Below are 1,023,900 nucleotides of genomic sequence, written 5' to 3' on the forward strand. Positions count from 1 at the left end.
GTTAAGTACTTTCGATATCAATTTAAAGTTTTCTGTTATCTGTAATACTTACGGAAAAATCGCCTGTGCACACTTAACGATTACACCCTGTAAGTATACAAAACCTAACCCACTTCCAGATGACCTAGAAAGTTCAAATTTTGTAGTCAACTAGGTAATGGTGTGTGTACAAAGGAAAAAATCAGAAAATACTGAATTTATCTGTATTTAATTTTTTTTCAATGACATTAATTTTGTATGGAAAAATGGAAAAGTTTATAAAAATAGAAAATATTATATTATATTCACCATAATAGTGTTAAAATATAGATCACAACAGACTAATCGGTGGCCGAAAAAATTATATTATTCAAATTAAAAAAGTCATATTTTGGAATAAACGTTGTTCTCTAAGGGAAAATAAAACAATTGAGTTTTCAGTTCACCTAAGAACTTGTAAATAAATTTCTGGACTGTCTACAGAACTTGGCACACATTTAGATCTCATTTTTGGCAAATTAAGTCAACGATTGAACTCGGCTCCAATTTTTACATTTATGTTTTTGGTGGGATATTTTATACGGAAGTTTTCTTTAGTGCGCAATTGGCGCAGTGGTGGTGGAAGATTATTCCAACACATGGTGGCACTGTAGCGGAAACTACCCCTGAACGCTGCGGAGTGGTGTCTAGGAATGGCTAGTTTTTGGAATGCAGATCTTGTTTCATAGTTTTGGGCACTGCGCTCACCCATCCAAGCAAGTTTAGTATATAGATAAAGTGGAACTTTGGCTTGCATTATTCCAATATACATAATTTTCAAGGTTTTTGAAAGAGCTATTAACAAATCCTCAGTGTTACCGTCGATAATTTGGTATATTTTTCTTACAACCGTTTACATATTTTTCGAGCAGAATTCAAATTCTGTGTTACTGTACACAGATTATAGCCTTTTGAAGTGAAACTTCTTTAGACGCATTGAGAGTAAAATTTCAAGATCGCGTCATGGTAATACTGGTTACACGTTATGGAGTAAGGCGGCGATTTTGGTATCTATGAATCTCGCCAAAGAAGTTTCTCTTCTGACACGTTATCTCGGCACACACGCTCTTTTTTATTTTATTCTCTTCGTTTTAATGTTTTAGATGAACTTTATTTTAAATAAAGTTTAGCGAATATATTTTAAGTTAATAATATCTGTCAGAATATTAACATGATTGCCACAGAGTTGCGTTTTATATTACATTATCAGAGGTGATCAAAATAAAAAACTAGATCGATTAAGTATATACATTTTAATTTTGTAAAATATGAAATATTTATTTAAGTACAAAGATTTATTTTTCTCCATATGTATAGAAATTGTTTTTGAAATAACTCTGGCACGATGGCGCTGCCCAGCACCGATACGCCGTTACGTGCTCTGTAACATCACTTCACGGACGCACGCAAGAGAAGCGGCGTCGCGGCGCGCACAGGCGAGTGAGGTCGCGCTCGCTCATGGTGGGCACGCGCGGCTTCTGCTCCGGCACGATGGCGCTGCCCAGCACCGATAAACCGTTACGTGCTCAGTGCTCTGTAACATCACTTCACGGACGCACGCAAGAGAAGCGGCGTCGCGGCGCGCACAGGCGAGTGAGGTCGCGTTCGCTCATGGTGGGCACACGCGGCTTCTGCTCCGGCACGATGGCGCTGCCCAGCACCGATAACCCGTTACGTGCCCTGCAACATCAATTTATTGATTTTTATTCAAGAAATATCAAATAATAAAAAGGGCAGTATTTAAAAGTCTAATAAAGCTTAAGATGACAAAAATAATAAATTGGGGTTACTGAATTACTAAGTGAGCGACTAACTGTGAGCGATAAATTGTAATAATTTATTTTTAATTGTGTTTTGAAAAATTTGAACTTTCGGCTGAATGCATCATACACCATTATTTGAAAAAAAAACAATACATTAAGTATTAACATCCTTTAATGAGAGGAGAGATGAGTCATACTGAGTTATTGAGTCATTGCTAGAGTTTGTCGCGACCACGGTATATATATACATATATATATATTTCCATGGTCGCGACCATAGAAATCTAAATAACAAGACACTAGAACTGCTATAATGTATTACTAGTACGAAAACCACTGTCGCCAAAATCAACACATTTAAACCGATATCTAAACAGTAGGTACACAAGTAAACTATGCCTTTTATTTGACAGCTTGATTTTAGTGAAAACTAACTTAAATACTAAATTCAGCTTTTTAATATGTATCCTAACGCATGATTTTACGGTTTATTTTATAAAAATCCCTAGGTATAGATTATTTAATAGTACAAAAGTTGACATCAACTTTCTTAGTTAGAAACTATAATTTGAAATAACTCAAAAATGCATGTTGTATTTGCCTGTAATTAGATCTACATCTTGATATGCATGCTTCTTATGTCACAATTACTCAAAGTATATTACGTATAAGATGTACATCTGTTGGCAAATCAAATACATAGATATAACTAATAATTAAAAACGTAACTATAATGTATAAACTATAAATGTATACACACATCAACAAAGTCTAGGGATAGGTATTATGTATTGTACGAATATATTTAAGATATTCATACGAATCTATGAAGAACTATGTCATATTGTAAATGGAAGAATTAAAGATAATTTTAAGGTCTTTAAAACAAAATAAAAACATTTCATGATTTTCTTAGTTATGAAGACCTGTGTTCTTTGGAAGTGTTCGTAAAGATGTTAGTCCGTAGTTAAATTTTGCGGAAAATCTCTCAGAGCAAGAGCTCTAATAAAGATATTGTGACATATCCTAAGCATTATTGATAGAATTAAAAGACGAGTGAGTGTGCAAGACTTGAATATCGTAGTATAGTCCGTTTTCTTATGGGAAAAGGTATACATTTTTGAGTAAAGCAATGAAATTTGGTTCGAATGTTGTACTCGTCCACCTAAGCCAAAATCGCCTGGTAGCCAGTGTCTACTCCCCGGCAGAAGGGAGGGAGGGGGGGTTATAGAACAGAGCGCCCGGCGCTCGGAAAAAAAATTCTGGCGGATTCATTTGGCCCTTTGAGTCGAGTTTGGTGTCGTTATCAGGTAACTAGATGATGCCCGATTCATTCCCCATACCAGTTTTTTAGGGTTCCGTAGCAAAATATGTCACAATCTTTAAAATAATAAACTTTTGGCAGTGGCAAAATCCAAACAAACCAGTATATCTTTATATTTTTGTATCAAACTTGGTTTATAAAAAAATACTGTCTGAAAGGCCATTTCATGCAGATTATAAAAACATTAACATGTAACATATATCTTACCATTTTCAATGTGAAATAAATTATAGAAAGTTCAGGAACGTTCGTGAGCGCAGCGTAGGGGACGGCTAATAGACCCGAAAAATAAGCAATAACATAAAAAAAAAACCAGTCAAGTGCGAGTCTGACTCGCCCATGAGTGTTTCGTACTTATTTGTCCTATACCATGTTCTCTTGTCTGGTAGGACCTGGCTAACTGATACACACACACTTTCGTCTTTATAATATTAGTGTGATTTTTAATCATCTTTAAATTATAAATGAAGTCAGGTAACATTGTTAAAAATAAAGATATATATAATAATAGAACGTTTTTGTATTAATAATAATGACAACCACCTCCACAATTACATAATTCGGTACATTTGAACTGGCGTATAAAACACTTCAATCTGGAATTGCAAGATTTCACGCACCGACATCTTGTCAATTCAAAGCTTCTCTTTTCTTTTTATTTCAGATGGGCAAGGAATATTTTGATTTTTTTAGGTCCCTAAATATATACAGCCTGTAAAACTGCCCTTAAGGTGTGTTGTTTAAGGGCAGCTTCTGTGGGAGGCAAATTTTCGATTTGCCTGTCCGTTTTTGTGAAAAATTTGTTTGCGACCCTCATTTACTGTCACAGCGGGGTACAATGTGAAAAACAAACATGTACTTATAATAATTATAAAAAATTGCAATTGTAATCACAAACTGTTGAATTTCACTGTCTGCATATTTGCCACTTTAAATTAGTGCTTCAAATCCTCGTGTGACATTCGGATATGCCTTCCATACCCCAAATGCATGTGTACCTATAGTTCTTTTAGACCTTCTAGCTTTGGAACACACGATATAGTAGTAGTAGCCAAAATAATGTTAAGAACAGTCGACAGATATGGCTAGTACAGAATATCATGTATTCCAAGCTAGAAGGTCTAAAAGAACTATCTAACTATTTTTAAAACTAAATTAAAGACATACTTAACTAATTTCGATAGCTGATTGTGTTATACTAACTGCAAAATTGTTATTTCTCATATTTGTAAAAGATCATATTGTATTGTTCTTGTTTATGAGATAAATAAAGTTCTTTAAACCGAATGCATGATAGGTAAGGACGGTCACGATATTTTAAGGATACTCTTATCCAGAACTTATATATTTTTATAATTATTATAAGTACATGTTTGTTTTTCACATTGTACCCCGCTGTGACAGTAAATGAGGGTCGCAAACAAATTTTTCACAAAAACGGACAGGCAAATCGAAAATTTGCCTCCCACAGAAGCTGCCCTTAAACAACACACCTTAAGGGCAGTTTTACAGGCTGTATATATTTAGGGACCTAAAAAAATCAAAATATTCCTTGCCCATCTGAAATAAAAAGAAAAGAGAAGCTTTGAATTGACAAGATGTCGGTGCGTGAAATCTTGCAATTCCAGATTGAAGTGTTTTATACGCCAGCTCAAATGTACCGAATTATGTAATTGTGGAGGTGGTTGTCATTATTATTAATACAAAAACGTTCTATTATTATATATCTTTATTTTTAACAATGTTACCTGACTTCATTTATAATTTAAAGATGATTAAAAATCACACTAATAGTATAAAGACGAAAGTGTGTGTGTATCAGTTAATCAGGTCCTACCAGACAAGAGAACATGGTATAGGACAAATAAGTACGAAACACTCATGGGCGAGTCGGACTCGCACTACACTGGTTTTTGTTTTATGTTATTGCTTATTTTTCGGGTCTATTAGCCTTCCCCTACGCTGCGCTGACTAACGTTCCTGAACTTTCTATAATTTATTTCACATTGAAAATGGTAAGATATATGTTACATGTTAATGTTCTTATAATCTGCATGAAATGGCCTTTCAGACAATATTTTTTTATAAACCAAGTTTGATACAAAAATATAAAGATATACTGGTTTGTTTGGATTTTACCACTGCCAAAAGTTTATTATTTTAAAGATTGTGACATATTTTGCTACGGAACCCTAAAAAACTGGTATGGGGAATGAGTCGGGCATCATCTAGTTACCTGATAACGACACCAAACTCGACTCAAAGGGCCAAATGAATCCGCTAGAATTTTTTTTCCGAGCGCCGGGCGCTCTGTTCTATAACCCCCCCTCCCTCCCTTCTGCCGGGGAGTAGACACTGGCTACCAGGCGATTTTGGCTTAGGTGGACGAGTACAACATTCGAACCAAATTTCATTGCTTTACTCAAAAATGTATACCTTTCCATACAAGCATGCCCATAAGAAAACGGACTAGTAAGGAAGAGCGGCCGCACCTTGTCGTGCCGTATGCGAAGGGGCATCATCGCTCATGAGTAGAAATTTTTGGTCCATTTGCACTCTGTGTGGGACAAAAACACAGTTTAGTTTAGCCACCTTAGCCACCCATCACTTGAAAGATTTGATTTGATCTTAAAACTGAAAAATACAAAGTCCGGCCGTCAGAATAATCTGACCACTTAGGCTTTCATAATTTTCTTGATTTGACCCCACGTTGGAAAACGCTGGTTAACAGCAAAGGCATCAACTTGCACCACACATGCTAAATATGCTCTCGTGCCTATAAAAGCCGTCGTCCGCGTTTGCCACATTGCTATGCTAAAACATGTCTTCAGACATAAAGATTAACTTCCTGCGATCTCCTGTGCACTCTGTGTGCATTAAATCTTTTTATTTTTTATTAAAGACCTTAAAATGATCTATAATTCTTCCATTTACAGTATGACAAAATTCTTCATAGATTTTTAGTTATTCGTAACTAAGTACAATACAAAATATCCCTAGACTTTGTTGATGTGTGTATTTGTAAAGGATTTCTGTATCACCTTATCTGCGTAGGATCTTCTTCTGGAAGCCAGCAGTGAAGGGAGTACCCCCGACGCGTCTGAAACAACCGCCTTCTCGATGTAAATAATTGGCCAGCAAATATTTCAAATAGGCACGTCATCAAAATGTAAATTACGTTATTCATTAAATAAATACAATATGCACATGTGCCACTGCATACCTACTCTATGTATTATAATCGATTGAGATAAAGAAGTGCGAGTAGAACACGCGATACTAAGGGTTCCATACAAATACGCTCTGCAACAAAGAAAAGGTCACTCATCATACTTATGACCGTGCCAACCGTTGCTCAGCCGATTTTTTAATATAGCGACAAGTGACAACAGAAATACATCATCTCTGAAACTGATTATACATATATCACGGAACATGACGCGTCGCCACGCAACATTGTATCTATGTACATAGTCTATATGCAACAATCTGTTCTTTTCTGAATTCTTTACAAAATAATGTCATAGTATAAAGAGAACAAGTAGGCTGACTCCCGGCGTTTAGGAGCGCACGGTACCTAAACTCGCGAGGCGCAGGGTTTTCACTTGTCACGTTGATAATATCTATAATTATTTAAAATATTATTTTATATAAAAATATTATTTTTAATAATTACTTATAGACCAAACACCTACCGCTCACAGCAGGCGGGCCCTCACGAAAACGGTCCAAACAATTTTACAAACGGCGCGATGTACCTTTGTTCCAAGATAACTTACTTGTTCTCTTTATACTGTGATAATGTCGATATTTACATCTGCCAGGCGTCCCGTGACGCCTCACATTTTTTTCCTATACTTTAAAATTTTTGTATATTAATAGTTTAAGAGTCTGTAGTGTATTGAGCTCATGAGTCGTGGTGATACCTAAATAGAAATTAAATAATACCATTATGTGTATTTACGATAAATAAAATAAAAAGAATGATAATGTACCTTAAGAGAACTTTTAGTTTTACATCGTGAAGCCCGGAATGTCTCTAAATCAGGCAGAAGGTCAGAAGATTTCTTCACGCTCTTAGATGCAAGAACTGAAGAATCTGTATAAAAAATATTTTTACGGATTAACAATAATTAGTAATTTTAATGCTCATTGCTTTAACATGCGAACATATTTTCATAATATAGGTTTTTTGAAAAACAAATGTTGCTTATTTTGTCTTTCTTGATTTATGGATCCACTTATTGATATCTACAAATCTCAGTTTTTCGATTAACCTTAACTCACACTATACAGTGAGAGAGTGGTTGAAAGAGGTATTTATTTGTGTTGAAATGGGCGTTACCACTTACCAGACGCCTCTTTCTTCACAGTCAGCGTGAGTCTGCCCGCGTCGTCGCTCGTGCGCCGCGGCCGGCGCGAGTGCGGCCCGTGCGGTGCGTGTGGCGCGTGCGGCGGCGCGCGGCACGCTCTGCTGCAGTCAGTGCCGCATTCCACCTGCCGCGAGATACGTTCATGTGCGTTCATGCAATACGGGAACAATTCCGTTAAAATCCGACGAGGGGAAAAATGTATACTGGTCAATCAGGTAATTCTAACGTTATATAAATTACTAGCTGCTCCGCGCGGTTTCACCCCCGTGGCTCCATTCCTGTTAGTCGTAGCGTGATGATATAGGTATAGCCTATAACCGTCCTCGATAAATGAGCTATCTACCGAAAGAATTTTTCAAATCGGACCAGTAGTTCCCGAGATTAGCGCGTTCAAACAAACAAACAAACTCTTTAGCTTTATAATATTAGTATAGATTATTATTTTGAAATTTAAAATTTTATTTATTTTAAAGGCAACAGAAATATCTGTTCTTTGAAATTTTCAAAACAGTTCATGAGATACACGATAAGTTAAGTAAGTCGAGTGTACGTGCACTCACAGCGCTGAAGGAGGGCGGGTGGGGCGGATGGGGCGCGCGCGCGTGCGGGTCGGGGAAGCGCAGCCGCATCTCCACGTCGTTGGGCAGCGCGGCAGCGCACGAGCCCGCCACCGTCACCGCCCAGTCGCCTGCGCCGTCGTGTGCGAACGGAACAGACAAGTACATACAAATGTATTCCCTGTATGGGAGCTAAATGGGATTAGCCCGCCCGTTGTGACTTGTGTGCGATGGGAACAGTAAAGTACAAATGCATTCCCTTGGAGCTATATTTGAATAGGTAACGAAAATGAATGTGGTTCCTACATAAAAATGTCAATTCAAGGTTGAAAGTTGAAAGGTTTTTGTTCTATCTTTTTTCTTTTTTCGGTTTTCGGAAAGTTCATTTAGAAATTGTAAATATAGCTCGTCATTGCACAATGAGGACGTCACTTTTAACATCAGCTTAATAATAACTAACTAATCCATTCTAAGTCAGACATTACGAAATGCAATATTAATATTATATTATTTTACTAAATCGCTCATGAGCTAACTTAATTTATTTAAAACTATTTTACACAATAAAAGGCAAGGTATAATACGACAAGGAAAATGCTCATTGTATTTTTGTACCTGAACTGCTTGCAGCTCTTCGTCTTCGCCTCCGTGCACTGAGCCAAGCGGGGGCCAGCGAGCAGAGCAGACTGCCGCCCGACTCGCTCGAGCTCGAACTGCCATCTCTTTCGTCCCTACTCCCTTCCGATCCGACCTCACTGCGATCTGACCTGCTTTTTTTCTTCTGATACATATTCTGACTCAATATCTTTTCTTCGTATCTATCTTTAATACTTCTATCTTTTACTCTGTCAGACTTGCGTCTCCTTTCTTTCGTTACCTCATTAATTTTATTGTCTTTAATGCAATTGTGAGTTTTTACTTTGCGTTCTCGCCTCCCTTCCGGATCGCTTTGTACATTTCTTATCTGCTCTTCGTACTGCGTGGTGACTGACTTTCGTCTTTCTGAACCTTGAGATAAATAAAACTAACGTCTAGATTTTATACGCTTTATTGATAATTATACATAAGTATACATAAATATCTATCTATAATAAATAGTGCTTGTGCCTCTCAAAATAACAATTTCTATTTACGTGATCGTTAACAGACGTGTAACAACATAGAAAACGACAACACTTGGAATTTTGCATTATTAATATTTAATAGTAAGTTAAAATTATATTGTCTGCTCAGCCTCATAATCACTCATGATAACGAGTCGAGAAAGAAAGGCTTTATTTCCAAGTGTCATCGTCTGAATTTGGTTTTATTAACAACTCCAGTTATAGCTCGAGTAGCGTGGGAGTTACTCTACGAAAATAGTTGAAGCAGTGCGTTGGGCAACGAGCGGCGGTGCGAATGTGCGCGCTATACCTTCATCGTCCCGACGCTGCAGTGGCCGCGGCTGGCTTACGTGTTGCGTTCCATTGTTTCCTTTATTATTTGAAAGACCTAAACGTATTGGACTAGTTGAAGCAGATTTACGAATCGGTGAAGTCATTGCTGCTGCGTGACTTTGTGTTTTGTATACATCGGGCATAGGTGACGTTCCTGCACTCTTGAAGTCTTTATATCTTGTTAGTTTCTTTGGAGATGGGCTTTTTTTAGGTTGCTCTTCTTGATCAGTCGATAGGCTATCACCTAAACTGGGTGCTGAGGCTCGGCGACAAGCTAGGTCCTCTCCAGTCGACTCCATACTTAAACTGCTCTTCTCTTCAGGTATAATATCGAAAGAGTTTTGAAACCTTAATGAGTTAGACCTCGTTCGAGGTTCGTAAGGCACTGCATTGCGGCGGATGGGTATGTCTTGAATCGGATCATTATCTTCATGAAAAACATCCAATAGCATGGATGTCAGTAAATGTTGTGTCTTTTCGCTGCGTTCGCGTGAAAGTAACGGTGGAGTACGTCCACAGGTATTTTTACTATAATTCATGTGAGAACTACCTTTCGGTATCCTTTGAATCCTTTCATATACAGGTATAGGGATTCTAGACTTTTTATTTTTTATTTGACAGCCATTATGATTTTCATCTGAATTTGTAGTTTCCGTGGAACTTTGTGAATTATTTACATATTCTAATATTTCTAGTATTTCTATACAGTTGTTTCCATCGTGTATTTCGGACTTTTGATATATTCTTTTTGGTATATGTTCTTCTGGTGTGCTCAGTGTATTTAGTTGTGAAGAATGCTTGCTGCGTTTAGATCTTTCCGCTTTTAAATCCTTACTGGTGTAATCATAACAAGAATGTGAATGAACCATCTTACTTTTATTGGATTTCCTATTTGATTCATTTTCTTTTTTCCATACACGTCTATTCAAATTTTCTTCTGACTTAGTCGTAGGTACGTTGTTAGACCGTTGCTTAATTCGCATATATTTATACTCATCTTGAGCAATCTTAGCTATAACATCTTCAATTAATGTATTTATGATAGCCATGCATTCTTTCTCTATTTCTTTCTTGGACTTGTAAATCTCATTGTGCTTTTGTTTGATGATATCTTTTTTTAATTGTTTCACTTTACTTCGCCTTACGCATTCCATTCTCTGTTCTCTCTTTCTATGCCTTCTATACAATCTCTGCTTAATGGTTTCAGGCATATGATCTGCTACAACTATATTTTCTTTTTCACAATCACAGTTATCATCTTTAATTCTTATAAAGAAGGCTTCTCCTTTTTCTTTTGGAGAATGAATATCATTTTGACTGGTGTTCTCTGGTAAAAGGTCTAGTACATCGATTGATGAACGGACTAGTTCACTTCTTATGTTATTTGTATAAGCTCGGCGCAAGAGTATTGACCTCGGTGAGTTAGGATCGTCTAAGCTGTCGACAAGACTTGTGCATTCGGAACCTAAGATCTCAGTATCATCTGACGATGAAGTATTTACTTCCATCGAATCACTATGAGGCAACGCTGAAAATCTCGGAACTAGAGTATTTTCTTCAAGTTCTTCATAATAATTACCAGTACCGACCCCTCCTAGTACCTCTCCGTTATCTTGATTAGCTTGTGTTTGAATTTCGATTGTATCAGAATTCTTGTATTCACCGGCGTTGTCGTTTAAAAATACATCAACATTAGATATTTCAATGTGTGATATTTCGGGTAAAGGATTTTCAGCCTGGTCATTTCTTCGAAATTCGTCCTTGAATAGTTTTTGTATTTGATGTAAAATTGATTTATTTACATTTTCCGTATTGGTTATATTTAAAAAATTACCTGTTTGTTGTTGATGACTATGGTTGGAGTTATTATCTCTCATGCTTTCTGACGATGTTAAATTATTGTTTGTTTCGGTACTCAAAACACTTTCGCGTATATTTACGCTACTTAATTTGCGTTGATTGTTTTCATTTTCATGTCTATTGTCACTATTGCAGAGTTCTTCATTACCAAAAATAATTTGATTATTAGATGTTGGGCTTAGGTGCACTATTGTATTAACTCCCGTATTTTGTAATTTCACTTTTATCTCTTTTTCTACGATATTAAGTTTTTTGTCATAACCCATAGATGCATTCATTGATTCAAGCTGGTCCGTTAGGGAATTTAGACTTTCCACAAGTATATTGGATACATATTCATCGATATCGACATTTTGTTTACGTTTATTTAATACTGCACTCCTGATCGGACTGGATACCTTTTCATTTACTATAGATTTTACAGCTGTTGCTGGTTGAACATTTAATGTTTCAGATACTACTATCTCAAGTATATCATATTTCTGAGTATCGATAGATAACTGTTGATCAAATGGAACTAGATTACTGTCATTGTTTTCAGCACTTACTGACCTTTCACTTATGCGACCATCAATGTAACTACCATTTGACATTAGAGAACAATATTTTTGGTTATCAATTTCAGTCTCTTTTGTAGTAGGCATAGAGGTTGTAAATGTTTCCGAGGAGTCAGTGAATGAGCCGCCATCTGATACAGCGTACGTTAAATGTTCAGGTTGCAGGCTCGTTTGGCAATCAGAGGTAATGTCCGTCAAAAGAGCTGTTCGATCTGAATATGTCGGTGATTGCGTTTTCTCTGAAGTCATGCTAGTTGTGAGCTCAGGCGGTGGATCCGAATAAGTCGACAGAGCGCGCGTGTGCATTTTTAACGCATCTTCTCGATCACGGGACGAGTCAAGTCGCAATCGTTTTGGAGTTAGACAACGTGGCGTTCTCAGTTCAGAATGTGAACCGTCTAATGAGCGGGTTCCGGGTGGACAGCAACATGCTCTGACCGGGGAGGCTCCAGCTCGTCCCCATAGGCGAAGGAGGGCGGATTTTCGCATTGGGTCTCGATCTCGTCGAGATCCTCGAGGTCCACAGCAGTGGCAGGTTCCTCGCGCCGCCGTAGAAGCCGGTGAGGCACTGCTTTGTCCGGCTTCCTCCATATCAGATTTTTGTTGTGCTAAGCGATACCTGAAATAGATATAAATATTTAAAAATAATTCAAATAAATAATACACTTATATAAAATGATTATAAATAATTTAGATCTCAAGGATCTTGATCTTTTTTATCAATTATACTTTTAATTTGGCTAATTTCTAAAAAAGTAAAATAACGTGATCTCCGCGTATCCACAGGAATCCTGTTACAGGATTCACTGCATGTTACATTTCTTTTAGTTAATTATTTTTATTTTTTTCTTTTATGTACCTGCTTGGATACATTTGCGCATTACCACATTATAGTTTATAAAACTAAATGAAGTCCCGTGTCCCTTAGAAACGAGTTTTAGCATTATGCAAAGATCCGTTTAACTGATTGTTTTTTTTTTAGGGTCAAGCAGGTGATCAGAGTACCTACTAACGTACCATTACTTAAAGAGGATATGATCATGTGGATACGAACTTTCTCATAATAGTCTCCGGCACGGAGTAGCGGCGGCGCAGCAGGCCCGGCGAGGCCGCGGGGCGCGCAGGCAGCTCCCCCTTCCACATGCCGTCCGTGTCGCTGTCACACGCGCTAGCTGCTCGCCTGGAATCAAGGAAATTCCCTATAAAGGAACATTTTGATATGCTTAATATTATTGAGTCTCAAACGAAGTCCGTCAAGTAGTAATGTGACTAACCGATTTGACCTCCATAAACGTGCTGATGGTCAAAAACCGTTCTGGCACATCTCCCAGCGGATATTAATCCCTTATCGCTTCGTTACATAAGTGGTTCCACTCGCTTAATTTAATGGATCACCTCGTATAAGTGGATGTTCGTTCTCACATAAACGACGTCAGACATTTCATGCGTTATAATAATTATTGATACCAGTTATTTTTTGTTTACGTTTTTTTTCTGTACAAATATAATTATATATACATTTGTAAATTATTATAGGACTTTTAATTGTTCTGAAATAAAGAATTTATTTATTTATTTACGGGAGGTAAACTGTAACCATGTCCCCATAACTGTGTGCAGGCCGCAGGGGCTTTGCGTACCTATACAGGGTGTCCCACTATTGGTATACTAAGCGCGAGGCGACTTGTAATTTTGCATACAGTAATCACGTAAAAAATACTTAAAAAAAATTTCAACAACAAAATTACGCCAAAAATTTTTTGCTCAATTTTTCCTGTAAATCCATGTTTTCTTCTCTAGTTTCGCGCAGCCGGCATATACCGCTTCTCTAATATGAGCATTTTGTCTATGAAAATATAATCTTAAACAATAGCTCACGTGCTGGTGTCAAAGTTGGGCGGGTTTCTTGTTATGGGTGCACACAAAGAGTTTTAAGAATTCATCTATTTGAAAAAAAAATGCATCTAGAATTTTATAAGTATTTTTTACGTACTCAGCGTATGCAAAACTATAACCTCCTTTGAGCTTAGTATACCCACAGTGGGACACCCTGTATATGGAGGGTAAAGTTTTTGAAAATCAAAATTTTCTCAATGCTCAATCACTATCACTACATTGCATAGTATAAAACAAATTCGCTTTCTCTGTCCCTATGTCCCTTTGTATGCTTGAATCTTTAAAACTACGCAACGGATTTTGATGCGGTTTTTTTAATAGAGAGAGTGATTTAAGAGGAAGGTTTTAGTATATAATTTATTGGGTTTTAGACCAAGCGGGCGAAGCCGCGGGCGGTGAGCTAGTTTCACTATAAAAGGAAGAACGGCAAAACAGGATCGGCGTTGACATGAATATTAATTACGCGTTTAGACAGTTTTCCTATTCAACCGACTTGAAAAAAAGGTTTTTTTTTATATTTGTTATCTCAGAAAGTAAACCGATTTTGATAACTCTTTTTTCAACGCTCGTGCTTCGCTTCCCTTTGATAACATTTAAACTTTATCTAGTTCTGACAATTTGAAAGCAGTTTAGTTTTTTGTTAAAAGTTATTAAATCTTTATTTGTACCATGTTATTAAATAATCTTTTACATATTAATTACGAGATTAGCGCGTTCAAACAAACTAACAAACAAACTCTTCAGCTTTATAATATTAGTATGTATAGATAATATCTTTATTGTATTTGTATTTTTTAAATACTTAAATGTAATAAATTTTTTAAATGTTATTTTTTACTTTTAAACGAGTATTCGAGAGGTCCCTATCTGTCTAAATGTAAACGAAGTATGTCCCGGTGTTTACAACGCAAGCGGTGTCGCTGAAACAGAAGATCCCGTCGGCGAGTTTCTCCGTTGGGCGCATTCTTCACGCTCGACCACCGCCTACGCTACGTAAGCGGAGCGGACACAAGTATGCTAAGGCTGAGAAAGTTCTCAGTATCGGCATGTCTCGCAAATTACGTTTGCAATTTTTTTAATTAGGTGACTATAACTCAATCATCGTATAGAGGCATGCGTATGTTTTAGAAACGCTTTTAATAGCAATAGCAAAAGTTCATTTAGATACCTACCTCAAAATACCTACATGATTACGTCCGCTAAAACGCCGCTAGTTAGCGGGGAACGTGCGAAACCGTCGAGAGCAAAAGAATCTCTGGCATGCATCGGTGAGTATGTGCGTGGTGGCACGCGCCTGGAATAGAACCCAAACAAGAGCCCGCAGCGCGTCCGCGTCGCGCACCGCCCGCCCCACGCGCCACGCGCCGCGCGCCTGTGCTCAGCGTTACAGGTAGATCGTGCAGCGACGAAACATGCATTTGAATGAAATTAAATTTCAAAACTATTCTAATTAGTCATGTTTGCAAACATTCAACACATGGAATGTTCACTATATGTATTCAATTTTAAAGTGTTAGGTATATTGATTGAAGTGTTAACGAAAACGACACCTCCCCCTCCAACCGAACCTAAAATTATCAGATTCCGAATTCGCGGCATAGGTAATTGAATGGGGGGCAAAATGGGGAGCGGTTATAAACTGTTTGTGTGCAGTGATACGGTTTGTGAGCGACGTATCGATGTCGCTCGCTGCACGCTCTATATCATTGGCTAATTGACTTGTATATTATCTCATTACATTTTCCACGACTACGCTCCCAGATCTATCGATGTACTTCATTACGGTCGGCTTTTAGGTATTAGTTCTCAGTTCTCACAGGACCGAATACGAAATATTTATCTAAATAGATAGGTACCTTAACACTCCTCGAGACAACAAGGTGGGTGTGGAAAAAATGCTAAAATAACATATATGGTTATAGGTAATACCTATGCGGGACAGGCTTTTATAGTTAACCTTAAAAAGTATGATATGATTAGAATCTGGCGTTTGATTCACGGTACATTAAGGGGCCGGCGGACGACAATTTTTCCATACAAACGTAATACCAAAATCATTTTCAGTTTGAGCATATTTCCACTTTATTGTGCTGTTATTCGGAATAAGACAGTATTTATCTAGGTTCCCAAATGATTTTTATTGCAAAATACTTAAATACAACGAATTGTAAACAATTTGTATTTCTCACATTTTTAAAGTATAAATGATATGTTTTCGACTCATCAATTCTGTATTAAAAACGGCAATATTCTTAATATAATATAATTCGAAACATGGCTTATATTGTTAAGTTACACAATATGCAAAAAAAATTGGAAAAGCATCGAGTTTTCATTCATCATTTTTGGTATTACGGCACACATTCAAATTAATCACAAATTTTCATAGGTCGTCGTGCTGTCGCATTCAAGCGTGGGGCCGGCGGGAATTGTGCAACAGAGACAACAATATTCGAGCGTATTTTGACTTCGCTTCGAATTGCAGTTGCGAGCGGCCTCCGCCGGGGCCACATTTTTCAACTTGGGCCTCTAGTCGCTACACAGGCACAGTACCAACAGTACACCCTGCGCTCACAATCGATGGCGCGCGGCCGTCGACCGGCGTGCGAACCGCCTGCACTGCAGATAATATATTAGCCACGACATACGGTATTACCAACCTATTCATTTAAGATCATTCAAACGATGCGATGGAGTAACAGCGAGGTAAATATAAAAAGCGCAATATTGATGGTGAACGCGTATTTGTTAGTCTAGTACCGGGCTCGATCGCCGCGGCCGTAGAGACTCGTAATAATAATCATAAAAAAAAATCACAAACCATACTGTCATACATGTCTACCTATTAGGTATGTATCTAATATAATGTAGCTGTTAAATCCTTATTTATCTGTCATGAAAAATTGAAATATTACATACTTAAAAATTAAAAATTGAAATATTTCCCTATGATTCTTTTAAACATATTTACATTTAAAATTATTGGCATGGAATTTTCAAACGCCGCGGCCGGTGCGGGCGCGGCCGGCGCGCGGCGGTCAGACATTATTCGTATAATGATCGTTTGTGGGCAATTGAAACTCCGATATTTTTGTGAACAATCTGCAGTCTTTGTGATAAAGATATTTTATAGTTAGGTATACGAGTGGCGTGTGTTCTAAATATTCGTCTTAAATATGAATTAAGTATCGTAATGAATTTTATTTGCAATTAACTAATAATTAGACTAATATAAACACGTAAAACACACAGTTTTTAGTATTCCACGCTTCACACGAATACTTCATCCATACTTATATTATAAATGCGAAAGTAACTCTGTCGGTCTGTCTGTTACTCAATCACGCCTTAACTACTGAACCAATTTGCATGAAATTTGGTATAGAGATATTTTGATACGGTCCGAGAAAGGACATAGGATAGGATAGGTTTTATCCCGGAAATCCTACGGGAACGGGTTTTTCTTTGAAAACGCGGGCGAAGCCGCGGGCGGAAAGCTAGTAGAATATATACATAAAATAATGACGTGTACATTTCTAGAAGTACCGCGGGCTGCGGGTTGCGGCCGGCTTCGCTACTCACGTGGAAAATGCCTTGTGCGAGCCGATGCGATGGAGAGAAACTAGATAGAACATGCATTATTCATTTCATTTAATTTTCTATAGAGCGGTGAAAATATTGAGAAGATTTGCAAAATGAATTTCATAATTTTTAATAACATATAAATCTTCCACAGTCAACAATAACAGATTAAATAATTAATGAAATAGAAGTATAAAAAGGACTCACTATCGTCTACTTTGTGTCATGCTCGATATCGGCTTATAATCTTTCTTTCGAGTTATATTTTAGCAATAAAACTAGCTTTGACTAACTAGGTACTGGTTTATACATCGACATGTTATTACATAATTCCATGATTGTTATTATTATAATAAAATAGGGTAATATGGTATGGTATTACCATTATGGTAACGGTAGTTACGCTATACATATATATAACTCAAGAACGGCAAAAATTTCCCGAATGGAACCTGGGCGAACAGGTAGTTTTAATTAAATCCAAATTATACCTAGAATCCTAATTTTATGATGATAATAATAATAGTAAATAGATAGTTTAGGTAATATAACACGTACGACATAATATTATCTTCCATATAAATAGAATGTCTAGTTGTCATGTACTCTACGGTAACGTTCTGGCAGCGCTCCACCACGCTCCACGTGGCTCCATCGTTTGTCTGTTTGTTTGTGATAGCTGAGTGCTGAGTGCTGAAATATGACGTTAAGGTTACGTATATTGCCTACACTTTCTGTGTCGAGGAAATTATTTTTGGTGCCGAAAAAGCTCTGGATTGTGGAGACCTAATGAACTACACCCGCAACATACACGGTAAGTGTACAGAAGCAATGAAAGTAGAAATATAAGGAATGAAATAAGTAATTAATTAACAGGAAATAGAAATCATTATTTTTGTTCGGGGTGATAAAAGGCAATAATATAATATTTAATTATACATATTAAAATATTAGATTCGACAAGACTACGGTGGTTCTTTAACCGAAAAACGAACGAGAGAAATAAAGATAGTACCTAATAGATAAATGAAAATACGAGTAAGTACTTAATTCAAGTTAAAATTTGCGAACACACACCCGTGAGCCGCATGGGATTTCCTGTCTGTAGCGGCAATTTATTCGACAACCAACGTACTTTTTTTTCTTATTAATACATTTCACGGCGTATATTTTTTAAAATTCTAATATATTTATTATATTATGATGTAACTAATAACTATGCGTATCTTAGCTTAGGCTGTATGAGGTTGCTACAACCGGAGGACGGAAGGTGAGATATACGGCATGTCACACGCGATAGCGGCCGACTGGGCTACTGGTAAATGCCTATGTATTAATTGAGATACCGTTACTGAAATATGCACATTAAAATATAGGCAACACATAAAGTATTTCAGAACCTAGAAGCGGATCTCGTATCAATATAACTATTCTGTAAACATGTCTTTTAAAAACAAACAATGTTAGTCACGTTTTGATGAGTCACCACATTCAAAGGATCCGGAAGTTCATCTTAGTCACAATTACTTAAGATTTAAGCCACGTGGTCGCAGAGTCAAAATTGCATTACGGATCATTAGGGTCAATATACACAGTAGGTATACAGTATAAACATTACACAGTAAGTATACAGGTCAAAATCGCTCAACTTGGAACTCGTTTTAATGATGTATGGATGTTTGTATGTTTGTAAGGTAGGTACTCTTTCACGAAAAAATTGCTAGACGGATTTGGATGAAACTTCGTGTCAAAGGTTAAACATCAGAATATAATACGTCATGAGATATAGAAATACTTTATTTCGCTCGCGGGTTCGTCTGCGGGCAGCGCTGCAGCGTGTGAAACCCCGCGGTATAATATCTCATAATATTAATCAAACACGGTGAAGAAGCGAGCCCATATCCCACAAGCCATATTCATACATTTACAGGAACTATAGCTACTAGCACACATAGGTTTGGGCTTTGACATAGAGCTCTGTCTGTCTCATGTCTCATGTCTGAAACTATCCTTACTCATTATTATTTATTACAAGTCCCTACTAATACAATTGGAAATGCGGTGCGGTAAAGTGTGTTTGTTTGTTTATCTTTTTTCACGTTGCAACTTGCAACGCGAACGGAGCAAATTTATGATAGGATGAAACATTTAATTACCATCGGAATTTTTTTTGACCACTGAGACGAAGCCGCGTACGTAAGACTAATTTTTTGATAATAAATAAACAGACAATAACGCAAATAACGCAAAACAGGCAATAAATAATTTATAATATAACATTTGATGAATTAAATGGCCTTTATATTGTGAGGTTGGAGGCTATAACTTTATGGTCCTGAATGCAAAATGCACAACGAAGAGAGGATGCATTTTGCCAGGTTTAAAGGTGTAAATGGATAACCACACAATTATTATTTATTATCCCTTTTTAATAATATTTAATTTTTTTTAATATTTTTCGTAGTCCATTAATAATAAAATGCCATTTACGATTTTAAAATTAAAATAATAGAGTAACTACTTACTTATTAATTATCAGCTGACACGAAATCTATGACGCAAACACGTATCAAAACCATTAACTTAACTCATATTAATTAATTATTTCACTCATTGATATAGTTTTTGGAATATTTTTCGATTAGAACCAGAAGTTGAAATGTAGCAACACGTGCGACCACGGTGAGGGTTGGAGACCAACTGAGTGATCTTCATCTTCATTCTTCATTTAGATTAGCATCATCATTGTATTTCTAACTGCATGTTTACTGACTGTGCAACTGGAACGATGCGATTCCCTATGAGATAATATGTTGTATCGATATGAGATTGTGATTCCTTTAAATTCGAATACAAAACATAATTAACTACTTACTTGAAATGATTTGAATACCTATAGTTACTTTTCTGATTAAATTGAAATTACAAATGGTAAGATACCAAATAAAAGGTGTAAATTCATTTATTTCCATCATATGTACTTTATTTTAATCACTGGACAAATTTAAGGTGTAATACTGGCATATTTTTCTATGGTGAGTCTGCTATGTTTTTAGGTGCAAAAGTTGTTTCAGTAAAATTCGTCATAATGATGGACATACTACAATCACAACATCGATAGAAAGAGAGATAGAATATGTACGTACGGTTCTATGAATGATGGATAGCACTATCACCAGAATTAGAATTATTCTTTTAGTAGATACTGAAAAGTTTAACTAATTTTTACGTTATATACATGTATATGACATACGATATTAGTTATATTTCTAGGTAATTAAAGAATAGTGCTGTATTTATAAGATTATATTGTATTGTCTTTTAATGTGTTTAATACTGTTTATGTAGTATAATGTTCTTTAATTATCCGCGACTCGTGAGCATAACGTAAATCATACGGTCTTAATATGACCGCGATCCATCGCACAGTGAGTACACACAAACAGAAAGTAATCTAAAACCTTTTAGCGGTGTTCTATATCCACTGCTGGGGGCTGTTGCGCTCTGAACTACGCCTCTAACCGCGGCAGCGATGTACACTCAAGTGATATTCCGCAATTCTCAAGAGGATGTCAAGTGGATTCGGATATTATCGATGCAATGCAGTCATTTAGATAAAAATATACCATGATAATGATATTATAACTAAATTTGTTGTTAGATTATTTTCGTGTAGTAATCTTCTTTCATACGATTAGATTAGGTACTCCAATAAAGAAAAGCGCAGATATTATTTAAAAATGAAGAATTGATACAAGATTGATTCACATTGAGACCGCGGTCCGCGACGGATGCATTTAATTGTCACTGGTCACAATCAATTTCAAAAATTTAGATAATGTCTAATTGAGAAAAACTGTTCTCACACGGCTCCGATAAAAGGAAAAATCGCTTGAAAAATTATTGCTCACGACAAACCCCAAGTGGCTTCTAGTTGTGTTAGCTTTATCGGTTGCATAGAGTTCTCTAGGTCAGGCAAAGTTTGGAAATAGGTCACAATAAATGCTTACGTTTGCTAATTATAATTTGAATATTTTATAGGCGATGTCTTCTCAATCGCGAAATGCAATTTCATTGTTAATGCTGATTAAATATTGAAAGTTTAATATCGCAATGATTCTGCTCGCTCAGCCGGAGCACGCCCGGAGCGACCCATATAACTCGAAGGTTTTAACAGAAATTATCTTCGTTCTGTTTATTATAAAGTCTGTTAAAATGAATAATTGCTTTTAATTTGAAAAATCGTAGCGCGCGCCGTCGCGAGAACTAAAAGAAAATATCTCTACAATAATATTATATTCTTAGTAATTAAATTCAGTAAGCTTACATACATATTATTATTACGGTAGGTAAACAATGCAATAACTAAGTTAACTCGATCGTATTTTAAGGTTTGATTTATAGAAGTCATATGGAAGTTATACATAATATCATGGACGTATAAAAAAAGACGGACGCCATATTACGAACAAACAACGTGAAGCCACCGTAGTAAGCTAGCGATCGTGTAAAGACAATGATCACGCACACACTCTCACCATAGTAAGCTAGTCGGCCGCCATTACGCCGTGAACTACCGACTGATTAACTGCGTCACTGTTTCACAAAAAAAAATTAAAATGCCCGATGCCGTCTTGCGTGGTTAAATGGTGTCGCAACAGTACAGTTTTAAATAACAAAACACAGGAGCAAAATTTACAGAAAAAAATACAGCCGCCATTGTCATCATGACATCTGTTGCTATAGTGTTGCCATTATTTCAAAATTTCATTCTCCCAAAAGTCGGCGAGTTGATGTAAAGTTAATTAATTTTAAAATTACGATAAAATAATTTCATACAAAATACAAATTTGTTTTTGCATTTTCTTTTCACAAAAACATGTATACTATGCTAACCCTTATATAACAACCATATTAAAAAAAAAATATCACAGCCAATTAATACTGTCTACGACATCTGTTAATTTGGAAATTTCAAGTGTATGTATACTGAAATCATATGAACTATGAAGCATGTTTCCTATTTGTTTGGTTATAAACTGACATTTTATTTATTTTACTTTAATAATAATTAAGGAGACATTACCTCTCCTCCCCCCAATATTGGTTGAACAAGTTTTCATACATTTTCCTTTGATTTCGCGTCCAGTGGTTGATTCGTCAAAGCTAAATAATACCTAATTGTATTTATGCATAGGTTCTAATAGTTAGAGTACACATAAAAAGTATAACAAATTTAAAAATAAAAATAGTAAAGTGTGGGGTAATTTTATTGCAGCAGCCGACGTTAAAAAGGAAGTACTTATAAATGTAGATATAATGTTTGAAATGTCCCCATTTTTTATTTATAGATATACTTAAGTACACGTCTATTTACAAACAAAGTATAATGAAAAAAAATAACGGAGTTTAGTAGAGCTAATAAAAAAATATATTATAATATGCAACTTTTATATAAAAAAATCGATTAAATTTGTGATTAAATTCAATATCATTAGAACATTTGTCACAAATAATATGAATTTCCTGAAATTGCCAAAATTCCAATAAGTGTCGTGAGGCTGTGTCACACAATGGGAAGTCATTTGATAATAATTAATTATACTCATTAGCAATTTCTGTGGCAAAGTGAACGTAACCCAAATACTAAGCGTTTCGCTGAAAGTGCACAGAAACAGGTCAACGGTGAGTCAGCGCGATGATTTTTAGACAAGCACTAGTGTGATAGTGTCAACTGTCACCTGAGGACTAGCCACTGCAGCGGCTTGACCATTTTTATGTGTTTTTAACATTAGATGCAGTCTTGAAACTAAACTAAACTAAAACAGGCTAATATTTAATTTCAAATGCTCTTCACCAAACCACAGTTGACAGAGTGTATATACGTACCATAGATACGTACATACAGTTAGGAAACTAAGCCCCTGCGATGAAATTATGACGTTTGCACTGTTATAGGGCTGTTACCTTTTTGATATTTAACCGACTTCAAAAATAAAGGAGGAGGTTATCAATTCGGCCTGTATATTTCTGTTTGCTTTTTTTTCCACAGTCGATTTTGTGGTAATTTTGAGATTAAAACTCGTTAAAATACAAAAATGGTGTAGCCTAAATATGAATTTACAAAAAGAAACAATCCGAATTAATACACCTTGTAAAAGTAAATACCTACGTTTTTATCAGTGCTATATTTCGAAATCTTGTTTTGTTATGGACGCCGAAGGTTATTTAATGTACCTAAATTATTTATAATGCTTGATATTTGTATTATACATATATTCAATAATTCTTTTAAACCAGAATTTACAATACTTGTATGTAGGTATACCTACTAAATTATTTTTAAAACGATAAATTAAATTAAATAAAAAAACACAAAATATGCATAAATAAATTAAATCTATACGAGCATAGAACCTCCACCTTTTTGTTTTAGGATGAAAAAGAAAATAGTTTGACAGGCTTAGTGCTTGATAAAGTGGTGACGTCACGTATCGATAAAAATACAATAATTATAATTTCAACCTTTATGACGTATTTATGTTTTAACATTTTGGTGAAATATATTATTTCAGTTTAATTTGAACACGTGCTTGTAGATAAGTTGATTTCGGCGATCATTTTAAAAATGCCACGTACTAATTGCGCAGTATTCGGCTGCTTGAATTCAACTATACCAATTATACCACCAGATGATTTTGTTTAATGAGAGAACACATAATCTGTAAAGTGGCTGAATTAATTAACAACAAATTAAACATAATCAGTTACTTAAAAAAACTGTTCATAAGATTGAGAATATTTTACCCTATAAAATTAAACAATAAATTCCGAATTAGTCGTAGTAGACGTAAGTATTTCTCAGTAAATAATTTGTATTTTTTTTTCGAATAAAGGCATATTTATGTAATGGTTATTTTAATATCTATACATATAATAAAATCGTAGGAAAGTTTAAACTGTAGATTGAATATTTTTTTAAAAGAATACTTGGGACAATAGATACCGAAGCCAAAAATATAACAATCGATTTTAATTTAACGTGAAGTCATTGACGTCACTTTTCTATACTATGTCATTCAAAATCTGTGGATGTGTCACCCGCCACTATCGATCCCCCTGAATACCCTTATGATTCTCGTAAACACGCTTGCTTGTGTGCGTGTGCCATTTCGAACGTTTTGTATGAAGTTTCCTTACTGTATGTATCTGTATATTGTGACCAAACATAAGAAAATATTTTCTTATCTATTTCGTAATCCAGTGAGCTGAATGATGGCTAAGCATCATGTACTTTATCAACTCACGATGATGACTATTTTAGTTATCTATCAGATAGATCTAGAATCCTAAATTCATACTAATTACGAAGCAACTATTTAGTAATCTATTTATCTATGCTTATACTGTAAAATATAACCTACCTTGGCGTTGTAAGCAAGCAACGGCAGAGGATTGAGAGGATTTTTGTACCAAAACTACGAACAGTATGTAGCCATACTGCTTATAACTTAGATTACTCCATATAACTCAGATTTTCCACAGATACCAAGCAGCACAATCTATTACTGGTAATAACATTCACCATTTAAAAATCCTTAATTGTTATAATGCTGAGTTACTTTTGTGTCGATCCAGTTCTGCTATTTCTTAGTAGAAATCGCAGTACTTTATTTATTGACCTTGAACTTGAGACCTCTAGATGTGTCCGATAAACACTAACTCCCAATAAGTTATCGCCTAAGCACGCCAATGTTTCTTAAACCTACGAGTAGTTTGACTTCCTTCAAACGCTAACATTTATATTTTACTAGCTTTCCGCCCGCGGCTTCGCCCGCGTTTTCAAAGAAAAACCCGTTCCCGTAGGATTTCCCGGATAAAACCTATCCTATGTCCTTTCTCGGGTATCAAAATATCTCTATACCAAATTTCATGCAAATTGGTTCAGTAGTTAAGGCGTGATTGAGTAACAGACAGACAGACAGAGTTACTTTCGCATTTATAATATTAGTATGGATTTATCACTTTTGAATCGCCATATTAACATAGTCATTAGTTACATAATTTACCACCATTTCCACAAGTCCAATGGAGCAGTTCAAATTTTGTAATATACCTTGCAATTAAATACCTCAATTTGTAATAGTTGATGTAATACCACACCCCGGACACTCCATACAAAATTATCGTTTTGACAGTCACACTGTACAGACTGCAAATGTGTGTGTTAACGCTTTATGGTTGGCACATTTTTGACTAGCGTAAAAAAAAATTCGCGTTTTCTGATGAAATACATTTATTTATTTATTTATTTATTTATTTATTTACGGCATACGCCAAACCATACATATATTAAACTTAATTCTAAACTTATCACTATGTTCTTAGTTCTAGGTACCTCTTACATTCTTCACCTATCATTCCCATCCCTGACACAAACAAATCATATACTGGTGCAGAATTGAGGAATGAGTTCAGCAGTGAAAGCATGCGAGGCACCGGAGACTGCTGGCGTTGAACCGTGCGTGTGCGCCAAGCAGCTAACAGTCGGTTACATCCGTTAACAGCACAATATCTAACCATTTTCTACGATTATTTTTCCGACCCAAATATCGACCAATAGAATTGCACCATTCGACGTCACGTGGTACAACCTACATGGTATTATACTGATAATTTTTTGAAAATTTTCTCTGGTCGTTGACGTCAAACTGACAGGTTCAATTCAATTGTGAAATTATTGGCCGACATTTGGGACGGAAAAATAATCTCCCGAATACCACACGAGCTTCAAAATTATCTGGCATTTCCCTCAAGGTTCCCTGCAAACAAATAAAGTCGTCAAGTTTTTCAGGAAAAATCACTCGCGCTTCGCGCTCGTGATTTTATAACCTTGACTAAAAACTTGACTCCTTCATTTGTTTGCAACGAACCTATCGGAAAATACCCGATAATTTTGAAGCTCTTGTGGTATTATAAGTGAAAAACGATAATCACAAATCCAAAATAATTTATTTATTTATTTATTTATATTTTAGGAGAATCTACAGCTGTATCCTTAAAGATAGTGACATAATATAATACTTACAATAAGCCATTTACAGATTCTCACGGCTAGAAAATTTAAATAATAAAATTACTTTAAGTCAATTTGATTAATGTTGTCAATCTTCGTTGCGTATCGTCCCTGTAGAAAAATGTGGACCATTTTTAGACTGACCGTGTGGGGTGCCGGGTGAGGTAAGTGTTTAATTTTGGCGGGAGGCGGAGAGTGTCCGTTCTGTAGCGTTTAGCTACTATTATGTATTCTGTGGTAATACCATAGACAAATATACTATGAGTACGGCATGTAGAGTATTGTGTGTGCAGTGCTGTGGTGCAGTGTGTACTGACCAGCGGTCGGCGAGCGTGGCGGGCTCGGGCCAGGCCTCCCGCAGCAGGGTGAGCGCCTCGCGCAGCGCCGGAGACGCCTGCCGCACACCACCTGCGCACAACAAGCATTACATGTACTAGCTGTAACAGCTCACGAGCTGCTAGCGGGCATCACCACCGCCCATAGGCTTTTGCAAGTTAGGGCTCGAAAGAAGTTGCGGGCATTTTTTGAGACTTTTTTTTCATTAGCATATTACCTATATGATACCGACAACGACCTACAATGAAAAGAAAGTGATCTTGTGGAGTGTGAAATAACATTTATTGGTTCAGTTTGTCAAGAGTAATCTCTTGACCACAAAAGATAATATATTTATAATAGCCACTATAATTCGATATATTTTGTATGGATAGATTTCTCGTATATTTTATTCCGCCGGGGGTCATTGCGCTCTCTCAACTGGGTCAAAATCGGTATAATTGCACTCGACACACATACATGTGTTGTATATCCATTTATAGCTGTTGTCATGGCAACGCGTATACAAGCAAACACGCCGAACACGGCAACTTGGAAATTTTTAATAGTAGAGACATGAGTAGAGAAATATAAGTTCATAACTGTATAACGCCTTCCGTTCGCACGTTCGGGGCTGCAAAACTAAAAGATCCAGAAATTGTGCGGTCATGTTAGCTAAGAGCAAAGTGAATATTAAATTCTTCGTAGGCTTCGTAATCTTAAGTAACTGTTCCAACTATTTTCTAATTGAGCGTATTTAAGTATATTTGATTAAAATTGTAAACTTTCGCATTTTAAATACCTATGTATTAGTAAGGATTGAAAAATATTATAAAGTATATTTCGTCAAAAACAAAACAGACTTCTTCGGAAAACATATTAATTTAATTTAAATACATAATATTCCCACAAGCTATCATAATGTTATTTTTCTCTTTCGCCAGAAAGTAGAGATTTGTATGGATTGCCTTACCCTATCTCAACATTGTACTAGAATTCTACTTCTATTAGTACCTAAATGTGCCTACATAAAGCTAGGAGGAGGTAGAGAACAGTTGTAGAGTCAAGAATGTCTAATGTCAAGATATTATTATATGATGCAATCTAGTATTACCACTTTACCGAGCCGCCAGCGATTAACTTGGAGCCAAACGTGTTCCACTCGTGACTCACAAACTGCTAAACATTTATTTATTCTATAATGCGATTAAACGCTGAATAATTACAGGGTTGACAGCGTTATTATTAATACCTACATATTTCTTAGAAATATCAAATATGTACCTGTAGAACTGTAGATATTTCCTCGTTGAATGTTGATGAATATTTAATTCAGTATTCACAAAGATACTTGCGTTTCTATTCTAACAACAATGGGACCGACCGTGGAAATAGAGGAGGAATAAAGGATTTAAGGATAACTCATTTCTGTGTCAACAACTTGTGCTCAATGAGTATGAGAAGTGTGATCCGCACAATCGTGATCAGAACAGACCTTTTTAGCAGAAATTAAAGCACTAAGATTAGGATCGGCACTGGGCAGCCCTGTAAAGGCGCCGAATGGTGTTCGTGTGAGTGTCAGTGCGAATGGCGTGAGGTTTGAGGTCAGCGCTGGGCCTTCTCGCGACACCTGGGCGCCGCGCGCCGCGCGCCGACTGTGCGGGCTCCACGAAGTAGGTACGGCTTTAGGCATACACTCTGTATAATTAATTATAATAGCTAAATACATACCAGCTCCCATGTCAAATTTTTTGAATTATGTGAGAATATAAAATAATATATAAGGGGAGAATTTGGATTGGAATTCACGCAATATATTATTACCTAACAGTCATCCAGTAGGTAGTCAGCTGTGGTCGACACGACAAAGTGAAAGACGCGATTCAACTCGGTCAGATTAATATTATCTGTATTATATAGTTTCTATTGACTTGAATGATTCATGATATATAATATATAAAGGTCAGTGGACAACTGCTACTGTATTATAGCGTATCAGATGTACATGTAAGCTATTTCCCAGTGATGGCGACCAGCGCTGAACGACGGTCTATGGCCGCCATTTGCGTATTATGCGGCTTTGGGATAGAAAATGAGCCGATAAAGCTTAGTTAATGAGCAAATTGGATTTTATACGTTTACCTAACGCGGTGGAATTGTGTCTTAAATTTTAGTTTATGTATTACGATCTTTCATATAATTGACCTTTATTTATGTGGCCCATAATATTTAATTAGCTTTATATGCTTAGAGACTTTAAAAGTACACAGAATGTTAATTAATAATTAATCTTCTTACATATTGTGTGAAACCATAAAAAGTTAATAGTCATAAATTACATAAAATTTTCAAGGAAAGCACATTTCTGATTAAAATGCGAAACTGCTTTCACCTTATCACAGGGAATGGGGCTAGTGTCCATCGTGCACCGGTAGGTACACTAAAGGTGGAACAAAAGGCACAAAGCCCACTCGATGAGGCAGACTCGACCTTCGCATTTGGAGGGCTCGCACTGAGCTTAGTCATAGCTCATTATGCTAAAGAAATTTGTGAAAAAAGTTCCTAGCCACGGCGCGGCGGTAGATATCTACCTGCCCTGTGTAAAGGCACAGAATAGGTAATAGGTAACTATAGTAACAGTTGCAGTGGTAAAGGGTATAATATAATTCACATTATTACAAAGATTATTATATTTATGTCATGTTGTTTGAATATTATCTAATCTCTATCTCTATTTAATATATTTATAAAAAATGAATTCTTATTTCCCTTAGTCACAGCATCACCCGTGAACGGCTGGACCAATTTAGATAATTCTTATTTTGATGTGTTTGTCAGTGTCAGGACTAAGATCTTATGAAAGAAGAACTCAAGAAACCTGTGCCAATAAAATTAAGAAAATGCGAAAACATAACGCGCGGCCATGAAAACTTCACGGGTTTAACAATTTGCGCGAAGACACTGGGACAATGTCTGTCGGGTCAGCTAGTTTAGTGTACACATATAGGTAAAGTAGGTAAACCACCTATAAAGTAGGCACCACTGTGATAGAAAATATGAACTATATATTATTTTAATAAAAGTGAAAAAAAAATATATGGGTGATTATACAAAAATGGGGTAACTCGATGTCATCAGCCAATTTAAACAAAGTCTTATTATATTTTATTCAAATAACAATATATTTCAAAACAATGAAGCGTCCTTTATTTGGTCACTCAATTTCACTTCTTTATTTAAAATACAAATGAATAAAAAAAATAAATTAATACTTCAAACGTCAGTACTTTGGCATGTCACAACTCCGAAAACCAACAATCAAGTGACTATCGTTTATACATTATCATCGATTTAAGAAAACTTACTAATTCACTACAATCTTTGATGTACATAGTATTATATACTACAACTTTCATAACGCAATGTTTTCCATTTTATTTAAAAAATAAAATTAAACTTTGTCATCGTTTTCACTAGTCAGTCCGTTGTGTGTTTTTTAAATTTGAAATTCTCGCTAAATATCACCAAGTCGAGGTCAAATCCCTGTCTAAGTATTAATGTTGGTAATAAAGTAACTTGTGCACCGCATATTTTGACGGCCATCATAACTGTACCAGCGTTTGGGTTGTGTTTGTCCTCTAAACTCTTGCTGTGCCAGTCAAAATTTCAGTCCTATGGTGAGTCGTTATTTTATTGTTTATCTGATTTTTATTTTCATTTATAAATGGTTAACTATGATTTGTAAAAATATAGTTTATTGATATTAGAAATTAGGCAAAAAAACATAATTTGTGATTATAACCTCATATTAAGTCCCTTTTCGTCAATCCGCTGGCATCAGTCCTTTGTCAGATATCGCACCAGAGGACTGACGTGGCCCCATAGTACTGATGATTCTATCATTTTTGAGAACTTTTATCTTGATTGCTATTGGTATAAGCATTTCTATTTTATATTTCAGTTTAAAACATCATGCGCCACGCTAAAAGAAACTGAATTTGACTAGGGAAGAAACATTTATAAAAGAGTAGCAAAGAAAAGAGCTATTGAAACAAACTACTAATAATTTTATTAAAAAGATCTTATTTTATTTTAATTATTGATTTTGATGCTTTCAGGGCATAGCTTTTTATATTTATAAGATAAATACGTATATATATAATACTGTGAAATAAATTACTTCAAAATAAAATAAATGTTAATTAATATGCTTAACAACATTATAAAAATCAAGGGGCTCTTATGAAAACTCAGATGAGACTTTCATTCGAGCCTTTGGTTTTTAATTTTATTATAATTAGTACTTTTAACATAAATATTGTGAGATTTTTAGGGCTCCGAACCTCAAAAGGAAAAAACAGAACCCTTATAGGATCACTTTGTTGTCCGTTTGTCTGTTAAGACGCTTTTTTTTGGAACGCGTGGAGGTATCAATCTGAAATTTATATTGGATACTCAAGATTAAGAACCCTTGGGGCTGTAAAAAAATCAAACTTATAACGCAACGCAATCAAAAGATACCTACATCCGTTAATACTGCAAATTTCCGCAAAATTCAATATTCGCAAGGGAATAAAAAACACACAGGATGCTTGCCGTGTATACAGTCTACTATAAACTATATAGTCTACTTGGTAAATAGCAACGTCTTATAACACATATAAAGGTAAATTGCTAAAAGTGTAAATTTTAAGTTACAAACATAATAAAAAATAGGTTTGTTAGGAGTCCAACTCGCACTTGGCCGTTTTTTTGTTTCTATTGTTTGTGAATTACTTGAAATATTAAGTAAAACTAAGTCAAAGTAGTAAAAGTTAAGTAAGAGAGTAAGAATATTCACGTTGCGTTAAATGTCAGAAGGCTGTTTTGAAAATTGAGACATTGTTATTTCCCAGTATCACATATTATTAATTATCATTTTTAAACGTAACTAAGTGATTTTAATACTTAAAAGACATGTGCCATTATTAAAACTGAGAGATTTGTAGTAATATTCATTGAATTTCTTTAAGAATATTACAATATTGTGTTTTTTATCAGTACCGTGTTAGCCTCGTCAGTCCCCTGGAGGCCAAATCCAGAAAATTTCAAATATCTCACAATCTACTTAAAAAAGTGGCTGGCCCGATTTGGTACAATATATTCATTAGATTAGCTATCATATACACCCTAATTTGTAACAATCTGATATAAAAAATATAGTAAACAAAATATCCTCAAAAGTTACCCCATTTTTGTATAATCACCCATATGTATTTAATAAAAGTGTTTTTGTTGTTGTGTGTGTTCTAATGTAGTCTACAGTATCAAAAAAATATTTAAAAAGTATTACTAGTACCCAACTTACCTAACTATTAAAAAGCAGATTTGAAAAAGAAAACATATAAAAGTTGCGGTGGTGACAGGTGTACTAGTCTATACCTTGCTAATTGCTATATTTAAATAATATACATAGATAATTTATAATATTAGTGTAGTTAGATGAAAGAATATTTACCTATATTTTAAAATAATTTGGAAAATCCAAAAGTGCACGCCTCATAATTTTTTTTTAATAAATATTTATTAATTATTATTTTTGTTTATTTAATAACAATTAAACCACATCGAATCAGACCCTGAAAAATGAAAGGGTTCTATTCCTGAGCATACTCAAGCGTAAGAGAAAAAAAAAGACTCGATTAGTAAAGTATTTCGGTCGCTATCGTGTTAACAAGAAAAAGGATCCGCACATACAGACACACGGACGTCCAAGACAGAACTTTTTTAAACTGTTTTTTAACTAGTTTAAATAACAAAAATGACATCAAAAATATCATGAACGTTAAAAATAGTGTTTTTTCTTAATATGTGTGTGTATGTATTATCTTACAAGTGCAATGTTTGATACATAAAGACATTTTAAGTTTGAAAAATCAGATGTTTTGCGCGAAGTGACAGTAGTACCCACCTCAACGCTTCGCTTATGAGGCGTGCAATAACCAACAACATGAATATGTCAACTAAACCGATATATGACGTGAACTAGATTACGGTAAAACTATTTTTCTCACAAGTTGTTGACGCCAGCTTTGTTACTCGAAGGCCGGAATGTTTGTCTCGTTCGGGAATTCGTACACGACCAACATGAATATTATGTAATGTTGCTTGGTAAGTTACTAATAAATACAATTATTAATGTTATCTATTTTATCATGGACCATTCTCTTACCTTTAAACTATTTTACTATAACTTATACCTACCCTGGGGCCTGAGCATTAGACATCTTTCTCAAAATAGTATGTACTTTCTGTCTGTGCTAGGATCTCCTATTATTTTTTGTTATTATATTAAATAGAAGGACAAGCGAAGCCACGGCCAGCAACGTAGCCAAATGTAAAGCTCGCAAATGTGTGACCGATGAATAAGGCGATTATCAAAGTAATGAACTAAAGCTGCGCTCTCGGAGCAATTAAGATGTGAATCAGTTGAGCGTCGCGGTTCAGTGCAGCTTCCTGCCGCCGCTACGCTCGCCAGGGCTCGGACTCCACCCGCCATCTCTTCGCAACTCACCCATGACCAGTGTTATAAGACCTTAGATGTTAGTATGGAAATATTATGTTGATTATTTTTCCGACCCCAATATCGACCAAAAGAATTGCACCATTCGACGTCACGTGGTACAACCTACATGGTATTATACTGATAATTTTTTGAAAATTTTCTCTGGTCGTTGACGTCAAACTGACAGGTTGAATTCAATTGTGAAATTATTGGCCGACATTTGGGACGGAAAAATAATCCCCCGAATACCACACGAGCTTCAAAATTATCTGGCATTTCCCTCAAGGTTCCCTGCAAACAAATAAAGTCGTCAAGTTTTTCAGGAAAAATCACTAGCGCTTCGCGCTCGTGATTTTTTAACCTTGACTAAAAACTTGACTCCTTCATTTGTTTGCAACGAACCTATCAGAAAATGCCCGATAATTTTGAAGCTCTTGTGGTATTATAAGTGATAACTGACATCTTTTTAAACTTGAAAAAAATATTGAATAATAAATAATTTAGTCCCTATGCATATATCCATACTAATATTATAAATGCGAAAGTAACTCTGTCTGTCTGTCTGTTACTCAATCACGCCTTAACTAGGTACTGAACCAATTTGCATGAAATTTGGAATAGAGATATTTTGATACCCGAGAAAGGACATAGGCTACTTTTTACCCCGGGACATAGGATAGGTTTTATCCCGGAAATCCCACGGGAACGGAAACTATGTGGGTTTTTCTTTGAAAACGCGGGTGAAGCCGCGGGCGGAAAGCTAGTGAATAATAAATATGTCCCGAATTGATGATAACCTACTCCTTTTTTGAAGTCGGTTAAAAATAATAGAGCAACCAATTTTCAATAGATTAAACAAAGTGAAAATATGTTACAAACATAACTAAGTTGTTGTGAGCGGGCGGCCCTGCCCGCCGCCTCCCGCATTGCAACGCAAATATAGCTCTGGGGGTGACTCACACCCAGCGCCCAGCGCGCCGCAGATTTCAGATTTCAGATTTCTTTTTATGGCCTTACATTTCTAGTCTAATAGTGGAAATAGACAGTTCGAATGTACCTACGACGGTGGACGATGGATACGTACGATACGTACCTACGTGAGATTTTGTATGAGTGTTTCTATTTTTTTTCGTGCCATGGTATTCTATATAAATTTTAAAATAAAAAAGACAAACGCAATATTTTTTTTTCATGCAAACGAAGTTATCAGCATCATCTTTATTTATTTCGCGGTTTCACCCGCGTTCGTTCAGCTCCGCTTCTGTTGGTCTTAGCGTAATAATAGGTATGTATAGCCTAGCCTTCCTCGATATCTAACACCGAAATAATTTTTCAAATCGGACCAGTAGTTCCTGAGATTAGCGCGTTCAAACAAACAAACAAAAAACTCTTCAGCTTTATAATATTAGTATAGATTAAACAATTAACATGCACAAAATTCATTATGCCTAGAGCTTCTAAATAATATAATTATTTAATCATCACACATAACATACCTTAATACTGCAGGAAGTGATTTAAATTTGTTTTTCCTTCTTTTTATATAAATTTGTTTTTGAATAATTATGTATAACCTGTACAAGATCATTAATGAATATGAAGTAATTTGTAGAATCAATAATAATTACATAGTACGAGAGGCGAGAGCACCGACGCGACGGCCGCGGAGGCTTGGTTGCTTGGTTTAAAAATAATAATATCACTTTAATTTTATACTAGCTTTAGCTCCGATTCTCAGCCGACAATGTATCCAATTTATATAAAGAGTTTGAGATAATCCATAATACATCCCGGTCAAATTAGACATTTAAAATATCGTAATCAATAATCGAAGCATTTTTAAATTTTTTTTTGTTATAACAGCCCCAGCTCTCCATCAACATTCGGAAAGCCAAATCTGAATTATTATTGTTATTTGATCACTATTTTTAGGTCTAGTTCGACCGGGCTGATACTCACATTATCTTTTTGCCAAAATTTATAGTTTTTGGGTGAAACCTAACATAAGTGTTTAGGATTCCTAGTACTGATAGACGATCTACGTGACAAAAGAACTAGGTAGCGTCTAAAAAATAAACCCGTAGAGTGGTTAATAACTTGATTATAATGCAAATGAGACCCCCATGACTATGGATTCTAGATTATTAGAATTCTTATGAATATTCAACGAATGAAAGGTTTGTATAATTCACCTTAGTATGCGTTTGAAATGTATTTTTTTTTTGTTATTAGTAAAAATATCAAGGTAGAGCCCTAATTATAAATGCTATCAAAATCGCGAAGGCTTAAAAATCTAATAAATTTTAAGCAATTTATGGTAGCAAAGGCAGAAATAAAAATCTAATTTAATAATTAGGAGTTCTCTATTGTTGGTGATTTAAAAAAAAGTTAAGTAACGCCAATGCGCCTATGCTTTGGTATTTTATTTTTAATCCGTTGTGATGAGTTACTATTGCAGTTTTTCTAATAAAACCTTCATGAAAACCTTTATGAAAGTTCCGTTTAAAATACACTGAAAAATATTCTCTTATGATGAATCGGTTACATTCAAACACGTGAAGCAATTTAAAAGCTTGATATAAAGAAACAAATCCTACTTTAGCGGCAGGATACACGTCGCCATCAGCCGAGAACTGCGCGGTGTTATCGCGGTGGAAGCATATTAGCTCTTATCGGCAGGTAATCGATCCGTTCACGTGTGATCGTAAGTTACATTAAATTTACGTCTATCCGCGTTTAATGCACTCAAATATTAAGTCATCAATTTTATTTGATCTGTAATAATAATCTATTGCTTATAAAATTATACAATAAATGCCCATCAAAACCCGAAGACCTTAGATCATTACTTAATGATATAAGCCGAAGACAGACCAACTATGGATTTTCTTGCCGGTTCTTATACAGGGTGAAAGGTAAGACGTTTGACGAATTTAGACAGGAGCTTCTACTCATGAAACTGAACAACTTTTGTTCGACAACTTTGCTGAATTCGTAAAATAAAAATTGGACTTTGTAAGGAAACTTCGCTAATCAGCTGACCGATTTCCATACAAAGTCCAAATTTTTTTCTACGAATTCAGCAAATTTGTAGAACAAAAGTTGTTCAGTTTCATGAGTAGAAGCTCCTGTCTAAATTCGTCTGACGTCTTACCTTTCACGTGGTATAAAATATTTTCCGAATCGATGGTAAATAGTAAAACAAGAGTAAAACCATGTCATGATGATTTAAAAGTGGTTCTAAAAAAAATCTAATTGAATAAACAAATGGAATCGCCTTAACTACATACATTTTTTCAAAAGAATACTGAGAAATTTTAAATTGAATGATAGTTAATTATAAACGTGATCGTTTAATTGCACTCTTGTTTATTAATTAATGAACTAGCTATAATGAAGTACAAGAATATAAGGCTATAAGGAAGTAGAGATGGGCTGAACATTCGTTTTATATTCGGTATTCGGCATACTCGGCAGCTTTGTCGAATATTCGTCTAAATCCCCTTTCAGCAAAGTTTTTACTGTTAAGTAGACCCTGTATTATCATGATTTGAGTGAACAGTGTACTACAGTGTAATAAGGTTAGTATTTTAGAGTATAGCTTTCTGATTTTGTCGTCACTTAAGCTGTATTTTCCATTAAAGTAGGTTGGTAAAAAGATAATAATATAATGCAAAATATAGATATTTTATTATATATATTATATACAAAATATTCGGGTCGGTAAAAGTTTTACCGAATATTCGGCCGAATGTTCGTATTCGGTGAAACCCATGTTCAGCCCATCTCTAATAGGAAGTGACAGATGACCTTTAGTTCTGACACAAAAAGCATCTACATTTTTTCACGACTCGAAGACTCGCGATATTATTGCATGAAACTTCGCAATTAAAAGATAAGTAATAAATAGTTATTTTCCTTGCAATCTTTCGTAGCGGGCAATGAAAAAGATGATGGTTCATTTTGTTTAATACTTCGACCCGAATTGGATAATAAAGGAACTACAGACTGGAATTTCATTTTATTTGATAATATAATAAATGGTGATATCTCAATTTTCTATCACTATTATAAAGAAGGATTCAAGATGGAACTTTAATTATCATAATTTTAATGTAGTGTAAGCCAGACCCGGAGGGCTCGAAGCATAGATAATTCCGCTTCCGTATTGCTCATTGGACCACTTTAAAATAATATAAATAAAACCTTGTGCGTTATTTTCTTGTCTTCAGCGGATATCGAATACGCGACCTTATGTTGTTTAATCTTCAATGTGATTAAATTGGGTTTATGTTTAATCTACAAATGTTAATATATAAATGTACATAAAGCCTACAGGTATTAGGCAAAAATATGCACATTTAGTAATTCTGTAAAGGTAGATTTGAATAGAGCATCACGATTAACGATGTACGGACCTACATATTTAAGAAATGCTATAAAGCAGAATAATTTGCATTAGCATAGGGCTAGGTAAATGAAGGGTCTAGGCCCTAGGGCCGTTTAAATCTAATATTGTAACTAAAAGAAGCAATACACGAACAACAACGAGGACGACCTAAATGCTGTTTTAATGAAAAGGATTGAGGTTACAATGCGGTTTTGTATGTATTGAGGGGTGTACAGTGTACTTACGTAAGGATTCCCATTAGGTACGTTACAACATTAAACAAACAGATTAAACTATACCTAATATGTACATAATATGTATATGAGCGCCTCGGCCCTCGACTCTACCTAGAGCCTAGAGTCTACATTAGAATACAAGCATTTTGTGGAGAAAAAAATACCATAGAGAAAGAGGTAAAATTTTATCCAAATGATTGTTCCATTAATCATTCACACTTTTACTATTGCTATGAATGTTAGTTCTTAATTTTAAATAATGACAATTAATTCAATTACTGTATCTATATATGTATTTATTTTTTTTAAATAGGTAACTAGGTAGATATAGAATTTTTTTAATTTATCTTATTTACAATGTCAAATGTTTCGTAATTAGTAGTTATTTCGTAGTTTTCTGTTATTTCTCTTTATTTGAGAATGACGCGATAATATAGGCTAAGATTTAATAAATAATAAATAAAAGATAAATTAATTAATGTAGGAATATGGATGTAGTTAAGTTAAAACAAACGAACGTGAAAAAAGTAAGAGTTGAAATGAATAGAGCAACACAAAAAGCCTTTATAGGGCTAATAATAAACATACTGAATCAAATATAAACACGACACGACGAAAATCGATACTAACTTTTCTAATTCCTTCGATCACTTCACTAGCCGGCTTATCTCCCAGGGGGATTTTCTGCCGGTGTAATGAACTATCACTCAGTAAAGTTACGCTCAGATCAGTTCAGCCGCGAGGGCTCTAACTGACGCGCGATAACGTCCGCTGTCCGCGAGCGATCGAGAAATACTGGCTGCCGGTGAGTTGAGAGTTCTGCAGTCTGCTGTTCTGACACAACTTAAACTATTGAAGTAAAACCCATTAACCCAGCGATATCTGAAACTCAATGTAATTTACAGAGCTCCCACGTACATTGCTGCTTTGTTTAGAAGCCCAATCTCTAAGAAAGCTGTGATAGCACCGATGTATTTCAGTTTACCGAATATCGACTCATTTTCTGAAAGGTCTACAATGAAGCAATGAAGGTTTCAAGCTAGCTCAGGGTTGGTTACCTGAAGTTAGTCACGCTAAGAAATATTTTTTCCAATAAATGCATAACAAGTTGAAATTCTCTCTTTTCATCGAACTCTTCAAAACAATACAAAGACTCTACAACCACATTTTTATATGTTTATTATAAAAATGTGGTTGCAGAGTATGTTTTTTTGCAACCCCCATCGTAGAGTCAGCGAAAGTCATGAGGATTATTCATTAATTCAACATATTATTATCAATTAATAACCAACCCATTTCAATGCATTTTTGGATTTTCAGTGAAAAGAGATTTTCATATCATTTAAATTCAAAACAAAGAAATTATTTCTGAAAATTTTTATTTAATTTTAGTCTGATTAATGCAAACGATCTACATCATAATATTATGCTCAGCTACGCACATACCTTTACCTAAAAATGACTGCAATTATTGAATTCTATCGTCGCATTATAAAAAGACTTTTTATTCCAGGACCTAGCTCAATAATTGTACTACCTACTTCTTAGTGTAGCTCCTTCTAATGGTCATAACTCATAACTAAAGTCTACAAGCTCATTGTAGACGACGCTTCGTGTAAGGGCGAGCTAGAGAGGACAAAAGAGAAGAATAAAAAGTCGTGTCCGGGCGGTTGGCCGGGCGGCCTCGCGCGGACCTTGCTCGCTAAATACATTCGCGATCTCGTAACTTAAACGTGCTTATACCATTTACATGTGTAATTTGACGAGTATGGTGCAGACGCAGTAGAGCGACCTTCGGCTTAAAGGGAGTGGGTTCGATTCAAAATATTCGTCATGATCTTGAACGCATGTGTTGCTTGCAAACTGCGAGTTAAATATCAGTTTTACATTCAAATGTAGTGAATGGTTTGCCTTTTCTTAAATATACATTATAGTATTTAAACTTGTTAATTGAATCCAAATCCAAAAATAATACCTATTTATAATTAAGTTATCCGTTATAATTGATTTTTGTTACATACACATATATGGAACAAAATGCAAAATTTATTTATACCTATGTATATTTTATATTGAACAATTTAATACTTCCGTGTTTTTTATATCCACGAAATTTTAATGTTTATGTGTTGTTTTAAGGTCGCTTTTGTTTCGTAATTCATTGTACACGTTGTTTAAAGTAAATAATCGTTTCTTAAATCGCTCGCTTTCGTTTAATGTCGTGTAAGATATGTTGTTGTTATAACTTCGTAAGCTCGACCTTCCGATATCAACAACCAACACCTCCAAACTGCCCCTGCGCCTGCGCAGCTGCGCCCAAACAAATGAACTAATGTAGAGCTTATACAGATTTATTTACAAATAATAATAGTAAAACAATCAAAATGTAGTTATACAATTTTTTTGTTCGTTTATTTATTTATAGTTTAATATTTTAACTTTGAACAAATACCTATGTAACATCCTATTTTGTAAATTCTTCATACTTACAGCTACAAAATTTTGCACTTAACATTTTTCCTCAATTCAAGACGGAATATACTCATACATAGTCTCCATCGCAATATGTTTGCATAGAGACGCAGAATATCTAGCGAGTATCGGAAGAGCCAGCGACTGCGTGTGAAAGTGTCGAAGCCCTAGATAGCGCTCCACATACGGACTGATCGATTCCAAGAACGAACTTCCTCGTACCACTCGCTTTCTAAGAAACAACAGCCTACGCAACCTTTATTGTATCAGAGAATCAAACTTTAAAGTATTAATTACTTAGTTACCGTAGGTATTTAGTGTCAAGTGAAACTAGGACAATTAAAAGAGATAAATATTTTTAATTTTTAACGAATTACTGGTAAGATTATAGTTGTTCTCGATCTTGATCAAAACAAGAATATAGCACAATACAGCTTATTATGTTGAAGTCGACGACAGCTGTGTACCTAATTGGCCAACAAAAGTAGATTTAATTTTTTGTTCATGAAGAAGTAACAGTACCTAGTAGTTTTTAATATTAAACCTAGAATTTTCTTTATAACTTTATTTTTATTTAACAGGATTAAGTAAAACCAGGGCATTATAAATTATGTTAAAATGTAAATATAATCACATCGCAGGTAAGTAAGTAATAATTACAATTTCAATATTGAAAATCTCGTCAGATGCTCCGAATACAACAAGACATACTATACATAATACAAATACATGACATTGGTGTCAGTGGGAGACAAGTCGTGGAGTCGAGACTTGAGAGCCACTCGCGAGTGAGTCACCGACATACTGTCTCGTCACCGCGGCCGCCGCGGGACATGCCCACGGGATTGTAGCGATTTTCCATATAATACTTATTGGAACGAAATTCATTATTTGTGACATTTAACACGAATTTGACATATTATAAACTTTCTTAGCTGAATTGCATTAGGTATACACGCTGCATTGCAACTTGAACTCTACAATCTACATTCTATCAAGTATAGTGATAAATGTTTTTTAAGTTATTTATCTTTAAAAGAAATTAGTTACGATCAAATTTGCGTTTCGATATATTATGTACCTATGTAATGTCATAATTCCGCGCAAAGCTCCCGCCTTGTGGGCTGCGGCAGGTTATTGTATCGAGCTCACGAGTTGCGGCCGATCGTATCAGCGACAACCAGATGTGCCCGTTGTTTGTAGTTTTTGCTGTGGCTTATTTGTATACAATGTGGTGCTGCTTGTATACGCTATACAATAGTGTACAGTTATCAACCCCGAACTGGATATCGGATTATGGGATAACACCATGTACGCGCATGGGCAAGATCTTGCGCTTTGAATGAAAGCTTTCGCCTATCGCTCGAACAATTCGTTTTTTAACAAACAACAGAAATCTATTATTAAATAAATTATAAAGTGTCGTCTATTTATTTGAAAACCTATATAATATGTTTTTGACTAACTATTGTAACTAACTACATATGTACATATATTGAAAAACTACTTATAGTCTGTATCAACTCTTTTTTTCTTTTTCTGTTTATTGAAATAATATTAAGTAGGTAGTTACCTACTATAGAATATTTTGCTTAGGCTTGTGTTATTAATTATTATTCCATTTCAATACATTCGGACTTTTTATTTATTTTATAATTTAATCTAGGTTGGTACCTATGGTAGAATATGTGCTTGTAGATATTTTTAACTTGGTGTGGTACCAAGTTAAAAATATCTACAAGCACATATTCCTACAATAAACTGTAATGTTTCAGGTCAAAATATTGGTATGTTTTATTGAATGCGTTGAGTATTAAAACATCACAATAAATCAGAGTTATGAAATACCTTTCTAAATATTATATTAATAATAATATATTATATATTCAGAAAATACGCATAATATGCAAGTATTACATGCTTAATGATTCAACTCTGCACTGCACTGGTACCAAATCTCTATCTAAACTTTATCCGGCCGACTAACTGCGTATTCAGAATTGAATTTGGCGCGCCCCGCACGGTGGCGCGGTGGTCGCGGCGTGGCCTGGCGCGGCGGTGCGATCGTGCCGCGTACCGTGCGACGCGAGGTCAGCACGAGCATCCGCGCGGGGTGGGGGCTGCCGCGCGGGGCGGGGGCCGCCGCGGCCGCGTCCCTTCGCCCGCACCGGCCCGCGTCGGATCGCTTCGCATGACGTCGCACCACCCGTCGGCTCGGACGGACGCCATTCTGTTACGTTTATCTTAAAACCATTTGTTCTTTATCAAATAAATGCTAAATTTTGCTCACTAGTGTTAAAATCTGCTTAATAGTACGTGATAGTACAGTTCATGTTTACTTCTAACAGTTATAATCGTCTATTAACTTGAATAGTTGTGCTAAAGGTATATCAAAGTGATTTAAGTTCGTCCCCGAGCGATAGCCGCGCCACGGTTAGCGCAGGATGTGTTAGCGTTGTTGGCGCGCGATATTTGAATGAACGCGATGACTTACGATGTCGATGCCGAAGTGTAAGAAAATATTAGAGGACATTCAACCGTTGAATGTGATCAAGGAAGTGCAGAAATGGCCAGTTCTATACCAAAAAGATAATCCGGAGAGATTGAATTTCCATTTTAAAACTAAAGTTTGGTATGAAGTCGCGAAAAACTTGATACCGGAGTGGGAGCAACTTGGCGATAGTGAAAAGGAAATTAAGGGTAAGAGTAACTGAAGTCTTAACTTTGAATTAAAAAAAAGTTCACTGAAAACTATACTTTAGGTGCCTAGGGAATATATATTTTATACACGCAAACAAACACCACACATTCAATTAACACGACGAGTTGCTAACTTTAACCGTGAGCTCTAAAGATAAGATAAAACCCTGTCAATCGCGCGGAAACATATACAAATATAGGAATAAATAAATAATAGGTATTTAAACTGTTATTATTTTCCTCACAAACTAGGTACCTACAATTTATAAACCTAGTTATTTCCAACAATGCTTACCAAAAAATTTGTGAGCAATTTTCATTTTCATTTTCATTTTCAATAGGTCCGTTTATGGAGCCTATTAAAAAGCTGAAGTTGGAAGCCAGATAATATGTTATGGAGTAGGCAACAAGTACATATATATAATTTAACAAACAAAAGTCAGCGTGAAATTATAATTTTTAAATAAAATTTCAAGTGTAGAGTGAAAAGGTACCTTTTAGTGAAGCGCGTACCAGTAGTCAGTACTCAGGCGAGCCGCGAGATTGTGGTCAAGCGCTTCCCTATCGAGTATCGACAATAAAAAAAAAGAAGAAAAATTTTACGTGCTTTGTTCTTGATGTGAATAATATGAATATTATTATTATGAATTTCCTCCTCCCAAGCTTTTATTTTATTTTAATGTGCATTGCCCGCGGCTTTAACCTATTGATTTATTATCCTACTTAATATTATGAATGCGAAAGTTTATCAGGATGTGAGTGTGTGTGTGTGTGTTTTGTTACTCTTTCACGCAAAAACTACTGAACCGATTACAATGAAATTAAGCACACATATAGAGGGTAACTTGGATTAACACATAGGATAGGTTTTATCCCGGAAATCCCACGGGAACGGGAACTATGCGGGTTTTTCTTAGAAAACGCGGGCGAAGCCGCGGGCGGAAGGCTAGTTTTATATAATGCAAAGCAATGTAACATAAATGTTCTTAAGATTATAATCTTTGACGACTGAAACCTTGAATTTGAATTTTTATTAAAAGACCTTGTTACTTAAGTTCTTTTGAAAGCTTTCCATCCTGTGGTGATCGTCCGGAGAATGTTTGTTTTCTAGTCATAAATCAATGATAAAGATTTATAATATCTTAGTATATTTTTACATTATTATTGCAATATCTATGATACTTTTCTATTTAGCCAATGTCAATAATTAAAACTATATCTACTCCAAGATGTAATTTAATATTGAAGAATGTTAATAAATACCAGCCCAATATTTTGCATTGTGGGCAATAAGATAGATTTGGATGTAGGTAATTATACAAGTTATATTATCTTAGTCAGAGTTTAAGCGTATAACGTTCCGTCTATAGTTTCAGATCTGGCCAAGAAATGGCGCAACCTCCGCGACACCTTCAGGCGGCAGGTAGAAATCGAGAAGAAGATACGCGAGGGATACCCCATCAAGAAGAGACGCTACGTGTACTTCAAGCAGATGCTGTTCCTGCTGCCGCATATTCAGCCATCCCATCCCAGCGAGGTGCAGGGGGAGGTGGAACCCAAGCTCAGTGAATTCCTCGACACGCATAAAGAGAAGAAGACACCTAAAAAACTCAAGCGCAAGCTCCACGACGCGACACCTGCACCGTCGACTTCCAAAAAGGACATAGATGAAGATAAACACTTCCTGATGTCTCTCATACCGTCGTTCAAAAAAATGACTGACGATGAGAAACTTACCGCGAAGGTGGAGATATTGAAGGTGATCCAGCAGATCAGGAGTTCGTCCATTGCATACACGAGCCCGGACATTGCGTTCGTGGAGGAGCCGGCGCGGGAGGTCAAGATGGAGATGGTGCCGGAGGGGGACGCGCTGGAGAGCGGCAGCAGTAGTGACAGTGATGGCAATTCAGACTTAATGTGAACAAATTGACTGTGTAGTTAGTAAATATTTGGAACATCTTTCCATAGCGTTTCCATATGAACATTGAACACGTTATAAAAATTCTATTAAGTTTCTTCTAAAAATGTATGTATGTAACACCAACAATTTACTTAATGTAAGTATAAAATTTTTGTTGAGCGACTTGATTAAAGAGAATTTATATAATTATCATTTTATTTTCATCCACAGTATTACTTGAGAGAAAATTGATACAATAAACATAGTTAATACAATTCTATATCATTATTGCAACTTGCATGTAGGTTACAAAAAGAGAAAACCGTATAAAATATTAATAACCACATAAATAACGTACTAAATTTCTATATAATAGTCCATGCCTTATTTTTACATAATATACATTATGACATAACGTCATTTTCGGGCGTACACACGGTGGACAACTATCAGAATTGAAAGATCAAAAGTGTAAATATGGGATATATTTTAGACGACTGCCCGCAGGTGCAGGATTGCTGCTGCTGCGTCCCGTTAAGGCACGGAGCGATCACCGTTGGGATATTGGGTCTGCTTTTATCTTCAATGTTTTTCTACGCCTTTACGAGCCACGGCATGGCGCGAGCCGAAGAGCAAGGTTTGCCCAGGTCGCTCAATAAGATAATGCGATATTTCAGCGGCATTTCAGGAGTACTGCTGGTAGCCGTGCACGTTCTCCTTATCTTTGCTGGAGTTTACGAAAGTGACTCTCTTTGTGAAGTGTACATTTGGTTCATGGTGTTCTTCTGGGTGATTTTGGTGATAGTCGCGGCCGCGGTGTGCGTGTGTGCAGTGCTGGATGACAATATTTTGTTCGCCTGTCTATTTCTTTTGGGTATAGCCGTTTTTATATTGGTGTCGTTTTATTTCTTGCTTGTCGTTGCGAATTTTAGAATGACGTTACCGTAAATATAAGAGCATAAGATATTAAATAATTTATACGCTTTTACTGTTTTATTCTACCCAAACTGCTACTAGTTGCAAAATTGATTTAAATACCTTCTCATCCTACTAATATTATAAATGCGAAAGTTTGTATGTTTGTTTGTTTCTTACTGCTTCACACAAAAACTGCTGAAACGATTTTAATAAAATTTGGCACGTAGAATAGTTTTTAACGGAACGGGAACTATGCAGGTTTTCTTTTGAATACGCAGACGAAAAGGTAAGTTAGTTATAGATGTTATACGAAAACCCCAAATTGTTGTTGGGGAATTTCGAAAAAGTCGTAAGAAGATGCTTTATATAAAATTAGAATTAAATAACTTACTACTCTGAACGCAGTAGTGTAACATTGTATAATATTTAAAATCAACTTTACGCCTTCATTTCAATTTATGCTTGCATAAAATCATAATATTCTTTCGAGAACGTGAATAATAGAAAACTCGTTGTCAGCAGAGAGCAGTTGAGCAAACTAGAGCCAGGTAGCTTCAGTCACGTCTGAGTTGGATTTCAGTTTCATTCAGGAGCATGTACTGTGACCGTAACACAATTACTTTATTAAGTAGGTATATTATTTTCACACTTATAAAATTAATGAAGACATAATAATATTTGGCTTTGTTATTTTCCTTTAAATCTTTAATAATTTAGTTTGTTATAATTTAAACGGAATTAAAATAGAATAATAATAGGTACCTTTAACATTTCTCCTCATGAGGCCTGTCATCATTTTACGAACACTGTTTAATCTTCGCCTTTTCTTCACGCCCAGCTCGCGTCGGCACTTCTTGGGCGGCGTGTCCGGCGCCCCGGCGTCCGCCGGCAGCTCTATGGGGGGTAGCGAGAACCGCTCGGGGTTGTAGCACTTCCTCGGCCACACCTCCGGACTGTACTGTTCCACCGCCGCATCTCTGGTGGGGAATTGCAAGGGGGGCAGCTTATTGTACGGGATGCGCCTCTCGAACCGCGTGCTGTCGCTGGAACTCAGCCAGATGTCGTTGGAAAAGAGAGAAGACATAGATTCCCTTCGGAGATCTATATAGCTTCGAAGATTGATGTTTTTTGGGACAGTTGCGGTGAAGGTCTGAGAAGAGGAACTTTCATAGTCATCTGATGAAGGCCAGAAGGGAGCCGGTTCCATGTTGATATAGGTGCGCGCGATGTGTGGGGGGGCGGCGGTGATGGTGGGCGGCTCGGGGGACAGCACGCCGAACGGGTGGGTGAAGTAGAACAGGCAGAGGGGGCGACCCTGGAACAATAATATAGCTAATAAGTAAACAATTAATACACAAATTTCATATTATTCCTACAATAACATTGTAAGTACTAGTGCCCGCGGCTTCGCAGCGCTTTCAAAGAAAAACCCGCATGGTTACCGATCCTGTGGGATTTCCGGGATAAAAAATAAGCCTATGTCTTATTCTTGGTCTTCAGCTACCAAATTTCATTGTAATCGATTCAGTAGTATTTGTGTGAAAGAGTAACACACAACCATCCTCACAAACTTTACCTAGCTGCATTGATAGAGCGTACAGTTATTTCTAATTGTGTGGTTTACAAACATTCAATCGTAAACTATAAATGCTGCTTAGGTATTTCTTTCTTAACAATAAAGAATTGACACCTTCAACACGTCATCCGTAGAAGTCGATGCGTCGGATCTTCCGGTCATTTTTAAACTATTTATAACCACTTTATTTTCCCAAACATTTCATTAGTACTTACACACGAACATACTTTTACAACTTTAATTTTAACTAAACACTGAAAAGAATGCCACAAGAAACACCAAGGAGTAAGCACCGAACTCAGGAAAGGAGAGGATATGGGACAAATAAGCGAAGCACCTCGAGGTTCGAAGGTCGCAGGCCACTGCCGCGCCAGGCACCAGCCCTGCCCTGAAGGGTTTGTTTCATCGCCAGGGAGGGATTTAAACCGATATTATCCATAGTATGACGTCATATAAATATAGCAAAGGGTCTTCATTGTGTTTTGTATGTAAAACTTTATATTTTCAATTATCTCACCACAACATTCTTAAAAAGTTGCTCCTTTTTTCGGATAGGTAGTAGGCCGACATTCCGCTCTTACAACATTAAACACGAAGCTGTTTCAGTTTTGGCGTAGGTAGTTAAGTCAATGTTGAATCACAACTTTATGCTTATAGTCAGACTAAACTAACTGTCCGTTCCATTAACCATTATTGTGGATAATTTCTCAAAAAATAACACAAATGCGGTCCTGTTCGTGGTGTAGGCTCTGAAACGAAGCGCAGTGCCGGCCGGAGATGTCGCTCACACCTATATTCTCGTCAGGTCAAATCAGCCTTCAGTTTTCAATGGATGCGAACTGTGCATAGCAGTGATCAATCACTTCATATTGAGATACGTATGAATTAAAACTAGGTCTTGCGAGCAACGGTGATGGCGTAAACCTAAAACCAGACCAAGTTTAATTATAGCATACAAGAGCTGTTGCAGTCATACATATAGTAAATAATATACCTAACATATCAGATGTTCTTCATCTTCTTAACGCAAATAAATCTTTTATTCCATTAAAATATCACAAAAATGAGAGACATTTTTGTACTTACAATTTTTTGTATCAATGCAAAAAATTCTTTAGCATGATCAAAAAGATATCTAGTAGGTAAATTACTTATATGTATATTGCAAGAAAAAGTAGAGTTATCATAGAACACGGAATTTTTACGCATGATTCTACATAATATTATCTTCAAAACTTCGCTTAACTACAAGGTGGGCCAAAAGAAATCACCCTATTGGAAGATGCTCTCATTTTTGCAAATGGCCGCCAATGTCAAATCTATTTTGACATTTGTGTACTAGACAGATGTAGAATACAAGTGAACAAGCCATGGAGCAATACAGTCCCCAAGAACGCGGAATAATCGTGCAGTCTATTTTTTTGCGTAACAATTCGTTGCCGATTCCTCGGCCGTCCGACACCGACTGCGCAAACACTGCGCCGTTTGGCCACCAACCTTGAAGAGTATGGGACACACGAGACGTTGCCAAGAGTGGCCGGCCCCGGAGCGCCCGTTCTGCCGAGAATATCGCCGCTGTTGCCGAGGATGTCGAGCTGTCGCCGGAAACATGCTACGGGCACGGTGCACGCTATAGGGCCATGTTGACTGAGTTTTTTTCTGCCGCAATTGGACGAATTAGGACTGGAGAATATGTGGTTCCAACAGGACGGAGCAACGGCACACACTGCGCGAGCCACAACCGATTTTCTGAGGGCGGCTTTCCCGGGTCGCCTCATCTCTCGTTTTGGCGATTTGCACTGGCCCGCAAGATCGCCCGATTTAACCTTTCCAGACTTTTTTTGTGGGGTTTTTTGAAGTCCCGTGTTTACATGAGCAAGGCTGAGACTTTGGAAGCCCTCAAGGACTCCACTAGACACGAGTGCGAGAATTTGTCGCCCGAAGTTCTCGCTGAAGTGATGAGAAATGCCATAAAACGAGCCCGTATGGCAATCAATTGTGACGGCGCCCATTTGGCCGATATCATCTTCTCGACTTAACCAATAAAATTTTAAAGGTTCAAATAAACATAATCAAAAAACAGAATCGAAGTTTTTCATTTAGAAAAAAAATGAGAGCCAAACAACATCGGATGACTTCTTTTGGTCCACCTTGTAGCTACTAGTTATTATTCTGTGACTTAACGTATTATTTACGTAGTAACTATATATTATATACATAATAATATGTTACTCTGTGGTATTGGCGGATGTGAGTCCCACAAAAATCGTTATTGGAAGACATTGTTACAAATGGGTATCACACTAATTGTATTTAAAATTGTCTATAAATATTATAATAATAAAACAGTAAAAAAACGTGTCTGAAATGTTTTTTTAGCTCAGATACAATGTCTACCTATATGAAAAATGCAATTTTTTGAGTACCTTTTATTGTTTATAGATTTGATACAGAGCCATCTATTAATATTTTTTGTAAGCAGTTAATATAAGTTACAGCAGCAGCTAAATATAAGTTACCATACCTTACACGTACCATAGATGGCTCTAATCTTAGTGTCCCAAACCTCTAAATATGGTGTTCCAAAACATGGTGTCCCTCTAAACATGGTGTCCCAAAAAGTAGTGATATACTGATGCTGGGAGGTAGAGGCATGCGCAGATGTTATGCGATTTTTCGTATTTTCGGAGTTATGACATTTTTTTTTAATTTTTCGCCGAGTACCTAGTTACGATGAGATTTTTACTCATGGTGACGTGACTGATAATTGCGGTAGATGTTTTATTTTTTTGTGTGCTAAGCTGAAAAATAGGCCAATTCAGTATGGTAACATTTACTATAGTTAGGTCTTTGAATGGAATATAAAAATAATGCCAAAAAAGATAAAATTACCCAGTATGTTCACAACTTCACGTTATAGGTTCAACATAGGTTTATTATATTACCTATGTTTGAAAAGATAATAAATTAGATTTTAAGTATGTCTACCTAGTACCTACTGTAATACCTATTTTAATATAATTACAAGAAATGTTTTCTTTTGCGTTACACTAACGTAGGTAATCGTTAGGTATATTAAACTAATTGTAGTCACGTCGATGCTTCCTGAAACTTATAAAAATATTATCATAATATCGTTTAATAATACTTTTCTGTAGATTTCGTCGATTCGTTCGATTAGTGGAGGTCGTCTACTTCGATTTTAGTTGTTTTGGTTATCACTTACCACACCAGTTTCTCTATTTCTAATAACAACATACTTTTTATTAGTTACTTTATTAGTTATTAGAAGTATCGGGCCGGCAGCCTATGGCCTCTTAGATTGATATAAATTGTCTCGAGTGCGCACATTAGGTCGTCCCTAATGCGATGCTTTCACAACTTATCACAATGTTGTACAACCGAGTATTTAGGACACTTGCTCACAATAAACAAGACCCATAAAATATTACCATTGAGAACCTGAGGCTTTATTTCGTTAATAATGTTTGTTGTTTCTTTGGAATAAAAATAAATGCATAGATCCTACTAATTACCTTGTAGAGTTCTCGGAGTCTGTTCTTCCTAATATTATGTATTATGTATGATCAATAATTCACATACCCATAGCACAAGCGATTATTCCGTGATATAAGGTAGGGGAGGACCCTTCTTGGTTCTGTTTTTTTTTTCCATAACCGACGCGGACGTACTCTTATAAAATGGGATATTTCGATAAAGAGTAGTATAATAGGTATAGCTGATAAAAGTTTAACTAGTAATTTATAAAACAATGTAACTAGAAAATAATGATTAAGCAACAATGTAGCCATTAAGTTTTTTTTGCCGATAAACTAGGTACCTACCTACGTCTTTGTGTAGTGTGAGTGTGTGACCGGTGAAATACTTTGTGTAGTGTGAGTGTGTGACCGGTGAAATACTTTGTGTAGTGTGAGTGTGTGACCGGTGAAATACTTTGTGTAGTGTGAGTGTGTGACCGGTGAAATACTTTCTGCTTGAATGCACGTGTACGGAGATATCCCCAGGTGAAGGAGGGCTCTAGTTTGGTATCCTCATCTGGGAGTTGTCTGGAATAAATACTAGTGCCACATGAGTGCACTAGTGTTTCATACTTGCACTAGTGAGTCTCATTACAGGCTGCATAGCTAGCAAAATTATCTAAACTAAAAGGTATGTTGATAGTATGTAAAAATAATATCTTTGAATAGAATAGTTTTAATTGTTAAGTAAGTATCTACAAATACGCGATGCCATAGAACCGATTGTCATCAATTACCGTCCGCCGGGGTCACTGACCCCCGGATAACATCTGTAACAAACGAACCATATTATTTTTTATCGTTGCTCTATGACTATGATTAATTACTTTTGAGATCCCAATTTCATTTTTGAACTGATTTTTTTCGTATAATAGACCGTATCCCCGTAACCTGCATTAAGTAGCTCCTGTTTTTGCGATTAAAGTTTTGTTCGTTATTATTTTTATTTTAGGTTGACTCTCTTTAGTATGAACTAGTATAGTAGGTACATAATATTATATTATCTGTGGGATAAAAACATTTTCGGTCCTGTGTTTAGTACCTTCGCATTTGTAGCAAGGAGCTTTCGCAAAGCTCTAAATTAAAGTTATATTATACTTTAAAATCCCAGCTTTTTAAGAAAAATAAATAATACATATTATAAGTTCTAATTAAAAACATAGGAATTTAATTCAGGTACTTCCTAAGTTCCTAAATGTTTCTAATTGAAAACTTTCTAATTACTTGAACCGAGATACAGGCTAGATACATAAATAAACTGATACATCTGTCGTTATTACCGAATAACAACCCACGTTTCCCACGTACATCCCACGTTCACCAAATAACAACCTGCTACCTGAAGGCTGCAGCCGACACCTGCCGCAGAAAGACCCTTACTCGCCGAAATTCAATTGATGCAAAATATTTTGTGTGTAAAAGTAACATACAAAAATACGCTCCTACTTAAAAAACTCTTTTTATTATTATGAAACGGTTGCTTCACTGAAACAATTCAGGTTTAATTAGTTTTAAACGATTTCAATGATGTGAGTATTTTCAGTAAAAAACTATTTAAAATATATATGTTTTTAAAACAAATTGCAGCCCTCGGTTTCCTCCTGTCACCTATAGTCTATACTAATATTATAAAGAGGAAAGGTTTGTATGTATGTATGTATGTATGTATGGTTTTCACGCATAAACTACTGGACCGATTTTGATGAAATTTGGCACAGACAAAATCTTTAGACCCTGAGAAAGCACATAGGCTACCTTTTATTGCGAAATATGTACCACGGGCGAAGCCGGGGCGGACCGCTAGTATTATATAAAAAGCATTTTTTTAATAATTTCAAAAGTTTACGCAGGAGACTCCAGACTGAAACTGAAACTTGATTTGCATAGAGCGTGATTTTGCGAGAGGTAATTTCTTCAAATACTAACTACAGTGTTATTTCATGGAAATACTTTAAGAAACGTTACATCTATTCATTACTAATTGCATATACATAATAATTAAAAATACCCTGAACTAAAGTGAGTGGACGAGTGGATGCAAGCGATAAATAATGCAGTGCGTATTCAAGTGCATCGACCTGTCAAAATGTCGATCACAGATCACTGATAACGGTTTATTTTTTGTATTTTAACGTCAGGTCAAAAACAGTCACATGGCTGGTTGTCAAGTTCTTAATAACATTTTATTTCTGAATCAAGCTAAACCCATACTTCTTGCCCTGCAAGAGCTATATCAGTATCAGTTAGTAAGTATAATATGTATAATATTAACTTTATACATAGTACATTACATCTATATTGTAAAACTTCTACATGTACCACGGGCGAAGCCAGGGCGGGCCGCTAGTTAATTTATAAAGTTTGTGCCAAATTAAAAACAAAACTTATTATTGCGGTTTGGCATCTCTTATCTCTTATCCTTCTAGATCATAAATATTTTATATTATAAGCACTTATCAATATACTTTTGTATTAGATATGCATTTGTCTTGTAATTAGCGCTACTACTATATTATTAGGTACTTGTCTTGTTTTATTCGAGCGGAGTGTTTCCCGCCTTTTTTGACAGCGCAGTGGTTGGCCGGTTGACAGAGGGCGCGCACGTATCGCACGCTTGTTTATCGGAATAGTTCGACAAATTATGCAAGTGTCGTGATTTTGTATGATAGAGTGCACTGTGTCAGTGATAAAATATATTTATTTGTGGTTTTTGTTCTACATACTGGGCTCGAAGCGGACGCGATTAGATAATACACAATTATCGATCTATTTGTCACAATATTCATTTATATTATTTGTAAAACCACGGTTAATTGAATATTAATGCTCTTGGTACTTTATTATAATTAAGAAGGAATAACGATATGTGGAGTATTTACATGCCTAATTAATTATTATATTTGCAATACATAGACCGTATCTCATGTATAAAATTATAATAGAAATGAAGGAATAGAGAGGTATAATATGCTTCAGTAAGTAAGTAGTTATAAATTTTTTATCAATCAATAAAATAAAAAATAAAAAGTTCGTTTGAAAATCATTCTCGTCAAAAATATTCATACAATAAAATATACATAGCATAATAAACATCATATTATGCTTTAAAGTTTTAACATAATACATGCAAAAATATGCAAATTTATAGCCTCCTGACCATTCCGTTTAAATTTTTTATCCCCACCACGTGGGCGCTTCCTACATTTGCGTAGTCACAAACAATTCACACTTCAATGACAATAAACTGTCACAATTCAACAATACAGCTATCTAATTTTTGCTTTTGAGGGCTCTATTTGGTGACAAACAGAAGCGGGCAAAAAAGAAATATGTAGAGCGGCAGCGCTACCGCCAGTTCACTATCACATCACTATCAAGATAACGAGGGATACTTATATCATACATAACACTAGTTTTACATAATTTAAAAAACAAAACGGTGGTAGGTAACTATTGACAAAATCGATTTGGTGATGCAGCGAGCAGTCTCTACATTCTAAGAGAACTTTATTTCGGCCTGCACAAAAAATACACGCTTCTTATTTTGTTGAAAATATATTACATAATATTATTATGTTTATTAGGCTCAGGCTTATGGATTACTACCGAGTGAGCTTGTATTAGTAATTAGACTGTAATACGGTTACTGACCTAGCTTTAAAGCTACTTAATCGTATCCAAGTATTAATTTACATTGAAAAAACAAATTCAAATAAAAAAAGTTAATTAAATTACGGATACATTAACACCTTTTTGGTAACTCATTTAATTTTAGAATTATCAATAAATTAAGTTGACAATATTACTAAAAACTAAGTTAGGTATATATAACAGCGTAAGGGTGATGATATCCTGCTTAATTCCTCCAGATTCATTTCGACTACATTTCCTCTTAAATGGGTCTGGTACAAAGCGTTTAGTGAGCAGTTACCACATTTTAATGTGGTGTGAAATGAACTGGAGTGTTCCAATGCTGTGGACTCAATTGCTTTATGTATAACGTACAAGCGGATTATGCTTGTACATTGCTCGAGCGATTCAACGCTGTTCTAAAGTATAAATTCTAAACATCCATTATTTCAAATGTTCATTTTTTATTTTTGGAGCTGAATTGCATTTTCTATGTTTAACGTGTAACGTGTGCACATTTTAGGTGCCGAGTTTTTTCAATGTTCAAATTGAAAATTATATAAATCCCGTATATATCTACCTATAAATCCTGTCTTATACAAGTAATAAAAACATAATATTGGGATTTCCATATTCCACGATGAATAATATCAACTCTACAAAGACGGTCAATCACATTCACATATTATGCGTACATACTATTACAACTAGTAACTATTCCAGCTCTTAAATGTATAATATTATACCCACATTTTTAAATTTAAATAACTAATCGAAGATTGATACGGCCCGCATTATTTAGAAGCACTTTAATGAATTCCTATCATTCCTTAAGAGGCAAACAAAAGGTCACATTAAGCATTTACGGAGCTTATTTAAGCTCAGACGATTCTATGATTCACACAAGAATCCACACAACTCTCTCCGATGTTAAGATCTTGGGTCCGATTTAACATTACTCACATTTGTAATGGACATGATTTAAGCTGGCCCATAATCATAAGACGTATGCACTTTGTAATAAACAGCAATTAACAAGACTGATTCAAATTTTCATACTTGTACGTACAAAAACAGTTGTTTAATACGTAGTATGAAATAAATATTTGATCTAGGTACAATTAAAGTCCAGAGCAATTTCTCTCAGCAGGCAGCGTGTGCGCAGGTATAGGCTCCGGCATGATAAAAGGAAAATAAGAAAAAGTCACACAAGACCCGCTGGACTGGACCTCTATCTTTAGTCCTATACTGTATACAAGGCATGTAAATTTTCATTTGCAGTCGCCGTATGTTGCATAAAATATATCATAAGCGATTCTTGTTTATAGTCTACAATTTTCGAAAGCTTTATGAAAACCGTAGAGTCATAGTTCAAATTCAAATTTAATATTTAAAATATTAAGTTAGTTTTAAAAATATTAACTACAGTTGTGAGACATATTTAAAGTTTCATTTGCAATGCCTACTAAGTCTTAAAAAAAATACAAAAAATGAACCATGCATTTCAAAGCAATAAATCAAAACACCATATGGTTCATATGAAAATACCATCCGAGCTCTGAACTGAATTTTAAGAAATAAAACAAACATAAGATCATTCGGGCATTGATATGCAATTGGCCCAATACAATAACTGGTTAACCGGTTTCTTATAAAACTATTTTAAGCTTAATTTTATTTTAAGTCACTATTGACTTATCCTTCAAAACGTTTTCTATTATAATAGTGCAGCATGCACTGTTTGTCCAGAGATGTTGTTCTAAATAAAACCGAAATGTCATTTATACTTAGACGTACGGCATTACAATTTACAACATCTCGATTGTATCTATACACGGTATATCATAAATCTAGTTCTAGTAATTATATTTTTGTTTGTGTAGTCAGTTAAACTTGTAAAGTTTTAAGAGAAGCCCAAATTAATATCTACCTGTTATTTTAAATGCTCAATATACATGTAAGTACCTATATTATTACAGTTTTAATGAGGATTTTCCAAAATCGTACTAACGATGTTCTGAATACAATACAATATGTAGGTACTATATTGTTTAGAAAATAAATTAAAAGATTTTATGAATTTTTGTATTACGATTTCACCCTGAAAACACCTACTTACTTACTTTCTTCTTTTCTCTCCAACACGGACAAGTATTATCATAGGTAATATTACCTCTTCTTGATTTTTATAAATGATAATATTTCAGACTGTGTAAAATATAGCCAATGCAATTTTTGCAGATGATTTAAAATTGTATAGGACGGTAAATAGTTTATCAGATGCATTTTTACTTCAACAAGACATAAATGCTGTTCATAAATGGTGTATTGATAATAGGATGGAAATTAATGTTGACAAGTGTTTACATATTAAATTCTCTAGAAAAATTAAAAAATTTAATTCAGATTATAACATTAACATGGAACCTATCAAGGAAGTAATATCTGTTGCTCGCGATTTGGGTGTATACTTTGACTCTAAACTTACTTTCTCGCATCACTTTGAGGATATTATTTCAAAAGCATGGCGTATGTTGGGTTTTATCAAAAGGAATACTAAAGATTTTCACAGAACTGCGCCTTTGGTTATTTTATTCAATTCTCTCGTCCGCAGTGTGGTAGAATATGCTAGTGCAATATGGAACCCTCACTATCAACGACACATTGCACGAATAGAAAAAAAGGCATTCACAAAATTTTTAGCTTTTAAGGATGCCCACATCAACTATAGGGCCCCATACAATGATAGGTTAGAGCATTTCAAACTTATCTTACTATGCTCAATCAGATACCCTGCGCTGAAATTGTAGTCCTTGGGGATTTCAACGCCCATCACTCAGAATGGCTTAAGTCCCGAACAACTGACCACGCGGGTAAATCTGTTTTCGACTTTGCTCTTGCTTATGGTCTTACTCAAATGGTACAATCGCCAACGCGAATCCCTGATGTTGAGGATCATACGCCTTCCCTGTTGGACCTACTGTTGACATCTCACCCGGATGGCTATCAGGTCCATGTTGATGCCCCTTTAGGCTCATCGGACCACTGCCTAGTGCGGAGTGTAGTGCCAATCTTGCGCTCTTCACGGCCGGAGCGTGTTGGCCGTCGACGCGTTTGGCACTACAAGTCAGCAGATTGGGATGAGATGCGTACATTCTTTTCGTCCTATCCCTGGGGCCGTGTTTGCTTCTCGGCAGACGATCCTAGCACCTGCGCAGACTCTGTTGCCGATGTGATACTTCAGGGCATGGAACTTTTTATTCCGAACTCTGTTGTACCCATTGGTGGCAAGTCCCAACCCTGGTTTGGTCTCTCTTGTAAAACGGCATCACGCCGAAAACAAGACTGTTACCAGGCCTGGGCTAATGCACTCGTGTCTAGTGATCCAAACGCCCATACACTTAAGAGAGAACTAAACTCGGCCTCTAGGTCCTTCAAAAGAGCAATTGCAAAAGCAAAGTCAGAGCATATTGCTAAGCTTGGCGAGAAACTTGCCCGACTTCCTTCGGGAACGCGCGCCTTTTGGGCACTCGCCAAAGCTGTGCAAGGAAACTTCTGCAAGCCTGCACTACCATCTCTGCGCATGGAGAATGACTTGTTGGCCCACACGGCAAAGGAGAAGGCCGATCTTCTTGGCTCCCTTTTCGCCGCAAACTCGACTTTGGATGACATGGGAAACTCGCCACCTACCATCCCGCAGTATGAGGGCTCTATGCCGGACATCCGGTTTACCCAGAGCGCTGTGCGGAAAGCACTTTTTGCCCTAGATGTCCACAAGTCGAGTGGCCCCGACAGTATTCCTCCAATTGTGCTGAAGATGTGTGCACCTGAGCTAGCACCGGTCCTCACGCGACTCTTCCGGTACTCCTACTCCACAGGCGTTGTCCCGAACTCATGGAAGACAGCGTTAGTGCACCCAATCCCGAAAAAAGGCGATCGCTCTGATCCGTCCAATTATCGACCTATAGCAATCACCTCCTTGCTCTCCAAGATAATGGAATCCCTTATTAATCGCCAACTACTGAAATATCTGGAGGATCACCAGCTGATTAGTGACCGACAGTACGGTTTCCGTCGCGGTCGATCAGCTGGTGATCTTCTTGTATATTTAACTCACAGATGGGCTGCAGCGATTGAGAGCAAAGGTGAAGGCTTGGCGGTCAGTTTGGACATAGCGAAAGCCTTTGATCGGGTTTGGCACAAAGCGCTCTTAGCAAAACTTCCATGCTATGGGCTTCCCGAGAGACTTTGCCAGTGGGTAGCCAGTTTTCTCACAGAGCGTAGCATGAGTGTCGTTATCGACGGTTCTTGCTCCGACCCTAAGCCTGTGAATGCTGGTGTCCCACAAGGTTGCGTTCTGTCTCCCACTCTGTTCCTTCTGCATATCAATGATATGCTGCTCAACAGCAGCATTCATTGTTATGCAGACGACAGCACTGGTGATGCAGTTTACACCGGCCGTAGCAATGTCTCTCAGGATCGCGTCATTGAGTACCGGAACAACCTCGTGTCTGAAATTGAGGCTTCTTTAGACGAAGTTTCTAATTGGGGTCGACTAAACTTAGTCGAATTCAACCCGAAGAAGACACAGGTTTGCGCGTTTACCGCTAAAAAGCTTCCCTTCGATGTAACCCCTATTTTTCAGGGCACTCCTCTATCAGCCACAGCTAGTATTGGTATTCTCGGTCTCGAAATCTCGAGTAACGTGCAGTTTTCCTGTCATTTGGAAGGCAAAGCCAAGTTGGCCTCTCAGAAACTTGGTGTGCTCTGTAGAGCGGGACAGTATTTCACGTCGCGCCATCGCCTCAATCTTTATAAGGCGCAAGTCAGGCCGCACATGGAATACTGTTCCCATCTCTGGGCCGGAGCACCCCAACAATACCTCCTTCCATTTGACCGCATTCAAAGGAGAGCTGTACGACTCGTTGGCGAATCGAGTCTCACCAATCGGCTTGATACTCTGGCATTGCGAAGAGATATCGCTTCCTTAAGCGTTCTCTACCGCATTTACTATGGGGAGTGCTCTGAGGAATTGTTTGGAACATTACCCACCGCTGAGTTCCATTACCGCACAGCCCGCCATAAACAGAAATACCACCCTCACCACCTTGACTGCTGGCGGTCGACAACTGTGCGCTTTAAACGAAGCTTCTTTCCGCGCACAACCGTCTTATGGAACCAGCTTCCTAGTACGGTATTCCCGAATGGTTACAATCTGGGGACCTTTAAGAAGAGAGCGTATTCTTTCCTAAAAGGCCGGCAACACACTTCCAATGTCCCTGGCGTTGTGGGTGCTTATGGGCGACGCTGAACGCTTACCATCAGGCGTCGCGTCTGCTCTGTTGCCTCCTCTCTCATAAAAAAAAAAAAAAAAAAAATCTCTTTGGAAAATCGTCGTCACCTTTTGGATCTTTATACTTTGCATAAAATCGTAAATGGAAATCTAAACACCAATCTTTTAACTTATATTAATTTAACTGTTCCCCGTTCAATCCCACGTTATGCGATAGTTAATACTTTTTCTGCCTCTTCGTCTCGTACAAACTTAAAGAAGTATAGCCCCATGAACAGACTAATGCGTGCTTTCAATAAGATTAATATAAATAATGATGTTGACATCTTTCACGACTCATTTTGGTCTTTCAAGAAAAAAATTATCAAAATTATCTCTACGGACACTGTTATTGAATGACTGTAAAAATGTTATTGAATTCCTACAATTATTTTTGACAATATTGTTTTCACATTGCTCTACATCTTACATTTTTTTTTCTGTGTATAATTATTTAGATTAAATATTAAATTCAATCCAATTCTCAAGTAATGCTGTATGTACCTATAATTAGTAGCCAATTTAGATTAAGACTTTATGTACGATTATTTATATAATGTTACAAATTGAGTTACTGTTGGTGCATCATAAATAAATAAATAAATAAATAAATAGGTACATTACCCAAATGTCATTTATTAATACCTACTGAAGGTCACATTGTAATACATAATAATATAATGTGATGGTAAATTTAACATATTTCAGTCGATACTCGGGTGCCGTGATAAGATAATTCAATATTATCCAATATCCACGATAACTATAGACAACTTAATAACGGCTTTATAAATATAGCTGATATATTATTTAGCAGAAGTTATAACTACTTTATTAATAATTATAAATTGAGGTAAATTAATAATGCACAATAGTCAATTTGCATAATATGCATAATAATAATTATAATTAATACCTAATATCACAGACTAATAATAATATACTACGTATACAACTAATATGCATTGAAGAATAGATTCGTATTGATAATAAAATATTGCAACTTTTCCATATAAGTATATTAGGTAGTACGTAGTCGAATTCAGATATAATGTTGTAAAGGAAAATTCAGTAGACGAATTTTCCTTTACAACATTTTAAGCCAAGATTATAAATATTCCATAAATTGCGTATTATATAGTAAGTTAACCAGTTAGTAATATTGTTCTATGAATGCGAATAGTGCTGCTCATATTGATTACCTATTATGACAACGGATTACATACAATTATTGAAATGTTAGTAGTTAGGCGTGCAAGGTGCATCATGCATCGTTATAGGCAAGTGAGGGCGAATATTCGAGCTCAGCCCATTCAAGGCCAACCGCGCGACTTAAAATAACCAGATACGTATCTAAAAAATAGCACAAATAAAACCACGATCGGTGAAAGTGAAGGTTTCTGTGAGGCGTTTGGACTAGGGATTTGAACAACAGGAATGTGCCCTGATAATTTGACTGCGACTTCTGACTTCTAATACATTCTCATCGGTAAAATATAGGTAGTATATTAAACTATAATCCATACTAATATTATAAATGCGAAAGTAACTCTGTCTGTCTGTCTGTTACTCAATCACGCCTAAACTACTGAACCAATTTGCATGAAATTTGGTATGGAGATATTTTGATACCCGAGAAAGGACATAGGCTACCTTTTATTGCGAATAAAAGCCATAATATACAATAAATTATATATTATGGCTTTTATTCATCATGAAAGTGTTTTTATAAGATAGCTAGGTAGGTAGTTAACTACTATACTAGTTTGAGCTAAACAACATTAATTTATTTATTTAATTACTCTCCAGGCCCAGTTTAGAAATTAGAATATAATAATTGGATACATTTGGGATTATCGTTTTAACATCATTTTTATTATAGGTAGTTGTGTTTTAAAATATCAAAATATTATAATGTCCCAGCGGGAAGCCCTGTTCGTGTATTGTGCCATCTAGTGTGTACAGAAGATACTCAGTGTGTAGTGAAAGTTAAAGGTCGCAAACAATGGTAGTACGCGATACTACCGCAAGATGGCACTCCCTTCACCACTTGGTCAACGGAAACTAACTTGGATTGTAGAAATTGGAGAAGTTCCTCCATACAGAAGTGGGCCATATGAGAAACACCTTAATTACAGCAAAAGTGAGTACCTATATAAGACCTTTTGATAAAATAAATTTCAAACAACGATGACTTGTTCAACAACAAGCTTACTGTAATTTAAATAAATTGAATTAATGTAAATTAACTTAATGCTAGGTAGTATCTGTGTCTTCGTAATGATTTTGAAATATAGATGTTCTACCTTCCTATGTCTGAAGGAATCTTTAAAGTTAGGTAACACATTTTATAGTACCCAATTAACTTTGTTTTTTTTATCATTAACGCTAAGGACGGAAGAAGACAATACTTAATAAAATCAATATTTTTAACCAAGTAAAACGTTTGAACGCCGCGCCGCGGGTCGTTTCGAGCTTCCACTTGAATAGATGACGTTTGTAATGTTATCTGTGGATAAATTGCGCCTGTAGCGCCACTGACGGTGACGGCTGCGGGCCGCGGGTTTCGTGAATCGTGTGTCATCTAAAATCTTGTTTCGACTTTTCGAGTTGTTTGTAGTTTCGTTTCGCTGCTGTCTGCGGCTCGTCCATCCGCATTTTTCTGTTTTTCGTGTATTTAATCGAACAAAAGTTCAGAAAAGTGTTTTTAAAACTAGTGAAAGTGTCTAGCTCTCGCATGAAAAAGTTTTCATCGAGTGAAGTGTGACAGAAAAAGTTTTAACAAAGTTTTTAACTTGGGAGTGGCGGTGTGTGTTTGTCATGTCTCAGAAAGTTTGGATTGTAACTGAAAGTTGATCGGAATTATAAGAAGAGATCGCTGGTGATTATGGAGTTGAATAGTAGCGTCGGTGAGTAAAATACGAGGGCGTAATAGCCTGAATTGGGTGGCCTCGGTGGTTATAAACATTACTTGAAGTAGACCTTGAAGTTATCGTAAGATTCAAGTAATCAAGTTGTGATGCAATTAGGTAACGCGAAGTGATGTCTACTTCTTTTTTACAGATTTTTAGGTGATTCTAGCCGGATGTTATCTTATCTTTTGCTATGTACACAGACGTGATAAAGTTTAAAAGCAAACTTCTCGTAAATATTACGGATTATCCATTATGCGATAACACCGCATACTTTCACCGAAAAATATATTTAGATGAGTTTGTAGGAGCTTACTTAATCAATTACTTATTCTTATTTAGGTAAATGGGTTGACTTTAGAAACGTGCGGCACGAATTTCGGCGCGATTTTAATTTTTATCGATCGATAATGATGCCCCGAAACATACATTAGCGGCTTTTCGTGCGGAAACGTGTAATTACAGAGAAATATTTTTTTTAATTTTTGAGATTATGTTCAAAATTGTTTGAGTTACATTGACAAAACTATAAGAATTGTGTTTGAAAGAGATAACAAATGTCTTAATGTACATATTAAAAACCATAGTTCATTCAAAAGCATGTTGCTGAGGGGACAACAATTCATACGGGTTATTGGCGAGCATATGATTGTTTGGGGCAATATGGGTATGTTATCAATAAGTTAATCACTCAGAGTTCAGACCCAGACAACCCATTTGTTGCCTCTGACCCATTTGAGTCCCAGTGGCATGTTGTAAAAGATTTTTTAAAAAAGATAACTATAACCACCCAGCAAACTTCGGTGATAATATTATAGAATATGTGGAGACGATGGGTGGAAAAAAATAAAATGGATCCATTCATTGCCATTGTAAATTGTATCAAACATGTATACAAGATTTGAATAAATAATTATTTTAAAAAAATGTTTTTATTGTATGTATATTGCACACAAATTGTTAATCACAGAACCGAATCTGTCCACCCCAATTCCACGTGGTACTTGTCTGTCATACACTAGAGTGTATTAAAAAAGTCGGAGGCGCGGAGGAGCGTGGCGCCCGCGTGTGCTGAGGAGCAGGCAGAGTCAAGCGAGCCGGAGTGGCTGAGGCTGGTCGCCAAAGGCGACCAAAAAGCCCAAGCTACGAAGGCGAGTGAAGACTCCTGCCTGCAACGAGGTACACGGGGGCAAGCGCCACGTTCTGCAGCGCCGGAGCAGTTAAGAAAGCCCCTAATCTTCGTTATATTTCTAACTACATCACTACATACTATAAAACAAAGTCACTTTCTCTATCCCTATGTCCCTTTGTATGCTTAAATCTTTCAAACTACGCAACGGATTTTGATGCGGTTTTTTTTAATAGATAGAGTGATTCAAGAGGAAGGTCTTAGTATATAATTTATTAGGTATATGTCAAAGCGGGCGAAGCCGCGGGCGGTAAGCTAGTATAAATATAATCTCAAAAAAAATAAAAAAAAAAATAGAAGGGGGGGTTTCCTCACCCCCCCACTTTATAGGGGGTCTCCCCTTACCTCCCCCCTCCCTTTCCCTCCCCTCCCCCCCCTTAATTCGTGCCGCAAATTTCTAAAGAAATACCAGGTAAATAATTAAGATTTTAATACAATATACCTAAGTTGTCCTATGTCTATAGTAAAGTAAACAAACAAATAACAAGTAGGTATAAAGGTATGTGGTTAAAAAAATAAATTTAAGTAATAAAAATTCGTCAGGGTGTACCCTTGGGGGCGCTAAAGAAACATCTATTTTTTATGGTTTTATTGGCAAGAATAGCCTAAAATAAACCCTTTTTATTCTTTGTATTTTTTCTCTAATGTTGATAGTTTTCGAGATAATCGAGTTTTAATATACTCATTTATAATGGAATCTGAACTTACGACGATATTTTGAAATTTTTTTTTAGTCAGTATAACACCTATTTTTTATGGTTTTATTGGCAAGTATAGCCTAAAATAAACCCTTTTTATTCTTTGTATTTTTTCTCTTAGGTTGATAGTTTTCGAGATAATCGAGTTTTAATATACTCCTTTACAATGGGATCTGAACTTAGACGAAATTTTGAAATTTTTTTTAGTCTATATAATACCTATTTTTTATGGTTTTATCGGCAAGAATAGCCTAAAATAAAACCTTTTTATTCTTTGTATTTTTTCTCTAATGTTGATAGTTTTCGAGATAATCGAGTTTTAATATACTCCTTTACAATGGGATCTGAACTTAGACGATATTTTGAAATTTTTTTTTAGTCAGTATAACACCTATTTTTTATGGTTTTATTGGCAAGTATAGCCTAAAATAAACCCTTTTTATTCTTTGTATTTTTTCTCTTAGGTTGATAGTTTTCGAGATAATCGAGTTTTAATATACTCCTTTACAATGGGATCTGAACTTAGACGAAATTTTGAAATTTTTTTTTAGTCTATATAATACCTATTTTTTATGGTTTTATCGGCAAGAATAGCCTAAAATAAACCCTTTTTATTCTTTGTATTTTTTCTCTTAGGTTGATAGTTTTCGAGATAATCGAGTTTTAATATACTCATTTACAATGGAATCTGAACTTAGACGATATTTTGAAATTTTTTTTTTAGTCTATATAATACCTATTTTTTATGGTTTTATTGGCAAGAATAGCCTCAAATAAACCCTTTTTATTCTTTGTGTTTTTTCTCTAAGGTTGATAGTTTTCGAAATAATCAAGCGAGTGTTTTCTGGCACTACGCCGGCTGCTGCCGCAGCACGCTCGCTGCGCTCGCTCGGCTCGTGCGGGTCTTACAGAGTTCTAACCTAACCTAGCAACCAGCTTTCTGCCCTGAGTCGGGGTGGGTAGATTTGGGTAGGTAAAGGGAGCCGTCGGTCGCGGTTGCTTTTCGGCAACGTGGTTTTCAGCGACGTGGGCAGTCGGGACTGCATCTGCAGTTTTCACTGCGAATCCCGCGACGACCTACGCCCGGATACACCCGGTGAATGTCCCGCAACAGTCTGCGAAAGCGAGCGGCGTCACTTGGCAGGCTTTTCAATATATTTTGCCGGTACATAAATTCGCCCATATACCATTTTAAGCGCGCTACGCTGCGGCATGTACGGCAATGACGTTTTAATTCAAGCCACTGGCGCTCTATTGTGTTTATATGCACCTTTACCCGCACCATGGTCGGGTCGTCCAGAATCTCAGGTACTTGCTGACCAAGCGCTGTATTTACTGGTATATCCACAGTGCCGTTGACAAATTCGACACTGTGGTTTACCCTGTAGTGGCCACCCATGCCCAACCTTCGCTCCACACCCAAATAACTCCTGTGACAATCCGACATAATGTGTGTTCCAGGGCGCACATTTGCCCCTATTATAGGCTGCAGAGTCTCCATGCTCTTGTCCGGTACCAACTCGACGTGGACTTTCTTAGTCAGACGACTCACGCAACCAAAAGTCCATACTTGATGCTGCAGAAGCCGACCACGGTGGTACTTCCTCGTGTAGAGGTGGGATTCATCTACCTCTACAACATCTTCAGGACCACCGATCAGATCTCGGTCATGGGCCTCTGCAGTATCGCAGACCTCCCTCAAAAAATGATATATCTGGATGGCTGATTTTTTTGACACCCCTACGTCTTTTGCCGCCTGCGTCACTTTGTCTCGACGCAGGAAGTGGAGAATCAGTCCAATTACTGGCAAAAAGGGTATATTAACTCTTTCAAAGAATGTATTTTTCAGAGGACTTATAATTTTATTGCATCCCTGACGCCTGCATCGCCAACGAAAACCCATTTTGTAACTTTCCTTCGCCTCCCTATTCATGGGTCTGCTACAAATTGGACAGCGAGGAACGCGCTGTGGTAATAGATACCACGCTTTGGCAGCTTCAACAGCGCGTTCCTCGCTGTTTATTTTGCCGGCGACATTCCATAAAGAAAAATTATTGATTAAAAGTAGGGACCTATACTGGTTGTCCATACTTTAAAATCAACAATAACAACTCAACAACAATAACAACTCAACAACAATAATAAGAATAACAACCAACAAGAACAATGACAAACCAACAAAAACAATAACAAACCAACAAAAACAATAACAAATCAACAAAAACAATAACAAATCAACAAGAACAAATAACAATAACGACAACAGAGACGAATTATTTTTAGAGAAATTAGCAAAATTTCCGAAAGCAAGTTTTTTTAAATGTTTTTACATACTTTCTTATATCGAAATTGAGTGTTTACCGTAAGGAGAGCCGCGTCCATACAAACAGCACTTAGAAGAAATTCGCATTTTTTGAAATTTTGTATAATAATGAAGATTTATTAGCTGGTTGTGCTTGATAAACTAAAATTAAACACTTTTTAGTCTTTGCATTATTTCTCTACGTAGTATAGTTTCCCTGTAAATTGAGACTGAAAATCTGAATAAAAAATGTTCTACAGTAAGTTTCTCGAAAACTATCAACCTTAGAGAAAAAATACAAAGAATAAAAAGGGTTTATTTTAGGCTATTCTTGCCGATAAAACTATAAAAAATAGGTATTATATAGACAAAAAAAAAATTTCAAAATTTCGTCTAAGTCCAGATCCTATTGTAAATGAGTATATTATAACTCGATTATCTCGAAAACTATGAACATCAGAGAAAAAATACAAAGAATAAAAAGGTTTTATTTTAGGCTATACTTGCCAATAAAACCATAAAAAATAGGTGTTATACTGACTAAAAAAAAATTTCAAAATTTCGTCTAAGTTCAGATTCCATTGTAAATGAGTATATTAAAACTCGATTATCTCGAAAACTATCAACCTAAGAGAAAAAATACAAAGAATAAAAAGGTTTTATTTTAGGCTATTCTTGCCAATAAAACCATAAAAAATAGGTGTTATACTGACTAAAAAAAAATTTCAAAATTTCGTCTAAGTCTTTTTTCCATAGCGCCCCCAAGGCTACACCCCAACCAAAACTTTACTTTACTCATGATTAAATTTTGATCCTCAGTGATCCTATAGGAAGGACTTGGACCTAAATGTACTAGATTTTTATTAATTATTTATTTGTTGCTATTTATAGCAAATATAACAACATCTTGAAGTTTTCTATTTTAACACATACAATGTTCATATTATGTTTGAGGTCAATATTTAAAATTTGAATAAATGTTTCTTACTTATTTATTTAAAATGTTTTTAAATTTATCAATTAATTAACACATACAAAAAAATAGTAATATATTATAATTATAAATTATATGACAATGAATTGCTTTTGTATACTTAGGTGACATTGATATTATATTCAAAATATAATTATACTATCGTACTTACATTTTAATGAATAGGTATCATGAAACAAAAACCTGATTAAAAATGTAAATTAAAAACATACAATATTTATTATTGTTTAAAATCCGTTAATGGACTCTAATCACTAGCTTTGAGTGAAAACAAACATCAAATTATTACGGCATCATTTGTAATCCTTACTAATATTTTCAAGTACGTATTTGCTAGCGACCCGTCTCTGCTTCACACAGGTGCAATGCTGATAGTAACTTTACCACACTATATTATGCAAGTACCTACCATACCTATAAATAATGATATGAATTGTTTAATTATACTTAGAGACAAACAGAATACAAATTTTCTAATTTATACCTACTTAGAGTTAAACAGTCTGACAGCGGAAAGCAACTTTGTTATAAGCTATGGAGTCATTCATATGTGTGATTCTTTGTAGCTTTTGTTTCATTTAGATATTTTGCTATTTTTAGCTATGTAGCTTAACTAAATATGCAACATAAGTAACAGCTTCAATAATATTTAGTCATCCAATCAAACAGCTAAGCAAATAACTTTGATCTATAACGTTGGGCTGCTTTGGATGTTGATTATGAGTCTTGCCTTAAAATCTTAATTCAGGGTAATGTTGAAGTGTGGCTTGTAAAACAATCAAAATAACCTGATCAATCTTATGTTCTGCGTTTATTCTATGAACCATTATTTCAGCATTAACACACATCATTTCTCACACAATCAATCGAGAAAATATGAATTCACATCCACTTTTTAAATTTCATGAACATATATATTTTAAATTTTAATGTTGGTAATGTGGCTGATCGTAAATGAATTATCTGTGTTGATAACATGCAACACTTGCTACGTATAAATGTGTTACGCACTAATTGGCGCAAAGAAAGCTGCATGAAATCTTAGACGCTCTCGTATTTCAGTGGATCGATCCCGGCGGATTTTGATAACGTCATCTGTTTCAAGTTTCCGAGACGACTTCTGCAGATAGCAGCCAAGCTTTGAGTGTTTCGGCGAAAATATGAATACGAAGGTTTTGAAAGTCATATGGCGATCGTCATAAATAAAAACCTATATATGGGAATACTACGTATATTATATATATACGTAAAAAAATTGTAAAAATGCATACTAATGATGAATGCTGTGAACTTGTGACTTGTAGTCTATGTGTGCGAAACAATTATATAGATGATGTCATGACACTAATTTCTATTGGTTTACGAGCGCGCACGCACATTCCTAATTTAGCTCTAACGCCAATTGTCCCGTAAAATAAAATTTAATCATTTAAAATATTCGAGTAATATCTCTGGGAAATGTTTATAATAGAATCTCTGAAAACAAGCCTTTATGACATTTTTACACCCATCAACCTCCTAAGAACATTAATAAATTATTATCACAATATACCGATACATACAGTAAGGAAACTTCATACAAAATGTTCGAAATGGCTCCCCCCCCATCAAGCGTGTTTACAAGGGTATTGAGGGGAATCGATAGTAGCGGGTGACACATCCACAGATTTTGAATATAGTATGGAAAAAAGTTTAAAGTGATGTCAATTCACATTAAATAAATATCGATTGTTTCAGTTTGTAGCCCTTTCAATAAATATATTTGTAAATACCATATCTGACTACAAGTTAAAAAGAGACTATTTTTTAATTTCTATAGATATGGCAGTATGAGTTTTATATTATGTTGACATATTTTCTATCAAAATGATAGCTACAAATAGTACCTATTAGGAGTCCAGTCTGTTTAAAGATCGCATCTATTTTTTACGGAATCTAGAAGAGCACGAAAATATAAAAAAGGAAACCTTAAAAAAATCTTGTTTAAATTTATGTGCATAATTACGTAAATATTAGGGAAGAAAAAGATAGATATTATAATTATTGTATTTTTATCGATACGTGGCGTGTCCACTTTGTCAAGCACTAAGCCTGTCAAACTATTTTCTTTTTCTTCCTAAAACAAAAAGGTAGAGGTTCTATGCTTGTATAATAATAATTTTAATTTATTTTTGCATATTTTGTGTTTTTTAATTTAATTTAATTTATCGTTTTAAAAATAATTTAGTAGGTATACCTACATACAAGTATTGTAAATTCTGGTTTAAAATAATTATTGAATATATGTATAATACAAATATCAAGCATTATAAATAATTTAGGTACATTAAATAGCCTTCGGCGTCCATAACAAAACTAGATTTCGAAATATAGCACTGATAAAAACGTATTTACTTTTACAAGCTGTATTAATTCGGATTGTTTCTTCTTGTAAATTCATATTTAGGCTACACCATTTTTGTATTTTAACGGGTTTTAATCTCCAAATTACCACAAAATCAACTGTGAAAAAAAGCAAACAGAAATATACAGGCCGAATTGATAACCTTCTCCTTTATTTTTCAAGTCGGTTAAATATCAAAAAGTAACAGCCCTATAGCTATACGTCATAATTTCATGGGGGGGGGGGGCATAGAAATCTAAATAACAAGACACTAGAAGTCGTAAGCGTGCGTGACCTTGTCGCCACTCAGGTGATTTTCACATCACCAGTGCATTCGTCACTGTTCAGTTGCTCTGGAGACGTATGAGTGTATACATGGTGTGTTTCAGCAATCTACACATCACATGAAATAGTCTAGAGGTCAAGGAGGTTCAAATTACTTATTCTAAAATAAAGTAGGTACCTAAATTATCTAATTTAACAATACGGTATGATTATGAAGCAATTTACAGCTATGCGACGATGTTGAAGTCTGAAAATTACTTCTCATGTTTCGTTGTTAAACTTGAGAAAATTCAATTTTGAGGATAATAATTTTATGTATCAATTTCTACTTTCAAGGAACTTGTTTAAGTAAATAGCCACATAAGCGTAATTGTAATTAATGCAAAACTTTGAGGGTGTTTACTGTTTACATTTCTAAAAAAAAATAGTTATATAATAAATTGATTGGTTTTAGGACTAGCAATAGGCAATAGAGACAGGTGTTAATGTGGTTGTCGCGGGAAATAGCTACTATTTACGTAAATAACAACAAAGGCCCTCATGCGTTCGCGATATTCAAAGGTATACCGCCCGCACCGGTTGCTTAGCAGCCGTCATTATTTATAAAGGCGACTTCATAATTGTATAGCCTCTACGTTTTATTCGATAATACTTAATTTATTTTCGTATCGATCATGGTGTAGACTGTAGACCCTATAACATGGACGAAAATACTAGAATTTTCTGTTTGATTTATTATTAAAAAGTTTATGCCATTGTGAACATCTGCGGCTGCTTACATGTGGGCTGCATTTGTCGCTAACGAAAATGGAAAGTTATTTCCAAATATGTAGATGCTTGTCCAAATACCCCCCCCTCCCCCCCTTACGTGAGCGATGTGTGCAGTGTGAGTGTCGCCTAATGGTACGCTTCCTCTACAATGACAATTAGCGCCTGTTTTAGCTAGGGGATGCATTGTTATTAGTTTTATTTGAGGAGAGAATAACGTATTGTTTGACACCATTTTTGTATTTTCTTATATATAATTTGACGGTAACTAGGCGATGATGTGCTGAGTTAAATAACTGCGGCCGTACAGGAGATTTCATGCATTCCATAAAATAATTGAGTTCTCATAACATTTGATGGGAAGTTACATGATCCGTTCGTAAGTTACCGCAGAAGTTTCTCATGTATGTTCTGTCTACCAATTATTTTGGTGAGCCACCAAAGTTAAATTCATGAACAAGACCAATTTTGTTTATGTGGGAAATATTCTTCATACTTAATATCTAACTAACTACTTACTGAAATTTACATTCTTTACTTACGTACAAACAATTTCGCCACCGTTTATCGTTTGTAGTGAGAAGTGTTATCGATTAGATTCACTCAACAAAGATAATGTGAGAGTTAAAGATTAAACAAAGATTGGCCTAATTTTTAATATCAACTCTCTTTTAGTACAGTTTTCTAACTCCTACGCATTGTGTCTACAAAAACACTGTTTTGAATTTAGGCAACGTTGCGGTTGCGTAGTTTGTTGATTGTTTTTCTGGTGGTGGGTTAGACAAAGTTAAATGTTCAATTCAGTCTTAGTGTTAGGACGAACTCCAATTATTATTGCAGTAGTGAGTAGGTATGACATGGTCGGTGATAATAAAATTGCGAACACTGCAAAAGATAACTACTTACGTTATTACGGAGATGAATGAGAGCTGTAATACGTATTCAATATTTTTGAAAAGCCTAATATTACCTTCATACAATAAAATAATTACCATAATCTTCGGCATAAACCGAAGCATTAACTTATTTTAGAGACTTCTGAATATTTTGATAGCTCTACATTCTACCCGCAAAAATTACCTACGTTGCTTGAAAGGAAACCCTTTGAGGAGAAATCAGCGCAGCCAATAAAACAGATAATGTATAATAGAGTGACAAATGGGAGGCTCGGTAACGCGGACGCGCACATAAGGAAACTTGATGTGGCCAGCGCGTGTCCACATTACATCGATTGTCAACGTTTAACGAGCGAGAGCATCTATATTTTCCTTGCCTATAAAATAACAGTTATAGTAAATATTGCAGCTTGCTTCTATTCAACTTAGTATATATGTTACATACATTTTGATTAGGTAACTTTTATTCCAATTTAATAGCGTAAAATAAGACGTGCTATTTATGGTATGTCTATAAGATAACCGTATCTAAAACAGTAAAACTATGTAAAATTACGTCATGTACGATATCATTTATCTATGTAGTCTATTCACTATTCTGTACCCAATCATTCAGATCCTATCAGCTGTTTTGTGTGATAGTTTTCCTCACAATTTTTCATCAATTGAAATATATTAGAAGGTTCTCAATCTTGACACCGCTGTCGACAAATATGGCTAAGTATAATATTATTTTAAATGAGGTTAGAGCCTTACCTCATAACCTACAAATAAGCGTTACATCAGCTCGTCATTAGCATCAAGCTTATACTCATGGGATCAGACCTTATTCCATTGTAGTGCGTATTGCTTAGGCTGATCATTTTGTCACCCACTTTTGAAAATAGCCTGCCTTTATTGATTTATAAATAATAGGAATAGTTAATTTTGTATTGCTATACTTCTATAGCGGCGGAGAAAGCTATGTTCACAAATCAATGTTACGATATGTTAGGCTTGCTTTTATTTTGGCCCTTCTGTAACTATCGAACTATATAGACTCGATATCGATTCAGTATTTAAATACTGAGTATGCCTTACTGTAAGGCAATGAAGCGACATTGAAGTTGATCAATGTTTGCAGTGTCTATAATAATCTATACCAAGCAAAAAAAATATAATTGCATATTATCTACTGGAGATTGAGCAGACACACATTAAATAGTTTTCATTCAAAAACCACCACTGTCGTGCATAACATGATCAATAGTAAATGTACCGAGGCTGAAAGCATTGTGCCAAGGATAGTGGACAGTGCTCTGCGAACGTTTTGCGCACAGACATGTATATTTGCGTAATGACGGCGGTAATGATGTGTTGAATCGTTGCAATTATTGGACAACTCATGATTGTGAAAATGCTCTAAAAACGAGATACTTTACACGTAGTAACAAAGTACTTTAAATCTGTGACTTTACATAATACGGTCTAGATAACAATTTGAAATGCGTAAAGGAGTGTTCAGAGGCCGAAAGAGTTATGTTCGGATTTACAAACTCCAAATCAAATTCATATAACATACTATCTAAATACCACACCGCACACGTCATACAAATGAACAATACAAATGTAGAGTTATTTTGAATAGCGATCGGACTATAAAATATAAGCTTTCACAAATAGAATTAGATGTAACCATTAGCACCAAAGCGACGAATGATTCATCGTCACATGGTGGCTGGTGCACCGATACTGGGTCATGCAGCAATTAAGTTCAATAAGGGAGCATAGCGGCAACTTTCATGCGAGTGAAAATTACAAAAAATCTCGCGTCTGAGAAAGCTCCGCTATACATTTTTGTGTACAAATGTGAAATTGAGATTATGTAGGTATTATTATTTGTATGACAAAGCACTGAAATCATCAAATATCAATTTATGTACATAGTTTGATATATGGTCTCTCTACAGGTTGTTGTAGTTGTGTTATAAAAATTGTTATAGCAAGTAATTATATATGAATACGTGAAGCAAAAACTTTGCGCCCTATGAAACAAGGTAACTATCTGGTTATGAAGTTAATGTTAGAACGTGACTGGAGGATGCTAATGATATTTTAACGTGGCTAGGAAATTATCTCAAATGGTCATTTATACCTCGTTATAATATTTATCTTGTAATCTACCTTACCTGTTTTTATTGGATTGAAAGATAGAGGACTGCACCGTGTCTAGTCAGCAGTTAGTTAGCACCTTGTATAATGTTTAAAATTATGATAAAAGTGGATTAATTTATTTAATTGTGATGCACTTGGGTAAAATTTAGTTTTAAATTTTAAACTCCTATTTACAAAAAATCTCTAAACATTCAAAACTACATGTATAGTGTTCTATTGTGTTTATAAAGAAAAACTGGGCCGTATATAGAGTAAATAGGATGTGAGATTTTGTAGCTGAATGATAAAGGCATAAAGTCCCTAACAATTAAAGGAACTGCACGTCTATTAGCATAGCCCATTACGAGATACGGAAGGTGCATGTCAGCGTGTCGTAAGTGTGGCGGGGGCGCGTGCGCGCGCGCATCGCTGATGAGCTCCGCGCGGCAGCCGGCAGCCGGCAGCCCACCCAACATTGTAGCGTGGTCGATGAACCAGCCTACTGTTCGCCCATTGCTCTACTCATGTGCACGACGAATTATACTTATTGTTAAACAAATGGGAAAATATAAACCCAAAGTTAACTGAAAGTTTAACGTATTTTCTAGATTGCAAAATAATTATATCTAAACATCTTTATTTCTTGTATATATCTTACTACAATATTTAAAAAACAAGTTACCTACATAAAATTCGAAATCGAAAGATGCAAAATTTTAATCTCGTTTATGAAATAAAGCATTAATGGCTGGCAAGAAAGTTTATTATAAAGTAGAAAGCTCATATTCATTTACAATAAGCTAATTTTACTCTCATAAAAAAAAACCTTTACGTTCTTTTGTTTATTCAAATTAAGTTATTTTGTAAACTTACCAGTAAGTAATCAGAAGCTTTTGCTCGTGTTTTCTTTCAATGAGCTTTGAAATGTAGCAGATCAATGTAGTGTTATCAGGGGGTTTTTCATTCAGTAAATTAATATGTTGTAGGTTATGTTTCGCGTCATTGATTCTTCAACCAATAAATAAAATTATATTATGTTCATTTATTTATATATTTATGTATTATTATGACAAATAAAGGCACGAAAGGCACATTATATAACGGAGTTTGTATGATGCATCCTGCAATTATGGTTACGGGTGTTGGCAGCTATCGACATTGCATTTGACGTGCTCGTGCGCCACCAACGGGTCGAGTTAACGAGCTGCCTCCATTTATAATTTATATTTGTCTAATAACAATATGTTTGATGATTTCTTGCTTTGTCTGCTTGTGCTTTCCCTGAGCTGCTAGCTAAACATAATGTGTAATTGATCAATGAAATGCGAGCTTTGCGTTAACTAATCAATAAAACAACTGAAACAGAGTAGTTAGGAATAGCTAACACAGCTACACATAAACCCAGAAAATATATTTAACTCTGCATTTTGGACAGTCGAGTAAACGACACATAAGCATAACAATGCATCCAACGTTAATTTTATGGCATAATTTGTAACGCTTTAATGTGACGCAGGCGCACAGCGTCGTTTGTCAAGCACGTGTCATAACTCATAACATACCCTTCCGGCTGCACAGGCTGCACTAGCACCGCCGCGTGTTCTGACACCAGGGTCAATGGAACGGGGACCATTTATGTGTCCCGAAACGTTAGGTTGAACCATTGTTGATAGTGATGTTCCAATATGTAATGGGATAATGTGATTTCTGCCGTCTACATATATAATTGATTAGGCTGTAATATCTGCGTGGCTTTATTGGCTTTTAATTTTTTATATTCAGTGCAAATGAGTGTAAGCGATGTTCACAACCCATGAATCAAAGAAAGAGGTTTTTTGAAGGTGTTGCCGTTTTAAAATATATTCATACATAATTTATTTATTTATTTATCTAGTTAGTATTATTAATCTAGTTAATTGGTTGCTCCGGTGTAACATGCTAGAGGAATTAACCACTAGACACGTTTTCGCATGTATAACACAAATATGGTTTATGAGTCATTAGTACGAGTATGATATAACTAAAAATGATAATAGTTTCTTATCTAAATGTGTACACATGCACTCTAATGTTACAAAATTTAATATCTGATATACTAATAACTAGTAACTAGTAACTATTGTTAGAGTCTCTATATTACAGCCAGAAGCAATAAAATGTTAAATACATTCAGGAAAAAATGAACAGTTTAGTAAATAATAAATATGTATATTTATTTTGTCTTATTATTTTTTCTCATATATTTAATAGAATAGGCAAGGAATATAAATTTTACGCTAATGAATTAATAATTATTATAATCTAATGTAGAGCCTGTTATAGTATACGTACTATAATTTTACTCTACCAATTCCTTGCTGACAAAACTTTAAGGCGCGGGTCAAACACAAGCGGCGCGGGCGCGGGCGTGCCATAAGCGCACCTCTTGAATCTGTTTTGCACCACGTCCTTCTTATACATTTTGTATGAAAGAATTTTGGAAAGGCGACGAGGCGGCACGCCACGGTTGCGCCGCGGGCGTACCGCAGGCGTACCGTAGGCGCGCTTCCCCCATCGCATCCAAATAGAGGTCAATTCACGGTCATACACAATCAAAAACAAATCGGGTGGTAGTAGACCGGGAGATACTGACACAAAATTTCGAGTCATTTGTCTGTTACAATTTTTACAAAAAAAAATTTGCAGATTTTCGGCGGTATGGCGACCATTTGGAATCGTCCGAAAAGTATGGCATGGCGATTTTCATAATTGGCTGCACGACGATGGTTACCTGTGCAAAAGTTAGCCTGGTACAAATGGTTGAATTGTTTTTTTTTTAAATCAACACATTCGCGTCGGTATGGCGGGCTGTAAGTCACACCGGAAAAGTATGGCATGACACTACCGCCTACTTCTTTTTTATGGGCTATCGGTAAATTCTAAAATTTTTGTGTTACAAATCGTTTGACTTCGCTATTTTTCCGACGAGTTCGACTAACGCCCACGCGACTAAGCCGCCGGTACCAGCGTTCACACCATCGTTTTTCTTTTTGTCATTGCGTACTAAGACCCCTGTAGAACCGCCATCCTGTTACGAATGACTCGAAATTTTGTGTCAGTATCTCCCGGTCTATAGGAGACGGTAGCCTGTCAGTCAAAAATGTGTTCTCTCTGTGTGGAATTATATAGAGCTGCTATTACATACCCTTCTTCGTTTTGTTTTTAAAGGTGAATTGAATTAATCGATGAAATGATTTACACAGGTGATGGCAGTAGGGAAAGTGAAAATGAAGAAGAGCATAATGAAAGTTCCCATGTATTTACAATGTCAGAAATAAAGATAATCCTGATTTTGATTGTGTTTTTTATTTATTTGTAATTGTAATAATATTGTGGAATGATCAGTACTGTAAATACTTTTGAACTGAGATTTTAATGATAAGATTTATATGGTTTAAATGTAAACCTGTGTTTGAAAACCATATTTTATCTATACTAATATTATAAAGAGGAAAGGTTTGTATGTATGTATGTATGTATGTATGTATGTATGTATGTATGTATGGTTTTAGACCCTGAGAAAGAACATAGGCTACCTTTTATTGCGAAATATGTACCACGGGCGAAGCCGGGGCGGACCGCTAGTACAATATAAATTTTGTGTTATTTTAACCTTCTTTTCTTCCATCATTACACCAGTACTACTTTAAAATTACTTTAAAAGTACTATAAAATTTTCCAAGTAAATTCCAACATTTTCAACAAAGATATATTTGCAATTGTGGGGTTATCCTCGCTATTTACTTACAAGGAATTATCAAAACAAAATCGTTACTTTCAAATTAATGTTAATCTCTTTTAGCACAAAAAACATAATTTTACTAAATTATGCATGAAGAAAATGCATTTAACCACTCTATAAATATCATTTTCGGACGCCAACAGCGCGCCCGCGGTGCGCCCGATGCGCGCCGCGCCGCTTGTATATGTCCCGCGCCTAAGATGTAGGTAATTAATATTGAAGCAATGCAATAGCAATGAATATTATCACACACATGATCCTCGAATTTGGGTGATAATTTACAAAAAACGACCTTCACACATGACGTGCTTAGCGGCAACTTGGTTACTAGATGAAACAAGACACTTGACGTAATGATATGTTATGCACAACAAATTATTTGTATTTTTTCATATTTTTATTTTCCTTAGCAATATTCGAAGACTTCTCATACCAAATAACAGGCAAATAACAAATTAATGTCACAAAAAAACTAATAAAAATGTTAAATTCCACTTATTTTGTAGCTGTTACAAAAGGTTCAACTGTAAACGAAGTCAATTTGCAAAGGTGAAACTAAAATGAGCGTAATTAACTTTGACCTTCACATTTTGAATCTTATTATACTAAAAGACATTTTTTACATCTCTGTTGTTGTGTCACATTTTTGTAAACTCAGTGTTTACAAAAATGTGTCAGGGTGGGGTTTCCCAAAATGTCACGTGTTGCGTCTTACACTTGGTCTTACATCAAGACGATAGCGCGAGAAACGTCATGCTTCAGAAGATCCTTTGGGAATGTATCAAAATGACAAAGTCTAAGTCTAATTGCTTGCTTTTGTACACTTACATTATGGAGTTTAAATACAAAACGAGCAAAGTCACAGAAAGGTGCTAGTTCTTCATATTATGTCTTCCCAAGGTCGAACTTGGCAAGGGAGGTGCGGCGAGCATTAAACTGCTGGAGCGTGTAAAGATGGTTCTGTGGAACAAATGTTAGTGCATTGGAAGAAGTGATAGTGATCACAAGACGGTGGTTATCTTATTAGAGATAATTGGCGTATAGTTTAAAGAATTTCGTCAATGTTAATTTGTTACATTTATGTGCGAAAAATTTTGTTACTAATTAAACAAATCATTTAATGGAGTATTTCAATTTGCTGAAATGTATTCAATGCTCCCTCAAAGAGCAGTCTCTTTCATTACATGAAGATATACACTTAAATAATTCAAAAAGAATATCTATTCAACATCCTCTGTGTTCACATAATATAACGAAATGTAGGACTCAGTCGACTGACACTAAACAAAAGTATATTCTTATCATTATCACGGTATAGCTAATGAACACCATCGACTGGCAGTCACAACTCACTCATCGCTAAATACTTCTAAAACACTATTGTCTATAAACACGCAATATTTTCAATACAATACCTATTTCTTGTGAATAAATAATAATTATTACAATAATAGTGGTTAGATCCAATACCGGTTTGTGTCTCAATGAGGTGTTCGTAATGAATAAGTGATAAGATAATGCTGACGCTGCTGAAAACGGTCGAGGCGTTTGTCGGTGCTCCTTGGGAATGTATGTATGGTTAGACGTCTGAAATTGTAGTATAGAGCAGGATGAGTGTAGGAACTCGGAAATATTGGCAGATGTAATTGTGTTTCCCCTACATTTATGTTTCAAACAGACTTCAAAAAAGGGACGAAGTTATTCAATTCGATCGTTTGTATATTTTTGAGCAGGAATTAAGCATATTTATTAAATCTTTTTCATTGCATCATAGTCATCAATTAAAAAAATGTCTTTGGTTATATCAACACCTAGAGCAATTCTCTGGGTTTTATGAAATGTAGTTAGAAAAGTTTACATAAACTCATTAATTTATTGAAATAATTTGTTAACATAACATTTTTTATCTATTTCAGATGAAAGAGAAGACGTGCAAAAGAAAACTTTCGCGAAATGGATCAATTCACAACTAGCCAAGGTGAGTGACGCAGTTTCTCCAACATACAACTAGTTTTATGTTTCATCTACTGTCATTTCAATATGTACATTTTAAAATTTGTATAATACCAAAAAATTTGTTGGCGGCAAAGTTTTGGATTCCTTGAAAATAATAGTTAATTTAATAAAAAGTACAGCAGTTTAGTTACACTTGTTGTCAGACAATCGGACAATAGATCTTTTCGATTTTTATATGGAATTTCAGGTAAATAAAAACTGAATATAAAGTGGCTATTGAATATAGTTGGTAAAATCTCACAGTGTTTTTATTTGACTTTGACTTGATCATTTAACGCCTCATAAATCTCATTTATCTGGGACACCCCGAAACGGAATGTTTAATAAGCAACAAATGAAAACAGATCTAGAAGTAATTAATGGAGTAGAGATAATCGTATCAGCTGAGAGTCGGAACGGCTTCGGTGAGTTATCGGCTAATTGAACTGCAACACGAAATGTTTACTGTTATCGCCTTCATTATAAACTGTTTTACATGCGTCTCAAATCCGTTCTGTTTCACTCGCTATGCGCCCGATTTGACAGCGAAACAGAAACATAACTTAAACTCTATGTTCAAACTTTAATGCACCCGCAATATGCCAGGAATGTTTCGCTTGAGGAATTTCAATACTATTAAATATGCAAGATAACAACTATCTTGATGACTTTGCGAAATCAAAATGTATATTCGTATTGCACGCCTCATAAGCGAAGCGTTGAGGTGGGTACTACCACAGACTGTACTACTGTCACTTCGCGCAAAACATCTAATTTTTCAAACTTAAAATGTCTTTATGTATCATACATTGCACTTGTAAGATAATACATACACACACATATTAAGAAAAAACACTATTTTTAACATTCATGATATTTTTGATGTCATTTTTGTTATTTAAACTAGTTAAAAAACAGTTTAAAAAAGTTCTGTCTTGGACGTCCGTGTGTCTGTATGTGCGGAGGATTTTCTTGTTAACACGATAGCGACCGAAATACTTTACTAATCGAGTCTTTTTTTTTCTCTTACGCTTGAGTATGCTCAGGAATAGAACCCTTTCATTTTTCAGGGTCTGATTCGATGTGGTTTAATTGTTATTAAATAAACAAAAATAATAATTAATAAATAATTATTAAAAAAAAAATTATGAGGCGTGCACTTTTGGATTTTCCAAACTATTTATTTGTTCTGCGAGGTTTTTGTTAGAAACCTTTAGAAGCGTCGCAATTGGTTATACTTGCTGCAATTACTTAATTGAATTAATAAAAGTTTATTTCCAAGAACAAACATAAAAAAATCTGTATGTACTTAATAATAGTCATATGTAAATAATGGCGCATACAGAAGAATATAAAGGAGCGGCAAATTGTCTTGTCAATGATTGAGTTGCATTGATTTAAATATCCATCAATGACCAATGATATCTGATACTAATTCCAGCTGATTTATCTCCACGCTCGCGACGTATAACGGCATTTAGATCTCTACTGCAATAGATTAAGGATCAAATTCCCCCGTTAATGACTGTTGCTTACGATGCTGTGACAGGCCATTGACCTTCGTTAATGAGAGGAGTATTTTAATTGGTGCTTAATAAGCTCTTTATCAAGTACAATGTTATGTAACTGCTGTAAGATGAATTTAAATTGTTTGAGCGTGTAGAATTTTTTATGAATAAGTACGGGATTATTTTTTGTATTGGGGTCTAGTAAAAATAGACCTAGTTAAATCGACATTCGTTGGTATTGCAAATAATTTTTAGTTATCAAAATAATTAAACAAACGAATAAAATAATGAAATAGTAATCAGAATAAGGTTGAAGAAGATACTGAATGGTTTGGTCTGTTTTATTTCAGCATGGCAAGCCGCTCGTCGAAGACCTGTTCCAGGACCTGCGGGATGGAGAGGTGCTGCTCTCCCTGCTCGAGATCCTCACCGACCAGCAGTTTGTAAGTTACTGTATAATTACGTATTTGGGAATAGTATAATCTAACTGATACTTCCGCATTATGGAACTACGAGATATTTTTCCAGATAAAAATGTACGTCCAATGTATGTCCATCATAATATAAAATTCATTATACTCGTTTTTATGCATCTATAGCTCATACATCGGTTGCATTTTGTTTTGTTTTCTTCACGATTACCTAATGATGATTTCAGAAACGCGAGCGCGGGCGCATGCGCGTGCACCACCTGAACAACGTGAACGCGGCGCTGCGCGCGCTGGCCGCGGCCGGCGTGCGGCTCGTCAACATCAGCAGCGGCGACATCGTCGACGGGAACCCCAAGCTGGTGCTAGGTGAGCTGCCTCCTTCATAACAGAATGTGGTTAGGGTGTAGAACATGCCTTCTGCAGGAAAAATGAGTTCATCTGAAACTTGTTTTATGTGAATTAGAAGCCCTTTGTATTGAAATTAAAGTTTAGATGAATTTGAATTTATTTTAAAATAAATTTTTAATGATTTCAGGTTTGGTGTGGAGCATTATTCTGCACTGGCAAGTACACTACCACCTCAAGGAGCTCATGTCGGAACTGCAGCAGACCAACCTCGAGAAGACGCTGCTCGCGTGGTGCCGGACGCACACGCAGAAGTACTCGGGCGTGGACGTGACGAACTTCAGCAGCTCGTGGGCGGACGGGCTGGCGTTCAACGCGCTGCTGCACCGCTGGCGGCCGCAGCTGTTCGAGTGGGCGGCGCTGGCGGCGCGCCCGCCCGCCCAGCGGCTCGACCACGCCTTCCGCCTCGCGCACACGCACCTGCACATCGACCGCCTGCTCGACCCCGAGGGTCTGCGCTTCATTACTATTTTTCATATAGCTTATAATAAAATACAATATAATTCTTTTAGATTATTTTTTTTATGCCACTGACGTACTATTAACAACTATAATTCACGAACGCTTATTAAAAGATCGCCAAAAAATATACAATCCAAAATATGATTAGTAAACATTTATATTCATTAAAAAACTCTGCCTAATGTATGCGTAAACAGAGTTTTGCTTCGGACAATTTTTGTGCTCGTGCTTTTTGATTGTATGTCAAAATACACTACGTTCCTTTGTAATTTCTAATTAATATTTTGGATTCTTCCTGTCGTTATTTAATAAAGGTAATTCGTATCAATTATTTAGCTAACTTGTGTATAAAACGTCTTATGGAATATCGGTATAATTACAGACGTGAACACGCCGAACCCGGACAAGAAGTCTATAATGATGTACGTGATGTGCCTGTTCCAATCGCTGCCGCACGGCGAGGGGGCGGGTGAGGCGGGGGGTGACGGGCTGGAGGGCGAGGCGGGGGGTGTGGAGGGCGAGGGGGCGGAGGGCGGCGCGTCGCGGCCGCTGTCGTGCGCCACCACGGGCTCGGCGGAGCTGGGCGCGTACGGCGGCGCGCTGGAGGAGGCGCTCGCGGCGCTGCTGGGCGGCGAGGAGCGCCTGGCCGCGCACCCGCTGCCCGCGCGCGACGACTACCCGCACCCGGGCGAACACCTCGCCGCGCTCAAGGAACACTTCCACACGCATGAGGTAATCATGATTTTGTTCCTTTGAATTAACTATGAATGTAATATACTATAAAATAGGATAAAGCTCTCAAATTTGACACTCACAAAATAATACAAAAACATTAAATCTAAATGGAAAAAAATCCATAAAGTTACTACTATAATAAGTTACTGTAGTTATACGTTTTAAATATTGTAAATATTCTCCATTAAATTCTATTTTGTTTTGCAGAAATTTCTCCTGGAACTATCTGAACAGCAGTGCCGCGTGGGCGCCGTGCTGGAGGAGGGCGCGCGGCTCATACGGGACGCTGCTCTAACCAAAGAGGAGGCCAACGAGGTCAGTTGTTACTTATAATGTGTATAGTAGAGCCATTTTAATAGGCAACATTTGACAGTTCAACAAAATTCAACAACGTAACCTAGTAACGACAACATAGAATAACATGATATTTCGTTTTGTTAGAACTGCACATTTGCTTAACTTTTTTCAATTACGATTACATATTTATTATAATAATGAACGATATAAGTAATTTTAGGATTTGATTTTACTGATAAACCATTCTAAACATAATAAACAATTTCTGATTTAAAGAACTGACGTCGCTACAATTTTGTGTCAATAAACCTTTTTTCTTTTTAAATACCAGAGACGTTACTCTAAAAATCGAAATCAGACATCTAGAATCGAATGCATTGATTACTTGGGAATAAAAATTATCATAAATTATTGACATGTGTTTCAAGTTCGATTGACAAATGTTTCAAGTCCGTATCGATTAATTCACTTTAATCGATGTTTTTATGCAGGTTACCACCCTATGAAGATAAAATTGATAGACGTCAAATGTTGCCTATTAACCCGTGACACGTTCTACGCACAATATTTGTGTCGTAACGCAAATTGTACTGTAGCGTCCTGCGCACAAACTCTGTGCCTAACGCGGCCCGTGACATTGAAGGTCATCAGTAGAGACTTACAAGTGAATGTTTCCAGTATAAAAAATATTTCTCTATGCCTTAAACATTTATAATTCGAATCGACACGACTCCGAGACAGGCAATAGAGACCAAAACCACAAAATAAAAAAAAAAAGTGAATCATTGATTGAGTTGCGTCATCGGCCATAGTTTGTGACATTTGTCTTGTTCAACGAATATTTGGATTGTGAATTATGCCGAGAGGAATAATTAGATGAGTGATAATTGAGACGTATATTACTGGAAATTGTACGTAGAATACGTTTATGATATTGGTTTTAGGGATATTTGAAGAATACTCAGTGAAAAAGTGTCTCAACTTTTCAGTGCGGAAGACGCAAAATGGCACTTTTTTTCTTGTTTGTGAATAATGGAGATTTGTTATTATTTATAGTGAAATACGTTGTGTTAAATGTGTGAAAACATAAGTGAATGTATTTGGCAATCGTGTAGTGATATGAAAACGTGAATATGATCATTTGATAACTCAGAATTATCATGTAAGTGTTAGTATGTAAGCAATTAAAATTAAAACAAAATTAAATCAATTTCTATAATTATATAGAAAAAATATATCGTCATGATTACATTTTTATGCTATAACTAGTTTCTTCTTCTTTCCAAAAATATATTATACATGGCATATAATTATAGAACAATAGGGTAAATAAAATTTTCAAACTCGGTAGTCATAAAAAAGCTAGATTTCGTGAACTCCCTTGACACTATCGGGATCGGTGCCGGCTGTGCGCCAGACGCGTGATAGGTTAACCCTTGGCATGCCTGGTAGGGTCTGTCAGACCCACACCAACGCGCGAACCGTTGTAGTTCGTTTAAATTTGAATTTCGCGCCTCGCCGTTTTTAGTAGCTGGCCGTTACTAACCGCGGAATGCCCTCCGCACACTTCCTCAGCCCGAGGCGAGCTACGAGCGTAAAAGGATGTGCTTAAAGTGCGTGCGGGTCCCACAGACCCCACCAGGCATACGGCGTGACTTTATTTTGTAAGTATTTATTTTTCTTTTTTCTTATAAATATTGGAATTTGGCGTTAAATAATATTAGTTTGTACATTACATTATCCTATTTTATTGTTTTTTTCAGTTTAATCATGAATAAACAACTAACAGACGAGAATATAGCTAGTTTAATATTCTAAGAGTTGGATGAGGAAGACTTAGTTGCATTTGATTGAGGAGGAAGAAAATGATGCAGGCTTCACCTCTTCGGATACTGAAATAGAGGTGCCTCTGTCCATCCCTTAGTACATTTGTGAGACAATAATTAGTTGTCACATTTGTCTTGACCACTCGATTTTTCCATGCGCAAAGTGTTACCAAACCAAAGCTTTACAAAGTGTAAATGCAAGTGATGAAGACTAATTGTTTTGTTATTTAGATTAAGTATATGATAGTGCCTTACACTGGATTAAAGTCTGATTATGATCTCATTACTTTTGATACTAATTATATGTTAACAAAGTTATAGTCACGAAATGTTGCTTAAAAATGTGAGTTAAAGTTTAATTTCAAATATTTTAATAAAGTTGATTAATTTCTAATGTGATTTTTATTACTATCTCTTTTTTGCCCTTTAAGCATGCGTCTTGAATCATTAAATCACCTTACATAATAAAATTTATAGAGAAAAATACCATTTTAAAATCGGGGTCTGAGAGACCCACCAGGCATAGAGTGTAACTTATGCCCACCAGGCATGCCAAGGGTTAAATTGGCTCCACTATAATAATAATTTTTATATATTTTTTATTTTTTTAGTAATATAAGGTTTGTAGAGGAGAACAACGCAAAACCTCAAACTTGCTTATACAATATTTATTTATCAAAATAGATGTTCAAATCAAAGCACTAATAGGTGCTTTGATTTTAGTTATGCATATTAATTATGAAACAAAATTTTTTCGTTACTGTGACACAGTGAAGTCCCGTGTCCCCCTAGTGGGGTAAGGGGCAGATGCATTATGCATACATCTGTTTCACTGATCCATTTACTTTAGGGACAAGAAGGTGATCAGCCTTCTGTGTCCTACCGGACCGAGACATTTTTTTTTCATCGTCTCCACCGGGAATCGAACCCAGGACCCCTCGGTTCTACGCTCACGCGTCAACCACTGTAAAGGTCGCGTCATGTAAAAAGAACGCTGACGGATAAGCTGCGCATTGGCGTTTTATTGGTCTATTTGGTGTTATGAGGTGGTATAAGAATAACAAATATGTAGTTGCGAAGCCACGACTCGAGAACCTACTTCAAAAATAAAATAAGCAGCAAATAACTTTCGTGCTAAACTCGATACATGCCAAAACACACCCCATCACTTTCATCCAGCGTTCTTTTTACATGATTCGCGTTATACCAAGGAGGCGGTCACGTTACTGTGCAGGTGTGGTAAATAAATGAATTATGTGCAGGTGCGGCTGCAGATGCGTCTGCTGAACGAGCGGTGGGAGGAGCTGCGCGTGGCGGCCATGCGGCGGCAGGCGGCCGGCCACAGCGAGCTAATGCGGGCGCAGCACGAACATCTCAACGCCTTCCGGTCAGTGCCGACGATACATCGATCAAAAATAATAAATAAAAGTTACTACGTAAAATCAATCAATCAATCAATCAATCAATCAATCAATCAATCAATCTTACCTGTAGAATGACGTATAAAAAAGCTCATCAATCAAGTTGAGTCAGTAAATTACTGAGTTCCTATGGCCACCTTCCGATTCCATCATCAAATCAGCTCTATGTCTTGATAATGTTTGATCGCTATCCAATTTACATACGTATACAAAGTTTCAGCTTAATCGGTTACCGGGAAGTGAATCATACTTACTTGCTACATTTCAATTTTGTCATCGAGATCAGACAAAAATGCTCATAAAATAAAATCTGGGCCTATCCGAATAAATTTTTTATGGGACCAATTCGACACCATTCCGCATCAAACCAAAAAAGAATCACGTAAATCGGTTCAGAAACCTTGGAGAAATCGATGTACATACATAAAAAAATATATACCGGCTGAATAGATAACCTCCTCCTTTATTTTGAAGTCGGTTAAAAAGAGCGTGTGCACAGCACATGCATCAGAAGTGAAACTTCTTTGGCAAAATTCATAGATATCAAAATCGTCACCTTACTTGACGTGACAGTATAGAATACATGAAATTTTGCTCTCAACGCGCCTAATCAAGAAGTTTTACTTCAAAAAATTGGTCTGAATGTCTATACAGGGTGTCCCGTATCACACATGTGGACATAAGCATAAAAATAACTTGTACAAAAAACATCGGTAGCCTCTATTTGTGTGAATAAGCAAGTGATGTAATGATGTGTGCGCAGGCAGTGGCTGACGGCGACGGAGGACCGCATGTCGCGCATGGAGGCGGCGCGCTCGCCGGTGCGCGAGGCGCTGCGCGGCGCGCAGGCGCTGCACGCCGACCTGCGCACGCAGCAGCCGCTCGTCGACGCGCTCGCCGACTGCGTCGTCGTCGTCGATGATGATCATGATGCGGGTACATACTGACATGCGTTAATACGTACATTTGTCGTGGATTTATTAATTAAAATTTAAACTAAAGTAGTAGAAGTTACACGTGGCGTGCTCTAAAAATAAAATAATATTTATTTGCTTCAATATGGTACAGAGAGATGTCAAAAAATTGTAATTGTTCATCATGTTTCGCTAGAACAGAGCGTGTAAATATTGCGTAAAAATTAAATACAGTCCATATGGAAATTATAAATCCCATATCAATTAATTAAAATATTACTCGATATTTACAGTTTTTTTTAAATCTACACACATGTCGGTCAAAAAAATATTTTTGGCTATAAAAACAATTTATGATCAGTTATTTCCTCAACTTATTTAAAAATACATTAAATGTTTGGTTATTTATGTATACATTTGGGAATACGGTTAATATTTCTATGAACATGTTAGATCCAGATTAACAAAATTATCAATACAAATTTTATTCAACGTGCAATATATAATAACATCAAACAACACAAATGTTATTTCTACCATTTCTGTAAACCTAATCGATATGACGGGTATGTGTGGCAGGCGTGACGGAGATCGAGGACCAGCTGCGCGCGCTGGGCGAGCGCTGGTCGCACGCGTGCCAGTGGACGCTGGCGCGGCTGCAGCGCTTGCAGGCGCTGGCGGCGCTGCACGCGCACAGCGAAGCGCTGCACACCGCCGCCGACGAGCTCGAGCGGGAACTCAAGCAGGTACTACTGGAACTGCGTTATTCCTATCAAATATTCGCTAATATTGGCCTTTTGAAGGTCGTCAATAAATGTATGAGCGATGAGATATTCATTCAAATTAACATCGCTATCGCTAAACGTGCTGTAACTTAGGTATACAGTATAGACAGACGATGTGTGTACGTGCAATACATGCACGCGTATTTTTTGTGTAGTTGTGAAATACGTAATACAGACAGGGTTATTTATTTTATTTTATTTTATTTATTTAGACATACCAACAGAGTACACATAAAAATTATAACAATTAGATCTAAACAACTAACGAATATTAATGTGATGTATACACCAATTACAGGTATGCACAAGAAAACTTATACATATAATTACGTTACTGTTATTTTAAGTGCTTAAATAAATTTAATTACAAAAATAAAAATAAATAAATCGTTAAACATTTTTTTTTACTGAATTTTTGTACCAAACAAGAATTTAGTAATTTTTTTGCGAAAAACTACAAGTGAATCAAAATTTATGTCTATTATACCACCCAACGACTTACATAGGTCATTAAAAGTACTACATATACGAGTTACTGGAGAGTTTCTACCAACATTATTACGACAATTTGGAAGGTCAAAAACTTTAAAAACAGGATAACGTGGTAATTTATTTGGAACAGCAAACCTAACTAGACTTAAGATTTGCGGGCTATGATTTATATTTCTGAGGATTTTAAACAGGAACATAGTATCGCGCAACAATCTACGATTACGAAGTGAAATCATTTTGAAGAATGATAATCGATATTCATAAGGCGATCTGTGTGAAATTCCCGGTGAAAGGAAAGCTATATGTCTGGTAAATATACGCTGAATGTTTTCAATTCTTTGAGAGTGAACAGCATAGAACGGATTCCAAACTACACTTGCATATTCTAAATGGCTTCTAACTAATGAATTAAAGAGTAAAATTTTGGTCTTTGATTTAAAGCATTTTGTGTTTCTTTTAAGAAAACCTAACAATCTACTGGCCTTTTTAACGATAGCATCAATGTGTGAGCAAAAATTTAGTTTACTATCAACTAGGATTCCTAAATCGCGGATCTCATTACCAGTTTCTATATTCTGACCATTAATGACGTAAGATGCTAGAATTGGTTTCTTTTTTCGGGAGAGTTGTAAGAAGAAACATTTTTTAGCATTAATTATCATACCGTTTTTATTACACCAATCTTCCAACCTATTAAGATCCATTTGTAAATCTGAGATATCATGTTGTGTTTTTATAGTTTTAAATAATTTTAAATCATCGGCAAAAACAGAATAATTACTTTTTTTGAAAACAGAACATAGATCATTAATAAAAATCGTAAATAATATTGGCCCCAGATGTGACCCTTGAGGTACACCTGAGTCAGATATGTAACATTTGGACACATATCCTTTTACCGCCACACTCTGTATTCTATTTTTTAAGTAACTGGTTAGCCAAGCAAGCAATGATCCATGTATGCCGAGAGATTCAAGTTTCAATAGAAGGACATCATGCTGCACCACATCAAACGCACTAGAGAAGTCAGTATAAATTGTATGAACTTCATTGCCTTTGTCAACTTCGTTCGAAACAGTGGATATATAAGAAACCAGGTTTGTTTCAGTAGATCTACCTTTTTGAAAACCATGCTGGTTACTATCAATGAAACTGGAAGTATGACTTGCGATAACGGGACACAAAAGAGATTCAAATAATTTAGAAACACATGATAAAATTGAAATTGGACGGTAATTTTTAATGTTGGCTGAATCGCCTTTCTTATAGACGGGCACTATTCGAGCCTTCTTCCATTCAGAAGGGAAAGTACCATAATCCAAAGAGCGGTTGAAAATTAAATATAAGGGCAGCGCAATGACTGTACAACAGCGTTTAACAAATAACGGAGGAATTCCGTCTGGACCGCAACCCTTCGATATATCCAATTGTTTTATCTTTTTCATTACTTCACGTTCAGTAAAATACACCTTGCCTAAGGAGGGATGGTTACGATAGGTTATACTTGATGTAGAAAACGTTTTGTTGGAACAATTATTATTTTTAAAGACGGATGAAAAGTTATTAGCGAATAGATTGGCAATATCAACACCATTTTCTGCATATTTTTCACCGAGGTACATGCGAGAAGGTAATGAACATTCATTCCGACGCTTTGCGTTTATATATTTCCAAAAATGTTGAGGATTCTTATTGATACCGTCTTCCATATTTTGCTTATAACTGTTTAAGGTTGATGTTCCGACCGTCCCTCCATACATTTTTGATTACCTCTAAACACTTAACACAGACACTATTTCTTTAAAACTAATCATTTTATCACTTCTCTATAATGAAATGTGTGCGCGTTCGACCTTTTTAATCAATAATTTACAATATTTACTTAGAAAAACAACAGTAAAATACCGGAAAAATTTGACACTTCTACAGTAGTGTGCGTGACTTTTGCCAAGCGAAACACGACATAAAGCACGACATCTAGCGCATAGACTATATACTTATTACAGATCTAGCGCGTCAATGTCTAAACGAAAGGCGATGTTTAGACATTGACGCGCTAGATGTCGTGCATTCGCGTTCGTTATCTTATGCATAATGAGCATAATTCTAATAAATCAAAGTTCTGTGTAAAAATTGAGTAATTTCATTTCCAATCGTTCAAAGAAAATAACAATAAAATAAAATAAAACTAATGACCTTAGAAACTATGTTTTTTTTTATTTATTACTCATTATTGTTCGTCCGTCGTAGGTCTGTAAACTGTATTGTACACTGAAGGTAAATGGTACTGTAGGTACTTTAGTTCGGCGTCGTCGCTCGTCGGCTTGATATAAAATTACATTCTTGATTTCATTGACACGCGCTATGATTTGCGCGCGGAATTTCTTGTGTTGTGAATTTATTTTTGTATGCTATGCATTTTAATTGATTCAAATTGCAATGTTTCTCTAGTATGCATTTGAGACTATATTGTAAATTGTAATAATTGATCGTGGGTATAGTAATTAATTATTCTAATAACGCAATTAGTAATATATGTATTTTCGGTGGGATTCAAAACAAAAAATTGGCCCGTGATTTTTATGAAATTTCACCACATTGCAAATCACATCAATCATAGTTCATACACATGTATGACGAAAGTGATTAGTATTGTGGCTAACATTGACTCATCAGTTCATCACTGAAACCAGTGATAAATCAGTACCTATATCATATTGTGTTTGAATATTTTTAAACAATGATATAAGTATACAATTATTATAAATCGGTAAACTATCAAAGTAATCACAAACTTGCAAACATTGGTAAAATGTCCAGTAGTTTATGAGCCTATTCATTACAATTTACAATCAAACAAACAAACAAAGTTTTCCTCTTTATAATATTAGTGTAGACAAACACTATGAATACGATCACTAATGCAAATTCGGGGATTTTCTAATTATTGCTAAATAATAATTGAATTCGTTTTGAAATACTCTATAATTTTTAGTGTATAAATAGACATTTATAATGTGGTGCTCATTTTTTTTGTACTGCTAACGCTATTGTAGGTACCTATTTTCGTTGTTTTATTTCAAGTGAACACGGCCATACAATTTTGTCACGAGCCGCCTATGATTGTAGGTACTTTTGTTAGGCTCCTTCGTCGTCCGCGTCGGCTCGAAAGTTCTTGATTTCATTGTCACGCGCTATGATTTGCGCGCGGATTTTCTTGTGTTGTGAATTTATTTTTGTATTATTATTATTTTTTATTTATTTTTTTATTTTATTGATTCAAATAAAATATTTCACTAGTATGCATTTGAGACTATATTGTATTATGTATAATTTATCGTAGGTATAGTTATTCTTATAACGCAGTTATATTTTCGGTGGGACAATTTGACCCGTGATTTTTCTGAAATATCACCACGTTGCAAATCACATCAATCATACACACGTATGACGAAAGTATAGTGGCTATAATTGACTCATCAGTTCATCACTGAAACCAGTGATAAATCAGTACATATATCATATTTTATTGTGTTTGAATATTTTTTAAACAACGATATAGGTATACAATATTATTATAAATCGGTAAACTACCAAAGTACTTCCGAATTTTCAGACAGACAAACAAGTAGTTTGAACACGCAGTTTTCTTATACTAGTAGCAAAAATCAAAACCATAATATTATGTTTCCCTACTATATTTTACTAAAAGTCGAGTGCGTCGAAATCGTAAATAATAATATGTTTTTCACCTTCCTGGTTATTTTCCCATAGTAAATAGTGTTTTAGGTTTGTTGTTGTAGGTAGGAATAATAATAATTATTCTTACATGTTGGTTATGAAATGTATATTGAAATAATTTACTTTTACAAATCATTAGTGATATAAGTTTTGAGTGAAAATGCTTGGATCAGCATAATATTATATGGTACTTCAAATACATGTTTTGATAAAAAAAACAATAGTGTAATAAAATAAAACTGCGTTTTATTGTAATCAATGTTGACAATTTTAAATTCCAAAATTATTGATCAATAAAATAGTTTACACCAACAAATATAACTTTTATTTTTATAACAATCGTTCATAATATAAACCGTAGCAGGTGGCGTTTTGAAGTTCTGTCTACTCATACAGAAAAATGGAAAACTTGTTTTTTTTGTAAACAATTTATTACTCATGTTGTTTGGCAACTCGAAGCGTGGTCGTCCGTCGTAGGTACTTTTGTTCGGCGTCGCGTCGTCGTCCGCGTCGGCTTGATATAAAACATTCTTGATTTCATTGACACGCGCTATGATTTGCGCGCGGAATTTCTTGTGTTGTGAATTTATTTTTGTATGCTATGCATTTTAATTGAATCAAATTGCAATATTTCTCTAGTATGCATTTGAGACTATATTGTAATAATTGATCGTGGGTAGGTATAGTAATTAATTATTCTAATAACGCAATTATATTTTCGGTGGGATTCAAAACAAAAAATTGGCCCGTGATTTTTATGAAATTTCACCACATTGCAAATTATATATTATACAATTACAATTACAATTATTATAAATCGGTAAACTATCAAAGTAATTACAAACTTGCAAAATATGCTTTTCCGAATTTTCAGACAGACACACAATTTTATTAGTTTGTTTTAGCAAAGTAGGTACCTATACCTATACGCTTACGTCGCGCGTCGCGTCGTCGAAAACGGTGCGCCCAGAAACAAACATACCTAATTCAGTTACAATCCTTTTTTTGTTCCGTAATTTATTGTATTTATTCTAATACGATTTTTTTTATTCGTCGGCCAGTTCTACTAGGTATAAAAAGATAAAATTGAAATATAATTATTGTAGCGACAGCCATATTATGTTACTATGTTTTCGTAAATATGTTTTTCACCTTCCTGGTTATTTTCACATAATCTTATCTTATATATAAAAATGAATCGCAAAATGTGTTGGTAAGCGCATAACTCGAGAACGGCTGAACCGATTTCGATCATTCTTTTTTTATTATATTCCTTGAAGTACGAGGATGGTTTTTATGTAGAGAAAACGTAAATATTATGTACCACGGGCGAAGCCGGGGCGGACCGCTAGTCTTCTTATATATAAAAATGAATCGCAAAATGTGTTGGTAAGCGCATAACTCGAGAACGGCTGAACCGATTTCGATCATTCTTTTTTTATTATATTCCTTGAAGTACGAGGATGGTTTTTATGTAGAGAAAACGTAAATATTATGTACCACGGGCGAAGCCGGGGCGGACCGCTAGTATATATATATATAAATGAATCGCAAAATGTGTTGGTAAGCGCATAACTCGAGAACGGCTGAACCGATTTCGATAATTCTTTTTTTATTATATTCCTTGAAGTACGAGGATGGTTCTTATGTAGAGAAAACGTAAACATGTACCACGGGCGAAGCCGGGGCGGACCGCTAGTCTTCTTCTTATATATAAAAATGAATCGCAAAATGTGTTGGTAAGCGCATAACTCGAGAACGGCTGAACCGATTTCGATAATTCTTTTTTTATTATATCCCTTGAAGTACGAGGATGGTTCTTATAGCTAGAGAGCTAGTTAGTTTAGTTTTAGTGCAGTGGCAGTGTAAATGTTGTTGTTGAGGTTATGTAAATTTAACACTTTAGTTAACTACCAAGATATAAAGAAATGAGGATAGGACACAATAACTATTGGTTGAGGTATTTATAAACTCATAATATACTTTTAAAAAAATCACGTTTTAATAAATTTCTAGAATTAAATTAGAACAGCTGATTCAAAATAGCCTAAAAAATCTTAATAATAATAATTACGCTTCACAGCAAGAAGAAATGTACCATATGTACCCGCACAAAGTCGATATTGTGTTGCCTACCGTTCGACTCAATGGCTAGGGTTGTAACTACCTTTAATAATTATTACCAAACTAATAAACCGAGTGATGCGAAATAACCATAATTCTTTTAGAGTTTGATAAAATGATCAGGCAGGTATTTTCTTTAATCCTCTGAATTCTCGGTTACTAAATTGTATCGTTGAAATTATTCTTAATCGCGTAAATTTAATAAATAATCATATGGAAAACACTTTTCATTTGTTTTTTTACTTTCACGCCCAACTACTATACAATAATTACGTTGTTTCGGTATTTTGACGAGAAAACGCAGGAAACATCCGTTGTATCATTTTAGATAGATTGTATATTTTGTATCTGTAGAATTGAAATCAAAGCTATGTATATGTTGTCTCCATTCTTTTCTTATCGGATTGTTGATCCCAATGCGAATGCGTCACTTAAATTTTATAAAAGACAATTAAGAACATCAAAAATAAAGTGATACGTAAATATTTCACAGTGCAATATATTATATAATTAATAATAATTATATATTTATGAAAAAATAATTACATCAGATTTAATAATAGCAATTGTTTTGAATGTACATAATATGAATAAATGATTACATCATAATAGTAATAATTACAATTGTTTTATTTCCCATTTGTTGCAACCCTAGCATATCTTCATGTAGCAGCAGAAGTACCTACACTGGCGGCGCGGCGGCATCGTGCGACATCAAAGGCATTGCCTTACTAGGTAAGTTTATAATGACTCATTTCTTTTATTATATAATTTACGTTTTACTTTTACAGAATCCGATTCAATGGATTATGAAGACGAGTCACACAACGCCATACGATAGTGATGATGAATGAACATTTCAATAAATGCATGCGTGTTTTTTTATGTTGTTTTGTAATTGTTAATTGTTTCTTAAATAAAGAAATAAACTAAATATTTAAATGATGATTTGTTATTTGCAACACAACTTTATATTTGAGATTCTTTACAAATGTATATTTAGTTTTGTATCATCAAATTTATAAATTTTATTCCATAGTTTTCAAAATTAAATGTAAATGACCATAAAAACATTAATAAAGTAAATCATTGATGTAAGGTCAGGGAACGTAATACATATATACATCTGACCATGTAGAAGCTAAGTCTTGTTGACTGCTGAAGTCTGTAAAGTTTTGTTGTCTGCTGAAGTCTGTACGCAATGAAAATGTCTGCCGTTTCGAAAATAAGTTTTTAAGACCCTAATAAATAAAATATATGTATATATAATGGCAGATCTGGTCAAATACTTTCAAAATTGTATTTTTTTCAGCACTTTCATAAGTGTCTGCCAGAATGTTATCCGCGTGATAATGGTCTGCCATTGTTATTTTCCGATAGTAATAATAATCTATTTTCAAATATCAAAATGGCAGACGTGGTCAAATGGTTTCAAAGTTCGCCAAAAATTTCCACCTGTCTTACCTAAGCGCGCGCCCCGTCCACCACTCTGGGCTTAGTGACTCCTCATCTCATGTATAGTAGGTATAGGGGAATCAACACACAAAAATCCAGGTCTGGTCAAATACATACAGGTAGCTTTGCGCTAGCTCTCTAGCTATTACTTCTTATGGAGAGAAAACGTAAACATGTACCACGGGCGAAGCCGGGGCGGACCGCTAGTAAATAATAAAATAATAAATAGTGTATTAGATTTGTTATTGTATCTTGTATACCTACGAATAATTATTCTTACGTCTTGTTGGGAAATGTTCAAATACCTACCTATTGAAATAATTTACTGTTACAAATCATTAGTGTTATTAGTTTTGAGTGAATAGGCATGGATCAGAAATTCAGAATATAATATGCTACTAACTACTCAAATACATACATGTTTACACAACAAACACCACTGACCTCTATAACTATAAGTTATAGAGGTCAGTGACCGTCAGTGACAAACACTATGGATACCTACGCTCGCGAATGCAAATTCGGTGATTTACTAATTATTGATACCTAGTCATTGAATTCGTTTTGAAATAGCCTGTACTTTGTAATTTTTAGTGTTATAGACATTTATAAAATGTGGTGCTCATTTTTTTGTAATAAATCATCCCGAACGCTATTGTATTTTCGTTGTTTTATTTCAAGTGAACACCTAGGTATACAATTTTGTCACGAGCCGCCTCTGGCCTCTGGGTGAAATAAACAAGTCAAATGATTTTTGTTCTAATTGTATTTTGGTAGTAGTTTGTTTAGAATTTACATTACCATTGTTTAATTTTTATTTTGTATTTGCAGTAAAATAAAAAGATGAAAAACTTCATTAGGTATATTGTACGACACCTCACTCTGAATCGCGCTAGCGAAATTTTTTCGTTACAGAGCACATATACAACTTTCGGACAATCTTCATTGAGGCCGGCCGGCAAATCGAGTATGTCGAGAAACTTCACTTATTCGATGGAGGTATTCTACCTTCCTTCCTCCACAGTTGTGGGACCCCGACGTGCATTGAACACGCAGCTTTCTGATACTAGTAGCTAAAATCAAAACCACAGATATGTCTGTGATCAAAACCATAATAATATTTTTACCTATTATTTTACTAAAAGTCGAGTGCATCGAAATCGTAAATATGTTTTTCACCTTCCTGGTTTTTTTTCCATAGTAAATAGTGTTTTTGATTTGTTGTTGTATGAATAATTATTCTTACTTGTTGGTTATGAAATGTATTTTGAAATAATTTACTTTTACAAATCATTACTGATATTAGTTTTGAGTGAAAATGCTTGGATCAGCATAATATCATATTTGCTACTTCAAATACATGTTTTGATTAAAAAAAAACAATAGTGTAATGTAGGTAATAAAATAAAACTGCGTTTTATTGTAGGTAATCAATTTTGACATTATTTATTTCCCAAAATTACAATAAAATAGTTTACGCCAACAAATATAACTTTTATTTTTATAACAATCCTACTTCCTACTAATGCGAAAGTTCATACATGTTTCAAAAGAAAAACTTTTACTTTTACTATTATTTCAATTTATCCGGTTTAATTAAGACTTAATATTGATACATATGATCATTATAAATACAAATAGGAATTAACAATATAACGAATACGTGGCACAACTAAAATTTTACCGATACCACCCGTGGTCATTCTCCTTTGTGGGTCATTTGTAACAGGATGGCGGTTCTACAGCGAAAAAAGAAAAATGATGGTCAGAACGCTGATACCGGATACCTTAAGATACTGTAATATAAAATATTACTAGATTAGATAAAATATTATAGGTAGTATCTTCACCGTGTGTGACGCGCTTTACATTCACGCCATCTAGAGTTAAATCTTTATCATTTTTGTATACGTCTGTGTGTGTAAACGACCCTGTATGCAATGACAGATGTTAAAACGCATAATTTTACCGAATTGGGTGGATTTTAAGGCAATGATATAACATATTTCAATAAAATATAATATTCAGTAACCGCCATGACTATTCCTAGGTTTGATGACTATTCCAATTACGCAAAAACTCAAATAAACTAGAAATGTAGAATTCAGCGCCATCTAGCGGGATATTGGCTGGGAACAGATCGTTGCAATCACCTTAAGCATTTTTGGTGTAATTTATGACAACGATCCCTCAAAATGTCAAACTCAAGTTTATCGCGAGGATTTTTGAATTTACGAAATTTAATACGCAGCCGTTCTTTTTCTCTCAAGAGTCTAATGAGGGAATAGTTGTACCAGGGTGGGTATTTACCTTTTGTAGGGTTACGTTTAGGCACGAATTTACGTATAGCGTCGAATAATATATCATAAAATTTCAAAACCATTTCGTCTACATTATTGCACGCCTCGAGAACAGATGAAAAATTTATTAATTTTAAATAACTTATAATTTCAGAATAATTAGCCTTATGAAAATTAAATTCACAGCGGTTTTGACTACGCAAATATTTCGATTTAGCATTTGTAATTTCAATAAGCAGTTGGGGGTGATATGTATCCAATTTACTTAAAATGTCTAAAGGTTGCGATACGTGTACATTATTTAAATTAGTTAGGACAAGATCAAGAATTCTGCCGTCTTTATTTACAATATTATTGTACTGATTTAAATTATTCACCGCCATGAAGTCAACAAAACTGCTATCCAAAATACTATGGTAGTTAGATGGTTTGCAGAATACATCATCATTGTCCTTAATCCATTTAATTGAACCAAGATTAAAGTCACCTAATATGAGAATGTCATCAACATTATTCACAACAACATCATTTAAATTATCTAAAAATTTGTTGAGGGTTGATAGACTAACAGGTGGTGGTAAATACACGGAACATATAGCAAGTTTTTTACTTATTTTGTGACCCTGATTCGAGTCATTACTAACATCAACCACAACCCACAAATCCTCTAAGGCACAGTTCCTGACCTCCCAATTACAAACGCGATAAGATTTCAATTTATTAAAAATGGCAATCATAACACCTCCTCCGTCCGTTTTATTACTATAGCTATTTTCGAAGGGGTCACGATCATTACGGTAAACATTATATCTATTGTCAATGAATTCACCATTACTTATTTTAGAGTTAAGCCACGTTTCTGTAAAAACAATAATATCATACGAGCAAAGTAAAATATTATTAAACACATTATTCGTTTTTGTCCGTATACCTCTCACATTTTGATAATAAATATCAAGCATGGTCAACATTAAATTACTACATCACTCATATCGGTATCTGGTCGCAATTTATTCTAAAGACTGGAGTGCATCGTAATTTCGTACGGTCAAAACCGGACCAAACTCATTCTTACGAACAAAGATTTTAGCATTTCTGACCCAGACAAATTTAAATCCTCGTTCTTTTGCCTTGAGACGAGTGGCAGCATGGAGTTGCTTATTTGCAGAAGTCAAATGCTCGGAGACAAATACAGGCGATCTTCGGCCGCCGATTCCTAAATGATGTGACGAAAGTTTATCCTCAGGGTTGTTTTTATTATATTTAGCAACAGCGGCCAAGATTGTGTCGCGAATACGAGTACTTCGTAATTTTACAATAATCGATCGTGGACGGATGCTCTCCTTGTTAAATTTAGCAACTCTCGTAACATGCTGAACGTCACTTTCTTCAAGAGGAGCGCCTATAGTCTTCGAAAGCTGAATTATTGTATTAGACAATATTTCACCTTTATTTTCAGGAACTCCGTTAATCTCAAGGTTGTTCTCGCGGAGTTGTTGTTCAATTATGTGCAACCTAGATTGAAGATCCGAAACTGTCGATTTTAATTTTCCGTTTTCTGTTTTGAGTTCATCCACTATGTTATTCCGTTCTTCTAAGGAAGTCTTTAATGTTTCAAATTGAGTATTAAAAAAGCTCAGCGAATCATTAAAGCAGGATATTTCTTGATGTATATTTTTGAGTTGCTCTGATATAAGCTCCTTAATAGTATTCCGGAGACTTTTAGCTAATTCGTCTTTCAAAATATCCCTCAAGTTGGCAATCGTGACGGGCTCATTACAATCTCCCTCAGAAACAATAGTGTTAACGTGTTGGCTGCGCATACGCGTGTTAACATACGCATCACATAGATTGTCCTGTGTAGCCGTTTCGTTGCTCATAGAATCACTTTTCGTGCTTCTGAGAGGAGTATTACTATTATCGAGCTTCGGCTGTTTACAGATGCATTCTTGACATTTCCATTTATTTTTCTCATCAAGATTCATACTATTATGGAAGACTTTTGATGAAATATTCGCACAGTAAAGATCATATTTTTTCTTACATAATGAACAAGTTAGGTATTCTCTATTTGTAATTGCGTTACAACAACCGGTGCACTTGCCTCTTGCTGATGACATTATCAATTATTAGTATAAATAATAGTAAAAATAATGAGCCAGTTATAAATAATAATTAATTTGATAGACACGGCCGTGCGCAAAGCGTTAAAGCGCTGCAGCGGTGGTAGTGCAAGCGAGTTATCTATGCGTTGAAGCGACGACGCAACGTCTTTGCCGGTAGTCGTGTGTCAAGGTCACGGAGTGCAAAATAATATAGTTTCTTAATTACTCACGAGTACAAAGTTGCTTTGCCTTTATTTTATAACCACTTTTTCTGCTTAAATTACTCTTCCAAACAATGTGTAACACGTATCAAAATAGTGATTGTGATGGTGACAATTTAAAAAATGAAAAAGGGTTATTATGTGATATCTTCTTATTAATAGATCGATCGATCGACTGTTACGTTTTGACGTTTATATTCAAATCTGCCTAATAATAGACGTAGGCAGAGTTGCATTCGGACAATTTTTACCGTGATTTTGAGTTCAATTTTATATTATACATACGTGAATGGTTTAGAATTGCAAATCGTAATTCCTTTGACAGATGGAAGCGAACCCGGTGAGCGAGATCGGGGCGGTGCTGGAGCGCATCGCGGCGCTGCAGCGCTGCAAGCACTCGATCGGCGTGCAGCGCGTGGCGCTGGGCGAGCACGTGCAGCGGCTGGAGGCGCTGCAGGCGGCGGACGGCGCGGCGGCGGACGGCGAGCTGGCCGAGCGCGCGGAGGCGCTGCACGACCGCCTCGACGCCACCGAGATGATCCTGCGCGTGCAGGTCGACCGGGTCGGTACCGCAGAATATAATCAACTATTTGATTTTTAGAAACATCTATTTTGTATCGCCACTTTTATGTGTAAAAAATAGAAATATGACTTTAATGGTTTTGCCATCGTTCCAGATCAAAGAACTGGGCTTCGAGCTAGACATGAGCAGCGCGGAGTCGTCCCCCACGCCGACGGGCGGCGACGCGCGCAGCGTCACCACCACGGTGACGGTCAGCCACAGCGCCGCACACAGCGCGAGCCACAGCAAGAAGCCGCGCCTCGACCGGCCCGGCGACTTCCAGCTCGGCTACTCCGTGTTCGAGACCTGGGCAGACGAAACCGAGCGGGTGCTTAGAGAGGTGAGCGTCGTGCCGTTGTTGTCATTGAACCTTATTTTACAACAGAGTCACATTTAGGGCATGTAATATCGGAATAGTTTTGAATTCCGATATTGATTTCCGATATTTGAGCTCAATATCGGAATTCCGATATTGATATCGGAATTGGACATATATGTTAAAAAGGTGGATTTTATTAATTAAAAACGTATTATAATCATAATCTTTTATTTGGTATGAAAATAGTTATTTTACTGCTAAACAACTTAATTTAACTGACTCAAAATAAACATGTTTTAAGCAATACAATTTTTGAACATATCTAGCACTTAGCGGTCTGGCCGTCATCCGTGATCCTATCGATGAAAATGATCCCACTCACATTTCATCAATAGAGATTGCTTTAAAATTAATTTTGTAATTTACACATAAATAAAATTCCGTGTTGTGTGGTGTTGCAGTGCTCGGAGCAGCTATCGCAGCGCGGTGGGGCGGAGGGGGGGGCGGCACGTGCAGCCGTGCGCGGCGCCGTGCAGCGCGTGCAGAAGGAGAGCGAGGAGCAGCGCAGCGACTTCGCGCACGTCGAGGAGATACACGCGCGCCTCGCGCAGCAGCACGCGCTCAAAGGTACCGCGTTGTGTGCGCGTGCGCAGGGCAAACGGTTCCACCACTGACCCTACGATACACACTCACCGACTGCAATCCATAGATATATTTTAACTGACATTATTATTAACAAAACAACAAAAACGAAATCAGGTTTCAATAAACGGTTTTTTCCAATTTCAGAGGAAGCCCAACGACACGCAGAGAGCATTGAAGTACTGAAACGACGGTGGGAGGGGATACAGCGCTCCCTCCTCGAGATACGGAACACGATGAACCTCCTCGAGGACAAGGAGAACTTCGACGAGAACCTCGCGGTGATACAGAGGGACATGGACGACATCCACGCGTGGAAGGACAAGATGTTGAAGGAGAAGCCCTCCAACAACCAACTGATTCACTTGCGGAACAAAATTCGACTCATGAAGCAGATCGAGATGAAACTCAAAGAACTGAACGCCCAATCGATCATATTGCTGACGAAAGCGATACCGACGTGTCACAAGGACGACATCGAAGCTGATACGAAACGAATAAATAAAGCATTCGAAGAGCTGTTCACTCACCTCAGCGGCAAAGAGGTGGAGATCAAGCTGGCGATCAACAAGAAGCCGGTCGACAAACACGAGGACGAGTATAAAATGGTGCAGAAGAAGGTGCAAGATATGGAGAACCAAATCATCGCGGAACACGCGGTTATATCGTCTAAAGAGGATATGGAAAGAAAGTTAGAGGAATTGAAGCGATTGAAGAAGGACTTCGAAGAAATACAATCCACATACGATAATGTCGTCAAAGACAGAAAACAGAATTACGAAAGAGGAAGCGTTGAGGAACTAAACTTTAGGAGTAGCGTCGAGAACTTGGTGACCAGGTTCACGGATTCGCAAGCTATTCTGGGACAGAAGATACAGAAATTGGAAAAAGGTTATTCATAATTTTCATGACTTCTTATTACATTTATATCAATAATTGCAAACTCTTGCGGAAAAATAAAGCTACTAACTTGCTGAATTAATTTTTATTATATGTACAGTTAACTGTAGAATAAGCAATAGCGCAATTTTCAGGTAGTTTTCAGCTCTATAATCGTAATATTTCCTTAGGTATCGAGCTGCTAGACGCGCTGACCGCAGAGACGCGCGAGGTGAGCACGTGGGTGCAGCGCGTGGGCGGGTTTGTGGCCGCGCGGGCCGACCTGCCGCTCGGGGACGTCGCCGCGCTCGAGGAGCTGCTTATTGAGAGCAATGTGAGGATACGTGTTTATAGTTCTGTCTTTATTCAATAATTTCTTCCAATATTTTTAGACTTGAATTTTTTCAGGCCTTTCTTTTTTCCTTGTTTCTAATTCGAAAATTTATTTGAGTCCGATTTTGTTTGGAATACGAAATGAAAATTAACATAAACTGCGTTTATTTATTCAAACACATTTTATTTACACGAAATAATTTCGAATAACATATATTATTTTCATATTATGTTTTACAGAATTACGATGAAAGCAAATCAACTTACAAAGCGAAACTCGACAAAATAGAATCAATGAAGAATACGATACTGGAAGATTGCGATGAGACCCTATCGAAGCATCTCAAATCTGACATCAAAGAGTTGCAGAAACGTTTCAATGACGTCACCAACGCGTCGTTCAAGCTCAACGAGAACTTGCGGCGAAGCCTCGAGCGAGTGGAAAATGTGATTCGACGTATAGATGAGATGGAGAAGTGGTTGGAAGAGATTGAGAATGAGATCCCGAAGGAGGAGGAGTGCGAGATCCGGGACAGCGGCGAGCTGTACCAGATGAAGACGCGCTTCCAGACGTTGAAGGATAAGTGCGATGACAAGACTACAGAGTTTAGGAATTTAAATGAAGCCGGTAAGTTGAACTGTTTATTTATTTTTTAAGTTAGTGTATCATTTTCAGTGTCGTACATGATGTATTTTTTATTGCAACGCAAGCAATAGAGCAGACGATTCACTTGATGGTAGGTGATAGTTTCCATATATGATTATTCGCAGAATTGGGAACATCGTGAATGTATTGCCGGCTTTTGTAATTGGCTGCTATGTCCCGGTAAAAGTAGATAAGAACAATATATTGAGTAAGTGATTCACGTGTTAAATGCAATATCGATTTGTACAATAATCATGGATCACAGTATCGTTGTATATTGTGGTCCTTCGAGCCGGATCGGAATACAAGATTTATATTTTGCCTTGTATTTCCTGAAATATGTAATTTTGAATATATTTTTCTGGTAACTGTTTCATTTGAAATAATAAAGTGTCTATAGATAGCGTACCATTATAGCGATGTGATTTATAATAATGTGTCGTGTTGTTTAGGGCACGACATCCTGGTGTCGGCGGAGGGCGCGTCGCAGCTGGCGCGGCGCCTCACGCAGCTCAGCGCGCACTGGACGCGCGTCACGCACTGCATCTACGAGCGATACAAGTACACAACCACACTTGTAGCTATTTTCTTTTGTTCCTTTGTGGATATATGGTTTTTATCGATTTGTTTTTGTTTCTGTTTCACTTGACAGCTAAAGAACTGACAAAGTTTGTTATAAATTGGAAGTTAGTAATTTGGAATTGTCATTTTTGAGGCACTTTAAATTTGCTGCACTTTTGATGAAATTGTTTAAGAAAATTTTACTGTTTCTTTCATGCAACAGCATATTTATATATTTTCGGTCCTTCGAGCCGCTCTACTTTCGATACCGGTATGTGAGCGGTGTCCATGTGCGGCAGGGTGCTGGCGGAGGCGTGGCACGAGTCGGGCGAGCTCCGCGCGTGGCTGGCGCAGCACACGGCGTGGCTGGACGGGCTGGCGCGGCGCCTGCGCGGCTCGCCCGCGCGCGCCGACGCCGAGGAGATCTCCGACGAGCTGTACGACCTGGAGAACTACCTCGCCAACCGCGGCACGGAGCGCGAGGCGCGCATCGACAGCATCGGCCGCGCGCTCATCGACGCGCACATCATGCCGGCCTGGATCCGCGCCGAGCTGGACCGCATCGCGCAGCGCGGCGCCGCGCTCGCCGACCAGGTACACACACACACACACGTCCCCCTGGAGACGAAATAACGTGCAAAAACACTATAACACGCAAAAACACGCTATGGCGAGCATCAACACCCTAAAAAACGTCACACCACGCTATAACACGCAACAACACGCTTCAACACGCTATAACACGCTATATCACGCAAAAACACGCCATGGCAAGGAACAAGATCCTATAAGATGCAAAAATACGCAACAACACGGCTCTACACGCAACAACACGCTATAACAAGACACTATAAGACGCAAAAATACGTAACAACACGCTTCAACAAAATTTAACACGCAACAACACGCTATAAAACGCAACAACACGCTATAACAAGCACCAACACGCTATAACACGCAACAACACGCTACAACATGCTATAACACGCATCAACACGCTATGGCAAGCAACAACACCCTATAAGACGCTAAAATACGCAACAACATGCTTCAACACGCAACAACACGCTTCAACACGCAACAACACGTTATAACACGCATCAACACGCTATAAAAAGCACCAACACGCTATAACACGCAAGAACACGCATCTTCACTACTATAATGAAATCGACACAGAACCGTAATACTTACTATGCGTGCCAACTAAGAATAGGACCGCGCTTGCTGCCAACTTCACACGAAAACTGTCAAATTAGTACTGCCAGCAAAAAAATGTGTGAAAAAGAATTTTCATATAATTATTTTTTATTGTTCATGATTATATTTAATTATTGTATAATCGTTATATTCATTAAAAAATACTATTTATTGAATTTCACTGATGGATTATGGATAAATTAATTATACAGGAATGGAAACAGTATTCATAAAAAGTTAACATTTTCATAGTTAATGCGGAGATAGCAGTGACAGCGACAGCAATGAAGATTCAGAATACGACGACGATGACGCTGTGTTAAGTGGTGTAGAGGAAATATTATCCGATTGATAAAAACTGAAATAATATATATGTTTTTTTTATATACGTGCTTTTATTTTCAAATCCTACTCATTCATAATAAATTTGGCGTGAAATGTATTAGAAATACCAACAAAGCGTACATTAAATATTTAAACTGAATATAATTTCTTTATTGATTTTTTTGCACACCATACGCTTTGGTAATGAAGTTAGCGCGTATTACTGAACAATATGGCGTCTTGACAGTCCTATTCTTATTTGGCACGCATAGTATTGTTATTTACAATAACCATAAAAAATATATCAAACAGGCTGCAGCTCGCACGCGGGAGCTGGAGGCCGCGGCGCAGGAGGCGGCCAAGAGTGAGCTGTCGCTCGACAACCTGCACCAGTGGCTGCTGCGCCTGCGCACACAGCCGCCCGCACAGGATCAAGTATGTATTTTATGCATTTTGCTATCTTCACTACAGTTTAAATTGTATTTTTCTTGTTATGAGTATTTTACTCATAATCCGCTTCAAAATTGTACCTAACATGGCTTTTTGATTGTAAAAGGGAATTGTTTATATGTGTATATTGTATATGGTTGTTGTAACTTGCAGGTGGAGGCGGAGTTCTCGGCGGCGCGCGAGCTGGTGCGCGAGGTGCAGGCGCAGGTGGCCGCCTACCGCGGCGCGGGCAAGGCGCACGCCGCCGACCGCCTGCAGGACCAGCTGTTGCTCGCGCAGGTATGTGTTACAGTTAACACTTTTTAATATTAAATTTTTTTTATGGTAGAAAAATATGTATAGTGTAATAAGTTTTATTTTCTTTACGCCTTGTATAATTTAGCTTCTTAAATATGTCTCCTCTATGGAAGCGGTTACTATCTAGCAGTAAGGCGGCATTTGTACATGTTTTTTTTCTTTTCTGTTTGTTCGGTGCAATGACCACCGAACATCCAGAATAGAAACTTTCTGAATTTTTGCATCTACTATATGTGTAAAAAGGTATCGAATGAGTTGCAGTTTCATTCCTAATAATTTGTTGTAGTCGAAAAAATGACACATAAATATTGTATTGTGCAGAGCAAGTTGGAGGAAGCCGAGCGGCAGTACCTGCAGTCACCCGCTGAGGCAGGCGCGGGTGGAGCGGCGGGCGCGGCGGGCGCGGCGGCGCGGCTGCGGCGCGCGCAGGAGGCGCTGGCGGGCGTGCAGCGGGACGCACACGAGCTGCAGCTGCGCGCCGCCGACCCCGACACCGTGCGCGCGCTGCTGCGCCGCTGTCTGGTGCGCACACCCGCATGCACTCACACAGACCGCACACCCCACGCACACACCCGTACACGTACACATACTTCGCCTGCACACGTAGGTAGACATACACGCACACAGCTCGCACCCACACATCCCGCCATACACTGCCCACGCATATACTTCTCGTAAACACTGCACAAACTTAAATTGAAATTTGAAAGTATAACTGTCTTAATAAGTAACTACGTTAAAAACAACCGACTTCAAAAACGGAAAAGTGAATACCGGCCGAAGTGATAACCTATTCCTTTTTTGAATTCAGTAATAAATTCAACCTGTGTAACGACGTATAAAAAACCCTTAAAAAAAACTCAACCTGTATATCGACGCATAAAAATAAACAACCTGTATATCGACGTATAAAAAAGACTCAACCTGTATATCGACGTATAAAAAAAACTGAACCTGTATATCGACGTATAAAAAATGCTTAACCTGTATATCGACGTATGAAAAATCTGAACCTGTATATCGGCGTATAAAAAAACTCAACCTGTATATCGACGTATGATAAAATCTCAATCTGTATATCGACGTATGAATAAAGTTCAACCTGTAGAATGACGAATAAAAAAAGCTCAACCTGTATATCGACGTATTAAAAAAACTCAACCTGTATATCAACTTATGAAAAAACCTAAACCTGTATACCGACGTATAAAAAAATCTCAACCTGTATATCGACGTATAAAAAATCTCAACCTGTATATCGACGTATAAAAAACCTCAACCTGTATATCGACAAATAAAAAAAAGCTCAACCTGTATATCTACGTATAAAAAAAGCTCAACCTGTTCATCGACGTATGAAAAAAATCAACATAAAAAAAGATCAACCTGTATATCGACGTATAAAAAAAGCTCAACGTCTATCGACGTATAAAAAATGCTTAACCTGAATGTCGACGTATGAAAAAAGAGCTCACCTGTATACCGACGTATAAATAAAATAAAAACTAGCAGGCTTATCCGAATACAATTTTTATGGGACTAATTCGACACCATTCCGCATCAAACATAAAAAGAATCACGTAAATCGGTTTAGAAACCTCGGAGAAATCGATGTACATACATAAAAAAAAATATACCGTCTGAATTGATAACCTCCTCCTTTTTTTGAAGTCGGTTAAAAAGCAAAATATACATTTTTGAGATACTCTAAATTTCAGCAGAAATATGTATAACCGATCACCACTTTTAAGAATCTGCAGAATTAACCCGTGACGCGTCCGGCGCACAGCCGGCACCGATCCCGATAGTGTCAAGGGAGTTCACGAAATCTAGCTTTTTTATGACTACCGAGTTTGAAAATTTTATTTACCCTATCACTACATAGTATAAAACAAAGTCGCTTTCCCTGTCCCTATGTCCCTATGTCCCTATGTCCCTATGTCCCTTTGTACGCTTAAATCTTTGAAACTACGCAACGGATTTTGATGCGGTTTTTTTAATAGATAGAGTGATTCAAGAGGAAGGTTTATATGTATAATAAGATCCATTAAGTAGTGGAGAAGTACTGTTATTTTTGAGGTTTCTAATGTGATGTCGTAAAAAATTACATTTATTCCGCTTACATTGCAAACGCAGGCTGAACCCTACGAGTTTTATCAAAATAATGTACTAAGTATTATACACATTGAAAAGGTCTACAGAAAAGTCCACGATGGTATATGTCTATCTCTTATGGATAACCCACAATAACTTTTTTTTGTCATTTACTTTTTACGACAAATAATGGCTAATTTTCGAAGCGATTTTAACCAATACAGCATTAATCCTTAACCAATTAAATACCATGGATACATTGTTCATTTAATATAGATCTATATGGCCCTTTACACCGTATGATTTAAGTGAATATTTTCGAAGATATTACAGATTTAAAAATTGCAGGACGTAGCGTTTGCGGCCGCCCGGCTATGTATTTTATACCCGTGCGATGCCGGAGGCCGGAGCGGGCCGCTATATTTTTATACCTATACAACGTTCACAATTTTTCTGTAGTGTATTTAGTATCAGCATTGCACCCGTGCGAAGCCGGGGCGGGTCGCTAGTTGTTCTATAATTATATGCCATGTATGATATATTTTTGGAAAGAGGAAGAAACTAGTTATAGCATAAAAATGTAATCATGACGATATATTTTTTCTATAAAATTATAAAAAATTGATTTTCTTTTGTTTTAATTTTAATTGCTTACATACTAACACTTACATGATAATGCTGAGTCATCAAATGATCATATTCACGTTTTCATATCACTACACGATTGCCAAATACATTCACTTATATTTTCACACATTTAACACAACGTATTTCACTATGAATAATAACAAATCTCCATTATTCACAAACAAGAAAAAAAGCGCCATTTTGCGTCTTCCGCACTGAAAAGTTGAGACACTTTTTCACTGAGTATTCTTCAAATATCCCTAAAACCAATATCATAAACGTATTCTACGTAAAATTTCCAGTAATATACGTCTCAATTATCACTCATCTAATTATTCCTCTCGGCATAATTCACAATCCAAATATTCGTTGAACAAGACAAATGTCGAAAACTATGGCCGATGACGCAACTCAATCAATGATTCACTTTTTTTTTTATTTTGTGGTTTTGGTCTCTATTGCCTGTCTCGGAGTCGTGTCGATTCGAATTATAAATGTTTAAGGCATAGAGAAATATTTTTTATACTGGAAACATTCACTTGTAAGAACTACAGGTGACCTTCAAAGTCATTGGCCGCGTTATGAACAGTCGTTGTTACGCAGGAGGCTACAGTACCATTTTGAGTTACGATTAACCGTCTGTACATAGGACGCGTCACGGGTTAAATTTTTATAGAAATATAAATATACTCGATGTGTCTCGCTTTCAAATACACAACACAAACTATAAAATATCATGCGTAACAACACGATCAACAAAAAGCTTTTTTTTTGCTAAAAAAAACTATTCCTATAAAAGTGTCTTGGCAAAGAATTTAATGTGACAGTTGATAAGGTATTGATTCAGCGGTAGGCATATTGCAATTACGGCTTAACGTAAGAAGATAAACCGATTTGCAAGTCGCGTGTTTTGATGTCCAGTCGCCGGCCACTCGCGGTAGTGTCGCCTCACCATATTACAATTACGGTTTTGTAACAAACATGTATGAAAAGTTATAAATATTGAAATATTTGGTATACAACATGATAGTATTGTGTTTGAGTGAGAAGTTAAGGTGATACTGCGGATGGATTCCCGTCGTGGGAAGTAGAAGGTGAGGCGGGACTTAATCCCATAATCCCTTGATCCGGTACGCGATTGTGTGAATGTTTCTGGTTACAGGATTATATTCCCCTGGTGTTACGGGAACATTGTTTAGCTATGTAAATATGTGTTAAACGCACGTTTAGTGTGAAATGTACTGAAAAATTAATCAGTTGAAGTTAAAATGACTTAGGAAGTTTTCATATTTTATGGGTCAGTTTAGATTTTCAATAATAATAAAATACAGTAATTTTTACAGTTTCTTTAGTGATAGTGCGTGTGGAATGCGACGCTGAGTGCGTGCGGTGCCTCCTCGCGTGGAGGCGGCACTTACCTATACGCTTTATACCACTATAAGAAATCGATATAATATAAGACCATAAGATAACCACATTAATGATATAATTGCTTGTTTTAATCTAAAACTTGGCAAAGTTGACAATTTTCGTTACTCAGATGTCCATTTTCTTTTTAGCAGCAGGATTGGTTAAGTGGAAAGAACGTTTATATATACTCGCACAAATGGTCGCACTTTTGGGCAACGAATTTTTAATCGTATTTCATTTGTATAATGCTAAAAAAAATCAGACATACCAGACATATTAAAAACCCAAAATATAGTCTCAATGTCACGTTGATATGATTCGTATATATTAACTGTAGCGCAATAATCTTGCGACTGCACGTGAGCAATTTGACACAATGAGGGAAACATCGGGTTCAGCGAGTTGTAACGTTCAATTTCGTGCAGACCAGGTAATGGATGAATTAGACTATCGATTGTCATTCACAATGTTACATTCAACTGTAATAAAACTGAGTCTGCGTATGCCTTATAAAAATAAACTAAATGCATTATTTTCGATGAGTTATCATAGGGGATTTTCAAATCAAATCAAATCAAAACATTTATTTGCAATCAAACATGGTTACAACACAATAGACAACTTACATAATATAATAACTATAATATGTGGTACATTTATTGTGACATTTTGAACAATGTCTCCTATGCTAGGAAAAAAACCTGTGTTATAGGAGACATTCATCCATTTTGAATCTGTTTTGCGAGTATTAGTTACTTGTCGGCAAAAATATCAAATATAATTTCGTCCTAGATTTGCGCCTCTAAACTTCACTCTGTCTCGTGTTGCAAATGTTGTTTACTTATGAATAAAAAAAAAAATCTGCTCAGCCTGTTTATTTCATATCTGTTAAAAAATTATTGCATTTTTGTATCTATTCGTTCTTCCTAGTTAAGTACAGTCTATTCATACTTCAGAGGCAGCGGCCGATTGATTCAGTTCACATCGCGTGCACTCGTTATATTACTTTCAGTTCTTTTATACATATAGACGCACCATGAGCAATGAACATGTTGTTTATTTCTCTGTTGTATTTTTATTTTTACTATTTAAATTTATTGTGAGTAATAGGATGTTAAAATTTTAGAATTTATTACATACATTAACGAAATTATAACATTTAGATGTTCTTTCCCGCAGAAATTCTATCGAACGCTCAGTGAAATCAAATCAGAAGTGGAGTCGATCATAAAAACTGGACGAAAAATGGTAGAAGAGAAATCGGTGCCGGAACCGCAAGAATTCTCCAAGAAGATCGACACGCTCAAAGAGCTTTACAACAAGCTGGGTGCACATATAACGGAGTCAAAAACGAGATTGGAAACCGCTCTACTGACAGCGCGGGAAATACAAAACGACCTGCAATCGCTCACTTCCTGGCTCCAAGGGCTCGGGAACGTCGGCAAACAGACGCTGGAACTAGAGATGTCCAGAATGGAAGCTATCAAAGACAAGTTGAACGCAAATTACGTCGAGTTCACCAAAATCTGCGACCCCGTGCACTTGGAGAGCCTCCGCAACCAGATCGACGATATTAACGAACGCTGGGAACATTTGAAACGACACGGTTTGAAGAAAGAAACCGAGGTGGAGACTCTGCAGCGATACCTCAATGACATCGACCAGGAGCTGGATAGTCCCGAGACGATGTCAGCGGCGAAGTTGAAACTGTTGAAAACTGAGGTCCGAGCCAAAGCGAGCGAGGTGGAGGCGATGGACAACAAGGCGCTCACCAAACAGTGGTCGAGAATTGTCGAAAAAATCACGGTAAGTGCTCTTGGATTAAGGTACCATTGATAATATATTTACAGAAGTTTTGTTATTCGAATGATTCATCTTGTTATTTAATTTAATGTATATAATATATTCCTTATAGTACAGGGAACGTTGACGAAAAATTTGTAAAGTTTATCGTGAATGAATTGGTTATTTTGCTCACTCGCTTTTATTGTTCAATTCACTGTTTATACACAATAGCACATGGTCGCTTCGTCTCGCGTTGTTTCATGACGTAAGTTTGGTTTTTCATCCAGTGTGTGATTTTATAACCGTGTAATATACTAAAATATTAATGATTTTGACGTGTTTTCCCTCTAATGTACAAAACACTATACGTGTGGAAATTGAGTGACTTGTAAATAATTGATTTGGTGTTGGTGGTGTGTGGTGTGAAGAGCTTTATGTATCACGGCATAAGATCCATTTTTCGTCGACACCTCGGGCTTGAGACTTGTGGGGATCATGCTTTCACTCATCGGACGCTTTGGGATCATGCTAAGACCATTACATTCATCATTCAGACCGGACTGTTGACTAACACGTAAATAACAAGCGCCTAACATTAACTCGAAGCACTAAGCGGCCGGTTTGTTGCAGGCTAAAGAATCTAACGTAGACGCGGTCGTAGTTTCGTACGAGAATGTGACTGACACCATTAAGAGACGATTAGAGAGTCCGGTCAACTCGCCTGATACAGAGCGACCTGAGTTGAAAAAATCTAAAATTCCCCTCGCGTTAAAAAGCCCTGTGCCTATAAAGAAAGAGATCAAAGAAGGCGGTAATAGAAGTAGAGGGTCTTCTTTGGAAAGAACTCAAAAGAAAGCGGATAGTCCAATGTCAGAGAGTGTAACGAGTAACATGTCTACAGATTCTATTGAAGGTTCCATATCAGTAATGAGTTCATTGCCCTCCACTCCCGGCACGCCAAAGAAAGACAGTAGCACATTTAATTTGCTTAAAGATAGCGACTTATTCACTCAAATATCTAATAATAAAATCGAAGCAAAACCTCCTGTTGAAGTTGAAAAGCCGAAACAAGATCCGTGTCAAGTTGTAGAAGTTAAAGAGCATGAAATTATGAAGTCTAGTGTCAGTCCGATAGAGCCGATGGAAATATATCCATCAGACACAGTTGAAAGTGTTGTCGAGTTTATACCGCACACTGTGGAAACCGTGGAAATTCTCGACGATACTGAAGGTGAGTCTATGGGTGAATCAGATGATGACAAAGATGGCAAAGAGGAACAGAATAGGAAACGATCCTCAGTTGACTTGGGAACGGAGCCAAAAACATTCGTTATCGAAGTAAAGAAATTCGAGGAGCGAATGAAGCCAACTCTTGGTATATTAAAACACAGAAGTAGCAGTGAAGAGAAGAAAAAGTCTGTGACATTAAACGATGTTCCTGATTTGATCCCCACTCATGACGTAGAAGACAATGACGTGTCGCTGAAAACGCCGCCACCAACGCCCATGGATGAGTCGGAAACTCTTGAATGTCCTCTTCTCTATGACTTGGCATTACGACAGAAGGAAGTGCAAAAAAATCTGTTGCGAGATGAAGTTAACGAGTATTTGATTCTTGATGAAGTGCCTAAAGATCAAGCGGCGCTTCCTGAACCGTCCGCTACGGAAGTGTTAGCCAGCGAAACCATAGACGTTATTTGTAATGATATACCCGTGAAGAAGGTCGGTGTGGGTATAAGTGGGTCAACGTTGGAGAGATTGCGGCGGAAGTCTGGCAGTAGCGGAACGGAAGAGGAAGTCATTTACTCTGAAGTCGAAGATATGCCGAAGGTAACGTATGCGGTTGTTTCAGATAGGTTTTAATGGATATAATATGTTTAGGATCACGTTCTATTTTATGTTTTGGTAGGTAGGTAGAAGCTTTATAAAAACCTGTATTTTTCTTGATTTAGTTTTTGTTATGACAATAATTAATAACATTAATTATAATTAGGGAGGGACAAACTTTGTGAAAACCCGGTTTAAATGAACAGGATACTTTCGGGTGTTCTATTTAAGATTAGTTATAAAACAGAAGTACATTTCGTTTAATATATTTTACTTTTATAGCATATTTTATTACTCGAGGTTAAATTGATGAGTATTTCAGTAATAACTACATTGACACTAGTTCACATTTTAGGTACGACTGTCGTCATCAGATTTTGATGATAGAAAGCCTACGGCCACCTCTACGCCGATTAAAGATTCAAAGCAACAAGTACAAGTCGTCGCGATGTCGCCCAAGCCGAGCCCCGAAAGCGAAGCTCTGGAGGAAGACAAGCGCGTCTCTACCAGCCCCGCATCCGCGCACAAGTCGCACATACCCGTCAGCAAAGACAGAAGGGGTGACAAATATAACAAAATTGATGATTACGCACAGGTAATAGTATATATTTTGAAAATTGTCGAACGGTCGGCCCATTTATTTTTTTACATACACACACATACATACATTTTTTTGGTACACACTGTTGTTTTTTCTTTTTTGGTGAAATAATCATTTTACTATGGCAGGTGTGCGAGGAGAGCGAGGTTGGCGAGGTGCGTGCGGTCGGCGCGGGGGCGGGCGGCGACGTGGAGCTGGCGCAGTTCGAGGGCGAGGCGCAGCGCATGTCGCGGCGCCTGCACGTGATGCTGCTCACGCTGGGCGGCGTGGCCAGCGAGCGGGACCCCGCCAAGCGGCTCGAGGTGATCCACAACCAGAGATTATAATCACACTTTCACGTACACGTTATTCATAACTTTTCACAGACACGTTATCCAAAAACAGACTGAAAAGTTTCTTCATAAGTAACATTTTCATCACTCATATTTGTTTATTTGTAGATCCTGAAGAACCAGCTAGGTGCCATCGCGCCGGACGCCGCGGCGCTGATCTCGCGCGGCGACAGCCTGGTGTACGCGCGCCACAAGGACAACCCGCAGCTCGCCGAGTACATCCAGACGCACTTCCAGGACAAGCTGCGCAACAAGTGGTCGCTCGTCATGTCCGAGATCGAGCTCAAGCGCAACGCCGCCATCAAGGCCGAGGATGACATCAAGGAGCTCACCGGGTTGATCGAGAAGCTGCAGCGCTGGGTGAAGGAATTCGAGCAGAAGATGAAGGCGGGAGACACGAGAGCGGACATCGCGGAGGGCGAGAACGAGTACGAGCGGGTGCAGGAGCTGGTGCGCTCGCTGCGCGCGCACAAGGTGGCCTTCCCCGAGCGCGCCGCCGCCGACGTGCTCGCGGCGTTCGGCTGCGTGCGCGACAAGTACGACGCCGCGCTCCTCAACAGGGACAAGAAGGGCAAGGTGGGTGCTTATATTGGCTAATATTTTTTGAATCCTTAATAATTTCCTTTTTGTTGTATTTGGAAGCCATTTACTACGTATAGTAGAGTCATTTTTTGGCAACATTTGACAGTTCGAAAAAATTCAACAACGTAACCTAGTAACGACGACATAGAATAACATGATATTTCGTTTTGTTAGAACTGCACATTTGCTTAACTTTTTTGAAGTGAAACTTCTTTATCGGGGTTGGAAAAAAATTTAGTGTAACATTTTTTCGTTACGCGCCATCCTGTTTTTATCCCTTACACGCGTGATTGGCGTATTTCTGTAAAGTTGCATTTTTTGAAAAATAAGGTCATAAAGAAGTTTCACTTCTTACATGTGTACACTAGTACACGCACACATTTTTTTAATTACGATTACATATTAATAATAATAATGACCGATACAAGTAATTTTAAGATTTCATTTTACTGATAAATCATTCTAAACTTAATAAACAATTTCTGAATTAAAGAACCGATGTCGCTACACTTTTGTGTCAATAAACTTTTTTCTTTTTAAATACCAGAGATGTTACTCTAAAAATCGATTGGCTCGACTATAGTAACATTATTTTAAGTTTCGTTGTCGTGTATTAAGCCGTGGTTAACTGAGACAAATACACATAGCAAAGAGAAATTAATTGAAACCATTGAGATAATATAACTACGTATGGAGGAGACACTAAGAATAAAATCTGTGCGCCATTTTTTTGCTCTAAGTTTTAAAAATTATTATCTAGTTAGGTACTTACCGATGAAAAGTTATGTTAGTCACTTTTCCGTATTATTTGTATTATTTGTGCAATATCGTAACACACACGTAGGCATATTTGATGCGTTTCACTTTAAAACAAATAAAAAATGAGCGTGCAGTTAAGCCATATGGCTCATGTTGAGCGGAACATAAGTGATGTGGGCGGTGTCGTCTCCATATGTATATCTCAATGATTGTAATATTTGTGCGTGCAGGAGGCGGAGGGCGCGGAGGCGGTGCGGCGCGTGGGCGCGGCGCGCGCGGCGCTGGCGGCGGCCGGCGCGGGGCTGCGCGCCGCACCGCTCAGCGGACCCGACTACCACGACTTCCCGCTGCAGGAGGACGCGCTCGCTGTGCGTTGCTATTTATTTTACACTTATGCAGTTGTACAAGCAGGAAACCTTACAACTACTTACAGAAAAAGACAATATAACGTTTTTGGTGGCATTATCACTTATTAGTGATTAACGATTAACGCAACGCTTAACGACATTAAGAGGCAGTTGAATATCAATAATTTATTAAGACATTTCGTAAAATAAACACTTTTTTGAAGTGAAAACTTCTTTAGCGGCGTTGGGTATAAAATCTTAAACTCGCGTCAGGACACGTGGCCTGATCGAAAAAGCCTAAGACGGATTTTTTTTAGCCCTTATATTCCATGCGTAAGACGGATACCATTCCAAAATATCAAACATGCTGAACGTTAATAATCAAGTTTTCACTTCTGCCGGCACTCCCGGAGTGCAACCCGTCTTTTTTTTAAATATTTATGATTTGTGTGTACTATTAATAGTTTATTCCAATCTGTGCAGAAGATAAAAGCGCTGATGTCGGAAGCGGAGGTGCTGGTGGAAGAAGCAGAAGCCGCCCGGCGGCGCTGCGGCGCGGAGCGGGCCCGGCGCGGCGCCGAGCGCATGCGGCAGGAGTGGGCCGCGCTGCAGGCTGCCTACAACGAGCGACACGACAGGTATAGCCCACAGATAACGCATTTGTGCATACGCGGCAACACTGTTTTATAAAATATATAGATCGCTGGTCGAAATCCGGCTCGAAGGACCACTTAATATACGAGCCTTTGATGAATTATTTTAAATTTTACCTTTGAATACGTTTGTACATTTTGCTTGTACAATCTGTACAGAAAAATTGGCATCTTATAATAAGTATCCTTTCATTCAGCCAAACATTGCAACATTAAAATTATGTAGATATAAAAAATTATAACGTGATTTACTCATTTCAAATATTCAAAATACATATAGGTACTTTAAATCTGCGTAGGAACAAAATATTTATTATATGGTGTGTTTGTTCAGATGGAGTCGTTGCCAAGCGACGTGGGCGAGCCTGTACGCGGCGCTGGAGAGCGGCGGCGAGGAGCTGGACGCGCTCGAGCAGGAGTTGGTCGCGCCGCCCGCAGACCCGCAACAGCGTAGCGAGCTGGAGCAGAGGGTACGTGCCAATGTAATGTGTAATGTGCTGTACGCGTAAAGCATATTAGTTATTTTCGTTTCGCAAAGTTGCTCGACAATAAATGCAGAAGTGATTTTGACGTGACAACGTCTTATAATTCGATAGAGCCGGCTGCACGCACGAAAAAACATGACTCATGCGGCGTTACCTCGCTCTGAGGCGTTCCATGTGAGGCTTGAAGTGCAAGCGAGAGCGCGGAACGTTGTTGTCACGTTCAACTATCGTCAGTAAACCGACTTTACAGATAACAATTTTTTTTTATCGAAAAACCTTTTTGACCTTCCTACAGCATTTCACTCTGCAGATCGTTTTAGTTTGTCGTGGAAACGCAATTAATTTAAAATAAAAAGTTTAACTTAGAACATTACAGCTTCATACGTTCAGGACAACATATAAATGTTAGTTTGCCAAGTGGAAAAGTTGTTCCGGCGCTTCGATTTACATTGGTGTTCCGCAGGGGTCTATCGCAGGTCCCACACATAATACAAGCTGTTCGGCCGCAGGTGGTGGCTGCAGCGGCTGCGGCGGCGCGCACGCAGGCGCTGGGGCGCGGCGTGGTGCGCGCGTGCGGCGGCGCGCTGGCCCGCGACGTGCTCGACCAGCTGCACGCGCTCAGCGACCGCGCGCACGCGCTGCTGCTGCGGCTGCGCGCCGGCGACACCAGCCACGCGTTAGTATACCGTTGTTTTTATTAGTTTCACCTGTATCGACGTGCTAAACCGAATTTTGACCCACTTTAAAGACCATAAAGGGTTGTTAATAATATAGTGTATGTTATACAGAAGCGGGTCGGACGGCAGCGCGGAGCAGCTGGCGCAGTTCGGCGCGGCGCTGGAGCGCGCGGGCGAGCTGCTGCAGACCACGGCCGCCAACCCCGCCGACCGCACCAGCCTCGCCGTGCGCCTCTCGCTCGTCCGGGTCAGTCTCACACACACACACACACACACACATACACACGCACTCACACACACACGCGCACACACCCGCACACGCACTCACACACAAAAAAAAAACAAAGCCTATCCGTCATATCATCTACATTCTACACACCGAAACTGCATACTTAATCAAACATTCTTCAATATTATGTAAAACGAACACTAGAATTACACCACCATTATTTTTACTGAAAAAACTCACGTGAATTTTTAAGCAAAAATAAATATTATGTTATGTTATAAATAAAAGTATTTAAACTTGTTTGGTACATTCTACAACAAAAGCTGCGCATTCCGTAACTTTGGCAATGAATAAGTAATATAACATTTAATAAAAATTAATGGACGGAAATTAATTCCGACAGTCAATTTAAACTTTTTTCAAAGCACTAATTATGTAACAGAAATTAGTGTAATAACTTAAAATGAGTGTTCACAAAAGCGCGGCTCGGTGTAATATTAACGATTTAACTTAGTGACGCTAGTCGAGCGGTGATACGGACCTTTAAGTTTGGCGAAATGCCAGAACGTAGACCAAGTCAAAATGAATCTTATTTCCTAACAATAAGGATGAAAACTAAAAATGTTGCCGTTATGGAGATGTTTAATATTTGAGTCTTATTTCGATTGCCTTAAGGTTGAATTTAGTTTGTGTTTGTTTCGTTGTTTAGGTGTCAATGTCGCGTTTGGTCTTTTGGAAAGCAATTGGTTAATATCGAATTAATTTTGGATAAGTGACCTCATCTTTATTGAACTAATACTCGCATTAATTGGGTAGTTTGTGGGGTTTTGAGCTGCTTTATAGTGCTATGAAGCTGAAACAACTATATACCTATTTATTTTTGTCAGAATTGTCAGCAGCCATTTTTCTGTTAGGGATGTTATAGCTTTTTTTTAGTTTCAAAAGATGATGCTTCAAGCTCTACTAATAAATCGTTGATACAAAATATAAATGAGTTAAAAAGCAATAAGATGAAATGCAAATCGAAAGCAAGTGTCGCGGATGTGTCGCCGCCGGCGGAAGGGCGCGCAGACTGGGCGGGACAACTGCTCAGTGATTACAGGCTGTCTAATTACGTTTAAATATGTCAAGTTACGACAATTAGTTTCATAAGTTACCAATAGATGGCGACACTTTAGATTTGCATCGCACTAGCGAAATGTTTTGTTGAATACGTATAAGAAATTTCATGTTGACATCTCATCTCCGACCACCAAGCCGTCCTCTTGACGTTGACATTGACCCCGATGACAACATCACTACCTTCTCCGAAACATCGCCAGGACTGGCGACACTTCGCTGAATACATGGCTGAACACTCGCCGTCCTTCAAAGTGGAGAGCCCTGCAGACGTCGACCGACTCGCCACGGACCTCAGCGCAGTCATGTCTAATGCGCTTCGAGAGTCCAGACTCGACGCTGCATCTACTCGGAAGAAACCTCAGCTTCCTGCCTACATACAAGCGATGTTAGAGGAGAAGAGGAAGCTGCGTAGATTGTGGCAAAACCTGAGATGTCCGATCATGAAGACGCGGCTGAACGCTCTGGCAGCCAAGATTTCAGACGCACTGGAAACGGTAGCAGTCGAATCTTGGCACACCGCCATCGAGCGAGCCGGCGATGACTGGTCCGGCATGCACCGCCTTTGCCGCCAGCTCTCCAGGAAGCCCCCTCCGATTAGACCCCTCATGGCCGGTGACGGAACCCCACGTTACCGCGCCGAGGATCGAGCGGAGATATTTGCAGACCACCTGGAGACGCAGTTCATGCCTAACCCGACTACGAATGTGCAGCACGTAGAAACCATCGAGCGACATGTGAAGGATTACTTCGAACCGCCGATTCCGCCGACAGAAGACCCCGTCGTGTTCTCTCCTGGACGTGTTCAAAGGATGATTCGACGAACCAAACTACGCAAAGCCCCCGGCCCCGATCGGGTCACCAATGAAGCGCTGCGTCACCTTCCTCCGCGAGCAATCGCGACGCTGACGCGGCTCTTCAACGGAATCCTCCGTACCGGGCACTTTCCATCTCCGTGGAAGCTCGGCCGAGTCATCCTGATTCCCAAGCCAGGCAAGAATATAATGCTACCCGAGAGCTACCGTCCCATCACCCTTCTGTCGTCAACCTCGAAAGTCTTCGAGAAGCTACTGCTGCTGCACATTTCGCCCCACCTTCAGCCACGCGATGAACAGTTCGGTTTCCGCGCCGAACACTCCACCACTCTACAAGTGGCGAGAGTACTGCACCACCTCGCTGCCGCCTACAACAAGCGAGAACAATCGGTTGCAGTATTCCTCGATATGGAGAAAGCGTTCGACCGCGTGTGGCACACCGGACTCATCTACAAGCTGTCCACGTCTACTACTCCGCGTCGAGTAGTTAAGACTGTGGCCACCTTCCTGCAAGACAGACGTTTTCAAGTGGCGGTTGAAAATGCTCTGTCCACAGAGCGCCCCATCCGAGCCGGTGTGCGCCAGGGAAGCTGCCTGTCGCCCGTCTGCTATAGCAGATACACGGACGACATTCCAGTCGCCGGCGGAGCCATCTTAGCGTTGTATGCTGACGACGCTGCGTTTATTACCACCTCGCTGAACGCCAAGCATGCATCGGTAAAGATGCAGCGAACACTGGATGCACTTCCCTCATGGCTGGAGGACTGGAGACTCAAGGTCAACGTGGGGAAAACTCAGGCGATTTCCATCGGGCGGGCGCGCCTTCTGCCGCCCCCGGTGTCTCTCATGGGCGAGAACGTCGAATGGTCACCGACGGCCAAGTACCTTGGTGTGACCATTGACAAGACACTCTCGATGCGGCCCCATGTGAAGAACGTGGTTGCCCAGACGCGCGCCGTGCGGAACATACTCCGCCCCATGCTGGCGTCTCACCTGCCTCTCCGTACGAAGCTGTGCATTTACAAGGCCTACGTTCGCACGCGACTCACCTATGCGGCCCCTGCGTGGTTCGCGCTGACCAACGAGACGGACCGCAAGTCGCTGCGAGCGCAGCAGTCGCTAGCGCTCCGTACCATCTCCGGAGCACCACGCTTCGTACGGAATCAGGTCATCTCCAGGGACCTGCGCATGGAGAGCCTGGACGACTTCGTTCGTCGCCTGAGCTCCTCTATGTTCGCGCGCGCCGATGGAGCACGATCCCAGCATTTGCAGGGCATCGCGCCATACCATCGGAGACCGCCGGACATAAGAGGCCTACCACGTGACCTAGTCTCCTAGGACACGACCGCTTCCTCGCCGCTGGCTGATGGGCGCCCCCCGGCACCTTGCCGGCGGGCTCGACCTCGCTAAGCGGCGGGTGGCTTCACCCACGGACATTCCTCCCTGCAGCAGCTAGCAGATCGCCCGCGATACCACGCGGGCTCGATCGCACTGCAGCAGAACACTTCCCGGACACGACACCTCGGACCATTAGATCCCACCCAGTGCCCCGCCTGTAGTTGCAGGCGGCGTTGCCACCACTGAAAGGGGCCGTCGCCCCGAACAGTTACCCCGAGGCCTGTGAAGGCCTGCGTGGAAGACCCCGAGATTGAGATTATCTGCCTTGTGTATCTTGTGGATCTTGTGTAACTTGTGTAATATTGTGTTAAAGTAAAAATAAAGTAATTTAAAGTGTTGAGTGTTTAAGTGAAATGTGAATCCCGCCAAAACGTCATTTTATACATGGTGCCGAAACCTAAGATGGACTTTGGACTTTGAAAGACTTAGAAAAATTTCCGATAAGTAGAACTTGTAAAAATTTCATATTTTATTATATGGACTTAGAAAAATATTTGGGATTTTATTCTAAGGACTTGTGAAAATTTGAGAATTTATTGTATGGACTTAGAAAATATTTGAGATTTTATTCTAAGGACTTGGAAAAATCTGATACTTTATTATATGGACTTAGAAAATATTTGAGATTTTATTCTAGGGACTTGGAAAATTTTGAGAATTTATTATATGGACTTTGAAGAAATTTCTGGATTATTCTATAGACTTGGAAGATTATTGAGACTGATAATTTTAGAAGAAAAATTTATAAAACTAAACTAATTACTAATATTTAAACTAAAATGGCTTCAAAATTAATTAAAAGTCAAGCGGATTTGTTACTTAGATTAGAAAAGGCACAACAAAATTTTAGGAAGAGTCCGAAAAGTAGAATCACTAAACAGTATTTGGAAACTAGAATAAAAAATTTGGAAGATTTTTATTTGGAATTTAAACGGAATCATACAGAGCTAATTCAAATAGTAACATCGGAACAAAGAGAATCCTTGACATATTTTATGGAAGACGATTATGACAAGTTTGAAGAAATTTACATAGACCATATGACTGAACTAAAAGAAAAATTTGAAGAAGTGCCCAATAATCCGATATCAACATCAATAATTAATACGATGACAAGTGACGATGTAAAACTACCAAGAATACATTTGCCAACATTTTCGGGCAAATACGAGGAGTGGCAGACATTCTATGATATGTTTTTGTCGCTAATTCATAATAACGAAAAATTATCACCGGTGCAAAAGATGCATTATTTAAAGAGTAGTGTCTCGGGAGAACCTGAGAATTTATTAAGAAACTTTGCTACTGTTGATAAAAACTACCAAGAGGCTTGGAATCAATTAACAAAAAGATACAATAATAAAAGATATAATTTAAATGCTGTTCTAAAAAAGTTATTTGGACAAAAACAAATTAATAATGAATCTGCACAAGCGATTAAGCAACTTCTGGACACAACTACATCAGTATTACAAGCGCTAAATAATATGGGAATACCAACAGCAACATGGGATGCAATTGTAATTTATTTGGTGGTTTCAAAGCTCGATGTACAATCACATAAACTATGGGAGAATCAGATAAGCATGTCATGTGCCGATGAATTACCAACTTGGTCACAGTTAGTGGATTTTTTAGAAGCAAGATTTCGGAGTTTGGAGATGGTAGATTCTGGAAAGCAACCTATGAGACATGAGACGTCACAAAAGAGGCAATTGGTTAAAAGTTCTTTTCACGGAGCTATCCTACAGAATAAGAAGACAGAGAATGTATGTTCAGTTTGTGGTGATTATCATTATATAAATGCATGCACACAGTTTAAGAAGCAAACAGTAGAAGAACGAAGAAATCACGTACAGAGTAAGGGCTTATGTTTTAATTGTTTGCAACCTACACATATTGTAAGTAAATGTCGACAATCAATTTGTTGCAAGAAATGCGGACGTAGACATAATACTATGTTGCATTTAGAGAAGACAGGATTCATTGAAAACACTCAAAGGACACAAGAAGAAAATGATGGGATTGAGAATAAAACTTCGTCTATGCTAGTAGAATCAAAGATTGTGGCAAATTTTGCCAAAAGAGAGCATAAAAGCTATCATGTTCTGCTAGCTACGACACTACTTAAGGCTCAGTCAAATAATGGTAACTTATTTATGGTACGAGCATTGTTGGACCAAGGCTCGCAAGCGTCTTTTGTAACTGAAGCAACTGTTCAGTTACTCGGTCTTAAACGTACATCTGTTAATAGTTTAGTATCAGGTCTGGGAGATGGTCAAATGCATATTAAACATGTAGTAACTTTATGTTTAAAATCGCGTCATAACTCAGAATTTTCTATTAATGTTAAGGCTTATGTATTAACTTCACTTACGTCTATGCTTCCATGTGTGAAATTAGATGCTCCTAAATGGCTCGAACTCGAGAATGTAGAATTAGCGGACCCAGGTTATGCAACACCAGGTAAGATTGATATTTTATTAGGGGCAGAAGTTTATGCTGAGATTTTATTAACAGGTATGATGAAACAACCCAAAGGAAATTTAATAGCGCAGAATACGGTCTTTGGTTGGGTTTTATCGGGTAAGGTATCTGATTCACTTTCAGATAAATATAAGGCTAACAGTTTTCATTTACAGGTTAGAACTAACGATGATTTTTTGAAGCGTTTTTGGGAATTAGAAGCTGAACCAGATATGATTGTTAAGAAATTTACAAGAGAGGAACAATTGTGTGAAGAGCTATATGATAAATCAACTGTAAGAAATCGAGATGGAAGGTATGTTGTTACATTGCCATTTAAAAATAAGGATCCTGAGTGCCAGTATGGAGAATCGATGGATATAGCTAAGAATAGATTATTCGCTTTAGAAAGAAGGCTTAAGAATAATTCTAAATTATATGAGGAATATAGACGAGTAATAGAAGAGTACTTAGTTCTTAATCACATGTCTTTAGTCGAAGAAGATGATTTAGATAATCCAACGGCCGTCTATCTTCCGCATCATGCTGTTGTACGGGAGGATAAAGATACGACAAAGGTTCGTGTAGTTTTTAATGCTTCTAGTAAGGGAACAAATAATGTGTCATTAAATGATGATCTTATGATTGGACCAAAAATCCAACAAGATCTCAGACATATATTAATGAGGTGGAGAACCCATCCCATTTGTATAGTGGCTGATCTTGTCAAAATGTACCGTCAAGTACTTATTAATCCAAGACAGACAAATTTTCAGAGAATTTTATGGAGAACTTTACCGGATCAACCAATTAAACATTTTAAATTGCTCACTCTAACATTTGGAACCGCGTGTGCACCATATCTTGCTGTTAAAACTTTACAACGTTTAGCAGAAGATGAGAAACTCAAATTTCCAGTAGCATCAGAAATTACTAAAAATGATTATTATATCGATGATCTAATGACAGGTTGTGATACATTACAAGAAGCTAAAATTATTTACAATGAAATGAACAAATTAATGAAATCTGGAGGATTTACACTTCAAAAATGGAGCTCTAATTGTAAGGAATTATTAAAATATATAGGAGAAGATAATAAAGAAAATGAAGAATCTATGCTAATTAAGGTTGATAATATGGTAAAAGTTTTAGGAATTTCATGGAATCGTAGTTCAGATAGATTTGTTTATACAATTAATTTACCGGAGATAAAATTTCCAGTCACGAAAAGACAAGTTTTATCTAATATTGCTCAAATGTTTGATCCAATGGGTTGGATTGCACCAGTAATCATTGTTGCTAAATTATTTATTCAAAAAATATGGAAGGCGCATTTAGATTGGGATGATGCATTACCGGAAGATTTGAACGAAATGTGGCTTAACATACGACAGCAATGCAAGGACATTCAACGAGTAGAAATACCACGGTGGATTTGTTGCACTCGTCAAAGTCATGTTGAACTTCATGTCTTTTCAGACGCATCAAGATCTGCTTATGCTGCTGCAGTTTTTATAAGAGTCATCAATAACGATGAATCCATACATGTCAGGTTAGTATCAGCTAAAACAAAAGTAGCACCTATAGAGAAGGAAGTTTCTATACCTCGTTTAGAGTTATGTGGAGCTGTGCTTGCTGCGAAACTTGTGAACGAAGTATCTCAAGTGATGAAGGTATGCAAAGATAACATTTACGGATGGACTGATTCTACAATCGTTTTAGCATGGTTGAAGGGCGGTGCAAGCAAATGGACAACATTTGTAAGTAATCGGGTATCAGAGATTTTAACTATTATGGATTATGATCAATGGGGTCATGTTTCAACCGAAGCCAATCCTTCTGATTGCGCATCTAGAGGTTTAACTCCAACAGAATTACTTTCTCATTCACTATGGTGGTACGGACCGGAATGGTTAAAGAACAGAAACATTGAAATGAAAAATCCAGAGATAGTAGATACAGATGAAGAAAGAAGACAAGTATCATTAATAGTAAAACAAGATAAAATTGAAGATTTTGAATGGTTAAAATTTTCTAATTTGACTAAAATGCTAAAGGTTATTTCTTTTTGTCGAAGAATATTACTGAAGAAGGAAGAAAGAAAAATTTTGCCGAAGTTTGTAACAGTAAATGAAGTGAATGAAACATTAGAGAAATGTATTCAACAGGTTCAAAGAATTGCGTTTGATGAAGAGATCAAGGATTTAGAGAATAAAAAGGATATACCGAAGAGAAGTCCCCTTCGTACTCTTTGTCCCATTTTAGATCGAAATGGAATATTAAGAGTCGGTGGTCGGATTGATAAGGCTCACGCAAACCATAACACGAAGCACCCGATTATTATGCCAGATAAGTCTCATCTTACCCAGTTGTTAATATCGGATGCTCACGAAAAAACTTTGCACGGTGGACCGCAAATCATGATGAATTACATTCGGACAAAATATTGGATAGTACGCTGTAGGGATTTAGTAAAACAACATTATAGGAAGTGCCTCACGTGCTTACGATATTCGAAAGCAGCGAGAGTGCAGTTAATGGGACAGCTTCCAGATACTAGACTGAAGCCTTGCAAGCCATTTACGGCAACTGGTGTTGATTATGCAGGCCCAGTCAATATTAAGTTTTCTCCAGGTCGAGGGGCAAAGTCTTATAAAGGCTACATTTGTCTTTTCGTCTGTATGGTCACAAGGGCTATACATATTGAGGCTGTAACTGATTTAACCGCTAAGGGATTTATCGCCGCTTTTAGACGCTTCACGTCTAGACGTGGACGTTGCCAGGATTTGTTCAGTGATAATGGCACAAACTTTGTTGGTGCGGACAAACATTTACGAGAAATGTTTGACTCTGCTAAATCTAATTTACCTAATGAAATTGCGGAACTTCTTACATTGGAATTTACGACGTGGCATTTTATACCGCCGCAATCACCTAATTTTGGAGGGATATGGGAGGCCGGAGTGCGTTGTGCTAAGAACCATTTGAAACGGGTCATAGGTGACAGCATTTTAACGTATGAGGAATTAGCTACAGTACTGTCACAGATTGAAGCATGTCTTAATTCTAGGCCAATTTCTGTTATAAGTAGTGAAGCAGATGACCCTCTCCCACTGACCCCAGGTCATTTTTTAATAGGTGAACCGGTTATAAATATAAGTGATCGTAATTATGATGATTGTAATATAAATAAATTAGAAAGATGGAATGTTATTCAAAAAATGGTAAATAATTTTTGGCGTAGATGGTCTAAAGAATATTTGGTTACTTTAAATCAGAGGTATAAATGGAATTCGAAATTAGAAGAACCTAATATTAATGATATTTGTATAATTAGAGATGATAACGTTCCACCTTCTAAATGGATTTTAGGAAAAATTGTAAACAAACATATTGGATCAGATAATATAACTCGCGTTGTAACAATTAAGTGTAAGAATGGATATTTAAAACGACCGTTAAGTAAAATTAGTATTTTGCCTAAATAAAGGATTAGTTAATAGAAGATTATCTTATAAAATTGTTTAACTTTTAGGAAGGTCAGTTGACTGAAGTGTCAGATGTATTTTGTTTTGTTACTAGTTTAACGCCACTACGTTGATGTATCACGGTGGGCGGTTACGTTTTCTTTAGTTATGTTTTGTTTTGTTTAGAGGTATATTTTAGTTGTTTTTTTGTTACGGACTAGTCCTTGGTGGGCGGAATGTCTAATTACGTTTAAATATGTCAAGTTACGACAATTAGTTTCATAAGTTACCAATAGATGGCGACACTTTAGATTTGCATCGCACTAGCGAAATGTTTTGTTGAATACGTATAAGAAATTTCATGTTGATTATCTGCCTTGTGTATCTTGTGGATCTTGTGTAACTTGTGTAATATTGTGTTAAAGTAAAAATAAAGTAATTTAAAGTGTTGAGTGTTTAAGTGAATCCCGTCAAAACGTCATTTTATACACAGGCGATAGGGAAAACGGACAATTATTGGCCAATCAATTACGTAGGAAATCTCTAACTACCCCAGTTAGATAATGTAATCGGAACGGTAAATACTAAGTAGAAAAGTAGGTAAATGTTCTGCTTACAACCTAAGTGATGTGTTTGCGTATTCACTACCTACCGGTCGGGCACTCACTTCAGTAGTATAAGCATAAAAAAAAAATGTCACAGTTTATTTATTCCGTAAAAAGAGAATAAGATTTCATTCCCTCTCAATTTCAATATAGTATTGAAAGTGAGATGCAATAAAATACTGTAATATATGTAGGAAAGTGTTTTGTTAGTTTACGGTCCCCGGGGAGCTCGGTTCGGTTTCCATCTGGCACAGTGAGCTGCTGAAGTCTACGTTAATACATTTCCCGCGAGAAATTTACGAATGTTAGGAAATTTTATTTAAGAAATACTGGGTATGAACTATTTTTACTATTTTTTCAGGTTTTAATAGTAGTCTTTTAAATCAATTTTTTGAATAATACACATAAATATTGCAGCAATAATTAAAATCATTAAAATAGTCTTATAATATTTGCATCTTGAAATTATACAACGATGAAGTAACACCGGCTTTAAATCGAATCGCAGGTCGCTAGCCGCGTTTCAAAATAAACAAATATCTTTCCCCGGCTATTAAAAGCGATCTGTATATGGAAGCAAATAGTGTGAAGTATTTAGATTTCCTCGCATTGTAGAGACACGGGCTATTTCTGGGACGTACGAATATCCCTGTCGCGTGCCGCCTGCGCATTGCAGGAACGTCATATAAACCGCACTACTGTGCTAGATTAAATACAACCTTATATCTAGCGGGATTAAATTGATATTCAAATAATTATATCTAGTTTTGGGAATTCATTCCCCGTGTTTGTAGAGACGTAAGTGAGTGTATTGCGACATGGAAAAATGTATTCTATTGCTAAAGTTTTGGGTTGAATATAGGTTGAATTGTTTCCGCGAGTAGATTTAATGAATTTTCGTTGGATAGCTTTAGTCTGTGCATCGCTTCCGTGTGTGTTTGTTTTGTCGCGATTTTCGGGAAATTCGGTTTAATTGTGTAGATTATTATCGGTATAATATAAAATTTAAAATGTATTAAATAACTTAAAAATTTTGAGTTTGCGAGGTTATAAGTGCACGTAGGTCGTAAATTTTCATACGAGAGATGGTAAAATAGAGTGGATAAATCTGGATTTAATAATTTGTGTGAGCAATTTCAAAGGTGTTGAAAGTTGTTTGAATATCACGTTGAAAAGCGTGTTGAGTGTGATTGTTGACGCGTGTGATATTCACTACACATTGTTTTGGTCGAGTTTAAATTACAGTCTGGTCAAACATCATAGTAGGTAAATGTTCTTTTGTGTTTGCATTTTGGGGATTTTGATTAAATTTCTATATTAGTAAACGTTTGTGTTTTACAGTAAGGAAGTTAATTTGGTTGATATTTTTTACTAAAACTTGCTATTTTCATGATTGTAAACATATGGTTTAATAGCATAGCACAAACACATAAAATAAGCTCAAAAGTAGAGTACCGAATTTAATTGTAGAGACATTAATGGCTTTTTATTTTGTTGATTTTATAGATTACAGTAATTGTCTACTATTGAACTTGTTTCCTTGGATTTTTTTTTATCATGAATGTAATAGATATAATTTTTTTTATATATATTTAGATATAATACAATTTTTTTTCCAATCGATCGATTTGCAAAAATACCAACACAGTTTAAATTTATTTCAAGTCTGTTACAAAATAGCACGTCCAGGTCAGAAATTCGAGCGCTAAAAGCCGGCTAGTGTTTACGCTGTAAGGTCAACAGCGATCGAAGCCAGCCCACGTTTAACGGGCTCCGGACAAACAGACAAACGGACAAACAGTGTTTGAGTCTAATTGTGCCAGCTTTGGTAACTTTACGCGCGGTTTGCTTTCATTAGGGTACTGCAATTTTCACTTGTTAGGGAATTAAAAAATTGGCTTTTTGGTCGGTGTTAAATTTGACCTTTTTGATCTTTTAATTACTACTATAGAATTATATAAAATGCTGGTTTTTACTTCGTGTCGTGTTTCGTTGGACGAAAATCGAAAATGTCTAGATAATTAGATATTATTTGTAATGTTATGTTCCTCTCAGTGAGTAATTATTTTACTCATAAATTTATTTCTTATTCGAACTGATATTAAATTATAAAAGTTCTTTTATTTAGATCTCGATACAACTATAATATGTTTATTTGCTTGGATAAGGTAAAACTGTAAGTCTCAGTACACATGAATGACCTACGATAAAGAAAATTAGTTAAATAAGCCAATTAAATTGTCCGACTCCTGATGGTGTAAAAAAAGAAACAAAATTAACTTTAGAATGATTTATTACATAAAAATTACATTGAATCTAACTTAATTACGTCCTTCGGATTCGTTGTTAGAACCAAGAGTTTTCGTGTTCGGCGGGGCGGGCACCTCGGACGCAAGTCGCTGGAATCGCAGGTCTGCCGAAATCTGTACGCGATATAAATTATAAACCCTCACCGGGTGGCACTTTGCGTCTTTTAATAATTAATATATGTCATATGTAGGTAGTTAACAAGCCATTTAATAAAAAAATCAAAATTCAAATTCAAAATTTATTTATTGAAGTGAAAACTTCTTTAGCGGCGTTGGGTATAAAATCTTAAACTCGCGTCAGGACACGTGACCTGATCGAAAAAGCGTAAGACGGATGGATATCAAACATGCTCAACGTTAATAATCCCGGAATGCAACCCGTCTTTTTTTTTCACAATTTTATTTTAAATCCCTGGTTAATAAATAATATGGTGTGTGTGCAGGCGCGGCAGGAGGAGCTGAGCGCGAGTGTGTCGCGCTGCGCCGCGCTGCCGCACGCGCGCTCCGCGCCACTCGCGCGCAAACTCGCTGAGGTAACCACACACACGCACACACACACACACAGTGCTACACGATGCCACGCCACGCCACGCCACGCCACGACACGACACGCCACACCACAGCACACCACGCCACACCAAATTATATTATACACCACTTTTAGCACCGGACAGTACACATCACAATAACACCGCCACATAATATAACGATATTCTCTACATTACGATCTTTGAGGGTAATCCTGAATGAAACACTTATACCGATCAAAAGTGACAGATATAGAATTATTTTACGCAACTGAACCAATCAGAATCTTTACATATCCTCAAAATTTATGTAAGTACACAAAGCTTTTATATTGAGGATATTTACAGCCTGAACTTATTAGCGACAAACCACTGAAGCAAATAGGTATAATTACAGCAGTTACCAAGTACTCGCAAACCGCACACGGTCGGCCATCGAGCTGCGGTTACACGATACTAAGTCATTATAATATACTCATCATAATATGTAACTAACTTGATACATAATATACAAGTAATCAAAGTAAACACGAGTAAATATTAACGCATAAATGTTAATTTTCTTGTTTAGGATCGGAACTGTAGTTTTGCTCTTCCTAATTGAATTCATCCAAAGAAATCGCGTTACGTACCTACACATTTATTTATATGGCGTTGCATGAGATTCCGAAGCAAGCGCTTATTTTTAAATGTTCTAGCAATCTTATAATTTAATTTAAAAATTACCCAAAGTTGCGAAGAATGAAGGAACATCGTATGATTACTACATACAAATTTGGTAGAAATATTTTAAGCTATCAGTTACGAACAAATAATTCTGAAATTAGAAGTAGAGGTTACAGAAATTAAACTCAATATAAATTAAATATCGTTTATTGCATTCGTAAATAGAACAATGGTACGACAGCAGCGGCTAGACGGCTAGAGGGCACTTCCCCGTTGCTCGCGAGACTGATATGCCGACCCCACACATGTGGTGTAGGAAAATATGTCCCATTAGTTGTTGTGCCTTGTGTCTAAATGAAATTATAGAATCGAAAAACTGATTTTATAAATATTTTTTGTAAATGATAAACAAATGTGTTGCCTTTACGACTTTACATTAGGAAGACGTTACATTATATTAAATTTTTAAAAACACAAATAAATGTTTTCAAAAAGAATAGGTAAATGTTATTAGTTGTATTATTATATTATTACTAGCGGTCCGCCCCGGCTTCGCCCGTGGTACATATGAAAAATAGATGTTGGCCGATTCTCAGACTTACCCGATATGCACAGAAAATTTCATGAGAATCGGTCCACCCGTTTCGGAGGAGTATGCAGACTAACATTGTGACACGAGAATTTTATATATAAGACTAGCGGCCCGCCCCGGCTTCGCCCGTGGTACATATGAAAAATAGATGTTGGCCGATTCTCAGACTTACCCGATATGCACAGAAAATTTCATGAGAATCGGTCCACCCGTTTCGGAGGAGTATGCAGACTAACATTGTGACACGAGAATTTTATATATAAGAGATAATATTATTATATTAATAGTTGTATTATTACTTCAAAAATATTATCGATAATGAGTACCATTTCCAACGCACTCGCATTTCGCGTATTTGGTAACAGCGTAGACATTTTGTTGCGATGTAATTTACGAGCATAATGCGTACATAGTCATTAAATTTCACAATATCGGTGTTGAGTTCGTCTCTCAATGTTATGTAATTTCATGTTTTACAATTTTAGTGCTTTACAATTTTATTGTCATTTTAAAAACAACATGCACGTATTGTATGCGTACGAGAAGCTCATTTCATGTTGACATTTCATTAAACTTTATTATTACTATGAAAAATATGGAAAGTAAATAAAACATACTGTGAATGTTCATCTCTTAAAAATACAGTAACCGCGAGCTCCGAAACAGTAAAACTTCGAGCGGTGGAAAGTTAATTATGATCAGTGTGTAGTGCGCCGCCGGGCTGCGGGCCCGCGTGTTTACGAGCGGAACTTTCCCAATATGTCTACGGGATACGGCTTATTCAAAAGCCTTTGAATTATTCCATTTTAAGGAACTTACAAAGTTGCAAGAACCGAATGCGTTCCGGAGAACTTTGTTAACTTTGTATTTGAAGAAATCGTATCGTCTTTTACGACGTCGGCTGTTATGTCTCGAATAAACGTTGGATACAGCGTTTATTTTTATATAAGTTTTCTTCCACGTGTACGCTAGCAACCAGACGTGCGTAAAGAGACGTTTTGACAGACCTTACTATAAAAGTTCTCGCAATAAAATATTATAACCTATTTTTGTTTTCATTTTCTGTTCCATATCCTCGTACATAAGTATATAATTTTAGTAGTCTAGTTATTTTCCGATACAATAAATTCAAACCATATAATACGAGCAAAGTATCATAATTGTAATACAAAACATTATTATAATTGAATTAGAACTAACAATAACACACGACAAATGTATACTTATATAGTGTATACTTTATATAAGATCGGGGTGGTCTCGGTCCGGACGCACGGCTCTAAATAACGCATCGAGTGAACCGCGCGAGACAGCCGAATGTATGGGGAGACTCGCTGTCTGGGATTGTGAATCATTTTATGAGATTATAACGTGGTGTAGGTGTATACTTGGTTATGTAGAAATTACTAGTATAAAAAAATTTGATTATCGAAGCAATGATTACAAGGCATTGTATATTTCAACACATTTTTTAAATCAATCTTGTTGTTATAATACCTAATTAATTTCCAATATCTTACAAACTCCAATATTCTTTACATTATCTACTCTACCTAGAGTTGATTCAATGTCATAATGAAATAAAAACATCAAGTTGTTACACATATCACGATAGATCCTCCAAATGTTCATCTGTTACGTATAATGTACGTGACACGCGTTGTCTGTCAGTCTGTCAGTCTGTCACGCGCGAGGCGAGGCGCAGATCCGAGCGGTCTGACACGCCGTGACTGGCGGGACACTGTATAATGCATCGGTGCAGTGATATGAGATATGGGATAGGCTCATTACACTCTGCATGTAATCCTTAATGAATTCCTACGAATTACACGAAATATTGAAATAAGAAAGTTATTCTCTCCTTTTTAATACTACGAGATAATTTGTATCATTTATCGGTCTCCACAAAACTTTATACATTGTTTTTCTGTGAAGTTTTATTTTTATACTTAATAAATACTGACAAAGAAGCAAAATGAAAAGGTACTCTGCATTGTATTGTCCCTCATAAAGTATCAGTAATTCCTGCGCTCGATCCCAGTCTAGCTTTCTCTATTGGATTGTATGAGCACAACGTTTAGTAACTAGAACGTGCACATTGGAAAACCCGTGTTACGCTTGTAGAATAAAATTTATAAATTAGAAGTTATCCTGAACCGAAGAAATTATATCTGTTTCTTACTAAATTATAATTGAATTCAGAGCAACGCTTATTTGAAGAATTTCTTGCTGTAGTCGTCGTAGTATGTCACTTCCAAAATAATTCGAGCACCATATTGAATTTCCCTACCGGCCATGTCCCGTGTATTTTTCCCACATGGCAGACGGGATAATTCGCCATCAATCTGTATGTGATTATGCGGAGGGGATCTCACTAATTTGCAAGATAATGCGGTAACAACACATTAGTGGGGCTAGGGGGGTAGTGCGTGTGCGGGGGGAGGGAGGGACTTCATCTGTGGACAGTTAGTGACGCTTTGTGTCCCCACACCGGCCACGGCTATTAGTGCCACTTGTTATACGCATTTGAATCACGATAGAGACAAGACCCGTAACACAAGTATTTTATACTTCTCGCGGGCACCAGTCTCTCACAAATGTTAGTGTTAAGATATTATATAGATTAACAATGTATATATTTTGTGCATTTGTGATGAGAAAAATAAATAAATTTAATTTAATTTAATTCGATAAATATAGGTAGATCAGAGTTAGGTTAAGTTTTTGATTTCTATTCTCTATAATGGTCAATTTAAACTTAAATGCTAACTGTAAATATATAAGTATCTGTTTAGGTGTGTCAGGAAGACTTGCCGCAAATAAAGTTTACTTTATTTTTATTTTAACATATATTATATGTATGTATCATAAATGGATAGATCTTCTTTATTTTAAGAGTAATATTCGATTGTTTACATATAACAGTCAAAGACTGCTTAAATTTTTTCGTGAGCAATACACGTTAAAGGTGTAAAAACAAACAAATACACGCAAAATCGAGATATAATCACACAATGGTGTATCCCTATCCTGATCCCAGTCCGGGCGCTAATCGTCGCCGGCCCACGCGAGGGCCGCACACCATTTAGGATAACTACGCATTTACCGACAGCTTACACATGTACTTATAGATGTGGACAGTTTGTTGTTTTTGTACATTTATCTGATAAGTGATTGGCCAGTTATATGTATGAGAATGTTATTTTTTTTTTAAATTGTACTACGAAATTGTTGTTTATATTTTTTCCTGAAAATTACTCTAAGTACGCAATGTAATGAATGTCGATAATGTATTTGCTGGTATTACTTAATTTAAAAATGTTCTGCTTATTAAATTCGTTTAAACTTTAAACATTACAAAACTTGATCCTTTACCCCAAAATAGTAAAGAGCACTTATTATTTGGCATGTAGTTATATGTATCATATTGTAAGACCTAAATTTTGGTTTAATAATTTTGTGGATGAATATTTCTCAATGAATATATAAAGTTTATAATATGTGTGTGTGTGCAGGCGCAGACGCAGCTGTCGCAGCACGGCGAGTACGTGGAGCGGCGGCTGGCGGCGCTCGCGCGCTTCTCCGCCAGGCTCGACGCGGCGCTACAGGCGCTCGGTGCTGACCAGGTGAACATTCATTTATCGTTTATTTATAGCAAACATGTACAAATATTGGTATTCAATTAATTATGTGAATAGCAATGCAGTATTTTTTGATATTATTAATTTTTTTTTTTTTTTTTTTTTTATTTATTTTTATAAGAACACAACAGTCATACATGATTTAATATAACAAAGTTCTAAAACTAACTATGACCACACAACATGTTCTATTATTAAAAAGAAAGACAACATATATAAAAAAGAAAACGAGCCTCACGCAAATGAACTAACTACTAATCTTAATCTTAAAATAATAAATAAAACCCACATTTCATTACCAAGTTATAAAACTAAATAGTTTAAATTATACATAAGTTATACAATACATAAAATGCTATTTCTTAATTGATGTCTATAACTATTACAAGAACATTGAAAAATATCTATGTCTAATAATTCATCATTATAAAATTTGGCTGCTCTTTTTAAAAAGGCATTCTTGGCGTAATTTGTGTTACAGGGTGTGACCTCAAATGTATATCTGCAACGTGAGGGAATTCTGGGAACTCTTAATTTTATTTTTTCTAATAGCAAGCCTGAATCAATTATGCAATGCATGATCTTATAAAGAAACATCTGGTCCAAAAATAGACGACGCTTTTCCAGTAAACTTATATTATGTTTTTTAGAAGTAGTTTCATAATTGATAAAGGTATTTCCAGTCCGATATTCTAAAGCTTTTAGAAATTTATTTTGAATTTTTTCTATACGAGTAATGTGGACGTTGTAATAAGGGCTCCATACAGTAGATGAAAATTCCAAAATACTGCGAACAAAAGCATAATATAATATTATATAAGTGGACGGTTGTTTAAATGGTTTAGCGAGACGAAGTATCATTCCTAGTTGCTTATAGGCTTTAGAGATTATGTATTCCATGTGTAAATTAAAGCGTAGTTTTGTATCGAGAATAACTCCTAGATCTCTTACTTCCGTGACGCGTTTTATTTTATAACCGGAGAAGGCGTAATCGAAAATAAGGGGATTACGTTTTCTATTGAATGAAATAATTTGACATTTATCGGGGTTAAGAAATAATTGATTGATGTTGCAGAATAATTCAAACTTCACTAGATCTGATTGCAATTTTAAACTATCTTCAAGTGTATTAACTGTCATAAAAATTTTTGTATCATCGGCGTAAAGTAGATGGTGTGAATTTTGAAAACAAGAACCTATATCGTTTATATAAACAGTAAACAAGAATGGACCCAAATGGGAACCTTGTGGAATACCCGAAGGAATCTTTAAGAATCCAGAGGTGTAACCCTTAATTGCGACAGCTTGGCTTCTATTAGAAATATACGATTGAAGCCAGCGGAGAAGGTCACCGTGTATACCAAACTTGGATAATTTCATTATGAGTGTGGAGTGATTAATTTTATCGAAAGCTTTTGAAAAGTCAGTATACACGGCGTCCACCTGCAGGCCGGCATCAAGAGCATTCAAAATAAAGTCCGTATATAGTACAAGATTAGTCTCTACGCTCCGCCCCCGGAAGAAACCATGTTGATGCTGTGAAATATGTCGAGATGTTATCTGTTTTAATTGGTTTGTGACTATCTTTTCAAAAATTTTTCCTAATACGCATAATTTAGAGATCGGCCTATAATTTTGAACGTTTTGTTTATTACCGCCTTTGGAAATGGGTGTTATTAAAGCCTTTTTCCAAATATTGGGAAAACATCCTTCTCTTAATGACTTATTGTATATAATCCAAACTGGGACAGAGAGTTCTTTTGATAATTTTGAAATAAGAAAAGGATGCACACCATCGAAACCGGCACTTTTTTTGGTGTCAACTTTTTTTAGATGCATCTGAACCAAACTAAGCGATATATTGAGCTCCGAAACATCGATAGAAGCTTCATCAGAGCGTGATGCATCATTTAAAGACGATGCGTCATTACTGCTATCGTTTGATACAAAAACGGAATGAAAGTAAGAATTAAAAAGATCGCAAATAGTAGCACCATCCGTTGCCGACTGTTCGTTATACGTTATATAGGCGGGAGTGGGATTAGACATAAGTTTCGACTGTATAAAGGTCCAGAAATATTTAGGATTTGAGTTAATGTTGTTTTCGGATGATTTTATATAATTAACGTGACATTCAGTAAGCATTTTCTTTTCACGGGATCGCAGTAATTTAAATTCCTGGTAATCTCGGGGATCACCATATTTTTTCCAACGAGAATGAATTTTTAATTTTTCACGAATGACGCGGACAAGGGATCGTGAGTACCAAACCGGATGTTTGCGAACGCCTAAAGTTCTAGTTTTAGGAACATGTTGTTCTATCAATCGATGTATAGAAGAGTAAAAATAGGTAGCAGCCGATTCTGTATTCATATTATGCAGCGTATTCCAATCAATAATGTTTAGGTCCTTACTGAATGCATCAAAATTTGTCTTATGAAAGTTATGTCTATATTGATAATTTGTTTTTAAATACACTGTTTTGTTTAAAGGGAGTATAATATCTATGGCTTTGTGGTGATTATCTTCAAGAGTGAGTGGAGACATACAAGCCGTAACGTTGCAAATAGTATTGCTTAAGACGAGATCTAATATTCGACCGTTAATATTAAAACATCCGTTGTATTGGATTAAGTTGGATAAATTCATAAAATCCGCTAAGGCCGAGACTTCGGAGTCATCGCTAGGTATGAAATCTGGATATGTTCGATCTGTTAAAATCCATGACGCGTTCGATATATTGAAATCTCCCAACAGGAGAAAACGACAGTCGGCATTATGTAGCATGCGTTCGGATACATTATCGAAAAATAATTGTAACGCACGAGAGTGACCGGGCCCGTGCGGGAAGTAGGCGCACGCAATATGCAGGAAGGATGAACCGGTATCGTTACGCCCGGGTGGAGAGGAGTCGAGCTGCAGAGTGAGCCACAGCTCCTCGGCAGCCGGCGACGAGCACCAGTCGTCCCGGCGCCGCACGCTCAGGTCGGAGCGCACGGCCACCAGCACGCCGCCGCCGCGCACGCCCCGCGCCGCCCCGCTCGCCCCCGATCGGTCCCGTCGATAAACATTATAATTTGAGTGGAAATACTCACCATCGTAAAAATCCGGGGTCAACCAAGTTTCGGTTAAGGAAATCAAATCATAATTATTTCGGAGAACGTTCGATATGAAGTCGTGCGACTTAGTTCGTAATCCCCTCACGTTCTGATAATATATATTCAAAACTTCTAAATGAGTCATTGGTAAAGAATCATTATATAGGAATAACGCCAAGATAATAAATTTAGAAATAATGCCTGATTTATAGTATACCAATTTTCAATGTTCATTGTAATATCAGTTTTAAAAAAGACCAAATTAAAATTTTTACAAAGTTTAAAATATTCACATACCAAAAATATCCTAAAATTGTTAAAGAAAGATTCCGTATAATACCAATTTTCAATGTTCATTGTAATATAAGTTTTTGAAAAGTACAATTTAAAATGTTTACAAAATTTCATTCCACATACAGATAATATCTTAAAATGTTTAAAGACACATTCCGTGTAATTAATAACTAGTTTCGTGTAAACAATTCTTTTATTATGAAGATAGTTTCTTCCGAATACCTTACAATGCATTGAGAATAATGAATGCGTCAGTAACTTATAGGTTAATAATTGAATGTTGGAAACAAGATAAGGTGATGAGTATAAAACAGTTATTATTTTTATTTTATAAGATAATCTAATATAACAAACCACATAAGTTAGATAATATAAAAACACATAGTGGATTACATGTTTTATGTTGTGAGTATGTGAATCAATTATAAACCCAAATCGTATTAAGTTTGTAAAATTAATAAGGACACAGATTAAAGTACGTAAATAAATATGTATATAAAAAGTAGGTTGGCGAGGTAATAATAAAATAACTAGTCATTTTAACTTTAATAAGTCAGATTCGTTAGCTATTCTTACCACTTTAGACTTATCATTTTTCCGTAGAAATATTTTACAGTCTCTAATCCACAAATATGTATAGTTTAAGTTAAACTTGATATCGCGAGCTTTCTTTAGGAGTTGTTTATTCGTTGGTGTGAGATGTTCGTTAATATGTACACTGGAAGCGGGCCCCGCTATGCCAATATCAGCCGTGGTTAGTCTTCGTCGCGCGCGTGCCGCTGCAATCAGCTGATTTTTGCGTTGTCGTTGTGTAAAACGCACAATTATTGAAGGAGGGCGGGAATGCACTTCTTGATTATTATCACCCCGAAACGAACGAACCCTGTGAATAGTGTCAACGTCTGTGTCCAGTAGGGTCATACCGACCATAGTACATATAGTGCCCAGGATATTGTATAAATTTTCGCCAGTGGTTTGAGGAACACCTTGAATTTCTATATTATTTAACCTTGAAAATTGATTCTGATAATTAATATCTTGCACAAGTTCATTGACAGTTTGTTGAGTTTCCGTTAATTGTTGTGAAACGGTCATAAGCGACGCCACAGTACCTTCAACATTGACAAGGCGCTCTTCCATATCAGTAAACCGTTTCTCGAGAGCATTCCACTTCGATTGTAGTTGTGTTATAACCTGTGACGTGCTAGACAGCTCCTCCTTTATAGAGACAACATCTCGCTGCATTATAACAAAGTCAGCACGAAATTCTTTTATTTCTTTAATTACTTCCAACAGGGATGATGAATCAGAGGGTTGTGAGGGCGTCGGAGATAGCCCTCCGCGGCAAGTAAGACAGCGCCAGAGGGCTTTCTTTTCGTGTCCCATTTTTCTGTAGGTAGATTCGGACACCCCTGCACAATGGTAATGATATCGACCATTGCATATTCCCCCTTGACATAACACGAAGTCTGTAACTGGTTCTTTGCACTTAGAACAGAACATTTTAAGAGTTTTATTTTTTTATACACGATAATCACTTGATGTGGGTAGACGTAAAATTATTGTATTAAGCGATAAAGCGTCCGTTAGGTGTCGGCTCGAATTGACAACTGATTGATATTTATATTGACTATATTATGATTGTTTATAGTTGTGTATTGTCCTGTTATTAAACAGTGCTAATATAAGTTTAATGAAGCTTTTATATAGTGTTTACTGTGTGTATGTATATCGACATAACCGTAAAATAGTCTTAAGTGAGAAGCTTTAGTTGACTAAGGGCTGATTTTTCAATTTTTGGTTAAAACTTATTCGTCAAATAATGTAGAAAACTACTATTTTAAAAACGTATTCTAATCGCTCGTATTTGACAGTTTACGTGACATTTTAATATTATCGTGTAATACTTTATTGGACGGATAAGTTTTATACGAGCATTGAAAAATCGGCCCTTATGATAAAGAAAATGAATTAACTTTCCCTATAGTTATTATTCACGTATACTCATTTATATGATTTCTCCATTTTTTCTCCTAATTTTAATCAATTTTGTATTTCTAACTATTTATTTATCAGAAATCGGAAGAGCTAGACGACGAGGTGGGCTCACTGCTAGAAGAGTACGAGGCGATGGAGCGCGAGTGCAGCGCGGCGCGGCACAGCGTGGCGCCCGACGTGCGGGACCGCGTGCTGCGGCTGCGGGACCTGCGGGGGGCCGCGCGCGGGGCCCCGGGGACTGAGGGCCCGGGGGCACCGGGGGCCCCGCCGGGGGAGCCGGCCCGCGAGCAGAGCCCCGCGTCCGGTGAGTCGCATGCCGGGTGGTGGGGCTAGACATGCTGGGGTTCCCGGGTTTGTGTGGATATTAGGTACAGATTTGGTTGATGTTGCATTTTTTTATATTTATTTTTTCATAGTTATAGGATGTAAGGACGATTATTTTTTTCATTAATGTGAATGACTTATAAGTAGTGTTTATGTGTACTGGTTATGGTTAAAGGGTGGTGCGTTTAATTGATGCGATGTGAATGGAGAAAAGGATGATTTAAATAAATATGACATGATTTTTGTGTATTGTGCTGTTGGCGATGGATAGAGGAATGAATTGTGGTTGAATGTTTGATTATAATTAATTAATTTAATGCAGTTTTGTGTGGTTTTCTTAAGTTCGGATTATTTTTTTTGAAATGATTGAAGGTAGTAAGTAGAGTAGATGGAATTGTGTTATGAGAATAAAATTTCACTACGGTAAACGAACATCGACATGCAATTAAACTAGTTTTACCTACATTTTCCTTGTTTTCATAAACATTTGTTTGTGTTACAATTTTTTTCAATTCTATGATGCATGCAGTTTTAAAGTTGAATGAGTTTTGGTAAATGGTAGATTAGAAGACTGATTTGATGAGATTATAATTTTTTAATCATTACATTTTTTTTATTTATTACTGAAGAGTTTGTTTGTTGTCAATTTACTCATCTATCATCTATAAATACGTTTCACTTTTTCGTGACAATATTTTTAACATATAGGTAATAGAAAGTTATAGAAAGGCAAGAACGGACGTCGCCTTACTACCTGTAAGCTTAATATATACTAATAAGTACGTATATTTTCAATAGAGAAGAATTATTCTGGTCTCTGTACCACATCAAACAATAAACAATAAACTTCAGTCACCAGTGAGCTTTCATCTCCTTATACAATATACTAGTGGTAAAATTGATTTATTTTGTGAGAAACATAACTGGAACGAATCCACAACTTCTGGATTGTGATATTCCTTAATCCCCGCCTTTATCATAAAAAATAAATATTACTTATCCGACAGGTAGTTACAGAAATTAACACAAACATACTCTTCATAATAATGTAGTTATAGATATTTTTAACAAACTCAAAGGGAACCTCAGTAGCCAAGCTATATATTATGTAAATATGTATGTGTGTGTGCTGGGAACAATAAACGTGTTGGTCTCTAACGCTTGTTTTATTCGCTAACCTCTAACTGTGTGGGCTTGCTATCACAATAATATCATTAACAAAACATTAATATTATTCACTAATAAGGCTATTTTCAAGAAAAAAGTGTAAAGCATCTGTACAACGATCTGGAAAAGTGTCTAGGTTCGGAAGGTGTCTACAGTTCTACGGAGAAAAGTGTTCATTGTACATAAAGGTTTATTGTTGGAATTTGAAATATTGTGTGTTTTATTTACTATAATAAAAAAGTATGTTTAATAATCAAAATGGATCAACAGAATATGTGATTACTGGTCACTGAACTTATACAATGCGATAAAATGTCTTTTCTATTCTGATGAAACAAAAATTTTAAAATTCTAATTCATCTCATTCTTCATTAGCAAAAACTTCACTGTTGGAAGTTGTATAGAAGTCAAAAATGTACTTAACTTTTGTGATATAAAATGTAGAATAGTAGGATTATCATGCGACAAACCTATACATTTTCATTTAACTGCAAAGCATGACCCATATAGTGGACCGATGTAGATCAACTTTTATTACAGATAACACAGTTTCAGTTGTGTAATAATAATGACTTTTCAAATTCTTGAGACAGAATTCAAGAAAAACTAAATATTTCAGACGTGACCTGTCTTTAAATTGAATCAAATTATTATATGCACAAATATACACTCACCGGCACGGAATCTTGGCCACTGCAAATTTTTGGGTAAAATAGCACTATTTCTTTTCTACTACAAAATTCAATAAAAATTTAATCAAAACTAGTTACTTTAATGTTTTTACTAACTTTTAGTAATAATTGGAAGTTTAAAAGAAGTACTACCGCGTAAATATGAATTAAACAAGAATTTACGCTTTTCCTGTGAAATTTAAATGATTTCTTAAAAAATGCACAAAAATTAGAAAGAACGTTTCCATAAAAAAAATTGAACCTTTTAATATAGGGTGTTTCCTTCTCTTTCCTTAAACACTGTTTGCATCCAGTCTGGCATACTCTAGAAGACATTTTTGATGTCCACTTGAGCTATAGTATACCAAACGGCCCCAGCTGTATTTCTAAGCTTATCTAACATTGGTGCTGGGTTGGAATCGAACTTAATGTTTCTTTTAAGCATGTCCCAGATGTGTTCTATTGGATTAAGATCCGGGCTATGAGCTGGCCACTCCAATTTTTCAATAATAACCTCTTGAAGGTACTCTTATACGTATCGTACGACACGCGGACGTGCGTTATAGTGTATTAGTAGCAAATTTTTTTCACTGATAAACCTGTAATAGGGCTGACCATGTTCCTGGAGAATTTCCTCAATGTACCTGATCAAATTTAAGGCATTATCTACGATAACTAACTCCGTGCGAGCATCGGAACTTATACCTCCCCATACCATTATTGACCCTCCATGAAAAATCGCAGTTTGAGTGTTGTGATGGGTGAAAAACTCTCTTCTCGTCTCGTCTATACTGACTCTTGGCTATCAGAAGCTCGTAAAGTGCCTTAGCAGTCATCTGTAAACACCTCACGAGCGCACTGGCTGTGGGTCCAGTTTTCATGTTCTCGTGCAAAACGAAGACGTGCTTCTCTGTGATGTCTGAGGAGTTCTGGACGGCGTGCTGGTCTGCAAACCTTCAAATTAACTTCCTTCATTAGTCTTCTCACCGATTGCTTACTCACATTTATTATCCTGGTGTTTTAGAGCCGGTGGTGTATCTCAAAAACTGTCAGAAAGCCATTTCTGAGTATCTCTTGAACAATAAACGGGTCTTCTAGAGCTGATGTGCACCTCATGCCTTCATTTCCTGGTCTGCACGTGTAGCTGCCAGTCTCCTGGTATCTTCTCCATGCATAGTGCACCGCTGAACGTGGTACGTACTGAACATTAGGTACTTTACGTTGCGGCAGTCATTGGTCTAACATTGTGATGGCCTGAGCAGGTTGTTCAGATGTTAACGGCATTTTTTATTGTTTGTTATGATCATTGACTACAGTGCAACAATAACAATATCTTAAAACGTCATAAACGATATCGAAAAAAGTTTTAAACGAACAATTCGTAACTTCGGCTTAACCGCACAAATCACAAATTTCGAGTAACTCTTAAAAAGTGGTAAAAGATTATTCTCAAACTTAATGATTTCTTACCATAAAATTAAATAAATAATATGTTAACATATCTGCATACAAAAAAATCGTGAAAAACACTTCAAACTTTTTTTATCGGCAAATTTGTAAATGGCCAAGATTCCGTGCCGGTGAGTGTATATTAATTTCAATCCATTATTTCAATGTCTTAGAAGTTATCAAAAGTGATGACAAATAAACAATGCGGTTCATCTCGAAGAGAGTTCCCATGGCCTAAATGTTGTCGAAATTGTGGTCTTTCACAGTGCAGCCTCAATGCACAGTATCTGGGTTCCGACCTACATCTCACTACTTGTCACTGCATTATTGATACACGGATCAACGTTACTTAACATCATTCTGGTTTCCATCTTTTGATGGAGTGATCCATTATGCTAATGAAATTCTGTTATTATTATTGGATATATGCTTATAATATAACAATGGGATATGGCTATAATCTCTATACAAAATTTCATACAGATCCGACTATGTAGCTGTTTTTGCGTGAAAGAGCAACAAATATCATTTTTACAATTATTTGTGTTTATAATCTTTGTGTACTACGATTGCTATATATGCCTCTAAAGTTTAGGTGTTATCGCTGGTTTTGCTATCAAATGAAATGTTATTTAAAATAACTGCTAAAATCTACGCTACGTGATCACATACCTGCGGCACATGCCGATGCTCTTACACTAAACCAGGCTTGTGACGTTAAATATAAAAGTCGGTATGAATTATGCAGCAAGTGAACGTTCTGTTCTGAACATCGTCTCATTGAACGTCAAAGAGCGAGTGGAGTCGGGCAAGTTAATCGCTAAATTAGCCGACAAGTTTTTTCATTAGCGCTCCGCAGTTTGGACTTTGCCCTCACGCACACACACGCGCGATCAGCGTACGTACACGTCTCGAAATTTTCTTGTTTGTGTGTGTGATGTGGTTTGCAAAAGGGACTAAATAATTAAATTCATACGAAATTAATTATGTTAAACAACTGCTGTGTATTTAACGACAATATGTAAAACAAAAAATATTCAAATACTGTGGACTTAACAAATTATAACCTACATTTAATAACCTCAATTGAAACTAATCTCATCATATCAACAAGCATCTTATTGTAGTGTTTCTATAGACCGGTAGATTTCACCGAATCCTTCGATAGGATGGACCGGATAGGACCCACTTACCACTGCGCTGATTATGTTGATAGCAAATGCTACCTACATTTGTTAATCTAATCTACATTTGTAGTAATATTCTTAATACAATTATAAGCAGTACAAATATAAATACACGCCTAGTTAAAAATTACTATTGTGATTTAAATTTAGATGAGAATTTAGTGCTTTTTGCAAGAGTATTTCAATTGATTAAAAAAACATCAGCAGGCCACAAAGAATGCAGTATTTTTTTTATTAAAAATGCCATCTATTTTTAAAAACTACTAAATGGAATTTCATCTGCAATAGCAAATAAAATGTTTTTCTTCGCAAAGTTTGTTTATTTGTTCGGTATAATTTGGCAGCCGGCGCCTGCAACGCCGTACATTACCGAAAGTATACCGGCGACGTGCGCCGCATGTCTATGAGCCAGCGAAATTACTTACACGCGTACATGTTGCACGAAAAGCTACATTTCTGAAGATTTACAATTGAAATCGAAAAATATTTATATTTTGATGAATCAAGTACCTTTATTACAAAAATGATGTATAAGGTGGGGTTAGAATTAACTAATATAGTAAGTATGGTTTATTTTCGTATACTAAATCGTATACTGGTCGATAACTACCTACTATGTAGTATATATATAGCATCACTAACAAAATATGGAACATCTGAATCGATTTTCTAACTGAATCGGCAATTCTGTGACGTGATTATTTAACATTAAACACCTTCATACACGTTTGCGTGATGTATTCTAATAACAAAATAGCAACGCAATCATTTCAGCCGTTAAATTGAGTTAACTGGCATAACGGAACTAATCAAAAGTTAGCCACTAACAGCGATTACTATACGTGCTACGAAATTAATACGAATATTCCTCACGCGTAGCACCCAAAAACTGCTGAGCGATATGATATCACAAGTTTTATGAGTAACTATAAACCTCTTATATTTTTGTTCCATAAAAATCTACCTAACGATAGTAGGTGCCTACGCTTATCGACCTATACAAGTAACTATATTTTTATTTGTATTAAAACCGGAGTCTCATCGGACGGTCAACCTTTCAAGTCGTGTGTCATTCGGACTTGTTGTTCGAAAGCGACCTACTTGCAAAGAAAACTGCGAAAACTGCGAGTGACAATAGAGCAGTATTGTAAAGACGAATCACAAAGCTGCTTTCTGGGCCGCGGCGATGAGCCCTAGTGCGGCGCTACGTATCGAAAGAATCTAGCTTTTGTTGACATGACCAAAATAGAATTCCAGTGCCATATTATGAAATAGAGTGGTAGGAAGGTTCTCTTCAAAGCTTATTTCACAAAAAATTCCTTTAAAACATTTTAAGAACTTAACTGAATATATACGATTCAAAATATCACTGTTAAATAAACCAACTGAAATACAAATAAATGCAAAATATTTAACATCGTCTATGTATCGATAAAATATAATGATAAATACGTAGTTGATATCCGTACATCCCTAGAGCGGTGGGTTGTGCGGAAGTAGGCCAATAAGAAAAGCGCAAAGCCTCAAACGGGCTTTTTGTGCGACGCTCCATTTGCAATGTGGATCATTCGTTACTTTCATATAACTCATTGCGGATGCATCTAACACCATTCTAATTAGGTATATTCATATCATCGTGTATGTTCAAATGACGCCGTATGAAGAAATGTTATTTTGAAGAGTAACTACAGTGTTATGGTATGATATCAATGTATAAGACCTGAATTGGTAAGTAGTTTTTTTGCCAAACCTATAACAAAAATTGATTTTCAGCTTTCTGAGCTGCAAGACTTGGTTAAACGAAAAAAGTAATTCTCATTTGAATATACATTTGAGTTAGAATTTATTTTCATACATAGTTAAAAAAAATTCTAAATATAAAATATAAATTCTAAAGTTTTATGTCAAAGATAAACATAAAACTTTGTAGACAGTATTAGCTCGTATATTAAGACATGCCAACTCCAAACCTTTGAATTGTTTCGTCATCATCTGCTTTAACAATTTTAAACTTTATTTCCGTTATAATATGGTTCATTTTATTAGAGTTTTAAACTCTGTGGTTAAAACTTAAAAAGTTCAGAGACGACGATATGGTTATTCAACGGGTGCTTGCTACGGAGCATCGTAGCGGTGTAGCGGTGTAGCGTTACGTAGCACGTGCTACAGATATTATGTAGTGGAGAGTTTGAATACATAGTCTTAACCACGAAATGTAGACACGTCTAGAGCAGATATTTAGCACATGTTCAGGTGACACGTGTTTAGGTATTATTAGCTTCACGATAAACTCTAAACAATGTGTGCTAATTACAAAGCTACGTGGTAGTTATCATTTCAATTAGCATTATGGTATTTTATCTTAATTACTCAATCGATTTTATTAATTAAATTGAACCGACCTGAATACAATATCTACGTAACGTTTTAGGTACTTTTTCTAGATAAACGCGACCGTCGTGAAGAAGTAGGCCGCTTCATCACAATTGTCTTCATTCAACATAAACATTCATAAAATCACAGAACGAAATACATTAAGATATAAATTTCAGGATTCGCATAAATAACGTGGATTAGGGAAAACGCAGGGACGCGTCGAAAATAAAATAAATGATCACCATCAGTTACCTGCGTGATGCGCCGTACATCAGCCGAACACGCCCGGTAGATAAGGGAAATCCAACTGTTTTCTTTGGAAAACTAGCTACGGATCGTTTCAGCTTAATATATTACAATTTGTCAGGCTAATGCGTCTGCGTTATTTATTAGTCGTTATATGAGTGCTTTGTGCTTAATGTTGATGACTTATGATTTCCTTGATTTGATAATTAAATGTCTTCTACAAATTGTATTTAAATAAAATGAACTATACATATACTTACCTACTTAGTTAAATATGTTGCACTGACGGACATATTCTTTCACAAAATGAATACTCACACCTTCTCATCAGAATTATAATGAAACCGATTCCGAAATTCTCTCACGAACTTATTACGCTGTCTGTAATTAATATGATCATCTCGTTATTAAAATAAATACGTGATGGGAATGTCATAAAAAGGCTTTATATCGTGTCTCAGCTAAGTAATGAAAATTTCTCTGGAATATATTTCAGCATAGTTATAAAAGTATCATAACCACATATTATAAGCTCAAATTATTAAATGATATAATAAAAAGTACTGGAATTTATTTCACGTGTCGTGACGCATATTCACAATACTTAAACCTAATTCCATAACTGCTGACTCGGCAGACGTTGTTTTTTCTAATTTAGTTGTATGATAAATAGATGTCGGCCGATTCTCAGACCTACTTGATATGCAAACAATAGGTATTCCATAAAAATCGGTAGAGCCTTTTCAAAGTCGCTTTCCGCCGTCTGTATTCTTAAATCTTTAAAACTACGCAAGTGCAACTGGATTTTGATTTTTTATAGAAAGAGTGATTCTCGAGGGAGGATATTTATTTATTAGTTTTTATACAAAGCGGGCGGAAAGCTGCTATAGCTAGCTAGCTGATACACAAACTAATGAAAGCTAGGTCACGCTTTACGATATGCTTAAAGCGTTGATGTGGGCGACATTCCGCGCCGTAAATAACAAAGTTAATAAGTTCAGTCGCAGGTCACAGGTGCGCCTGGTGCTATGTGCCGTTACTGTAACTTAATGCCTTCTCTGAGGGAAAATATTCTCAACTATTTGTTAGATTAGATAACTAAAATATCTCATTCTACTGCGACTTACAGAGAGTTAAAATAAAGAATTTTAAATTTATTTTCAAAAATATTTTATATTTGATTTCTGTCCTAGATGGATAGATCGTTAGCAAGGTTAGCTGTCTTTAATGATGAAAACATAAATACATTTTTATTTTCGTGCAATACGTCTTATTAATCCTTTTAAAACACAATCTAGTTCGCCCCCTTTATAATAACCAGGCTTTGATAAAAATGGATTAAATCAGCGTCACGGCTCCTTGCATTATGCATATGCATTATAATTAAGGATAAAATTAACACTATAAACGTAGACTTCATTCGTATTCATAAAGTGATGTTTAAACATGAATTTTTCCAGCATCATTTAACTGAGATTTAAATGAGGAAATATGCTACAGTTGTGTCAAATAACTAAACAAATACGACATCGGGGTCTAGTCGGAAATTTTTATATTGCAACGGCGGAATGTCGTCGTTCCTTTGGTTTAGTGGGCGAAGGGGAGAGACGTGGAATGGTCTTAATATCACTTGCTTTGCTAGTTTGAATAAAATATAAAGGGAAAGTATGTGTCGGTTTAGTCTATATGCGTGCGTATGGTAGCGGAAGAACTATTAGAAACAATGGTATCAAGTGTTGCGTGTTACTTCTATTTTAATCTTCAAATAAACAACATAAAAGAAATGTGACAACTGCATTTATTAGCTTCTATGTTGATCTTAATGAGAAATGAATGTTTAAATCGCAAACTGATGAATTGAACACCAATATCCTAAAATAATTTAGATTAGAAGATAGAAGCGATAAATCGTTTGGCGAATCAATTTCAATTTTGTGGGATTAGGGAAGGAGTGGGGAGGCTCGGGGAGGTGTAGCGGCAGCGCCTTGGATACTAAAACGGTTTTTATGAATATTTCGGCGCATTCCTGCAAATTGCTCCGGACTTCGACCGAACGTTCTGGAATTTAAACGCGATTAAACCTCGTCATATTCTGTTGAATTACATTATTGTTTGTTGTACATGTACAAGCAATTTAGAAGACGTAGACCTCTGTGCAGTTAGTTTGTTTTAATTGGTAAAACGAAGACAATGCTAATTATTGGCGATATCCAAACGATAAATCATATTAAAAATTAATAACGAATAACGTATATTTAAGTAATATCAATAAAATCTAGAAAAAGAGTCGTAGCTATATTATAAAAATGGTCAGGAATGCTTTTAGCTGTAGTTTGGTATAAAAGCTGCAATACATTTGTAGCACTTCTCTGCAATTTGTATTCCTTCGCAAACTCGATGTTGTTTTATTGCGAAGTATGGCTGTTGCAGGAATTACAATGCTCTGATATGAACCTGGAGAATGTGAGGTATGTTAATATTAATAAATTTGATCTTTTTATACATGAAATAATACTTAGACCGATTTTTCTCATATTTACTGGAGATATTCGTTTACAAAATACATTATAAATCCGATAAAACTTGGTAAGATTACATTTAATCAACATTAACTTTTAGCAACGATCGTTTACAGCAGTACCTACTGTAGAGGTAGGTATTTTAATCATATTAAATATGTATCTCCTATTTTAAGTAGCAAAATATCCTTAAAATGAAAACGCTTGACAGCTATTAAATCTAAATATTCTAAAAATAGACTCAAGATCGGATTAATTAATTCGGAATGTAACTCCACAATCACATTACATTATCTTGTTCTCTCGCTGCTTCATTGCGCACTATAAGTAGTGGAGGCTTATGTGTGTTTATCGTTTACAAGACATATTGTAGCCTACGGGTTTATGCAACATTGAGTAGTGTACACAACGTTATTGAATGTATAAGATGCTAAGGTTGCCTACAATAGGAGTTTTTTTTGACAGAGCACGTTAAAAATTTATCATTAAAACAAGAGTAATACATTTTAGCCATATTCCACTATGTGAATTGAACATTCAATTCGATTTCGATTTATTGGTTTTAGGACAACGTGGAGTGGAAATCTTGCTCTGCTGAAACTTAACTCTGTATGATTTTTAAACTGAAAGACTTATATGATTTATTTCATATATTACAAAATCTTATATCAAAGAAAGAAGGTTTCATTTGAAATATATTTTAATTTTTTTGAATGAAATATTAAAAGCACCGTCACTGCGCTGTATAACGCCGTCCGCGTGCCGATTACACATTCAGATGTTTAATTAAAGAGCGACAAGCCGTGAACAGTCGTCATCTGTTAGCGTCGTGCCGGTGTCGTGCCGGGGTCGTGTCGTTGCTACGATTTCATTAAACCGTCCATATTAATATTGTAAATGCGAGACTAAATGTCGATCAAATCAAATTAAACACATTACGTGTTAAGATATTTTGCTTTTCATTGCTTGGAAAATTGGAAATGCTATGCTACTGAAATATATATTTGTAATACAATATTTTAGTAAATAGTATATTGCAAATTACTAACGTCTGTACATTACAACTTACATAACCACTACAATTAGTCAAATATATTTCTCAATTTTTTCTTATATCAATGCATCAAACTTACGTCAGAATTTTAAAACCTCGTGTTGAATTTACATAAATATCGATTGATTGAAATAATATAAAATACGTCTAAAATTCGATACAATTGTATAAAGTGAATTGCATCTATTATTTCATACCTACTAGATCATATAGAGACCCTTGCTCTGCAACCTGTCACCCTCACGGATCAGAAGAGCGCACTGAACTTTTATGTTCGACTATTGACGGCATATTATATTGCAAGAACAGCATTAAGGTGAAATTGGTATCATAAGATTTACATATTTTTTGTCAGTTTTAGTCTTTATTATGGTGAGGAACATGTTAGGAACAATATTCACACATGTACAAGCATCAAGTACAAAAAAAATAAGTTTGTCCGTTTTTTATAATCATTAAAATAACAGCAGATGTGAGTGAATTTATGTTTTATTACAATAGAAGTGACGGCAAGTTGCTCAATTTTTTTTAATTTCTAGTTATGTATTAATATTACATACTAATATTTAAACATTGATAATTTATAAACGGTTTATAGAGCATAAACCTTTCCATACAGGAGCGCAAAAGCTCCGATATCATTAATCATTTTGAGAATTATTTTACAAAGTCAATACTAGGGAAAGCTGAAAAATGTTTTTTAACCTGCGTATAAATAAGAAAGATGACAGGTTTTCGATGATCATGATAGCGTATAGGTAGTTTAGAAATAGATTATTAATGCGATATCTGCTATAATAATAAATAAAGCTTTTTTTACTAAAACATATTTTGACTACCCTGACCAAAATTTCAAATCAGATTAATTTTACACACTAACACATACTACAATCTAAATAAGATAATATAATTAATTATAGTAGCCTTTCTCTTAATTCAATTATCGCTTATAATGGTCCATTGAAAAGTTACATTTGGGGTCGCATTTTTTAGAGGACGCAATTTTATTTTTTTGATGTGTAGGGGGGGTCAGTGTGAAGCTATCACCAAGTTTGTGGGGTCGCCACCCTTGTCCCACGGCCGCCATCTTGAAAATAGCGGTTGAAATGGTTTTTACGATATATCTCTTAAACTATTTATCTGATAATAAAACAATGTTAACATTATTCGTTGCAAATTAAATTCTCTACAACTTAGGTTCAGTAACTTTTTGTCGTAGAACTATAAACAAAAAAGTTATAAGCGAAAATGTTCAGAAATTAGAGATGTTTATATTTTTCAATAAAACTTTTTTTTATAAGTTTACGAAGAAATTATATCAGACCATTTTTGTAGATTGTTTTTCGTAGAACAACTTTTATATACAACATTTTTTCATTAAGTAAATAGCTAAGGTTTTACAGCCATCCGAAGTGAGTACTATTTTAAGTACTCTTTACTATACAGAATACGATATATTATGTGTGTACTAATAATAATTTGTCACCAGTAATTATTTTATTTTTGTTATCATAATATTTTTAATAATTAATTTTACAATATTATTAATAATTAATTATTGAATCTTTTCCCCACAACCCAGGAGGTAGAGTCTGGAAGTGCGTTTTTTTTTACGTCGAAAAGCAGGGCTGAAATGTTCTGCAGTGTGCTTCCATTGTTGTGGAGTCTGGGAAAAGAGCCAATAGCCAATTTATTATGTATAGTTACTACTGAAAAATAGTACTCACTTCTGAGCGCTGTAAAACCTTAGCTATTGACGTAATGAAAAAATGTTGTATATAAAAGTTGTTCCTCGAAAAACAATCTACAAATATAATCTTATATCATTTCTTCGTAAAATGATAAAAAAAAGTTTTATTGAAAAATATAAATAGCTCTAATTTCTGAACATTTTCGCTTATAACTTTTTTATTTTTAGTTCTACGACAAAAAGTTACTGAATCAAAGTTGTAGAGAATTTAATTTGCAACAAATAATGTTAACATTGTTTTATTATCAGATAAATAGTTTAAGAGATATATCGTTAAAACCATTTCAACCGCTATTTTCAAGATGGCGGCCATGGGACAAGGGTGGCGACCCCACAAACTTGGTTTTAGCTTCACACTGACCCCCCCTACACATCAAAAAAATAAAATTGCGTCCTCTAAAAAACTCAAGGTCAGGCCTAAAACTTGTAACATTTCAATGGATCAATAAAGATATCAAGACAGCTCAGTCGTGTGGCAAAATAACTTTTCGGGTTCCACGACTCCGGCCATTGTTTCTGATGAAGTGGTAGCCCTATCTTAGAAATAACCAAACAGTGCGTACGATATCCCATAAGCCTAGGGTCGGACGAGGGCCTTGTTCAGGGCTGTCAGCGACACTGAAGGGCTCGCCACTGAGGTGTCCGCCCTTGCTCTACTGCTTTTTGTGTGTAGAGCTTTTGTAGAGCACAAGTTTTATTGATGAATCAAAATATGAAAGGTAGGGATTTGAGTCATAATATGTTGTGTATGTTAGAAGCTATGACGAGGAAAACATGAAATAAATAATGAACGTCTAAAATGAAAAATATAAGCGAAGTTAAAACGTTACCTTAAATTCTACATTGATGATCAATTCATCGCGTAGTTTCAAAATAAGATAAATAAGTTGACTGCATAACTAACTCACTTTGAAACTGCAGTATACAATTAAGTGTTTTTAAAGTTAGGAATGAAACCGTAAACATCGTAGAACCTCTACAGCATAACGTAGAGGCTTATAACGCTATCGTAGCGTCTACGAATGTCATATTTTCTAGATCAGAAATGAAAAAATTGAACCAAAACAAAAACGGAAGCTGCAGTTAACAGTGCATGATACAACCATGCTCTCGACGCATTAAGCTAAAGTCGTCATTTTATCTTCCCACGTACGATCCATTTTCATGCAGTGATAGCACCCTTCTAATCGGAAATATATTACGAAGCGACGGCTCTGAAAGAAAACATCCTGTAGCAGCGTCAATGGACACATTGAAAGGCCGGGAAAGCATAGAGCGAAAGGGAAATATACGGCTATGTCCGTAGGATAGGGACGGATGCCCTAGGGGAAAAATTTCCCTCTCGTTAAAACGTTAGTCTGACCCTAACGTCTGAGGCGGGCGGACGTGGGGTGACTTTTTCTTATAATTAAAACCACGTGTTTCGATCGTAATTCTTGTGTCGTGTTGTGTGTGTGAGTTTGTGAGTTTCAGGGTGAATTTGAGAAAGAGTTGTTAAGGTATTGTGTCTATTATCGTATTGTGTGCGTTTGACAGGAATTTCTTTGTTGTTGTGATTTATGTCGGTATCACTGCACGCTATGTGGCGGCGAATAACTTTGTTTTATGCGGAATGGCCTGAAATTCTGCCAAAATATATTGTGAGCGTGTTTTAAACGCGTGTACGAAATTTTTATGTAGTGAATATATTTAAAAAGTAGAGACTGAGTTTGATAGAGACGAAATAATATAATGTCGCTCTTAACTAATTTATATTTGCCCTGTATACTAAATTGGATTCGTTTTACGACACAAGTCAGCATACCTAAGCGACGCTGACATTCATCACATTGTACAAATTCTTCGAGCCTAGAGAATTAAAGCAACGCGAACGCTTAGAATGACATTCGAGTTTTTATTTATTAATAATTCTTCATTACTTCTTTAACATATGTAGAGCACATTTACCTTTTCTTTATCGTAAGCAAGTTTTAAGTAAGTTACTAAATACTAAGAAATAATAAACTGTAAAAAGTTTCTCTTCATTAACAGGCAAATTATGAATAACTGAGAAAAAAGTAGAGATTGTAGAGCGAATAGGATATATTATGTAAAAAAAGTTATTCAACAAGTCGATGATTATGTTATATGCTTTTATGACATAAAGTTAAGCGAAAGGATTTCCTTATAAAAAAATGTTAATATAACTACTTTGCCTATAAAATCGTCAACAAAAATACATAGAGCAATATTCATATTTATACAATTTAAAATTGATATATTAATATATTGAAGTTCCAAGATGTCTCTACATGCTACATACATGTTGAATTCATAATCTTGAAGGCGGTTAAACACACTGACTTTTACACCGTCGTAAAGTTCGTCGTTATTTTGGATGACGTCATCACCTTATCCGCAGAAAAAGTCCAAAACTTTCACTCGATCCAGCTACAGAGCTACAGCTACAGTTTACTTCAAGTTGGAGCGAGCTGTTTGTTGTGTGGAAGTTGGCGTGTGTCCTGACTGACAATACGCTTTGGACTTAATTAGATATAACCCTTTTGTTTTCATATATTTTTTATGTAGTCTAGAGATTAGGGTTTAGTTTGCGTACACTTTATGTTGGATATTCTACATTCGTTACACAAAAAGTATCGTATGACGCTCTCCTAGTTCAAAACTATTAGGACGCTAAAATTGCTAGAAGTTTGATGAAAATGGAACATAAAAATTTAGTAGTATTTAAACATGGTGTCAGTAGACGGATTTGAATAATAGTAAGGCTTACATACTTGCTTTAATTTTATTTGCTCCAATATGGCGGTAATTTTTGCATGTTTCAACCAGATATAAATAGCGTACTAGGAAATGAAATTATGTTAAAATGTACCGAATACCAACAGTAAACATACACGAAATTTAAATACATTTCCATAAGAATACTTATATTATCCTCGCGTGTAATGTAAAGGTGATTAAGTAGAGTATTCATTGTGAGTAGGACGGCGTTCGCAAATTGCAGGAGAATAACAAGAGCCCTCACCACTCGGAGGAAAATACCTCTTTATTCAACTAGCTTACACTCTAACTTGTATAGAAATAAAATAAAATGTTAAATCGTTGTCACAAGAGCGCTCGAACTCCAATCAGCTGTGCTTTTTGTGACATTCCGAAGACGAAGTGACGCAATTTACACTGGAAAAAAGAATAAATATTGGAAAGTATTTGTTTTTACTTGACGATTAAATGCTCGATACGACAGTGTTGTTTAATGTTTTCTTTGCGATGGTATTAAAGCTCTATACAAATAATAAAACAATTTAATATTTTTATGGCAGTACAGAAATAACGGTGTTTTTCTTCGGTGTTAAATATTTTTAACATAATATATCTATAATCTGCATACGGTACATTAAAACCAATTTTATTCATTATACTAAAATAGCAGATGTAACGAATAATTTACAACGAGTAAGGTTACAGAACGTGTGATGTAAATTAAAGCAACGCTGAGATTAAGGAAAATACGCCACGATGAACTCTCTCGTACTTTCATTTTACAATTCGTTATGTTTATTACCGTATAAATGTTGAAAGAAAAATAATATACAAGTGAACATATTATTCAATCATTTCCATTATTTAAATTATGTAAAAATATTTCAAAATACCGCATTTTAAACGTAATTATTAGTTGAATACGGCGTGTGTTTTAAGATGGCGGCGAAGGGACTGAACCCCTTGACTTCTATTATCCGAATATTTATGGGCAGCGTCTGGGCCTTGGGGTGTCTTTAAAATATCGCTACTGAGGTATTTCACGTAACTTCGAGAAAATTGATATCATTTTGCCCTTTGTGTGCGTTTCATGAAGTTATTTTTCTGCAAATAACACGATTAATATGGACAAGAGATAAGAATTTTAGTTAAATTTGATATCATAAATTAAGAGCTAAGAGCTAATTATCTCTGAATTGTATTATTAACTTACCGATAATATTCGGAAGTAAAACAAAAAACACAAAAGCTACAATATGAGTTAGTTTTTTCGGCGCTAATTTGTTATAATTAGAAAGTAATAAGTGAGTACTACTAGAATTCTCACCAAAACAAAATAATTTATTGTGTTAAATCGGTAGGTGTCTATAACAAAATACCTATCCCTTTTCAAGAGCAGCAGATACTTTAATGTATAGTAAGTTTATTTCATTATTAAAATAAAATTATAGAAATAAACAAACGGTTTGATAATCCACAAATTTCGATTTATATATTGCTTTTTGCGGTTTCAAATAATTTGATGCAAACAGCTTTAGGCGCTTTCATTTGCATTCTGTTGTTTCGAGATTATTTCTAGCGATGTTTTATATATCAATACCTAAACAATTTTATATGTTGATACTTAATTTAATGCTTAACACACGAGTTAAAAGACGTTAACACATTTGTTACATATTACTTCGATAACTATTTTTTTTTATACAAATGTAAGCTGACCATAATCTATCCAAAAACGTCAAGGAAATCCATATTAGTATCAAAGCGTGTTTCTGATTACTAAGTAGTAAACACCTTATTTGTGGCTTTTGTGAATACAAATTAATCATTTTAATTAAATACATTATCTTTTCGCATTGCGCTGTAAAGTAACACAGAAAAGGGAAGCTCTGATACAACCAGTTACAAAACTTTATAATGACGGTGTTAATGAATTAGATATCCAGCTGATATCATCTAATGGGACCACAGAATGTCCTGCGTCCCCGGGGTATGGGGTATGGGGTATGGGGTATGGGGCAGGTCCATTTCACTATTTGATGGATGATAATGTGTGTAGAATTCTAATGCTCCTTTATTATAAATCATATCTAGCCACAGAGTTATACATTTGTCTCTACCAGATTTCGTACATAGGAGCTCTTATAACTTCCACAGGGAGCATCACTACCTGAAACAAAACAAAAACAATTATTCGACATATATTCGTATACTTACTATAATAATGAAATACCTCGAAAAATAAATATGCAATAAATAGGTTAAATGACTTTGATGGCTTATAAAAGTTCAACATAAGGCGGGTTCACACAGAGCGAGCAGCCTCGCGAAGCAATTGCTTCGCTGTACATAGCGTGCACGTGGTTTGGGTGAGGAAATCGCGTGTGCCATTTTTCTCGGTCGAGCCACGTCCACACCGACCAAGATCCTCCCGCAGTTATAGCTTCGCGAGGCTGCTCCCTCTGTGTGGACCCGCCTTATCACATGTTAACTTCTGTGTAGGCTACTTCGCGCAGTATTACATGTTAACTTCTGTGTAAGCTACTTCGCGCAGTTATGCTTCGCGACTTCGCGTCAATTATGGCTCATCACGACAATGCTCTCAATGACGCATAGTGACGAAACGATGTATCTAGTCAGAAGTGAGCAGTGACTATATAAAGGTTATGATATACTGTGGCCATAAACTCGCCGTGTGCTTTTTATTGCCCTCTGCAGTCGTTTGCCAACTTTATTGCGAGGTTCGATTCCCGCTGATAGTCATTTTTGTTTGTGCATAATTTTTCGTAGTTTTGATTCTATTTTAAAGTTTATTTAGTTGTATAAAATATCAAAATTTATAAACCTAAACTGTACCATTCGACGTATCTACATTGGTAGAGTTATCTTGTTTTCTACAAGCTACTAAAAGATCTTGATTTAGTTGTAAAATTTAATAATGACTTCACTATTTGCATTATATTTATAATTAACACGTTAATATAAACCACAATGACCACTAGCATAAAAATTGAACCACCAAAATTGCGAGTCCTTCCGGGTGAACAAAGCAAATTAAATAAAAAGAGCGAACACGCGATCACGTCACTTTCGAATAAATCATGATTAGCTTGTGGCAGTGGGTTCGATTCCGGCCAATTAAGATAACGTCGGTTCATATCAAGTGATAAGAGAAAACTTGAAGCAAACTTCACTTTGAATAATTTTTGTTGATTGAAAGTTTTTTTTATCAGCGACTACGGGATCTTAATTTGCTTTCGTGTTTCGATCATTATCATTTCCTGACCCACTGGTAAAAGCATTATGAAACATGAAGGTTCTATGTTCGATAATCTTTGAAAACAAAGCACAAAAAAATGAACAAAGCATAGGTACGAGATCGATCAATTCGTCCATGCAAATCGAATCGTCGAAACCTGTAGATATTACTCGCTGTGTCGTCTCCAAATCTATTCACGTTTGCTAATATTTAAAAGTAATATAAGAGATATACTGATATTATCTTAATATCTAAATCGATTGATCGATTTTATCATTGAATTCGTACAAACAACACAATTGACAAAAAACAACTTTACTAAAATATGTATTTATATTTCCAAGAAATATTAATATAATTATTGTTACACATTTAAGGTGCTGAAAAAAGTCCGTCAACTTTTCAAAAGTATACGTAATCCCTTCAGAAGCTTCAGAGAAACTACTTACATTAACATTATATGTGTAAGAAATATCACATTACAGTCTATTGAAGTGTAATCAAGTAATTAATAATTATCTACTCGGCAGGATATTATTACATATTGTTATGGATAAGGCGAATTTTTGAAAGCTTTGAAGAGCCATCAACACGTCGTGATCCAGCACAAGTGACGGCCCCTGCAATGCGGTGTTTGGGCTAATTGCGCCGATTACTGTACGAGTATATTTGCATTATTTTCGATAGTTTGTGCCAAAAAAATTAAATAAATAAATTCAAATATTTCATGAAAATTTCATTGCGGTTGTAAAGCTGATAAACGAAGCAGTAGTATTCTAACGATATTCGCAATACCTAATACGTAGCTTTATTATGATAGTTTTCCATCCTTTAAACAGTTATATATTTTCATACAAAACAAATAAAAGCAATGGCTATATTATGCCTGTTATATATTAGTAGATAAATTAAATACATATAAAGAAGTCTAAATCAATAACTTTGGCTCAGACAGCACAGCTTTTATGACATTAGTGCAGTCTTGGTACAATTAAAAGGTTCGATTCCCAGTAGAGACTTAAACTTTCAGCACATTGTGAGGCGGTTATTGAAGTCTATTAGGTACCTTTACCTACTGTAGTCCCAGAAGAGAGTTCAAATACTTGGATATTTTGCAGCATTCTGCAGTACGATAATGTTACTGTGGAATTATTCACTTATAATATTACATTCGACAGAAATAACTGTATGTAATTGAATCGAACTAACGTTCTAACCAAGGCTTATTTTACAATAACACGAATTCACAGTTAGTTGCAAGTAGACTGACGGGTGCTAGCCGTAAGGTCTACTCTACCTATATTTTTATGTATGTATCCAGCACAAATACGAGTATACAAATAGTCATATGCAATATTGAAAAAGCCTCATCCTGAGGATAGCTCCAATCGTTTGATTTCGGTTGTTCTTTTCAAAAAGCTGTCGACAATAGCTTCGTGCCCCGGCTTTTATGTCGTAGATGTTGTTTCTGGTAATTATTTCTTAATCTACTTTAAAATTACGTCAATCACATTTTAATATCTTTTCAAGATAACTATATTTTCGCATTTATAATATTAAAATAAATGAAAATGAAGACGAACATTGGAGAAGTGAACATTAAGCTCATAAAACATTTTACGTGACGTCCCGAACGAGCAGCCACTCGAGACGCCTTTTGTTCCAAGCTGAGACGTTTGATCTTATATTAATGTAGACAGATACTGCTGCCTCGACATACAACTAGTACTGTATGATACTAAGAATTAGGCATTCTATAGAATGCCTAGGCAATACTTGGAATACCTGCCATAGTAGAATTGGAATGTTAAAAAATATTTATTTTACGCGATTTAGGTAATCTACATACTGCGATATTGTATATCTATCAGATTGCAAATGATAACTTGCTGAAATTCAGACTATAAATAAACAAAATATGACATTAGTGATACGAATACGAGTAAGTGTACCAATTAATAATAAAAAGCTTAAAAAAGCTTATATAACAATTTATATGTTCATTGTTCATTTTACAAGTATATTTTATTATAATGAGTAACAAATTAACATACTTTTATAGGTAAAATTTCATATTATTCGACGATTAATTATTTATGATAAATATACCCTACCTACGAACATATTTACATTACCTAAATATTTTGACACAACATTATTGATTACCTACATTTATAAACTGTACAAAATATATGCACAGTAATTAGTAATACGTATAAACTAATCGATTACAAGAGGATTGGAAGGGGTAGCTCAGCTCGATGTAATGAAGACCATTCTCTGAGGGTTTGGTCATTCAATTACCGTCAACAAGCCTTAACACTTGCTGTCGAGGGGCTTTCGTGTCTTGTTCCTGCTTTAAATGATTTTGAATGACGGCATTATAATTTATAGTGTAAAATAATTCTAATGTGTAGTTATTACTAAAATCTATACAAATATTATAAAGCTGTAGAGATTGTTTGTTTGCTAATCTCAGGAACCACGTTCCGTTCCGTTCATCATCTGTTCGTCAATTATTTCACTGTTAGATATTCCATTATTGAGGGCTATAGGCTATATATTATCATCACGCTAAGATCAATAGGAGCGGGGCAATGCAGGTTAAACCGCGGGGCACAGCAAGCATCTAAATAAAAGTATTTTTAACCGACTTGATCTCAATTTTAAAATGAATACCTATATCCATTTATTATTTGACTAAAGAATGTGTGTTTACATCGACGTGTGTTAAAGGTTAAGGTCAGGTGACAAACTCGGAGAACATATTATAATTATTCATATTATACTCAAAGAATTTAATGAATATTTAATGTCTATGAGAAGTTTATGAATAATCGATAACTATAAATTTGCATCGAAATATGACCTACTTTCTTAGTGTAGACTATTTTAAGGGATGCATTTTGATTTTGCATATTTACCAGCTTAGAACAACGTATAATAATATTAAGTATTAATAATTCATATCTATATACCTATATCATAAAGCTGAAGAGTTTGTTTGTTTGTTTGAACGCGCTAATTTCGGGAACTACTGGTCCGATTTGAAAAATTATTGATGAAACTTGGTATAATTATACCTTATTATCCTGGGCGTAAAATAGGATACTTTTCATCCTGGAAAAAAAAGTAGAAAAAAAAATATTATCTTAATTTTTCAGTTTTATCCATAGACGTTGTTCTGTAGAACCGCGAACACACGTTGCGTATTATTATAGGCCTAGCCGTATTTGGGTCCAATAGATATTAATAAGATGTCATTGTCAGAGTTAATGGAGAAATAAACCATCCACGCGAAGACCGACATCCGCGCGGACGGAGTCGCGGGCGGAAGCTAGTATGGAATAATGTTATTCTATTGAAACCCGGATATACCTGGACGCCTAGTTATTACCTTTACCTTATGGAATGTGTAAGTGATAAATACGTGAAGTGAACAGATATTGCTAGAGATTCCGGGATAATCTCGAGATTACGACGCGATAACCCAAACGTACGGCTCTGGAGCCTTTACAAGTTCGACTCAAATATTTACTTTCCCTTTTCATTTGGATGTATTCCACGAAAATTAAATATTTTCGAATCTAAAAGTTGGTCAAAAGATTTTTTTTTATATTTGTGAAGGAAATGGAGCTTTTTAATGATTTGTAAATAAAAATGATAAGTTTGTGTTTCGGTATTTGATACTCGTTTAACTTGAACGAATTTTCATGAAATTCGGTATATACCTATTTTCGTTCAATCTAGAGACCTTATTAAAATAAAAATAAATCAAAAGAGATCTTACCAATCTTAATTTAAGAAGTATTAGTTAATCATCTATTTGCCAGTGGAAGTCCCAAGTACTTGAATTTAATTTATAATATGTAAGTACTAACACATAAGTCTATTTCCTATAATTTCTTACCTACTCAATCATCATCAAGCACAAGGGAAAACATTTTGTTTCCGTATGTATTACCTACAATTCCCTTTATGGGAACGTTATATCAAATTGGATTGCATTTAATGTCGATTTTACTAATGTGATTTATACGTTGCCATGGCAACGGCGTCTGAATGGCGAAAATAAAACCTATTGGATTAAGTGCGGTCCCTCGCTTTCAATAACCTATCGATTTCGATTGAAATATCATTTATTTTCAATATGTATGGTGAAGTTGTGTTTTGGTAATGGAAAGGATACATTATTTCTTGTTTTCTTCAGTTTTAGGAATTGTGATATCCAAAAGAAGTTGTTATATGTAACATTGAGCCTCAAATCTGAACTTATTTTAATTTATTTTTAAAGAGATTTTAAATGAAGAGCGCTACGTTTTTAGTATGTAGCACAGGTATGTAGTTGTTGCTATCGACATGGGGCTTTTCATAGTTTATAATTATCATCACAATGGGCTTAAGGATCATATAAACACTATACTCATATAATTATATACTATTAATATACAGGCATACGAGTAAAAGTAATTAGATGGAAGATCTCATTCTGGCAGCCAAAAAAAAAATCAGTCAAACAGATGTACACTGCATTTGACCTACAAAGCGACAAAATACACTTATTAAGTAAAAGGAAAAGTTATAAATACGTAATGTTACATCGTAATGTCACGAAGCGTGTTTAGTTGCCATTAGTGACGTCATCGGACACAATGACGCTGAAAGGCCGATCCAATGAAATGTCAGAACGAATGCCTATAGATGGAGTTTTGGCGCCTGAAAAGGTTAATAGCAACTTGTATAAGATTTTAATATTAGTAGGTCAATGTATTGTGAACTGGGTTAAGTGTGTGTTGATTATAATGTTAAGTTTGATGGATTTTGGCTATGTTGATATTTTGATATTATGTTTGAAAACAAACGAAAGTAGTAAGGGTTAGAAAAATTAATTTCAAAGAATTTTGTCATATTAATACTACCTATAATTAAATGCAAAATTCTGTTAGGTACTCTTAAATAAATGAAAAATGCAGTTCTATAACTGCAAATTAAACAAAGTGTATACAAATGGAACATAATATAATTAAATACAAACAATACATAACGTTTATTACGCATGTCCTACATACGCAGACCCAGACCCAGATCTAAACTAGAATAAAAGTCGACTATAGCTTTACACAAGTTCTGAAAGAATTGAGTTCATACAAAGTTTCTCACAATGAAAATTACCATTTTCAGCTTTCATCTTTTTTATTATTGGTTTAACTAACTTTTCGCCCGCTATTTCTAATATTTAACAAATTATGGACTAAGAACTTCCTGGAAAACTACTTTATATAAAAAATATAATATTATAGGGACAGACATACAGCGCGGAGATCCTTTTTTATACTATACTAGCGGTCCGCCCCGGCTTCGCCCGTGGTACATATTTACGTTTTCTCTACATAAGAACCATCCTCGTACTTCAAGAAATATAATAAAAAAAGAATTATCGAAATCGGTTCAGCCGTTCTCGAATTATGCGCTTACCAACACATTTTGCGATTCATTTTTATATATAAGAAAGATTGTGATAATAACAAAATTGAAAAAAACTACACTGCTTAAGCGCGTCTAAATGACAGGTTACTTTCGCAGGCTCCCGCTTAACGGCCACCCATCCAATCAATAACCACGCGTAACGTTGCTTAACCCACAGAACTATTAACTGCAACTACACGATAGCTCATTCGACTAATGAATCAATATGTTCTATATATAAGCAGGATGGGGTTCTGTCACAAAGGTAGATGAGCTTGTCGGTCTGTGATGTGACGCTGAGTCGGCAAATAGGGCGTGAGTCGGCACATGTCGCCTATTTATAGAGGGAAGGGTGCTAGAGGTTGATTTTCATATGGAAATAGGCTTTCGATTATAAAATATATCGATTGTGATGATGACACAAGCTATCTACTAAATTTTTACATTATTATGGATAGTTCTTCGAAAGTTTTACGTATTTTTAGCCGACTACGGCAAAGCAAAAGGAGGGTTTATTGTATGAGAGTTGATTGTATGACATTATTGTCAATTTACAATGAAGGCATCTTGGTAGAGTCTACTGTGTCCATTTACTTGCAACTACATTAGCAACTTTGTTCAGTTCAGTATTCTGAAAATCTTGTTTTATACTTTTTCAGCGTCGTTTTTTGTCGTAGTTGGGTTTTAGTTTTTTTTTAGTTTTTATTCCTTTTTAAAATTTGCAAGAAGGATCTTCCTAAATTTTTTGTATTAAAAGTTGGTAAAGTACATAATAAATGTAATTGAAAAACATGGATATTAAGATAAAGTCTGACATACCTATGTATGTTGTATATGCAAAATACATATCAGAGAAGCATTTCATCCAACCCTTTGCCGCAGTATATAAATAAAAATGTTTTAAAGCATTTAATTAAAACAACAGTTTACACAGTGACAGTGGGGATATCTTAAGAGTGCTCGAATGTAACGCAGTGTGCTCGCATCCTGCAACTCGCAACTCGGAACTACGCCGTGATAATGCGGGATTCATTTAAATGTTTAAAGCTTGCGGCACACTGGGGATATTGTGTGATTGTGTAAATATTGTGAGCTTTAATTTATAATATAGATGATGAAGTTATGCTTGATTATATCACATATTGGTAGGTAGTTAAGCGATTTAATTATTTGTTTGATAATTATTCTGGAATGAAATATAAATGAAGCTTAATAATTGTCGCGATTATTTAAGCACAATAATACTCTACACACAACACAGTTATACGCTTAATGAATAGATTAAAGTCAAATGTTATTTTTTGATCAAGTATTAGTGAAAAGTTCGATAATAGACTTATAAATTAAACCGAGCAGAAAGGTGCGCTAGGTGCTAATGTTAATATAACTCAAAATGCGCAATGAAACTAAAATATTAATTTGTTGACATATTACGGAGGTTTTCAATACTATCCAAACTATTGAAGCTAATTAAAAACTGGTTATACTGTATATTATAATTTGTATTTTAATTATGAAATTACACGTGCATCTCAGTGTGCCCCGGTCTTTACCGTCCGGTAGCAACTAGCATACTCTACATACTTTATCAGTCCGAACAAAGCATCGCTGTTTAAACTGTCTTTTCTACTGAATTTAAATCGAACCATGTTCTGTGGAGCACGTTTTATTGGATTTACAGAAAGCGAATTTTAAATATCGGTTTTCCATTTAAAATCTATAATATTTTATTACCTGTATTGAGTACGCAGTAGCTCGGCAATCTTGCGTATTTCAGGATCGGGATGATACATATTAGGTTCGTTGTTTTGCTAATACAAAACGGATTTGCCAAATGTATATTTCATAGCTACACGTGCATTGGAACGCAAAATGGGATTGGAACTCAAAGAAGTTTCAGTGTATTCCATTTGTATGATAAAATATAATAAATATACATATTATGTTAAGTACAAGAAAGTCGTTACTCAAGAATAGCTGAACAGATAATAATGATTATTGATTTGTAAATACTTTTAAATTTTTGTAAACCTGACAAGGTTCTTAAAGATAAAAACACATTTGGAATGCATAAAATACCAAGTATGTAAGTGATTCGAGTACCTACTACCTATTTAGTTCGAAAGTATTTCTTGTTGTTTAATATATTATCTTCAAAGTGACCTACATACGTGTACAACATCATGCCTCTACAAAGGCGTGTATTATGAAACTATTCACTACAAAATTCACAATTCCCACGATATTAGGTGCAGTCAAAGCGCTTAGAATATAATGCGGACAATTTGCTGAGGTTATTAATCTTGTGGAGCAATGTCTTAGATCTCGGGAATTTTAATACAGGCCTCGGAAAAATGTAATAATACAAGAGTGAATTTGTTTAACGTATTGGAGATTTTGTTGTTCGATGTGGGACACGTGTTATGTACTGTATATACACGCCTTAACCATTAGAGGATGCATGGGGCCACCCAAGAAGGACTTGCACCTGTTAGCAATTGCGACATCGCGCACACCTGCGATTCCTGAGAGTGTTGCGGCAATCATCGCCACCGCGACGCTGTAGTTGCTCCGCCGTGGACGACGAGCACTCTTTGTTCCAACATTGAACGGGAGGGACATAGTTTAAGTTAGGAATAATTTATCATGTAATTTTTTTTACAATAAATTATTAATAAGTAAATTTCGGTTTTTTTTGCGCCTTCGCGGGCCGGTCGATATAATTGGCGCAGTCTTGTGGATAATCCTCGAGAGCCGTCTCTCGGAACGCGAAACTACAAGCATCGAGTACCGCTATTCCATCGGAGGGACGACGACGGGGATCCAGAACCTACACCATTGGCCGCCGCAACGCGAAGGGTATCCAAACATTGATACTGCAGGAAAGGCCGAAATGAAAATCCTGTAAGTACACTAATTCTCTTAGTGTCTTGCCACTCCTAGATTGTAAGTTTTCCTAGATTACCCATTCACGGGAACCGAGGAACTGTAGTGCGTAGGCTTAAAATATATTAATTCATCGAGAATTAATTGTAGAATTTTACAAAATCAATTTGTAAAATTCAAATATATAGATATTAGGTTGATAAAAGATTAATAAATTTAAATATCAATTAATTACGAATTGATTAATTTTCGAATTTTACTAATTAATTCATTTTATAATTCAAATATATTAGGTAAAGATTATTAATTTTTTTATATTAGTTTAACGAAGTAAATAAATTTAATTAAATTTAATACATTTTATATAGGTAATACAGATATTTAAAATGTCAGATTTGGATAAAATTTTTAATGCGCTTAGACTTTTGCCAGAATTCGATGGTAATGTTAACGTTTTAACAAGATTTATACATTTAAGTGACCAATTAGCTGAGGAATTTATAGATAAAGATCCCGGAAATACTTTAAAAACTGCCGCGTTATGTAATGGTATTTTAAATAAAGTTACTGGGCCCGCAGCCCGAGTTATTAATGCAAATGGTATACCTACTACTTGGCACGGTATTAGAAGCGTATTAGTTAATAACTTTTCTGACCATAGAGATGAGACCGCCCTTTATAACGATTTAGCCTTATTAACGCAAGGTCGTAGCTCTCCTCAAGAGTTCTATGAAAAATGTCAGCATCTTTTTAGTACCATAATGACGTATATAGCATTACATGAAACAGTCGTTACTACTCGTGAGGCAAAAAGGGACCTGTATCAAAAATTAACACTACAGGCTTTCCTACGTGGTTTAAGAGATCCGTTAGGCTCACGCATACGTTGCATGCGCCCCGCAACCATTGAAAAGGCATTAGAATACGTTAATGAAGAACAAAGCACTTTATACCTTCAACAACGTAATGAAACTTTTGATAGGAAACCCCACGTACCTTTTAGAATGCCGTACTCGCATGAACCGTTTTATAGACATAATGATTTTAGTGAACCTATATCTTCTAAACTACAGCCTATACATTCGTTTAGACCGCAATTTAAGCCACCAAATTTTAATCGAAATTTTAATCAACCACAAGGACCAGCACGTCCAACTCGTACTATGCAAATTTTCCGCGCTGCACCCCCTAACTATAACCCGCAGAGCAATACGTTCAGATTACAGCCTAAACATTCCGCGCAACCGAAACCGCATCCTATGAGTGGCGTTAGCCATTACGTGACAAAGACTTTACCACCGACACCTTTTGCACGCGCTCATGATTGGTCAAAATTTGGCAATCCACCCCCGAGTAATTATTTTAAGACTAGGGAGATGAATCATAATGAATATATAGGTGACGAAGATTATTACTGTACCGATTTATATCCTTATGAAGATGACTATTATAATTATGAATATTACTGTACGGAATATGAACCTTATGTACATTACGAACAGACAGACGCACCTGAAAATTCTGATGAAACGTGTGACGTACGTTCAGAACACGATCAGGATTTTCCGAATCCACCAAAATTAGAAAAACCAAAATAGAATTAAATCTACACACGCAACGTCAACTTCCTTATATTCAAATTCGTAATCCTCCACTTAAATTGTTAATTGATACTGGAGCTAACCAATCTTTTCTTAGCCCCGATGCAGTACAGAGATATTTTCCTGACGTTACTCTTAATTATGATCCCTTTGAAGTAAGTAATGTTCATGCTGTAACACGTAATAAGTATTCTATAACATTACCTAGTTTTCCTGAATTTAATGACCCTGACGATATCACATTTTTCGTTTATAAATTTCACAATTATTTCGACGGCTTAATAGGTTCAGATTTGTTAGATAAATGGGAAGCATCAATAAATTATAAAACTAAAACTTTAAATACTTGCAATGCTACGAATCGGTTATTAGTATATGACTCACGGAACGCTAATCTTTATGAGGACGTCATACCCGCAGGAAGTAGTAAATTAGTTAGATTACCCGTAGATGTTGAGAATGGAGACGCTATTATACCGGAACAAATTATATGTAATTGTCATATTTCTGAATGTTTAACGAAGGCGAGGAGCAATCGCGCTATCGTGGAAATTTCTAATCCAACCCGTAATGATGTAATTTTTTCAATGGATCGACCAGTATGTGCCGAGGTTTATAATAACGAGTGCACGCGCACCAAACGTTCGTCCGACCGTGTGAAACAGGTATTATCTCGCTTGCGTACTGATCACTTAAATAATGAGGAACGTTTAAATTTAGAGACATTATGTACACAGTATGCGGATGTATTTTATATAGAAGGAGAAAACTTAACATTTACGAATAAAATTAAACATTCTATTAGAACTAAGGATGAAATACCGGTTTATACGAAAAGTTATCGCTATCCATTTATTCATAGGCAGGAAGTACAGAATCAGATAAGTAAAATGTTAGAACAGGGTATTATTAGACCATCAGATTCAGCATGGAGCTCTCCTATTTGGGTGGTACCTAAAAAGGCAGATGCATCCGGCAAAGTTAAATGGCGTTTAGTTGTTGATTTTAGAAAGTTAAATGAGAAAACTTTGGATGACAAATATCCGATTCCTAATATCACAGATGTCTTACATAAATTGGGTAACTGTCAATACTTCACAACGCTAGATTTAGCAAGTGGGTTTTATCAAGTGGAAATGAACCCGGCTGATATTCCAAAAACTGCTTTTAGTGTAGAACATGGTCATTTTGAATTCTTAAGAATGCCCATGGGTCTAAAGAATAGTCCATCTACTTTTCAAAGAGTAATGGATAATGTACTGAGAGATTTGCAAAATTCTATTTGTCTAGTTTACCTAGATGATATAATAGTGTTTAGCACTTCTTTACAGGAGCATATCGTTAATCTTGGAAAAGTGTTTCAGAGATTGCGTGAATCCAACTTTAAAATACAGATGGATAAATCGGAATTTCTTAAACTCGAAACCGCGTATCTAGGTCACATTATTAGCAAAGATGGGATAAAGCCTAACCCAGATAAGATATCTGCCATCCAAAAGTATCCTCTTCCGAAAACTCCAACCGACATTAAACGATTTCTAGGTCTATTAGGTTATTATAGGAAATTCATACCAGATTTCGCTAAAATCACGAAACCCATGACACAATGCTTAAAAAAAGGTTCAAAGATAATATTTTCCAAAGATTACATTGAATGTTTCAATAGGTGTAAAACATTATTAATGAATGATCCAATTCTTCAGTATCCTGATTTCAATAAAGAATTTATTCTTACAACTGACGCGTCGAATTTAGCTATCGGTGCTGTACTCTCTCAAGGCCCCGTTGGTTCCGATAAACCAATTGCGTACGCTTCACGTACACTTAATAGTAGCGAAATTAATTATAGTACGATTGAAAAGGAGCTACTAGCAATTGTCTGGGCAACGAAATATTTCCGCCCTTATCTTTTTGGTCGAAAGTTTAAAATTATGACTGATCATAGGCCCCTTCAATGGGTCATGAATTTAAAGGAACCTAATTCCCGTCTCACACGTTGGAGGCTCAAACTTAGCGAATACGATTACACTGTAATTTATAAGCAGGGAAAGCAAAATTGTAACGCCGATGCTTTATCGCGTATTCAAATTAACAATGAGGAAACAGATTCTTTAGCGGTTAATCCAACAGAAACAACACCTTCATTAATAAGAAGAAGTTCAGATACAATTACTGTTAATTCAAATTCAAGTACGATTACTGCACATTCAAAATCAGGTACTCTTACAGCAAGTTCCGACACCGTCACAGTTCATACTGACGCGGAGAACCCAATTTTAGATGTACCTATAACAGATCACCCGTTGAATAAATTTAAGAGACAGATAGTTATTACTTTAATAGATAGAGTACCGAGTAAGCCTATAATTTCAAAACCTTTTGAAAATCATACTAAGATAGATATTAATGTTAACAAAGCGAATATTGATAGTGAAATAGTTTCACTTATTAAAAAATATGTAGATCCTAAGATAAAAACTGCAATTCTAGTTCATCCCCCTGATGCTATGTGTGCTATAGTTCCAATAATACAGGCTAATTTTAAAAGTTCATGTATGGATTTAGTTCTTACAAAATTAGAATTGCAAAATGTCAAAGATTACTTTAAGCAACAGGAAATAGTACGAAATTATCATGAAGGCAAAACTAACCATCGCGGAATTAACGAAACTCATTTATCTTTATCTAGGAAATACTTTTGGCCTAAAATGAAGGAAGCTGTAACTAAATATATTAATGAGTGTAGCATATGTGGTCAAGGAAAATATGATAGAATTCCAGTAAATCCAAAATTTCGAATCGTAGTTCCTCCTACAAAGCCTTTTGAAATAGTACATCTCGATTTACTTAGTATTGATTCTCAGAAATATCTCACTATAATAGATGCATTCTCTAAGTATGCTCAAGCATATTGTTTAAAAGACGCAACCGCGATAAGCGTAGTTCAGGCTCTTTTGACGTTTAGTACACATCATGGCTTACCTATAACTGTCGTAACGGATCGAGGTCCTGAATTCACGAACCAAATATTCAGTGAATTTGTAAGACTTCATAGAATAAATCACCATAAGTTATTAGCTCATGCACCTAACGAAAATGGTATGGTAGAACGGCTTCACTCAACTTTATTAGAACATATACGTTTACTAAAACTTGAACGACGTGGTGAATTAATCATTAACTTAATGCCGTACGCTGTTCTTGCCTATAATAGTTCGATCCACAGTTTCACGAAGTGCAGGCCTCTTGACATTATAACCGGTCATTTAGATCCCCGCGATCCTGTAGATATAGATCTATCAGAAAATGTCTTACAGCAATATATGCAAGAACATCGCGATAGTATGCACAAAGTATACAAAATTATTAATGAATCGTCTTTGGAACGCCGTACTCAAATTACAGAAAACATTAATAGGAACCGCGAACCCGAAATACAGTATTATCCAGATCAACAAATTTTTGTAAGAAATCCTAGGGCTAGACGGCAAAAGACCGCACCGCGTTTTACGCACGATACCGTACTAGCTGATTTACCTATTCATATCTATACTAAGAAGAAATATGGCGCTGTTGCTAAATCTAGGCTTAAGAGGGTACCTAAATTGTTACAGAATCCTTCCTCTGATCCTGTGCCTGATTCAAGCGGAGGATCCCACCCTGAGTAGCTTGGATGATGGACCCGGTATACTACCATTTAATATTGGAACTGCAAGAATTGTCACTCATTATCATTCATTTTTGCAAATTATTAATTTAAAAGATATTCGCGATAGTATAACCATAGTAAAGGATCAATTAAATTCATTAACACCTAATTTGCACGATAGATTATTTTCGCTTTATAATTCACATATCGAACACCTGCATTATAAGATTATTAAATTATCAAATCAGTTAGAAACTTTTGAACCCAATCGCAAAAAGAGAGGTCTCATAGATGGTTTAGGTTCAGTAATAAAAAGTATTTCTGGTAACCTAGACTATACGGATGCAATTAAATATGATACCGCAATTAAATTATTACAAAATAATGAAAATAGATTGGTCACAGAAATGAATAATCATATAAGCCTCAGTAAAGATTGGATAAACCAACAATCTGACATTTTAAACAACTTAATTAAAAATCAGGAAAAAATTGAAATAGCTATAAATGATTTAAAGGAAAATAATTTAAACATTACTATATACATCGATTTAATTCAACGCGTAGCAATTTTATCAGATAACATTGATGATATATCTGAGGAATTACATAGATTAGAAAATTTATTAGGTTTTATTCGTGCGAAAAGTACGCATCATCTTATGTTCAATTCAAATTCACTAAAAGAAATGTTAAATAAGTTAAACAAATTTTATGGCAAAGATCAAATCCCTCAAGTTAATTATAGAGAATATTTTGATTTAGTTAAACTAGGCTATTATTATAGTAATAGAAATATAGTTATAGTTTTTATGTTCCCGGTTGTCCTTCCTGCTACCTTTGAATTATTTAAATTATCCATAGTTCCTAATAAAGATAGTAAAGTCCTAATTCCACCCTATCCTTTTGTGGCAATTCACGACGAGGATTTTATGTACATGGAGGCAGAATGCCCGAAGTCTGGCCTAGGGTATCTATGTGAGGACAAGCTGAACCATCATCGCTCCAAAAATGACTGCGTGTATCACCTTATTACCACGCAACGAGTCGTCGCATCTTGTCTCTTCACGCCTGTGGAGCTCGGAGCACCCGCACTAGAAAAATTAGACGACGCCCACTACGTCATCAGTTTCCCCAAGCCATCAAAAATTCACCTATCATGCTCGCAAGATCAATATGACGTCATTAAAGGAAGCTACTTAGCCACAATACCCAAAAACTGCATTCTTCAAACGGAGGCTTTCAAGATAGTCAATAGAGAAGACCATATCAAAGGACAGATAATGAAAATTGCAAACCTGCCAGATTCCAGCCAATATAATACAGATGAAGAAGTTCTGAAGTTGAATTCGATAAATTTGGATAAATTACACGCTAGTAACAGAGCTATATCAATGGAAATGCCTATCAGTACTAACAACGGATACGAGATTCTCTATATGCAGCCTTCCATCATACCGATATATGTTATATTAATAACGAGTGCAGTTGCCCTAGTGACATGGTACGTCGTACGGAGAGTGCGTACATCAAAACCAAAAACTACGAGTGTTCATGGTAATCAAAAAGAAGAAATAGAACATCAATCGGCGGAGTGTGAAATTTCAGCGATATTAACGAGCCTTGCCCGCCAATAATCGCTGAACTTCAGGAGGGAGGTGTTATGTACTGTATATACACGCCTTAACCATTAGAGGATGCATGGGGCCACCCAAGAAGGACTTGCACCTGTTAGCAATTGCGACATCGCGCACACCTGCGATTCCTGAGAGTGTTGCGGCAATCATCGCCACCGCGACGCTGTAGTTGCTCCGCCGTGGACGACGAGCACTCTTTGTTCCAACATTGAACGGGAGGGACATAGTTTAAGTTAGGAATAATTTATCATGTAATTTTTTTTACAATAAATTATTAATAAGTAAATTTCGGTTTTTTTTGCGCCTTCGCGGGCCGGTCGATATAATTCACGTGTAAGTGGAGATGAAACACTTATTGTTATTGCTTTGAAAGCGAGTAACCAGGCTAAACTCCATACTTTTGTCGTTTTTTTATATCTCATTTAAGTATTTAACTTCTCTAAACACATCTCTAAACTTCTAATTCAAACCCAAAACTTAATAATTAATGTAAATTTTGACAATAATTGTTTATATAAGTATTTTTTTTATGAAATAGAAACGATTTGGAAATATCTACTACGGGGAAATCGTTTCCAAACCATGGATAAACAGATAATAAGAAGGGTCACTTTCTTTCATACTGGATTTTTTAACCTTTCACTATATAATATTATTTAACAACATATAAAAGTTATTTGTATACTATATTATGTGTATGTGGTGGTCGGCCGTTCTTTCGTTTTTGACGACGCTAGTTCAATTCCCCAATGATATATTGCACGCCTCATAAGCGAAGCGTTGAGGTGGGTACTACTGTATACGTAGTATATTATTATTAGTCTGTGGTACTACTGTCACTTCGCGCAAAACATCTGATTTTTCAAACTTAAAATGTCTTTATGTATCATACATTGCACTTGTAAGATAATACATTCACACACATATTAAGAAAAAAACACTATTTTTAACGTTCATGATATTTTTGATGTCATTTTTGTTATTTAAACTAGTTAAAAAACAGTTTAAAAAAGTTCTGTCTTGGACGTCCGTGTGTCTGTATGTACGGATCCTTTTTCTTGTTAACACGATAGCGACCGAAATACTTTACTAATCGAGTCTTTTTTTTTTCTCTTACGCTTGAGTATGCTCAGGAATAGAACCCTTTCATTTTTCAGGGTCTGATTCGATGTGGTTTAATTGTTATTAAATAAACAAAAATAATAATTAATAAATATTTATTAAAAAAAATTATGAGGCGTGCACTTTTGGATTTTCCAAATTATTTTTCTATCCTTTCGTAAAAAATTAGATTATTATTCCAAAATCGTCTTCAATCTGTAGGCTTAGTTCGATAAATTTTTCATGAGCGAGAAACGTGAGTTGCAGTATTAGGATAAGAGATTTATTACGTAAATGATTATGCACAATTGTTTGGTATGTAAGTGGTATAGGAAGACCTATACGATAAATCGTAGAATTATTTAGGCACGTAAGTTAAACCCAAGTTTATGTAACATTTAGAGCAGCTAGCGTGAAACTTAGCCGTGTCGAACTTCCGCACCGCTTAGTGCGAGAGCTGGATGTAGTTTGTGTTTTATCCGTTTTTTTTCAAGAATTCGTCTATGATGAAGCGATTTAAAAGATCTACCAAGCAAATTTTAGAAACCTATCTAAGTATACTGTAATTATTTAAATTGAAAATACAGCCTTACAAATAGAACAGTATATTCAGTATTAGGGCATATATTTTATTTAATTAGTACAAATAAGTGTTTGTAAAATAATTAAATTACTACTAGAGCATCTTACCAGTTTTTTTTCAACTGATGTTATCCAAATATTGTATTTGGAGCATAGAAAAAAGCAAAGATTACAAATAATTTTAAAGATCGAGTATAGGTATAGAGAAACTGTTCGATAGCGACTATAGATAAGAAAAGTTTTACATACATTCGAAAGATCGTGAGCGAGCTCCTATGCTATAGTGTAGGCGGGCATTCCGCATTTGTCTGCCGACCTGCACTAATGAGGATCGTGCCTGCGATGCCTGTGGCCTGTAGTCTTGCTTCCAAACGACTTAAAATACCGTTACATTTCATTTGTTATCTCATGTTCAGCATTTTTATAATATTTTAAATGCACTTGATTTATTGCTCGCACGTACTCTACGTTGTTGCAAAATATCGTGCCCAATTGCATAAATTTATATTTTGAGCTTTTAGGTATTATTTTTCAAGTTGCACATGTTTGAACTTTAAACTTAAACTGGTTAAATTTAACTGTTTAGGGGCTGATTTTTCAATCCTTGATTAAAACTTATTCATCGAATAATGTATATAAATCTATCATTTTAAAAAGTATTCTAATTGCCCGAAATTGACAGTTTACGGGACATTTTAATATTATCGTGTAATATACTTTATTGGACGGACAAGTTTTATCCAAGCATTGGATTAGCAAATAAATTCACATAACTTTTACCTCATTATAGTATTGTTGTAAGCATTCGTCGTAGTGTCTATTTGGTAATCTGCAGTATCAGTATAACCGTATTTCTTTATTTAATTCTTCAACCAAACAATCGATCAGCATCTTTAAAAAAATATACGGCTGATGCCACTGAAAAATTAATTATATAGAGCATTTTTTATATAGAGCAATATTTGGCAGCAGATTTATTTATCCTTGTCTATACAATTACAGTTCAAATATCTGTGTATTGATTTGAAATATTTGCATTTTCCCTTTTCGTATTTCGCACTTCAATGTTCTCATTCTTTCTACAAAGAAAACTTCCTGTATTTTTAATATCAATATAAAAATTTACCCAATATATGTTCTTGCAAAAGATCTATAGGTAGGCACGTAACGAAGAACTATTTGAAATTTTCATAAGATTGACAATTACTTACAGAGTTTCTTGCCGTCTCTTCTCTCGTCTTGGCGGTAAAACAACTCGGTTTATAAGAAGTGTACTTAATCAATCTAAGTTTTAAAATAAAATAAATGAAATATCTTCAAATGTCAATGAGATTATGTAGATGATGGCTGCATTCGCGGAAGGGTTCGTCAGATTAGCGACGGCTTAACCGGAGCCTCCGTAATGCTTTGCGGCTTGTCGGCTTTGTATCGCGGAGAGATTTAAAATAAATAAACGGCTATATCAAAAAGCTTGCGCTACATTGATTTGTTTGAACAAAACTATGCAGTGAAAATCTGGATTATAGATTGGTTGACAGGTTGTATAAATCCGATCAACAGTTTTTGCGTGGTTGAATAAACATTTATAAAGAAAACATGGAGTTTTAATTCGATCGTAAAAAATAAATTCCGAGTTATAATTTCACTAGCTGTGTCCAGCGTTATTACCCGCACTGCTCCGCTACTGTTGGTCTTATTGTGATGATGTAGCCTATAGCCTTCCTCGATAAATGGGCTTTCTAACACCGAAAGAATTTTTCAAATCTGACCAGTAGTTCCTGATGTTAGCGCGTTCAAACAAACAAACAAATTCTTCAGATTTATAATGTTAAGTATAGATTTAACCAATTACATTTATAATACAGTAGTTACAATAGCATAGGAATATATTATATTCAACTAAGCCACAAATATCATGTGAATGGTAAAAATGCGGGGAAAGTCGCGGTATGTGCGCAGTGAAATACAATATAGTAGACATCACAATCGCATTAGAGGTCGAAGGGTTAATCTTGTTACCGCCTGGGAAGTTACTGGTATACTTTCTGGTCATGTCCGGTTTCTATTACCTTGCTATACTAATATTAAATAATTGTTTGTATGTATACTGGCTAATAAGTGGTTTATCGGACTACTAATCCGAATTAAAACTAGGTATGTGCTAGAATGCATATGCTTAAGTATTTTTTTAATTAAAAATACAATTAAATACAAATACCTCATATAGAAATTCATACAAGGATTATATCATAATAAAATTAACTGAGACATTAATAAAATATTCAATATTTTATTGGAAATATAATATTATTAGAAAAGTAAATGAAGTAGGTATATGAAACAGTATTAAAATACATCTGCCGTAACCTTTGTAACCTAATTTGCAAGAAAACCCAATGTAAAAGCTCCCTTTAATTTTCTATTTAATGCATAAGTAAGTAAACTTACATTATGTAGAAAGCGAAGTACTGTTTAAAGTAAACGACTTTTAATTTGCATAATTCCATCGGGTTCTGTTCCGCGAGTCGCAGTCTTGGAAACTTTTGCGAATAAAACTAGAAACTATTTCTCTTTAAGGCGATTTCGTTGCTTTCATTATCGCCAATAAATTTGTCTCAAAGCTTTTTAATTAAATTAGATTGCTTTTAATATTAATGATAAATATTCTGGTAGATACTTTAAAAAATAACTCATCATTTCTTTATTTATATTGAAGATTCTCGATTTCTCAGAAAAGCTTTCCAATCAGTAAGAAAATATGTTTTTCCATTTTCTATTTCAAATAATTATGAAATTCTGCGAACATAACGAGCGTTCCTAAGTGTTATTTTATATAAATGTTTTTATTATAATAACAAGTACACTTATTTTTTTCTCGCAGAAGTATTATATTGAATACTAGCTGTACCGCGCGGTTTCACTAGCGTGGCTCCGCTCCTGTTGGTCTTAAAGTGATGATATATAGCCTATAGCCTTCCTCGATGAATGGGCTATCTAACACCGAAAGAATTTTTCAAATCGGACCAGTAGTTCAGGAACTAATCTCAAGAGATTAGCGCGCGAATTATTAAATATATGAATAATATTTTATAACATTAGTTATTAGTATAACGTTAGCGCATACTTGCATGTTCATCATCATGTCACATGCGACAGTATCTACATAAATATATAATTGAAAATTATTTTTATCAATTGGCGAAGGCTAGGTAGGTATGCTAAAGTCATGCAAATAATAATTATGCTACATAGGTGACTGTGACGTTGATCGTATGGGATAGAGCTTAAATAAAACACACAATATTGCAGATTTTCAAATTCCAATAACGAGACCTTTTTTATCTATTTCATTTTTCAATTCACACAAACATATTATAAAATAGTTTATTTTTAAACTGCCTTCCGAACGACATCACGATTCAAAAGTGCTATAATTGATTATAAACTAATTTTTTATATAATATTCATAATGTGTCTTTACATACTGTTATAGAAGTCGAGTTAACAAATAAATTAGTCTGTTATATGTAGGTAAATAATGTATTTATTTATTGTTATAGATATAAGCGCGCGGGTGGGGTCGCGGCGGCGCTCGTCGCAGGGCTCGCCCGCCGCGCTGTTGGCCAACTTCGACACCAGCGTTCTGCAGGTTCGTATGAACATACTAAAACAATTTTAAGTGATAATGATAACACATAATCAACTAAACAGTGAAATATCTTTATTAAGATAGAATACATGTTATAGCTATTATAATTCAGAAGTTGGGCTAAACAAAATATATATTTTTATGTTTTATCACATAGAGTGTTGTGTATGTTATTTATAAAAGAAAAACGCGTTTTTCAAAATACAATGTTTTACAATTTATGCATTATGCATTTATCTGGACTTTGTTATTATTGCTAATATTTTTAGTGATAGATTTTCATTCACATTTATTAACAAGTAAAAAAAAAAACACTACGCAAACTAAGCAAGCATGATACCACAATACTGTCATTCAATAATAAACTTAACTTAAGAATTCACTTGAAGAGCGCTTTATTATGTAACAATGCTTTTAGAAAAAAAATAACAGAAAAGCAAGAATGTCTCTACTTTGTGGGATATAAATGAATTGATTTACAAAATTGTGGATTGTGTATTCAAAAGATAAGACGCGACGAAACGGTGCAAGTGTTACAATTCAATTGAGCGCTTCGTCAGGCGGCCCTCGTGGTCGGCAAGGGCTGGGACACACCGGACTGAAAAGAAAAAAACTATATGTTAATATAGTGGAAAACATGTAAATTGTAGTACAAAGTCATTATTTATTGAAGAAACGATATAAGTCTCGCTAGTTATAAACAGTAGAATTGAAATATTTTATTTTGAACAGGTTCTTGAGTTGCATTGATAAATTTATCGTAAATGTGAAATTCGTCCGCATAAGTTTGCTTACAATAATGTAAGTTTTTCCATCAAAGTTAATATCTGATAGTCATCAGGGACATTATCAGTAGCCGTGAAACTGACCATTAATCTTGTAATATGTAAAATTGCAAATATTGTATCAGAAACTAACATAAAACATAATATTATTCATAAAAAAAATGCTCATTGTGCCACTAGCACACCACGCACCGACCAAAGGCCCAACAAAATTAATTCAATAAGCCCAAACCTGTCTTTATTCAATTCCTTAGTCTCAGATTTATTCAGTAAATCTGGACCCGATTTAAACCCTATTTAAATTCAAGAGGGCTCTTGTAAGAGTGCCATTTTATTGATTTTAAATTTAGTACTAAGATATACGATGGTAGAGATTTGAGTACGATAACCAGACTTGTAAAATAGGTATGAAAATGTTTGAAAATTTACCTTTTGCGTTACAAAATTGTAGTACCTATACTTGATTGGATTTTTAAACGGACATCGTCGTAAAATCTAATTATTAATTAACACATCTGTTACAAAATAGGTTCGGGCATTATAAAAAGTCCTTAGATATAGATAATAAATATAAAATAAACGAAAGTAACTGATATATTCTATTTCTTAAACCGTAATATCATACCGAAATCCATAAAAAAACTAAAAAAAATAATAATTTCCGCAAACAAACCCAGGTCGCAAACATATTCAAGGCAATGATATTACAGTAACAAAGATCTGAACAAAGACGCAACGTTATCAATATATTTTTAATCTAAACCATGAAACCTTCGAAACGGCGTAACCTTCACCCTTGAAATGGCTGCCCGAAACCATTCAGCCTGCTCATATACTTGACGTGGAAACATACGGGTGGAAAGTGGGTGCGAAAACGCGGCGGTAAATTGTGGCAGTTTATTTTAAATCGGCCAACATGAATAAGCTGTTATATGTGTGCCGTTTTCTATGATTTACATATTCAATTTAAGGGGTGACTTCCTCTTATATAATATCATTGGGTGACTTCAAAAATTTCAAAAATGAATAATAATTAAAAATTGTCATTCAGTGACATTATGTAATTGTTCTGTTTAAATTTAGCCACGTTATTGCAACCGCAAAGAGGCAGCTCGTAGTAGTTTAATCAATACGTGCTCATAATAGTTTAAATACGAGTAATACATTGTATTTAAACAATTGCTTATCCAAAAATACATGTACCTTATTAACATTTTTCACATTTTGTTTATCTTCTCAATACTAAAATCTCTTATCCTTTTCCATTACTAGCATCGTTCACAGAACGTACCCACGTCTCAAGCCTTCCAAACAAGTGTGTTAAACCCGACATAAATCTGCAGAGAATGTCACAATGCGGGGTTAGGTGTTGTGTTCCAATGGATATTGTTTCGGCCTATATTGTTACGGGAAGATTTCGGTCAGCAAAGGGTTTATGTTGATCGAACTGTAGCAGACCGTTCTCAACCGTCGGGATTGGGTGTTATTTACTTTCATGGCTTTTGTTTTGTGTTCTTGTTATATTTGTGAATCAGTTGAATTCAAAGGTTTAACTAAAGTATTCATTGTGATTAGAATAGTGTGGTTTATTATTTGTAAATTGAATAAATTTATATTGTAGATGCCGATGATAAATTAATATTTTAAACGTTTTCCATACCCGAACAAACAAAAATTAAATTACGTTCGTATTTGTGTAAGAAGCGCTCTTTACATGTTAATAATTTAAATGTATGTTGCAAAAAGTTATGCTAAGCTAAGTTTTAATTTTACCATGCAATTATATGAAATATTGGTTTTCTTATTAAGACTTAACGATAGGAAATAACAACTAAACATCACAGTTATAAAAGTTTCCATCTATGTGATTTGAAATGAGGAATTACATTATTTTATGAAGTACTAATAATAAAGTCACCTTCTTTGTTGAAGAATAAAATGTGAGATAGATGCGAGCTAAACAGTGAACCTCGTTACCTAACCAATTTATTACACACGCAATCCAACAACCGTAGCGTTCCCCGCAAAACCTCGTAACTGTATATCAGCAAACCAAAAACTTGTTGTATAAATCAGTATCGGGATCCGTCCGTCCGTCCGATCCGTGTGGCCGATACAGAATATTGTTCCGGCCCATATTGCCGCCGAAACTGCGGGACTCAAGGAGACTAACTGTGGACGATTTCGCTCTTTTTGATTAAGATATTTGCGAGTTTCGTGGTTAGATTGGGACGATATTGCTGTCGATTTTATTATTGTGGATTAAGATAAAGTTTCATTGTTTTGAGGAATGAAATGAATAACCTTATACATACATGAGTAATTTCTAATAATCTTTTTCTCTAAATAAGATTTCGGCCGGGTTTTAAAATGGCTCTTGGCTTTCTCCTTTTTTAGCTTTAAATATGTAAACTTCGGCTCAGACTATACTTAAATTGAATTAAAATTATTCCAGCCCTTTTAGTATGGTTATGTAATGAAGCTTAAAATGTAAGCATACGCGCGAATTATAAAATATTTATTTATTATGTTCGTGGAATAACGTTTTCCCTGCTTCGTTCTATTCTTAATTAGAGAAAATAATCATATAACTAAACAATTCAACATGTTGGTAACTAATTCATAATCTACATTAATAGCGTAAATGCCATTTGATAATGTTTAAATAAATTTAAAAACATTTCTACAATTTTCTTCTACAGTAAATCCTTTCTCTATCGTTACTTAATAAAATTATCTATTGAAATATGACTTAATACATATATTTAAACTCAGATCCGTGACTGGGTGTCCGTGGAAGTGGACATGTTGCGGGCTCAGCCGGTCGCCGTGGGCGACGTGGACGACATCCTGCAGCAGCTCGACAAACAGAAGGTTTGACCATTTATATGTATACTTGTATAGGTACTAGTCGTTTTCTGCGGCTTCACTTTCATAATCAGAAGAATTGATGTTTTAGCGAGGTAAAATTTCTACATTAACAAAAATCATAATGTATAAAATGTCAGAAGAAACGAGACGTTTTACAGCGGTAAATGAAACTTATGTATACAGGCACAAAAACTATATCATAAAATCGAGATGTGACCTGCAAGAAAGACAGACAACAAAACACACAAGAAGTTAGTTATATATTTAATTGTAATTAATATTGCTTTGTTATACTTCTTTTTAGAGCATTAGTTGAGAGGTAAAGAAGGTAGTAATTACGTACTTACGTAGTAACCAAAGAACTATGTTTTGCTAAAATAAGTTAAATAATAAACAAAATTCGTCTAATTGAAAACGTCCACTAATAGAAATCAGATTAAAATATAAGAAAATTATTATCCTAAGTGTAATCTTTTACGCTGGCTAGCTTTCCGCTCGCGGCTTCGCTCGAGTGCACTTCACATTATCACGCGACAGCCATTCCCCATAAAAAATTGCATCTCATATTTTATCCTTTCACCCGCACTTTTTAACCGACTTCATAAAAGGATGTTCTTAATTCGTCGGATTCTTCTTTAGTTACAAAAAGTAGCTGATGTTTTTTTTTTCATATTATGTATGATAATTCATAAAATATAATAATAATTCATAGAATCCGTCAAACAGTTCAGGCGAAAATCTATTACAAACAGACAGAGAAATTTCAGCCTACACAGTAAAAAATACGCATCGAAAAATATCGCAAAAAGCCAAGTGATATCGGAAAAAATTGGCAGTTCTATTAAAAGTAACGCAAAATAATACATTACCGCCGACGACCGTAATACAAATCTTATTATTTGCGAGGGATCTCCATCGATCCTTATGAGACAGACGTGACTCGAATGGAAATTAGTGGGGTTCCGTACCACGATATGGCATTTCACACGGCTACTGTACAGGTACGCTGCAATGTTTTTAAACTGAAAGTTAAACTGAAACTTGACTAAGGGCCGATTTTTCAATGCTTGAATAAAACTTATCCGTCCAATAAAGTATTACACAACAAAATTAAAATGTCACGTAAACTGTCAAATACGGGCAATTACTTAGAAGGCGTTTTTAAAATGGTAGTTTTTAATATTATTCGACGAATAAGTTTTAACCAAGGATTGAAAAATCAGCCCTTAAACTCACATTCACATTTAATATCAAATAAAAATTCAATGAATATAAAGGGTCTCAAAACAATGGCAATCCAAACTGACAAATGATAAAAACACGTCAAAGGAAAGTTACGATATTATGATATTTTTTGATTCGATATATTGTAACAATTAGGACAAGGATTTCTTTATTATATACTAAAGTGAATAAAATCACTGCCTTTATCATCTTTAGATGAACAAAAACATTTTTTATTTCTTCGTTGTAATAAAAACGTTCACACTTTTCATATAACAATATTATTCTTGTAATTTTTCCCTGTCTTCATCGACTTTTTGTAACAAAAGCTTTTCCTTTTCGAGTTTATCTATTTATAGCTTTTTCTTCAGCATTGGAAATTCTTTAGAATCCATTTTCTATGTTATACTGAATTTATTAGTATTTAAATTTAATATCCGTTGACGTAATCTGTGTGAAGTGCCTTACCCAAGGCCTTACCGCATGAACACAAACAAAAGGAGGACTTTAGAACGAATTTCGAGAACTTTCCATTTCTAAATATACCAAAATGTTATTGTCAAAAACACCGGTTTTGTAATGAAGTTAATGCGGTTAACCGATGTTGTAATGTATTTTTTTTTATATTATATTGTTTATTAAATCTATTATACTACAGGCTATAACACAACACTGTTTTCTGATGCTGTATTACTCAAGTTCTCTATTTTACATAGTTTCTAACTAGATGGCATTATGCACCTACTCAGGAAATAAAAAGGTCATTAAAAATGTTACGAACGAATTAATATTTATTCCTATCAGCTAACAACGAAATTTAATATATTTTATACCTACTGCTTTCATTTTTTTCCATGAATACTCTAAAGTAATTATTAAAGTCATCTATCAACAGCATCTTTCGTTGATATCTTTTGAAATAATGTTTTTAAATCTGATTGTGCAACGCGAAACTGCGCGCGACCTGTGAACTAAACTGCGAGCAAAATCAAGTATTTCTATATCTTTTGTGATTATATTATTGAAATATTCACCCAATTCCGGCCAGAGTTACAAACATTTTTACAAAAAATCTCCCTCCCTCTATTATATTAGTATAGATAAATCTAGAGAAATCTGACTGAATTAATCTGAACACTGAAGTCTACGAATTTTATAGCTAGTAGAGTAATCAAGGAAAAAGGAGAAGATTTTGTATTTAAAGATTTAAACCCAGTAAAACTGCTATTGGCTTTACAGATTACCTCTATATTCATATAAAGAGATTTACTGTAGAGTAGCTGCTCTTTACCCAGTATTTCTCGCTGCAATTGCAGTCATAAAACTGAACCCAATAAATAGATTCTCTCGATTAAGAGCTATTACGCACTGTCGACCAGTCGCTGGCGACTCAGTCGCCGGCGACTGTGACTTACTATAGTTTAAATAGGGGCTTGCGCACTTAGTCGCCAGTCGTCCAGGCGACTCGGCGACTCGCCGCGTTGTGGCGACGCACAGGCGACTGGCGGTCGCCGGCGACCAATAGAAGCACGGCTTCAAATGGGAGCGTTCGCACTGCAAGCGACTGTCGTAGCGACTCTTGTAGGGACCGGATTCAGCACGAATGTACTTAGAATACTGTCGCTCGGCTTGGTTTCCTGCCCCTAGTTTCTCTGTTTTGGTCGCCGAGAGACTGAGTCGCCGGCGACTGGTCGACAGTGCGTAATAGCTCTTATATACCAAGATGTGCTTTACTGCGCATGCGTGAAGAATAGTGAAGTCTTACAGTTTTATCGATACTCGTGATAAAAATGTTTATGGCAAAAACATCGATATTATCAAGTCTCCATTTATTATTTTAACTTATGCATAGTAATTCATTACTTTTACCCATAGAATTTATTATCTTTCAAAAAAATATACTACAACATTTCTGGCACTGTTTTTGTTATATTATTTGAATAATTGTCTGTGATAAATATATGTTTCTTTCTTTCTTTCTGATTGATAAAAGCCATCATTTATGCAGCTCCGGATTTTTCACTCATACATAGTTTCTAACTCATACATAGTTTGTATCTGTGTATGAAATAGCAGCATCGTCATTATGATTTACCTTTCATTTGTTTTCTCGATCAATAAATTTTATTTTACTTGAATTAACATTTTGAAATCTTAGCTACTTATTTTTACTTCCAGGAAATTTAACAGGATTACTATCGTCATTATTATAGAATTGTTATAAAATTGTAATTTTTATCGACATATTTTCATCGATATCTACACATCACTATACCCCCACCATTTTCACGCATGCGCAATGCAGCTCACAGAAAGCCGGGCGGTTGCTAGGTAACCTGTAACATGACACACGATTGTAGTACTCAATCTTGATTGTATTGTAAATTTTTCAGTCCGCTCACGGCCACGGTTAAGGGTGGACGTGGGAAATGATTTGCGGATGTATTTTACAGGAGCATCGACTTTTACAACTCGTTTTATTAACTTGGCATAATATTTATAATATATTACAAGTTAGGATAAAAATATATTGAAAGAATATCTTGCGTTGAATTTTACTTGTAAACTTCTTTAATTGTATGGACAAAAATAATTAATGAGCTACTTATTTGTACATCTTGATCTTATAAAATTACAGGACAATCAATATAGATAACGAATATAGATTTTCTATATTAGTTACTTTCTACCCTTTTATTCCGAGAGCAAAGGGGCTGTCTAACTCTTACATAGGAATATTAGAATTCCATAAACAGAAACATGAGTGTAGTATTTCGAAACGAATATATTTCAACAAAAAGGATTTTCAAAGAGTGCTTCGCGTGTAATTTGCGGGAAATGCAGTTTGGAGTGAACGGGAAATTGTCGTCTATATGCACGTTAGTTGAAATATAATTGAACAAGCTGTTAACCCTGACTTCGCTTGGAAATACTGAATTTTCAGTGTTATCTTACTTAAGGACAATAATTTTAATGAAAACATGATTTTTAAAGAGCAACTACGGAGTTTCTTGCCGGTACTTCTTCGTGAACTGATTTCTGAATCGGTGGTAAATCAAAAACTATGTTCTGACGACTCAAAAGTGCTTCTAGAAGTATAATTGAATAAATAAATCTTCGAGTTTGACTTTCAAATGCATTTTTTTCTTATAAAATGATAACAGTAGTTGACAGTAAGGAAATGACTATTAATATGAAATGAATGTTTGAAGTTTTTTTGTAAGATTAACACAAGAATGTACCTACATTTAAATCGTATCTTTCTACTAATGGCATATTTTGAAATTCATGTTGTACATACGAAAGTCTGTAAGTACAAAATACACTAAGAATCGAAAATAAATAACTTGCAAGCGAGAATTAAATAGTTTTTGTTGCATTCACGGGCTAGAGGGAGCTTTCACATCGTAACCTCATTAAGAAGAGCTTTGTTCGTAAATTAATTGAATTTTTTATAAGCTCGGTCGTCATTTTAATTTTAACCTTCTTTTACTGTGGTTAAGTGGAGTAATGTTATATGAACTATTTTTATCATTTGCTAATATTACCTATAGACTGAGGTTGTAAAATGGTTTTGTCCGTTTGATGTGATGTATGATTTTTTCTCAATAACTAAATGAGATTTCGCTGAAATATTATGTGTAGCTAGATTAAAGTCAGACATAGATTATAATATACTTAGTCTTTATTCATGTGAAAAACGCCCAGTGTTAAAGCTATGAGGAAAATTAGATCTTTGATTTTTTGAATAAATTATGTTATTAGGTAATACATCCAGCTGCTATCATTTCTTGGTTCGTTTATTATGCTGATAACTAAAATCCTGGTTGAAACATGTGTGATGAACCTAGTGTTGTTTATTCTCCTTACTCTTCACATATTTAAAGACTATCTTTTAGCAATAAGGTAGGTATTTATAGGCACTTTATATTAGACATGTTCCCACACAAATAGTCGACTCTGGTAATGGGAAATTTCCAGAAATTCGCACAAGATCGACTTTATTGGGTGACTTTATTACGCGCGGTGACCGTAAGCGAGGCTTGCAATCAGCGCCTGTGAGGTCAACATGTCTTTAGATATATACTTTAGAGATACGTTGTAGTTGAGTATTTGATGGTCTGTAATTTTTTTCTCATAGAGTGTAAGGCCTGAACTGAAAATATATTATGTAATATATCTGTGGTATTTGGTACGTACCACTTAAGTGCAAAATGGTGATTTTTGGGTATGAGCGTTTGAAAGTTTTCACGGTTGCTACCCTGTTGCTACAGATCGGAATAAACACTTGAGTAAAACAAATTTATGATATTTAAATGTCTATTATGTTCAAGTTTTGAACACTTACAAAAAAAATAAAAAAAATGTTCTAGTTCAAGAGTAATTGTTACTTAACATGTTTGTACCAAAAGAAAAAATGTGAAAATGTCTAAAACGTGTGTACTTAAGTGGATTAGAGCATATTTATTTGTACTCTTAATTAGTATTTATTCCTATTTTTACCTTAATGGAAAGGATTTTTCTTTTTTTTTTCGACGGAGATATAAACAGACATTAAAAAACAAATATTATGGGGAAACGTCTTCCATACAAATAGATTTAACCATATATAAAAACAACAAAAACGAATAGGAGTGTGATTTGCCACAAATAAGTACTCATAAAAAAGCCAGGAAATATTGTGATTTTCGTGCAATATGCAATTCTCTGATACTCTCTCTACAAAGTAAAATCCTAAAAGTAGTGTGTGTGTATGTGTGTGGTTCAGAAGTCACGGTAGTTCGCTTGCCTGCCGTGCTAGATGCTGCGGGATCGATCCCATCAACCGGCGACATGTACCAATGTGTCTTTTTCGGATGCATAAGTAAATTCTCTAATAACCAGAGATACATCTTCTATAACAAGAAAACATCATCATTTCTAATAACAGGAAAACATCGTGATGGCAACCGAGATTTTGGTCTGAAATCACCAAACAGCAGTGAGCAAGCGTGGTGATTACTGGTCATGTCTTCTCCTTGTGAGAAGATGTCTTTACCCTGAAAATAGTTACGAGCTGGATCCAGTCAAATAAAATTTGTTTGTAAAACGTACCACTACAACATTCATTCCTAGTCGTCATCACTGTCCTGAAAGTCATAAGATTGTTTCTAGTCGGACCATGAGACAATGATTTGAAATAATCATCATAAATTGGATCACTTATTGGCAGGAGATCTAAGATATCTTTGAATTTCAGAGCATCGATATTGATAGGCTCATTAGAGGCCAATGGCAAAGCCACTTCGGAGAATTCTATCTTTTCTCAGTTCTCTTAAACCAGAAATACAGAAACTCTTCATTTTCACTCAAAGAGTATTTAAAATCTACGTCATTAGACTTTTCATACATCAACCAGAAAATACAGTTCTAACCAAATGTAGTTTTGTCTGTTGCAGTATTTCTTTTGATAAAATGAGTAGGTAGTCAATAGTTTCGAAAATGGAAAGAAGTCAGATTCATTAATTAATTTTACATCATGGCGATTGCTGGTCATTTTCATTTATCTCGGGGAACGGAGATGGTGCTGTTTCTTTTTTGAATGAATCTTTCAATATCTGCTTAACAGGCAAGATATTATACCGTTTTTGACCTGGAAAACACTGAATATAAAATAAGCTACTCTACTTCTTCTGCCAAACGGTTAATAAAATGCCATAAGCATGATGCGATTTTATCCGCACCTCTTTGAGCTATTCCTTCATACATAACATAATGGAATGTTCGTTTAGTAGTAACTTTGCGGATTTTTAAATTGAAAGTCCAAAGTTTCTTTTATAAAAGGCTACAGATGCAGTTAAATTTGGAATCTGTAAACAAACAGCTTTTATCTTTTAGTTTCATAGTGAAATGTTGCCTTATGCTCCGATTTTTCTAAATCTATTCTAATCTGGGGCCTTAGACAAAGTAACAATTAAAAAACGATAACGAAGTTAGAAAAGGCAAAAATGTATGGGATTGACATACGCCGCGTTAGATCACGTGGTCTATCTAATATCAATCCCATACATTTTTCCTTTTCTAACTTCGTTATCGTTTTTTAATTGTTACCTTGTCTACGGGCCCTGACATGAAAGAATGAATTTGAAGAGACAAAGAATCAAACCTTGTGCGTGGAGGTATCGTTATTTGGCTTTTTAAACGTTTACCAATCTAACCAAATCGATTTAAAGATTGGTAAACGTTTCTGAACACACTAAGTCTAAGAGTTCTTGCATCACATGCATGTTTCTTTATAGATAATAGGCTTGAGACCTAATGTCTGAAGATTTAAATTATGTGCCAAATAACGTTATATTTAAGTAAGGGAGAACTCAGAGAAGACCTGTTAAGTTCTCAAATAATTTTATTTGATTTGGTACAAATAAGTTAAGTGATGATAATAATTATTCAAGTTTGGTCTAATTATGTTAAGTGCTCTTACGTTGTAAATGGCCGTTCGTTGATTGAGTATTCGTTTTACTAGTCTATGTTAAGTTATATTAATATATTTGTATCAAATAAAAATATTTTTTTTTGCACTTAAGGGGTTTTGATACAACCTATTTAAGGTATTTCTACTATCAATAGGCTTATGTGACATAGACCAAACGAAAGAGGACGTTTTTATCAGTATAGATGGCCAAAAAACAAAAAATGGCCATTTTTGCACTTACGAGGTATATACCAAACACCACAGATATATTATTATATTATATTGAATCAATTAGACTACTTCTAGAAACACTTGAATCGATATAACATTAATTTACTACCACTTGTTAACCCTGACTGATGACCTGTTGTTCGCTAAAAAAATCTACATAAGTAACTATGTCTGCACAAACTTATTTTGACAAGTATTTTGTTAATTTGAAAAAAGCTTTAAAAACCTCACATATGTTTATTATAACTAGTTAGATAGCAACGTTTAAAATAACTGATATAGATTGTTTATATTGAACTATCCCTACCCTACCTTTTAATCTCTTCAATTATCCCTTCCGAATTTTCTGTCAAATAAAAGTATAAAAGTAGAAAGATATAACATTTTATTAGTCCGTCCGGTCAGATCAAATATTGTTATATAAATTTTACGGTCAAATAAATTCGTTTTGTTAAAACCCACGTAGCGCTGTTATCATTTTACTGGCGTCTGTTTGCGCACTACACCATTAGAAATAATTTGGTTAATAAGATAAGTAGGTACTTATTCAGTTAAAATTTTTACATGTGCGAAGAATTAACTTTTTATAAGAATAATATCATCACAACAATCCAAATTGTTAATAATGTAATTTACGATGTTATTCAATTTTATTGAGGTTTAAATAAAAGCTTAGGAAGTTGAAATCATTTTGAAATACGTCTTAAACAACGATAATTTCATTTTTTATTGGAATATTTTAAATTACTAATGTGCAATAAAAAAATTCTTATAAATCATATACTAATCGAAAACTAATATCGATTAATCGAATCGTCGAATAAATTCTCGATTTCTTAAACATCTTTCTTCGTGAAGCAACAGTGCGAATGTATATCGTGTAGAAATATTCCGGAGCCCCGGAGCCTCCGGGCGATTTTTCGAGATAAGTAGGCTGTATCGATCCAAGCAAATTACTTACAAGACAGTATTTTTCCGCCAATCCAATATTATTTCTAGGAAAAGCTACCTGTGTGCTCATTTATTTTCTTACCATTTATTTATTCATGCGATGTTGATAGTTGATACAGAGAGCTATACGAGAATATTTCATATTTTGTTATGTTGAGGATTTATTAGTATTGAAATTACCTTTTTTGGCTTTGTATGGTTGAACAAAATGTATTCTGTCTTCCTACTTATATAAAAATTGCATAATAAACATATTCCAACACCTTCCTAACTCATATCAATTAAACCGAAACTCAAACTCAAATGTACGCTTAACAAAATGTAGAAATAATTATTTAATTCGGAACGCAGTGTCTACAAAGTAGAGCCGTCAATATGTGAATTGACGTGACGTGATGAGATCTGACGTGAAGTGACGTGACGTAATGTGATCTGACGTGACGTGACGTGACGGTATGCATTTTGAAAACATGATTTTTAAAGATTTTGTTCGATTTTGCTAGAGCGGCATTTATTTTCTGAATCTTGAATAATGATATATTTATATTCAATTCAATTTATAGTTCATATAAAATTAAAAGAGTGGATCGATCACAATAATAAAACAAGACGTATGTTTAAATACTACTAACTCTTAGACTTAATAGTTTTTTTTATTAATGATAGTTTTAATATTAATGTCCAGGGTGTACTCCGGGAGTTGGAGCAGAAAAAACCCCAGTTGGACGAACTGCTGCACACCGCTGAGAGTCTGAAGGGCACGGAGAACAGACAGCAACTACATGGAAAAGGTACGTGTTTATTTTATAAGTGTGAGATATACCTAGTATGGGCACAGGAAAAATTGCGAAATGAATGCTGTGTTTTAGAATATAAGGTACTTAACTATACATATATTATTATGGTGGTTTTAAGACGTTTATTTTGGTGTGTGCATTGGGACTTCTATGCAATTGAGTGAAGGCCCAAGAGATGACATGTTCCAGTGTAATTGTCCTATAGTAGATAAACATTTGGATTTGAACAAGTTTCGGTACCAAGAAAACATTTATTGGTGTTATGTGGGGTACTATTTGTATCTATTTATTATGCATGTACGGTGATTTAGTTTTTTTTTTATTCATATTATACAATAGATACTTATATATTTTGGCAAATTTAAATTCCAATTATATTAGATTTTTTTAAAGAAAACAATCAAATATGAATCACATCTCATAAGCCATTACAAGATAAGAACACTATTATTAGAATATTAATAATTAATATTAACAAAACAATAAATGAATAATTCGCGTCCGAACACAGCAACATCACTTCGGGCATCGCGCAAAAGGTAGATTTTACCTTTTTGTGTCGGAAGATTGATGGATTTATAATTACCCTCGAGATTTTCGACTCGTTGACAAATTACATTTTAGACGTGAATAGTTTGGGGAATAAAGTCGAAAGCCGCTATTATGTCCTTAACCGTGGCGGTAATGAGAGCGTAATTTGGAATTCAGGTTTTGGTGTTTATGCTCATTGTGAAACCTTTTTTAATATTTTGATGTTAAATGGTGAGTATAACAGCTTTTTTGTAATCTGCTGATTTCAATAAAATTTTGCGTGAATTCTACGATTTTAACTATTTTGGTTCTCATTTTAATATTGAATAACTTCGTAATAAAGTCGTAAGAAATATTAAAATTGGAAGTTAAGTTTCAAAACATATTTCTCTATACTGAACAAGAATTCTTATATTATGATTCATCCCAAATTGTCTATTTTTTTCTTAATTTTATAAGAAACATATCAAAATACACATTTCAAGTCTGCTTTTCGTTATTTTATAAAGGTATAAAATAACGAAAAGCAGACTACAGAAAAAGGGAACAAAGAGTTACCCGTCCGTCACCTGAAGCTTACATCCAATACAAGTTGCTAACTTTATTACATTTTTCTAATCTAATGAAAGGAAATCCCGTGATATTCAGCGCTTCGTAATACGGATTTGTTCAAGCAACACTGAACCTGAATGAAGGAATCTAAATAAGGCTTGCTACAGAATAAATTGAATTCTAAAGGAGACAATTATTAGGTGATTATGTGGTGATGTTGTTAACAAAAAAACACGGATTGGCTAACAATTTCGATATATTTCAGATTTTTTTATTTTATATATGTAGGGAATTTTAGCTAGAAACTTTAATATGTACACAGAAACATGGAGAATTTCAAAAACATACCTACTAATTCCAGGCATAAACTTACTATAATTTTACGGATATCAATTTATGGACATGAAAGTCGTTCTTCAACACATTTTATAAAACAAAGTCGCTTTCTCTGTCCCTATGTCCCTTTGTATGCTTAAATCTTAAAAATTACGCAACGGATTTTGATGAAGTTTTTTTAAAAGGTAGAGTGATTCAAGAGGAAGGTTTTAGTATATAATTTATTGGGTTTTAGACAAAGCGGGCGAAGCCGCGGGCGGTAAGCTAGTACTTTATATATCCGCAAAATTTACATTCCGTGTTATCTGAAAAATACCATAAATCCACAAACCGGGCATTGTATTTAAACAGTACTTTAAAAAATTAACAAACGGCCCATAAAACGTATCTGCGAGTCAGTTCCCGGGGGGTGCAATTAATCTCTTGTGTTAATCTCCGGAGTGTTGCCAATTAATTGATATCCACCATTTTGTTTTCTGTCAAAATAATTGCTTGAAGCAATGTTTATTTTCAATGGTTATTGTATGTAAAACAGTTTCATTGTAAAAGCTGGTTCGGGCTTTTCATAACAGGATGGTAATTTGGTTTTACTTTACCCTTATGCATGCTTGTTTTTGTTTTATCACCATTCTACGATTTTACCAAATTATTACATCAGACGATATTATATAGTTCGGATTCGTCTCAACGGAAAAATAAAATGCAATGAACAAGAACAAATTTTTAAGCCCAATTTTCACCACAGAAGCTTCGTTCATATTGTGTTGCATGAAAACATCTGTGACTGATTTTAATTAAACGTCTCCACCTCTTAGTTATATCTGAATCTAGCGGAAAATATGAGTTCTACTATCTTCCAACAAGTCTCTGAGTTATAGCAAGTCTCTTCTGTGCTCCACAGTAGGTTGGTATAAACAGAATTTGATAAAATCATCAACAGATCTTATTGTGTTACGAAACCTACCACATACACCTATTTGTGAACTATGTGGATCAAATACAATTAAACACGCTAGAAAACGGCCTTAATTATAATTATTATTGTGTTTTATACGATTGTCGTATAAAAAGTAAAACCGAACGTCAAAACTAGTCACACAAGAAAATTTATGGCAACGTTCAGGAATGGTAATAAAGATCAATTATATTCGTTCTTTATTTGTTGGCGTGTATGTGCATGTGTGTGAGTTTATGAATGTTTTTATGGTAAACGTTTACGAGCGGAGCGGGTTTACACCTGTTGTGAAATACGGCCATGAAACTATACATGTATAGCGGAGAAACTTAATGGTAAAAACTGAAAAAGAACCTATAGAAAATGAATCGATGGCAGGTTTGGATACTAAAGAGGTGATGGAGATATTTGGTTGGTGGTTGAAAATGGCTTCAATTACGACTTATAAAAACAAATGACTAAATTTTGTTTTTATGTCTCTCTATTTATATCTAGTATAATAATGTAACTAAATTTATTAAAAGTAAATGTTGTATTACTTTATAGACTCACTAAAATTGTGGTGTGGGTTGGCATGTTTTACATTTTTACTTAGAATTCGATATTTGTTGTACAATGCCAATGTACCCAATGCGCTGTTTTCGTGGCTCCAGCTGACTAAATAAGCTGTAATAGCTGCGTAATGTTCTACATTCTGTGTGTATCACTTCATTTGGCAAACAGTTACAAAAATGTGCCAACTGTAGACTGTGATCTTTGTATATCTAGTTGTTAGAAATACTGAGGTGTGGATGGCAATGAAATAAACAGTTGTTTGTTTTCGGGTATGAGAAAAGTACTGTTCAATAGTACATTTTAGTAATAATCGTTATATTATTTGAAAATACAGATGTTTAATTATTTACTAATCTTACGAATAGGGATTGAAACAAATAACTCTACCCGTACTATGTTTCTAATGTAATATCTTATTATTTTTGTATGGTGGAGTTATACTTAGTTTTTTTAATACGTGAAGGATGCCAAACTTATAATGTGTGGGGAAATAATTCTTGTTGCTATGGCAACGCGAGGACCAGACATAAGTTGGTACTGTCTAAAATGATTGTCATAGAGAGGAAAATTTTGATTATAGGTTTATCTGTAAAAGATGAACTCAAAAGTAGTGAATCGATTTTGATAATTATTTCTTCAGAAGACAAATACATTATTTTTCATATAATATACCTTGACCTATATTTTATTTTTATCCCGGTTGAGGTCAGGGCAAGGGACTGCCTTACCTGTATAAAGGATGTAGACATAGTTGTACGTTAAGTCGTCAAAATGGATTGGGGATTATCAAGGAAGGAATAGAGATGATACAAAACATGGCTGTTTTACCATTCTCAAATCATTATTTACGCTACAAATTATCAAAATAATGTTTTTTTTGGTGTATGTATACGTTTTTAATTGTATAGTAGGCAGTCAGAAAATTTGAATTCTATCTAAATATATTATGTAAAAGTGACTTCCAAATGAGAAGATTCTTTTGTCTATTCTTCAAATGAATAGTTGAAATTGCCAATCATTAACACTTGTGTGATTTTTGTAATTTTATTTGCGCTTTAGATTGAATATTTCGTGCAATTTTAACATACTACTACTGCGCAGGTCATAATTTTTAACGCGTAATAAGAAGTGGCCTATTAATTTTATCCTGAAGTGGCGAGTTATTAATGAAATAATTAAAGAAAACAAACGAAAATGATCTCTATACCTCCAGAGTTACGGAACCAGCTCATTCTATATTCTGTCCTTTTGTCTATCTGAAGGAAAGTATTTGAATCTATTGACCGTCAAGTTATTCCCGTTTCCCTGTCAGCTCATTATTTCATGCCTTCAGGCTGCTGTTCTTCTACGAACGGGAGTTAACATTATGTATTAATGTTTAGTTTATTTTACTGTGTACTGAGTTTCATGTGGAATATTCAGTTATTGAAATGTGGGAACATTTACTTATGTTTTATGGGAATAATAAATAATTGAAATGCGTGGAATAAATATCATATTAGAATTGATATAGATAGTTTTAGCGAGATCCTATACATTTATGAAGAATGTGGGCGAATGAAATAAGTTAAATCTTTGTTATGTTATGTTTATTTTACTTTGAGAAAGCTAAAAAGAAAACGTGTATGAATAAATCACATGAAATAATAACGACGCGTCAGTTTGTATTATCTATTCGTATTATACTATAGGTTATACAATTTCACGCTTCGTTACAATTTAATAATTTCAACGATGAATTAAATGTAAATAATTTACAAACTATCGTGAACATTATCATAAATAATGGTTTGAAATGTACGTTTTCATCGCATTTGTGTTTAATGTATTAACACCATTTTGAAAAGTAGAAAGGTTTGTATTCTGAATTTATTGTAAATTATGAGTTACGAATGTAGTTGTTACAATGTAATAAAAAATACATAATATTGAACTTTAAAGTATTTCAATAGGTACCAAATTCTTGGTCTCTTACACATTCCGATAAAACTGTATGCAAGAAACTATAGCAGAGTTTCTAACAGGTTTAATTACACTCCACCCGTTTAATAAAGCAGCAAATAAATTAAAGAAAACCCCTTTTATCGTGCTACGAATTCGAAATATTATGCTTAGAGCGTAGCGAGTCGTAGAGGGGTCTACGGAAGGGTCGTAGAGATAACGCGTAGACGGCTACGGCGCGGCTTGAAGGGATGAGAAGTGCGTCGATAAAGTGTCATTGTTTTAAGTGATTGTTGAAATTTTGTCTCTCGACTTAAAAAGATGGAATATATTTAAGAAATTTTGGGCAATTTAGAAAAAAAACCTTACTTAGACTTAGCCGCGGCTTGCGTGGAAAATTAAGTTTCTGTATTTTAATTCAAGTTTTAACTCAATTGATGAAATTTCATCTACCCACCACCATATTTAGATTATCAAATACTCAACGTGCTAAGTTATAATTTATAAGTCGTTCAGGTTTTCTCATATTTAAAAAATTCATATTTTACTATGAATAAAAAATTGTAGAATTTTAGTGAAAAGAAAGCTTAAAAAGTATTATTACCGTCTGTAATATTGCGGCGTGTTGCGATTGATGTTTTTCTTTTGTATCAAGTTCTGCCTTAACAAAGGCGCCATATTGTACAAGTAAAAACTGTGATTTTCATTACTACTGTATAGTTAATACCAAAAATACCTTACATAAAGGAATAATATAAATGTAATAATAATTTTAAAATACCGACATCGCTATAGAAAACTTAATTATAAAATTCAATCAAAACATTTCATGGAATCAAAAATCAAAGGAATGTAAAATAAGCCCCAGTAAATTCGATTTAATTTTATGAATATCGATATCTAATTGAAATAGTACATCCCTAAAGCAGGCGCGGTCGTGTCGATATGAGCAGTGGCCGCAGTGACCGTCCTTGCTATTAACCACTGCTTGTAACAGAAACATTCCTATTTCATTACAAACAATATTTCTTAACACATAAGGACTAGTTTCAATTGTTACTTTGAAGATTTGTACCAATTCTATATTTTGAACTTAATCACACCGCGTTAGAACTCAATTTCGGTTACAATCAAATGCACATAAGGATACAGCGATTGTAAATCTTGAGTAGTTGTGACGGAGGTTTTAATGGTATAAACAGGTGGAAGAGGTTATGTATGCTCGCTGTAAAATAGACTATTTGTTTTGAATAGAACACAAATTATTAGATTATATATACGAAAACTTATTTCAAGACAGTATTGGAAATCGCGTCTGTTGTCTTTTATCTTTGCATCGTATCATTCCTTATTTCTTATAGTAAATTAATACTGTTACTATTTATTTCATTTCCTGCAACCTCTACTGTGACCGCGTTATGTCGTTATTATGTGTTACTTGGCTTGACACGCTGCCGCGTGTCTAGATCTCAATTTTTTTATCATAATAAATACCTATTCACAGATGACAATCGCATCTATACAGATACGTGAGTTTAGTAGATAATTGTTACATTATAGACACGTAATATGTCAATCCTCTAATCTTTTTTTAATTATGTATTATCACTGACCGCGTGTATAACTGAATATATGCAAAATCATGCTTGACCGTATCTTTAAACATTAAAAAAATATTTTTCAGCAAGTTAAAGGCAATATTATGAATTTTACCTAAAGAAGTGATAGATAGACACTCTTCACATCATGGCTGACACAGCGCGTTGACTCCAAAACTATATAATTTTACTGCATTTACATTTATGGTAATTTTCGCACATTTCGAATAGAACATGATCGATGCTTCTCAGAGCAGAGGAGTAGACATCATTACTAATTCAGACGGGTCGGCCGCGGCCTGACGTCACGTTCCAAACTTTAGCCTGTCAACATCCTAATACTAGCTTATTTTACTTCCAAATACAATCGACCAGACAGTAGCCTCAACCCTGAGCTGTATAATGTATGGTTTATGATGGCGACAGACCTCGTAGTTTTTGCGAAGTCAAGAAAAATTACTTAAGTTCCACTGGATGTGAAATTATTTACGTCATAATATTAAGTTTATTAATTCGTTGTTTTTTTCAATTTAGATCTTATTCATGTTCATTATAGATCTTATTAAATTACTAGAACTAAAGTATTTGTGCAATATAGCTGCAAAACATCTAAGTGTGCTTTTACTTTATTTATAAACCATAATTTGTATTATTTAAATCACAGTACATGTAGAAGTTTGTAAAAAAATATTACAAATACGTAAACCGATGTTAATATAAACTTCTTACCATGCTCATTAATTATAATACGGAATATCAATTAATTTTATGTAAAAAGGAAATGAAAGAAAGCTTAAACTCAAGCAAACACACTCAACGTAGCGATATAAGTCGTCATACAACATGCACACGACTATAATTACCAAGTTTCGTGTAAATTACACTTACGAATTACCTAAATACAGTCTTAATATCATAATTATCTGAAGGATATATTAATAAGAGGCGGGAGGCTGGTTATCACGCAATCGTTAACCTATATCAGATGGGCTTGGGCGGCTAGGGCGGCTAGGGCGGGGGGCAGTAGCTCGCGCACTACGCGGCCGGCTGCACGTCGCGTCGCCACGATACATATCAACATTTAGTGTTTTAGTGTAATGTTAGTGATCTGCCTTGGAATGTGTAGTGTTTTCCAGCAATTACGTGTATAAGGAAGCCGTGAATACAGTGTGTTCTAATTATTAGCGCTAAATTCACAGTTAAATTCGATTCCAAAATATTGAAGCGTTTCTCTTGTTGCACGCCACTGTTTGTACAATGTTTGCGCTAAAAATCTAGGTTACAAACATAGTATAGTGCGGTTATAAAAACGGAATATAAATTGAATATTGACGTTTATAGGTGAAGCGCATCCGACACTGGTTTCATTATTTTTCAAGCTTTATACGTGGGTTTAACGGCTATAAAACGATGTACAGCTTGTTTGGTTTTTGTTGGTTGTGCTATTGTGAATGAATGGGACAAATTGACAGATGGGTTTTTTTAAACGAATAATATAATGTGTATAAAAGCTTGCATTTTAACCAACTTACAAATAAAAAATAAGGAAGGCATTTAAACTTTTACGTCTTATTACCCTTATTTATAATTAAGGTTAATTGTTTTTGGTACGAATGAGCTCTAAATGTTGTTATTTTTTTAATACTGAATAAAATATATACACTTCTTCTGTATCGAGATATCGACAAGAAATTCAAAGCCAATGTATTCTAGATACATATTATAATCATAGACATTATAAATAAGATTTGTTATTTATTTGCTAAAGAAAACGGCTGAACCAATTTAAAACAGATTTATAGCTTGGATAAGTACAATTTTATCCCCTTTCACCCCTATCAATGAATCGCTCGACGCCGGGGCGCGAGGTTAGTTTAAAATATTGATTAACCCAGACACAGTCGCGGCTACACGCTATAGTAAGAACAGAGGTTTCTAAATTATTTTAACTAGCTCTTACACTATCTGAAACCAGCAAATATGAATTAGATACACCAAATTTATAATATGGCTATTTTTTGAATTAGCTGGTATAAAAAAATGAAATACTTATTCAAAAACTAATCTATACTAATATTATAAAGCTGAAGAGTTTGTTTGTTTGAACGCGCTAATCTCAGTAACAACTGATCCGATTTGAGAAATTCTTTCGGTGTTAGAATTAGCCCATTTATCGAGGAAGGCTATAGGCTATATTATATTATCACACTGAGACCAATAGGAGACAACACACACTAAGACACGGAGCAATGCGGGTAAAACCGCAAGGCACAGCTAGTGTTACATACAACTAAAATTTAAGAAGAATTATTCTTATACAATATTTAAAAAACTAGTTAAGTTGCGCTTATAACGTTAGTAATTTTAAGTTACAAATACCCAGTGGAGATTTTAGCTCCCAATTAGTGAAGGATTTGCTAAAATTGCATCGATAGTTTCAGAGATAAGCTCGAATTTACTAACAAACTTTGATTTATTTCTCCCCACGTAATTCCCAAATTCCTGTATACATTGTGTGAAGTGCTGACCCCACTTAGCGTTAGGTGTAACAGGAGTATGGATAATCTATTTTATTCATTTAAAACACTTGAGTAACGTATTTGATACTAGATGACGCTGTTGGCCAAGGTGTTTAAGCTAATGTTATAAAGATGAAACATAAGTATTAATAATTGTATGTTTGTAATGTTTTGAGACACTACTGAGCTGATTTTAAAAATTCATTCACCAAAAGAAAGTTACATTTCTCCTGAATCCCATAGGGCATAGGATGTATATTTTGTGTTGTTTTGTCCCGGGTCAGCCCAGATGGAGCCGGCACGAACGACTAGTAAAATTCAATTTATTTATTTATTTTTTTTTTATTTTTTTTTGATTCATCTCTCAATTTCATATTCAGACATTTACAGACGAAAATTATTCAGCCAATTCAGCCAAAAACGAATTCATAATGCAGACATCATGTTCAGTAAAGAATACCCCACTGGAGGGTTTAAAGGTCCACATAAATAATTCCAATTGTTCCGAAAGGGACGATATTTAAAAATACAAAAATTAATCCCAATCAAAATAATAATTGGTGGCCGTAATCTGGGAAGGGTCGGGTCATCATCAACGGTCAAGTCGTACCTTGAATTATTTCACAACAGGGTCAATGGGAAGGGTTGAATAGCTCTTCTTTTCATATTACATAATATAATAAAACTAGTTGTTACTCGCGGCTTTACCCGCTTGGTCAAAGATAATACCGATGTCTATGAGATGTTTTACCGCGTTTAAAAATGGTATTTCTACAACTTTAGCTACTACTCTACAAAATTTTTCTAAAAAAAAAAATATCCGTTGTGATATGAAAGAAAGGCAAACAAACAAACTTATTCATTTATCATTTTTGTGAGGATAGTAAGGCTTATAAAAAATAAAAGTTAAATGAAGGATTGATTTTCTTAACAATAGTTCAGTATTAAACCTAAAATAGAACTCAGAGCCAACACAAACTAGCGTAATATAAAACTAACTCGATTTTAATCTTTGATTTTCGTTTGTAGACTAGAGTAGATAATTTTTGAAACAAAAGAAAATCGCAGTCGGATGAAACCCATTAGAAAAGGAGGGGAATATGATAAAAATGTAAGGAAAAATAAATTACGGTCAATCCGAGTTCGGGAAGCGGGAGGGGGGGGGAGCTTTTAAGAGAAAAAAATGGTTTCTCTCGATTTCCGACAAAACTACAAGTCCTATAGAAAAAAGTTTAATGGCAAAGTTGTAGGTAATTAAAAGTTCTACAACTTTTGTATTCACAATTTTTTCACATAACCTCAAAATTTAGGTGAAAAATTCAAAAAACCAAGTTTTTGGTCTTTTATTTTTATCTACTTCAAAATTTATTTTTTTTCTACGAAATTTGGTAGAAACTTACTTTATTATGTCCCAAATACACTGTAATTTATTTGATTGAAAATATTTATTTTTTCGCCTTAGTTTTAATTAATACCAAAAAAATAACCTAATTTTCAATCGAAAAGTCACCCGTCAAAATATCAGCTTCTTTCAAAAACTTGGGGTGCCTTTTATTCATTGAAATCTCTACTTTCATATGGTGTAAAAAAAATAAACACCACCATAGTAAATGTTCTCAGGAAATGCATACAAACAGTGTGAAAATTAGCTTTTACTAAATCAAGCACACTTCTCGAACTACCTGAAATGTTTTTATCGACATCATTTTGCTTTTGAATATGCTGTAAAATATTAAACTTAGAACAGATAATTATTTTTCTTTTGAAATATTACCGAAAAGCCGATACAAGAGAAGATATAGAGTTCAAGAAGTGTGCCTGATTTAGTAAAAGCTAATTTTCACACTGTTTGTATGCATTTCCTGAGAACATTTACTATGGTGGTGTTTATTTTTTTTACACCATATGAAAGTAGAGATTTCAATGAATAAAAGGCACCCCAAGTTTTTGAAAAAAGCTGATATTTTGACGGGTGACTTTTCGATTGAAAATTAGGTTGTTTTTTTGGTATTAATTCAAAATAAGGCGAAAAAATAAATATTTTCAATCAAATAAATTACAGTGTATTTGGGACATAATAAAGTAAGTTTTCACCAAATTTCGTAGAAAAAAAATAAATTTTGAAGTAGATAAAAATAAAAGACCAAAAACTTGGTTTTTTGAATTTTTCACCTAAATTTTTAGGTTATGTGAAAAAATTGTGAATACAAAAGTTGTAGAACTTTTAATTACCTACAACTTTGCCATTGAACTTTTTTATATAGGACTTGTAGTTTTGTCGGAAATCGAGAGAAACCATTTTTTTCTCTTAAAAGCTCCCCCCTCCCGCTTCCCGAACTCGGATTGACCGTAATTTATTTTTCCTTACATTTTTATCATATTCCCCTCCTTTTCTAATGGGTTTCATCCGACTGCGATTTTTTTTATCTTTTCATTATTTTTAAAGGCTTCTACCCCAGTCTATTGTACATAAAGTAGAATTGACGATAAAAAGTAGGAAAATGGAAAACAATTGTTTACGTAACGTTGTTTGAACTTGCTTTTGTGTTCATAATAATTTCCTTTTATGTTCAATAATCACCCTCGATTTGAATATAAATTGATTACGAATATTCATGTTTACAGTTATTGTTATTTTTTGTTGATATTACAAAAAATTAAATTAAATTACCAATTTAACGAAGAACTATAAAAAATACATAAGAAAGTACAAAAGGTACAAAGATAAAATTGTTTGCAAGAAGGACCAACATTTTTCACCATTGTAATTAGTCTTAGCTAACAGCGCAACGACCTATCTTAACAAGTTTATTATGTACCTTTCTTGATTAATTCATAATATAAAATGTTTCCCTATAAAATCATATTATATCAAACCTTTTTTCCGCGAATACCAAAGTGAAATTACGGCTATTTTACAACCCAAAGTAATCAATCAAATACCTTTTACTTATACCTTACACCAATACTTTTTTAATTTATTAATTTATAGATATTTTGTACATATTAAGAGTAGATGTACCTTGATGTAAAACTATACTATCAATTGCTTACATGATTTAGCACAGATTACTAAAAACTAAAAGATGTAGCTTACGTTTTACGTTTGATCTTTAAACAGCTAAACACACATAGATACATATTTAAGACACACATGCTCACATCACCCCTTTTTCTTCGAGGGTTGAGAATCATATAAAACTGGTGACAATGTATTGAAGGCGTATAGTGGAGTTTGATTTTGGGAACATATTTTTCGCTGCATCGCAACATTTCGCCTTTAGCGCTGGGCGTATTCTCGATATTGTGTAGGGATGTGCGGTTATCGATAATTTTGTTTAGTTTTTGTTAGACGTTAGTGTTGTTTCCTATCGTAAGAAATATTTATCATATTATAATATTTATGATTTATTATTTTTGTATCATAAAATGAATCGCAACTTAAATAAAACTTAGACACTTTCTATAAAACCGGAAACGTAGGTACGAAAATAAAATATTATATAATAAAATAAATAGTTCTTAAAATTACAGTCTTAAAAATATTTTTAATCACGAAAATTGGATTAATATGAATTTTACACATAACGTACTAGGGTAGCATACAACACTAGCAATGCCATAAACCTTTTCTGGATATTCCTACTCCTAATACCTTTCCTGCTCATGACGTCACAAGTCTCGTTAAGCCGCTAACTAAGCTAACTACGCTAGTCTAGACAATGCGAGAGGAAGCGTTACGTTATCTGTTCCAACTTGTGTGTCACTCGGGAATGAAAGGAAAAATACGTATACGAGTGGTATTACAGTTGTGAGATGATGAACAAGGAAATAGATCGGTAAATATGTATAAAATTGTTATAACGATTCGAACAGCAAAACATATTGACACAAGCAAGACACGAATCATAAGTTATATTAAATCAATTAAAAATAGAACACTTTTCATTTGAAATTAATATAGTTAAAGTTAATGAAAAATAGGAACCATATTTCGTGGATATAAGTTAAGTAACACGACTCCTATGAGAGGGTGGTATAAAAACTCTCAATGACAAGTTTCATTTTTTCAATATTGGTGTATCTCAATAAACAAAAACCATTCGAAAGAACTTTTAGAAATTACAATGTATTCATCAGATTTATTATCACTTCATTAATAAAGTCAAGTGCCATTCCATCAAGTAGGAATCATATCATGACATAATTAGTATAATTATTAATTGGCGTAATGATACCGCGGCGGAGGGAACGTCATTAGTTGGATGGATGAAATATCGCGGCCTTACAATTATAACTGAGTCAATTGTCAATTATTATTTTGTTTCGTTGTTCGTGGATAATGAGTGATTGAGTTTTTTCAATACTTGTCCCAGTTTTGTATTGTTTTCGATCTGTTCTTTATTTTGCGAAAGTGGTTTAAAATGTAGGTTTTGTGATCTCGTTTTTCTTGTTTATATTTATGTGCATGTGATATTAATAACTTTTAACCGCACATACTATTAAGGGATCAGTTGATAAAAATTTTATTTGTATAAAAGCTACATATAACAATAAAATGCATTTAGATTTAGTAGAAATTAGGGCCTATATTACGAAAATGCAAAGTATAACAAAAAAAAATACTAAAGCAAATTTTCAATATGTATTCATAGACAGAATTCATTTTGAACGACGTTGTAAAAGAAAATTATCGATAATGGCGCTTACAGCACTACGCTTGGACGGGATCCAAGCGAGCGCAGTCAGGTCAATAAATATGTATGAACGACCACTTGATGTTTTGTGTGATGCAATTATTATAGCCTATCTACTATATGCATAGTGTTTAGATATCGAAAAGTAGGATGGTTATATTTGTAACGTAAAAGAATGTATGTAAAACAAGTACGTATAGAAGGTATATAAGTTTTGAATGGACTGAATGAATTATATTTTCCTCCAAAATTATCTCAAAACGTAAACAAAGAAGGGGCGCTTGTTAGTTTTACGATAAATAGTTATTAAATCTCTATAATTATATGAGCTGATATATATGATCTATGTAACAAATAATAAATATGTAAATAAAAAAATATATTCTAAATTATAAAGTTCTAAAATCAAAGAGATACTATCATAAAATATCCGAGTATACGATACTAGATATTTAGAATACACAGCCAGATATATTCATTTTCATTTTCAAGGTGTACGATCTCACAACACAGACAAATCCCTTATTCCCAAACCAATAGGCCATAGGCAGAAATACTAATATCTTATAGTGAAACAGGGACGAACTAAATCTATGTAACCTATAAAAGAACACATATACCTACCTAGTTATAACTGACATTATATCTCTTATTAGAATTAAACAGAAATAAGATCTGTAAGAGTTTTAGAAATCATAATATCTCCTAATTCAAAAAGGAAACTTAAAATAGTGAAAATATCTCAAGTCGTGTTTTATGTATGTTCGTTCAAGCTCATAAACGCGTGTATTTCTGTCGCGTGCCATCGTAAAACATATTTTGATTGCACATTATTTATACACGATATATATGTCACTTCCCGTCGTATTAAATCACATTTTAATGTATGTGGATTGATGTAAATACAGAAAAAAATATTGTTAATACTCGTAGCAGTGTATTTATTATAAATGAAAAAAAAAAACATATTCTGCAATGTTGAAACTAATTAATAAGAAATATACGTGATTTTAAACGATTATTTCCAACATGCAGCTTAAAATCTTTTCATTGAGCAGTGATTCTTTAAATAATTTATGCAAATTAAAATAAAACATATTCAGATGAAAATTTCTAGTCGATAATGATTGCAATATTATTAGCATATTTTATAAAACTCTTGTTAAACGATCGATGCATCTCCACGCGTTCAGAATACTGAGACGGTAAAAAAATAAATGCACCTTTGGTATATACAATTTTGATGAATAAATAATTACTAAAGTATGCATTGAATTTGATTTGTTTTGTTTTATCTTTCAACTCATATTGAGTTGATAAGAGACTCGATAAATACTTTTTTTTATTAAATTCATTCTAAGGCTAATCATAGTAATTATATCGTCCAATAAAGTAATAACTAATACTACTACTGATTTAACTACCTCTTAAAGGTTCATAAGAATTTTGCAAGTGTTGTGTCTTGAAGCAATTTCTTGCAAATTACAATAGCACCGCATTTTATATTAATTAATTACATTAAAACATAATTAGATTAAGTAAACTTTTACCTTAATTTTATTGTTTTACTTCAGTCAACACAAGCCATTCTTAAAAATACTGCCAATTTTAAAGATTCATTCTTACCTCCGGCTATCTCTAAGAAGGTATTTCTTAATTTGTCGCTACATTATCCTTGGCGGCACGGTTTTCTTAAAAGCCTCTATAATTTAAAGCCAGTAATGGATGTACCTTTATAGTCCTGTTCAATGTTTAATGCGCCGTATCATTGGTACTCAAAACTTCAAAAGTTAAAAGTAAAAAGAATATCATAGGTATATAATTTATTTCTGCGCTCACGGTTTAGTCACGAGCGTATGTTTAAAACATCATGTTGTCGTCTTAAATCTTAAATTGATTAAAAATATTAGATGATTTGATATTATGTAGATTTTCTATACTGTTACTGTATACTAATGTAATGCAATGCAAAGAAATTTTCAAAAAAATGTTAACTAATTGTTGCGAATTCGCGAATACTAAATAACAAACAAAATTTATTTAAAACACACCAGTAAAACAGAAATACAAGAAAAAACTTTTCAATCCGCTCCAAATTCGGTCTCATGGGGCATTAGCCATTATCTGATTGATTTTCTTTACAAACATCATTTATACAGAAAATAAATTAAAAAAGGAAGTATTATCAAAAAGTCAAGCGATAGTACCAATACTAGCTAGGTTTAGATGTCTAGGACATAGCGATAGCCTGGATGGGAGCCAACATTGACCGGTCAGAACTGTCGATTAGTCGGCGAAAATATCTGTTCTATGTAAAGTCACATAATAGATAGGTATAGTAATAAATATACTATGTAAGTGAAGATATTTGATCATCATTGAAAGTTATTTAAAGTCTCTATGTTAAATATGTAAATAAAATAACTGGAATCATATTTTGTCAGTCAGATGGAACGACTTGATCGACTCAATGGAATTTTTGCAATGTTAATTGTAACATTAGGAGAAATCAAATAGCTCGAATACTTTATAATAAGCCGTAAGTCTATTCTGATACAATAAAAAACTGGGATACTTATTGCATAAACAAAGTACTATATTTATTTATATATTAACTATATATTGCAACTACTTTATTCAGTCGAGTTACAGCACGCCTCAACGTCCTCAATGTTTTAGTTTGAGAAAGTAACATATCGGTAAAACTACCAACTCAACTAGTACCACGTCAAAGCTTAATGTAGTGCATACGGAAAACAAACCAACTTTAAATTTATAAAATTAATCAGCTTAAATCTTAATAATACATTTTTGTACCACAGAGTTCGTTGCCATACTCTTGAGAGTCGGCTTGACCGATTTTTATTAAACTTTATATTATGTATATTCGTAGGTTTGAGATTGGGTTGTAATCTATTTTTCATATCCTTAAGTGATAAGGGTGTGCGAAACAACGTTTACCGGGTCAGCTATCGATTGTATTGTATATTTATACAATCGGTTTGATATGTTAATGTTCACCTACACATTTTGTTTAAAGAAATTTTATTAAACGGTAACGACGATTTATTTACAATTTAAACAGATAACTTTAATACTATAAAGTTTGTGGCTTTTGAATGAATGCACTGTATTCATGTTTTATATCAGTCAATTGTCAATTTTATTTTCTCTTCTTTTAAAATACAAAACACACTTCGAGGCAGATCTTTTCCGAGGTAAAGTGAAGTGTTGGTGAATCAATATTAAATAATAATGTGCTTTTCGTTTCAGTCCACACGTATACGGTTGTGATTTTCTTTCCTCTGTAACGCATTTTAAATGTGAATTAACTTAGTGTTTACTCAATTTTGATAAGCTTTGTGTAGTCAATTTGTAAGTGTATACAAACGTTTTGATGTCTATATAGAAATGTCACAAACACAGGGTTTCGCGCCAGAGAAAGCGCAAGAATTTAATCCGCGCGCTGCCCAGAATGACAAACGGGTTCAGGGCAAAGAGCCGAATCAGAACGACGCCGATAAAGCCGGCGAGAAAGCAAAGACTGAAGACAAACCGGAGGTGAACCTCCGTCAGAATGCTGACAGCAAAAATCCATTTTCACCTAACTTTTATAGGGGAAGAACGACCGGTCACTTCGAGATGGGACCGCGTGGTTTGGATTATTCTCCCCACAGGATGGGACTGGAATTTTCCAATCGTCTGCGGGAATACGGGCCGCAGAGGTCGTCATCTATTCACGGGCACGAGTTGACAGATGGTCCGCAGATGAAGCCAGAATATTTGGGGCATAGAAGTCATTTCGGTAGTCAGATAGTGCCGGGTGGGATTCACCCAGACGTGGTGTATAGGCAGGAGTATTACGGGCAAGTGGGGTTCCCTCCATCTAGAACATCGAGATTTTCATCGCAGGAGTACTTGAATGCGCCCGCGCAATATGGCCGGTGGCCGGACTACCGGGCGGAATATCGACAGCGCCGCAGATCTCAACAGGACTTGCATTCGCTTGGTCATAGCCCTGAGTCAGGTATGAATTTGGTAGAATTTAAACTTATTTTTAAATGTAAAAAAGGCCAGAAGTGACTTCCGCTAACGGACTTTACACCAAACAATAGCTGTATTATGTGTCACATAATTGGTGCTCTAGGGTTAACGCTATTGTTTTATTCTTGTTTATGTGCTTAATATAAGGGAAATTGTCCCTATTAGTTGATTATGAATGATTACGTGTTTATGAAATCATTTATTATTTTCATTACAAGCAAGAACTAAAGAAGAAGAATTTTCATTACATTACATGCATTACGTACATTTTTCTTTAGATTAGAAGCTTTTAGAGATTAGACGTTACTTCCGTATAAGCATTTCTTTTAATCCATTAATAAAGCCATATAAAAAACACACCCACGTTTAGAACTATACTTACACACCACTTATAAAAGCAAACTCACTCATAACAATCTTATAAAAATTTAAAAAGTCCGCTATAAAAACACTTCTAAACATTGGAACGAAACCGTCAAAATTCACACAGGCTCGTTAGAGGCAAGATTTCTCCCCAAAATGTTTACCTGAGCGCCAGCGGGGTCATTCACCCCGATCGATCCACTCAACTGAGTGTAGCGTACTACTCATTATACTATTTCCTTCGTAGTATTAGCTTGCAGCGTGACTTTCGTTGTTACTGAAAATGGTGTAGCTTGGAATAATACAATTGTTTTGGTTATGGGGTAGTTATGTTTAAAATCAAATAGGTATTATAGAACGTGTAAAAAAACGAACGTTAATTTTTAACGTGTAGCGTAATATTTATTGTGATATTTTTTCAGTGTTTTCATTTTTAAATGCATTCTGATTTGATTTCATTTAAATATTTAAGGTTAATATTCGAAAAGCTTTACATTTCATAATAAATTGCTCAAATATTGTTGTTCATATTGCAGTCGAATCAAATTATTCCAACTACCTACACGAATAACGTTTACTAAGTTATAGACGAATAAAATAAGCTTTAAAACCGTTTGATCGTTGAACTTTGACACACGAGACACAATTGACCAATTAAGATCGGTTGATAGCAAATCTCAGCTCGTCTGACTATTAATTGTGAGGGTAGTTTGCTCGTTTCTATTGACAATCCGCAAAGCAAACACGAATATGGAAGCAATAGGGCTGTGACTTTGAAATTTAAAACGAAATAGGAAATAAAAATAAGAAAAAACTTTGACTGAATAAATAAATTGTGTACAATGGTTCATTTCATGTTCAGTTAATTTAATTCAATTGATTAAATGTTTCGTGTGCGCTGAATTAATTATTAAACTCACCAATAAGGTTTAATGTATAAAGGAAAAGTCACCCTCACAAATACGTTCAAAATGTGTTTTTGTGAGCAGCAAAGTAATCTCTTCTAGGTCAGTAATTGCTTCTAACTAAATAACGAATAATAATTGTGAAATGTATTACATACTTTAAAATCTGTTAAATAGTTCCAAAAAAGCTTTAAAACATTAACTATAAGATAACTAAATAAATAAATCTGTGGCTTGTTTGAAAATACTTTATAAGCACACTTTCGTATTTATACGTTGAAATTATCGATATACAATATACTGTATATAAAAATAAACAAATCAAAATGTACTTTACGATCAGAAGTTAAAACTCAAAAATAAAAATATTCATGCATATAATATGAAACGCTTTCAATACAAATGTTCAATAAATGTAAAAGCCGAATAGTAATGATGTAACATGGAGGAAAAATGCAATAGAATTTTGTTCCGATACGGTAAGTTTTAAATTCGCACGCGGTGAGAATTCTCTGGAATTGATTGAGCACTAAAAATAGTCTAACCTCAGACGGGACAGTGGCCATGATTTACGCCATTATTAGTGAAAAATGGGAAAAATTGTTTGAATTTAGTACTCATCGTAATATTTTTCGTATTATATAAAGTTTGTGGTAGATGTAGTTTCCCAAACTAACTGTTACTTCGAACTTAACAAGTAATTTTGCCATCACTTTACATACATATTTTAATAAGTTCGCCGACTTATTCGCAAAAGATTTAAGAATTAACAAGCCTATAAGGTACTACACTATGTTTGCTATTTAAAGTGTTTTCCTATCGTGAACTAAACCATTAATGACTAGTAATGTGCACTGGTTAAGCAATTTAGCGCGGTCAGTCTAATGTGTGTCCGGTTTGTGGCATTAATCCTTGCATCCGTCGATACTAACGTGTATTCGCTCATGGGTTTAGATAGACTATTTGAACTTTGGCTCTAAATTAGAATTAATGATATTTTACTTCCTTCTCTTTGGATATAGACATAAAGAAAGTTAGAGAAAGATGCATCAACGTATACTTATGTATACATACATAAATATTCATAAACTGTCAAAAAATACCAACAATTTATGACAATAACAATAGATGAGACTGTCCCACAGATTCCAAAGAAATGGTCACCGAGTCGTGTATTTTTGTTTTGCATTGAGCTGCATTTCCCGGCATGTCCTATCAGTTCCGTGTACTTTGAATTGAGCTGCATTTTTGTAAAAACTGTACCATTTACGTTTGAGCTTTTGAATGGGCTTTTATGCGTGTATAAAACGTGTTTCTTTGTTAGTTTCTGTACGAATTAAAATTATGATAAAATTGCGAACGGTACTTGTTATTTTTTATGCGTTTTGTATGTTTATTTAAGACGATTTATTAAGTAACTTTGTTTCGTATTTTATAACAAAGTTAGAATTACGAAACAAAATACCTATATCTGGTTTTACAAATGCGATAAAACATTTGTTTGATATCTTTGCAACAATAGATACAACCTATATTTTCGAGTGTCTCGCGAGTAATGCCGCGACAAACAACTAGTTTATGAATAACAGAAATATCCCAAATGGATGTCGCTAACAATAACTTTGATAAAAGGTCGTTTGGAATTGCATCAAAGATCAAAGTATTGTCGTAAAGGGACTTGAGTTGGAATAGTACCAAGATACTGTCGAATTCGTTACATAGGATATTTTTTGTGAATAACTCGGACGTTACATAGGTTTTAAAATATTTACAGACATAAATCGAGATTCAAACGGTTTCTTATAACTTATTTTTATAGTATTGTAAGACATAAAGCATATAATTGAAATCATGTCAAGTATAAGAATAAAAACTATTCAAAATATAATTATAACAATGTGATATTAAGTAATAAGTCTTCATTTTGTCTTATACCATGTTACCGATTTCCAAATTACGGGTGTAAATTTTAACAGAAATTTGATAAATGTTTAAATTGAATGCAAGCTTTGGCAGAAACAAGTCTCCGTTTAGTAGACGAATTCTTTGTGAATAATGTAAAATTAACAATGAAATTAAAACCTTACCCACAGTACATGTTTATTATTTTCAGAAATAATACCAAAATATATAAAACATATCAAAAAAGAAAACACCGCTTTGAAGAGATTTATCGTTACCCAACTACAGAGAAAGAAAGAAGAAATAATGCTTTGATAAGAATAATATTAAATAACATAAATTCTCAGAAAATCCTGAATAAACAGAAGTAAAAGGAAAATATCTTGTATTTTCCTGGAAATTTTCAACACTAGAGATCCCGTGCTTCTTCGTTTTCGAGATTAAGAAATAATTCATCATAACCAGTATAAAAAGAACTCTCTTCTATAAAGCGGTGGATAGATATCAAAGGCCAAGTATTAACTATGGTCTTTGCCATTCTTTCAAACATTTTATTCATTCAGGTGGACTGCTTAGAAGTGCTTTTGATTCGCCATGATACATAAAAAAAAATATTCGAAGAAATATAATATTATAGCTTTTAGTTTTTTTCTTTGTGCTACATAATAATTGTGTTCTGGAAAACATTAACTTCAAGAATAGTCATGTTTTTGTTACCATCACGAAAAATATACGTTAATGCTAAATTTAAAATACAATAAATAGAGCCAACTTTATCATATTTTGTACAAATAGCCAGAAATGCAACTGGTGTGATTTTATACAAATTCTACTAAGAATTATACCTTTGCGCGTGTTTCCTAGAAAATAATATTATCTTTTCTTCTTTGAAGTATTCAGTACACCTCAAGATACAAGTATTATTATGAAATGAAACCACTATTATGTTTGCTTGTTATATTTTACTCGGTACTCGCTTCAAGTCCTCCTTTCAAATGATGTGTTTGCGAAATTTCAAACCTTCTGCAGTCAATTAGAGATTTTCAGAATAAACTTTAATAGAGACTTATTATGAGCAAGTTTAGTTATTTTAAGAAGAAATAATGTTAACTTATTTAGTAAACTAAGAAATAAAAGAAAAACGTAGCATTGTTCTTGTACCGCACATTATCGTATTATTCTTATAAAATTTCTAATTTCTTATTTTCCGTCTTCTGATTTTGCTTTTGCGATAGGTACCTATAATTTAGCCTTCCAATTTGCTCTGTGTTTTAGGCAAGCAAATGAAACAAGTATATATTATTGTATTATACCTACAAAAAACGACGTAATACTACAAAATATAGTTAGAATTAACACATACTTGAATCCCAATTCAATCCGTACTAAAATTTCAACCAAGTGCGTGACACAAATATCATTTGTAGGTATCATTAGTGCACAGAGATTGGCTGGTGGCGGTCGGGGATCTCCCAGTCCCAATGAAAATCAACGCTGGCTGATTTCCTAGAAATATTGCAGTAAATAGTTCGATCGGGCTTTGAAATAATGATGGATTAAGCGGGTTTGTTTATTCTAAGTTTTGTTGTGAGTTAGAATGAAATGAATGAAGTTTTATTTCATCTTGTTATTGCGTTTCCGAAATAAGTAAATAATAGGAAAAAAAGCTTCATAGTTTTGCAAATAATAAGAAATAAAAATCAAAAAGATTTAATTTTAATACTTAATTGTTGAAATCATCATAATTACCACATCCACAACCTCTATTCAACTAAATTTAGGTAAGTAATCTTTGAAGAAATCGACGCATAAAAATTATCTTTCTCACGCTCCAAATGTACCATGCAACAAAAATACCTCTTCAAAGACTTTAATATAACTAAACTCGCTCTAGCACTCTCTAGAACGTACTGAAACCTAAATTATGAAAACATAGCATTTCGCAAAGCTTACACTAAAACTAGCTGATAGCTAGAATATGAAGACATTTCTTACAGCTCCAAGCTACGACCATAACATCAATAAAAGTGATGTAAAACATTGTTTAAATTAAGCCTGAGGCCCGGCATAACTGCCAAACGGCTGTATGAAAAAGGGCCATCGCGAAATTTCCTTACGGCACTCGCGATAAAAGAAAATTAGATTTTCCCAAGCGGGAATTACTTTGAGAACTCACAAATGGTTTTCTAAGGCGTATATTGTCTATGAGCCTTTTGTCAAGGGTAGACAAAATATAAATAGAGTGAAAAATAACAGTTGTTACAGATATGTACATGGCACTAAAAGCTTTATCGCCCGTATGCATATAGCATGGTATGTTTGCAGGTGGGTGTTTTTAAATACAATCAATGAAATAAACTTTTTATGGCACTGTTTGATTGACATCCTGTCCAAGGTTACTTTCTAGTCTATCATAATTTCAGTCCCTATAATTAGACAAAATTAAGATATATATAATAATTATCTATGTTATGTTCGACAAAAGAAAGAGCTTATAACTCCCTGAAAAAATAAACAGATTTTAATGTTTATTGGTTCGTTGCATTTATCACCGCTTGAATTAGGATATCATATGTTTAATATTTGAAAAACTACAAAAAACCACAACCCGGGAAGAAACGAAGCGAGCTGCTGGTATGAAATAAGGGCTATTACTATTAATTATTAGTGATATAGATCTTTCTTTAAAAACTGAAGATTCCTAGAAAATGTTTACAGTCTTTGATAAACCGTAGAGGATGGTTCATAAATGCTTGTGCTTTTCGGGAAACATTTACAACGGAATTTCCTAAATATTCCACGCGGAATTTCCTACTCAATTATTTCCATCTGTCAAAACGTGAAGATATCTTCCGTGCAGTGACCAATCTAAAAATACGCGCACACACAAAAATAATGGCATCTGATTTCGTAAGTACAATAAAATTACGGGAACAACGCGGTCGACGCATGAATATAACTGTTTTATAACACTCTTTTTGTTTTATGCGTTCAGAAATAGATTAAAGCTCGGCCATTGAAGGTTTCTTAATTAATGAGTTTGCGTGACTTCGAGCAACGTGACGTTCGAAATGTTTTTTGTGTTTTTATTTATTTTTAACAACTGTCATTTCGATGTCTTGTTGATAGGCTGTTGAGAGCTTTTAAGAGGAATTAATTAACACCGAAAATTGAACTCAGAAAAATAAATTGAATTGATTTATGAATATGTTGAGTTTTAACCATACAACTCTATCATATTTTAATTAAAAATACTGTTGATGTGTTCAATAAAAAAATATTCTAAAAAGTAAACAAGGAATTAACCAGCTACTTATCATTACGGCATTATCCCGGGATTGGGTCGCGGTAAATAATTGGAAGTCCAAAACAAACGTAGAAAATTTCGCATTAAACGAAATCCCGCTTTCCTTTAAATTTTCAGTGTCCGACTTTATATTGCTTTGTCGGTTTCGTCTTTTATTTTGATAGTTGCTTATTGTTACAGTTTGCTAAGTTTTTCTCGTTTATTTTATGTAAAATATCTCTTCGTTGTAATTTTAGATAACAATATAGTTTTAGATACTTATATGTAAAAATGAATCGCAAAATGTGTTGGTAAGCGCATAACTCGAGAACGGCTGAACCGATTTCGATAATTCTTTTTTTACTATATTCCTTGAAGTACGAGGATGGTTGTGTCCCTTCGTCCAGCATACTCACCATGGAATCCTGATATTTCATGAATGTCAAAAAACTGTTCTGAAATAGTGCTAAATAGTGCCCAAAGGAAAAAAATAGTGCTCTTGTACTTGCGAAGTTATAGCCATAGTTCGATGAGTATGCTGGACGAAGGTTTCGCCCAGCATACTCACCTCCGTCCGGAGAATATGTATACGCTTCAAACATAATTCATACTTCAAAAAATAGTTCCCAAATAGTGCTCGAATAACTTCGGAGTTACAGGCTTCGTTCAGTGAGTATGCTGGGCGTAGGTTCTACGCCCAGCATACTCACCTCAGTGCGCGAATATCGAACGAGCTATAGGTACAATTTACGTCTCAAAAAATTGTGTACAGTCGAATACAATATTATTAACTTTCTTTCTAACAATTTTTGTCTTGTGTAAATTATTAATTGTCTATGTAAGGGAGTATTTACTTTAGACATAAATCGAGATTCAAACGGTTTCTTATTACTTATTTTTATAGTATTGTAAGACATAAAGCATATAATTGAAATCATGTCAAGTATAAGAATAAAAACTATTCAAAATATAATTATAACAATGTGATATTAAGTAATAAGTCTTCATTTTGTCTTATACCATGTTACCGATTTCAAAATTACGGGTGTAAATTACAGTAGAAGTTTACAATCAAATTTAATGGTTTTCTAGGTCAAAAGTCAAGCAAAAATTGGACTGATATTGGGCACTATTTCAAGCACAATTTTTTGAGACGTAAATTGTACCTATAGCTCGTTCGATATTCGCGCACTGAGGTGAGTATGCTGGGCGTAGAACCTACGCCCAGCATACTCACTGAACGAAGCCTGTAACTCCGAAGTTATTCGAGCACTGCTTTTTCTTTTTGGGCACCGTTTGGCACTATTTGGGAACTAAATATTTTTTGAAGTATGAATTATGTTTGAAGCGTATACAGATTCTCCGGACGGAGGTGAGTATGCTGGGCGAAACCTTCGTCCAGCATACTCATCGAACTATGGCTATAACTTCGCAAGTACAATAGCACTATTTTTTTCCTTTGGGCACTATTTAGCACTATTTCAGAACAGTTTTTTGACATTCATGAAATATCAGGATTCCATGGTGAGTATGCTGGACGAAGGGACACGGATGGTTTTTATGTAGAGAAAACGTAAATATATACCACGGGCGAAGCCGGGGCGGACCGCTAGTTGTTTATAAATAAAACAAACATTCAATACCTCAAGCTTTTTTTAAATTTTATATTAGTTATTGTTTATAAAAAAAACATTCAATAAAGCCTTTTAAATAAATAACTAATTAACCTGAATTTGAAAGACAATAGGAAGCCCCGGAGCGTATCCAATGGTAATATTATAGTAATAATGAAACAAAACGGTTAAGTTTCGATGTTTATCGATTAATTATAAATAAATACAGAAGACTTTTAATATGTAACCGTAATATTTGTTATGTTTCCAATATACTTACAGGTGTAGTGCTCAGAAATCTTCCAAATCAAAAGTACTCTCTTTTTATCTTTACTTTTTAATTTAAACTAAATTTCAAATTATACCTCAAAATTAAAGCAAACTTCAACTCAAACATAATTCAAAACAAAGCTTCATATCATATTAGCGCATTATTTAATACTAGCTGTGTCCCGCGGTGTCATATGGGCATTTTAATTAAAATTTCATTTTCACGTTGGACAGGGGAAATAGAATGTTATATTTTCATATTTATTAGTTTTAAATCTCAACTACATGGTGTAAACACTAGCGTTCTATACCCAGCTTTGCTTCTATACATGTAGGTACATATTTGGTATCATATTTTATGTATTTCTATTCCCTATAAATTAAAATGCTGTAAGGAATACTAGCCCTTACTTCTATTTGAGGTTTAATCTTATTCCCTGTTAAAATAAATCAATATCTCAACAACCATAACCGTAAAAAGTGAAATAAAACTGTTAGAAATAGAACCTACTTAATATACTATTAATCTTAATCTAATATCTAATATATATTATAAAGGCGAAAGTTTGTAAGGATGTATGGATGTATGGATGTATAGATGTTTGTTACTCTTTCACGTAAAAACTACTGAACCGATTACAATGAAATTTAGCACACATATAGAGAGTAACTTGGATTAACACATAGGATAGGTTTTATCCCGGAAATCCCACGGTAACGGGAACTATGCGGGTTTTCCTTTGAAAACGCGGGCGAAGCCGCGGGCGGAAATCTATTATACTATAAGGATATGTTTGAACGTAGCAACATTATATTTTCCCGCGAAATTTTCTCGATTTTACTAATGGATCGACTAATAACGGATATCGGCTTTCATTATTATAATGGCCCTAATTGGATATAACCGTTTTTACACGATCATTATGCTTTCTTAGCGTTTCTTTGTTTTGTTAATCTGAATTTTGAACAAGGTCTTTGTAATAAAAGTTATGTTAATAACATAATGGGCAAGCTTTACTTTTTGGTTGTTTTTAAACTTCTTGGTGTAATCTATACTAATATTATAAAGAGGAAAGGTTTGTAATTATGTATGTACCTATGTATGGTTTTCACGCATAAACTACTGGACCGATTTCAATGAAATTTAGCACGAATATAGAGGGTAACTTAGATTAACACATAGGCTAGGTTATATTCCGGAAATCCCACGGGAATATGCTATATATTATTATCATTTCGCTTAAACCAAGAGGATCGGAGCACTGCGGGTAAAACCGCAGAGAACAGCTAGTAAGAAGGTATAATATTCGTACCTACAAAAAAAATATAAAACTAGTAAAACATCTAATGTCGTAACAAGCTGATTATAATTTATTTCTGGCATTAAATATTACTTTCCCACATCATTTTTGACGCACCTCCGTCACTGTCAAAAGTCAGAACGTCAAAAAAGGGAAAATACGAGTCGTTTAGTGTGTCGTGAAATCTGTGACTTTTGTAACGAAATCTGTCACAATTATTATTCCTACATACCGTAGTCATGTTTCATAGTTTTTTATTGCTATGGTAAAATATTTTGACATTTTAGTATGCGTGTACCTACTTAGTAATATGGTAGGTTTATTTTTACAGAATATGTTAGTTATTTAACCAGAATAAGAAGATTTTTCATGAAGTATGGATTATACGTAGAAGGATTAATGTTAAAAGTATTCATCATTTATACCAGTAGTATAAAATATGATATGTATATACTATATACCCAATGTTTGTACTAAGTTGGATTTTAAGCTTAAATATTATTCTGGACTTTAATTACGATCGAACGATAGAATTAACGGTTCTAATTGCAAAATAGAGCTTGTGATCACTTTTATGGACAATAGTTTTGACATCCTTAATTCAACTCATTTAGGTACAAATATTTAAATTCTAATAACAAATTTTCCTTAAAAATAAAGTTTTCGACCTAATCTTGAATGAATAAAGACGTAATTAACATTGATCAAACCTACAGAACCTTGTAATCCCATAATGTGATCACCGGGAGTCTGATTTATCGAGATCTGAAATACCTGTTGATGAGATTTTAATGTCGTTTTCCTATGTTTGAGTTTCAATAGTTAAATTGAAAAGGTCTAGGTTAAATGTTTGTAACATTTTAATCTATGTAAACTATCTCAAATATTATATTTTATGTTTTTAAACGATGTAAGAATTTTTTTTGAAGTGAAACTTCTTTCGCGTTGAGTTGAGTTAAAAAAATATAAATAAAATGGAAACATTTTTGTTGAAGTCGGTTTAAAATATCCTCTATCAGCTGTTCAGTGTTTGAGATGAAATCAATCGATACGTTTCAACATAGTTTTCCGTTTATAAGTGTCTGTGTTTACCGTTTCGCTATTCCTGGCTATGATTGATTGTTGTTATTTTTAACTCTATAAAAATATGCCGATTATTCTTTTTATACACATGAAACGTTTGTTTACAAGAATTTTATAAACTTCCGACACAGATAATGAATGAATTTGTATTTTAGTACATAACAGTTACAATTACGAAACTAGAATGAGATACTTTTTGCTTTAACAGAAACCTGCCTGCCTGCCTTAAAGTTAAACATGTGTTATACATTTTTAGCCATACGTAAACAATATTATTCAACAGAAAAAAGACTAGTAAGTGGTCTTAATTATATAATTTTTAGCTTAACACTTGATTCAAAGAGAACAGAGTATCTTCGAGAGTTCTTCTATTTATCGTATTGTTGTGTTTCTAGTACAAAATCCTACTAATATTATAAAATAATGCGAAAGTTTGTGAGGATCGGATGGATGTATATGTATATGTATGTTTGTTACTCTTTCACGCAAATACTACTGAACCGATTGCAATGAAATTTATCACACATAATATAGAGGGTAACTTGGATTAACACATAGGATAGGTTTTATCCCGGAAATCCCACGTGAACGGGACCTATGCGGGTTTTTCTTTGAAAACGCGGGCGCAGTCGAGGGCGGAAAGCTATTATACACGTAGGTATATGAACCAGCTTCAGGGTTTGTTTAATATATATGAATATATCCTTTTTTATTACCGCAAAATTGTAATATATTTATTTATAATCAAGACGAATGGGTGGATTCATCAATCAAGGGGGACTGGATTTTCATAACGCGAGTTCCATGCAATAAGACGGATTGTATCGAGACATGGAATGTGTTCTTAAGGAAATTAATTTGGTTTTTATTTTTATGTGCAAGGTCGTGAATTTGAGGGTTTTAATGAGTATAATAAACGGGTAAATTTATGGGTTAATACGATGATTAGAATATTTTATCGATTTTTTAAATTAGGTATTAGGTTTTCAGTGAATAAATGATTTAGTACTTATGTAAAAATTAATATCGACATCTTGTTCTCTTGTGTGAAACTAAAAAGAATGTGTTATACTTTCAAGTAACATGAAATGTGAATTAAACCTGAAAACTTAAAGAAAATAAAATGATTAAACCTGGTAGCTACTAGAAGTTATATACTGATGGCCATGACTGATACAATCCTTCTTTTTATATAAAAAGTATTTCGATTATATTTACCCCCTGTTTGGACCTATAGAGTAAAATATGTTATTTCATTTAGCTATCCGAAATATATAAAGCGGCTACAAAAATAACTCAGAAATTGTCTTATTTTAACGACGATCTATTTTATGAAAACTAGATACTATCCGACACGTACCTAAGTGATTTTAAACTCTGGGATTGATATACCACTAGTTTATAACGGAAATAATGCAATTCATTGTAAGTTATATGACTGGTATGAGGGTTGGAGTCGTTATTAACACGGTATCGCGATCTGTGGGGGTAACAACCCCGGTAGGGTGTTACAATTTAATGTACTAGGTAAAGTTCTGTTTTTGATGTTAAATTTTGGGGTTTTCTGTGAAGAATTTCGATATAATATTCGGCATTGTTAAATACAATAAATGTATTTATCAACTAACCAACTAGATATACATTGATTATTAAATTAGCTTTAAAATAAGTGCTGTCCCTTCTTATATTTTAAAATTATAAATGCGAAAGTAACTCGGCCTGTCTCTTAGGTACATTTTTACTTACACGTAGAATCGATTTCTATGATACAGTAATGGATTATACATTAGAAAAGGACACAGGCAAGAAAAGGATATAATATTATCTTTGTTACAAAAACCATACTTGAAGGGAGTAAAAATAGGGGATGGAATTAAATGCGAAGAACGGCTGTCGCGCGACATCGTTTTTATGTGAGAGTAGCTGCGGTCACTAAAGCAAGTTACTTTTTTACGTTTGGTATTATTTTTTGAATTTATTAATATGTATTAAATTATTTGCACAAGTATATTTCCCACACGTAGAATGAAAAATATTTAGTATTTAAAATTCATATTATAGAAACTGTAAAGTATAACTGTAATATAACACCTAGATACAATTTGAGACAAATGATATGTAAATAGAATAAAGAATTTATTTATTTAATAATAATATGTGTAGGTACTATCTAAACAATGAAAACTGCAACCACTTAACACCGGGGCAAGCAACTAGTCATTCTATATAACGATTTAACCCATTGACCACCGAGCGGCCCGATCGGGCCGAGACACAATAGATTTTCTATTGTGTCTGTGATCCGAGGACTGACGGATTAATACTGATTTGAAGATATATATTTAAGTTTGAAAGCCGATAGTTGTGTAATAGTATAACTCAATAAGTTCTGTTACTTCTTGATTGTAATACGGTGAACGTATTTGCTGAGCTTCCAACTTATAACTTTTGTGTGCATGTATACTTGCTCACTTATAGTATCGTTTATTAAATCAATTTGTGATGTAAGCTGTATGTGATTAAGGAATAATAAACCGTGAAAGCTTTCAATAGATATACCTATTTCAGATAACCACTCATTTATAAAGAGTATCAAAGTAAAACATGAGGATGTTTTTGTTACGTAAATAATTATAAGTTTACAACCACCTAGATACTAGCAAAACACAAAGTTAAATTACAACATACAATAACGTATTTTACAATAGTGAAATCTAAAATTACATTCGACATGAACATTATTTACGTAACTACATTTGATTACCAATTCAAATATTATATTCAGATACCTTCAAAATAAGAAATCAGTCCAATTGGGAAAGAAAATTAAACGCGTAAAGGCTACCGTAATAACATGAAACACCTGCACACTGGTCTTATGAGTCGCCAAAATTTTGATTTTATTCCATTTCCTTATCATAATTATTATTCCTACGCCAGAAAACTTTCACGCGTGTTGAATTTTAATCAGAAAATTCTCAAGTTGGAAACGTCGAAACAAGATCTATAAATTTTCATTTACAACTCTTGCTATTTGGAATGAAGTTGGGAAATTTCACATGGTTTATATTGAGGAGTCTGTATCGTCTCTGATTGTAAAGTCGATTAAATTTTATTTTATTAGAAAAGTTTTCGAAGTTTCATGAATGTCGGTTTATTATGTTTTAACAAAAATCGGGAAAAGCACGTGCTATAATAATATCAAAGCTTTTTCTATATCATGTATATTTTTTCACAAATGTTTCAGCGTAAAATAACAGTGTACTGGTAGTAAAACAAGTTAAAATAAAAAAAAAATCAAACGGAATAAATTTATATTCAAATTTTCCGTTCAAAGAGTGAAAAATCAACAGACGTGACTAAATAGATGGTACCATCAACGCGTTTTCTATCGAATCGATATAACGAACCAATCTATGAATTTAGCGAGTAAGCGAAGCCATTGGGGCGCTTAACTGTAATCTCCTATACCCATTTGCGCTACGTCAGGCATCTACTGTGCTTGCCAAAGATTAAAATGCAGATGTGCTATTTGAGAATGGTAAGAGCTATTTTAAAATTTGATTTATAAATAGTTTATTTTATAGAATGTTATGCAAGTGGAATTTATAAAATAAATATGTTGGAAATGTATTATTATTTATTATGTAATATTTTTATTTGTTCATTAAATATCAGAATGACATCCTGCATTTTCACTTTATAAATAATGTAAATCACATAACACAATCAAGCGAAACTAAAGCCACCCACAGTTTAAAGCCACCCACAGTTTAATAATCACACTAATATTAAATGCCTAATCATCCAATTAAATGTATAATATTATAAATTAAAAGCTATGTCACATCTGCGCATCAAACTAATTAGTGTTTGATGATTTGCACTTCCCACAGCGTCAACTGATTTGAAATTTTCAATTAAAACTTGTCATCCACGATATTAATTACTCAACTAAGCTGCTAACTTTGCGATAAAATAACAAGTTAGGTATGTGTGACAAATTCGATATTGCACTGTGCGAACTATTTGCCTTCATTTTTGAATATAATATATTAATGTACGTATGCATTTGACGTTATCATACGATAAGTTTTTTTCCATTTAGGATTCCACTCCCCTAAAGTTTAATTTATATGAGATAAATTATGTAGTAGGTATGTTAATATGAATTTGGTCTATGCAAATATGTCTATAAAAAGGTTCATAAAAAGTCAATTTATCAGACATAATGAGTATTGCTATTTATTTTGGTATTGTTTGCTTCGCCACGAGGGAGGAAAATAATAATTCACGGAATATTATTGCACATGAAACATTATTTTAACGTCTATTAATTCCCTTCAATTTTAATCAAAGCAAAGATGAGAAGTAAAGATAGAAGTAAAAGCACTCTTCCGAGTGGATAATTATAAAATTACAATAATTTCCAAGATGGAACCCAAAACGATTTGAATGCAAATATTAATTTAAATGGATTAAACAAAGTAATAAAATTAGCGAACGCTGGATCGAGTCTGCCATCTTAAAAGGGTTGAATCTTATTGGAATTACGAGCTTTTAGAATATTACTAACTTTAAAAAACCTTTTAAATTAATTATTAGTCTCTGTGATTACTCTTTTGTTCTTTGTATTTAACTAGTTGCTTACCCCAAATTTCTCCGGGAAATACAATGTTTTTTTAAGTTATAAACTAAACTACAATTAAAACAGAGGTTTTATCTTTTCGTCTGTCTAGTACGTAACTACTGAAATAATTTATCAGATTTATTTCATTTAATAGACTATGGAATACTTAATGTAATAAATATTATTTAAGTCGGTTATTGTTTGAAACGGAATATTTCATTTGGTTGTATTATAGTATGTCAGCTTATAAAATCTCAGGTTTTTTACTCACAATACAGATATTCCAAAAACACGCAGACTACACACGGTTTTTATGAAAGCGCGAACAACCGTTTACAACAACAATACATTCTGGCGAGCGCCGACATACTCCCATTTATTTTGTCTGTATGTCTGCGTCTCCCTTCTTTTGTGGATTCGTTAGGGCTGCCGATGGGGAGAAGTTTTTGTGTCGATTTTATTTATTATAAATGTTGTATGACATAAGAATAGCTCATGGATTACTTTAGACGATCATGAATTAAATAAATGGCATACCTATTCTAATTATTTCTATGATAAAATTTTAACTCGATACAATTAACAGGCAAGTTATTGTCTTCATTTGATAGGATTTACTTTTTATTTCATATCCATAAATCTAAGCGTTAGGAGGCAAGATTAATATTATGATACGATTGATTAAATTTACCTGCAAACCAAAAAATCTTTACTCGAGGATCTATATTTCTATTATCTAGTAACTGACAGCCCTATCTCAAATCGCACTTTGCAAGACTTCCAAAAGGGACGCCAACAAATAAATTCCCATTTGAAGTATTAATTCAATTCAAACTTTCCGTGAGTGTTGGATATTTCACGCCATATTGAGTAATAACGTCATAATACGAATTTATGAAACGCAGAACATGTCTGTTTGTATTGTGTAGTTAGTTATTGTTTCCTAGCGACGTTTACTATCTGATTTTACCCGACTGTGGTTGAGGGGTTAATGTTTTTCGAATTGATGTATTTTTGCCCGTATGTTCTATTGAAAACGGATTGATACAATATTGAGAAGTGTTGTTAGATTTGTAATATGTATTTGTGTGAGTTTACGAGATGTATTATATTATAAATAAAAAATATATTGGCAGTTTTTTCCAACCATTTTGGGTTTCGCAATCCAGTAATCAGAAACATTATTGTTCTATATTTTGTGTAAATTTTAACGACATTATTATTTTGTTTCAGGTATGAATTAAAATTGATGATGACGTAATTGGTAAGATTATATAAAGCCCTTAACACATGATGAAGCCGCCATTGTACAGATATTATAATTGATATCTAATATTTTACAATACTACGAGGAAATTACGAATTTAAATTATATTATGTATTATATTATATTGTATTATATATTATTATAACTTTACGATAATATGACAATACAGGCCCTTGATGGATTTAGTAAGTTTATAACAGTGGCGATCGTTCATGTAGAACTAACCTTATAATCTTCAGTATTAAGTGATGTCCAGTCAAAATTTGATCTCGTTTGCAAGTGATTTTTATATCTATTATAGGTACATTATGTTTATAGCTGACCAATGACCATGTAAATCTTTGTTAGGGTTCCGTAGCCAAAATGGCAAAAACGGAACCCTTATAGTTTCGTCATGTCCGTCTGTCCGTCTGTCCGTCTGTCCGTCTGTCACAGCCGATTTACTCGGAAACTATAAGTACTACAGTGATGAAATTTGATGGGAATATGTGTTGTATGAACCGCTACAAAAATATGACACTAAATAGTAAAAAAAAGAATTGGGGGTGGGGCCCCCCATACATGTAACTGAGGGATGAAATTTTTTTTTTCGATGTACATACCCGTGTGGGGTATCAATGGAAAGGTCTTTTAAAATGATATAAAGTTTTCTAAAAAACATTTTTCTTAAAGTGAACGGTTTTTGAGATATCAGCTCTCAAAGTCGTAAAAAGTATGTCCCCCCCCCTCTATTTTTATAACTACGGGGTATAAAATTCTAAAAAAAATAGAGGTGATGCATGCTAATTAACTCTTTCAACGATTTTTGGTTTGATCAAAGTATCTCTTATAGTTTTTGAGATAGGTTGATTTAACTGTAATTTATTATATTTGCTGCTACGGAACCCTTTGTGCGCGAGCCCGACTCGCACTTGGCCGGTTTTTTTTTTTTTACAACACTAATAACTTATGAATCCTACTGAATGTATAAAAACATCATAAGCATCGGTCAAGTCGTTTCAAAGGAGTTTGGTTACAAATATGTATAAGAATTTTGTACATGAATTTTTATACACACAACATTTTTTACATGGCAATCTATCATATTATGATAAGGGTAACATAATCTGATAGTTCTGGGAACAAAAAGTGAAATTCCTTGAGAATAAAAATTGTATGATTATATTGTAGCATAAATGTAAGCCAGGAGCTAGGGGTTGTTTATGATCACCCATCTTATTAGTATTCAGCTCCCGTACTATACTTTTTGGTATGCGTAATTTTCAACGTGTTTTTATTGTGCAGGATCGAACGCGATTTTACGATAAATCTTTATGGGAAAACCGAAAAATTATAATATGTTCCTTTAGATGTTTTTATTTTATAAATTAACTAGCTTTCCGCCCGCGGCTTCGCCCGCTTTGTCTAAAACATAATAAATTATATACTAAAACCTTCCTCTTGAATCACTCTATCTATTAAATAAAACCGCATCAAAATCCGTTGCGTAGTTTTAAAGATTTAAGCATACATAGTGACTTATGGACAGAGAAAGCGACTTTGTTTTATATCTACTACTAGTGGTCCGCCCCGGCTTCGCCCGTGGTACATATTTCGCAATAAAAGGTAGCCTATGTCCTTTCTCGGGTATCAAAATATCTCCATACCAAATTTCATGCAAATTGGTTCAGTAGTTTAGGCGTGATTGAGTAACAGACAGACAGACAGAGTTACTTTCGCATTTATAATATTAGTATGGATGTAGTGATTTCCGGCTTAAGAAACAGTATTAATAGGAAATTAAAAGGAAAACAATATTATATTATGCTTATTATTCTACTTCTAATAATAATCAAAGTTGTTTAATTCAAGCTTTTTTAATGGATAGGTATTTTCTTTTTTTACAACTGAAATAAAAGCAAAAAACCTTACTAATACACACTTCGTCATTCATAAAATAATATAATAATTGAATAAACAATTGGATTGATATTCCGTTCAAAGATCTTCACAACAAAGAATAATAATGTTTTACGTACAATTAATACAAATGGACTCTCATCGACATGAAAGAAGTAGAGTATCCATTATATAGGAATTAGGGGACACTTAACAATTCCTTTGTTATCACATCAATATAATATTGTAATTAGGAATATTTGTATTGTTTGTATTGTTTTCTTTTAATCGTAAGTTTTAGGGACATAACTATTCCACCAAAACATTTTCATGTAATATGTTGCCAAGACGCGACTTTGGGATTTGCACTCTGAAAAAGTTATGATTGTTTTAAGCTATTGCATAGCTTCTATCGCGGGCCTTGAGCGCGGGGACTGAATCCAGAAATGCCGTAACGAAAAAACCTCACGCTCCCCACTCCGACGGGCACAGAGGTGTGGCTTGAAGGCATAGCATGCAATAGCTTTACCGCGGCAGTCCCCGAGTGCCACACGTATTTTTATAGGTATAATTTACAAGTTTTTAGTAAATAAAAATCACTACCTATATGGTTTAAAAGGTTTTAAAGCCCTTTTGTATGTTCCGAGTTCAAGGTAAAACGACTGAGGAGTTGAAAAGGAACAATATTCATTGTTGTTACTTATTGTATAGATTGATTCTATGAACGTGATCAAGAAATACGTTAAACGATAACAATGATACTAATTTATATTTTCACTGTAGAAGTCTTTGATTAATTATTTGAAATACAACCCAATCAACAATATAAGTTCAAACTTAAACTCAAACATTCATTTATTCAATTAGACTTCTTATAGAAGCACTTTTGAAACGTAATAACACTCTAATCAAATGCCTCCATAATTCATGAGTTTCAAAGAAAATTCACCGGCACGCTGCGCGCTGCCCGCCTGAGCGCTGTATTTAATTAGAAATTAATATTATACCGCTTAGAGTAAGATTGCAAAGATAAGCGTGTTTTGAACGGAGAGAATATAAGTAGATACATACGTGGTTAGACATTTTAATGAACCATTTCTTATGAAAATGAGGAAAACATTACATTAGAGGAAAACGTGGCGCCTAAGTATTTATTTGAACAAATAAATTGTGACTTGTGATAGAATACAAAAAAATAAAGTACCTAATGTGCCTACCAATATTATGTTTAGTTTGTGTCTGCAAAATCGTCTGTCCATATTAGGATACGAAACCGATATGGAATGATCGAATTGTATTCAAAACAGTCGCTATCCAACTAAGCTCTGTACTCACGTCTATAAATTAACGATGTAAAACCAATATATTATAAATATATATTATTCTTCTAATTGCCTTTCATTCAACAACCAACAATGAAATAGGCAAACTAGTAACTTATAGTAGTAACTCAAACTCAAAAATTTATTTATTCAATTAATTTCCTTCTAGAAGCAAACGTTACATGCAGTTTTATAGCCACGCGGCCCAAAACTATCACCGTTTGTAAATTTTTATAAAAAACTTTGCTTACACCGCGTTACAAATACCTATCTACTTATATTATATAATGGCTGGTTCACACTTTGATTAGTGCGAGTGCAGGTGATGAGTAGTACTACGTGTGGACAGCGACTGTTTAGTGCGAGTGTTTAGTAGGCTGTGTAGTAAAGTGAATAGAAGCGTGTTCTATTTTTTTGCGAGTGGACTGCGAGTAGCCACGTCCCGCGCGCCCTCCCTTCCCCCTCACTCGCAGCGTGCCTGCACTCGCACTAATCACCTGCACTCGCAGTCAATTGGACACTACTCGCACTACACACCTGCACTCGCACTAATCACCTGCACTCGCAGTCAATTGGACACTTCTCGCACTACACACCTGCACTCGCACTCATCACCTGCACTCGCACTAATCAAAGTGTGAACCAGCCATAAGAAACAAGAACCCGTTCAAAATCAGTTACAAAATTTCACAACAGCTTGAATAAAAATGCATAATAATACTTAATTGATATGTAAAATGTAACATCAATCCACTTACCATAATGTAACAGCCATAGAAGTACACACAAACTGATGAAACTCTTGTATTTGTATTAATAATAACACAGTACCACGCGTGAATCAACTGAAGCGTGGCACGACGACACAATGTAAACATTTTCAAACTACCCTCAAATAAAATTATAAATTTGTCGTAAAATATATCTTGTTTATAGACTTAATGTAAACAAGATATTTATAATAATTGAGAAGCAATAATATAATCAATGTTTGTTTAAGCATTTTGGACATTACGTAGCCTTTCATCCCTTTTTAGACGAAACTTTTTCAAATCACAAAATTTGTAAAAATGAAAGTTTGTATGAGCAATATAACGGATATTCATAATTTTACGATAACAACCAGCGGATATGACGTCACAAAGGTCAACGCTTTTGTTACTTACAGGAAAGTGGGAAGTGCTTCCATGACAAAAGACATTGTTTCATTAATGGTTTTTTTGTTATAATAATACTTTTTTAATCGAGATATGACATGAATAGATTGTTCTACAAGGTACAGAACAAAGGAGAAACGATTTTTTTTTCTTTCTTATTTACTGAATCATATTTACATTGTATTATATTGTGTACATTAAATTTTAATTAGGATTTTATGTACATTCCTGTTTCTCTTCAAAAACAATAATCCCATACAATATTTTTAAAACAATTGCGATAAAGATTCTTAATGTATAAAATATATCACTACATAATATAAATACAAAGTCGCTTTCCGCCGTCTGTATGTCTTATAAAGATCTGAATCTTTAAAATTACGCAACAAATTTTGACGGATTTTTTTAATATATCGAGTAATTCAAGGAGTAGTAGGTTTTAGTTTGTAATTTATTAGGTTTTCGACAAAGCGGGCGAAGCCCCGGGCGGAAAGATAGTAAACATTAAATAAATAAGTACGTTTACGAGTTAGCTAATCTTACATAAGTAAAATACAAGCCAATTTTCGCTAACCAGTCCGTTCCTTTTTGTCCTCCAAGACTCCCAACTCACGACGCAACCGTAAATTGAATTCACGTTAATTGACTGAGGTTTCTTACTGTGTTAATTAGACGGCCACGATAAATGGTCTCGCCTTGTTTGGTGGTTATATGTTACGATGTTGAAATGAATTTGTCGCCCTGATGAAGGGAAGGGATGTGTTGGGTTGAAGTACCTTCTAGGCAAAAAAGGAAAACGTCGCGATTTCTTTTGGATAGATACTACTTGAACACTTTTTGATTGACCGATGGACTTTACAAACTTAATCTACCTCCCTCTTTCATAGTAAGAAAAAAAAATCAAAATACGAAATTTCGTGCTTCAAACCTAGTTGTTGGTAGGTATTATTTTCATAGTCACTCACATCAAAACACATCACATAACAACACAACACGACACAACACATCACATTACAATTTTATCAGTTTTGTACCAAGCAATTTATATTAAACACTAAACAGTCTTACAAAGCCAATCGATACAAAAGGCACAAAGATTCAATGAATAAGAAATGTAAGTCGCGTCTACAATAAGTCGCGATCACAAAGAATATTTAATAACTTCGACAGTTGCCTGATAACCTTGTCAGTGGATCACTTGTGTTTCTCTAATGGACTTTGTGAATCGATTTGTATTGTACAATCCGATGTGACTCAATTTATATAGGTTTATTTGTATGTAGTCGATAGGTTTCGTCTTGAAAGGGAAAATGAGATAGATAAATTGTTATGTCTGTTAGTCATCAAAGTGCAATGTTGTGTTCTACTTGGAAAATAGTGTTTAAAATAAACAACAATTTTTCAGTTTCAGCTAGCTTTAGTTCAGGTTTTAAATCTATACAAATATTATAAATTTTGTTTGTTTATTTGTTTGAACACGCTAATCTCAGGAACTACTGGTCCGATTTGGAAAATTATTTCGGTGTTAGATAGCATCATGCTAAGACTAACAGGAGCGGAGCAATGTGGGTGAAACCGCGGGGCACAGCTAGTACTTAAAATATGAAAAAAAAAGCACCCAAAAATCTCTGCCTAGTATTTAGAGGTAATATTTTGAAGTGTAGTCGTGTATGGGTACCGTTTTCCGTACTAATGTCGAGCATTTGAACTCGTATTTACTCATAATTAATGAAATGAATTCAATCGACATGCAACAACAAACGATACCTACAACACAATTTGAATGCTTTGTCTATGTTAATTATGCCACACTTGTATTGAAGCGATATTGTGTCAATACTACTTGTATTTTATTAATTGTTTCACTAGTTCTTCGCCCGCTTCTACAACCTAATAAATTATACATATAAACCTTCCTCTTCAATCATTCTATCTATTTAAAAAACTGCATCAAAATCCGTAGCGTAGTTTTAAAGATTTAATATAATATTTATAGGGACAGAGAAAGCGACTTTGTTTTAAATCATGCAGTTATGAAATACGTATATTTGAACTGATAATCTTGTGTCCCCTTGTGGGATATAGGGCTTTCCCTCATTGAGTATCCATTTTACTGTTTTGTTTTGCAGTTTTCATTAGTAGAGGTAATATGTAGATGTACTTATAGTGTTTGTCTTGTAAGACAAATGCATAGATATTATACATTTTTAATAAGGAACGTTTTAGAAGTGTATCTATTTTTTGGAATAAATCATATGCATAAAAATTATTTTAAATACTTAGCAGGTACACACATATTAAGCATATTTCTATTATATTCATATCGTAACATAATACTTTTATTCTGTAAGACACAAAACGATTTTATTTGTGTTTGATACCGAAATTCCAATTCACGACATCCCTATAAAGTTATATACAAGAAAAAAAGTCCCAACAAAGAAGCAATTTTTAATAAGCAATGGAAAGTCGAAATTAGTATACAAATGAACAAAAAACTCATTTTGTCTCTACGTTTATCTTATAAAAGCTCCACAAGACTCGTCAAGGGAATCTTATACAAAACGAAGATGGTATAATATTATGTACATAATTACGAGATGGGAATGTACTAATTAATTGCTCCTAGCTAATTAACTGTGATACCTGTATTTTCACTGTAATTTATTAAAGCTCGCTACAAGAGTTTTGTTGTGTTTTTAGAGTTTTCTTTGTCAGGTTTTTAGAAATCTGTGGTATTTTTACAAGACTGCATGTAACTGTGAGTCGGAATATAATGAAACAGTATAATAATTAAAGGGGAATTATAAAACGAGCGAACAAAAAAAAACTTTGCGACTGATGATGACATACTGTTTTAATAACTTGAGCGGTATGAATTTGACTAAGCGAAAAATTAACTAAACTGACGACGAATATTGATTTATAATAAAATCCAGAACGAGCTTACAAAAAGTGGATTGTGATAAATCCATTTCAGATATTAAAATTTTATCCGAGCGACTTCATTACTAAGTGAGCGACTGGAAATACAGAGAGGGCAACTTCAATATTAAGATAGATTCGATTTTTCTAAGTGAGGTTATACTTAGCGAACTACTAAAAAGTTCACTTTGAGCAAAGTTTTGTAAGCTGCTTTATTAATGATTATTGTTTACTGATATTCTATTTGAGGGCTTATGTTTTTTATTTTGATACGCTTTTTTAATGAAAACTACAGATTTTTAAATGCGCGCGAATTCGAATGGGGGCGGGGCGACGAATCGACTGGCAAAAAGGATCGTACGACTGTCCCGAATTTATCAATAGATATGTATGTGTCGTGGCCATATCGTAGATTTGCTCATTTCATGAAATGGCCAACATAGTTTGATCGTCGTTATCGTGTCGATTTGGTCATCGACATTTGGCCAGATCGTATAAAATATCTTAGAGAGTCACTAACATTAAAAATTCAGAATATTTTAAGTTAGTGCCGCGGTAGCACCGGCGAATACCAGAAGCGAATGGTTTTTTCAATAGAAAACAGTTAGGTTAGGTTAGGTTAGACTTTAATAGGTAAACAACGCACGAGCCGAGCGAGCAAAGCGAGCGTGCCGCGGCAGCGGCCGGCGAGTGCCAGAAGCGAATCGCTTTTAAAAAACAAACAAAAATGGTCGCATTTCGTGCATGCATATTACTTTATTTTTACGGAGTTCATTGTTTTATTTAATTACCCTTATATTTCAATAATAAAATTGCTCAACTAATAGAATAGTGTTTCTTCAAATAGTTATTTCATATTGTTTTTATTTTTTAAATGTGAGCTCATTATACTCTGCTCATTAGTGTATTTTTCAAAGTGGTTTATGTATTCGAAACACTTCATTTAAGATAAAATGCCGCTCAGTATAAAAAATACATTTGCCAAATATTGAAAAAAATGCAGGACGTAACGTTGACACTCAAACAAATATTAGGTCGCTCAAATATTATGAAGCTGCTCATTTTGTATTTTAAGTAACTCAAATTAATGTTTGTAAGTTGCTGTTCTGTTGATTTCTCGTCACTCGAAGTCAGTCGCTCACTTAGTAATTCTATAACCCAAATTAATTAATTTTGACACTTAGAACTGTAATTTACAGTCACTCGTTTTATTGCTACCCATAATTAAATGATACGTATGTGCGTGTTGTTTTATTCGAACATAAACGTTATTAAAAATTAAATTTTAATTTAACTATGACATACCTAATATATAAAAAAATCTGATCAAATGTTGTATAGAAATGTAAGCTTGTAAAATTACATAGATAAAACATAAATCTATATACAATATGTATATAAAAATGAAACCCGTTTTCCTTGGTCACGGCATCACGCGTGAACGGGTGGACCGATGTCGATAATTTTTTTTTATTATATTCCTTGAAGTACGAGTCATTCTTATGGAGTGAAAACGTAAATATCTAGCACGGGCGAAGCCAGGGCGGACCGCTAGTTGTTTATAAAATATTACACGCTAATAGAAAATACATCGTTAATTTGCTGAGGTATTGAGGAATACTGCAAGCGCTGATATAAAGGAATCTTCTTGAATAGGTTTCCCTCATACTAATTTCAAGTTTATTAATATTTTTAATTTAACGAGAAAATCTAAAGAGAATATGCATGCCATGAAATTGTATTACTTAGATGGCTCAGTGATTCCCACGTTTTGAAAATGAATATATTATATTCTAATAAACATTGTTTTATTAATGTCTAGATAACTGATTAACATATAATTATATTATCAGGATAATTTGCAATACCTACTTGCTTTTTGACAATAATACCTTTTGTACATATATATAAAAACAAAACGGTTTAAACACCTTCGTTTCCTTCTCTAGCTATGCTTTACGAACAATGACGTACAGATAATATTTTAGTAGACATCAATCCTACAGCTTCGATAGAGTTAGGTTTGGAATTTATAGTCAAGCAACTGGAATCCTGGTAAATATACCAGGTCACCATGGCAACCAGGTCGGTTCGTTTAAATTGGACGAATTTCCCACTTATTATTCAAAAGCTTAACAAGTAGAGATCATTAGGAAAGACATTTTAGCAGTGTCATTTAAAGACGAATACTTGTTTGCCAAAAGTTTATCATCGTTAATTAGAAGAGGTTACACGACTTCGGAGTGTTTTTGTTATTTAAATTGCTTCTTTTTTGGACTTTTGTGAAGCGTTTAGTAGATACTTAATAGGTTTTTTTATGATTTGTGTTTGTGTTATGAGTGTTTGAAAGATGTTGATGTTATTGAAGTAGGTGGGTGTGTCGCGTCGATCATTTATAATTAGTATTTCGAGATCTTTTATAGTTAGTGTATTCAAGTAATTTGCATGCCGTTGAAAGAAGGCTAAACATGCTGTAATAATGTATTTTAACACCTATGTATACCATGTTTACTTGCAAATAAACGATTTATTTATTTATTTAGGTGTAAGGGCTTTATTAATATCACAATTAATACAACAGTAACTATGTTATCACATATTATTAAAGACAGATTCTGTATTTCTTTACCGATAATTCGAATTCTTACACTTTCAAGCATTCTTGCAAATTTTAAAAAAGAATTCACATAAAAAGGAATTTCATTGTTCCGCATAATCTCGTTTCCAATGAAAAAACATCCAAAGGTAATCTGGATGGTACGCGTCACGGTTGAGGCAAATCTTTTTTTAACGAGGCCAAATCGAGCAGGGCTTGGCAGGGCGCGACTGGGAGGGTTAACATTGATCGGTATGGGGATGTGGTCACTTGGTTAGTCATTAGTAGATAGGTTTTAATGTTGGTCAGTTAAATGGTTGAGAAGGTTTGGTAGAGATGGCTTTGAGTTTATCAATAAATAATTTTTTGTATTTATAAGACAATTTTTACCAATTTAAAGTTCATACAAATGATATGAATAACATACTTGTTATTGTTGCATGTTAATGTGTATGATTTATGTATTTTTATCTTATTGAGTAGTTTCATTTACGACTATATCTTAAATATAAGCCTTATAAACACGTAGATATTATATTGTGTGCATTATAATATTATTTTAGAATAAAAAATTTAGCATCATTCAAGAGTACTTTTTGTACATATTTACTTTATGTATGTATATGTATATATTTTTATCTATTACAGCTGATATAACCGGTTTTCCAGTATCAAAAACCAGTGCTCAACTATTACATTTGAGAGCACTGCTCAAAGGTTTGACGTTTATTTTAACCCTCTCACATACATTGCTTGCTATATTAGGTAACTTATTTATACCCTAATAGTGCTTCGTATGTGTAGAGCAATGTACGTCATACATCATCATTCAACATATTAACAAAATATAATATGCTTTTAAAAATACAGCGTATCATAATTTACCAAGTGTTTTATTTTTATATTCCAAGTAAAATGTAACAGTTTATTAACAGTTTTTATTGAAAATTATTAATAAATAAAAACAAAATAAGCAAATATCCTTATAACACACTATATTTTAATCCCATGCACTTAAAAGCTGCTTGCACTCATTGTATTAGTAGGCCTATGTGCTTGCTAGCAACGAAATTTATGATTTTATGGAAAATCATTTTTCTCGAAATAGGTAGGATTTTCTCCAAATATCTATAATAACACCAAGAAATTCAGAAATAAGTGAGAAAAGCACAATTTTTTTATGTATAAGCTGGCAAACGAGCTTGGGCGTCGCCGGACAGAAAGCGCCGCCCATGAACATCCACAGACTCGGTCACAAATATAGCAAAAAATATTATATTTTTACTTTAAAAACTGTTCAGCTTTCATTCAAGTAGATACAAAGCTTAAAAGAAAAGATACCGATATAATATTATAAGTTCTATTTATATTTATCTAGATCTCGTTACAAAGACTTGTTACTTATCCATATTAATGTGATATACAATCCAACATTTATGTATTAGGTCCTACTTTACATTTCAAACAATTACGCATTGTAGAAAAACAACAATGTTTGTAAACATAATAATATTATTTTGTTACGATTCAGGGCGCTCCGCCCGAGGGATTTGACAACATGGCTAGTTAGGATTGTGTAACACTACAGTTAAGCAGCTATAGACATATATTAAACAGTTATGATAGGTATTTAAATAAATTTTACAGATAAATATGTAAAATTGAACTTACATTGGCCGAAAAACAAGGAAAAGATTACTCTATAATTCTTGAATATAGAATTTATAACTCTACATGGTATGTATTTTTATTTATCGTGTTATTCTGCATTTTTTATCAAACCTGTTACAAAATATAGCTACAGCGACGCTCTATCATGGAGCTTTACCTTATCAAGTAACTCAATATCCTCAGTTACGAGCAAAGTGAATTTTTAAAACGTCAACACACTCTCAGATAGGTTTCATAGGTTCTACGGAGCTTTTGCAATACTGTTCACTTTATAATGAGAATTTTCTATTAGTTTGCATTAGACTTACATTATCTTGATAAAATGAAAAAGAAAATTCAATTTAATTAAAAGTCATGATGTACTCGTACAGTTTGTTCAAGATGTTGTAAGTTTTTCAATTTGGTAGAAAACGAATGAACTTTTTTATGAGTAATGAGTCTTGTAGTGACGGAATGAGTGTTTATATAATATTTATTAAAAATAGGAGAAACTATGGTATTATAAATGACTTATTCTTAATTATTTATAATACCATTTAGTTGATTGGGAAATAACGGGAACACCGGTTCGTTATTTATTTTAATATTTTATTACAGCTGAATAAAACGTATCGCTTGTTTTGCGCTTCATGGCTTCTCTACAATAAATCGATACAAAGATTTTGATGTTGCGGATCCGTTTTCATTGTTTCTTCAGCGCTGTATTTTAATTGGTGGTAATCTAATAATAACATTATGAAACTACATTAAAATATTATTTGGTTGTACGTGGCGGTATATAAAAGTATGAATAGATACTTCACCATGCCATAAAGTAACTGTGTATAAAATTGCAAAGCTCGTTAATTTAAGCGATACAAAACATTCTGGCCCATACCCAACTTTAATCTTCAAACCAAAATCAATTCTACCACCTAACCCTACAAAAAACTTTCCAGTGACAGCCCTACGCGAGCACTGGGATGAGGCGAACGCACGTGTGCTCCAGCGCAAAGCGCAACTCGACGCGATGCTCGGCGACTCGCAGCGATACGAAGCGAGGCGGCGCGACGCGGACGCTTGGCTCACGCGCATGGAGACAAGACTGGCGGCCATGACACCGCCCGGACATACCGCTGATGTACTGGAGATGCAGTTGAGGGAACAGAAGGTAGTGATGTAGTAGTTATGTTTAGAAATTAACAATGTATTATAAGCTACGTTTCTTTGTGTACCTTACTTCATTGGATCATTTCTATAGGAAGCTTTTCTTGAGAATTCTATAACGAAAAGTGTTTAGAATAGTAGGTACTGAAATATTGTAGGCTTTTCAACGTGCAAAATTTAACACAAATCTTTAGCATTTCGTTTCGAAACGCAAGGACTATTATTATTTCAAATAACGTACAGCTAATAATAATTTGTTAAAAACTTACGTTATGTTCGACTTATTTATCTTCTTAAGCCTCTATAATAATTAATCTACGTAATGTTTAAAAGACATGACGTATGTAAATAGGTTTTAACAATCACTAGCCGTGTCTTCAGTCCTCATTTAGGTAGTAACATGTTTAAAATAGGTCTCTAGACCCCGAAATGTCTTGAAGCAATACATTCTTCGTGCAATTAAAAGGGGTTCTGTCATGAACGTAATTGGTAGAAAGTTTTGATTGAACAAGTTACGAGTTGGCTCGTAAGGACTTGGCGGAAGCTCAGTGCGGACGTCGCTAATCACCGCCTTGTAGGGACATGTTTAGGAGCTTTAAACACACTGGCCGTTCAAAATAAACTTTACATTAGTATAGTATAACTATTACAAGGGGCAAAAGCATAAATTAAAGATGTAGATGATGTCTCTACATTTTAAATATTGAAGAAAAACTTAAAAATCTTTATACGGGCAATAGCCAAAGTTTTTTTTTTCGATGATTATTTGTATGTTTGTATATTGTGTAAACTACGCTATTCAATTTTTTTTTGATATAATACTATGGGAGCTTAAATTATATGCATTTTTGGGTGACATTATATGTTTTATATCTTTCTGCTCGAAACTAAACACATAAATGAAAACACAATGTATTTAATTATTATGTTTAAATGTTTCTACATACTCATCTCAAATCAAATTTAAGAAAATTCAAAAGAAACGTTGCGACTCTACCAAATAAACGCTCATGCATAACGTCCCTTAGCTTGTAATAAAAGCAAGGGTTGTCGCGCAACGGTAAATTTTATTTCCCGTCGCTCGTGTTTTCTCTGTATAAATATTGACAGCTGTTTGTTTTATCTGTGCCATTTTTTTACGTTATTTTGATTTAGAACGAAATAGTATTTTTCTTTGGCAGAATTTTTATATTCCAATAAGTAACAGTATGCTTCATAGTATTTTATGATATATATTTTTATGTATGCTAAAATACAAGATGCAAATAATGTTAGTTTTTTATTCTGTGCAAATATTTTATCAAAATAACCAATGACATTCCAAATCACAGTACAGACTTCTATACACAGCAAAACCTAATTCTCAATGTTACTACCACTACAACAAAGCTACCTTACCTAATATAAGACAATAATCGAGCTTTTAAAATGCATAGCTTAAAATATAACTACTTCTTTCGTCGTAATATTTTTCATCGCTCTCGTGTCACAATAATGTGTCCTTTAACGTGACGGATCTTTAAAAGTTCTACAAAATTTTCGTCCACTTATTAACTTCAGCCTAAAAGTTACAGCAACAAGATAAATATTTATTTATCATCTATCACACACCTATAAACTTCGTTCTTGTATCGATTTTTAGTCAACTTTGGGGAGACCATAAAATGTAAGAGGGTTTTCAATCTTAAAATAACTGCCATCTATATTTTTCTACTGGTCGTTATATCGCGAAAAACCGAGATGTTTATGGTACGATTCTTGGTAGAGCCCTATTGAAAATTGTAACTTTTGTTAAACAAAAAGATATACTCTCCTTGTTCACTACTATGTAGGATGTACTAATTAGTACGTTGATTAAATAATAACACAGAACAGAAATTTTTTTGTTTGAATTTACCGAAATAAAACCTACATTTACCTCTTATATTTATGTTATCAAGTAAATAATAAATGAGTATCACAATCCATACATCAATTCTTGAACCCTCCCTTTAAATCCTCTGTGTTAAGCCCCTGTGACGTCACAATTAAAACTAACCCACCATTCATCTTCCAGTCATTCCACGCGGAGGTCCACCAATACAAGCATCAGATAGAACTATTCGGCCAGCTGACCCAGCGGCTGATCGCGGTCTACCGCAATGATGATACCACACGCATCAAACGAGCCACTGAAGCCATCAACCATAGATATAGTGAACTTAATAACAGGTAATAAAAATAAAAAGATAGTGAACTTACAATTGATTGGTTTAGTAGAACAGTATATAGAGAAGCATAAAAGTTTGTATGAAGATGTGAACAATTTTAAGGAATAAGAGTGAGAGCAAGGGTGGTTATTTAAATTCTGATAATGTTTCATTAATTAAGAAAGCATTCCTCTAGGAGCTAGAATACATTATATATTGTGTGAAAACGTCTATCTTCTTTATATACTTGTAGAAATTGCCATAAAAGACATAAAAAATATGTCACTCTAAGTTATAATAGCGTGAACTCTACACGGGATATTTTCCTAATAGCTCTAGATAGAGCTGTGTTTCTTGATTTTCGAAATATTAATAAATTAAATTAATAATTTTAATATGATAACGTAGAGTGGTATATCCTAGTTGTATTACTATTTATTATTTTGTATTTAAAATCGTGTAATTTGAAAAAGTATCGCAGAATTTGATTTCGCTCAACGCAGCATTATGAGTCTTATAGATAACTTCCAAATCATTCAAATCTCTGTAAAATATTGTTCATATTGTTCTGTTCGTAAAATATTGTTCTTCCTAAAAGCCTTTTATAAAAAGAACTAACTACCATCGTATTACAGCATCATAGCTCGCGGTAAAGCGCTGCACTCAGCGGTGTCGTCGCTGCAGAATTTCGACCGTTCACTTGAGAAGTTCGTCGCGTGGCTGAGTGAAGCGGAGTCTTTGCTGGATGCTGCAGAACGGGATCCACATTTACTCAAGGTACTTATAATTATCAAAAGGAAGAATGAAGGGTGAAATAAACAGAAAATCAGGGTAATTCGTTGTATTGCACTACAAACGATGTTATGTAGCCATGTATGAATAAAATAATATTTAACATGAACCTAAAAGTAATAAATAATTTCCCATGGCCTTTATGTTTATCGTAGAGCATGATTTGACTTAAATTTTTACAACGCCTGAGCTGTGGTTTAGAATGTGTGCTAGACCTATTCGTTTTGTCAATGCCATCTATCTTGTGCTAAAGACAATCGTAATATGTACTTCAGTTCTAGTAAATTTCACTTGCTCAGATAAAGCAGCGCCCTCTTACATAGCTCCAAAGCACTACACATTTTATTAATATAATTATTTGAATCAGCGCCATCTAGCGTAACAAAGATAACTATTAAACTTGTTCGGGTTAATTATATAATGTAGATGGCGCCTATACAAACAGATTTTACAACATCCCTGAAACTAAAGATTTTATATAATTCGTCACTAGCGCCATCTATGCAAATTACAGTATATTTTTAAAGTTACGCGTGTGCATTTGTTACATAAAGAAAATTCGTTATAGCGCCATCTATGATGGGGTTAGAGAACTCAGTTATTTTTGCCTCTCGTCTCAGTGCCATAATATGTTTAAGTAATGCCATCTGTACCAGGGTTGTTGAACGAATTTTATTTCCTAATAACGTTGAACAACGTTATTAGGAAATAAAATTTGAATACTATAAATATGAATATGTTGAAGTACAGTCTAGAAACAGCGCCATCTATGATAGGGTTACAGAACGAACTATATTTTAATAGAGTACATGAGTAATTATTATGATGTTAACGCCATCTGGTCGGTCGTGGTGATACTTCAAGAAAATTTAATTTTAAATGTTTGAAAGGTCAGGCGTAGCCACGGTTTTCTGAAAGACGTGGGTTCGAATCCTGCCTCATGCATATTTTGTGTTTAGTGAAGGTCGATTAGTTTATAGTGTAAACTTACTCGCTGTATCAAAAATTAAAAACGTCATTGCAAAACACTGAAAACCTTGTGGAAAACACTAATAGATGCTTATGAACTTTCCTCAAAAACAACTCTATCTATTAAAAAAACCGCATCAAAATCCGCTCCGCAGTTTTAAAGATTTAAGCATACCTACACAGGGATACAGGGACAGAGAAAGCGACTTTGTTTTATACTATGTAGTGATTTATCAGGATATAACTTAATTATTTCTGCAGATCCCCTATATTTATCTAGACTTTCCTCGCATCCATAATGTAAACCAAAACTCTTGCATTTAACGCGAGCATAAGCGCAAAGCAGCTAATGTGTTTCACAATCAAAACTTTGTAGTTTTAAATTATCCGACTGAAAGTTGGCGCTTGTTTCGCTCAGGAATCTCGCGATTATTTGCATTTGAGAAATTATTTGTTTTGCCGTTTTTAATGCTCAACTTTGTTGCGAACTTTGTTGGGTGCTTACCTAAAATTAATATTGAGTAAAAGGAGGTCATCATTTTCTAGTCTTTTGATTGTAAAATTACTTTATCATGTTTATTATGAATTTTTTTATAATAATTAATAACAATTGAAAAATAACTGTTGTTTTCTTTGCAGGTACGTTTGTTTACCTTTTTGCCACTTACTGGTAGATAATAAAGGTAAGATTACATTTTAAATATTTCTAATACCTACTTAGGAAAAATGTCACATCTCTACCTCTTCTATACATTTTTATATTATGAATTTTATTTTAATTTCATGTTTACTACTTTTAGTGAAAATATGGATTAAATTATTTTTTTAAAAACTTTTCTTCTCTTATGTTGAGATACAAACGAACGATCAATGTTACAGTTATACTTTATTTTAATTAGCAGATACGTTATAGATATTTGCTACAAGAAATTTCTCTTAAACAGAATCCAGTTAATATCATTATATCAATAACGATCACACAGAGACGCGTGCAACCAATATACCTTATAAATAATGCGCATATTCTTATGTTCATATCTTATACGTCAGTGTGAAGTGGCTCTTATTGAGTTTATTAAGGACATGTAATTCCTAACTTCTGCCATATAAAGTTAATTAATCGATATTCACACTTCATAGAATTATCTCATTGAGGCGTCTCCCGCATGCACTTTATGTGATAAGTACTTTATTTCTACATATACAAAGTCGGGTTAGGATGACTCTACATTTCAAATGGTGTTTGCGTTAAAATAAAACAGACTTTGCTCTTATCTAAGTTATTTGACTATTGATTACAATTCAATAAAATAATATTATGTCCAATGTTTATGGCACGAGTAAGCAACGGACTAACAGAAGCTCTGTCATCATTCATATTGTAAGTGCGAAAAAATATTTTGTCACACTTCTTTCACAAAAAAATCAGCAGCCAAGATGTATTACTTTATTTTCGCCAAGAAATAAAAGACTTTCAAATTAAAAACATCCTGACATTCATCGTGAGACTGAGCTAAGGAGCCATTTCAAAGGGAACAGACAATGCAATGTTCGAACGTCAAAGAAAATACGTTGAAAGAAATCAAAAACAAGGGTAGGTATAAATGTGATGACGTCACCGGCCGCGCCGGGTGACATAACAAGTGTCGGTTATTATCCGGGGCCTGTGGGGCGGAAATATTGGGGAAAATGGAATTCTTTACTGTGTGACGAATAATAATGCTTTAATTATCGTTAACTAGCTTGCGGCCCTAACTTTGCGTCGGGATATTTTTTGAGAAAGACTTCTTTGTTGAAATAAAATTTACATAGCCGCTTTTGAGATTAGGGAAAACTTACAGAGTTGTTATCCTAAACGAATGTTCATAACATTTACTAACTAAATATTCAGCCTCTCTCTCTTGAAATGTATCTTAAGAGGTAATATATAAGTAGTTAGTTTCAACTTTGATTAAAAAATTATAAGTTAGTGTATTCAGAGTATGATGAAATGTGGATGGAAATTATATAAATTCATAATTTTATACTTACAATTTACTTACTCTCTTTTAGTTGCTCACCATAAGAATGCATTCATCGATTCTTGCTCAATCATGTTGACATCCCTAATTCCACACTGGAGCTCGGTAAGTGGTTGGCTATTAAACGCGGCATTTTGAATTGTCGACAATGTTTCACGTCGGGGCGGCGTTTCTGCACGAGCGCCTCACTGAAATAGTGATGGGCTTCATTGATATCGACATTTTAAAATGGAGTATGAAACGGTTATAAAAATAGAACCCTCTCGAATTAAGCTGCAATTTAAAAGTCACGAGCACAGTTAGAAAGAAAGATCAGTGTAGAAAAAAATATTTTAGCGATTATTGACTACCTATTTAACAACTACCTAGTTATAAATGTTCTATTTAAATAATAATATTCAAAAATGGCTAAAACACAAACATGCAAATAAAAATACAAATATATTCATACCATATTTATTGGGAAAATATATTATGTAACATAAATCGACTATTATTATTACTTACATATTTTCCCATAATTTCTGTGTTTCCCCATGTGTAAGCAAAAAAAGACCCCAGCACGTATTATTTCATAGAAACGTGTGAACATGGATAATATATTTTTGTATTTGTGAGGAAATCCTAATAAATAATCGTAATATTAGGTTCGTACCTAATATTATTTCGCAGTTCCAAGAATATTAAAATATGGCACTAATAAAATAATAATAATAATGGCGTTATTTTTTGCAGTAACATGAAACGATCCGATTTTATAACAATATGTTTTCATTTAAAGATGAATTATACAATTTTAAAGGTTTTTTTATTATATCAATCTCAAAGGGCGTTAATACACAATTGTTTCATCAGAAATTCTCACAACTCGCGAATAATAAATGGAATTATCCGTTCATTTCCCTTCTTTTGAATAATCATTACGAATGTTATAATCCTTTCGGGTTTTTACTTTCGCGTGTGCAAATTAAACAATAAATACAATATGGGGATCTTTGGGGAAATAACTTTTATTTTAAATTGTCGAAGATGTACCTGTCTGTCTCGTACATTCTTTTATGAATATCGTAAGACGTAAATTCTAACGACGAACTTGATATTTTATGGCATTCAAAATATATTTTTTTATTCTTTAAAAAAATATATTAAATATTAAAAACGTCAATACATTTTATAGCCTACAGTCTGTAAGTATAGTTTAAAACATTGGTTTCAAAATTAATGTCGAACCTACTCTATTCATTTTACTCTATGTAGCGTGTCACGATTCATTATGCGCGGGCATTATGACAAATGTCGCTATTTGTTACTTGCCCTATAACATATATAACTCATTTAAAACAGCGATTATGGAGTTTCTTGCTGACTGTTATTTGTAGAATTTTTCCGAACCGGTGGTTAATATTTTTGACTATTTCAAAGCGCTTTAAAAGAAGTCGAGTTGTATAAATGTTGAGTTTGAGTATTGAATTTCAATAGCGTGATGTAGGATACTATTATTTCCACACATTTTAGTATCCCTTTGATCCCCCTTTCATTTATGATTGGGATTAAAATAAATTCCATGTGAGTGCGTGTTTGAGGAAAAACTTTCCGGCCGAAGATTGGCAGGAAATGTTATTGTGGTCTGTTTTGTGCGTTTTATTTGCTTTTATTTCTTTCTGTAGTTTTCATCTTTTTCTGTTGAACAATGATTCGTTTAGTTGGTAATGATTTGTGAGTATGTGTTATACATAGTTTTGGTCGACTTAAATTGTAGGCATGATAGAGATAGAGATAGATTTTCGTTCATGTTCACCACACTTCATTGTGACACTAATAAAATGTATAGTTGCTTATGTCAAGATTGCTTATAATTTAACGTCATCAAAATGCATTCATCCGTTACGTAGAAACAAAATATAACCCTCCAAAAGGCACATAAAAAGTTACAGGCCAAAGGAACTAGTACCGAATTCCTTCTAAGCAAGCGAGCATTCCGGCGCGAATACAAAATTGGCACAAAGCTGAATGTTTTCAGTTGGAACAGAATTCAGCGCATTTTTGAAACACGTTGAACAAAACGTGGCGTTTACGTCAAATAAAGTACAGAAAGCACAGTGTGAATGCAGCTTTAATTTGAGAAAAATTGGTAGTCACCATGTGTAAACGTGGCTTAGGATTTCTTTTATTTTTATTACTTAAAACCAACAAAAATGAACGTAGGTAATCTTAATCTGAAAGAAGGACAAAATCTATGAAAAACCACATGATTAGAAAAAAAAATATCATAATATGCGCCAATAGATATTTGTTTCAACGTATATGTAACATATACGAGTACTAGTATAATTTAAATAAGTTAACCTCAGCGTTCGACAAAAACTAAAGATAACAAACCACTTCCGAAATCTATTTTCTATTTATATGTAAATAAACTAAGTATTGTAACAGAAGTAAATTGGCTGAAACTGTGAAGTGCACTAGTGGTAACACCAGGCGCCGGTCGATCCATTCACGCCCGAAATATCCAACCTTAAATGCGTTCAATGCGCGTTATTGAGGCCGTGGTTATGGGACGAGCGGAAAGCGATGTTTTATAAGCGATTATTTTTGACAAAATTTGATTAAACTGTTTTCTTGCTTCAATATAATGTTTGCTGTGAATATAATTCTCTATAATCTTATCAGACATTTCAATTTATAATTTCATTGTTTATGCTTACGAACATTAGCGTGCTTTTGTTGGGTAAAATAAAATGTTACACACATTTGCTCGTTGGTTTTTAAATCAGGTTGTAACAAAAATATTGATGTTCGACGATTAAATAAAAATGTATAATGATGAATGATCGATGTTGTTAATTGGAATAGTCTCGAGTCATGAATAAGTCTTGAGCTTAGAGTATGCTTAAGCATAGTTTTCTAATATATACTCTGAGGTCTTGAGGTAGAAACATAAATTAACACAACATCACGAGCTTTCCCATCAATCTTAATCACCAACAAAAATGTTAATACAATATTCATTACTAAATAGCCACACAATTACTAAATCACACCACTACACAACGTTTCACAAAATAAATCGTTTCAGCAAATAAACCCGCTACCGCCTACCACAGCACACACCCGAAAAGTTCACTGCATCCAGAAGCATTGTACAGCTCTTAAATGGTCGGGTTAATATTATTCTCCATAAATAAATAACCCGGGGCGAGATAACGGGATCAATATGGTTCAAAGATACACTTGAAGAGTTAAAGTTATTTTAAACTAGCGTCACCCCCGGCGTTGCTCACGTGTTAGGAAATCTATAGATTAAGATTGAGATGTAAGTTTAAAACTTTTAAAAGCTCTATTTTATAAATAAGCTTATCATTACAATAAATATAGCTGACAGTACAATAAATAAATATTTTTTACACCTGCTTGAGAGGTTATAGGTCGAATTAATTTAATAATAAATTATATTTTAATATTTTAATGTTTGTACACGAAATAATCGTAAATAATAAATTGTCTGAAGAATTAAATATACATTTCAACGTGTATGTAGAGTCATACGTACTAACAGTTTTTGTAGAATTAACAGTTTGTAAGGGAACTCTCCCGTCGCGTTGCTTCAGGTTGGAATCATAATCGTTTTAGTCATAATCAATCTATGTATATTCCATAGTAAAATCATATAAATAAGAATCGTTAATTGTTAACTTAGCAAACAAAACGTTTCCATTGTACAAGTTATGATTCGTTTTGAATTAAATAGAATTGTTTGAAATGTCCGGAAATGTTTATTTGTATATTATGAACAAGTTTAGCAATCTGGTAAGTGAAGAGAGGATGGGAGATATAATTTTAGTAATTACAAGAAGAGATTATTCGTACAAGGAACAAATAAAATATGATTCTATGAATCCAAATAAAAATGTTTCATATTAAATAAATAATGTATGAGACATTCATGGATCCTACGTACTGGCGACTCTATTTCATAATAGTCTTATATTGTGATGTTAAACGAGGAGCTTTTTATTAAATTTTTCCTATGATATCGAGAAATTGTGTTAAAAGTTACTTTATCGCACAGTTTGGAATTTTTAATATCCGCGCATATATTACTTGCTCTTCTTTAAAAATAGATTGAACTTACAATTTTTAATTCAACGTGCTTTTTAATAACGGCACTATAATATTATAGCACTAAACCTACGAAAGCGCTATAATAAAGAGAAAAATCGTAAACTCTTGATTTACGACGGCTCGATATAGACCGTGTACACCAGAAATTTATGGCAGACGTTGAAACCGACATTGTTTTCACATTTTAATACTTTAAAGAGTTCTCGATTCCCACCTTTGTCGCGTTTGACGCGCGGAACTCGGAATCTTCAGTTAATTACGTGAACGTGTCACTGGCTCTAACAAGTTTACGTGAAACCGACTTCACCTCAAAATTCGTGTTCCATTTACCTATGAAAGTAAACTCGACGACGCACGGCTGAACCAAAACACGGGCGCTGCAGGGGGGTAGTGCAAGCGACAGCGCGCCTCCGCCAGTCGGCCGGCGGACGCCGCGCGCGACGCACGCCTCGCGCCATGTGACCCTGCCGGCGGCGGCCGCCATGACCGAGGGGGCGGGCAGGCCGAGGCCCGCGCCGCCCCGTAAGCCGGACTCCTTGACCCTTACGTGGCCCCGCTGGGACGACCCTCCTCCGCCCGCGCCGGACACCAAGCCGCCGCAACCGATAACCGACGACTTCGGCGGCTTCTCACCTTACACTCCTCCTACCCCTATCCAGCCGGACCGCCGCCCTCGGCGACCGCAGAGCGTGGTGTCGCCGCGGCAGAGCATCCCTGAAGTCACCAGGCGGCCGCACTCGTTGGGGTCGATCGAGGATGACTGGCCCGTGCCTATCCTGCAGCCCGTCCCTCGCCGGCCCGTGCCGAATGTGCCGATTCGCGCGAGTTTCTTACCGTCCTCGAGAAGTGATTATCAGTTGCAAAGACCCGCGATTATGACGAACGGTTATGGTGCTGTGCCGCCGTCGACGTCGCGTAGGTTATCTTTACCGGGTGGTGTGCAAAATAATGCGCCGAAGATGTCGGCAACTTTCCACGGCCTGTCGGGGTTGATGGGGCCGCAGCCCACGCTTGGGACCCCCATGACCCCGAGCACTCCAGCGGCCGTGAGGGAAGCTGTGCGGCACCTTTTGCAGCAGCCCCGAAATGGTTTTCCTATTATGGATCACAAGCTTTCCCTATTTATAGATATATTGGACGCCCAAGAGAGATTTTCACAGGTGACTTGTGATAACTTTTCACTTACCGCATGTGACTTAGGATTATAATAATAATCTTTTATTTTCTTTAGCAAAGTTTCGGAATGTTTTTATTCACATATTGCGAATGTTCCACGTGATGAATCTGGCGATAGGCAAATCTGTGAGAACTAAAGCAATCAACAAACAAGATCTAAAATAATTAAATATAAAGTCCCAGAGCAGGTTCACAAGTGTTTTTCCTACGTCTATATGGATACATTTCAAAGTAATAATTAAATAGTGCACAGCGTGTGCTTTTTAATTAATTTGAGCGTCTAAATTAAAGTAAACGCGTCGAACAAAGCGTATTTTCATAAGCTAAGTAGGCAAGAGCCAGCTTTGTAGGGTCGTGTTGATCGTTAGTATGTCTGTGAGTATTTAAATTCCATGTTTATTTTTCACATTTCTGAGTTAGGGCTGTTTGCGTGCGGGTTATGTCCACTTTTAGCAAATATTTGTCTTATCAAGCTGGGTTGTAGGATTTTATGTACCTGAAGGTTATGAAAATATCTGTTGAAAACTGGCATTTTAATTTATATTACACAAGTTGTTAAACGTGTAAAAGTTCAATATTAATTGTTTATCATAAATACATGCATTATTTTCATTGGTCTTTTTATATGTTGCAAAAAAAATTAAATATATACTGGAATTGATATTGGTATAATTAACTCTATAATATAGAGTTCATATTATTTAGAATTTCATCAAAATAGGATACACCAATTTTTCACATGTTTACATAATGTCATCACTTCACAGGTGAACATTGCTCCATTTATCTTACTATCACAAAAAAAACATAAAAAAATTGTCGAGCATTTTCCGTGATATTTTGCGTGAATTTCGCATAACTGCGTGCTACAAACTACATATGTAAATAAACTGGGCACCGCTGATCGAACGAACTGCGAAATAAATCCAACACAAGTCGGACACAGATTTATAACTAAAAATGTTTCATCTAAATTGTTTGTTCTGCAGTTATTTGTATTGTTTAAATTTTTTATCGGACCTTTATTGCAGTCTGACTGACTGCGTATAGCTTGTTTAGAATATGTTTGTTTGTGTGGGAAAGGGGATGGGTAGTAAAAAAATTGTGTTTGTTTATAATATTTTAATAAAAGTGTTATTAATCATATTGGTTGATTTGTAGAGTTTGGTTTTCTTCAAAATCCAGTAAAGAAAGCATTTGCAGTTTTAATTCGAAAGATTTTATGAAATAATAAACAAATAATAATTTAATAGTAAAAGATACTGGAAACTTGCAATCTTTTATTTATAAGTCGCTCTAGAAATAAGAAGAAACAATGCTTTGCGCAAGCAATAGACTTAACATCAAAAGGTCTTGACGAATAAATAGATTGGTTTTGTTTAGTTTATGTAGATTATTATGATGTTTTTCATATTTAGTTTAATGTTTTTTTCATTGCGATTTCTAAATATTGGCTTGAAAAAATAAAAAAACTTAAATACACAATTAATTTTATTAGAAGTTACAAAATGTCTTACTGTTATACAACATTATTATTAAAATTCACAAAATTAATATTCATAGCAACTTATTAAAATGTTCTGTACAAGGATAATCTCTGCGTTAGTTGAATTTTGATACCTCTGTGGACAAAGTGAAAATTTATAGACTGAAAAGCTGTGTCGAGACTTTTAGCGTTATATTCCTGACTCAAACTTTGGACTATTTAAATAATGATATAAAAATAAATTATACTGCTAAATTTTAATGCATTTTATACTTTACTCCCTGTTTTTTCGGAAACATTTTCTTCTAATCCTTTTTTGTAGGTATCTATAATGCATGTACCTATTAACTATCTCTGTAATTCTATATTTATCAAATTTTACTGCTTAGTTATCAATTAAACAAGTGCTGAATATACAGAATATGCAAAGAAAATTTCATGAAAAATCTTTATGATAATCGACGCTTATCAGAAGTTAAAGCCTATCTGTACTATTTATTTTTGATATATAAACTAATTATAAAATCAACGAGAGGTTACTATACAATTGAATAAGCCAATTAATTATGTATTCCGCGGTAACAGATAAGTTTTCGCACCTGGACCGTTCCAGTTAATTTGCATTACACAGTTTATAACTTTTAAAATTCTAATTATGATAACGTAAGTTAATTTATGTGTAAATATGGGAATTCTGCGAAGTTTCAAAGTGTTAGCTTCGTGCGTCTCGCGCGTGGATTTTTATGTATAAACTTCTGGTTTTATTGCTTATAACTTATGCACGTGCTAGTGATGCAAGTTTATAATTACTGCTTTTCGAGTAGATTATGGAGCTGAAATGAAATTCAAATTCAAATTTGATTCTACATTATCTGAAATGTACATCTACATCATTTTGAAAAGATCAAAGATAACACACTTGACGTTTTTAGATTATCTTTTCCTTCTTGACAGCATAGGTTATGTAGCTAGTCTTATTGTGAACAATATATGAAATGGTATAGATTATTGTAACCCCCAGAATTCATTCAGAAGAATTTAAAAAAACTTAATTTTTACCTCAAAAAATTATCATCGTTATATCAATAATGGTTCCTGGTTTATAGCAGTTTCCAACGACCGGATAAAATGAGAATTATGTACAATATAAATGGTTGAATATTTTTAAAACTTTTAGCGTGAATGAAAAATGCATTTATTACGTTTTATAATAAAACATCACAAAACGGAACTCTCATTATTCCACATTACGCATAAAGAAATACTTTCTTCAGTGAAAATTTTAAAAAATTTCAAAAAAATTAAAGTCAGAAATGAAACTGCCATTAAAAATATGATTTCACGAAGCACTTAGAGTATACACGGGTGCAGTCATGGCTGGGCGGTAGCGGGAGCGATTTATGCGAACATTATTTTATTAAGAATGACGAAATCCGTTTTTCCGATGGTTATTAAAAAATACGATTCATTTGGAAAAGCTAAACTGTTGATAAGAATTGGATTAGTTTTGGAATACAGGTCAAGTTTACATGTGGGGATATAAATTTGTTTAAAAAACGAGTTTAACAAACACATTATAAACTAAAACTATGCACATTTTATACACTTTGAAACTTAGAACCTATCGCATGTACGGATTTCAATATTTAAAGTTCAAATTTTAAATAAAAAATGGTGAATCTTTCCCCACAATAGCCTCACAGGCCCTACCGCTACAGCACACAGGGCACACCCTTACAAGTGTTTCGACCGCAGAGGTTCAGGGACCCATTGACCCGTTTCTGAAGACTCCCCTTTGTTTCAATATGAAATATCACGGATCGTGAGAAACGTGATATTTTGTTAAATTCTCCAGTGATTATATTTATATTAATCGTTTGTGTACGATGCTAAAAGGCTTCTATTGTTAAAAATATGTTGTTTTATTTATAATATTATGTAAATTAAATTTATATTTAGCTGTAGGTATTTTTTGATTTTAGTAAATAAAATGTACAAAGGATTAAAAATACAGTTCATAACATTCATTTAATATAATATTTATTGTGAGTCTGATATAACATCCACAAAAAATATATCTCACTTTGAAATATTAACCTCTTGGGAAAAATATATAAAAAATCAAAAGAAAAAAATAATATCATCGTAGCTGTACGTCACTGGTTATATTATCCAATGTCTTATGTCTACAACATAACGTAGCTTCGTAGCGCGGCTGCTACGCGATACGTAGCTCCGCCTACGAGCTACGCAAAGTATTTCTTACGACTTTTTCTTGTTGCTATATTTTGTTTTCAACAAGAAAAAGTCAGTACTATTTATATAATCTACTAGATCTTAGATAACACAATATTATGCAAAACATGTAACATTACACAAATTTTACATTCAATTGAAAGAAACAAAACTGTTTCCAAGTTGTAGTTAACCCAAATGTTCACTGTTATTATACTATTGTGAAAGTGGGCTTGTATACAAAAGGTAAAAATGTTAACAGAAATTAAGAGTCGGTTCGCGATACCTTAAAATACTGCAATGAATCTAAATGGAGGTTGTTAGGGTGTGTTCAGAAATGTCCGCCGTAATTATGAGCTATCATTTAGAGCGTACGATATTTTATCGTTGCGTACATGACCTATATCGTTAGCTGGATTATAATATAGATCTTAATCAATCGTTACAATAATAAAAATGCTATTAAACCATTTAATGAAAACAAAACGAATATGTATGGAAAGTTTTTCATATGAGTGTTATGATGTCACATAGTTTTGGTAAATATCACATAAGAAAGTTTGTTAAGAGAAACTACTGTGTTCTAATATAATTCTTATTTGTATATTTCATTCATTTTTACAATATAAAGTCTTTGATACAATTTGGGTTGAGTTTATTTGAATAAAAATGTGAATATTATCTTAATAAAGCAAATGAAAATGTCGTGTCGCTTCCGTGCACTGTAAACGATGTTTTTTAACGAATCTTAGTTTTATTTACTCGAAAGCTCAAATTAGTATTCTTCGTGTTTAGCGGTATTTTTTAAATCACCGTGTATTATGTAAAAGGAAATCTTTTGTTCTATGTGGACTCGTTATTTGAATTACTTTAATCGGACTCTAAATAAAAAAATTATTTACAATTGCTTGATAGCCCAATATTATACGTATTTAGAGATTAATTAGATTTTTCTGAAGAAAAAGAATTAAATATCATACATATTCTTATGATTTATGTAAAATAAGTGTAACTTCACATAATATTCTATAAGAAAAATATTTATGTGCGTTATATATTTTCTTCTGTTTATTTTTATATGATTTATATACTTACGAGGTATATATAGTTTATCCATGGCCATATTCGAAGTCTTTTATCAAATATTAAAATGAATAAATTCCGCTTTAAATCCGTTATAAGGTCATTCATTTAAGAATCAACATAAAGGACACCGTGTGTAAAATATGACTTAATAAAGTCTGGGTAATTTATTCTATGAAATTTTATTAAAATTTTAAAGAGAGATTTTATTCAATTATATAAAGTGATGGATCGAGGAGGCGTGCGACTTAGAGCCGAGCGGGGATCGTTAAATACGCTAGGTTTCATCTATGATGTATGCTCTGGTTTTTTATAGAGCTTTTAGGATAGATAGAGTTGATGGAGAGAATTTTTTCGTAATAATTGAATATTGCTCAGAAAAATAGCTCTATCAAGAGACAAATGTCGTGGTTATCTTGGTAAAGTATCTTTTGTTATTATTGAGTATCTAAAAAAAGCAATTTAAGAGACAATTACTATGATTAAATACGGAAAATCGGTAATTCAAATCGTTGCATTCACGATAACATTGCCGTTTTTCATGTTTAAACATTAAGTCCTAAAAATTTACCTGATAAAAATTTAAAATAGTCTTAAATGGTCTTTAACCAAAAGAGATTTTCAATACTTTGATAGGAATAAAATCAAAGTTAAAGATATATATTTTTGTGAGACTATAAAGATTTTCGCGTGGGGATAATGGAGTGATAGAATTATCAAAAAGGGATCAGACTTTTCCAGATAATCTCCCATATACTTATTTTTGTAGATACTTATCTAACTAAATATGTAAAAAGCATTAGTGTATAAAGGCTGAATATATGAATATATACTTCATTTGGCACATTTAGGTACTTTGTTTAACAGATGTATTACAGCCCTTAGGGCTTAGTCTATCAAATTTGATATTGAATTTCTGATATTGAATTAATTGAGAAATAAATACAATAAATAAATAAAAGCGAGTGTAATTATGGCGCCTTTCATGAAGTTAGGGATATAATTAAGGGCAGATTTCCCTCCATTTGGCGTCGTAATTTGATTTCCGAATAAAATGGCGAATTGAACTTTGATTATTCAAACGCAATATTGATAAGCGAGTTTGGGCGTTATTTCTTTTTAAGTAATAATTAATATGCTCCTTTATTAGACGCAAACGTAAATTATATTACATGATTCTTTATCTTAATCTTAATCTATAATATAAAAATGAATCGCAAAATGTGTTGGTAAGCGCATAACTCGAGAACGGCTGAACCGATTTCGATAATTCTTTTTTTATTATATTCCTTGAAGTACGAGGATGGTTCTTATGTAGAGAAAACGTAAATATTATGTACCACGGGCGAAGCCGGGGCGGACCGCTAGTACTATTATAAAGGCGAAAGTTTGTAAGGATGTAAGGATGTATGGATGTATGGATGTTTGTTACTCTTTCACGTAAAAACTACTGAACCGATTACAATGAAATTTAGCACACATATAGAGCGTAACTTGGATTTACACAGGATAGGTTTTATCCCGGAAATCCCACGGGAACGGGAACTATGCGGGTTTTCCTTTGAAAACGCGGGCGAAGCCGCGGGCGGAAATCTAATAAGACATAAAAATGAAAATCCTATTTTAGATAGAGCTTTTATATAACGTTTATCTCTGTGACTGCTGCATGCTAAAACATCTATCATTAATTATTTAACTTACATCATTTCAAGAAACTAAGTATTATTTAAATATTTAACCCATACTATTTTGTATATTTTGAAAGAGGAAGAAACTTTTAAATAATTCTCTCTCTCCTCATAATTAATGACAATTTTTTAATTATAATTTCAAACGCAATTCTAACAGCGCAAACAATACGCCGTCGTATTTCATTAAAAACAAAAGTTAACTCGAGCATTGCGGAAAGAGTCATCGTAAGTATTTATTACTAGCTGAAGCCAGTGACTTTGTTTGCGTTTTATCACCGCCATACACATCATTTTAGACCACATCTCAGCTTAACATCAGGCGAGATTGTGGTCAAGCGCTTCCCTATTCCCAATAAAAAGAAAAAAAATACAAAGCTTTTCTTTGGATATAAGTAACCTGTTACTAATAAAAATTGTTTACGAAAGAAATTAAGTAGTTTGATTATAATTTATAATGCTGAATCATGGTCAAAAATGATGTCTAATTACATCTTTCAATAAAAACCTATGAAATGAAGAATGTATAGAATTTATTAACAAGAAAATACACCCAAAGTCGCGTGTAAGACCTAGTAAATAATATTTTCTATAGCTTCACCGCCATTTGTCGGCAGAAGCGTTCAATAACACATGAAATGTATGGGCTCGCGAGTGGACGACGATTTAAGAAAAATAGCCAGAATTCTGGAAAAATATCGAAGGAACCGTGCGATATTTATTTTCATAGCGTTTTGTGGAGTTTGCTTTGGGATTTACTAGGTTTTCTTCTTATTATTTGGTTTTTAATGTTCGTCTTGGCAAGAATATAATGAAAAAGTTCATGATAATGGTTGTGTGAAGTAAGGACGGTTAAGTAAAACAATTATTATCAGTCATCATTGCGTTAATAGAGTTTACTTTATCACTACATAGTATAAAACAAAGTCGCTTTCTCTGTCCCTATGTCCTTATGTCCCTATGTATGCTTAAATCTTTAAAACTACGCAACGGATTTTGATGCGGTTTTTTTAATAGATAGAGTGATTCAAGAGGAAGGTTTTAGTATATAATTTATTATGTTTAAAACAAAGCGGGCGAAGCCGCGGGCGGAATGCTAATTTATGATATTACGATCAAGATTCTATAAAATCGGTTCTATAAACGATCAGATTTTGAACAAACAAAATGCATATTCAGAAAGTTGCAGTGCTATTTAACATATTGGTATTTTTAATCTTTTATATGTTTAACACCTCAATATATATTGAAAACCTCAATATATTTATTGAAAACCTCAATAAGTCAACCTTTTCTGTAACTTTGACATATTAAAAACAACTGAGATAGTTTTGAAATAACTTCTTATTTTCATGGACAAATATCGTCGAATTCCTCCGGCGACAATTCACTTCGTTCAGTAAAAATTGTATCAAATGGCGGGAAAATTAATATCATAGTTCCTTCGAGGCGGTACTACAGGTCAGGTACAGGTCTCGGTTCTAGAATTATATTAGTTGAGATAATTTTTAGTTTCTTTTTAAACATAATTGTGTTAGCTGTAGCTCGGGTTTTTACTGGAAAAGCTAATGTGTTAATTTAGACTATCGTGTGCAAAATAAGATTTATATATCTACGATCAATCGTTTATACTAGAGGCAATACACGTGAAAGCTTACAAACTTTTACTTAGAATGGAAGAAAGAAATAAAATAAATAAAATAAATAAATAAATATTATAGGACATTATTACACAAATCGACCTAGTCCTACAGTAAGCTCAATTAAGGCTTGTGTTGTGGGTACTAGGCGACGATAAATATAATATTTAATAAATACATATATAGATAATAACACCCAGACCCAAGAACAAATAATTGAGTTCATCACACAAATATTTGCCCTGACCGGGGATCGAACCCGGGGCCGTCGGCTCAGTAGGCAGTTACTTAACCACTGCGCCAACCGCGTCGTCGAAAGAAAGTATATTGAACATAAAAGCCTATTAAAACGAGTAAAATCGATCACTAAACAGAAATTTCATCCCCCACTCACTCAGGGTCACAAAATCACTTATTAAATAAGTACAAAAGAATTTACAAAAGGAGCCTTGAACACAATAAAGGTTATGAAGCTGCGTCGTTTTTTCCATTGTCAAAGCTGATCATATTCCGAGATAGAATACCATTATGCAATATTGACCCATATATCTTGTCAACAAAGTACACAGTCCTTTGAAATGTAGAAGGGTCAGGTCAGATCGGCTGAGATAAGGAGATGGCGTGTATGTTGATTTAGGAGCCGTTTCGCGTTAGCCACCGTGCATTTGATACTGTGGTACGACTTCAGGAGTCATTATATTTTGGCGTATCAAATGTGGAGGGGGCAACGTGAGTGCTGTTTGACATAGTTTGTAAGGTAGGGATGTAGGATTGTAGGAAATGCCTCTCGTAACTTCTGAAATTTTGTATGTGGGACAAATACCTAAAATGCTTTTATGCGCATATAACATAGATATTTTTATGATACTAACAGATAGATAGAGTGTTTGTACGTGTACCATATTTATCTAAAATTTCATATTTTTTATTACAATTTAGTAAATACTTAGAGTTAAATATTAACACACTTTCTAGCGTCTGATTGAAGTTTCACTCTTTACGTTATAAAAGATTTCAACTCGACTATCTCTATAGCATCATACATCAAAATGTGCTCAGCAATTTCAAAACCGTTATAAGTTACAATCACAATACAGATACTGATATAAAATATTTTTTTCTATTACCTATAATATATATTTCAAAAACAGCATTACTTTATAAAAATGCGGCATATTCAAAACTCATTAGTATCTAATTTCGAAACACTCTACTCTTTATACCCATTGTGGAGGTATGCAAATTGGTCCCGGGTTCAATTACCGGCGTGTCAGTAAACTAGGTAAAAATCCAAATTTAATGAAAACACCGCTTCGTCTGAATGAATAAGCGATGGAGGTGATACTACGGTAACTCGAACGTGAAGGAAGATCGAGTTATGTTCGAGAATATTTAAGTATTATTACGCCTGTATATTATATGCATGATATATGCAATCACAAAATATGTTATGTTGCCATTGCATTGAAGAAAATAAACGAAAATCTTTAATTTATTTAATGAGTTGGAGTAATTGAAATTACTTCTTACTCTACGTACCTGCATCCTACAAGTACCACAATGAAACATTATATAATATAGTTCAAGTGGGAAATCCAAACGGAGCATAATAATCGGTGCAGTTTTTACATTTTATTAAAATTAAAGATAACAAAATGTTATTTACAAAACTAGTTAAAAAAACGTTAAAGTATCATATTATACAAAACGAGCACTAAAAATAAACCGTAATAATAATTTAAACGTTTTCTTAATATCCAACATGGACGATAGCGCTGTAATTTTAAAGGTTTCATTTTTCCCTCCATAATTAGGTTGAGCGTCACGAGATTTTCATGTTTTTAATATAAAAAATATCCCATTTTATTCCTAGATTGTGGCTTTTTATATCTAGCCGTGATTTTATTAAATGTTTTAATTTTGTTGTACAATTTTTTGCGAGGCTTATTTGTATAGTTTGATGGAAAATGTTGTATGGAAAATACAATTTCTTGTTATATACAGTGCGTTGCAAAATTATTGGGACACACGTTTAATATTGATGGTTGTGTTTTTAATATCGTGTGATAAAGTGATTGATGCTTTTAAGATGAAATCAAGAATTATTAGTATCAACTAAAGGTTTTTAAGTCTACCCATATTTCTGTATTAATTTTATTAACTGGGCTGTTGAAATTAATATAAATCACATCTACCACGTAAAAAATAGCAATAAGAAAAAAAAAAACAAATACATCCCACATACATGCAACACGCACTCGTTACAACATCATGCTATCGTTACCGATGCAGCAAGGCTCGATGTGCCAACTAAAGTGGCAGGCACTGTACCAATTAGTGAATTTATTAAATTTTGCGAAGTCGCGGTCGTCCCAGGTTAAGTGAACACTTGAGCAATGTTCAGCGAACTTTCACCCGCAAGGGAGGGTTGATTTCATTACATTTTCACGTAATTGTCATCTTTGATAGATTCCATATTGCGCGCGGATGGAAAAGTGATACTTTTTTGTTGTTAGCGCTTGTAATGGAACGAAAGGATATTTTAGATACATACATGGGATAAATATCAAATATAAAGTGAAAAATAATGAGTTAATGTAATAACTTTAATTAATTTTACTATTAACTACATATTATAGAAAAAAGAACAAAAACATCGCTTAAATAATGATTTATGATTATATTTCACCTTTTTTTATGTTTCACAATCGAATGAACATAATCAATCAATATAATGACGATCCAAAAGTACTTTGGCAAGCCTATGAATAAATAAATGTTTGAGCTTAAAACAATTAATCAATCCGAAGCTCAACCTTATAAATCTTAGTAATCAGTGTTTAAAGTAATCACTTTTGTTTCCTTCTTCTTCATCTCAGTTAAGATATAAAATTGACCAAAAGAATCAATATTCAAGTATTTTTAGTAAGATCGAATTCTCATTGCAACGTCTCTTATCTTCTTAATATATATAAATCTCGTGTCACAATGTCTGTCCTCAATTGACTCCTAACCACTTAACCGATTATAATAAAATTCGCACACCATGTGCAGTTCGATCCAACTTGAGAGATAGGATAGTTTAAACATGTAGGTACCACGGGCGAAGCCGGGGCGGACCGCTAGTATTTTAATATACCTATACATGTGTACTAAAATGTAAGCATCTGTCAGGACATTCTACCTCACCTTCTACTGTTATAAATGTGAAGATTTTGTGGATGTCTGTTTGTTACTCTTTTACTTTAATCCAGCTGATCAGATCTGTATGAAATTTGTTACAGAGATAGATTTTACATAGTTTAGACTTATACGTAGGCTTGGGTAGGTTCCAGCTAATCTACAAATAGTCCTATCATTGGTTAATGGTTAACTCTTATCATACTAATCAGAAGCTTCTCCAATACTTAAACAAAAATACTTACGAATCAATTAGCACTTGAGCGATGAGTCAGCAGTTCTGTCGCGTCATTAGCTGACCTCAAATTGTGTGGAAAATTCACGCAGCCTTAATTATGCGAGATGTGTTGTTTCTACGCGTCATCCTGGGGTTTTTATTTGATAATATAATATCTATTGATTTATGGTATTGAGTTTTATTTATGGTACAATTGTTGGTTTGGTAACGCTTTATGACAAAAAGTTTGATAGTAATCAAGTTGTTCGCCACTACGAAGGGATGTTGATTATAGTTCTTAATACTTTCTTACAGGATATTATTTTTTAGTAAGTGAAGAAACGTAAATATATTACTGATAGAGGTATACTAAGACAAATAAGGTAAATTTATCCAAACAACATTTAATTTATTTTTTAAACTTGCAGGTACGACATATAGAGCCTATACTTATCAATTACTAGCGGTCCGCCCCGGCTTCGCCCGTGGTATATATTTACGTTTTCTCTACATAAGAACCATCCTCGAACTTCAAGGAACACAATAAAAAAAGAATTATCGAAATTGGTTCAGCCGTTCACACGTGATGCCGTGACAACGCGAAACGGGTTTCATTTTTATATATATAGATAATACACCGAATTTCCCACTACCAAATAAGTTAAAACAGTGCCTAAATTAAACTATTTCTGTAGAAAAAATGCTCTACTTAGACTTGAGGCATTCACAAATAGTGTAACCAAAACCATTAATAAAATAGTGCTTCAAGATCAATAAAGTCAAGTGCTGTAAGTAGAAACTTGCTAAGTTTATTTTTCAACTCCTGAGAGCCAGTTTGTACCAATCGAAGGATTAACTTTTTCATTTCAAATTCAGTGTAGTTTCTCGAACTTTCCTCTGGATCGGACAGTTTCTTCTTCGAACAAGTTTTTGATTTAAACTCTTGTATTTTATGTACATAATGATATTTTGTTTAATGGCAAGCCCGTGAATTGCTTGGCTAAGAAATAACTCATTTATTATAAATGAATTTAAGTATTTTTTCAAGTCCATGTAGAAGTATGAAAAAGTAAAAAACCTCTGTACTTTTATCGATAAAAAGTTTTGGCGGTATATAAATATAATTTTGAAATTTTTTTTGGACGTCTCTATTTCCTAGATTTTCAAACAAATTGCGTTACATTATATTTTTCATTTTATTCTCAAGAACATTTCCAACCATAAAGCGAGAAACTTGTTCATCTTAATAATAAATTATATTACGCATTAACCTTATATTAAAGGTTACATTTTCTGTTACAATATTGCTCGGGAGAGGTTTCTAAACTTATATCTCACCTGCGCTTCACTTTATCGCAAGATGTATTGCTGCTATACTTTGACACTTTTCTTGAATACGCTATTATGAACTTTTTCTTTATAAACTTTGTGAATAATTTAAGATAAGATCTAGGCTTTATTACAGCGGGATAGAGTCGAATTTATAATTATATGGAACGTTGTATATGGATTTGCTTTTCATGCGTTGTAGAGACCCGGGTAAAGATGTGATATCTTTTTTAAATAAATATTTCAGATGAATATCAGTAGGTGTTAAATTACAATACATGCAAAAAAATATAAGAAAACTGTTACAAAAATGTTATCTTCTTACTATAAAATTAAAGTATTAGTTATCAAATTCAAATTCAAATTGATTTATATTTTAATCTGAGGGTTAAATTTAACTAAAAAATAAAAACACAATAATGAACCTACTTGTAAAAAATACAAGAAAACTATTACAACAATTGTATTATTGTATTATACTATAGTTGTTTGGATTATCATATGTAGAAAAGCTCAATTTGCCTAATGATGGTCGATATATCTCCGGAACCCGTTTTGGACCTACGAATAAATAATTGTCAGGGTCCACAATGGACGTGTCAGTGAGTGATGCGGAAACCTAAATTCTGATCTTTTGTCCGAATTTGAAAAGAATTTGTTTATTGTGGCATATTTTGTGTAATTTTAGGGTTGCTTGTATGGGCGTTTTTATTAATATAAATGTGTTTTATTTTTTAATTGGCAATGTGGTAAAGGTTAATTAATTCTATAATTTATGCCATACCAGCTACACATTTGCAAGAGAAAGATAAGGCGTCCAATTCTTCAGTTTTTAATTATTATAATATTATTTTATGATTATAATATGTCACATACAGTTTAATTAAACGTAGATTTATAAATAGTAGTGAGTTCTAAGTTAATGAGGCACATTTATTTTGAACGAATAAAATTTCCATGAAAAATGAGAGTAAAATATACAAGAGCAACTTCAAACAAGCGAAAATATCTTTTAAAGTTGAAATGACCATTGTAAGAAGTTCCAAGTAGTGAAACAAATGTGTTTGTTCAAACAATTCAAACGAGTTAAGCAATTTGCTAAAAGCTATCTTATGTTGTTGTAATACGGTCGGTAATTGCAAATGGGGTGATATTAAAATTGAAATTCCGATAGTTAAAAGTTAGTGAGCAACTATTTTGGCGACAAACCAATGGGAGATTGTGAACGGGCGACTTTTCCGCGACTTTTCCCCGACTTTTCCGCGACTTTAGTGTTCCTGCGCTTGTCTACTTAGTGATTTTCAAGTTTGTTATAGGAAATTTGAAGTTAAATATTGGAAGCGTTTTTGTTATCAGTTTGGTGATAGATTTTCGAATGATTTATTTTTACAAGATAGTTCGTGAACTGCACGAATTATTCAGTTTATGTGTGCATCCAGATTGAGACTTTTTATTTAAATCACTGTTTCAACGAGGCTATTAATTATATTTCGCATAACAAAAATAAAAAATAAATATTCTTTGAAATTGATAAATCAATTTCTTCAAACTGACAAGTCTATCCACTGAGTACCAAGTTTATTTATTAAATTATGAAATAAATTAAATATCTGTGTTAATTTCACAAGAATTTTAGCGAAAATAAACCGTTTTCCGAAAGAAAAATCGATTATAATTCAGAAAACGTTAAAATACTTCGGCAATCGAATTTCATAATAATTTTCAATTCCACGTATTAAATTCAGCTTTGCGATGAGAGAAAAATTACAAAATTGTTGCAAGATTTCCCGGTTTCATCATTCATTATATGAAAGCTTAATTTTTTTCCAGTAAAGTGAGGAGGGGTGGGGGTGCAGAGAGAGGAGGGGGGGGGGGGTAATTAACCGCTCATTTAGCTTGTTCCATATTAAGGTCACTGCTCTTAAGGTTCAAATCTCGACGAGATTTTTAATCTTTTCAACTAATTTAATCGTCGTGGTCTTATTGTTATTAATTATTGAAAAAGTTTGTGAAAGGTCATGATGTAGATACTTAAGAATTGATTTTGATGAGAAATTCGTTAAATATAATAGATTGTATTCATTTTTTAGCCATGTACATTTTGATTAAATACTGTAATTTTTATGAAATAATACAGAATATAAATTGTTCTTCTATCCGTGACAAGAAATAATTATTGACTTGGAAACTAACCTGACTTTGTTCTACACATTCGTTCATCTTTTACAGGAAGTAACAAGTATTTATAATCAAAGCACTAAGATACTAAAATATAATTAAAAATAACTTACAGTGTGTGACGTCATGTTGTCACAGAGGAATGAACATAATTTATTCATTTTCTTGCCTACACCCGAATGTTCGTCCCTACGAGGTCTAATAATAATTAACTGGGACCCTTCGAGGCATCATTATGGCCCCATTCGATTATCATCACTTTAACCAATGTTTAACTCAAGGGTTTAAACCTTTGTTAACTACTACCCTTTTTTATGTGTGTTGACATGTTGTTTATATTACATTGATATTATAATTCTGTTTCCATTATAATATGTGTATGCGATATACTATTCAGTTAAAAATAACTTCTCAAATTCTTTACAAGTTTCAAAATTCATCAGAAGTAGATTCTTAAAAGTTATTTAAATCAAATTATGGGTAACTCATATTATGGGCAATGAAACAATAATAAAACAATAATATCAAATGCATAAAAATCAATTTTCTTCAACTTATTGCATAAACTTAAATATATCAATAATATTTACAAAACACTTCCATTCTCGTGTACAATAAATAAAAGCTCGAGAGCAATAGTCTTAAAATAACTGCAAATAATATCCAGTAGAAAATGTTTCAAATTTCCGTATATTTTCTGCTATTATCTTTATATTCCATATTTCAATAACGAAGCGCCTTCCGTCCGAACTGCATTGTAAACCCGTCAGAGAGTGTTTGCATTAATTTCTCTGCAGGCGCTTAATTTTAGCCCACAATCGATCGAGCTCCGTTGCGGGATCTAAATGTACTTTCACAGTATCAATTTGGTTTATTTTCGATGTCTCTTATATTAATTAATGTTCTAGTGAAATTTGTAGTTTGTTGACTTTAGTTATGTAAATTGGAAGTTTTGTTCACTTAACTGGATATCAACTCAATATAAACTATTTGATTTTCTCTACTATAATATATTAATTATATTAATGTAGAGAAATATTATTACTATGTTTCCAACTGTATCATAGTATCGGGTTTAGTCTTACTACTAACTAACTCTACAAAAATATTTAATTCAGAATTCAACTTAAAAACGCATCAAGACTTATAAAAATAGTAAAATATTGAAAAATATAATCTAAAGTAGGCAAAATATTTAATAAATCTCTCGCTGATAATAAACAACATTGTTTGGCAGGGAAAAATGTAATTTCCCCGGATAACGGGCCAACCGCACGCACAGCTGGCCAGGATTAACTCCGGTTACGCGCTAACCGCCTGATTTAACCGGGTTTAACTTTTAAATACTGTTTAGTTGAATGGTATTTAACGGGAGTTAATCGACTGTTTCATGTGGAGGTAGTATTGTAACCATTTATCCATGTAATAATTATCCTATTGATGCAAAATTTATAAATTGAATATTTTGACTTTAACTTTACTTTTATATTAATGTAATAATTTTCCTTTTTACAGGTAATTAACATAAAACTCTTCTAAGTTTCAAGCTTGTGGTGTTATCGATAAGAATTTAAAAAGGCAGTCGTTTTTGAATAACAACTCTACATTAATTTATTACATCAATCATTTTGCATAAATCATAACTTTTTTGACCAGCGGTATTCCCTTTCAATGCACTTATTTTTTAAAGACTCTTTTCTTATTAAAGTAGTCAATGAAATACGACAAAACGTCCCATACTAAAGTGGAACTTTCATTAGAACGAGTCGCAAGTATCCGCTAGCCAATTATCTGGAGAGTGGGAATTTAATCTCGCTGTAAAAATATCTGAAGATTCAGGATAGTGAAGACTGTATTTCTTTTATCACCGGCTTCAAATACGTAGGACATTTGTTTCAACCGTTGTCTGTGTACTTTTGGGCAAAATAAAACTTCATCTGAATTTTTTTTCGTCGAAATATGTGTTGTATGTCGTGTGATGTTCGGCCGCGGAGTAGGGATAAAAGCAATTTTTATACCCTGATTGAATATTAAATTCCGATTTTTTTAATTTAATGTCTATAATGTGAAAAAAGTTTCACTTTTACCATGGCTTCATAAAACAACATAATACCTTTTATTTACTTGCGGTTGGTATTTTGTTTGTAGGAACAAGTGAAACCGCAGGTAGAGGCTATATTTATGTATAACTAACGTGCGAGTGTGACTCATTAGCCATCAAGACAAGAGCGTACATAACAAGTCGTAAGAAAGGTTATCTAAACATATACTGATGTTATATTATCATACTTACATTTGGTATGTATTTTTAATTGAAACAACAGGTTTCAATGAAATACAGTAAGAAGATACATATGGGTTAATTTTTATGCAAAAAAGCAGGTTAAATCAAGGCTAGAAATCTTTAATTAAAACTGTGAAAAGAAGGGAAAAAATATGAATCATGTGTTAGAGTTTCAATTTAATTTTATACTAGTATATTGAACTTAATTTGCAGCTTATTCCAAAAAGCTATTTGATCTAGAAACAGACGGGCTGATTAATTGCATGTAGCGAGTAGAAATTTCAATTAATTGCAGACGCTTTGTGCAAAATGCGTGTTATTTTAGCTATTACACATCTAGCTGGGAATTAATTCTTTTTAGAGATACGTGAAGTCTTTTCATTTGTTTCGAGTTAAGGGCTTGGTCTAGTAGTGCAAACAAATGCATCCTGTCATCCTATATGTAAATAATACAAATGTACTAAGGGAAAGTTGCTCCACTTAATTTTTAAAAATTAAATCATTCGTATAATTTAATATTCGTAATAAGTACCAAAAATGACAATTTGAAACAATTTTCGTGAAAATTACACCGGGTGATTTTTTTTTATCAGTACACAAAATTTGCGAATACTTTCTATTGATAACTTCAACTTCATGTTTATATAACTGATCAACTTTTACAAAGAAATTTGGACGAAATATAAAAAAAATAAGCTTTCCATACAAAATGCATAACTCTATACATTTTTTTCGACCTAAGTTTCTTAGTGAAAGTTGTTCAGTTTAACTAATAAAACGGATAAACAAATTTTGTATTTAATAAAAAAAATGTAATGTTTGTGTTAAAAAAATATAAAATAGAAAAATACGCAAATGAAAACAAAAGATATTTATTTCTGACTAGCTTCCGCCCGCGACTCCGTCCGCGCGGATGTCAGTCTTCGCGTCTTCTACAGATTTATTATATTATGTATAATATTATATAGATTTATATTGATAAACCTAATAAATCTTTTGCTAGCATTCTGATGCTTTATCGGTTGCACTGGATTTATCTCTTTTTTTTCAATCGCTTGAATGATATAGGTAGGATGGGTCCTTGATGGCCGCATCGAATGCTGAAGTCTCGAATCAATCAATTCTGACAGTAGGCAATTTATGTAAAATCCAATAATGGTCCATCATTTTATTTTGCCTAAACGTTACATACTTTTTTATATATTCTATTTTATATATTATATTTTTAACGAATGATTCACTCCAGTCCAAACAGCAAATAAGCAGACTTCTGCTTCTGCAACGTTTAGTTGTCCCTGAATTTGGAAAAAATAGTCATGATTCTTATCTATGACAAAAGTGTTATTTTTTGCATTGTATTTCAAATATTAATTTTTTTTTAACCGCATCTTCCGCATTCATGTCTTTTGCCGGAATTAGACATTTAACTTCTACTAGTCCCATTTTCCCTTTTTGATATGGGAGTGTATAAAGTAAATTTTTTAGATATTTCTCGTTATACTTATTATTACTTAAAAAGTTATTATTGTCATTTTGCTCATTAGGTAAAGTAATTTCGATATCAGTTTTAAGTTTTTTGATACCTGCAATAATAACGTCATAATCGCCTGCACATACTTATCGATTACACCCTGTATACAATCCACCATCCACATTCATAATGTTTTCCTGTCCTCCTCTCCTTTACGCTGTTCACCGATACATTTTAAATGAGTAAATCTGCTACCACTGAAAGATGTTTCATTGTGATCAGCAAATTTTCACCACTGTTGTCGATTATTTGTTTTTCATTTTTAATCAGCAATTGGGAATCATCAGTTATGTTTTTTGCAGATTGGTGATGTACCCTAACAATACGTCGAAAAGGGAAAGCATCAACGAATTATCGTTTTCGTCCTCTTTTTTTATTCTTCGCGTCTCTGTTACTTCTGTTTGTTTAGTTCTCAACCCCACTGAATTTTGATGATGTGATGATAATCCATTCGTTTTAATATTGGTACTTAGAGTTTTTTGGTAGTTTTGTAGTTAGACTAAACTAGAAATGGTGGACTAAATTTGTCAGCGCGTCTGTAAGATCAGAATATAAAACCAACATCCTGTATTTAAGTTACAAAATTAATAATCAAACAACATGCCGCTACGTTGAAAATGACTAGAAGAAAAAATTGAAACACCTCGGATCAATTTTGGAGTAAACAAATCATTTTCCCCGTATGGGGATTTCCCCGGATGAACTTGGGAAGTTCAAGTTCTCAATACAAGTTTATATTATATTTCGTATTTCTCAAACGAAAAATAAACATTTTTGGAACTTCAAAAAAATTATATTATAAGAAAATTTATGAGCTTACTTTAGTTTTAAAGAAATATACATCCCTTTACTGACACCCCGTAAAATAAAGAAATTGTTGCCAATCACCTTTGCAATCTATTTGGTTTCATTAACTTTATGTTCGAAGATAATTTTTTTTCTAGTAGTTACACGCGTATTTTTTTCGTTTATTTTCCATATCGAAATCAAATGTTTAAAAATACGAATATTTGCACAAAACTAAGATAAAAATAATCAATTAACAAAAATATTAAATTTAATGAAGTAGAGCAACTTTCACTTCGGTATGAAGGAAAATCGAGCGTAGAGCACACGTCAGAACGCTCCGGCCCAAGGAGCGCGACTAAAGAAATTCGCTAGGATTTTTCCTTATTATTTTAAATATTTTTTTAATATTTAAAGAATTATCAAAATTCAAAAAAAAAATTTTAAAGGATTAATACTCATTGGTCTTCAACCAACTCGAATAAATTAATGGAAAAAATAACTTTTAGCAGTATTTATCAATCGATTTTGTAAGGCAAAAAATGGGAAATTTAATGAATTTATAACGCTCTAATTAAGAAAATCATAAGTTTTTCGGCAATTGTATTCAGCAGTTTTTAATAACGACTATATAAGGATAATAATGCGCTGATCAGATTATGTAAATTGTAATCGGTTGCAACGTAGTGAGTGCACAAACTTAGCTCGAAATGATTTTGGGGGAAAGAGACTTATCTTGAAGGCCTGATTAAGGTAACATAAAGTAACTTTATAAATGTGAAAAAATTCACGCGCATTGCGTATATAACACTAATTGATAAACAAGAAAAAAAAATTCAGTTTATCATTTCATTAGCCGGGAAAAAATTGTCAAATAACTTGTTGAAAACGCAATTTTGCTAGACTGCAGCCTTAAAGTCAATTAATCGGGATGTTCACTTAATTATTAATTTATCGGTGCATTTGAAATAATATTTAAATGTAATGATTTACTTTTATTGTATTACATGAGTAATTATTACTATCATAAGAATACTCTATAATATTATAAACTCGCACTGAATAATAAATCGTTAATCAGCACTGAATATTATAATGTATATAATAATTTGTAAAATAATATTTGCTGTGTGACATACAAATGCATAATTAATATTCATGTAACAAACAAAATAATGTAGAGAAATAATTAGCTGTTGCTCATATTATGTAACAGAGCTTACAACATTTTGACACTCATAAAATACAAGTTAAACATTTTCAATCCTCAGCATTAGATAGTCTATAAAAACTAACCCACTCTGGCCGAAAATGATAAAATTATACGAAATATTTTGCGCATTTGACAACCCTATCCCCTCGTGGTAGACACGTGTTATGAATTTTTAAAAACGTATTTCCGTGTGCGGCCCTAATGGAGTGCCGTTAGTGACTTGCTTAGTCCTTTGTAGGGAGGGACAATGAACATTACATATTATATTGTGCGAAAACATAATTTATTTCAAAAGATAATCGATTCTATAATCGGAGTATTAAAGTTGACCTTTTATTTCTTGGTTACCGAAGTAGCGCAAAGGTGGTTGAAATTAGATCTTCTTATACTATGTACCTACTACCACCTGCGTTTTGTAGTATGAAAAATACGTTCAAAAATGCATTGAAAAGCGAAAAAAAAAACACTGAGTCCCGATATTTGAAGGACACTCTAAAATACAGATGAGAAGACGAACTATTACGTAGAACAAACTTCGACTTTTTAATTGTTATCTCTATACTTTTCCTATTTTTCAAAATGCCACAGTCGCGAGCAAAAGCTCTAGTTCAAACTGAAATGCAAAGCTAGTTCGTAGCTAGGTAGTAGTTAAAACAAAACGCATTTTGAATTTTTAAAAGCATGATTTCGGTGACCGTAATGGAGTTTCGCATGCCATCCCCTTTTGTGGTCTGTTGATAGCTTTTTGTTGTTAATTTTGTGTTTTATTGTGGGATATAAATTGACAGTTTTATTTAAAACGCTTTAGAGTTTATTTTATGTTTATTATTTTTTGCTCGCGAGTTTTTCCGCGTACTAGGTAAATACAGGTAAATTAGCTTGGAGAAATTTTTGCATATGTAGTGGTGTGTATATTACTCAGATCTTAGAGCGCGTTTCCACTATATCGTTCTGGCCTATACAAAAATGTTTCGATATCCTAACATTACTATTTAACTTTATACTTATTCCTAGCAACACTTTTGTTTTCAATAAAAACAAGTTTTTATTTGAAAGAAAATGGTTTTGACTTTATAAAAAAAAATATATCATTCAATTTTACGTCCTTGAGCAAACGACAAGGCGACTACCGTGAAACAATAAAATATCGTGTCCATAATAATTTGTTTCATAATTAATATTTGACCATAATAATTACGAAACAAAACAAATAAATAAATCGTCACTTGATAGTGGAAAGTGGAAACACGCACAAAACCAGAATAAACCAGTTTACGCTGTCCGCAGGTGCCACGTGCAGTCGTTTGGTAGCGTTAGAACATAAAGCACATTTCATTCAAAAATTATAATTATTATGTACGTAGTTTAATTGATAAATTTTGTATTTGTTGATTGTTGTTATTATTTGTTATTATTGTTATAATATTTGTTGAAGTGAATTACATGTCCCGCAGCCGGAGGCCCCAAATGAAAACTCAGATGTACTTAAAAACTACATTTAATAGCTAAAATGAGACTTTTACACCCATGTCTGCACGATGCAGACCGGAGTTAAAGAATGAATTTATACAGTTTAATAATTATAAAGACGTAAGCTTGGATGCTATAAGGGAAATCGCATCCACATTCTATTCCCGTGCGAACGGCGTATTCAGCAGTTTTGTATGAAGGCAGGGCCATAACTAGTGTTTAATATTTTGTGTGTAAGTGTTGTAACTTTATATTGTTAATTCAATATGGCTCCAGTGTTAAAACATGGTCGAGGCAAGCCTTTGACTTCTCAAACTAAAGAATTAAACTTTAAATGTCGTTTCTTTTTCAGGTTAGTAAATTTTTCATTTTAGTAACATTGTTAATGTAAAAGTTATATGTATGTTAAATGTGCAAATATTAAAATAAAGTCTCATCTTTTTCAGAGGAGAAACACATATAGTTTAATTTAAAATCCCTTATATATACAGGGTTACTTGTAAAACACCGGCAACCTCGCAGGACAAGATAGCTAACATCAGAAGTAACAACATTTCGACTTTTGATAATTTGTTAGATTTTATTTTCATACAAAAATAAATATTCATTTAATTTTCCGTCTGAATATTATAAACTCTACGCCTCCCAAAAATTACGTAAACAAAAAGCGAACGAGAGGGGGAAGGGGGCGTCGCGTCGTCCATCCGATAATTAATAGAACATAGACTTACAAATGTAAGGAGAGTACAATAAAAGTTTAAAAAATCATTTAAAAATAATTTATTGCGTTATGCCAAAAGTCGTAGAACAAATGTTGTTATTTATGATGTTAGCTATCTTGTCCTGCGAGGTTGCTGGTGTTTTACAAGTAACCCTGTATAAAATAAAAACTAAAAATAAAATGTTGTTTTATTTTATTTGCTGACCATACACTACTACAAACGCAAAAATTTCTCCAAGCTAATTTACCTGTAGTCCTATAGAAAATATTATATTTCCGTGAAACCGTATTCTATTTAAGCTAGTAATTTTGACGTATTACATAAATAAATATACACTATACAGTCTAATTATATTAAAAAATGTTTTTTCAGCTCTATTGAATGTATTAAAAACTATCAATACTATAATATTATGATATTATGACTATATATCATGTAATTATTATTGAACTGACATCGGCTCTTATATTTTTTGTCTATTATCATGTTTTATCCATGGGATGTATCGATTATTACAAATAGCCGAGATACTTATACTATTTATGACTCAGTAAAGGATGGATCAATTTTATTGATCTTTGGTGTGCTGGCTTTGTCTCCGTCTTAGAGAATAACTATTAAAACATTGCAAACTTTCATGACAAAAAATTACAAAGAAAATTCAGAAGAAATTTCAAAGTTCGACGGAAAGCTCAAGTGTCTCAAGCTACATCTTATTATTTAGATTTTTGTGGGCTACATGTACTAAATTAAATTTTTAGCCTTCAATATAATGTAAGGTTAAGAAGTTAATTAAAATTTTTATAAATTCATATTCCTACGTCCTACCATCAAAAAGTCTAAGTAAAAATATACATAATATTTGGTACAACGGCTTGCCAAGGTTTCACCTTTTATATAGTGTTTGCCAGGGTTTTGGTTGTGGCAATGAAACAACGAAACAAGGTGTTATAATGTCTACATGACGACTATATACTATTTGTATATTGTCTCTATAATGACTTATCTTACATACAACATTGCTTATATACTATGCACTATGTGCTGTTACAATCTTAATTCTAAACATATAAGTAAAACGTGTGTTATTGTACGTGACAATATTACATAAATACAAAATATATGTTGTCGCTATACCTACAGTGTAATAAAAATACGTAACAAGTATAATATTCCAAGGTAAAAAACTATAAAATCACATCAATTTTTTTTATATCCATACCTGATTTACCTAATCTTAACGATCAATCACTTGTTGCGTAGGCTCTGCTCATCTTCCATAATATTGGCAGTAAAGGTATTTTATGAGGTTTCATAAATTTTAAGAGCTTTGGATAATCGTGTAAGGTTACTAGTGTTAGGATATAATATTATACACTAGCGAGCAATAGATACGACCCTTTTTTCGCAATAAAAATGAATGGTGCTGTTTTTACATCTTGTACGAAAGATACAATTTTTTATATTTTTCCTTCATGTTAAACTGTTGTCGAAACAGTTATGTTGTGGATTATTTATTCCCGCTTTTGCAAAAATCTTCTTTGCTGCTCCGCTACTATTAGTCGCCGTGTGCCTAGAGCTTAAAGCTTATCTTCGCTCCTCATCTAAATGAACACAAAATATAATCAATTCGAATTCGAACCACGAGTTCCTGAGTACCAACGTAATACCACTCCAGTTTTATATTTATATAATATAATAACAAAAAACTTTGCCAAAGCTCAATTTTTTCCTGTTTGTCAAACTTCTCAACTACTGACCCCATCAATGAATTTGTCACGGCTTCACCAGTACAGCCAAAGGGTCGATAATGAAAGGTTTTTTCGGGTAAATATTTTTTACGAAGGGTCCGTATCGCTGAGTCAGCGTGTTTACATCAACGTCTTTATGCGAAGGGAGTGAAGTCATGTTGAGTGCTTCGACAGTTGCTTAATGTGAGATTTAGGATGGCAAGTAAAAGATGTAGGTAAAAAACAATAAGTGAAAATGGTTGTGAAAGTATATACCTGAAGCTTTTATGCTATTTAGAGCTACAAGTACATATATTCGAAATTTTTCAAACTTGTTCTAATGAAAATGGACCAGAATTATGAATATCCGATAGTAGCTACCAACCTTTGGTAATTCTGGTTTGATAAATAGATAGAAATAAGCAATATATATCTGTGTGGTAAATGTTAAAAATACTATGTAATGACGATTCGAAAGTGCTACTAAATAGTAGTCTAATTGAATAAATGAATGTTTGAGTTTGAGTTTGAGTTTGTCGTAACCATCTCGTAGCCATCTCGTAGCACAAAAGCTTTTAAGATCCTCTAGATGTTTTTTTTAATAAGAAGACATATTGTTATCACTCATGCAAAGCTCGAAAAAGCTTGCTAAAACAATGAAAAAGCTTCTCAATACGAGACGCATTAGTAAAAATTTCATGTCAGTATTAAGAAACTAAAAAGTAATTTATTCGCTCGAATTCACCAAATTTCAATTTTGCCGGAAATAATTGGGGCCAGCCAATTTTATTGTAAAAATCTTTGAAATGAGTCGCTCGAGTGAAAATTTGACTTTCTCCTTGATCCCATTCGATGTAGACTAAGAGCCAGCTATGTTTAATACTTTCTTATAAAATATAAAGAAATAATCTGTGCAGTTTAATTTTTACTACAAGTTTTTACTTGAAGTAAATATTTGAATGTAAAGCATTTTAACGTTTTAACTTATTCTTATTGTTTCATTTAAACTTTTATATTGCTCTTTTTATTGTTACTTTTTGATTGAATTTCACAATCCTTTTGGGACGTAAGTCTTGAAATTTAAAATTTAAAAACTTCATAAGGAACCGCCAAAGAAATCACAAGTATGGTATTTTTTTGTTTATGAAAATTGAATTGTTTTTTATAGTTTGTCGAATTTACTGCTAAATAGGACAATAATATTAAAACTTTTGTCCGTCTGATTTTTATTCTTCGGCTACGAAGTGGTTGGACCGAATAGGACAGAATTTTCATACTTAAATGCATAACTGACAAAACGCGTAGAGAAAACACGGTAAAAATATCGCACAGAAAAATTCAGCAATTCCTAAACTAAAAGGTGTTACAATTCTTTCAAATTATATAAATCGTTCCGTGACGAGCTGTCTGATAAGGGTGTCAAGATTTGGAGGTAGAAAGGGGGAGGGGGAGGGATAGTGTTCTTTAACACGAATAGAATTGGAACAGTAATCCCATATCTGATTGACATGTTAGTTTCAGAGGTTTTGTGGCCAAGTCGAAAAGTTTTCCTTATGTGAGTTTAAATTTTGTACGGCGTTTTGGAGAGCTTTTCTTGTATTTATTATTTTAACACGCTGCTGATGTTGTAAAAAAGTATGTAATAAAATTAATATTTTAAACATAAATAATGTTTGAATATTATGACGCTTTCAAGTAGGTAACAGGTAATTAATGATAATGAAATATTGTATTGTTTGTTTTACAAGCAGTTTATTATGCATTTAGGTTTAAATTTTAAAACCATAAAATTTAATGGTATATTTTCGTGTTCAACGATGATATTCCTGAAACAAGATAATTTTATATGAACAGATTACGAAGGAAAACGTATCTTAAAATAATTTTATGTTTTTATGCATTTGTTATGACTGCGCTTTGTATCATATCGTTTTCAAAGAGAAGTTTTATGTTATGAACGATATTTCCTGTTTAATCGTGTAAATAGTAAACACTATTTTGTGTTTGTGTTTAATCTATCCGGTATTTAACCTTTCATGTTTAAAACTGCTGTCAGAATTAATGTTCTGTCATTCAATTGTTTTATTATTATATTATCGTATTTTAAAGTATAGTGATGTTGTTTTTAGAGTGAGTTAAAAGAAAAAATAATTGCCTTTTGAATAAATATTGACTGGTTTATGAATCCTCAACATTTTAAAGTCGGATTCGTTCACTAAAGCGCGAATTACTTATTAGGATTTTTCAGTTTCACTGCGATAAAATGAAATACATAGGATCAAATCCAGCCTCACTATTACTTCTTATTTTAATGTCTGTACAGAACGTTAGAAAATTAGAAAACCAATTCCGAAATAACACATTCAATCGCCTCCACAACAGCCATGTATATTTTCCAAACTTCTCGAAGTTTCCAGAAAACACGTTTGTAAACATTCACACCAAACTTGTCAGCACTTTGAGCTTGGACATTCAAATCGATTCAAACTCTAACACTCGGTGTCAAAGTTCAAAATGCAATGGACGGAAAAGCGCTTAAACCTCAACTTGTCGACCGAATACTCGAACGAAGTTATTCACACTACGGATCGATAGATGCGATTTTCAATCTTATTCCCATGCACTTTGTTTCATATTCCAATTAACTAAAATATAATTCGCCACTATAGGAGCTAATAAATTAAAGCTGAATTCAGTTGGTATGACCTAATTAATCTCAGGAATAAGTAAGCGAATTTAGATGTGGTTTTTACGGCTTCTCGTCCCAGTTTTTCGGGGATAACAATAAAATTTATCTTTTTTTTCCTTTTATTTAGTAGAGATAGTTTTGGTTTTTATATTCAAAGTAAACAATTCAGATTAATCTATTATTTTGTTATGACTTGAGAGACAAATCAACTAACAACCACGCCATCGCATAAATGTATAAGAATTCTCTTTAATCCGAAAAAAATATATCATAATATTTTGTAGGTGTTGAAAATTCGTTCATAATATTGTCTATACTAATACTAATATTATAAAGAGGAAAGGTTTGTGTGTATGTATGTATGTATGTATGTATGTATGGTTTTCACGCATAAACTACTGGACCGATTTTGATGAAATTTGGCACAGATAATCTTTAGACTCTGAGAAAGAACATAGGCTACCTTTTATTGCGAAATATGTACCACGGGCGAAGCCGGGGCGGATCGCTAGTATAAAAATACATTTCCTTAAATAAATACGAATACGGTCAAAATACCTTTATAACGAAAATAAGCGAAAATAACATATCATTGTACGCTTTCATGGCAACAAATGGAAAGGCTCAAAAGACGAGTAATTGTGGTATATTTGTTTAGATGCCCCATTAATGTGCGAGAATGTTCCTTTGTACGGTCGACAAGATGTAGGGTTGTAGACATACATACAATACTGAATGTGTATGGTTACAATACGTTATATAATACTAGCTTTCCGCCCGCGGCTTCGCCCGCTTTGTCTAAAACATAATAAATTATATACTAAAACCTTCCTCTTGAGTCAATCTATCTATAAAAAAACCGCATCAAAATCCGTTGCATAGTTTTAAAGATTTAAGTATACATAGGGACAGAGAAAGCGACTTTGTTTTATACTATGTAGTGATTATGTATGGCGTTATAATATCTACAGTTTATTTTTGATGTAAAAGGTCTTTAGGCGCGTTGAGAGTAAAATTTCAAGATCGCGTCATGGCAAAACTGTCACGTCATGGAATAAGGTGACGTTTTGGTATCGGTTTTGGTATCTTTGAATCTTGGCAAAGAAGTTTTACTTCTGACACCTGTACTCGGCACACACGCTCTATTTTTCTTAGAGACTTTTTTGTGATGTAGCGAATAACGATGCTGAAATAGCGAATGTTGTTTTGATTCCTGTATGAATTCTTTTAAGTTTTTTAATCACATAACTTTTCCATTTTAGCACACAATATAGTATATTTATTAAACTACGAAATAAGGCGATAATAATTGTTGGTGGTTAATTCACGTATCTATTATATTAATATCATAATATACACAAATGCAATATCGTTTGTTTTACCTGATCATTGTAAAAGCAGTTTAATTGACTGAATAAATACGAATTTAAATTTGAAAAAAACGCGTTTCACCTGAGCAAATTTATCTCCGGCTGAGGTATGTCAAAATTGTATTATTTATCTCCGTTAAGTAGGTTAGGATTTTGGGGAATGCAAGCCGCAGCCCTGTGAGGGGAATTTTAATGAAGGTATATATGCGCCTTGACTCTCTCATTGTTTCGTATTTTGTGGCGGCTTTGTGATTTTCAAATGCAATAACGCTTAATGAATTTTAATTAAAAGTTGTAGGCGCTCGGTTTTGTTATGATGCAGGGATCGCGTTCCTTCCGAGTTGTTAATACTTTGGTTGTTAATGTTTTTAATTTCACCTGCCGTTTTCTTGTGAATTTTCGAGATGAATTCTGATTGAATGAAAATAGCTTTGTATGCGTTGAAAAGTTTGTCAATTCGTAAGTTTTTATCAAATATTAATTCAAATAAAAGCACTTGCAAACTAACATACATACATATTATTATATATTATGTACCCAAAAGTATTTAACCCTTTTTAAAATTCAATTTTTTTCTCCTATATCCTATACCCTGGCAAAGGGTATATTATTTTAATCCCAAGCGGCTTTATCTTATAAATTCTAATCCTACAGAAATAATAAACAATTTTACATGTATGTTATTTTATGTAACCAGTCACGCAGAATGTATAGGCGTACTAGAGGAACCTAAATGAAATTTTGTACAAGAAAAATACGCAATATAAAACAAGGTTCGGCCAAAACTCCGCGTGTTGTAAACATAATAAGAATGCCAAAATATTTGCACAATATGCAGGGAGAGGCGTATAGGGGAAATAATAATAATTATATAGTTTATGGTACAGGACCAGTCCTATAAATACGGAAAATAATCATGTAATATTTTTTTTGTAACTCTCACTTGGTAAATGTGGTTTAATAAAATAAGAATAATGTACATGGTTGGTTTATAAGTATAGGTAGGTACTATGCATTGACAATAATATTATAAACTTTTATTGATATTAAAGATAAAAATTGGTTTAAGAAATTTTTTATATTAAAAAAAATATAATTTAAATAAAGATAAGATTTTTAAAAATGTAACGCAGAAAAATCTCCACACAGATTTCGTTTATTCCTGAGATCTAGCCATGAACCAAAAAGTAAAGAACGAATTTTCATTACAACTTATACAGAACGTATGAGAATCTCTGAAAGGGTGTGTTTTTATTTCCTTTTAAGTTCATATCTATGCTAACTTTTTGGGGGTTTGAATACCTCGTGTTATGTTGGCTTCACATTTCTCTGTTGTGGTATATCTTAGATACAAAGTCGTGTCTTGCAAGCTTTTATAAGCTTTTTAAAAGTTTATTTTTTAACCTCCAAAGAGTTCGTATATGGTGAAAAGGCGGTATTACACCTTAGGGGTGTGAAAACATTCATATACGACATCATTGAATATCATAAAAATGAATCGCTAAATGTGTTGGTCAGCGCAAAACTCGAGAACGGCTGAACCGATATCGTTAATTCTTTTTTTATAATATTTATTGAGAACGAGGAAGGTTGTTGTGGAGAGAAAACGTAAACATATACCACAGGCGAAGCCGGGACGGAACGCTATTGTTAAAAATAAATCGTAATAATCTTAAATAAATCCGCGATATATAATAAAACGATACGTTAATGAATCCAACATAAAATCCAAATGAAAATAAACTCAATTGTAAATACGTATTTAATTCAAAGTCGTGTAACCGGGGATTGTATAATTTGCACTCAAATGGGTCGCTAAAAGTTTACCAAAGGGGTATTTGCTCTGTGGGGGGAGGTGGGAGGGGGGTGACTAATACCCAGTAGGATGCAATTAGCTGAGCTAATCTGTCCTGTAATGATCGAAGTTTTATGTATGAATATGATATTATTGTATTCAGTTTTAATTAATGCTTTCGTATGATATTATTTCGGTTTTGGCAATGGAATTTATTAGGACAAACGCGTTTGTTGTCTTTGTAGTATAAATGGCAAAATAATAATGTTTCGATTATATTTATATATTTTTAAGTTTAAAGTTTATTTACCTCGTTGTGGAAAGTAATTAATTTTGTATAACTTTACAGTGAAATACTATAAATTCCGTGAACAGGTTTGTATCGTAAGTGACGTATATTGAAATTAAAGACCCTAGAAACGTTAAAACGTTTGGTACACTGACCACGCTCGCTGTCAAGTACCAGAAGTATTCAGTTAAATTATGTAAGGAATTTCGATTTAAAATAGTTGTAAATCAGTTTTCAAAATTAATTTTAATAATATTGAAATAAAATTTAAGAGTTGTGACTCTTAAATTTTATTACATTAAAATTTCATTTGAATACTTGAAGCTTTTTACATAATTTTTGCTATCACAAGTTTACAAATAAATAGAACCCAAAATATTTCAACATTTATTTTATAACAACTGGCCTTTGACCTAGGTTTCGCCCGAATGATACCAGAAAACTTCATCACTTCAGAAATCACATAATTTTCAAAATCTTTCATGTAGTTTTCGTTAACGTACTTCTAATAAAACCTGTTAAAGCATTATTAGAGACTCGAGTTTATTCCCAGTATGTAACATTGGTATACGCTTGAAATTAATCCTTGTATGACCATCACTTGAAAACAATAGTTTCCACTGTTCACACAGAATCGTAATATGTACTAGGAAACAGATGCAGGTAGCATGGGGTCACTAGAACTACAATGTTAGTTACCTTTGTAAAGTTTTGGCTCGTTACCACGCTTTGTGTAACTCATGCTTTGAGGTTTGTTCCAGGAAATGCTAATTTGAACATTATTTTGTAATTTATAAGGTCTTAATATAGATATTGTGAAGAGGAATTGGTGATTGGAAAATGCGTGAGTTTTTCCTGTTTTGTAGTATTATTTTGTTGTCATTCAAAATTGTACGAATAATTCAATAGGATATTAGTATTATTATATTGACTACTGCGAGAAGTTGTTGGCTGGTTACTCAATATTATTTACTTTGCTTAGTTTTTTATTGTATAGCGAAATATATTAATTATTATTATCAATTATTACATTAATTCATAATTTAATGCGTTACTCTAGTCTCTAGCCTGCTTTAAAACTCGATTTCGTATGTTACATTAACATTTTTTTTAAAAGCAGTTTCTGCGAACGAGACATGATACTCTGGTAATTGTTCTTTTTAAAATTCATTCGTTCATTCCAATGTCTGTGTACCGTCTGTTAACATTTAATTTTTGAGCATTCCTGAACCCGGGACTCCCGTCATCTCAGTTATTTTTAATAAGTAGCCTTCAAAGTGTTTCGAAACGATGCGTCTCGTAAGAAATGTTTTAGGGATGCTTTGAGTTTTTATAGCGGGACTGAAATGGAATAAATAAATACATTGAGTACTTGTATTTTGCTGGTAAAATGTCTGAGTGACCTTATCTTAATCTTGCAAGAACTAGGGTTATGTTTTTGTACAGCTAAAAGGTTTTTTAGGTCTTCACCGTTCAGCTTTTTTTGCAGTGACAAAATTTCTTGCTGACTTTTCTCTGTGAAGTCAAATTTTCAAATATTATATTGAAAACTTCTAGAAGATATCTAGTTGAATACAAGGATACGTTTGATTTTAGTGAAGAGATCAAGCCTTCCTCCTTCCAGGGAGGGGTAATGTTACAACTCGTCAGAGTTTATAGCTCTTGGATATTTTATTATGATTGATCGTGATGTTTTCCTTCAGTCATGCAGATCATTTTTGGTGTGCGCTCGTTTAGTTTAGTCCTTACTTGAACCACAATATAAATGTGAAAGAAACATGTATAAATAGATATGTAAAACACCATAAATTATATTGTAACAGACAGCACGTTTCACCGTATAATGGGTATATAAAAAACGCCGAATGTGAATAAAAAAGGAATTAATCTACATTGTGTCAGGGATCTTACAAAAATGTGTGACGGCAATATGTGTAGATTGGTTAAATTTGCTTCCGTGAAGGTACGCGTAAATGGTAGCTCGGTTATGGGGAGTGTTAACGATATAGGTATTTTGAATATACGTTTAACAATATACGCACTTTTTCAACGCAAGGTGGAATTTCAGTTCTGAAGAAAATCTTTAGCGAAAATTTTTGCACTTGTTGTGATTGTGAGTGTGATTAAGTTTATTTTTATTACTGAACGACTAGATGGGTTTGGGTAAAAATAATGTACAGGTATATGGGTCGGAAAAGGAAATTAAGGGATTACTTCCATTTTGAAATGAAAGACTTAAAAACGGTATTAAAATGTGATTTATTTATTATTCAACATAATATAGCGTGTCCTAAATATAAGTCATATATTTAGCTACGTTTCCGTCATAAAACATATTAATAATGTTCAAGTGAATCACAGCTAAATAATTATACAATTCATATTTACACAAACACGTCTGACCCATACCACTGGGAGTAACTTTTCACAATACGCAATACATAGCTATATAAACATAGAAAATTCCGTATTTTCAAAGTGACGTATACAAAGTATAAAGTGAAATAGTCCCAGGGGCAAGTCTTTTCCCCATTCCCCGTTCGTGACGATTCGAAAGGAATACATCTGTGTAACTGAGCGATTTATTTACTGAAATGAATTGGTGATTTGCGAATGGTTTGCGTAATGGCCGCCTTTTAGCGTAAAGCGGTGGAACGGTGTGGTTGGTAAAAAAACATGTTAATGTTGGTGATTAGGTTACGTTTGTTTTAAGGTTAATTAAATGAATAGGAATAAGCAAAAAACATTGTACTTACCTGTAATGAGTCAGTGAAATGTCGCAAGTTTAAAAGTTTTATTTGGAAAACAGAGCTTTATCGGCTCTACATTAGTCTCTGTATGTCATGTTTCATATAACATCCAACGCAAAAAGCACATAATATTCTAATTTATTTTGTAAGCAATACACAAAATTAGTAAACTGATTTTGAAACAAGAATGAAAGCTTTTTAATTTCTGTACCCTATATTACGCAGTTATAGCTTGGGTTAGGAAACCAAGTTTACTAATTATATATATTATGTTACATTAAAATGAGTATCACATAACCTAAAGCCCTTAAAAAAATATTATTCAAAATGCTATACATTCACGTGTGTTTTCTTTGCTTCTATTTCCAGGCTTATCAGTTGCGATCTAAATTAAATTATATCTACAAAGCTGGAGCGAGGAAATTCGACAGCCTTGTGTAAAGTAAAAACATTTGAACGAACCAATTAAGGAGTATGGGAGTAACGTTTTTGTTTACATTTACAGTTACGAGCTAGCTTCAGTTATAAACGTAACAATATGTTTTGTGCAAAAGTTTATCAAAAGTCGGTGAGCAGTTTCCAGTGATTTTTTTAAGGTATATACAGCTGAATGCACATGCAAATATTACAAAAATTCTACTATGTCGCTGTATGTGTATGTTTAAATACTTTACTAAATACTTATATTAATCTTTACAAATCTATTCCTAAGCGAACATGCGTTACTTTTAAAACCATTTAAGTTTAATATTTCGTGGTATTTCTACACTAATCTCATAAAATTCCAGCCAAATGGTGCTACAAATTCACCAATTATCACAGGATAAATTCTATCAAGATCGCGTGCCAAAAAATATTTCACTAGTTGAAGGGATAAGCTTCGTCATAACGGGGCCAATTTCCAATAAAGCCTGAAGGTGTTTTAGCGAGAATTCACTACTGGAGATACTATTATTTTTGGTATAGGCTTGTGAACGCTGATTCGTGTTGATTTACGAGTATTTTGGTATCCTTTTTAGGTTTTTACGTGTGGTGTTAGGAAATAGATGTATTTTTACAACGACTGTATTGATTTGAATTCTGTATTAATTTCTGATGTTATAAAAGAGTTAGTTTAATAAGAAGTTGCTGCAAATACTGATAAAAAATAACAATGTTATTATGTTCATTGCGATAGGTTAAGTTAACACTTAAAATAAACAGAAATATGTAGCGACACCTCGCTCTGAATCGCGCAAGCGAAATGTTTTCGCTACAGAGCATATATATACAACTTTCCGACATCATCCATCGGGGCCTTAACGGCCGGCCAGTCGAGTAGACTGGTCGAGGATCCTCCCTTTTTCGATGGAGGAATTCCACCTTCCTTCCTCCATAGTGGTGACCCCGACGTGATGTGAACTGTCAAATATACGGTGTAATTTGTTTAAAATAATTAAAACGTTATTTTTTACCAATAAATCATCGAGTTTAAACTAAGTATGATTATACAGAACAGTTTCATTGTAAAACAATGTTCAAAATGGAACCCCTATCTTCCTATTTTTTTCTCGCTTTAAAATAGTGCGAATATTAGATTCACACCTAATGCCATAGACGCTCGAAATTGCTATTTCAAAAGAAATTTCCCATCGTATGATATTCCATTTACACCTTTTATTTAATTTACGATAGTGGCATCGCGGAGTATACTGCGCGAGAATAAATCTAATATTTGGTGTTATGGCGACGTAAAAGATATTTTACAATCTCGTTTATTCTAGAACAATTTACTATGGATATTGTGCGGGGCACAGAAAATATAATGCTGGGGTGATACTAGGCGCGTAGTTTGATCTTTATATATAGGTAATCTATCGTTAACTATGCTGTTTTCACTTGTACTATTTGGTATAGTCAGTGACATGTTATCATGTGATATTATTATAATAATGAGACATTTTTATTCACGTTAAGTATTAATTATTGTTAGGTACACCAGTTAAAATTTTTTGACACGCAATATTTTTCTACTATTTATATTATAAGCTTATTTATATACAGCTACCTATGTATCTATAATCAACAATAACATCATTTTTTTCTTTCTGCTATTCTTTCTTCAATTTTGTCTATTTCAGAGAATATTGATTCAGTCCTATTTGTAGAAGTCTAGCTCGTAACGACATCTAGACATGAAGTTGTATTTTATGTTCACTAAATTTAATATTTAGACGTAAACACTTTCACTATAATTAATTGATTATAAAGCTCATTCTGAATTCTGCATACCATAAATCACGTGATCTTTTAATTCAATTTAATTTTCATAATGACCATTTCCCATAATTCGCGAGTAATATTTGTCTTCATTCATACCATCATAACAATCAATAGCCCATATGTTTACTTCCGTTTCCAGGACCCCGAATACATACAAAAAAACTCCATTCAAATACTTTACTGTCGTTGAATATAACCCGCGTTATTCGACTAAAAAAGGCACAATAGATCCTTTTAAAAATTTACTTAATTTGAGAAAAAACTCGCATTGTTCGAAGTTGGAAATTTCACCATTATAAATGTACGGCCCAGTTTCATTTCAGTTCTGTTTAGTTTATTGTTTTAATCTTTGTTTAACAATAAACAATTGTTTGTTTTTTCGTCATTTTTAAAGACTTATCAATATGTAAATATGGTAGGAAAACTGGGTTTGTTGGTAACTTTTTGTGAATTAAATATCTGTTTGTTTGCTTTTTTCTTATAACTAAACAACAATTTTAGATAGTGATTTCGAATTAAATGCACATTGTAGAGCGCTGTCTTTCCTATCTTAGTAAGATAATTAAGATATATATTTCATAAGAAAGGATACAAATGAAAAATTATGTATATAATAATTATTACATGTACGCCAAAAGTACGTCGTAAAAATGGCTTCTTTTACGTCGAGGTCCATTTGAAAGGGCTTTGTATCTTTATTTATGTGATATGAGATATGAATACAGTATAGGTACGTCCGTCTGAAGGTTTCAGACTCTTTGTTAGTAAGAGTTACAATACTTTTATTATATTATAACGTTATGGAATCAGATTTGCGCGTATTTTTATTATGACTATAGCTACTATAATTCTTATATTTTCACGAAATTAACCTTCATTTTATGAAAATTCTCTCATCCTCTAATTTTTTTCCTTACTAAATTGAAGGTAGCCATGTCCTTTTGAAAGATTGGAGTTAGTATTTCAAGTATGATTTTTATAACCTGTTATACCTCTATTTTTTAAATAATCATGCATATTGTACAACATGCAGTTTTAATTATATTGCGAAATAAGAACAAAAATCTACTCTTCATACATAAGATGGAGAATAGCTAAAAAATATTATTTTCTTATCGCAACTGCTTGCGAAATTGTTAGCAGCAGCCGGAGGGGAAATAATATTCATTTTATTAATATTATAATGCCTGGAGGATAGCCGCTTGTGCAGTAGTTACTGCTGTAGCTTTTATAGTAGGTTCTAAATTCTATTTTGGAATTTATTTACTAATTTTGTTGGTGATACGCGTCTTTATACAATACACATCCTTTACTAATTATTCTGCCCTATGGTGTATTGGTATAAGTTTGTTAATATTTCGTAGACTATAAAAATAATAATGATATATCGAAGTGATTTTTTTTAGGTAAGTACAGTTGTTTTTGAATTTATCCAATAAATAAAGACAAAATTATATTATCTATACAGGGTGTCCCACTGTTGGTATACTAAGCTCAAAGGAAGTTATAGTTTTGCATACGCTGAGTACGTAAAAAATACTTATAAATTCCAGACGCAATTTTTTTTCAAATAGATGAATTCTTAAAACTCTATGTGTACACCCATAACAAGCAACCCGCCCAACTTTGCTACCATCATGTTTACTATCGTTTAAGATTATGTTTTCATAGACAAAATGCTCACATTAGCGAAGCGGTATATGCCGGCAGCGCGAAGGTAGACATGAAAACATGGATTTTCAGGAAAAATTTAACAAACATTTTTTGATGTAATTTTGTTAAGTTTTTTTACGTGTTCAGTGTATGAAAAACTACAAGTCCCTTCACGCTAAGTATACCAATAGTGGAATACCCTGTATATTAAATTAAAATATATATATTATCTTATACGTAGCTGATTTGAATGTGGGTCCAATAGTTTATATGTGTGGGCCATGCCCCCGCAATCTATTTAGTGACAAAAACTGGGGACGTTGCAGCGTGTCTAATATTTATGAGGATTTCCGTATGGTGCATGCAAACGGAGATAGCGTGTTTATATTTATCCTTTGTCGAATATTTACCTAAGCTTTTTTTAGCTTTTGAATAGTCTATTTTCATGATAAGGGGTACGTGCATAGCAATTTGGTAGATACCACCTGTTTGTCAAGCAGTTTCTACGTAGAAGATTCGGCAAAACAATGTAGTTTTTCTTTTCATTTCATTTATTTGACGATAAGTAATTATACGTAATTTAAGATGATGACCATACTATACAGGCATGCATCCGAGTGCTATAGAGATTATAAAAATTTCGGAAAAATATGTGGGTTCGTAAAAGCTGATTTTAACCTTCAGAAAAATAGACAGACGTTCAAAATCTTTCAAACTTACAATATATGTATGAATTAATACAATTGAATACAAAAATACATTCTACATACAATTACCCATTCCATAAAAATGCGTTAAAAAAGCTATTACAAAGACCCAGAAAAAGTTTCACCTAGACCACAGTACACGGGGATTAAAGTCAGGTCAAAGGTCGGAAATAAGGCTACGAGATACCGTACACTTCACACACTTGTTCTCGAGGAGATGTTGGCAAACTGGAAGCTGGGTAATGAGATTGCTATTGATGCAAATCGTTTGATGATGGATGGACTTATTAGTTACTAGCTCTGACCCGCGTTGCTCCCTTCCTGTTGGTCTTAGCGTGATGATATATAGCCTATAGCCTTCCTCGATAAATGGTCTATCTAACACCGAAAGAATTTTTCAAATCGGACCAGTAGTTCCCGAGATTAGCGCGTTCAAACAAACAAACTCTTTAGCTTTATAATATTAGTAATAATATAGTATGTAGTTGTGATTTACTTTTTAAAAAGCAAAAAGCACATTATTTTTTCTTAGAAGAGTTTCTAACTTATCAACCAATCAAAGAGCTTTAAAGATAGACAAGACAACACAAAACCAATGCTTAAACTTAATTAAAATAATATTCATAGCGTACCTACTACGTCGCTAAAAGCAACGGGAGAGGAAGAATCATTTTTTTTCTATTAATGTAGGTACATGATTGATGATATAAGAAAGTATTTATTAAGGTTATTTTTTATTTAATCTGAATTTATAGTGTTAATAAAAGTTTAAACTTACAATCTTCACTAAGCATGGGTACGCTGCGCTATGCAACTAAACCCATGAGATATTGTATTAAGTAAGTAGGTATATAAATAGAAATAATAAAATTTATAATTTTATATCAAGTATATCTATTTGACATATAGAATAATTTGTTTCCACCGGGAGCATCAATCTTCCTCTTAACTTAAACCTCAATGCGTGCCCAGGGAGCTATCATAATTCCTAAAAACATTAACAAAAATCTCTTGCAAATGCTCATAAATATTAACTTTGGTATCTTTGTAAAAAATGGCTAGATTTATTACTGAGTAATCAAAGAATTGCTGAGGAATAAACATTTTAAAATGAGTTATTACCGCGGGCAGAAACTTTATTTGTTACTTCAATTTGAGTATATTTTTAAAGCAATACGACAAATTTTTACTAACTTTTTAAACAGATAATATTACTTAGTTAATTTCATATTATTATTTGTCAAATAGTTGAGATATTTGACAAAAAAACCATCTAGGTAACTACCACATATCTGAATCTCTTACTATAATATTGACTCTACCTTCCGTAGAGTTGAATAAATACTTTAAAGCATGCATGTAGGTATATAATATAATATCTTAATACTATTATAAAGGCGAAAGTTTGTATGGATGTATGGATGTATGGATGTATGGATGTATAGATGTTTGTTACTCTTTCACGTAAAAACTACTGAACCGATTACAATGAAATTTAGCACACATATAGAGGGTAACTTGGATTAACACATAGGATAGGTTTTATCCCGGAAATCCCACGGGAACGGGAACTATGCGGGTTTTCCTTTGAAAACGCGGGCGAAGCCGCGGGCGGAAATCTAGTTATACATAAAGTTGTACAAAGTTATATTTATACGCAAGGTCGGGTTTATTAAAACATGTTGATTCAGGGCCCAGCATATTATATTTGTTGAGGCTGTGAGCTGAACATTTTTCATCTGTAACTGTATTGTTTGATTTCAACTTTTGTGATATTAAATGTTTGGTAACCTTTGACAAAGTTTAATATTTGAAATTTATTTGTCCGTGTGTCTGTGGCTTAATATTTCCTAGATGTGATTTAATCTGCTACGTAGTACTTAGGTCCTGAAAGGATGAATAATTTTTAATGTTTTAAAATAACATAATAATATGTTGACTGTAAAATATATGGTTCAAATTAAATTGAAATAGAATGTTTGGTTTCGAAGTAACGCTTATAAAAATAGAGCTAAGAACTTGCTAAAATATTTATTTATGTGTCTTTTTTCATATTATGTAGGTATAGAATACATGTGAAATACACTTATGTATTTAAAAACCAGTTCTAATAAATTTTTGTTTTTCTTTACAGGTAAGAATCAAATCTCGTACAAGGCGAACCATATTACATCCATGTAAGTTGTATAAATCTATTTTAAGATACAGTAATTGAAACAATATGTCTGCCATGGATAGCTCTTCAAAAATTCGCAAAAGAACCAATCTATACCAAGCCAATATGAGACGTTTTGGCAAGGAATAAGGTTGAGTTTTGATTAGCATTCGCAAGATAAATCGTATAGAGTATTGCGGTCTCGACAAGGGATGTTTATTGAAAGCGTATTGAAAATCAGATGAGACTCGTGTCACAGATTTAGTGGACTAGATGCCGCAAACATGGAAGTGACCGTAAGTTGGTAATTTGCGCAACTTTTCGTAATCGAAGTTCGGGCATAGAATGAACTTGAACAATGGATATAACGAAATCAGAATGTAAATTATACCTAATTATTGAATGCAGATGGAAGGACTATTTATATTTGTCTTTCTGTTTTTCTAAGTCCCACTGAACAACACATCGCATGATGGCTTTAGTGTTATTAAAATTAATATCTATCACTCTTAATCCCTCCTGGAGGAAATTTCTAAATTTATTTCAAGATTAAAACGTTTCGTAGCTTTTATTCCATGCTGCATGAACATTATCATCTTGGTATTTTTATTGCTTTAAAAATAACGAATGCTTAACTAACAAGATATGTTGAAAGCTTTGAAACCTAATGTGGTTGAGGTGTGGACAGAGGCTGCGGGGCGCGGGGTGCGGGGTGTTACCGCAGGGGTGTGTTGATTACACCCCAAATTAGGAGGTTTTTTAGGCCTTTGCCATACCTTAGTGTATTGTTTTTAATAAATTAATATTATTATGATTGCTATACGCTAATTGCTTGATACACATACACATTTTTGCGTGAAAGAGTACTTAACAAACTTACATCCATACATTCTTATAAATTTTCGCTTTTTTAATAATATAAGTTCATGTTACGAGTATGTTAAAATATGTCTTACATCCAAACAAACATTTATCTTCCAATGCTTTTAGTAAAGTTGTTAAGACCAAATGTAACATATGAAATGTGTTAATTTAATTAAAATAGTTTCAGAACCTTGAAAGAGAAATTTATTAATGAAAAGAAACACGAGCAAAGCCACATGAAACAACTAGTGTACGCTACACTATCCATACAAGACGGAAAAGATTCAATTTTCCAGCTGATTTCGCGTCAAAGCCTTCGCCTATCTTATATTGGTTCCGTTGACGGCACATCACGTGAATTGTAATTGACTATAGATTTACATATTACTACCTAGAACCGCGACTTTGACCTGCTTTTTGTTGGGATAGATCAGAGAAATCTTCATTTTTTTTAAGCTGAGCAATCTCTACATCTTTTTTATGTAATTTATAAGCTAGTAAATAGCATTAAAATGAATGCAGCCGTTGTGGACGTTATTATTTATGAACAAGTGATAGTCAATTTCTTGAAACCATCACAACATACATCTGGTACAGTCGTGTTAGAATACCATGAGCTATATCTCTATGTGAAGGACTGTTTAATAAAAAAAATATTCTACAATTATTGTACCCTTAAATTGTACCCTCATAAGGTGTATATTAAACAAAAGAACCCTATATAAGTTAAAATAAAGTGTATCCTTTATCAAAGACCTGAAATGTTACCATAATAAAGGCATCGACACAAACAACATGTCTGCTTTACATCGATACAATTATTATTAGTCGCTTCAAAGACTATGCGGGTCTGTAACGACTGGAAACTGTAGGATGTCCATTCAGTTTCAATGCCTTGGATTTTATTGTGTGACAATACTTTTTGTGAAATTGAGACTTTTTTATTTAATTTATTTGGTGATTGCTTTATTTGTGCTTGTAAATGTCATAGTACTTTAAAGTTATTTAAAGCTTTCTTAAAATTGGCTACTTAATTTTAAACATACGACAATTAATTCAAATAATTGAGAATTATTTTTATCACTATACTTACCTAAATAAATAATTTTCTAACCCAAACGACAAATTGGTACACGGCTAGAATTTTACAAGCCTTTATATTTCTTTGTTCATTGAATTGTGACGTCACAAACGTCCCCGCGGTAAATCTTTGCTACACATCCATTAATCGTGCGAGAGCTAGTAATTTGTCATACAGTACAATGATGGCTCCAAAACGTTTTATACAACCTTATTACAAGGTGATAAAGGAGCTTTTTGTTTGTTTTTCAGTGACATCGTTAAGGGGGATTATGCGCTTTATGCGGAGGGATTAGAGGAGGTTTTCGTTTGAGACAGTTTTAGGGTACCTGCCATTGAAATTTTGGGACGTTTACACAGAAATATAATTGTGAGACAGATGATAGTTTTGTATGTGAAGTGAACTGTAAATTTTTTGTGTACCTTTTATGTTTTATTAATTGTAGACTATGTTTTGATTTTTAGAATGATCTTTAAGAAATTGTTGATGTTGTAGGTACCTAATGATAAATAATCAGAACGGAATTTGGATTCATAATCCTGTATTTTTGTGTGCAATTAAGAATTATTCATTCATTCATTCTTCATTTTGATTTTGTGACTGACAAAAAAAGAGTTTTAATTTGAGTTAAGTACTACTTATTAACCGACTTAAAAAAAGGAGGAGGTTGTTTGTTTCTTGTAGTAATGCCTCTAAAACATTACAGTACCTCTAAAATGACATCAATTCACCACATTTTTAACAAACACTGTTTCACACTTAATAAAAAATTGTCTATCCATACCTACAGAACCCATAGTACTTTCAGCATTGTACAGGTAAAATGCATCAGTGTTACAAGTGCTTTTGCATTCCGTTAATACCAGGTGCGTCTGATGGGAGTGTAATGAGATCCTCCATAACACTCTGTTTAATTGACATTTTAGTGCAATTTTTACAAAGACACTACTCGCTTCGCATCCCGGGTTTTGTTCTAGGTGAAAAAATCCTTTGAGCACTATAAACATTGAACACATAATATAAATTAAGTATAGCTTAATGTTATAAAGCTGAAAAATTTGTTTGAACGCGCCAATCTCAGGAACTACTGGTCTTATTTGTAAACTCTTCGGTGTTAGATAGCCTATTTATCGAGGAAGGCTATTATGCTATAGCCTATAGGCTATATTATAGTGTTATCATCACGCTAAAACCAACAAGAGCGGAGCAATGCGGGTAAAACCGCGGGGCACAGCTAGTGTTTAATTATTTTATATGGTTATTGGTTATGTATGATGGTAGAATGAGTAAGGTGTCATAATATTAAGATTTAATCTCTGTATATAAAAATGAATCCTTATTACCCTTGTCACGGCATCACGCGCGAACGGCTGGGCCGATTTCGATAGTTATTTTTTTATAATATTCCTCGAAGTACGAGGATTGTTCTTATGAAGAGAAAACGTAAACATTTACCACGGGCGAAGCTGGGGCGGACCGCTAGTAGTTGATAAAAATATTGAAATCCGTGACAGCCAGTCTCTCTTCAAATCAGACGAATCCAATGGAACCTCTCAGTCAAAATTCCATCACGCTTACATGAAAAACAATTCCCTTTGGCATAGTCAGGTTCACATATTCACGTTTAAATCAAACAAGACAATAATACCTACATAACGTTCTATAATAATATCTCTTTTAGGTATATAATCTCATAGTCAGGTATAAAATAAAACGCAAGAACACAATACACTTTTTAATATAAATCTCAAATAGAACTAGAGCTATCTTCAAGCGTGGAATCCTCGGTTTTGGAAGACTTGGAAGCGACTTTGTAATCGTAGAAGAAGTGCAGACCATGTGGCATCTCCCGGGTACTGTTGGCGCATCTGTTGTCGTGGATCTTGACGAACACTGGAAATTAAATGCCTATTATTATATTAAACTAGCGGTCCACCCCGGCTTCGCCCGTGGTACATGTTTACGTTTTCTCTACATAAGAACCATCCTTGTACTTCAAGGAATATAATAAAAAAAGAATTATCCAAATCGGTCCACCCGTTCTCGAGTTATGCGCTTACCAACACATTTTGCGATTCATTTTTATATTATAAGATTATAAAAATAAAGATGAATGGAATTCTTTACGTGTTTACGCGATAACGACTTTTTTATTATTTCAACAATGAGAGTCATCATAGTCTATCTTCTCTGTAAACTATAAAATAGTCTACCATATTATTTATTTTTGAGCAGATTTTTATTAAACTTAATAAATATGTTTAATTGTATTATACATACAATATAAGCACAATATATATAAGCTATAGAAATACTTTTTAAATTCAAATTATATTTATTTGCAAGAATGTAGTTACTCGCATTTGCCGCCGAGTTCCCGTTTAGTTCGCTCTCGTTTATTACGTTCATTTATTTTTATAAATTAACCAATAATTGTAAATGTGTATAATTATCTAGTTGAGATAGAGCGGTAGTACATCCAAATGTTTTGTGTTGTAGCAATTTATAAACATTTTGATGTGTTAACTAAATGCGGGCTACAATCTAACAACACGATCTAATGTTTTTAAAATTTATTTATTTTAAAGTGTGTAATTGAGCCTACTTTTATTTATAAACATGATTAAGTGGTTATAAATATAACCGCTGAAAGTACGTAGGAAAATTAAGGAATAATTATTTCTTAGAATCAGTTTGTTTATGTAATTTTAGAGTTGATTAAATTCTAAAAATATACTCGAATATATATCCACTCTTTGGTTTTGGATCTTCACTTCTTTCATTGTTAATTATTTAAAATAATAGTTTAAAAAATATATTCATGAGTTTTCAATCTATAGTGGTTTAAAGTTAACTCAAAAATGGAGCATTTTCGTAAATTTTCTAAAAAATCTTAGAGAAAGTGTAAGAAATGTTATAGTATGCTATATATTCGTGATCTACTCAATAAGCTCTTTCATTTGATACCCTACACGGCATGTTTTGGAAATTTTTATTTTTTTCGTTGTATGCCATATTTAATTACCGGGGTGGGGAGAGGGGGACCACAAAACTGGTTGGCAACATCTGTCTATAGGATGTCTGGGATCTATACAATATATATCAGAAGTCAGATTTAGGTCCGCTATTTTTGCAAACGAAACTCCACTGAGAGTCCGGTCTATATCATATGTCCGTACGGTCTAACGTTTTATTATGACGTATCTACAAATGACCTACATTACTGTTTCGTCAAAATCAGCTGTCCACTAGTTTTCTCGTGAAAGTGTAACAAACATACATCCATTCTCACAAACTTTCGCGATTATAATATTAGTAGGATTCATACTTGTCCCATCCTGGCAGTTCCTATAATGCATCATGCAGGTACTCTTAAAGGACCGCCTGGCACGCTGGTACCCTCCACAGATCCACATTATGGAGGGGTCGTTCCATTTCTTGACCATGTCCTCGGGGCATGTGGGACATTTTCGGTGCCATTTTCTCCTTGAAATATTGTTATTTTTTAATGTGTTATGTATGATTCAATAGGCAAATTTGTTGTGAAGGATAATGGACTTTAAAAAAAAAATATTGGATTTTCCGGTTAGAACATTGACGTAAAACTTTTTGGAAGTAAAAATATGTAGGAATGAATAGACTTTTACGTTATTTCAGTTAATTTCTGCAAAGCTTCAAAGTTCATATTATACATTAGAAAATTTCTACTTCACAATACCTAGTATCTAATCTGTGACAATACAGCATAGTATTATATTATTATCTATGACAAAACTATAATTATTTAGCTTTATTTAGTGCTATTTTTCTTCTATAATAAAAATATAGAAAACAACGTGCATAGGTTAGTACAATAATATGAATAAATTAAATGTTACCATCCTCTCCTTTCCACGGAAGATTTTGGATGTTTCTTCTCCTCTGTAGATACATCGGAAGATGACAGTAACTCTAAACTGTCGTCGACATCATCCCTACTGTCTGCTGCTAAAACCAATAATAATGTTAATTCATTTGTAATCTTGATCCCATAAGCCAATTTTGATAATTGGACAGTTTTGCTTCAATATACCTACTTGTAGGTACGTAATGTAATGATATCACGTATTTATTTATTTATAACTCTACATAAAGGAACCTTTTCATAATTACTTACAAACAAGCAGTAGGTATAGTTTAATACTCATAATATTCTGTTGTAACTAATACATTTTGATCAATGGTACTAGTAAATAAATATTATTCTAATGGTCATATAAATAAGGTTTAATCTCAAGAATTAAATGACAATATCCATTCAGCCAAGACTGTACTTAACTATGACACCTGACCACGTGCTGCGAATATAATACAAAAACGTGCAGAATCAAGAACGTCTAGTTAGCTAAAGCTTTGAGCTTTCAAATTTCAATGCAAAGTTTTATTGACCAAAGAGGTTTGTCTGAGTGAGAATACTGAATTCGTTTGATGTTTGCTTGAGATTTGACTTCAGTATGAAATCTGAATTGTGAGTAGAGATAACTTTTTGATCACTTGAATTTAAACCGAAAATAAGATAAAGAATATCGAATTAGAATGATTGTATTGCATATAAATAAAATTGTGTCGCAGGAATGTTGTCGATATGATTTTACAATTTTACTAAACAGTAAAAAATAAACAGTTAAGGTATTGAATTTGATATGAAAATATATTACAGATACCAGTATTAATATATTACTTAAGTATGAAACTTAAGTATTTATATTATTAAAACATGAATTACCAGAAAGTCGATGCCCTGAAGAAGAGGAAGTTGATCTATCCTTTCTTTTGTCTTTTATCCTTCTTCTTGTTTCTATTATTTCTTCCTCTTTGATATCGTTTTCAATCTCTTTTATTGTAGTATTATCTTGTAGGGAATTTGTGAGGTGGACTGAAAATTTTAATTTTATTACAACGTTTACGTTGATTTTAAAATTCACTCTTTAAAACAAAAGTTTTAAAATCATATTTAATGTAAATGTTGTACTAAATAATATAAAGTTAGGTAAATTTAAGAACTTAACAACCGTGTTAAAATAAACCTAGATAGCAGCGCTACTAAACTAACATTTATTAGGATAATCCTCAACAAAACAAAACACGAATTCAAAATATACAACATATCGTACCGAGAATTATTAAAACGCCTATCTCAGCGCACAGCCGCATATTTTTCGATTCACTTAAAGCCCTTAAAATGTATGAAAAATCCATAAATTCGCTCCATAAAGTGTTATCGATGGAAAATATATTATTTTGAGAAACACTTCCAACGCGATTTTATTGGTACTCGCTGCCAATTCTGTTTATTGAGGCCTGTGTTTATGCTTCATGCATGTTTGATTTCATTTATATGGAAACAAGTCAAAATGCCTATTCGGTTATTAGTATCTTAGATAAAAGTTTAAATATTGGTTAGTTTAATAAGGGCCGATTTTTCAATCCTTGGTTAAAATTTATCCGTCCAATAAAGTATTACACGAACATTTCAAAATGTCACCTGTAAACTGTCATATACGGACCATTAGTATACATTTTTGAAATGGTAGTTTAATACGTTATTCGATAAGTTTTAACCAAGGATTGAAAAATCAGCCCTAATTGTTAAATATGTAGAGTCATAAAAAATGTAGTTATATTCTTTAACTTAACGTATAAGTAAATTTATGTACATCGGGTACTATTGGGGACATGATTCTTCAGAAAATTTGCTTACCACACCTGAAACATCTCTAATTAACAGCCAGACCCTTATAATAAAACGGATAACGTTAAAACAAATAAATTCTTCCAATTTTAATGAAATATATTTCACCAAAAATTCAATAATTCGTTAATCGTGTCACAAAAACAGGTTTTAAAATGTTCCCATCAGCAAAGTGCCAAAAATAATGGCGTCAAATTAATCGTCCTTGTTTAATTACGAACAGCCTAAACAAAGGATTTCAATTTAATCCCGTAATATCACCATTACCTACACATGGTGCTTAATAAATACAAAGCATTAACACGGGTTGCTATTTATCAAATATATTTGACCCGTTTTACTTAATACATTATATTATATTGCGTAATCTTCGAAAAGCCAATAATTAATAAGTGAAGCTGTGTTAGTTTAAGGGGTAGTTTAACCAGTCTGTTCATATCTTCAAATTTATTGAATGTTATTTTAAGTATATATTAACAACGTTTGTTATATTTACAAGACATGTTACATTAAATGCTGTTACTTATCCTAACTGATATTATAAAGGCGAAAGTAGCCCTGTCGGTCTGTTTGTCTCCTCTGCACGCTTTAACCACTAAACCAATTTAGATGAAATTTGGTTTTAGTACTATCCCGGAAATCCCACGGAAACGGGAAGCATGCGGTTTTTTATTTGACTCGGGCGAAACAGCGGGAAAGCATATTATTAAAAAACACATACACCATTCATTCATATATATTATTATATTCAGAATCTATATGTATGTACCTACATTAAACGGTTCGTAAATGTTTAACTGAACAGATATAAAGTTAAATAAAAGCTTGTAATCTTATATATAAAAATGAATCGCAAAATGTGTTGGTAAGCGCATAACTCGAGAACGGCTGAACCGATTTCGATAATTCTTTTTTATTATATTCCTTGAAGTACGAGGATGGTTCTTATGTAGAGAAAACGTAAATATTATGTACCACGGGCGAAGCCGGGGCGGACCGCTAGTGCTAATATAAAAGTAGTTATAGTTGAAATTAGTTTAGAACAAAACTAAAGTAGGACATATATTTTGTTTGATCAAAGTTATTTAACAGGGAAAAATAAAGTCCCCATGGTCTGAAAGATATTTAAGTTAGAAGTTTTTTTGTAAATACTAAAAGAAATTCCTGAAAACAATATCACAGTATTGAGATTTGATTAAGAATTGGTTGAGATGGTTGATAATCATCTCAATAGATGGCGCGCGGTGTGTACCTTAGACACATAAAACTGAAAGAATAGAATAAATTCGATCGCTCTGGTGGGTCACGAGTGGCCGAGTTGGTCATCAGGCATCCGCCCCGGAATGGCGCGAAAGGATGCGGGTTCGAGTCCCACCTCGTAATCGAATTTTTTCTATTCTTTATAAATTTATAACAATATCACAGTTATTATGCAGAAGATAAATAAAAAATGCTTTTCTTAAAACTTTATTTAAACTCTATAAATATAGAACCAATGTCTCCCGTGATATGTGCTGTTCCTGCATCGCTTGTCTGATATTTTCACAAACACTGAAAAATAAATAATTTAATTAGAACTCGTGTAAGAAACGAAACAAAAATTCGTTCTTAATTTTAAGTAATTTTGATTTAAAACGTGGTGGCCTTTTAATTCGTAGTAAATGATACTAAAATACAAAATATAAAATCTTATTCAAAAGGCATTACGTTTCAACTAGCTTTCCGCCTACGGCTTTACTCGCGTTGTCTAAAACTTAACAAATTATATACTAAAACCTTCCTTGAGAACCACGCTATGCATTGAATAAAAATCGGTGCAGTAACTTCGACTTTATTTTATAACTAGCTGCGCTCCGCGGTTTCACCCGCATGGCTCCGCTCCTGTTGGTCTTAAGCGTGATGATAGCCTTCCTCGATGAACGGGCTATCTGATCCCAAAGAATTTTTCAAATCGGACAAGTAGTTTTTGAGATTAGCGCGTTCAAACAAACAAACAAACTCTTCAGCTTTATAATATTAGTATAGATATGTGAATAATTACTGGTTCCATCCTGACAGTTTCTGTACCGCATCATACATTCGCTCTTGAACGATCGTCTGGCGCGTTGATAAGCCGCACAGATCCACTTTATACCGAAGTTAGTGTATTTCTTCATCATATCCTGGGGGCATGGTGTGCATTGGCGATAGGTTTTAGTCCTGAAATTACATACTTATTTTCTTAAGGAATAAATTATATACTAACTTTTCCTCACTTATTCCTTAATGTTTTTTTTATCAAAGTTTACCTTTACGATAGATCTTCACGTAATTATGAATATAACATTTAACCTTTGCAGTTGAATTTTAGGAGTAATGAACGTTTGTAATAATTTAAAATAAAGCAACTCTAAGAAATTGATAGTTTTCATCTTGAAGGACAAGGTTTTATTAATATTTAATATCAGTTAATGAAGAACACAACAATAACACAATGGATCTGATTTTCACGTCTCAAATATACATGACACTGATAACAAATAGCAATGCTAACAATGGAGGTATTATATTGACTTATATTTTAATAAGAAATTATACATTAACAGGTTCATAAATGAACAATTAAAGGAAAACTTACGCTCTACGTCTTTCTTTAGTTTCAATGGAGGATGCTTCGGAAGATAAACTTGAAGAGACACTTCCAGATCCAGACGAGAGTGAACTGAAAATCGCTACTGAATATTAATATACAGAATGTTTTATCGCTGTCGGATACTATATTATTAATAGTAAAGAAATAGAAGACATCGCGTGGAGTATAGGAATTTAAATGCGTTGGTAAGAAGTCAGTAACTTTATTGAATAGAACAAGAAATATGCAATTTTCAATGGATATTAATATGTTTGTTAATCGCTGCGTAGACTCGAATTCTTTATCCATCTTATTGTAAGCTTTATGGTAATCATGGTAGCCACAATTTTAGACATGATATGTAACGTTTTTATAAGCCTAAAATATAAGTAAGCTACCTTATAGTTAATAAATAAATAAATACATAGTGTTACACAGACCTGTCTTGAATATCAGCGCTGGACCTCTGATAGCTGCCACTTTCCCCAGAGTTCTGGCTCTCATACGCGTACCAGTTCTGACCCCTGTGTTCAGCATCACCGTATGCAGCCAGGTTTATATGCTCTCGGTTGGTATCATCGAATAGTGATGGGGTTAGCTGGCTTCTGACTGAAAGATGTTTATTGAACGGAAGAATGGCTTTAACTGAAGTATGAAAGGTTTTAATGTTCAATGGTGTTTGAACGGAAGGAATAATAGGCTGGAAGTGACATTAATTTACTAAAAAAAGATTTCTAGAAACACTTTTTATCGTCATAACATAGTTTTACCATTTACCACCGGTTCAGAAAGCAGAATAAACCTAGAGAGAAGAACTGAAAACAAACTGTATTTGCTCTTTTAAAATCGCGTCACGTTTATATTGTAATTTTATATATTATGATCTTAGTAAGATGTAGAAAAGGGCTTTTCAATTAGATATGTTGTCTTTCTAAAGTCAAAGTCAAGATAATCGGTGTAGGTTTAGATTATTATTTACGATATAATAATATATCAAATCAGTATCTAATTTTATTTTTAATATAGCAAGCCAATCAGAACGTAATAACCTTAGAGATCAATAAATGAGTTCTTAATACGATAAAATCAAGCAATCGGATCACAAAAAATATACAGCAATTAAAACTGATTTCCCCAGAGAATGCAATATAACTGTGATACAGTGACTCCTGAAATATTCTAGTTTGTAAATAATCCGGTGGTCTATTGGGAAATTTTGTTATCTGAAAATATAGTTTGAGGACTCGTTTATTAGCGTACGAGGAAACTAGCTTTGACGTTTTTGTTTGTACATGCGATTAACTGAAATTTGGATACATTAAAAGTAACCAGCTATGTGCTTGGATTTTATATGATTTAGGGCCGATTTTTCAATGCTTGGATAAAACTTATCCGTCCAATAAAGTATTACACGATAATATTAAAATGTCACGTAAACTGTCAAATACGGGCAATTAGAATACGTTTTTAAAATGGTAGTTTTATACATTATTCGACGAATTAGTTTTAACCAAGGATTGAAAAATCAGCCCTTAGATGGTTTATTATTTAACTTTGCTACAAACAAACCTTTGTATTTAATAAGTTTAAAATATTGTCTTACATTTCGCCACTGGAAAATGCAATAATGTTACGAAATACAAGTTTTAGATTAAAGAATATTATGCATACTTGAAAATGTAATATGAAAAATACAATACCGTCAATTGAAAATAATATGAAATTCCATACAACAAACGCTCGGCGCTCCATTACATTTTTACGTAATGCAAAATTTAATACTGAACATATATATGCAATATCGGTTTATAGCTATTTGAAATATTACAAGGTCTTCCAATGCAAATATATTTTAGTACATACTTTATGAAATATGTTTTAGAATGTAACATTTTGTACTCGATATTTGAATGCTGTTATCGCGCTTATTTGAATATTTTTATTCGTGGATTTCTATGACAATTTGTAAAGCTGATATTTTGTGTTAAATGACTTGAGATAAAACATGTCTAGAATACGGCTATGGATAAAAGAGAATGCTATTTGACTAGATCTATAGTATATAATGTCGGTACAATAACGTTCGAACATCTTTTTGACCTAGATAAAATCTATAAATCTTTTCCTTTCCTCTGCGAACAGAGTTGTATCTCTCGGGTTAGTATCAAAACTGCTCATTACGCGGTCTACCATATTGCAGAAGTTGTACCAAGTTTCACTGGCGCTGCCAGAACTCAGAATTTAAACTTAAACATCTAGATCTACTCAATACTCATCCTGGCTTTGCCTGTATTTTATCGAAATAAAAGTATAAAATAGCTCTTTTTGTTAGTGCAATATTTTTTTAACGAGATTATTACAAACATGGACCACAGGCCCATGTTGAAAAATTTATGGGTCATTTGAACTACCATACTATTTCTATACTGCTTTTAATCCATTATTCCGCAACGCCGTACAAAAATCACGGAGACAAGGGGAAAAAATCTCTACCTGTACGTTCGAATTCTCATCTGCACTCAGTTGGACAGCTTACAAGTGACGGCATAGTGCTGAATCTTATTATTTTATGCTCTTATATCGTTCTAGATAGGTAACCTGGTGGTTCAAATGACCCATAAATTTTTCAACATGGGCCTGTAGTCTAAATACCAATATACTTTAATTTATTAGATTACAGTTTGATTTAGATGTAGATACTTCTACGTACATAGTATAATTAAGTATTTTTACATGTCGTATGTATAATACACATTATCATAATAATTATATATTTATCTTAAAATGTTAAAAAGACAGGCAAAGAAAAGGGAAATGAAAAACCATAACGCCTGGTAGGTATTTATTAAAATCGATACGTGCTTTGCCTTAACTTGCTACTTAAATAAGGTAATATAAAAAATTATTAAATAATCGAATCCGTTGTCATTGCTTGTTGTTGTCGTTTGAATCTGAAATAAAAATAAATTAGCTTTTAATATTTTCTCGCAATACAATTTGATTGGAATAAGGATTGGAAGAACTTCCTGTATAATAATAACGGAAATTATAAAGTCTACTAGAGCAAAGCATGAAGAATAAAGTTCAATAAAAATGAGATTGTCTTCGTATTTATTATTAATCTTTAAGTTTTTTTAGTTTATATTAAACTGTAACTCGCTTAGATTTAATTTTCGGACATTGTTTACTTTAGAACCTATCAAGTTTTTATCTTATCTATTATAATGTAACCTGAAATCTTATAGAAAATGAAACTGAAAGAATATTACACGTAATAATGTTCCAAAGTCCAAATAAGATTGTTTCATATAGAACTTGCAAATATGATTAAAAACATACCTCAAATCAATAGGAGTTATGCGCAAGGATTTCCCAAGCAAAGGGTGAACAGACTTCCACCCCTATCCTTGAAGCAGAAGCAGGCTTGGCAGTTGTGGTGGTACTTGTCACCACTGTACTTGCAGAGACCGGGACCTGTTCAACGTTATTTCTATGTTAATATTCTTCTGTATATGAAACGGCTGGTCAGATTCTAGTTAGATTGATATGTTTGAGAGTTAGCACATTACCGCATATTTATGTACCTTCTCCATGCTTTAAATAGTTAAATAGATTCAAGAGCTTTATTTTTATTTATACAACAATGTATAAGAATTTTCTAATAGTGTTCGTATACAATATTTTCAAAGCAAAGGATTCTCAAACAAGGCTCGGACAATAACGAGATTTGGAACCTTTAGGATATTGGTTAAATTGAATAATATTAGCTTCTATTCTGAGTAATGAGAAAATATTGCGTACATAAATAATAATGCAAGCTTCTTATATTAAAGATAATAATTACTTTGTGGTTTGGGATTATATATAACATTATGTTAGATTATATAGAAACCAGAAAAAATGGCTATAATATTATAGTTAACCTATATAGTTTCAAAGAAATTATCCATAATTTTTATGGTATTTTTTTGGGTAAGAGAAAATAATTCAGATACGAATTCCTTATTTTTACAAAACACATTTTTAAATCTATCCATGCATGCATGCCACACATACACTTCACACAAACATAATATGTACACGTACAAATACGAGTAAAGGCACAACTCTAGTTACAAACAAACAGATGGGCATCCATAGGAATTCGAAACAAGCAAAACCTGTGGGACTTAAGAAGTTTGATTAAACAGAATTTGCATGAGATCCGCCATCTGTTATATTTTTTAATTTATACCCAAAAACTTTGCACCGCAGGGCATTCACTCAAAAATTATATGGAACTTGGTTATTTTTATCAAAGAATGCCTGTGTCGTGATCTTGAGTTGTGATTTTAACACGAAACTGTACTTAAGGACTTACCAGAACGGATCAACGGTCGACCGGATGCCGTTGAAACTTGCGCCAGGCTTTGGGCACCTAAAGAATAAGGTTATTGTATTGGTCGCCCTTTCAGAGATTTCCAGAACATTCCTTGCACGTATAAATTGAAAAGCGATATTGTTAGTGCGGTTTTTCTATTACCTCATTTTTTTAACGAAATCTTACATCCAGTATTATATGCCCATTTTTTGACCAGAATCTTACATTTTATTTTCAGTATAGTAGGTCGTTGAGTTGATTACCAAATAAGTTAATCATTTTTCATATAATGGAACCTATTGTCATGCTGTTTGCTCGCTTTTTCATTAAGGTTAGAGAATAACCTCCATATAAATGTAGATCCTTAAAACCTACTTCAAGATGGAATATGATACTGAGTAGAGTTCTCATCAATGTTCACTTTATGAGCAAGTGTATGAATAACCTTTTGTGCACCTCTACGCAGATATTTTTATAAGTCCTTGATTCTATTTATAATGCTCACTTAATATGATGGAAAATTATTCACTTATTCTTTATAATGTAAATTCTTTTTTTAATACAGCCTTCACTTCTTCGTACATCGAAATTCCATCGTATGTCTGTTCAAACTATTCAAATCAAGAAATGACCACAAGTAGCAATGTTTAACCATTCCTAACAAGGTATACACTGTGTACATTTCATTCACTATCACGCGATGTCTCGTAGCGTCTGTGCAAATGTTTTGTTTCGTTTCGTAAATAACACCCGTCAAATATATTCAGTTAATGGAATTTCGGCGTCGACTTGCGTTATGCGATTTACTCACTTACACGTGTTCCCGGAATGGGAGAGATGATTAAAAATGGGGTACATATTTAATATGTTCGTGGATTCTGTTGGTTAGTTATGTATGTTATGCAGCTGATACGCATGATTTATCATTCCAGCACGATTACAGACAAAAATGTTTAGTTTAATACACGGATTCCTGTTTTGAAAATAATACGTAACTCTTCTTGTCTCGAAAATAAATCATTAGATGTATAATTTATATTAAATGTAAAGAATTCAAAACTCTAACTTACTTGCGCCACCTCCCAATTGTCCCAGTAGTGCAGAATTGTCCCATCCAGCTATTCCAGGCTGATACAAACCTGTAACTTTGCCAAGCTGATACTGGTATAGCGATGGGTATAACTGTGTCGCTGCAATCGCACTAGTTTGTGCCTGTGCATTTTGGCCTAACCCAGGATATAGTTGTGATCCAGCAAAAGCATTAGACTGTGCCTGCGCGTTTTGGGCTAACCCAGAAAATAGTTGTGATCCCGCTATCGCATTAGACTGTGCTTGCGCGTTTTGTCCTAGACCAGTTAATCCAGGGTACAAGGGATAGTTACCATAAATTCCTGGGAAATAAGAACTAGCTTGGGAATTAGCTATTGCTTCAGCAGAACTATAGGACCCTGGCATTGTATAGGGGCTTTGAGTGACAGTAGGTAATGTTGGAGTATAATTGGGAACTGTAAGTGCTGGACTTTGAGGCTGAACTAATCCTGATGTGTCACCATAATAAGGATACCCATTAGTAAATGGAGAAATATTCATTAAGCTAGATTGAGCGTTAGCTGTAGATTCAGCTGAAGCGGTACTACTTCCTGGGAATACTACTCCAAAGGGATATTGATTTGTGGTACTGCTTAGACCTTCTAGAAATTGTGGGTTTGCTAGATTGGGGTTTAACTGTGATAGTGCATCCGCTATAGCGACAGCTTCAGAAGAAGCTGCGTTAGCAAATGCAGATGCTTCGGTTTCAGCTTGTGCAAATGCCGAGGATTGACCAAAACCGTATGCATTGGCCAGAGCGCTGGCACTTGCTTCGGCGCTACCATATGATCCATAAGGTTGGATCAATGGCACATCTGAAAGTAAATAATGTATTAGATACATTTTATGGACATAAATACTTCGTTTGATATGTAAATTTGGTTAAACTGACTTGTTTGTCTAAGTTACAGTTTGTAACCTTATTGCAAAAAAAAATCAAGCCTACAATCATTTGCATTGTAAACGTATTTTTGAAATGCGATATAAAAAATGAAATGTTCAACATATCGAAAAATCAATGAAACAGTAAAGTAAATAACTAGTTAAAATAAATACCGCAGTTTGGTACGGGAGTGCAGCGAGCGATCACGTAATTAAAAACTGGCTGACAAGAACACACGTTGCAATCTACAACGAATGGCTGATTCGGCATTCGATAACGACATTTCGGCTCTGAAAGACGTAAATTTTTAATCAGATTCGATGTTGTTTACACAGCTATTAAAACAACATTACTCATCCAATTTGTAACGCGGCAAAGCTCACCGATATACACCAGGTTGTCATAGGGGGCTGGAACTATAAAAAAGCAACGTCAATCACTTGTACCAATAAAATATCCTATTTCACAATGAGCGTTCGCTTACCCGGAGAAACCGCACCTGAAAGCAAGAGAAAGGGATCAAACACAATCGAAATTGGGTCGGTCATAGCGTTTAGGGGCTATTTTTCTATGAATGGTCGTGAAAGCAATACACTTAGCCCGCGGTCAATGATTGAACGTTAGCGCGTTTGATTGTTACGATGATTGCTTCTCGATTTCCCGGGGCAATTCTGTTGGTTTCACCCCTCACCTAACTGAACGTGTACTTATAAATACTTTACGCAAGGGTGCGTGTGGTTTTTTTAGAACGATTTCATGAGTATTGATGAAGTTTACATATTGTATGAAGAGTGTAGATAATTAATGTTAATGTATTGATGATATTATAATATTATCAATAAATGGAAATATTAAATTATTATATTTAGAGAGTATTTATATGAGTTTTGTTTTAATTTGGATCATGAAAACAACAGATTCATATTGAAAATGTCTACTGTTTCGATAAATATTATTTATAGGCGTTGATGTCGGGAATTTTAGATGATATTTTATCCCAGACATGTTGGAAATTAAAAGTTGTTTTGCCGCAGACCCTAAAGGTCCTTATTGACCGGTCTCTGCGAAATAACCGCCATGTTTTCGCTTTTAACGGCACCTGTGGTCCGTAATACCAGTTTTTGCAACCGTTTGTCAATTTTGACGCCTGCGTCGCGCGACGCGTCGTAAATTTTTACTTTTATTTTTTTGTTTTCACATCGTTCGTCAGTTTGATACGCAGTTTTTCTCCAAAGTATTGTTTGCTATTTCGGCACGGCCTTTCAGTTACGTTTCGATGATATTATAGTTGAAGGGTTGTGAACTGTGAAAATTTAAAGGTTCCTTTTTGTGTAAAGTGTGTGTGTCCGTAAATGGATCCGCTTTGAAGTGTAATATTACATAATCAGTAAAACTATTCGAACATTCCCAACTACACAACTTATAATTGGGTCTGCCGTGAGTGCTAATTCAACAACAAATACGATATTACGTAGATTGTTCTAATAGCTGAAGTGTTTAACAATTCTAGTTATATTTGACCCAATTCAAAAGAACACAGACTACGAAATCTAAATTAGTTATAACAAATGGTTAGCTACGATAGAGTATAAGACGAATGGCGACAAGAAAAGCAATTTAGCAAGCGAGACACGAAATTAGAAAACTGGCAGAAAATACGAAGTCGGTACTTTGTTTCATAGATATGTTCCGCTCCATTACAAATGTAATGGAATCATTTAATTTGGTAATACTTTAATAAATAACGTTTTTATACTTCATGGGTTTGGAAATCTCAAATCATTTTAATTTATTGATATTATTTTCCATTATGACCGATGTTTGTATTGAGACAGCTGTGTCATTTTTGAGACGTATTACAATGTTTACTTATGACGAGGTTATGTTATTACCGATTTGTACTCGCACTAAAAGTAAATAATGAAATACGTGAATAAAATTTTAATATACCTACTACTCTTCTTACTTCTATTCCAACTTAATATTTATGCTTTATAACAAATTAGTAACACTAAATTAGTAACTTAAACTTACATTCAGGTCTCGAAGATCGTCTGCAAACGGGCGCTACGAAGATACCAAATTGTTCGCAGGTACAAATCTTACAAATATCCTCTGGGCTTATGAATTCTGCGCCGATAGCCTGGTATTGACATGACTGATCTAAAAATATACAATATAAGCATTTTAAATATATTGAAATGTGATTTAAAAATCATGTAGAAATTAAATGTTGAAAAATATAATTTAACAGAAATTAAAGCCACAATAGAAATGACATAAATTGATAGTATTTACCTAAATATTGAAAAGGCTGTGGAACTGTAAAATAAAATTGAAATTAGTGAATTAAGTAAGAACGCTACAAAAAGATTTTAATGAGGTAATTTGTCAGACATACTTGGCGTTGGTTCCGGTATTGGAGGGAACGGTTCGAGCGGCCAAAGCCCTTGATCTATGAAATAAAATAAAATTACAAAATATGCGTAGACCTTCTAGTCTTATCTGCAGAAAAACTATTACATTATTGTCATGTTAATTTTATGAATGCATAAGCTATTTCAATGGTGTATAATTTTTCGCGTAAGTAATTTAAAATTAAATGTTATGAGAATATGGGAAATCTTTATTAAATAATTTCATTGTTCGTGATTCATTTGTACCTATTATCACTCTGGTATGAAATAATAAGGCATAAATTCTTACCCGGTATTGGTGGCAGAACTAGAAAAAAAATAGAAATACCATTAGATATAATATTGAAAAAGAATGAAAATTTAGTTATTACGCTGACGTACTTGGCTCAGGCAACGGCTGATAGGGAAGTATGGGGTAAGGTTCTGGCCGTGGTTCTGTAACAAAAAGTATTAGTATGTGAAATAGAAAAAGGTGACAAAAAAACTATGAATTCGTATTTGAAAAATTACGTTCATTCATAAGTAGTTATTGTTACGTTTATTCCGAAAAAATCTTATTATTGTAAAAGAAAAGAGGAAAAAGAAAGTTAATATTATTATACAAACCTGGGAATGGCAGTTCAAGGCCTGAAAAAAGAAACGTGTTCTTACATGATTTAAGGATAAAATTTCCCGTAGATAACTCACATTACAGTATATATTTTCTCTCTAATAATAATATTATCACAAATAGTAATCAAATTATGTAAAACCGATTATAAATACACACGTTAGTTAAAATAAGTATTAGGGTAACTTACAGCAAGTTGGCTTGGTGTAACAGTTGACTTCGATATTGATGACGCCAACGTCGTAGTACTCGCTGCAGACACATACTTGACACTCGTCCCATGGATGTTGGAACTGCTGGTTCGGGGGGTAGGGTCGGCATGATCGATCTGTAAAATTATATATTATTATCATTTTTGTGTTGAGGATTTGGAATATTGAATAAAGAAAATTTTCCTAAATATAGTTTTGGGCATTTTTGCATTGAATGTGGCTTATAATCAAATACGTGTAATATAATCTTAGCTATAATATCATTAATTACTTGAGCTTCGTTAAATTAAATATTTAATTCATTTTTAACGAAGTAATGGAATAACATTTGAATTATATATAAAAAAATGGAATATTATTTATTAGTGTGATTAAAATGCTCGCAGATTATAGACATAATATTATATTTAAACATTACTTTATTGTAGCTAAGCGAATACGTACTTAATATTTCATATACTTACGCGGAGGTGGTCCTGGTAGTGGACTAGGTGGTAGGTCTGGTATCAACGGTGGCCAAGGAACTAAAAACATTAAAAATAAATTTAATTTCTTCTCATAAGATTTTTTCCTCATGACAAAGTAACAAATATAACGTATTTTACATTAGACATAAAAAAGCATCATGAACTATAACTATTTGTCGAAAATTACAGAATTAAGTACTTAATCAAACAGTTTGGACATGCCCTAGGATGATTTAAATAGACTGTATTCAAAGGGTACGAAGCCGGCTGTGTTAGAGTTACGATCGCAATCTTGTCTGAACAAGTTGCAGGATACATGCAATGTGACTCGTGTGCTAATGCACTTCGATATTGGGAATAAACTATCCTAATAACTTAAGGGTATTAAAAGTTATGGCGGATGTCGATCTATGAAGTTTTGGTTGCGGGATTTCCTTCACAAAATGAAGGAAATTTATTAATTGAACGTCGTCTTTCAATCTTTTGTTAGTCTATTTTGTAGTACTATGTCAATGTTACAACTATTTTAAAAAGCGGTGTTTTTCAACTGTATTTACTGCTATGTGGTTGCGCTCATGTTTCATGTAGGTAAATTTTGATCCTGATTTTTAGTTTTGTAGTACTACACAGGTCTGAGTGACATTGAACCAAATGTTGATTTATTTATTTAAGTATGACTTACGTGGTTCCGGTTCAGGCGCCGGTATTGGTAAAGGTATAGGTTCTGGTTGTGGTATCCAAGGCTCTGGTACAGGCCATTCAGGTATCGGTGGGAACGGTTCTGGCATTGGCTGTATGGGTTCGGGAATCGGCCAGGGTTCTGGTATTGGTGGGAATGGTTCTGGAATTGGTGGCAACGGCTCTGGAAGTAGTGGGAATGGCTCTGGAATCGGCTGAATAGGTTCAGGGAATGGGAACGGTTCTGGAATCGGTTGAATAGGTTCGGGGAATGGGAATGGTTCAGGTATAGGTGGTATTGGCCAGGGCTCTGGCAGCGGTTCCGGGAATGGCCATGGCTGTATCGGTTCGGGGAATGGTGAAAATTCTTCTGCAAGTAAATAACATTTTTATGAAGTACATATTTCAATTTCAGAAGGAATTAGAAATTGTTTTATTAAACATATTTTTTAGAAAAATATCGCCCTCATAACGTTTAATTATTTATTAGTAGCGGTCCGCCGCGGATTCGCCCGTGGTACATATTTTGTAATAAAAGGTAGCCTATGTTCTTTCTCAGGGCCTAAAGATTATCTGTGAAATCGGAAAATCGGTCCAGTAGTTTATGCGTGAAAACCATATATATGTACATACATAATTACAAACCTTTCGTCTTTATAATATTAGTATAGATTATCAAGATTTTGAAGATGTGACATTTAGAATTTTCTTCTTTAAAAGCTAATAGTTATTATCTTCCATAACAAATCAACTAGGGTAATAGGGTTATTAATAAGACAGACAATCTATCGATAAAAAATCTCATTAGCGCGTATCGGAGCTATGAAACGTAAATGCACTTGAAGTGCATACGCTAATTATTTCGTTACACTCGGTTGTATAACAACCTCGTTTGTACGAAAATGTGGTGCAAATGTAATAACATAGTCAAAGAAGATATGATATTGAGATCTACGTATTTGCTTACATATTTTCATCATAAAAATTCATCACACCATTTATATTTAATATCAATTTTAATATCCTGTGCATATAACAATCCAAGCGTATACCAAACTCAAATATAAAAATACGCGAACGGCTCAAAATGAAAATGAATAGCACATAATTTCAACAGCTGCAATATTTAATAAGAGATTCTCACCGCATTCAGGGCTCGGAATGCATATGATACGTTGCTCAGGTATACCGAACGATAGGAACTCGACGACACACTCGCAAATCTGGCAGGCCTCGTACGGGTGCGGGAAAGGCACATTCGGAGGGAAGTTCTCACACAAAGGCACTGGGAATATTAAAAATCTCATAAGTGATACATTTGTGAATTTAAAAAAGAGCGTGCGTGCTGAGCACACGCGTCGGAAGTGAAACTTCTTTGGCAAAATTCAAAGATACCAAAGTCTTCTTACTCCAAGACAAGACGGTATTGCCATGACGCGACCTTGAAATTTTACTCTCAATGAGCCTAAAGAAGTTTCACTTCAAAAACACTTATTAAAAGACATATTTCAGACGAGCCTAGAGCTTAATTCTTATTATTTCCACCGTGAAAATACGTTATTCATGGTCCATTAGATAATGGTCTGCGATAACAGAATCAGGGTTTACGGAATTGTATTAAGCGATTGGGATTAATGATAATATTGTATGATAATTGAAGAGACCGAGTGTAATGCGAATTAAATTAATTAATGGTGATTATTTAAATATCTGATGTTATCGTGATTTTATTGCACCTCATAATTGTATTTTCACTGACATAAATTATATGTGTATGAATTTTTTATGCAAATAGCTGTGTTTTACCTGAAAATAAAACACATATTAAATACTTACCTATATTTGAAGCTTACTTATTGAGAAGGTACCTAGCTTTTTCCGCCTATTTTCCCTCTCTTTCTCGTTGTATATATGCTATCTCTCTCGCACACGGCACACCTCCCACCAGGTGGCGCGGCCGGCGCACGATAATGTGCAGGCGCTTGATCTTCTTCATTGAGTCGAAATCCTCAACAGGTGGACGTTAAGTGTAAGCTTCAAATATAGGTAAGTATTTAATATGTGTTTTATTTTCAGGTAAAACACAGCTATTAAACACTTGACCGTAATTTGAAGCTTACTTATTGAGACCTGTTTGTTACCCACCTGGTGTACAATATATGGACGCCAATGTGAATTTGAATAGGTACATAAGTAATTACTTATTTCTTTATTTGAAAGAGTAAGGTGTGCAGATAGTATACCAATAAATCACACAAATTTTTATATTATTTATATTAACAATCCCAGATGAAAAGTTAATCAAATAAGAACCAAAAAGTTAATCATAATGATTAAAAGTATTAGAACTTATGAGATTGGTTCAAGCGTACCTTAGTTAACCTTTTGGGCTTGAAAAGTTAAAGTTACTACAATTTTCACTATCTTTAGCGTAAATCTGCGAAAGCGCCAGTAACGACTTTCAATTACGCATTTAGATGTTACTTACAAAATGAAGCAACAGCTGATCCCGACGAGGCAAAAATACCTCAAACTCAAACCTTTATTTATTCAATTAGAACTCTGTAGAAGCACAATTGAATCATCTTAACATAGAATTACCACCTGTCTCAACTCACACAGTTTTAACCCAACCTGCTACAAGCGGACAAGAAGAGAACTTGGTCCTTACTTTTGGGGTCAGAAATAAATTTAAAAGGTCACCCCTTGAATAAGGCAATAAAATATCAAAACAGGTAAACGGTTTTAATTATAATACAGATTTTTAACATCCAACCAAACCGTGCGGTATCTATTAATGTTTAGAGCCAACGCCACCAATCATAATCTAAACATGGCTAGTACTTTCAGTACAATGCATGAATTATTTATTTAAAACTGATAGGTCATAAACTCTGTACTGGAAACAAATATACTGAACTTAAGAGACTAAAATGATAAGGAGCTTATCTGTGTCCCAAAACTGCAATTACTACAGCCAAGTACGTTACTTTTAATCAATTCGGTTTTAAGATATAATTATGATTTACATCAGAACTTATATACCGAAAGCCTCGGGACTACATAACGTGACTTATCTTCTTATTCTTATACTTATATAAAAATGAATCGCAAAATGTGTTGGTAAGCGCATAACTCGAGAACGGCTGAACCGATTTCGATAATTCTTTTTATATTCCTTGAAGTACGAGGATGGTTTTTATGTAGAGAAAACGTAAGTACCACGAGCGAAGCCGGGGCGGACCGCTAGTTTATAATAATAGTGTTTGTGCACAACACTAGGCAGTCAACAGCTATATGAACGTCAGATAGGAAAAGAGCCAAATTTATCCAGTCAGTAACAAAGGATTTTAACTATAGTTACTTTATTCTAATTCAACCAACTGCTACTAGCTACTCCGTATGTCTTTTGGATAGACGGAGGCAAATAGGATTTTTATTCCAACTATATCATTTGATATTTTGAAAATGTACTCCACATTTTCATACCGTCAGAGTCATTTTGCAGATTATAGTGGTGCAGCACTGAACACTGTCTATTAGGTGGCTGATGCTGCTGACCGGGCCTTCAGTTCCGCTTTCCAGAATACCTTCACCCTTCTAGGTGTTACTACTACTGAAATAGCGGTACTCTATCGCGTCGTTCAGGTCTCTAACTGACATAATGGCAAGAGAGATTATAAGCTTAACTATGCATTATTATGTTAAGGAATATGGTGGGTTTTGAATACTATCGTCGTCTGAAAGTATCTCCTTTCGATTAACTGCATTAAGGATGCAGATCTGATCCCATCTTTGTTCCGTAGGAATGCTACGACAGTCTAAACGTTACACTGAACAAAGAAAATTGCCCTGAATATAGTCGGTTGTTCCAACATCCGTAATATGGCTAGCCTAAGGTTAGTTATCCCTTGATTGTGACTGCTACCAATGGAGGCATTGCTCTTGTGTTGTCCACAGTTGTGCGAGTGCAAAAATGAAGAACTGAGCTCGTGGGGAGCTATGTCGAATGAATCTGTGTTAAGATTATGACAGTATAGGACAGTTAGCTGTGGATGCGAAGACAGGACATTACTTTATTCATCCGTAAACACGCGAGGCAGCCACGGACAGCGATATAGCAAGAACTAAACTAGCAAAGTTTAGTTCGCTTACCAGACTTTGTCATGTTTTAAATGCAGTATATCCTCTGAATAGCATTGCATTTATGACTATTGATAAACTTAATTCACCCGTAAACACGAGAAGCAGGCACGGATAGCGATATAGCAAGAACTAAACCAGCAAAGTTTAGTTCGATTACCAGACTTATATTTTAAAAGCCGTATAGCCTGTACATTTCATTTATTGCCCCCCCCCCCTCAAAGCAAAGAAATGAGAAGTCATTTGGCAGAGCTTTCTCGTTAAGGGTAGGGGTTCCAAGTAATATCTAATAATAAGAGGCTTTTGTTTGGAAAGATTGACTTTCCGTTATTTATCCTCTATCCTATGTAACTCAACAGTCAGTATTCTCAGCATTCGTTGAGTACTTAAACGTTTTACGTTAATAGTTGTATATAACTTTATTATACAATATAATAATCCTGGTGGGATGACAAAAAACTTGTCTAACAAACGATTATCCTAATCCCTCAGCGATTTATTGTTTGAGCCCCGAAGAAAAATCTCATGGGTGCAATAATGAGGTCAAATGGGTTGAAAAACGAGTCAAATAAATTGCCTACAAGACCGGGCAACTAAAATAGGCCTATGAGAGGTCAACTATACGTAATCAATCGTCATTTGTTACATTCAATCGCTTTGCGATTAAAAAATCTCTTCCGATGTTTGTATATGAAAATTGGTCGGCTAGTGCCATTTAATTACGATACCAAACATACCGTTGACACAAGGCTTGGTGACAATCCTCGAAACCACCGCCACAAATCATCTGCGAGATGATATTTGATCCGACTCGCCTTCCTTTGTTGTGATTAGGCTTTGCATTGGTAAATACAATTTGTTCAATTCCAATTTCCATAATTGGTAAACCAATGGTGGTTTCCCGATTCCTGAAGCGTAAACTTTTAGGATACGAAGTATCAATTTCATGCGCCTATTATTTGACGTATCTAACCTTTATTGTATTTTATTAGGTCATTTACTATACTGCCCACTGTGAAGTAGATTTCAAAACCTTTTTCTACCTACCTTAGAAGAGTGAAGATCCGATACGGTCATATCCAAAACTTCTTTCGTGGGTCCTCGTTGACAAAAGCAAATATCTATGATCATTTTAATGATCAATCCTTTGTATATTTGCACCAATCGCCATTAAAGCCCCGCGAGGGCTGATATATATTTGCACCATTTCCCCGTGGGGACGGTTGTTATCAAAGCCCCGCGAAGGCTGATATATATTTGCACCATGTCTCCGTGAGGTACTGTTGTAATCAAAGCCCCGCGAGGGCTGATATATATTTGCACCATTTCTCCATGAGGGACGGTTGTAATCAAAGCCCCGCGAGGGCTGATATATATTCGCACCATCTTTTCCGTGAGGGACGATTGTAATCAAAGCCCCGCGAGGGCCGATATATATTTGCACCATTTCCCTGCGAGCGACAGCTGCGCGAGGGATGTTTGTAACTAGAAATAAGTAGGGCCTGCCAAAAAATGCTTAAGAGACACCCTGCGAGGGTGAATTTGACCTGGCTAACCCCTGCGAGGAGTAGTGGCCACATTTATGTATTCTGCTTCGAGCAAGAATACACCTTAGTGCTAATATAAAAATAGCAGTAAATAATCATTTAAATAATATAGCAATTAACAAGGTCCTTTAACTTATTTTCCAATGTTAGCGACATTTAATAAATTCATAATTCAAATCAATTCACTAAATTTTAAAATGAACTTCGATTCATATTTATTTTTGTTCATGCAATCGATGTAACATTTAGTTGCTTTATATCCGTTAACATTCCTTACGAACGCAACCATACCGTCGTAGGACGTTATAATATTTAATTGCACAAAATAATCTCCACTCACCCGCAATTTTTTACTTTTTGTCAAGGTGTACAAGTTTATAATATTATTCTAAAACGTTAGAAGTGAATTGTAAATCCTTTGAAATAAGTGTATCTAAATCTAATTAATTATATTAAGATATCTCGATAATTATTATACGATAACCCTTTCAGCACAAGTTCAGTAAACCAAAGAATTTAATTGTAAAATTTTTGGTACTTACTCGTTTTAACAAAAAAGTTGCATCATTTGAACATAGGAAACGTAATTTTCAATCAAATTAGCCGTGTGTAATATGTCTATTTTCACATAAAAACGGATCAGAATAATACTCATAAAAGGACACGTATAGACTACGGATAGTTTTGAATGTGTGGAACATTCATGGTACGTATCTACTATACATGAGCGAATTCCATCATTATTCAGTTGAGCGGTAACTCCCGTACGATTTATAAAATAATATCACAACGTGTTCTGACATGTCGTGACTTCTTGGAGCTGACTCATCTCGTTCGATAATTTTTAGTAATAAACTATGATAGGAATTCCGAACCGTTCCTAGCGATAACGACAATGTAATAAAGTCGTAGCAATGGATTGTATGCCTGTAAAGCTTTGAGTTGGCTCATATCCATACTAAGTATTAATTGTAATTTTTCCACGAAAAATTCACTTGTACCCTTGTAATAAAAACACATTATTAAAAATGAAATAAAATATTAAAAATATCTATATACAAGAGAGGGTATTTGATATATCATATCAAATAATCACAAAAGTAATATTAACGATTCGAGTAAAGCCGAACGGTAACACCGTTAAAATAGCTTTACTCACAGTATTAAAAATTCAAATATTAATTAGTACATATTGCATAATGAAATATTTCAAAAGAAAAGTTACTATTTCAAGTAAAATGTAACGGTTGTATCGTTAATTTTAAATATCTTTATTCATGCTATTAAGTATTTAAGCATATTGAAAAATAAACTATTGCTGAAGGATTCATTAAAAACCTCAGCATTTTAAATAAAGTCCAACGATTATACCGTTGACTTTAAAGATTTTTACTCATTTTTAAGTAAAATATTATTAGAATAGATGTAAAAATAACTCACTGTACCGATCCGACGGGATACACTTTTTAACACTTTTAGCACTTGCTTTAAGCAATACTTAATACTTAATAGCACCAAGGTTGTAGTCTTGTAGACAACCTTCTCGCGGCGGAAGCTAGACGCCAATGAAGAAGATCAAGCGCCTGCACATTATCGTGCGCCGGCCGCGCCACCTGGTGGGAGGTGTGCCGTGTGCGAGAGAGATAGCATATATACAACGAGAAAGAGAGGGAAAATAGGCGGAAAAAGCTAGGTACCTTCTCAATAAGTAAGCTTCAAATTACGGTCAAGTGTTTAATGAAAATTTAAATATATTGGAGATAATAACGTTACATAATTACCCTTTTTAACATAAATGCTGAAATGTGTTTGCGCAACAATAAAATTTTAGATGCCGTGTGTAGGACACAGATACCCCAAAAATGTTTAGGTCAATTTGTTCATGAATATTTATTTGACCGTGCAAAATTTTTCATTAAATCAAGTGTTTATGAATTTCATACTCACTTGGTACAGGCTGTGGCGGGACAGGTATGGGCGCTGTAAAAGAATCGATGAATAAGAAATAACATTGGATACGTTTTTGCATATTTTAATATATTTGCGTAATCACTTACGTATCGGGATGATGTCGGGCGGCAGGCCTGCAACAGTGTTTTATTTTATATATCATTTTCGATCTTTTCAATTCAAGAGTCTTTTTCTATTTCGTGTTTATACATTCGTTAGTTTTTGAAACTTTTAGAGAGTCGCTTTGTTTGCGTAAGTTCTTTGTCTCTATTATTTTGTCTTTACTTATCAACATTAAAAAAAAAATTACTTAAAAAAATATTAACAGGTAGTTTAAAGTGAGTACGATTCGTATTATTTGACCAATTAAAATATGATCAAATAGTTTGAAATCTAGGAAATAAAAAATAAAAAAGGCTCACCACATTGCGGAATATCCTGACATTCAATGAAAACGTCAGGTTGACCAATGGGGTTGAACACCTGGCTGCAGACACACACTTGGCACGGATTCAGCGGATTTTGAAAAGGTGTATCTTGAGGTAGCGGGGAACATGACACTGTGAAAATAATAAAAATTACCAATATTAGAGAGAAAAATGTAGTGAAATATAGAAGGTTGCAACGAAATGCAATTAAATGTGCTGTACCTATAGTTTATAGTTTAGTTTATATAATTATACAACTTAATCGTATAAAGTAATTTCCACCAGAATATGAATATGAATAACATAAATAGACATTTAACGTACATTCAATAATTAAAATAAAATTATATGGTAATATGAAAAATAAGTTTAATTTTCCTTTAGTCAATGATAATTACAATCTCCTATTAGATAACATATTATGTATGAATGCCAAAACATAGATTAAAAAATTGACTCTCACCTTGCGACTCCGGTGGTGGTAGCGGTGGTATCGGAATCGGTTCCGGTATTGGTTCAGGTATAGGCGATGCTGCGCAACTGTCGCATCCAACGCAAACCGGTACCAAATCAAAAAGCACATACTGACAAGCACAAATGAGACATTTATGGTCAATTGACCACATGCTATACATCTCACCAGGGTATGAACATTGTATATCACTTTGTCCTGAAATAAGGAGAATAATTGTTTAATTTTATTTTTATGGCAACTCACCTGGAAGGCCTATTAATTAAAATACCATTTTACATATTCTTGAAAACTTACAATCACAAGAAACTAGTTTCCCAAACAATTTCTTTAATAATTAATTATTAATTGAATAAAGATTTTCAAATGTTAATAGACTCTGCAAGATTTTAAAGTTATACGATGTCATCAAGGTACACGATTACCTCTAAAGGTATCAATTAAAGTAACCTATCCGAATTTTCATGAACACTCAGTATTAATTCTGTTTATGGTAACAAAAAATATATAAATATCTTACCAGTTATTGAAGTAGGTATGATGAAATTTTGTGGCGATATTGGCATCACATTTTCTGAAAGATAACACTTTATAAAGAATTAAGTTTCATAAAGAAAACACACAAATAAAATAAAATCAAACCTGGACTATATAAAGCTATTGACGATGCTTGTGACTCGGCTGATGCGTAGCTTAAACCAGGATTAAAACTAAATAAAATAAAAAGTAAATAAGTATTAAAACATATTAAACTGAAACTGAAATAAAATTAATTTTTGAAATCTACATGTTCCAATTGATAAACGAATTAACGTTTTACATCATAAAAACCACCCATTAACGACAATTGTTGAAGATAAAATAACTATAACATAATCGTGGAAATTATTATTAGAATTGAACAAAACCCGTACCCTGACCCATAGGGGTTCCAACCACCAGAATTCGCTAATGCTTGAGCGGCAGCAGATGCATAACTTGAATCACCAAGTCTGAGTAATAAGAAAGAGATAAAAAATCACATCTGGGGGCACGGCAGTGCCCCCGCCAAGTCGAGCAAAAAAAAAGCGGCACGGCCGTACCATCCTTTTCTCGAAGCAATTCGGGCCTTTTTCGACCCCCTATAATTCGGTTGTGGATAAAGCAAGAAACCTGAATCTTCAGTAACTAATCCGGCATTGTATAAACACGGAATATTTAAAATTTCAGTCAATTTGAACCAGTAGTTTAAGAATGACAACTTGTTAAAGTTTCTAAATTTTGTCACTCACTGACTCACCGATCATCAAAAGTCCAAGGCACTTCTAGCAGACTTAGAAGCTTCATATTTGGAATACATATAGAGTTTAGTGTCTTAATCATGGGAAAACTTAAATATTTTGTAATTTCGGTCCAGTTTTCCAAATACACCAACTGCATCAATAACTTTGTAATCCCATATAAATATATGGGATTACAAAGTTATTTATGCAGTTGGTGGTTGGTGGTGGTTATAAATTTAATAGGTGTAGATAGGTACCTACCATATGAGGCAAGGGAGGGGGTATAGGGTGGGTAAGGGTGTGTTTAGCCCATGAAACTGAACAACATTATTACTTGTAAAATGGTCGACGTAATGAAAAACACATGATTGGACATGTCTTGAAGTACGAAAATCTAATAAAACAATATATTATAATTTAAATCTGTTATATATAAATTGTTGGCGCGACTAGCCTCCTTACAGACAGACTGGCCTCTATTGCACGCCTCATAAGCGAAGCGTTGAGGTGGGTACTACTGTCACTTCGCGCAAAACATCTGATTTTTCAAACTTAAAATGTCTTTATGTATCATACATTGCACTTGTAAGATAATACATACACACACATATTAAGAAAAAACACTATTTTTAACGTTCATGATATTTTTGATGTCATTTTTGTTATTTAAACTAGTTAAAAAACAGTTTAAAAAAGTTCTGTCTTGGACGTCCGTGTGTCTGTATGTGCGGATCCTTTTTCTTGTTAACACGATAGCGACCGAAATACTTTACTAATCGAGTCTTTTTTTTTCTCTTACGCTTGAGTATGCTCAGGAATAGAACCCTTTCATTTTTCAGGGTCTGATTCGATGTGGTTTAATTGTTATTAAATAAACAAAAATAATAATTAAAAATATTTATTAAAAAAAAATTATGAGGCGTGCACTTTTGGATTTTCCAAATTTTTTACTCTATGACTGACAAGCAAAATATACGCCAAAATGACAGAACAATGAAATGTGAATGCCTTCGAGCGAGCGGCAGCCGCACGCATACGTGCGAGCGCCCTCATGCTGTTCGGATGTGCCTCGAAACCTAACCTTTCATTTTCCTTTCAAGTTTGCGATTTTCATTTATAATTTCGATTGATAAATTACATTTACGACTAAAAGGCTTGCTCATTAGGTTACTGATATTATTTGCTTACGATTGGGATGTTGTTTGGTTAATTTTAAGGAACTTACATAAATACCTTAGTCTTCAAATATAATTACTTAATAGTGTCGGTCGAAATAACGAGACCAAAGTTACGTTTAAGTATTAATTGTATTCTTACATCTTGCATATCTACCAGTACTAGTAGTCGCAATGGATTCGGAAATACTGTATGTGAATGACCATCCATGCCCACACCGGATTGTCCGTATACCTGGTGATGGTTCGTGTCTATTTCATTCTTTGTCATTCTCTATGTATGGGAATACTGAGTCGTCGTATGAGATTTTCGTTAGAAGTAGATGGTATCAAAAAGAAAGGCTCTACAAAAAGAAGTGAGATCCCATCAAAAACATCCTGTAAAAAACCCAAGTCTCGCAGCTCAGTCTTTCTACCGTCAAAAGTTGTGAGATCCATGTAATACCAAGTCGGTTAATCTACACACACCGGCACAATTAGCGGAACAGAAACCGATGCGCGAGAACATCGTCTGGGATTTGAACGAATGGCAGCAGGTTCTCTTTACTGATGAGTGCAGAGTTCTTTTAAAACAGATCGATGGGAGACAGCGAATATGGATACGCAAAGGAGAACGCCACATACAGTCTAATTTTGAACACACAGTGGCTTATGGTGGCGGCTCGATTATGGTTTGGGGAGGGATATGTTTGGGAGCTCGCACGGAGTTAGTGATAGTCACAAGAGGGACCATGACAGCAGATCGATACATCAGAGACATTTTAGAAGAATATGTTGTACCATTTGCCCCATTTATTGGTGACGACTTTATTCTAATGCAAGATAATGCTCGTGCTCATAGTGCACAATCGGTACAGGCATATCTGAACCACGTAGGTATACCGGTGATGCAGTGGCCAGCAAATTCCCCCGATTTGAATCCGATAGAGCATTTCTGGGACTTGCTAAGAAGAAGGGTTAAATCCAGAATGCCACCCCCCAACAATCTGAATGAACTTGGAAACGCATTACTTGAAGAGTGGGAGCGGTTGCCTCAAGAAATCATCGATAACATAATCTTTAGCATGCCCAGACGAATGGAAACCGTAATCAGAGCAAGAGGGGGAAACACTCGTTATTAATTTTGCTTTAATTTTATTGTTAAATCATTTAATGCTTACTTTTTTTATTTTTTGTGATGGTTCATAATCATCTAAAAATTTCACAAATTTCAAATTTCTTTATTTTTCAATAAAAAAATAACGATAGACTTCTCAAAGTCGTTGTTAAAAGATGTTAATTAATTCGTTATTTTGTGTCTAATTACATTTTCGTCAAATATATGCGTTATTATCTCATAGTCTCACTTTTTTTTCTGTTCCGCTAATTGTGCCGGTGTGTATATTTAGTGTCTACTTGAAGGACCTTCTGTCTTAAGTTATTACATAAGTTATTATCATGCCAATATTGAAAATATTTAACGTTTTAAACAAATAGATCGACTTGGACATCGCATGAAAACAAAATGAATATTACAATATTATATTAGATTCTTTAGTCTCTCGCGCCTCACGCGATTGAAACTCTCGTTCCTGTTGGTCGCTGGCCCGTCGTGCTGTGTAGTGTGATACATACTAATAATCAAATCAAGCGATGTCCAAGTCGATCTATTTGTTTAAAACGTTAAATATTTTCAATATTGGCATGATAATAACTTATGTAATAACTTAAGACAGAAGGTCCTTCAAGTAGACACTAAATAGATTAACCGACTTGGTATTACATGGATCTCACAACTTTTGACGGTAGAAAGACTGAGCTGCGAGACTTGGGTTTTTTACAGGATGTTTTTGATGGGATCTCATAATATTATTCGCATATGCTTTTAGTATATATGAACCAGATTATTTTACGACAGACTCGTATTAGAACAATTAAAACCTTTTAATTCCTACAAATAAAACAATTCGATAAAGATGCTAAAATATGTGGAAAATGAACAAGAAAGCTTTTAAATTATACAATAAATAAAGCATGAAAAATTATATACCCAAAATTAAATGGATTCCATCTTCCAGCGTCGGCTTGAGCTTGAGCTTGGGCTTGAGCTTGAGCAAAAGACGAGCCATAACTGAATGATTGAAATGGCCAGTGACGTCACATGAAAATAAAAAAAACAAATAAGTTACATAATGCATTACTTATATATAAAAAAAAACAAAAGCTCAATCTACAATGAAGCTTACCTTAATCTTTATTTATTTATTTATTTATTTGTAACACTTTATTGCACAAACAAAGTTAGGACAAAAATAACATTAAAATACAAAAGGAAGGCATAGTTTGTACAAGAGGCGGCCTTATTGCTAAGCAGCAATCTCTACCAGGCAACCTGATGGGAAAGGAAATGTATGATGTTAATGGGATAGTGCAAAAAGAAGAGAAAAAAAAAATAATGATAATAATTATACCTAATAAATAAATAAAATTATTTAAGTATCAAATAGACCTACTATATATACATAAATGCATAAATTATACTACAAATAAATAAAATACACATATACATAGTTACATATGATATATAATAAACATATACATACATATTATATAAATAGAATACATAAACATACATATACTATAGCACAAAGACAATAAATTTATAAAAAACAATATTTGATGACGTCAGCAAGCAAAACATAAAGTAAGGAAAAAAAGGATGATAATAAAAAAAAAAACTATAGCAAGGAAAAGTAGTGATCTTTTAGCAATACTTTAAAAGAGCTGAGCGTTTGAGCACGTCTAATACTTTCTGGTAAAGTATTCCATAGTTGAATAGCCCGGACTGTGAAAGAATTGTTAAAAAATTTAGAATGATGGAAAGGGGTGCTGAGCAATAACAAGTTGGAAGAACGAAGAGAGAGAGTATGACTAGAGCTTAAATAATCGAAGTTATCCTTTAAGTAAGAAGGTGTCTTAGGGCTAAACAGAATACAGTATAGAAGATGCAGCAGATGGGTATCCCGGCGATAACGGATAGGAAGCCACTTAAGCCTTTTCCTGTATTCAGAGACATGGTCAAATTTACGGAGTCCGAATATGAATCTGATACAGAAATTTTGGAGCTTCTCAAGGGTGTCAAGTTGATATTGACGAATATCAGGATAGCAGGAGTCAGAAAAGTCAAGGAGAGGAAGGAGAAGGGATTGAGCTAAGGTAATTTTGGATGTGACTGGAAGAAAGTTGCGCAAGCGCCGTAAAGAAAAGGCAGAAGAAAAAACCCTTTTTTGTACCTGCTTTATTTGTTCATCCCAGGAAAAAGTTTGATCCAGAGTTAGACCAAGATTTTTTACCTGAGTACTATAAGGGATGAGAACACCATCAACGACAACGTTCGGTAAATTGGTCCAGTCAATTTTTGAGACTAATTGCCTACTTCCGAATATGATAACCTTGGTTTTAATTGGATTAACTGTTAAACCATGACTTTTGCTCCATCTGACTATTGCTGCGAGGTCAGCGTTAACCTGGAAAATCGCTTCAGGTAGTTCAAGAAGTGACGCGTGTTTATATAATTGGAAATCGTCCGCATACATGTGGTAAGATGACACAATGTCCTTGGAAATGGAGTTTATAAAAATGGAAAAAAGGAGGGGAGACAATACGCCACCTTGAGGAACGCCAGCAGAAACATTGCACCATGTTGAAGAAACTTCCTCAATTAGTACACGCTGCCGACGTCCCTCTAAGTAGCTTTGTAACCAGTCAGTAGCCGAGGAGGATAAGTTAAGAGAGCGCAGCACTGCCAGCAGTACGTCATGATCGACGCTATTGAACGCGTTACTGAAATCAATCAGCGTGAGTATGGTGAGCTTTTTGTTGTCGAAACCTCGTCGGATGTCGTCAGTAATTTTAATTAAGGCAGTGGTCGTGCTGTGTCCTGGTCGAAATCCAGACTGGAAAGGATTTAGGAGTTGGTGATGATTTAGGAAAATGCTCAGTTGTTCTTGAACCAACCGCTCGAGAACCTTGGATAGGAAAGGGAGGATAGCTATGGGGCGGAAATCAGACGGAGTCGAAGGATTCGGGTTTTTAGGGAGAGGGAGAATATGGGCATTTTTCCAATCACTAGGAAACTTTCCTGTAGAAATGGAGGAATTTAGGATATGGGTAATGACAGGATTAATGATGGTAAGGATTGGAATGATCATGCTTCGACCAATACAGTCACTACCAACAGCCTTCGAGGTGATTGACAACACGCTCTTCTTAACACTGCACTCGGTGAACTGACGGATTACGAAAGAAGGAGAGCTGGGAAGAGGTAAGGTGTTAAGACAGTTTAGGGTACTAGATTTTAAGGTGGGAAGGAAATCAGAAGAGGGATTAGAAAAGTGAGAAATAAGGTCATTGACATGGACTGTACTAGGAACAGGATTAAGGGGAGATTTGCCAAGTCCAAGGGATCTGAAGAATTTCCACATTTTCGACGGGTCACCGTTATCAATAGATTTGGCAAAGTACTGGCGTTGTGCATCCCTACATAGCGTATTGCAGCGATTTCGAATCAAAATAAATTTTTCCCGATTGGACTCCGAATTTGACAATTTTAATTTAGACTTTGCCCGCGCCTTCTTTCGTAACAGTTTTTTAAGGTCATCTGTCATCCACGGGGCTGGTAAGTGTTTTAACTTAACAGGGCGGAGTGGGGCATGTGCATCGTAAAGTTGGATAATCAACGAATTAAATAAAGACACTTTCTCATCGATAGTATCGGCAGAGAAAACAACCGACCAGTCAATGTTACTTGCGTCTTCACAAAGTAGTTCAGTATTCATTTTAGCAAAATTACGATGCATGGCAACTTTTGGTTTTAACTTAGGGGGCTTTATCTTATACGAAAGGAAAATAAGGTCATGTAAGGAAAACATATCAGCCGAACACTGTCCGTGCTCGGTGACATGCTCAGGAGAGGAAACAATGACCAGGTCAAGGAGGGAAGGAATACAGTTAGGAGCGGTATGTGTAGCTTGTGAAGGAAGGACTTTTAGATTATAAGAATCTACAATAGATAGTAGCCTTTTACTGCGTTGATCACCCTTGAGTAAGCAAGTGTTAAAGTCTCCTAACAAGATGATATGCTTATAAAGTGGCGAGAAGGATTCAAGGATGTGATCAAAGGACGGGAAATAGTTAACTGTAAGGCTAGGGGAATAAAAAACACCAAGAAGGATTTTAGTATTCGAGGAAGTAATCTCAATAAGAAGATGTTCGGCAGCATCACCAGGCGGGGGCTGAGGAGATAGGCTTATAATGGAGTAAGGAATTTGTGAGCGCAAGTATATAGCCACCCCTCCCCCCGTTCGGCCGATCCGATCATTTCTTATCAGATTAAATCCTGGAATACTATAAGAAGAGGAAGGAAGACAGGGCTTTAACCAGGACTCGGATACTAAAATAGCATGAACAGAGTTGGAGTCGAAAGTAGCAAGGAGATCAGGATAGTGTGCCGGGATACTCTGCGCATTAATATGTACTATATTTAAATTGTTTTTAAAATTAGAAAAGAGAGAAGAAATGCAAGGAGAAGGAGAACAGGTTAAACTATGGAAACTGTCGTCATCTGAGAAATCATTGTTAGAATTATTTAGTGTAATGAAACTTTACATCTTTATTGTATTTACAAAAAATATTGGCACTAATTGCATTTAGTTATAGAGTTTGTTTGCCTTTTTTATAATTCAATTATATAGTTTGAGTCAATGGAATATACAATAAACATTTTGAAGTTATAGATATGATTGTAAAGGAAATAACGCTTACCTTGGACCGTACGGACTCCATCCACCAGAATTAGCTTGTGCTAAGGCATCCGCCGCGGAAAGACTAGATCCTAATCCCATGAAGGGATTTGACGGAGCCATTGGTTGTGCAATCCCTGAAAATGGACTTGATCCTGTCGATGACATAGCTTGAGCGTTACCAAAAGCTTGTGCTGAACTTGAAGCTAAATTCGGATATAATGATCCAAATGGAGATGGGTTACCAAAGTTCTGTGGTAACCCACCAGAATCTGAATGAGATATCGCTTGTGCAAAGCCATTACCACTGGCACTTGCAAAACTAAAACCAGATTTATCTTCAATTTCATCTTCAGCATCATCGGTAGTTTTTAATTGCTCGTTACTTTCGCGTCTACTGGAAGGAGCCCCGCTACGAAGATTATGAAAGAATCCATTAGGATTTTCCTCTGAAACGTTATCATTTGTGTCAGTTGCATCTTCATCTTCTATTATGCTTGATCTAGCTTCAACTTTTGGAACTTGTGCTGTAGACTCGCCGCTATTTGTAATGACACTTGCTGCAGACTTTTCCGCCGCTACATCGTCATTAGAATCTAAGATTTTTCAAAGGTCACGGTTATTCATCATTGTAACTTTATATCATTAAATGAAGTGTCATAATTAAGAAGCAAATACGCGTGTGAGTCTTACCAGACAATGGATTTTGTGTAGTTAATATATTTTGACCATTCGTGTTTTGGAATATCAGGAAGGCAAGGAAGCATATACTTCCGATAGTGCCTCCCCGCATTCTTAAATCTCCAAAGTCGATCCACTATATCCGACAACAGCAGCCTTTATTTCGAATATTTAGCACAACTGCGCCAATTTAGTTCTTGTACCTCATTATAAATGCATGATAACTTTCCGTGAAAATTGTCAGACATATTGATTTATAGGTAATACATATGTAATTGAAGCATCGATTAGGAACGGTGTTGCTAATTTGTTCCATCATTGTAATTTGTTATAGACGCCCAACCATGAATTGGCAGGGCCTAACCCGTGTATTGAATACTACTGCTAATATGGGTGCTTTTCTTTTAGTAGGATAATTAATTTATAAAGGAGGTAAAATAAAATACAATATTATATCCCACTAAATTTATTTTATGAGTATGAAGCGTACGTTTTGCCATTTTACAATGCTCTCTTAATTAATTTTTTCGTTGTCCGAAGTCGTGCCATGTTCTGTGTGGACTGTGGAGATCACTAGAAGTCAATCGTTATCTGAAATGAAAAAAAAAGTGTTTGAATAGGTACATTTTTAAGAATTTTAATTTTTATGTAACAATAACTCAGTGTTTCATAAAATATTTTTTATGATGTAAAAAATAAGACTTTTATAAGTAGCTCTATCTTCTTATATATAAAAATGAATCGCAAAATGTGTTGGTAAGCGCATAACTCGAGAACGGCTGAACCGATTTCGATAATTCTTTTTTTATTATATTCCTTGAAGTACGAGGATGGTTCTTATGTAGAGAAAACGTAAACATGTACCACGGGCGAAGCCGGGGCGGACCGCTAGTAATTTATAAATAAAAATTTCATTAATAGTTCGATGCAATAAATATTAACGCTTAATCAATTCGAACGTTTACAAACTTATTAAATGTAGAAACATCGCATGGTTTCAATAGAATAGTACCTTTATTTACTCATCAGCCTCGGCGTTCTTTCCCCACGCGCTCGCTTGCGCGAGAGCCTGAGCGGAAGCGTCGCCCCATCCGCCCAAACCACCATAACCGCCCGCAGCAGCGTTGGCTAATGCTTCAGCCGATGCTGAGGAACCTCCGTATCCTCCTAATCCACCGAGACCTCCGAGCCCTCCGAGTCCTCCGTATCCTCCGAGTCCTCCGAGCCCTCCTAGGAGACCACCACCTCCATTAGCGTTTGCAGAAGCATCAGCGATAGCGCTTGCCCAACCGTTTCCTGAGCTGGCTGCGTTGGCTTCAGCGTTGGCATTGGCCCAACTACCTCCATAGCCTCCTAAGCCTCCCATACCGCCCATACCACCTAAACCTCCTAGTCCTCCTAATCCTCCTAATCCTCCCATGTCGCCGTATCCTCCTGCATTTGCAATTGCGTTCGCACTTGCGTCAGCACTTGAATAACCGCCATAGCTGCCTAGTCCTCCTAAACCTCCGAGACCTCCGAGGCCACCGAGATAACCACCGCCGCCGCCGTAAGCATTGGCAGAGGCATCAGCTTGAGCTTGAGCATTGGACCATCCGCCTCCAAGACCTCCGAGTCCTCCGTATCCTCCCATTCCTCCTAGGCCTCCTAAATCTAATCCTCCGAGTCCTCCGTAGCCGCCGCCGCCGTATGCGTTGGCAGCCGCCTCTGCGCTGGCTTGAGCATTTGACCATCCGCCGCCATACGGTCCTAGGCCACCTCCGCTATAAGCGTTAGCATTAGCTTCAGCATTAGCTTGAGCCCATCCACCGCCATAACCTCCGAGGCCACCTAATCCTCCGAGACCTCCCATACCGCCGAGGCCGCCTAATCCTCCGAGGCCACCCATTCCTCCGAGTCCACCTAATCCTGGATATCCACCGCCTCCATAAGCGGCAGCATTCGCTTCAGCGTTCGCTGATGCACTTGAGCCGCCTCCCCAGCTGTTGGCTGCAGCATTAGCCGCTGCGGATGCGGAAGAACCTCCGGGGAAGTAATCTGTATAAAAAATAATTAACGTTTTTATTCGCTGCATATTATAATTAATTAATAATTATTATCTAAAGATTCTTCAACTTACAGGGATAATCTGGAGTATAGGAGTTGCCTGAAAATAATGACGCCTTAGTTAATGCATGCTTGTAAAGTACAGTGAATATCTAACTTAAACAACAATAATTTAGATTATTATAAGAAAAATTCATCGTAGCAGGAAATGTAGTAGTTTGTGTATTAATTGTTTTTGTAGAAAGTTGGTTGGCAAAGAAATAGTGGGAATGTTCTGTATTTGTGTGGAATACTTACAGTTGGGCAAGGTCTGCGATTCAATGTATACATAATTGTATTTGATTCTGCAAATGTGTACGTGACAATAGTCGCCTGGGATTTGGAAGGGTACTAACGGAGCCTGTCCACGGCACATGGGTGCTGTAAAAAAAAATATAGATCAATTCATTGTTCTCTATCAAATGCAATTTTAAAGAAGAATATTATGTGCAAAAACACCTCATAGATTTACTGTTTTAAGAACATTGCATATATTAATTGAAACAATTATAACAAAGTTTCAACTTACACACATATATTATCACAGGTACGGGGTAGTATTTGTTTTCTGAAAAAAAATTAACATATTATTTAATAATCTTTCGAACAAATATTCAAATAAAAAATTCATATAATAACAATACATTAAACTTACGAGTAACAGGTACAGGTACAGGTACCAAACGATCAGGTCCTTGTACGGGGATGTATCTGTTGATCGGTATTGGGAAAGGTACGGGTACCGGTGGTGATGGTACTGGCACTGGTACCGGTACATCTCTAGTGGGTCCTGGTACAGGAACTGGGATAGGTACAGGTGGGGATGGTACTGGAACGGGTACTGGAATGTTCTTTTCGGGTCCTGGTACTGGAATCGGTTGCGGTACGGGTAGCGGTACAGGTAAGATTCTTGGTGGTGATGGTACCGGGTATGGTCGGTTAACTGGGAAAGGTACGGGTACAGGGCGCTCTACAGGGTATGGCCTTGGTGGACCAGGCACGTAGATCTTTTCGGGTGGGGATGGTACCGGTACGGGGACGGGGACGGGGATGGGTCTGCCTGGCACTGGCACCGGAATGGGGATCGGTCGTGGGATCACGATCGGTGGTGGGCCTGAAAATATGTGAGGTTTTACACTATTAGTAAGATGGTTAAATTTCTCAATCATTCTACTTAAGAAATTTCAAACGTTTCTGTCTAATGAAAAATTTAAAAGGATTTTTTTTATCAGATTAATATATGAACAAAAATAAATCTTTATAATAATATAATGATTTTAGAAAAGTTGAAATACTTACACGGGTTGATTGGTATCGGTCTTGGAATCGGCCAAGGTTCAGGAATAGGCTCTGAAATGCACAAAATATAAATTAAGTACCTATTTTCTGGTTTGATTACTTGCAATAACTAGATCTTTCAAAAATATTGTCCATGAGGAACAAAATTCTTCTGTTGTCTGATTTTTGTATCATCCTCTTCAAGGTGCTGTCCTTTTTGCAATAACTTTGATATTTAGCGGTTTTTACTAATAATAATTTGAGTTATTTTGTCTTTTTTAATAATATTTGCGGCACTTTTTACCTTCAAAATAAGAGTTTGCATTTTCCCATATATGCGATGTTAGGCGCCTTAGTCTTTGGTCTGTAAAAGTGGTTTCATTTACTTCGAAACCAGAAATTTGCCATCTAGCTAGTTTTATTTTTATTTTAATAAAATATTCATATACTTACCTTTTTTTTCACGTATTATTTTTATATTTTAGTTGATATGTTATGAATATGTCGTGTTATAGATGGTTAGGATTGTGAAGTGAATAAATATAATTACCAGTATGTAGATGGTTCTTAGTTTTGATGCTATCATCATTATATGATTAATTATAATCAAGAGTAGTGTTGCCTTGAAAGTTTTGAATAGTGCTGGTAATATGTCTAGTTGCTTTGTTTTATTTATTGAAACACTTATTTAAAATATACATACATAAAGTTTTACCTGATCTCTGTGAAATAAAATGGTAAAATTAACTTTAAGATGGATTGGAATAGTTACATATAAGTTGGCAGTGTTTCCCGTTTTCCTTATATGTTTGCTACGATGAATTTTCCTTCGTAAGAAGATTTTAAAAGATAGAATAGACAATGAAAAGGTGTGAAATAATTTTGTATTCTCCTTCAAAACTTACCTGGTACAGGAGGGAGATAGCCTGAAAGAGTTAGGCCGTTTATTTTAATATTTATACATATTTATACTTGGATTTGTCTGTCTGTAATATATACTTTTCTAGTAAATTTAGCTACAGCTATTTATAAATCATTGTGTTAAGTGTGTTTAATTATGTATTTAATGCCTTTTTCTGTTATACTTTGAGTGCAGAAAGTACATTTTTAATGTTAGAGACGGTCAAGGTTAGAGACGATAATGAGTATGTAGCTGTTTCCTCCAATGTCACAATGTAAAAATGTGTCGTGTTTTTGTCTTTCGTAGCGAACACGTCAAGTGCTTTACTTACACCCTTCACAGAAAGTGGTGATAGGGCTGTCAGCGAAATATTTTAATATTATGAATTCTACATCTACATGGTTAAATGTATGATGGCTTCATGTTTTTAAATTATTAGAACTTGTGATAGTAATGGTTATTGATGTAGGGTTGTTGCAAAGGCCCGGTACGTGGTACTCATTTGCTAGGGTTGTCGCAAATTATGCAAAGATATTTCCACGTTTGTTTGCTAGGGCTGCCACAATATTTACCTCCACAGCTTTCACTGCAGGGGCGGCACCTGGTGTACAGTGAACCGTAGGGGGTGCTGAAGCATCCGCACACGAGACAGCCTCCCAGACTGGGGACTGAGAACATGTCTCCTTCGCGGTTGCAGTTGGAGTCTGGGGAACATTATGTTGTGATATAAATACTGTACCAATATTGTGATTCATGGATTTAATAGAACGTTATCTGGCTAGATAAGTGATCTAGAATCTAGATCATGGTTTAATAGATGTTCTGGTTACGAAATATTTCCTTCGAAGTCGAGGGAGTGCTATAACTGTTAGCATAATTTTTATAAACGTAATTTCGTGTCGAGATTTTTTCACAAATATTTGACTATGTTTTAAGGAATAAGAAACACTTTCTTCACATACACATAACATTAATACCTTCTTATATACAATCATATTCATTTTATCTAATCAAGATTCTGTAAACTTACAAATGGGGTTAGGGAAGTAACCTCCACCACCGCCCGCCTGCGCGAGCGCGGACGCTTGCGCGCTGGCGAAAGCGCTGCGGTCTTCTGCAAATGGGAATCAAAAAGTAAATTAAAACACACATTTCCTTAATAAAAGCAGACTTATAAGAATGATTGATTAATTTTTTTGGTTGTACAATGAGAACACGGATTGCACTTGGACAAAGACAAAAATGTTCAATAAAAAGTAATTCTAATTTAAGTCCTTTAAATGCAATTTATAACCGATATACTAGATTATTGGCTAAATTTATGTAAGTTATCAAAAAGGAAAATCTTTTCAAGTACACACATAGACTACATCTTAACCATACGATATAAATCACATGTTTTTCTCAAATACAACACAATCACTATAAAAAAAATCTGTAAATCTATCCATTTTCAAAATCTATTCAATCTATTTCCAACAAGAAATTCTACAAGCAATTGAAAAACATCTTACCGTCACCCCATACTGAGGCGATGAAGCAGAATACCACCAAAGCTCTGACGGTCCACATCTCGGGAATCGAACTCTGGACCCTGTGAGCGGAGAGACCACCCACAAAAGATGTCATCTCCACACCTTACAACTCTATTTAAACCAAACAGTTTTACGCGTTGATAGGTATGAACAATCAATTAACTTATTAAAAACCTTAATATAATAATAAACGAGCCGTGAAGATATAAATCTTAATATCGACCGAATTACATTTTTTATTGATTTCCAATATTTGATATTATGTAAAGTGTCGTGATAAGCGGTTGTGTGCTCTGTGGTCAAGGTGGTAGGGGTGGGAATGGGGTAAAGGGTTGTGAAATTATTTCAATATATGTATGTATTTATGGCATAGCAACAGTGTTGTATTAGTGTTTACTTTGGCATTTGCTTTCTAAGTTTTTTCTAGTGACGTAAAACTGCTCCATGAAATAATTAGCTAGCTAGTTACATGTACAATATTTTTAAGTAGGTAAACATTTACACGTAGAACTGCGTTTTATAAAATCGTAAACAGAACTTGACCTTTACATACGCGCTATCAGCAATTTTACATCGTTATTTAATTAACAGCATAGAGGTCGTATAAGTGAAACAGTATGTATAGTTAGTATGTACAGTGTTTTAGTTAATATTTAAGATAGAGACGATACTCGGGACATTTTGTCCTTTATTCATCACAGGAATTTCAGCAGTACGAATTTATTTGCTTTTTTATAGAATTCGGTGATCAAACGTATTTTAATAACAATATTGAAAAAAATTTGATACATTATAATACAGTAGGTATATATATTAACAATGATTTTACAACAATATTATGACTATGTGGGAACAAATAGATAGATATACATAATCGCACGGCAACCCATTTCAAGAATTAACAGTAATTTATTTAAAAAAAGAAGCAAATAGGTTAAAAAGGAAAGTGACGCTAGGTGACGTTACTGGGTCGCACTTCCGGTACGTAGGTAGCGCAGTAGCGCTCGCTTCCGGCTGCGGTGCGAAGCCTCCATTGTGAAGCTTTTGTTTGAGCTTTGCCCAGGTAACGTCTTGGTATATAATATTTATAATATACTAGCTGCGCTTCGCGGTTTCACCCGTGTGGCTCCGCTCCTGTTGGTCTTAGCGTAATGATATATAGCCTTCCTCGATAAATGGGCTATCTAACACTGAAATAATTTTTCAAATCGGACCAGTAGACCATAATATTGTGTTCAAAAAATGCATTGCAATACGGAAACGACGTAAGTATATGTATTAAAGCAACCTTCGATGAAAAATACATCGCGAAGGATACAAACCACATTTTCTAGTAATAAACGTTTAATCTTCAAATTCTCTATCTATTTCAAGTCATAAATATATTCTAGACCCAATACGATGTAACGCTCGTAAATATATGAAATAAATTTAAGAAGATACAGTAAGAGATACAGCACTGGTAATAAAGTCGCTATGTCAGGCTCTCTATCTATAAAATAATAATGTACTGCGGGTCGTGCGTGTGACAGATCAGCTTATAGGCAGGGAGGTGGCTAGCGTATTTGTTAACTTTATTGATTAATTATGATGCGAACAGTTTATTCCCAGGAACGAAACAATTGATTTGCTATCTTGCAAAAACGATTACAAGAGGTCAAATAAAGAAGAGAATAAATATATTATAGGAATAATAATTCCATATACATGTCAATCCTATATTTGAATATTACTTCTATATTTTGAAAGATATTCTGTAGTATCAGAGGAAATCAATTTTATCAAAACAGTATTTTAATTTTAATTAAATTGTATTCGTGTAGTACATTTATAGCTTCTAACACATTTTTCTCTTTTACGTTTTTGTTTAGGGCTCACATGATACTATTGTTCGTTATAAAATCCTACATTCTTCATGACAAAGTGCTGTCCACTGTCCAGTGCACTTAAGATATCACGTTACATATAAAAATGATAGCGAAAATTGAAAAATACAACAACATCAACGATAAATCACCGCAGTCTCTCGGACTACAACAGAAATGTTCTCTTAAATAAACGCGCGGGTTCCGAGACTTCGTAAATATATGAATGTGCAGTATTTATTGCTTACCTCTTTCACTTTGCTGTTTCACTTCTCTTATTTTGCTTATTTATTCTATTTACTGATATAAGTGATATTCTATTCATCAACTGTATAATCAATGTCAGGATTTTCATTTTCATTTGTTGACCGCACTTAAAATATGTTAAAAATTGCATTGAACTCATTATGTCTTATTGTGTTCATTGTTTTATTGTTCCTTTTATTTGTAACAGGTAAGATTTATTTTTCAAAATTGCGCTTCGCTCCGTTGTTCTTAAACTGAAAAGGTAACATAGTATAAATTTAGTACATAATCTGATCTAAATATAGAACATAACATAAGAGTAGATTATACGTATTAATCGAAACAATTGAAACGACACAACGAAACAATTGATTTGCTATCTTGCAAAAACGATTACAAGAGGTCAAATAAAGAAGAGAATAAATATATTATAGGAATAATAATTCCATATACATGTCAATCCTATATTTGAATATTACTTCTATATTTTGAAAGATATTCTGTAGTATCAGAGGAAATCAATTTTATCAAAACAGTATTTTAATTTTAATTAAATTGTATTCGTGTAGTACATTTATAGCTTCTAACACATTTTTCTCTTTTACGTTTTTGTTTAGGGCTCACATGATACTATTGTTCGTTATAAAATCCTACATTCTTCATGACAAAGTGCTGTCCACTGTCCAGTGCACTTAAGATATCACGTTACATATAAAAATGATAGCGAAAATTGAAAAATACAACAACATCAACGATAAATCACCGCAGTCTCTCGGACTACAACAGAAATGTTCTCTTAAATAAACGCGCGGGTTCCGAGACTTCGTAAATATATGAATGTGCAGTATTTATTGCTTACCTCTTTCACTTTGCTGTTTCACTTCTCTTATTTTGCTTATTTATTCTATTTACTGATATAAGTGATATTCTATTCATCAACTGTATAATCAATGTCAGGATTTTCATTTTCATTTGTTGACCGCACTTAAAATATGTTAAAAATTGCATTGAACTCATTATGTCTTATTGTGTTCATTGTTTTATTGTTCCTTTTATTTGTAACAGGTAAGATTTATTTTTCAAAATTGCGCTTCGCTCCGTTGTTCTTAAACTGAAAAGGTAACATAGTATAAATTTAGTACATAATCTGATCTAAATATAGAACATAACATAAGAGTAGATTATACGTATTAATCAAACAAATTGTATGTAGTGTGTAATGTATTGTATGTGTGTGTAATAATATTATACAGGATATCTGAAATACTTACGGAATATACGGCTTGTGCACACTTAACGATTACACTGTGTATAGTCCTGTTGATTTGCATAAAATCTTCAGTTTAATACAGCTACACAGATAAAAACTCCCATGGGCCAAGATTAACTAATCATTAAAATACAAAACTCTATCCATTATTCAGTAAACTATGATATTTAAAATTCACAAATTGTAACTCGGTTGCATATTACAGTTGGTTGCATCTGCCCCCGGGCCCGGAGGGACCGTTCTCGCACAATGTTAAACAACCCAAGGGACAAACTGTTTTGATTTCTTTATGTGTTTAACAGTAATGTGTTATGTTAGATTTTAATTTGATTCAGAATTTTCTGCTATAATTTGTTCTGGTGTAATTAGTATTAGTATAGTTTAAATCCGACAATTGGCCTTTTCTAATTCGGTGCTCAGATAATATGTCGCTGGTCAGTTTTAGTGATGTAGCTTACATATTTTTTTTTATGTTGTTTTGTAGCAGTTTCCATGCACATCTATCGATTATATATACCGATTTATTTATTAAATGAACTTAAATTCACTCTATCTAGTTTGATTACTAAGGGTTAACTACAATCAAACAAAAGGCGGTTCGAAGAATTTTTTTACCACTTTGTACGATTAATATTAACTAATCAATCTATTAAATAATCTATACTAATATTATAAAGCTGAAGAGTTTGTTTGTTTGTTTGTTTGAACGCGCTAATCTCAGGAACTCCTGATCCAATTTGAAAAATTATTTCGGTGTTAGATAGCCCATTTATCGAGGAAGGTTATAGGCTATATATCTTCACGCTAAGACCAACAGGAGCGGAGCAATGCGGGTGAAACCCCGCGGCACAGCTAGTATAAAATAAGATCATTTTCGGAAAGATGTAAAAATTGTTTTCGGTATTTCCTAAACCAAAACTCAAACGTTCACACCAACAAGCTACACCTACAGGCTGTACCAATACACAACTAAGTGTAACTTGAAGTGGAATTTAAGTTGGTAATTAAGTTGCATACAGTCCTGCACCTGTGGCCCTGAGGGGACAAAACGTGAACACCCCAGAAACAAGATAGATGGTTGGTCTGGTCACTATCTATTTACTTAATGATTCAATTTAAATTATTTTTGCGAACAGTACATTAAATAGGGTTTTGGTAGTATGTAGTTTTTTTTTTAATTATGCGTTCAGTTTTATAAAAGGTATATATAAGGTTTAAACTTCACGAAAATAGCTTTATGAATTGATCGATTATTATTATATGTATGAAAAAATGAAGCTACTGCTAACCTCGGCTCTGTGCAATTGGATAAGTGATAAAAACAACATAAAATACAGTCAATGTCAGTCAAGATCTTATTTTGTTTAAGATTAGTATACTTTCATGTTATAATAATCGATTATATTCACATGGGCTGTTGAATGATAGAATATATAGTGAAATAGGTCATTTTAGAAATCTTTAACAAAAGGCCTTTCCCAGACAGGTGAAGAATAGTTAATATAAAGTATGGTATACATTAAAATATATATTTCTGCACTTCCAATGGGCTCTAATTAAAAAATAATCGCAATGAGAATAGCTCTCGAGCTTATTTAACAAATTAATCCGCGCAGACAAAGTTGCGGGCGAATTTATAACTTTTTGAAATAAATTTAAACCTCATTTACATTTTTAGGAGCTAAAAGTGTATGTGGCGGTAAACTAACACATTTTTAACTTAAATTATGACCGTTGCGGCAGTTTAAACTATGCTTTATTGCAGCAGCATAAAATTTAAAACTCCTTGCACTTATACTTAAATATAAATTTATATATATATATCTCCTTGCACTTATTAATTTAAGTTGTACTTTGCATTTTAAACTTTATCTTGAAGGGAGAAAGGTGTTTTTTGTGTGACATGCGGTATTATTTAAACAATTTGTCGTGCTTTGTAGCGTCCGTTGTTTCCTCGTGATCTATGTTTCAGATATTTTCACGTTTCTCGTGGCATCTGTGAATAAATATACTTTTAAGGCAGCGCCATCTAGTTGCGCGTCAGAAAAACTTTAATTGTGTCCACGAACTTTTTAACAGATCACTGTCTGAAATTTATTTATAATCAATAAGTGGATCTTATGCAAAGGTTCTTCATACAAGTTGCTGTTGTTATATTATTCAAAAACCCACGCTATGAACTATATTTTTAACAATTTGATACGCCATTCCAAGTACAACCTGTATATTTTTCACTACAGGGATTTGTATATTTTTTTATTAATAAAATAATTTATACCTGACTAGCTGTACCAGAAGATACTCATAAAACATACGTAATGTCCAATAAAACTGCCTCACAAGGGACACCGCTCACAGAACACATTAAAAGGCCTTCGTACATGGAATACACATGACACCTTTAAAGTCAGAATATCTAAATAAGAGTTAACTTGAGCTAGACCGGAAATGCCCGCGAGGCTTCCGTTAAGTGTTCCAAGAAGCTTTTACACGATATAGGCGCGGCGTACACTTGACAAGACTATTTGATAGTTACAGTACAAGAAAACTATTGAAAATTTTACAAGTGCACTTGATAAGGAGAAATTGTATTCCTTTTATTGCAAGAAAAGTTATGAAAATTGTATCATAACGCGCGTATTCTTAAAGCATTTTTGACGCATGCTATAGTGGATAATGTAGGAAAAACTCAGCTTTGAAGTCGTTAAAATTATTAATTTCTATCATATTATTATCTAATAAAACACACGCAATCAAAATAATGAAGTAAATTTTGGTTCGCGTTATAGACCTTCAATTCAAATGTTAAGACTCGTGACTTGTTACAGAAGACTTACAAAAGCTAATACATATTATTATTATGTAAGTGCAGAAAAATACATGTACAAAAGCTTGCAACAACACATTAAATAACTTAATCTTAACAAGTTAAGTGTGAGTCAAACTTTACGGAGCTTTTTAGTATCTATTTCATAAAGCTCACTGAAAACTGAGGAGCCTTTCAGAATTTAGGCGAAAAGTTATATTTATGCAAGTGCAAAGTGCTTTTAAACTAAAATATGAAGTCGTAGTTTGGTAAGTTTTATCAATTTCGTAGTTTACTTCTGCTTTTGAGAACAAATTTTAACAATACAGAAACTTGAAATATGCACTCAGTTGTTGTCAGAATGTTTGTTATATTACTTTTTTTACTAATTAGTTTTAGCTTACTTTATAAGGGAGAAGTTGTGTTGATTACCTTATAATAACGATATTTATATATATTTACTAGATTTCCGCCCGCGGCTTCGCCCGCGTTTTCAAAGGAAAACCCGCATAGTTCTCGTTCCCGTGGGATTTCCGGGATAAACCTATCCTATGTGTTAATCCAAGTTACCCTCTATATGTGTGCTAAATTTCATTGTAATCGGTTCAGTAGTTTTTACGTGAAAGAGTAACAAACATCCATACATCCATACATCCATACATCCATACAAACTTTCGCCTTTATAATAGTATTAAGAAAGATTTAATTAATTACAATATACTAATTCCTATACGCGACTTTATTGCTTGAAAAAAAATTACTTTCGCGGTTTCACCCTCATTGCTCCGCTCCTATTGGTCCTAGCGTGATGATATATAGCTTATAGCCTTCCTCGATAAATGGGCTATCTAACACCGAAAGAATTTTTCAAATCGGACCAGTAGTTCCTGAGATTAGCGCGTTCAAACAAACAAACAAACTCTTCAGCTTTATAATATTAAATATAGATAAGCCTGTTTATTTACATACAAAATCGTACACAATCCTCCATACAAAATTAATATCCAATATTTCAAACGTTATAATACTGAACATAGTCCCATGCTACGAGACGCCCCTTGGCCCAGCTGTAGCGCACAGGTGCGACTTCCCTGAAATATTCGCTTCAGATATTGTCAACCTCACGGTTTATTTTATTCGAGAACTTTTCTATTTGATTTCTGGTTATTCTTTTTGCTGCGACAATTTATACGTGTTCAAAAAGTATATTTTTAAAGGATTGTACCAATAACAATGACGTGTGTGAGATAAATTTGATTTAAATAATTCAGGGAGATTATCATTTGAAGATAGAAAGGGAGAAAGCTCTATTCTTATAAGACAATACGTTAAGAGCGAGACAGGATGCGCAATATGAGTAAATCTTTACATAAATAAACGTTACGAATTTATCATGTTTTTTTTACATATTTTAGAGATATTTACTACTATTATATTATAAACCTAGTATCACGTGATGACAGCAAAATCATTTTACTTAGTAATATACTTAACAACAAATGTTACAATATTTAATTCCTTGAATCGACGAATTACCAAGCAGTGCAATTTACACCACAAACTTATGTCCACATATAGTGTATTAAATCTGAAATATAACTGATTTACAGTGAAATAGCGAACTAGACCGGAGTTATTTTGGAGCGAGCTGAAACATGGAAGCAATCAGTAAAGTGGGGCATGTTTTATGTCCAGCCATTCGCGGCCTATACCCCAAATTGATGTATCGAACATATACAGTATACACTAATATTGAACCGGGTTATACTCCATTTGGAGTACACCGCGATTTGGCTGGTTTGCTTTTGTAAGGCCGTTGGAAGAATTCGAATTTCTAACTGCGCTGTGATTGGTTGGTTTTTCGAGTAATTACGATATTTGAAATTTTAATACTTGTAACTTTCTTGTTTTAATTGTTTTTTAATGTGTATTGGTTATTGGATTAGGTTATTAATTTTTACTTTACTATCGTATAATAATATAGCTTCTTGTAACTAGAAAGCTAAGCTTTTTTGCAAATAGCCTATCTTGAAAAGCAATTTGCTCTACATTCAAAATTGAAATTTAGAATCTCATTACTAAATTTCTTATTTTTACCTTGCCAAATTGCATTTAAATCTTAAGTTAAATGTATCCTTTTCACCCAAATTTTCAGTCTCCCTCCTACATAGAGGCTATCTCTTTCGCACTTACAGCAAATAGCCTCATTATCGCAGACGGTATCCGAACAAACTTTCAGCTCGTTCTATCTTGTTAAGGTTTTACAAAGAACTCGTTTATGCAGTCTTGAAATTCTAAATTTCATACAATTGTCACGTTCTTGGATTCGCAATTAGTTAATGTATTATAAAATTCTATAAAATTGGAATTTAAAACTGACAATTATATACTAAACTAGCGGTCCGCCCCGGCTTCGCCCGCGGTACATAATATTTTCGTTTTCTCTACATAAGAACCATCCTCGTACTTCAAGGAATATAATAAAAAAAGAATTATCGAAATCGGTTCAGCCGTTCTCGAGTTATGCGCTTACCAACACATTTTGCGATTCATTTTTATATATAAGACTAGCGGTCCGCCCTGGCTTCGCCCGTGGTACATATTTACGTTTTCTCTACATAAAAACCATCCTCGTACTTCAAGGAATATAATAAAAAAAGAATTATCGAAATCGGTTCAGCCGTTCTCGAGTTATGCGCTTACCAACACATTTTGCGATTCATTTTTATATATAAGACTAGCGGTCCGCCCCGGCTTCGCCCGTGGTACATATTTACGTTTTCTCTACATAAAAACCATCCTCGTACTTCAAGGAATATAATAAAAAAAGAATTATCGAAATTGGTTCAGCCGTTCTCGAGTTATGCGCTTACCAACACAATTTGCGATTCATTTTTATATATAAGAAGATACTGCGCGTAATTTCAGACACGAAAACCTTTATAAAATCTAAATAACCTTTCTCGCGTCTCTAACTATCTGTGTATCCATCCAAATCCGTTAAGTTGTTAAAGCTTGAAGAAGAGACAGAGAAACAGCAAACTTACTTTCGCATTTATCATAATATAGCGGGATTCTAATTATAAATCACTTTTTTTTTGTAAATAAAAATCACCTGTTGTAGCAGTTACTCGTTGAAGAGAAGCTAACAATTCAAAGATATTAAAAAATAACTTTCATTCACTATTGGATAGGTTTTATTGTAAGTACCTAACATATAAGCTTACCTTCATACCCAACTTCGTCTACCCTCGTCTACCCTTTCTACCCTTTTTATTAAAGTGCACTACCGTACATAAGAATAAGTATTGAGTTTATGTTTTTGTTTTTCTGATGGCAGCACATGGTACAGTGGTTATAACATAAAGAAGGATCGTGGGTTCAGGTTCTGATGAAAAATAAAATGTATTTGCAAGAGACGAGATATAACGTGACAATTTAAAAAATGATATAAATACAAAAGTACCTCTGTCTCTACATATATTGGATAAAATATGGACGTTGGCGTCGGATATAAACTAAAAACCTTGTAGTCGCGTTATGATTACTATCTCTTTAAAAATATGCGTTGAATTCCTCGATCCATTTCAAAGAAGCGGCGGCTATCTAACGAACTTTAACATTTATAATATTTTCCAACTTTAACAACCTCGCCGACCTTTATTATATTATAGTACCAAGAAAACGTTTCCACATTCAAATGGTACACGAGATAATTACGGCACGTCAAACACTTCATATTAATTTGGTTCACAAAAGCGCAGCGAGGCCCCAAAACAATGCCGTGTGATTGTGGACACGTCGACCCATTTCCTTGCTCTGTTCATTTGTGGAAAAGCGCGGGGAAACAAAAGGTTTTTCTAAATAGAAATGTATAGCGGAGTGAGGCATGCTTTGCTATGAATTGGGTCACGCTGAGTTATGGTTGTTAACTCGTATAATGGTATAATGACATGGTGTGCTGAGGGACCGGGCCTCAAGTGTGTGCAGGGACGGACTTAGCATGGGGCTTCATTGTTGCAGGGGCCCCGTGATTATAAACCAAAACCTAAATAAACGTTTACCTAGAGACAAATGCTTGAAAGTGTAAAGTTACATATAATAATGTTTAAGGATAATTTTAAAATTTTAATCGCCTTTTAAACTTGGTAATTTTATATCAAACTAGCTGCTCCGCGCGGTTTCACCCCCCTGGCTCCGCCCCTGTTGGTCTTAGCGAGATGATATATAGCCTATAACCTTTCTTGATAAATGGGCTATCTAACACCGAAATAATTTTTCAAATCGGACCAGTATTTCCCGAGATTAGCGCGTTAAAACAAACAAACAAACTCTTCAGCTTTATAATATTAGTATAGATTTATCGCACTCTAACATAGAGTATGTAACTAAATTACAAACACTAATCTCATAGTAGGTTTATCAACAATAATAATATTTGCTTAAGATTAAACAAAGTAGAATTAAAACAGATATTTATCACTTTAAATAATTATTTATTATTCCTTTAAACTTTCAAAGTCAATAACTACACTATAATTACATTCATCATCCAATTATTACAGATACTATCAAGTTTAACACCTACGCCATTAGCGCAATGTTGATTGACCAAGATTTTCATACAACCGCTTAATCGTTACTATGTTCTTAAATTTAATAACTCGAAAGAAAATCACTTATAATTATTAAGTGTGTACTATAGCCTAGCTAAAAAATATAGCTTATATTATGTCATTCTGGCCAATAATCATTAGTGTACGGTGATCTTCGCGTAATATAATAATAATTATTCATCCATACATTCTTTTGTTTATAAAATTAGTAGAATAATGGTCCAAAAGTAAAATAAAATACTGATGGTGAGTTGAGACAGATAATTTAGACAAAACAGGAACAAGTATGAATCGGAAACTCTTAAATTTATTAACGATTCTACATTAGTTACTGAATTTTATATTACGAAGTTTTCTTATATTTAAATTGTTTAATCTATTCATTGTTTTCCTAAAATGGACATTTCTTGCTCATAAATCGTGTAACGTAAATTTGTTTTATATATTTTATAGATTGAGTATAAAAGCAAGTAATATAGTTTCTATGAACTTGTATGAACCAAGGTCGACAATAAAAGACAATTACATTCTATTGTATCATTTTAATTAATTACCCATTACAATTATGTACTTCCTAGATGTTTATGTTTGTAAAAAATGTACAAGAAATTATCTGTTATTTATTACTTCTCTATTATTATTCATTACTAGCAATGCCCTGCGGTTTCACCCGCATAGATAGCGATATCGTTACAGTGAAAAGTCTACTATAGGTCGGACTATAGGTTTAATTTTTAATCACATGAAAATCACCTTTACCCCGTCCCGCACTACGGCCTTTTTTTTTGTTTTAGTGGGGAAATCTTTCATAGATACCCACGGCCTCCGGGGGAGGGGCCGTGGGCTATGTCGGATTCCTACCGACCAAAACCCCACTGTGTTCCGTCAAGACGCATATTGGTAGAATTCCTCCGTGACCCCCGCACTACGGCCTGCTCGAACAGTATACCTACTATTTTCTAAAGATTGACACTTTTAAAAATTCGTTATATCTTTTGAATGGAATATCCAATTCTTTTCATTTAAAAAGTATTTTGCTGGTATTGAAACAGTCTATAATAAAACATCATTTAATGGGATAAGGATTAATATATGTGTATGGATAACATGGTTTGATTACTGTCGGCACTTCTATTTACTTTGAAAACGTAAAAAAGTTGTTGTAGTAACATAACTACTGAAGATGGACATATGGTATCGCGGACTTTCTTGTAGATATTGATCCATTCTATAATACCGTAGAACATTTTTTTGTTCTATCTTCAATAGATTCCGCAGCGCACGCGATGACAGAAGTTTTATTGAGGATTTTTTTACACCTTGGGTTACATTATTGCATTTTTGGTAAGGATCTCTAATTTTTTTGGAAATGCAATATAGCCTATGTTGCTCAGTAAAGATGCAGCTCTCTAATGGTGAAAGAATTTTTGAAATCGGTCCAGTAGTTTTTGCGTGAAAACCATACATACATACATACATACATACATACTTACAAACTTTTCCTCTTTATAATATTAGTATAGAAGTATAGATAATCGAGTAATATAAATCTTTCGTGATCAATACAAATACATAATAGCCATTGATATAAAAGTGTTTCTTTATTTCAATTAGCATTTGGGTACTCATTATTATATTTTATACACCTAGGATTATAAAAATAATATCATTTCCCAGAACATTAAAACTAAGTATAAGACTGGTGCCTTACCTGTATACACACAACCTTCTTTCATCTAGAAGTCTAGCATTACTCCATTAGGGACTTTGGGATTTCTAAGAATGGAACAGCTTACCGACGTGACGTTGGCAAGTCGATTCACTTGCATTCGAGAACAGATCGAGTTGCAATGGTAGGGCCTATGCATTTTCATTCACAAACACGGCCGTGGGCGATTGACGGCATACCGTTATGTATTTTAAATTCATGCGTTTGTTTATTTTGCCTAATCTTATCGATACCCGTTTTATTTCAATGTTAAGGTGCTCTTTGGCATGACTTTTGTTTTATCTTTACGAAATCACATTCATTCTTCATTATGTTGTAATGTTTAATTGAGATTTAATGCATGTTATTTATTGTGTACTGTTTTATGTACATGTAAGAAATCACGATTTAAATTCACTTTCAAGTGCTAAAAGCTTACAAATCCTTTGTGTAGTGTATAGTATGATTACAAGTATGACTGCAAATATGCCTTTAAAAGAGTAACTGTTAAGCTACAAATTCTTCGTATTTATAAAAGCAACGCCTAAACACCTGTACAAAAGAAATCGACATCAAAGTTTTGAGTTTGAGTGCGAACAGGTATTTTGACTAGAGATAATGGTGTGGGTGGATGCAGTTATTCACCCATTACAATATGTTTGGGTGGCACATTTTTGTGTTGGAGAAAATTTGTAATTTAACCTGATGTGTGGAATCAAATTCTATTGGAAATTTATTATGTTTCGATTGTAGTGGGATAAATGAGAATTTTTGGTTGTTGCTTAATCGAGTAAAAAGTGAAATAGATTGGATGCAAATTGTTGCAATGATTGTGTAGAATATTGCTTTCTTGTTTGTTGTTTTTTATAAACTCTATCTAACTCATTCTTAAAAAAAAACTTGTATAAATTATTTTAATATTTCATAATAATTATTACAAAAATAAATTAAATTCAATGTTAAAATAAATTAAATAAAAGTATTCAGCGCTTTTTGAGCTTCCATTCATAAAAAAATACTTAACACTAAATGGACCACTTAACATCAAAATAAAAGTTATATCAAGTGCTCACGAAATACGGCTAAGCACGAACCTGTCAACGTCTATGAGTTATCAATATGCGCCTACGCTTACGCTCCTATACATATAATAGCGTAGTGGTAGCGAAGCGAAAGCGATAATATATTCGATTGAAATTTTTATTATGACTCGAGTAAGGGACAATAATTATGTTTTTTTTACTTATTTAGTTACGATCCTTTAAAGCCAGTTTTTTGTAAAGTCAAACAATTTATTTCTTACCCAAAATATGTATTTGATTACAACCTATATGCTACGGGTACATTTGACAATTGTCTCTCTTATCAGATGAGAGACAAAAGCTAATGTATAGCTTAGCATTAACTATAAAAGGCCCTTATCTGCGAGTGCAGCCGTGTGAAACCAAAGTTCTAGTGGTTCGGCTTTTATGGCGAAGGAATTTCATTGTTTTTAGCTCAGGCATTTTAATTGCGGCTTCTTGACACGTTTACACTTAATTATACTTACCGTTGCTTACTTGGTAACTTAGTTATGTAATTGTAAGTATTTCATAATTTTCTGTTATTGTTCCGTTATGTGAGGGAAAGTTTATAACTAGTTGGAAATATTTCATAAATAAGTACTGAAATAGTAGTTTGACAACGCTGGAAAGGGCTTGCAAGCTTTCGCTTTTTTTTATAAAATATTATTAAATTTATTCACTGAACTATACTCAACTTATAAAGACTTTCGAATCGTCAAATTAAGTCATCATAATAATTTTGTAACAAGTAAGTGAAATTTGTGATAATTAGTTGAAATTTTGTTTTAAATTTACAATGAAAAGCCATGAAATAATGAAAAATATTTCCCCGAAAACTTAAAAAGGTAAATTCACATAAAATTTATTTCCCTAAAAAGACAATTATTACATAATTGCACCAGTCACGTGGTACAATTAAAAATGAAAAAATAATTAATTCCAATCAACGATCCCCATTCCACGAGCAGATCGTAATTATAGATTTAAATTGGTTCCGTATATTTAGTGTAACAGGGTCTTGGGTTTAAACGTTTGCTCTATTAGATATTCTTGTTAAAAGATAATTTTTTCTTAGTGCAGTATTTCTACAAGTACATGGAAGTAATCAAAATATTTAAAAGGAAAAGTATTTTTTTATAACTGACACGTATGATATGAGCCTAAAAATTAGGATTTTTGAAAAATTCTTCTTTTAAGAGAGCAAAAATTGGAGAATTTCTACGAAACTCGGTCAGTTTTTCAGCAAAACCGATAAAATATAGTTTGACGCCTATCGATGTGGGTAGGGGTCAGCTAGTTCAAATATTTCACATAGGTTTTAGTTGGTTTGTGCTACCGAATGTTAAATGATAAAGCTATGTTTTCTAAAGCTTCAAATATAACGTACATATCATATTATGAATCTATAATATAAAATGAATCGCAAAATGTGTTGGTAAGCGCATAGCTCGAGAACCGATTTCGTTAATTCTTTTTGTATTATATTCCTTAAAGTACGAGGATGGTTCTTATGGAGACAAAACGTAGACATGTACCACGGGCGAAGACAGGGCGGACCGCTAGTATCGTATTAAAATCTATAGAAATAGGTTTGTTTATCAGTTGCCATGTTCCCTCAATATATTCTTAGTTTGGTACAAAATACCATTAGGTACATTTTTTATTTGTGAAGAGGACAAAATATTAATCTGATCTTGATGTTCTTTAGGCCTAGCGCGTATAGCTGCTCGTCCGTGACCTTAGAGGTCAGGGTTCGAGTCATGGCGTAGGTACACAACTATAGACTCTATCGTGATTCCGAATTTGCTACGCCATGACAGTTGGCTAATGCTTAGTTTTTTAAATTACTCATCGACTTGAAATGTTTATGGTTAGTTAGGTGGAGGTCTTTTATTCAATTGTGATTGGCTTAAAATTTCTGCACGATATGATTTGGAAAATAGATAATTTGCTTCAAGTTCCATAAAAAGATTTAATAATTAGAATAATTAATATTTTTTACGAAATTATATTAGAATGTTATATGGCTGAGCCACATGCGTAAAAAAATAGGTGCCACTTCTAGAATATCTATTACGCTTGAACGAACTGTGTAACTACTAAAAATTATTGACTGTTTTCCTGAAGTCTATAATGAAAGAGCAAGATGTTAGTTTTCCCTTCTAAAATCTTTCTCTAACACGTGCAAAATTTCATCAAATCCGTTCAGCCGTTACTAAACCACAGACATTTTTACATTCGTAAAATCACAAATTTATTCACTCGTTTACTCGCGGCTAGTTCACAGTAAGTTAAGGCCAGTGACTGGGGATAGTGTGAGCGCGTGGGCGGTCGGCCTCAACGCGTTTAAACAATGGACCGTTTTAAAACTAATTCCGTGGACATTGCATTTTGTTTTACGTTTTATTTACTAAAAGAAAATGTAATGCGCTGTGTGTTATGTAGAGTTGTTGTTGACTTATGTTCTTTTGGTGTGTATTAAGAGATTCAATAATTTGCGACAGATTGTGGCGAAGCTTCGACACTTGAAAAGGAGCTTATTTTTTATTTTATGGATTTTAAATAAATTTTGTAGTGTTTTCGCAAGTTGGTCAATTTGCGTCTTAAAATCCCAAAAGGAAAGATGTTCAACACTTCCTATCCATTAAAATGTTGGTACATCTATGTTAGGCATTGAGATAATATTAATATGGAGACGAAACCGCCTACATCACTTATGTTCCACTCAACATACGTCATGTGACGTATGTTGAGCGGTATTTTTTAATGGTTTTAAAGTGAAACGCATCAAACATGCCTTCGTGTGTGTTACGATATTGCACAAATAATACGGAAAAGTGCAAAGGAATAACTTTCATCGTTAAGTACCTAACTAGATAATAATTTTTAAAACTTAGTTAGAGCAAAAAAATGGCGCACAGATTTTGTTCGTGGTGTCTCCTCCATACGTAGTAATATTATCTCAATGATGTTAGGCTTTAAAATCCCGTATGTAATTAAATTATAAGCAAACATTGCAAATAGCTAGTTACAGTAATTGTTACATATTGTGTAATGGGAATGATATTCCTAATTTAGTACTATTATTCACTATTTCATAGTTATGTTTGTAAACTTGTGAATAAAATTGTATTTTGTATTGTTACGTAATTTGATATGTTTATATTCATAATATTATGTTTGCGAAGGCGGGTTAGTTGCACCATTTCAAGAACGGTTGGATTAGGTACTTTTATATTTTTACTTTTTTAATTTTCTCTGGAAATAGGAAGGAAAAACGTTACTTTACTATTATATAATAAATTCATTTCATAAGTTAGTAGGTACTTTATATACGAAGACTTTTGACGTAAACGTTTTTTTGGTAGAGACAAAAAATACAATTTATTTTTGCAAAAAGAAAACACCTATATCTCCACCTACACCATTTGTTTATCTATTACTCTTTCCCCAATTATCATCAGCATTTAATTCCAATCAGTATTGTCTAGTTCACACGGAGTTACCGTTCAAACCACTCCATTCCCCGTTAACATTACGCAACGCACAGCGAGACGCACGGACGGACAGTTAGTCAACGTGCCAGCGCTCAAAACGACGCGCGCGTAGAAAAAAAACAAATAAAAAATAAACGAGCTTTTCTTCGCGCCAGTACTGGAAAGCGCGCGAAATTTAAATTTCGAATTACAGTGTTGTGTGTGTTGTGCTTTTTTTATTTTTTATCTGTGAATGGAATAGTTTTTACGGAGATGTGTCAATGGATAGTGCGTATGCGCTTGTCCATTCATAAAATTGTATTAGGTCTGTATCACTTTCAAGGATTTGTTTACGTCATTTGGCAAGGTCTCGGTGATTGAATGGGAGGTTTTTGGTGAATTATGGATATTTTTTGATAATAAAGTTATAATTGATGTTATCTAAGTATGTTTTTACAGGCTGTTTTGCGAATGTATTGAAGAGCTTTAATAGAGACATGCTCTTTGATTAAATATTTTAATGGTTGCATTATATTAATAAACATTTAGGATATATTTCACATAAATTATTTTATTTTTAATATATTCATATCATTTTAAAGACAAATATTTTAGAAATAGTTTGTAAGAGATCGATGAACTATAGAATAATCTATCAATAGGTACATAATCATAGTGTAAAAAGGTTTTTTGTTTGTCATCGTTTCAAGGCCATATTACTGAATCGATTTAATTGAAACTTAGCGGTTTAGTAGTCCCCTATTTCATGGTAAATTGGAACATAGCTTAATTTTAATTTGAAGTAAATTAGGAATATACGTTTCTAGTGATAATCTTAATACTATTATAAAGGCGAAAGTTTGTATGGATGTGTGGATGTATGGATGTATGGATGTTTGTTACTTTTTCACGTAAAAACTACTGAACCGATTACAATGAAATTTAGCACACATATAGAGGGTAACTTGGATTAACACATAGGATAGGTTTTATCCCGGAAATCCCACGGGAACGGGAACTATGCGGGTTTATCTTTGAAAATGCGGGCGAAGCCGCGGGCGGAGAGCTAGTTTAAAATAAACTGAATGCATTAGCAGCGCTTCTGTAAGAAATCTACTTACATAAATCTATACTAATATTATAAAGCTGAAGAGTTTGTTTGTTTGAACGCACTAATCTCGGGAAATACTGGTCCGATTTGAAAAATTCTATCGGTGTTAGATAGCCCATTTATCGAGGAAGGCTATAGGCTATATATCATCTCGCTAAGACCAACAGGAGCGGAGTAATTCGGGTAAAACCGCGGAGCACAGCTAGTAAATAATATTCAGTATTGAGTTATGTCTATATATTTTTATATACTCACTTGTTTCAGAAATTGATCGTGATAAACAATTTAAAATTTCATAACGTTCTCCGAAGTACGTTATAATTTTCAGAAATTTCCATACATTAGCATTCCAAATGATAATAATTACTACTAATTACCCATTATTAATGATATGTGTTCCGCTATAAGAATGTAATAGTGCAACACCATTATGGAGAGACTCAGTGGTTAAATTAGGTGTAGAAGGTATGCGATTCGGTTCCCGTGGGAGACGAAAATATGAATTTGTAGTATTTAGAGTTATAATTTAGTTTTTATTAATTAATTGAGTAAATTGAGTTTTTACCAAACACATATTATTTAATTTGTATGATTTTAAATATCAACAAAAAGTGACAACCGGAAAGTACTTGAATTTATCTGAATGAGTCAGCCTCTTGAACTTCAGGAGATTTTTTCATAAAAATCGCATCAAAACTAGAACAGCATTTGGCATCCACTACGCTCTTTAATAACTCAATACGTTGCACTAATTTATATAGTTTCGCAAATAAACTTCAACATACAGACGGACACGCATCGGCTATTATAATAATAAATCAATATGGGGAAATGTTAGTAAATGTAATAATTATTAATAATTTATTGCTGTAGTAAATAAACTTTTCAGTAATAAAGTGTTATAATTAACTACTAGGCAATAGGTAATGCCTGACGTCTGTTTTGTTTTGACATTTAATTGTCTGAAACGACTTTCTATTATTTCTGTAATATTCATTAATTTAATTAATTAATCTAACTAGCTTTTCGCACCCGGTTTTCCACACATTATGACAATCCTATACTTAATATTATAAAGCTGAAGATTTTGAGATTTTGTTTGAACGCGCTAATGTCGGGAATTGCTGGTTCGATTTTCAAAATTATTTTCGTGTTAGATAGCCCATTCATCGAGGAAGGATATATAATATCATCTCGCTAAGACCAAAAGGAGCGGAGCACTGAGGGTAAAACCGCGGAGCACAGCTAGTTATCATGATAATAGTCTATCTTTAGAGCTAAGAATTCATTAAAATCGGTTCAGGAATTTTGGCGTGAAAATCGTACACGTACTTTCGAATTTATGATGTAAGTAAGATATGTTGCCTGTCTGATCTAACTTCATGAATTAATAAAAATAGATTTTTAATAATTATAGGTTATTAAAAAAAAATGAAAATACTCAAGTTTTAACGCGAATATAATTTAATTAGAGGTCTTTAGGAATAGATATGAAAATATTCAGCAGCTAATAATAATATGGGAACATTTTTCACAATCGGGAACCTAAAATTCCTCATGAACACCTAACTAACCAAGAAACTAGTGGTCACACAAAAATATATATTTTACTAGCTGTGCCGCGCAATTTCACCCGCATTGCTCCGCTCCTGTTGGTCTTAGCGTGATGATATATACCCTAACTACTATAACCTATAGCCTTCCTCGATAAATGAGCTATTTAACACCGAAAGTATTTTTCAAATCGGACCAGTAGTTCCTGAGATTAGCGCGTTCAAACAAACAAACTCTTTAGCTTTATAATATTAGTATAGATATACAGTAGGAAACAGCCATAAAATGTATAACAATAGTTTATAATTATACTATTTCAATACTAGTTGTCCTATTTGTCCGCATTCGACATGGTCATTATAATGAGGTATGTGCCAAATAGCAGTGGTACTGGTACTAGTTAATATATTATTTGTGGCAGTGGTGACTCAGTGGTTCAAACTTTAACTCAAATTCAAACTCAAACTCTGAACTATTTTATTCATAAATATATACCTGTAAAAGTCTGCATGATTTTTTTTTTTGAGATTCAGCGAAGAGTGAACGGGTTCTAAGCGCGCTCCATCTTAGGCCACATCTCAGCTTACCCTCAGGCGAGATCGTGGTCAAGCGCTTCCCTATCATATAATAAAAAAAAAATCTATAGGTACTTGTAGAACTGTTTATGAATAGTCATTTTTGAAATAACCATTGAAATTCACTAATGATATGCTGCAGAAAGTTCCATAATCAAACTTTATTTCCACAGAGAATTTATCATATAGCTATAGATATAAAATATAATATATACTAGATATAACTATACATAAAAATCTATTTTAAACTACTTTCAACTACGGCCAATCCCAACGGAGTCTAGCCAACTGCCTAGAGATTAGCGTATATATGTTTGTTTTCAAGTTAGGTATACCTACTTAGAATGCTACGGAAAACTAATGCACTAAAATACATACCTTTATTAATTTTTCAATTACTCACAACCTTTAGATAAAATTTCATTTCACTAAATTTCACTAAATTAGTTCAGCGATTTTGACGTGACTACGAAAAATCGAAATATCGAAATATCATTTGAAAAACATCAACATGACTTCTGCAGTTCTTTAAGTTACAACTTACCATAGGACAAAGGATCTCCACTTCTAGGTAGAGTCGTCCTATTCCCTTTTATCAATTAAATCTCCTTCAAAATTTCATCAAACTGGGTTCAGCAGTTTTCTAACAAAAATATTCATATTGATAAAATAATGCCCCGCACAGTGATTCAAATCAATAGGGCCTTCCGTTCACACTTCACCAATTTGGCCATAAATCATACAGGATGCTCCGAGGCCGAATCTGTTAGATACAGGATGTTGTTATTGCTTCTCATACGCCTATTTGTTTTATTGGTTATTAGATTTGACTAGATTGAACACCTGGCGATGCCTGTTGAAGTTTTATTGAATAGTTGAAATTGGTTTAAAATAGGCAGGACTTCAAGACAATTGATATATCACTACAATATAGTATAAAGCAAAGTCGCTTTCTCTGTCCCCATGTCCCTTTGTATGCTTAAATCTTTAAAACTACGCAACGGATTTTTTTAATAGAACGAGTGATTCAAGAGGAAGGTTTTAGTATATAATTTATTAGGTTTTAGACAAAGCGGGCGAAGCCGCGGGCGGTAAGCTAGTAATAATATACTTTCATCATCAACAGCCTTGCAAATTTTAATACTGCGAACACCATCGCGGTGAACAATAAAGAAATTGGCGTACATTTCATCAAGTAAAAAACAGATCGAAACTTATCCAAGTAATTTTCGATGATGGCACCCACTTGCAATCTGCATCGATATGCATATTTCTCTATTTATCTCGTATTTGCCCAATTTTAATCACAAACATGAATACCGGCTGTACTCATCCGAATTTTTTGAATAAATGTAATCTGTATATGAAGTTGTAAATAGTACTCATTCCCTTGGATCATACAAACTCGGTTCCTGGTTTCCGAATGAAAGCGGAAAAAATTCCCGCATCAAAAGAGCATGTCAAAACTAATGATCACAACCTTAAAATTCTACGAAATCACGCCACGGGATTTTAACCCATATTCCAGGCATATACAATCGGAAATCCCGCACCGTATTTAATGTATAGATCTGCCTTTGACTGCAACTGTTCTATAACTAGAGTTGACATGACACGCAGAAATGAGCTTTCGAGTGCAGTGTTTCGGTTGTTTTTCGAATGGCACGAGCGGGGAAAACTAAAATAAGATAATAGAATTTCTAGTATAGAATCTGACATGCGATATTTTGACGTCAGAAGTTATAGTCCGGGATACATCGCCCATTTTTGCAAGTGATTACTATCAAGCTAATTTTTCGTGAGTAGCTTTATTTTGATGAGATGCCCAATAATTTCATGTACGAAACTCTCGATTGTGGTAGCTTACAGAGGTAACAAGGATAAAAATTTTTGATTTGACGGTTCTCAAATATTTATTACGCAATTTGTAGGACAATATGTCTGTTGAATTATATAAGTATTAAATAAGTGAAAATAAAAAAAATCAGCTGGTTAGTAATCATTTATGATGACTTCGTTATCGATACACATTGGAAAGGGGGACTCTTTGATCAAACCATAGATTTTGAAGGACAAATATTTTTTCGAATAATTTAGATAATTATCTTGAGATTGAACAAAAAAAAAACATTCAGTTAGTAATTAATTTTTGAGAACCATCAAATCAAAATATTTTATCCTTGTTTCCTCTGGTAGCTACCACAATCGAGAGTTTTGTACATGAAATTATTGGGCATCTCATCAAAATAAAGCTACTCACGAAAAATTAGCTTGATAGTAATCACTTGCAAAAATGGGCGATGTATCCCGGACTATTAGGGAAATATCCGCAGAATGATTTATGTCCGCATAATAACTTGTATCGCCAAATCAGATATTGAACAAAAATTGAAACGATTTCTGTTCAAGGAAAACTGAAATAAAAGTTTCAATGTTTAGAAAATACTAGCTTTCCGCCCGCGGCTTCGCCCGCGTTTCCAAAGAAAAACCCGTTCCCGTAGGATTTCCGGGATAAAACCTATCCTATGTCCTTTCTCGGGTATCAAAATATCTCTATACCAAATTTCATGCAAATTGGTTCAGTAGTTAAGGCGTGATTGAGTTGACAGACAGACAGAGTTACTTTCGCATTTATAATATTAGTATGGATTATGATTATAATATAGTATGTTTTCTCGTTTAAAATCTATAAAGAAAATAATATAAAACCCGTTATAAGCTGTTAAAAAATAAAAACAGTAAAGACTAAATGTACCTATTTAAATATTTTATTAAGTACATAGATAACGATCAAATCTGGAAAAATCGCTGTCTTAAAAGTTATAGATAAATTCCAATATCATTTTAAAGAGCTGTTAATTAATATTGATGAAGTTGGAAGTATAAATCTTGGAAATTCTCTAATTAATTGTTCCATAGCATTTTATATAAGAATTTAATAACTGGAACCAATTACCGAGTTTTTAATAAACTTATTAAGTTCTAAGTGTTTTTATTTGCCTTTAATCGAATGAAATTACGAAGGTATAAGAACGTAATAATATCTTCCAATCAATTAATTTGTTTTGAAGCATTTCTTCTATTTTATACATAAAATAGGTATATAGGTTCAAGAATTATAATGTCCTCTTTTTACATAATGTTTTTTAACAAGGATAGATAACAATCTTAAGGAATTCATCAAATACTAATGTTAACTTCTTGACTTAAAAACTACAGTTTAATAGATTTTGCGTGACTGACTGACAAACATTCTCTTCCTACTCACAATACTATAAAATATGTGAAAGTTTGTTTATTTGTATGTTTATTTCTTAACTATTCAATAACTTGAGACATAATTCTCTCGTTATTAAACGAAATAACATGTTACTATTCTGTAAGTCTATATGTACGATGCATAAACTCCGAACTGCTGAACCGATTTCAATGGAATGGTCATTGCCTAAATCATTTTAATTTGTACAAAATATAAATTATTACTTCAACCTTTTAATTCGAGTATTATAAATTTACAAGTGACGATGTTGACACAAATTATTCTAATAGCGTGTGAACCCGCGTGTAACAACTAGCTAATACCAAGATAAGTACAGGATCAAGTTGTTAAGATATTCGCAGTACAATAGATACAAGGTATAATTGTCGTCGGTTGTCGCGAGCATTGACCCCAATTGTTCAGTTTTTGCCGACACCACCCGCCGACAATCAATAGGGTTGTCAACGAGAGAATAAACTTATATAAATAAATAAATCATTAGTAAGATTGACTTTTATTGTAGTTTGAAAGAAGTATGAATAAAATTGGTTTGTGTTTTGAAATTTCTGCACATATTATTTGGATTTCTGATGTGTTAATATCATTGTACCGTGTACATTTAATAAATTTTGATGGTTGAGTGTTCCATTCCTTTACAGACTTGTATTAATTTTATTTCTAATAAGTTCGCAGCTCATTTATTACCAGCGAAGCTTCTTATTTTATATTGCTTAATAGTTAATATAACATCACATTATATCTCTTAAATAATGACACTTATCAATTTATTGTTCTCCACCGAAGAGATATCCCAAGGCTGATAAAAAAATCAAAAAATTCTAAAAAGTAATGTATTTATTTTTCAAAAGCGGCAACCCTAGATCATAAATAGTGGAGGCATTACCGCGTTCTTGTCCTGTTCATGAACTTGATTGTAATTGCCGATCGAGTCGCGATCTTGATGACAGTGGGGCCCTAATTTGGGGCCTCGTTTTGGGGCCTCAAATGTTTACCTGTAAAAAAGAGATTCATAAATACATAAAAAAATAAAAATCTAACTTAGAGTGAATATTTATTAACCCATTGACCACCGAGCGGCCCGATCGGGCCGAGACACAATAGATTTTCTATTGTGTCTGTGATCCGAGGACTGACGGATTAAATTGTGATAGTTAATATTAAGTATGTAAGTAGTTAAAATTGTAATAAACAGTATTTTTTTTTTGTTTTAATGTAACCTTTAACGTATTATATTATAAGTAAAAAGTAAAAATTATCAGTACATATTTTTGAAATGATTTAATCTGTATTTATATAGATCTGAAAAACTTTACGATCAAAAAAAAACAAATTGTTTAATTAAAATCGATTGAGCCGTTTGCCAACAAAAACACATAAACACACCAACTTAGAAACTAACATTATTACCATGAAACTGAAATTTACCAAAACACCAAGATCCGCTTCTGTGCAAATAACTTAAATCTTTTCACGGCGTCATTTTCGACAAAAACACATCCGTTGTTAATTATTCTTTTAAATTTAATGACGATAATGATCCTTAAATTGATGCCATTTTATTTAACCACCACCGCTTCAATTGGGACTGGGTTTTTACAAGCAGTTTTCCCTGACTTTAAAGTTTAAATATGGTAAAATTGAGATTTTCTTACGAGTCGAGTTTTAGAAAATCAAACGGGACCTTGTGAACCTACACTTCTAATCGTGCCACTGAAAAATAAGTTCTAAAATTAAGATGTGTATTAATATTAACTTTTAGTTAAATACTGAAAATTACTAATTGAGGAAAAGCATTGAAATAATAAAGAAAATCTAACATTACAATAACTTCTCTATAATATAAAAAACCGCCTGAAAAAAGTATCGTCACATAAATATTGCGACAATATTTTCAAAATCTTGCTTTACTAAATTATCAATTTCCCAACAAGATGATAAATTCCTAGCTCAGCTGTCTCTTCCTCTCTCATCGTAATTAATATGTTCTATCCCTTTCGCGCGCTCATTAAAATTAAGCTTGCTTATTAGATTATGTTATGAGGTGCACTCATATCTACCGTATAATCTGTTATTAACCTAAATCCAATGGTTTTGGGTTATTTCTTGTGAAATTTTCATTTTCAGTCTTATCACATTTGAAAGAAATTTTTGATTCTTAACTGATATTAAGATGTAATACGAATTATTAGATAATTATTAATGAAAGTCAAAAATTATCATAAATTATGTATAAGTAAATGTTTTTTTTTATTATAATATACATACTTAACTCTCTAATTCTCTATTATACTATTTTCACTCACCATTAAGACGAATCAAACGAAAAAAATCTTAGGAAATCATCTAGTTTTCTAGCATGCATAGATATATACTCAAAAATTATAACTCTTCTTCTGACATAGTCGAATAAACCAAACCAATTTCTTACCTCCCGGAAATCAGTAAAATTCTTAGTCAGCATTAATAGATGACTCAGTACGTGACACATGTTTATATTTGGGCTTATTAGTAACAAATATTTTAATCAACCGTTAGAAAATATACATTGATACTTATATTATTATGATGAAGTATTTGTCTGTGATTGAAAAAATGTTTGGTTAAGATCTTATTGGAATTTTATACCATGACACCAGGATATACAAAGATATAATTTTTTGTACACAGAAAAAAATTGTGTGTAATATAATTTTTTGTTAAAATTTTGATCAGCGTCGGTTTTGATAGAACTTTTACTTCATTATTAAGGAGTTATTTAGACAAAATATACCTACATATTGTATACATACTAAAAATAGTTACGATACTAGGTACCTACTACGAAATTCTATAATTCTTAAAACTTGAAGTCCAAAATTTTATCGTCAAAATATAACTTCGTTATTTCTTCCTCATATCAAATAAGTAAAAGAGATGGAGCTCATTAAGTTTATAAATTATAATAATAAATGAAAATCTTCAAGGTTAATCCAGTACCTTGATGTGATTCACACCTTGGTGCTAACGCTAGTGTGAAGGTCTAGTGCTGTTCACAACTTGTTGTGTTCGTGAGAAAATATATCGTATCTATGGGTTTTGGTAAATAAAAAAAAGGCATTTTAAAAACGAATACTTATACTTATAGTGGTACCACGTAGTACGTAGGTTTATATAAAAATAATTGGGAAGAATTGAAAATAGTTTGGAAAATCCAAAAGTGCACGCCTCACAATTTTTTTTTAATAATTATTTATTAATTATTATTTTTGTTTATTTAATAACAATTAAACCACATCGAATCAGGCCCTGAAAAATGAAAGGGCATTCTATTCCTGAGCATACTCAAGCGTAAAAGAAAAAAAAAGACTCGATTAGTAAAGTATTTCGGTCGCTATCGTGTTAACAAGAAAATCCTCCGCACATACAGACACACGGACGTCCAAGACAGAACTTTTTTAAACTGTTTTTTAACTAGTTTAAATAACAAAAATGACATCAAAAATATCATGAATGTTAAAAATAGTGTTTTTTCTTAATATGTGTGTGTATGTATTATCTTACAAGTGCAATGTATGATACATAAAGACATTTTAAGTTTGAAAAATCAGATGTTTTGCGCGAAGTGACAGTAGTACCCACCTCAACGCTTCGCTTATGAGGCGTGCAATTGAGTCATACAATCATAGCTCTTTGACGAAGTCATATTATATCCCATTCGTAATATTATATCATTGCCATAAAGTAAAATTTAAAACTATATTATACTAGCTATCCGCCCGCGGCTTCGCCCGCTTTGTCTTAAACCTAATAAATTATATACTAAAACTTTTCTCTTGAATCACTCCATCTTTTAATAAAAACTGCATCAAAATCCGTTGCGTAGTTTTAAAGATTTAAGCATATATGAGGACAAAGGGACAGAAAAGGCGACTTTGTTTACATACTATGTAGTGAAGTATAAACTAATATCGTATGCTCTCATTTACACAATTCAATTTAAAGTAATTAAATTTCTACTAATTGGAAGAGAACATAAAAAACATAATTCTATGTATGTATGTAGTACTATAATCACGAATCCATTTATATTTTCCGCCGAATTACATCGCTTAATGACTTTTTACGGGACTTAATGGCGTTTCGGAGTACATAATGATCGAGTCGTTAAATATAAAAAATAAAAATCTTAGTTTATGGTTTTTAAATGACATTTTTACATTATACCTTGTTAAGTGTTGTTCGGATGTTGATACATTTGAAAACATTTATCACATTTTTTATGGTTTGACATGTTATTAAAAACATACGTTAAAATTTTACGAGTTGCATTCTTTATTAATGACGATTATTATGATGAATTTTTAATGCTTAATTTCAAGTAGCCTTTACAAGTTTACACCTTAACCACATTTTAATTCAGATATTGGAAATAAGCTAGTTTTCAATAATTATGTATTTTAACTGAAATTCCCAAAGATATTTTTCCATTAACAAAACCATTAAACAATCATTTTTGAAGTGAAAACTTCTTTAGCGGCGTTGAGCACTTTTCTGTATTGGGTATAAAATCTTAGACTCGCGTCAGGACACGTGACCTGATCGAAAAAGCGTAAGACGGATGGATATCAAACATGCTCAACGTTAATAATCAAGTTTTCACTTCTGCCGACACTCCCGGAGTGCAACCCGTATTTTTTTTTAAACACACATGCGTGATGCTTGACATGACAACAACGTAGCCATTACTATCATTAGTTAATTTAACCACCTTTCTTCAATTCGTTTTTATCTACCACCGAAATAATCAGCATTACGCAACAAATAAAGAAACAGTTTATCGTGGATGTTCCAGCCCATGTACAATGTACATTGTTTTATCGTCGCACCATTTCCTCTATTCCCAATTTCCTTGTACTAATTCATAGCAATTGTTTCTAGCATTAGGGTACAATGGGCGAATGTAGCGAATTTGTAAGCTTCTAGTTTGTGACTAGTGGGACATGTATTTCATATCTGTTTGTTGTTTACGGTCAGTTTGTTAAGTGGCAAAAAGTTTTGTTAATTTTTGTAGTAATATCGTGTGATTTTATTCGAATAGGATAGGAATTAAGAACTGTAATAAACTAACAGTTGACTATAATTATGAATGGAAGAACTGCGTATAAATCCAATGCTATTTTTTTTCTTTCTTCATTTCGTTCATTTTATTTCATTTGATTAGATCTTTTGTAGATTTCAAGTAGACTTTAATTAAAAATAAGAATTGCTACTCTACTAGAAATCAAAATATACTTTGAATTACTGGTTTTCAACAAAAAAATAATAACAGCTAGTCTTTTGAATCACCAATAAATCGAATAAATCAATGTTATCAAAAACTTTACCTTAAAGATTTTCCCTCATAGCATTCGTAGCTTGATTAGTGTTCATAGATATTGAGCAGTTTCCAATACCTTATTCAGTACACACATGACATCAGCGAAAATTTTATTGGCTCCAGTCAATAAATATTTACTCGATTGCAAACGGTTTAGTTTACACGATCTGGATCATGCGTGTATGTTTGATTGATGTCCAATCTGTAACGAGTGCAGAACCCAAAATGATGAAAGAGACCACTGTTTACGCGAGGTTATCGAATGCTTTGTGGAAATCTATCAAATAATAAGTGAGGAAGTAGTGGTACTTTTCTGTGAGGAATGTTGTGAAAGAATATTTTGTTTGGTTTTCATTTAAAATTAAGTAGTAGTAGTAGTACATATTAAGTATTAGCACAGATTACTAAATAGAACCTACACGTGAGTTTTAGTACGCTTTTAAATTTCAGATCGCATGATGTCACAATTCAAAAATATTTCTATGTATGGACTGTTGCCGCCGAACTTTACGTAATTCTTAAAATTAACCTCAGCTTGAATGTTTGGATGATGACTACGTATAAGCGTTTGAAACTTATTGAAATGTTTATAAATAGTCATACAAATTGTCCAAACAGCCGCTAAATGAGAATGTGTCTTCAAGAAGCATATGGAATTTAAATTAAAATAGTAGCGCTAGTAAAAGTACAGAAAATGAAATATACTATTATACCAAAAATTATTGAAAAAAAAATCGCTAATTTCATAGCATAGCATATAATTTTAGTAAGATGGTTAATAATTAATGATTGTGGTGTCACCCAAGGACCAAGGTACTGTCAATGGTCCACAAGATTATATGTATATATTACGTAACTGGGACACCCACAATTCTCTGTAAAGTTCGAAAACTTAATCGATTCTGCTCATGTGGTTAGTCAAAGTTAGGTCAAAGGTTATCTGATCTTTGATAGAACCGATGCGGATCGTTCTAAAGCCGTCTGCGTACAATTATTGCGGTAATTGCGGAGTCTGGATGGATTTCAATGGCCCTGTTTGTAAATTTAACAACTAATAATACAAGAAGTTTGTTAAGATTTGCGGCACGTTTAGTTATAAGTTCTGGAGTTTCAATATATATTATTATGCCTTTAAAACTTATTTTATACTATTTTTTTCAAGAATGAGAGAGTCAGAATAATAAAAAAAGTCATCACCATATTAAATTAGTAAAAACATTATGAATATTAAATTTTACGCAATATGAATAAACAGCTTAATCTAAACATGTTTTTTGGCTCCACTTCAAGATCATAAACTATATTAATACGAATATAATTTTCTGGTACATATTTAGTACTAATTTAACTGCTTTTCATTAGCTAGATGACCTACTTACCTACTTAATAAAACCTCATCCTAATTTCGATATAAAACTACGGTACAAATTTTTCAAAAAAACTAAATTCGTAACTTTATACACTACCACTTCTCTAAGTCAATCAATTAAGAGGACCATTAATTATCTGTGGAAACATTTAATTGGTGAAATAACAGACGAAAGTCGAGTTCACACGCTATAAACAAATTAAGTTAAACCCTGCTATCGAGTTGGTATCGGGCCAAATATTTAAATAGCTTTCCTTGTGGGCCATTGAACACGCGTCGTGAATTCTAATGTGTCCCGTGACCCTTTGAACTCGAATTAATAACATACCTATATATATCTCTCAGCATTATTTTTCATTTTATGGATTATAATGCTGATGATGATTATGCTTATTTCTATTAAATGATGTTTTTAAAGATGGTAATGCAAATTAATTGCAAAATAAACTTCCAAAGTATTTTCTAGTAAGAAATTAGACTACTAATAGATAAAATTCTCTTGTAATAGGCTTCTTAATTTGTCATTATAATAATATAACCGATTAATTGCAATTGCAAAATTGAAAAATTGTGATAAAATGAGTACCTATGTACACCTTTTTGCATATTGTGACGCTTAAACGTTTCTTGTTTTTCAGTAAATCGCTTCAGCCTAGCATGCAAATCGCTCGTTCTCTGCCCTTTTTTGTTCTAACACCAACAACGTTGTAGTTACAAGATAATATGGCGACTGTTCTTATCTACGTTATATTGTATTAATACTTCAGCCTTAGTTGGAAACTTGCGACTTAGTGGCGATGAAAAGTTTTTGCTACAAACTTGAAGGTTTGAAGATGGTACATACATACTTTAGCATCAATTTATGTAAGGTTAAATGGTGTTATATTTTAATAATTAGTAAATAAACTAAATAGCCATGACTATGTTCTTTAACTAGTACAAATATACGAGTGACTATTTATTATATATTTAAATTATATTTCAAAATAAATTATGAATTCGAAATAATTCATACGTATTACAATGAAACAAGAATTTAATTGTTACGGTCGGTATTATAATCAGCATTGAATAAATTATGCAATTTCCTTTACTATTGCACCAACATGACGTTATACGTTCCAAATATGTATAGTAATATGAAAAAACAATTAGTGTACAAGACGTAATCTAACATTTTAAGGACAACAATATAGGGACTTGGTTATTGTATTTTGTAACATGGTGCAATAAAAAAATGAATGAACTTTGAAGCAAAACAATAAAAAACGCACCACATATTTAAAAAAAATCAGTGTATTAACAATATATTTACTATAATTTGGCTAATTATAATCACCAACATTTATCACAATAAGACACAGGAGATGATGCCGATAAAATACGTGACAGTTACCCTACAGTTACCTTACTATTTCAGTTCTTTAATTATTTAAAATGTATATATTATCATCGCTCGTTTCGTGGCCCCACTGCAAGACTACGCTAAGTCCGATACACGCTTTCAACTTGGTTATTGTGATAACGCTTAGGTGTTGCTTGTTGCGAACTTGGGAAATTCTGATCGTATTAGTTTAATGGCTTTAACATTTGGCTAAGTAGCTTAGGCAAATATTTAGAGGTTTAGATTATTAGGAATAATAAAATCAATAGATGATAATATATAAATAGGATAATATAAACAATATTATGTATATCCTTGTTTAGAAGAATCACCAATTAATTTTATGTTCTTTTTATTTTTATAAATAAGGTCCAGAAAAATAACCAAATTGATTGAGTTTATTTTAAAAATTTAATTGAATTTTTTTTAGTTCATATTACAAGTTACTTTCAGAAATTTAATTTGTGCTATAGTTATTTTATATCAGAATATTTTATTTTAAAATATTGTATACAATTTCGAAAGAAGCTAAGTCATTTTTAGATAGCTTGTATAACACAACAATGTAATGCAAGCACTTTGGAACTTATAAGTTTATCAGTTTCATGTTATATTTTGTAAGAACAATTACAGTTCCATCACACCCAGCACATAATTCATGAAATTTCGTAAATTTGCAAAATTATCCGTGCAATATTCATATAACACTAAATGTATGCTAAAGTTTTCATACGACCTCATCCGCTCCAGCTAAGCGTGCAAATCGCTAATCTCGTGGCCCCACAATCTAACCACTAATGCTACTAAGAGACGTGATACCGTTAATACTGTGCTGAATATTGAGATAATATTCAAAATGGCGGAAGGATGTTTAATATGAAGGAAATTTAGCTTACTATTTTCAGTGGCAAATCGCCTTGATAAATTGTTTTATTAAAATTGCAATTATACTTAATTATTTAATTATCTACACTAATATTATAAAGAGGAAAACTTTGTTTGTTTGTTTGTTTGATTGTAATGAATAGGCTCATAAACTACTGGACCGATTTTAAAAATTCTTTCACCATTCGAAAGCTACATTATCCACGAGTAACATAGGCTAAATTTTTTAACCCGGAAATCCCACGGGAACGGGAACTATGCGGGTTTTTCTTTGAAAACGCGGGCGAAGCCGCAGGCGGAAAGCTAGTTTAATATAATATAATTAAAAAGTATACCGGCCTCCTTTTTTTGTAGTCCGTTAAAAAATATTTGGATAAAAACTAATGATTTATTTGTATTTGTTTCAGGTATGTTCACTAATGATCTCTACTGGAGAGCAACGTACAAGTGTAAGATAATTTTAATACCTGAAAAACGACACAAATATTAACAGGTATAAACACGTAGGTAAAAATGCTTTATATTTTTGCATTTCTTTAAATTTAACTCTCCCATATCAATCAAAGATCATCAAATGCGTTTAGCGATTCCGGATGTCGCTACAAATAGCCCAATTTTTATAATACGTAAGAAATAAAAAAATTGTATAGATCTACAAATTATCACATTAGAATATACGAAAATTTATTAATAGCTTGAGTTGCACATTTTTTCAAAGTCGGTAAAGTGGTGTATGGATTATCGATTACATTCCGCAAATAGACAGGTCAGTGATCGCTTGAGCTCTGGTTACGGGAATCGAACCCGCACCACAGACCACAACCGACGTGGATTATATACTCTGTTGGAAGATACACTTTCTCTTTTAGTTTTGTTATTGATAAGTAAAATAGACTAAAGTATGCATAATGTTTATTAAAATTATTAATTAGGTCATTCAGAGTGGCAAATTGTAATACGGTGTATTTTATATTTGTTTCAGTAAAGTTTAATAAAAAAATTCACTGTTGATCAAATACCTATTTTAAAAACTATTCTAAAAATATTAACAACAAAACAATTTCAATAACCAAGCAATAAAAAATAATTTGTTGAACTCGCAACATCGTAGGACAACAATTATTATACTACGAACAATTGTTTACGACAAATAATAATAAAACCTATTCTGGTGTACTAAAGTCCAGTTTCCCATCAGATGCTCCAATAGAACAATACTCCAAATACGGATAAGTTATTTGACACGCATGAAATATTGTCACCCGACGTATAAGGTGTAGGGAATGAGTAAAAATAACGGTGTATAATACAAGGGCCATAACGAGAATCGCATAGCGCTTCTTGTCAAGTATCGGGGGAAAATCCGTATAGTATAGACTAAAAATATAGATAAAATTTTAATATAATGTATTCTACCTAAATTACAATTTTTCTGTTTAAATGATGGAAAAAGGGATATTATGAGCAAGTACTAAATGTAAATGTGTGATTCTATCTGTGGGTGTGTGTGTAGTTCCTCTTTAGTTTTTTTGGTACATATTATATTATTTCATGGATCGTAATGTTTTACATTTAATTTGAAAAACAATAAACCTCGACCAACTAATACATAATATTTTTAGCCGTTCGATCCATTCCCACGTGTAGGCAAAGCGTTAATTACTAAAATGATGTATATATTCAGCGTATAATAATTTCACATAAAATTTAATATTTATGAAAGATAAATAAATATTTTGCAACGTACACCGTGTCATTTACCACAAGTATCTATTGTAATCTTTAACGATTATCGAATGTGACTGTTCAAACCTGTCAGGCAGTATCTTATAATTTTGCATATACTATCGCTTCGAGGGATTCTCGACTCTATCTCAGGTGGGTAGAGATGAATTTCGTCTTGCAAGTTGTTGGCTACGAAAAGCTATTTATCAATGTCGGGAGATGAATGATGAGTGTGACAAGCTTGTGTTATTAGTTTATGAAATTTGAGGGAGAAATACTGCGGTTAATAGACTGGAAGTAAAAATGTCCAAATTTATAGTTAATTTGAGGAAACAAGTTGGGTGTTCGGAAAATGTCGGTATAATAACGGGAGACTTTATTGAAGGATAATTATTAATGATGATGTTACATACATTAATATTAATTATCTTTAGGGAATATTATTAATAGCTTTTTAGTAAAATAAAATCTAGTTTTATATTAATGTTTTTAGTCCGTAAAATGCATGTTCTGAAGGAAACATATAAGCTCTTCCTATCTTCATTTATAATTGTACTTTTCCCTTCAATCATCTGTGTAATTTTTTTGTCTTTATCAACAACAAAATCAAAACAAACAACAGCCTAAAAAATTCAACCCTTAATAAATTATGCGTAAGTCAATTAACGAGTATCATTTTGAATGTAAAATGCAGTCCCATTTACGCTTTGCGACTCATTTCGGAGACAATAAAATTTCATATTCTACCCTATATTGTCGAAAAGCGCTATATTAAGAATATTTAACGAAATTCTATCACGTATCCTATCATAACAGACACAAATCATGCGACCCCATCGAGTCCACAATAAATTTCGATATTGAATATTGAATACTACCCTACAAAATCAAATTCAACCTTCAACCAATGTCGTATGGTACAATTTTGCATATACGCAAAATTTACTCCAGCACGCAACTTTAATGAAGCCAGAATTGAAGTCTAGTTCGATTAAATGTAAATTTTAACGTGTAAAAAATAAAGTCTACATTCCGTTGATTATGTTTTGCGTTTGGATTAAAAATGTTTTGTTGCGTTTGGAGTGAGTTTTTACTTTGAGTTGTTTAGTGATAGAAATGGATTGAACTCGTTCACGGTTTAACTATGACCTATGTCCAGAGGCGGCTTGCCCTAAGGAGCGCTAGTGCAGTGAACTCCCATAAATAATTATAATAAAATCATAGTCCTTAATTTAATTATTAACATTAATTATTACTATTTAAAATCAATCGTAATCTTTAAAACTACTGTTAATACCAATGAATATATCCATCATTCCATCATCCCATACACCCGTATAATACCTACTGTATAATGTAACGCGCGAAGCGGAGCGCTCACGATTGCGCTCCAATGAAAAAAGATTTAGTACATTTCCTAATACGAAATCCAATAGGAGTGAAAGAGAGGGTTTTGCCAGAGCCCTGCGCGTGAAACAAAAGATTTTCTATGGAAAAGTAGCAAAATTCGGAGCGCCGCACCCGCAAACGTTGCCGGTTCGTTTTTACCGCCAGGCAGGACAGCGATTGCGCGCGCGGTGCGACGTTGCCAGTTACCACTTCTTTATTATAAACAAACACTCGAGTCAACTTCAATGCACGCGCGCGATTCATGCAATTTTCTAATTAAAATTATAAAATACGTGTTGAAATAGCCTGTAGTTATCAGTATTACTTGTGAGTGTTAAAATGAACAATAATTATAATGTGGCGTTCATTAAAAAGTGTGATAAAACGTTACAAATTCGGCTTGAATGTAAAGCTAAGGGACCGCCACGGCCTGAACTTGATCTTACGCAAAAATGTACGACAAAAACAAAAACCTATACGCGTGTGTTTAAATCTGAACAATATGTGAAAACACCGTGGTTGTGTGGTTGTGATGAAAGCAACAAACTAGGTATTTTGTTTTCCGTGTCTTTTATTTAAAGCGGGCGCGGCCGGCGGAGGTGAGAGTGCTTGGACTGAAACGGGCGTTGACGACTTAGCTCATCTTTCAATCAAGATGAAAAAACATTCACAATCTCGGTACCATTTGTTGAATGAACTGCAATTGGCGTCTATCGGTCTTGTCGCTTTAAGTTATAGGTATTTTTGCACACCAAAAAGAAAGACGTATCACGTATGCATTTTCTTTATAAGTAATTTTTTTGATAAATTGTACTGCTTTACACCATGTATTTTCAGTGTTTTATTTCAAGTGAACACCCATAAAATTTTGTCACGAGCCGCCTCTGCCTATGTCATCTGTGGGTTTATAGTCGCTGCGGTATTTTTATTGACAAATCCCATCCTATGGAACAAGTGCTGGCGTTTGTTTGCGATCGTCCTTTTGGAAATATTGATATGCGCTGGTATTAACATATTGTGGAATATTTAAGTGGTATGTTAACTGAATTTTTCTAACATGTCGGTATGATAGAAAAATATCAATGATCAAAATTATTATCATAACACAACTTATCACGTAAAAAGTTTAATGTGATGAACTTCTAAAATGATTTCTAAGACTTCTGTTAATTTTAAAAACAATAATGTAAACACACCATACCATGTGACAAAATAAATTTCTACTAAAACGAATTAATGACAAAATTTCAATAATTAAATAAACACAAATAAAAGACATCAGCACGTCCGTCCGCGCAGACGTCTGTCAGCACACTGACACATATTTCTATCTACCCTCAAATCACGTTACTACAGCTTAACCCATATCCTAGTGGGATTCATAATCCCGTGATTAACACCGGCCCTTAGGGACCAAATAAGTTTCCGTAACATTTGCGGAATTGCTTGCGGTCCGGGGGCCCGGTGTTAATTTTTGTAATCACTTTCTATATTAGTTTAGGCGGGATTGGGAAATTCTTCGCGCGCTTTTGTTTATCTGAGATTCCCAGCGGGATACAACGTATTTGATACCAGATTTATTTTGGGGTTTAGCAAGAGTGTTTGTAGATGTTGTGGCGATATTTATTATGTATTAAAAAAATTTAGGAACCTGCAATTGTCCCTGAATAAAATGCTTTTCGAAACAATATTACTTAAGTGGTACGTATTCAGTATTGTGACGATTAAAGACTCTTCTAAACGTTTTTATTATTTAAATTAAATTCTTTCTGGTTTATCCTTAGACAAATAACAAAAACGAACTTACCTACTGATTTTTCCAAAATTCCATCCCATCAAACTACTTTACTGTTTCACAATACTATTGTTACTATACAAGGTTAAGGTAACATTAAATGGCCCATTATACGACCTCAGTCTAATTGTTAATTTATCTACTTAAGTGTACCGTGTAGTGGTGAGCAATATTGATTAGCCAAATCAATTTAGTAATTAGAACTATAATTTTAAACATAAACAGTAAGAAACTTACTTTATATTGACAACACATTCTTTATATTGGAATGGAAAAAAACTGATAGAGGCAGAGTGTATCTCTTATTATACAACTAATGTATTATAATTAGTAGCATTAACAGAGTAAAAAATTATTAGAAATAAATACAACCTAAAATTATATTAAAATACCAATTCCACATAAAATCGGTACAGTAGTACAGTAGGTATACTCTCTGACGACTAGTCTCAAATCTCAATAGCAAATAATCAATGTAAATTTAATTAAATATGATCAAAGAAATATCATACCAATATTTCTATTTTCTATTATAATCCTGGTCGTAACAGCTGTAACAAGGCTGTAACTTATAAACGATGAAACTGTAGAATATTAAATTTGACTCTCGACTTTATTAAATGCTCCACAAAATAAATAACTTCGATTAATTGAAAATCACTTGGCCCAAGGCTTACGATTTGGCGAAGTAATAATCGATTGATGTCTATGCTCTTTATTATTACATGACAATAATTATGCTGTATGTTTTCTTTTTATTAAAACTATGTTAATGTATATTACATTGGTAAAAGAGTACGAGTAGTTAAAAGTTTATTTCCAGCTGAAGTGAACAGGTACCTTAGGGAATGGGAATAGGGGAGCGCGTTCCGTCTTAGACCATGTCATCTCAGTTTAACGTCAGGCGAGAATGTGGTCAAGCGCTTCCCTATTCCCAATAAAAACAAAGTATCACTTAAAAAAATGCTTTACAATAATTATTAGTAATAGTGTATCGAGATACTGATTTCAGCAGTAGTTGATAAAATTTGTATCAGAAATAAAAAAAAATAATCTGTGGATGTTATCTTTCAGCCGAATTGATTCTGTATTATTCTGGAAGAACAAGAAACATTTCACATAAGACACTTATCCCTTACTAATCTAAATTTAAAGTAGTAAACTAAAATTGGTTATATCAATATAATGTTCCACACATTATAATATTACCAGATAGAGTAAATTTCGTCGGATACAACATAGAGGTTATAAAATTAGGTAATGAATCCGAACGGTGCCGAGTGCTAAGCCACTCGATTTAATTAAATTAATTAACGGTTATGTTTACAATGGTTAAGTAAGGTGATGTGTGGTGCAAAGTACTAGCTTAGCTTTTAGTATTAGATTTTATTGTTACATAGGTTTTGTATTTACCACCTTGAGCATTAATGTTGACTTGTAGTTGTCTAATAATACTTTCTTTGCGCAAAATAGTACATCGAATTTTTTTTTATTAAAAATTGAAGCCAGTTTGTTGCATACCTCAACAATGGCTTAAAGTAAATTTCACTTTTACAGTTCCTATAATTTCGTTTTTTGCTTGAATAACTAAAGTCAAGTCATACGTAATTTTACTTAAGTATTCCACATAGTTATGAGTACCATAGAAGTGTTATTTAAACATTCGATATTTTAACGACCTTCTATAAGAAATGTATGAAAGAAATTTACATACATAACTTTAAGATATCTCCCAATAGTTTCTGCACGATTTTCAGTCGTTTCATATGAGAAATCGCTTCCGCTTATAACTTGTACCACACATAACAACCCCAAACTAATCCGCCATTTATTACACGCCATGTTATGTTCGTCTGAAACGTATTATAGCAATGTATAGCTGATTGATTGAGATCGCTAGAGACCTGGCCAATATCTTTGGCTTATAAAGAACCAATTAAAAACACTATTACCACAGATAATATAATGCTGTATTATATATTTGCATAGAGAACACGATTACTATTAAGTAATAACCTACCAGAATATAACCGATAAGATTATATCAAAATCCGTTCTGTGCTTTTCGCGTGAAGGAGTAATAAACATACAACCAATAACCATTCTCACAAATTTTCTCTTTTAGTATTTATACAGGGTGTCCCACTATTGGTATACTAAGCGCGAAGCGACTTGTAGTTTTGCATACACTGATCACGGAAAAAATACTTAAACAACAAAATTACGTCAAAAATTTTTTGCTAAATTTTTCCTGAAAATCCATGTTTTCTTCTCTAGCTTCGCGCAGCCGGCATATACCGCTTCTCTAATATGAGCCTTTTGTCTTTGAAAATATAATCTTAAACGATAGCTCACGTGCTGGTGTCAAAGTTGGGTGGGTTGCTTGTTATGGGTGTACACATAGAGTTTTAAGAATTCATCTATTTGAAAAAAAAATGCGTCTGGAATTTTATAATGTATTTTTTACGTACTCAGCGTATGCAAAACTATAACCTCCTTTGAGCTTAGTATACCAACAGTGGGACACCCTGTATATTAGTAAGATATGAATAAATCTTAAGATATGAAAGAAAAGATGTTTCTTGCTTGTTATCGATTTTATAGACACAATCTAAAATGTATAGGCTATACTCTAAAAAAGTAATTAATTAAACAGACGCTTCAATTTTATTTATTACCGTTTGAAGAATAATTCACGTTTTAAATCCTTTGCGAAATCTTCAATTTCTTTACGTTTAATATAATAATTTATCCTCTGATTAAATAATCCCAACGTGATTCATTATAAATTAATTATTTTGGCTTTGATAATCTTAAACTTTGTTAATGTTAATCGTGTTTTAATTTTATCCATGCTTTCTTATTATTAAGGGCCGATTTTTCAATGCTTGGTTAAAATCGTCGAATAACGTATTAAACTACCATTTCAAAAATGTATTCTACTTGCCCGTATTTGACAGTTTACAGGTGACATTTTAATATGTTGTAACACTTTATTGGAAGGATAAATTTTAACCAAGGATTGAAAAATCGGCCCTAATACATATAAAAAGTATAACAAAATAAAAAAGAGCAATACTACCGCCGCTTAACATCGTTATTAACCGCCGTTTAAATCGATCTTTTAAAATTAATTACGAGCCAACAATTAAACAGGCTCAAACATTAATCCATTGATTCGAACAAACACCGAGTACCCGCAAAATGGTTTACAATCCACTGCGGTCCCTGATAACCGAATGGCGACGCTAACAAAATAAAACGGATTTTCACTTTTACTGCAACCGTTTCATTTAAATAACGCGGTTTATCTGCCATATTATGAATGCGTTTTAAATATTCCACTTTTGATTGTTTTAACGTTAAATTTTCCGAAATATTCCGTGCACGGATTCAATTTTAACCCGGTTTGGTTCTCGTATATGCTGAATTTTGAATTGTTGGAAGCAAGAGTTTAAATGTTACACAAATGTTGCCTTATAAAGCGCTGCTTTTAGTTCGGAATACGAAATTGGCTATCGATTTGAGTAAATTATATTTAATGTTCATTTCTAGTGTCCAGTTACAGCTCGTTGAATTTATTTGAAGGAATAGTACATTCAGTAAGCTTATGAACACATTTAACATGTCATGTGCACGTCGTCACATCCTTCTGTACGATACTAAACCTTTTTATTTATGCTTGCTATGCTTAGTACTACAAAATGATTATTTTTTAATATTTAGCATTTGCATATTTAAACATCTATGAAGCGACTCATAAAATAATTTTGTAACTAATATGCATATTAATTATCTAAAACAAAACAATTAATAATCACCATTATTCATCCGAACAATTTTTTGTTCGGATGAATAATGGTGATTATTTTTCCGACCCAAATATCGACCAATAGAATTGCGCCATTCGACGTCACGTGGTACAACCTACATGGTAATAGACTGATAATTTTTTGAAAATTTTCTCTGGTCGTTGACGTCAAACTGACAGGTTCAATTCAATTGTGAAATTATTGGCCGACATTTGGGACGGAAAAATAATCTCCCGAATACCACACGAGCTTCAAAATTATCTGGCATTTCCCTCAAGGTTCCCTGCAAACAAATAAAGTCGTCAAGTTTTTCAGGAAAATTTTTTAACCTTGACTAAAAACTTGACTCCTTCATTTGTTTGCAACGAACCTATCGGAAAATACCCGATAATTTTGAAGCTCTTGTGGTATTATAAGTGATTATTAATTAAAAGAGAGAAAAGTTACTTACAGTTAATAAACAAAACCTGTGCTATAAAGATAGTCATATTCTATTCGCTTTTGCCTTCTAAAACTATTTCAAATTCAAATTTATTCCCCCAAACCCATAATTCTCACACCATTACAACCGCACTAAATCAAAGACTGAAATCCATTTAGCATCCACCATCGATCGGGTCGGTGTCACCGCGGTAATCAGAGCTTAACCGTCTAATTGCTGGTGGTAATGACGCGCCGAGTCGCGCCGTCAGCGACTCGCGCACCTGCTGTCGGTTGATTATGTCTGCATTTGGATATACTGATGAATAGTGGATTGTGTTAATTGTTCTTGAAAAGAGATGTTGTAAATATTAATGGTACGATCGGCTGCTGAAGTCAGATATTGTGTTCTCTGTTTCTGAATCGTTATTCTGTAAAAAAAGTAAAGATTATTATTATATTTGAGCAATAGTGCTCCACAAATAATGTTCAAAGGTAACATTGTTTTTAAATTTATTATGCTAAGTTGGTTTGGCTAAGAATAGATACAACATATAATAAATAATAATATGTATTCCATTCCAATACAATTTTAATTATGAATAATAAGGAAAGAAAATTTCTGTCAATATTTAAATGAGAAATAGCGCAACGAAACGGTATTCAACTACTAAACTAACAAAAGCTCAAGCCATAAAAAGGCGGATTAATGAAAAGTATTTTAAAAAGTACAAAACCCCGAACTCAACCTACAAGGGGCCGAGTAAATTTTTGTTCTACAGCAGCCCGGATTAACCTGTCCGCAACCGGGATTATTTCGCTTTGACGTCGGCCCCGGATACCCGGATACCCAGATAGCCGCTACAAGTGTATCGTTAACGGTGTGTTTAATGTAAACGTTTTAAGTTAAACGATTTAAAGTGGACAGACGAGATTGTCCCATGTAATTTGGAGGACCTTTTCGGATTAGGTTTATCTCCAAATAGATTTTTCCTCGCAAGATTAAGGGATTTGTTTGTTTCCGTTGAGCTTTTGAAATGTTATAATAATTTAATTTGGTATTTGTAAAGGTCGCTGTTAAATTTAATACCTGTTTAATTAAATTTAACAAAATTCTGACGTTTCGGAAGCCAGGTAGTTGGTTATGCTAAAAGAGGTTTAGTGGGTCTAATTCCAGTAATTATATTATTTAAAGCAACGAAGAACACAGAAGTCTTTGTTAGGCGGGATTTGTACCGTAAAACACAACGATCATTTATTTTCATTAGACATCTTACTTATCTGCTAAACTTCGCGGGAGATAATATATTAAAGTACAGCGCGTAAAGAAAATTTTCATTATTCATTGCTCAAAGTGCAATGTAATAGATAACATAACCGAGAAGATATCATCACAACATAGTTCTATAAGCCATGAGACTCCAGGCTATTCAATTTAAGCTGCTATATCTCGATGTGTTGTCACCACTAGACTAGACACACAAAGCAGTCAAACATGAATGTAGTAGATACTATATTGCAGAATTTCCAAGAATTTATACAGGTAAGATAATCAACATAAAATCTCTATCTACGTTAAACTCATTCATAAAATATCAAGAAGCACATTATTAAAAAGCCACCGTAAACAGCTGGCGTCTTACAATATAATAATGGAGTAAAGTTATGACTGGGTGAGCGTTGAGCTCCGAGACTCCGAGTGCACCATTATGTCTAAACGTGGAATATTACAATACAATTATGTCATGATGTAGGGTGCCTGCTTCAGATGCGTTCATTCCCTGTCTTGTGTACTAAATGTATTTATTATCCCGGATATTATCACGTAATTATAGTGCAAATTAAATTCTGCGACCGAATTCTCAAGTGACGGTTATATTGTACAAAGGCTGAAGGAGGAAAATTGGTGATTCATCACTTTCGACGTCTTTCATTTCATTGTTTAGTGGTAATCGATCGGTTCTCGTTTTTATTTAAGTTCTTATATTTTAATTTATCGTCTCATCTCTCAATTATTTTTGACAGCAAAAAAAAATCCAAATAATTTTATTTCATAATTACGGAAAGGTTTTTCACTATTATTTCTGAAGTTATTTATCCAAATATATTTTTAAGACAATCTAGATCTAGACAGTTAGTACGTACCTTGCTGTAGGCTGTCGCTAACATGCCTGAATGGCCTGATACCTAGCTCTAGGCATTGTGTAATTTCTACGTCAGAGACATGAATTCGGATAGGTAGGAATATTTTCATGGTGGGCTGAGCATTTACTGATGTTAACAAGTTAAAATACATGGCTAGTAATTAAAAGAGGAAACATATAAATATATTATTTAATACTGATGATAGAAGTACAATAAATCTGTAGGTAGTATAAGAAAGTCAAAATTCATAGAGGAATAACAGAATGTGGTAATCACCAATGTAAGTTGTTGATGATGGTGAACAGTAAATGTACACTTTTCTACTCCTTCAAACACAAAGGTATGTTTATAATATGGTTAACAATAACAATGGTTCTAATTAATTACTAAAAAGTAATAGGTATAAGAATTTCATAAAGTAAATACACTGCTTTCTTTTTCTTCTACCTTTAATTTAATTCGTTAGTATATAGTACATAAATGTGAATTTTGCAATACAGATAGAACCTTCGCAGAATTTGCATAGGAACATACATTAAACGAGTGAGTCCCACAGCTGAGCAAGCGAGGTATCAAAGCGGCTAATCGCTGGCCGATAGATCAGTAATGACGTTACTGACTTACCGTACGTTTATAATTAAACTCGGGTTAATTGTGGCAACTGCCCGATTTGATATGTAGTTTCCACCACTACTAGACTGGTTTAAGTTTAATTTACGTCCGTGTAATACCTTCTAAAATTGGCGAACTATATGTTGTTGTTCACGTCATAATTATTTATTACAAGCACGATGGAAGATTGATGAATTTTAAAAGTAAATAATTTTTTTATGAAAAATGAACATCCTGTACAGTCGCCTGGGACATTATAGGTCCAAACAACTCAATAATAATAAATTCAATTATAGGTTATTCCATTAATCTTACTTTACGAGTATTTATTGGCTCTCATCCTGTTTGTGTAACATGATTGATGAGATTTTCATGATAAATAGATGCCAATGGATGATTTATTCGATTGATTGTATGTGCGACTTTTAATCGCTGTAATTTCATTGTCTGGGTGAATGTTTAAAATATTATAAAGTTTCAGCGCATACAGGGTGTTTCTTTTTCCTTATTTTTTTCCCAGTTTGGTAATAAGGGGTAGTGTGGCATTAGCAATTGTCTGTTTCATCCACATTGTATTTAGACTTAGTCGACCGTTGCTGAATAATATTTTTTCTTGATAAAAATTTCGCTGTAGTTTTTAACACCTAGTTTAATGAGAATTCACACATAGGCACTACTACCCTATTGGTCCAGGAATACTTAAGGCAAGAAACAGGTAAACATAACATTATAATTCAAAATTAATAACATTAAGTATACTGTAATGTAAAACACAATATAAATCAAGTACAAGAAATACGATCCTTGGTCATCTGATAAGTGCGGGTTCGGTTCCCGACAGGGGGAGCGAACAGGAGCAACCGCTATCAATCACCCCTCCCCCCCTCTCCGCCCTGCATACAATGCGATTTGTCAATTCATCTCATAGATGCTTTGTTTGGTTTAAATTGATTTTGAGGGTAGTTGTAAAAATGTATGTACCTAGTGTTTGTAACGGTTTTGGACTTTTTAAATGGAAATGGACTTTTTGGATTTTGTCGATATTGTATTAATCTCTTATAATTATCTACTGTAAAAATAGTACAATTTTAACTATTATGAAATACATGTATTGTTTAGTTAAGATTTTCAATGATTTTTTTTTCAACTTTTACGATATTCTGAATACTAATGGAGTATGTAGTATTTATGTATAATATTATGTATTTGCTTAGTAGGTAATTAAATCGCGATAACTCAGCTTGATAAAGAGCATAATTAAGGTTGGGTCGCCTAAGATCGGATGTGACATAAGATCGGATGCATGGAATAACTCGCAAACTAGGCAATATTCTCTACTGCTACCAACACTACTAGATCCGCCATTTTGTTCTGCCCCTCTCTTCACTCTGCGGCCGGCCAGCGACCAGACGGGACGTGTACACAGGTGATTCAGCAGAAAAGGTGTATTTTGTGGCGAAAATCGTCGATCCGATCTTACCTACAAAATTTTGATGGCTCATTGTGGAGAGTACTTTCATTGAAATAATGTAAATAATTATTTTGGGGCAGAATTAGCGAATCCTCTTTCCATCTGTATACTTTGATTACGCCTAGGACGTTCACAACCCAAGATCCGATCTTCCCTCCCAATGCCGAAGATCGGACCGAAGTTTAGCTCTTGACTGCGCCTTATGCAATAATCTGCAATAATTATTAACTTTTAATATATTTAACTATCCAATGATGCTATGACTATCAGACCTTAGGTACATTTTCATTATTTAGTCCTAGAACACGGAGGATAAAAGTTTGAGAAACTTAATTAGGATGAGGAGGGAAGACCGGACTAAAAAAACGCAATAAAAAAAAAACTTCTTTGTCAAATTTTTTGAGGAATTTCCTGACTCAATCATTGATGCTCAATGTATGGACGTAAGTCCGGATGTTTTCCTAATGTTAACATTATTATTAAACGCATAGAAGTGAAGATACTACATAGTCCGATCTTCGGCCGAACTGTTATTTTCTTCACTATGGTAAGTCGAAAAAAGTCTGCTTTTTAGGCTCTAAATTTGCTTAGATAGATAGCATCTACGCAAACCAAAAAAATAGGGGTTAAACAATATTTTCTTGTCATCAATTTACAGTTGACCGCAACAGAAAAACGACATCGAATCATGAGAAATAAAATAAAAAATACAGTACGTATAAAATTTTCGGCATATTATGCGTCCGATCTTAGGCGACCCAACCTTAATTAAAAGTACAAATTTACTGAATAATTTAAAATTGTAATTAATCAATTTATTTTGAAATCTAAATTTATTTAATTTTCACTTGCATTGTTTACTTACAATAAATCAAATTAAATTATTCTATTTGATTATTAAAATTAATAAAAATAATATCATAAAGAAAACAAATATTTCCTAATTATAAAACTATCCCTAAAATAACTGTACCACGAACGGTTCCGGCTAATAGATTCAACACAAATCTTGGCCCCCAGTCGAACAGTGTCAAATGGTCATCGTCCATTGCTCGCCGCGTTAACTTATGTGCCAATTTCACCCCCACTAAATCACCGATGGACTGCGCCGTCGGAATAAATTGCCCGTAAATTTTGTTATAATCTCGCCGAATTTCGCCATAGTGCAAATTCAGTTTTCGATGTGTTTGTTCGAGTGAGATATTCTAGATTTTCGGCAAAATTCATAGTCCTAAATTGTACAGTTTTACATAAGGAAAATATCGTATTAAGTAATTGTGTGAAATCTTTACTTACATGTTATGTTTTTAAAAGTAAACTGTACTTATAAAAAAATAACAATTATAAAAACACATTTTACTATAGTGTTTTTATTATTTAAAATCACATAATGCACATTCAATAAGCTGATCTAGTTAACTCTTCAATTCCCATGTCTAAATTAATAGCAATTTTGCATTTCTCTTTTACTGAAATAGTTTAGATACATCTGGCGAAGACAAAAACAAAGAACAAAAAAATTAATTCTACCCCCCATTTTTTTTATGGGGGTGTCACCTACAGGTGACACTGGGCATTATTTTAACTTAGGACTCTAAAGGACTAACGAGGTTTTTCTTTTTTTGGTAGGAATAAAATATCGATTTTTATTATAATAATATTTATTTATGAAGAAGTAGAAAAAAAATACATAACTTATTTTTTGTGGAACATGTACCAACACTTTAGAAGTAAACCGATATTGCACTTGGCGCACATTTTTCTAGTGCGTTGGTGATAGTACCTGCATCTTCAATGTGAGCAATCGAATGCCGAGTGGTAGTCCACAGTTCCAGCACTCCTCACTTCTGTGGGCACTCTCATTTGTGCTGAAACATCCCGGTTGCCACATTCCGCTGGAAATCGTAGTAGGTCCAGTTAGTTTCCATCAGCCCTTTGATCAGCCATGCATTTTGGCAAGCTGCTTCTATGCCAAAACCCGTTTTTTATCCACAAATCCAATGCGATCTACTTTTATGATAGGATCCAATCCGTGTTAGTTGGATACGATGGTAACGATGCTGTTGTCATGCCACTTGGCGGTAATAATTTCATCAGAAGCTTTCTAATGTCTTTTTTCTTCGGTATTTCGACTTGTTCTTCCTCGTCATGTACACAATTTTCTCCAGAGACGGAAGTTCTATTTTGACATTATACTTGTGACCAAAACATGCGACTAAAAAATGAAAAATAATAGCGTCATTTTCGTCTCCACTATTTTCGTCAGTCACCAACTCACCACACCATCATCAGGAGGAAATAAAATAATATCGCCTGGGTCTTCTCCGGCGTGCAACTCCTCGGCAATCTCATCTAACGTCAACCTGTAATACGTAAATCAGCTCTAAAACAATATCACGACATAGCAATAAGACAAAATATAAACAACAGTCTTGTTATTACTTACAATGAATTAGGAATAATAAAGTTATTATAATGCCCAGTGTCACCTCCAGGTGACACGGCATATTTTCAGTGCTGTAGTGAAGATGCTATTAGTTATTTTTAGCATAAAATATATTTATATTATAGCTAATACATTCATTTATATATATTATATTTTTTTTTATTATATTATATATAATAAAAAAAAAAGCAATACTTACTGTCGGGACATTTTTATATCTCTTTATACTTCAAGGAATCACACAAACTCTGACTACTTCAAGTACGCGCGAAACAACTAAACAAATTTGCTAAATATCATATGGTTAGCTTTGCCAGAAAAAAAACATGAATAGTTCAACTAATAAGCTAAGCTAAAAACGTGGTAGAATTAAAAAATAAATTTTCATGTGGTAGAAAAAAAATATTAAACTACTGTCACCTACAGGTGACACTGGGAATTGAAGGGTTAATATCATTATCAAAATAATAATATCAAAAAGTTGAAACTTTTCCCAACGAATTAAAGAAACATCTAGAAAAATACAAAACATGGTAAGCAGTCTATTCTTCACAACGTGCAATAAGACATCCCCTGTATAAAAAACACACACACAACATCATGCAAAAGCTAGTACAACACTAGTGAAATTTCGGTAATCGAATCCACTGTCCATATCCGTAAAATCGTTGATCACATTTCACCACCACTAAGTGCAGCGTGCACAGAACAGTAAAGTAGATAGAAGTGTGATGTGGGCGTGGCCCACGTGTCACTTGTAAGGTAAGATCACCTAACTTGCTCTCAGTTGTGCGCAGAAAAATATTCGAGTCGGTTGTCAGCTGTCAAACCTTTTTTCCGTATTTATTCATTAATTAGGACGTGTTGTTCGGTATTAGAGTGCAAAAATGATAGCAGACGAAATAATATCAGCAATGGAGGCATTTCATACCATCGGTAAGTCTTATTTTTATTTATTTTACATATAATATTTTATGTTATATCTTCGCTTGTAATTTGTCAAAATTGTATACAAATATCTAGTCAAAATGAACCTTAATCCGTAAGAAATTAGTACTATTATAGATTGACAGCAAACAAGAATTTCTGGAATATTATTGCAATAAACAAACGAATGTCGCTTTAGTGATGCTTGTGGCGCATATCGACAGTATCGATACTTTAGAAAAGACAAACATTATAAATATTAAATTTTATTTTATTTTTCCTTAGCTTTCATTTGTCCAATTTATTTACAGATTTCCCAAAGAGGCTAATTTAAAAGAGAAATGGATAAATGCAACGTGACGAGTTAACTGAATGCCGAACAGCACTAAGCAGTCTAACAAAGGCCACCGATACAGCAAACCTACGGCAGTTCCAAGATTTAAAATAATGCATATTTTCTGTTTGTATTTTGTAAATATAGATTAATACTATTGTTAGACGTAACTTTTGATTTAATATTTTTGTGGATGAGTAGTTGTCAATATAGTTGTCACTGTTTCCTGTCCGAACATGTTTAGCTGTCGAATACTATAAATTGCCGCGTTCCTTTGACTCGTGGCGCATTCGTACGGATCGTGCCTAGGGGCTCGGACGTTGTTTATACGACGTTTGACCCAACTACCTTCACTTTGCTAATAGTCGTTGACTTGCTGCGATTTGTTAATCAATTAGGTAGCTGTGTAGAATCGCAGTACATTCTTATTACATTCAAACTAATATTTAACCCTCTCGCATATTTTTTTTCTTATATCAGAAGCGGGATAGAATTCAAGCCCATAGTTTTTGTATGTGTTTTAGTTTACGTAGTTTTGTAACGGCATACTGGCGTTTGTGGTTTTTCGTGCGTTGTGTAAAATAAAAGTTTGTTACGTGGATTATTGCAACGGGAATGTAGTTCATCGAAGGAGTTGTGTGTAGTGATCCAAATCGCTAGTCGAACCCTGGCGTTGAGGTATTGTCTAGTCGCTGACGTATCGTAGTGATGTATTTCACTAGTCGAACGAGCGTAGATATACCAAGATACGCGAAGGGAGTGTAGGCACTGTCATGTGGATGTGGTTATTGTTCTGTCAGGTCAGTCTGGCCGAGGCAGGATGGTTGTGTTATCCCGAGATGAACTACCGTAGTGTTTTAATACGAGAAAAGGCGTACGAGGACGTACGATTGTCAGTATGGCCGTGTTAGACGTAACTTTTGATTTAATATTTTTGTGGATGAGTAGTTGTCAATATAGTTGTCACTGTTTCCTGTCCGAACATGTTTAGCTGTCGAATACTATAAATTGCCGCGTTCCTTTGACTCGTGGCGCATTCGTACGGATCGTGCCTAGGGGCTCGGACGTTGTTTATACGACGTTTGACCCAACTACCTTCACTTTGCTAATAGTCGTTGACTTGCTGCGATTTGTTAATCAATTAGGTAGCTGTGTAGAATCGCAGTACATTCTTATTACATTCAAACTAATATTTAACCCTCTCGCATATTTTTTTTCTTATACTATTCTATTCCGTTTTTTATTTAATAATAATAATATAAAAAGACGTACTTAGTAGTAATAAACATACTCCAAAATGTGACACATTATACTATACTCGTATAATAGAAAGAAAAAAAAATACACAAAAAATATTTATTTGTATATCGATATATCGAGATATCGATAACAAGGCTGATATCCCTCAGGGCATAGCATCAGATAAATATCAAGTTAATGTCATTAATGTTGAGTGACACAAATTTCAACCTTATCTCTATGTGTTGAGGTTCAAAGTTATATCTATTGAAAACTAACGCCCTCTGTTGTGGAGTAGCTGAATGTTTTTCGAATTTGGAATTTCTGTGCAATGAGAAACAAAACAGCTAATATACCTAGAGATGTTATACTAAAATAAACCGTAACATGGTGCGTTAGGGTACATATTGAAATGCTGAATTTATAACCTAAGTCAGTTTTTACTCAAATTAAGCAGTCCAATCAAAGGCATAGTTTACTTGTAGTGTACTGTATAACTATCGGTTTAAATGTGTGGGTTTGGCGACACTGGTTTTCATACTAATTATGACATTAAAGCACTTCTATTTGTTTTTATTGTTCTGTGGCAGCGTGGCTAACATCTTAATGCCGGGCTAGTGATGTGCTCGATGTTTGTCCAGCTATCGATGTTTGCTCAGTCGATGGTTGTAGCGCGCGATAAGATTGAAGTGTTGTTACAGTGTAGAGCTGACTTGTGTATGGTAATAATTGATGGATGCTTCTCTTCGTGTGATAGGTAGCTAATTATTTTACGGTATAGATTTACGGTTGTGGTTATTAAATCCTCTTAATATTAAGCCTGTATAATGTTTATTCATAATTGAATTAGTTATTACCTTTTATAAGTAGGAGCCTCACGTGCAAAGCTTTTGGAGTGGCTCCTGAAGACTGAAAATATTTATTATTTTTTCCTTATGCAGTTATATTCAGCGTAGAAAGATACTGGAAATATGTCTTCTATAATAACTTCTATTGTGTCGTGTTCTATATTAATATTCTGAAAAATCTTATATTTTTTATTAATATATTTTATCGATAACGCACATCACTAGCACGGCGCTCAGCTGTAGTTGCGATCAATTAGTCGATAAGCGCTGTGCGAAGAGCCGGTGTGTAGAATGCATTTTCAAGCCCAACTGCGATTTTGAGCTTTGTGCAGTTTTGTAAAGGGATGCTAGCTTTTACATCACTATTAGATATGTTTACGTGAGAAGCACATGTCCCTTATTCAAAACACATTTAAAATATACTATCACAATTAGCGCAACTTTGCAATAAAAAACGATTATAATGATTATTTACCATTATATTAACATTATGCGCTATGGCTTAATAAATATAACGATTTTACTTTGTCAGATAAGTTACTGCTTTCAGCTTTGTCATACCTTAGTATAGGTAAAGACACAGTCCATACAATTTAATTCTTGCTTCCATACACAACCAGCCCACCCAGTTAAAAATAACTTTCTTCGCAGGCCCATAATTCCTGTCAAATAACAGGAGACTCGTTCTTCAAAAAAATAATTTCATTTCGCAAATTCCGATAATCCGGCACAATCGAACGCACACACGTATTCCAAAAACTTCCAAAGATACGGATTAAGAATCCAGCATTAGAGGGATTATCAGGCTATCTCGTTTCCCATTTTTATTTCTCATCTCGACGAATCAAAATACCTACGGGGCTAAATTTATTCATGGTGACATTTTAAGAGATTATTGGAATGAGATTTTAATGGGATTGAAATTATATTCAGCAGTAATCTTGGAGATAAATCGGGTTGGGCATTTCCCGATTAAACTTTGTGATTTTGAGTGTACACAGTTTACGGGATAACCAGAACACTTAATGTTGAGTGAAATTGGGAGATTAGATAGCTTCCGATGAAAACCTCAATATTTTCGAGGCGTAGGCAATGGCGTAGGTTCTTTTTTTACAACATTGAATTTATAATACTTTGAATAAAAGTATAATATGTACTAGTGAAAGTCCCTTGCTTGTAAAATATAGACAACATTCTGTTCTTATCTTACGACATCCATTATCATGATCACATGTCATCATGATTATAAAAATATGCTTTGTTTTTACATATTGTTATAGTATAAATTAAATAAAGCTTTCCATGTTGTTGTTCTATCCATACCTTCTCTAGAATATATCGATTTTTTTTTGTGAAGTCCCGTGTCCCCGTAGTGGGGTAAGGGGCAGATGCATTATTCATACATCTGTTTCACTGATCGATTTTCTTTAGGGACAAGTAGGTGATCAGCCTTATGTGTCCTGCCAGACCGAGACATTTTTTTTTCTTCGTCTCCACCGGGAATCGAACCCAGGACCCCTCGGTTATACGCTCAAGCGCCAACCACTGTACCAAGGAGGCGGTCAGAATATATCGATTGGTAAATACAAATTATTTTTAGTATAAATACGTATTGTATTTACCATCGCAAAATGACCAAAAGTACTTTCATAACCTCTTCATTTGATTATTTAATATAACATTTATAACTCTATAACATATAATTCAATAGCAATGAAGTATACTAAAACTATTTACAATAACATACACAGTAATACGTATCTATTGTTACACAATACCAAAGACAAATGAGGAGTGGCTTATCAGTTATATCCTTGTTCGAGATGAATTAACTGTCTCAATGGTAACCCGTAACATACACGCTTTATCGCTATTCGATAATTTAATGACGTGTAAAACGATGTTATGTGTACACTATATACTTTATTATAAGTAGAACAATTCCAATAATATATAAATCACACATAATCATAATCATCATCATCATCATCATCATCAGCCCATATACGTTCCCACTGCTGGGACACGGGCCTCCTATGAATCATAAGACGTATAAAAAGAATATAAGTAATAGGAAGGCTTATTTATGAAAAATAATAAAAGAACTTATTTTCTTTTAATTTACTGAAACGACATATTTAAAGAGTATTATAAAAAGTTTTATCTTGTAATATATAAAATTTGACTTCGGCTTGTTATTTCTTGTTTATTCAGTTGTTAGCGAATCAGTCGTTGTTAATATAACTTACTTTCAAATGTAGACATTTCAGCTGGTTTATTAAAATTGTTAAGAATTATACAAAAACATACAAAGGTACTTTATACGAACATAATAAGTTAAATGAGCAAGCCAGGTATAGTTAAAAATGTATTACAGTCAGTGCTATTTTCTAAGCAGAGCCTATACCTACAATAATTGTTTCAGAACATACCTATTTAATCTAATTCAATTATTAATATCATTGCAAAGCAAAGAAGCACATTATTTATTTTTGAACTCTCTAAAATTCTGATAATTTGTTTATATTAAATTTATCGATATTCCGTCAATCGTCACATCACTAAACAGCAAAAACATCGCAAGAGTCTAATCCAGCGGAGTTAATACGAATTTGAATGGAGGCAAAACAGTTTTATTAATGCAGATAAAGCCGAATCGTAAACTTATTGGAGCGGATACGGTTACGGTTTTTACGGAACCATTTGGATTACGAGTACTTCATATTTTAATGGTTACGTTAGATTACTGTGTGGGTTGACGTTTTCAGAAAGATTCTTTAAAATCTTTTTTAACGTTTAGAATATAGTAGATTTTATTTCTTGTGAGTTGAATTCTGAATAGAAATGATAAATACCTCAAATACTGTTCATCTTTCAGTTTTTCATAAGAAGAAAAGATTGTTGGTTACATGAATAGTGCGGATTTATGTTTGAATACTCAGATATCATAAATATGCACCTGAAACACTTTATATCTTCATAACATAAAAGAAAGTGATTTTTCAAAAACAATTTTAATGTTTTCTATCCGCCTTACGGGAAAATATTATGAAGACGTAGTCTCTCAACATTGCATGTAAAATTTTATCAGGCGTTATTTTCTGCAGCTGTTATATGGCGTCGGGTGGAGTGAGCGATCGAGTTCATAAATCAAGCTAAAGCAAAGAAGAACTAAATAAAGAATAATATTAACAGTGGAGTTTTTAAAATATTACAATACAGTTGGGAAATGCTTTTGTTAGGAATAGATTCAATCTTTGAAACTACTGTATATCAGTTAACGATTTATAATATTATAGCACTGTTCATAACCATTAAGTTTTTGATGTCGTGACTGAAAAAGCCTCACTATAATTTTATATCAATTCTTATTCATTCGGCTCTTTAGACTTATACAGTTAGTTGTATATACAATATTCCTCGCCCATCAACCAAACATTAGGACCAAAAAATCCCATGTCATTACTTGCCTTCGCAAATGTTTTCTATCTATAAACTATAAAAACATAGGAAAAGCAACGCTGGTGATAATGATCAAACGTAACTGTCAGTCAAAGGGACGAGGGTCGGAAAGTCGCGATGGCCGTACAAATTGAGGGTATTTGTGATGTTCAGGAAATGTTGGTGTCTGTTGGTTACGTTAATTTTATCACGTATTCTTAACGTGGGTACTGGTTTTTAACCGACTTCAAAAAAAAGGAGGAGGTTATCAATTCGGCCGGTATGTTTTTTTTTTTTTTTTTTTTTTTTTTTTATGTATGTACACCGATTACTCCGTGGTTTCTGGACCGATTTACGTGATTCTTTTTTTGTTCGATGCGGGATGGTGTCGAATTGGTCCCATAAAATTTTTATTCGGATAGGCCCAGTAGTTTTTATTTTATGAGCATTTTTGTCTGTATTTGTAAATGTTGCAAGTGAAAGTTTGAAGTCGGTTGTTTTTAACGCAGTTATTGACTTGTCCTATTGACATTTGGGTTCGGGTATTAGTATGTAGTTTTTCCGACTTCTTCCCCCAAAAAATGCAGTCAAATAGAGAACCTCTTCTTGTATTTAAAGTCGGTTAAAAGGAAAGATATTTTTTTAATGTGATCGATACTCTATTTTTACTTCAACTGACTGTCTTGCGTTGCTTGCAATAAGTATACAAATAGCTTTAGACCCACCTATAATCTCAAAAAAATTGCGATAGGTAAGTTATAACAGCAATCACCATTAACACCATTAACAATTAACATTACCCACCATTAATTTAACGTAAGAATATGAGTATAGATACCTACTATGATTAGTATGACTCGGTATAACTTGCTTGATATAATATTATCCGTTACAACAGCATAAATAAAAGCTATAATAACAAATCTGCGGTTAACAAATGTGAATTCAATAAATAATTGTAATTGCACTGACTCGGCTAATCAGGATGAGGGATTATTGCGTATTTCTATTAATATACCGGTTTTAACGCAATCAACTAATTACGGTAATGAGTTCGAAATGAAACTATGTTAACGGATTTAAGTATCGATTTAATTCAGTTTGGAAATTAGTGCGAATTTATTAATGTTTCGTAAATTGTATTGGTTTGACGTGATAAATAGCTCATGTTTGTATGTGTGCATTTTTGAGATTTAAAACGGACCCTTTGGCTTGGCTTTGAAAGTTTGATTAAAATGAAGTAATATAGTAACTCTATAAAAAAAACTTGTAGAAAATAACTCCATTTATCTTTTTCCATCTCCAAACATACTACATTCTGGCATCACGATGTGATTTCTAAGTAATCAAACGATAAACTATACAAGTTTTTTGATCTCACATAAAAGTAATTCTATATTACAACGATATCTATCTACAAAGTAAATTCAATATAAACATTTATTTAACCTGACCTAAAAATCAAGATAAACATTACCACATAAAACAATTAAACAACACGAATCACATACATCAAGCGAATGTCAGACAACGTCGGATGTGGAGCTAGTGTGTGTGGAAGAATGCGGGAGGAAGGAGGGGGTAGCGATGTTGGCGGTATTGTCGAGTCTTCGAAATAGCAGCCGGGTAATGGTCTATGTGTGGTACAAGATCAGAGAATACGTTTTATTATAAACTAGCGGTCCGCCCCGGCTTCGCCCGTGGTACATATTTACGTTTTCTCTACATTAAAACCATCCTCGTACTTCAAGGAATATAATAAAAAAAGAATTATCGAAATCGGTTCAGCCGTTCTCGAGTTATGCGCTTACCAACACATTTTGCGATTCATTTTTATATATTACTAGTGTTCCGCCCCGGCTTCGCCCGTGGTACATGTTTACGTTTTCTCTACATAAGAACCATCCTCGTACTTCAAGGAATATAATAAAAAAAGGATTATCGAAATCGGTTCAGCCGTTCTCGAGTTATGCGCTTACCAACACATTTTGCGATTCATTTTTATATATAAGATAAATACAATGTATAAGTATCCTACATTATAATTGCGAAAGTTTGTATGATTGTTTGTTACTAGTTCACGCAAAAACTGATGAACCGATTTTCATGAAATTTGGCACACACGTTTTTATCCCGAAAATCTGAAGTTTTATTTCAAAATGTTGCTTACCTATCGCAGATTGTCTAAATTAGCTATATCAAATGGAAACAGTATTGGATTGTTATCCTATTGGCCTACGTGTTGCCTTGTGAATATTTTTCCTATACTTTCATCATAATCGGTTGGCTTTCCGTATAACCCCAAAGATTAGAAATTGATGAATTTAACTATCTTTTACTCAAATCTTTATTACAATAGATAATTTTATTAGATTACTAGCTGCCCTAGCAGATTTTGTTTTGCCCCATTGCCCCTCTTTTGTGTTTTCTCTTCATAAGAACCTTCCTTGTGCCTTAACAAAACAAAAATAACAGAATTGGTCGAGCCGTTCTCAAATTTTTCTTATGCCTCATACATACGTGACGATTTATCGTAGCGAAAAATCGATGATCTTATCGTAATACACACGATCGATAAAACTGCGCTAACTGGTCTGCACAGATTTATCGCTACGATAAATCGTTATGTATGTATGAGGCATTAGCAACACACTTTATTGTAATTTTTACTACATAGAATAGATAAAAAAATCCAGATAGTTCAAAACGCTTCCGCTTATAACTGAAACCGGTCGATAAACAGGAAATAGCTGGGAAGTGGATGGAAATAAGAGCTAAACGGTACGAAGACAGATTTGTTTTATTCACATTTAGGATACGTTGAGCTTTCAGTATATAAACAGTGGAATTGTTGAATGCTTAAGCAAAGCCTTCCGTATTGGGGATTCAGATTTTATCTCGCTATTACGGGAATCGGTTTAAAATTGGACCGTTTAGAAATTCTGTAAGATAGATTTTGGTGAATTTTTAAAGAGTAGTTGAAGCTTGAGCAGATTGTTTTGTTCAATAAGGAAGGTTGATGAAACTGTACACAGAAATAAAGCCATTGTAACTTTAGAAATAGGAATTGTGTCTTAGCAGTTGGACCAAAGAACACTGATATTGATGATAATGATGACTGTTAAATGTTATTGTCATGATATTATGTTAATACCAAATTCTGGAAAAGTCACCATAATGGTTGTCTTGTTTTCTGCCTCATTGCTAATATTGTTATGTCGTAAATGATTGATTAATAGTTTTAAACATATTCACATATTATGCTCTTATATTTCATGAATTTGTCATTGCACTGAACAAACAACAAAATTGTACCCAAGCTGAACCGTCGCGATGAATTAGAAATACTTCATCTTAGAACAACACAACACGGGATTTAGTTACATGTGTTGAATCTTAAACTTCGGTCGGAATGCCGTTCATAACCGTCTCAGGGATTACACTCGAGTTTACACAGCATCCGGATCTTGGTATTAGTTCAGCTCCAGTGTTTGATATTAGGAGCGGAATGCGATTTCAGGATTTAGTGCGGTTACGGATGTTTCATTAACAGTTACTCTTTGGTAAGGGTTTTATTGGATTTTGAGACGCTTTTGGTATAGTGTCTTTTTTAAGAAATATGTAGTCAACGTTTAAATTTATAGGGAAAATATATGTTAGTGAACTTAGCAGATCATTTTTAGCAGATCAAAAAAAAATGTGAGTTCTTATCGCGTGCAGTTGAGTTCTACAGTTCCTGATACTTTTTAGAAATAGTTCTGGCGTTTTTACCTTATAAAAAGACATTTGAAAAAATGATCTGCCAACTTCCCGTAGCAGATCATTTTTAGCAGATCAAAAAAAAAATGTGAGTTCTTATCGCGTGCAGTTGAGTTCTACAGTTCCTGATACTTTTTAGAAATAGTTCTGGCGTTTTTACCTTAACAAACTACATTTGAAAAAACCCGACCTGGACCCGGCTTAACGTGATGCTAAGACGTAATGCTACGACGTGATGCTACGACGTGATGCTACGACGTGATGCTACGGCGTGATGCTACGGCGTGATGCCACGGCATGATGCTACGGCGTGATGCTACGGCGTAATGCTACGGCATGATGCTACGGCATGATGCTACGGCATGATGCTACGGCATGAAGCTACGGCATGATGCTACGGCATGATACTACGGCGTGATGCTACGGCGTGATGCTACGGCATGATGCTAAGGCATGATGCTACGGCATGGTGCTACGGCGTGATGAAATATGATATAAATAAATTTTCTAGTGTTTCATTTTACGCGAGTATTTCTAAAAAGTATCAGGAACTGTAGAACTCAACTGCACGCGATAAGAACTCACATTTTTTTTTAATCTGCTAAAAATGATCTGCTAAGTTCACTAACATGGAAAATATATCATCAAGTAAGTTAGGAATAATGTATCACTATCAATGAAAGAGCAATAGCTTACAAAAACAGACATCTTTCTAATTTATTATTTTGATGTGAACAATTTCATATTCATCCAAATTTAATGTATCGCCCCTTCATACAACAAAAGCGAAGTAATAAATTATATCGTAGGTTTATACGTAAATTTAGTGGCGACGAAAACGTAATAGACATTAAGGAATATGAAGGTATTTTAAATGTGATTGCCGGGCGTACCCCAAGGGTCTGTTATAGGGCCGCAAGTCCTAAACATTGATAGTAATGAAAGCGTCGTAAACAGTTGATGTTATTACGTGGAGTTTTACGCCGAGCTTTATCTTGTAATTGCGCGAATGTAGCTCTGTCATTCCGGTCGACCTTAACGGCCAATAGAAGGAGCTGTTACTTTTATATGACGCATTAAGTGAAATTGCGGATCACTTGTGATTATAAGACTATTATTTTTGAGTGGCATTTTTGGTTTAAAGGAATTATCAGTAATTGCCTATGGAGAGTGAACTTCATATAACATTTATATAAAATAAAACTAACAAATTAATGTTGATTAAGTTATTATATGAATTATCTAGAACAAATTATACTTTACGAGACTGGTAGTCTACTGTCATTAAAACTTTAATGCAACTAATTTAACTTTGGCATAAAAATTGTATACTGAATATTTATTTCGCAGAATAACTTTGAAATCTCATATTCCACATAATAAATAGCAAACGTGATTGCGACGATTTTTATTCGCTCAAAAATATACAGAGGAGATAGAACTCGCGAAAAATTCAGGAGCTGATAAATTTAGTACGAGTGATGTCCGCTGGGAATCCGAATTTACAAGATTTTTAAATCTCACAGGACCCTTGCCGCTATTTATTTTTATTGAATGACTTTCCAGATTGCGGAATATTTGATGTGTATCAGAAACGAGTTTGGTTCCAGTTTTTTAAGCGACTTTATGATAATAATCGAGACCTGTGACATAATAATTTTCATTCAGGTTTTGTAGAACTGAATGCTGATTTATTATTAATATTATTTACATCATAATATTTAAGCTGTAAAAAAGCTCTACGATATTATAATATTTATGAGTTATTCATAGTTATAACGTATCTAATCATATTTATTTTTTGTTACAGGTACACAAATATAAAACGAATTGTCGCTCAGCAAAACGTGTAGCGTATGTATATAGCTCAATATAACATGAAACATAGTTATTTGGTTATGAGTATCTCATATAATATTTTCTTCCGACAAGCGTAGCGCAAGGTCTACGACTTAGCTCGTAGCAATATGATAAACTCTACACCTCTACGTAGAGCTATAAGCTCTTCCAACGTTCGCTTATTCCTCTACGCGAAAATGGACGGATTTAGATGAAATTTTGTAACTATAAAGATTATAGAGTTGGAACCTTATTTCGAGTGCATATATATCATATTAATTATTCGGGAGTATACTTTCTTTACGTTTAATGATTTTACTGTAATCAGAATAAACTAAAATATTGAATTATAATAATAATAATACTTTTTGATTTGTTTGTTTGTCTGCACGTCGCAATAAACCAATTTTTCGTGTTTGAAGATAATCATGAGGCTAGAGAATGTTTTAGGCTACTTTTTACCACGGTAAAACATTTCCCCATCAACCCCTGGAAATTTATTTCACTCCGTGGGTGGAGCAAAATCGAATACTTGTACCTATAGAAAATAATATAATTTCACATTATTTATCTGCTTATTGTTCCCATAACTTCATCAAACTCGAGTGAACTGATCGGTTATCTGAAATCATTTGGTCTTATGATTTAGCGCCGGCTTTGTCTTACATTTGAAATTCAACCAACTGTCCGCAACTTATTGTTTTGATGCATCGATTTTCTGTTTATCTAAATTGAATCAATTTTGAGATATGACTTTCGTATAGCGTTCTATTTTGTAAAGACAGTTAGATAAATAGAAATTGAGAAATGTTATTTGGCTGGTTTAAAACCTACGTGACCTACTTTAAAATAAGTTTTTTAATTAAAGAACAAAATAATGGAATCTTTCCTTCTTTTAACACATTAAAAATTATTTATTCAAACATATGATCACTCGCTAAAAGTCCTAATTTCTATAGAAATCCATAAAGCGGTTGAAAGAGGACAATAAAGTTGAAGCGACAAATGTTCGAATCTCAAGGCAAAGTTTATACGTTTTAATTCAAAGATTTCGGATCGTCTGTTCAGTTCATACAAACTTTGTAACTTGGTTATAACTTGTTACTCAATTTATTGTCATTGAATGATTTTACTTTTGATACTGTTGTTTGAAGTTTAATAATAACAGTAAATATATATTATTATAAGTACTCGTGTTCAAGAAATGAGCGAAATTTTAAAGAGACTTTGAATGCTATTGTTATCTTCTTTCTGGTGGTAGGTACCCAAATATTTTTTTTTTCACTAACGATAACAATAATATTAGAGATATTGTACTAAAAACATCCTACTAATATTATAAATGCGAAAGTTTGTGAGGATGTGTATGTGTGTTTGTTACTCTATCACGCAAATACTACTGAACCGATTACAATGAAATTAAGCACACATATAGGGGGTAGCTTGGATTAACAAATAGGATAGGTTTTATCCCGGAAATCCCACAGGAACTATGCGGGTTTTTCTTAGAAAATGCTGGCGAAGCCGCGGGCAAAAAGCTAGTAACGTTTATATACTAGGAATGTGTAGGTACAATATCTTCAAACTTTTAACAAACAAGATAATCAAGAACTAAAAACATAGCAAAAGCAATCATTTTCTAAGAAACGACTGGTTAAAAATAAAAATGATTACAAACTTAAGATCAAAGTCGCCCGCTAATTTCCCGACGAAGTTTGAACTAAAAACAGCGGATTAAAAGAGCCGTATTCAGTAAATTTTGCAAGAAGACGTCTGGTGTTTAATCAGTGCTCGACTGGTTAACCGATGGTTAAACTACGTTGGTAAGGTTGACTAGTTCTTTATTTGCGATGTTAAAAAATTGGTTGCGACGTGCAGGTAAAAAAAATATTTAAATAACTTAACGCGATTTATTCTTTAATCTCCCTAATTATAGGTATTTAAATGTATTTTAATGCAAAGTAAATGCAAATTACATAACTAATATCACTTACCCAAATTTTCGTGGAATTAAACATGAATATAAAATCTTACACCTTTACATATATTTATAAGATTTTTGTATAAAATAAAATAACACACATTACCTATTGCAAATGTTTTTTTTTTCCTACCGCACTAGTTCTTACACTACAATTATTCTAACACCAGTTTAATCGTTCCAAATGGCCAGAGAAACAAAACAAAACCGTGGGAACATCAATAAGAACGAGTGGTTAATGTAAGAGACGGTTAATCTAGCCACGGTTCAGTTGCCACGGTTACGTCCCGCTAGTCAGCGATAACTCGGCCCAATCAATTGGTTAAACTGCGGTTACATTTGTTGGGATTGCCGGGCTTTTATTGCATTCAGTTTATCTTGGATTGTCGTTCGATGAATTGAGAAAATCCGTCTTGAATTCGTTTTTAGTTTTCTGCAGATTTGCGCGAATTTATAGTATAAAGGATTGGATAATATTTAAAGCTCTATTATTTTGCTTTTTATAAATCTATTCGGCAATTAGTAGATGCCTAAAGCAATTTTATGTAACATACTGAAACAATTTCTGCAGAGAAAAGCTGTCAAGAAAGTACTTATTTTCAACATTAGAATTTCAAAATGGTTTGAATATTGAATTTGCTTAAAGTGCTCATATAAAATTAACCCAAACAAATATAATAACATGATATAACATAACATAATAATAATCCGCCTATAATAAAACGCGTCCTGTATTTTTAACTCCATTTTCAAGTTTAAAGTGTCGCCAGTCGACTGTTAGAAGTCTTAATCTAAAAAGCAATCTAGATTCGCGCCATATTTGCCGCGAAATCTACTCGAAAACATTTTCATCGTAAAATGAAAAATCCATTAGTTGTGAGTCCGGAGCGGACTTCTTAATTTCCGTCCGTTTGTTGACTAATATTCTTCGCTAGTCGAAAGAAATGTACCTAAGGGCACGTTTCGACTATGATTTCGACTTATTCGTAAAACGTTGTTGTTAGGAGTTTTAATAATAAATATTTAATCAAAATATAAGAAACCTTATTATTTAGAAATATTAACCACATAATCTATGCCGCTCTGTTATAAATAATATTTTATTGTTAATCGTTCTTTGGTCCCGCAGGACAGGCTTCGCCTAGTGCGGGAACCAATGAATCTCATAATTATATTAATATCAAATTATTAAATTAATTAATATTGTGAAATACACCATATTGTAATAATCCTGTCTTGTTAAATAAAGGAATTATTTATTATCTTATGAGGCCCGTGTCCTTGCAGTGGGAACGTATATAGGCTGATGAAGATGATGATGACGATGATCTAATTTCTAAACTATTATTTACTTATATACTTACTTCTTTTCTTTATTTCTATTTACAAATAGAAACCTAAAGTTACTAAGTCGATATTCGTAAGATTTCTATCAGAAAGCACATTATATTTGTTATGCGAAAATCAAATTTCTTTTCCCTTCCGTATGGGTGGGTTCATATGTGAATATAAAAAGACCTTTATCTTAACTAGGGTTCATCCTACAGTTTTATTTTGTCGGCTTACGCAAATATCTGAATATAAACTTTGTATAAACGCTAAAGAAAATGACGGTCATGGGATTTCGTTTAGGAATATACTGTGTGTTCAAGAAATTGATAATAGAAAGAAATAAAAAAGTAGTAATGATAGTTATAGGTAATTAATTAAGTGTCCCTAGTAAACATTAATTAATTCTAATTGCCATGTTATATTAAATGCAATATTTAAAAAAACTGAGATATTTGACATTTAAATGCGAATACCAATATATTTTTTACTAGCTGTTGCCCGCGACTTCGTCCGCGATAACGTCGTTTTTCGTCATTCGTCGTTTAAAAAAATACGTGACACTTTATTTTTGAATGTTCTCAATTATTGTCTCTTATAAAATTTAACTACATTAAAATTGAACACTCTGATAAGAAAATCTTAAAATCTTATATTTTTTATTTTAACTATAAAGTAGGTTAGTTGTAGTAGTTAGTTACTTTAAGAAGCTGGCGCCTATAAGAAATATTTCACCCGATTCTAAATGCATTTGGCAAAATAAAACACTAAGTAGAAGTTAATGAAGGGAACAAAAACGATATAAAAACATTACACTCGTTCTGGCACAGTCGGGTAACAAATGAGACGTATAACAGTGAGTGAAACAAAGAGAAATGTAACAAAAACAATTCAATGATACTTAATTAAGAGTTGCAGTTAAGCATACAAATCGGAAGAGCGGGGCCAGGGAAACGACTACTTTTTATAAGCTTTTCGTTTCAGACAATATGATACATGAGTTTAGGACAATATGATACATTTTTTTTTCGTATATGAGAATTCTGAATACTTATATTTAAATGTCTAATAATAGATTTTGATGACGAATTCCAGTAAATTTTAATCGATTATGTTAGTTGAATTCACAATAAAATACTGATCAGATTACAGATCGAATGTAAAAGCATTTTTATCCACATTGTAAAAATCTACTTGCATTATAATATAATACATATTATGAAAAAAGAAACATGAAATTCAATTAATATTTCCGATCTCCATCCCATACACTCCAATAATAAAAACTACAATATTAAATTCCCACATAACCGCTCATTTGCCAGCCCTAGTAACAATAGTTTGACAGCGGAACCCTAATTGTCGCGAGCTGGCGCACCGCCATGCGACATTCAATCCTAGACTTGAAGCTAGGATTTAATTCTATTTTTGCAGAATAGTAATATATATAATGTAAGGAGTGCTCCTTGAATTTTCTTCGTTAAATGTTACGAGGCTATTTGGCTGGCCGTAATGGAAACCAGGGTTCGGGCTTTTAAAATGATAGTTTGATGGTTGTACATGGTTTTTGGAAGAGGGATAATGTTCTAACAACAGTCGCTATTGTGAAGTGGATTATTATTTTTTGATATGCGTATGTCACACATAGATATTGAATGCTGTATAATTACAAAAGAAAAAAATAGTTTTCCAAAACGAGTAGTTTTGATTCAAACGTTATAATGCAAAACTTGTTTAAGTGATAGTATTTTGCTATGTAGGTACCTTTTATCCGAGTACTACTCCAAGATTTGAGCACTATAAAAAATCTCATTAATTTACAACTAACGACTAACGTATCACGACACAACACGACACGTGTATACATAATGTGACGTCATAAAACACAAGTAGCCCTCCGTTCGAGATCCTCTCAAAAGGTCGCGCCTGACCCTCGCCCTGTTGCGTTGCAGGCCACTTCTGTTAAGTGATCTTTGGAAACTTTTAATGCAGTATTTAATTATGTGTATGATAAAACTAATATTATAAATGAGAAAGTTACTCTATCTGTCTGTCTTTTCTTCACGCGGCACGCCCAAACGACTGAGTCGATTTTGATAAAATTTGGTACACAGATAGTTTGAGAGGACTATACCTCAGAAAGAACACAGATTACATTTAACTCGAAAATAATCCCATAGAAACTGTGCGGCTTTTTCTTAGACTATGTGGGCGAATCCGCGGGTGACAAGCTACTATTATTATAAAGACGAAGAGTCTTACCCATGTTCATACTTCATACATGTAAAACGTTTTCCTCGTTCTTGTATAGGTATTTTATAAAAGAAAACGAAATTTTTGCTTTTCTTCGTTGAAAGTTACTGAAATGGATCTTCTATTAATTTCTTTGTTTCCTGCAAATATTTTCCATGTGGAAAGATAATTAATTGCCTATCATGTAATAGAATAGCAGTATCTCCATAGGTCTACAATTATTCATCTTGTATCTCGGATCCCGCTAATTACCGATTTCCTAATTAATCACAACAGTATTTGATTAATAGGACACCGATAGCCCTTTACAAAGGCCGAGATGACGCACAGTTTCCGCCAAAACTCTCGGATAAGATTTCCTCATAATTAATAGACGGAGATTTTGGCGGGAATCTGATTGGAAAGCTTCTTGAGAATCATTATGGTTGGTGAAATAAGATTATGGTTGTTAATTACAATTTTTAAGTACCTACCTAGTGACCCGGCTTCACGCGTAGTATAAAATTAAAAAAAATAATGGCTGCCTATATGTCGTAAATACCGATTATTTTTTATTATATTTACATAATTAACAATTTTATAACACAATATTTAAACAATATAACGACATTTCATTAATCTATTCGGAAAAATAGCATAGGTTCCATAACATAAATGTAATATCGCTACTTTTTCCGGTATATTCTTATACTTTCAATTCATATCGATAACAAGAAATATTCAAAAGCAGCACTTCCATTGACGCATCTCTCATAGTCTGACACAGGCAATGAAAACGAATCCAAACGATAAAAGGACGCCATTGCGTGGTGCAAGATACAATTAGTGAACCGCCAGTAATCTGAATAAGTGATCTCGAAGTGGAGATGGAAGCCCACAGCTGATAGACCCAGCGACGAGTGGAAGCTGCAAAGGACCCCCCGAGGGTCCAGGGTCGACAAAGCGGCAGGGACATGGCCTGGCCGTCCCCGGAGACATTTGGGGACGGCCAAGCAAACCTGGGAGAAGTTTATCACGAAAGGACTGTGTTACGGCTGTGGGGGTGACTACAGGTTCAGGGGGGCGCTGAAAGTGGACCTCAATAGTTCGGAGTATGCGGGTTATAGATATTATCATACGCGACCTGGGTACCGCGTCAGGACCAGGCCGTGTGAGGATGCAAGATATATACATATTAGTTTTGTTCTGCTGGCCGAATTTCGACATTTCGAAAAGGTAAGTGCTTAAAAATAAGAAAGTGATCAACTATTGTGGTAAATGGATATTTTTGTTAAAAATGTAATTTTGAATAGCTTAATTGTTACGAAGTAAAGTAACGACCTGTTTTGATGATGATTTTCTGATCTGTTGTTACAAATAACGGACAAATAAAACATTTCCGCATTCACAGTATTAGTACATTGTTATCAGTGAACGCACATATGAAATGCTACTTTTATCAGCAATATTATCCCGTTGAATTTTATGCAAAGCGGTCGCCATATTTAAAACTTATGATGACAATATCCTGCGATTCCATCCTATCGCAGTGGACCCAGCAGATAATTCATTTTAATATCATTTAGAGTTAACCTAAACCCTTTTTACTTGTTTTAATAATTTTCTGATATTACTATTATTATTCTAAATTTTTTCACAATATAGCCTTTAATGAAAATGGAAGAGAATAAAAGAATGATAATTTTATTGTTGTATGAGAAATATAATGTTATAGAGGATTGCTTCCAAATAAAATGTATTACACCATGACTCCAGAAGTTCAGAATTTGTTCACTGAACAACTTAAAAATAAATTGATTTTTTTTCATCGTTCAACTCCTGAAATAGGTACCCGATGACTTGTTAACCAAAGCTATTTCGTCTACTAAGTATTGAAAGTTGCACATACTGGGAATTAAGTTAATTAAAAAAATACATGTATTGTGTGAAAATGTCATTATTTCAGCAACAATAAATGTTTAAAAAAATATAATCAAATAATGATAAATTAGCTATGTTCATTTGCAGTCATCATTTTTGAAATTTACATCGAAAATAGTCGACTTAAATTTAAAATTGAATTTTTAAGTCCTACCCTCAATTCCAAAACCATAATATTCGTTAAAACTCGAACAGGAAACACTTGATATTTTCCAGCTTCGCTTTTAAAGTTTAATTGAAACGATACTTGACCTAATTCGCTTTAAAACCATTTTTAAAACATTGTGAAAACAACTTAATACTGTTTATTTAGAAATAGCGAATGTTTCTGATTTCGCCCGCTTTTTAAGAGAACTTTTCGGTTATAGTATGGTCGGGAAAATAATTTTGTGGCTACATTGTATTTTATATTATCCTAAAAGATTTGAACTATTTTACTGTCATAAAAAATTTACTACTTGTATGAAATATGTAAACACAATTATTTTCGTAATATTATAACAATTAAGTACACTAATCGCTATTGTATAAAAAAAATTAAACACCATAAATTGGCCTATCACATCTCTACTAATCGACCATCACGCACTCTAATCAAATGCACACCTAATAACACGTGCTAGTAATCCCCTACGAATGATTAGCTCAATTTTGGCTGCCGACTGTACAGTGTACAGAGTACCTAGTCACAGAGGCTAGACTGTATCACAGCCTGTAATAGGATTAAATCTATCAAATTGTCTACCGTCAGTCGCCTCTGGGCCTTCATTTAATAAACAACTCGGTTGGTTCATCTGGGGATTCTCTTGAAGATATTTTTTATATTTGAATTTATCTCTTTAGTGTCCCGTTTTGTGTAGCTATTTCCGTTCTTGAAAACTTTAGCACATTATATAGTTTTTGCTTGGATATTGCTAACAATAATAAGCCTGAATTAGGCATAATTTAGACTGACATACTTTGTCTTTATATTTAGTATGTTCTCTAAATGCTATAATAATATATTGTAAGAACATCAACTGCTTCAAGTGTATTTTCTAGTGCCAGTATTGAATTCCAGTAAGAAAGGAAAGATAATCACCTATCAGTCAAACTGAGAATGTTCTCAGCATTTCACAGTAATCTAGACTTAGATGGATGGGCTGAGCGCTCGTGTGGAAAGCGACAAATTCGAAAATACCCGCTTTTTATTATTTGTTCGAGAATCGATTTAACTTTGCTTTATTTTACCTTCAATAACATGTTCTTGAAGTGACTGTGTTGTTTGTGGAATACGTTTTCAAGGTAAAGAAGGAAATTGTTTAAATTGTTTTGCACATTATGCTGATAATGATGATGATGTTCTTAAAAACAAATCAACTAATATTTTATAAATATGCGTTAAGGATAGGGATAGTTATTGAGGACGATTCTACTCGTTGTCTATTAACACACTGGCTTTTATTGAAGTATGTATCATGAAACCTAAAATCGTAACAGATATCGAAGACTTCAGTGATATAGTTAGTGATGAATATACGCGATTGCTGCAGGATCTGATATTTTATCTATCTTTGTGTTCAACTTTGGACTCCGATTTATGTCAGGTGTTCTCACACCTTCTGACATATATGTATACTATTCTTATAAAAGCAAAAACAATGTGTGATGAGAAGTAATTTAGATTAAACGTAAACCCTGAAATAGTAACAATAGAGCTAATACGCCTAACCTCACCTATTATTAGTAGCATTAACATAACAAAAGACTACGTTCACGGTTCATCCAGCCTAACTACATACTAAGTGTACTGTAACTAGATATCTAGTACATACAATTATACTTAGTGTAATATTCAGGCAATTAAGTATATTAGAATTCATTTCAAGTAGATTGGGAGTACATACATGTCATGTTTAATTGAAAACACTTAATTTAAATCACTTCACGTCATAATATTTAGAGACAAAATAATAATAACTATTAAATGAGGTAATTTAAAGGAACAATAAGTTAGGAAACTCATTCTGAAGATTCCGAAAGATACATTCTTTGTTGCTCACAACTTATAGGACAAATACCACATATTTACTGCTAACAGTAATAATCATTTGTCTTTCCTTAATATATAGGAGGGTTTAAAAGTGAAACAGAGTCGCAAAAGCCAGTATACACACGGCTGTCAATAAATCTTCCCAAATCTTCAGCGGTACCAATAAGTTGGCCAAACTCCGATATAAATTCGAGTGAACCGCAAAGCCAGCTTACCGAAACAAGACGAACAAGACGCAGGTCGTTATCACAGGTGCCCGGCCCGGCTATATCCACTTAGATCCGACTAAATCCAGTTACAACCGGTTACCACGCCCGTATTACCGCCTTGATCCGCTTGTGCGCGGGTTGCACCGCAATTTATTGTTTTTTTTTAACTGCATATGCATTCAGATTGTGGTAATTATGTACCTACAGTTAAAATTTCTATTTGTTAACAGGATAAGATATTTTATATTTAAATTTTAAATTTAGATGCTACTGTACCAACTATCAAGCTTTCCAAGTGTACGCTCTATTTTAGAGGCATTTTTTTCAACTTTATTTCTATTCATTACTGACGAAACCTTTGGCATGTTTAAAAATGTTCGTAGATACTTTCATACAAATATTATTCCATTAATTTTATGTAAAAAAATTAAAGATGAAAGAGCGCAAATTACGGTAATGTAAATAGCATAACTATTAATTAATGTAACCTTATTAATATACCTACATAATTGTATAAAAATTGCCTCTTTTACACGGTGGTGAGTATCATCAAACTAATTGCATATCTAACCGAGTTATCCCAATGAAATAATCAAGCAGCCACCGAACTCGATTAGCATTTTTACCTCACTCACGTGCCTTATCAAAGAAATGACACGGCGGCCATCTTGTCCGACCGAAACCGGCGTAATTCAGTTGGATCCAGTTTAATCCGGCCGAAACCGGTTCATTTGGTATTCGCTGCACGGCTCACGTTTGACAAATGTACGATTAATTTTCAACTCCTTGTGCTACCGTCATAGGATTCTGATTTGCATAATTCATACCCCCCCGTCTTTGTTTGAGTTGAGGAATACTGCTGTGGTAATTTTAGCTGCCGTTGTTTTAATTTTATTACATTGTTTCAATTTGGGTTGTGAATTTTTAGTTGATTTAAACGTGATGCATATCTTAACTTGATCGTGGAATCGAATAAAAATTTCGGGAATTTGTTGGAAGAGAATTAATTCTTGACAATGTTTAAACTGATATTGATTGTAAAAATATTATACTTTACTAATCATAAAAAAATAATAATAGTCATCTTTAGTAGGTAGGGAATGTTTGATTGGAGATCATCAGATATCAGGAAAAAATAGAGAAAAAGCGTATCTTACAACTTCTTTCACGATTAAGTATATAATTATTTTATATTTCCTTCGGTTTGTGCATAGGTGACGAGTTATTTAAACGGTTTAGTTTTTTATTTCGTATTATTTGCAGTAGGTATTTATTGAAAAGTTTGACGTATTTATGAGTTTTAAATCCGTTGCATCTTATGACGATCATAAAACGGTATATACGCGTATAGAGTAATAAAAGAGGAGTTAAACTTTTCGTTTATAGCTTTGGATAGCTTGCTGGTTTTGGGTTTGATGTCATATTGAAAAATAAACTCCGTATAGTTGACGCTTTTCCGTTCCGATCCGTTCGATTGATTGTGGAAGAAAGCAATTCCAATTTGCAAACATATACAGGGTTACGTCTTGTAAAACACCAGCAACCTCGCAGGACAAGATTGCTAACATCATAAGTAACAACATATTTTGTACTATGACTATTGGCATAACGCAATAAATGGTTTTTAAATGATTTTTAAAGCTTTTATTGTACTTTCTTAACATTTGTAAGTCTATATTCTATTCATTATCGCTTCTTGTTTACGTAATTTTTGGGATGCGCGCAGAGTTTATAATATTCAAATTGAAAATTAAATGAATATTTATTTTTGTATGAAAATAAAATGTAACAAATTATCAAAAGTCGTAGAACAAATGTTGTTACTTATGATGTTAGCTATCTTGTCCTGCGAGGTTGCTGGTGTTTTACAAGTAACCCTGTATAGCTATTATGTTATTTTTTTTTTGCTACCTACGATATCGTTTCTGTAATAAAATCCCACTGGTGGACAGTTTTAAGCCTAGGTTCTGTTAAAATAGGTCTATTTTCTAAGCCAGCTTAAAATGTAGAGGTAATAAATTTGAAGAAGCTTCGCGATACCATTTCACACAAACTTTAAAGGCCTAAGAGATTACTGTTGGAGCGGTTACAAGTTTTTAATTAAACCATCTTAATTGTTAAGGGTATTACACACTATTTGGTGAAGGTTTTGTAAATAAATTGTGAATAATGCCAATGAAAATCTGTATAATAAAAATGAATCGCTAAATGGGTTGGTAAGTGCAAAATTCGAGAACGGCTGAACCGATTTCGTTAATTCTTTTTTTATAATATTGGGTGAAGCCGGGGTTAGCCAGAATAAAAACAGAAATAAATAATTATGATTTACTTATCTACCTTAATATCAAAAACTATTTTGACGTAATAATTTATTTTCTTGCACAGCTAAATACATCGCAATAGCAAATCATACTACGTCGCAACGGTAATACTTCTAAAGAAAAAACGCAAAAGTTAAAACTACCCTCCACAAACAAATGGGCCTTACAATTGTATTTTTAATTAGTGCCCATTGTTTAAAGTTTTCGCGGCCGATTGCTCTGTTTTCCATCAGATGAATTGTGAATGAATGAATAATTCCATTCGACCTGATACTTGTACAATTAATATTGCTTTGTTGGTAGTGAAACTTTAATATTGAGTTGGTAGAGCTTGTAAGAAGATAATATTTGTTGTCATTTTACTAGGAAATATAATTATTAGTTATCTATACTAGTATTATAAAGCTGAAAAGTTTTTTTTGTTTGTTTGAACGCGCTAATCTCAGGAACTACTGGTCCGATTAGATAAATTCTTTCGGTGTTAGATAGCCCATTCATCGAGGAAGGCTAAAGGCTATATACAGGGTGTAATCGTTAAGTGTGCACAGGCGATTTTTCCGTAAGTATTACAGATAACAAAAAACTTTAAACTGATATCGAAAGTACTTAACCTAATGAGTAAAATGACCGTAATAAATTTTTAAAAATAAATCGAGAAATATCAAAAAAATTATCTTTAAACCCTCCCATACATTAAGTATGAAATATGAATATCCCATATACATTTAATATGAAAGATTATAGCTTTCTTTTTCTTTTTTGGTTTTCTGCTTTAATTACTTCGCAAATTTGAAGTGGCATTTTCCACGCTCTTTCCGGACATTTTCACGAATTTTACATTTACAGGCTATGTCAGGGAAATTTCCGGAAAATGCCTGTAAAATATCTGGAAAATACCCGGAAAATGCGTGAAAATGTCCGGAAAATGCGTGGAAATGCCTGGAAAATCCCTGGAAAATGCCTGGGAAATGTCCGGAAAATGTCCGGAAAATTCCCTGAAAATATCCAGAAAATGCTTGAAAATGTCCGGAAAAACGTGGAAAATGTCACTTCAAATTTGCGAAGTAATTAAAGCAGAAAACCAAAAAAAGAAAAAGAAAGCTAAAATCTTTCATATTAAATGTATATGGGATATTCATATTTCATACTTAATGTATGGGAGGGTTTAAAGATAATTTTTTTGATATTTCTCGATATATTTTTAAAAATTTATTACGGCCATTTTACTCATTAGGTTAAGTACTTTCGATATCAGTTTAAAGTTTTTTGTTATCTGTAATACTTACGGAAAATCGCCTGTGCACACTTAACGATTACACCCTGTATATCATCACGCTAAGACTCACACCGCGGAGCACAGCTAGTCTGGTATAAAAGCCAGTTTTGTGCCATTGCAATCTCCAAATGTGAATCACCATTCGAAATGTGAGACTAGTATTGTCTTACAATAGGTAATCAAAAGGCTAACTAAAGAATCTCTTGAAAACTCCATTAGCATTTGTTACAGTTTAGGTACCAAACATATTTCACGAGAAATCTCGATCAGTCGTCGCTTTTCTGAAACAAGGTTTTAAAAGGGCTCTATTCTCGTCCTTGCCGTATCTTAGTTTTCTCTTCCCAGTTTCTAAATTGTTTAGAATTTACGTATACACGATCCAAAAATAATAAAACACTTACGTGTGTCTTATTGCAGCGATAAAAAGTTTTATACTATGAGAAATGCGTAAAAGTTGTAGTGAAAGAATCCCAAACATAAATGTGTTGGGTTATTCCGTGGGATCAAGTTAAGGAGCAAAGTTATTTGCTTTACGGCTAGGCTTAGTAAAGGATAACTTCAAGTATATAACAGCTAAGTCATTTATTTTCATTTATACAAATAAACTTGATATATAATAACATTTACTTCTGCTCTCTTGTTTGTTAGGATCAGTATGAAAAACGTAAATAGCACGACAACGACGAATAGCGTGGCTTCGCTCCTGTTGGTCTTAGCGTGATGATATATAGCCTTATAGCCTTCCTTGATAAATGGGCTATCTAACACCGAAATAATTTTTCAAATCGGCTGAGTAGTTCCTGAGATTAGCGCGTTCAAACAAACAAACTCTTCAGCTTTATTATATAAGTATAGAGTTTATTTTATTTTTTATTTTTAGATTATGTTGTTGATGTACCCGGATAAATAGTAGCCAAATACATCATAGTCTAAATTTTTTCTATACCTATTAATTATAAGTGACGGTATATCACACAGACATACATCAAGTATATCACATATAACCTACTTGGCCAATATAATGAACATGACCTAAATCATAAAACCCTACTCATAATTCGTATCTTGGTTTTGCTCAGTCGGTAGCTTTCTCTTGATCTTTATAATAATTAATTAATAATGGCAGTCTGATAAAGGCATTGCCTATTGCATAGATATTTCTGTTTAGTTATTATCTTTATGCTAGACTTCTTATATATTCTATAGTCTGTCTATCTATATCTTTTATACATACAAAAAAATATTTTTTGTGTATAAGTATTTCTCTTCGTCTCGCCTAAACCATTGCACCGATTTGGATCGAAATTACGTTTTATTCCGAAAGTCCGGAACGGGAACGAGCTATGTTATCTTTTGATCGCAGGTGGAAAGCTAGTTAGCAATAATTTTCACCCATGCAATAGCTAATGATGATAAAGACGAAGGACCATAAAACAGAGTAACAACTGCACAATATATCATTCTCAGCAATATTCTTAAGTGTCATTACAAATAAGCGCACTTATTAAACAAGTTATGAAGTATTATCGCCTTGGGCTTCTATAAAAGTAATTGTTCCCGTAAATCAGTGCGTAATAAGCCATAGTATATCAACGCAGAACCGACACACCATTCATCTTGTCGGAGTGCCCTTAAGATTTATTACCCACCTGTATATTTTTATAGCAATACAAAGACTATGTTGCAGATGCGACAATGTTGTTGTCGCTTTTTATTATATTGTGATCACTTGTGGTTTTATAGGATTGTGGTTTAATAGCGTGCTCGAAATTCATTCGAATTTGCTACTATTTCTTCAATTTATACTAGTATTGAAAATTGCTGTGCATTAATAAATTTCGATATAATTAATTGAATCAACTTGCTGCGTATGTCCCGAACATTTCTTATACAAAAAAACTAAAAAATTGGATCGCAAAGAGAAGATAATATAAGATTTGTAATAGAATAATAGATTCAAATATTCTGCATTGGCTAACATTTTGGATTAAACCCATTGCACATACAATTTAATGTACAAAACCCACATAGTAATAGTGACATTATAACCTTCATCCACAACATAAACATTAACATCATTACAAAAAATTTGCAATTCAAACACATTTATCATATTTATTATTATTTATGCCTTAATCTATGGTCGGTCGCAGGTGTGTCAAAACTGAATGCTATCTTATACTTAACTACCTGAGTCCGTAGCTTACCGCACTTTACTTCACGTTTAATACTCAAAAGCACTTTGAAATAACTTAATAATGTTCAGACCTCGCAAATAGATTTTTTAATATTTTTTGTAAATATCATAGACACACCGTATTATTCTTATGGATTACATGCGTAGATGCAGAATTTAAATATTTCTAAAACGCAAACTGCAATAGAAAATTGGAAGGATCAACGGGACCAGCTTTCAAATGACAAAAGAATCATCAATATATTTTCACCCAGTCGAAAGTTCTGGTTTTACAGACCCAAAAAAATCTGATGTATTCTCCCTCTTCCGTTTTTAAAGTCGGTTAAGAATATGGCTAAATTGCAATTTGTGGCCACATCTACAGTGAAATGCTAAAGTAAATAGAGACATTAAAACCATTATTATATTAAAGTAATAAGTACTAAATATGTCAAAGGAAGTGAAACCATTACAATGTATTTGCTCTTGTATATTACGTTCTCGTTATAAACATATTCAAAAATAATGTCTCGAATATATTTGAAGTTTGAATGATGTTGAACAAGAAACGTGGATTTTTATCCCTAGAAGTATGAAAATGTAAAGATGAAAGATTAAACAAGATTTTCTTGAACGTCTGGTTTTGATGATAATAAATCGCGTTTATAAACTGCTAAAAAATATTTTTATTAATATTCTGTTCCTTTAAAATATTCATCATCCTATTACTGTAGGGTAAAAAAAAATTACCGACCTAATTATTTTACTAACTAAACGTTTCAAAGATGAAGAGGATCGAGCTAGCTAAATATATTGACGTTATATGTGTAAATTTAACAAATTTTCAGTCGAAGCAATAACATTTTTATTTAAATTTTATGCAAGAGTCCGACCAAATAAAATAAACCGTATATGTAATATCCGAAAAAGGTTTATAAGCAAATCGTCCTTTCCACACGATATTCGACACATGAAGGCCCTATTATTACATTTAACACATAGTACCTTATATTTCCTATATTGTATACAATAAATGACCTTAAAAACTTACTTCCAGGACCTGCAATCAGAGATAGAAACGCATCGGGATGTGTACGCCTCGCTCACGGGTACAGGGCGGCGGCTGCTCGGCTCGCTGTCGTCACAGGAAGATGCTGTCATGCTGCAGCGGCGGCTGGATGAGATGAACCAGAGATGGCATCATCTGAAGGCTAAGAGCATGGCTATAAGGTGAGAGTTGTAGATTTGTAGTATCTTGTTTGGGTGTTTATAGCAAGTCGATAATAGAGATAGGGTGTTCTTACTCTACCGTTCAAGACAATGAAAAACATAATATTTTTTAGTCAGGGTAGGGCAAAAAATTGGGTATTTATTTAAGTTTTTATAGGTAAGTGCTTATCTTATATAACATCTAAATTAAATTGCATTTTTTATCTGAAATTTCAACAAAAACTATTAATTATTTCTATTCTATCAATCCCTAAGGTTTTTCCATATAATGTTCAAGATAATATTTACTACACCTTAACTAATTTGAATAAGACTATCACGGGCTGATGCACATGAAATTACAATTTTCCCTTGAAAAATGGACAATTGGAATATTAGAAAATCTCGTCAACTACATAGTGTTAAATAATAAATACACATTAACATCTACAAACATTATCTATAGCGTATCGGTTTTGCAAAAGGAATATAAAATGGCTGCCGGTGTCTGCGGCTATACAATTACCACAATTAAATCCGGCTTCGATGAAGTGCTGTCAATTAGGACTAACCTAGTAAGCTTCACGTGAACGGGAATTCTAGACTTTAGACCTACGTTAGGTCTCCTGTTACTTTAAACTTCTTAATTAAGCTTTTTTTTTAATATAATAATCTAAGATATAGTAATTAAAAAAAGTAAAATTGAATTTGGTGATATAACTATGTAATAATGTAAAATACATTTTTATTGAACTCATATGTTAAGCACGAACGAACATACATTTAAATGTTGTGAATAATTTTTAAATTGAAATTTTTATCTCTAATTATTTCGGAGGATTTACTTGCAATTGCGTGTCTTACACATTGTAGGCATCTGAAAGTTTTGCTCAGATTCGCAAGTAACAGTCTTTTTAATACCTAAAATTCAATCTGAAACCGATAAGAGTTTTTGCATCTTTTATAAACTTTATCGTTAATTTGAAGTGATTAACAAGTCTTTGTCTGTGATATAGCTCGCCCCGTGGCGCCGGCTGCCGGTGCGTTATAAATGACGTCATTTTTAACGCTTGATTAAAAATTCTTACACAACAGTGAACTTGATTAAAAGCTCGCGCAAAATCAAATATTTTGTAATTAATGATTTTCGGCGCTGGCGAGATTAAACGGGTTTTTCGAAATAAAAAAATTGTTTAGGTACACATTGTTTAAAAACAAAATCATCAAAACTTAGTAGAAAGGTAAAGAAGACAACTGAGAAATGTACTTTTACATGTTTTCTTTTAATATAAAATACAATGTTCATAAATCTGTCACATTATTCTGGAGAAACGAAAAAGCTGAACCGATTTGGTATGCACAATGCAATTGTATGTATTATTACAGCACATAATCACAATAGTCTACATTTTTATAACAGCATAGCGTGCGAATTAAAACTACTTTTCAATTGAATCTTTTTTATACATTGTTTTCCAATGTATATTAAAAACAAATAAAGATATAACAACCTAACAGATACATTGCACTCGTATATAATATGTATTTATTATCAGCCTTAACATTTTGACTGCTTTTATATTGCATATAAAATTATACGACACGTCGTCGAGCTTTCAGCGATTTATGCTATTTTTACTAGCTTTATCCCGTGGCTTTGCGTGATATTTAAACAATAACTCATTGGATTTATTTGATAATCTGAATGGACCAATATTTATTTTTAGCCACACATACACGCAAAGCACATAATATTATTACCTATGTTTATTTATTTTATCGTTTAATTACCACCCTTTTTACATTGGTGTTAAAACCTTCTCAAAACCAACACTAATATATTTTAGATGACATTTCAAAGTAAGAAGTGTATGCAATATGCATACCTCTTATAGCTTACTTAGTGATTTGATAGGGAAATAAAAATAGCCATAAATTTTAACAGTTCCGTTTATATTATGAAAGGGAACATATTTATATCTGGATACGATATTGAAATGGGGATTTAAAGCTTTGATATTATTTTATATACATATAATCTAAATATTAGATATATAACATACTACATAGTTTCTCGCCTCAGCTTGTCATGGTTTTCAGTTTATAAACTGTTATATCTGTTTAAACATTTTTATAGTTTAATCGGTCTATATGTTTAAAATGATCGAATAATATATTTAGTAGAAGAACACGTTACTCTAATACCTATTTGAATATAAAAACTGTAGAAAAGTAAAAGATAATATTATTTAAAATTGTAGCAAAATTAATCATGTTTTAAACCCGTTACAAAGTGTTTACTTTGCAAATTTATTACCGGCATGATGTAATTCGGTAGTTGTCCAAAGTACAACGTTTGTCGGGGACTGTTTGACTTGCCGCGGTCGGCTCCAGGTGGGGTCAGGGTAGGGCTGCCAACGATATTAATCATCATCAATCATCAATACATATAATAAAATTCTAGAAAAGTGGTGTCTGTACAATGAAAATATGTAAAAAAAAATTAGCAGGGGTTATTACTAAATCGATCCCAAACCCAAAACTGTTGTTAAAAAAATTTTTGTCTGTTTGTCTGTTTGTCGGTTTGTCTGTTTGTCTGTATGTTTGAACACGCTAATCTCAGAAATGGCTTATCCGATTTAAATGCGGTTTTCACTAATATATTGTGGTAAGCTTCATTTAACATTTAATGTTTATTTCATGTCAATCGGTTCATAAATAAAAAAGTTATGACCATTTAAGTAATCACAGCGAACATTTGCTAAGGCATTCTATACATGAATTACTTTATTAAGTAAATTATACGCTAAAGTTATTCCTTGACATGTACAGATGATCATTTCGAAAGTTCCCAAGCGTGGGGGGGGGGGGGTGGTTATGATGAGGGGGTAGTAGGGGGGGTCAAAGGACCTTTATTTAGATTTTTGCTCATAAGTCTAAAACCTGCACAAATAGCATTATGGTTACTTCTAGGTAAATTTTCTATATAAAAGGTCTTTGAAATTATGTCGTAGGTATTATATTTTTAACCCCCGACGCAAAAAGAGGGGTGTTATGTCCGCTATGTGTGTATTGCGTGTCTGTCTGTGCCACCGTAGCTCGCTAACGGGTAATACGAATTAGATGCGTTTTTTTGTTACATTAGTTGTTTATTATATTATATAGGGGTAAGTGGGAATGAAAAAAACGAATGTTAGTTGTTAATGTAGGTTGTAGGTTATACCCAAGTGATATATCAAATGAAAATAGACGACATGTCAGAAACAATTAGTCAAATTTTATCAAAATCGGTTCATCCATTTATTTGATATAGGGGTAAAAGTGGGAATAAATAAATGAATTTTATCAAATATACTCAAGTGACGTATCTAATGAAAGACATGACGTGTAAAGTACAATAAGACATATTTTATCAAAATTGGTTCATCCATTTATTGGATATATGTATAAAAGTGGGAATAAAAGTTGTCAAATAATATACACAAGTGGCATATCAAATGAAAGGGCATGACCTGACGTGAGAAGTATGATGAGGCATATTTAATCAAAATCGGTTCATCCATTTATTGATTTATAGCGGTAAAAGTGGGAATGAATAATCGAATGTGGTCAAATAATATAATCAAGCGGCATATCAATTGACGTCTGAATTACAATTAGTCATGTTTTATCAAAATTGGTTAATCTGTTTATTACATATAGGGCACCTTAGGGGTGATAGTGGGGATAAATAATCCAAATGGAGTACCAAACGAAAGGATATGACATGTACATAATATATAGGTATGATTAGACATGGTTTAGAATTTAGATCAAAATCGGTTCTGCCATTTACTAGGGGTGAAAGGGAAAAGTTGAAAGTCTGTGAAAGTAGAAGGAATATGGGAGCGGGAGAATAACCACATCCTGGAAATTTTGAACTCTTCTGTACCTAAGTTTTATAGCTCAGTTTAGTAATAAATTTTACTAACAGTTCTTTTGTTTTATTATTTATTTTATTTCTTAACTTTATAATAATGTGTAAGTACTTATAATTTAGTTGTATATGATAGTACGTGTTTCAAGACGTGTTTACTCAATAATTGTGTGTTAAGTAGTAACTACTATGCAGTCACTATTCCACGCGGACGAAGTCGCGGGCACAGCTAGTGTAATAATATGTAATTAATTAAAAATATCGTAAGACAAAGTTTAGGCTATAGAATCGCAAATAAATGTGTATCAAGCTCAAATTTGATACGATATGCATCCATGCTAAAGAATTATTTTTAATACACGTATGTTATAGTCTGGAAAATGGAAATGAAAGTTGCATTTATGAAAATAAATCGTGCCATTAAGACGATACACAAAAAAAAATCCACTGCTTGGCGGGCGGAGTCTAATAGCTCGCTATCGCGAACGCCGGTGTGCGCGAAGTCATTCTTGCAAACTCGCCGCGCTGCCGCTGGCCGACTCGGGACAAACATGTATGGAGTCGTCATACAGTTATAATATTGTTATACATTTATTCAATTGTTGATTTATTGGTTTTATTTTCTTGCTTATAAACAAATAATCTTCTTTCCAACAACTACTTAGACATTATTAATAATTATTATTATTTCGTAATGTTTACTTTATTACAAAATAATACAGGTTATAAATAAACTTTAAAATAACAAAAAATATTGTTACTCTGAAAAAATGAAATGGTACTCAATAACGCGGACTACTGAATTGATTTAGATAGAATTTGATGCTGACGTAGATATTACATCATGCCCAGAAATGAAAGGTACTATTTCTGAAAGAAGTTATAAACCCTAATTCTTCTCAGTCAAAGTCAAGAGTGGAAGATATCACTAATACAGTAAAACTGATGCGAAACTTTGGATGTTAATTTGTATATTTTTTTGTTAGTTGTTACTTAATCACGTCAAGACTACATTACCAATTTTGATAAAATATAGCTAATTGCCTGGATTTACACATAGGATACTTTTTATCCGAACTGAACACTTCTGTGGGATAAAACAGGATTCACGATATAACCTAATTCCACGCGGGCAAAGCCGCGGTCGGAATGATATTTTTTTAAATAAAAAAATTGTTTAAAAAAAAACACAAAATATATTGACGCATGTATTTATTTTTTGCACTCTATTATAATTGTAATTATTCATTACAAATAATCAAAATAAAATAGCCAGAACAAAGTTAGGCCCTGGTAGGGTAGGTAGGCAGGTACAGCAATGTGAGACGAACACTGGCTTATTTATACCAATAATAATGTATTATAAACATTAAATTAAGTTTACTTTCTAACAACAAAAATACATAATATTAGCTAATGTGAAAGCGAATCAACCAATCATCCCACAAAAATGAAATGTGCACACAAATATTCATCCAAATCGGTTCATGTCATTAGGAGGAGTGACTGCAGCGCCATCTTCCGGGCCCAAATGTGTTTCCAGATCACCCAGGAACTCAATTTAATATACTTACACAAAATTTTTCGAAATGAAAACTCACATTACTATGTAAATATGAATATAAACCTGTTTTATTACTAAGCAATTTCCCGCACAGGTGTAGTAAGTATAAATGAAATAAATATCAACATCAAATTCTTTATACAACATACTTATCTACCACCTTCTAAGAAATGAAATTCTTGAAATTATTTCGTATTTTTTTTAAATATAATACTACTCCAATGAGCTCCTGTTCCATATTATGTCCGCCATACTTCCACTAAGTTCACCATGATTTTTTATTTCTTTGCACTTTGTTGCTTTTTGCTAAAAATGGAATCATGCGATAAAACCAGTAGAACGTTGATAACATACATTTTTGACTGAATAAAGGTACTTACGAAGGAGTGGGTTCACATTGTGAACAATCAGTGGGTTTATTTTCCTTCTGGATTCCGGATTTCTGAAAAGATTATCTATGCTATAAATGAAAATATCTTACACATTCGTTATGTACTTAAAACAGGGGTACATATCAAACATCGTCTATAATACAATTATCATCAAATTTAAAATAAAACAAACTTACTTCATTAATTTGTTCCAATTGTAAGCATTCTTTTTCCTCCAAGCTTTATGTTTCTTCTTCTTATTTTCTTTATTGTCCCCATTTGTCTCATTTTGTCTTATCGTGTTGTCACCCTTTTTTACGATTGCGCGAGCGACACAAGTTCCCCGTGTGACGGCCGTAGCGGGAATGACTCGTGCAGCGATCGGGGTAGGAAGGTACAGGGCGGCTCTCGCTATATTGGCTGGTCGCGCGCTAATTTCAAGTATTTCTTGTTTATTTCAAAACCATCGCATATTTCAAAATTCTAAATCGATAGACGTATAGGTTGTATATTTTATAGTTAATATCCAAAAAGTCGTAACTTTACGTTTGTTATTTTGAAGATGCCAGAGATTATAAAAAAATAACAATGAGAACTTTGTATTTTTTTTCTATCGAGAAAATATCATGGAATCATGTTTCTAAAACGGTAGACGTATTGTGTTACTATTGAACTTTCTTGTCAAGAATTTTCATCACGACAACTTTAATAATATAAAAATTACGAAGGTTTAAAAAGGGCCGTAAATGTTAGAAAAATTAATTCATCACCTTAAGTGTTTATAGTTGTTAAAAGCAGCTGGTGTATAAAAAATAAAATTAATCAGCTCTATATATATCAATCAATGTAAACTCTAATATTATTAATAACACACTTATTTCATGTTAACAACTGATAACTATTACAAATTTTCAAAATATGTATTTCATACAAAATTAATTAAAACTCTGAGTCACATCCCTAGTTCTTGTAGCCGGGCCTTTGATGGATTCCTGCTACGCGGGGCGAAATAACTTAGGGGCATTTTTTTTGCTAGATCCTTTACACATGCTTGTGTGTTATTGTTTAATATTATGTGCTTGGGACAGCCCTTTATTTATGAGTTATGACGTTATTATTATTGTGTCTACCCTCGGATCATTTAGTTTTTCAAGAGCACTGACATACATAAATATGTTAAATTTTTAAATTGAATCTTTTATTACATCGTCTCAAACTTTTTGGTCTGTGTAGCGCATGTCGCGTGTATCGCGTACACAAAGCAGTGTTCGGAACCGTCAGTTTCACTTTTACCGTGGTTTCATAAAACCACACAACATTTTTTTGTGAATAAAATACAATTTTAAAATTGTATTCTCATAGTCGATCAAGCTTTCTCATAATAATATCATTAAACACTAAGTTACCTACTTTATATTAGGTATACGCCTCTAAAGGAAATATTCCCAAGACACAGCCTAAGCAGTATGTTCGATAGATTAAGTTATAACTTGAACAAAACTTTAGCTGCGCAATTAAGAAGTGTAATCCATTATAATAAGATACATTCCACTTTACTTTCACAAAGTTTAAAGTGTACGAATAAAATTCTTAGCAAATGCTGAGATTTATACGTAGTGATGTGCGGTGCTTGTCGATAGATTTATTTAAATGTTTAATTTAACAATTCTATGAAAGATTTTTCAGTAGGTGTAAGTAAAGCGTTTATGTTTGATTTCAAATTAAGTTTTATTTATTTAAATAAGTTACTTCCGACTTCTATTTAATAAATGATGAAATTCGAAACTTACTAGACAAATTATTGAAGTTGTTATTTCTTCCCATACTCAAATGCGTCTTTCATCTCATCGCATACTTTACACTACACATAGGTATTTAAATAGATATCATATTTTCCCCCGTATGTAGATAAGTTGTTACAATGATCAAACATAATAGTAAACATTTTACATTTCTATGTACCTACTTAACTATAAAGACATTTTGTAAGCACATTATTTGTAGCTAAAATTATTATAATAATTTCAATATTTCTATCGATAAAACCAGCCAGACATCACTAATTTTATCTAAAGTCACCGGCTTACCATACAAAGTAGCTGAGCTCTGGCCAAATTTCAACAATTGTAGTCATCTTGGCTTTACGCAGCCAACTTCGAGAATTATTGTTCCGTAGCTTTATACAGTATTCACTTATTAATTACTTGAATCGTATTTAAGCACTTCTCTAAGTGTAATTACTTAATCTTGGATACGAGGATTGAAAGTCATGTTTTCATTTTAAATGTAGAATAGTATAAAAGATAAGTCAGTAAAAATAATACGATATTTTATTCGAAAATTGTATTACTTGCCAATTATTAAATGAATTATAAAATAAATCCTTTATGTAGTCTAGCTTAATAAATAAACGCTCGATTGAGTTATTAAAAATTAATAGACAGGACATTTATAGACAGGACAAAAAGGTGAAACTGGTTTCCTTATTTTTCCTTCTGAGGTATGGAACCCTAAAAATACTTACACATTTCAAATTTTCGTATTATTAGGTAATCGTAGCCGTAGGACGTTGTTTGATTGATTGGCTTACTCACGTAAATGATCTAACTCACTCACTCATTATTTCCAGAAACCGTCTCGAAAGCAACGCAGAACACTGGTCGGCGTTGCTGCTGTCACTCAGGGAACTCACTGAGTGGGTGATCCGGAAGGAGACCGAGCTGAACGGCCTCGCGCCGCCCAGGGGAGACCTCACTGCGTTGATTAAACAACAGGTATTATAAATTAAGAATGTTTAAAAATAAATCTCGAATGGTTGTAAAGTTTTACATGTATCGTCAACCGAGGCAAGTGTGACAGTGGGGCTAGTGTAACAAATTCAAATTACGCGCCCTAAACACGTTTATTTGTTTTAACGCCATTTAACGTACGTTAGAAGAACTTTTTCATCATTAATTTTTGTATTGACACACAGCAAATACTCAACTGTTTTATCGACATACGCCATTTTGAAAAACAAAGCGAATTATGATTGAAGTCCGTGATATCTGGGACGTCGCGTTTAGTGATTTTTGGTGTTTTGGAGTGTTGTTTTAAGGAGTTAAAGGTAAGCGACAAAGTATTACGATTTGTATTTGAAGTTTTATATGTTTCTGTGCCCAAATTTCTGATATTCTTTGACATATGTGCATTGTCACACTTACCTCACCCGCTAACCTAACATGGGAAAGTGTGACACAGTCACACTTACCCCAGCCCTTTTGTATGAGGATACCATGATAGTGATGGGACAGCATATATTTTATACAACGATTTTTTTAAAAGTAAAATTGAAGCATTTGTTTTGTTTTAGATGGTACGATACTATAAAAGAAAAACTACTGATAAATACTCTCAAGAAACTCTACGCGAAGCAGTCAAAGCAGTACGGGAGCAGCATATGACAGCTTTGAAAGCATCCAGAGTTTACAATGTTCCTAGAGCAACTATAATTTCACACGTAAATGGTGTTCGTGGTATAAAATCGAAATCTCATGGGAGACCAACAGTTTTTTCAGAGGAGTTTGAGAAGAAAATGGCTTCAATTGTAATAGTTACTTTTTTTAATTAAATATAATTTTTAACTAATAAGTACATATTTACGTTTTATTATGCTTAAACCTTCCCGGGGGAAGTGTAACATACTGTCACATCACTAGTCCTCGAAAAATCTGTCACACTTACCCCTTCTAGAATATAAATCTGTTGCAAGCAAGAATAGACTATCGTGTTATTGAATTAGATTATAAATTAAGTTGACATATTTAATATCTCATTATTTCAGTAAGAGACCAGCAACAATAACCAGAGGAACAAATAAAAATGATATCTGTTACACTTGCCCCATTCCTGGGGTAAGTGTGTCAATCTCCAACCTTCCTTTCTTTTTGCTTACGTATGTCACACAAAACTTCTAGGAACATTACAAATCATTTTTAAAACATTGAACAAATGAATAATTTATGTATTAAAATTAAAATATCGGCATAGGACTATTACGGTAACGAAATATTTAAAAAAATAATTTGTACCATTTAAATTTATGTCACACTTGCCTCGGCTGACCTTATCGATTTAGATTTGAGGAAAAGAGCGAGGACATCACTTCTTATTTAAAATGTTTGTTAATATACATATAATATACATAATTTACACAGTAGGTATAAATATACAGAAAAAAACTAAAACAAATGCCTCAGCCCCCGGAATCACAGACACAATAGAAAATCTATTGTGTCGTGGCCCGATCGGGCCGCTCGGTGGCCAAATTTGTGGAAAAGCTAAGTACCTAAGTGTAATTAAACAATATATTATATAAATATTAGTATAATTTGGAAAATCCAAAAGTGCACGCCTCATAATTATTTTTAATAATTATTTATTAATTATTATTTTTGTTTATTTAATAACAATTAAACCACATCGAATCAGGCCCTGAAAAATGAAAGGGTTCTATTCCTGAGCATACTCAAGCGTAAGAGAAAAAAAAAGACTCGATTAGTAAAGTATTTCGGTCGCTATCGTGTTAACAAGAAAATCCTCCGCACATACAGACACACGGACGTCCAAGACAGAACTTATTTAAACTGTTTTTTAACTAGTTTAAATAACAAAAATGACATCAAAAATATCATGAATGTTAAAAATAGTGTTTTTTCTTAATATGTGTGTGTATGTATTATCCATAGAAATCTAAATAACAAGACACTAGAAGTCGTAAGCGTGCGTGACCTTGTCGCCACTCAGGTGATTTGCACAACACCAGTGCATTCGTCACTGTTCAGTTGCTCTGGAGACGTATGAGTGTATACATGGTGTATTTCAGCAATTCCCATTGCGGAAATTCTTCCACAAGTTGTAATTATACTTATAAAGGAATAATATTTCATCGGAAAATATTTTTTTTTAGAAATAATGCCGTTTTTCCTTAAAATTATAGAATATTTACAAGTATTACGAGCGTCACCATAGTAATCGAAATAACAATGAATGACACAGTCGACCATTCTTATTATCACGTTTGTTCGTATTGGAGCAAAAAGTCTCATATACTTAGGGATGTTATTCTAAAATAAACCGTAAATTCGTGCGTTAGGATACATATTCAAAAGCTTAATTTAATAGATAAGTTAGTTTTCACTAAAATCAAGCTGTCCAATAAAAGGCATAGTTTACTTGTGTGTACTGTTTAGCTTTCGGTTTGAATGTGTTGATTTTGGCGACAGCGGTTTTCATACGAATTATGACATTTTAGCACTTCTATGTGTCTTGTTATTTAGATTTCTATGGTATTATCTTACAAGTGCAATGTATGATACATAAAGACATTTTAAGTTTGAAAAATCAGATGTTTTGCGCGAAGTGACAGTAGTACCCACCTCAACGCTTCGCTTATGAGGCGTGCAATAATGAAAAATCGTGTTCTCCTCAAACAATCTCATATGTAACATAAATCTATAGACCTACTTGCTGGTTTTCACAATACGTACCTTGGAAAGACGTCTTACTGATGAGCAATAAACTCTATAACACTTCAATGCACTACAATAACGAGTGTGCTTCTTTTCGCATTGTTAAACGTAAAATAAAAACATTTTTACCTTTATTGAACATGTAATAACAAATTTCTCCCGCATTTTCGTTTAAAATAGGAGATTATGAATTTAGGAATAATTTTTCCCGCTTAATTTATTACTGCGTGATAATTAATCAGGAAAATTTATTGTGGCTTATCCGGTGGTCCCTTTACATTCATAACACAGGAGATTTAACGATTTATCACAACTGCATATCAAAATAATTTGGCATATTTAATTACATAATTCAATTTGAAGTAACGCGTGGAGAGTCATGTTCGCGCGTTAAATCAGCTGGCCACAGGCGGCCATTTTCCTTTTAAACACACCACAAAATGGCGGGCTGGGCTAATTGTCGCACGAATGCATAGATTTATTAAAATTATACATTATTCATGTTCTACGATTCTATGAGCCGCGGATTAAAATTAGCAATTGTTTGTGAATTCATGAGTGTTAAGATTTGTTAAGACTAGAAGTGTTTCAGATTTGTTTTCAGATTAGAATTATTATGCAAATGCAATATTCGTATATTTTAAAGTGCTGAGGATAAAGTAGTAGATACCTTCGTGAAGTTTTTTTTCTTTGGTTAAATCAGATTATATCCTTCTTATTGGTGAAATAATTTTATACGTTAATTTTAACAATTTTGAGCTTCCTCGTCAAAATTTACCTGTAAAACTAATAAACAATCAAATCCATTATTTTAATCCTTCAATTATTTATCAAATAAAACACCCCAATATGTACACCGTATTTGAGTAATATTTTATTCCAAGACGACGATTGTCGATTAAACACATATATTGTGATTACACTTGCAATTAGTGTGCGCATACCTATTTGATGTTCCCCACAATTTACGAGCAAACCATGTAACCTATAATAATTTTATGACTCCATTATTCCTTAATATTATAAAGAGGAAAGGTTTGTAATTAATAATTATGTATGTACTAGCTTTCCGCCCGCGGCTTCGCCCGCATTTTCAAAGATAAACCCGCATAGTTTGGGATTTCCGGGATAAAACCTATCCTATGTGTTAATCCAAGTTACCCTCTATATATTGTATGCTAAAATTCATTGTAATCGGTGGTTTTCACGCATAAACTACTGGACCGATTTTGATGAAATTTGGCACAGATAATCATTAGACCCTAACATAGGCTACCTTTTATTGCGAAATATGTACCACGGGCGAAGCCAGGGCGGACCGCTAGAAGATTATAATATTATGACTCCATGAATGAGATACTTCTTGATTACTTTTATTTGCGGAGTTTGACTTTGGAAATCGCTTTTGTAAGGGATAACGGAGCCCACCTGAGACGACGGTTTTTAATTCCTTTCGCAAATTACTTTTTATTCCAATATTAATGCATTTCGGATTTGATTTTACTTCTCTTAGATATAATATTTTGTTACATATTTTGTATTATAAAAGTTATTAATTCAGAGGTTTAAAATAATTTCATTCATTTCATTTTGTGATTTAGAGTCCAATATTTCGTTATTGATTATCATCAAAAATACTGTTTTACATTTTTACATAATCTATTATAATATACCTACGGTCTATTTAAAAAAGTACGTACCTATACCTACTTCATTTAATTTAATAATCACTTGTCTAATGAAATGCAAATTGATTAGCTATTATCAATTTTATTAGTATGAATAATTGAGTATTTGAATTAAATTTTTTTTTGTGATAAATGGAAAGATTATATATTAGTTTTATAACAAAACTATTTTTATTTTTATTTTTTTTGCAATAATTCAAAAGTTATTTCAAAATAAAAATTAGTCTTTGAATCCAGTACCGAAGACACGCCGACAACTCCCGAAGCGTCACCCGAGCGCGTGTGACGTCATAATGTTAGTTTTCACTCATTGCAGTTGATAGAAAATTAAATATAGTTTGAAAAACTAAACAGGATAAAAAGATAAATTCATGAAATTATTGTATTGTTACCGGGTTTTTATAAGTATACAAAATTTAAATTAAATCCGTCGGTTTATAGTGGGTCTAAATCGAATCGAAAGGAGAATTGGTTACATACAAACATATGTTTTAAGCTGATCCTGGCGATCCTTATCAGGATAAATTTATGATATTATTGTATTGTCATCGGACCTTGATAAGTGTTCAAAATTTGAACAAAATCCGTCGGTTTATAGTGGGTCTAAATCGAATCGAAAGGAGAATTGGTTACATACAAACATATGTTTTAAGCTGATCCTGGCGATCCTTATCAGGATAAATTTATGATATTATTGTATTGTCATCGGACCTTGATAAGTGTTCAAAATTTGAACAAAATCCGTCGGTTTTAAGTGGGTCAAAATCGAGTCGAAACTTCGAAAGGATTCTGTTACATACAAACATACAGGTGAAGCTAATAAAAGCGTGTTAATAATAAATACAGTGTTTTGATCTATTTAATTTTGTTGTCATTATTAAATTACATATTAATTATATTAATTGTTAATTATATTATTTAAATTTATATTAACAATGGCGAACCTCAAAAGTTATCGTTTTGTACCATTATGTACGAATACTACAAAGGCAACTCCTGACAAAAATCGGTGATCATAAATATATCAACATCAAGAATATTATTCGTAACTAACTAATTCGGAACCAACTAACAAATCGTATGTAAACGCTATGTACTGCAGTTAATAATAGCTATAACATTATGACGTCACAACTGTGGTGACCAGTCATGGCGCGTTTTTAGTCACGTGATTCTAACTTAAATTTCATCAATTTTTAATTGCTTATAATTAACGGAAAAAATTTTTTTTGTAAGTTATTTGCATTCAATATCAATATTATTAATAATAAAGTTTCAAAATACATAAAAAAAATCAATAATTTTTTTTTATTCAAATACTCAATTATAATATTTTATCCTTGCGTAATTCGAAATTCAAAATTCGAACGAGGGTCTTCATCCACCATTCATAAAATTATCTATCGCCATTCTTATCATTCCATTAATGTGTGCCATTAGTCTATCTCTTTCTTGCACGGGTCAATGCGCCGATTAATTTCGCGCCATTCTATATAATATTTTTTTTAATATTCTGTGGTTTATGAATATGAAAAAAAGTAAACTAGGTATTTCTTATTTCAAATGTTTTCGTGTGCTGATGGTGATATTTTTATAAGTTTTATAATTTGGCAAAATAAATGATTAATATTTCATATTCAATGTAAGTCTTGATATATTTTTGAATGGAATATTATTCTTCTATATTTTGTAATATTATAGTGATAAGTACGAAAAACGTTGATTTACATTATCCGTGGTTATTCTGTTATATTTCGTAGAGGTAAGATTTTTATGAATGAGCATATTTTTAACAAATATAATATGAAAATACACTTATATGGCGCCTAATAATATTACTGATACATTTTTAATGTTGTATAATTAATTATTATCGCTATAATGTAACATCAAATTAAATAAGTTAATAACCGACTTACCTTTTTTCGATTGTTCTTCTTATTAATCAGCCTTTTTTGTATAATTACCTGCTTTTGTAATTTGTACACACGTATTACATAGTTCCATAATATTATAATCTTTATTGTTTTCTGTCGTCTTATATTTTACTGGCTGTGCTCCGCGGTTTTAACCCGTAGTGCTCCCGTTATCCTTGCGTCATGATATTATATTATAGCCTTCCTTGATAAATGGGCTACCTATCTAACACCGAAATAATTTTTCAATTCGGACCAGTTCCCGAGATTAGCGCGTTCAAACAAACAAAATCTTCAGCTTTATAATATTAAGTATTAAGTATAGATAATAAAATATAACTTTGTTGCAGGATGACCACCGCGCGTTCCGTCGCCAGCTGGAGGACAAGCGGCCGGTGGTGGAGAGCAACCTGCTCAGCGGGCGGCAGTATGTCGCCAACGAGCCGCCGCTCTCCGACACTAGTGATACTGAACGTATGTATAGCTGATATACCTGTAGTAACAACTGATATTATGACATATGACGTAGGTAACTATCTAGCCACAGCCATAGGTACATTTTACACTATGCTTCTTTTTGTTGAGTACCTACCTAAATACTTAATATTTTGTTGGTGCGCAGTGAAAGGACCATTCCTTTCTTACTGCGCACCAACAAAATAATAATTTGGCTGATGCAAATTGAATTTGAAATTCTAATATTCACGTTATCTTCTTTAAAAAAAACAATACCTATAAATATATTATGTTTCAAATAGTAATAATAATAAACTTAATAAATAGCTGTAAAATGATGTTATACTTACTTATCGAGAGTTACTAATCCGTGTATAACCAAACCGAATCCACAAAAACCACTAATTGAAGCTAGTACACTGTACAACCCTAATTTCGAACAAAACTTCATTTTTCAACAATCCAACAACAATCCCATACAATCATACCGACGTATCAATTTGCATCATAAGAGCAACATAGCAACAGACCAATACAAACACAGCAACATAGCGAACATTCTCGAAGGTTCGAAACGATTCAATTACAGCGCGCTGATTGGTCGGCTCCAGTCGGAATTCGCAATTAGTGATACGATTAAATGTAGCTTTTGTTTATCGGATGGCTTGAAAGAGAATCCGGGATGTCAACGCATAGTCTGTTTTAGTGGCCATTTTGTGTTGATGAAGCCTTGTTGTGAAATGAATTTTTGAGGGTATTTGTTTGGAAATTTTGACATCGTTGTTATGTTTGCGTAAATGTATTGTCTGGTATTCTAAATTACCCTGTACCCTGATTTTAACATACCTACCTAAATATAGAAAATATTAGTTTAAAAAAATCTGCGGTTCTATTATATTATACTGCATAGGTTTTGACAAGCATCGAACCGACACTACAAACGCTAGCACCCTGCACAACTAATTAACTATGCGCATACCACTGTTTTCCCTGAATATTGATATGTGTAACGAACTGTATATGGACAGAATACAAACAGATAGACAATAAATATTGATTAAAATTGTACTTATTTATTTTAATGTAAGTACCTAGGTAATATTAAAACTAAATCTACTTTCGCATTTTAACATTTTATTTTGTATCGTCAGTTTCCTGATATTATCTACAGTGTATATAATATTATGTTTATGAGAATAAAGTATCTGAACAAAAAATGTGTCATAAAAATAATAATTTAAAACGGCGTCCTTTTAAAAACAAGCAAAGCAAAGCGTAATGAATTCCTAGGCTGACCTACATTGGGCGCGTTTGAATGAAACCGACTTTGACTAAAGAGGGTTCGCTCTCCCACTGGGTGGTTTTTGTGTTATTCAAAACTTCGGATCCGTTTGTTGAATGAATTCCTGAATAACACGGCCTGAATAGAAAAGTGCGATATAAGATTTTATGAGGCTATTCCATGTTGTAGCGAGGAATCTCGTATTAGGTTTTAGTGTCTCCTAAAGGACAGGTAAATGTATGTGTACAGACACAGGTACAGATATATATTTTTATTTTTATGCTATGCGCATTTTGTGGTATAAAAGTTTTATCGAAAATAGTACATTGACATTGCTTTGAATAATGAACATGAAAGAAAGTTAATTTTTAAAGGCAAAATGAACATCTCCACGTAACGTGTGAAATTTCAAGGAATATTTTCAAGTCTTTAGGAGCATTGAAAGTTTGAAACCTTCGCGTACCGTCACGTCAGGGAGTAAGGCGACGATTTTGGTATCATTGAATTTTGCCAAAGAAGTTTCACTTAGCTGACACTTTTTTTATCCTGCTTAAAGTACGACTTGTTACGATTATTTTTATTATTTTCCTTCATAGCGAGTCGGGAAAGCGAAGGCGACTCCCGAGGGTACCGCTCCGCAGAGGAGCAGGCCCGCGAGCTGGCCCGCTCGATCCGCCGCGAGGTGGCCAAGCTGGCTGACAAGTGGAACACGTTGGTGGACCGCAGCGACGCCTGGGGACGCTGCTTGGACGACGCTGTACAGGTATGTGTGACTCACTACATAGTATAAAACAAAGTCGCTTTCCATGTCCCTATATGTCCCTTTGTATGCTTAAATCTTTAAAACTACGCAACGGATTTTGATGCGGTTTTTTTAATAGATAGAGTGATTCAAGAGGAAGGTTTTAGTATGTAATTTATTAGGTTTTACGGGCTGGCCACGGACACCGGCGGCGCGACCGACGGCGCGACGGGCGGCGCGGCAAGTCGCGCGGCGCGGTAAGCATGCCACGGGCAGTTGCGTTCGCCGCCGCGACCAGTGTAGACGAGGAGACGAGATAGCTTTATCAAAGTTAGCTCGACGTTGTTTGGAGAGTAGCAGCTTTTTTGCTCAAGATTTAATGTTTGGAAGATATAGTGGAGTACACGAATTAAATAGAAATCGTGTTACAGACGGAGAATTCCACCAAAAATATGAAAAATATAGGCATGATGAAAAATTATGTTGCGGGTGGCTAGACTTCCAAATAGCTGGTCTAGCTAGAATTTCTACAATAAAAGCTTCCGTCTCCATTTTCGCGAAAAAAAAACAAACTATTTTAAATTAAGTTCGCTCCGGGAGTAGTCGCCGCGTCTGCCGCTCGACTCCGTGGCCTGCGCCGTAATAACTCATACATTTGTTTCGATCGCTAGTCGTGCCGCGCGATTCGCTCGGGGAAATTCGCCGGTCGTCTCGCTGGTCGCCGCTGCGCGTGGCATGCCCAGTACATTTCCATACATTTGATTCATTCGCAAGACGCGCCGCCAGTCGCGCCGCGCGAATTTTCGCTATAGCGAATTGTCCGTGGCCAGCACGTTAGACAAAGCGGGCGAAGCCGCGGGCGGTAAGTTAGTATACACTATATTAATACCTATACTATACTCAACTATATATTTATTACTGATTCCTTATAGCTAATTTTATAATAATTACATTTAATAATAAATGTAACATAAAAGTAAGGTTACAATGTATATAACTAAAATTCAATTACGTTTTTAAGTAAATAGGAACATTTTTATTACAACGCCATCTATGGTCACTACATGTAACATCGAGAAGCGATCGATTTAAATCTTGCAGTTACGCTTTAAGACAACAGATGGCGACTTAGTTCAGTTAACGTATTTTTCATATCAGTCGAAATTATTAAAAAATGTATCCATAAAACAATATGAATTTAGGTACTTGACACATATTAAACTAATTTGAGAAAAAAAAGCAAACGAAGAAGAAAATTCGTACCATGAAATATTAATTTTTTAAAATTGAATACCAATACCATTATTTCAGCATTCGATCAAATTAAAAAACTATCTGAAAATATTTCAACATATTGATACTCTCGATTCAACAAAGCGATTTCTTAATAGGTCACGATCGTCACGATATTATACTCGCATAAGATATTATGTCGTCACGACCCTTTGTAGATCGACTAAATACCGGATATCCGTCTAAAGTCCCAACAAAAGGTTATTCTTCTTGGATGTGCGCACCCATGCGCCTGCGAGGGTCAAAGATTATGTTATCAGACACTAAACTAAATTAATATTGCGATTATAACGGTTAATTGATTTGTGTTGAACAAATGTTAAAATCACTTGTCACTATTTGCATAACAAGTGTGAGATTAAAATTATTACCTATTTGTGTAGTTAAATAACGGAGACAGAGTGAATATTGACATTGATTGATTATAATTAAAGAGGTATTTATGCTCATAAATTAACAGAAAGAAATGTGTAGGTACCTACTTAATTGTGCCTTAAAAAAACGTAGTATTTTCAACAAAGAATAAGGTTTATGTCCCGTTAGAAACATTTTGTCCGTGTTATTTACTACTTTGTTTCGTTTTCCTTACGCAAAATTACAATGCATTTCGTTTATTCGTTATATTCGTGTGGATACAATAAACTCCACGAAATAAGTTGTGAATTTTAAGAATTTCTCGCTGCTTCTCTTTTTATAAAGAAAAATACCTACTTCCAAGCTTTACTTAAATCCAAAGCTCTGATCCATTAAATTCAAATTACATTTATTTGCAAGAATGTAGTTACAAATATATAATAGGTGTTGTTATTACAATATTACCTATAGAGCTAAATACATTCTACCCACTTTCTGGGTGTGCAGATATTTAAATGGAAATAAGTTAAATTATACTTATTCTTATTGTCACTGCAAGCAAGAATATCCAATGAAATGAAGACCACTATGACTCCACTATTCTATGACCGTAAGGCTTGTCGATTAATATTGATCTTAGATTCGGGATCACGCGCGTCGCTCTGAATACCACGTGTTCAATGGAGCTAGTTCAATGGTTCAGTCATAGATGTAATTATCTGTCACGTTTGAACCTTATCGTAGTTGGCTAATGAATAGTGAAGTCAATATTATGTATGTGGTCTTTAAATAGTTTGGAAGTAATGAAAATGTTGGACGTCTGTTTAAAGTATTCCCTTCGTGAAGGTACAGTGATATGATTCGTATTGCGATGTTAGAATAAAAAGCTCTATTGTCTTCAGGAATTTTGTTTGTTATATAAAATAGGTAACAATTATAGAGAACTAGAGATCCGCCCCGGCTTCGCCCGTGGTACATATTTCGCCACAATTTGGAAGAAATAACCCGGAAATTCATAGTAGCAGAAGAAACCATTAAAAATGATAAAAGGGCATTCAAACATTTAAAAGACAACTTTTTACGGTGATGTCGCACTTGCACTGAGCAACAGCGGGGTCATTTTAAAAATTTCTGGTAATTAAACACCTATGTATTGGTTTTAATGATCATCATGTTAATTCAATTTTTGCACTTACCACATTTAGATTTAAATTTTTCGATTGAAGCCTTCTGAATAATAAAATGAAATTTTCAGGGTAGCTATCTGATAGATAGAGCAAGTTTTTAAAAGTCAAACGGAAAACTTTTTTTATGTGATTTTATTTTTTTACGGGCCCTTGAAGTATAGTAAATGTTACCATACTGAATTGGCCTATCTTTCAGCTTAGCACACAAAAAAAATCAAGCATCTTCCGCAATCATTGACGTCAGCATGAGTGAAAATATCATCGTACTCGGCGATAGGTGAAAAATTGAAAAAAAACGTCATAACTCCGAAAATACGAAAAGTCGCATAACATACATGGGGGTTATTCGGATAGCCCTCTAGGTCCTCTACCTCTCAGCTTCCGTTCATCACTACTTTTTGGTACACCCTGTATAGTATGGATGGTAGCAGTCGTCATTTAAAACATTCAAAATCAGTAACTAGATATTCCAATCCCATATATTAGTTGCATTTCCAATAAAATATAGCACATCAGTATTCAGTATGTCAGAGAGTACTCATATGGACCCATAGACATTGTTCAAAATGCAGGCGAAAATCATAAGAATACACGTATAACCTTTTTATATAATGTAGTACATAAACACACTACTATTTATGTATTTCCTATACCTACATATAAGACTTCCCTCTAATGAATCAAACATAAACTACGTCCCATTTAGCTTTTCGTATTCATGACCTTTTAGGGTTTAGACCCAGATCAATAAATGGGTCCGAATCTAGATTAAGACGATACACAAAAAAAAATCTACTGCTTGGCGGGCGGAGTCTAATAGCTCGCTATCGCGAACGCGGGTGTGCGCGAAGTCATTCTTGCAAACTCGCCGCGCTGCCGCTGGCCGACTCGGGACAAACATGTATGGAGTCGTCATACAGTTATAATATTCTTATACATATATTTAATTGTTGATTTATTGGTTTTATTTTCTTGCTTATAAACAAATAATCTTCTTTTTAACAACTACTTAGACATTATTAATAATTATTATTATTTCGTAATGTTTACTTTATTACAAAATAATACAGGTTATAAATAATCTTTAAAATAACAAAAAATATTGTTACTCTGAAAAAATGAAATGGTACTCAATAACGCGGACTACTGAATGGATTTAGATAGAATTTGATGCTGACGTAGATATTACGTCATGCCCAGAAATGAAAGGTAATATTTCTGAAAGAAGTTATAAACCCTAATTCTTCTCAGTCAAAGTCAAGAGTGGAAGATATCACTAATACAGTAAAACTGATGCGAAACTTTGGATGTTAATTTGTATATTTTTTTGTTAGTTGTTACACTTACTTAATCACGTCAAGACTACATTACCAATTTTGATAAAATATAGCTAATTGCCTGGATTTACACATAGGATACTTTTTATCCGAACTGAACACTTCTGTGGGATAAGACAGGATTCACGATATAATCTAATTCCACGCGGGCAAAGCCGCGGTCGGAATGATATTTTTTTAAATAAAAAAATTGTTTAAAAAAAAACACAAAATATATTGACGCATGTATTTATTTTTTGCACTCTATTATAATTGTAATTATTCATTACAAATAATCAAAATAAAATAGCCAGAACAAAGTTAGGCCCTGGTAGGGTAGGTAGGCAGGTACAGCAATGTGAGACGAACACTGGCTTATTTATACCAATAATAATGTATTATAAACATTAAATTAAGTTTACTTTCTAACAACAAAAATACATAATATTAGCTAATGTGAAAGCGAATCAACCAATCATCCCACAAAAATGAAATGTGCACACAAATATTCATCCAAATCGGTTCATGTCATTAGGAGGAGTGACTGCAGCGCCATCTTCCGGGCCCAATTGTGTTTCCAGATCACCCAGGAACTCAATTTAATATACTTACACAAAATTTTTCGAAATGAAAACTCACATTAGTTACTATGTAAATATGAATATAAACCTGTTTTATTACTAAGCAATTTCCCGCACAGGTGTAGTAAGTATAAATGAAATAAATATCAACATCAAATTCTTTATACAACATACTTATCTACCACCTTCTAAGAAATGTAATTCTTGAAATTATTTCGTATTTTTTTAAATATAATACTACTCCAATGAGCTCCTGTTCCATATTATGTCCGCCATATTTCCACTAAGTTCACCATGATTTTTTATTTCTTTGCACTTTGTTGCTTTTTGCTAAAAATGGAATCATGCGATAAAACCAGTAGAGCTTTGATAACATATTACATTTTTGACTGAATAAAGGTACTTACGAAGGAGTGGATTCACATTGTGAACAATCAGTGGGTTTATTTTCCTTCTGGATTCCGGATTTCTGAACAGATTATGTATGCTATAAATGAAAAAATCTTACACATTCGTTATGTACTTAAAACAGGGGTACATATCAAACATCGTCTATAATACAATTATCATCAAATTTAAAATAAAACCAACTTACTTCATTAATTTGTTCCAATTGTAAGCATTCTTTTTCCTCCAACCTTTATGTTTCTTCTTCTTATTTTCTTTATTGTCCCCATTTGTCTCATTTTGTCTTATCGTGTTGTCACCCTTTTTTACGATTGCGCGAGCGACACAAGTTCCCCGTGTGACGGTCGTAGCGGGAATGACTCGTGCAGCGATCGGGGTAGGAAGGTACAGGGCGGCTCTCGCTATATTGGCTGGTCGCGCGCTAATTTCAAGTATTTCTTGTTTATTTCAAAACCATCGCATATTTCAAAATTCTAAATCGGTAGACGTATAGGTTGTATATTTTATAGTTAATATCCAAAAAGTCGTAACTTTACGTTTGTTATTTTGAAGATGCCAGAGATTAAAAAAAAATAACAATGATAACTTTGTATTTTTTTTCTATCGAGAAAATATCATGGAATCATGTTTCTAAAACGGTAGACGTATTGTGTTACTATTGAACTTTCTTGTCAAGAATTTTCATCACGACAACTTTAATAATATAAAAATTACGAAGGTTTGAAAAGGGCCGTAAATGTTAGAAAAATTAATTCATCACCTTAATTGCTTCAATTATAGTTCAATATTTATGTAACTGGGACAGGCATGAGCAGTGCATGCTAAGAGATTAGTTACGCAATTGAAAGTACTGGGTTCAATACCAATTGAGAAGATTATAGGGATCTGGTAATCTGGTTCGTAAGATGTTTTGCTATAATATAAAAAGTGCTATCTTCCCATGCTACTAAGCATTTACAATTTCTTATGTGGTATGTTTCGGAATAGCTCACGTTACACCTGTTAAAAAATAATAACTACCTATTATTAACAAAAACTTCATGTAAATCTATAAACCTCACAAAATTCTATCACCGGAACCCTAAAACACGCCATCCAATAAACCAATTACGGTTCCGTACAAATATATTCAAAGCTCAACTGCACAGTTGACAAAGCTCATGCAAATACTCCAATTATTATCATGATTGGATTATGGTCCTTATTGAGTTGGAATAATGACGTGTGTCGTGTGTAATATTTATATGTTGCGGTGTACTGTATAATTGGTGGAACAATTTTCTTTATATATATTTATGAGGAGTTACGGTTCTGCAGAATGTAGTTTCACTTGAAGCTGTATTTACTAGCTTTCCAATGTTTCTTTGCTCGCGTGTACAAGTTATGTGGCATTAGCCAATCCCTATCATTGCTACCTCATCACAATTTTCACTTTTATTTTTCTTCAAGGTTTGATATTACATTGGTGATGTAGCCCTTGATTGACCGAATAATAATAATATAAAACACTAGCTTTCCGCCTGCGGCTTCGCCCGCGTTTTCAAAGAAAAACCCGCATAGTTCCCGTTCCCGTGGAATTTCCGGGATAAAACCTAGCCTATGTTACTCGTGGATAATGTAGCTTTCGAATGGTGAAAGAATTTTTAAAATCGGTCCAGTAGTTTATGAGCCTAATCATTACAATCAAACAAACATACAAACAAACAAACAAACAAACAAAGTTTTCCTCTTTATAATATTAGTGTAGATGATATCTGGTCAAACATTTCATATCTGTTTCATAGTTTTTTCGTAGGTGATGAGTTTTCAAACCTATATTAGAATCAGGATTGAGAGCTCTATAAAATTAAGCTAACAGGAAAGTAATATTATTATCTCAAAATTAACTCGAAGATTAATTTTGTCATCGTTTTAACCATAATCCAAAGCCCAAGAATCCTATCCATAATTTTCACAGTGAAAATATCAAAATTAATATTAAATCGAGCCTCAAGTGAAGCCCATACGAATTCCGAACGATTAAGCCAATCAATATAACCATTATAACATTCCAGGCCGTGGTGAGTAGCTCCTAACTAGGTATGTTAATTATGAACCTTAGTTTGCGAACTTTGAGTCAAGGATAAACTACCCGCCACTTTGTATGTGGGTAGTTGGAAAAATAATATGTTGAAAATTGAAGATTTTAGGGAAGTGGTGACATATCTCAAATGCAGGTTGACATTTTTATAAAATAAAAAACAATGTTAATTAATAATTTTGACTTATCGTACACGTAAACTGAATAGCTAGCCTATATCTGTACGATAAATTGCATCTAAATCTTTGAAGCAATTTCCGATTCAATTTGTGTTATATTTTTATTGCTCTTGTACATCGATAGTATTCTTAATATTTATAAAGAAATTACTATAGAAGTTATTATTGTAATATATTTATACCATAATTAAACAGTATCAAAGAAATATGTTTAAAAACGATTAAAAATAAAATAATCAGAATCAGTTACGAATCGATTCGTTTGTCGACAACAATGCCGCGACTTCGTTATCGACATCGTTACGCGAGCACTTGCGATAAGTACTAGTGATGTTCGCTTGTCGATAATATCTTATATATTATAAAATTCTCGTGTCACAATGTTAGTCTGCATACTCCTCCGAAACGGGTGGACCGATTCTCATGAAATTTTCTGTGCATATCGGGTAAGTCTGAGAATCGGCCAACATCTATTTTTCATATGTACCACGGGCGAAGCCGGGGCGGGCCGTTAGTATTTTATAACATCAATATGACATGAAGCATAACAAAACATATCTACTAAGAAATTAAATATTTGTGGAGCTTGTGTGATGATAGAATTAACTAACTATAAATATTACCTATGTATTGTCATTTAATTTTATTTTTAAAACTTTCCGCTCCTCTGATATAATATCCTTAAAAATATTAAAATAGAATAAAAAATGTGTGCGTGTACTAGTGTACAGTGTACACACGTAAGAAGTGAAACTTCTTTGTGACCTTATTTTTCAAAAAATATTTTACAATATGCAACTTTACAGAAATACGTCGAAGCACGCGTGGTAGGGATAAGAAAAAGATGGCGCGTAACGGAAAAATGTCACGCGTAACGAAAAAATGTTAAACTACATTTTTTTCCAACCCCGATAAAGAAATTTCACTTCAAAAACAAAGTAGATCATTAATGAAAACATTTTTTGTAAATTTCGATGAAAAACACACATTTAAAATCCTATTATTTTTATTATTAAATATGGTATTCTAAAATGCCTTACTATCAAAACCTAAAATATTATTAATCATACAACAAATCGCCGCATGCACAACACAACTCAGATACGCCAGCTATTATAAATTTTAACTCTTCGCAAAATAATAAATATCGATAAATAATAAAATATCGATGAAATAGTACGGAATATCGATAAAACGTAACCGTTTCAACTTTCAATGCTAACGAGCAGCTGCTTGAAACAGATCGGTTCAGACTTTTGACCAGCATACTTTATGACACATGTTTTAATTTATCCTTTGACTGAAAGAAAATATAATAAATCCTGAATTAATTCAAGTATTTCTTTTTATTTTAAAATAAAAAAAGGTCAAACAGCCGATCTTGCTCGTTGGCTAGCTGTGGTCCTCATTATTGTTGTGTGTTTGTTAGAGATTTCTTCGGAAAATATAATTTTGATACAATTCCTGTACCTACCTAGTACCTACATTGAAGATTTGAACTTTCATAGAAAATTCTTCAAACGATATAATATTTTATGCTGGTTTTCGTACAATGTTTATTTATCCGTCTGTCTTTATCATGACTGCACATCACGCTAAAACTACGTAATCTAATGAAAAGTAGTTAAAAATATAGGTAGGTGCTAATTTTGTTGAAATGATAACACGTATTATGTCACAATATTGATTGTTCTAATTAATTATCTGATCTAGAATACTCTAATTACCTATAATTTTCATAAACAGCGCACGGTAATGCACTAAAACCAAAAATGTTAATATACCCTCAACCTGTAGTGATTTTGAAAACAAACACAGTTTGATGGGAGCGTGCAAGTGAATATATTAAGCGATGCTGTGTCGGCAGTTTTGCGGGGTCGATGACTGGCGGAGTGTTGAGATAATGAACGGTAAGGACACACTGGGCTGTGGGTTTTTGGGAGTTAGCTCTGTGTGTCCGTCCGTAACACTAATATAAAGTATTGGTTGAAAATTGTTATCTTTTTTATGTTTCTTTAAATAATTAAATTCTTAGGTATGTTGTTATTGAAGTGAAACTTCTTTGTGCGCGTGGAGAGTAAAATTTCAAGGTCGCGTCATGGCAATACCGTCGCGTCATGGAGTAAGGCGATGATTTGGATATCTTCGAATCTTGCAAAAGAAGTTTCACTTCTGAAACGTGTGCTCGGCACACACTCTTTTTTCATGAATTTTTTCAGAACAAATAATTTTTACAAAAAATTTCATGTTTTATTCAAATAAACTAGAATCATGTTCAAAATATGATACTGGTTATAACATATTATATCAAAAGCAGAGATAATTAAAAACAAAGGAAACAAAGGAAATTAAGCGATACCAGAATGTGATAGCGAAGCCCTAGTAATGTAAAATTAATATAAAATCAGGTAACATTACCATCCCGGTTTATTTGCAACTAGGGCTGTCCAAACGACATTTCATTACATTGCAAATGCGGTAATCGGATTGACTGATTAATTCGCAAAATGAATTTTAAATAGGCTGCATTATTCGGAAATGTACGATGATTCTTTCGATCAAAATATTATAATAACAATAGCGATAATAATAACTGAAGTCTGAACCCTTAATTTTGTTTTATATGAGACAATACATTCATTTAATGGAAACAATTTAACATGATCCGTGTAATGTGTATTATATTTTTTTGTTTTATGAAATTATCTTCTTATTAAATTCAAAGCCAAAGATACAAATATTCTCTCTCTCTCTTCTCATGACTGCATATGGATGTAACAAATAATGAAATGTTGTGGAACATATTATTGTCAATTAACTGCCTAATCAAATAGTGGAAAATTAAATTTTAAAATTATTTTATATTTTGTGAGCGTGACAACCCTATCGAATATAAGCCGCGTAGGCCTGTGGTCAGTAGTGGCTACAACTATGCGAATTACCCTGTCATGTACTTATTTTATGCAAACCAACACTACATTAGGCATTAAAACTGGAATTATGTATTTAGTTACCTAATACTTTTTCTGGTATTGATGTAGTTAGTTAAAAAAATACGTTTACAAGAAATTATGACCTACTGAACATTAATTATTATCAAACTACGTGTTATTAAATCATGCTATAAATTTGAATATGATACACGAGATGTATCAGATGTAGGTACCTATGTAATTTTTTTTTATAGAATTTGTAGGCTTGAATTAATTATGTCGGACAATGAATTCGATGCAATCCATTATAGTGATAAACACATATTGATTGAACACACAGCGGTTATTTACTCGCGGTTAATTAATATTTATTAGTCCCTAATTGGAAGCTATCATTTGTCAACTACTCCTGAAAGTTATGTGTGTGTGTGTGCGTATTAATAAATATTTTCTTTAAAATATGAAAATTAGTATTCATCTTCTACTTCTTACTAGGTAATTATAGTACTATTTAACAACACAGTCTTCACCTTCTACTAAAAAAAGGACACCATATTTAATTCCAAAGCCCAAGTCTATAATAAACACATTTCAGAACATATTTCAGTCAATGTTTCAGTCAATTTTGCTTAGGCAACTTCGATGTAGACTTATGTATAGGTATTACAATGTAATCCATATTTTAATTTATAACCCTTGCTGCGTTATTTATATACAATATAGGTACATTACAGAAATTATTAATAACCGCAAATATTTCACATATTTGCTAAGAGGAACGTCGGCGCCGGGTACACGCTAAATCTTTCAATTAATGTGAACAGTGAAGCTTAAATTAGAAGTAGCTAAATATATTATAGATATTAGATATGTAGTAAGAATAAATAATATTGAAGTGAATATTCGTTTTAAAGTAATGGTGATTTTATAAATACAGATTTACTGAGTATAAATTCGGCGATAAGAGTATAATTATAACGGCTTTTTCGACACATTTTCGAAATAAAATGGCTGACTCATGAAAATACTAGACACTTTCCCAGTTTGTTTTAATTATGTTATTTATTACCTAGTACTAATTCAAATGTTTTTGTTTCAGGTAAGACAATAGTCAAGGAGATAGTTATTATAAAATACTTTTTCGTTGCGGACGTAAAAGGTAAGAGTACCTATTGTTTTCTTATAATCTAAAAGGTGATTTAAAAAAAAAAATCTCAGTATTTATTTTTTATTAAAAGCTTGTACGGGATGGATAAAAATATATAGTGTAGATTAGGTCGTAAGCCAGTGTTCTCTGATAGAGAAAATATTCTAAACGTTATGTACGGTAATTATTAAAATTTGGCAATCGGTGATAATTCAGTATAAAGCGGCTAACAAATAACAATATTATACCTATTCTCTTATACGAAAAGAAATGCAGCGCTTTATTCTTTACTGAAATTTAATTAAAAATTAAGCTTTTACGAGCATCTAGTTTAATTTATTCATAAAATCCCCTGCACTCGGCCATTACTGCAAAATGCAAACCGTCTAATGTTACTGCTAATTGAATCGTGGTTCCGACGTACAGCCGATAGATGGCGGCGATAATAATTTTACGATTATTGCCAGTTTCGCGTTTTAGTACTTTTTTTAATTCTGTTTTAGTAGTGCATGTAGTTTGTGGTGTATTTCACGTGTTTGGAAGGAATTTATGGTATCTTTAAGTCTTTGGTTCGCATGATGAGTGACGTATTTGTTGGAAAATAAGAAGTGGTCATGGAGATAATATGCAGCTTTACTCTCAAATTGGACTGGGATTTCAGCCAATATCATATGTCTAGTGTCTTCTAGTAGCCTATGCCACCCATCTGTCTGATGTTAGCAATTGTTAATTCATTTTGAAGTGATATTGTTCTGCTCTCGGTTAACGGCTTAGAATATAAAACCGAGTGTACACCGCATTGTGCAACTATGAATACAGCAATTAAAGCCATCCAATGAACCGTAGCACTTTCCGTTGTGTTTATGGGTTAATAAATTGTATTTAAACGGTCTGTGCCCACAGGGGACAATGCAGAAACTATTTCATTGTTCAAATACACTGTGATCCATGTAATTGTTAGTATATTGAGATTTACAGGGTCCAAGTACCCTATTTAAATGATAACTGGCAACCCTAGACTTTACGTGGTATTCAGGAAGACATTGCTGTCTCCGATCCTTAGTCAAGGATTTTAGACTAGACGTGCTAGACAGGTGTGTAAAAAATATTGAAATTTTTTGTTGCTACCCCAATCGGTGAGGTAATATTGTCATCGGACAGAAATATCCCAGTAATATATGTTTTGAAACATGCTCAATATACCGAGCTAAACAGCCAAGTCTAAAGTGAGAACAGTTTGAAATGTCAAATTGAATAAATTGATGATATAAATAATCGATGATGATGTACCATACAACTTATGATACTTATCAACATGAAAGACAACTATTGGCTTTTTCCTCTCCTATTTCCACAAGCTTATTTACTAGTTAATCCTGGATCCGATTACATTAAATATGTCCAAATACGACGTCAGAACATCCATTATTTATTTAGCTCACAGTAAGTGGCACTTGAAACACTGTCTTAATTAACCAGAAACTGCGAGAAGAGGGCTTGCTATGTGGTCAGACCATGGATATACGCGATCGCGGAAAATGACAAACTATTTTGTGTTATTTGATGAGTATTGGCATTTGCGGTAATGCACTTTGTAGTATTTGTTACTTTAATAATTTGAATAAAAATAATAAAAAAATAGTGCGGATAAACTTTGCAGATGTGTATAAACGTAAATAAATATTGCCTTGTCGCTTTTATGGAAGTGAGAATTAAAATGTCGCCCAATGAAAATGGTAACCTGTTTTATACAAAGACATATATTACGTTCAAGTTATTAGATACAGATATTACGTTCAATTCAGTCTGGCCTTTCTGCTGACCTATTTCATACTGTAACGGAGTCTGATTTTAACCTTACAGATTAACAGCTATATAACAAAGTGTCCTAACAAAAACTAGCAAATCTCTCCCGCTCTCGCTTCTGCCTATCACCATCCGCACCCGAACGCTGAGTTTGAATTTTCCACGATGTTCATAAATCCATAATTAAATAGCGAACTAGCTCCGGTTCGTTACTGAGGACTTTATTTAATTTTTCCCTCAACCCTCTCAATCGGCTTGAGGCTTAGATCCTAATAATGCGATTATGAACTATCATTAATCATAGCCTTGGTAATAGGGAGGTAAGCATATATGATAAATTGTATGCTACCAATAATTTGGGCTAATAAATAATTGAAAACTGGTTGGCGTGTAAATAAAATATATTTTTGAATTGAATATATTATAGTTATAATAAAAATAATAAGCTATATGTAATAATTCGCTATTATTTTGATTAAATAATCACTGAATAACAACTAGATATCGTCACACATCATCAATCACTTTGGTGTAAATTTAAAATCATCTAATGCTCAGTTTTGTTCGCCATAATAACTTCTGATTATAAAATTAACTGTTTGAAATTCAATACCTACCTACATTGTACAATTATGAAATCTTATCTAAGTTGGGAACCTCGCAGCACTTAAGGAAGCGCTGACAAAGGTGTTAAAATTGCTAATTGCAAGATTCAGTTATCTGGCGACAGTTGAAATTTATTTTAGAATATTCTACTCATTATTAAAGTGTTTTATAGTCTGTATTGTTACTCGATAGAACTGCATTTCAAAATTTTTTGCCTGAACTATTTAACAGATTTGAATCATTTTTTTGCAAGTTTTCGTAAAATAAAAGATATCCGATAGGTACCTATAAAAAGATGTTCAAAAAGTGATAATTTATAGATTCTCTCAAAAAAATACTGTAATAGAGAATTTTTTTATTTATAGAGGTACTTGATTTTCAATATAAAAATATGTACTAGCAAATAAATGATTTAAACTGGAAACATATAACATCGATATGCGGGAAACGTCAAATTGACAGTTCAAAGAATTGGAATGAAAATGTCGCGTTGAGCACAATTTGTTTCGAAATGAAATACATTCTATTGCATTTTTCCGATATATTGTATCATTGTATGCCGAGTTTCATATTAAATTTATATAGAAAATTAGAAATAAATTCCAAACTGAATATGTATAAAGTTTATTTTATCCGAATAAGATTATTTTTATAGTATCATACCTAATATTGTAATACTGTGCCTAAACCATGCAACTTCGTCCTGCATCATATTACCATTCTTTTTTTTTCTATTGACTTTCTCAAAAAATTAACTTTCCCACAAAAAATATTTTTCAATACGTACCCTCTCTAAGATCGTTCAACCAAAAAAACAAACAAATTCTGCTAATAGCAATGGTAAGTATTCTCGTCGCATCTTCATACATTTTTAAATTCATAAAGTGTGAAATGGCGAACATTACTCACCTTTCCGCAGTCGGTACGAATGCGATCTTATTTAGTTCATTAAAAAAACATCGCCGCTAGTTTATTTGTGTCTCGCGGAATCACTGCTTCTGTCTTTAGCGGCTCTTAAATAGTGATGTTGAGAGCGTTGTCGATATCGATATACTTCTACAATTTTATGAGAATTAAAGTTAGTGATTCATAATATAATTCACAAAGATGACGTATTTACAAATAATAAGGAATATTATTGTACATATAGGTATGCAAAAAAATAATGGTAAAATAAACTTTTTGTAGCATAAATTTTAAGAGACATTGTCATATGTACTTATAAGACTATGTCAAGCAAGATTAAAGTAGGTATCTCCACAGGTACATATTATGTACTCAATTACACAGTTTTCAATTAATAAACAAACATTAAGTAATAAAAATCGTAACACCATTGTGTAATGTTTATAAATTTATTATTTACTAACCGAAATATTAACGTTTGCATAAATAAAAAACATATTGGTTATTTAAACCTACACCTAACATATTACTCTAACACAAATCTGAAATCTGCGCTAAAAGTTCACCGACACCCAAACGTGATTCGCACATCACTACGCGACACGCACAGGACGACAGGACCAAGCACAATAATGATTATGTAAATACTGCGCCGGCGCAGCTAGCTTTTGCATTTTACGGCCAGTGTAATGGCCGCCGTGCGAGGAGCGCACGCGCGCTCGAGTTCCATGCAAATTCTAAATTAGAATAACCAGTTAAAAAAACGAATTCGGTTCAAATTTTGGCGGTATCCGTGCAACATTGATTATCTGTGGTGTGTTTGACAGTTGTGTTTTTTTTTCATTTTCAATAATTGTGCAGTGCTGTGGTGTGCGGTCTGTTGGCGATTTCTAAATCACGGTTTTAAGTTACAATGTGCAAGTGCAGCTGACATGCTATACAATGATATACATGTATAAGTTCATGGATTATGTATCAACATGCTTGAAAATTTTGAAAATATATCGTTTGAACAACCTCGTATTTACTTATGACACTTGAGGAACTGAAATAATGACATAGGAGAGAGAAATGAAGAAAACTATTAAATTTTTCCAATTATATATTTCAAAGCAATTTAGCTTAGACTCGAGTCCGAGTTCCTAGTTTATAAAAAGAATTTCCGAGTAGCTTATTATAAAGTTTCAAATTAATGCTTTCAAGCTTTTATAAACTTTTATTAGTAGGTAGTTACTTTATTGTTGTTTATCGACAGCTAACTATTTTGTGCAAATATTGTAACCATACAAATAGGTACATCCCTTTTGAGAGTGTCGGCAAAAGAATATTACGAGATAGGTATATTTTTCAAATACATAATAAATTACCATACAGCAGATTATTATTTATTAGTTTAAATCTGCAGCACTTGTTGCAGAAGTTAAAATATTTTTAAATAACTATTTCTTATTAGATACGAGGTACCTAGTTTTTGTTATACTTATATGAAGAATCAATTTCAAGTATCTTATTCAATATTAAGTACTTAATAAAAAAGATGTAAAAAATAAACACACATTTCATTTAGATGCAATTTGCATGATGCAAAGTTTTCAATTTACATAAGATAGGTATAGTAAATAGGAACAGCGGAGACGGATTCATAAACCACATTAAACTTTAAATAAAACAACAGACAACGTGAATTATAAAATGAAATGACGATCCACGTTATCGCTTTCGACATGTCTTCAAAGTTACGTAAAAGCGAATAATGAACGTGTAAAAATTAGTTTTAATTTGAGCGCGTAATATGTTTCCTGATATATGTACTGATAAACGGCTTTACACATTAAAAAGCAATGAACTCACACAATGGGCCTGACTCATGCCCATTGCCCATGCGCAACTCTTTCCGGCATGAACCTTGTTCCTCCATACATGCTGATTTTTATATTGCTAGTACTGTGTTTTAGAAAAAAAAAGACACGGATAAAGTACCTAAGACTTAAAACGCCAACAGGTGTATAGAAAATATCACTAGAACTATGCATAAACCAAAAGTTATCCTTTTATGTAGCGAATTAGCGATCCTCATTAGTACCTACTACCTTAATTTTAGTCATGGAATTAAAACCGATAAACTTCACCAATATTCACATACATATTCAATCTAGTAGCAACTTCTTTCTAGTTCACAACTCGGATAATTAATGACAGCATATTTGCCGCAAATTGTCGCATTTCTTACGATGATTGAAGGGTTCCCATGCTGATATTCCTTGCCACTCTCCGTATCATTCCTCTTATCTGGATAATCCGCAATCATTTTTCAGGATGGCAATATTAAGTAATATGGGGCATACGACCAAACGAGTGTGTTTCACCTCTATGAAATACTAGCTGTGCCGCGCGGTTTCACCCGCGTGGCTTCGCTTCTGTTGGTCTTAGCGTGATTATAATATATATAACCTATAGCCTTCCTCGATAAACGGGCTACACCGAATTTTTTTCAAATCAGACTAGTAGTTTCTGAGATTAGCGAGTTCAAACAAACAAACAAACTCTTCAGCTTTATAATATTAGTATAGAAGTATAGATTAGAGCAAGATTCTGTAGGTACTATACCGCCTATAGAAGTCCTATCATTTCAGATTAGAAAGTCTATGGCTTGCATATTTTATAATCATCTCAGTCTCTCTAAAATGACGTGATTCAAAGATATAATTCACGTAGCCAAAGCCGCGGTCATAAGCAAGTTTCTGTATAATTTTGCAATCTAAGGACAACCATAAAGTACACAGAATTACTGCACCTTTCAAGCTTGCGCGGCCGAGTGCACTTTCCCTTAAAGTTATATAATCTGTGCTTAAGTCCCTTATCGAATTTATGATCTTGAATAAATATAATATATGTTACGTTGCTTAAGCATTAAGTTGTCATTTATCCTGACACGCAATAATTAAGACTTATTTAGGTAATATTACAATAAAAATAAGAAAGTTGGCTTTAGTGTCCAAGTAAAATTGTGAAGGAATTAACAAATATTCTTAGTCCAACTTTCCGATTTGGGGAACCAATTTGTGAACGGAAGTGTCAAATGTCTGGCGCGAAACACGAAGACACACCGTAACGCCCATTATTTTCGATTTCGTTCAAGAAAATAGATTGTTTCGAGTAAACTGAGCAGAAAGTGAAATTCCCTTGAAAACGGGTGAAAATAAATCGGTCGACATTTGAAACGCGCCTGTTTGGAATAAAGATGGCCCCCGATTTGTATGCGAAAGGAGGTGATACTGGGCACTCGCGCGGGAAAAATGACAGCTCATACGCATATTTATCTGTGGTGTCACATTTGTTGGCGCACGTGACACTAAATTTCGGAATTTGCATATAAATATGAATAAATTAGGTTATTTAACGCGTTAAACGCTTGTTCGGATACAATTATGTTTTTGATTGCGTTATAGAAATTTGATACGCCGCGCCGCCAGATGGCGAGAGGATGATGATTTGTTTATCTGTTTTATTATTGAGAACAATATTAGTGTTATTATGTTATAACAACACAGAGGCACAGTATTACAATAATATATAGATAATATTGTAATACTGTGACAGAGGTTCGTCGTATTAAATTAAGTTAATTATGTAGAAGTATTCTTTTCCATTCCGTGCATTATAAAGTACATGTGTAGTTAAAATCTGCCAAAGATGATACTTTCAAAGAAAATGGCAATAATTCAGTGCATTGTCAACCAAAAGGAATAAAAATTAATACTTCCATTAAAACAACAGAATATAATATTATTATCTTAAACCCATTACCATCCATTATTTAATATTTAACGACACATCGGTCTCAGTTAAAAATGACAGCGCTGCAGCAGCAATTATTTTATTAACATCTTCCCTGTGGGCTCCATTACTTATTTAATTGTAAATTACACATTTATAATGTGCTACTATTATTCTTACAAGGCCCTTGTTGTGCCGTGAAAGATCGATGTTTTGTTAAAAGAAATCCTTATTATTATTATTTAACTAAAAATCGTCGCCTTAAATAAAAAAGTCAACCTACATAGGTGTTACATGTTTTTAGAGAGACAAATAAAATATTAATATAATAAACATTCTTGTTTATGACAACTCATTTAGTTTGTTTATAAACAAGTAAGGAGATTGTTTCTCCCACTGAATAAAATAAGTATATAAAATTATTATTTTTATCAACGTAGTTACAACTAGGCTGCTAATATCTATTTTAGAAAGTTTAAATAAATAAGCAAAATCTTAACATTTGCCAGACAAAAAAATGTAGTTAAGATGCAATACCATTCGAGTTCAACTAACCCATAAACATGGTATTTTTACCATCGACTCATATATCTGGTTCATAATAAATTAAAACAGACGTGAACTAGGAAATTTATAGATTCGCAAATAAATAAACAAATCAGGTATGTATTTGGATATCTAAAATAACCACGTGTTTACTAGTTGGAAGATAGATTATTGCGAGCAATGAACTAATAAAATGCTATTTTATTGAATACCTGGAATGAATGCACGTGAAGTATTTAATGACATATTTCTTTGGTGTAGTTTAATTGTTTAGAAAGTAAAGTAGGGGATAAATAGCGACGTAAATATGTTGTAGGTTAAAACTAATTATTATAAGCACATATAAGTGCATATTAATTGTTTGTCCTTTATTCTTCCTATACCTTAGCGAATAACATGTTTTTTATTTATTTAGTAAAGTTTAAAGAAGTGTAGAGTAAAGCGCTATATAATTATTAAATTGTAAGACTTGAAATTACGTTCCTAATATTATATTAAGTTTAAAAAAGAGACCGGACTTAATAATATCCTTCATTTTTGGGTATATTAATTTTAACAAACCGTTTTTTATAGAAATATGTATCTATACTATAAATAAAACTTGCACAAAGTCAGGGCACAAGAACTAGTGTGTGCAAATGTTCTAGGACGTAAATTATAGTCCGGACTATAAGTCTGATTTACGTTCGCGACGCTAATGAAGCTATCCTTTGGCTATTTGCAGACCTAGGCTAGGCCACGACAGGCTAGGATTATTATAGACGCGCGACGGAAATCTAGAAATATGCTTGCGTGCTTTATTTGACGTGTTTATGTTTTGTATAGTGTGTTTGACAGTAATTTTATTAATGAATGTTGATCTTCGTCCAAATGATTTCGCAAAATCCGAACATTTTTGTTAACATGATCAAAGAATATGTTATAGTCGGTACTACGTATATGACTTTTTTTTTCAATCAGGTTGTTCACGATTTAAGGAAAATTAAATTGAAATTTAGTTAGTAAGGATTGTATCCATACTAATATTATAAATGCGAAAGTAACTCTGTCTGTCTGTCTGTTACTCAATCACGCCTAAACTACTGAACCAATTTTCATGAAATTTGGTATGGAGATATTTTGATACCCGAGAAAGGACATAGGCTACTTTTTATCCCGGGAAAATGACGCATTCCCGGAAATCCCACGGGAACTGGAACTATGCGGGTTTTTCTTTGACTGCGCGGGCGAAGCCGCGGACGGAAACCTAGTTTACTATATAAACGACAACTAGTATTGATTACTGAAACTGTTCTGGTCTCTGGACGAATTTTGATGAATTAATTGGACCGTAGTCAAGTCGAACATAAACATTTATAATAAACAAAACTGTTTACATTATATATTTACAATTCATGTATAAAACCAATTAAAATCGTTAATGCAATTACTAACACATGCTTAAATAATTAAGGAAGGAAAAATATACGATTGAAATAATTGAAAATGTATTTAAATGGTAATTTTAATGAATATCTGGTATTTATCGACATAATATTTTTTTATACGATCAATTATAACAGTACGATTCTAGGTAATGACTGCCACTTATTTATACATATTTAGGAATTAGGATCTATCCCAACAGGACTTAATATCAATTTAATCATTAATTTAGCTTTCTGTCTTAACCAAGTACATTATAATATGAGGTTGTTATACGAACGAAATATTTGAACATAAAATACAAAGAGTAACTTAACAAATTCTTATAAAGTTATCGAACAAAAAACAAAAGTGAAACTATAAAAATAATATAAAATATGTGAAATCACAGTGAAATAAATATAGCAGTGATATAATATAACAGTGATATGTAGCAGTGATTGAACAGTTATAACATGTGATTGACAATGCACATACAGACGGAAATCACCTGTGATATCAGCCGCAAGAGCTGTGATGTGGAAAAAGTGCAAATATCTGAGGAAGCTGAACTTCTGTACTATGAGCTGATCAGGGCTTTGGAGGAGGAGGAAACGGTAGGTTACTATATATGTCCGATATGATTTGATTCGTCGGAAATGAAAAACGCTTGTAAATAGAGATATAGCTTTTTACAGATTTTTATACGGGAAATTAATAATCTAAAGTATCAATCAAGGCAAGTCCCAATATCCTCAATTTTAGCGTATAAAAAGAGCATGTGTTTTAACGTGGCTATTATATACGGGTGTGCTCGAAGCGTGTCGAATTTCCAAAATATTCCCACGCCATGACACTCGGCGTCATATGACTTGAATAGCGTTTAGCACTTGGAAATCTATATGTATTAACTAGCTGTCGCCCCCGTCTTCGCTCGTAATATAACAATTTTCAGGAAAACTTATAATTTTTCCAAAAAAGCATATAAAGATACTAACTTTTTACATAGACTTACCGTACTACTGCCAATATCAACACAATCAGATACATAAAAAATAGAGTTATAACAATGGTATATATAACATGCAAATATTGGAAATAATATTATGTCTGTATAGTATCCGGATTCTAATAGGTATAACGTTTGCTAAATTATTTTTATGGTGTTTCCTGACATGTCCCGATATTTAAATTCATTTTTATATTAAGGCAGTGTTGAGAAATGGACAAAAAATAAAACAGTTAATATATTCACATACCACTTCTCTGATAATGAACTGGTCTGGTATATTTTGTTTTTTGCATCGAAATAAGATCAAAACTCGAACGGGATTCTGGAACAGGTTTGGAAGTATTCATATGGTTTGCACAGTGTACCTACTATGTAATTTAATATTACTTTGTCGGGTATGAAATTAGTTTATAATTTCACATCCATATCAGATTTTATATTATGTCGTTGTGTTTGTGTTTGTGTCGTTCGTAAAATGTGTGTGCTTGAAATTTGGGATTAAGTTTGTGCACTCAGTTTAAAACAATTCGATGACTGTTAAATTACAATTCAATTGAAATATCGATTCAAACTGTTTTCTAATAATAAATGTCATTAGCAAGAAAATCCATTGGTAGGAAAGCTTTTCTGTCTGAAACTTGGTTGTGAATAAAGCTAAAATGATTTTTAATACATATTACATTGAAATATGGCATAATATTATATATTCTCTGAGATACATTTTATAAACTGACAAAATTTTCGCTCATAAATTAAAAATTTTAATAAATGTATACGCACTCATATTTCGGAAACTTATAAAAATTTTGAGAGTTCCTAAAAGTTATTTCTTTTAATATTACAGGGCTTTGCAAGTGAGCTTTGAGTTGTTAGCTTTTATTTTATTTATTTTCAACGAAGCGTAAAAGTTACAAGCAGTCGCGTTTTTTTAATAAAATAAATTGCATAGTATATATTTATAAATCCAACAATATTCAGTAACAAAAAGAAATCATTAAACTGTTTAAAAATTCATTGATAAACCACGCAAACTTATTTGGATAATTCTTCATGTCTATTTTAAGTAAGTATTTAAGTATCCAATAATTGAACTAAAATGAAAAGTGGATTTAAATCATTGAACATAAAGAACATATATGAATAATTGAACATATAATATGAAGTCGATTATTTTTTCTATACGTCACGCAGTATTTATTTAGTAGGTAGTAACCTGAGAATATCTAAAAATTATATTCTGCTATTCGTATCTCTAACAGCTAAACCATTGTCTGTTCAACTTTAATAGCAACAGATCATCGCGTACACTTACATCTTACATTACTGCAGCGCTGTGAAAACAATTTGCAGCAATTTTCTGAATCGCTGCAGCGCTGCAGCGGTGAGTGTGCAACAAGGTGCTACATGCTTTCACGATGTTGCAGGGACGGACTCGCAAGGATTGGGGCCCTATAATATTTAAATTAAACAAGTGAATTGTGCAAGACTTTTGAGCAAATAGAATAATTATATTAAAAAAATTATTAATACTCAAGAAACGTACGACTTCAGTGACAACTTCTGGTAAATTATATTTCCAAAAATTGCATCATGCATCAGTGTTTTATTTGTGCTCGCACAACCAAAGGATAACGTTTTAATGAAATAGTTAAAAACAGTTCGATAGTATCGCATTTTGGGGCCCCAAAAAGGATGGGGCCCCGCAAAGCTTTAAAAGCTCTTCAACTTGCACGTACAAGATTTTCCATTACCTACTTATGTAGTGTGGCGTGAAAGGAGTTTCTTTTTGAAACTCGCATTGAAAGTATAACGAATAATTCTTGAAAACTTTATAAAAGCACTGCGCAGTTGATTAAAAATTATGTTTGAAATTGCTTCACGTGTCTGTTCGTAATTAAAATGTAGTTTGAATGAGGTGAATTCTGATACCTATATATAGGGCTACAAGGGTGGGAACGTAATTATTTTCAAAGTAAATTTGTATAGGTATAGATTTTTTATTTTACTCGATTAAAATATTCTGTACGTGAGATTTTGCGATGATGTTACAATATTGGTAGCTGTTATTGACCTTTATGTCAATCTGAGAAAATGTAGCAAATGTAACACATTTCCTTGCCTTTAGGGCTCTGCACTACACATCAAATGAAACTGACCGAACTAACTACCTCCCTTATGCCCAGTCGAGTTTATCCAAGAACAATGTTAAAGTAAAATGGAAACAGATATTTAAACGTGGTAACAAATGAATACATTCAGTTATGACGCCTACGTGACGGGAGTAACAAACGACGTATTGAAAATTTAAATTTTACGTGAACGTGCAGGTTTGTAAAAAGGCTATTGCGATTTTTTTATGGCTTTATAACGGAATCCGTTGGATTTATTTATGCTGTCCAAGCTTTATATTTTCGTTATCCAGTTTGGACTTTAAAAGAAGAAATTACTCATTTAAAGTTGTTTTTATTACATAATTAACTACAAATTGATATAGATATAGGTAAATAATTCAATAATTTGTTTTACAACGAACTCAACGAAAATAGTCTATGATAAGTGATAACAACAACATTAAAAAATGTTTCATCTGCGGTGTTTAAGTCACCGCGAGTTAACTCGAGTTTTAAACAAGAAACTCGATAGTCACTCCTTGTTTATGAAACATATTTTTTTGTGTCACAGACCGTTAAAGTGTTTTAAGTGATATGGTGACGTTTGTACGTTAAGCTGACGTTAATTTATTCATACTTTGATGATAATAATTATAATGGTAACGGTGTTAACTGTTAATACAGGCCGTTTTTTTTTTAATGAGACTTGAAACCGGCTGTTTAGCCTGTGATGAATTACAGTTATTTGTATAATGGGGTTTAATTATTTGTTTTTGTGTTTATTTGATTGATGATTTATTTTATTTATTTCTATAATGACGTCTGGTATGTGTGCATGTAGCGAATAGGTATGGCTTACTACTTCATTATATGTATACTTAAAAATATTTTATGTTTTAAATTTTCATTCCGAGATCCATCCCTGTCTTTATTATTTATTAATTGTTAGAGATAAAAGTCTACCTCTAGTTTTATTTCTCACATCTCTAATAATAAATATTAAAGTTTTATTGTCGAAGCTTCTTTTTTAAAATTAGTTTGTATTATATACAGTTTGTATAAATTGAATAAGGTATGTTATAATAATGTGTAATTTTATTTGTTTCAGGTAATAATAAGATAATTTAAATGAAAGTGGTATGTTGTATGCCGAGATAAGTCGTGGTAAGGTTAATCTAATACCTAGTATAATTAACAAGATATAAAAGATAGATAAAAGGTAAATTAACCCGTTTTTATGGGTTCTCTTGAAATGTTTAATTATACTTTTTGAAATTCGATATTTCCGTATGAGTTTTCGAGGAAACATTTCTATATTTTATTTGTCACAGAATTCATTCGAATTGATGAAAAGTGAAGTTTAACACATTATAAAGCATTTATTATGGAAAATATTTAATTATTTGAAGTTATTAATTTCCCATAAATATGTTTTCATTGTAATTTCCAAGTAAAAACACGGAAGAATAACCATCGGGGTCAAAAATATCATAACTTCTTGTTAAATCGATTTTACTAAAGCCTACGATGTGGCCATAAGAATTCCAAGATTTCATCTAACATAATACCATAATTTAATGCTCATTTAAATTGACGTATGTCATAGTGACAGCCAATAAATTATATTATTCATAGGTATCTCGAAGGCTGCCGATAAAGCGGCCGATACGCTAAGTGCGTAATACATTGCATTATAATAATAGCGTGTAATATAACTCGGTTTCAATCTTCGATAACGGCGCGCAATGTACACTAGTGTATCTGTAAATTACATTTACATCGATTTTACACGGTGCAAGTGATAAAGAAAGAACGATGCTGAAAAATAATATGAACATCTGAATTTCTTGCAATATTTTAAGTATTTGAGTGTTTATAAATGTAAATCATTTACTTAAATGGTTTATTTTAATTAAGCTAAAAGTTGCTATTTCAGTATCATATTGTCATGCTTTAGTCCCTTAGTTGTCTGTTTTCATAATTTATTTTCACTATAAAGACTTTCTGCATGTGTTTATACTTCGATTTTTGCGATTTTTAGGGCCGAATTTTCAATGCTTGGATAAAACTTATTCGTCGAATAATGTATAAAACTACCATTTTAAAAACGTATTCTAATTGCTCGTATTTGACAGTTTACGTGACATTTTAATACTATCGTGTAATACTTTATTGGACGGATAAGTTTTATCCAAGCATTGAAAAATCAGCCCTTAAAAACATTATTAATATAATTTTCGTTCATAAATAAATAGTCAGGAAATAGAATAAATCGCTTCAGCGTATCACAAGGGTCATACGCCAATCGCTAAGCTGTCGTGTTATGGTGATAAGGGGTTGTACTGTTAGATTATTTAGCGGGCTAAATAAGTCTATCTAGGTTTTGCTGAAGTTAGTACAAGCAGGCAATCGACTGTGCGTCACCTGATAAGCGACGACCATAAGCTTTCATATTATTATTATTTCCAAACAGTTTGTATTATTCCTGTTTAAGACTAAACGACTCAAGATTAGTTTTAAACACGGAATTAAAAAAAAAATTAATTTAAAATACGTAGAAAGATGGAGAAGGGTAAAAATTAAAATTTAATTTAAGTCGCGAGAACAAATATTTAAATAGTAAGAAGTTAAAACATAGACTGGAAATTCTTCGAATTAATGCTAGTAGAGCCTTATACTTATTTTTAATAAAGTTAAAGAGCTCAAAAAGACAAAAATGTGAAGTTTTCAATGCATATATGTATGTATGCAAGTATTAGCTAAAGAAAGTAAGAAAAAGTCTAAAGAGTATTATTTTCAAGAAATATAATGCTCTATAACCTATGATCGCTAAACAATGTGGATCCAACTAGCTAACCTTTGTATTTGACATTACAAAAATGTCAAATTAGATGTACAATGTACATGCCTTGCGCAAGAGCCTGAGACTGTATCGGAAATCGGAATACATATTTCTGAGCACGGAGGGTTTTCTTTTCAATAACGAATATGGGAAGATATTGTAATCTTGTAATAGTATTGTATTAATTAAATTTTTGATTGAATAATTTGATGAGTCAACTGCTAAACTTAAGGCCTTGTGGTCTTATTGAAAAAATATTTTGTCTTAGATAGTTCATTTAAAAAAAATGCTAAACATAGATACAAATAACATCACGTGTGTGACATTCGTATTTCGCACCTTAGTCACCAGATATAAATATTTGCGAAAAAAAATCCTGCGCCCGATAAAAGGCACAAAGGGATTGAGTCATCTTTTAAAAATGGTAGAGATTTAACAAACAATAACATGCTTTATCACAAGGTTGTAAAGTTGAAATTATATTTGATTTACGATATACATATTATGGCGGAATCAATGATATTTTATGTATAGATACGTTATATACTCACAATATATCCAAAAAAAAATGCTTCATATGCAGTGTCAGGCACACACAAATACAAGTATCATTTTACTTAATTTATTACATTCACAGACTGTATAAGAGAGATGGCTCTAATAAAATGATATAAACAAAAAAGACAAAGATAGTTTGTCACTTCCGCGCAGGTGGAAGCAAAAGTCATAAGAATTCACCAATTAAATATAAATAAACAAATAGTTGCCATGGTAATTGGCATAGACTAAGGACACAGAAGGTTCAATGTTATAGATGTTACGTTTCCTGCACAAGTAAACAAATGTGACAATTTCATTTACTATTTAATTATTATAATGATGTTGTATTAAAATGAAAAAACTTTTTTGGAGATATAACTTTATTAAGTATTTATTACTAGCTGTGGTGTTCATTTTCGGTCATCATCATTTTACCCGATAAACACCCACTGCTGAGCATAGTCCTCCTTATAGAATTCCATAAGGACCGATCTTACGCTATTCGTTTCAAGGCAGTTCCCGAAATCCGTACAAGGTCATCACTCCAACTTGTAGGATATAATATAAGTAGTAGGATAATAATAGTGGCGCCTAGATGAAAAGAAAGGATGAAATAAAAGAAAAGATGAAGTATAAGCCTTTTTTGTCTAAAACACAAATAAAATTTATGTTCAATAGCTATTTACAGAAAAGCAAATAGCATTTTTCGTCAGTAGCGATAATCTTTTCTTTAATGTATACGTATATTCAACATCATTTTTGCCATCACGATTTCATTGTATTTAATAAATAGATACATTTGTCAATTACATGCACTGTGTGGATTTAAATATAAAAATAATCAAGTATTTACCCAAATCGAAATTAATAAAATACCCGTTCTATTTTCAATAATCGTATCTACATGATAATCTTTGAACACAGTGTACGCTAGCTTTGTCACACTAGTGATTGAAGCAATGTTTTATCCCTTTCATTATTTCAATACAAGTGTCAAGCAAGTGTCATTCATAAAGAATTGTAAATTGTTATTTTTACTCGTAAACTGTAATAATTTAATATATTTTCCTGTGATATGATATTCCTTTATATTTCTTTATTTTTTTGCACGAATACGTGCACTTTCTGAACACACAGGAAGGCATTTTCGACAACTTTAATGTACCTATCGGCACATGCGCTCACTATGGGACCGGTGACAATCTGACTGATTGCATTGGTCCCAAATAGGACCAATTCACGGAAGCAATTTTGGTGCGTTGATGACGTATCTACCTCTTGTTTCTATATATAATATCATTGGGCGGAATACATGGTTGCGTTTGAAGACACTTTTTGACGCGGTATGCGAATTGTCTCTAGATTGAAATCATCTGGATATCGGTATACCTTATTCTTATATGTACATATATGTACGTAAATAATTATTTTTCTGTAGGTATTTTGACTCAAAAGCGCTTCTAAATAAGTCTTGTTAGATAAGAAATAGAATTTTCATTTGCGAAATAACAGAACATTCATCCATTAGGCAACCCGTTTTCCAATAATGAACGGGATATTTTTTATTAAAACTTTATGCTGTTAGAAAACTAAACGGTCTGCAATACAGAATGTTGGTCTTGAACAATTGTTTAACGAAAGCAATTGAGTAATTATACCCCTATAGTGGTGTAGGCCGAGAGCTGACGATGTAATTCATTTACTAATGTTATACCTATGTACACTTTTTATAATATAAGATAACGATGCATGTCTGACTGCAAATTACTGATAATTATAATTAAATTGAAACTTTAATTACAAACGAGAAAAATACAGTAAAATCTCATGTTAGGTTTTCAAAATTATGTTAGACAGATTTACTAACAAGAATGCGATTAAAAAGTTTGTACTTCCTACCATACCACCCGTTTTTCTTGTTAGAATACTTAGAAAGTTTGCAGAGACCATCTCAAAGTAGGAAAATTCAATTTTAGTCGATATATCCAATCTCATTATATATTATTATTTATCAAGTCATTATTGAATGCTTAAAAAAGAATAAATTCACGGATTAGAAAGTTTATTTAGTTATCAATTTATAACATAGATAATAAGTTATAACTGGGTTAATAACACAAAATATTTATTTAAACCGAGGGTATAGATAGACACAGTCAACAGGGCATTTAATAAAAAGTATTACTAAAATATTACTTAACATAAGTAATATTTTTGGTAACATTAACACTTCAGTTTCTAATTTGTATTTATTTAAATATTTTCTGTACATACAGTACTTCGGTAACCCGTGCAGAAAAGAAAACACTTTTAAGTTCCTCACTATTCACTTGTTGTCATATCAATCGAACGTAATATGTTTTTAATATTTTATGTATTTTTTTTTAATTTCTCATTATGTCAAAGAATTCTTACCGGGTCCCTGGTTCAAAGAGATTCCTTGCAGCTTGCTTGCAATCAAGCTGTAATGGCGAGCTCGAAACAAACAATAAAAGAAACAGCACTTAATTAATTCACTGTTTGTGTTGTCGGAGGAAGCAATTTTTATTTATTTTCATTTAAGGGTGCACTCACACACATCAGTCACCGTCACGGCACGTCACCGGACAGGATTAAAAAAAAATATGTATCAATAGTTCTAGTATGACTCTGTTCCCACACGACAGTCGCCGGCACGAAATCTATCAGTGACGTCACCGGTCAGGCACGTCAAATAATCTTTCCATACATGTATCATACTTTTATCCCCACTCACCCGGTGCCGTCACGTCTCAGTTCAGTCAGCGTCGTGCTACCGTCAATAATTGCTACATGTTCTCTAGCGTGACACACGTCTAATCACTGACTAACCTGATGTATGTGTTCAATGATTCAGTCAAACCGGCGACGTGACTGACGGACAACATGACGGTGACTGGTGTTTGTGGATACGTACACAAACCGTCACCGATCAGTCATCGGTGACTTGACGGTGACTGATGTGTGTGAGTGCACCCTAACGCCACTTAACGGGGAACGTCTGGAAATATTTCATAGATTGTTCTTGTTATTTCTAGAATTTTTATATTTCAGAACGGAATAATGAAAGAATATATTAATATTTTATTCCTGTTAAAGCGGTATAAAAATCGTCCTATTGTTTTAATACAATTTATGGACTAGCTAGCCTTTCGCCTACGACTTTACTGTTGTGAATATCGTGAATTATTTGAATTGTCATCTCTAATACTTATTCCCTTTGGGATTTCTTTCGGGACAAAAATAGCGTTCTTCTCTAAGCTTCCATCAATCTTATACCTTTATTCATTTAAAGCCTATTATGTTTCCTACACAAGTAAACCAACTTTGTTGTATGGTCTATTATTATCTAAGTAATAAATGAAATTCAATCACTACACATTTTCTGAAGTTAAATCAATGTTTAATTCAGGATTTGCAAAACGAATAGGCATTTTTTTATGAAAACTAACTGGCACATGATAATACAGTTTTAAGGGTAAAAGCTAAAGCTACTTGCATAATTAAAAATAATCAGCCCTGCCAAAAATATTAACCACGGATAAAGTGGCGTAGGTACATTAACTAGGCTCAGATGAATCGCTAAGTATTCTGCAGTTAGGTTACATTGAACTACTCTAGTCATCCGTACCGCCCACTCGCATTCCAATGGTGAATCAGGGTTCGATTCCCGGTTTTTGAATACGAATTATCTGTTTGTTTTCTTGTTTTACGTTGCAGAATTTAAACTCTTTCATCTTTTTTGTTTTTGCTAGAAAAACTGTACAGCTATTTCTTCATAATATTATGTGTCATAGTGACAACATTTATGAAAAGCTCTATGGAATTTTGAAAGTTACAGCTTTGATCAATTTTTTCTATTAATTTATTTCTAGCACTGAAGGCGATAATTGGTATGCCATTTATAAAGTATCAAGCTTTTTTTTTAACAATATGTTCAATATAAGTACTTACATTATTTATTATCGAAAATATTTCATATTTAATATTCTTGCCGTAAGATTGTATCCGTACCTTCATAAAATGGCTTTAAACCATTATGTATATCGTAGTACAAGATAGTTTATAAGTACAAATGGATGATTTCTCGTTATCGCCTTCTAGGTACACAACGTATATGGGGATGTTAACTCGTCTTCAGAATTATAGCAGTTCTTCTGTTTTTATGGTTGTTTTTAATGCCAAGGGTAAATAACTGATAATCCGTGTGAGTAGCTGCCCGTGACTTTGTGCGTGTCGGATGTTTTTTAACCGACTTCAAAAAAGGAAGAGGTTCTCAATTCGACCGTATATATTTTTAATTTGGTTATGGAGTGAGGAGCGTGAGGTTTTTTTCGTCACGGAATTTCTAGATTCGGTCCCCACGCTCAAGGCCCGCGATAGAAGCTATGCAATAGCTTAAAAACAAATAGCTGCAAAACAATAACGAAATGTGGCGCCTAAATACTTTTTTTATTTGTATTATATCCTCAAATATCCTAATCTAATGACTCTTCTCAATTTATAATCCATCAAAGCTTGGCGTGCCAAATAAATTCGCAAACCGGTTTCATCATAGTTATTGACCCATAGTAGAGATAAGTTAAAATATTAATTGAAGAACGAAAACTTGATTATAGTTTATAGTTTATACATAATAAAGGTAACATAAATCACTACAAATATATTGATTAATAACAGGTATCTAGTATCCAAGCAACATTTTTCATTTTACTTCGCATTAGATTTATTTGCATGTAAAGACTAGATACTAGTTATTATTCTGTGGTGAAGATAAAGTCTTACTATAATAGGTAGATACCTATTTATAATTATTTCTACAAAATATTAAAATCAAACATACAAACATACATGTATAAGCATTTAATATAACAGTGGTTGATCTCTAATTAGTTGCTGATATCTTATCACCGATTGCTTTGTAGTCTTGCCTTTGATATATCGATATTGGAACTCAACTCATATTGTGACATTTATATACAAATTCATTTATTTTAGGACATCTTGATCTGCCTAGATTTCGATTAGATTGTGATTTGAGAAATGAAAATGTTTTGAGTATTTTTTTATTTAAATTTTTGCACAATATTAATTCATCGTCGTAATCAAATAGGCAGAAGTATGGTAGGTTCGATAATAATCAGTTATCACTAAGTACAGATAAAATAACTTAAGTTATTTAAACGAAACTTCAAAATATTTCTGTTCCGTTTCGGAGATCAGCTGTAACAAACTGACTAAAACTTATAATAGGTATCTTTAGTCTTTAGTAATACATAACTGAAACTCATAAAATTTAGGCTTTAGAAACTAACATAATTCGATTAATTAATTATTATCGATACACATTAAGGACAGATACGTACGATATCAATCGTCGAACACATTACAGCAAGTCAATAATGTACATCGTAAATAAACATCACATAAGCAATAATATTGTGTAGCAATCACACATAACCGTTAAATTAGGGCGCTTCACACCCGTCGATCGTGTGTGTACACCTTAACAGGGCAGTGACCCCGTGACTCACGCTTGATACGTAAATTATAGCCTTGTTTAATTAGATTTCTATGGCGAAGTTCAAGCAAAGTGAAAAATCTTCTATTAATGGATTTTCTTGTGATGTGGAGGTCATTGTGCTATTTACTCTCGTAGTTCCGTAGCCATTTTGGTTCCTTATCCATACAATGTATTTCCCAACTTGGAACATCGTATTTCTAAGTTCCATTTCTAATTTTTATACTTTTTACCAATAAAACAAACAAGACATGAAATCATACATAATATCAAATGCACCCATAGAGCAATAGTCTGAATTCAATTAAAAAAATATATGTAGGTAAAGCAAACTATTTATGCTGTTTTTCCTACAAGTCGTGTCATGGAAATATTATTTCATAAAAAGAAATAAGTAACAATTTCATGATTCTCATATTTATAATATCAATTCAGAAGCGTTACCACAGCCACGATCCCTGAAAACGCTTTATGCGTAAAGTAATATTTAACCATTGACCGAAGATTGACCATAAATATTATATTTATTGTTCTGGATTAAATATTATTTATTTGTTTTACATTTAATATATCATATGATGGAATAAAAAGACTCATAATAAATACATAAATTAGGCTCCATCATTTTAAATTATTAGATACTAGCTGTTGCCCGCGACTTCGTCCGCGATTACGTCGTTTTTCGTCATTCGTCGTTTAAAAAAATACGTGACACTTTATTTTTGAATGTTCTTAATTGTCTCTTATAAAATTTAACTAAATTAAAATTGAACACTGATAAGAAAATCTTAAAATCGGAGGAAATCGAAAATCTGAGGAAAACATGAATGAATGTGATTTAAATTCTACATTACTTAGTATTTCAAATAATAATCTAAATTAAATGTAGATTAACAGTTTGAGCGCACCGTTATAGAATATATTGTACCTAAGTATTAAATTACGTTAGTTTACATAGTAACAAAACAAAAACACGATGACTTTCTTTCGCGCTTGGTACCACAAACTAAGCATGTTAATGGTACGTGGCCCGCGTCACTTGACCCCCCGCGAGTTCCCCTCCGTTGCTATGCGAAAATACATTCGTCGCCCTGCTGTAGAAAAATTGTAATACTGTGGCCTGGGCGTTATAACACGCCCAGGAAGTTCCTGAGTGCCGATAGACGTCCGTCTATCGGCATTTATAACAATTTTATATTAATATCACCATTCACCATCTTGAGGAAAAGCTTCTAATGTCGATTTAAAACTGCATACATACGAATTAACCTGATGAAACATGTTCTAAAATTGTCCTTACTCCACTTTAAAGCATTACAAAAATAACATACTACGTTAATATCGCCTATACAGAAGATGATCTGTAATCAATTGTGAGGTTATAAGCAAACCCACTTTTATATTTGTCGGACCCCACCACCGAATTCGTAGATTGATCTTCTATGTTTACCTCTAATCTAAGTCATTAAGACTATGTCGAAATCTGTCTGCAGTAAGAAGGGCCTCTCGTTATTCGTCCGTTTCCAGAGACCGAATAGTTTCAATTCTTAATCTTTCATTAAACAAACTTATTAATCGTTTTTGTCTCAATTAATTGTAATATTCGCGTCCTTACTCTAGTCATTGCTTATGCTCATGTTCATCTTCAAGAGATCGAATAATATTATGGTGCACCCTATCATTTCTCAAACGGTCTTCATATTGAGTAAAAGTTTCAGATTCTCGAGATAAAATATGACGGCCGTGATCAGCTGTGAGACATTATACCCTCTCAGTGAAGGTTTCGGTCTCACGGGATAGTACATGCCGTTCGCGGTCAGCTGTGAGCCGCAATTCTCGTTGTGAAGCGGTTTCAGGTTCTCGGCATAACACATGTTGTTTTCGGCCTATAGTAAGCCTCTTACCTCTAACGATTCTTGAGAACTCTTATTTCTCATTTTCTTAGCTTTGCTCGATTTTCGAGATAAAGATTTTTTAGGTGGCACTGATGCATGAAAATAAAAATTGAGTTGAAACGGACTGAGAGTGTTATAGACAAATATAATCAGAAAGCTTCGAACTCCTAAGCTATCGGAAGTTACACGTGTTATTGTGAGTCAACCATAAAAGATATACATTTATGATGTCGGGAGATATTTTTTATATAATAAGGAGAACATTTCTTTCATACAATATGATTTCTGTGTAGCTTTAACTCTACTTTTACTGCTCTGCTCAGGAATATGTAAAATAATTGTACCAAGTTTCGTTTAAATCCGTCGAGTAGTTTTTGTTTCTATAACGGTTATACGGACAGACAGACGGACAAAAATTTTACTGTTTGCTTCGTTGGCATCAGTGTCGATCCCTAATCACCCCGTGATAGTTATTTAGGAAATATATTTCATGTACAGATTTAATATAAGTATACATAATATATTTAGATTCCAATTTCCATGTAACGTTAAATTCGACTATACAATAACTAACAGACAACGCAGGTTACTCTCGTTTCCGTAAGTTGAGGCGGCTACATATTCGGTCCTCATAACATCACTTTTAGTGAACGAAACGACAGCGCGGTTTAATTCGATGCCAATACCATCAGAAAAAAGGAAATATTTTTAATTGTGAAAAAATATTATGATTTACACTATTAACACTATTTTAATATAAAATATATGGCTGTGAGTGTGTAAAAATAAATCCAGCTAGTTTCACATCACACTTATGTTTATAATTAGCTATACGACATGAAAATATACATATTAATTACCAAGCAATAATCATACAGGTAAATACTGAACAAAAGTATTAACAGTCAAAGTTTATTTTTACTAACATTTAACAACATGTAAATGATGAATAAATAATAATTATCAACGAACTAACCTTTTCTATAATACTTAACACAGCACATTTTTTAAATTATCTTGCTCAACTCTGCTCAAAAATTTGAGGGTTTTGTTGGAACTTTAATGTGTCAAAACTATGATATATCTAAACTACGATACAACTTGCATGCGGAAATGCTCATTACAATCTGTGAATTTAAAGAATAACTAACAACATACTATTCAATTTTATTGAGCTGATGAATATCTTTTGCCTGGAAAATCACCGCCGCCTAATAAATATACTGTGTTTTCTTATAAAATCGTAACATAATTTCTTTTATCTACTAAATTTTAATAAATAAGTTCTCTTTGTTATTTTCATCTAAAAATGAGCTTGAGCTTATATTAGGCAACAGTATACATTAAAATTTCAGGACCGCACCTTAAATGGGGCGCTTGGAAAATATGCCTACGGGTTATTAATAGAGAAATGATACACAACAAAGTTATGTTGGTTCCATTTTATTTATAAAATATAATGAAAATGGGCAAATATAAAACATATTATGTAAAATGATTAAAAATAAATAAATGAAGCAACTACGATTCAAAGAAAACATCTTTTTCAGTGTGAAAATGCTCTATGCAATCCTGAATGATGAGTATATCATGTACTCTCATCCCAGTACGATCGATAGCCATAACGATAAATATTATAATCAGATAACAGCAAAGTCAGAATAAAAATCATAACTTGTACAGTTGTGAGTGCAAAATTTATGTTTCATTTGGCAATAACATTTTTTTCGGTACTAAAACGTAGTACTTTGATATGTGGTTGGCTGCCCCTTCTCTCCTTCCTGAAAAATATCCTCCAAAATTACCCGAGATACTTCCAATGATTGAACCATACGTTGGACATTAACTTCAGTCAAAAATTGACGAAGCGGATGATTACTAATTTCCACTTAATCCTCGCTGCCACTATCTTCATCATCAAATCATCAATTTTCAAGTGGTGTTGTAAAATTGTCAGCAGAAATCGTCTTCCAAAGGCGATATAATTTTATGAACATTGAATCTGTAAATAAAAAATCAAAAGTTAACTGTAAATCTATAAAAAAAGCTACTTACAAATAAAATTTTATCAACAAACTACTGTTCCCAACGCACCTCAAAATCTTGTAAAAGTCAAAAAGAATTCATCATTTTATTATTTCATTCTAAAAGTGTAATATAAAACCTTTATAAAACCTTTATAAAACCAACCAAAATTTATGAAACCACGGTAAAAGTGAAACTTAGGCACAAAATTATCGTATTTGTACGATAATTATCGTACGGTTCGACCGTCACGCGACATGCGCTACACAGACCAAAAAGTTTGAGACGATGTAATAAAAGTTTCACTTTAAAAAACATGAATTGCTATCATTATAAATAATAAATATCTATAAAAGTAACAACTTACCTTTTGTGGGAACGCATGGTGAAAATTCACAAAACACAAAGATTGAATTTGATATTTTTGGTTTTATGACATTCAAATGCTTTATAAATATAAATTTATAAATAATAAATTTATAAAGAATAGAAACATTCGATCACGAAATTATGTGGGTTCGAGTCCCGCCTCGTGATCGATTTTTTTCTATTCTTTATAAATTTATAAAACACGAAGATTTTAAAAATGTAACCAATGAACACAATCAATATTAGATTAATTGTAATATTGCTCTGAGATTGTAATGGTGTCTAGTTTGACTTAAAATAATAAACATCTACCCTCACTTTTAAAAATGTAGTATATTCACACGAAATATAAGCGCACCTTATAGGGAAGGGAAGATATGGGTTAAAGAGTTAAATAAATAACCTGATTATATTTAAATTATTAATTTTCAACAGTATTTTCAGTAGTGTTAACATGTAAATTGCTTTGATTTTTACGAAATCTCATAGATGGCGCTGTTTCAGATTTGTCTTTATACTACTAAATTCATTAAACTGTTTCTCTGCCCAAATTACGTAAATGACATAGTTTTTATTTTGTAAAGCTAGATAATAGCATGGCTTACTCGAAACCAACATTTAAACATGAGTCTTTAGATTGTACGCTGTCGTAGTACACGGAATATGTAAGAAAAATAAAGGTTCACAGCTCCTCCCCCGAAGGTGATATCATGATAATATGTTTAAACTATCCTCACCCGACCTCTTAGGAATATTCATGCAAAATTTGAAGTAAATCTATGCAGTACTTTTCGAGATTAGCTCGGTCAAACATACAGACAAACAGACAAACAGACAAAAATTCTAAAAACTATATTTTTGGCTTCTATATCGATTATAGATCATGGATTATGTATTCTTTTAAAAAAATATTCAATGTACAGTTTTGACTTTCCTACGATTTTATTATATGTATAGATGTTACATTGTTTCCAGAAATAGAAACGAATTGAAACATACAATTGATTTAGTTTGGTCGTGCCTACAATCTAGATGACTCAATGTTACAGTAATTCTGCTATCGACACGTGCTTCAGCAATATAATTATAATATTATATAAAAGAGAATGGTGAATAATAATTAAATGGTTGTGGGTTCCGTAACATAATTAAATATTATTGATAAAGAAAATTTCAAATGCTGTTATCGAGTTTATAAACATGGAATATGTGTAGATGGATCTGTTTATTAATCATTCAGGAAAGAACGGCTTGTTAAATCGAGGTGAAATTTTGTACACGGATAGCTCTATTTTGAATGATCTCATAGATTAATTTTCAACCCGTTCTCACTGAACTAAAATTATGTCACAACTGATTTCAATTAAAATTGTTCCCTTATATTATAATCCACGAAGCATGAGATTTATCGCTTGAACAACAAAATATATACAGATAAATAATTTTAAGCTATCTAGCACCCAGGTATAGCTTACATTATGGACACGATATTTGATAGGCAAAACAAACAGAATGGCGAGAACAATACTATAGATGGTTCTTTATAAAAAAAGACGTGTGGCACTCGGGGACTGCCGAGGTAAAGCTATTGATTAGCATGCTTTTAAGCCACACCTCCGTACCTGTCGGAGTGGGAAGCGTGAGGTTTTTTTCGTTACGGAATTTCTGCAGGATTCGGTCCCCGCGCTCAAGGCCCGCGATAGAAGCTATGCAATAGCTTAAAAAAAACAATGATCATTGCACATGGTGGCTTAATCGCTCTAAGTGATTACTTCCATGCAAATACGTAAATAATTGGAAACAATATCAACTTCCTGTCGTGAAAAATATATGTAGCAACCCTGAATACCTATGTTATTACAAAATTATGCAATATAACCTATAAAACTGTTTAATCACGCACTGATTAATTTCGAAATCATAGCCGGCAAGTTGTTATGAATTTATATTATTAAATTTATAAATAAACCGCGGAGAATGCAGTTTCAATTATTTTGTAAGCGTTTTCCCTGCCTTTAATGATAAAAAACTGAGTTTAACGACCAGTGGCTTTATATTTTAACCCAAATAAGGTGCATCACGCTTCATTAGGGCATGTCTAGTCGTTCCGGAGATTAACCGTCACAAACAAGCGATCAGACAAATCGTTGTTTTATCGTAGATCCCGTGTATTCTTAGACATATTTCATTAGTGTTACAAGTATTAATGGTGTTAGTGCTTTATCTATTGTTCTAGTAAGATGTTACTACATGAATATCTTTTACATAATATACGTTATTACCTGAAATTTATCAACTTTTGATGCGCAAGTAATATATATAACATCAATATAGAAGTAGTATACCATCACTACATAGTATAAAACAGTCGCTTTTTCTGTCCCTATATCCCTATATGTATGTTTACCTAAATCTTTAAAACTACGCAACGGAATTCGATGCGTTTTTTTCAATAGATAGAGTGATTCTCGAGGAAGGTTTTTAGTATATGATTTATTAGATTTTAGACAAAGCGGGCGAAGCCGCGGGAGAAAAGCTAGTTCTACATAAGATAGAAACTCAGTACATTTCGATTAGCATTCTATGTTAACCTAGCCCCCGAAATATCTAACAATATATAAAAAAAAGCCGTAGGGTAAAAGTAATATTAAGATAAAATGGGCCGTAATGTAATATGATACGTCCCAGAAGAGGGACAAAATATCTTTGCCCCAAAATAGACAAGCGCTGATAATCCCTACTATGCGATGCGGAAAATTATTTTTACGACCGCCATATTTTATTTTGTTTTGTGCTGTATAGATTTAGATATATAGGTCCAATGTTATGAATTATGATGAATTTTATGACGTCAAATAAAATAAATTAACAACGTTACTACCTATTTATAAAGAAACTAGCTGCTCCGCGCGGTTTCACCCGTGTGGCTCCACTCCTGTTGGTCGTAGCGTGATGATATTATATAGCCTTCCTCGATAAATAATAGCTTATTCTCTTATTCTCTTATCTAACACCGAAATAATTTTTCAAATCGGCTCAGTAATTCCCGAGATTAGCGCGTTCAAACAAACAAACTCTTCAGCTTTATAATATTAGTATAGATTAACTACAACCTAAATAAAAGTATAACAATCACAAAATCAAACTCGAATTTATGAAACGGACATATCCTAACAATAAAACATCGAGGATCAAATACCACGGGTTCAATATAGAATAAAATTTCTAATCAAGTTTTAGAAGCTCAATTAACGCTAAAAAGGAAAATGTATTTGATGCGACATTATTAAATTGATAATTCGTCCAGAAAAGGTCACGCTAAGGCCCAAGGTTTATTAATACAAAACTGTTTGATCCTTTATTATTGGAATAAAAGATCAAAGAGTCTAAGAGGATACTTCAATCGAATTGAAAACTATGGAGGGTTTACTTGGAAGTCGTACAATAGATGATTTTACAAATTATTAACGTTAACTCAGCTTTTGATATATAAGTTTTAATAGTATCAACTATAAACAATATAATATAGATTTATAATATAAACTAAGGATACTAATAGTTATTAATGAAGATTATTATCATTGTAGACTGTTTGTTAAATACAATACTTGAAACGTACTTAGTAAATAAAGTATTATGTATTAAATTTCGTAGTAGGCTGCTGAGTCGTTATCGCGTTAGAAAACTTTGGCAGAATTTCACACATTTTTTTTTCGCTTTTTAGGACAGTAATTGTACGTTCTAGCATTAAACAGCTAAACGCTCTTAATAAATATTAAGTATATATTTTAAAAGCATTATACTTTTAACAATGAGAAAAAAAACAATGTCTGATTTGTAAGTGTGCATTATGATGCAGTATATTTCATTCGTTTTAATACACTTGTTATTGTTAAGGGCCTTTCAACAATTAAAGGGTATGGTCTCACATCGTGACTGGTACTGCTGGTACCGTGTGGTCTATGTATCGGAGTCGTGGATCATTTCCAAGTTCCTAGCATGGCTGTAGGGCTGTCACCATAGATGTTATAGTGGCTTTGTGATTCCATTCACATTTGTCATGAATTATGAAATAATTAGTTAAATGGTAGAGTTGTTAATGTAATTATGCTCTACATCCTTGTTAATGTTCGAGGTGTATAACAATATCATTTTAATATGCTTTAGATTATTTTTATGTTTAAATCCCTAACGATAGGGTTGTCACTATATCGGTTTTAAATGATTTTAAACAATGATCACACTTGAGAATTTTAAAATTAAACTTATATACATACACAAGCGTTCCTTTTAAATAAAATAATTGTATGTCTATTCAAGAACAAGGTTTTTCTCTAGGCAGGTAATGTTAATATATAAACTGTTAAGGCTTTACTTTCACAGATGTTGTTGGCATTTAATCAGACAGTGAAAGTTTGTATTTGCTAGGGTTTACTTTGAGTTTCCAGAATTGTTATTGTAGATACTGTTCTTTATTTTGCTACGATATAAACTTTAGAATAAATAATAACTTATATAACTTATAACTTTTTGTAATGTGTTTTTGGCTGTCGTTAGCTAAGTCTTTATTGTGATGAATATTTTAATAATTAATAAGTGATTTATCATTATTTTTCTTCTTCAAAGTAATAGAAGGAGTTAGGAGAAATGCTTTTTATTGAGTAGACACTGACAGGTCTATTCGATTTTAAAGGCATTCGGACAAAATTTTTATGAAATCAAAAGATTTAAACTTTACAATTAAAATACCTAATCTCTTTCCTCCTAATATGACATGACTGTCCCCAGCATAAATAGGGTCCATCCCGCGTGTGGCGCCCATGCGGCTTGCATGCGCATGCTGCTTGAATACCAAGCATGCTAACATATGCTAAGCATGACATACTGTGTCGATTGACGCTTTAATGGGCGCGTGATACGAATTGTGAAATAATTCTCTGAACGGCGTTAGGATTTTCATAAAAGTCACGTTCGGATATAAAATACGTTTGGTTATTGCTAATTCACGTTATTTACGAAATATTAGGTACGTTTAGAAAATTATTTTGAAACGAATTTTGTTCATGTTCAGGGTTTTTTTTTATAGCGTTTTGTATGAGACTTGTCCTTTTGTATTATGATGTAAAGGTAATTTTTAAAATACTGGTTACCTATATTTTCTCTCACTCAAGTAAAAGTTTGAATGTACATAGTTATACTTTTAATATAGATGTGAGAGTGTATTCATTCCAAACTTCCTTATAAATATTAATTTTCAAACATACATACAGTAATACTTATACGTATTAATATCCTCTGTGAACCTGAAAGTACTGGTCGTGCGAGTTATATCCAGACGACCTAGGAAACTTAAGATGTCACCCAAGGCTTGACACACAAGGTTATAATGAGACTTTAACCATTCTATTAATAAATAATTATACAGAAGTCTATAAATAAATATACTTAGTTCCTACGTTGGCTTGTAACGATCTCTTCCAGAAAACTTACGGGATATAAACGGTACAATTATACAGACGCAATACATACAAAAAATCCAACCCTGGTTAATTATTTTTATATCTTTTAATGACTCCATTAATCACAATAAATGTCGTCGGAAAATGTCGATGTCTAACACATTATTTTAATAAAGGTCCTACAGTAATTTATACTTAATAGCTATTAGTAATTATATTATCTTTTAATTAGGTTTTCTCTCGTGTTAATTTGTTGGTATGTTTTATTATTATACCTAACGTCTAAAATCTTGAGATTCGATTTAAAAAGGCTTTCTTCCATTTTCAAATGGTACATGTATTTAATTTATTTCTTACCTTTTTATACCAGCATTAAATCAATTAATACTTTTTATTTGCAGCGCGTCCGTCAATTCACAACATCGCTCGATGAGCTTGCGTCGCGCGTGCAAGCGGCCGAAGCAGCCAGGGCGACATGGAGGGCGCCAGGCGACGCACGGGACGCGAGGGCGCAGCTGGACGCCGTATCGCGGGCCAGGGCGCAGATCCCGCCGCTGAGGAGACAGGTGGACGAGCTGAGGGCGCAGGCGCAAGCGCTGGCCAGGGATAACGTGCAATTGCCTGAACATCTTGTGGGCAGATTGGATGATTTGAATACGAGGTTTGTTGGAAGACTTTATTGCTGTCAGTTTTTGACAGTTAATTTTATAGAAATACTAGCGGTCCGCCCCGGCTTCGCCCGTGGTACATATTTACGTTTTCTCTACATAAAAACCATCCTCGTACTTCAAGGAATATAATAAAAAAAGAATTATCGAAATCGGTTCAGCCGTTCTCGAGTTATGCGCTTACCAACACATTTTGCGATTCATTTTTATATATAAGAAGATTAAGTTGATGCTTTTAACTTTGAAGAGTTGTTACGCTTAATGATTTTTAATAATATTTGATAGGTTACTTTGGATTTCCGGGTATGTAGATGTTAATTAAGAGTCTATCTTAAAAGGCCTAAACTAAAACTAAACCTACAACATCGTTCATCATTTTCTTGTCAAAACAATAACGTATAATATATATAATCGAATTGAAAGTTAATTCACTAACAAAGACGTCTTTTACTTTTCCAAATTATCATTCTAACCTCCTCCTGAATTTCTTATACGGTTTTTTTCTCAGCTAATGACACTTCAACTATAGGTACTATTTTACCTTTTCGACGACGCGGTTGGCGCAGTGGTAAAGTAACTGCCTACTGAGCCGACGGTCCCGGGTTCGATTCCCGGTCAGGGCAAATATTTGTGTGATGAACTCAATTATTTGTTCTTGGGTCTGGGTGTTATCACTACATAGTATAAAACAAAGTCGCTTTCCCTGTCCCTATGTCCCTATGTCCCTTTGTACGCTTAAATCTTTGAAACTACGCAACGGATTTTGATGCGGTTTTTTTTAATAGATAGAGTGTTTCCAGAGGAAGGTTTATATGTATAATAACATCCCTTAAATAGTGGAGAAGTACTGTTATTTTTGAGGTTTCTAATGTGATGTCGTAAAAAATTACATTTTCTCCGCTTACATTGCAAACGCAGCTGCAGGCTGAACCCTACGAGTTTTATCAAAATAATGTACTAAGTATTATACACATTGAAAAGGTCTACAGAAAAGTCCGCGATGGTATATGTCTATCTCTTATGGATAACCCACAATAACTTTTTTTTGTCATTTACTTTTTACGACAAATAATGGCTAATTTTCGATGCGATTTTAACCAATACAGCATTAATCCTTAACCAATTAAATACCTTCAATACATTGTTCATTTAATATAGATCTATATGGGCCTTTACACCGTATGATTTAAGTGAATATTTTCGAAGATATTACAGATTTAAAAATTGCGGGACGTAGCATTTGCGGCGGTACCGGCCGGCCGCCCGGCTATATATTTTATACCCGTGCGAAGACGGAGCGGGCCGCTATGTTTTTATATACATACAACGTTCACAGTTTTCCTGTAGTTTATTTAGTATCAGCATTGCACCCGTGCGAAGCCGGGGCGGGTCGCTAGTTATCTATATATGTATTTATTAAATACTAGCGATCCGCCCCGGCTTCGCCCGTGGTACATATTTACGTTTTCTCTACATAAAAACCATCCTCTTACTTCAAGGAATATAATAAAAAAAGAATTATCGAAATCGGTTCAGCCGTTCTCGAGTTATGCGCTTACCAACACATTTTGCGATTCATTTTTATATATAAGATTATATTTATCGTCCCCTAGTACCCACAACACAAGCCATAATTGAGCTTACTGTGGGACTAGGTCGATTTGTGTAATAATGTCCTATAATATTTATTTATTTATTTATTATTTATTTATTTTCCAGGATATCAGCGCTAACCTCCGGGGGGGAGGAGCGCGCGCGGCAGCTGGCCGGTGTCGCGCGGGACGGGGGCGCGGGCGCGGCGCAGGGCTTCCTCGCCGGCTCGGTGCGCCCGCCCTGGGAACGAGCGGTCACACCCGCTAACGTACCTTATTATATTAAGTGAGTTTGGCTTCAAAATGTTCTAGTGAAGATTGTGTATCGAAGTCATCAATAACATTAACTTGTGCAAGTTCTTTACGTGTAATATTGTGAAGATCATTGTGGCTACTTACTCCTTCTCCCTTGTTATATTCCCTTCTCCCTTTCTTAATTTTGTATTAACTTCCAATATTATCACTATCTTCGAAAATTTCTTATAATTATCGTAATTTGAAATAAAAACATTAACATTTTTATTTTTATCGCTATTAACAGCATCATAGTCATTAAAAATAACTTGGTCATTCGAGTTTTTGTTATGATCATCATTATTTAATATATCTTCAGCATCATTACTATCTTCATCTTTGTCCTAATCAATACCTTTCTCTGCCTATTTTTCTTCATCATCTTTATTACAATTATTACCACCATATTCGTTGTTAGTACATCAGCATGTTTTCCACTGCAATTAAATTAGGTTATAATGACAATACAGGCTACTTGTATTAATGACTAACTTTTATGTTTGTTTGTTTTCACAGCCATGAACTAGAAACGACTCATTGGGATCATCCCAAAATGATAGAACTAATGAATTCACTCGCGGACCTTAACGAGGTTCGATTCTCGGCGTACAGGACAGCACTTAAACTGAGAACTGTGCAGAAGGCTTTGTGCAGTAAGTATTATATTTTTTTTTACATACAAGTTTCCAAAAAATAATCTTTTGATTAGAGATTAGACTCTTGCTTGGAAATTTTTTATTTAATGATTTTTTAAAGTTTTTATTATACTAGCCCTAAATGATCTAAAAATTTAACTCTTTTTCTAGTGCACATGCTCCAACTACCCGCTGCGTTAGAAGCGTTCGACTCGCACGGTCTGCGCGCGCAGAACGACCGCCTCATCGACATACCCGATATGATCACTGTGCTCACTTCTTTGTATGAGGTATGTTTGTTTTTTGTTGTTTTTAGTATATCAGTTCTAAATCCACAGACGGCTTTAGAACTGAGGTTTTTATTTGTAGTTTTATTTATTTGTACGGGCTTGGAGATGACTAAAGTGTAAACTAAAAATTCGACACACAGTAAATTTTGGATAGTGTTAAACATTGCACGGGGTGTCTGATAGACTTTTCTTTGAATAAAAATAAATTTTGTAGTTACTCGATTTTCGTCCCAATTTTTCTATAACAAAAAAGCACGCACTCGCACTTCTGCTAAATTGCAATTAAATTGTCTTAGTAGTGTTCATGTTATTTTTGTTATCAAAGAGCATCACGTTCTCGAAGATTAATGTGAAATCATTAATCGTTTAGAAGATATTTTTCAGTTACAATTTCTACAACAGTACAATCGCAATTCAGAATATTAACACCTATTTCTGAACTAATTTTCAATTAAAAAACCTTTCCCCAGGTGATAGCAGCAGAAAACCCGAGTCTAGTGAACGTGCCGCTCTGCCTGGACCTGTCGATCAACTGGCTGCTGAACGTGTACGACAGTCAGCGAACCGGACAGATCCGGGTGTTGAGCTTCAAGGTGGGGCTCGTGCTGCTCGCCAAGGGACATCTGGAGGAGAAGTACCGGTGAGTAGGGGCAAACTGGTTAGAGACGTCAAGGTCGAACTATACCAGGTGAAAGGTAAGACGTTAGACGAATTTAGACAGGAGCTTCTACTCATGAAACTGAACAACTTTTGTTCTACAACTTTGCTGAATTCGTAAAAAAAAATAGACTTTGTAAGGAAACTTCGCTAATCAGCTGACCGATTTCCATACAAAGTCCATTTTTAAAGTTGTAAAACAAAAGTTGTTCAGTTTCATGAGAAGAAGCTCCTGTCAAAATGCGTCTGACGTCTTACCAGGCACCCTGTATAAGTATCAATTTCAGTGCAAATAGCTTTTGAAACATTGAAAATAATGATGTAGTAAAATGACACCAACTGGAAAAGGAATATAATGTAACAAAAATGCCTGATATTTTATAAAATAATGGTATTAATGAGATAGATCAAGAAATAGACGAAAATACATATCTGGATTTTACAAAAGCATTTCACAAGGTGAATCTTTTGCTGCTACTTAAAAAGTTGACAAATGATAGCAATTATGGACTTACGCTATAGTTACTTACTTAGACAATATAACGTTAAAAGTTATAGTTAATGACTTTGAATCATATCCCTTTGTATTAATTTGCTTGTAGCCACTTTGGGTGTTCCCCTAGGTTCATACCTGGGGCCTATTTTGTTTTTATATGATTGATGATTATATTATTATCGTATTCTGTTTCAGGTACTTATTCCGTTTAATAGCAGACCCATCGTGTCGCGCTGACCAAAGGAAATTAGGACTCTTGTTACATGACTGTATACAGGTAATGATTTTAACATAAAGTAGAAATTATAAGCTAACTGGTTTTTTTAAGAAACCGAAAGTGGTTGACCACTAATTTAATTTATTCATAGTTTACAAAAATTTTCATTTATTTCTATTAAATTAATTTTAATACCCACTTTTATAGGTACCACGACAACTAGGTGAAGTAGCAGCGTTCGGAGGGTCGAACATCGAGCCCTCAGTGCGGAGCTGCTTCGAGCAAGCCTCTGTAGCGGCTAAGGAGGGCAATAAGGGCAGCACTCTTGATAGGAAGACTGGTGAGATATTTTGATAGTAATATATTTTAAAGTTGATAAAGTTAGAGGTTTTATGTCATAGAGCTCGGTGATTGTAACCAGCGTTTAAGAACTGATTTTGGGCATTTTTGTTTGCTTTTTTGCTTCGTTCCTGTGATACATTTGTGTGATATTTCATAATTTTTTTTTTCTTTTTCTCCAGTGGACAAAGAAAAAGACAAAGAGAAGGAGTCGCAAGAGAAGGAGCGTACCCTCGAACGCGACGCAGATGGCCAAGTGCAGCACATAGAAGCGTTCCACTTCTTACAGTGGCTGCAGAAGGAGCCGCAGTCCATGGTGTGGCTCCCCGTGCTGCACCGCCTCGCTGCTGCAGAGAGCGCCAAGCACCAGGCCAAGTGCAACATCTGCAAGGAGTACCCCATCGTGGGCTTCAGGTGAGCAGTTCCACTTGCTGCAGGGCTGCAGGAACAACAGAGGAACACAGCCAAGTCTTAGAAGGCTATATTTAACTCCATTAAGATCCCTAATAGAGAAAATACCAAGGCCTCATGACAATCCTGACATTACTACACAATACTGACCAGACTGTCCTTCTATTTTGTTCCACAGCTCCATAAGTTCAAATAAGTAGAGCTTACACTTACATACCAATAAAAATTGTATTAAAATGATGTTTATTACCTACTAGATTTCCGCCCGCGGCTTCGCCCGCGTTTGCAAAGGAAAACCCGCATAGTTCCCGTTCCCGTGGGATTTCCGGGATAAAACCTATCCTATGTATTAATCCAAGTTACCCTCTATATGTGTGCTAAATTTCATTGTAATCGGTTCAGTAGTTTTTACGTGAAAGAGTAACAAACATCAATACATCCATACATCCATACATCCTAACAAACTTTCGCCTTTATAATAGTACTAGCGGTCCGCCCCGGCTTCGCCCGTGGTACATATTTACGTTTTCTCTACATAAGAACCATCCTCGTACTTCAAGAAATATAATAAAAAAAGAATTATCGAAATCGGTTCAGCCGTTCTCAAGTTATGCGCTTACCAACACATTTTGGGATTCATTTTTATATTATAGATTAAGATTAAGATTGTTTATCTCATTTTCACCCGACCCGGATAAAAACAAAAGATAGCAAATTATATCACAACAAAATTCCTATTTTTTATAAAATTTTATAAGTACAGTAGTATATCTATTAATAATTCATCTTTCATCTTTATAACATTATTAATCTATTCCAGATACCGCTGCCTCAAATGTTTCAACTTCGACATGTGCCAGAAATGCTTCTTCAGCGGCAGGAAGGCCAAGAACCATAAGCTCACGCATCCCATGCAGGAATACTGCACTGCGGTAAGGATTTTTTATATTATAATCCTTAATATTAGTTTTAATTCTTAAAGTATTATATTATATGCTAACTATTGTTGTTTCCAAAATAAACCTTCTGTGATCACATTCGCTGAAATTACTTAAGACTTTTTTTTCAAACGTATCAATCAATATATTCAATGTAAGTATTTTTCATCTCTGCACGGACTTACTTATTAAATTGTCCATTAATATAGACCTCCTCCAGTTCCTTTCGTTCATTCACATCTACTTCTTATAACGCGTATGAGCGTATTATTCTCGTATATGTACGAGATCTTTGTTAAAGCTTAGCTTATAAAACTATTTTAATAAATATCTTTTGCTTTACAGACCACATCAGGAGAAGACGTTCGTGATTTCACTCGAGCTCTTCGTAACAAGTTCAAGTCTGCCAGATATTTCAAGAAACATCCTAGAGTTGGATACCTTCCTGTTCAAACTGTACTTGAAGGTAAGTTTCAGTGATATATACAAATTATTATTAGTCATAATCATTATTACTTTTATTAATCCATCAGTCCTCGGAATCACAGACACAATAGAAAATCTATTGTGTCGCGCCCCGATCGGGGCTTACGGTGGTCAATGGGTTAATATGCATTTTCATTATTACGCAATTATTACTACCATTGTTATTTACACTATCTCTATCATAATTACCATCATTGTTATGATCATCGTTGCTTCTACTACCATCGAATTTATCATCAATATAATTGTCATCATCACAATAATTATTATGTTACCATTATCCCCGTTCTTTTTTTCATCATTACTATTACCAATATTAATTTCAACGCAATTATTATCCTTACTACCATCAGCATTATTTTCATCATCATCATCACCATTATTATTACTACCACTATTACAACTATCACCACCATCTCCACCATCACCACTATCATCACCCCATTGACTATTACTATCACGACGACGCGGTTGGCGCAGTGGTAAAGTAACTGCCTACTGAGCCGACGGTCCCAGGTTCGATCCCCGGTCAGGGCAAATATTTGTGTGATGAACTCAATTATTTGTTCTTGGGTCTGGGTGTTATTATCTATATATGTATTTATTCAATATTATATTTATCGTCGCCTAGTACCCACAACACAAGCCTTAATTGAGCTTACTGTGGGACTAGGTCGATTTGTGTAATAATGTCCTATAATATTTATTTATTTATTTATTATTTATTTATTTATCAGTTGTTAATTCTATCCCCCCCCACAGGTGACGCATTAGAATCCCCGGCCCCCTCCCCTCAGCACGGAGCGGGCGGTGCGAGCGCGGACGACATGCACTCGCGCCTCGAACTCTACGCGACACGACTTGCGCAAGTGGAACTCGGCGCACGACCCGCTGATACACCGGATAGGTGAGATAATTAACTTTTATTTATAATTTATACTATTAATGTTGGAAAGTTATCTGTATATTTAACTGTAAACTATTTGTAATATAGGTAGTGAAATTCACTTTTAAATACTACTAAATTTTTTTGTCCAATAATTTATTGCCAATGATGACAATTTTTTTATAATTATTCTTTTGATTCAACAAATTTCATTAATGTAATCGATATTTGTGTGAATGATCATCTGTTAAATTTATTTCATAAGTCACGGTTGAATTTTCAAATAAAGTATCTCTTGAATAATAATGCACCTGGTCCTTCAAGCTTATCTTTATTGTTGATCCTTCGAGTCGGATCTTATTAACATTTCTTTGTTCTTCAAGCTGGCTATTTAGAATACATTTAGTGCTTCCTCTCGATGCTCGCCAGCTGATCCAATTTGGTCCGTCGCCGTATTAAATAAAGTTGAATTTGCAGTGACGAGGAGCACCAGCTGATCGCGCAGTACTGCGCGTCGCTGAACGGTGGAGCGGACGGGGAGGAAGCTCCGCGCTCGCCCGTGCAGGTCGTCTCCATCATACACCGCGAGCAACGCCACGAGCTAGAGGCCATGATCCGGTACGTGTTGCTCTGCAGTGCGAGGGGCACCAGCTGATGCAGTATATTATAATATATGATGTTACATATGTATTTCTGTAAAATTGTAAAACTGACATGATTTAAAAGAGCAACTATGGAGTTTCTTGCCGGTTCTTCTCCGTAGATACTGCTTTCCGAATCGGTGGTAAATTTTAAAATATGTAATGACGTTTCAAAAGTGCTTCTATATGAAGTCTAATTGAATAAATAAATGTTTGTGTTTGAGTTTGAGTACTGCGGTACTGGACAATGCCAATGCTAGTGCAAAAATTGGACGTCCCAACCTTCGTGAGATCGCGCATTTCGCTGAAGATCATAACATGCAAACAAACGTTCATTTTTAGATATATTCAATGCCTAGATACATTCAACGTCAATCGGAGGAAGGGGTTAAGAAAACATTACACACAGATTATAAAACAATTAAATTAATGCATTCACTTTCAAACACATTTTAACAGGTTAACATTTCCACAACAGTATTTTTTCAAACACACCACTTTAAACTTATATGACCACATAACGTCGAAATCGAAATAAAAACATTTGACTACAATAAATTATAATTCAACACCATATATTTCCAGGGAGCTAGAGGAAGAAAATGCAAGTCTGCAAGCTGAATACGAGCGGCTGAAGGCCAAGCAGACGCCGGGCTCCACACCTGAGGAACAGCTCAACGTCAACGAGAATAGGAATGCACCTGTTGATCAGGTAATGAATATACATTTTTTCTATTCTTTATAAATTTATATTTATAAAGCATTTGCATGCCACAAAACCAAAAATATCAATTTCAATAAATATACATTTGTGTGTACCTATAGAATTATCTATATCAAAATCAACGCTAACAATAAAAAAAAATATTTAACTATAATATAACTATCAGAAAACAGAATCATTTGACTTGACTGGATCACATCTTAAATTATAATTGATACCAATATGAAAATTTAACTTCTCTATGCATTACTAAAGATGGACCGTTTGATTGTACCAAACTACCACCATTTTTGTTCTTCCCATTTTTATCAATAATAATTTAAAATTTATTTGAATTTTAATAAAAACATAATCCTTAATTACAAATCAATTAAATCTACCTCCAGGACATGATGGCGGAAGCTCGTCTCCTCCGTCAACACAAAGGAAGACTGGAGGCCCGAATGCAGATCCTTGAGGAACACAATAGACAACTTGAAGCGCAACTGCAGAGACTGAGGCGTTTGTTAGATGAGGTACTGTGTAGAACGCTTGCTAGAAATCTATTTCATAGTTTAATGGATTTTGTTCTGCTTAATGTTTTGTAACTGTTTGTTATGAAATTTAGACACGACAATTTATATTTCAATACATTTGTGATAAAATAATTTTGTTATTAAATTCACAAATTATTAATTACAAACAATATTTAATAGTTAATAAAAATTTAACAGTTTAATAGGACTAAAATAGTTTTCTATATCGAAATAAATATAGTCGAGGTAATTTTAATTTATTAACATTATTTTAATATAATATATTCTGACAAATTGCAGCCAACGCAAGGCTCGCCCGCAGGTCGCACGGGCACGCTGCAGACCCGCTCGGTGACCGCGTCACAACTCGCCACGGACTCGCCCGCCAAAATGCACAACGGGCTTTATCATGATGGACATACTAGTATGTATTTATTTATTAATTTAAATTGTGTATAAACAGGGTAGTAGAATGGAATTCTTGTTTCTTTTATACAATACACACTCATTACAGAATATAAGGTATTATTGAGCACTATAATAATTATATTTATGGTTGATTTTGTATTTTATCGATTTTATATTTTATTATTATGATTATATTGTATATGTTTAAAAAATGTATGATACAAATTTGAATAGCATGAATTGAACATAAATTTTGTAGTTAGGGTCGCTGATACAACGTACTTATCAAAAGTGGTAGTGTTGAAATTTTTGTTAGTGTCAATTTGAAGAACCAGGGCTATTATAAGAAAATTTGTCATTTTTTTCGATACAGTATTTCGTATCGAATTGACATTCACATTAAATTCAGAAGTGTATATTTGGGTATATCTACCATTGGATCACTGGTGCCAAAATCTTCACATATTGACAAAAAAAAATGTAATGTCAATGTCAAATTTAACCCTTATGTAACTGACATAAAAAGATTGCCATCCCATTTGTCACTGTTCACAAAAAAAACTCAAAAGAAACATTTGCTACTGGCACAAAACAAAAAAAAAACAAATCTCACAAAAAAACAGATAATGAGTTGTGTGTGTGTGTGTGTGTGGTGCAGACGGGTCGCGCGGGCGCGAGCGCGACGCGCTGGAGCGGCCCCCGCCGCCGCCGCACGCGCTGCACTCGCTCATGCACTGCGCAGGTGCGGGACTGACATAGACATACATACAGACAGACATACGTGTGTGCTGCTCGAATGTTCGCTGTTCTCTTGATATTGTTTTAAAGACAAATATGATTTTGACTTATTTAAAAAGAAAGCCTACACTCACCCACCTTCGAAAGTCGGTAACAGCCTCACAAAGGTAACTTTGTGAGTGCTCATGGGCGGTGGTGATCACCACACTAAGTAACCCACCTGATCCGTTACCCGCTCTATTATAAAAAAAAAATATTGCTAAAACAGTTGCTAGTTGTTATTATTTTTTATTATAAATAAAAAAACCCCAATAAAAGCTTACGTCTAGACAAAAAAAAATCTCTGAACAGTTTTAAGCTAATTTTTTTCATCTGTCAATCTATTTTTTTGTCAAAAATTATTTTATTAGAAAGCAAATTAATCCCTTAATACTGCTTATACTTAAGTGCCTTAATTTCTTTGAACTTATTCGATTTGTTTCCATTTTAATTGATTTTAAAGAAATCCGTGTTATAGCACATTGAAATAAAAATGTCTTTATCATTGAACTTCTTTAAAAATTTGTTGACAAAAAGTTCTTTAACCAATTTCTACGCTATTCATCGCATTTATAATTTCATTAAACGTATGAAAAACGCTTTATATTCAAAGTTTTTTCTTTATGAAAAGTTTTTTTTACACTTTTTTGAACTATTTCTCATAAAAAAAATCCAAATGTCCATTATAACAAAATATTTTTTTATCCTCTCCCTTAAATATAATTCTGAACTTCGAGCAGCAATCGATACTTGTTGATAGATAGTTTTTGTTGTTGTGGTTGATTTTGGTTTTCGCTTCCTCCTAGCTTAGATTGGAGTTGTTTATTTGCAGTTTTTTAGGTTTCGCTTGTGTGGTTATTCTGTTTGCATGGAGCACGACTTGTTGTTTTTATTTTTACGTCGTAATACAATATTAACAGAGTTTTTGTGTTCATGCTCTCAAACACAGGACGCATACCTTGAGGTAATATTATTAATAGACACTACACTACATTTAAAACATTCATATTTTTTTGTTAATACATCTTGATAACAAAATAATAGGTACATGTTAAGTTGTTTAATTTGTTATTGTTTGGTTGTTTAACACTTTTGATTTTGTATAACAATGTGACCATCACTTAAAAGCTGACCGTTTTATATTTATGTAATGGTGAATTATAGAAACAAAAAACCAAAGTTGTTGCTCTGTAACAAGAGATTTATTTTTATTTTCCCAAAACACAATTATTTTACAATTAAACATTTAATACAAGTTATACTTAATTACTAACCTGTAACAAGAGAAACAACATTAAAAGCTATTGCTTCAAATAATGTTTGCTCTTAAATATTTCTGTATAAAATAAACCACGTTGCTTAATCACTTTAAAAAACCAGAGAGTATAAATTTTAAGGAATGAACCATAACGAGCAGAGCTGTCACCACAGATTAAATACTTTAAAATTAATAAATGTAAAAGACAATGTTATTCAAAATGCAATGAAGTAGGGAAAGAGCTTCATTTCATTTTACATCTCCCCCCCTAAAATGATATACAGCTAAATAATAGAATGACATATTATGTAGTTATTTAATAGAATGATAATGCTATTTAGACAGTGGTATAAGCTTGGTAATGTGAAACAAGTTAGATTCAAATTTTTTGTAACCCGTATTTACTTTATAAATAGAGTTAGATAATTTTTCCAAAATTTCATAAGGTCCAATCTTTAATTCGTCAAGTTTTTTCCTGTTTAACCGATTGCCATTTTCCACATAGACAAAGTCTCCTGCTTTCAATTGAATATTTTTTCTATTTTTGTCGAATTGTTGCTTATTATAATTATGTGATTTGATAGTTCTCTCCAAAGCGATCTTCCTATCTTGTAATAAATCATTTTGTGTTTTATGTTCTCTCAATTCGTCAGGTAACATATTAATAACTCTTCCTTCCATTAAATATATTGGTGAAAATCCGGTCACAGTGTGTTCAGTTTCATTATATTTCCGGGTACATTCATGGGCAATAGTTGTCCATGCTACTTTATCGTTCTTTTCATTTATTTTACACCTTATCCTGTTCACTAACGTTTGGTTTAAGCGTTCATTTATTCCATTTGAAAACGGTGCATTTACTGCGGTAAAGACAATAGGTATGTTTTCTTGTTTTAAGAAATTTTTGAACTCTTTAGAATTTATTCCTGGGTATTGATCTGATAGGATCATCCCAATTTTATTTTCAGGAGTAATTTTTTTTACAAGTTTTATAAAATCATTTCCGCTTTGAGTTTTTGATGTCAATATGTAAGCATACCTAGTGAAATGGTCAATTAAAAGATGTAAATAGGTCTTAGTAGAGCGAGAGCCCCCAAATCCACCAATGGTATCTATTGAGACTATTTCAAAGGGATACGAAGCGGGACCCAGATGAGACATTAGTCCATATTTAAATTTAGTTCTGGATTTATTTTTAATGCATATTTCACAATTATCACATATTTGTTTAATATTATGTATTAAATTTTTTGCTGTATAATATGGTTTGATTTTATTTTCTGTTTGTGTTCTTCCTATATGACAATATGTATGGTGTATGTTTTTTATTAATTTTTTACTAAATTCTTCGGTGAGTATAATTTTCTCTTTTTTTCCTATTTTTTTTAAATATATTTTGTCTTTTAATATAAGTTTATTTTTATATAGTCTTATACTTTCATTGTTCTCTTGATCATTCTTGATGTCTTCTATATTAATAAAATTTACTGTTTTCAAAATTTCATCCTGATTTATATGTGGTTCTAATACAGGGTTTCTGCTTAAACTGTCTGCTTCTAAATTATTCTTTCCCGGTGAGTATATAATTTCAAAGTTAAATTGTGATAAGTAATATGTAAGATCTCCAAGTTCTTCATCCGTTCTTGCCTTTATATTCATTTTTTCTAACGGTTTATGATCTGTAAACACTTTAAATTTTTTTCCTATGAGCCAATGTTGCCAGTATTTTACGGCTTCTTTAATCGCTAAACATTCAAGATAAATAGCTTTTTTCCGTTTTTGACTTTCATTTAATTTTCTCGAAAAATAGGCGCATGGCTTTTCTTCTCCATTTTCTTGGAGTTGTTTCAAAATAGCCCCTATACCTTGTATGCTTGCATCTGTGTAAATATGTATGGGTAAATTTGGATCAAATATTTCTAAAATAGGTTTCATGCAAAGCAATTTTTTTATGGTATCAAAAGTTTCTTGACATTTTTCTGTCCAATAAAATTTTTGATCTTTCCTTAATAAATTATGGATTGGATCTAGCATGATAGATATATTTGGTATATATTTACCATAGAAATTTATTTTTCCTAAAAACTGTCGAATGTTTTTCTTCGTTTTTGGAATCGGAAAATCTTTTATAGCTATTAAATTGTCCTTGAGTGGAGAAACTGTGTTATTTCTTATTATGTGACCTAGATACTTCACAGAATCCTGAGCAAAAGTACATTTAGAGAATTTTAATCTGAAGCCCTCCTTTGAAATAGCTTCTAATAATAATGATAAATGTTTAATGTGTTCAGCGAATGTCTGTGAAAAAACTAAAATGTCATCAATAAAATTTACTGTAAAATTGGATAGTTGATGTTTTCTAATAATGCTAGTTAGTATTCTTTGGAAAATTGCAGGAGAAGTTTTTAAACCAAATGGTAGACAGGTCCATTGAAAGTGATTTTCCTGAGTAACAAACGCTGTTTTTTTCCTGTCTTCCACTTTTAAAGGAATAGACCAGAATGCAGAATTTATATCTAATGTAGAGAAAAATTTACAATTTCTTGTTTTAACCATTAAATCCTCTATAAGCGGAAATGGTTGAGACTGAGGAACCACTATTTTATTGAGATCCCTGAAATCTATGCATAATCTAGACTTTCGGCCTTCTTCTTTTTTGTAGGCTAATGTTACAGGGGCCGCAAAAGGACTATAAGATTCTTCAATTAGATTTTTCTCTAACAATTTTGAAACTTGTTTTTCTATTTCTTTTTTATCCTCAAAATTGCACCTATATGGCCTCTTGCTACAATATGTGTCGACTAGTAAATCTATATGTGCTTCATAGCCCTGCACTGAACCTACATCATATTTATCTTTTGCAAATAGTGTTTTATATTTGCTAATTAAATCATCTATTTCTGACCGTTGCTGAATGTTCAAGTGATTCACTGAGATATTAAAGTTTTTGACCTCTATGTGTTCATTAAAGTTTACTTTATATTTATCATTCATAAAAAAATTATTTGTTACTTCCCTATCCTTGTTTACATCCATGAAATATTGTTTGTTTTGAATCTTATCCCCTGTTGAGTCAGAAACATTCTTGTTTATTTGACTTATCTTGTCAATTGATTTTTGTGTAATCTCTAAGTTTTCATTTTGAATCAGTTGAAAAGATTTAATGCAATCCAATCCAATCAAAAAATCATATTCAAAATTTTGTTCATCTATGACAAAAACAGGTATATTTTTTTCCATTTCAAATATTTTAATTTTTAATGTTACTATTCCTGTTGACTTTTTTACACCATTAATCGTCCTTAAATTTGCCTGACAACTGCTGTGGTTATTGGGGTTATTTTTTTTTGCTAATAATCTTGAATTAATTAAACTTACATTTGAACCTGAATCATAAACGCCTAATGTTTCCACAGAATCATTTATTATTAACTTAATTTTGATTAATGGTGGAATTAACAGTTTTTTGGATCTATTTCATTTAGACTTAATTCTAATTCAGAATTGTTAACACTTCTAATAAGTTCTTTTTTTGAGCGATCACCGTCTTTATTTTTGTACCAACATACCGATTCAGAATGATAACGAGTAGCTTTCTTTTCTTTCTCACAGATCCGACATGGTCGGTCTTTTAAATTTTCTTCTTTAATTTTTTTCGGGTCGACTCCCTTTTTATCTAAAATTTTCTTATTTATTAAATGTTCTAAGCCCCGAATACTATTAAACAAATCCTCAGTCTCTTTCAATTGATTTCTATCAATTTTATCAGCAATAAAATTAGGTAACCCAATTACAATTAAATCAATTAAAGTAGGTTTATCTATTAATTTGTTTATCTCTAATAAAAGTCTTTCCTTCTTTAGAGCATATTCTAACAATGAGCCCTGCCTATATTTAAACAAAAAAGCATACCTTATTGGTGTCCAGCCCTTGGTCGCATAAGTTTCACAAAAGTTTTTTTTTCCAAATATACCATTTTGAACTTATTGTATATTTTATAAGCATAGAATTATACCAATCTTGACATGAGTCGTCCAAAAATAACCTAAACACTTGAATCTTCTGAATATCTTCATCGATGCCTATACGAGTACACTCAGCTTCAAAGATGTCCATCCACTGTGTTACACTAGATGTTCTTTTTGTGAATTTTTCTATTACAAACTTTTCAGATATTGATTTCAAATTAAACTGTTTAGAATCTTTCTTCAATTCCGAGAAATTTTCCAAAATTCTTGTAAGAACTTCTGTTGAAGGTTCATTCGTAAATACCTGCTGTTGTGCTTTTTCTTCCAGAAAATACCCTTTAAATTGCATGTTTCCATCTTCGTCTATATAAGCATCATGTAACTCGGGTGTTAGTGCAATCCATACGTGTCTTTTTTCGTGCCTTCTTTGCAGCGTGGCTTTTAATTTTTGAAAATGTTGGGTTTTTATTACCACGTCGTGTAGTCTCACCGGTTGAAATTGTTCCGGAATGAGGAAAGTGTGGTTATCAGCGTCCATAATTGAGGTTATGCATATTACATTTGTTTTTGGATCCTCGCTTTGTTTTACGGTAAATTCGAATTTTAATTTCTCCATTGTTTAAATATTAGCTTTGTTAATGTTGTTTTGTAATGGTGAATTATAGAAACAAAAAACCAAAGTTGTTGCTCTGTAACAAGAGATTTATTTTTATTTTCCCAAAACACAATTATTTTACAATTAAACATTTAATACAAGTTATACTTAATTACTAACCTGTAACAAGAGAAACAACATTAAAAGCTATTGCTTCAAATAATGTTTGCTCTTAAATATTTCTGTATAAAATAAACCACGTTGCTTAATCACTTTAAAAAACCAGAGAGTATAAATTTACTTGCTCTGTGGTATAAATTTTAAGGAATGAACCATAACGAGCAGAGCTGTCACCACAGATTAAATACTTTAAAATTAATAAATGTAAAAGACAATGTTATTCAAAATGCAATGAAGTAGGGAAAGAGCTTCATTTCATTTTACATTTATATATATAATATATAAATTATTCATCTTTTTTTTCATCATAACATAATAATAACATCACGTTGAAAATCTAGTAATCAAATTATGATTTAACAGAGTTACTATTGAATTTCATCCGTTATCTATTCTGTAAAAACTACTCACAGAATCGTCATACTACATAGCAAAATGTTTCCTCTATTTGCTTTATAATATGACAATTCAAATAAAAAATAAATATTAATCTAAAAATATTATTTACAGATGATCTTGGTAAAGCGGTAGAAGAACTAGTGTCAGTCATGACAGAAGACCAGCAGAACGCACCCCCTCAATACACCAACGGGAAACCTGAAGAAAACCATAAATAAAATAATATCTATGGTTAATATATAAGACCATCGACAACGCGCTATGGTGCTCGCTAATGTTGCCAGTTGGCACGGTTTCCCTTTTACAGCTCTGGCAACACTGTTGCAACTTGGACCAAAGACAGTTCCACTATTTTATATTAATCAACACAATATTTTATATTCACAGTTCCTACTAATTTTCGACTCATCACTAACAATGCCTGCACACTGAACCTTTACTGTGCGATACAAATAAGAATAGGAATGACGTTTTTATCAATTTCTTGTTAAATGTGATTTGAAAAATCCTTTTTGCATGTCAAAACGGATTACTTTATTTTTCCTAACAAACGATTTTCTACGATTATTAATGTCAACGTCAACGACGTCACAAGATGGCGTCGAGTCGATCCTATTCTTATTTGAATCGTCGTTATACAAAAGCTAATCTCACAACATTCCACACGGCTAACCGAACCGAGCTTTCCACCGCTTTGGGCATTTGATCCTTTCGGGATCGGTCGCAGGTCGATCAGGCGCTTCCTGATTATTTGGCGATAGCGAGGGTTCGTACAGACGATTATCGTATGCAACGCTTATTGTATTAATAAGGGCATCCCGTTGTTGCAGTACGTGTCGTGATTGAGTCATTTTCCTCTTTCCTTTTTATTTCACTAAAAACTTATCCTATCTCGGGCCAACAGCGCTGCCAGAGCGAGCTAAACAACGAAAAAGACATTTATACGGAGCATTTATACATTTAAAATTGTACCAAATTTTTCATAACTTGTTAAAAATATTATCGTTTAAGTACATATCTAGTAGTACAATCTTCATTGTATAATCATATCACTTCTTGTAAATTGTCATATCATTTATGCTGTGTAAACACCGGCGCGTATTTAGTGTAATCGTGTGACACGTGAAACGGAACGCATTCGACATCGATGTCGGCGCGAAACTTCGCGTCGCTGTTGAAAGAGAGCTAAGCTTTAATATAATCACAATTTTAGCTTTAAATAACCAGTTTTGAGACATTTTGACGCGGACCGGTAGAAACCGCTCGAGGGCCTAAACGCATCGGAAGCGAATCGTTAAAGTTAGACCGTTTTCTGCGTACAATATTATGCCACCGGAGTGCGGCCGTAGTTAATGAATTCGTTAAAGTTTTCGCAGTAGTTATAGATGTAGCCAAATGAATATGGAGCATGTTAAGCGCATATTATTGTGTACGTTATCATATATCGGAAATGTATTTAGATGATGAAATATGAATAATCCAGCTTGTATACTTAGAGGATTGGTTTGTCCCGTAGTGCCGCGTGACGTCACGCGCCCTTCCTAGCGCCGCTCCTTGTGTCTCCGGACCTTTTATATCGTGTGTCTATATTTAAGATGACGCCTACCTTTTTAGATAAGATTATATTGGAGAGATGACTTTTATACGAATGTTAAGTGACTGTTAAAACTAATTTTACAATAAGGACTTCCGATTTTACCATATCACGATTGTTGTTTTGAATTTTTCGTATTTGTGTAATGGCAGGAACGAAATGGCTTCTGTTACGGATTGTAAATTCTTTTATAATTAATCAGAATGTATCGTGGCGTTTACAATATTGTACCCTTTGTATCGCCGCCGTTTCTCTGACGCCATTACAAATTGTTTATCAATGCCGAGTTTTGGCAGCTCTTTGTTTCGACTGGCAACTATGAAATTTCCGTTCCATTTTACGAAAGTTTAGTGATTTAATTTGGCTAATATAGATTTTAAGAGAACGAAAAGCACAATTTATTATTACTTAACAAACGAAAAATATTAAATCTACACTAATATATTGTTAATAATTTTATTATATTTGTTTAACATAAAGGACGATTAGTGTCCCCTTTCGTTATGAGAAAATTTAACTCTTTGGCAATTATATAAAGTACATACTACTACTTTCGCATTTATTTGTATATTTTACTGTGTTTATAATGTTTTAGATGTTAAATCCAAATAAACATTCTGCATAGTGAATACTGTCTTTTTATTTTCACCCAAACCTACTCATTTAAATCTGAAAATCCTTATTTGTTTATAGCGCCAAGAGCATCTGTCTAGATATTACATATGTATTTTAAAAAGAATAAATTAATCGTTACACCACTATTAAATATAAATAACTCAAACAAGAACGGCTAAAAGATTTTAGTACACTTATGCTTTTGTCCGCTTGATTAGGGTATTTTCGCGGGTCGCGCGCTGCGCTTGCCACAGGTCACTTCAGCTCCGCGTAACAAATAAATTAAAAATATAAAGTACAAAAAAGACAACAGTTTTTATGGTGAATCGTGATCTATATTGTGTGACTTACGTGTACGTTACAAAACAATCAGTGCTCTAAAAATAATAGTAATATCGTTGAAATATGTGATGTGAATAAGTGACAAAACCTAATATCTTTAATAAAAATTATTAACTACAAATTTAATTCAAACTATATAGTAACAAGAACTCATACCCCAGAAGCTAAGTAATAAGTGTAAATAAGTGTAATCAAACCTTAAATCACGCGTATGTACAATTCCTTTGTTCAAATATCCGTTGACAATCATAAAATATCAAGTACAGTGAATAAACAGTTAACGCGTTGTGATTGGCTAATTAAAGCAACGGTTCATTAACCCGTTTCTAGTATCAGCTGTTTCTATAGTAAACAAAACGTTACACTATTTCGAAGCTTCAATTAACAGCGCTGATAGCACCGAGCATACCACCTCGGTCTGACGACTGAAGACCGACGGAACCAAGTTCGATCCGGCACCATCCAGCATATATATAATTATTATTTTTAAATTTATTTCTTGAAGAATATTTTAAAAAATAGACATTTACTTAAAATTATAAATTTGCATCTACGAAATATGGCTTCAAATAATATTAATTATTGTAAAACATGCAATAAGTTGACCGACATGCGAGAATCTATTAAATGTTTGAGCTGTAACAAACTTTTCGACTTGGATTGTGCTTCAATTTCTGTAAAGAGATTCTATTTAATGACTTCAGAGGACAAGCAAAACTGGAAATGTAAAATATGCATAGAAACAAACTCATCGAATATAGATAATACAACGCCAAGAATAAATCCTTGTATGAATGTAACTATGTATCAGAAGGAAGATGCCAGCAATCGAAAATGAATTATTACCTGATTTAGACAATTCTTTTGTATCTTTAGAATCCGAGCCTAGAGCCGGTTTGATGGATTGTTCAACTGTACCAATAAGCGAATTTAACGAACTTAAACAACAATTTATTGAAATAAAAACTAAACTCGATTTGGCACTCATAGAAATAAAAGAACTTAAAGCAAAAGTACAAACAAATAAGCATATACAACCAGTTACTACATCATCTATATATCCTCAAATAATAATAAAAGTGGTACAAAAACTATACCAAATTATAAATCACCTTCAAACACGTTAAACATAAATTCTCAATCCAGTACTAATATTATCTATCCACAAGAAAGAGTGTGCAACACAGTGACGGAGAAAAAGAAAATACATATATTTGGAACGCAGCGATGTATCGGCATAGGCTCTAAGTTAACACACAGATTGTCCACGTCTCTCAACTACTCCGTATCAGCTACCATCAAGCCTCATGCCCCGAACGATGAAGTATTGAAACATTGCTATAATCTAAATACAGACCGTTCTGATATCGTTATAATTTGTGTTGGAGAAAATGACCATAGCCAGACACAAACTTTGTCTGAATTAAATATTGCTTTAAATAGAATACGTGCGCGCAGTGCCTGTAATATAATAGTAGTGGGCACATCGCATAAAAAGTATCTATATACAAAATATTTATATACATTAAATAGAGAAATTAACCACTTGTGTTCTCGCTTTAAAAATTGTACTTTTATAAAATGTATTAACGGTAATCATACTATTTGTGATAAATTGCTTCACTGTATAAATTATATTAATTATGAACGCACATTCTTAGATTGTAAAGAATTAAAAAACCTTATAAACAGGTGCGGTAAAGTTAACAACATACAAAATTCCCATGTAATCAATCATTTACCCGCGAATAATAATAATTTGACTAACACTAACAACGCCCATAATGTAGACCGACTTCTGCCACAAACGCAAACCAGACTGACCTTAAATTGTTTTCGTCCCTAACAAGAAAACAAAACTAAATTCATTTTCCGTATTTCATCAAAACATAGCAAGCATATTAAGCAAAATAGAAATTTTTGAAATAACGTTGGAAGAATTATTCGAATCGCAAATAATACCCAATGTAATCCAACAATGTAATGTATGATCTCACCAACTACGCATATGAAAAAAAGTTTGAATGCTGCGGAGTAGAAGTTGTGGGATACGACATTATCGTTGTTTGCATTTACCGGACTCCTGACTCAGAAGTGAACTTTTTCCTTGACCAATTAAATTTACTATTACATAAATTATGTGAAAAATATTATAAGAAAAAAATTATTATTACAGGTGACTTCAATATTGATCTACTCAAACAAAATAAACATTCGGATGAGTTTAAAGACTTAGCCAAAACGTATAATCTTAAATTTCACATCGACGGTCCAACTCGTGGTCAATCATGTTTGGATCAAATATTAAGCAATATAGATAGAGTCAGAGCGGAATTATTACGTTTACACCTCTCAGACCATGACACAGCACAACTTATAACATTCAAAATATCTGATATTAAACCCAAACCTAATAAAAATGCTGTAATAATTTACAAAAGAGATTACAGTGAAGAGAACATTATTAAATTTAAAAGTTATCTCCAAGATTTAACATTTTTTGATATATTTCAGGAACGTGGGAATTTTGAAGTGGCATTCAAAAACTTCTATGACACATTTTGCCTCTTCTATAAATTATGTTTTCCGTTGATCAAAATTAAATTAAGAAATAGCAGCAATAAATGGATAACAAAGGGATTAAAAGTTAGTTGCAATACTAAACGAAATTTAAGGTATCGTTATTACCAAATAAAATCGCATCAAAATAAATCTATTTATTTAAAATACTCGAAAATTTTGCGTAGTTGTATACATAAGGCACAAAAAAATTGTAATATTAATTATTTGAATAAAAGTAAAAATAAGTGTAAATCAACTTGGCAAATAATAAAACGCGAGCTAAACTCTCAGAACAGATATACCGAAATTGATTCACTTACACTAAACACTCAAACAATCACAGACCCATCTCAAATAGCTAATTCTTTCAATGAATACTTCAATAATATTGGTAGCGTTAATCCAAATCAAAACTTTCATAATCAAATCAGTATTACTAATAACCCCTCTTCTATGTACCTGAGACCTATGTCTGAAACGGAAGTTTATACACAAATTATGTCATTAAATAATACCACCGCAGAGGGATATGACGAGGTGTGTACCAAAGTTATTAAACAATGTCAAGCAGAATTGGTACCCGTACTGACACATTTAATTAATTTGTCCTTTTCTTGTGGTTCTTTTCCTGAAGAACTAAAAATATCTATTATTACCCCCTTGTTTAAGAAAGGAGATAAAAATAACATAGAAAACTATAGACCCATTACTCTTATACCTATCATATCCAAAATTTTTGAGAAATGTATGTCTTTGCGTTTGAGTGAGTTCAGTGATAAGTTCCATATAATTAAAGATGAACAATTCGCCTTTCAAAAAAACAAATCTACCAATGATGCAATTTATTCCTTAACAAATTCAATTCTTCAAAACATCGACGCAAAAATATTGACTACTGTATTATACTTTGACATGTCAAAAGCGTTCGATAGAGTGTCTCATGAATTACTATTAAAAAAATTAGAGGCATATGGGATTCGGGGGATTGTGTTAGATTGGTTCCGATCATATCTAAAAAATAGAAAACAAAGTGTTATTATTACTCGGACTAATAATACTAATGAGAAAGAAACATACCAATCAGAATATATATCTAACCAGTGTGGTGTACCTCAAGGAAGTGTCCTGGGGCCTATTTTATTTTTGTTTTATATTAATGACATTATAGACATAACAAATCGTAAAATAATTCTATACGCGGATGACATATCGATAATTTTTGAATCTGACATAAAAATCTTTGACATTATGAATTTTAACAACGACATTATAAATAATTTGGACAAAATGATAAAATGGCTTAGCACAAATAATCTTAAAATCAATCTTACTAAATCTAACTACATGACATTTTCAAATCCTCTGCGCAATAATTTAAAAATAGAATATGATGATGTAATAATGGAAGAAAAAAGTGAAACTTCATTTTTAGGTATTGTTTTAGACAATGAACTTAAATGGTCATCACACATTAATAAGGTCTGTAGTAAAGTGAATAAATTTGTATATGCCCTGAGGCGCCTACGAAAAATTACGGATTTAAGAACCACTCTATCGACTTATCACGCTCATGTAATATCTATCTTGAGATACGGTCTTATAATCTGGGGTAATGGCGTAAACATCAGAAAAGCGTTCATCTCCCAAAAAAAATGTATACGCGCGATTTGTGGCGTAGGTCCGTACGAATCGTGTAAACCGCTATTTATTAAACTCAAGTTGTTAACTTTGCCGTGCTTATATATTTACGAAATTTGTATTTTTGTAAAAAGACATAAGTATCTTTTTAGCACGGCCCAAGACATATACAGCCACGACCACCGTCATCCAAATCGACTTGTCTATAATAAAACACCCAGGACCACTTTATATACCAAAAATTGTCATGCTATGTGTATTCGTATATTTAATAAACTTCCGGAATCTATAAAAATGTTAAATATCGGTCCTTTTAAGACAAAACTGTATGAGTGGCTAAATAATAACAATTTTTATAATGTATCGGATTATTTAAATTTGTGACATTGAATTTTTTATCTTGACTAATGAATATAATATATAATATGTACCTTTTATGTAAGACAATGAAATAATGTACTTTTTATATAAATTAATGTTGCGGAGCTGATAATATAATTTGCACGCCATTCATGGCTAATGTGTTGATTCGACCTATAATGTAATTTGTTATCTTTGTACACACATTATGCAAATAAAGAGATTTATTTATTTATTTATTTATTTATTTTTGTAAATCTATACTAATATTATAAAGCTGAAGAGTTTGTTTGTTTGTTTGTTTGTTTGAACGCGCTAATCTCGGGAACTACTGGTCCGATTTGAAAAATTCTTTCGGTATTAGATAGCCCATTTATCGAGGAAGGTTATCATCACGCTACGACCAACAGGGGTGGAGCTACGGCCCACGGGGGTGAAACCGCGCGGAGCAGCTAGTGTTTTCATATTGCAAACTAAATAAGTAGAGCGGGGCGAGCAATTACTATTTTCACGTATTTCTATTATCATAAAATATAAATATATTAAACATATTATTTTATGTAAGGTTACTCTTACATGTACCATATTATTACACTTCTTGTTACACCTATATAGATAGTTCACAGTACCTATACTCTTTGCACAGTACTCTAAAACCACCTAAAACGAAGGACAACGCCACCTGTCGGTGATATTAATAACTACATAACAATTAGTTTTTTCAACAAGATTATATTTTGTGTATGTTCGTAGTTACATGAATTTATTAGATGTGTGACTTTCTACAGCAAAACATATTTAAAAAAAGAACAAATTAACAAAATCATCATTATGTCGTAGTCTCCAAAACTTACAATTCGTGACCATTCTATTAATTTTTATAAAAAGGTTCCTGTCTGTACGTCTGCTCGCAAAAAACTCAAAAAGTCTTGCTATAGGACATAATTACAATACTATGTACAACCCGCCCTCCGTCGTTGCCTCGCTATTTTTACCATGTTCAATCTTTATATTCCAAGTTCCAACCCATGTAGGAACTGGAAAGATGCAATATGATGCGTAATGCATTTTAAAAACACAAACATTTTTTAGAAATTCTAATAGATTCATTGTCGCGCTGTCATTGTTTGCAAATTATACTTTTTATTACGCGGGGGAAACCGCAATACAATATTTTTCCTACGACCTACGTAGAAGCAATATAAATTATCATTATCAGCAGAAACCAATATCTTTATAAGTATTTTATGAATTCGCCTTTATGCGTTATTGCAAGTACCTAGTGGAGTCCTTTATAAATTTCATATCTGGTTTCTCGTCTTAGTGGGAATTTAGGCCACAAATACAAAAATCGTAATCTTAAAAAATAGCCAAAATAAATCAATATCCGCTTCATTGATATAATTTCTTGCAATTCGTTTTAAATTTCGTAAGCGGTAAGGTAAATTAAGATCGCTCGAGAAAAGCAATTTTTTAATTTTTTGTTGAATTATTGATCAAAACATGCATTACTCTGTATTGATCCTAATTCAAAATTCATATCTAGGTGAAGCTTATTAAGATAAATCTAAGGAATAAATGGATAAATAAAAAAGAGAATGTATTTTTGGTTATTGGTTTATTGATTAATTTTGCTTAATTCTTTGGGTATCTTGTTTTGAAAAACTTTTTAGAACTAGCAACATCGTTGAACATTTAACTGGTAAATAAAATAAGTATACAATATTAATTCAAAACTTATAAAACATTATTTTCAGTATTCATCACAAGTTGCATGCAGTTTAGTCAAGGCACTATTATGTTGTATAATGTATTATATTGATTTAACAATAACAAAATATCGCATCTACCAAATTAGGTACATAGTGATAGGAGAAATGTTATTATGGCATGAGAGAGTATAAAATTGAATATTATATTATACAATAAAAGTAAATGCAAAATTCAGTTACAATTTATCAAACTATATATTTTTGCCAAAGAATATAAAACACAGGAGGAAATTCCGTTTTTTAGGCCAAATGTGTACTGTAATAAAAATTATTTTGCAAGACAGATATAAAAAAATGTTATGAATTGAGAAAAATTGTTTTTATAAGGAATTTCATAAAAACAGAACTAATGTGTAGGTAATAAAATATAAGGAATCAGTAACACTCTCTAGTGTTTTATATTCCATGAATCTCCAATAACCATCAATAAAAATAAACAATTTGTACTAGTACAAAGCCAAAATCAATCATTTTCATTTAAATAATGTCCATATTTACTATTATATCTACAATATATCTAGAAGCCTAAAAACATAATAATTTTTAACAATTAAAAATTATAATGATGTTATATTTATGTACAAATAGTACTAAATTCTTTTTCACTAAATAAATATATGTAATATTATGGCAGTGCATTTAGACCAAACGAACATAGAGCTAGAGCAAGAGCAGAGCTTTCGTGATTGTGACGATTAGTGTAAATGATACGTATCCAGTGTTTTTCAATATTAGAACATTGCAAAAATCTTTTCAAATGCTCTAAGAATAACGAAAGAATGCTCTACGCCTGTTTACACTAAAAGAATTTGATATAACGCTATGCTCATTCTAACCACGCGGTTAGAATGAGCATTTGCTCATTTGATCTAAATGCCCTGTCAGACACCAATAGCATATTAGAATATGACTTTCAATGTCAACCCTTTCATTGATACATTTAACAAATTAGTAATTGAAATTGAACAGTTTCAATTACTATATAAAACAAATATTAAATGCCACATTTTATTAGAGATTTTTAAGACTCAGTTTCAGTAATATCACCTGAATAATAATGTTATATGTCAGTTTGAAACTACTAAACAAAGGATAAAAATAATATAGATACATAGATAGTAACTGCTCACTGTTTGTACATTATTAAGATGATTACAAAATCTATGCATTTATTAAAAATTCACTAATTATTAAATAATGTTTTAATCAAAATAATTATCTTCTAAAATAACAGCAGTTAAGTATATGATAGGCTTGTTAACTTTCTTTGCAATACATTTAGTATAATATACATAATATACATCTACAGTAACTTGTTATACAAAACATTATAAATATTTTCATTGCTCCAACGCAGAAACATAACAATGAATATTTTAACATACAACTAACCAGTCATTATACTTAGTATTTCAGTAGTTATTATTATTAATTTCGATTAATAAATCCAATAGTTTATGAAATAAGACAATATCTGTTGCTCTTTCACCTAAATACTATCTTAACGGCTCAAAAGGCCATAGGCTGAATTCACATGTTGAAGTCATGTGGTTTAAAGTTTAAACATTGTCTTTTTTCCTTGTGGAATTTCCCAGTAGACTTGTAAGTGATTTTCATCACAAATATGTTAAAATAATATTTACTTCATTAATTTTTTTTTTCCCAAATTTTTACGAATTGGTCTATTCATTTTGGGAAAGAACAACACATTTTCACAGTACAAAATTTTGGATTTACAATATCAATAATTGGTATGATCACAATCATAACAAACAACTTTTAAAGAACGCAATATGACTGGACAATAAATAATAAATTATTTCTAATCATACTCGTACTGTAGAACTAGTATTAGAATCTAAGCCGTTGACTGGAGCAGGTATATCACTTCTAGGTCTTCTAAAGAGTAGGACGTGAGGTTCAGGGTTGTGCACCATGAAGTGTAGCCAGCCAGGGCTCTGCTGGACACCGAGGTTCCGCCATTCTGTCTCCGTCATAAGATGCGCCTTCGGAACTAAACGGGCAATGTCTGGAGGGAGAATTACATGCCTGGAACAGATGGATTATACAAATTTTAAAAATGTAAATAGAAATTTTATTGGCTAGGTTAAAAATTTAATTTGTGAGTAAGGTAAGGTAAGGAAATTAAATATTTTCAGCTATTGTGCCCCTAGCTTGTAACTAGTAGGTACAGTTAATAATTAAGGAAGGAGTTAAGAAAGGTTTTAAACATCTTAGATGAGATTAGTTACTTAATTAATATAAATTACATAACTAAATGTACGCGTGTAAACCTCATCAAATAGGTGCAAGTCTACTTGCACCTATCACATCTATGTGATATTACAATAATTGTAACATATGTTGTAATGAGTATATCACGCTTATAACATGCCATAAGATTTAAAGAATTCGAAAATGTTTCCTATAGTTTAGGGTTGCGCTATAGTCTTTTCGGAAACCTATACGGGGTTTCTTTAGAGAACTGCCGCACGTATTATAGGTTTTTTGTGGGTGGGGGATGGGGGGGAGGAGGGGGGGACCCTCCCACCAAAAGGGGAAAGTTAGGAAACCAATAGTTTTGGAGAAAAATCAATTTTCCTATTCTAACCTCAAAATGTATGGAATTGGTGTAACAAAAATTTTACGATACATAAATAAAATACAAACAAGTTGTGAAAACCTACGTAGTTTTTTTTATTTGAGTGGGAATCGCCCTAAAGTCGCTTCTGGCACTCGCCGGCCGCTGCCGCGGCACGCTCGCTTCGCTCGCTCGGCTCGTGCGGCAGTTCAAGAGTAAACCTAACACGCTCGTCGCTTCGCTCCTCGCTACCTATTTGGATATTAAAAATAAAAGTTTAATAGTTTTTTAACCTACCTACGTAGATTTTTTTTTGTTTGAGTAGGAATCGCCCTAAAATCGCTTTTGGCACTCGCCGGCCGCAGCGTAAAGTCACAGTACAGTGAAATGGAACGTCTTGGTCCGCTTTTTTGCACAACAAAACGGATAAATGCACTTTTTTCGCACAAAAAATTATTAACTTTAAAAATTAATAACTAAAAAACTACAAGTTTCCTAACGATAATATTTTGGAATTACAATCTTACATTACCTAGCTAACTAAAAATATAAATATTTCCAACAAATTCGTGCGGCAGTTAACTAAAGCCAACCCACCTATACTTATGTAATCATTAATTACATCAACTTATAATCACATTTAACATATTTTAATTAAATAATCTCATTTTTCTTACCTATATTCATAGATGTCATCGTTGTACCTTTCGGAATATTGTATTTGATCCACAGGCATTTTTAATGAATTATAATAAAATTGACTATGAATGTTCACTTAAGCAATACGTTATTATCTCAATATTTACTCAACGTTAAGAAATAAAAGCACAAATCAAGAAATACCAGCAAGAACGGCGCAAAATCGAAGTCGACAGAAATTAAATCCAACTGTCAGAAATCAAAATTAAAATGTCAAATGTCAACCGCCAAATTTTCGTTCGTAAACCAAATTACATTTCGATCAAGAATATTCAGCCTAGGTAATAAATATATAAATTATTTTATCTTGTACATTATTTTTTTTATTTAAGATGTATTTAATTAGTATTTCAGTCAATAAGACATCAATCACGATAAAAGTTGTGATATACATTTTCATTCCCAACTTAAATATTTTGCGTCCAAACCTTAGATCCTAAGGTCCAAACCATCATTAGTATTATTTAAAAAAGACTTTAATTTTTATACATAAATATTATCACTTAGCGTGTTAAAATCACATCGGATTTAAGTTCTAGATAGTACCTAGATAATATTATTATTATTCTAATTTTAAATCTTATATTAATTTTAGGCCATGGTATTTTTTTATATAATTTCATCATTAATTTCAAGTTAATTTAAAAAAAAACGCAGGAGAAGAATGAGGAGAAGTTGCTCATTTAACTATGTACATTGTACAAATAACAATATACGATGAAGAATTACTTTTAATTACACTCTATGTACCCATTTAACAATTATTAGCGTCGAATTCGAATTTATACTGAATTTGTATTCAAAATTACTAACTACGAATATTTATGAGAAAACTATCAAACGTAATAAAAATCGTTAAAAAACGTTAGGCTATGCATTTTTGTAGTTCATATTATACAGTCTTACATAAGCGCATATATTTACCCATGCATCAGAACTATACACCCGACTCATTATCCAATATACGGACCCCACTGCCTGTTGCAATTCAATATAGCCCCATGTTTAGAGTAGCCATGATTCGGTTAATTCACATGGACATTGGGTCTTTATAACAAAAATATTTTCATTGTTGAAAAAATTATGCAACTTGAATACTGCTCACTAAAGTTACTTGTTCACGTATTTATTTATTTTTCCTTATATGCCAATATACCTACATATTTTATTGTGTGAATATTTAACATGCATACTATGAATTATGATGTTGAGTCAATTTCAGGAAAATGCAACATGCATTTATTTTAGTAGGAAATTTTACATTAGCGTATGATCGTAGTTTTTAATCGTAATAATTAATCACTGTATCAATCATGAGGCAATTTACTGTACATTACTACTTACTTTACGACAAGTCTTATTAATATAATTCAGTTATATGGGGGGACGGCGCGTACGCAGTCCCCACTACCAAAAATTACGCGTCCGAGTTATCCACATTAGGGATAATCGCAGAGGTCAACCCCGCCGCAGTGCAATGGCGGGGCCTCGCTCTGGGGGAACCGCCTTCCTGATCACGGTGTCCCCTACGCCAGGTAAGTATGCTTACGGCAGCGCTCCACGGGGTCGTCATTCTTTGGGAAAAAAATTCTATAGCGCGAACTACACACCCTATTTACACTCATAGCGACATCTATTTTTTTTATAAGGGCCGATTTTTCAATCCTTGGTTAAAATTTATCCGTCCAATAAAGTATTACACGAACATTTGAAAATGTCACCTGTAAACTGTCAAATACGGACAATTAGAATATATTTTTGAAATGGTAGTTTAATTCGTTATTCGATGTATAAGTTTTAACCAAGGATTGAAAAATCAGCCCTAAAAGAATTAATTTTTGCACGCGATGTGTATTGTATACAACGACATCTATCGATCCTTTCGTCAATCAACTGGAACTTAATATAGAATTGTGAAATCTATGACAGGGGAAACATAATTTGAAAAAATGGTCTACGCTCTACACTGTCTCGTTTGTGTTAATAGTACGGAAGAGAATTTACCTCAATAAATATAATGGTCTAAGATACCGCGCCGACAGACCTTTGTTAAATAATAAAAGCTGTTTATAAGTTTCTCTACCCAGTCACCAGTGCCCTCTATGCCAGGTAACAACAATCCTGGGTTAAAAACTTGGAGCGCGTAGGTCAAATAAATTAGGTACTTTAAAACTATAATACTTACTTAAGATTTAAATTAAAATAAATTTAACAATGTTTGGATGTAAAAATTATCATCCAAAAACTACACAAAATATCTTAGCAGTAAAAGAACAATAATTAAATAAAATTCCCACAAAATATCCCTACATTATAAAGCATAGACTCCCTACTCCCCTATCACTGCCGAACAATGATTACATCAGTAAAAATCATTACAATCAGAGCCGATTCCCTAGGCAGTAGTCGATGTCCTAGAAACTGCCGAAATGTCAACTATCACACTACCATTCCTACAGGATTTACTGAAAGCAGAGTACCCTGATGTCTCTATTGAAGAATATGAAGTAAGTAAAATTTATTATTCAACAAATTATAAATTATTCATACTGAATATACATATTATAACTTTATAGTTTTCCGTTCATGTGTAATATTTATTCTGACTTATTTAATATAATCTACATCAATGTTGTATCATAAACAGTGTAATTATAATTAATTTTCTTTGAAATGTTTTTTATGCAAAATTTATTCTGATTTTTTTTCATTTCGCATTTTGAATAAAAAAGAACTTGAAATTGTGAACATAAATATATATTTATGTACATAATATGTACATAACAAATTTCTCATTTACTATTTTATATTATTTAAAAAATACATATTTGTTTGATCGTTTTCGACTGATATATTTTCCATTATTATGGAATAATGGAAAAAAAAAGTGTGTGCGTGTAACCTTTACGCGCGATTGAAGTAAAACTTCTTTGGCGTTGACGACATATATCACTGAAATGATTAAATATTAACTTAAATAAATAAATATTATATTATAATTTAATTATATTTATTATTCATGTGCTTTACAAAGATTATTTAAATGTTATATTAATATTATTCATTCGAAACAGGTAATTGAATGTCATCATAATTTCTTACGTACGAAATTATAGGTTTGTGGTAACTATAATGTGAAACATAAATTTTACTCTCTAAATTTGCTACTTTTCTTGAAAATACAGCATCTATCGTTGTACCGAAACGCGTTGTTGAATGAAGTCGAGAAGTATTCATAGATAAATCACATTTTTCTTCTAAAAAATCAATTAACGGCTGAGATTCCTGAGAGCGAAAATTAACATTAAAATCTCCAGTTAGAATCATCGGTAATTCATGATAATTACTATTTAAAAGTCGAGAACCTTCAATTGTGAAGTGAAGTAATTGCTGATGAATAAATTTTATGATATTTGTCAGGCTAGTATTTGTAGAAATATAAATAACAACGATAATCACAGGTTGGTCATTCGTATTAACACATCGAACCAAGGCGATGTCACCAATTTGTGAAACCTCATCGGAAATTTGTGATAATATAGTTGGTGAAATATTTTGAATTGGTTTTACATTGTTCAGTGTATCTGTAGATGAATGATATACAGCTACTCCACCAGCAGTTGAGTTGGGTCGTTTGTATTGGGTAACGCAATAAAAATTTTCAATAAGAATTTGTTCGTCATTTTTCATCCAAGTTTCGGAAAATAACAGCAATGTGGACCTTTTTAATACTTTATCATTCAGATCAGAAACATGAGCACGTAAACTTTGGCAGTTGAAGGAAAATAGTGTAATGTTACTCTCATTTACAAGGTTATATAATTCTTCCTGTTGTGTTATTAGGCGAGAATTTGAAAGTCTTTCAAATTCACACTGTAAATCAACTATTCCCCCTGGACGCTTTCTTCCATGATAAAATTTGTTGTCATCGGTGTTTGAGACAATGAACAATCCATTTATATCAGTTACTCGTGATAATGCTACATATAACAGCTGCTGCTGACTGTGACTTTTATTGTATCCATAAACGATTTGATCAAAAGTACCACCTTGAGACTTATGTATTGTAAGCGCACAAGCAGATACTAATGGAAAGTGATTTCTCTTTGCAAATATTGTCTTATTTCTATTCATTGGTACAGATGACGATCTTCGTAAAATTGGGACTGCTGTTCTACTAATGTTTAGAGTTTGAATATGATGGGCAGCTTTTTTCCTAATTTTCTCTCCTATCTTACCAGGAAACTCAAGCCATAAGCGTATGATGTTATCACTGTCATCACGTTCAATATACACTAACTTTCCAACACAACCGTTGGCTAAGCCATCAGATACATCAATATTGGTTGTAATAATGTAAAATTTGTTAAGAACTAATATGATTTCATAAGGCGATCCTCCTGTATCAATAACTGACATTTTATGAAATTGTTGGCGTACATATGCTTCTTGTTCAACTGAATGACAACCTATATACATATCTGTTGCTATGGATACTACTTTGTCTTCAGCAATATTTAAAATAGATTGATTATAATCCGCAACATGTTTATTTTTATTTTTAATTTACTTATTTTAAAAGTAATAAATAAACAAGTATATTTAGAGATTTTCAAAAAATTTTGCAATTTAAAATAATGTTTTTAAAACTGTTGAATTTTTCATTCACTTTGCTATTCACAATTGATCCGTTTGAAAATTTGAAAATAAATAATCCTAATTGATTATGATATTTGCCACTAGCTGGCGTATAAGTCAAGAAGCGTGTAGTATATGTTGAGTATATGACATATACTTACAACCAATCAGAATTATTATTTTTAAATGGCGGAAACTACACAGACTATAGTAAGCGTTACTTCCGTCAGAAAAAAAATCTGAGTTACTCCCTAGTCGCGCCTAAAGAAGTTTTACTTCAAATACAAAATAAGAACCTATCAAAATTAACTGACAGTAAAATTAATTGATTAATTATTATTGAAACAAACTAGAATAGATTATTAAAGTGCAATCCATGAATTAAATTTAACTACATAAAATAAAAAGGTCTAACCCATTTAAGTTCTTTTACAAAAAATAGATGTCGCTATGAGTGTAAATAGGTTACCTCGGGCTGGATCGCACTGCAGCAGGATACCTCCCGGACATGACACCTTGGACCTTCCGGTCCCACCCAGTGCCCCGCCTGTAGTTGCAGGCGGCGTTGCTACCACTGAAAGGGGCCATCGCCCCGAACAGTTACCCCGAAGCCTGTGAAGGCTTGCGTGGAAGACCCGAGTAGTAGTAGTAGTAGGGTGTGTAGTTCGCGTTATAGAATTTTTTTCCCAAAGAATGACAACCCCCTGGAGCGCTGGCGAAAGCATACTTACCTGGCGTAGGGGATACCGTGATCAGGAAGGCGGTTCCCCCAGAGCGAGGCCCCGCCATTGCACTGCAGCGGGGTTGACCTCTGCGATTATCCCTAATGTGGATAACTCGGACGCGTAATTTTTGATAGTGGGGACTGCGTACGCGCCGTCCCCCCATAATTAAACAGTTAATAATTCTAGAAATACGAATACGAATACGATACGAATACGAAAATTATACTAGTAAACTGATCAATTCAATCATTTCATTATTTTTTTTACACGCTTAGCTAATATTGTCTACTTGATACGCTGATTTTCATTCATAAGTTATCGTAACTCACAGATAATCTAAGCTGCACGTACATCAGGAAGCAACCGGCCTTAAAAATAATTTTTGATATATATCCCCAAATTTATCTTCCCAGGGAGCCCCCGGATCAAAACGCGGTGACAACTATACTTCAATGGTATACCGGATCACTCTAAAGGGCCACAAACACCCAGACACTGAAGAGAAACAACCGTGGACCGGCTCCATCATCTACAAATGCCTGCCAGAAAGCATTTTACGTCGAGAAGCGTTTAAAAGCGACGAGCTTTTCTGCAACGAAGTGGCATTTTACAACAAAATATGGCCTGCCCTTTCTGCCTTTCAAGATCAATGGAATCTAGCGCATCCGTTTAAAGCTATACCAAAATGTTTTTTAGCACAGAACGATCTAGTAATCCTAAAAGACCTAAAGGAACTAGGTTTTGTGATGCCGGACAGGAGACAGGGTCTGACAGTGGAGCAATGCTATTTTGTTCTGAAGCATTTATCCCATTTCCATGCTTTGTCTCTCGCGATGAAGTGCTACAATCCAGAAGGATTTTATGAGCTGTTGAACATACAGGATGGAATTTCAGAAGGTGAGATTAATTTATTTACCTGGTGATAAAACATGACAGTTTAAATAACGAAGCATTGATTAGTTGTTGTTTTTGTCGAGTATTCACTAGTTTTTAACGATACCAAGTATAAATATTAATTACTAGAATAAATATTAATTATAATTTCGCTTATGTTACGGATTACAATTTTTCGGAGGTTTGCAAATTCGCAAGTCAGATTAAAAACAAACGGTTTTTCAATCTCTCGGCGACACGCACCTTTTAACTATTCGCAATCAACAAAAACCCGTCGATTACTTACAGTATTCTTCCTATCGGAAAACGAAGAATACTACAGAAGCTATTACACCGAAGCCATTCAGAACGCGATAGCCATGGTAGAACAGGAGCTGCAGGACTGTCCCGACAGAGAGAAGTACCTGGCCAGGTTCAAGAGCTTCTGCAGCGAAGACACCTTCTTCCAGACCATGGTGGACATGGTGGCGCCACGGGAACCGCTGGCTGTCATCTGCCATGGCGACTGCTGGACTAATAACTTGTTGTTCCGATATGTTAATGGTGATATTGCTGAAGTAAGTATGGGTTCGGAAAATGACAGGCTCTATCCCATAGTGGATATAATACTGCTTAAACCCGCCGATTTTGTAAAGTTGTCTAAATCGAACTATTCACAACAAGGTATGTATTTTTTATTACTTACTTATATTATGATTTAATTATAAAAGTTTGTTATTTAAGTTTGAAATATAAATAAAATACGATCTTAATCCAATTGAAATATCAGACCTAACCGTAACAAAACCGTAACTTAACCGTAAAACCGTAACCGTAAAATACGCATATCGAATAAACGTTACTTTTAACGAATAACCAACGACCACCAATTTCACAGATGTACATAGTAGACTTCCAGCTGGCCCGCTACTCGTCCCCCGCGCTGGACCTGGCCTTCCTCCTGTATCTGTGCCTGGACCGTCAGCAGCGGGCAGAGCACATGACGTCACTGCTGGAGTACTACACGGAGGAGCTTCATGCGCGCGTGACGGAGATGAGCGGGGAACATGCTCTGGACAGAGACACGCTTGCGTCTATGTGAGTATTTTGTGTAATACCTATTTTATATTAGGTATTTAAAACAAGCATCACTGAACGGATTTTGATGATACTTGGCAGCAAAGAGTTTGCACTTGGCAGCAGCTTATGTGCCAGAAAAAACAAGCAATTGAAATTTTTGCTTTTGCAAGCGGTTTTATATCTCACTTTATTATTTTATGCTAACTATGTATTTATTTAGTATTTTCTATTATTTGAACTATTTTATATTTTATTTATTAAACAGGATTCAAGAAGAATTTCGAGAGAGCAGTCGCTTCGGTCTCGGGATTGCGTTGGATATGTATCCCATAATGACTTGCGATAGTGATGAGGCACCCAACTTATATCAAGCCAAGGTAATTTTATAATTTTAAGGCAACATTAATTTTTTGTGTTTTAAGTGAAGTAGGTACATAACTGTACATAATATTATATGAATCGATTATCTATCCAATTTTGTAATAAATAGCATTTGTGTAAATAGGTACAATCTGTAAAATCAAATATACGGTATTTAAATAAATTTTATATAACCATAATTCTATTTTTCATCAAAATTATAGATAATAATTATTTGTCTTTATCGACCTAGTTAGTAGTTCCTATCATATATTTTTTTTCTAGGAGAGTGAAGTAACTCCATCTCACGAATGTGTCAAGCCAGTGTGGACTTCTAACGCGGCATGCAGAAAGAAAATGGCCGACCTCGTTATAGAGCTAGTTGATGAAGGATTGTTATGAAATTAGATGTTAATTGGAATTGTATGCGAATTTATTAATCGTAGTAATAAGTTTATGTGACTATTTTTAACCGACTTCAAAAAAAAGGAGGAGGTTATCAATTCGGCCGGAATGTTTTTTTTTTTATGTATGTACACCGATTACTCCGTGGTTTCTGAACCGATTTACGTGATTCTTTTTTTGTTCGATGCGGGATGGTGTCGAATTGGTCCCATAAAAATTTTATTCGGATAGGCCCAGTAGTTTTTATTTTATGAGCATTTTTGTCTGTATTTGTAAATGTTGCAAGTGCAAGTTTGAAGTCGGTTGTTTCTTGTTATCCGATTTAAAGTTTGATTGTGTTTAAATTTAACGGAAAAAAAATAGTTTTCATATTGATTATAAACTCTTCACAGGTAAATTAATTTGCTTATGTTATGAATGAATTTCGAAGGCATTTGTTGTGATTATTATACGATTCTTATGTATATTTCCGATTATGGATGAAAGGGATGAAACTTTATTATCTACTAAATGATTGAGATTGTAGTATAGTTGAAATAAAACAAAAATAGTCGTATATAAACTTTATTTTATCAAGTTAAAACACATACAATAAATTTGTGTTAATAGCTGTGTTTTACCTGAAAATAAAACACATATTAAATACTTACCTATATTTGAAGCTTACTTATTGAGAAGGTACCTAGCTTTTTCCGCCTATTTTCCCTCTCTTTCTCGTTGTATATATGCTATCTCTCTCGCACACGGCACACCTCCCACCAGGTGGCGCGGCCGGCGCACGATAATGTGCAGGCGCTTGATCTTCTTCATTGAGTCGAAATCCTCAACAGGTGGACGTTAAGTGTAAGCTTCAAATATAGGTAAGTATTTAATATGTGTTTTATTTTCAGGTAAAACACAGCTATTAAACACTTGACCGTAATTTGAAGCTTACTTATTGAGACCTGTTTGTTACCCACCTGGTGTACAATATATGGACGCCAATGTGAATTTGAATAGGTACATAAGTAATTACTTATTTCTTTATTTGAAAGAGTAAGGTGTGCAGATAGTATACCAATAAATCACACAAATTTTTATATTATTTATATTAACAATCCCAGATGAAAAGTTAATCAAATAAGAACCAAAAAGTTAATCATAATGATTAAAAGTATTAGAACTTATGAGATTGGTTCAAGCGTACCTTAGTTAACCTTTTGGGCTTGAAAAGTTAAAGTTACTACAATTTTCACTATCTTTAGCGTAAATCTGCGAAAGCGCCAGTAACGACTTTCAATTACGCATTTAGATGTTACTTACAAAATGAAGCAACAGCTGATCCCGACGAGGCAAAAATACCTCAAACTCAAACCTTTATTTATTCAATTAGAACTCTGTAGAAGCACAATTGAATCATCTTAACATAGAATTACCACCTGTCTCAACTCACACAGTTTTAACCCAACCTGCTACAAGCGGACAAGAAGAGAACTTGGTCCTTACTTTTGGGGTCAGAAATAAATTTAAAAGGTCACCCCTTGAATAAGGCAATAAAATATCAAAACAGGTAAACGGTTTTAATTATAATACAGATTTTTAACATCCAACCAAACCGTGCGGTATCTATTAATGTTTAGAGCCAACGCCACCAATCATAATCTAAACATGGCTAGTACTTTCAGTACAATGCATGAATTATTTATTTAAAACTGATAGGTCATAAACTCTGTACTGGAAACAAATATACTGAACTTAAGAGACTAAAATGATAAGGAGCTTATCTATGTCCCAAAACTGCAATTACTACAGCCAAGTACGTTACTTTTAATCAATTCGGTTTTAAGATATAATTATGATTTACATCAGAACTTATATACCGAAAGCCTCGGGACTACATAACGTGACTTATCTTCTTATTCTTATACTTATATAAAAATGAATCGCAAAATGTGTTGGTAAGCGCATAACTCGAGAACGGCTGAACCGATTTCGATAATTCTTTTTATATTCCTTGAAGTACGAGGATGGTTTTTATGTAGAGAAAACGTAAGTACCACGAGCGAAGCCGGGGCGGACCGCTAGTTTATAATAATAGTGTTTGTGCACAACACTAGGCAGTCAACAGCTATATGAACGTCAGATAGGAAAAGAGCCAAATTTATCCAGTCAGTAACAAAGGATTTTAACTATAGTTACTTTATTCTAATTCAACCAACTGCTACTAGCTACTCCGTATGTCTTTTGGATAGACGGAGGCAAATAGGATTTTTATTCCAACTATATCATTTGATATTTTGAAAATGTACTCCACATTTTCATACCGTCAGAGTCATTTTGCAGATTATAGTGGTGCAGCACTGAACACTGTCTATTAGGTGGCTGATGCTGCTGACCGGGCCTTCAGTTCCGCTTTCCAGAATACCTTCACCCTTCTAGGTGTTACTACTACTGAAATAGCGGTACTCTATCGCGTCGTTCAGGTCTCTAACTGACATAATGGCAAGAGAGATTATAAGCTTAACTATGCATTATTATGTTAAGGAATATGGTGGGTTTTGAATACTATCGTCGTCTGAAAGTATCTCCTTTCGATTAACTGCATTAAGGATGCAGATCTGATCCCATCTTTGTTCCGTAGGAATGCTACGACAGTCTAAACGTTACACTGAACAAAGAAAATTGCCCTGAATATAGTCGGTTGTTCCAACATCCGTAATATGGCTAGCCTAAGGTTAGTTATCCCTTGATTGTGACTGCTACCAATGGAGGCATTGCTCTTGTGTTGTCCACAGTTGTGCGAGTGCAAAAATGAAGAACTGAGCTCGTGGGGAGCTATGTCGAATGAATCTGTGTTAAGATTATGACAGTATAGGACAGTTAGCTGTGGATGCGAAGACAGGACATTACTTTATTCATCCGTAAACACGCGAGGCAGCCACGGACAGCGATATAGCAAGAACTAAACTAGCAAAGTTTAGTTCGCTTACCAGACTTTGTCATGTTTTAAATGCAGTATATCCTCTGAATAGCATTGCATTTATGACTATTGATAAACTTAATTCACCCGTAAACACGAGAAGCAGGCACGGATAGCGATATAGCAAGAACTAAACCAGCAAAGTTTAGTTCGATTACCAGACTTATATTTTAAAAGCCGTATAGCCTGTACATTTCATTTATTGCCCCCCCCCCCTCAAAGCAAAGAAATGAGAAGTCATTTGGCAGAGCTTTCTCGTTAAGGGTAGGGGTTCCAAGTAATATCTAATAATAAGAGGCTTTTGTTTGGAAAGATTGACTTTCCGTTATTTATCCTCTATCCTATGTAACTCAACAGTCAGTATTCTCAGCATTCGTTGAGTACTTAAACGTTTTACGTTAATAGTTGTATATAACTTTATTATACAATATAATAATCCTGGTGGGATGACAAAAAACTTGTCTAACAAACGATTATCCTAATCCCTCAGCGATTTATTGTTTGAGCCCCGAAGAAAAATCTCATGGGTGCAATAATGAGGTCAAATGGGTTGAAAAACGAGTCAAATAAATTGCCTACAAGACCGGGCAACTAAAATAGGCCTATGAGAGGTCAACTATACGTAATCAATCGTCATTTGTTACATTCAATCGCTTTGCGATTAAAAAATCTCTTCCGATGTTTGTATATGAAAATTGGTCGGCTAGTGCCATTTAATTACGATACCAAACATACCGTTGACACAAGGCTTGGTGACAATCCTCGAAACCACCGCCACAAATCATCTGCGAGATGATATTTGATCCGACTCGCCTTCCTTTGTTGTGATTAGGCTTTGCATTGGTAAATACAATTTGTTCAATTCCAATTTCCATAATTGGTAAACCAATGGTGGTTTCCTGATTCCTGAAGCGTAAACTTTTAGGATACGAAGTATCAATTTCATGCGCCCATTATTTGACGTATCTAACCTTTATTGTATTTATTAGGTCATTTACTATACTGCCCACTGTGAAGTAGATTTCAAAACCTTTTTCTACCTACCTTAGAAGAGTGAAGATCCGATACGGTCATATCCAAAACTTCTTTCGTGGGTCCTCGTTGACAAAAGCAAATATCTATGATCATTTTAATGATCAATCCTTTGTATATTTGCACCAATCGCCATTAAAGCCCCGCGAGGGCTGATATATATTTGCACCATTTCCCCGTGGGGACGGTTGTTATCAAAGCCCCGCGAAGGCTGATATATATTTGCACCATGTCTCCGTGAGGTACTGTTGTAATCAAAGCCCCGCGAGGGCTGATATATATTTGCACCATTTCTCCATGAGGGACGGTTGTAATCAAAGCCCCGCGAGGGCTGATATATATTCGCACCATCTTTTCCGTGAGGGACGATTGTAATCAAAGCCCCGCGAGGGCCGATATATATTTGCACCATTTCCCTGCGAGCGACAGCTGCGCGAGGGATGTTTGTAACTAGAAATAAGTAGGGCCTGCCAAAAAATGCTTAAGAGACACCCTGCGAGGGTGAATTTGACCTGGCTAACCCCTGCGAGGAGTAGTGGCCACATTTATGTATTCTGCTTCGAGCAAGAATACACCTTAGTGCTAATATAAAAATAGCAGTAAATAATCATTTAAATAATATAGCAATTAACAAGGTCCTTTAACTTATTTTCCAATGTTAGCGACATTTAATAAATTCATAATTCAAATCAATTCACTAAATTTTAAAATGAACTTCGATTCATATTTATTTTTGTTCATGCAATCGATGTAACATTTAGTTGCTTTATATCCGTTAACATTCCTTACGAACGCAACCATACCGTCGTAGGACGTTATAATATTTAATTGCACAAAATAATCTCCACTCACCCGCAATTTTTTACTTTTTGTCAAGGTGTACAAGTTTATAATATTATTCTAAAACGTTAGAAGTGAATTGTAAATCCTTTGAAATAAGTGTATCTAAATCTAATTAATTATATTAAGATATCTCGATAATTATTATACGATAACCCTTTCAGCACAAGTTCAGTAAACCAAAGAATTTAATTGTAAAATTTTTGGTACTTACTCGTTTTAACAAAAAAGTTGCATCATTTGAACATAGGAAACGTAATTTTCAATCAAATTAGCCGTGTGTAATATGTCTATTTTCACATAAAAACGGATCAGAATAATACTCATAAAAGGACACGTATAGACTACGGATAGTTTTGAATGTGTGGAACATTCATGGTACGTATCTACTATACATGAGCGAATTCCATCATTATTCAGTTGAGCGGTAACTCCCGTACGATTTATAAAATAATATCACAACGTGTTCTGACATGTCGTGACTTCTTGGAGCTGACTCATCTCGTTCGATAATTTTTAGTAATAAACTATGATAGGAATTCCGAACCGTTCCTAGCGATAACGACAATGTAATAAAGTCGTAGCAATGGATTGTATGCCTGTAAAGCTTTGAGTTGGCTCATATCCATACTAAGTATTAATTGTAATTTTTCCACGAAAAATTCACTTGTACCCTTGTAATAAAAACACATTATTAAAAATGAAATAAAATATTAAAAATATCTATATACAAGAGAGGGTATTTGATATATCTAGTAATATCAAATAATCACAAAAGTAATATTAACGATTCGAGTAAAGCCGAACGGTAACACCGTTAAAATAGCTTTACTCACAGTATTAAAAATTCAAATATTAATTAGTACATATTGCATAATGAAATATTTCAAAAGAAAAGTTACTATTTCAAGTAAAATGTAACGGTTGTATCGTTAATTTTAAATATCTTTATTCATGCTATTAAGTATATAAGCATATTGAAAAATAAACTATTGCTGAAGGATTCATTAAAAACCTCAGCATTTTAAATAAAGTCCAACGATTATACCGTTGACTTTAAAGATTTTTACTCATTTTTAAGTAAAATATTATTAGAATAGATGTAAAAATAACTCACTGTACCGATCCGACGGGATACACTTTTTAACACTTTTAGCACTTGCTTTAAGCAATACTTAATACTTAATAGCACCAAGGTTGTAGTCTTGTAGACAACCTTCTCGCGGCGGAAGCTAGACGCCAATGAAGAAGATCAAGCGCCTGCACATTATCGTGCGCCGGCCGCGCCACCTGGTGGGAGGTGTGCCGTGTGCGAGAGAGATAGCATATATACAACGAGAAAGAGAGGGAAAATAGGCGGAAAAAGCTAGGTACCTTCTCAATAAGTAAGCTTCAAATTACGGTCAAGTGTTTAATCTTACATTTATTTTATTAGAACCTTTGTAATCTGTGTGATGTCATTTACCTTCTCTTAAAATTAACGATCTTGTATAGACTGCTCAAAAAGAATAATAAATAATAGATTAATATTAAATTCCAAAAACAAAACAAAAGCTACATGGGACTTGATAAAGAACAGAGGGACGCATAATATGTCTGATAGCAACTGTATTGACCTAATCTCACACAATGACGTTGATATAACAGATCCATTAGAAATTGCTATGACATTTAATAATTTCTTTACTAATTTGACATATAATAATTCAAGTAAAATAACTAATTCCATTCATCAATCAAGTAATTACAAATATAAAATAAACTCAATAAATAGCAGCATATTTCTCTCACCATGCACAGAGCAAGAGATTATTAAAATCATAAATTCTCTTAGGAATACAAAGGCTGTAGGTTATGACTCAATAGATACAAGCATACTTAAAGAATGTAAACACAGCATTTCTTATGTATTGGCTAATTTAATTAATAAATCATTCTCGCAAGGCGTCTTCCCTGAAAACCTGAAAGTATCTATTGTTAAGCCATTCTACAAAAAAGGCAGCAAAACGGATATAAAAAATTACCGCCCGATTACACTTATATCCATTTTTTCAAAAATTCTGGAAAAAGCTATGAGTGCTAGACTCATAAATTTTTTAAACAAATATAGTATAATTAAAAAAGAACAAACAGGGTTTCAAGCAAATAAATCTACTGCATTGGCTACGTTCTATTTAATTGAGGAAGTAACGAGATGCATTAATAATAAAATTCCTGTTGCATCAATCTTCTTTGACATGTCAAAAGCTTTTGACTTTGTGGACCACAAACTACTTATATATAAATGTGAGAAGTATGGCATTAGAGGTCCTGCTCTTGAATGGATTCATGATTATTTGTTTCAGAGACAACAGAGTGTTGAAATAAGTAAAATAAATACCAAGCTAGAGTTCACTACATACAAGTCCCCCTATTTACCTAATAGTTTCGGTGTGCCACAGGGCAGCATATTGGGGCCTTTATTATTTTTAATTTACATAAATGACCTACCTGACATTATGGACCAAAAGTGTATATTGTTTGCAGATGACATTTCAATAATTTATTCTGACGATCACAAAGAGATAAATTATAACATGACAATTAATAAAAATTTAGAATTAGTATTGACATGGTTTAATGATAATAATCTATCGGCTAATATGACTAAAACAAAATTTATTCAATTCTCAAATTATAAAGCTCGACATACACCTCTTAATGTAACGGACAAATTCCATACTATCGAACAAACACATTACATAAAGTTCCTAGGGTTAAATGTAGATCAAAATTGCAACTGGAAAGCACATTGTGACATGATTACCGGAAAAATAAATAAGTTCGTCTACGCATTAAGAAGACTACGAAAAACAGTGTCCTTTAATGCTGCGCTTACCGCATATTACGGATACGTTACATCTGTGATACGGTATGGAATTATATTCTGGGGCAACTCGACGGACGTGACAAATGTATTCTTGGCACAGAAGAGGTGCATAAGGGCTATGTGCAATATTGGTCCCTTAGAATCTTGTCGACCATTATTCAAAAAGCACCATCTTTTAACACTCACGGGATTATACGTTTTGGAAATTTGTATATTTGTCAAAAAACATAGTGAACTTTTTAAAAGCATGAAAGACCACTCTATACTGGGACTAAGAGATCCCACACGTTTAATGATGCCTAACTGCCGTTCAGCACTCTACCAAAAGAATGCAAGTGTAATGTGTGTAAAGATTTTTAACCATATACCAAAACATATAAGGGAACTACCAAAAAATTTAATGCACAAAAAATTAAAAGCGTGGCTTATTAATCACTGTTTATATTCCTTAAACGAATTTTTTAGATTATAATGACCGAAACAATAAAAATGTTAACCTAGCTTGACAAAATTGACGTAAGAAATCAATTATAATGTAATAGAATGTAATAATCAAATTGTCATATTGCTATATTATAATTTATAATGTAAAATGAACTAATGTAAATAATATATTGCTTAAATAATAACTCACGTGAATTAGTTTAAATTATAAAATTTAAATATTTGTATGCCAATTGTTGGCGAATTGTGCGGACGTGAAATTTATTATAACTTTGCTTTGTAACCACAATTCATACAAATAAATCATTTCATTTCATTTCATTTCATTTCATTTCATTTCATTTCATTTCATTTCATTTCATTACCATTTCGAAGTCATGCTATCTCTTTTCATTCCTATATTTTATACAAGTTAGAGTGAGATGCACAACTGTAATTTTTGCATTTGTCAAAATTTGCATAAATGTATCACACAGATTCGATTTTTGTGACGTATTTTAAGATATACCTATAGTTATCAGATCGTGTGTGTCTGTGCGTATATGGGAAATATAAAAACGTGAATATTTCTAGGAAATTTTGAAATTCCGTGGACGGAGGTGTAGAAGCATAATATGCTGAAGGCACATTTAATTTTAATTTAAATGGTAATCGATTATTGTAAAAAATACGTTTTATTTTTATTTATTTTTGTCAATAAATTATTTAATCGACTTCCTTAAGCGGAAATGCTGATTAGATTTTGTTTTATAATAAAATATTATTACTGGAAAATTGTATTTTTAAACTAAGAAATAAAAATACCAATATTGCTCTCAATAAAACGTACTTTTCTTTTCCCCCTCCAAAATTATATTTTGGGAATGATTTGTCCAAAATAAATTCACTGGTTTTTCTATGCTATACCCGTACTATAACCGTGGCACAATAATTCATATAAAATATTTTTTGGATTACACATGGAAGAAAGTATGACACAAAATTTAGGAGTCAGTAAAATAAAATACTTTGTCTTTATCGTAAAAGTATACAGTATTATCGTCTATAAAATATATGAAAAGACTCCAAAATAAACATCGATACATGTTTCCTCATGATTTAATTTAATAATACAAAACATAAAACCGTACGGGATCGATTAAAAACAGATCTTAGTTAAACTTAAACTAATATATCAGTCATTGAAACCTTCAGATGATCGTTGAGATTCGAAGCACCATATATCTGAAGCCTCCAATAATAATGGTTAATCAATTAATACTAATAATGCCAAAATGGCGGGTCGATGTCCAACTCAACATATTTTTTATCTGTTCGCCGCAACGAACTTGAAAAAATATTTGTGTAACACCATAAGTCTTTTGTCATTCGAACGCGTTATTTTACGTTTTTAACGTTCGGTTGGGGGGTGGAGCCCCTGATTTTAGATGCCTGGGTTGGTCGCATGAAATTCGATGTTCTATTTGGAGTTTTTACTGGGGGCCTGGATGCGATCGAACTGCCACTAGAAGAAGATCTGGATGCTGGCATTCGTGATAGCGGCTTTGGGATCGGTTTCGGTACTGGTTTAGGAGCTACTGGTGCTCTTTTCACAGTCGCTACTGAAGCAGAACTATTTAAGGAACTCCTGGAGCTCCTTAATGACGCTCTCGATGTAGACCTTTCGACGCGCAGAGAACTGGCTCGGTTCGAAAACGACCGGTTCAACGGCGTCCGGGGTGGAATTTTGACATCTTTGGCTGTGATTTTCTTTGGAATGTCCGGCGATTTCTTGGGGATCGGCGATTCGCACTCAATATTGCAGCCGGAGGACGCGCCCTGTGATGCGCTCTCTGAATTTAAACTCTGCGTTTCTTCAAAACCTTCGTCGTTCAGTTCGTGTTCGCTTTTCACTTTAGGTATCCGCGGAGATGTTGTTCTTTCTTCTTTTTTCGTTTCGACTTTAGCGTTCATGGATCGTCTGTACGCATTCCTCGACCAAACACCGGTGGGACTTTCTGTTGGGGATTTTAACTCCCGTATCGCCTTTTGAACATCTTCTTGGTTAATTGAAGTCTGCCGCCTCATTCTGGAGTACGGTAGCTTCTCTTTAACCGGCGTTTTGTCTGTGCTTTGGTTTTTTAATCTATCTTGCCACCGTTTCAGCCGGCTTTCCTTTTCATCTTTAACTACTTGTTCGACTGGTTTTGCGACTTCTTTGGGAGTTTCAATTGCGTATGAGGTTTGCACTTCTAGTTTTGAAGGACGTATAACTTGCGTCTCCGCGACTAGTTCACCAACAACTTCCTTCTTTTCTTCTTCAGGCGAGCTCGCTTCTGTGCTCCGTTTATACCGCCTCGTTCGTCTCGCAGCCGAGAATCTGTCAAATTGTCCATCACCCAATATTTCTTGACACAGATCTTTCATTTCTGTGTTTTTCTCGATTATTTTTGGTGTCTGGAGGCGTCTGCAGGGTTCTTTCTCTTGCGGTGGGTTGAATAGCTTTCTTTGGACGGGCGGCGTTTCTATATTGTCCGAGTCGATTTCAATTCTATCGTTTTTGTCGAGTTTCGCGCCGGTGACAGTGATGTCTGGTAACTTTCGCTTTTCTTCTTCGGAGATGGAGACAAGCGGTTGGGGAGATTCTATTTGCGGCCGCGATCGTTGCCTTCTGAGCCGTCTCATTTCTTCGTTTTCTTCTGTCTTCCTCCACGGTACTCTGTCTTTCGCTGGAGGTTGCACGTCTGAAAATATAATAATTTGGTTGTTTTAGTATTAAAGTTAAGAGGTGGGCAATGTGATAAGTATGGATATTAATTTAATTATTGTATGTACTCGGTTATTACGCTTATACTACATTCCAGAAATAAAGATCATTCGATTTGTATACGGCGTAGGCACACAGTTAAATTCAGATGCCATATCAAAAGCAAACAGCAATTCAAAAGGCATCTGAATATTTTGTTTTATTTATTTCTCTTTATATTCACTTAGGAAACAAATAACCGATCTAGAAGTGGCAAAACTAGAATCTTAATCTTAATCTTAATACAATTATAAAGGCGAAAGTTTGTAAGGATGTATGGATGTATGGATGTATGGATGTATGGATGTATGGATGTTTGTTACTCTTTCACGTAAAAACTACTGAACCAATTACAATGAAATTTAGCACACATATAGAGGGTAACTTGGATTAACACATAGGATAGGTTTTATCCCGGAAATCCCACGGGAACGGGAACTATGCGGGTTTTCCTTTGAAAACGCGGGCGAAGCCGCGGGCGGAAATCTAGTAAATAATAAAATTATGATTACTAGTATTACCTTCCACAGCCTCAATGGCCCGCACAACATCAGTATCCCGGAGCACATTGGGTCGCCACTCCGCGCGGCTCTCCGGTAATGTGTCCAGTGCCACGTTCCGCTCGCTCTCTGCCATTATATTATATATTATGTTCATATATTATGGAAATAAATAGAAATAGTATATTTGAGATATTTATCGCTATCTGGGATATGAATGGAAAGAAGGAAAGATTTGTTTTATATAGACACACGCAACATACTATAAAAAGACATAAAATTCAAACACAAGTACTTATATATGGATATATTTTCTTGGAATGGAATGGAACCTAGACCGCTACAGTAATATAAACAACATTCACAATTGAATTTGATATTTTTGGTTTTATGGCATTCAAATGCTACAAATTATAACATTCACAATTGCCTATAAGATAGTCAAAAATGACTAAGCAGACAACACATTCACACCTTATTTCGTGGCAGTAATGTCCAAATTCAAATCGCTTGAAAAAACTATGTCAAATGAATGCGTAGGCAGACCTTTATTTTGGACAATTTTGAGCATGTTTGTGAGTCCAGTTGTTAATGTACGTTAATTTATAATATTGCTATAAGATAGAAAGAACTATAAGATAGTATGATAAAAAATATTGTAAACACACATGTAACAAATATTAAAAGTATGTAAAAAGATAACACAAGTATGCATGAAAATTAAAGGATTCAAAAAATAACACTGTATATAAAAAAAACAGCAAACAATTACCGGAGTCGTTTTCCAAGGAGCGTCGGTGCGCGAGTCTGCGCGTGCGCAGCTCGGCGTCGCGTCTCTCTTCCTGGCTGTTGGCGCGTAACCACGACTCGATCTTTTGCCGCCATTCCCTGCAAGTTATTTCATTTTTAGTTACACAGAGTTAAGACGGTACATAGAAATTATAATGTAAATATAATTAAAAAAGAGCGTGTATGCTGAGCACAAGTGTCAGAAGTGAAACTTCTTGGTCAAGACTCAAACATACCAAAATCGTCGCCTTCATGACATGACGTTATTGCCGAGACGCAACATTGAAATTTTAGTCTCAACGCGCCATAAGAAGTTTCACTTCAAAAGTTTCAATTCAATAAGCAACGTTTTCGTTGAAATATTGTATATAGTTGGGACTTTGGTATCTCTTGGTAACTGGAGAGCCTTTTTATATAATATTTATGTAGGTAATAATATTAAACAAACAATCATGTTTCTTTACAATTCCCACTTTAGTAAAGGTTAAATTAGTTTTAGAAGGTATGAAATAAAGTCAAATTCAATAATTCATGAATACTGGTTTACTAGATGTGTTTTAAAAATTATTCATGTATGAAATTTTAGCTAGCTATTTTCTTCAATATTTAAGTGGCAATGTAACTTGTACATTATTTCGATTAAATATTGTTATTAACATAAAAAAAATAAGTACATACTTAGGTTTATCACTAGTATCCTGCGGTGCGGGTGAGGGCGGTGCGCGGGGCGAGGGGGCGCGCTCGCGTTCCGGGATCTCTAGCTTGGCCCGAACTGCACCGCGACGGGACCAGGAACGGTCTGAGGGTAGTCAAATTATATATTTATTACTATTAAGTAGTGATTTTAAGGAATTATTTCAAAATAAAGAAATGCTTTGATGAAACGGGATTCGAACCCGCATCTTTCGTCTTACGATAGTGACCGAGACGGAGTGATTATTGGGTCGGATGATTAAATGTTATTATTGAATACACAGTTATAAAACAAATTATGGTTATAATGACACATTTTCAGATATTGGACACACTAAAAATAAAAATACAAAACACAGCATACGAACAAAAAACATTTAAACATAAAATGTCTTCATACATAAATCTTTATACCTAATTAAATCAAAAATGACTAACCCAAACTACCCCAAGCGCTTCGCTCGCGCAGATCAGCCGCCGCGGGCGAAGCGTGGCGAAGGAACTCTAATAAACCCTCCTCGTCTTCCCCCGGACTTGCTCTACTGCGTCTTCGCAAACTACCCGTGGGGGTCACATCTGGGAAATTGGAGAAAATGTTAATAATGCCTAATCGATGTTTGTTTTGTCCCTGTGTCTGGAATAAAGGAAAAATTTAATGTGGCAATTCATGGTAGTTTTTTTTAAATATCTTAGTTGTGCAAAGAATTTTGCCTAATGAACGCGTAGGTAGAGTTCGTATGGAAAAATCATAGATTGCATGATTGAACACGACAAGGATATGATAATAACTGTGGACTAGGAAACATGGGTTGATATGAATTTTATAAAGATTTAGATAAGCGTAATTTTGGCCAGTTTATCATGCTATCACAAATGCATTTATTAAAATTAACAACTTATTTCACCCGTAATTTAAAGACATACTTTTACTATTTATTATTATACCTGGTGAAGGCGACGGATCTCTCGACTGCTTTCTCAATGACCGTCTGCCTAGGCCGTTCCTTATATCCAGTAACAGAGTCTCCATGAGCGACTCGCTTTCCGATACTGGTGTACTGCACATACTGCCTCCTGTGATGGATAAATAATATAACGTCTTACTATTAAAATGTTACCCATTCGCTTTGCAATGGATTAGTTATTGCAACACCCTGTCTTGTTTTTATGATTAACGTTTCATGTGAGCAAGAGCAGGACACAGCTATGGTAGAAAATGGTAGAAATTTATCCATTGTTTAACTTTTTATTAGTAAGGCCGTAAGAATACAATTGTGTTCATAATTTAACGTCATAGATACGAATGTAAATTTATTTTGTTTTGACATTAACATTATTCGATGATATGGAGAAAATATACTTAATCTTGGGATAAGGGTATTTTTATTTAGAAAAAGATTTGTAATAAAAATCAGGGAAATGTTAGGGTAGGCGGGTCGCTAGTAATGAATAAACAAGTAGTCTCACCAGTCTTCACCCTGTGAGCTGTAGCAGCGTCCCTCGCGCGGCGTCTCTGCGCGGCCTGCTCCTCGTGCGCGCGGCGCCGCTCGTTGTCCTGCACTGCGGAACGGAACTTGCTGCAGAATGACGCGAACGTCTGGAAAGATGGAACATTTTGTGTTAGACGTAGATTTATATATATCGGAGAATTTAAATAACTCTCCATAATTAACTACAATTAGGTAGATGTGTGTATTAGGTAAATACAGGTATGCAGCTAAAGTAACCTTTGATAACGAAAAAAAATATTAGCAAGTGATAGGTTCTAAAACTATTCTAGAAATATTACAAATGATGAAAATAAGCGGCATTTTTATAGCGGATTATTGAACCTAAACATATTTGATCTACTGGACGTGTTTCTAGTTTTTACGTGGTTCAATTACAAGAAAAAAATGTCTCTCTAATTTAACTTTTATATCAACAGTACAAATTTTGCTCAGATGGTAGATAAATAAATAAATATCGCTGTAAGAAATATCATGCAATATTTATTTATACATCGACATACTAATAAATAGTAATAATATGCAAAAATATCTATAAACAACCATTGAGGTATTATTACTACGTATAGAGAGGACACCACGAACAAAATCTGTGCGCGGCGCGGGGCAGCTTGTGAGTCATATATATTATAAGCAATGTTTGAGACGCTTGGCTCTAACTCGTATTACAAATAGTGTAGTAGCGATGCCCTCTCTAGTACGTAAAACATATAGTAACTCAATGTAAACAACCGATCTAAATTTTCCATTTACCTTAAAGCACTCCTCCAGTTTAAAGGAGACAGGATCTTCACAGAAGAACTCAGCGAGCTGCTTCCTCATGCTTTCTACCTCATCCATGTCTTTATTTAATGCTGATATCTCTCTTTCTGCTACCTGAAATGATTGTACATTACTATGTTAGCATTTATATACGTCTGAAAAGTTTAAAAGACCTTTAAAGCTCAAAATATACAATTATTCGATAACTTCTTTATTGGCGACATTCATAAAGTTTTTGATTTGGGAAAGAAGTAAATTTTTATGCTTGGTTATGTTAGATGGTGATTCTACATGGAACAGTACCAGGGTGAACCTTCAGTCCACCCCCGCGTCCGCGTTAAAATGTAGAAGCCCTTCTGGCTAACAGTGAGAAACACCACACAAAATCATTTTTTGTCTTTAGAACTTGAAAATAATATACCAATTCAACCATTCCTATTAGCGCTTTTGATGCCTTATATCAATTCGTATTGTTAATTGACCTGTATTTTCTGACATCTTCTATACTATCTATAACATGATTTAGCAGTAGTTTCTCTTTTATTTAAAAAAATGTGTGCGTGTACTAGTGTACACACGTAATAAGTGAAACTTCTTTATGACCTTATTTTTCAAGAAATAATTTACTTACCCGGCGCGGCCTAAGATGATCCCTATGACAGTTCGTCTTAGTGATTGCTCGTATGATGGATCGTGTCGATACTTTACTATTTTATAGGCTAAGGCGTGGTTTGCATTCAGCCACGTCGGTAAACATGTTTTTACAAATATTATAAAATGAATTTTTAACGTCTATTATGTAAACGAAACGGTAAGTAAAACGAAAGTTTTCCAAAACATAAAAATGCACCTTATCATTTTCTCGTAATCTTTAACCCGTTTAACACAGTGTATATTATTTTATCATGAAAATGGAATCCCCCATTTAATTTTTCTAAAAAACTTATATTATCATAGGTAAGTAAATTAACGCGAACGGTAATTAATTAATTAATTATGCTGCGATCTTCTGTTCCATTCAATAGAGAATGAACTATAGCTTAAGCATGGAAAAAATGTGAACTCGTTTCCATTATCGAAATTTGTTTATCGATACTTTCCGCACTAGTCGATAAATGCCAACGATGTAAGTTTTGAAGGACGTAAACGTAAAGTCAGATTGATATAATTTCTCGTAAATGTTAAGAATTGTTATAATTCCAACGGAATATCATTGTAATGGCATAAAGCTACGTAAAAATTAATAAATGCCATTTTTAGACGCCTCCAATACGTTTCTAATTTAATGGTGACGCCATTACAAGTTTGTCTCTTGAGAATAACTGTCAGTGTCATAGGGATCATCTTAGGCCGCGCCGGGTATATAGGTAATATGCACGGATAAGAAAAAGATGGCGCGTAACGGAATAATGTCACGCGTAACGAAAAAATGTTACACTCAATTTTTTTCCAACCCCGATAAAGAAGTTTCACTTCAAAAAATGCACTCATTCCCCATAAAAAAACCTAGAATTCATAAACACTTGCCTGCAAGAAATCGCCCATTTGCTCCTTAATATCATGCTGTGTGGTTGACTGTATATCTCTCTTCAAAGTATTGATCCTTGTTGATAAGGTTTTGATCTCATTAGTAAGCTGTTCGACACTGGCTTTAGCGGCTTCTTCTAACACTCGTATATCGTCAGCGAAATGGATCAGTTCTTTGTTTTTGCGTTCCGCTTGCTGAAATTAAATATAAATTATAAAAGTAATTTACAATGATTTTGTATGAAATAGCTAAAAGTTATATTTTTATTGTTAATAAAGAACGTAAAATTTTAACACAAGGCATGATTCGAACCCGCGACTTTAGGCCAAAAATTTACACATTCACATTACATCTTTTTGAAATACATATTATTATCAATAAGATTAAATGAAATCTTATATATAAAATTCTCGTGTCACAATGTTAGTCTGCATACTCCTCCGAAACGGGTGGACCGATTCTCATGAAATTTTCTGTGCATATCGGGTAAGTCTGAGAATCGGCCAACATCTATTTTTCATATGTACCACGGGCGAAGCCGGGGCGGACCGCTAGTAATATTATAAAATGCTCAGCGATTCGGCTGGCCGTAAATGCTGTTAAAAAATTAATTGAATTAGTATGAAATGTGACTACTTAGACTGTATTTTAATTGAATATTAGTTAGTAAAATAAAATATAGCTTAAGTGACTCGCTTTCACATATTATGAAACTTTATCAAATAGAATCTTTCCTTGTAATCAATTATAGCAGTTCTAAACAATAATTATATCAATCTAATGCAATTTTTAAAGTGAAACTTCTTTAGGCGCGTTGAGAGTAAAATTTAGATTTACAATGTAGCGTCATGGCAATACCGTCACGTCATAAAGTAAAACGACAATTTTTGTATCTTTGAGTCTTGCTAAAGAAGTTTCACTTCTGAATGCTTATAAAAAAAGTTTTTTCAGTTCACTCTAGGCCTTGTTATTTTAAAAAATAATATTCCAAATAGCTTACCATAGCGACATAATGCATAAGATTCATCCCGGGTTTGTTCGCTCTAATATCAGCAAGTTTCTGCAGCGAAGCTAGCTTCACTCCCGCGGCTCCGCCTGCGTACCCGCCCGCGTTCAGGAAATTACCCGCTATTAATGCTATGTATAGCACTTCCTGTAATGATACAATGTAATTGTAATGAATAATAATCGCTAATATATAGTTGGTTGAAAATTTTCAAAGATAGAAAGAAATAAACCGTTTATTTTCATACTAACAGCACAAATATGAACTTTCAGAATGATGTTGTTTGAATTAATTAGCCGCTTTTAGGGCTTGGTTTTATCACATCCTGAAAACTTATTTTTCAGTTTTTGATGTATATTTTCGAGCACAATATTTCTTTTTAAATGTCAAATAAGTAAAATTAAACATAATTAGAAGCTGATAAATCGCATTTAAAATCCGTTAAAAAGTCTTTAATTTCTAAATTAGAAATTATATACTCGCGTAAAATCAAACACTAGAAAATACTATAATTAGAATCTGTGAATTCGGCCATAATTCTCGCAAAATTTTATATTTTATATAATAAACAAAAACTAACATACTTAAAAACTATACATAAAAGTTATTACCTGTATAGCTCTAGAAGACATAAGATCGTCCCCAGCAACCAATATCGCATTGATAGCGCTCTCCAAGTATCCCGCAGTAGACGCCCATTCTTCCTTTAGTAGCATGCACTCGATTCGTAGCTTGTAACTGAAAAATAATAATAATCCTCATTAATATTACATTGAGATATACATATACATAATATGGAGACGACACCGCCTACATCACTTATGTTCCGCTCAACATACGCCATATGGCTTAACTGCACGCTCATTTTTTAATTGTTTTAAAGTGAAACGCATAAAATATGCCTTTGTGTGTGTTACGATATTGCACAGATAATACAAATAATACGGAAAAGTGCAAAGGAATAATTTTCATCGGTAAGTACCTAACTAGATAATAATTTTTAAAACTTATTTAGAGCAAAAAAATGGCACACAGATTTTGTTCGTGGTGTCTCCTCCATACGTAGTAATATTATCTCAAAGAATCCAAATTCCTCTGCAATAGTGTTCAATTTTGAGTTGCCTCTGATTACTAAAAGTAATCTCATCATTATTTCAGATAATAAGGCAGAAATACAGGCCCCTCTAATTTTACTTGAAAATTTAATCACTAAGACATTACTGTTCCCATTTTTAATTTAGTTTAGTTCATAACTTAACTTACTTAGGTAACTGTATAAGTTGTAACAGAAACTTCTCAGCATTGCCCAATTTATTGACGTCTCCAGAATACGCTTTCAGCATTTCACATTCATCTATTTCTGGTAATATTTTGAGAAGACCACGTAATTTCTCTGTGCCAATATCGTCGTGGGCACCTTCGCGAATTAGTTGGATTATGTCGTCGTTTGAACTGGAAGTAATTGGAAAAACATTTTAATAAATATAAAGAGTTTGTGAGGTATTAACTTTTAATCAAATAATTATTCACAAAAAATCTAGATTTTTCTTTGAATGTTTAGCAGAAATTAACAAGAAGGTAGCATGTTTAGTGTGAAACTCAATTATTACTACATTTTAGTGATTTTAATTTTCCCTATTTTTTATTTGCATGCCGTACGGCCGTGTGTAAGCGAGAGAGAATGATAAGCGCCGCCATTTAAGATTCGTTTCTTTAATGAAATGCGTTTTAATTGTTATGGAAGAGAAGCGCCTTCTAACACAAGTGAAATTTATCACTTAAATGAAGGCACTTACCTCCAACCCAAGAAAACTTGTTTAAAAAGAAATAAACAATTTTTATTTATTCATTTTATTTTTACTTGGACAAGCTTGGACAGCAATGAAATTGAGTTTTACCTAGTTATAAAAGTCAGTGTCGTATACAAATAGGATTTATTCATGTTTTTCGTAGATGCATAGATATGTAATAAAAAAATCGACCAAATCTTTAACTTGTAAGATTTTCACGCTAATAACTAGGCGAAAAAAGTAGAAACTTATATGCATAAGTTATAATCAAAAATAAGTAAAATATAAACTATTCTCTCACCTCCGGAATTGCTTCAAAAATATATTAACATTTAAACTCCGCTTGCCATCAAGCAGGGTGATTTCAGAGGGCTCCTTCCTTTGTTTCCTTTCGCCGGAACTATCACAAATAGGGCTTCGTCCTAAACGGGGAGATGAACCTGCTGACCCTGGTGGCTGTACCTAAAAGAGTGAAGTTTTTAATTATTTATAGGCTGGATTTGATTTAAAGCACAATGAATTGCAAGATTTTATGGTTAAATCAAGGGAATTGTTATGATGCTCATCACAGATCATAGATTATAAATGTTTCGGTATTTTTCCTCTTCTTTTTTTTCCCATAAAGTTAATAGAAATTTTCTATGAAACTCGAAGAGATGGTGAAATAAATTATAATCCAACTGGGATCGTAGCTTACCAAATATTTGGTGCGATAGTAATAAAAATTAAAAAAAGACGTGTGTCACTCGGGGACTGCCGCGGTAAAGCTATTGCATGCTTGCCTTCAAGCCACACCTCCGCGCCCGTCCCCGTGGGGAGCGTGAGGTTTTTCGTTACGGAATTTCTGGATTCGGTCCCCGCGTTCAAGGCCCGCGATAGAAGCTATGCAATAGCTTAATAGAAAGAAAGAAAGATAATAACTTACTTGTTGACAGAATAGATTTTCTATTTCACTCCAATCTAGCTCAGCTTTTGGTGAGTGTTGGTGACTCGACGCTACCAACGACCAGATGTTATTTTGTCCCACTACCTGAATAATTATAAAAGTAATTAATACGATGGATATACTGTTACCATTAGTATAAATTACATTCTGCCAATAAAGTATATCTAAAATATATTAAGTGTTTTTGGATCAGTTTTTTTAATGGACTAAAACTTAACAAGGAATTTAACACTCTTTTTAGACATTGTATATTATTATGCTGTGCTGCTAATTTTGAGAAATTATTGTTGTTGAATAGCTTAGTAGCAATTTAATCATCATGAAAAAGACCCATTGCTTGCTTGCACAGATGTTTTAAACCTATTTCTTGGACAAAAACCATCTCAATAACAACTTTAAATAGTAGAAGATAACCTTCTTTCTGATTATCTATAGACTAATTAAAATCCACAAATTGAGCACCTCATTTTGAAATCAATTATAAAATCAATCAACTTACTTTACTATTCGGTATTTTGTTCCAATTAATCGTTTTCATTTTAGTCTTGGGCAGCGGTGTCTCCTGTTGGGGCAGCTTTATGTTCTCTATGTTGTGTCCGCTGCGGGGTGCGGGGGGAGCGCCGGGGGGCGGGGCGGGGGGAGGGGCGGCCAGTGGGGGAGGGGGAGGGGGGCCGCGGGGGGCGGGGGGAGGCGCGGGGGGAGCGGGGGGGAGAGGCGCCGCTGGGGGGAGATAAATACATTATTTATTTTATTCTTTATCGGGGTTGGAAAAAAATTTAGTGTAACATTTTTTCGTTACGCGTGACATTTTTCCGTTACGCGCCATCTTTTTCTTATCCCTACCACGCATTTCTGTAAAGTTGCATATAGTAAATTATTTTTTGAAAAATAAGGTCATAAAGAACTTTCACTTCTTACGTGTGTACACTAGTACACGCTCACATTTTTTGTGATTTTTTTGTTCAAAAAGTTAACATACATTTAAACATAATAGAGAACCTGACTTCTGAACTAGTTTATACATTATAATATAAGAGTAAGTAAGTACTGGATAAGTTAGTGACAACTTGGCAGGTTTCAGATAAAATACTTTATTATCTAATTTTCCAAAATAAATTATCACATTTTATCTGTGTGATTAAAACTTATGCCATGTAAATGACCAAGGAGTAAACTATCGCTACGTTAAAGCGGAAAGCGAATTTAATTTTTTTTATAATATATTATTTGTATTAAATTAAGTACATACTGTTATTGTCCATTCTTCATTTTATATGTTACTAGCTTTCCGCCCGCGGCTTCGCCCGCGTTTTCTTAGAAAAACCTGTTCCCGTAGGATTTCCGAGATAAAACCTATCCTATGTCCTTTCTCGGGTATCAAAATATCTCCATACCAAATTTCATGAAAATTGGTTCAGTAGTTTAGGCGTGATTGAGTAACAGACAGACAGACAAGGTTACTTTCGCATTTATAATATTAGTACGTTATTAGTACGTTATTTAACGTTTGACTTACCAGGTGGTGGTACAGGGGCAGGCGGTGGTGGGGGCGGGGATAACGCTCGTTGTAAACTCTGCTTGCGAGCATTGCCTGATAAGTCCCTGTGTTGGCAGGTACACCCGACTTTCGCCTGGAAGATGTTGAAATATACGAATTGTAGCTGAGGTAATAAGTAATAGACGCAATAGTTATTAGGAATAATTACTTTGGCTGGGTAAGATACATACGGTAAAGAAGGAATCTTGATTAATTTTACAAAATTAACTAACAAATGCTTCAGATTTATCTATGGGGAAAGGATTTATTCAGACAGAAAAATTATATGAGCAACAACTTTAGTTAGATAAGAGACATAGAAATAAATTAGGAATGATAATTAATAAATGATCTGAGTAAATGATAGATTTTATGGAAAAAATAATTAAAAAAAAATGGATTTTGTTGATGGACAGTTTTCACACTACTTTCTATAATATAATCTGTGGAAGTAATCTTCATTAAAAGAACTGTAAGCTGTAATAAAAATAATTATGGCTTACCTGAACACTAGGCGCTCTCAACAATTTAGCTGCATCTTCCCTGGTCTCCAGAAGCGTGGCTCTATGGACCAGCGTCTCCGCGGTGTCCCACACGATGTCGCTGACAGCTTCCTTGGGGTCTATCCTGAGGAGGTGCTGCAGAATGCTGAGGAACGGGATCTCTTGGGGGGTGTCGGATACCTGGAATTTATGGGTTATTTTGTTAACTATTTTCAATTCGGTTGCAACTCGCGTGTTAGACCGGAAAGGTGGTAATAAGTAGGTATCATTTGTGCTAACTCAGATCATGAATAACTAGCGTTCCGCCCCGGCTTCGCCCGTGGTACATATTTCGCAATAAAAGGTAGCCTATGTTCTTTCTCAGGGTCTAAAGATTGTCTGTGCCAAATTTCATCAAAATCGGTTGAGAGGTTTATGCGTGAAAACCATACATACATACATAATTACAAACTTTCCTCTTTATAATATAAGTATAGATATAGATTATGAATTATGATCTATCTCTTTTTTTTAAATTTTATACAGATTCGAACAGTCTTCAAAGAGTTACAAACATACAATCATTTACGTATATGATAAGAGAAGGAGATATACAATATATCTTAATCACATTATAAAAATAAATGATTTGAATTAGTTCATATTTTATTAGTACCTATGTTATTTTATGCTTTGCTTGTATCTATAAAATTTTTGAAGGGTTTGCAACATGTCTATGTTTAAACCAATCAATCAATCAATCAACAAATCTAATCTTTCTGTTTAAAACAGAAAGAGAAAAATAAATTGCTTAACAGACACAGTTTTAAGGCACTACGTTCAAAAAAGTGTGTATTCGAATCTCTACTCTCAATCATATTAATTTCTTTTATTTTTTACCTGTTTAAGAATAGCATAAAACACATCCAAATGTGAGTTCAAGTTGATCCCTCCAGGGCCCTGTGCCTCGTCACTCTCTCGCTGCTCTTCAAAGACATCCAGCTGCACTCCAAGATCTGGATGATTTGCTGCTTCATGTCTGAAAGTATTTATTAGAGCATAAAGCAAACTGCTTTGTACTAAGGTAGATTGTGTGTTATATAACGCAATTATCTTGTGAGACTAAAACTAGAAACTTAGAAGACACGTGTTTTATAAAAGGTATTAGCAACAAAGTATGGGATATTAGAAATAAAGAATAGAGGGAATAGAAATCGAACTTATATCCTTTTTGCAAGTTAGCTTCAGTGACTGCGCACTGTTTTCGGTTTTAACGGTTTCAATTCAAACTAGATATTTCTATTTCTACTGCATTTTCATATTATATCTTACATTTTCTTTCTTGTTAGTTGATAGACTTATTCGATAAAATATGCTGTATGTTATATATATAGCATTTATATATATATATATATAGCTATTGCGCTAAATTGATTGATTTGATTACATTTGTGTACTAATTGTACACTCATAAAACAACTAAACAAGACTGTTATACAAACAAGTGTTAATGTTTAGCAACATGTCGTTCAGTAACGCTATAATTTAAATCTATAAATAACTACAATATAAAACGGACGTTGTTTACGTATTAATCATAATCGAGTGAACCATTCGCGGCGCCTACGCATGCCTTTTTAGTCGTTTTCTAACTGGCGAGTTTGAGTGAATAATATCGCTGAAGTTGTAATGCTTCTGTGTAGCTAACTGTATAATATCATCATGTGATTATTAATAGATTTACATGACATTTAAAGAGTTAAGATTCCTTTGTTTGTTTCCTGAGTCTTTAGCGTCTTTTTAGAGAGATAGAATATGAGCATGTTGAAGTTTTCTTCTATTAGTAATTTAAGTATGATTTGAGTTAAAAATGTAATATTTAAATAATACAGATTGTAGAGTCCTTCCCTCAATTGACAATATACAACTTACCTAATATTTTATTTTAACCCATTGAGCCCCAAGCGGCCCGATCGGTCCCAGACACAATAGATTTTCAAGATGTGGTTCCGGGGCCTGAGTTATTAATGTTCTTGTGTTAATATATATACGGCCGTGCAAACAGGCATTGCCTACCTTAATCTTTAAACTAGTTTTTAGCACCAAAATGCGTAAAATGTTGGTCCATCGCATTTGTCAATTTTAGAAGCCATATCGTTATGGATGATGTTATAAGTCTACTACGAAAAATATGCGTAAATATGACAGTTTTCTAATATGTAGGTGTTTCCAAGTCACACATACATAATGTATTTATAGAAATTTAAAATTTTAAAATGTTTTCTTGCGCCACAGTTTTGCTTGGTTTGAAATAAGTTGTAATGTCTGATATTATTTATTTATTCGAGCGAAATTGGGCATAATTGGGACCTTATTATAATTGTTGGTAGAGAAAATGTAAAACATACCTAATTACCTTCTTATGAAAAAAAATATAAATATTATAAAGTTACATACACAATAATGCCACACTCTTTTAAAAAATGTCTATATGAGTATGTATATGTATCTATACTTAAGTTCTTAACTTTAACAAAAAAAAGTTAAGAATTAATATTCGTTCCCTATAATATAAAACAAACAGCTCTCTCCTTGCTCTCTCAGGTTTGATTTGGTACTCAAGCATCTTGGTATACTCTGTGATTTTAGCGATTCTGTACAATATACGATGGTCAATCTTAACTATTCTACTTGATAATTATTTACCTCTCAAAAATAGGGGTAATTAAATACAATACAGGTGTTATTTATTGTCTAATAAAATGCAAATGTCGCAACATAAGGACAGGTTGTTGAACAAATTGTCGATTAATGCGATCTATGCCTAAATTAAAATGTAGTCGCCGTTGACAGCTCGCTCGACCGCTTCGCAGACTAGTTGTAGCAGCCGGATTTTAATGAGTTTGTGGGCGTGAGGTTTTGTAAATGAATGCTATTAGACGTAGACATATTTACGAACGATTTTAAGCGCTTAATAGGGTATGGGATTTCAGTATTCATGTTTAGTAATGTGTAATAAGTGTTCAAAAGTCAAGACCCACCACGTTGTGTCTTTATTTAGCAAATTCTTGTGTCCTTTTGTTTTTTTGAGAGGGGTGCGGTTTTAAATATTGCGGAAACCGAGTTATTGAATGTAAAAATATATTTTGGATGTTGTGTCCATCTTTCTTCATTCTTTATTCCTAACTAAGTAGTCTTGCAAAATTTTCACTTATACAATTTATACTGAATATTTTTTTGACTATCTATTTGAATATCCTTGATCGTAATATAGTATGTTTCTCACCTTAAGTTACTCAACGTCGACAGCAAGCCCAATCCTGAAATAAAATTATTATATCATTATTGTCAGTTCTTACATTGAACTATACATTAATAAAATTGTTACAGATAAAAAATATATATATATATATCTTACCAATAAATTCGTTCCTAACTCGAATTCTATCTGGTAACCTTGGAGCGGATATTATCAAGCAATTTATAAATGCTACTAATGCCGTTTTGTAGTCGATTGTGGTTGCATTTTTCAGTTCCTCCACCACCACGCTGAGACGGTATCTGTCGTTTTTTAGTGTCTGTAATTATAACATGTAATTAATGTTAATGTAAATTGAAATGTGTTTGAGAGAAGTGGTTGGACCAAGACGGTCCTTTTTTCAGGATTTTTTTGTCACAACAGTCAGTATGGAAAGCTCGTATTCAGATTTATGTGACTAATGAATATTCGGTGAATAGATAGCATTTATTAGGTAAAAAAAGATATCATTTATTGAATTACAAATATTAAAGCATCAATATATTATCTTCCGTCTTGTTACAAGTTACAACCCATTTCTATTTTGAGTAAATAAGCTTGGTAATTTGGCTTTCCAAAAAACTGTAGAATATTAAAGGGAAATATACTATTCAATAAATTGATAAGCCATCAATTTGTAACATTACAATTAGGTCACAAATTGTTGACTTCACCTTGACACCCTAACCCTTCTAGGCCATATTACCTTGTATCGATCTAACGTGTCGACCGCCCTTGCGTAGCCATCTGCATTGTACACACAAAGGGCTGACAGAAGCTCGAATACCTGCAAAAGAGGATTAAGTTATTAAAACTTGCTTATCTCTGTAATCGGGCAGGTCAGAGAATCGGACAAAATCTATTTTTCATATCCCTGAGTAATAATTGAGTAAGGCAAAACAACAGCTATTATTGTAAGATGTAAAACCATTATTTCATTTAAAATTACTTAGTTATGTAGCTGTAAGTCTATCTCATATATGTTTATGAGATCATGCGTCATGTGTTATTTTTTTTAATCTATAGTAATCTTTCATTTAAATAGTAAGTAGATCACGAAGACGAAATCCACACTGCTATATGAATTTTATGTTATACAAATTAATTAAAATGAATCAAATTATTCATCAAACATCCATAAAATCTTAATTAATCATGTAAATATATGTGTCCCTTCGTCCAGCATACTCACCACAACTCACCATGGAATCCTGATATTTCATGAATGTCAAAAAACTGTTCCGAAATAGTGCTAAATAGTGCCCAAAGGAAAAAAATAGTGCTCTTGTACTTGCGAAGTTATAGCCATAGTTCGATGAGTATGCTGGACGAAGGTTTCGCCCAGCATACTCACCTCCGTCCGGAGAATCTGTATACGCTTCAAACATAATTCATACTTCAAAAAATAGTTCCCAAATAGTGCCAAACGGTGCCCAAAAAGAAAAAACAGTGCTCGAATAACTTCGGAGTTAGGGCTCCTGTACACGATGCCGCCGCCGCGCCGACATCGCGCCGCCACCGCGCCTCTATGCTGTGTATACGTTCGCGACCGCACCGCCCCCGCGCCGACGCCGCACCGCCACCGCGTCCGCGCCGCTTGATTTTACCATGCCACTATACAGTTGTTAGTAATACATTGCTAGCTGCGAAGAGCATACGCTAATTGAAAAAGAGATATGTCCAACTTACGAATAAAAAGAAGTTAGTATTGGCTTACTACATGTACAGAAAATGGCAAAATGAACGTCGTCCGTTAGAAAGTTGTGGGTGCATCCTATTCTAATGCGACGGGAGCAATATGGTGAATTTCACATACTTTACGAAGATCTACGAAAGATGAGGGCAAGTTTTGTGATTATCTGCGGATGAATTACAAGACATTTGCATACATGCGCATACGTTGGCGGCCGGTAATGGAATAAGCAATGTCAAACAGTGGCGAATGGCGGCGCGGTGGCGGTGCGGCGTCGGCGCGGGGGCGGTGCGGTCGCGAACGTATACACAGCATAGAGGCGCGGTGGCGGCGCGGTGTCGGCGCGGCGGCGGCATCGTGTACAGGAGCCCACAGGCTTCGTTCAGTGAGTATGCTGGGCGTAGGTTCTACGCCCAGCATACTCACCTCAGTGCGCGAATATCGAACGAGCTATAGGAACAATTTACGTCTCAAAAAATTGTGCTTGAAATAGTGCCCAATATCAGTCCAATTTTTGCTTGACTTTTGAAACCATTAGAAAACCATTAAATTTGATTGTAAACTTCTACATACATTACATTGAGTACAGTCGAATACAATATTATTAACTTTCTTTCTAACAATTTTTGTCTTGTGTAAATTATTTGTTTTGTTATATTGTCTATGTAAGGGAGTATTTACTTTAGAATCGCAATATTATTAATTACACATTATTTTAATAATACTTTATAATAATATGATTAAGCCTTCGCGCGTCGCATGGGACCCCGGTAGCTAGGAACAATGATTTTATATATTTGTCTAGATCACGGCGCTTGAAGGATTAAGATATCAAATGAAGTAAATCATGCATGAAAAATAAAGTTGCTGTTATTAATGCTTACATTACAACTGACAAAATTATTCAAAATAATCATTTTCCGGATCAAGGACGGTACCACAACGTTTACGGAATTGACCTGTATTCCTCATGTGATAAAGTTCAATATAGTGTGGCAGTAATGGATGCACGTACGGTCAATAGGTATGGGGCTTACGACGCGCGGCGCCCGCGACGCTGAACATTTTTTTATATACAGTATATTATATACAATATTAAAACTACAATTTTTTCTATTTACATTGATTATATTATGAATGTTAACAAAAGCTGTGAACTAGTTAACTAGAATTCTGATTACTTTGGCCCTTTAAATAGTAATAAATAACGTAAGTAATTAAAAATGTTTTTTATTGCTAAACCTTTCATTGATGAAACTATTGGAAAGAGTTTTAAAAATTTGTATAACTATGTCACAGTACTAGTTTTGACTGGTTATAAGTTTTGCCTGCAACATATATACAAAAAGAAACTGTATAATTTCCTTTTTACAATTTTTCAAGATATTAATTTTATTGGCTGCAAATGACTGTTTTTATTCAGACAAACACACAATGCAATGAAGTAATAGACTTCATTTACGCTTAAAGTTTCATTCATTTATTATTATTTATAAAATATATAATAATGCATTTAATCGAAAGTTTTTGACATGTGAGAAAATACCATAATTATTTCCAATAACATGAAGTCTACAATTAGAAAGTTTAATATTTTTGTCCAAAAACATGTGTCGACGACTGTACCCCATTTTACGTTAGTATGTAGAAGTTTACATTAAAATTTAATGGTTTTCTAAGTCAAAAGTCAAGCAAAAATTGGACTGATATTGGGCACTATTTCAAGTACAATTTTTTGAGACGTAAATTATACCTATAGCTCGTTCGATATTCGCGCACTGAGGTGAGTATGCTGGGCGTAGAACCTACGCCCAGCATACTCACTGAACGAAGCCTATAACTCCGAAGTTATTCGAGCACTGTTTTTTCTTTTTGGGCACCGTTTGGCACTATTTGGGAACTATTTTTTGAAGTATGAATTATGTTTGAAGCGTATACAGATTCTCCGGACGGAGGTGAGTATGCTGGGCGAAACCTTCGTCCAGCATACTCATCGAACTATGGCTATAACTTCGCAAGTACAAGAGCACTATTTTTTTCCTTTGGGCACTATTTAGCACTATTTCAGAACAGTTTTTTGACATTCATGAAATATCAGGATTCCATGGTGAGTTGTGGTGAGTATGCTGGACGAAGGGACACAAATATATTAGGGGTGCCGCAAGGATACTAGTTACTACTTAAATTACAGAAAATGGTTTTTACTTGTTTTTTAACTGCAGCAGTAGGTGAAGTGAGGGCCGCTGCGAGCTTGCTGGCGTATTCCGCATGCTCCACGATATAGTCCAAGCCCACGCGACTCTCCATTGTTATTCTGTGAACAATATTTATAATGTAATTTGATAAGAAATTTTGTAAGTTACGTTGTTTGAATATTGCATGATTAATGTTTTGTTGCGCCATGTTTTATCGTAGATATTCAGATGTGCATGAATCACATAGGTTATTTTTTTAATCTATATTTGAAGGTAAAAAATTCAACTTCAATGTATCGTCTCATTGATTCAACTATGTATTAGCTAGCTAATTGGTAGGTTAAATAATAGATTAAATATTTAGTTCTAAATCTAAGTCTGAGTTATTGATTATTTTGAATAAAAATTGAATATAAGACAGGAAGACATACAATTATACAAAGTTTTGAATGAAGTCGTAAATATCGTAAAAGAAAACGAGTTTTCTTTAAACTATTTTTAATCTTTAATCAAGATATTTATCGGCACACGAATTGCTGATTAAACGAATTTATAGCTTGTTGCACTCAAATAAATGAATAATTAAAATAATTGATTTGATAAATACAACTCAATATTAATTGAGTTGTATTGATAAATACAACTCAATATTAATTGAGTTGTATTTATGTATATATTACAAAAGTGATGAAACTTTTAAGTTTCGTTTGTTTTTATCTTTAAACGTAGGTACAATATTTTATTACCTATAAGTTATAGGCTATAACGTAGGTAGAATAAAATATAAAAATTTAAATAACTACATAACTTATGTATATTAAAAGTTTCATTAAAATCCTTCAAAGGAAATAATTTGAATTCCTCTATTTCTACCAATTATTTTTCAGCAAAAATACAACACGACCTTCACAAAAATATTTAATTTATATATTGCGTGGTAAAATTTCGTTTACAATATCTAAGTAAATATTTATCTAACGGCTAACCAATTTTTAACAGCCTACTGGTCAACACGCACCACCAGTTTAACCCCTTCACTTTCAAAGCTCCTGAAATATTTATCAAATTACCGATTACTTGCACGCTATGTTTTGTACCATAAAAATTTAGGGTTCCGTATAAAAGTAGTCTTAATCTTAATCTTAATACTATTATAAAGGCGAAAGTTTGTATGGATGTATGGATGTATGGATGTTTGTTACTCTTTCACGTAAAAACTACTGAACCGATTACAATGAAATTTAGCACACATATAGAGGGTAACTTGGATTAACACATAGGATAGGTTTTATCCCGGAAATCCCACGGGAACGGGAACTATGCGGGTTTTCCTTTGAAAACGCGGGCGAAGCCGCGGGCGGAAATCTAGTTATTGAATATCTTGGAGAAAAACTTTAAAATTAAGCTCACTTTAATAATGGAAAACGAATAAGAGCTTTACCTCAAACATTTATTTATTCAATTAATAGATTTTAAAATTTACCACAGATTCGGAAAGCAGTATCTATGGAGAACCGAACCGAACTTTGAACAACTTTGCATAATCTTAAAAAATATAAGTAATGGGACTTTGCCGGTTTTTTATGTTTGTTACGCGATTATTCTCTAGAGTTTTAGTCACTTTTCAGAGGCCCAATTAAGTTCTATCGAATTTGATATTATTCAATCTTTACACAAATTTATATTCAATTGTTTATGGCCGGCTCTACCTTGAGCTTCACAAGTCAATTTCATAGTTTAATATTTACAGGCGTAACAATAACGTCTTCAGGATCGTAATTTTATTCACATAGTTACATAACCTACATTCCGGGCAAACCCGGGGCGGTTGTATTGTATAATAAAAGGTAACCTATTAAAAACTCGAATTTCTATTACCCGAATCTTAAAACCCCGAAAACGGTTGTTAGAACTTTTAAAAGACAGATGTAATGAATGACAAATTTTTAAAATTCCTTTTTTAATTTCCCAGATGTATCAATTTCCAGATGCACCAAAACCAGATTTTTAAAAAGTATTTTTTTGTTTCCCGTATTCTCATAATCCAGATATAGTTATACCAGATTCTCAAAATACTTTTTTTTGTTTCCCATCGTACCATTTTCCAAATAAACTATTGCCAAATTTTCATAATCTTTTTATTTGGTTCCCATATAATCGTATAACAGATAAACTATTGCCAGATTTTCATAATATTTTTATTTGATTTCCATACAATCGTGATTATACCTTTACTATCGACTGAAAATAAACATTGTCAGTAAGTAAATTTATTGTTTTACTTGTCTATTACAGACCGGTTTTAGTGTCAAAGTCGACTCAGTAGGTTAGGTTTGAACTACGACCCCCGCGCTAGAACTGACTCGCTATTGTTTTACTTACCTATTACAGAAAGGTTAAAGTATCAAATTCGACTCAGTAGGTTAGGTTAGGTTTGAACTGTGACCCCCCATGCACGAGCCGAGCGAGCGAAGCGAGCGTGCCGCGGCAGCGGCCGGCGAGTGCCAGAACCGACTCGCTATTGTTTTACTTGCCCATTACAGAACGTTTTAAGTGTCAAATTCGACTTAGTAGGTTAGGTTAGGTTTGAACTGTGACCCCCTACGCACGAGCCGAGCGAGCGAAGCGAGCGTGCCGCGGTAGCGGCCGGCGAGTGCCAGAACCGACTCGCTATTGTTTTACTTGCCCATTACAGAACGGTTTAAGTGTCAAATTCGACTTAGTAGGTTAGGTTAGGTTTGAACTGTGACCCCCTACGCACGAGCCGAGCGAGCGAAGCGAGCGTGCCGCGGCAGCGGCCGGCGAGTGCCAGAACCGACTCGCTATTGTTTTACTTGCCCATTACAGAAAGGTTAAAGTGTTAAGATCTATTCAGAAGGTTAGCTTAGGTTCGTGCTGCGTCTCCCTGGAAGGATTACGTTTTGCTGGATATCGTTTATTTGAATTTCAAAAATCTGGATATTGTTTGTCTGGATATCAATTAACTGTATTTCAAAAATTTGTGTTTTAAAAATCTGGCTTTCGTGCATATGGATTACGGTCATCTGGATTTTGTGCATTTAGATTTCGTATGTCTGGAACTCATTCGTCTGGATTGTAAAACGTCGTACAAATAAAGAAGTGGGCAAATGAAATTCGGAGTTGCGATTATATGGCAAACAAAACTTCGAAATTTTAAAATTCGGGATTATGAAAAAATGTCCAAACGTTTTCTGGATTATGATATTCGGAATATTAAAATTCGAGATTAAGATAGGTAACCATAATAAAACTATCGTGACTCGGCATTATTTCTTGTATTTATTACAAAGGGCCGTAATTACATCATGTTGTATTGTTATTGACATTGAACTTTTGGAATGAGGCCGAGCTTTTAGCCGCCTTCGAAAAATGCGGTTGTTATTATAACAAGAAATATTGTTATTGGGACTGTTATCCTGGTAGATAAAGATTTCGGTGCAGCTGCATATATAAAGAAAATATGTTTCGAATTGATTATCTTTTTTAATCGATTAAACAAAAATCGAATATTGCATAAAACAATCGAGTCCATAATAACTACTTGCCCATGTTTTTTATACACTGGCCAACCTAAACACTTCGCTATCTAAATAAATTAAATTAGATGTATCTACTAGTTTTCCGTAGCATTTAAAAATAGTGTGCAAAATATGTAATAATCGAATCTTAAAAGTTAAAACAACGCAAGTATAAAAGGTTCATATTTCAATAAAGGAGAAAAACAGCAAATGCCAATCTTTCAACAGCATTAAACAATTGTACCCAGCAACTGAATTTAATACCAACATGTCTATGAAAAAATAAACAATACCATTCCATCAGCAATTACACTTATGAAACCTAGACTGAGATATCATCAACCGATTCTTGTTTACGCTAAGATGTTCTAGGAATACTAAATCAGCACCTAGTTGAGTGCTTACATGTAATTAAGAGTAAGTACTTGTCACATGATAGGTGTACATTATGAACAACTAGCTGTGCCCCGCGGTTTTACCCATGGAAAAAAGAAAAAAAATTTAGAAGAGCAACTTAAATAGGCGCGTTGAGAGTAAAATTTCAAGGTCATGGCAATACCGTCACGTCATGGAGTAAGGCGACGATTTTTGTATCTTTGAATCTTGCCAAAGAAGTTTCACTTCTGACACGTGTGCTTTTTATGTTCCGATTTTTAAATAAGAGAGTTTCATATGTTGAAAAACAGGTTTTCATCTATTTTCATTCCAAACTTCATTGAAATCTGTGTCATGATTAAGTCGTGAAACAGTAACAGACAGACAAACGCATATATGATAGCTATGTATGTTAAAAATTCGATGAAGATTGTCGTAATGCAGTATACAGACAGAAATTGATACTCACTTAAGGTTTTTAATCAATCTTTTCGGAGAATAATTTATTTATGTCTTATATTAGAGTTGAGTCATATTTCACTTCGAATGAATGTGACTTAATAGTTGTTAAGTAACAATTATTGAGAGTAGATAAAGTATATTGTACTTAATTAAACTATTTTTCGGAAAAAATCGTAAATGCTATTTTTGAAGAAATCTTTGGGTACATAGATGATGTTCTCATATTATGGTAAATGACATAATATTATGAGACACGATATTATGAGGTCTTAAAAAAAAACCTTGTTCTGCATAAGTATATAATATTACTCAGAATTTACCTAAGTAAGTACCTAGGTACTTACCTATTTGACTAGGTCTAACAAAGAATTAATTTGTCGCAAAAAGCTGTTTGTTTATAAAGTCGCATGGCGTTATTAATTGTAAAATAATAAACAAAATAAACAATAAAAACGCAATCTTGTTAATTGCATTAGACAAATTCCATATATGGTCTAGGAGCTAGTCGATAAGTCAGCATTCCTACATAATTACTGTGTACTTGGCTAGAATTCTAACTTATTCCGGGAAATGTAAATCTGCACCTGGCCTGTGTCAAACTTATGGCATAGATTGCTAAGTTATTCTAACTTATGTGTGGTCGTGACTTAAATACGATTATGTAACAACTTTAAAGTAGAGTATGGGGCAGATATTCCACAACTATTTTAGTGATTTTCTTCTACGAATCACTTATTTCCTTCTAAATCACATATGAAAATACTTTAAAAAATTTTGTCATGTGGGTAGGTATGTACAACTTCTCTTCTACTTATCTGCGGTTTTTATGAATCTATACTTAAAATAACTATAAAATATTATAAAGCTGAAGAGTTTGTTTGTTTGAATGCGCTAATTTCATGAACTACTGGTCCGATTTGAAAAATTCTTTCTGTGTTAGATAGCCCATTTATCGAGGAAGGCTATATAGCATATACAATTAGGCTAAGACTAACAGGAGCGGAGCCACGAGGGTGCAACCGCGAAGCGCAACAAATATTTTTTATACGAATATGTAATATAAAGAGGTAAGCTGTTTTAAAGCTTATTTGCTTGCACATCTAATATCTAATATTCTAATATTTCTATCTAATATATATTATAAATGCGAAAGTTTGTAAGGATGTATGGATGTATGGATGTATGGATGTATGGATGTTTGTTACTCTTTCACGTAAAAACTACTGAACCGATTACAATGAAATTTAGCACACATATAGAGGGTAACTTGGATTAACACATAGGATAGTTTTTATCCCGGAAATCCAAGGGAACGGGAACTATGCGGGTTTTCCTTTGCAAACGCGGGCGAAGCCGCGGGCGGAAATCTAGTATTATATATATTGAATTTCTGCCTAAAGATGCTTTACCAATTCTGAGAACATTAATTTTCAATCGATTGCCTATTCTCATGTACATGTAAATATGGTGCATATAGGCCTATAGTAGTGTAATACGTCCAATGGCCCAATATTCAGAATTCAGATCGTGAGTGACAATTATTACCCAGTGACCTTTCGAAGCATGGCTCTTTTGTTACTCGCCTGTTACGCCTACCTCTTAACCTTGGCTGGTTTAACATTTCTTGGTATTCGTAATATGCTTATGTTGTTAATGGTAAGTCTTGTTTTTAAGTTACGAATGGAAGTTACATCAAAATTGATACAGATACGTCATAAAGATCTTATACTTTATAGTTTATACCGATTCCTAAGTCCTATTATATCTATACCTACTAATATTATAAAGAGGAAAAGTTTGTATGTATGTATGTATGTTTTTCACGCATAAACTACTGGACCGATTTTGATGAAATTTGGCACAGATAATCTTTAGAACCGCTAGTATATTAATATATACCTATGGCATTAAATAAAACATAATATAGTACTTACATAACCACATAGGAGTGTATATATTACAGCAACAAATAGGGCTGCATTTCTTATGCCTGATAAAATAATTTAACTAGGTATATAAATGTTGTAGTTTTCTTTTGCAAAATGATAACAATAGTGTTTATTGTTAAATATTAGCAAAATTAATGACATTTTTAGTAATATAACATTGAATGCACATAATCCATTATTTATTCAAATATTATAAATAGATCTAATTTCATGACTCACAAATAGCACTTAATTTTAGACTTGACCTTTCAAGCTTGGCTAAATTATTTTTGTCGTGTAAAATTAATATTCGATAAGTTATTTAAGATATTACTGACTTACCACAAAAAACTTTAGACAGGGTTTAACTTTAAGTGCGGGTTCTCTTTAATCTGGTTTTGTCGTACCTACATATTTCACATAGACAACTATTAAAGTGACAGATCCCTGGTTTAAAGTTAGACTGTGTTTAAATTGTTTTGTGGACCAATATATTTCTTAAATTCCACGTAATGTAAATTTTATTCACACGTTATTTTACATTTGTCCTACAATAAAAGTCGATAAAAGGGAATGGAGATAAAAAAATGCAAATAGCAGCTAATAAAATCCCAAATAGGTTTGGGGCCGGCATGCAGATATAATTAAAGAAATATAATTAACACAGTTAATTAATACCATGAGTCAGTGTCAGGTTATGCGTTAAAAATCTCACTTGTGCCGACCCTGTGTGTGTCCTAGGGCTGTGATCATAGCGATAAGCGATAGCGAGTAGCGGAAATTATCGCTATATCTTGTTGGCTGCTGTAAGCGTAAATATATTTGTTAAAATCCAATTTTTGCGGATTGAAATCGCCACTGATTATAAATTAATACAGTTTATATGTATGAGAAAACGGTATGTAGGTACTACATTTCATTGATAATTTTGGAATTGATGTGATAGATAGACATGTCTTCAAATGGAAATTGAAACGTTTTGCTTTCCAATAAGAAGAATTGGTTAGAATACTTTTATAAACACTACAAATTATTTATATACTATCACTTTTGTAACCGGACAATTGTTAAGTAAATTGTCATCAAATCTTCGAGCACACAATTTTCAATTAAACTTGTGTAGATTATTGTTTGATTTTTTCTTATTATTTTGCATTTTAAATACAATTACATGTTCCAATCCACACTTTAAGTGACATAACTTAATCCACTTTAATATTTTATACCCGCCCCGCTACCGCCTATACTAAAATCGCGTCCGACCTTCCGACAAGGCCCTCCCGATTTGGTCAGGTCGCCCGGTTGGCCCTACACGGCTGTGAACTTACGGAAATAAATGCTGTAGGAAGCGTTAAAACTGGATGATAGAAATACTTTATTGAATTGTAACGTTTTATTTTTCTATATATAAATATCTAATATATAAAATTCTTCTCGCGGTGCGGTGTTTGTAATTAAACTGCCATTAGGAATTTCTATGACATTTTTATAAGTTTTCTGTAGGTTTCTGAATCATGTTTCGTATATTTCATACTGCTAAATAATTTGGTTATCCTGAGAAAACAACTTTTATCGAATCAGCTAGTATAAGTATAAAATAATAAGTTGCTATCTCAATGTAAAAAAATATACCGATAAAAGTATTGATGAGTGCAATATGTTAAGAATTGATTTTGAAATAAATATAATCCATATTTGATAAAGATTGATGATCAATTCAATTTGTTAACTTTTAATAAAAAGAAAATGAAAGCAAAAGAAAAGATAATATAAATCATTTTGGAAAATAGTAAATAAACTATTATAAAAAAATAAATAAACGCAACAAGTCATAGAGCGTGTAACTTTTATGACTTTTCACTTGACCCGTTTAAGTTAATTACATAAGATATGATAAAGATGCTGATAGCGAGATAAACGCTACTTGCACAAGCGCAGGATGTTATTCAATGTATCCTTTGTAATTTACAATACTATATTATGATGAAATTTTGTTACAATCACAACTTTTTTAAAGGCAAATATTCCTATATCTAGTGATTAGGGGGTAGTTCGTTGTATTTGTTGTAAAAGGGGTCCATTCTTTAATTATTTAGCATTATCCTCAACTATGTTCGCGTGGTCTAGTTATGTGAGTCTTACATGCTATTTCAAATCTTTTTAAGCCCACCTACTTATTTATAGGGTTACCTTTAAAGCCCACCTACTTATTTATAGGGTTACTTACCTGGTTAAAGATTTGTGTGATTTTTTAAATTCATGTTTAGCCACGATGCCTTTTCGATTATATAAATCTTACAGCTGGCTTCTATAACTTACAATAATAATTTATGAAACGGTTTTAAAATGAATAAAATTAAACGATATTACATTTTAATAAATAATAGATTAGATATTTTTTTATAGAATAAGCTTTTGAAAGATATAAAAGTAAAAATAAGAGAGGATAATAAAAAATACTGAATAATAACTGTAATAACTGAATCAGATATCAATCCAAATAGTGTCCATAGAGTAGTTATAGGGCATCCAGGAGTGTAGGTCGTTGTTTCCGGTGAACGCGAGTCGCATGCAAGTGCAGACTTCCGGTGGAGCAGGGCTGCTGATTCGTGATTGGTTGTTTTTGTGAGGGTGTGGGAATTTTAGATACGCAAAAGAAACAAATAATATAAATATTTCAGGACAATTTTCACACACGGCCGATCTGATCCCATCGCTTCGCATCTTTCGCTTGTGTTATGGAAACCAGATGATAAACATATCTAAATATATTATATAATTTTAAATAAATACTTATATAGATAATTAACATTCAGACACAGAGCAAACATCTATGTTCATCTCACAAATATTTGCCCTGGGTGGGAATCGAACCTACGACCTAGACACAACCTACGACAAGCCAACCGGTCAGTCAAAATGTAAGATAGAATAGATTTTTAAAAATTAGGATCTTCGTTATTACTTCAGTATATGAAAGATTAAAAAATATGATGTATATAGTTAAATTTTTTACGGAATTCTAAATTGAACATTTCTACAACAACTCAACCTAGTTATATTTCGTAAAAATTACACCAATAAATATATTTTAGGGCTACGTTATGTTTTATAAACTTTAATAACGTTAATATAATGGTTTCGATACAAACAGAAGTAGAATTAATAGGTTCACTATGAAGTGCAACTCTATTCTCTTCTCTACATTAAAACTAAACTCGAAGTTTCAAATCACAATATAACTACATATTTATTTATATACGTTCGTTATTTTCAAAAGCTATGATAAATGTATTACTTCTAACGTATTTGAAGTACTTTCCTATTTCTTTCTCTTTCTATCTTTTTGCAATGAAAAATAACGGAAGCGTATTTAATCCTTTTATTTTGTATTTAAATATTTATCCATTAGTGGCAGCCCTAGCTTCCTTAGAAAGTACGTGATTGAAACAATAGGCCCTATCCGTAAGTGTAAGAACCGTTAGCTTGGTGCCCACTGCACGGGGTTAGTGTATACCTACTGTATAATTGTATACCTACTATGTGTACACTATGCGCCAAGTGCCAACATTATAACAAAAACCACAACATTTTTTATAACATTATAGTTATACATATTGTTGTTTAATAATGATTTCTGTTTTATTATAAGTACGGTTATGTTTTAAAGAAAAAAAATAAAGTTACAATTTTCATAATAATTACAACAACGACAAACAAATGCAAGTTTTACTATAATAAAAATAAATTTATTAGATGTAATATAGCAATAAAAGCGTAACATTAATCAAAAACATAGATTATAATATTACCTCAGTATACATATAGTACCTATTGTACAAGGTTTTACCTAGTTATTAGTAAATACTGAAACACTAATTATTCTTACCTAAACAAAAGAATGTTTTATAAACTACAACTTAAACTTATAATTTATGTTATAAGTAGGTACAGTTTTTATACTTCTATTACACATGAATGACATGACACATTCTTTGGACTGATGTGCAAATTACAAAATTTAACTAACTTGCTACATAGCCAAAGCTTTTTAGCTTGCTAGCCAAAAAGCTTTGGCTTTGTACGAAATAGCGAAAGCGAAAATTTGTTTGTGTATGATTAGAATGCTGTTCAGTTATAGTATATAAAAATACCGTTTTAGTGCAATGTTAAATATTAATTTATTTAATAATAATTAAACATTTTGCCTATCAATGTTTGACTATAGGAATTTGACAACAACAATGAAACCATAATTTATTCATACACTTGTGTACAATAATGACTAGTTTTTATGCATTAAACTCAAACTCAAACTCAAACATTTATTTATTCAAATAGACTTCTTATAGAAGCACTTTTGAAACGTCATTACATATTTTAAAATTTACCACCGATTCGGAAAGCAGTATCTATGGAGCAGAACCGGCAAGAAAATCCATAGTTGCTCTTTTAAATCATGTCAGTTTTACAATTTAATTTATTCCAACAAACATACTAACAGGCAACAGGCAACAGCGCATACGTGATGGCAGCGCGTGCGCACAAAAACTCGTACCTCAGTGGCAGTGACCTTGAGATCTTATGCAATCAGACTTGCAGTTTTGCGATTACTGTTATGAATCTATACTAATATTATAAAGCTGAAGAATTTGTTTGTTTGGTTGTTAGAACGCGCTAATCTCAGGAACTACCGGTCGGATTTCAAGTTTTATTAAGATTCCCGGATTTATTAGGTAAAAAGGGCTATTTTAAAAGGCGTACTCCTCCCTACGCATGTGCAACCCACTATACTAAATGGACAGACAGACGTATCGGATAACATTAATATACAGGCCGTTACACTTAGGAAATGGCTTGTTTAAGCGAAACATACATATATCATCACTTACTATTGTATTTGCTACAATTTTAAAGGAAATAAGAAAAGTATCGCTAACAATGTAAAAATAATAATCTAATAAATTTTACTAAGCATATCAATAGGACACAGGAATTAAAGGCTCTTTAACGGATTTTAACAGCGATTTTTTAAATTATCTCAACCGCGACGATTTGAACACTTAATTATGTACTGTGACCCGGTAATAAATTTAATAAATCATGTGTTATATTCGACATAAATCTTTCATATCAAAATGCTGCCAAATACTCCCAAAAATCAAACAAGGAAATACTAATTCCCTACGTATCTATACTAATATTATAAAGCTGAAGAATTTGTTTGTTTGAACGCGCTAATCTCGGGAACTACTGGTCCAATTTGAAAAATTCTTTTGGTGTTAGATAGCCCATTTATCAAGGAAGGCTATAGGCTATATATCATCTCGCTAAGACCAACAGGAGCGGAACACTGCGGGTAAAACCGCGGAGCACAGCTAGTTAAAAATAATTGATGTTATATTCTAAAAGCTCAGCTATTCTCTAAAAAGTGAATTAAATTTTTTGTAGTATACGTGTATCTACATAGATCATATTATTATGATCACTTTAATTTGTATTATTTATGTTAAGCACATAACTTAAACATTTATTGCAAGAATAAGTAATGGTATGAGTTTTATGCAAGGCTTATAAAACTTGAATATTTAGCAGACACAAACAAATCGATCACTAGCTTTAGCATACGGCTTCACTCGCGCGTATTACTAACATATAAATTACTGATTTGTCATTTAATAAAAATTCATACAATTTAGAAATAATTCAGAAACACGTTTTAATCCATACTAATACATATTATAAAGCTGAAGAGTTTGTTTGTTTATTTGTTTGAACGCGCTAATCACAGGAACTACTTGTCCGATTTAAAAAATTATTTCGGTGTTAGATAGCCCATTCATCGAGGAAGGTAAAGGCTATATATATCATTACGCTGAGATCAACAGGAGCGGAGCCACGCGGGTGAAACCGCGGAGCGCAGCTAGTTGAAGATATAGAGAACTTTTCAGGACCACATACAAAGCTGTTATAACCTTCTGGTAGTTCAATAATATATTCAGTCCAGGAATCTTTGTTAAAATCAGTTAAACACACACAGAGACAAACGTATCACGTAATTATAAATATCGATCAACACATATAAATCAGTCGTCCCTGAATCATGCGCCGGCGCCGATTCGTGCTTCATGGTCAAGCGTATGTCGCCTTAATAGGGCTGTTTCACACGAGATGATATTTTTTCTTGTTTTTATTTTTATGTTGATAATAATTAGGGTTGTCAGACCAAGTTTTAAATAGATTCGAATAAATACCGTTATATTAAATTTAAAATGTTAGATGTGAAGATTAATTTGGTGGCAACCCTTATATTAATTTATAACGAGTTTATACTAATATCCAATGTTAACATGTTTATTTATATTTTTTAGAACAGTTATTTTATAATTATATGATCAAAAAACTAAAAATTTTATTTAATAGAATACTAGACATGCTTTACTTTAGATAATGGTCATATATTTTTTTAATTGGTCCATGTAATAAGGAAGGTATGGATAAAAATAGCTTTTTATAACAATTATAGTGATTTCAACATTGTTTCAACGGATGATCGATAATCATTTAATAATAGATATAATTGTGGGTGTAAATAAAAAAGTCCTATGTCAAGAATTCTGTGATTTCAATTGTTTTATAAATTTATAATTTTGTGAGTATGTTTATACTATTCGGTAATGAATTTAAAACGTTATTTTATGAAAATATGACATGATATCTTCTCAAATATACAGGGTGTCCCACTATTGGTATACTAAGCGCGAAGGGACTTGTAGTTTTGCATACCCTGATCACGTAAAAAATACTTAAACAACAAAATTACGTCAAAAATTTTTTGCTAAATTTTTCCTGAAAATCCATGTTTTATTCTCTAGCTTCGCGCAGCCGGCATATACCGCTTCTCTAATGTGAGTATTTTGTCTATGAAAACATAATCTTAAACGAAAGCTCACGTGCTAGTGGCAAAGTTGGGCGAATTGCTTGTTATGGGTGTACACATAGAGTTTTAAGAATTCATCTATTTGAAAAAGAAATGCATTTGGAATTTTATAAGTATTTTTTACGTACTCAGCGTACGCAAAACTATAACCTCCTTTGAGCTTAGTATACCAACAGAGGGACACCCTGTATATTTGAATAAGATTTAATATTACTTACAATAACATTAGTAATTTCCTATGTGGTTCTTTTTTGTGGCAAAAAAAGTGGACATTAAAATCAACTAAAACATAGCAAATTGCACGCATACCGCTACAATCGATAATCGATAATCGATAACATATAATAAAATCGTAGGAAAGTCAAAACTGTACATTGAATATTTTTTTAAAAGAATACATAATCCATGATCTATAATCGATATAGAAGCCAAAAACATAGTTTTTAGAATTTTTGTCTGTTTGTCTGTTTGTCTGTTTGTCGGTTTGTCTGTTTGTCTGTATGTTTGTCCGAGCTAATCTCGAAAAGTACTGCATAGATTGACTTCAAATTTTGCATGAATATTACTAACAGGTCGGGTCAGGCTATAGGCTACATATTATCAAGCTATCACCTGCGGGGGAGGAGCTGTGAACCTTTATTTTTCTTACGTATTAAAGACAAATTTAAAACAGCGCCATCTATGAGATTTCATTAAAATCAAATCAATTTACATAATATTAACGCTTCTTGGAAATTCATAATTTAAATATTATGATGCTGGTGAGGTTGTTTTTTTTTAAAGTTAATTAAATAATTCATATCTTCCCAGAGTCCATTTCAGGTGCGCTTATATTTCATGTGAATATACTAAATTTTTATAAGTGAGGGTAGATGTTTATTATTTCATGTCAAACAAGACACCATTACAGTTAATATAGGTAATAGTAGATAACAGTGATTGTGTTCATTCGTTACATTTTTAAAAATCTTCGGCTTTTTTTAAATTTTCGCCTTCTTGCGTTCCCACAAAAGGTAAGTTGTAGCTTTTATATTTATTCTTTATAATTATAATTATATAGTTAGACTCATGTTTTTAATTAGTTAAAGTTAAGTATAAGAAAATGATGAAATTTTAATTTTATGTATAACTTTTACAAGACTATATTAAACGCCCAAAGAAGGTCACTTTAGTTCTTGATAAAACTTTATTTGTTAGTAGCTTTTTAATAAAATAAGGTACAGTTATCTTTTGATTTTTTTTTATTAACAGATTCAATGTTAATAAAAATTGACGATTTGCGTGAGGATGTAGTGGAAATTAGTAACCTTGCGCGTGGTCAATCATCAATCATCAATACATATAATTAAATTCTAGAAAAGTGATGTCTGTACAATGAAAATATGTAAAAAAAATAGCAGGGGTTAAATTATTAAATCGATCCCAAACCCAAAACTGTAGTTAAATTTTTTTTTGTCTGTTTGTCTGTAGGTATGTTTGTGCACACTAATCTCAGAAACGGCTTATCCGATTTAGATGCGGTTTTCACTAATATATTGTGGTAATCTTCATTTAACATTTAGTGTTTATTTCATGTCAATCGGTTCATAAATAAAAGTTATGACCATTTAAGTATTCACGGCGAACATTTGCTAAGGCTATTGTAAACTATACAGTGTACGATAAAACGTAAGTTATCTGTTATACGCTACAGTCATTCCTTATAAATGTCCAGGTGATCATATCGAAAGTCCCCAAGGGTGGGGAGAGGGGGTAAGCTGAGGTAGTAGGGGGAGGGGTCAAATTAGCATTATGCTTACTTCTAGGTAAATTTTCTACATAAAATGTCCTTTAAATTATGTCGTATTATATTTTTAACCCCCGACGCAAAAAGATAGGTGATAAGTGTTTGACCGCTATGTGTGTGTGTCTATTTGTGTGTGTGTCTGTTTGTGCCAACGTAGCTCGCTAACAGGTAATCCAAATTAGATGCGGTTTTGATGTTAGGCAGCATATTTTCCGACGCTGGTTCTTAGATAAAGTGTATCAAAATCGGTTCATCCATTTATTATACCTTTATAGGGGTAAAAGTGGGAATGTGGGAAAAAATATTAGTTATATTTTTATCCAATACGGTTTATCCATTACAGCTTCTATTAGATTACAGCGGTAAAAGTGGGAATGAACAATAATAGAATGTGGTCAAATAATATACTCAAGTGGTAGGTATATCAAAATATGAAAGAGCAACGTGTGAATTACAAATTTTAGTAATGTTTTATCGAAATCGGTTCATCCGTTTATTACATATAGGGCACTTTAGGGGTGACAGTGGTTAGATAAATAAACCAAATGGAGCAATAAACGACAGGATATGACGTGTACATATAGGTACAATTAGATAATATGGTTTACATCAAAATCGGTTATGCCATTTACTAGGGGTGGAAAGGGAAGGGTTGAAAGTCTGTTAAAGAAGAGGGGGATATGGGAGCGAGAGGATAGCCACACCCTGGATATTTTGAACTCTACTCAAAGCAACTTAGGCCTGGCCCTTGGCAATTTTTTTCCTAAAGATACCACTTCTTTTGTCACTGTGGTCCATTACAATTTGTGCACGGTTACGGGCCGTAACCGTGCACAAATTGAAAGATGTCAACTTAAAAGATGTCAAGGAGCAACAAACTTATAGATATCAATATGATGTAGGAATGTAATATGGAGGTAGGTCTCGCTTACTTGAAAATAAAAAACCGAAGTTAAAAATTTAAAAATAAAAAGAAAACCAACGCAACGAATGTAAAGGTATAAATACAAATAATTTTACAAACTTCCCGACGATCTTTAAAATAAAGTACCATTATAAAAAAATATATGATAATATGATAATGATGGTATGGCAGCCCCGACGACTTTGTTTTTTTATTTTTATAAATATTTAAAATGGTATTTATTTTTAAAGATCTTTATTTTTTTTAATTTAATTTTTATTGCACGGTCTAAACGGTTTAGTTACTACAGGCGTGAGACAGGAAAGATCTGCAGGCCGAGACTAACGGCAGAGATTAGAATAAACGCTCAGGAATAGAAACTGCTATCGCTAATTATTATTGACATAAGCTCATGACATTTTAGTAATGGTTCGGTCACACTACCAAAATTACGACGACGACAACGACCAAAATTCTCATCCAGACAAAATTCGTTCAAAATAAAATACATATTAAAATTTCCCGTCATACTGGTACTCGGAAGAAAAAAATTTCGAGGTCAATTAATAAAAAATAGATTTTTTGCGATTTTCGCCGAGATGATAAGTTAATCATAGAATCACCTGGGACCAAAATGGAAGATCATAAAATTATGTATAAAAAACTTTCAATACATTTTTTTCCAGGAGCCACCGTTTCTACAAAAAATTTATGTTTTCATTTATTATTCGTAAAAAAAATTCCAATCACCAGAACGACAGGAAATTTTAATATTTTATTTTTAAGTGTGTTTTTTACAATTTTGTTAAATTGCAACTAAATGAAAATTTTGTTTGTGGTCGTCTTCGTCGTTGGTAGGGTGAACAAATCCTTAGCGAAATATTTCGGATTCTATTCCTTTCCTATATTCCGGCGAAAATCGCAAAAAACCTATTTTTATATTAATTGACCTCGAAATTTTTTCTTTCCGAGTACCAGTTTATCGGGAAACTTTAATATTTTATTTTGAACGAATTTTGTCTGGACGGGAATTTTGGTCGTTGTTGTCGTCGTCGTTGGAAGTGTGACCGAACCATTACTAAAATGTCACGAGCTTATGTCAATAATTAGCGATAGCAGTTTCTATTCCTTAGCGTTTATTCTATTCTCTGCCATTAGTCTCGACCTGCTGAGCGCTGAGACAAACGTCAAAACGCAAAGGAATAGAATCCGCTATCGATACTAATTGTCATAAGCGTATGATGTTTTGCTAAGGATTTGTTCACCCTACCAACGACGTCGACGACCACGAACAATATTTTCATCCAGTCGTAATTGAACAAAATTGTGCAAAACACAATTAAAAATAAATTATTAAAATTTCCTGTCGTTCTGGTGATTGAAACGGTGGCTCCTAGAAAAAAAATTATTTGAAGTTTTTTATAGATAATTTTATGATCTACAATTTTGGTAGAAGGTAATTATATGATTAACTTACCGTCTCGGCGAAAATCGCAAAGAACCTATTTTTATATTAATTGTCCTCGAATTTTTTTTATTTCCGAGTACCAAAATTCAACTTCAAATACATTTTTTCTAGGAGCTACCGTTTCTACGAAAAATCTATTTTTTCATTCATTGATCTCAAAAAAATTCCAAGCACCAGAACGACAGGAAATTTTAATATTTTATTCTAATTGTGTTTAGCAAAATTTTTTTAAATTGCGACTGGATGAAAATTTTGTTCATGGTCGTCGTCGTCGTTGGTAGGGTGAACAAATCCTTAGCAAAACATCATACGCTTATGTCAATTATTAGTATCGATAGCGGATTCTATTCCTTTGCGTTTTGACGTTTGTCTCAGCACTCAGTTGCTTCACGATTTATTGTCAAAAACATCCATACAAGGAAGGAAGAAAAATAAATTTGCTCCCTTCCCCTCTGGTGCCTAAAAATAAAATTTACGTAGAAAATTAATTAGGAATTTATTTTTTTATTTTTTAGTAATAAATTTTACTAACAGTTCTTTTAATTATTTATGGTAGTACGTGTTTATTCAATAAAAATTAAGTAGTAACTACTATGCAGTCACTATTCCACGCGGACGAAGTCGCGGGCACAGCTAGTAAAATAAAGTATTTTAACACTTGTACTTTTAACACTATGTACAGACTACAGATACATAGATATATAGGAAATACTTTTTAAGGAGCGGTATGTAAGCCTTCCGTGTCTCGAGGTATGCGCAAATCTCCTCTTTTGTACATTTATTAATTATTTTTTTAAAAGGCAATGTTACTTACAATTATGGGCTATGATACTGCATCTGAAACAATATAATATATTTTATAATTAGTAAAGAATGTGTAATATATATAATGAGGAAGGATTATTAAGAAAATATGTTAGACAAGACTTATAATAAAAATAATGTTCCCTTATTACTTTTGTAACTGAGATACTTAAAGACTTAATTAAATAATATAATTGAAATGATTAACATAGTTTTATTTGTTTATTATCGCAGAGAGGTAAGGAGATCTTATTTTTATTTATATGAAAGTTAAATAATTATGTGTAAATTACCAAAAAAAAAACATTGGAATACATATGCTTCATTGTGTTTAATTGTATTGAAATTAATAAGACTAGTTTCAAGTCTAATAATATTTTAAATAAGTATAAAACCACCGGGACAAAATTACAGTAAAAATTGTTTCCATATTGTTTCCGTTCCATTTTTTTTTTCTCCCCAAGAAATAGTGTTGTTTATATATTGTATATTTGTATTGTAGTATTTTATTACATTGATTAAAATGATTAATTGTATGCCAATTTAATACACCTACAAAGCCTTATAATATGCTCTAAGGCTTTCTGTACGGAACCCAGGACCTCTGGAAACATTAACCACTGAACCACGGGCCTATTTCCCAATCCACTCTTCCTGATAAGGTGTAGAGAAAGTATTATCACCAAGTTTGGAGCTGCCCTTTGAACGGGATTGCATCGTGACTAGGTTCAATTTACCGACTTCGAAAAGGGAGGAACTGTTTTGTAATAGTTCCAACTAGGATGGCTAATTTATAGTTTTAATTTATTTATTTATAATTCTTTATTGAACAAAATATGAGAAAACAATAGTATGCAAAAAGAAGTAGAAATACAAAAGCATAATTTGCCCAAAAGGCGGCCTTATTGCTAAACAGCAATCTCTACCAGGCAACCTGGCGGGAGATAGTTAGTTTTGTTAGGGAGAAATGTATATACAGGGTGTAATCGTTAAGTGTGCACAAGCGATTATTCCGTAACTATTGCAGATATAAAAAAACTTTAAACTGATATCGAAAGTACTTAACCTAATGAGTAAAATGGCCATAATAAATTTTTAAAAATAAAACGAGAAATAACCAAAAATGTTACATTAAACGCTCCCATACAATTTATTTCCCATACATTTTGTATTCATAGTAGATTTTCGAAGTGACGTCCTTATTGTGCAATACAATGAGGAGGTCTATTTACAGTTTCTAAATGAACTTCCCTCCAAATTTGCGAAGTAATTAAAGCAGAAAACCAAAAAAACAAAAAAAAAAGCTAAAATCTTTCATATTAAATGTATAGGTTGATCCAAAAGTAATGATAATTGGGTATTTCCTGTGCACATAAAAATATAAAATAAATGTTTTATGCTTGCTCATGTAATCACTAAGTTATCACAAAAAAATTATATCAACAGGCCACGTTTCCAAGTATTAACATTAATTTTAATGTGAACAGTGCGAGCCAGAATGTTTCCCGACGAAAAGATTAAACAACGACTCGACATTTAGAGGGTGAATTTCTAAATTTTTAATGAGATCAGGATAATTTTTTGTCACGATTTGTGACCATGGGCGTTACCTGGGTTCACCATGTTTATGCTGAAACCAAGAAACAATCAATGGCCTGGATGCGAGCTTCCAAAGTGACGGTGAAGATTTTCAAAGTGAAAATTAGTGGGATAGATTAAAGCCGTAGTTTTTTGGGACGCTGAAGAAATGTGGAATATTTTAAGAAGGTAGCCACTACTACACAGGGCTCTTACTACACAGACCAAATTAAAAGATTGCGGGTAGGTTAGTAAGAAAAAGAGACATGGCAAACTTCGGTCTTGAATGTTGGTTCACCAAGACAACGCACCAGATCACAAAGCGTCAGTTGCGATGGCTGCCAATCAAAAATCGGCATTGAAAATGCTTGAACACCCACCCTGTTTGTAAGATCTAGCTCCTAGTTAATTCTATCTCTTACCTCGGCACAAGAAACACCGTCGATACAAGAAATTTTAAGACGACAGCGAAGTGATGGCCGATTTTGAGGGGTTTTTGTAGATGAAGTCAAAGTTTTTTTTTCTAAGTTAAGGAAAAAAAATATCGAAGTATATTATCTAGTTAGAAGACTATCTAGAGAAATACATAATTATTTTAACTGTAATGACCTTGTTTAATATTGATTATCATTACTTTTGGATCAACCCATGTACATGGGATATTCATATCTCATATTAAATGTATGGGAGGGTTTAAAGTTAATTTTTTAGATATTTCTCGTATTATTTTTAAAAATTTATTATGGCCATTTTACTCATTAGGTTAAGTACTTTCGATATCAGTTTAAAGTTTTTTGATATCTGTAATAGTTACGGAATAATCGCCTGTGCACACTTAACGATTACACCCTGTATATGTAATTGAATAAATATTAAATATAGATACCATTATTACCGTGTTGTGTTTTTACACGTTTTTATTAGCTTCACTTGTATTTTTGTATGCAACGACTTTAAACTCGATTTTGATCCAGTTTAAAAGGATAGATAATGATAATCGGTGACAATAGAAATAACTTCAGGAGGTTCTTTTCTTTCAGGTGTATAAGTGTATAGTAATTATGAATGAGCGTTTCATTCTGTAATGATTAAACCAAAATTAAAATAAGGAATAATTGGGCGTTATGTTTATTGTTTTGCATGATTAGAATAAAACCACGAAATATAAAACTTACTTAATAATAAGTTTCTATTATCTACGAAAAAAATGACTCTACCTATATTTTTGTGGATGCGTTACGTTGTGGATGTGAATTTTCATGCATATAGGTATCATACATGTTTTGTAATTTCTTTTACACTAAAAACTAATTAGCCGTGGAAAACACTATCACAAAAGATAAAGCCACTCGGCACTCCTTACAGTTTTAAAATTAGTGACAAACATACGGAAGTGTGTAAATTTATCTAACCTTAACGTTTTCGCACATTAGCTATCAAACAAAAATGTCACATAACTTAAAAAAAAAAAAATATATACCGTCCGAATTACGAACTTCCTCCTTTTTTTGAAGTCGGATAAAAGTAGTAGTAAAGCAAATACTTATACTGATATGTATTAACATGTACATTGTCACATTGATGTGATCAACGATATGCAGGTTAAGCAACCTACGCCGCGGTCAGTTTATGGATGGGTCGATATGTAGGTTAAGCAACCAACGTCGCGGTCAGTTTATGGATGGGTGACCGGTAAGTGATATTTTAAAAGCCTGTTACTACGGAGTTTACGTGAAGGTTCGGAATCGTTCGTGAATCAGATTCTATTATTATCAGACTGCTTCTAAGCAAAGCGAAGGAAAAGTCAAGATTCAAGGGCACAAACCTATAATTTAAATGAAAGAAAATTCGAATCCTGTAAGGTCCTCATTATGTATTATTAATTATTATTATAGTGTAGTCAAAGTTTAAAGTTAAACAAATTAACTACAATGTCCTTTACCGTCCGAGCCGAGAGCGTCTAAATATTACAGCTAGTGTAAACACGGACGAGGTGTTACACACTACAAGCTGTGCTATATTTTCTAAAGCAGAAATAAAGTTTGTTAGGCGAATGTAGTGACATTTCTTTTATATTATGATCTACAATAATTTTAATGGAAGTTTCTGAATCTTTACTTCGGGTTTATAAAGAAAACGTTATTTTTACTGCTTAGTAAAATTCTTGTGTTATCTAACAGATATATTTACGTTACATACAAAATAATTTCAATCGAACCCACTAACGAAGTATTTTGTTTAAAAATGATTGGAGTACTTAGTTAAATGTTAAATTTGATTTTGAAATCATTATTTTTTATTTTTAAATTTAACAAATACAAGTATCAAAGAATAATAACCACTCAAAATTTATTCCAGATAGCTTCTAATAGCCGTTATAATATGTCATTTGATATTATAGCTCACACTGAGAATCGAACCTGCGTCCGTTAGCAAACAGATGTGTTTAAATGGGTCAAAAACGTATCTCATGGCCGACTCCTGCGACTTATGGCTGGTTCACACTTTGATTAGTGTGAGTGCAGGTGATTAGTGCGAGTGCAGGTGTGTAGTGCGAGTAGTGTCCAATTGACTGCGAGTGCAGGTGATTAGTGCGAGTGCAGGTGTGTAGTGCGAGTAGTGTCCAATTGACTGCGAGTGCAGGTGATTAGTGCGAGTGCAGGCACGCTGCGAGTGAGGGGGAAGGGAGGGCGCGCGGGACGTGGCTACTCGCAGTCCACTCGCAAAAAAATAGAACACGCTTCTATTCACTTTACTACACAGCCTACTAAACACTCGCACTAAACAGTCGCTGTCCACACGTAGTACTACTCATCACCTGCACTCGCACTAATCAAAGTGTGAACCAGCCATTAAACGATTTTGTTACTTGTACAATATGTACATACATACATACAAACATACATCTATAGTTATGTACACAACATGTATAAAATATTTTATTTAACTTCATAGAGTTGAGGATTTTCAGTACCTTTATATTGCTTGAGTATTGAAACAAAATAAAATACACACAATCCTTGCAAATTCGTCCCTGTACAAACCTTAAAAAATTACATTTACACTCATCCATACTAATATTATAAATGCGAAAGTAACTCTGTCTGTCTGTCTGTTACTCAATCACGCCTAAACTACTGAACCAATTTGCATGAAATTTGGTATGGAGATATTTTGATACCCGAGAAAGGACATAGGCTACCTTTTATTGCGAAATATGTACCACGGGCGAAGCCGGGGCGGACCTCTAGTTTAATATAACCCGTAGGTACTTGACAATTTTGCAATTTTGTTAAAATTCAACATTAAAGCGACCTTGTCGTGACGTCCAAAACATTTGCCTATCTCGACGGCTACGTAAGGTCACTTCCTCTGTCTTGGCGACAAATGACAATTTTCCTTTCCTGAATAGATACTTTCTTATAAAAATGTGAAACGCCTTTGTTAACTGACCTTCAGTGTTATTTATCAAGTATAAATAATTATATCATGAAAACGAAATTTTTATCTTTTTGCCTTAATGTTTCTATAGAAATGACAAAAACAGTACTGATTAGGAACATTCGCTTTTTTGGAAGCATCTTTTTAAAAATAAATTGGTGATTATTCTAAATGTACCTAATATTACAATGTTTCATAGTATTACTGTCCCTTCAAACGTAAATAATACTTAACCTCAAACTCAAACATTTATTTACTCAATTAGACTTCTTCTAGAAGCACTTTTGAAACGTCATTACATATTTTTAACATTTACCACTGATTCGGAAAGCAGTATATCTTCAGAGAAGAACCGGCAAGAAACTCCTTAGTTGCTCTTTTTAATCATGTCAGTTTTACAATTTAATTTTACAAAATACATATTATGTAACGAGTATGTTTATAACAATGATAAATCTTAAATTAACGGAGAGAATGTTTAAATATATAGCAAAATTAATACAACCTAAATTAGCGGAGAGTACACATATCACGTTGTTTCTTATCTTATTATGCTTACTTTTAACTATATTTCCAAAATTTCCTCATTACATAATGTGCAGTTAAGTAATAAGTTCGTTGCCCGGATCATATCTTTATCAAACACTGATAAGAGATTATAGCCTCATTACATCTATGAAACACTAGCTTCTATAATGAGAAATACATAGAGCTATATATTTTAGGCAGCGTGTTTTTACAAAACAAAGGGGTTTGCATAAAGATGGCGTCGTGATGAACTCTCGCGGCCAGTGATGAAATTTGGAAGAGCTATATATTGTTAGCAAAAGTTACTATGAACACAAATCTCGAAACGTATTAGGAACAGAGATATTTGGTTTTGTATTTTTATAGAGTTAGCGAAGCGTGTATGTGAGTATAAACTCACTTGCAATAATGCAATAAGAAGGTAAAATTTTTACCACTATCTGTATTACCTAAGAGCTGTTCTAAGCCATGGTGTCGCATACAAATCAGGTGATTTTCATTTATTTACTTTTGTGAATACATAACAGTAACTGAAAAACGTAATGATACAATATTCTCCAATAATCGAAACATTGGACCACAAAAATCGTTCAAACCACCATCCATACTAATACATATTATAAATGCGAAAGTAACTCTGTCTGTCTGTCTGTTACTCAATCACGCCTAAACTACTGAACCAATTTGCATGAAATTTGGTATGGAGATATTTTGATACCGAGAAAGGACATAGGCTACCTTTTATTGCGAAATATGTACCATGGGCGAAGCCGGGGCGGACCTCTAGTTCCTTATATACGGGTGTGGTTTTCTCACCTATGACAGAAACTACAGTTAATAATTATGTCCAATTATCACATTTCTGTAAATATTTGTCCAATACATCTATAGAGACCATAGAGAGTAGAGACCATGTAAAGTGGACCAATATGTATGATTAACATTCCAATATTTGTTTACACCTACGCGTGTGTGATGTCCCACGGTACTTATCATCACATTCTAATACAGAAAATGTAACGACAGCTTCTTAAATTTGAAATATTATTAGTGTAAATCGATCAATATAAAATTGAAAATTTGACCATTTCAAATTAGTTGGGGTGAAAATGCGAAGCAGTATAGAAACTACATCTTGGAATATTCGATTTTAAAGTATAAAAAATAGCAATTTTATCAAAGAAAATCAAATAGCCTACTCTTGTGAAAAATGTTAATTCTTATTCAATAAAGAATTCTTTTAGAAAATACCTATATTCTCTTCACTGCAATGTTTTACTTTTTCAAATAAATTTTAATATGAAATCTCCAATTACAATACACTTATCTATAGGTATGTAATATTTCGCATCATCTATGTACACAAATTAATTCTAGCTTAAAGATAAATTTAAAGGAAATGTTTATCTCAAAATTTCTGTAATTACCGTCTCTATGAAATCGTTTTAGACTACAGGCCTATGTTGAAAAATTTATGGGTCATTGAACCACCAGGTGACCTATCTAGAACGATATAAGAGCATAAAATAATAAGATTCAGCACTATGCCGTCACTTGTAAGCTGTCCAACTGAGTGCAGATGAGAATTCGAACGTACAGGTAGAGATTTTTTCCCCTTGTCTCCATGATTTTTTTACGGCCACGGCGTTGCGGAAAAATGGATTTAAAGCAGTATAGAAATAGAATGACACAGATGCCGTACAAAATCAAATGACCAAATTTACCCCGGCAATTGTCGGAAAATAAAAATAAATTCCGACTTTGTGGACCACCATTTTTGTTCGGCATCTGTGTCATACTATTTCTATACTGCTTTTAATCCATTATTCCGCATCGCCGTACAAAAATCATGGAGACAAGGAAAAAAAATCCCTACTTGTACTTTGTAGTCTATTTGATTGCAGCTTTTGTCAAATATAGCCGCTGGCTATCTATACAACGTCGAATTTGCGTTGCAAATAAATTTCTAATTAATTTAACATACTTTCTAGTAAAACGTTCTTTTGTAATACAATTTAAATACTTTCAATTTTAATTATAATTTTGCTATAGGCTATACTTTTTTCCTTTTTACACGTTTTATATTAGCTTCACCTATATGTATGTTTGTAACCGACTTCTTTGGGCGCGATTTTGACCCACTTTAAACGGCCAGATTTCGTTCAAACTTTGTAGATTTATTGAAGACCGATAACAATACACTAATTTGATAAAATTTTCTATTTTTTAGTTCGGTTTTCTGTAAAAAGCGTGTTTTTTTAGTTTTATTAAACTATTATTATTGCTAAAGAGTCACAGAGGCTCGAACTTATTCTAAACAGCTAGGTAGTTATTAGCCATAGTTATTTAAATTAGATCTAGATTTTAATATTTGATTCCGTATAATTCTTTTAAAGTTAAAATATTCTTGGTCTTTCGCAATTGTTTCTTCTATTTTATACCAAAATTCATCAATTTCTGTTCAGCAGTTCCTATGTGATAATGTATAACAGACATACAGAAATTGTGTCACATTTAAAATATAGGTAAGTATGGCTGAACAAATCTCGCCAACTCATAAATCATAATCATTTAAAATCTAAATAGGAACCATACGCACGTCATATAAAATATTAGTATGCTCATTAGCACACAATATACAGACAGACGTACATACAAAACAGGTTGACAATAATGAATAAATTGATAACTATTTTGGCAAAACAATTGTAGAGCTGGTTGTAATGTGACGAGCGACGCAAGGTGATAAAACTTATATTTGTCTGTTTGTCACGCTTTCATGTTATTAAATAAAAAGCTGAAAAGTATAGCTGATAAAAATAATATTTTCTTACGTACAAATGGAGCTTTTTGATTATAAAATCAATGCAAAAATGAAACCTTACGATAAATTATTGAAAAGTATGTAGTGAAAAACTGTAAATCAATTAACTTAAAAGTTTAAAAAAAGATTGTTTATATTTTTAACGTAGGTGCAATATAGTGAAAATAAATGTAATTGAAAGACAGTCAATGTCGCAGTCAATCATTATATCAGTGTAAATCAAAGCCAACATTTGTTTAAGCAAATCGTTTTTATATTGTTTTATGGTGCTCGTAAAATTCGAGGCCAGTGGGATAGGGTCATGTACTCTACGGTAACACATAATCAATTTGAATGACCGATGAGTCCATGGAATTGAACTATAATATAGAGCCATGTTTATTTTGTGTACTAAATCATTCTTGTCTTCACCCAAAAGGGTTTTTGCCATTCTATTACAGTCTTCCTCGATAAATTCATAATTTTACAGTTTAAAATCTGTAGAATTAATTCATTCAAAAGTAAGTTATATACATACAAGCTTTCCTGATTTTACGAGTACGCGTGTTTTTATTTTTTAAATTGTCTTTGTTACTCCTTTTTGACCACAATCTCGCCTAATGGTAAACTTGATGGTACGCCCTTCCCTGTTTACTTGGCCATTATCCATAATATTATAAAACACATCAAAAGATAATTGTTTAATGACGTCAAAGCATTGTGCATGATTCAATAGAAAGTCGTGGGTGTGCTGTCAATGAGGGTCGTCACTGTTCACTGGTTATAGATCTAATGCATCAGTTTAATGCGTTTTTAATGAGCTGTACAAATGCTGATGTTTTCTTTTATATATTACGAGGATATCGGGACAGAGGAAGCGGATTTTTGACTAGCTGTACCCCGCGTTATTCCGCTCCTATTGGTCTTAGCGTGATGATACATAGCATTCAGTCTTCCTTGTTAAATGGACTATCTGACACTGAAATAATTTTTCAAATCGGACCCATAGTTCCTGATTAGTGCGTTCAAACAAACAAATAAATTCTTCTGCATTGTAATTTTCTCGGCGCACGGTCTGTCCCCCGCGCGGTGTTGCATGAATCAAGCTTTTTACAGAGAAAATTTAAAGTTTCAATAATATTACGTATTTATAATTTTTTTGGTCTAATTTATAGAGGATTGAATACACAGGGTCGTCGTGCCTGATCAGTCACTTGACCATCCGGGATGTAACCCCACACCACGGTCATTGACTGCTCTCAAAGCTCCATTCATAGTTTTTCTATACTAACATCGTACTACATGCTTGGATTATGTTTGATAGTGATTAGTCCTGATTTTGTTTGAGTTTAATGATGATTTTATTATTCACTAGCGGTCCGCCCCTGCTTCGCCCGTGGTACATACGAAAAATAGATGTTGGCCGATTCTCAGACTTACCCGATATGCACAGAGAATTTCATGAGAATCGGTCCAGCCGTTTCGGAGGAGTATGGCAACGAAAACTGTGACACGAGAATTTTATAGCTCCGTCACGCTGGAACCCGCTTTAAAAAAAACCTTACTTTTTTTCAGCCTATTTTACCTACAAACGATGCTAATAAATGTAGTATAGGTCAATTTTTTGTAGTCTTATTAGTTACTTAGAAAACATCATTGATATCGTTCGAAGTAAAAAATATAAATAATAGCGTGTTGATTAGTTTTGGAATGGGTTCCAAATTGATTGTAGTTTATTGTAGTGGCAAGAAAATTCTTTATTTGCGTTGTTTTATCTCAAATTATTGCAAGAAGGTCACAATAACAAGATTTTAAAAAATAAATAACACTTGTCCAAAAACTACAAACGATGCCAATAAATGTAGTATAGGTCAATTTTTTGTAGTCTTATTAGTTACTTAGAAAACATCATTGATATCGTTCGAAGTAAAAAATATAAATAATAACGTGTTGATTAGTTTTGGAATGGGTTCCAAATTGATTGTAGTTTATTGTAGTGGCAAGAAAATTCTTTATTTGCGTTGTTTTATCTCAAATTATTGCAAGAAGGTCACAATAACAAGATTTTAAAAAATAAATAACACTTGTACAAAAACTACAAACGATGCCAATAAATGTAGTATAGGTCAATTTTTTGTAGTCTTATTAGTTACTTAGAAAACATCATTGATATCGTTCGAAGTAAAAAATATAAATAATAGCGTGTTGATTAGTTTTGGAATGGGTTCCAAATTGATTGTAGTTTATTGTAGTGGCAAGAAAATTTTTTATTTGCGTTGTTTCATCTCAAATTATTGCAAGAAGGTCACAATAACGAGATTTTAAAAAATAAATAACACTTGTTCAAAAACTACAAACAATGCCAATAAATGTAGTATAGGTCAATTTTTTGTAGTCTTATTAGTTACGATTTTGAATTTATATTTTGAGGTATAATCGATGCTACATTTACTGTAGGCACTATAGTAACTGTAAACTTGTGTACGCACGCTTATATTTAATCGGTAATGTCCATATACATATAAAGCCTAAAGGTATGCTGTCGGAAGACAAACTGTGAAACTACGAACGATTTCCTTTTCTATTTTCTAACGTCTTAAAATGTATCACTCTATCAAACACTAAGTAGATTTATTCATTCGCACTTATAATCAGTAATAAGCAAGACATACAAATATAAAGGTACTGTGACAATTGTTCATATCGTTTGTAGTTTTTATGCCAGTGTCATTTTATTATACCACTACAATTTGGCTAGTTTTATCTGATTTTTCTTGAAGTTATTTTAGAGGATAAATTATTTTACCAGTACTACAATAAACGATAAATGACAATATTAATTCCAATTTTTCATATTGCACTATTTTGAGTTTTTTTTCGTTTCGGATGGAATTTATCCATTATTTCATTTTAATTAATTTTGTCGTCTCAGCAGTTTTCGGATTATTAAGTGACTTTGTAACATTGAACAGCAAACTACTGAACATTAAAGATATCCAACTCTTTTTTTTTAACATATATCATGTGCAATTTAATGTACACTAAATTACGAAACTCCCACACGCATACACAAACACGCACGTGTGCGAAGATGTATGTATGAGCATGAATATTTTTTTTTCTAAAACTACAAACGACACGAAATCCAAGGCTCATAATTGTTTTGAATATATTAACTTATTGAACACTAAATTTTTTGTTTTTTATTGCCTACAGGGGTTCAGCAGCCACTACAAACATATGAGTTTAGCTACAATCAACTACATTGTTTGTAGTTTTTGAACAAGTGTTATTTATTTTTTAAAATCTCGTTATTGTGACCTTCTTGCAATAATTTGAGATGAAACAACGCAAATAAAAAATTTTCTTGCCACTACAATAAACTACAATCAATTTGGAACCCATTCCAAAACTAATCAACACGCTATTATTTATATTTTTTACTTCGAACGATATCAATGATGTTTTCTAAGTAACTAATAAGACTACAAAAAATTGACCTATACTACACTTATTGGCATCGTTTGTAGTTTTTGAACAAGTGTTATTTATTTTTTAAAATCTTGTTATTGTGACCTTCTTGCAATAATTTGAGATAAAACAACGCAAATAAAGAATTTTCTTGCCACTACAATAAACTACAATCAATTTGGAACCCATTCCAAAACTAATCAACACGCTATTATTTATATTTTTTACTTCGAACGATATCAATGATGTTTTCTAAGTAACTAATAAGACTACAAAAAATTGACCTATACAACATTTATTGGCATCGTTTGTAGTTTTTGAACAAGTGTTATTTATTTTTTAAAATCTTGTTATTGTGACCTTCTTGCAATAATTTGAGATAAAACAACGCAAATAAAGAATTTTCTTGCCACTACAATAAACTACAATCAATTTGGAACCCATTCCAAAACTAATCAACACGCTATTATTTATATTTTTTACTTCGAACGATATCAATGATGTTTTCTAAGTAACTAATAAGACTACAAAAAATTGACCTATACTACATTTATTAGCATCGTTTGTAGGTAAAATAGGCTGAAAAAAAGTAAGGTTTTTTTTAAAGCGGGTTCCAGCGTGACGGAGCTGAATTTTATATATACTAGATAGAAAACTTTTGAACACTTAGTTTACTAATCAATAAATCACGTGTCTAAATATTTAAAATTGAATTGTCTTTTATTTTCACCTAATAAATAATAATAAACCTAAATGCTGTCTCCTCAGAATTTTTTGAGGAATTCATTTGTTTTTTCAAGATAAGTACTTTTTTTTAAGCAATCTTTGTCAAAATAAGTCTTTCTTCCTTCAGTTCCTTCTTTCAAAAAGGAATTTTGAATTGATCGACCATCTACTGCAGTCGTTAAAAACAAAAATTAATTGGAACGCGGAAAAATCAATATCACTAATATAAAACAAAGTCGCTTTCTCTGTCCCTATGTCCCTTTGTATGCTTAAATCTTTAAAAATACGCAACGGATTATGATGCGGTTTTTTTAATAGATAGAGTGATTCAAGAGGAAGGTTTTAGTATATAATTTATTAGGTTTTAGAATTTAGACAAAGCGGGCGTAGCCGCGGCCGGGAAGCTAGTTGTTAATATTTTACTATTATAATTAATATTTCGCATATATTCGCTGATATGTATACCTATTTAGTGTGTACTCGCATATATGCATACCCTATAATTTATGGATTTCATCACATTCAGTCCAAAGGTCATTGGGGTCACTTTCTCACAATCGGACCCTTGACACAAGACAAATAGAAACGCAAGAAAACACTTGATTGTGTCAGCCATTTGGCATCGAGATTCTTCTTTAGTTATTTGCCCCGACTCCGCTCGGATTGGCGTAAAAATATATAATCTGGGATAATATAAACTACAGACTGATGTCATTATTTTTAGTGATTAATCTCTCTTCTATTACAACAAACACTATTATATTTATTTCTTGGTTTTTTAGCTGTTGTCGAAACTCGTTTAAATAATCGAATGACAGAGAAAGAATGTTGTTTTCAAGTTATATGTACGTTTATTTATAGCAAAGAAAATGTAATAATATTTCATATTCATAATATGTATTGTAAATAACACATGTTTTACAAGGCAACTGCGCAGCACGATGTTTTGCACAAAGATTGCAATTTACATGAAAACAATAGCTGGAGAATCACTTTCCCCTTTAAAGCGTTTCAAAAACACTCCTGTATGAGTTGTTTGCTAATATTTTAGGAATTTTTGGAACGTAGCGTTTAAACGAAAACACTAAATAACTTAATTAAATGTAGGTAGGTATATTTAAATCCATTCTAAATCTTAGAATGCTCAGATGTTATTAATATTTATAAAAAACTAATATCCATATCTAAAAATTCTTAAATTATACCTAAAGGGTAAAGTAAATGCATGTATGCATTTTACGTGAAGCGTGGACGGCTAAACGGATTCCGATAATCCTACTTCTTCAGAAGGGCAACGGCTTATTATTGTCTCGCAATTGTTCTTGAAGGTGATAGAGATCTAAGAAAGGTTATACAGCGCTAAAATAATAGAGAAAATAGTTTATTATATTGTCTGTTTATTTTCTCAGTTGTTTCATATTGTACAAGTTAATTTGGTTGTTTAATTATTATAGGACATGGATAGAGTGATAGCAGGAGGCGAGGCTTGTTTTAAATAAAGTTAATACATGTGATATTACTCGTTTAAACATTGATATTGCATTACTTTTTCTTTTTAGAAATTACTATTGACTACCGTTTAAAGCTATTTCTTAACTAGGGAATAAATGAAGGACTCGTGAAATTTGCGACCTTAAATTACCATTAACAAATACGGAAATTTCAGTAGTTAATTAATAACGTGGCGTTAGACACGCTCGTGACTAAACGGCCTTAAATGATGATAACACTTGCAAAAGCGTGAGAAAACTTCATTTGATATCGAAAATGTATACATTATAATTGATGTACGGTATGCGTGGTTTTGTAACATGCATATTAATTACTTTTGAAATGACATGGAATTTATTTATTTGTGAGTTTGTGTAAATAACATAAACCGTTTTCTCATAGAAATTAATATGTTTTCTCACTAATTATTTTTTACTTTTACAAATACGAATTATATTGCATCAGTTTTGAATATTTTTTTGCATTTGATTCGTGTTTTTGTTTTTTTTACGTCGTCACTTTTCCTTGACAACAAACATTTTCTGTCTTGTTTTTATCTTTCTTTCTATCTTAACACAATGAATACTGGTCCCCTTCGCCACACGATCTAATTATCTGAACAACGAGCATTTAATATATTCCACCTTGAAATACCATCCAACGTCCTCACTTTCAAAGGTTTTGTAACAGAACCGGATACGCAGGATATTCGAAGCATATGTTTGTAAATCTAAAACATATGCGACATATTCGCGAAGTAAATAGATTTATATAAAATTATGGTGTGATCGGAAACGGCCAGATCGATTTTAATGATGTTTTTGTTTTATGTTTAGGGATAGGCCGTTAATTACTTTTTATACCTACCATTTAGTTATGAAGATGCAATGTAATGACTAATGGTAGTATTCGACTTTTGCCATCACTAACTAACTATGTAGGCGATTATTATTTCGAACTGATTGATTTTATGTCTGTTGCTTTAAAGAACAACGTAAACTTATTTCATGTAACTTACAAATGTGAGAACATAAATTCTATTTTATATTATTATCCCATGTGTTAAAATATTTTTTTCATCACAAGAATTCGAATCTGCACCCTTTTTCAGAAACAGGGTACCAATGTTGATACTTGATAGCAACGCAATATCCATGTACCAAGTGTTTCAATTACTCACGCTAATTAATAACATCGATAAGTGATGATTCACTTAACTTCATACAACTTTATCACACGATACGTAAGACGTTATTGTTCCTAAAAAACAAAAATCGACTGCTAATCTCACAACCGTGTTTATTCTGAATACTAGGTACAGGTAGGTATGGTCTGGTGCTGAAAATTCGACTTTTAACTCGATCGTTTTTCACTGCAGCAATTTAATTACAAGCCCCTTTATTAAAGGTTTCGTTTCAATAACTACCTATTTGATTATCCGAATAATATTCTGTATTTTAGTAAGATCGACTGACATGTTCGTTTATTTCAAGATCCATAATGCTAGGCGTCCATTAGAGACGGATCGGGGCGGGTCGCATCGCAACGGGCCGTCTCTAATGGACGCGCTGTTTGCTCCTGCGTCCACCTGTACGGGGCGCGGCGGAACGCCTAGGCGGATTTTATCTAACAGACGCTCGCCGCTCACATCCGCCTGCCTGCGTCCTAGACGGGTGACGGGGCGGGCCGGGCCGCAGCGCACCGCCGGCAGAAATCCGCCTGCGAAGCGATATCCGCCAATGCATTGCGGCCCGCCCCGGCCCGATCCGCCTAGTGGACGCCTAGCTTAACACCGCAAGTAAATAAAGATCGACAGAATCACGTAAAAATGACTATACATTTTTTGTAAAATACCATCGCCTATTTAATACATTCTTCTATTTAATTCCCTTATTGTTTAACGCATTCTGATCCGGTAAATAAATAATTAATTAGTGAACAAGGATGTAATTGCATCGCTAATCGATGCATTGTGATTAATATTTATCATTTAGATTTATCTTATCAGGATTATTTGAATTAACGTCATGAATTGCACAGTATTTTGAAGTATATTTTAGATACCTACCAAACTTATTTTAATTTTAAAATCTATATTCCCGTGGTAACATCTACCAACAATAGCCAGTTAGTAGTAATAATAATCTTTATCCAGTATAATAAAAATCCTTATAATCTTATCTTCTTCTTATATATAAAAATGAATCGCAAAATGTGTTGGTAAGCGCATAACTCGAGAACGGCTGAACCGATTTCGATAATTCTTTTTTTATTATATTCCTTGAAGTACGAGGATGGTTTTTATGTAGAGAAAACGTAAATATGTACCACGGGCGAAGCCGGGGCGGACCGCTAGTCTTTAAATAAAATATACGTGTTTAGATAACATACTAAACTGAAAAAGATGAAATTAAGGATGCAATATTGCATTACCATATTTATAACGAAACAGAAACATTAAAAAAGAACAGAAGAACATCTATCGTAGATAATACTAGCTTTCCGCCCGCGGCTTCGCCCGCGTTTTCAAAGAAAAACCCGCATAGTTCCCGTTCCCGTGGGTTTTCCAGGATAAAACCTATCCTTTGTGTTAATCCAATTACCCTCTAAATGTGTGCTAAATTTCATTGTAATCGGTTCAGTAGTAATATTTGCGTGAAAGAGTAACAAACATACATACACATACATCCATCCTCACAAACTTTCGCATTTATAATATTAATTAGTAGGACATAGGAAGGATGGGATAAAACGTATTTTCTCTAAACAGACCAGTAGGTATAAAGGTACACTTTAAATCAAAACGATCCTATAATAGACATATTATGATAAGCAATCACTGATAAGAGATAACAGACGACCTTCCCACACATTCTTGATAACGTGGTATCTTTAGGAAATAATTCGCATTTCTATAAATATATTTTGTATATTGGAAAAACCAGTATAGATCGACCTCTAAGTTATATGGTGATGTGGAAGTAACAAGGATAAAGATAGTCTGGTGAACCGTGTATAACTGTATATATATAATAAAGAATGTTACCTAATTGGTTTATTTATATAAATAATTCAGTTTATTACGTCATACACTCTCCTTATTTATATAATTATTGTTAATTGTACTTAGTGTGTTTTTTTTTTGTTATTGATAAATTCATAAATTACTTGTACCAACTTACATTGTTCTTTCTCTTGATCATATTTACCGATACTACAATAAATTCGAACGATTCTGTTTTATCCTCTCACTAGACATAAATTAAAACGATTGAGATAGTCTAAAAAGAATACCTACCAAATTAACTACTACCTACATTATTTTTATAACGAACTAGCATATCGGTCCGCCCCGGCTTCGCCCGTGGTACATATTTCGCAATAAAAGCCTATGTTCATTCTCAGGGTCTAAAGATTGTCTGTGCCAAATTTCATCAAAATCGGTTGAGAGGTAAAGCGTAACAGAAAGACAGAGTTACTTTCGCATTTTTAATATTAGTAAATATTAATATTAGTAATATAATTAATAAATAGGGAATTCCGTACCATAGTTGTCATGTCAGATACACCTACCATAAGAAATTCGACAAATTCAATCAATTCGGTCATCGAACCTATGATGAACGATCTACACATACCTATAACACATAAACTATAGTCTTACCACTGCACATATTATTCGGTATATTATTAACTTATTATGCAGGTATTTCATAAAGTGATCTACTGCCATTGAACCATAAACTACAAACGACTTTGTAGTCGACAGAGCGGCACAGGAAAATTGGTAGCGGGTAAGTGAGAGAACATGTCATTTTGTATTTTGCCTAGACTAGCAAATATTATTAGGAATGCATGTAACTTCCTGCTATACCTATAACTATATAGAATGTCTTTTTGCATTTTTATATTATTAACATTCCTATGCAGGTATATTAATATTATGTAGGGATGTAACGATACCGATACCAATACCGATATATCGGCCGATATATCGGCAAGCCGATATATCGGTATCGCCGATAATAAATCAACCGATACCGATATTTTTTTATTAAATTCTTTCTTTTCTTTGATGTTTTTGCATTGTATTCATTCATATTGTTTTATTTCTGTTTCTGTTATTACAGAAACAGATGAACACTATTTATTTATTTATTTATTTATAATACTTCATTGTACAAACATGAATGGACAAAGCAGAAAAAAAAAAGAACAAAATTACAAAGGCATCATTTGTACAAAAGGCGGCCTTATTGCTGAACAGCAATCTCTACCAGGCAACCTGGTAGGAAAGGAAATGTAAGAAGGTCGTGGGATAGCGCAAAATAAATGACTATAATTACAATTACATATAACAATACATTGCAAATAATGTAAAATAGACACATTTACACACATATTAATATAAACTAAATATTGCATATTATATACTTCAAAAATATGTAGGTACATACTAAAATACATACATAAAATATTACTAAAATACATATTGTACATACACATACATAATATTAAATACATACTAAACATACACATACATATTACAAAATACATACTATACACAAGCCATAGTACACAGATGATAAGACATTCAAAAACAATGGTTACAGTTACAGATGTCAGCAAGCAGAAACAGAAAGGTAGGGAAAAGCTACAGTAAGGAAAGGTAGTGATCTTTTAATAGTGATTTAAAAGAGGAGAGCGTTTTAGCGCGTCTAACACTCTCAGGTAAAGCGTTCCAAAGTTGGATAGCACGAACAGTAAAAGAGTTGTTGAAAAAATTGGAATGGTGGATAGGAGTGCATAGTAATAACAGGTTGGAAGAACGAAGAGAGAGGGAATTGCTAGAGCTTAAATACTCAAAGTTGTCCTTTAAGTATTGCGGTGACTTAGGGCTAAATAGAATAGTGTACAGAAGATGCAGCAAATGAGTATCCCGGCGTTGGCGGATGGGGAGCCACTTTAATCTTTTCCTAAACTCAGAGACATGGTCAAATTTACGTAGTCCAAATATAAATCTGACACAGAAATTTTGAAGCTTCTCAAGGGTGTCCAGCTGATATTCACGAATATCAGGATAGCAGGAGTCAGAAAAGTCAAGGAGAGGAAGGAGGAGGGATTGAGCTAACGCAGTTTTGGTTGAGATTGGAAGAAAGTTGCGTAAGCGCCGTAAGGAAAAAGCAGAAGAAAAAACCCTTTTTTTCACTTGTTTAATTTGCTCATCCCAGGAGAAAGTTTGGTCAAGAGTCAGGCCAAGATTTTTAACCTGCGTGCTGTACGGGATAAGTACACCATCAACGATGACGTTCGGAAAATTGGTCCAGTCGATTTTCGAGATTAATTGTCTACTTCCGAATATAATAGCCTGGGTTTTGAGAGGATTAACTGTTAAACCATGATTTTTGCTCCATCTGACAATTGCTGCAAGATCAGCGTTTACTTGGAAAATCGCTTCAGGAAGTTCAAGGAGTGAGGCGTGGTTATACAATTGAAAATCGTCTGCATACATATGGTAAGGTGACACAATGGAATTGGATATTGTGTTAAGGAAGAGCGGAACCTCCTGACACAAGCATTTTATTTGCTTACTAGGAGTGTTCCAAACACAAATTTGTTCATGTAAAGGAAAGAAATAAATAATTTTGAATTTTTTTAATTTTTAACGTGATAACGTTTTTAAAATCGTTTTGTCGGGTGACATGTTCATAAACTTGTGTCACACCAAAACCTCACGAGCGCGATCGCAGGTATAACGAGAGAGAGACGGACCGATCTCCCGTTTCATCTCGAGCGCTGCCACTGCATTATGTTATCACGTAAACATCTCGATCGTAAACCTACTTTACAAACAACCAATTTTTTTAATATCAAATAATTCAAAAACCCGCGCCCAATGAACGATGCGGGAGGCCGCCCGCGCGTGCGCACTTTGTTTTCTGAAAAAACTCTACCAATAGAAAACTTTTATTAGGTACTGATTGTATGTGTATTACTTAAAGTTTAACTGACTTCGTAAAATAATAATACTATACATATATGGTTTTGTTGTTTTTTGATTTGGCATTTTTATTTAAAAGAATACGATTAACAGTTGTCTCTGTTAAATGTTGGTAACTTTTTATGCATAATTCACTATTTATTTTTCTACCAAGCCATCGATATCGGTATCGGTATCGGTATCGCCGATACATTACTACAAATATCGGTATCGGTATCGTATCGGCAAAATCATGTATCGTTACATCCCTAATATTATGTAAGTAGGTACGTTATAATCACGATTGGCTTGGCGAGGTGAGGTTTTTTGAAGATAATACTAATTCGATAAAATAATAATAATAAAAAAATATTTTCCATATAAAAAGAAGCCCTTTGGCTGCTGTTTCTTTTAAAATTAACTATCTACCAGTATGTATATCCCATTGTAGCTTGTGTTTGAAGATGAATATAAAATTCTATACCTAACAAAAAATAATTTTCAGCAAAAGCTAATAGTAAACAAAAAAATAAATTCTACACAATACCTACAACGCATTGACTAGAACCTGACCTAAATGTAAGCACTAAAATAAATTGAATGAATATACAGGTTCAACGACCTGTGTTTATTTCGACTCATATCCCAAATGCTTCATACATAATATAATAAGTTTAGCATAAACAATAATAACTCGGACCAACTTAACTGAGCATTCTCATTATTATCTTCAAGAAGTAATCATTAATTTAAAACTAAAGAAAAACATTAATAAATATTCCTTGAATATTCAAAATAACTTATCCTGTAATGCTCTTGTCGCACTTCCTATGTTTCCAAAAATATTGACGCAAACATAATTTATTTCGAAATAATACCTTTATATTACCAAAATATTTAAAATTTGATTTTTTAATCTATTGTAAAAACTATTTTGTAAATGTAATTGACTCATAGCTACTGAAATAACTTTCAGTGACTCATTTTAATTACTTCGAAAATCACTTTTATTACACGAAAACAAAAAGCATTTTCATCATATCATTATAAAACATATTTTGTATGGTGACATGATTGACCTATGCAAACAATCCTCGAATAACTTAATTTCATCCAAATCTGTACAGCCTTTTATTGTGTTTATGCATTATGCAATAAAATTAAAGAACATGGCAGAAAGACATTTCTTCCACACAAGGTACTTTAAAACTGACTGGTTATAAAATACATATAATATGTAATATACTAAAATATTATGCAAGTCAGCATTACATCTGCGGGCATGATCTCTCAAACGAGTAGAGGATTATCAGTCTGGATACAATTCGTCAAGCTATTATTAACAACGGACGTAAATTAAGCCGTCTGTTCGGACATAGATTATTACGTAGATGTGGCAATTTATATATTAAACTAAAATATTTACGTTACAAATTAATAAATTAATTTAATAGGTATATTTATTTTAATTAATCAATAAAAATACCATCAATAATCTCGTATTAAAAAACATATGCGTATTGAAAACCTTCGTTTTTGAGCATTCTTCCTTCATCTTTACAATAATTCAAAGACTAAAATTCTCATTAAAGTAAATAGTTACATCAAGTCTCAGATTTCACAATTATAACCGTAATGACGCATCTACCATAATTGCTCTTTGCATACACATGAGATATTTAAATGCAATGGCCGAATCGATTTGGGCCAAAACGACCTTAATTACCAGTGTACTTGGGACCAATTTTGCATGGCCGGATAAAACCACTTCCTCTACTTGTGTCTGCTCTTAATATTTGAGTTAGATTAATATATTTAATGATTCAGCTTTACTTGTAATCTCTATTATTATAAATCTGTAAACGCATGCTATGCAATTGATCGTTTTGAAACCTATAAATGTATATATCATTCTGTTTTAAATTGATAGAAGCTGTCTTTTTATAATAAGTGGAAAAAATACGTTAGGAGTATGGTTTAAATTTCGAATATTAGGTATGTTATTTCTCTAGAAATATTTACATAATACTTTCCTATTCAAGAACTCGGTTTAACTAGTTTATTTTAAACAATATTTTAACAAATCTCAGTAAAACGGCAAAAACAAATAAATACATATTATGATAAAACAACATATGCTAAAACCATAATCTCTTTTTAATCAACGTTTAACTTCTAAAACAAAATTACGCGTTTAAACACACAACAGACGGTTAGTTAATCGCCAGTTAAAATGATTTATAGCTCTAGTTAACCGATCGATAAAACGGTCACACTCGGGGTATGGAAGTATTTGTCATTGTTACTGTAATGTCTTTGTTTAACGTGCGATTCAATGGATCATGCTTAATATAAACTGTGATATAAACGTAGTTTAAAAAACAAAAAAGAGAACCTGCTCGAGGGTCTGCTTGACCCTGCTCAAAGTAATATTAATATCAAATGTGTGTAAATACTATCAATATTTATAATAACAAATTAGACTGAAATCAAAAGATTATGCAGATTTTAGATGCAAAATTTGATTACCATCGCTTCATCAATTTTTGCGTGAAAGAGTATCAAACATCCACACAACGCCATAACTCATAAGTTAGCTTTTAATATACCTATTATACCAAATAGTTAACATGAGAATTTACCGCAAAAATAATTTGAGACACATACAAAATAATAAATAAAGCCTAGTAATATAAACAAGACAATTCTAAAGCATATTCTAAAGATTTACGATTGCAAAACTCGAAACAGTAAAAGTTAACAATGTCCGGTCAACTATTATCCAATTATAGCAATGGCTCGCTGTCAAATAAATCTCAATATGTTGTGATGGCCCTTAGTCTATCGGCCCAATGGCGAGCGAAGCGAAAGCGGGGCGAGAGCGAAGCGATTTTAATATGCTATATGCACAGTATTACAATATCTATAATATTGTAATACTGTGCTATATGCTATCTTTGGACGAAGTCTTAATAGAGAGTCTCGACAGAATTAAGTTCAAGAGAATTGTTGAATGAGACGGATTTCAAATTCAAAAATCAAAATGCTAAATCGATTTTGATGAATTTTATTCTTTAAACAGATGGAATCATTGGTTTAGAAAGATGAAAAAGGTAAATATTATTGCGAATATTAATTCTATAATATAACGACAATACAATATTCCTTTAAAAATTGGTCCGTTTCCAAAGTTAGGCGGCATAAGTCACACAAACAAAAAAATATTGTTTTACAACTGTATCGTGGAAAAATCTGTTATTGTGAAATTCCATAATTACAGACAAACCAATTGAATTAAATTGTAAACTGTTTTAATTCGCATTTGACATTGACTATGTAGATGTTATGAAATATTTTTATTGTTCCGCGCAAGTCGAAATATGCATATTATTAGGTATAAGTAGGTACCGTATTTGTAATGTTTTAATAATTTTATTATCATTACGATCAGTTTTGCAATACTATAATTACAATCATTTTGTTTGCAAAACTAGTTCATTCGTAAAGTCAGAAAGAAATATTTGGTTTGCCTGTAAAAATTGCGGCATTCTCGGAATTAAAATAACGAATATCGGTACAATAGCTACAGATATCATTGTAGATTAAAAAAAGTAATTTATTTTTATCAATACGAGTATTTAATGCAAATTAAAAATAAACCCAGACTATTATATTATCTGTGCCCAGACTGAACTGTTATCATAAGTTATTGAATTATGATAAAACTACACTTGACATTACATTTAGTTACGATAAGTTAGACCTGTTTGCTGAAGTGCCTTAAGGCTTCATAGACCGGATTATCAAGTGTTATATATATTTATATTATGTATATAGAATTAAAAAAAATATTTACATATAACAAAAAAACAGGAAAACCCGATTAAAATATGGCTATAAAGAAATAAAATATTTTATGCGATACAATAATTACATTTGCATTAATGCCACAGATCGTGAATGAAGGAATTATGTTATTCTACAATATGTAAACTTTATATTTTTGAGAAAAAAGGGCACGAAGAAAGTTATTTTATAAAGTAAAGAAAATATAAAATAAAATCAATTGCACCAATATGGTTAGGACTTAGGAACGGTATTGAAATAAAGAGACAATATTTATACATTTTATAAGAGTGATAGTAGTAATGACGTACTCATTGTCATTCTTACAATACAAATAAATAAATAAAAATACATAATAAGTTTCAATTAAAATATTGTCACTGAATACTTGTACAATGGTATTGCTAAGAACAATTCGAAGAAACAATTCATTCAGCATATATTACAAAACAAGATCCAATCTGTTGAACAAGGCCTTAACAATAAAAACGAATTCGAATAAAACTTTTGTTAAAGTTACAGCGATAAATAGCGACCATTAATTTTGGCGGAACCGGTTTTCGCTTTTAAATATATTCACGACTGTTACGATCCTATATTTAGTATATTTTAAAATTTAACTTGAAAAACAAAGTTATCAGGTATTTCTTTAAATTTACAAAATATGGTAAATACTTTGGGTAATATAAACATTTCATGTTTGATTAAACTTTAACTTGACATTTATTCGTAAGATTAAAAAACTTCCTATTCCCTTGATATTTTCATTAAAATCATTAATTCAATAATCAATACTTACCAATCTTTAAATAAAATCCGAAATGACGCTTCAACAGAAATGTCGATAATCACGAATTCCAAACACAAACTACAGTCATAAAATCCCGCCAAAAAAAAGTGACAGCAAAAATGGCGCGTTGCTTGACAGGTGCGTTCTAACCGTCGCATCGCAGGCACGCGCGCTATTTCCGATCTTCTTATTTTAGACGAATATAACACTACCACCCATTCAGCGTTGACACTTGCCCCATCAAATTGTTGCATAGAATGCAGATAGACAAATGTTTTAATTATCTGTGACGCGACCACACTCGCTGGCGGGAAATTTATTATCTGCGCAACGTTAAGAGGCATATCTTTTAAAAATGTAGACATTCGATTTTTAAAAGGAGGTTTTATATCATTATGGACTTAAATTTTTGAGCAAAGATGGAAACATTTTCATTTAGTGTTTGTGTTGTACCACTTTTTTAATGTTGTATTGTTATCGAAATGATTCTACAAATTACATTGTCCACGTTGTAATAATTTGGGTAAGTACGTTTGTTGTTCAAGCATAAATGTCTAAAATGTAATATTAATGATATAAGATATAAGTAGGTTTTAAAAAATAAGGAAAAAAGTTGTCGCATTTTTTATTGACATGCTTATCATATTTTATCCTTTTATACCAGTATCTTATATTACCTACCTATGTCAGCAAAATAAATATTATTCTATAGGTATACAATTTCGAAATACGTTTTAAAGTTACTTTTGATATAAATTGCTATATAAAAATGGAAATTAATATAGAATATTGAAGTAAAATATTAAATTTCACGAAATATCAAATGGCCGGACCGTTAGTGTTGTTGACCTTAGAGCTCGGATGTTTTAACTATTTAAAATTATATCGAAATTTATATGCAAATAGTTGTTATGTAACTAAAAGCTGTAGGTTTTGAATATACGTTATTTATTATGTAATAGTAGGTTATTTACAGACGTTATAAGAGGAATTTAAAGCATTAGTATTATCTATGAAATGGATATTTTTTATTATAGATGGAACACTGAAATATGCCAACCCGCACTTGGCCAGCGTGGTGGATTATGGCCTGTGCCCTCATAGGAGGCCCGTGTCCCAGCAGTGGGAACGTATAAGTGCTGATGATGATGATGACACTGATATAAAGATCTACTAGCTATGCCGCCTGGTTCCACGTGAAAAATCAGGTATTTCTATAGCTCATGTGTTATTCTGACGTATAAACTTAACTTCCTGTACCTAAAGCTTCATCCAAATCCGTACAGGAGTTTTGACGTGAAAGAGTAACAAACATTCATACTTACAAACACTCATATTTATAATATTAGTATTTAGTATGATCATCAGAATTGAAATGTATAATATTATAAACATTATTACTTATACATTCTACGTGTATTGGTTATAATCTATTGTTTCGACCAAGGACACCCACTTCGCTGATCTGACATCAGTTGAGTTTGAGTTAGGTTCTCGTCCTGAGTTAAATACTTATTATTGTTTTAAATTACATCATCGATAGTTAATCCGAGTGCGCTATGAAGGGTAATGTATATTGTGTGTATGTTTGCTTGGCATGCTCTAATTGCTCTAGTCGAAAGAGCTTGAAATATTTTAGCGTGAGAAATGGTAGATTCGTCTCAGTTATTAAAAGATATATGGTGTAGGTATCAAAATTTTGTTTTTTAAAAATCGCCAAATTACCAAATAACATATCTACGAAATTATTTTAAAGTAAACTAATAATTAGTAATTACTATTAAAACATAGGTAATATATTAAATTATGTATATCACACGAATAACATAATACCATGTAACCGATCTGATAATATAAACAAAAAATGTCACAGCATTCCTGAGTCATCAATATGCAAGGCACAATTGTTATTCTCAGAATTACACGTCTGAATTCTTATTCTATGAGCTGTTCCGATTATTGATAAATTGATTATATTTATGGTGTTGCTATAAGAATAATTTTAATCACCTCATTGGTTAGGACTTTGGGAGGGCGTAAATCCAAGGCTATATTGTTATATCTTATAAGAATTTTCCTAAATTCTTATAAGATACTTAGAGGTTTCCGCCCGCGGCTTCGCCCGCGCAGTCAAAGAAAAACCCGCATAGTTCCCGGGATTGCGTCATTTTCCCGGGATAAAAAGTAGCCTATGTCCTTTCTCGGGTATCAAAATATATCCATACCAAATTTCATGAAAATTGGTTCAGTAGTTTAGGCGTGATTGAGTAACAGACAGACAGACAGAGTTACTTTCGCATTTATAATATTAGTATGGATAACTTTTATGTGAAAAATCGATGGGAATGATGTCAAAGCATATGTTTTTATTTATTTAGTTCTCAAAACATAACATAAATTACTGAGACACATGCTTACCTTTTATTTTTTGGAAATATTATGATTATTTGAAAAACCAGCTTTAATATTATGATCCTTGATCCAACTTATCATAATATGTACTTACTTAAACATTTTATCGCAACATCAATCAGGGTTCACAAACATGATGACGTCACATATACAAAACACCAAATGACGCAGGTCAAACTTAGTTCGATACTCAAGTTCAATGACATTACCAAAATAATTCCATACAATTGAAACTGCAACACATGCCATCTCTGTCCCTCTTTTGCATTTGAATATAACCATCCCTCTCTTTCAGTCGTAAAAGGAAGATAATCCAGTAATCTTGTTTTATTGAAAACAGGAGTTGGGATAGGTCGGGGATTTACCAAAAATATATTTAGATTTTAGTGGCATATTCTGTGAAGCCTGTCATTAAATATCTTATTTTTGTCTCTCCTGTATAATTTTATTTATTTTTTTAACTTAACGCACGTGCTATTTATTGTATCTTTGTGAAATGTGAAATTACCTCGTTTAACATAGAAATTAAAGAAAAAAATCCCAAAAAATTTGGATTATGATAAAATTTGCTAAAAACAAAACCAAAACGTGACGTCACAGTCAGCTGATCACCACAATTACGAATTTCGCTCTAATTACAATAGCATTACGGAATAATTTCCTCATTACCATCAACCGGTCAAGGCAATAGTCACTCGAGTCGAACTTGACCCCGTTCGTCATTTTGCGAATATAACTTATTAATAATTATTTCAGAATTAAATCTTACGAGGAATCGTGGAAATGTAAAATGACTGTAATTTTACCTTAAATACTACGAAAACAATGTAATCCTTATAGTGGTTTAACCTTTAGGTTTATAAATATGAATTACGTGTAATTGTATTCGTATGTCGATAATGGCGGCTTATGTCAACAGGGACCACCCAATTTCATAGGAAATGCATAATTCATAAATATATACGTGTTAAATAATAAAAGGAATAAGACCTAGAATTGTTTTTACAAGCTCAGTCAGTTTTATATGCGTGATTAACTTACAAACACACAAATGTAAAATGTTCAGATTTATTACATTAGCAGTATGAAAGTCCAAAATCTAATCAAGAATCTTATTGAACCAATAAGGAAAAACAAACTTCAAATTAATTAATAATTAAATACTTCATAACTTCAATTATTTTGAAATGTTCTGAGAACTATATTGAGAAATGCTCATTTCAACGTAAATATATAATTTTGTACACATTAGGACTTGCCGAAATTCGACCTTCTCATTCCAAAGTCTTGTAAAGAATTAAAAAAATTGTAACTATCTCTATTTCTCAAGTACCTAACTGGAGTACTTACAAAACTTACAACTGTATGTTTAACGAATATATCAATAATAATTATGCCAATTCACCCTAAAGCTGTTCATTGATAGAGCATTATGAAGAATACCCTATTTATATAGATTACTAGGTGCGCTCCGCGGTTTCACCCGCGTGGCTCCGCTCCTGTTGGTCTTAGCGAGATGATTTATAGCCTATAGCCTTCCTCGATAAATGGGCTATCTAACACTGAAATAATTTTCAAATCAGACCAGTAGTTCCCGAGATTAGCGCCTTCAAACAAACAAACTCTTCAGCTTTATAATATTAGTATAGATAGTATAGATTATAATACTTAGTTCAATAGATACAGACGGACAAACAGTCACGTATCTCTTGTAAAATAAGCCGGGCAATCGGAGTGTTCAATTAATAATTACCTAACCGCGAATTGTTCATGTGTTTGTTGGTAATAGAGTCAATCAACAGCTAGACTGATTAATATGAATTAGTATGTACATATTTCTATCTAGTCTAGGTGTTTATAACGCATGAGTATAATAATTTTAAAATATTTTTAAATTTGGAAAATCCAAAAGTGCACGCCTCATAATTTTTTTTTAATAAATATTTATTAATTATTATTTTTGTTTATTTAATAACAATTAAACCACATCGAATCAGACCCTGAAAAATGAAAGGGTTCTATTCCTGAGCATACTCAAGCGTAAGAGAAAAAAAAAGACTCGATTAGTAAAGTATTTCGTTCGCTATCGTGTTAACAAGAAAAAGGATCCGCACATACAGACACACGGACGTCCAAGACAGAACTTTTTTAAACTGTTTTTTAACTAGTTTAAATAACAAAAATGACATCAAAAATATCATGCACGTTAAAAATAGTGTTTTTTCTTAATATGTGTGTGAATGTATTATCTTACAAGTGCAATGTATGATACATAAAGACATTTTAAGTTTGAAAAATCAGATGTTTTGCGCGAAGTGACAGTAGTACCCACCTCAACGCTTCGCTTATGAGGCGTGCAATTGTGTTATCTATACTAATATTATACTATAAAGAGTTGAGAGTTTGTTTGTTTGAACGCGCTAATCTCAGGAACTATTGATCCGATTTGAAAAATTCTTTCGGTGTTAGATTCTTTAGGTGTTAGATAGTTTCACGAGGGTGAAACCGCGGGGCACAGCTAGTCTGTAATAATGTTACTCTTTGGCTCTTAAACGGTATCGTATCTAAATTATTATTTCATTTTATGGTGTATACTCGAATTCATCTAGATTGTTCAACCAGCCTGTATTATAACGTCAGTGATCATAACTATCTTCTATTCTTACTTCTGAAGACAATCGTAACTTACAGAAGTATATGATGCTCTTAAAATCTGGACCAACTTATCTTTACCGCCTTTGCTTAACCCAGATCAGAGCTGGTCAGTAAAACCCCGAAACCGTCAATATTTGTTTAGGTTTTACGGATGTTTGCGCGGCCAGTTTCCGTTTCTAATACGTAACCAGTTGCATGGGTGCCTTAGATGTTCTCTGATTTTAAAAATTCCTGAGATAAAAAATATGATCTCGTGAAAAAGTTAATGTTAAATTCAAGAGCAAAAGACATCTGTGACCAAGAGGGAAAAAAAGATTAAGGATTATCATATTAACTTTCTTGAAGATCCTAATTGTCCTTAATAAGCACAAGACCAAGATACTTACTACTTTTGATTAAATATAGGTGGTCATTCCAATCCAGTAACCATCACGCATTTGACACACAAAGCAGCCAACATAAACAATGTGCCATTGTAGCATCAAATGCGCTCACCTTACGCAGATCCTCAGTCACTTGGTACGTTCCAAGATTTATATTTACATCGAAATAATCAGCGATGAATGATAAATATCCGCGTACGTAAGGTCAGGCCGTTCGCCATGACCCGTTTCACCATATCTGGCGAGCACCTTAACATTCTCAAACATCTGGTTGCAAGGCTGCTGCCTACAGGTTTAGAGCAAGTATTGAACTGCCTTTAGCCTGGACAATTTTGCCCGGGAGTAGATAATTTGCAATCCTTTCAGGAATCTAAGTATTGCGCAGAAGGAACACCCGTTAAATATGGGTTGGCGCTTTATTTTGGTAGAATCAGATTGGCATGGCCTTTATCCTGGCAGATAGCTGATAGGGTTCAGAAGTAAGAAATCCTTAATCTTTTGAAGAATCTGTTTAACATGCAGGTGTACTAACCGTAAAATGTTGGTTGGTCTTTTACTTTTGGTAGAATGTCAAGCAGGTCAAAAGGTCAACCCCAAAGACTTTAGATATTCAAAAGTATAAGTTATAAACATAAGTTTTTGTATTGGACACTGAGCTAGAAAAGACGGCAACTCAAAGGCTTGTTAAGAAAACATTTATTTACATATGTTGTTTGCTAATGATGTGATATTGAGGTCTTATATGTTAACCTTGACAGTTAACAATTATTGAACCATGTTCTTAAATTATAATAAGATGACCTGAATAGATAGAAATAACTATCCTTATATTTTGTTGTTTTACATAGGCTACATAAAGAGAAGAGACCCAATTCTTAAATCAAAGATGAGTTATAAGTACGGAATATACAATGTACATACCTATCCTATCATGTAGCTTATAATTTATGTCAGATATATTAATTGTTATATCGAAGCACATATATTGTGATGTGACATTGTTTATGATCCATGAACATTTGCTGGAATTACGCTACAGTAAAATAAAAACCGGCCAAGTGCGAGTCGGGCTCGCGCACAAAGGGTTCCGTAGCAGCAAATATAATAAATTACAGTTAAATCAACCTATCTCAAAAACTATAAGAGATACTTTGATCAAACCAAAAATCGTTGAAAGAGTTAATTAGCATGCATCACCTCTATTTTTTTTAGAATTTTATACCCCGTAGTTATAAAAATAGAGGGGGGGGGACATACTTTTTACGACTTTGAGAGCTGATATCTCAAAAACCGTTCACTTTAAGAAAAATGTTTTTTAGAAAACTTTATATCATTTTAAAAGACCTTTCCATTGATACCCCACACGGGTATGTACATCGAAAAAAAAAATTTCATCCCTCAGTTACATGTATGGGGGGCCCCACCCCCAATTCTTTTTTTTACTATTTAGTGTCATATTTTTGTAGCGGTTCATACAACACATATTCCCATCAAATTTCATCACTGTAGTACTTATAGTTTCCGAGTAAATCGGCTGTGACAGACGGACAGACGGACAGACGGACAGACGGACATGACGAAACTATAAGGGTTCCGTTTTTGCCATTTTGGCTACGGAACCCTAAAAAGGGTTAAGAAATTTGAATTTATTACATGAAAAAAAAAAATATTTAAATGGAATAAAGTAAAAGAATTATAAAGGGTGCGGGACAGGATACAAGCATTGTTAAAATTTACCTATCTCAATGTAATTTAATAAAAGATTAGGTGATAACTAATAAAACACCTATTTCGGTATTATTTAATGCCTAGTCTATACTTTTAAATAGCAAAGTGTACAGAAGACGGCTTGGTAGGAGCGATCTTTGCCAAACATAAATGTTTGAAAAACTGTTTTATCATATCATATAGGTATACGTACTATTATTAAACTAGGTCTTTTCAACGAAGGCCCAGTTGCATCCAATTGAAACAATCGCGAGACGTCGGGCAATAACTCAATTTGTGTGCGACAGCTCGTTTCATCAACCATTAGCGCTCTGCTCTAGGGACTCAAGTTACAAGCTAGACGCGGTGTAGATCTAGATTATTTATATGTTATTACGGCTATGACTATTTATTATATTGATTGTAAGAACATCAAAATCAATTTTGCACTATCGAAGATAAGACAGTAGAAAATGATAAAAATCATACTTTTTATAAGTTTATATAAATTGAAAGAGTTAGTTAAAAAATATTTTGCTATAGAAAACAATTATATTTAGAAATACTAACCAAGTAATTTATATGTATTATCATGTTTGTTATTCATTACCACAAGTCTTACACGGTGAGAATATAAGTATCTATAAGTAAATTAGTAATTCAGTACAAACCTTTATTATGAAAAAGCCAAAAATAGAGAATGACTAAAATTTTCAAGAATTAATACACCATCGAAAATTCCTAACACATCATTATAACCATAATGATGTGACTAAATTTATTATAAACCTTATTACAAACGAATTTCATATTCGTGAATTTCAATTCACAAGCAAAATGTACCTATGTTATATATTTCAGGATTTTTTAAGTCCACCTAGTTAATGTACCGATCTTCTCGAAAAAGTGCGAACCAGTAGTTCTTGAGATCACGTTCAATCAAGCGTAGAGTGACTGGTCTCCTTCTAGGAAAGCGCGTACCATCTTAGACCACATCTCAGCTTTAACATCAGGCGAGATTGTTGTCAAGCGCTTCCCTATTCTCAATAAAAAAATTCAAACACTTATTAATATTAGTAGTTTATTTCGCAGTCGGTTAAACCGCGTATCTCACATCTTGCACCACACCCAAGAGCGTAGTGCTAAGTGACAGCAATTGTGTAATTCCTATCAATCGGGACGAGGTTCGATCCCCGCGTGTTTACTATTCTGCTGACGGTGTTCAGGTCAATGGCGATTGCGATTTAGATGTGAATTGCATCTTTTTCGGTTTAGTTTTGGAAGGTTTATGTGAATGAAATCGACTTGATTATTTTTCTATTATTTTGGTAATCTGAACCGTGTTTCATGATAGTGATAGTTACAGTTAAGACGAGTGTTTTTGTATTTTTCGATGTTTTTAATAGAGTTTTCACGTGAATTATAAAAAAGTATTTGAGGATGGAAATTTCTTTGTCACTCACACAAAAACTGTTGAATCGAATTCTATGAATGTACAGAAGAAGATTTAATATAGATTATGTATGAGAAGTATGTTCTCCGTGTAAAATGCGAATAAAGCCACGTGATCGAACTAGTGCATATATGTAATAATATTAAAACTGGTTCACATAACCGCGCGAACAATAGCCAATTCATAATATTTGCGAACAGCTGCAAGAATTATGTTAATAACATATATAAACAAGTGCTTTAAACAAGTTCTGTAAGAATTAAAAAAATAAAAATACATAAAGTTCAAAACAAAACCTCGAAAATTGTGTCCAAAATATGATGAGTTTATCCATTTCAACTAAACACAAAATGGGTTACAAATATAGCCTATGTGCAAGCGAAATATCAAAGTGCCAAATTTCATCGAAATTTTCACAGCTGTTTCGACATGAGTGCGCAACAAATATGAACATCTAATTATATATCGAGACTTTTTCGTTTACAAAAATAGTACGAAAAGTTTATTATATGTTATTTCATTAAAATTGTATGTATAATAAAAGATACATTAAAAAAACACCAGAAATTGGCGACTTCCATCGTAAGATACTTAAATTAAATTTACATTTTAATGATTTTATTCCCAAATAAATGAGACAATTGAAACTTACCTATACCAGCCCCATTACTATCTAAAACCATCACTATCACTAACACTGCACTTAACAAAAGTCACACATAGTCAGAATTCACTGCACTAATGAAGTCCCGCGGTGCGACCTGCAACACAAAACGTACATTTTAGAAATAAATAATAACAATCATCATTATTAACCTTTTAAATAAATAAATATGAAAAAAAATAAACGCGGTCAAAAAAATGGGTAAAATTTCCTATTACCAAAACATGCCAAAACTCACCTGTTACAAAAAATTACCTACCTATTAACTAAATGTTTTTGAAATTCTCAATTTTTATAAATACATAAATCAACGGTTTAATTACCTAAAATAAAACCTACAAAACTATATAAAAATCTGTATGTACGTCTGTATAGGCACGTGTTACCGCGGCAACCGAAAATTCAAACTAAGCTAGGTCGTCCACTAAATTGAGTCATAGATAGATTATAGTGAAACCTGCTGGTAACAATATGTGTCATTTGCACATAAAAAAGGAAATACTTTTTTCTGTTTGTTCATAATGAACTCGAAAACTACTGGCTCAATTTTAAGAATGCCTTGACCGTGAATCTATATTTTTAACCTTTGATAATAGAGAAAAACATTTCTCTTTTATTAAGATTCTTATCAATATCTCTATGTCAAATATTATGTAGTAGGTACTAGGTACATAATTATTAGGTACAGGTAAATTAGCTTGGAGAAATTTTTGCGTTTGTAGTAGTGTATGGTCAGCAAATAAAATAAAACAACATTTTATTTTTAGTTTTTATTTTATATATATAAGGGATTTTAAATTAAACTATATGTGTTTCTCCTCTGAAAAAGATGAGACTTTATTTTAATATTTGCACATTTAACATACGTATAACTTTTACATTAACTAGACCGGGAGATATTGACACAAAATTTCGAGTCATTTGTAACAGGATGGCGGTTCTACAGGGGTCTTAGTACGCAATGACAAAAAGAAAAACGATGGTGTGAACGCTGGTACCGGCGGCTTAGTCGCGTAGGCGTTAGTCGAACTCGTCGGAAAAATAGCGAAGTCAAACAATTTGTAACACAAAAATTTTAGAATTTACCGATAGCCCATAAAAAAGAAGTAGGCGGTAGTGTCATGCCATACTTTTCCGGTGTGACTTACAGCCCGCCATACCGACGCGAATGTGTTGATTTAAAAAAAAAACAATTCAACCATTTGTACCAGGCTAACTTTTGCACAGGTAACCATCGTCGTGCAGCCATTTACGAAAATCGCCATGCCATACTTTTCGGACGATTCCAAATGGTCGCCATACCGCCGAAAATCTGCAAATTTTTTTTCGCCGAACCATTTGTACCACCCTAAATTTTTTTTTCAACAACTCCTGAATGATTATAAATAGAAGTGTGATAATGCCATAGCTGTGGGAGGTGGCGAATGTGTTAAAGATTTTTTTTTATTGTAAGATTTTATTCGTATTTTGAACGATTAGTAACAGTATGGCACTAATTTTTCCTGTAAGTTTGAGGTTCAACGAATATAAATACAAAATTTCAAAGATCTAGGTGGTGGAAATCTTCACTTATATAAATTAATACTAAATTAATTTTTTAAGTATGGCAGCACTTTTTCCCCCTACTAGAAGTATGGTAAATATAATAATGGTCACATTTTATCAAATACTCTCCAAAAATCCAAATGCAATACTGGTACAAAAAGTTTGGCGAAAAAAAAAATTTTTGCAGATTTTCGGCGGTATGGCGACCATTTGGAATCGTCCGAAAAGTATGGCATGGCGATTTTCGTAAATAGCTGCACGACGATGGTTACCTGTGCAAAAGTTAGCCTGGTACAAATGGTTGAATTGTTTTTTTTTTTAATCAACACATTCGCGTCGGTATGGCGGGCTGTAAGTCACACCGGAAAAGTATGGCATGACACTACCGCCTACTTCTTTTTTATGGGCTATCGGTAAATTCTAAAATTTTTGTGTTACAAATCGTTTGACTTTCGCTATTTTTCCGACGAGTTCAACTAACGCCTACGCGACTAAGCCGCCGGTACCAGTGTTCACACCATCGTTTTGCACGCCTCATAAGCGAAGCGTTGAGGTGGGTACTACTGTCACTTCGCGCAAAACATCTGATTTTTCAAACTTAAAATGTCTTTATGTATCATACATTGCACTTGTAAGATAATACATACACACACATATTAAGAAAAAACACTATTTTTAACATTCATGATATTTTTGATGTCATTTTTGTTATTTAAACTAGTTAAAAAACAGTTTAAAAAAGTTCTGTCTTGGACGTCCGTGTGTCTGTATGTGCGGAGGATTTTCTTGTTAACACGATAGCGACCCAAATACTTTACTAATCGAGTCTTTTTTTTTCTCTTACGCTTGAGTATGCTCAGGAATAGAACCCTTTCATTTTTCAGGGTCTGATTCGATGTGGTTTAATTGATATTAAATAAACAAAAATAATAATTAATAAATAATTATTAAAAAAAAATTATGAGGCGTGCACTTTTGGATTTTCCAAACTATTTCTTTTTGTCATTGCGTACTAAGACCCCTGTAGAACCGCCATCCTGTTACAAATGACTCGAAATTTTGTGTCAATATCTCCCGGTCTATACGTAATAATTATAATTTTTGAATGAAATGTGTGCTTTATGTTCACGGTACCAAACGACTGCACGTGGCACCAGCGGACAGCGTAAACTGGTTTATTCTGGTTTTGTGCGTGTTTCCACTTTCCACTATCAAGTGACGATTTATTTATTTGTTTTGTTTCGTAATTATTATGGTCAAATATTAATTATGAAACAAATTATTATGGACACGATATTTTATTGTTTCACGGTAGTCGCCTTGTCGTTTGCTCAAGGACGTGAAATTGAATGATATATTTTTTTTATAAAGTCAAAACCATTTTCTTTCAAATAAAAACTTGTTTTTATTGAAAACAAAAGTGTTGCTAGGAATAAGTATAAAATTAAATAGTAATGTTAGGATATCGAAACATTTTTGTATAGGCCAGAACGATATAGTGGAAACGCGCTCTAAGATCTGAGTAATATACACACCACTACATATGCAAAAATTTCTCCAAGCTAATTTACCTGTATGTATATTGTATGCCTACGTTCCTACTTATAATTAATTATCTTCAAATCATTTAGGTAATATACAAAAATCCCTCTGCCGTTTAAACAATTAGATATACATAAGAACAACTGTTTTAACCACAATTTAAACGGCCCTAACAACTTCTAATTTTTCTTATAAACCGTGATCTTTTTCTATCTTTTATATTTTTCGCGTAAGTTATCAAGCGATTGCGTTGGCGTCAAGGCGCCGCGTAGGCCGGGCGCACCTTTGAGCATAACCAGTATTTTAGTCAAATTCCCTAATTGACCTTCAAGATTTTTTGGAGAAATTTTATGGTCCATAATTAAGTGATTGTGGATCTGTGCTTTAAGCAGTAATGGGTTTGAATCAGGTGGAATATAGGCAGTATTTGAAAAGAATTCGCGTACGTGAAAATACAAGTCAGTTAAGTCAGTATTTTTTAAATTATAGAAACCCGAAGGCATATTAAAGGATAAGATGAACAAACTTAAAGATATTGTTTTCTATGATGAATTAAACAAAAGAAAAATGGTTAAATTTTGCCGATGTGCGAGTGCGACATTCCAAAATACAACGGAGCTCAACTTGTAATGTGTAGATATTTCTATAAAATAATATAAAAAATAATCGTACGGATGGTCTGCTTGATGGCCTTTATTTTCACGTGTCAAATATAGGCTTCCATAGAAATAACTATGTAGGTATATTAAAATGCTATAAAACTAATAAACTAAAAACAGATATCGCTTATATTACACCACTAAACGGCTATCTCAATAGGTGGTCTATAATAATTTAAAAAGAAATGTAAATTATCTTAGGTCAGTGACATTTCAAAAACTTACTAATTGGAGCAAAGATAAAATATCAGATAGAACTGAGCAATATATCACGGATTTTGTAAGAAATTATAGTAGGACTAAAAGGGAACAAGTCATCTGAGGAATTATTTCTCTGTGTATTTGATTGGAATGTAATAGACACAGATATTCCTATTAATCATAATAATCATCAAATCTGAAAAAAAATATATTTTTATACAACGTTGTTACGTCTAAAAGGCTAAACCAATATGGAGCTTCCAATAAAAATAAGATGAAAGTCAATAATGTCACAAAATATGGCACATCAGAGCATCTAGGTATATGAAAGAGTCGTAAAAGCAAATCTGCCCCTTTGCCCACAAAGAGGAACTTTTTATTTCGAGATTACATTAACTTTGTCATTAAAAAGTCGTTAACCTAACAGTTACATTAGCTTGTTTTAAAGTGATATAAACTTGTTATATTTAATTTATACATAAAAATAAAATATCCATCTGTGATTTTAAAATAACTGTCTAATACATAATCAACCGTTTTCTGTCGAAGTGTTTTTCCACAGTAATCTTTATGTGTGAACTTCAACTAGGTACATTTTGGTACATTTTTAACGAGAACTACTCGTAAATTATTACATAGTATAAAACAAAGTCGCCTTTTCTGTCCCTTTGTATGCTTAAATCTTTAAAACTACCCAACGGATTTTGATGCGGTTTTTTTAATAGATAGAGCGATTCAAGAGGAAGGTTTTAGTATATAATTTATTAGGTTTTAGACAAAGCGGGCGAAGCCGCGGGTGGAAAGCTAGTTCATTATAATATATACTCATTTCAAGAAAAAATCTCTATCTTTCTCTACATACATCGCATTTGATAAAAGTGAATCTTAAAAAGGAAAGGTATTGCTAATCAGTGAAATTTTAACTCCAACGTATTAATGAGTAAGTCACATAGAACACTTTCATTTATTTTACTTTTGTTTTCACATTAGTATATATGTTATAGTCAAACCCCGAAATTCGGGCATTCCTAGATTGGACTGGTTAAGGGTGCACTCACACACATCAGTCACCGTCAAGTCACCGATGACTGATCGGTGACGGTTCGTGTACGTATCCACAAACACCAGTCACCGTCATGTTGTCCGTCAGTCACGTCGCCGGTTTGACTGAATCATTGAACACATACATCAGGTTAGTCAGTGATTAGACGTGTGTCACGCTAGAGAACATGTAGCAATTGACGGTAGCACGACGCTGACTGAACTGAGACGTGACGGCACCGGGTGAGTGGGGATAAAAGTATGATACATGTATGGAAAGATTATTTGACGTGCCTGACCGGTGACGTCACTGATAGATTTCGTGCCGGCGACTGTCGTGTGGGAACAGAGTCATACTAGAACTATTGATACATATTTTTTTTTAATCCTGTCCGGTGACGTGCCGTGACGGTGACTGATGTGTGTGAGTGCACCCTAAACCTCAGGTCTGGCATAATGACTTTGTCAAAGCCCAAATAAATTTTATAAATGTAATATTTTGGCCTTTTACTTTACAATTTTCGTCAGTCGTTGTCTAGCTGAAGCGAATTAATTCGATTCCTATATGCTGCATTTGCCTACGCCCGAGATTGCTGCTGAATATTTCGATGATTACCCGAAGGCTTTTGCCAAACCTAAGATAAACCAGTCTTTCCGCGAAGAGACTGTGTTTCGGGGTTTGACTATAACATATAGATAACTTTACAAACTATTAGAAAACTGATTATAGTCTGTGTTTATAGAAACTATTATGTTTTTAAAACATTCGAACAAACATCTAAAATATTAATTTAGATTATTTTTTTCAAAACTCTCTTGTAATTTTCATGTATTTTTCGAAACATGTTACATAACCTGACTTTTACAGGACCTTCCATATGTAAACCATTGTATATTATGTTAAGTTTAAAAAATATTTTGGTCTAGTTTTATACAACACACCAAGGATATAACAATGTCGAAAATAGCAAATACGGAATCAAGATTAGAAGAGAAATTAAACTTAAACAGTACTTTAGGGTTGTCACATGAGTACTTATCTATCTATCTATGCTTTATACCTACTTTATAGATCTATTGTCTATTATTATCTCAAATATTGTGTCATTCCGCGAAAAATTTAAACATTAATAACATAGCGCACAGATTAAGTAATTCTTGTTTCACTCATAATAATGGCTCAATGGTTTCACTACATAAACAACAAAAACAAAATTACTGCGAATATTTTTAATAAGACCTCTCTAGTAATTATACCAAAACCGAAGCTAGACCAAACACATAGTTTTATAGAAGCCAAAAGTTTTATAGCATTCAAATGCTTTTTAAATGACAATTTCTGAAGATCAGAAACCAATTTAAAATTTTCTCAACCACAAAGATATTATTTTTTTTCTTAATTCCACAAAGTCAACAGCCCTACAGTTTGCCGACATAAGGTTGTCATTTATCGTATATGGTCTGCGACCGTGAGTCAAAATGCGCTGTGACTAATGCTGAGGTTCTGACCTTAGCTTGCGTATGTACTTTTACTAGTTTAAAATTATTTTTAAACAGTGTCCTGCGTCCTTTAGTTGTCCTATATGTATGGGGTAGATGTACTATAAGCTTTTAGTTGATTGACCTTTGGACCTGTTACTTTGTTGTATGTTAAATATAAAATATTATGTATAAGGCTGGTGTTTGTAGGGATTTCATACTCGATTCAGTACTTTGTTTTTGTTTTCTTACATGTTATACTTAAACTAATATAACATTTAAAATTGGATTGGATTTCTTAGGCTTACATTTTAACAAAATCTGATACATTATGAAAAATAAAAAATGTACACCAATAATTTGCGTCTGGTTAAATAATACACCGTCTTTTACGGATTTACAACGGATGTTGTATCAACCCTAACGTAGGGTTAGCAACCATATATAAATCTTGACAATCGTCACAAACAAATAAATAATTATTAACTTATCCTTATAATTCTTAGCACGTACACATCCGTTCTAAAAACTACCGCTACGTAGTTCACATAAAAATATACTTTATTAATATGCAGGGAAGATTCATAACTGCATTTTAATCTATTTAAAATATTTATAAACTTCTGCATTGTAAAATGATTCTTATTTCTTATGGTATTTGGTTAAAAATAGCTTCAATCAAAATGATTTTATTAATAAAATATGAATGGTGAAGTTCTTTGATTTACCTGTGCTTCTTACGGCTTGTTATATCTTTGATTTTGATTATTGTTTGTAAGCATGTCCGGTTATCGATTACTCTTTTTGAATTACACAAAGTACGTAACTAATATTTATAATTAACTAGCGGTACGCCCCGTCTTCGCCCGTGGTACCTACATGTCCTATCTCTCAAGTTGGATCGAACTGCACATGGTGTGCGAATTTTATTACATAATATAATCGGTTAAGTGGTTTAGGAGTCCATTGAGGACAAACATTGTGACACGAGATTTATATAATAGGTACCTATATTAAGATTTTAGTTAGAACTCAAGAGTCGATTCTCTATTATTGGTTAAGGTAAAAAAATGATTGCAATGCAAATGATCAAATATGATTGCATTTTTCCTATATTATTTCTCGCTCCATAATATAAATAATTATTATTTTAAAAATCATAAAATTGCAATTTTATTTCTTCATCTACCTCACATTCATTCATCAAAAGACTGATTCTTTCAAGTGGAAAAATAAAACCCGCGGTCACTTATTTATTCTGAATATTAAACATCTAACATTTTAATTTTTAACATAAACAGTAATAAAATCCAAGATGGCGCCTCACCTCAGCTAACCTCAAGACATATTAAGAGCAATCATGGTAAAAATTGATATTCGGCTCGAACTAACCGTTTGATCTATTTTCTGACGAGGAAGCGATAGCTCTTGATGCAGTGTTTGTCAAAGTTTTTATTTATAAATACTAGCTTACTCCGGCTTTGTCTGCGTTGACCCTGCATGAGAAATATTCACTAAGTTCGACTTCAGTAGATATAAATCATATACACGCTTAAAAATCTATACATATAATATTATAAAACTGAAGAGTTTATTTGTTTGAACGCGCTAATCTAACCACTGGTCCGATTTGAAAAATTATTTCGGTGTTAGATAGCCCATTTATCGAGGAAGGCTATAATATATCCCGCTAAGACCAACAGCAGCCGCCGGGCACACCTTTTTAAAAATAAATGCATCATTGGAACATAAAATATTCAAAAGATTCTTATCTTTTTGAAATTAAATTGTGATAAATGTAATTAAGCATGTAAGTGTTTGCATTAATGCAAACAATGTGGTACCAATGAAAAACACATGTCGTATGGTGACACAAAAACTACAAGGTATTTATGTTATGATTTTAAATATTCGTGAAAAAGTGTTTGTAATAAATTTAAAGATTTTTCTCAGATACCGAAGGTAAAATAAATTAAATTTAAATAATTTAAAAATATCTTGATACTAAGATATAGGTACCTATACTACTATTTTTATCAATAGAAACCTATCTTTTTCTGATCGTTTCTATTTAATGAAGGTGGCGGACTAACATAAAAAGTAAATAAAATAATATGTAAGTCTGGCCCATATCGTCTCGTGTTGGGAGTCGCGGCTCAACCCAATATGATGTTATTTTTAGATTGGGTCGCGAAACCCGTGGACATCCTCGGACAAACTTCCGTCATTTCAACATTCCCGGCATTTTAAAGGAATTTTAACAAATTAAGACACAATTAATGATGCCGGAATATATTGCATAGTGAAAATTTGTAACAAGTTTAAAAAAGCTTCGATAAGTTTTGATGTCATAATTTCGACGGACGCTGCAGACAATATTTTTTTAATATACTTTATTCAATTTCCTTCTAGCACAATCGGTTATCAATAAACGAATAATGAAATTCCACATGCATAAGCGTTAAAATATTTTAACTCCTAGGTATATAAATCTAAAAATGGAGATTTATTTTATCGTCGTATACATAGTTTGCTCTATTGCGAATATCTCAACACTAATTCAAAATAACAATCCCCACATCAATACAGGGTGTCCCACTATTGGTATACTAAGCGCGACGAGACTTGTAGTTTAGCATACCTACACTGATCACGTAAAAAATACTTAAACAACAAAATTACGTCAAAAATTTTTTGCTAAATTTTTCCTGAAAATCCATGTTTTCTTCTCTAGCTTCGCGCAGCCGGCATATACCGCTTCGCTTATGTGAGCATTTTGTCTATGAAAACATAATCTTAAACGATAGCTCACGTGCTGGTGGTAAAGTTGGGCGGGTTGCTTGTTATGGGTGTACCTACACATAGAGTTTTAAGAATTCATCTATTTGAAAAAAAAATGCGTCTGGAATTTTATAAGTATTTTTTACGAACTCAGCGTATGCAAAACTATAACCTCCTTTGAGCTTAGTATACCAACAACGGGACACCCTGTATAGTATTATCTATTACCAAAGATAATACTATATTTATATCAAGAAAGAAAGAAACTATATAATACTATCACTAATACGTTAATATACGGCCCTAAACTTTACCCCACTTTTCTATAATCTCACAACTTTACAACCGTCCTATTTTGGACACAGACATACTAACACACATAAAATATATTGAAACCTTATAATATATGTATAGGGCACAATTTTATCTCATTTCTTGTTAAGCCACTGTGTAACAGAGAGCGTTTCCGATTTCACGGGAAGTTAAATAAAGTTGATGTGTATTTCCGACTTTGTTTGTACTATAAATAGAGTTCAGTTTTGTAAATATACAATTACAGAAAAGCTGGCTTTGTGAAAATTAAAAATCTAAAGTGAATCTTAAAATTATTGAAGAGAGCTTAAAAATCGCAAGTTTAGTACCGACTCAAAATGCCGTTAATTTTGAAATATTCACTATTTAGGTCGTTATTATTACACAGGAAATTATTAGATATTGTAGTAAATAAAAGTACAAAGTTATCTATACTTAATATTATAAAGCTGAAGAGTTTGTTTGTTTGAACGCGCTAATCTCAGGAACTATTGTCCGATTTGAAAAATTCTTTCGGTGTTAGATAGCCTTTTTGTCGAGGAAGGCTATATCATCACGCTAAGACCAATTAAGAGTGGTGCACTACGGGTAAAACCGCAGGGCACAGCTAGTAAAAATATATATCTAGATAGTTAGATACCCCGATAGTTACATCAAAATTACTGCAATGGACGAATAAAATCACAGTTCATGATATCAAAGCTCTATAACTTATCCGTTACTATATTTACAGACTAACTATTATTTATTTAATATATTTTTACTAGGAAATCAAAACGCATCGGTTCGCAGTCTGTCAGACCTTATCAAATGGTGTAAACTACAAACCAGTCTGAGCAAGGGCACGGGTCGGCCCTACTTCATTTGTGACCTTACATTTCTAGTTTCGATTTCTATACACAAATTTAAAATGCATCTTGGCCTGGTTTTGTTACAATCGATGTATTATCTATATGTGATATGTGATATAGTTCTATAACTGTTTTATTTTATACATTTTGAATGAATGAAAACGCTATATATTGTACGAAATTACAATTATAGGAAAAACAGACGTATATATAACTAGCTATGCCCCGCGGTTTCACCCGCAGTGCTCCGCAGTCCGCTCCTGTTGGTCATAGTGGGCTATCTAACACCGAAATAATTTTTCAAATCGGATCATCCTGAGATTAGAACGTTCATACAAACAAACTCTTCAGCTTTATAATATTAGTATAGATAGACAAAAAGAAACATGATCAAATGGCAGCCTTATGGCTACTAAGCCATCTCTCCCAGGCAACCATAGAAGATAGATTAAAATAAATCGTGAAATTTTATATTTGTACGCGTTGATATAAGACAATGTTAAACATAAAAGTATTGGATTGGATAATATTCGAATAGGTATTGAAGAGATAGTGAATTTAACTAATTTACACGTTTAATTGGGAAATATTTTCAAACAAGATTAGGTTACCTAATTATACCGTAAATAAATAGGAAGTTAGTGGTCAATGTTCGTTTATTAATTACTATTATATTATACTAGCGACCCGCCCCGGCTTCGCACGGGTGCAATGGCGGCCGGCCGGTACCGCCGCGCCGGTACAAACGCTACGTACCGCAATTTTTAAATCTGTAATATTAGACTTCCTTACATACATGTAATATAGAGTCAACTATAATACGTGCAATATTTATTGATTATATTATTGTTTTTTTTTGTTTTCTTAACTGCTTAATCAATTTCGATGCAACCAGCACAATATTAAATTCACAGCATGCGCCAAAAGGCATAAAAATCACATAAAAAGCACTCCACAAAGTTTATGTAAAAACCGTTCGAACTACATCATTATTTTTGCCGCCATAAAACATAGCTTAACTAACTTAACAAGTAACAAAAAGTTAAGTTAATTAACTTGCTCAGTGGGTGTTCAAGTTACAGTCATTGACAACCTTCCTTCCTACGTTATGCCTTTGGGCAAGATAACTAGATTAACATTAGAGAACTATTAGAACTTTGGTTTTGTAATATTTTAGGTACAGACGTCTAGTTTTTCTCCTATTTCCTTCAGATTCCAGATTTTCTAATCAATTTTGTAGTTTAGAGTTCTTTCTGCATTCATATTTCACGATTCTATAAAAGACGTACAGACAAACATTCATTTCTTGCAGTTCATTGTTTAACACGAATAATTATAAATGTGTAAAAAAAATAAAAAGTCGAAAATTATACTTCAATAATAGAAGAAAAAACAATAGATTACAAATTGATAAAACTTAACCTTCACCTGAATTAAATAGCAATATTTTTACTTCCGATAATAATATTACAAAATTCTATTTAAAACTGATAAACCACGTGAATTTGCACATTCATGAAATAAATAATAAACTGATGCGTGCTAAAACAATGCTTGTAAGTCTAGATAAAGACAATTTCCTCTATTACTTGCGATAATTTATACCTAAATAAAAATTATAAATGAAAAATTGGTTGTCTGTAAAGTCGGTTTACTGCATTGAGATAATATTAATAATGGAGCAGACACCACGAACAAAATCTGTGCGCCAAGATGGCGGCGCGGGGCGCCCGAATGACGGCTAGACAGTCATAGATTATGCGATGTCACTGACTCACCGCTATAGAGGCGACACTTTGTTTCTTTCTGTCTATTTTATTGGGTGCCACTCCTTACATGCACGTTGACTTGAAATTTTCTTTGTACTTACTTAATATTTATTTCAGATATAAACTGACTTTACTACGCGGGGATAACAATATCTGGCATATAATATAGGATGAGGAGGTTCAATATGGGCTATGGGAAGTTTCATTCCTTACAAATTGAGCCTTTTTTAGAAAAAAAAATAAAAGCCGTGTAAAAATTGTGTTTATTTATATTTAGTTCATCATCCTCAGAACATGTTCCCGGCTCAGAAATTGCTTGTATTGTTCCAGTACTATTGTAGCACACCTTCGGCTAAAATAAATATAATAATAATAATGTTAGTGATGGCTAAAATAATATTTTATTTGTTATACAAATCCGTAAAATTTTATTATTATTACTAACATCAATACAAGGAACAGCAGACTTCTTTAGAATACGCCTTCCCGCTTTTGTGGTAGATTTATCCTCATCGCGAAAATGCAATGAACAGATGCTAGTTCTATCGGATGGTAACCAGATTTCTTCACTGCGGTTGTTTTGGACAAATTTTACCCATTTTTCCCTTTCTTCACGACCCAGACATGGAAACCTTGAATAGAAAAAATATTAATCTCGTGGTACATATTTCGCAATAAAAAGTAGCCTATGTTTTTTCTCAGGGTCTAAAGATTGTCTGTGCCAAATTTCATCAAAATCGGTCCAATAGTTTATGAGCCTATTTATTACAATCAAACAAACAAACAAAATTTTTCCTCTTTATAATATTAGTGCAGATAAATAAATAATAATTCAATTATACGTTCAAGTCAGTAGCTTATACAATATCAATTAAAATTGATTAAAATCAATTAACAAAAAAAAAATTGGTGATTAAGTAATTGATTTTCATATTTCATCTTTTTTCAATTAACAACCAGTCTATGCTTTTCTAAATATGTAAAATTATTATTTTATACTATAAAAATATACGCCAGCAAATATTACTAACAACACTTATTTCATGCCCAATGTCATATCTTAAATTTTTAATCTATGACAAATGACGCAAAATGTCGCCCGCCAAAAATTTTGTTCTAACTAAGTTTTAAAAATTATTATCTAATTACTTACTGATTGAAAAGTTATTCCTTTGCACTTTTCCGTATTATTTGTATTATTTGTGCAATATCGTAACACACACGTAGGCATATTTGATGCGTTTCACTTTAAAACAAATAAAAAATGAGCGTGACGTTCGCGCCAATGAGCGAGCAAGCGACTGAGTGCAGTTACGCCACATGACGTATGTTGAGTGGAACATAAGTGGTGTAGGCGGTATCGACTCCATATTAATATTATCTCAATGGTTTACTGACGATAGTTGAACGTGACAACGGCTGATTGTGCTTCTTTGTCGCTCGTTCCGCGCTCTCGCTTGCACTTCAAGCCTTACATGGAACGCCTCAGAGCGAGGTAACGTCGCATGAGTCATGTTTTTTCGTGCGTGCAGCCGGCTATCGAATTATAAGACGTTGTCACGTCAAAGAAAATTACATTACAGAGACAAATATCTATTTTATTTTTATTACTACTTGATGAATGTAGCTTCCTGCTGGTGTAATAATTTTCAAAATTAAGCATCTAGCTTTTTGGCACAAAGTAAACCTTTCATCATTTTTGTACACAGTAATATAATCTATCTGCGTTATTTCAGCCGAATCCATACAACACTTTTTGCATGTAAGAGCAACGAACAGCCAACCAAAAAAACAACAACAAAATTCGAACATAAACAAAAAATCTAACAAAGTTTAAAATTTAAATGTATTTTTCTTACATTTCTTAAATAAGCGAGTACACAATAATATTTCATTTCCTTTTTTATTTTTATCCGACAATTTATCAACTTGCAAAAACGTGCAAATAATTTTCATTACAATAATTTTGTCGCTCTTGCAGTTTATAAGTGTGCAATAAACGTCCATTTTAATAAACGAATCCATATGAATAATCGTATAATGATCGCAATTATTTTATCAATTTTAATTCGTAACCCTGGACCGTCATCGTAGTGACCTAATTCATTTTATAAGTTTGGAATTTTAATGCATTTCCCAATAAAAAATAACAATTTTAAATTTTAAAGTTCAGCGCGACGGCTTCGAAAAGAAAAAAAATACTAAAATTTAGGTACCTTTCCATAATTATAATCTACTATCTAATATTGTTTTATTTCAGTCATAGTTCCTTACCCATATAGCTGATTTTGGGTTAAAAAAATATCTGAACAAGCTCTACCGATCAATATTCCCGATATCACGCATGCTACGGTAAAGACGGCATAGCCCAAAGCATGTTTGTCTGTTCAAATATTCAGATTTATTATATCAAATACCTATTTCTAGTACTTTTTTTATTTCAAAGCATTTACAGTGATTTTGATTTTTGAATTTAGGAAGTTCTTAGTCATTCAATCGACGCGGAGGCTTAAAGGGTTAAAGGGAGGAGATTCGGAATTTGACTGTATTTTTTTTTACATTTAAATTAAGTAGGTACCTACAGCTAATAAAAAATATATCATAGCTTTCTCGTCATAACAAACAAAATCTACTAAATATATTCCGAAAAATTACTAAGTAATATCTAGTAATTAATTCTACTCTCCTATTTTCAGGGACGCGAATAAATCCAAAATCAGATTTTATATGCCTTATCTACTGATAAAGCATTTGTCGTTTATCTTGATAATTACAGATAAACCAATTTGTTTAATTAAACATCTGTATTTCCCAAACAAAACTTATTCTCGCCTTAATACCTAGTTATTACCTTCTTCAAAGAAAAGGTTGGTAAAGGCAAAATCTTACTTGTTATTTTTTGTGACTCAACACTAAGAGCATCTATTGTTTATCAAAAATTCAGATCGTAACTAGCATCTTATCTACGATAACGCGAGTTAGTAATTACATAATAATTTAGATCATTGAAAAACTCTTTATCAAGAGATTATCTTTGAAATCGTCACTATTCAAAATATTCCTCACTGATTGAGTTTTATACACCGTACACGTCATAGCCTTCCGTTCCCCAAACAACAGGAGTTTCTCAGTCTCTACACAAAGTGCCCTCAAACTGCAATATCAATAGATCAACAAGTGAAAAGACGAGAAAAGTATTGCTCAATACTTCCCTGAAACATTTAAAACTTAAGGGCTTGGTCTAGTAGTGCAAACAAATGCATCCTGTCATCCTATATGTAAATAATACAAATGTACTAAGGGAAAGTTGCTCCACTTAATTTTTAAAAATTAAATCATTCGTATAATTTAATATTCGTAAAGTACCAAAAATGACAATTTGAAACAATTTTCGTGAAAATTACACCGGGTGATTTTTTTTTTATCAGTACACAAAATTTGCGAATACTTTCTATTGATATCTTCAACTTCATGTTTATATAACTGATCAACTTTTACAAAGAAATTTGGACGAAATATAAAAAAAAATAAGCTTTCCATACAAAATGCATAACTCTATACATTTTTTTCGACCTAAGTTTCTTAGTGAAAGTTGTTCAGTTTAACTAATAAAACGGATAAACAAATTTTGTATTTAATAAAAAAAATGTAATGTTTGTGTTAAAAAATTATAAAATAGAAAAATACGCAAATGAAAACAAAAGATATTTATTTCTGACTAGCTTCCGCCCGCGACTCCGTCCGCGCGGATGTCAGTCTTCGCGTCTTCTACAGATTTATTATATTATGTATAATATATAGATTTATATTGATAAACCTAATAAATCTTTTGCTAGCATTCTGATGCTTTATCGGTTGCACTGGATTTATCTCTTTTTTTTCAATCGCTTGAATGATATAGGATGGGTCCTTGATGGGCATCGAATACTGAAGTCTCGAATCAATCAATTCTGACAGTAGGCAATTTATGTAAAATCCAATAATGGTCCATCATTTTATTTTGCCTAAACGTTACATACTTTTTTATATATTCTATTTTTAACGAATGATTCACTCCAGTCCAAACAGCAAATAAGCAGACTTCTGCTTCTGCAACGTTTAGTTGTCCCTGAATTTGGAAAAAATAGTCATGATTCTTGTCTATGACAAAAGTGTTATTTTTTGCATTGTATTTCAAATATTAATTTTTTTTTAACCGCATCTTCCGCATTCATGTCTTTTGCCGGAATTAGACATTTAACTTCTACTAGTCCCATTTTCCCTTTTTGATATGGGAGTGTATAAAGTAAATTTTTTAGATATTTCTCGTTATACTTTTAAAAAGTTATTATTGTCATTTTGCTCATTAGGTAAAGTAATTTCGATATCAGTTTTAAGTTTTTTGATACCTGAATAATAACGTCATAATCGCCTGCACATACTTATCGATTACACCCTGTATACAATCCACCATCCACATTCATAATGTTTTCCTGTCCTCCTCTCCTTTACGCTGTTCACCGATACATTTTAAATGAGTAAATCTGCTACCACTGAAGGATGTTTCATTGTGATCAGCAAATTTTCACCACTGTTGTCGATTATTTGTTTTTCATTTTTAATCAGCAATTGGGAATCATCAGTTTTGTTTTTTGCAGATTGGTGATGTACCCTAACAATACGTCGAAAAGGGAAAGCATCAACGAATTATCGTTTTCGTCTTCTTTTTTTATTGTTCGCGTCTCTGTTACTTCTGTTTTTTTAGTTCTCAACCCCACTGAATTTTGATGATGTGATGATAATCCATTCGTTTTAATATTGGTACTTAGAGTTTTTTGGTAGTTTTGTAGTTAGACTAAACTAGAAATGGTGGACTAAATTTGTCAGCGCGTCTGTAAGATCAGAATATAAAACCAACATCCTGTATTTAAGTTACAAAATTAATAATCAAACAACATGCCGCTACGTTGAAAATGACTAGAAGAAAAAATTAAAACACCTCGGATCAATTTTGGAGTAAACAAATCATTTTCCCCGTATGGGGATTTCCCCGGATGAACTTGGGAAGTTCAAGTTCTCAATACAAGTTTATATTATATTTCGTATTTCTCAAACGAAAAATAAACATTTTTGGAACTTCAAAAAAATTATATTATAAGAAAATTTATGAGCTTACTTTAGTTTTAAAGAAATATACATCCCTTTACTGACACCCCGTAAAATAAAGAAATTGTTGCCAATCACCTTTGCAATCTATTTGGTTTCATTAACTTTATGTTCGAAGATAATTTTTTTTCTAGTAGTTACACGCGTATTTTTTTCGTTTATTTTCCATATCGAAATCAAATGTTTAAAAATACGAATATTTGCACAAAACTAAGATAAAAATATTCAATTAACAAAAATATTAAATTTAATGAAGTAGAGCAACTTTCACTTCGGTATGAAGGAAAATCGAGCGTAGAGCACACGTCAGAACGCTCCGGCCCAAGGAGCGCGACTAAAGAAATTCGCTAGGATATTTCCTTATTATTTTAAATATTTTTTTAATATTTAAAGAATTATCAAAATTCAAAAAAAATTTTTTTTAAAGGATTAATACACATTGGTCTTCAACCAACTCGAATAAATTAATGGAAAAAATAACTTTTAGCAGTATTTATCAATCGATTTTGTAAGGCAAAAAATGGGAAATTTAATGAATTTATAACGCTCTAATTAAGAAAATCATAAGTTTTTCGGCAATTGTATTCAGCAGTTTTTAATAACGACTATATAAGGATAATAATGCGCTGATCAGATTATGTAAATTGTAATCGGTTGCAACGTAGTGAGTGCACAAACTTAGCTCGAAATGATTTTGGGGGAAAGAGACTTATCTTGAAGGCCTGATTAAGGTAACATAAAGTAACTTTATAAATGTGAAAAAATTCACGCGCATTGCGTATATAACACTAATTGATAAACAAGAAAAAAAAATCAGTTTATCATTTCATTAGCCGGGAAAAAATTGTCAAATAACTTGTTGAAAACGCAATTTTGCTAGACTGCAGCCTTAAACGATCTGAATTCTCAACTAATTGTATGGAAAACCGGAAATCCATACCATTTTTCCACGTTATCAATGGCGAATGAAATAAATAATCGTAGATACAATAAACTTATATTATTTTGTTTTATCTGATGAATTCGAGTAGCTATTAAAATAATTGAATACGAAAATTGTAGTAGTCTTATTACGTAACCAAATCTGTATAAATATAATCTTTAATATTTAAACGGTTGTGCCATTGACAAAATGCTGACTAGGCTGGACAACCTAGGTTAAATAATATCTAGGAAGTATTTCTTCAAGGGTGCAGTAATAAGCCATGTTTGTACATAAGTATAACTAATTTATATCTATACTAATATTATAAAGCTGAAGAGTTTGTTTGTTTGTTTGTTTGAACGCGCTAATCTCGGGAACTACTGGTCTGATTTGAAAAATTCTTTCGGTGTTAGATAGCCCATTTATCCAGGAAGGTTATAGGCTATATATAATCACGCTACGACCAACAGGGGTGGAGCCACGGGGGTGAAACCGCGCGGAGCAGCTAGTATTAAAATAAAATGTATGAACCTAAAACCTGGTTATTAAACTATAAGCTAGATAATGTTTGATCGATATTTTATTTTGTGCTTTCGCGTTCTTTATTTCCTTTAGTCTGCAGTTTCTAAACTTGTTGGTATTTAAAATGTTTTTCTAATATCGTAAAACGTAGATGATTTTAATTGAATAACTAGGTACCGTTAATAGGCTATTTGACAAGGTTTTGAAAACTGTCTCAAATTATTAAGATACGTTTATAGAGCACACAAAACACATGTTTCTTAATTTTTTGTAGTTATTCATTGAGAAAATGGAAAATAAAAACATGATATTTAAATATGCCGCCAAAACACAATTTTGAAGAACATGGCGTCTCGCGACCATGGTGACGTCACAGCGGCGTAAACATCAACTTGCTCCTAGTACTTATTGTTCGTTTTTGTTTTAATTATAGTATAATTAAGTTAATCTGTTTAAAAACCAGAAAATGAGTTCTTATCGGTGGTGTGTAGTTCCTGGATGCAGAAATACAACTATTAAAACCCCTGACAAACTATTTATATGTGCTCCAAAAGATATAAAAATGCGTAGAAAGTGTCAGTTAGCTCGCTGAAATCCAAGTGATATTAAATAATTATATCAATTAAAACAGTTATATTTTTTTGAGAAGACCACTTCGATGTAAGTATGGTGTTGAATACCTAGTAGGCAGTTTATTTTATTTGCAATCCATATAATATACTAATATGTATTATAAATGCGAAAGTAACTCTGTCTGTCTGTCTGTTACTCAATCACACCTTAACTACTGAACCAATTTGCATGAAATTTAGTATAGAGATATTTTGATACCCGAGAAAGGACATAGGATAGGTTTTATCCCGGAAATCCTACGGGAACAGGTTTTTCTTTGAAAACGCGGGCGATGCCGCGGGCGGAAAGCCAGTACTCTATATATTTTTATAAATGAAATTTAAAACTTTTAAAAAATTTAAGCAGTTCAAACGCTGCCATTTCGCGCGCGCTTTGCGTGACGTCACATGACACGTCCAGTGGGTGTTCACCTTAGTGTTTACCGTGGAGTGATGAATACAATGTCATGCCAGATGACGTCACATTTCGTTCAACCAGTGGTGGCGCGTTTTGGAAGTTTGAATTTCGCTCCCATATTTTGCTCTTTTTGAATATTATTTTAGGGGTTTAAATGATAAGTAAATAAAAAAAATCCTTTTCATTATAATATGTATTACGATAGTAATTTTATGCATATTCCCTATTCTACCTTCACAAATAAATCATTCGGTTAGGATGCGAGTTGGGAGGATGGGAGGATGGGATATGGGAGCATGGGATGTGGGAGGATGGGCTGTGGGAGGATGGGAGTGGGGAGAATGGTAGTGGGTAGGATGGACTGTGGGAGGATGGAATGTGGGAGGATGGGAGTGGGGAGGATGGGAGTGGGGAGGATGGAATGTGGGAGGATGGAATGTGGGAGGATGGAATGTGGGAGGATGAGAGTGGGGAGAATGGTAGTGGGTAGGATGGACTGTGGGAAGATGGGAGTGGGGAGGATGCAATGTGGGAGGATGGAATGTGGGAGGATGGGAGTAGGGAGGATGGAATGTGTGAGGATGGGAGTGGGGAGGATGGAGGATGGAATGTGGGAGTGGGGAGTGGGGAGGATGGAATGTGGGAGGATGGGAGTGGGGAGGATGGAGGATGGAATGTGGGAGTGGGGAGTGGGGAGGATGGAATGTGGGAGGATGGGAGTGGGGAGGATGGAATGTGGGGAGGATGGAATGTGGGAGGATGGAATGTGGGAGGATGGGAGGATGGAATGTGGGAGGGTAGGATGTGGGAGGATGGGAGTGGGGAGGATGGGAGTGGGGAGGATGGGATGTGGGAGTATGGGAGGATGGAAGTGGGGAGGATGGGAGTGGGGAGGATTGGATGTGGGAGTATGGGAGGATGGAAGTGGGGAGGATGGGAGTAGGGAGGATGGAATGTGGGAGGATGGGAGTAGGGAGGATGGGAGTGGGGAGGATGGGATGTGGGAGTATGGGAGGATGGGAGGATGGCAGTGGGGAGGATGGGAGTAGGGAGGATTGAATGTGGGAGGATGGGAGTAGGGAGGATGGAATGTGGGAGGGTAGGATGTGGGAGGATGGGAGTGGGGAGGATGGAATGTGGGAGTGGGGAGTGGGGAGGATGGAATGTGGGAGGGTGTGAGGGTTGGTAGTGTGGAGGATGGTTTGTGGGAGGATGGGAGGATGGGAGTAGGGAGGATGGGTTGTGGGAGGATGGGAGTGGGGAGTGGGGAGGATGGAATGTGGGAGGATGGGAGTGGGGAGGATGGGAGTGGGGAGTGGGGAGGATGGGAGTGGGGAGGATGACGGTTGGGAGGATTGGGGAAGATGGAAGTGGTGAGGATGGGAGATACTGAGGGGATGGGATGGTTTGTTTGTTTGATTGTAATGAATAGTCTCATAAACTTCCTGAGCGATTTTGATGCAATTTGGCACAGACAATATTTAGACCCTGAGAAAGAACATAGGCTACCTTTTATTGCGAAATATGTACCACGGGCGAAGCTGGGGCGGACCGCTAGTAAATAATAAATTTATAATCCATACTAATATTATAAATGCGAAAGTAACTCTGTCTGTCTGTCTGTTACTCAATCACGCCTTAACTACTGAACCAATTTGCATGAAATTTGGTATGGAGATATTTTGATACCCGAGAAAGGACATAGGATAGGTTTTATCCCGGAAATCCCACGGGAAGGGGAACTATGCGGGTTTTTCTTTGACTGCGCGGGCGATGCCGCGGGTGGAAAGCTAGTAGATAGTATAAATCGTCTCATTCAGGAAAACATGTGTGGTTCCCAATGTACTTGTTAAAACCGCATATGCTCGAAGACAACAGGCTAAACAATCTTCTTGCCTATACAACTTAATAAATAAAGCCTTAAATATATACCCTAAAACAGCGAAGGAGTGTAAATTGCAACTAATTAAATGGTTAAAAAATAAAAATTATGAGGAAATAGAAGACTTATTAAAATTAAATAAAATAAATTAAAAAAAAAGCAACATATTATATAATATACACACTACACACACACTCTCTCACAAACACACACGCACATTCACACACTCACTCACACACACACACACACACACACACACACACACAATATACACTCGTTCTGTTCCCTATAATACATATATATCTAAATAAATTTTACATATTTCTCTTTATATAAGAAAATGTTATTCGTGTAACACTTAAGCATAATGTACTGTCGGAAGAGCGAGATGTCCTAACACAAGCATTTAATTGCTTAAAAGGATGTCTCAATGACTGTTAAATTGTAATACTATTTGTTACAGAATAAATATTTTTGATTTTTTTTTTTTTTTTTTTTTTTTTTCATTACTTACCTGCTTGAGGTAAGATAATGATATATATAAATTGATGATGACGTGTTTGTATTGATATTCAAACACGTCAATTTTGATCCTATAAACTGGATGGCTGAAATGAAAAACAAAGGGCATAACCTAAAAAACCTTCATAATAATTATTGTGCTATTGTGATTCATGTTTGTAGGTACATTTAACTAAAAAGGTAATGAATGACGATTGAAATATTAACTTACGTAGCTGTTTTCACATTTCTCAATTCAGGAGCGTAAAAGTCTGGGTTGTTTTTATAGAACATGTCAACCAATACAGCGTCCACTTTAGGTAGATTTCTACTGTCTGCTTTTTCGAAATTAGGTTCCATGACAAACAAAAATAACACATAAAGAACAAAACTGATTACAGACACCTTGAATCACAAGAAATAAGTTATACAAGAAACAAAACCAAAAGCGAAATTTAGCAACGACGTGAGTAAACGTTGGGATCACTTGTTATTTACGCAGCTGTGACGTCATGGCAGATGCAGCCAATCATGGATGTTTTCAGTCACGTGGTAATTTAAAAAAATATGATGTTTTTTCTCGACGATTTATAAACAAATAAGCTATTATTTATATCATTTATTAATTTAAATCGCTTTAAAAACCTTATATATATATGGATTACACAAAAAAGTAATTTATTTTTTATACTGTCAAATAGCCTATTGATTAAAGTTTTAAGTGGTTTAATGCTCTACAACCAACGGAAAATAACATTTTGCCCATAGAGTAGGTAGGTGGTCTATCTGTTGACTTTGTTCATTCTGAACAAATATTTGCCTTGAGAAATTAGTATCGTAAAATAATCATCGACTACTGATGACCTAATATATCGAATTATCGAATTTCTTCGTAAAAGAGTGCGTTGTACAATGTACAACAAACATATTGTCGACGACGAAAAATCGATTATCTTATGATAAACTTTATTACAAACACGATTACCTTTCTCACGTACACAAAATATAAACATATATACAAACTGAAATCACATCAGATATAGGATACGGAGAAAAAGCTTTTTGCGACCAAGTCCAAAGAACATTAGTCAAGGATAATTATTATAAACCAAATAATTTATTCACTCGCGTAAAAACATTAGCGACGGTTACGTTTTAAAATCACAAACTTCCGTAATATTGGACCGTTAACGAATTGTGTAATAACAAACAAAACATGACATACTTATATCGGGGTTCGTTTCATTCAGTTTCACGAATTGTTTCCGATGAAAATTCACTATTAGCGAGTGCGGTTGGCGGACCGCAACACGTCCTCTCGCCACGAGAGTCGAAAGCACACTAGCGCTAGCCGCTAGCTATAAGCTATGTCCTTCTGTGCAGCGCTGTACTTTCACGACTCTACGGTGATACAAAGTTTATGGAAATCGTGCAGGATCGAGGCGTGGCTAGGATTCCTAGCTTTTGTTACTGTTATGTTTATTGCTTGAAATAAACGATAAGATTTACTTAGCGGTTTATTTGCGTATCGCTTTAGTGCTCCTTTTTCTAAGAAGGTAGAGCTCATTGATTTAAGATTTATATTTTCAGGAAAAAGTATAATATTTTTATGGGTAAAAAGTATTCATAGATCATGCATAAAGACACCCTGTTTTGAACTTTTAAACTGAAATAACCAAAAAGTTTGAGAAATAACTTTTGCTCTATCTTTTTAAAACATCGTCTGTAAAGTACAGGACGAATTCGCTAACTGTAAATTTTTAACACATTATTACAACAAATTGCTTACATCAACTTTGCTGCGATAATAATTCTTTCATAATACTGAAAGAAGAAAATAAAATTTCTCTACCAAAAAGAAAATAAGTGAATATTATCATACAATTATTTTTTTTTTAACATAAATACCTCGGTTTCCTCTTCTTCACACATAAAGCAAAAAGAATAATGTAAAACTATCCGGAATCTGGTCTTACGTTCCTACTCTTTATTCAGTGACATAAGTCCAACACGCAGAGTACCTACCTTGCGAGAATTTTAATGTGTTGTGGGACACCAGCCTGCCCATGATTACACTAAATTGTAATAATGTTATGATATTATTGTGTAGTATGTCACTTTTATTGTTATGCCTTTCCTAATTAGTAGAGTGCCGTAAGGCATAAAAATGGTCAAACCTCGGAACCCAGGGCCAGTCAATGAATCTGTATATCAAGTATGAGACTGCATTATTAAAACCTCAAATAAAAAAGTTAAAAAAAAAAAATTTACCGATCTCGATTTACAACAATTTTTAACAACAATTTACTGAAAAATGAGAGGCGGAAGGGGGAAAAAGTGTTTATAGTGAAAAATTTAAATTTTATTTGTAATAAATTATATGTGCAGAGTAACTTCAATGTTAATTTATTAGATTATCGTAAAAAATAAGTTACAAAAAAAATTTATCATTAACTATACACATTGTTACATCATTGTACATTATTGTCGTCGTCGTCGATCTCGTTGATATAGATTGTAGGTGAAGGATTAGTGCAGCTGTCACCATTGCATTCTAAGCAAGCTGCAGTGCAGTTTAATCCACTTTTCCTGCACCCACAAGATGCTCCACATCCTGTTTTGCATGAGCTTGGTGCTTCTTTTTCACAAAAGAAGCTCCTAGTTTTCCAATCAAAATCAATTGAAGTAGCTGTTCGAAGCTTTTTTTTAGGTGGAGAGCATGCAGATGTGGTGTTCTTTTTTAATTAAGAATTAATGCATCCTTTATTAATATATTTTTGTCTGCATACCGAATGCACGTAGACAAAGTCGCGAGTATTTATATATACTGAGAAAGTCCATCCCCTCTTTTCGCAGATGCAGCTTTTAATGATGATATGCCTCTAGTGACTTTTATAATATCTCCTAGTTCAGAGCTTAATTCAGAACTAGATCCGATTTTATCACAAATGAGCTTCATCATTGCTTGTACATCAATACTGGATGGTTCACCCATTGCGACACGTGGCTGCAACAACAAATATTAGTAATATTAATAACTAACTTTTACATAATTAATGATTTATATTATTAAATTCTACTATTTTATTCTAACTTTTAACATCGATTTATTACAAAATATTTATAACTGTTTTCAAAAGCATGTAATATAAATGAAAAACAAATACTTACAAATTATTTATGCCACTATTTTCAAAGTTTTTAAAACTCAGTAATGTTCAGTAATTAACTTTTATCACACTCACTGCACAATAATATAAACATTAATTTTTAATAAACAAAAATCTGAAACAAATATTTTTCGGAACGAAAACAACAGCTTATCCTGTGAGGGCCCGCCATGAACAATACCGAACAGCTGCTGTTATCCCCTCTATTCTCCAACCCGACCTTCATTGGTATAATATCTGCAGTCCCTAAAGATCCAAGATCAAGTTTTCAAGTTTGTAATAGTTGTTCTTTTTAAAATATGACTTTTGACTAATATAAATCAATGAAAACTCCAAAAAATTAATAATCTTATCTTCTTTCTTATATATAAAAATGAATCGCAAAATGTGTTGGTAAGCGCATAACTCGAGAACGGCTGAACCGATTTCGATAATTCTTTTTTTATTATATTCCTTGAAGTACGAGGATGGTTTTTATGTAGAGAAAACGTAAATATGTACCACGGGCGAAGCCGGGGCGGACCGCTAGTCTTATATATAAAAATGAATCGCAAAATGTGTTGGTAAGCGCATAACTCGAGAACGGCTGAACCGATTTCGATAATTCTTTTTTTATTATATTCCTTGAAGTACGAGGATGGTGCTTATGTAGAGAAAACGAAAATATTATGTACCACGGGCGAAGCCGGGGCGGACCGCTAGTTGTTTATAATAATTTTTAAAAAATTGAGAGCGCGAAAAAATTTTTTTTTAACATTTTTCTATATACTATTAAAAACATATTTTCAAGGTTTATATTAAGATTCATTGACTGGCCCTGGATTCCGAGGTATAAACCTTACGGCGCTCCACTAAATACTGATTATTCTCTGCATTAGTCTACATAGGTAAGTTATATGTTTATAATATTGCCTATTTCAATTGGAATTTGGAACTATGCTTTAAAATTCTTAGAACTCAATCAAATTGGTCAGGTATGGTTCAGATTACTAAATATTACAACGAAAGCATTATGCACATTCTTAATGACATATTGACATTCCATATTTTTTTTTAAATTAGAATATAAAATAATTATCAAAGAGATAATGATTTTCTATATGCCACCTGTCAATCGGAAGATACATCTTGCTAACTACATATTTAGGTCTCAACTCTCCGGATATCTCCTTATTTATCTTTATCTATAGTAGCTGAAGTACCAGGAATATTATTAACAACCGAGTCACGTCGGGTGACACAACATGTTTACGAGTTTCTGCATCTATTTGCCTTAAGCAGCCGTATCTGATGTTATTTGCATATTCTTTTATCTTCCGATCTCTGTTTATTCCATTCAATTACAATATTACTGTTAGCTTTTGTGGTTGTGGCTGATTCTACCATTCTAGCGATTTTAAGAGAGATTCATTGTAAAACTAGCTTCCCACCCGCGGCATCGCCCGCGCAGTCAAAGAAAAACCCGCATAGTCCCCGTTCCCGTGGGATTTCTGGAATAAAACATATCCTATGTCCCGGGGTAAAAAGTAGCTTAAATGTGCTTTCTCGGGTATCAAAATATCTCTATACCAAATTTCATGCAAATTGGTTCAGTAGTTAAGGCGTGATTGAGTAACAGACAGACAGACAGAGTTACCTTTGCATTTATAATAGTTTTTGTAGCTTCTGTAAAATAAACAATTAATATAAATTTGGAAGTTTCATTGAACGCCACCTGGCCTATATTAAAGCTTAATAATTAATAGGGTAAATATTATAAATACTTTTGCCCTGAAGTACCTACGGATATTACAAAATATGCACACATATGTATTATGTACGTACTTACGGAGGAGTCAACAGAAAAAAAATCAAATCTTTCGCGAAAGTGGTCATGCAGAAGACAAATAAAAAATAACAAAGACATTGTTTATTGCCTCCAAAGGTGAATGTTATAAAATAGATTTTAAGTTCTTTAATATTGTAAGTTACAATATTAAAGAACAGCACAAAAGGACGAAGGAAAGATAACACAAAAGGGTTAGCACTTAGCACTTGTAGCTTATAACTACCTAAATAATAATAGCTAATATAACAAAGACAATTTCAATAATTGTTAATAATCTTAACACTAGCTTGTTTTTCTAGTTTATAGTAATTTATAAAGACTCTCCCGGTCTCAATTTAATTATTTCTGGTTTGTTTGGATCTCCATTGCCTCTAACTACATAAACTGTCACATATCCATCATTGGCTTTGTTATAATTATTATATTTATTGCTTGATATGTATTTTTGTGTATTGTAATTATATTTGTTCTTATTTTTATTATAATCATTCACTTTATTTTCATTTACAAAGTTATCATCAGTCGTTTGATCATAATAATTTGTATAATAATTGAAATTATTTGGAAACACAAAACCTCTGGTTTTTCTGTTATACTCTTGAACATAATTTGTATTTGTTTCTGGAAATTTTAATGTTTTACTTTCTCTTGTATCTTTAACGGTATTATAATCATCTTCAGATTCTTCAAAATCGTCTTTATCTGGAAAGCTCCATTTACCATAATTATTACTTGAAAATTCATCATTTTCAATACTATTTGGCTTATTCTGTATCCTCTTTTGAATTTTATAACCCTTTTTAAGTCTGTCATTATATGGATATGCAAAACCGTACTTGTTTCCATTATTCAAATAAGGATTAGGATTTTGAAAACCATAACCAGAATTTATATTATTTTGCTGTTCGTTTCCATAACTTTGTTGTTGATATAACCCATAGCCAAAATTCTGATTTTGCTGTCCATTATCACCAGAAAATTGTTGTGTATTTTGTGGATCGAGCTGATAGTTTTGTAAATGATTGTAAAACTGTTGTACATTCTGTTGACCTTGCTGTGGCGAGTTAAAGAATCGAAAGAAGCCTCCGTTATGGTTGTTGAGGTAGTGGACCAGTTGTTCAGGGTCGGAGGGACACTGGGGGTAGGCGTAGCGACAGGCGGAGGGGTTTTCTTTTGAGGACACTCCAAGGAGAACTGCTCTGCCGAAGACAAAGAGCGGATTGGAGCTGATTCCACCGTAGGCTGATAAGAGACTGGAAAATGATGATACAATTAGTGTGGAAATTATTCTTAAATTGAATTACATTTACATAGTACAGTCAATTAGATGGTCAGTTAGTACACTTTTAAAAAATACTACTATATATTCATCACTTTCGGCAATCTGTATTCTATATCATTTTTACTTTGTATTGTTACTTCTTGATGGAACCGCAATAAATCATTTTAGATTTTTCGAAAGAAAAGCACTTCATTCACTGGCTAGTTTTTGTCATTAGTTAAATTAGAAAAGTGAATAAAAGTGGAACTAATAAATTGACCTTAAAAATATCGAATTTCCCCAAAGTGATCGATTCGTAAAATAAAGATACATTACGTTAGCAATGGTTGTAGTCCCGTAGGCAAAGCACTAGTACTGCCTAGGGCTCCGCCCCCCGCTTCGCATAACAGCCGCGGCACGCACTGGTAGTCGTCGTACAGCGCTATGGAGGTTAGGGCTTCGGTCAGCCGCGATAGGGCTTCAGAGGCGAATGAAGGCCGTTCTGAGGATGTGATAAATTCGGTTTAAAAATAATCATGATCGATTTATTTCTATTCTTTATTTTTCTTACATCAACAGCTCAATGTTGGATTTGTTTCTATGTTTTTAGGTCGGTTAAAATAAGTTTAAAATAATTAAGAAAACACGCTTGAATAAGATTACCTATGTTAAATTATTGTATTGTAACCGAAGAGTACAAAGATTGAATAAAATCTGTCTGTTAAAAGTGGGTCAAAATCGAGTCTAAATGACTCGGCTACATACAAATATACAAGTGAAAAATGAAAGCGTGTTAATAATATTCAACTATTACCATAAAAATGTCCTCCATTTTCAGGATAAGGATATGGGGATGGATACGGGGCCCCAAAATCGGCGGGATATCTCTGTCTTCTCCTTTTTTTTCTCCCTATACCACGACCCTCCACTTGAGGTAAATCTCGAGATTTATCTTGAGCTATATCTTGAGAATCATCTGAAGATACATCTTGAGATGCGTTTGATTCTCTTACCGGATTAGATTGATATACTTTAAGTTGGTTATCGCCAAAAGGAAATATTTTTCTGAAAATACATAATGAAATTTGACACGCACGAGCACGTTAAATAAATATTAAATACCTGAATAAAATGATTAGGTATAATAATTATATCAATAACTTACGACAAAAGTTCTGTGGCGCTATATGTTGAATTTTCTTCCGCACTCACATTTATTATTGTGAAAATAAACAAAAATGCATTATATAATTTCAAATCCATGATTATCAGTCAAACCCTGGAAATAAAAATAAATACCTTTTATCAGGTTAATACCAAGAAAAATTATTAATAAGAACAACCCTTTCATGATTTAGGTACTCGTAATAACGAGTACCTAAATCATGAAAGGGTTGTTCTTTATTATTTTACAAATTTTTCTCTACAATAGTAGAGAAAAATTTGTAAAATAATAAAGAAAATTTATTTATAAAATATCAAACAATTCAAAGAACACAAAATTCACAAATAAATAATTTGTTAAAATACTTACATATTACAAAAATATGTCTACACACAGAAAGCTCCGAAATGCAAATAACATTTTGCGTGGTAAGCTGCGTTCTCGGTGATATCATACCAAATTTCTAGCGCCCTACAAGGATAGCGGATATGTTAAAAAGGTAAATCAGCGAAAGTTTCTATTATATAAAACCTTATAAAACAATATATTACACAAAATAGTAGGTTTTATAAAGGGTGTAGGTAGTAAGAGTCAGATTCTTAAATAATTTCTACCACGAAAGTTTGTAAGGATGAATGGATGACAGTTTGTCACTCTTTTACGCACCTAGGCTGGTCTGATCTGCATGAAATTTGGCAAATAGATAGGTTATAATCGGCATCGGTACATAAGCTCTCCAAATAAAATAGCTAATTGTTTTACGGGCTTTTTAAACAATACTGCGGATTTTTTTTAAATGGTTCAGAGACATATGATAATTCATATTTCCGTTTTCATTATAATTCATGTACGCGTGTAATACAATGGGTAATATTATATTGTGAAAATAAGGTAGAGTCTCAATGATTACGCTCTCTCCTAAAAATACAAAATGCCGAGGCTTCGCATTCGTTTAAAAATTTGATAGATTTTTCAGTTTCTAGTTTTGGTCATGTACAATCGATATTATAGAAAAAAGTGAAGAAACTGGCATGTCAAAAAATATTTTTTGCAGACAAATAAAATCCCACAAATCCAATAATGATGGAGGTCCAATAATCAAAAAGTTTCAGCATTTAAAATCTACCAACCCATCATACTTGGCCAGCATATTTTAGTGGGATGTGTCTGTAGTCGCAAGAGGCAATAGTGATGGTGATAGATGATGATGATGTAGTGACCTTCATCCATAATAAATCTATCCACCGGTCAGCTATTTCGAAATCAATCAAATACAGATGATATCTAAGCCCAAACATTGACCTTGAAAACGGGTTCATTTCGCCACTATGTCAGTTGCACAGAGTTAAGTTGTTAATCTGTTGTCACGTGTGGCTGACACTCTGACACGCGTTGCCATGACTACCGAGCTGTTGTGACAGCGCTATGAAGACTGCCGTGACCGAGTGCCGAATGACAGTGGGTAAATAGGCTTTTCTTGAAGGAAGGTTAGGTTTGTCATCATAATATGATCATCATAGAGATTAAGCCAAGATCATCCAAATTTTTATTGCAATGACAAAATCTACCTCCTGTCACAATGCAATGTATTAATTAGTTTTGAGATCACATCATTTAAGTAGGTAGTATAAGTAGTAGTAGTAGTATAAGTACTCAGGAAGTAGTTATTTAACTACAATTTATTTAAATTGACAATGTTTCATTTCGTTTATTATTTAAGCTAGCTGTAAGTTTGTATTATATTTTTCTATCTTTTATTAGTGCAATAACTATTAACTAATAAATAAATAAATAAAAGTTATACTTTCATATTATGTGCTCTACATTTGTTCGTCTGTTTGAATTTTAAATTATTTTCTACGAGCATAATATCAATATTCACTGTCGACGTTAGTATTTTTGTGCGCCTGCAAAAAATAATACTTACGCTTTACCACGTAAACTTGTTTCTTTCTTAGAATAAATCACATCTAGTTACTTATTAAACATTGCTGAATACATTTTGTGTATAAATTGAGTATTTTATCTTTAATCATAACTAGGTAATTATAACACATTGTAACTTCAACTATTGCAAATATGGAAAAAGGTTCAATTCTCACTATGTAAGGGGCCGTCCATTAATCACGTGATGTTTTTTTTGGCATTTTTTGACCCCCCCTCCCCCTTGGTGATACGTGGTGAGGTTTAAGACTACCCCTCCCCCCTCCCCCCTATATCACGTGTATTTTTTCGTACCTGCAAAGAATCTATTTTTTATTTATAAAAAAATACTGGTATAAGTATCATCTAATTTTATTATAGAAAATTAAAGGCTACTATAATAAACGTTCAGAGGTAGACAGAAAGATTGCAGTTTGTTTTTGAATGACATAAAAATAATGAAAGAAATGCGAAAAAGTTGTACGCGTTTGACTAAAAATAAATACATAATAGGTATGTAACGCCGCTTTTCGGTTGAGTATCGCGCGCTTGCCGAAAAAATAAATACACGTGATATATTACTTTACCCCCCCTCCCCCTGGTGATATTTCGTGATTTTTTGATGCACCCCCTCCCCCCCTTTTGAGCCTCACGTGATTAATGGACAGCCCCTAAGTAACTAGGTATTATAATTTATAATAATAAAATTATTATGCATATGGTGTGTGTGTGTTTTTATTTTAGTTAGTTCGTATAGTTTACTTCATATATTTAAAGTACATATTGATATTTAAAATTCCTACAGAAATAATTATCATTTACTGAAACATTGCTTGGTTTGTCACTAGATGGCGTAAGATGAACTGTCGGAAGTCGGAATACATAATATGTATTTGTTTATATTCATAAAATACATTCTGTTTTATTACTTACTTACTGGAGATGGTCTCTCTCATCTAATTTACGCCCAACTGCCCCTAGAATATTTTAATTCTCTTTTTTAACAACTTTTTTTGGATCAATGAGTAATGACTAATCTTCCAAGTTCCAAATATTATTGAGATCCTTTCTTTGAGATCTGGTAAAACTTGAACTTGGTAAAACTTGACTCCCGATGCTCGATAGCGAGCCCGCAAAAAACTGACACTCACAAAAAAAGTTACCGCTTGTGGACGCTAGGCGGCGCTGTTTCAATTTCATAGAAATCCTAGTTAACTTTAACCCTTTCGATTGCGAGCAAAAACTCACACTTAGCACACTGTGTTTGAGATAAATGTCGCAACTTGCAACAGGATCGTTACGTATATCGATATTTTTCATGAAATCGCTTGAAATATGAAAATATATGTATATTTTATACTTATACCTACCTAATATGCATATGTAATTAATTTTTCATATTGGTCTGTCCTTATGGTAGGTAATACACGTATAAGCGCCTTTTCAAACTCAAAATCAAACTCAAACATTTATTTATTCAATTAGACTTCTTCTAGAAGCAAACTTATAATTGATATTGCTGTTTCTATTTTGCTCTACATATCCGTATGTATGTTATGACTCCGTCACGGCTGGACGTTTTTTGAACTCTGTTTTTTTATCTCAATATGGTAAAGATGTACACATTATAAGACCTGTTACATACGTTATACTTACGTAGTAATTATTTTAAGCAATAAGTGGTTATACGATCTACATCTAATTTAGAAAGTTAATTAAAGTTCTGTAGAAAAAAACTAATAAGCAGACGTCATCTAGTAGCTATGAACTTGGGTACCTAACTATAACTAAAGTTAATGTCATTCACTAAAGTTAAATTATAAACACAAAGTTAAAAACCATATTATATTTGATTCTATCCCCTTTGTACTTACTTATAATTTAATTCTTTAGTATTTACCACTTTATGAATTGTCAGTTAAGCAAAATACCTAGAAGATACCAGGAACCTGAGAAACCTGCCTTTAAATCGAAAGATATTTATCATCATCAGGTACGTTCCCACTGCTGGGACACGGCCGCCTCCTATGACTACACCGTACAGGCCATAATCCACCACGCACGCTGGCCAAGTGCGGGCTGGCGGATGACGAATTGACGAAGTAGGTACGAACTCTTTATTCCATTCCACATTTTGGTTTCCTTACGATGTTTTCCTTCACTGTTCGAGCTGTGGTGATGTTATTAACATGAGCAGATAAAAAATAGACATAATTTCTTTCGACATCATTTAATAATAAAACGTAGTTTTTATCCCCGAACAAAGAAATGTGCCAGTAAAATAAAAAATTGGTTTATCAATATTTTATCAGCCAGTCTCACGACCTCTTTCGTCGTTAATCATTTCTCCAAATTCGCGAAGATAAACTACTATCTAAATATTACTTTAAACTGTGTTATCATATGCGTTAAAATTTTAAAGCATAAATTAGACTAATAATTTTGAAGTGAAACTTCTTTATCGGGGTTGGACAAAAATTTAGTGTAACATTTTTGCGTTACGCCGTACGCGTGACATTTTTGCGTTACGCCGTACGCGTGACATTTTTGCGTTACGCCATACTCGTGAGGTCATAAAGAAGTTTCACTTCTTAGTTCTTACGTGTGTACTCTAGTACACGCATACATTTTTTTTAAGACGTATTTGTACTGTTTTATTTAATTTTCTAGATGCAAAAATTTGTTATTCAATCTGCAATCATGCAAAAACTACCGAACTGATATAACTGAGATTATGACCTAAAATAATAAATCATTAGAAGGTATTATTTCCGGGTGTCATACATACGGAGCATTGACTGGATTTACTTTTCCTATCTACTCGGATCTACTTTTATTTATCATCATTTTATTTTTTTATTTTTTTTTTATATTAGCGGGCGCCTTATCGAATTTAACATGAAACTATTTGAACTTTATTCAGCGTACAACAAATAGGCTTCTAATTTTAATAAAATAAATTTTAGGAATGTTTTTTTAATGTTATTAATTCTGCAAAATTATTATGTGTAGTATAAAATTATTCCAAAATTTGTATGTGTACTAACTTGAAACTCACATAGGTCGGTAGGAAGTACATGCTGCCAAACTCAAAGCAAGGTTATTTCAGAAATCACCTAACCTAACATAATTTTGATAAAAATGTTTAAATTTCACGAGTAAACATATCATTTCCTCTTAGATGATCTGATAGGAAAGAATGATTCCTGTATGACTATTTTAAAGGTCAATAACGAATATTTGTTTACCTGTAATACCAAACAGGAAAGTCTGAATCTCGCCTGTTCCTAACATTGATGTAAATATTTCAATTGTCATTCAAAATACGTCGTTAATTCGAAGATAAATAATAGTTACATTAATTATTATCATCGGGCCATATTGGTTTCCACTGCAAGAAGACATATATAGTCTAACAAGATTACCAAGTGCAGTTTGGTAGACCATAGTCATATTATTATGTCATCGAGATAATATGTTCTACGTTATTATGTTGTTGAAATTTTTTGATTCATAGAAAAAATGCGGTGTCAATTCATCCACGATATATCTCCCAGTTTGCCTAATATAAGTAGAATATAGAAAGATTTTTCTTAATTATTGTTTCATTGAAAGTGAAGCAAGGCTGTATAACTAGTTAATTTTAAGTGTTATTGCTGCTCTTTAATGTCCACTTTACTTTACATGAATTTACGTAAATTTGATAATTGTCAAGTGTTCGTGTAATTTTAGCAGATTTTGTTCTAAAATTCAAATTAAAAATAATCTATAGCCTCAACCAGTATGAAACTATCAGAAAATCCATGTTTATTTAGTATTTTCAAAGTTGATCGTGTCGGTAGAGAGAAAGATAAACATAACTTTAAATCTAAAAATACCATGTTTAAAACGTAAATAAAGAATTATGAATTATGAATCTGGCAAATCTGAAAGATACACAGTGAAGATTTTATTACCCTTTATTATGCGGCTTGTTACAATACATCTTTGTTTATTTTATGTAGGTAACTTTATCCATTGTTTCGAATTTTGATATCTACAATTCGTTATGTAAAATACGAAATTTACAATAATAAAAAGTTATTGTTTTAGATCTAACATTGAATATGGTATAGATAACTAGGTACTATGTAGGTATATATATGTATTTTGTAATAAAAATAATATTAATTCTAGATAAACTAGCTCTATATCTAGATCTATCAGTCTCAACTCTCAAACCTACCGAATACCGATTCATATTTGTTTGTAAAATTGGTTCAAACCGTTTCGTATGAGTTTGATTACAAACACTGACAGATTTTTATTATTATATAGATATCAAAATATCTCAAGTCGAACGGATTTCAAGTTATTTACTATCAAAATGTTTCAGTGATTACCAAGCCTTCGCGCGAGGCATACGCACCGATCTTTACTTAGTATTTTGTTTTAAACAATGTCATGTTATGTTAATTTGTTATGATAATAAGTGATGTGAAGTGAGCTTATATTTTTAACCGACTTTAAAAAAAGGAGGAGGTTCTCAATTACGTCGGTATATTTTTTGTAAGTATTGAATTTTTTTGAAACAAAATTGGTTTTTTTTTACGTCCCCAAGACAACGGAGGAAGTGTTGTTTTTTGTGTATTTGAAGACGAAAAATAAATTATATTGATGTCCTATAAAAAGTGATCGATTCTTAAATGACTTCTTAAATAAAATTCGTCCTAACTTTTTCAAAATATTTATAATTTCAATTTTCAATATATATACCTAAGTAGGTATTTTTTTTGTTATCATTTGCAACTTGACGTATCGTTCAAAAATAGGTAATAATATGACATTTAAATATACATATTAATTACTTTAGTAGGTAAACTTGTTTTCAATATTACCTAAATATGTTTATAATTTATATAGTTGTATACGTAGTATATTATTATTAGTCTGTGGTTGTACCTAGTATGAATGTATTATTTACGTTAAATTACTGAACCGATTTTGAATAGATTTCGTATGTAGATAGGATCGTAGAATATAGCCTATAGTCTATACCTATTAGGTAGGTAATCGAGCGAAATCGTGGGTTGAAATTAGTTTTGGTGAGAAAAGTAGTAAATAGTAATGTAGTGTATTACTACTTTTCTCACCAAAAATATAAAGTATGCATATATTTTTTAATGTTCTTTTGTCTCATGTTTATTTTTATTGTGTGCTTATGCTTGAATTTAATGTTATTTTGGTTTGAAAAGTCCATAAAAATACATTCTTCGCGAAAGATTAGCTGTCAACTCTTAGTCTAAAATCTAAAGTGAACAGACTAACAGATATTTAAATAATTAAATTTTTATTTGCAAATAATTATAACTAGTGGAAGTTTAAAATACGGACTTTTACAAACAAAATGCAAAAGTTTACATGAGGAAAATTTTCAATTTTTTCTTTCATTCGAGGCATTTGTACGTATAGGTACTGAAAAGTATAATGTCCCAACACGCTCAGAGTAAGTATTTCAATGACAAACATGGGTACCCACTTTGTTTTTACCAATTTCATACACAATACCTACATTGTATCCAACGATCTATTGTTTATGAAAGGTTTAAGAATTATCCTCTATTGTTATGCTTTTAAAATTCTCGTCTCAGTGTTTGTAATCACCTCTGAAACGGTTTGATCGATGATTAGGTATTAAATATTTAGTGTAGAGTGTATACTCTGTAGAGTGTAGTGTATACTCAGAGGTCTGAGAATAAGTCGTTAATTACTTATACGACCTGCTTAGCTCCTACAAGAAAATAATTAATATAGGTAGGTACCTCTACATAGTTTAAAAACTCATAAAATTACTGTTTTATCACCGATCCTTGATAAATGTACAAATTTTTGAATGAAGTCTGTCCGTATTTAGATGTTAAAAATTAAAATCGAGTCTAAAAGGAGTCGTATACCTACATGTCGTGGCCATATAGTTGATTTGCTCATTTCATGAAATGATTGACCATTTCATGATGTGGTCAACTTAGTTTAACCAGATCGTTAAATTATTGCTCGTCGAGCAAATCTACGATACGGCCACGACATACATACAAACATACAGGTGAAGCTAATAAAATCGTGTTAAAAAAACTTTTCTTTTTATCATATTAGTTTATACATAAGTCGCGATCCACATATTATACAGAAAGGACATTGACAATTAAGGATAAACTAGTCTATCAACATTACCTTGGACGGGATCGAACGTGTGACCTCCTGATCATAAATACATCAAGGCGTTTGATAAGCACAGATTTTACAATTATATATCGAGTTCATTGACCCTCTGGAGAAAGACAGGAAACAAAGAAAGAAAGATAATAAATTGGGTATTTGTTGGGTAAAATTTTATGGAATATAAGTACTTATGTCTTAGACTTCTGTTAGTTGATTGTTGATTGTTGAAACTGAAAATGTTATTTCCGTCATTGATTTTTACTTGACAATGCACAAAAAAAGTGAAAAAATATCTTTTTCTTAGTCTTATTTTCAAGCAAAACGAAGGTAAAGGAAAAATTTTAAGTAGGAAGATGTGGGCATGTTTATTATTGTATTTTTTAAATCAAGTCAAGGATTTTATTAATTCATGTATTTCCTCCGCTTTTAATAAGCATTTTTGACAATCTGGACAACTAAAACAATGAATAAATCGCGTTTAAATTCAGTTAAAATATATTATAATCTTCCCAAACGGCAAACACTAAACACAAAGTTTAATTATCATTTTTGTTGAGGACTATAAAATAATATAGGTAGTGCATATATTTATTTCAAGATACGAATGAAACCACGTGTGCAAGCGTGTAAATAATATATGTAGTTTCGTCATTTGTTTTATCAGAAGCGGTGTATCCACTGATAAGTGAACAAACATAAGAAATATGCACTAAGAGCATTCTTATCTAAATCTAATCGACTTTTCTTAGTTTATCATACTATTATTACATCATAATGTAATATATCTGTAATTTAAAAGGACGATCTGTAGTTTATTTTTACCCGACTGCGCCGGAAGTGGTTGTGGCTTTCGAGTATTATAATTAAGAATATTTTAATAGTATGTAATGATTTTGAAAATTTCAACAATAGAATATTATCATTCTGTGTGTTTTGGCTCTTTCGGAAAGAAAACAAAAATATTATTATCTTATTTATAGTAGGTACTTTAGGTTATTTTTATATAGGAAAAAACGCTACAATTTTCTTCAACAACCACTTAAAAGGTAAATCGAATATCATATCTATGCGTCAGTATAATCTTTCATATAATGTCAATATTTATACATTTCACGTGACATTTAAATGTAATATTGTAGGTAATTAATTACAATTTACATCTTCGTTTACATTACATCCGTTTGGAAATAATTTATTTTCCAATTTTCCAAGTATCGACCTTACCAAAATTAATTTCTTTGTAACAGCAAATTACTAATTACTTTTCTATTGTTGTCAAACTTTTTTTTTGTTTTAGTACTGAAACCACTGTGAATAGGTATGTCACATTATTCACCACTAATTTTCTTCATGTATTATTTATTTAATTTTTGTCATAATGCTTAACAATATAAATCAAAGGGTGTAAAATCACGTTAAATATAGGATTAAAATATGTAGGTAAGGAAAAAAGCTCTCGCGATTACGTGAAATGCACGCAAGCGGAGTCACGGGCGCAAAGCTACTCAAAAACTACTTTCTAGTAATAAGTTAATAACCAAGTTTTATGGAAGTAGAAAAGGAAAATATTAAATCGATAATTGTAATGACGATATATTTAAACATAATTTAACTTAACATCTTGATATTTTTGCAATCGGTTTTATTGGAGAAAATAAGACGTGTTGCAAAATTACAGGTTTGGTCTTATAAACCTGTCTGCATCATAAGCAGAATCTGATATAACTACGAGAATAACATCTGACATTCTATAAGATGGGAAATATTTAAAGCAGAAATTAATATGGCAGAAAATACCAATTTCTATTATATAATATTAATAAATGATATACTAAAAAATTCCTCTTGAATAAGTCTATTAAAAAAAACCGCAACCAAAACCGTTGCATAGTTTTAAACATTTAAGCATACATAAGGACATAGGGACAGAGGAAGCGACTTTGTTTTATACTATGTAGTGTAATCCTAGTAGGAAGATTATTATCATTCCCTCTATGTATTGTAAAGACGAAGTTGAAGGTACATAAAATATAATAAACATCGCATTTTTCGCGGTTACAACACTAAGCTCTTCATAGTTCATAGATTTTTCGCACATATAGGGACCAAAAACAAGAGATGCAAATAAGTATTTGCCATAAGTTTAATTATGGCAAAAATACTTAATTGCATGCTAATATGCGATCTAAAAAAAATATAAACATGAGGAATTAGATTGTATTCGTTAATTTCATCAATTTACTTTCTCCAATGCTTACATCACCTAAGCAAATCTTTAACAATTTAAAGATATTATGCAAAGGCATAAGTTAGAACGCTTAGTCTAAGATGATGATTGATAACAAAGTTTTTTTTCTCACGTAATAAGTATATATTTTTTTCTTTTCAGGTATACAGGGTGTCCCGCTTTCGGTATACTAAGCGCGAAGGGACTTGTAGTTTTGCATACACTGATCACATAAAAAATACTTAAATAACAAAATTACGCGAAAAATTTTTTGCTAAATTTTTCCTTAAAATCCATGTATTCGTCTCTAGCTTCGCGCAGCCGGCATATACCGCTTCGCTAATGTGAGTATTTTGTCTATGAAAACATAATCTTAAACGATAGCTCACATGCGGGTGGCAAAGTTGGGCGGTTTGCTTGTTGGGGGTATACACATGGAATTTTAAGAATTCCTCTATTTAAAAAAAAATGCGTCTGGAATTTTATAATTATTTTTTACGTACTCAGCGTATGCAAAACTACAAGTCCCTTTGCGCTTAGGATACCGAAAGTGGGACATCCTGTATATAGGTAATGAACCTTCTGAAAATAAAAAAGATAAGTCTGTTGTTGTGGGTGTGGGTAGAATCCTGGACCTCTCGGTTCTAACCTACCCCCATGTGTAATCTCCTTGTCTATAGGTACCATACTTACTTACTTCAACGGCGCAACGACCCAAAGAGGATCTTGGCCTCCGACACCAAAAGTTTCCAGGTTTCGCGCCTAAGCGCCCTGGTGTTGAGGTCTTCTACTTGGAGGATGTCCAGATCTTTTTGGACTTCGTCTCTCCAACGGTGACGAGGTCGGCCGACGGGGCGCCTACCGATCGGCTTGCTCATGTACACCCTCTTCGCAGCGCGATCGTTTGGCATCCTTTCTAGGTGACCGATCCATCGAAGGCGAGCAGCTTTTGTCTCACCAATAATGTTGGGTTCACGGATGAGATCTTCGATGTCTAGATTTTTCCTCATTCTCCAAGTTCCCTCATCAGATTTTGTAGGTCCTAAGATTTTCCGATAGATTTTCCTTTCCGCAACTAAGAGCTTCTGTTCTTCTTTCTGGCTTAGTGTCCACGATTCGCACCCATACATTAGGATTGGTCTAATAATGGTTTTATAGATTTTGACCTTTGTTTTCCTGCTTATAATCTTGGACACAAGGATTTTATGGAGCGCTGCTGAGCATCTTAGTGCGTTTTGGATGCGGATATCTATTTCGGCTTCTCGGCGGTTAGTATCCGTAACTGTGCAACCTAGATATTTAAAGGAGTCTGTTCCTAGGTATGTAGTATCTCCGGTTACCAGATTTTTCCTACAAACTCTAGTATCTTTGTATCTTTTCATATGTAGGTATTCCGTTTTTTCCCCGCTTATCTTAAGGCCAATCTTAAGACCTTCCGATTCCAGTGTCTTAGCCATTAACGTAAGATCTTGTTCACGTTGTCCTAGAAGCGCTAGATCGTCAGCGTATCCAATAACTTTGTGATTGCCGTTGAGCTCAATACCACCCTCAAGTATCAGGATTTTTCTAATAAGGTATTCTAGAGCAAGATTGAACAGAATTGGTGAAAGTGCATCTCCTTGTTTTAGCCCAGTGGTGACTTCAAATACATCAGTAAAGCCTCGACAAACCTTGACTTTCATTTTGCTGGTTTCGGTAGCTACTTTTACCATTCTTACCAGTTTTTCAGGGATTTGGAAAAGTCTCAAGATGTTATAGAGTGAATCCCTGTCGACGCTGTCATATGCTTTGATAAAGTCCACAAATAGGATGTGAAGGCTCTGTGCATACTCCCACCTTTTCTCCATAATCTGTCTCAAGAGAAAGATTTGGTCAGTTGTGCTACGGTTTTTTCGAAAGCCGCATTGATAATCTCCCAAGATTTTCTCTGTGTAAGGTTCTAGGCGACCCAGTATAATATACGAGAGTACTTTATAAGCCGTAGGCAATATCGCTATTCCTCTGTAGTTAGAGCATTTTCTTCGGGAGCCTTTTTTGTGAACTGGGCATATCACACCTAGGTTCCATTCATCCGGTTGTTTCTCTTCCTTCCATATCTTAGTAATAAGCTCGTACATTTTGGAGGTTGTTATATCTTCACCGTACTTCCACAGTTCACCTGGAATACCGTCAGCTCCAGGGGCTTTGTTGTTTTTAAGTCTGGATATTGCCTTTCGCACTTCTATTGGACTTATCTCGTTTATAAGAGTATCATTATTTTCTATCACTTCAGTGATGGGGCTCCCTGCTACTGGGCAATTCAGTAAGGTCTTAAAGTATTGTTGCCACTCTTCTTTGATATCATCTGGGTTCGATAGGAGCATCCCATTCTCATTTTCCAGAAGCTGAGACGAGGGCTTGAAGGCTTTCCTGAATAGCTTTATCTCTTTATAAAACTTTCGGCTTTGGCTACCTTTACTAAGAGTTTCGACTTCCTGCAATATATTATCCAGATGTTCCCTTTTAGCATGTTTCATGAGATTTCTGAGTCGATTCCGAGCTACCCGGTGTTTGTCCTTCCATCCTTCGTCCTGTTCCATGAGAATTTTATATAGGTACCATGCATATAAAATTTCTATCAAAACTATTCAGTATTTTTTCCGTAAAAAGCAATAAACTTCTATACACATACGTGTATAAAAATTCATATTTATGAGCATAATGTGACCATCAAAGTTCATATAACTTGCGGCTTTTATCGAAGTTTATTTGTATACTTCAAGGTAAATAACAATTTAATAATATTATGATTACTTTAGCAATATTAAGGTGCATAGCCTCCAAACAAGTCTAAGCCATAAGCTGCCTCGAAACATCGTAAAACTTAACTATTAAGTTATCGTGAATGTTAAAATCACCTTCACCCACATAATATTATTTATTTACATCACGTTTTGTACACACGTGATGAAATTAATCGACTAATTTTATCCCTTGACTCTTCCTACCTACGCTACTTACTCATTTTTACGAATTACTTCTGAATTCACGTATATTGACTTTATTCATTTATTTATTAAGGAAGGCCAAAAATTGTTTTCGTCGACAAAACTGTTTGCGTTAAAAAGTAAAAACTAAATTATTTTTATTTCAACTGCTAACAGACAGTATAATATAGTTTATGTAAACAAAACAATGTTTTCTGATGTCTGTGTCTGGTAAACATATTATGTATATAATATAATATATATAGTAATTACAAATTATTATTAAAAACATTTTGACGCTATTCGTTCATTCTATAAATAAGTGTAATTCATGAAACTTTCAAAGGCTTTCATTTACCTCATAAAGTGACATAATATTTTAGGTACTAATGATGTAATTCACGTAACTAATCCTATATTATAAATGCGAAAGTTTGTGAGGATGGGTGTGTGTTTGTTATTCTTTTACGAAAATACTACTGAACCGATTACAATGAAATTAAGCACACATTTAGAGGGTAATTTGGATTAACACGTAGGATAGGTTTTATCCCGGAAATCCCACGGCAACGGGAACTATGCGGGTTTTTCTTTGAAAACGCGGGCGAAGCTGCGGGCGGAAATCTAGTAATAGAATAAATATGCAATGAGTTTGTATGTTACTGGTTCTAGACATAATTTACATCAAAATTGTTTTAAATATCATGTAAATTATATCTAGTTGTTCTTGTGCCCATTCAACGCGTATTTAACAGCATTCTATAGCTATAGAAGCAAATTTTTTCAAAATAGTTTGTTCTTTTTAAATATCAAGGACATAGGTAATATTATAACATACTAAAATTAACAGTCCCTATAACATACCTATACCTGAACACAATTTACAAGGAAATTATTTCAAATCATTTAGCATTTGAGATCTTCGATAAATTAATCACTAAACCAATCAATTCATTAAATTTATACGCAATAAAACGTGTTCTGGTTTTAATAGATACCTACATTAATAGCTTACTTCTAAATCTAACCTTTAGGTTTTAATATATTATATGTCATAGAAGATTTATAAATAGGGACATTTTTCATAAAACCCGATTAGATATCTAATTATTATTATGCATAATGAAATTACTCTCAAAACGCGGATTTAATAGATATATGGTTGTCACTCGGAAATAATAATTATTGGAGTAAAAATATTCACTTATAATTTTGGTTTTAAATATTTCATTCATAGGATTCATAAATAAATACAGAAATATTGACATGAACCAAATCGCGGGAAAAGCTTGTACCAAAACATATTTCTTATCTGTATCTATCAATCTTTCGCATTGTTATACGCAATACGGATGTAAATAATACTATTTATAATTTATTTGCCCAGACCTAAGGCCCAGACAAGACAGCGATATATGTATTAATTACAGTTTATAAATAGGTGGTATATATACTAATTTAGTAATTTTTTATAGATTTTTATTGGTAAAGCACAAGTATTAATTCCGCAATGTAATACATATTATCATTATATTATCTGTGATGTTACATATAAAATGCCTCAACAAATTATGATATTTGTTATATAATTAGGTGCTCAATCATCGGTACAGCCTGAAAGTCAGCACTGTTTTTGTGCAGCATTTTGCTGAGGCTGTGTCCACTTGCCTCATATTTTAATTAATTAATTTAAAGATAAATTTTGTATGTAAAGTTATTGGCAATATTTTTTTTTCTTTCTTTCTTTCTTTACTAATACTAGGGTATACTTAAGGCCTGAATCAGGTAGAATTCCCTTTTAATACCGAAAATTAACTCTAGTTATAACCGTTCTTCTTAGATTCTTAATGTACATGTCTAAAAAAATGTATATTAAAGTTTCGAATATGATAAAGGGCATGGTTGTTTTAATTTGTTTATTTTACAATCAGGTTTTTTGGAAAAAAATCATGAACTGAGGTCGATTTTTGGACTTTAAACCAAAACGCTAAGTCAATATAACGTCAATTATTGTATTGTTTTTACAGTGTGTTTATGAAATTGAAACACAGGGCATGGTTGTTTTAAATTTTGATTCCATATCCAAATATCTTTTTAATAATTTTTATACGTAGTTTTACTACGGTAGATTCGCGCCGGTCCCCCGATCCCGCCTTGTAAATCACCTAGCAAGGTCGCTAGCCCCTAATAAGGCCTTAATATACAAATATTCATGTGAATAATATGTTAAGTAATAATCTATTTTTTTTCGGTCGGTTAATAAACTCGACCGAGTTCATTAACGTTCCGCATTAATTTTCGCATTTTTCTCAATTGTATAATATTTCAGTGTTGCAAAAATTTGCAAAACTCATAATATGCAATATTTCGTTGCGGTTGTTTCGGTTATGGTTATAAATTATAAGTGTACCACATTTCGGCGAATTTTGGTTATATAATAAACGTGTTGCAAGCGGAAGTGTGCACGTTTTTATATGAGAGCTAATTATTGCTTTTGATATATTACAGCCTGAATATTATAAGCTTAGACATGATACCTATAGCTCCTATACTATAATAAAAAAGTAGAACTACAGCAGGACCGGTTTCAAAAACAATTTCACTGCTGGCGATATAGTTACATGATCACTAAGTGTAAAATAAAAAAATTGGTTGTTCCAGATTACCAAAAACACATCAAAAATGGTTCAACGGATCGCGACCCAGATAACGGGCCCAAAAAAAGAAGACGGCCTTGCAAACCTCATCGGTCAATTCGGGAGATGGCAATTCCTAGTTTTCGCTACTGTTTCTTTAGTCAAGCTATCATCAGGATGGGTGCAAATGGCGATATTGTTTTTGACTCCAAAACTGACGTTTTGGTGTGCAGAATTTACGAATTCTAGTACTGTAAAAATAGTGGAAAATTCTACGTGTTATGCTGATTGTGTGACGTATGAATATGATACTTCACCGTTTAATAATACAATAATTACTGAGTGGGGTCTCGTGTGTGAGAGAAGATGGCTGGCCAGCTTTACACAAATGGTGTTGCAGTTTGGTGTGCTTTTGGGCAGTATTGTTATGGGCTTCTTGTCTGATAGGTAAGCTGTTTATTTTTTTACATATGTTGGTTATTTCGATTTTGTTTGAAATCTAAAAAAAACATATTTTTTAGTCTGATCTTGCAGTGCATTGCGTAAATTAAGCACAATCTGTTTTCGTTAATCCCATTACCGATATTTATATATAAAATTTATAAAAATATAATGGAACACAATGGAACAACATTTATAAAATTCTGCTATTATAATACGGGAAAGTAGCTAGAAAGTAGAAAAGTGTCTTTCCATTATTCGTGAAAAATCGTTATTTTGTGAAAATATCGTTTTTTTGTGAAAAATCCCTTTTTTTAAAAGGTTCAATGGTCAATAAATATAATTATAATGTCATAGAAACATGCGTATAGAGTTTTAAAAATAATAAAAATCTTTCCTTTAATTAAAAATTGCAATAAGTAATAGATAATAGAACACATTCAAATATAGAACATTCATTTTTTTCAGATATGGCCGAAAGAATACATTCCTCTTTTCCACCACCACGCTGATCCTACTTGGATTCGCTATCCCTTTCTCACCAGACTACATTACATTCACGGTGCTTCGCTTTTTCCTCGGCGTCGCAACATCAGGAACTATGGTCATCTCTTTCGTCATCGTCATGGAAACGGTCGGAACAGAGTACAGAGAGATGCTAGGCTGTCTCTTTCAGATTCCCTTTATCATTGGACATATGACTGTCCCGCTCTTTGCGTATTACTTTAGGAATTGGGATACATATAGCTTGGCAATGGCTGTTCCTCCCTTGATATATTTGATGTACTTCTTTTCATTGACTGAGTCTCCACGATGGTTGCTCAGTGTAGGTAGAGTGGACGATGCAGCTAAGATTGTTAAACGCGCTGCGGAATTGTAAGTATCTTTTTTATTTCTTGTATAAATGACTATAACATATAATAGAGAAGGACTTTTTGTTTGCAATGAAAAGCTATTAAATCTATTTTTCCTAACTGTATAACCTGCAGTAGACATAAAGCTACTCGATTTAACAACACCGAAATTCTACTGTAATAATAAACATAGAGAAGTTTAAAATAGAATATTAAAAATGGTTCGCAATTCTCAACAACCTTTAACCCTTCCAGCAACGGGCTTCCCACCACAAAAATAGACGACACCTTAAAACAAATATCGGAAGAAATCCGCGAAAAATCTCAAACCACTCGCGCGAACTACACCGACCTGATGCGTCCGTGTCTCCGGGTGAAGACGGTCTGCTGCTGCTTCATGTGGACCATCGTGGGGCTGACCTTCTACGGCATCAACCAGTACATCAGCCAGACCAGCCCCGATCCGTTCGTGACGGTCGCTGCTGCGGGGGCTATACAGGTATACCGTGTTGTCAACATATCCTATACTTCCTACTAATATTATAAACGCGAAAGTTTGTCAGGATGTGTATGTGTGTGTTTGTTACTCTTTCACGCAAATACTATTGAACCGATTACAATGAAATTTAGCACACATATAGAGGGTAACTTGGATTTACACATAGGATAGGTTTTATCCCGGAAATCCCACGGGAACGGGAACTATGCGAGTTTTCTTTGAAAACGCGGGCGAAGCCGCGGGTGGCAAGCAAGGTCACAATATTCACAACCATATTTGATATTACACTACCTGTACCTATGTAGTTTAAATATAGTATATGGTATCGTTTTAATAATTGCATTTTTATGAAGTAGCTCAGTTGAGCGTGATTATTAATCAGGTAGATTAATGTAGACTAAAAGTAGGTATGATTGCCAGATTTCATGGAAATCAGTAGTTTTTGCGTAAGAATCCCGTCTTGCAAGTTTAGTTAGTCTTTGATTTAAAAATAATATACCTAGTCATAATCACTATGTCGCTCTAACTACACAAAAGCCTTCTCCATAAAACGTAAAGTTATATCGCTTTTATTTTACGTTTTTTTTTCTTTGTTTTTTTTCTTTCTAGAAAAAAATTACCATCGTAAATTAATAGTAATAAAGAAAAATCCGTCAAACTTGTAGCTTTAGTTCAGGGACTTATTTGTTTCGTTGTATCTCTAGGTATATAAAAGTTCAATACAAAAACAAAACAATGTGGCCTTTTGAGTTTTGATAAACAGACTTTTTAATTAACTTCCGCAAAAAGTATGGAGGTTATTCGTATCAGATTTTTTGTAGGTGTGGTATACTTTTGTTTATATATTTTTTGTATTTTTTGTACCACCATACCACAACCATAGTAGATAAATAAGTATTATTGTGATGGGAAACCCTGATTGTTATTATTTAATTTGTTTTGTTTTACATGAGGAAAACATTTATAATTTATATCGAATCATTTAAATATCGCCTGGGTACAGCCAATAATAATTATGTTCTTTTGTGTTACCGCACGATCTCTACTCTTATGTAATTTGTCTTGATGCAAAAAATTTGCTTGTATATCTAAAATGTATGAAATGCGAACCACATAGATGTTTAATTGTGAATGCTAAATGCTAATCATTATGACCAACTAGGAGGCTTCGCCCGCGTTTTCAAAGAAAAACTCGCATAGTTCCCGTTCCCGTGGGATTTCCGGGATAAAACCTATCCAATGTGTTAATCCAAGTTACCCTTTATATGTATGCTACATTTCATTGTAATCAGTTCAGTAGTATTTGCGTGAAAGAGTAACAAACATACATACACATACATCCAACCTCACAAACTTTTATTAATAGCACAGAATGATAACTAGTATGGTAATAGTAGGCTGTAATATTTAGGATAGGAAAACGTAGATTTTTTTTAATTATTTAGAGAAACATTTTTCTACGTGCATCACTCTCAAATAAAATTTTGGTTAATAAATCAGTAATGTTAGTCAATTATTTAAAAAAACTCATTGAGACGACTAGATTCGTGACCACTGAGGTATTGTTCAATTATTTATTAGATAAATGCTTGTGCTAGTTACGGTTACGACTCCCGTTTTCCATAAAATGTTTACAGTTTTAATATGTTGTATTTTATTAAAAAACTTGTCAAAGCAATAATGATTTTCCATTCCAGATCCCATCAAACCTGCTGGCAATCTGTTTCATAAAGTACTTCGGAAGAAAGCTGACCATCGCCATCGCCTTTACCCTCGGAGGTCTCTGCGTGCTGCTCCTCGGGGTCCTCCCGAACACGTACACCATATCCCTGACCCTCGGAACTTTGGGAGTCAGCTGTGTAGCCATTGTAGCTGCCTCTATATACATCTATACGTCAGAACTATACCCCACAGTGGTCAGAAACATGTCAATGGGCGCTTGTTCTATGTGCATGCGCATCGGTTCCATGATTGCGCCGTTTATTTCGAATTCTTCGGCGGCGTTGCCATGGTTACCGACGGCCATTTTTGGACTTACACCTATAGCGGCGAGTCTTATGTGTATATTCTTGCCTGAGACAAAGGGAACAACGCTGCCAGATAGTTTGGAAGATGTGGACAAGGAATGATCTGTTAATTACGCTTAGCTGAGGCTATAGACTTTTTAATAGTTTTGAAGTGATCGAGTTTAAAAATAAGTTTAGATAGGTGAGAAATTGCACAAACTGTCGAATTTAATATTGAAGGATAAACAGTGATAATTTTGGTGATGAATAGTTTATATTTAAAACTATACCTACTATAATTAGATAGGTACCTATGTTATATATATGTAAGTATTATATGCTTGTATAATTTAAAATTTTATGTAGAAGTTATAATTTTAAGTGTATTCAGTGTGTGTAACATTATTATTAATAATAAAAAGCGTTTTTTAATAAGCCGCGTGTTAAATCTTTAAATTTACCTTTAAATTTATTTGAGCAATTAGGTACCGATTGTACTAAGGGGGCGTCCATAAATTACGTGAAATCTCGTCTAACCTTACGTTGGGGATAGGGGGTCTCGACAAATATCACGCAACTTTTTTTTCTGATTGACAAAACAAATTATACCCTTTTGGTCCATTTAATCAAAATAGCTTTAGATTCATAAAAATAAAAAATAAACACCTCACGTAATTTTTGGACGCCCCCTAACTAAATTTTGCATTAAGTGTACATTGTATAAAATGAAAATTATATTTTTATAGACTCTATAATATATAGGTATTACTGGAATTAATAAAGTGCCAAAATGTACATTGTAAATGTAATGTAGATTTAAAGTTGTATCACAGCCCACAGGTTGTATTTTCTATTTGTAAATCTCAAGAAAATGTGATGTATAATTGTATATGTACATATTTATATGAGAAAATAAAGCATTTAACGTGATACACTGGTCCTTTTATTTTGTACCTAGATATTTTTCTCTTTGAAAATAGAATAACCCATTTCCAATACAAAGTGAACAACATGGAATTATCTTATTATACAAAACTAGATTTCCGCCCGCGGCTTTGCCCGCGTTTTCAAAGGAAAACCCGCATAGTTCCCGTTCCCGTGGGATTTCCGGGATAAAACCTACCCTATGTGTTAATCCAAGTTACTTTCTATATGTGTGCTAAATTTCATTGTAATCCATTCAGTAGTTTTTACGTGAAAGAGTAACAAACATCCATACATCCATACTTACAAACTTTCGCCTTTATAATAGTAGTAGGATGAGAAGCTTCATAGTATTAGAGCTTAGATGATCTAAGTATTAGAGACACTAATATTTGTTTGAGACTTTAGTATCAATGTCCTGCATTTATTTTCATTGTTTGAAGATTTATTTATATTGAGCAGCATTTTATCATAAAATTTATTTATTTTTATTTATTTAGCATAGAATTCGGATACCGCAGATCCATTTGTTAGAAAAAAAATTTTCGAATAAAAATACCGAACTTTCAGTTCAGTTTCGCACTGTTCCAACATCTTTAAAGACATGACAATTACCTATAGTGTCGTAGAATATCTATTTGACAGTACCTAATTGATGTGAAACTTTCCCACTAAAAACATTCAATTGTCTTTTGGTAATTAAAATGTAGGTAGTCAGTTATATGTCTACTCGTACAAGAAAGCAGCCTATGGCGGTTGTCATAATATAGGCATAACATTGTGTGGAATGTAGTGGGTACATAATACCAGGTTAAAACGTATAAAACGCTAATTTAGGCTGCAAGATGTGTTTATTAAACTATGTATTATTTTATTGTAATACTACACCATTTAAGAGGAGGCTCCCTTTCTCATTTCTCATTTCATTTGCGACATCCTACAGCTACTTTTAAAAACTCAAATAGAAACTTTGGTAAGTTCTTAGTTCCAGTGATTGTTCACAGGTGGCGCTTTATCAATTATTATATTAGTTATTTCTGATTTTATTAATATTTTAATTAATAATAAGTTAGTACTATCAGTACTATTAAGTATTTTATGCTATTACCCATTTTAAATTTACCTTTAACTACTTTATGTTTTTAAAGTCTTATTTAAAGTGAAACTTTTATTATCTACCTCGTCTCAAACTTTTTGGTCTGTGTAGCGCATGTCGCGTGTATCGCGGCTGCCGAGTAGGTATACCTACTCGGCAGCCGACCGTCACGCGACATGCGCTACACAAAGCAGTGTTCGGAACCGTTCGAACAGTTTCACTTTTACCGTGGTTTCATAAAACCACACAACATTTTTTTTTCGTTTTTCTTTCAACTATAATACAATAATAATAATAGTTTTAAAAAACTAAAAAACACGCTTTTTATAGAAAACCGAACTAAAAAATAGAAAATTTTATCAAATTAGTGTATTGTCATCGGTCCTCAATAAATCTACAAAGTTTGAACGAAATCTGGCCGTTTAAAGTGGGTCAAAATCGCGCCCAAAGAAGTCGGTTACAAACATACAGGTGAAGCTAATAAAATAAAGCGTGTAATAAGTAAAACAACTTGCATGTTCAAAATCAAAATGTATAAAGGTATTGTCAAATAAAATACAACATAGAAAGAGAGAAAGAAGAATTTATTGTCATTAACACGACCACCACACATAAATCAGTAACAAAGAAAAAACAAAATTTAATAACTAAAGAAGCAGCTAATTTACAAAATTTACGATTTACTCAATACTGGGTTTCAGCAACCCCTTGAATATTTCCCATGTAATTTTTAACTGTTCATTTATATTAAAATTCGTACATATTAGCTATTACAAGTAGATTTCAATAAAGGAGATGGCATTTTTTATACAAGAACTAGCATACTCAAATACGTTATAGGTATGATAATATTAAAATAATATCACAGATTAAAATTTTTATTTACACAGTAGGTACACAGACGGTATACATAGGTATTCCTATTTTTATAATATTGCGTTACTTTCTAGAGGATCGTCATCGTTCTCCATTTTTACACGTTTAATTATAATTGGATCTTCCTCTATTTTAAAATCATTGACATTATCCTTTTCTGCAGTATCAATAACCTCTGTTGTACTTTCGATCTCGGTATCCTTTTCTGCAGTATCTATAGCCTCTGTTGTACTTTCGATCTCGGCTAATTCCGCTTCAGAAAATACCTGAGCCATTTGCAACTTTATCATACACTGACTTCTCAATGATAACGTTTTAAATGTATACGCATAGCTGGTGAATAAGTAGTCTATGGCATCTAATTCATTTTTATCAACAAACTCTTCATCAGCAGGAACCTTATTTTCTTTCGGTGTTTGTTTGCATTTGTCCTTCGCGCCCTTTTTAGGAATAATCTTCCTTATTTCATAATTATCGAGGAATTTCAAGTTTTCGCTCCAACACCAGCTGTGCCACGATTTATTATTCGGTGCAACTCCACATTTGAACCTTTTATATTTTCTGTATCCATCTTTAAGGCCTTTCCATTTTATTCTTAAAACTTCACCTGAAACTAAAGTAACGTTTAAATATTATATATTGCACAGTTTTTTTTGTGCTATACCTAAATCTAATAATCTATGATCGCGCCCGCACCTGGTGAAAATGTTGCCGAGCCCCTAGCTAACTTAAATATTTATTGTAAAACCATCAAAATCAACAAGATGGCGCTGCGATCGAATACACATATCTTTCTAAGCGACCTATTTCTAGTCGATACTCGCTAAAATCGTAACTTTGTTAGACATGATTTAAAATTATACTTCACATAGGTGGTAAGAATACCTTGCAGTTAATATGTAGGTACTAAAGTATAGCCAAAATGTATGAATAAAAAAGTAAGTAACTTACTGCCGTCATTTAGTTCTTTGGCAATTTGTTTCCACGTTTGAGTCTTCAAGGTAAAATTATTGTACTGTTCGTGTCGCGTGTCATATAACATGGGATACCGTTTCACGATCTCGATGAGCCTTTCTATATCAATTGTATTCATGTCTGAAATGAAAAACTTGTAATCGATATGATAAATTTAGGTTAAACTAGCGTTCGTTTCGCGTTCGCATCTGCGTGGAGGCGTATATCCATAGAATACAATTACTCCTAGCGGAAAGAACAACAACTACATACAACGCAAAATCAATCCTGCCATCTAGTTTATTACCAAGTCAACACGTGTGAGCGCGCGAAAATTTGAACCGCAGTTTATGAATCTAAAAATAAAATAATGTTTGAGATTGGCATTTTCACTTGCATGAAAACTCAGTAGACTTCAGAAACATAATACTGAGTTTTCTTGCAAGTGAAAATGCACGTGGATGAAAAATAAAACAGTAAGTACATTTTTTACATGTTATATTACAATAATAAGAGATTAATCTAAGACATTGACATAAATACCAACAAACTTAAACTACTTGTGTAATATTACATCCATTTTTTTTTGCAACTTTGTCGCAGAAGCTTCTTCAGCAAAGGCTCTATTTTTGATTGTACAAAATCTTTTTGTGCAAATCACAAATACTGATTTAACAATTATATTTACATTTTCTTCTTTGTGATTTGCACATGTTATAAAATCAAAATTAGCGGAGTTTTTTACATTTTCAATTACAGTTTGTTTTAAAAATGTTATATGAGCCTTTTCCTTTAAAAAGTTGTTCACTACTGTGGCACAAAATTCCACACAAGCTATTAATTCATTAGTAGCATAATTAAGGCTTTTTTTTAAATCATTATATTCTTTAAAATCAATGAATATGTGACTTCTTTGCACTGTTTGAGCAACAAATGTCTCTGAACATGTTTCGCAATCATTAATTGGCAACTGTTTTAACAAAAACCCACAGACGTAAGCACAAGCTTGTATTTCAGCAGTATTTTCATTGAGTGCTTCTTCGATTTCAAATGGTAAAAGATCTGAAGAAGAACTTAATGAAAATACTGCCGAATCAGACTTGGTTTCACTTTCTGTGGGCTGTGTTTTCTGCTGGGACAATAATGTTTGAAAATTATCAATAATGACATTATTGTCCAGTTCACAGTTACCAGTTGTGCCTATGTGGGATAGGTTGCTCAAAATGGCAGTTTTTAAGCCAGCCACAAACTGTCCACTTGTGGGATTAGTGTTAGATCCACAATTTCCACGAATAACACCAAAAAGGTTCTCAAGGGGATCTTGTTGAATCCTTCTAGTGGCTAAACTACGGATGCTCCATTTTTGTTGGAGGTTTCGCCACAATCTCTCCATTGCATTTAAGTTCCAAACCCACCCTTCTTGGGATGGAGGCTTTCTATGGATCCCAATGAATTTCAGAGTGTTGAAAAATTCTTTCATTTTTGAAAAAAATGTTATGTGTAGACTTGTTGCTGTTAAATTGGTAGCATGTGGCTTCCCTCTTCTTAAGTCAGCAGAATCACTGTTTAGCGAATCAAATAATTTGTCCATGTCTGCAACAACATTAGCCGTAACTGCAGCTTCTGTAGTTAATGTTCCTGTAAAATAACATTAAACTGTGAATAAATAGTGCTCACTTACGTTACGTAAAGAACTTACATACAAAATTTCAGGCTTATAGGTTTAGCAGTTTGGGCTGTGCGTTGATATCTGTATATCTCACTCAGTAAGTCACCTTCCCCTTTTATATATAATTTATTTTCAATAATAAAATGTTAATTAGACACCTACATCTTTTTTTTCACAAGTCTGACATATTTACAATGTGAATGAAGTCTATCTTTCATACTATTAATTTAACATTTTGACAAATATTTTAAAATGTTGATGTTTCCCATCTAGTTTAGCTTCTAAATAATGAGAAATTGGCAATTCAATGCATGCTTTGCTTACATACCATCAGCAATTTTGGCGAACATACCAGCTGCAACCGAGTGACTCAGCACTTGAGCAGCAAGATTCACCTTCATCTTTTGCTTAGTGTTGGGATTCAGATGATCTTTTTTCAAAGATGGTGCAAACACAAAATTTGGATTTATGTTGTCAACTTCATAAAATTCAGTAATGTGGCTCCATTTAGCTACTCCTGAAAGTAAAATATTTAAATATATTAATTTCAGATTTCTGGAGAATTTGTATGTGAGTACTAAAACTAAAATTAGCTATTAAATGATTTCTTACCTCTGCCTATTTTGTCACCGCAATGAATATTTGTGGTACATTCCAGATCATATTTTAAAAACAAATTTCTAAAACATTTTAATAGATGAGGAGTGTCATAAAATGTGACTACATCTCTTTTTTCAAACGATATGTATGGGTGCTCTTTTGTTGCACCCAATATATATAGGGCCCTCCTATTTACTCCATCCATATCGCAAACAGTTGCAGCTATATTTATTCCTGCTTCAAAGCATTGATGCAGAACCTGAAATATACAAGAACATAGTAAAGTGTGAGAATATGGTCATTATAAACATAAACGTATGTAAACAGTAATTGCACATTTATTACTTATAGCATGTCTAACTAAGAGCAAATAAAATTATTTATGAATAATTTTATAAATAATGACAATCAGTTCAAAATTGGCACAAAAATACAAATTATGAGGGAAGAGATCAACATCCATACCCTCATTCATGCATACAGGTCAAAATCATAACCCTCCTTTTTGTTTCGCTGTAGTAGGGTAAAAAAGGACCATACAGTCGAACTGAAAGCCTTATTTTTTTGTTGTTTCAAAAAAAAAAAAAATCATATATTTACCTCCTTGATGAGAACAGCAAGTCTATCTGCTGTACTGAATCCACTTGAAAAGTAATGTGCTACCGGCTGCTTCACTCGTTTCCGGATCCCACTGATCATGAAAACCAAAGCATATCCAGCTAATTGTTCTGATCTTCCTTGTGTCCCATGATCTTGGAAACCTTCTATCATGTCATCCTTCTGATTATATTGCAGGTGCTTTTTTAATGACATTTCGTCAAACATCAAAACATACTCATTGTCTTGGGGATGTTGGGTTTTTACAAATTTCTTTAAGACTTCAAGCACTGACGTATTGCATCCAACATCCATTAAAACTTTGTTAAGCAGATTCTTTAAAGTACTTGCCGATGGTAAACAAAATAGCCTTCGCAGTAAGCGGTAACAGGTTGGTGATCTTTTGTAAATTCTTAAGGCTATAATTTTTTCCTCTTTGGACCACCTCTTTCCTGTTAATTTTCTTTTTGAATTTCTTATTTGCCCCTGCAGGAGCAGTGAAAATGCAGGCGTTATATTCTTGGATAATTTCTCCACAGCCTTATCTTCTGCAAGAACTTTTAATACAGAATTGGCTTTTAATCTTTTTATTGTATTTTGCAATGTGCAAATTCTGCTCATGAACTTGGTACATTTTTTGTATAAAATTGCCTCTTGTTCAGTCATTTTCCCTTTTTTTGGCAGTTGACTCTGGCAAGTACCTGAGGTACCGGGTTCCATGTTCACATCAATATTTGAAAGGGGAATGCGTTCAGTTGGTCTTGATGGTTCATTAGAATAAGATGGAGCCAAAGCATGCTCAACCTGAAAGTGAAAAATTTAATAATATTAGTATGAGCATCAGCTTCAGTCAGCTCATGGATAGAAGACTATTTAGTTTAACTAGAGCATGATATTTTTCTTTGATAAATTACGTTTTACTAGAAGATTGGCTAACTAAAAAAAGAAACAGACAAAATGTGAACCACAGAGTTTGTCTAGAAGAGAACCTTTTATCGACTGGCCTGTTGGTCAAGTGGTTAGAGATCTTGACTGCTAAGCTGTTTGTGGGTTTGATTCCCACCCAGGACAATTATTAGTTACTTCTACTACACCGATTGCAACCATGAAATAATTAGGTAATGTTATACTTACATCACAAGGCACAGCATTATGTGCTAATCTCTTCCTGGAATCATTTGAAATGTCCTCAGGTTTAAAGTGTCTCTCACACAAAACTCTGTGCTCATTATATAATTTCCTTTGAAATTGTATAGAGCTGTAGTCTCCCTCAGGAAACATGTACTTTGCCCACAATTCACACCTGTAATAAAATCATGCATTTTGGTTAAATAAAAATAGCCAAGATTAGATTAGCTTTTTTGTTTGTTAGTATTGAATTGAAAAAATCAAATCAAAATAATTTATTAAATTTCATTTGTACATAATTATGAACTAATCAAATGTTATTTTTGACGCAAATGGTAGGGAAGCCTTAAACATACCGAAGCAAATTCCTTGTACCGGGCTTAGAAAATCGGTACAATTTAACATCATCTTCAGCAGGTGAAGCTCCGCATTTAAAGCACTTCCTTCTGTTTTCTTTTTCAGCCATAATTGAACTAAAAGAGTTACTTTCTAACAAAACAGCACAAATAATGGAGTCAACATCTCATACAATATAACACAGTTTTAAAGGTTTCGAGGAACAGAAGCTCAACTCGATGTTTCGTCTGACGACAAAGAGTCACTTATCTCACTGCACAAACGAATAACAATATTGATAAACGCTATCAGAAAACGAAGAAGTAGAAAGAAATATGATGCGCAGACACAAACAGACGCCATTTTCATGACGCTTTATTTTGACAGCAAACCACACCAGTGTTACCACATTATACAACTGAAACTACTATATAATATAGGAATTCCTTCATATAATTTTTTTACTTTGAGAATTCTACATTATTTTAAATCATTTTGAAAGTTCTTTACTCAATGTACAAAAGGCAAAATATTTTGTAATAAATTTTTGACATTATTTTGTAGAATTGACCTACTATAATAGTAGAGGATATTGTTACTTGCAGGTGGACACCCTAAAATTAATACCCCGTAGGTATCTAAAAGTTCCCATTGAAGTTGACGGGGGCTGCGTATATCGCCTCACAGTTCCCACTAGCGACTGCTTATATAGGCCTATCTCGCTCTCGCTTCGCGTCGCCGTACCGCGCCATTTTGACCAATACTGGTGACGTCATGTAGTTGCCGACCGTGTTATATTTTTCCGCTTCGCTGTTCGCCCATCGCCGCATGCCACAGACTCACAGAGTACTTCTTAGATTTAATGGATTTAATATTCTTTGCATTGTTTTTTTGTGTACCTAATACATTTATTTATATAGACCGTAACATAGATAGTAGTATTAGTAATAGCTAAACATTTAATTATGCAAATAATATTAGGTATACAATAATTTGCATAAATACCTAATAACTTAATAAGGTAAGTACCTAATCTATACCTGTAATATGTAATAGCACAGATTAATAATAATATAGTTACTACGTATGTAATAGTGTCTGTTTATTATATCGAAATAACTGATTTTTACTAAATGAAATGGATGTATACAACTTTACAATTTACATATACATATTACCAAAATGTAGTAATTTATAAAATTTTTGTCTGTCTGTTGTTCCGGCTAATCTCAAGAACGGCTTGACCGATTTTGACGGAACTTTTACTGGTAGATAGCTGTTGTTATAAGCAGTAACTTGGGCTATTTTTATACCGATATTCCCACAACTATGAAAAAAGGAAAAACTCATAGGTACATGCGCGTATTATTATGTAGGTATATTTAGCTAATTAGACCATTGTATTAAACAAGCTCATTATTTTTATATTGAGTTAACTGCAATAACAGTCTATAAAATGCGACAGAGAAAAAACAATATACATGACATAATAAATAATAATATGTATTAATAATAAATAATTGAAGCGGAGCTCAGTGTTCGCGTTCACAAAATGGCGACGAACGCCGAGCGCGGCGATGCGAAGCGTCCAGCGAGAGCGAGAGACCCGCGTGCCGCGTCCGAGCGACGCGTCCCCCGTCATCGCTCAGTGCCACGCCACGCCGACACGCCGCGCCGACACGCCGCGCCGTGCAGGCGCGAACACGACACGAAGCGCTCTACATAACCTCATTTATCGATTATTATCACCATGACCACGGTGAACATTGAAAACTTCATAGAATGCGTAAAAGGCTACCCCATACTGTACAATAGACGACACATATACTATAACAGTATCGAGAAAAAAACACTAGCATGGGAACTCATTAGCAAGGAAATGAACGAGTCGAGTAAGTTGAACAACTTTCTTGTTATTTGTAGAAAGAACGGCAGCTTATTATAATGCTATATAGCGTGCCTTACAATATCATTAGGTCAAGTGTGTCATGATTCGTTTTAAGCTCAGCGCCACCTTGTATTATCGATAGAAGTTATAAATAATTAATATTATCTCAATGTCGCATTACTAAGAAAATTTATAGGTAACTAGCGGTCCGCCCGATTCTCAGACTTACCCGATATGCACAGAAAATTTCATGAGAATCGGTCCACCCGTTTCGGAGGAGTATGCAGACTAACATTGTGACACGAGAATTTTATATATAAGATATAGCTATTCATTTTTATTCTTTTATTAATTTATATTTATAATGATTAAATCCAATTTTTTATTTTTGTTTTTATTTTTGCAGGCGATATTTTAAAAAATAAATGGAAAGGCCTAAAGGACGGTTACACAAAATATAAAAGATTTCAATCTGGAGTCGCACCATCCAACAAATCGTACCACAGCTGGTGTTGGAGCGAAAACTTAAAGTTCCTAGACGAATATATGATACACAAAAAGCATTCTAAATACAAGAAAGCGCAGACTTCGGTGACATCATCTCCATCACCTCCGCGACAATCTCCAACTCCGAGCGATGAGAAAGATTTACGCGAAAACATAGAATCCGAGCCATGGACAGTTAGCCCAGCGATACAGTACGAGTCGCACGGAAGCCGCAGATCATTGTCCGTAACAGATGAAGAATTTGAGCCGAAACGCCAGAAATTATTAGATCCAGTAGATCATTTGTTCACGAGTTACGCGGGAACATTTAGAAGGCTTTCCCTTAAAACTCAGTGTATGATAAAGGTTAAAATGGCTAAAATATTCGCTGAAGCTGAACTAGCTGAATTTGGGAGTGTAAATACTAATGAGGTCTTATGCAATGTTAGTAATGATAACTCTATAGATAGTTCACAGATTACGACTGTTAAAATGGAAAAAATCTGATGATTTTTAACGGAAAACAGTTATACATACATATATTGAAAAGTTACATATTTTCCTTGAAACATTAGCAGTGATAATTTTATTTGTAAGTTATAACTGTACATATTACATTATATGGTATAGTATTGGAGATAGATACCTATATTAAGATTAAATTATTTTAATAGTTTACGGTCTCTTATTTTAGCATCCGTTACGCACCTACGAAGTGATATAATTGTACCTATTGTCATGGACCAATATATTTATTGTATAAGACCTGTATTCTTAGAACTTAATGATCTAAGCCTGTATTAGTATATATATATATTATTTGTATAAAAGAATATACCTAACAGTCATGCATGCCTTTAAATATATAAAAACGTCATAAAATTCAAAATGACCACATAATATAATATGATATAAGTTGTATACGTAGTATATTATTATTAGTCTGTGATATAAGTTATAACACACAACAATAATAATTAATAATAACACACGACAAATAAAGCGATTTGAATTTGAATTAACATGTTCTATTACTAAAAAACAACATGTAAAATAAAAAACTTCCCACAAATGAACTATAATAGCACAGACTAATAATAAACAAATAATAGTTAAATAATTTAAGTTTAAATTTAGAATTTTATATGATTTGATTCATTTATTATTATTCTAATCTAATACCATGGACTAATAGAATATATTCTATTAGTCCATGCTAATACATATATATTAATTAACATTTCTGGAATATTTCTTTTGTTTTAATAAAGCGCCATCTATGCATTGGTCATTAAATTATAACAGATACAAAATTTTACACGTACGATTAGTTATTACAGAATGTCCCGAGATGTCCCTAGTTACTTTTAACTATATTTAAATCCCGCTATAGAAATTTTTTCCCAAAGAATGACGACCCCATGGAGCGCTGCCGAAAGCATACTTACCTGGCGTAGGGGACACCGTGATCAGGAAGGCGGTTCCCCCAGAGCGAGACCCCGCCATTGCACTGCGGCGGGGTTGACCTCTGCGATTATCCCTAATGTGGATAACTCGGACGCGTAATTTTTGGTAGTGGGGACTGCGTACGCGCCGTCCCCCATATAAAATTTTAAAATCGACCCGATGCGTCGTGGCCGTGGTTCCTGAGAACAGCGCGTCCAAGCAAATAGCTCTTCAGCTTAATAATTTATATTGTTTTATAGTAATTAAATTGGGGTGTCAGATTTTGCTATTTAATTTATTGCGTGTTTGGAAATTATTAAAGTTTTACAACAGCAATGGTGTTTTATTTGTAAATTCTAGAATCCACTATCCTATCCTACTAATAATAATATTATAATGCGACAGTTTGAGGATGGATGTGTGTTTGTTACTCTTTCACCCAAACACTTATACTTTCGCAATTTAGCACACTAGGTAACTTGGATAAACATATAGGATTGGTTTTATCCCGGATATTCTACAATCTACGGGAACAGGAACGATGCGGGTTTTTCTTTGAAAACGCGGGCGGAAAGCTAGTAAGTAGACTAGTCGTGATATATTGATTGATAGTCTACGCAGTGACAATTATAATATGTACCTATTGCGATTCAAAAGGGTCCACAAATAAGACTTATTTTTCAAAAAATAATTTACTATATATGCAACTTTACAGAAATACTGGTAGGGATTAGAACAGATGGCGCCTAACGGAAAAATGTCACGCGTAACGAAAAAATGTTACACTAAATTTTTTTCCAACCCCGATAAAGAAGTTTCACTTCAAAAACCATTTAATGCAATCAGTCCCAATTCTAGAGCTGCTTCTGAGCCGACTTAAATATCCAAAAATCTATGAACTCACTACTGAACAGATTTTAATAAAAAAATTCAGTGTGCAGCATTATATTCCACTTGAAAGATGAGACTATGATCAAATTTGGTTGAGACATAGATCATTACAATTACAATTAATTACAAATTATTACAATTTACAAATTAATACATAATTTTATACTATACTAGGTTGAGATATAAGCTATCCTATCTTTTTTTGTTGGATACCTATATGTATTGTAATTACGATATACGTCCTTAGCGGTGTATTTGATCTTGGTGGTGTAAGGTCTGAATTGTACTCGTTATTATCAGCTAAATGGACTTACTTAGGTTTACATTACTACACAGGCGTAGCCGGAGCGAGCAGCTAGATCATAAACGAAACATCTATCTCTTGTTTCTTTTAATCTTTAAGTTATTAAAAGTATGGCTTCGTTTTATTGGTAAAATCACCTTATGAATATCATAATATATAATAATCGCATAATTATATCTTATCTTATATATAAAATTCTCGTGTCACAATGTTAGTCTGCATACTCCTCCGAAACGGGTGGACCGATTCTCATGAAATTTTCTGTGCATATTGGGTAAGTCTGAGAATCGGCCAACATCTATTTTTCATATGTACCACGGGCGAAGCCGGGGCGGACCGCTAGTATTAATATCAAATTGTTAAATTAATTAATATTGTGAAATACACCATATTGTAATAATCCTGTCTTGTTAAATAAAGGAATTATTTATTTATTTTATTTAAAATATCTTATGTTCTTTCTCGAGTATCAAAGTATCCTAATTGAGTATTTGAATAAAAAAAAATTATTGATTTTTTTAATGTATTTTGAAACTTTATTATTAATAATATTGATATTAAATGCAAATAACTTACAAAAAAAATTTTTTCCGTTAATTATAACTTTATAAGCAATTAAAAATTGATGAAATTTAAGTTAGAATCACGTGACTAAAAACGCGCCATGACTGGTCACCACAGTTGCGACGTCATAATGTTATAGCTATTATTAACTGCAGTAAGTACATAGCGTTTACATACGATTTGTTAGTTGGTTCCGAATTAGTTAGTTAGTTACGAATAATATTCTTGATGTTGATATATTTATGATCACCGATTTTTGTCAGGAGTTGCCTTTGTAGTATTCGTACATAATGGTACAAAACGATAACTTTTGAGGTTCGCCATTTTTAATATAAATTTAAATAATATAATTAACAATTAATATAATTAATATGTAATTTAATAATGACAACAAAATTAAATAGATCAAAACACTGTATTTATTATTAACCCGCTTTTATTAGCTTCACCTGTATGTTTGTATGTAACCGACTCCTTTCGAAGTTTCGACTCGATTGTGACCCATTTAAAACCGACGGATTTTGTTCAAATTTTGAACACTTATCAAGATCCGATGACAATACAATAATATCATAAATTTATCTTGATAAGGATCGCCAGGATCAGCTTAAAACATATGTTTGTATGTAACCAATTCTCCTTTCGATTCGATTTAGACCCACTATAAACCGACGGATTTAATTTAAATTTTGTATACTTATAAAAACCCGGTAACAATACAATAATTTCATGAATCTATCTTTTTATCCTGTTTAGTTTTTCAAACTATATTTAATTTTCTATCAACTGCAATGAGTGAAAACTAACATTATGACGTCACACGCGCTATGGTGACGCTTCGGGAGTTGTCGGCGTGTCTTCGGTACTGGATTCAAAGACTAATTTTTATTTTGAAATAACTTTTGAATTATTGCAAAAAAAATAAAAATAAAAACAGTTTTGTTATAAAACTAATATATAATCTTTCCATTTATCACAAAAAAAATTTAATTCAAATACTCAATTTCATATAAATCGATTCAGTGGATGCGGCGTGAACTAGTGACATACATACAGAAAGAGTTACTAACATATTTATAATATTTGTTAGGATTCCTAAGGTATTTTTTAATAAATAAAAAACAAAATATACAACGAACACTTTATTCATAGGAATGTTTACAAACATATAATTTACAATAACCTTAATTAATAGAATTAAATACAAAGAAATAATTTAAAATGCTAAAATCTATATACAACATAAAATAATATCCGTTATTTATAACATAACTTATTCTAATATTTATTTTTTTTTGTATTGAATGTTCAGCGATTTTAGTTAAGTTTTAATTAAGATCGAAGTTTAGTTTTTACAATATGTTTCTATCTATAGTGTTGATACAAGTAACATTTGCATTTCTTTCGTAGGCCCCAATAAATGCCTATATTTTTCAAAATAATCAAATTAAATATTAGCTAGGTAGTAGAAAAGTTTGATAACAAAAAATAGGCAATTTAATTACAATTATTATGCATAAATTTTTCTTAATAAGTAACATGTGAAGGAAAGTTAGCCTATATTTTTTAAAACCTTAAAACCAAGCAAGATATACTTTTGACAGCTGAGCAATCTTATCCTATATATTAATAACTAGCGAACTCCGTTTCGCCACCAGAGACACCTTTTCTTTGCTATAAACCTCACGGAGCCCGAGGCCTTTCCAACGAATGCAAAACCGTGGAAATCGGTTTGTGCATTCTGGAGTTATAGCGCCAGGAAGGAAAACCCGACTTATTTTTTAGTAGATAATTACCTATTATATATGTATATTATTCTATCTCTATATTAAATCTGTCTCATAAGATGACCTAGCTCAGATAACAGTTTTTTTTGTAAATTATAACATGTAGAGAAAAATTAAACGAATTAAAAAAAATCTGTTTCTACTGAAGTTTCATTTATTTTGTGAAAAATATTTTTTTTGATATTTAATAATTCTAATAACACTTATTACATTTTAAAAATTTATTCACCAGTTTTATTTTAGCGAGTGTTACAGATAGATTTAATATAGAAAGTTATTTTTTTTTGTATAATTGAAATATAATAGACATGAATTACAGTAAGGTATATTGAACTTCATATATTACAAATGTTAAGTTTATATGTTTGTCCTTGCACAGTAAAAATTAAGCAACAGATCTTAAGGAAATAAATTATTATATTACTAGAGAAGTAAAATTTTTGTTGTTATTAAAAAAAAAAATACTGACAGTTATTTTTTCGCTTAGAAATGGAATGTTGTTCAGATTCCCTTTTATTTTAATTTTAACACATCTTTCAGGACATTTTCTCAAGAACAGCTGTGAATTATTTCTTTGAATAAATGTTAATTTTTATGAATACTTGAACTAATGATTGAAAGAAATATTGTTTCCAAAATATTTTAGTCGACGTTTTCGTCATTTTACACAATTACATCACTTTGATCTTTTTTTCAAATTTGAACCTTGTCCAATGTATAACCCCATAGTCAATCAAAATGAAAAAATATGAATGAATGAACTGCTGAAGGAATAAATTACCCTTAGACTAGCATTTTTTCGAATTTCAACTTTATCCCATAGTATAAGCGACTAAACTTCACAAAACACAATAGGATACAAGTGTTTTCCGAATTTCAACCGTATGCCACAGTATTACGAGCTAAATTCGATCTACTTAAGATCGACCTCCCCCAGCAGATCCTCTCTCTCCCACTTGTCGTCACCCATCTTATCGAAAATAAAAAATATGAATGATTGAACTGCTGAACGAATGAAAAAGCCCTAGATACTTATATATTTTTTCGAATTTCAACCGTACCCCACAGTACTACGACTGCGAATCGAACTATTTACTAGGATCTCTACTTAAGATCGACCTCCCCCAGCAGATCCTCGCACTCCCTCTCCCACTTATCATCCCCCGTCTTGTCGGCGACAACTTCGTACTCCTTCAGCTCTGCCTCTAGCTCCTTTTCCCATTGTTCTGCAATGTTTACGTGTTTGTTAATTTGTTTGTGTGTTTCTAAGGAATGAGTAGCCAACTTTTTGTAATAGAACTTTGTGTAAAGAACATTTTTACTAAAAAAACACTTTTTTACTTATAAAAGTTTGATTAAAATAATCCTGTTATCAAGTGAAGTACTCAATCAATTTCATTAAATTTTGCCAACTTATAGATATTTTTATTATAATAAAAAAATTCCTCACATCAATAAATATCATTCCATCAATCCATCTAGATTTATAAGATTTATAAGTAGAAAGAAAAAATTGAGGAATTTGAAAAAATTGGCTACTCAATTGATTTAAATTTGAAATAAACATCAATATACCTTTTATGAGCTATTTTGTCTTCTTCGACGTCGTCGTTGTTTGTTAAATCTAATTTTAAATTTATCTTTAGAATTTTATCTAACTTAAAGGTTATGTATAAAATGACAACACCAATTATTTTAGAATAATATAATTATTTCAATTCATAATAACTAACTATAAATGCCGTTAATAACTATAATATTATAATTTCACTAAACATTTTTCAAGTATTGACATTAGAAGTAACATCTATACTGACGCTAGGTTTTACATGGAAACAGTACAAAAAGACAATAATATTAAACTAAAGTTAATCATAATACTGATAGGGGACGTCGAAAATTTACGAGAGCGTTGTTAAATAAAAGAAATAAATCATGTAATATTGTCAGCAAGTGAGAAAGGGAATTTTATAGATTAGCGACGGAAAATATCTACTAAAAGGTAACTAGGCCTGTACGATATCACCTGTCGATGTCTTGACCATCAGCTAATTCTACGCAACATTATAAACATTGGATTAAGTACATGGCTCGAATAAGTGTCGGTACACACGCTACAATATGCTTGACAAGCTTGCAAGACCGATGCTTTCGCAAACCTTCTGGTTCTCGCAAGTATGTTATTTGAGCTGGTTCGCATGATATACATTTTTAAATAATTGAAATATTCGATGAGGCGGGATTGAAACCCGCGTCTCTCTTTCAGAGCAATCGAATTTATTCTACTCTTTCGGTTATGTGTTTAAGGGACACTCCACGGTAAGCATGATGTTTCATGCATGTGTCAAGTTAGTTACGTGTGTATCGAGCATTATGTAGCCGAAGGGAATGTGTTGTCAGCGGTTAAAACCTAAGAACGGCAGTAAGTGTGAATAATATTTAATTGACTGTCACCCATAAGTGATATGTCGCGGCTATATCAGATATTTCAGAGACGAGACAAATATTTGTGTGCGGTTCGTACGTTTTAACGTGGCAAAATGCGGGCCAAATATTTTCATGTACGAGCGTGAAAAGTCTTCAATTTCTCCTTTAGTAACCATGGAATGATTCAGGAATCATTAGGAATTATAGAAAATAATACTGTCCGTCTTTTACTGGCATACCCATATTCAAGCAATTAGCCCCCCCCCCCCCCTTTCATCTATACAAACATTATTGTAACAAATTCTCTAGACTTTAATTAGTTTAAAGTCCTATATTGCCACGTCACAACGCAAAAACCACATCAAACCTTGTTCTCTAGTTCAGTGTGTGGTGATTATAAAACCTCAACTGCTGTTTCACTTGCAATATTCATTAGAAACATTAAATATATAAATCTGACAACACGTAATGTAAAAGTTTCAACATTGCTACGCGTTCATTCGGTTATAGATCGAAACCAACTTTGAGAAACATGAAAGCGTGTCAAATTATACAAATGCGGGATAAAATCAAGCTGTAATATTGACGAGAAGCGAGTTGAAAATAAACGTAAAAGGTAGCAATGTTCAAACCACGAGACAGTTACATTAAAACACTAAGAAGTGACGTGAATCTATACTCATATACTTATACACATATATAACATTCAGTTTATATAATATCCATCGAGATTATTTGAAATAGACATTGTGACTTGACCTCAATAGAGACAAATAAATCTACTCCAAATTCAACATTTCGCTAAGAGTCAACTTTTGTGACGTAGTATGAACGATTCATAGACAAGCCTGTGATCAAAGCTATTCAAATTTGAAACATTTACTGAGGGAATTTATATGAATCTATTTATATACATTCATATAAATGACATGAAGCTATATTGTCATATATTATTAACACCAATCTTATAAACGACACACAATACTATATAACAACAAGTATGAAGATATGACGCTGCAGTGATATAAACTTTGGATTCGTAAACGGAACAATGGTTTGCGAACAGCCATTATATATTATTTTATATATAGTAAATAACGCTCAAAAAATAATGTGAGATCAACAGTGATAGATTTCAATATAATAACGCCAAATATACTGTAGCGATAGATCTATGTAACGTAAAATATTATCATTTTATTGAGTCGAAAACAAGTCATAAAATCATATTTAGTATTTCAACAAATACACTAATAATTCTCTTTAAAAACAAATTACATAGTTTTAGCGTTATTATACCAATTGGAAAAAACATTTTCACAAGAGAGAAACGTCGGTAATAGCAAAGAGTTGGCTTTACAAGTTCACGTTATGGGGAGCTTCATATACCATCCATTTTAATGCTAAAACTGCCACAGAACATAAAAAACTACGTCTTAAATAATATTATTATATTATATGAGCGTAGTGAAGGGACAGTATAGTGAAGCTACCTAGTTGTTACAAATAACAGTGATTTTTAAATACTCCATGATGTCCGTGTCTCGTTTAAGCTGCATTCCGAAAATGTAAAGAAAAAAATATTTTTTGTCATTTTTTGTAAAAAAATTATACATGTATAGATTAGTGGGGATTATTGCATGTGAAAATGTAAAGAGCATGCGATAAAAGCGTATGAAAATCACACATTTCTCAAAGTTGGTTATGATTGATTGGATTGTACGACTTTCTAGATCTAAGTATATTCAATGAATGAAGTAGAGCGTCGGAAACAACACAAATGAGAAGACAAAATAACTCATATTCAAATAATAACTATTTGTCATAAATAAAAAGACAATATAAACAAAAATAAAATAATTAAAATTGCAATTAACTGAAGAAAAGAACAATTATAATAATCAACAAATGTACGGTCAATTTTTGGATATTACTTATTTTTTTTTCGGATTTTTTTTATATTTTAAACAAAATTAAAAAATCTTACCATCATCATTATCTCTATCGACTTTCAATGACTTAATCCTCTTTTTGACGTCATCAATCGAAGCTTGCGATGACTTTTCGCTAGCTATGAGACCTTCGCTCGCGGTTTTACTATCTAAATAATGTGAAATAAACAAAACATGGGCAAATGAATAAAACAAATAAACAAAATTAAAAAGGTAAACACAAAAAAAACTTAAAATAATAGCTCTAATGCACCGGATCTAGCATTTAATGATGTTAAAATGGATCGGTATGTCTGAAAATATACACAGTATTTGAAGGACCTCAAAATAAGTTATTTTGAGGTCCGCATATTTTCATTTAATTTTACGTTATATTTTTATTTATACCAGTTCAATAGATTTTTCAATAGATTGATTTATGGTCAAATTTCTATTTGCCTCCTAATTTCTATTTGCCATAGAAAGTGTGACCACGCGAATTAATACTTAATAATTACTCTCTAGGCCTATGTTTAAGGCCTATGTCCAACAGTGGACGGAGAAAGGCTGAAGAGAGAGAGAAAGAGAGAGAGACTTACTCTCTTATGTTATAGATTTCTTTAGCCGAAAGTCTCTCTGGGGCTCTTTATTATTATTCTACTTACTTATGAAGGTAGTCTGTAATCAAACGATGCTATGACTCGTATATTCGACTTTCTCGTCAGATTTAGAACCTTATTCCCTATACATAAGATACTTACTTGGAATTACTTTCGTCGCGCGCGACGGTGTCTGTTTCAATGTCAACTGACTGGCAAACAAGCGCAACAATCGACCTTATAACCACGTGCATAAGGCCCACCTAATCATCTGTCTCTCTAGATGAATTATAGAACTTATTCCTATATGCATAAGGTGTACATTGCCACTCACCTTACCGATCAGACAGCATCAGCCTCGCTCGCAGCTCGAGATAATATCGACCTTATCGCTATTGCATAAGGTGCATCCTATACACCTAACCTAACTACTACCGAAGTCCACGAAATCACCTGTATCCTATGAACCTTATTCCCATACATATAAGGTCCCCACTCACCCTGCAAATCATCAGGGCTACTGCAACAGCATCAGCTACGTTTATTCGAGCAAATATCGACCTTATCCCCTATACATAAGGCCCACCTAATCCCCTGTCCCTCTCGATCAATTATCGACCTTATTCCCATACACACAAGGTGCATATTCACTCACCCTGCGAATCGTCAGCGCTAACCTGGCGCTAGACCACTCCATCCTCATTGAGTAGAACAAATATCGACCTTATTCCCTATAGATAAGGTCCACCTAATCACCTGTCCCTCTAGATAAATTCTGAACCTTATTCCCATACACACAAGGTGCACATTCACTCACCCTGCGAATCGTCAGCGCTAACCTGGCGCTAGACCACTCCATCCTCATTGAGTAGAACAAATATCGACCTTATTCCCTATAGATAAGGTCCACCTAATCACCTGTCCCTCTAGATAAATTCTGAACCTTATTCCCATACACACAAGGTGCACATTCACTCACCCTGCGAGTCGTCAGCGCTGGCCTGGCGCTCGACAGCGTCAGCCTCGTTGGCCTGGCAGATGAGCGACACGCGGTAGAAGTAGTTCCGCCAGAAGTTCTCTTCTGTGATACTGGAATTATGTTGTTTTACAATTATTTTATTGCAGTTTTTATTAAGCTATTGCATAGCTTCTATCGAGGGCCTTGAGCGCGGGGACCGAATCGAGAAATTCCGTAACGAAAAAACCTCACGCTCCTCACTCCGACGGGCGCGGAGGTGTGGCTTAATGGCACCCTATGCAATAGCTTTACCGCGGCAGTCCCCGAGTGCCACACATCTTTTTTATATTTATTATAGGCTACATAAAATTTATAAAAAAGAAATATGATATAATTCTGTTTTACTACTGAACCAGTTTTGAAATTTTTAATAGTAGAAATCTATTGTTTCCTTACTGGAAAACCAAGGAGACGACAGAAGTAAAATTTGTGGCAAGAGCCACCTTATACTAATTGCCCAATGATCTGCACTGGTACCTGTATGGAGCTGATAACACCTTTTATCCATCATACGTAACTATACAGAGCTCTTAAAACTAGTAATCATATAGAGCTACAAAAACCATTATAACTATATAGAGCTGTTAAAACCAGTAACTATATAGAGCTGCCAAAACCACTCACACTTTGGGCACCAGGTCGAAGCGCATCTTCTCGAGGTTGGGATCCTCGGCCATGATGGCGACGGCCACCGGGTACATCTTGTCGTAGTCGAAGTCGAACTCCACGCCTGCTGGTGGGGCGCGCACGAAGTTCCGCCGGTCCTGGGGTACAACAAACATACATATTGTAAACAACAACATATATTTACATTTAACAGAAAAAAATACTTTATTTCAAATAGGGTATTTCGTTTGACAATATGTTTGATTCAATTTTTCTTAAACTTTTAAACAAATGCGGTATGTCTATTTTATGCAAGTTCTAAAAAGATAATGCTTGCGTGAAATATTTATGAAATTAAATAAATATTAAAACAAAAGATTAATAATAATAATAGAAAGGCAATAACGGAGCGGCAACGTCGCTTCGGCCGCTGGTCATGCGTTTGCTTCGTCGTGCGGCTGTGGTTTAGTTTAGTTTAGTTTTGATTGTTTTTACGCACGATACAAACAATAGTCTTGCAATCATCAAGTGCCGACATGCGTTTTTTAAGGAGCGAATGTTGTGTAGGTAACCTATCTACAACTTTTTACTTATAATATCATTATAGTTGCTTAGCCAACCTCATGTCGAATATGCTCTTTCCTTGAGGATCTCAATGTCTTAATTGCTAGGGAACACCATCTATAAAATTGTTAATTCAATGATTATATTTATCCAACTTACAGTAGACAGGGACAGGCACTCCTCCTTGAGCGAGGCCTCATTGGGTGCACCAATCCACGGCGCGGCCGCAGCACCGCCACCCTTCTCCTGGCCCTTGATGAAGGCATCTTGCTCGCGGTTGAACTCGCCCAGGATGCTCTGTAAAGACATATTTAATGCCATGGTAGTATTGGAACCGAGGTTATGTGGATAAAGCGCAGAAATGAATATGTGGTAGTTTTAAATTGCGTGGAGACTCCGAGGATGCTCTGTAAAGAATACAGATTGAATCCATCCATCCTCGTTCAAAAAAAATGTCTCCGACTGGCAGGACGCAGAAGGCTTACCTTCTTATCCCTAAATAAATCGATCAGTGAAACAGATGTATACATAATGCATCTGCCTCTTAACCCACTTGGAAACATTCTGATCGTTTTATGGTCGTTAAACAGGTCAGTTTCCTTACGATCAGTTCCTTAATCGATTGGAACAAGGTAATGCGGATAATCTGCAGACAATTTATATATGACAAGGTATTCTTAAATTGTTATACATAGTCACTTATGTGCTACTACAAATCAGTTCTGAACACCACAATCATTACCACAACCATCTTTACTATAGAACAAGGAAACCCACGTCATTCCATTGATGCTTACAAATTAATTTTGAACATTCATAGCACCACACAATAACACGTAACCTATAAATCAGCTTCCATTTAACGCACTCAACTAATTACGGCAAACAAACTTCGACAAAGCAATTATCGGCAAAAACAGTTCACTTGTTACTTGATAACAAAACGATACCATTTAATGTTTCGCAGTTGAAACGTAACGGCGCAAGTTTCGCGTCTGAGAAATTTCCATCATTAACAACGTTAACGTTATTATTTAGCGTGGTTGGAACAACATTAAACTGTCTAAAGTAGCCTGGTTAATCTGTTTAAGATCATTTTGACATTAACATTACTAGAATTAGCCTAGTTACCACCCGAGAGTATAACACGACAGAAAGCTCATCAAAATATCCAACAGTAAATCTCTATAATGTAGAAAGTAAATATTCAACGAAAAGTGAGATAAATCATCTCGAGATCGGATCCTTGTTCTATGTGGTAAAACTTCAAGAATATTCAACAAAAATAAAATGCTGCGTTAGCATAATATATTACCCAGCAAGACACTTTCCAGGCACTTAAAGGGACACCGTTATGTTCCTGAAAATATTTCCCCAGCTATTTCTGCTCAGTGCCATTAGTTATTGTTGAGGGCGGCTAATGAATATGCCGCGGTCATATTTCATAATGATATTATATTGCTACATCTCTGTTTTCATGATAATGCACCGGAGAATGTCGGGTCTTTAAATTATGCGATCGTTAAATTTGAATTTTATTGTTGGGTAAATAAATTTTATGCGAACATTGATAAGATAATGTCGTCACAAAAGGTGGGTTGGAAATTTTGTTTGGGCTTAATGTGACAAGACAGATTAAAGGTAAAGACAAAGGTACCTCATATCTATAGATATAGAAAGGTAATACCTACCGATTATGAAATTTAGCATTTGTTACTGTAGAATGTAGATGTAGGTAGGTCAACAAGATGAGAAGTACACCACTTTTTCTTTGTTATAAAGATGTATTTCAATGTTATAGAATCTAATCTATATTTATAAGTATTCCGATTGCAATCTCCATAAATCGAATTAACTAGATCCTTAAAGAAAGAGGCTTTGTTACAAAAATATACCTTTATCCTTTACGTATTTCGATGAATAAAATGGCCAAAAAGGGAGATGTAATAGTCACATCAATTAAACAGGACAATGCCCTGTGGGCGCGCATTAATCTCCTAAATCTTATTATCCCTGGCTCGATAAATTGCCCCAGACGGGTTATCAGCGCTGAATTTGTTGGACACGCCAATAAAACTATCCCTTTACGAGTCAAACGAAATCGAAAAGTGGAGTTAGTGCCGTAAAGTATTGATAAATCTATACTAATATTATAAAGCTGTTTGTTTGAACGCGCTAATCTCAGGAACTACTGGTCCGTCTAGAAAAATTCTGCGGTGTTAGATAGCCCATTTATCGAGGAAGGCTTATAGGCTATATATCAAGACGCTAAGACCAACAGCACCGGCGCACTGCGGGTAAAACCGCGGAGCACAGCTAGTTTTACGATAAAAGGATATAAATTACGTCAATTCTATTTAAACCAGAACTATGAAGTATCCTCTCAAATTAAATTTTGATAACCTAATGATATTTACACAAAACGTATGTTAAATCTAACCGAAAACTTTTACTGTCGACCCGTATAATCCGTCGTATGATTGATTTGGACATAATCCTATTGGTCCCTCGCTGTTATCACTTACACATTATCCCTAATACTTTAAGTAACGCAAATAATTTAGGAGTGTTCTAAATTTATCCAATAAGTGAGCATTGATTATTTTCACATCCTTCTTTGAAAATCTTGAAAAATCAGGTCGAGTGTTCGCGACCGAGAAAACATAATACATGTTTTCTCAACTCCATTTCTGATTTCTGCGTAGGTAGTCTTAATCTTGAATATGCCAACTGTTTTTATGATTTCCGATTCTTTGCTATGTAAGTCGTATCACATAAACACCTATTCATTAGTGGAAAAACCATCTAGTCATTTAAATAAAATATTTTAAGCATTTTTTTTTAAACTTTAAAACGTTTTGCGGTTGTAGTCCAACTGTCTGAATAACAATATCATTTCAAAACTTCTGGATGCCCCACATTTACTCCTTCAGAAAATACGTTATCTATTCGTACTGGGCTCACACTAACATAATATCTAGTTACAATCAATCCCTCTTCTTTTATGACACGTCTACTTCCCCTTTACGTAACAAACCCATTATGCCAGGTCCTTTTAACTACTCCAATTCGCAGCGGCCATTAAATGCAATGCTCCTGCATCGTCCACGTGCCGGCTCTCGACGCTTTCCGGCTTTATTTCGCATTTCTCCTTTATATTATCGCGTTTACTGAAAACAACCTCTTTTATTGTGTTTATTTTTAACACGCTTGTAGCTGAGATTTAGTTATGTTCTTTTTTTGCTTTCTCAAGTTTCCTCTATTGCATTGTTTTATTTAGTTTAAAAATGGTAACTACTTTGTCTCGTAGTTTTAAATTTTGGTAAAAGAAAAATATTTTTGTGGACGGATTTAAAAAAATGTAACCTGTATACGTTTGAATTATTAAAGCAATATTCGGTATCCATCCATCACCATTGTTTTTTTGATTTACAGTACATGTGAGTGTGGAACCATTTCATTATTTTAATCATATTTATTGGATTACCATAAATCTGGATTATTGAGATTTTTGTTAGTAAAAACAAAAGGCAAAGTACCTATTGGTAAACAGATTTATTCATTATGCAACACTTCACAGCTGAAAATATCCGACTTTTCGAATAAACTTAAACGAGATTAAAGCCGTGACCGAATCAAATTAACGAGGCGCAAATCCTTTCTTTGCATTGCGCGATGTGGCATTTTTTGAGAAAATTCCAAGTTTTAATTAACATCTGCAATCTTCGTGGGACTTTTTCAGGGCGTTTATTAATTCCGACGTTAAAGGTAGGAATCTTTCTTCTTAAATTTTTAATAAGCAAAAATTTCCAGTACCTACCATAGATCCTGATCTTTCCTTTTCCCGGCAACCATTTTATTAAAAAGTTCACCATACCCTCAGATTCGTAGACAAGCCAGCATTTCATAACGATAAAAAATATAAACTGGCACACAAGTAGAAATCGTAAAGACTGTGTTATGACTGGCCACGTCTGCGTTAACAATAAAACCTTAACGCGCAATGAAACCTCCCGTAGGCTCATAAAAGGGGAACTAGTGACTTGTAACAACGCATTTTATGTTACTTTTCCAACAGAGATGAGCGAGGATGTGTTTTTAAAGGACCAATCCTGTCGCTTTATTTACCTTTATGATCTGTCAGCACAGCTCTGGTGGAAGCAATACTATTGGTTCTTTATCACATCCTCGCACATCTCTAGTGGAAATGCACCCTTATGCTTGATAGGGCGGAAAGAATAGACTTGATAGCGTAAGCAACGTGAGCGTCACACCCCATCCAAACGCATTAACAAGTCAATAAGATGCAGATGTGTTGCTAGCTTTTATGGATCGTATAATTTAGAGGAAAAGAGAGCAACGATGAATCTACGTCCTTTATGTCTCGTCCATTATGCAAAACGTACACATTTTGTATAAGTTTATCTTGGATGTTCAATTGTTTTGAAAAGGAATCAGCTGTACAACAGTCTGATGAAGGCTTGTTTTAGAGAAGAAGAATTAGGGAGGTCACCCACGTATTAACAAAAAAGAGCGTATGTGAGCACACGTGTCAGAAGTGAAACTTTTTTGGCAAGAACAAAGAGAATACAATAACGAGGCAAGATTCAAAAGATACCAAAATCGTCGCCTTACTCCATGACGTGACGGTATATTCATGACGCGAACTTGAAATATTACTCTCAACGCGCATAAAGAAGTTTCACTTCACAATTATTTTACATTTTTTGAAGTTTTGAATTAATGATGGATAGATTCACATCTGACAGATAAACACTCCAACTGAAACGCAATAAGCATTAAGCCTCAGCATTAGCGGATACGAATTACGATGCATATTGACGCATCAGATTTCGAGCCCGCAAACAAAATCCAATAATCGTATTTGCTGCGGCTTTGTCGCGTTCTATGAACTGAAGCTTGCGTATTAAATTATTATACGATGTGGATATTGATTTTCTTTTGTAATTAATATTGCAATTTTCTGTACAGATTTCAGGTACAAAGCTAAGGTTGAAAAAGGTAAGGATGAAAAAGACTTGGAAAAATTTGGACAAAATTTTAATGTATTTTAGTTTCTTCTTATTTCTCCGAAAACCATATCAGTGTGAAATATAAGAATTTAAAAATTGTGTTGATTCAATGTATTCATGAAATTTTTAAAAAAGTGCTGTTTATTGAAAGAAATCAGTCAACAAGAGAACAAAGAGCACAACTACTTAAACCTGAAGAAAAAACGATTCACTGCAAAGCCCCTTTTAACCTTAACTTGAATGGAAAACAAAAGCATCATGCCGTCCGCGTCTGTGGATCCTGCATAAAGGCACTCTCAGCTAAGAATAAACATCGTTAGCCTAACGATACAACACTCAAGTCGAGTATTTCTCTAGAATCTGAAATCAATATAGTGTATTGCAACCTGATACCTTTGTTAGGATTTATTCAAAGCGACATGACTGCATTATATTGCAGGAAAATGGCCCTTTAGAAATAGGATCATTCACTTCGTGGAAATGATATTTGCGGAAGAAAAAGTAAAATCCTACTTGAGAGAAGACTTTCAGATAAAAGAGTAGAATTTATATTGATACTGATAACGAACGTAAAACAGTAACGGTTACGGAAACGTATAAAAGATGACCATAGACATAAAATAGAACAGATAACCACAAACTATAGAACATTCTGCTATAAAAGAGATAACGCAGTAACTAACAACACTCTCATATCACTGTCACAGTATATTCTAATGCCAGTGTATTTTCCAGTTTGCAAACAAAACGCAATTTACGTCACGTCGATCCTTCAGACATCAGCTTTATTGAAAGTAATGTGTAATAGAAATGAATTCCTTTGATGTGAGAAATGGATATGTCTATTCGTTGAATAGATGTATAAATATGAATTTTCTATTTTATCTAGGGTAACTGCGCATGTATATGAAAAATACGGTATAGATAGATAAAAACAATATACATATAGCCACTTCTTGCTCCACGTCCAAAATAACTCGTTGAGGCTATTGAATGATAGGATACCGAGGTATTTAGATAAAATACCGACACCATAATCAAACTTGCAATACAGAAGAGTCATTTTGCAACAAAAATACACCACGTATCGTTTCCAAAATCAACAATCAAGAAACAAAAATAAACAATCTAGTGTTATCCATAAATCATTCCAATACTGATGAATAAAATAACCGTTTAGGAAAATCCAACGGCAAATATACGCGCTAATATTTTCATAAAGAAAATAACAAGTTTGCTACAATAAATAAAAATATAAACGGGATTAACTCCGTTGAAGGCGTAGGCGCTCAAAATATTACACAAAGGGCCCAAAATATACTTTATTACGATTTACAACCCTGCTTCTTCTCAAATTTACTATATGGTGCTAAATTATAAGTGAGGGTAAGTCAAATAAAACCTTATAACTTATCTGATTACGACGATAATTCAAGTGTGAGTAAAACTATAATTTATGACACGTAATAAGAGACCAATAGACTTTTCTTAAATAATATGAGCGCATCTAGTTTCGGGATGATGATTTTGTTGCGATGGTCCAATGTCTAACTGGTGGTCCGATGTCTAACTGGTGGGGTGGAGGTAATAGAATAACTATTACCTCCACCCATAAAACGCTAAAAGTCAATAAAAGGTTTTGTTTGATCCCTAATTATTAAATTTCCACATATTGACAATGTCGACCGAGTTGGTAGTCACAATCATGTTATTCACGCTCTATTTGCGAAACCAAAAGGTCAGATCTAATCAACAGATACACACAGAAACAGTTGATTTCAATTTTGTGAGCGAACAATGACGACCGACACTATTCCACTAATTGGGGACACATAACGATTCCCTCCTGAATATTAGATTGAAGATAAATTTCCCTACAAAGTGGTCGGACAAAGTACCTTTCATAACTGTGAAATACCGTACAATTGCAAAAGTGGAACTCGACCAAGAGATGTTTAAGTGATGAGGGCTCGCTATAAAAGAGGAATAAACGAATTTAAAACACAATGAATTTTTAACCCGACGCTTGCGTTTTGAACTTTATAGCGAGCGTGGTTGAAGGCACACGTTGTTAATTAATAACAGTCTTTTATATCCACAATTTTGAATGGTTCTTCGTAAATTTAATAAATCTGAGACTAAATTGTACCTTCATCCTTAATGAAAGTTAAAATAGCATGCTGACTTGGCAGAATTTTTTACGTTGCCTTTTTAATCAGAACATTACCTTAAAGTTAAAATTAATCAAACAGAGAGGGGAGAAATGTAGAGTAAAGGCTCTGGTTTTAAAACAATTTTAAACTGGATTAATAATCTTGAGTAGCTTTAAGTGAAATTGCTGTTCAACCGCTATAAAAATATATTCTAAGTTAAGAATCATTCAAGCATAGATAACAAACGTAACGTAAAAACTGAGGTAGAAGATATTTTTTCCCTTTTAATTCCAGAGAAACCGTTGGAGCGTAATGAAATAGCAATAAGGGAAATTAATATTGTACGCCCTGTTGCCGGGCCGCTAAATAAATATCTGAAAACGAATCTCGTAATTATTACGCCATCCATCTTGTAGAGGTGTGGTTACACCAGGATCATACACCTACATATGACTGACTTCTCGAGTTATTCCATTTTTAACATCTTTATTTCAACCAGCCTCATGGCGAAGGGGATCACATAATCGTAGACGAAATAGAATCGATAGGAAAATGCGGGTATTTATAATCAGCAGACGACACGGGACTATATTCACGCGTGACATGCGCTGTATTACATCACCTGTATGATGAGATGTTATACAGCATTTTAGGTTTTTTATCATTACTTAGTTCAGAAGCAGAGCAATGCCCAAAAAAGACGTCATTCTTCAATTAAGGCACAGAAATATGATCACCCACTTCTAGACTCTAGTTCAGAACTTTTCCAAGAAATATTAAATAATCAGAAGGTCACGAAAAATATGCCAGGTGGGATCGCAGCTTAATACCGCATATAAGAAATGGAATACCGGAGGGGAACGTAATCAGATAGCTCTTAAATATCAACACGAGTAAGCTGAAAGATCTTACGTAAGAATTTATTGTGGTAAATAAGTGTACCCGCATCAAGATTATCGAAATTTATTTCATGAATAAACAAAATATCTCCTATCGTTAGGTAATATTTTTGTTAAGTCTACCTATCGAAAAAGATATAGTGATAGAGAATCTATTTCCTTTGCCACACAAACTAATAATATTTACTCAATCCAATTCTTAATAAAATTCAGAACTTATTCATGACAAAGCAATTCCATAAATATTTCAGTGTATTAACCCATCAATCTATTTAAGCCTCAGATTATAAACAAAGGTTACAATTCACTAAAGCTATTTCGGGTCGTTTACACCCAGCACTATACATTTGTGCGTGCTAGGCTCTTAGGCGCCGTCTACTTACGTAACTTCGCGTATTGATCGGGCTTACCCCACCCCGCCCCGCGCATCCGCAGCGGCGACCAATCAGAGGCGTCGGTTTAATTTTAATTCGATAACCGTTGGCAGCGCGCGCCGCGGATTCGTCAAATCGTTGCGTATAAATACACGGATAAATCTATGTGTGCGTATTCTATTCATTAATTCCTGTCCCTGTGGTCGCTTTTAGCACTAATTGATTTTGGCTTTTCGATTTAAACGGAGCTTTAAATTTATAGCATTATTTTCTCATGTGAATATAAATAATGTATTGTTATGCGATATAAGATATCCATTGAAAACGAATTTCTGTATTTCAATAATATGAAAAGAGGATTAATTATTTCAATTCGACATAAACGTTATCTCATTAAAGCATTTCTGAAAATAATTCATTATTACGATTCTCATATTTACGCAGTATCCTACAATTTAAAATGAATCCAGGGTAAGTAATCATGTGACGGCAAATCCATACATCATTATCACGCAATGAATAAATTTCTCGACTTTTGGTCCATAATCACAAATGGCACGTTAAATCTCGTATTCATCAATTACGCACCGATGAACCCGAGGATATAAATGATCACATCATAAATCAAATGCTTGCGAGCTGAGCTGAACGTCGGGAGTTAATATCCGAGGTAGGCTGAAATCATTTCGCGATAAAGATATTGTGTGAAGTCAAACTGGAACGCGACAACTATATTGAAGTGAATTTCATAAAAGCACCTTTGGGATCAATTAGTATTTCTAGCTGTTCGAATTATTGGTACTTATACTGAATTAAATTTCAAAGGTATATTTAAATCCAATTAGTAATTTAGTTGTACATTTTACAAAACCAATTCAAATTATCACCTAAATATATCAAAGCCAGATCTGAAGATGACTAGGCTCTTTCGTTCTAGTATAACATTAGACTACTTATAACATAAAACTTGGTAATACACAGCTATATAAAATACACGCAATAAAAGAAACCAATTTTACCGTATTATCGGATGTTTTACATTCCGTCTCTACAATAGTACCGTATTTCAATATTCCCTTTGTACAAGAAAACGCTGTCTAGGACAATATACAATATTCATCTATATCAGTATTGTAGACCTTCAAAAGACTGTTCGACGGGTCTGGTAATGAAATATCTTTCTAAAGAAATATGTACATCTTTAGTTAAGTAAGCAGAGGATATTATAGTAAGGAACCTTTACATTTTCATAGTACAATAGGACAGAAGTAGACGTGCTCACTCTGGAGTGTTACACAAACAAAATGGTGTTAAAGTTATTTATGATTTTCTTTTATATCTGATCTATAATTCGAATTAAGACCTTCTTATTCCAACGTCTACCAAAACCACCCTATCTCTAGTACAGTTCAGAATTATATACTCAATGTGTTGTGATGATTTAATAGAAGTACAAAAGACCTGTTGAATATTCAATCACAAACACAGAAAATGCTTCACAAAGACGCAGTGTCATCTCGACACAACCCTATCCATTCACGTCTTAAACTCTTCTCCATTATTTGCTAAATCCTTTATCTTGAATAGCGGATTTGGAGCAATATTTACACGACCCTCTCATGAATAAGCGATGCCTGTATCTGTTTGAGCAACGCTAAAAGCCCTGTAACGGTATAGTGCCGTATCACAAAGATGGCAGATGGTGGGTTAATCAGGACAGTTCTATGCAAAGCTATAGATTCCAATACATTGTTAGTAGGACTTAGGAGGCTTGGCTATTGAAATTTTTATATATAAGCTATCTCTGGTAGCTGTGACCTTGACGATTGCGCTGTTTGCAACTAGATGGCGTTATATGAAACGTTTACGAATACCTATTCTATTATTTATGTTTGATTCAACCTATGAAAATATTTCCAGTATTTTCTCTATTACCTATCTCAATAAAGGTTTCTCGGCTTTTAAAAATATATACTGTGACAATATAATAAAGGTAAACTTTAAGGCTGATCGAAAACATATCGGTATGTTCTATTCAGGCTACTTCCAATCATGATACATCATTAATATTGCATCATACAGAATATAGATAAATCTGCCATGTCCAATATAAAGTACAAAGTATTTTTCCCTGAACGTCCCGGGGGCATTACACGTAAAATATAATTTTCCAGGATGATAAATTGACGTAGGCACGGTGAAATTACTTGCGTGCCATGTCCGAGCGTGTTTATATTAAGTTTTTAAATACGTTTCTGTGTAAATAATTCAACGTTTCTGCCTTTTACGCCTTTGTTTTGGAAGGACACTTCATTCTACGCATTATCCTAAACGCTGGGGACAATTATTGATTAGAATAATTTTAGTTTTTTCAACTGGACATTATATTGGAATAAAAAAAATAAATAATCTAGGCCTATTTGCCTTCCTTAGCTCCGACTTTTTGTAGGTCCACATAACCCCGTCGAGCCTGGTTTCGATTGATTTCTTGGCGAGTCAGATCCTAGGTTTCCGAAAATGTTGTTTCTAAATATATCCGTTGATTGTCCAGCACCTCCAGAAAGCAGTTTCAAATGGTTACCTACATAAGGTCCTTAAAATAAAAATTAATTTTCCAAATTATTCGGTCAACCAATCTTATAAACGTATTAACAACCTATTACATTCTCTGTGGCTAAACATTTTCTTCTTTTCATAAAATTCATTCTCAAATATCCTGTCCTGTGCAGAAACACCTTCATTCCATTCGGTTACATTAGATTTAAAACCTAGAATTTAATTATCTTCTCTACTTCAGATTAAATTAATACGCGAATGTGGTAATCGATTTTTTGCGGCGATTACACCTAACGAGTACAGTGGCGAGTCAGTGTCCTCGGCCGAGTGCTCGGTTGGTATAAACACTTCAACGAGTGCTCGGCCGAGTACTCGGCCGAGTACTCGGCCGAGAAGAGCGGCGAGACAGTCACTAGAATCCCAATTTGTTTACTCGGCCGAGTACCCACTCGCTATCCCGCTCGGCAGGTATAAACACGCACTCGTCGCGTCACTCGGCCACTCGCCACTCGTTCGTTTCGTCATTGTATTTTTTCAAAGAATTATTATGTATTTTTATTTATTATTTCTAATAAATCCCACAATTCGTTAATAATATCTGGTAACAGCCGATTTAAAACCCGTTTAAATTCTTTTTTTTTCGATCCATTGCAGACGTCCGCGTCGTGATCAAAACTGAACTGACTCGCCACTAGTGAAATACGTGTAAACACCCACTCGGTTCGGCAACTGTCTCGGCCGAGAGCGTATATTACTGACTCGCCACTGTACTCGTTAGGTGTAATCAGCGCATTACTAGAAGCTCCTCTCGACAGGAGGGCTCTCAGAGCGCAGCGCTCGTAAATGTATTACTTAGTGGTAATACATTTAGTGGCAAAATTGATTCCGATTCAATATTGGATTCTGGGCAATAAGAAGAGAGTAATTTAGACAGATTGTGGATATTTTTTTAGAGAACCTTATATTTTGATTGTTAATTTTTACGCCTCTCTTCTTTCTGTATCATAATTAGCAACAATATTTTCGACGTTCCCAAAACCTTTCTTATTTCTCTATATTATATTCAGTTTATTTTTATATCAAGAATGACGTACTAACATCTGCGTCGTCACACATTTTATTGTGTAATATTTCTAGATGGGCGTAGTCTAGATCTAAGATGGGGAATACGAGTCCCGTGTCGTCCATTTCATCCTTTTACTATCACTGTTTCATCCAATTTTGTTCTAGGTCTAAACAATACTTACATTCTACGTATTATTCTATTTTTGTACGCCATTGTATTTCGTTAATTTCAATAGTAGTAAGTTAAAGTATGGCCTGTCCAGCAGTGGACAAATGAAGGCTGATGATGATGATGACGATGAAGTAAAAGTATGGACTTATGTTCCATTAATAAATTAGCAACATCTTTATTTAATGATTCTTTCAGCGATAACACACATTTAGCTTACGAAGAAAACGTAATGCGAATATATTGTATAATCGTGGTACGTGGAGATAACTCGAAAGAAATGCGGTCGAGAAGACGATCCACTGCGTAAAAATATGTGAGATAAAAAAGAGCCATTAAGTATGTTGGATGGGCAATAAACATCCTATCTTGGATTCGATCAGTCTAAAATACCATTGCAACGTTGCTAAATGTTCAACTTGACTTCCAAATTACCTTTTTGCTAAAATCTTCCACCATTTAAATTTGATCGTACACACATATGAATAAAATAAAAAAGAGCGTGTGTTCCGAGCACACGTGTCAGAAGTGAAACTTCCTTGGCAGAATCATGACTTTACTCCATGACGTGACGGTAATGTTATGACACGACCTGAAAATTTTACTCTCAACGCGCCTAAAGAAGTTTCACTTCTATAATCTTATCTATAAGTCTATATACAAGACTATGTTCCACTTGTAATCTCAACAAGACAAAGAAAAGTAAAATAAAGACAACTCCGCAGACAATTAGAAGACTAATTACAGGACATTCAAGTTAGTATTCAGGGCGGAGAGGACATTTGTTTTACGAATGGCATTTGAAAGACGAAACAAGTTTCAAGTATAAAAGGATAAAAGGTTATATCGGATATTACTTCTTAAGTACTCTTTTGTAGGAAGATTGGAGTAGAGATCAAATAGTAATGGGTAGTGCTTCAATGTTGATCAGATTGAAGGTTCCACAGCTTATTACGGAAATAAGCCATAAATAAAGTTCTTCTGTTACTAAGGAACCAGCGATCCTTTAAATTAAGCTTTGAAAAACGGTGAAAAACAGTCTTTAAATCGTTACGTTAATGCAATAGGTAGAAGTTAGAGGTATAAGTTTGTTCCTATTGTCGTGCAGCATTCAAGACTTTATAATTAAATTACTACCAACCCCGAAAACAAACTATACCTCATATCAAATCAGTCCACGCACCACCTTATTCATGCAGAATGGCCATAATACCGAAATCTTAAAAGCCCCCATTATAAAATATATCGGCGCATTAGAACCACTACTTAACCCGGTTGCGAATAACCGCTCGGAGCAAGGTCGGCACAAGGGCCAACTTACAGCTGAGGTAAGTCTGAAGTATTAACTTGGGAAAACTACCTATCTCCAACTCTTAGAGAGTTGTTCAAATGCGTTATAGTATAGTGGAACGATGCAATTTAAGGTAATTCGATATAGAAGATGGATCTTGATTCAGAAATATTCTTTACGTAAGAAACATCAGAGTAGAGTATCTAAATCCTACTATCCTATTAATATTATAAGCGAATGACTGTAAGATTATTCAGATGTTTGTTACTCTTTCTCGCCGAAACAGCTGATCATTCCTGTATGAAATTTAGTACAGGGAAAGCATCGGGATCCAAGTATATGTGTTTTAGAAGGCAAATTCCAAAATTGTCATACAATTAAGTCAAACGACAGGAAATTATAAATTTAAGAGTCCACAATGATGAAACGATCAGGCGGAATTTATTGATTTTAAACACTAATACCATCAGACCATCGAAAGGTTTCATATCAATCTATAAATAAGTAATCGGATAATCGGATGTAAAATTTATATCTTTCCTATTTTATACGAACCAAACTTTATCAGTTATGAAAAAGTAGAAAAATCCACAAAGGAATCTACATATTAACCTATTATTAAAAATAAATAGAACTCGTTTCACTTATAAATAAAACACCAAGCTTCAACAAATTGTAACTGTACTGTTATCAGCTACAAAATAATTCCAAGCGAGCATAACTCACGCTATAAACCATAAAGTGCGACGTAGCCGCGTAATTTATATTCCTATATTTTGCTATTAATAAATCTTGTTGCATGTTCTCTGAGAAGTAATTTAACTTTAGATGTAGTTGTAAGTTCTGATTCTTGAAGTATTTGTACTTAAAACATTTTTCTGACAACATACTGGTCTACGGTCAAAGCACGAAGGTGATCACAGAACCAAGTCTAATTGTAACCTTTTTCAGACAGCACAGAGCTTATTTTTGAATTACCATTATCTACAGCTAAAAAGTCAGTAACATCTTTCATCAAATAAGCCCTCACATTTTGCTACATGACTGCAATAATTGAAAATTTTCAATTTTCCCAGTACGTAGATTGAAACGAAATTCTAGTCTTGCAGCAATTCAACTGAGCAAAATCCCGCAAACGACATCACACGGCTCAGTGGATGCGAAAGGTCAAAGTTCAGCCCGCATTACAAAGTCATACTGTAGCAGTTCTGAATAAACATAGTTCCTTTGTACTTAGTAATAATATCGCGAGTATGGATCTTAGGAATCACTGAAACCTTTCATGCCAATAACTTTGCCAATCCATTTATTCTTTTGCAAACTTCGAACAAAAGCTACGAAAATGTAAGAGAATTTCTTTGTAATCATATTATTTTGTAGCTTATATCTGGTAGGGTTATTTAATATTAATGTATAGACTAGTCTCTGATACAATTTCAATAATATGCTATACTTCTCGTATATCAACTTGAGGCAAGGGAGTAATCGAGTTACCTGTCGGTAAGCACTATACCAAACTATATTATCTATCTGGTTTGGCATATGGATTTTGCTAACAGTTGAAATAGATTTGGAGATTTACGGGAAAACAAAGAAAGCTGTTACAGCATGTACACTTTCATTCCTACCGACTTTATGATATGTCTACGAAAGGTAATTAAATCTGTAATAACATTAATTTCTGACTTCTAGATTTGTAGAAATTTCTTTAAAGCATCGTGATTAAGCTCGTTCGTAATCTTGTCTTATAATGTTTGTTACTAAATTAATCAAACAACCACAACGCGTCTAGAAAGATCAGTTCCACAATCCACATTTACAAAAAAATCATCTAAAAATGTAACGGAATGACAACGAAAGCATAAATTTAACTCTGAAAGGTCAGCAGGGACACAAAATTGGGTCAATGCGAACCAATAGCCGGAAAGACCTGCAGCATATTAATTGAAAACTTCTTTTTCCCCTTTTTGATATTACGACCCACATCCGACGGGACTTATCTTTCAATCTGCGGAATTAGCCGCGGTGAAAAGCTTAATGTGGAACTGCTGAGGGTAGTTTTTATTGCGAAAATAAACTGCTGTGTGTTATTTTTATTGCGTCGAACTTGACTTGTTAATGCGTCATGCTGGGCTAAATATAGGCTTATTTTCTATGTTTATCTATCTAATATCTAATATATGTATATTATAAAGGCGAAAGTTTGTATGGATGTATGGATGTTTGTTACTCTTTCACGTAAAAATCTCATCATCTGTCCATAAACGTTCCCACTGCTGGGACACTCCCTTTATCCTTTGTGGTGGCTTCTTTTGGTTATGTATGTGTTCATTTTCTGACAGGTCCTGATACACGTAAGCATACATGCATAAAAATGTATTATTATTCTAAGGACTTCCAGTTTCCGTAATTCCTTGAATAACTGTTCAAATATTTCTTTGAAAAACCTGCTTATTTATTCCAAATTTACTTACGATACATATGCGAAAAGCCCAACCCATAATACATAGCTGTGAATAGACCTGACTAGGAGATAGGAGAGACCTTAAAAATCGATTTGGCGATAACGTGCGACAGAGACGGACGAGCAGACAATACAGAATGGCACTTTCAAAGTTAAAATTACTGGCTCCACTCATGACTCAATACAGAGATGCAATCAAGTCAAGTACTAGATTAACTTTGCTGAAAGGACGCCAATCGAGTTTGCGCCGGAAGCGGGTAGTTCTCGTTTCGCTTCGAGAATATAGGTTAGAAATCCATTTTACATTTGCGGGAATAAATCTGATCACGAAGTTATTGGGAGCCTGCGCTCGGATGGAATTTTCGAGAAATTTTACGTAATTCGGTAGTGCAAAGTAATGGAAATTTCTACAATTGTTCAGCATATAGGAAAACTGGAATCTAAATGCATTTATTTTTAAAATAATGTTCGAGAATAAACAGAATAAATAAATGCGAAGTACACTTCTTTTAGACTAATAATAACGCTCTTCAAACGAAAAAACTTGCCCCTCTCTAGAAACTTATTAGTTTCAATACAATTTTAAATTCGTTCAGTCTTCCCTTTGAATGCAGATAAATCTGTGTAACATTTAAAGTGATAATGAAAGAAATAAAATCTTTATAAACTTTCACAATTTTTCAATAGAATCCAATCAAATCCACCCCGTTTCGATCTGTTCAGAGCTGGCGATTTGCCAGAACTTAGCTGCAAATAACTAAAGCTGCTTTCCCTGCATTTCAATACTTCAGGAAAATTGTACAATAACGTCATATACAAGTAAATGTTGAGATTTGATGAAATCTTAAGAAAAGTGATTTTAAAAGAACGATTCTTATATAGATAATCATTAGACGGTTCAGTGGTTGCTTAGCGACCTTAATTATTCTGCTAAAGGATGTGGTTCGGATCTCCACTACTGGAGTATCTGCGTGTTCATATTTTACCTTGATAAAATGTGATTTTCCGAAAACGAATTTAGGTTATCTGTTGTGTCCTTTATTTCAATCTAAACATTGCAAATTACATTATGAAAGAACTTGTTTCTAAGAACGCGAGAAAAACGTGTATCAAAAAATAAAATAAAGCCAACTGTTTTTGAGACAAAAAATATATCTCAAAATCGCCATAGCCCACAAGGACTTATAACACCTCAAACATGACATAAGTACGCGACCAAAACATCTTCCAGAGCCGTAAACGTAATCAAAGGAATCCAAATTTATATTACTGAACGAAAATACACAATCCCTTGGGGTGAGTTGGAAACTCGTTCCAAGTTATCGTCCACGCTCCTTAATCAAAGTTATCGGACGACTTCGCGACTAATTGGGGAGCTATGCGACGTTCCCGGCTATTTGTTCACTGCTACCCGTGAGTAAATGGTGTTTCTTTTCGGGAATTCGCTTTATATTTTCTGATTATACAATTATAAATAATGAATACAGGTATGTTTCTATCTTTTCAGGATTTCTCGTTTTGTATTTTTTTCGATTATACAGTTAAAAATTATGAATATGTATAATATATAAATTTTCTTGTCTTTCAATTTTAGTATGTAAATTGTAAGATTTGTCAAGGAACGTATTACCCACAGAACAGTAAAAACATATAGAAGTGCTATAATGTCATAATTAGTATGAAAACCAGTGTCGCCAAACCCACACATTTAAACCGATAGTTATACAGTACACTACAAGTAAACTATGCCTTTGATTGGACATCTTAATTTGAGTAAAAACTGACTTAGGTTATAAATTCAGCATTTCAATATGTACCCTAACGCGCCATGTTACGGTTTATTTTAGTATAACATCCCTAGGTATATTAGCTGTTTTGTTTCTCAGTGCACAGAAATTCCAAATTCGAAAACATTCAGCTACTCCACAACAGAGGGCGTTAGTTTTCGATAGATATAAATTTGAAACGCAACACATAGAGATAAGGTTGAAATTTGTGTCACTCAACATTAATGACATTAACTTGATATTTATCTGATGCTATGCTCTGAGGGATGTCAGCCTTGTTATCGATAATTCACAAATAAATATTTTTTGTGTATTTTTTTCTTTCTTTTATATGAGTATAGTATAATGTGTCACATTTTGGAGTATGTTTATTACTACTAAGTACGTCTTTTCATATTATTATTATTAAATAAAAAACGGAATAGAATAGTATTAATCTATATTTACAAAATACAAACAGAAAATATGCATTATTTTAAATCTTGGAACTGCCGTAGGTTTGCTGTATCGGTGGCCTTTGTTAGACCGCTTAGTGCTGTTCGGCATCCAGTTAACTCGCCACGTTGCATTTATCCATTTCTCTTTTAAATTAGCCTCTTTGGGAAATCTATAAATAAATTGGACAAATGAAAGCTAAGGAAAAATAAAATAAAATTTAATATTTATAATGTTTGTCTTTTCGTTTCGTTCGTTCGTTTAAGTATCGATACTGTCGATATACGCCACAAGCATCACTAAAGCGACATTCGTTTGTTTATTGCAATAATATTCCAGAAAGTCTTGTTTGCTGTTCAATCTATAATAGTACTAATTTCTTACGTATTAAGGTTCATTTTGACTAGATATTTGTATACAATTTTGACAAATTACGACAAGCGAAGTTATAACATAAAATATAATTAAAATAAATAAAAATAAGACTTACCGATGGTATGAAATGCCTTCATTGCTGATATTATTTCGTCTGCTATCATTTTTGCACTCTAATACCGAACAACACGTCCTAATTAATGAATAAATATGGAAAAAAGGTTTGACAGCTGACAACCGACTCGATTATTTGTCTGCGCATAACTGAGAGCAAGTTAGGTGATCTTACCTTACTAGTGACACGTGGGCCACGCCCACATCACACTTCTATCTACTTTACTGTTCTGTGGTATTACCGATATACCTACCAACGCATTAACGATTGTAAATATACGACACGGAATTGTAATTTTTATTACAGTTTAATCCTTAACGACCAAATTTTATGAGTAAAATGACTCAGGAATGTGCCCAATTTGTAAATTCATGTTCTGAATAAAGGAAACACCCAAAAATTAACAGGCTAGAGACCCTACTCAATGTACGCTAACTTTTAAATCATTAAATGCGACATAGCGATGCACGACCACCCTAAGTCGGGTGTTACGACGCTATTTCTTTTGCGAAATGTTTTCAGATACGGTAGAAGATAAAAGCAATTGTATTTATTATCACAATGGTGCTTTCAGTACGCTCTCGCATTATAACATTTATCTATGAACAGTGCAAAGCAATATAAATACTTTAGAGCAACATGCAGAGCAGGAATAACTTGGCACTTCTGAGTGAAAGTAATTTTTCATTAATAGATAATTTCTTTTTATTATTATCAATAAAGAATGGATTGATTTGACCTCCAAAAAGTCATTAATGGTTCTAAATACGAAAATGACCATTTTATGATTCCGACCATTAATTTTATGAACCTCAATGGCTGAAAAAGTGGAAAAGATAAATCAATATTCCTCTGTCCACCTAATAATAAGCTATTATTGGGTAAGATTAAGAAATTTTAAACGTAGTATAAGAATGAACCGCTCCATATTTGTAAAACTCTAAATTAATAACTTCATTTAACTTCTATATTCTATCGGCCTTACTAATAAAAAGTTAACCAATGGATAAATTTCTACCATTTTCTACCATAGCTGTGTCCTGCTCTTGCTCACATGAAACGTCAATCATAAAAACAAGACAGGTTATTGCAATAACTAATCCATTGCATAGCGAATGGGTAACATTTTATTAGCAAGACCGTTTATCTATTCTATATCTGACCGAAAGGACAGGGTTAAAAATAAATACGGACTTTTAGTATTAACGAGTACACGCTACACTATTTGCCCATCGTAAAGTCCTATTTTATTCCTAGTTCTTGTCCATCGGCTGAAACACCGAAAATTTATAGATAATCCGTCCAACTACCGTCTAACCGCCAATATGTGCATTTATCAACGTATACCTAACTAAATATACATACTAGACGATATCCAGTTAATTCTCTAATCGACAACACAATGTACAAACCACGGGGTATTCCATTACAGGCGACTAACGCTGACTTGGCGACAAAATCACTTCACATTCAGTTCATTTGGTAGCTAACGTCGCGCAATAAAATCGAATGCGGCGACGCGTTACGATTGTAGCCAGATGAATAAATTCTAGTAGTAAAGTACCAGATTTCTAGAGAAGTGCTTTTTCTATTTTTATTTTTTATAGTATCTATTAATCATGCTTGCATATAAAAAGATATTAAAAATTAAAACTTATAAGTAAGAAGACCAGCTCAGAGGGCGGCTTTGTCACTCTGCCACTTCGAGACAACAAAAATCATTTTGTAAAAGGTATATATTCTATGTGTCCGTACAATTTATTATCTGTCACCTGAATTAAATGTAATAAAAAATAAAGTCTAATTTTTAACGGTTTTGTGCCCATAATGCCTATGGTCAACTAAAATAAATCCCTATAATATAAACTGTTTCGTCCTTATTCCCTTGTTCCCTATAAGCCAAATAGATAAAAAGATACAGTTCAAGATAGGGTTCCTTTATATTGTTCTCAGTCGTAATCTCGAAGCATAAAGCTCTTAGCGCTAAAACGTGACCGGAAAAGCGATGCGAGGCACTACTACTTCTATACAATTCGGAGGTCTCATTAACTAAATTAGAGTTCAACCTGCTAGAAATAAAAAGACCGTAATTCGCTTGCAAAACATCGAAACGCAAACTTTTTCAATATCCCATTCTCAAGGGATTGAATCTACATCGAGAAGTTCATCGCTGCTCCCAAAAGCATAAAACTAATTCCGTTGAAACCGTTGCTACCGGAGATGGGGGCAAAATTGTTATTTATGCCCTACGTCCAGGGAAATCGTCTGTTTCAGTGACGGTACAGATTTCCCCGGCTTTTTGGGTCAACGATCCATTAGGGTGAGTTCCAGGGAACAATGCTTTGCCATGTGGGATTGCAGGATAAAAGGTATTAGTTGTACGCATTTCTTGTTACGCCTCGTTAGTCTGACGTAGGTATCGTATAAATAACGGTGTTAAAACATATTGCTATCATTTATAACTAATGGTTTGATAACTTAAGAATAAGTCATTTTCCTAGTTTTTACGTTACAGGATACACTTGTAGTCCAGTGTCCAAAACGAACAAAACTATACACATTTAATAACCCAATATTTCAGCAAACGAACGGACAAATCTTCTCGACTTCTGAAAAATCAATTCTATACTACGACTCACGTTTTCCTCGACGGTCTTCTTGATCTTGGCGCTCGCTTCGCTCACTTTAGCGCCCGCCTTGTTCACGGCGGAGTACAGGAAGTTGCCGAGCGACTTGGCGCCGGCCACTGCTTTCGTGGTCACTGTTAAATACAATATCCAGTGTCTATTATTTCGCCACGTGCATGGCATTATGTAGAATCCGCGATTACATTATTTTTATTAAGATTTATTACAGGTTAAGTTTTCAAGTGTGATTGAATTGCGAATAAAAATGTGAAACCTTGGAAATGAGCATGCGTTGATTGATAAACTTAAATAAAAAAAAGTGGCAATTAAAAATTAATAGCAAAAAAATAATAAATTATAATATTTAGCTTTACAATAGAAGTAAATATACTCATCGATTACACGGCCCAATTTATAAACATTTAGAGAGATTTAACTGTTTCAAAACAAAAATGTTAATCGAAGAATTAATAATTTCAATATCAAGATATATTATACAAACATGGTTATTTGCAAAAGCAAATAATAAATCAAACAGTCATTCCATCAAAACACGTACGCAAAAGTTCAGCTCAATTACTTTCAAATTCAGTTACAAAATACCCCAACAAATTTGCACAGCGAATTAAATAAAAGTTTGTAAAAGCGGAAATTTTTATTTGGATATAAGCTGATATATTATTATATAAGTAAGAAACGATGCTTTGGAATCTGATTTTTGTTGTTCGGAATTATAGTTACCTTTATTATAAACGAATTTATTTTTAATTTGAATTCAGTAATTTATGTAGGTGATGGCTACCACAAAATGTAGTTGAGAATACAAAAAAATAATGTATTTATTGAAATCCTCATTATGATTTTAAAAAAGGTAGTGTTCAAATTATCAAGTCTATAAAAGACAATAAAATAGTAAATTAAATTGATTAGACATATTTGTTGCCAGTTGGCATTATACTTGGCACAAATTGGACACTTCGTCGATTATGCCTATTTGTTGCCAAGTCACCTCTTAGAATATCGATTTTGTTAAAGAGACAACCTATTTCCTTAGAATATGAACATTACTTAATTCAGCATCAGTTAAATTAGGGGAAATATTTAATTTTATAATGAAATGTGGAACAAGTTTTGTTGAAAAATGACATTTTTTATTCTGGCGTCTTGTCAGATAGGCTTGGCAGAAACCTGATACTGCTACAAAATGGATGTCAATGAACTATGGCCTATGGCAATGATATCAATTCTTTGCCAAGTTGCCAATACGACTGTAAAACTAACTCATATCATTTATCAATGTATTTAAATGAATGTTAGCTAACATTAAAAATGGATATGTTACAGCCACAAAACGCATATAATAAGGCAACAATAATTATTTTGTTGTAATGTTCAGTTTATTACCTACATATTATTTTTCAATAAATTCAAATCCTAGAATGAATTCAAGTATATATAGGGTGTTAAATGCTAATATACTTTAAATAGTGTCATTCACCGGGTAACATATCCAAGTGGCTATTACATAAGTGTCCATATCTTCAGTCACTGGCATAAAAGTCACTCTTGGCACGAATTAGTCAAAAGTATCGTGTGCCAGTAAAACCTATCCGTTGCCAAGTAGGTGTCTAAACCTCTATCGATTAATCAAAATTGTGAGCCAAATATGTTTTTCCAACAACCATTCATTTTCTGCATCACTGGATACTTTTATTACGCAACTAGAAAACCGATAGCGTATTATTTTTTCTATTTTTTTCCAATCAACCTCTCCTAATACAAATTGCACATGCAAAAACGTTATTTTTTAGCAAGCGGATTAATTTATATTTTTAATAGAGATATTGCATGAAAAATAATGGTATAACATACAAAAAACAGGCATAAAAAATAAAATAAAAACAATACTAACATTCTTGCATATCGGGCACGTCTATGGCGTCTACCGAGAAAATCTTTTTACTGTGTGATGAACCTGAAAATGTGCAGAAAACAAAGAACACTACAAATAGCAACTACAAAATAAATAACAAATGTTGAACGAAATGAGCATCTAATATGATAAAGGTGCATGTAGATTGAATTTAATTTCATCAATATATGGCAAAAATTACAGCATTCTAGCATTTTGGAAGTCCATGATGAATATATGGTCAAAAATCTAAGAAAAGTCTAGTTAGATCATCACATTGCACGATACACGATTTGAAATCGAAAATTACAAGGTAAGGTGGGTTGTTAGGTACCTTGTAATTTTCGATAATACAATATAAATGATAATTACTAGCCAATTACTAACTGAACAGGAGAATGTATCTAATTTTGCCTTGAATTTGCATCCCTTTGTTACACATGCCTTCCTTTAAAATAATTCCACAATTACCTGACTTAATGTAAGATAGTTACGTAATCCATTCTTAAAATAGACAAAACTATGGAAATAGATGAAACATAAAATGATAAACAAAATGAGAACCTCTGTGGTTTTTCAGTACTTCAGTTTAAGGGTATATTTTCAACATTCAGCTTTCTCTCTGACTCATATTACAAAGAGCGACGTATCGCAAAATGTGACCCAATTCTTCGCCAAAATGTTAGAAATGATGAAATTCAATTCTACCTATATGCATCTAAATAGTTATTTAGGAATACGTTTTGATGTAGGGGTAGTATAAAATGAAATATCTAATCAATTCTGGGAGCAAAACGAAAACTAGCTCCTTATAACGGGAAAATGGTAATCGTGTTACTCCCATTTCATTGTAACTACACAATTTTAACTGTGTAAAATAAAAAAAAACAGGTTTACAAGAAAAATCTAACTCTAAAAAGCTAACAGTTCGTATGAAAAAGCTCTGTACGATTTAGACTTTTGACTGAACTTTTATTCTACTTATGCCCTTTTCATCGCTTATGTGATAATGGGATAAAAAGACTGCAATATTTTGACAGAATTTGACAAAATTCCACGTTTTCTTACGAAATTACAAAACGGAACATTGCAAGCTTCATCCAGCGGTTTGCCATACCATCGACAATTATTCAATCATAATTTTACATAAGATTCAAAGACAAACTTTTAACATACTGTATATTTAACTAGATACGCGACTAATTCAATTCAGCACCTAGCAAAAAAAAACACTATTGAAGTGAAACTTCTTAATCGGGGTTGGAAAAAAATTTAGTGTAACATTTTTTCGTTACGCGCCATCTTTTTCTTATCCCTACCACGCGTGATTCTACGTATTTCTGTAAAGTTGCATATAGTAAATTATTTTTTGAAAAATAAGGTCATAAAGAAGTTTCACTTCTTTCGTGTGTACACTAGTACGCACACATTTTTATTTTCATAAAAATACACAACACTAAACAAAACCGCTCACCGTTCCCAACGCCCGCGGGCTGCTCGTCGGTGGGCGTGCCGCCCGTGGAGCCCGGCCGGCTGTCCGCGCCGCCCGTCGCGCTGCAAGTACGCTATGTTACGTCACGTACTTACATGTTATGTGGTCTATGGTGTATAGTGTGTCAAAAGGACTTGTTTTCGATGGTGGATTTTGTGAAAAAAAAATTTTTTTGAAAAAAAAAAGAGAATTTAAAGTCTGACAGTCCTACTTTTGAAAATGTACAATAGACCTTATGAAGACATATTGACTGTTGTGGATATATTTCAACCCATTGAGCCCCGAACGGCCCGATCGGTCCACGACACAATAGATTTTCTATTGTGTCTGTGATTCCGGGGCCTGAGTTATTACAGAGTCCATCTTTTAAACGGACATAATATTATAAAAGAATAGATTAGAAAAACATTTGAAGAGAAATTAAGCATCATTCAATTCTTCCCTGCTTGTATTATTAAAACGATTGAAGAAATTTATCAGTAAAATAAAACTTCATTGCGTCCAAATGTTACGAAAAAAATATTGCATTGGAGATGCTGTAAAACCAATTGATTTAATACTACTTGTCTGCATAATTAATTAGCTTTTTAATCGAAAATTAAAAAATCTTATATAATCCAGCATAAGTGGCCAAAGCTATCAACCAAGCTCTTGTTTTTTGTACCCTCAAAAATATCTTTCCAAAATATACTGTAGTTATATGAGCTAAAAAAATGTTTATATTGTAGTACATTATTTTAAAAAGAGGGTGTGGTTCCCTAAATACCTACCTAGACTGTTAGACATTACCTAGACATAAAATCATGCCACAATATATGTTAATATGCCTTTAATTTCATTGTAATTCCTTAACATATTTTTAAAGATAATATGGTTATAGCAACAAACTTTCTCATTCAAAAAAAATCTAACCACACCCTATTCTTTTTTTTTTTATTGATATGAAATTTGCATATTTTCATACATTTTGTCTGTAATATAGTAACTGGAATATATGCCTAGTGTTCAACAACATAATGTTCACATTTTTTATTAATTTATGTACATTTATTTATGTAATCTATACTGTATCATGTAAAGTGTTTAACTTTGAAATTTTTAACTACTCATAATAAGTATTAAGAGAAAACTTATTCACTTATTCAAAGAATAACCTTTTATAAGTTTCACAACACTACTAACAATGGTGATAAAAAAATGGGGTTTCAGCAGAAAAAATGAGTTTACATTATAAAAACTACATTCAATGTTTCTTTATTTGATAAATTCAAAGAACCTGATATTTTACTGAGTAAATTATGTAATAACAATATGTTTGAAATGTTGAAATAAGTGATTTAAGTTACCATTGTTATACAATTTTGATGTAAATGAAATAACATGCATCTCTGAAACAGTGCCAAGATATATCCAATTAAGTAATGTTACATAATCTGTGCTTATTCTACCAATTTTTAATCTATAATATGAAGTATAGTGGCATAATGAAAAGCTTGGTGAGCGAAATGAATTTTGAAAAAAGAATTTTTTTGGCATGCAATTTCTGGCCAGATGTTTTTAAATTTCAAAAGCACAGATAAGAAATGACACACCAAGAAGCTCTGGACAGCAAACTCATTCAATCTGCAAACCCCGCATACCTAATGTACCTAGAATTGTCATCGTCCTCTTTCGCCTCTGGCTTGGGCTCGGCCACTTCTGCGGTTTCCACCGGAGCAGCTTCAGGAACTTCGGAGGGTGCGGCTTCATTTTTCCGGAGACCAGGGATGGGGATCCCGGCGCCAAGCCAACCAGTCATTTGAGACTTCACATTGGTGATGAGGTCCAGCTTGCCTCCCTTGGTTGGACTGCAAGAAAATTTTATGTAAATTTTTGCCAAATTTCAATTATAAATGTCTGGAAGCAAATTAACTGTATAAAAGGTATTCCTAAATGATTCCAATAAGAAGAAAAGAGCAAACAGCCCAAAAATTCATTGACCCCATTACAATGTGGATCAATATTTCATATTATGCAACATGCGAATGATCCACGAATTTTAATTATTCGTGTCGCAATTTCGTTATAATTTTATTGCACTGCGCAGAATTACCGAAATGTGGAATGCACTTTGAATAAAAATTTCGGTCCCTCCCTTTAATGTTAAGCCTTTGACGATCTATTATCAAGTTATACGTTTCTTATTCTGTACATTCCAAGCTCTCTCGACGCCTATAAAATTTTAAAAAGAATTTTATATGATCAAAGAAAAATGTAAACAAAGAATATACCTTTGTTTGTCCCCTTCTGCCGTAGTCTCTACAGTCGCGTCCTTGGTTGGGGTGGGTACCTCTTCATCTTGGGGCTCGCCTTTAGCTGCTCCCATCCACGAACTGACCTGATTTGTGAGTCCTGAAAACATTTTCACTGCCACTAGATAGCTACACGACACAAGCACTCGATTCTAACTACGCTGCGAGAGATTCGCACATGACACACGCGTCGACTGCGAAGCGCCCGATGAAAGCGTGATCAGCTGAAAAACTAAATGGAACACCGCAATCGACCAGCAGAATCAAGGAAGTTTTCATTGCGCATGAAAACTTGCGCACCTTGGACTATTGTGTTTGTAATTTTTCAACATACGTCAACGTTACATTCCACGACAGTTCCATACCAGTGCAAACTTAGCACCCCATCAATGGAATTTTGGGTCGAAAATGACCTTGATCGTTAGGTCCCCGTTAGGTCCTTTAAGGTCCCACAATTTTTTCGTTAGGTCCCCTTTAGTTTTTTTTTAAATAATTTTTTAAATTTTAGGTATAAAAAAAAATGCACTTTAGCACCCCATCCATAGAATTTTGGGTCAAAAATGACCTCAATCGATAGGTCTCCGTTAGGTCCTATAAGGTCCCACAATTTTTTCGTTAGGTCCCCTTTAGTTTTTTTTTAAATAATTTTTTTTTAATTTTAGGTATAAAAAAGTTACACTTTAGCACCCCATCCATAGCAAAATTGGCAAATTTTATCAAAATCGTATTCTTTACCGTTAGGTCCGTATGGGCTTCATCATTGAAATTGTTGAATTATTTATTTTATTAAAATTATAAAATAATAAAAACCTGCGCATGCGCCTTAGAGCATTAAGGCATGCGCACATCATACATAAACAGCGCGAAATTTAAAATGGTATCGTTTCATTTATTAAATAAATCTATTGTTCTGAGAGTGCTTATTTATTAAAAACCTACTTTTCAACCTAGAATTAAAATAACCTGGTATTAGTGTCAATCTATGGTGTCAATATATTTTTTGTAGCGGCCACAGGGCCACACTACGGTCGAGGTATAAGTTATAAACAGACGTTCGAACTGGTGCGACCGGACCACCGTACTCGTGCGGTGCGATCGACTCGCCACACGACCGCACCGCACCTAGGGTTGCCAGTATTTAAGATGCCAGGATTTAAGGGTTAACAGCATCAAAAATACGAGTTTTAGTTATTTTTTACGGGAGATAATTAAAACAGCAATGTTAAATAGAGAAAATTTATTTTTGGCATTTATATTTGCTGTTGGAAGAAACAGCTTTTAATAGCTCTTCATTTTCTAAAGCGAATGTATAAAAATCTTTGCACGATAATTTAAAATTACATTTTATTAATTTGCAGCTTCGCCTTTACAGTTTCAATATTCAATTGGTTTCGGCTATCCGTCCAGGCATTGCCGCACAAAGAAAATATTCTTTGTTTAAAAATTATGATTAAATTTACGATTTTTAAAAAAACATTTAAAATATTGGAATTTTCGCGGCCGACTGAGCTAAATAAATTCGTATAAAAAAATAGATACACTAGTGACTAGATAATTTATTACGTTGCTAATATATGAAGTGATTAAAGGCGCAAATTATCCCTTTTTGAAATTTTCGATATTGTCGATAGCGGCGAAAGTATTGTAATTTTTACTGATTTTCGTCTTTATTTTTTTATATTATATGCAGGCGTTAGTAGAAGCTCTGTTTAGTACCAAAAGAAACCTTGAACTGAGTTCTACATGTGACAAAAATACCACATTCTAGCCACGAAGTTATTACGAGATATAGATTTTCAAAGAATGTCAGGGTTGTCCCTAGTAAACAAAATTATATATATCATCTATCTTTTACCAAGTTTTTGTTTATGTTTTAGTCGTTAGTTATAGTCGATATTTCAATATTATATTATTATATGTAGGTACATAATCTTTATATGTAATAAATTAACTGAACAAAAAAAATATCTTAGATTTATAAGACAATTCAATAATATCAAATTAATACAAATTAATCTCCTTTTTTTGTGAATATTTCGAGCATTGATTATAGTAATCTCATTAAAAGTCAAACCGAATTCCTTGAAAATCTATTTCTCGTAATAAATTCGTGGTTAGAATGTTGTATTTTTTTCACATGTAGACCTCAGTTCAAGGCTTCTTTTGGTACAAGTACAAGTACAAGTTACAACCATTGAAAAGAAGAAAACGAAGAGAAAAGAATGGGCAAAATTATATTTAAAAGACAGGGATTCATTCAGACATATGCAGTCATATCATAAATCTTTGTAGAGTTCTAAAATTTATATTATTAATCTTTTTTCAGTATTAGCCACGTCATCCGACACCATCGCCATTGATAACGATCGACCGACGTCCGTTTTGTTTGGCGGTAGAACTATGACTAAAGCTGTAATAAGTATATAGTCTATGACTAATGCGCTGTCCGGTGCGATCGCCCGTCCACACGTGCGAATTTGGTACGGTCCGCACCAAGTTCGGATGAAAAAACCATCGAACCAACCGTACCGTCAATAATAATAATTATGTCCGGCGGACCACTGTACACACGATCGAATATGGTCCGGAGCGCACCAAGGTCACGGTGCGGTCCGTACCAAATTCGAACGTCTGTTTATAACAATAGATTCGGAAAGAATAACATGCAACAAATCATTAATTTGATTCGGGATGACCTTCGCGTGGACACTCGAGGGGGCGGTATTCCAGTGGAACTGCAAGTGATGGCAGTTATTCGATATTGGGGCCGGCATGAGGTAGATGTGACTTGTGCTCTAGTTTTGGATATATACAATAGAAAAGCCTGTATAACGATCTATTACATTACAGATCCAAGAAGATTGTGCTGACATTCACAGAATGAGTCAACAGACACTTTCCCGTTTGTCCCGAAATGTTGCTATTGCGTTAGCTTCTAAAAGTTCGCGTTATATTAATATGCCGTCGAACTCAACCGAGGAAGCCAAAGCAATTAGGAAATTTGAGGCCATAATATGCGGGATGAAGCGTATCATTGGTGCAATAGATTGCACTCATATTAAGATACGCAAAGTGAGTGGAGAGGCTGGACAGTACTATGTTAATAGGAAGGGACATTACTCCATTAACACTCAAGTATGAACATTGTACAATAACATTTTAGTTTGATCATAGTGTATTTAAAGTAATAAATTTTCATTGTTATGTGTGCTATTATGTGTTTCTAATTTATAATAATATTGATGACAATAATTACAGGTAGTATGTGACTCTGACCTTAAAATCTGCGATATTGTGTGTCACTGGAGAGGAAGTACACATGATTCCCGCATATATAGAGAAAGCTCAATAAAGCGGAGGTTTGAGGAGAATGAATTTCATGGGAAGCTGATTGGAGATAGCGGGTATCCTTGTACTTCGCATCTTCTAACACCAATATTAAGACCAAGGACACAGGCAGAAGAAAGGTACAACCTGAGTCACATACGAACGAGGAATACTGTAGAGCGTTGCTTTGGGGTGTGGAAGCAAAGATTCCGCATACTCAACGAAACAATGCGAGGGTCTCTGCAAGTGATCAAGACCACTATTGTTGCTTGTGCAGTTTTGCACAATTTAGCAATACTCTTTAATGAGTCTATTTTAAATCAAGGTATTTGTGCAAACTAATATGTAAACAAAGTATATTTAATAATGCCAATACATAAAAAATAAGCATATTTTAATTCTTTATTTTGTATTTTTCTAGATCCTTCAGGCCTTGAAAATCAATTATTAATCGATCCAACTATCCCTGATAATATAGAAGATGAAGACGAAAATATAAACAGGGCCATTTATATTGAAACTTATTTTAATCAATAAAAACCATATTTTATTATTTTTCAAAATTTATTTTTTTTAAATATTCCTCCTCTAATGCAAGTATTTGGAGCTTCTTCTCGTGAAGCTCCCTCTCTTGTTCTATTCTTAATAGGTGAAGCTCCCTCTCTTGCTCTATTCTTAATAGATGCAACTCTTGTTGTTGCTTCATTAATTCCTCCCTGCTTTTTTTTGCAAGGAGGAATAATTGATGCTCGTAATTGGAATTTGATTTCCCACTGTAAAAATAACATAAACATTAAACATTATTTCACATAAATCACAGCTGAACAATAAGCACAGGAAATTTCATGAAATTCTATTTTCAACATTACATACTTACGTTTTTTTTGGTTTAGCTTTGAAAATATGATGTGTAGGATTTATACGTGGCAATTCAGTGGAGAAATTTGGCAATTCAGGCTAAAAATAAAAAAATAATAATTATTTTAAAATAATATAAATTTTATTTATAATACTGATATTTTTGTATAACATAACTGATAAAAATATTATACAAATTATTATATAATATGATTACCTATGCATGTGCAGTGCTTTCATCATTTTCATTCAATTTCAATGTATCATCAGCAGACTCCTTAGTAACTTCCTATAAATATATAAAATATAATTACTCAATCTCACAATAAAAAACTATATATGCATAGCGCTATTATCCCTTAATGGATATTCCAAATTAAGGAATAATAGCAGTAGAAAATGTAAAAAATATAAACCTGTTGGCCATGTGTTGCATCGCTATCGAAAGGATTGTTATCAACCACAAACTCATTAGGAAGAGCTGCTATAAGCTCTTGATCTTCAGGCGGAGGACTTGGTGGCGGAGGTCCCCCGCCTGTCATGTTTCTTGCCGTTCTAAATTTGTGTTCCGAAGCCTTAGCTTTCTTCAAATTCCTCCACTGATTTTGTATTTGGCTTAAGTCCCTTTTATGGAGTGAAATGATATTATAACTGAAATATAAATACAATAATAATGTTATTACACTGTAACAATTTATTAAATACAAGAAACTGTTAGAATAAGTAAAACTAAAATAACCAAGATAAAACGTCTTCCCATGCAAGTTTTTTTGCTGTATTTGTATTAGTCGACGTATCCTTATTCTCTAATATAATATGTGCTCGCTCGAGCACTAATTATTTTCGAAGCACTTTCTAAAGAGCAATATATATTTATTAATAAGCATTAAAACATGTAAGGAAATAAGTACATTCTATTAGATTTCTTGTGTACATTACGTACCTTATCCTCCTCACTCCAATTCGTCGAACGAGAACGTTTATTGATCATTGAACTCATTTTAAATTAAAACTGAATTTGAATTTATCAAAAATCTCAAATCTGTACAAATGTTTGAAATTTGAAAGTTATCAATATCCTGTCAGTTAAACGTCATACAAAATAAAGTCTACCATTCATATTTGTCAAAAAGTACATTTTTAGTCAAGTTTTACGTGAATAGCGGGTTTTATTTCGATAATGTTACTAGAAAAAAATACATATATTGACGTAACTTAGTTGAGAGACTGCTGAGATAGGTTTATAAGTACCTAAGATTATTTTAATCATTGTTTAAGGAGTTGAGAGTTATTTAACTGAGAGGTGTTTATGCAACAGATCAGTCAGTTTTTATAAGTAAGGCTGGTAATTTTTTACGACATCACATTAGAAACCTCAAAAATAGCAGTACTTCTCCACTATTTAATGGATGTTATTATACATATAAACCTTCCTCTTGAATCACTCTATCTATTAAAAGAAACTGCATCAAAATCCGTTGCGTAGTTTCAAAGATTTAAGCGTACAAAGGGACATAGGGACAGAGAAAGCGACTTTGTTTTATACTATGTATAATATAATAATGATAGTGATAGCACAGTATTACAATATTATTTCCTACAGTAAGGAAACGCCTTTGATGTCGCGCGATGCCGCCGCCAGCGTAGGTACTTACGCTGCCACACGAAAATACGCTAGGGTTGCAACAAATGGGAAATAAAACAATTGTGATTATTAATATTATGATGAAATCATTTATTCATATGTACATTCAAAATAATTGCGATTATTAAATCTGATGTAATCATTTGTTCATAAATATATAATTACAGATATTGCACTGCTAAATATTATTTACGTGGACACTTTATTTTTGGATGTTCTTAATTGTATATTATACCATTTAAGAAGTAATGCATTCGCATTGGGATGTACAATCTGATTAGAAAATAATGAGGACAACATATACATAGCTTTGATTTTAATTCAACAGATACAATTATTAATACAATCTTTCTGAAATATTGTTTCCTTCTGGGATTTCAATGTAGATTTACATCCGTAAACGGAACAGTTTTTGCGCGCCATAATAGAATATGTAAGTACCTATGTATAATAAAATTATTACACAAAAAATACGACTGCGTCGTCCTTTCGCGATAGTTAATGCAAACTCAGCGTGATTGCATTAAGCGGCCCGCGTCGCCCGACCCCCCGCCAGTTCCCCTCCGTTTCTCTGCACAAGTACATTCGTCGCCATACTGTAGGAAATATGGTGATACTGTGGTGATAGTCCGGCTAACGAAAGATAAGACTGGAAAAGGCGGCAAATTCAAAAAATCATCATATTAAGGTAACCTAATGGTAACTTAGGTTATAGTTGGAAATAAAGTTTTGATACTTTAATTTATTATTACGAGCTTTGTTTTTTTGAGAGATTAACAACCTCTACAAACTCTTCATCTATATAATATTATATATATGTAATCTGGTACAGTTATCTGATACAGATAAAAAAAAGAACAGCTAGTGAAAGTAATAAAAAACATAATAAAATACAATTAAATTTTGTTTAATCAATATAATCATATTAAATCTAAAAGCCGCGTTCAGCCGCGAATAAAGAATAAGAATCACTATCATTATCTCTGACATCATTAACTCTTCCATTTCTGCAGTTATTCCATCTTGTTTTTTTTGTACTGCTCTTCAACATGAATAACATGGTTCGGTCATAGAAGAAATCTCGTTGAGATACTGATTTTGTGTCTTTAAACATTTTGAACGGACAGATCGTTCAATTTTATATTGTTGCTTTAATAGTTTATAACTGGATTACTGGTATCATCCATGCAAAATAATAATAATAATATTAAACAAATCATATACAGCCTTACTTATAAAAACTGACTGATCTGTTGCTTAAGCAACTCTCAGTTAAATAACTCTCAACTCCTTAAACAATGATTAAAATAATCTTACTTATAAACCTGTCTCAGCAGTGTCTCAACTAAGTAACGTCAATATATTTTTTTCTAGTAACATTATCGAAATAAAACCCGCTATTCACGTAAAACTTGACTAAAAATGTACTTTTTGACAAATATGAATGGTAGACTTTATTTTGTATGACGTTTAACTGACAGGTTATTGATAACTTTCAAATTTCAAACATTTGTCGTTAACACAGATTTGAGATTTTTGATAAATTCAAATTCAGTTTTAATTTAAAATGAGTTCAATGATCAATAAACGTTCTCGTTCGACGAATTGGAGTGAGGAGGATAAGGTACGTAATGTACACAAGAAATCTAATAGAATGTACTTATTTCCTTACATGTTTTAATGCTTATTAATAAATATATATTGCTCTTTAGAAAGTGCTTCGAAAATTAGTGCTCGAGCGAGCACATATATTAGAGAATAAGGATACATCGACTAACACAAATACAGCAAAAAAACTTGCATGGGAAGATGTTTTGTCTTGGTTGGTGTTGGTTATTTTAGTTTTACTTATTCTAACATATAAATTGTTAATTGTATTTAATAAATTGTTACCTGTAATAACATTATTTTATATTTCAGTTATAATATCATTTCACTCCATAAAAGGGACTTAAGCCAAATACAAAATCAGTGGAGGAATTTGAAGAATCGGGCTAAGGCTTCGGAACACAAATTTAGAACGGCAAGAAACATGACAGGCGGGGGACCTCCGCCACCAAGTCCTCCGCCCGAAGATCAAGAACTTATAGCAGCTCTTCCTAATGAGTTTGTGGTTGATAACAATCCTTTTGATAGCGATGCAACACATGGCCAACAGGTTTATATTTTTTACATTTTCTACTGCTATTATTCCTTAATTTGGAATATCCATTAAGGGATAATAGCGCTATGCATATATAGTTTTTTATTGTGAGATCGAGTAATTATATTTTATATATTTATAGGAAGTTACTAAGGAGTCTGCTGATGATACATTGAAATTGAATGAAAATGATGAAAGCACTGCACATGCAAAGGTAATCATATTATATAATAATTTGTATAATATTTTTATCAGTTATGTTATACAAAAATATCAGTATTATAAATAAAATTTATATTATTTTAAAATAATTATTTTTTTAGCCTGAATTGCCAAATTTCTCCACTGAATTGCCACGAATAACAAAACCTACACATCATATTTTCAAAGCTAAACAAAAAAAAACGTAAGTATGTAATGTTGAAAATAGAATTTCATGAAATTTCCTGTGCTTATTGTTCAGCTGTGATTTATGTGAAATAATGTTTAATGTTTATGTTATTTTTACAGTGGGAAATCAAATTCTAATTACGAGCATCAATTATTCCTCCTTGCAAAAAAAAGCAGGGAGGAATTAATGAAGCAACAACAAGAGTTGCATCTAATTAGGTTAGAACAAGAGAGGGAGCTTCACCTATTAAGAATAGAACAAGAGAGAAAGAAGCTGCAAATACTTGCATTAGAGGAGGAATATTTAAAAAAGAAAATAAATTTTGAAAAATAATATAATATGGTTTTTATTGATTAAAATAAGTTTCAATATAAATGGCCCTGTTTATATTTTCGTCTTCATCTTCTATATTATCAGGGACAGCTGTTGGATAGATTAATAATTGATTTTCAAGGCCTGAAGGATCTAGAAAAATACAAAATAAAGTATTAAAATATGCTTATTTTTTATGTATCAATGGCATTATTAAATATACTTTGTTTACATATTAGTTTGCACAAATACCTTGATTTAAAATAGACTCATTAAAGAGTATTGCTAAATTGTGCAAAACTGCACAAGCAACAATAGTGGTCTTGATCACTTGCAGAGACCCTCGCATTGTTTCGTTGAGTATGCGGAATCTTTGTTTCCACACGCCAAAGCAACGCTCTACAGTATTCCTCGTTCGTATGTGACTCAGGTTGTACCTTTCTTCTGCCTGTGTCCTTGGTCTTAATATTGGTGTTAGAAGATGCGAAGTACAAGGATACCCGCTATCTCCAATCAGCTTCCCATGTAATTCATTCTCCTCAAACCTCCGCTTTATTGAGCTTTCTCTATATATGCGGGAATCATGTGTACTTCCTCTCCAGTGACACACAATATCGCAGATTTTAAGGTCAGAGTCACATACTACCTGTAATTATTGTCAATATTATTATAAACTAGTGGTCCGCCCCGGCTTCGCCCGTGGTACATGTTTACGTTTTCTCTACATAAGAACCATTCTCGTACTTCAAGGAATATAATAAAAAAAGAATTATCGAAATCGGTTCAGCCGTTCTCGAGTTATGCGCTTACCAACACATTTTGCGATTCATTTTTATATATAAGACTAGCGGTCCGCCCCGGCTTCGCCCGTGGTACATGTTTACGTTTTCTCTACATAAAAACCATCCTCGTACTTCAAGGAATATAATAAAAAAAGAATTATCGAAATCGGTTCAGCCGTTCTCGAGTTATGCGCTTACCAACACATTTTGCGATTCATTTTTATATATAAGAAGATTAGAAACACATAATAGCACACATAACAATGAAAATTTATTACTTTAAATACACTATGATCAAACTAAAATGTTATTGTACAATGTTCATACTTGAGTGTTAATGGAGTAATGTCCCTTCCTATTAACATAGTACTGTCCAGCCTCTCCACTCACTTTGCGTATCTTAATATGAGTACAATCTATTGCACCAATGATACGCTTCATCCCGCATATGGCCTCAAATTTCCTAATTGCTTTGGCTTCCTCGGTTGAGTTCGACGGCATATTAATATAACGCGAACTTTTAGAAGCTAACGCAATAGCAACATTTCGGGACAAACGGGAAAGTGTCTGTTGACTCATTCCGTGAATGTCAGCACAATCTTCTTGGATCTGTAATGTAATAGGTCGTTATACAGGCTTTTCTATTGTATATATCCAAAACTATGATCCAAAACTAGAGCACAAAAGTCACATCTACCTCATGCCGGCCCCAATATCGAATAACTGCCATCACTTGCAGTTCCACTGGAATACCGCCCCCTCGAGTGTCCACGCGAAGGTCATCCCGAATCAAATTAATGATTTGTTGCATGTTATTCTTTCCGAATCTATACCTCGACCGGAATTCCTCTTCGTCGAGGTCCAAAGGATTCACCCTCTGTTTATAATTTTTTCTTTGTCGCCTACGAATATTAAAATAACGAATCTCCTGCACATCATTGGTAAAATCGTCGATCAAGGTATCATTTATATCCATTTTATTGCAAAAATAATAAAAAACACTAATATAACTTTATTATTTGCAACTATTGACAACAGCTGTTTGACAATAATATCCGCCATGATGTCTCTCAAATAGATTTAAAGCAGGGTCGGACGTTTCTTAAATTTTGACATTATATAACTGTTACTTATACACCTCTCAACACTGAATTGGGTTTATAAGTGAATAATGTAATGTAATGTAATGTAATAATAGTAATGTGCAATGCAATCAAGATGAAAAGTATCAAAATATCAAGTCACACTGTGTGTTTTTCCTTGAAAACTACATCTCTTTCAAATTGTTTCTTTTTAAATTTATTAATCATAGTTTAAAGTTTTCGTCATGTTTTCAACTCAGTTTTCAATTATTAGAAATCACTAAAATCCTAAGCTAAAATCGCAGAAAATAAAATCACTTTGACAAGCTTTGACACATCAACAACTCAGGTTTTAATGACAGTTAACTGTTAAGTGTTGCCAAATAAATTTTCGAAATAAAAAGCCAGTCTCATCTTTCGAACCAGACGTGACTAGTATAGATTTATTTATTGATTTAATAAATGAAACGATACCAATTTAAATTTCGCGCTGTTTATGTATGATGTGCGCATGTCTTAATGCTCTAAGGCGCATGCGCAGGTTTCAATTATTTTATAACTAGTGCCCCGGCTTCGCCCGTGGTACATATTTAGTATCCTATATCCTTCTCCTGGCTCTAAACTACCTCCCTGCCAATTTTCAGCTAAATCGGTTCAGCCGTTCTTGAGTTATAAGTGGAGTAACTAACACGACTTTCTTATAAATATATAGATTTTAATAAAATAAATAATTTAACAATTTCAATGATGGACCTATACGGACCTAACGGTAAAGAATACGATTTTGATAAAATTCGCCAATTTTGATATGGATGAGGTGCTAAAGTGTAATTTTTTTATACCCAAAATTAAAAAAAAAATATTTAAAAAAAAACTAAAGGGGACCTAACGAAAAAATTGTGGGACCTTATAGGACCTAACGAAGACCTATAGATTAAGGTCATTTTTGACCCAAAATTCTATGGATGGGGTGCTAAAGTGTAATTTTTTTATACCTAAAATTTAAAAAATTATTTAAAAAAAAACTAAAGGGGACCTAACGAAAAAATTGGTGGACCTTAAAGGACCTAACGGGGACCTAACGATCAAGGTCATTTTCGACCCAAAATTCCATAGATGGGGTGCTAAGTTTGCACTGGTCAGTTCCATTTACAAGATATAAATTATTAAAATGCAAGATTATTTCAAAATATATAAAATTACAATTTCAAAAATCATTAAACATTAAACAGTGTTGAGTGTAGGTTTTTAAAAAATTTAACATAATGAATGTTTTTCAATATTATACTTGAAATCCAAATATATATCCAAAATACAGTACTCCAGCCTTCTGGCTCGAATAAAAAAAAACATTTTGAAGTTTGAACGACAGAACGAATGACGTTCGAACTTCGAACAAATGAACGACAAAATGTCAAATTGAGATTAATTATTTTTAATCCGTAGAATTTTTGTTTGTCTCTAATAAAAGTTTGCACTTTGCAACATTCCCAGTGTTTTCGTTTTAGATATCAAATGTAATTCCAAACGTCCTAGTGACTTTATATTCACTTATTTTCTTCCGTATCATCGTTGATACCAATTTCTAAATATGACGGAGACGCGTCGTTTACAACTCCATTTGGGGAAGTGTATAGAAGATTTAGACAAATTACACAATGTACCTGACTTAAAATCAAAAAGAGCAGCTTTGTAAGTATCTAATTAACAATAATTTACATATTTGAATACTTTTATAATAACATAATTTTACCATGTATGTGCAGGCTATGCAAAACAGCCCAAAAGCTCTTTGAAAATGCTGAAGAAGCCCGTGCAAAGGGTGACGAGGAGTACTCCTACGTCTACTTCATGAAATACCTTCGTGTAATCGCCTATATCAGTAAGGATAAAGAATATCTAAAGGACAAAACATACTTCAACAATATGCTCGGAGCTAAGAACCCAAACAAGGCTATAGATGCTGCTGAAAAGTTGAAAATGAGCCTCATTGAAAGGTGAGTGTGTAATAAAATACTTACTACTATTGTGCATTAAAACTATTGCATCATTGTATAAAATTTGATAACTGCAATCTATCAAAGAAACATACACAAGCATTAAAACTTCATAATGATTTTTATATCTTATTTCTTTGTTCAGGTATGCAAAAGAGCAGAAAAACAAACGCCTGATGGATATACAGGAGAATGAATTGATCAAGCAGAAGATTGACGAAAACCGCAAGAAAGCTATGGACATTGCTGCTGAGCCACCACCAGTTTTGGGTCTACCTGGTAATGAACTTATATTTATACACATTATATTAAAAATTTGTAAATATTGTATAATTTTCAGGTTAGCCATATTTTTTAATGCAAAAATGTAGAATTTTAAATTTGAAGTAGAAACTTAATTTTCTACCAAAAGTATTGTTTGCAACTTATAAAAATTTGTATAAAAGTGTGATCAATAAAATGTTACCAGCCTCCTCGCCTCCAATTTAAAAAAAAAAAGCAATATAATATTGTAATAAAGCATGTATTATTTTTAACCCATTGGAAAATCATTTATGCAAGTTTATAATAATTCTATTGAAATATTTTTAGGTCCCGATGAAGTGACTATAAAAAGCGATCAATTGTACCAAATACTGAAGAACGGCAAGCTGAAGGTCATGATATTGGACGCAAGACCTGGCAATGATTACATTGAGTCGCACATTAATCATCCTGCGTGTATTAGTGTGCCAGAGGAACGAATTTCACCTGGGTAAGTTTTGTATGCTTAAAACACAATAGATAAGGAAAAGCTACTAACCACATGGTTTCAATGGATGAAAACATTGTTATGTACTATGTAGTCACATATTAACATAAGCATAACATGTGTTACAATTAAAACATTTGATTGATTAATGGAGAATGTTCACTAATTTTGATTATTAGCAATCCATATTCTCTGTCAAAAATAAATAATACTAGTGAAAAAATTACTTCGATACGTCAATTAGTTTCCGATTTAGAAGTAAAACAAGTTGTAAACGCCCGGTGATGGTGTGACGTCACACCACAACACGCTCAATCTGGCTCACTCAGTCCGCTAGCGATCGCGCGCCCGTGCCGTCGAAATTATAATTAAATACTTTTAAAAATGTCCAATCTAAATACCAGAAAATCATGTGTTGTTCCTAAATGTAAAAATACAACTACCAATTCGCCGGATAAGTTGTTTTTTATAGTTGCAAAGGACGTAAACACAAAATGGTCAGAGTACTACATATTTAATAATATTTTGAGAACATTGCAGCTGTTTTGCGTTATCCTTTGTTTTCTATACAAGTTTTAATCTATACTAGATTGTGCTTCTGCTCTGCTCATAGAAATCTAAATAACAAGGCAATGTTATTTAGATTTCTATGGCTCTGCTCGTATGGGCTAGGTATAGGTAGATGGCTAGTAAGATTTTTTCTTGTTTTAAGTTGAGAATGATATGGAGAACTATACTAAAATATAAGTTAGTCGGGGGAAGAACTAAACAAAAACAGGGTATAGTTCCACACAAATTCAAATGTCAACAGGAAAATGAAGATAAACCTCAGAGATCAGCAGTGCAAAAACGCAATCGTATAGAATATTTTGAGAAACTATTAAATAAAGATGAAACTTTGGCATGACTGTTATTTTATTAAACGAATAATAATTAGTAATTACTATTATTGGACTATTAACGAAATTCGCGGATGAAAACCCATCAAAATACTGCGCAAGCTTTAACACCTATACTACTGCAGCGCTGCCGACTTGATACGCGCGTTGTGACGTGACGTCACAAGCGGTCACGTGACTATTAGCGGGACTCGATATTTTTCGAAACTTTGAATGTGTATAAAATCAAAACTACTTGGTATTTTTGACTACGACAAAAACTAGTGTATTTGTATACATACAGGCTTTACTGAGACACAATTTCAAGGAATTTGGCATACCTAGTAACATTCTTCATTGTTATAATACAAAATATAATAATTTTGATTCCTATTTTGCATGAAGTAAAATTAGTATTCAAAATCAAACATTTTTTTAATCAACTTGACTTCGTTTAGAAGTTTAAAATCATCAAAATACAGAAAATTAATAATGAATGAAATGTTCTGAGAGCAGTTATTCCTTAATATTGTAATAAATATGAATTTTCAGTCATGTTTTCTATCATCCTGTTTTTATCAGTGTGGAGAGTTAACCTGACGTAATCGTGAGTTTCTACAGCTGAAAAAAAATCTTTAATAGCTCTTTATAATTCAAATATTTTTATTTTTTTTTACAGGCAATCAGCTAACGTATTAGAACAAAACCTACCTGCCGACTCTCGGCCAGTCTGGGCTGAGCGAGCGAGTATGGATCTAATTGTTATGCTCGATTGGAGTAGCACTACTGTGATACCGGGGAAGCCACTGCATTTATTGAAGACTATTTTACTTAAGGTAAAAGTTATGATGGTGAAGGAATGATGAAAATTGTGCTAGAATTAATATTGTAATGAGCATTGTTGTTTTCAAAGCATGACAGACAAAATGGAATAATAAATTAATTAAATTTTAAACCAGCTTTCTGTTTGCGGCTTTGCCTGCATTATGTCTAAAACTTTCTTAATTTTATACCAAAACCGCCCTCGTGATCCACACTGTCTATTGCTGAAATTACTTCCAATTTCATAAAAAATATTTGCATTTGATTTCCAGTTTAACGCAAACAGACGTAATGAGACAGAAGATTTCGTTTTATAATACATATGTATATGTTATAATCTTATAATATATTTCTTACATACACTTGAAAGTATTTCTAAAATTGTATCAAGTAAAACACAAATATCAATATTAATTTGTCATATCAACAAATAAATTAACCCTCTATTCTTTCAGTGGGACATAAAAGTCCAATACGCAAGACAGCCAGTAGCACTATGGGGAGGCTATGAGGACTGGCTGCTCAAATACCCCGCTTTTACCAGCAACCCTCAGGCTGTGCCACCCTCACAGGAGATCATGTTGGATGATATGCTTGGTAGGTGGTTAATTTTAGTGAAACGGCCTAATTTTAGGGCCTATTTTAAATTTTGAAGTGAAAACTTCTTTAGCGGCGTTGGGTATAAAATCTTAAACTCGCGTCAGGACACGTGACCTGATCAAAAAAGCGTAAGATGGATGGATATCAAACATGCTCAATGTTAATAATCAAGTTTTCACTTCTGCCGGCACTCCCGGAGTGCAACCTTTTTTTTTTGAAGTTTATTTCGTTGATATAAGTGATAAAAAGATTATAGTCTATGCGTAAACATTGGCAGTAAAGGAAACTACTTTTGTTTGTTATAGTTTTGAATGGAGAATGTTCACTAATTTTGATTATTAGCAATCCATATTCTCTGTCAAAAATAAATAATACTAGTGAAAAAATTACTTCGATATGTCAATTAGTTTCCGATTTAGAAGTAAAACAAGTTGTAAACGCCCGGTGATGGTGTGACGTCACACCACAACACGCTCAATCTGGCTCACTCAGTCCGCTAGCGATCGCGCGCCCGTGCCGTCGAAATTATAATTAAATATGTACTTTTAAAAATGTCCAATCTAAATACCAGAAAATCATGTGTTGTTCCTAAATGTAAAAATACAACTACCAATTCACCGGATAAGTTGTTTTTTATAGTTGCAAAGGACGTAAACAAAAAATGGTCAGAGGTGCCTTTGGTGTCAGAATTTTCCGTTTTCTTACATAGTACTACATACACGGACATGTATCAAGATAGACTAAGCGAGTGTATGTACTTCCCGTGTCCAAACTATGTTATTGAAACTTACTTGACGCTGGCCTACACTCAGTCCGCGCTTGCAGTTCGCCAAGGAAAGACGTGAAGCTGAATAAAGTAAAATGCCGAATTGCGCCGTTATAAACTGTAGAAACTCCACAGCTGTGAGTGGCCGAGTTAGCAGAGATGTTTCCTTCCACCGGTAAGTAATTTTCTAATCAGAATATGCACTATTTATTTTAAAATCAAATAAAGAATATCTGTGGAAAACGATCGTGACAAACACGGATACCAAATCATACGAAATGATTCGGAATACATTGCGGCTTTTACTTGGCACGGTAAAGATCGCGTCGTATGATAACAAGCAATGAATAGCGTCTTCTCATTTTTCTGTTCTCATTTTTCTGTCCAATTTTGTGGTTAGTGATGTTCATTTGATGCAACAGTTCTCGATTCTAATCGATTTTATAATCGAACAGAAAAATGATAATTTGTAGGAGCAATTTTTCAGAAAAAAAGGCATAGATTTTTTTTGTCATTTAATACGACTTGACCTAGAACTTTTAAGTATTTTAATACAAAGGTACTAAAAATAAATATTATGACATGGACGCCATTAGTTAAAGTGTCATCTTGGGAGTTTTTTAAAAAAACTCCTTATTGCTTAGACTATGTTTGTTTTTTCAGTTTTCCAAGTAACCCGAACATAAAAGGAAAATGGATCGATGCAACGGGACATAAAGATTGATTGATTGACAGTTTCATTACTTTCTTTCGATGGCCTCTCTAGTACGTAGTACATGGTAACTCAATGGGCATATGTAAGAAAAAGCTAAAACACATTAGTGTACTTGTTAGAATATTAAAAGGTTTATAACTTTATTTTATCATCCCTCTGTCTATGGTAATTATCATTTTTCTGTCTTGAATCGATTTAGTAATCGATTACGATTCATTTATTTGACTACCTCTTAGACATAGATCTAGTTTGATCTGATTTCTTTCGATTTACTTCGATGGGATAGGACGATACTAGAATCGCCGCGCGAGTGGCGGCCTAATCGATTTAGCGTAAAATGAAATTAACATCACTAAAAAGCGCTCGTGACGTCATAACGCGTCAAGGTCAGTACAAAAAATATGACACGCTTGGTTTTCATACAGATCGCGGTACTTGCGTTGTCTACTTAAATATACATGTCTGTGACTACATATTATAATATTTTCAGAACATTGCATCTGTTTTTTTTTATCCTTTGTTTTCTATACAAGTTTTAATCTATACTAGATTGTGCTTCTGCTCTGCTCGTATGGGCTAAGACCTAAGTAAAGGTAGATGGCTAGTAAGATTTTTTCTTGTTTTAAGTTGAGAATGATATGGAGAACTATACTAAAATATAAGTTGGTCGGGAGAAGAATTAAACAAAAACAGGGTATAGTTCCACACAAATTCAAATGTCAACAGGAAAATGAAGATAAACCTCAGAGATCAGCAGTGCAAAAACGCAATCGTATAGAATATTTTGAGAAACTATTAAATAAAGATGAAACTTTGGCATGACTGTTATTTTATTAAACGAATAATAATTAGTAATTACTATTATTGGACTATTAACGAATTTCGCGGATGAAAACCCATCAAAATACTGCGCAAGCTATAACACCTACTACAGCGCTGCCGACTTGATACTAAGGGTGACAAATCAACATCGAGTTATGCTGCGCTGTACTGCGTTATGCTGTGCTGTGTTTCTTAAGCTACGTTTTTTTAACAATTAAACGATGCTGCGCTGTACTGCGCTGTGATGTGCTGTGTTTCTTAAGCTACGTTTTTTAACCTTCCTATACTCGCGCGTTGGTCTGTGAGACCGACGAAACACATTTTCGTAATTATTTTTATGCAGGTAAATCCTGTGAAGTCGAGTTCCTTGCTAGTTTCCGGATTTGGGGCTAACTTCATTTTAGTGCACGTCGCGTGGTCGGCAGAAGTTCACGTGTGTGTGCGATTTTTTTTTTTGCATTTGGCGCCAATCGGTCCATGAGACCGACGCGAGTATAGGTGCAACTTTTTGTGTAAGTATTAATATTATATATTTTGTACATTTATATATTTTTACAGACTTTGAATTCTTTATGAAGTATGTATAGTAAAATATATGTATGAATGTTGCTCTAAATTATATTTTGGCCAATTTTTTAGGCCATACTTCATGTCAAAATGAACGATGATCAAATCAGATTGTTGCTGGAAGAATCAAGTTCTGGTTCTGCTATGAAGACGAAAATGACGGTGAGGTGGAAGACAACGTGGAGGTACAAGAAGAGACATACGAAACCGAGCAAGACGATGACAATGAAGATATATCTGAGGAAAAACACAGTGAAGTTCCAGTGATTTTTACTTGGGAAAAGATGGACAGACAAGGCTCAAAACTAAGCCAAACATAGATAAATATTATGTGCTTTGATATGTTTATTATTATTATTTAGAAGTTTATTTTGTTTTGAAAAAGAAGTTCTGTTTTTAATTTAGTTTTCCCTAGTACTTAAGAAAAACATCTCAAATTCGAGGACTGATTTGTGATAGACTATAAGTCAATAAAATAATTAATAAACTAAGTATGATCAATACTATTTTGTTTCAGTACATCCTAAACAATCTAGCTCAGTATAAAGTAATCAGCAGCTCGTGTAGTCGTTTATCTCGTCAATTATGACCCTATTTTCAAAAAAACGTAAACATTACGACATAGTTGAATCCGATGAAGATGAAAGTGAAGAAGAAGCGGATATGGATATTTTATATGTTATTTTGTCGTTAAAAGAGTCCAGTCACGGTAGCTTGTTACCTCACACCATACGTGAAAAAAAAGGAAAATTTTAATGAATTTAATGCGGCGATGGAGGGGCACGCAGCGTGCTCCAAACCTAGCATAGCTCGACACAGCGCACATGTCAGAGCTCCATAAAAACATAGCACAGTTCGGCACAGCGCGGCTCAGCACGGCGGGTAGCGCGCCTCGCTCGAGACTGCTGCGTTTTTAAACAGAGCGTAGCCTCACACAGCGCAGCACAGCATGGGTTGTTTGTATCCTCATTAAAATATTAGACGAGCGAGTTGACCAAACACAGCACAGCGCAGTACAGCGCAGCATAGCTCGATGTTGATTTGTCACCCTAAGCGCGGGGGCGCGGCCGCGAGGCGCGTTGTAACGTGACGTCACAAGCGGTCACGTGACTATTAGCGGGACTCGATATTTTTCGAAACTTTGAATGCGTATAAAATCAAAACTACTTGGTATTTTTGACTACGACAAAAACTAGTGTATTTGTATACATACAGGCTTTACTGAGACACAATTTCAAGGGATTTGGCATACCTAGTAACATTCTTCATTGTTGTATTTCAATTCTTTTAATTGAAAAATTGGGTGATATTAGTGTTGCATACCAAAAAACACATTTAACGAATTTACAAGCGTGTTATAAAGGTACCAATAGCCATCAAGTTTGTAACCTGTGTAAATAATAATTTTCAAAAGATACAATTTTCGACTGACCGGTTGACTTGGTTGGTAGTGGCCCTGCCTTCCAAGCCAGAGGTTGTGGGTTCGATTCCCACCCGGGGCAAATATTTGTGTGATAAACATAGATGTTTGCTCTGTGTCTGGGTGTTAATTATCTATATAAGTATTTATTTAAAAATTATATGTATGTATGTTTATCAGCCATCTGGTTTCCATAACACAAGCGAAAGCTTAGTATGGGATCAAATTGTGCCGTGTGTGAAAATTGTCCTGAAATATTTATTTATTTTATTTTAAATGTAAATGTTATTTTATTACTTTCAGGTGAAATAGATTATCCAAATTTGTCGGATTTGAACCCACCTACTCCAGTGACCCGACCCAAACCGGGCGAGCCAGTTGTGGATAGATCTAGTAAGGTATGTAAATTATATTTTATCAAAGTATTGTATAATTTCCTTTAAATTTATTATCAAAAGTTTGTCATGAATGTCTACGGCCATTGCTGTGCAATTTCTTGTATTTATCTTCCATTGTTTCAATCTTTAAGAATAATTCTTGAAAGATTGTAAGATTTTTTGAATAAATTAAATAAAACAACGTAAGCAGTCATAAACTCTATAGAAGTGACAACTTACTACTTTTTGTATTTTCATGTTCTTGATTTTACACAAGTACATTTAGAAACTAAACTCACGGGGATAGAAAGACCGACTATCTCTCACACCAATTTAAAATCCATTGGAAATTATTCAATTTCCACGTTTTCACTTCAAAACAATTTTTTGTTTAGCTCTGTTTCCCTCAGGTAATACAAAATGTAATTTAATGGAAAAAATTGGAGGAGGCTTTTACCGCAAAAAGCGGTCCTTATTATATTTAATTACATACTATCTTTCTAATTTACTAACACTTAATTTAATATTTAAAAATAGAATTGTTATAGAGAAATGAGAATAATGTTAATAATAACCACACTAACAACCAACAAAATTTGTAATCCATACTAATATTATAAATGCGAAAGTAACTCTGTCTGTCTGTCTGTTACTCAATCACGCCTAAACTACTGAACCAATTTGCATGAAATTTGGTATGGAGATATTTTGATACCCGAGAAAGGACATAGGCTACCTTTTATTGCGAAATAATAATATGTACCACGCGCGAAGCCGGGGCGGACCTCTAGTTAGATATAAGTAAAGGAATGAATAAATGCTTATTTATTTATTTTAATACAAAATGTTGTATTTTATAGACTGCGGCAGTAGAATTATACGCGGAACGAGCCCGCAACGTGCAGTCCATACTGGAGCAGCAACAGATGATCGCTGACACGTCGCTCACGCTCGAGATGCAGCGAATCGAGGCGGAGCAGGTGACACTTACACTTACATCTTGCACTTGCACTTGCACTTACACTTATACTTATACTTACACTTATACTTGCACTTACACATTCACTTACACTTGTAACTTTAATAAAGTAACACATACGTTAATTTGTAACTATTGTTAAAATTACACGTAAATTTATACCTTGCGCTTGAACATAGACTTGTATTACAGTGTCACCTGCACTCACAGTTACACTTAAATTTACACTTACACTCATAACTATAGTTATACCTATATCTACAGTTAAAGTTACGAATACACTTAAGTTTTGTACTTACACTTAAACTTGCACTTTCACATACACTTGTACTTATAGTTACAGTTACGCATAAAATTATTTTTATTTACACATTCATTTACACTTACACCACATTTACACTTTCTCTGCATATTCACTTATATTTACACTTTACATATGATATAATAACTAACACAAACACCTACAACTCAACATAAAAATCGGGATCAAATCTTACCAGATGATTCATGTAGATAGCTTCAACAAAGAATTCCGTGTAATAATACTATTACTTTATTAACATTTTGGTTATTTTCACTACAGGATTGGGAGAAAACCCGTCAACAAAGCGAGACGGAAAATCGGGATGAATTGCGTGCGATGTACCAGCTGCGCGAACAAGAGATCATATCGCAACTGATGCAGTTGGAGAACAAGCAGTATGATATGGTGAGATGGTTGTGCTTATCGAAATTTGTGAAGCCGTTTTTACGTAATAAACAGAAAAAACTGTACTTACTTGTTTATAAGAGTAGTAGAGTGGTAAGTAACTGACTTGTCAGATAATTACCTATTATTTGTGGAATAAATGGTTTCTTTCTTTCTTTCTTTCAGAGGTAAAATGTTTAAATAATAAACGGAACAAATTAATACTTGTTACTAATAAATGATCAAGAAATAGTTCGAATTTGATAATACTTAGCGTGCTTCTTATATAAACGAATCGCTTTACAAAAATATAATTTTGAAAGAAAGAAAGAAAGAAAAAACGTTTATTTAATGACACATAACCTCACACGTACATAATGAAAAACAATTTATACAATACTTATATGCTACAATACTACTATAATACTTAAAAACACACATTTTCGTATGAACTGCTTTAATTTATGCTATGCTATGAACTGATTTAATATCAGTGACAAATTCTTACCAATTTTGATATTGGTTTTCACCCAAGAACATATTAAATTGTTAGAAAAAGATGATTTCTCAGTTTTTGTGTTTCTATTTTCACCAAAACATACAATTTAAATATATTTCTTTAACCAGGAACAAGAGAACCAGTCCCTTCGTGAGAAATTAGAGGAATACCAGCGCAGGGAGCGGGAAGAAGCGGCCAAACTCGCTGAGAACATCACCAAAGTGCAGCAGCCGCCTGATGCTGATGTCGAAGGTATTATTATATATGATATCTATATCTGATATCTATTATTATATCTATGTATTATTTATAGTATATTTATTAGTATTTTTTTTCTATTAGTATTATATTACATAATTATTGCGTATACTTTTTACCCACCTCCTTTTTCTATTATGTTATCTCGTCTTCAGTTGGTTGCCTGGAAGAAATCACTTATAAGTGATAAGGCCGCCATCTGTGCTGTGTGTCTTCTTTTAGTATAAGTTTTCTTTTTATAATTTTTTTTGTTGGCAGTACAATAAAGTATTTTAAATAAATATTATTATAGATGCTAGATTTATAGGTTTTAAAATTTAGTTTTTAAAACTATTGTGTATAACTCGGTTTTATAATGAAAGGGATTGAAAATTGGCGGCACTTTTAAGTGTATCTCGTTCGCTTAATATTTTTTTGTTAAAAAACAGTTGACAGACGGATAATAGACTCTATTTTTAACCTCATTCTTTAACGGACTGAGTAATAGTGAATTATATTCTATAAGAATATTGGTTTCTATATTATTAGGATATGTAAACGGTGTATGTATTCCTGGAATTTTGCAACGGCTGAACAAATTTAAATGTATCCATATACATACATGATTTCATAAATTTCTAATGTATAACGTATAACGCAGCCGTCAAGCAAGCAGCGGCCCGTGAAGTGGAAGCGAAGCGGGCTCGCATAGCAGCAGTCACTGCTCAGCGCCGCTCGCTCGACCGACAGAGAGAGCTGCTCGAAGCTGAGCGGAAGAGGAAGCTGGCTGATGCGAGGGATAAGAGGAAGCCGCAGTTCAAGGTGACACATATACACAATACACAGTGACACACATACACACTCGTACGCAAAGCAGCAGTCACTGCTCAACGCCGGTCGCTCGACCGACAGAGAGAGCTGCTCGAAGCTGAGCGGAAGAGGAAGCTGGCTAATGCAAGGGATAAGAGGAAGCCGCAGTATAAGGTGTTATAGATAAACATATATATACAGTAGGAAATTACAAACATATATATCGCAAAACAAGTTACTTTGGTATCGGAGGATACATACACACACACTCAGTAATTAAAGGAGTATACAGTACACCCTTACAGACCCCTGTTGGCAGAGTGTGTAATACAGTACACACTCTGCCAACAAACTGTTTTACAGTTTGGCAGAGTATTGTGATAATATGTATATGTGTATTTGGTTCTGAAATGAAAAATAAAATAAATAAATAAATAACATACACTTACGTGAAATTGGAATGGACACGTATATTCAATAAATATAAATACTTACCCTATATATACAAATAATATATATATATAGAAAATATTTAATATGAAAAGAATAATATGAAACTATCTACAAATTGTAGATCAATGATATTTTATGTATAGATACGTTATATACTCACAATATATCCAAAAAAAATGCTTCATATGCAGTGTCAGGCACACACAAATACAGTTTTCATTTATTACATTGACACACTGTATAAGAGAGATGGCTCTAATAAAATGATATAAATAAAAAAGACAAAGATAGTTTGTCACTTCCGCGCAGGTGTAAGCAAAAGTCATAAGAATTCACCAATTAAATATAAATAAACAAATAGTTGCCATGGTAATTGGCATAGATAAACGACACAGAAGGTTCAATGTTATAGATGTTAGGTTTCCTGCACAAGTAAATAAATGTGACAATTTCATTTACTATTTTATGATTATTATGATGTCGTATTAAAATGAAAAAAAAAAAATAAAAAACTTTTTTGGAGATATAACTGTATTAGTTAAGTATATTTTATTACTAGCTGTGGTGTTCGTTTTCGGTCATCATCATTTCACCCGATAATCACCCACTGCTGAGCATACTGCATATAGTCCTCCTTATAGAACTCCATAAGGACCGATCTTACGCTATTCGTTTCAAGGCAGTTCCCGAAACCCGTACAAGGTCATCACTCCAACTTGTAGGATATAATAATAGTGGTGCCTAGATGAAAAAAAAAGGATGAAATAAAAGAAAGGATGAAGTATAAGCCTTTTTTATCTAAAACACAAATAAAATTTATGTTCAATAGCTATTTACAGAAAAGCAAATAGCCTTTTTCGTCAGTAGCGATAATCTTTTCTTCAATATTCAACATCATTTTTGCAAACAAACATTTTTGCCATCACGATTTCATTGTATAAGTATAATAAATAGATATATTTGTTAATTATATGCACTGTGTGGATTTAAATATAAAATTAATCAAGTATTTACCCAAATCGAAATTAATAAAATAACCGTTCTATTTTCAATAATCGTATCTACATGATAATCTTTGAACACAGTGTACGCTAGCTTTGTCACACTAGTGATTGAAGCAATGTTTTATCCCTTTCATTATTTCAATACACGTGTCAAGCAAGTGTCATTAATAAAGCATTGTAAATTGTTATTTTTACTCTTAAACTGTAATAATTTAATATATTTTGCTGTGATATGATATTCCTTTATCTTTCTTTATTTTTTTGCTCGAATACGTGCACTTTCTGAACACACAGGAAGGCATTTTCGACAACTTTAATGTACCTATCGGCACATGCGCTCACTGGGACCGGTGACAATCTGACTGATTGCATTGGTCCCAAATAGGACCAATTCACGGAATCAGTTTTGGTGCGTTGATGACGTATCTACCTCTTGTTTCTATATATAATATCATTGTTGTAGATACACTATTTTTATAATATATTTTTATGAATGCAGGAAGAAGACACAGAATCGTTTGGATCAGGCACTGACAGCAACTCGGCGCTCAATCGCTCGCAATCTTCGCCAAATATCGCAAAGGTAATTTCATTTTCTTCGTATTTTTAGTTTTTAATGGGGACTCATAAACTTGATCCGTTTGTTATTACAAATCGATCAAATTTATGAATCCTTTCGATTTTTTATTGACGCTTTCTCAACATTAAAATTCACAATTGTTTTTTCTACTAACTAAAACAACCTCAATACTTACGATAAAATTGTTTAAACGTATTCCCCATTAAGGATAACGGATCCTCATCGTCCGTGTATATCTAAAATTCAATTTCATAGATAATTAATAAATATTCCACTATAGTTATCATCAGACGAAGAAGAACCAGCACCTCGGTTCGACCGCAGCACGAAGCCGGCGAAAATGGCGCCGCTCGCAAAAGCGAGGGACTTTCAGCCCGTGTGGGGGGATGTGGTGAGTGTGCACTTACACTTATACTGACACTTACATTTGCTCTTACACTTATACTGACACTTACAGTTGCTCTTACAATTATACTTGTACCTAAAGCTACACTAACACTTGCACTTGGAGTTACACTTATACTGACACTGCGATATAGCGATGTGGTGAGTGTGTTTACACTTACACTTATACTTACACTTACAGTTATAATTATTACACTTGGGTTATAGTAATATGTACTTGAGTAATACTACACTTACAGTTAAACTTTGGTAAGTATAGCTTACAATGACATTTAAACATATTAATGCACTTACACTAATACCGCATGAACATTTATAATTATTATATATATTTTATATTTAACACTTGAATTATACGACACTTACAGTGAAAATTGCAATAACAGTAACACTAATATGACTGACACTTGCATTAAAAAGTTACATATTTATACTTACATTGTAACTCGCACTTACACTTACTTCAAGTGAAAGTGTAGATATAAGCATATCTACACTTTCACTTGCAGTTAAATCTGCATCAACATTTACATTTTCATATTAATTTACACTTTCAGCGTTAAAAATCGTGTATTTTCATTGAACAATTTAATCCTATTTGTGTGTGCGTATTTGACAGCTGTTCGCCTTGAAATTATGAATTATGAAAGAGGCGAAAACTTAGGGATTATACAGGGTGTCCCACTATCGGTATACTAAGCGCGAAGGGATTTGTAGTTTTGCATACACTGATCACGTAAAAAATACTTTAACAAAAAAATTACGTCAAAATTTTTTTGCTAAATTTTTCCTTAAAATCCATGTTTTCTTCTCTAACTTGGCCCAGCCGGCATATACCGCTTCGCTAATGTGAGCATTTTATCGATGAAAATATAATCTTAAACAATAGCTCACGTGCGGGTGGCAAAGTTAGGCGGGTTGCTTGTTAGGTCTACACATAGAGTTTTAAGAATTCATCTATTTGAAAAAAAAATGTGTCTGGAATTTTGTAAGTATTTTTTACGTACTCAGCGTATGCAAAACTATAACCTCCTTTGAGCTTAGTATACCAACAGTGGGACACCCTGTATAGAAAATGCTATTCTACATATTTATATAACAAGATGTATGGTTAAGCTGCTTATCATATTTTTATATTAAATATGGATGTATGTTCTGGTTGATGAGGATAATTCTTAAGGTTACCTTAAACATGAATTATGTTAAAGTATTCATTCAAATTCAAAACAAATAACAGATGGTTTAATTACAACTAAACTTACCACTTACGCATCGGTTTAATTTCAAAACAATGATTCCTGATATTTTCTTTACCACTATAAACTTATAGTTATCAAACTTTATATTTGAGAATTGGTAATAGTTAAAGTGGATATTCCCTTAAAGTTCACTTCTTTATTGTTTCAATGTTTACAATAAAATGTCTTTATAAAGTTGATACAATAATTCATAACAAAAATAATTAAATAATATAAAGGAAAATGGATTTCTTGCATATTGCTGCCATAGTGAATGAAAAATGATAAGGCCTTATTATCAAATTTCCACACCACGATAAATAAAAAAAAAACTATAATAATAACTTATCAACCTGTCCTTGTGCCCAACGTATCGCGATTTACTCACAGACAGACAAATATCTTTTTCACATTATTTTACGTGGGATTAAACACACGTTGTCAAAGCAATTGGTGAAATTTCGACGAAATCTCAAATCTCATTAACACGCTCCGACGCACGTGTCGTGTGATCGTTACAATATAATTCGGTTTTGACACCTTCGTATGGTAAATACACGTGTTTGGTATTTATTTGGTGGCAATCTATACCAATATTATAAAGCTGAAGATTTTGTTTGTTTGTACGCGCTAATATCAGGAACTACTCCGATTTGAAAATTATTTCGGTGTTAGATAGCCCATTTATCGAGAAAGGCTATTAATAGGCTATATATCATCACCCTAAGAACAACAGGAGTGCGGGTGAAACCGCAGGGCACAGCTAGTAAATAAGAAATAGTAAAATGCAATACATATAAAATAACTACAATGTCTTTACTTTTAACTTACCTTAACTGAATTACAATATAGTGGAAATTGGCTTTTGAGCGCGGAGACCGAATCCAGAAATTCCGTAACGAAAAACGTGAGGTTTTCGTTACGGAAAACTCCCCACTCCGACGGGCACGGAGGTGTGGCTTGAAGATATAGCATGCTATTGCATAAACCGACTACCGACCGAGTCCCCGAGTGACACACGTCTTTTTTTTTATTCAATCAAACTATTATCAGCTTGTCACGATATTTAGGTATGTCAGATAGGAATAAAGCACAAAGTAGTGACCATATTAACGCGTTTATTGGATTACAAGTACGCACTCAGTGAGCATCACGTTTGATGGTCACATGTGATCTGTTTGATATTATTTATACCAAATTTTCTGTGTTATGATGTACCTATGTTTGTTGATTTTCATTAACTTGACAGCACATTGAATACTGAATTCAGAATACTGAATACTGAATTCATCATACTGAATTCAGCTGAATCGATTATTTTTAAAGCTACTGATTTACTACTTTGTTTGTTGTTCTTAGAATGTTCTTAGAACAATCATATAAACTCAGTTTACCTCATAGAAAACATACAATGTAGGAACAAATTAGTTCTGAGGATTTAATACACGATTCCATAGCACACGTGATATAAATCGGAATTACAATGTATTTACGAAGCGCTATAATATGAAAACGTGCGATAAATTTCCGGTGATCGTCGCAATATGTCCCTTTGGTGAAACCCTGAAAGTAAATTATTGAATTAACTTGTAGTCTGATTAGTGATTACTAATGAAGTATAAAAATTAATTGTGTCTGTTAAATTTCATATGGAAATATTATGTAGGTACGTAATCACGGCATAAAACAAGTCTGTCTTATAATAACAATTTCTCGGTCTTATTATTACTAATTATATCAGCCAGCATGGTTCGAATCCTGCCTCACCAACATTTTTTTCTTTCATTACAAATAATTACATGGATTATAATACTTATTTGAAAGTTAATGCGATTCTGGTAGAACGCAATGTCAGAGAGTCATAGACTATAGAGGAATAAATACATATTATTAATATGTTGAATAACACTTTGCGGCGACACTAATCCTAATCCGCGCTGGACATGCTCATGTGTCAATTATAAATTACCGTCGATTATCATTGGACTAGAAGCGTCTTGAAATTAGAAATTACTTACACAATAGAAAAAATATTTTTCAATTACTTAAAAACTTTTAAGTATTGCAATGGCTACTAACAAAAATAAGTTTTTAAATCTCGAGTATTGTATCGCGTTGTTACAAAACAAGTAAAAAACTATTTCCTCTTTGTTTATTTGTTCCTATGTATGTTTTATTATAATTTTTCTTCTCTTTATTTTAAACATTTTTTTTTTCAATTAAAATTAAAAGATTTAGCCCGTATCCGGACTGCTCGAGCGGTTAAGGGCTGAGCGACGTACACGGACTGCTCGAACGGTCGGTCGTTGACTGCTCGAGCCACCCTTAAAGTAAATGGAACCAGTGAATTGAGTCCGATTTGTATTTTGAAATCTAAATTATTCATAAAATTCTATCCACTGTACCACAGCGCAGATAATTTAAATACGTTCTGTGGGCGTACAGCAATCTCACCGCAACACACGTGACTTTGATTGTGCTAATACGCTTAGCTCAACATTGTGACTTGTCGGTTTTCATACGATTTTCGGACGTTCACTCACTTCCTGTCCTTTGGGTAAATTGGGATAGGACACTTTTCTTGAATCACGTAGAAGTTCCCCTTATTTTTGTGAGCTCAGGAGGTCGTTGCTTTCTTGACTTCTTATTTCTTATTACTCCTAATCAAACTCAAACATTTATTTATTTAATTAGACTTTTTGTAGAAGCACTTTTGAATTGCCATAACAAAGTTTTACCAATTACCACCAATTCGGAATTATATTGCAACATTAATATTATTATGTTTCAACGGAATATGATAACTAAATCTACAATATGCATTACAAATTTTGTTTCTAACTTTCCAATTATTGTAGGACTATGTTCTTGTACGCAAAAAGTACTTACTAAAACAAGTTCATATATCAATGTTATATTGATACATCATCATTCATCTCCAAATTTCCATACACGTTCTACAAGTCAACAATCTTTTCTTACTATCGCGTTGTAACAAAATACAATACATGCGAAGTGTGCAACTTCAAAGGAACGTACATGATCCTCTTAAGGGTCCGTTCACACAGATCGGCTCGGAGAGGAGAGCAGATTCTTATCACGTTGAAAACAGAGTTTTTACTTTTTGTAGTAAGGTCTATTTTATTCGTGTGCATTGCTTTTGTCATTAAGAATGTTTAAACTTGCTGGGTGTGAAATATTAAGAGGAGGTGACCGGCTCCGATCGCGTCCTCTTTCTCTTACGCTCAGCTATTTGGCTCCAACTCCAAGCGTATTCGATCCGCTTGGAGTTGGAGGTATAATAAAAATACGCGCCGCGCCGATGTGCTCCCGGTCTGTGTGAACTGACCCTTATAACTGCCCGTCACCCCTCGTCATCGAAATATCCACTTGATCACGTAATACTTGGTACAGGGGAAATCCGATTTTCTTCAATGAAAGGTTCTTGAAGTGTCCCGTGCACTTTTAAAGTCAAGGAAACGGTTAGGGGCTGGTCTATAGGTTTTAAGAAGTTGTTACATGAAATGATGAATACGATGTAGGTAGATTCATAAGTGGTCAAGCTAAAGATGTATTTTGTTTTGTTATTCTAAACTATTACTACTGATAACAGCAGCTATGATTATGAAAACAGACATGCTATTAATCATGTAACTAAACTACATTTTGACTAAATAATAACCAAAACATGCAACAACGAATAAAATGTTACATGTATTGCATAAGACAATTAAATCAAAAGTGCCTCTTAAGGCTTAAGTGATGAACTGGCATACAATATTAATTAATTTTCATTGGCTTCTTATGGCCATCCATACATAATGACTTAGGATTATTATATTTATCTTTTGCTAGATAAAAATTGGCAAGTTATTATAATAATTGATGAAATTTTAACACAAATGATCTATATCCTTCTTTGTATCCTAATCTAATCGATTTATAAAAACGATATTTTTAACCAATAAAATAATTATAAATAATGCAAGAAAAAAATATTTCCATTTTCTACATATTCAAGAAACAATGTAAATAAATCACTTTTCAATGCCACATTCTAAGAAGTATACAATTATGCAATTTCAATGTCTCTCGTTATTCAACTTTTGTTATATGCATTTTTTTAAAACGCGTTCATAAAATAAAAGCAAAATTATAAGCCTTATAAAGGTCAGGAACAAAATATTCGATGGCCACAATCAATGATGGATAGCCTAGAAGTTGGCATAGCTAGATTTAGATAAGCAACACCTTGACCTCTAGCTATCCAGCTATTTGCTATTATTAGATGTTTTACGGAAAGCGTGCGTGCTAACTTGCACTATGGTTTTGACAGAAAGCTAAAGCCATAGCTATAATGTATAATGTACTATAGGACATTTGGAATTGCCTATAGGCAATAGTGTTAATTGGTCGCCGAAGTGGGGTATGTCACGAATGCTCAATTGCTTCTGATATTGTTAATCGATCTAACGATAGATAGACGACAATTTGTGTAAATTGCCCCCGATATTGTAATACTCCTTGACTTCTTATAATATAAAGGCGTCGATCACTTTACTTACTGTACGTTTTTTGCTACAACAAACATTAACTAAATTAAAATGATAATAAGTTTTAAAGTGAAACTTTTATTAAATCGTTTCAAACTTTTTGGTCTGTGTAGCGCATGTCGCGTGACGGTCGAACCGTACGATAATAATTATCGTACAAATACGATAATTTTGTGCCTAAGTTTCACTTTTACCGTGGTTTCATAAAACCACACAACATTTTTTTTTAAACTTTCGATATTATACAGGGTGTCCCACTGTTGGTATACTAAGCTCAAAGGAGGTTATAGTTTTGCATACGCTGAGTACGTAAAAAATACTTAAAAAATTCCAGACGCATTTTTTTTTCAAATAGATGAAATCTTAAAACTCTATGTGTACACCCATAACAAGCGACCCGCCCAGCTTTGCCACCAGCACGTGGGCTATCGTTTAAGATTATGTTTTCATAGACAAAATGCTCACATTATAGAAGCGTTATATGCCGGCTGCGCGAAGCCAGAGAAGAAAACATGGATTTTCAGGAAAAATTTAGCAAACAATTTTTGACGTAATTTTGTTGTTTAAGTATTTTTTTCATGATCAGTGTATGCAAACCTATAAGTCCCTTCGCGCTTAGTATACCAATAGTGTGACACCCTGTATTATCTATGATCCTTTCGATATTATAATATCTATGATATTTGTGCAGTATATACAGCATAAAAAACGTCCTGAAGATTCTTTTGAACAAAAAAATTCTGGTAATGATTACATTTCATAGGATAATGAAAAATACGCACATAAACGAATGTCAAACAGAAGTTTTTCGCATCAGTGGGTTTGGGTAATCGTAACGAAATGTAAATATTGTCCGCTAGGCGCGAGTGAGAGGGGGGGGTGCGTCTCAGTCCGCATCACACATTCACATGTTATGAAGGAACGCACCAATCACTAGGGTGACGGGCATTTCGGGTTTTGGGGGATAAGGACATGTGGTTGTAGTGGGATGATTTTGAGGACTGTGTAAAAGATTTCAATAGAAAATGTTCGTTTCTTTGAGTAATTATGGACGACAGGGGCGTTAGATTAAGGTACCTACTTTACTCATAAAATGGTAACGAATTGACTATCCTTCAGAATTAGGCTGTTAAGAAGTTTCATCTGTAATCTGATAATAATAACGAAATATGCATTATAATATATCAAGTATCAGTCTGTACGCAACAATTTCACGCAAAAAATTGCTAGGCCAATCCAGAACTAATGTCATTCAATATTTGTACGATCAAAGTACTAATACGGCTTAACAATCGTATGACGTGCTCACCTCAGCCACCCCCGGCGAGGGAGGTGGGCACAACAAGACATCCCCTCAGTCCTATCACAACTATGCTCACGGAACAACGTCTTACGATCACGCACACAAACAAACGTGTCCGGAGAAAAGTTAAATTATTGCCACTGTAGCTTTAACAAGTTTTATTCAAATTTAAAATAGTTTTAATTTATTATCGATAATTTATAAATGTTGCCGAATGTACTGGCTATGGTATTTATGTTGTATTTAATTGTACTTCTCGTATTGGTCTTTCCTCTATCCAAGTACAGGACGGTGTTTTAAAACTCGGGATTTAAAAATGTAAGTACCTTTTATGTTTCAAGTAGAATTTTTTAATGAAATAATTAACAATTACATTAATTTAGACAGTAATTTAGACACATAGTTGGTGCCTTGGGGTAATACAAACTTGAGGGTAATTTCTAAATGTGATATTATTCAGTGTTATGAATTTTTTATGAAACAAGTTGCGGTTTCAAACGCCTAAGAAAATACTTCCCATTCTACACGTGGAGAATAAAGCTATCCATAGTTGAAATTTCATTATTTGATTTGGCAGTTTTATCCATTTATACGACTATAAAGTATTTTTTCTCTGGGTATTTTAAAACTATGTGACTTCAAGTACATATTATACAAAACATAACACATTTTTAGAATTTCCCCTTTTACCCCATAGCACTTTATTTCAAATCCAAACATTACTTAAGCAAAAATACAGTCATGTTATTAAATCGAAATGATTATTATAATAATTAACAATTGATTTTGCGAACCATGCAGCCATGCATGCGGCTGGACCCACTTAGCATGGTGTACAAAGTGAAGGTCAGGCTAAAGCATTCGCATAGCATCATATGGCTCTTCAAACGTGTAAGTAAATATTATTTTTTTCACAAAAAAAGCGAAAAAATCGAAGTTTTAGTTTTGTTAAGTAGATAAGCAATCACAAATAGAAACTGTAAAAGAAAATATGCTGATGTACTGTGAAAACTATACGTTAAATAAATGAATTAGGTCTCATTTCAGACACTATTTAGTGCCCAATATACATTTATTACCTTTTAAACAAGACTTTTCGTACGAATAAATCTTTGATATTGGTTTGAAAATTACACTAGAGCAATTTGCATAATTTCACGATATCAAACCCTCATAGTCATACATGTTTTGACATAACTAAATAACTTCAGTAGTTGGGGGCTCTGAGAATAAATAATGCAAGGCTCTGCCCATGTCCCCTTGTAATTAGTGTGACGGTCTTGTTTACATTTTGTCTCTCAGTTAGTTTCACTTTTGTTTTGTTTTTTCTTCTCTATTCAATTTTTCACTACTTTTAACTACTTGTGAGTATTTCGCTAATTTGATGTGATGTTTTTTGGCTATAGGTTATTTTTTATTATCATTCAAAATTTTATGCGTTCTGAAAGCAGTGAAACGGTAACAAGTTAAAAGTATTTCACAAAACTTATTTAACAAGAAAAACCGCGAGTAAAACCTAGTGATGTATAATGCGATACATACAGTACGACACGGCAGCAGGTAGGCGGTGGATGTAAATCAGTTTACACTGCAAAGGTTAAGGTCGAGCTAAAGTACGTGTAATCATATAAGGTTTTATTAGAGACGGCTTTTCACGGCGACTGTACGTGTATACTAGATATGTAAAGAAATGTTTTTCAACTTGTATTTCACTTTTCTATTCGACTGTACCTTACTTATGTTTGTTAGATTGATACATATAAAGGTTATTCGTGGTCGTAGTGGTGAAATACGTAGGGTGGCCACAATTTTGAACAGAATAAGTTACATAGCATTTCAGAATAATATGTATTTTGTTCGTAACTGTACTTCATATAAATTTAGTATTGTAATGGAAATTGATTAATCGGCTTCCTGTGTGTATATAAGCTTAATTGTATCACGATACTTTGAAAACGTTTATTTCATTACAAATTACACAATTTGAACTTGAACGGCTGAATAAATACGTACATACTACACATTAATGTTATAAAAAATATTCTTGCATTTCGTATTTTTTCTGGTTATCATATTCTATTAATTCGCATATAGGTTTTTATGAACAAGTACTTACTCTTTTTATTTCAATCTTACATAGAGACTATTCAACAATCATTTCATATTCAACAGACAATACCACACACAAAAAATGACAGAACACAGAAGTACAATGACACACATAATCGCTTATCTTTTTTAATCATTTTAATATGTTAGAAGGGGAGTAACATTGGTTATATTGCAGGGTCGTGGTCTAACAGGCCTAAAGAACCTCGGCAACACGTGCTATATGAATTCTATAATACAGTGTTTAAACAACACGGCAATTTTAGTAACGTATTTCTGCAATGGGCAGTACTTGGAGCACGTTAATCGGTGAGTGTGATTGTACAGTATAGTACCTAGATATGCTTTGTAAATTAGCACCTAATATTATGTAGATGTGCAGTTCTTTCGATGAGTTTTCAGGGGAACCCGTTTTGCACCAGTTTCAATTACCAAAAACGTTACTACATACAAGTAGTTTAAACCTTTCTAAAATTAGTAACTTTTCTACATAATCCTAGTACATAATGAATAGTTAATTAGTAGAAAAAATCTCAAAAAATCATTTTTTCCAATTTGTGTCACGTTAGATCGCACAGTACGCGCGGTGCGATCGCGGAGGAATTAGCAGCTGTGGTGCGTGCGCTCTGGTCCGGGCAATATAGATTTATAGCGACTAAGGATCTGCGGGTGAGTGGTGGTTTTATTTATCTTTTAGTTTATAAGACGAAAATTACAAAAAAAAAATTGAGCTTTAGTGCCTTTAGAGAAAAGTTGTCAAATGTAATGTTTATGCACAGTTTGAATTCGTGTTTGTTTGTACACAAAAATTTAATTAGTAGGATATAAAGATTACCCTAGACTGTTCTTTTAAATTTATTTTGAATTCTTCCAAAATCTCCAAAAAAAATTCAATTTTGTTTTGGATTTTTTCACATTTTCTACATATATTTCCTCTCAGAACGAGGTGGGCAAGCACCAGCGCACGTTCCGCGGCAGCGAGCAGCAGGACTCGCACGAGTTCCTCACCATACTTATGGACTGGCTGCACCTCGACCTGCAGTTCACCATCAAGCCGCCGCTCAAGGTATTAGAATATGTTGTTAAGCTATTGCATAGCTTCTATCGCGGGCCTTGAGCGCGGGGACCGAATCGAGAAATTCCGTAACGAAAAAACCTCACGCTCCCCACTCCGACGGGCTCGGAGGTGTGGCTTGAAGGCATGCTATGCAATAGCTTTACCGCGGCAGTCCCCGAGTGCCACACGTCTTTTTTTATTTAGGTTTTTGGTGTTTTATAGGCGTGTGGGTGGTTCGTTTGAAATTGGAAGGGATTGTAGGATTCTATGTGATTGTTTTTTACTTGTAAGATATTTTTTTTAAGATTTGGTTTGTAGTCCAGTCTGTGGGGAAATGTAAAAGCCTCTGCTCTACAAAAGGTGGCGTAGAAAATGTTTTGAAACAATATTGTTTAGGTATGAAAGGTTAATAAAAATCCAAGTTTTCGACCTTGACGGACCCAGGCGCTAGCCGCCATCTTGAATTAAAGGTGCTAAAATTAGGTATATTTTAAATAACTTCTCAATTGTTTACTAAATCACAAAAGTGTCTATGAGGGGTTCAAAGAAGACAAAATTACCTACATCTTTTTCATACATGATTATTCTGTAAGTCTTAAAGGTAAAAAGTTACATGCGACGGAAATAATAATATTTACAGAAATCATATAATTTTAATTTTGTTTAAAAATTGTGCAGCAATCTTTTTTTATTCTTTTTGATGGCCCGGGCTGGTTAATGGTGGCTTCTTCATTATCGTCGCTGAAATTTTCTGTTTCATTGTCTGTATTTTTAGTTTCCAACCATGAAATTTCGTCGATTAAATTTACTTTTTATTGATAACTTTATGAATCGTTCATATCGGATATCTTCTAAGGATTCCTTATCCATGTCCCCTCCGTAAAAAGTTACTAGAAAGCGTGCTCCAGCGTCTTCGATTTCTTCTGGTCATGATGACGAAATTTCATGGTTGGAAACTAAAAATACAGACAATGAAACAGAAAATTTCAGCGACGATAATGAAGAAGCCACCATTAACCAGCCCGGGCCATCAAAGAGAATTAAAAAATGATAGCTGTACAATTTTTAAACAAAATTAAAATTATATGATTTCTGTAAATATTATTATTTCCGTCGCTTGTAACTTTTTACCTTTAAGACTTACAGAATAATCATGTATGAAAAAAATGTAGGTAATTTTGTCTTCTTTGAACCCCTCATAGACACTTTTGTGATTTAGTAAACAATTGAGAAGTTATTTAAAATATACCTAATTTTAGCACCTTTAATTCAAGATGGCGGCTAGCGCCTGCGTCCGTCAAGGTCGAAAACTTTGATTTTGATTAACCTTTCATACCTAAACAATTTCGTTTCAAAACATTTTCTACGCCACCTTTTGTAGAGCATAAATACCTACAGACTGGATTATTGTACTACATTAGAAATGTGTTGTTTCGGGAATTACAGGTGAATGGGTGGTTCGTTTGAAGTTGGAAGTGATTGCAGGATATTATGTGATTCATTTTTACTTGTAAGATATTTTTTGTTACATATGTGGATGATTTGTTCGTATGGTAGAAGCAATTGAAGATGTGTTTTTATGGTTGTTTTTTGTATATTTTTTGTGGTTGTGTATTTTAACTTTTTTTCATTTGTTTGGAAGATATGGAAGAGAAAATATTTGAAGGTGTTATTTCGTGATTTTTTTTATCAGTTTCACAATGATTTTTTTTCGAGTTTTAAGGTATGTGGATGATTTATATGAATGTTAGATGAGATTATAGGTGATATCATGTTTATTTGACGTTTCGTGCGTGTTATTTTGTTGCATGCGACCAAATAACTATTTTTTGTACTTGTGTGTTGAAATTTTGTTTGTTTGTGTGTGTGTCAGGAGAGCCTGGGCGCGTCGGAGCGCGCGTGGCACGAGTACACGCGGTCGCGCGAGAGCCTCGTGCTGCGGCTGTTCTACGGACAGATCCGCTCCACCGTGCGCTGCACCGTGTGCGCCGCCAGCTCCGCCACGTACGACTCCTTCTCCAACCTGTCGCTCGAGCTGCCCCCGCACGCGGCGCGCTGCGAGCTCGCGGTACGTGACGCGTGACACGTGGCACGACACGTGACACGCTGCACAATAACGTGCCACATAACACTACACCGTGCCACATTACACTACATCGTGCCACGTTGCACTACACCGTGTCACATTACACTAAATCGTACCATATTGCACTACACCGTGCCAATTGCACTACACCGTGCCACATTGCACTGCATCGCGCCATATTATGCGCTGCGACGCTATACAATGCCACAACATGACACGCGTCACCGCTCTATAACCTGCCTCACCACGTATAACTTATTTACAAACACACCAACTTACGACCATTACAACTTAATGTCATGTTAGTTGACATGCTAGAAAAATTGCTTCATGCCACAAAATGATGTGTTCAGTTTGTTTTCGGTTTTACAACATTAGAAATTGATTTTTGAACTATTGTCTGAATCTTCTAATTTCTACCTGAGTAACTTCATACCGAGTTTCATGAAAATGGATACTGTAATTCACGCGAAAGCGTAACATACACATTCATATTTATAACATCAATACGAATTATATTATCATTCCCCATTTCCCCCAACAGGACTGCCTCAAACTGTACCTGAACGGGGAGACCATCCCCGGTTGGAACTGCCCCACTTGCAAGGAAAAACGCGACGCTGTTAAAAAACTAGACATATCTCGCCTCCCGCCTGTACTCGTGATACATTTCAAGCGGTTCTACCTAGATGCCAAGGATTATATGTGCAATGCGTATAGAAAAAGACAGACATATATAGATTTTCCTCTAGAAGGGCTGGATATGGGCCAATTGGCGCTCAATTGTCCGACGAATGGATACAATTTGTACGCTGTATCTAATCATTATGGGTCCATGGAGGGGGGACATTATACGGCGTATTGTAAGAGCAGCGTGTATGGCAAGTGAGTCATTTTTTTTTAATCATTTATGGTAAAAAAATAACAGTGAATCTATAGTATTTATAATAATAAACGTTTCGTAGTCTTATTGATATGGCAATCAAAACAAAAGAGTAATCTTATTGATATAGCAATTTCTTCTTTATGTTGTGAATACTATAATTTTTATTTCTGGGTGTTTTTACCTAATACAGGTTGTTTCATTAATATTTCATCTAGAAGTAGTAGCAGCCACAATAATACATGTCTAATATTGAGTCAAAAAGAATAATTTCCTAACTGCTAACACAGCGTCATTTAACTGTTATGGTTGCCAAATTTTAAGTTTCACAATTAAACTTTCTGATAATATTATAAATAATGTCCTCATTCCAGATGGTACAAATACGACGATCATCTTGTCACCGAAATATCGCCAAGCGAAGTGAAGTCTAGCGCCGCATACATACTGTTCTACACGTCGTGCGACCGCACGTGAACGCACGTGTGTACACGCCCTTATATCGCGCAGGCGGGAAACTATTGTGAACTGCTGTGAACGCGCCCTTATACAACTATAGTGGGGAAGTGTGTACGCGCCTTAATGTGGAGTGCACGCGCGTGTGTACACAGCTTTGAAATATAGAATTTGAAAAACAGACTGCGGAACGTGTGTGTGAACATTATCTAAAAAAACACGCGCGTGTGTACATGCCATTATAATAAACAACGCTTGAGGCGAACGTCGTGTGTGAACACATTAAAAGCATGTTAAAAGTGCAGACGTGTGTGCACTCATCCTTATATTGTAAATCGCTTGGGCTTCAAACACCATGTGTGAGCGCCTTTCAATATCAAAAGAACACCCGCGTGTGTAAACCTTCTTGAAACATATAACGCTTAAACTGCAAACTATGTGTACGTGTCCTTATGTCGAATGAACGCGAACACCACGTGTGTATACTTCCTTATTTAAATTACACACGCGCGTGTGAACACCTTGAAAAGTAAAACGCAAGGTAATGCGTGTAATAGTACAAAAGTAATATCACTTTGACACGTAATGCAACATCACGCATTACGCATCAGTTACAAACATCACTCATCACTTCGGCAACGTTCGGTCAGCGTTGTTTTAGTGGCCAAGTATGAAGGAAAATCAACTACATTTTTTAAATATTTACTTAAATTGTAATTTTACGATATGTAATAAGTATTGCAGTTATTATTGCTATTTTTCAATATGATCTGTAATACTTCACATATCACCTTAAACATTACTCGGTCATCATTTCATTAAAAATCGATCGGGTAATGTGTGATGTTTCGGAGTAATATCACTTCCGTGGAAGAGATGCGTGATGTTGCATTACTATTTGACGTACTGTTTTGCGCATGTCTACTTAGAATGCAAGCGATGTTTGTAAACGCCTTTATTGGGTACGAGCATAGTGTGTGCTAACCTTTATGGGGTAAATCACGCTTCGCCTTAAGTATATTAATGTGTATTATATTTGAAAACTATGTGTCGTCTATACATCCCTTTATGACATGAATATCACAGTATCCTTAAGAGTGAACGTGTTGTGTGAACGCGCCCTTATTCGTAATGAACATGTGTCCAAACCAGTTATATCATTAAAATATACCCTACTAGCGACCCGCCCCGGCTTCGCACGGGTGCAATGCTGATACTAAATACACTACAGAAAAACTGTGAACGTTGTATATAAAAACATAGCGGCCCGCTCCGGCTTCGCACGGGTATAAAATATATAGCCGGGCGGCCGGCCGGTACAGCCGCAAACGCTACGTCCCGCAATTTTTAAATCTGTAATATCTTCGAAAATATTCACTTAAATCATATGGTGTAAAGGGCCATATAGATCTAAATTAAATGAACAATATATTCAACGTATTTAATTGGTTAAGGATTAATGCTGTATTGGTTAAAATCGCTTCGAAAATTAACCATTATTTGTCGTAAAAAGGAAAGGACAAAAAAAAGTTATTGTGGGTTATCCATAAGAGATAGACATATACCATCGCGGACTTTTCTGTAGACCTTTTTAATGTGTATAATACTTAGTACATTATTTTGATAAAACTCGAAGGGTTCAGCCTGCGTTTGCAATGTAAGCGGAAAAAATGTAATTTTTTACGACATCACATTAGAAACCTCAAAAATAACAGTACTTCTCCACTATTTAATGGATGTTGTTATACATATAAACCTTCCTCTTGAATCACTCTATCTATTAAAAAAAACCGCATCAAAATCCGTTGCGTAGTTTCAAAGATTTAAGCGTACAAAGGGACATAGGGACAGTGAAAGCGACTTTGTTTTATACTATGTAGTGAAGAGCTCTAAGTCTAAGCAAATGTGTACACGGCTTTATTTAAAAAGGCACGCATCGTGTATACACTTCTTTATACCTACACCGAAAAAAGTCCGTCTTATGTGTATAGACCTTTATTTAAAAAAATACTTGTCCTGAAAATTGTTCTAAGTAATATCAATTATCCAATCATAATTAATATAACTTTGAAAATAGTAAATCTCTGCCATAGTTAATTCTAAATAAACTATAAATGTAGGAAAGGAATTGCTTGTATTATCTGTACATACACCCATAACCCTTATGGATTAAAACCCGCTTAAGTAATAAACATACATAAAGAAAAAACATTCTTTAAATAGGATTTTTTTCAATTGTTTTTTAAATGCAGACTTTTAAGAGCGAGCGCGCACGAGCAACTTTGTCTCCGCAACTATTTTGTCTCTTCACCCATGGGCTAGTATGAAAGTGCGCGCACGTAGCGACGCAACTCCCCATACAAACTGATGGGAGAGACAAAATAGTTGCGGAGACAAAGTTGCTCGTGCGCGCTCGCTCTTACATTTTATTAATTGCTTAGTTGCTTATCGTATATAAATAAATAAATCTATTACTTATTTTGAATGGCATTCGAATACGTACCATATTAAAATCCTGATTCAAGATTCACTTTGTGTGGATTTAAAATATATTAGTACAAAATAGGAATAACCCATATTCCATTTATTTACAAAATATACACAAGGCGTCTTCCTCACAGAGCCAAATTGCTTTCAAGATAATTTCGATTAAGGAAGTTGTGATTATAATAATTAATTTTAAATACATATATCACATAGCTTTGGTCAATAATTGTAGTGTTGAAATCGTCTTTTTCACTATAAATTATAGTTTTAATAAAAATAAAAGATATTTGTCAAATATTTTTTTTTGTGTAAAATTCTTTATCAATTAGTACAAAGTCTAAAAATAATATATTCCTTACTAACCGTGTTTAATAAAATTAATATGTGCGCCATATTGGTTCCTTATAGTGAAAAGAATTTCCCGCCATTATTGCAAAAAAAAACTAGTGTCAAAGACGATTTCATAAAATGTCACGTGTAAATAACGCTGTAAAATTTGCGCTGTAAATAACGCTGTAAAAAAAAAAAAATTGAATGTAAAAAACGTATAATTATTTTTCAAATGATTTAGATATGAATGAGGTTCTGGAAAGACTGAATACATGGTAATGTTTGAGAGTAGGTTTTGAGGGCTCTAGAATTTACAAGTTTGTAACATATGAAGACTTATGTTTAGTTTATTTGGAGATTGTTATCATTATTTATACGCGGACGAATGCATTAGACTTAAATAATTAACCCATTGAGCCCCGAACGGCCCGATCGGGCCACGACACAATAGATTATCTATTGTGTCTGTGATTCCGGGGACTGATGGATATAGTTCATAATTCACATTTACGTACGTGTAAAAAAAGTATAATTAATTCCATGTTTCTTGATGATAAATGTTTAAACCTCATCAATATTTATAGTTCACGGTTGAAAGGAAAGCGGAGCAAGTTATTTGATTTCTTTATAGCCGCATTTTTCTGTAGTTGTTACCCTATTTCTAAACGTAAATTATTATATGAATATTTTATTTTTATGTTTAAATTTTTTAAGTTAGCGTTGACTCGAAATAGTTTGTCCGTAAGCGACGTTTAGTTCAAAGATTGTTGTATTAAGCCTTAGCTAGTTTTATTTTAAAATTTTGATTTCAGAACGGATGTTGCTAGTATATTTTTATTTGCAACACATTTGCGCATGGCAACATTGGTGCCATCTATCGGTAAACGAATGATTGTTTTGTAAATGTTTCGTTTGTATGACCCATTTGTACATTACATAATAACTATTGTAACTAATACTTAAGATGAAATTTATTAAATTCTTTGTTAATACGCTGTTTTTTTTATTTTACCTCCCTTGCTATAGATTTCTATAGAATTTAGAACTTATCCTATAAGTATTTCGAAATCGTTGCTGGAGTTTAATGTAAAAATCTTTTAATAAACAAAACACAAATGTTTTTTCTTTGTTTATTAAATGTGTAAGAGCCGTTTGCAGTGGCGGAGCTTTTTATTTCATAGGGTAGTAAATACATACAAACAATTAATATCGTCTATTCTCTATACCAATAATAAAATTGGAGTGTCTGTTTGTAATATTAGAATAAAAATTACCGCTTTTTACTGCATTAAATGCATATGGATTATGGAAGTTTACACGATACATAATTATGCCAAAATATTTATTTTACAATTTTTGTCTGTCTGTCTGTTTGATCCGGTTTATCTCTGGAACGACTGGACCGATTTTGACGACGCGAAAAAACCGACTTCAAAAACGGAAAAGTAAAAAATAAAAAAGATTCGATATTATTAAGTAATTGCTACATATTATTTATGTGTGCTATTTATTAAATAGGTTTGAAGTCGGTGCCAAGCCAATGTAAAACTTACCAGCTTAAACGGGCTTAATACTAAATTCTTAGTGCTTGTCACCGACTTCAAACCTATTTAATTTAGCACACATAAATAATATTATGTACCTAGTAATTAATAATATTGAATCTTTTTTATTTTTTACTTTTCCATTTTTGAAGTCGATTTTTTTAACGTAGTTATTTTTATTTTCGCGATGATGATTATAGCAATACTCGTCGGGGGAAAGCCGAAAACGCGCGTGATAAACGTGAGGACCACATTCACGTTAACGGTTTTGTATGGAGCTTCAATATCATATTGTTCCAAGCTTGTTACAATGACGTCGTTGGTTATACAGCTATGAACCACGAACGCATCTTCAATTCAATTTGTTTTATAAATGGCAGTTTGTTCGTTTTGAATTTTGACATTGCTCTTGACGTTTTCCCATTCCCGGATGACATTTGTTGGATTGTCATGAAAATTGTAAACATACAAAAAATAACATTAGAAATATCTTTAATTGTTGAACAAATATCAAGAATCGTTTTGTTTTGCGTTGGATTAACAGAACAAAGTAACCATTTCAATTATGAGTCGAATGTCGGCACACAAATTACAAAAGCAAATCGCTGAGGAAACACAGTTATTAGCCGAAGAGAAATGGCTTATAAATACGTTAAATATTATTAAAAAGGAACGAAACAGTCTACAGGTATAGTTTTATAATCTACAATTAGATTTTTCCTTGTTTCGCATGTCTTTATCAAACAATTAAGCATAAACACCTTGCTTTATCTTACTACCCGAAGAACTATCAAAATCTACTGAATACAATGTAGTTTAAGAATGATTGATGTCTATCCTTGTACATAATATATGTAACTAATTTTTATTTAAATTAGATTTATAATAATAAGTTAAATTAAAATATGAATTGAAAATTTTTAGATAGAAAGACTCCAATTAGAAAGTATAAAAATGCAGGCCCAAGGTCTACAACCAAAAACATCGAATGTAGAGGCAGAACCGTCCACATCAGCAGTTAATTTAATGCAAACCACAAAAGGAATTAGTAGTAGTGAGAAATTAGCTTTTGAGGAAGAACCTGAATATGCAAATAATGTAGCTTGTAATGAAGAGTCATTGAATCTAACTATTACTGACTCTGTGTTTGGTAAGTTTCTAATAGTCACTATGCCTGTGTATTTTTTATACTCTTTTAACTTTATTTTGTAAAAAATCCTTTCGATAATGGACAATTAAGTGTTTTCATAGAGGTTTCTGTTTCTTATAATAATTCTATATGGTATATTACTGTCATGTACATAATATATTTTACTGTTTTCATGTTTTTTATTTGGGGTGAAGTAAAAATACTTCCTCATTTTATTATTTTTATATTGATTGAGAAGGATAATATTTTATAATGTATGTAACATTATTTAAAATAACATTTTATTTCCAGATAAAATCAATGATGACTTTAACATGGAAGAGGATGAAGATGATGACGATGATGTTATTATTGATATGAACATGTTAATGAATGCACAAAATATGTGAACTGAAGAACTTGAAATTTGGATAATAACTAATTCATTTTTATTACCTAATTGGAAGTGTTATTGAAAAGATCTTCTCTTGATTACTCTTGTTACAAATGTTTCAACTGTAGAGGGAGGATTAATGATTACCAAACCAAGTGTATAATGATATTTGTAAAATAAAAGACATATTGACATGTGAATTCATTTATTTCTTTCAATTATTACATCTCACTTAAATTACACATTATTACATATTAAAGATTAAAATAGAATTAGTGCAGAGAATGGAAAAATCATAAATAGAAATAAAAGATTATCCAATGATAAGAAATAGAAGTATAGGAAAGAATAAAAATAATGGAAAATACAATTTTTAATCCTACTTATTCTAGTCATTTATAAATGTCTGCTTAGTGTCATATTCAAATTGTTAATTTTCTTATTAAATCTATATCATATTATAACTTTAGTCACATATCACTGACATTTTATTCTATCACAATTATTATTATTATTTCGATTTCATCACTAATAGACCGGGAGATACTGACACAAAATTTCGAGTCATTTGTAACAGGATGGCGGTTCTACAGGGGTCTTAGTACGCAATGACAAAAAGAAAAACGATGGTGTGAACACTGGTACCGGCGGCTTAGTCGTGTGGGCGTTAGTCGAACTCGTCGTAAAAATAGCGAAAGTCAAACGATTTGTAACACAAAAAATTTAGAATTTACCGATAGCCCATAAAAAAGAAGTAGGCGGTAGTGTCATGCCATACTTTTCCGGTGTGACTTACAGCCCGCCATACCGACGCAAATGTGTTGATTTAAAAAAAAACAATTCAACCATTTGTACCAGGCTAACTTTTGCACAGGTAACCATCGTCGTGTAGCCATTTACGAAAATCACCATACCATACTTTTCGGACGATTCCAAATGGTCGCCATACCGCCGAAAATCTGCAAAAATTTTTTTTTTCGCCAAACTTTTTGTACCAGTATTGCATTTGGATTTTTGGAGAGTATTTGATAAAATGTGACCATTATTATATTTGCCATACTTCTAGTAGGGGGAAAAAGTGCTGCCATACTACATAAATAAATTTATTATTAATTTATAGAAGTGAAGATTTCTACCACCTAGATCTTTGAAATTTTGTATTTATATTTGTTGAACCTCAAACTTATAGGAAAGATTAATGCCATACTGTTACAAATCGTTCAAAATACGAATAAAATCATACAATAAAAAAAAAATCTTATACACATTCGCCACCTCCCACAGGTATGGCATTATCACACTTCTATTTATAATCATTCAGGAGTTGTTGAAAAAAAAAATTTAGGGTGTTACAAATGGTTTGGTGAAAAAAAAATTTGCAGATTTTCGGCGGTATGGCGACCATTTGGAATCGTCCGAAAAGTATGGCATGGCGATTTTCGTAAATGGCTGCACGACGATGGTTACCTGTGCAAAAGTTAGCCTGGTACAAATGGTTGAATTGTTTTTTTTAAATCAACACATTCGCGTCGGTATGGCGGGCTGTAAGTCACACCGGAAAAGTATGACATGACACTACCGCCTACTTGTTTTTTATGGGCTATCGGTAAATTCTAAAATTTTTGTGTTACAAATCGTTTGACTTCGCTATTTTTCCGACGAGTTCGACTAACGCCCACGCGACTAAGCCGCCGGTACCAGCGTTCACACCATCGTTTTTCTTTTTGTCATTGCGTACTAAGACCCCTGTAGAACCGCCATCCTGTTACAAATGACTCGAAATTTTGTGTCAGTATCTCCCGGTCTATAATTTTTACGTTTTAATAATAATCAAACATATTCATCTAAATTCAAACAAATTAATTCATCTTAAAACAATTACATAGCAGTCAAACTGGATACAATTTTCTTACCAAGCAAGTCAGACGCGACCTGCATAATGACCATTGCGAGCTGAGCGCTGCCTCCAGACTGCTGTGTGAGGAACTTGGCGGCTTTTCTGTAGTCATCCAAACCCATGCCAGCTAGGTAATCGTACACTATTTCGAAAAGCTCCGATAGTTTCCCTTTTATATCTTGCCAGATCTCTCGCATTGTGACCGCTGAAAAAAGTTAGTGATTAGAATAGTAGTTAATATTATGTTAATATTGTAACCAAAAAAAATCCTACCCTATGTATTTAATATTTATTACAAGAGGAGCGGGAAATCCGCAAGTCCGCATGTAGCTAGTTACTTTCACAAAAAATATTTATTATTGTCACATAAATTTTAACGTTAATTTCAAATGTTCAATAGTAATAATTTCCAAAACCGGGGTCAGTTTAACGATCTTTTGGTTGCACTCGTGGTTTCTGGGACGATATATATATCTCTATCTAACATCCAAAATTACAGTTGAATATGTTATTTTAGAATGTCTTACCAACTACTCCTAGGCCGCAAGCACCGCCAACGGCTCCGCCGACGGCCGCGCCAACTTTGCCGCCATAATGTCTCCCGATAAGTGCCCCCGCTAAAGTTAAACCTGTCGTAATCATTACTGCACTTCTTGCTCTTCCATCGTTTAAAATAACTCGGAAATTGAATTGATCCGATATTGAAAGAATTACTTTTTCGATAGACGAAGGATCAAAAGGCAAAGCGTTTCCGCTCGATATTCCACATGAACCTTGTGTACAGCAGACTTCGTAATCTTCATTTTCAGAATCAGAAAAATCTGAATCGGAAGACATTTTTTCTTCTTAATAACAAAATCAATGGGAGCCACAAATAGGAGCGCACGTGCTCACGTTGCGTCGGAATCACGTCGGAATCTAATTAACGTTCATATGACTTCATACTACCCTCATTCATTGAACAATTACTGGATCTTTTTTTGTGATATGGATACCCTTCATTTGGGAATATACATGTAAAGAACATAATCTAAATATTATAATAATGAATATTTTAAATGAAATTCCATTCATTTAAAATATTCAATAATTCCATTTATGGAAAAAAATCCATCAGTGTTAAAATCACCTTTAATTATAGGTTGTTCTCATTGTTCTAGTGGTGACTACTGCAGAGATTAGTGATGATGACTATGGTGATGACTTCTACAGTTATTTTTATAAACATAAATAAATAATCCATACTTATATACTTATTAATATTATAAATGCGAAAGTAACTCTGTCTGTCTGTCTGTTACTCAATCACGCCTAAACTACTGAACCAATTTGCATGAAATTTGGTATGGAGATATTTTGATACCCGAGAAAGGACATAGGCTAGGTACCTTTTATTGCGAAATATGTACCACGGGCGAAGCCGGGGCGGACCACTAGTATAATATTATAAAAATATTACGATAACCAGAAAATAGAAACGCGAAACGATCATTTTCATTCTACGCAGAAGGCGTACGTCATCGCACTGTCATAATATTATTATGTCAATATCAATGTCAGTTAATTTTAACAACAAATTTCCTTATACATAGTTACTATACTCTTTGCAACAAATCCCCATCTTCAGAATGAAATGTTTATTTTTTCTGCGCTATTTGCTATTTTCATAGTAACGTAGTTTCAAGTTTGTTATAATTACTTTCTTATGTTTTAAATATTGAAAATGGCTTTAGTCCAACCATATGCCAGAAACGAGATCAATTTTGATCAAAATTGGATTGAGAGAATAATTTTAGAACTCGGTATGTTTAGTAACCCTTGAATGTGTTTAGAAAATATTAAATAACGCTTTGAATATAGTAGGGAAATGCATTCACCTCTTACAACTATTGCCAGTTCATTTTAAGTTGTATGCCTCTGATTTTAAATACATATTATTGTTTTGTTTACTTTAATTAAGGATCCCAACATTTTTTCTATGAAGTTGCATGTTTACGACATAATAATCATTCAATATTATATTAAATTTTGCTGGTTAATTAATTTGTATATAGGTATCGTTATTTTGCAGCGGATGCCTTTAACATTAGAGTTGTATGGGACAGAGATACTGCCATATTAGGAGGGGCATTTGCTCTAGCGGGGGGTTTGGTGGGGGGTTACGCAGGCGGCCGGCTTGGGGCAGCCCTAGGGGCAGGGCTCGGAGGGGCAGCTGGTGTTGGAGTCAGGAGTAAGTATTTGCATCTATTATGTAGATTATCTTGTAAAAAATATTTTTTTAAGTAATTGAACTAAAAAATATGACCTTGCTTTTTGTAATAATTAAATGTTTGCTTCACATTGTTATCTTCATAATATTTTTTTTTGTTTCAAACATTTTTTTATATTAAGGTTAATGTAGCACTTACTAATTTTATTTATCTGTTATTTTTTTAAACTAACACAATAATAAATTTAATTTTCAGCCGTAATAAGTCTCCGTGAACTCTGGTCAACTGTCAAAGAGAAGCTAAAAGAACTAATCTACATAGTGTTTAACTTTTTACGACGTCTCGATCCTGTCGACTATATAAGGGCATTTGATATCCTTATGGCGTGTAGCGCGAGTCGGCGCGAACTAGTGTTCACTATTCTTGATTTTGTAGCTGAAAAACTTGGTAGGGAAGTGCTATCTAGTATAACGGCTGCTTAAATATACTGTAGTTGCTGTACTGTACTGCTTAAATATGTTGAGGCTTTAGGATTGATAAGTTGCTCTTATAAAAGTATGAGCTGTTGCTGTTACAATAATATGCCACTTCAATATTGAATTGGATATTAAAAATTTATGTATTGGATTTGGATATTAAAAATTTATAATTATGATCTTTGAACTTCACACTTATTTAGAATATTGAATATGAGTTGGTTGTAACACTTATGCTATCTAGTAAAATATAGATTGGTTAACGAAACTTGCGCTTATAGCCATTATAGCCAATCTGCCATTTTTGGTTTCTCTTTCGGAAAAACTAAACGAAATTCAACATTTAATTGACATAAGTACATAAAATCAAATAATTTTTTTTCAAAAATTATCTTTTTATGAAATATATTTAAGTTTAACTGATACAATTTTTTTAAACCATTGCTTGATTATGTTAATGATTTTAAATTGCCTTTACTTGAATCTCCTATTTTATTACTTTTTACCAAAAATTATTCTTTAAAAATCTCTTTCTTACTCCAAACTTGTTTTCGCTTCGTGTTGTGATTTACTTATTAGTTATTTAGTAATAATTTTTGTATGAAATTTGTCTTTGAAAAGATAGTTTTTTAGTGTTAAAGATGTAAAAGAAATCGCTTATAAATCTCTTATAAATGGGATATGACATAGTTAGTCGTTAATTTGTTTTTTATGTAGTTAACATAACATTAAATATTATGTACTGGGGTTATTATGAAAAGTACCTATAATTTCGTATAGGAACATTTTCATAAAAAAATGTGAAAAAAAGACGTGTGGCACTCGGGGACTGCCGCGGTAAAGCTATTGCATGCTATGCCTTCAAGCCACACCTCCGAGCCCGTCGGAGTGGGAAGCGTGAGGTTTTTTCGTTACTAAATTTCTCGATTCGGTCCCCGCGTTCAAGGCCCGCGATAGAAGCTATGCAATAGCTTAAAAATATAAATAGTCTATGATCATACCCATTATAAATTACTGAATTACAAGCTATGGCTTATTCTAGCTCAATACAGGAAAGAATCCATCCATAAATGTTGTTATATATTTTTTTATAATTAACCTAGAAATTGGTGAATTGTGTGATATTTTTTAAGCTAATAAATACATATCAAGTACATATCATTAGACAAATGGGTTTTATTTCTTGTGTATTCCTATTTCCTATCTTATCTTACCATATAGATGGGGTTTTACTTTTTACTCTTTCATACAAATTGAGCATGTAAAAAATGAAAGTAATTTTTTATATTTGGTGAGTTGTGGCCCGCCAATCACGCAAGCCATGAAGTTTATCGTTATGTACTATAAACTAGGTACTTTTGTCACAATTTATAACGATTAATATTTTTCACACACGCAATAATAGGTAGTATTTTTTTTTCTAGGCCTCTGGCCTAAACTTAAATGGTTAAAACCTGTTAAAACATAGACATATACATAGTCCGGCTCTTCCGCCGGACCGTGACAGAGTTTAGACGTGTATTCCGTAAAAATCATTTAATTTTATTTGCTAAATTCAAAATTTAAATATCAATAATAACTTGAAGTGTACTAGGCGAGCAGTAGTGCAAAGGAGTCAGTGATTCATTGCTTAGAAAAGGATAGCAACGACTGTAACAAACGTATACTTCATAGTTGCGCGCACGCATGACGTCGTAACCAGTGTTGCCTACGCACTGTTTTAAATCTCCCATCAGTAATCTTTGGTAGTTTTTGGTATAAATCGGTGAAATTTTTTAAATAATATAAAAAAATATTTTTTATTTATTTAAACATCTATCGCGATCTATACTTAAAAATGTCATGTTCAAGAACGCCACCTACAAATATTTCATTGAAGTCTGCGCCACAGCACCACGGTTCTGACCCATCGCTCAATACTACAGGAAAGAAGGAAAGCGGAGATTTTAATATAACCAAACGATTTAAGCGCAAATGTGACGAGATTTCGGACGATACTCGGAGTACAATGGTGGATTTGAGAAACATGTTGGATGATTTGAAGACACAGCAAGAATTAAAGTATGAATCCATTAAAACATTTATGGATAACATTTCAAAACAAAACCAGCCCCCCTAGTCAAGTGGCTTTCTGTTAGCGTAGCGTTCAATAGAATAGACTACGAATGTATGAGATTGACGTAACCTGTAGATACGTTTATCTACAGCCTACGTCAATCTCATACATTCGTAGTCTATTCTTAGACCGGGAGATACTGACACAAAATTTCGAGTCATTTGTAACAGGATGGCGGTTCTACAGGGGTCTTAGTACGCAATGACAAAAAGAAAAACTATGGTGTGAACGCTGGTACCGGCGGCTTAGTCGCGTGGGCGTTAGTCGAACTCGTCGGAAAATAGCGAAAGTCAAACGATTTGTAACAGTATGGCACTTATTTTTCCTGTAAGTTTGAGGATCAACAAATATAAATACAAAATTTCAAAGATCTATGTGTTGGAAATCTTCACTTATATAAATTAATAATAAATTAAGTTTTCAAGTATGACAGCACTTTTTCCCCCTACTAGAAGTATGGCAAATATAATAATGGTCACATTTTATCAAATACTCTCCAAAAATCCAAATGCAATACTGGTACAAAAAGTTTGGCGAAATAAAATTTTTTTGCAGATTTTCGGCGGTATGGCGACCATTTGGAATCGTCCGAAAAGTATGGCATGGCGATTTTCGTAAATGGCTGCACGACGATAGTTACCTTTGCAAAAGTTAGCCTGGTACAAATGGTTGAATAATTGTTTTATTTAAATCAACACATTCGCGTCGGTATGGCGGGCTGTAAGTCACACCGGAAAAGTATGGCATGACACTACCGCCTACTTTTTTTTTATGGGCTATCGGTAAATTCTAACATTTTTGTGTTACAAATCGTTTGACTTTCGCTATTTTTCCGACGAGTTCGACAAACGCCCACGCGACTAAGCCACCGGCACCAGCGTTCACACCATCGTTTTTCTTTTTGTCATTGCGTACTAAGACCCCTGTAGAACCGCCATCCTTGTTACAAATGACTCGAAATTTTGTGTCAGTATCTCCCGGTCTATCTATTGAACGCTACGCTAACAGAAAGCCACTTGACTAGGGGGGCAGGAGATAAAAGCTTCTATCCAGCTTATGTCAGACAAATACGACGAGGTGTTGGAGGATGTTAAAAAAATTCAACTGGAAAATAAACAGTACAAAATTCGTATAAATAATCTTGAAGCGAAGCTAGAACAGTGGGAGATTAACTCCAGGTCTTCCTGCGTGGAATTGAAAAATATTCCCGTAGCTGACACCGAGAACAAAAATACCTTGATTGAGATTACCAAAAAGATCTGCTCCTCTGTAAAAGTGGATGTTCAGGAATCTGAAATCCGTGATGTTTTCCGCATGAAACTTAAAAATAGGCCAAACGGGCCGATCGTGGTGGATTTCAACTCGACTCTCAAAAAGGATGGCTTTATCAAATCAGTGAGGAAATACAATAAAGAAAGAGACCCTGATCAGCGACTAAGTACCGCTACGCTAAATCTGAAAGGACCTGTTAAACCAATTTTTGTTGCCGATTTTCTAACACCTAAAGCGAGAAAGCTATTCTTCTTAGCTAAAGAATTCATGAAGGCTGAAAATTATGAGAGCTGTTGGACCTCCTATGGCAGAGTATATTTGCGTCAAAAAGCCAGTGAACCCCGTATACGCATTGATAATGAATCCGATATAGATGCTCTGAAACGTCGCATATGACTAGGTATTATAAAAATTTCAAATTGTATTTATGTACGTTTTAATACTTTTTATTGTGCTCTTAATTTTCTACTAGTGATAGTAATCTTTTTCTCCAAAATCATATTTTGTAAGTATTTTCATATTGTTAACTCTGCACCCTATACACTTTACAAATATATAACACACCAGTATAACCTACAATTTACACTACATGTTACACCACTTTTCGTTCATAATCGCAACATAACTTTAAAGCCGTTATATTATAGCATAGACTCTCAGTTACACGAAAAAGGCATAATCTACCGGACTAAGTGGTATTTTAAACAAAATTCAATGACATAGTACAATTAGAAAACGAAATAGATTATTTTAAAGTAGCTGATTCATTTTCGTGCGATGTGGAAGCGTGTCAATCATTTATACCTAATTCCGAATGTTTAAAATTATTTGTTCAAAACATTAGAAGCATTAAATGTAACTTATGTGGCCTTATTCCTCTCATTGTGAGGTCTAATGTATCCTGGGATTGTATCATATTAACGGAATGCTGGCTTCTTTCTTCACAAAATACACCTCAATTGGAGGGTTACAAAGCTTTTGCAACCGAAAATAACTTGACCCAAAATGAAGGCGTTGTGGTTTACTGTAAAAATAATCTAATTATATCAGTGGAAGAAAGAATCATCCAGGATGCGAACTGCTTAGTCATCAAAATTAATTCTGATACCGTTGTTTTGGCTATTTATCGCCCACCGGGTTATAAAAACGTTAATAACTTTATTCATTCATTGGATACATTACTACAAGAATATTCTTCAACTACAAATGTATTTATAGTTGGTGACATCAATATTGATATTGCGAAAGAAAGCAGTGATACTAACAAAGATCATTATTTGGATATGTTAGCTTTTCACGGTATTCTCCCAACACATACATTACCTACTCATAATAAAACATGTCTAGATCATGCGTTAGCTAAATCGAAGAAGCTTACTCGATGTCTTGTGATTCACACGACTTTAACCGATCATGACAGTGTCGGGTTATATATTGCATTAAAGTATCAACTTAGGACATCGAAAACAGTTAAACGTTTTGATTATGCTGCATTTGATAGTGACATTAAGAGCAAGGATTTTGAATTTATAGCCAGCATAGATGATGCTAATATTGCTACTGATGTTTTTACCAATATACTTCGTGATTTAATTATGCGACACACTAAAATTATAACTGTTTCTAGTCGAAAAAAAATAATAAAGCCTTGGATTACCCCCGGTATTCTAAAATGTTTGAGAAATCGTGACAAACTTCATAAGAAATTAAAAAAAGATCCCGACAACGTAGTACTGAAAACTACCTACAAAAGATATCGAAATTTTTGCTCAACATTATTAAAAAAACTTAAAAGAGACTATGATACATTACAAATTAAAAATTCTAAAAATAACAACAAAAAGTTATGGAAAACTATAAAAGAACTTACCTTTTCATCAAAACAAAAGGATCCATCTCATGAACTGTTAAATTATCAGAATCCCTTGAAATCTGTTAATGAGGTGAATTGCTTTTTTGCAGACATAGGCAAAAATCTAGCCGACAAAATTCAAATTAGCCCCTTATACACTACATTTAACACCCGTAATATTAATCCACAGTCATTTGTTTTATTACCCACAGATTTCAAAGAAGTAGAAGGACTTATTAATAATCTCAGGACTGATAGTGCCGTAGGCTTGGATATGATTCCAAGCCATGTGCTCAAAACTTATAAAGATATACTAACGCCTACCATAACACATATCTGCAACATTTCTCTGGCTACGGGAGTTTTCCCTACAGCATTTAAAAAATCCCGAATACAGCCTATTTATAAAAGTGGTGACAGAAACTGTGTCAACAACTATAGACCTATCTCTATTTTGCCCTCACTTTCAAAAATTCTGGAAAGGTTGATTAACACAAGATTAGTTAAGTATTTAGAAAGTAATAAATTTTTATCAGCTTCACAATTTGGCTTCAGATCAAATAAATCTACATCGGATGCGGTACATACAGTCACAAATTTTATTGTAAACAAATTAGATAACAAAAAGAAAGTAATTGCTATATTTTTAGATTTAGCAAAAGCCTTTGACACAGTTTCTGTCCCAATACTGTTAAAAAAATTGGAGGATCTTGGAATAAGAGGGGTTCAGCTTAATCTATTTAAAGATTTTCTAACTAATCGTACACAATTGGTACGGATAGATAATTATACGAGTGAAGAGGCTGCGATTTGTCACGGTGTGCCACAGGGAAGTATATTAGGCCCAACCCTGTTCTTAGCCTATATAAACGATTTGTGCGAGTTAGCTCTGACACAAGGTGAAATAGTAACCTTTGCTGATGACACAGTCCTACTTTTCTGTGGTAACACTTGGCAGGAGGCAGTATCTCACGCTCAGAATGGTTATAACACTGTTTGTAAATGGCTATATAGCCATATACTCACACTAAACACAGATAAGACCAAGTTGATGGCCTTTCATTTGCGAAACAGAAATTTAGGTGCGCAGTCTTTTCTGATAAAATCACATTCTTGTCTCGATTTTAATAGTTCCACCTGTTCTTGTCCAACAGTTCAATTTACTAAATCTATAAAGTATCTCGGTGTTGTGTTGGATGACAAGTTAAACTTTCAAGAACATATTGAATTGTTGTCTGGTAGGGTACGCAAACTCATTTATATATTTAAGTGTCTGAGGGGTGTTGCGGATAAAAATGTTATAAAATCGGTGTATTTTGCGCTCTGCCAATCCCTCCTATCATATTGTATAACTTCTTGGGGAGGAGCACCTAAAACATTTATATTAAAATTAGAAAGAGCCCAGAGAGCTATTCTTAAGGTTGGATCTCACCTACCGTTTTATCATCCAACTAGTTACCGCCCTCTACGAAAAATGTGATGTTTTAACAGTTCGTCAACTCTTTGTTCTTCACACAATTCTTAAACAGCACAATTTGCTTGTACTATATGATTCTCATAAATTTAAAAATATGCGTCGACTAGACAGAATATGTGATCAATTTACCCCTAACACTTCATTCACGCGTCGTTTCTTTTGTTTTCAAGGCAGTCACTTATATAATAAGTTAAACGGTAAATTATGTATTTATCCAATGACGGCAAGTGCTTGTAAATTAATTACCTCAAAATGGCTCAAAAGTCTGGATTATGATTGTACTGAGAACTTAATACGTTGCGCAAATCGCTTTAAGTAATTTTGTAGCAAATTTATATACAAACTAACAAACAGATTCTACACATAAACGTACACACAAACACACGCACACACACATACACACACACACACGCACACACAGCCATACACACACACAACCACATCCCTACTCTTATATTCTACACATAGGGTTATACAGGGTGACTGGTAATTCGACGTGATCCTTCAAAGGGGTTATACTAGAGGTCATTTGCAACAAATTAAGTCCAGTTAACCAGGGGTCAAAAATGGATGGTTATTGAGCTATGACGGTTTTTTGATTTTTAAGAAATTTTCTTCCCTTTTACCAAAAATAATTAATTATGAAAAAACTACTACACTGTAAACCGAAGAATGAGCGATCACTTTAAAAAAAAATCTTGCCCAAAACTTGCATCACCTTAAAAATAAAAGGGTCTTAAGGTGGAATAAAACTTATTTTTGTAGTAAATTTTCCATAAGTAGTTGATTATTACTCGAAAAAATGTAGTAAACTTGGTGTACAAATTAAAGAAGTAAATTCCTTGTTTCATAAGCTTTCTAAAAAGGCACAAATGTTACCTACTTTTGCATGGGATCGAAATAAAAAGATTAAAGACGTAATTTAAATTTTGATCAAAAAACCGTCATAGCTCAATAACCATCCATTTTTGACCCCTGGTTAACTGGACTTAATTTGTTGCAAATGACCTCTAGTATAACCCCTTTGAAGGATCACGTCGAATTACCAATCACCCTGTATATTGTTAAATTCGTTATTTTAATTTTTTTTTTTCCTTTTGTTTATTTTTCTCATACATAATTAAATTCTCTAAATTAAGCGGTTCGATTTGGGGAGTGCCTGGCGATCTGCACTACAGGCTACGGCCTATCGCAGACACCAGTCCTCTTGGTCTATGTTTACGTGCAAATTTTGTTAATATAGTTATAAGGTTTTGAGGAGAATAGAGGAAACTTAAATCGAATACCTAGTTTAGGAGTCAAAGTACTAAACTTACCACTACCACTATAAATTACCTATGTTCGGTTATTAATGGTAGTAAAAAATTGTAATTTATTGAAGACCATCCTAATACAAATTAGTTGCCTTAGAAGACACGAAATAAAACACACAAGTACATTATAATTATTTATTCATGAACCATGATAAAAATGATCATTCCACCTATAACACGTTACCCTTCACTTGGTAAAGAGTAAAATAAATTAAATTGTAAATATTCCACACCGTATTTTAGGAATCTGTTCTCACTAACCGTTACATTATTTCTAATAGGAATGTCTAAATTTCTAGTGCGTTGTATGTTAATTTTCACATTTGTCTAAATTTTTGTAGTTGTCTATATGTTTTCGACCGTAGTCAAATTAAAGGTCTGTGGTAATTTTGAATTTTCTATATCTATCTCTTTCTGTCTGTACTTTCTAGAGTGAAACGGATTAATTAACTGTCAATGTTAAATAGAAGATAGGTAACGGATTTTTTATAGTAATACTTGGATATCAATTAATTTATCTCATTATAAGTGCGTTTTCGAGTAACAAATCCCCCGTCCGATTAGGGCCCTTCTGGCTTCCTCCACTCAAGCGACAGCCCAAGCCGAGCCCTTGTGCATGTCGCTACCAGGGTGAACCTTCAGTTCACCCCCGCGTCCGCGTTAAAATGTAGAAGCCCTTCTGGCTAACATTGAGAGACACCACACAAAAAAAGAGTAACAAATCAGCCATAAAGACATAAATATCAAACTCAGCTCTCCTTTATTAAAAATTGTAATTCATTCTTACTTATTCAAATGTGAAAATTAATATACCTATTACTAGTGCGAATTTCCACTATTCTAGTAGACTATTTTGCGAATAAATAAGAGAACTTTCATGCACACACTATTTTAAAATACAATAAGTAATTTACATATTTGAATATGCTGAATAATCTTAATATGCTCAAATTACATACATTTTTAGAACTTTGTTATCCATTTCAAGATATTATATACTTTTACTGGTACAATGTAAACTTTAAAACATAGACATTTATTAATTTAAATTAAATAGTTTCAAGTGGCAACATTCGTGCAATTTATACTTAGAGTATAATAAAACTTACTTAAATTAACCCCTTGAAAAAGACTTAAAACTAAATAAGTACACAGTATAACTTAACTTATAAAAAAGTAAAATAAATAAGCAGTTTATTGTAAAATTGTCATGCAGTTAAGTTGAGATTTCTTAGTGTTGGAATGATGGACTGCTTTTGCATAATCATTTAAATAAATAGTTTTTCGAATAATAAAATAATTAATAAATAATACACTGGAAAATAATTGCAGGAAATTAAAAATTGTCACTTTTTAGGGTTTCGTCCCTCAAGAAAAAAACGGAACCCTTAATTCTTATGTTTTTACATTTCCTTGCTATTTCTACAAACTATATTTGTACTCTGTTACAATTAAGTACTATTATGACTAAACTAAAACTTAAACTACAATAAATATAACCATTAACCAAAAAAAAAAAACAAACAAAAATGAGAATCAACAGAGAAAGGAACTATTTTCATGGGCGATTTTTTTAAAGCGTCTATAGTCTATATATACTCTATGCAATAAAGCGTAGGGAAATAAAGTAATAAAAAAAAATATAAATATTGAAACGTTTTTTTTGTGTAAGTATAAATTTTTTGTGGCTGATCCTATAATATTACTTTTAAACTATCTAGTGCTGTCATTTCTATACCTATTTTATTTTGGACGTAATTCTAAAGAACAAAATCATTGATGCCAAAAAAATTTGAAAACCTGACTAGGTACTATGGTATCTATTACTTTTAGACCGGACTCTCAGTGGAGTTTCGTTTGCAAAAATCGCGGACCTAAATCTGACTTCTGATATATATTGTATAGATCCCAGACATCCTATAGACAGATGTTGCCAACCAGTTTTGTGGTCCCCCTGCCCGCACCCCGGTAATTAAATATGGCATACAAAGAAAAAAATAAAAATTTCCAAAACATGCCGTGTGGGGTATCAAATGAAAGAACTTATTGAGTAGATCACGAATATATAGCATACTATATACATTTCTTACACTTTCTCTAAGATTTTTTAGAAAATTTACGAAAATGGTCCATTTTTGAGTTAACTTTAAACCACTATAGATTGAAAACTCATGAATATATTTTTTAAATTATTATATTAAATAATTAACAATAGTCCATTGTTTACGATTCAATATTTCGTACAGTGAAATAGTTGCATGGGGGAGTGGGGGGAACATTCAAAGATGGCGAGTATATTTTCAAGTTCATATAGTATATAGTTATTTTCATCAAATCCACCACATAGCTCACTTATATTATATTACGAACTATTGAATCATAAACAATGGACTATTGTTAATTATTTAAAATAATAATTTAAAAAATATATTCATGAGTTTTCAATCTATAGTGGTTTAAAGTTAACTCAAAAATGGACCATTTTCGTAAATTTTCTAAAAAATCTTAGAGAAAGTGTAAGAAATGTATATAGTATGCTATATATTCGTGATCTACTCAATAAGCTCTTTCATTTGATACCCCACACGGCATGTTTTGGAAATTTTTATTTTTTTCTTTATATGCCATATTTAATTACCGGGGTGCGGGCAGGGGGACCACAAAACTGGTTGGCAACATCTGTCTATAGGATGTCTGGGATCTATACAATATATATCAGAAGTCAGATTTAGGTCCGCGATTTTTGCAAACGAACATCTCCTTGGAGCCTGCTCTATTTTCAATATGTGCCAGAAAACATATTTTTTAAAAGCCTTGTAACGTCTTTAAACAAAATCGCCTATTGCGAGCTTCAAAATATTTTCAAAGCTATTTGCTTATTATTTCTAAATAGAAGACGCAGTAATGCAAAACATATTTGTCTCTTTTACTCAATATTCATAAACTAAGGATGGATTATGTTTAATTGGAAGGTTTTTGTTATGGCCTATAAGTTATTGGTCTTCCATAGCATTTTTGAGTTCCATGGCTAGTTTGTAGCCGAGCTCTGGCCGTCTGTCACGACCCTCCACCATTGCTAGCACCTGGTAAATATTATTTTGAATTACTTTTCATTCTTGTGTCTGGCAGTATTATGTGCTTGTCTGGCAGTATTATGTGCTTGTGTCTGGCAGTATTGTGTGCTTGTGTCTGGCAGTATTGTGTGCTTATGTCTGGCAGTATTGTTTTGCTTGTGTCTGTCAGTATTGTGTGCTTATGTCTGGCAGTATTGTGTGCTTATGTCTGGCAGTATTGTTTGCTTGTGTCTGGCAGTATCGTGTGCTTGTGTCTGGCAGTGTCGTGTGCTTGTGTCTGGCAGTATTGTTTGCTTGTGTCTGGCAGTATTGTTTGCTTATGTCAGGCAGTGTTGTGTGCTTATGTCTGGCAGTATTGTGTGCTTGTGTCTGGAAGTATCGTGTGCTTGTGTCTGGCAGTGTCGTGTGCTTGTGTCTGGCAGTATTGTTTGCTTATGTCAGGCAGTGTTGTGTGCTTATGTCTGGCAGTGTCGTGTGCTTATTTCTGGCAGTTTTGTGTGCTTATATCTGGCAGTATTGTGTGCTTATGTCTGGCAGTATTGTTTGCTTGTGTCTGGCAGTATCGTGTGCTTGTGTCTGGCAGTGTCGTGTGCTTGTGTCTGGCAGTATTGTTTGCTTATGTCAGGCAGTGTTGTGTGCTTATGTCTGGCAGTGTTGTGTGCTTGTGTCTGGCAGTGTTGTGTGCTTGTGTCAGGCAGTATTGTGTGCTTATGTCTGGCAGTATTGTTTTGCTTGTGTCTGGCAGTATCGTGTGCTTGTGTCTGGCAGTGTCGTGTGCTTCTGTCTGGCAGTATCGTGTCCTTGTGTCTGGCAGTGTCGTGTGCTTGTGTCTGGCAGTATTGTTTGCTTGTGTCTGGCAGTATTGTTTGCTTATGTCAGGCAGTGTTGTGTGCTTATGTCTGGCAGTGTTGTGTGCTTGTGTCAGGCAGTATTGTGTGCTTATGTCTGGCAGTATTGTTTTGCTTGTGTCTGGCAGTATTGTGTGCTTATGTCAGGCAATATTGTGTGCTTGTGTCTGACAGTGTTGTGTGCTTGTATCTGGCAGTATTGTGTGCTTGTCTGGCAGTATTGTATGCTTGTGTCTGGCAGTAGGTATTGTGTGCTTATGTCTGGCAGTATTGTGTGCTTGTGTCTGGCAGTGTCGTGTGCTTGTATCTGGCAGTGTCGTGTGCTTATGTCTGGCAGTATTGTGTGCTTACGTCTGGCAGTGTCGTGTGCTTATGTCTGGCAGTATTGTTGGCTTATATCTGGCAGTATTGTGTGCTTATGTCTGGCAGTATTGTTTGCTTGTGTCTGGCAGTATCGTGTGCTTGTGTCTGGCAGTGTCGTGTGCTTCTGTCTGGCAGTGTCGTGTGCTTGTGTCTGGCAGTGTCGTGTGTTTATGACTAGCAGATCGTATTTCTGTAGTGCAATGCTGTCTATCTGTGTCAATCAGTGTTGCTGTGTGTGTGTGGGCAGTGACGTGTGTTTGTGTCAAGCTGTGTTGTGTTTGTTTCGAGCTGTGTGTGTTTATGTCGAGCAGGGGTGTGTTTGTATGTGTATCGAGCTGTCTGTGTATCAAAGAGCATTGTTATTAGTGCCCATTGTGTGTGTATCAAGCAGTGTGGATTTTTGTATCAAGCAGAGTGTTATGGTATGTGTATCAAGCAGTGTATTTGCAAGTGTGTGGTATGTATGTATATGTATACTCACGTCCTGCGAGCTCACAATCAGCCCGTTGCCCGCAAGTATGGCGCTCTTAGTGCGCTGCATGTCAGCGATATCAACACCGCGACACGCGTCCTCAACGAGCACCGCGCGGTAACCGATACCGAGCGCATCGGCTATTGTTGCACCTTTTAATAAAGGTAACCATATAATTATGAATCAATATTAGAAAAATACATTTTTGAAGTGAATCTTCTTTAGGCACGCCGTTAATTAAATTTTAAGGTCGCGTCATGGCAATACGGTCACGTCATGGAGTAAGGTGACGATTTTGGTATTTTTGAATCTTGCCAAATAAGCGCGTCCGATTGACCTTCAAATATGCCGCATCCGATTTGGAATTAGGTTAAAAAGAGTTGAGAGTTATGGGCATGCGGATGGATTTAAGTTCCATGATACGCGTTAAAAAAAATCATTTTCATCCAATACGGACGAAAAATTAAAAACAAAAATTAAGATGGGTAGGTATTCTAGTTACTACAATAATCTTTGAACCATAAAATAAAATTGTCTATTCTGAAATTCATGAAATCACACACACATACACAGTGCCACTCACCCACACACACATCGTACGCGATGCCGCATATGTATATGTCGGTCGCTCCGCGCACGCGCAGCTGCGTGCTGAGGCTAGTCTCGGTGAGCTTCTTGTTGTCCCAGAACACGGAGTACGAGTCCACCTCCGGGTTGGTGCCCTTGTATACCTTTATCGCGTTTTCTACTATCTGTGGAGTTTTTTTTATTATGTTAGGATGTTAAACAGTCCAATTCGAATAGGTAACAGCTAAATTAAACATATCTAATAGACCCTCTTCACAATCGAGAACGTCAGCCCAATAAACGATCGTCGATGTCTTCCGTCATTACGACGTTTACGAATAAACATCTACAATGACCGCCGATCGTAGATATTAAGGCCCTCTACACTGGCCTCTATTGTGTTTGCCTCTACTCGCCCAACACTGCCCATTGTGAAGAGGGTCCATAAGGGTCGATTTTACAAGCTTTTTTATTTTTATGAGTAGTCTGTTAGTAATAGTTTTCCATTTTATGGCATTTGTTAAGCATTAAATTTGATTTGATATTTTAAATTTAAGTTTTAGACTCTTAAAATTTTGTTTTAATGCTTATAAATATGCGAAAATTATAAAAAAGAAATTAAAAAGTCCAATAGCCCAAATTTTTCAACTCAATTTTTTCAAATATCAATTCAATTAGTTCCCCAAACCTTAAGATCCTTATGCAGCTCCGCACCCCACGAATCTTGCACGCAGTGTCTCGGCCACAAGCGTTGTTTCATCGGTGGTGGGCCAGCGAACACCACCGTATCGTATGCCTGGGCTTTGTCCGCTGATACCTTTTATTTTACATTTATAGTTATTATATTATTAACTACTAGAGGTCCGCCCCGGCTTCGCCCGTGGTACATATTTCGCAATAAAAGGTAGCCTATGTCCTTTCTCGGGTATCAAAATATCTCCATACCAAATTTCATGCAAATTGGTTCAGTAGTTTAGGCGTGATTGAGTAACAGACTGACAGACAGAGTTACTTTCGCATTTATAATATTAAGTATGGATTAATTTCATAAGAAAACTACCCTACACTACTATTTTTATAATTATAATTGTATCATAACTTTTACAGTCACTATCATTGGTATTAACGGACCAAGAAAATAATACCATCGCGCTTCGAGCTTTAAAATCATTTTCAACATTAAAGTCCATATCATCAGATTCTAGAACACTACCGTACCGTATTCTTGCACTTTGTTGGCCTTCATCATAGTTTTCATCGCCATAGTTATAAATTTCATTAGTATCAATACTATTGTCCTCATAATCATCATTGATAATTACCACAGAAATTAGCATAAAAATTATTTTCATTCCAAATCATTCTATAGTAAAAAATAAAAATATACTAACTTAAATTAAATTTCTACCTAATTCAAAATTACAATGACTTTTACAAATTTTAAAACCAATTACTTAATTCGATTACTAGAAATAGGAACATAAAGGTCAGTAAATCTATTTATAAATCACAATTTAGTGAATGAACACAATTCTATTGTTTGCTAACAGGTAACTAGCAAATTGCTTGAAACATGATACACATTGTATAGCTGATACCTTTTACGGTAATAAATTAGATAGAATTAACAAATCGAAGAAAAACATTGTATTATTCAATCTATTTAATCGTTCATGTTATAATGTTATTTTATTCTAGCAACTCGGTACGTCGATCATGGCAAAATTTAAATCTACTGATGTGTTTTCCTACGATACCCAATATAATTCTTTTCATTCGCCACATTCATTGGCCTGAACAGCTTTTAAAAAAATAAAATTTACATGTTTTCTTTCCCCTCCATTCTCCTTATTCGTGAGACTTTTATTTGAAAAACAAATAAATCTTAATTACATAATTTATTATTTACTAGCTTTTCGCCTGCAGCTTCACCCGCGTAGTCAAAGGAAATCCCGTATAATTCCCGTTCCCGTGAGATTTTCGGTATAAAAACTTTCTTTTAATCCAAGTTACCATCTACGTGTGTGCCACATTTAACGAAAATCGGTTACGCCGTTTTTGCGTGAAGGAGTAACAAATAAACAAACATACAACACATTTATAATATTAGTAGGATTAAATAACTCACCGGGCTAGACGGATCCAACTCTCGCAAATGCACGTTATCGATAAACGATACATGGTCTGGTGGATGCCAGTCCAGCGAGTAGAACACGCAGTCAAACGGCACGGAGTCCAGGAGACGGTTTATTGGTTCTACCACCTGGGGAGAATATACTGCCTGATTGAAAGTGGAGCTAAAGTTTACATATTAATGGTTGATTAAAAATAGAGCTAAAGTTAAAATATGTGTAGTCTATCTATGAAATAGATATATGTATACATTGACTCACGTACACCAGTGGTGGGGTTAGCTCATAGTTGTCAGTAGTCTGTAGTTCTCAGTCGTCGGCCGATGTCAGACTGAAATGGACGAGCGCCCGCACTATGGAGTGAGCCAGTGCAATTCTACCTAAGTACGTACTGTTAGTACAATACAATATGGATAGATGATTCAAAATGAAGCTTAAATAAATAAACATAACTTGACGATCATCTGAATGGATAGTCTTAATGCTACTTACTAGTTGCTAGATAATGGAACTTAAACTCAATCAGAAACAAGGAACTGCATATGCAAAGGGAGACTTAGATATCTAGCTCAATGAGAGGCGTTTAAGTATTAATTTCGTACGGTAAGAAAGGGCCTAACTCGCTTAATTCATACAGAGTTTATAGTTTAGTCCAATTTTTAGATAACTGAGGCTAAAGAATTTGTACAACAGGCGTCCGATACATTTCCGACAATTACGAGATACCTCAAAAATAAATATAGACCAAGAACGTATAAACAATTACATTTATTTTGGACAGTCATGTCAGCATGCAACATGCATACCAAATTCTGGTCTAGTCTATACGGCAAATTATTTACTTGACACATACAAATCGGGAGCGTTCAATTCTAAATAGATGATTTGTTATCCAGATCACAAGGTATAGTTAATTATTTACTACACGAAAATGAGTAAGCCAATAAAATAGATCACAACAATGACAAACTGATTCTCATTTCGACATAGAATAAGATCAAATGGAGCGTAAACACAAAGCATATGTTTACAAAGCCACTGACTTTAAATGGTTTTGCATTTAGTATGTTAATCTAGCGTGTTTTTGTCAGTAATGTAACGCAAATAGAATATTATTTGCTTAGAAGTAACCGTATGTCCAAGTTAGAAACTATTGTAAAATGAGTTTTTTCAGTATTCCAGCCAGCTTGAGCTATCAAGCCGTACATCGCATATTAACTTAAACAATAACTTGAAATACTTAACATACGAGATGGATTACAAAAACTTAAATTTTTTCATCACAAAAAGAAAACATTCTCCATTGTGGACAAACTATTTCCAATAATTGCGATAGTTTTTAATGTTATTCAAAGAAGAATTTATTGAAATTGCGTTGTGTCTAGTGAGAACTCATTTCTTGCATTAATGTATTTTTAGAATAGTTATGTAGTAATGAAAGCTCTAATGTCAAGGTTACTGGTAACGTCTTTGTAACATCTAGATTCTATTGTTATTTAGATTTTAGGTTAATTGGGCCCATATCTTTTTTCAACTTACAGAATGGACAATTTCCGTTAAATATATTTTATTTATAGTTTCTCCTTGAGAGAAATGCGTTTTAGATAAATACAATTATGATTATATGTACTTGAAACTTGAAGTGAGTGTTATAATTTGTTCTTATCTTTATATAAGTATTAAGTATCTTGTTTAATAAATATGTAGGTATATGAAGGGCAGATTTGTATTGTTAAAAAAACCTTAATGTGAACAAAAAACTTCAAGGATATTCAATTTGTCAAAGCTTCGAATTTTCTATTATGTTTAAAATGTACGTAAATCCGATAAAATCCTATGTCATTTATCATCCTGAATACACCCAGAGTACTCCAAATCCTTTACAAAGCTTTACAACGACCAATCGTGTACGTTCTGTCGAACCAATAAACAGTTTGAAATATTCTCAACCAATCACATTTTGGCACACACACCCAGCAACCAATCAGGGGACGCGGAAAGTGTTCCGAAAATAAATCTCATTATAGCAAACGATTGAAATCGTATAGTTTCCGTGCCAGGCACCGCGTTAATTGCCTCCAAAGGAGTGAGAATGTCAAGACATCAACACCTACACCGTTAACTTTAACCAAAAGCTGTCATTGTTTAATTCGCGATCCAACTTTCGCGTAAACCGTTTAATTTGATTACTTCAGAGGAAATTAGTTATCCAACTTGGAAGTTTGTAGACGATGCCGAATTATGTAATGAGGGTTTATTCTTGAAACTATTACTGTTTCCAAGTTTTCGGAATTGTTTGACGTAACGTTGTTATAAAGATCATTGTCATTGTCATTGCGGGTTTTACCAGGTTGCACTGGAAGGAAGTTTATGTGTTTTATTATACGTAGATATGTCGTATAAATATTCTTTTGGGACCTAAGCTAAGGTCTATATTCGTCTTAATAGACAGACCCTTTGAATTAATGTCAATTATACAAAATAAATGATAAATCATCACCATAGATAGAAGACTCTATTGCAAAGATCGCATATAGCCTGTTGTGATGATTGAGCCTACAAAACATTTGATAAAGGACGTGAAGGGCTGTCTGATTTGAGCCTCCCAATCTATTCTGATAAGTTGCCATTCCAGTTAAGCCAAAATCATCCTTGTTGATAAGAAGTGACGATTAATTTCACTATTTCTCTATGCCCTACTGTCCTACACTACTTTGACCTTTGCCGCTTTAAAAACAATCAATATAACTTTGGATACGATCCAAAAATTATCCCGTTCAATTGGTACAAAGTTACCGTTTAACCTAATGCAGGTAGCTACTAACTTCTTTCATGCAAGCTTCAGCAATTTTAATTTGGAAATTACTGTCATACTTCAACGTTACGAGCCAAGAGATTATTTATTGGTATTTTAAGTGCTATTTGAGTAATTTTGCGGTAAAATATTGCAATATAGAGGGCACAAAAACACTTTGTTCAATGGCAAATCTGTAATTATTAAGCTGATGAGGTAGTTTGTTTAAAAAGCGTACATTGAAAGAATTGATCAGATTTTGAAAATACAATTTGAATAATAATAGAGCTTAAATCTTCAGAGAAGATGTAGGGCTTAGGTTGAGCCGAGTACATGAAGTAAACCTCGGACAAACCCTAAGACGCTTTAAAGTTACATGATGACAAAACCACTTTATTATGTTATTCGAGCAGGCAGTGTGAGGAGGTTGGCGGGTGAAACCACGAAGCACGTGTCTTTTTTAGCGTCTAAACGTGACATTTGAGTGCTAAGAGTGGAGACATCGAGAGAGTATGAAACATGTTAACTTAATCGCGTCAAAAATAAAATCATATTGAATTTATGAATAAGACAGCCATATTAGTATGGTACTTTAAAATCCAAAAATTGAAGTGAGGACGAAATGTTTAACGTCTTTTTTTTGGAAATACTACATCTAAATAATCTAATCTATTTAAATAGCAGGGTTTGCATCTACTCTCCCTGTTAAACTAGTCAGAGTCTGTAACCACTGCGCCAAACAAATTCCGATTTATAAGGTACCTAATAGAAATCAACCGCATACTACTACCACCGCCTACAGTCAGCAACGAAAGTTTTCTAATTCGTAGGTATCATTAACGTAAATATTCTTTACATTAATAATACCTTTGAAATTGAAAACTAAACTAATACATTGTTAATACCAATTTTTAACTAATCGTAGAATATAATTTTTTTCTTTTCTTTAAAAATTTATATTTATAAAGCATTTAAATGCCAAAAAACCAAAATATCAAAATTGTAGAATTTTAAGGCGTATCTTTGAAGCCAAATAGAAATTGCGAAGGAAAGCTTCTTTTTCAATGGAGACATGAACGAAACGGCTAGTTTATGTAGATTTAATTTAATTATGTGCCTATTATCTAATACTTAATTCAAGTTTAAGGGTTCACCCTTCAGGAATTGTGCCATGTAAACAACACCTTGCCTATTATCTATAACCTATTTCAAGTTTTAGGGTAGACCTATTTTGCCGACCGTACCGTACAAGGGCCATGTGATAACGATTGCTACGTGCAATCGATCAAACACGCGTCCTTTGATAACACATACAAAATAAGCCGCATCAATACATCCTACTTGAATGAAATGTTTGAAGCTTTCATACTTTAGACTTTTAGAGGTTTTCGAAATACATTTTTTTTTTAGTTAATTTTAATTTCGATTCAAACTTTTACTAATTTTAATCAACTAAATTACAATTTCTATTACCTGTACCTGTAGGCTGTATATTATACATCTATACTAACATCTATACTAATATTATAAATCTGAAGAGTTTGTTTATTTGAACGCGCTAATCTCAGGAACTACTGGTCCGATTTGAAAAATTCTTTCAGTGTTAGATAACCCATTCATCGAGGAAGGCTATAGGCTATATATCATCACGCTAAGACCAACAGGAGCGGAGCCACGCGGGTGAAACCGCGGAGCGCAGCTAGTAATTAATAAGTCTGTAATAAAATTATTTATAAATATCTTTGATTTTATATACCTGAAACCGAAAATCGCACTCCTTATTGAGGCAGCAGATTTAGGATATCCTTATTCTCTCTTTGCGTTTCGAAAATCAAATGTGAATATAATAAATTGACCCGGAAATATCGCAAAGAAAAACTACTAATATAGAGCCTCCATAATCTTCAGGAACTTATAAAATGAAGCAACACAGATATTATTGAATATGTCGTGTCAGTAGCCAATTTGAGTTGCATTAGCATACGACGTGGGACCGCAGTACTGCTTATATTTGGAACGAATATGTCGGATCAATGAAATAGGCAGATCTTTGTTTATTCTTTGGTTATTTGCGGGTAGTTATACTTAAGCTTTTTGGGTTGCTTTTACTGATAATTAATGTCCCAGATAGCCTATTTAACACTTTTTCAGACATGTGTCGTTTTTAATCAACAACGCAGATGATATCCAGAATCCAGAAGACATGAAAAATTATTATAGTGTTAAGGAATAGGTACTTGAATGATAATGACATTAATATATGAGTTTTAATATAATTTAATGGTAATTTTGCATGTACTTAGTAATTTATTGTCTTTTTCTTTTTGTTGTTGATTGTATTAATTTGTACCTATATCTACACTAATATTATAAAGAGGAAAACTTTGTTTGTTTGTTTGTAATGAATAGGCTCATAAACTACTGGACCGATTTTAAAAATTCTTTCACCATTCGAAAGCTACATTATCCACGAGTAATATAGGATAGGTTTTATCCCGGAAATTCCACGGGAACGGGAACTATGCTAGTTTTTCTTTGAAACCGCGGGCGGAAAGCTAGTTTTTGATAATTTAACTTGTAATTTCAAAAAAATTTTGCACGCCATTTACAATGGCAGTATATTATGTGATATAAATACAGGTAAATTAGCTTGGAGAAATTTTTGCATATGTAGTGGTGTGTATATTACTCAGATCTTAGAGCGCGTTTCCACTATATCGTTCTGGCCTATACAAAAATGTTTCGATATCCTAACATTACTATTTAATTTTATACTTATTCCTAGCAACACTTTTGTTTTCAATAAAAACAAGTTTTTATTTGAAAGAAAATGGTTTTGACTTTATAAAAAAAAATATATCATTCAATTTTACGTCCTTGAGCAAACGACAAGGCGACTACCGTGAAACAATAAAATATCGTGTCCATAATAATTTGTTTCATAATTAATATTTGACCATAATAATTACGAAACAAAACAAATAAATAAATCGTCACTTGATAGTGGAAAGTGGAAACACGCACAAAACCAGAATAAACCAGTTTACGCTGTCCGCAGGTGCCACGTGCAGTCGTTTGGTACCGTTAGAACATAAAGCACACATTTAATTCAAAAATTATAATTATTATGTACGTAGTTTAATTGATAAATTTTGTATTTGTTGATTGTTGTTATTATTTGTTATTATTGTTATAATATTTGTTGAAGTGAATTACATGTCCCGCAGCCGGAGGCCCCAAATGAAAACTCAGATGTACTTAAAAACTACTTAATAGCTAAAATGAGACTTTTACACCCATGTCTGCACGATGCAGACCGGAGTTAAAGAATGAATTTATACAGTTTAATAATTATAAAGACGTAAGCTTGGATGCTAACTAAGGGAAATCGCATCCACATTCTATTCCCGTGCGAACGGCGTATTCAGCAGTTTTGTATGAAGGCAGGGCCATAACTAGTGTTTAATTTGTGTGTAAGTGTTGTAACTTTATATTGTTAATTCAAAATGGCTCCAGTGTTAAAACATGGTCGAGGCAAGCCTTTGACTTCTCAAACTAAAGAATTAAACTTTAAATGTCGTTTCTTTTTCAGGTTAGTAAATTTTTCATTTTAGTAACATTGTTAATGTAGAAGTTATATGTATGTTAAATGTGCAAATATTAAAATAAAGTCTCATCTTTTTCAGAGGAGAAACACATATAGTTTAATTTAAAATCCCTTATATATATAAAATAAAAACTAAAAATAAAATGTTGTTTTATTTTATTTGCTGACCATACACTACTACAAACGCAAAAATTTCTCCAAGCTAATTTACCTGTATTGTATATTGACACCTTTATATGACCATATACGAGCAAATAAACGGATTTGATTTGATTTGAACCAGCCACAATTGGTTATTGATTATTATTTATTATGTATAAAATATGAGGTTTCTAATTACGGCTACGGTTTACGTATCGATAAATTTTTATATCATAGCGAACATCGTCACAATCACACATTTTACACAAAATCTACGTTTAAACAAAAAGTTTAAAAGATACTAGATGTGTGAAACAGGAATGATAAACCACATGCCTACAAACATACCCTTCAAGGAAACTTGGAAATTCTCAGTATAATTATGTAGGTAAAATTTCTATTGAAATTAACTCACCTCACTGCCATCCTGCTGAGCGTTGCATTTGCTGATATTCAGTGTTCCCGATATGAAGTCATTTTGCACGTCCACTATGAGGAAAGCGCTGACCGGGCGCACTATCTGTAAACAGGAGTTTCATCAATTTCGGTCTACTCCATCTATGAATTACACTGATAGACATTTCATTCACTACCTCATTTTTATTTTGTATCCGGAACATTAAAGAAAATAAAACGCCCGTAAGGAGTTTACTCGATAGAAATAAGGGCTTTGAGCTACCATAGACAAAGAGCTACTCAACACCAATGACAAATTATTCACTAATTTATAGAAACCCCGATGGTTGAAAAAAAGAACTACTGAAATCGAACCTAATTGAAAAAGTTTCAGCGTTAGCCGAGATTCTGATACAAGTTCAAATTCGAACAAAAATATTTTAAGGCGAACATCAAACATAGAGCCAACAAATACATTGACAGACTTTTGAATAAATATTGGGTATCTAGAAACACCCATACGACCACCTTAACTAAAATACCTTTTTTTTGGATAAAAAGTTATAAATTAATCCAGATACATCTGCAACCATTTACTTCAATTACTCCGGGACTTTACCTTTTCCTTCATAACAATGTGTAAGAGCAATTCTTCTCGAGATACATGTGACATCATTCTAGTATTTATCATTGCTTTGATTTGAATTGAGAGGATATGAATAATCCAGTTTTATTTTTACTATTTTACCTATAGCTGTTAAAAGGGTAAATGAAAATATCCAAAAATACGTAATCTGCATAATAAGGAAAACCTACTCGTACAAGTCAAACTTTACATAGCTTAGGTAAAATATGATCTAGTTTTTAAGCCGTTTGATTGTGATTACGTTCGCGTTCCGATAATACATGACGTATTCTGATTAATCATCCTGGTAAAGAAAATCCATTTACACTTGACTGACTAGTCACTCCTACACTTTAGTATCAAATATTTTTCCATGCACATTATACACTATATTCAGAGAACTTAACCTATAATGTATACATATATTTAATGAAATGCATGTAAGAACAAATTTATTTGCGTGAATGTAACTACCAATTAGGCTTATGACAGAACCACAAGTTTAGTGACGTCAAAACGCTCCTAAAAACATTATATAGTAGAGGATGATGCTGCAATAATTTTCCTGGGTCACCAGGGTTGTCAATTCAGAAACTAGATTTTAAATATAAAGTTCTCACTCACCACTTTAATCCAATGATTCCAGCAGAACGTGAACTCTTCTTTATCAATAAACCCGTCTCCATTCTTATCAAACACTTGGAAGATGTGCCGCGCTTTCTCCTCCGATAGGGGATAGATGTGACCCTTGTCGTTACGGAATAACGCCTTGCAGATAAGCCGGAACTCTTCTAGATTCAACTGCCCATCCCTATGTGGAAAAATTGAAACAATGATCTAACTCAAGAAATTTTAAAGAATAGAAAACATTCGATCACGAGCGGCATTTGAACTCGCGTATTTTGCTGTACAGTAGCATACCTCATGACCTATCCCACCTCGGCAATCGATTGTCTTCTACTTTTTCGGATTTCTGAGCGTAAAGGACATCCCAAGTGTATAGTTGTTGGCAATGAAGTTAGTCTAGCAGTGCAACATATAACTTATTTTAGGTTTTGTTCAATAAATTAGATATGGCTGAATAGAACAACTATTTCTAATAGATGCGGAATTTTATAGTCACTTGAAAGTTTAAATGGCATATAGCTTTCCATTTAAAGATAAACACAAATATGAAGTTTCAGTACCGTTCAGTTTTCAGTTTTTCAGTACACAGCTATCTAAACGTAATAAGACCTACTAAGTTAGACACGATAGAGAGAACAAGGTTATCGTATTTTACTACGTTGTGTAAGGTATAATCAAAATCAATGTAATTTATTTGCTTACTATTGTTCAGTGTACCTGTTACAATAGAAAAATATTAATCAATTTAATCACTTCATTATTCATGAGTTTGCGTGGCATGAGACGCTGGGGTAAAATTAAAATCGAACTTTTTCTGGATGTTTATATATTAGTAACAGTTTATCAGTCCTCTACCAAGCACCATATTATATAGTTTGTTTGGTTTCCAGGAACTGATCCTACTATTTTTTATCACTAATACAATAAACGCGAAAGTTCGCTTTTACTATTTTATGCGAAAATCAATGTACGGATTTGATGATACTCGACAGTGATGTAGCTTATGTACCATTATAAGCTATAGAAATACATTCTTGTGTCGGAGGGTTCGTCTACGGGTGAAACTGCGCGGTACAACCCACCGGGTATTTGAACCACAAAACCTACCCTCCTAGGTTTTACCGCGTATTAGTACCTCCCCCAATATGTATCATGTATAGAAAGTCTGCCGTTTAGTAGTCAAATATAACATATGTACTAGTGTTTTGGGAGTATAAACTGATGTATATTTGTATAGAATTATGAATCCTATTAAATACAAGTAAAACGTCTTTGTTGGGAAATAGGTAATACCTACGCGTTATTTAATATATAATTAAGTATTTTTAATTAGTCATTATGTAAGTTACAATATACATATAATAGTATTTTTATCCATACTATTTATAATATCTCGTGTTTTGTCACAGTAACCTTGACATGCCGATTTGTTAGAAGCAAACAATGATATTTTATGTATAGATACGTTATATACTCACAATATATCCAAAAAAAATGCTTCTTAAGCAGTGTCAGGCACACACAAATACAAGTATCATTTTACTTAATTTATTACATTCACAGACTGTATAAGAGAGATGGCTCTAATAAAATGATATAAACAAAAAAGACAAAGATAGTTTGTCATTTCCGCGCAGGTGTAAGCAAAAGTCATAAGAATTCACCAATTAAATATAAATAAACAAATAGTTGCCATGGTAATTGGCATAGACTAACGACACAGAAGGTTCAATGTTATAGATGTTATGTTTCCTGCACAAGTAAACAAATGTGACAATTTCATTTACTATTTAATTATTATTATGATGTTGTATTAAAATGAAAAAAATTTTTTGGAGATATAACTGTATTATGTATTTATTACTAGCTGTGGTGTTCGTTTTCGGTCATCATCATTTACCCGATAAACACCCACTGCTGAGCATAGTCCTCCTTATAGAATTCCATAAGGACCGATCTTACGCTATTCGTTTCAAGGCAGTTCCCGAAACCCGTACAAGGTCATCACTCCAACTTGTAGAATATAATAATAGTGGTGCCTAGATGAAAAAAAGGATGAAATAAAAGAAAGGATGAAAAAGCCTTTTTTATCTAAAACACAAATAAAATTTATGTTCAATAGCTATTTACAGAAAAGCAAATAGCATTTTTCGTCAGTAGCGATAATCTTTTCTTTAATGTAATACGTATATTCAACATCATTTTTGCCATCACGATTTCTTTGTATATAATAAATAGATATATTTGTTAATTACATGCACTGTGTGGATTTAAATATAAAAATAATCAAGTATTTACCCAAATCGAAATTAATAAAATAACCGTTCTATTTTCAATAATCGTATCTACATGATAATCTTTGAACACAGTGTACGCTAGCTTTGTCACACTAGTGATTAAAGCAATGTTTTATCCCTTTCATTATTTCAATACAAGTGTCAAGCATGTGTCATTCATAAAGAATTGTAAATTGTTATTTTTACTCATAAACTGTAATAATTTAATATATTTTCCTGTGATATGATATTCCTTTATCTTTTTGCACGAATACGTGCACTTTCTGAACACACAGGAAGGCATTTTCGACAACTTTAATGTACCTATCGGCACATGCGCTCACTGGGACCGGTGACAATCTGACTGATTGCATTGGTCCCAAATAGGACCAATTCACGGAAGCAATTTTGGTGCGTTGATGACGTATCTACCTCTTGTTTCTATATATAATATCATTGGAAGCAAATAATTCTTCTTTTTAATTTGTTTATTATTATTAACTGTAAACTTATATTTTTTATTTAAGAATTGCACGAGGTTCTAATAAATTTACGTAAAAATTTAAATTGATCTATAAATGTGTAATTAAAACATTTAAAAAACAACTCATGAAATTATTGTATTGTCATCAATGGATCCTTTTGACCCAAAGTTAATTAAATGTTTAAAGTGGGTCCAAAATCGAGTGTGAATCGGTTACATACAAACATACACAGGTGAAGTTAATAAAAGCGTTTTAAAATGCGGCAAGTACTACTTTATTAAAAAATATCCATACAAAATTTTGCGTCACTACTATATTAAAAAAACTATCCATACAAATTTTTGCGTCACTACTATATTAAAAAAAATATCCATACAAATTTTTGCGTCACTACTATATTAAAAAAAATATCCATACAAATTTTTGCGTCACTACTATATTTAAAAAAATATCCATACTAATTTTTGCAATAAAGAAATGAAGGTCCAAACTAATTAACAAAACGAGTCTCAATATATATACAAAGTAGTTTTATATGTCTGTAACGTTATCACCTGTGAATCTCTGAATTGGTTTGAATGAAATTTTATTTAGGAAAGTATTAATATATTAAACTTTAGAGATAAACATAGTCTACTTTTCACAATGTCGCGAGAGTAAGTAAGGGGTGGAATTTATAAATTGTTGAGTCGCAAAGTTTTCGCCAGCAAAGCCGGCATAATTAAATTTAATAAAACACATTGTTGTTAGTTTGTAAGACATAATTATAATAGGTATACGCATGGCTTTGTTAGTAAGAATTTTTTAATTTATTTTTTCATCACATAATTTATATCATCACATAACATTTTTAATGTTAATTTGTGATAAGACATTGTCCATGAAACATGAATATAAAAGGAACATAAAATTTTATTTATTTAATAAGAGTTATTGCATATTTTTACCAAATCAATTCAGAATTAATAGGGATCATGCACTCAAAACACCTCTTAAACTTTATCATCAATATTTATTATAAAATTATAAAATTTTATTGTAAACTTCTTAATGTTGCACATACAAAAACATCTAGTATTTTATTTAAGTTGCTACCCTTCTCAAAAATGTACCCATACAATTTTTAATTTAATTTGAAAAGAAATTGTCCTTTTAAGTTAAGAGTTTCAAATATAAATAAACTTGGAAAAACTTCACCTAAAACTGTTGAATTAATGTTTTTAGAAAGAGCAACTTAACGCTTTAATATAAATCAAAAGCTTCTGCAGTCAATTAAAACTGAATAAACTTTTATCAAACCCCTTTTTTAAGAGGAAATAAATAGAAAAACTGAAACAAAATATTGCCTCAACTTAAACATAATTTTCACTTAGGTGCTTAGTAGGCATTTGCGCGCAAAAATAGCGAAAAATCGATAATTGTAGGATGATGTAAAAGTATTATGAAATGATTTTTAATTGATGAATCATGAAAAACTTTGAAACATACCCATCCTTGTCGAATGTTTCATAACAGGCGTCCATATCGAAAAAGGTCTCTTTTTCAACTGGGGTTCCGTTAGCAACCTCCGACATCGTTGGTTGGATCGAAATGAGGCGGTCATCGCAACCGCGGCTGTTTATAAGGCAATCCAACATCTTGCGTGATGTACTAACCTAACCACAGGAAGTTTAAATTTTCACAGAAGTTCGCTTACAAACGAAGAGGTTTGCTCCATTTTAACCACATTATGCTAATAAACTGGGAAAAGACACGTTTTTAACTCATAAATATATTAAAGTAACTGTAAATAAATAAATAAACACAAGACCGGATCAGCTGACACTTCAATATTTTTTTGACAGTGACATTGGTGATTGGACAATTAATGTTCAATGTTGCCCTGACACATGATATTTTGTTTCTACGCTTCGTATCACTTCGTATTTAAATTGCTTCACAAACCCTTAGATCATTAAGTAATGGATAACACTCGCAGGTGTTTCCCCTTTTGCCGAGGTCGAGATTCGAATCGAAAAATCTTATGCTTTCTTAAAAACTACTTGCGTAATCGATTACAAACACTCTGCGTATTCGTAAAACATCGAAAGGACGTCTGCGAGTGCTCCGCTAAAAATGCCGTTTTGCACTGTCAAGTCTTGCAGAAGCAATTCAAACATGTCGAATATTAAAAAAGATGGAATTACCTTTCATTTGTGTATATTTTTTTATTTTTTTAACGTACATTTCTAATTAAATGCAATTTCTGGCTTCCTGGCTTCCACTTGATAAGGAATGACCGCCTGGGGAGGGGTGGGGGAGGCGTCGCGATCTATCTACGGTCTCACCTACCGTTCAGTATTATTAGTATTTCACCGCAACCCCCTCCCCCGGACGCGGCTGAACATCTTATTATTGAAGTTTCCTTAGCTCATAAAAAACTCCTCTTGGGTGTGTTTTATAGTCCTTCCCTTTCCATTAATTATTTCCACTCCTTCGAAACCATCCTTGAAAAACTTGTTCCTATCTATGAACATTCCATCCTTATGGGGGATTTTAACACTTGCCTCCTCAAAAACGACTCCCGAGCCAAGACTCTTCTTTCTATTACTGAATCCAATAACCTTCATCTTCTTTCCCTTAAACCTACTCACTCCCTTCCAAATTGTTCTCCTTCTCTCCTCGATTTAATGTTTGTTTCCTCTCCCAATCTGGTCTTGAAACATGGTCAGTGTGATGCTAGTGCATTCTCTCATCACGACCTAATTTTCCTGTCATACAGTGTGCGGCCTCCTAAACCTAAACCCAAACTTGTGATGCGACGCAGTTTTGCTGGGATAGACACTGAGAGTCTTCACCGTGATGCTAGTAAGATTGACTGGTCTGTCATCCTTTCTGCCGATAATACTGACTCCAAAGTCGATTTATTTACTTCGCTTCTGACACAACTATACGACCAACACGCACCCCTCAAACCAGTCAAACTTAAGCATCTACCAGCTCCCTGGCTCACGGATGACCTCAAGTCACTGTTAATTTTAAAATCGAAAGCAAAAGCCAAATATAAAGCGAATAATAGTGACTTGAACAGGAAAAAGTATGTCAGGATTCGGAATCGTTGCAATACATGTTGTAGAGACGCACAACGACGCCATATTCACTCATCTGTCGAGAACGGCGACTCCAGTAAAATCTGGAAATTCTTAAAATCCATAGGAATTGGTAATAAAAGTAGTAACTCTCTTCCTGATAACTTAAATATAGAACTTTTAAATCAACATTTCACCGATTCTCCACCCACTTTAGATAATAATACAAAATTAAACACACTTTATAATCTTTCTTCTTTATCAATTCCTAATTTTCCACCGTTTCATCTGAGCCAATTCGCTGATGGAGATGTTAAGAAGAGCGTATTGTCAGTGTCGTCTAATGCAGTCGGTAGTGATGGCATCAGTCGTAACATGATCATCCTTATCCTTGACCTTATTATCCCAATCTTAACTCATATTTTAAACTGCTCCATTTCCTCGGGTTCTTTTCCCTCCGCCTGGAAAAGTGCTCAGGTTATTCCTTTACCAAAAAAGCCCAAACCCTCTTCCCACAGTGACTTCCGGCCAATTTATATTTTACCTTTCCTCTCCAAAGTCCTTGAAAAATTAGTCCATCAACAACTCAGTAGTTTCCTTAATAGACATAATTTATTGAACCCTTTCCAATCCGGTTTCCGTCCTGGTCATGGGACGACTACTGCGCTCACCAAAATCACTGACGATATTAGACTCGGCATGGACAACAAGCAGCTCACAGTGCTCACGTTACTCGATTTCAGCAACGCCTTTAGCTCTGTAGACTTCGACTTACTGCTGGGTTTGCTACGCTCGCTTAACCTATCTCCATCTGCGTGTAATTGGTTCGATAGTTATTTACATGGACGCCGGCAGCGAATTTCGCTTGATGACATTTCCTCGTCTTGGCGCAATATCAATGCCGGCGTGCCACAAGGATGCGTCTTGTCACCTCTCCTTTTTGCAATTTTTATTAATACCTTAACTCAATCTTTAACTTCTCTCTACCACATGTATGCTGACGATGTCCAAATCTACACCCAAGCGACTCTGGAAGACTTGCCCAATGCAATCAGTAAGGTCAACAATGATTTGTCTACCATTGTAAACTGGAGCAGGAATTTTGGACTATTATTAAATCCAGCTAAAACACAGACAATCATCATTGGGAGTGCGTTATACGTGTCAAGGATTGATTGGGCAGCTCTTCCGGATGTTTTGTTGGACGGCATACAGATCGGTTACAGTACCCACGTTAAAAACTTGGGTATTTTAATGGATCAAACCCTGTCGTGGGATGTTCACCTGAAGGAGGTCAGCAGGAGGATGTTTGCTTCCGCTGGCTCACTTCGGCGCCTGCGCAACTTTCTGCCTATTCCTACAAAAATAATGCTAGCTCATTCCCTTCTCCTTTCCCATCTTGATTATGCAGATACCTCCTACCTTGACCTTTCCGAAGCCCAGTTGAGTCGACTTGAACGCCTTCAGAATTTTTGCATTCGCTTCATCTTTGGCTTGCGTAAGTTTGACCACGTGTCAGACTATCGCAAAAAACTCAACTGGCTTCCCATCCGCTTCCGTCGTAACTCCCACATCCTTCATCTTCTCTTCTCCGTCCTGTTTGATCCTAAAGCTCCTCACTATCTCAAAGATAAATTTGATTACTTTACCTCTCCTTTCCCTCGCCCTTCCAAAACTTTACTTTTGCGTGTCCCTGTCACGAACACCAAATTTTATGGTCATTCCTTTGCTGTTCGTGCTGCCAAACTCTGGAATGAACTTCCACTAGAAGTACGTCAAGCGCAATCCTTAAGGAGTTTTAAACACCTTCTTAAGTCACACTATCTTTCTCTTGCTTAGCTTCTTCCTCTATTTCCTTACTGTTACCTTATTTTCTTCTTTGTTATATACCTACTACTATATTATATTTGTTCTTTATGATAATATACTTATTAAATATTTATAATTATGTTTTCTCTTGCTATTTACTACTATATAGTTGTTGTATATGATATTATACATATATTTATAATATACTAGCGGTCCGCCCCGGCTTCGCCCGTGGTACATATTTACGTTTTCTCTACGTAAAAACCATCCTCGTACTTCAAGGAATATAATAAAAAAAGAATTATCGAAATCGGTTCAGCCGTTCTCGAGTTATGCGCTTACCAACACATTTTGCGATTCATTTTTATATATAAGAAGATATTGAATATTTATAATTATTATATTTTTCTTTTTTCCTAAAGCCTTATTTTTTGCTCACCCACCTCCTTTTAACGTCTCTCCTTACTTATTACATACGGTGGCCTGGAAGAGATCGCTACTTAGCGATAAGGCCACCGTTTGTACACATTATTTCCTATTAGCTGTACTTTGTGTGTCTCTATGTCTTTTGTGTGTGCAATAAATAATTAAATAAATAAATAAATAAATGCAATTTCTAATAATCGTCGATGTATCGTTTAGCGATATGATCAAGACAAATAATCGAGTCATGTTTACTCGATCATTGATGCGGCCCCACGAGACTATCATGGGAAGAAAATATACAAATTTAATCTTTATGAACTAAGAGATAAAGTTGAATTTAAAACGCGATAATGAACCGCATTCCTTACGAGACTATCTTTTAAAGAAATACAAATTTAATCTTTATGATCTAAGTTATAAAGTTGAATTTAGAACGCGATATTGAACCGCACTCCCCACGAGACAACTTGGAATGAAATACAAATTTAATCTTTATGAATTTAGGGATAGAGTTGAATTTAAAAACTCGTCACTTGAAAGGTCGTAAATTTTTACAACTTTCGTGACACAAATTATTTTTGTGAATGTGTGATTATATTTCAATAGTGTGAGTTACCCTCCCCGCACCAAAATCAGCAGAAAGTTTAGTTAGAACATTTGCCAGCGTACTCCATCCATGACTTAATGATCTATGCACAAACCACACACACACAAAAAGTTAAGGTGCGCTTATCCGGGCAAATAAAATTGCTCAATTCCAGTCAATATTCGTCCACTATGACGACACAACTACATCATGCAATTTACGGCAACGGCAACAAGTATAATAACATAAAAAATTATGGGAAATTCAAATATATAAAACGCGACACCATTGGTCAGAGCAAACCTTAGATTTGTCATGAACACAGAACAAGTAATAATATGGTCATGAACTGTGACGTCACTCGAAGCGCGCCAAATGGCCGCATCGTTTGAATTGTCGATTTGAGTTGGGTTTTTGAAGTGAAACTTCTTTATCGGGGTTGGAAAAAATTTTGTGTAACATTTTTCGTTACGCGTGACATTTTTCCGTTACGCGCCATCTTTTTCTTATCCCTACCACGCGTGATTCGATGTATTTCTGTAAAGTTACATATTATAGTAAATTATTTTTTGAAAAATAAGGTCATAAAGTAGTTTCACTTCTTACGTGTGTAAACGCACACATTTTTTAAACATTTTTTTTTATATACTTCTAATTACTTTTTGGCTGCGAAATTTTTCTCCCTTTTATGTATAAAATGTTGTAAACTATCGGATAAAAAAATAAAAAAAATCATGCATATTCCTTAATGAGTATTCGCTCCTTATTCGCTCGCTATTGACGACAATGGTCTTGTCGCTCTCCCCACAGAAGCAAGACGGCAAGCCGCAAAACAAACAAGTGCAAGCAATATAGATATTAAAATTGCCTGGAATTTCCAAGCCTAATGGATATTCGGCAATTTGAATCTGCGACATTGAGCGATATTAAATATCTATATCTGGATCAATTATTAGAAGAAATGTCGCCAAAATAGTTGCCGCAAGGTTAGGCATGACGAAAGATTTTCAAAACCTCTTCCATAATGTGTGTATACGTTTATTAAACAAGAAAAACCCTATATTTCGCTAATATACTTAAATTTAACGAAGATAAAAGCTATTTTTCAAAAAATATTTATTAACTGTGCCAAAACAGCTCACAGGTGTCATGGCGTAGGCGTGACGTCACTATTACGTAAATACGTAATTATCTGTATGCATAGCGAAGCAAACTTAAACAAATATTTAATTATTAAGTATTATAGAATCTAATTTCAAAGTTTATAAGTGGTGTGCAGTATTGCAATGTGAATCTACATAAAATAATACCCAAAGAGAAAATAATATGAAATGATTGTATAAATTGGACGGAGAGAAACCCGAACCACATATTCGTGAATTCGCAATTATATTTCTGTTCTGAGTCGATAAAGCATACGTTAAAAAATAGAAAATAAATAAAAATGCGTATACTCAACATATTCATAACAACAAAATATACCTGACGCGAAGCTGTTTACATAGACGTGACGTCACGCGTGTTTCAGTCAAGATGGCCGACTGCAGAATTTCAATGTTTTATTTTATTGATAATCTCATTAATCTTAATGTTTTTACTATTTCTAAGTGACTATTTTTAATTTATTTATTATAAATTTTCCCTTAAAAACACTAATTCGATCATTTATGGATACTGTCGTCATGCCTATTGTAGATAAAAACGAGAAGCATCCTTTGTAAACCATTAACCAACCTTAACAGTGGAATGCAGAAGTGACCGATGAAAATATATTCAGTTGGTTTTGCTCTACGATTCAGCCATTGTAATTTTCTGCTAATCATATTCTGATTAGCAGAAATTAACCGAGTGAGTATTCCAAATCATAAATAACAAATTATATCCTTATATGAAAAAAGCTTATCATGAAATAGGCACAGTTTATATATTTTTTGTTAATTGGCTATAAACTTACTTAATGATCTAAGACTTATATAAAGCGTCTTATTCACGGTCAATCCCCGACGTACGTCGGCTCAAGGCCGCGGTGCTGGATGTATCCTACTGACGATCGTGCGCGCATCAAGCATGGCTAGGGTTGCCAACTTTTATTTGAAGAAATAGAGTATATCTGATTTTAAAGGAGGTAAATAAAGAGTAAATAAATATTTTTAAAAATGTATTTTTTTGTACTTTTTGCAGTAACTAAGAATTTTTCATTATTTTTAAATGAATGTATATGAATCCAAACATTCCAAATCTAAATTTATATATTTAAAGAGCTCATTTTTAATTAATTTTTAATGAAGCTCGGTTTCTCTCTTCCCGCCACTTCACATTCATGACCGAAAAGACTCTTTCAGTAAATGCTAAAGTGGCGGGAACAGAGAGTATATAGCTAATCATTTTTTTTTAAACAAACAAATTCGTCAAGATATTTTTTTTTTAATAAATTGCCATTTTTCTGCAGTGGACTTTAGCATAAAATCTGTGTTATTCAACAATTCGCCTTGGAGTTCTTTTAAAATAATAACTTCTGAATATAAACTGTCCATGTGTACAAGGTTGATCCAAAAGTAATGATAATTGGGATTTCCTGTGTACATAAAAATCAAAAATAACCGTTTCTTGCTTGCTCATGTACTCACTAAGTTATCACAAAAAAATCATATCAATAGGCCACGTTTCCAAGTATTTACATTAATTTCTGTTGGCAACACTAATCTGCTGTACGTCCGCGCTATTCACTGTCCATCTGCACGACGTTCGCGGTGGTGGGGATGCTTGCTGGATGAAAAGTTGGTCGTGCACATCCAGCAAGATAATAATAATAATTATTGACGTACGTCAACGCTATTCACCACAGACATAGATAGACTACGCAAGTACCGCGATCTGTATGAAAACCAAGCGTGTCATATTTTTTGTACTGACCTTGACGCGTTATGACGTCACGAGCGCTTTTTAGTGATGGTAATTTCATTTTACGCTAAACGATTAGGACGCCACTCGCGCGGCGATTCTAGTATCGTCCTATCCCATCGAAGTAAATCGAAAGAAATCAGATAAAACTAGATCTATGTCTAAGAGGTAATTAAATAAATGAATCGTAATCGATTACTAAATCGATTCAAGACAGAAAAATGATAATTACCATAGACAGAGGAATGATAAAATAAATTTATAAACCTTTTAATATTCTAACAAGTAAACTAATGTGTTTTAGCTTTTTCTTACATATGCCCATTGAGTTACCGTGTACTACGTACTAGAGAGGCCATCGAAAGAAAGTAATGAAACTGTCAATCAATCAATCTTTATGTCCCGTTGCATCAATCCATTTTTCTTTTATGTTCGGGTTACTTGGAAAACTGAAAAAACAAACATAGTCTAAGCAATAAGGAGTTTTGACAAAAAAAATCTATGCCTTTTTTTCTGAAAAATTGCTCCTTCAAATTATCATTTTTCTGTTCGATTATAAAATCGATTAGAATCGAGAACTGTTGCATCAAATGAACATCACTAACCACAAAATTGGACAGAAAAATGAGAAGACGCTATTCATTGCTTGTTATCATACGACTCGATCTTTACCGTGCCAAGTAAAAGCCGCAATGTATTCCGAATCATTTCGTATGATTTGGTATCCGTGTTTGTCACGATCGTTTTCCACAGATATTCTTTATTTGATTTTAAAATAAATAGTGCATATTCTGATTAGAAAATTACTTACCGGTGGAAGGAAACATCTCTGCTAACTCGGCCACTCACAGCTGTGGAGTTTCTACAGTTTATAACGGCGTAATTCGGCATTTTACTTTATTCAGCTTCACGTCTTTCCTTGGCGAACTGCAAGCGCGGACTGAGTGTAGGCCAGCGTCAAGTAAGTTTCATAATCTTAGTTTGGACACGGGAAGTACATACACTCGCTTAGTCTATCTTGATACATGTCTGTGCTATTCACCGTCGTTTTGCGTCGTGCATCGTGTATGACCTTGGCGGGACGTACGTCAAGATGGACCGTAAATAAGACGCTTAAAGCATAGGCTTTATTTTATACTGTATCTGTGAATGAAATCCCGAAAAAATTCGAATGTCAAGTTGACATTTTTAAAATACCTTGCCATTGGCGTGCCGCGTGACATTTACGCGGCGTTAAATGGTTATGAAGTTTTGCTATTTTTGCAGTTTTTTCCAGAAAATATAGAAACATCAAAATATTCATGATACGTTTGACGTATTTGTAGTTTGCTGTGCCTTCCATTTTTTATGTACACTCATTATTTAGTAAAATACTAGAGTATTTCAGTTTCGGCGCTTCTACGAAAATGTTGATCGAAACTTTGCATGGTCTGCATGCTACAAGCATAACACTGAACGAAAGGTTCACTCTACTGGCCCAAGCGCCTCCTCCACGGGTTATAAGACCAAAACGAAGATCTGTATCTCAATCCTATTCAAACAAAGGCTTTAATTATGGTAACCAGAACCTCTTAAAACAAATTGTTCAGCAGTTGGAACAAGCAAATCGAGTAAGTTGTAATTACTTATTATTTATTATGAAATTTATAATAATAATAAAATATATATAATAAAATTTTCTATACATCTGAAATATAACTAATAAAAAATTGATGAGGAACATCTTGTTTTTGATATCTTTGCACATCATAAGATAAAAATACTATAGAATGTTAAGAATTTTCTATTATACATTCAACAGTCTATTAAATTTAACATTCTTTTATCTAGTCTATAGTGTAGTTGCCTCTATTTTGAAGTTTATCTACCAGCAATTTCTACATATTAATACTTATTTCAGAAAGTAGTTAAGCAGCGACTAGGTCTTAGACGTTATGGCAGTGAAGGCAATTTGAACAAACTTCAGAGATCAAATAGCACTAGTAACCTTTCCCAATTTGGTGTAAAAAGCCGGCTTTCATGGAGACAGTCTAATGGTAACCTTAGGTAAGTAATTTTATGGGTGAAAGAGATGTTTACCAATAAAAATAACTATGTTAAAAACAACCGACTTCAAAAACGGAAACTCCTCCTTTTTTTTAAGTCGGTTAAAAAGTTAAAATTGGGAGCATGTATTGCAATTTCATTTGGGCAACTTACACATTGGTGTTTGCTATTCACCTTGCGACTGGATAAATATTTGAAGAAACATTAATAGTATATCACTTTCGATGCACGAAATATGATATGTCCAAATAACCGCTCTATGAAATGATAATGCATCAAGTCTCAAGACGAATAACAGTTACATTGCTTAAATAGCATGTTCGCTATTTGCAAGTATGTGTCATTGCACCATCATAGTTTCTACTTTTATTTTTATTTTACTTTTATTTATCTGTGCAGTCAAAAAACATTTATAGCTAATGCTATAAATGTTATAATTAACATTCAAATGCTTTATAGGAACAAATTTTTAAAGAACAGAAAAAATTCACAAGGCAGGCCTTGTGATCGAATCCTGATTTGAACCCGCGTTTTTCAAAAGAGTAGAATAAATTTGATTACTGGCACATCACAAGTGGCCGAGAAGTTGAAGGAGATGCCTGGGAGTGACGAAGGATGCGGGTTTGAATCCTGCATCATGATAGAATTTTCCCATTCTTTAAAAATTTGTAAATTACCTAGTTGTTAAATTAAGTCTCTTTTGTCTGGAAGAGATCGTTGTTTGAGCAATAAGACCGACTGTTGTGCTTTTTGACTTATTGTTTATTCTCTTTTGTAATTTTCTATTATAATTTTTTGAAATTTTATATGACCATTATTTTTACACCAGATCATCAGCATTTAACAATCAGTTTGGATGGCGAAGCCGTGCGTTTGTGCGGCGCGGTACAAGAATAGGACTTACGCGAGGCAGAGTTAGGTAATATTTCTAAGTTTTTTAATATTAATGCTTAAAATGAAAATAAGTGAGTGTGAATCTGTGTGAGTTACATTGTCATGGTGTACTGCGTATTAATCAATTACTTTGATGTATTTTATGTTTTTGTAACATACAGAAGAAATACAGAGCTACTAAAATAGTCTACACATAATATTAACTTCATAATTCCTGTTTTAAAAATATTATTCTAAGATTTTAAATTCTGTGTCTGTTCTTAAAGATCTAATCAAGCACAGCTGGCGTTTTATGCTATGTAGTAATTTTAAAAATTCTCCCCAGGGGTAGAGGTGGTCGTCAACAGTTAGGCAGATTGCAGAACCAACGCCGCACTGTGGGCCAAAACGCACGTGGGCGGGGTCGGGGACGAGTGCGGGGACGGGGACAGGGACGGGGGAACAATAGAGGTGAATATGATGTACTAGCTTTCCACCTGCGGCTTCGCCCGCGTTTTCAAAGAAAAACCCGCATAGTTCCCGTTCCCGTGGGATTTCCGGGATAAAACCTATCCTATGTGTTATTCTGATGTATAAGCTATATTGTGGTAAAGTTTCATTCAAATCCATTTAGTAGTTTTTACGTGAAAGAGTAACAAACATCCATACTTACAAACTTTCGCTTTTATAATAGTAGTAGAACTAGCAAGTTTGAGTTTGCTTCCATAAGGCATTTTTGGAGCTCTTTTTGATGCAGTGCTTCTATTAGTTGTGTGTGATGTCGTAGAGCTTATATTCCTAAGGGCGGCCGTACACGGACCGCATCAAACAGTTGAGACCGAAGGCTAGAAGCGACCGCGCGGTGAACTATAGACATTCATTCACTGCCGTACACAGACTGCTCGAGCTCGGCTTCAAGCCGTCAACTGCGCGGTTTGTAGCGACCGCTCGAGCCGTCCGTGTACGTCGCTCAGCCGTTAACTGCTCGAGCTGCCCGTGCACGGCTGCTCTAAGGCCTACTTACTAATCTAGTATACATAATATAATAAACGCTAGTGTGTGCTGACTCGCAGCAAAATCTATTGCCTTGTCATCCTAGTCTACGTAGGTTTTAAGTTTTTCTTGATAGATTGACTATCGAAAAAAAAAAACTTAAAATTTAAATCAATACTTCTTGAGATTAGCTTGTTCAAACAAACAACTGAGTTTCATTATATACAGTATTTAAGTTTTTACTGTTGACTTTTATTTCATGTAAAACGTTGTCACACCCCGGACACTCCATACAAAATTATTGTTTTGACAGTCACACTGTAGAGACTGCAAATGTGTGTGTTAACGCTTTATGGTTGGCACATTTGTGACTAGCGTAAAAAAAATTCGCGTTTTTCTGATGAAATACATCCGTAAACAGCACAATATCTAACCATTTTCTACGAAAAACGATAATCACAAATCCAAAATAATAAAAAAAAAAAAAATTACTTGAAGTCAATTTGATTAATGTTGTCAATCTTCGTTGCGTATCGTCCTTGCAGAAAAATGCGGACCATTTTTAGACTGATCGTGCGGGGTGAGGTAAGTGTTTAATTTTGGCGGGAGGCGGAGAGTGTCCGTTCTGTAGCGTTTAGCTACTATTATGTATTCTGTGACGTTGTTATATTTTGTACTGTTAGAAAATTAACTCACCTAAAGATTCCATGCTTAAATGCAAGCAGCTTTCAATTAAGTAATTTATTTTCCAGCGACAACTCCAAATGCAAAGAAGACGGTGCCCACCAAGGAAGAGTTAGACCTTCAACTTGACCAGTACATGGCCAGCACCAAGTCAGCACTGGATAGACAACTTGATGCCTACATGGAGAGTGCTGTGAGAACAGAATAAGAGAAAAGAAGAAAAATATGAGATGAGAGGAGTAAAGAAGAGTCGAGAAGAGAGTGATTAGTGATTAGTTTCTTTAATTGTACATGTTATAAAATTTAGTTTAATGGTAAGCGACGCTGAACGTACACCGACTGCTCGAGCGGTCGGTCGTTGACTGCTCGAGCTGTCGCTACAAACCGCGCAGTTGACGGCTTGAAGCGGTCGCGACTGCTCGAGCAGCCCGTGTGCGGCGGTGAATGAATGTCTATAGTTGACCGCGCGGTTGCGACTTCAAGCCGTCGGTCTCAACTGCTTGAAGCAGCCCGTGTACGGCCGCCCTAAGAGCATGTGTTGTCACTTTAGTAAACAGTTTGATTCAAAGACGAGTCATTTTTGACATAGGGATATTTTTCAATTATGCCATACTAGCTTTCCGCCCGCAGCTTCGCCCGCGTTTTCAAAGAAATCCCGCATAGTTCCCGTTCCCGTGGGATTTCCGTGATAAAACCTATCCTATGTCCTTTCTCGGGTATCAAAATATCTCTATACCAAATTTCATGCAAATTGATTCAGTAGTAGCGTTGAGTAACAGACAGACAGACAGAGTTACTTTCGCATTTATAATATGTATTAGTATGGATTTGTAAATTTCAATACATGGTTTCTTGAAAAGAAAAGCAATGCAATGCTTTAAATACAGTGTCCATAAATGATAACAAATGAAAAATTTAGTCTCATTAAATATAAGTTATTAGATAGATTTGTTTACATAAAATATTACTTTTTATTGTATCTCTGCCATTTTTCTTAAAACAACACAGCACAAATGTAATATTGAAATTTCTCGCCTCGGAGCCTCGGATTGTTTCTCTAACCAATTAATAGTAGAAATCAAAGATAATAAAAAAGTAATTTAGTTCGTATGTAATGTTTCGGAAATTGCCTATGAAAAATTTCTAGGTATTAATACTTGCGAAAACTCAGATGCCTAACACTCGTTAAAATTCCATACAAATAGTTGTATTCATTTCCCAATATTTGTTTTACATTGCACAGATGTTACTTGCATACACACGCAACTGTGTGCTTGAAGATAATTCATTGTTATAAAAAATAGTCTTAATTTCTAAAAAAAGGGTGTGCCCAGCATACGTGTCAGAAGTGGAACTTCTTTGGCAAGTTTCAAAGATACCAAAATCGTCGTCTTACTCCATGGCGTGACGGTATTGCCACGACGCGACCTTGGAATTTTACTCTAAACGCGCAAAGAAGTTTCACTTCATAGAAATTAATAGATTAGCAGTTTGCCACAATTCCATTTCAGTAATTTCGTTTTTATAAGTCTTTCATTATAAAAAGTTATTATCTAACCCAAGCAAAACTAAATCCAACAAACCAAATAATATTTCAATTATCCATTTTTAATACATTAAGTAGCTTGTAGTGCTCATAACATGCTTTGAATTCACATATTTTATTTTTCTAACACAAAACATACTTCAGAGATTAAATTTTGTGTGAACCTGTTCCTTACAAATACTAAAGTAAAGAATATATATTATAAAAATATTTTTTGAATAGTAAATAAATAGGATTGGAAAAATGTCTTACGTATTTCACTTTGTGGAATTGACACATCTTTAGTATATAAATGCTTGAATTTTTATTTTAAAAACCAAGAAAAATAAAAACTGTTGAGCTTTTAGCACATAACTTTAGTTATTAACGTAAATAGAAGAAGTGACTTATTTCAAATTGTGTTGATTTAGATATATTTCATCCAAAAGTCAGCGCATATACATATTACATATATCTTTAAGTTAGTATTAAGGTTTGCTATTTTGTTTATATTTTCTCTTTTTTGTATACCTAACTAAATAGTAAATACTTGTTTCTTTTTAGGTTAATTAAAATCTTGACAATGTAAATACATATGTAAGGAATAAAAGTTGGATTTTGTACAAGTTTTTTTTATTACTTAAAAATACCAATTTAGTATCAATAATTAGGTATCTAGGCTAACTTAAAACCACTAAGTACTTAGTGGATGTTAAAGTATAAGGATTATACATATAAAAAAAATAACACTTTTTATAAATCTTTTATTAGAAAACAGACTAAAGTACATTTTACAATGTGCTACCATAGACTACATCCACTCTTAGATAAAAACTAAGCTTGAATAACAAATATCTATTTACACATCTTAAAATTACTCAAGTACAAATAAATACCTCTCTTTAATATATCGAAGGAAAATTGTGCGTAAATGTTTTTATTTTTTATTTCCTCGAATTTAATTTTGAGTAAGTATAAATATTTCTTAGATAATGTTCCAAACATGAAAATAAATACATAGTTTAAAAGTGGAGAGTAACTAAAAACTTACAGTAATTATTCTATAATAAATAAATTAACCTATAATTAGGAATAAAATCGTATTTACATTATTTTCTTAGAAAATAAAATATAAATAGAGGAATAAATGCATTTCTTTTAATTTTGTGGGATAATTGCCCACAAAGTAGGTAGGTAATATTATGAACACAATGATTACATATTATTATTGATTAAAAAAAGTAAACAATTTAAAAGATTCAGATTCCTAATAATAATTTATAGCACCCTTATCGAAATATTTAAGGAAATGAAAAATATAAATGCACACTGGTTACTATCATACGAGATTTTGTGTAGTTTCGTTCCAAATTAAATGCAATGATAAATAAAATTAAGGTTTAGATTAAAATATAAGTGATATTCAAGACCTCATCAATAGCCGGGTTTTAAATTGATAATTTATTGCAAAAACAATGTTTACCTGTTAAAGTTTATTCATCTCGATTTTATCGTCACAGATTTATTTCATAGTGTAATAAAAATCTTTTAAAAATAAACCGAACGAACTTTTACCCTATCTCAACAAAAAAAATTGTTTTTTCTTCTTCTGCTTAAACTAAAATTTTAGTTTCGCGCGCAATTCTTTATGGTACGGGACTCGGGAGGTACAGATAACATATTTCATAGATTACAGATTATTAACGGATATGATTTGATTGATCCAGCCAATAAACGAGGAAACCTTAACGTAAACTCCTGGCACGTCTTTTCGTCCACAACCGAAGCCCCATGATACGAGACCTACTAATTCGTAAAAACCATCGTCTTGACATACTAGAGGGCCGCCTCCGTCTCCCTGTAAGTGAAAAAATAATTTTATAAGCATATTGCATATGATTTTTCAAGCTATTCAAAATAATGAAATATGAATTTAAAATGCAAATTAAAACGCAAATTAAAATTACTAACAGTAGTAGGTACTGAGATAATTTGTGATAATACGCAATTTGTAATGTGTACAATATAAGGTACAATATGTTAATACCACGATGTAGAGTAGAATATATTTTTAGATAGCAATGGACAATTTTTCGTGAATTTATGAGCTGATCTAAACAAAAGAAAACTCACCTGGCACGCGTCATTTCCTTCCTCACCTCCCGCGCAGAACGAACTGGCGGGAAGAATGAATATCTTTTCGGTCACTGCGTTCACTTTTCGAATGCATTCCGCGTCACTCACTATGGGTAACTCGGCTTCTCGGACTCGAAGCGGTATGGGACCGCCTATAATTTATAAAATAAATTTAATAAATAGGTTTTAGGAATGTGTAAAAAAAGAATATATCAATTACGTTATTTTCTTACATAATCTTCTTCATTTTTTTTCTGCAATGGAATAAATGATGACAGTGGATTTTATTCTTTAGTGAATTGAAAACATTTTCATAGCATTTATGTAAAGATTTGTTTTGAATTTTGATTATAAGTATACGAGAACTTACTCTCTCCCATGTAACCGTATCCGGTGACAGTACAACGTTTTCCTGCGGCATGGCTCACTCCGCGAGCCGGCAAGCACACCAGACATACGCCTTAAAATATACAATTTTATTCATTTGTGACAATGAAATAATAATAAAAAATACTGAAGTGATTATTACATTGAAAATACATAATCTGTTTGAGACCTGTTAGAATTCGTACACAATTCGCTTATGTGTTGAATTTCGGTTTATAAAAAACACATGAATATGATTTATTTTGAAGAAATTAAGTATGCATTATAAATTATAACTACCTCCAAAAATATTATTTAAGAATATTTCCGACATTGTATAAAGTTACATCGCACAAAAAACAATAAATTAACCAACCTTCCTTGAGCTCCGCTTTCCCATGCAGCTTCAGCAGCGCGATATCGTTATCAAGGGTCTGGCTATTGTGGTTGTGGTGGATGTACGTGGTGGCCACGCGGAGGGTCTGCGCGCCGGGCGAGCCGTACTTGCGTGTCAGGTCGTGGTCGCCCACGCGGACGTACATCGCGTCGCCGGAGCGGACGATGCTGGGGAAATAGTATATAAAGTTAGTTTATTTAGTCATTTTTTGAAAATTGAATTTATCAAACTTAGTTTAAGGACCGTTACATAAAAAAAATTGTAACCCAAATATAAATTATGCAAGTGGTTGCCAATGACAATAAGGTTCGTATTTATTTATTTTTTCATGTGTTTACAGTTTATGTGTCGGGACTCTGAACCAGATAGGTAAGACCATGGATTTTATAAGAACATACTTATTTAAAAGTGCAAAAACGTTTCCTTCAGAAGATATTACATGAAGAAAATTCATGTAAAGAAAATATTGTAGTTTACTGCAACAAAATCATTTACTCATTCATTCACTCACTTGGTAACACAATGCGCAGCCGTAAGCACCCACTGCGTGCCAACCAGCGCGGCTCCACAGATGTACTGGTTCAAGCTGTTGATCAGCGCTGTCTGCCAGCACCACTCGCCGCGCTCGCCGTCCTCGCCGCCCATCACGCGGCCCGCGCGGGATGATGTGCCTGGGCATAGACAAAAGGATGTAGGGTTGAGCTTTTTTATGAGACCATAGATTATGAGATAATAGACAATGTAGAGTCAAACTTTCAAATTTAAAATAAAAGAAAGTTTGTTCGTCAGCGAATGCCGACTCGTGAATCGTGATAATCTTTACGTCTTTATATGATGCTTTTTGCGATGCGATAATGTCGCCCACGTAATAATCTAATAAAGGTATGTAGTTTTAAAGGAAACATCGTATAATTTGTAAAAACAAGATAGAAAAGAGTTTATTACCTTTAACCCCACAAACATATTTGTTGTATTTTTCGGGTGCTCGTAACGACGTCGCGTAATTCGGTTCGTATGCTGAAAAATAATAAAATCGTCTTATATAGGTAATCTATGTTTTAACTTTTTTCAGATCAATTGTGAATTTCATGAACCAGTTTTATGTAATTTTATATACAAAAAAACTTTATTACTTATTTCTTTATTCGCATCAACATCACGCCGCAGAGCCCAGCGCGCTATGTGCGGTCAGTGTACTGTTATATCCCAAGACTGTATGCACCAAGAAGCTTATATCTAATACACTGGAGATTTCAGTATGAACATTAACTTGTAACAAGAAAATATGGCCTTGAATGACGCCTGTATGTTTTTTTATCCCTTTCACACCCAACTTGGCGAACATATTTTTATCAGGTATAACTGTAACCTGTCTCAAATGCTCATAAGCAACATAATATAAAATAACCAGGTTAAAATTAAAATCTTTCTTTGAATAATTAAAATAATAAAACCTACGCATAGGCGTTGTATGAGGTGGTGTGTAAGTCGGAGCGGGCGTGTACGTATACGGGGTCACGTATGTGTGCGGCGGGTGAGTGACCGCGAGCGGGAACGAGTCGTTCCTGTTGATCCCCATCGCTTCTAGAACTTTCGATTTTGGCGCGCAACACTGCGTTCCCGCCTTTTTGCATTTGAACACGTCTGTCATTTCTGCGTTGCCTGTAAAAAAAAATAATTTGAAGAAATTAAAAGTGCCTTGTTTAGATTCAAATGATTAAAATAAACTGTGAAGCATTCTGAATTGGTTTAGAAGCATTTAAAAGCTAAGTTTATGATCACACTGATATAAGGAAGTAAATCGATCAATGAAAAATAACGATATTATTTAGTCTTCTGTGCTTTATAATAAACATCTTACTCGTTAAAGTTCTCACGATAAAGTCCTATAATTTCATACATTAAAACATGTCATAAATTATAATTTTAGATTAATACTTACGGAAACAAGTGAAAGACAGCAAGGACACGATGCATGAGCCAGGACAGTCAGGCCGCGGGTCCACAGGCGCGGGCGTCGTGGTCGTAGTGGTCGTGGTGGTCCGGGGCGTTGTGCGGGGTGGTAGCCTTAATATATAAAACGGTTTATTTATCAATTGTAATATAAGCGAAGATTATTTTAAACTGTTTTACTGGTAGACTGGTTGGTCCCTAAAGGATATAAGTAGGTTTGTTGTATTTTTTTACCACTTTTTATAGTGTATCGATTATCCAAATAATTGTTTAATTTTAATATTTGCTGTAGGATTACTACTGCCTACTTAAGAAGATACTTCTTCTTCATTTTTTTACTTACATAATTTTTGGCGTATCTTAGATACGTCCGTATGTTATTTTGATCATAAATAGTAAATACTACTTCAATTCTAGTTTTGAAGTTCTATAGGTTTTGAGGCGATCGTTATTTGTTTTTATTTATTTCTTAACTGTATACTTATATCTTTTTAAAATCTAAAAGCACGAACCTAGTATTATCACAGCAGATGGAGCCACTGAGCTTACAATTGGTGTGTGACAGGAGCACGGCGGGTCGCTCACAGAAGGCAGCCATTATGTTCAGCAGGCAGTAACCAGGGCAACGGGGGAGGGGGGCCTGGAATATGGAATTTATTAACTGAGTGTGAAAGAAAGAGGGTTATGTTTTTCGAAAGTGTAGTTGTTAATTTTTTGTGTGAGTATGTTTGTGAATATGAAAACTGAGAGAATGTATAGATTATGTTTTTGAGTTTCAGTGATTTTATTTATGTACCTAATTTTAATTTCTCTGTGCAGTAAATAGTATTTAGTAGTAGGTATTAAATAAAAGAGCGTTGAAGAGTCATAGTCAATACAAAAAAAGATTTAAATTACAATGTTAAATCATAACAACAAGTTCCAAGGTCTTCAAAAGCTAAGAATTCGGTGTTTACTTTATTATGATTACATACATAAATTGGTTCTTTTTCACTCTCAAATACATACCTACCTATAAAATTAGATACATACCACAGCTTGCAATTCTAAGTATATTAAAAAAACTTACCGGAGTAGTAGGCCTCGGCGTGGTACTTGTAGTGGGTCGCCTGGTAGTGGTATCGCCACCATCAGTAAGACAGCACGTGCCTTCTGACGGGCAGACCGCATCTTCATCCACATGGTCGCATAGCAACGCGAAGAGTCCGCTAATACAGTCTCCACGGCACTTGCGACCTGGTCGTCTGGGTGCTTGTGTTGTTGTGAGCTAATGAAAAGAAAGATAATAAATTGATTACAAAAAACATTACAAAATTTCTCTTAAAATTAAATGAGGCAAACGGACACAGCCTCAGCAAAATGCTGCACAAAAACAGCGCTGATTTACAGGCTGTACCGGCGATTGAGGTTCGTTTAATATTATAAAAATGATAATGATATTTGCATGGACGTATAAAAAAAGACGGACGGTATATCGCCTAAACATTGAGTGAAGCCTAGTAATGGCGGCGAAACATCCATGTGTGTGTGCCATGTTGTCATGGCAACAGCTGTGTTGTTGACAATGGCGGCTGTATTTTTTTCTATAAATTTTGCCGTAATAATTTTGTCATTAAAACATAAAAGGAATAACTTGCTTCCCAGTGGAATGTAATCCCTTGTGTTTTGTTATTTAAAATTGTACTGTTGCGACACCATTTACCACGCAAGACGGCATTTTAAATATTTTTTGTGAAACAGTGACGCAGTTAATCAGTCGGTAGTTCACGACGTAATGGCGGCCGACTAGCTTACTATGGTGAGAGTGTGTGCGTGTTTATTGTCTTTACACGATCGCTAGCTTACTATGGTGGCTTCACGTTGTTTGTTCGTAATACGGAGTCCGTCTTTTTTTATACGTCCATGGATATTTGTATGTAATACAATATATTGCAGGATAAAAGGGGAATAGAATATATGGGTACAGAGAGATTTGACTTGCTATAGATATGAGCTAGCTCTACCACGCTCTACAAGACATCTGTGAAATTATAGAAATGATGAGATTGATAAAAATACATATATCAAAATATTGTATGATTTGCAAATTGCTATATTTCTTTTGACGTATCTTATGTAGTTTTCTCGTTGTAGAACATATGTATTTTAAAATTCATTATGAAATCATTTTAGTTCTTTTCGAGTTAAAAAAAAACTATAATAATAAACGATTAGCAAAACAGTTAACAATAAATTTCCTAGTATATTTCTTACCGCAGTAGTAGGCCGCTTCGTAGAATGCTTCTTCTCATTAGGCACCACCAGGTCTGGTGGTCTACGGTCTCCATACCCATCCTTGGAGACACAGCAAAGCCTACCAGATACGCACAGTCCACCCGAAGTCAGGTAGGCTTCACAGTACTGCGTTAATCGGGACTCTACGCAAACGCCTGGGCAAGCTATGTTACCTGTAAAATGTATTTATTTACGAATGTATTAACTATAATTGCATACTTATTTCAGGTCTATTATCAGATACATTATAGCAATGAACTAAATTTAGATTATTCAGAGAATATCAAGTCATATTAATTTAGAATTCAATACGTTTGAACCACATAGAGCAACAATACCTATAATATTTTTAATTGCAGGCTGCATCTGTACTCTGTAGGTATATAAATCATTTATTTAAATACAATTTATACGTTTTGCTTTCTACTTTTTTCGATTGGGGATTCAAAATAGTTTTGTTTTATAAATGTAAACCAATGTTTATTTATTTATTTATGCTTTATTGCTCAAGATAAATTACAAATTGAGACTTAACCTCGGATACATTGTAACAAACGGCGGCCTTATCGCTAAATAGCGATTTCTTCCAGACAATGTTCTATGGTTTTTATTAACTTCTAAATTAACAACGACATTATTGTTTAGCATTTCGATTTCTAAAAAGACAGCTTCCTAATATTCTCTAATCTGCACAAAAAATCTACATACGAATCCTAATACTAAATAGGGTGTACCTAATAATTACCACTGTCTTTATATTTGTCTGTTTGTCTGGTTGTGGGGTCCTCGTCGTCGTAGTTCTCGGTGGTGGTGTACCGGGTGGTGAACGGTCGTCTGGTGGTCACCATTGTGTCGTTGCCTGAAATAGTGATAGAATTATAAATACAAAAATAATCTATATTTTTCAAACGTAGTCTATTTCTCAAAAGTTCGTATTATTATATTTTTAATAAATGAAACATATGAATACTGAATAGCCCTTGAATAGTAGGAGAAAGTATAACGTTCGTTACAAAATAGTTTTTTAATGTCCTAACAGGAAACCCTCTGCCACTGAAAGTCTTGAATCTTGGTTTCAACAACCATTGCTACAATATTTAGAAATATATTTCAGGTAACTTAGGTTTCAAAAGGTGCAAGAATTGTTCTTTGCTTACCTAGCAGCTTTTAAGTCGCAATAAATCTATTGATATTTGCTCATAATGCAAATGATTAAAAAACAAATATAATAAGTATGAGGATGAAATAACAGAAACAAAGGTTGAATCTTTACCCAGCGGTTCATCAATACAGCATTTCATGGACGGCTTCGGGCACTCGACCTCCTCCAGCACGTTGGAGCAGATGAGCGACGTCAGCGCGTGCATGCACACCCCGGGACAGTTCTTCGCGTCCACCTGGGTGTCCAGCGTGTCCAGGAGCCCTGGAAAATGGGGAAAAATAATATTATATGCGCCAAGATGTCATTTTTATGGTTAGGAACCACAAAAAAAGGAACCCTTCTTTGATATCTGTTTGTCTGTTTTCGTTATTTCAACATTCGCAGGGGTTTCAAAACCTACAGGGTATTTCCCGTGAACACAGAATCTTGTAATTTTGTACTAAGTTAACGTCTTATATCCCAGATATAGGAAAATTTACGAAAAGCATAAATTTAAAGTTATAACATGTAAAAAAAAAACATTTTTATACAGAATCCTCGTTTATTATATTATATCTGGAAAATTGTGATACTTTAAATTAGTAGTTATGTACTAGAAAGAAAGAAAGGGAAAGTATTTATTGACAAACTATGAAGTGAATACGTTATCGGAGCCTCAGCTAACAACAACAGTACGAAACATGTACGAAATACGAATAGGTACGAAACATGAATTACTTAATTAAATTAAAACGATGCGTGATAAGTTCTATTAGTTTTCTTTAATATCTCAACTCCATATATCCGGGAGTTGATAGCAAATAGATGTTTGAATAAGTATAGTTAATCACTAAACGAGTACAGGCTATATCGTATTTTAGTTTCATTGCTGGGGCTGTAAAAGCTTCATCCATAAAACTTATCATCAAATTATATAAAATAAGGTTCGCCTCGGATCAGTCTTCTTAAATTTGTAGCTAGATATAATTATTCAATTACTGAATTTATGTATTAGCGTGTAAAATAGTTATAAGTATGTGTGTATCTGAGCGACATATTCATATTGTGATTAAGCTCGTTAAATAAAGATTAAAAAAAAATCCTACCATTATACTTAACATTCATGACAAGCCTACTATCAGATTTAGTTGCTTCAATCTTTTATCCTTCAATTACATATAACAAGATGCGCAAACATTTTCACCAAACCATTGATAACATGACGCATCCATTCAACTTTTACCAGCTCAATGTTTAGCATGCCGGCGCGGCGCCCGCGCCGCTTTTCAACTAAACGTAAACTACCAACTAGTAGGATAGCTTTCACGATCACAATTATATGTGCTATATGGCGACATGCGTTTTATTTATTTGATTTACGTCTGGCGGAATAGCTGAAAAGCTTTGATTATTCATATTGATCCAAAGTGTGCGCGAATGTTTTAGCAGTCAATCTTGTATTATTTTCTTCCTAGGTACCTATATTGAGATATCTATAGCTTAATATACAGGTGACAATGATTAGTTAAGAGAATAAGAAATGCATCAGACTTAATAGTTAAAATAATGCATCGATACCTAATCGTCACCAATGTCAAGGATAATAATATGTTGGAGAGTGTAATAAAAAGCGCATAAGACTGAGATTTTCAACAACAGATTACAGAATAGATCGGAAAACAATAAACTAACACCAAAGCCTTGCCCAATGTCATTGGCAAGTTTCCACATTCCAGAGCAAGTAAACAGTTGATCGGAGATTGACTATTACCTAACGGTTATCCTAACCAAAAACCGGACCGCATTCCACGTACTGTTACCTCCTTCGGTAAAAAAAGGAAATGGCCTCTGACGTAACCTATAAGAAGAAGCGAGCCGTTTATTGTATTATTTATTAGTGTAGTTTATCGATTTAATCTTAAGATTATTTAAATGTATGGAACTACAAATTAACTTGATTTCCAAAGTCATGCTATTTATTAGGGAGTCATATATTATGTAATACATATTATTATCTTATAACATCGTGTCTTATGTTCTCTTATCATTTCTGAAACTACGTACGATACGGGACGTATCTATCTATAAAATATAATATGTGAAACGAATAGTAATGTGATCAAAAATCGTGTGAAAGTTTGTTATTTGTACTCGTAGACATCTAGACAGGTTTCCATATTATTATGAACTAGCTTCCGCCCACGACTTTGTACGTGCATCCCCGTTCCCGCAAGAATTTCGGGAAATCCTTTCTTAGCGGATGCCTACGTCCTAACATCTACCTGCAATCTGCATGCCAAATTTCAGCCCAGTGGTTTGGGCTGTGCGTTGATAGATCACGAAAGGATCACTATTCACCTTTGAGTTTTATATACCTACTAGCGGTCCGCCCCGGCTTCGCCCGTGGTACATATGAAAAATAGATGTTGGCCGATTCTCAGACTTACCCGATATGCACAGAAAATTTCATGAGAATCGGTCCACCCGTTTCGGAGGAGTATGCAGACTAACATTGTGACACGAGAATTTTATATATATAAGAGATATAGAAGATGAATGAAGAATTTTTAATAACCATCAATTATTATGACGGAAATATAAGTAAATTTATGATTTAATGAAATGTAATTAACAAAAGCACCGCATAATATCCATAACTTATTTTCCGATGTATGTTTCGATAAACAAGATTATCGAACAGAATAAACGACTCACACCATAAAATATAATATTCAATGAACCACACGTAAAATATCATTATTTCCAATAACAATTACGCGTAAACTTGTGTCTTGAATCGTAAACGAGTGCCGTTAGCCGATGACCTAAGAGGAGAAATCGTATGCCGAAAATGAAAGTACATGCAAGTGACTTTAGTACTAGCGGTTGCCATGGTTTCCGTCTGAAGCGAGTCCTTATTCCTTGCCATTGTTGTATGTAATATAAGTTTATAAATCTATACTTAAGACTGTTATATTATATTTAAACACATTAATAAATCAACAATTAATATGTAATAGAAGACTTCAAATAAAACGTCTCTAATTTAATTTATCATATATATGAGCATCCGGAGACCTCGGTCATTCAGTGGGCCACAGATAAGCACCTTTTAATTTTTATGCCTAAGTTTTTAACTAAATATCTATTGAATGTTGTATTCAAAAATGGGTCTTATTAACTTATTATTTGACTGAATTTAGTACATACAATTGCACTAAATTCTTATTAACGGTTCTTCATTACGTATCCAAATCGCACAAATACTCTACTTAAAATAATAAAAAAATATAGTTAAGTCTTTTAGGTACAAAAACAACACCATGGCTCAGTATCAACTGTAAAATAAATAGCTGTCATCGTCTTGATGTAATTAGAACATTAGAGTATACTCGCAGTGTAGAACTGGTCTAATGTCCATTGTAGAAAGTGCCGGTTGGATCTTGACTGGTTTATACAGACGTCCTAACGACTTCAGAGCTATTATGAAATGAAAGTAATAATGTAATACGCTTTTTGTGTATGATAGGTGAAAAATATGTTTTGATATAAAAATGTTACTTGCAACATTTTTCGCTTCAAGCCTGGCTCATCTTCAAAGCGTTGGAGATCTTACTTGCTTGCTTCAGTACATACTGTGTGTAATGATAAATTTGCTTCATATGTATGTATTTGTTTGTTTGTCTTTTAAAACGAAACAAGCGACGATTGACATGATTTTCTGTGTAGAGATGGATAGAAGAGTGGATTCATAGTTTGGTAGGTATTACGCTTCGACCTGTTACAGGAGCTAATACAATTTTCATTCAAACTCAAACATCTCGAACTCAATCATTTATTTATTCAATAACACTTCTTTTAGAAGCACTTTCGAATCCTCCTTACATATTTTAACATTTACTACCGATTCGGAAAACAGTATCTATGGAGAAGAACCGGCAAGAAAGTCCATAGTTGCTCTTCTAAAATCATATCAATATTACAATTCAATTTTACATAATATGTAACTTATATTTAACTACATAGTTAATATATCATAATATTATGCCAAAGAACTGTCCTGTGGTTCTTACGATATAGGAAATCTTGCATAGATACCCACGGCCATGAATCTAATACCTACTCAATTGCCATATATGTATTACTAATTTCAGTTACATCTTCGACGTGCAGAGTGCATTAATACCTAGTAGTGAAAATTTAAATTTAAATAATCACCAAAACCTTTTTAAAATTAAACTACTTAAACTAATTATTTCAATATCTCAAATAAAAAAAGGCATTTCATAAAAAAGGCTCTACAAGGAATAATTCCTTCCATTATGTTATCCGCATTGTTAATTATTGTTAAATTGGTCGATGAATTGGAGCGTTTTCCTCAATTCAAATGAACCGAACAAAAATTATAAGGAAATTATATACAGTAACGTTTATTCATAAATCTTATATAACAATATCAATCGAAACTAACGTCCATCTGTCTAAGACACTATTAATTAATTATAGCCGCTGTCTGTGGGCGGTCATTCACCCGCGAGAAATCGACTGACAACCGACCAGTGTATGTTGATCTCTCTTAGTATTCAGTCCACGTGGATTTTTATAAATATTATTAAAACTTCGAGCTAATCGTTGTATCTTTGTGAGCAATAACAAATAGGAGACAGCAATTTCGTTCGAATAAAATACTGAAAGAAGTTAGTTTTGCTGAAAGAAATAATACATTTTCATCAATAAACTCCAATAAATATATTGGATGAAACGTCCATCACAATGTATTAGTGTTATTATCCTTGAAATTACAAGGAATTCTGCAAATAAATAGTTTTTTTATAAATTGAAAATCTGTAATCTGAAAAGTGCTGCAATCAATCAAAGATACCTTTTGTATGTATTGTTACACAATAAAACCACATGATGTGTGTGTGTGTTTGTTACTCTTTTACACAAATACTACTGAACTGATTACAATGAAATTAATTGAATTAACACATAGGTTTTATCCCGGAAATCCCACGGGAACGGGGACTATGCGGCTTTTCTTTGAATACGCGGGCGAAGCCGCGGAAAAGCTAGTAAATTTATAATGCCTCACATACCACCAAGTTGTCATCCATTTGTTATATAAACGAAATGAACCCTCTACAATATTGTCATAAATTAAATTATGTAAGATTATGAACAATTTAATTACACTTCATAATGTACAAATTACTTAATAATTATTTTTGTTTGTACAATAATTAGATTGCACTTGCTATATTTTACGTGTGTCACGAAATAAATGTCAAACGGTAATTTTTTTTCATGAAATAAGTGTGTGTCATTGAAATCAAGAGTCGTCACTAGAATTGTTTAACCTGTGTAATTTTAATTACATGAATTTGTTCTTAATTTCTAGAGATATTTTTATATGTACAGTAATTTTCTATAGTTTTTCTTACGTTGAACTATATAATATGTAGTCTATTGATAGTCTAGAGTCGAGTGTATGTTTTTACCGATTACAAGATTCGAAGCCGCTTCATCAAAGTGGCTTCTTAGATATTCTGCAGCCTCTATGGGATAGTTAGCTACATATAATTTACAATTCGAACAAAAACGAGTAATTTGCAGACTCATAAGGCTTTGAGTAGCTTTCGTATCTTTTATTATTATTTATTATTTATTTGTATTTTTGTCTAAATTAAGGCAGAAAAGTATTTGTTATATTGGCTCTACAATCCTTTACCTTTAATTCGAAAGTTATCACGTGTTCTTAATTTAAAGCTCTTTAAATACTTATAGTAGTTTATGGTTTAACACACTAAGATAAACCTTAAATATAGCCTACAATATATCATCAATAATTACATTAGATCTCTCCAGAGGACTGTGTTTTTGATAGAGTTTAAAGTGTAGCTGCGTCAATAGCAGAGGTAACTTGTGACGTCGACCGGCACTTTCTCTGAACCCCTTTCCCTCGAGTCCTTGTGACAGAGACGGTAACAAATCATACGACAAACTTTTGACAAGTTAATCATGTTGATCAGCCTTGCACCAAAGGGACTGTCATTTAAGATTAATACCTTTATGGCTAAACTTTTCTTGTGGGATTGAAATCTATATTATAAAGCTGAAGAATTGTTGTTTGAACGCGCTAATCTCAGGAACTACTGGTCCGATTTGAAAAATTCTTTCAGTGTTAGATAGACCATTTATTGAGGAAGACTATAGGCTATATATCATCACGCTAAGACCAACAGGAGCGGAGCACTGTGGGTAAAACCGCAGGGCACTGCTAGTATGTAATATTCTTTAACATAACTAACACATTTTTATTTCGTCTGATTTAGTAATAGAAGAAGATTATTATTTCATAAATTGTTTTCACATTTCTCTAACACCCTCTATACGTTGCATGCACTCTGTCTTGACGATTTACTCAGTCGTGGTGAGCTTTTTAGACACTGTTGAAAATCATCATTATTTTCAATCACTTTATTTAACCGCTATGAAATAAATTTGGTCATCAACATTGACGTATTGAGATTAACAATATATATTTAATACAATGTTACCTAAATAATGTTCGTCAACACATTTTTAAGTTTTTAATAAGCAATTGAAAAAGAAGAGATTAAAATGAATTCAAACTAGCGTGTCGGGATTCGAATCTACATTGCGCGTAATTATTTCAACTGACAAACGACGTGTCAAATAACAAATGATATAATTATATCAATTTTGTTTAACTTCAAGATTGTTCAGTACCTATTTGCGTGAGAATGTATACAAGGAAACATTTTAAAAAATACTTTAAATATAATTCTAATTGTTTTGTAATGAAGTTGTTAGGTAAATAAGTAAAAGTGATCAATTTAATTTAATTTTGCGATCAGGCATTTAAGTTTAGAGTAGACACGGTAATAGTATTATTACCGTGTGATAATGAAAAAGGCATAATTCAATTTACACATAATTCCCAGGAAAATAGGCAAGACTAAAAACAGCCCACGACTAAGGATGAAACAAAATTTTACATAATAACAATAGGTAAAATACAGTAGGTTTTGTGAATATTTTTGATTGGGTTTCTTCAAAGTCTAAGTAGTCACCTTTCAAAATATATTCAGCTAAGGGCTGATTTTTCAATCCTTGGTTAAAACTTATTCATCGAATAACGTATTAAACTGCCATTTCAAAAATGTATTCTAATTGTCCGTATTTGACATTTTACAGGTGACATTTTAAAATGATCGTGTAATACTTTATTGGAATGATAAATTTTAACCAAGGATTGAAAAATCGGCCCTAAACCTACATAAACATGGGTATTTTATTTTCCTTATACGAAATATTATAAATATAGGTACTAACCAAATCTTTTACAAATCAATTTTCAAATCAAAATATAACTTGATAGTTATAAAGCGACATCGCGTGTGAATAATTTGAGATCATGGCTCTATCGTGAGAGAAAACAATTTGTCAATTTATTTTGTTTATCAACTATGTAGTATTATAGTAATTTTATAACAATAAACCAATCTTCGCTTCGATAAATGTTGTTTCATAGACCATTTATGTCAATTGACTTTAGTTGTTAATTCAATTAATTTCATGCAGATATTACATTCTAATTTTCCATAACTTCAGCTCAAATTATGAAACCTGTATAGATCTATCATTGATTAAATGTTAGCGCTTGTAATTAGCGGATATAATAGCACGATAAATGAATAGTAACTTTCTAAAATAACATTTACTATTATTTCAAATTATTCGTTTATATCTGTATAGTTTGTAAACATTTCGTTATATAAAATTACATTAGTGTCCAGGTGTACATCAGAGTGCATTATTTATCAGTTATATTAATCAACAACACTATTATTATTAACGATCATTATCTTCTAGAGCTCTACACTCGTTGATGTCTTTTCAAAGGTATGTAAGTTGTCGTAATTTTAATAATCCATAATCTCAATAATTCTCAGCTAATTATGAATATTATATTTAGAATAGGTTATTTTTTAGGAAAACGATGTCATGGGCATCTTCTAGTGTAGAACTGTAGAATAAATTATCACATAACGTGCTTAACGGCGTACGCACCGTTATCACGACCTCTTACTATCTACCCGCGAATTAATAGTCATTATAACTTATTAAATAATAAATTGATTTCTCTTTTTTATTCGTAAATATATATTTATAATTTAGACTCTTATCTTATTGTAGTATATTTTTTAGAGCATCTGGAAGTTATCGTGTTTTTCTGCAGCTTTTAAAAACAATTCCATGATAATTGTAGCTAACAATTTAATATTAGTTATCTCTACCCATATCTAGATAGAGATTATGTGGAGTATGAATTTATTCTGTTGTTGTTTGTATTGCATTGCATTTGGTTTCTGCGCGTTCCTAATATTTAGGTATCGACGGAAGCATAGAATAAATTATAGTTCATTAAATTTTCGCTTCAATAAAGTTGTGTTTCGATTATAATTACTTATTAGTTTTTGCCTATTATCAATATTTCTCCGCATTTCTGGTTGTACGTATTTCAAATGTTTGTAGAAAATAAGTGATTATGAAGTTATTTGGATCTATTGGAAACATATTTTGGATCGGATTTAAAACAAGATTTTGCCTTGGAAATATTTTTTTGATCGAGAGATATACATATATCATATTAATTTTAGTTTATTATGGATTGTGATATCTCAAGGAACCACTTGTTAATGGATATAGTTTACAACAAGTTTTCTTTTGTTCTATTTGTGTTATCTGTAGACTAATAATAATTCGTGCTTGTAAATTTACACGTAAGACATTACTTTCTTCTTCTTGCTTTCTGACCACTGCTCGCGTGTACTTCAAGTTATCACGCACTACCTCCTATGCCCTAATTAACCCCCCTAAAAACATGTTGATGAATATTTCTGGAATAATATTTTAAAAATATTATTTCATGCAGTTTATAGATGTCATATTTATAAGCTTCAGGATTGCTTACACTGTTTAATGTGATATGATCGCATAAATGTTTATCTATATGTACATAGTAAATCTTTTTCTTAAGCTGATATTTAAAAAATAATGCTTGATAGCTTGATATTTATTGATGTCTGTTAGGATAATATCAATAATCACTACAAATCAAAAGAAATCGCACGCATTCATGAATAATATAAGTCAGAAACCGTTTTTTCTGTGCAATAGAGATCATTACGGTTATAGCACGATTTGGATAGAGTCATAAATCATTTTAGGAGTCATTTAAATAAATATTAATTCAACATTCATCCGATTTCCTATCATTTGCGAGCCGTTTCGCATCAACACACATAAATTCTTAGATGTATTTCTCTGTGCAAGAGACAATACGCTGTTTGCGACGGTCAGAAACAGATTCCCCGTTACTAGTCAGGTGGTAACGGTATATCTCGCCAAATTAGTCCGGAATTTATTCATTACTCGTTTGACCCTGTTATTTATGTATGTAGGTTACTCATTTGGCCCGACGTTGTGTGAAAACTATGAGTTTAACTGTAATTATAATTACAATTAACGTGTACTTAATGCATAAAATTTAGAAGAGTACAGTTAACAAAATTACCGTTAATTATTTACTCTATCAATAAATGTATTTTTTATTAAAAAATAGAGTTACCTGACAAGAAAGAGCTCGCGAAGGATTCATCCTGAGAGCGGGAGAAAGGCAGAGCCAGTAGTAATGCCACAATAATCACTTTCATGGTGCACGTCACTGGGTCAGGAGCGCGTGCGCATGGCGTGCGGGCGCCGCTTTGCGTTACCGTACACTAGCCCTAGTGCCCGGAGCCGCTGTGGTTGCCAATAGCGACGGAACTCGGCCGCAGAGTAAGGTATGCGAGCGATCGGTAGAACTGTTACCCACTTTCTGCCTTCCTGTTGCCGTTTCCGACGAGACAATGTCAATGCAACTTACGGGTCAGTGATGGTTTTTAGATCGTGGGATGTTTGAATGTGCTCTATGTGATGAGAAATATATTGAGTAATGAATATGAGTTCATTTTAGGTCAAAATCGATCCCATTGTGAATAGACTTTATTGAATAAGTAGGTATATTGATATAATTAAACGAATGATGAATGTACCATTAGACAGTAAGTAGGTGTTTTTATGTCAGAGCAAGCAAAGGAGCAGGTGGGCCACCTGATGTTAAGTGGTCACCATCAATTTGTTATGATGAACTTGTAAATTTTTATAGAGCATTAATATCTTTAAAATTATACACCGTCTTAAAATTCGTTAAAAATAAACAATCCATCCAAAACTCAACAATGTAGATAACAAATTGTAGAGACATTTTAGAGTTTTCTCTACAATGGTTCGACTCCATGAATTAAATTAGTACAAAACGTTTATCGTTTTCTGTCAATAAATAACTTAAAAAAAAGACTACATTTCGAATATTGATAAGAGATGATCCTCTAATAGGCAAAGTTTATTTTACAAAATGCCGCATCTGCGATCTCTACTCTATAGCAAGTAGCAAGACCAAGTGACTGGAGCCAGCGACACGGCGGCCACTCGCTCGTCAACGACGTGGTAATGAATGGATACCGTACCATTGATTAACATCTCGAATAATCAAGAACAAATTGATAATATCACTGATTAAACACGTTACGACTCATTTAAAATGAAGCTTATTCTTTATATAATTCATGTTCGTAAACGTAAGATTCGAAACGTAGACGGTAGAGTTAAATGTAAATGAAAATGAAATAATTGTGTCGAAAGTTATCAGTTTCTAATTCAAATACTTACACTAAAATCAATCGCTAGAAACAGATAATTCATGAATCTTGAATCTCTTAAATATTATAATTGGAATGAAAGCGTAGTGATGATTAGGAGAGATTTCTAAAAAAAACTATTTTTTTTAAACTTAGGTACATTTCTAGACTGTAAAAATATAATGAATAGTTCATATAATATTAGGTACTATAATGCAACAACGTAGCTTATTTTATTGTTTAAAAAAATACAGAAGTTAATGATATAATACTTAATAACAAATAACAATTTAGGACTTGCTGTTCCGCGCGGCTTCACTCGTGGCTAAAATAATTATTCCTATGTGTACAGTGTACTTAAGCGTGCTTAAGCTACATTCTGCCAAGTATGATCAAAATTGGTTCAGTGGTTTTCGCGTGAAAGAGCACATTTTGCATTCATACAAACTTTCGCGTTTATTATATTAGTAGGATGAATTCCACGAAATTTTAGTCAATCCGTTTCAAAGAGGAAATTGTCGGAATTACTAACATTCTTATTATGAGTCAACTATTTTACACGACATGAGATTTTAGATTAACATTTACAAGATTAATAATACTCTCTCTTACCGATAAAAAAATAGGTACTTAACTAAATACTAATTTATATAATTTCTGATATATAAATTTCTCTATCTCTATGTATTTTTTTGTCTGTCAATTTATTTTGTATGTAACCGATATGATTCCTATCCGACTCCTTTATACTCGATTATGACCCATTTTAAAAGAACGGATTAAATTCTCACTTATCAAGGATGTGACAGAAAAAACAATTTCTAAATTGGTTTGAGTGTGTTCTTGTTTAGTTTTTGGACTTACAAAGTTTGCAAAATACCTACTTACACAAACTTATTGTATATCGAAATCCTTCTACCTATGTAGTAATAATAATAAATAGATTTTTGTCAAGTATTCAAAAGGGATTCATTCGTATCAATAACTTATTAGTTAGCTTACTTACCTTTAAAAGACATCATATTTTGTTCCTGTTTGCTTGAACGCGCTAATCTCAGGAACCATAGGTCCATGTAAAGTAAATACATATTATTAAGCTTGTGACTTGTCGATGTTAGTTTAATGTGATAGATATTATTCATTTACCTAGCTGATGAATTGAATGACAGAATATAATTTAAGCCTTATAATAAATAGATGACATATACGAAAAAATGGGATGAAAATTTGAATATAAAATGTGTGTGTGTGTGCTGCCAAAAAATTCAGAGGAATACTTCTTTCGGTTCTGGACAAGGGTCGGCGAATAAGGTCATAAAAAATAAAACAATAATTCAATATCATATTTTATTTATAATTCAATCATAATGTCGTATAAATAAAAAGCTATGTTTGCAGATGTTGTCGCTACAGTAACAACTACACATTGAAAACTAAAACATTTCATTACAACGAAATGCCAATATACGATAGATATGTCGCTGGCAAATTGTATAATCTCGCCGTTTACAAATGTTCGGCATTTTGTAATATGTTGAGAATTCGTAATCAGAATTTTTTCGTTTGGATAAGGGGGTGGGTTAGGTTAGGTTCGTGTTTTTAAAACTACACAGAAATAGGAGCCCCGCGAAGTGGGGCTCCGTCGGCTCGCGACCGTCTTTTTGTAGAATTTTGGAAATAGTAAATCGTCAACATTTACCAAAATGCCGAGCATTTTTACGGCGAAATAATACAATTCGCCTGCGATCATAATAATTATCTTATAACTAATTAGGAAAAATATTTTTGCTATCGGTGGTCAATTTCACTTGACAGAGAATTCGTCTCATACCAATACATATTATATTCTAAAACTAATAAATCGTGGTGTTTGTTTTTATTTCAACATTAGGTACATATTTCGTTTTATTTCAAAGTTAAATTTAAAATAATTATATTTTTGGGATTACTGATAGCAATCAAATGCAATGGAAAATTACATGAGAACTTACAGACGAGAAAAGAAAAGTGGGTATTTTACATATTATTATTGTAATCAAAATTTAAAAAGTTATTTATACTAATGTGCACATAATATGTAATTATTTTAGATTTTTATAAACGTTATGTTGGGAACACTTGGTTCACTTTTTCTTTTTTTTACAGATACAGCAAAAACATGCAAATGTCAACAGTTACGCGGGAAAATTACTGCAACGCTGTTGGTCAAACGTTTCAGCCATTTTTAAAAGGTGTCAGATTGCACTGCAATCCATTTTGGACCTTATTTACAAAAAATAAACATTTTATGGCGGCGTGATTTGGTTTTACTGTTAATTTGTCTTTTATTTATAAATATTCACTATAATAATTAATGGTGTGATCAATTTTTTTTATTCAGAAAATAACTGAAATCTCTACATTACTTTTCGTATAAGTTAAAAAACTACGATACATATACTTACCGAACTTAAATAAGCATATTTTTAGAAACAAGAAACATATTTCCTTCCAATATATTTTTATTAATTTTTAAATATACATAAGCACTTAAATATGTAGAAAATTAATCTAAAATATATAATAATAATTAAATTTAGTAATTACAGCTATTAATTGTAATTCATAGAGTTGGTTCAATGTATGTACAGTACTCCAAAAGTAATAATGCGCATAGAAATGTTCGCCTCTTTTCGGCAACTGTCATATTCCCGGAGCGTCCGAAGACGATATCTATATAGTGGTTAAATGCATTTTCTTCATGCATAATTTAGTAAAATTTGTTTAGTTAAATGAAATACATTTTGGAAATTCGACAATTAGCGAAGATTTGCATGCGCATTATTAATTTTGGAGTACCGTAATAAAAATATTTTTTAATTACTTCTGTTTAATTTGAGACTAGATGTTGTGTCAATTTTTATTTTTTATATCACTTCAAAGAAATTTCAGTGCCATATTTAAATTAATTTCAAAATCATAATTATAAGGTTACTTTTAAATTCAAGATTGTAACAAAACACCATAACTATTTTTCATACATATCTATTTAAAATAGTTTTTACAGTCAATAAGTTTTCGTCAGTTTCTTTCAGCGAGCGGTTTTTTCGCAGAAAATGAGGGTAATTTCGAAGGTTTCTTGAATGATGACGATCTATTTATAATGCTGTTTTCCTTGCATTGATCTTGGTGTCTCTGGAAAATAAAATATTTATTTAAATATTTTTCTACGACAATATTAAAAATGAGGAAAGATTTTATTGTTTCTTTGCATTGAATAGGCTCCAAAAGTACAGTTTAATGAATTTTTCATTAATAGAAAGTTACATTATTAGGCAGGAACATAGGTTATTTTATTCTGAGTCAGCTGGGGCGGAGCCGGGTCGAGCGGCTTGTATTATTAAAAAATGTAACAGCTCAAATTATATGCAAGAATACATAAGAACGGATACAATATGACAAATTTGTATATTTTGTTCTCTTTCCTCAATATTTTTTGATTTGGAAAAAAATTGATTTTGTATCTATGAATCAACGATTTTTCAAACTATCAAACATGACATTTTCAATTTACTACAACAATTAAGATAGTGATTATATCATTTTTAATATAAATAACATTTAATATTTACCCTTTGTTCTCCATCAATGTCAATTACTTCAGGCGCTTTCGGTGAAGGCTCCACCGCAGAGTCCTCTGATTCGTTCGTTTTGTCCGTTATATCTGATGCACTCTGAAATAATTATATTTCTTTAGAATAGGTATAATTATTAATTGTATTTCTATAGAAAGCTATAGCTTATGTTATTTTTGTGGCTACTTTAGTGGCATAACTCATCAAAATCTGTTCAGTGGTTTTCTTATTTGTTATTTTCGTACTTAAGCTACTGATATGGCATGTATCATCAAAATCGGTTCAGTGGTTTTCGCGTGATATCGTTAAATACTAATTGATGTGATAGAGTTATGAATTCTATAATATTATAAAGGTGAAGAGTTTGTTTGTTTGTTTGAACGCGCTAATCTCAGGAACTACTGGTCCGATGTGAAAAATTCTTTCAGTGTTAGATAGCCCATTTATCGAGGAAGGCTATAGGCTATATATCATCACGCTAAGACCAACAGGAGTGGAGCTACGCGGGTGAAACCGCGGAGCGCAGCTAGTGTAAAACATAAATAAATAATAGTTTAATAAAACTAAAAAACACGCTTTTTATAGAAAACCGAACTAAAAAATAGAAAATACATTTAAATGAATTTAAATTAAGAAAATAGTGTTAAAAATTTCAATGAATATAAATTAATAATAGTGTGAGTATAAAAAAAAATTATTTTATTTTAAAAATCGGTCCTCAATAAATCTACAAACTTTGAACGAAATCTGGCCGTTTAAAGTGGGTCAAAATCGCGCCCAAAGAAGTCGGTTACAAACAAACATTGAACATACAGGCTAAGCTAATAAAAAGCGTGTAATAATCATTGAGATATACATATGGAGACGACACCGCCTGTCCGACACTTATGTTCCGCTCAACATACGCCATATGGCGTAACTGCACGCTCATTTTTTATTTGTTTTAAAGTGAAACGCATCAAATATGCCTTCGTGTGTGTTACGATATTGCACAAATAATACGGAAAAGTGCAAAGGAATAACTTTCATCGGTAAGTACCTAACTAGATAATAATTTTTAAAACTTAGAGCAAAAAAATGGCGCTCAGATTTTGTTCGTGGTGTCTCCTCCATACGTAGTAATATTATCTCAATGGTAATAATAAACTCACATCTTCGTTCTGTTCCCTCATGGCTCTAAAGCGAGCTATGATCCTCTCGTGTGGGGAAGTGGCCGCCAAGTTCCTGGGGAAATTGTACTGTCTGCGGGCTGGCGTTTGTCCTGAACAAATAAGTTAGAATTTTATTTTACATCACATTAATATAAATAAAACTAATAGACAGCTAAGGCTATATAAAGGCTATATAAATATAAACTCAAACATTTATTTATACAACTAGCGGTCGGCCCCGGCTTCGCCCGTGGTACATAATTACGTTTTCTCTACATAAGAACCATCCTCGTACTTCAAGGAATATAATAAAAAAAGAATTATCGAAATCGGTTCAGCCGTTCTCGAGTTATGCGCTTACCAACACATTTTGCGATTCATTTTTATATATAAGAAGATTAGACTTCTTATAACAGCACTTTTGAATCGTCATAACATTTACCACCGAATAAAGAAGTCATAATGTTATAAAACGTTTTCTTAGTACATACAAAAAATTTACAATTCAAGTACTCTTAGAATAAAATATAAAAAACTGAGTTGTAACAGATATATATTATTTTTTTAGTTTGCAATACTTCCTTTTTTTGAGCGAGTTTTTTCTCATTTACCAGGGAGGTTTTAAAATTGTCGAAACTTATCTTTTTAACCTCATAAAATAGTTATTTAAAATAACTTTTTTATGAGGATAATAATCTAAACACTATATTAATTATTTCTTACCAGTAGGCGAATAAACAACATATTGTTCATTCAGACACTTGCTTTCCAACTGTTCCAAATTTCCAATCTCCTCATTTACGCAGTCGGTCAAATGTTCCGTTTCGCTGTTGAGATCTTTCAGTATTTCCGTTTGTTTTACTTGTTGTTCCCTTGTGTTTGTTATTATCGTGTCCACTTGCGGCTTGAGCAATGAAATCTCTGACATTGTGTGTGTTGCTGAGTTCTGAAAAAATTGTGTTTCAGAATAAAAGATATACTGGTTTTTCGTATATATGTCGCAGGCAAATTGTATTATTTCACCGTTTACAAAAGCTCGGCATTTTGTAATATGTCAAGAATTCGTAATCAGAAATTTTTAAAATCAGAAGCACGAACATACAAACGGACAAATATTCTAAAAACTATGTTTTTGGTTGCGATGTCTATTGTAGATCACGCCCCAAGTATTCTTAAAAACAATATTCAATGTACAGTTTTGACTTTCATACGATTTTATTCCCATTTTATTATATGTTTAAGAGTGAGATCTATTTCATTTATATTGTATAATTATTAAAAATTTGTTTTTTTTTTTGCAAAATTTTTACACATCTGGAAGAAACTTGTTCCCACGACACAGTGAATCCTAGTGTGGGAGCAAGGGTTCTTATATTGTGTGTATCATATTATTTTGGATAGTAAAATTATTGAATTATTGAATGTATAGATTATCTTACCTTCATCTCTTGCGCCAAACCAATGACAGCCTGCTGACAGTTGAGAGCGAGCGAGTCCATACAATTGTCCACTTGTGTAGTTAATTCCAACATCTTCTGTTTGTTCGTCTCCATTGCTTTTGTTGTTTCTTTCTGTTTATTGGATTGTTTAACATTATTTATATAGAAATTCATGTTTTTTTAAGGAAAGAACTAATTTGAATTGTATAGTAGTTGATTATAATACGATTTCTTTAATAGATTTCAAATTTATAGCGTTTCCATATTTATTGAAAGATTTGTTTTGTTATGTACCTTAACACTTAAATTGAAACATATTTTTAACAACTTTTCATTTGAATAATAATATTGAATTTGTATTTTTTTTGCATAATTCAATCTTATCTCTAAGTATTTCTTTTCTAAATGAAATAAATATAAAATGCAAGAAAGTGGTAACACTCATTATTTACAAGTTCAATTCATAATATATAACAATAATAATTATTTTCCTTCATAAATTCTTACCTGGACATATCCTTGTGTATCTTGCAGCGATGTAACCAATTCTTTCTTCACATGTCGAACGATTTCCAAAACATTCCCTCCCAGTTCATTGCAAGCGTTTGACACTGATGTATTGCCTACAAGTAATAAATTTATTATTCTATTGTTGTTCTAATAAAATATAAATGTACAAAAATAAGCTATAATTCGTAGGAAAAATGATTTAATCACTAGCTTACCACCCGCGGCTTCGCCCGCTTTGTCTAAAACCTAATAAATTATATACTAAAATCTCCTTCTTGAATTAATACTGTATCTATTAAAAAAAACCGCATCAAAATCCGTTGCGAAGTTTTAAAGATTTAAGCATACAGAGAAGGACATAGGGACAGAGAAAGCATATAAATTCTGGGAAATAGCTAGCTGAGAAATAGCTTGCCTTGTTTTAGCGAGATGATATATTAGCCCATTTATCGAGGAAGACTCTTCCTCGATAAATGGGCTATCTAACACCGAAATAATTTTTCAAATCGGACCAGTAGTTCCCGAGATTATCGATCAAACAAACAAACTGTACTATTATAGTATAGATTCCATACAAAAATAATTACTAACCTTTACCACAATCCACATACAAAGCCTCCACAACCCGCTTGTGTCTATCCATCTCTTTCCCACTCGTTGCCAACCGGCTAACAATATCTTGCGTCTCCCTCGCACTACTCTCTCTTACACTATTCAACCACTCTATATGCTCGTTGATTCTCTTTTCGAATTCTCTATCTCTGTTTATCTCTTGCATTCTCCTATCGTGTCTCTCTTGTTGGCATTTCCTTTGTTCTTGAATGTATTTTAGTAGTTGATTCTCTAGTTGTTCTTGTTGTATTTTGTCTTGTTCTAAATGAGATAATTGCTCGGATATACGTTGTTCCGTCGCTTGCTTGTCTGCTGTGAAAATCTGTAGGAAATTTGTGTTTTATTGTAAATTATTATAGGAATTATATTATGTGTAAGTATTACTTGTAAAATAATTTTTCGCTTCACCCAGACAAAAGCAGATGTAACAAAAAAAAAAAACGCCAATTGAGATCCTTTTAAAGTTTTTTCATAAACAAATACTTTGTCTTACTGGTACACTTAAGGGTATGTAAGATAGATAAAAAAAAAATATAAACTCTTTATTAGCAGGTAGGCAATATAAAAAATAAACAATTTATGTACTTACAATCTACCCTACATGCTAAAAGCATTTTGCAATGAAAAGCATAGGCCTGCAGAGCTGATTTTCAGCAATTAGATGTTGTCCGATTCTCAGATCTACCAAATAGGCATACAAAATTTTACGAAAATCGGTCCAGCCATTTCGGAGGAGTATGGTAACTAACTAAATTTATTTATACTTACAGCGAGTCTCTCTTGCAGTCGTTCATCGAAGATTGCTCTTTTATGTTGCAATTGATCCATCATTTGTTGTGTGAAAGTTTCGTGTTGCTCGAACAACTCTTTGAACTCAAGCGCCCACCGGGAATGAACCTGGGACACTGACGTTATACGGCTTGTCGTGTCACTGTGCTGTGGGAATTCAATATATTAATAACTAGCTTATTTTTTTCACACAGTAGGTTGCCAGGAAGAGATCACTCTTAAGTGATAAGGCCGCCTTTTGTGCTGGACTAGTTATAAGTTTTAATTATAAGGATTTATTTGTATGCCAGCACAATAAACTGTAAATAAATAATGACTAGCTTTCCGACCGCGGCTTCGTCCGCTTTGTCTAAAACCATAATTTATTAGGTTTTAGACAAAGCTAAAACCTTCCTCGAGAATAAAAAAAACCGCATCAAAATCTGTTGCGTAGTTATAAAGATTTAAGCACACATAGGGATATAGGGACTGAGAAAGCGACTTTGTTTCATATCTATGTAGTGAAATAGGATAATAAGCTATTTATAAACTCACCCAATACTGCAAGAACTTATCGAGATCGCTGCACACATCAGTTTCCGTAGCTCGTTGCAGACATACAGACAAACATTTCGCAATATTCTGTACTACGTTGTTCACTTGCTCCATTTGTGTAGTTAGCGTTGTATGCACTTGTTGTCTGTTCGTCGATGCGTGTGTCGATATTGTTGAGTGTAGTTCTATGGGGAGGGATGATAGCTGCAAATAAAATAAATAATTATAATTGTAATAATTAGATTTTGATGTTTTTTCTGTGAATTTTCATTAATAATTAAATATGTGACATCTTTAAAAACGCAGATGCAGCAATGAGTTTAGTCTATATATATCGTAACTATTACCTTTTTTTCGTTGAGAATTAAATCTGGGACATCTTAAGACCTTATGTAGCAGCAATGAGTTTCGCATAAATATCGTAACTAGTATTTTTGACATAATATGTACTTACATAAGTTTTATTTGTATGCGTACATATTATGTCGATATTCCAAGGATGATTTTCATAATTAAAAATATTTTTTATCCTTTTTAAAGGATACACATGAAATATACATGTAATACATGAAATATACATGTAATACATGAAATATACATGATAAGCAAATTTATAAAATAAATTATAAATGATACCTTTTCCAAAGTTTCCTTCGCCATATGTATCAATTCGTTAAACTTCTGTTTGTTTTGCATTAAAGTCTGTATATTCTCCTCTGTGTATTGTTCTGTGAATAAAATATAAGAATAAATACATATAATATAGTACGCCTCATGGTATTTCTTTATAGCCAGAACGCGTTATGGTCGAGTTACCGGTATTTTTCTGTATTTTGACGATTCGTTTTGAAGTGCTTTTAGCACTTCAAAACGAATTCTAGTTGATTAAATAAATGTATAAATTTGTACATTAAACATATTTTTAAAATAATATTTTTGTCTGTTTGTATGTATGTTCGGGCTAAACTAAAAAAAGTATTACATAGATTTATTTTAAATTTTGCATGAATGTTACTAACAGGTCGGGGCAACATATATAGTACAACCGCGGGGCACAAATAGTATAAAATATTTGTGCCCCGTACCTTTTTCTTTTCTTTAGGGCCGATTTTTCAATTCTTTGATAAAACTTATTTTAAAAACGTATTCTAAGGGTGCACTCACACACATCAGTCACCGTCACGGCACGTCACCGGACAGGATTAAAAAAAAATATGTATCAATAGTTCTAGTATGACTCTGTTCCCACACGACAGTCGCCGGCACGAAATCTATCAGTGACGTCCCCGGTCAGGCACGTCAAATAATCTTTCCATACATGTATCATACTTTTATCCCCACTCACCCGGTGCCGTCACGTCTCAGTTCAGTCAGCGTCGTGCTACCGTCAATTGCTACATGTTCTCTTGCGTGACACACGTCTAATCACTCACTAACCTGATGTATGTGTTCAATGATTCAGTCAAACCGGCGACGTGACTGACGGACAACATGACGGTGACTGGTGTTTGTGGATACGTACACAAACCGTCACCGATCAGTCATCGGTGACTTGACGGTGACTGATGTGTGTGAGTGCACCCTAATTGCCCGTATTTGACAGTTTACGTGACATTTTAATATTATCGTGTAATACTTTATTGGACGGATAAGTTTTATCCAAGCATTGAAAAATCGACCCTTAAATTTTTTTTATTTAATATCAAATATATATTATATAAATACCTCCCAACGCCACAAGTCTGTGTGTGTGTCGTTCCACATGTTGTCTGTGTGTCACAGTACGATGCGATATCGCTGTGCGATGTGAACTAGACGATGTGCGGTATGCACGAGTTATTTCCAAGTTCGATGATTCTACCGACCTGTATAAAAAACGTTAAATATTGGTATAAAATGGTAAGTATTTATAAATTAATGATTTTTTAACGATTTTAAACGCGATTCATTCATTATATTATTATCGACGTTTCAAACACTTTACAGCGATCGTTGTCACGGGCAGACTGTAATAATATAATGAATAAATCGCGTTTAAAATCTTTAATTTCTAAATGTATAATACTCGCGTAAAATCAAACACTAGAGAATGCAATTAAGTATTTTTTATGGTGATAGTACGTTAAAGTTTGACCACCCTCTTGGCACAGTGGTTGACGAGTGAGCGTAGGACCAAGGGGTCCTGGCTTCGATTCCCGGTGGAGACGAAGAAAAAAACATGCCTCGGTCTCGGACACAGAAGGCTGATTTCCAACTTATTCCTAAAGAAAATCGATCAGTGAAACAGATTATGCATCTGCCCCTTACCCAACTACTGGTCCGATTTGAAAAATTCTTTCGGTGTTAGATAGCCCATTTATCGAGGAAGGCTATAGGCTATATGCACGCGGAGCACAGCTAGTTAAATATAATTTTATACTCACTTGCGTTTATCAACAACATTGTGCAAGCAAGTAGCATCGTTGGTCGCTAGATCAGCAACTTGCAACAACTGTTTAGCCTGGTTCGATAAGACTTGTTCTGTTTCCTCTTGTTTTTGCACAATGTAACGCTGCTCTTCCGCGTGTTGCTGTGTTTCTTGTAGTTGCTGTACAATAAATATGTATGTAGAAAGGATTAATTATTAAAAAGATATATATTTATTTTAGCTGCCTTGTTATATGCAGTGGCTGAACAAAGTTTATATTAACCATGACATATTAACAGTTATCTAGATATTTGAATTACATTTATAAATTGTATTTATTAAAGAAAAAAATCGACTCAGCTCTTGATATATTATAGACAACTACATACACAATCTTAGCTTAGCGACAGAACATTAATTCATTGAAATTAGCACCTTCTTTCGTGGCAGTAACGTTCAAAGTGTAAAGTACCATCTTAGACCACATTTCAGCTTAACATCAGGCGAGATTGTGGTCAAGCGCTTTCCTATTCTCAATAAAAAAAAGTCAATTAACCGTGCGAAAACTCTGCCTTATACACGTTTAGGCAGAGTTTTCGTTCAGATAATAGTTGAGCGTGATTGTGGGTCTAGTTGTTTATTGCAGTTCAATGTTAGTTAACAAATCCATTTCTTTTATGATATCATAATTTTTATTACATTTTTATGTTCCCCCACCTTCATATTTTCTCGTACTTTAAGGGTAGATTTTTATAAAATAAATAAATACTTACATATCGTGTATTCGCCAATCTATCTTCGACTCCACATAGTTGATTGAATGTTTCAGCACAACGCTGTCTCTCAGCTTGTAGAGCTCCATTTAGGTCACCAAATACCTATAAATACATAATAATTATTCATAAATATTTTATTAATAATTATATGTAAATCTTAACTATTATTATAAAGTGGAAAGATTCTTCATTTGTTGAGCCAAAGTCAAATCGATGTTTATAATAAGTTTTTACTAACAATGTTCGAAATTATTAGTTTTGAGTAAATGTGGAATTCATCATTGATTTTTATATTTTAATTTATGAGAGGACTAGAATATTATACCATAGCCGCACACAATATCTTAATATATATCTCGTGTCACAATGTTTGTCCTCAATGGACTCCTAAATTACTTAACCGATTATAATAAAATTCGCACACCATGTGCAGTTCGATCCAACTTGAGAGATAGGATAGTTTAAACATGTAGATTGTAGGTACTACGGGCGAAGCCGGGGCGGACCGCTAGTAAATATAATATATATTTTTTAATGTAAAATAGATTACCTTCTCCAATCTTTCTTTCTCTTCTTCGAGGGCTCTCTTTTTAAGGAGGAGTTCTTGAATCTCTTTCCTTTGTTCCTCTTGTTTGAATGTTATTTCTGCATATGTATCACTTGCGAGATACACACCTGGGAATTATTCAGTTTTATTGGAATTTATTTTTTATTTAATTGTGAATTATACACCACGAATATTTAATGAATTAAAACACACCACTAATCAACAATGGTGGTAAATATAATAGTGCTTCTAGAAGAAGTCTAATTGAATAATGATCAATTGGCTGATTTTTCAATCCTTGGTTAAAACTTATTCGTTGAATAATGTATAAAACCACCATTGTAAAAACGTATTCTAATTGCCCGTATTTGATAGTTTACGTGACATTTTAATATTATCGTGTAATACTTTATTGGACGGATAAGTTTTATCCAAGCATTGAAAAATCGGCCCTAAATAAAAGTTTGAGTTTGAGCACATTGCATACAATTTTAAATTTAGTGCTATGACGACTATGAATACGATAGCAAAAATACGAAAACAAATTACAAATTTTGGAGATACTTCTTTAAACTGTAAAAATAATTCACGTTTTTTCTATAAAATGAAATGCAAGCAAACAAAGTAATAATTTCACTGTTTATAATATTTTTAATCGATTTCAAAAAAAGGAGGTTCTCAATTCGGCCGGTATATTATTTTTTTTACTATTCCGTTTTTGATGTCGGTTTTTTTACATAGTTATTTTTAATTTTAAAATGGTAAAATCGAACCTGCAATAACACAAAAAAGTAGTAAATTGTGCAATTTACTTCTTTTTGCAAATAACATACCATTTTTATCCCTAGCAGCTTGCAAATCCCGTTTCAATCTATCTATTTCTTCCACAAATTCCTTGAGCATCGCTTTCTTGGTCATTTTCTGATTAACTTCTGGTTTATTCTGTATATTTTTAGCCCTATTTGCGTATTCCAATGTACTCATAGTTTCCTCTAAATCCTTATGTCCGGGGGAAATTGTTGCTATAATGGAGGTTTTTGTTCGACCTCCGAGCGATTCTTGTAAGATACGGGTTAGTTTTGATTCTCTGAAAATTATGAATTGTTAGTGGCTAATACAATATAGCTCAAATTTAAACATTTATTTTTGCGATAGGCTTCTTCTAAGTATTTTTGAATTGTGCACCACCTATATGGTTCGAAAGCAGTTTTATATAGAGAATAGCCGGAAATAAATTGTAGTTGCTAAAAAAATGAAATGTTTGTGTGTGTCTTGCTCTGTTTATTTGGGCCACAGAGATAGATTCACACACAGAACCTGATTTGATTAAAAGTAGTGATTACTACTAGGTTTTGAATGAAAATAGTATGGATAGAAGAAAATAATTTGGAAAATCCAAAAGTGCACGCCTCATAATTTTTTTTTAATAAATATTTATTAATTATTATTTTGTTTATTTAATCACAATTAAACCACATCGAATCAGACCCTGAAAAATGAAAGGGTTCTATTCCTGAGCATACTCAAGCGTAAGAGAAAAAAAAAGACTCGATTAGTAAAGTATTTCGGTCGCTATCGTGTTAACAAGAAAAAGGATCCGCACATACAGACACACGGACGTCCAAGACAGAACTTTTTTAAACTGTTTTTTAACTAGTTTAAATAACAAAAATGACATCAAAAATATCATGAACGTTAAAAATAGTGTTTTTTCTTAATATGTGTGTGTATGTATTATCTTACAAGTGCAATGTATGATACATAAAGACATTTTAAGTTTGAAAAATCAGATGTTTTGCGCGAAGTGATAGTAGTACCCACCTCAACGCTTCGCTTATGAGGCGTGCAATATAGGTCAAGTGCCTGTTTTCTTTATTGCTCATATTAAATTACACCTTATTTTAATAAAATTTGATAAATATTTTGTCTGTTATGTTATTCTGTTTGAATTGATGAATAAATTGTGATGGTTCTTCTACTACACTGGATATATAAAAGTGTCATTTTTCTATCTATTACATCAATAAAATGTATCATTTCATCTACAAAGTAAAAATTTCAACCACAATTTATAACAATAATTTATCTATTAAGTTTCTGTTTCTGTATACATAAAAATGCTTACCTATACGGTATATGTGGGTGCCGTTCCACTAAAGCAGTAATAACCCTACCAAGAGTCAACAGCGACTGATTAATGTTCACACACTCCCTTGCTCGTTCCTTCTTAGCGGGATTGTCTGAACCCGCCTTACTGATGTTCTCCGAACCGGCTAGATCGACCAGGTTCAGTTTACCGATCTTTAGTAGCTCTTCACCCTCCGGACTGTTTTCCTTCATGTGCACGACTATTGTGAATACTGTGTGCGAGCGGCTGTAAGCAAGAATATAAGAAATATAAAGTATAAGAAAGATAGGATAGAATAAGAATAAAATATATCAAAATAAATTATTGTCGATACGTTTTAAACATGGTACATTGGTATTTATTTTAGAAATTGTTACGACTGGCATAAAATTCTATTAAATAGTGGTAATTTTGATATATTATGCCCACGAATTTGTTTGTTTCGGTAATGGTTGTTGCGCAATTTAATAAAGTACCAACTGCACCGCGCGGTTTCATCAAAATTAATATTTCATGTGTTATGGATATAGTATATAAACGTAAAGTTACTATGAAATTTAATTTACTACAGTTTTATCTACTGTAATAAGTTCTGTACTTACAGAACATTTGCCTTGTTTTGATTTTGTTGGCTGCAATATTAAAAATTGATCTCAGTGCAACCAATTAAGGACAGTTAAATTGATTTTAAAAACAACTAAGTATCAATATTTTACATACATAATTTAAAACAAAAATTAATAACAATATAATAAAACAAAAGATATAAATTTACAGTGATCAAATTACTATTTTATCTAAGCGATATGCGTTCAATTCTGAAATTAATCAATTACCTTGACTGTGCATTCATAAGTGTTGACGCAACTTTCTTCCTTTCTTGCCCCTGTGCCATTATCTTGTAGACTTCATTTTTGTTGTATACCTGTTAGGAAGACGAATTCAAATTTATAATTATTAATACTATAATAATTGAAAACTTTAAACCGATTTTAACTTGTAAGACCCTTAAAATTCAAGATTTTACGTTATTCTTTTTTTCAATCGTATTTTTTTTTGCAATGTGGAACACATTCTTTTTTATATTCAATAAGATATGCAATTGCTAGCTTGCTATTTATTGCTATGCTATAATTTTTTATGTAAAGATTTACATACCCAATTTAGCCCGAAATGTCTTATTTATGCACATTTGAAAATCGTAAATAATGTTTTTATTTTTAGTAAAACGATCTTATGAAAAAACAAAAACCGTGTAAAGACAGGTCACCTAGTATAGTATTTACATGGCCATAGGTAGAAATAACATCTTAAAAATAACTTTAATAACTTATAATTAAAGAAACTCACAGTAATCTCTTCCAATCCATTCACAATATTAGATCCCTTGCGAGTCACATCTTCATATATCCGTAATTTGGAATTATCTTCCGAAGTAGATAGAAGATCGAATAGTTCCTCATTGTAGAGTTCCAAATAGGACACACGGACGGTATACTCTGTGTTTGTTAGACGTAGTTCGTCAAATAGTTGACTGAGCGCTCGGGGGATTATACCCGCTTGTGGATCCTGAAAAAAGTATAAATTATATTGTATAAGTAAGTCAAAGCGATTCAATAAAAAAATGTTGTGTGGTTTTATGAAACCACGGTAAAAGTGAAACTGTTCGAACGGTTCCGAACACTGCTTTATACCTACTCGGCAGCCGACCGTCACGCGACATGCGCTACATAGACCAAAAAGTTTGAGACGATGTAATAAAAGTTTCACTTTAATAATAATAGAGGCTGATATGATTGTTCAATCTTCATTACATAATATTGTAAAACAAAATCGCTTTCTCTGTCCCTATGCATGCTAAGTGCTTAATTCTTTAAAACTACGCAACGGATTTTGATGCGAATTTTTTAATAGCTAGAGTGAAGGAAAGTTCTTAGAGCGTATACGCACTATGCGGGTAGCCGCATTGCGGGTAGCCGTCCGGCTGACCGCAAGCACAATTATGTACGGAATATTCATTTCTATGCGCACTGTGCGGTCTGCGGTAGCCGCATCGCAGTGCGCATAGAAATGAATATTACGTACATAATTGTGCTTGCGGTCAGCCGGACGGCTACCCGCAATGCGGCTACCCGCATAGTGCGTATACGCTCTTAGGATTTAGACACAGCGAATGAAGCCACGGGCAGAAAGCTAGTTAATTATAATTCTATAGCCAGAACATAAATCGTAGGGGTTCACTATTGACAGATAGAAGTATACCGTTACGATTCTCGTAAGCATGCTTGCTTGTGTGCGTGTGTCATTTCGAAAATTTTGTTATGAAGTTTCCCTACTGGTTGTATCAGTATACTGTGTCAATATGAACACTCAAATGTTTTTTATGAAAACAAAAAAGCTAGTTACTTACATTCTAAAAATTTATAAAGAATAGAAAAAATTCGATCACCAGGCGGGACTCGAACCCGCATCCTTTCGCGCCATTCCGGGGCGGATGCCTGACCAACTCAGCCACTCGTGACCCGCCAGAGCGATCGTATTTTTCTATTCTTTCAGTTTTATGTGTCTAAGGGACACACCGCGCGCCATCTATTGAGATGATTAACAACCATCTCAACCAATATGAAACACTTTTCAGTGAATAAATTTATATTTATAAAGCATTTTGAATGCCATAAAAACCAAAAATATCAATTTCAGTATACTGTGTCAATATTTTTTTTTATCTGCAATCAGCGGTTTTCGCTATAAGCGGATGTGTTGTCAATATGAACGTTCAAATGTTTTTTGTGAAAAATAATAAGTTACTTACATTTTGCCAAGACACTTCATTAGAAGACGCCTCCCCCACCATAGTATGCGTCTTGCCCGTGCCAGTCTGCCCGTATGCAAACACGGTGCAATTGTACCCCGCTAGAACCTCCTCGATGAGAGGGCTAACCACCTCTTGGTATACTTCCACCTGGACAGGAAAGAACATTCAGAAAAAAGACGGGTTGAACTGGGGGAGTGCCGGCAGAAGTGAAAACTTGATTATTAACGTTGAGCATGTTTGATATTTTGGAATGGTATCCGTCTTACGCTTTTTCGATCAGGTCACGTGTCCTGACGCGAGTTTAAGATTTTATACCCATTACAGAAAAAGTGCTCAACGCCGCTAAAGAAGTTTTCACTTCAACAATGAAAGAAATATTAAAGAAACATTTTTTAAATCGATAACTTCATTCACACATTAAGACATGGCCATTTGATACTGGGAACTGAAATAAAAGCAAGCAATAGCATTTTGATGGGCAAAAGAATTTTCAAAGAAAAACCCGCATAGTTCTCATTGCTGTGGGATTTCCGGGATAAACCTATCCTAAGTGTAAATCCAAGTTATCCTCTATATGTGTGCTAAGTTTAATTGTAATCGGTTCAGTAGTATTTGCGTGAAAGAGTAAGAAACATACACATACATCCTCACAAACTTTTGCATTTATAATATTAGTAGGATTGTTAGGTCTCGATTAACCGCCTCCTTTGTACAATGGTTGACGCGTGTGCGTAGTACCGTGGGGTCCTGGGTTCGATTCCCGGTGGAGACGAAAAAAAAAATGTCTCGGTCTGGTACGACACAGAAGGCTGATCACCTACTTGTCCCTAAAGAAAATCGATCAGTGAAACAAATGTACAATGCATCTGCCCCTTACCCCACTAGGGGACATTGGACTTCACTTTTTAGGTCTTGATTTGCACTATTTGTAGTAACAGTAAACAAACTTATTCTACCTGTTTGCTATGTGGTGGGAAAGCTCGGTCAAATGTGAACTTCTTAGTGTGAGAACTCTGGTTTGACTGACGGACGGTCACTTCACGGCCATTTATCACATCCACAACCCCGAGTGACCTGATGTCTTTCTCTCGCTGGTTTAGTGGTCTGGAATTAAGAGAAGGGAGACTGAAATGTTTGCTTTTTACAATGGTTAAGAAGGTCCTGATGACAATGAAAATAAAATGAGGTTCTAAACATATATAAATTAAACTCAAACAGCCGTACAAATAAAAACTTGCTTATTCAAACCTTATGCAATGCATAGATATGATAAGAATAAATAAAGAATAAGGATGTCATAATTTCTTACAAATAAATTTGGAATAACGTCGATGTATCTATGCTCACGCTATGCAATAGGCGCGAAGCGGCAACGTCGCAATTCATTCACAAAATTATGAAAAACATTGAAATTGTCTACGGTTAAGCCTTGGTGCTGTCATTTTGCTGACGCTCGTTTGACTTCGTCGAATTTGTTGTGAAGTTTCATCATACGATGTTCTGTTTATTTATTTTTTAAATATTTATTGGAAATAATTTAAATATATCATTAAATATGCAAGCAAATGATAGATAACGCTATCCAATATCTGGAGAACAGAAGATAAACCCACTTTGAGATAGAGAGTTGCCAAATAACTGGTACTCAAAACATACAACTCCAGGCTTAGAAGATTTATATTTTCAACGAAAGTGTATATTATTGTGATAAGTTTAGAAATAAGTTTTATGTATGTATGGTTTGTCGCATGTTGTAAATAAATAAATCATTATAAATATCAAAAGGGTTTTTCATAATTTCGTATATTTTGACATTTCATACAAAATTTTCCATTTCAATAGGTACGTAATGAAATTATTAATTTGCTCAACTTTTCCTACTTCTCGTATTACTCTCATTGCTATTATCTCAAATTTAGATTGAAAATTGCTTCTCAAACTTGTAAAACACAGCACAATGTACTAAAAGATATGTTATAACTCGGTTATGTCAGACTTATACTAGGGTGGTAGCCGTAATAAGGACGGAATAGCATTAGTATGAATACTTATTACGAAGTTATACTAGGTTACATTTATTTCGTGTTTATTTGTATGATTTTTCCTTATTCTTAGTTTATTCTTTGCATAAAATGTTATAACTCGTTTATTTGTACGGCTGAAAGTATTTAGGTAAATAAATATAACCAAATCGGTCCTAAGCATAATATAATTAAAGCTGGTAATTTAGTAATTTTTGTTCTGTATTGTTGTAACAAGTCGGAATTCACTGAAGTCCAAACATATTTCAATGATTATTGTTGAAGGCTAGAGGCAAGACACTACTTATTGCTCTTAATAAAGTTTATTCTATGTGCAATTCTTCGATTTATCTATTGCTAGCTGTTCCCCGTGGTTTCACTCGCATTGCTCCGCTCCTGTTGGTCTAAGCGTGATGATATATAGCCTTCCTCGATAAATGGGCTATCTAACACCAAAATAATTTTTTATCGGACTAGTAGTTCGTGAGATTAGCGCATTCAAACAAACAAACAAACAAACTCTTCAGCTTTATAATATTATAGTATAGATGTCCGAATTTATGATTACCCGAATCGACCCCAGTCCCATTTAATTTGGATAATCGGCGTTCTAGTTACTGTAGTAAAAGAAAAACATTTTTGTCTTATTTAAAATAAAATCACCATGTGGAATATATGCTTAATGTGCCTGAGCCTCCCATACACTATCTAAATAAAAATAAACAATAAAATAAAGTGGATATCAATTAAAAATATGCCCACCTTAAAGCTAGGTTTTGATTCATAAATAACATGTTCTATTGAAATAAATAAAAAATCATTAAAATTTTATTAATATTTATATTTATAGCCTTTAGAAACTATGGTTATAAGCAGATAGTAGTAGTAGTTTTAAACTAAGAGCTTTTAAATATTAATTTCCGAGTGAGTGGGTTTAATTTCTTTTAAAAACAATGATGTAAGTAATCATCTAAATGAAATTAATCGTCTTAAACATGAAATTAATTTCGATACTAGGTAACAAAGGTTCCTACGACAAATATTAAATCAAGGGTGCTATGATTCATGGAAATGATATTTTATGAAAATATTTGTACCCAATTAGGGTAATATACAATTATTATTAATTTATACCTTACACACTGCGAAGTGTCATAGAATTTCTTCGGTCTAAAAACAAATATCTTATAATAGGATTGTGTTAGATAATAAAATTGAATTGATCTTTACCTCAATCTAACGAACACTTGGATGTTTTGGTTTTTGTCTTTTCTGCTTCCCTTTTCTGACGCCATCTCGACACAATACGTATAAAACACTTGGTCACGTTTATTATCAATAAAAGTTATACAAAGTTATTAAAAACACTATACCACTCTATAAAAATTGAAAATACTCGTCACACAAATAGGGAGTCGTCGTTACTAAAATATTCGTTGGAACCAAATTCAAATTTGGACAATGTCGTCGCGTCAAGCGTCAATTCAGTGTTGCCATTTCAGATATCCTTTATCATTTCAAATAATACTAAAATACAACATAAATGAAACCATTTTAAATTAACTTAATTAATATACGTAGCTACATAAGTTTATTGAAAAACATAATATAATTAATTAAATTTATTATAGTAAAAATTTATTATAATAGTGTCAAGTATATAACATAGATGGCGCTGTATAAAATCTTGACATCAATTTCATTAATAGATCCTAGATGGCGCTGTTTTCAAAAATAAACATCAAATTATAGACAGGATGATTTTATTCGGCAATCGCTTACATTATTAATTATCTTTTCAAATAGCTTTAATTATTCCTGTGATCCTGTCATAGTATAATAATATTATCTGTGATGTCGACTTCATCATCATTTTGTTCTTATTTATTTTTTCGAAATATGAGTGATTAATAATAACTATGTTGGATTATAATATCTATAGGGTTAAATAAAGGAACAATATTGTTACACTTTTTCTTTGTTTCAAACAAATCATGAAAGTAGTTCGGCTTTTCATTTTATAGCAGCGGCTTGCATCATCTTCCAGCACCTTCTGTCCCAGTGTATTATTAGTTCTAAGGACAATGGCTCTATTCTATCACTGCCTCTTCAATATAGTCCGTTGGGCTATCGATTTTTTGAAGTGAAACTTTAGGTTCGTTTAGAGTAAAATTTCAAGGTAACGTCATGACAATACCGTCACGTCATGGAGAAAGGCGATGATTTTGTTATCTTTGAATTTTGTCAAAGAAGTTTCACTTCTGACACGTGTGCTCGGCACACACGCTCTACGTATGCACAAAAGTTTCCGAAAACATTCTCATCTTTTTTCAATGAAACAGCAATTTTCCAATTACAAAATAATTAATAATTATTAAGTAGTAGATAGTTATTAACAAGTGTAGGTATATTTTGCGTTTTCTCTGGTAAAGAGCGAACTTATTTTCTTTGAAAACTAAGTTGTTAGTTAATGTGTACTTAGAAAAACTTCTTTCATAATTTGGTTCGTGACTATAAGAGGATTTCTTCCTATCTAAGGCTTAGAGTCTAAGCATACTCGCACAGGTAAACCAAATAATTAAGAATGTTAAATTGAAATATTAATTATTATAATATTATTGTAGTTAAGTATTTACAAAACAGCGACAGTTATGTGTTTTAAGACACATTAAAATCCCATCGAGACCTTTTATGAAAGAAATATTCGTAAAGCAAAATGCCAACAAGTTGGTAAGTTTTATAAAAAAAGATCATTAATTAGCAAGCAAGCGCTATGAAAACACCTCAGTGCATATAGAGCTTTCATTAAAATTAAGTAAAACGTTATGCACGGATAATTTAGATGCATTGTAATTATCCACGTTTAACTCGTAGACGCGTCGACAATGCATGCCTCGCACTTTTGAAATTTAATGTTGCCTGCCACAAAAACAGATAACACAAAACTGGATAAATGAGCGGTCGTTATTTTTTTGTTGGCAACACTCATTACACCATTTCCCGCGCTTTCTTGAAAATTAAAGAGTCGCCGCATTAATTCTATCTGTACGTCGCGATGTTTTTGCGTCGGTTTGCCAGCGTTATGGCGGAGTGTTTTTGTGGACGCTACATCGCGTTTCCCAGACTCCGTCCCGCGGCAAAAACTAGACGTCCCGAGAAGGGAATTTAGAGCAAAAACCATAAGGTTTAGTCTTGGCACAACACACTGCGCTGTGAAAGTAGCTATACACTATAATGATGTAGTATCACCGTGTACAAATTAAATAACTTCAGTTTTCAAGTTCTGAAATTAATACTGATAAATAAATTAAGTAGATAATTACTTAATAAGCATACATCAATTTTGCCAATAAATAGTGTAGGTATCCTTATTATGTAAAATAACTTCATATTGAAAAGGCGAGTGATAGCGAAAAGCTTAACTCGTGCTTAACTCCTATAATCATGTCATCCCTTACTTTCAACTTGTAATAAAACTATGGGAAAACCCATGAGGATCAACATATTATTATTAAATCCCTCTATATAAAATACTGAAACGTTTCAATGTTACAGCTAAATGCAATGAAAAACAAAGTATTGTATAAATTTTTACGTAAAACCGATAATTTGTCTTTGCTTATTTTCATGTAATTTCAAACGCTGGAAGTGTCAGCTGCTGTGACGTAATCATTTAACTTGGTAACTTTATTGGTAACCATGAAAATTCCTCGAAGCTAAGCGTGAAAGATATATTCAGGAATGAGACACGTGTGAATGTCTTCAGTGTGAACCAGGCCTAAGCTCGCTCGATATCTGGCGACGTCGATGAAATACTATGAGTTCCTTTAAGTTTTTACCGCGTTGCCGCTTTTTCAGCGCCATTTGCATCGTTCGCGGCCATATTGTAGTTTTTCCCGCGCGTCCGAAACGATGGCCCGTTCTGAATACAGCCGTGTAAAAAGCTTCGGCCAAATTCTTGTTTTATTAATGCACATTTATGTGTAAATCTTTAATGGAATTAATTAAATTTACATTACGACATGCATTTGAAAGGTTTCTACTAAGTTTGTTTTTGTATTTGAACGTCGTATTTGAAATTATTTTCTTATAGGAATAATTTAACTGAAATTTCTTATGAGAATCTTTCGAGTATCCTATATGATACTAATAACAAATTTATTTGTTGTATAATATGTGCAAAAATGTATTGTTGTGTGAACTATTCTTTTTGTTATATAAGTATAGTTACTAATTAGTCAGATTAAAAAAAATATTAGGTAAGTATATTTTAAAATGTTACCTACTAAAATACGACAATAAGAATCGATAACATGTCGTCGTTATAGAAATGTTATATAAATCTTTTTTTTTACCTTCATATTAATCAATGTATAATCATATAATTACATATTTAAAAGAAACAAGCGAAACTGCACTCGTAGTGTGCGCATTTTCAATAATTTTCCACGAAATTTTCGCCTCAAATTATTTATTTAGAATATTCACAACAAGTTAAAGTTTCCGAACGAAATTTCAGTTCTCGCGTTACAGGTTGCTTTGTTCCAGTCGCACCCCGAAGTCGTTATGAGATTGAAGAAAATGTTTAATGGGAGGCTTGGCTGAGCGTGAGAAAATACGGATTGGAGAGTCCGCTACCGCGTTGGGGCTGCGAAAATGGCGGCTTTATGTAATACTCTGTGTTGCCAGTATTATATTAGCGCGTACTGATTTTATTTTAAATTCATGTAAGAGATGACGTTGTTATTTTATTTGGTTTAAAATAAGAACATTAAAAAAATTGTTTTTGATCGTGTAGAGGTAGGTAGAGGTAGCTACTCGCATAATTTAGCTTTCTGCTGGAGCACTAATCCTGAGTGAATATATAATATATGTAAATGTGTGAAATAACATGTAATAGGAAAAAGTATAATGTATGTGATATCGTTCATCATAGTGCTGATTAGATGCTACCAAAGAGGCATCTGTGCAGGCAAGTTATAAATTTATGTTTATATTACACATGCCTATATATTTAGGTATACATAGTTACATGTCAAATAGAAGAAACAGATTTTAATGTAATTTCCACTAGACTTTTTTATAATAAAAATAATCTATAATAAAATATCTTAAAGCGTGAAGTAGCGAGCAAAGCTCCAGCTGAAAGCTAGTAAGAAAAATAATATACTATACTTAATACTACACCATTATCTGTAATTTTACTTTTTCGAAAATTATGTACCTACACCATAATGACCCGTTTATCATTCAACTACAGATCACTATAGTTACTATTTACGTTTAACCGCCAATCGCCACCTTCCTGGCCTCAGTTTTTCTGTAAATAATATCTAAGGGACTATTAAGGCAGTGTAGGTTTTTCCTCGGCCGGTGAAAGGTTGTAGTGACGCTTGCTAGTTGGAAATATGTCGATATGATAAACCTACTACCTGTACTGTGGGAAACCTTTTTGTGAAAACAACGGAAAAAAATTATGAGAACCGTTTTAGAAAATTCGCGCGCGCTTTTCTTTTTCTATATTATCTGTATTGGAGGATGGCTTGTGTAGATCTGTATTGTTTTTGACGAATATTTTTTTGGTAAAATACAATTAAAAATAAACATTATTATAATAATAATTACAATTTTAGAAAGAGGGCTTGTTTTTGGAATAGGTAATTTTAGGGATATAATTTTTCATAAAATATACCTCATATGAAATATAATTAATTTTGGCAACATTATAGCTGTTATTGTATACTAAATAAAGTCGGGATTGACCTTATAGCTCTATATTAATTTACAAAATACACCTTACCAAAATTGTTCAACCAAAAAAAAGGAAATCAATAAAAAATAGGTCGGGTTAACTCGTTCGTGGCGGAATCAAATTAAAAAATGATAATCAGTTGCAAAAGCTTAATTCTCGATTGGCCCCAAAAGTGTTTCTTGGAAAAGATAAAAAACTTATGAAGTGGCCGTGCCGACAACGGTATGGCTTGATTTGCAAAAACAATGTTTTAAAAATATAGGTTATGCGTTCGCGCGCTTTCTTTTATGATGATTTTTATTATCTGTGGACTTTAAATTGTAACTGCCTAATTATTAAGCTGTGGTCGCTTGTTTTATTCGTGAAATATGTTTTGTAAAATTAATTAAGTAGGTATATAATGTAATAATAACTGTAATATGTGTGTAACCACACTTTGAAAATAAGTAGGTAAGTATACGTTTTAATTTAAAACTAAAATCGTCCGGAACTTAACTTCTGGTTGAACTTTATTTTTAATTTAAATTGTGTTTTTAAATTTTTCGTTTTTAGTTCGTTAAAATAATATCATTCTAATCTTTGTGATGAAGATTCAAAAGTGCTTCTAGAAGAAGTCTAATTGAATAGAGAAATATTTGAGTTCAGACTTACTTTGAGAACTTATTTGTTCTATAATAGCATAACTTAGATACAAAGTTTAAATTCAAAGGCAATGCATTTCACTACAAAGAAATGGGATATTAGAGGGAAAATAATAGAGGAAAATAATCGTTAATTTCTTATAGGTATTTGCTGTGTTTCATCAGAGAAATCTACATTAAAATTTTAGAAAACGTACATCACTCTTGGTAAACTAACTGCAGAAAAGCTATACCTATGTCATAAATGGTGGAAAATGTATGCGAAATTCCTAAAGTAAAACACTTGAACGGAATAAATAATTTTTGGTTAGTTATAAGGTGTTTTTGGAGTGAAACTTATAATTAAGATCGCGTCATGGCAATACCGTCTTAAGTCTTACCAAAGAAGTTTCACTTCTGATACGTGTGTTCGTTTCATCAGGAAACGCTGTATAGAGGAACCATCTGCTTGATAGTTATTTTGAGTAGGTAATAGACAAATGTAGGTACCTAAAATTAAAAATGATGTAGGATTAGCGTTATTACCTACGCGAAAAGTCTCTTATCTCACAAAGTTGCGTTGCGTCAAAAACTAGTGGTCTGAAAATTACTTATAAACAATAACAAAGTATCTATTTATAAAGTATGCAACCATTTCATAGTGAACCTAAACTTACATTTTATTTAGGTAAAAGTCGTATACTTATATTAATTTTAATATATAATGTTGTTAAAGTTATAGCGTATATCGTCGATAGAAGCGTATAATTCCTTGAACCGTCTCGCGATCAATAAATGCGATTAAAAAATTTCAAAGCGACCCTCATGCAAACCCTTTCCGTCCCTTCACATAAAGACACACCGTACATTCATAGAAATTCGGTTATATCCTTTTTTATGTGAAAGTGTGGGTCGCCTGGAGGGGCTGTGGGGTGCTGGGCGGGGCGTTGCAGCTGCACCGTAGGGCTCCGCCAGCGACCCGCAGCCTTCAGTCGCGCGTTCGCTTCGACAAGCTAACGTTGCTGCGACTATCCGAACGCATCCCGCGCGCGCCAAATTCAATTACGAATTACGAACGCGGATTACATTTCACATTTATATTTCCAATTTTATATTTATTTTAATTTTAATTATTTTTAGATTCTATTTTTAAGCTGTGTTTGATATGTCAAGTTGACAGAAAATAGTTGTAAAGTTTGGCGGGTTAATGTGTGCGAGTGAGAAGGGGGATATGGAGAGCCCGGGCGAGGAAACGGGACGGCCTGCGCACCCCCCCGCCCAGCAGCCCAACGGCTCCAATAAGATAATCGGAAGAAACGTGAATGGGACCAGTAAGTCACAATTACTTTTTAACAAGCTTTTTTGATGCCCAAAAATAGCCTTGCATAATTAATTTGTGAAACATTTTAATATCCGATGCCATTTCTGTAGCAGACAATTACTGCTACAAAGTTGTGTTTCGTAGAATCGACGGTGATTAATTAGTACCTACTTCATAAAATGCAACACCTAAATTTAAAAAGAAAATAATTAATGTTTACTTTTATTTATTATTTGGCTTAATTGTGTAAATAAAGTACTGCTATTTCTTTTATAATTATTAATTAAAAATGATGATATTATGAAGTTTTTATTTTAAATTAGATTTACACTACAGAGTAATTAATAAATAGAGAAGACAGAGTAATTACAATTTTATATTAAAACGAAACAGGATAGATATTTTCACAGGGAAACCATAAATAATATTCTATAATAATTCGTTAGTAATCCATGTATCAAATATGGTTACATGAGTTCTTATAAAATATATTTAGGACGTATCGAAATGATAAATATTCATTTTCATTGCCGGTTGAAACTTAAAAGGAAAACAGCTTGATCTCAAAAAACTCGACTCACCGAGTGTTTCATTAAAACAATTGTAGTTTTTGCGCTACGTCTTTATCATTTCTTATATTTGTTGTTAGTTTTAATTGTGCTCTTGAACACTAATGATAAATAAATTTACAATTATTATTTTAATTTCTACGCAAATATGTATTCAATAACTTTAATTATGCTAACATACATACCCAATTATGAGAGATTTCTTTTGATAAATATAAAAACAACAGTTAAAGAAATAAGATTAACTTTAGATAACTTATAGGGGTTGGGTCTAGGTTACATTTCAGTCATAAATAGTATAAATATGTAAATAAATACGATGCGGAAGGTTATATTTTGTCAATTATTTGATACTAGCTGCTCCGCGCGGTTTCACCCCCGTGGCTCTAGTCCTGTTGGTCGTAGCGTGATGATATATACCCTATAACCTTCCTCGATAAATGGGCTATCTAACACTGAAAGAATTTTTCAAATCGGACCAGTAGTTCCCGAGATTAGCGCGTTCAAACAAAAAAACAAACAAAGTCTTCAGCTTTATAATATTAGTAAAGATTTCACTTATAGCACAGAATACTTAGTGAATAGTAGCTAATGTGAATAGGTTTCTTTACATTTTACTAGTTTCAGATTACGGTCAGTTTTATTTATTAACTGTTTTATTGTGTACAGAACTTTATTATAGTTTTATTATCCTATTAAAATCAAAACAATTAGCAGTTTTTTGTTGGAATAGTAATAGTAACGATAGTTAGTAATAGATATTCTATGGTAATAGAAAATCTATTTTTGTTCTAATGCACAAACAAGAACCTTAGGAAATGTAATTTATACTGAAACTGAAAATATTTGTTTATAGCATAGGATGTTCAGATGCGACATTTTTTTAAATTTGCAATTTAGTATCCTACTTTAAGATACAGAAATATAAGGCATTTATTTGGTAACCCATTCGTAAGTATTTTGACTATTTTATAAGTTTTTACTTATATAGTTAAACTGCAACAAGGAAAATAAAATTTTAGGTAGGAACTCCATTTTTTTTAATATTCGGTTGATATAATCAAATTCACATACTATGCAATTATTAAAATATCCGAATAATTAAAAATTATTAATTTCATAACTTATTCAATATGAAAAAACATACCTACATATTTTTACAACTTAAAATCTCAATTTATGTCTAAAATAAAAACAATTTAGCTTCCGCCTTGAAAACATTATTTTGGAATAATTTAACTGCATTTTATTAGTTTGGCTTAATATTTCTTGTTTGATGTAATAATTTTCTTTTGGTTAAAAACTATGATCCATCTCTAGCATCCTTTATTGATCTTTAAATATTTTGGGTGTATTAAAATAAATAACTTTTCAATATTTTGGTACAATATGATGTAACTCAAACCAATATGTGTGTATTAATCTAAATAATCCTTTCTTTAAGGCTCTTTAGTTACCTATTACGTAGGTATAATAAAAATAGATTTTTAATCGTTATAATTCCTCATTAAAATAAAACACAACACACAGCAGCATTAAGTACAAACTTTAACGAAAATCAATTAATAAAAAAACAAAACATTTTAATTAACGTACACTGCGTTCATAAAAATCAAATATGGCATCACCAAACGCAGTTGACGTACAAATGAATAGCGCATTACAGCGGGAAACTCACAAGAAAATATTACATACGAATCGCTCTCATCGCAAACGTACAATCTTTTTGCATCTGTGTACAAAAACGCATCGATTCAAAGAAACTGACGATGGGATTGGAAGCCGTTACCGCCGTAATTTGCGTTTTTATTCAACCGCCGGGGCCCGCTTTGTCTTCGCGATGGCGGTTTTTGTTCGCGCCTTAATGGTGTGCGCGGGAAAACCTTTATGATACTTGATAGTTGATAGTGATTGCATTTATGAGGTAAGGTACATCATCAGATCAGATCATTGCTTGGATACAGTTAATTGTAGAGTTAATTACTAATTAATAAACAGTGCGATTATTGCATGGAATTTTGAGAGCGCGTTTCGTTGGGTTTAGCGAATAGATAGGAATTTACAAAGAGCATAGAAAAATTAAACAATTTTTATTCGTTTCGGGGTTTATTTAGTCATTTGTAAAATAATTGGAAGGATCAATATTTATGCATTTTTTTATATCAAAGAACCGTAAGAATGAATAAATAAGAATAATTTACCAAATACTGTCCGATTTGATAAAAAAAGTCCTGGATTTAAAATAGCCATTGTGTAGCTCTAATTAAATATTATAATAGTCAAGAGAAAGCTAAAACAATGATAATGATATATTGTAATCAAAAAATACTTTCAAAGTATCAAGACGTGTTGAGAGATGCATTGACGACAAAAACTGCATCTAACGTATAGAGTGTGATATAAAAACTGCGCTAGAAAGGAGGAAAACTGCACTACAATAATATAATGTTTTATTCTTGATGACTTGTTACTATTGGCTGTGCTATAGCTTGCTGAGGGAATAACGATTTTGATACTTCCATATTTTTGTGAAATTAAAAGTAGGTACCTATAGCGAAAAAAAATGATTGTGCAGATGTATTTTAAGAATAAAATATGCATTTGAGTGCTTTGAAAATAACAATAATTAACAAAGTAACTACGTAAATTGCATGTTTTTCTTTTTATAGTTGATTTTTCAATTAGGTACGACATACACACAATACACATATTATAAATATATTGCATCTCATAGTAATTTATATATATTTCATGAGAATTCGAATAAAAAACCCATCCTTTATATAATCAAACACGTTATAAAATTATAAGGAAAGGATATATTAAATAATATGTGAAACAAAACAAATTATTTTATTGAAAACTAGCGGTCCGCCCCGGCTTCGCCCGTGGTACATGTTTACGTTTTCTTTACATAAAAACCATGCTCGTACTTCAAGGAATATAATAAAAAAAGAATTATCGAAATCGGTTCAGCCGTTCTCGAGTTATGCGCTTACCAAAACAGTTTGCGATTCATTTTTATATTATAGACTAGCGGTCCGCCCCGGCTTCGCCCGTGGTACATATTTACGTTTTCTCTACATAAGAACCATCCTCGTACTTCAAGGAATATAATAAAAAAAGAATTATCGAAATCGGTTCAGCCGGTCTCGAGTTATGCGCTTACCAACACATTTTGCGATTCATTTTTATATATAAAGAAGATGAAGATTACGAACACAATAAAAATATTTCAATCACGTTTTTAACCGACATAACCTAGAATTATAAAATGAACAATGAAGTATATCGACTAATATGTTTAATATAAAAACAACAAAACGCATTAACTTGGTAGAGTGAAGGAAAAACCGTGGAAATGCGGGAAAAACAACGCTCACATGCAGTTCACAAAAACTCACTATTGTGTACTGCACTCATTGTGCCACTGAAAAAAAAACAATAGACAATTTATGGTATTGCCATGGTATTGCTAATTGGCATAGACTATAACGGTGTTTCTGTCTTCTAGTATCTATGCCATGAAAATATTTAAATATAAAATAAATATTTCAGTACAATTTTCACACACGGCACGATCCGATGCCGTACTAAGCTTTCGCTTGTATTATGGAAACCAGAGGGCTGATAAACATACATATATAATTTTTAAATAAATACATATACAGGGTTACTTGTAAAACACCAGCAACCTCGCAGGACAAGCTAACTAACATCATAACAACATTTGTTCTACGACTATTGCCATAACGCAATCAATTATTTTTAAATGATTTTTTAAGCTTTTATTGTACTCTCCTAACATTTGTAAGTCTATGTTCTATTCATTATCGAAAGGACGACGCGACGTCTTCTAAAACCTTCAGGACAATCAATTTTTGAACTCATATAAAACGCCAGAAACATTTCATATCATCAATGCACGCTATGAAAAGAAATTATGAAGTGTCTCAAGAAAAATAAATACTTTAGTAATGTATTTAAATTTAAAATATTCTCATGTACCAGTTTAAATTATTAAAAACAACGTTCCCGCTTCGTTCAAAAATGTATAAACCGTTTCTTTACAGGCGGAATTTATATATTTTGAATGCAAACCCTCATACAGCTGACCTACAGAATAAAAACATCTTTTATGCAAATATTTGAATAAAATGCAAACGTAAAAACATATCTTGAACGTACTCAGCTGATAATAACCTGTGCCATAACTACGTAGACCGTCTGAAAAACGGAGCGGAATAAAAATGGCGGCGAGAAAAAGCGCGCGGAAATTCACGTGCGGTTCTGTAGTTTTTAAATGTTGTTTTAAATATTTTTACAAGCATTATTGCAGCACTATAATTGTTATACAGTCATGTTTATAATAGATTTTGTTATATAAATATAATAATTGATAGTTGAATAATCATTTTAATTAGCACTTATTTTATAAAAATAGCATATGATACGTATACATATCTACTAAAAACAATAATGTATTTCTTCTAATAACAAAAAAAAATGTATATCATTAAACAAAAACACTTAAAAACATTCGTAAAAAGTACCTACATGTTTAATTTTCTTCCCAAGGATCTCCATTAAGGCTGTACGTACACTCATTCTAGGTATACAGTTTTTTAGCCTCCCAGACGGGCCGGAGCCCGCAAAGACATTTATGAGGGACGTATACAAAGTAGCTTGGAGGAAAATTCAATTTAATTCAGAAATAGTTTGTAGTATCCGCAGTATAAGTAACTTAATGAAATGTTCATTTAATTGACTATACTTTGCATTTGTTCTCACGCCTGACGTTATTATTTCCGCAATTATTTTTTATAAAAAGGATATCTTGCCGATGAATAATGAAAAACAATTTGATTGAAAAACAGTGAAAAATCCCTTTCATCCTTTTAAATTAATAATTTTTATTCCACATACTTAAGGCGCAGTAGTTTCATTTTTGAAATAACTTCCTTGTTGACTTGAAAGTAAAAAACCTATATTCCTTTAGATATTGTACAAGTTGACAAACATTTGCTTTCCTATCAAAAACGCTTTAGCCACAAAGACTGTTTTTTCAGTCTATCCGTTTAAAAAATCCTTTCTCCGTTTCAACAATACACGGTACGTATGCAAATATCTTTGTCTTTTTTTAATCTATGGTAGCCATGAGGCATCTGTCATATCGCATCTTTACGCGCGAAAGAAACCGAATGACTTGTTTTTTTTTAATTGTCTGTGGTTCGAATAAAGAATCGTTCAGTAATGTTTAGAGATGTTTGAGGCACAAGAAATTGAGATTAGCATTTTATGTTTGACAATGGTATTTGTTTCATTGATCATTGGAATGAATTGAGAAGGTTTTAACGATGTAGTCCAATTCCAGTAGGAAATAATAAAGCTTAAAGTGATGATAAACTAAAAAAAAACATTTTCTAGAACTAAGTAAGGGCCTGTTCAGTGCGACGCGGATGACCTACGCGGACGTCCGCGACGGACGGTAAAATGTATGAAACCTTACAGCGCGTTCAGAGCGACGCGGAGCTGTCCGCGTCGCGGAGAGCTATCCGCGCGCGGTCGAAATCGCTCCGCGCCGCTCCTCCGCGCCGCGGATGTCCGCGGGCGGACGGTGCCTGGTTCTAATGTATTTGTTCAGTGCTCGGCGGACAACAGTCACGCGGAGCGGATGTAAAGTACTGTCGTTGTCATGGCGGCTGCGTCAAATGTGCAAACCGAGAGGGTTACAGTCGATCCCGATCCGCATCGCACTGAACGACAAAATCATCCGCGACGGACGCAAAACCTAGTCCGCGTGCGGACGGTCCGCGTCGCACTGAATCGGGCCTAAGTATTTATCGATTTGACGATTAGGTAAGTGAAATTGAAAATTAACAAAATAAATATTTAGTAGAGTTGGATATAGACACGGATGAAAGGTGATAGAAATGATGTATTATAAAGTAAATATATAATTATGTACATAAATTAACATTTCTATAATAAAACTACACAAAATATAGAACGCCCAAACGAAATCTGTTAATATTTTGCAAGATTGTGAGGAAATTTTAATTTAAGTTGCTTTCGGCTTTATAATTTACAGCAAACAATAAAATTAATAGATTACTTTTTGTCCACATTCACAACCTGCCTCGCTTCTTTTGATAATGAAATGTATAAATGTTTTTTCTCGTCTTGAATTTTCATGAGCTCAATATTTATAGAGTCGCAATTATGTGGTCCCTCGCGCCCTCGCCATACACAATATTATCGCAAAAAATGTCAGCATATTCTCCTATCGAATTTGTGTTTTTATACTGTTAATTCCTCAGATAATGGCTGGAGTCAGATGATGGTAAGAAATCTCGGAATTTTAGCGGGCTCAAGTCACATTTTTTGGGGGTCCGTTTGAATTTCAGATTTTATCAGTGTAATTTTTTAACGTGTTTTGGGTAAGAAGTAGAATTCAATGTTTTAAAAGAGGTTTGATTTACAATTTGTTATTTTTTGGGGTGTAACCATCACAGGTAACCATGGATTGAAGTTACTTCTACTGAATTAGAATTTGCTTTGTCTAAAGGTAGATGAAATACTATAATTATTAATAGAATAACCACAAGAAAATCAGAATAGTAAAATTTTACTTCATTAGCTTATTAATTAATACTTTTGGTGGCCATTAAGTAATAATAATCGTAGACTATAGAGTAGGTATTGCTAAATAAAAGCGAAGAGCTTATTAAATTCTACAGAACTTAAAGCGCGAATCAAATTCACGCTTTGTCTTATTTTTTATTTATCGCCCGGAACGCGGCGATTTTGGACGTTTTTGCAAACTCCATGAAAACCATAATGGCATTTTATCGTGTATAATTCTGTATCGTTTATTAATAATAATGAACCCCAAATTTAATAAGTTGTAAAAAATAAGCATTTGCATTTTTAATGACTTGATTTAAATAAAAATCAGCAGATAGGTAATTGATTTCATGAAATTGAAATTAACAAGGTAACTGGTGTTTTATTTATGTCAGTTATCTAATTTTTAAATACAATGTAAACACAGATATATAAAATACATAATAAAATAATATTGATTTATTTGAAAAGACCATCATGTCTTTAATTGGGTTTTGCGGTACAATTTTTCTGACCTTCATAATTATGAAGTTTACGTTTACGTTGTACAGACTTTTTGTTCATTTATAAATTACTAGCGGTCCGCCCCGGCTTCGCCCGTGGTACATGTTTACGTTTTCTCTACATAAGAACCATACTCGTATTTCAAGGAATATAATAAAAAAATAATTATCGAAATCGGTTCAGCCGTTCTCGAGTTATGCGCTTACCAACACATTTTGCGATTCATTTTTATATATAAGAATTACAGGTTCAAACGTACAGTCTCTTAGGGCTGAAAATATTTAGACTCTTGCACCGAATAAAGTCATGTAACATCAAAAGAACCTTTTCGTCGCACGACATGTCTTACAAAAACTTCAAATAAATATGTACATTCATTTAAAACAGTCGTCAAATTGCACATGCATCTGCAATTTGGAGGGAATTTTTTTGCAACGAAATGTTTTTTTTTAATCATACAAGATTGTTAATAGACTGGAAGTGGGTCGCGTCAATCATTAACGCGGGAAAAAAATTAATGGCGCTTATGTTATAGCTGTTTCCATGTATGGTTTAGTCTCTAGTGTGAACAAAAAATATTATTGCTTTTTATGATTTCACAATTATGTCTGTCTTGAAATGAAAATTGTTAATGTTCTGTTTGTATACTCGTTTGTGAAGAATGCGTTTTTGTGTGGAGTTCGTTTTTTAGCAACAATGTGGTATAATTTTTAATCAATTAAAGAATAAGGATGGCTTGGAATTAAGGATACCTTTTTTTTTAAAGTGGGGAAATCTTCCAAAGATACCCACGGCCCCCGGGGAAGGAGTCGTGGGTTATGTCGGATTCTTACTGACTAAAACCCCACGTGTTCCATCGAGCCGCTTTAATGATGGGGCCGCGGGTATTGTTTGGAATTCTTCCGCGACCCAAGAATACCTATGAAAGTATTTAGAAAATTCAAAATCACGTGTTTCATTTTAGTCTCGAAAAATAATAATCTTAGCAGAGCTAATTTTCAGTGTTCTATCCACCTTTTAGCAATGCTGATGCTGTAAACAGCGAAGCAACCACTTCAGAAATTTTCTGGACAAATAACTTCCTTTTAATTACAATAATTGAGTATTTGAATAATAAAAAAATATTGATTTTTTTTATGTATTTTAAAACTTTATTATTAATAATATTGATATTCAATGCAAAAATCTCCAAAAAAGTGATTTTTCAATGAATTATAAGCAATTAAAAATTGATGAAATTTAAATTAAAGTCACGTGACTATAAACGCGCCATGACTGGTCACGATAGATGTGACGTCAAAATGTTATAGTTGTATACGTTTTTCTATCAACTGCAATGAGTGAAAACTAACATTATGACGTCACACGCGTTCGGGTGACGCTTCGGGAGTTGTCGGTGTGTTTTCGGTACTGGATTCAAAGACTAATTTTTATTTTGAAATAACTTTTGAATTATTGCAAAAAACAATAAAAAAAAACAGTTTTGTTATGAAACTAATATATAATCTTTCCATTTAGCACAAAAAAAATTTTTATTCAAATACTCAATTAGTAGGGAAATAAAACATTTACGCTAAAATACACGCAGTTATTACCCAGATATGGTTATGATGTGCAAGGAACTCGAGCATTTAACACTTAACCTGGTATGGTCTTGCCAGCGCAGAATATGGTGTTAAGTAATTAGTGGCAACTGGCAACATTTGAGTGATAGATTACTGATTCTTTAATACTGGATAAATGTATGTTTATTCAAACATGAGCGGGTTTGTGGGGTATGAAGTGTTTTTTCACGATAAAGGAAGTGCGATTTCATAGTGTAGAAATAAAAGAAAAATTAAAATCTAAGCCAATGTAATTTAGAAGAAGAACAAACTTAAAAATTATTACGAATAATATTTTTTTTTCTATTATGCACAATAAGCTTAATTTTAACCGTAGGTACCAGAAAAATAATTATGCAATGTGAGTATCATAACGTTCGTTTTATAAAAGTAGAAAAGAAGAAACAATTTTTTCTACAAAAAATATCTTCTCTCTCTCCCTGTTTGATTTGAAAAGAACAAAATTGGCGCCAATTTCGCATGACTGTGGTACCTTTACATAATAAAGAGTAAAGACGTATAAAAAACTGAACCCTTCCGCGTCCACCGTGATTTGAAGGAACGGACAAGTCCGATCTAATCTCGGCAGCTGCTGGGCAGATGTTCCTCACCTTTGACGGACAAACGAAATGACAGACCCACATTTATGCCCCACACAAAATTAAACCCACACTAAATAAAACTACGATCCAGTTTTGATTGTACAATCTTTGAAGATAACTATTCCTTAAGGGTGAAACTAAATGCTATTCAAAAATGGAATTTATTGCGTATTAGAAAGATTTGTTTAATGTTGTCTGTGGAAAGGTCAAAGACCTTTGATACAGATACAACCATTGTTTACTTTTTTGACAGGTGTCGACAATTGATTTTTGACAGATTTGAGTTATTACTGGGTCATTTAAAAATATTGGAGATTATTTTTTTGGCTATGATCAAATATAATAATATTTTTACACTTGTACTGAAGTAGGAAATGTCTCGCCGGACATTTTTCATTTCCTATAATCTATTCATATTTCTTTTAGGTAATTTTATTTTTTATTTTTATTTTATTTATTGAGGTCATCCAACACTTGTCACAACAATACTTATTATATAGGTACAAGTTACAATAAAAAATTTTGACAATTGTGACAAACAATTATAGGACAACACAACATGGAAAAAAAATAATAATATCTAATAATTACGTTTGAGTCAAGTCACGTCACAAAAGGAAAAGAATACAAACCAAATCAAGACAAATCTTTGAAATATTTACGTATTCTATGACAGTTGTCGTGAAAAATATCAATACAATTGGCATACTCATTGACTAGTTTACTTAATCTACAGACGGGGGAATTTCGGCCAAAAACGGTCCTACGCAGAGGAGGAACCAAAGGTGTAATTTTATTGCGCGGGTATCTAGAAGGAACTCTGAGATTAAATTTATTTAACAATTGCGGACAATCAATTTTATTCTGAAAAATTTTGGCTACAAAAACAATATCTGAAAATATGTAACGATTTTCGAGGGATGAAATGTCAAAATGCGACAAGCGCCTTTGGTAAGAGGTAAGCCTTTTATGAGATAACCTGCAGGAGTAACTCAGGTGCCATAAGAATTTCTTTTGTATGCGTTCCAGTCTTAAAGCGTGAGTCGCGTAATGTGGTCTCCAGACAACCGAGCAATATTCAAGAATACTACGTACGAGACTGTTGTATAACATAATCTTAGTTTTGGAGTTATGAAATCCTTTAGAATTTCTTACAATAAAACCCAACATCTTTGAAGCACGATTCGTAACATATTCAAGGTGATTAACAAAAGTTAGTTTACTGTCAAATAGCACTCCCAAGTCTTTAGTAACAGAATTCTCCTGGATTTCCATATTGTTTATGTGATATTTGAAAGGAATAGTTTTAGACTTTCTAGCATAGCGGATGGAGAAACATTTTTCAGTGTTCAATTCCATACCATTCCTACAGCACCATAAGGCTAACTTATCAAGGTCCTCTTGTAGTTTCAGTGCATCTTCAAAGCAATCAATAATTCTACAGAACTTAAGGTCATCAGCATACATGAAACAACGTGAATTAACTAATATTTCTGGAATGTCATTAACGAAGAAGTTAAAAAGAACAGGACCTAGGTGTGAACCTTGAGGAACTCCCGAAGTAACATTGTGTGGCAAAGCATCAAACCCGTTAACAGCTACAAAAAATGAACGATCGCTTAGATAGGACTTTATCCACTTCAAAAACAAAGGTGAGAGTCCATATCTACATAATTTCTGCAGCAAGATGTGATGTGGAACTCTGTCAAAAGCTTTGCTAAAGTCAGCGTAAATAGTGTCAATTTGTTTATTTGAATCTAGCTCGTCGATAATGGTTTCGGTAAAATCTGTCAAGTTGGTCATAGTAGATCTATGCTGAACAAAACCATGTTGGTGAGAAGAGAGGAATTGTTTGAAATGCCTAGTGAGAGCTGGACAAATGAAAGACTCAAATATCTTGGCAAAGGTGGAAAGAATCGATATGGGCCTATAATTATTTATTAGTTCTTTTGAACCAGACTTATGAATAGGTATGACCTTAGCCACCTTCCAGTTTGTAGGGAAGAAACCATAACTCAAGGAAAAGTTAAAGATTCTCAAAAGTGGCTGTACCAGACTTTCAGCACATGCAACAATGAACTTAGGATGTATGCCATCCGGTCCAGCGCCCTTAAAAACATCGATAGCCTTGAGTTTCTTTAAAAGAGGCTCATACTCAATACGCGGTAACGTCAGGAGAAGGTCGTTATTCACGGAAATTATAGTTGATGGCTGTTGTTCTTCAACATCGGGATCTCTCTTCGAATAAACAGATCCAAAATATTTAGAGAAAAGCTCGCATACACGAACACTATCTGAGGAGGCTTCATCACCTAGAGACATGGAAGGTGGATATGCACTATTACCTCCTCGTTTGGACTTAATGTAAGACCAAAAGTATTTAGGGTTAGAATGAATTTTATCTTCTACAGATCTAATGTATAGATTATAGCAAATATTTGCAGTTTTAGAACATCTAGTGCTAATTATGTGCAATTCGATTTTATCTCTAGGATTGTTGTACTTCCTGTAACGCTGTCTTAATTTGAACTTCTCCTTTAACATTTTTTTAAGATTATTATTGAACCAAGGAGGATATTTATTATTTTTGGACTTAATTTTAGGCACGTATTTATGAATGGTATTCCTAATCTTAGCATATAAAATATCCAACATTGAATCTACGTTATCAAGGTCACAAAACAGTTCATTCCAATCACAAGTGCTAAGTTCGTTGTTAATAGACTCATAATCTGCTTTAAAGAAATTAAATTTACAAGCAAACCTATTATAAGGAAGTTTAGCTTCAATTTTATTGGTAACTACTATATCGAGAGGAGGATGATACTTATCAAGGTTACACAGTGGAGATACAGACTCAATGACGCTGCAAAGCGGCACGTTATTAGAGATCACTAAATCCAAAATTCTATTTGTTGAATTAAGGACATTGTTGTGCTGCTTTAAGTGGTTTAGAAATAAGAAGTCGAGTAAAATTTGACAATGGTTGGGCGCAATGTATTCATGTGTACCAACTAAGTCCCAATTAATATGACCTAGATTAAAGTCTCCAAGTATTAAGTGACCATACGACAATTCAAGTAACCTACTACAATTATCTAAGAAATGTTCCAGTATCGAACGATCCACCGGAGGAGGCAAATAAACGGCACATATTGCAATATGATGAACCGATTGCGACAAAGGCCAGTCCAGTATAACCCAGAGATCTTCAAGCTTAGTTTCCCATTCAGGCTTACGCCTCGAAGTTAATTTTGAAGAAACAGCAATAAGTACCCCACCTCCATCTTTTTTTGATGAGAAACTGGAATCGCACCTATCCTTTCGATAGACAGTATAACGGTCGTCAAAAAGCTCACTACTTTTGATATTATCATTTAACCAGGTCTCTGTAAGTATAATTAAGTCATAATTAGAGCATGCCAATTGTCTGAAAAATTCGTGCGTTTTAGTTCGTAAGCCTCTAGTGTTTTGATAATACAGATTTAAAGTACCAAATATAAATAAAAAACAATCCACATGCATGAATAAAAACAGAAAAGAAAGAAAAAAAATATATATATGCACTAGTTCTTAATCTAACTTATCTAAAACATTAAAGTTCTGGACAAGGATATATGGGGCTTCCTCGTTCTTCCTCATAAAAATACGTCCACCTCGTATCCAAACAAACTTGTATCCCTTTTCCTTTGCCCTCAGTCGAGCTGCTGCGTGTAACCCTTTATAGAAAGGTGATAAATGCTCACTAACAAATATAGGTGATGGATTTCCTGAAACCCCAATGAGTCCGCTGTTTATTCTATTTTTTTCGTTTTTTTTATTATAATTTTGAACCGAAGCTATGAATTGATCACGAAGTCTTGTAGAGGACAATTGAACAATAACGGATCTAGGACGAGGACTAGTCTTATTAATCTTTGAGATGCGGGTACAATGAATAATGCTTTCATCTTCTAAGGGGCAACCAACAACATTTCCAAGATTTTTAATTATTTGCATCAAGTTCTCATTTTTATTTTCGGGTATGCATTGTATTTCTATATTATTCTGACGAAGCTGTTGTTCAATTTGGTTACAGCGATGCTCAAGACTAGAAACTGTATGTAGCAAGCCATCATTTTCTTTCTCAAGAGCGGAAATTTTTAATTGAGACGCATCATGATTCTTCTTAATATCTTCGTATTGATCACTAATAAACATCATAGAATTCTTAAGAGCGGTAATTTCATCCTTTAGCGGTTTTAATTCACTATTAATTGCGTTCACAATGTTATCATTCATTTTTGCGAACAAATTATTTAAGGTATCCTTTAAAACCTCCTGTACGACATCCTTAATATCTTCGCGTGTAATAGTGGGAGACACATTAACCATCGGGGGAGAGTTGACAGCCTGCCTTTTATTGCCTCTGACGGTTGAAACGTTACGTAGGGGGGTATTATCATTATTTGATGCTCTCGGAATTGCCCGCACACAGTCGGGACAGCTCCAAACGGAGCGCATTTCAGGACTAAGCGAGGCTTCATCAAGGCCCATACAAGCAAAATGATAATTTTTCTCACATTTCACACAAACAATATAAGGATCTTTATTTTTTTGATGCGGTGTACAGCATCCCCAAATATTATTATTACTCATATTTGTAATGATTTTATAGTCACTATTTAGTACGTAAAAATAAGATACGCGTCTTGAAAAATGATGTCTATGACGCTGTCAAAAAGACTTGTATCTGTACCGTCGTTGATTGTTTTATCTTGACAGATTCAAACAGCGTTATGACAGGTGACATTTAACAGAAACTGATTGTGTTGTAAACAACCATCAAAAATAAATTCATACCAGTATGGGGCTTCGGTACACTGGTGATAAAACTTGAATTCCTTGGCTCAGCATGCAGGCGAAGATATCGCCAAAATATGGAACTGCCCGCAGTTGATTTTCGGTAAAATGTATCTTCGAAAAGTTTATACACTTTCTGCCGAGTTGTTCGACGTTCCGATTTGAAGATTATTATAGGAAAGTATCAACTCCTCAACACCAAACAATCTCCACCCAACAGCAAGCCAAACAAAGGTAAAAAACACAGTTTTTAAGGTAATTAAACACAGAGCGTGGTGAACTTGACAGACGAGAAAAAAGACGTTGTGTAATAAAAAGTATCTACCCATTGTTGGAAACCACTCGTGTTTTCATAAAGGTTGTTTATTACTAAGTTACTATAAACTAATTTAAATGAAACTCAATAAAAAGTTGATAAATAGTTATGCAAGTAAAAGGGGTAACTTTCAATTTCTTCATTAATTAATTAACGACCACAGCACATGTTTTGACTGTCCATTTTCTACGCTTTCTCCAAGCTCTAAGAATACGCATACATTAGTCAAGTTAACCCTTTGCCACCTGTTGCACTAAAAAAGCGTCAGTTGTATTTTCCCGCTCTTTTTTGACACCGACGACCATAGAGATTTGTTTTATTCCTTTTTAATTGTCAATTTGAGTTGTGGGTGAGGATGTGTTTTTTACGGGTTAAATGATTTTACCGAATCGGAAATAACATGTGTCTCTCGAATTCATTTGTCATTAAAGATAATTTTATTGTGGGGGTTAGTAATTCGATTTTGATAGATTTTTATTTTTATGACGTATTAAATCCAGGAAATGCTTCAATGCTCAGGTTGGTAGCTCGATTAAAAAAACATACAATTGTGATTCCATTCATTTAAAGTCATTTGTCTTTTAACAACACCACACAATTTTAATATATACCTGGATAGATTTATTTAGGTTGCCTATACTGTCAAAGAATATATTAACATTGTATATACCCTGCCCTACAATATTACTTGATTTAAGGTATATAGTTGCAGTAAATAAAATTACTGTCAGTTCGCCAATTAATTATTTATAAATTCACACGCGTGCTAACAGGGCGCAGTGGACGAGGGAATACCTAGCATTCCTACGTAGGTCTTGTTGTATGATGTAAAGCCTGCCTTGCCTTGTTAGCCTAGTGGTTAGCATGTGTATTTAGGGTAGTTATAAAAAAAGTGATTTATGATAGAAATTTTTTGAGTTTTCACGATTTATCAACAAGTGGTCGGTACTTTGTTGGTTTTATAAATGTAAGTACTATAAGTTTAGTTAAAACAAAAATATTTTATTAAAATTATAATATTTTAATTAACAATGTATGCAAGTACATACAGGTCATGACATACATAAAAATATAAAAAGCAGCGTGAGAACGCAGCTACGACCATTGTTGTGTGTCTGTTTTTTTCCTCCATCACCTGTACGAGGGACACAGGGAGGCGAGAGGGCAACGTAAAAAACTTAATGATTCACAGTGATTTGAAAAAAAGATCATTATTCCGTTTTATAGTCAGTGGTTATTTGAATCGAATAAGATTAATTTTTACGTTAATATATTTTTAGTAGATTAAAAAAAAATCTCACGATTTTTTTGGGTGTCCAAGGTTTCTTTTCGTAATTCTTTTTATTACAAATAGCCATTTTTCATAATTATATAAATAGGAAACAGTTTAATTTTAAATCACTTTAAAATTCGTTTATGCATCAGTTTATGGTATATTTTATGTACGCAAGGTTACTAACAATTTAATGGACCATTCCACCCATTAACAACACCACCTTTACTTCACAATCAGATAATCCCTTTTTATCGAGGATCGGGGCTATTTATTATTCATACTTGAGCAATATCTCTTTTTGTGAAGACAACTGTCCACTCGCGACCCCATTTTAATATTTTTTACGAGACCTCCATACAGTCCTCTTTTTGTCTATGGTCATATTTGATGTTCTCACGGAAGAGGTTGGAATCAGATTGAATGGACGCGAAGAAAAAATACGGAAGGGTTGCCAGTATTAAAATTATAAGTTTGTTTTAACCGTAAGGTGCCGTCTGTGGGAATAAATGACCCCAGTATTTTGACTTCCGGGAAGATGTATAAATGGCCCTAATGAGAGGATGTGGATGGATAAAAAGCGAGTGGACCATACGTCAGAATGGTTAAGTAATTGAAAGGTAAATTCTTTATGTCGTACAATGTGTCGATGTGCCGGTATTTAACTTGTGGCAGAATACCGAGACAAATACTAAGAACTTTGTATTAATGCGTAAAAAACTACAGATGTAGGAAACTAGTTCATCCGAAAGATGATAAAGATAAGACTGGTTTTTGTACACAGTCTAGAATCTAAATGCATTTAATTGACTTTCAGCTCGATGTTTCCAAATCGAAAATAAATTAAACTTTTTGTCATTTTGCGATCAAGTATTAACTCCATTTATACGTAATTTCATCGATAAAAATAGTTATTTACAGGTACTAAGTACTACTACAATGTAATTAATATGATGATGATTAAATTCTGTGTTAATTAGAAAACGAGACAATTAAAAATAAACTGCTATTTGTAATTGTATAACGCAGCCAAGTGCCGGTATGTAAACATACTGTGTGCCCGAGTGACCGAGGGGTGCAACCCTTTGACTGACAGATGCCGCGGCAGGGATAGGGTTGGAATGTTCTAGATCTTAGTAGCGTCACTGTGAGGGTTTTGTTTATCTCAATTTCATTGAAAAAAATATATAATGATATTGCTTCGTTTTATTACTTCTTTATTGCGCTTATTGCTAAGATTAACATTTTAAGCTTATAAGTTGTTACAACTAATATTATACTAGTTTTGATATTAGGTTCTTTAGGGTTCTTATATTATAATGATCTATTATAAATAAATAAAAAAAACTGTAAATAATTTAATAGCTAATACTAATACTCAACGAAATATGACAATAATACAAATAGATATTTAAATTAATTTCACTCATTTTTCTTATTTTTGAAAATTAATCACACACTACGTTACATCACTATAAAATCGGACGATTTAAATTTCATTTTCAATAATTAAAATTGTCGCCTTACATCGAATGCTTATAATAAACCATTGACAGCCCTAACCCTTCCAAAGCCGTAGGGTGGTCAAAACAGCCCCACGCAATTTACCCACAGTTATTCAATAAAAAGTGATGCGTAGGTGAGGTGCTAACGACAGAAACGGTCTGAAAGGTGGCAATTAGACAATTTTTATAATAATGAAACATGTGTAAAGGTTCTAAGTGGCGCTCCGGGCGAAATTATAAATGGTTTCTTTTAGCACTTACCTTCGGTTATCGGTTTTTTTTGGGGTTGAGCTTTCTTTGTGGAAAAATATAGTCTACGCTTCTTACAGTGGTTATGATTGACAGAATATACTATGATAAAAAACACAGCATTTCGTTTTGAAGTTAATACGAAATCATTATCGTTATTAAATTGCTATTCATAAACGTTTAATAACAAACATTAAAAAAAATATTCGATACATTCATTTATTAATTATCAACATTCCTTACTAAGAATGAAAACACTATTTTACTGAGTAAAAATCGTACAATCGTTTTTTCTGCGTTTTTAAACGAGGTCGCAGAGAGATAACTATATAGCAAGTTCACTAGTTCAAATGAACACTAGGGTCGGGGCTGACCGGGCGTCTTTGTTTATTTAGGGCTACCACTTATCTTTTTTAAAATAAATTTATTAAATTAATAAATTTATTAAATTTGTTAGTATTTCTATTCTTATACTATTTACGGTTTCATAAATATATTTAATTAATAACAAAGACATAAAATGCTTACCTGTGCTATTAATTTAAATTATTTATAGATATGAGTTATAGAAAGGAATATATAGATTCAAAAACATTTAGTGTTATAAAAATAACTGACATATCTTGGATTGCTTTAAACTGCATCTCTATCTGTAATTTGTTATCATTACTCAGTCAGATACTGTTTTATATGGGTAGATATTTTTAGTATAATAAAATAATTCCAAAACTACTTACAGTTTTAAATATATTTTGCGACAACCCTATGTTTTTGTATGTCAGGGGAGCAAGAAGGGCTCGGCTTTTTGCTGACCCTGTGAGGGCCAACTGATTGAAACTTGTAAGCTTCGAGGAAAAAGCTTCTAGACGGTAGTTATAAGTAATAGTTAGGTACTTTATTGTTTTAATTTTAAAGTAGGTACATTTTTTAAATTCTTGTACTTTCTCGGTATTATTAATATAGGTAACTATTTAGATATTTTGTAACAATAAAAACTTTGTGATTGACAAATTATTAAAAAAGAGTAGTCTTTTCTCATGTATTTTAGTATGTTTTCTTCGTATATCATTATAATTTTCGCACCACATTGTTTTAGTATTACAAAAGAATTTTGTATGTATCGTGATACGTGCCACGAAAGTAGATATTAGAATAACCATCCGATTTTAATAAATGGGATATTCCATCACCACGTACTTAAACAGATATTCATTACATACTTAATAGGTAGATATGTTGTATACCTACATCACAATATTAGTGAATAGAATAACATTAATTGTAATATATCTCCTGATCGTGCTGAAAATATACTAAGCAGGCTGCAGCAGCTCTCATAAAAACGTTAAATTACTTGTACATATACGCTATTTAAACACTTTAAGTTTAGTAAAAGCTAATATGTAATATGTAGAAAATGTATTGCATTAAAATTGAAAACATTATTAGAGTCTATGATTATAATTACTATAAAATATAATTGCATAATTACACTACATTCGAAAACACATGTCCATCAGAAACTAATTTCTTTATTATGTTTGATTAACCCTTCGCTCCATAATTACAAAACAGATGCAACACTGATTAATTATTAGAAAAAGTGTTGCCACCTGCCGAAATATCACTTTCGATCGCATAGAAAAAATATAAAGAGCGCCGAAAGTTTTTGTGGGTCAATTTGGTATGTAAATCGGACAGTCACTACGATACGGATGTTATAAGAAACAAAGGGTTGTATTAGTAGCTTTGGGATAAAAAAAATGTGAGTCAAATACACAGGATACTATAGGAGGACTATAATAGAGATATATAGAGTTTACGGTAGAGTCTAAAGTTTTTCACGGATTATAATTATTACAAGCTTTGCTTCGCAGTGTCACCCGCATGGCTCCGCTCCTGTTGGTCTTAGCGCGAGCGTAATGACATAAAACAATGCCTTACTCGATAAATGGGCTATCTAACACTGAAATAATTTTTCAAAACGGACCAGTAGTTCCTAAGATTAGCGCGTTCAAATAAACAAACTCTTCAGCTTTATAATATTAGTATAGACTATAGAGTATAAATTAGTTAATGTAAAAAAAAAACAAGAACTGTATTAAATTTTTATTAATGATTAAGTATATAAATTTATAAAGAAGTAACTATGTCATATATTATTGTAATTGAAATATTGCAATTTTTGTTCCAACATTCATTCTTCTCATCACCATTAACGAGTGTTGCCTGGGAGGTATTGCTTTTGAGTAACAAGTCTGCTTTCTGAAACTTCCAATGTTATAAAAACGTTAAAAATATATATGTAGGTATGTATTGTTTCTCGGGCGTCAGATTCGTAACTATATTATTTATATGAAATTCGATTAAGAATGCAATTATTGTCTACCAATTACAACTTCTTGTTTAAATGTTTAATCCACTACCTACCTACACGTTTAATATTAATAATTTTTTTAGCATCAAATCCTCAAAAAAGAATTCTTCACACGAAAGATAACCCTTTCATTCTCTGTACGTTAGAAAACCTGCAACCATTAATATTCATAAAACGTATTACGCATATCAATCACCGCAAGTGATAATCACTTAATCAAATGCATGATCACATCCGCCATCTTATTCTAAACGTCACTGTCATTAGCGGTTTTTTTGCAATGGCAACTCACTATTCAAATTTCGAATAATAGTGTTTTGTTTTTTTTTGTTTATCTGTGAAATGACGTAGCGTGAATGAGATCTTATGCGCGGGCATAGACAAGGGGAGCGAGTTTTTTCTAAGACAGGAAGATGGGGCCTAATTACTATCGTATTTGTATGGTTTTTGAATTAGCTGCGTTTCGCACGGTATCGTAATGCACGTGTGTTTGATATGATGCGGTAACAAGATAGGTAATTACTTTTGTAATTCTAATTTTTGCCTCATTGAGCGCGTTGATGAGGAACTGTAAACTTGTTTTCATTTACAACGGATTATGAATTGTACGAGCGTTTATTTTTAAAATTCATTGTAATATGAAACTAGAATTTTCGATCTAGTGACTTGTGCTGAACAATAAAAAATATTTTTAAACTGGAGAGTAAAAAATTCTTAATGCCCCAAAATAGATAATTATGTTGGTACTGAAATATTTGTGTTACAATGTATATATTATATAGATGAACTTAGTACTTACATCATTATTATTAACATAATTCTGAAATATTCTTAAGTGTTCTCAAACGAAAAAAACAGCTCTCACTACGCCATTATTGTTCTTACATTTTTGGAAAACTTTAAATATAATATTTTTTGTTAAATTCATTCTTATCAAAAATTAGATAAAATGCGACAAATGAAAAGAATTTTAAGAAGAATAGAGTTGTAGACAACCTACTTATCCTACTATACGCGATAGCAAATTTCTTACTAGTCTTTCCTATCTACTATTCTTAATCTGATGCAGCGAGCGTGACTCATTTATTGCAGAAGCATGCAGCTTTACTATCTACAGATAATATAATACGCTTTACTTATATTAAGTCATTAACTTCGCAATTAATTAATTTAAACATTAAGTGCGTGTAACGCTCGATGTCATATTTATTGAGTTGTTAAACTGAACATCATTTTAGTCCAATAAAAACTTGTAAAAAAATTTAAAACCAGTATTTTATAGCACTAATAAGATTCTATATGACTCTTTCTTTATTGAGAGATACCAAAATACTGCAAAATATCTATAAAATTATATTTTTGTATGCACACACATTAATTGTACAATAACTCATTTTAATTAAGATTTTTTAAAACATATATAAACATCATTAGAATCTACGTTTTTCGTCTAGAATAATTGCTTTGAATAAATTCCATTGTTAAATTCGAGTTCATAAAAAGAGTTCTCAAAATTTTGTAAAAAAAAAACAGTCGTAAAAACATTATTTACATACGTGCAACATCTTCAAGACAACAGAAGTTGTTATCAACAAAAAATTAAGAGATACCGTGAGACATGCATAAAATTAAGTTTTTTTTGTGTCAAATTATTAAAAGCCGAACACGAAAGACTACGTGAGTAATTTTTTAAGAGTACAAAATTAAAAAAAAAGACAATAGAGTTGCCATGTGGTCGCTTCACACCCCTTCATCTAGTTAAAATATTATTTGCATATTGGATCGCAGTGGCGACTTTTTATGCAAAAAGATTATGCAAATGTGTTTTTTGGACATCGCGGCGTAGTGAGAACTGTTTTTTTCGTTTGAGAACACTTTCTTTGGATAAAAAAAGTGAGGAATAATATTTTGGGTTTTTTTCGTTGCGTTTTATTCACTTGGGAAAATGTTGTCGTAATAGTTTTGGTATCGTCTAGTTTTTATATTTTAATGTTCAGGTTTATAAATAGACGCCAATAAAATAAAAATCATGAATACTTAAAAGAATTTTGTAAGAAACTTTTAATAAAAATAAGTTAATAAATGGAAGTATCGCGTTCGCGTGGTATCGTGCATAGGTAATAGAAAAAATATAGTTAAACAATAATGAAGTAAATATGTATGTTTAATTAATATCTATGTACGCACTGACAAACGTATTAAAATTATATTTATCTATTGATATAAATTCTACAATATCTTCTATGAAGGTACATAATGATGACGTACCGCAAAAAACATGTAACGGATCAATACTAGATACATATCTATAAAAACTATTTATTATTTTTTAATTGTATATACCTGCCAGGGTACAGCGTCACACCCCACATTTTTTCTATCCACAAAAACCAATAGTGTGCGAGGGTTAGTTTTTGGGGTGGCAACATTTTTTATGTCTTCTCTATGATCGATATTTTTCCGTCGCATTGGCGGGAGCGCAACCAGTTTTAACAAAAGGGATCTTATGTATTCTTATTCATTTTTTCGTATCGTAACGGTTGAAACGATTCTTTTCGGTAATGCGAGGGTTGATAATAAAAGGGGTGTTTTTTTGTCCGCACGCGATTTGAGGCAGAACGAAAATTATTCTTTGCACGCACAACGTCTGGGTTTATTTTGAACGATTTTGAATCGATTTTAATATGGCTGTCATTTTTAAAATGAAATGTTTGAATTTGTATGATTGGGCAATTTATGTATTAATGATACGATTTGTATTTTATTTATGAGCTCGTTCGTTTACTATATTTTTCAACATAGGAAAATTAAATCATCTATTGAGAGATATTAGGTATATGATATTATACGGAACTAAGCCTTTTTCTTTACAAGAATTCAGCAAAACCAAAATTAAAGGATGCAATAAGAAAATATGTTTTGAATACCTTTGTTTAAAATATATGCGGACATATTTTTCAGGCCACGGTTTTCGTGAAATTCTATGTAATAAAGCTATGTATATTTAATGTAAACAAAGGTAATTTTGATATAACTTACATACACGAGTTAAGTTATACAAAGTTAATCTAAATGATCTTTTGTGAAAAATAACACATTTTATTGTATATTTTTTTTATATTTTTCAGTGGTAGTCACATCAGCGCCGTCAAACGAAGCCGAGTTACAACTATATAGAGTCATGCAACGCGCCAGTCTGCTCGCCTACTACGATACTTTGCTAGAAATGGGTAACTATTACAATATAATTATTAAAATTGCATAAAAAATACTTGATAACAGTATAAATACAATAAAAATACTATCTAGACACGCGGCAGCGTGTGCAGATACTACAAGCTGTCAGCGCGCGACTGCGCCCGCTTTGTAGCTTTTTAACAATTTATATCGATTTTTTTTAATAAGTACTGTAGTGATAGCACGAATACAAATATAGGAACAGTAACAAATAAATAATCTAGTTGTAAAGTTATAGAAATACTATCTTTTTCCCGTGGTTAGATCCGCGAGTGAAACCGCGGTAGGTACATAGCTAGTTATACATAAAATTTTCATAATCCTCTGCTTCACATTTACACGGTATAAAAATAATCAGTATGACATACACTTTGATTATCTTCTTATATATAAAAATGAATCGCAAAATGTGTTGGTAAGCGCATAACTCGAGAACGGCTGAACCGATTTCGATAATTCTTTTTTTATTGTATTCCTGGAAGTACGAGGATGGTTCTTATATAGAGAAAACGTAAACATGTACCACGGGTGAAGCTGGGGCGGACCGCTAGTTTATAATAAGTAAATAAAAATGATTCATTATTATCCTAATTAGTAGATTGCAATCAATAATTTTAAAAATTATAATTTTAGCTTACTAGATTTAACACATCCCTATAACTTAGGTCGAATTATTTTCATTCTAATCTACTATAACGAGAACATTAACAGGAAAAAAGAATAAAATATTTTTATATTTCTGCTAACTATTTCTTGAAAACGAATCAGACACCGCTTTCTTCATTCGCAAAGCTATAAAAACAAAAAACTCAAACATCGTAGGAACACCGAAAAAAATCGCTTCCCATCATCTTCGGAGAAAGAAATCAAAAAATTTATTTCCATAAGCGAAAAAACTGCACTGGCAACTCATGCAAATTCGTTTTTTACGTTTTCTCTATAATGCTGGCAATTATCTTAGAAAAAAAAGTTAAGCAAGGGTTCGGCCGGCGGTCTTGGCTCTTTTGTTTTTTTTTCTCTCGAAAGATGGTCACAATATATTTGCATAATCAAACGAAATAATGTAATCGTGACAATGGGTACGAAACGAACTTGCACCGACACACGCTTTGCATATTAATGTCGTTAAGGAGATTAAAAAAGTGTTCTAAGATAGAGGATAATGTTACTATGAAATATTTGTAGGAAGCGTTTTATAATTAAAGTCATGTTCCCATGACGTAGCAAGATACTGTTATGTATAAGAATACTGTATATTTATTAATTTAGTTTGATGTCGAAGAACTTTTTCCAATTGTCGACAGTTATGTACAGAATTTGATACTTTTAAAATCGTTTTATGTATTGGGCAATCTTAGTTATGTTGAATATAATTAATAGGTAATACATTAAAAAAAATTGTAACAGTTTACTTATGAATTTGTAATACGAATATGTATATTTATTAGTTTTCAACACAAAATCAATATGGGTGAAAACATAAAATCAACGTGAATTTTATCTGAAATTAAATAAATTAAATATATTTTTTAGGTGGCGATGATGTCCAACAGTTATGCGACGCTGGCGAAGAAGAATTCCTAGAAATTATGGCACTAGTCGGCATGGCCTCCAAGCCGCTTCACGTTAGACGTCTTCAAAAAGCGCTGCAAGAATGGGTCAACAACCCCGCGCTCTTCCAAATACCAATCGTCCCAAATATATGTCCCACCGAAAACCCTTTCATCCAATGCAACCAAAGACTTCTTAATATGCCTACAATCCCCAACCTACCTCGTACTGTAGCGTCTCCAGATAACAATCGACCTATGTACAGTCCCTCACCAGGTGCGCCAGAAAACAGTTGTGGTTCAACTGCATCTGCTGCGAACGCGAGTCCCGTCCACCAAACTACTACATTCACCAAAATAGTTCTACCTTCTTCTCCCGCCGCTAGCGCTACCACTCCCGTACCTCCCACTAGATCTTTTTCACCACAATCTGTGCCACCAGCTTCATCAGGATCTAGTCCTAGTTCTGTATCCCCTCTTTTAACTCCAGTACTTTTAGACGTTCATGTGCAGAAGTTAGCGGCAGCAGCAGAGAAGTTAAGCAAACATCTACCACAGTTGGAACCGAAGCCGCAAAATACAAAGAAGAAGATGTGTAAAGACTTGGAGCTAGTGATGATGATGCCAGAGTCAGATCCGAGGAGGATGGAAGAAATAAGGAAATACGCAGCGATCTACGGTCGGTTCGATTGTAAGAGGAAGCCGGAAAAACCGTTGACATTACATGAGGTGATTATTAAATAAGATTAGAATCTCTTTCTGATTGAAATTCAATCTTACTATTTTATTACACTGAGTGTCACGTCCGTTTCACAGCACGTATCACGATAAAACTTTGGTAAAATGTTATTTTGGTATAGGGAAATATATGAAAAGATAACCTGATGCACTTTATATTTACAAATCGTGTAGAATATGTAGGTACATAATGCATGTGACCATCATGTGACACACGTAATGCATGTGACCATCATGTGACACGTATAGTTTTGAAGGAATGCGTTAATTAGTTTATTGGCGTAGTAGACTCGTTACCGCGCATTCTTCATTACTTTGGTCCAATTGAGTGCAACGAAAAAAACTATTACAACAATTGTTTGCCCGTGCTAATTTTCGCAATAAGTTATTTAATAAATTTTGTTGTATTTGAGTTACAATTCTATTGTTTTCTTGTAACACTGTTAGAATTATAAAATTAAGAATAAAATCAAATTATATAATTAATGCTCATAAATATTCATAAAATCTTCTAAGAAAATAAATTTATATGCAATTAAACAATTTGAAGACAATTGCACGCCTCATAAGCGAAGCGTTGAGGTGGGTACTACTGTCACTTCGCGCAAAACATCTGATTTTTCAAACTTAAAATGTCTTTATGTATCATACATTGCACTTGTAAGATAATACATACACACACATATTAAGAAAAAACACTATTTTTAACGTTCATGATATTTTTGATGTCATTTTTGTTATTTAAACTAGTTAAAAAACAGTTTAAAAAAGTTCTGTCTTGGACGTCCGTGTGTCTGTATGTGCGGATCCTTTTTCTTGTTAACACGATAGCGACCGAAATACTTTACTAATCGAGTCTTTTTTTTTCTCTTACGCTTGAGTATGCTCAGGAATAGAACCCTTTCATTTTTCAGGGTCTGATTCGATGTGGTTTAATTGTTATTAAATAAACAAAAATAATAATTAATAAATATTTATTAAAAAAAAATTATGAGGCGTGCACTTTTGGATTTTCCAAATTATATTTACAGATTGAAGCGAAATTCCCCTATATCTAACAGTGATCTAATTATAGTGTCGGCAGGTGGACATTAATTGATCCAATTTATGTAATAAAATAAGCAATTACTATTGTCCGATTTAATCTTAATCTTGTATTTCACAGGATTCAATTAAAGGTTGAGATAATAAAATATAAATAAATCCCTTTGTTGTAACTTTATGAGGCTTGGATTTAGCGTCTTTCGTTTTATATAAGTACTAAGTTTCGCAGTTGTAGGATATAATGTTTTATCATTTTTTGTCTTCATCTGTCAAATGACAAATAATATAGAAATTTCTCTGAAAAGCTTTTTAACATTCTATCAGTGACATAACCAGCGAGTGGCTTCAATTAACCTTAATATTAAATACATGAAAGGAAAGATGATAATTTCGTTCCTATTGGATACACAGCAGCTACAGCAGCTGCAGTGTATCTGCAAGCAGCTGATACTGATATATTCCTATGTACTTAGAAAAGAAAATAATCCAGTAAAAGTGAAAACGAATCTGTTTTATTTATAAGCTTATTATAAGCCACACATGCTATGGTACACCTGACAGGTCCACCTGTACAGGTACATCGTAAAGTGTGTGCGAGTTGACCTGTGCAATTTTTTGAAGCTGTACAGGCGATAGAGGCAAGATCAAAAATCAATTATTTCGAGTGTCAGAACGTACGGTTCACATGAACGTCTCAACACAATATGTCTAGCGAGATATTATATAGCCTTCCTCGATAAATGGGTTTTCTAATACAGAAATAATTTTTCAAATCGGACCAGTAGTTCCCAAGATTAGCGCGTTCAAACAAACAAACTCTTCAGCTTTATAATATTAAGTATAGATTAGTTAAAGTATAAGAAAAACAAAAGTGAAAGCAACAGAATAGCAAAGTAAAAACAACTAAATGTATAAACAGGTGATGGTAAACGAAGCAGCAGCGCAGATGTGCCGCTGCGTGCCCGCGCTGCTCACGCGGCGCGACGAGCTGTTCCCGCTCGCGAGGCAGCTCGTGAGGCGAGCTGGCCTGCATTACTCCAAACACGGGTCAGTATTCTATTTGTGGCTTATTTTGCAATTAAAATGCTATCAGAGTCATCATGCGACGCCTATGCGATGGTGATATACTGAATGATTTATAAAATGTGTGTGTAAATAACGCAAAAAATTGTGGTAAATTCCTTATAATACTTATTGCTTTAGGAGTGGTTTATGTTCAGCACTGGAAAAAATATATGAAATATATCCTAAGGATGAACTTTTTTGTACTATATTTGTGTTTATTATCTACTCACTTGCTACTGATGAAAACGTTACAAAATTATTCAATTTTCATATTTTTAATATAAATATTTTTATCTTTCAGGTTACCCCCCACCCCTTCCGACGATCGCGACGAGGACGAGACGCCCACGAAACGACCGCGACAGGTCACCACACATGTAGACCTCACCGCTGTATCTGACTAGAGCTTCCAGTTCTTAGTGGCTCGTCTATTGGAACTAACCCGTCTTATTAGAACTTCCTTCCTATTAGATTCCTATTAATACTGGTGGAATTTTATAGAGCTTTTAGATTTAGTTAGTTCTAACATTAACACAGTATATAAAACTTATAATATTATGTATTAGTCAAAAAATATCATCATCGAATTATATTCTAATTGGACGTGATAATGTTGATACATCAATTTGATAAAAAATTACAAGTAAATAACTTTAATATATCAACTGTGGGTGATCATAATATAATATACAGTTCAATTACAGTTGCCCCTTTTGATATATTTAATTTAATTTACTGGTTCAAGAACTGCTCCTTGTGGAACGCCAAATGCAAGACTGAACATAACTTCTAATATGACTTAAATTCATATCAGCATAAAATAACAAATTGCCTTTTTATACAATTTATAATTAATTAAATCATATATTTTATTGATAACACGCGGTAAGGCATGTGACACTTTATAAAACGCTTTCTTAAATTCTTATGCAATATTTTACTTTCCAACTAACCGGTATTGGTATTTCAGCTGCGGTAAGTAGATTCTTTGCACTTTAATTATTATTTTCTTGCATGTTTACTTTATGAATTTTATTTTATACACCGAAATGTCTGTAATTCTTACAAACAGACACAAAGTAGAAATTTTTCTGTATGCAAGAAATACAATCATTTTGTGATACTTTATATAGTAATGGTAAATTTTCGATAAATTTTTCAGTCAATGTTTGCTTTTAAAATTGTGAATTGACTTATTCCAAGTAAAAGACTAAAACTTGATAAAAACTTTCTTTTTATTATTCTGACACACTACATTTGTAATAATTGAAAAACTTTCTGTATAATTTGATTTTCAAACATTTATTACAGGAAGGGGAGGAAGGTGTCCGAGCCAGTCCTGACGCAGCACGAAACGCATCAAACCACGGGTAAATAATAAAAGAAGATTTTTTATTATTCTTGTTGAAGACTCATACAATTCGAGCTTACATATAACAGACCAATATTTAGTATGTTTCCAATTTATTGATTTTTAATATATTATTTAAAAGCAATGTGTATTTGTAGGCTGAGTTTCATAAAAATTGTTTCAGCACAATCGCTGCTTGAATTTCATGCAGATGTTTTGTTTGAACTCGTTTCATAAAAATTGTTTTAGCACAAACGATGCTTGAATTTCATGCAGATGTTTTGTTTGAACTTGTGTTTAATTAGAAATTATTTCCTTTTTTTGTGTCATAATATAATATGTTATAATTTTCTCACAATAAATGTTTCAGCTTGTGGGGCATGAAGACGGAGAGCGATGACGCAGACTCCAGGTGTTCGTATTCCAGTACCAGTACTCCACCACCGGTATGATTTCATTTATAAACTTAATAAATATGATAAATCGAAACACTTTTTTGTTGATTGATTTTATTTACGTTTGCTAATATAATACAGACTTACGTTATCCACTTAAATAGCTTAAAAGTAGAGAAACTTCATATGACAAATAATTATTATAAACTAGCGGTCCGCCCCGGCTTCGCCCGTGGTACATATTTACGTTTTCTCTACATAAAAACCATCCTCGTACTTCAAGGAATATAATAAAAAAAGAATTATCGAAATCGGTTCAGCCGTTCTCGAGTTATGCGCTTACCAACACATTTTGCGATTCATTTTTATATATAAGAAGATAATATGTAGGTAGTTGTATGTATTCAGCTTCTAATAATTTTGTAAAAGTAAACCTACCTTTAGATTTTATAATATTTCAACGCTATAATATATAGGTCGCGTCATGTAAAAAGAACGCTGACGGTTAAGATGCGCATTGGCGATTTATTGGTCTATTTGGTGTTATGAGGTGGTATAAGAATAACAAATATGTAGTTGCGAAGCCACGACTCGAGAGCCTATTTCAAAAATAAAATAAGCAGCAAATAACTTTCGTGCTAAACTCGATACATGCCAAAACACACCCCATCACTTTCATCTAGCGTTCTTTTTACATGACGAGTACTGTAAAATGATGATGGAATGAAGCATTTCCTTCAACTGTCAACTCCTGTACCTACACACATTACACAAAGATATTTATTGCACGCCTCATAAGCGAAGCGTTGAGGTGGGTACTACTGTCACTTCGCGCAAAACATCTGATTTTTCAAACTTAAAATGTCTTTATGTATCATACATTGCACTTGTAAGATAATACATACACACACATATTAAGAAAAAAAACACTATTTTTAACGTTCATGATATTTTTGATGTCATTTTTGTTATTTAAACTAGTTAAAAAACAGTTTAAAAAAGTTCTGTCTTGGACGTCCGGTCTGTATGTGCGGATCCTTTTTCTTGTTAACACGATAGCGACCGAAATACTTTACTAATCGAGTCTTTTTTTTTTCTCTTACGCTTGAGTATGCTCAGGAATAGAACCCTTTCATTTTTCAGGGTCTGATTCGATGTGGTTTAATTGTTATTAAATAAACAAAAATAATAATTAATAAATATTTATTAAAAAAAAATTATGAGGCGTGCACTTTTGGATTTTCCAAATTATTTAATATATTATATGTGCAGGACGGCGAGGAGTCCCGCCCGCAGGTGGTGGCGGCGCGGGGGGACAGCATCATCGCCGTCGCCAACCCCGCGCTGCAGCCGCTACCCCCACCACACCCCGCTAGGAACCACTCCAATTGACTTGATTGTGTTTCACTTGGAACCTTATTGATGTACTTGTGGTCAAGTTGAAGTAAATAAAGTTATAGAAAAAATCAATATTAAAGTTAAAGTGGAAGTCAAAGTTGACTTTAATTTTAACATCTACTTCAACTTTTACCGTGTTAAAGTTGAAGTAGATGTTAAAATTAAAGTCACGGTAAAAGTTGAAGTAGAAGGCAAAATTAAAGTCAAGTGCGACAAAGATACGCGTAAATAACGACAAGCACAGTAAATACTGAGGAAAAAAATCAAAGTGATGGTACACAATACCTACCGATCCAAAAGATCCAGGTAGTAAAGTAAAATACCAAGTAAAAGTGGGGGGAAAATAGAATTTCCAAGGCAAATTGATTTTTAAAACACTTACAATACAAAATTCTCGATAGATATACAAAGTACGTTTGTATATCTATCTAAAATTTAAACGCAAAGTCTATGTTAAAGTGAAAGCGTTTAGAAAAAGTCAAAATTCAAGTCGAAGTCAAAATCAAAGTGAAATAAAATAGGTAGGTTACATACCTAAAATAAAATAAGTAAAGTGCCTGAGGATAATTACAAAATGACGATTTTACACTAATGGCTATGATGATCCTTTTCAAATATTATTATTATTGGAATGCATTGTATTTCACCCCCATATATCTTAACATTTCAAACTATGTATTTATGATTTACATACAATAATTTGTAAACTTAAAAAAACTATACACACAAGAATAATGCCAATATAATAATTGCATTAAAAAGTATTACTGCATTGGTGTGATTTATTTATTACGGTCATCATGAATTAAGTTCACGTACAAGTTCATGAATTTTAACATTTTCTGAGAAATATTATTTTCCCAGTAGGTAATTGAAATTATCTGCGATGATAAATTTGATGTTCAAGGAAAAATGTTAGAACAATGTTTTTATGCAGGATTCATCAATACAAGAACTTATTTTTTCTCTATTTTGATTTTTGCCCGTTTTTTGTATTCAATCTATAATCGTTAATTGACCGACACGTTTTTAAACGAACTCTTCAATTGTAAGCCGACAAAGAACCAAAAATTCGTAATTGACCGACAGGCCGAATTGATACGAATTCTTTGACGAATCAATTTTTAGATAGATTGAATAAGAAGAAGGTAAACTTTTTTATTCATTTTTTAAAAAGTTTATATGCTACAGCTTTTAAACGATTTGTTTAAAAACTATAACAGATAAGCCAATACATACATATCTACAATTTACAAATTACATACAAAAAATGAAAACGAAATTTTGTAGTAGATTTTTCGAAACAAAAAAATCATCTGCAATTGTTATGAAAAATTGTTTTAAATTAATTTTCATTCATAACCCAAACGATTGTAATAATTCACTTTATCAATAAAAATATCGATTTGAAAGTATTAAAAATGTTAATAATAATTTCTATAGATACTAATAAGGATTGATAAAATTATTATCAAGTCGTTCTGATAGTAATTGATCATCTCTTTTTGAATTTTTATAAGTATTACTTATCTATTATTTTTAAAGTGAAACTTTTATTACATCGTCTCAAACTTTTTGGTCTGTGTAGCGCATGTCGCGTGTATCGCGACATGCGCTACACAAAGCAGTGTTCGGAACCGTTCGAACAGTTTCACTTTTACCGTGGTTTCATAAAACCACACAACATTTTTTTTTCTAACTATTATTATTCCCAATATATTATTTATTTCTGTATCATAATATGTATAAAACAATTTTTGCTATGTACCGAGTGATAGACAAGATTATTCAATTACTTAAAAAATAAAACATGTAATACACGATGCTCCTTAGTATTCGTATATATTTATAAACAACAGAAAGTAACTATCTGTTGGCTTTTCTTATTTTCTACAGCTAATATGCGACTTAATTATGTTGACATTACATTATATAAACATAGCATTTATATATGTATTTATTAATAAAGAAACAAAATCTATCTATATAGTCTATGATCGGAAATTTAAGACATCACAGTGTAATCAAATTCGTCAGAAGTTATAATATTTTTTATTTTTCGGTACATAACATTATAATGTTAACCTACATCTGCATATAATATTTGAAATGTAAATAATCAATTAAATTGTAAATACGATAATTAATTATAAGAAAGCCATAGTATGCCTTTTAGTCATAAACTTAAGTTATATTATTGTAAGTACCTAATCATAACGAAATAAAATATGTATAGTATTTTTTTAATATTTTTGTTTTATTTCATTTCCCACGATAATTTAATTGAAGAGAGAATTATACATATTACAGACCATTTACAGACTCTATCTCTACAGACTCTATCATCTCCCCAGACCACAGTATAAAGGAACTCAGTAAAGTCAGGATTATCTAATACTAACTGTGCTCCGCGGTTTCACCCGCATTGCTCCACTCCTAACGGTCGTAGGGTGATGATAATATATAGCTTGCTGCGACTTAAAATTAAAAAAAAACTTACTTTTAAAATACGCTTATTAAAACAAATCTACCTTCATAGAGTCACAATCATTATGTAGTAAATCATAAAAGATACTACGCCTTTATTCATCAACTCCCTATTCAAGAACGTAGTTATAAAAGTTGTTTTGCTATATGCAAGTTTATCGTTAGGATAGGTGATTTCAATTTATTAAAATATGAAGAACATTTAAATTATATGTCATTTTACCAATAAACGGTACAAAGAAAGATCTCAAACTTCTCTAGAAAAAAGCAGAAATAAATTGCAAAATATGTATTACCACAGACTAATGTATTACTAATATTAAATAGGTACTATAGTTAAATACCCATGTTCTTCACAATTAGGTAAGCTATTAAGCGCCCATACATGTAATTACCAATGTTTATACACCAATGAATATATAAATATTGATCTACATAATACATTACACAAGCCGACCTCAACATTATTAATGACTCAATAGGAACTAACAAGTAATAGAAATTATTACCTTGAATTACGATCTATACTAAATTAGCACATTGACATGTGTAAGTGATGTATGTCCTGGTGTACAACTTCCGTTAGTGATTAAGATTTATTTAGTAATAAGACAATGGTTAGGACACTAGTTTTATGACGGATATTTCAGTACTTCAATATCAAACTTTATACCTACCAACTTCCGTACCTTATTCATTACTATTGTTCTTGAAAAAAAAAGAGTCAAGATGCTTCTCTACTGTTTAAATTGAAATCTGTTCAATTGTTTTAACTTTTAGCGTGAAGTCGAGTAGTATTTTGGGCACTCTCTACGCTCTCTAGTGAGTTCAATTTTAAATAGGCCTTAGTTACTCATATCTGTGCTTCGCGGTTTCACCTTCGTGGCTCCGCTCCTGTTGGTCTTAGCGTAATGATATATAGCCTATAGCCTTCCTCGATAAATGGGCTATCTAATACGAAATAATTTTTCAAATTGGACCAGTAGTTCCTGAGATTTGCGCGTTCAAACAAACAAACTTTTCAGCTTTATAATATTAAGTATAGGTTTATTCCCTAGATAGCTACTACTAGTTATTATTCTGTGGTATAGATTAGTATAGATTCTTTAGTGAATTATCAGATCTTAACTCAGTCCAAATCAAAGAACGTTTCACTAAGCGGAAGTTAGTGCCTTCTAGTCATTTCCTTTATATTAAGAACATAATAATTATTACCTACCTACCTTTGTAATTACAAGCTTGTGACATAAATCGCTGAGAAATCTGATATGTGGTTTGCAATTTATTTAAATAATTAATGATGAAATTATCCTGTTTGTTGTTACAAAGGTTAATTAATGTTAATTTTTTAACCTTTCCTGTTTTAACTATTTTATAATGGAAGTTAAGTCTATAGTATACCTAGTAAGAATACAATAATTAGGTCAAGGAAGCATCGACCACAAAAGTAAAACGTAGTTAGGTAAAATATAAACTTCTAGAATTATAACAAAATGCATTAAAAATAGCCTGTTCTAAATGAGTCAGATTATCTAATATATGACCTCTGTGAGGTCTTCCAAGTGACGTATATAGGTAGTAGTAGTAGTAGTGAAGTCCCGTGTCCCCGTAGTGGGGTAGGGGGCAGATGCGTTATTCATACATCTGTTTCACTGATGGATTTTTTTTAGGGACAAGTAGGTGATCAGCCTTCTGTGTCCTGCCAGACCGAGACATTTTTTTTTTCGTCTCCACCGGGAATCGAACCCAGGACCCCTCGGTTCTACGCTCACGCGTCAACCACTGTACCGAGGAGGCGGTCATACGAGACGTATATAGGTAGTACGTATGTGTAAATACACACACATACACACACACACAAACTGATTCTCGTCTCATCTGCATTATATAATTAAGCATTGGCATTGATAACTTCTTATTAAATGCTCTGAGATTTTGTGAATGCAGATCACGGTCAGATGCGTAATGCTTCGTCTCTAGTGTTGGAATTACACAAGACAGCCCTTGAGTCGATTCTGGGAAATATACGGGATGTAGATTTTAACGTTACTAGTTACTGATATTTTAGAAGAATTTATAATTTGTCATTATGAGTAATAAAGGAAAGGGTAAATTAAAATTGTCTGGCGAAGAAGTTTTTGAATTTTTACGTATTTTTTTTCGTAAGAATTGTATAGAAAATAACAAAAAGATATCAATAGTTTTTAAGAAGGAAACGTTAATGAACTAGTTACTTGGATACAACTTATTATATACCAAACAATATATATATATATATATATATATATATTATAATTATTTTGTATATATATATATATATATATATAAAATTATCTTGAAAATGAAACCGATCGTATTATCAAAGCTATATAAGCGATATATTATTTAATCATGACAAAACCAAAGAAAAATACTCAATAGTTAAGGAAACGCAAATTAACTTAACGGAAATAGGATTAAATCAGTTTGAAATTTACAGAGACAAACAATTAAAAGAAACAATAATTAGGACCAGAATTACAAAAATAAAAGCAAAACCATTGCACGGCCAGTTTTATAGATCAGTTTTAGACAAGGAGAATATAGATAAAAATCAATCATTTAGATGGCTCAATAAACAGAAAGTATCCCCATCTTTAGAATCATCCATATTTTCTATTCAAGATCAAGCGGTGGTTACGAGACAGCATGAAAGAGATATATTAAAGAAAGCAGTAGATGGTAAATGTCGATTATGTGTAGTGAAAGACGAAACAGTGCAACACATAATATCAGGATGTGAAAAATTAGCTGGAACTTATTATACAAAGAGACACAATAATTTAGTACAATATATATTTTGGGCGCTAGCAAAAAAACACAATATAGAAGTTTCTAAACAGTGGTGGCTAGAACACTTGACACTACCTCAGGTGAAAGAAAATACGACCGCGAAGATAATGTGGGAAATTCCAATACAAACAGATCAAACAATAGTACATAATAGACCGGACATTATATATATAAATAAAATAGATAATAAAACATATTTAATAGACATAACAGTACCATCAGATTATAATATAGGACCAAAAGAAATAGACAAATTAAGCAAATACCATCCTCTTAAAAATGAAATAGCCCGGCTATGGAATACTTCTGCAGAGATTATACCAGTAGTGATAGGAGCAACTGGAATCGTTGCTAAGAGTATAAATAAGTACTTAGATAAATTAGACGCGAACATCAACATACAAATATTGCAAAAACAAGCGGCAATACATTCAGTCACTATCATAAGCAAGGTGCTAGGAAACACAGTATTTATAAATAGAGATTCCGAACCTCCTCTTCCTTGAGGGTCTCAGGGCGGGAGTTAGGAATAAAAATAATAAACCGAGCTACAGCTCGAGTAGAAAAGTTTTTTCAAAACCATAAATATATATAATATTCATTAACTGGTAACCCAAAACATCTTCCGATCAATAAAATATCGTACCTATTATGGATAGCGATCATGATAAAACGAGGCAGGCTTTATTATTATGTACATATAATGCATTAGTACAGAAATGGGAAAATTTAAGCACAATTTTAGTTTAGGTTTAAAAGGTAGGTGACTAGGTAAAAGTAGCTATTAGTATCTGCAGGGTCAAACGCAGCTAAAACCAAACCAATCAATTCACATTTAAGATTAAGCAATATTTATGAATCATGAAGCAAATTACGTAATGATAAAATATCTCTTGTATTTACTTATCAATTTAATTCATCAATTTTCTTTCGTATGGAAAATTCATTCATAAATAGAAATAATTGCATTGCATAAAACCATATTTACAAAGATTTTGCAACTCTTTTTGATTTACGTGATAACATCAATGTTTTACACAATTTCAATTTAGAAAGCTCCAGATAATATCACAATTAGTTAAATGACTATGATGCGATCTGTTTAATAATATAATTTGGTATTTCGACAAACATTTGGATGAAGGGAAATCAGAATAGTTTGTGTCCAAAATTCAGTGAAAACGCACCTCTAGGTATTAATTTTCCTATTTTTCCAAAATTTACAATATTATTTTGTTTACGTTTCCTTTGTTCTTTTTAATTGAGTGAATTAACAATATATTACTTGTTATATTGTTCCTATATATAACAGAAATGACGATAGACGGTAAAACAATATGCAATCTGATCCAATCGTTTCCCGTATTACTAATCCTGGCCCAAAATAACAACAAATGCTTAAAAACTCCCTTCATTTACAAGCCTCCCTCCCCAACCCACCCTCCTGATTACTACGAAGCCTACGATGCTCTAATCCAAAACCTTTTTGGTCATGACTGTTATTATACCAAAAAGTTCCTACATCATACAAAACCTTCTTGTTATGACGACCATAGCTACGGTCACGAAACGCCTGTCTATGGTCATGGTTACGGTTATCCTTACGGATATCCTAGCCACGGTTATGGTTACGGTCACGAACACCAAAGCGGTTACCCCGGCGTGCTTTTATCTGACGGACATCTTGGGATTAGTCGTAAGGGGATTATAGGGAACGGTAGCATGGACTACAAAAGCAATTATGCGCCCAAACAAATGTACAACGTGAAAAGGCGAGTTAAAGTCGTTGTCAAGAACAAAGGAGAGAAGAAAAAACGATCTCAACAATTGAAAACAAGTAAGTGCTTTTTTATCTGTTTTATTTTGAGGAATGTCAGTCTCCTCATTCCTTATTTCCTTCATAGTAACGAAAAAGATTTTTGAAAGTATAATTATTGTGTTCATTGCATTATTAAAGACAAACCAAATTTGGACAAACACATTTTTTTAGAACTCGGACATTATCGACGCTATTTTGTGTTCCACAGTATCCCTGTAACATATTTGCGTACTATCTGCAGGGGGCACATGCACTTTATCAATAAAATTGATACTTTTCATTTTTTTCCTTTTGTCTCTTACGTTAGAACTAACCAAAAATCTCTTCTTAGAATATGTTTTCCGGCTTAGGTCATTCTTAGCCTTGCATATCGTCCATCTAAACTTGATATATTCAGATGACTTTTGCCTGCTTTAGGAATATTATATAGATCATCAGTATTCAAAATGCTTGTTTCTTATATCACGGCTAAATGTAGATGTGATTGGTAACTTCTGTGATGCATCTCAAATGGTTCCTTGATTTATATGAATGTGTTACATTTTATGCGCCTTGCTGTGTTAACCGACTATGTTTAAAACCAACTTGAAAAAAAAACATGCGTCTGACAAAAAATTAAGGGTGACAAAGTTTAATATTACAATTAATTGTATTTCTAATAAATAGGTAACCATGTATTTGGCACCTAGAAACATTCTGAAACGTTCCTGTTTGTAATCCCAATTTTTGCAACTTACCGCTTTTGACAATGTGCTTTTGAAAAATAAAATATCTGTATTTTCATTTGTTATTACAAAAATCAGTGATATCGCTTGATGAAACGCTCTTGAAGATACTTGAACTATAACTTAGTATCTCATTATTATAGGTGACTAGCTGTGTTCCGCGGTTTCACCCGCATTGCTCCGCTCCTGTTGGTCTTAGCGTGATGATATATATAGCCTTCCTCGATAAATGGGCTATCTAACACTGAAAGAATTTTTCAAATCAGACAAGTAGTTTCTGAGATTAGCGCATTCAAACAAACAAACAAACTCTTCAGCTTTATAATATTAAGTACCTATAGATTTCAATAGAAGCCTTAGACCTCATTCACACGAGAGCTTTTTTAACGTCCGTTAAAAAAGCGTCCAAATAGAACAAATGCATTCCCAAGTATATGTTCACACGTCAGCGCTTTTAAAGCGCGACGCTTTTTTATCGCGCAGTGTTCTATTTTCAACGCTCGGCGTTGGGCGTTAAATAAAATAGACCATAGGAAACTTCTTACTATTATTCAGACGAGCGCTAAAAAAGCGCCGGCGCTGCGTTCAGTATGCCGCACGCTCGCTCAGCGGTAGCACGTGTTTGTTGTGCTTATAATCATCAGAAAATCGATACGATGTCGTGGATTGTTGATCCCGAACTATTAATTCCGTTCCTGTATTCAAAATCGTTATAGACATTTGAAAATAATTAAAAAAATTCCGGGGTATTGCCTTAACTCTTCGTACAGTGTCACAAACTGCCCTTTTAAGTATCTCTGTTCATTCAGAGGATGTACCCAGAATGCCTTTTGTTTTCTTTTTCGTCTTTTAATAACACAAATCGCTAGTGCCAATCTTTCCTTCTTTCTTTCTTTCAAATATACCTAACATATAAAAATTAAAACAGTAGGTATTTTTATCATATTCCTTTAAGTAACATGTTTATCGATGACGAGTTTGAACAAAAACCTAAGTAGGTACCTACAAGTGGTTTATTAAGAACAAACTTTCCGAGGAATTCTAAGCAAATATAATAATATAAATATCATAAAGATATTACGCAACTGACATTACGTAATTATTTTAGCAGAAACCATTTCCACGTCTTACTGAAGCCAGAGACGAGACATGAGTGATTTTAAAGCGTTAGTATGAACAACCACATAGAGAACGTTTAAAAAGCGCCAACGCCGGGTTTTAATGCAACGCTTTTTTAACTCTCGTGCGAATGAGGTCTTACCGTACTTTTAATCCGGATGCTGTTTATTCAATTTTGATACATATGTGACTAAGTTTAGGGAAATTCATTAAATTCCAAGGGGTTTACGTGTGACGTAATGGATTAATAAAGGCCATACAAGATATAGGAGTTAAGATTTTCGCGTCAGTGTTACCGAGTCTCGCGAAGTGCGTACGCGCCGGTCAGAATGGCGCGCGATATTTTATTCGTTTTTTGTGTTTGTTTTTGTGTTCAATATGTTTTTTGTCAGTTTGGTGAGTTTTTCTATGGTACAAGTTAATTATGGTGTGTTAAGTTTTTCGTGCGTTTTGTATTTTATTATTTTGGTACTAAATTCGTAATTTATAATTAATATTGAAAGTGTTTTGTTTTTCCATTTTGGTGGTGCGGCTTAAACATCTTATTTTTCTTCAACTAAACATAATAATCTTTTTATGACTCTATTTAATTAATGTATAACTTATTAACTATCATATAATTATATATTATCAAAATAAACACATGTCGTAATAATATAAGATTTCTCTCGAAAGATTTACGAAACGTCCAATAAATATAGTTGTAGAGAAGTAGAATTGTGTAGAGATATGAGAGAAATATTAACTTATTTCATGAAAAGTCAACTGAATATAATAGTAATTTTAGAAGCAAATAAACCTATACAGGATGTTAGAATTTACGTTTTTATTTAAAAAATAATAATTAGGTAAAAATAAAAAGCTTCGTCCTTTTGGCATCGGCAAAAAAGGTAGAGAAAAAATAGTGGCAACTCTAAAACGAATTAAACAACACATTTCTATGTGTTAAAAATAAGAATTAGATTTAGAGAAACCTGTTGGCACATTAACATTCATTTAAAATAAAATTGGCAAAATTGTAATCAGCAAAGGATAAACCGGTCATAAAAAGCTTTTTTCTGCTTTACCTGTCCAAAATCTTAATGACTGGATTATTTATTTATTAATTTATCCGCATCTTCATAATTAATAATATGCTTGATATTATTTATATTGCTGAACCATTTTATTCTGCTCTTTTAGTTAAAAAATAAAAATATATCATTAAAAACCATATTTAGGTACCTACCAATAGTTGAAAATCCGTCTTGAATTAGCTTTTAGATTATTATCATTATGGTGATAATCACAGTGATAATCAATTTCTTTCCTAAATATTAGGATAATTTAGTGATTGCTGGATAAATTCATCTGTATACTTTCGCATTTCGTTAAAACTTTAATAATTTAATAGAAATAAGAGCATATAGGAGAAATTTTTATATACATATTTAATACTAGAGGTCCGCCCCGGCTTCGCCCGTGGTACATATTTCGCAATAAAAGGTAGCCTATGTCCTTTCTCGGGTATCAAAATATCTCCATACCAAATTTCATGCAAATTGGTTCAGTAGTTTAGGCGTGATTGAGTAACAGACAGACAGACAGAGTTACTTTCGCATTTATAATATTAGTATGGATTATCAAATATCGGAAACCTTACCTTTAAACTTCCGTTGCAAGTAAAGATAGTCTTAAAACGATTAAACCCTATCTTCAAGGTACATTTATGTCCTTAAATTGGAATTATCTTACAATGGCAGTAATTAGTCGTTTCGATACGTTTTATTTACATAATTACGTATTCATTTATTGCGTTTTTATTATTTTGATTAGCATATTATATGAGCTTTTCTAGGACTGATTTTATGAGTCTAAGCTCTAAGGCCTAGAGCATAGAGTCTAGGCTCTACTTTTAAAATATTAATCTTCTTTATAAATAACAGACGAAGAAAAATAAATAATTTTATTGCATGCAAAGGCTCAGAATATTTTTGAAACTAATAAATAAATTTTTAATTCATTTTCATAAATATTAAAATTTGCGAAGGCTATCTTTTACCATTGTATTATTAGAATTTATGAAAATCTTATATATAAAATTCTCGTGTCACAATGTTAGTCTGCATACTCCTCCGAAACGGGTGGACCAATTCTCATGAAATTTTCTGTGCATATCGGGTAAGTCTGAGAATCGGCCAACATCTATTTTTCATATGTACCACGGGCGAAGCCGGGGCGGACCGCTAGTATAGTTTATAAATCTAACATGCATTCAAAACACAATAAATACTGATGTACCGAACATCTAATCGGAATGTAACATGCAGATAAATGAATCAGAAGTAATTATCGGTAATTATGAAGTTAATACGTAGATACTAGACCTATGTATGTATTTACAAAGTCTTACAGTGCACGCGTAACGAATGTGGTTAAAAATCCTCCTAGGTACTTACTAAAAACATTTCTATATTTTACTTTAAACCTATTAATATTATAAAGCCAAAGAGTTTGTTTGTTTGGACGCGCTAATCTCAGGAACCATGGGTCCGATTTGAAAAATTATTTTACTGTTAGAAATTCCATTTATCGAGGAAGGCATAAAAGGCTTGCTTGCAGCTTGCAGGAATGTATTGCAATGTAATAACAGGTTATTTAAAAGTGGTCTTAATTTCGTAATTAAAATGTTATTTATTGGTTAATTGCTAGGTACGGTTGGTTGGCAGATTAATTATGGCGTTATTATTTTAAATCCATAATAATAAATTTAAATTCTGATTTGGTTTCTTATATTAATTACATACAGATTAGGTAGTATTTTTTACAGATTACTGGCAATTTTTTTTTATTAATTGTTAGAATTAGGTAGAGTTTTGGAGCTTTTTTTCATAATATTTATAATTCTCGTTCAGATATATTATCTGTGGCGAATTATCCATTTTAAATTGGTATCAAATTGTCGACACGAACGTAACAAATACTATTATAATCTGTAATAAAAAAACTTGGTCAGGAAATAAACTCGACCGTGACTAAAAGTGGACATTACTTATTCATTCATCGTGTGTTTTGCACCAAATCGGGTTTTTTGATTGTGACATTGAAATAATATATAATATACCTAACCTACCTACCTACCTATACAGAGTTGAGGTTACTATATAAACTATTTTAATGGAGTTTTTTTATTAAAAAAATCGTATTCAACAAATATTAACTTTCTAGAATATAGAAGCATCATGAATCAGTCGTAAATGATAAAAATTAATTAAGGCGGTGTTAAAAAAAATTAAAACATTTTACATTAAAATCCTATCAAAATATTAACGAAATCATGGACGAAATCGATAAAATAACTTAACAACGTAGAGTTCACATAAAATAAGGGTTAAATAAAATATAAAAGTAACAAGTTTAGATATTATATTCTATTAAATTTAGTCTAAGTACATAGTGGAATTGCTCAATTTGATAAATTTTCCATTTCAATATTTTTTACGATTAAGATTTAACTGCCAATATGAATTGAAGGTTAATTTAGGTTATTTGTATGCAGCTACATGACGTAATGTACCTATTTTATTGGTTTTAAGTTGATTTGCACAGCCTATACCAGTAAACAGTTTAAAATAATTTGTAATTAAGATATGGTATTTTCTGTCTTTTCTAAAATATTTTGCGCGCTCTACAAAATGCTCTCACATATTTTTTTTACGGGCAAAACCATTCTTTAGAACCAAGTTTATTAATAATAATATGATACATAAAGATGTTAAAATATATAATAATAATTATTTTATGAAGCTTATCACAATTCTGTTATCTATAAGAAAAGTTTAAGGTCACTCAATGTTTACATTCGTGTAGTGGGTTTTATGTTAAGGGGATTTTAAATATTGAATTAAATCAAAACAGATGCTAAGTACTTTGTTATTTAATAAAAAAATAAGACGAAGAACACAAGACATTTATATTTTAATTGGAATGATTATTATAATAATACAATTGAAATCGTCTCGTTTCTTGTTGTGAATCTAAACTACTTATTATAACAATTCTTTATATTCTACTCACGTGTAATTACAAACATATATATTATATATATTAATGAAAGGAAAAATTGTTTAATTAAATTATTGAGAATAAATTAAGACATAATATATTATAATAGTACCTAGATAAATTGTACTTACTGAAGCGATGGTGTAAATACTCAACACATTCCTAATTCTAATCATAATATGATACATATCGTTGATATTATTATGTTTGCATTTAATTAAAAATAAGAATAGCCAATAAATATTCTAATGTAGGCTGTAGGTAGGTATGTACTTTACAGTTTATTACGTAGGTACTATAAATCATATTATACTAATAGATTCATATTTACACTGTATATAACAAGACTAACGTATCTAAATTTCTTCCAAAACTTCTTCTAATATAATTTATTTTATATAGGTTTCTTCCCCAATGAACGCCATCAGCAGCAGTCGTTTTTCCAACAATTCCCAACCCCGAGGAGAATCAACCAACGATTAAGTTCCTTGCTACATCTACAACGCGAGACTCCAAACAGCAACCAAGAATATATATACCCATTCAATAATGGACATATAAGTAATCAATATGACGATTCGTATCGCAGACGTCCAAACAGAGTCAGATTTCCTGATCAATACACCGAAGTACCACAAGACTATGTTAATTTTGACAACGATAGAGCAACAGAGAATTACCTGAACAATCAGAACAATCAGAATAATCCGAACTTTATACAAGCAAATGGAGAGAACCAAGCAGAAAATCCCATAAGAGATAACAATAACAATGCCAATTCTAATGGCTTGAGTTTTCAAGATTTCATAACTGGCATGAATTCTAACAATCCAACGTTTGGAGACTCCTTATCTAACAATGTTAAGGAAGTAAACAATGGAAATTATGAATCAGATTCTAATGGACAAGTTGAATTGAATACGAACAAACCTGAAGTTGATAATACACCAGAGCCTGCTATACCTTCAAGCGAAGCGCCGGTACCTACTGAAGCAGAATTTGATGGGAATACAAAAGCACCATTTAATGGTGAAAATATTAAACCAGATGAAGTTGTGAATGGTGGTGTAAACATGGTATCTTTTGGTGATAGAGCTGGCGAAATTAGCAGTACACCTCGAGCTATCTTGACTCCAGTACCACCGTCGCTAAACAGGAATAATGGATTTTCCAACTTTAGTAAATATACTTTTTTATAATAATTAACAGTAAATTAACTGTAATAAAGGTGGTAATAGCATGTTGGGTGCTGCAAGCATTGTATCATTTAAATCGATTAATACGGAATTAATTCCATTATTTTCATAGTTGAATCCGTTTCTAACACTATTAATTGGTTATTAATAAGAAATAACAAGACCAACTGTAACATGAGTAACAATTAGTAACTAGCATGTTGGGTTTAAAAATTTACAAGAATTGGACATCGACTTCATGTTATGATTTTCTATAGGTACAAAAAAATATAACATAGCGGTAATTATAAAAGTACTTGCCCTTTAATTACTCAATTATAAAAGGATTATGGTAATTGAATGACTAAAGTATAATTGATTTGTTTTCTACTAGATATTTTATGCCCGCGGCTTCGTCCGCCTTTTCAAAGAAAACCCCGCATATTTCCCGTTCCCGTGAGATTTTCCGGGATAAAACCTATCCTATGTGTTAATACAAGTTACCTTCTATATGTGTGCTAAATTTCATTGAAATCGCTTCAGTAGTATTTGCGTGAAAGGGTAACAAACATACACATACATCCATCCTCACAAACTTTCGTAATTATAATATTAGTAGGATAGGATGGGAAAGGATAGGATAGGATCATTTTAGTATTAGCATCTATAGAATTGATCCAATGTTCGTGAGTTTTATTTTGCATTAATGGTCGGATGTTCACGAGGTTAATGACCAGACAAGATACATGTTTTTTTTTAATTTAAAGTTTTTATTAATATTTCGAGGTTAGACTTTTGAGGTTGCGTTTTTTTTCAAAATGGAAAACTTTAACGAAGCAAATTAGTGATATAGCAAGGAACTATTATTTTAACTCTTTTCAATATATTTATTTAAATGTAGTTTTCAAATTTTAAGAGTATGGTCAATGGTGTAGCTTTTATTAATTTCTGGTCATGGTGGTGATTAATAAATACATAAAGTGATAAATACCATATAGATAAATCTTCATACTATTAATTATTTATTTTCCGTACTTGTAAACCTAAGTATCTATATTTCTTCCATTAATGGATATTCAATTAATACAATTAACAGTCATGTATTATAACTGCAAATATAACAAATTACAATGATGTCATACAATATTAACGACTATCATTTTAAAGTTACCGACTATTATCGGAATATAGTTAAATAGGGATTTATTAATCCGGTTAAAATAAAGCTAAAGCCACATAATATATAATAGTACTACGTACCAAAGCTATGTAACCTAAAGTACTGGGCTAACCTAGTTACTCTTGTACATGCCATATAAGGTTCTACTCACCGTTTACTTCTAAATTAACATCGAATAAACACAGCTATGACGTCCAATACTGAGAAAATACTTGAATTTGCGCAAGATTTGTTGGTTCTAACAAAAATTAATGAAATAGCTGTTCTTACAAATACAGGGAAGAATTTTAAAATTTTTATTGAATAAAAAGTTGATAATCTATACGACAACAAGTTTTACATTTATGATAATAAGAATGGTCTCTGATTATTTTTCGCCCATAGCGATGGCATCCATATTTTTGCTTTAATCTGGTAGTTTAGTTATCAAGTTTTTAAAGGCTTAGGTATTTCAATTTTCATATCGCGCAATAAACAACACGCGTTTCTTTCTGCATATTTTTTAGTAATAAATAATGAGTTCATCAATAGTACGAAATTTATCTACAATCTACTATATCCTACCATTGTATGTACATCCTAAAACACATTTTTCCTTACTGTTAGAGTTGATAAATATACTCGAAGGCCAAACAGTGGTCACGTCAGGTCAAACGCTATTTACATAGTAACTAGCTGAACACGAGAGTAAAATATTGAGAATCGACAAAATATATTATTTACTAATAAACTTGGTTTTACCAAAAATACTTGAAATAGTTTTCAAATATGATGTTGAAAAAGAGGTTATATAAATAAATGAGTCGAATTAGAAATCTATACTTACTCGTAATATTATAATGCTGAAGCTTTTGTTTGTTTAGGAAGTCTATAGGCTATCCAACAGGAGCGGAGCACTACGGGTAAAACTGCGGGGCACAGCTAGTTATTACTAATATAGGACAAAATCTAAGCAATATTGGACGTAATTGCATGATTTCCTTATAAGGTACATACTTTTTAATTTAAAGTGTGAAACTGTCTATTACTGATTTCAATTTTCGAGGTTTATCTATTTTTTATAAATTCATAGCGATTATTCTAAAAGGTATACCATACTGTGGTATACCCTTGATTAAATACGTAGGTATTTGCGTATAATAATATATACTTAAATAACTCAAACATCATAATTATTATTGAGTGTATAGTTATGTTTCTATTCACATACGAGTATATCTAGCATTAGACTCATCGACTGCTTGCTTTTTATTTCACAGATTATCTCACTTTTTAGATATTCAAACTCAAACTCAAACATTTATTAATTCAATCGGACTTCTCCCAGAAGCACTCTTGTATTGCAATAACATAATATTATAGTTTTACCGTTTACCACAAAATTCACTTAATTCTGTTAAGTTGCATAAAGTAAATTATTTTTTGAAAAATAAGGTCATAAAGAAGTTTCACTTCTTACGTGTGTACACTAGTACACGCACACATTTTTTTTAGTCCTATGTGTGTACTTGCATTGTCTTTATGTTGTTTACATTGGATAGGATTTACCCTATAAAGTATAAACTATAATCTCTTTGAAACAATCAGATGTATCTGTGAAATAATCACACGGATGAAGCATTGTGTACTGAATTTTACGATGCATCTTGATGGAATTGTGATGAATACGTAATTTGTCTGGTTTTCATGTCTGTCCGCGTCGATACTAATAGGTAAAGGTAGATTTGTTGGTTCATGATGGGTAAATGAATCGATATTGAACCCCTAAAGGAAATAAAATTTATCTGCGATATGCGATATCAATAATACAAAATGGTGATTTGGAAAAAATTGTGATGGTTGTTTTTTAATTAAATTTATTTTTAATACCTAATCATTTTAACCAGTAATAGAATAAATTTCATGCTTTTTTTTTCGCATGCATGCATGTTTTTATTTCATAAAATCTCTCATAGGTATGCTTTACTTTTTTTAAATAAAAATATATTTAATTACTTGTGATACACTTGACACAAATTTTCACACATTTTCATAGTTATGGGGATAATTAGTATATCTTAGAATTAGTCCTAATGAGTGTGTGTGTCTAACATTGCATGACATTGTTAATTGATTTTATGTTTTGCGTTTATATTATGTACCTATATTTTTTGTGTTCTATGAATAAACGAGTTATCTATCTATCTATCTATCTATCTATCTACAAATACATTTAACACATATCATGAAAAAAACAACATAAATAAAGGAAAAATATACTAGGTATCTAGAAATCACTTAGAAATTAATATCTAGTTATTTCATATTTTTTTATAGATATGTAAAAAAAACTGTTGATCTGTTCGGTATGAAATTTGGTATAGAGAAGTATATTATTTACCCTTCTGGATAAACAGTCAGTCTAAAGATATAAAATACAAGATTCAGGGCATCGCTCCGGCAAGACGAAAGACGCGGGTTCGAAACCTAACCCGTGCTTAATTTTTTTCTATTCTTTAAAAAATCTCATTTACAAAGTATTTGAATGTTATAAAACTAAAATTAAATACAAGATTATTAACAAATGGTTGATTGGTTACAGGAGAGAGATGTACCACAGTGGAAGGAGGCTCCGGGTCCTGCATCAGCATAAAAGCCTGCGAACCGTTCGTCAAGTTGTTACAGACGCCTAAGAACAGCAGAGTTGTTGATATCTTGAGACGGTCGCAATGTGGCTTCGAAGATGACATCCCCAAGGTAAATTACTTTTTAAATAGAAGAGGAGGTTACCATGATGTCTTATAGCAGTATTATTTCCAGTGTGGGAACATAACAGCGCTATAAAGCTTGTCTTTATCTATCACTTTCTCATACAGGAAATAATCTATACTAATATTATAAAGCTGAAGAGTTTGTTTGTTTGTCTGTTCGTTTGAAAGCGCTAATCTTAGGAACTACTGGTCCGATTTGTAAAATTCTTTCGGTATTAGATAGCCCATTTATCTAAGAAGACTATAGGATGTATATCATCACGTTAAGACTAACAGGAACGGAGCCACGCGGGTGAAGCCGCTGAGCGCAGCTAGTGCTGCTATAGGTAGGACGGCATGGTAACTCTGATTACGTAAATAACAGTTGAATACAACAGCTTATTAAGGGCGCGTATAAAGTCAAATCACCAATCAACTTTTAGTTGATACGTGTAATATTCAAGACCAAATATAAAAAATAAAATATATGTAAAACTTGATGATATTTTCGATTATATTGTCAGATCAAAAACATAAAATATTGAAATTGACTCGATAGAAAAAATTCACGAAGTTACCTCTAAATTTCACACTTTTACGTTTTTTACTGGACATGGTAATACTTATTATGATTTTTTTTTTCATAAACAATTATATTAAAACATTTGCAATATATTTGTCAGAGCATTTTGTGTAATTACTTTTAGTTTTGGTTTAATCACGATAAAACACTTTTGGCGCTTACTATATTTTTAATTACGCAAGAAATCATCTTCCATCGCACGTTCCGGGAGCTAAAAACATAATTCTATTTCATACATCAGACGCTATCGCTCCGTTGAGACGAGTAGACCACGCTAAAATTGCTGCGCCGTGTTTTATAATTACGCCGAATATTGATTTGTTGAAAATGGTAAACAACAAAATGAAAAGACTTAAGAAACGAGAACTAAAGAAGATTCAAATTGAAAAGATAACTAAATGTCGAAGGTAATAGATCAAGAGCCCACGACGGCCAGACTTTCCTTTCTTTCGGAAAGTTGAAAGTTTCTCTGTATATGTCTCCTATACAGATAAGAACGACCAGCGACTATCAAGTTTGGGTTGTGGTTACTTTGGCAGGAAACAGGTAGTGAAGGTGTATAAAATAGTACCTAACTTTCATTATAGTTTAAAAGCTAAATTTTATATATGTTACTTGGGGACCTATAAAAAGACATTACCTTAAGAGCCAGACAGTTTTCATGGTTCCTACATCTAGCCAGACACATTTAAAAAATAACTAACATATCATCAAATTCACATAACTACCTAAAAGCGTAACAAATATGAAATAACCCACTAAAACATTAGTTAACTATAATTATTAAAAAAATAAAAGTATAATATATAAGTAATAAAGTTATTACTTATCTTTTACGGGGGTTTATGTTGATGAAATTTCACGTATCTCGATGACACAATAAAAAAGTCATCGGGATACGTGAAATTCCATCAACATAAGTCTAAGTAAAAGATAAGTAATAACTTTATTACTTATATATTATACTTTTATTTTTTAAATAATTATAGTTAACTTATTTTTTTAGTGGGTTATTTCATATTTGTTACGCTTTTAGGTAGTTATGTGAATTTGATGATATGTTAGTTATTTTTTAAATGTGTCTGGCTAGATGTAAGAACCATGAAAACTGTCTGGCTCTTAAGGTAATGTCTTTTTATAAGTCCCCAAGTAACATATATAAAATTTAGCTTTTAAACTATAATGAAAGTTAGGTACTATTTTATACACCTTCACTACCTGTTTCCTGCCAAAGTAACCACAACCCAAACTTGATAGTCGCTGGTCGTTCTTATCTGTATAGGAGACATATACAGAGAAACTTTCAACTTTCCGAAAGAAAGGAAAGTCTGGCCGTCGTGGGCTCTTATATTATAATAATGTATATAATGTATAATATAATAGTATTGTTATAATATTAATAAATAATAATTATAATATAAAAAGATAAGTCTTGATTTACCTATTTGAGAAAGTTTAGTTTCTGTAAAATAGTTTCCGCGGGCTGAGTATTGACGCGATAGCAGCAGCAACTATAGATAGGTAAATAAAATTCATAGTGGTAGGTACCTACCTAATTCTTACAGTCGCGGTGCAATCAATCAAGTCAAGAAAGATTTATATTATTATTATTACTATAGGCAGATCCTATGTTCGCTCCAGTAAATAATAATATCAATAATATGTAAACCGGTTGTGAATAGTACATATATATTATATTTACAATCTGTATTAGATAATCATACATAACATCTATACATAGGTATAACAAATTCGTACGAAAGTCAAAATTGTACTTACATTGAATAGGTATTTTTTTATAATATACATATGTATATGTATATATATAATATATTCATAATCTGTATTACATAGTAATATGTAGTACATATCTATACATAAATATAGTTTTTAGAATTTTTGTATGTGTGTCTGTATGTAGGTATGTCTGGGCTCTAATTTTGGTGCAGATATAGCTTGAGACCTGAGAAAGGTCATAGGATGAGTATTATCCCGTAAATAAAAAAAACTGTCTGTGTTTGTCTGTTTGTTTGTACACGCTAATCTCCGGAACTACTGGACGGATTTGAATGAAAGTTATTTTGTTGTGTAGGTACTATTATATTATCCGGGAAATATAAAATAATAATTTATTTTGAAAACTGAAACACCTGATGCAGAACCGCAACAGACCACCTAAACTATAGATTCATTTGAGAAAGTTTATCCAGGCGAGTTTGGATATTATTATTTGTGTAAATTCTGTAAATTCGTTTCCGCGAGTTGAGTATTCATGCGACGATATTTATAGATACCTACATTCATAGTGGGTACCTACAATTTACAAAGACACTTTTTATACTTAGTTATGTAGGTACCTAATTCCTACGGTCGCCTTGCAAATGCAATCAATCAAATTGACCCTGTTTGAAAGTAATTTACTAATTTCACAGAACAATTTTAAATTTGGAAAATGTGGACCCTCACTCTCAACCTGTGTCTACTGACTATTGCCACGCAGAAAAAAATACTCCAGAAAGGTACCTGCTAAAGTTACCAGCTCTCGATAAAATAATACGTAAATTTCGAAGAACTTTGTAATATTTTATAAAGGATAATTTTTATTTTTATTTTTAGAATAATTGCTGAGTCGAAAAATGTCGTACAATCTAATAGTCCATTGAATAAAAAGTTCTAGAGTGCGTGAGTTAGTAACGTAAGATGTTTCTTCGGAAACATGTCAAGAGTCCCTAGGTAATAAACATACTAAAACCCCGGGCCACTAGGAGGAGCCCCGGAGTGGGGGGAGGGGGAAAATGGGTCCATTTTTTCATTTTTCGCTTAAATCTCAAAAACGGTACATGTTAGAGAAAAACTTTCAAGGAAAAGTTGAAAGGCCATAAAATTATCTACAAGTTGTACCTGAATTATTTTTTCCTATATCCTACCGTTTCTGAGTTATACGCAGTAAAACATGATTTTGGCTCAAACAATTTCCACATCAATCGATCAAAAAATATTTCTTTCTTCCAAAAAACTCAAAAGTGCTACTTGTGACCGGTACTGATAGATTGCTCTTAATTAGGTCTATAATTGGTAAAATAAACACATTCCTCCATGGAAGCCTTTAGGAGGAATCGATTGTCAAAATATTATATTATGGTAGTTTGAGTTACTGAACTTGATCTTTTTATTTTTTTCTTCCAAAAAACTCATAAGTGCAACTTGTGACCGGTACAGATAGATTGCTCATAGTTGGGTCTATCATTGATAAAAATACCAGATTCCACCATGGAGGCCTTTAGGAGGTATTGAATTTTATTAGGGTAGTTACGATACATGAACTTTTTAACTAACTACCCTAATAAAATTCAATTCCCCGTAAACGCCTCCATGGTGGAATCTGGTATTTTTATCAATGATAGACCTAATTATGAGCAATCTATCTGTACCGGTCACAAGTTGCACTTTTGAGCTTTTTGGAAGAAAAAAAATAAAAAGTTCATGTATCGTAACTACCCTGATAAAATTCAATTCCCGCGTAAACGCCTCCGTGGTGGAATCTGGTATTTTTAGCAATGATAGACCTAATTATGAGCAATCTATCTGTACCGGTCACAAGTTGCACTTTTGAGTTTTTTGGAAGAAAAAAATAAAAAGATCAAGTTCAGTAACTCAAACTGCCCTAATATAATATTTTGACAATCGATTCCTCCTAAAGGCTTCCATGGAGGAATGTGTTTATTTTACCAATTATAGACCTAATTAAGAGCAATCTATCAGTACTGGTCACAAGTTGCACATTTGAGTTTTTTGGAAGAAAGAAATATTTTTTGATCGATTGATGTTGAAATTGTTTGAGCCAAAATCATGTTTTACTGCGTATAACTCAGAAACGGTAGGATATAGGAAAAAATGATTCAGGTACAACTTGTAGATAATTTTATGGCCTTTCAATTTTTCCTTGAAAGTTTTTCTCTAACATGTACCGTTTTTGAGATTTAAGCGAAAAATGAAAAAAATGGACCCATTTCCCCCCTCCCCCCACTCCGGGGCTCCTCCTAGTGGCCCGGGGTTTTAGTATGTTTATTACCTAGGGACTCTTGACATGTTTCCGAAGAAACATCTTACGTTACTAACTCACGCACTCTAGACCCCCCTTGGAGGGACTCATTCAATGGACTATAACCAAATTAATCAAAATAAAGTTCTGGAGGAATGTGTGTCGTCACTGCGTATGTTTATTTAAAAATAGTATCTATACTCGCTATTTCGACAGACTTTTTTTACGGATTCGTGCTCTATACTGTTTCCCTAATATTGTTTTTTTTTATATATTACATACTGTAGACAGTTTTTACTTTTTTTTATTGTTTTATAATATGTATAGATTATCATTAATAATTATAAACAAATAATAATAAAAAGACATATTACATAATTTGTGATGATTTCAACTTCACTGTTTTATACAATTATTATGTGTTCCGTTTGACGTCCGTAGTCCATTATGAGAGTACATCGCCTTTTTCCCCGTGAAGTCGCTAGATGGTGCTAGTTTTAAGCCCGTCACGTGGTACCGCCGCCAGCGCCGCGAGTGGTGGGAGACAAAACTCACCACAGTCCCAGCAAGCCACCAGAAATATTCTCATTGTTGCGTCGTTTTTCAAACCGTACGCAAGTCGTTAGATTATATGTAATTTTAAAATACTGTATTTTAAATTACATATATACATAATTTAAATTTAAATAATAATTTTATACGAACTTTCGAGATTGAAGTAGAAAGTTCAGTTTTTTCTTTTTAGTTTTTATTTAAGTCCGTTACGTTTCATAGTGAAATGAATATTCAAGTGTTACCTGCGTTATCGTTATTTCAAACGAATAACGAAAATCGGATTTATTTGAAGTATAAATCTGCAACCACGAGCGTGGCATCGCGACCATAAGTCTATAGCGCAGGCCAAGGGCCTACCGAATCGTGTCGAGCGTCTTAACAGCGCGTTTTCTACGTGTTCCGAGCTGAGTTCTTCTTGTTCGGGGTCCAGCGACGACGAGGAGCCGCCGCAGCGTGTATGGCGCCGCCAGCGCGCGTTCAGCCGCTCGTGTGCAGGTTTGAGATTTTGTCTCGACACGGTGAGTCATGTTATTAATACATTATACGTGATTTACGATGATTTCAATACAAATCTTTCAACGTTAATGGTTATTACTGGATGTTACGCGTTAGATAACCTATTTTCACAAATATCGGTTTTAAGATAGTATATTAATTGCCGAAAGCAGATTCGAAACGTGTTTCGATCTTTTGATTTTATTCCTCCTTGAATCGTATTCGCTACGCGGACATTCTAATTGTATGTGAATTGTGCCTTCCTTTTCCGAATTGAGGGTAAATATCAAAAACGAATTCTTAATCTCGTTAGATTAGAAAATTCATCCGATACGAGTCGAATCAAGTAGAATGTAGTTGCCTATAATATCTTGTAAGCACAATAGAAATAGGTAAATTATTACGAATTTAAATTCATATAAAATTCCTCCCGCTGTGGAAAGAATTTTTAACTTACTAACATGATTAGTAGCATATGCAGATAGGCGGATTTGATAAGTTGGTTTAAAACTCGTCACAATCAGTTTTTACCAGTACATTCAATAACCGTTAAGATCGACTTTTTAAGTCGTTTCAAATCATTTCATGAATACAAAAGTTAGAATCAGGGGAAACACCAAAAGAATAAAAAGGGGGGGGGGAGATTTTCAACAAATAAAAGCTCAAATTAATCTCGTCACCCTCGAATACCATGTAATTCGAAAACCAGCCATAGTTTTCACTTAAGAGGTAATAATACTTATTTATTCTTTAACTCTGACATCATACTTTGTCTTTGAAGATTCAAGTCACTATTGAAAATCAGGGGTTCGTCAAACGAACACCATGACCATGTTAATCACCCCTTTTCATAATTAAGAAAAGCAAGTTCTGCAAATACAGAGTAATTTTCAATTTCACACCCACTGTTAACTGTGACATGACATACTCAACATAAAATCATAAATTTTTGTATTTGCGAGGCTATCGACTACCCGTACGTATCGACGCCTCCTATATCCTTGTATCACTATTGTATACCATATCGATATTATAATTATAAATACATCATAAACGAAGGTCAATTACTTAAGTTAACGTATCAGCCCTTCGGGCTAGCGTCAGCTCAAAGAATGTTTGCAACAGTCACAAACTGGACTGCTGAAGAACCAAGGGACTATGGCCTTTACTTGGTGATCTACATCGGCAATGATTTGCGTTCACCAGAACAGCCTGTACACCACATTGAAACGAAATGAAATGAAATGAAATGATTTATTTTGCAAGAAATGTGAAAAATTTACATATGTTATATTGTTTCATTATTCCGCACAAATCGTCAATTGATTGGCTTGCAGAGACTTTGGAATTGCAATTCAACTCAATTCAATTCGAAATAAAGTTCGTCTCTAACCGACTTTGGAATATAAATCCGATAGAATCTATTCTGACACCCGAGCGTTGCTAAGATTTTCTACGAATGGTTTGGAGCACGGAAGCAAATTTGAAATTGGCGATGGAAATTAAATTGAAAGTGTCAGTGCCTAAAAACAGGCTTAATAGCAGGCAGTTGGTCCCTCAAGCAGGCATACCACCTCTTAGGGTTTCTCAACTTTGCAACCTTCATCACCCTCCGGGGAAGGTGCACTGCCGCATGCTATAGCGCCAAGGGAACGCCTCTCGGGGCTTATTACCTTTGCAACCTTCATCACCCTCCGGGGAAGGATGCACTGGCGCACGCTGCAGCGCTACAGAAACGCCTCACAGGCTTATCACTTTTGCAACCACTATCACCCTCCGGGTAAGGATGCACTGGAGCACGCTGCAGCGCTACACGAACGCCCCAGGGGCTTATTATTATTATTTTTGCAACCTCCATCACCCTCCGGGGATGGATGCAGTGGCGCAGCACGCTGCAGCGGTACAGGAACGCCTCTCAGGCCTTTTATTTTGAAACCTTCATCACCCTCCGGGGATGGAAGCACTTACGCACGCTGCAGCGCCACAGGAACGCCTATCAAGGTTTGTCATCGTTGCAAATTTTATTACCCTCCGGGGAAGGATGTACTGACACACGCCACAGCGCTACAGGAACGCCTCTTAGGGCTAATCAACTTTGAAACCTTTGTCTTCCTCCGGGGAAGAATGAACTGCCGCTCTTGTTAAAGATCTATTTCAAAAACATCTTTTAAAAGCAAGTAAGTGAAAAAACAAGTATAATATCTACCAGCCGTATCCAATTCACAGGATAGTCTTGGCAGTGAATGAAAGGACCTTGGACCCAGTGTCATTGAAATGTTTGCAGTAATAGCTTTCCTAATCTTGACTGTCGAGGTAGTAAGAAAAAATTTCATTCAAAGGCAGAACGAAATCTCTTTGACAAGAGTTATTAGTTTGAACGTTTGAACACTTCACAACCTTCTAGGGCTGTACAGCTAGGAAGCCGAATTCTCGCGCAATTGCACCGGCTCCTAATACAACGTGCTCGAACAGTCGACACAAACATTTCCATTCAGAGGGGAATTCTACAAATAAATTTTAATCACAGCTCAAACAGCTTACGTTATTTCAAGTAAGACAGTCTTAAACAACCGGCTCTATTGCCTCGAGTTCATTATAATAGTACCCAAGTGGAAGAAACCCTCTTTGCACCCAGACCTCAATAGGCGTGCTACTATCAGGATAAGTCCTCTCAATCGTTCACTGACAAACACGCATAGGTTCAGCTCCAACGCAAATACAGAACCTACAGCTGAAAGTCTGGCTCATTTTGAATAGGTCAACCTGTTGTACACCTTGATGGACAGCTTAAAAAAAAAAAAAAAAAAAACATACATAGACTGCTGGTGACCACTGACCAGGCTATAAAAGGATGCTAAATACTTAGCTAAATTATGTATAACTGACGGTTTAGTACACTATTCTTATACATAAAATCAGTCAGTTTGTATTAAAATAAAATTATATTAAAATTTCATCTGATCATTTAAGCAAACATTACCTTAGGGTATTTCCTTAGCTAGAACCATGCTAGAACAAATCTTTCAAAATTACAAATCAGGAAGGCAAGGAAGGTTATTCAAAAACTCTTATCGAGATATTTTTAAAATAAATCAGCATAATAAAAATAATTATTTAACTATGTGATTTATAAAATTAATAAAAAATTGTTTGCATTTATTAACGCGCAGCTACTATAGGTACTGTGATTACTGTTATTAGCTTTTGGACGTGTTCTCTATTTATTCCTGTTTACATTGCAATTCAAAACAATGGGTCGAGAGTGAAGACGCGTTTACCTCGCATTCCGCAAGTTAGCTAAATTATTGTCACATATTATGTAAATATGAATCCAGTTTCAAGCGCATTTTCCAATCCATAAGAGGTTCTCTGACTAATCTGTTTATTACTACACAGCATCCGGTGAGACCAGCTACAGCGGCTATCATAGGTGGCAGGGTAAAGTGAGCTCTTTTAGAGTCGAGTTTGAAATTTGGGTAATGTTACATAGTTATAGTAGCATCATCAATCTATTTGGAGAAATATCTAGTTATATCTAGCTATGTTTATAAACATTATTATTTACGTACAAATTTTTAAAGAATATAATAAAGTCGATCACAAGGTGGGATTCGAACCCCCGTCTTTCCGCCACAGGGTGGAATTATTATTATATTATTGTCGTAGTGTATCTAATACTAATCAAAATAGAAGTCATTAGTAATCACAATCGAGATTTTTCAGCCTACTCAGGTTTAAGTGCATATTATACTGATTAAAATGTTGACAAGATATACTTGTAGTATATTTATGGATGTATTTTATGCATGGTATTGAGACAAATTTTCAATAATTATCAAAGTCATGATTTTATACATTATATACTTTGTTTATAGGATGTATATAAGCTTTTTGGGGGCATTACTCTATCACATTGTTGCATCTTATTTATCAAGCCACCAGGAGATATCAAACAACTCTCTCATAATGGACTACGGACGTCAAACGGAACACATAATATATAAATTTTACCTTAAAATAAAATTTGTATTATGTTTCCTAAGACGTCCGTAGTCCAGATAAGGTCTTCCTGGTGTTATTTTTGCACCATTCATTCCGTGTCATTTATGAGACGAACAATGAGAATATTTCTGGTGGCTTGCTGGGACTGTGGTGAGTTTTGTCTCCCACCACTCGCGGCGCTGGCGGCGGTACCACGTGACGGGCTTAAAACTAGCACCATCTAGCGACTTCACGGGGAAAAAGGCGATGTACTCTCATAATGGACTACGGACGTCTTAGGAAACATAATACAAATTTTATTTTAAGGTAAAATTTATATATTTTAGACAACATACCTACTAACTACCGAAAATACGCGTTGAACGAGCGAAGAATATTGTGTATAATTTAGCGTGCGATGAACTTTACGTACGTTGGATGAGCCGGGTGTATGAGGGTATTGTGAGGGCGCGCGGCATGGCGCGTAATGTGCGGGGCTTAATCGTAGAATTATCTGGCTTTATACGCCCTCTTAAGACAATGTGGAATTATCTAGCTTGTGTAAGTTTTTAGTTTGAGATCTTTTGACTTAAAATATCGATGAGGCCACGTCATTATGTGTGCAAATTAACAAACGTCTAATAAAACAGAGGGCCATCGGTGACTGGTCTCATCGTCTTCAAATGTTTTCGTTTGAATGTCAAGGTCAATTGCTTTTGGATACATGCGAATAACCAATTTTTAATTATTTTCATTATTTAGTTATACGAGTTATATTATACTAGGTTTCCGCCCGCGGCTTCGCCCGCGCAGTCAAAGAAAAACCCGCATAGTTCCCGTTCCCGTGGGATTTTCGGGATTGCGTCATTTTCCCGGGATAAAAAGTAGCCTATGTCCTTTCTCGGGTATCAAAACATCTCCATAACAAATTTCATGAAAATTGGTGCAGTAGTTTAGGCGTGATTGAGTAACAGACAGACAGAGTTACTTTCTCATTTATAATATTAGTATGGATTGTGTCAATTTGTTAATTTTGAAGATGTCTGACCGAATTACAATATTATGAACCGATTTTGATGAAATTGTATTGTGTTGATGAATTATGTTTTATTCGTTTCCATACAAAAACGGCGGATCTGAGTGAAATATGGCACAAAGATAGATTATTCCAGAGTCGTATTTTTTATAGGCTTTTTTATATAGACAAAATACGAGTTACGAGTGAACTCATTCGATACAAACAATTAAAATAAATGTTAAATTTAATTCAAGGCATGTAGTCATCATGTACATCATATTTTATGTCTGTAATTTATTTGATGGTCCCATAAAATAAATCTCGATGGATTATAGTCTCCATACAATATTAAAAGTTGTTGTGAATTGATAATTTTGTCTTGAGATTTTGAAAACAAAAAATGCTGTTAAATATTTTGACAAAACTATCTAAGAATATTTTTCTTATGAAAAGCTACTGATTGCAATATTAGAATAGTATGATACAATCGTTTATATTTAATAAGTAACCACGACTTTATTGAGTAATTCACTGTCTTATTTGTACCGAATGTTACTGATTTGCGGGTCTACACAGATTAGCCTCGCGAAGTATTTTCTTAGGTAAACTGTGTGCTGGGTGTCTGTGTGGATATGAATATTATATACCTACTAGCCTATAGCCTTCCTCGATGAATGGCCTATCTAACACGGAAATAATTTTTCAAATCGGACCAGTAGTTCCTGAGATTGGCGCGTTCAAACAAACAAACAAACTCTTCAGCTTTATAATATTAGTATAGATTAAATCCCAAATTCGGGTCTCTACATTTATCTCTAATCTTTTTATCATCATAAAAGTATCTTTCATTCAATCTACAGGTGTGCTGTCCGCTCCCTGGCATTCCAAACACGCCACCAAACACGCCACCAACCGCTCCCCCAACCGCTCCCCCCACCGCTCCTCCCACCGCTCCCCCCACAGCCCCTCCCGTGACGTCAACAGAAACCGCAGCAGGGAAGTCAGCGATGATGACAGACGTGGCAGCCATTACAGCACTACCAGAGCCTCCCGTGTGCGGTGTTAGTAATGCGTCTTTCAGTCGCGTCGTGAATGGGATACCAGCTAAACTTGGTGAGTTATTAGAAACTGAAACATTTACTTTTTTCTGCTAGAAGTACTTCTGAATAATAAAATAGTTAAGTATATCATTTACCATGAGAACGCAAGTGCCTTCAGAGTGTCGAACAGTGAATAGTAATCCTACAATATTTGCTTCATGCTAGGATAATAATTTTCATGAGTATTTAGAGGTTGGAGGTATGTAGTAAGTAGGTTAAAAAGTTCTGAATTGTAGAAACTACGATTAACCTAGTACAAAATTAAAAAATATGTCAAAAGCAAATTGCTTTTCGGCAATTGGCCAGCGCAGCAGATTACGGTCTAGTCTCCTCAATTAAAAGCTTGGGAGCTTTGGGAAAAAATATATACCGACATATAATGTAAAATATTCAAATGATTGATTTCATATTCTAAGAAAAATATCACACAGAAGTACCTATGTATTAAAACATTAAAATATAATAACAACTGTGCATAAAGATGATTCAGATTTCATCTCCTTATGAGTAGTGTCATTAAAAATAATACATAAGTAACGACATGATTGCTGGCTATTAGTCGTATTTACTTACTTGTGTTTTCAGATAAGTGTCCATTAAACACTACGTAATATACGAATATAATACGTAGCATAATATTGACAGACACTTATATTGCAAATATATTGTAGGTTATCATAATATGTAAACGCTATTGGTAATTCACAGCTTCATTTTATGTTCTGTTTAGTTTATCTGTCAGTTAAAATGAGAATATTCAAGGAATATTAGTCAAAAAGTGTCAAATAGGCAATGGGAAACTATGAAAATATAACTATAAAATAACTATATAAGTATATAACTATGAATGGTGAAACCATCCATAAGAATTGTGATGGAATTCTGCTGATAATTATTATTAATCCCACTATATATTTAATTGACGTACGAGAAATAATAATTAATCGTCGTTTAGGTACAAGCACATAATACTTGGATAATAGTAGCTAATGCTAGTTTATGTGTGAATAAAATTAAAATACATTTAAAAAATCCGTCAAATTGATTGAATCGTTAATAAATCATAATTATATTAGTTATGTTTATGTGCTCAATCAAAGTACACGTAACAACATTATGCAAATATTACTTAGAAATATTATCAACCAACCAATAAGATTTTTGTCTGCATAAATTATTGAACTTATTTTAACAATTCACAGTTTCCAATTCCCAAATTAATGTAGTTATAAAATCGAGTGATAAAAAATCCGTTTCGGAATAATAAAAGCTCAAACATTAATAAAATTAAAACTAAACAAATGAACGCGTACAATGTACATATTCACTAGACGAATCATAGAGATAGGTAGTATGTACTACAGAAGAATACCTTTTCTTTTAATAGTAATATTCCCACGATATATGTATGAATAGACACGGTCATTAAGCTCTTCTCAAAAGTGGAGTATTAGCGGAAAAACCAAATAAAAAACGTATGGAAATGTGCATTTGTATACCTATAACTAAATAAATTGAGAAATAATTGTATCAAAATTTTTAACTCATTCGGGTATTCCCCTGTTACTATATACTCATTATACTGTACAATATAATAAGTTATCCAAGGAAGAAATTTGTATTTTTCGCATCATAATACTTTTTTATTCTTGTGCAATTGATGACTTCAGTCATCTATTATATAGTAGACTATGCAATTAAAAAGTTTCCTACGAATAAAAAAATATCTCGAACATCAGATATTTTTCTAAGAGGCTTATTATAAAATTGTTTGTATGAAAATTTTCCTGTTTGTAGTTATGATTCTCTAATTGCTTCTTTTTTGTAACATTTCAATGGCATTAATATGATAATTTTATTGCCCAGTGGTATGAAACAGGTATGAAATTTATTTATCGTCGATTCCTTCTTCCTAGCCATATTATATGCATAACAATTATGATCGATTCATTCTTCCAGGCCAAATATGCATACATAATTTAGAAAAAAATAAATTTTGTGCATGAAACTTGCATTTCACGCTTTTAAATAGTAATTTTACATAGACATTAAAAATATTTACCAAGTCAGAAAGCATTTTCCACGGAATCGACAAATAACATATTCTAGGTAGGTACTCTTTCCAAATGAAATATTTATCATCGTGAATTAAACTTCAATCTATACTTATCTTTACCAATATTATAAAGCTGAAGAGTTTGTTTGTTTGAACGCGCTAATCTCAGGAACTACTATTCCGATTTGAAAAATTATTTTGGTGTTGGATAGCCTATTTATCGAGGAAGGCTATAAGGCTATATATCATCACGTTAAGACCAACAGGCTTTAACTGCGGGTAAAACAGCGAGGAACAGCTAGTTATTTATAAAAAATGATGATGTAGCTGTCGCATAGTAAAACAAAATTATAAGCATTTTTTGCTTGGTATAAACTAATCCTGTATGTTTCCAGGTGACTTCCCCTGGATGGCGTTGCTAGGTTACAGAAGCCGTGGGTCCACCAGCTGGAAATGTGGAGGGTCACTCATCACCTCGCACCATGTTCTTACAGCTGCACATTGCATACATAATCGGGAAAATGATTTGTAAGTTTTATATGTATTTGATTATTTAAGAAGATAGAGCTAATAATGCAAGAATTAGGTATTTGTTTGATTTTAAAAGCTTCCTTTTTTAATAGTTGGATACTATATGGTGTGTGTATGTTGGATACGATAATCATTCTTTGTTGTAAGTATGTCTGTTGTAGATATTCATCTTAAAACCTACCCACGGTTTGGGTTTATAATTTTTACTTGATAATTTGCAATTTTGCTCTAACGACGAATAAATGCGAATCTGTTTTTATTTGCAAAATTATTAATATTTTTATTGTTGTTGTAAATACGTTTATATGAATTTATAAAGCCATAAACTTACGAATTTGTTAGTTGTTCAGTTTCCACAATAAATTTGAGCTTTGCGTAGTTAAACTAGACATAGGTATCTACTAATAATTAACCATCACTAAATTTTCAAAAAAACCTGTTCTATATCATTTAGGTACATAACCAGAACCCAACATCCGGATATTAAAAGTTACGACATCACAATTTGTAGGATTATAAATATGTCTATAGTGGAGGCGATAAATAATGCTCCATAGTATAGGATAATGATACGGCCCATTAGATCTTATGTATGGGCTTGTTTACTACACTTTGTATTGTGTTCGATTATAGGAAAGACTAGGCTTATGTAAAACACGTTTTTATCGCAAACACGTGATTTTACAAGGTTTATTGACATTTATTCTCATTAGGACATAGTTATAAACATTATTATGGTATACTTAATTGAAACATAAGTATAAGTTAATATAATAACATTCGTTTAGGTAACACACATGATTTTTAGGTAAGGTTATTTGCAAAACGTTACGTTATTTTTTTTAAATATTGTTAAAAAAATCTTATTCTTCACCATAATTTTATGAAAAACAGTATCACCCTATATACATTAAGGGGGCGCATAAAGCAAAATAACCAATCTTCTATTAGATGATACGTGTAATATGCAAGACCAAATCTAAAAAATAAAATATATATCAAACTAGATGATATGTTCAACGATTCTGTTTAATCAAAAACATAAAATATTAAAATTTACTCGATAAAAAAAAATCACCAAGTTAGCTCTAATTTTCACACTTTTACGTTTTCTACTTGACATGGTAATACCACAGTATTACCATATTTCCTACAGTAGTGCGACGAATGTACTTGTGCAGAGAAACGGAGGGGAACTGGCGGGGGTCGGGCGACGCGGGCCGCGTAAAGCAATCACGCTGAGATTGCTTTACCTATCGCGAAAGGACGACGCAGTCGTATTTTATGTGTAATAATTTTATTATACATAGGTACTTACATATTCTATTATGGCGCGCACAAACTGTTCCGTTTACGGATGTAAATCTACATTGAAATCCCAGAAGGAAACAATATTTCAGAAAGATTGTATTACCTAATTGTATCTGTTGAATTAAAATCAAAGCTATGTATATGTTGTCCTCATTATTTTCTAATCAGATTGTACATCCCAATGCGAATGCATTACTTAGTTAAATGTTATAAATTATAATATACAATTAAGAACATCCAAAAATAAAGTGTCCACGTAAATAATATTTAGCAGTGCAATATCTATAATTATATATTTATGAACAAATAATTACATCAGATTTAATAATCGCAATTATTTTGAATGTACATATGAATAAATGATTTCATCATAATATTAATAATCACAATTGTTTTATTTCCCATTTGTTGCAACCCTAGCGTATTTTCGTGTGGCAGCGTAAGTACCTACGCTGGCGGCGGCATCGCGCGACATCAAAGGCGATTCCTTACTGTAGGAAATAATATTGTAATACTGTGGTAATACTTATTATGATTTTTTTTTCATAAACAATTATATTAAAACATTTGCAAGATATTTGTCAGAGCATTTTGTGTAATTACTTTTGACGTGACAACGTCTTAAATTAGGTTGCGACTGGGAGTCACTTATGAAAAAGTGTAACGCTCGGTAACGTTACGATGAGTCACCGAACGAGAGAGAGGCCCGCCGAATGCCTTGCGTCTCTCTCCCACTCAACTATGATCGAGAAAAAGACGTTGTCACGTAAAATCTTCGCCCGTAAAACCGACTTTACAGGCAACCATTTTTTTAGTTTTGGTTTTATCTGCGATAAACCACTTTTGGCGCTCTTTTTTTCTCGAGATAAACGTTTGATTTTGTCACGATAAAAGTGGTTTATCGCAGATAAAACCAAAACTAAAAGTAATTACACAAAATGCTCTGACGAATATCTTGCAAATGTTTTAATATAATTGTTTATGAAAAAAAATCATAATAAGTATTACCATGTCAAGTAGAAAACGTAAAAGTGTGAAAATTAGAGCTAACTTGGTGATTTTTTTTTATCGAGTCAATTTTAATATTTAATGTTTTTGATTAAACAGAATCGTTGAACATATCATCTAGTTTGATATATATTTTATTTTTTAGATTTGGTCTTGCATATTACACGTATCATCTAATAGAAGATTGGTTATTTTGCTTTATGCGCCCCCTTAAGATAGCAGGCAATTTTATACACGGCTCTAATAACAAATAGTGTTAAGATATTTTTTGCAGGTGTTAAAATAATAATAAATGCTCTATATAATCTTCATGATATTTTCAAAAACAGTATCATCCTATATAAATTAATAGATCAGTTAGAGCTGGTAATTTTAAACACAGTTCTAACGTCAAATACTTAGTAGGTACGAATTCTGGGGATATTTTAACAATATGTAAATACTTTATTTTCTAGGTATGTAGTGCGTCTAGGAGAGCTCGATCTAGCCAGAGAGGACGACGGAGCGACACCCGTGGACGTTCTTATCAAAAACCTTATCAAACATGAGTTATACAACCCGCAGGCTTTCACCGACGATATTGGCATATTGGTTTTGGAGAAGGATGTTCCGTTTTCTAGTGAGTTTAAGTGTTATTACTTAACTAATATAAAATTTTATGTACTTGCTTATTCTATTTACTATCTATACTATACAGTATAGGTCTTCCTGCGTAGAGTGAACGGGAACTTCTAGAGAAGCGCGCACCATCACATCTTAGCTTACCATCAGGCGAGATTATGGTCAAGCGCTTCCCTCCTGTCAATAAAAAAATGAGGATAGGTCCATATTTACAATGATAGATATAGATAGATTTACAATGATAAGTCCATATTTACAATGATGCTAGTTTATATTTTACTATGCTTATAGTTTGTGAGGGAAACTTACCATAGAAAGGAACATTATAATATATAACCATAGTTAGTTAAATAATGGTATAAACCCCGTTTTAAATCCATAAAATCTTTCAAACGCATTAAAAATACTGTTAATAATGTTTCAGGTCTCATCCGACCGATCTGTATCCCGCAGGACGAGAAACTCCGTGCTCAAACATATGAGAAGTACAATCCTCTCATAGCTGGCTGGGGTGATGTGGCTTACCGTAAGTTCATTTTATTATTCAACTAGTTAATTTTATTATCTACGCGAGCAAAGCTGCACGAGGCCGTATTTTATATTTTGTTATCCCAGGCTAATCCGGGTCAAGTTGCTTGTCGATAAGTGAATATTGTCACTAACCGAAGTTGTGTTAAATACTGTTACTAATAAAACTAATAACAATCTACAGGGGGTCCCAAAGCCAGCCACTTACAAGTGGCCCAATTGCCCGTGGTAACCAACACAGCGTGTGCAAGTGCATACAGCATGTACAAGCAGCAGGTGATCGACGCGCGCGTGCTGTGCGCCGGGCACAAGGACGGCCGCATGGACGCCTGCCAGGGCGACAGCGGCGGCCCGCTCATGCAGCCTATCGTGAGTACTAGCTTGTGACGGTTGCCCATAGCAACGGGCGTGGTTGCGTGTTGTTTGCGTACTATAAAAAAAAATGCGCAAAAAGATCGAGAATCGAACCGACCAAAATCTGTTAAAAATATGACCATTACTTTACTTATATTTGCTTACATCGATATTAGGGTCAATTTATAAGGATAATAACTCTCTAACGAACTTGGTCATTCCAATGAAAGGAAACCATGCAATTTCTAGGAATCTTTTTCATGCAATGCAGACTGCATCTTTTTTGTCAAAATGTAAAATTTTCAATCTCCAGAGAGTCCTATTACGAGTACTTTTCTTCCAAAATTCCACTCGGTATAACATTGACTAATATAAATCTTTTCTTTCCAGTGGAACCCTCAAACATACACCACCTTCTTCTTCCAAATCGGCGTAGTTTCATACGGGAAGAAGTGCGCAGAGCCTGGTTTCCCGGGCGTGTATACAAGAGTCACCCATTTCGTGCCCTGGATACAACAGAACGTTATTGGATCATAAGAAAAAAACGATGCCTTATTTACCTATCAGTCGCTGATAATTTATGTTTAGTTCTTAATCGTAGTAGGTAATTTAAATATAGTAGGGGTAAGGAGAATGGTCTCTAAAGATATGCAATAGGTAGAATGTATTACTTTTATACGTAGTATATTATTATTAGTCTGTGGTATTACTATAGCTTTGGCTTTGAAAAGGAAGAAATTTAAACTTGTAGACGTAGTGAAGTACTCTACATTAAAAATTATTACTGTAAAAAACAAAACTTCAAGTAACTACATACTTGAAGAAATACCTACATATTTACTACGGAAATACATATTTCTGACACGTTCACAAATTTGGATAGAGAAATTAAATTCCCTTTGAAAATTTTTCTTTGCCTCCAACAGCGGTATATTAATTAAACGCTTATTAATTGATATCAATTTAAAATGAGTTATGAGATGGTTCTCCTTAACCTACACTTTATAATAATAATACGGACCAACATTTCGTAATCAAAACCTTTCAATGTTCAGTTCGCATATAAAAAGGGACTATTTGTCGGACATAATATTATATGTCTGGAAGTTGGCCCGGTTGTTATGTATACACTACACTAAGTCACGATATTAATTTAATAAATACTCTTCTATATAGCAATTAGTTATATTGTAACCATAATTAAAACATAATTACCATATAAATACGAACTAAGTAATCAGCAATTCGCGGTTGATTTGTTCCTTGATGGGTTACCAATTATATATTATATTTCAACTGATACTGAATTTCGAACCTCATTTATGGATAACAATTACATATGAATGAATATAATATAAAAATATAATCGCAACAAAGTTGTTTATTTTATATTTAACAAAGTTGTTTATTTATATTTAATTATACTACATTATGTATATTGTATGTATATATATGTTTTAGGTAGACGTTTTGGTTTTCAGCGTTTATGATCATTGTGTGTCACATATTTATTTAATTAAAGATATATAGAGATAATAGTAATAATATATTTTTTTTTTAAAACATAAATCACACATAGTCACAAAATGTGAATAGAAAGTTTGAATTTTATACGTTTTTATTATATAGATTTAAGCTCACAAGGTTGTGATATTTTCTATTTATTATCAAATGTTCAAATATATAGTTGTTTAAAATATTCATACATAATATAATGTTAGAGCCCTTTTATGTATCTATGTATTATATACTTTCATGTATTCATCGTTTTTAGTACTTAGTTAGTTTATATACCAAGTAAAAATTTATTTATAAATTTTATCTTTTTGCTCTCTTTATGTATGTGTAAAATAAGAGTCTCACTTTCCTTGTGATTATACATGTAAGAAAAAAAAATATGTATATATTTTTCATTACGATAAGAAAAAACTGTTTTTTTTTTTTAAATTAAAAGCAAGAAGTCTTTGATAATATAATAAACGATATTGATCGTATAATATGGTTGTTTTATTTTATTTTATTGTGCCATTAGTAGGTATATTTTATATCAGGTTATGCTCATTCTTTAGTAAGCATAATATTAAATTCATCGTCATAATAGAAATATTTTTTACTATGTATAAATAAAATTCTGTATATTGAAGATTTTTCGAAGATAATTTTTATAGAGCGTTAATAAAACCAAATCTGCATTTGAATTTTTTAATCTGTCTTCTTTGTATCTTGACAGCATATCACACTGAAACTACTTTACCGATTTATATGATACTTTGTATCATTAACTACTGCTTTAATGTTGATAGTATAACGTTTAATATAAAACTATATTATTTTTTTTACATTTACTTTGTTATTATTATTTCTTGATGTACAATAAAATATTTTTGTTTATCTGTTTGTTGTATGCATAGATGCAAATTAATAAAGCTTTCCGCATCGATAATAAGTTATATTAATAAGTATCTACTTGAATAAATAAATTAATTGTATGTTTGTGTTTTTTTCCTGCCTCTGGGTTTTCACCAAGTAGCTCATAAGATACAGCGTTTATATTTTTGATAATTGTGATTTCAGATATAAGGCAAATTATCGAATAGGAAGAGATATCTGCTTTAGCGATACAAAAGATAACGTTAATGGTTTATTTGATAAATAGTCAGTTTTGGCAATTATTCCTGTGTGCATGAACGTTCAACATTGCTGATAATATTTACGAACATTTTTCATTTATGGTGTTTATATTAGTTTAAATGTTTCAATCATTTGGCCATTGCTTATTTGTGTAAACAGTTATTTATGTTTAGTTCATTTTAGTGATAGTAATCATGAAAGGTGAGTTCAACTCGATTATTTGTTAAACATATTAAAAAATAAAATATTTTAGAAAATATTGTAGTTTTTCGATTTTCTAAGTCAAATACTTAGGTAATTAGTATTAAACAAAGTCGCTTTCTCTGTCCCTATGTATGCTTAAATCTTTAAAACTACGCAACGGATTTTGATGCGATATTTTTTAATAGATAGAGTGGTTGAAGAGGAAGGTTTATATTATGTATAATTTATTAGGTTTTAGAGACAGCGGGAGAAGCCGCGGGCGTAAAGCTAGTAGTGTCTATAAAAATCAATGTTGCCTATTTGTAAAGTATTATAATTTCTAATCACCATAATCGCAATACATCTAATACCAATATTGCAAATTATTATGATTATTTATTGTGTGAAATAATATCTCGAATTATCATTGCCTTAATTACTCCTAATTAACATAGTTTCATTGATAAAATATGTATATTGTCTTATACATATTTACATTACCTAATGTTATTCTGAGTTACGCAAAATGCTCTCCTTTGCATTTTATTTAAATGTTAATATTTATTCAATTTCTTAATAGAGTCACTGATAGTCTATCGAACACGTTTTTATATATGCTTACATACATTTTTTATTTATTTTAACTAGTAGAAAAACTGAACAGACCATATCCCGAAGTTGTGAAAATAGCGATAGGGATAGTAAATACCTACCTATGTATAGAAAACACTTAAAAATAAATGAAAAATATAAGTTTCTTTCAATGTGACGATTTCGCTAAACATACTCAATACTCATATAATCGATCGATTTGATATATTTTTTATTTAATGTAATAAGGTATCTGTCTCATACTATTTCAGATTTCTATACCTACTGCTTTTAATCCATTATTCCGCAACGCCGTACAAAAATCATGGAGACAATGGGAAAAAATCTCTACCTGTACTTGAAAACCGCTTCGTGAATCTTTAACCTTTAAGAATGCCTTCGACTTGATTTTGAACCACTAAGAGACATCAGTGCACACTTATCAAGGATCGGTTATCTAAATAAAATGCGTTTTTTTATTTTTGAACTATATTTATTTTTACAGTATTAATGAAAGGCTGGGGTTTCCTAAGGAAGTACATTTTGACGCTGCAACGCTTTGACCTGTTCCTCCAGGGTTCACTGTTGATAGTGATCTTCTTAGAGAGTAATGTCTACCTGCTTTTGCGCAGGAACGATGCGAGTGGTTTCTTGCCAACTGTTAATGAAGGTATGCTTTGAAATTAACTTAAAAATGTTTATATAATTTTGGAAAGAGAAAAATTCACCTTAACGTTTTGTTAAATAATCTATACTATAATATTAATACATATTATCAAGCTGAAGAGTTTGTGAAAAAAATTAATAAGCACAACATGCGTTTTAACATGCACAACCGCCAGAACGTCTTCTATTTCCAGTTATCAGATCATTCACACCCTTTATATGGATATACCGCTATTCTATTATTTATTTACTTATTATATTATTCTCGTAATAACATTAAAATCATTATGTATACATAAACTTTAAATTACAGAATGGGTAAAAATCGGTGTTGGTTGCGCGGAATTCCTTCTGGGCGCGCTGGTGGCCTGGCAGGGGAAATCCTGGCGGAATTTCACCCTGTCCTTCTGGCTTGGAGCTACGGCTGTGTGTGGGCTGATTGTTCTGGCATTCCCTTTCCCTGAGGCGAAGCGACCTGAAGTCGGTAAGACAATATAGATTTATTTTCATTTGAATATGATGTATATACTTAATATCTTAATTGAGACTAGAATAAATTATAAATACTACTTAATTTAAACATGCCGCGTTTCATCGTCTACAGTGCAATTATATCAAACGAGCGAATGCTCATTCTAAGTCACTATTCTTTTGTAACCATACCTGTTTGTGTAACCATAGGGATAGAGCATTCTTTACTTCTTTCGTTGTACTTAGTGCGAAAAGATCAGCAATATTGAACAACACTGAATACGACACAAAATAATGCACCGTTACAATAATTATTGTATCCATTGAAACCCTAATCAATTTTATTCAAGTCTTTAAAAAACTCTCAGTTATATACAATTTGCCTGTGCCATATACATTTAGGTATTTCAATTTTCCTCGGCTCTTACATAATTTTAAATACTTTATTGATTATATCTACTTAAGATTATTATAATGATATGCAAAAATTTCCTTAATGTTTTTTCCATCAAGGAAAATGCAGTTTTTTTTCTTTTTATCTATGATTCAACCATGATTCAACATTGTCTTAAGCTTAGGGAATAATCTTCGGAAAGTGTGTAGAAAGTGTGATAATAATTTGAATGCCGATTTTAAAATTAAATCTCATGCATCAATCAACTTTATCACTCTACATTACCGTAGATAAAATAATACAATACTTACTATAATTCGCCATCGCATTAAAAGATAAAATAATAATTAAAAAAAAACTTAAAATAATGATTTAAATAATAAAACAACTGGATGATATTATTATCATCCTGACTTTCAATCTTTAGATGATAATATTATTTCCTGAATTTGTACGTTTATGATTATTTATGTTTGTTTGCAAGAAATATTATTATACTAGAACTATAACCGCAGCGTGGCACGCGTTTTCAAAGAAAATCTCCCATAGTACCCGTTCCTGTGTTATTTCCGGGAAAAACTATTCTATATATTATTTATCCAAATTCTCTCTATGTGTGTGATTCATTTCATTCGGTTGGGCAGTTTTTGCATGAAACTTATGTTGTAAAATATAATATTAGTACCTAAAATAGTAAGATATAGTATTTCTTTTACTTTTAATGTTTCTCAGTATTATTGTTTAATAACAACGACATATTATGTAGAAACTTATTACAAGTTGTGATATTTCAAAGACCTCTGCGGCGGCTCCACCATCTCCGTGTACTCCGAAGTAGAGGATCCCCACCGCACCCCCCGGGGGGTGTTCCTGGTGATCACGGCGGTGATGTGCGCGCTCACCAGGATCAGCGTGTGGGCGCACGGCATCACCTACCTGGATGATCACCAGCCGGAGAATGGACCGTATTTCTATGGTAGGTGATGAGTTTTGTTTTGGGTGAAGAGCTGATACTGTCGAAAATGTAGGAAATATCAAAAGATAGAGATATTTTAAACTTACATGTATTGGCTCTTAATAAACTTTTTCACAACAACACAATTGCTCGCACTGCTACAATTTTTTTTTTTTTTCACATAAAAAATTATCCTAATACATTCGGAACAAACCCAATACGAAACCAAGCCTATTTTGATTTGAAAGTGGTGTAAATAAAACGGTGTAATACAAATGTCTTTTACTAAAATGCCGACCTTTTTACTTATCAGTCGATATTGGTGAACTATCACGACTTTTTACGTACCTACCCTAAATGTTAAGATTCATATTTAGGTAAAGTTCTGCACACTAAACATCTTCTCTAATTATTTCCTATTTAGGTTCCGTACTCTGAATATCTACTCTAATTAATAACACATTCCAGGTATCCTAATCTCCATCCGTCTATCAATCGGCATGAGCAGTTCCAACTGGCTCCGCGCAGCATCCATCAGGGACGACTGGTGGGAGATTCACCTCTCGCTAGCTATGCTGACGCTCATGTTCTCGATATTGTTCACATTGTTCCCACGGCAAATGCCGGATTATAAGGAAGTCGATACGCTGGAAAGGACCTGTGAGTTTAACTTTAATGTTATAATTCGTACTAGTGTTAAATGCGAAAAGTAATAGTGTGTGTCTTTATTATCAGCAAGTGGAGAGAACGACTCTACACACAACCTTTATTTTCTACTAGCTGTGCCCTGCGGTTTTACCCGCAGTTCTTCGCTCCTGTTAGTCTTAGCGTGATATATAGCCTTTTTCGGTAAATGGGCTATCTAACACCGAAAGAATTTTTCAAATCGGACCAGTAGTTCCTGAAATTAGCGCGAACGCTTCAGCTTTATAATATTACTAGCGGTCCTCCCTGGCTTCGCCCGTGGTACATATTTCGCAATAAAAGGTAGCCTATGTTCTTTCTCAGGGTCTAAAGATTGTCTGTGCCAAATTTCATCAAAATCGGTCCAGTAGTTTATGCGTGAAAACCATGCATACAAACCTTGCCTCTTTATAATATTAGTATAGATTAGTACCTATAGATTATATATTATAATATGAAGACAAGCTAGGAATGGATTGTTTTGTAGTACAATAATAAATTAATATATAATAACCTTTTAGGTATTTTAGAACCCTTGGGGCGAGTATTCCGCAATAAGTCGTTAATGCTGCAGGCCGTGGCACTTTCGTTCCTCAGTGCGGCCATATTTGGATACAATTCATTTGAGACGTACCTGTTACAGGTAAGATCTTGGAATTAAACTAGGAAAACTTTGCGATATAACGAAGAAAAATATTTTATTTTAACGAACAATAATAATTTATTTATTTATTTATTTATTTATTCACACACATATCAATTACCTTTACAGGATTAACCCAATGCGGTACTGACTAAAACTAAAATTCTTATACATATATTAAAACGAATACTAATACTAGAAACTTAAACTTATAAACTTACAATCTACTAAATGGACATACAATGACAATATACACAATCCAATAATAAAATATAATCCAATAATAAATACAATCTAAAAATAATAAATTAATAACAAATAATATAAAGAAGAACCTTTGATAATTCACCCAACTTGCATGTAAATATGTCCACCCTCCCATGGAGGTCATTAAGAACGCGGAGTGCTCGCACCAGAGGAGACTTCGCAAGCAGCTTGGTTCGTGCTTGCGGCACGTAGAGTAGTGGGGGCTTGTGACGCTTCTCAACGTACTTGTCCGGCACATACAGCGAGAGGGATTGGAGTACTCCGGGATTATGTGCAAATCCCCTCAATAACTGTATAAAGTATAGCGCAATGGAGAATTCCCGTCGCACCCTCAGTTCATTGTATCCTACCATACCCAAAATGAATAGTGTAGGATACATTAACGGGTAAAAGGGGTATAATGTCGTAATAAAAGACGAAAATTGCAATATATGGCCCGAAAAATGTATAGGTACCAATTTAACTTATACAAGTCAATAACAGCGTTAAAAACAACCGACTTCAAACTTGCACTTGCAACATTTACAAATACAGACAAAAATGCTCATAAAATAAAAACTACTGGGCCTATCCGAATAAAATTTTTATGGGACCAATTCGACACCATCCCGCATCGAACAAAAAAAGAATCACGTAAATCGGTTCAGAAACCACGGAGTAATCGGTGTACATACATAAAAAAAAACATACCGGCCGAATTGATAACCTCCTCCTTTTTTTTGAAGTCGGTTAAAAATAGACAGTATCATATTTTCATGATACATAAAATATTAAAAACACAGGAAATGATTAATAATTTCATATTAATAGAAGCTATATTTATTGATAGTTGACACAATGTTCATATTGCAGGCTAAATTCCAAGTGGAAACCATACATGAGGACCTGAGAACTTCACGCGTCATCACCGACATCTTCAGATCTTTAGTTATTATTTTCTTTGTAACGGTGAGTTTCTAGAATATTCTAGACGTGTTTAAAATTTAAATTGAATTGTTTATGAATAGCAGATATTATTAATACGATCGCGACGTCTGCCCTTGCCCATTGTATAATTTTGATAAGCTTTTGCTTTTTTTTAAAGCTTGCATGAAATCTTTTTATATTTTGATTTTCAATCGATCCTTGTAGCATTTATATAGGTACTTACTTATTTTATTTTCATTAAAGTGGTATAATATACTAATATACTATCAAAACTGATTACTTCCATGTTTCTTTTCCACACCTCGTTTTATAGTAGAACTAGCTTACCGCGCCCGCTTTGAAAACTCTACATAATAATATTTTTATTTTTCTTGTATGAAAACCCAGATATTCCGCACACGCTTTTCCGCGCGCCGGAGCGACGGCGTCAAGGCCACCACGGCGTCCAGAGTGGGTGGTGTGGTCACAATATTCGTGGCGATCGTGTTTGCTGTGCTCGCGGGGTTGGGTTGTACCACTGATACCATTGAGGGAAAGGGGGTAGGGAGGGGGGCGTATACGCAGCCAGCGTGTAGCCAGGAATGCGGGTGCGTTGATAATAGTATTTGAAATGATTTTGGTGTTTTTGAATACGTCGAAAAATACAGATTGTCTTCTGTTTTTTTAATATAAAATTTGATGTAAAGTACGTGCAGCCTAAATGAAGTAAGTAATAAAGAGAAAAAACGAAAGCTCTGAATTGAGAACTTTTTAACCTTTTGTTAGACAGATATACAAACTGTTATAGAATAGGTACATATGAACTACCGATAGATTTTGTATTGAGATTTTAGAACCTCATATTTTCTCAGAGCCAACCTCACCATTATAAAATTAATCATAGAGCAATATTTCAAGTTTCCAACACTAGTAATTTCACCCCAAATTCATCAGTTTCAACAGACAAACAAAAACTCTATTTATCTATATCTTTAACTAGCTGCTCCGCGCGGTTTCACCCCCGTGGCTCCACTCCTGTTGGTCGTAGCGTGATGATATAATTAACCTATAACCTTCCTCGATAAATGGGCTATCCAACACAGAAAGAATTTTTCAAATCAGACCAGTAGTTCCCGAGATTAGCGCGTTCAAACAAAAAAACTCTTCAGCTTTATAATATTAGCATAGATTATTATAATTTTATCTAAATAATATAACAGATGCGGTGAAACAACATACGGTTTCGCGCCAGTATGTACCCTGGACACCATGACGACATACCTGTCACCGTGCCACGCGGGCTGCCAGGAGTATGAGGATCTTAATGGCTTGTTGTGAGTGTACATTTGCTAAAATATTTATTCCTATAACCCATTGAGCCCCGAACGGCCAGATCCGACCGCGACACAATAGATTTTCTATTGTGTCTGTGATTCCGGTATCACTTTTCTATTGTGTCTGTGATTCCGGGGCCTGATGGAATAATATATGTAGAAAGGATAGATGCCGTAGACTGCACGGGGATTAAAGGGACTGTGCTTAAATTAATAGCAACACAAAATTTCCATAATAAATTTCAAATTAAAATAAATATTTTACATTTTCTACCATAACTTAACTACGTGTAAATATTTTTTCAGGTTGAGAAACTTTTAAAGAACAGAAAAAATCATTCACCCGCGTATTTCTCCTCATTCTTTAAAAATGTATCATTAACATTAATAAAGCATTTGAATGCTATAAAACTAAATATCAATTTACAGGTTTAGAAATTAAAGAGTTTAACGGATTTATTCATTACTAGCTTTCCGCCCGCGGCTTCGCCCGCGTTTTCAAAGAAAAACCCGTTCCCGTAGGATTTCCGGGATAAAACCTATCCTATGTCCTTTCTCGGGTATCAAAATATCTCTATACCAAATTTCATGCAAATTGGTTCAGTAGTTAAGGCGTGATTGAGTAACAGACAGACAGACAGAGTTACTTTCGCATTTATAATATTAGTATGGATTTAGTATTTGCATTTTAACGTCACTGGATAAAGATTGTTATTTCTCTATTCAATCAAATCATTTTCGAGTCTGTTAGGATTTCAAATTTTTATTTTACTAGCGACCCGCCCCGGCTTCGCACGGGTGCAATGCTGATACTAAATACACTACAGAAAAACTGTGAACGTTGTATAAATGTATATGTATAAAAACATAGCCCGCTCCGCCTTCGCACGGGTATAAAATAGATAGCCGGGCGGCCGGCCGCAATTTTTAAATCTGTAATATCTTCGAAAATATTGACTTAAATCATACGGTGTAAAGGGCCATATAGATCTATATTAAATGAACAATGTATTCAAGGTATTTAATTTGTTAAGGATTAATGCTGTATTGGTTAAAATCGCATCGAAAATTAGCCATTCTTTGTCGTAAAAAGTAAATGACAAAAAAAAGTTATTGTGGGTTATCCATAAGAGATAGACATATACCATCGCGGACTTTTCTGTAGACCTTTTCAATGTGTATAATACTTAGTACATTAATTTGATAAAACTCGTAGGGTTCAGCCTGCGTTTGCAATGTAAGCGGAAAAAATGTAATTTTTTACGACATCACATTAGAAACCTCAAAAATAACAGTACTTCTCCACTATTTAATAGATGTTATTATACATATAAACCTTCCTCTTGAATCACTCTATCTATTAAAAAAAACCGCATCAAAATCCGTTGCGTAGTTTCAAAGATTTAAGCGTACAAAGGGACATAGGGACATAGGGACAGGGAAAGCGACTTTGTTTTATACTATGTAGTGATATTATTTTTCCGACAACACTTTTATAAGAATAATACTTTTACTTTAATAAGAATAATATTGTAATTATATTATATGGGGACAGTTTAAATATAAATAATAAGGATATTGATGTAGGATTAAAAAAAATGTTAGATATTAGTAGTAAGACTAAATGTAAATTTATGTTGTGTACCTTGCCATACCTACCTGGTTTAACACAAGAACAAAATAGATTAATTCATAATATGAATTTAAAATTGTATAACCTAACAAATCATCATCGTGATGCATTTATTTACTTTGACATTAACTCATGTATTAAATCTTTTACTTTGACAAAGAATACAGTGTATCTGCCATATAGATATAAGCGTGAACTTGCTATGTTAATAGCATATAATATTAACCAGTCTGGTACATGTTCTGTATCAGACCATCAATCTACTATAATTTTATGTAGTAGTAATTTTATACATCAACCTAGGTTAAGTATTGACAGACAATCTAGCCCTAAGCTAGATTTAAACTAGTATATAAGACAACAGCTAAGCAGTCTTTTTCCATTGTGCATCAAAATATTCAAGGCTTGGCTAGCAAATTGTTAGAAATAGAATTGTTTCTGAATGATAACAATATTAAAATATTTTGTGTAACAGAACATTGGCTTAAACAATGTCAGTCGTTAGTAAATATTGAAAATTACAAATTAAAAAGTATATACTTTAGGACACAGGCTATTCACGGAGGTTCTGTTATTTTTGTACATGATAGTGTAAAATGTAAAGAACGAACTGACATTGTTAGTCTTTCTGTAGAACGGACCATTGAACTGTCCTGTGTGGAGCTGGAGCGTTATATTATTGTTTGCGTTTATAGACCCCCTTCCAGTGACTATAATATGTTTGAGACAGTCATGGAAGAAATATTAAAGCGTCTAAGCAGGAGTAAAAAAAAAGTTATAGTATGTGGTTGATTTACTTTTACAAACACAAACGGCTACACGAATTGTTAATTTGTTTCAGTCATTTAATCTATATAAACTTTTTAACGAACCCACACGAATTACACCTACTTCTGCAACTTGTATTGATAATATATACTGTGACTGCATCTGTTTAGAGAAAAATATTCTCAATACATTGACTTCGGATCACTGTGGCCAGAAAGTAGTTTTTGAATGGGATTGCATACCTACATTTAAAAGGATTAATGTTAGGCCTATAACTAAAAAAGGCATTAATAAATTTAGGAATAATATTAATAAAAACCTGCCCGTACTAAATGATCAATCCTATCCTAACAGTCCTTGTGAAATGTTTAAAAATCTTTTTAATTTAGTACATAAAGAATTTGAAAAAATATTTAAAGTTAAATCTTTAAATATTACCAACGATTTACCATTTAGTAAATGGGCGACAGCTAGTATACATAGGTGCAGGAACATTCTTTATGAATTATATGGTACTAGCGACCCGCCCCGGCTTCGCACGGGTGCAATGCTGATACTAAATACACTACAGAAAAACTGTGAACGTTGTATAAATGTATATGTATAAAAACATAGCCCGCTCCGCCTTCGCACGGGTATAAAATAGATAGCCGGGCGGCCGGCCGCAATTTTTAAATCTGTAATATCTTCGAAAATATTGACTTAAATCATACGGTGTAAAGGGCCATATAGATCTATATTAAATGAACAATGTATTCAAGGTATTTAATTTGTTAAGGATTAATGCTGTATTGGTTAAAATCGCATCGAAAATTAGCCATTCTTTGTCGTAAAAAGTAAATGACAAAAAAAAGTTATTGTGGGTTATCCATAAGAGATAGACATATACCATCGCGGACTTTTCTGTAGACCTTTTCAATGTGTATAATACTTAGTACATTAATTTGATAAAACTCGTAGGGTTCAGCCTGCGTTTGCAATGTAAGCGGAAAAAATGTAATTTTTTACGACATCACATTAGAAACCTCAAAAATAACAGTACTTCTCCACTATTTAATAGATGTTATTATACATATAAACCTTCCTCTTGAATCACTCTATCTATTAAAAAAAACCGCATCAAAATCCGTTGCGTAGTTTCAAAGATTTAAGCGTACAAAGGGACATAGGGACATAGGGACATAGGGACAGGGAAAGCGACTTTGTTTTATACTATGTAGTGATGAAGCAATATAATAAAGACCCATCTTTTCTTAGTTATGTTAGAAATTACTCAAAAATTTTTAAAAAAGTTTGTTTTACTGCAAAGCGTTTGTATATCAAAGAAAAAATACGCGACTCTGATAATAAAGTTAAAACAGTTTGGTCAATTATTAATGGTGAAATGGGTAAAAGCAAATCAAGTAATACCATAAAACTTGTAAATAATGACAGGGTTATTGACAAAAGTGCTGATGTTGCGCTTGCTTTTGAAGAATTCTTCAGTAGTGTCCCTGCTACTATTACTAATAGTTTAAATTCGTCTTCAGCACTTGCAGAGACCTTTTTGAGGGACCATGTTGCGGAGTGCAGTACATTATTTGAATTACGACACGTAACTGCTAATGATATTGTTACTGCCTTTAAGACGCTTAATCTTAAAAATACTTGTGATCTTTGGGGAATGTCCGTAAATTTAGTTAATAATATAATAGAAAATATTGCGAAAAATTTAGCTTCCATATTTAATAAGTGTTGTGACTATGGTACATTTCCTAATTTACTAAAGCTTAGTAAAGTTATACCTTTATTTAAGAAGGGCGATCAAGAAGACTGTAACAATTATAGACCTATCTCTATTTTACCAACATTAAGTAAGGTATTCGAGAAGTTAATATTAAACCAATTGAGTAGTCATTTTGCATCTAATAATTTACTGCACACCAAACAGTTTGGTTTCACAAAGGGGCGCTCAACCACAGATGCTGGAGTTGCACTTCTAACACATATATATAAGGCATGGGAAAACTCAAAAAATACTCTAGGGATATTTTGTGACCTCTCCAAGGCATTTGACTGCGTTGAACATTGTACTTTGTTACGTAAACTTAATCATTATGGAATTAAAGGAAAAGCCCAGAACCTCATAGCGTCATACCTGCATGATAGGATACAGACTGTAGTTGTTAATGGAGAACGTTCTAGCGGTGCGTCAATTAACATTGGTGTTCCACAGGGGTCAATTTTAGGTCCCTTCTTGTTCTTGGTATATATCAATGATCTTCCCTATTATTTGCAGGATAGGTGTGAAATAGTTCTGTTTGCAGATGATACCTCATTAATTTTTAATGTGGACAGGCATGACCCAAATGTCGACGAAGTGAACAGTGCTCTTTTACACATATCTGAATGGTTTACTGCCAATAATTTATTATTAAATGCCAAAAAAACCACTTGTGTTGAATTTTTACTTCCTAATGTAAAAAAGTTGAACAGAGATATTACCTTGAACGGGGAGGTATTGCATCCTACTGAGTCTACTGTATTTCTAGGGTTAACATTGGACGAGAAAATACAGTGGGGAGCCCATGTCAACACCGCTGCAGGTAAGCTCAGTTCTGCTGCATATGCAGTCCGAAAAATAAGGCATCTCACCGATGAAGATACGGCTAGATTGGTTTATTTCAGCTACTTTCATAGCATTATGTCCTATGGAATTCTACTGTGGGGCAGGGCTGCAGATATAGAAACTATATTTATCTTACAGAAAAGAGCCATTCGCTCTATATATAATTTACGTGCTCGGGACTCACTAAGAGATCATTTTAAGAATACTGGTATCCTTACTGTACCATCACAGTATATATTTAATAATATTTTGCATGTACACAAAAGCTCTGACTTACACACAAGAGTAGGAGATAGACACGATTATGGCACAAGGAACAAGAATAGAATTGAAATGCCATTTTTCCGATTAGCTAAAGTTAAAAATTCATTTATGGGTCAAGGTATACGCTTATACAATAGAATTCCTCACAATATTAAAGAGTTTAGTAGTTCTAAATTTAAAACTTACATAAAAAATGTACTAATTCAGAGAGCGTACTACAGTATTCAGGAATATATGGACGATAAAGACCCATGGAGGGTTGTCGCGTAAAAACCACAGGACAGTTCTTTGGCATATTATGTAGTTAGGTAGATATAAGTTACATATTATGTAAATTTATTGACATTATTTAAAAGAGCAACTATGGAGTTTCTTGCCGATTCTTCTCCATAGATACTGCTTTCCGAATCGGTGGTAAATGTTAAAAATACTATGTAATGACGATTCGAAAGTGCTACTAAATAGTAGTCTAATTGAATAAATGAATGTTTGAGTTTGAGTTTTGAGTTTGAGTTCGACGTTTCGCACACTTTGCAGCGAGCGTGGGTCACGCCGGTCAGTCTCCCCGTCTATAATATAATGAATAAATCGCGTTTAAAATCCGTTAAAATCGTTAATTTCTAAATGTATAATACTCGCTTAAAATCAAACACTAGAAAATTTATAGGTTGCTTCACAACTGCACATGTGGTGTGGGCACGCAGCGGGCGGTGCGAGGCAGCTGCACTCTACCATCATGCGCTATTATTTATAACATTTATCTCGTGTTCTTCACACTTATGCTGGCGGTTGGAGGTAATGCTGCTGAAAATATAGATATTAAATTTTATGAATGAAAGAAGAAGGAATGAGAGGAATTAATTTTAGGCGATTGGACTTCGTGACAATGGTGAACTTGAGCAGTCAAATAATATATGAATACCTACCCAATTTACTTTGCTTTATTTTGAAAACTGCATTTCACTACAATAAATACTTAGGAATTGTACAGTAGGTACATCAAATCGGTGAACGTAACATAAAAATAACACAGGAAAATAATTAATAATATCTACATTTTGATATTGTCGTAAGTTTGGAGCTTTACAGAGATATCCTTGCTGAATTTGTAAGAAAACTGTTTAGGAACAATTTCATTCAATAATTCCCTATACACTACATAACTCACTCATATCAAACAAGAGAACAATATAATTTCACCATTCCAGCGTCGGGTCTACTTATGCAAAGCATGTCAGTCCTCCGCGCAACCCGGCGGATTGACAAGCCACTCGCCATTGGTGTGACGTCAGCTTTCCTGGGCCTCATCGCGAATGCGTTGGGACACTTCTTGTATGTCGTTATTAATTGTGAGTATCTGTATTATTATTCTATTACCTAATTTTTTTTTTGATGTGAAACTTCTTTAGGCGCGTTGAGAGTAAAATTCTAGGTCATGGCAATACTATCACGTCATGGAGTAAGGCGACGATTTTGGCATCATTGAATCTTACCAGAGATGTTTCACTTCTGACACGTGTACACACGTTCTTTTTTTGTCAAATTTTTAAACAGGCTTAATAAGCTTAATTTAGAATATCAAGGAATGTTCTTGGAATGTTTTACTAAGCTGAATACATAATACAGTACAGAATAAACATAATAAATAATACTTATTTATCCTAAATAATGAACTAGGTGACGTTTAATAGTCTTAAACATAAATCTGGGGGCACGGCAGTGCCCCCGCCAAGTCGAGCAAAAAAAAAGCGGCACGGCCGTACCATCCTTTTCTCGAAGCAATTCGGGCCTTTTTCGACCCCCTATAATTCGGTTGTGGATAAAGCAAGAAACCTGAATCTTCAGTAACTAATCCGGCATTGTATAAACACGGAATATTTAAAATTTCAGTCAATTTGAACCAGTAGTTTAAGAATGACAACTTGTTAAAGTTTCTAAATTTTGTCACTCACTGACTCACCGATCATCAAAAGTCCAAGGCACTTCTAGCAGACTTAGAAGCTTCATATTTGGAATACATATAGAGTTTAGTGTCTTAATCATGGGAAAACTTAAATATTTTGTAATTTCGGTCCAATTTTCCAAATACACCAACTGCATCAATAACTTTGTAATCTCATATAAATATATGGGATTACAAAGTTATTTATGCAGTTTGTTAAACTAATCAAGTCGTTAGAAGTAGATGGTATCAAAAAGAAAGGCTCTACAAAAAGAAGTGAGATCCCATCAAAAACATCCTGTAAAAAACCCAAGTCTCGCAGCTCAGTCTTTCTACCGTCAAAAGTTGTGAGATCCATGTAATACCAAGTCGGTTAATCTATTTAGTGTCTACTTGAAGGACCTTCTGTCTTAAGTTATTACATAAGTTATTATCATGCCAATATTAAAAATATTTAACGTTTTAAACAAATAGATCGACTTGGACATCGCTTGATTTGATTATTAGTATGTATCACACTACACAGCACGACGGGCCAGCGACCAACAGGAACGAGAGTTTCAATCGCGTGAGGCGCGAGAGACTAAAGAATCTAATATAATATTGTAATATTCATTTTGTTTTCATGCGATGTCCAAGTCGATCTATTTGTTTTAAACGTTAAATATTTTTAATATTGGCATGATAATAACTTATGTAATAACTTAAGACAGAAGGTCCTTCAAGTAGACACTAAATAGATTAACCGACTTGGTATTACATGGATCTCACAACTTTTGACGGTAGAAAGACTGAGCTGCGAGACTTGGGTTTTTTACAGGATGTTTTTGATGGGATATTATTTACACATTTATTTATCGACTTTTTCAGATCTAACATGTGCATACGAAGTGAACAACGTGTGCATTATCCACAAGGACAGCGTGCTGGCGATGCCGGCGGTCAGCTCTGTGCTGTGTCTGCTGTCTGCGGCGCTCAGCCTGGCTGCCAGCCGCAAGAGCCAGGGGAAAGCTATTGTTAATAGCTGACGACTTTGAAGATTATTCATTTGACGACGTGAATTTAAATTGGGTTATTTTAAATGGGGATATACAAACTAGAGCATATAATTGATCATTTCTAAGTCATTTAATCATACGTATGGTCGAACTTCTGTTAAAATAAAATACAAAAAACTTTATTGTTACTAAAAAATTCCGAAAATATTACAATGCATAATAACACTAGGATTCCCTGCGTTGTGGAGAATAGTCTCTTTAGCTTAGCTTTCATCTATTTATACAATTTATACAGAAGTAAATACTTAAAATAACTACAATATGGTACGGGAGCTAGTAACGTTTTAAAAAAAGTCATTTCGGTTAGAGTCCGGGCTGTCTGGCTGGCGGTAGTGGTTGCGTTTATTAGTGCGCATCTTATCTGCACAGGAAAATATCCGTAATTTAAAGTCATTTATTAACGCGTAATTTTTAATCTTTTGCCTTTAGATAGATCCATCAGACATAAATTTTTTATTGCAAGGCGTTTTTTTCGTTGCCAGCCAGACAGCCCGGACTCTAACCGAAATAGGAAGAGAAACAGTATATCAAAGGACCAATCGACTATACTAAAATTCTCTCTTGTCAACGTTGCTAGCTCCTATACGAATACAATTTTCTAGTTGAATAAATTTCTGTTAGGCATAATGCTCACGTTTATCTGTACCATTTTGTTGCAAGTGCGCTCACGATTGATTTTAATAAAACCTACGGGATGTGCTAGATGCTACGCGTTGGATTTTCTATAAAATATCAGAATAGGAATAGACCTTAAGAATACAGTTCTGCATGTACACATGATATGTATCTGTGTAAAACACAAAATTTACGGATTTTTATGCTATTTATAATTGTTGGGACTCGGGGATGTATACTGTATATTACTTACGTTATAACTCTTTATGTAAATAAGTTTAGAAATAAAGCTAAATTAAAAATCTATTATTAATTTTGTAAATAGGTGTGGTGTTTAGTTATTATATTTATTTATTAAATGATTTTTTTCTAAGATCTTGTTTCATTTATAAATTGTCAGCAAATCACAATATTAGGTACCTATTACTACTTACTACTTATAAAAAAAAGCTAAAGAATAACTTGATTTAAATATACGAAAGCATTGTTTTTTTCTTCAATTATGATGTGACCAATGGTGATCAACTATAGGGCTTATTATTGTTCTTCCAGGATATATAAAATATGTTTAGGAAGTCAAACAACAAAATAGGTTTTCAATGTTTTATTAATAAATGGCACTTATTAGTAACAAATTTATCAAAAACATGTAATTTTATAAAAGAATATCCCTACGTAGAAATAGCTGCATGTGAGAATTATAAAACACACTTAACAATATACTTTATAAGTACTGAAATACAGTATCATTTCATAATAATTATTAGACTTTGTTACATAATATGCATGATTTTTTAATATTTATTTATTGAAGTGAAACTTCTGTATCGGGGTTGGAAAAAAATTTAGTGTAAAATTTTTTCGTTACGCGTGATAATTTTCCGTTACGCGTCATCTTTTTCTTATCCCTACCACGCGTGATTCGACGTATTTCTGTAAAGTTGCATATATCAATTATTTTTTGAAAAATAACGATACACTCGCACACATTTTTTCATATTAAGTATAAAAAATAACAAAAAATTCTACATTAATCGATTCCTTTAGCATTTTTTTTTATTTGATTTCATCATAATATTCTAAAAAGACTTACATAGCAAGTATTACGAAATTATTAAAAATATAATAAACACATTATGTAACAAAACCTTTGATATTTTGTGCATAGCCATAAAAGAAAATCTCATACATTGATTTCTTAAAGTTCAAAAAATTCTCAATATATTTTTATTTTTTACTAATATTGTACTTATACAAATTACCTAATCTATGGAAATGTATTAACTATTCTAAGAACAGCGGCATTTAATTAAAAATATATTCAGATAATTTTTTATGTTTTTAATTTATCTGTATTCCCAAGATAATATAATTATTAATTATATACAGATAATAATCTTGTACATTTCATTTACACTTATAAATAAAATAATTTAATATAAAGAAAATAAAAATTCTATTTAGCGACGTTTTATTTTGACTAAAACAATCACACAATTATTATAAATATTATATATTAAATAAATTTTAACAAAGAATTGACTATTTTATCCCCTGATTAAAAATAAAAGTAATATTTACGCTACCAATATGTCGTAAAATTTACTTAGAAAACTTATTTTTTAGGTATTTTTAGGAATTATCTAAGAGCCGTATGCAAATATAATAAATTTATAATATTAATGATCCAATATACGCAGATTTCCTGAGACAATCTTGTTTTCGAGCACTGCACCTGAGGGTATGTCGATTCTGTCCCCGTGATTCGCTATGACTATAACCGTTCCCTGTAAAGTGAAATTGAGCTTTATTGTATAAGAAATAGAGTTTAATATCTATAGTAGATGAAGGTTTATATGAACTAATGCAAAATTGAGCTTTAAAATGTAAGAAATAGAGTTAAATATATATAGATTAAAATAACAAGTAAATTATTGAATATTTGAATAAATCGAGTTCAGTATGAAAACCATAGGCCGGGCAAATGTTGGTGTTACTTTGTACTGTTATTTAAAAAATTACAATACGTTTCACTTGTTATCATAAAAACTATTTTGAATAGTCACAATTACGATTAATTTATTATCTGTGATCTGACGCACAGATAAATGTGAATATCGATTATGTAGGTTATAAAGATAAAAATAAAATCAATCATCATGAAACAAAAAATATACTAGATTCACACTCATTTATCTCATATTTTAGTAAATCTTGTACACGTCGCAATCATCTGGTGGAACTCTACATTTATCAACATGATAAGCTGTTGTCCTTTAATCATTCAATTGAATGTCATTCAATGAACGCGCTAGTCATTCAATCAAATAGCAGATTCAACCAGATGACGGCGACATAAATTTGAAAAAGCGAATACGAACCTTCAAAGAAACGCCCCTTCCAAATGTGACATCTCCAGACACCGTCAAATGGTCCAACTCAATCAAATCAGGTATAGTCGCGAATCTATTCAAAAACTCCTTTACTTTGGCAAAGTTTTTATCTCCCAACTTCACTAAAGGAGTAGACGGGAACATCCTCTGTGGGGACATCACTAGCGATCCATGGGACAGACTATACAAGTTGGACATCACTAGTAAAAGATCGGACGTTTTCTTCACAGGCAAGAATCGACTTCTGGGCACATTTACCCCGATGCCTCCTTCGAAACACTTCATGGCTGCACCTACAGCTGTTTCCAACTGTATTACATTCAAGCCATCAGCTAACGTCTTATTATTCACAATTATCTCCATATTTAAAGACCCTTGTTCAACAACTCTCTGTATAGCGTCCAATTTGGCCCATAAATTGTTCGTGTTGAAGAATTTAAACTGACTGACTGACTTGAAGTCATCTACATGTTCCTTTGGCACTTGGGCTATTTCGAGCAGCCTTAATTTATCTTCATATTGGATTAAAGTTCCTCCTTTAACATCTGCCCTCGTTTTATCTGTGACTTCCATAACGAATTCGGATCTTTTGGCATCTGCGTTTAGTAAAAGGCTGAGGATGTTTAGATCGACTGTGGCTCCGAGGTTATCAATGTTGCTGATGAAGCAGTATGTTCTGCCTTCTTTGATGAACTTTTGTAAGAGGCCCGAGTTGTAGAAAGACTCGTAGAAATCACCGTGACCTGGTGGGTACCATCTGGAAAATAATGTGTTAGCTATTGAATAATATGTTTTTAAATCTTACAACTATATTATTGCAAAAAATATCACGAAATTAATTGACTTCGTATTTCATGCGTATAAATAGAAGTGATAATTAATCTTTCTTTTATTCAATAGCACCAAAATATAGTTATTTTTTGAGCGTGCTTTATTATTCGATCATTAATAACGTGTAGTAGTCAGTGAGCAACAAAAATCGTCCTTACTAAAACTCTACCCAAATCTCTGTTTGCTGCTTTGTTAATGGGATTTTAATTCTTCAGAATAAGTTTATTTTGGTGAATATTGACCATCTCTAAGTAATTTGAATAAGCTTTATTTTGTTTCTTTCAAATAGATTTTACAAATTTGTTGATCGCTTTAAATTCGTTTTTAACTTACTTCGAAAAAGGAAGAGGTTCTCAATTCGACCTTATTCTTGTATAGGATTATGAATCTAATTGCTATTTATGACCGAAAGTATGTTACCGGTATAAGCTTAAACTCTTCAATATTTTGTTGAAATTTTGTTACAATTATACACAAAACACAGTATGTAGTTTATTAGGCGGCCTTATCACTCAGCAGTGATCTCTTTCAGGCAATCAGGGCAAAAGTTAACCTGCTCAATATTACTATATTTATTTTTATTTATACTTACGCCTCAATATCCGAGTGTACATCTCCATTCTTCGGTACAGGCAACAACGACTCGCGATTGATCCGTGGATGGCAGGACTGGTTGAAAGTATGTATGTCCAGCTTCAGACCCTTGTACTTGCGGATCACTTTTTGAGTATCCTCGTCAGTGTTGAAAGAGTTCATGAGTACCAGCGGCACGTTGCATTTGTATGTTTTGTTTAGGTGCTGTAGAAAAATGGGTAGATGTAGTAATGTGATTGATTAAAAAAAAAGCTTATTTAAAATGCCTAGACGTACGAAAAGAGATGTGTTTACGAAAAAATGTTACCGAGGTGCTAGATTGTTTACATTTTTAGTACATATAATGGTAGCGTAAATAAAGTATAATAATTAATATAAAATGGCCACTATTTTTCTGATAATGAACTTTACCATTTCAAAGTTTCGTGATGTTTCCTTTCCATAGATTTAACTTAATTCTACATAGATGTAGATTTTTTCCTCAATACAATGTACTTGGACAGTTGTTACAACCTGTACCATAACCAAAACAATACTGCTCCTAACCTATTCTTCGAAGAAATATAATTATTTAATACTAGCTTCCGCCCACGACTTTGTACGTGAATCCCCGTTTTTCCCCGTTCCCGCAAGAATTTCGGAAAATCCTTTCTAAGCGGATGCCTACGTCCTAACATACACATGCATGCCTTTCAGCCCGATACGTCCAGTGGTTTGGGCTGTACGTTGATAGATCACTATATCAGTCACCTTTGAGTTTTATATAATATATAGATATAGATATAGATTATACTAACCTCAATTTGCTGTACAGTCAGATCGAGGAAAGTCAGCTCATTGCGCACTTGTATCACGGACTTAGGTCCCTTGCAACCCATGGATGTGCCAAGACCACCGTTCAGTTTGACCACCACTAGCTTATCCAGCATGTGGTGGATGTTATCTGTGGTCGGTGTCTCTAGAGACGAGTAGTCTATGACTGCACCTTCTGGCAGTTTCTGTATCTTCTCCCATGTCACTGATGGACCCTCTGTAAGGTTTTTCGTTAGGTATTTATTATGGATGTCAATACGTCATAGTTTGGCTGGAATTAAAGTATACTATAGTCTGTCCACTATAAGAATTGCTTTTTGACAGCTCGACGGGTGATACCAGAAGTGATGTTCAAAAGATTATCGATTGTGATACCATTTAAATTATAAATTCAAAATATTATCATAAATCGAATCAGGTACGTAAATAATAATTACCTACAACGTAAACGTACCTACTAATAAGATATGTAATAATAAGACCACATATCTATGCATTGTATGTTAAAACTAAACTAAACTAATATTTTATTATTTATTGGTTTCTATCTTACAATTTGGTTGCCTTAACGTTTAAATTATATAACATAATAGAAGAGTTTTTCTGTATCGGATATATTTTACAGAGTATTCCTATCGATTATTATAATCTATCGACCCATCATTGAATAATTCTGTGTAGACATCACTAAGTGGGCGGGACCTGTCCATGAAGTACGATAATTATTTGTATGACATTTTAACATAGACAATACAATCCTACATAGGCGTGAAGCTGTCAAAAAGCAAATAATATAATGGACAGAGTATAGGTATTGTAATGTTATCTATGGCAATAGTGAATTAATATTCTTCAGTGTTAAATCAATACAGACAAAATTCAAACAATATCGATCTACCAACGCCACATACATTTAGCGAAATAAAAAAAGATAATATTCGTGATAAAAAAAGAAATACATAAAAAATACAGATAAAAAATAACTATTCACCATGAAAAGGCGTATGGACTCAGCATATGGTGAAAACAATGACCAAAAGGCCAGTTCTATTACCGCTGTTTTCCAGCCATAGCTTGTTGTAGCCACAAATGAATAATTTTAATTCCTAGAGTACATAACTTTTTTATTATATTTTTATCCTTCTAGTAACGAAAAATTCCATGGACGTTATGAAGCATACGCCTTAATAGTTTTTGTGATTTCAAAACTTCTCCTACCCTAATATTAGTCATTCTGAACTTAGGAAGCAGATAAAATCGAAAATAGACAACACATTTTTCCCATTGTTTTATCTAATCCGAAAAAAAAACACAAAATATCCATTTGATAATAATGTGTCGCACTTAATATTCATGCCGTGTATTACGATAACAACTAATACACACTATGTTAAATTACGAGATTATTTTTACTTTCTATCTCTTGAAGATGGTATGATATACGTACATACATATATATGTATCATTTCACGACAGTCAAAATATGTATCGGAAGCTAACATTAGTTCTTTAGGCAATCTCTAAACAGTTACAGCTACAACTTTCTGATAAACTTACTATATTTTTACATATCAGTCTTATATTTTCATACTATGTATTTATCACCTTACCTGATAAACATAACCAGAAGCTGTTAAGCTGATTTTAATATACTAAGTATATTAAAATATTGCCTAAAAACATTTATCGAACATGCTTCAGTCACGTAAACATTTATTTGAAAACTAGCGGTCCGCCCCGGCTTCGCCCGTGGTTTATAAGAAAAATAGATGTTGGCCGATTCTCAGACTTACCCGATATGCTCAGAAAATTTCATGAGAATCGGTCCAGCCGTTTCGGAGGAGTATGGCAACGAAAACTGTGACACGAGAATTTTATACATATTAGATTGACATCTTTAGTGACTTACGCTCCGCCAAGAATCTGCTGAACAGGTTCTTAAAGCCCTGGAACTCCTTCTCGACCATCGGCCGCTTGTTGGCCGGTAGGGAAGCGAGCAGCTTCTCCAGATCGACCTCCAGACGAGCGAGCGCATCTCGCTTTGTGGCTTCCTTGAAGTCGCGGGACCCTGATGGCGTCCGTTGGTGACTTCTTATCTGAAAGGGATGGAAATTTTTAGATTGTTCTATTATAAGTTTAGGTAGAGAAAAGTAGTTAGTGAATGTGAAAAATCTAAATTATAATATGTACAGTACCCCCAGTGTGAGTTTGATCGAGTACGAAACGTTACTATCGCGTCTGCGTCACAGCCGAATTAGTATGGTAAATCGAACAGCGCCCCTAGCGGACGTATGGGGAAGCTTTGATTCCCCATACAAATTTCGCTGTGACGCAGATGCGATAGTAACGTTTCGTACTCGATCAAACTCACACTAGCCCCTCTGTTCTTTTCTTATTTAGTGTATACTGTATACACATAGAATTATAATAGTAGTATTATAATTCTAGGTGTAATAGTCTATATATATAAAACTCAAAGGTGACTGATATAGTGATCTATAAACGCACAGCCCAAACCACTAGACGTATCGGGCTGAAATTTGGCATGCAGGTAGATGTTAGGACGTAGGCATCCGCTAAGAAAGGATTTCCCGATATTCTTGTGGGAACGGGGAAAAACGGGGATGCACGTACAAAGTCGTGGGCGGAAGCTAGTATCTTATAAATGTGAAAGATCTAAATTCTAATTAAAAGGTAAGAGTTTTTAAATACCTCTGGAATGTGTGAAGATACCTATATTATGTTTGTTTGTGGAAAATAATTATGGAAAATAAATCAGCCTTGTGCTACATGCATAAAGTAACTATATTTACATTCTTTACAATTTGTCATGTGTATATTTTACCTGTTACTATAATCTAATAATAAAAAAATACTTATTTATAAAACTACTTAAAAATATTAATGATATTCTGAACTAATCTACCGAAAAAAATATTATTTTAATAAAATATGAAACGTCGAACAAATACTAAAATATTTATCGTTAATTTTTCACAGCGATCAATAAAAATTATTAACATAAGTTATTTTATGGCATAAGAAAAAGGAGTACATAAAAACAAGTGGTCACGGAGGAATTCTACCAATACCCGTGGCCCTCTCGTTGATGCGGCTTGACGGAACACAGTGGGGTTTTAGTCGGTAGGAATCCGACATAACCCACGGCCCCTCCCCCGGAGGCCGTGGGTATCTATGCAAGATTTCCCCACTAAAAAAAAGGGATTGGAAGAAGTAGGTATTCTTTACAATAAGCAAAAAAATCTTCCTAAAAATAAGTTTTTTTTTATAGATTTAGCGTAACCGCTGACATTGGCCTAACACGCATGTATGTTTGATAAACGTTCGCGCCGAGGTCAGACCGGTCAAAAGGTTATCAGTGTTAAATGCTGAGATTACTACTGTAAATTTCGTGACTATAGGTTTAATGAAAACAAATATGATATCTACTAAATACACTTAAATGAAGTAATTAAAAAAATAACTAAATAAACAGGCCGATAGTCAATACATACTTCAGTAGGTACAGAGTATTACCTTATGTAGTAAGATTTACCTACTATGATATTTATTTGCAGTTAAAAATTCGAGAACAGCTCTACCAATTCGACAAGTTTTTGTTAAAAGCACAAGGAAGGTTCTTATTTAGGGAAAACACGAAAAAGGGGCAATAGCGATGAACAACGTCTGCCGGGGCAGCTTATAGTTAGTATAAAGAATAAAAAGATCATGAAATGACAAACATATGTCACATAATAATTATAAGTATATCACGATATGTAGACGAAAAACTACAAAAAACATACTCAGCGTTGTTTTCTATAGATAAGGCCAATTATTTATATTCTTTAGTTTACGGAAGGATACTAAGATCTTTACAAAGCATGACGATGCATTTATTTCCTATGTCATGATGAATCGTTAATATCTTGGTAATTTTCTATATGTAATACGTGCAGTTATATATATAATCTTATATATAAAAATGAATCGCAAAATGTGTTGGTAAGCGCATAACTCGAGAACGGCTGAACCGATTTCGATAATTCTTTTTTTATTATATTCCTTGAAGTACGAGGATGGTTCTTATGTAGAGAAAACGTAAACATGTACCACGGGCGAAGCCGGGGCGGACCGCTAGTTATATATATAGTTTTTAGTTAAATACAGTGGTGCCGTCATTGTACGACCTTGTGTAAGACTGAAGGACGATGCTTAACGTTGATGATTACTGTATTTATTCTGTTTTTTATTTATGCACTGTGTACAGACTAATTTTGATTGAATTGTTTATTCAGAAATTTTGTCGAAGCAGGTTTATCTTAAACTAGCTGTGTCCAGCGGTTTTACCCGCAGTGCTCCGCTCCTGTTGGTCTTACCGTGATGATATAATATAGCCCGTTAAATGGGCTATCTAACACCGAAATAATTTTTCAAATCGGACCAGTAGTTCCTGAGATTAGCGCGTTCAAACAAACAAACTCTTCAGCTTTATAATATTAGTGTTAAAAATAATATCTAATATGTTATATGTGAACTTCTTACTGTACTGGCTGGTTTGGTGATATAGGTATATATATATGTTTCAAATAATAAAACATGTTAGTTCTGTTCTGCACTTCATTCTGTTGTTTTATTATAGGTTATGGGCCCAGAGAATCAGTAAAAAAGCAGTTTTTTTTAACAAGAATTTCGTTTTGGTACGAGTGTTAAAAAGCTTTTTTACTGCGAGTGGTGCTTCGCGGCAGAGAATTTCCTAATCCTTGAAGGCATGAAACATTGTGTAAAGCCAGAAGGAGCGAGCGTAGGAGCTGCAGATGACGAAAAAACCCGGGTTTTTTAAGGCTTCATTAGAGTCAACCATAGAGGAACATGATAAAGTTGGCGGAGCATTCGCAGCTCGTTCGAAGTACATGAAAAATAAAATGGCGTCAAGAAAAAATGTCAATGTTGGTAACATTGTCGATCCGTCAAAATCAAACGTCAAGGTGAAGACAGTGACATGTTACCGATGTAAACAAAAAGGACACTATCGAAATCAATGTACAAATAACGAAAACGCGTCGAACTCCAAAGAAAAACCTCGAATGCAGTCTAATGCTTTTAGTGCTGTGTTCCTAAGCGGGAATTTCAATAAAAATGCATGGTATATTGACTCTGGAGCCAGTGTACACCTTACGGCAAATGAAAGTTGGGTTATGAATGCGTCTTATGATCAGAAACAGGAAATTATCGTTGCAAACAGTGAAAAGTTGTCAGTTTTATGTTCTGGCGATGTGAAGATTACAATTACAACTGGGGGTTCAGCATATTTATGTTATTGTACACTTATCAATATAACATTGTTAGATATAGTGGGGGTGTTAAAAATAATATCTAATATGTTATATGTGAACTTCTTACTGTACTGGCTGGTTTGGTGATATAGGTATATATATATGTTTCAAATAATAAAACATGTCAGTTCTGTTCTGCACTTCATTCTGTTGTTTTAACTCTTTGGTGACATGTTACCGATGTAAACAAAAGTAAAGAAATCGTCGACATAGACTGTCACAATGGTCTTACAATTATTAATATTCTTTGTATACATACATGGTTCTAAAAACATAATCATTTTTGTTTATAATTAGTATAGATTATACCGAGATTTGAAACAATTGGATATTTAGTTTTATACTCAGCATTCCATATACTTTATTAATGAGTAATTAAAAAGATCTCTATTGAAATAATGTTGACATTACCATCTGAAAAAAGTCAATATTTTTTACAGTACCTATTTCAAATTTGGCTGAAGCAAATTTTTATGATCTTTGCTAGATTTGTTTTCGCTCCGATAAGCGGGCTAATTATTGAAGTCATCTAGTATTCAATAGTTATCACACACGAAGGACCTTTTAAATTTAGCTTCATTATATTGCCATTGACTTAGTCGAGGCGTAATTAATTTGTAGAAAGATAAACATACTCGGCCTTCAACGTGACACGAGTTTATAAACAGACGCGCAAATACCTCAATGAGACACGGAATTGCTGTACCTCTTTTGATGTATTAGAAGTAAAAACTGAGAATAAACAAAAAGTTTTTCTTTAGTAATTTTAATTAGTGTAAAGGGGCATGAAAAATTGTCTTTGTTGTTAAGTATTTTATTACAAATATTGACAAATTAATTTCACAAAAATTGTACAGTCATTTTCTTGCAAGTTATCAGGCTTTTGTATCAATCTCGACGGGAAATCGCAATAGATATTTGTTTCCTTTCATTGCTGCTAATATACCGTTTGGTGGATTTATCTCATACGAAACTAACAATGTACTAAATACTAATAAAATACGTACCCAAGATAGATTAAAATCTGTGTCGCACTCGCACACCATGTTTCACTTTATAGTTTATCTTCACTTTTTTTAGTGTAACGTCCAGTTTTTATCTAGTTTTATCAATTATCAGAAGATGCAAACAAACAGATAATATATCTTATAAAATATGTATAAGGAAGGTTTAAACTGCATTTATTTGTAACCTCTAGACAAGACTACGGAAAAAAACAAATTAAACTACGTGCACATGGCACGATGCGCGGAACATACTAAAAAACATTGGCATTGTTATTTTAATTGACTAGCCGCTTCACTTGGTTTCATTTGATTTGCACCCGGGTTTAAAAAGGTATATGTTACACAGAAAACATATTTTTCATCAAGCCAAATATGTTCATGGTCAAGCATAATTGCAAGCATAAGGAATATGTTTCATGGGTCAAGTTTTTTTTTAAGTGAAATCGTAACAACCGAACAATCTCTTATATCATCATCATCATCATCAGTCCATATACGTTCCCACTGCTGGGACACGGGCCTCCTATGAGGGTACAGGCCATAATCCACCACGCTGGCCAAGTGCGTGTTGGCGGATGACACAATATGTTGTCGAACTTTTTAATTCTTCGACATGTCGGTTTCCTCACGATGTTTTCCTTCACCGTTCGAGCAGTGGTGATGTAACAACATGCGCAGATAAATTGAAAAATCAATTTATTTCCTGCGCGCTCGCCTGGTCTCGAACCCCGGACTTATCGATTCGAAGTCCGAGGTCTCACCACTGAGCCACCACTGCTAAATAATAATTACTAATTATTACTAATTAGTATTACCTACATGTCGCAGGGAAATGAGGATATCAGAGGTTTCAAGAAACGCCTTGCCACGGAAGATCGGACAAGTGTGTGACTATCTATTATACATATATATATGTACTTACATTGTAAGTACATACATATTATAGCGATGTACAATCGTCGAGATGTTATAAGCAATCTAGAATTTCGTCTCAATAGGAGTCAATTGAACGAATTGTGGGTGTTACTGTTTAGATACACAATATACATATAAATCCATACTAATATTATAAATGCGAAAGTAACTCTGTCTGTCTGTCTGTTACTCAATCACGCCTAAACTAATGAACCAATTTTCATGAAATTTGGTATGGAGATATTTTGATACCCGATAAGTACATAGGCTACTTTTTATCCCGGGAAAATGACGCAATCCCGGAAATCCCACGGGGACGGGAACTATGCGGGTTTTTCTTTGACTGCGCGGGCGAAGCCGCGGGCGGAATGCTAGTTATAATATATATGAAGTCATTAGGATGCACATTGTGCGAATGAAGCTTGGAGGCCGAATAGATATGAAAATAGAAGTACAAAGGTCGATTTTATGTGACAAGTCCTTAGTGGTAAAATTTACTTAATAACAAGGTATGAAGTAAATAGTAAAATTGATTTAATATAAAATTGTATCTTAAAATTTAAGATACAAAGTGTGTTTACAATACTGCAGAGTTTTTTACCTCTCTGTTTTTCAGCAGAAAGAACCCACGGCAATATTTATCTATGAATCATGACGATTCAAAGGCGCTTCTTAAAAAAATCTAGTTCAATAAACAAGTTAACGATTGAGTTTATGTTTATAAGAAACTAGCAATGCCCTGCGGTTTCACCCGCATAGATAGCGATATCGTTACAGTGAAAAGTCTACTATAGGTCGGACTATAGGTTTAATTTTTAATCACATGAAAATCACCTTTACCCCGTCCCGCACTACGGCCTTTTTTTTTGTTTTAGTGGGGAAATCTTTCATAGATACTTTTCCTATTTATAATATTAGTATAGATATCAATTTATATATTAATACATAAGTAAATAGTTGTGATAATAGCATAGATACACGTGTTAATGGCATGTACTAGTATTAATTACTGTATATCTGAGTTTTGATTACCTACTGTTATTAAAACATTAAACATGACATTATAAAATACAGGTACGTAATAAATGTATGGATTAATAAATATTAAAAACTAGCGGCCCGCCCCGGCTTCGCCCGTGGTACATATGAAAAATAGATGTTGGCCGATTCTCAGACTTACCCGATATGCACAGAAAATTTCATGAGAATCGGTCCACCCGTTTCGGAGGAGTATGCAGACTAACATTGTGACACGAGAATTTTATATATAAGACTAGCGGTCCGCCCCGGCTTCGCCCGTGGTACATATGAAAAATAGATGTTGGCCGATTCTCAGACTTACCCGATATGCACAGAAAATTTCATGAGAATCGGTCCACCCGTTTCGGAGGAGTATGCAGACTAACATTGTGACACGAGAATTTTATATATAAGATTAATATAGATTTTACAATGAGGATCCATTTATTTATTTTATATATTTTATAAATAAATAAATGGATCCTCATCTTAAACTGCCAATTTAACTTGAAGTACTATTATCATGATGACTTGTCAAGTCTATTTCGGTTAAGTCTATGAATAGATAAATAAATAAACTATAGCTAAACATCATTGTTTAAAGTGTCAATAGAAACGTCTCTAACGCGATAAACATGTAAAGGTATATATACCAATTTATTATCTCGAAGTAACTGTGTACCTACTTCGTTTATATCGTAATTGTTTTATATGTTAATTACAAGAAGTTGTACAAATGATAAACTAAGTAAAACATTTGTTGATAAAATAATTTATTTTCGTAGCAGTGTAGCATACAAATATTATGTTTGGGATCACGAAATTTTTAGCAACAAAAATTAACTTAATAAACGTCGACCACGGTCACATAAAATTGATTGGAAGCTAATGGTAACATTAAAAAACAAAATAGATATGTTATCCGTTTACTATATTCGTTTGTTTATGCAAAATTATATCATCAAAATAGATGCTTTGGAGACATAACAGACAGACTCTCAGACTTTTCCGTTTACAGTTTATGAAAGGATAATATTATAAATAAATATAAATAGTAAAATGCAGTGGTGGCTCAGGAGTCAGGGGTGAGTCGGACTTCAAATCGATGAGTCGGGACTCGGGGTTTGAGACCAGGAGAGCGTGCAGGAAATAAATTGATTTTTCAGTTTATCTACGCATGATATAACATCACTACTGCTCTAAACGGTGAAGGACAACATCGTCAGGAAACTGACATGTCGAAGAATCAAAAGTTCGACAACATGTGACATCTGACAACCCGCACAGCCATCATGGCCAGCGTGGGGAGGCCCGTGTCCAAGCAGTGGGAACATAATATATGGGCTGATGATGAGTTGACTACATCTTACATATGATTTTCTATCTTATCGATAGCAATCAAGCGTAAAGAAAACAATATCATAGATACAATTGGATATAGAATTACATCCTTAACCTTGTAGAGATATTACTACAGATAGCTAGGCTTCGATATAATATTATATTACGGTAATAAGGTAATTTTAATAGGTATAACTAGCTTAGCCCATTGACCACCGAGCGGCCCGATCGGGCCGAGACACAATAGATTTTCTATTGTGTCTGTGATCCGAGGACTGACGGATTAGAGTAGCTACTAGCTAGCGATACATCTTCCTTGTAACGACCTTATGTTTTTTAATTGATATGTAATTTTATAAAACAATGTAAATGTCTGTCCGGTAGAACGTTTTTCCGTATGTACATATTTTAGTGCAATTTAAATATTTTGGTAAGTATTATAATGTAATGGAGATTTGTCGAATGTAGGTATTTTGCATCTCGATATTCGTTTAACAAAACGCGGATGGGATTTTATTAATGCTCCAAGGATTCTGCGATTGAAAACGATTTGTTTAGATACTTAAATTATGTATAGTTTTGGAGAAATACTGAAATAGTAACGCTTGCTGCAAAATAATTTCTTACAAAATATAGCTAGATACATAATATACGCTAAGTAAATATATTTATCATGCAGTGATTAAAGATGCCAGTTGAATAAATATAATATCCTTGAATTTGCATTCTTAATTATGTCTTCATTGGATAGGAGTAGAGGTATTTATTACTTTATAGTTCTTTTTACTCTCCGTTTACTTGCAAAAAATAACACCTGCCTAAGGAATATGTTTGGTACCACAAAAAATCCCTGCTTTATTAATGTTATAAATGTGAAAGTAACTCTGTCTCTTCTTCACGCCTAAACCAATGAACGGTTTTGGATAAATTTGTTACAGAGATAGTTTGAGGCGAGAGAGATGAAGGACATAGGCTCTATTCCAGAAATCGCACGGAAAATCGAACTGTGCAGGTTTTCCTCTCAATACACGGTTGAAGCCGCGGGCGGAGAGCTTTCATAGTAAAGTACTTATATAAAATTGTATTCAAGTTATCGGTTAAATAATATAAATAACTAGCTTCCGCCCGCGGCTTCGCCCGCGTGATTTTTTGATAAAAGGTAGCCTATGTTCTTTCTCAGGGTCTAAAGATTGTCTGTGCCAAATTTCATCAAAATCGGTTGAGAGGTTTAAAAGGGAAAGCGTAACAGACAGACAGACAGAGTTACTTTCGCATTTATAATATTTGTAGGGAATTATGACCAAAGTTCAATACATGTCGCAGACCTATCTAATCGTGAAGTGTTATCTACATGACATCGTGCATAGTCAATGTCTTTATTAACTGTTATTATTATTATGGCTGAAATTATACTAGAGATTATTTTTCCGACCCAAATATCGAAAACAAATAAATCGGAAAATACCCGATAATTTTGAAGCTCTTGTTGTATTATAAGTGATAATTTAAGTCGATATTATTATCTTGTGGGCTATATTATTTTGAATTACCTAATTCCAATGATTATTGAGTAATTTAGGTATCATTTGGATGTTATCAGACGTTAGTCCCTATGCTTATTCAAAAAATTAATATACTTGGTTAAAAATAACTTATGAAATTATTCTATGGTCACCAAAGCTTGATATGTGTACAAAGTTTGAATTAAAGTGTCAAAATTGCGTAAAAAGGAGTCAGTTATCTACACACAAATATGTACAGGTGAAGCTAAAAATAACAGCGTGTTAAAACTTAAAAACGAAAATTCGAAAGTTATGAAAATGAAAAAAAGTTTATGAAAATGTTACAATAAGTACGAAAAAACAAGTAACTAGTGTAACATAATATTTTTGAACCCAATTAGTTTGTCCTAATAAGTTACAATCGATTGTGTACAGAAAAATAAACATTCGTTCATATCATAAAGGACTAAACAATTTAAAAATCATTACATAACAAGTACAGTTGCACAAATATTAAAACACAGCTAATTAACAACAGGGCGATAAAACTTGATAAAAATATACCTAATGAAAACTTTGAAAGAACGCTCTTTTATTTACTAATAATATTACATATGTATATAGTTTACCTTGTTTAACACATCCATTATATTTGTCACACTCTGTTGCAAAAATTAAAAAAAAATGCACTTTGACACTCGCGATATGTCAAAAATTGGCGGGAGCGGCTGTCAAACGTAAAGGCGCGGGCGTCTATCAGCGCGCGCAATTTAACAACTGACATAAATATGAGTTCAAAATGTTTATCAACGGAAGTTTGCTAGCCAGTTGATAATCAAAAGAAGTTCTGCTATGCAGTGATACCAGCTCGGGAGATTTTCTTAAATTTTAGGGAACTTTTACAGAAAGAAAAAAAAATTAAAAGGTTTTTATGAAAAAAAAAAATACGGGGATGACAGGAAATATTTTGGAGATATTAATTATAAAATTTTATGATTTTCTACGTAGGTATATCAACATCATACGTATTTTTATTATAGAAAGAAAATCATCAAATACATACGAAATAACTATTATTACCTACTATTATAATTAAAACAACTGTTCATATATTATAACTATTTATTTAATCGTGCGTTTTGTAATGAGTATTGTTTGTTGATATACTTTTTATTTTAGGGGGAACGTTTATAAACGGTTAGCAGCACTGAATAAGATGCTCAATGAACGAACAACCTAAGGCCGGCGATACACGAGTCATCTTACATTTTTTACATCTACACCTACAGTACTAATATTCATTACAAGTTTATATTGTAACTTCGAATCCACCAAGTTGTATTGTTTTACTAATTCTACATACAATGTTTTTCAATATTGTAGTTATGTAGAATTTACACACGTATGGTAAAGCCATAAAATCATTATTAACTTTACGTTTATAAGTTTTATTATTTATAGCTTTTTTATGTATTGCACAATGCATAAGAAAAGAGTGAGTATAATTTATAACATAGACATCAGATTAATCTCATTTCCTTTTGGACACACAGGATAACTTAGAAATTTAAATGACCTTTTGCAATAATAAACACTTGCATTAACTCTATAAAAAATAATATTTCCTAGGTAAAGTTCAACTTACTACCAATACGAAGCAGTACCTTAACAATACAAAAAAAATGAAAAAATTCGTAAGTAGTTCTATTTCAAAAATAGAACCAAAAACACAGACCACCAACAATATTTACCAAAGACAGCAAATCCATTTCCAAATTCAAATGTCACTTCGATTAGCGGCCAACTACGTCACGGGCGCTAAAAAACGCGGGAGATGTCAAACGAAGGTCGCGTACAGACTAAACAATAACGTGTCTACAATAATTTATAACGAACAGATAGTTTATCAGAAGGTCCTAATTGATTAGGATAACACTCCTTTCTTAATCACTCAAGTATGGATGGTAAACAAACATCTGTATGGACACAGAACAATTAAGCAATAAACCTTGCTTTGGGCATACATTGGAATGAATAAAGACTACGTATAAAGGTGGTGAGGTAAATTTGGAATGTATCACACAATTTCCTCAAAATGCAACATATGTACTAAGGTAAATTAATTTTCTTTCCTATTTTTTCTAGATTTGAAGCGACTTGATTGGAAATTGCGTTGTCGCGTAAAAACCACAGGACAGTTCTTTGGCATATTACTATAATATATGATGTTACATATTATGTAATTTGTAAAATTGTAAAACTGACATGATTAAAAAGAGTACGATGAACGAATTTTTTCATTTTTTTTTTTTATTGTTATGGAGTTTCTTGCCGATTCTTCTCCGTAAATACTGCTTTCCGAATCGGTGGTAAATGTTAAAAATATGTACCTAATGACGTTTCAAAAGTGCTTCTAGAAGAAGTCTAATTGAATAAATAAATGTTTGAGTTTGAGTTTGAATTACCCGCTGTTTTGGAATGATTTCTTGGCCGTTAGCTTTATCGACGTCAATACAGAAAACTTATATCCCCTATTTTTAAACTCTTTCGGAAAAAAAAATTAGAATCTTTGAATGTTGTATTTACTTATGTCTAACCAAAAGCCTAAATAAATAAATAAATAAATAAATCGTTTATTTGCAAGTAAACATGGTATACATAGGTGTTAAGAATAAGATACATTATTTCAGCATGTTTAGCCGTTATTCAACGGCATGCAAATACATTTTACATTAGATATACATTTTATATTATGTCTTCTTAATTTTATTTTATTAAAATCAATTCATTTGTTATTCATTCACATTATTATAATTAATATTTCACAATTCATTCATATTCATTACAAAAATTACATACATTATTACAAAATCAATATTAAGACGCAAGTAGACAATGTTAATTACGAGTTTAGGTATTCTTTAACACTATAAAAACATTTCTGTTGAAGCCGTTTATGAAGTTCTTTAAAAAATAATTTAGTATCTAAGTTTTTTAATTTAGTTGGCACTTTATTATATATTATTACACTCATACAAAGACAGTTTTTATTATATTTTTTTAATCTAGGAACTTTTAACCTAGAACCAAGGTTCAAAATTCTAATATTTAAATCACGTCATTCGGCATTCCCATACAAACTTTCATCCTCTATTTCAGCATCATAACATAAAAACCACAGCCCTAATTTGAATTAAAATAATTTGATTTCATTTCATTTGGACCCATCCTGCACAATCTACCTACAGAATTATATGAATATGGGGTATCAGGACAATCAAAAACTACTGTTGATATAATTTTCTTAAATGCTAACTAATACCATAGCTAATACTGTATGCTTGTGAATAGATTTCTAAGATAAATAAAATGAAATATATACTTTTAATTAAAATAACAGTAAGAAAAATAATTATTGCGTTTGCCTAACACACAATATTCAGAACTTCTGAAAAACCTCAGTGATTTTTTCTATAAGTATTACGTTTTTCCCTTGTGTAGGTATATTCTTTAGATATACAAATAATAGTCCAGTTGCCAAAGGCATTTTAAGGCTGCGGAAAAAATCCAATAATCTTTGATATTGTTATGTCGTGTCCGTGAGAAAAGCTATCAGGTCAAAAGGTCAAGAAAATAAACTTTTTCCAACTATCTCGCGCTATTTTCCTCAAGGTAAGAGAAAAGAGTGGTCAATACGTATACATATACATTGTTTGTCGTGAAATAGTCTACAACAATGTCTCAAATCTCAATGAAGTTTCTGTAAAATGAACCATTTTAGGAGATCGTTGATATTTATCGCATACTAGCGGTCCGCCCCGGCTTCGCCCGTGGTACCTACATGTTTAAACTATCCTATCTCTCAAGTTGTATCCAACTGCACATGGTGTGCGAATTTTATTATAATCGGTTAAGTGGTTTAGGAGTCCATTGAGGACAAACATTGTGACACGAGATTTATATATAACTAGCGGTCCGCCCCGGCTTCGCCCGTGGTACATATTTACGTTTTCTCTACATAAAAACCATCCTCGTACTTCAAGAAATATAATAAAAAAAGAATTATCGAAATTGGTTCAGCCGTTCTCGAGTTATGCGCTTACCAACACATTTTGCGATTCATTTTTATATATATAAATAAGATTTATCAAGGAGTTAATAAAATAATAACTTATCATATAATTTAAAATAAATATAAATTACGCAAACATAATAGTCACCATTTTTTATTACAACTATACTAATAATTTGTGATGAAATAAAAATAAATATAGTGATCATTTCCCAGTATATAACTGATATGTGCATGTTTCGTGGTATCAAATCATTTTTATTTCAGTAATATAATAAAAAGGTTATCTTTATAGCGCTTCCTTGGCACATTTCGTCAAGTAAGCGTAGAACTCAGGATTTCTGGATTTGATTTTTGGTAGAGTCTACCAAGTCTCGGTCTTGCAGGCGAAGAACATTGATTTCCAGATGAAAATAAGAGAAATGTAAGAAGAATGATCTTAACGAATGCGCAAGCATTTTCGCGATATAATTGTTTTCCACAGATTAGGTACATAGGATATCCCAGATAAAGTGATGCGAGAAGACCATTGAGAGGTAAAGTCATCAACTTGACCTGAAAGCTCCAATCCCCTTCCAACGAAATATCCTTTTTCACGGAAAGCTTACCTTTTACTAGCGCTTACCACACAAAGCCACTACAACCCAAGTTTCATAAGCTGGGATCGTTCATACCTGTACAGTATACAGTCCTGAAAAGTGGACATAGACAGGTAATTTCACATTTATTTAAAGAAGGCGTGGCTGGTACTACCCCTTATTTTAATACATAAATAGTCATGACATCACACACTTCTAAAGCAGCATCGCAGCTTAGTGATAAAATACACCAACTCATTCTGATCTTGCAAATAATATATCTATATTCTGTACGATAGCTGCTAATACTAAAGATAACACGTAATCTTAGCAAAATATCTGAAAAATAAAGTTCTGAGTCATATTTTCGATAACTGAATTACGCAACTGATTTCGTGTCAAAAATTATATCATATAGCATTTCTTCTAACTGAATAACTGCCTGCATGGGTAGAAGGCTAGCCAACTGCGCGGCAGATGTATTATACTCCTCAAGTAATCCCGTAAACTGGGAAACAAGTGCTATTTTTTACCCTATTGCATCACTTTCATAATCCAATGGAAGACTGATACAATCAGAGATAAAACGCAAAAATGGATAAGAGCATTACGAGGCATTACGTTTACGAAGCGCGGAGGGGTGTGTCGCCGCAAACTTCCTGTCCAAGATATGAGAGCAAGTTGAAGACCAAATACAATACTCTTCTTATGTAACATGGGACTTAATGGGGTTTTCTAAAGAAAGTTCCTGCCTAACTCTTCTAACAGTATACCTAATCGTAGTCAAATACGCAAAATACTAGAGTTAAAAATCAATTCAATCACATCAGTGTATAGAATCCATTGTTTGTTATTTATTGTTTTTCTGGATATTTTTTATGGAGAAGGAGACCAATCCAATTTACAGGACTTTAGTTCCACACTAAACTCATTTTTGTAGTTCAAACTTATAGCTTTTGTACGAACTTATATTCACACAATAAAAAAATATCTTGATGATAAAAATTAAAAATGCATGGATGATGGTGTGTATGTGTCGTGGCCATATCGTAGATTTGCTCATTTCATGAAATGATTGATCATAAGTCACAAGTCAAAAACGGGACAGTTGTTAGGAAACCAATGAATTAAAATTTGTTGAATGGACAAAAAATCTCTAAAAAGAGAGCCTGACCTTTCAAATCAGTGGTATGTATCAATCCTGTTCATAAAAAATGTGAGTTCAACTTTAAGTTAACAAGTCATTGTATTGAGAACATTATATTTTGTTTGTTTGCATGAACACGCTAATCTCAGGAATGGCAGGTCTGATTTGAAAAATTATTTCACTGTTAGAAATTCCATTGATCGAGGAAGGCTATATTATATCATCACGCTAATACAAATAGGAGCGGAGAAATTCGGGTGGAACCGCAGGGCACAACTAGTTAGTTATATTATATATTGAGTGCAAATAAACTTCAGTTATGTGATATAGAATTAGGGTCACTTTTATTGATTAATATAATTAAGATAAACATAATTACTTAAAACACTGATGACCTTTTTAACAGTATCATTATTAAACAGTTTATATACATAAAACATATATCTTGTTTGCAGTAAATATATATGCATAAATAATGGTAAATATGTAAATATACATAAATGTGTATGTACATCTTATAAAATTCTCATATCACATTCTTACATAGTTTTAAAAAGAATGCTAAAACACTTGACCAATTATTATGAATTATATGATACTAGCTAACCGCCCGTGGCTTCACCCGCTTTGTATAATACCTAATAAATTATATACTAAAACCTTCCTCTTGAATCACTCTATCTATTAAAAAAACCCACATCAAAATCCGTTGCGTAGTTTCAAAGATTTAAGCATACAAAGGGACATAGGGACAGAGAAAGGGACTTTGTTTTGTAGTGATGATGTGAATATTCAATGGGTCTGTGAATATGTTGTAAAGTAAAAACCTACTGCCCAGTGACTATATGTTTGCTGGTTCGCCTTATGGAAAAAAAATTATATTAATAGATATTTCATATAATATTAACACAAAACATACACATATCAAGTTAGCACTCTTTCTCCTACTCTAATAAACAAATAAAAAATATGAATGACAAAAACCAATATTGTTATTAACAAAAAACTTTCTCTACATGAACCTTACCGCTGGTTTCAGCCTGTTGTCATTGGTCTGTAATTTTGAATTTTGTTTTTATTAATATAATATAGCATACTTATTAATTTCTTGTTGACCTACCTAGGTATTAGGTATATTAAGTGTAATATCATTAGTCCAATAGACAGGCCTATAGCCATAAGAGAGATATCAATTATCATTAACAGAAGAAATTTTAAGGGTTGATTTAACAGCCTACAGGATGAACTATGAACAGGCAGAAAATTGGGCGCAAATATATAATTTTTCTTTTTATTGCTTTCCCTCCAGTATTTTCAAATATTATAGTGTTTACGGAATAACTACCCTAAGATATAATTCGATTCTTTACGTACCTACATCAAAAGCTATTTAAAAAACTGCGAACAACAGACAACTTTACGTAATTAAAGGAAGCAATGTTATTCTGCCCATTATTTGTTTGTAGATTTAAAAAAATGTTGGATAAATAATTTTCTGTAATAGGTACGCTTTGTTTTATTTATAAGGAAAACCATTGTATTTATTTAGGGTCTAACCTGACCTTTAGAGTAGACAAGGTCACGGATAGACAAAATATATTAGTGGATTATAACTACGAATACGACCGTACTCCAATGATATGCGTACATATCTTACCTTCGTATCACTATCACCCATGTTTATTATTTTTGTTTAAACGATAAACACTTAATTACGCTTATCAGAAACGCGGGACCGGCCACAACTTTGACAATCAGATGATCGAACTGACAGTTAAACGATGACAGTTGACGTTTAAGACAAAATATTTAGACGATCCGTTTCAAGCAATCCTATTAATTCGTAGATTCAAATAAAACATTTTCATTAATTTTTATTTAGAGTATGAAATTCAAATAATTTGTAACATGCAAATGAAATTGCTCAATAACATTATATGTGAATAAGAAATTACCCTCATACGAAAGTGAAGATATCATATTTAAAAAAAAAATGCAATATAAACGCCTGACGAGACTGTTACGTTTAAGTATATGAGTTTTTGATTCTGAAAATTAGTTAGGCGTTGCAAAAAAAAATATAATAATTGTATTTATTTGCAGTGCCAGTGTGGAAATTACAATGATGAAATTAAAATACTATGTTATTATGATTAAACTTCGTAAGTACTACAACTACTTATTCGTAAGTACTATAACTCTTTCTTCCTTTTGCTCTGTGCTGAAAATTTACTCTTCGAATTATCATATTTGAAAACTATGATATACCTAACATTTTCAAGGAAACTAATATAACATTTTCAATGATTTTCAAACTTAACCGTAATATTATTTGAATTCGATCAAGCCGTGTACGCTCAAAAAATTAATTGTTATAGTCCACAAAGTCGTTAATTTCAAATTTTACTGAGTCAGCATCTCATTCTGTCTGCTGTATTGTAAACGAAATTAATGGACTTGCATTCAAATGAAAATAATAATAAACAAGACTATTGAAACCTTATTGAAACACTCAATGTATATTTAAAAAAATCGCATTTTCCTTGCTAATGCAAGGCATATCTTGATGCTGGAGAAAAGCGGTATGGTAAGTACGTAATTTAAAAAACAAATCACGCGCTAATCGTATGCCATATAAAAAAGTTTCATTGTGAATGAAACAAATATTTAAAAAGTAGTTAGGTAACAACAAAGAATAAAGTGTTATTGATATGATTTTTGTTTAGCAATGGACGCGGTAAATAGATAACCTAGTTAGCTTAGATAAAAGGGTATAATACATTTAGTCGATAAAGCATATTTAACTGTTAAAAAATATTCCGATAGTACTACATTTATACGGATAGTTAGTTAGGTAGGTACTACCTACCATACATTCAAGTCGTGACAAAAATTTTATTTGTAGGTATAGATGGGGTATACAAACAACATTTTTTTTACTACTTAATTATATGCTGAAATCATATAATATTATATTTTTAGTAATTTCTTAGACAAATTTTCACAGTTAAGGTACTTACAACTTACTTACTTGTCTTGAAGAAATTAAAGTCGGCACTTTGTAAGGTGCTGGATTCTACATCAACTAGTGAAAAAAAAAATCAAGTCATTTCACTTAAAAATTAGTCAGTTTGACTTCTTACTACCTATGAATAATATTATATCAAATCGGTCCGTTCACGTTGGCTTGCAGATATTTTACATGTAATCTATACTATAAAATTATACAGCTGAAGATTTTGTTTGTTTGAACGTAGTACATATTATGTCGATGGTTTGAACGCGCTAATCTCAGGAATTACATTTGAAAAATTATTTCGGTGTTAGATAGCCCATTCATCGAGGAAGGCTATAGGCTATATGTCATCACGCTAAGACCAACAGGAGCGGAGCCAAGCGGGTGAAACCGCGGAGCGGATGTAGGAAGTAGGAACCTACATTCGCGATCGTATGATTACGGTAAAATTTCATTACTTTTTAGGATAAACTATAAAGAAGCAAAGGCTGTTCAAAAGATTGATTTTCTCTAGATTTATAACTAAGTATAATAATTATTCTAACGTATAATTGTTTTTAAACTGTTGTGTCAAATAAACAATGTCGTTACATAAAGTCAACAGTTAGAGCTCTTGATAATAACTTAATTAAAATAATGATCGATATTAAACTTTGCAAATACTAGTTCAAAGTCTAATGTAGTAAGAAATTATTTACCTAAAATAAAACATACCTACTACCTACTCAAATAATTGTTTTTTTATACTCGCGATATGCAAGTCAAGAATGAATTAAATAAATAAATAAATGTTTCAAGAAATCCGCATTTATTGTATGTTTATGTTAATTGTTATCGCTTATGTAATAAATATATGTGATAGTGATTATTATACGAATCATAGGGGTCATTCTAACAAGTCCTTTCTAAATATAGCTGCGATCTAATGATACTCTGTATTTTGGTTTAATTGATTATTTTTTATCGCTACGTGTTTCAATGAATCTACAGGAACCACTTAATATTAAATTTATTAGAATTTTGCACGATTCATATCCAACAAGTCATGTAAATTCATATAAATTTAAAAATTTATGAATCACAAAATTTCACAGTACAGGAAATTCTATGGTATTCGCTAAACGTTAAAAAACTCTAGACTCTTATGTCGAGGGTTAAAGAACTGACATCCTATCTATAACAGTTTATACCTAAGTGATATCGTGATATATACCACAGTAAATAAGCATCATGAATTGTCAATATTATTAATGTAGGTATCTACTAACGCGAAGAATGCAGCAAATTATATGGAAGTTATTTTAATTATTATGACTGTGGCCAATAGATGAGATATAATTGACAGCAGACAGAAAAAGGGGGATAAAGAACAAAACAAGAAGATAGAAAATCTCAGAAGCTTAGGAGAGAAATAGGAGCTGAGTTATGAAAATGTATTCTTGAATATTAGATGTAAAGAGAACATCAAACAGTAATGTGCTGATTCCTCACCAATGTCATTATTGTATATACCTACATACCATCTATCGATTGTTTGTTAGATTTATTTTTAATAATATTATAGATACATTAATAATATATTTTCTATATTTTGCTACTATCGACTATCCTGTTACATCCCTGTTGTCAGGCAAAAAACCGTTTTTTGAAGTGAAAACTTCTTTAGCGGCGTTGGGTCTTAAACTCGCGTCAGGACACCCGACACGTGGCCTGATCGAAAAAGCGTAAGACGGGTGTTTTTTTTTAGCCCTTATAAAGTTATATTCCATGCGTAAGACGGATTCCAAAATATCAAACATGCTGAACGAATCAAGTTTTCACTTCTGCCGGCACTCCCGGAGTGCAACCCGTCTTTTTTTTTATTGAGAATTATAGGGAAGCGCTTGACCAGAATCTCGCCTGATATTGTTGTTATGCTGTTCATGATCTCATATATTTTAGCTTGGATTTAGAAAAATTTTATTACGTCCTACATAAACGAAAATACCAAGTAATTATGTGTGTTTTATGAAAAAAAGATTAGGTTCGTAGAACAAGCGATATCCAAAAATTAGTGATTTAAAAGAAAGAGGCAATTCGGGCACACCTATAGATAGCGTATCTATAGAAACGACTATACCAACGAGATATTCAAATTTTCTAGTATACAACAAGTGATAAACGCGAAAACACGTGTGTTTGTAGTTTAGTGTGGTGAGTGGTAAAATTATTTTGGCACAAAAAGTATGAAATTAATTTAATTAATAAATCATTGTTATACATTTTTCCCCACTGTGACTGTATGTTTTTCTGGACCGCTCTCTGTAGGGTGATTTTGTGTATATTATGCTCTTAAGTCTAACTCAAAAAAAAACGGGTTGCACTCCGGGAGTGCCGGCAGAAGTGAAAACTTGATTATTAACCTTGAGCATGTTTGATATCCATCCGTCTTACGCTTTTTCGATCAGGTCACGTGTCCTGACGCGAATTTAAGTTTTATACCCAACGCCGCTTAAGAAGTTTTCACTTCAAAAATTGTTCAATTAGACTCCTGCTTGTTTTATCATAGATTGATATTGATTGATTTTTATCATTACCACCGGTATCGCTATAGGTACTAGTTAGATTTGTCTAAGGTCTAAGGAAGCCAAGTTTATAATTAATAATTAACAGTTTTCAAAATAACGATTTCCCCCGCTTTAAGGAAAAACTATACCTACTCTATAGTGATATTATATTATAGTTTATAAAAAGTAAAGTATCAAAACGATATATTATACAATAAAAGAAAATTTTACAGACAAAAAACAATATTGCAGCCTTTAATTGTTGATACAATATAATTATTGTGGATCATTGAGTTTCCTCGTAAATATTGATCAATGATGTCATATACCCAATTGTACCAATACATAACATATTATGTATGTGTCTACTGTCTAGTAAGTATTTCAATTGATAGATTTTTGGATGGTTTCCTATCTTGACAAAAGAACAATTAAACATTTTTGTTTTTATTTCATGTTATAAAAAACATCCGATTTAATTTGATCATACATTTTATAAATACAAATACTATTAATTGATTAAAAAATTTAACAATTTTACAAAAGAAAAAGCTATCGAAGAATTATGAAAGGCCAAACCAGTTTCGCCACTTACCTAACTATTGATAAAGTAGCTGATAGCCTATTTAAAATAATCTGTAATTTTAACTGAAAGATAATGTTTAGCAAGTTGTAAACCCAGGTACGTAAAGCTGGCGATGAAAAATTAGCGAAATTAAAAAAAAACAACACCAGAATTTGTTGCTTATTTGTTGCTAATTAGTTGCTATAATGACGATTTTGTTGCTCAACCCGTTCGCTGAAAATCAGCAACAGTTCTAGCTTAACGTTAAGGTAGCGTGCAGAAATCGGAAGAAGGGATGGATCGTTGCAAAAATGCAGATGAATTTGTTGCTAATTTGTTGCTGCATAAAAACAGTGAAAATTTTAAATTTTTTTCATTGGCGCCAAAAATAACACTGGCCACGTCAACTTAATTGTCGATTTTCGGTAGTGAAACATAAAAAAAAATTTGTTGCTCCTCACATCGTTCACTGGCAAAGTGTACAGAGCCAGCAACAAAATAGAAACCGGAAGTAGAGTTAATTTTGAAACCGGTTTGCTAGAAAATCGTCCACGCCAGCTTAACTGTCGATTTTCGGTAGTGAAACATAAAAAAAAAATTTGTTGCTCCTCACATCGTTCACCGGCACAGTGTACAGAGCCAGCAACAAAATAGAAACCGGAAGTAGAGTTAATTTTGAAACCGGTTTGCTAGAAAATCGTCCACGCCAGCTTAACTGTCGATTTTCGGTAGTGAAACATAAAAAAAAATTTGTTGCTCCTCACATCGTTCACCGGCACAGTGTACAGAGCCAGCAACAAAATATAAACCGGAAGTAGAGTTAATTTTGAAACCGGTTTGCTAGAATATCGTCCACGCCAGCTTAACTGTCGATTTTCGGTAGTGAAACATAAAAAAATAATTTGTTGCTCCTCACATCGTTCACTGGCACAGTGTACAGAGCCAGCAACAAAATAGAAACCGGAAGTAGAGTTAATTTTGAAACCGGTTTGCTAAAAAATCGTCCACGCCAGCTTAACTGTCGATTTTCGGTAGTGAAACTTAAAAAAAAATTGTTGCTCCTCACATAATTCACTGGCACAGTGTACAGAGCCAGCAACAAAATAGAAACCGGAAGAGAGAGACAGTTAAGCTGGCGTGGACGATTTTCTAGCAAACCGGTTTCAAAATTAACTCTACCTCCGGTTTCTATTTTGTTGCTGGCTCTGTACACTGTGCCAGTGAACGATGTGAGGAGCAACAAATTTTTTTTTATGTTTCACTACCGAAAATCGACAGTTAAGCTGGCGTGGACGATTTTCTAGCAAACCGGTTTCAAAATTAACTCTACCTCCGGTTTCTATTTTGTTGCTGGCTCTGTACACTGTGCCGGTGAACGATGTGAGGAGCAACAATTTTTTTTTTATGTTTCACTACCGAAAATCGACAGTTAAGCTGGCGTGGACGATTTTCTAGCAAACCGGTTTCAAAATTAACTCTACCTCCGGTTTCTATTTTGTTGCTGGCTCTGTACACTGTGCCGGTGAACGATGTGAGGAGCAACAAATTTTTTTTTATGTTTCACTACCGAAAATCGACAGTTAAGCTGGCGTGGACGATTTTCTAGCAAACCGGTTTCAAAATTAACTCTACCTCCGGTTTCTATTTTGTTGCTGGCTCTGTACACTGTGCCAGTGAACGATGTGAGGAGCAACAATTTTTTTTTTTGTTTCACTACCGAAAATCGACAGTTAAGCTGGCGTGGACGATTTTCTAGCAAACCGGTTTCAAAATTAACTCTACTTCCGGTTTCTATTTTGTTGCTGGCTCTGTACACTGTGCCAGTGAACGATGTGAGGAGCAACAATTTTTTTTTTAAGTTTCACTACCGAAAATCGACAGTTAAGCTGGCGAGGACGATTTTCTAGCAAACCGGTTTCAAAATTAACTCTACTTCCGGTTTCTATTTTGTTGCTGGCTCTGTACACTTTGCCAGTGAACGATGTGAGGAGCAACAAATTTTTTTTTATGTTTCACTACCGAAAATTGACAATTAAGTTGACATGGCCAGTGTTATTTTTGGCGCCAATGAAAAAAATTTAAAATTTTCACTGTTTTTATGCAGCAACAAATTAGCAACAAATTCATCTGCATTTTTGGAACGATCCATCCCTTTTTCCGATTTCTGCACGCTACCTTAACGTTAAGCTAGAACTGTTGCTGATTTTCAGCGAACGGGTTGAGCAACAAAATCGTCATTATAGCAACTAATTAGCAACAAATAAGCAACAAATTCTGGTGTTGTTTTTTTTTAATTTCGCTAATTTTTCATCGCCAGCTTTACGTACCTTGTAAACCCAACTATATTCTTGCAGCTATTTCTTTCGTATTTAGTAAAATACGCAAATTTTAGCCAAAAAATAAATCTTAATAAATAATATATATAACTAGCGGTCCGCCCCGGCTTCGCCCGTGGTACATATGAAAAATAGATGTTGGCCGATTCTCAGACTTACCCGATATGCACAGAAAATTTCATGAGAATCGGTCCACCCGTTTCGGAGGAGTATGCAGATTGCAGACTAACATTGTGACACGAGAATTTTATATATAAGAAGATTATTTTAAGTTTGTTACCTCTAGGCCCGATACGAGGTGGACCAGCATGCAGAAGCATGCTGCACTCCCTCACGATAATAAATACAAAAACGCAATATCATTCAAAGTATCTTTTATCAATATTTTCTAGACAGGATAATCTTGCAAAACGTGCAAAATTCAGCAGATAATTTTACATCGTAGCTGGTACTAAGCACAATGAACTTAGTTGTTGGTTGCAAACATTTTTCTTCCTTATTGCAATATTAGGTCAATAACAAACATAACATACATTTTATTATATAATAATAATCTAAGGTGAATGCAGTCTGATAATCTAATAAATTAATCACTAGGGCACTCGCGGGACTCGAACCCGCATGCTTTCACGCCAATCCGGGGCGGATGCCTGACCAACTCGGCCGTGACCCGCCAGAGCGATCGAATCGTGATCGAATTTTTTCTATTAGTTATAAATTTATATTTATAAAGCATTAGAATACCATAAAACCAGAAATATCAAATTCAAGTCTAAATCACTACATAGTATAAAACAAAGTCGCTTTCTCTGACCCTATGTCCCTTTGTATGCTCTAATCTTAAAAACTACGCAACGAATTTTGTTGCGGTTTTTTTAATAGAACGAGTGATTCAGGAGGAAGGTTTTAGTAGGTATATAATTTATTAGGATTTAGACAAAGCGGGCGAAGCCGCGGGCGGTAAGCTAGTATATTAATCAATTGCATTTATATTTGCTACTAGTCTAGAAAAGTAGATAGTTTAATTATTCTCAATGAGATCTTTCAAGCAATATTAGCATCATAATTATAATAAACTTATCATGTTAACTGGCAATTTAGTGATAATCTACCAAAACTTTTTTAAAGAACGCTTGATTGTATTGATTCCGATCTTATCAAAATAATCTCAACTTTGTGTACGTGTCTATACATATTTATAGACCGGGAGATACTGACACAAAATTTCGAGTCATTTGTAACAGGATGGCGGTTCTACAGGGTTCTTAGTACGCAATGACAAAAAGAAAAATGATGGTGTGAACGCTGGTACCGGCGGCTTAGTCGCGTGGGCGTTAGTCGAACTCGTCGGAAAATAGCGAAAGTCAAACGATTTGTAACAGTATGGCACTTATTTTTCCTGTAAGTTTGAGGATCAACGAATATAAATACAAAATTTCAAGGATCTAGGTGTTGGAAATCTTCACTTATATAAATTAATACTTAATTAATTTTTCAAGTATGACAGCACTTATTCCCCCTACTAGAAGTATGGCAAATATAATAATGGTCACATTTTATCAAATACTCTCCAAAAATCCAAATGCAATACTGGTACAAAAAGTTTGGCGAAATAAAATTTTTTTGCAAATTTTCGGCAGTATGGCGACCATTTGGAATCGTCCGAAAAGTATGGCATGGCGATTTTCGTAAATGGCTGCACGACGATGGTTACCTGTGCAAAAGTTAGCCTGGTACAAATGGTTGAATAATTGTTTTATTTGAATCCACACATTCGCGTCGGTATGGCGGGCTGTAAGTCACACCGGAAAAGTATGGCATGACACTACCGCCTACTTCTTTTTTATGGGCTATCGGTAAATTCTAAAATTTTTGTGTTACAAATCGTTTGACTTTCGCTATTTTTCCGACGAGTTCGACTAACGCCCACGCGACTAAGACGCCGGTACCAGCGTTCACACCATCGTTTTTCTTTTTGTCATTGCGTACTAAGAACCCTGTAGAACCGCCATCCTGCTACAAATGACTCGAAATTTTGTGTCAGTATCTCCCGGTCTATTATATCGATTCATAGTATTTGATTATACGTATGATTCGTTTGATATGTGTGAAGTATAAACATAGATAATAAATAGTTTTCATTTCATATATTATCTGTTGTCACTTTGATTCTTTGACACTTGTACGATTGCGCCATTATTATTCATTGTTCGTTGTTCAATAAAACCGCTCATCATATTTTCTCGGACCTTTTATTTAACAATCACTACGTTGCATGGTGTCAGAAGCGGTTGTAAAGTATGTAATAAGAAAATATATGAGAAAGCTGTGAAATGACGACATCCGACGCAGTGGCTGGAATAAAGCCGCCAGCTAACCTACAATTAATTGACGCCGACAAGTCAACGTGTTGGACAAGGTGGGTGCAACAATTTGACTGGTATGCCACAGCAATACAATTAGACAAAAAACCAGCCGCAATCCAGGCAGCAACTTTTATGGCGGTCATAGGCCCAGACGCCATCGAAATATTTAACAGTTTTAACCTTGTCGACGCGGAAAAAAATGATATTGAAATCATTAAAAATAAATTCAAAGAATATTTCGCGCCGAAAAAGAACATATCTTTTGAACGATATGTATTCTTTAAGATCGAACAAAACGAGGACGAAGTATTTAATGAATTTTTAATCAAAATAAAAACTCAAGCAAGTAAATGCGAATTTAACAACTTACTGGATGAAATGATAAAGGATAAAATCGTTTTTGGAATTAGATCAAATCAGGTTAGAGAAAAATTACTAACGGAAGAAAATTTGGACTTGACAAAAGCAATAACGATCTGCAAAACTAGTGAACAAGCATCTAAACAATTAGATGAATTTGATAGTAAAAATAAAGTTTTTGCTGTGAAAAATAAAAGATCTAACGAAAACAAGACTTTTGACTGCCGAAGATGTGGTACTAACCATAAAAGTAGAGAGTGCCCAGCTTTTAACAAATCTTGTACCAAATGTTCCAAACAGGGTCATTTTGCTAATATGTGTCGCACAAAAATGAAACATAATAATTACAAACAGAAAAATAGAGTAAACGCAGTAGAAGAAAGCTCTCAATCCGAAGATGAAGTGTACATATCCGCTATAAGGTCTGGAGAAAAGAAAAACTGGACAGAAAAATTACAAGTTGGCAATTTAAGGATTACAGTCAAACTAGACACAGGAGCAGAGTGCAATGTGTTACCAAGACACTTGATGAACAAAACAAAGGCAATTTTGAAACCAAGCCGAACAAAAAATTTAATAAGCTACACAGAAGACAAGATGGCAGTTCTAGGTGAAACAGAGCTACTATGTAAATTAAAGAATGAAGAAACAAAAATAATATTCAAAGTAGTTGAAGAAAAAGTTTCTCCAATCCTAGGACTTGAGACCTGTGAAAAATTAGGACTTGTCGCAAGAGTCAAAACATTGAAGGTGAGCCAATATACTGATAATATATTTGAAGGATTAGGCTGTTATAAAGATTATGTGTATGATATTGACCTAATTGAGAACCCAAAGCTTGAGATTAAACCGTCAAGAAGAGTACCCCATGCTATAAGAGCCGAAGTTAAGCAAGAACTTGACAGGATGGTAAAGTTAGATGTCATAAAACCAGAAACGGAGCCAACTCCTGCTGTGAGTCCTATGGTAGTTGTCAGACAAAAGGACAAAATAAGAATCTGTATAGATCCATCAGATGTCAATAAAAATATCCTCAGACGTCACTTTCCACTCACAACTATAGAAGAAATTTCAGCTGATATTCAAGGTTCTAAATTCTTTGCATTATTAGACTGCACAAAGGGGTTCTGGCAAATTAGACTATCAGAAAGAACACAAAAAATATTAACATTCGCTACCCCATGGGGAAGATATTCTTTCAAGAGACTTCCATTTGGAGTTTCATCAGCACCAGAAATATTCCAAGAAATATTAACAAATCTACTCAGTAATATAAAAAATGTGAGAGTATCGATCGATGATATTTTTATACATGCAAAAACTAAAGAAGAACTACGCAAAACTGTTGACAAAGTCATTGAAACATTAAAGAAATCTGGCTTCAAACTTAACAAAGACAAGTGCATCTTTGAAGCAACCAAGATAAAATTTCTGGGACACATTATTTCAGCTAAAGGTTTAGAAGCAGACCCAGGCAAAGTAGAAGCTATTCAGGCAATGAAAAAACCTACAAATAAAACCGAGTTACAGAGACTGTTAGGAATGATTACATATCTCAATAAATTTATCCCTAACATGTCGGATTTGACAAATCCACTTAGAGACCTGTTACACAAGAATACAAGCTTTACATGGGAAATTCATCATGAAAAAGCTCTTGATAAAATAAAACAAGTGCTTCAAAATCCCCCAGTATTGAGACTATATGATGTCAACAAACCTGTAACATTGTCTGTAGATGCAAGCTCAAAAAATCTCGGAGCTGCACTTCTCCAAGAAGGACAACCAGTAGCCTATGGAGCAAGAGCATTGACCAAATCTGAACAGAATTATCCACAGATAGAAAAAGAAGCGCTCGCCATACTGTTTGGATGTAAGAAATTTCATGAATATGTTTATGGTAAACAACTGACAGTAGAATCCGACCATAAACCACTAGAGACAATATTTAAGAAAAACATACAATCAGCCCCCGCAAGACTTCAACGAATAATGTTTAACTTAGCACCATACTCACCCAAGGTATTATTCAAAAAGGGAACTGAAATTCCATTAGCAGACTTCCTTAGTCGAGACTGTGATGCGTCTAACTTGAGATATGATCCAGAAGAAAACTTAAAAATCGCAGTTATACTACCTATGTCTCTAGATGCTAAAGAAGAATTAATTAAGGCTACTAAAGAAGATCAACATTTACAGTTACTAATGAAGACTATAAAGCAAGGATTTCCTGAAACCATGAAAGAACTACCTACAGAACTACAACACTATTTTAACTTTAAAGAAGAATTGAGCTATCTGAAAGGAATTATATTCAAAGGTGATAAGATTGTTGTTCCGGCATCACAAATCCCTAAAATGTTAAAAAATATTCATCAAGGACATCTTGGTATACACAGCTGTTTGAGAAGAGCTCGACAATTTCTTTATTGGAAAGGACAATATAATGATATCATAAAGCTAGTTAAAGGGTGCACCGTCTGCGAACAAACACAAAGAGATAACATTAAAGACACAGTCTTAGTTAAAAAGCTTCCTACACTTCCATGGCAAATAATTGCTTCAGATTTATTTGAATTAAAAGGAAAAACTTACCTTGTTATATGTGACAGCTACTCTGGATATATTGATTTTCAAGAGCTAAAAAGCCAGTCGTCATATGAAGTGATTGAACAACTTAAAAGATGGTTTTCTACCCATGGTATACCAGAAGAGTTACAAACTGACAATGGAACACAATATATGTCTAGAGAATTTAAGACCTTTCAAAAAGAATGGAGATTTAACCATGTCACATCTAGTCCACATCACCATCAAGGTAATGGACTTGCTGAAAGAGCAGTTCAAACAGCAAAAAACATACTAAAAAAATGCAGCATTGACAAGTCAGACGTGCAGCTTGCGTTACTGAACTGGAGAAATACACCTAGAAATGACCTATTAGGCTCACCTAACCAACGACTTTTCAGCAGAATTACAAGATCACCAATACCTGTAAGTGACAAATATTTAAAACCAAAAATCATACAAGGAGTCACAACTGAACTACAGACATTAAGAGAGAAACAGGCCAATTACAGTAATAAACATACTACAAGACCAGTAAATTTGGAAATTAATGATAAAATCAGACACAAGGTAGCTCACCAACACTGGGAAGGGGCGAGAGTAATAGAGAAGCCCAAAAATCTACCAAGATCTGTTATTATACAAACAGATAAAGGACAAATTTTACGAAGAAACTTAAGTCATTTGCACAAGACACAAGCTGATATTCCCAGCAACAGAATAGCTGTACCTGAAACTAAATACACAGAAGAACCAGTAGTACAACAGATGCCAGCTCAAACTCAATCACCGGGTGTTCCTGCAACAACCCCAACAACTACACATCCATCAGAGATGCGAGAGATGCTTAGCTCTAATAATACACAGAGTTCTAATATGGTGACACAACCAGCGACTGCACCACAAGTCTCAAGATATGGTAGACCTATAAAACCTATTAATAAACTCAATCTCTAATATTGTTAAAAAACAATAAGTACTGTAGTACTATTTCATGTATCTTAATCATTAACATTAAGTATCAGTTAATTATAACTTGTTTACTATAATTTTATAAGAACTTGTTCAGTAATCATTTACATTAACCCTTAACACGGCAAGCCCTGAAATAATGTACCCAGATATTTCAGAATTGGTTTTAGTGATAGTTATTGATTAAAAAATACTATAGTAGAGAAAAAAATAAAACAAATTTTCTGTAAGTAGGTTTTTCAGGATGTCCGTTAAAACGGCCTTTGCCAAGAACCCCGTCTTCATTGCTGTCTCAAAAAACGGACAACGCTGTAATACAGCTTAAAAAATAAAAATGAAAAACAAAAATATTCACTTAATATAACACAATTGAAAATAATTTCAAGTAGCATTTTATTGTTTTATTGTATCACAGTATTTTCATTATCTATTATAACAAAAAAATCTTCAATTTTAACTAAATACCTAACAAATGATAATTGAGCCCTCTCGAGCTCAATCACACTATTTAGTTGTATGGAATGTTAAATAACATTTATTATTTCGTGTCAAGTAACCTTTGGTTTCATTGAATACAAATAATAATGGTTTTTCTAAATGTGAAGTGATATTTGGCCGATGATTAGGACATTTAGACGAAATGCATGTGGAGGTCGAGGAACTCCCGGTTCTATTGTAGACCCAACAGATTTAAGTGATCTTAGATTATATTCGTCATTTTGAACTTAATTAAAAATAATTCTACATATAATTAAAGACTCTAAAGCAAGAAAATCCCATAAAAGTGATATTTTATTAAAGTACGAATCATGGTAACGTCCGTTTCTTGGGACATGCCAAATGGTTTTTAGTTACCTGTATCTACGGCACTGTCCCAAAAAACGGACCAGCTATATTTCGAATATTTTGTCATAGAATTTTTTGAATATTTTATAATCTTTAGAGCAAAAACAACAGTTTATCTCTCCTGAAAGTTAAATCAATAGAAATCAAACACGGAAACTATTTCATTAAAGCTATTATTGACCAGAAACACAAACCATCACTTATTCCGGGAATCCCTAAAGTCAACAGTCACCTAGCACAGGAATCAAATGTTCTATATAATTGGCATGTAGGAGAAAAATAAAGGATTGTTATCGTACTTTCTTCAACGTATTCAATTTTCTAGATTTTTTGGAACGTTCAAGATTTACACGGCTATAAGTACATGTACTAAAAAAGTGACAGAAAAGCTTTAAGGGTTAACATTGTTAATTAGAACTGAATGCTTTGCCATGTATCTTGTTATATAATCATATGATAGATATAATTTTTTAATTACTGGATAAGTAAAAATAAAGAAATTTAATACTTTAAATAAAAATGTTCATTCATAGTGTATACATATATTTAAAAAAAAAAAAAAAAAAAAAAAAGTTTGGTTTGTTATGGTTGTTTAGTTTGTTTACAAAGAAAGGGAGATGTGAAGTATAAACATAGATAATAAATAGTTTTCATTTCATATATTATCTGTTGTCACTTTGATTCTTTGACACTTGTACGATTGCGCCATTATTATTCATTGTTCGTTGTTCAATAAAACCGCTCATCATATTTTCTCGGACCTTTTATTTAACAATCACTACGTTGCAATATGTTATCAATGGATTGTACTAGGTCACAATTAATTTCACTCTTGTATGAATTGATTATACAGGGTAGGAGACAAAAGTAATGTCATATTTTAAATATGAAATTGATTCTATTTTTAAAGTGAAACTTTTATTACATCGTCTCAAACTTTTTGGTCTGTGTAGCGCATGTCGCGTGACGGTCGGCTGCCGAGTAGGTATAAAGCAGTGTTCGGAAAGTTTCACTTTTACCGTGGTTTCATAAAACCACACAACATTTTTTAAGAAAGAAAACGTTTATTCCTAACTATAAATACCACATTAAAATACGAAAACAAAAATAAGGACTTAAAACTAAGTCAATATTTTTTTTCATTTCAAAACTGAATCAAATAACTACTCATTTGAATTTTAATTAACAAAATAGTTGAAGTTACATGTCGACTGCAGCTTTAGTTTGATGATAATATAATTATTAATTAAGTATAGGTACTGGTGAATACAAATAGGTATGCACATATTATAATTCGCGATTTCTTATGAATGTAATAGACTACAGGCCCCAAATCAAATGACCAAATTTACCCCGGCTATTGTCGGAAAATAAAAATAAATTCCGATTTTGTGGACCACCATTTTTGTACGGCATCATGTGTCATACTATTTCAATACTGCTTTTAATCCAATATTCCGCAACGCAGTACAAACACATGGAGACAAAGGGGAAAAAATCTCTACCTGTACTTTCGAATTCTCATCTGCACTCAGGTGGACAGCTTACAAGTGACGACATAGTGCTGAATCTTATTATTTTATGCTCTTATATCGTTCTACATAGGTCACCAGCCCCCCTAGTCAAGTGGCTTTCTGTTAGCGTAGCGTTCAATAGAATAGACTACGAATGTATGAGATTGACGTAAGTTGAGCTAAGTTCAAATGACCCATAATTTTTTCAACATGGGCCTGTGGTCTAATAGTCAATGACATGATCAGGATAGCTACACACAAATGATCACGAGAGTCGAGAAGGGATTCAAACGCGTTCCATTTTTGTATTTTACTTACAAATCCTCCGTTTCTTTACAGATACCTGCAATATGAACAACGGCTAAACCCATGAATGAATAATTTAAAAATCTACTATTCGTTTAATTGATATAAAATCATCATGGACCGTTTGAGGAGTATGTGGAGAACAGGTAAGTTAGTTAATAGTTTATTCTAATCTCAGTTTTGTTATTTTAACACTTTAAACGTATGTAATTTATGTAAATAACCTACTCTAAATATTTAACTAACGAATGTTATTTTTTATACATACCTATGTTTAAAATGCAAGTGACTTATTGTCTTAATGGGAATAAATGTCTTTAAACCTTAAATGAATTGCACATAACCAAAATAGGTCCACTGATCTTGATAAGGTAATCGATATCCATTAAACTTATCGTTGCCTAATGTAAGCTATACACGCTACGGTGAACCGTAGGTATTCCTGCGTAGGTCAACAGCCATACGTCACGGACGAATTCTACCTATACCCCGTCGTTGATGCGGCTTGACGGAATACAGTGGGGTTTTGGTCGGTAGGAATCCGACATACCAATCCGACCGACGGCCCTTTCCCCGGAGGCCGTGGGTATCTATGCAAGATTTCCCCACATAAAAGGGTCAACGGTATACCTGCATAGGTACAAAATGCACGCCTCTACCACTACCTGTACCTGCGCAAGAATACCACTCCAGTTGGATTTGCCAGATGTAGCGTGTGTGGCAGCCAATCCAGCGTTAAACCCTTACAATTGAGGAAACGTGTTTGCCGAGCACACGTGTCAGAAGTAAAACTTCTATAGCAAGACTTTGAAATTTTACTCCGAACGCGCCTAAAGAAGTTTCATTCAAAAATTCCAATTAATATGTGTTGAGGTACCTATAACACATGATAAGGACCTTTCTGGTCTGAATAATAAAGCTCGAAATTGTCTGTATTTCAGTGGTAACAAAAGTGAAGTCATGGGAGAAAACAGAGCTAAATGCTAGCCAGATTAGAGATCCAGTGTTCGGCAATTTGCTGACCATCACCATAGCTGAAGTAGCAGCGTATAGGATTATTATACAAGATGTCAGAGTGGGAGCTTTACCGTCTTATATGCCTTGTAAGTATAGCATTAAAGGTTATATTCATTAAGAAATAGTAAAGAAACCTGTATCATTTTATAATGTAAGTATACTTTTTTATTCTAGTAAAAAAGGCTTATTTCGTGCACACCTACCATTTGATCCACATAAAGTTTACTCTATTCATATTTAGCGATATGGTATTTTTATAAATTTATAAAGAATTATTAAAATTCGATCACGAGGCGGGACTCGAACCCGTATCCTTTCACGCCAATCCGGGGCGGATGCCTAACCAACTCGGCAACCCGTGACTCACCAGAGCGATCGAATTTATTCTATTCTTTCAATTTTACGTGTCTAATTTTTCTATTCTTTATAAATTTATATTTATAAAGCATATGAATGCCATAAAACCAAAAATATCAAATTCAGGAGTATTTTTTTAACAGGAGTTTCTTTTTACAGATATAATTATAACTCTAGTAGCGATGGTCGAAGCAATATTAGCTCCAATCGTGTCTTGGTTCGGCTACAGGACGCGCAGGAAAATGTTACTCGCGTGGTCGCTTGCGTTGATTCTGACGTCGTTCGTGTGGTTCGTGTTACCCAGGCCTGACAGTATCGAGGAGTCTGGTAATATTATGATATTTATTTAATTTTTGTTAGTATTAGAAATATTGTAATACTGTGATTAGCACAGTATTACAATATTCTTCCTATTAGTGTGTCGAGATCTCGTATTTTATTCAATGTTTTTTGAATCGCAGTTTGCTATGTGTGTTTTAAAATTTAACTGTTATAATATGATTTCTGCTATTTCTTGCACAATAACTTATCATTTTCACATTTTATAATTTTCTTGTTACAATGCAAGATTCCCTGTAACACCTGTGTGGTAAATGTTAAAAATATGTAATGAAGATTCGAAAGTGCTTCTAAAAGAAGTCTAATCGAATAAATAAATGTTTGAGTTTGAGTTTTAACAAAACCCTTACCTTACCTACCTCAAAAAAATATAATCTTCCAGAATTCTGCAACAGATTCGCACGGAATCCCGTAATAACTTACACAGGCCTGTCAGCACGTACAGCTGTCAGACTGCTCGTTACCATAGTAGCGGCGATCGGCTTCTGCCTGTCGAGAGCAGCCACGTGGAGTCACTATATCGCATATAGCGATGAATATGCGCCGCAGCGTACTACCGTTCATTTTGGTAAGGTTTTATTTATTTATCAATTTAATATACCACACCAAGCAAAAGATTTACAACTAGCGGTCCGCCCCGGCTTCGCCAGTGGTACATATTTCGCAATAAAAGGTAGCCTATGTTCTTTCTCAGGGTCTAGAGATTATCTGTGCCAAATTTCATCAAAATCGGTCCAGTAGTTTATGTGTGTGAATACATAATTACAAACATTTCCTCTTTATAATATTAGTACATATTTACAATTATACAAAACGGTTTTTTAGGACAATTATGTACAGAACTTTCTTATCACAGATTTTTATCTGGAATGAAAGGTGCAATTGAAATATGAAGAGTTTGTTTGGTTGTGTATACGGGCTAATCTCTGGAACTGCTGGTTGGAATGGAAATGGATTGGCCATTGATAGAAGCGAAGCAGTAGATAATATTATTTTTGAGAGCAGATGAAGTTGCGTGCTTGAGCTAGTACTTAATAACATAATGTCTTAACTTGTACTGAAACTACTTTCCATAAAAGCAGCTCAAAATTTCAATGTAACATATCTAATATTTTTCAAAAGCATTTCTAAAATAAATTATTAAACTAGTAAATTTCCTTTCCAGGTATTATTGTTATAAGTCGAGTCATACCGCTCATGTTCGGTTTCAAAATGTTAACATTGATCGTGGAACAGACGGTTCTATTCAAAATTTTGATAATCACGATAAGTACGGTAGTCAATGGTATACGGATACATTTTTCTGTACCAAAAGGCATCCCAAAAGTAGCGGAGGGTGTTAAGGTGCCATCCATGGACGATAGAGGTTAGTTTCTACAGTTTTGTTGACAAAATTATTCCAAATTCATGTCGTGGTTAATATGCATTTCAAACACGACGCGTTCTTGCAACAAAGTAAAGCCATACCGCGATCTGAACATTGTGTTACCGTAACATGTATTTTAACATGTATTTTTTAATAAATGAAATAATTTAAATTATTTCACACGGGAGTATGAAATGGATCTCCCATATAATATTGTTTTACTGATTTTTCAATCATAATGCTTGCAATCGCAATGCTTTACGATGAAAATAATCAGAAAGCTTTTTCAACCAGACCGTGATATTTTTTACGTTAATCGCAATGCGAATCAAATTTTCTTTGTTTATCCATAGCAAAGATGTGATTAAAGTAACGTAAGTATTGTTTTACAGGTTTCTTTCAAAGTCTAACTCGGGTGTTTTGCAACCTGGTCGCCATGACGCAAATGATGGCGATGGGTCTTTTAGCAGCTGCGTTCTGGGGTTTTGGGTACCATGAAGAGGAGATTGCTAAGGTAATGCTTCGAATTTTAGTAAGTTTTTGTACTAAATGGCGCTAGGAGGGGTATCTAGGATAAATATGATATATCATAAAGAGTGCCAATCATTCCCAAGAAGTAACGTGCCTTCGTAATAAGGATCCAATTTTTTTACCATGGTACTGTCACTGTCTGCCTATATTTTGCTATCTAAATATGTTTTTGATTTTGTTGCCTCCGAGCTTTCGATTGGGCGAACCTATTTTGATGATTCTTTTCCTATTTGAATGATATTACAGACTACGATTGGGGTCCTATTTTCGATTCCCGATGGAGACAAAGAAAAAAAATGTCTCGGTCTGGAAGGACACGGAAGGCTGATCACCTACTTGCCCCTAAAGAAAATCAACAATTGAAACAGATGTATTAATAATGCATCTGCCTCTTACCTCACTTAGGGGACGTGGGCCTTCACATTTCAGTCTTCCATTTGGTCCAATTAAAATTTTGATGAAGCGAATCCGTTTCCGCTTGGATTAACCGCGCTTCAAAAACTTTAAATTAACTTTTATGTCATTGTTTTTTGATTCATGTAAGCAATAAGTTCATGACTTCTAATATAAAACGACTTGTACGTGTGACTTTCTAAAGTGACTACGCATAGAGTGTGTTAAGGTAGATGTAATTACTAACATTAATACTTACTTATTTTGTTTTTGACGTGACAACGTCTTATAATTCGATAGAGCCGGTTGCACGCACGAAAAAACATGACTCATGCGGCGTTACCTCGCTCTGAGGCGTTCCATGTAAGGCTTGAAGTGCAAGCGAGAGCGCGCGGAACGAGCGACAAAGAAACACAATCGGACGTTGTCACGTTCAACTATCGTCAGTAAACCGAATTTACAGACAACCAATTTTTTTACTAACAAATGGATCTGCGATATTCGAATTCTATGCTAAATAAAATAAATAATATGTTAAATTGTAATATTCCAGACAAACTACAACGTGTTGCCCGTAGCATCAAACGTGAACAATCACACGGAATATTTCCGCTATTTCCTTGCTATCGTTTCGGTTGTGGTAAGTTTCATCAGGTTTTTTTTTATATTCGCAAGGCTAGTCTAGCCTGCAATGTTTTTTTCGATTATTAGTTATGACAGTTAAATATCTTGGTTAGGTAACAAAATCATTTTTTTTTTATCCATACAACATTTTCCGGAACTAAGTTTACTAATACTTAACTAATACTTTTTGACGTTCTTACATTTGTGTACATGCTATCTGTAAATAAGCATAAACAGAAGTTGTGTCCCTAATAAATAATATAATAAAAAAACTCAAAAACTCACTTAAACTTATGAAATTAATGTGTTGTCACTGATCCTTGATAATACCAAGTTTGAATTAAATCTATCCGTTTAAAGTGGGTCGAAATCGAATCAAGACGTCTTTCAAACATATCGATTACATACAAACATACAGGTGAAGAAAAAGCGTGTTAAAAAGCATAAAATTTTCAGTACGTAGGAGTAAAACACTCAGAGCCAATACGCAAACAGTACGAAATACAACGCGGTCTGAAGCAAGTGATAAAGATGACGATCATAGCAGCTGTCATGTATATCATTATTGTGATGGTCCCACCGTGTCAAAAGGGCCAGGTCGCTGGCTTTGAGAATAGTAACAGATATGTACATCCGAGTTGCAGTTTGCCTTGTGGGTAAGTCTAATTAAATATAAATTTATAAAGAATAGAAAAAGTTCGACCACAAGGCGGGACTCGAACCCGCATCCTTTCGCGCCAATCCGGGGCGGACCCCGCGTCATTTGTAACAGGATGGCGGTTCTACAGGAGTCTTAGTACGCAATGACAAGAAGAAAAATGATGGTCCGAACGCTGATACCGGATGCGTTAAGATACTGTAATATAAAATATAACAGTATCTTAAGATAAAATATTATAGTATCTTCACCGTGTGTGACGCGCTTAATAATTTTGTAAATTTTGACGTAATTTAAACATAAATTTACCATAATCACGATTATTTTGTGATTTATACTACTATTATTTATTATTTCACCTTGATAAAAATTTAATTCGTTGTTACTTTCAGTTGCGTTCCAAGATGGCGCGAATTTTCCCCCGTGTGTGTGGTGGATACAATGACGACATACGTGTCACCGTGCGAGGCGGGATGTGTGGGAACTGATACTATCGCTAATTTGCAGTAAGAACTATTAAAGTACTTTTTTATATAGTGGGGAAACTTCCAAAGATACCCACGGCCCCCGGGAAAGGAGCCGTGGGTTATATCGGATTCTTACCGACTAAAACCCCACTGTGTTCCGTCGGGCCGCTTTAATGATGGGGCCGTGGGTATTGGTTGGAATTCTTCCGCGAACCTACTTATATGTACCTATATTCATAGTTGAAAATTTTCTTAAACTCTAAAGTACCTACTAGAACAAAATGCTTCTAATAAATATGCACATAATTTCTGGTCTGTTATCATTTATCACCATAGTACATAATTACTTTCTCAATGCATTTCTCCTTAAAAAAAGAGCGTCTGTCCGAGCGCACGTGTCAGAAGTGAAATTTGTTTGGCAAGATTGAAAAATACAAAAATAGTCGCCTTACTCCATGACGTACTGTATTGCCATGACGCGACCTTGAAATAATATTTTACTCTCAACGTGCCTAAAGAAGTGACACTTTAAAAAGTTTGGAAATCCAAAAGTGTCATGCTTATTATGGTACAAGTTTAAATTTTACCAATAATTTAGACCAGAAAAAAGACTTTCACTATTTTTACATGAATACATATACAGGGTGTACACAAACTGCAGCTGCTCAGCATCGGGTCGGGCGGTGCCGGGCGCCTGCAGCGACTACAACTGCTGGCATGGATATAACTTCCATCTCGCTGTTTATACCATTATTATTACTGTTTCTGGTAAGTAATAATATATTTCTAATAATATGATGTTATTTTAAATATAATATGATTGTTTTGCAATATCTGCATAAGGTTGCTAATATGTATGAAAAATGTACCTATTGGTACCTATGCAATAAATGATTTGAATTTGAATTTTGAATTTAAGTAACATATGCTATTTCTTTTCTAGTAATAATCTTCGGTCTTACATCTGCTAAAGTGCTAACATGACCGTTTATCGTTATGAAAAACAACTGTTTTTCACAATAAACGTCAATTAGTTAACCAAACATTTGTGAACAATTAACTTTTATTGTAAATATCTTACACTAGCTGCGCCCCGCGGTTTCACCATTTGCTCCGCTCCTGTTGATCAGCGTTATGATATATAGCCTATAATAGTCTTCATCGATAAATGGGCTATCTAACTGAAAGAATTTTACAAATCGGACCAGTAGTTCCTGAGATTAGCGCGTTCAAACAAACTCTTCAGCTTTTTAATATTAGTATCCATACTAATATTATAAATGCGAAAGTAACTCTGTCTGTCTGTCTGTTACTCAATCACACCTAAACTACTGAACCAATTTGCATGAAATTTGGTATAGAGATATTTTGATACCCGAGAAAGACATAGGCTACCTTTTATTGCGAAATATGTACCACTGGCGAAGCCGGGGCGGACTTCTAGTAGATAATAATTTTAATTTTATTTTGACGTGACAACGTCTTAAATTAGGTTGCGACTGGGAGTCACTTATGAAAAAGTGTAACGCTCGGTAACGTTACGATGAGTCACCGAACGAGAGAGAGGCCCGCGGTCTGCCGCGCGCGCAGCACATAAATATTCTACCGAGAAAAAGACGTTGTCACGTAAAATCTTCGCCCGTAAAACCGACTTTACAGGCAACCATTTTTTTTTTATATTTTCAGTATTAGCATTCCAATCACAAGGCATGGTGATACTAAAGTCAGTGGACCCGCGGGACAAATCCGTGGCGATGGGCGTCATGTGGTCCGTGATAGCTATTGTGGCGTTTGTGTTTGGTCATAATATCTACTATTTTATTGCACGTGAGTATATCTATGGATATATATAGGTATATAGATTTCTCAATAAAAAATTAACACAACAATCATAGATGGACCGTCTCAATAGTGTCGTTGCACGACTGAGCAAAACGCATGATTTTTTTCCGCAGTGCGGATATATACTTAGCCATACTTACTACTACACAAAGTATTCGGGCTGAAATAATTCGCATCGCTTAGCGTTCACTTTGCATAATATGTATATAAATTACAGAATAATTTTATTTTTTTATTATCGTCAGTCTTAGAAACGTCAAACCCATACGTCTACATATCAGCTAAGTATACCTTAAGTCCATAAGATTCAATGTGTTACAGAATTGCGGGAAAAAATCCGCGCGGTTAAAACCGCGTTATATTTTCCCCAATTTTACTGAACCTACTATAATCATGATTTATTTTCAACTAGCTTACCGCCCGCGGCCTCGCCCGCTTTTTTTTTTCGCTTTTTTTTTCTAAAACCTTATAAATTATATACTAAAACCTTCCTCTTGAATCACTCTATCTATTTAAAAAAAACCGCATCAATCCGTTGCGTAGTTTTAAAGATTTAAGCATACAACGGGACATAGGGACAGAGAAAGCGACTTTGTTTTATACAGTGCTTAAAAGTAATGTGTTCAATTTCTCAACTAACGTTTTTATTGCTTTTTTTCAGTGAAATCCTGCGCCTGGCTGACTGGAGAAAGGTGCCAAGTGTTCAATGATCACTTCCCGTATTTTGTTGGATTTACCAGCGCCATTTTGGCTTTTATATCTGTGTCCGTTAATTTCATAACAAAAGGGTATTTACGATTCAAAGAAAAACATAGCGTCCCACAAAGTGACGAAGAATAATTGCTATTTATATATGTATTAGGTATTGTAGTTAAGTATATGTCTGTGATTTTGTAACAAAATATTTAAGTACATTTTTTGTATAATATTTTTTGTATTTATATCGAAATATGGATATTGTTATTTACAATTTTATACGAGCATTAAGTTAAGAATAATTATTATTGTAATATTAAAATAGAAAATATTGTTTTTGTAATTAACCGACTTCAAAAAAAAGGAGGAGGTTATCAATTCGGCCGGTATGTTTTTTTTTTTATGTATGTACACCGATTACTCCGTGGTTTCTGAACCGATTTACGTGATTCTTTTTTTATTCGATGCGGGATGGTGTCGAATTGGTCCCATAAAAATTTTATTCGGATAGGCCCAGTAGTTTTTATTTTATGAGCATTTTTGTCTGTATTTGTAAATGTTGCAAGTGCAAGTTTGAAGTCGGTTGTTTTTAACGCAGTTATTGACTTGTTTTTACAACTACTTTTTAGGATAGGATCTTTACAGGGTTACGTTATAGTACCTATTATTGTTATTTGTTTCTGTACGTCTTACGTTATATTATAATTAAATATGTAGTAAAAACCAGTGACTATTTGCAAAAATCTAATATTCCATAGATGTATTAACTATAAGTCTATATATGTAGATGTATTACCTAATTATAGGATATGTATTAAAAGTTATAGCAAAAATAGTTTAATTTTATTTTATTTATTGATAAACATTCACACCTTAATACAAAACGCACAACTACAAGATCACAAGATTTGAGCGTGATGTATCTATGAAATAGCAAATTATTTTATTTATTATTATAATGGTAATAAGTAAGTAGGATATAAATAATATGTAGGTAGGTACTTATATAAAAAAATGTGTGTATGTACTAGTGTACACACGTAAGAAGTGAAACTTCTTTGTGACCTTATTTTTCAAAAAATAATTTACTATATGCAACTTTACAGAAATATGTCGAATCACGCGTGGTAGGGATAAGAAAAAGATGGCGCGTAACGGAAAAATGTCACGCGTAACAAAAAAATGTTACACTAAATTTTTTCAAAAATACCTGATACGTTACATTATAAGCAGGAATTACATACAATATAAAATATTCAATTTCTGCCTTACTTTGCTAGTCGAACATTTTATACCTAAGCGTAGTATAAGTAGTATAATTTTAATTTGTGTTTAATATATTTAGTGTAATTTATTTTAATTTTATAAACAAAAATATTATTTAGGGAGTATTTTAATAAATGCAGTTTTAATTAATTATTTCTTTATTTATATACAAAGCCATGTCATGTTTAACGAATTTTACAATCATGCTTCAAGTCTTATCTAATTTACCTTAAATTACAAATACTTAGCAACACGAGAGAATACAAAGTCCCATAAGAATTCTTCATAACTCTGTTCTTGCATTCGTTTTTAAATATACATGTTTAATAAGAACTAATTAAAATAACTATGTAAATAAAACTAATTATATCAGGTAATAATAGTGGCTTTTTGTTGAATTTTGTTTTCTTTATGGCTAACTTCAACAACGTCAAACCATTGATTATTTTAGTGCCGACAACTTCGATCAAGACTTCGATCAATAATAACAACTATTAGATTCATAATTAGCGTCAAATAACCCCTAAGGATGTATATAATATGATGGAATTTATTTTTTACGGTATCTAAGTATTTCTACCAAAATGTATATTATAATATTCGACTAGAATTTTAATAATCACATTACACATACAGGACAGTTTTAAATGAATTTTTGTATGGGGCCGTGTATCTAGTTGTTATTAATGATCGAAGACCGACAACTATAAAATAAGTATAATATAATATCATCTATACATTAAGAATAATTACTATTAACTACCCATAAATTCCGAACTAACAAATATAATAACTTTTTACAATATTGTAGCAAGCTTATACTTTTAGTCCATACACAGAATTTCAATCACTCACAACTTTAAACCAAAGTTAGGTGATCTTCGATCGCTATTCACCTAAAATAGTCAGATTAAATTAAAATATACATAACTAATTTGTACATAAATATTCATAATAATATCAAATAATTATTAATTATACAGCTAATAAATAAATTATTATAATTAAGCATTTGGTTCATCCGTGACGTCATCTTTTCGTTTCGTTCGCAAGTATCTGCGCGCTGTGCCGTTGATAATCAAGGCCGTGAAGGTGAAGATGATGCAGGCAATTCCAACAGCATACGGGAACCAGTCGCCGTGGAGCTGACATCTCTGGCCGGTATACCAGCTGCAGGTGTGCACTGGAATAGAACAATATTTTATATCATCATCAACAAGCTCCGCAAAACTTTTAATTCACTTTTGAACGTCTAGGTCCTAGGATAGATTAAGTAGGTATCTACATGTTATTGTTTTTCATTAATTGTATTCTTTTAAACTTTTTTTCGCATGCTGAGTTTACTTTAAATGTATTTTTTAAATTGACCACTTAATTTTGTATACTAATTTTGATATTATTATATCTGTAATGTAAACAAACGTTGGTACTTGGTAAGCCAAAATAAATAAATAAAATATCATCTTATTTCTTGTTACTCCGAGGGTAAAGATAGCAGAAAAAAAACGTGTGTGCCGAGCACACGTGTCAGAAGTGAAACTTTCAGTGATACCAAGATTGTCGCCTTATTCCATGACGTGACAGTATTGCCATGACGCGACCTTGAAATTTTACTCTCAACGCACCCAAAGAAGGTTCACTTCAGTCTTCACAAAAGAGGAACCAATGTTTCTCGTAATACGTCACGTTTCGTTATTCGGTATATGATTATTAATTAAACCATCTCTTTTAAAATGCGAATAACTAGAAGACGAATAGTATTATTTATTGGCACTTTTACAAATATTATACAACATACTAAATCATACTTACGGTCAATAGCATAAAAGACATTATTTCCGACCACGAAAGCCATGACAGCGATGACAGACCACATCAGACCCATGGCGATGGACTTGTCTCGAGGGTCCACTGATCTCAAGATAGACATGCTCTGAGCTTGGAAGGCCACGACTGAAAGAATAATCATATTTAAGATTTCACTCGTACTATACGAGTCGCAAAAAACGTTGAAAAAAAGTCGTAGCCATTTGGGTATTTTGCAAATAAATTATCATTTATCCATCTTTCTTCTATTGTATTAAGTTAGTTAGTTTATTTAAATTATATAATCTCTCTGAAATTTGCGCATGGATTATAATATTCATAGCTACATCGAAAAGTACTTAATAGGCCTGATTAAAATTAAATCTAAAATTCCTTTCTGTCGCAATATAGGCAACAAGTGACAAGTTTGGCACCCTATACATACAACGTGTGTAAGATATTCAAAATCGCTGAAAATTTACTTATCTTTTAATAAAATAAGTAAATATGTTACAAATATAAGTTAACATAACTTACGAGAAACAGTCAGTATCAGGCTAAACAGCACTCCATGGAAATTAAATCCAATTTGACAGTTGAAGTCGCTGCAGGCACCCGGTATCGCGTGTCCAGTTGAGGCACAACTACAGTTTGTATACACCCTGTATAAAGAAAATTAATGTTTTATACATCCTGTACAAATAAAATTAACGTTTGTATACATTCTGTTTAAATAAAATTAATGATTGTGTACAACCTGCATAAATAAAAATTAAAGTTTGTGTACATACTGTATAAAGAAAATTATGTTTGTGTGCATCCTGTACAAATAAAATTAACGTTTGTATACATGCTGTATAAATAAAATTAATGTTTGTGTGCATCCTGTATAAAGAAAGATAATGTTTGTGAACAACCTGTATAAAGAAAATTAATGTTTGTGTACATTATGTATAAAGAAAATTAATGAGAATAGATTACCATGCTGATTCTTAACGTATTTCTAAAGAATCGTCAGATATAGACAGATATTAGATAATACATAATTAATCACGTGTACATTTATAGAATATTGATTTGAAAGATATTTTATTATCTCTAAAATAAAATATGATTTGTTTTAGAAATAAGATTAATATCATTAATTTGAACGAAATTAATGATCACGTGCGATAATTAGATATTTTTTTTATATATAAAGTTGGGTTTGTCGCAAAATAGAATCATCCTATATAGATAAAGATAATTACATATTACTAATTAATCATGTGAATTTTTATAGAATAATGAAATAAAAGATATTTTATTATCTCTATATGTACTTACTTAAATAAATTTGATGTGTTTCAGAAATTATCATTAATTTTACATGGTAACAAAATAAACGATCACGTGCGATTAGAGAAATAAATTGTTAAAAAGTTGGGGCAAATATAACACGTTAAATTATTTATGTTTTATGATTATGAGTTAAAAAAATTCTTACTGTAAGTTATTGATACTCTGTAGTCCTGTACAGCCAGCTTCACACGGCGACACATATGTAGTCATGGTGTCCACTACACACACTGGTGAAAATTCCTTCCATCTTGGAACACATCTGCAATGTTAAAATAGAGATTATCATCCATGTAGATATAATAAATTAAACATGTGGTTAACTCCATCCAAAGCTCTGCTCGCATGCACTGTACATAACTATACCTATAATATTATAAAGCTGAAGAGTTTGTTTGTTTGAACGTGCTAGTCTCAGAAACTACTGGTCCGATTTGATAAATTCTTTCGGTGTTAGATAGTCCATTTATTGAGGAAGGCTTATTGGCTTTATATCATCACGCTAATGGCTGGCGTCCACTAGGCGGATCGGGCCGGGCCGCATCGCAACGCAAAAATACGCCGGCCTATGTTTTGTATGAAACATCGTCCATTAGCGACGGATCGGGCCGGGGCGGGCCGCAACGCATTGGCGGATATCGCTTCGCAGGCGGATTTCTGCCGGCGGTGCGCTGCGGCCCGGCCCGCCCCGACCCGTCTAGTGGACGCAGGCAGGCGGATGTGAGCGGCGAGCGTCTGTTAGATAAAATCCGCCTAGGCGGTCCGCCGCGCCCCGTACAGGTGGACGCAGGAGCAAACAGCGCGTCCATTAGAGACGGCCCGTTGCGATGCGGCCCGGCCCGATCCGCCTGTAATGGACGCCTAGCATAAGACGAACAGGAGCGGAGCCACGCAGTTGAAACCGCGGAGCACATCTATTAATAATATGTGGCGAACTAGCTTCCTACCCAAGGCTCTGCTTGCGTGAACAAATTATATAGATCATTTACTCTCTATACAAATGTAGGTACATTTTCATTTTCATTATTTGGTTTCCATTTCATCAATTTTTTTGCGTCTGTCATGTTTAAGTTTTGTGTTTGAAATTAAAAAATTAAAGATACGTTACGAAGGCATTGTGTTTACAGAATTCAACTGCTTCGAATTAATATCACTAAGTTCTAATAGTAAGTACGTATTGACCTGTGATTTTTTTTTTTGACAACCTAGTTATGTATGATACTATTAAAAAACTGACTTACCCACAAGACAAGCTACACTGTGGATTAGCATAATCCTGATTATTTTCGAGACCAGCGACATGTCCCTTAGAACAAGGCGGGATTGTGATGATAAATACATATAGGAACATTGCAAACAGCGTCATCTTGAAGGAGATAGCCAATGCCTTTGTCATGTCGAATTTTGGCCTTATCGGAGCTGATTGCTTTACACCCATATACTGAAAGGTAATAATTGATTAATTATAAGCAAATTTAATAACGAGCGGTTTTAATAGTAAGACTTTTGTATGGAAATATTTTATGCGCCCTCTTCACAATGGGCAGCGTTGCGCGAGTAGAGGCAATCACGTGTATAGGGCCTAAATATCGGCTGATCGGCTGTCATTGTAGAATGTAGATGTTGTTTCATAATCGCCGTAATGGAGGCAAACATCGACGATCACTTGTTGGGCCACCGCTGCCCAATGTGTAGAGGGCCCATTTGAATATAAATTGTTAAATGTTATTGTTAAAAATCGTCTGCTGATGCTCTTTTACTACTGTGACTGAATTTTACAATATTATATCGAAGAAATGAACTTATCGACTGTTTAATATTTGCCTATATTTTTATGAAATAAACTGTAAAAATTACAAATCCTTAAGGATAATTAAAGAGTGAAAGATTCAGTTTATTTCGTACAAAATATAATAGTCTTTTCACCTTGTTATACATTTTTGTGCAACTCGCTGAAAAAACTTTTTATTTAGAATATCTATACTGAACTATAAAGGATAAACTGCTTTAAATGTAAAAATAGACATGATCACTTACCACAACTGCAAGGATCAATACAATGTACCGAAAGAATTTGGTGTAGTCATTGATAATGTCTCCAATTATTGGCAGCATATTGTAATTTGTCTGAAAAAGAAAGTACAATGTAACGAAATATAAAATTAAAAAAAAAATAATTTTATGTTGCTACTTCTATTTGCGTTAGAAATAAAGACGAGTTGTTTCTGTTGTGTCTTAATTTAAATACAGTAAATACTTCATTTTTTGGATTACTTTCATCCCTTGCATGAAAAAAACCAAACATATGAAGAAATTCAGACGGTAAAACGGCTTTTTAAACTTTAGGGTGCTTTTCCATGTGCGAGGATGTGTAGCGATAACCAATAGTATCGCTTCAAACGCATAAACGCTTCAAACTTCAAACTAAATGAAGCGATATGATTGGTTCTTTACAAACACATTCCTCGCTACACATCCTCGCACATTAATGGAAAAGCACCCTTAACAGGAAAAGGGAACTTGTTGAAAAATATTTTACAGAAATTAAAAAAAATATACCTTAATTATTTCGTGTTCATTATAACCGAAACCCCAGAGAGCAGCTGCTACCAAACCCATGGATATCATTTGTGACATAGCCACGAAGTTAAACAGCACTCTCTTTAAGCTTCTAAAGTAACCTGAAAATAAGAATAGTTTTAACACGTGACATAGCGTTTCCATTTAAAAATAATATTTGATAGGATCCTTAGAGGATAAAAAATTTAACAGGGGTAGGTAAATTACTTTAGAATGTTAGGTAGGTATTCCTTCTAGTTAAAATCAATGAAGTTACATTACGATATTGTATTCATCCAACATCTTGAAAATTTCAATAGATAGAGTAATTCTCCTGTTTAATTTCCTAATTTTTCAAATACTAACGTTTTACAATATAAGATTACCTCTATCATTCATCGGAATGACCTTCAAATCCCCCGTGTCCTGTGTGACCTTAGGTAACTCAAAATATAACCTCAAGGTATTGAAAAGCGTAAAAACAGTTATAAGTCCCAAAGTGATGAAGATCGTCTTTTCTACACCTTGCGATAATAAGCTGTAGAATATTAGAGTTATTATCCTGGAGAATATGAGAATACCTGAAAATAATAGAAATGATAAAGATTATTTATTTATCATAGACACAAGAAAGTACAAAGCAGAAAATTAACAATTTTACATAAAGAAACATCATTTGTACAACATGCAAAAAGACCCTTATTGCTTAACATAAATTCTTTGCTACCAAGCAACCAAGGCGACCAGGCTACCCGGTAGCAAATAATGTTATATAATAAGATACTGTTATCTCATACCAAGACTATATTGACAAATCTTTAATCATCTATAACCGATTGGGGAAGAAAAAAAAATGATAGTCATATCTTGTCACATAGAATGCGTTCTTAGCGCGCGACAAAGCGCTAACGAATGACGTCACTATGTATTGTACTACGCGCTATTGGTCAGGTAGAACATGTACTTAACGCGCGACATGTTTTGACAGTATATTATCGCTTTGACGTGCGCTAAGAACGCGTTGTATGTGGCAGTCACAGCCTATTTTTATAAATGATTGTATTTTCATCTATCATCAACCAACATCAATTTCACGTGTTCGCTTATCTTCACGTGTTCACGTTGACACGAATCACGAATTATTCCTTTCTAAACAACAATTTGGGAGAAAATCTGTAACATTATTTGCTACAAGCAAAAATATTCTCTCCACCTAAACTACTGGTTACAGCTGACATTGAATTGTTTGTCCTTGTCACCTTTTAGCTACTTATTTCTTAAAATTAACTATAGGTATTACTTTTTTATTATAATAATTATAAAAAGGAAATAACCACGAATTTTCTTTAGAAATTAAGATATTCTAAATTATCAAAATATTTAAATTCAACGTACTTACCAACATGCACGCTCATTCTATCTGGTGCAATATCGTCAGTATAAGCTACAACATGGCTCCACGAAGCCACCCTTGTCAAGGCGAAGCAGATGGCCATTCCTACAGTCATCACCAATCTGAAGGTCGTCTTCATTGATAGCCCCGTAAACTCTATGTCCTGATTTATTATTGTGCTGTTGCAGAATTCTGTAAATCAAAAATAATTATATTTGAAGCACGAACAAATTACCACTAGTAATTTATGATTTAGTAAGAAATAAAAATTATAACAAAAAGACTAACCATATTATCTCAATTATAGCATTATGTCATTACCTGTTTCCTGGAACTGTGTCGGCGAAGGCAAAAACAACCAGAGGGAAGAAATAATCATTATTCCCAGAGACCACATGAGGATCGTGGTCCTTCGTGTTCTATAGCCCAGCCACGCTACCAACGGGGCTAACAGGGCTTCCATCATTGCAACCACTGGCATAAGCAAATCTGGATAATAGAAATATTGTTTTGAAAAATTACTGAAAATTTTTGATGACTCGTTAAATTTTGCTTATTTTTGCGTTTTGGCACGTTAAAGCGGTGTCTGGGTGTGCAAATATTTTGCCAACTACATCCTTATTAAAAAGTACATCTTCATACAATTTACTTACACAGTGAATAACCAGGCAAAGCACCAGCTTTAACATCCTGCAAGATAATCCTGTGCAAGCAAATTTCTGCTACTGTTAAATTGATCATGTTTCCCATGGTGAGACCACGAATATCCTTCGGTACTATCTCCACTTTGTGCCATGATTGGACTTTTGCTTTTGCTATAGAAAAGAAAACATCTCATATGTACGTGTTCTATCAATATATAAATAAATTAAAAAAATAGAAAGTTAAATTTAAAATAGGATTTTAAAAACTTAATCGTTCGTTCGTTCGTTCGTTCGTTTCAGCCGTGGGACGTCCACTGCTGGACAAAGGTCACCGGCGGCCTGCATCCAGCGGCTCCCTGCCACTCGGACCAGGTCGTCTGTCCATCTTGTGGGAGGTCGTCCCACGCTTCGTCGACCAGTTCGTGGCCTCTTTTCCAGAACCTTTTTGCCCCAACGGCCATCGGTTCTACGGGCTATGTGCCCCACCCATTGCCACTTCAACGTGCTAATCCGGCGAGCTATGTCGGTGACTCCGGTTCTCCTACGGATTTCCTCATTTCTGATTCGATCTCGAAGGGAAACTCCGAGCATAGCTCTTTCCATTGCACGTTGGGCGACGCTGAGCTTGTGCACAAGGCCCAGGGTTAGAGGCCACGTCTCTGTTCCGTGTGGAGTGGTAGCCGGATCTCATCCGGTGATTCTTAGCACCCCTTGCCCCGCCGTTACCATGGCCGCTACCGTAGCCAGGAATAGCGGGGCTGCCGGGTACTAGGGGCCTGGTTGGTGGTGTGCTATCCATGAGGGGATAATGCCAGTACTCGCCACGCTTGGCAGGCGGGTTGGCGAGCGCAGTTAGTGGTAGGTAATGGATCGCGGAACGCTGCTGCCCGTTCCGGTATGATGTATCCCTTAGTCGCCTTTTACGACACCCACGGGAGGAGATGGGGAGGTGCTATTCTTAGACCGGCACCCCACGGTACAACTTAATAATAATGTGAATTAAGAGTGTTTTGAAGTTAGCCGATATAATTATATTTTTATAGAATGGGTCATGTTTATAGGTAATCCTGAGAATAGAAATGTTCAAAATATTAATGTACTATCTTCCGCCCGCGTCTCCGTCCGCGCGGATGTCGGTCTATAAAACTGAAAAATTAGGTTTTTTTCTACGTATTTTTCCAGGATAAAAAGTATTCCATTTTATGTCCAGGATAATAAGGAATAATTATACCAAGTTTCATCGAAATCGAACCATTAGTTTTCACGGGATGCCTGAACATACAGACAGACAGACAAAAATTTTTTAATCACTTATTTGGGTTTGGTATCGATCCAGTAACACCCCGTGCTTTATTTTTTCAATATTTTCAATGTACAGAATTGACCCTTCTACAGATATGATATATCAAACTATATACGGGTATATCAAACTCTGATGTTAACATTTAAACAAAAGCGATTCCAATAAAAAGCCTCCTTGATTTAACTGCTATAGCATTAATAATATAAATATAATTGAATGCTTAATAGATTTACCTTTGCCGTAGATACCCATGTTTAATTTTGTATGATGTTTTTAGTCTTCAATCTTTTTTGTATGTTTGTTGTTTGCTCTACACTCTCATTTTGTGTGTAACTGCAAAAAAGAAGTAAGTTATAAATTATAATTATACTCTATATTTGTATATAGATATTAAGTAATTCTGGAATTCAGAAATCTGTATTTAAAGAACCTAAAGAAAATGTAAAGAGCTTTACATATATAATTAAAATTTTTAATCGCTACTTCTATTTTAGTTCTTCCATGAATGTTATCTACTGATTTTTATAAATAACTTTAAAACTTCCAATCACCACTATCTATAAGCCTGGATTTGCTTATCTTTTTTAATTATATGTAATTTTATGAAAGTCCTGATATTTTCTGATATGTTTAATCATTAATGGGATTCAATTTTATTTATTTATTTGATTTGATTATCACCATAAAAGATAGCGATGATTGATAATTCTTATGTATAACATTGTTTCGGTGTATCTTTTATCGCATACCTATTATACAGGGTGTTATCGTTAAGTGTGCTCAGGCGATTATTCCGTAACTATTGCAGATCAAAAAACTTTAAACTGATATCGAAAGCCCTTTGGAATGTTTTATGTAACTTTTTTGGATATTTCCCGTTTTATTTTTTAAAAGTTATTATTGTAATTTTTGAAGGATATAGGTGTGCCAGGTGAGTTAGTTAATATCTTTAAATATTGATATGACCACCAAACTAACCGGGTCAAATGGCTTGGTGAATTTTCTGACGAGTACGGCTTGGAGTGTGGGGTGAGACAAGGGGGATTAACATCCCCTTCTCTCTTCATCTTGTACGTGAACGGGCTGATTGTTGAGCTGAGCAGCATCGGAGTAGGATGCTCGATTGATGGTCACTGCATCAACAGTATTAGCTTAGTATTACACTTGACGATTACACCCTGTATAATGGCTTATAAATACCATAGATATAAAATTTGACAAACTTCCGATGTGTCTATTTATTCACGATCTTTATCGCTTCCAACAATTTAGATATCTGTGTTTTGCGTATTAGATTTTAAGATATATTTTGTAGATTATATAATATACAAATTAGTAATTTAATCATCAACACACGTGACTCTTATAGGAAACATTTCTACTTTTAAAAATTACTTTATTACTTTGTATATATATGGAAGATGTTGAAAAAAAATGTTTTGGTCGTAAAATTTGTACTGAATTTAATATGATTTTTTTTAAAGTTATGTAGGTACTATTCTTATGAAAACAAAAAATCATGGAAAAACATAAACCTCCTTCTTTCGCATTCGGTTAATAAAAGGCACAGGTATAATTTAGAAAAAGACATAATTTATGTATGTCTTTGTCTAAATTATTTTTTTTTATAAGTAAGTATAAGTAACTAATATATGGACGATAAAAACCCATGGAGGGTTGTCGCGTAAAAACCACAGGACAGTTCTTTGGCATATTATGATATATTATGTAGTTAGATATAAGTTACGATTAATATTGACGATTCGAAAGTTTGACAAACTAAATAGTAGTCTAATTGAATAAATGAATGTTTGAGTTTGAGTTTGAGTAGGTAACTACCTACTCTGTTTTATTTTTTAACATGAGTCATGAAGTTAAGTAGTGGTGACGGAGTATAAGGTTCGCCTCTTGAAAGATAAACAGAATGACAATGCGTATTCACAAGGTTTAGATAAATCATCACTACAACTGGTTATAGTTGTTATTACGTAAATCCCTTGAACTTGGTCTTTACATAATTATAGAATAGATATTTGCGTAATAATGGGTATTTGGGGAAAATATGGGGAAGACCTATTGAGAAATGACTTTTTAATTAGAGTATAAGATCCCACCGCAGGATTAGTGCGTTCATAGTTTTTTTGCTAAAACCAAACTTTTATGTATATTTATAATTAGGAGAATATATATATATCGACTGGGTTGCCAGTCAAAATTTAAAGTTTGGTCTGAAACTTTAAATTTTGACTTTTACAATCAAATCATTTATTTGCAATCAAACATGGTTACAACACAACAAACAACTTCACTACATAGTATAAAACAAAGTCGATTTCCCTGTCCCTATGTCCCTATGTCCCTTTGTACGCTTAAATCTTTGAAACTACGCAACGGATTTTGATGCAGTTTTTTTTAATAGATAGAGTGATTCAAGAGGAAGGTTTATAATATGTATAATAACATCCATTAAATAGCGGAGAAGTACTGTTATTTTTGAAGTTTCTAATGTGATGTCGTAAAAAATTACATTTTTTCCGCTTACATTGCAAACGCAGGCTGAACCCTATGAGTTTTATCAAAATAATGTACTAAGTATTATACACATTGAAAAGGTCTACAGAAAAGTCCGTGATGGTTTTTTTTTTTTTTTTTAAATATTATAGGACATTATTACACAAATCGACCTAGTCCCACAGTAAGCTCAATTAAGGCTTGTGTTGTGGGTACTAGGCGACGATAAATATAAACTAATATAATATTTAATAAATACATATATAGATAATAACACCCAGACCCAAGAACAAATAATTGAGTTCATCACACAAATATTTGCCCTGACCGGGGATCGAACCCGGGACCGTCGGCTCAGTAGGCAGTTACATTACCACTGCGCCAACCGCGTCGTCAAATATGTGGTATATGTCTATCTCTTATGGATAACCCACAATAGCTTTTTTTGTCATTTACTTTTTACGACAAATAATGGCTAATTTTCGATGCGATTTTAACCAATACAGCATTAATCCTTAACCAATTAAATACCTTGAATACATTGTTCATTTAATATAGATCTATATGGCCCTTTTCACCGTATGATTTAAGTGAATATTTTCGAAGATATTAAGAATTTAAAAATTGCGGGAGGTAGCGTTTGCGGCGGTACCGGCCGGCCGCCCGGCTATCTATTTTATACCCGTGCGAAGCCGGAGCGGGCCGCTATGTTTTTATATACAACGTTCACAGTTTTTCTGTAGTGTATTTAGTATCAGCATTGCACCCGTGCGAAGCCGGGGCGGGTCGCTAGTACATAATATAATAACTATAATATCACAATAAATGTACCACATATGTACATTTATTGTGATATTTTGAACATTGTTGAACAATAGATGGAAAGTAGGTACTTCAACAGCTATAGTTTAATTACATTATTCTGTTCATATCTTTATCATAACTAATGTAGGTAATTGAAAACTAAACTGCTTTTACTATCTATATTCTACAGTATAGTGTGAAAGGCGTACAGTAAGTACCTACGCGTTTTTATTTTGAGCCCAAATACTAAATAGGTATATGAAATCTTTAGATTTCGATTTGGTCTGTTTAGTCAGTATTTTTTTTAATACTTAATGATTTTGTTAATAATGTTGCCTCATATTTGAATTAACCAATCAACGTCATAAACTATAAGTAGGTACTATAAATTAAGCCGTAAGAATATATTATAAGTGTGCTATCACTACTCAAACTCAAGTGCAAGTCAAGTGCCAATTAAATAATTATCTAAGGGCACAATTAATTATGTTATACATACAAATGTTATTACATATTTAAAATTAATATCAACTATGTAATTGACATGTGTAATATAATAAACAAATTTCGTAGTAAATTATTAGTTATTACATCAATCAATTATAGTAATCTTTAATATTTTATGTGACACTTGTATATCAAAATTCATATTCATTCAAAAGTTGATGGACCTCTTATCGTAAATTATTCTTATTGTGCGTTTCACGAGAGAGTTCCCCTGCCGTTATGTTGGCATACCTGACTGTCAAAAACGTCAAAGAGCTAAGAAGCGTTACAGAGTTGTCGAGGTTTTCCGAAATTTATAAATGTTTTAGAGATTGGCATCATGCCGCATACGCTTAGAAGTGGTGAAAGAGAAATGGCTCTGTAACGCTTCTAAGCTCTTTGACGTTTTTGACAGTTAGGTATGCCAACATAACGGCAGGGGAACTCTCTCGTGAAACGCACTATAGTTCTTAACCGAAACTTCGTAAAAACTTGAAAATACATATGTATAACGTTTTTCTCTTACAAAAAAAAACTATTAAGGCGAAATGGGACCCAAAACAGACATTTCGAGCGCACGTAGAATCAATTTTTTTCTTAAAAAACTACTTACCGATTATTTTATTTTTTTTATTTAACGATTATTTAATAAAAGAGATTGTAGTGACCTTTGGGACCCGAAATACGATTGACAAAATTTGTCTCGATTACCTCGGCTTGACAGTTTAGTACTATGGAGTTTCTTGCCGGTTCTTCTCCATAGCTGCTTGCTTTCCGAATCGGTGGTACCTAAATTTTAAAAATATGTAGAGATAAACTACGATAACATAGCGCGCCCCTCCAAAATTCAAAACGTTTGAAAGTATTTGTGAAAGTATTTACAATGCACCACCAAGATTCACAACGCATGTGTGCGTATTGAGACGGCCGTCAAACAAAAACAAATCCACGGATTTGTTGCTCGACTAGTCACGCTCTAATCGCTCATTATTATGGCGCTGCACTGACGTATTCTATGAAAACGAGACGTGCGTTGTCTTGGGCGCTCGGCAACTTATGATTAGTTGACCAACAAATCAGACGTAAAGTACTAAAGACGAATACGTACAACTACATACAAACTCCTTCGTAAGGATGTCACTACACACATTGAAACAGTAATTTGGAGGGGCGCGCCATGTTATCGTAGTTTATCTCTAATGACGTTTCGAAAGTGCTTCTAAAAGAAGTCTAATTGAATAAATAAATGAGTTTGAGTACGTAGAGCTAGTCGGGAGTTGGCTGATATAAATTGCAAAGTAAGCAATTATAATAATATCAATCTCAGCCGTGAGCCTACTTCAAAATAAGAGGAGGTTGCCAATTTATGATTTATGGATATAATAAATAAATATAATACCTACACGTACCTATAAATGCGTTACTTAGATGGTTTAAACTGTACAGTTTTTCCATAATGAATAGTTTAATATTGCAATTGTTTTAGATAAAATACTTGTTATTTTAATTAGCTCTATCTATGTTAATAATTTATGTTGTTAATTAGTGTATTTGTTTAGGTTAATTGTTGGCTTTTCTAAATTGATAAAAAAATACACTTATTTCCAATTACTTAGTACCTAATTCTTATTTTTTTTTTAATTTTTAGGTAGGTACTTAAGTATCAGTTGTAAAATATATTTTTACAGTTCGAATACCGTTGCCTTTTTTCTAATTAAATTAATTTTAATCGATATTTTTAAGCTATTGTATAGCTTCTATCGCGGGCCTTGAGCGCGGGGACCGAATGCAGAAATTCCGTAACGAAAAAACCTCACGCTCCCCACTCCGACGGGCACGTAGGTGTGGCTTGAAGGCATAGCATGCAATAGCTTTACCGCGGCAGGCCCCGAGTGCCACACGTCTTTTTTTTAATTTTCTTTCAAAAAAAATCAATTGAAATTGTAACAAAAACATTATTCAGGTTCCATTGTATTAGCCCTCGACGTAATTAGGTACTTCAAGACTAATACATACCACAATATTAATGGATCCCCCCACTGCAATAACTTCAAAGTTTTCCGAACTTTGATAAAAAAACAGTGTTTAATTTAATAATTTTATTGCACTTTACAGAGATGTATGTTTATTCGAATCTCCTCAAACACTGATGCGATACAGTATCATTTGTGTAGGAAGATATATCACTATACAAATTTAATCTATCTATTCATGTTATATATCAGTACACATTATCTATCTGTACAAATAATCTTTCTATACATATAAAAATCACTCGCTGTCCGTTTGTCGCGATAAAGCGCGAATAGCTCCGAGCATTATGTAGGTAGATCAACAAATAAATAGTTTTCTTTTTTCACGGATACCATTACCGTGGTAAACGGTAATAGTCTCTTAGTAGGTAAGTTTAAGAGAAAACCTGTGTCAGTATGACCCACTCTTATTTAACTAAGAGTGGTACCTCTTATTTAACAAGAAAAGTTATATTTAAATAATTAAGAATATTTTTTTATTATTTTTACAATTATATGAATTTAAACAGGGTGAGAAGAAAATAATAAGCAATGCAAAATATTAATCACAAATATAGGTAAGTAGGTGATACGAAGTTTATAGGAAAATAAATGTAAACAATTGATTTTACGGTAATTTGATAACATATTTAAATTTCAGTGATTACTGATTAGTAATCTGTAATTGCTAATTTAAAATTACGTTATTCAAACATGATTCACGCTATACCGGGGCACGACCAAACATTGTTGTTTACTTTTTGTGTGAAGTGAATCACTTCACACCTTGCCTTGCCTGACCGTTGCTAGGGAGCAGGGTACGTCGTTGAAATGTGTATATGGTTATTATATTTTAAAGAAAGAAAGCAACATTTATTTGACTCCACAAGATACAATGAACACAATACAATTTAAATTAATAATAGAATAGAATACAATAGAATAGAATAAGAATTTATTCGCAGTAAAAAGTAAAAATCAAACATATAAATAAAAAACACACAAGTAAAATAACAGTTTACTACGAAAAGGCTATGGACTCAGCATATGGTGGAAACAATGACTAAAAGGTTTCACCGCTGTTTTTCAGCCATAGCCTGTTGTAGCCACAAATGTATGTAATATGTATTTCATTTTTTTCTGGCTCCGGCACAGCCTGGCTACGGCACGGTCTATCGCGAATCATGCTTAAGTGTCAATCTTGCACCAATAATACCTACCTAGTATAGTATTATTATAATACTATGTCTCTCTCCTTAATACCCTGAGTATTATACCACCACAAGGAAGGTACCCGGTCTTTTGGAAGGATTACGTGAGGACACAGATCCAACACCCAGAGGCCCTTTAGAGTATTTTAATGTGTTGTAGGACACCAATTATCTCGCGCTCATCTCATGGTTGAGTAATTTTGGTGTTTAGGGGATGTTTGGTCATTGCAATTTGTCTGACTGATTAAATATAACATTGTAATAGTTATCTTAATAACGTTTCAAAAAATCAGACATTTAAAAATAAATTAAGTTCATTTATTGGAGCTTTAAGGGGGCGCATAAAGCAAAATAACCAATCTTCTATTAGATGATACGTGTAATATGCAAGACCAAATCTAAAAAATAAAATATATATCAAACTAGATGATATGTTCAACGATTCTGTTTAATCAAAAACATAAAATATTAAAATTTACTCGATAAAAAAAATCACCAAGTTAGCTCTAATTTTCACACTTTTACGTTTTCTACTTGACATGGTAATACTTATTATGATTTTTTTTTCATAAACAATTATATTAAAACATTTGCAAGATATTGGTCAGAGCATTTTGTGTAATTACTTTTAGTTTTGGTTTTATCTGCGATAAACCACTTTTGGCGCTCTTTTTTTCTCGAGATAAACGTTTGATTTTGTCACGATAAAAGTAAAAAAAAACTGTAGAGGAGTATGCGTAAGTGCATTTCCCAACGTAAAAAAAAAACTTTGGGTTCCTGCGCCACTCTAGTAAGTAAGGAAGTAAGGAAAATTTATGAAATTAGATTAAAGAGCAACTATTCTTGATGGTCCTTCTCCATAGATACTGCTTTTCGATACGGTGGTCAATTTAAAAATATGTTATGACGATTCAAAAGTGCTTCAAGAAGATGTCTAATTGATTTAATAAATGTTTGAGTTTGAGTTTGAAATCCCAGATATACCTATTAATATACCTAAATATATAGAGTCATAATTAGAACAATAAAAATTCCACGATGTATTTTTAAACGGAATATTTTTAGTTATTTATTCTAAAGATCAAAATCTTTTAGCATATCTGCCCAAGTTCCAGATATCATATAATCATATCTTTACGTATATTATGACTCAGACAGATTATAAAAGAACTAATTGACTGCTCATGAGTTATTCACAAACCACTTTCTGATAAGAAAGGAAATTTTGACCACAATAAAAGGGGACTTTATGCTCATATTATTAAATTTCATATACTGTTGGGGTTTTTAATAATATGTATATCTACTAGGATACTAAATTCTTACAGTTCCGTCGAAGAATTATCCTCAAACAGTCAAACACATCCACACATGCACGACATGAATTTGAACTCAACACTCAAGTACGTAGGTAGACCGTATGACTTATACTTAAAGACGATAGGTACTAGTTATTATTCTGTGCCTATAGACCCATCACCTAAAAAAACCTGTTTCTTAAGTTGCTAATGCAAAAAATTCGGCGCTCATTTCTAATAGCATTAATCATGTAGTGTAAATGAGTGTAATGGACTTTTTGAATCCTTCAAAAGGGTATTAAACTTAAAAGTAGGTACCTATGTATGTAGTTGATAACGCCGCGCTTGATATACATACTTACCTATCAATACAAAATTATTGAAAGTTAAAACCATTAGGCCGTTTTAAAAACTACGATAGTAAGTTTTAATTTATCGTAAAATCGTTCCATTTATATAATCTTGAATGAAACGAAAAAACAACCTGATTTTAGTGCCGATACTCAAATTTTTGTTTTTTATACTTTTCCGAGAAGTTAGTTGAATGAATTCGATAATATGTATTATCAAAAGATAATATGCCTCAAGAGGATTTGGCAGCGTGAGCGATAGTCAATATTTATTTGTGCAGTTCTTTTCTACGTGATTGTCTCTCGTGATTCCCCGGCGACGCGGACGTCTTGACCGCTTAGCTACTATGCACACACGAGTGTTGCTTCTTGTTGCCTATAGGTTCTGTTCTATGCTACTATTATAAGTATTCTGTGCTCTCGGGCACCCGTGATGCCGCAAAAACAATCAAATTTATGCTAGGTTTCATGTCTAAGGAACACCCCACGCCATCTATTGAGATAATTAAATAACCATCTCAACCAAAATTATGTATTACATTATCGCGATGGAATGCGGGTGTTTTGTTGTATTTCATATTTTATCTTGCAAATGCTTAACAAAATTATATTTTTTAACGTGATAACGTTTTTAAAATCGTTTTAGTCGGGTGACATGTTCAGAAACTTGTGTCACACCAAAACCTCACGAGCGCGATCGCAGGTATAACGAGAGAGAGACGGACCGATCTCCCGTCTCATCTCGAGCGCTGCCACCAATAAGACGTTATCACGTAAACATCTCGATCGTAATTACCTACTTTACAAACAACCAATTTTTTTTTTAATAGAATAAATTCCTTCACAAGACTGAATTCGATCTCGCGTCCACAGAGCAAGTAATATAGTACTCGCGTCTTACAATGAAGAACTACGCAAAACGTACAAAAAAATCATCCAAACGCCCCTGATTTTTGCACTGAGAAAAGCTCCGTAGGATATGACGTAAATAATAACTAAGTAGTTTAGTATTTTCGAAGACGCATTGATTCAGGTCAATACGCTCTAGTCTGCATAGAACCAAAAAATATCACCATAAATTATTAAAATGAAACTAAAATACCTACCTTATATAATATAAGTACCCACATTTATATAAAATTCGAGTGTCACCGTTCACGTGTTCCTAACCAAACTCCTTCGGAAGTCGAAACGTCTCGCTTTTGTGTAGATTCGGTACAAAATTACAATTCTAAGAGATCGATTATACCTACCTTCTATATAGAAAAAAGAAAAAAATTCTAAAGCCTGTTTCTATACTAATCAGAAGATTGTTTGTTTGAACACGCTAATCTCAGCAACTACTGGTCCGATTTGAAAAATTATTTCGGTGTTAGATAGTCCATTCATCGAGGAAGGATATATATAATCACGCTAAGACCAACAGGAGCGGAGCCACGCGGATGAAACCAAGGAGCGCAGGTAGTGATATAATATTTCTGATAAGCGAGATTTAGGCGCAGTAGGTTTAGGTATATAAAAAAAAAACAAAATATTTACATTGCACAACATTTATTATAAATACGGTTACACAATATTAACATTTATTATGAAAATATTTATAGTATAATAACATTGTATTGGTAGGAATAGTAACATTGGTCGAAATTCGTAGACAATTCAAGATTCAGGGAACATTATTGGGTCATAATAATTAGGTACATAGGTTAGGCGTAAATATATACATAGGTATATAGACAAATTATTCATAGTTTTCATAAGATAGGTTTTATAGAATAGGCCCAGATATTATGGGTGCCAATTTAAGGGAGGCACCAAGTGATAAATATATTGGTAGAGATTTAAATGTATAATGGCGGTTCGGAAGTTAGCTGCGAGTGCACATTCCCGTTCACGCAGATACCCGTCCCTCAATATCCCATTGATATCTAAAATTGATTTCTGCGCTTGTAAGATGTTCCGAAACTACCTTATAAAACAACACCAAGAAAGCCTCCAAGAGTAAAAAGAGCGCCAAAGTAAAATTTGCACCCGTTTATAAGTAGGTATTGTAAATCCAAGACTCCATTAAAAAGATTATTAATTAGGAAATTCGAGATGTACGTTCACTTTTATATTATATCTATTATCTATAAAATATCTAAATCTAACAATTTAACATTATTAAAATACAGCGAAGTAGCATTTTACGGAAATATTTCATAATAACAAAACATATTAAACATTTGAAGAACATGAACGTCTCTAATCGGGCTAATAAAATTATAAGTGTTATCGATATTTTTCATTTAAAACTTATGATCAAATAAATATTGGCTATATTCTTCATCTTGGAAAACAATCTTGATTATACATAGCATGTGTCCACAAAAGTTTCAGTCCAACTAGTAGGGCTGGCCTTTGAAAGAAGCATCAAAATCAAGCATCGCCCGCTTTGTGAAAACCATTTCCGTAACTACAAAATATAGGCCACTTAATGTTTAAAGCAATAAGAACATTAAAGATTGGACTATTTCAGTTTTGATTAAATGAGTTTACCATTGATATCCACTTCAATTAATAAACTATTTTATATACATCTACGTGCGAAAGTCGATATATCGACCATGAGTGTGCAAGTGAGACAACAGTAGGTAACCATTTCTAATTTTTCTAATGGCGCAACGCACATAATATTTCGTTTTTCCTATTTCGTATTTGATTATATTCGCGTGCTTTCACCTTAAACGTAACAATGAAATAAATATAATTTGAAGAAACTTTGCATCGCCAGTAGCATCGAATAGAACACCTGCGTCATTTATCTAGGTATATAAAGCGTGATTTTTATTATCACATGTTATGCTGATGATAATAAAATCTTACATAACCAATACATAATTTGACATAACATTGTCAGCACACTACTTCCTGAATGCTCGTAATATAATTATACATATATAATTAATTCAAAAATATACCTATCTACAATTTAAAAAGCTACTACACAAAATATTAATTTTAATACATTTACGGTAGCCTTTTGAAGAAGAAAAAAATTCTATAATATTGTTTGTTATATAGTTGGAGAGCCCGTGAGAGATCGTCCTTCACCGATCTAATAACCAGATGAGACGTATTTTATTTTTTATTAAATATTTTTTGTAAACAAATATGCAATTGCTTGCCTATCGAAGAGTGGTCATGACTATTTTTAATTAAATTAACTTTTATCGATTTTTTTTTCATCACCTTCATACTTTTGATAACCAAATGAAATTTATTTGACTGATAGTTTTCGATACACAGAATATGCTGGTTATCAGATCGGTGAAGGACGATCTCCCACGGGCTCTTAGACTAATATGACAAGTGACATTTTTGTCGATAAGTAAAGTAGGTACTCAAATATCTCTAGCGTCGAGTGATTCGACGAAATTCGAAACTGATTCGAGGAAATGCTCATGGCCTTAATAGAAAACCAGAAAAATATAGGCCTATTTTAACGGTTATAGTAAAAATTGTATTCCATACCTATTCCTGTTACATATTGGCAGTAGGTACCTACATAAAAATGTTCTCTGTATTTTTGTTGGACTGTTGTAAAAACTTAGCAAAAAGTCTGCAAGCTAAAATATATCTTTCTAAAATTTGAAATAATAAGAAATATCTTAATTTTCTAGAATCTAGATTGATTTCTTGTTATTATTTGTTCAATTATGTTATTAATTAATAATCCATGATAATTATAATTATCATAAAATCGGATAAAGTATTTGATTGGACAGATTATATTCATATGTACTTATCTAATTAAATAGGATCGTCTTTTATTCTTTGTATTCAATACAGATAAAGTTCAATAAAAATTAGGAGTAAAAATGTCCGATTTCCTTCATTGTTTTTTTAATTTACTTTGTTGAAATATAACTTAAAGTTCTCAATACCACTTTGATCGCATTTGATTCATTTTAATTTAGCGCAGTGCACACACATTACACAATCACATGACTTTGTTGGTAAAATATCAATAAAGCGATTGATATTAACACTTAGTCCGGTTGCAGAACTTCACCGACCATCAGTGCGTACGTGAGTCGCGCTTGTCATATGTATGGAAATACGCGTGCGTATGGTCGGTCTAGCTATGAACGGTTTTATGAATTTCCATACATATGACAAGCGCGACTGACGTACGCACTGATGGTTGGTGAAGCTCTGCTACCGGCCTTATACTTTACGACATTAAACAAAAAACGGTTTAACTTTAAGCGCGGGTTCTCTTTAATCTGGTTTTGTCGTATTTCCCATAGACAACTATTAAAGTGACAGATCCCTGGTTTAAAGTTAGACTGTGTTTAAATTGTTTTGTGGTAAGACCATAAGATTTTGCTCATATTAGAATTTAAAATATCTGATATTATTTGGATATAATATTTATTGACTACTTTCTACTACATACAAGCTATTTGGTCAATATCTACGTGTTACATGTGTAGTTGCCGTCTAATTATACACTACTATTAAAAAATCTTATATAATACATAAAATTGCATCCGAAATATACAAAAAACAAGGAAACCTACATAGCATAATACTATAAATACTTACAGAAAAAAAACAACCAAATATCCTCTTAAAATTTAATAACAATCAAAGCAAAAAAATCGTGAATAATTATAATTTAAAAACACTAACACGCCTTACAACAACGTTTAACTTAATTCATAATACCTTATTCATAATATACATTTTAATAAATTATTTAGCATAATACACAGAAACATCGAAAGAGTTATAGAAAAGGTGTAGTGATGTATTGTAAAGAATTGAATCCAAAAATCGGTTTAAAGCTCATAGACGATAGCATAGAGTCATAGACAATAGACATTGATATACATTATTGTTTGTGGTCAGTCCACAGATAACTAAGAATCTCAGTTCTTGTATTTATATTTCTCATTTGGTGTCTGGCTGCTGGTGCCTTGGGCCTGATCTCATTCGGCCGACCACTGTAAAAGAAACATACTGATTTTAAAACTGTTAAAAAATCTAAAAGTACCTACATTAAAATATATGCATTGATGTAGAAATACTATTTTTTTCTAAACAGCCGGTTTTTGAATTGAGAACTGATTTGATTAAGGTCTGAGAAAACATTGTCCCAAAAAAATTTTTTAAAGCAGCATTTTAAGAATGGTTTGATACGCTCTTCACGTCAAATACTCAATTCAGTAACCGACAGATGCACTTTTTGCCTTGAAATCTTTTCTTCTTTTCTAAGGAGAAATATTTCTGAGTGAGTTGAGAGAACTAGTTAGCCAATTTTGATTTTTTAGACACAGGGATCCATATAAAATACACACTATGTTAGTAAAACGAATTAATTTAAAATTTATGTTAATATTCAGATTTAACCAATGTTAATTCGTGATATTGACCGAGAAAGACTAAGTCGCTACGTATAAAAAATTAAAATAACAACACTGTTACAGTATTAAAAATCGGATAAGTGCAGTTGGACTCGTTGTTTCGTACAAATAACCTATTGAAGTGAAGCTTCTCTTAGTGTGTTGAGACTAAAATTTCAAGGTCGCATCATGGAAATATTGTCACGTCCGCGTCATGGAGAAAGGCGACGATTTTGATATCTTTGAATCTTGTCAAAGAAGTTTACTTCTGACACGTATGTTCGGTATACACGCTCTTTTTTTCTTTCTTTAAAATATTTCTCCTTTTTATTTAAATTATGGTATGAATAATATGTACTATAAATTACACCTTATTATTCTTGTAACAGTTGTTTTCTGTCGTATCACTACATAGTACTTACACACTACACACGTTCACGAAGTCTGAGGATATTTAAATTTCATCAAACATCTAAAAATCTATGAAGAATTTGTGATATCGTAAATGGAAGAAGGATGGCTCAATTTAAGGTCTTTAATAAAAATTAAAAACATTTCATGTTTTTTTCTCTTCCAAATGCTAAGTTTTCTATCGAAAATAACACGGGGAGGTAAAAAAAGAGTGTTATTGTCCCACACAAAGTGCATGGGCCAGAAATTCTACTCATGAACGAATGCCCCTTCCTTAAGGCGTAACGGCTGTATGTCTGTTTGCTTAGATCTAAATTACGTAACAGATTTTGATGGGGGTTTATTTCAATAGATTGTCTAGGTAAGTTTTCGTACAGAATTTATTTTAGATAAAACGAGCGAAGGCACGGGCGGAAAGCTAGTTTTTATAAGAACTGACATAAACTTGATAATAATCAATAACGAGCAGACTGACGTATAATCACGTTTTTTATATCTTAATATTCATTCTATTTTCGTTTAATTATACTTTATCTGTTTTTAAGTGAATATTCTTAGAATCTGGGAAATCTGTAAAGCGTCTACGTGTTGCTGTTATCAATATTGTGGAAAATTTTTATTTTTTTACCTACTAGCTGACCCGACAGACGCAGTACCGTCCTCGCGCGAAATTTCCTAAGATTTTTTTTTCCATAAGATCCTTCTGACAATAACGAACACAACAAAAAAGAATCTTAATCGGTCGAGCCGTTCACGGGTGATGAGAGCCCCCTTCAATATTTATTTTATTCTTATTTTCTTGTATTTTTTGTTACAGCAGCAACAGATAAGTCAAAATCGAGTCTAAAGAAGTTGTTAAAATATTGTTTTAATTGCATACCAGATACTTATACATTTTTTATTATTTATCACTTCATAGTATAAAACAAAGTCGCGTTCTCTGTCCCTATGTCCCTTTGTATGCTTAAATCTTTAAAACTACGCAACGGATTTTGATGCGGTTTTTTAATAGATAGAGTGATTCAAGAGGAAGGTTTATTATGTTTTAGACAAAGCGGGCGAAGCCGCGGGCGGAAAGCTAGTTTATTTATAAAACCCTCACCTTCAGAGTAGCTCCCCCCTGCTTGGCCAGCTCCTGTTCCCGCTGTTCCATCTCTTCAGCGCGCTGCTGCATGCGTTTAACTCGCTCGGGATCCTTCACGCCGCGGGCCGCTTCTTGGGCCCGACGACGTTCAGCCGCTTCCACCTGCTGGCGACGTCTGGTCTCCTGGTAGTTTAATTTTTGAGGGATCTTTAAATAACATAGTAAAAGTCGCTTCTCACGTCTGTATGTATGATTATATCTTTACGACTACAACCTAAGACAATCCATAGACATTTTTAACATTGAGTTAAGCTAACAATTTCAATTTATTATTACAAATATTATGTATTAAGTAATTACAATTTATATTCATGTAAAAGTATAAAAATGCTACTAAAACAATATTTTATACAAGCTAACAACGGACTACACAACGGATTTTGATGCAGTTGCTTTTTTGGATAGAGTGATTCAAGAGGAAGGTTTTAGTAAATAATTATAGTTAGGTTTTTAGACAAAGCGGGCGAAGCCGCGGGTAGAAAACTTTATTAGTAAAAGCTTTTTATTTATATAAGTGAAACTTTTATTACATCGCATCGTATCAAACTTTTTCATCTATGTGTTGCATATCGTCTTACTAGTTACTGTCGGCCGCGGAGGAGGAATAATGTTAAAGGTGCTTTTTTTTGTGTGGTGTCGCTCATAGTTACCCAGAAGGGCTTTTACATTTTAACGCGGATGCGTGGGTGAACTGAAGGTTCACCCTGGTAGCGACATGCCCAAGGGCGTCCCCCTGTGTGTGTAGTGAGCTGTAGCTTGAGTGGAGGAGGCCGGAAGGGCCCTAGTCGGACGGGGTTAAGGCTTATCAGAGCAATCGTCAGCAAATTATCAAGCACCACTAATGGCCTATTGCTTATAAAGGTCCGACTGCACTATGCGTACCTAACTGATGCGACACGGCGCGCCGATTTTGCCGATTGGTCAAATTCGTCCATGGCGCTCAGTTTCGGTGTAGCATAGTGCGTTGTGGCTCATACAATTTCTTAGAAAGAATATTAGCGTGTCGCGTCGCGTTGCTTACGCCTAGTGTGGTGAGACCTTAATGTGAAAAAGTTTAATTTTTACCGTGATTTTATAAAACCACGCAATGCTTTTATTTTTTATTATAATTATACCATAGACAATATTTTTATTACATCTACCTACTTTATCAAAATCACTGCTTTATCAATTAATATACTTATAGGCAATTGACTTTTTAATACTTTTGTTCACCTCGTTTATTGACATTAATATCACACTATAATGCTATAAGCAAGTTATTATTAGTCAATACTCAATAGGCCATACAGAGCGAGTAGCCTCGTGAAGTATTTTCTGCAATAAGTATCTCGGTCATTGTAAACATAGCTTTACCGAGGGAAACGCGTAAGTGTGGCATAAGCCACTATTTTCTACAATCCAAGCTGCTATACGGAGGAACGACTGCATAAATACAGTGACTCATAGACGCCAATGCTTCATTTTCATATTATTATTGAATTCTCAAAGAAATGTCAAAGACAAGCATGCATCAGTGGTCAGTTTGTTATTAAAGAGATGTGAAAACATAGGAAATAGGAGAAGATTTGACTATAGAAGTAATTAAACTAAAAATTTGAGAGTGCTACATATATATCAAACAAGGGGGGTAATTCTAGTGTGGAAATGAGATGGCACTAGACAACTATATAGCTGCTGCTTTTTCCCATAATGGAAATAATGCTGCTTTAAGATGCCATGGTAAAACCGGGACCACATTTTTACTTGATCATAATATGATGATTAGCTATAACACATCTTAAAACACAATATTGAGGGTAGTTTCTTCATTTGTGAATCAAAATAGACTTTAAAAAGTGGCAATAAGAACCTTTCTAACTGTTACTTTGTGTAAAGTAATAATTTTTGAAAAGTGTATTCAGTATACAAAATATTGAAGCATACAAAAGGACAACCAGGGATACGAAGCATTTTTTTTTATTTATACTTTGGAGTTGCGTATTGTGCCGTCAAATGTCTAGCAACTAATTAATTTCTACTTGTGCTTATCTAATCTACTAAATCAAATAGTATTTAAATTTAAAAATTGGCACCTGACACTCATGAAACATGCAACAGCTGTTACGTTGTTTTATTTTTGCGATAAAAAGTAGCCTATGTCAACGCAATCTATACTAATGTTGTAAAGCTGAAGAGTTTGTTTGTATCTTTGAACGTGCTAATCTTGGGAACTACTGGTCCGTTTTGAAAAATTCTTTCGGTGTTAGATAGCTCATTTATCGAGGAAGGCTATAGGCTATATATCATCACGCTACGGCCAACAGGAGTGGAGCCACGGGGTGAAACCGCGCGGAGCAGTTAGTATAACAAAATTGAAACACTTAAGGAAAATATATGGACATTTTTAATACCCATTATATATGATTTATTTCTTTGACATTTAAAGGCTTAGCTTTTATTTACTGTATAATTATGGATAAGATAAAGGATAATGATAAGTTATTAATAGATAAAATAACAGGATTAGGCACGTGTCGCATGAATTACGTATTAATTGAAATTAATAATATAAATGTTAGCAACAGACAACAAAAGTATTATACTTGACGCTCACCTTATAATGCCTACCTATCTTATTAAATCAAGTTAGATATTGGTATTAATTTAATCTAATCTAAACCAGAACATGTTATTAAAACACGTATTGACCAGAAAAACGAACCTACATGCAAAATTGTTATACGTAAATATTACAACAAAAAATAGTATGATAAATAGATCATAATAATTTCGCATACCATCCATAAACAAGGTTTAAAGAACTAAACACACTTACTGTGTCTGGAGTTAGCACATCTGAGGCTGATGGCTTACAACAGGACGTAATAATCCCCATATTTTCGTACAAAATAATAATTATTTCTTGTTTGAAAACTTCGTAAACACATTACATTACATTCTTCCAATATCATTAATGTCGAAACTCAATTTGACATTTAGCGTTACGTCGTAAAATACTCGCACTAATCGGTAATCGATATTTCTCATTTATGTTTAATTTATTTTTTATATAATTTTGCGCTTTAAAATAAAAACACATAGAAGCAAATTACAGAAAGAGATTAGGAAATGAAAATAAAACCAAAGAAATTACACAGTAACAGCTATAAAATATATTCGGTTGCGACATCGTTGCAACGACTAACCATCATCTTCCATATATTATTAATATTTGCCATTTTCCTTTTGTTTATCAAAGAGAATAATAATTATTAGTATTAGTTTTTATCACTAGATTTATTAGCCACTCAAGGAAATGTATTGAGATACAATTTCGCACAATTGGATCAATAAAGTTCAATTTGTTGCCAGATACCTGAAAGTTTTATACTTTTTGTAACCACTTCGCTTTTTAACAGTAATGTTTAATTATTTTAATACATACAAAGTCTTTTTTTAAATTCTATAATATCCTTTTTTGGTGTGTTAAATATCCCGAGTATACAATCTATTTTTATTTATCGATAGTCTACAACAGCTACACACCCAACACTAATATGTCAATATTATAAAAATATCCGATTTTAGTTTGCGGTTTACGAACATCACTAATGCAAAGTACTATTCTGTGGGACTGTCGGAAAATTAAATTTTAAAGACTAAAATACGCTTTAAATATGCTATCTCGTGTGGCTTTGCGTTCAGGTATGTATTTCAATTTAACTTTAAATTTATGGAATCATAGAATACATAAAAATGAAAATTAACCTTGGTGTTCGGGTGGTTTCAGGTTTATGTAATCGTCTGTTTGACAAGTGCCTACCGTGTTTTAAAAAGTTAATGTTCTTTTTTTGAAAGATAAATAAATTATTAAAGCTTCACAATCGGGTGGCCTCATACGACATTAATTAACTATTTTAATTGTAACATAACATTTAAAAATAATTGTAAAAAGTAACCTTTAAAATCTCACTGATAAGCGAAAAAATTTAAACAAATTCGCATCAAGTTACTCATTTGTTCGATGTTCAAAACCTACAGACATTAGATCGATATCATTGTTCATACCATAGTTGGTATTACAAGTAGCATTAGGTAATAGACATTATTTTGATTGGTTGCTATCAAATATTCTCAGTATTGGCCCGGCAGTCCACTCCAACAGCCCTCGTAGCTCGTACCTCCAGCTCCGAGGTCTCCGGAGTGCGAGATGAGAAGAACTTCCCCAGACCAGTCAGGGGTGAACCTGGCAAAGTCAGACTCGGATTCATTCCAGAAGAATGGTAATGTTTAATTATATATATCAATATCTAAAGCTATATTTTATATCTAACTATTAAAACAATAAAAATTCTACATTTCAAATATTATAAATAAAATTTGTGACCAACCATTATCATTGGATTTCAATGGAATGATTTAGATTTTTTTCCAATTGGAATATTATAACTAGGCTTATACTTTGCAAACGCTATCAATTGTAATAAGTCCAGAATCTAAATCTGTAAATATTGTATTTTTTAGAAATTAATAAGAACAGATAGTAACCTTTAAAACCATTGTATCAAATAATGACTATAATAATATACCAATCCTATTTCTATATCAGTTAAGCTAACAAGTTATTTTCCTTTAAATGATCCACGAAATAAAAACTTCAATAACATTTTCTTTGCAACTTATACAATATAATTACACAATATTTTAATCTTGTAATTACTTATTCCAGGTTCCAATTCTTCCACTCAAAGACCGGTGTGACTGGACCGTACACATTTGGTGTTGGTCTGATGACCTACCTCTTTAGCAAGGAGATCTATGTCATGGAACATGAGTACTACACTGGTCTGTCTATCTTGCTGATGGTCTACTATGGTACCACCAGGATGGGTCCTAAAATCGCTGCTTGGTTGGACAAGGAAGTTGACGTACGTTGAAATGTATAATTTATTGAAATACTAGCGGTCCGCCCCGGCTTCGCCCGTGGTACATATTTATGTTTTCTCTACATAAGAACCATCCTGGTACTTCAAGGAAAATAATAAAAAAAGAATTATCGAAATCGGTCCACCCGTTCTCGAGTTATGCGCTTACCAACACATTTTGCAATTCATTTTTATATTATAGAGATGATAGGAAGCTGCTCTGAACTATATGTTAATATAGTGCCCTGTGGTTTTACCCGCATTGCTCCACTCCTGTTGGTCTTAGGGTGATGATATATAGCCTATAGCCTTCCTCGATAAATGGGCTAACTAACACCGAAAGAATTTTCCAAATCAGGAACAGTAGTTCCTGAGATTAGCGTGTTCAAACAAACAAACACTCTTCAGCTTTATAATATTAGTATAGATTTAAGATTCATGCTTTTTAATTGATTTTACGAAACCTTTTCCACACATAAGGTTTGGCTTGATTCAATCTTAATGGCGAAAGTTAGCTGTGATTGCATGTGCACGCAGTAAAAGTCAAATTGGCTCAAATTGATTTCTGCACATCGGAACGTTCCGAGCCGCCATTAAATTTGATTCATACTGTACAATGTTTTGAATAAAATTATATGAATAAATATAAAACATAATAGTCCATTTGTGCAAGATTATAAATAACTATTGAAACTTTTTAATTACATTTTATTTGAATCTCGCGCAGGCACCACATCTGCTTATAGTCTTGCGACTGATTGCAGATTAAACGGCAAAAAAAAAATTACATTCAATTTATTAATCAACCTTCCAGAAAATCGAAACTGACCTGAACCAAGGGCGAGTAGACACCATCAAGCACTTAGAAGAAGCCATCGAAACAGAAAAGGATGCTCAATGGAGGGCCCAAGGTCAAGAACTGCTCATCCAGGCTAAAAAGGAGAATGTTCTGCTGCAACTCGAAGCCGCTTATAGGGAACGTCTCATGAACACCTACCAGGAGGTAATGTGTCTTGTTTATGGCTAAAATTAGAATAATGAAGGAACAAAACATAAATAGTTAATTTGTGGAACAAACTACTTTTTCTAGAAATCTAGTCTGAATAAATATTGCATCAAAATTGCGCATTCTATTTCGATGAAACAATTATTTTTAATACAATTATGAATTTTCATTAATTATTATTATACGCATACTCAGTAAACAAGTAACTCAGATCCTTTTCTTAGTTAAAACTAACCTAGTAACAATTTAATCTAAAAACATTTTAAATGCAACCCTATTATTATTAAATATTTATTTTAATGATAGATTTGGGGTCAAATCAAAGTTCTGCTGTTGCCATTTAAAAATATTTTTAAAACTTACGTTCACAGTAAACATAATATGAAATTGACTGACCAGTTGGCTTGATGGTAGTGGCCCTGCCTTCCAAGCCAGAGGTTGTGGGTTCGATTCCCACCTGGGGCAAATATTTGTGTGATGAACGTAGATGTTTGCTCTGTGTCTGGGTGTTAATTATCTATATAAGTATTTATTTAAAATTATATAATAATATAATAGCAATCTGGTTTCCATAATACAGTATGGGATCAGATCGTGCCGTGTGTGAAAATTGTCCTGAAATATTTAATATTTATTTATTTAAATATCTTTTTTCAACAGGTCAAGCGTCGTCTTGACTTCCAACTCGAAAAGGCAGTCTTAGAACGTCGCTTCGAACAGAAGCACCTCGTTGACTGGGTGGTAACCAATGTAACCAAGGCCATTACACCGGACCAGGAAAAGCAAACCCTGGACCGCTGCATTGCAGACCTCGCTGCTCTTGCTAATAAGTGAATAGAATGTTGTAAAATAAATATTTAATCGTGATAGTTTATTGCTGTTTTATTGGAATAAAATGTGTTTTTTAGCTCGAAACTTTTCTTAAATTTCCTACTCCTGAAAACTCTAGTTCATACTGTGTTTGTACTAGACAGTCGTCTTGTATGTTTTAAGTTTTAACCACACATAGTACCAAGCAATAACGTTAAAACAAGGAGAAGAAACTATGTTGTAACCTAGTTTTATAATTTATATTATTATCTGTACATAGTGGTTATGAACGTCACTTAGGCCAACACAAGGGACTAGAAAATTATACGCTCGCAGAAAAAATAATTGTCAATGAAACATAATGTTATTAAAAGGCGTTCAGGACAGCTATAAAAAGTACAATATACGTCATGAAATAATTACTTACACGAATTCGGACTTACAAACTGATCCTTTTATTATGAACAAATAGGGTCAACTAAAAATAAGTAATAAAAAAACCAATACATTTTCATGTTACTTTATTTTACGCTACAATATTACCTTAACAACAGTTTAGTCAGGCTCCAGTGCCTTAGGTTAAAGCTCTTTCATTATACCACAATAAAATACGTACAGAGTTCATACATAAATAAAAAACTGTCAATACATAAATACGTTCTTTTTCAAGTCAAATAGGTACGAAAATTTTCATACTTGCTCGACTTCCTGTACTTACGTCAAATTTTTTATTCAGGGAAAGTTATAGTGGTTTACTTGTAATGTCAGCTGATGTTAAAAATATTTATAAGCATTATCTATAAAATACCTACTTATATTTTCAACATCAAAAAATTTACCCTATACAACTTCTTTCATTTTATTGATGTATTGACCAAGTGGTTGTTTAAACATAAAGGGTAAACATAGGTACATTGGTATTTATATTTATTATTAGAACAGATTTTCCATGGTATTAGACATTATGTGATACTTTATTCTACCTCTTCGATCACTCAAATGTAATAACAACTAGGTACTTTAAATACAAATGGCTAGTTGTAAATACATTTCAATGGCAACTACAGAACAATATCAAAAGGTATAATGTATAAGACTGTAAACATTATAAATTACATTATTTACAATGATATAAAAACGACATTGTAAAAAATATTACACAAAACAAGGTATGCAAAATAATTTACATTATCTGTGTACACGGTGGAAAAAAAATTGCCGCCAAAACTGGCACTATGTAAATTGTAAAGCTTAAAAATATTGTAAACGTTTATCAAAATCTGTGCACATAAACTTGTGATTTCGCAAAAAAATTCGTACAATCAAATAATAATAATAATATAAAAAATATATATTCATTACACTAATGCCTTAACTATTTATAATATTGTAAATTATGTTATTGGTTTATTTGTGTTAAGTTACAATAATTCGTCAATGCTAGAAAATTGTGAACATACAAAACATGGAGTGTAGAAGTGGTGTACTTACATCTCTAATCACCAGAAACTTTATAATTAACTAGCGGTCCGCCCCGGCTTCGCCCGTGGTACATGTTTACGTTTTCTCTACATAAAAACCATCCTCGTACTTCAAGGAATATAATAAAAAAAGAATTATCGAAATCGGTTCAGCCGTTCTCGAGTTATGCGCTTACCAACACATTTTGCGATTCATTTTTATATATAAGATTATTGTGTAACACATCTATATCCATGTTTCTATAATTATGTAGATTTCCTTTACTCTTCCTCTACACTCATCATTAAAATCAACCTCTTTTGCATTATTGTATTTTAATGTTAAAAAAAGCAAATAATTTGCAGATGCAAAAAGCCGTTCATGTTAAGACTATCAAACTGGAATTACCAGTTCTTCACTTTAACAAATAGGTAGTTCATGAATGGATGCCGTATAACAAAATCTTAACCTGAATGAAAACTTGACATCCATAATCTCACAATGGCATGAACTCAAAGTTCTATATAACATTGACGTAATAATATAAACAACGACCATTACAATACCTAATACATTTAGATACAAAAACTTATACTAGTTAGTTACGTTTATTACCTCGCAGTGTAAAAGGTACTTTGATTTCTAAACGAAACGCACTTTGGTATTAATAAGTAATTGTTAAAGAGTACATAGTATATTTGTTATACGAGTTACGATATTTTACCGATTTTAAATCGCAATTTTACTATTCAAAACATCGATACAAAAGCACTTTTTGGCCATACATGTTACGTAAAATCCGTTGATATTAATTTCGAGCAGTAAAACGGCAATATCCTTTTTGATTGGCATAAATTTAAGAAGAGCCATTTACTTTGTAATGAATCGAAATTCTTTGGTGAACACAAAACAATATTTTTAGTACTTAGGTATTAAATTTTTTTTAGAAAAAGCAAAATATAACCTTACCTACCATTTTTTTTTATTTTTTTTTTAATTTAGAGATGCTATTCAGTTTAATAACTGACCATATTCAATTGAGACTAGATTCAACGGATTTCCTGACATGGTGTGTGGCATGAAAATAATAACAAATGAAAGATACATCTATGCAAATTACTTACCGACTACGTGACATCAATTAAAAGCACGTACTAATTAAAAGTTAACATATGATGGCAACACAAAGGATATAATAGACAACATCGCATAATATTAGACATACTAACGTTTTTTCCATTGATTCATTTGTAATTTGTTCAAATTGAATTAGCTTGTTAGAATTTCATTGTACTCAAATTTATTAGGAAAATGATATTTCTGTGCGATAAAGAGATAAGGTTACGGAAAATGTAATTGTATGTTCTGAAAAGTCTTAATAACATTTTGTAAATTTTCATTTGACGTATGTATCCACTTTATTGTAATCTTAAAACGATAACTATCGAACTTAACTGCGTAATAGTGCGCATTTTACCTATAAAATAAACTGTTTTATCCACAAATACATATGATGTAGGTACATAGAAGTAAGGTGCATATGTTATAAAAACATACATATTATGACCAAGTTCACAGTTTATTGTTTCAAAACAATAATTTTGAATGTTTAAAATAAACCTGTTATTGCATCATAACGCCTAAAACTTATTATCCATCTTGTGCGACATTAGCACCATGATCTGTGCTTGAAATACTGAATATTATGTGATGTATTCATAATCAAATAAATATACAATAATAAAAACTACGCCCATCTAAAGTAAAGCTTACGTGTATGAAATATTAAAACTAATGTGACAGCTGCTTTGGTGCTACTTTACGAAAAACGAAATTCGTATAAATAATTTTTTTATATATTTTGATGGCAATTTCTGAGTAGATATTGCCAGTTCCAAGTTGAAAACACTTTAAAATAAATGGATAAATAATAGAATAGAACTAGAACGAAATTATATGGCTTAATATTTTGAAATAGAAATTATTTTTATAAAGTACACAGAAATATAGACACAATCATTAATGAACCAAAATAGCTGTCACAAGTTCATAAATATTATAACTTACGCTATGGGACAATAAATAACAAAAAATGCTCTTCGCGTGGTCACAAACAACCTATACAGAACTAAAAATAAACATCCGTTTTATTTGCATATAATAGCAGGTAACATTTGTAAGAATTTGTCAAAAAAAAATCATAATGTTAATTTTTTTTTCGTATTCATGTCAAATACAATGCCTATGCAATTAGAAGACTTGCAAAGTAAAAACTGTTTACAGAATATAAGCATAAAATGTTATAGAACTAAATTTTTTTCCAATTATCAAAACTGAAAATTATTTCATTAAGCGATTCACAAGGGCTTCTAAACGAAGCGAAGTCTAGATGAATAAAAAAATTTTTGCTTTTGTATATTTTTCTCGTGTCATTAGACAGTACAAATTACCCTTAAAATCTCAAACTGTCGACAGCTAACATACAGCTGCCTTTACACAACTACAATTTTAGTATAAAACATTAATTTTAACCTTGTAATTTTTATCCATACAAAAATGCCGTTACAAAAATCGCCTATATTACCTGCCACTGTCCAACCATCAGTCCATTACAAGATTGTGCATTTCTTCTTCTTGTTCCTGTGTTCCGATTTAATATGGATCCTTTCAGCTTCTTGAAAGCGTCTCACGAGACGAACAAGCTCGTGGAAGGCTTGGTCTACATTCATTCTCGCTTTGGCACTGCATTCAATGTATGGGATCTTGAGTTGGCGGGAGAGGGCTTGTGCCTCATCTAGTGTTACCTGAAATGAACATTACGGAATTAATATTAAGTGTACGTTATTGCAATTATGTATGCGAAAAATTTCAAGATTAGAGATGTCCTTTCCTATCTTTCGCTTACCTCAGCAGCATACATTCTGTTCTTTTTATCGGTTTTTACGTGTCTATAGATTTACGTTCATTGTTCATCATTGTTTGTCTCAAATCTCAATGAATATGAAATATTATTTTCATGATTATCACATAATTATTGTATCAAAGCACCTTAATTATTTTTTTCAGAATATTTTAAACTGTTCATCTAAATTACCCTCTACTATAATTAAATTGAATGAGACAAAAGCACTTAATCACCTAACAGCCTTGCCACAATTCTAAGCATGCAAAAAAAAAACTAACCACTCTCTGATGCTCCAAATCAGCCTTATTTCCGACCATTAGCATGGGGAACTCATCTCGATCCTTAACCCTGAGGATCTGCTTGTGGAACTTGAAGAGCTCGTCAAAGCTAGCATGGTCAGCCACAGAGAACACGAGAAGGAAACCTTCACCGGAACGCATGTATTGTTCGCGCATAGCACTGAATTCCTCTTGCCCGGCTGTGTCGAGGACTGTGGAAGGTATTTAGAAATTTTTTTTAGAAAAGTTAGTTAATTGTCTTAAGCTTCGTTTGAATGTGAAATGCGAAAATATTGGCTGATTAACATAATATGTAACAATTTTACTAAAATTTTGTGTTGGTCAAATTGTCGGTTGGAGACGTGAGTAACACTGTGCTTGAAGGGTAAAATCTATGTATCTATAAATCACAACTAGCTGTGACCTCCGGCTTTTTCCGCGTACGTCGAAGAAAGGTTTTATCCCTTATTTGAGCTCAAGGGGTTGATTTTTGAAAAGAAAAAGCCTTTTCTTTGAACATATCTTCAATTTTTTGCATTATATATTTCATACAGATTTATGATAAGATGAAGCGATAACAGATAAACCTAGTCTTTGCATTTCAACATGCCACATATTTAATAAAGATTGTAATAATTTACTTAAAACAAGTCATAAATCAATGTTTACTCCATTTGGAATTGATAAATACAACAATATTATCATTCTATTAACCAGAAACTTGCTTTTCCTTTACCATAGAAGGCGTCATGTTTTCCTCATGAATCAAATAACTATAAATGAATCAATGTGTTGCTCGCTTAAATAATAAGAACTTACTATCAAGTTTAGCTGGAATATCGTCAATGACGCATTGTTTGGTGTAGCTGTCTTCAATGGTGGGGTCGTAATCCGTTACGAAATAACTCTGAAAATATGGCAATTAACATTAATTAGTGTTTCGATTATCACTTTTTGTTTAAGAGGTGTTGTAGCAAGATGGTGTAGGATAAATTGAGATGGGCAAGATAAATCTATGTATAACATTCTCATGTCATAGAGATTTTCTTTCACTAACAAGTTAAAATAATATAATAATCAGTAAGATTAATTAGGTATTATATTTTTTGTGTATATTCAATAGAGATTGTAATTTTTTTCAGTGTCCTGTTGCAGTTGATGGATGAATTTATCCATCAAAACGATGATGTGACCAAGAAAAATATTGACAAACATATTAAGGATTCAAACCAATGGATGTTAAGACTATTTTTTTTTAAATTAAGATATTGTTAAAAAGATAATTTTTAATGCAATATAAAAAAGCTTGGTAAACAATAGTAATCCACAAATAACATTATATAGAGAATCAGATCTATGAATTTGTTTAATTCAGCATGATGATGTCATACCTAATAAAAACAAAGACTTTATAGATTATCTTTGTTTATATAATTATGATAATTTTTAGGAAAGAAGTGATCATGATCAATATTAATTTTAGATTTAAATTAATTTTATAAGTAAGTAATAATTAATTTGGTTTAGGAATATATTCTCAATGCATCAAAGAGTTTTATTAGCTCAAAGGTAGTATGTTATTACAATAGTTGTACATGTGTGGAGATAATAAAAATTATGGAAGAATTCATGACATGAAATACACAGTGGGCGGCGTCTTCAATGCTATCACCTTGGCATAACATCAGCAGCACTATTTATATACATGATCCTATACATGTGAAAACGCCATTAACAAACTTGCAATATTACAAAGAAACATTTCAGTTTTCAAAATAGCTCTCGGCAAGTTCTAGGTAAAGCCAAACATACGTCTCGTAGGCGTAGACTTTACAAATACGGAAAAATACCTGTATAAACTGAATTGTTATAGCACTTTTTCCAACTCCACCGCCGCCAACCACTACAAGCTTGTATGTTTGAGCTTGGTTTGGTCTATCTCCTTGTCGCGACATTGTAAAAATATATAATTTCGCTAAAAACTACCGAAATTCACGAAATTTATCTAATTTCCGACTTGACGGTCACGGATGACGGATGATTCAATTACAGTTTACAAGACAATTCCGGTTCACGCAACATACAAACTGTCAGTTGTCAGAGGATCAGAGACTGAACCACTGAACTGACTGAGTAAAATAAAATTATAGTAGAGCCCTTGGTAGAGCCATTTTACTGCATCTACAGACGCTCCGATTTGGTTGGTGCCAACCATCCGACCACGACCAAATCGGAAAGTGTAGAGAGCGGTCGGTCCGACATAATTATTATTAATATTGGTTTGACGTGGTCGGATGCGCCAGCAATACCGACCAAACCAACTTCCTATCCGATCCAACCAAATTGGAACGTGTGGAAGCTTTGTTCCGACCAAATCGGCTCATTCCATAGAGTAATATAGGTAATTGGCTCATTCACATTTGCAACGCCGCCGGTGTAGGACGTCAACATGAACGCCGAGGGAGTTACGGTCACCGAACGTGACATATTAATAAAATTACTGGAACTATATAAAGACTTTCCCTGTTTGTAGGACATAAGTAACAAAGATTACGCAAATAGAGATGCCAGAAATCAAGCGTATTTTATTATGTTAGAAGTATTAAAAAAATTGACAGTGCGGCTACATTAAAAACCTTAAAAAATAAGTTATAAGAGCCGCATATGACTGTAATTTTCTCTATTTCTATAGTAGAATTTAGCCCATTCTCTTCGTACTATGGTCAACTGACATATTACTCTATGGTCAACTGACAGTTGGAAGGCCAACCGTCGGACAATCTGTAGCAATGTTGGAATGGTTGCCATGTCGGTTCCAATATGGTTGGCACCAACCAAATCGGAGCGTCTGTAGATGCTATAAATTGGCTTGACGTTATATTTACATTCAATTTCTTTCTGTCAATTGTTTAATGTTTTATTATTTTCCACAATTATTATCAGAAAATCAGTTTTATGGTGAGGATTATTATGGGGTAGTAACACAGGGTAGTAACGTATATCTTCTTCTTTTTCTTTAATGGTAACAATTTTTTTATACTATCAAAACACGATCAAAAGTCAAAACAGACAGACTTGATGTCATGTAGTCTTTGATGTCTCATCACTCATGTCATGTGTCATCGTTGAATTTAAAAACGTCGTGAAAAACGACTATATACCAACTGTGAGATGTATCTGTAATTTTGTAATATTTAATTGTTGACTACGATAGAATCTTCACCAGAATGTTCTCGACAAGCTCACAAAGACAATTTTGGACATTCAGTGACGAAAATGAGCTAGCATGCCATCGGGAAAAACACAACGTAGTATTCATTTCAAAACATGGACAACACATAGATGAACATCAAAGGTACAATTATTTTCTATCTCCTGAGGAAGAAAGACTATTATTGAAACAATATGAGCTTCATTTGAAAGAGTTTTGTAAGAGATTTCAACCTCCTATGCCAAAAGGAGTAATCGGCACAGCATTTCATTATTTTAAACGATTTTATTTATACAACTCATCTATGGATTATCATCCGAAAGAAATTCTGGCTACTTGTGTTTATTTGGCGTGTAAAGTTGAAGAATTTAATGTGTCTATCGGCCAGTTTGTCGCAAACATTAAAGGTGACAGAGAAAAAGCTTCAGACATTATACTAAACAATGAATTGCTGTTAATGCAGCAACTGAACTATCATTTGACTATTCATAATCCTTTTAGACCGGTTGAAGGATTCTTGATCGACATAAAAACGAGGTGTTCACTGGCCAATCCGGAGCGTTTACGATCCGGAATCGACGAATTCCTTGAAAAAGTATTTTTGACCGATGCCTGTCTGTTGTATGCGCCATCTCAAATAGCATTAGCTGCAGTGCTCCATGCAGCGAGCAAGGAACAAGAAAATTTGGATAGTTATGTGACAGATATGTTATTCAGAGACGCAGGGCCTGATAAATTAGCAATACTTATAGAAGCAGTGCGTAAAATTAGGTCTATGGTGAAAATGGTCGAGAGTCCCGCGCGGGAACGTGTTCGAGCCATTGAAAAGAAGCTGGATAGATGCCGTAATCAAGAGAACAATCCGGACAGTGAGATTTATAAGCGACGGATGAGAGAAGCTTTGGATGAAGATGATGTGCAATACACTGGCTCCACGAGAATGTCGCTAGACACAAGTGGTATCAGCCAAGTGCTCTCACCATCAGCTTCTTAACCCCTTGCCCACCTTGGCCTCAAAGTAACATAGTGGGGGAAGCTTGCACATATAAAAATGTACTAAAACTTGATGCGCAAACTTCCCCCACCACATTACTTTGAGGCCAAGAAGTTTGGCGGGCGCTATACTTGGCATTCTAAATATTAATTTATATGTATTATATAGGGGATATTTTGCACAAATAGCATTTTATAAAAGATTTAGGTTTAGTATTTTTTTAAGACTATGTAACCATCAAATAAATTAAGTTTTTAAAAAAAGGTTAATGTCATGCTGGAACATGGAAAAGAAAAACATATCAAATCATAGATATAATACACTATGTATCAAATTGTGTATAGTTTCGCTATGTTGTAACACAGTTTATTAAACTTACAGCAAGTTAGATTAGGATATTGGTCTCAATTATGTTACATTCCTACTCTGTTGAAAATTTAAAGAGGAATTTTATTATCTATCATTTGCTATTATGCAGTTTTTCTAGTGTATAAACTATAAACCAATATTTAGAATGTTAATAACTTTAATAGGCTAATTAAAATTTGACTAAAAAAAAAACAAAAATGTATTAGCATTTGAATTAAAAAATAAATAGGTAATTTATATTTGACAAAAGTATGACCGTATTTTAAAGTTTTATTTCTGTCCCTATAACATTGCCAAACAGATTGACTCCCCCAAACTATATATTATATCAAGGATTTCTAAAAAATACCTGCCCTATTCAAAATTTATTCTAATAATTTTTCAATAGTAAGAACTAAGAATCTTTCAACAATCAACTATATAATATAATAACTAAGCAAGCTTTTGTGATTGTAATGTTTATAAATACAGAAATTTTCATAAAAAGCACTTAGGTTTCAAAATGTCACGAAACGGGATTCGAAATTCGAACCTATTCGAACTAGCGTCTTTGTGCCAATCAACACCTATGATCCATTGAAATGTTACATTTTTTAGGCCTGACCTTGAGTTTTTTAGAGGACGCAATTTTATTTTTTTGATGTGTAGGGGGGGTCAGTGTGAAGCTATCACCAAGTTTGTGGGGTCGCCAACCTTGTCCCACGGCCGCCATCTTGAAAATAGCGGTTGAAATGGTTTTTACGATATATCTCTTAAACTATTTATCTGATAATAAAACAATGTTAACATAATTCGTTGCAAATTAAATTCTCTACAACTTAGGTACAGTAACTTTTTGTCGTAGAACTATAAACAAAAAAGTTATAAGCGAAAATGTTCAGAAATTAGAGATGTTTATATTTTTCAATAAAACTTTTTTTTATAAGTTTACGAAGAAATTATATCAGACCATTTTTGTAGATTGTTTTTCGTAGAACAACTTTTATTTACAACATTTTTTCATTAAGTAAATAGCTAAGGTTTTACAGCCATCCGAAGTGAGTACTATTTTAAGTACTCTTTACTATACAGAATACGATATATTATGTGTGTACTAATAATAATTTGTCACCAGTAATTATTTTATTTTTGTTATAATAATATTTTTAATAATTAATTGTACAATATTATTAATAATTAATTATTGAATCTTTTCCCCACAACCCAGGAGGAGGAGAGTCTGGAAGTGCGTTTTTTTTTACGTCGAAAAGCAGGGCTGAAATGTTCTGCAGTGTGCTTCCATTGTTGTGGAGTCTGGGAAAAGAGCCAATAGCCAATTTATTATGTATAGTTACTACTGAAAAATAGTACTCACTTCGGATGGCTGTAAAACCTTAGCTATTTACTTAATGAAAAAATGTTGTAAATAAAAGTTGTTCTACGAAAAACAATCTACAAAAATGGTCTGATATAATTTCTTCGTAAACTTATAAAAAAAAGTTTTATTGAAAAATATAAACATCTCTAATTTCTGAACATTTTCGCTTATAACTTTTTTGTTTATAGTTCTACGACAAAAAGTTACTGAACCTAAGTTGTAGAGAATTTAATTTGCAACGAATAATGTTAACATTGTTTTATTATCAGATAAATAGTTTAAGAGATATATCGTAAAAACCATTTCAACCGCTATTTTCAAGATGGCGGCCGTGGGACAAGGGTGGCGACCCCACAAACTTGGTGATAGCTTCACACTGACCCCCCCTACACATCAAAAAAATAAAATTGCGTCCTCTAAAAAATGCGACCCCAAATGTAACTTTTCAATGGACCACTAGCCCTCGGCGGTGATCTAATTTGTTCTATTCTTTAAAATTTTCTCATTTACAAATAGTTCAGGATCCATCGCCCATTTTTGCAAGTGATTACTATCAAGCTAATTTTCCGTGAGTAGCTTTATTTTGATGAGACTCCCAATAATTTGAATGAATGAATGAAAAATACTTTATTGTACACCTTATAGAATACATTTTATAAACTTAAAAATATAATATAACAATGTCCAGTAGGCGGCCTTATCGCTGGCAGCGATCTCTACCAGGCAACCCAGAAAAGACGAGGAAAATAAATTTCCTGTACGAAACTCTCGATTGTGGTAGCTAACAGAGGTAACAAGGATAAAATGTTTTGATTTGATGGTTCTCAAATATTTATTACTAACTGAATTTTTTTTTTGTGTTCAATCTCAAGATAATTATCTTAATTATTCGAAAAAATATTTGTCCTTTAAAATCTATTGTTTGATCAAAGAGTCCTCTTTCCAATGTGTATCGATAACGAGGTCATCATAAATGATTACTAACCAGCTGATTTTTTTGTTTTCACTTAGTTAATATTTATATAATTCAACAGACATATTGTCCTACAAATTGCGTAATAAATATTTGAGAACCATCAAATCAAAACATTTTATCCTTGTTACCTCTGTTAGCTACCACAATCGAGAATTTCGTACAAGAAATTATTGGGCGTCTCATCAAATAAAGCTACTCATAACTCACGGAAAATTAGCTTGATAGTAATCACTTGCAAAAATGGGCAAAGGATCCTGGACTAAAAGCATTTTATTGCTTTAAACCTAAATATTAAATCCAACAAAGTTAATAGATTTTGTATGTGGAATAAATTTGGATTTATGTCCGAACTAGATTTCCGCCCGCGGCTTCGCCCGCGTTTTCATAGGAAAACCCGCATAGTTCCCGTTCCCGTAGGATTTCCGGGATAAAACCTATCCTATGTGTTAATCCAAGTTACCCTCTATATGTGTGCTAAGTTTCATTGTAATCGGTTCAGTAGTATTTGCGTGAAAGAGTAACAAACATCCATACATCCATACTTACAAACTTTCGCCTTTATACCTAATAGTAATAGGATTTCGGGGAGATAACTAGATCATATTAGGTATAAAATATATCAAACTCAAACATATTTTATTATTCATGTAAATTTTTACAAGTGTGTAAGTATAGTTTAGAATAGTTTCTAACAAAGAAAATCGTTTTCGAATCGAAAATCTTTAGTTAATACCTACTCTTTATTTTTATCCTAAAATTACAGTAAAACAACTTTAAATAGATGATAAAATTTGTCGACTTAATAGACATCACTTATGAACCAAGGAGTTTTATTAAATTTTTACAGTACTTAATTACTTATACAGATTTTATAAAAACTAGTAGGTACCTAGGTCCTAGTACACTACTACCTACCTATATTTACTGAAGTTTTATGATAAAAATTTAGATCAATTGAGAGGCTGTAGCACAGGTAAATAAAAAAAAAACAACTTTAAAATATAATTTTTATTCAATAATTTAAGAACATTGCCATTTATATTTATTTATGATATTAAAATGCATAACATAGGTAACATAATTATTATGAAAATCCTATTTCCTTTGAACAAATAATGCCGTAACGTGGGAACATCAAACGAAATAAGATGAAATCCTTCAAGGCTTTTGGCACAGCAATAATCTTTCGGCTTCGTTCTGAAAACAATAAATACAACAATATTAGGCATGATCATGTTTTCATAAGTGGGAGCTGTAAAGTAGGTAAGTACCTTATAATCTAGAAGCATCTTTAAACGGTAAAAACTATTAGATTAATATAGTACCTATCTAATAAAATTGGACATATGGATTATCTACGAATTAAACTTTAATTAGTAGGACCTACTTCCGAAAAGTAATGAAAAATATACCATGAGATTTAAAAAAAGAATAGGCATCCCGCATCTTCTACAATAATTCAAAACTTACTCGCCACTCGCCAGTATTAACCGTAGTGATTATATCCTCTTTGGTATTAACTACCTAATTACTCATATTCGAAAAATAGGGATAAAACAATGTTACCAGTTCAAAATAACTTACCTGAATTAATCTGTACACATTAGCAATCGCATCTTCATTCCTGCAAGGCATTGGTCCCATTGATCGTTTGCCGCCCCAGCTTGAAGTAAATGTCAACTGTGCATGCACAAAGGACAAGCAGGCCACTAACACGAAGAAGAAGATGATTTTGTACATTTTGATTTAGTTGTATTTTATCTGTATTACAAATGAAAACAAGATGCGATGTGATGCTGGGGACAAGGAAGACAGGGCTTTTATAGTCAGAGGCGAATGAAAGAAGCCTTACTTTTTAATTTGTCCAGATAATTATGCGAGGGAAATTAGTTTGCTAGTGGAAAGTTTTGTTAGTTGAAGGTTGTGTTATTTAGTTTATGCAAGGAATGAATTTTAAAAGGTCGTTAGTGGGTTTGCTACCGTCAATTATCGTTTTATCAAGGAATTATAACTACCTACATTATCATACACTAGTTGAATGTAAGAAAGAAACGAGAAAGCATTGTCATTTTGGCAATGCGTATTGCTCTATGGGATAATATAGGCACTTTACTAAAATAAAAGAAAGTAACAAGGTACCTAACTCGCACATTTTTCAAGTAATTATTTAAGTTTAAAAATACACAGAACCAAAAACTCTTCTAAAGCTTTTTAAATTGATATCTAAAACCCGTTATTTGAACCTCTAATTTATAATTATGTTTATTTACTAGGTAATTATTGTTTGATGAGTTTCATTCTTATTATGTGAATATTGATTATTTACCATAACACATACCTATGACATCTTCTCAAAATAATATGATAAATTTAAAGCCTTACAACTCATGACTCTTGGCTCTATCTACCGTAGCACAGAATACATAATAGTAGCTAAACGCTAACCGTAGTATATTACTAGTCTGTGGCTCTACCAATATAAAATGTTATGCGGGTACATAGTACAATATCTACCTATATGTTTCTCTTCAACCACACGAATTAAATCTACACTAGAAATAGAGGCAATATTATAATATCTGTTTGAATATAAAATTCGTTACTAAATGTTCGTACATATACGACCTAACTAGGTACCTATTTCCTTTTTCATTTATATTTTTCTCCGTACCAGTTAACTTCCCAAAACTTGAATAAAACTTAAATTAATTGGTTCTAAGAGCTCTTATTTATTGAAGTGAAACTTCTTTATCGGGGGTGGACAAAAATTTTGTGAGACATTTTTTGCGTTACGCCGCGCGCGTTACATTTTTTGCGTTACGCCGCGCGCGTTACATTTTTGCGTTACGCCGTACTCGTGACATTTTTTTTCTTATCCCTACCACGCGTGATTCGACGTATACTTTCTCCAGCGGAGTAGGGATATCGTATCGTTTTAACACGTTCAGTACGGCATCGGGTCGAAAACACCTGAAGTGAACTATTCGCGCGGGCCGGAGAGAGATTTCTATTGCTATCGCATGGGCCGGGGTAGTTTACTTTAGGATTTTTTGTAGTGAGAGTGTGACAGATATATTGACTGGTATTCTGCCACTAAATAGTACCCATAAAAGGAAAAATATTGTATCGGATCTTAAAGACCTGATACGGCCTGCAAAGAAATTTTGTCCTTGCAGGACGGATATCGGATCTAAAAGACCCGATGCCTGATAACCCGATAGCCGGCCCTTGGTGACAGGTCAGTTAATTAGTGATGTGCATAATAATTAGACGTTGCGATATTGTATTAATATCTATTATTATATATCTAACAAAATTTTACGATTATGACGCGGCAATGGATGCCGTGGTTGAGATTTTTGATAGTTAGAAAAAACATCTTTTCAAAGAGAAAAACAAATTTTGGAAAATAGATTTTACATTTTTATAATTTATAGTGATTCCAAGAACTTTTTGATTCACCCTCGTATTGTCATAACTGTTATAATGAAGCGCATACTGTTTTTGAGGTAAAAATAAATTGATTTTTTTTAATTATATAGTCGATTCATTTGACATCACTAGCAATCATATTCACTAGTGCCGGGATCAGGTGTATAAGATCCTATAATTTTACTACTAATTTAACCTCCTTTAATGATATTTTTTTCAAAAACGGGTCTAATGTTGTTATTCAGTGATTCAATAACAATACATTTCAAGAAAGAATATTCAAAAAAGTCTTCAACTGGATGACACATTTGATTTTAATGTCAAAAGGTGTAACAGGTCCTTTCCACCTGATGCCGGCCGTAAATGAAGTTCACCAACAGGTCTTGTAAGCCCTATGCCGGCCCAACGATAAGTAGCCAAAATCGGGCCCCGTCTTGAACGTGTTAACGTACGTCCTACCACTTTACTTGACCGTTTTTCTATTGCACTCGTATTTATTTCCAACGCTCTATGGTGACGTGATAATATTATATTATTTCTTCTTATTATATTATGTTATTAATGCTCACTTATTTTTAACGATACGGCGGTAGAACGTCTCTTAAGATATTTTTAATACCTTAAAGTTATTTATTATTTTGTAAAATTAAACTTGTCGAATTGTCTAATGTCTTATGTCAAAGTGTCAACTGTCAACGTCAACTATTGTTTGTCTTAACTTTTTCTCCGCCAGGGTACTTGTCATTTAGTGCTATTTTATTTTAGACGCTGGTTGGTACACAGTAGCTGTTTATTCACAGAGTTTATTAGTATACATATTTTTATTTTATTTTTGTCCTTGTATATTATTATAATTTAATATAATTTAGTTGTATATACTTATATAATTATTTAACTATTTTATATATGTTTAAATGATATCACCTTCAAGCGATACATCACACAATAGCTTTTCATCTTTTCATTCCATTGATGAGTCTGGCAGTGAAAGTAGCTATCATAGTACAACGTTACCCAGTTTAAATGACACCATCAATGATGCGTTTCAAGACAATGGGAAAACGTTTAACATGGTCCATATAAACGCTCAAAGCGTTCCAGCACATTATGTTGACATGCTTGCATCGTTTCAGTCTACAAACCTCCATGCAATACTAATTTCCGAATCGTGGTTGAAACCTTGTTTACCTTCTTCCTCTTATTCCTTACCAGGCTTCCGGCTCATTCGTAATGACCGCATTGGTAGAGGTGGTGGTGGGGTAGCCATATATCTCCGTTCACATATTCCCTTCACAATTATTAGTACCTCACCCCAGCCCCCCCCTGCAGATGCAGCCGAGCACCTCATTATTGAAGTCGTCCTTTCTTTCACGAAAATCCTATTAGCAGTCTTTTACAGTCCCTCTCTCTTAATAGATTACTTTCCTTCGTTTGGCTCAATATGCGATAATCTCATACCAATTTATGACCACTGTATTTTAATGGGAGACTTCAATACGTGTCTCCTAAAAAAAGACAACCGGTCGCAAAAATTGGTATCTATTATTGAGTCACACAATTTACATCTTCTTCCTCTTAACCCCACGCACTGTGCCCCTCATTGCATCCCATCTCTCCTGGACCTAATTATAGTTTCCTCACCCAATTTAGTTTCGAAATACGGCCAGCATCCAGCTGATGCGTTTTCATACCATGACCTCCTATTCCTCTCATATAGAATACGACCTCCAAAATATAAACCTAGAGTATTATTAAGACGTAATTTCCACGGTATGAATGATCTTAAACTTATGGAAGATGCTCGTTGTATTGATTGGTCTCCAATTTTCTTGTCTCCTTGTATCAATGAAAAAGTTGAGTACTTTAACTCCGCGCTAATAAAGCTATACGATTTGCATGCTCCGTTCAGATTAATAAAAATAAAACAATTACCTGCGCCTTGGTTAACTGAAGAACTTAAAATTTTGCTTAAAAGGAAAGCTCGAGCCAAGGCAAGGCATAGAGTGCTTAAATGCGATGCAAGTCGAGAAAAATATAATGCGATAAGAAATCGATGCAATACATGTTGTAGAGATGCACAGCGACGGTATATTCACTCTTCTGTTGAGAACAGTGATCCCACTGTCATTTGGAAATTCCTTAAAACGTTAGGTATTGGCAAACAACGAAATAATTCAATTCCATCTAATATAAACATTGAACAACTTAACTTACATTTTTCTAATTCTTCTCCTTCTTTCGACAGTCAATTAAAACATAACACATTAGATTACATTTCCAAATTACCAGTTCCCAATATTCCTCCTTTTAGCTTCAAACAATTTACCGAGTGCGATGTAAAAAAGAATTTGTTGTCCATCTCGTCGAGTGCTGTTGGTGGCGACTGCATTGGACGTACTATGATCTTACCTATCCTAGACGTTGTCTTACCTGTTATTACCCATATCCTGAATTATTCCATATCCTCTAGTTCATTTCCACAGGTGTGGAAAGACTCCCATCTTATACCGATTCCAAAAAGAAATAACCCTTCCTCTTTTTCTGACTTTAGACCTATATCCATCCTTCCGTTCCTTTCTAAAGTTCTGGAAAAGATGATACATCACCAATTGCAACTCTTTTTAACCTCTCATAATCTCCTTAATCCTTACCAATCCGGCTTCCGTCCAGGTCATAGTACGGCCACTGCATTAGTCAAAATAACCGATGATATTCGATTGGGGATGGACAATAAAAAGCTTACAGTATTGACTTTGTTGGACTTCAGTAATGCTTTTAACACCGTAGACCACGACATCCTTCTCGGCTTACTGCGTTCACAAAACATATCCGCACCGGTAATTGATTGGTTTCATAGCTACCTGAACGGACGACGACAGCGAATTCACATCGATGATGTTATGTCATCATGGTGTGATATCTCTGTCGGAGTTCCTCAAGGTGGTGTTCTATCTCCGTTGCTGTTCTCAATTTTCATTAATACCATATCTGATACCTTGCTGTCTCTCTACCACATGTATGCGGATGACCTTCAAATATACACACAATTTACACTTGATGAAATACATCAGGCGATTCATGACACTAATAGAGATCTGAATACTATAGTCGAATGGAGCTACCGTTATGGCTTGCAGGTTAATCCACTTAAGACTCAGGTCATTATCCTTGGCAGTCCATCGTTAATCGCTAGGATTAACTGGGTTAATCTGCCACCCATTATAGTTGATGGTGCAATAATCCCATATAGTGATTCTGTAAAAAATCTAGGTTTGGTATTTGATCAAACCCTATCGTGGAAATATCACATTAAAGAAGTGAGCAAAAGAATGTACGCAGCAGCTGGATCGCTGAGACGATTAAGAAATTTTCTCCCTTTACCTACAAAAATCCTATTAGCTCAGTCCCTACTTCTTCCTATACTAGACTATGCCGATGTAAGCTATGTCAACTTAACAATGGAACAGTTAAATATTCTCGAACGCCTGCAGAACTTCTGCATACGCTTTATATTTGGGCTCCGTAAATTTGATCATGTTTCGGAGTTCCGAAGGAAGCTCAAATGGTTGCCGGTTCGCTTGCGGAGGGATGCACATGCTCTTCAACTACTATACCGAATTTTATTTGATCCCAAAACACCAACATACCTTAAAGAAAGATTTAAGTTTAGAGGCCATTGTAGCGAGGTTCGCTCAACTGAAACGTTGAGGATAATAATGCCTCCACATCGCACACATTTCTATGATGAATCTTTCACTGTGCATGCTACTAAACTGTGGAATTCCCTGCCAGATTCTATCAAAAATGCTCAATCCCTAAATAGTTTTAAAACTATGGTTAAAGCTTATTTCCTTAGTCTTAGCCGAACATAATATTTATTTATATTATATGTATATTTATTACTAATTACTACCTAAGTATTATGTTGTATGGTATATTGTATTACTCTTCCCCTTTCACTATATATTATTGCACTACCCATTTATTTTATATTTATTCCTCTACTGTACCAAAGGTTGTCTGGAAGAAATCGCTCTAAAGCGATAAGACCGCCATTTGTACTTAGTTTAAGCTATCTTTAAGTGTTTGTGTTTCTTATTTCTTTTTCTCTTTAAGTGCAATAAAGGATTGATAAATAAAATAAAATAAATATTAAAGTGATCAGCACAATCAAAGTGTTTATTTTAATTATTCTAATTCCAGTGAATTTAAAAAAAAAGTAAGTAATTACATATCTTTTTCTAATACTAAGGTGTAATTATGGTATTTATTTTTCTAAGTTATTTAAAATTAACCTCACTTTTTGATTGTATTTTTCAATTTTTTCAATTTTATTATAATATGTATAGATAATATGTATAGATACACTAGCACGTGGGTGGAATTATGTATAAATTTTTTCTAATACTTGAATGTTATTGTGGTACATATTTATTTTTCTAATTCTAAAATATTTACAGTTATTCTCAGTTTATGATTGAATTTTTTAAAACACCAACACGTGGGCGTGATCATGTTATTTATTTTTCAAGTTATTTAAGCTTAACCTCTGTCTTAATATGTATATATTATGTACTATGTGCGTCATTAATTTCTGACTGTTTCGAGATTTGATGCAAAATAAAACAGTGTGTAAATAAAATTAAACAATTGAGTAAAAGTATAATTTCATAGATAACACGTTGAGAAGTTCCCTGTATAAATATATATACATATCTTGTATAAATACATACATAATATGCCTATAGATCTTTACTCAATTGTTTTATTTTATTGATTTTTTACAAATTTTATTTACACACTATTTTATTTTGCACCAAATTTCGAAACAGTCAGAAATTAATGACGCACATATTATATATTATATACGTTTTAATATAGAATATTTTATTTTATGCTTTTTTTACTATAATTAATTAGTTAATTTTCTTTCATTTGTTCATTTAATTTTACAAATTTTATTTACACACTATTTTATTTTGCACCAAATTTCGTAACAGTCACAAATTAATGACGCACATATTATATATACGTTTAATATAGAATATTTTATTTTATGGTTTTTTTACTATAATTAATTAATTTTCTTTCATTTGTTCATTTAATTTTACAAATTTTATTTACACACTATTTTTTATTTTGCACCAAATCTCGAAACAGTTAGAAATTAATGACGCACATATTTTATATATGGTAGAACCCCGTTGAGTCGAACCTCGATAAGTCAAAAACCTCCAAATCTCGAAAAAATGTTTTGTTCCCTTCCCTTCAAACACCAAAACCTCCATTACTTGAAATCTCTACCCTCTGTTTGTCGAAATAATCACCGAGTCCCTCCAAGCCATTTTGGTAAATATTTTCACTCTATGACTCGAAAAATTAAATTTGAGCTCTGTATGTCGAACATAGCAACGTTTTATTGTACAACCTTTACAACTTAATCATTAGGAATTTATTACCTCTATTGTTCGAACAAAAATAAGTTACCGACTTTAAGAACGTGCCGACAATGAAAGTACACTATTGTTTCTTAGAAAACATCTATTGTTCGAACAAAAATAAGTTACCGACTTTAAGAACGTGCCGACAATGTAAGTACACTATTGTTTCTTAGAAAACATCTATTGTTCGAACAAAAATAAGTTACCGACTTTAAGAACGTGCCGACAATGTAAGTACACTATTGTTTCTTAGAAAACATCTATTGTTCGAACAAAAATAAGTTACCGACTTTAAGAACGTGCCGACAATGTAAGTATACAATTGTTTCTTAGAAAACATAATATTACCTCTATTGTTCGAACAAAAATAAGTTACCGACTTTAAGAACGTGCCGACAATGAAAGTACACTATTGTTTCTTAGAAAACATCTATTGTTCGAACAAAAATAAGTTACCGACTTTAAGAACGTGCCGACAATGTAAGTACACTATTGTTTCTATTGTTCGAACAAAAATAAGTTACCGACTTTAAGAACTTGCCGACAATAATAAATATAAGTACACTATTGTTTCTTAGAAAACATTTAAGGAGTATACGATAATAAATCTATGACTCACGTAAACACGTGTTTGTCGAGTCGAAATCCTTTATAAAATGAAAACTCTATAACTCGAATTTTTTGGCGTCTCCCTTGGTATTCGACTTGAAAATGAAATGAAAATGAAAATGAAAAATATATTTATTTCATACACACAATTTTCAAATACAGAAAGTTGACTTATAGAGGTTCTACTGTATATACATATATGTATATATTTTTTTGTAAATTGATAAATTAATTGAAGTGAAACTTCTTTATCGGGGGTAAACAAAAATTTTGTGAGACATTTTTGCCGTTACGCTGCGCGCGTGACATTTTTGCGTTACGCCGTACTCGTGACTATATACATGTTATATTAAAGTGATCAGCAAAATCAAAGGGTTTGTTTTAATTCTAATTCCAGTGAATTTCTAAAAAAAGTAAATAAGTAATTATATCTATTTTTCTAATACTTAGGTGTAATAATGGTATTTATTTTTCTAAGTTATTTATGATTAACCTCACTTTTTGATTGTATTTTTCAATACACTAACACGTGGGTGGAATTATGGTATCAATTTTTTCTAATACTTGAATGTTGATTGTGGTATTTATTTTTCTAAAATTGTATTTAAAGTTAACCTCAGTTTTTGATTGAATTTTTTAAAACACCAACACGTGGGCGTGATCATGTTATTTATTTTTCAAGTTATTTAAGCTTAGCCTCTGTCTTAATATGTATATATTATGTACTATGTGCGTCATTAATTTCTGGCTGTTTCGAGATTTGGTGCAAAATAAAACAGTGTGTAAATAAAATTAAACAATTGAGTAAAAGTATAATTTCATAGATAACACGTTGAGAAGTTCCCTGTATAAATATATATACATATCTTGTATAAATACATACATAATATGCCTATAGATCTTTACTCAATTGTTTTATTTTATTGATTTTTTACAAATTTTATTTACACACTATTTTATTTTGCACCAAATTTCGAAACAGTCAGAAATTAATGACGCACATATTATATATACGTTTTAATATAGAATATTTTTTATTTTACAACCTTTAGAATATTTTTTATTTTACAACCTTTACAACTTGATCATTAGGAATTTATTACCTCTATTGTTCGAACAAAAATAAGTTACCGACTTTAAGAACGTGCCGACAATGTAAGTACACTATTGTTTCTTAGAAAACATTTTAGGAGTATACGATAATAAATCTATGACTCACGTAAACACGTGTTTGCTTGATTGGTGTCAGGTGTTCAATTATAATTTTATGAATTCAAAATTTATAAGAATAAACCTCAAACTCTCTGTCCAATCAAAATCCGCCTAAGTCGAAATCCTTTATAAGCTGAAAACGGCAGTGGCCGGCGTAAATATTCAAATAGGTAGCGAGGAGCGAAGCGACGAGCATCTTAGGTTAACTTTTGAACTACCGCACGAGCCGAGCGAGCGAAGCGAGCGAGTTGCAGCAGCGGCCGGTGTAAATATTTAAATAGGTAGCGAGGAGCGAAGCGACGAGCATCTTAGGTTAAGGACGCTGTCACAAATCTGCGTTACTCAAATTTAGGTATCTAACGACGTAACTTTGTTCGCGGCAATATCACGCTCACGTAAACATAGCGCATTCCATTTTATAGACCATCTTCATACTTGATATTATTTTTAATTTTTGATATTATGTATTTTTATTGAAATTGATTCCAGAAGATTACTAGGAACTTTAAAAATTCATTTTGTTACTTTTATTAGTAGGTACGATCCTAATAAGTATGTTAGTATATTCAAACAACTTAAAAAAGTGTGACTATTTTACATCATTATTTCATTGAATAATAATCTATGAATTGTATACAATATCAAAGCTTTTTAAGAAATGTAGAATTATTATCATACATATGATGTTACCGGCACTGTATTAAATCCGGCATTGTATACAATTCTTAGTAAATGTATGTTATTCCGAAAAATAGTCGGAATGAAATAAATTATAGGTATTCGTCACATAACACATTACCTAGGATACTCTTAAATCTGAACTTTTCCTACGTAGCAAACACATTTGCAAGTGTGGGTAGTTTTTGGGGTAGCTATTAACCAATATGAGGTCAAAACTAATTTCCAAGATGGCGCCGACGAAAATTTTACATCTTTTCGTCATGGGTGTCATTTTCAAGGTTTTGGAGTAGCTCTTAACAAATATGAGGTCAAAACTAAAATCCAAGATGGCGCCGACGAAAATTTGACTTTTTTTCGTGATGGGTGTCATTTTCATGGTTTTTGGGGTAGCTATTAACGAATATGAGGTTAAAACCAAAATCCAAGATGGCGCCGACGAAAATTTGACTTTTATCGTGATGGGTGTCATTTTCATGGTTTTTGGGGTAGCTATTAACGAATATGAGGTTAAAACCAAAATCCAAGATGGCGCCGACGAAAATTTGACATCTTTTCGTCATAGGTGTAATTTTCTTAATAATAAAGAAGTAAACTAAAATAAAATAACAGATTTTCGTCGGCGCCATCTTGGATTTTATTTTTGACCTCATATTGGTTAATAGCTACCCCAAAAACCATGAAAATGACACCCATGACGAAAAGATGTAAAATTTTCGTCGGCGCCATCTTGGATTTTATTTTTGACCTCATATTGGTTAATAGCTACCCCAAAAACCATGAAAATGACACCCATGACGAAAAGATGTAAAATTTTCGTCGGCGCCATCTTGGATTTTAGTTTTGACCTCATATTAGTTATTAGCTACCCCAAAAACCATGAAAATGACACCCATGACGAAAAGATGTCAAATTTTCACCGGCGCCATCTTGGATTTTAGTTCTGACCTCATATTGCGTAATATCCACCCCAAAAACCATGAAAATGACACCCATCACGGAAAGATGTAAAATTTTCGTCGGCGCCATCTTGGATTTTATTTTTGACCTCATATTGGCTAATAGCTACCCCAAAAACCATGAAAATGACACCCATGACGAAAAGATGTAAAATTTTCGTCGGCGCCATCTTGGATTTTATTTTTGACCTCATATTGGCTAATAGCTACCCCAAAAACCATGAAAATGACACCCATGACGAAAAGATGTAAAATTTTCGTCGGCGCCATCTTGGATTTTAGTTTTGACCTCATATTAGTTAATAGCTACCCCAAAAACCATGAAAATGACACCCATCACGGAAAGATGTAAAATTTTCGTCGGCGCCATCTTGGATTTTATTTTTGACCTCATATTGGCTAATAGCTACCCCAAAAACCATGAAAATGACACCCATGACGAAAAGATGTAAAATTTTCGTCGGCGCCATCTTGGATTTTAGTTTTGACCTCATATTAGTAGCTACCCCAAAAACCATGAAAATGACACCCATGATGAAAAGATGTAAAATTTTCGTCGGCGCCATCTTGGATTTTATTTTTGACCTCATATTGGTTAATAGCTACCCCAAAAACCATGAAAATGACACCCATGACGAAAAGATGGCAAATTTTCGTCGGCGCCATTTTGGATTTAAGTTTTGTCAAATTGCTTTACCCCACCAATCCGTTCAACAACCCATAAAAAAAGAGGATCTCAGTCAACATAATTTTTAAAACATAATTTTAAATTACAAATAACTGGAATATGAAACTTATACAGTTTACTCTTATAAAGTATCAAATATTTCAAATCACGAAAACGACAGTATACACACAATAATCTTTTTCTAATTCGTTTTTATTTTTGGGACGAGGAGCGATACACCCGTCCTTCCAAGAGCGCTTCTGAGCGCGGTCTGACGACCCGCGAGAGCGAAATGTATGAAGAAATCGACAAGTATTTTTAATTTAGCTTATAATTGAAATAAAATTTTGATTTAGATACAAAAAAATTATCACAATCTATAAAGGACTATATATCCCTCAATAATTTATAGGTAAGAAGATAGATTAGGCTTTTAATTTTCTTAAAAGTGTACCGGTTTAGACCCCATTTTTTTGCATTTTATGCGATCATTGTGCTGGGAAAATCGTATTTCAGTGACAATTTTGTATGACGTCGTACAATTTTTATAAGATGATCGTATAACTGAATATATTATCTTTAAATTAAGATATTACTTTGTTCTCACGTGTAAGTGCTTTGGGTTAAAATTGTACCGTAAAATAGCGGTTTTTGTTAAAAAACTGTTATAGCACCCTTAACTTTTGAACTACCGCACGAGCCGAGCGAGCGAAGCGAGCGAGTTGCAGCAGCAGCCGGTGCAAATATGTAAATAGGTAGCGAGGAGCGAAGCGACGAGCATCTTAGGTTAACTTTTGAACTACCGCACGAGCCGAGCGAGCGAAGCGAGCGAGTTGCAGCAGCGGCCGGTGTAAATATTTAAGTAGGTAGCGACGAGCGTGTGACTAAAGTATTTCTTTAATATTGTATATAGTAAATTATTTTTTGAAAAATAAGGACATAAAGAAGTTTCACTTCTTACGTGTGTACTCTAGTACACGCACACATTTTTTTTTTGTCTATAGAATTGTGTTTACTGAGCTAGGAACATATTAAAGATATTATGTAGGAAACACGTAGTGCTATTATGGTTGTATTATCGTTATATTCATATACGCTATTATTATTTATTCAAATCATGTCTCACAAGAAAACTGTTCACCTACTTGCCCGTAAAGAAAAATCTATCTGTAAAAAGGGTCCTACGTGTACATTTGTCGAATAGGTACCTACCATAAACCTCATGATTTCTTTTTTATTATTATATTACCATATTATAATGTAGGTAACCACACCTATTATATCCTTAAAGTTCA

The 1,023,900-nt window shown here is 33.5% G+C and overlaps 40 protein-coding genes, 6 long non-coding RNA genes and 3 other non-coding genes across 68 annotated transcripts; 22 read left to right on the forward strand and 27 right to left on the reverse strand.

Moving 5' to 3' along the window:
• Positions 1-1,244: 1,244 nt before the first annotated feature.
• Positions 1,245-38,718, reverse strand: LOC149479185 (uncharacterized). Its single transcript, XM_089708323.1, has 10 exons — positions 38,558-38,718; positions 26,760-26,850; positions 12,943-13,068; positions 9,384-12,507; positions 8,651-9,059; positions 8,039-8,166; positions 7,458-7,602; positions 7,101-7,204; positions 6,147-6,205; positions 1,245-1,698 (listed from the first exon to the last, which is right to left on the reverse strand). Exons 3-10 carry the CDS (start codon positions 13,029-13,031, stop codon positions 1,566-1,568), a joined length of 4,191 nt encoding a protein of 1,396 aa, XP_089564449.1. The 5' UTR covers positions 13,032-13,068; positions 26,760-26,850; positions 38,558-38,718; the 3' UTR covers positions 1,245-1,565.
• A 3,879-nt stretch (positions 38,719-42,597) lies between these two features.
• LOC149479186 (uncharacterized) lies at positions 42,598-45,206 on the forward strand. The gene is made up of 2 exons (XM_089708219.1): positions 42,598-43,099; positions 44,470-45,206. The coding sequence occupies exons 1-2, from the start codon at positions 42,895-42,897 to the stop codon at positions 45,018-45,020; spliced, it is 756 nt and encodes a 251-aa protein (XP_089564345.1). The 5' UTR covers positions 42,598-42,894; the 3' UTR covers positions 45,021-45,206.
• A 16,716-nt stretch (positions 45,207-61,922) lies between these two features.
• On the forward strand, positions 61,923-495,641 carry Dys (Dystrophin). Of its 4 annotated transcripts, none has more exons than XM_089707820.1 (61): positions 61,923-62,137; positions 80,252-80,313; positions 82,189-82,281; positions 82,497-82,635; positions 82,805-83,125; positions 83,519-83,868; positions 84,079-84,186; positions 87,257-87,381; positions 88,179-88,351; positions 88,909-89,075; positions 101,878-102,114; positions 102,230-102,454; positions 102,895-103,060; positions 103,223-103,966; positions 104,146-104,288; positions 104,528-104,915; positions 105,386-105,494; positions 105,794-106,088; positions 107,331-107,453; positions 107,622-107,747; positions 108,087-108,287; positions 113,076-113,702; positions 114,312-115,511; positions 115,864-116,103; positions 116,238-116,411; positions 116,550-117,017; positions 118,013-118,150; positions 118,613-118,767; positions 119,117-119,252; positions 119,777-119,943; positions 120,056-120,191; positions 132,799-132,888; positions 137,656-137,766; positions 143,250-143,475; positions 182,416-182,504; positions 186,065-186,163; positions 195,706-195,811; positions 242,653-242,864; positions 244,917-245,071; positions 245,685-245,826; positions 416,133-416,305; positions 424,765-424,909; positions 431,600-431,723; positions 433,584-433,750; positions 476,446-476,705; positions 478,432-478,590; positions 479,115-479,251; positions 479,405-479,523; positions 479,994-480,163; positions 480,872-480,953; positions 481,101-481,233; positions 481,415-481,646; positions 482,464-482,575; positions 482,927-483,047; positions 483,830-483,974; positions 484,431-484,571; positions 485,180-485,306; positions 485,705-485,833; positions 486,134-486,257; positions 486,900-486,983; positions 493,530-495,641. In XM_089707820.1, the coding sequence occupies exons 1-61, from the start codon at positions 62,026-62,028 to the stop codon at positions 493,634-493,636; spliced, it is 12,069 nt and encodes a 4,022-aa protein (XP_089563946.1). In that variant the 5' UTR covers positions 61,923-62,025; the 3' UTR covers positions 493,637-495,641. The 4 variants fall into 4 exon arrangements, with proteins under 4 accessions (XP_089563946.1, XP_089563943.1, XP_089563944.1 ...); XM_089707817.1 differs by lacking the exons at positions 61,923-62,137; positions 486,900-486,983 and adding exons at positions 62,552-62,903; positions 240,692-240,760; XM_089707818.1 differs by lacking the exons at positions 61,923-62,137; positions 486,900-486,983 and adding an exon at positions 62,552-62,903.
• LOC149479188 (uncharacterized) lies at positions 99,963-101,657 on the reverse strand. Its single transcript, XM_089707872.1, has one exon. The coding sequence runs from the start codon at positions 101,344-101,346 to the stop codon at positions 100,237-100,239; it is 1,110 nt and encodes a 369-aa protein (XP_089563998.1). The 5' UTR covers positions 101,347-101,657; the 3' UTR covers positions 99,963-100,236.
• Positions 169,824-177,458, forward strand: LOC149479189 (uncharacterized). The gene is made up of 2 exons (XM_089707838.1): positions 169,824-170,303; positions 175,501-177,458. Exons 1-2 carry the CDS (start codon positions 170,293-170,295, stop codon positions 177,170-177,172), a joined length of 1,683 nt encoding a protein of 560 aa, XP_089563964.1. The 5' UTR covers positions 169,824-170,292; the 3' UTR covers positions 177,173-177,458.
• On the forward strand, positions 212,699-213,678 carry LOC149479190 (uncharacterized). Its single transcript, XM_089707887.1, has one exon. The coding sequence runs from the start codon at positions 212,913-212,915 to the stop codon at positions 213,582-213,584; it is 672 nt and encodes a 223-aa protein (XP_089564013.1). The 5' UTR covers positions 212,699-212,912; the 3' UTR covers positions 213,585-213,678.
• On the reverse strand, positions 298,264-301,709 carry LOC149479191 (uncharacterized). The gene is made up of 5 exons (XM_089708134.1): positions 301,670-301,709; positions 301,282-301,431; positions 300,395-300,500; positions 299,845-300,002; positions 298,264-298,409 (listed from the first exon to the last, which is right to left on the reverse strand). The coding sequence occupies exons 1-5, from the start codon at positions 301,707-301,709 to the stop codon at positions 298,264-298,266; spliced, it is 600 nt and encodes a 199-aa protein (XP_089564260.1).
• LOC149479192 (uncharacterized) lies at positions 303,719-306,610 on the reverse strand. Its single transcript, XM_089707889.1, has 5 exons — positions 306,559-306,610; positions 305,299-305,467; positions 304,865-304,948; positions 304,289-304,446; positions 303,719-303,798 (listed from the first exon to the last, which is right to left on the reverse strand). The coding sequence occupies exons 1-5, from the start codon at positions 306,608-306,610 to the stop codon at positions 303,719-303,721; spliced, it is 543 nt and encodes a 180-aa protein (XP_089564015.1).
• Positions 307,686-310,375, reverse strand: LOC149479193 (uncharacterized). Its single transcript, XR_016317251.1, has 4 exons — positions 310,289-310,375; positions 309,219-309,275; positions 308,198-308,332; positions 307,686-307,809 (listed from the first exon to the last, which is right to left on the reverse strand). It is a non-coding gene; the product is annotated as an uncharacterized LOC149479193 (long non-coding RNA).
• On the reverse strand, positions 314,874-333,124 carry LOC149479194 (uncharacterized). Its single transcript, XM_089708298.1, has 12 exons — positions 333,010-333,124; positions 332,354-332,927; positions 330,769-330,844; positions 330,201-330,486; positions 324,635-324,688; positions 324,106-324,312; positions 323,637-323,774; positions 323,322-323,348; positions 323,212-323,244; positions 316,719-316,859; positions 315,579-315,944; positions 314,874-314,953 (listed from the first exon to the last, which is right to left on the reverse strand). The coding sequence occupies exons 1-12, from the start codon at positions 333,122-333,124 to the stop codon at positions 314,874-314,876; spliced, it is 2,097 nt and encodes a 698-aa protein (XP_089564424.1).
• On the reverse strand, positions 333,474-338,915 carry LOC149479195 (uncharacterized). Its single transcript, XM_089707831.1, has 10 exons — positions 338,791-338,915; positions 338,307-338,390; positions 337,849-337,980; positions 336,397-336,447; positions 335,753-336,211; positions 335,627-335,665; positions 335,356-335,478; positions 335,132-335,158; positions 334,025-335,049; positions 333,474-333,603 (listed from the first exon to the last, which is right to left on the reverse strand). Exons 1-9 carry the CDS (start codon positions 338,903-338,905, stop codon positions 334,031-334,033), a joined length of 2,049 nt encoding a protein of 682 aa, XP_089563957.1. The 5' UTR covers positions 338,906-338,915; the 3' UTR covers positions 333,474-333,603; positions 334,025-334,030.
• On the reverse strand, positions 437,962-448,331 carry LOC149479196 (uncharacterized). Its single transcript, XM_089708299.1, has 4 exons — positions 448,283-448,331; positions 439,056-439,269; positions 438,868-438,929; positions 437,962-438,790 (listed from the first exon to the last, which is right to left on the reverse strand). Exons 1-4 carry the CDS (start codon positions 448,329-448,331, stop codon positions 438,750-438,752), a joined length of 366 nt encoding a protein of 121 aa, XP_089564425.1. The 3' UTR covers positions 437,962-438,749.
• A 7,551-nt stretch (positions 495,642-503,192) lies between the features above and the next one.
• On the reverse strand, positions 503,193-505,772 carry LOC149479197 (cyclin-dependent kinases regulatory subunit-like). Its single transcript, XM_089707992.1, has 2 exons — positions 505,560-505,772; positions 503,193-504,350 (listed from the first exon to the last, which is right to left on the reverse strand). Exons 1-2 carry the CDS (start codon positions 505,616-505,618, stop codon positions 504,128-504,130), a joined length of 282 nt encoding a protein of 93 aa, XP_089564118.1. The 5' UTR covers positions 505,619-505,772; the 3' UTR covers positions 503,193-504,127.
• Positions 505,773-506,962: 1,190 nt separating this feature from the next.
• On the reverse strand, positions 506,963-507,124 carry LOC149479198 (U1 spliceosomal RNA). Its single transcript, XR_016317298.1, has one exon. It is a non-coding gene; the product is annotated as a U1 spliceosomal RNA (small nuclear RNA).
• A 765-nt stretch (positions 507,125-507,889) lies between these two features.
• Positions 507,890-513,733, forward strand: LOC149479199 (uncharacterized). Its single transcript, XM_089707863.1, has 6 exons — positions 507,890-508,088; positions 511,358-511,841; positions 512,127-512,395; positions 512,716-512,915; positions 513,163-513,274; positions 513,543-513,733. The coding sequence occupies exons 1-6, from the start codon at positions 508,011-508,013 to the stop codon at positions 513,657-513,659; spliced, it is 1,260 nt and encodes a 419-aa protein (XP_089563989.1). The 5' UTR covers positions 507,890-508,010; the 3' UTR covers positions 513,660-513,733.
• LOC149479200 (U1 spliceosomal RNA) lies at positions 510,943-511,104 on the forward strand. The gene has a single exon (XR_016317301.1). It is a non-coding gene; the product is annotated as a U1 spliceosomal RNA (small nuclear RNA).
• A 6,171-nt stretch (positions 513,734-519,904) lies between the features above and the next one.
• Positions 519,905-619,006, reverse strand: form3 (FH2 domain-containing protein formin 3). 2 transcript variants are annotated; one of them, XM_089707822.1, is made up of 26 exons: positions 618,862-619,006; positions 595,441-595,549; positions 561,535-561,557; positions 543,329-543,437; positions 540,137-540,217; positions 539,551-539,710; positions 539,419-539,452; positions 537,033-537,171; positions 536,154-536,333; positions 535,630-535,744; positions 534,613-534,833; positions 534,093-534,197; positions 533,469-533,629; positions 532,641-532,829; positions 531,989-532,115; positions 531,372-531,524; positions 530,367-530,565; positions 528,835-528,953; positions 528,041-528,170; positions 527,519-527,647; positions 527,012-527,149; positions 526,559-526,679; positions 525,864-525,979; positions 525,113-525,220; positions 522,172-524,529; positions 519,905-519,958 (listed from the first exon to the last, which is right to left on the reverse strand). In XM_089707822.1, the coding sequence occupies exons 4-25, from the start codon at positions 543,428-543,430 to the stop codon at positions 523,184-523,186; spliced, it is 4,173 nt and encodes a 1,390-aa protein (XP_089563948.1). In that variant the 5' UTR covers positions 543,431-543,437; positions 561,535-561,557; positions 595,441-595,549; positions 618,862-619,006; the 3' UTR covers positions 519,905-519,958; positions 522,172-523,183. The 2 variants fall into 2 exon arrangements, with proteins under 2 accessions (XP_089563948.1, XP_089563950.1); XM_089707824.1 differs by lacking the exon at positions 561,535-561,557.
• On the reverse strand, positions 607,888-609,020 carry LOC149479202 (uncharacterized). The gene is made up of 2 exons (XR_016317228.1): positions 608,786-609,020; positions 607,888-608,264 (listed from the first exon to the last, which is right to left on the reverse strand). It is a non-coding gene; the product is annotated as an uncharacterized LOC149479202 (long non-coding RNA).
• A 3,794-nt stretch (positions 619,007-622,800) lies between the features above and the next one.
• On the reverse strand, positions 622,801-625,507 carry LOC149479203 (uncharacterized). Its single transcript, XM_089708223.1, has 5 exons — positions 625,430-625,507; positions 625,061-625,174; positions 624,710-624,960; positions 624,232-624,397; positions 622,801-623,887 (listed from the first exon to the last, which is right to left on the reverse strand). Exons 2-5 carry the CDS (start codon positions 625,156-625,158, stop codon positions 622,945-622,947), a joined length of 1,458 nt encoding a protein of 485 aa, XP_089564349.1. The 5' UTR covers positions 625,159-625,174; positions 625,430-625,507; the 3' UTR covers positions 622,801-622,944.
• Positions 625,508-631,370: 5,863 nt separating this feature from the next.
• Positions 631,371-645,742, forward strand: LOC149479204 (organic cation transporter protein-like). 2 transcript variants are annotated; one of them, XM_089707854.1, is made up of 5 exons: positions 631,371-631,531; positions 641,036-641,457; positions 641,920-642,327; positions 642,561-642,804; positions 644,502-645,742. In XM_089707854.1, the coding sequence occupies exons 2-5, from the start codon at positions 641,057-641,059 to the stop codon at positions 644,931-644,933; spliced, it is 1,485 nt and encodes a 494-aa protein (XP_089563980.1). In that variant the 5' UTR covers positions 631,371-631,531; positions 641,036-641,056; the 3' UTR covers positions 644,934-645,742. The 2 variants fall into 2 exon arrangements, with proteins under 2 accessions (XP_089563980.1, XP_089563981.1); XM_089707855.1 differs by lacking the exon at positions 631,371-631,531 and adding an exon at positions 634,202-634,227.
• An 804-nt stretch (positions 645,743-646,546) lies between these two features.
• LOC149479205 (uncharacterized) lies at positions 646,547-656,040 on the forward strand. Of its 2 annotated transcripts, none has more exons than XM_089707983.1 (2): positions 646,547-646,707; positions 655,285-656,040. In XM_089707983.1, the coding sequence occupies exons 1-2, from the start codon at positions 646,596-646,598 to the stop codon at positions 655,869-655,871; spliced, it is 699 nt and encodes a 232-aa protein (XP_089564109.1). In that variant the 5' UTR covers positions 646,547-646,595; the 3' UTR covers positions 655,872-656,040. The 2 variants fall into 2 exon arrangements, with proteins under 2 accessions (XP_089564109.1, XP_089564108.1); XM_089707982.1 differs by lacking the exon at positions 646,547-646,707 and adding an exon at positions 654,523-654,882.
• Positions 647,396-653,763, reverse strand: LOC149479206 (uncharacterized). Of its 2 annotated transcripts, XM_089708274.1 has the most exons (3): positions 653,660-653,763; positions 648,658-648,879; positions 647,396-648,319 (listed from the first exon to the last, which is right to left on the reverse strand). In XM_089708274.1, exons 2-3 carry the CDS (start codon positions 648,797-648,799, stop codon positions 647,757-647,759), a joined length of 705 nt encoding a protein of 234 aa, XP_089564400.1. In that variant the 5' UTR covers positions 648,800-648,879; positions 653,660-653,763; the 3' UTR covers positions 647,396-647,756. The 2 variants fall into 2 exon arrangements, with proteins under 2 accessions (XP_089564400.1, XP_089564399.1); XM_089708273.1 differs by lacking the exon at positions 653,660-653,763 and having other exon boundaries at positions 648,658-648,886.
• Positions 656,041-656,804: 764 nt separating the features above from the next.
• Positions 656,805-656,966, forward strand: LOC149479207 (U1 spliceosomal RNA). Its single transcript, XR_016317289.1, has one exon. It is a non-coding gene; the product is annotated as a U1 spliceosomal RNA (small nuclear RNA).
• A 2,730-nt stretch (positions 656,967-659,696) lies between these two features.
• Positions 659,697-694,875, reverse strand: Sap47 (Synapse-associated protein 47kD). Of its 7 annotated transcripts, XM_089707865.1 has the most exons (11): positions 694,519-694,875; positions 693,889-694,095; positions 692,231-692,310; positions 690,757-690,819; positions 688,857-688,978; positions 667,661-667,798; positions 666,956-667,095; positions 666,293-666,402; positions 664,771-664,884; positions 661,476-661,582; positions 659,697-661,284 (listed from the first exon to the last, which is right to left on the reverse strand). In XM_089707865.1, exons 1-11 carry the CDS (start codon positions 694,647-694,649, stop codon positions 661,270-661,272), a joined length of 1,227 nt encoding a protein of 408 aa, XP_089563991.1. In that variant the 5' UTR covers positions 694,650-694,875; the 3' UTR covers positions 659,697-661,269. The 7 variants fall into 7 exon arrangements, with proteins under 7 accessions (XP_089563991.1, XP_089563990.1, XP_089563992.1 ...); XM_089707864.1 differs by having other exon boundaries at positions 659,697-661,582; XM_089707866.1 differs by having other exon boundaries at positions 659,697-661,582; positions 693,898-694,095; positions 694,519-694,874.
• On the reverse strand, positions 685,715-686,452 carry LOC149479209 (uncharacterized). Its single transcript, XR_016317221.1, has 2 exons — positions 686,218-686,452; positions 685,715-685,899 (listed from the first exon to the last, which is right to left on the reverse strand). It is a non-coding gene; the product is annotated as an uncharacterized LOC149479209 (long non-coding RNA).
• Positions 694,876-698,411: 3,536 nt separating the features above from the next.
• LOC149479210 (uncharacterized) lies at positions 698,412-700,122 on the reverse strand. Its single transcript, XR_016317200.1, has 5 exons — positions 699,668-700,122; positions 699,141-699,375; positions 698,942-699,013; positions 698,744-698,823; positions 698,412-698,639 (listed from the first exon to the last, which is right to left on the reverse strand). It is a non-coding gene; the product is annotated as an uncharacterized LOC149479210 (long non-coding RNA).
• A 1,492-nt stretch (positions 700,123-701,614) lies between these two features.
• Positions 701,615-703,236, forward strand: LOC149479211 (uncharacterized). The gene is made up of 5 exons (XM_089708324.1): positions 701,615-701,993; positions 702,290-702,527; positions 702,655-702,726; positions 702,836-702,918; positions 703,023-703,236. The coding sequence occupies exons 2-5, from the start codon at positions 702,402-702,404 to the stop codon at positions 703,234-703,236; spliced, it is 495 nt and encodes a 164-aa protein (XP_089564450.1). The 5' UTR covers positions 701,615-701,993; positions 702,290-702,401.
• A 3,221-nt stretch (positions 703,237-706,457) lies between these two features.
• On the forward strand, positions 706,458-734,674 carry Usp8 (Ubiquitin specific protease 8). 2 transcript variants are annotated; one of them, XM_089707826.1, is made up of 19 exons: positions 706,458-706,771; positions 706,846-707,076; positions 707,222-707,355; positions 707,668-707,830; positions 709,385-709,541; positions 709,983-710,124; positions 714,721-714,815; positions 715,655-715,774; positions 716,357-716,482; positions 717,089-717,212; positions 717,859-718,019; positions 719,964-720,047; positions 720,325-720,435; positions 729,831-729,961; positions 730,222-730,321; positions 730,593-730,718; positions 732,583-732,777; positions 733,340-733,680; positions 734,053-734,674. In XM_089707826.1, exons 1-19 carry the CDS (start codon positions 706,671-706,673, stop codon positions 734,153-734,155), a joined length of 2,745 nt encoding a protein of 914 aa, XP_089563952.1. In that variant the 5' UTR covers positions 706,458-706,670; the 3' UTR covers positions 734,156-734,674. The 2 variants fall into 2 exon arrangements, with proteins under 2 accessions (XP_089563952.1, XP_089563953.1); XM_089707827.1 differs by lacking the exons at positions 706,458-706,771; positions 706,846-707,076; positions 707,222-707,355; ... (8 more) ...; positions 719,964-720,047; positions 720,325-720,435 and adding an exon at positions 728,296-728,434.
• Positions 734,675-738,905: 4,231 nt separating this feature from the next.
• On the forward strand, positions 738,906-740,222 carry LOC149479213 (uncharacterized). Its single transcript, XM_089708014.1, has 3 exons — positions 738,906-739,183; positions 739,420-739,645; positions 739,937-740,222. The coding sequence occupies exons 1-3, from the start codon at positions 739,061-739,063 to the stop codon at positions 740,032-740,034; spliced, it is 447 nt and encodes a 148-aa protein (XP_089564140.1). The 5' UTR covers positions 738,906-739,060; the 3' UTR covers positions 740,035-740,222.
• Positions 740,223-741,827: 1,605 nt separating this feature from the next.
• LOC149479214 (uncharacterized) lies at positions 741,828-742,853 on the reverse strand. The gene is made up of 2 exons (XM_089707975.1): positions 742,443-742,853; positions 741,828-742,120 (listed from the first exon to the last, which is right to left on the reverse strand). Exons 1-2 carry the CDS (start codon positions 742,750-742,752, stop codon positions 741,897-741,899), a joined length of 534 nt encoding a protein of 177 aa, XP_089564101.1. The 5' UTR covers positions 742,753-742,853; the 3' UTR covers positions 741,828-741,896.
• Positions 742,854-743,528: 675 nt separating this feature from the next.
• Positions 743,529-744,887, forward strand: LOC149479215 (uncharacterized). Of its 2 annotated transcripts, XR_016317259.1 has the most exons (4): positions 743,529-743,717; positions 743,987-744,145; positions 744,381-744,818; positions 744,856-744,884. XR_016317259.1 is itself a non-coding variant. In XM_089708215.1 (3 exons), exons 1-3 carry the CDS (start codon positions 743,639-743,641, stop codon positions 744,605-744,607), a joined length of 465 nt encoding a protein of 154 aa, XP_089564341.1. In that variant the 5' UTR covers positions 743,529-743,638; the 3' UTR covers positions 744,608-744,887. The 2 variants fall into 2 exon arrangements, 1 of the variants encoding a protein (XP_089564341.1); XM_089708215.1 differs by having other exon boundaries at positions 744,381-744,887.
• A 2,886-nt stretch (positions 744,888-747,773) lies between these two features.
• Positions 747,774-748,385, forward strand: LOC149479216 (uncharacterized). Its single transcript, XM_089708325.1, has one exon. The coding sequence runs from the start codon at positions 747,774-747,776 to the stop codon at positions 748,383-748,385; it is 612 nt and encodes a 203-aa protein (XP_089564451.1).
• A 7,028-nt stretch (positions 748,386-755,413) lies between these two features.
• Naam (Nicotinamide amidase) lies at positions 755,414-772,868 on the reverse strand. The gene is made up of 8 exons (XM_089707874.1): positions 772,527-772,868; positions 768,275-768,461; positions 767,045-767,149; positions 760,084-760,218; positions 758,644-758,772; positions 757,972-758,140; positions 757,398-757,540; positions 755,414-755,714 (listed from the first exon to the last, which is right to left on the reverse strand). Exons 1-8 carry the CDS (start codon positions 772,673-772,675, stop codon positions 755,625-755,627), a joined length of 1,107 nt encoding a protein of 368 aa, XP_089564000.1. The 5' UTR covers positions 772,676-772,868; the 3' UTR covers positions 755,414-755,624.
• Positions 772,869-781,048: 8,180 nt separating this feature from the next.
• On the forward strand, positions 781,049-786,575 carry LOC149479218 (uncharacterized). Its single transcript, XM_089707885.1, has 5 exons — positions 781,049-781,438; positions 781,729-781,874; positions 782,704-782,793; positions 783,094-783,218; positions 784,493-786,575. The coding sequence occupies exons 1-5, from the start codon at positions 781,235-781,237 to the stop codon at positions 784,630-784,632; spliced, it is 705 nt and encodes a 234-aa protein (XP_089564011.1). The 5' UTR covers positions 781,049-781,234; the 3' UTR covers positions 784,633-786,575.
• A 123-nt stretch (positions 786,576-786,698) lies between these two features.
• On the reverse strand, positions 786,699-804,105 carry mas (trypsin-like serine protease domain-containing protein masquerade). The gene is made up of 14 exons (XM_089707832.1): positions 803,875-804,105; positions 794,349-794,498; positions 793,821-793,934; positions 793,055-793,248; positions 791,871-792,068; positions 791,314-791,441; positions 790,791-790,915; positions 790,307-790,510; positions 789,794-789,865; positions 789,360-789,519; positions 788,828-789,015; positions 788,456-788,545; positions 788,083-788,237; positions 786,699-787,807 (listed from the first exon to the last, which is right to left on the reverse strand). The coding sequence occupies exons 1-14, from the start codon at positions 803,957-803,959 to the stop codon at positions 787,640-787,642; spliced, it is 2,031 nt and encodes a 676-aa protein (XP_089563958.1). The 5' UTR covers positions 803,960-804,105; the 3' UTR covers positions 786,699-787,639.
• Positions 804,106-806,318: 2,213 nt separating this feature from the next.
• LOC149479220 (kinesin-like protein Klp61F) lies at positions 806,319-825,781 on the reverse strand. Its single transcript, XM_089707825.1, has 21 exons — positions 825,559-825,781; positions 823,264-823,411; positions 822,305-822,454; positions 820,843-821,061; positions 820,329-820,417; positions 819,490-819,738; positions 818,198-818,451; positions 817,368-817,492; positions 816,815-816,919; positions 816,058-816,221; positions 815,360-815,499; positions 814,271-814,362; positions 813,635-813,838; positions 813,080-813,247; positions 812,291-812,633; positions 811,697-811,812; positions 811,190-811,321; positions 810,474-810,696; positions 809,751-809,860; positions 808,597-808,698; positions 806,319-808,159 (listed from the first exon to the last, which is right to left on the reverse strand). The coding sequence occupies exons 1-21, from the start codon at positions 825,621-825,623 to the stop codon at positions 808,046-808,048; spliced, it is 3,312 nt and encodes a 1,103-aa protein (XP_089563951.1). The 5' UTR covers positions 825,624-825,781; the 3' UTR covers positions 806,319-808,045.
• Positions 825,782-831,681: 5,900 nt separating this feature from the next.
• Positions 831,682-863,800, forward strand: nab (NGFI-A-binding protein homolog). Its single transcript, XM_089707861.1, has 8 exons — positions 831,682-832,031; positions 855,618-855,719; positions 857,260-858,005; positions 859,978-860,105; positions 860,425-860,488; positions 861,435-861,493; positions 861,845-861,920; positions 863,142-863,800. The coding sequence occupies exons 1-8, from the start codon at positions 831,908-831,910 to the stop codon at positions 863,259-863,261; spliced, it is 1,419 nt and encodes a 472-aa protein (XP_089563987.1). The 5' UTR covers positions 831,682-831,907; the 3' UTR covers positions 863,262-863,800.
• Positions 839,666-841,686, forward strand: LOC149479222 (uncharacterized). The gene is made up of 3 exons (XR_016317247.1): positions 839,666-839,797; positions 839,969-840,823; positions 841,274-841,686. It is a non-coding gene; the product is annotated as an uncharacterized LOC149479222 (long non-coding RNA).
• Positions 863,801-872,535: 8,735 nt separating the features above from the next.
• On the forward strand, positions 872,536-901,392 carry LOC149479223 (proclotting enzyme-like). The gene is made up of 9 exons (XM_089707995.1): positions 872,536-872,645; positions 876,696-877,472; positions 881,230-881,384; positions 892,912-893,164; positions 895,603-895,735; positions 898,513-898,676; positions 899,103-899,204; positions 899,391-899,575; positions 899,951-901,392. The coding sequence occupies exons 1-9, from the start codon at positions 872,579-872,581 to the stop codon at positions 900,095-900,097; spliced, it is 1,983 nt and encodes a 660-aa protein (XP_089564121.1). The 5' UTR covers positions 872,536-872,578; the 3' UTR covers positions 900,098-901,392.
• A 2,074-nt stretch (positions 901,393-903,466) lies between these two features.
• Positions 903,467-917,706, forward strand: LOC149479224 (solute carrier organic anion transporter family member 2A1-like). Its single transcript, XM_089708143.1, has 11 exons — positions 903,467-903,635; positions 903,945-904,115; positions 905,293-905,472; positions 905,920-906,111; positions 906,657-906,778; positions 907,898-907,993; positions 908,360-908,559; positions 909,172-909,285; positions 915,226-915,353; positions 915,767-915,907; positions 917,371-917,706. Exons 1-11 carry the CDS (start codon positions 903,476-903,478, stop codon positions 917,526-917,528), a joined length of 1,662 nt encoding a protein of 553 aa, XP_089564269.1. The 5' UTR covers positions 903,467-903,475; the 3' UTR covers positions 917,529-917,706.
• Positions 917,707-919,165: 1,459 nt separating this feature from the next.
• Positions 919,166-941,489, reverse strand: UGP (UDP-glucose pyrophosphorylase). Of its 4 annotated transcripts, XM_089707845.1 has the most exons (7): positions 941,380-941,481; positions 940,750-940,776; positions 924,714-924,900; positions 922,789-923,021; positions 921,990-922,195; positions 920,555-921,323; positions 919,166-919,960 (listed from the first exon to the last, which is right to left on the reverse strand). In XM_089707845.1, the coding sequence occupies exons 1-7, from the start codon at positions 941,398-941,400 to the stop codon at positions 919,853-919,855; spliced, it is 1,551 nt and encodes a 516-aa protein (XP_089563971.1). In that variant the 5' UTR covers positions 941,401-941,481; the 3' UTR covers positions 919,166-919,852. The 4 variants fall into 4 exon arrangements, with proteins under 4 accessions (XP_089563971.1, XP_089563975.1, XP_089563974.1 ...); XM_089707849.1 differs by lacking the exons at positions 940,750-940,776; positions 941,380-941,481 and adding an exon at positions 935,677-935,773; XM_089707848.1 differs by lacking the exons at positions 940,750-940,776; positions 941,380-941,481 and adding an exon at positions 934,555-934,703.
• A 15,665-nt stretch (positions 941,490-957,154) lies between these two features.
• On the forward strand, positions 957,155-965,746 carry LOC149479226 (solute carrier organic anion transporter family member 1C1-like). The gene is made up of 12 exons (XM_089707842.1): positions 957,155-957,263; positions 958,059-958,220; positions 958,651-958,818; positions 959,213-959,398; positions 959,996-960,196; positions 960,589-960,710; positions 961,674-961,760; positions 962,201-962,400; positions 962,795-962,908; positions 963,513-963,637; positions 964,556-964,696; positions 965,373-965,746. Exons 1-12 carry the CDS (start codon positions 957,233-957,235, stop codon positions 965,549-965,551), a joined length of 1,716 nt encoding a protein of 571 aa, XP_089563968.1. The 5' UTR covers positions 957,155-957,232; the 3' UTR covers positions 965,552-965,746.
• Positions 965,747-966,813: 1,067 nt separating this feature from the next.
• On the reverse strand, positions 966,814-981,650 carry LOC149479227 (uncharacterized). Its single transcript, XM_089707843.1, has 13 exons — positions 981,534-981,650; positions 975,950-976,049; positions 974,423-974,584; positions 974,091-974,258; positions 973,776-973,961; positions 972,763-972,957; positions 972,377-972,498; positions 971,855-971,944; positions 971,059-971,258; positions 969,966-970,079; positions 969,017-969,141; positions 968,486-968,626; positions 966,814-967,856 (listed from the first exon to the last, which is right to left on the reverse strand). The coding sequence occupies exons 2-13, from the start codon at positions 975,966-975,968 to the stop codon at positions 967,678-967,680; spliced, it is 1,701 nt and encodes a 566-aa protein (XP_089563969.1). The 5' UTR covers positions 975,969-976,049; positions 981,534-981,650; the 3' UTR covers positions 966,814-967,677.
• Positions 981,651-985,922: 4,272 nt separating this feature from the next.
• Svip (small VCP interacting protein) lies at positions 985,923-994,314 on the reverse strand. Of its 2 annotated transcripts, XR_016317199.1 has the most exons (4): positions 994,152-994,314; positions 991,292-991,456; positions 988,609-989,379; positions 985,923-988,418 (listed from the first exon to the last, which is right to left on the reverse strand). XR_016317199.1 is itself a non-coding variant. In XM_089707891.1 (3 exons), exons 1-3 carry the CDS (start codon positions 994,209-994,211, stop codon positions 989,365-989,367), a joined length of 240 nt encoding a protein of 79 aa, XP_089564017.1. In that variant the 5' UTR covers positions 994,212-994,314; the 3' UTR covers positions 985,923-989,364. The 2 variants fall into 2 exon arrangements, 1 of the variants encoding a protein (XP_089564017.1); XM_089707891.1 differs by having other exon boundaries at positions 985,923-989,379.
• A 545-nt stretch (positions 994,315-994,859) lies between these two features.
• Positions 994,860-998,118, forward strand: LOC149479229 (ATP synthase subunit b, mitochondrial-like). The gene is made up of 5 exons (XM_089707979.1): positions 994,860-995,020; positions 995,454-995,598; positions 996,045-996,243; positions 997,055-997,243; positions 997,907-998,118. The coding sequence occupies exons 1-5, from the start codon at positions 994,993-994,995 to the stop codon at positions 998,078-998,080; spliced, it is 735 nt and encodes a 244-aa protein (XP_089564105.1). The 5' UTR covers positions 994,860-994,992; the 3' UTR covers positions 998,081-998,118.
• A 1,627-nt stretch (positions 998,119-999,745) lies between these two features.
• Positions 999,746-1,004,784, reverse strand: Ras64B (ras-like protein 2). Its single transcript, XM_089707888.1, has 4 exons — positions 1,004,551-1,004,784; positions 1,003,520-1,003,607; positions 1,002,701-1,002,912; positions 999,746-1,002,321 (listed from the first exon to the last, which is right to left on the reverse strand). Exons 1-4 carry the CDS (start codon positions 1,004,653-1,004,655, stop codon positions 1,002,127-1,002,129), a joined length of 600 nt encoding a protein of 199 aa, XP_089564014.1. The 5' UTR covers positions 1,004,656-1,004,784; the 3' UTR covers positions 999,746-1,002,126.
• Positions 1,004,785-1,005,795: 1,011 nt separating this feature from the next.
• On the forward strand, positions 1,005,796-1,007,534 carry CycH (cyclin H). Its single transcript, XM_089708022.1, has 2 exons — positions 1,005,796-1,006,917; positions 1,007,037-1,007,534. The coding sequence occupies exon 1, from the start codon at positions 1,005,928-1,005,930 to the stop codon at positions 1,006,903-1,006,905; it is 978 nt and encodes a 325-aa protein (XP_089564148.1). The 5' UTR covers positions 1,005,796-1,005,927; the 3' UTR covers positions 1,006,906-1,006,917; positions 1,007,037-1,007,534.
• A 3,110-nt stretch (positions 1,007,535-1,010,644) lies between these two features.
• LOC149479232 (adipokinetic prohormone-like) lies at positions 1,010,645-1,011,499 on the reverse strand. The gene is made up of 2 exons (XM_089708220.1): positions 1,011,192-1,011,499; positions 1,010,645-1,010,804 (listed from the first exon to the last, which is right to left on the reverse strand). Exons 1-2 carry the CDS (start codon positions 1,011,345-1,011,347, stop codon positions 1,010,766-1,010,768), a joined length of 195 nt encoding a protein of 64 aa, XP_089564346.1. The 5' UTR covers positions 1,011,348-1,011,499; the 3' UTR covers positions 1,010,645-1,010,765.
• A 9,448-nt stretch (positions 1,011,500-1,020,947) lies between these two features.
• LOC149479233 (uncharacterized) lies at positions 1,020,948-1,023,217 on the reverse strand. The gene is made up of 2 exons (XR_016317203.1): positions 1,022,796-1,023,217; positions 1,020,948-1,021,429 (listed from the first exon to the last, which is right to left on the reverse strand). It is a non-coding gene; the product is annotated as an uncharacterized LOC149479233 (long non-coding RNA).
• Positions 1,023,218-1,023,900: the final 683 nt, after the last annotated feature.

Source organism: Colias philodice, chromosome 20, assembly GCF_061535455.1.
Source record: "Colias philodice isolate Cphi_HAF_F1 chromosome 20, ilColPhil1 Martin Lab GWU primary, whole genome shotgun sequence".
NCBI classification, from domain to species: Eukaryota; Metazoa; Arthropoda; class Insecta; order Lepidoptera; family Pieridae; genus Colias; species Colias philodice.

Bases quoted from the DNA above. Each gene is read 5' to 3' on its own strand.
- LOC149479185 (XM_089708323.1), bottom strand. From the start codon at position 13,031: ATGTGGAAGGGGGAGCTGCCTGCGCGCCCCGCGGCCTCGCCGGGCCTG. The intron at 7,205-7,457 runs GTAAGTGGTAAC...TTTTTTATACAG, and splicing joins TGTGAAGAAAGAGGCGTCTG to ATTCTTCAGTTCTTGCATCT. The intron at 1,699-6,146 runs GTGATACAGAAA...TTGATGTTGCAG, and splicing joins GAAGATCCTACGCAGATAAG to GGCACGTAACGGGTTATCGG.
- LOC149479186 (XM_089708219.1), top strand. From the start codon at position 42,895: ATGTCGATGCCGAAGTGTAAGAAAATATTAGAGGACATTCAACCGTTG. The intron at 43,100-44,469 runs GTAAGAGTAACT...TTCCGTCTATAG, and splicing joins TAGTGAAAAGGAAATTAAGG to TTTCAGATCTGGCCAAGAAA.
- Dys (XM_089707820.1), top strand. From the start codon at position 62,026: ATGGCACTCCCTTCACCACTTGGTCAACGGAAACTAACTTGGATTGTA. The intron at 104,289-104,527 runs GTGAGGATACGT...TATGTTTTACAG, and splicing joins AGCTGCTTATTGAGAGCAAT to AATTACGATGAAAGCAAATC. The intron at 245,072-245,684 runs GTAATAAAAATA...ATCGTATTACAG, and splicing joins TATAGTGAACTTAATAACAG to CATCATAGCTCGCGGTAAAG.
- LOC149479188 (XM_089707872.1), bottom strand. From the start codon at position 101,346: ATGTCATCAGCAAGAGGCAAGTGCACCGGTTGTTGTAACGCAATTACA.
- LOC149479190 (XM_089707887.1), top strand. From the start codon at position 212,913: ATGTCACAAACACAGGGTTTCGCGCCAGAGAAAGCGCAAGAATTTAAT.
- LOC149479191 (XM_089708134.1), bottom strand. From the start codon at position 301,709: ATGCGGCTGTGCGCTGAGATAGGCGTTTTAATAATTCTCG. The intron at 300,501-301,281 runs GTAATTCATGTT...TGGTTTTAGCAG, and splicing joins TTCAGGGCATCGACTTTCTG to CAGACAGTAGGGATGATGTC. The intron at 300,003-300,394 runs GTAACATTTAAT...CAATATTTCAAG, and splicing joins TCCGTGGAAAGGAGAGGATG to GAGAAAATGGCACCGAAAAT.
- LOC149479192 (XM_089707889.1), bottom strand. From the start codon at position 306,610: ATGGAGCGCCGAGCGTTTGTTGTATGGAATTTCATATTATTTTCAATT. The intron at 304,447-304,864 runs GTAAGTTTTCCT...ATGTAATTTCAG, and splicing joins ACTAAAGAAAGACGTAGAGC to GACTAAAACCTATCGCCAAT. The intron at 303,799-304,288 runs GTAATTATTCAC...TTTATTTTTCAG, and splicing joins AAACTGTCAGGATGGAACCA to TGTTTGTGAAAATATCAGAC.
- LOC149479194 (XM_089708298.1), bottom strand. From the start codon at position 333,124: ATGCGGGGAGGCACTATCGGAAGTATATGCTTCCTTGCCTTCCTGATA. The intron at 332,928-333,009 runs GTATTTGCTTCT...GAAAAATCTTAG, and splicing joins GTCTGGTAAGACTCACACGC to ATTCTAATGACGATGTAGCG. The intron at 330,487-330,768 runs GTTGGTAGTGAC...AATCCTTTCCAG, and splicing joins TGTCAATCACCTCGAAGGCT to TCTGGATTTCGACCAGGACA.
- LOC149479195 (XM_089707831.1), bottom strand. From the start codon at position 338,905: ATGACATCTTTTGTGGGTGGTCTCTCCGCTCACAGGGTCCAGAGTTCG. The intron at 336,448-337,848 runs GTAAATATTGTG...TGTGCATTTCAG, and splicing joins CTGCAGTGAAAGCTGTGGAG to AGCCTATTCCTGAACCTTGG. The intron at 335,050-335,131 runs GTAAGTTGAAGA...TTTTTTATACAG, and splicing joins CTATACTCCAGATTATCCCT to ATTACTTCCCCGGAGGTTCT.
- LOC149479196 (XM_089708299.1), bottom strand. From the start codon at position 448,331: ATGATGCAGGACGAAGTTGCATGGTTTAGGCACAGTATTACAATATTA. The intron at 438,930-439,055 runs GTAAGTTGGTTT...TAATCTGTTCAG, and splicing joins AATTGGAACAAATTAATGAA to AAATCCGGAATCCAGAAGGA. The intron at 438,791-438,867 runs GTAAGTACCTTT...TTCCATTTTTAG, and splicing joins CAATGTGAATCCACTCCTTC to CAAAAAGCAACAAAGTGCAA.
- LOC149479197 (XM_089707992.1), bottom strand. From the start codon at position 505,618: ATGCCTGTGGATCAAATACAATATTCCGAAAGGTACAACGATGACATC. The intron at 504,351-505,559 runs GTAAGAAAAATG...CATCTGTTCCAG, and splicing joins GATGACATCTATGAATATAG to GCATGTAATTCTCCCTCCAG.
- LOC149479199 (XM_089707863.1), top strand. From the start codon at position 508,011: ATGTCAACTATCACACTACCATTCCTACAGGATTTACTGAAAGCAGAG. The intron at 512,396-512,715 runs GTAAGTATGGGT...CCAATTTCACAG, and splicing joins TTAATGGTGATATTGCTGAA to ATGTACATAGTAGACTTCCA. The intron at 512,916-513,162 runs GTGAGTATTTTG...TTTATTAAACAG, and splicing joins AGAGACACGCTTGCGTCTAT to GATTCAAGAAGAATTTCGAG.
- form3 (XM_089707824.1), bottom strand. From the start codon at position 543,430: ATGGAGAGTCGCGTGGGCTTGGACTATATCGTGGAGCATGCGGAATAC. The intron at 528,954-530,366 runs GTGTTTATGAAT...CATTTCAGGTAG, and splicing joins GGGCGATTTCTTGCAGGCAA to CAGAAAGAGAGATATCAGCA. The intron at 525,221-525,863 runs GTAATTGTTTGC...ATATAATGGCAG, and splicing joins CTCCTTGGAAAACGACTCCG to AGAGCGAGCGGAACGTGGCA.
- LOC149479203 (XM_089708223.1), bottom strand. From the start codon at position 625,158: ATGGATTTGAAATTATATAATGCATTTTTGTTTATTTTCACAATAATA. The intron at 624,961-625,060 runs GTAAGTTATTGA...ATGTATTTTCAG, and splicing joins AGCGCCACAGAACTTTTGTC to AAAAATATTTCCTTTTGGCG. The intron at 623,888-624,231 runs GTAATGTATCTT...ATCATTTTCCAG, and splicing joins GGACTACAACCATTGCTAAC to TCTCTTATCAGCCTACGGTG.
- LOC149479204 (XM_089707854.1), top strand. From the start codon at position 641,057: ATGGTTCAACGGATCGCGACCCAGATAACGGGCCCAAAAAAAGAAGAC. The intron at 641,458-641,919 runs GTAAGCTGTTTA...CATTTTTTTCAG, and splicing joins ATGGGCTTCTTGTCTGATAG to ATATGGCCGAAAGAATACAT. The intron at 642,328-642,560 runs GTAAGTATCTTT...TAACCCTTCCAG, and splicing joins GTTAAACGCGCTGCGGAATT to CAACGGGCTTCCCACCACAA.
- LOC149479206 (XM_089708274.1), bottom strand. From the start codon at position 648,799: ATGAATACAATTGATATAGAAAGGCTCATCGAGATCGTGAAACGGTAT. The intron at 648,320-648,657 runs GTAAGTTACTTA...ACGTTACTTTAG, and splicing joins CAAAGAACTAAATGACGGCA to TTTCAGGTGAAGTTTTAAGA.
- LOC149479205 (XM_089707982.1), top strand. From the start codon at position 654,741: ATGACCACGGTGAACATTGAAAACTTCATAGAATGCGTAAAAGGCTAC. The intron at 654,883-655,284 runs GTAAGTTGAACA...TTATTTTTGCAG, and splicing joins CAAGGAAATGAACGAGTCGA to GCGATATTTTAAAAAATAAA.
- Sap47 (XM_089707865.1), bottom strand. From the start codon at position 694,649: ATGTTTTCAGGACTCACAAATCAGGTCAGTTCGTGGATGGGAGCAGCT. The intron at 694,096-694,518 runs GTATATTCTTTG...ATTTTCTTGCAG, and splicing joins GCAGAAGGGGACAAACAAAG to TCCAACCAAGGGAGGCAAGC. The intron at 690,820-692,230 runs GTGAGCGGTTTT...GCACATTTTCAG, and splicing joins GCCCGCGGGCGTTGGGAACG to GTTCATCACACAGTAAAAAG.
- LOC149479211 (XM_089708324.1), top strand. From the start codon at position 702,402: ATGACAGGCGGGGGACCTCCGCCACCAAGTCCTCCGCCCGAAGATCAA. The intron at 702,528-702,654 runs GTTTATATTTTT...ATATATTTATAG, and splicing joins ATGCAACACATGGCCAACAG to GAAGTTACTAAGGAGTCTGC. The intron at 702,919-703,022 runs GTAAGTATGTAA...TTATTTTTACAG, and splicing joins AAAGCTAAACAAAAAAAAAC to TGGGAAATCAAATTCTAATT.
- Usp8 (XM_089707826.1), top strand. From the start codon at position 706,671: ATGACGGAGACGCGTCGTTTACAACTCCATTTGGGGAAGTGTATAGAA. The intron at 730,322-730,592 runs GTGAGTGGTGGT...ATTTCCTCTCAG, and splicing joins TAGCGACTAAGGATCTGCGG to AACGAGGTGGGCAAGCACCA. The intron at 733,681-734,052 runs GTGAGTCATTTT...TCCTCATTCCAG, and splicing joins AAGAGCAGCGTGTATGGCAA to ATGGTACAAATACGACGATC.
- LOC149479213 (XM_089708014.1), top strand. From the start codon at position 739,061: ATGAGTCGAATGTCGGCACACAAATTACAAAAGCAAATCGCTGAGGAA. The intron at 739,184-739,419 runs GTATAGTTTTAT...GAAAATTTTTAG, and splicing joins AGGAACGAAACAGTCTACAG to ATAGAAAGACTCCAATTAGA. The intron at 739,646-739,936 runs GTAAGTTTCTAA...TTTTATTTCCAG, and splicing joins TATTACTGACTCTGTGTTTG to ATAAAATCAATGATGACTTT.
- LOC149479214 (XM_089707975.1), bottom strand. From the start codon at position 742,752: ATGTCTTCCGATTCAGATTTTTCTGATTCTGAAAATGAAGATTACGAA. The intron at 742,121-742,442 runs GTAAGACATTCT...AACTTTTTTCAG, and splicing joins TTGCGGCCTAGGAGTAGTTG to CGGTCACAATGCGAGAGATC.
- LOC149479215 (XM_089708215.1), top strand. From the start codon at position 743,639: ATGGCTTTAGTCCAACCATATGCCAGAAACGAGATCAATTTTGATCAA. The intron at 743,718-743,986 runs GTATGTTTAGTA...GTTATTTTGCAG, and splicing joins GAGAATAATTTTAGAACTCG to CGGATGCCTTTAACATTAGA. The intron at 744,146-744,380 runs GTAAGTATTTGC...TTTAATTTTCAG, and splicing joins AGCTGGTGTTGGAGTCAGGA to CCGTAATAAGTCTCCGTGAA.
- LOC149479216 (XM_089708325.1), top strand. From the start codon at position 747,774: ATGTCAGACAAATACGACGAGGTGTTGGAGGATGTTAAAAAAATTCAA.
- Naam (XM_089707874.1), bottom strand. From the start codon at position 772,675: ATGTTGGATTGCCTTATAAACAGCCGCGGTTGCGATGACCGCCTCATT. The intron at 768,462-772,526 runs GTATGTTTCAAA...TTTTCCACATAG, and splicing joins GAAACATTCGACAAGGATGG to GGATGGGCAGTTGAATCTAG. The intron at 758,773-760,083 runs GTGAGTTATTTA...GTAAAATAAAAG, and splicing joins AGTTGGATCCGTCTAGCCCG to GTATCAGCGGACAAAGCCCA.
- LOC149479218 (XM_089707885.1), top strand. From the start codon at position 781,235: ATGTTGATCGAAACTTTGCATGGTCTGCATGCTACAAGCATAACACTG. The intron at 781,439-781,728 runs GTAAGTTGTAAT...TACTTATTTCAG, and splicing joins AGTTGGAACAAGCAAATCGA to AAAGTAGTTAAGCAGCGACT. The intron at 783,219-784,492 runs GTGAATATGATG...TTTATTTTCCAG, and splicing joins GGGACGGGGGAACAATAGAG to CGACAACTCCAAATGCAAAG.
- mas (XM_089707832.1), bottom strand. From the start codon at position 803,959: ATGAAAGTGATTATTGTGGCATTACTACTGGCTCTGCCTTTCTCCCGC. The intron at 794,499-803,874 runs GTAACTCTATTT...CCCATTTTCCAG, and splicing joins CGCGAGCTCTTTCTTGTCAG to GGCTCCTGGACACGCTGGAC. The intron at 790,511-790,790 runs GTAAGTATTAAT...TTTTTTTTACAG, and splicing joins GCTGTCTTTCACTTGTTTCC to GCAACGCAGAAATGACAGAC.
- LOC149479220 (XM_089707825.1), bottom strand. From the start codon at position 825,623: ATGGCGTCAGAAAAGGGAAGCAGAAAAGACAAAAACCAAAACATCCAA. The intron at 820,418-820,842 runs GTGAGTTTCTTT...TCTTCCTAACAG, and splicing joins ATGGATTGGAAGAGATTACT to GTATACAACAAAAATGAAGT. The intron at 819,739-820,328 runs GTAATTGATTAA...TCTTGCTTACAG, and splicing joins CTTATGAATGCACAGTCAAG to CCGCTCGCACACAGTATTCA.
- nab (XM_089707861.1), top strand. From the start codon at position 831,908: ATGTGTGCGAGTGAGAAGGGGGATATGGAGAGCCCGGGCGAGGAAACG. The intron at 855,720-857,259 runs GTAACTATTACA...TATATTTTTTAG, and splicing joins CGATACTTTGCTAGAAATGG to GTGGCGATGATGTCCAACAG. The intron at 860,106-860,424 runs GTCAGTATTCTA...TTTATCTTTCAG, and splicing joins CTGCATTACTCCAAACACGG to GTTACCCCCCACCCCTTCCG.
- LOC149479223 (XM_089707995.1), top strand. From the start codon at position 872,579: ATGGCGCGCGATATTTTATTCGTTTTTTGTGTTTGTTTTTGTGTTCAA. The intron at 877,473-881,229 runs GTAAATATACTT...GATTGGTTACAG, and splicing joins TAATGGATTTTCCAACTTTA to GAGAGAGATGTACCACAGTG. The intron at 881,385-892,911 runs GTAAATTACTTT...TTCAATCTACAG, and splicing joins TCGAAGATGACATCCCCAAG to GTGTGCTGTCCGCTCCCTGG.
- LOC149479224 (XM_089708143.1), top strand. From the start codon at position 903,476: ATGAAAGGCTGGGGTTTCCTAAGGAAGTACATTTTGACGCTGCAACGC. The intron at 906,779-907,897 runs GTAAGATCTTGG...TTCATATTGCAG, and splicing joins TTGAGACGTACCTGTTACAG to GCTAAATTCCAAGTGGAAAC. The intron at 909,286-915,225 runs GTGAGTGTACAT...GAAAATTTATAG, and splicing joins GAGGATCTTAATGGCTTGTT to GTTGCTTCACAACTGCACAT.
- UGP (XM_089707845.1), bottom strand. From the start codon at position 941,400: ATGGGTGATAGTGATACGAAG. The intron at 924,901-940,749 runs GTAAGGTTCATG...CATCCCTTTCAG, and splicing joins ACAACAGGCTGAAACCAGCG to ATAAGAAGTCACCAACGGAC. The intron at 919,961-920,554 runs GTTCGTATTCGC...TTCACTTTACAG, and splicing joins GAAGGGGCGTTTCTTTGAAG to GGAACGGTTATAGTCATAGC.
- LOC149479226 (XM_089707842.1), top strand. From the start codon at position 957,233: ATGGACCGTTTGAGGAGTATGTGGAGAACAG. The intron at 961,761-962,200 runs GTAAGTTTCATC...TAAAATTTTCAG, and splicing joins TTGCTATCGTTTCGGTTGTG to TACGTAGGAGTAAAACACTC. The intron at 964,697-965,372 runs GTGAGTATATCT...GCTTTTTTTCAG, and splicing joins TATCTACTATTTTATTGCAC to TGAAATCCTGCGCCTGGCTG.
- LOC149479227 (XM_089707843.1), bottom strand. The intron at 971,259-971,854 runs GTAAGTGATCAT...ATTACCTTTCAG, and splicing joins TATTGATCCTTGCAGTTGTG to TATATGGGTGTAAAGCAATC. The intron at 968,627-969,016 runs GTAAGTTATGTT...TTATTCTTTCAG, and splicing joins CCTGATACTGACTGTTTCTC to TCGTGGCCTTCCAAGCTCAG.
- Svip (XM_089707891.1), bottom strand. From the start codon at position 994,211: ATGGGGATTATTACGTCCTGTTGTAAGCCATCAGCCTCAGATGTGCTA. The intron at 991,457-994,151 runs GTAAGTGTGTTT...TTAAACTACCAG, and splicing joins ATGTGCTAACTCCAGACACA to GAGACCAGACGTCGCCAGCA.
- LOC149479229 (XM_089707979.1), top strand. From the start codon at position 994,993: ATGCTATCTCGTGTGGCTTTGCGTTCAG. The intron at 995,021-995,453 runs GTATGTATTTCA...AAATATTCTCAG, and splicing joins TCGTGTGGCTTTGCGTTCAG to TATTGGCCCGGCAGTCCACT. The intron at 997,244-997,906 runs GTAATGTGTCTT...TTTTTTCAACAG, and splicing joins TCATGAACACCTACCAGGAG to GTCAAGCGTCGTCTTGACTT.
- Ras64B (XM_089707888.1), bottom strand. From the start codon at position 1,004,655: ATGTCGCGACAAGGAGATAGACCAAACCAAGCTCAAACATACAAGCTT. The intron at 1,002,913-1,003,519 runs GTAAGTTCTTAT...TACCTTCCACAG, and splicing joins TATTCCAGCTAAACTTGATA to TCCTCGACACAGCCGGGCAA. The intron at 1,002,322-1,002,700 runs GTTAGTTTTTTT...TGTTCATTTCAG, and splicing joins ATTTGGAGCATCAGAGAGTG to GTAACACTAGATGAGGCACA.
- CycH (XM_089708022.1), top strand. From the start codon at position 1,005,928: ATGTTCTCGACAAGCTCACAAAGACAATTTTGGACATTCAGTGACGAA.
- LOC149479232 (XM_089708220.1), bottom strand. From the start codon at position 1,011,347: ATGTACAAAATCATCTTCTTCTTCGTGTTAGTGGCCTGCTTGTCCTTT. The intron at 1,010,805-1,011,191 runs GTAAGTTATTTT...TATTGTTTTCAG, and splicing joins ATGTGTACAGATTAATTCAG to AACGAAGCCGAAAGATTATT.